At 36.1% G+C, this 991,584-nt stretch overlaps 1 long non-coding RNA gene and 1 pseudogene across 4 annotated transcripts; both read left to right on the top strand.

Annotated features, from left to right (window-relative positions):
• Positions 1-41,236: 41,236 nt before the first annotated feature.
• On the top strand, positions 41,237-971,024 carry LOC309623718. Of its 3 annotated transcripts, none has more exons than XR_014241493.1 (20): positions 41,237-41,392; positions 84,509-84,579; positions 90,499-90,557; positions 96,628-96,690; positions 145,143-145,297; positions 174,182-174,336; positions 234,502-234,656; positions 545,799-545,869; positions 551,790-551,848; positions 565,441-565,503; positions 613,953-614,107; positions 642,946-643,100; positions 671,938-672,092; positions 700,932-701,086; positions 729,954-730,108; positions 758,974-759,128; positions 787,992-788,146; positions 816,991-817,145; positions 877,310-877,464; positions 969,937-971,024. It is a non-coding gene; the product is annotated as an uncharacterized lncRNA (long non-coding RNA). The 3 variants fall into 3 exon arrangements; XR_014241494.1 differs by lacking the exon at positions 969,937-971,024 and adding an exon at positions 937,526-937,574; XR_014241495.1 differs by lacking the exons at positions 877,310-877,464; positions 969,937-971,024 and adding an exon at positions 859,251-859,766.
• LOC309623711 (serine/threonine-protein kinase MARK2 pseudogene) lies at positions 675,687-680,539 on the top strand (annotated as a pseudogene). Its single transcript has one exon. The product of its transcript is annotated as a serine/threonine-protein kinase MARK2 pseudogene (transcript).
• Positions 971,025-991,584: the final 20,560 nt, after the last annotated feature.

Genomic DNA, 991,584 nt, shown 5'->3' with positions numbered 1-991,584 from the left:
AATAAATATTTTATATTTCATAAAAAGTAATTGATATTTCAAAATACAGTTTCTGTCACAGATGTCTTTAAATTTGTTGTCAGAAATCTGGGCTTCTAGGGAGTAAGAGGCCAGAGTATTTAAGTGTATTGACATTGTTACCTCTGGCATATTGTAATGACGCCATCAATTTTATAATTATTTCAGTCATTTTCATTTTACTGTTCTATTTCAGTTAAAAAGGTATCACTCCACAGAGTACCCTTTCTATGAGTGCCCACCTACCAGACCAAAGTTAGCTTCTGATTTTATTGATATTATTGGACACTCCATATTTGTGAGATTATCTTGAATTTTATATAAAATTACCTGTAGGAGAAGCTGAGGAAACTACTGTGACCCAATTCTATGCTATTCCTAAAAATTAGAAATTGTCTTGTCAATTTATGAGTCCTTGCTCTATCCTTCTTGATAGAAAATGTCACAGAAAATAGCAGAAGTCATTAAGTTCCACATTTCACACACCCACATTTAAGAGCAGACACTGAGAACTCAGGGGGAAAAGAGGGAGACTGAGATGGTTGTGAGCTCCTTTTAATTGCTGAATGTGTGAGAGAGAGACAGAGAGAGAGAGAGTATGAATGACAGAGAATGAGAGTGAGATTGAGAGTCCTAAGATTATAAAAATAAAAGAGAATTACACTGCTAGGATTATAATAATAAAAAAAGAGACTGACATTATAAAAAATTTAAAGTAAAATTAGAAAATTGTTATGGTGGCTTATTCATAACATGACAATGAATTAACTCATAAATAAAGGAGAGTAGAGAAGAGCCTGTGCTCTCAAAAGGAGTGGAAACATCTGTAAGAGTCAGGGTTCTCCAGAAGAAAAGAGGGGAAAAAAAAATACACACACACACACACACACACACACACAAATGAATTGGGGATGGCTCAAAAGTTTGTAGGGGCTGGCAAGCCCAAAATTTGTAGGACGGACCAATAGGCTAAAAAGCTAGCAAGGAGTTTATACTGTAGTTTTGAGAGAAAAGTTTTCCTCTCCAGGAAATCTCAGTTTTTACTCTTAATCCCATCAACTGATTTCAAGAGGCCCACCTACATTATTGAATGTAATTCCTTTACCTAAAATAAGCTGATTTTAGTAGTTAACCACATCCATGAAATACCTTCACAGCAACGCTTACATTAGTGTTTGATTAAATAAGGAAGTATAGGAAAAAAACATAAAAACTAGGTACTATAGCCTAGCCATGTTGAGACATAAACTAATCAACATGATATCCAGGGAGTCTCATGTTTCAAGATTCTTCCAGCCAAGAATTAATAAACACATTTTCTAAAACTTAATGGTACAATACTAAATTCTCATGTCTAAATTATTACGCATTTCTGTGTTGTACTAGAAATTATACTGATGGAAAACAATATGTTAAATTTATAAATTATAGTCTGATTACTTTGTCCTGTTATCATGGTAAAATCCCTTCCTGTTCTGTACACTGTCAGATATAAATGAAAACATTCCAGCTATCTTTTGCCTGGCATTTGTATAGAGCATCTAATTTCATCTTTCTATCTATGTCTTCATTATTTAAAATAGTTATGTTAGGTAGTTAGTCAGACATTAGCAGCAAGGAGGTGACAGTGGCGAAAAGACAAGAAGGGAGTAGTCAAGTTACACCCCAACCCTCTGGGGACCCTCCCCTGACCCCACCCAGCACGGGCACAACTATGGTTTCTATCTGATATCCTGATAAAAAGGGAGCACAGTAACACGAGGGAACTTCCCCCGGGCTGCGTGTGCCCAGACTAGACAGGTGTGTAACCTATAGTAAACCCAAACTCATTATACCATCATTATAATAAAATCTGCATGTGGTTTTGCCCCACCCCCACCATGGGCTTTTCTTAGCAAATCAAGGGTGAGGGCATGTGCAGTAATGAACTTGTTTCATAGCTCAGGACTGTCAATCAATTAATGATCCCCTGTCGCTCACCCACGATCGCACCCCTCCTCCTAGCAGAATGCTCCTTATAAACACGCCTAAGCCTGTACAGGAGCACTGATTTCACTTTGCAGAAACAGCCCGCTCTCCCTCTGAGAGTGTAACGTTGCTTTAATAAACTTTGCTTTGAGCTTAAGCCCAAAGTGGTAGTCTGCAATTCTTTGCTTGCTGTCACAAGGACTGAGATTGCTGGTCCGGGTCTTCCGCTGACCTCGTTTGAAGCTATTTTGACACAATGCATGCCAAGCCAGTAACAGTTTCTTTTAGACAGCCTATGGTTGGATCTTACTTTTTATTCAATCTGGCAAATGTCTGCCTTTAAATTTATTGTAATTATCAATATGGTTGAGTTTAAATCTGCCGTCTTGCATTTGTTTTCAATTTGTAATTTGTCATTTTTCACCTTTTTTCTGCCTTTTTTTTGGCTAATGTAATATTTTTATAGTTCCTTTTTTCTTTATTACTGACTTACTAGGGAATGAGAACAGAATTTGCCACCCCAAAATATGCCTCTTTGGCATAAAGATTATCTTGAAATGGTTATTTTTAAGAAACAGCCAACACAGAAAAAGCTTTGAAAACCTAGAAGGTACACTTTTGTAAGAGACATTAACCTATTTAAGGGAAATCTCTATCTGTAAACATGTCTCCCTCTAGGTGTCAAGAAAAGAAGGATGACTAAATCTAGAAACTCTTGTTAATGGAGAAGGCAGAGACTTAAGCCTGCATAACAACCATACTCTACTTTACTGTGCTTTGCCTGAAAATCTCCTGTATTTGGTGCCCAAACCCCCAACATCTTCTTTTGTTTTTCATTGGAGATTGTATTTAAGGTGTTGGCTTGGGGCATTTCAGAAAGTTACTCAGTTTCCTGGGTCTCCCTTGGACAGGAGGTATGCGTGTTATAAACTGTTTGCTTTTCCCCTGCTAATCTGTCTTCTATTACAGGGTGATCTCAGCCAAGAACATAGAAGAATAGAGAGAAAATTATTTTTTCTCCTCAACATTAGTTATGTCTTTTGTCTTAACTAACTACATTAGCTATGTCTTTTGTTTTCAAGGTATCCAAATTGAAAGAGTGGCATTGGTTCAAGGATCGATCAACGACAGAATGGAGGGACCATTCTTTAGGGAAAGAATAGTCTTTATAATAAATGTTGCTAGGTTAATATTGGAAAACCCATGTAAAAAATGACACAGCATAGAACAATTAAGTTATGATGGATTATAAATATAAATGTTAAAGTTAAAACAACAATGCTTTCACATAAAAACATACAAGAGTATTTTCATAATTTGGGATTGGCAAGAATTCTAAAAATTTACAACAAAAGAATATTAAAACTTTTGAAAACTTAAGAATTGGACTTCATTAAAATTAAGAACTAGTCATTAAGTGATAATATTGAGAAAATTAAAAGGAAATCCACAGATTGAAAAACAAAGTCAGAACTCAATAATATACTTTACCAGAATGTCTACAATTAAAGGTCTGACAATACTCAACATTAGCAAGAATATTAAACAAGCAGAAATTGTTATATTGCTTAGGAATGTAAATTGGCACAGGCATTTTGGACATTTTGGCACTGTCTTCTAAATTAAACATATTAATGCTCTAGGAAGCAGAAATTCTTCAAGCAAGATAAATGAATGCTGATATCTACCAAAAGACATATACGAAAATATCCATAGCAGTGTTATGTTTAAGAGCCAGAAACTGGGAACAACTCAAAATGTCCAGCAGCAAGTGAATATATTACGATACATTTGTACAGTGGAGTATAATACAGCAATAAAAAAGACAAACCACAACTACTCATAACAACATAAATAAAGTATAAGTATAAAGTATAAGTTTACATAAGTATAATGCTAAACAAGCCATTTACAAAAGGTTATAGGCACAACTAATCTCTGGTGCTAGGAATCAGAATAGTGGTTATATTTGGAGTGGTATGGACTCCAGAGAGTCATGAAGGAGTCTACTGGGATACTTGAAATGATTTATATCTTCTCCTGGGGGATGAATAAATAGGGGTACATATAAGTAAAATTCTGACAAGCTATATATAGGCTTAATGTTGTGCCCTTTATTTTGTAACTTACATCTCATTTGAAAAAAAATAAAAATATGAAAAAACAAGAAATATTATGTTTGGGAGAGATTTTCTTAGAACTGTAATTACCTAATAAATTGAGAAATGATAGCTCTCTGATTTGTTCAGAGCTTTACCAAGCATTATTTACTATAGTGCTACCATAGTCTTTGAGACTCCAATACAATGTACTTGAATCCGTTTTTGCTCATCATAATCCTGAGGATTTTTCACTGGGCACAGGAATCTCACTCCTTTATTATATATTATATGCCTATTGTAGTCTATTGTGAAAAATGGAATATATTTCTACGTTAAAATGAAAGCAGCTCTTTTACCCTTTTTCTGTTCACCCATTTCTGTCCCCCTGTAACCTTAAAAGCCTAATTATAGAAATGAGATCACTAAGCAATTGAAACGAACTCCTAACGTACACTTTCCTGAATCCACACCATGCCTTGGCTAACCTGTTGATTCTTTTCCTAGATAAAAAGAAGTAAGAATGAAATAGTTTAAGAATGATTAGCTGCCTACCCCTAACAACCCCCTAAGGAATCCTGCAGGCAAATCAAGCGGGCAAAATAACATCTGAAGAGAGAGTCAGCCAATCTGTGCACAATGGTGATTGATGCAGAAGCCAACCTCCTGCCTCTATGATTCACAGAGATTCTTCCCCTCTATTTTTCTCTTTAAAAACTGTCATGGCTGAGCAGGGTCTTTGGAGTTGGTCTCTAGACATGAGTCCACCATCTCCCCAGATTGCTGGCTTTTCTGATTAAAGCACCTTTCCTTTCTACTGACACTTGCCTTTCGAAATATTGGCTTGTGAGTAGCTGAACCTGAGTTTGGTACCAAAAATACATGTTTTATTACTACTTGTTTTCCTTTTATTTCTCTTTTATATTACAATTTATGCATCATGTTGAATTTTTGAAGTTAGGCATAGATAACGTATATCATCTATATGTGATATTAGGATTAAGGGGGTTTTTCAATATTTTCTACAACAAAAGTAGTGTAGGGTACAATAGGGATGAGAGCCCACAGGGTAGTCACTGGATATAGTAGAGATAGCAAAAATAATTACTGTTAACATGGAATAAATGTCCAGTGGAAACATAAATAAATAAATATATGTAAATAATAAATTGATCAATCCCAGATAATTCAGATAATCACAAATTTTATTGGTGCTTTGAAATAAACAAGATCATCTGGTCAGTCAGTAATAGAGAGGCCACTTTAGACAAGATGTTCAGAGAAGGCGTCTCTAAAGATGTAATATTTGAGATAAGATATAATGTTTGGGAATGAGTGTACCATGCAAGGGACTGGAGAAGAATGAATTCAATAGCCAGTGGGCAGGAAATAATTGGTATTTTCCAATAACAACAAGAAGACAGTGTGATGGTCAGCAACTGTGGCTCACATTCTAATGGTATAGCTGCTTCTTTAGCAGCTGTTCTAGAGCTGAACTAACTGCCATCTCAGGGATGTCTGGTGCCTGGCATCATGGTCACTAGCTCCACCAATGATCTACCCACATTCCTTGGTGTCTCTCTCTCATTTTACCTCCAGTTGACCCTAATCATCAATCCTCCTGAAAGGTTATCTCTGTACCCTTGTGGAATGTCTTCCAATGTCTTCTACCTCTAGTGGACTTATCAATCTTCTGCCATTTCCAAAAGAAGAGTACTTGGAATGAATTTCCCCCATCTGGTTGTGAACAATCATGCTAGGAAAGTCAATTTTTTGAAAAAAAAAAAAAATTACCTGTTGTACAACCTAGCTAGGAATGAATTTCATGTCATCACACATGGCATGAATTAAAGAATAGGCTTTCTTGGGGAAATAAACACAAGTCCAGGGTCAAGAAATGAAGAGATATCAGTTTCCTTCATCCAAGAAAAGGCTTCTCATCCAAAAGAGAACTTTGTTCTGGGAAGAACTCCTTCCCATTTTTCACTCTTCTTATTTTAGCACGAGAAGCATCTTTTAATGAAGGACGAAATAAACTGCCTATGGGTAAAACTGTCTAGACTTGGGATGCGTATGAATCCATCTGCCCAACATCTAGAGCCATAGGGGCCAATGGGAGATTCATAACCCTGCCTGCCTGTCAGGGGAAAATATCCATTGGTTCCCCGGAAATTTGAATTTGGAAACAGCTCCTCTTAGATAGGCGAAGTCTCCTCCCTTCTCTCGCTGTCTTCATACTCTCATCTGGTTTATTTGCTAACAATGCAGGAGGAAATCCCTAGGGTCAACTCCAGACAATCTCCTTGTTGTATCACAAAGATGACTACAAGTAGAGGAAGACACTGAGGTTTACTCTGAAACTCATTAACATCTCTTACATCCTTTCCTCAAGCAGAAACATTTTTCCCAAGAACAACACTGGTAGTATGATGCTAGACACGCAATTTTTGAAACACAGAAAACTTTCATACATAAATAATATTTTAAAACATTGGACATTTAGAAATTGTACTGACTTTGAGATAGTGCTTATCTCGGAGTGTGAGAGGAACAGTAGAGGAGTACAAAGGGACTCTCACTCCATTCATCATGATTCATAGCTAAAAATAAAGAAATGAAGTAAGGCTGATAAAATTTTAGCATTTGTTAAACTATGGCAATAGGTGTTTGTGATATTATTCTAAGAATGTATTTTTCAGTATGTTTAAAATATTCCTATATAATAAAAAGAGATAAATAAGTTCAAGAGATCCTGAATGGTGTCAAAAAATGAAAATATATTGTAATCATACATGTGACAGTTCTATTCATTTTCAATGTCTTCTTCAGATGAAATAAATACATCAGAAAATGCTTGAGAAATATCTAAGCCATAATTTTAAGCTGTTTAATCTTTGGTAAGCATTTGTGCTCAAGCAACTACAATGTCCATTTCAGTGTCTTTCTGCTTCACCTCACTACATGATAAAATTCCTGCCATGCAATTAAAACAAAACAAACAAACAAGAAGTTTCCAGGGAGAAGTCCTAGAAAGTTAGAGGAATGGTTGAGGTGGAGATAAGTAGGAGTGTAGATTCATTCTCTAAACTAAATGTTATTTGACAAAGGTAAGAAGAAATTTATTATGACAAAAAAAAGTGTGTATGGTATTTGAAAGATCAATTTTAGTATGAATATGTGATTTTAAACACATATTCCCATGTATTGCTTTTAGCAGGTAAAATTTTACATCAACTGATACAAGTCAATGTGTTTCCTTTCATTTAGGGAAAGAAGAAATATGCCAGACACTGTTATAAGAATGCTGAAGTACTGACCATGAGCTGCCTTAAAATATAATACAGAAAATATCCTTGAATCTCACTGTAATTCTATCCTATGGTATTATGAGATTATATGGTTAATTTTTTTATATACAGTAAGTCCCCTACATATGAACCTCCCAGTTGTGAACTTTCAAATATGCGAACATACATTTGCATGTCTAATCACGTAAGTTAGTTCACATGTCTGGGCATACACTGTCATGTGTGTGCATCCTCTATAAGTGGTTATGCTTTTGTGTACTTTATAGTACTATATAGAGTACAGTAGATTTTTACTTCAAGCCCAGGATGTCCAGAGGCAAGCTTAAAAGCAGTGGTGATGTAGCTCGTGCTGGTATGACGAGAAATAAAGAGCTACTACCCAGACGTCACTGGATTGTTTTTCAAGAGGGTAGATAAAATTGAATCCAGCAAGGGACCAGAAACTGTGCCATCAATGTCAAGTGTGAGTGAAATTGCAGCTTGCCCTCCGTCTCCTCTTCCTGATGATCATTCAGCTCTACCATCTCCCACCTCTTCTCCTCCAGTCAGTAACTCTTCTTGCCTGTTCACTTGATGCCAGCCCCTGTATGCCAGCTGTTGTACTGTACTACTGTACTTTTCAAGGTACTGTACTGTAAGATTAAAAATGTTTTCTTTATTTTTTGTGTTTGCTTTTTATTTATAATGTGTGTGAAAAATATTATAAACCTATTATAGTACAGTCTATATAGAGATAAATAATTTTATACATCCTCATATATCATTATCTGGACATAGGGTAATAAGGTACTAGCTGGAAACAGAATAGTGCTAACACTAGTATTATTATTCTTATTTCACAACAGGCTTGCAATTCAAAATCTATTAAACGTGCATCAATTTGGTAGGCTTTCCATAACAAAATACCACGGACGAGGTGGCTTAAACAACAGAATTTCTTTATCCTTACAATATGGAGTCCAGGAGTCTGAGATTAAGGTGTTGGCAGGGTTGGTTTCTCCTAGGCCTCTCTCCTTGGCTTGCCGATGGCCGTCTTTTCCTTGCTTTGTCTTCACATGGTTGTCTCTGTGCGCACACACGTCTGCTGTCTCTCTCTGTGTCCTAATCTCTTTTTATAACAACACCAGATATATTAGACTAAGGCCTACTTTAATGACCCCATTTAACTTATTTACCTCTTTAAAGACTTCAAATATTGTCACACTCTGAGGCACTGGGAGTCAGGGATTCAACATATGAATTTTATGAGGATACAAATCAGCCCATAACACATTGTTTATTATGCTACCAAATAAAGTATCAATTCAACTTGGAGCCTTCATTTATTTTATGGAAAATCAGCAGAATGGTACTGTATTTATAGAAATGTAAAACAAGTCACCTATTTCTGTCTGCGAGTATTGGTGGACACCTATGCACATGCATATGTGAAAACAAAAGCTATAAAGCCAGCGTATGTCTCAACACATGTGCTCTTGTGTACTTTTATTTTTAAGAGGATTGCCTTTCAAGGAGTTAGAACAGAGTTTCATTGCTTTAATATGGAGTTAGACGAGATGTCTGGTGGCCCACATATAGTGTTATTTAGGATTAATTATTTCAGCCTATGTTCAGTGCTATGATATTGTCTCCCAGACACAGAGGTCTGATAACCCCTGGCAGAGAGGAGAGGGGGTGTGACACTGAAATAAATGGATATTTGTGCTGTCACCCACATTTAGAGTAATGAAGAAGCTTTGAATTTGAGGAAGAGCATATGCTCCCCCATTATTCTTTAAAGAGTTTACTGAGATATAATTGGTATAAAAGAAAAAGTGAACATACTTAATATATACAATTTGATAAGTCTGGAATTATGCATACCCTTGTGAAACCATTACCACAAGCACGGTAATACACAAGATCTTCATTTTAGATATGAGGACATAGATAACTGAAACTGAAGGGATGAATAAAGATATCCCACGCAAATGATAAAAAAGAAAACAGGGGTAGCTATGTTTATATCAGACAAAATAGACTTTAAGTCAAAATCTGTCACTAACGACAAAGAAGGTCCTTATAGAATAATAAAAGGATCTCCCTCATTATTTTTTTTATTGAAGTATAGTTGATTTACAGTGTTGTGTTAGTTTTCCCCCTTATTGCTTAAGCTTTGGGAATCAGGACACAGAAATTAAGAATCTGGTGAATGGAGGACTCAGAGTTCAGTTCAAACCAAAAAGAAATGGATGGATTGTAACTGAGCAGACCTTGAACATATGAAAACTTCCAGGGATCCTGATATTTGTCTTGGACCTTTGGGCCCTGAGAGTAATCACTTTTTTACCGTGGGGAAGCCACTTTCTGTATTGCACTTCACTTCTATCTTAAGCCTCTAGAAAAGTTTTGTTAAAAATTGCAGCCAAGTAAAGGCTAAGTTCTGATCAGTGGCAGAAGTGACTTATGTCCAATTTTGGTGAAAAGTTGGTATGGGGAAACGCAACACAATCTGTGACTCTGTGGAAATATGTATTGACCCCCAATGTGTTAAAGCAGCAATCAAATAAGACTTTCTGGGAGAGGAAACAAACAAACACCTGGATAGACATTATGACTGTGCAAATATCATGCAGGGATTCTCAGAAATGCCTTGCAGAAGAGAATTTAGTTTAAAAAACTGCTAATTGATTATTAGGACTCACATTTGTTGTAATTTGGATACTGCAGTAAATAGATATACACAGAAACGTGAGATTTTCAGACATACCAATACCTGACCAATAACTCCCGAACTACACCCTATAATAATAGCTCTTTTATAAGTGTTTTTACTGCAATAATCAAAAACAATAACACCTCTTTTTATATGTACTTTTAATGTTTCCCCAATGAAGGTAAGGGTAAGAGAAAAGAGGAAAGAATCTAGCATGTATAATTTTATTTCCTGTATGAAATCTACTAGCTGATCACATTTACATATGTATGTCTACCAGATTTTTCTCTCTGCGTGTCTCTCTGTGTGTCTCTCTGTCTCTTTCTGTCTTTGTCTCTCTGACACTATGAACACAGAACACCTAATTTTAGAAATGTATTTTATTTTTATCATCATGCCCTAAAAGTAAACATACCATTGGTTACCCAGTCCAGCTCCTATCCATCTCCAAGCCCAGAATCTTCTCCCACCTCAAACAAAAAATAACAAAACAAAAATAAACACATCAATTGTAGCAAATTTCTAGCACTATGTAAAATATGAGCATGTCCCAGAAATAGAACTAGTCCATGCTTTACTAAAAATATATTTCTTCATTAAAAGTGAAATATCAAATGTTACTAGGTCACATTCAAACAAGGCATATTTATATTGCTTCAGTTATAATTATAGTCATTCACAGCTAAAATATCTGGGATTGTTTTATGCAGATATTTATATTAGTCACCAGTTTTTCATTCAGCTTATATTGTTGACTACATTAATGAAAAATATATCAAAAATACTTAATTCTGGCAGGACTCTGAACTTCACTGTTTTCCTGAAAATATAGTTTTGTGGGACAAATTGCCAATAAAAGTTTTCTGGATTTTGGAAGGCATGGCATGGTATCATAGTCAATAGAGAAATGAGGCCTGTGACATTTCCTTCACTATTACAAATATTTTGCATTACAATTATTCTTTTAGTAAATCATTAAATAGGTGTTTCAAATTTTTCTATTATGGTAGAATTGATTTTCACATTGTTTTGATATCCTGTGGACATTACCTCAGAAGTGTAAATGTGACCTTGAGATGCCTCTTCATTTTTATTTAATAAATCGAGACGAAAGCCCCCAGACGCATGCATGAACCCAACACTCTACATTTCAAATGTGTTAGAAGCTCTGTTAAGAAGTAATAAGATTTTAGCCACATTCCCCGCAGCACTTTGGGGTACTGCTGCTTCATGAGATTTTCTCTAAAGTAACCTTTCAAAGTCAGCCACAAAAGCTCTTATTCTAGATCATACTGGCATCTGACCTTTGTAAACTTACACACAAGAAAAAAATAGGAAAAAGGAAGATGCTAAGGGAGACATGGTTATCTATTTCAGACTGCAGTTATACCCACAAGCTACAGAGATATCGTGACCTATAAAGTTCAGAGTTGTGTTGATTCTTCCTAACAATTACCCACAGCTATTATGATTTTTCTCCCATTACTAAATATGTCATTACTGAGATAACTGCTCCAGTTTGAGACGGTAGAAGATTTAACCAGTAACTCATATGTAAAAGATAGGGGGAGGAGGAGAGAAGTGGTTGATTTGATTACTGCCATTTTAAACTGCTAATAGGCCAGTGATAAGATGTCTCATTCTCTCTGAAACTTCATCGTTATTCAGGCACTACTCACAGTGTTTTATTCTCATATATTTCCTTGAGATGTAGTATTTTTTTTCTTCTTTTAAATTGGCTCTGAGATGGCCAATGTCCAATCTAATTATGTGATAATGACAGTATTATCAGACCGTAACTGGGCTTCATTAATGTGTCTCATGATGATTTTCAGTCTCTGGTGGCAGGTTATGAAGGAAGGAACTTGGGTGTTCCAGATTACATCTGAATGTAACAGTTACGATCCACAGCCAGGGGAAAAGAAGGTATCAGAGACACCCTTAAGCTTTTTCTACAGACTTTGCTTCCCCAAACCTAAGCATCCATCAATTCCTTCATAAAATCCACCATAGACCTTCAACATAATGAAAAAAACAAGGTCCTGACTTGACAAAAAAATGTGTAAGATCATTTGAACTGCCAACGTTGATATACTTTGGTAGAAGTATACAGAAGTCCATGTACAGAACACCGCCAGCTTGATTATCCATAAACAGGTTCAAACTGTTTAGACAGAAGAAACACTTAAAAGGTTTGCACATTTTTAACTGTGTTCACCTACACAAGTAGTAATACTCAAATGAGTAGTAATACTCAAATGGGTATTAGCACAGATTACAATTCCCCTGATGTGTCCTGCTTACTTCTTATAGTTTCTATTTAAAATAACTGTGTGTGTGTGTGCGTGTGTGTGTGTGTGTGTGTTTATGTGAAGCATGTATTAGGTTAACAACTAAATTGCTGTAAGTGAGAATCAACTAAAACTTTAAGATTTACTTATGACCAAAAATTGGTCTTATTAATATGACCTAGATTAAAAAATATGGGTAAGACATATCTGTCCCACACTTTTACAATGTAGGAGTTTTGAGAAATAAAGCTTTGTTATGTAAACAAAACACTTTTTTTTTTTTTTTTCCTGAGGGAAAATGAGCCTTGTTGAATAGGCAATTGTAACTGAATCACCAGGGATGTCACAAGGGCTCCACCCTAAATAGGATGTTAAATGGAATATGTTATTATATTTTCAAAGTAGAGACTAGGTTGAGGTTTATATTTGTATTTTTGAATATATGTGATTGCTTTCTTATATCTAATAAAATAAATAAGGCTTGAGCATTCTTAGGGCCCAGGGCAAGAATAATAATCAAGACCCATATAATATATGTTTCAATATTTAAAAGTTATAAATCAAGTTAAACTGTTAAATAAAATATGCTTTGTTCTCCCACTTTGACAAATATGCTGTCTTAATAAAAGCCAGATTTGAACTACAATTCTTGGATCTTCAAAGTTCAACCCCAGATTGTGAGGGCATGAGGCAAGCTGGCCCCCAGACCTTGTCCCATAAGAGGCCTTGTGGGCAGGAGTTCAGCTGACCTGTCCAAGCTCAGTCTACCACCATTCCTCCTGCAGAAAGCTTCTTATTGGCCACTATGGTCTCTAGTTTTGTACATTGTACACGTAGCTCACACAAAAGACAGAGCTGAAGGAGAGGAACGTGGGTCCTGGAAGCAGCCTCAGAGCCCTCTGGGGACAGAATTCTAAGTCTCAATGTACCACAGCATGATCTAAAAGGTGGGGGTAAAGTGGATGTCATCAGCTCCAATTAGCCCCATCCCCTTAGCCTTGTTAAGTTCCTTTTCCTATGGGGAGGAAGATGGCCAGAGCAACAGCCATGGTGAAGCCCTCTAAAGCCCAGGGCCCAAGGCAGGGTATTCTCTGGCTCAAGCTTACAGTATTAGTTTCTTAATATATATTGGTACTTGCGTGTTACCATAGAGTGATTTCAATTTAATACTGCGATAATAGAAAGATAGTGGTCTGCATAATGGAGGGGTCATTTGTTAGCTTATTCAGTAGGAAGACTAACTCTTTTTATAGAAAGTATCTAAAGCCCCCCAAAACCCCCTCTCTATTCACAAAAGAATACTGAATTTCTTCCATGCTAGAAAACAAGAAATATTGTGTAGTGATTAGAAAGAAGACAAATAAAGAAAAATAGCAATAAGGAAGAAAACAGAGAACCCAAACTTCACATACTTCCAGAGACCATTCTAGAGGGAAATGAAGATTTTTATAGAAATAGAAGCTAAGGAACAGATATTTAAGAATGCGCTTGGAACAAGTGTGTGTAAAATAAAGTTTAGTACAAAAGTCCAGGGAAAAATATTTTGTATGAAAATAAGACCTCATTGAATATACGAAAATTGGATGCCAAAAAAAATATTTATTGGACTAATGTCATTTCCTTAGGCACTCTGATTAATACCAGTTCTTTAACTAAAGAAAGCTAGAGATTAACATCAGAAGGCTCAGTATAGCCTTTTTATTTTATTACATCTAATTATTTTGGCCAGCTGTATAACTTTTATTCAGAATACAGGTTCATTTAAATCTCAGTAGATGCATTTTATATGTTTATAACTTTCTGGGTTGAAAAAACAAAACCTCTTCCATCTAGTGCAGTAATTGACTATTTGGACCAGATGATCATTACATGTCTATTGCCAGTAAGATTCTCATGCAAGATTCATCACAATAAGGCAAGTTGCATAGTTGATAATAAAGTTCTCAATGAACACGACTTTTGACTGAGTGTGTTTCTTGTTAACCCAGCAACGCACCATAGAGGTAAGTATTGGGACTTCATATGGACCACTTATAGAAATGTAAATTTGCTACTTCTATATCCAATCCATTTCTAAACATGATATATTTTAGATAAACGTTTACTTTCTGTCTGAATAAAACATTTCTCCCAGGCAAGTGAGATGACTTTATATCATTATTAGCATGCACCAAAGAACATTTTTATGTTTTCCTTATCAATGTATTCTTAATTCCCTGTAAAACATTTTAAGAAAAATAAAAGAGAAATTAAGCTTAGACTATTCCCATGTATAGGCCTGAAGTCCCTTAAGATTCAATAATCACCACATAATTCTGTCCTCTTTTTGCATATAAAGCGTACAATCAAAGTAAATAAATTGAGAGTTAATTATTGGTCTCAAGAAAGTCACACAAATATCATTGCTCACCTTTCTCAAAAAGATATATTTTACTTATTCTTGTATGGAATATGTAATGCTTAGAACTCTCTTGTGAGATATTTATAAAACTTATCTGTTTAATGTTTCAAGTTATTATTAAGGCAGAAGCCATTTCAAAAGCTATAAAAAGATGTCATTACTGCCCATGATTTCTGATCCAGGAACGGTTAGAAACGTGTAGACTGTAGTACTTCTGCAGCATACTGCAGGTAGTAGACAAAACCAGGCGTCACCTGCCCGCCCCCCCCTTAGGTAGGTATCCGAAATTTCACATGGTTACATAAAAAATGTCTCACCTTCCCCAAAAAGACTAAAGTCAGTGTGTTAAAATTACATAATACAAGTATTTTGAATACAGAATAAGCATTTCAATTTTTTTTTAATCTCTCGGTTCCCTAAAATGTATAATTTGTTAATTATTTTCAAAGAACAACAAAAAATAGAAGCTACCTGTGCTTTGGGGAGGTACCTAATATAAATTGTTGAAAAATATAGGGGAAGTCAATGGAGAAAGATCATAAAATTCCATCAACTTGTGGGCACAGAGCACAGGGTCATATTCTTGAGAGCAGGCTGGAGCTCTGGAGGTTATAGGTACAACATTCAGTGAGAGATATACTTACCATTTCTCCAATAGTCAACTCCTATCCACCTCATTTTGCTGATGAAGAGGGTTGAGTTGCATCTCCTCGGGTTCCAGAATGACTTACAGGTAGAGAACTCTGGTCGTGCTTGCCTGCTAGCCCATTCTTCTCCCTCTCCATCACCTCCTGGAGCAAGAAAGAACAGCCTGTGAGACTGAAAAGTTTTGAGTCCTCCCCCTCCTTGCCTTGTAATGGAGCGCAGCACCTCATGGGGGCTTACAGGTAGAGCTGACCCACATTTAAAATTAACAGGACTATGACAGTTTAGTGAAATCAATCAACTTCACTGAAAAGAATTTCTCATGTTGTTCCCTAACAGATTTCTTAGAGCAAAAATTAATTGAGGGAGTCCTCATTTTATCTTAAAAATGAAGACTGCTTAAGATAAAAGAAAAATCCTTATTCAACAGTGTTTTAGGATGTGATGATAGATGAAAAGGGATCTAAAAATTTCACCAACTGTCCAGGGATCTGGCCATCTCTGTACAGAAGTCTTCAAAAATAAACTCATTAATTAAAGGACGGATGATCATAAGGATAACATTTCAAGGCCTGTGCGGGAGTTATTTTACCTGTTAGTAACTCTTTTTTACTGTGGGAGAGTGCCTCTTTCTGACTTGACATTAAAGTGTCCATATTTCTGTAAAAGTGCTTTGACCTTTAGCAGTGTGGTATGATCAAAGGTATTATAAACTGATTTGGGTTTTTTTAAAAATAAAAGACACATGGGCTTTTCAGAGATTTAGAGCTAGGTATCTGTTTGCAAAAACTGCATTCCTATATTTCAAGCACAAAATTTAAAACAATTAATTGAGACATAAGCCTACCCTTTGGAAAGAAATGTAAATGCGCGCACACAAACACACACACACACCTGTATATACACACACATCACACACACACTCCTGATTTTCTGAAGCTTTTCTTTCAAACATGAATGCTTCAGGAGTAAAGTTGTAGGCAGAAAGAGACATGTTTTCAGTATGAAAAAACTCAAAAGTTGTGGCATTTATCAATTTGAAGCTGCTCACTAATTTGACAAAGCCAAAATGTGATTACTGTTTTAAACCAGTAATTTTAATTTTTAGCACTTAAAAGAAAAAAAAAACAAACATGTCTATTCTACTGTCCTGGAAATTGGCAGTACAACAACATAATCACAGAAAATATGCCAAGGATATAGATCAGGTATTTAAAACAGATTTTTGGGTATTTAAAACAGATTTTTTTCTGAGAATAAAAAGTTGAAGAGGAAAAAGAACCAGGTTTTAAACTATTTGCATGGTCCCAATTTCTGAGCTGAGATGCAAAAAACTAAAAGACCTTACATATTACGTTTCATATATATGTATGAAATATGTATATGTATGCATTATGCATGTATGTATACGCATTTATGTGTATGTACTTACACTTTTATAAGTATATATATATGCATACATACAGATATATACATATACATGTACATACGACTGTGTATTTGGGAAATTTTGGTTTTCTTAATTTAAAAGAGAAAAAAATGTGAGTTATAGAAGCAGACATTTCAGTATTTTGCTTTATGGTAAATTTCTGCTTGGAATGTTGAAATGTGTTTTTGTAAGATTAAATTACTTAAAATTGCTTATTATTTTCATCAGGGTAATCTTATGGTTACCACAAAAACAAAATAGAGACAACAGTAAGGATACACTTTAATCCTTGCAAAAATTCAAATATTTTCATTACAGGTAAAAATGACCAAAACTTTCATTACTTCAATTTTTAAAATATTATACAGAATAAAATATGTAGTGTAATAAGGTGCATAGTATAAGATAACTACCCAGACTGGGAAAGGAGAAAGTATGGCAACATGGACAAATGGAAATTATTTCAGTCTTTCCTATGCGTGTAGTAAAAAATTTGGCCTTTCTCAAAGAGAGATCTGGCCTTTGCCCTCAGCTTCTGGGAGGTAATCTATGTCATACTTGATAGGAGTTTTATATAGTATCTGAGCATGTCTGAAATCTCAGCAAGAATAGCAATTAACACTGGACGCATGTAAGTGGCCATCCAAACTCATGTCCTACTTAGGGTTTTAAAGCACCTTTTAAAAATAATACAGATTTCTTCACATTTCAGAAATGTCGTTTTAACACTCACTGTTACCAATTAAATAGCTCAAAAGTACTCACTAAATATATGTCAGGAATTTCTACCACTTAAAACTTTTGACATATTTGATATAATTTAACTAAATAATCTGAAAAAAATATCAGGAATGTATATAATATCCCATGCTTTCATCTGGCAACTAGTAGAAGATGATGGAGTTGAGAACCCTGTCATTTTTGCAAAGTTTTATTATGTTCTAAAAGGGTTATATTGTGCAACAGTTAATATCTTGAACTGTAGAATTCGACTATCTGCATCTGAAACCATGCTATGTCACTTTCCAGTGGGGAAACTCCAAAAAATTACTTAATTCCCACGCGCTTAAGTTTTGCCATTATAACACATACATTTGCTGTGAAGCACACAAAAGCTAACATGCAATGCTCTTAGAAGAGTGCCTGGCACATATTAAACAATAAATAAATATCATCTATTTTAATAAAAATATTGAATTACAAAATTAATATTATTATAAATGTGAATATCTGATATGGAAAAATGAAAAATGGATAAAACAAAACAAAAAAAAGCAAAATAATAGTTTTTCTTGAAATATATTTGACCTGTGTACTATACCTAAAGTGCAAGACATTTTAAAAAAAAACCTTTTGAATGATTACATTACACATGGAGATGTATCAAGTAGCTCTCACATTAAACAAAAGGCACGCCTGCATATTTCCAGAGTTAATTTTTCAAGCAATAATCTATATCTATTCCTCACTGGACTGATGGCCAGGTATATTTGGGAGGGGAATTATCATAAGATCTTCCATTATATTCTACTTTTCCTTCCCTTCTTCTCTACACAAATAAGAGAGAGAACAACAGAACAGAATAAAAAGTATATAACTCACAAAGCAGAAATAATATATTGTGGAAATATTTTAGGTAAAATATTTTAAAATATTATTGTAAATATTCAGCCATCAATGAAGACATGGATTTATATTTCAGCACTAATATATAATAACTGGGTATCACTGGGCAAGTAAATATATAAGCCTCAGAATCTATATGTTATGGAGAATACCTAAGGTCATTAAAGAGGTTAAATTTCACAACCAATCTGAAGCACTTAATAAATTACTTGATGTACAGAAATTGCTCAATGATTTTCCATAGTTATTATTATCCTCCCACAAAAATTATTTTGAAAACCAGATGTGTCTTTTTAAGGAATACTGAATCTGACCGGCAGCTGTCATCAATAGAAGTATCTCTCAATGAAACATTTTGTTTTTGACTATATAGTAATAATTCAATCATCACCAAATTCTTTATCTGTGGTAGTAAAGAGAAAAAATGAACTTGGGTTATAATAAATTATTGGCTGCAATTTTTTATTCTTTTCTCTATGCATGTTCTTTGCCATGAAACTTTGCAGTTCCTTTAGTAATTCAGAAGTAGTGAACTTGCTCTCTCTTGATTTGGGGGCCAGCCATGTGACTTGCTTTGACCAATAAAATGTTAGCAACTGATTCAAGTAGAGACTTGAAATGCGCTTGTGAAGTTTACTGTGCCCACTCCATCTTCTATCATTGCCCTTAGAAAAGCATGCCCACCCTGACTAGCCCCAGCTCATTGGAAAGGGAAAAGATACATAAAGCAGAGCAACGCTTGTCAAAATGGAGGCAGAAGAAGAGCTACACCAGCTGACCTACTGACTAATATAGTAGTTAACAACAGCATTTACCATGACATACATACATATACATATATATAAAATATATTTTAGGCACATTATCATCTTCCTCCTTCTACCTATGCAAATCTTTACAAGTGCAAATCTATTTGTTAAAAAAAAAAAGCAAGCAAGATTATGAAATTAGAGCAGTTGCCTGACATTTATTCCTTTGGACATGTCAATATTAAAATTTAAAATGACAAAAAATTTTCAAATCATCTCCTGAATATGCCTATCTGAAATACACACACACACACACAAACAGTTATCTCTAAAGCCTGCCTAAAGCATTTATCAGACATTTATTAGAACACAAATAATCACTTAAGGAGATATGGAAGGAGTTCTTGATTTTAATTAATTTTGCCTGAGATTGTTTCAAAGATTTGTAGAATTATTGCCTTTAGTAAAAATTGGGTATATATGGGGATTTAATGAGATTTCCTGAGGCAAGAAGTAGAAACAACATGATCATTCATTTTTCTTTCTGTGTCACATAATCTAAGGATATAAATATTTGAGAAAAAAGAATGTGTTATATATATGACTCACCACCATTTTCCCATCTAAATGCATCCAGTGTTAACTTTCTATGTCACCTTTTTTTCACATTTTCTTTTCTAATATTTACATTTGGCTTTCCACTCTGAAAAAGGTAATTTATAAAAATTTCATCCGACTATAGATGACTATAATTAAAGCAAAGTATCATCAACTAAAATTGACATTCTCTAGTATAAAAATATCAATTCTTGAAATATTATTCTTGAAATATTGATCAAGACTAGAAAAATTTGAATTCCTGAATACTGTAGTTCTGAAACATACATGAGTGTTAACGTAAATATCTAAAGGTGATATGTTGTACCACTTGGCTGCCCACCCTTTATCGTAAAAGTACTGATTTTTGGGGACTTCCCTGGTGGTCCAGTGGTTAATACTCCACGCTTCCATTGCAGGGGGCATGGGTTCAATCCCTGGTTGGGGAACTAAGATCCCACATGCCGCAGGGCACGGCCAATAAGAAAAAAAAAAAAAAGGTACTGATTTTTTAATAGGACCCTCACCTAGGTGGTATGAAAACTAGGACTTATCCATTCCCCAATTTTAATTCAATCCTAATGTTTAGCTTCAGGAAATTATGTGAAAAATGAAAGTACTATGGTAGGCAGAGTAATGCCCTCCTCAAAGGATTCCACCTCAATTCCTAGAACCTGTGAACATGTTACGTTACATGGCATGAGGGGATTAAAGCTGAAAATGAAATTAAGGTTGTAAACCAACTGGCCTTAAAATAGGAGGATTACCTTGGATTATCTGATTGAATACAATGTGATCACAAGAGTTCTCAAAAGATGGACCAGGGAAGTAGGAGAATCAGTATCAAAGTAATGCAATGAGAGAGAGACTTGACCAGCCATTGCTGGCTTTCAAGATGGGAGGGGAGCATGATTCATAGATTCTGGGCAGCCGCTAGAAGCTGGAAAAGGTAAGAAAATGGATTCTCTCCTAGAGCCTCCAAAAATGAATGCAGATTTGAGGACACCTTGGTTTTAGCCAAATAAGACACATTTTGGACATCTGACCTCCAGACCTGTATGGTAATAAATTTGTGTTGTTTTAAGCCATACATTTTATAATAATTTCTTACAGCAGCAATAGAAAATTAAAACAGGTACTGATATAAGGGAGATCTCCCCAAGCACAGTATAAACTAGAGAGTGGCCTGTGTAGGGTTAGAGGAGCAGGCATGGAGAAATTTCTGCGGCACAGTCTCCCTGACATCTCATCTTCAAAACAGTACAGGGTCTGACAAAAAGGGAAAATATTGTCAAATCATTGGGATCATTCTATGCTTTAGAAAGATGTGGCAGCTTTCAATATAGAAGATCAGTGACATTCTAGCATTATAAGGTAGATTAAGATTTCTGCCCTAGGAGAGTAACACTAGGAGACTTTACTCATCAATCAAGTTCTCAGAGCTTGAATTGATTTTTTTTAAAAAGCATATTCTCAATTTAACAATTCTGATGGCATTTAATGTAGGAGATCAAAAGAAGACGTATTATTTCAATTTTTTAAAAAGAGAACATAATAGTGATAAAACTAACACTTTTCTAGGTTTTTTTAAAAGTTTTTTTGTGAGTCAGTGGATTTCACTGTGTGTATTCAAGGGTGTTTGAATGTGTATGTGTGTGTGGGTGAGTGGGCATTGGGGCAGGGGTGCAAACAGGATGATTACAGCCAGAAGTTGTAAATGCCACCAAATGTTAAGAACAGTTCCCCAGTGACAGAGATTAAACAAATCCTTTCAAGAACTGGGAGGCCTGAAAGCATTTACAGAGGAGAATAGAAGAGGCTGAAGATATAAAAGATAATTTCGAACCAGATTGGAACATTTTCCACATTAATGGTAAAAGAACTCCTGGGAAAAAATTAGGGGACTAAAAACATGAGGGTAGTCATTACTTTTTATCTTGCTCTCTAGAAGAAGATGGCTTTCCTGAGGACTTTCAACGACATAGTCCAGCTGCAAGTAGACTCAGCACCAGCTACATAATTTGTGAGGCCCAGTTCAAAATAAAAATGTAAGGCTCCTTATTCAAAAATCATAAAGGATTTCAAGATGGAGACAACAGAACACTAGACCAAGTGAGAGGCTCTTCTGAGCCTGGGACCCCGGGCAACTGCACAGGTGGTACACCCATGAAGCCAGCCTTGAGTGGAATGGTGTGTTAAGAAGGTCTAAGCTGAGGCTGAGAAAGGACTTGAAATAACTGCTTTTTACACCCCTGTTGAGTTTCTTTCTTTCTCCTGTGGGCCCTGGGGGCGAATCCATATGTTCCTGCACACTAGACTGCAGTTTGGAAGGGACTGAGAATGGACAGGTGTCTGTTTTGCTTTCCGAGGGGGTGATAACAGTGTAAAGTGGTTGAAGACATAGCTAATTCGCTGGTATTGAGAGCCCAAGCCACATAAAGGTGTGGGCTGAGTCTCAGCGTGAAAGCGTCAGCAGTGAGCCTGAAGCAGCTGGAGAACAGACTGCCCATCTCAGCCCCTCCCAGTCTCTCTATCCCAGTACAACATCACAGACATCAACAGTGAAGACAGTAGAGAGCCAACCAGGGCCCAGCTGACCTTTTCTGAATACCATAAAATAATGCCTAAGGCCCCGGAATACGGATCTTTTCTAATAGGAAGAGGAAATGAAGAGGAAGTGGGTATGTATGGGCGGGTGTATTAAAAGGTAAACTTGAGGGTGTACACCTCATTGAGGGTGTACTAAAAGGTAAACTTAATTTAAAACCAGAATTGCGTATGTACTTATACATGGAGAAATTGAGTTTTTTGCGACTCTGATATATGGGTAAAAGAATTTTGGTAAAAGAAAATTAAAATTGTATTTTTTTTTCATGAAACTTATAAACCGTAAAATGTATGTTTATGCTGTTTAAAATATAAAATGGAGACTTATAATTACTCTAATACACTTATGAATTAAGTAAATATTACAGATTTTTTAGTTTTACTACTTTACTAAAATAAAATACCAAAAACTAATCATTGACTTAATCATTAATTATTGAAAAGAGAATAACTGGGTAAATATATTTTTTCACATTTTCGAGTATAATATAATCATATAATGACTTACCACACACTATATATTTTAACTATATAACTGCTTTGTTATGCTGATTAATGGAGGATTATATAATTTGAATAAAGCATTGGATAATAAGAAAATCCTCAGACAACAAAACATAAAATGATGGACGTATTACAATAAACATCCTTTTTAAATCAATACTTGGAATTTCAGGAAAGTAATGGAAAAGAGGAGACTGAAAATGAAAGTTGTCTGAAGCTTTGATGCTTTATTTGGAATAGAGTGATCTCCCAGAAATCAACGAATATGGTATTTGTTGCTGTACAGCATGGGAAAGTAGGTACTGAGTTCATACCAACTGGGGCAAATTAGTGTTGAGAATCCCACATAAAGATGGGAACCTTGAGAAGTCATTTCAAAGGTAAACTGGAACGCAGACCTAATAAAAAAGGAGATTCCAAGAAAGTGTGAGTATCTTATTTTTGATGTTTCAGAATTTAAAATCACTCACATAGGCTTGTCGAGAAATATATTCTCCAGCAAGGATGTGGTGTCGTCAAGGTGGAATATTTACATTAAAAGACAGATACTGAGGCAGGATTTCTGGAACGATAGAGTAAGAAGCCTGGTAGACTTTCTCCCCAGCAAAACAACTATTTAGCTAGTTAAAAAATATATTTTTATTACAATGATTTAACTTTCAGGAAATTGACATAAGGGCATGTAGCATATGGAGAAACATTCATTTAAAAAAATCTGCTACATCTTGGTAAGTACAGCCAGTCAGTTGCAACCTGCTTCCTCTCTACTTCCCCATGTCATCCAGCCTCTCCTCCAGGTTCTCTACTGGAGGAGAGTCTGGGTGGCAATGGCCAAGAAGAAGGGGACTCTCTTCCTCTAGTTTCCAGTCTAAGACTAGAGTTTTACCCTTGGAGTGACAGACTGCTCGCACTTCTTAACCCCATCGAATGCCACCCCTCCACTCCAGCCCCTTGTTACAGAAAATCTATCCTGGGTGGACTGGGCTAAAAGATGGAGGCTCCCTTTCCCACTCAGCCCATATTAGCAGAGGAGAAGCTCCATTTCCAAGCACCAAAGGCCAAGAATCCTGGTGACCATGGATCCTACCTCAGCTCACTTACAGGGAGGAGATTTGACGCTGAGAAGGGCAAGCTAAGGAGATGATGGTCTACCCTCCCCCACTCCGAGAGTGCCTGCTCATTAAGCACGGGTGTCTCTCAGGAGAAGTGAGCTGCTGCCCACACTCCCAGCTCCTTTGTTTTGGTGCAGTTTCTTTCCAGGGGAAGAGGCAAGCTAGGAGTACGAAAGTTAGGAGTACAAAGATATCCACTGCTCCGCCAGAGGGGATTTTGTTTGGAACAGAGCATGAAGAACGTTATGCCCAAAGACATTGTCAAAAAGAAACGAGGGCCTGGTGGAGAACAAGTATGAGGATCCTGATAGGTTCATGATGCCAGTGGCAACAAGTGAAAAAACAAAGCAGCTAGAAATTCATCAGAGAGAACCAAGTTGGCCAAGAAAAATAATACTGGGATCCAAGGAGCCTCTGATCCCTGAGGGCTGGGGAAAGCCACACAGCATGGGCTAACCCGCTGAGCAGCAAACAGAGTAGGGCATGAGTTAGTTCAAAAGCATTTCCCAGCCGACACACAGATCCGTCGATGCAGGGAAGAAGCCTCGCAGGCACAAGGACCTTAAGCACAACGTCTAATGAAAACTGGCTGAAGCATGAACTTCTCTTACTCAGGGGCAACAATTACGAAGCCAGAAAAAAATCAAATTGCACACATCCTTGACAGTCTGTAGGACTGTACCTGTTCAAGGATTCACCTTCTCAGGAGTGATCAAAGAGCAAACCTCCAAGCAACTGTCATTGTCTGAATATGAAGCAAAAATATAAACTCCCTGTAGCAGCTTCTAAGTCACACAAATAACCAACAAAGAGGAAAAATCTAACTGGCTAAAGGGGCTTAAGCACAACCTGTGACCAATAAGAGGCATACGCCAACCCAGTGGTGACACCCTAAGTAGCCAGTTTAAAAGATGACAACAGGAAAAATAAATTATCTGAACTGGGACATCAAAGGCAGCACAAAGCAAGGGAATTAGACTTCACAGAGACAGTTTAACCAAGTCACTAAAAAAATAAATAAACAACCAAATAAACAACAACAACATCAAGCAGGGATGTTGTTACTTGAAGCTGACTCTGGAAATAAATGCGTGCTCTGCCAGAGACTGCAGGTCTGTTTCTTTGTGACCTGGAATGGTCAGAGCAGCCCTCACTACCCCCACCCCACACCATTCACAGCACTTTTCCTCATTTAGCAAAAAAAATGTATTTCATGGAAGATATGAGGAGAGAATTGACTTAAAAATATTGTAGATAATTTCAGTGTTTTCTGTAACCACCCCCCAAAACAGCTGTGTCGCTAAAAATGGCTTAATGGCTCCAATTCTGCCATTTGCTCTTCCAAACATTTATACTGTCCATTATTTATAAAGGTGTGTTTGGAGAATTGGAAGAAAAAAAAAAAACAGATTTACCAAAAATAAAAATAAATGCAATTATTACCAAAATAAGAAAACTGTATTGAAGAAATTAGACAGTAACTGGAGTCCACATGAAGAATGAAGAGAAACAGAAATGGATAAGAAGAAGGTTAATAAACAACTATAAATTCTCTCTGTCTTTCTACATACACACACACACACACACACACACACACACACACACACACATATATATATTTAGCTTTCCTCTTAGCTTCTGTAAAAGGCATAAGATTATATGAGTGTTAATTATAACAATATGTTGGTGGGTTTGTGACATATATAGATCTGATACTTATGAGAGTATTAGCACACAAGAGGCGGGAGGGAGTGGAGCTGTATAGAAACGGAGTTTCCCTATTTCACTGCATTCAAGTCAGTACAAATGTGAAGCAGATTTTGATGATGTTAATAGCCATTTTTAAGCCATAGAACAACCACTAAAAAAAACTAAACAATAGAATTACACATCACTAAATACTGTACTAGAATATGTTTAAGAAAAAGGGACACAGTATAAAAGGAACAGAGCTACAAAAAGACATGAGCCATATAGAAACAAAAATAAAAATGGTAGCTATAAATCCAACCATATCAATAATAACATTAAATGTGAATGGATTGTATAAAACAATTGAAAGTCAAAGATTGTGAGATTTTATAAAGAAAATCGAGATCCAACTATATGCTGTTTAGAGGGAGACACTTTAGATTCATATATAAAAACATATTGAAAACAAAATACTAGAAAAAGATATGTGAAGAGCAATCATGAGAGCTCAAGTGGCTTTATTAGTATCAGAAAAAATAAACTTTAAAACAAAAAAATGTTACTAGAGATAAAGAGTGACAGTATACAATGTCGAGTCAATTGATCAGGAATATACACAAAAATTAAATATATGTGTTATTCAACAAAGTCCCAAAATGCATTAGGATGAAACTGACAGAATCGAAGGAAAAATAGATAATTCAACAATTATAGTTTTGAGTTTTTAATATTCCTCTTTTAATAAGGATGGAACAACTAGGCAGATTAACAGGGAAACAGGAGGCTATAACAACACTAATAAACCAGCTAAACCAAACAGACATCTACAGAACACTCCACTCAGCAAAAGCAGAGTACATATTCTTTTCAAGTGCACAGGGAACATTCTCCATGATAAATCGTATGTGAGGCCATAAAAAAAGCCTCAATAAAATCAGAAGCATTGAAATCATACGAAGTATATTCCCCAACCTCTACAAAATTAGAAGTCTTTATCAGGAGGAAACTTATAAATATATGGAAATTAAACAACATACTCTTAAATGCCAGTGGATCAAATAAGAAATTAAAATGGAAATTTGAAAATATTTAAAGATGAATGAAAATGAAAAAGTTATAGCAAAATTTACATGATATAACTAAAGCAGTTCTCTGATGGAAATTTATAGCTCTAAATAACGGTATTAAAAAAAAGAAGAGATGTCTAAAGTTAACGTTATAAAAGAATATTTCAGGTTCAGCCTGAGAGAAAATTCATAGCAGCAAAAAGGCGTACTTAAGGATTACCACAGAGAGGCAAGGCAAGGGAGAATCTGAAAGAGTTTGAGAGATGTGTATGCAGAATGAGAATGTCTAACACATATCTAGCAAAAGGCTAGGAAGCCATGGAGTGTGAAAGAGGGAATCCTACTTAAGGGATACCAACTGAGATTTTTCCAGAATTGATGAAGGACATGATGTCTTTCCCCAGATTGAGGCAGCATGATTCCAAAACTGTTGCATCCTACAGTCCTAGACGAGTGAGTGACTGGCACTTAGCAGACACTCAATAAACATTTGTTGAATAAATCTAAACACATTCAGGTAAAATTATGAAGAATGAAGTATAAAGAAGAGATTTGAAAATGTAACATTCATTCAGATTTCCTAAGAAATAGCAATTAAATGACAACAGAATTTTCAACAACAAAAATTGAAGCTAGACAACTTCCTAGAAAGAATGCTGGAAGAAAATAATTCTCAGCTTAGAACTGTACACACAACTAACCATAGATCAAACCTGAGGGAAAAATAAAAATATTATTAAATAAACAAGAGCAGAGAACTTAACATTAACAGACTTTCAGTGAAGTTGTTGTATTTTTTTTAAGTGATAGCTTTCAGAAAGTAGGCATAGATCCTATTGTGATATCAGAAATGGTAAAAAAGGGTGGTGAATCTAAAGTGTTAACAATAAACAAATATTTGATGCTGGATATTTGGGGGTTAGAAAAGATGTAATTAAAATACAGACAATGTCATAAATATATATCTTTATAAATTACATATAATTATGTGTGTATATGCATATATGTAAATATATAATTATATATTTTTATCCATCCATGCATATACATATTTAAAACTAGATTTGGCTACCTCAGTTTTTTAAAAGTATGTGTCAATTACAAAAACAATTAAATAGAAAATTATAAGTTGTGAATATATGTAACAAAGTAATAGAAGAAAGATTAATTTTTTAAAAATTTATTTTTGGCTGCATTAGGTCTCTGTTGCTGTGCCCGGGCTTTCTCTAGTTGTGGCGAGTGGGGGCTACTCTTCGTTGTGGTGTGTGGGCTTCTCATCACGGTGGCTTCTCTTTTTGCGGAGCACAGGCTCTAGGCCTGCGAAGCTTCAGTAGTTGTGGCACGTGGGCTCATTAGTTGTGGCTCGTGGGCTTTAGAGCACAGGCTCAGTAGTTGTGGTGCACGGGCTTATTTGCTCCATGGCATGGGGAATCTTCCCGGACCAGGGCTCGAACCCTTGTCGCCTGCATTGGCAGGCGGATTCTTAACCACTGTGCCACCAGGGAAGTCCAGATTAATGTTTTTAATATCTAAAGACTGTAAGCAAATCAATTAAAAGTCTGTTATCCCAACAGAGGGCGGAATGAACGAAAGTAGAAGAACAACAGCCAACAAATTGTAGCAACAGAGAATAAACTGAAGAGATTAGATTGTTATTAAATTTTTTTAAAGTTCTACCCCACTAATTAAATGGAAAAATACCCAACCAACATAAAGCACTTAATTTAACCCAAAACTAGAACCTATAAAAATGAGTCATTATGCTGCTGTTGTAGTAGACATGAAAATTGAATGCTCAGATTGTGTTGGGAGATTAAATTGGTGCAATTATTTGTTTTTTCTGAGAGCAATTTGTATTTCCTTATAAATATGAATGTCTATTAAATTTTTCAATTGTATTTAAAATTTTTTTCTTAGGGTACATTGGAGCATGAACAAAATTGCTTTAAGAATGACCATCATGGTGACGTCTAAACAGTAAGTTGAAAACCCCCTAAATGCTTAACAAGGACAATAAAAATTTATTATAAAAATGAATGAAATGCATGAAATGCTATATTTTTGTTACCTTTAATCCAATTAAAGAACACTGACATGGAAAAAGAATCAAATTGTTAATAGAAATAAAATTCATGTCATTTAATAATGTTTGTAATACCATAGCAATATTATGAAAAAGGAAAACAAACAAAAACTATATGTGCAAATAATTCCAGAAAGTTATACACCCAAATGCTGATATTAATTCTTCATAGTAAGACTAATAAATAGGTGATTATTTTTCTCATCATTATTTTAAATATAAGTGTATGTATTTTTACTTCTGTGAAGAGAAAAAATAAGCTAAAGTGAGGCACAATGAGATGTGATGTTTCCCATCATAATGACATATGAAAAAAAAGCAGTTCTTTCCTTGTCTCTGAGAGAACACTGAGATTTTATCATGTGCTGCTGATGTGTGGCTATACAGTATCACAACAGATTTTTTTTTAACTCAATTTTACCATATATAGCAAGAGGTTTGCATTTATTTCACTTCAAGGAATCTGTTTTGAAATAGACTTTTATTGACCGTGTTTATGTCAGATTTATTATATTAATGAAAAATTGGACTTTCACTAATACACTGACAATGGTGAATAGATGAAAGGCATTTTGTATATCCATGTTTGGAGTACATTTTAGCCTCTTTCAGGTGCAGGGAGGAGAACTAAGCTGGGTTACTTGAAACATCATTGAGTCTGAAGATCTACTAGGAAAGGAGGAAGACAGGCCTACTAATAGAGGCTCAGAATGGATTGAAAGTTGATCTAAAACAGGCAAGGAGGCTCCCAAACCTGTAACGTTGACCAAGGTTGTCGAAAATATACAGGGACCATCTGGAGCTATTCTGTAGAGTTCTAAAAAGAGGGGCGCAGCAGGGCAGCAGGCATTGTAAAGCTTCCCAGTAGAGCAGCAGGCATTGTAAAGCTTCCCAGTAGAAGTCTGCATAGTACAGTAGGTAAGGCACTCCCTTGGTCTGGTCAGTAAGGAATTGCATGAGTTGGTTAATGTAAATTAGACCAAGTGTCAGTGTTACATGAAGTCTGCCTCTGTGTGATGTAAAGAGAAAGAAAAAAAAAAAGCCTGATTCTGTTTAGATTGTAAATGATAGTAATAAAAATAGTAGAAAACATTTATGGAACACTTAACTCTATGCCAGGAAATATGCCAACCATTTTCACGTACATCATTTCACTTACTGTCGCATCAATCTGACAAATTTTTGAAATGCTTCTACCCATTTGAAATGAGGCTTATGAGTAACTTGTCCAAAGTCACACATTGGTAAATGGGAGACCCAGGATTCAAACCCAGGCAGTCTGCCTTCAGAAACTGAGCCCTTCACCTTTACATGGTAGATATTATCAACTTAATTTTATTAGTAGTATGATTTAAAAGTAAAGATAGACAAGCTATATCATTTTTCCCATTGTCATTCAGTTTGCAGGGTTTTTTTCTGCCATACTATATTGATATCTGGGAAATATGGATAGGATTTCTTAATTCATCTGTAGCAAATATTCTACGTGAAAAAGTCCTATTAATGTAATGTAGAGCAAATATAATACATAAAAACATATAAATATAGGTAAAGATGCATAGAAAAAAAGATTGGAAGGAATAATGCTACCACATTGACAGTGTTAACCCTGGGTTGTGGATTGATATATTGGGTAATTTTAATGTTCATTATTATGACTTTATTTCAAGTTTTCTAAAATGATAATAAACATCTTTATTATAGAAAAACATGATGTTGATTTCAAGAAAAGAGGCAAATTGCAAAACATCTGGGGAAATATAATATGTATAAAAATAAAAGACTAAATGGCACATGTCACATAAGTTGGTAGTGAAGCTAAATTTTATAGCTTTGGAGACTAAACATTCAGCATCTTTCATAAAATTTTATTTTTTAAAGTGTTGTAAAACTTAAGATAACTGGGAAAATGAATTTAATAGACTAAAATATGAATGTTATTTAGATTAACTTCTTTTTAGAATGATATGATGCATTATCTTTAAAAATAGGATAGAGTTTGACATAGTTTTGTAAATGTTATTTTCACAAAATTAGGAAAATTATTTACTGACTCTGCTATTTCTCTGGGATTTTAAGAATTTCCTTCTTGTATTTATGGTAACTTTCAAAACTGCTAATATACCATAAATTTCAGAATATTATGATAAGAAAAGTAAAGGTAATAGTAACAAAATGAATTAATATATGAAAACCACAAAAACAATGACTGGCATACAGTAAACTACAAACATGTTAGCGATTTTTACAAAAATGATACTAATAATTATGGTAGTTGTATAATTAGTTTTTAGTTTTAGTTTTACTAGTCTTAATAACTATGTTATTATTTTAGTCTCCATGTTAAACATCTTACTTGTATTGATTTATCTTCTCTTTATGACAATGTTCTGAATATATGTTAATATTATTGCCATTTTATTGACTAAAGTCGTTTGCTAAAATTAACAAAGCTGCTTGATTTTGTCACTAGTATTCACAGAAATGAGTCCAATTACAATTTATATGCTTTTAGTTTTTATGTGATACTCTTTTCATATGACAGGCTTTTAAAATTTACCAAAAGGCTATTAAATAAGCGTTTAAATACACCTGTATTTCCTATTTAAAATTTACAAAGTCATTCTATCATTCTTAAAATAGTTTAAAAAAATTTTAGTGATGTAGTATATTTCATGTTATTTAGCTAGCTATGTTGACTGATATAATAGCATAGTTTTCACAATTTAACAGAGCATTTGTTAAAATTATGACCCCTCTGTTATTTTTATATGTTAATAACAATCTCACTTACCTTAATTTTTAAAAAGTAATTTCATGAAAGTACTTAACTAAATGCACCCAATCTTAACTAAATGTACCCAATCTTAATTTTAGAGCATTAAAATTTCATAATCTCCCAGAGCCATTCAGTTTGCAGATCTTTTTCTGCCACACAATATTCACATGTAGAAAACATGAACATGTGCATTTAAGGCATAAAAATGAATTAAACAAATATTAAATTCAATTTTTGATAGCAGAACATAAATGCATATGCTGCCTGCCTTACTGAAACAATTAGTATTTTTCAAAATGAGGCAACGAAGTGGTACCCAAAAGATAACAAGCACATTTTCTTCTGTACAAAATGATAAGTAAATTTACTGAGAACATTACATAAATAAGGACATGGCAAGGCATATACTCCTCAGATTCCCATAGCTCCTTATTGGAACTATCACCTGTGTGTGACTTCATCCAGCCTGAGTAAGGATTTCACTGGAGAGGAAAAGCTCCCTTCCCTTGATTGTGAGAGTTTTCTATCCTTACCCAGCTCTGTCTCACTTTTCTGGAGACTCTGACTTTGTGCTTTACTCCCCTTATAAGGTAAAAGTAACATTTGTGGTACAATTGAACCAAATTCTCAGCACATTTCTGACATAAATGTCCAGTTTTCAGGAGCATCCTTTGACAGGCTCAGTCTTTAGTTCTGTCTGTGGTTCAGTTTTGTCCATCACACATTAATGTCAATGGTTAATATCAATGGAGACTAGCCAAGTTGAACAGTAGGGAAGGATTTAAATGACTAGCTCTGCTCAAATCATATGAAGCTGTCCTTTCATTACGTAACAAGTGAAGCTTTGAATAGTCTTCAAGGTGAGTCTCGCACAGTGTCAACCGTTCTAATTCAATTTTAAGTTCTCTAAAATACGAGGAAATTATCTATGAAATAAAAATTCTCTGTCCTGTCTACTTTAATAAAAAATATTAGAAATAAGTTATTCACAGTTCCTGTATTAATGTATTGTTTTCTCTTTACACCATTGAATATATGTTTTTCCTACACATCTCACACCCTAAGTTTATAAAATATATAATGAAACTCATGGAATTAAAATTCTAAATTGATTTTAACCCTTCCTCAATAACTACTAAGTTTCCGTATTCTTCCTTACCTTCTAAAATTGCTTATTATTGGCAGCATTTCCAAGATGTACACAAATAACTCTCCAATAGGAGAGCTCAGGAACTGTGGGGTCTATCATATATATTAGTTTCCTTAAATTTCCTTTCTCTTGCATGCACTTTTTTAGTAAATTAATGGCAGGGTACAGCTGGATGCTTCTGGAGATGTTAATCTTTGATATCATTGAAGTGTGGACCTAATAAGAAATTAGACCTCTTGACCCAAAATGGGCTTAAGATGTGCATAATTGTAAACATTTGGATGTAATGAGGGGCTGGATTTGGGAGGTGAGCAATAGACCAGAAAGCAGTAAGTATGGCCTTCTGGGGTGAAATAACTGACAAATGATAGATTGGTCTATATTGTGTAACCTAGAGAAAGAGAGCAGAGCAGAGTAACTAGAGCACAGGCTCTGCCTGGAACCAGACAGACTGGATTCAGAGCAAGCTCTAGCATTTATTCAAATTCTGCCCCATAATTTCCTACTGTCTCAGCCTCTGGAGCTGTAATCTCTTCCTCCTTAACTCAGTAAAGTGAGTGGGGTCTGCTCACATTCTTCTGCTTCTGAAAATTGTTCCAGCCAGAAAGTTTAGGTGATTGTAGAGCTAATAATGTTTATTTCCTTTCTGCCAAGGAGTATCACATCACGTTCCCAATGTTTTGGAGTCAATAGTTTGATTTTGCCCAGTTCTCCTGTTGTTTGAAGTCAAAAGTTAAGTCTATTCTTTGTTATTTTATCATGGCTTGAAGAGGAATTCTCTTATTTACTTAAATTTCTATATCACCATTTACAACCTAGCCTACCTAGGCTTACAAGAAAAACCTTACTTCTCTCCTCCACTTATGCTACCCTCTTTTATAATCCTGGTAAGGTTGCCTTTGTCAATCCACAAGATTGATGAATTTGAAATGATAAATAATTAAATCCCAATTTTTAAACCATATTTTCTGTTGTAGTGCTCGAATTCATCCAGTCATAATATCTCACCTCTTGATCTCTTACTGATCACTGGTCATAAACTATATTCACCTGAATTTGGCTTGCCTTCCTTCCTTCTTTCTTTCCTTCCTTTATCTTTCTTTTACTAGGGCCGCCTCCAAATGGCTATCATGAAAGCAAGTCAAACTCAACAGTCCAAAATAAAATTCATCAAATTTCTTCATTAAATCAACTTATTTTATGGTGGTTTTTACTTCATTAAATGGCACCAACAGCTATCCTAAGCATCTTCATCTCTTCCAACATCCATTCACTTACCAATTCCAGTCAACTCCACCTCCTAGATAATTTTGGATTCTATATTTACATTCTACCCAAATTGTCACAATTCCAGGTCAGTTATTCCTCTTAACCTGAATGATTGCAATGACATCTTAATCTGTTTGCCTGTCTACTTCCAATCTATACTGCAGTCAGAATTTAAAATTTATTTTTAAATATAAATCTTAAAAATATAAACCATACTTTATTACCTGTTCAGTGAAAACTCTTAATAGTTTCCCATTTCCCCTAGGGAAGGGAAAGCTACTTAACATTTGGCATTTGAACCCTGTTGACATCTGTAACATTGTATTCTCAGCCTTCCCACTGTTGACAGAAATAATAAAAAATCTATAATAATAATAGAGAAATGTTTTATTCCAGCCAAAATGAGGACTACAGCCTGGAAGACAGCCTCTCAGATAGCTGTGAGGAACTTCTCTATAGAAGCATGGTTTTCAGTATAGTTTTATATCTTGTCAGAACAAAAAAAGCAAGGAAGGTACATTCCTTCCAGGTTTAAGGGGGAAAAAAAAGACAGAATAGTATGTACACAGTGGATCAGTGTGGCCTTGACACCTGGGAAGGGAGTCTTACCATTGAAGGAATAATGGCAATTGCATCCCAGGAATGGAGGCATTTATCTCTATCTTCAAAATAGACGTTCTTTACTTCTGGACAATGCACCCTTTAATGGTTAAAGCCAAAATGACTTCCCTGTACCTTAATAGGTGAAATTTTCTTTCATCATTTCCATGTTTTGATTGCAAATCTTTTGATACAAAGCTTTGATGATCAAAATATTTGTTCCTCGATGCCAGGGTGGTACTACCTGCCTGCAGTGGGTGCATCGTGTCCCTCAGTGACAGGCTTTTTCATACATATATATATATGTATTTTTTCCTAGTTATCCATTTTGGGGGGAAAACTAATCAGATATAGTGAACAAGCACAGAGGTATATGCTGACAGGGAAACATTTTATAGGCTACACATATTATCAGTGATGTCAAACTGTTGAACAAACATTGTATTTGTACTTTTAGCAGTAGATTTAAAGCAAGCAGTGATACATGTCATGCGTAGATTTATAACTAGGAAAAGAATAGTGATACCTACTATGACAATGATAAGCATCTGTAAAGCAGAGTGGGAAAAAATTCTTATTTCTGAGATGAGCCAACTGAACAGATCACTTAGAGTCAGTTTGCCTTACATCTTGTAACCATTTTATCTTTTGGGAATGTTTTTCTAGGTATATCTCTTCTGCAGAGGTATTGATATAAGGGCAACAAGTAGTGTGAGCAGTAGCACAAATACTTCCTTGTTTAGCCAGTGGAAAATCGAAGGCAACCCTGTTATCTTATACTTTTTGTCTGTTCTGAAATGATTTTTAGAGAGCCCTCAGCTATTTGATGGTAGCTGATCGATTTCTGATCATATCTCTGTTTACATATACTCTTGCACTAGGAACCAAGATTCCCAAAAGACTTTGCTACCAAGTATCTTGATATCCTGCTAACATGGATTTATTGCCTCTGTAATAAAGAGAGAAAGAAGGTTCTTCTATTTCCATATGTATAGACAATGGGATAACATAATATCCTAATAAACATAAACCTTCTATTTGCCAGCTATTAAGATATTTCTGTGCACATCCTTGAGAAGGTGGGTCAATTCCAATACTAAGACAAAACCTGGGGGAGCACAAGTGATTCCTCCCAGGGTGCTCTCATTGATAGTCTCATTAACTGGAAGTTTAGTTAACACAATGTTAACCCATGAATCATTTTTCTTGCAGGCTTTCCAAAAGCCATCTGTACTGTATTTAACATATGGGAGTTACTGGCATAACTTACTCATGTTTTTTCTCTTTAAGACATTTGTTCATCAAGTAAGAGATGGGGCAAAGGAGCCTTGGGGTAATCTGTGCTCAGTCTCTAAGAACTGAGGATAGTATCAGACAAGGGATGGATCCATTAATATGTTGAAGAATTTGAACCTGAAGGCCAGACAGAGGTTAGTCTAGTTGAGTGGTAATTTTAGGAACATCTGAAAAGTCGGTGACAGGAATTATGAAGGGCTTGTATCAGTATTTTTATTGACTGAGGAATTTGATGAGAGATCCAACCAATCGGTTAGATTGCCCCCAGTAGCTATACTTTGTGACAACTTTACCAGATAATTTTCTTTCCATAATGAGCATTGAGGCAAAAGTATAGCTAGAAGTAAAACAATAACTTTCATTTAAAAAAAAATAACTTTCAATTTTCATAGTGAGACAGATGTTTAGAAACCAGTTCATTTGAACTAGTAGGATGGGTCATACAGTCCTGGTTCTGATTCTTGGGTCAGCTGTCTACCATTGCTGTCATCTTCTCCTCCTGGTGTGGGTGTTCTTTCTCCTCTGTTTGAGCACTGACTTAAGTCTGAGGTCAGCATTCCTCTCTACAGACCAGTCCAATGCAAAAACCCTTTTTGAAATGAGGGATGTGAATCCATCAGTCTATGGCTTTTAATTTGGCAGTGCATGGATTAGTTAATAATACCTAATAAGGTCCTTTCTGACATGGCTACAAAAAGTCTTTGATTTGATGTGTTTTCTAATTAACAAAATCTCCAGATTGTAATCCATGATCCTCAAGGTCTTTGTTTCTGGGGAGCTCACTGTGAAAGGAATTAGCTACCAACTTTGCATTTCTTTTTAGTGCCTCAATAAGACCCTGACAACAATGTAATATATCTCCCTTGAGTAAGGTTGGTTCACATATTCCCTCATCTAATTACATAGGGTGTCCTGTTAGTATTTCAAAAGGAGACAGCTGATGTTTAGCAAAATGTATAGACCTACGTTTGAGAAGCACTAGCAGAAGAGCTTTTGCTCATGAGAGATTAAATGCTTCTGAAGGTTTTGCCAATTGAGTTTTGATAGTGACATTAATTCTTTCCACCAGTCCCAAAGATTGGGGGTGATAAGTGCAGTGAAAATGCTGCATTATTGGCCATATGTCACAAATAGATTTAATTATTTGTCCAGTAAAATAATTTCCCTGGTAACTGTGTAACTTGGAAGGAATTCCCCAAACAAGAATTATCCTTTCAAATAGCAATTTAACCTTATAGCCATTGCTCTTCTTCAAGGAAAAGCTTCAACTCAGTGTGAAAACATACAGATCATTACCAAGATATATTTATATTCTTGAGACGGTGACATTCAGACAAAGTCCAATTGCTATACCTCGAAGGGACCCTTAGGAAGAGAAAGTGGCCTTGTGACCCATGAAGTGATTTTCTGGGATTATATTTAGGGTAGATACTAAAACAAGCATATACTTTATGAGCCATCGTGGGAGATATTTTCCAAACATAGTGTTTTCCCCATAAAACCATTTTCTCAGGTGTCCAATGAGTTAAAGAATGTACATGCTGGGGTAATGGCATTTGAGCTCCAACAGGCACTATAGTTTGTTTGTTTGTTTAATTATTTCCAAATTATATTTGTGTGACAGGTCCAAAATTCCCCCTTATTGTTGCCCTATTTATTTCTCTTCTTCAATGGCATATTTCTTGAGCCGGCAGATGGAAATCTTTCACTGGGTTGGCAGGGTTAGCAGAGAGCGCTGACCATTCTCAAGGCTAGACAGAATGGGTATTGAAAGCTACCTGTTTGGCTGCCTCATCAATAAGCTGATTTCCTTTAGCTTCCATACTGTCAGATTTGGAATGCACTGGTATTTTAATAATTGCCAACTGTTTTGGTAGTTGTATACCACTTAATAGTCCTGCAACCTGTTTTCCATTTTTAATATTTTTTAATAAGCTTTCCTGATTATAGCATCAAGCTTTAATAAACCCTTGATGTTTCCGTAGCATTCCAAAGTCATGTGCCACTTCAAAGGCATAATGACTGTCAGCATAAACATTTGTTACCTGACCTTTAGCTCGTTGATGAGTTGATGAGCTCAAGTTAAAGCAATTAATTCTGCTTGTGCTGACTTTGTTTTTTGGTAAAAAAGAACTTTCAGTTATGTCCATTGTGGATGTTTCTGCATATCCATCTTGGTAATGCCCTCAATCATTTTTTAAGTAGGACCCATCTGTAAACCAAAGTAGACCAGCATTATCAATAGAATTTTCTTGTAAATTATTCCTAGGAGTAAGAAGATAATCTGTTTCTAAAATGCAGCTGTGGTCATTTTCTTCTTGTGGTTCTGGAAGCAAAGTTGCAGGGTTAAGGTTATTTTTGTGACATACAACAATTGTAAAATAATAACTAAAATTATGACTAATAACATTAAACCAGAATATATCCAAATTTTAGCAATTTCATATAATCTCTACAACATATGTTTATATCATTTACCCATACTATATAACCTAAGAAGATTTACCATCACTCATTTGACAGTGTTTCCCATGTGATTTAACATACCCAATAAGCCTAAGTTTATTTTTTTAACTTTGTATTTTATATTGGAGTATAGTTGATTAACAATGTTGTGATAGTTTCAGGTGTACAGCAAAGTGATTCAGTTATACATATACATGTATCTATCCTTTTTCAAATTCTTTTCCCATTTAGTTTGTTACATAATATTGAGCAGAGTTCCCTGTGCTATACAGTAGGTCCTTGTTGGTTACTAATATTGGAATGGATTTAATTAAGTTTAATTTCTATCTTTGAGATGCTTCAGGTGCCTTCTGAAGCATCCCAAAGTTACCTAAAGGTCAAAAAACCTTCATTTAGAATTTGATTTGAGGAAGTTTGTCAAAGACATCAAAAGGTTTTAAAAACACTTGGCTAAGTAGGATCATAAGTCAGTATGAAACAATACTTATGCACTCAACCAAAGTGACAATAAATGATTTCAAGGGCAAATACAGAAAGTTACAACAGACTGCTTAAAAAGTAAAGAAACTTTACAATTTGTTATCAAAAGCAGATCAATACCTCAAGAAAACTCTGTCACCTAACAGAGAGAAAATCTAATTCAAACTTTGCACCAACTGACTTTTAATATCAAAATTCACTTAATTAAATCCATTCCAATATTAGTCAGTCCCGAGAACTCTTTTCTCAGGGTTCCTTTTCCACACACCTTCTACAACTTTCTATAGCCACATTAGTTTGTCACTTATTTTCTTTTGAATTTGGAAATAACCAGCTTTGGGACAAAATTATTTTCCCTCACCAAAAATACATTTCCATTCCTCATACCATCTTTTATGGAAAACACACACCCTACTTTCCTTTCATGGAAATATTTCTCTTATTATCTTTAGTAGTTCCAATCACATTCATTAGTCAGAATTCTTAACCCTTGAAACCCCAATCTCTAGCAAAAACCAAGAAGCAAGCAATTGTGAACTGTCTGTCATACCAGCATTTCCTGATTGGTAAATTTATAAGTATATTCCATAACCTCTAGAAACATACATTTTCTAACAACATAATTACTTTCCTCAATGTGGTACAAGATGTGTGTCCAATAAACCAAAGCATCTTTAGTTTTTCTTTAATAAGACAAAATAGGTAAACTTTGACTTACTTAGCAATTAATGTTTCAATATTTCATCTAATTTGAAAATGATCTGGATATTCAATGAATCCCTATCATTTAACTTAACATAGCAAAGCTAAAATTTCAAGTTATCAAAAAGATTTGGAGAAACTAATTGAAGTAGACATACCATAAAACATAATTATTCTTAGAGTTCATCTGAAAGCTTTTATCTCATTTATATTACTTAATTTACAAATAAATCATTATACCCAATTTTGGCTTTCTTGCTGACAAATCTGTAACAGAGATAATGTGAACTTATTTGACGTTTAGTAAACTTAGGTACAATAAAAGTTTTATACTTCAGGTTGTTAACTGTGAAGATAGACCTATTTAATTAAACCAGTAAATGTAAACTTGTTTTCATTCATTAAAGTATAGTCTTAGATCACCTGATCCTTTAAAAAATTCAGTTTGGTTTCCATTACATTTAGAAATACTTAATTTTTAAGCACTTATTTTAAGTCAATTAAATAGAGCTCTTTTACAAACTAATTTTGATAAGATCATTTGAAGGTAATGATATATCATGTCTCTAATGTACGCACAGACATGTAAACAGACACAAGCAGAGATCTCATAGCTTCATTTTAAAACTTAGTCGTGAATCAGGTATTACAATGTAAACTCACTAGTTTGTAAATAAAAGTTGGAATAAGTTAAATTTACTTGCTTGAGGTTAAAAATGCCTCTTTCCCACCCCCCACCCCCCTTTGTTTTTTTCAGTTTTCGGTTCTACTGATTGAGCAAAGGATGTAGTCTCAGGCAATGTGGTCTGTGTTTACGTTTCAAGGACATAATAAGAGTTATAACCTGAAGCTTTCTCCTAGGAGTACTTTTGTTCCCTTAGGGTCAGAATTTTGAAAAGATATTTCATCAAGCCAGCTTTTTTTTTTTTTCCTAGCTGTGTATGCAAAAAAAAAACAAAAAAACAGTTTAGGAATGTCAAAAGAGCCCCATCTTGGCCAATTAAGAGTTAAGTTGGGGGCTTCCCTGGTGGCGCAGGGGTTGAGAATCTGCCTGCTAATGCAGGGGACACGGGTTCGAGCCCTGGTCTGGGAAGATCCCACATGCCGCGGAGCAACTAAGCCCGTGAGCCACAGCTACTGAGCCTGCGCGTCTGGAGCCTGTGCCCCGCAGCAAGAGAGGCCGCGATAGTGAGAGGCCCGCGCACCGCGATGAAGAGTGGCCCCCGCTTGCCACAACTAGAGAAAGCCCTCGCACAGAAACGAAGACCAAACACAGCCATAAATAAATAAATAAATAAAATTTAAAAGAAAAAAAAAGATGAGCCCCCTGAGAGCCATGGCGCTTGGCCTGTGGCAATTTAAAAAAAAAAAAAAAAAAAAAAAAAAGTTAAGTTGGGCCCCCCGGCGTCCAGAGCGCGCACGCAGGGCACGCACGGCCGGCGGGGCCGGCGCTCCAGGCTGTTGGTCTCCCCGCCCGGATCGCGAGCGTTGGGAGTCCAGAGCGCGCACGCAGGGCACGCACGGCCGGCGGGGCCGGCGCTCCAAGCCGTTGGTCTCCCCGCCCGGATCGCGAGCGTTGGGAGTCCAGAGCGCGCACGCAGGGCACGCACGGCCGGCGGGGCCGGCGCTCCAGGTCGTTGGTCTCCCCGCCCGGATCGCGAGCGTTGGGAGTAAACACCCCCCATGGAGATCCAGGCGTGTTCGCCGCGGAGGCGCCGTTATCCCGGACCGGGCGGACCCGAGCGTGAGGCCGCCGCAGGTACGTCAGGCGGCCGGCTCCCAGGAGCCGCCGCTTCTCCGTACCCGCGGGGCCGTCCGTGCTCTCCGGCGTGCCCGGCGTGCTCGAGGCCCCGAGGGCGGGGGTCTGCGCTGGCGGGGGCGGCGGGCGGCGGCGTGGCCTCGTTGCGCCCCGGGAACCGCGGGGCGCCGACTGGGCGGTGCGAGGGCGACGGTGCGGGGCGCGGGGAGGACGGGCGGCTTGACGCTCCGGTGCACTGCATGCCTGCCCGTGGGAGCCTCGCGGTCCCCTCCGCTCGCCCCAGACCGGCCCGGCTCCCGGCTGGTGTCCCCGCATGTCCAGATTCAACGGCTTTTTTGTTTAAACTCTATTGTTTTGAAATAACTCTATTTTGACCATAAAGCGATAAACATACACAATATTTATTATTTTATCTTGGAAACGTTAGGGAAAATTTATGTAGGCAACTGAATTATGCAGAAATCTTCACCAATAATTGAAACCCTGCAACTGTGTGGCATTTTCTTCTTTCCACTTATGTGGATTAGAAGGAAGCAACCCATTGTCCAAAAATGCCTTCCCTGACACCCTGTCATCACTTCTTGTATTCACTATGAAAGTGACAACATTAAAAGCAAATAAAATGGAATGCCATATTATTCAATATCAGTTGGAAACATATCTGAAGGAATTAATTTATTGCCTTCCACAGTGACACTTAGATAGACAAAATGTTTAATTAGAAACAGAGAAGTAGACACAAAACATAGGCACTGGTTTTAGTTATCTAAACTATAATTATGTCATAGGTCAGCCGGGGGGCAGAAAAATGCAATAATCCTTAAAAAATGAATTTATTTACTTCCTCACATTTGCCATATTGGAGTTGAGACACTTACACCATAAAATCCACAAAACAGACCCCAAAAATGTTTTAAATAATTCTGAATACATTTATAGACAGAGGATAAGTATCAGGATAATTTATTAATAGGAATAAATAAAAAGTTGGCCTATGTATAAATTTATTTTCTTCTATACTCAGTAGAATTGTATATAGCAATTTATACATTATAAATTATTTCGTACGTATAATATGTTTTAATATACCTAAAGTACTTGTGAGTATGGCATAATTATTTCTCTACTTTTCGATTCTGAAGCAAAGGCTCAGTAAACTGTGCAATAGAGTCAAACAGTCACAAATTTAGTAAATGACAGGACAATATTTCAAATAAAGTTCCTCTGGCTCCAGTACCATACCATGCCCTTGGCACTTGGCACAGAAGGATGTACTAGTCCCTCACAGGAGGGTGAGGGACTGCCAAGAACTGAGAAAACCTCTGACACAGAAGTACAGCAATATCTCAAAATATCTTGAAACACGTTTTCAAGTGCTTCTTTTACCAAATATTGATTTTCTTCTGATTACCTCTTCATTCTCCATTTCCACAGCCATGGTCTTAATTCAGAACCATCAAGTTACACTTTGACTTTAGTGGCAGTTGAATAATGTCTTCCTAGTCTGACACCTATGGTCTTACCCCTTGCTTACTCATAACTTTTCTCCCCCTAGTCACCAAAATTACCTTTCTAGAACAAAAATCTAATAATTCCCTTCCCTTATAAAATTTTAGAGTCTGTACCAAGCTACCATATCCAGTATCAGTGTGTAGTGTATGATTACATTTTCTCAAACCCTATAGTTTATTGTTACCTGAAAACCATGTGCCATTTATACCTTTGTCCCATGACGCACTGTTTCTTGGATCTCCTTTCTCATCCTTTTACCTGATAAGGTTACCATGGGCACTGTACATTTTATTTACTATTTTAAATCACTTGAAGAAAATATTAGGAGAAGGTATATAAACCCAAGAACTTATAACTTCACTAACACAAATGTTTGCTCCTTCCCATCTGGTCAAGGGTTCCATTATCAGTGGAACATAAGCAACACGCAGGCCAGATATTTTTTGTTAGTTTTGTTTTGTTCACTATGTTCCAGCATCTAGAATGATACCTGCCATGTAATTCACACTGGAATATATATTGAATTAATGACCACATGAATAGCAATTTCAAAATAGCAAAAAACAAACCATCTAACAAATGAAAATCTTCTCACAGAAGGATAACATGATTGACAAAAGGCAGATGACTGAGTAAAAAGACCAATAACTGCATAATGCAATGGCTTGCTTATGAGAGGTACTTAATAAGTATTTATAGAATTATTTTTATGTAGAAATTCTTATCCTCAAAGATCCCACTGAAGATTTCTTCCTCTGTATTAGCTCTAACATTTCTCTAGTAAAAGTTACCCTGAACTCCTTTGTATCTCTTTGTATCTTTTACTTATAAATGGTATTCCATGTATCTTTAAAAATGCAAATTTTTCAAGAGCTGTCTAGAGATTTAAAAGTGTTCATTCCTTTTGACCTAGTATTCACAGCATTCTGAAAAAATGAGCAGACGCCTAAATCCCACACACTTGTAATGTCAGTGAATCTTCCTTTTTTCAAGATAGAAAACACACTTAAATGTAACAATAACACGATATTTATTGTGTATAATTACATGATGAAGTTCTTATGCATCAAATTACCGGTATTTTATGAGGATAGTCAATGATTTAAAAACTGCTTATGCCATAATATTAAGTGAAAGCTTTGACATACAGTGTTACAGATTGTGTGTGTGTGTGTGTGTGTGTGTGTGTGCGCACGTGCGTATTGATCTGAACGCCAACATAAAGCACTGAAAAAAGACTAAGGAAAATAAGCTGCTGGCATTATATATTTTCTTTCGTCAGTTCATTTATGCTATTCCACACTTTTCACATATTTCTTTAATGAACATGCATTACTTTCATCCTAAAACCAAAACAAAAGTGAAAGCCTGTTTTCTACTCAATATTATACGGATGAAGTAAAAGAAGGCAAATATTGTAACACTTAAAACTCAGAATTTGCAGTGATATAAACTCGTTTTCAATGATATAAACCTATCTTCTGTTGACTGCCAAGTCCTAGCTCTGTGGCGTTGATAAAGACACTTAAGGCTCTTTAACCCCTTCATAATTCTGGATTTATAATTATACTTACTATATTGAGTCATTGCATTGGTTAAATGAGGAAATGCATGCACCTAATGTACTGTTTGGAGCAAAATAATTATTTTATAGATATGAGGAACAGCAACATTATAGTCAGTCTCTTTTATGTAGTTTCATAATCAAATAGTCATTATATATAAATTTAGCTCTCCTGTAATGTTTCATGTATCACTGGTACTCAACACATATTAATAATAAATAAAAATCTTTTAAAAGCACAATTGACCCTGGAAAAGTTCAGTTGATTTGTACTCCTAATTTCTAAATGGCAATCAGGGCAAGACAGAAATTTCAGCTGGCATTTGACATTACCAGATCAATTATATCTCTAAAGTTACTTTTACATTGATTATAAACATTTAAATAAGTGCTCCTTTGCAAATGAAATATTTATTTGACTTATTATTGAGTTCTAGAATGAACATTGTAGAAGGACAATGCTACCAAAAGCAAGTTTCTACATTTGAGAATCTAGAAATTCCTCCTTCATAAGGAGACCACCAAAGGAGTTGGGCTGATGGATTTTGGAAACGGGTGGAACCAAGCAAGCCGTAAGAATGAGGAAATAAATTCTTCTTAGTTGCTCTACGTTAACATTCCGTATACAGGACAGTAGTTTCTCACAAGGGATTGGTTCCAGGACCCCCCTAGGATGCCAAACTCCTCGGATGCCCAAGTTCCTTCTACAAAATGGTGTAGTGTTTTCATATAACTTATGCACATCCTCCTGTATACTTTAAATCATCTCTAGATTACTTATAACACCGAATATAATGTGAGTGATATGTAAATAGTTTCTGTGGGAGGCAACTTTAAGTTTTGCTTTTTGGAATTTCCTGGATTTTTTTGAATAGTTTTGATCTGCAGTTGGTTGAATCTGCAGATCTAGAACTTGCAGATACAGAGGGTTGACTGTAATCTGTTAATGGATAGGGTGAAATTAAACAAATGACTTAATTTGACCAGTCATCTAGGGCCAATGGTAGATACATAGAAGTAGAGGATCAATTCCTGCTCATAAGGATCTAATGATCTACTTAGAGTGATACATACTAAATTATAGAACAATGAATAAAAACACAGTGGCACAGGAATTATCACTTGTACTTAAATTAGAGTCTCTTGAAGTTCAGAAGACGTGTGGCCACTTCAATTTCAAATAGATGAGAGTTCATGGGATAGGACCAGAATTTCGTGGCAGAACAGGGCATTATTGTGACTTTCTCAAACAATTTTTTTATCCCCTTGTGTTCCTGCTTGTTACATGAATAGTGCAGCAAATCATTTTAAAGTTCATTTTTACTATTAAAGAATCATTATTGAAAGCTACTTTTATCCTATTCCAAATGAAATCTTGTTAAACATATTTGAGAGTACAAAGAATGAACACAGCCCTGGAAATAATGCATTCACTGGTTTTGTTGTTGGGGAGGAAGAGGCAGTGGCAGTGTTGTCTGAAATATGAAAGATTTGGGAGATTATCTGATTCTTTTGAATGAATAAATCTCATGAGTATTTGAAAACTCACACCTCCAAAAGTCAGTTTCTATTGTTATTCCCCAATAGAATTTGGAAAATCATACCCGTCATTCCTAGACTTAGGAGAGTATATTACAACCAGTGAAACAGAATTTATTTCTTACACCTTTAAAATCTAATGTGTGATCATTTCTTACACTGTCACTCCTTGGATTTCTAAAATATAACAGTAATAATAATAACAAAACATATTTCTGTACTTCTGTGTACCTGGCTTATTATTGACTGCTTTCTCTGAGCCTTACTCAAATAAGAACATGAAGTAGATACTACTGTTACACAGATTTGCTAGGTTATGTGCAATTCTCCATTACCATCAATATCTTAGTAGCTTACAAAAGGGCGATTGATATTTTGCTCATGTATGTACTGTCTGTGGGTTGGCTGCAGCTCTATTTATCACAACTTCTTAACTCTAAGATTCAGGTTTAAACATCAACTTCCATCTGAAACATGCTGTCCTAGTGCAAGAGTGGGGTAGGTGAAGGCAGAACTTCATGATTCATAAAGCTTCTGCTGTGGAGTGGTGCATTCCACCCATTCACATTTGATTGGCCAAAGGCAAGTCACATGATTAATTCTGATGTCAGTGGTGTAGTGGTGTGTATTCCTCCCACGTGGAGGGGGTCTGAAAGCACTATGACACCAGGAGGTGTTGTATGAGCTTCTTGTGAAAGCAGAAAATAATTTGAAAGAATAATACAATTGACCACAGGCGCTTTTCCTATTTTACTGAAGAGGAGAAAAATAACTTGATCAATGTCACACGGCTAGTTGGTGGCATAGGTAGAGTTCACCTCAAACAATGTGGTTCCAAAGTCTACTTTATTATGTCTGACGCTATTTTGTGTTATGACACTTCTTTATTCAAATACGCATACTCTTATATCCCAGAAACAAGACCCTAATTATGCTCTGTATTTGCATTTAACTAACAAGTGAGCAGAAAGGATCTTGCTTTCTGCTGGTTCAGATTTCCTAAGTGATTCATACTGAATGTACACTTAAGATAAGCAGAGAGTGTCACCAGGCAGATCTGTGAGAGAGTAAGTATCTCCATTTCAAAATACAAGTATTTTATACTTCTGGAGATATCATTCCAAAATCAAATCGCAACAGCTTCACTCCCCAGGAGCAAGTGATGGAGACTCATTTGGTCCTTTGAAGAAGCTTGTAGATAATGAGCTGAAATACAGGGACTGGCAATTTCTGCAGATAGTACACCTATAATTGCTATACTTTTGTATCATCCCATTACTTCAAATCAGCAGGTTGTCTTGAAATAACCTGCTGCTTAACAGAGAATATTAAATATATGCATTAATGTTCTAGCTGTGGCTGTTGTCAGAAGGTAATGAACTCTTATGTGTTTTAAAATATAAAAGGAATGTTCCATTTTATAATGCAATAATCTAAGTCTTTAATGATAATCACATGATAAACCATTTACTGAATGCCTGAGAATAAAATGTAAATAAGACTAACAGCCCACTGAGAAAGCACCATTTCTCTAGAGAAAGCCTATATGTTATGTATCAATAGGAAAATAAAACAATAAAATAGTATCTGCTCTAACATCCCTTAAATGATTTTCAGAATTCTGAAAAATTTGATTATTCTTTAGTTATTTCAATAATTAGGATAAGATTATGCGTTATTAGGAAGGGAAAACTTCTGAAATCTGCAGGGTAATAATAGCAAAATTTTCATGAAATTAAATAAAATGAAACTGCTTTTTGAAAAGCAGTGTTATGTAAAGTATGTATAGTAGACTAAAAAACACTCTTCAAAGGTATCAGATCCTAATGCCTGGAACCTGTAAATGTCAACTTATTTAGGGGAAAAAAAATGGTCTTTTTTACACATGTGTTTAAGTTAAGGATCTTAAGTCATGGATCCCAAATGCAATCACATATATCTTTACAAGAGGGAGGCAGAAGGAGATTTGAAATACACAAGGTACTGTGAAGATGAAGTCAGAGACTAGAGTAATGTAACACAAGCCAAGGAATGCTGGCAGACACTAGAAGCTGGAGGAGGCAAGCAACAGATTTTCCCCTAGAGCTTTGGAGGGAGTGAAGCCCTGCCAACACTTTGATTTTGATCTAGTAACACTGATGCTGGACTTCTGGCCTCCAGAACAATGAGACAATAAAATGTATGTTCTTTTAAGTCACCAAGTTTGTAGTGATTTGTTTAACGACCCTTAGAAAATTACTATAGATTTAGGTACAGGGATATAGGATATTGTGTAATAAATGCCTGAAAATATGGAAGGGGCTTTGGAATCAAATAATGTATAGAGGTTGGAAGAATTTTTTGCCACATTATAGAAAACATCTAGATGCACATAAACAGACTGTTGGTAGAAATGTGGGTTAAAGGAAAGGGCTCAGAAGGAAATAAGGAACATACCACTGGAAACCGAGGGAAAGGCGAATCTTGCTATATAGTGACAGAAATAGCTGAATTGTGTTCTACAACTGTTTGAAGAAGCAAAACTTGTAAGCAAGGAACTTGGATATTTATCTGAGGTTAATTCCAAGCAAAGCATTGAAGGTGTTAACCTGATAATATCAAAATGCAAGCAGACAAATATAAATTAAGAAAAAAAAAAGCTTAAGCAAAAGGGAACCATCACTTGATGATTTGGGAAACAGCCTATCAGATGGCAAAATATGATAAAATTAGGATAGTAACTGTTAGGAAAGTATACTTTGGAGAGAAGGCCCATGGCATGTCTGGATAACCTGCTACTAGTGCTGAAGAGATTACATAAATGGCTCATGAAGTCACTCAACCAGAAGAAGCCTTGAATAAAGATGGGATTATCAAACCAAAGATCTGTGGAGGATGCTGTGGCTAAAGGTGTGAATCCCTGTGATATACCTGGGCAACCTGAAAAGGTTTTTGAGAATGTTGTACCACCATAAACACTACCAGATTGGACTGGAATGGATAACACAGGATAAAATGAAGAAAGGCCTTTGAACTACCAAAACTCTACAGGCAGGCAATTGGGTGATAAAGCTACTGAGAAGCACACATATGTTCCCTCTGAAGTAAAAGGAAAGATGATTCTGAAGGCAGAGACTTGGGCCCAGAGGTCATAGCAATGGGCTCAGAAGAAGAGATGTAAGCCAAAATCACAGCAACAGAAGATGGAGCTGTGTTGCAGATGTTGGAGTCAAGGTACAGAGGGTTGTTCCCAGGTCTTAAAACTTACTGAGAATCTGCCCTTCTTGATTATGAAATTGCTTGGAATTTGTGAATCCTTTCTTCCATTTTCTCCCTTTTGGAATGGGAATGTCTATAAATATTATACTGTGTCTATCCCTCAGTTGTATTTTGGCAGCAGATAACTTTCTAGTTTCACAGTTGTATTTTGCAGCAGATAACTTTCTAGTTTCACAGGTATAGAGATGGAGGAAAATTTTGTCTCAGGATGGATCATACCCAGGGTCTAATACAATCTTAATTTAACTGATTTAGATGATGAGATTTGCAATTTTGGAACTAGTATTTAGGCGACATTTTGGACTTGTGTTGATGCTTTACTGTGTTGAGAATTTTGGGGATCTTGGCATGGGTGAATATATTTTGCATCTGTTATAGATAGACATGAATCATTGGAGGCCAGAGAGAAGACTGTAGTAGGCTGAATTATGCCCACCAAAGATATCAAGATCTAATCCCTTGAGCAAATACTCACAAGGTACTTGTTACTTTATTTGGGAAAAATGAAAAGCTTTTGCAAGGCTTTTGCAGACCTCATTAAAATGTACATGTTGAGATGAGGAGAGTATCCAGATTACATGGGTGATCCCTAAATTTAATCACACATATGCATATAAGAAGGAGACAGAGATGAGACACATGGCAGGAAGGCAGTGTGACTATGGAGGCAAAGATTGGAGTGATCTGGTACAGACCAAGGAATGTTGGCAGTATCAGCTGGAAAAGGCAAGGGGCAGATTCGACCCTGAGTCTTCAGAGGGATCGTGGCCCTGCCAACATTTAGCCCAGTGATACTGATGTCAAACTTTTGGCCTCCTAAACTGTGAAAGAATAAATGTTTATTGTTTAAGCCACCAAGTTTATACTAATTTGTTACAGCGGTCATAGGAAACTCATACAATATGTAAGATGCTATTTCCTATCTGAATTATATTAACACTTCTTAATAAACTTAAGATATTATATAAATTATCCCGATCTAATCTAATGGTGTGAATATCTATTTTATAATTACTTGTGCCTATTTCATTAATGAAATCAAATGCTTATCTGAACAAAATGCTTCATATTAAAAGATGGGCTGTATTATCAAATTTTTAAAAATAAATTTATTTTATTTATTTATTTTTGGCTGCATTGGGTCTTCGTTGCTGCGTGCAGGCTTTCTCTAGTTGCGGCGAGGGGGGCTACTCCTCTCTGAGGTGTGCGGGCCTCTCATTGCGGTGACTTCTCTTGTTGCAGAGCACAGGCTCCAGGCGCGAGGGCTTCAGTAGTTGTGGCTTGCGGGCTCAGTAGTTGTGGCTCACGGGCTCTAGAGCGCAGGCTCAGTAGTTGTGGCTCACGGGCTTAGTTGCTCCGCAGCATGTGGGATCTTCCCAGACCAGGGCTCGAATCCGTGTCCCCTGCGCTGGCAGACTGACTCTTAACCACTGCGCCACCAGGAAAGCCCATTATTATCAAATTTTAAAGAAGCAAAAAAGAAAAAAAAAATAGAGTAGGTAAAGCATATGAATGTATGTAATTTTATAGTTTGGTGCATAATGCATCTATTTACAGGAGTTCTGGTTTCATTTCAAGTCTGTTTTTCCCTGCCTCAGAACAGTTGTGAGGATCAAATAACCTAGCAAATATATATTAATAACTTCAGGTCTAAAGTGGCATGTAAATACAGAACAATGATTATTGATTTTTGCCCCTACTGTTATCTTATTAGAATCTGGTGGACTGTTCTGTAACCTGCACACCTGCATCTCTTATCATATCTTTCTTACTTTTCTAGTCATCTTATTTCACTGAGAATTTCCTACTTTCACCTATTTTTCAAATTGAGCACAACTGCAAATATTTAGAATATGAAAGTTATACTCTTTCTTATGGGGTAGATAAAATATCTTCCAGAATTTATCTATATTTTCATCTCTGATAATTACATTTGATGATTCTTTTGTGGATGGCAGTGATGATTGTGATGTGCGTGTGTGTGTGTGTGTGTGTTAATGTGTGGTATGCAGGGTGCATAGGGTAATGTAGAATAGCTTATAGCCCTGGGATAGGATGATTTGAAACAAAGACTTTTAGAAATCTCATACTTATGTTAGTTTTAAGATAATATCTAACTCAGATTATATATATTCAACTTATCCATTAGACTGGTGTAACACTAGTAATATAAATTTTTTTTGCTTACATTGCCCCATACTTATTTCTCTAAAGACCAGTCCTTATCTAATGATTTCACTCTTACTCATTCTTGTTATAAATAAGTAAAGATTTTCCATTTTAAATCTCTTTATCAAGGTATTCAAAGCTCCCAGCTCCATATTGCCTTTTCTGCTTTATTTTCCACTCAAGTCACACAGAATATAGTGCTATGACCTGAAGTAATCGTGCTTTTACAGCTCCATGATTTACAAGGTGTGCTCTTTATTCTTTTTTTTTTTCATAATGTTTCTCTTTTTTTTTTTAATTTTTTTTTATAGCTACTTTATTTATTTATTTTTGGCTGTGTTGGGTCTTCGGTTCGTGCGAGGGCTTTCTCTAGTTGCGGCAAGCGGGGGCTACTCTTCATCGCAGTGCGGGGACCGCTCTTCATCGCGGTGCGCGGGCCTCTCACTATCGCGGCCCCTCCCGTTGCGGGGCACAGGCTCCAGACGCGCAGGCTCAGTAGTTGTGGCTCACGGGCCCAGCTGCTCCGTGGCATGTGGGATCTTCCCAGACCAGGGCTCGAACCTGTGTCCCCTGCATTAGCAGGCAGGTTCTCAACCACTGCGCCACCAGGGAAGCCCGCTCTTTATTCTTAAAATAAATTTGCACCCTTATCTTTGTATAAAACTTTACATACTTCAAGTTGAAAAATTAACATTGTGTATACAATTCTCTGTCCCACCAGGGAAATATAGCTGCACCGCATGCTGCTTTTCCGCTGCCCTTTGTGTATCTTCATTATGGGATTTACTATGTAAGAGTGCCGTATATTCCAGTGCCTACTTCTGTAGACAAAAACTGCTCAAGGAAAAGTATCTTTAGTAAAATCATTACGTTGCTAAAGCTTTAAAATCATTTTTTGGAACAATGCAATTTATATAATTGTATGTACATGTTTCAGAAAAGATGATATAGGGTGAAAGATACAGTGTTTTGCAGAGAAAATATAAAATTTAATCAAAAAGAAGATACAAACACAGACCCACAAATTAAAATTTGATTTTTAAACTTTTTCACAAGATTATTCTTCCTTTAAAAAATCCAGTAGGCACCAATCTGTTTTTATCCATAGATATAATTTTAACTTGAATAACTCCAAGGGAAGTTTTCTAATTTAAATATAACACAAATTCTTTTCATGACATTAAAACATAATCTCTAAATAAGCCATATATTTTCTTAACATTTTCACAGGAACATTAGAAAATTATGAAATCCCTTAATTTTTATAGACAGGAAATGTGAGACATAGTGGAATTGTCAATATACATGCAGCAGATCATTGTAGATAAATAATAAAGTATACCCTCTATAATCTACCCCCAATTGTGTTTTACTTCTTAATATAGTTTGTTCTGACATTGAACTTCCAAACAACTTGATGTGCTTTGCAAATATTTTCTTCATATTACTTAAAACATCTCTACAAGATTTTGGCTCAAAAGTGTTATTATGTTATAGAGTATTGGCATGGGATATTTCTCTATAGTAACTTTCTTTCTTGATGATGGTACCCTAAAGATTATTAACAGTTGTGAGAAAGAATATTTTCAGGGTTAAATAACAATGCACGTGTTAATTCCGTATTTGGGGTTATTGTATTAAGTATAAAGGCCATCATCCATGCTTTCTTGATAAATGACGAGATCTTTTTTAAAAAAAAAAAAAACACAGAATCTTTATTTATTTATTTATTTTTGGCTGCGTTGGGTCTTTGTTGCTTCGCGTGGGCTTTCTCTAGTTGTGGTGAGTGGGGGCTACTCTTTGCGGTGCGTGGGCTTCTCATTGCGGTGGCTTCTCTTGTTGTGGAGCACAGGCTCTAGGCGTGCAGACTTCAGTAGTTGTGGCACGCGGGCTCAGTGGTTGTGGACCACGGGCTTAGTTGTTCCACGGCATGTGGGATCTTCCTGGACCAGGGCTCAGACCCGTGTCCCCTGCATTGGCAGGTGGATTCTTAACCACTGCGCCACCAGGGAAGTCCTAAATGGTGAGGTCTTAAATATGATTTTCAACATATTTTTTAAACCAAGATACAAAGACAGAGATGTCAAGGTTTCTGAAGCCAGTGAGAAGAGAATGATTGTATTTGCTTCCAGTAATACATAGCATCCTGAAACACATTGGGAGCCCTGCATGTTTCTTAATTTACAAAGCAACACTAAGCCTGAAAATTCTGGTTAATGTTTTGTTAACTGCCTCTCAAGGGAAATATCAGAAAGGTCACAGTGGAAAGAAACAAACGTTTCTCAATATCCACAATACATTCAACAGCCTGATCTGAAACTGGAGAAGATACAGAGATAGAGATCTCAGAACATCCACAATACTGCCTTTTGATGCTACCCAGGAAGGGAAAAATGTCAGGAAACTGAGTGGTTGAAAAGTGTTGGAGTACTGAAATAGGATCTTCTCACCTGATACCATCTCTCAAAAAAAAATGTGGACTCATTTTTTAAATAAAAGGAAGTAGAAGGACTGCACATCTTATAAAATTCTAATGTGCAGGCAAACATAGCCAAAATGCACTCCAGAGAGAGATTATACTTTTTCCCCTAATTCATAATAAGATGCTCACTAAAGTCACAGAAATAATGTTATAATTCTGAATTCTTGAAAACATGACGAGGTGAACCACATTTCAAGTCTAATTTACTATAATTAAGTCCACCTGGCCTCATGTGTCATTTAAGGCCTGTGTTTCCTTATTGGTTTTCTGTCTGGATGATCTGTCCATTGATAGAAGTGGGGTGTTAACGTCCCCCCTATTATTGTGTTACTGTTGATTTCTCCATTCATGGCTGTTTGTATTTGCCTTATGTATTGAGGTGCTCCTATGTTGGGTGCATATATATTTACAGTTGTTACATCTTCCCTCGATCATTATGTAGTATCCTTCTTTGTCTCTTATAACAGTTTTTATTTTAAAGGTCTATTTTGTCTGATATGAGTGTTGCTGCTCTAGCTTTCTTCTGATTTCACTTTGTATGGGGTACAGTCTCCACCCCCTCGCCTTCAGTCGGTATGTGTCCCTAGGTGTGAAGTGGGTCTCTTGCAGACAGCGTATATACGGGTCTTGTGTTTGTACCCATGCAGCCAGGCTGTCTTTTGGTTGGCACGTTTAATCCATTTACATTGAAGGTAATTATCAATATATATGTTCCTGTTGCCATTTTCTTCATTGTTTTGGGTTTGTTTTTGTAGGTCTTTTTTCTTCCTTCCTGTTTTGTTCTCTTGTGACTTGATGACCACCTTTAGTGTTAAGTTTGCGTTGCTTTTGCTTTTTTGTGTGTGTATCTATTGTAGTTTGGGTTTGCTGTTTTTATGAGATTTTGATATAGCAGTCTATGAATGTACAAGCTTGTTTTAAGTTGCTGATCTCTTTCCCGCCTAGAGGAGTTCCTTTAGCATTTGTTGCAAAGCTGGTCTGGTGATGCTTAATTCTTTTAGCTTTTGCTTGTCTGTAACGCTTTTGATTTCTCCATCAAATCTGAATGAGAGCCTTGCTGGGTAGAGTATTCTTGGTTGTAGTTTCTTCCCTTTCATCACTTTAAGTATATCCTGCTGCTCCCTTCTGGCCTGCAGAGTTTCTGCTGATAAATCAGCTGAAAACCTTATGGGAGTTCCCTTGTATGTTATTTGTTGTTTTTCCCTTGTTGCTTTTAATATTTTTTCTTTGTCTTTAATTTTTGCCAATTTGATTACTATGTGTCTTGGCATGTTCCTCCTTGCATTTATCCTGCCTGGGACTCTTCCTGGACTTGGGTGACTATTTCCTTTCCCATGTTAGGGAAGTTTTCAGCTGTTATCTCTTCAAGTATTTTCTCAGGTCCTTTCTCTGTCTCGTCCTTCTGGTACCCTGTAATGCGAATGTTTGTGCATGTAATGTTGTCCCAGAGGTCTCTCAAACTGTCTTCATTTCTTTTCATTATTTTTTCTTTATTCTGTTCTGTGGTAGTGATTTCCACCATTCTGTCTTCCATGTCACTTATGGGTTCTTCTGCCTCAGTTATTCTGCTATTGATTCCTTCTAGTGCGTTTTTCATTTCAGTTATTGTATTGTTCAAGTCTGTTTGTTTTGTTCTTTAATTCTTCTAGGTCTTTGTTGAACATTTCTTGCATCTTCTTAATCCTTGCTTCCACTCTTTTTCTGAGATTCTGGATCATCTTCACTCTCATTATTCTTAATTCTTTTTCCAGAAGGTTGCCTGTCTCTACTTCATTTAGTTGTTTTCTGGGGTTTTATCTTGTTCTTTCACCTAAGACATAATCATCTGCTGTTTCATTTCATCTAACTTTCTGTGATTGTGGTTTTCATTCTACAGGATGCAATATTCTAGTTCTTTTTGCTTCTGCTGTCTTCCCTCTGGTGGATGAGGCTATCTAAGAGTCTTGTGCAATCTTCTTGATGGGAGGGACTTGTAGTGGGTAGAGCTGGATCTTGGGCAGGGCCATGCTCAATAAAAGTTTAATCCGCTTGTCTGCTGATGGGTGGGGCTCTGTTCCCTCCCTGTTGGTTGTTTGGCCTGAGGAGGCTACAGGCTGTTTGGTGGTGCTAATGGCAGCGTTTGGGAGGGCTCACATCAGTGAGTACTTCCCAGAACTGCTGCTGCCAATGTCTTTGTCCCCACAGTGAGGTACAGCCATCCTCTGCCTCTGCAGGGGAACCTCCGGTGTTAGCAGGTAGGTCTGGTCCTGTCTCTTATGGGGTCACTGCTTTTTTCTCCTGGGTCCTGGTGCACACAGATTTTGTGTGTGGCCTCCAAGAGTAGAGTTTCTGTTTCCCCCAGTCTTGTGGAAGTCCTGCAATCAAATCTCTCTCAACTTCAAAGCCGGATTCTCTGGGGACTCTTCCTCCCATTGCTGGACCCCTAGGCTGGGAAGCCTGACATGGGGCTCAGAACTTTCACTCCAGTGGGAGAGCTTCTGTGGTATAATTGTTTTCCAGTTTGTGGGTCGCCCACTTGGTGGGTATGGGATTTGATTTTATTGTGATTGTGCCCCTCCTACCATCTCGTTGTGGCTTCTCCTTTGTCTTTGGATGTAGGGTGTCTTTTTTGGTAGGTTCCAGCATTTTTTTATTGATGGTTGTTCAGCTGTTAGTTGTGATTCCAGTGTTCTCCGTGAATATGTTACTTCTTAAGTTTATCTAAATATTATCTAGACAACACCCTGCAGAATTTATGTATAGGTTTATTTTCACATATTTAAAAGTAAGTGAATTTTATTTATAATAGTCCTTTTTTTTAAGATTTAAACTCCAAAATATATTTATATTAAATTAAAAAAAAAAGGTTACAGGCTTCAGTTAAAGATTAAGAAATTGGAATCTTGAAAATGTCATCAGTGAATAGAAAGCAACAAAGCTTGGGGATTCCCTGGTGGTCCAGCAGTTAGGGATTCATGCTTCCACTGTAGGGGGCATGGGTTCAATCCCTGGTCAGGGAACTAAGATTCCCCAAACTGAGCAGCACAGCCAAAAAACAATAACAACAACAAAGTTTGCTCTAAATGAAATACCAAAGATAAAACAGATACAGTCCTAATAATATAATGGAGTTTCATAAACTTATCAAAAAATACACTTTAATTTTAAAAATTAATATGCTAATGACATGAGACAAGCTTTACAATTTATTGATAATTAAAAATAAGCGAGTATGAAATTTTACATTTATACTGTCTTCAAATGTATCTTAGAATACAGAGAAATTTGCCTATATTCTGTGTTGTATCAGTACAGAGAAAAAGTATTTTAAAAGGTAGTATATTATAGATATCTTCTTAATAGCTGACATAATATTTTCATTACCTTCCACCTCAATAATCCCCAACGTAGAAAGGCAGATTTTTGTTCTTGCCTACCCTTCTTTCTTTAATCTCAGGAAATTTTGAGGGCTATACATTGTTCTCACAAACCAGAGCTCCTCTCCTCTCACAGGATGGCTTGTACCTGACTGGGAGTATGTATTGTAGCTGCCCTGTTCTGACCCTGGATACTGTTGTTCCATTAAAATTGTTTCCTGTACATTTCTCCAGTTTCTGCCAGCCACTGTCCTCATTTTAACAGTGCTCAGCTCTGTGCTTTCAGCAACATCAATTCACAGATGTTTCTGCTGCCTTTTGTCCTGACCAATCCACAAGAAATATATTGACACATTGAACTACAGAAAAAGTTAACGCTGTCCCATAATGAGAGACACCAATAACTAAGGTGATAGACAAAGAAAAGAGGTGAGAAAATCTATGTGACCAATAATTTAATAATTAGTGAAGAGTCAAAAGAATAACAGATGTATAAAGGAAGTTCCTGATAAAGAAGTACCAAAAATTAATGAAAATGAAAACTAGTTCGACTTGAACCTAAAATTCAGGCAATTGAACATAAAAAAAATTGTTCGCAAAATATATTTTCTTATGTTCACAGGTATAGTAAATAATAATTTCATAATGCTCTATGTTAGAAAGGAACAGGAAAAATAATTTCTCTCTTAGTGTTACGAACGGGGGCAATTTAAATTCCTCTCAAAATTAAAATGTTTACACATTGTCTATGTCAAATTTATATCAAACATGTATTTCTTGTTAGAAATCTTTTTAATAGACTGCAAATACATATATAAAGCATGTCCAATGTGGTATTATTGTAAAATAAAAATATTAGAAATAGATCTGATCAATATAAGAAAAGATTATATAAATTATTATGTTTCCAATGTGTAATAGTATATTGACATTTCAGAGAGTGAAGCATATTTCCATGTACTGACAGTTTTTAATGATAGTTTGAGGTAGGTGTGTTTGTGTGTGTTTCCTTTAAGAATTGAAATGTAATTTACTAAAATGTATTTCCTTTTCCTCCCTACTTTTTCGTGTTATTCTTGTCATATATTTAGTCATATATTTTATATCTATACATGCTATAAACTGAACAATTAAAGTGTTACAACTAATGATTTATACAAGTAATTTTTAAAGAAACTTTAAAAAAGACATAGAAAGGTATATGTATGCATCTTTCATACTAACCCACATATTTATCATTTCTGGACTCTTCATGTAATTTTGAGTTATTTTTTGTAGGTATTTTCTTTCCATTTGAAGGATTTCCTATAGCATTTCTTATAAGTTAGATATGCTAGTAACAAATTTTCTCGGTCTTTCCTTTTCTGGGCATGTCTTTATTCACACTGATTTTTGTTTTAATGGATATTTTGCTGCATATAGAATTCTTTGTTGACAAATTTTGTTTGTGTTTTTCCTGTTCTATGAATGCATCATTCACTCCACTGTCCTCTGGCCTCCATAGTTTCTTATGGGAAGTCACATATTTATAGTATTTTTGTTTCCGTATCCAATAAGAGTTTTCTCTTGTTGTTTTCAACACTTTCTATGCTTTAATTTTAGTAGTTAAGTATTATGTATGGGCATCTGTATTAAGTTTATTTGGGGTTCATCAGCATCATGGAACTTATGATTAATATTTTTTATCAAACATTGTTTTATCAAATATTGTTTTAAGCTCTTTTGTCTTTCTTCTCTCTTTTTAGGATATTTTAGGTAGCATATTATAGCAACTCTGAATTCTGAATTAGTTCTTTTTTTTTTTTTTTTGGCCACACCACACAGCATGCAGGATCTTAGCTCCCCAGCCAGGGATCCAACCCATGCCCCCTGCAGTGGAAGCGTGGAGTCCTAACCACTGAACTGCCAGGGAAGTCCCTCTGATTAGGTTTTATTCACTTATTTATTTATATGTTTATAATTTGTCCTAACGTATTCTATAAGAAGTCTCTCTTACTATTTGAGGCTGCTGTTGTTTCTGCTCCATTTTTTGATGTTTATTTTTCTTATTTAATTTTTTAGCTTTGCATCCTAGGAGTTGCCTGTGTTTCTGGTCAGCCAATGATTGGGTAAAAGTCGTGTGTGAATACTGAAAGCACATAAGTCTTCCATCACTGCCAGTGGATCTGACTGTAGCTTGTGTAGAACAAAGCCAGGAGGATTTAAAGTGTGCCTCAAATTTAGCTTTCCTCTGTTCAGTCTTATTTCTCCCTGGTGTATGCTTGTGATTTCCAGTCAGAGATATGTAGAGAACTTTACAAAATCTTCATATCTCTCATCATTTCCAGGATTTCCCCAGTAAATTGCTGGGTAGTCTCCTGCTTGCCCATCTAGGACCCTGAACCCAGGCTTTTAAGGCTTTGTTTTTTCTCCTTTAAGTTCCAACTGAGTTCCTTACTTTTCCTGACAAGGGCAATGGGCATAAGTGGGTTTTTGCCCTTCATTCTTAAGGAAGTCTTCCCTCTATGGAAGCTGAGCTGCTGCATTTCACTGCCCACCCTGGCTTGGCAAGTCAACTACCAATGTTCAAAGAAGAAATTATGAGGTATTTTGCAAAAATTTGAAGTACATGCTAATGAAAACATACCATATCAAAAGAAATTAATGTAATGCAGCCAAAGCTGTGCTAATGGAGAAGTGTATAGTTCTAAATTTTCTTACTTGAAAAGAAGAATTCTTAAACTTTATATTTCCGTTTTTAGAAACTAAAAATAAGTGAACAGATTAAAAACAAGCAAGCACAAAGAAGGAGATATGTATTAAAGCAAAAACAACAACAGTAAGGAATTGGATATCAGATGAAAAACACAAAACAAAATTGCCGAAGTTAGTTTTTTAAATAAATTTGAAGAAATTGTTAGTCTTCTAGACAGACTGGAGGTTTCACAATGTCATTAAATTCTGCAAAAATTAAGATAAGGTGATAATGAAGTAAATTTGGGGTTTATCAAGGCTAATCATGATTTGAAATTGAGGATCAAATGTAAAGCTTAAGGTAAATATCTGGAATAATTTATTTCCATTCTTTTCTAGAACATTTGGAAAATAGTAATCAATGCAATGAAAATGTAAATAATAGATTACAGAATGACTTCTTGGTTAGTGCTCATCAAATGATTTCAATACAAGTGGCTCATCTTATCTGCTGTGACTCTTGTGATGAGTTTAGCTCATTTGAGGAAGAAGGCCAAAAAATGAGTGGAAACTAACTAGTTTAGCATAAGGGAAAATAGTTGGAATTCAGTGAAGCCAAATATCCCTGCATATAAAGTTATGGCTTACATGTAAATTAAACTAATTAGCTAGAAAGACTTAATGCAGCTTCCAAAAGCCCTGTTCTTAATAGTGAAGAACAGTTTATGAATTGAATGAATCGGGTTCATAAAGTCTAAGTCTTAATATAGTCTAATCTCCACTTCTTTCTTTCACAACTTAGAATCTTGAGGCATGGAAAATTTGTAAGAGTTTCCAAAGTTCATACCAGTAGTTAGTAGAATAATTCACCCAATTCAGTGTCCATTCTGCTCCAGCACAACATTTTAAAGCCAGTTTGATATCATTTACTTACTTTACATCAAATGTAAGCATCTTTAATATGAAGTTTAATGTGTAATTTTCTAATGTTAAAAATTGATTGGCTTTTGCACAGTTACTTGTGCTCCATTTATCCCTACCATTTTGCTTTCTCATCTGGGATATATCTGCTTTCTGGGAGAAAATACACATTTTTACTGGTGTTTACAATATTTATCTCTATATAAAGAAATAAAAGTAAAACAGCAACCTATTTCTTTCCTGAACTGTGCATGAAGATTATTACTAAATAATATCATATCTTTTCCAATCTATGTGTGCAAATAATTGATTTGTTTTAAAACAGGCATTTTTTAATGGGATAGTTATAAAATTTATTCTCCTATACTGAAAATATGGCTAAATCTAAAATTTAAGTATAAATATGATGACCACCATAGTAAACACAGTCTCTATTTATAGTTATCATTTGTTCCTGGAAACTATTTTCTGAATGTGTTTCAAAACAAAATTATGACTGTAAAAAGCCTGCTGTTCTATTTATACTCTAACCTTCCATTCATGCATAGATTAAGGTCAGTCTTTGCCTTATAGTCTCACCATTATTTTGTTAATTTTATCATGTGTTTATGACATGCCTAAGTATGCTTGATATTAAGCTAGGACCTGAAGATAAAATGAAGACAAATATAGCTTCATCCTCAAGGATTTATGATCTAGTGGGAAGTATTTTATTTTCTGAATTTCTGTATAAAACATATATTTGACATATGTCACCTTATTTATTCCATTGCCTTTGTCACACATCTACAAATAGATTGTGAGCATTCTCAGCAGAGTAATGATTGGTTATATTCTTATCATTATCGAGAATGTAGTTTAAAAAAAAAAAAAAAGAACGTAGTTTACTCCTGTGAGTAATATATTTGATGATAATCAATAACTATATTTGGGTAAGATGCTTGTTTTTAATCTAAAAATAATGTTTTCAATTTTGGCAAGAATGGTTTAAAAGTTATGCAGAAACATAAAACATATATAATATAGATAAGTGGATAAATTTTTAAACCAGAAATGTATATATTTAAATTTTGAGATGGGTTGTATAGACTTAAGTTGAGTATAAGTATTCTTTACATTGTTAAGGGTTTATATTATACTATGATTTAAATTAAAATAAAAAGTTAAAGTTGTTCTGACCAAAGACCTAGTTTAACCAATTATTGCAGTGCATCCAAGAGTATGTATTTTATTGTACTTTTCCTTTTAATGGAAATGTTGCTTTCCAGGGAAGGAGATTTTAAATCAGTGAAAAACAAAGAAAAAAACCCGACATTATCCAAGCCATGAAATCTATATGTAAATTTTAATCCCATTAAAGGTTTGGAAATTTAGCATCGTTTGCCGAATTTTTTTTTATTTTGACAAATGTAAAATTGGCAGACTCATACAGCTATAGTAAAAAGTATTGGCTTTCATTTTCTGACACAGAAAGAAAGGAATATATGTTTCTAAAAAGGCGATTAGCTACAAATAGGTATATGTTGTGCCTTAGATTTAATTATGTGCATCAGACTGAAACTTTCCAAGATACGTTGACTTCCATGTGACATATTATTAGAATTTGATAATTAGAGGAGAAATCTTAATGTATTCAACTGGGTATATTATAATAAAAGATTCAAATATTTATTTTGAAAAATTAAAATACTTTTTATGTATGTACAATTGTAAGTTACTTATGAGGACTTCAGGTTTATAGAAATAATTGATTATCAGAATAAAAAGTAAATGAAATGTAAAAACTTAGTGTATCCAAACTTATGGTCCATTCTTTTTGTCTGTTTTTAGTAGATGACTTTATGTCCTATTTCACAAAGCAAAAGGAAGTTGTCAGTCTGTTGAAAACTCATCAAACTTACACACTTATCAGAGATTCTCTTCATTTTATGTGTGTGTATAAATACACAATACATAGGTATTACAAAGAATGTACTCATTGAGTGTTTATGTTATATAAATATAGCCCATGGAGTAGAATATATTTTGAGCAAGATGGAATTATATGAGTAGTGACTTGCGTTTGTTTACATCAAAAATTTCTGTATTATCTATAATATAATGCTTTATTTGGGGCAATGAATTTAAGATATAGATATATATATGTGCATATATATTATATATACATATATATATATATATCGATGATCTTAGTGAAAAAAAATCTGTCAGCACTACCTAAATGTTTGAAAGACACACATAAATACAATTCATTCTTTAAACATTGTTGTAGGAAATCTTCCTTTCTCCTGGCTTCATATTTTCATGTCAAGGGGGCTCCACTAAATAAATACAGGTGGACCTTGTACCAGAATGGCATCACTGCTCTAAAAGATGAGTTTGTAAGGATAAACTGAGAATGTAGGAATTCCTCCTTCTCTCTTTTGCAAAACCTGGTTGATTGCTAGAGAGGTTCTTTCTGCTACTACTTTTAAAAGCTATTACAGTCTCTTCCTCAGGGAGGGTAACCTGCTGTGGGGTTTGTGAGTGATAACAATGACTGAGTGATTTTTGTTCAATTTTGGGGTGTGGTCATAGGAAGCTCAATATTGTCATACTCTATCACCTTTATCAACATTAAAATTAATTTCATCTTCCTTTGCTTGACTCCTGATGTTCTTTTTTTTTTTCTCCTATGGATCCCAACCTAGAAATATAGTATAATCACTGGAAAAAATCAGTGATTGCACATCAAATTAACAGCATATTCATAGTGCCAAAAATGAAAATCTATCTGAATTATTCTAGACAGTATTTTCTTTATTAACAAAACAGTTAAAGATTTCTTTATCCTGCTATTGAATATTTTTTGTGTGAACCCATACTGCTTAGAACTGTTGCAATCACCTCGCAACCCCTAGTATAGATTCAAAATGCTGAGAATGTTATTTTTTTGTGTATATATACTGCATTTCTTCATCCATTCATCTGTTGACAAACAGTTACGTTGTTTCCTGCCATTTACAACAAAGTAGATGAAACAGGAGGATATTATGCTAAATGAAAGAAGCCAGATGCAGGAAGACAAATACTATTGATACATCTCCCTTTTACGTGAAATCTAGAATAGCCAAACTCATAGAAGCAAAGAGTAGGGTGGTAGTAGCCAGGGGCTGGGTAGAGGTGGGAATAGAATGTTGATCAAGAAAGCGGGTAGAAAGTTTCACCTATGTAAGATGAATGAATTCCAGAGATCTAACGTACAACAATATAATGATTGCCAATGCTGTATTGTATACTTGAAATCTGCCATGAGGGTAGATTTTAAGTGTTCTCACCACCAAAAAAGAAAAAGAAACCAAAAAAGAAAAAGGTACCTGTGTGAAGTGATGGATATATTAATTACCTTGGTTTTGGTTGTTATTTCACAATGTATACATAAATCAAGTCATCAAAGAACAGAACTCTTTTGTGTAATGCTCCTTCTAAACAGCTTCTTTCCGAAAAGGTCTTATTCTAGTTCACCATAAATCGTGGTTCTAAAAATGTATGTTGGAATAAAGAAACAAACTTTATCCTATAGGTGGTTTTACCATCCATTATATATGACATTGGAAGCATCACACAAATTGGCAACAAACACTCTAACCTCCAGCTATACTGAAATTTTAACTATTTCTTTCTACCTTAACCTTATTTATTTTGCTCTGACTTTGTATATGATACTTCACTTATTTTTTTTATTACCTATTTGAAAAAGACTTATTCATCTTCACCAGCAGGACAAAGAATGCCACGTCTGAAAATTCTTCATTGATTTTTTAGTCTCTAGGCTATTATAGTGCGCAGTGGACATTTTAATAATAACATAGTTTATAGTGCAAGTTTATTATTACTTTCTCTTTCCCACTATATTGTGAGTTCATGTAACAGAAATTATGTCCTGTTTATCAATATGTCCCTCTTCTGGCACCTAGCCATAGCTCAATACATAAAAATTAATTAGTATAATAAAACTTTCAATTTTATATTTATGTACTTAGTACTTGACAAAAAAATAGATATATATTTATGCAGAATTTATATTCAGAATATATGCAGGTAAGGAAGAGAAAGAAGAAAAAAGTAGTGAATTTATAGGAATGAGATAAAAATGGAGCCAGAGTATCAGTAAATACAATGAATATGAATGGTGTTTTTATTACCTTGACACTGGCCATGATAGCAGAAGGAACAGAGTTGGGATAAATAATTTTATAATCGTTTTCTTTTTTAAGTTTAATGATAAATTTAGATTAAAACATATTCTGGAAATGATCTAGAATACAATGAGGGAGAACAAAGTTATCTTTAAACAAGACAACTTTAAAACAGCATATGACTCATAATATGAAAAAATAAGATTAATTTTATGAATGTTAGTTTTATATTTTGTTTTTATTTGGAATATTAATTCTGATGAGTTGTAAAGAGCGCTCAGTCTAAAATTTTTCATTCATTCCCTCATTAACCGAATAACCAAATGAATATTGAAGAGTCACTAAAACCAAAAGTGATAAAACATGTTAAAGCACAATATAAATGGAGACTGTAAAATAGCAAAACCTCAAAAATAGTTTGTAGTTATTTTGGGGGGCAAATCAAACAAGTACAAACAGAGTTTTCTCCTTAAGTTTTTAAAAAATTCAAAAGCTTAGGATTCATAAGACATGCCTTAGCAGCCACAGGTATCAAAAGAGTTGGAAGATTTAAATTTTCCATGACTTAGGTATGAGATATGACATTGATAGTTGTATAATATTAAGAGTTAAAGAGAGGATAAACCTCTCTATTCTGTGGCCTTATAAAACTAGCCCTGAAATATTTATGTTCTGTTTTGTTCACCCAATTGTAACAATAATACCTAGAGCAAATTCATGAAACATCTGTTACCTGTTCTGAAGAAGGAGCCTGAAATTCATGTCTCATTAAAAGTAATTGAAGGAACAAGTAAGTTTAGCCTGCAGAAGAGGAGAGATAGAGTGAACTTAATATTTGAATCAAATGTATTAAAAGCTCCATTTTACAGGATATCATGTATGATATTTCCTAATGCCTTGGGAAAATCAGTTAAAAAATCTTACATTATAAGGACAGCCATTAATAGAATATTCCACACATTCCTTGGGTCTAACAAAGACAATTAAGAACCAGTTCTACACTATTGGTATTCCGGACATTTATTTTAATCTCTTCCTCCAAGTCTCATATCCTGTATATCTGAGATTCATATTCTGTCTTCTTAGTGACTTTTTCTTTAATATGTCTTAATCAAGTTCATCTTTCTAAAATTTCATTTTACTCATAATTTTTCTCCTTCCCCATGACAACGTGCTGCTTTTAATTGGAGCTTTTGTTCCTGTAATTTCTATTTCTTTCCTCCATTTGCCACTTCAAAATTTGAAATGCCAATTTTTAAGATCATCTTGTATCCCATGGTTAATAAGCTCAAATGTTATTTTATTTCTTTGATTGCTTGCAGACTGTGTGTCAATTTTCATATAGTTCATGGTATAATTATCTTTATTTGAACTTTTTCACCTATGTTATCCATTTTTCTTACTTACTATTTTCGTGCAATTAATTTACTTAGGTTCTATGATGACCATTTTCCAGTGATCACTCTGGGGATTAGGTCACGGATGAAAATTTCCTCACCAACACACCACCTCTATATCTAAACCAGCCTATATACTCTAGGTATTGTTCTGAGTAAAGAAACCTTCTTTCCTGCAGCAGATGTATATTTTAGAATGTTTTTATGAACTTATTGCACAGTAACATTTGTTCAGCTAATTAAACCGGCTAGTGACAGGAGTGTAGGCCATAATCTCTGTATCCTGTCTTCTATTTTGCCAAAAAAAAAAAAATTTGTTTGCCTTTTTTTTTTAATCTGGTTCTGCCACTCTTTACAAAATCCCTCAGTAGAGACACATCTGGCCATATGAAGGAAGATTTCTTGACTACCCCTCATGAAACATATTCTATTTCCAGGAACTCTGCACTGAAATAAATTTGTAGGAACATGGGTTCATGCTTTGCTTCAACACAATTTTTACTACATTTCTTCATAGTTTGTGGCTACTGATCATGACTGATTTCTCCTTTCATTGAAGATTTAAGTATATTTGTTGCTATTCCAATTTTTGCTAATATTTTGAAGATTTTATCTTTCTGTCTGAAGTTAAAATACTGACACTTGCAAAAAACACTGATATAATAATGAATAAGGGAACTAAACCAAAGACAGGCCTTGACGTGCCTAATTGCCAAGCCCTAGACATGCCTGATGCAAAACACGGTTGCCTGATCCACTGCTGTCTGAACTTTAGAGAAGGCATGCATCAGGCTCAGAAAAGGCCATTGGGAAACTGAAAGTGGTATGAGAGCTATGGATATAGGAGAATCCAGGAAGCTCAGACCATTCAAATATCCCCACCTTGAGCCCATATCAACTTTCAGGACAGTCACTATAGAGAGCACATAATGTGAGCATTATATTAGACAAAAAGTTTAGCACCACAGGAGGATGAAATAAAGAATTTAGGGGTTAAAGAACCCTCACACTTGGATGGTGTTGGAGAGTATAAGACAAAAAGGAAAAAAGAAAAGCAACAAAGCCTATTGAAAAACACTATATATCCATGGAGGAAAATTTAAATGACAGGGAGAGAGAGAAATCAGAAGACAAACTTAGGGTCTTTAATTTTTCTTTTGAACGTAAATAGTTTCAAAATCCTTTTTTAAGAAGTGTAAAAATAATTAAACTGTGCATTAAAAGAATAATGCAGGGCTTCCCTGGTGGCGCAGTGGCTGGGAATCTGCCTGCTAATGCAGGGAACACGGGTTCGCGCCCTGGTCTGGGAGGATCCCACATGCCCTGGAGCAACTAGGCCCGTGAGCCACAACTACTGAGCCTGCGCGTCTGGAGCCTGTGCTCAGCAACAAGAGAGGCCGCGATAGTGAGAGGCCCACGCACCGCGATAAAGAGTGGCCCCCGCTTGCCACAACTAGAGAAAGCCGTAGCACAGAAACGAAGACCCAACATAGCAATCAATCAATCAATCAATCAATCTTTAAAAAAAAAAAAAATGAAGTGCTGCCTTCTTTCAAGTTTAAAAAAAAAAAAAAGAATAATGCATCATTACTAAATGAGGTTTGTTGCAAGAATACAAGAATAATTAAAGAGTAGAAAACCAATCTGTGCAGTAGTATTATAATCAGAGGATAAAATAATCATATGCATGAATTTTTCATATAATAGTGGTCACATTATAAATATGAGGGAATCATGAATTATGCAAAAAATTGTTTTGGAAAAATGAAAAGCATATTAGTTATTTTATAAATTAGCCTATGTATTCATCAATGAAAATATAATATGTGAAATGTGGTGATTAAAAAAATAATATAAAATAATGAAATAAATGCACCAAATGTATATGTTTGTCTTCATGGATTGATCTCAAGTATAATGTGTACTGACAGTATGGCACTCCTATTTTATATCCATACTTACTTTTGTCTGCTTAATTTATCAAGGCAAATGAGTCAATATTTATTTCGTATATAAAAATTTGTTTTCACAATTGTCAACAATTCTCTATAAAATCAGATGCTTTTTTATTTGGCACATAAGATTCAAGACAATTATATCATTATTTGAAATTATTATTAAAGTAACTCTGGAATTGTCAAATTACTTATTGTGTTCTTAGTAATTTATGACATGATTTCACTTGGATTGAAATTGCCTGTTCTAATTTTACTTTACCCTTTTACCTTCTACAACCCAGAATGATTTCATTTTTGAATTGTTCCCTGTAGAAACTCTATGGTACAATTTCTTACTAATTCTGAAACTTCATTTATTTAGAGTAACTATATTTTCAATTATGTATACAGAACTGTCTCTGCATTTTTTCTTTGCACTGGCTTTTTCTGTATGTGCTCACTGTGTCCTACTGTAAACCTCTGAAACTCCTGATTGAACGATCTCTTTGAGGTTCAACATGGGTAAAAGCAAAATTGCCAGAGATATAAAGACCCTACAGCAGCGTTCAGCCATGAGCAGAAGAGAGATTTCTTTTCTTTTGCATGGGACAGCTCTTAGACATTGTTTCAAAAGCCTATGTAAACATTTCCATCAGCATTGAGTAGGAAATCTAAAACTCAAGCTCTTGATTTAGCTAAAGATCAGCAGAGAGACACAGAAAATATGTAAGAGATTTAAGAGCTATAAATGATAGAAAGACCTAATCTGCCTAACTAGATGGAGACTGCAGAAATAATGGAGGAGAAGCAAAATTTGAAAAATTGTGATAAATTTCCAAAGTTGAACAAAGACATGAATCCATACGTTAAGGACTCATGATGTATTCCAAGTGGAAAACAAAGCTATAACTCAAAGTAAATGAAAAACACTAGAAATTTAATATCATTAAATTAATATCTTTTAACATCAGCCACAAAGAAGAGAATGAGCATCTAAAAAGGAGGAATCATGAGACTAACCGATTATGTTTTAAAAGAAAAAATGGAAACCAGAAACTAGTAAAATATTTTAAAATAATTGTGAGAAAATGCATACCTAGGAAAAAAATTTATGATTTAATATTTAATATCATAAAATATTATAAAATATTTCCAAGTAAAATAAAGCAGAGAATTTAGTATTAACAGTAGTTCATTAAAGGAAAGTATAAAGGATGTATTTCACGAGGAAATTAGTCACTGAAAGAATTTCAGAGGCAAAATTATGTGTGAACAAATAAAATGCTAAAAATTATTGTTAGAGTGTCATGTGACTCCATCAGATGCATGAAATATATGTGACATGACAGCAGAATATTGGTGAAATTTCCCCTAATCACGTCTTACGGAGTATACACACACACATACCTGTATATGTGTGTGTGTGTAATATATATTATATATGTGAATATGTAACATATATTATATACCTATATTATTTTATATTTATATATATGCTTTTAGGGTTGTAAGTCTTTTTTTTTTAATTACTCTTTTAGCTTCATTCCACAATTTTTAAAATTCTATATACCAGTGAAAAAATATATATATCAATTATGGCACAATTTAAAATGTTTATATTTGCTTAGAGACATTACATTTATTATTTAGTTCATTTTTTTCTCCTTCTATTATTTTATTTTAGTGTTCTGATATAGATACAGATAATTTATTGAGTCTTTTTTTGTGTGTCTTTTGCCTTTTACTTACACATTTTAATTTGCTTTATGTGTTTTGCTGTTATTAAAGTTATTTAGTATGTAACATTTCTTGTCAGTTATATCTGCATTATAGACTCTATTATATAACATTTGAAAGTTTAAGTTTTTATGGGCAAATGTTTCCTCCTTAAATTAATGTGATATAAAATTAATAATCTCCTTTCTTATACGCACATTTTTCTGGCCTTTTTTTTCCATTCATTTACTTTCTTCTGCATGTACATATGGGATATCTAAATATAAGAATTTTTCTATCTAAATGAGTGTATCTCATTAAAATTATTTCTTTAAGATGTATATTCAGTATTATTGCTATTGTCTTATTTTACTCTGTTTTTCTTTTTTTTTCCTTTTTTTTTTTTCTTGGATTGCTACTTTGATATATCCTTCCTATTGTATCATCTTTGGCCATGTGTTCTGCATTTCCTTCGTGTCTTTCTCATCTCACATCCCACTCATGGTGGTTCACTGTGTCTCTTCCCATTCATCCTTCATTTTGCAGGAGAATTACTGGTATCTCTTTTTCTGTTTTCTGGTGGCATTAGAAAGTAGGGCTCAGCTGGGCTGTTGGTAATAGCAATTGTTGGATTTGCCCTCTACATTTTTTCAGTTATTGAATTGAAAGTACTTTGCAAGGATTTATTCTTTTGTATAAAAGGGCACTGAATAATCCTTCAATTCAGGATGCACTCCTGAGCCTCTGCCAATGCTAGAGGCTATTTGATATTTATATCCTCCCATTGCTAACATGTAACCAGAAACTGCTCTTCTCTTCTCACTCATCAAAACAAACACAGATAGAAAAGAAAAAACCCCCAAAAACCTGGTTTTGGTTCTAATGACAGCAGAAGACAATTACATGGAGCTTTTTGAGCAGTTTTCTTTTATTACCATCTTCTCATGAGGATTTGCTGTCCTTTTGTTTGTTTAGTATTTTTATCAATATTTTATATAATTTTATTAGAGAGGATAGAGTAGGCTGTATTATTATAACAAATAAGCTTCAAAATATCGGTGGATTAGCCCAGCAAAGTTTTATTTCCTACTCATATCACAGTCTGGTGCAGGCTGGCCCTTCCTCATTGGTGACTTGGGAATCAGGCCATTCCATCGTGCAGATATAGATCTGGAACACACAGAATCCAAAGTCCCTGCTTAAGGGCAAAAAGGAAGGGTAATGTTGTACAATGGGCCAAATCTAGAAGTGTTTTATATTACATATGCCTATATTCCACTAGTCAGAATTTAATCATATGGTCTCTGACCTAACTGCAAGAAAGATTTGGAAGGTCAGATTGTTGTGTGTCCAAGAAGATAGTAATTTGAATACATCTTATCATCTTTGACAGAACATTTTAGTTACCAGATTATTTTATTCTGCTTTCGCACATGGAACACTCTCACTCTTTCCTGAGAAAGACAACATAAAGTCCCATCTGGTCAGTGATTATTGTTCAGAGTCCCTGTCTCTGCGTGCCATCAGATCCAGATGTGGCTTCCTTTAGTCTGCAGAACTACAAATGTAAACCGCAAATTATCTTCCCTTTCCAGGACAAACACCTAGAATGTAGTGATGGAGCAGGCACTGGGTACACACAATTATGGCTCCCATCTGGAAAGGCAAAGAATGGGAGGCAGACAGTACCAACTGGAAAACAACAATGTAAGCGGGGAAGAGCTTTTAATGAAGCTCCCAGGCACACACGCTGAGGGGGAAAGGAATTACCTTGATTAAACTCTGATTCCCACAATAAGTCTAGTTGTCGTCTGTCACCATACAAAGCTATTACATTATTCTTGACTGTATTTCCCACACTGTACATTTCATAACTATGACTCATTTATTGGGTAACTGAAAGTTTGTACCTCAATCTCCCTCACCTATTTCCTACCCCAGCCCACTTTCCACAGATTAATGATTCAGATGATGACTATATGCTTTTGGCTCATGTACTTTGAAATAATCTTTTTCTAATTATATTTTTAACTAAGAATTATTGTGTAAGTATTTATGTTCAGGAAATTATTAAGTAAATGAGGAAACTGGAAATTTTAAAACCATCAACTAATATCACTGAGAACACTTAAAATAATATGTCATTGATTAAACAATTAAATCAAGTTTTTGCAAAAACCAATTAACCTTATGATAGGGAAAGCAATAATTTAAACAGTTTACCAACTGTAATGTATGCATTTATGTTAAAGAACTACAATGTGTGGAGAATCAAAGTAGATGAAATATAAAAAAGAGAGCTAATACTTCCTCAAAGAATGCAATAAGGAAAAATGCATAAGTGAGGTAGATCCCTTATGAAATTTTCATTGTTAAGATATTTACATATTTTGAATCATAGTTTATGCCAAAACTCTACACACATAAGCAGTATAATTATTTAAACTTTTTGAATAACTGTATTTCTAGATCATATTTATCCAAATACACTTGTGTGTGGAATATAAAGGTAAATAGTTGGGATTTTTTAAAAACCTACAAATAAATTTTGGTCTGTCAAATAAAATGTATACTATCATTGTTATTTGACAGATTGTTAAGTGGCTTTTGAAAGATTACTGACAGTCTTGAAATACTAGTTTTAGAAAAAGGAAAAAGAATGATGTCTGATATTAACGAAACATTCCTTCTTTGAAAGTAGTGATTACCTGTAATATTTTTATATGCTTTACAATTTTTTTCTCTCTTCTACTCTATTTTTCAAGTATTGCCAACTCTAGTTCAGGGATAGAATCTATTTTTAGCTAAAAATGCATAACTAAACAATTTACCTCTGTAAATAACATTCAAATTTGACTGAAGTATTTTTTTCAACTCTCTTAATTCATTGTCATGTCATTATAGGTGCACTAAAATCCGTGGGCGTGAACTTGAGCTTTCTCATTCTATTTGGCTTAATAATGTTTCTTGATTTCCTAGGATTTTCCTTTTCCGAAAAATTGTAATTTCAATGTCTCCATCACCTTTACAGGGATTTTATTTTAAAAAGCTGCTTGCTTTTTTTTTTTTTTAAATATAACATGCTGTTTATGAATAAAAAGATTATTCTGAGATAAGAGAAATCAAGATATTTTGAGTTGGTTAGTAATTTTTTCACTGCTATGGATAACAGGGGATTAGATATAGTATTAGGTTTCCATACTGAGGTTTCTGACAATTATATTAAAAGTCATTACATATAATATATCTATTATTGTATCTGATAATTTTGCAACTTGAATAAAGTTTGCATGAAATAGATTATCAATAAAAACCTTTTTTCTCGGAATTTTAATATAATAGAAATGACATCACTGTGTTTTGTTTTAGAAAATGCAACATTGGAGGAGCTGCATGTTGTTTCTCTACTAACGAAATCAATCCTTGACAGTACCTTGTATTTTTTTTTAAATTTGAAACATTTTTATTTCACAGAACACAAGATATCTACTCTTAAGTATAAGTAAAAGTAGTTACTGTCATACTTAATAGCAATATATTTAAATACTATACTAGTACAAGCCTGAAAGTAAGGAAGCTATATACTGTCATATTTTGTATTTTAGAATTCATAAATCTAAGAAAAATTTCCTATAATAGTAGTCATTTTAAAACAAGCCTAATTTTTCAAAAACTTTTTGGCTTATGTGAACTATGAAAAAGTACAATCAATTCAGAATTTGAAATAAGCTACAAAATATATGGTGCAAGAAATAGTTTTGTTCTTATTAGTCTCATCTTTACTATTTCCTTAAAATTCCTTAAACGTATACACATATCAAATTTCCTTTTTCTTTATAAAAGTAAAGTAAATACTTCTCTTCATTCTGAGGTCACCTAACTGTTAACTCCAATTCATAAGTCAGATCATGTGTCTCCAGTGCGCTGAACCCAAAATCAAGTCAATGTCTTTATGGTACCTAGAAGGCTCTAGTAAATATAACCTCCTATTCTCTTTCTGACATCATCTCTTCTATTCTCTTCTATTCTCTGCCTCTGTTCACTTCAGCCTTACTGACCTACTTGCTATTTCTCATGTACAGAGCATCTTTGCACTGGTCTTCCCCTCCATCTGGAGAGTTCCCTACCCCATATCTGCGTGTACACCTCTCTAATCCTTCCAGTTTGTGCTCCATCTTTCTCAAGATATACAGACCAGCCTCTGCAAATTTACAAAGCCTCAGAATTCTTATGCCTTAGTCTATAGTTTCTGTAAAGTGTATTATCTTCTCACATACTTTATACTTTTCTTTGCTGTTTATTGTTTATATCTGACCTCTAGAATGTGAGATTCATTAGATAAAAGATCTTTGACTATTATCTTCTTTGCTCTACTCAAATCACCTTGAACGGTACCTAGCACATGTTTTGCACTCAATAATACTTGTTGTCATTTGTGAATGTTTTCTCAAATGTCCTAGGAGAAATTGTGACACTCAGGGAAAGTTCATGTGTAAGTGCATGTGTTTGTGTATGAGAGAGAGTGTGTGTGTGTACTCATGTGTGTGTGTATGTGTATGAATGTATGCGCATACCTGTGTCTGGAGGAGTAGCTTGGAAGATAGTGGAGAGCAGATACCAGCCTTGGCATGCTGAACACAGGAAAGAATATTCCTCTCAAAAATGATTGTGTTAAAGTCTAGAGAGCAAAAAGGAATTGTGTAGAAGTAAAGATTAAGGATTTTAATGTTTTAGATAATCCACTTTTTGTTGCCAGCAACTGGATTGTAAGGGATGAGATAGATGCAAAGGAAAGCTATAATTGTCCATGTTTGCTGGACACTGAGTATTGAGCTATAATTTATGGACTTCATTCTGCTAATCCCCCTGTATATTTAAGAAGGTAAGTTGAGCAGCAGTTTAATAGAAAGAGATTCCTATCTATTGGCAAAGACTGGGATGGCACAGAAAAAAAACCTCAATTGAATACAAGTAAAGAGGAGGAAATTGTGGTTTGAGGCCTATAGGAGAAAATCCTGCTGAACAAAAGAGAAGAATGTGACTTTGAATTATCAAAATAAGAGCAGAACTTTGGAAATATTTTATTAGAGAAATAAGAAGGCATATTTTTGAGAAAAATTCTTTAAATCTTACTAGAAACTTCATAAACTGGATAATGAAAGATAAAATTGAAAGGAAAATTCTGACAATATCAAATGGAAAGGATAGAGATAATAGGATAAGTGCTGACATACTTACGAAAGACAGAAAATGGAGATCCAATCTTAGAATTGCTCATTCCAGAAAAAAATACCAGAATAACTGGAACAGAGGTTATCTAGGGATATAAGTAAAATGTTCCAGCCCTTATAGGAGACTGAATAACATAGACCAAAATTCTCATTAGCTTTGAGAAAAAATAAAAGTCATTCACATGTATTAATTCTGATAATAATTTGTAAAATTATCAATAACTAAAAATACTTCAATTATTGAAAGGGAAAATATTTAAAAAGAAAGGGCTTTTGAATAAAGAAATAAACAAATATAAGCAAATCATAAATCAAAAAAGACCATAGCTTTTCCTTCTGAGACACTATGGTTTAGAAAGTGTTCCCTGGTTACAAGTAACAGAAACTGATAGTTGGAAACAGGATTGTTCTGAGGACCAACATGAGGAATGAAAAAGGTGAAGATAATGAGGGCAAATTCATATGAATCACAATGGCTGAAACACAGAATATGAGAGAAACAGGGATGAGCTGAATTTGATGGTGTGGTAAAGACTGCTAACAATCCTCGAATATCCATTTTCTGCTTCTTCCTTATAGAGAATTTCCCAGCTGTTAGCTAGACTTTCCATTTACACACTCTATTTCATTGTTTTCATTTCATTTACTATCAGTTGCAGACTAAGTTTGGGTCAATGGAATGTGAAAGGAGAGATGGACAATTTCAGATTGTCCATGGAGAATTTCAGATTGTCCTTAAACCCAAACTTGTTGGCCCTAGAATTCCTTTTCTTCACTTTTCACAGTCTGGAATAGGAACATCTCTCTGAAACTTGCTTGAATCATACAGATAACGGAAAACTTTGAGAAATATTTGGACAGAATAATGAAAGGGACCAAGTTCCCTTAAAAAGGACTAGACCAGAACCTAGTGATATATACTTCTATCTTTTCAACTACTGTTTGTATTTTTGTTTTGGGGGTCTATTTAATACAGTATCATAGACTCTACCATAATTATTACAAGCAATTCTTACAAGCCTTGGGCTAGACTTTGCAAAGTATAAAGAGATAACCAGAGAAGTAATAATATCAGGTTTTTATTTTAGAAAGATCTCTCTGGCTACAGAGTGGGGATCCAATTAAATTGAATGGTTTACAAAGGAAATTGGTTTGCTAATACAGGCAAGGTAGGTTTATAACTCTACTGAGTAGGGTGGATATGATTTACATAGAAAAGAAACAGTGGAAGAGGAAAAGGTTTGGGAGGGAAAAACATTAAGGTTTTGAGGTCTGTGGGAAATCCATATTTTCCAGTATCATCATGGAAATACAGGTGTGGAGTCTACAATGTTGGAAAGATTGTTAGAAAGATGGTTGAACTAATAAAAATAGAGTTGTGTGTATTCTAGCTATGATTTATTCTAATAGCTTAAAATAGAACTTCAAATGGTACAAATTGGAAAATAAAATTAAGTGGTTTTGCTTTGTTTTGTTTTAGAAATGTCACTATTAAATAACATTAGAAATGACCTGCATTATGTAATTCAGTGGCATAAATATACCAGTTTTTGTTTTTGTTTTATTAAGGATGCTCAGAAAATGATGAGTTAAGGGAAGTCATAAAACACTGTCAACTTTAATAACACTATTATTTTATACCATAATCCAAATTCTATCATTCAAAAGATCATCTTCAGATTAGAATTCTGTGTACATAAGGAAAAAAATTAAAAATACATTAGGTCAGTGTTGAGGGTGAAAATAATAAAACAAATATATGATTGCAGCTACTCCTATTCTTTTTGTGCCCAGCTTACAAGTACATGTGTACAATGTGTATAGATAGAGAAATTTCAAAGGAATGTGATCGCTCTTTTATGTTAGTATGACAAGCTTCTATTTGCATATGTACAGAAATCCATATTCTAATCTGTGATTTACTAGAAACTAGGATTGTCACCAGTGTTTCAAAAATAGAGTGAAAGCATATATGTGCTAAACAAAATTTTTGTTTAGGTGAATCTTTAAAATATTAATATGTTTTGTTCTTGCTCTGGTAAATGTTGAAGAGTGAGAGATGCATTATTCATTTCCCATCTCAAAATTCTAGTGGAGCCTCTGAGTTGTGAGATATGGACCATCGCCCAGGGCAGAGTTGGAATGGGGAATATGAGGTGTTTGTATTTCAGTGATATCCTGAAGAGGAACCATGCGTGTTTAGGCTAATCAAGGGAAAGAGGTTCAAGGGTTTGAAGGAGATAGAGCTGGAATAATTCAAGAGAGAAATATTGAAGTTAGTTGAAGATAGGGAGGGTTTGATGGAAAATCAAGGGTAGAAGTTTGCAACCAGTTTGAGAGTTTGAATGTCTTGATAGGCTGAACTATCTGTCATGGCCAAGGGAAAAAAAAAATCCAGCATTGACGAGGTTGAACCCACTTGTCTTTCAACATATCACTCACATGTCAACGATGAAATCTCAGTAATCATCATAATGGAATGGAAAATATTGTTCCCCTTTCCCAATTTTCTTGTGCCACGTTAGAAAAGGAAACTGACCTCAAAATGTAATAAATGGGATACTATAACTCTGGATTGGAAGGCCAACAAAATATATCTAAATCAAAATATTAATATTTTGGCACACAAAAAATACATAAATAGAAACATTTATTGTAGCCCTTTCAAGTGTGAGCCTTATTCTTTTAAACTTGAAATTGGAATTTTTAAAGATGGGCGTATATATCATATTCCCAAATCATCAAAAGCTGCTTGTACAATTTGATTACAGTATACCTAGAGGTATAATTATTAAAAATGCGAAGATAATTTCTTATTCATGGTTTATCAGAGACATTTGAACAGAGTTGTAAAACTGAAATACACTTTTCCTACTGTAGAAGATTTTGTATTTGCAGCAACTGGAGTAAGTACCAGAATTCATTCTATTCCAGGGTCCCTCATGCAGCAGTAGGGCTGTGTTCACATAGAAGGAATTTTAATCTGAGTTTAGATGTCTATAGTTCTTTTTTTTTTTTGATTTTTTGAAGGATACTTGATTTACAATGTTGTGTTAATTACTGCTGTCCTGCTAAGTGATTCAGTTATACATATATATATATATATATATATATATATTTTCTTTTTTTTTAATGTTCTTTTCCATTATGGCTTATCACAGGATATTGAATATAGTTCTCTGTGCTATACAGTAGCACCTTGTTGTTTATGCATTCTATATATAAAAGCTTACATATGCTAACCCCAACCTCCCACTCTATCCCTCCCCCACTCTCCTCTCCCTTGGCAACCACCAGTCTGTTGTCTATGTCTGTGATTCTGTTTCTGTTTCACAGATAGGTTCGTTTGTGTCATATTTTAGATTCCACATATAAGTGAAATCATATGGTATTTGTTTTCCTCTTTCTGACTTACTTCACTTAGTATGGTAATCTCCAGTTGCATCTATGTTGCTGCAAATGGCATTATTTCATTCTTTTTTATGGCTGAGTAGTATTCCATTGTATATATGTACCATATCTTCTTTATCCATTCATCTGCCTATGGACATTTAGATTGTTTCCACGTCTTGGCTATTGTGAATAGGGCTGCTATGAACATAGGGTTGCATGTATCTTTTAGATGTCTATAGTTCTTTAATGATTCCTGCCATTTTATAAATCTCTCTTTACAGGTTGGAAACAAACAAAATTTTTTCCAAATCAGATCAGAGAAATAGTATGTTTCACAGTATTCACAACTTCCTTTGGGGGAGAATTTTGCATTCCTGATAAAATGTCTAAGCAATTTTGTGATAAATTTAATGGTATGAAGAAGACTTCTGGGAATCTAGTACCCAACAAACCCAAGTAACTGTCAACCATATGTATTATTATTTTATTCAAACATATTTGCCCCTTGTTTTTAATCTAACAGTCATTATCTAAAGTTTCTCTTTTGTAAACATCCTTATGAAAAAAGAATCTTGTAATTGACTTCTAGAGTTATCTTTTCGGCAACATGTTTGTAATAAAACTTTGACACTGTTTTTAATTATCCAAAATTTGTTGGTTTTGTTTCATTTGTAACAAATGCAGCATTCACTACAGTTTCAATGAACTGTGACTAAAACTGGAACATGGGGCAACCAGGAAAGAAATATTTGGAAACTTATATACAAATAACTACACTTTCCACTGAGATGATTATGTTGCATTACCTGATTTCTCTAGTGAATTGTGCTACTTCCTAAAAATATTTTAAAAGCATTATATAAAATAATATAAACTGAACTTATGTTAAAATGAGAATATTTAAAATATTTTGGGGGATGTGGCGCTATGTTCTATCTGATACTGTAGTTTTATTGTTTTTAAATTTTAAATAACTGCATGTCAATTTCTTTTTAAATATATATTTTAAAAAATTATGATCATATAGCTTAATCCTAGAATAAAGACCCCAGCTTCTTAAACATTTAGTATCTGTAATAAATAGATGGAAATATTCATTTCAGTAGAGGAAATGCATCACGAATAGTTATGGTAAAGCTGGACCATTAGGGTGAACCTTGGGATTTTGCTGTTGTTATTGTTTGGGAAGGAAGAATTTGGCTATGTTTTCTTGGTCTTTTAGATATAAGTCCTGTTGTTATTTTTGCCTACAGGGTAGCATTTTTCTTAAATACCAAATGACGTTAAATAATTAATCACTTATTATTTTAAAAAAATAAAAGCAAGAAAACAAACACCCTCTCAGATTTATTAAAAGAGACCTTCATAACTGCTGCATCAGAAATTATAGCTTAGAAAAACATCTTGGTAGCTGTATCCTTCCAAAATATTTTATTAAATTCTCCAAAGATTTTAATTATCTCTCTCCATAACTTAAGAAAAACTGCGTAAATGTTTAGCTTCAAGATGCCTGAAGACAGAGCTATATATGGACTCACATTTATTTGAGTGAAAGAAAATGAAGCTGTCATTTTGAAACCGACAGCATATCTTCTCTTAAACGATGATATTCAAACATAGAGTTTTGGTATTTTGAATTTCTTTATATAACCCTAATTTGTTTGTAGGATGAAATAACCATTGTCTTTCCTTTTAGGGTGGGAATAGTCAGAAAAATTGTATAGTATAACTTGGATCCTCCTTTTTCCCTAAGAAGTGTGATGTATGCTCTTGACTGAGCATGGATTAGAAGAAAGCCTTCAACATGTTTTCCCAGATTGTTTTAGTTTTGTTTGGTTTTGTTGTTAATGTCCTTTTCAGTTAGGTTTTTTTTTTTAATTTTCCTTCCAATTGGGAAATTGATTCACAGTTGTAGGCATTCATTGTAATAAAGTACCCAAGATGAGAAAGGGTTATTTAAATTATCATAGGTACCTAGCCAAACTTGTCTCTTGTTATTATTCTTTTATAAAAAGAGTTGTTAGAAAAAACGCTTCTCTTTATGAAAGTTTTGACTATACCTGAAATGTTGGTGAAAGGAGTTGAAGGAAGAATTTTCTCCCTTTGTGTCCAAAAGAAAAAGAAAAGGGTTATGCTGTATATAAACAAATGAGAGGTTAGAAAAATTGCACAGTGCTAATTACATCTTTTTTTCTTTGATTGTAATTTACTTTATCAGTGTTGAATTTCAGGAGATCTCAGTAAGAACAGAAAGCTATATGTAAAATAACATCTACTTAGTATGGAAAACCATTTTGGTCATTGTTTTATTTCTAAAATCAATGTGTATATGTAACATTAAAAATGCTTAAAAATGAAAATAAGCCAGTTTTTAAAAATATGAATGAATATATCTTTCCTTGGAATTTATCACAATATATCGAATAGGAGAAAATTACAGTTTTCTCTGTGGATTCTTTCATAAAACTCAACGCTGTATGTGCTGCCACCTTTTAAAAGTTTATGATTGAAAAGAAAAAGTTAAAGACCTCTTCACAGCTTTGATAAAAATTGCTTTATAAAAGTCTGGCCATAAGGAGATATAAATATCATAAAGAGAGTAAGTCAAATGGTACATTATATAAATAGAACCAACAACATCATACATCTATAGGATACTGCAAATCATCTGGATTTTAGCTCTCAGAGACAATAATCGTTTCAATGTTTCAACTCAGTATTATTCAGTAACGTAGTTTTGTTGTATTTTTATAATATGCTCCCTCCTGTATACTTGTCAGTTTCATTCAATATTTTCAATGACAGAGTTCGTGCATCCATCTACAGAAGAAAATCATGTTTAAAAATATTTCAGGGATATGACATAAATAAAGGTCATAACATTTCAGTCATTAACATTATTCCCCGATTATTTTCTAGATTAGATACTTAACATTTTAAAAAATGACTCTGAGTTGAAACTTTTTAAAATTATGAATTTTCTATAGTTTGCAATTTATGCAGCTGTGTTAAAACACATCTATTCCTTTGTGTCACTACAATTACCTATAGTTGTTTGTCCCTACTATTAAATGATCATTACTAGGATCATAAATTCAGACTAATCTTGGAATGACCAAAAGCTTATGACAGACAGATCGGCTCTGGGAACTTACAGTCCTGTGATAGAAATATAAGTATAATGAACTTGAATTTAATTAAACACTGGCCAGAAAATACAGCATGAAAAAACCTCCACATTGGTTGGATAGAATTTTATAAGTATTGTGTTTCAATATAATCATTTTAAATGTTTTATGGGTCCATTAAAACTGTCTATTTTGTCTTTACAAGTTACAAAAATCGCACACAATGGTCAGTAATTTTCTAGATTCTTTTTTAATAAATTTATTTATTTATTTATTTATTTTTGGCTGTGTTGGGTCTTCGTTTCTGTGCGAGGGCTTTCTCTAGTTGCGGCAAGCGGGGGCCACTCTTCATCACGGTGCGCGGGCCTCTCACTGTCGCAGCCTCTCCTGTTGCGGAGCACAGGCTCCAGACGCGCAGGCTCAGTAGTTGTGGCTCACGGGCCCAGTTGCTCCGCGGCATGTGGGATCCTTCCAGACCAGGGCTCGAACCCGTGTCCCCTGCATTGGCAGGCAGACTCTCAACCACTGCTCCACCAGGGAAGCCCAAGATGACATTTCTTGATTTGGATGCTGGTTGCACAGAAAGTTTAATTCATGAAATTCATTCATGTAATTCATGTATACGTTTATGATTTATACACATTTTAGCATACATATTACTGTTCTCAAAAGGTTTTGCTTAAATAAAAAAGGAAGACTTCAATATGAATTAAGGTCTAAGTGATCATATTTGATGATCTTACTGGATCCACAGACCATGGATATATTTCCATTAATGGAGCAATAGTCTCCACCCTGTTCAACCTGCTGCAGTGGTTTGGGTTCAGATTTACAATCCATCTCACAGCACAAAACAGGCATCACCCTGTTTTAAGGTGGCTTAGTTTTAAGAACTAAGAAAGAATTCATGACAGGCAACAGTGTAGCATGCAAAGCAACAGCATAACTTAACTTTCGAGACTCTGAGGCACAAATTCCCATTGCCCTAATTTAGCAGTTCAACATGTGGTCATGATGATAATGGTTGAATGTTTACCCACATTTATCAGTGATGACTTGCCAATTTTAAGCTGGTCATATAGCCTGAGACACCAGTTCACCTGGTAACTGTCTTTTAATTTGATCAGACTTTTTCTTCCTCTTAAGGTGCACTGTTTGAACATGGCCAGTTTCCTTGAAAATAGCTCCCTCTTGTGTTCCTATCTAAGTTAACAAGTCCTATCATACCCAAGGTGAGCCTCCAGAAAAATCCTTTCCATGTCCAGTCCATACCAAATCCAGTTTCCAAAGCCCTAAGAACATCTTACTACATTGGGGCAAGTGATAGCTGAGTCATCAAAGTGCTGAGTACTTGTGGTAATGGTGAAATTCAAGTAAATGATATGCACCCTCAACAAATATGTCATCTGGGCAATTGTTAGCTGATCATATTCAGAGATGTGTTTCAAGGTGCATTTCAATCAATATGCAAAAATGACTTTGCATAAATATCTTTTCTGAAGTTTCAGAAACAAATTATCACTGATCTTTAACTGTTACATCACCAACATTCATCATTTCGGACGTTAATGCTGTTTCAATAGCCACTTTTATAATGATCCCTCCATACTCATACGTGGTCTAAGAGCAAAGCAGAATCTGATAGAGGAGCAGGCAGTAAAAATCCCTTTGCTTTGTACCCATGCAGTTGTCTAAAAAAAATGTCATCCTGGTTCACGGCCACATGGTGCACCAGCTGCTCTCTGCCAGGCATAAAGCATACAGTCTAGTCCTAAGGTAGTATTTCTTTTAAGGTTATAAAAGAAACTATATGATAACACAACCAAGGAAGTGCTACAGATGTGATCAATTCAACTGCTGTTAATCAGGATATTCAACAAGAAATACTGGCTGATGTCTTTCTTTCAAACGATTCAAGTTGTTTTGGGGTAAATCTTAGGATTTGGCTTCAGTTACATTCTCCTTTTCAGTGGAAAAGACATCTTGGGCTTCTTCCAACTTTGAACATAAGTCAGCACTACATCAAACAGAAATGGCCAAGAAAATCATTATCTTGCTTTGGGAAGCTAAGTTAGATATGGAGTGATAATTTCCTTTTCTGGTTTCCTTATCCATCTGTAAACTTCCTTTCAATCAATCACAGTTTCTTCCTACCTCCACCCCGGTGTACCATCTGTTAACCTAGATTTTGTATCCCTGATAGTGATAATGAAAACCCACAGGGATAGCCTTAGCATAGCTTGCATTGTACATATTTCCAGGAAGAAGGAATAGATTTAGAATAGATTTAGAATTACAAAAAGGCAATGTGGAATAGTACAAAGAGTTTCCATATACTCCACACCCAGATTCTCCTATTAATGTCTTACATTAGAATAGTCCATGTGTTACCATTAATTAACTAATATTGATATATTATTAACTAAAATTCAGTATTTATTCAGATTGACTTAGTTTTTACTTAATTACCTTTTTCAATTCCAAGAGCCCATCCAAGATACCATATTGAATTTGTAGTCCTGTCTCCCTAGGATCCTCTCGGTTATAATGGTGACAAAGACTTTCACTGTTTTCCTTGACCTTAACAGTTTTCAAGAAAGCTGGTCAGGTATTTTGTGGAGTGGTCCTCAATTTGGATTTGTTGATGTTTTTCTCATTATAGACTGCAGTTGTGGGTCTTACAGAGGAAAACCACAGAAGTAAATCATCATTGTTTATCACATTATATCAAAGGTATGTATCATAAACATGGCTTATTACCACTGATGTTAACGTGGAGTTTGTCAGGTTTCTCCACTGTTAAATTAATCTTTTTGCCCCCCTCCATACTTTTCATACTCTACTCTTTGGAATGAAGTCATTTTCACAGTCTACACTTAAGGAGTTATGCTTCACCTCCTTGAGAGTGAAGAATTTACACAAATTATTTGGCAATTTTCTATATGGAAAATTTTTTATTGTACCCCATTTATTTATTTATTGAATCATTTATTTATAACACTTAGGACACCTGGGTATATATATTTTATATTAAAGTTTATAATGCAATACTATTTTATTTTGTGGCTCAAAATTTCTGGTTTTAATTATTTGGAACTCTTTTGGTTGGCTTCTCTGTCCCTTTGACATACTGCCATCATTGTTTCTTTTTTGCTTATAAGTACTTCCTTACTTTGGCAATGAAAGATGCTCCAAACTCATTTATTTTCTGCCCCAGTCCTAGAGTCAGCCATTTCTCCAAGGACACTGACTGATTTCTTTTATTGGCGAATGGTACTAGAAACTGGTATCTTCTGCTAAGTGTGCTCATTGATCCTGGGGTGTCACTGCTTCTAGGTTTTCTCAGCCAACAGGGCATAGGAATATATGTATATGTACTAACCTATATACATATACGCTCCCTCTCTCTATCTATCTACACATGTATATAGATTGTTGCATTCCATTTTTTAATACCTTGTTAGAATTTTTTTTTCTTTTAATTTTTGTCTATGTTCCTGACTACTATTGTTCTGAGGGTTTTGTTTTTTTTTTTTTTTCTTGTAATGTCATTATTGACAAATTACTGAGTCAGAGTGGAGAAAGTGCCTTAGACAAGACACTGTATAAAGTGTTCTCTGAATGGGATTCTTACTCTAGGAATGCTGATATGTGTATGAGCATGGCTGGCCTGAAGGATGTGAGTTCTTGACTGCAACTCCTCCTAGAAACTGCAATGTACTGGTGTGGGAAGGGCAAATTATCTTCCTCCCTTGGCCTTGTGAAGACCATCAGGCAAAATCTTATAATTGCCTATGGTCACATCTGAAAGAGCTAGGATTTGGGGCTAGAACCAGAATTGAAGAGTTGAGGAACTCTAACTCTTGATCCTTTAGGACCTGAGTGAGTAATGTAGGCTACCCATCATGTACTCAAATGACTGCAACATTAAGAGGCTGTGAGAATAACTGGTTAATCTGTCTGAGGCAACAGCAAACCAAGATTATAGTAGAAATTATTCCAAACAGGATGACAGGCTGCCTAGAGAAGTGAACATAGCCAAGAGCCTCAGTCGTTACCAAACCAGGAAAAGATGTCCCATAGGCCAATAAGTTCTTTTCTAGAAGACCCAGGAGGTCTTGTGTTCAAGCCTCTTATGGACTGTCGTACTTTGTCAGTTTCATTGATCCAGATGTAACACTATGAGTTGGCAATGGAACATACTGTTCCAGAACCATTTGTTGAAAATGTTAGGGAATTACCATCCAGTTTCTCACCATTAAGTATCTCATCATTAAGTGATGGTAAATCTCTCAATATTAAGTATCTTACCATTAAGTATCTAAAGTCTCAGATCCAGTTATTCCCTAAGTTTAGTCATCGTACTGGATCCTCTATTACGCCATATTAATTAACCATCCTCAGCTAGTAGTATGTGTATACTTTCACAGTTTTAAATTCTTCTTTGACTTTTTTCTCTGAGAAGAACGGACATGTGGACACAGGGCGGGAAGGGGAGTGTGGGATGAATTGGGAGTTTAGGTTTGACATAAATACACTACCATGTGTAAAGTAGATAGCTAGTGGGAACCTGCTGTATAGCACAGGGAACTCAGCGCGGTGCTCTGTGATGACCTAGATGGGTTGGATGTGGGGGGGTGGGGAGGGAAGTCCAAGAAGGAAGGGATATAGGTATACATATAGCCGATTCACTTTATTGTGTAGTAGAAACTAACACAACATTGTAAAGCAATTTTACTCCAGTAATAAAAAAAAAGAAAGAAATACATCATCCTATTATTTCTATAATGAATCCATTTTATTTTAATAGGGATGAAATTGAAATTTGGTTTCTGGATTCAATATGCTTGCAAATTCAGATACCCTGCATGAATGGGAGGACGGTGATGTACAGTAGTATAAAAAAGTGAATTTTACTTCATTTCCTTTCAAAGTTAGAATAAAATAGGAAGCATTCACCAAGTTTGTGTGAGAATATCAATTCCTTTAGACTGTGGGACTTCCTGATTAACTTTTATCATGTCTGATACTGTGTAGGGTAAAATGCATGAATTTATTCTAACCACAATAATCAATAGTTACTCTTCTGAGCCATTTAATTTTTCACAGGGCACTCAAGACAGATGTATTGCAACTTGGTGGGGATTAGTGCCCTTTCTTTCAACATTTCTTATGTAAAGCTGATATTTCTTGTCCTTGTAAAATGTGATACTACTTAATATTCACTATAAAGTAAGGTTTTGGGAAGTTTTAAGTATTCTCATGTAGTATGACCAATTAAAACCGGGCAAAGGGGACACTTGCCCAAAATCCAACCATAGGTAATAAATGTCAAAGCCCTCTGCACCTCACTCCTATCCCAATCATGCATTTATGAATGAGTGATGACACTATAAGGTCTACTTTTCTTTCTTGTTTTCCACTTTGTTATTTCACTATAGTCTCAGTGTCCTCCACTACAGCATCACTTCACCCACCAAGATCTACATTTGGCTTACTGATAACCCCCTCACATTCTCCATCAGGTATTGCAGTACATTGTGCACTGGTTGGCAATTATCATTATCCTCGGGTTCATTTAGACAACAGCAAATGCAGCAAATGGTCCCTGATCTCCTGCTGGGTAATAGGCAAAAAGTTTCTAGACCTCAACTCAATCATCTTTCTTCCCACTGCCATAAGAAATTGAATACATTTAATACCCTGCTCTAATACCCGTTTCCCAATTCTATCCACCGTCATTGGACTTATATTGTTTTACCACAATTGCCCTGGTAAGTTTATCAATGACTTCCGTATACTTATTTTTCAATCCTCATATTTCTTTGTTTTTAACATCTTTATTGGAGTATAACTGCTTTACAATGGTGTGTTAGTTTCTGCTTTATAACAAAGTGAATCAGTTATACATATACATATATCCCCATATCTCTTCCCTCTTGCGTCTCTCTCCCTCCCACTCTTCCTATCCCACCCCTCTATTCACCTCATATTTCTTGATTTCAGTCGATCTCTCATTCTTCTTGAAAACTCTGTGTCCATGGACTTTACAGCAGAACACTTCCCTATTTTTTTTTCCTTACAATCTGAATACTTTCTGGATCTTCTGTTTAGATTTCTGTGCCCTCCGCCTTATTTTTAAATGCAGAATATTCTTATCCCTCTAGTCTACACTGTCTTACAGTCTTTTCTTATAACTCTATATTCTCTTGATAATTATGTCGGGGACTCAGCAAACTTTATTCAGTAAAGGACCAGAGAGTAAATATGACCAGAGAGTGAATATGGCTTTGTGGATCATCTGGTCTTTGTCATAATTACTTAGTTCTGTATTGTAGTGTGAAAGTAGCATAGACAATGTGTAAACCAATGGTGTAGCAATTAAAAAGCAGCATTTAATTTACAAAAATAGGTAGTTTGGCCCTTGGACCATACTTGACTGGCCACTGATCTTGTTCAGTATTGTGAATTTTATTTGTCTCTGTACTATTACAATATATGTACTTTCTAGCCAAGAACACTTTTGTTACCGGTAGAGTTTTTGTTTAACCCATTATTTGATATCCCCATTTGGCTGCATCACAGAATCTCAAATTCAGGATTTCAAACTATAGTCATAATTTTCTATTTCAAAAATTTCTTTCATCTCAGAAAATGCCAATATTATGTTAAATCATTCTTTCAAGACAGAAAATTATGAGCTACATTTGACTTCTTCCTTGTCATAATCTCTTACATCAAATCAGTTTTAAACTTGTGTCAATTATTTTACCTAATTATGATATAAATATGCACCTAGATAGTTATCCAAGGGAAAAGAAATCATAGCTATCCAAGAGAAACTAAAACATATGCCCAAATCAAGAACTACACATTAATATTCATAGCAGCATTATTCATGGTAGCCAAAACTTGGAAACAATCAACTACTCATCATTTGGTAAACTGACATACTAATTGTATGTATACTATACATATCCCATAGTGGGTTAATCAGAAAACAAACAAAATTTGGATCCATACTTAAAACAGACTATGTGGAAAACATTTAAATACAATAGACTATGTATAAATTACATGATTCCATTTATATGACATTCTAGGGGGAAAAAAAACCCTATAGTGATAAAACAAAGCAAATGATATAGATGGTTGTGCAGGAATAGAAGAGAAAATTAACCACAAAGGGCCTGGATGGAATTCTTTGGAGTATCTGGTACATTCAATATCTCAATTATGGTGGTGGTTTTATGACTCTATAAAATTGCCAAAACTCATCAAACTGAATACCTTACAGGGAGATTTTTTTGATATGTAAACCATACCTCAACAAAACTGTGAAAACAGACAAAATATAACCAAATAGAAAAAAATCAATCGATTCTGCTCTATTGAAAAACATTTTTCTGACATTTGACTATCATGTAGGTAACATGACCTACACAACTCTTCTTATTTCGACTCCTACCTTTCTATCAGTTTTGTCTCCCACCAGTTGATTCCTGTTTGTCTGCATCAACTGTTTCACTTTAATAAAGGTTTCAGTTTAATAAAGATTCAGTGGTTTCAGTTTAATAAAGACTCAGTGGTTTCTCCTCTGTTCCTCCTTCTCTGCCATCTTCCTTAGCTAGCCCAAACACAACTTTGAATAGATTTGAAATAACTCCATAAGGAAAAACTCTCATGATAAACTTTACTTAGGACTCCTGTTGTCTGTTCTCATAATGAACTGTACAAAAGTTTTTCACACTCATCAAACCTATCATTACATATGCAGTATTAGTTATTCCCACTCTGAGTGTATGTTAAAGTCAGAGATGGTGACTTTCTTGTTTATTGCTTTTATATTGTGGAGAACCTAGTGAAAAGTAGATTCTGAAATATATATTAAATGTATACATTTTTAAATATCAGTTGTAATCTGGTAAATTAGTTTGCTAGGGCTACCATAACAAAATATCACAGACTGGGTGCCATGTACAACAGAAATTTATTTTCTCACAGTTCTGGGGGCTAGAATTTCAAGAAATGGCAGTGTTGGTTTCTCCTAGGGCCATTCTCCTTGATGTGAAGATGTCTGCCTTTCTCTGTGTGTGTGTGTATATCCCTGGTATCTCTTTTGTGTCCAAAATTCCTCTTCTTACAAAGACACCAGTCATAATGGATTAGGGTCCACCCTAGCGGCTTTATTTTAACTTAATCATTTCTTTAAAGACCTTATCAATGTACTAGGTATTAGAGCTTCAACCTATGAATTTGGGAGATGGACACAAGTCAGTCCATAATATCTGAGAAATAAAATCAAATGTAGATGGCAAAGTACACATTGGCTTTTTTTTTGGGAAGGAGTAGTCTAACAATCTCTCTGGAGAGTGAGTTCTCAAGGACAAGGTAATGTGTTATTTTCCTTTCCTTCTCTCTGCACCTAATAGCCTGGCACCTAGTAGAGAATTTAACCAAAAAAAAAAGTTTGTTATATTTAATTTCATTAAACTGAATTAAATACAAGGACACAAAATAAGCTCCTTTACCACTGAGCAATTGATATTCACTTAGCATATACATATTCTTAATGCATTAATTATGTGAAATACACACAGAACTTGAGGGAGAATCTGGATATTTTCAGTGCTGTACTTTTTAATTTTCTAGCTTGGATTCTGCTGCAAAGTAGCGAAGACAGGTGAAACGACCAGTATTGCCACAGAGAGGTAATCAAACCAAGTTTTTTTTAAAAAATAAATTTATTTATTTTATTTACTTATTTTTGGCTGCGTTGGGTCTTCGTTGCTGTGTGAGGGCTTTCTGTAGTTGCAGCGAGTGGGGGCCACTCCTCATTGCGGTGCACAGGCTTCTCATTGCGGTGGCTTCTTGTTGCAGAGCATGGGCTCTAGGCACTTGGGCTTCAGTAGTTGTAGCGTGTGGGCTCAGTAGTTGTGGCTCGCGGGCTCCAGAGCGCAGCCTCAGCAGCTGTGGCTCACTGGCACAGCTGCTCCAGGGCATGTGGGATCTTCCTGGACCAGGGCTCAAACCCGCGTCCCCTGCATTGGCAGGCAGACTCTCAACCACTGCACCACCAGGGAAGCCCCCGACTTTATTTTTTAAGATTAGCTTTTAAGAATTAACCGAGTCTTAGTTAATTCATTGCATGTTTGCTCAGCAAACTAAACTTGGGATTCTTTCTAGCACAACTTACTCATTTTATTATTTCTTTAAAATCATGAATTTATGGCAGATTATTTCAACTGTATGGGAAATAGTTAAAGATGCCTTACATTTGTGGGTTTTATCTATTAGTACTCTTTATGCAAGTTCAAGATGTTTAAGTCGTAGCTACATATACAGGGTGAAATTAATCAGGCTTTCTAGAACATTAACATCTCTCAGAAGTGGAAGGGTGTTTGATCATTTTTGGAATGTAAAATCATGATGAAAGCTGATGTGATATGCTTTCACATAAGTATTTATAGCATGAATAAATCAACTCAAAACGTTTGCTCCAACAATAAATGCTGGAGAGGGTATGGAGAAAAGGGAACCGTCCTGCACTGTTGGTAGGAATGTAAATTGATACAGCCACTATGGAGAGCAGTGTGGAGGTTCCTTTAAAAACTAAAAATGGAACTACCATACGACCCAGCGGGACTACTGGACATATACCCTGAGAAAACCATAATTCAAAAAGAGTCATGTACCACAGTGTTCATTGCAGCTCTATTTACAATAGCCAGGACATGGAGGCAACCTAAGTGTCCATCAACAGATGAATGGATAAAGAAGATGTGGCACATATATACAATGGAATATTACTGAACCATAAAAAGAAACAAAATTGAGTTATTTGTAGTGAGGTGGATGGACCTAGAGTCTGTCATACAGAGTGAAGTAAGTCAGAAAGAGAAAAACAAATATGTATGCTAAAACATATATATGGAATCTAAAAAAAAAAAATAAATGGTTCCAAAGAACCTAGGGGCAGGACAGGAATAAAGACGCAGACATAGAGCATGGACTTGAGGACATGGGGAGGGGGAAGGGTAAGCTGGGACAAAGTGAAAGAGTGGCATGGACATATATACCCTACCAAATGTAAAATAGATAGCCAGTGGGAAGCAGCTGCATAGCACAGGGAGATCAGCTCGGTGCTTTGTGACCACCTAGAGGGGTGGGATAGGGAGGGTGGGAGGGAGACACAAGAGGGAGGAGATATGGAGATATATGTATATGTATAGCTGATTCACTTTGTTATAAAGCAGAAACGAACACACCATTTTAAAGCAATTATATTCCAATAAAGTTAAAAAACAAAACAAAACAAAAAGCATTTGCTACTTCATATGAATCAGGCAACAAATATCACCTTTCATAGCAATTGATTTTTGCCATTAAATATTTTCTGCATATAGTTTTCAAATTAAAACCTTGAGAAGTATACAAATAGTTTTATCTTTTCCAAGTATATGATATATGTCTTTCATAAAAATTGAGAAACAGTTAATGTTCATTTACTTATGGGATAATTACTCATTTGGGGTTCTTTTTTGTGTTTTGGGGCCAAGATTGGTTAAAATTTTTTAACTGCTTTACCATTTCTGTTTAAGCAACTTTTTCTTGAGCCAGAGTTAGTGCACTAATTTTTCTCAGTGAAAATGATTAAAAGATGTCCAACTTAGACTAGAAGGGAAGACCGATTTCACCTAGGGATTAATGATTGTGAGGAGTGCTAAGAAAGGACAACAAAGGATTCTGTGGAAACAGTAAAAAGACATTAATACAAAAGCACCATTTAGAATAAGAAGGAATAGAAAGTGCTTAGATCAGTAAGGATTCCCAGCTCTGGACAGACTTCAGCAACCAGCTCCTCAGTGGTAAAATTGCCACAGGCCAAGAGCCATGGCTCTCAGGGGGCTCATCTTTTTTTTTTTTTTTTTTTTTTTTAAATTTTATTTATTTATTTATTTGTTTGTTTATTTATGGCTGTGTTTGGTCTTCGTTTCTGTGCGAGGGCTTTCTCTAGTTGTGGCAAGCGGGGGCCACTCTTCATCGCGGTGCGCGGGCCTCTCACTATCGCGGCCTCTCTTGCTGCGGGGCACAGGCTCCAGACGCGCAGGCTCAGTAGTTGCGGCTCACGGGCTTAGTTGCTCCGCAGCATGTGGGATCTTCCCAGACCAGGGCTCGAACCCGTGTCCCCTGCATTAGCAGGCAGATTCTCAACCCCTGCGCCACCAGGGAAGCCCGGGGCTCATCTTTTTAATTTTGCTTCTCTCTGGGATTGTAGCCTTGTGATGCCTGCCATTCACTAGCCAGAAACAGTTATTTAATGTATATTATTCATTTAAAAAAAAATTATTTATGGTGGTAGGGCTAGTCTGGTATCATTTTCTTTACTTTTACTAGAATTAAAGTGTTTATTTTATTTTAAAATGCTCCTAAAATATATTTTCCAAATGAAAAATGATGCTGAGCAACTTTTCATCTTATAGGGCATTCAAATATTCTCTTTTGTTATTTACCTCTTTAACTTTTATTCATTCCTTTAAGTGATGTTTTAAGCCCCGAGGTTGTCATCTTTTCTATTTTGCAACTCTCTGTACTTTAAGACACCACCATGGTTCCCGCATCACTTGAACTCCTCATTCAAATTATACTAGTCAAACATACCTGCTCCCTCTGCTGAAGTCTTGTTTCTAGTAGGCTACTTTTGTGATAATGTAACTGTTTTGCCATTGTGTGTCATGCACTATTGATTTCCATTTCCAAGAAGACTAGAATCATCTTTGCATTCAAACCCAAACAGTTCAGATAAGCAATCCCAGATTTCCAGTTTTGAGGATCTGTTACTTAACTTTATTGTTAAACATTATGTCTATCACTGTTCAATCCAGGGAAGATAAACTATCTATCTATTTTACCAGAAAGAATTAAGTACAAATATTTAGGTAAATAATCTTAGAAATGGCAGTGTGTTAGTTTGCTAGGGCTGCCACAACAAAAATACCACAAATCCGATGGCTTAAAACACAGATTTATTTTCTCACAGCTCTGGAGTCTTGGAGTCAAGATCAAGTTTCTGGCAGGGTTGGTTTCCTCTGAGGCCTCTTTCCCTGGCTTACAAATGTCTGCCCCCTTGCTGCCTCTTCACATGGTCGTCACTCAGTGCATGTGTGGCGCTGGTGCATTTCTCTATGTACTAATCTCTTCTTATAAGGACAATAGTTAGATTGCATTGGGGCCCAGCCTAATGGCCTCATTTTAAATTAATTACCTCTTAAATACCTTATCTTCAAACATAGTCCCATTCTGTGGTCCCTGGGGTTAGGACTTTGTCATACAAATTTTGGGAGGATGCAATTCAGTCCACAACAGGTAGGATACACCAGCTCTAGGTTGTAAATCTAGAAATGGCTTCCAGAAAACCACAAAACTGCCTCTCTAGGGATTTAGGAACACAACTGGAACCAAGGAATTCAAGTACACACTATTAAAACTGGCCTCAAAGTGTTACCGAACTCAGGAGGTTTGGCTCCTTACCACTCATAAGCCAATAATTCAAGAGGCAAGTCTCAATAGAAAGGAAAGCTGCTTTAGTTAGGAAATCCAGCAATCTGGGGAGATGTTGGACTTGTGTCTAGGGACCAACTCCAAAGATTCTGCTCAACCATGACAATTCTTAAAGGAAAAAATGGGGGGAAGAATCTCAGTGAATTATCCAGGCAGGAGGTTGGGTTCTGCAGCAATCTCCATTGCATGCAGACTGGTTGACTCTCTCTTCAGATGTTATCTTGCCCTCATGATCTGCCTGCAGGATTGCTTAGGGGGCTGTTGGGGATAGAGAGCTAATTATTCTTTACTTAATTCTTCATTCTTACTTTTTATCTAGGAAAAGAATCAACAGGTTAGACAAGGCATGGTGTGCATTCAGGAGAGCATAAATCAGGAGTTAGGTTAAATTGCCCAGTGATCTCATTCCTATAATTAGGTTATTTTAAGGTTAGAGGGGAACAGAAGTGGGCAAACAGGAAAGGGGCAAAAGATCTGCTTTCAAAAGGATCAGGAAATGACTGAGAAATGCACTGCATTGCTTGTCTGATACCCTACTCAGAACTGGTTAAAATACTTTAAATCCTCATCTCTTTTTAAAATGCCTTTAAAAAAAAATCTTTAGCCTAATTAAATTTCTGATTGCTTCAATTTTCTTGATTCTTTGAGTACAGATAGACAGGTATTATGATTTTGTTTGGTTTTGTCTGGGTGGACATGGCGTTGTAACAAAACAGCTTCAACCGAGGAGGTCAACGGAAGACCCTCACCAGCAATCGGTTCCAAGATAGTAAGCAAAGAATTGCAAACTACCATGTTAAGCTTAAGCACAAAGCAAAGTTTATCGAAGCAGAGGTACACTCTCAGAGCGGGAGAGAGAGAAAGAGAGCGGGCTATGTCAGCGAAGTGAAGCAAGCCCAAAGCAAAGTTTATCAAAGCAGAGGTACACTCTCAGAGAGAGAGAGAGCGCGCGGGCTGTTTCTGCGAATTGAAAGCAGCATTCCCGTACAGGCTTAAGGGCACCTTTCAGGAGCATTTTGCAGGGAGGAGGGGTTGAGTGACAAGGGATCATTATTTGATTGACAGTCGCGAGCTATGTAACAAGTTTACTGCTGCGCATGCTCTCACCCTTGAATCGCTAAGAAACGCCCACTCGGGGGCAAAACCACATGTAGGTTTTATTATAATTATGATATAATGAGTTTGGGTTTACTATAGGTTATACGCCTGTCTGGTCTGGGCATGCGCAGCCCGGGGATGTCCCCTCATGTTACTGTGCTCACTCTTTATCAGGATAAACTGCCCACCACACAACCATAGTTTCGCCCATTCTGGGTGTGGTCAAGGGAGAGTTCCCAGATGGCTGGGTGTGAATCGATTTCTTCTTGTCTTTCTCGCCACTGTCTCCTCTTTGCTGCTAATGACTACCTACCAGTTTAATTATTGTCATTAATTGTGTACATATCTTTCTCAATATATCACCATTTTTCCCATTGACAATTGCATTAGTCATCAATTGTTAGGCTTCACCTTTCAAATGTTCATTTTGCAATTATATTTATTGGGCATGTTAAATATTGTGCATTTGTAAAACACATTTCCCATATTGAAATAAAGTAGGTTTGGCTCAGAACACCTTCGTTTTGTTTATTATGCTGACATTTTGAATCTGTAACTAGGTTTAATTTTAGCTTTATAATACTCCTTCTCAGGTTCACTGTCATTCATTCTATAGATGAATGTCTTAGTTGGAATATTTGTATGAGACATATTCAGATGGAAGTTTAAACATGAGACAGGTTGAGGATGGAAACTGTAAAGTATATTTTATAACAGATTAAATATGAGTATGGAGGAAACATAGAAATCCAGCAGTATAATTTATATATTTATGGATGATCCTTTCAGTTTTTCATTAATTTTGCTACAAGTAATTATACATGTTAATTCCCAAAGTTATGAAAAATAGATTTTACTTAAATACAGTGACTGTTTCACTGAATTCCCTTTTGTTGCTTTGGATTGTTTACCTGAGTGGAATCTATATTGATTGCATTTCTCGTTACTATGTTGGTAGAGACTTAGAAGGAAAAACAGATGAATTTGGGATTAAAAAAAGAAACTAAATTGCCTTTGCATAGCTGATTGTGGTGTTAAAAAGCGTTAACCTAACAAATATGTCTATCTCTGTGTCTCCGTATCCACTTTCTATTTCCCTGTTTCATTACACCTTCAACCCAGAAAAGAGGCAAAGTCCACCTAAGTGAGGAGATTCCTGACCCTGATTGGATCATGTTTATCAAGGTACAGTTCTCTGTGTTGAAAAGTCAAGGGCTTTCTTTTGTCCCTTCGAATTTATGCTTCTTAAGCAATGATATAAAATATAAGGCTATTCCTGGATCTATATGGTAAATTAGTATTCTTGCTTACTTCCTTTTTTTTTCTTCTACAAGATATTACGTACTTTGATAGTCTATTCACTTTGGGTTCGTGACCAACTGAAAATTAGAGAGTATTAGAAATTAGGAATATGTCAACTCTTAGAGGAAAACATAGGCAGAAACTCTCTGGCATAAACTGTAGCAAGATCTTTTTTGGTCTACCTCCCAGAGTAATAAAAATAAAAACAAACAAAAAAAACAAACAAGACATAATAAAACTTAAAAGCCTTTGCACAACAAAGGGAACCATAAACAAACAAAAAGACAGCCCACAGAATGGGAGAAAATATTTGCAAATGAAGCAACTGACAAGGAATTAATCTTCAAAACATACAAACAGCTCATGCAGCTCAATATCAAAAAAACAAACAACACAATCAAAAAATGGGTGGAAGATCTAAATAGATGTTTCTCCAAAGAAGACATACAGATGGCCAAGAGGCACATGAAAAGATGCTCAACATCACTAATTATTAGAAAAATGCAAATCAAAACTACAGTGAGGTATCACCTCACACCAGTCAGAATGGCCATCATCAAAAAGTCTGCAAACAATAAATGCTAGAGAGGGTGTGGAGAAAAGGGAACCCTCCTACACTGCTGGTGGGAATGTAAATCGGTATAGCCACTTCGGAGAACAGTATGGAGGTTCCTTAGAAAACTAAAAATAGAGCTACCATATGATCCATCAGTCCCACCCCTGGGCATATATCTGGAGAAAACCATAATTCGAAAAGATACATGCACCCCAATGTTCATTGCAGCACTATTTACAATAGCCAGGACATGGAAGCAACCTAATGTCCATCAACAGAGGAATGGATAAAGAAGAGGTGGCACATATATACAATGGAATATTACTCAACCATAAAAAAGAACAAAATAATGCCATTTGCAGCAACATGGATGGACCTAGAGACTGTCACACTGAGTGAAGTAAGTCGGACAGAGAAAGACAAATATCATATGATATTGCTTACATGTGGAATTTAAAAAAAATGGTACAAATGAACTTATTTACAAAACTGAAATAGAGTCACAGGTATAGAAAACAAACTTATGGTTACCAAGGGGGAAAAGGGGGGAGGGATAAATTGGGATTGACATATACACTCTACTGTATTTAAAATAGATAACTAATAAGAACCTACTGTATAGCACAGGGAACTCTACTCAATACTCTGTAATGACCTGTATGGAAAAAGAATCTTAAAAAAGAGTGGATATATGTATATGTATAACTGATTCACTTTGCTGTACAGTAGAAACTAACACAACATTGTAAATCAACTTTACTCCAATAAAAATTAATTTAAAAAAAAGGAATATGTCAAGGTCTTGGCTGAAATTTTTGCAGAGCTTAGCACTGACACCTGCAGAAAGATATGAGATATATACCTTCTAGATAATAATTCAATATTTCATGTTCCTTCAAGCATCTTACAGAAGAACAGGTGATAGTTCAGGAAGAATTCCTGTATTTCTTATCATTTTTGTCAAATTCATATTGAAACCCTATCCTTATCAAATATATCTGTACTGTCAGAGCAGAAAAACGAATATGTGACAGGACAAGAATCTGGAGATTCGAGTATCATTTTGGTATAAATAGCTCTAGAATTGGTAACATACTTTCCCTAATAATTGGAAATTTCCATTATGCCACAGACACTAGCAAGAAACGGGTTAACTCTTGGAGTTAGAAAAGATCACCTGGATAACAAAAGTAGAGAGCAGCTATTTTTTTTTTAAATACTGTTCTTGCACTCAGAGGATCATTTTGTCAACACACCATGCAGAAGAGGCCACTGCACTTCTTAGGAGTAGGATTCCATCATGTGGTAGATAGTTGCCACATCTTGCTTTCTCAAAATTGAAACTACGTTTTTAGCAAGTCCTCCATGTTGTAAGTCTGGTGAAATCTCTAAGGAGGGAAACTGTCTTTCTCTCCACTTGTCTTAGTTAGTTCTCAGACATGGTCCTGATGAATCATCACACCTCTCAATACTCACATCTTAGTGTAGCCCCCTCACCTATTAAATTAGTCAGGCCCTGTGATTCACTTTAAATGTGGCAGAGGCAACCTTGTGCCAGTTGCACAGTTTGCCTTATGAAGCCATAATAGTTTCCACTTTTCACTCCTGGAAACCCTGAGTTATTATATAAAAATTAAGAAACACTACTGGGAGAACACATGGCAAGGCCCCAGAAAGAGGCCATCTGGACACAGCAAAGCTGCACTGAGACTGGGACTCAGGAATTCAGTGTCTTACTGAGCCCCAAAACCAGCCTTCCCCAGCAACACAAGATACATACACGAAGCCATCTTGGAGCAACCATCTGACCTTAGTTACATAAGAGACTCCAAACAGAAGGGCATAAGGACACCCAGTTGGGCCCCAGTCAAACAACAGAATTATAAGGAATAATGTAATTATGGTTTTTATTAAGCCACTAAGTTCTAGAAAAGTAGGTAACACAATAATAGATCACCAAAAAACTACAGGCTGGCAACTAAGGCCTAGGTACATGACCAATCTTGGCCAGTTGTTTGCTGTCACTGGGAGAAACCTGTCCTTGTTTAACTGGGTTAATTGAAAGTGACAGCACTGAAAATTCAATTCATATTTAGGTATGGGACTTCAGTATCCCACAAAAAACACTGGCAAAGGAAATATTTTTATTATTACTTGGAGACACCTGGAATGTTGTAACATGCAGTGCAGTGAAAGCAGGTTTTTGCAGGAAGCTTTTTTTATTTTCACTTAAAGGACGGTAGAAATGCAAGAGCTTTGTGGGTATACTGGCTACTTCATTAAGTGAATTAACAAACAAACCTGAAAGCACAAAGTTTTCCCACCAAGAGAATTATAGTATTTAGATAAAAATACTGGGAGTGGGGATCTGGAAAATGTGTGGTACTAGATACCATATTAACAGATCCTGAGGGTGGTCCACTAAAAAGTAAAGAACATGAATATACATGAAAAAACTTATTTAAATATGTACAAGCAACTAGATACAGTGTGGTAGGTCTAGCAGCTTTGAATGGTTTTAATTATTTCTTAGGCTAATTGACTAAGACCTGGCCTCAATAGCTATACATAATAAATTAAGTGGCAATGCTGGAAATTCTTTAGTACAATTTAGATGAAGAAACTGTAAGCCTTTTGGGGATTTTACTTCTTGAGTGACATTTACTTGTTATATATAGCCAATATTACTACTCAAAAGATATTTCTGCTGATAAAGTTCAGAGGCTAGAGGAGCCTAAGGAAACATGACAAGGCGATGTAATGAGGTATACTCATTGGCATCCTGGAACAGAAATAAAAAAGGATATAAATAAAAACTAGTGATATACAAATAAATTAAGGACTCTAATAATAATGATGCATCAATATTGGTTCATTAGTTGTTATAAACGTACCATAGTAATGTAAGATATTAACAATAAGGGAAACTGGGTATAGGGTATTGCAAAAAGCAAGGCTAGATTTTCTTGAAGAGAACCATACAAATATTAGATGTATATCTTCCTTTTAGCTTTCTCTCAAGGGAATTTCAGTCCATGGTAGCTTTGCACTAAAACAAAAGGATCTGACCTGGCCATAGAATTATAGGACATTATTTGTGAAGTGACGTTAATACCTGTGGACTCAATAAGTCACCTGATATATTGGTGAGAGGTGGGGTTTATAGTGGACTGATTACATAGATGGTTTTGACATGAATATGTCCCAAAGAAAGCCTAGGGAAAAAAAAGACTGCATCTTGTGCTTACTTTCTTTGTAATTGAGTTTATACTCAGAATAGTGATGCTTACCAATTGGCAAAACCACTACGTTGGATCACTGAATAAATGGGCAATGTATATTTAGATAAGCACATCCAAATAGATGACTTTAAGCTACTGGAGATCTCCCACTCCATCTTAAGAATGTATCCAAAGGCATCTCCTGCTAGGAATCAAAGTTAAAATCCTGCACTACCAAAAATAAAACAAAACAATACCTCACCACAGAAATAACAGTTACACAAGCAGTAGTGGATGAATACAAAAATATAAAAGAACATGGAAAATTTGCAGGTAAGGAAAACTAGTCCCACCTTCTAATCTCTACAAATGTTGCTCCCAAGCAGGTGAAAATTGTCAAAAATATCAATATTGATTGAAAGAATTTTTTGTAAAAAAAGTAAGAATGGTCTCAAAACAGATATAAAAGACTCCTGATTGACAACAGAAGAGGGTGAAAAATAAGCTAACAAAGTTCAAGAAATATATAGAAGAGAAGTGGAAATGATTATAGAAAATGACCCCATGTAAGAGGCAATACATAGGAAAACAGACACTGCTGAAAATAGAGTAACATAAAAACTAAAACTGAGAAACACAATATTCTATTTTTTAAAGATCAGAACTTAAAAATAATTGAGATTATAAATTGACCAGGGTCTATATGTTTATCTAAAATAGACCAGAGTCAATTTATAAGAAATTGGCATATATGATGATATATCATATATAATTATGATATATGATATCATTATTATAATAATTATAAAGCAAAATTTTTAAATCTAATATTTGGACACAGTGACTGTATTTTCAGTTGGCCAGAGCCTTGGATTATGTGGGAAGTCCCTAAAGCAGTAAGTGAGTTAACATTGAAGTAAGAAGGGACAGATCTTACTCAGGGGGAAACCACTTGAAACTGTTTGGAAGATGCACTCATGGTCCTAAATGCATGTCCTGTATCCAATATCTCAAACTCAGATTGCTCAAGATGGTAATCTCTGGATTGATAACAACTCTCTAGTAACTGTTATCATCAGACCATATTATTTGACTACAAAACAGTTGAGAAATCAATAAGTAAAACAAAAACATGAAAACTTTAAAAATTTAAGAATACATCAACTTTTAAAATTAATAAAAGTAATTTTAATAATTCATGAGACAATTAGATCATAATGAAGACCTGAACACCCACAGAAAATAATAATGTAATTCTAGATAACAAAATGTCTAGAATTAAGTCAAAACACATTCATGGATATTGATAGCCTTACATTCTGCATCAGACAGGGTAACAATAATAAGTTCAACATCAAATTTATAAATTAGAAAAAAAATAAACCTAAATCACTTGAAAGGGAAGATTTAAAGTTAAAAATAGCAATTAGTAAATAAAGAAAAGAACTTTTAAAATGGTGAAGTTAAAGCTACTCTAACCTATTTTGTACAGAATAATAGACATATAGAAAAAAATACTGAAAGCACAAACAATTCATAAATGTAAAGGGAATACAATGACATTTACATCAGCAATGAACATATCAGAGAAAAATTATAAACTACTATAAACTTACAGATTTGAAAACTTATTTGAAATCATCAATTTAGACAAATTCCTAGAAAAATATTACTTACTAAAATTAGCCCAGGGCATTAGTTAAGCTTGAATATTTGGGGGAAATTTTAAAAAATTAAATCAACAATAATAACTTTTATAAAACCAAAACACTTAAGGAAGATAGTATTATGAACATATTTTATAATATAATAATTCTGGCCAATTTTTTTCTATTCTGTAAAGTGGGTAATGCAAAGCACCTGTGAACAATTCACAGAATGTAAAAAGATAAATGGTTCTATTTTTGACTTTCTGGAATAGGCAAAACTAATCTGCAGTGAAAAAAATTGGATTAGTGGTTGCCTTTGAGGAAATAGGGTCAAGGAGCCTGGGAAAGAGATTGAAGGAACTTTCCAAGGAAATGGTAATGATTTATCATGATAGAAGTTTGAATTATATAATATATGCATTTCTCAAACCTCTCATGAAGAGTATACCCAAGATTTGTACATATCTCTGTGTATAAAGTTTACCTAAAAACAGATGAAAAAACATGTAAACAAATATTGAATTCTAGTTACTTTTGTGCATGCTGAACTCTTCAGGGTTGAAATGGATTATGTCTGCACCTTCATTTGAAATGCATCAGAAAACTGAGATAGATTGACAAATGAACAGAAGTATTAGTGGACAGATAGACAGATGATAAAATTATATGTTCATTCTAGAATCAAGGAGCTACATATATAGGTGCATTATTTCACCTTCTCTGTATGGTTACAGTTTTTCATAAGAAAATATTTTAAAACTGTAATGACATATGTTTTATTTATTCGTATGGGTTTTTCCCCCCTCTCTCCCATCAGAGAAATGTATCACCTTAACTCGCTTTCTTAGGCATTAATAACATTATCTAGTTAATCTACTGGTAGATTTATCTTCTTAATTTGTAACACTTTTCCCTTCTCCTTCCTCTCTTCCATTTTGAATGAAGTTGGAAAAATAAGGCAAGATTGATAGAATAAATATAGTAAGCAGTTAACGTAAGTGTGTAAAAATCAGACAGGAAACCGTCCATAGTAGAGGTGAAAGCGCATATTTGGTCCAGGAGTTTGTGAAAAGCAAAATGAAATGAGTCCCAGTGAAACCTAGCGTGAGGCTTAGTAGACCTGGTGTTTATTTTTTCATTAGAGATTGGAAGAACACACTCCTGGGAATAGAGTGTTTTAAAGGAAGGTCCTTGTTTTCATGTTAATTAAAAATCAGAACTAACCTCAGACTGAGTAAAGAAATAGCAATTGCTTTTTTAACATGGGCAAAGCACCAGAAAGAGCTTCATGGCATTTAATTGCTATGTGTGAACTTGAAGTTAATAGTATTTCACTCTAATAATTTATCACTCTGTACTAAAAAAGCCTCATAAGCATTTATTGCCTGCTGGGCTTGGGTATCCAAATGATTCTCTGGGTCACAAATTTTGGTTATGATTTTGTGTTTTCTTTATTAACTGTAAATAAAATAATAAAACACATTTTTCTAAACATGATGGTTCAAACTTATATAAACAAGTCCTTTCCAAAATTGTAAATAAATCAATTTTGTCTACTTAAAATTTTTATTTCTTTTCATACAGAAACCTTTATTTTGCCATTGAAATTATAGAATCCATTGCAATGCATTTTCAAATAGGGATCAAAAAATAATTTAAATATATCCTTTTCTGAGAATAATGTGGCTGCATTGCAAACTTTGAAAAAAATAAAAATAAAACTTTAATATAAAAGTATTTTGTTATATCTTTTTTCAAATAATTTGTAAGAATCATATAAGTAAACTGTGTAGAGAACAAATCCAATAAATTTCCAATCTAAAACCAGAATGTTTTACAGAACTTTGATTTAATGCATGGTAGTCTACTAAATATTTTAGATTAAGAATCATATATTTTAAAAATTATTACAAAAAGTAAAGCAATCTGAAAGATTTTAAAAAATATTACAGACTCATAAAATTTTCTTTTTTTTTTTTGAAAAATAAAATTTATTATGTATTCATTATAAAAGTAATATGTGCTCATTATAGAAAAAGTTAAAACATAGAGAAAAGTAATGATGAAAATAAAAATCAAGTATAATACTACCATCCAAAAATAACCACAGTTTACAGTTTGATGTTGGTTCTTCTATTCTTATCTTCATATTTGTAGTTACTAAATTGGTATTATACTCTATACACGTTTTTTTTCCACTTGTTCTGTGTCATTAACTGGTCTTCAGAACCTTGATATTAATAATTACAGACTATTCCATTATGTAGCTATACTATTGTTTATTTAACTACTCATTTATTATTAGATATTTATAGAGGGAGGGGTTCCCTAAGGTTTGTCTCTAAAAATAAATGACAGTCATGTTTGTTTTGGGAATCCCAAACCCCCTGGCATTCAAAGCCCTTCACAATTTAACTCCACCCTGTCTTTCCATCCTCAGCTGCCTAAGTCTCCGGTGCAGGGCAGATGTTTAGCCTGTGTGCACGGATGGAGCTGTCCTGTTTGTAAAAATACTAAAATACTTCAGCAGAGGGTTAAATTGCTAGGAAGCCATCTCCGACTGCTGTCCTGAGCAGCAAAATGCTTATACCTCTAGATTAAGGGAGGAAGGCATTGGGTGAATGAATAAAATCACTTCTAGGGTCCTGTTGTCTGTTCCAGAAACAAAACAAGAGAATTTCAAAGCAACAAACTAAAGTAGAGTCTATAAAATATATTTCAGAAACAATAACTGACTTTCAGACTAGAGGTTTATAAAATTAGACATTTTTACAGATGCCATCTTTGCTGAAGTATTAATTATAAAAACCATATGGAAAACATGTATTAAAAACTGGTTTGCCCTTATGTATAGCACTTAAAACAGTATAAACTCCTAAATTTAAGACTTCAGTTTTAAAGGCCAAGGTACTAAAATGTGACTATGCTTTGATACAGCAAAATTTGCATAAGGATAACTTTATTGAGCTTTATTGAAGAACTAATGAAATTTGAAGTTTCTATGCCCCAAAATATGATTATGTTACGAATGCTAAAATAAAAAATTATTATTATTTTAAGTAATAACATAATTGCTGTATCAATTTATACAAAATCAAAGAAAATTTAAAAATAAAAAAAATTACAAAGCCCCAGGGGCTAGGGAGAAATCTTATAATAGTGAAATAGTCTACAGATTCCAACAGTGTTCCATTCCGAGAGACAGTGCATAAAAATAGAGAATAAAAAAATTATAATACCCTACAGCATGCATGTCTCTTCAACAAAATATGCCTAAATTATTGAAATTCAATTTTTATAATACAATTTTTCCGTATGCAATGTAGGTCAAATTTTACCAGTGTGGTAACATTTTTATACCCTGATCCAAATTTAAAATTAATAAAAGATCTACAACCCAGAAGAATATGGGCTCAATATATGCACAATAGCTCACAGAGAAATATACACAATTGCCTTTTAAATGAATGAAAGTATGTTCAGATTTCTTATAAAACTGAGACTGTAAATCAAAATTACAGTGAGATATATTTTCACACTTTACAGGTTGAAAAAATCTGTAATTTTAAAACCCTTCTGTTGTGAAGAAAGAGCCAATTATTGTTGAAAATACAAAATGGTACAATTTCTATGGAAAAAAATTGTAACACCTTTGACTTTCAATTTTGGGATTTTTAGAAAACAATTCCTGAAGTAAAGATAAGTGCTCATTCTTATTTGGTGAGGACAAACCCAAGACACTGAGAATGAGGACAAAAGAGGGGAAAAATAGAGAAAGAAGGAGATCTGTTGGATGCTGGGATAGACTCTCCCTGCACAGAAGAGCAAGGTATTCTAGGCTATTCAGCCAAGTAAGATGTTATCAAACAATTTGATTCATAATCTATACCTCAGATCAGTTCACAGGTGGTAGAAAAGAGAAGGGATTTATTAACCGAGTTCTTTCCTCTCTCCTAATTCTCATGGTCAAGATTCATCTTATGGACTGACAGCTTTACTGCGATTTAAAGTCTTATTGTTTGGCTCCTCTCCTTACCAGGCAGGAAGTCAGTTTCCATCTCCTTTATTGTTTCCTTTGGAAAACAAAGACTCTGGGCATTGGTTGGTCATCTGGCTGCACCTGAGAAGCAGGGTTCAGCACCAGTGGGCAAGCAGAGTCCATCAGCTGTGAAATCACCTGAGGCACAGTAGGCAGCTGAGGGTTTACTGGAGGGACCTCGGCAATCTGAAGAGGCTGATAATATGTACTGTTTGTACCACTCAGATCCGATTGTTTGTCTGCATTATAACAAGCTTCCACAGTACAACTTAGTGTCACTAGTTTTTGTCAGTACAAAATATACTCAATTTTCCTAAGAGGATAGATCACAGAGTCTCTTTCAAGGTGGTTCTAAGTCACAATCCCCTGTAAAATTTAAGGATACAGAAAAACAAAAGCACAGTCCCTGCTGACTCAGCTGGTCTCAAGGTTACGTAACAGATACGTATCATCTTTCTTCCGCCAAACCGTTCTAAATATCCCTCACCTCCTGCCAACGCTGTGACTGGTTTAGTTTGCTTACCTGTTGGAGAGACTGAGGTCTTCAATCTCCAAAGTGTCTGAACTTTTTAATTCCTGCTAGTGTCTGGATTTTTATAGTGCCCAGGGACAGTTACTACTTGACTGGGAGACACAAAAAGACATCTAAGTAAATTCTCTGGATTCCAGAGTGGTCCTTCTTACCCTCATTATGTGGTAGTAACCTTAGTTTCTCGTGGTAATGAGGATTGATTGTTTTAGCAAGTAATTTTTTTTTCCTTTGCTTATCCACTATCATGAGGAACCCAAAGTAGCAGAGTACCGCACATATTCCAGATCAATGAATCACTTGCCAGTCCTCTTATGAGGTGTTGCCTCCCCTCCATGAACAGTTTTTGTAACCCAACAGACCCAAGTTCTTAAGAATGGAGAGCACAAATGCCAGACATGGAAAACTGAGTTTGACAGTGAGATAAGCTAATCATTCTTACACTCTTTGGTCTAGAAAACCATGTGTAATAGCAGTTGGAGACACAATCTAATTTATTGTTTGTTTTAGTTCAGTGCATCTATCTCATTCTATATAAAAGACTGCACATGTTTCAACTCCTTAAGATACTCTTCATCTGAGTCTTCCTCTATCTAGCCAAATGTTTCCCTATTGGTATGCATTGAAAGTTAACTCTATAGTTAGAAGTCTATTGTTACTGCTCCTTTAATATAAAATTTTCTTTTGTTCTGAGAAAATTGTATAGCATACCATGCTGGTATTTAAGGCATTTTGTAGGACTCCAGATTTTAGTGTTGGTAAACTATATATATATGTATATATATACACACACACACACACACACACACACACACACACACACACATAGGCAATGGCAATAGGTAGATCAAGCTCAGTGAAACGGAGCCTGTGTGCTTGAACCCACGCAGACCCCTTGCCCACTTACCCGAAACACTCTATCTTTGGCTTGTAGAGCACGCACAGGTATAGGCAAGAAGAGAGGCTGGCTTGCTGGTTTAACCCTGCTTGGTGTGTGCAGCCTCTGCAGGGCATACTCTCTAGTGGGCTTAGACTTGAGCCATAAAGATCATCACTCATTATATACACCCTGAGAGCTCTATCCATGTATCTTTTCCCCACAACTCCTTGGTTGTAGCTAGATCACTCTTGATGAGAGGAAGTCCATATGGTTTACTCCTACCATTTGCTTCTTGGAATTTTGAGAAGTGATGTTTTGGCATCTGTTTTGTTTTGTTTTGGTTGTGCCACTAGATGGCAATCTTGCATTTCTGCCATGCCATATGGTGCAGACACCTGGGGGTTTGATGATCCAAAATATCTTGTATAACAAACTGTGTGCAATATAATTACCATGGACAAGGATCTCATGCGATATCAGAAATTAGCTACAAAAATTCCAACATCACATATTATCACAACTCTATAACTAATTCTCAGCATAGACATAGTTTTTAAAAAATTTTCCTGCTTATATAATGTTTTAGCTATAAAATTGTATAATTGTTACAAAATTCTAATGTTTCCATTGAAAGAATTTGTAACATGATGGTGATATAAAGGTTCAATTTGAATTAACTTTTATGAGTTTTGAGTCAATAATATTTCTAAAGTTGAGGTTTGCTAACTGCTTTTGAGTACCTGTCATATACTCCTAATGAATATCTTCATGGTTATAAGACATAAATCAATTACATTTTAGTAAAGGGATGTTTTCATTTTGATTATAATGTATCACCACATGTAGTAGATTAAATTATTGTTCTTAATTTCAATCCACTGCAGTAATATTATGCACTGATTATGGCATCCTAGTGAATGGGATTTTATTTGCTGCCTTTGAAATTAATATTTTTCCAAAACACACACTTACATATGTGTGTGTATGTGTATATAAATATATATACACACATATAAAAAAATCTTAAGATTTTAAGACTTTATTTTTTAGAGCAGGTTTAGATTCACCAGAGTGGTACATTTGTTACAGTTGATGAACCTACATTAATACATCTCTATCACCCAAAGTCCATAGTTTACATTAGGGTTTACTCTTGGTGTTGTACATTCTATGGATTTGGACAAATGTGTAATTAATGACATGTATTCATCATTATAACATTATGAACACTGTTTTCACCGCTCTGAAAATCCTCTGTGCTCCACTTATTCATCTCTCTCTCCCCTCACACCCTGGGAACCACTAAACTTTTTACTGTCTCCAATGTTTTGCCTTTGCCAGTATGTTATATAGTTGGAATCATACAGTATGTAACCTTTTCAGAATGACTTCTTTCTTAATAATATTCATTTAAATTTCCTCTGTCTTCCAGTGGTTGGATAGTGCCTTTTTCAGTGCTGAGTAATATTCTAATGGGTGGATGTATCACAGTTTATTTATCTATTCACCTATTGAAGAGCACCTTCATTGCTTTCAAATTTTGATAATTAAGAATAAAGCTGTTATAAACATTCATATGCAGATTTTTGTAAGGATATAAGTTTTTAACTTTTGGAGTTATTGCTGGATTGTATGGTAAGAGTGTGTTTATTTTGTAAGAATTGTCTTCCAAAGTAGCTGTACAATTTTACATTCCCATGAGCAATAAATGAGAGTTCCTATTGCTCCATATTCTAACCAGCATTTGGTGTTGTCAGTGTTTGGGATTTTTGGTTATTCTAATAGATGTATAACGTTATCTCATTGTTGACTTAATTTGCATTTTCATGATGACGTGTGATGTGGAACCCCTTAGATATTTTTATAATGCAATCAAATATAACAGAAATGTGATTTCAGTGGTTTACTAAAAAGAATCTTCGTAGGAAAAAATTGTAAATGTCTTAAAACACATGAGCTTTAATGGGTTCATGGAATGGCTCTCAGACCTAAACTCACCCACAAATAATACACGATATTCACAAAACAAACTCAAAATCACTGGGCAGCCCTGGCAGCTTATAAGAAAGGGTGGACCCCTTTCTTTTAAGAAAAGACCTATATAAATTTATATGCCAGCTTAATTAAAATCAAATTACCTAATTTGTTTTTTAAGCCAAAAACTGGTACTTATTAGATGATTTCAGTCATAAAAAGTTATAAAAAGTACTGGAGTATGTTTACTATATTTCTCTAAGCGTAAAAATACTGTTCTTTTAAATTTTAACATTGTGAACATAAATATCAATTACAGCATAAGCTTTAGCACATAAAGAATTACTTTTAGCTTGCCATCTAATTTATCTATATGAAATAAAAAATTATCTGATGATACCAGAAAAATAAAAATACCTATACTTAACTCATCATGATATTGATAAAAAGTAATGATGTTAAACAGAAATAAATGAATTTAATATTACACACCACACAAAATTTTACATTCATTAGTGTTAATAATTTTATAACTTAGAGTTGTACCATAAATACTAGAACCGAAATCTTTGACTGTCAAGTTTTAAATTATATTTGTTATTCACATGGTTTCAAGTCAAAATATTACAAATACTTGAGTGATTTGCATTTGACCAGTATAGGAATGCACATAAGTCTTTCTAAGGAAATAAATTAAAAATTAATTTATAGCAATTCAAAGTAGAGACCACATAAAATCAAAATGAGCCCAGAAACACTGCTGATCCAAAATGATAGATTATAATACATCCACCTGACAGTGCAGAAACCAAGCCATCATGAGTAAATATAAGAAGAGCCTTGAACAGCTTAATAAATTCCTGTAAATCACTGCCTCAACTCCATTTACTGTGTCAGCAGCAACAAAGATACACACATTGGTAAATATGATGGAACTTAAATTCTGATGATGAGGAAAAGATTGAATAAGATTAGCAACCATAGTACATAGACTTCTTTGTGAAAAATTTTGGAGCCATACTTATGTATAGAAATAATTATTTCTTCTGTTTATAATATGATGTGTGTAAATTTTGACATTCAGATGTTTATTATTTTGAAAATATTTTCATCAGAATGTCTAACTATGTGTGTGCGTGTGTGTGTGTGTGTGTGTGTGTGTGTGTCCAATCTGTCAAGAACTTAAATGTTCATTCACATATGAGTCTGAAAACCAAATTTCTAATTAGTTTAAATGCCCAGGGATTGTGAACCTAAAATAGTGTTGAGCAGTGAGGAAGACTACAATAAAACGTGTGAATTTGTGGAATAAAAGTTTGAATTAGTGACAATAAGTTAATAAATATATAAAAGAAATTATTTTTCAGACACTTTCAACTCTAATTTTTTTTTTTTTAAATTTTATAGCTACTTTTATTTTTATTTATTTATTTATTTTTGGCTGTGCTGGGTCTTCGGTTCGTGCGAGGGCTTTCTCTAGTTGCGGCAAGTGGGGGCCACTCTTCATCGCGGTGCGGGGACCGCTCTTCATCGCGGTGCGCGGGCCTTTCACTATCGCGGCCCCTCCCGTTGCAGGGCACAGGCTCCAGACGCGCAGGCTCAGTAGTTGTGGCTCACGGGCCCAGCTGCTCCGTGGCATGTGGGATCTTCCCAGACCAGGGCTCGAACCCGTGTCCCCTGCATTAGCAGGCAGATTCTCAACCGCTGCACCACCAGGGAAGCCCTCAACTCTAATTTTTAAAGCTTGTGTAATTCAGAAATTTTGAAAACTATATTAATACACAATTACTTAGTTTTGCTTCCTTTTTTTCCCCTCTTTTTAAGCCCATTGATTTAAACGGCCTTCTCAGAGATTCTAGACATAGAAGTAAGGTGGCACCCAGGTCTCCTCCTCATCCTTATTTTAACCAGAATGTCTTCCTAAAATACTCCATTTGAGGAAATCCCTAAACTATTTAATTTTAAAAGCTGTTTTTCCATTTCAGCGCTAAAAAGAAATGAGCTATCAAGCCATGAGGATACATGAAGTAATCTTACATGCACATTACTAAGTGAAAGAAGCCACTCTAAAAAGGCTACCTACGGTATGATCCAACTCTGTGACACACTGGACAGGCAAAACTATGGAGACAGTAAAAAGATCAGTGATTGCCAGGGCCTGGGGAGAAGGGAAGGATGAATAGGTGGAGGACAGAGGATTTTAGAGTAGTGAAAATAGTCTGTACCATAGTATAATGATGGACACATATCATTATACCTTTGTCCTAACCCATAGAATGTACAGCAGCAAGAGTGAAAGGTAATGTAAACTATGGACTTTGAGTGATAATGATGTGCCAAGGTAGAGTCATCAGTTGTAACAAATGTATAAATCTGGTGGGGAATGTTGATAATGTGAGAAGCTATACATGAGTGAGGGTAGGGGTGGTTAGGAATCCTGTGCTTTCCCCTCAGTTTTGTTGTGAACATAATACTGGTAAAAAAGAAACTCTATTAAAATAATAATACTGTACAGAAATTTTCCTTTATTTAAAAAAGAGTTTCTATTAGATTTTGAATTTGCTTTTAATGTATTCATTTCTCAGTTTAGTGTTTCTCTATTCTGGATAGCTCTCTGTTCTTTTTTGCAGTAAATGTCACTTAATATTGAAGATGAGGTATAATTTTTGTCATCTTTATATTTCATACTTCAGTAGATTTTTTAAAAAATAAGTATTTACTTCCTGCAATTCTCTGGCATAATGTATTCTTTCACTTGTAATGTTCACTTTAGTAACAGATTGTTTGTATGTTTATTTTTCCTTTTTTATCCTACATTAAGGTAAATGTTTCAAACTTTTTATTTAGTCTTCAGACATAATTCACACATTTCTCTTAGCTCTTCTCACTGTACACCACAGACATAATTTACATGATATCTTTAGCTTTCCTCATTGTATACCTGGATGAATTTCAGGTTTTTTTAAAAAAAATCAGGTTTAGATATTGAGTGAAGATAGATATGCCCATCTCAGACCAATATCTCATGTTCATCATAAATGTTAGTATTCTTCAGACCTCAATCATCAGTCACCTTATCTTTTCAACTTTTTTTTTTTTTTTGGTCCTCCCAGGCTGATTTCATCCACATAATTTTTGTTTCAACAGTACCCATAAGCTGATAAAATGTACACATATATTTCTATTTAATTCCTTTTAGTTTTTCCTGAGTTCTAAACCACATATAATTGCCTAAATATATCTCAATTTGGATGTCTCTTGAGCAAGCCAACAATTTCAGCATGCCAAAATATTAGCTCATTTTCCATCTACATAAGAACTTCTTTTCATTTAATCAATATTTATCAGTCTGCTCCTTTACCCTCCTTCTAAATACAAACTGGTTTATCAGTTATCACTTCTTAATGAAAATTTGACAAATTCCTGACTTTGCCTTGGATCTTTTGACTATTCAAATCATTTCCAAAATTCTGGAAACTGGGGTTTCTAAGTCACAATAATTTTTCTGTTGTTAACATTCTTTTCTAAAGCAAATAATATTCTCTTTGATATGGTTTGATTTTCCTCGATTCACTCTAGAAGTCTCTGTCTCCCATCAATTTACTTTCTCTCTAAACCTTCCTTAACTATATCTTCACCAAGAGCTCCTACTACATGAAATAAATTCATGTTCTTCTAGAGCCATTTCCTCTTATGCCTCAACATCTGTAAATGGCACAGTTTCTGACATTTCTTTACATTTACCCCAAATTAAACTCTTCATCCTCTTGGAAGTATTTTCTAAATCTTATCTTTCTTTCCTATATCTGGAGAGAGAGAGATATATATTATACACACATATAGATATGCATATATATCTGGCTATATATATACATAAATATGCATAAATTATATGCGTATATATAAATTATAATGTAGCTGATATTTACTTGTTTTCTCTGCCACTACCTGGAAGATAGATAATGTGTTTTTAAATCCTGGATTCCTAGCATTTAGCACAAGTGTGGCTGGAGACACATCATACTTTTTATAAGGGAGTTTAATAATTGAATGCTTAAATTTCTAATATATGTATGATATATAGATGATATTAACAAATAATTAGTAACTTATCTGATATTTTTTAACCTTAAAGTGAGATAAAAATGTAAAGTGCATAACTTTGTATAATTTATATTAAATCTCTTAGATGACCTCACATCTCTGCCTACAAAAACTCATCCACCAAAACCAAAAAATTATGTATAGTGTGTAGATAGTGGGTTTTGTTTCAAATTAAATATTAAAATTAATCATAATTTTATGTTGTAATAGAACAAAGCTAGACAAATGTTTTTATATTTAACTTGTCTTAAGACTCAACTATTGAGTCAATAGGATTTTTTATTTTTCTCATTTCTGGTTGCATAATGAAAAGAACATTTATGTTACTGAGTCCAAGCTCATACTACTCATGGCATGACAGGCCAATAAACTGAGAGACGAGGTGTTGAGGTAAGGAATAGCGACTTTATTTGGAAAGCCAGCAGACCAAGAAGATGGTGGACTAGTGTCCCAAAGAACTGTCTCACCAGAGTTAGAATTCAGGCTGCTTTTACACTAAAAGGGGAGGGAGTGTGGCTGGTCCTTGCAGACTTCTTGGTGCCGGCCAGGTCCTGGAGTGGATCTGATAATCCTTTGTTCTTGCAGCTGCCCATGTAGAGCTGGTCATCATGTTTCTGTAAACCTCCAACAAGACAAATGTTATTTTCTGTTCTGCCACTTTTTATCTCTATAGGAATGAAACGTTTTATGGCTTTAAAGGTCAAGCCTGGGAGGCAGAGCCTTGAGAAAGGGCTATTATGTATCCTTCAGGCTATAGGCAATATTCTTTGACTGATTGAAGAGACCAAGGTGCTGAGCCTGCATGACTAATCACAGGCAACAGAGCACAAAGGTTAGAGCTAAAGTAATAGATCCAATATGGAGTCAGGTTTGTTCTTCTCTGTTGTATTGAGACTGGAAGTTGCAACTTCTACTAATGATATAAAAGACTTCCATATAATGGACTAGTGAGCAGCTGGTTGTGATTTGACTGAATACATTTGATGTGTTTAGCAATTAAATAAACAACCAGATACCTGAACTAAGGTTGCATCAGCTGTAATTGCAGTCATCAAAGTTATGATGATGGCTGAGATCCTATATTACTTTTCTGGTTCTTAGACTGGGGAAGATAGTAGATTATCTATGATACAGGGAAGCTTGGAAGAATAAAAATATTATGCACAAAGAACAAGGTGTGAGAATTTGGGGTGGGCACACCGAATGATAGAAATCAATTGAAAATATTTTTATTCAATTATTTGTTGATTCATTCTCATTTCAGTTATTCAATAACTGTAAATTAGAAAACTATAACAGATGTTCAAGTTTAAGAAAATATCAGTGTCTTAGTGTTTATTGACCATGCATATATTCAATACATTAAAAAAACCCACTTGGAATACACTGAAAAGAAAAAACAACTTAAATATAGTCTCCTTGAGTTTAAAACATTCTTAACATATGATATTTGCATTTAGTAGTTAAAAAAAATTATAAAAATTTTATCAGGTAGTCAGATTTCTACCTCTTAAAAAGGTAGGAAACTTATTGCTGCTTTTTCTCTTCCACAGTCCAATATTTGAAGATGTCATAGGCGCCAAAAAGCAACTAATATGAGAGCTTAGTTTAACCAAAAAGAAAAAAGAAAAAGAAAGAAAGGAGGGACGGAGGAAGGAAAGAAGAAAGAAAGAGAGAGACAGGGAGGGAAAGAAGGGGGTGGGAGAGAGACAGAGGTGGGGGTGAAGGAAGGAAACAAGGAAGGAAGGAAAGAAAGTCAGATCCCATTATGAGACTCCATGATCTGTTGCTCAAAGTGTAAGAGGAAAAGCTCCCAATGATAAGAAATTAAGAGAAATATTTTAGTTACATATTTTATTTTCTCTACATTGTGCTTCTACCCCATCACTACTGCAAAGCAGAAATGCAGCAGCAACAGTATGTGATGGAGTGGAATCGTCACACCAAGCCAACTCACAAAGCATGGCAGGCGTGGGAGCTGATAAGAGACACAGGCCCACTGCTCAGCCCAAATGCATTTTCTCCTTACCTCTAGGGTACTGCAGCTCAAGAGAACTTTTGGAAAGAGCAATTCCTCTCACAGAGCACAGGGAGAGTTTATTCTTTGGTTTGTGGGTGGGAGGAAAAACAGCAAGTGGTTGAGCCAGACTATAAAATAAGAGCAGCTAAACCAAGCTAAAACCCACAAAAGTATTCTCTGCTCTGTCAGCAGCTATACTAACCAGGACCTGAGCTCTAGGCCCTCATACATAACCCACTGAGAGAGCATATAGCCCCGGAGTAATACGAGTCTAATGGTTAAAAATACCAAGGAACTCAACTGGCCTAAAAGAAACATCACAAATGAAACAACCTATAGCAAATGAAGCAGAATCATGTACCCAGGACAAGTTAGTATTGCGAACAAATTTTCATATATTCCCAGAGTTTAGAAAAATTAGAAAGTAGGATTAGAACATCCAAAAGATGAAGGAGAAAGTACTGGATAAGAAACGAAAAAAGTGAAGTCAAAGAATTACCAAAGAAGGTAATGGGTGGGTTCAATATCAGAATAGACACACAGAATAAAGGAATGAAGTGGAATAATAGTCCGAAGACCTATCCTAGAAAGTATAAGGGAGAGAAAAAGAGAGGCAATATGCATCAGAACGCTTAGGTGACTGGAGTTTAGATTTAACATTAATATATGGTAAAATATTAATGACAGAGAAGAAATAATTGAAGAAATGACTAAAAATTGCCTATACTTAGTAAAGATATTAGCCCTCAAAATGAAAGAGCTAATGTATTTCTAGTAGGTAATAATAAAACATCACTGAACCACACTACAGTGAAAATTAATAATAAAAAAATTGGAGAAAAATCACTAAGCCTCTAAAGAAAAAATAGATCATATAAAGTAAATAGAATCAGATTAAAATAAGATTAATCAACTGCAAAAATGGATATAAGATGACAGTAGACTAGTAATTTCAAAGTAATACTGGAAAACATCTTCAATTTTATATCATGCAAAATAATTATTTAAATCTGAAAATAATATAAAGATATTCTAAGTCACACAAGATCCTCTTGAAAATAGAAAAGCTTGGAGAAAATCAGTCATAAAAGAAATGCATTTACAAGAATGCAGTTGTGAGAAAAGTAAATAATTGATTCATTTTCCAGTCACAAAAGTAAAATAAAATAACAAGAATATTTATAAACACACGCACACGTTGATAATATTAAGACATTTAAAGAGTAACTTTTCAAAACCCAGCCTCTCCTCTTGATTTTTTAAAGTACCATTTTATAGAATATAGATGACTAAAAATGCTTGCCTATGCAGACTTACCTACCTGGGTGGGAGGGGGAGAGGGGGTAGCTGGAAAACATGTCTGACCATTGAGTTGAAAGGTGAGGTTTATCCAGAAAGATCCTTACTTTGCTAATAGAGTAACCCCTGCCTGATTCAAATGTTCTGTTTTCACCTGAAATGTAGGCAAATTGGGAAAATTTCGCCAGTCGTATTAAGACTAGGGAGCAACAAAGAGTTGGACTTGTGAGATGTACTCACAAGTACGACATAATTAAAATATGGCAAGTGTCTGGGTTCTGCTATTATCACTGAACTATTCTGTTTTCTTCCCTTCAGTTTTACTATTACATGATGAACATAAATTCCTCTCTGTTTATGCCACTGTAGCAGAGATTTTTAAAAATTTTCAGCTAAATGCATTTTACATTTTAAAAATATCAATGTATCTAAGCCAGAAAATAAGACAATAAATACTATTTTTTAAAAAAGATAATAAAGAGAACCATGAAATAAAATGGCAGATACACCCTCATTATAATACTTAACACAATAATAAATGTGCTTAACCCACATACCCAACAATATAGGTGAAGGTTCTATAATTAACAAACAAATATAAACAAAACCAAAAAATAACTTTTAAAACTTACAAACATGATCTGCAATTTATTTTCTATGAAACACTTTAATGGTTACATGTGGAAATATAGAATGGCAAAATATTTAGAGAACTGGAAAAAGATGCAGTAGATAAAGATGACTGCAAAGAAGAGCAACTTTAATCAAATTTAAAGCTAAATATCTTAATTGACAAAGAGGAACATTTATAGATATATTCAAACTTTCATCCAACTTTTATTTTTTCACTTCATGTAGTCCTGACTTGTTTGAAAACTTGAAGACACAGAGGCCATAATGTAAGCTACCATCCCCATTAAATTTGCATCTGATGGTATTCCTAGCTATGACTGGGTGTAATCATAATACATGGAATATTTACTTGAGCACTGGTCCCATTCCATCCAAAGGGCTTTTCTCCTGCAGTTGTCTCTTCACTCTTCATTTCTTCCCTTTCTATAAAATAATTATCCTAGAAACTCCATGAAATATTGCAGTGCATATGGTAAATGACTGAGGTAGCACTCAGAATCAATCTTTACCTCCTTCTAGTGTAAATTCCAAAACTAGAGAGGCTGAGATACTAAACATTTTATTTCCCAGAGCCCTTGTAATGAGTGTTTTGGATATCAGGTAGGTTCTACCACCTTGCTGCATCATGAGAGATTCGGAAGCAGCACTGGGATAAGAGTGTGTCTTCTAGCTCTTTTACTGTCAGGCAAGCAAAGTCATAGAAAAATTGGAGGTATTTGACAGCAAAGTGTCCACCATGTCATTAGCTTAGTCTGGAGACTAGCTTCATTGCTGTTACGTGGTGATTGCAAGAGTGGTGGTTGCTTCATAATCGTTAAATACCAGCTACCTTGAAGTCAGTAGTTCCAATGAAGGACTTAGGATTCCCTGCATTTAGGGAGGGGACTGTCTGGGAAGAAAATTCACCCCAAATATTTCAAATGAACAACTGTAAATGGATTAATAACAGAGGTGTGGGCAGGGGTAAGGGAGCACAGAAGGGATATTGATGCGCCCAGCATTAGTTATGTCACTTGAGCTGAGGAGGCAAGGTGAATACAAAGTGTTACTGTAGCCCTGGGAGAGCTCCACCCCGGGGAAGCTCTGCTCGGCAAGAGCTGATGTCTTCTACTAGATTGATGTTGTTGTTTCAATATCTAATTACATGTCTCTTTAGTCTTAAAATCATTGTGTAGTGTTTCTATTTCCTGCCACAAAATCCTAAACCCCTAATTATAAAATTGCTGTCTTGATTCCACATCCTTACTGCATCATTTCTATGCAACTCTTTACTGCAGCTGAAAAGTTTACACACTCCCTGTCTCCATTTCTTCTCTAATTTTCTATTTGGCCCAATCCACAACGAGTCATCCCTACTCTTTCGCCCTCACCTTTCTTCAGATCAGGTTCTTGTCAAAGTCACTAGTGGCTTTCATTTTGCCAGAAACAATGATGAAATTTTAGTTCTCATCTCTCTGAACCCTTGAGTAGAAACTTTCTGTAACACTCTGTTGTTTCCTCCACTCTTCATGAATTCACATAATCCATCACTGAATAACTTTCATCATCGCAATCTCTACATATCTGAGACCTTCCCGGTTGCAGTTCTCAGACCTCTTCTCTTCCTTGTCTTTGCTTGCTCTTCAGCTAATCTCATTTAGTCCCATGGTTTTAAACACAATCTCTATTCTGATGATTCACGAATTTATATCTCCAAACCTTCTTCCCCTTACATTTAAGACTTATATAGAAATGTCTCCTCAACATCTATATTTGTATATCTAATGATTATTTCAAATGTATTGGGCTTGAAGCAACTTGATCTTTCCACAACTAACCAACTTTCTAAATGGTATTTCCACATTTTCTCATGTTCAGGCAAAAATATTTGGAGTCATCCTTGATCTCTTTCTCTCTCATACTTAATAGAAAATATGCCAGGAAAGGCTGCTGGATCTATGTTTAAATTCATTCGGAGGCTCTCCACCTGTCACTATAATCACAGCTAGCAATTTGACCCAAGTAATCATAATAACTTTGCCTGGATTACCAAGACAATTTCCTATACTGTCTCCCCATGTTTTACCAATTTTACCCTTTATTCTTCATACAGAATTCAAAATGGGCCTTAAAAGCTGTAGGTTAGGTTGCGTTATTCCTCTGCAAACAAACACTCTAAACGGTTCATATCTCACTCAGAGGAGCAGCCAAGTCATTCATTCCACAGACTAAAAGCCCTACATGAACAGCCAGCTATTTCTTTTCATATTTCCCTACCTTATCCTGCCCCAGCCAGGAGGGGCTTCTTTATTTTCCTTGAATACCGAACTTGCATTTATCTCATGCACTTAGTACTTGCTATTCTCTCTGCTGGGCTATTCTCCTAGAATATGTCTGGTTCACTTCTTCACATTTTTTCTCAATATCCTATGTCAAATACCATTTTGCTTTTGATCTCCATTTCTTAAATTGCCTGTATGGTCACTTGGTATATTGTTGTTCTTGTGTGTTTGTGTGTGTGCATGTATGTATATATATATTTCTTTGATGCCTCTCCTCCAGCAGTAAAATGCAAACTCCATGAAAACAAACACTGTAATTCAGGGCTCCTGGTAGGCAGAATTCTAAGATGGCTCCCACTGATACCCACCTCTTTGTTTCCATGTCCTGTATAATCCCTTCTCATTAGTGCAAACTGGGCCTAGTGACTTGCTTGTAATGAATAGAGTGTAACAAGAGTTATGGGATGTTACTTCTGAGATTAGGTTGCAAAAGACAGTTGATTTCCACATTGCTCTCTCTCTCTGTCTTTCTGTTTCTTTCTGTCTCTGGTTCTTCTTGGGTACTTGCTCTAGTAGAGCAAACTGGAGGGACCCATATGGCAAGGAACTGAGGATGGCCTCTAGCCAATCACTAATAAGAAACTGAGAGTTTTGTTCAACAACCATTGAGGGACTGAATCCTGAATCACATGAATGTGCTTAAAATTGGATCCTTTCCTAGTGAAGTCATCAAAAGAGACCAAAGACCTGGCTGACATTTAAAAAAATTTTTTATTGGAGTATAGTTGATTTACAATGTTGTGTTAGTTTCAGGTGTACAGCAAAGTGAATCAGTTATACATATACATATATCCACTCTTTTTTAGATTCTTTTCTCATATAGGCCATTATAGAGTATCGAGTAGAGTTCCCTGTGCTATATAGCAGGTTCTTATTAGTTATCTCTTTTATATATAGTAGTGTGTATATGTCAGTCCCAATCTCGCAATCAAAGCTATTATGAGGTATCACCTCACAGTGGTCAGAATGGCCATCATCAAAAAATCTACAGACAATAAATGCTGGAGAGGGTGTGGAGAAAAGGGAACCCTCGTACACTGCTGGTGGGAATGTAAGTTGGTACAGCCACTATGGAGAACAGTATGGATTTTCCTTAAAAAAACAGAAAAAGAACTACCATGTGACCCAGCAATCCCACTCCTGGGCATATACCCAGAGAAAACCATAATTCAAAAAGATACATGCACCCCAATATTCATTGCAGCACTATTTACAATAGCCAGGACATTGAAGCAACATAAATGTCCATCAACAGAGGAATGGGTAAGGAAGATGTGGTACATATATACAATGGAATATTACTCAGCCATAAAAAAGAACAAAATAATGACATTTGCAGAAACATGGATGGACCTAGAGATTGTCATATTGAGTGAAGTAAGTCAGACACAGAAAGACAATATCATATGATATCGCTTATATGTGGAATCTAAAAAAATGGTACAAGTGAACTTATTTACACAACAGAAGTAGAGTCACAGTTGTACAGATGTAGAAAAGAAACTTATGGTTACCTGGTTGACATTCTGATTGTAGCCTGTGTGAGATTCTGAAGTAGAGGACCTGGTTAAGCCATGCTAAGACCCTTGACTCTCAGAAAATGTGAGAAAAATGTTGTTTTGCTCCAATAAATTTTGTAGTATTTGTACACAGAGCATAAATAATGAAGTGCTATATCCCCTCCGTAGAGGAAATACTCAGCAAATACTAGGAAAATCATATTAAATTGTCATTTTTAAGGTAAAAAATGTTCAAATGTCAATATTTTCATAAACTTTAACATACATTTGTTGAATGGAGTAATGAAGAACTTGCAGAAATGCAAACAGGAACATAAAAGTATAAAGTTCCTTAAAGAACTTAAATAATTTAAAGTAGTACTTAACTCATTTAAAGTAATTAAGAGGTAACCAGTATAACTTAGTGGAAAAAAAACAGTGGTTTTGAATGTCATTTTTCCAGTTTCTGGCAATGAGATATTTGGTAAATTATCCTCAAATATTTTTTAATGGATAATATTAAAGGTCATGAAGAACCTAGTGGCAAGACGGGAATAAAGACACAGACCTACTAGAGAATGGACTTGAGGATATGGAGAGGGGGAAGGGTAAGATGTGACAAAGTGAGAGAGTGGCATGGACATACATACACTACCAAACGTAAAATAGATAGCTAGTGGGAAGCAACGTCATAGCACAGGGAGATCAGCTCTGTGCTTCGTGACCACCTAGAGGGGTGGGATAGGGAGGGTGGGAGGGAGGGAGATGCAAGAGGGAAGAGATATGGGAACATATGTATATTTATAACTGATTCACTTTGTTATAAAGCAGAAACTAATACACCATTGTAAAGCGATTATACTCCAATAAAGATGTTAAAAAAAAAAGACAAAAAAAAGTTATTTTGGAGTATTGTTATGAAGATGAAGTAATAAAAACTAGAGAGCATAACTAGTTTACTGTTTGACATAGTGAGTTTTTAAAAAATAAGTACTGTTCAAGAAAAAATATTGCTTTATTTTACTATATGTCAATATAAATTTGGGGGGGGGGGGTTTACCGTAATATGAGGAAACTGAAAAATAAAGAAAGCCAGCTAAATATTTGGTATAAAAATATTGGGCATAAATAATCTTTCTTTACACAATCCACTTTCTAACATTAATCATTTATAATTTTATTTGGAATATTTATTTCTATAGAATCAAGATAAAGCTCTTAGAAGTTATTTAATCAATTAGATTTAAGGTCAATATTCTCAGATAGCATCATAGTTCAAAAGGAAATGATTATCTTAGTTTGAATCAAAGCCATATATTTAGGTTCAGAATTAGACTTTTCAGTAACAGCTTCTATAAAATATTCAAAAGCTAGAAGACATTTATCTTAAATGTCAAGTAAGGGACACACATTTTAGAAGCAAATCTTGGTGATTTATGTCTGATGTTTTTCTATTTTTTGTTAATACAGATATATTAGTAAGTTAAAACTTTAACAAAGGATAAAGAAAAATGGTGGAAGAAATCTCTTTATATTTAAGAAAGCTATGAGAAATATTTTCATGATGGTTGTCCAAATAGAAAGAAAAACAATACTAATTTGGGGAGCATATCCTTATGTCCGGAAAACATAGGAAATATGTATGTATAGTATATGTCTGTCTCATTTGAGGAAGACGGTGAACATTAACTGCTAATGATCTCACCTTATATTCACAAATTTTGTTAAAACAGTTTGTTCTCCGTTATAAATATTTATATACTATGTTTTGCATTTTAAAATTATGTGAAACGCCAAAATATTTTATTCAATTTGTATGATTCCAGATATGCCTTTCTTTCAGTAGACATTTGAAATATACAGAGTATGGTTTCACATAGATAAGAAATGTAAACTATTGCCTGAATTCAATTCAATTATAACTAAACACAACTATTTATGAAATTGAAGAGCATATTATGATTATGAACTAAATATATTAGTATGGTATGGACATTGGTGACATATAAAGAATGAAAAAATATGAATAAATATGTAAATGGCACAATCATCTTAGAATGCTAGAAAATATTAATATTATTATGGACTTTTATGCATTTGTAATTTTTTTGCTTTAGTTGTAAAAAATGTAAGCCTATTGACAAAATTTGTATTTTTATTTATAAAACATTAGGTTGATTGTAAAATATGTATGTGTGTACACACATGCACAGAGTACACATATACATATATACATATATGTAAACATATTAAGACATGTATACATACATAAAGTGGACAGTACATTATAAAATCACACTTGCATAAAATATCACCAAGAATGACACAAGAAATTTAATAACTGGATTGACTTTGAGTAAATAAAGTGGGTGACTGAAGTAACAATACTGTGATATAGAATGTTTCCTGTCTAACTGTATCAGTCATTCCTTACACTACAATTTAAGTTCTTGAGCTCTCACTGGTGCAGTCTCAGCTTGAACTCGAACTGGCTTCAACTGGTAAAATACAAAATGCTTCTGCCTTATGTTCATAACCCCCCCGCATTTGGCCCTCTCACTGGTGCTTCTCTGTAGATTTGAGATGCGAGATCCCCTGGGATCCACCCATAACTGCACAACCAAAACTATAGGTGAGTTATTAACCATGCGGTGAACTCTTGATAAATGAGAATTGGAGACAAGCAAATTAATTCTTTGCTTTTCTTTTGGCTCTCCTACTTCCCTTGCCTCACTGGCTTTTTTTCACCTTAACTCTATTCCCTGGAATTATAGTTCCTAATAGAATGGTAGTATATAAACTTTTACTGTGATTTCTGCTTGTTGGGGGGCATAGGCCAAGACAGTTGGTTCCAGGAGTGTTCTTAAAACCAAACCCTCAGGATGGAATTTTGGAACTACATTACTCATGGTCCTGATGGCAACAAGTTGGTCTTAGTTAACCCCTGGCATCTGTGGAGTCATGATGATTATCATTCTCAACTATTATTAATTGAGATCAGTACATTTGGCAAATGACCTGTTGACATATGCAGTAACTGTGGGGCTTGAAGAGTAACCGACTCAGTGATAAGAAACATTGTCCAAACCAGAGGCACAAGGATTTTCTCAGTTTCTTGTATCTTTTCTTATAGGGGTTTTATAAGTTTTAGCTTTTACATTCACATTATAATCCATTTTGAGTTTTATTTGTTTGTTTTATGGTGTGATTATTGGGTTGAGGTTTAGTGTTTTCCCATCAAGTTGTTAAGGCAATATTCTTTTAGAAGACTAATCATTCCCAATTATATTGTATGGTAGCATTTGTTGAAAACAAGTTGACCAGATATATGTGGATCTGTTTTGGCCTCTCTGTTCCTCTCTGTGTACCTTTATGTCCATCCTAATACACCCCATCCCCCTACCCCTAACAAAATCACCATCTTGATTAATGGAGATTTTTATTAAATAGCAATTTGATAATATAAGTTCTTCTACTGGGTTTTTCCTAATGAAAATGTTATTAACTATTCAAGGTCCTTTGCATCGTCAAATAAATTTTAGAATCACATATATGTGTGTGTGTGTGTGTGTGCGTGCGTGCACATGTACACACACACACATAAAGTGGGTGGTGTTTAAATAGAAAATGCAAGGAGTTTATAGATCCACTTGGGGAGAATTGAAGTCTTACTATGCTGAGTCTTCCAATCTATGAACACAGTACATGTCTCCATTTATTTGGGTCCTGTTAATTTTTTCTCAGGATGGTTTTGTAATTTGCAGTGTACATATTTATACATATTTGTTAAATCTGTTAATACATTTTCATCTTTTTCGATATTATTGTGGGTTTGAATCAAATTATACTCACCATAAAGCTAATGTTGGTAGAATTTTTATTTGTCATAAGTGATCCATTTATTCTCCACAGAAAATTTTAGTGTTCTTTTTTGTTTTTGTTTTGTTTATTTTGTTTTCTTTATAACATTCCTTTGTGTGGGTTGTTCCTTAGATTTTTTTTTTTTAATGGTCTATGGGCCCTTTAATTCTAACAGCTACTTTTAAAAAATTATGTAATTAATCCCCATCTTTTCTTCAAATATTTTCTTGTCTGTCTTAAATTTTACTTCTTTTGAGTTTCCTGGTTTGTTCTTCTGTGCTTCATTCTGGGTGGTTTCCTCAATCTTGTGTTCTTATTCACTTATATCTTAACTCTGTTTGCTATATAGACAACTTATTGTGTTCTCTACCTCTCCAATTATGTATTCTAAAGCTAATTATTTGCTAATTTCTAACTATTGGCTGACTAATTCTAATGTTGCTACAGCTGATGAAATAGATAATCTAGAATACTGTGTTAGACACTGCTCTGTCAACAACATACAGGAAGGAAAGCTATCGTACTGTTCATAGCATCCCCAGAAAGCTGTCTGTAGTAAAGTAGATGAGTCTTTGGGTGGAAGATACATAAAATTGAAGAGGAAATCACAGTTAATTAGATCTCAATTCATAAAACAACTTAAATTCAGAATTTCTCCCTGCACCCCAAAGTTAGACAGTTTATGAGGTGAAACTTACTAAATGGCAGTTGACCATAATTGGACTATAAGGGTGACTGCTAGTTATCACTTTGTCCACACATATTTGTCTCACTTCTAGTATACCTGGACTATGTTCTGAGTTGGGGGCGAGGTCTGTGGTTTTAAACAATGATGGAGAGGAAGCAAGGGCAGAACTCAACAATTCCTTTCCTATTTTGTCTTCTTACAACTACTGTTTCATTTTTATCTTTGTACATATAAAAAGGTGGCTATTTTACACTTCACTTTTATTTCTTCTATATTTAGCTAACTTTTTCATTGTACTTCCTTAATTTTAAAAAAGTGTATTTAGCTATTTTTGTGGGTTTGAATTCGTATTCTTTTTTCCAACTACAAATTTTTAAATAGGATTTTATTTCCATTTAATAAAAATTACCTTATTTTTCATTTTATCAGAGCTTCATTATTCAATAAATCCAATAATCTCCACATTGCACTGTAGATCACTCTGATCCAGTATTTTAATTCTACCCTTTTTTTAACCCCACAAATTATTATCTGTGCTATTACTGGTGATTTTATTTTTATTTCAATATAAATATTTATTAATATTTATTACATACTACCTATTCTTTTGCTTACTATTTATTCTCACATCTCCAGAATTCCTTCTGAGTTCATTTCCTTCTTCTTTCTGGATTCTGTCCTTTAGGACTTCCCGAGCATTGTGGAGATATTTGTATTTTTGTACTCTCTCTTTTTTGATCTCCCTGACTCTCTTTCTCCTTTGTCTTTTTTTTTTCTTTCTTGAGAAAACTGATTACTGATTCATTGGTACATAACTCTAGGTTAATCGTTATTTCCTCTCAGGATTGCAAAATATATTTCATCTGTTCTCTGTGATAATTATAGGTTTAATTTTTAAAATATATTTCCACTCATATGTTCTTTTGCTGCAAGTGTGTAACCTGTTTTATAGATATCTTTCACCAATTCTAGACACTTCTTAGCCACTTTCACTTCACATACTGTTGCTCACTTCTATATTTTCTACATTCCCTCCTTCTGTAGTTTGAACTAGATATTTTGGACCTCACTTTGCCCTCTTTTCCTTTTATTCCATTTCTAAACTTTCTTCCCTATTTTCTTTATCTACTTGGCATTCAGTAATTTTTCAGATATATCTTCCAGTTTAACTATTCTCTATTCAGCTATCATTCACCTGAGTTATTTAAACAACTTAAATATTGTCTTATTTTTAAAATCTCCTGGATTATTTTTGATTGTATCTTATTCTTTGAGCAATATTTTAATTATATTTTATCTTTCTGAAAATCCATAATTATTACTCTCAATTCTATAATAATAATTTCATTTTTTATTTCTTTTTCTGCTATCACTTCTTTTGTGTTGTTTCTCTCTGTGTTGCTGACTTTCACTGGAGAACTTATATTTGCTTGAATTTACTTTGTGAAAGCTTGGAAAAAACTAAGTAAGGATGTTGTTTTTGCCCTAGTTTGAATTTGAAGTTGCTTCTTTATAACTAAAGTGTTCTACTCATCTCTGTTCACTGATTTATGGTTTCTAATATAGACTAGTTTTTCTCTCCCACCTCATCTTCATTGCCACTTATAATATTGATATTTGCATTTTCTTCAAAATTAACACCACATGTTTTAGCTCACCTTTTATTTCTTACCAGATTTGCAATAAGGCAACATTATGTACTATTTAGGACTTAGTGTTCAAAAGCAGAATATTTTATCAAAGTATCTGTTCTGCCAGATATAGTACCAAACCCATTTAATTATCTTTGTATGTGGCCAACTGCCTACTAGCAAACAAAATATGTTAGATAATATTAGGAGTGATTAGGATTAATATTAGTGTGATTACCATATATAAAAAGATCTACATATTTATTTGAAGCAATATAAATTCTGATATTTAAAAAATTTTTCCTGTAAAATAAAACACCACTTATCATTAAAATTCAAACATAAGCTAATGAAATATTTTCAACTTTTTAGAACTCATACAATCGGATTTTAAAGCAGCACTTAATTTTTAATGTACACTCTTCCAAAGAAATGTGTTAGTTTGTACTTATTTGTATGTTTTGTTCATCTAGCGTGTATTGTAATGTATTCTAAAAGTGTGTCCTTAGAATCTCAGATTAGTTTATAAATTTGTCAATAGAAAGGACATATTTCTTTCCAAATTTGGAATTACCTTATGGTATGTAGCATTCAATTTGGTAAAAAAAAAAAAAAAAAAATGTGATTTTGCAATTCTTTTTCATTTTAATCATTTGAAATTTGGTTATTAAAATATGCAATATTTGGTGGCAGACATAAGCAAAGTAGCTGTGAATCATAAAATCTCAACTTCACAATTCAAAAAAAATAGAAAAATAGGCAAAATCCTCAGAAAAATTATGAAAAGGTAAAGAGTATATGTTAGTGAATTTTTCTACAGTAGCGAGTAATTCCCCCCAAATCCCATATCTTACAAGAAACATCCATACATTGTTCTCATTATATGCCAAGGTTGTGTACTACCTGTTGTAGCATTTTCTACTGTTTTGACCTTCCAGGATAGAAGTTAAAGTGATCCCCTACTTGAGATGTATCATTCTTTTTGTAGAGGAAAAGAGCATGAAAGCTGGCAAGATTTGCAATAAGTTAAACCTTTAGTTCAGAATTGTCCCATGGCATGCCTACTCAAAGCTCTTTGGTCAAAGCAAGTCACATGCCCAAGGCCCTACCTCAAAGAACATGTTTTCAAATTGCAATAGATAAGGAGATATAATCCTACTTCACAAAAGAGACGAGCAAGTATTGGATAAAATATAAATACTGACTGTAATAAGAGAAAACACACACACAAAAACAAAGAATAGATTTGTTTGTACTACTTTTAAAAGAATAGGTATAGTAACTCTTTGTGATGAGAATGCTTGAGATCTTCTCTCAGCAAATTTGAAGTATACAATACAGTATTATTAACTATAATTACCATGCTGTACCTTGGAGCCCCAGAACTTTTTAATCTTATAACTGAAATTTGTACCTATTGTCAATTATGCCTCAATAAAACTGAAAAAGAAAGAAAAAAAAGGAATATATGCAGTTCTATAGCTGAACAATAATGCTCTGTTTTCTTTTATAAACTATATTTATTGAATTGAAAGGATATGTATGTCACGCAGCCTCTACTCCATCCTCCATAGAAAAGCCTTTTGTTAAAGACTACTATAATTATTTAAATTCTGTTACCTAGAATTTAAGTGCGTGATTTGAACATTTACAGAATGTAGATCTTATAGGACTAAATTATTTTTAGTTAACGTAAGATGACTGGCACATAAGAGTGAAATGAAAGAAATCTATTTAACTTTGTTTTGTTTCCTAAGTCTAGGAATGTTTGAATTCCATAGCTTTCCCATGGAGAGAGATGACAACTGTCATCCCCTAGTATTGAAATGTGTAGCTTATGTTTTGTGTCTTTTTTCCTTCAAGATTCTGTCATGGTAGATCAGTAGAGTTATCAGCTTTCATTGTGCAAGAATATATAAAAATAACAGAGGGATAGCTAATAGTAAACTGTTTCAATATTTTCCAAATTTGAAACAATAACCATATGATATTGTTAGTATTACTTTGTTAACCTAATATGTCAAAAAGCTACACATTGTATCTATACAGAAATGTGGGACTCAGACTAACTAAATTCAGGTCAGTGATAACACAATTATAAACTAATTTCTAAAATTTAATTTTAGAAATTAAATTTTAGAAACTAAAAATTTCTAGAAAAATTTAAAAATTTTTAGAAATTAAATTTTACTAATTTATGTATATAAAAAATTATAATGTACAAGTTATTCTTCATAGCAAACAGTGGTTTTTCAACAATTTTGTTAAGTTCAGCAGAAAATCTAGAATTAAAATATTCATTTATAAATAAGCAAATTTCAAACTCCAAAACTACGGTTTTGGTGGCATTGCTGATGATTTCACTATTTCCTTTATGTCATTCTATTTCCTGTTTCTAGATCTTGCTCACAATTCTATGGGAAGAGCTATATATATTCCTCAGAATTATATGTTTTAAATAATACTCCGAAAGGATATTTATTAGTGTTTCAACAATATCATGGTCATGAAAATTCTCAGATCTCTTGCTGTGGGTTCACACTTCTGGAAGCATTACCATACCCATGTCTAGGATGTGCTTCCCAGACTGGCCACCAATCAATGACTGAGGATGGTAGATACAGCAGAGCCAAGACACTCCTGACTCTAAAAAGCATGGTTTGAGATTTCCCATGGACCTGGCCAAAGCTTCCTCAAATCTAAACTACAGTCTGAGCCACATCCTGCCCAACTCCCCTTATTTCTCTGTCTCATTTTAAGGGTTTCATCCCTGCATGAAAGCCTGGAGCCTCTCCTTGCCTGCTCCTGCCTCTTCGCCTTTATCTTTTGCAGGTATCTCCTCAATAAAACCACATTTAATTCCCTTTAGAAGAGCTTAACTGACTTAGGTAGCAGGAAATGGTTCAAGAAAAAGGTGGTAGATTATTCTTGGGTTCCTTACTTACTGCCTGGCAAGCTGGGGAAATGTCACTTTGTGTGGTAAGTGGGCTATGGATTGTCTCCAGTATAAGATGGAGTCCCACATGCGCATGATTTCACTTGTGGCGACTGGAGAAAATGGTCCAGTGAAGAGGACTGCCATTACACTTACAGTGATTCAGGCTTTTGAAAGATTTGGGGGAGAATACTGCCTTTAAGGAATGAGGAGTTGACTGGTTTTTGATGACCTGTATTGATGTCCAGCAGAGAGATTATAGGAGACTAGGGCCATTGTTGGTAAAATCTGGGATGCTGAATTGGGGGATGGGGACATCTGGATAGACTCTCTAGACAGATGATCCTGAAGAAGTTGTCTGTGCTAGAGCCCTGGAATCCTCAGAGTTCACAGAGGTGACTCACCAGTCTTTCCTAGTGAAAGCTAACAGTTTATGCCTGACAGAGAACACTGTAGTAGCCTCTCTCACAAGGGCAACAGGTGACCACCTTTCCTCAAGAGATTCATTTCTTCTCCCGTGGGTCACAGGCTGGGAATTAACATTAAATTGCAACCTAATCCAACTGGAATGTGTTGATAAGAAAGAACATATACACTTATAGAGGAGATATAAGATTTAGCTTATATTAGCAGGAGTTGAAGGAATGACCCAGGGATTGCACTTTGGGGGTACTTGCTGAGTAGGCCAGAATATAAGACTGCATAAGCAAGAATTCTCAGGACATGAGGATTAAACACTCAGGCAAGGGCCCCAGAAAATAGAGATATCTCCACACTCTAGAAGAATGAAGAAAGAAATGTCCCATGTTGAGCAACAGACATAGCTGAGTTGCCATAACAGAATAAAGAGGCTACAGGAGGAGAGAAAGCTGCATAGAATAAATTACGTGAGTCCAGAAAACCTACCAGAGGAGAGGTTTTCAGGAGGAGCCAGAATACATACCACTCGCCAGGGCCATCCAAACTGCATTGATGAGCGGCATCGGCAACACAACAGGTTAAGTGGTAGCGCTCTTCCGTAAGGCTGAGTTGATGACAAGGGAGGCAGTAACAAACTTGGAATTGTTCATCTATGGATCTCAGGATAACAGGAGTGACCTCCAATGTCAGAAAAGCAGCTAAGGTTCATGTGACCTAAAGGTGGTGGTAAAGATAGTGAGCATAGTGTTCCAAAGGGCAAAAGAGACAGGCAGCCAGCTTGGGTGCTGTTAACGTCTACAGCAAGAAAATGGCACGCATGGCGGAGCAGAAAGAGAACAGTAGTCACTCCGGTAAAAAGTCATAATTCTCTCCTCAGTTTCTGGAACTGTGTCTATTTGAAGATCCATAGCTCATTTATTGGTGAAGAGCCAGATAGCTAGAACAAAGGGTTTTTTGCAACAATGCAGTCAGTACATAGGACAAGGATTTCTTCAGTTCTTCCGCAAAGAGACGTATGGCCTTTTCCTTAGGTGACAGTAAATTAAGGAGAGAGCTACAGTTTGATTCTGAAGGCTGTCTGCTGGCAGAATTCCCTTAAGAGGCTAATTAGCTATGGCCCACCCATATTATAGAGGGTAATCTGTTTTACTCAAAGTTTACCGATTTAAATGTTAATCTCATCTAAAAAATACCCTCACAGAAACACCTAGAATAATATTTGACCAAATATCTGGTTGCCATGGCCTAACTAACTTGATACAGAAAAGTAACTATTCCTTTATGTAATATTTTTTCTGTCTTCATTTTCTCCTTCCTCTTCTCTCTGTTCTCTTCTTTCTCCTTCTCCTTCTTCTTAATATCCTTATGCCTTTGTTTGTGTAGAAAGGAGATTAAGAGGTAATAACCAAGAAAGATACATGCAAACACTAGTCAACTGCATTCTTATGGTAACCTACAAAGATCAAACTGTGAGAAATCATGATTATTATAAAATAGTGTTATTAATCATGACACAGAGGTTTTGTGTGAAATGAATATTTTGATTTTATATTTTTCACCTGCTGATTCTTAATTTACTTCCCAATTAACTTACAAAGTTTTTCAGTTTTTGACGGCAACAATGATTTTTTTTAAAAAAAGTGTTACTCATAGTTTTCCTGACAGCAATATGCAAGAAAAATGCTATGTTTGATAAGTCTGAAACTTACTTAAAAGATTGCAATCTTTACTTCTGTGTTCTCTGTTAAATGTCAGCTATGTTTGGCCATTTACTTAGAGCTAAAATGAGTAGTCAGTTAACCTGATAAGATAGAATTCACAGTGCATTTTTCAAGATGCTCTGAGGGAGAGTCAGGTGAGGTCCCCAAAGCAAGTTGTACATTCCATCCTGTTGTTTCATATACTGAGAACTGTTGTTTCGTGAAGAAAAATTCAATCTACGCTTTTTATTATTTATTTTTCTGTTATGTAAAGACATGCAATAATATTTAGAAAGGGCTAATTTCTACTTCATGCACTTTGGAAAAGAAGAAGTATGGAATGACAAAACCCTAAACTTTTAGCTAGTTGGCTTAACTTACTGACGGGAACATTTTGATACATTCATTTAACTAAGAAGTATTTTTTGTGTATACTGTATCAGGTCAGGCACTGTGCTATACAATGAAATTATTATGGTAAATATAAGGTACATTGTGTGCTTCCTCTTAAAGCTTGTAGACTATGGAAAAGAGATAGAAATAAAAATGTCAAAACCATTATTATAGAATGGGAAGTACAGGGTGTTATTCCCTGGGCCCCTAATTAAGAGTCAGGGAGCTTGATTTATTCAAGTATAGTGGAATACTTAGAAGACAGGAAGAAGTATTCCTGTATCAATTGGTAGAGAAGTCACTAGTATTTTTGTGTCTAGGAGAAAATGCAAACTATCTTTTGGATTACCATTCTTTTTCAGACTTTTCCATGGCCTGGCCCCTTCTCAGTGATGCTGACTGAAAGGGATTAGGGATCTTTTTGCCCCAGAAAAAGTTACAACAGTGGTGGCAATAGCTAGAACAGATAGTGTTGCATCCTGTTGCAGATACTCCTTGAGAGGAGGGGATGATGTTATCACAGATTATGAACCTGGTATCTTCTCTTTGGACGAAAAACATGATTAGAACCTCTTTATAGATTGTCCAGAATGAAGTCCGCTCACATCAAAGGCTCCAAAGACCTCAGAGGGGAACTCACGAGGAAGCAAGAGGGCATCTTTATTTGAGATCCAGAAATATCTCCAGGACCTGTTGGTTTGTCTAGATTATTCCTCTGTGGTTATGTTTTGAGTCTTTGCAGCACCAGCCACCCAGGCACAGTGGCAGACCCTCAAAACAGAGACTGGATGTGACTGTGCATAAGAGTTCTAGCCTTGGACAATAAGCATGAGCCTTTGTGGGACCCTAGAGAATCTTTCCAGGAATATGACTCACTAGATGAATCATCAAAATAGAGACCAAGATTCACTAGAGTGTGCTAGACATTTTTTTTCCAGTTAAGGTTTATTGGAACTCTGTGGTCTAATTTACAATGCTCAAATCTTCCAGCAGTCAAGGAAAATCTTTGCAACTGATATTTTTGTAATTTGGAGCTTCCGGCAAAGGGAGGCAGCTTCCATCCAGACGTGCCCCTTGGGGTTTTGGACTCCCTGGGGTTTTAATGACCCTGACATAACTAGTAGGTACATTGCTTTTATTTTTTGTTTTGTTTCTGTTTTTTTGGTTGTTGTTTTGTGTTGAAGACAAGGTGTTAGAAACCACAAACATTTTTTTGTTTAATTTTTGTTGAAAGAGGGTAAGATTTAACTGGGTTGGAGATATACACTATCCATTGGGGTGGGAAAAATTTAAAGTTTTTTAATATAATATATATATATATATATATATATATGTATAGATATATAGAGACATATATACTACTGTATTTGAGGAAGATCTGATTATTGTTATAGTAACCTCTAAATACCTGATCAAGTATTTCAAAATGATTTGCTCAGTGGTCTGTTTAAAATTGTAATTTGAGTTTTTCTTTATAATGAAAATTCCCTGTAAATATTTCCTCTATGTCTGTATTTAGAAAGTGTTATTTTTGAAAATTAATTATACACGAGTAGACCTGTATGTTTATGTTACCTGAAAGATTGATTATAGTAGGTCTATTTATACATTAGACTAAGCATTGAGGGGATGAATATCCTTGTCTGAAGTTTCCAAATCACATCAAAGAAATAGAGCAAAAAATATATATGTAATTAACAATGATACAAAAATATTGGTCACTTTTTACATTTCATAAAGAATCATGGCTACAGATTTTTTTAAAGTATTATTACTATTTTTAATTTCAGGCAGTTTTTTTTTATTGGAGTATAGTTAATTTACAGTGTTGTGTGAGTTACAAGTGTAGCAGAGTAACATTTTTTTGGTAATACAGTTTATTACAAAATATTGAGTATCGTTCTTTGTACTATACATAGGTCCTTGTTGTTTATCTATTTTATATATAGTAGTATGTATATGTTACTCCCAACTTCATAATTTATTCCTCCCCCCCACATTTCCCCTTTGGTAACCATAAGTTTGTTTTCCCCTTTGGTAACCATAAGTTTGTTTTCTTTATCTGTGAGTTGGTTTCTGTTTGGTAAATAAGTTCATGTGTATCATTTTTTCTTTTTTTAAGTTCCACACTCTAGTGATATCATATGGTATTTGTCTTTCTCTGTCTGACTTTACTTAGTATGATTAACTCTAGTTCCATCCATGTTGCTGAAAATGGCATTATTTCATCTTTTTCATGTCTGAGTAGTGTTCCGTTTTATTTATTTATATATATATATATATATATATATATATATATATATATACCACATCTTCTTTGTCCATTCATCTGTCGATAGATATTCAGGCTGCTTCCATGTCCTGGCTATTGTAAATAGTGCTGCAGTGAACACTGGGGTGCATGCATCTTTTTGAATTATGGTTTTCTCCAGATATGTGCCCAGAAGTGGGATTGCTGGATCATATGGTAGTTCTATTTTTAGTTGTTTAAGGAACCTCCATACTGTTCTGCATAGTGGCTGTACCATTTTACATTCCCACCAACCGTGTAAGAGGGTTCCCTTTTCTCCACACCCTCTCCAGCATGTATTGTTTGTAGACCTTTTGATTATGGCCATTCTCACTGGTGCGAGGTGGTTCCTCATTGTAGTTTTGATTTACCTTTCTCTAATAATTAGCGATTTGAGCATCCTTTCATGTGCCTGTTGGCCATCTCTATGTCTTCTTGGGAGAAATGTCTATTTAGATCTTCTGCAATTTTTTTCATTGAGTTTTTCTTTTTATATTGAGCTGTGTGAGCTGTTTGTATATTTTAGAGTTTAATCCCTCATGGGTTCCATCGTTTGCAAATATTTTTTCCCATTCTGTAGGCTCTTTTCGTTTTGTTTATGGTTTCCTTTGCTGTGCAAAAGATTTTCAGTTTAACTAAGTCCCATTTGTTAATTTTTGTTTCCATTTTCATTGCTCTAGGAGGTGGTTCCAAAAAGATTTTGCTACAATTTATGTCAAAGTGTCTTCTGCCTATGTTTTCCTCTAGGAGTTTTATAGTATCCATTCTTACATTTAGGTCTTTAACTCATTTTAAGATTATTTTTGCGTATGATGTTAAAGAATGTTCAATTTCATTCTTTTACATGTAGCTGTCCAGTTTTCCCAGCACCACGTATTGAAGAGGCTGTCTTTTCTCTACTGCATATTCTTGCCTTTGTTGTCATAGATTAATTGACCATAGGTGGTTGGGTCTACTTCGGGGCTCTCTTTCCTGTTCCATTGATCTATATTTCTGTTTTGTGCCAGTACTATGTTGTTTTCATGACTGTAACTTTGTAGTATGGTCTGAAGTCAGGAAGTCTGTTACCTCCAGCTCGGTTTTTCTTTCTTAAAGTTGGTGTGGCTAATAGGGGTCTTTGTGTTTTCATACAAATTAAAAATTTTTTTGTTCTAGTTCTGTGAAAAATGCCATTGGTCATTTGATAGGGATTGCGTCGAATCTGTGGATTGTCTTGGGTTATATGATCATTTTAACAATATTGATTCTTCCAGTCCAAGAACATGGTATATCATTCCAACTGTTTGTGTCATGTTTAATTTCTTTAATCAGCATCTTATGGTGTTCAGAGTACAGTTCTTTTGTCTCCTTAGGTAAGTTTGTTCTTAGGTATTTTATTTCTTTTGATGTGATGGTAAATAGGATTGTTTCCTTAATTTTTCTTTCTGATCTTTTGTTGGCTTTAAGTGGGCTTTAAGGCTTCAGTTCCCCCCTATACTCCTGGTCTAACCACACACCTGGGGGGGCCTTCAGGCAGATTTTTTTAAAGCTATTTGAATGTATGTTCAAGGGCAGCAACAAATCTCTCATCCTTGGATTTAATACATCTTTTTATTGCATTATAGATGAATTTACTTTATAAGATAGTTACTTACCTTTGCTGTGATAGGTTCACCAGTTCTTTTATAATAAGTTTGGTTCAGCTCAGCATCTAAATTCTACAAAATTAGTCTTGCTCATTTCCATTTAGATGAGCGCCTGATTAAAGTACAATGGCACTCTGACTTCTTAATATAAACCTTTACATTTTTTTATAGGAAAGTTTTACACAGTTTAACACAATAAAATTTGATGCCATTCAAGCACTATATATTTGTCTTAGTTCATGTTTTCATTATGATGTGCTTGAGTTCTAAGGTTTGTGTAAGTGTATAAAGATTTCTAGTAACATTTTCCCCAGAATAGTATTTTAATTTTTATCAGGAACTTGAACATTAATAGTTAGTATATGAGGAGAAACATGTGAAGAATAAAGAGGTGAATAAAGATGAAAAATTAAAAATTGAGGATAATAATGAGGATGTGAACTAAAACCCTGGCTGCATTGTCTTCTATGAATAATTTTCCAGACTTTACTGAGTATATCCATGTTTTCTCATTCTTCTCAAACATTGGAAGGGCTTTCTTTCTTTTAAATCTCTCAGTAATTATTCTTGTTATCCTCTACTAGTGACTTATGAAAGAAGTTTCTCCTGCCGTTACTTGATTTTCTCTGTTTCATTAATCTCTTCCTGTGTATTGGATCATCACATCAACATTCAAATATGCTCTAGAATCTCTTACCTCAAATAGAAAAAAAAAAAAAAAAGACAGTAAAAATATTAGTTAGATCTCTGAAATAAATGTCTGGTCCAGAAAATAACTTAATGATATGAATTCTGGCACAGACATCACCTTCTTAAGTCCAGAGAAATGTCTTTCTTTGATTTTTTCCTCCTCTAACACATTACTGTGCATTGTCTTATTGGAACAAGCTACTAAATCTCTCCAACCCTTCAACGTGTCATTGAATTCATATTCTGCAACTTCCTGTCCCAATAATGTTAATCTCACCATTTCTTTTATCCCTTGTTTGATTATATAGAAAGTAAAGATAATATCTGTAGCAGACATAAGTGGTTGCCTACCTCACTTTCAATCTCCCTACTTGGTTATTTTGTTCATGTTTTTAATTCTCTCCCATAGGACTCACTGTTAAATCCTGCGTACTCTAAGCTGATCATTAAAATCTTTTTCTCTTTGCCAGTGATAGATCTAGGGATGATTATGAAACTTTGATCCTACCCTAAAGATAAAAAATATATTTTAATCATGGTTAAATTTGTATTCATCTTCATTTACATTTGGAGAAGTCTGCTGGAAAGAGTCTGGGGAAAGTTTCCCCTTTAAAAAAGAAAACTCACACAAGAAGAGTTACCCACATTTTCTACTACACGTTCTCATGTTTACGCACAGAGTCATAACCATTTTACTCTCATGAAGGGAGGAAGGCTGAGAACAAAGGTGCTGAGGAGGGCAGGTCAGAAAATAACGCAAAAAGCTGGGTTCTTGATGACATCATTCAGCCACTGAATTAAACAACCCTGGGGGTGCCTGACCTTTAGAGTCTTTGCTATATGAGGTAATAAATTTTTCTTACTGAATTGGGATTTTCTATTTTTTTCAGGCAAAAGAATCTTATATAGTGTAGTACTTACCCACAAGTCTGGTGAGATGATTTAATAAGTTAATTCACATATACCACATAGCAGAGAGCTTGGGACATAAAATACTTAAAAATGGAAATTATTACAATTGAATTTTCCCCTCTTCCTCTCCTTCTTCTCCTTCTTCTTCTCATAGTATTAGTATTAGTAATAATTAGTACTGTTTTATTTTACGATTTCATGCGGTCTAAGTAAATTTAATTTCCCCAATAGCAGTACCATGCATCTTTATGAAAGAAAACAAGAAACAATATCCAGCAATTAGATAAACACATAACATTTTCTGTAGTTTAAGAATCATCTTTTGGCTTACAAGATTTTCAGATGTAGGGGATTTTAAATGCCTACTCCGTTCTTCATTACCTGCTGAGTTATCCATGACCTAAATATATGCCTCATCCTTATATTTTTATCGTTAGACTCATATGCCTCCTTCAGGGGTGATGCATTCTACTCAATAATGACAGATAATGATATAAAATTTAAGCAAATAGTAATGTTATAAATGGACCTTAATCATTTCAAATCTTATGTTTCTCACTCAGAAAGGACCAAGCTTTCCAAAATAGTAGTGGACCAGATGGAAGAAATGTAATATTCAAAGGCAAATCTATATATGTTACTTCAGATATATCAAGTAAAGGTAAAAATGGATATTTGTTTCTAAAGAGAGATAAAAGACCTTGCTAATTTTCATTAAGTACTTAGTCTTAATGAATTTCACTTAAATCCTAAGTAATTTTTAAATAGATCTTTATTGGAGTATACTTGCTTCACAATACTGTGTTAGTTTCTGCTGTACAACAGAGTGAATCAGCCATATGCATACATATATCCCCATATCCCTCTTGAGCCTCCCTCCCATCCTCCCTATCCCACCCCTCTAGGTCATCGCAAAGCACCGAGCTGATCTCCCTGTGCTGTGCTGCTTCTTCCCGCTAGCTAACTGTTTTACATTTGGTAATGTATGTATGTCAATGCTACTCTCAGTTCGCCCCAGCTTTCCCTTCCCACTCAATATCCTCAAGTCCATTCTCTATGTCTACATCTTTATTCCTGCCCTGCCACTAGGTTCATCAGTACCATTTTTTTTTTTTTTAGATTGCATATATGGAATCTATTCCATATATATGCGTTAGCATACGTATTTGTTTTTCTTTTTCTGACTTACTTCACTCTGTATGACAGACTCTAGGTCCATCCACCTCACTACAAATAACTCAGTTTCGTTTCTTTTTATGACTGAGTAATATTCCATTGTATATAGGTGCCACATCTTCTTTATCCATCTAGGTTAGTTCTATGTCCTGGTTATTGTAAATAGTGCTGCAGTGAACACTGTGGTACATGTCTCTTTTTTGAATTATGCTTTTCTCAGGGTATATGCCCAGTAGTGGGATTGCTGGGTCATATGGTAGTTGTAGTTTTAGTTTTTTAAGGAACCTCCACACTGTTCTCCATAGTTGTATCAACGTACATTCCCACCAACAGTGCAGGAGGGTTCCCTTTTCACCACACCCTTTCCAGCATTTATTGTTTCTAGATTTTTTGATAATGGCCATTCTGACCGGTGTGAGGTATCACCTCACTGTAGTTTTGACTTGCATTTCTCTAATAATTAGTGATGTTGAGCATCTTTTTGTGTGCCTCTTGGCCATCTGTATGTCTTCTGGGACCTAATTAAACTTAAAAGCTTTTGCACAGCAAAGGAAACCATAAATAAGATGAAAAGACAACCCTCAGAATGGGAGAAAATATTTGCCAGTGAAACAATAGATAAAGGATCAATCTCCGAAATATACAAACAGCTCGTGCAGCTCAATATCAAAAAAAACAAACAATCCAATTAAAAAATGGGCGGAAGACGTAAATAGACATTTCACCAAAGACATAAGTAATTTTTTGATTGACTTGAATGCCAGCTTTATATTCAGAGTGGTCAAGTTCAAATAATTTTTGGGAGAACTGAGCACACATGCAACAAAATGTGAGGACATTAATCGAAATTTAAGGACTATAAACTTTCCAAATAACTCTAACATAAAATCAGTGAAAAAATTTAAGCAATATATAATAGTGACATAACTGTTGCTTCAGTCTTCTTGTAAATTAAATATAAATAACACCGATAAGTAAATTTTCTTATATGGGTTTAATAAAAAATGGTTCTTGAAAATTAAAAAAGAGAAAAATTAAGTACATAATTACATTGGAGTCAAAGTACATTTTATTGTTGTTGTTGTGATAACAGTTGCTAATTTTCAACAATACAGGACTTGTTGCCTAACTATAATTTTCTTTGTTCCAAATAGATTTTTCAAAGCAAAAATATGACATAAATTTTGCCCATAAGATGATTAGACAAAACTGGCATTGGGATGGAAAATCATGTGTTTCAAGACCCTTCACACCAAGAGATATTTAGGCATTATTACTTAGATTAATTGAGCTTTTATTAAAGCTAATTTTCTAGTATTCACACTTCAAAATACAGATGGAAATAAAATATATAGTTCTCAATTTGGCAGGAGTGTACTATACAATTTATAATAAAGTTGATTTATATTAATTGCTAGAAAATTTATGGGCAACAGATTTATTTTAATGGAGTCATTTATTGTCCTAATTTGTTTTATTGATATTAGGATCCGGACATCTTGCTGTTTTAAAAGGATACTCAAGCACAGGGAGATCAGCTCCGTGCTTTGTGACCACCTAGAGGGGTGGGATAGGGACGGGGGAAGGGAGAGGCAAGAGGGAGGGCATCTGGGGCTATATGTATATGTATAGCTGATTCACTTTGATATACAGCAGAAACTAACACAACACTGTAAAGGAATTATACTCCAATAAAGATGTTAAAAAAAAAAAAGTTAACAAACAGCAAATTAAAAATGGATGATTTTTTAATCCATTTACAATCAATTAAATAGTACATTTTGTTTTCTTTTCTTTTTTCTCCTTATGATTGTTGTTTTTCATTGTCGCCCCTATGTCCTTATGCTAATAAATAAAGTTGGTTTCTGCTAAATACAGTATTGAAAATCAAGAAGGAAATACACTATTCTCTTATTCTCCTTTAATTTGAAAATATGTGTATTGGCACCACTATATTGCTTTCAGTTAACGTTAATTTGTGTGTACTTTACATTTTTTTATCAGTCTTGCTAAGGGTTTCTCTTAGTTTCCTGTTGCTGCTGTAACAAATTAACACAATCTTAGTGACTTAAAACACCACAAATTTATTATTTTACAGTTCTGGAGATCACAGTTCAAAATAGGTCCAACTAAGCTACAGTTAAAATGTTTACAGGACCCCATTCCTTCTGCACATTCTGGGAATCCATTTTCTTGCCTTTCTCAGCTTCTAGAGGCTCTCCCCAATCCTCAGCTACTGGCCCCCTTCCATACTTACAGCCTGAAATGAAATCATTCTCACTTTGCTTCCACTGTCACATCTCCTTTTCTGACTCCGACACTTCTGCTTCCCTCGTCTACTCTTTTTCAAAATAAGGACCTTTGTGATTACACTGGCTCACCAGGGTAATTCAGGAAACGCTATGGAGATCCTAACTTAACTGCATCTGCAATGTCTCTTTGCCATGTAAGGGAACATATTCCCAGGTTCTGGGAAATAACACTTTTACAACTTGGGAGGGGGTATTATTCTACTACTACAGAGTTTATCAATTTTATTAAACTTTCAAAGATTAAAGCTTATGGCTTTGTTATTTTTCTCTATTTTATATCTTTGATCTTTGTTCTCATCATTCTACTTTTTATCCTTCTTCTTCCTCTGGGTTTTAAATTTTCCTTTTTCCTTTTTAGAATCTTGAGATGGAGGCTTAGCTTATTGATTTTTTAAACTTTCATATTTAAATGATAAAGTATATCCAAAGACTGTTTTGCCTCAATCATATAAGTTTTGATAAGGGAAATTTCTATTTCCATACTGTCAATAATATATTTTAAATTCCCATTGCATTTTTTTAAAGAAGTGTTAATTTAGACACGTACTGCTAATTCTCAAACACATAAGATTATCTCATTATTCTTCGCGAAAACATTTATTCATTTATGTATGTTCACAGAACATATGATCCTTTGTGACTTATTGAGACTTGTTTTATAGCCCCAAAGACTATGTATTTTAGCTGCCAGATGTAGTATTCTATAAATTTCTGTTAGGTAAGTTAGATAATAATATAGTTTAAAACTTTTATATCTAGAACAGATATAGCAGAGGAGAAAGGGTTGAGAGGTGGGCAAAATGGGTAAAAGGGATCGACTCTGTGGTGATGGATGATAACTACACTTTTGATGATGATCCCGTTGTGTATTGAATTACAGTGTTGCACACCGGAAACTTTTATAATGGTATACATCAATTTTACTTCAATAAAAAATAAAGCTTTTATAGCATTACTGATTTTTTTGTTTTTAATTATGAGAAAATCCTATTTGAAATAGCTGTGGTTCATTGTATATTTTTCTGTAGCTCCTGTTAATTCTGTCAATGTTTTAAATGTATGTTGCTTTGTGTTATTACTGGTTATTTTCTAAATTCAGCTTTTTAATCTTTCACTTTTCAAAGTGACTTAAATTATGCCCATTAGCCATTATTGTAAGTAAAATACCATGTATTGTTGTTTTGTCCTTTGTACTTTAGTTGTCACTCATTCTCCTTCTATTATGTGTTATGTATCCGCAGTGTAGTTTTTTCTTTAAAGAGTTAGTAACTATTTAATATATTTTATAAATATTATTTTATAGTTAAATTCACAATTTCCCTTTCCGGTGATCTTCATTTCTTCCTGCAGATACGTACATCAGTAAATTTGTGCTCATTTTTGTTTGTTTGTTTTGGTTTGGTTTGGTTTTCTTTGTCTTATCTGAAGCGCTATCAACAGTATTCCTTGCAGTCTGGTTCAGCTAGCAACAAATTCTGCCTGTTCTTGTTTATTTGAAAATTTCATTATTTAACCTTAATTTTGGGACAAAATTATTAGTAGATATAAAATTTGGGGGTTACACATTTTTCCTATAATTTCATTAAATATATGATTTTATTATCTCTGGCTTCACTTGTTTCTGATGATGTTAGCTCTCATTCTTCTTATTGTTGTGCCAGAATATAATGTATCTTTTTATTTTCTGGTTAAATATTATTTTCATTTATGATGTTTGACTATGATGTGACTTTCTTTGAATGTATTCTATTTGTGTCTTGCAGAATTTTTTAAAAATAAGTTTTTGTTTTTAGAAAAGATTTTAGATTTATAGAAAAATTGAAAGGGTAATACAGAGAGTTCCCATATACCCAGCCCCGAGTTACATTCTGCACCCATCCTGGATTCCCCTGACCTCTTAAATGATTTTTTTAAATTTGTTTATATTAATATTTACTATTTGAGCTGTAAAGCTCTATGGAATTTTACAAATGCTTAGTGTCATGTATCTGCAATGAAAGTATACAGCATTGTTTTGAAACGCTGAACATATTCCCTGTGTTTCATCATCATTTCTAGCCCTTCTTTAATCTACTGGCCATTACTGATTTACCATGCCTATAGGTTCTGTCATTTCCAGATGTCATATAAGTGGAATAATTCAGTATGTAGACTTTTGCTACTGGCTTCTTTCATTTTACCCTATACATTTAATATTCATCCATATCCTTTCATGGCATTTTAGTTCATTTATTTTTCTTCATTGAATAATATTGCACTGTTTGAATGTACCACATTTTGTTTATCCATTCATCTATTTCTCTCTTGATTGTCTTTGTCCCTTGTGAAATACCAGTTGACTGCATTTCTGTGCATCTCCTTCTGGGCTGTTTATATGGTTTAATTGATCTATGTGTCTATTCTTGAGCCAATATCATGCTCTCTTGATTACTGTAGCTTTATAGTAATTCTTGAAATCAGGAATTGTTAGCACTACAGCTATGCTGTTACTCTTCTATTATTGTTTTGGCAATTTTAGGTCTTTCTCCTTTCCACATTAACTTGATATTAGTGTGTCAATATCAAGAAAATAGCTCACTGGAATTTTGATTGGAATTGCATGGAATATATAGATACAGTTAAGAAGAATAAACATCTTAATAATATTGATTTTTCCAGTCAGTATACACAGAATAACTCTTGATTTATTTAATCTTTGGTTTCTTTTATCAGCATTTTATAGTTTTGCACATATAGTTCCTATACATATTTTGTTAGATTTATATTTAAGTACTTCATCTTTATGGTACAATATACATGGTATGTTTTTTTTTGTTTTTAATATTAACTAGAAATTTATTTTATTTATTTATTTTATTTATTTTTGGCTGTGGTGGGTTTTTGTTTCTGTGCGAGGGCTTTCTCTAGTTGCGGCAAGCGGGGGCCACTCTTCATCGCGGTGCGCGGGCCTCTCACTATCGCGGCCTCTCTTGTTGCAGGGCACAGGCTCCAGACGCGCAGGCTCAGTAGTTGTGGCTCACGGGCCCAGTTGCTCCGCGGCACGTGGGATCTTCCCAGACCAGGGCTCGAACCCGTGTCCCCTGCATTGGCAGGCAGATTCTCAACCACTGCACCACCAGGGAAGCCCAACATGGTATGATTTAATTTCAAATTTCATTGACTTATTAAATGTATGTGTGTTTATATTTATATGTACGGTATATATACAAAATACATATATATGTATGTATAGCATATACACAAGAATATATACTAAACCATGAATCCTGTGACCTTGTTATAGTCCTTTGTTATTTCCATAATTTTCCAAAATTGTATTTTTCTGCAGAGACAATCATGTCTTCTGCAAGTATAGACAGCTTTATTTAATCCTTTCCAAGCCAAATACTTTCTCTTTTTTTTTCTTTCTTGTTTTAATGTACTAGCTAAAAATCTCAGTAAAACGGAGAGTAGGAAGAGTAAAAGAGAATATCTTTCGTTTTTTCTGGATTTTAGTGAGAAAGTTTTCAACTTCTTAACATGATATATAAATATTTTTATTTCACGTAATGCTTGTGTCTGGTTTTGGTATTATGGTAATGCTGACCTCATAGAATGAGTTTCCTCAGCTTCTGTTTTCTGGAAGGGAATGTGGTAATTGGCACCATTTCTTTTGATTTGGTAAAATTCACCGGTGACTATCTGAACTGAAGGTTTCTTTTTTGGAAGGTTTTTGATTATTGATACAATTTTTTTTTAATAGATATGGGCCTGATCAGATGACCTGTCTCTCCTTGTGTAAGTTTTAAGCATTTGTGTCTGTGAAGAAATCATTCTGTTTCATCTAAATTATAGAGTTCTGCTTGTTGTTCTTTACTGCCTTTTTAACATTCATGAAACAGGTCAGGATGACGTCTCTTTAATTTCTGATATTGGTAATTATTTTTTCTTTTCTTTTCTTTTTCTGTTAACCTGGCTAGAGGTTTATCAGTTTTGCTGGTCTTTTCAAAGAAGTTTTTGGTTTCATTGATTTTCTCTACTAAAGTTTTCAGTTTCAATAACTTATGCTCACGTATGTATTATTTCTTTTTACTTTCTGCTTACACTAATATTAAATTGTTCTTCATTCTCTAGTTTCCTGAGGTGGAGCTCAGATTACTGATTATAGATCTTTCTTCTTTCTGAATATATGCACTTAATTTTCCTCTCAGCACTGCTTTCTCTGTATCTACAATTTTTTTTAAATTTTTATTTCTATATAATTGCTTTTTAAAATTCCTCTTGAGACTCTTCTCTGTGATCCACATGAGCTTGAGAAAAATGTATATTTTATTGTTGTTGAGTGGAGTATTCTATAAATGCCAATTATATTAGTTTGATTGCTATTACTGTCCAGGTCAAGTCTATCCTTACTGATTCTGTACCTACTTGATCTATCAGTTTTTGCTTCACATATATTGAAAGCTTGATGTCAGATTCCACAACTTTAGGAGTTTTATGTCTTTTTGGAGAATTGATACTTTTATTAATATGTAATGTCCCACCTTTTCCTTGGTATTTTTAATTAAAAAAATTTTTTTTTTAACATCTTTTTTTTTTTTTTAAACATCTTTATTGAAGTATAATTGCCTTACAATAGTGTGTTAGCTTCTGCTTTATAACAAAGTGAATCAGTTATACATATACAATATGTTCCCATTTCTCTTCCCTCTTGCATCTCCCTCCCTCCCACCCTCCCCATCCCACCCCTCTAGGTGGTCACAAAGCACCGAGCTGATCTCCCTGTGCTATGCGGCTGCTTCCCACCAGCTATCTATTTTACATTTGGTAGTGTCTATATGTCAATGACACTCTCTCACTTCGTCTCAGCTTACTCCCACTGGAATGGTTTTGACCCAGAAAGAATGTCACCAATAAACAGTCTCAGTGTGAAACAAGATAGAGAACAACCCCTCAGGGAGCTCACTGTAAGGCTGGAGGCAAGGCCCCTCCTACACTTTTCTTCACTCCCACATGGAGCAAAAGACTCAGTTATGTGTTTAGTCCAAATCTTGTAAAGCAGCACTGGCTGTAGGGGCTAACCCTGCCCTTTGTTTCCAGGTGTCCCAAGCTGATTCTTAAATCAGCCTTGTTGAAATTAATATGCCTACTCCAAAGTTTTTAGTTTAGTATTAACTTAATATGCCTTTCGTATTCCCTTTACATTTTTTGAATTATTGGAATTTATTTTTAGAATAGTTTTGAGCTTGCAGAAAACTTGAGCAGCATGTTCAGAGTTCCCATATACTCCCCCTCCCACTCCTTCCCTTGCCCTCATTATTAACATCTTGCCTTGGTGTGGTAAGCACGTTAAAATTGAACCTACATTGATACATTGTTATAAAATAAAGTCAGTTATTTTAAGGGCTCACATTCTTTGTGATCTACAGTTCTGTGGGTTTTGTCAAAGGCATGATGTTATGTACCCACCATTACCACCACATCATGTGGAATAGTTTTACTGCCCTAAAAATCCTGTCTGCTCTAGCTGTTCATCCTTCCCTCCTCCCCTCCCCAATCCCTGGCAGATTGTTCTTTTTTTCACTGTGAATATGATAAATTCCAGATTTTCTCCAAATATATTATGGCAGATTATACTCCAACACATGGAAGGGAAGTATTATCACAGTAGTTTTTTTTCAAATATAATCAGACTGGGTTTATGCCTCTCCTACAAAGATTGATAATAATAAAAGTATATTGTCTCTAACACTTGTTCACCTGAGTTTGGATTATATAAGAACTACTGAAATAGGCCACCAATCTTCCAACTCTTGTGCTAGAAAGAGCCTCTTTTTTTTTTTTTTTTTTTGTCTAAACCATACTAGCCTCTAATGAATTCAGCCAATTAAAGGAACTAAAGGTTTCTTTTCTCATTGTTCCTATGATCTATATACTCTGTGTGCCTACAAGATACCAGTATTAAGAGTTCATTCCTTGCATATTCTCTGTCCATCACCACTGCCCTATGCTATGAGGAAGTGCTTCTTCTCCACCCCTCACTTGGGTTACAGAAGGATTAGTCTGTATAACCACTTACTCTAGGCTAAGTGAGGTCTTTGAGTACCTCATAAGGCCTCTTTAGCCATAGTTCTTGATGCTCTGGACTTATTGGCATGTTCATAGGAGTTTTTGTGGAAATGTAGTTACCTGGAAGTGCTGAGGTGTTTGTTCGCTTGTTTGAAACTTGAGTAACGTAAACACCTTGTTCTTCTGCTTAATCCCCAAGGATTGACATGGGGATGGTTCAATTTCTCCTTTTAGTATATTCAGTAGACTAATGCAGCAATGTGCTGTGTTCTCCTTCAATAGTCCTTGTTACTCCCATTTACTACCCACATGGGTAAGAAAGCTGTCCTACATGTTTATCTCAAACTTACATGGAGAAATTTGAGAAGAGTCAATTAGTAGAACCATCCATAATGTCAACTACTCGTAAGGGTCTATAGAGGCAAACATAGATACATATATCCATGTCTGTCTGTCTGTCTATCTATCTATCTATCTATATCTCCTCTGGAAATTTTTTTCCGTGATACATTAGTTGGTGGGAACGAATTTTTCATAGAATATGTAAAGGCCATTCTGTGTGTACATGTTTGTATATATTTCATAATTTATTTCCATGTATATGTAGATAGAAATCTACACACCAAAGTTCTACTTCATTTATGTAATTATTAAGGTTATTTTTTATAATGAAATGTTAAGATTTCAAAGAATTTTTATCTCCTAATTTTCTCCCAAATATTAATTGAATTACATAGGGGAACATGTAATCTAAATTCCTAAATAGTTATATCAATATTGATGCTAATTTTCAACGCTTTTTTCATCAAGTGTATATATTAATAAGATGTGTGAAATTTTTAAATTCTAGTAATAGCTTTAGGTATAGATTTTTTTTTTTGATTTCTATGTGTGTGGTGTGTTTTATTATATATTAGTCTCTTAAATCAAATAGAAAACAAAAAGTGGAGCTACAAACCAAAGTTACAACAGTATTAGCTTTTCTCATCGCCCGTCTATCTACTTTTGCCAGAGGTCTTTATTTCTTCATACGGCTTTGAGCTACTGTGCAGTGTCCTTGACTCCAACCTGAAGAACTCCCTGTGGCAGGCGGGTCTGGTGGTTAAGAACTCTCTCAACTCTTGATTAACTGGGAATGTCTTGATTTCTCCCTCATTTTCGAAGGAAAGTTTTGCTAGATATAAGATTCTTGGTTGACGGATTCTTTCCTTCAACACTTGAAGTACATTGAGCCATGCCATCTGGCCTCCGAGGCTCCTGATGAGAAATCTGCTCATGACCTTCCTGGCAAATCTTCTCTCAGCTTCATAGAACTTTCATAATGTACCTTATCGTGTCTTATGCAGCAGAACATTTTGTATAGTATCGTGAAGTCAGTTAAGTTGTAACATTATTTTGAGACCAGAATTTAAGGAAAAGGAAATGAATATTTCAAGTGTAGACATTATGAGGTCTTTAAAATTATTACAGATTTTCAAACTAGAAATAAAAAGGCCACTGGAAGTATCCTACAGATTTTAATTTATAACAAAGTGAATACCAATATCTAATAACACACGTAAAGAAAAATTTCTTTGGGATCCTTTTTCCTAAGTGTAAAGGGGCCTTGAACTCAAGAAGTGAGAAAACCCCTGTGGTTTACCCCCAGCTGTGATGCGTCCATTTCTTGCTCTGACCTCAGAGTGCACCACTGTGATGTACTTCACAGAGCCCTGTAAAAGGGGCAGCTGGGCCCAGGTTTTTGGTCCTTAGAGCCCAGGAAGCTGCTTTTGGTGACCTGACGGCCTTGGACCTACAGTTAGCTTGTTTTTTCCTTGTTTCTGCCATTTTGTTGATTTATTTTTCTCTTTTCTCTACTCTTTCTTATCTTTCTCATTTTTCTTTCTTCTTTGCCTTTTTCTCATTTTTCTCTCTTTATCATTTCTTTTAGTTTTAAATTTTTTCTTCTCAATTTTTTGGTGTTTCTTTTCCATTTCTTCTGCTTTCTTTTCTTCCTTTGTTCTTTTTCTCATTTGTATCTTAATTTTAGTTAGTATTGCTAGATTAGTACAGTTAGCATAGTCAGTACTGTTGGTATAGTTAGCATAGCTGGTGTAGTTAATACTTGATTAGCATAGTTAGTGTAGTTAGTGCTAGTTAGCACTGTTGGTACAGTTAGCGTAGTTAGCGCTGTTAGTAGAGACAGCACACTTAGCACTGTTAGTACAGTTAGCATTGTTAGTTAGCGTAGTTAGCGTTGCTAGGTAGTGCTGTCAGTCAGTGTAGTTAGCAGGTCACCATGATGCAGGGCCTCACAGCCAACCCTGCTGACAAGAAGGCTCATATTGATGGCTTTGAGATCCTCCGCACCATTGGTGAAGGCACCTTCGGTAAAGTGAAGTTGGCGCGGCACATTCTGACCGGGACACAGGTGGCTCTCAAGGTGATTAAGAAAAGGCGTCAGAGCGTCGCAAGTGTCCAGGCACTTTTCCGGGAAGTGTGCGGTATGAAGCTCCTGAATCACCCCAATATTGTAAAACTGCTGGGGGCGATTAACACAGAGGAGGCATTTATTCTGGTGATGGAGTACCTCAGTGGGGGGGACATGTACCACTATTTGAAGATCCATGGCCGTATGACAGAGGTGGAGGCCCGAGGCCCGTTCCAGCAGCTGCTCTCCGCCCTGCAGCACTGCCACCAGAGGGGCATCGTGCATCGGGACCTGAAGCCACTGAACCTCCTCTTTGATTCCAAGATGAATATCAAACTTACAGACTTTGGCCTCAGCAACAAGTGTGATGACTCTGGACAAATGGACACAATCTGCGGCACACCCCCTTACTGTGCCCCGGAAATCTTCCTGGGGCAGAGCTACAGCGGCCCTGCGGTGGACGTGTGGAGCCTGGGAGTAGTGCTCTACACCATGGTAACTGGGTGCCATCCCTTTGTGGGAAAAGACTACCAGGAGCTGCGGAAGCAAGTCCTACAAGGGAAATACCACATCCCACCTTATCTGTCTTTGGAGATAAGGGATCTATTACAAAAAATGATTGCCCTCAACCCCAGTGACAGAGGCACCTTACCTGACCTCATGAGTCATGCTTGGTTAAACATGGGCCAGAAGGAGCCACTCCAGCCACCCTGTGAAGAGGACCTGAAGGTGACAACGGTGACGACTCCGGGCTTGACTTGCGACCAGATCCAGGATGCTGGAACAGGCAGTGTGAGCGCCAAGAAACCCCAGGTAGGGGCCTCCATCGTAACTGTGAGGCCCTTCTGTCGCGGGGACCTCAGCGGCAGTGAACTTGAGCCTTCTCAAAGCCCTGTGGTGTCCCCCCTGAAAAGCAGGTGGCTCTACCAGGGAGAAAACGTGCAGCTGCAGGAAGACCAGCAGGCGGGGCAGAAGACCGGTGAGTCTGCCTGTCCCCCACCCAGCCTGGAGGCGAGGACTGCCACCCCCAGCCCAGCCCCCCAGTGTGGCACTGGGACATCCCCCTCTACCAGCAGCAGGATTGGAGCCCCAGAGGGAACCAGCTGCCCCCCGGGTGTGTCCAACACTGGAGGGTCCTCCCACACTGGGCAGCCTGAGAGTGTGTCCTCATCCACTCCCTCTGGCCACAGCCAGAAAAAGCAAGGGGTGGCTAGGAGAATCTGGAACTTTGTTTTGAAACATCTTTGTTGCAAGCTGCCCAGCAAGAGGCGTCATAATAAAGTGAGCCCATATGAACCCCATGCATGACCGAGGCAGGAAGGTCAGGCCGCCGCGCTCCCTGGGGCCCGGTCCAGTGGAAGATGAGGGTGTTCTCTGCGCGGCCTTCAGAAGCATCGTATCCAAGACCCTGGCCAGCTCAGAGGATGGTCCGGAGCAGCCCGGGCGACCGAAAGCGAGGCCACCGTGGCTGCAGGTCTGCCCCTCAACCCCCACCTGGGTGAAACTTCAGAGACTGGACTGTCATTCCTGGGTCACGTCTCCCCTCCCCCACTCTTCTGTCTTCCGTGTTGGTGGGGGAGGGGGATAGTTCTTGTTCCAAGGACTCCTTGGTTCTTCCAATTCTAGTTAATAAACTTGATGCTCGGGCTTCCCTGGTGGCGCAGTGGTTGAGAATCTGCCCGCCAATGCAGGGGACACGGGTTCGAGCCCTGGTCTGGGAAGATCCCATGTGCCGCGGAGCAGCTGGGCCCGTGAGCCACAATTACTGAGCCTGTGCATCTGGAGCCTGTGCTCCGCAACAAGAGAGGCCGCGACAGTGAGAGGCCCGCGCACCGCGATGAAGAGTGGCCCCCGCTTGCCACAACTAGAGAAAGCCCTAGCACAGAAACTAAGACCCAACACAGCCATAAATAGATAAATAAATACTTTTTAAAAAAAACAAAAAAAACTTGATGCTCCAGAAAGATGTATCACACCCTGCTTTGCATCTGCTGTGGTGTATAGTGCTCAAGGAGACACCTAGAAAGACAGAAGCTGAGAGATTGGAGTGTGGATGCACAAATAGAGTTACTAGGAATGGGAGAAGTACAATTTAAACTCAGTTACTGGGGCGCACACTTCCACTCCAGCACAACGCAGTGCTTTACATGTTTACATGGCCCCAAGGTATTATAGGACACATTCCCATTAGCTCTGTTGCTTCTGGGCCGTGCTCAGGAACTAGGTCAATACAGATGCTCCTGGGTGGGGATCCAGCGTCCACATTGCTCAGTTCCATCCTTTTCCATAAGCCCGAGCTCACCCCCAGCCTCCTCCCCACAAACAGGTGGAGGTCAGCTCATGACTCTCACAATCCTCAGGTTCTTCCAACCTGCTTTGATCCTTGGGGAAAACCAGCCAATTGTTGGCTTGTCTTTCCCAAAGTTATCATCCTCTTTATTTCTAATGTGGAACACCTACCTCTTTATTCAATTTCAGATTTTATAAAATACTGGAAAAGTCTTTGGCTTTAAGCTGCTTTTTTCTGCTTTCCTACAACAAATGTCCACTGAGAAAGAAAACAGAAAACCATTATCTAATTGAAATTGTAGGAGCAAATATATGTAGAAAAAATATATATACCTTAATACTGTCCCATTTGTATACGTATTTCTGATCAGTGCCATTTGTATAGCTTCACTATTAATTGTCAATTCCTTTGGGGTAACCTGGAGTCCCTACTGACATGCAAACATTCTCTGAGAAAACAGCACTGCTATTACCACTTAACTATGCTTTAAGGTAAATTAATTTGTCAGCTTTGTTGGTATGACCACTGACAGTCACTAGACTGCAGCTCGTTAAGATTGGTTATAAAATGTGTTTTGCTGGAGGGCGGGGGAGAGGAAGTTTCTGAGCCCAGTTGATATTCTCAGACTAATTCACAGTGTGGTCTTGGGGGCTGTTCCTGTCTCTGGAATAGAAGCGGCCAGAGAGTGAAGAATTACAAGAACATTTACTTCCTTCATTTCCTCTTTAGTTCTAAATATATCTCAATGTCCAAAAATAAAAGGCTATGTAATATATTTCCAGTTTTTCTTTATGAATAGGATCAGTAAATAATTAATAAAAGCAAATTAAAAGTGAACTTGTCACAAAGGGAACAATCCTTTGTCTGACATTAGTGAACAGCCTGGTTTTTAATATAAAATATTTTATAAAAGAAAATTATGCTGAGTTGCACTCAGGGTAATTAACTTTTCAGATGCAATAGCTTTAAACTATTTATGTTGCTTGAGAATAATTACTTGTAAGCAATTTGTTTCAATTTTATAAACTAGGGCCAGTTATTATAGGTATTACAGAAGCAGTAATTGCTATTCAGCAGGGTGACGCTTTGCTCTGTCCTCTCAGCGACTCCTGGTTGGAGATACGGGGGCACAGGACGGTAGGGAATTTGTAGCTGCTTTGCTTTTAACATCATTGTGTTAAGGCTGCAAGAGACTAGCTTATAAACTATGAGAGTCAGGCAAAGAGTTTGAACCTACACTATAAAATCCTGTAGTTCTACCCTCTTTACAATATCTGGCAAATCATTCATTTCACTAGGTTTATAGAGAGCCATTTAGGAAAATGAAATGGGTATCCTATGGGTAAAGATCTAATGTCTAGTGCAACCTAGGGCATTATAGTGCTACCTTCCAGCTCTTCTCTCCCAGTGTCTTATACTGGAGTTAGTGATGTGCACATATCTATTCATAGTTCCTCATTCCAATGAACTGTAAGGTCTTGAAATTGAAGGCATGACTTAGCAAAACTTTTTTCAAGGAGCAGGCACACAGAATATGAGTGCTGATTACATTTCATAATTAAATTCATTTTTTTTCTAATATAAACATTGAATTTCTCCTTAGCTTTCATACTAAGAAGACCTTGCAACTCACAAGATTTGACAAATAACTCACCTCTTTGATTACATGTTTATTTGCATATTACTTTTTACCTGATATGAGAAAGAACACAGCTAAATACAGTTGTACTGGGAGTTTTGTACACGTGTGGAGGGATGAGAGAGAAAGGGTGTCGCTAACAATGGATTCTGACAGCAAGAGGGAGGCAGGAGGTCCTTAAGGACAATCCCTATTATTAGTTAGTGGTGGAGCTGAGGGGGGTCTGTATTCCAGTGATGTTTGTTTTGGTTCTGTTTTTATCCTCATAATTGTGTATCTGAGCAGCAACCCCCTGATTGGTTTTGTATTGGTTATTAATTATTTACTAATTATTAATTATTAATACAACCTCTGTATATATTTTGTAAAATTTATCTATATTTTATAAAACATATTTTATGTTATTTATTAGATAAAACTTTTTGTAATCTTGTAAAAAACATTAGCAAGGGTTAAAATGATCATCCAATTTTTTTTCTCTATAGTAAATATAACAGGGACTTTTGGAAGAAAGAACCATTTTAATGTGTGTAATCTTCCTAAACTGTATATGTGGGAATCCATATGAAAATGCCAGGCTGGCCAAACCTACTAGATACATAAATACATACTCGTTAAAATGTTGAATGATGGTTCAAAATCATGGCTCAGTTTGGAACCATGACTAGAAAGAGCTAGGAGAATGGCAGTTAGATAAATACTTAGTATTTCTAAAGGGATGTGGGACACAGTACCTCTTAAACATGGCATGCCCAAGAGTCACATGAAAAGGAATTGTAGTAAAGGGGTTTTGACTTTTCAATTCTCATTCAAGATTATAAACCAACTCTGGAATCATATGTGAACCATACCTAATCCTTGCTTGTTGCTCAACCTATTGTGTCTAACTCTGAGAAGCAGATTTCAGAGGGACAAAGGGAAAGAAGTTTGCAACACTAGGCCTATGAATTAAGCCCTGCTTAGTTCTCCTCTTTGATTTTACTGTGTACTGATATAGTATACGTCAAAGCATTTTATATAATCTGCACACCAAAGAATTCACACTGAAATGTGGTTATGGCACTAAAACTATCTTGCCAAAAGCCATTCTCCACAGAAGAGGAGTGAATGTGTGTTCCCAAACTTAACTTAAAGTGATAACTTGATAAAATCCTTTGAATATCGGATGTGACTGGTGTGTAAACTAGATAGTGTCCTATTCAAAGATGCTTCAGGGTGTTTCCTGAAATAGATGTACTTATTTGGATTGGCTATATTTTCTGTCACTCCCTGTCTGAATTACAGGAAGCGCCTCATCATTAGGTGACCTGATTTGACCCCAGTTCCTCTCCCACAACTTCTCTATATGGTAGCCAGAATTGTCATTAACAAACAGAAGTTCAGTCTTTCTAAATTAGCTCCCATTTCACTCTGAATATAAACCAAACTCTTCAAAATGACTTAAAAGCCCCACATGATTACCCCTCCCTTAGTTCTCAGACATCTCACATCACTGAGATGCAGCGGGAGCTCCGGTTCACCTTCTGCTTCTCCGGTGACACTAGCTTCATAGCTTTCTCCAAACATACCAGACAAGTTCCACATTTAGGATTTTGCTCTGACTCTGAATGGGTCAATTTTCCCCAAATAGCTTCATGGGTGAAGTCCCTCACTTCTTCAAATTTTTGGCTCAACTATCACCAAAAGGAGGTCTACCCATACCAGCCTAAGTAAAAGTAGAATCCACCCCCAGGCCCCGCCTACAATTGAAAACCCTTTCCTTGTTCTTTCATTCCATAAGGCTCATGGCCTTTTAATGTAAAATATCATTTATGTGTCCATGTTTATCATTATCTGCTGCCCCATCGCTTCTAGAATATAAGCTCTACAAAGGCAGGCATCGTTGTTTGATTCACTAAAGTATCTTTGGAAAGTGAAATAAAACCTGGCTCATTGTGGGCCATCAATACATTTTTTTTTTTTTAAGTTGAATTAAATGAAAAGGAGACAGGAACAAATCATGTTTTGGCCTACATGTAAATGATAGCATTAAATTGTCAATTGTCCTTGGAAACAATTGGAGAAAAGTTAGAAAATCTTTTTTTTCCCCCCTTTAAAAATCAGCAAATTGTATAGAATTGAGAATTTACCTTGGAGCAATTTAGAATCCATGTGTTGTTTGAATTTTGACTAAGCAATGTCTTTAAGTTCACCAAATTAATCAAGCAAACAAACCTGAGTCTAAATGCAGACTTCCTTACGAAGTACATATTAAATGATCTTACAAGTATAGGAGGGAACTGCTCCCAGGAGTGGGGTTGACCGGTGTCAGAAGCTAATAAAGGTTTGAATATTAAAATAAATAGAATTAAATTAAATTAAGCCTTAATGATCATGAACAATGAAGTAAGTTTCCAATGCTATATATCAGAAAGACCTTCCTAAGAAAAAATGTCATTTGATTAGTTTCAATAAGCTTTATTATGCTCAACAAATCAAGGGATGATCTACTTAATTTTTCATATTAAAAGTTTGTAATTTTCATCTAGTTTAATGTTCACAGGCTTTCAGAATTTTTGTTCACTTGATATTTTTTAATTAAATCCTTAGGTTGTGAAGTTTTTCCCTTAAAGTAAAATCTTCCTTGCATTTTACAAATAAAAGTTACCTGTTGCAATATTCAAATAACATATATTATGCCTCTGCTCCATCAGCATATTGACAGATTTGCTGCTGAGACATAATGGGTTGTTCTCTTGGTTAAGTCTTAAACTATACTGAGTATTACCTATGAAAAACTGCGAGTAGTGATTTGATAGAATGTCCTCACCTTCTTTTTCCTGTCCTTTATGTTTCATTATGAGGAATTGAAATATAACCCTAAGCAAGACCCCGTTGCAAAATCATTCCTTTCCCTTTTGAGTAATGATTTTCTGGTAGTGAAAATGTGAAATAATGAAAAGGTTAGAATATGCTTTAATTCATTCTTGCAAAGGTTATGATGACATCATTATTTGGGTCAAAATCAAATCATTGCTTCCATTCTTCATATGTTAGACAGATTAGTGTCAGATAAATACAGCATAGTATTTGTGTCAACACTTAAGGATAATATGTTATTGTAAACCTTTATTAATCTTAATGACTTTCAAATGTACCTCGTGCTTGAATATTTATTTCTTTAAATGTCAACTCACCTTTTAAGCTATTGCTCATGTAAAACAAAAAGCAATCTACCTAGACTCAGGAAATGTTTCTCATGCGGCTGTTTAAACATAGCAACCAGGATGTAAAGAGTTTGAAAATCAATTACATGCTTTCAGAATCTAATCAGCAACACTTGATTGGAAGTATCAACCCACAAGTACAGAAAAAGGAAATCGCTTCAATAAACGTCACTGATATTTCCTAGCATTTTGTACTTCGGTACCAACAGGAAGCTAAGAAATGTTGCTAGGATGTTAGCGTCAAATGTTTCAGCCTTCATGACCATTCATTTTAAATATATTTAATTCATTCAAACAAGTAAGGATTAGCATCATAGTAAACTGTCACCAGTCTATGAATAAGCAAGTACACCTATGTCTCTTACCCCCCTGGGACAATTACACCCTCTACATGGGTCTGTATTATTATCTCTGAAACTTTCCAGTTGCATTACTGTCACCCATGTGCTTGAAAATCCAGGTTTACTGTCAAACCATAATAATACAAAGAGACTCAATCTTTTGAACTGTAAAATATATTAAATCTAATAATAGGCATGAAGAAAAAAATCCACACCACATGTCAATTAAAACTTCCTAATTTGAACATATGTATGGTACATTTCTATTAAATTTTTGTTTGTTTTCTCAAAGGATTATTATGTTCTGTGTACTTAAATCTAAAATGTTGCTATCTCACAGTCTTAATAAATAATACTCTATGGCTCCTTATTCACTTTAAATGATTTTTAAATTTTAAAACAGATTAAATGTTTAATTTTATTTTTATTACTATTTTTTATCCTGGAGGGACACTTGAGAAACTGGTCAAGTCTCAGAAAATCTCTATGTTAAAAAAAAAATCTCTATAGAACACTATACCTAAGAATGATTAGTAATTGTAGATATCATAGCCTGCAAATAATTTTCAATGATCTTTTAATTAGACAACATTTTCCTCTAGGTCTGTTTATTTTGGCCAATGCATAAATTCTAGTTTTATATTTAGTTTTCTCTTGTCTTCCCACAAAGAACACCGACTCTAATGAAAATTATTAATGTAGGAATAGGAAATTGCAGCTTCTTCCTCCCTTTTTTCGTTAAAAAAGTTCTGCTCGATACTGTTTCTTTATCTAACTAGGCCTAAATATAACAAATCACTACTATACAATATTCTAGTGAGGTATGTTTTCTGGCATATAACGTGTAAAATATTAGGGCTTTTTGGCTTGATGTAGTTCAGTGATTTAAGTTGAATAAAGAAAAGGTGGATATATTTTCTGGAAAAATAAATATATAAAAAGCAGATACTAGAGGGGAGTTAACACCTAGAAACAGAGAAGACCACAGGGTAAAAGGTGAGTTTCTCGTTTGTTTTGCTTTTAGCCTGAGACTACTCCAGAGTTACATCTGACAGGGAGGCTAAAGCTTCAGTAGAAATCAGCCTCATTCTTGTGGAGAACTAGGAGACACAGTTCAGGGCAGTCATAGCTTCTGGAATCTGAAGGTGAAAATGGCAGAAAGTACAGAGTTAGGGAGGAGAAGCCCCAAACTCTGTGTATCAATTTTACCCAAACATCTGACTGACCCCTGAACCAGACAAGCATGGGACTGACTTCAAAAAAGCCAGCTACAGCTCAAAGAATAGAACGTAAATTTAGCTGCCTCCCATTTCAAAGCAACCATTCAAAGCAAATGGATTTCAAAGCAACCATTTTAACTACTCATCACAATATTCTTCTTCTTCTCTCAAAGTCAAATTTTGAGGCTGAGAAGATTCGGAGAAAGGAACCCTTCTTAATCATATACTTGTATTTAAAGGAAGGGGGAAAAAACTGCACAATTTTGTTGCTCAGATCTTCCAGTTGGCTTACAATAAGTCTTAAGACTTATTGATACTCACTCTATCTCTGATTCCCAAACAGCAGTAGGAGGATTTCAAGATTTCATTTTGCAGCATGATTTTTGTATTTAGTTTCTGTAAACTCCAAAAATCTTATGCTTGAAGAAAAAATATTTTCTCCAGGGTCTGGTGGAGACTTGTGCCACTGGATAATGTCATGACAAATGACTGTTAAGTGGACTAGTTTCTGTAACCCTTTTTCATCTTCAAAGCACTCAGCAAAATCTGCTTTATTTTAGTGTTATTAAAGGACTTCAGAAAACATTTCAGAAGAGCTGAAAATAACACCTGTCAAGCTGAATTGGGGGATGGGGATATCTGGATAGATTCTCTAGAGAGATGATCCTGAAGAAGTTGTCTGTGCTGGAGCCCTGGAATCCTCAGAGTTCACAGAGGTGACTCACCAGTCCTTCCTAGTGAAAGCTAACAGTTTATGCCTGACAGAGAACACTGTAGTAGCCTCTCTCACAAGGGCAACAGGTGACCACCTTTCCTCAAGAGATTCATTTCTTCTCCCGTGGGTCACAGGCTGGGAATTAACATTAAATTGCAACCTAATCCAACTGGAATGTGTTGATAAGAAAGAGCATATACACTTATAGAGGAGATATAAGAATTAGCTTATATTAGCAGGAGTTGAAGGAATGACCCAGGGATTGCACTTTGGGGGTACTTGCTGAGTAGGCCAGAATATAAGACTGCATAAGCAAGAATTCTCAGGACATGAGGATTTAACACTCAGGCAAGGGCCCCAGAAAATAGAGATATCTCCACACTCTAGAAGAATGAAGAAAGAAATGTCCCATGTTGAGCAACAGACATAGCTGAGTTGCCATGACAGAATAAAGAGGCTACAGGAGGAGAGAAAGCTGGATAGAATAAATTACGTGAGTCCAGAAAACCTACCAGAGGAGAGGTTTTCAGGAGGAGCCAGAATACATACCACTCGCCAGGGCCATCCAAACTGCATTGATGAGCGGCATCGGCAACACAACAGGTTAAGTGGTAGCGCTCTTCCGTAAGGCTGAGTTGATGACAAGGGAGGCAGTAACAAACTTGGAATTGTTCATCTATGGATCTCAAAATAACAGGAGTGACCTCCAATGTCAGAAAAGCAGCTAAGGTTCATGTGACCTAAAGGTGGTGGTAAAGATAGTGAGCATAGTGTTCCAAAGGGCAAAAGAGACAGGCAGCCAGCTTGGGTGCTGTTAACGTCTACAGCAAGAAAATGGCACGCATGGCGGAGCAGAAAGAGAACAGTAGTCACTCCGGTAAAAAGTCATAATTCTCTCCTCAGTTTCTGGAACTGTGTCTATTTGAAGATCCATAGCTCATTTATTGGTGAAGAGCCAGATAGCTAGAACAAAGGGTTTTTTGCAACAATGCAGTCAGTACATAGGACAAGGATTTCTTCAGTTCTTCCGCAAAGAGACATATGGCCTTTTCCTTAGGTGACAGTAAATTAAGGAGAGAGCTACAGTTTGATTCTGAAGGCTGTCTGCTGGCAGAATTCCCTTAAGAGGCTAATTAGCTATGGCCCACCCATATTATAGAGGGTAATCTGTTTTACTCAAAGTTTACCGATTTAAATGTTAATCTCATCTAAAAAATACCCTCACAGAAACACCTAGAATAATATTTGACCAAATATCTGGTTGCCATGGCCTAACTAAATTGATACAGAAAAGTAACTATTCCTTTATGTAATATTTTTTCTGTCTTCATTTTCTCCTTCCTCTTCTCTCTGTTCTCTTCTTTCTCCTTCTCCTTCTTCTTAATATCTTTATGCCTTTGTTTGTGTAGAAAGGAGATTAAGAGGTAATAACCAAGAAAGATACATGCAAACACTAATCAACTGCATTCTTATGGTAACCTATAAAGATCAAACTGTGAGAAATCATGATTATTATAAAATAGTGTTATTAATCATGACACAGAGGTTTTGTGTGAAATGAATATTTTGATTTTATATTTTTCACCTGCTGATTCTTAATTTACTTCCCAATTAACTTACAAAGTTTTTCAGTTTTTGACGGCAACAATGATTTTTTTAAAAAAAGTGTTAACCATAGTTTTCCTGACAGCAATATGCAAGAAAAATGCTATGTTTGATAAGTCTGAAACTTACTTAAAAGATTGCAATCTTTACTTCTGTGTTCTCTGTTAAATGTCAGCTATGTTTGGCCATTTACTTAGAGCTAAAATGAGTAGTCAGTTAACCTGATAAGATATAATTCACAGTGCATTTTTCAAGATGCTCTGAGGGAGAGTCAGGTGAGGTCCCCAAAGCAAGTTGTACATTCCATCCTGTTGTTTCATATACTGAGAACTGTTGTTTCGTGAAGAAAAATTCAATCTACGCTTTTTATTATTTATTTTTCTGTTATGTAAAGACATGCAATAATATTTAGAAAGGGCTAATTTCTACTTCATGCACTTTGGAAAAGAAGAAGTATGGAATGACAAAACCCTAAACTTTTAGCTAGTTGGCTTAACTTACTGATGGGAACATTTTGATACATTCATTTAACTAAGAAGTATTTTTTGTGTATACTATATCAGGTCAGGCACTGTGCTATACAATGAAATTATTATGGTAAATATAAGGTACATTGTGTGCTTCCTCTTAAAGCTTGTAGACTATGGAAAAGAGATAGAAATAAAAATGTCAAAACCATTATTATAGAATGGGAAGTACAGGGTGTTATTCCCTGGGCCCCTAATTAAGAGTCAGGGAGCTTGATTTATTCAAGTATAGTGGAATACTTAGAAGACAGGAAGAAGTATTCCTGTATCAATTGGTAGAGAAGTCACTAGTATTTTTGTGTCTAGGAGAAAATGCAAACTATCTTTTGGATTACCATTCTTTTTCAGACTTTTCCATGGCCTGGCCCCTTCTCAGTGATGCTGACTGAAAGGGATTAGGGATCTTTTTGCCCCAGAAAAAGTTACAACAGTGGTGGCAATAGCTAGAACAGATAGTGTTGCATCCTGTTGCAGATACTCCTTGAGAGGAGGGGATGATGTTATCACAGATTATGAACCTGGTATCTTCTCTTTGGACGAAAAACATGATTAGAACCTCTTTATAGATTGTCCAGAATGAAGTCCGCTCACATTAAAGGCTCCAAAGACCTCAGAGGGGAACTCACGAGGAAGCAAGAGGGCATCTTTATTTGAGATCCAGAAATATCTCCAGGACCTGTTGGTTTGTCTAGATTATTCCTCTGTGGTTATGTTTTGAGTCTTTGCAGCACCAGCCACCCAGGCACAGTGGCAGACCCTCAAAACAGAGACTGGATGTGACTGTGCATAAGAGTTCTAGCCTTGGACAATAAGCATGAGCCTTTGTGGGACCCTAGAGAATCTTTCCAGGAATATGACTCACTAGATGAATCATCAAAATAGAGACCAAGATTCACTAGAGTGTGCTAGACATTTTTTTTCCAGTTAAGGTTTATTGGAACTCTGTGGTCTAATTTACAATGCTCAAATCTTCCAGCAGTCAAGGAAAATCTTTGCAACTGATATTTTTGTAATTTGGAGCTTCCGGCAAAGGGAGGCAGCTTCCATCCAGACGTGCCCCTTGGGGTTTTGGACTCCCTGGGGTTTTAATGACCCTGACATAACTAGTAGGTACATTGCTTTTATTTTTTGTTTTGTTTCTGTTTTTTTGGTTGTTGTTTTGTGTTGAAGACAAGGTGTTAGAAACCACAAACATTTTTTTGTTTAATTTTTGTTGAAAGAGGGTAAGATTTAACTGGGTTGGAGATATACACTATCCATTGGGGTGGGAAAAATTACTTTAAAGTTTTTTAATATAATATATATATATATATATATATATGTATAGATATATAGAGACATATATACTACTGTATTTGAGGAAGATCTGATTATTGTTATAGTAACCTCTAAATACCTGATCAAGTATTTCAAAATGATTTGCTCAGTGGTCTGTTTAAAATTGTAATTTGAGTTTTTCTTTATAATGAAAATTCCCTGTAAATATTTCCTCTATGTCTGTATTTAGAAAGTGTTATTTTTGAAAATTAATTATACACGAGTAGACCTGTATGTTTATGTTACCTGAAAGATTGATTATAGTAGGTCTATTTATACATTAGACTAAGCATTGAGGGGATGAATATCCTTGTCTGAAGTTTCCAAATCACATCAAAGAAATAGAGCAAAAAATATATATGTAATTAACAATGATACAAAAATATTGGTCACTTTTTACATTTCATAAAGAATCATGGCTACAGATTTTTTTAAAGTATTATTACTATTTTTAATTTCAGGCAGTTTTTTTTTATTGGAGTATAGTTAATTTACAGTGTTGTGTGAGTTACAAGTGTAGCAGAGTAACATTTTTTTGGTAATACAGTTTATTACAAAATATTGAGTATCGTTCTTTGTACTATACATAGGTCCTTGTTGTTTATCTATTTTATATATAGTAGTATGTATATGTTACTCCCAACTTCATAATTTATTCCTCCCCCCCACATTTCCCCTTTGGTAACCATAAGTTTGTTTTCCCCTTTGGTAACCATAAGTTTGTTTTCTTTATCTGTGAGTTGGTTTCTGTTTGGTAAATAAGTTCATGTGTATCATTTTTTCTTTTTTTAAGTTCCACACTCTAGTGATATCATATGGTATTTGTCTTTCTCTGTCTGACTTAACTTTACTTAGTATGATTAACTCTAGTTCCATCCATGTTGCTGAAAATGGCATTATTTCATCTTTTTCATGTCTGAGTAGTGTTCCGTTTTATTTATTTATATATATATATATATATATATATATATATATATATATATATATATATATATATATATATATATATATATATATATATACCACATCTTCTTTGTCCATTCATCTGTCGATAGATATTCAGGCTGCTTCCATGTCCTGGCTATTGTAAATAGTGCTGCAGTGAACACTGGGGTGCATGCATCTTTTTGAATTATGGTTTTCTCCAGATATGTGCCCAGAAGTGGGATTGCTGGATCATATGGTAGTTCTATTTTTAGTTGTTTAAGGAACCTCCATACTGTTCTGCATAGTGGCTGTACCATTTTACATTCCCACCAACCGTGTAAGAGGGTTCCCTTTTCTCCACACCCTCTCCAGCATGTATTGTTTGTAGACCTTTTGATTATGGCCATTCTCACTGGTGCGAGGTGGTTCCTCATTGTAGTTTTGATTTACCTTTCTCTAATAATTAGCGATTTGAGCATCCTTTCATGTGCCTGTTGGCCATCTCTATGTCTTCTTGGGAGAAATGTCTATTTAGATCTTCTGCAATTTTTTTCATTGAGTTTTTCTTTTTATATTGAGCTGTGTGAGCTGTTTGTATATTTTAGAGTTTAATCCCTCATGGGTTCCATCGTTTGCAAATATTTTTTCCCATTCTGTAGGCTCTTTTCGTTTTGTTTATGGTTTCCTTTGCTGTGCAAAAGATTTTCAGTTTAACTAAGTCCCATTTGTTAATTTTTGTTTCCATTTTCATTGCTCTAGGAGGTGGTTCCAAAAAGATTTTGCTACAATTTATGTCAAAGTGTCTTCTGCCTATGTTTTCCTCTAGGAGTTTTATAGTATCCATTCTTACATTTAGGTCTTTAACTCATTTTAAGATTATTTTTGCGTATGATGTTAAAGAATGTTCAATTTCATTCTTTTACATGTAGCTGTCCAGTTTTCCCAGCACCACGTATTGAAGAGGCTGTCTTTTCTCTACTGCATATTCTTGCCTTTGTTGTCATAGATTAATTGACCATAGGTGGTTGGGTCTACTTCGGGGCTCTCTTTCCTGTTCCATTGATCTATATTTCTGTTTTGTGCCAGTACTATGTTGTTTTCATGACTGTAACTTTGTAGTATGGTCTGAAGTCAGGAAGTCTGTTACCTCCAGCTCGGTTTTTCTTTCTTAAAGTTGGTGTGGCTAATAGGGGTCTTTGTGTTTTCATACAAATTAAAAATTTTTTTGTTCTAGTTCTGTGAAAAATGCCATTGGTCATTTGATAGGGATTGCGTCGAATCTGTGGATTGTCTTGGGTTATATGATCATTTTAACAATATTGATTCTTCCAGTCCAAGAACATGGTATATCATTCCAACTGTTTGTGTCATGTTTAATTTCTTTAATCAGCATCTTATGGTGTTCAGAGTACAGTTCTTTTGTCTCCTTAGGTAAGTTTGTTCTTAGGTATTTTATTTCTTTTGATGTGATGGTAAATAGGATTGTTTCCTTAATTTTTCTTTCTGATCTTTTGTTGGCTTTAAGTGGGCTTTAAGGCTTCAGTTCCCCCCTATACTCCTGGTCTAACCACACACCTGGGGGGGCCTTCAGGCAGATTTTTTTAAAGCTATTTGAATGTATGTTCAAGGGCAGCAACAAATCTCTCATCCTTGGATTTAATACATCTTTTTATTGCATTATAGATGAATTTACTTTATAAGATAGTTACTTACCTTTGCTGTGATAGGTTCACCAGTTCTTTTATAATAAGTTTGGTTCAGCTCAGCATCTAAATTCTACAAAATTAGTCTTGCTCATTTCCATTTAGATGAGCGCCTGATTAAAGTACAATGGCACTCTGACTTCTTAATATAAACCTTTACATTTTTTTATAGGAAAGTTTTACACAGTTTAACACAATAAAATTTGATGCCATTCAAGCACTATATATTTGTCTTAGTTCATGTTTTCATTATGATGTGCTTGAGTTCTAAGGTTTGTGTAAGTGTATAAAGATTTCTAGTAACATTTTCCCCAGAATAGTATTTTAATTTTTATCAGGAACTTGAACATTAATAGTTAGTATATGAGGAGAAACATGTGAAGAATAAAGAGGTGAATAAAGATGAAAAATTAAAAATTGAGGATAATAATGAGGATGTGAACTAAAACCCTGGCTGCATTGTCTTCTATGAATAATTTTCCAGACTTTACTGAGTATATCCATGTTTTCTCATTCTTCTCAAACATTGGAAGGGCTTTCTTTCTTTTAAATCTCTCAGTAATTATTCTTGTTATCCTCTACTAGTGACTTATGAAAGAAGTTTCTCCTGCCGTTACTTGATTTTCTCTGTTTCATTAATCTCTTCCTGTGTATTGGATCATCACATCAACATTCAAATATGCTCTAGAATCTCTTACCTCAAATAGAAAAAAAAAAAAAAAAGACAGTAAAAATATTAGTTAGATCTCTGAAATAAATGTCTGGTCCAGAAAATAACTTAATGATATGAATTCTGGCACAGACATCACCTTCTTAAGTCCAGAGAAATGTCTTTCTTTGATTTTTTCCTCCTCTAACACATTACTGTGCATTGTCTTATTGGAACAAGCTACTAAATCTCTCCAACCCTTCAACGTGTCATTGAATTCATATTCTGCAACTTCCTGTCCCAATAATGTTAATCTCACCATTTCTTTTATCCCTTGTTTGATTATATAGAAAGTAAAGATAATATCTGTAGCAGACATAAGTGGTTGCCTACCTCACTTTCAATCTCCCTACTTGGTTATTTTGTTCATGTTTTTAATTCTCTCCCATAGGACTCACTGTTAAATCCTGCGTACTCTAAGCTGATCATTAAAATCTTTTTCTCTTTGCCAGTGATAGATCTAGGGATGATTATGAAACTTTGATCCTACCCTAAAGATAAAAAATATATTTTAATCATGGTTAAATTTGTATTCATCTTCATTTACATTTGGAGAAGTCTGCTGGAAAGAGTCTGGGGAAAGTTTCCCCTTTAAAAAAGAAAACTCACACAAGAAGAGTTACCCACATTTTCTACTACACGTTCTCATGTTTACACACAGAGTCATAACCATTTTACTCTCATGAAGGGAGGAAGGCTGAGAACAAAGGTGCTGAGGAGGGCAGGTCAGAAAATAACGCAAAAAGCTGGGTTCTTGATGACATCATTCAGCCACTGAATTAAACAACCCTGGGGGTGCCTGACCTTTAGAGTCTTTGCTATATGAGGTAATAAATTTTTCTTACTGAATTGGGATTTTCTATTTTTTTCAGGCAAAAGAATCTTATATAGTGTAGTACTTACCCACAAGTCTGGTGAGATGATTTAATAAGTTAATTCACATATACCACATAGCAGAGAGCTTGGGACATAAAATACTTAAAAATGGAAATTATTACAATTGAATTTTCCCCTCTTCCTCTCCTTCTTCTCCTTCTTCTTCTCATAGTATTAGTATTAGTAATAATTAGTACTGTTTTATTTTACGATTTCATGCGGTCTAAGTAAATTTAATTTCCCCAATAGCAGTACCATGCATCTTTATGAAAGAAAACAAGAAACAATATCCAGCAATTAGATAAACACATAACATTTTCTGTAGTTTAAGAATCATCTTTTGGCTTACAAGATTTTCAGATGTAGGGGATTTTAAATGCCTACTCCGTTCTTCATTACCTGCTGAGTTATCCATGACCTAAATATATGCCTCATCCTTATATTTTTATCGTTAGACTCATATGCCTCCTTCAGGGGTGATGCATTCTACTCAATAATGACAGATAATGATATAAAATTTAAGCAAATAGTAATGTTATAAATGGACCTTAATCATTTCAAATCTTATGTTTCTCACTCAGAAAGGACCAAGCTTTCCAAAATAGTAGTGGACCAGATGGAAGAAATGTAATATTCAAAGGCAAATCTATATATGTTACTTCAGATATATCAAGTAAAGGTAAAAATGGATATTTGTTTCTAAAGAGAGATAAAAGACCTTGCTAATTTTCATTAAGTACTTAGTCTTAATGAATTTCACTTAAATCCTAAGTAATTTTTAAATAGATCTTTATTGGAGTATACTTGCTTCACAATACTGTGTTAGTTTCTGCTGTACAACAGAGTGAATCAGCCATATGCATACATATATCCCCATATCCCTCTTGAGCCTCCCTCCCATCCTCCCTATCCCACCCCTCTAGGTCATCGCAAAGCACCGAGCTGATCTCCCTGTGCTGTGCTGCTTCTTCCCGCTAGCTAACTGTTTTACATTTGGTAATGTATGTATGTCAATGCTACTCTCAGTTCGCCCCAGCTTTCCCTTCCCACTCAATATCCTCAAGTCCATTCTCTATGTCTACATCTTTATTCCTGCCCTGCCACTAGGTTCATCAGTACCATTTTTTTTTTTTTTAGATTGCATATATGGAATCTATTCCATATATATGCGTTAGCATACGTATTTGTTTTTCTTTTTCTGACTTACTTCACTCTGTATGACAGACTCTAGGTCCATCCACCTCACTACAAATAACTCAGTTTCGTTTCTTTTTATGACTGAGTAATATTCCATTGTATATAGGTGCCACATCTTCTTTATCCATCTAGGTTAGTTCTATGTCCTGGTTATTGTAAATAGTGCTGCAGTGAACACTGTGGTACATGTCTCTTTTTTGAATTATGCTTTTCTCAGGGTATATGCCCAGTAGTGGGATTGCTGGGTCATATGGTAGTTGTAGTTTTAGTTTTTTAAGGAACCTCCACACTGTTCTCCATAGTTGTATCAACGTACATTCCCACCAACAGTGCAGGAGGGTTCCCTTTTCACCACACCCTTTCCAGCATTTATTGTTTCTAGATTTTTTGATAATGGCCATTCTGACCGGTGTGAGGTATCACCTCACTGTAGTTTTGACTTGCATTTCTCTAATAATTAGTGATGTTGAGCATCTTTTTGTGTGCCTCTTGGCCATCTGTATGTCTTCTGGGACCTAATTAAACTTAAAAGCTTTTGCACAGCAAAGGAAACCATAAATAAGATGAAAAGACAACCCTCAGAATGGGAGAAAATATTTGCCAGTGAAACAATAGATAAAGGATCAATCTCCGAAATATACAAACAGCTCGTGCAGCTCAATATCAAAAAAAACAAACAATCCAATTAAAAAATGGGCGGAAGACGTAAATAGACATTTCACCAAAGACATAAGTAATTTTTTGATTGACTTGAATGCCAGCTTTATATTCAGAGTGGTCAAGTTCAAATAATTTTTGGGAGAACTGAGCACACATGCAACAAAATGTGAGGACATTAATCGAAATTTAAGGACTATAAACTTTCCAAATAACTCTAACATAAAATCAGTGAAAAAATTTAAGCAATATATAATAGTGACATAACTGTTGCTTCAGTCTTCTTGTAAATTAAATATAAATAACACCGATAAGTAAATTTTCTTATATGGGTTTAATAAAAAATGGTTCTTGAAAATTAAAAAAGAGAAAAATTAAGTACATAATTACATTGGAGTCAAAGTACATTTTATTGTTGTTGTTGTGATAACAGTTGCTAATTTTCAACAATACAGGACTTGTTGCCTAACTATAATTTTCTTTGTTCCAAATAGATTTTTCAAAGCAAAAATATGACATAAATTTTGCCCATAAGATGATTAGACAAAACTGGCATTGGGATGGAAAATCATGTGTTTCAAGACCCTTCACACCAAGAGATATTTAGGCATTATTACTTAGATTAATTGAGCTTTTATTAAAGCTAATTTTCTAGTATTCACACTTCAAAATACAGATGGAAATAAAATATATAGTTCTCAATTTGGCAGGAGTGTACTATACAATTTATAATAAAGTTGATTTATATTAATTGCTAGAAAATTTATGGGCAACAGATTTATTTTAATGGAGTCATTTATTGTCCTAATTTGTTTTATTGATATTAGGATCCGGACATCTTGCTGTTTTAAAAGGATACTCAAGCACAGGGAGATCAGCTCCGTGCTTTGTGACCACCTAGAGGGGTGGGATAGGGACGGGGGAAGGGAGAGGCAAGAGGGAGGGCATCTGGGGCTATATGTATATGTATAGCTGATTCACTTTGATATACAGCAGAAACTAACACAACACTGTAAAGGAATTATACTCCAATAAAGATGTTAAAAAAAAAAAAGTTAACAAACAGCAAATTAAAAATGGATGATTTTTTAATCCATTTACAATCAATTAAATAGTACATTTTGTTTTCTTTTCTTTTTTCTCCTTATGATTGTTGTTTTTCATTGTCGCCCCTATGTCCTTATGCTAATAAATAAAGTTGGTTTCTGCTAAATACAGTATTGAAAATCAAGAAGGAAATACACTATTCTCTTATTCTCCTTTAATTTGAAAATATGTGTATTGGCACCACTATATTGCTTTCAGTTAACGTTAATTTGTGTGTACTTTACATTTTTTTATCAGTCTTGCTAAGGGTTTCTCTTAGTTTCCTGTTGCTGCTGTAACAAATTAACACAATCTTAGTGACTTAAAACACCACAAATTTATTATTTTACAGTTCTGGAGATCACAGTTCAAAATAGGTCCAACTAAGCTACAGTTAAAATGTTTACAGGACCCCATTCCTTCTGCACATTCTGGGAATCCATTTTCTTGCCTTTCTCAGCTTCTAGAGGCTCTCCCCAATCCTCAGCTACTGGCCCCCTTCCATACTTACAGCCTGAAATGAAATCATTCTCACTTTGCTTCCACTGTCACATCTCCTTTTCTGACTCCGACACTTCTGCTTCCCTCGTCTACTCTTTTTCAAAATAAGGACCTTTGTGATTACACTGGCTCACCAGGGTAATTCAGGAAACGCTATGGAGATCCTAACTTAACTGCATCTGCAATGTCTCTTTGCCATGTAAGGGAACATATTCCCAGGTTCTGGGAAATAACACTTTTACAACTTGGGAGGGGGTATTATTCTACTACTACAGAGTTTATCAATTTTATTAAACTTTCAAAGATTAAAGCTTATGGCTTTGTTATTTTTCTCTATTTTATATCTTTGATCTTTGTTCTCATCATTCTACTTTTTATCCTTCTTCTTCCTCTGGGTTTTAAATTTTCCTTTTTCCTTTTTAGAATCTTGAGATGGAGGCTTAGCTTATTGATTTTTTAAACTTTCATATTTAAATGATAAAGTATATCCAAAGACTGTTTTGCCTCAATCATATAAGTTTTGATAAGGGAAATTTCTATTTCCATACTGTCAATAATATATTTTAAATTCCCATTGCATTTTTTTAAAGAAGTGTTAATTTAGACACGTACTGCTAATTCTCAAACACATAAGATTATCTCATTATTCTTCGCGAAAACACTTATTCATTTATGTATGTTCACAGAACATATGATCCTTTGTGACTTATTGAGACTTGTTTTATAGCCCCAAAGACTATGTATTTTAGCTGCCAGATGTAGTATTCTATAAATTTCTGTTAGGTAAGTTAGATAATAATATAGTTTAAAACTTTTATATCTAGAACAGATATAGCAGAGGAGAAGGGGTTGAGAGGTGGGCAAAATGGGTAAAAGGGATCGACTCTGTGGTGATGGATGATAACTACACTTTTGATGATGATCCCGTTGTGTATTGAATTACAGTGTTGCACACCGGAAACTTTTATAATGGTATACATCAATTTTACTTCAATAAAAAATAAAGCTTTTATAGCATTACTGATTTTTTTGTTTTTAATTATGAGAAAATCCTATTTGAAATAGCTGTGGTTCATTGTATATTTTTCTGTAGCTCCTGTTAATTCTGTCAATGTTTTAAATGTATGTTGCTTTGTGTTATTACTGGTTATTTTCTAAATTCAGCTTTTTAATCTTTCACTTTTCAAAGTGACTTAAATTATGCCCATTAGCCATTATTGTAAGTAAAATACCATGTATTGTTGTTTTGTCCTTTGTACTTTAGTTGTCACTCATTCTCCTTCTATTATGTGTTATGTATCCGCAGTGTAGTTTTTTCTTTAAAGAGTTAGTAACTATTTAATATATTTTATAAATATTATTTTATAGTTAAATTCACAATTTCCCTTTCCGGTGATCTTCATTTCTTCCTGCAGATACGTACATCAGTAAATTTGTGCTCATTTTTGTTTGTTTGTTTTGGTTTGGTTTGGTTTTCTTTGTCTTATCTGAAGCGCTATCAACAGTATTCCTTGCAGTCTGGTTCAGCTAGCAACAAATTCTGCCTGTTCTTGTTTATTTGAAAATTTCATTATTTAACCTTAATTTTGGGACAAAATTATTAGTAGATATAAAATTTGGGGGTTACACATTTTTCCTATAATTTCATTAAATATATGATTTTATTATCTCTGGCTTCACTTGTTTCTGATGATGTTAGCTCTCATTCTTCTTATTGTTGTGCCAGAATATAATGTATCTTTTTATTTTCTGGTTAAATATTATTTTCATTTATGATGTTTGACTATGATGTGACTTTCTTTGAATGTATTCTATTTGTGTCTTGCAGAATTTTTTAAAAATAAGTTTTTGTTTTTAGAAAAGATTTTAGATTTATAGAAAAATTGAAAGGGTAATACAGAGAGTTCCCATATACCCAGCCCCGAGTTACATTCTGCACCCATCCTGGATTCCCCTGACCTCTTAAATGATTTTTTTAAATTTGTTTATATTAATATTTACTATTTGAGCTGTAAAGCTCTATGGAATTTTACAAATGCTTAGTGTCATGTATCTGCAATGAAAGTATACAGCATTGTTTTGAAACGCTGAACATATTCCCTGTGTTTCATCATCATTTCTAGCCCTTCTTTAATCTACTGGCCATTCCTGATTTACCATGCCTATAGGTTCTGTCATTTCCAGATGTCATATAAGTGGAATAATTCAGTATGTAGACTTTTGCTACTGGCTTCTTTCATTTTACCCTATACATTTAATATTCATCCATATCCTTTCATGGCATTTTAGTTCATTTATTTTTCTTCATTGAATAATATTGCACTGTTTGAATGTACCACATTTTGTTTATCCATTCATCTATTTCTCTCTTGATTGTCTTTGTCCCTTGTGAAATACCAGTTGACTGCATTTCTGTGCATCTCCTTCTGGGCTGTTTATATGGTTTAATTGATCTATGTGTCTATTCTTGAGCCAATATCATGCTCTCTTGATTACTGTAGCTTTATAGTAATTCTTGAAATCAGGAATTGTTAGCACTACAGCTATGCTGTTAATCTTCTATTATTGTTTTGGCAATTTTAGGTCTTTCTCCTTTCCACATTAACTTGATATTAGTGTGTCAATATCAAGAAAATAGCTCACTGGAATTTTGATTGGAATTGCATGGAATATATAGATACAGTTAAGAAGAATAAACATCTTAATAATATTGATTTTTCCAGTCAGTATACACAGAATAACTCTTGATTTATTTAATCTTTGGTTTCTTTTATCAGCATTTTATAGTTTTGCACATATAGTTCCTATACATATTTTGTTAGATTTATATTTAAGTACTTCATCTTTATGGTACAATATACATGGTATGTTTTTTTTTGTTTTTAATATTAACTAGAAATTTATTTTATTTATTTATTTTATTTATTTTTGGCTGTGGTGGGTTTTTGTTTCTGTGCGAGGGCTTTCTCTAGTTGCGGCAAGCGGGGGCCACTCTTCATCGCGGTGCGCGGGCCTCTCACTATCGCGGCCTCTCTTGTTGCAGGGCACAGGCTCCAGACGCGCAGGCTCAGTAGTTGTGGCTCACGGGCCCAGTTGCTCCGCGGCACGTGGGATCTTCCCAGACCAGGGCTCGAACCCGTGTCCCCTGCATTGGCAGGCAGATTCTCAACCACTGCACCACCAGGGAAGCCCAACATGGTATGATTTAATTTCAAATTTCATTGACTTATTAAATGTATGTGTGTTTATATTTATATGTACGGTATATATACAAAATACATATATATGTATGTATAGCATATACACAAGAATATATACTAAACCATGAATCCTGTGACCTTGTTATAGTCCTTTGTTATTTCCATAATTTTCCAAAATTGTATTTTTCTGCAGAGACAATCATGTCTTCTGCAAGTATAGACAGCTTTATTTAATCCTTTCCAAGCCAAATACTTTCTCTTTTTTTTTCTTTCTTGTTTTAATGTACTAGCTAAAAATCTCAGTAAAACGGAGAGTAGGAAGAGTAAAAGAGAATATCTTTCGTTTTTTCTGGATTTTAGTGAGAAAGTTTTCAACTTCTTAACATGATATATAAATATTTTTATTTCACGTAATGCTTGTGTCTGGTTTTGGTATTATGGTAATGCTGACCTCATAGAATGAGTTTCCTCAGCTTCTGTTTTCTGGAAGGGATTGTGGTAATTGGCACCATTTCTTTTGATTTGGTAAAATTCACCGGTGACTATCTGAACTGAAGGTTTCTTTTTTGGAAGGTTTTTGATTATTGATACAATTTTTTTTTAATAGATATGGGCCTGATCAGATGACCTGTCTCTCCTTGTGTAAGTTTTAAGCATTTGTGTCTGTGAAGAAATCATTCTGTTTCATCTAAATTATAGAGTTCTGCTTGTTGTTCTTTACTGCCTTTTTAACATTCATGAAACAGGTCAGGATGACGTCTCTTTAATTTCTGATATTGGTAATTATTTTTTCTTTTCTTTTCTTTTTCTGTTAACCTGGCTAGAGGTTTATCAGTTTTGCTGGTCTTTTCAAAGAAGTTTTTGGTTTCATTGATTTTCTCTACTAAAGTTTTCAGTTTCAATAACTTATGCTCACATATGTATTATTTCTTTTTACTTTCTGCTTACACTAATATTAAATTGTTCTTCATTCTCTAGTTTCCTGAGGTGGAGCTCAGATTACTGATTATAGATCTTTCTTCTTTCTGAATATATGCACTTAATTTTCCTCTCAGCACTGCTTTCTCTGTATCTACAATTTTTTTTAAATTTTTAATTCTATATTATTGCTTTTTAAAATTCCTCTTGAGACTCTTCTCTGTGAACCACATGAGCTTGAGAAAAATGTATATTTTATTGTTGTTGAGTGGAGTATTCTATAAATGCCAATTATATTAGTTTGATTGCTATTACTGTCCAGGTCAAGTCTATCCTTACTGATTCTGTACCTACTTGATCTATCAGTTTTTGCTTCACATATATTGAAAGCTTGATGTCAGATTCCACAACTTTAGGATTTTTATGTCTTTTTGGAGAATTGATACTTTTATTAATATGTAATGTCCCACCTTTTCCTTGGTATTTTTAATTAAAAAAAATTTTTTTTTAACATCTTTATTGGAGTATAATTGCTCTACAATGTTGTTTTAGTTTCTGCTGTATAACAAAGTGAATCAGCTACATGTATACATATATCCCCATATCTCCTCCCTCTTGCATCTCCCTCCCACCCTCCCTATCCCACCCCTCTAGGTGGTCACAAAGCACCGAGCTGATCTCCCTGTGCTATGTGGCTGCTTCCCACCAGCTATCTATTTTACATTTGGTAGTGTCTATATGTCAATGACACTCTCTCACTTCGTCTCAGCTTACCCCCACTGGAATGGTTTTGACCCAGAAAGAATGTCACCTATAAACAGTCTCAGTGTGAAACAAGATAGAGAACAACCCCTCAGGGAGCTCACTGTAAGGCTGGAGGCAAAGCCCCTCCTACACTTTTCTTCACTCCCACATGGAGCAAAAGACTCAGTTATGTGTTTAGTCCAAATCTTGTAAAGCAGCACTGGCTGTAGGGGCTAACCCTGCCCTTTGTTTCCAGGTGTCCCAAGCTGATTCTTAAATCAGCCTTGTTGAAATTAATATGCCTACTCCAAAGTTTTTAGTTTAGTATTAACTTAATATGCCTTTCTTATTCTCTTTACATTTTTTGAATTATTGGAATTTATTTTTAGAATAGTTTTGAGCTTGCAGAAAACTTGAGCAGCATGTTCAGAGTTCCCATATACTCCCCCTCCCACTCCTTCCCTTGCCCTCATTATTAACATCTTGCCTTGGTGTGGTAAGCACGTTAAAATTGAACCTACATTGATACATTGTTATAAAATAAAGTCAGTTATTTTAAGGGCTCACATTCTTTGTGATCTACAGTTCTGTGGGTTTTGTCAAAGGCATGATGTTATGTACCCACCATTACCACCACATCATGTGGAATAGTTTTACTGCCCTAAAAATCCTGTCTGCTCTAGCTGTTCATCCTTCCCTCCTCCCCTCCCCAATCCCTGGCAGATTGTTCTTTTTTTCACTGTGAATATGATAAATTCCAGATTTTCTCCAAATATATTATGGCAAATTATACTCCAACACATGGAAGGGAAGTATTATCACAGTAGTTTTTTTTCAAATATAATCAGACTGGGTTTATGCCTCTCCTACAAAGATTGATAATAATAAAGTATATTGTCTCTAACACTTGTTCACCTGAGTTTGGATTATATAAGAACTACTGAAATAGGCCACCAATCTTCCAACTCTTGTGCTAGAAAGAGCCTCTTTTTTTTTTTTTTTTTTGTCTAAACCATACTAGCCTCTAATGAATTCAGCCAATTAAAGGAACTAAAGGTTTCTTTTCTCATTGTTCCTATGATCTATATACTCTGTGTGCCTACAAGATGCCAGTATTAAGAGTTCATTCCTTGCATATTCTCTGTCCATCACCACTGCCCTATGCTATGAGGAAGTGCTTCTTCTCCACCCCTCACTTGGGTTACAGAAGGATTAGTCTGTATAACCACTTACTCTAGGCTAAGTGAGGTCTTTGAGTGCCTCATAAGGCCTCTTTAGCCATAGTTCTTGATGCTCTGGACTTATTGGCATGTTCATAGGAGTTTTTGTGGAAATGTAGTTACCTGGAAGTGCTGAGGTGTTTGTTCGCTTGTTTGAAACTTGAGTAACGTAAACACCTTGTTCTTCTGCTTAATCCCCAAGGATTGACATGGGGATGGTTCAATTTCTCCTTTTAGTATATTCAGTAGACTAACACAGCAATGTGCTGTGTTCTCCTTCAATAGTCCTTGTTACTCCCATTTACTACCCACATGGTAAGAAAGCTGTCCTACATGTTTATCTCAAACTTACATGGAGAAATTTGAGAAGAGTCAATTAGTAGAACCATCCATAATGTCAACTACTCGTAAGGGTCTATAGAGGCAAACATAGATACATATATCCATGTCTGTCTGTCTGTCTATCTATCTATCTATATCTCCTCTGGAAATTTTTTTCCGTGATACATTAGTTGGTGGGAACGAATTTTTCATAGAATATGTAAAGGCCATTTCATAGAATATGTAAAGGCCATAGAATATGTAAAGGCCATATATACAAACACATGTTTGTATATATTTCATAATTTTCTATGTATATGCAGATAGAAATCTACACACCAAAGTTCTACTTCATTTATGTAGTTATTAAGGTTATTTTTATAATGAAATGTTAAGATTTCAAAGAATTTTTATCTCCTAATTTTCTCCCAAATATTAATTGAATTACATAGGGGAACATGTAATCTAAATTCCTAAATAGTTATATCAATATTGATGCTAATTTTCAACGCTTTTTTCATCAAGTGTATATATTAATAAGATGTGTGAAATTTTTTAATTCTAGTAATAGCTTTAGGTATAGATATTTTTTTTTGATTTGTATGTGTGTGGTGTGTTTTATTATATATTAGTCTCTTAAATCAAATAGAAAACAAAAAGTGGAGCTACAAACCAAAGTTACAACAGGATTAGCTTTTCTCATCGCCCGTCTATCTACTTTTGTCAGAGGTCTTTATTTCTTCATAAGGCTTTGAGCTACTGTGCAGGGTCCTTGACTCCAACCTGAAGAACTCCCTGTGGCAGGCGGGTCTGGTGGTTAAGAACTCTTGATTAACTGGGAATGTCTTGATTTCTCCCTCATTTTCGAAGGAAAGTTTTGCTAGATATAGGATTCTTGGTTGATGGTTTCTTTCCTTCAACACTTGAAGTACATTGAGCCATGCCATCTGGCCTCCGAGGCTCCTGATGAGAAATCTGCTCTTGACCTTCCTGGCAAATCTTCTCTCAGCTTCATAGAACTTTCATAATGTACCTTATCGTGTCTTATGCAGCAGAACATTTTGTATAGTATCGTGAAGTCAGTTAAGTTGTAACATTATTTTGAGACCAGAATTTAAGGAAAAGGAATTGAATATTTCAAGTGTAGACATTATGAGGTCTTTAAAATTATTACAGATTTTCAAACTAGAAATAAAAAGGCCACTGGAAGTATCCTACAGATTTTAATTTATAACAAAGTGAATACCAATATCTAATAACACACGTAAAGAAAAATTTCTTTGGGATCCTTTTTCCTAAGTGTAAAGGGGCCTTGAACTCAAGAAGTGAGAAAACCCCTGTGGTTTACCCCCAGCTGTGATGCGTCCATTTCTTGCTCTGACCTCAGAGTGCACCACTGTGATGTACTTCACAGAGCCCTGTAACAGGGGCAGCTGGGCTCAGGTTTTTGGTCCTTAGAGCCCAGGAAGCTGCTTTTGGTGACCTGACGGCCTTGGACCTACAGTTAGCTTGTTTTTTCCTTGTTTCTGCCATTTTGTTGATTTATTTTTCTCTTTTCTCTACTCTTTTTTATCTTTCTCATTTTTCTTTCTTCTTTGCCTTTTTCCATTTTTCTCTCTTTATCATTTTAGTTTTAAATTTTTTCTTCTCAATTTTTTGGTGTTTCTTTTCCATTTCTTCTGCTTTCTTTTCTTCCTTTGTTCTTTTTCTCATTTGTATCTTAATTTTAGTTAGTATTGCTAGATTAGTACAGTTAGCATAGTCAGTACTGTTGGTATAGTTAGCATAGCTGGTGTAGTTAATACTTGATTAGCATAGTTAGTGTAGTTAGTGCTAGTTAGCACTGTTGGTACAGTTAGCGTAGTTAGCGCTGTTAGTAGAGACAGCACACTTAGCACTGTTAGTACAGTTAGCATTGTTAGTTAGCGTAGTTAGTGTTGCTAGGTAGTGCTGTCAGTCAGTGTAGTTAGCAGGTCACCATGATGCAGGGCCTCACAGCCAACTCTGCTGACAAGGAGGCTCATATTGATGGCTTTGAGATCCTCCGCACCATTGGTGAAGGCACCTTCAGTAAAGTAAAGTTGGCGCGGCACATTCTGACCGGGACACAGGTGGCTCTCAAGGTGATTAAAAAAAGGCATCAGAGCGTCGCAAGTGTCCAGGCAGTTTTCCAGGAAGTGTGCAGTATGAAGCTCCTGAATCACCCCAATATTGTAAAACTGCTGGGGGCGATTAACACAGAGGAGGCATTTATTCTGGTGATGGAGTACCTCAGTGGGGGGGACATGTGCCACTATTTGAAGATCCATGACCGTATGACAGAGGCGGAGGCCCGAGGCCCGTTCCGGCAGCTGCTCTCCGCCCTGCAGCACTGCCACCAGAGGGGCATCGTGCATCGGGACCTGAAGCCAGAGAACATCCTCTTTGATTCCAACATGAATATCAAACTTACAGACTTTGGCTTCAGCAACAAGTGTGATGACTCTGGACAAATGGACACAATCTGCGGCACACCCCCTTACTTTGCCCCGGAAATCTTCCTGGGGCAGAGCTACGGCCCTGCGGTGGACGTGTGGAGCCTGGGAGTAGTGCTCTACGCCATGGTAACTGGGTGCCAGCCCTTTTGGGGAAAAGACTACCAGGAGCTGCGGAAGCAAGTCCTACAAGGGAAATACCACATCCCACCTTATCTGTCTTTGGAGATAAGGGTTCTATTACAAAAAATGATTGCCCTCAACCCCAGTGACAGAGGCACCTTACCTGACCTCATGAGTCATGCTTGGTTAAACATGGGCCAGAAGGAGCCACTCCAGCCACCCTGTGAAGAGGACCTGAAGGTGACAACGGTGACGACTCCGGGCTTGACTTGCGACCAGATCCAGGATGCTGGAACAGGCAGTGTGAGCGCCAAGAAACCCCAGGTAGGGGCCTCCATCGTAACTGTGAGGCCCTTCTGTCGCGGGGACCTCAGCGGCAGTGAACTTGAGCCTTCTCAAAGCCCTGTGGTGTCCCCCCTGAAAAGCAGGTGGCTCTACCAGGGAGAAAACGTGCAGCTGCAGGAAGACCAGCAGGCGGAGCAGAAGACCGGTGAGTCTGCCTGTCCCCCACCCAGCCTGGAGGCAAGGACTGCCACCCCCAGCCCAGCCCCCCAGTGTGGCACTGGGACATCCCCCTCCACCAGCAGCAGGATTGGAGCCCCAGAGGGAACCAGCTGCCCCCCGGGTGTGTCCAACACTGGAGGGTCCTCCCACACTGGGCAGCCTGAGAGTGTGTCCTCATCCACTCCCTCTGGCCACAGCCAGAAAAAGCAAGGGGTGGCTAGGAGAATCTGGAACTTTGTTTTGAAACATCTTTGTTGCAAGCTGCCCAGCAAGAGGCGTCATAATAAAGTGAGCCCATGTGAACCCCATGCATGACCGAGGCAGGAAGGTCAGGCCGCCGCGCTCCCTGGGGCCCGGTCCAGTGGAAGATGAGGGTGTTCTCTGCGCGGCCTTCAGAAGCATCGTATCCAAGACCCTGGCCAGCTCAGAGGATGGTCCGGAGCAGCCCGGGCGACCGAAAGCGAGGCCACCGTGGCTGCAGGTCTGCCCCTCAACCCCCACCTGGGTGAAACTTCAGAGACTGGACTGTCATTCCTGGGTCACGTCTCCCCTCCCCCACTCTTCTGTCTTCCGTGTTGGTGGGGGAGGGGGATAGTTCTTGTTCCAAGGACTCCTTGGTTCTTCCAATTCTAGTTAATAAACTTGATGCTCGGGCTTCCCTGGTGGCGCAGTGGTTGAGAATCTGCCCGCCAATGCAGGGGACACGGGTTCGAGCCCTGGTCTGGGAAGATCCCATGTGCCGCGGAGCAGCTGGGCCCGTGAGCCACAATTACTGAGCCTGTGCATCTGGAGCCTGTGCTCCGCAACAAGAGAGGCCGCGACAGTGAGAGGCCCGCGCACCACGATGAAGAGTGGCCCCCGCTTGCCACAACTAGAGAAAGCCCTAGCACAGAAACTAAGACCCAACACAGCCATAAATAAATAAATAAATACTTTAAAAAAAAAACACAAAAAACTTGATGCTCCAGAAAGATGTATCACACCCTGCTTTGCATCTGCTGTGGTGTATAGTGCTCAAGGAGACACCTAGAAAGACAGAAGCTGAGAGATTGGAGTGTGGATGCACAAATAGAGTTACTAGGAATGGGAGAAGTACAATTTAAACTCAGTTACTGGGGCGCACACTTCCACTCCAGCACAACGCAGTGCTTTACATGTTTACATGGCCCCAAGGTATTATAGGACACATTCCCATTAGCTCTGTTGCTTCTGGGCCGTGCTCAGGAACTAGGTCAATACAGATGCTCCTGGGTGGGGATCCAGCGTCCACACTGCTCAGTTCCATCCTTTTCCATAAGCCCGAGCTCACCCCCAGCCTCCTCCCCACAAACAGGTGGAGGTCAGCTCATGACTCTCACAATCCTCAGGTTCTTCCAACCTGCTTTCATCCTTGGGGAAAACCAGCCAATTGTTGGCTTGTTTTTCCCAAAGTTATCATCCTCTTTATTTCTAATGTGGAACACCTACCCCTTTATTCAATTTCAGATTTTATAAAATACTGGAAAAGTCTTTGGCTTTAAGCTGCTTTTTTCTGCTTTCCTACAACAAATGTCCACTGAGAAAGAAAACAGAAAACCATTATCTAATTGAAATTGTAGGAGCAAATATATGTAGAAAAAATATATATACCTTGATACTGTCCCATTTGTATACGTATTTCTGATCAGTGCCATTTGTATAGCTTCACTATTAATTGTCAATTCCTTTGGGGTAACCTGGAGTCCCTACTGACATGCAAACATTCTCTGAGAAAACAGCACTGCTATTACCACTTAACTATGCTTTAAGGTAAATTAATTTGTCAGCTTTGTTGGTATGACCACTGACAGTCACTAGACTGCAGCTCGTTAAGATTGGTTATAAAATGTGTTTTGCTGGAGGGCGGGGGAGAGGAAGTTTCTGAGCCCAGTTGATATTCTCAGACTAATTCACAGTGTGGTCTTGGGGGCTGTTCCTGTCTCTGGAATAGAAGCGGCCAGAGAGTGAAGAATTACAAGAACATTTACTTCCTTCATTTCCTCTTTAGTTCTAAATATATCTCAATGTCCAAAAATAAAAGGCTATGTAATATATTTCCAGTTTTTCTTTATGAATAGGATCAGTAAATAATTAATAAAAGCAAATTAAAAGTGAACTTGTCACAAAGGGAACAATCCTTTGTCTGACATTAGTGAACAGCCTGGTTTTTAATATAAAATATTTTATAAAAGAAAATTATGCTGAGTTGCACTCAGGGTAATTAACTTTTCAGATGCAATAGCTTTAAACTATTTATGTTGCTTGAAAATAATTACTTGTAAGCAATTTGTTTCAATTTTATAAACTAGGGCCAGTTATTATAGGTATTACAGAAGCAGTAATTGCTATTCAGCAGGGTGACGCTTTGCTCTGTCCTCTCAGCGACTCCTGGTTGGAGATACGGGGCCACAGGACGGTAGGGAATTTGTAGCTGCTTTGCTTTTAACATCATTGTGTTAAGGCTGCAAGAGACTAGCTTATAAACTATGAGAGTCAGGCAAAGAGTTTGAACCTACACTATAAAATCCTGTAGTTCTACCCTCTTTACAATATCTGGCAAATCATTCATTTCACTAGGTTTATAGAGAGCCATTTAGTAAAATGAAATGGGTATCCTATGGGTAAAGATTTAATGTCTAGTGCAACCTAGGGCATTATAGTGCTACCTTCCAGCTCTTCTCTCCCAGTGTCTTATACTGGAGTTAGTGATGTGCACATATCTATTCATAGTTCCTCATTCCAATGAACTGTAAGGTCTTGAAATTGAAGGCATGACTTAGCAAAACTTTTTTCAAGGAGCAGGCACACAGAATATGAGTGCTGATTACATTTCATAATTAAATTCATTTTTTTTCTAATATAAACATTGAATTTCTCCTTAGCTTTCATACTAAGAAGACCTTGCAACTCACAAGATTTGACAAATAACTCACCTCTTTGATTACATGTTTATTTGCATATTACTTTTTACCTGATATGAGAAAGAACACAGCTAAATACAGTTGTAGTGGGAGTTTTGTACACATGTGGAGGGATGAGAGAGAAAGGGTGTCGCTAACAATGGATTCTGACAGCAAGAGGGAGGCAGGAGGTCCTTAAGGACAATCCCTATTATTAGTTAGTGGTGGAGCTGAGGGGGGTCTGTATTCCAGTGATGTTTGTTTTAGTTCTGTTTTTATCCTCATAAGTGTGTATCTGAGCAGCAACCCCCTGATTGGTTTTGTATTGGTTATTAATTATTTACTAATTATTAATTATTAATACAACCTCTGTATATATTTTGTAAAATTTATCTATATTTTATAAAACATATTTTATGTTATTTATTAGATAAAACTTTTTGTAATCTTGTAAAAAACATTAGCAAGGGTTAAAATGATCATCCAATTTTTTTTCTCTATAGTAAATATAACAGGGACTTTTGGAAGAAAGAACCATTTTAATGTGTGTAATCTTCCTAAACTGTATATGTGGGAATCCATATGAAAATGCCAGGCTGGCCAAACCTACTAGATACATAAGTACATACTCGTTAAAATGTTGAATGATGGTTCAAAATCATGGCTCAGTTTGGAACCATGACTAGAAAGAGCTAGGAGAATGGCAGTTAGATAAATACTTAGTATTTCTAAAGGGATGTGGGACACAGTACCTCTTAAACATGGCATGCCCAAGAGTCACATGAAAAGGAATTGTAGTAAAGGGGTTTTGACTTTTCAATTCTCATTCAAGATTATAAACCAACTCTGGAATCATATGTGAACCATACCTAATCCTTGCTTGTTGCTCAACCTATTGTGTCTAACTCTGAGAAGCAGATTTCAGAGGGACAAAGGGAAAGAAGTTTGCAACACTAGGCCTATGAATTAAGCCCTGCTTAGTTCTCCTCTTTGATTTTACTGTGTACTGATATAGTATACGTCAAAGCATTTTATATAATCTGCACACCAAAGAATTCACACTGAAATGTGGTTATGGCACTAAAACTATCTTGCCAAAAGCCATTCTCCACAGAAGAGGAGTGAATGTGTGTTCCCAAACTTAACTTAAAGTGATAACTTGATAAAATCCTTTGAATATCGGATGTGACTGGTGTGTAAACTAGATAGTGTCCTATTCAAAGATGCTTCAGGGTGTTTCCTGAAATAGATGTACTTATTTGGATTGGCTATATTTTCTGTCACTCCCTGTCTGAATTACAGGAAGCGCCTCATCATTAGGTGACCTGATTTGACCCCAGTTCCTCTCCCACAACTTCTCTATATGGTAGCCAGAATTGTCATTAACAAACAGAAGTTCAGTCTTTCTAAATTAGCTCCCATTTCACTCTGAATATAAACCAAACTCTTCAAAATGACTTAAAAGCCCCACATGATTACCCCTCCCTTAGTTCTCAGACATCTCACATCACTGAGATGCAGCAGGAGCTCCGGTTCACCTTCTGCTTCTCCGGTGACACTAGCTTCATAGCTTTCTCCAAACATACCAGACAAGTTCCACATTTAGGATTTTGCTCTGACTCTGAATGGGTCAATTTTCCCCAAATAGCTTCATGGGTGAAGTCCCTCACTTCTTCAAATTTTTGGCTCAACTATCACCAAAAGGAGGTCTACCCATACCAGCCTAAGTAAAAGTAGAATCCACCCCCAGGCCCCGCCTACAATTGAAAACCCTTTCCTTGTTCTTTCATTCCATAAGGCTCATGGCCTTTTAATGTAAAATATCATTTATGTGTCCATGTTTATCATTATCTGCTGCCCCATCGCTTCTAGAATATAAGCTCTACAAAGGCAGGCATCTTTGTTTGATTCACTAAAGTATCTTTGGAAAGTGAAATAAAACCTGGCTCATTGTGGGCCATCAATACATTTTTTTTTTTTTAAGTTGAATTAAATGAAAAGGAGACAGGAACAAATCATGTTTTGGCCTACATGTAAATGATAGCATTAAATTGTCAATTGTCCTTGGAAACAATTGGAGAAAAGTTAGAAAATCTTTTTTTTCCCCCCTTTAAAAATCAGCAAATTGTATAGAATTGAGAATTTACCTTGGAGCAATTTAGAATCCATGTGTTGTTTGAATTTTGACTAAGCAATGTCTTTAAGTTCACCAAATTAATCAAGCAAACAAACCTGAGTCTAAATGCAGACTTCCTTACGAAGTACATATTAAATGATCTTACAAGTATAGGAGGGAACTGCTCCCAGGAGTGGGGTTGACCGGTGTCAGAAGCTAATAAAGGTTTGAATATTAAAATAAATAGAATTAAATTAAATTAAGCCTTAATGATCATGAACAATGAAGTAAGTTTCCAATGCTATATATCAGAAAGACCTTCCTAAGAAAAAATGTCATTTGATTAGTTTCAATAAGCTTTATTATGCTCAACAAATCAAGGGATGATCTACTTAATTTTTCATATTAAAAGTTTGCTCTCCAATAGGAGAGCTCAGGAATTGTGGGGTCTATCATATATATTAGTTTCCTTAAATTTCCTTTCTCTTGCACACACTTTTTTAGTAAATTAATGGCAGGGTACAGCTGGATGCTTCTGGAGATGTTAATCTTTGATATCATTGAAGTGTGGACCTAATAAGAAATTAGATCTCTTGACCCAAAATGGGCTTAAGATGTGCATAATTGTAAACATTTGGATGTAATGAGGGGCTGTATTTGGGAGGTGAGCAATAGACCAGAAAGCAGTAAGTATGGCCTTCTGTGGTGAAATAACTGACAAATGATAGATTGGTCTATATTGTGTAACCTAGAGAAAGAGAGCAGAGCAGAGTAACTAGAGCACAGGCTCTGCCTGGAACCAGACAGACTGGATTCAGAGCAAGCTCTAGCATTTATTCAAATTCTGCCCCATAATTTCCTACTGTCTCAGCCTCTGGAGCTGTAATCTCTTCCTCCTTAACTCAGTAAAGTGAGTGGGTCTGCTCACATTCTTCTGCTTCTGAAAATTGTTCCAGCCAGAAAGTTTAGGTGATTGTAGAGCTAATAATGTTTATTTCCTTTCTGCCAAGGAGTATCACATCACGTTCCCAATGTTTTGGAGTCAATAGTTTGATTTTGCCCAGTTCTCCTGTTGTTTGAAGTCAAAAGTTAAGTCTATTCTTTGTTATTTTATCATGGCTTGAAGAGGAATTCTCTTATTTACTTAAATTTCTATATCACCATTTACAATCTAGCCTACCTAGGCTTACAAGAAAAACCTTACTTCTCTCCTCCACTTATGCTACCCTCTTTTATAATCCTGGTAAGGTTGCCTTTGTCAATCCACAAGATTGATGAATTTGAAATGATAAATAATTAAATCCCAATTTTTAAACCATATTTTCTGTTGTAGTGCTCGAATTCATCCAGTCATAATATCTCACCTCTTGATCTCTTACTGATCACTGGTCATAAACTATATTCACCTGAATTTGGCTTGCCTTCCTTCCTTCTTTCTTTCCTCCCTTTATCTTTCTTTTACTAGGGCCGCCTCCAAATGGCTATCATGAAAGCAAGTCAAACTCAACAGTCCAAAATAAAATTCATCAAATTTCTTCATTAAATCAACTTATTTTATGGTGGTTTTTACTTTATTAAATGGCACCAACAGCTATTCTAAGCATCTTCATCTCTTCCAACATCCATTCACTTACCAATTCCAGTCAACTCCACCTCCTAGATAATTTTGGATTCTATATTTACATTCTACCCAAATTGTCACAATTCCAGGTCAGTTATTCCTCTTAACCTGAATGATTGCAATGACATCTTAATCTGTTTGCCTGTCTACTTCCAATCTATATTGCAGTCAAAATTTAAAATTTATTTTTAAATATAAATCTTAAAAATATAAACCATACTTTATTACCTGTTCAGTGAAAACTCTTAATAGTTTCCCATTTCCCTTAGGGAAGGGAAAGCTACTTAACATTTGGCATTTGAACCCTGTTGACATCTGTAACATTGTATTCTCAGCCTTCCCACTGTTGACAGAAATAATAAAAAATCTATAATAATAATAGAGAAATGTTTTATTCCAGCCAAAATGAGGACTACAGCCTGGAAGACAGCCTCTCAGATAGCTGTGAGGAACTTCTCTATAGAAGCATGGTTTTCAGTATAGTTTTATATCTTGTCAGAACAAAAAAAGCAAGGAAGGTACATTCCTTCCAGGTTTAAGGGGGAAAAAAAAGACAGAATAGTATGTACACAGTGGATCAGTGTGGCCTTGACACCTGGGAAGGGAGTCTTACCATTGAAGGAATAATGGCAATTGCATCCCAGGAATGGAGGCATTTATCTCTATCTTCAAAATAGACGTTCTTTACTTCTGGACAATGCACCCTTTAATGGTTAAAGCCAAAATGACTTCCCTGTACCTTAATAGGTGAAATTTTCTTTCATTATTTCCATGTTTTGATTGCAAATCTTTTGATATAAAGCTTTGATGATCAAAATATTTGTTCCTCGATGCCAGGGTGGTACTACCTGCCTGCAGTGGGTGCATCGTGTCCCTCAGTGACAGGCTTTTTCATACATATATATATATGTATTTTTTCCTAGTTATCCATTTTGGGGGGAAAACTAATCAGATATAGTGAACAAGCACAGAGGTATATGCTGACAGGGAAACATTTTATAGGCTACACATATTATCAGTGATGTCAAACTGTTGAACAAACATTGTATTTGTACTTTCAGCAGTAGATTTAAAGCAAGCGTGATACATGTCACGCGTAGATTTATAACTAGGAAAAGAATAGTGATACCTACTATGACAATGATAAGCATCTGTAAAGCAGAGTGGGAAAAAATTCTTATTTCTGAGATGAGCCAACTGAACAGATCACTTAGAGTCAGTTTGCCTTACATCTTGTAACCATTTTATCTTTTGGGAATGTTTTTCTAGGTATATCTCTTCTGCAGAGGTGTTGATATAAGGGCAACAAGTAGTGTGAGCAGTAGCACAAATACTTCCTTGTTTAGCCAGTGGAAAATCTAAGGCAACCCTGTTATCTTATACTTTTTGTCTGTTCTGAAATGATTTTTAGAGAGCCCTCAGCTATTTGATGGTAGCTGATCGATTTCTGATCATATCTCTGTTTACATATACTCTTGCACTAGGAACCAAGATTCCCAAAAGACTTTGCTACCAAGTATCTTGATATCCTGCTAACATGGATTTATTGCCTCTGTAATAAAGAGAGAAAGAAGGTTCTTCTATTTCCATATGTATAGACAATGGGATAACATAATATCCTAATAAACATAAACCTTCTATTTGCCAGCTATTAAGATATTTCTGTGCACATCCTTGAGAAGGTGGGTCAATTCCAATACTAAGACAAAACCTGGGGGAGCACAAGTGATTCCTCCCAGGGTGCTCTCATTGATAGTCTCATTAACTGGAAGTTTAGTTAACACAATGTTAACCCATGAATCATTTTTCTTGCAGGCTTTCCAAAAGCCATCTGTACTGTATTTAACATATGGGAGTTACTGGCATAACTTACTCATGTTTTTTCTCTTTAAGACATTTGTTCATCAAGTAAGAGATGGGGCAAAGGAGCCTTGGGGTAATCTGTGCTCAGTCTCTAAGAACTGAGGATAGTATCAGACAAGGGATGGATCCATTAATATGTTGAAGAATTTGAACCTGAAGGCCAGACAGAGGTTAGTCTAGTTGAGTGGTAATTTTAGGAACATCTGAAAAGTCGGTGACAGGAATTATGAAGGGCTTATATCAGTATTTTTATTGACTGAGGAATTTGATGAGAGATCCAACCAATCGGTTACATTGCCCCCAGTAGCTATACTTTGTGACAACTTTACCAGATAATTTTCTTTCCATAATGAGCATTGAGGCAAAAGTATAGCTAGAAGTAAAACAATAACTTTCATTTAAAAAAAAATAACTTTCAATTTTCATAGTGAGACAGATGTTTAGAAACCAGTTCATTTGAACTAGTAGGATGGGTCATACAGTCCTGGTTCTGATTCTTGGGTCAGCTGTCTACCACTGCTGTCATCTTTTCCTCCTGGTGTGGGTGTTCTTTCTCCTCTGTTTGAGCACTGACTTAAGTCTGAGGTCAGCATTCCTCTCTACAGACCAGTCCAATGCAAAAACCCTTTTTGAAATGAGGGATGTGAATCCATCAGTCTATGGCTTTTAATTTGGCAGTGCATGGATTAGTTAATAATACCTAATAAGGTCCTTTCTGACATGGCTACAAAAAGTCTTTGATTTGATGTGTTTTCTAATTAACAAAATCTCCAGATTGTAATCCATGATCCTCAAGGTCTTTGTTTCTGGGGAGCTCACTGTGAAAGGAATTAGCTACCAACTTTGCATTTCTTTTAAGTGCCTCAATAAGACCCTGACAACAATGTAATATATCTCCCTTGAGTAAGGTTTGTGCACATATTCCCTCATCTAATTACACAGGGTGTCCTGTTAGTATTTCAAAAGGAGACAGCTGATGTTTAGCAAAATGTATAGACCTAAGTTTGAGAAGCACTAGCAGAAGAGCTTTTGCCCATGAGAGATTAAATGCTTCTGAAGGTTTTGCCAATTGAGTTTTGATAGTGACATTAATTCTTTCCACCAGTCCCAAAGATTGGGGGTGATAAGTGCAGTGAAAATGCTGCATTATTGGCCATATGTCACAAATAGATTTAATTATTTGTCCAGTAAAATAATTTCCCTGGTAACTGTGTAACTTGGAAGGAATTCCCCAAACAAGAATTATCCTTTCAGATAGCAATTTAACCTTATAGCCATTGCTCTTCTTCAAGGAAAAGCTTCAACTCAGTGTGAAAACATACAGATCATTACCAAGATATATTTATATTCTTGAGACGGTGACATTCAGACAAAGTCCAATTGCTATACCTCGAAGGGACCCTTAGGAAGAGAAAGTGGCCTTGTGACCCATGAAGTGATTTTCTGGGATTATATTTAGGGTAGATACTAAAACAAGCATATACTTTATGAGCCATCGTGGGAGATATTTTCCAAACATAGTGTTTTCCCCATAAAACCATTTTCTCAGGTGTCCAATGAGTTAAAGAATGTACATGCTGGGGTAATGGCATTTGAGCTCCAACAGGCACTATAGTTTGTTTGTTTGTTTAATTATTTCCAAATTATATTTGTGTGACAGGTCCAAAATTCCCCCTTATTGTTGCCCTATTTATTTCTCTTCTTCAATGGCATATTTCTTGAGCCGGCAGATGGAAATCTTTCACTGGGTTGGCAGGGTTAGCAGAGAGCGCTGACCATTCTCAAGGCTAGACAGAATGGGTATTGAAAGCTACCTGTTTGGCTGCCTCATCAATAAGCTGATTTCCTTTAGCTTCCATACTGTCAGATTTGGAATGCACTGGTATTTTAATAATTGCCAACTGTTTTGGTAGTTGTATACCACTTAATAGTCCTGCAACCTGTTTTCCATTTTTAATATTTTTTAATAAGCTTTCCTGATTATAGCATCAAGCTTTAATAAACCCTTGATGTTTCCGTAGCATTCCAAAGTCATGTGCCACTTCAAAGGCATAATGACTGTCAGCATAAACATTTGCTACCTGACCTTTAGCTCGTTGATGAGTTGATGAGCTCAAGTTAAAGCAATTAATTCTGCTTGTGCTGACTTTGTTTTTTGGTAAAAAAGAACTTTCAGTTATGTCCATTGTGGATGTTTCTGCATATCCATCTTGGTAATGCCCTCAATCATTTTTTAAGTAGGACCCATCTGTAAACCAAAGTAGACCAGCATTATCAATAGAATTTTCTTGCAAATTATTCCTAGGAGTAAGAAGATAATCTGTTTCTAAAATGCAGCTGTGGTCATTTTCTTCTTGTGGTTCTGGAAGCAAAGTTGCAGGGTTAAGGTTATTTTTGTGACATACAACAATTGTAAAATAATAACTAAAATTATGACTAATAACATTAAACCAGAATATATCCAAATTTTAGCAATTTCATATAATCTCTACAACATATGTTTATATCATTTACCCATACTATATAACCTAAGAAGATTTACCATCACTCATTTGACAGTGTTTCCCATGTGATTTAACATACCCAATAAGCCTAACTAAGTTTATTTTTTTAACTTTGTATTTTATATTGGAGTATAGTTGATTAACAATGTTGTGATAGTTTCAGGCGTACAGCAAAGTGATTCAGTTATACATATACATGTATCTATCCTTTTTCAAATTCTTTTCCCATTTAGTTTGTTACATAATATTGAGCAGAGTTCCCTGTGCTATACAGTAGGTCCTTGTTGGTTACTAATATTGGAATGGATTTAATTAAGTTTAATTTCTATCTTTGAGATGCTTCAGGTGCCTTCTGAAGCATCCCAAAGTTACCTAAAGGTCAAAAAACCTTCATTTAGAATTTGATTTGAGGAAGTTTGTCAAAGACATCAAAAGGTTTTAAAAACACTTGGCTAAGTAGGATCATAAGTCAGTATGAAACAATACTTATGCACTCAACCAAAGTGACAATAAATGATTTCAAGGGCAAATACAGAAAGTTACAACAGACTGCTTAAAAAGTAAAGAAACTTTACAATTTGTTACCAAAAGCAGATCAATACCTCAAGAAAACTCTGTCACCTAACAGAGAGAAAATCTAATTCAAACTTTGCACCAACTGACTTTTAATATCAAAATTCACTTAATTAAATCCATTCCAATATTAGTCAGTCCCGAGAACTGTTTTCTCAGGGTTCCTTTTCCACAAACCTTCTACAACTTTCTATAGCCACATTAGTTTGTCACTTATTTTCTTTTGAATTTGGAAATAACCAGCTTTGGGACAAAATTACTTTATTTTCCCTCACCAAAAATACATTTCCATTCCTCATACCATCTTTTATGGAAAACACACACCCTACTTTCCTTTCATGGAAATATTTCTCTTATTATCTTTAGTAGTTCCAATCACATTCATTAGTCAGAATTCTTAACCCTTGAAACCCCAATCTCTAGCAAAAACCAAGAAGCAAGCAATTGTGAACTGTCTGTCATACCAGCATGTCCTGATTGGTAAATTTATAAGTATATTCCATAACCTCTAGAAACATACATTTTCTAACAACATAATTACTTTCCTCAATGTGGTACAAGATGTGTGTCCAATAAACCAAAACATCTTTAGTTTTTCTTTAATAAGACAAAATAGGTAAACTTTGACTTACTTAGCAATTAATGTTTCAATATTTCATCTAATTTGAAAATGATCTGGATATTCAATGAATCCCTATCATTTAACTTAACATAGCAAAGCTAAAATTTCAAGTTATCAAAAAGATTTGGAGAAACTAATTGAAGTAGACATACCATAAAACATAATTATTCTTAGAGTTCATCTGAAAGCTTTTATCTCATTTATATTACTTAATTTACAAATAAATCATTATACCCAATTTTGGCTTTCTTGCTGACAAATCTGTAACAGAGATAATGTGAACTTATTTGACGTTTAGTAAACTTAGGTACAATAAAAGTTTTATACTTCAGGTTGTTAACTGTGAAGATAGACCTATTTAATTAAACCAGTAAATGTAAACTTGTTTTCATTCATTAAAGTATAGTCTTAGATCACCTGATCCTTTAAAAAATTCAGTTTGGTTTCCATTACATTTAGAAATACTTAATTTTTAAGCACTTATTTTAAGTCAATTAAATAGAGCTCTTTTACAAACTAATTTTGATAAGATCATTTGAAGGTAATGATATATCATGTCTCTAATGTACGCACAGACATGTAAACAGACACAAGCAGAGATCTCATAGCTTCATTTTAAAACTTAGTCGTGAATCAGGTATTACAATGTAAACTCACTAGTTTGTAAATAAAAGTTGGAATAAGTTAAATTTACTTGCTTGAGGTTAAAAATGCCTCTTTCCCACCCCCCACCCCCCTTTGTTTTTTTCAGTTTTGGGTTCTACTGATTGAGCAAAGGATGTAGTCTCAGGCAATGTGGTCTGTGTTTACGTTTCAAGGACATAATAAGAGTTATAACCTTAAGCTTTCTCCTAGGAGTACTTTTGTTCCCTTAGGGTCAGAATTTTGAAAAGATATTTCATCAAGCCAGCTTTTTTTTTTTCCTAGCTGTGTATGCAAAAAAAAAAAAAAAAAAAACTGTTTAGGAATGTCAAAAGAGCCCCATCTTGGCCAATTAAGAGTTAAGTTGGGCCCCCGGCGTCCAGAGCGCGCACGCAGGGCACGCACGGCCGGCGGGGCTGGCGCTCCAGGCCGTTGGTCTCCCCGCCCGGATCGCGCAGTATCGCGAGCGTTGGGAGCAAACACCCCGCATGGAGATCCAGGCGTGTTCGCCGCGGAGGCGCCGTTATCCCGGACCAGGCGGACCCGAGCGTGAGGCCGCCGCAGGTACGTCAGGCGGCCGGCTCCCAGGAGCCGCCGCTTCTCTGTACCCGCGGGGCCGTCCGTGCTCTCCGGCGTGCCCGGCGTGCTCAAGGCCCTGAGGGCGCGGGTCTGCGCTGGCGGGGGCGGCGGGCGGCGGCGTGGCCTCGTTGCGCCCCGGGAACCGCGGGGCGCCGACTGGGCGGTGCGAGGGCGACGGTGCGGGGCGCGGGGAGGACGGGCGGCTTGACGCTCCGGTGCACTGCATGCCTGCCCGTGGGAGCCTCGCGGTCCCCTCCGCTCGCCCCAGACCGGCCCGGCTCCCGGCTGGTGTCCCCGCGTGGCCCTCTTTGCGTGTTGACACGCTTCGGTAGCTTGCTCCATTTCACCGTTTTCTTTATCTGAAATACACTTTAACGGAGTCAAACCATATGCCTGGCCCTGGCCCTGGCCCTGGCCCTCCGCCTCCGAACAGACCGCAGTTCTCGGTCTGCTCCCAGAGGGAGCTGGTATCAGATCTTAAGGGACCTCGGTTCTCTGCCCCGTCTCGGTCTGTACGCACTGCTCCACTGATTTTTCAAAAATGCGGGGTAAGAAGCTCGTCGGCAAGTTGGGTCCGGGAGGCTCTGGTTGACTCTCAGAACCAGAATGCCTTTCAGACCTGTAGGATCTTAAAATCTTGCCTTGCCCTGTCCTGAATGTGCTGCCTGAGACTGTTATACACCGTCTACATATGTTCATTAAGATGTGTACCCCTTGTTTGGGTTAGATCTCCTGAGACTTTTGGCCTGTTTGCCTATGCAGATTAAGTTAAATATTTACAAGTTACTTTAGATTCTGAAGGACACTTCCAAGTGTCCTTTGAGAGTGGCTTAAGATTTGAGTTGAACTGGAGAATTTCGTTTCCTGTGGCCCTTTAGTCTTGATTGTGCTGGTAAGTAGCGCTCTCACTTAAAGGTCTCAGTCTGCCTGAGTATAAAAATGAGGGGTTTGGAGAACAGTGACTCTTCCCACCCTTTAATCTGCAGCACCCATTTTATATATATATTTTTTAACGTGAGAGCTTTGTTAAGGTAAAGTTACATACCATAAAATTCACCTGCTTTAAGTGTACTTATTCAGTATTTGTTGGTAGTTGTTGTTTTAGTAAATTTGCAGAGTTCTGCAACCACCATGACCCATTTTAAGATGACATCCCCAAAAGATGGCTGGTGCCCATCTGCAGTAACTGCCTGTTTCTAAGCCCAGCTCCAGGCAACCACTAATCTGTTTTCTGTCTCCTTAGATTTGTCTTTTCTGAATATTTCGTGTATTCAGGTGAGATCGTATGTGGCCATTGTGTCTGGCTTCTTTTGTTTCGCATACTCTTTTCAAAGTTCATGTACATTGTACCCTGTATCAGTAAGTCATTCCTTTTTTTTTAGTTGAAGTAGAGTTGATTTACAATGTTGTATTGGTTTCAGGTGCACAGCAGAGTGATTCATTTATACATATATATTCTTTTTCAGGTTCCTTTCCATTACAGGTTATTCCAGGATATTGAGTATAGTTCCCTGTGCTATACAATGGGTCCTTGTTTATCTATTTTATATATAGTAGAGTGTATCTGATAATCCTAAACTCCTAGTTTGTGCCTTCCCCCAATACTTCATTCTTCATTCCTTCTTATGGCCCAATAATATCCCAGTGTATGGATATAACACATTTTGTTTATCCATTCATGCAGGACACTTTTTTTGGGGGTGGGGGGGGGGGCTGTGTGGCATGTGGGATCTTAGTTCCCCGACCAGGGATCTTACCCGAGCCCCGTGCAGTGGAAGTGTGGAGTCTTAACCACTGGACGGCCAGGGCAGTCCCCTGGACACTTTTCTCAAATAAAATGTTACGTTTCCATGTATGATGCAGATGGCCAGAGCCCTTTTTGTTAGAGGTGGCGGCAGGGGTGGCGGGTGGGACCCTTGCCCATAAGCTGTCTCCGTTGTGCTCCCCAAGTATCCCTAAAAAAAAAAAAAAAAAAAGGAGTTAAGTTATCTTTTGTTGTATCTTCCTATTTTGTCAAATACTTGTAATTATCAGCTCCGTATTGTACATGAGGCTACCTGGAGTTCCAGTGGGTGGCTGCCCGCCCAGAAGCTGGTCAGATTTAGAAGCACAATTTCCCATTATCTTTTAGTTTCATTTTATTTTAAAGTCTGAACAATTTCTGAGGACAATGTAGTGGGTCAGAAGTATGCTGCTTGCCAGCTTAGCTCCTCAAGGGGTCACCCTTGACTCAGTTCAGCTCTTTTGTGTCTCAGTTTTTCCTGCCAGGAGTCTAAAACCACCCTGGGGGTTCAGAGCAGTGGATGGCCAGTCCTTGTGTGTGTGTGTCCCAGGACAGGCCATAAATTACTTAAAGTGTCATGATGAGGTTCCCTGTGGAACTACTACACATCACTAGGATCAAGCCTCAGACACTTCTGCTAGGTTCCTAGTTATCTTAGAATGCCTTGTGGCTGGAAGGAGCTAGTGTCCCTTTTCTTTAGAACTAAAGAGATTTAGTCTCTCATTTTGCTATCAAACAGTTTTTTCAGACCATAAATATACAAATTTTTCCAATTTTAAGCCAGATTTTAAAGGTCAGCCAACCCAGTTTACTCCAAAGTTCCTTTTAGGCTTTTCCTGCCTAGAAATTCTCCTAAGTCCCAGCCTAGGAACTTCCTCTTAGGTCTCTTTTACCTAGGAAAGGTAACGGTATACCCTTAAGACTCCAAGTCTTAAGATAACAGCTCAAATAAAAATTATGGACCATCTGCTTAAGATAATGAGGTCCTGATATCAGAAAGAATTTACCAAAGCACCTGAAGAGTGCTGTGAAGCTGGGGGGCGGGAGTGGTGTAGTGCTCAAGGGACCCATGCTTCTTAGTACAGGGTGCCCGTCCAAAGTAGACCCCAAGTGACCTCAGGTAGGTTTTTTTGACATCCTGCTGACTACATCGAGCAATGTTGATAAAAACAATCAATAAAAAAATTCTAATAAGAATAGAGAAGAATTTTATTAGAGCCAAACTGAGGACTATAGTCTGGGAGACAGCCACTCAGATAGCTCTGAGGAACTACTTTGGAGAATTATGGTTTTCAGCACAGTTTTATAGTGTAGCCATGGCACCTGGGAAGGGAGCCTTATCATTGAAGGAGTAAATATTGGGATCCCAGGAATGGAAGTGTTTATCCCTATCTTCAAAACATACATTCTTTACTTCTGGACAATGTACCATTTTCTTTCATGATTAAAGCAAATGTATAATGTGTGTTTGATAGACCATGAGACAGACTGTTCTAGTTAGCATAAAGTTCAAGCCAAATCATGTATAAGCCAGAATTACCCTAATATGTGAAAATTTCTTCCATCACAACTAATCCTATTTTTCTCTGGTTAGTCTAGTATACGTTAAGCTTTGGCATCTATGGACTAACTTATAATTAGCTTATAGCGCACACATAGACAGGCAGTATTGTGAATAAGGAACAGACTACTTAAGAAATGCCAAAACATGAGACTTATTTGGTCAACAACTGACATTTTTTTAAGTTGGAATTTATGGCTGTTTATCTTCTATTCCTTGGATCTGTTCACTCAAATTGTTGTGGAATTATTCTTGGTTTTTGTGACAAAGGACCCTTCAAATACAGATGTTATCTGCGCTCTTTTCTTGATTTCTTGGATACATATGGTTAATTAAGCTTCCACTTTAGCTTTGAGACATTAATTTTCTTTCATCTCCATGCTTATCCGTATTTATCTTACGAGCCAAGAGACAATTTGAGTTCTTCTGCAACTCCCAAAACTAATGAAAATGTGCAAATTTTATTCATGTCTGTCACTACTGCAGTTTGCTCATTCATTCAGTAAATGTTGATTGGGTGTTTTCTATCTACCAAACATTATTACAGGTGCTGGGAAGAGAACAATAAATGATTCTAACTTTCTAATGTCTTTGAGTATGCACTGGAAGAGTGAGATATGCAATGAACAAATAAGCAAAAATATATTTTTTCAGATAATAAAAAATACAATGAAAAAAAAATAAGACTAATACAAATTTAGATAAGATGGCCTGTCTGGGGGAGTCTCTGAAGATTTGAGATATGAGTGAAAACCACCCACTACACATCATGCATTTAACTAACATGTCAACATGAATCTCTTTTTTCTCTATTTCTTTCCACTTAAATCTCTCTATACAACTCTTAGATACAACCTGCACATGACTGTAATCCTTTCCATTTTCCTTTTAAGAACTTCTTTGATTAATAATTCTGAAAAAAATAACATAATGAGATTTCTGCTAGATTAAGAATTTTCTATGTACTACCCATTTCTGGAGAACTGCCCTAATTGGCTTTTAATTCATTAAGCTCTGCCATGAAGAAAATTTCTGCAAATACCTGTTCATCAGCATAATTCTTTATATCTTTTCTTTACCTAACTCTCATATACATATATACATATATATATATATGTTTTAGACAAAAAATAAAAGAAAAACATATTGTAATATCTCTAATATCCTAAGATACACAACATCTAACATTCATTTACACATGATCTGTGTAATCTGTTGAACCAACATTTTTAAAAAGTCACAGAAGGTAGGAATTAGGAAAAAAAAAAAGCTACTGGAAATCACAAATGCAAGCAGAAAATTAACATTTATATTATCTCTGTGTTCCAAAAAGCATTCATAAGACTTGTCCTATTTTAATTATTTTTCTTAGTGTTTTGCTGTTCTCCACATGGGTACAAAGACATTCTATTCAGTTTACCTTTCACAAAACACAAAGGGATTCTAGGTGTTAAATAATTCACAGTGAAGCCTGGAGCTCACAGCTGTACTACCAGAAGCCTTGCCAAAAACAGATATGGTCATTTTTGAAATCAGAAATCAATCTTATTGGGTTTTCTCCAGCAGATAGTAGTCACAGCATTTAGATGTGTTCCTGTGGCACAGATTAGTATGTTAAAATATATATTTTACCGTTGGATGGCTCCATCCTATTGCAGCAGAACTGGTGCTAAGTAAGCAAAATTGAAAAATAGGAGAGGCTGTACCTCGTGATTACATCTAATGGCCTTTTGGGGGCTCTCTTTTGAAAACCACAGTCTTTTGGAAGGAGGCTTTCTCAGCATCTTTGTTGGTAGATTGCTGCCTCCTTGATTAACAATGTTAACTACTTCATGAGGCCAAGACAGGTAAGGACCAAATATGGCCATTAAATTTGAAAATAAAGATATCTCTGGTGATATTTTCCAAAGTATATTTGATGAAATGAGGGAAATAAAATTAACCTGAGGAAAATTAAGATGAGAATATGTACAGAGAAGTATTGCATGGAAGTAAGGCTATGATTATATTAAGTTTTTTAAAGCAAGAACAGATCTTAATGGTGAGATTTATAAGCAAGCTAAGAGGGATGTGGTCACTGTGAATAGATGGTAAATGAGATACTTCGGGAAGTTGGGACACTAAAACATTTCAAAAGTTAGATTGCAGCTGTGGCTGGCCACAGTAACAATTTCCACAGTAACCTGAGTAAAACAATTATTTCCATAGTGCAAGAATATAAAAAATAATTACATTCAGCTAATTAATTTTCAAATTAATTATTAATTTTCAAATTAATTTTCCTGATAAATGAATATTGGTGTAACTATGTGTTCAAATAATATTTGCATATAGCACAGAGACTAATAATGCCAGTATATCAGAAAAACTTACAAATAAGAATTTCTAAAACTTGAATATATGATAGTCTACATAATTTTTTCCTCAAATGTAGTTTAACTAACAGATTGGTGACTAAACACATTGTTTTCATTTATGTCCAAGGCTCAGTGAAAAACAACAAAAACAAAAGGTCTCATTCTGAGGAAATCAGTGGGAAAAAGTGTTAGCATGCAAGCAAATGAGACATAGTATTTTTAATAGAGTTTTACTACCATATCCCTGAGGAGACACTCTTGAAACAGTAGTAAACTGATAAAACTAATATGTTACTTGCTGAATTCCTGCTTTCAGACCTGAAATAGGTAAACCTTGCTGTAGGCTCCAGTAGTCACTCTACTAAAACAAAAAAGTCAATTTTGTAAAACTACAGCACTCCAGGTCAGTGAGAACTAACACAATTCGCAAATTTGATAAGATTGGGCTGAGTTATATGATTTCATAGGCTGGAGATTTTGAGAATCACAGGTTATGGGAGAAAGTGATTAGTGAGCATAACTTAGAATTAATTTTCTCCCAAAGAAGGGTGAAATATATTGGAAAAATACTTGTACAAGTTGTTAAATATTTTATAAGTTATATATCAAAGGGCGTAGTTAGAGAAGCAGATGAATATATTAATAAACTTAAGATTTGACGAGCATGCATTTTTCCCATGTCTCATATGGTACCACGAATATGGTATTTAATTTTTCTCTACAACAATGCAACTATTTGGGAAATTGCTCTAATTATATCAGATATCCTCAAAGAGATATGTTAAACTTGTTTCTAAAGTTTTCCCTGAATAATTTGAAGAAGAAAATCTAAAAGACAGATGCAAATATGGTGATTTAAAATCAAAGCAAATATTGAGTAGTGATTATGATTTATGGCAAAAGCCATTGTCCATGGGACTATAAGTAATTTGTTTCTGTCCTCAAGGATTTTACTAACTACTAGTCTTAGATTATCAGGCTGTTGATCACCTATGTCCCTCATCTTTTTTTGTGCATCTTGTATTCCTAATGTTTTCAATTGAATAAAGTTTCGAAAGCATAATTCTTCAGGTCAAGAAGATAGATTGAGATTAAATATTGAGTGGTGATCTTCCCATAGTATAAAGTACACAAGAAATTACTACAAAATCTAATCCTATGGATGCATTTGTCAGTTGAACCAGGGTTATTCATTTATATTCAACACGTTATAAATTTGTATGAATAAAAAATGCTATGCTCCTAAAATGGGACATTGTGCCTTTAAATTAATGTTACAGAATAAAGTTCCCTGTCATCTTAAAAGAAACAGAAGTTTCCAAATCAGTTTATGTAGTAGGAACTAATTTTACTATCAGATGCATCAAATAAAGATTAAGTGGTTATTCAGTGATAGGAGGTACAACACATTTAGAAAAATTTCATGAAATAACAAGCATTAAAAAAATCTAAATCCATAAGATCATTTTTTAAAAGAAGACAGAAATAGTCTTCCTTAGAGTTTGAAGCGTTTATAGATAATAGGGGAAAAAAGAGTTATGGATCCAAGAAGATGGAAAAACAAAACAAACAAAACAATGACCAAAAAAGCAAATCACATCCCAGCTAAGGAGGTGAAGACTGTTGTGGATGTCAGAGACATTCAGAAGAGCTCTGAGGTGATGACAACAGTCTTACAAAGTAGGTGGGGCCCTCTGTACAGCTCAGCTCAGGGTGGTTAATCGTGGAACTGCATTAGGTCCACCTGTCAGTCACATCTGCTCTCTCTCCTGCTTCAACACTCAGGGTGCTCACAGGCCAAGGCAGGGCAGACCACTGTTGGGCTATGTGGAAGCTGCAGCTCTCCCAAAACTGTATATGATTTCCTTTTCTGTGCAAAAGCTTTTAAGTTTCATTAGATCCCATTTGTTTATTTTGTTTCTTTTTCCATTTCTCTAGGAGGTGGGTCAAAAAGGATCTTGCTATGATTTATGTCATAGAGCGTTCTGCCTATGTTATCCTCTAAGAGTTTGAGAGTGTCTGGCCTTACATTTAGGTCTTTAATCCATTTTGAGTTTATTTTTGTGCATGGTGTTAGGAAGTGTTCTAATTTCATTCTTTTACATGTAGCTGTGCAGTTATTCCAGCACCACTTATTGAAGAGGCTGTCTATTCTCCATTATATATTCCTGCCTTCTTTATCGAAGAGAAGGTGACCATATGTGCATGGGTTTATCTCTGGGCTTTCTATCCTGTTGCATTGATCTATATTTCTGTTTTTCTGCCAGTACCATACTGGCTTGATTACTGTAGGTTTGTAGTATGGTCTGAAGTTAGGGAACCCGATTCCTCCAGCTCCATTTTTCCTTCTCAAGATTGCTTTGGCTGTTCGGGGTCTATTTTGTTTCCATACAAATTGTGAAATGTATGGTTCTAATTCTGTGAAAAATGCCATTGATAGTTTGATAGGGATTGCATTGAATCTGTAGATTGCTTTGGGTAGTATAGTCATTTTCACAGTATTGATTCTTCCAATCCAATCCAATCCTACCTCAAGAAACAAGAATAATCTCAAGTAAACAACCTAACCTTACACCTAAACAATTAGAGAAAGAAGACCAAAAAAACCCCAAAGTTAGCAGAAGGAAAGAAATCATAAAGATCAGATCAGAAATAAATGAAAAAGAAATGAAGGAAATGATAGCAAAGATCAATAAAACTAAAAGCTAGTTCTTTGAGAAGATAAACAAAATTGATAAACCATTAACCAGACTAATCAAGAAAAAAGGGAGAAGACTCAAATCAACAGAATTGGAAATGAAAAAGAAGTAACAACTGACACTGCAGAAATACAAAGGATCATGGGAGACTACTGCAAGCAACTATATGCCAATAAAATGGACAACATGGGAGAAATGGATGAATTCTTAGAAAAGTACAACCTTCCAGGACTGAACCAGGAAGAAATAGAAAATATGAACAGACCAATCACAAGCACTGAAATTGAAACTGTGACTAAAAATCTTCCAAGAAACAATAGCCCAGGACCAGATGGATTCACAGGCGAATTCTATCAGACATTTAGAGAAGCGCTAACTATCCTTCCCAAACCCTCCCAAAGTATAGCACAGGGAGGAGCACTCCCAAACTCGTTCTACGAGGCCACCATCACCCTCATACCAAAACCAAACAAAGATGTCACAAAAAAAGAAAACTACAGGCCAATATCACTGATGAACATAGATGCAAAAATCCTCAACAGAATAACAAATAGAATCCAAAAGCACATTAAAAGGATCATACGCCATGATCAAGTGGGGTTTATCCCAGGAATGCAAGGATTCTTCAATATACACAAATCAATCAATGTGATACACCATATTAACAAGTTGAAGGATAGAAACCATATGATAATCTCAATAGATGCAGAAAAATCTTTCAACAAAATTCAACACCTATTTATGATAAAAACTCTCCAGAAAGTGGGCATAGAGGGAACCTACCTCAACATAATGAAGGCCATACATGACAAACCCACAGCCAACATCGTTCTCAGTGGTGAATAACTGAAACCATTTCCTCTAAGATCGGGAACAAGACAAGTTGCCTACTCTCACTGCTATTATTCAACATAGTTTTGGAAGATTTAGCCACGACAATCAGAGAAAAACTGGAAATAAAAGCAATCCAAATCGGAAAAGAAGTAAAACTGTTTGCAGATGGCATGATACTATACGTAGAGAATCCTAAAGATGCTACCAGAAAACTACTAGAGCTAATCAATGACTCTGGTAAAGTAGCAGGATACAAAATTAATGCACAGAAATCTCTTGCATTCCTATACACTAATGATGAAAAATCTGAAAGAGAAATTAAGGAAACACCGCCATTGTCCATTGCAACAAACGAATAAAATACCTAGGAATAAACCTACCTAAGGAGACAAAAGGCCTGTATGCAGAAAACTATAGGACACTGATGAAAGAAATTAAAGACGATACAAACAGATGGAGAGATACACCATGTTGTTGGATTGGAAGAAACGCACTTATTGTTGATACTTTCAAGAGTATTTACTTCTTTCATTCCCTTTGCTTTACTTTGGGTGTCATGGCCTCTTCCTCAGTTTCTTCAGGGGTCCTGGGGCCCTACCCCAGTGTTCAACCTGCACAACCTCGCCCCATAGCCAGTTCACTAGAGCCCTTCCACAGGAACACTACTCCCTGAACCTCTGTGTTTTTTTAATTTAGAAAATTTAGTGATATACTTGTATAAACATGGGAATTTTTGAGTTCTGTGTATTTAGAAACTTATTTATTCTCTATTGTTCTTTATATCTTTTTGTTTCAATCTGTAAAACTATCTTTTAGCATTTCTTGGTAGTACAATTTTGCCGGCGATGAATTTTTTAAGATTTGTTTCTGTCCTTTTATCTCTACTATGTTTTCACAGGAAATAGACTTCTAGACTTTTTTTTTAGCTCTTTAAAGATTTAATGTCATTGTCTTCTGAATTCCATTGTTTCTATGAGAATTCAGCTATAATTTTACTATCAATTCATTCTATGTCTTTGTTTTCTCTGGCTTCTTTCATAAATTTCCTTTGTCTTTCGTTTTCAGTAGTTTTATTATGAGGTGTAGTTGGCTGCGTTTTTATTTGCATTTCTCACACTTCAGGTTTCTCTGAACTTCTTGGATCTGTGGGAGGTTTTGTTTGTTTGTTTTTAAACATTTAAAAAATTCTCAACCTTAATCTCTTAAAATATTTCTTGTGACCAATTCTCTCTTTCCTTCTTCTCTTCCTGGGTTTCCAGTACTTGTATATTTGAATGTTTTCATCTTGTCCCATGGTTTTCACTTATCTATTCCATTTTTTCTCTGTCTTATTTTTGTGCTCTAGGTAAGATAATTTCTATTGTCACATCTTCAAGTTCAAAATTATTTCCTTTGTTTTGTCTATTCTGAATGTACCATCTCAATCTAGCTTGTAGTTCAGTGGGGTTAGGGACTCTTGCTTATTTATTTATATTCAGTACCCCATGAATTTGAAAATCCTCTAGTGATAGACAGCTGCTGCTTTTTGCTTAGCGTGAGGCCTGGAATGATTGAGGCTCTCTCTCTGGGTGTTACTGTTCCACCTTCTGCTTTCAGCAGGCCCAGGAAGACTTTACTAAAGATGGGTTTCTCCCTGTGCTTTGCTCCTCTCTCAGCAGTAGGGCATTGCTTGCTACCCAATGTAAGACTTATCCAGTGGGGAAAAGATTTTTCAGTTTCCTTGCTACCAGTGCAACCTGAAACAGGCCCTGTTTCCTTGAGCCTCATGTCTTAGGCTTTCTCAGCATTCCTACTCTTCCACAGCGAACAACCACTTCCTCCTATTCAGTGCAAAGTCCTGAACCCAAAGAGATTTCCTGGTACTCTCTCAGCTGTAGCAAGTGTTTGCCTCATACTGATGCACTGTCAGAGATGGGTGTGTGTCCTGCTCAGCCTTTAGGGGCAGATGGCTTAATGCCATGAATTTAAAGAGGCTGTGGTAGGTAAGTGTTCTGTACCTCCCATAGCATCAGAGAGCTTTGCCTTTTAGGTCAATGCAGAGTCTTTCTGGCCCCCTCCCAGTGGTAGTCAGTCTTGGCCTTGTATTGATGTATGGGGTTGGGGAATATTGGTCATATTTCTGTCTTTCCCCCAGTGACAGATATTTTCTGCTTCAGGCAGTGAAAGATCTGGGGCAGATGGTGTTCACTTTCCTTCCTTTCCCCCGTAGCAGAGAGCTGCATCTTTCATCACATCAAGATCCAGGCTGAGTGTGGATGGTTTTCCTGCACACTGCTCAGGGTGGCCAATCCTTACCTTGCAGTCATGCAGGATTGGTGAACAGGCAGGTTGCTTTAGGCTCTCCTTCTTCAGCCCCAAACATCAGCAAGCCATGCATCCTGTGAAGTTGGTATGTCTACCCTCCCTGTTCTCAGTCCCTCTCATGAGCAATTGACCTATGAAAAGGGTTGACGAGGGAAGGCAGTCTCCTCCTATGTCTGGGGCTTTCAGGTATTCCAAGTTAGCGTGCTAGCCCTTACTTGGCATTTAATAAGTCATCAAATTTAAGCTGTTTTGATCCAACTTAATTTTATAGTAGCTGAGTCTATTTCCCATTGTTATGTCTTAGATGAAACACTTTATGTGTCTTATCCTTTCTCAGAAATGCATGTCACCCATTGGAATTTTTTTTTTTCATTACATAGCCTTTTGATCTTACTATTTTGTTGAAGGGCAGGCCTGCTCTCATTTTTAAGGGGATAGTAAAGTTGGTTTTTTGGTTTTTTGTTTGGTTGTTTGTTTGTTGCTGCTTTCCATGTTTTATGCAAAAAACAGAAAAAATAAATCTCACTCTTCAATTTTAAAACATAATTTTGGAAAGAAATGAAGTGTTAGCATATAACATTTGCCTGGTTTACACTTTTACTAATGGGCATGTTAGCCACATTTTTTTTGTCATTCTACCTCTCATAGTCCTTTAAAAGTATAGATGTTTGACTCAGTTTCATGGTAAAAAATAAGAATTTGATAAATTAGAAGCCCATTTTATTTAGTATGTGACTATTATTAAGTCCATCAGGTTATATATTTCTAAAGAGCTACAATATAAAGAGAAAGAAGAACAAACTTTGGATTTTTTATTGTCTGCTGAAGCATTTCTTATAGGCATGTACAAACAGGCACACTGATGTACAAACAGATCCATCTAGAGTCTTCATTTCTACATCTTTACTGTCATCACCTGTTTACAGAGAGACTCTTTTGTGACTTCACATATTTTTCTCCTAGAATTTTCTAGTTAACCTCCGATATTGCATGGGCTCGAGGACAGTCTGTTGGTACAATGATATTTGTTCTGTAATAACATGGGGTTATTACAAGTCTTTATGAGAGGACTTTAGCCTAGTTTTTTTCAGATCCTACAACATGTCTTTTTCATTATTTTTAAACTGGATGGTTAGAGTGTGTGGATCATTAAACTTTGCATTCACAGTAAAGAACAGAAATAGTGTAGGTTTTAAATAAGAGAGAGTACTAGGGCACTAAGGAAGAGAGTGTCCTTTCTGACTTTGCAGAGGTGAAATCCTTGACTAAATGGCTGATAAACAGATCACTTTGAATATTTATAATAGTTTTGCAAAAAACTCCAAAGCAGTCATGCTACCTGTAATAATGAAAGTGAAAATCTTTTCAGCTACAGACTTATTTCAAATAATAGTAATTTGTATATGTTCTTCCAAGGAGAACTAATAATTATATTTTCATTTTTTTAGATATGCAGAGGTAGTAGCAAGTTTTTCATGGATTTTAATGAATCATGCATATTTTCAATCTATGCTTAGCAGTTCTAGACTTACCACTATATCCTATTTAGCTTCTTAGGGCTTCTCAGCATATTTACCAAGTTATTTTTGAATACAAAAAATTTTATTAAGTTCATAACCTAAGTCCAGAATGGTACACAATCATATTTGTATTAGTGATGCATTTACAGAAAGTAAACACACACGTTTTTTCTTCTTATAGGAAGAAACAGAGTATTACCAGATCCCTCAAATCCTCCTTCACAACCTCTTTTTTTTGGTGACTACAACTGCCCCTCCCCCCAAAGTGAATAACAACAGTGCTGACATCTAAAATAATATATTGTTTTTGCACTTAATATAAAAGGGATCATCCATTATGTACTATGTCTGTCTAGCTTATTTTCATCGATATTTTGCATATGACATTCACCCATATTGCTACATTTGGTTGTAGTTTATTCATCTCATTAATGAGTAGTCCATTTTATGAATGTATCACAATTCATTAATTGGTTTTGCTGTAAATAGACATTTGACTCCTTTCCAGATGTTAGCTAGTACAAATGTTGCTGCTATGAATGGTCTTTTTCATATATTTAGCTGAACATATGTGGTGGGGAGATACACACAAGTGAAGTTACTTGCTCGAAGTATAAGTAGGTTAGCTATAGTAAATACTACCAACCACCTTTGTAAAGTGATTTCATTAATTTAAATTCTTAACAACAGTATATGAAAGCTCCAGTTGCTCCATGTTCTCCCAAAACATGAAATTGTCTATTATTTTTATTTACCCTGCTGGTGAGATTATATTCCTGTTTTAATTTGCGTTTATACTTTATGATGAATGAAATAGAGAACTTTTTCATGTGCCTTATGTCCAGTTGAACATTATCTTTTGTGAATACCTTGTTTGAATCTTTTGCCAATTGTTCCATTAGGGTATCTTGCTTTTTATTGATTTATGAATGCTTTTTATATATTCCAGACACATCCATTATTATATACATACATATATTAATGTACATATATTTTATATCTACTTTGTAGATATACAAAGCCCAGAACATATTTCTCTATATTTATGCATTTATGTTAATCCTAGAGAAATACTAAGAGTTGAAGAGGATGGAAGACACAGACTATTAAAAATTGACGGTCATCTTGAGGCTATGTCCTTGAAATCTCTCTTATGACATGAAGATATAACATTAACTGAAGATCTTGGGGGCAAAATGACATGTTAACAAACATTTTCCCACCAAAATCCACTCTTACTTTGACCATGAACTCTTACCTCATGTTCTGAATTTGATCTTCAAAGGCCACTAAACTCAATCTCTCATATTCTTCTTTTCATCATAGTTTATAAGTCTTTTTCTTGAAGTGTTCTAGAACTCATTATTTTCATGGTTGTCTTACCTGTTTTTTCTCCCAGGCCTCTGGGATCTGCCTTACAGTTATCTTAATAGAGATCATGTGTATTATTATTTTTTCCTTTGGCTAGTATGACATCAAACAATAGCATTAAATTTTATCTCTGATAGAGCTGTATGAGTTATTCATTTCTCCTTTTACCCATTTCTACCTAATTTATCACCTCATACCTGCATGATTTCATTTGCTTGCTGACTGATCCTCATGGCTTTTGTCTACCTCCCTTCCAAGTCATTCTATACAAGGATAACAGATATATATATTTAAAAGTTAAAACTCTTTATGAGACTAACCCACTTAAAATCATTTAATGGTAAAGTCTTAGCATGCAGACAGAGTCTTCCAATATTTGATTGCGCCTTACCTTATTAACTTATGCTCTAATAGATTTGTGTAATTGGGACGTGACATTGAATTACTTAATATTCTTATGGCAGTAAGGAAGAATTCTGTTTAAATCATTGTCCCATACCTACATTCTATTAAATAAGCAAGCATCTTCATTTTAATAAACATATAAGTTATTTTTCTGTAGAATTCAACTTGTAACTGTTTTCATTTTTTCTTTCATTTTATTGCAAGTCTTTTGAAAACTTTTATAGGACATGATTAAGTTATGATAATAACTAAACTTAAAATAGTGCATTCTTCAGTCATTGTCAGTGTTCTAATATATGTCTTGTTCTTTCAGAAGTAATTTAAAAATTCACATTTTTCAAAAAATCATTTGAGATTAGTTTAGGGTAGACTTAGATAGGCAACAGGGATTTTACTTCAGTATTGATATTCCACAAAAATTTGCTCAGATTCCCATATGATCGTACCATATTGCTTACAGCACAGCCCAGAAGGTTAGTATTAAATATCAGTCTTAATAAGACCCCAGGGGATTTAAGTACATCTTGGAGTCATTTCTCTCTGATTTCTCTTGAGTTATCTACTGTGGAACATGAAACAATTTTATTTTACTTAAAAAGCTCAGGTCTAAAGAAAAGATGGTTGTTTCTTCCAAAGGAAAATATTTTTATACGAAATTTCAGTTAAAAATATTTCAGGGTATTTCTGTCTTTGTAATGAACCCTTTCAAGTGAATCAGTTTATTTTGAGTCATTCTTTTAAATTGTAGAGAACATTATACATACCATATTTATTTTGTATCTAATTTTTGTTCTTATTATTCACTGTTTTATTCCTCAGAAGATTAGCTGGCATAGAGTAGGTACTGAACAAATATTGTTTTAATGAAATTAGCAGGTCCACTGTGTACTATTATTTACCTTTGAGCACACTAATCTAATCTCCCAATTTCTTGGCCTTTTTCTGTAAAGTGTCAGTAATAAAGTAAGTATGTATTTCACAAGGTTGTTATTAAGATTAAGTGAGATATTGAACATAAAGCAAAGTATAGTGCTTAGCACATTGTAAGCTCTCAATAAGTATCAGCTTTTCTTATTTTCTTATTAAAATATTTTCAGGACTTTCTTAAGGAAAAATCTTAAGTAGTATAAGTGACTATATTCAGTTTTAACTATTTAATAGATCGAATCCAGCATGAAAACACAAAGACATTCCTAGTGTAGAGAATGTTACTGAGAACATACTGCTGCCTGAGGCAGTTTCTCAGGGAAGTCTCAAAATTGTTTGAGTAATGACAACGGTGTGATAGTAAGTGTACGTAATAGTTTCCCAGAGCTTCCATAACAAATTACCACAAACCTGATGTCTTAAAATAACAAAAATGTTGTTCTGTCCCCGTTCAGGAGACTAGAGTCTGAAATCAAAGTTCAGCAGGATTGTTTCCTTCCGGAGGCTTGAGAGAGAATCTGTTCTATGTGTCTCTCCTAGCTTCTGATGGTTGCAGATAATTATTGGCATTCTATGGCTTGTAGCTTTATCAGTCCAAACTCAGTTTCCATCATCATATTTCTCTGTGTGTCTCTGTGTCCTCTGTCAAAGACACCAGCCTTTGGATAGGACCACACTAATCCAGGATGACCTCATCTTAATTTGTTTACATCTTCAAAAATCCTATTTCCAAAAATAAGGTCACATTTACAGGTTCCAGAGGATAGGGTTTGAATTTATCTTTTTAGGGAGAACACAGTTCAAGTCACAACGATGTATATAATATGCTTTTTTTTTTTTTTTTTTAAATAATCAGGCACTTCTCTTGTCTGACTTTATTTTTATTTATTTATTTATGGCTGTGTTGGGTCTTCGTTTCTGCGCGAGGGCTTTCTCTAGGTTGTGGCAAGTGGGGGCCACTCTTCATCGCGGTGCGCGGGCCTCTCACTATCGCGGCCTCTCTTGTTGCGGAGCACAGGCTCCAGACGCGCAGGCTCAGTAGTTGTGGCTCACGGGCCTAGTTGCTCCGCGGCATGTGGGATCTTCCCAGACCAGGGCTCGAACCCGTGTTCCCTGCATTGGCGGGCAGATTCTCAACCACTGCGCCACCAGGGAAGCCCCCTAATATGCTTTTTTATATACACAACTCAGTTAACATTTCAAAGATAAACATATCTTGGGGGAAGATATGTCCTAAAATAATGTTACATCATTTTAACTAATTAATTTTACAGCCTGAATATTAATAATCTGCATAATCAGTTAGACGGGAATTTTTAGTGAGTGCACGCACATGTACCATTATTAACTGGCCCCCAAATAATACAGAACATTTCAGCCAAACTTCAAAGTCACACAGGCCAATTTGCAGTCAATTTCTCCCCAACGTCCAGCCCCTGGTAACTACTAATCTGATTTCTGTCTCCACAATTTTTCTTTTTCTTAACTTTCAAATAAGTAGTATCTTAAAGTATATAGTCTTTTGTGCCTGCCTTCTTCACCTTGTCATCGTGATTTGAGGTACAAGGCTTGTCACATGAATCAGTAGCCCATTAATTTTTATTGCGAAGTAATATGCTATTTTATGGATGCAACACAATGGCTTTATGCATTCTTGTATTGATGAATACATTGGTTGTTTCATGTTTGAAAACAGGAATTATTATGAGTAAATCTATATACAAGCTTTTGTATAGACCCATATTTCTGTTTGTCCTGGGTAATAGCTAGGAATGGAAATGGTGAATAACATAGTAAGTGAATCTTTAACTATATAAAGCAACTGCCAAATTTTTGCAGAGTGGCTATACCATTTTATATTCCCACCAGCAATAAGTTCTAGTTGTTTTACATACTCTAAAATTCTTGGTACTGTCAGTCTTTTTAATGTTAGTAATTTTGTTTGAATTTTAATAAATTCTTATTATGATTTTAATTTCTATTTCCTTGACGAAAATTATGTTGAACAACTTTTCATATGCCTCTTTGCAATGTGCATATCTTCTTTGGTGGAGTGTTTGCTTACGTGTTGTCCATTAATTTTATCAGGTTGTTTGTGTGCTTATTTTTGATCTATAAGAATTCTTTATATAGTCTACAATAAAGTCCTTGTCAGAAATACATTTTGCATGTATTCTCCATCTGAGTCTTGCTTTTTAAATTTTTTGAAATGTCTTATGGTGATCAGAAGTTTTATTTTTAATTTAAAATTAATTTTTCAATTTTTCTCCTTATGATTGTTGCTATTATGTCATATCTAAGAAATCTTTGCCTAACCGGTGATCACAAATATTTTCCATTAACATTTATTTCTACAAGTTTACTTTTATCTTTAATTTTAGGTCTCCACATTTAGGGCTATAATCCATCTGGAATTAATTTTTATGTATGGTGGGAGTTTTTTTTAATATATATTCTTTTTTTTTATTTTTAATAAACTTTATTTTTTAGAGCAGTTTAGGTTCATAACAAAATTGAATGAAAGATATATATTTTCCATTGTAATGAATTTCCAGTTGTACTAGAGGAATTTGCTGCAAAGATTCTCTTTTCCACATTTAAATAGCCTTGTACTTTTTCATAACTCAATTGATTTTGTATGTATGCATCTATTTCTCTTCTCTCTTCTTGACTCAGTTGATATATATGTGTGTATACACACACACACACACACACACACACACACATTTTTTCTTCTCATACTAGCCTGTGTTGTTTATTGTGACTATAATATCTCTTGAAGGCAGGCCATTTAAACCCTCAAACTATATTCATCTTTTACAAACTTATGTTGTCTCTTTTAATCCTTTTGTCATTTGTTTTGCTATTATTCTGTAAAATTCCATATTTAGATTCTTTGTGGCTGACGTATAAAAATATTATATATATATAAATATGTTTCCCATTTAACCTACAGCCATGCTAAAGATACATATAAATCTATTATATTTTTGTTTATTTCTTCAGGATTTATGTATACACAATAGTTCCTTTTGCAAATAAAGATGGACTTTCTACTTCCCTTACAGTATGTCTATTTTTATTTCCTTGTCTGCCTTTCTTATACTGCCTAGGACCTTCGGTAAAATGTTTTCTTTTTTTTTTAATGTTCTTTAGTTTTTAACTTATTGTGTCTTGTTATTTAATGTGGGATATCTGTAAGGTGAATATTTTGATCTCGCTCTATCATCTAGCTTTATACTCTGTGAGCTTGCCTTAACTCATAGTGATTAGATCATTCTTGTTTCTTGTAATTTTTGTTACGGTTTAAGTCTGACATCTTGCTGTTTGTTTTCTCTTTTCCCGTCTGTTCTCTGTGTGTTTTTTTTTTTAATGTTTCATGCCTTATCTCGATTTTTTAAATGTCATTACATCTTAGCTATATATTTTTGTTCTATTATTCTTTTTCAATGATCGCTCTATGGTATGAAATAGACACTTTTTAACATCACATTCTACCTTCAGATTACATGTACTACTTAACTTACAATGTAAGAATAGTACAAAAGTGCACCTTTTTTTTCATTTCTATTACTGTATTACCAGTTCTATTATTGTATTAGTAAATGTAACTTGCACACAAATCTCACAGAGCATTGTTATTGTTTTCTTTAGAGAGTAAATTATCTTTTAAAGATAATTAAAACAAGATAAAAAGCATTATCTTCTATACCTACACATGCATTTACTTTTGCTGACACTTTTCATTCATTTTTGTCTGGTGTAATTTTATTCTACCTGTAGGACTTACTTTTACATATCTTTGGGGCAGGTTCATGGACAATGGGTTCTGAACTTTTCTGCCTGAAAAACTATTTCCCCTTTATTATTACAATACATTTTCTCTGTGTTTAGAATCCTTGGCTGACATGTTTTTCTTACATTTGTTGTCTGACATGAGTTTGTGATAAGAAGTTTATTGTTTTGCTTATTTTCTTTCCTCTGTACACATTGTGTCTTTTTCTCTAGTTTCTTTTAAGAGTTTATCTTTACCACTAGATAAGCCTTATGATGGGTGTCTTTATGTCTATTGTGATTGCGATTCATTTAATTTCTTGGACTTAACGGGTGTGTGAGTTGAACCAAATTTTGTATTAATTCCTGTAATCGTCGCAGGTCCAATAAAGTTGTGTCCCATTATCCTATTGTCAACCATGTTAAACTGGGAACTAAATTTTCCAGAATCCAATTTCCTGTCAAGTCTTAGGTTAGAGTTGGCCAGGAACTTTCACAAGGTGTGGAATGAAGAAGTGTGGCATTGGCCATCACTCAGTGAATGTTGCTGTGGTTAGATGCTGAAGTACCCAGAATTTTCCAGCTTGTCCTACTGCCCTCTCAACTCATTGTCCAGATCTTCTGCCAGTGGGCTTTTTGTGTAGATTCACAGAGGCAATAGGCTGACACTCCTATTCTAGTAGCTCCCTCTTTGCACTTGCCCTTCTGTAGCTGAATATGTGCTTGGCTTCTCAGATTGACAAGGTGGTGATACAGCTGAATCTCTCTTACCTGTGTTTGGACATTCATTTTTCTGTCTTTGTGCAAGCTTTAATTCCTAGAGTAAATCACATTCCTACTATTATTGCGTTTCCATTTTCATCAATCAACCTTTGCTGATACAGTAGGTATTATGATGATCTCTATTTTTTAAATAAGTAAAATAAGAAATGGAAATAATTAGTAATTTTTTTAATATTAAAAAGCAAATGAGCAGTTGAGCTAGGATTTAAATATGTGAAGCCTGTTTAACCACCTTGCCATATTGCGGTAATACAATATATTTTATTTTAAAATGCGATATTTTTATGACTATATGTGTTGAAACATTTGGAGATGTTTATTTATTTGCTAGAACTCTTTGCCAACTCTCACATTCATGTAGTAACTACAGAGTATTAAAATTAAGTTCAAGAATAGATTTTGTTTTTGTGTTTTATGTCAGGGATGATACATACAAGAAGAAGCATTCTGTGAATAAAAGTATCAAGAAACAATATCTCAAAAATATATTTGACTAAGAAATAATAAGTACTGATATAAATATAAATTTTAAAAGTTCAAACAAATTTACATTACCTAGATTTTCTTATATTTATTCTGCCATAATTATGCCATGAATTCTTTTTTTCACTGGCATTTATTTTTAAATAGCCATACTCATTATGCATTGCCTATGGACGAGTAAAGACTAATTAATAAATATTGATTTCAAATGCCTGGAAACATATATTATTTCAATAAACACACTCATAATGAAACAAATTAAAATGAATAATGTATGCTTACATTTGTGTATTTACTAAAATGTGAATAAAATATCTTTTATTAACACATAATTCTGGTTCCTGAACACAAAATAATTTTTTAAAAGGAGAAAATATTTTATTTATTACTTCATTTACTTATTCAAGATATACGTAATCACTTCTATGTTCCAGGCACCGAAATTTTATAAGCAACTCTTTTCAGTAGTGTTGATTGTGCTATTAAATGCCAGATTATGTATTATATACAATTCAAACCAGTAGGTAGGTAGCTGTGTGGATAATGTTTACATAGCTTTAACTGAATTTGCAAGTATTATCATAATATTAGATTAAAATATGTTGTCACTTGTCAATTAGATAATCAGCAAAGTGCCTAGTTCAAACAATAGAATACCAAAAAAATAGAGTAGTACTTTTGTTTATTTGTAAAATGGTCTACATTTTATGTTCAAATGAATAAACTTAGCTTTTGTTTGCATTTGCAAAAGACTGTATAGTTGTTTCATATACACATTTAATTTTAAGTTAGCAATGATTTAGAAATTTTTAAAGTGCATAAAATAATACATAACAAATACTACAAAAACACAGTGTAGTGTAAGAATACCAGGTTACCTCTCCTGGATCTATAAATCAATTTATAAATGATTTTGAACCACTGGTTCCTCGTCTATATAACATAAAGGAAGAGAATGGCATAATCTTTTCCAGCTATGTGAGGTGATCTAAGTAGTTAACATTTTGAAATTTTCCCAATGTATTTTTACTGCCTAGTTGGTCATATTTACTCTGAAAATTGCTACCAATGGAGTAAGACATGAGGATAAATCTCATTGCTTCAAAGAAATATAAATGTTGCTGTAAGTAAAATGCATCACATAAATTTAACTTTTGGGGTACAACCTTGAAGAGACTCACAGCCAAAATATTAGCCTGAGTGCAAAGGATGTTCAGTTACTAAGGCTAATAAATAAGTTGGTTTAGTTTTGAATTTGAAAGCCTTTTCTTGGAAGATCGTGGTTATATTATTTAAATTATTTCTCTGTGGGTAAGCAACCGATAATGACAAATTCCAGCAGTATCCAGGTTCTAAACCTACTTTGGTGGTGTAAAATTAATGTTTGATTTTTGTGTGTAACTCTTGATAGTTATGTTAGTTATTTTGGGCTGTCATAATAAAATAGCATAAACTAGGTGGCTTAAACAACAGACATTTATTTCCTCACGGTTCTAACACCAAGATCAAGTTTCCAGCATGGTCAGTTTCTGGTGAGACTTCTCTTCCTGGCTTTCAGATGCTGCCTTCTTGGTGTGTCTTCCCATGGTGAGGAGTGAGTGGAAAGCAAGTTCTCTGGCATCTCTTCTTCTAAGGGCACTGATTTCATCATGAAAGCCCCACCTTCATGACCTCATCTAAGCCTAGTTATCTCCCAAAGGTCTCACCTTTAATTATCATCACATTTGCTTAAACATATGAGTTTTAGGGGACACACAATTCAGTCCATAATAGTAGTGCTTGTATATTTTCATGTTCACACTTCATACACTTTCAATTTTATTTTTGTCTCAGACAATTTGCCTTCACTCCCTGGGAAATACATCTTTATTTCTCAATGGAGTGTCTGTCTCACTACCTACTGGGAAGTTGGGTGTTACATGAACAAATTTTCCATGTGTATTTATATGTTTCACCTTGCTGCCTTTTCCCAACCTTTCAATCTGCTAATATTTTGCCTTATGTGTATGAGCTGCTATATATTTCATTTTTGTTATTCTATTTGAATCCTGCCAATTCCTAGACGTTTCCCCAATAATAAAATTTTAATGATTCAAAAGAATATTAGAGTTAAAGTGAAAAATATTAATAAAAACAATGTATATTCATTTCAGAAAATTAGTTATATTTTCCAAAATATCTTTTCAAAGAAGAGGATTTTTAAGTGTGTGTTCAGTTGAAAGAAGGAATTACTTTTTCAGTTATAAATATCATGAAAATTACATAATTTATAAGTAGATACTGACTTTCTAAAATGAACATCAAAATTTATTGAACACCATGTGTATCTTTATCCAGGCAACTTGAGAAATAATTAATCTTGATATTCATAGAAAATGGAAATCAATAACTAAAATGTGAGAAACATTAACTAGCATGTTGTAAATTCTGTAAATTCCATTGATGTTTTAAGGATTTAATCTAAGTCTTTGATTCTAAAGAGTAGCATCACTTAAAGTAATTTAGCCTAACTAAAGAATGACTTATGTAATATTCCAAGATTACAACCATGTAGAGAAGTATTAGGCAACTGGCCAAATCAGAGCCTAATAGATGACAATATATTTAGAATTTTTTCATTTAATCAAAAAATAAATTTTAATAACTAACAAATCATGATGGCCATCTACTCCTAATGTTCACATCTGCTTAAAGTTGCGTTTTAAATAATAGAGTCTGTCCATTATATTGCCAACAAATTTTCATGCAAGGTTGAACTATGTCATGTAATGGGATGAGGTGACATGGATTTTGATACTTGCCTTTCCTCTGTGACCTTGGGCATTCCAACTTAATAAAAAATAAATAAATAATTGACTTCAACCATCAAAGCACTGAGTCAGATGTCACAGGGATAGAAACCAAAAGGAAACACTGTCCTCGCACTGGAGGAGTACACAATTCCCTTGGGGACAAAAGTATGAAAAGTATACAAGTTTCTATAATTCAACGTAGGCTTTAAGTGCCTTTGAAGAGGGACTCTGGGAGGGATCACGCCAAGAAGTACTTTCCAGAACTTCTGCTGCCAGTGTCCTTGTCCTCACGGTGAGCCACAGCCACCCCTGCCTCTGCAGGAGACCCTCCAACACTAGCAGCTGTGCCCGGTCTCAGTTGCGGCACCTGGGATCTTTGTTGTCGTGTGCTGGATCTTTGTTGCGGCATGCAGGATCTTTGGTTGCAGCATGTGAACACTTAGTTGCGGCATGTGGGATCTAGTTCCCTGACCAGGGATTGAACCTGGGCCTCCTGCATTGGGGGAGCAGAGTCTTAGCCACTGGACCACCAGGGAAGTCCCTAGTGCTACTCCACTGGTGGTTGTGCTCCAGTTTCTTTCCCATTTACCTGATGGGCTTTGCAGTTATTTCCAGTCTTGGGCTACTTTGACTGTTTTGGTGATCAACAAAGGGACCCAAAGCAGACTTCTCTCCTTCGCCTGAACACTACAATGAGCCAGAGCCGTGGTACCAGCAGAGGCCTCTGGTGCCCATCCACCTCCTTGGAGAATCCAGACAAATTTGGATGAATCTCTTCTGGTTCTCAGATTTCTCATATTGGTTGATGATCCTGAGTTTTATTTGGCAGTATATATCAGCCATGTGGCTGACAAGGTCTTGGTGCTCTGGCCGGGTGTCAGGCCTGTGCCTCTGAGGTGGCAGAGCCGAGTTCGGGACATTGCTCCACCAGAGACCTCCCAGCTCCATGTAATATCAAACGGCAAGAGCTCTCCCAGAGATCTCCATCTCAATGCTAAGACCCAGCTCCACTCAATGACAGCAAGCTACAGTGCTGGACACCCTATGCCAAACAACTAGCAAGACAAGAACACAACCCCACCCGTTAGCAGAGAGGCTGCCTAAAATCATAATAAGGTCACAGACACCCCAAAACACACCACTGGACGCGGTCCTGCCCACCATAAAGACAAGATCCAGCCTCATCCACCAGAACACAGGCACTAGTCCCCTCCACCAGGAAACCTACACAACCCACTGAACCAACCTTAGTCACTGGGGACACACACCAAAAACAACAGGAACTATGAACCTGCAGCCTGTGAAAAGGAGACCCCAAAACAGTAAGTTAAGCAAAATGAGAAGACAGAGAAATAAGCAGCAGATGAAGGAGCAAGGTAAAAACACACCAGACCTAACAAATGAAGAGGAAATAGGCAGTCTACCTGGAAAAGAATTCAGAGTAATGATAGTAAAGATGATCCAAAATCTTGGAAATAGACTGGAGAAAATACAAGAAATGTTTAACAAGGGCCTAGAAGAACTAAAGAGCAAACAAAAAATGATGAACAACACAATAAATGAAATTAAAAATTCTCTAGAAGGAATCAATAGCAGAATAACTGAGGCAGAAGAACGGATAAGTGACCTGCCTGGAAGATAAAATAGTGGAAATAACTACTGCAGACTACTGCAGAGCAGAATAAGGAAAAAAGAATGAAAAGAACTGAGGACAGTCTCAGAGACCTCTGGGACAACGTTAAATGCACCAACATTCGAATTATAGGGGTCCCAGAAGAAGAAGAGAAAAAGAAAGGGACTGAGAAAATATTTGAAGAGATTATAGTTGTAAACTTCCCTCATATGGGAAAGGAAATAGTCACTCAAGTCCAGGAAGCACAGAGAGTCCCATACAAGATAAATCCAAGGAGAAACACGCCAAGACACATATTAATCAAACTATCAAATATTAAATACAAAGAAAAAATATTAAAAGCCTCAAGGGAAAAACAACAAATAACATACAAGGGAATTCCCATAAGGTTAACTGCTGATCTGTCAGCAGAAACTCTGCAAGCCAGAAGGGAGTGGCAGGACATACTTAAAGTGATGAAAGGGAAAAACCTACAACCAAGATTACTCTACCCAGCAGGGATCTCATTCAGATTTGACAGAAAAATTAAAACCTTTACAGACAAGCAAAAGCTGAGAGGATTCAGCACCACCAAACTAGCTTTACAACAAATGCTAAAGGAACTTCTCTAGGCAGGAAACACAAGGGAAGGAAAACCTACAATAGCACACCCAAAACAATTAAGAAGATGGTAATAGGAACATACATATTGATAATTACCTTAAGTGTAAATGGATGAAATGCTCCAACCAAAAGACATAGACTGGCTGAATGGATACAAAAACAAGACCCATAAATATGCTGTCTACAAGAGACCCACTTCAGGCAATAAAAATAAAGTTAAAAATGAGAAAAAAAAGTGACTTTGAAGAGATTTTTTAAAATCTGGAAACTAAAAGGAAGTAAATATTATAATGATGAGATAACATTCAAGGTGGGCTTTCAAATATGTGTACTATTTCAGAAGAGAAATGGAGAATTGGATGAGAGAGCAGTGCAGTCAGAGAAAAGAGCATGAAATCTTGGGAAAAATGTGTAAAAGTAAGAAACATCTTCAGAAAGAGCAAGTCATAAAGTGTTATTTTAGAGTGAGCAAATGTAGAGGAATGATAGTATATAAAGCCAGAAAAGTAGTTTAAAATCATATTATAGAGGAATTTAATTGAGAGAATTTAACTGATTAACTCTACAAATAATTTTTTGGGGCTACAATTCCAGAGACCATGTTACACACTAAAAATCCATACTTCACATTATAAGAAACACCAGGTCTTGAGACTATATAGAGTAAAGGAAAATAGGAACAAATGACATAATTACATAACAATATCTGAAACTACAATTATATGATTCTGAAGGTTGTGATAGACAGTTGCACAGTTCTAGAAAATACATGATATGAACTATGACTTCATCAGATAGATGAATGGAGAATTCCCTGAAGAAAAAAAAAAATGAGTTCAGAGGACAGAGGTGAAAGGAGGACAAAAGAGTATTACATGCATGTGAGAAAGTGTGTATGAAATGTAAGGCCAGTGTGGCTGCAGTACAGGGAGCCAGGTGTTCTCCAGTTGTAGGGGAAATAGGAAACACAAGACAGTCCCAGATGTTGCAGGGTTTTTAAAAGTCAGTTTGTTCTTTATCCTAAAAGTAATGGGTAATTATTTAAGTGAATAATAAGAGAAAATGTTGTTTTATTATTATCAGAACTAAAACACTCACTGTTGAGTGAAGAAAAGTTGGAGGGGCAAAAGGGTTGGAAGGAAGGAGATGAAAATGTTGCTACAGTGGACCAGTTGAGAGCTAATGATTGCTCCAAATAAGTGCTTTGGAGATAGATATCTGTACGAATTTAAGAAATATTTAAGATGTAAAATGGAAAGTACATTGTGGAGAATTAGAAATTAAAGGGACAGAGTTATCCAAGGTTACTCTTTGTCGCTGGATTGTGATATTTAATTGAATAATGGTTTTATTCACAGTGATAGAGAATTTAGGCAAGACTGGGAAATAAAATTCTTTAAAGGAGGGAGACTACAAACTCATTTTAAGTACCTATGGGGTTCCTTTGAAGTAGATGTCAAAGCAGTGATGCAGATTTACAATTTCAAAGAGTGAGGCTAGACTGGATTATTGATGTAGGAGCAGTAATGGGGCTTTGCTAGGGAGCAATGAAAAAGTAATAATGCACCCCAAAATACTGACCAAGTAGCATGGGATAAGACTGAAAGGAGATGAAGAAAGAATAAATGAGTGTTAAGAGAAAGCCTAGAGTGTGACATCACGGAACTGTTTTAAGAAAGAGGGCAGCAAATGCTGAGACAGCAAGTAAAAGGATATTGACCACTAGCTTTCCAGGTGGAGAAATCAATGAAGATTTTAGAAGTGTTATTTCAGAGAGGTTATGGAAAGAAAACAGATTTTTCTGCATTAAAGAGAGAAAGGTAGTGAGGAAATAGAGCCAGTGTTCAAAGGTAAATATTTTAAGAAATGGTTTGTACAGGTAGGTGACAGGGCCACAGTTGAAGAAGCATACAATTAAATTGAAGGATTTAAAAAAAAAATGGAATACTGAATATATTCAATGGAAAAATACAGTCGAAGAGAAATGGGATTATACTACATTTGGTACCTGGCATAAATCATTGATTTTTTCCTAATAGAAATGACAAGATAGAAAACTTTATTTCTTGAAAATTAATACAGCTAAGGTAAAATGATGACTTGAAGCTAAGTCCCTCTTGAAGGAGATAAGAAAAAAATGCAAGGGCTGATATAAACGTGTATAACTGAACTTTTGGACTTGAGGTACATTAATGGCAGAGAGATTGGAATAGAAAAATAAGGAAACTGATGTGATAGTTCTGAAAAGGTAGAATCTATTGCAACTGGTAAATGGTTTTACCAAGAAATTAGAGCTACTTATGGTGAACCAGAGGCAAATGTCCAGGATATAATTATTGGCTTTTGAAAGCATCTGAGGAAATGATTTACAGGAAGGATGAGGTATTTCCTCTACATTGCTAAGTCCAATGATCAGTTTCCTGACTTCATTTTGCTTGAGCTGGTAGCAACATTTAGTAAAGGTTATCAGTACCTTAAAATTCTTTATTCATTTGGCTTTAAGAAAACAAACACTCCTGATTTTGTCCAAAAGTACTGGAATTCTTTTTTGATTTCTTGGAAAAAATCTGGAGAGATCCAGGGATCAGTTCTTGGAATTCTTCATTTTACTGATTTTCTGCATGGTATTTTCCATTAAATAGCTTGAGGTGCTTTTGATAGGCTAGCAAGTCCTACATTTTTATCTCAGTCCTGAACTCTAATAATATATCTTTAACACTATTTGACTTCTTTGCTTGGATCTCAAGTAGGTCTTTTAAAATTAACAGGACCCAAACCCATATCCTAATTGGAGCTCCTCCAGTAAGAGCCTGCTAATCTTGCAATCTCCCTCCCTTAAATTAATAAGTACCCTACCCTTCTTGTTCTTCAGGCCATGATCTTGAAGTTGTTAGCCACACCTCACATCCATTCCATCAACATACGTTGTTGGCTCATTGTTCAGGATATATTCTATATCTGAACACTTCTCACTGTTGCTACTGCCACAAAGCGTCTTCCTTACTTCTCCTATTATTATTGTTCTTCAGACACACAAGATTCCATGCTCTTTTTGGTATAAATTAAGCATGCTTATATTTTAGAACCTTTAAATTGGCTAATCTGTCTGCTTGCAATACCCTTTTTCATCATATCTGCATAGCTTGCTCTCTCATCTTTAAGTCTCTACACAAATATATTTTTTAACAAAATTCTCCCTGAATACCATTATAAAAGAGATTATACCTCACTCCCACACTTTCCATAATTTTCCCATGCTTTATTTTTCCCCATGGTAGTGTACCATGCAGTGTACAGTTTAATTTTCACCAGTTTATTTATTTATTGGTTACTTCTGGCTTGAGCAGTACTATCCAATGGAACTTTCTGCATTATGGAAATACTCTGTATCTGGCCTTTCCAAATTGGAAGCTGCTACCACGTGTGAATTTTGATAACATGAAATATAGATAGAGTGACTAAGAAAATGGATCATGATTTTATTTAACTTACTTTAAGTTGTAATTTAAATAGCCACACATGGCCAGTGGCTATCATCTTAGACAGTGCAAAGCTAAAATGTTAAACTGTAATGGCAAGGATTGTTCTCTGTTTTCTCTACTTCTTTCATTATTCTGTATAGACTGTCTAAAGCACAGTAAGTGCCCAATACATACATGCGTTAATGAATGAATGAAAGTAGAAGTCCAGTAGTTAGTTGATAATATTAATTTTGGGTCATGGAAGACCAATAATTAATTAAGATCAAACTGGAAGTTCATTAAAGAGATTTTTTAAAATTTGAATTTAGAAAGAAAATAAAGAATAAGCAAACCGTGATATTTCAAAAAAGATATTTCAAGGAGAGATTTGCAATTTATAAAGATTTTGAGGAGAATGAAAAGCATGAAAATAACGTCCTTGAAATTTGAAAAAATGGTAGTCATAAGTAACCACAGATAGAGAAGAATCAGTGCTTTGGTGAAGGAATGTCAAGAAGCTAACCCAGGCTTCAAAGTTTAGGGTGGGGTTGGACTAGAGAGAGTTGGGTAAATTAGGCAAATTGGCACATTAGCCATTTATTAAAGACTAGAAGAAAAAGGTAAGTTATAACAGTGGAGAAATACTTTAGTCTGTATTTGTTTGTTTTTAGTTTAATAACAATTGACCAGTTGTTTTGTGACTGTTGGTACAAAAACAATGAGAGGTATTTTAAGAAGCAGAACATAATTGGTAGACTAGGCTCTTAGAGGAGATGCCTTTGGATTGACTCAGGTTAATACAGATTTTAATTGGAAAGAAAAAGATTCTCTGTCTCTGCTTCTCTCTCTTTCTTTCTCTCTCTCTCTCTCTCTCTGCTTCTCTCTCTCTCTCTCTGGAGGAAGAAAGGAAATGTTAGAGAAGAGATAAGCAGAAAGTTTAAGGTTAAGAAATGCCTTTTCAGTGTTTCCAAATCATAACAGAATGGAGGGAAAGTACTTAGTTAAGCAGAGGATAACACTGCTCTGGAAGATATGATAGGAATTAATAAAGTGTTGTTGAGCAACAATGCAGGTCCAGCTGAGGTTAGAAAACATGAACAAATCATGTTTTCGCGAATATTGCCAATCATATTTGACAGCTCTGGTGTTAGAAGACACAAAAAGGCAGGGAAAAACAAGAGAAGTTTTAACTCTGCAATTTCATATATAATGTTAAAAAATTCATCTGTGCCAAGATGACAAAGAATCAGGAATCCAATACATAGCAAGAAAGATAAATATGTTGTGATGATTGAACTTTCTGGAAGAGGTGGTGTATCATAATATAACATGCCTGAAAGACCTTCCCAAAGTGCTGCAGTGTAAAACAAGACTGATGATATAGCTACATTTATTCCTGTCCATTGACAGATTTAAACGTGGAAGTAAATTTAGCTATTGCACTTGTAACGTAATTACTTTAAATTAAAAAAAAAAAGTGAATACCCATAATAATACTGATGACAATAAGGTATTAACTTGCTAATATATATTTCACACTGTCTACAATGACATAGAATTTTTAGATAGTATCTATCTCTTCTATTATTAATTTTTTCAGGGCATTGAGAACAGTTCCTTATTCAGAGAACAAATTCCTTTCCTTAATCAGTGACTATAATTTAGTTTCTCAGTACTAATTTTCACATATTAGAATGTAAACTTCACCGCTTAACCCCAGACTACATTCTGTGCACATTTGAGAGCATCTTCCTGGTGTTTGAACTCCTCTGCCTGTCCTGAGTGTGTGCATGCTGTCAGCTGCAGGACCTGGCTTAATCCTCCCTTTAGCTTTGGAGGGTTGTTCTGGCCGTTTATCATCCAGTCCTTCTGACTGTGACACTTAAGGCTAAGTTTAAGTTAAAAAATTCACTCAGGTAGTTTGTGGTAGCACCAAGATTAGCATCATGACTTCTGTACTGCTGTCTGATGTACTCTTTTTGAATTTCTCTGCATTCAAAATGGTAAATCTCAGCTTTCTGATTTGACATTTCAGACCACTCAGGAACTCTTCCCTACATAGATTGGTGCTTTTTACTTCCCAGCATCAAATTATCAGGCCAGTTTGAATGCTTTCTTCCTGGGTCTCATATGTTCTTCCTTCTTGGTTCACTAATTAATTTTGCTGCAACCCATCTGCAGTGGACTGAATGCTTCTGTCCTCTGTGCCGCCACACCCACAATTCATATGTTGAAATCCTAACCTTCATTGTCATGGTGTTAGGAGGTGGGGTCTTTGGGAGTTGATGAGAATTAGATGAAGTCATGAGGATGGAGTTCTCATGAATGGAATTAGGGTCCTTATAAAAGAAAAATGATAGAGATCCCGGGGCTCCTTCTGCCACATGAAGTTACAGTGTGAAGAGGGCTGTCAATGAGGAAATGGGTCCTCACCAGACACCAGATCTGTTGGTGTCTTGATATTGGACTTCCTAGCCTCCAGAACTGTGAGAAATAAAGGTTTGTTATTTATAAGCCACGCTGTTTACAGTATTTTTTTTTATAGGAACCTGAATGCATTTCAGTTAGCCAGCCCAAAGCAAGATCTTACTGATATATTTTTTAATGTTTGCATATCTGAAAATGTCTTTATTCCACCTTCACATTTGATTTGTGGTTTGGTTGGATGCCTGTTTTAAATTCTGTTAACTTTGTTAGTTGAAAACACTCTTTCCATACTCAGTGTTCTGGATGGGAGTTTGGTGCCCATCTTTATTGTCCCTGATTTATGACATGTTTATTTGATTTTATTTCCTACCATCTATTTAATTTTTTCCTCAAGTTTTCAAAATCTTATTTAAATTTAAAAGGGCTTTTAATTTTATTGGTTTTGGTCACAGATGCCTTTTTTTTTTTTTTTTTTAATAGCTACTTTATTTATTTATTTATTTATTTTATTTTTGGCTGTGTTGGGTCTTCGGTTCATGCGAGGGCTTTCTCTAGTTCAGGCAAGTGGGGGCCACTCTTCACCGCGGTGCGGGGACCGCTCTTCATCGCGGTGCGCGGGCCTTTCACTATCGCGGCCCCTCCCGTCGCGGGGCACAGGCTCCAGACGCGCAGGCTCAGTAGTTGTGGCTCACGGGCCCAGCTGCTCCGTGGCATGTGGGATCTTCCCAGACCAGGGCTCGAACCCGTGTCCCCTGCATTAGCAGGCAGATTCTCAACCACTGCGCCACCAGGGAAGCCCACAGATGCCTTTTTTTAATAGGTGCAATTTCTTCTTGAAGAAGGCTTCCTTCATCAGTTGGTAAAAACAATATGTCTCTATGGTTGATTTAAATTAATTTCTGGGGAACCATGATGTCTAATGGCATTGCCACTTTTGCTGACTGGAATTTTGTTTTTAATTACTTGGACAGTTCTGGGTAGACAAAAAGAGTCTGGCAAAAGATAATTAAGAAATAGATACCTAGAAACTAATTAGATGTTGGTAAATTCCTCATCCTTTCTATACATTGGTTTAATTTCTATATGTATTCTCTACACTCTCTTGGTCCTTTCAGGCTGCTGTAACAAAATACCATAGACTGGGTGGCATATAAAAAACATAAACTTATTTCTCACAGTTCTGGAAGCTGGAAATCCAAGATCCAAGTGCCAGCATGGTCAAGTTCTGGTAAGGGCGCTCTTCCAAGTGGCAGACTGCTGACTTCTTGTATCCTCACAGGGTGAACAGCAGAGAGCAGTAACCTCTCTGGTGGCTCCTATAAAGCCATTAACCCTGTCACCTCCCAAAGGCCCCACCTCCTGACACCATCACACTGTGGGGGTGGGGTTTCAGCATATGAATTTAGGAGGAACAATAACCCACACATGAAAGAGAGAGCAAGGAGAAAAAAAAGGAGAAAGAGATTTCTGGACGTTGGAAAAGATCAGTAAAGAAAAATGAGAACCATAGATTTTGAATATATTTATTTTTCTATAACTAGACTCTGTGCAATCACTGCTTCATTCTAGAAAAACTTGTTTGATTAGTCGTTTTGTCATAAAACTTTTGAGTCCTGTTTATAGCAACTCATTCTGTTATATCTATCCTCTAATACAACTCTATTTATACAAATGAGACCTTTGTTTGCTGTATTGCCTTGGGCTTACCTTCAAATGTTCTCATTCTTTATAATTTTGTTTCAAAAATTTCATACCTTATGTTTCAAAGGGGAAGTTGCAGGCTGTGAAGCTGTATTCTGATTTATGATTTATATTTTATTGCTTTGTTATCTATCTATCCCTCAAAAGTAAAAACATGCTATATAATTGTGAGAGTGTGTACATGGATGTGTTTAATTTTGGTGCTGTATGTTTCCTATAGCACCCAAATTAAACACACACATTGTTAGAAAATATTTTAAAAAGAAATAATATAATTATATGACATCCTTTAGATTTCCAGAAACTCACAATTCTTCTGGAATGATTATGAGTTTATTTGCAAAAATTACTTTTATAATTTCACTTGCTGCTCAAGGAAATTTTGGTTATTGGCCTTATTAATATATATATTTTTTTCTATCAGAAAAAATGAGATTAATGAAATGTAATGATTTGCTAGCTTGGTGTTGGAAAGTTCTGTTTGTCCCATTAGAAGAGAGAAGTTACACATTTACAACAAGATAGTAAAATGATATCATGTAATATTTTGTGAAATCTTACATTTTTAAATGACTGTCCAGGAAATATGTCCTGGTTATTTTTCATTTACTGCTACATTTCTTTCCCTGGCCCTGAGGTCAGTCCAGGAGGCTGACCTTAACAGAATCATTATCTAAGTCTCCATTGTCATCTTGCTTTCAGTGGGCTTGGGAGGAGAGACAGTTTGGGTCCATGTTCTTGTTCTGACCTCAGTCAGCACTATTCTACACACAATGTCCATTATTCAATAAAAAGTGACAAAAAACAATATCAAGCAACTAGATAAACACATAACATTTTCTGTAGTTTAAGAATCATCTTTTGGCTTACAAGATTTTCAAATGTAGGGGATTTTAAATGCCTACTCCGTTCTTCATTACCTGCTGAGTTATCCATGACCTAAATATATGCCTCATCCTTATATTTTTACCGTTAGACTCATATGCCTCCTTCAGGGGTGATGCATTCTACTCAATAATGACAGATAATGATATAAAATTTAAGCAAATAGTAATGTTATAAATGGACCTTAATCATTTCAAATCTTATGTTTCTCACTCAGAAAGGGCCAAGCTTTCCAAAATAGTAGTGGACCAGATGGAAGAAATGTAATATTCAAAGGCAAATCTATATATGTTACTTCAGATATATCAAGTAAAGGTAAAAATGGATATTTGTTTCTAAAGAGAGATAAAAGACCTTGCTAATTTTCATTAAGTACTTAGTCTTAATGAATTTCACTTAAATCCTAAGTAATTTTTAAATAGATCTTTATTGGAGTATAATTGCTTCACAATACTGTGTTAGTTTCTGCTGTACAACAAAGTGAATCAGCCATATGCATACATATATCCCCATATCCCTCTTGAGCCTCCCTCCCATCCTCCCTATCCCACCCCTGTAGGTCATCGCAAAGCACCGAGCTGATCTCCCTGTGCTGTGCTGCTTCTTCCCACTAGCTAACTGTTTTACATTTGGTAGTGTATGTATGTCAATGCTACTCTCAGTTCGCCCCAGCTTTCCCTTCCCACCCAATATCCTCAAGTCCATTCTCTATGTCTACATCTTTATTCCTGCCCTGCCACTAGCTTCATCAGTACCTTTTTTTTTTTTTTTTTTTTAGATTGCATATATGGAATCTATTCCATATATGCGTTAGCATACGTATTTGTTTTTCTTTTTCTGACTTACTTCACTCTGTATGACAGACTCTAGGTCCATCCACCTCACTACAAATAACTCAGTTTCGTTTCTTTTTATGACTGAGTAATATTCCATTGTATATAGGTGCCACATCTTCTTTATCCATCTAGGTTAGTTCTATGTCCTGGTTATTGTAAATAGTGCTGCAGTGAACACTGTGGTACATGTCTCTTTTTTGAATTATGCTTTTCTCAGGGTATATGCCCAGTAGTGGGATTGCTGGGTCATATGGTAGTTCTAGTTTTAGTTTTTTAAGGAACCTCCACACTGTTCTCCATAGTTGTATCAACGTACATTCCCACCAACAGTGCAGGAGGGTTCCCTTTTCACCACACCCTTTCCAGCATTTATTGTTTCTAGATTTTTTGATAATGGCCATTCTGACCGGTGTGAGGTATCACCTCACTGTAGTTTTGACTTGCATTTCTCTAATAATTAGTGATGTTGAGCATCTTTTTGTGTGCCTCTTGGCCATCTGTATGTCTTCCGGGACCTAATTAAACTTAAAAGCTTTTGCACAGCAAAGGAAACCATAAATAAGATGAAAAGACAACCCTCAGAATGGGAGAAAATGTTTGCCAGTGAAACAATAGATAAAGGATCAATCTCCGAAATATACAAACAGCTCGTGCAGCTCAATATCAAAAAAAACAAACAATCCAATTAAAAAATGGGCGGAAGACGTAAATAGACATTTCACCAGAGACATAAGTAATTTTTTGATTGACTTGAATGCCAGCTTTATATTCAGAGTGGTCAAGTTCAAATAATTTTTGGGAGAACTGAGCACACATGCAACAAAATGTGAGGACATTAATCGAAATTTAAGGACTATAAACTTTCCAAATAACTCTAACATAAAATCAGTGAAAAAATTTAAGCAATATATAATAGTGACATAACTGTTGCTTCAGTCTTCTTGTAAATTAAATATAAATAACACCGATAAGTAAATTTTCTTATATGGGTTTAATAAAAAATGGTTCTTGAAAATTAAGAGAAAAATTAAGTACAAAATTACATTGGAGTCAAAGTACATTTTATTGTTGTTGTTGTGATAACAGTTGCTAATTTTCAACAATACAGGAATTGTTGCCTAACTATAGTTTTCTTTGTTCCAAATAGATTTTTCAAAGCAAAAATATGACATAAATTTTGCCCATAAGATGATTAGACAAAACTGGCATTGGGATGGAAAATCATGTGTTTCAAGACCCTTCACACCAAGAGATATTTAGGCATTATTACTTAGATTAATTGAGCTTTTATTAAAGCTAATTTTCTAGTATTCACACTTCAAAATACAGATGGAAATAAAATATATAGTTCTCAATTTGGCAGGAGTGTACTATACAATTTATAATAAAGTTGATTTATATTAATTGCTAGAAAATTTATGGGCAACAGATTTATTTTAATGGAGTCATTTATTGTCCTAATTTGTTTTATTGATATTAGGATCCGGACATCTTGCTGTTTTAAAAGGATACTCAAGCACAGGGAGATCAGCTCCGTGCTTTGTGACCACCTAGAGGGGTGGGATAGGGACGGGGGAAGGGAGAGGCAAGAGGGAGGGCATCTGGGGCTATATGTATATGTATAGCTGATTCACTTTGATATACAGCAGAAACTAACACAACACTGTAAAGGAATTATACTCCAATAAAGCTGTTAAAAAAAAAAAGTTAACAAACAGCAAATTAAAAATGGATGATTTTTTTAATCCATTTACAATTAATTAAATAGTACATTTTGTTTTCTTTTCTTTTTTCTCCTTATGATTGTTGTTTTTCATTGTCGCCCCTATGTCCTTATGCTAATAAATAAAGTTGGTTTCTGCTAAATACAGTATTGAAAATCAAGAAGGAAATACACTATTCTCTTATTCTCCTTTAATTTGAAAATATGTGTATTGGCACCACTATATTGCTTTCAGTTAACGTTAATTTGTGTGTACTTTACATTTTTTATCAGTCTTGCTAAGGGTTTCTCTTAGTTTCCTGTTGCTGCTGTAACAAATTAACACAATCTTAGTGACTTAAAACACCACAAATTTATTATTTTACAGTTCTGGAGATCACAGTTCAAAATAGGTCTAACTAAGCTACAGTTAAAATGTTTACAGGACCCCATTCCTTCTGCACATTCTGGGAATCCATTTTCTTGCCTTTCTCAGCTTCTAGAGGCTCTCCCCAATCCTCAGCTACTGGCCCCCTTCCATACTTACAGCCTGAAATGAAATCATTCTCACTTTGCTTCCACTGTCACATCTCCTTTTCTGACTCCGACACTTCTGCTTCCCTCGTCTACTCTTTTTCAAAATAAGGACCTTTGTGATTACACTGGCTCACCAGGGTAATTCAGGAAACGCTATGGAGATCCTAACTTAACTGCATCTGCAATGTCTCTTTGCCATGTAAGGGAACATATTCCCAGGTTCTGGGAAATAACACTTTTACAACTTGGGAGGGGGTATTATTCTACTACTACAGAGTTTATCAATTTTGTTAAACTTTCAAAGATTAAAGCTTATGGCTTTGTTATTTTTCTCTATTTTATATCTTTGATCTTTGTTCTCATCATTCTACTTTTTATCCTTCTTCTTCCTCTGGGTTTTAAATTTTCCTTTTTCCTTTTTAGAATCTTGAGATGGAGGCTTAGCTTATTGATTTTTTAAACTTTCATATTTAAATGATAAAGTATATCCAAAGACTGTTTTGCCTCAATCATATAAGTTTTGATAAGGGAAATTTCTATTTCCATACTGTCAATAATATATTTTAAATTCCCATTGCATTTTTTTAAAGAAGTGTTAATTTAGACACGTACTGCTAATTCTCAAACACATAAGATTATCTCATTATTCTTCGCGAAAACATTTATTCATTTATGTATGTTCACAGAACATATGATCCTTTGTGACTTATTGAGACTTGTTTTATAGCCCCAAAGACTATGTATTTTAGCTGCCAGATGTAGTATTCTATAAATTTCTGTTAGGTAAGTTAGATAATAATATAGTTTAAAACTTTTATATCTAGAACAGATATAGCAGAGGAGAAGGGGTTGAGAGGTGGGCAAAATGGGTAAAAGGGATCGACTCTGTGGTGATGGATGATAACTACACTTTTGATGATGATCCCGTTGTGTATTGAATTACAGTGTTGCACACCGGAAACTTTTATAATGGTATACATCAATTTTACTTCAATAAAAAATAAAGCTTTTATAGCATTACTGATTTTTTTGTTTTTAATTATGAGAAAATCCTATTTGAAATAGCTGTGGTTCATTGTATATTTTTCTGTAGCTCCTGTTAATTCTGTCAATGTTTTAAATGTATGTTGCTTTGTGTTATTACTGGTTATTTTCTAAATTCAGCTTTTTAATCTTTCACTTTTCAAAGTGACTTAAATTATGCCCATTAGCCATTATTGTAAGTAAAATACCATGTATTGTTGTTTTGTCCTTTGTACTTTAGTTGTCACTCATTCTCCTTCTATTATGTGTTATGTATCCACAGTGTAGTTTTTTCTTTAAAGAGTTAGTAACTATTTAATATATTTTATAAATATTATTTTATAGTTAAATTCACAATTTCCCTTTCCGGTGATCTTCATTTCTTCCTGCAGAAACGTACATCAGTAAATTTGTGCTCATTTTTGTTTGTTTGTTTTGGTTTGGTTTGGTTTTCTTTGTCTTATCTGAAGCGCTATCAACAGTATTCCTTGCAGTCTGGTTCAGCTAGCAACAAATTCTGCCTGTTCTTGTTTATTTGAAAATTTCATTATTTAACCTTAATTTGGGGACAAAATTATTAGTAGATATAAAATTTGGGGGTTACACATTTTTCCTATAATTTCATTAAATATATGATTTTATTATCTCTGGCTTCACTTGTTTCTGATGATGTTAGCTCTCATTCTTCTTATTGTTGTGCCAGAATATAATGTATCTTTTTATTTTCTGGTTAAATATTATTTTCATTTATGATGCTTGACTATGATGTGACTTTCTTTGAATGTATTCTATTTGTGTCTTGCAGAATTTTTTAAAAATAAGTTTTTGTTTTTAGAAAAGATTTTAGATTTATAGAAAAATTGAAAGGGTAATACAGAGAGTTCCCATATACCCAGCCCCGAGTTACATTCTGCACCCATCCTGGATTCCCCTGACCTCTTAAATGATTTTTTTAAATTTGTTTATATTAATATTTACTATTTGAGCTGTAAAGCTCTATGGAATTTTACAAATGCTTAGTGTCATGTATCTGCAATGAAAGTATACAGCATTGTTTTGAAACGCTGAACATATTCCCTGTGTTTCATCATCATTTCTAGCCCTTCTTTAATCTACTGGCCATTACTGATTTACCATGCCTATAGGTTCTGTCATTTCCAGATGTCATATAAGTAGAATAATTCAGTATGTAGACTTTTGCTACTGGCTTCTTTCATTTTACCCTATACATTTAATATTCATCCATATCCTTTCATGGCATTTTAGTTCATTTATTTTTCTTCATTGAATAATATTGCACTGTTTGAATGTACCACACTTTGTTTATCCATTCATCTATTTCTCTCTTGATTGTCTTTGTCCCTTGTGAAATACCAGTTGACTGCATTTCTGTGCATCTCCTTCTGGGCTGTTTATATGGTTTAATTGATCTATGTGTCTATTCTTGAGCCAATATCATACTCTCTTGATTACTGTAGCTTTATAGTAATTCTTGAAATCAGGAATTGTTAGCACTACAGCTATGCTGTTAATCTTCTATTATTATTTTGGCTCTTTTAGGTCTTTCTCCTTTCCACATTAACTTGATATTAGTGTGTCAATATCAAGAAAATAGCTCACTGGAATTTTGATTGGAATTGCATGGAATATATAGATACAGTTAAGAAGAATAAACATCTTAATAATATTGATTTTTCCAGTCAGTATACACAGAATAACTCTTGATTTATTTAATCTTTGGTTTCTTTTATCAGCATTTTATACTTTTGCACATATAGTTCCTGTACATATTTTGTTAGATTTATATTTAAGTACTTCATTTTTATGGTACAATATACATGGTATGTTTTTTTTTGTTTTTAATATTAACTAGAAATTTATTTTATTTATTTATTTTATTTATTTTTGGCTGTGGTGGGTTTTTGTTTCTGTGCGAGGGCTTTCTCTAGTTGCGGCAAGCGGGGGCCACTCTTCATCGCAGTGCGCGGGCCTCTCACTATCGCGGCCTCTCTTGTTGCAGGGCACAGGCTCCAGACGCGCAGGCTCAGTAGTTGTGGCTCACGGGCCCAGTTGCTCCGCGGCACGTGGGATCTTCCCAGAGCAGGGCTCGAACCCGTGTCCCCTGCATTGGCAGGCAGATTCTCAACCACTGCACCACCAGGGAAGCCCAACATGGTATGTTTTAATTTCAAATTTCATTGACTTATTAAATGTATGTGTGTTTATATTTATATGTACGGTATATATACAAAATACATATATATGTATGTATAGCATATACACAAGAATATATACTAAACCATGAATCCTGTGACCTTGTTATAGTCCTTTATTATTTCCATAATTTTCCAAAATTATATTTTTCTGCAGAGACAATCATGTCATCTGCAAGTATAGACAGCTTTATTTAATCCTTTCCAAGCCAAATACTTTCTCTTTTTTTTTCTTTCTTGTTTTAATGTACTAGCTAAAAATCTCAGTAAAACGGAGAGTAGGAAGAGTAAAAGAGAATATCTTTCCTTTTTTCTAGATTTTAGTGAGAAAGTTTTCAACTTCTTAACATGATATATAAATATTTTTATTTCACGTAATGCTTGTGTCTGGTTTTGGTATTATGGTAATGCTGACCTCATAGAATGAGTTTCCTCAGCTTCTGTTTTCTGGAAGGGATTGTGGTAATTGGCACCATTTCTTTTGATTTGGTAAAATTCACCGGTGACTATCTGAACTGAAGGTTTCTTTTTTGGAAGGTTTTTGATTATTGATACAATTTTTTTTTAATAGATATGGGCCTGATCAGATGACCTGTCTCTCCTTGTGTAAGTTTTAAGCATTTGTGTCTGTGAAGAAATCATTCTGTTTCATCTAAATTATAGAGTTCTGCTTGTTGTTCTTTACTGCCTTTTTAACATTCATGAAACAGGTCAGGATGACGTCTCTTTAATTTCTGATATTGGTAATTATTTTTTCTTTTCTTTTCTTTTTCTGTTAACCTGGCTAGAGGTTTATCAGTTTTGCTGGTCTTTTCAAAGAAGTTTTTGGTTTCATTGATTTTCTCTACTAAAGTTTTCAGTTTCAATAACTTATGCTCACATATGTATTATTTCTTTTTACTTTCTGCTTACACTAATATTAAATTGTTCTTCATTCTCTAGTTTCCTGAGGTGGAGCTCAGATTACTGATTATAGATCTTTCTTCTTTCTGAATATATGCACTTAATTTTCCTCTCAGCACTGCTTTCTCTGTATCTACAATTTTTTTTAAATTTTTAATTCTATATTATTGCTTTTTAAAATTCCTCTTGAGACTCTTCTCTGTGAACCACATGAGCTTGAGAAAAATGTATATTTTATTGTTGTTGAGTGGAGTATTCTATAAATGCCAATTATATTAGTTTGATTGCTATTACTGTCCAGGTCAAGTCTATCCTTACTGATTCTGTACCTACTTGATCTATCAGTTTTTGCTTCACATATATTGAAAGCTTGATGTCAGATTCCACAACTTTAGGATTTTTATGTCTTTTTGGAGAATTGATACTTTTATTAATATGTAATGTCCCACCTTTTCCTTGGTATTTTTAATTAAAAAAAATTTTTTTTTAACATCTTTATTGGAGTATAATTGCTCTACAATGTTGTTTTAGTTTCTGCTGTATAACAAAGTGAATCAGCTACATGTATACATATATCCCCATATCTCCTCCCTCTTGCATCTCCCTCCCACCCTCCCTATCCCACCCCTCTAGGTGGTCACAAAGCACCGAGCTGATCTCCCTGTGCTATGCGGCTGCTTCCCACCAGCTATCTATTTTACATTTGGTAGTGTCTATATGTCAATGACACTCTCTCACTTCGTCTCAGCTTACCCCCACTGGAATGGTTTTGACCCAGAAAGAATGTCACCTATAAACAGTCTCAGTGTGAAACAAGATAGAGAACAACCCCTCAGGGAGCTCACTGTAAGGCTGGAGGCAAGGCCCCTCCTACACTTTTCTTCACTCCCACATGGAGCAAAAGACTCAGTTATGTGTTTAGTCCAAATCTTGTAAAGCAGCACTGGCTGTAGGGGCTAACCCTGCCCTTTGTTTCCAGGTGTCCCAAGCTGATTCTTAAATCAGCCTTGTTGAAATTAATATGCCTACTCCAAAGTTTTTAGTTTAGTATTAACTTAATATGCCTTTCTTATTCTCTTTACATTTTTTGAATTATTGGAATTTATTTTTAGAATAGTTTTGAGCTTGCAGAAAACTTGAGCAGCATGTTCAGAGTTCCCATATACTCCCCCTCCCACTCCTTCCCTTGCCCTCATTATTAACATCTTGCCTTGGTGTGGTAAGCACGTTAAAATTGAACCTACATTGATACATTGTTATAAAATAAAGTCAGTTATTTTAAGGGCTCACATTCTTTGTGATCTACAGTTCTGTGGGTTTTGTCAAAGGCATGATGTTATGTACCCACCATTACCACCACATCATGTGGAATAGTTTTACTGCCCTAAAAATCCTGTCTGCTCTAGCTGTTCATCCTTCCCTCCTCCCCTCCCCAATCCCTGGCAGATTGTTCTTTTTTTCACTGTGAATATGATAAATTCCAGATTTTCTCCAAATATATTATGGCAGATTATACTCCAACACATGGAAGGGAAGTATTATCACAGTAGTTTTTTTTCAAATATAATCAGACTGGGTTTATGCCTCTCCTACAAAGATTGATAATAATAAAGTATATTGTCTCTAACACTTGTTCACCTGAGTTTGGATTATATAAGAACTACTGAAATAGGCCACCAATCTTCCAACTCTTGTGCTAGAAAGAGCCTCTTTTTTTTTTTTTTTTTTGTCTAAACCATACTAGCCTCTAATGAATTCAGCCAATTAAAGGAACTAAAGGTTTCTTTTCTCATTGTTCCTATGATCTATATACTCTGTGTGCCTACAAGATGCCAGTATTAAGAGTTCATTCCTTGCATATTCTCTGTCCATCACCACTGCCCTATGCTATGAGGAAGTGCTTCTTCTCCACCCCTCACTTGGGTTACAGAAGGATTAGTCTGTATAACCACTTACTCTAGGCTAAGTGAGGTCTTTGAGTGCCTCATAAGGCCTCTTTAGCCATAGTTCTTGATGCTCTGGACTTATTGGCATGTTCATAGGAGTTTTTGTGGAAATGTAGTTACCTGGAAGTGCTGAGGTGTTTGTTCGCTTGTTTGAAACTTGAGTAACGTAAACACCTTGTTCTTCTGCTTAATCCCCAAGGATTGACATGGGGATGGTTCAATTTCTCCTTTTAGTATATTCAGTAGACTAATGCAGCAATGTGCTGTGTTCTCCTTCAATAGTCCTTGTTGCTCCCATTTACTACCCACATGGTAAGAAAGCTGTCCTACATGTTTATCTCAAACTTACATGGAGAAATTTGAGAAGAGTCAATTAGTAGAACCATCCATAATGTCAACTACTCGTAAGGGTCTATAGAGGCAAACATAGATACATATATCCATGTCTGTCTGTCTATCTATCTATCTATCTATCTATATCTCCTCTGGAAATTTTTTTCCGTGATACATTAGTTGGTGGGAACGAATTTTTCATAGAATATGTAAAGGCCATTTCATAGAATATGTAAAGGCCATTTCATAGAATATGTAAAGGCCATATATACAAACACATGTTTGTATATATTTCATAATTTTCTATGTATATGCAGATAGAAATCTACACACCAAAGTTCTACTTCATTTATGTAGTTATTAAGGTTATTTTTATAATGAAATGTTAAGATTTCAAAGAATTTTTATCTCCTAATTTTCTCCCAAATATTAATTGAATTACATAGGGGAACATGTAATCTAAATTCCTAAATAGTTATATCAATATTGATGCTAATTTTCAACGCTTTTTTCATCAAGTGTATATATTAATAAGATGTGTGAAATTTTTTAATTCTAGTAATAGCTTTAGGTATAGATATTTTTTTTTGATTTGTATGTGTGTGGTGTGTTTTATTATATATTAGTCTCTTAAATCAAATAGAAAACAAAAAGTGGAGCTACAAACCAAAGTTACAACAGGATTAGCTTTTCTCATCGCCCGTCTATCTACTTTTGTCAGAGGTCTTTATTTCTTCATAAGGCTTTGAGCTACTGTGCAGGGTCCTTGACTCCAACCTGAAGAACTCCCTGTGGCAGGCGGGTCTGGTGGTTAAGAACTCTTGATTAACTGGGAATGTCTTGATTTCTCCCTCATTTTCGAAGGAAAGTTTTGCTAGATATAGGATTCTTGGTTGATGGTTTCTTTCCTTCAACACTTGAAGTACATTGAGCCATGCCATCTGGCCTCCGAGGCTCCTGATGAGAAATCTGCTCTTGACCTTCCTGGCAAATCTTCTCTCAGCTTCATAGAACTTTCATAATGTACCTTATCGTGTCTTATGCAGCAGAACATTTTGTATAGTATCGTGAAGTCAGTTAAGTTGTAACATTATTTTGAGACCAGAATTTAAGGAAAAGGAATTGAATATTTCAAGTGTAGACATTATGAGGTCTTTAAAATTATTACAGATTTTCAAACTAGAAATAAAAAGGCCACTGGAAGTATCCTACAGATTTTAATTTATAACAAAGTGAATACCAATATCTAATAACACACGTAAAGAAAAATTTCTTTGGGATCCTTTTTCCTAAGTGTAAAGGGGCCTTGAACTCAAGAAGTGAGAAAACCCCTGTGGTTTACCCCCAGCTGTGATGCGTCCATTTCTTGCTCTGACCTCAGAGTGCACCACTGTGATGTACTTCACAGAGCCCTGTAACAGGGGCAGCTGGGCTCAGGTTTTTGGTCCTTAGAGCCCAGGAAGCTGCTTTTGGTGACCTGACGGCCTTGGACCTACAGTTAGCTTGTTTTTTCCTTGTTTCTGCCATTTTGTTGATTTATTTTTCTCTTTTCTCTACTCTTTTTTATCTTTCTCATTTTTCTTTCTTCTTTGCCTTTTTCTCATTTTTCTCTCTTTATCATTTCTTTTAGTTTTAAATTTTTTCTTCTCAATTTTTTGGTGTTTCTTTTCCATTTCTTCTGCTTTCTTTTCTTCCTTTGTTCTTTTTCTCATTTGTATCTTAATTTTAGTTAGTATTGCTAGATTAGTACAGTTAGCATAGTCAGTACTGTTGGTATAGTTAGCATAGCTGGTGTAGTTAATACTTGATTAGCATAGTTAGTGTAGTTAGTGCTAGTTAGCACTGTTGGTACAGTTAGCGTAGTTAGCGCTGTTAGTAGAGACAGCACACTTAGCACTGTTAGTACAGTTAGCATTGTTAGTGTAGTTAGCGTTGCTAGGTAGTGCTGTCAGTCAGTGTAGTTAACAGGTCACCATGATGCAGGGCCTCACAGCCAACTCTGCTGACAAGGAGGCTCATATTGATGGCTTTGAGATCCTCCGCACCATTGGTGAAGGCACCTTCAGTAAAGTAAAGTTGGCGCGGCACATTCTGACCGGGACACAGGTGGCTCTCAAGGTGATTAAGAAAAGGCATCAGAGCGTCGCAAGTGTCCAGGCAGTTTTCCGGGAAGTGTGCAGTATGAAGCTCCTGAATCACCCCAATATTGTAAAACTGCTGGGGGCGATTAACACAGAGGAGGCATTTATTCTGGTGATGGAGTACCTCAGTGGGGGGGACATGTGCCACTATTTGAAGATCCATGACCGTATGACAGAGGCGGAGGCCCGAGGCCCGTTCCGGCAGCTGCTCTCCGCCCTGCAGCACTGCCACCAGAGGGGCATCGTGCATCGGGACCTGAAGCCAGAGAACATCCTCTTTGATTCCAACATGAATATCAAACTTACAGACTTTGGCTTCAGCAACAAGTGTGATGACTCTGGACAAATGGACACAATCTGTGGCACACCCCCTTACTTTGCCCCGGAAATCTTCCTGGGGCAGAGCTACGGCCCTGCGGTGGACGTGTGGAGCCTGGGAGTAGTGCTCTACGCCATGGTAACTGGGTGCCAGCCCTTTTGGGGAAAAGACTACCAGGAGCTGCGGAAGCAAGTCCTAAAAGGGAAATACCACATCCCACCTTATCTGTCTTTGGAGATAAGGGATCTATTACAAAAAATGATTGCCCTCAACCCCAGTGACAGAGGCACCTTACCTGACCTCATGAGTCATGCTTGGTTAAACATGGGCCAGAAGGAGCCACTCCAGCCACCCTGTGAAGAGGACCTGAAGGTGACAACGGTGACGACTCCGGGCTTGACTTGCGACCAGATCCAGGATGCTGGAACAGGCAGTGTGAGCGCCAAGAAACCCCAGGTAGGGGCCTCCATCGTAACTGTGAGGCCCTTCTGTCGCGGGGACCTCAGCGGCAGTGAACTTGAGCCTTCTCAAAGCCCTGTGGTGTCCCCCCTGAAAAGCAGGTGGCTCTACCAGGGAGAAAACGTGCAGCTGCAGGAAGACCAGCAGGCGGGGCAGAAGACCGGTGAGTCTGCCTGTCCCCCACCCAGCCTGGAGGCGAGGACTGCCACCCCCAGCCCAGCCCCCCAGTGTGGCACTGGGACATCCCCCTCTACCAGCAGCAGGATTGGAGCCCCAGAGGGAACCAGCTGCCCCCCGGGTGTGTCCAACACTGGAGGGTCCTCCCACACTGGGCAGCCTGAGAGTGTGTCCTCATCCACTCCCTCTGGCCACAGCCAGAAAAAGCAAGGGGTGGCTAGGAGAATCTGGAACTTTGTTTTGAAACATCTTTGTTGCAAGCTGCCCAGCAAGAGGCGTCATAATAAAGTGAGCCCATGTGAACCCCATGCATGACCGAGGCAGTAAGGTCAGGCCGCCGCGCTCCCTGGGGCCCGGTCCAGTGGAAGATGAGGGTGTTCTCTGCGCGGCCTTCAGAAGCATCGTATCCAAGACCCTGGCCAGCTCAGAGGATGGTCCGGAGCAGCCCGGGCGACCGAAAGCGAGGCCACCGTGGCTGCAGGTCTGCCCCTCAACCCCCACCTGGGTGAAACTTCAGAGACTGGACTGTCATTCCTGGGTCACGTCTCCCCTCCCCCACTCTTCTGTCTTCCGTGTTGGTGGGGGAGGGGGATAGTTCTTGTTCCAAGGACTCCTTGGTTCTTCCAATTCTAGTTAATAAACTTGATGCTCGGGCTTCCCTGGTGGCGCAGTGGTTGAGAATCTGCCCGCCAATGCAGGGGACACGGGTTCGAGCCCTGGTCTGGGAAGATCCCATGTGCCGCGGAGCAGCTGGGCCCGTGAGCCACAATTACTGAGCCTGTGCATCTGGAGCCTGTGCTCCGCAACAAGAGAGGCCGCGACAGTGAGAGGCCCGCGCACCGCGATGAAGAGTGGCCCCCGCTTGCCACAACTAGAGAAAGCCCTAGCACAGAAACTAAGACCCAACACAGCCATAAATAGATAAATAAATACTTTTTAAAAAAAACAAAAAAACTTGATGCTCCAGAAAGATGTATCACACCCTGCTTTGCATCTGCTGTGATGTATAGTGCTCAAGGAGACACCTAGAAAGACAGAAGCTGAGAGATTGGAGTGTGGATGCACAAATAGAGTTACTAGGAATGGGAGAAGTACAATTTAAACTCAGTTACTGGGGCGCACACTTCCACTCCAGCACAATGCAGTGCTTTACATGTTTACATGGCCCCAAGGTATTATAGGACACATTCCCATTAGCTCTGTTGCTTCTGGGCCGTGCTCAGGAACTAGGTCAATACAGATGCTCCTGGGTGGGGATCCAGCGTCCACATTGCTCAGTTCCATCCTTTTCCATAAGCCCGAGCTCACCCCCAGCCTCCTCCCCACAAACAGGTGGAGGTCAGCTCATGACTCTCACAATCCTCAGGTTCTTCCAACCTGCTTTGATCCTTGGGGAAAACCAGCCAATTGTTGGCTTGTCTTTCCCAAAGTTATCATCCTCTTTATTTCTAATGTGGAACACCTACCCCTTTATTCAATTTCAGATTTTATAAAATACTGGAAAAGTCTTTGGCTTTAAGCTGCTCTTTTCTGCTTTCCTACAACAAATGTCCACTGAGAAAGAAAACAGAAAACCATTATCTAATTGAAATTGTAGGAGCAAATATATGTAGAAAAAATATATATACCTTAATACTGTCCCATTTGTATACGTATTTCTGATCAGTGCCATTTGTATAGCTTCACTATTAATTGTCAATTCCTTTGGGGTAACCTGGAGTCCCTACTGACATGCAAACATTCTCTGAGAAAACAGCACTGCTATTACCACTTAACTAAGCTTTAAGGTAAATTAATTTGTCAGCTTTGTTGGTATGACCACTGACAGTCACTAGACTGCAGCTCGTTAAGATTGGTTATAAAATGTGTTTTGCTGGAGGGCGGGGGAGAGGAAGTTTCTGAGCCCAGTTGATATTCTCAGACTAATTCACAGTGTGGTCTTGGGGGCTGTTCCTGTCTCTGGAATAGAAGCGGCCAGAGAGTGAAGAATTACAAGAACATTTACTTCCTTCATTTCCTCTTTAGTTCTAAATATATCTCAATGTCCAAAAATAAAAGGCTATGTAATATATTTCCAGTTTTTCTTTATGAATAGGATCAGTAAATAATTAATAAAAGCAAATTAAAAGTGAACTTGTCACAAAGGGAACAATCCTTTGTCTGACATTAGTGAACAGCCTGGTTTTTAATATAAAATATTTTATAAAAGAAAATTATGCTGAGTTGCACTCAGGGTAATTAACTTTTCAGATGCAATAGCTTTAAACTATTTATGTTGCTTGAAAATAATTACTTGTAAGCAATTTGTTTCAATTTTATAAACTAGGGCCAGTTATTATAGGTATTACAGAAGCAGTAATTGCTATTCAGCAGGGTGACGCTTTGCTCTGTCCTCTCAGCGACTCCTGGTTGGAGATACGGGGCCACAGGACGGTAGGGAATTTGTAGCTGCTTTGCTTTTAACATCATTGTGTTAAGGCTGCAAGAGACTAGCTTATAAACTATGAGAGTCAGGCAAAGAGTTTGAACCTACACTATAAAATCCTGTAGTTCTACCCTCTTTACAATATCTGGCAAATCATTCATTTCACTAGGTTTATAGAGAGCCATTTAGTAAAATGAAATGGGTATCCTATGGGTAAAGATCTAATGTCTAGTGCAATCTAGGGCATTATAGTGCTACCTTCCAGCTCTTCTCTCCCAGTGTCTTATACTGGAGTTAGTGATGTGCACATATCTATTCATAGTTCCTCATTCCAATGAACTGTAAGGTCTTGAAATTGAAGGCATGACTTAGCAAAACTTTTTTCAAGGAGCAGGCACACAGAATATGAGTGCTGATTACATTTCATAATTAAATTCATTTTTTTTCTAATATAAACATTGAATTTCTCCTTAGCTTTCATACTAAGAAGACCTTGCAACTCACAAGATTTGACAAATAACTCACCTCTTTGATTACATGTTTATTTGCATATTACTCTTTACCTGATATGAGAAAGAACACAGCTAAATACAGTTGTACTGGGAGTTTTGTACACATGTGGAGGGATGAGAGAGAAAGGGTGTCGCTAACAATGGATTCTGACAGCAAGAGGGAGGCAGGAGGTCCTTAAGGACAATCCCTATGATTACTTAGTGGTGGAGCTGAGGGGGGTCTGTATTCCAGTGATGTTTGTTTTTGTTCTGTTTTTATCCTCATAATTGTGTATCTGAGCAGCAACCCCCTGATTGGTTTTGTATTGGTTATTAATTATTTACTAATTATTAATTACTAATACAACCTCTGTATATATTTTGTAAAATTTATCTATATTTTATAAAACATATTTTATGTTATTTATTAGATAAAACTTTTTGTAATCTTGTAAAAAACATTAGCAAGGGTTAAAATGATCATCCAATTTTTTTTCTCTATAGTAAATATAACAGGGACTTTTGGAAGAAAGAACCATTTTAATGTGTGTAATCTTCCTAAACTGTATATGTGGGAATCCATATGAAAATGCCAGGCTGGCCAAACCTACTAGATACATAAATACATACTCGTTAAAATGTTGAATGATGGTTCAAAATCATGGCTCAGTTTGGAACCATGACTAGAAAGAGCTAGGAGAATGGCAGTTAGATAAATACTTAGTATTTCTAAAGGGATGTGGGACACAGTACCTCTTAAACATGGCATGCCCAAGAGTCACATGAAAAGGAATTGTAGTAAAGGGGTTTTGACTTTTCAATTCTCATTCAAGATTATAAACCAACTCTGGAATCATATGTGAACCATACCTAATCCTTGCTTGTTGCTCAACCTATTGTGTCTAACTCTGAGAAGCAGATTTCAGAGGGACAAAGGGAAAGAAGTTTGCAACACTAGGCCTATGAGTTAAGCCCTGCTTAGTTCTCCTCTTTGATTTTACTGTGTACTGATATAGTATACGTCAAAGCATTTTATATAATCTGCACACCAAAGAATTCACACTGAAATGTGGTTATGGCACTAAAACTATCTTGCCAAAAACCATTCTCCACAGAAGAGGAGTGAATGTGTGTTCCCAAACTTAACTTAAAGTGATAACCTTATAAAATCCTTTGAATATCGGATGTGACTGGTGTGTGAACTAGATAGTGTCCTATTCAAAGATGCTTCAGGGTGTTTCCTGAAATAGATGTACTTATTTGGATTGGCTATATTTTCTGTCACTCCCTGTCTGAATTACAGGAAGCGCTTCATCATTAGGTGACCTGATTTGACCCCAGTTCCTCTCCCACAACTTCTCTATATGGTAGCCAGAATTGTCATTAACAAACAGAAGTTCAGTCTTTCTAAATTAGCTCCCATTTCACTCTGAATATAAACCAAACTCTTCAAAATGACTTAAAAGCCCCACATGATTACCCCTCCCTTAGTTCTCAGACATCTCACATCACTGAGATGCAGCGGGAGCTCCGGTTCACCTTCTGCTTCTCCGATGACACTAGCTTCATAGCTTTCTCCAAACATACCAGACAAGTTCCACATTTAGGATTTTGCTCTGACTCTGAATGGGTCAATTTTCCCCAAATAGCTTCATGGGTGAAGTCCCTCACTTCTTCAAATTTTTGGCTCAACTATCACCAAAAGGAGGTCTACCCATACCAGCCTAAGTAAAAGTAGAATCCACCCCCAGGCCCCGCCTACAATTGAAAACCCTTTCCTTGTTCTTTCATTCCATAAGGCTCATGGCCTTTTAATGTAAAATATCATTTATGTGTCCATGTTTATCATTATCTGCTGCCCCATCGCTTCTAGAATATAAGCTCCACAAAGGCAGTCATCGTTGTTTGATTCACTAAAGTATCTTTGGAAAGTGAAATAAAACCTGGCTCATTGTGGGCCATCAATACATTTTTTTTTTTTAAGTTGAATTAAATGAAAAAGAGACAGGAACAAATCATGTTTTGGCCTACATGTAAATGATAGCATTAAATTGTCAATTGTCCTTGGAAACAATTGGAGAAAAGTTAGAAAATCTTTTTTTTCCCCCCTTTAAAAATCAGCAAATTGTATAGAATTGAGAATTTACCTTGGAGCAATTTAGAATCCATGTGTTGTTTGAATTTTGACTCAGCAATGTCTTTAAGTTCACCAAATTAATCAAGCAAACAAACCTGAGTCTAAATGCAGACTTCCTTACGAAGTACATATTAAATGATCTTACAAGTATAGGAGGGAACTGCTCCCAGGAGTGGGGTTGACCGGTGTCAGAAGCTAATAAAGGTTTGAATATTAAAATAAATAGAATTAAATTAAATTAAGCCTTAATGATCATGAACAATGAAGTAAGTTTCCAATGCTATATATCAGAAAGACCTTCCTAAGAAAAAATGTCATTTGATTAGTTTCAATAAGCTTTATTATGCTCAACAAATCAAGGGATGATCTACTTAATTTTTCATATTAAAAGTTTGCTCTCCAATAGGAGAGCTCAGGAATTGTGGGGTCTATCATATATATATTAGTTTCCTTAAATTTCCTTTCTCTTGCACACACTTTTTTAGTAAATTAATGGCAGGGTACAGCTGGATGCTTCTGGAGATGTTAATCTTTAATATCATTGAAGTGTGGACCTAATAAGAAATTAGATCTCTTGACCCAAAATGGGCTTAAGATGTGCATAATTGTAAACATTTGGATGTAATGAGGGGCTGGATTTGGGAGGTGAGCAATAGACCAGAAAGCAGTAAGTGTGGCCTTCTGTGGTGAAATAACTGACAAATGATAGATTGGTCTATATTGTGTAACCTAGAGAAAGAGAGCAGAGCAGAGTAACTAAAGCACAGGCTCTGCCTGGAACCAGACAGACTGGATTCAGAGCAAGCTCTAGCATTTATTCAAATTCTGCCCCATAATTTCCTACTGTCTCAGCCTCTGGAGCTGTAATCTCTTCCTCCTTAACTCAGTAAAGTGAGTGGGGTCTGCTCACATTCTTCTGCTTCTGAAAATTGTTCCAGCCAGAAAGTTTAGGTGATTGTAGAGCTAATAATGTTTATTTCCTTTCTGCCAAGGAGTATCACATCACGTTCCTAATGTTTTGGAGTCAATAGTTTGATTTTGCCCAGTTCTCCTGTTGTTTGAAGTCAAAAGTTAAGTCTATTCTTTGTTATTTTATCATGGCTTGAAGAGGAATTCTCTTATTTACTTAAATTTCTATATCACCATTTACAATCTAGCCTACCTAGGCTTACAAGAAAAACCTTACTTCTCTCCTCCACTTATGCTACCCTCTTTTATAATCCTGGTAAGGTTGCCTTTGTCAATCCACAAGATTGATGAATTTGAAATGATAAATAATTAAATCCCAATTTTTAAACCATATTTTCTGTTGTAGTGCTCGAATTCATCCAGTCATAATATCTCACCTCTTGATCTCTTACTGATCACTGGTCATAAACTATATTCACCTGAATTTGGCTTGCCTTCCTTCCTTCTTTCTTTCCTCCCTTTATCTTTCTTTTACTAGGGCCGCCTCCAAATGGCTATCATGAAAGCAAGTCAAACTCAACAGTCCAAAATAAAATTCATCAAATTTCTTCATTAAATCAACTTATTTTATGGTGGTTTTTACTTTATTAAATGGCACCAACAGCTATTCTAAGCATCTTCATCTCTTCCAACATCCATTCACTTACCAATTCCAGTCAACTCCACCTCCTAGATAATTTTGGATTCTATATTTACATTCTACCCAAATTGTCACAATTCCAGGTCAGTTATTCCTCTTAACCTGAATGATTGCAATGACATCTTAATCTGTTTGCCTGTCTACTTCCAATCTATATTGCAGTCAAAATTTAAAATTTATTTTTAAATATAAATCTTAAAAATATAAACCATACTTTATTACCTGTTCAGTGAAAACTCTTAATAGTTTCCCATTTCCCTTAGGGAAGGGAAAGCTACTTAACATTTGGCATTTGAACCCTGTTGACATCTGTAACATTGTATTCTCAGCCTTCCCACTGTTGACAGAAATAATAAAAAATCTATAATAATAATAGAGAAATGTTTTATTCCAGCCAAAATGAGGACTACAGCCTGGAAGACAGCCTCTCAGATAGCTGTGAGGAACTTCTCTATAGAAGCATGGTTTTCAGTATAGTTTTATATCTTGTCAGAACAAAAAAAGCAAGGAAGGTACATTCCTTCCAGGTTTAAGGGGGAAAAAAAAGACAGAATAGTATGTACACAGTGGATCAGTGTGGCCTTGACACCTGGGAAGGGAGTCTTACCATTGAAGGAATAATGGCAATTGCATCCCAGGAATGGAGGCATTTATCTCTATCTTCAAAATAGACGTTCTTTACTTCTGGACAATGCACCCTTTAATGGTTAAAGCCAAAATGACTTCCCTGTACCTTAATAGGTGAAATTTTCTTTCATTATTTCCATGTTTTGATTGCAAATCTTTTGATATAAAGCTTTGATGATCAAAATATTTGTTCCTCGATGCCAGGGTGGTACTACCTGCCTGCAGTGGGTGCATCGTGTCCCTCAGTGACAGGCTTTTTCATACATACATATATATAAATGTATTTTTTCCTAGTTATCCATTTTGGGGGGAAAACTAATCAGATATAGTGAACAAGCACAGAGGTATATGCTGACAGGGAAACATTTTATAGGCTACACATATTATCAGTGATGTCAAACTGTTGAACAAACATTGTATGTGTACTTTCAACAGTAGATTTAAAGCAAGCGTGATACATGTCATGCGTAGATTTATAACTAGGAAAAGAATAGTGATACCTACTATGACAATGATAAGCATCTGTAAAGCAGAGTGGGAAAAAATTCTTATTTCTGAGATGAGCCAACTGAACAGATCACTTAGAGTCAGTTTGCCTTACATCTTGTAACCATTTTATCTTTTGGGAATGTTTTTCTAGGTATATCTCTTCTGCAGAGGTGTTGATATAAGGGCAACAAGTAGTGTGAGCAGTAGCACAAATACTTCCTTGTTTAGCCAGTGGAAAATCTAAGGCAACCCTGTTATCTTATACTTTTTGTCTGTTCTGAAATGATTTTTAGAGAGCCCTCAGCTATTTGATGGTAGCTGATCGATTTCTGATCATATCTCTGTTTACATATACTCTTGCACTAGGAACCAAGATTCCCAAAAGACTTTGCTACCAAGTATCTTGATATCCTGCTAACATGGATTTATTGCCTCTGTAATAAAGAGAGAAAGAAGGTTCTTCTATTTCCATATGTATAGACAATGGGATAACATAATATCCTAATAAACATAAACCTTCTATTTGCCAGCTATTAAGATATTTCTGTGCACATCCTTGAGAAGGTGGGTCAATTCCAATACTAAGACAAAACCTGGGGGAGCACAAGTGATTCCTCCCAGGGTGCTCTCATTGATAGTCTCATTAACTGGAAGTTTAGTTAACACAATGTTAACCCATGAATCATTTTTCTTGCAGGCTTTCCAAAAGCCATCTGTACTGTATTTAACATATGGGAGTTACTGGCATAACTTACTCATGTTTTTTCTCTTTAAGACATTTGTTCATCAAGTAAGAGATGGGGCAAAGGAGCCTTGGGGTAATCTGTGCTCAGTCTCTAAGAACTGAGGATAGTATCAGACAAGGGATGGATCCATTAATATGTTGAAGAATTTGAACCTGAAGGCCAGACAGAGGTTAGTCTAGTTGAGTGGTAATTTTAGGAACATCTGAAAAGTCGGTGACAGGAATTATGAAGGGCTTATATCAGTATTTTTATTGACTGAGGAATTTGATGAGAGATCCAACCAATCGGTTACATTGCCCCCAGTAGCTATACTTTGTGACAACTTTACCAGATAATTTTCTTTCCATAATGAGCATTGAGGCAAAAGTATAGCTAGAAGTAAAACAATAACTTTCATTTAAAAAAAAATAACTTTCAATTTTCATAGTGAGACAGATGTTTAGAAACCAGTTCATTTGAACTAGTAGGATGGGTCATACAGTCCTGGTTCTGATTCTTGGGTCAGCTGTCTACCACTGCTGTCATCTTTTCCTCCTGGTGTGGGTGTTCTTTCTCCTCTGTTTGAGCACTGACTTAAGTCTGAGGTCAGCATTCCTCTCTACAGACCAGTCCAATGCAAAAACCCTTTTTGAAATGAGGGATGTGAATCCATCAGTCTATGGCTTTTAATTTGGCAGTGCATGGATTAGTTAATAATACCTAATAAGGTCCTTTCTGACATGGCTACAAAAAGTCTTTGATTTGATGTGTTTTCTAATTAACAAAATCTCCAGATTGTAATCCATGATCCTCAAGGTCTTTGTTTCTGGGGAGCTCACTGTGAAAGGAATTAGCTACCAACTTTGCATTTCTTTTAAGTGCCTCAATAAGACCCTGACAACAATGTAATATATCTCCCTTGAGTAAGGTTTGTGCACATATTCCCTCATCTAATTACACAGGGTGTCCTGTTAGTATTTCAAAAGGAGACAGCTGATGTTTAGCAAAATGTATAGACCTAAGTTTGAGAAGCACTAGCAGAAGAGCTTTTGCCCATGAGAGATTAAATGCTTCTGAAGGTTTTGCCAATTGAGTTTTGATAGTGACATTAATTCTTTCCACCAGTCCCAAAGATTGGGGGTGATAAGTGCAGTGAAAATGCTGCATTATTGGCCATATGTCACAAATAGATTTAATTATTTGTCCAGTAAAATAATTTCCCTGGTAACTGTGTAACTTGGAAGGAATTCCCCAAACAAGAATTATCCTTTCAGATAGCAATTTAACCTTATAGCCATTGCTCTTCTTCAAGGAAAAGCTTCAACTCAGTGTGAAAACATACAGATCATTACCAAGATATATTTATATTCTTGAGACGGTGACATTCAGACAAAGTCCAATTGCTATACCTCGAAGGGACCCTTAGGAAGAGAAAGTGGCCTTGTGACCCATGAAGTGATTTTCTGGGATTATATTTAGGGTAGATACTAAAACAAGCATATACTTTATGAGCCATCGTGGGAGATATTTTCCAAACATAGTGTTTTCCCCATAAAACCATTTTCTCAGGTGTCCAATGAGTTAAAGAATGTACATGCTGGGGTAATGGCATTTGAGCTCCAACAGGCACTATAGTTTGTTTGTTTGTTTAATTATTTCCAAATTATATTTGTGTGACAGGTCCAAAATTCCCCCTTATTGTTGCCCTATTTATTTCTCTTCTTCAATGGCATATTTCTTGAGCCGGCAGATGGAAATCTTTCACTGGGTTGGCAGGGTTAGCAGAGAGCGCTGACCATTCTCAAGGCTAGACAGAATGGGTATTGAAAGCTACCTGTTTGGCTGCCTCATCAATAAGCTGATTTCCTTTAGCTTCCATACTGTCAGATTTGGAATGCACTGGTATTTTAATAATTGCCAACTGTTTTGGTAGTTGTATACCACTTAATAGTCCTGCAACCTGTTTTCCATTTTTTAATATTTTTTAATAAGCTTTCCTGATTATAGCATCAAGCTTTAATAAACCCTTGATGTTTCCGTAGCATTCCAAAGTCATGTGCCACTTCAAAGGCATAATGACTGTCAGCATAAACATTTGCTACCTGACCTTTAGCTCGTTGATGAGTTGATGAGCTCAAGTTAAAGCAATTAATTCTGCTTGTGCTGACTTTGTTTTTTGGTAAAAAAGAACTTTCAGTTATGTCCATTGTGGATGTTTCTGCATATCCATCTTGGTAATGCCCTCAATCATTTTTTAAGTAGGACCCATCTGTAAACCAAAGTAGACCAGCATTATCAATAGAATTTTCTTGTAAATTATTCCTAGGAGTAAGAAGATAATCTGTTTCTAAAATGCAGCTGTGGTCATTTTCTTCTTGTGGTTCTGGAAGCAAAGTTGCAGGGTTAAGGTTATTTTTGTGACATACAACAATTGTAAAATAATAACTAAAATTATGACTAATAACATTAAACCAGAATATATCCAAATTTTAGCAATTTCATATAATCTCTACAACATATGTTTATATCATTTACCCATACTATATAACCTAAGAAGATTTACCATCACTCATTTGACAGTGTTTCCCATGTGATTTAACATACCCAATAAGCCTAACTAAGTTTATTTTTTTAACTTTGTATTTTATATTGGAGTATAGTTCATTAACAATGTTGTGATAGTTTCAGGCGTACAGCAAAGTGATTCAGTTATACATATACATGTATCTATCCTTTTTCAAATTCTTTTCCCATTTAGTTTGTTACATAATATTGAGCAGAGTTCCCTGTGCTATACAGTAGGTCCTTGTTGGTTACTAATATTGGAATGGATTTAATTAAGTTTAATTTCTATCTTTGAGATGCTTCAGGTGCCTTCTGAAGCATCCCAAAGTTACCTAAAGGTCAAAAAACCTTCATTTAGAATTTGATTTGAGGAAGTTTGTCAAAGACATCAAAAGGTTTTAAAAACACTTGGCTAAGTAGGATCATAAGTCAGTATGAAACAATACTTATGCACTCAACCAAAGTGACAATAAATGATTTCAAGGGCAAATACAGAAAGTTACAACAGACTGCTTAAAAAGTAAAGAAACTTTACAATTTGTTACCAAAAGCAGATCAATACCTCAAGAAAACTCTGTCACCTAACAGAGAGAAAATCTAATTCAAACTTTGCACCAACTGACTTTTAATATCAAAATTCACTTAATTAAATCCATTCCAATATTAGTCAGTCCCGAGAACTGTTTTCTCAGGGTTCCTTTTCCACAAACCTTCTACAACTTTCTATAGCCACATTAGTTTGTCACTTATTTTCTTTTGAATTTGGAAATAACCAGCTTTGGGACAAAATTACTTTATTTTCCCTCACCAAAAATACATTTCCATTCCTCATACCATCTTTTATGGAAAACACACACCCTACTTTCCTTTCATGGAAATATTTCTCTTATTATCTTTAGTAGTTCCAATCACATTCATTAGTCAGAATTCTTAACCCTTGAAACCCCAATCTCTAGCAAAAACCAAGAAGCAAGCAATTGTGAACTGTCTGTCATACCAGCATGTCCTGATTGGTAAATTTATAAGTATATTCCATAACCTCTAGAAACATACATTTTCTAACAACATAATTACTTTCCTCAATGTGGTACAAGATGTGTGTCCAATAAACCAAAGCATCTTTAGTTTTTCTTTAATAAGACAAAATAGGTAAACTTTGACTTACTTAGCAATTAATGTTTCAATATTTCATCTAATTTGAAAATGATCTGGATATTCAATGAATCCCTATCATTTAACTTAACATAGCAAAGCTAAAATTTCAAGTTATCAAAAAGATTTGGAGAAACTAATTGAAGTAGCCATACCATAAAACATAATTATTCTTAGAGTTCATCTGAAAGCTTTTATCTCATTTATATTACTTAATTTACAAATAAATCATTATACCCAATTTTGGCTTTCTTGCTGACAAATCTGTAACAGAGATAATGTGAACTTATTTGACGTTTAGTAAACTTAGGTACAATAAAAGTTTTATACTTCAGGTTGTTAACTGTGAAGATAGACCTATTTAATTAAACCAGTAAATGTAAACTTGTTTTCATTCATTAAAGTATAGTCTTAGATCACCTGATCCTTTAAAAAATTCAGTTTGGTTTCCATTACATTTAGAAATACTTAATTTTTAAGCACTTATTTTAAGTCAATTAAATAGAGCTCTTTTACAAACTAATTTTGATAAGATCATTTGAAGGTAATGATATATCATGTCTCTAATGTACGCACAGACATGTAAACAGACACAAGCAGAGATCTCATAGCTTCATTTTAAAACTTAGTCGTGAATCAGGTATTACAATGTAAACTCACTAGTTTGTAAATAAAAGTTGGAATAAGTTAAATTTACTTGCTTGAGGTTAAAAATGCCTCTTTCCCACCCCCCACCCCCCTTTGTTTTTTTCAGTTTTGGGTTCTACTGATTGAGCAAAGGATGTAGTCTCAGGCAATGTGGTCTGTGTTTACGTTTCAAGGACATAATAAGAGTTATAACCTGAAGCTTTCTCCTAGGAGTACTTTTGTTCCCTTAGGGTCAGAATTTTGAAAAGATATTTCATCAAGCCAGCTTTTTTTTTTTTTCCTAGCTGTGTATGCAAAAAAAAAAAAAAAAAACAGTTTAGGAATGTCAAAAGAGCCCCATCTTGGCCAATTAAGAGTTAAGTTGGGCCCCCGGCGTCCAGAGCGCGCACGCAGGGCACGCACGGCCGGCGGGGCTGGCGCTCCAGGCCGTTGGTCTCCCCGCCCGGATCGCGCAGTATCGCGAGCATTGGGAGTAAACACCCCGCATGGAGATCCAGGCGTGTTCGCCGCGGAGGCGCCGTTATCCCGGACCAGGCGGACCCGAGCGTGAGGCCGCCGCAGGTACATCAGGCGGCCGGCTCCCAGGAGCCGCCGCTTCTCTGTACCCGCGGGGCCGTCCGTGCTCTCCGGCGTGCCCGGCGTGCTCAAGGCCCTGAGGGCGCGGGTCTGCGCTGGCGGGGGCGGCGGGCGGCGGCGTGGCCTCGTTGCGCCCCGGGAACCGCGGGGCGCCGACTGGGCGGTGCGAGGGCGACGGTGCGGGGCGCGGGGAGGACGGGCGGCTTGACGCTCCGGTGCACTGCATGCCTGCCCGTGGGAGCCTCGCGGTCCCCTCCGCTCGCCCCAGACCGGCCTGGCTCCCGGCTGGTGTCCCCGCGTGGCCCTCTTTGCGTGTTGACACGCTTCGGTAGCTTGCTCCATTTCACCGTTTTCTTTATCTGAAATACACTTTAACGGAGTCAAACCATATGCCTGGCCCTGGCCCTGGCCCTGGCCCTCCGCCTCCGAACAGACCGCAGTTCTTGGTCTGCTCCCAGAGGGAGCTGGTATCAGATCTTAAGGGACCTCGGTTCTCTGCCCCGTCTCGGTCTGTACGCACTGCTCCACTGATTTTTCAAAAATGCGGGGTAAGAAGCTCGTCGGCAAGTTGGGTCCGGGAGGCTCTGGTTGACTCTCAGAACCAGAATGCCTTTCAGACCTGTAGGATCTTAAAATCTTGCCTTGCCCTGTCCTGAATGTGCTGCCTGAGACTGTTATACACCGTCTACATATGTTCATTAAGATGTGTACCCCTTGTTTGGGTTAGATCTCCTGAGACTTTTGGCCTGTTTGCCTATGCAGATTAAGTTAAATATTTACAAGTTACTTTAGATTCTGAAGGACACTTCCAAGTGTCCTTTGAGAGTGGCTTAAGATTTGAGTTGAACTGGAGAATTTCGTTTCCTGTGGCCCTTTAGTCTTGATTGTGCTGGTAAGTAGCGCTCTCACTTAAAGGTCTCAGTCTGCCTGAGTATAAAAATGAGGGGTTTGGAGAACAGTGACTCTTCCCACCCTTTAATCTGCAGCACCCATTTTATATATATATTTTTTAACGTGAGAGCTTTGTTAAGGTAAAGTTACATACCATAAAATTCACCTGCTTTAAGTGTACTTATTCAGTATTTGTTGGTAGTTGTTGTTTTAGTAAATTTGCAGAGTTCTGCAACCACCATGACCCATTTTAAGATGACATCCCCAAAAGATGGCTGGTGCCCATCTGCAGTAACTGCCTGTTTCTAAGCCCAGCTCCAGGCAACCACTAATCTGTTTTCTGTCTCCTTAGATTTGTCTTTTCTGAATATTTCGTGTATTCAGGTGAGATCGTATGTGGCCATTGTGTCTGGCTTCTTTTGTTTCGCATACTCTTTTCAAAGTTCATGTACATTGTACCCTGTATCAGTAAGTCATTCCTTTTTTTTTAGTTGAAGTAGAGTTGATTTACAATGTTGTATTGGTTTCAGGTGCACAGCAGAGTGATTCATTTATACATATATATTCTTTTTCAGGTTCCTTTCCATTACAGGTTATTCCAGGATATTGAGTATAGTTCCCTGTGCTATACAATGGGTCCTTGTTTATCTATTTTATATATAGTAGAGTGTATCTGATAATCCTAAACTCCTAGTTTGTGCCTTCCCCCAATACTTCATTCTTCATTCCTTCTTATGGCCCAATAATATCCCAGTGTATGGATATAACACATTTTGTTTATCCATTCATGCAGGACACTTTTTTTGGGGGTGGGGGGGGTGGGGCTGTGTGGCATGTGGGATCTTAGTTCCCCGACCAGGGATCTTACCCGAGCCCCGTGCAGTGGAAGTGTGGAGTCTTAACCACTGGACGGCCAGGGCAGTCCCCTGGACACTTTTCTCAAATAAAATGTTACGTTTCCATGTATGATGCAGATGGCCAGAGCCCTTTTTGTTAGAGGTGGCGGCAGGGGTGGCGGGTGGGACCCTTGCCCATAAGCTGTCTCTGTTGTGCTCCCCAAGTATCCCTAAAAAAAAAAAAAAAAAAGGAGTTAAGTTATCTTTTGTTGTATCTTCCTATTTTGTCAAATACTTGTAATTATCAGCTCCGTATCGTACATGAGGCTACCTGGAGTTCCAGTGGGTGGCTGCCCGCCCAGAAGCTGGTCAGATTTAGAAGCACAATTTCCCATTATCTTTTAGTTTCATTTTATTTTAAAGTCTGAACAATTTCTGAGGACAATGTAGTGGGTCAGAAGTATGCTGCTTGCCAGCTTAGCTCCTCAAGGGGTCACCCTTGACTCAGTTCAGCTCTTTTGTGTCTCAGTTTTTCCTGCCAGGAGTCTAAAACCACCCTGGGGGTTCAGAGCAGTGGATGGCCAGTCCTTGTGTGTGTGTGTCCCAGGACAGGCCATAAATTACTTAAAGTGTCATGATGAGGTTCCCTGTGGAACTACTACACATCACTAGGATCAAGCCTCAGACACTTCTGCTAGGTTCCTAGTTATCTTAGAATGCCTTGTGGCTGGAAGGAGCTAGTGTCCCTTTTCTTTAGAACTAAAGAGATTTAGTCTCTCATTTTGCTATCAAACAGTTTTTTCAGACCATAAATATACAAATTTTTCCAATTTTAAGCCAGATTTTAAAGGTCAGCCAACCCAGTTTACTCCAAAGTTCCTTTTAGGCTTTTCCTGCCTAGAAATTCTCCTAAGTCCCAGCCTAGGAACTTCCTCTTAGGTCTCTTTTACCTAGGAAAGGTAACGGTATACCCTTAAGACTCCAAGTCTTAAGATAACAGCTCAAATAAAAATTATGGACCATCTGCTTAAGATAATGAGGTCCTGATATCAGAAAGAATTTACCAAAGCACCTGAAGAGTGCTGTGAAGCTGGGGGGCGGGAGTGGTGTAGTGCTCAAGGGACCCATGCTTCTTAGTACAGGGTGCCCGTCCAAAGTAGACCCCAAGTGACCTCAGGTAGGTTTTTTTGACATCCTGCTGACTACATCGAGCAATGTTGATAAAAACAATCAATAAAAAAATTCTAATAAGAATAGAGAAGAATTTTATTAGAGCCAAACTGAGGACTATAGTCTGGGAGACAGCCACTCAGATAGCTCTGAGGAACTACTTTGGAGAATTATGGTTTTCAGCACAGTTTTATAGTGTAGCCATGGCACCTGGGAAGGGAGCCTTATCATTGAAGGAGTAAATATTGGGATCCCAGGAATGGAAGTGTTTATCCCTATCTTCAAAACATACATTCTTTACTTCTGGACAATGTACCATTTTCTTTCATGATTAAAGCAAATGTATAATGTGTGTTTGATAGACCATGAGACAGACTGTTCTAGTTAGCATAAAGTTCAAGCCAAATCATGTATAAGCCAGAATTACCCTAATATGTGAAAATTTCTTCCATCACAACTAATCCTATTTTTCTCTGGTTAGTCTAGTATACGTTAAGCTTTGGCATCTATGGACTAACTTATAATTAGCTTATAGCGCACACATAGACAGGCAGTATTGTGAATAAGGAACAGACTACTTAAGAAATGCCAAAACATGAGACTTATTTGGTCAACAACTGACATTTTTTTAAGTTGGAATTTATGGCTGTTTATCTTCTATTCCTTGGATCTGTTCACTCAAATTGTTGTGGAATTATTCTTGGTTTTTGTGACAAAGGACCCTTCAAATACAGATGTTATATGCGCTCTTTTCTTGAGGAACCTCCATATTGTTCTCCATAGTGGCTGTATCCATTTACATTCCCACCAACAGTGCAAGAGGGTTCCCTTTTCTCCACACCCTCTCCAGCATTTGTTGTTTGTAGATTTTCTGATGATGCCCATTCTAACAGGAGTGAGGTGATACCTCATTGTAGTTCTGATTTGCATTTCTCTAATAATTAGTGATGTTGAGCATCTTTTCATGTGCTTCGTGGCCGTCTGTATGTCTTCTTTGGAGAAATGTCTATTTGGGTCTTCTGCCCATTTTTGGATTGGGGTGTTTGTTTCTTTAATATTGAGCTGAATGAGCTGTTTATATATTTTGGAGATTAATCCTTTGTCCGTTGATTCGTTTGCAAATATTTTCTCCCATTCTGAGGGTTGTCTTTTCGTCTTGTTTATGGTTTCCTTTGCTGTGCAAAAGCTTTGAAGTTTCATTAGGTCCCATTTGTTTATTTTGGTTTTTATTTCCATTACTCTAGGAGGTGGATCAAAAAAGAGCTTGCTGTGATTTATGTCAAAGAGTGTTCTTCCTATGTTTTCCTCTAAGAGTTTTATAGTGTCCAGTCTTATATTTAGGTCTCTAATCCATTTTGAGTTTATTTTTGTGTATGGTGTTAGGGAGTATTCTAATTTCATTCTTTTACATGTAGCTGTCCAGTTTTCCCAGCACCACTTATTGAAGAGACTGTCTTTTCTCCATTGTATATCTTTGCCTCCTTTGTCATAGATTAGTTGACCATAGGTGCGTGGGTTAATCTCTGGGCTTTCTATCTTGTTCCATTGATCTATGTTTCTGTTTTTGTGCCATTACCATATTGTCTTGATTACTGTAGCTTTGTAGTATAGTCTGAAGTCAGGGAGTCTGATTCCTCCAGCTCCATTTTTTTGCCTCAAGACTGCTTTGGCTATTCGGAGTCTTTTGTGTCTCCATACAAATTTTAAGATGATTTGTTCTAGCTCCGTAAAAAATGCCATTGGTAATTTGATAGGGATTGCATTGAATCTGTAGATTGCTTTGGGTAGTATACTCATTTTCACAATGTTGATTCTTCCAATCCAAGAACATGGTACATCTCTCCATCTGTTGGTATCATCTTTAATTTCTTTCATCAGTGTCTTATAGTTTTCTGTATACAGGTCTTTTGTCTCCCTAGGTAGGTTTATTCCTAGGTATTTTATTCTTTTTGTTGCAATGGTAAATGGGAGTGTTTCCATAATTTCTCTTTCAGATTTTTCATCATTAGTGTATAGGAATGCAAGAGATTTCTGTGCATTAATTTTGTATCCTGCAACTTTACCATATTCATTAATTAGCTCTAGCAGTTTTCTGGTGGCAGTTTCAGGATTCTCTATGTATAGTATCATGTCATCCGCAAACAGTGACAGTTTACTTCTTCTTTTCCAATTTGTATTCCTTTTATTTCTTTTTCTTCTCTGATTGCCGTGGCTAGGACTTCCAGAACTATGTTGAATAATAGTGGTGAGAGTGGACATCCTTGTCTCTCTCGTTCCTGATCGTAGAGGAAATGCTTTCAGTTTTTCACCATTGAGAATGATGTTTGCTGTGGGTTTGTCATATATGGCCTTTATTATGTTGAGGTAGGTTCCCTCTATGCCCACTTTCTGGAGAGTTTTTATTATAAATGGGTGTTGAATTTTGTCAAAAGCTTTTTCTGCATCTATTGAGATGATCATATGGTTTTTATTCTTCAATTTGTTAATATGGTGTATCACATTGATTGATTTGCGTATATTGAAGAATCCTTGCATCCCTGGGATAAATCCCACTTGATCGTGGTGTATGATCCTTTTAATGTGTTGTTGGATTCTGTTTGCTAGTATTTTGTTGAGGATTTTTGCATCTATATTCATCAGTGATATTGGTCTGTAATTTTCTTTTTTTGTAGTGTCTTTGTCTGGTTTTGGTATCAGGGTGATGGTGGCCTCATAGAATGAGTTTGGGAGTGTTCCTTCCTCTGCAATTTTTTGGAAGAGTTTGAGAAGGATAGGTGTTAGCTCTTCTCTAAATGTTTGATAGAATTCACCTGTGAAGCCATCTGGTCCTGGACTTTTGTTTGTTGGAAGATTTTTAATCACAGTTTCAATTTCATTACTTGTGATTGGTCTGTTCATATTTTCTGTTTCTTCCTTGTTCAGTCTTGGAAGGTTATACCTTTCTAAATATTTATCCATTTCTTCCAGGTTGTCCATTTTATTGGCATAAAGTTGCTTGTAGTAGTCTCTTAGGATGCTTTGTATTTCTGCGGTGTCTGTTGTAACTTCTCCTTTTTCATTTCTGATTTTATTGATTTGAGTCCTCTCCCTCTTTTTCTTGATGAGTCTGGCTAATGGCTTATCAATTTTGTTTATCTTCTCAAAGAACCAACTTTTAGTTTTATTGATCTTTGCTATTGTTTTCTTTGTTTCTATTTCATTTATTTCTGCTCTGATCTTTATGATTTCTTTCCTTCTGCTAACTTTGGGTTTTGTTTGTTCTTCTTTCTCTAGTTTCTTTAGGTGTAAGGTTAGATTGTTTACTTGAGATTTTTCTTGTTTCTTTAGGTAGGCTTGTATAGCTATAAACTTCCCTCTTAGAACTGCTTTCGCTGCATCCCATAGGTTTTGGGTCGTCGTGTTTTCATTGTCATTTGTCCCTAGGTATTTTTTTATTTCCTCTTTGATTTCTTCAGTGATCTCTTGGTTATTTAGTAACGTATTGTTAAGCCTCCATGTGTTTGTCTTTTTTACGTTTTTTGCCCTGTAATTCATTTCTAATCTCATAGCGTTGTGGTCAGAAAAGATGCTTGATATGATTTCAATTTTCTTAAATTTACTGAGGCTTGATTTGTGACCCAAGATGTGATCTATCCCGGAGAATGTTCCGTGCGCACTTGAGAAGAACGTGTAATCTGCTGTTTTTGGATGGAATGTCCTATAAATATCAATTAAATCTATCTGGCCTATTGTGTCATTTAAAGCTTCTGTTTCCTTATTTATTTTCATTTTGGATGATCTGTCCATTGGTGTAAGTGAGGTGTTAAAGTCCCCCACTATGATTGTGTTACTGTCAATTTCCTCTTTTATAGCTGTTAGCAGTTGCCTTATGTATTGAGGTGCCCCTATGTTGGGTGCATATATATTTATAATTGTTATATCTTCTTCTTGGATTGATCCCTTGATCATTATGTAGTGTCCTTCCTTGTCTCTTGTAACATTCTTTATTTTAAAGTCTATTTGATCTGATATGAGTATAGCTACTCCAGCTTTCTTTTGATTTCCATTTGCATGGAATATCTTTTTCCATCCCCTCACTTTCAGTCTGTATGTGTCCCTAGGTCTAAAGTGGGTCTCTTGTAGACAGCATATATACGGGTCTTGTTTTTGTATCCATTCAGCCAGTCTATGTCTTTTGGTTGGGGCATTTAATCCATTCACGTTTAAGGTAATTATCGATATGTATGTTCCTATGACCATTTTCTTAATTGTTTTGGGTTTGTTTTTGTAGGTCCTTTTCTTCTCTTGTGTTTCCCACTTAGAGAAGTTCCTTTAGCATTTGTTGTAGAGCTGGTTTGGTGGTGCTAAATTCTCTTAGCTTTTGCTTGTCTGTAAAGCTTTTGATTTCTCCATCAAATCTAAATGAGATCCTTGCCGGGTAGAGTAATCTTGGTTGTAGGTTCTTCCCTTTCATCACTTTAAGTATATCATGCCACTCCCTTCTGGCTTGCAGAGTTTCTGCTGAGAAATCGGCTGTTAACCTTATGGGAGTTCCCTTGTATGTTATTTGTCGTTTTTCCCTTGCTGCTTGGAATAATTTTTTTTGTCTTTAATTTTTGCCACTTTGATTGCTATGTGTCTCGGCGTGTTTCTCCTTGGGTTTATCCTGTATGGGACTCTCTGTGCTTCCTGGACTTGGGTGGCTATTTCCTTTCCCATGTTAGGGAAGTTTTCGACTATAATCTCTTCAAATATTTTCTCTGGTCCTTTCTCTCTCTCTTCTCCTTCTGGGACCCCTATAATGCGAATGTTGTTGCGTTTAATGTTGTCCCAGAGGTCTCTTAGGCTGTCTTCATTTCTTTTCATTCTTTTTTCTTTAGTCTGTTCCGCAGCAGTGAATTCCACCATTCTGTCTTCCAGGTCACTTATCCGTTCTTCTGCCTCAGTTATTCTGCTATTGATTCCTTCTAGTGTAGTTTTCATTTCAGTTATTGTATTGGTCATCTCTGTTTGTTTGTTCTTTAATTCTTCTAGGTCTTTGTTAATCATTTCTTGCATCTTCTCAATCTTTGCCTCCATTCTTATTCCGAGGTCCTGGATCATCTTCACTATCATTATTCGGAATTCTTTTTCTGGAAGGTTGCCTATCTCCACTTCATTTAGTTGTTTTTCTGGGGTTTTTTCTTGTTCCTTCATCTGGTACATAGCCCTCTGCCTTTTCATCTTGTCTATCTTTCTGTAACTGTGGTTTTTGGTCCACAGGCTGCAGGATTGTAGTTTTCTTGCTTCTGCTGTCTGCCCTCTGGTGGTTGAGGCTATCTAAGAGGCTTGATGGGAGGCTCTGGTGGTGGGTAGAGCTGACTGTTGCTGTGGCGGTCAGAGCTCAGTAAAACTTTAATCCACTTGACTGTTGATGGGTGGGGCTGGGTTCCCTCCCTGTTGGTTGTTTTGCCTGAGGCAACCCAACACTGGAGCCTACTTGGGCTCTTTGGTGGGGTTAATGGCAGACTCTGGGAGGGCTCACGCCAAGGAGCACTTCCCAGAACCTCTGCTGCCAGAGTCCTTGTCCCCATGGTGAAACAGAGCCACCCCCCGCCTCTGCAGGAGACCCCCCAACACCAGCAGGTAGGTCTGGTTCAGTCTCCCCCAGGGTCACTGCTCCTTCCCTTGGGTCCCGATGCGCTCACTACTTTGTGTGTGCCCTCCAAGAGTGGGGTCTCTGTTTCCCCCAGTCCTGTCAAAGTCCTGCAATCAATTCCCACTAGGCTTCAAAGTCTGATTCTCTAGGAATTCCTCCTCCCGTTGCCGGACACCCAGGTTGGGAAGCCTGACGTGGGGCTCAGAAGCTTCACTCCAGTGGGTGGACTTCTGTGGTATAAGTATTCGCCAGTCTGTGAGTCACCCACCCAGCAGTTATGGGATTAGATTTTACTCTGATTGCGCCCCTCCTACCGTCTCACTGTGGCTTCTCCTCTGTCCTTGGACGTGGGGTATCCTCCTTGGTGAAGTCCACGGTCTTCCTGTCAGTGATTGTCCAGCAGCCAGTTGTGATTCTGGTGCTCTCGCCTCCATGTCACATCTTTGGGGGAAAAATAAAAGCTGCTTTCTCTTCAAATTCTCTTCTCCCCTTTATGGTGAAGCTGTTAGATTGCATCTTTTACACATGGCACATAGATATATGTCCCATCCCTCATGTTCTTCTTACAATTAGGCATTCCCAATGTTTGTTGGATTCTATGTTTTCACCTTGTCAATTTTACTGGAGACTCGTGATCATTCTGACAAATGGAGTATGTTAAAAGTGGTGGAATATGAATTCTGAGTCCAGTTCATAAAAAAAGAAATTGCTTCCATTTGGCTTATTTCTGTTTCTGGATATTCAACTTTGGAATCTAGCCACTATGCTGTAAGGAAGTTCAGGCCACATGGAGAGACCATGCATTGATGTTCTTTTCCATAACCCTAGCCAAGTTGTCAGAGAACAGTCTGTATCAATTGCAAGATACGAAAATGAACCAAACTTCAGATAATTCAAGTCTCTCACAAGGCAGTGTTGGAATATGAAAGAAGGGAATCTAAACACTGGATGACTGTGGAGCAGAGATGCCTATTTTGGATTACTTTCCCTGCTCTTGATAATTAGGAGTGAGAAACACGTATTTATCTTATTGAAAACATTGAATTTTGAGGGCTCAAACGTAGTGGTAGAATAAGATTGAAGCTTTTATAGCCTGCCTCCTGCTGTCAGAGGTTTGGGAAACACAGAGCTTTGCCCATATACTAGTCTATACCCCATGCCTTACCATGACCATTTAATTAGTTAATTATTACAACTATTCACTCATAAATTCATTCATTCACCAAGTATATATGGACCCCCTATTATATTCCAAGTAATGTTTTTGCTGCTGGGAAAACCACAGAGAGCAAGTCAGTTAAAATCTCTGTCCTTGTATTAGTTTCCTATTGCTGCTATAACAAACCACGAACTTAGTGGCTTAAAATAACACAGATTTATTTTCTTACAGCTCTGGAGGTCAGAATTCAAAAATCAGGATGTTGGAAGGAGCTGGATTCCTTCTGGAGGCTTAGGGAGTAACCCATTTCCGTGCCTTTTCCAGCTTCCAGAGGCTGCCTGCCTTCCCTGGCTCATCCTGCACCACTCCAACCTCTGGTTCTGTTACCACCTCTCCTTTTTTTCTTTTTCTTTTCTTTCCCCTTGTCTTCAGTCTGCCTGACATGGACATCTTTGAGAATCCATCATTCAGTCTACTACAGTCCCCGTGAAACATACATTATCTTTAGGAATGTTGAAAACATCTTTACCGGGAATTAATGATTTAGAAACTTAATAGCTGGTTTGTCTCATTTATTAATGGTCTTTTAGTTCACGTTCGTCAGTGAAAAGGTTCACTAAGTGATTTTTGGTTGCATTATTTGGGATACAAACTCGAGGTAGCCAAAGTAGTTTTCCATTCTCCATTCCTCCCTTTATGAAAATTCTCTACTACAGCTTACATTAACCCTTTATCTGCCTTAAGATAGAATTCTGAAAGAAAATAGTGTATTCAGAGAAAACATTAGATATCTCTTAGGTATAATTCTGTTGCTCTATGTATATTAAAAAAAAAATTGTGGTGGTGTCACCTGCAAAGCATATTAACAATTCCTAGGAAACAAATAATAGAATCTGGGTAATAAAACATAGTCTAACCTTTCTTCTTTTTCTCTGTATTTAGTTTAGTCTCACTTACTCACAGGGGGACGCATGCAGAGGCCTCGAACCTGGCACCTCAGACCAGAGTTTCTTGTGCGAAACCGCTGCTCCCCACACCTCAGCTCCGGGACCGTGCGCAGAAGGACACGCCTCTCAATCCAAGATGGCAGCGGCAAGCCATGCGCAGAGACTCCGCGAGATTTGGAGCCTGAGCCACGCAGCTGCGTCTGCCTCGCGAGACTCCGCCCTCTTCTCGCGTAACTGACGAGAACGCCAGCCAGCCGCTCCGTTCAGGATCCGTTGGGAAGAGTGTGAACTTTAGAACGTGAGGGCGGACCTCTCCAGAATTGAACTCAATTTTGTTTTATTGACACGGGTGACACCAGGAGGACACTTTTGGGGGGCCTGACAATTTCGGCTCGCCCTGGCTTCAGCGAGAGGATGGCGGAGGCTTTGGGAGGTTTGTGTGAGGATGACTGGCTCTGGTTTCTGAGTTCACCGATAGGTTACAACGGCGGTAGCCTTCAGCAGAATTCAGAGCAACTCTGCCCAGGAACCCGATACCCGGGTGTGGTGCGCACACAGTGTAGCCCCTAGGGGCATCTGCACTTGGCCCCCTCGAGGGGATCACACTGTGCCGGCTGTCACTGGGGCTTGGAGACTGATACTCATGCGTATCTTCCAGCTGCTTGTGGCTGTCCTTCCCTTGGTGCCAGATGCCCGGGGACGGCGGGGTCCTGTGGACGAGAAAAAGCCGCAGCAGTCTGACCCGCTGTCTCGCCAGCAGTGCTGCCTGCCTGACCCCTGTACAAGGCAGCAACGGCTGCACCAGGACTTTTTGCCCTCCTCGCTGACCTGGGTCAACGGTATATTCTCCCTCATCACTTGCAGTTTGGTAAAGGAACTGGGCAGCCCATGAGCCAGGAGGCGAGACCCGGAAAGATCCAGGTAGTGAGGACCGCCTGACAAAATGGATAAGGATGCATCTCTGAGTTCCTGAAGTGGGCTGGGGGCCCTGTGAGCCACTCGCGGGACCGTGAGCTGCTGGCGAGAACAGGAAACACCCACCGCCCCACCGCCCCACCTCTCCTCCCCCTCTGCTTGTGAGGCAAACCTTGGGTGATTCTTCATCAGCCAAGTTTCCACGGGCTCTCCTCTGGGATCAGCACAGGATACCAGCTAACCCGGCAATCTGGTAAGTACTCCATGGGAATTCCTCATAATTTTAGCTCTCAACTGGCTGGAGGTCTGAAAACTCCTCCTTTTTGGCTGAAAGGGGGAAAGAGAAGGCCCCTGCCTCAGACAGCTGTGCCCCCCCGCTAAGGGACCACATAGGTCCCACACTGAAGCTCCTGAATCACCCCAATATTGTAAAACTGCTGGGGGCGATTAACACAGAGGAGGCATTTATTCTGGTGATGGAGTACCTCAGTGGGGGGGACATGTGCCACTATTTGAAGATCCATGGCCATATGACAGAGGCGGAGGCCCGAGGCCCGTTCCGGCAGCTGCCCTCCGCCCTGCAGCACTGCCACCAGAGGGGCATCGTGCATCGGGACCTGAAGCCAGAGAACCTCCTCTTTGATTCCAACATGAATATCAAACTTACAGACTTTGGCCTCAGCAACAAGTGTGATGACTCTGGACAAATGGACACAATCTGCGGCACACCCCCTTACTTTGCCCCGGAAATCTTCCTGGGGCAGAGCTACGGCCCTGCGGTGGACGTGTGGAGCCTGGGAGTAGTGCTCTACGCCATGGTAACTGGGTGCCAGCCCTTTTGGGGAAAAGACTACCAGGGGCTGCGGAAGCAAGTCCTACAAGGGAAATACCACATCCCACCTTATCTGTCTTTGGAGATAAGGGATCTATTACAAAAAATGATTGCCCTCAACCCCAGTGACAGAGGCACCTTACCTGACCTCATGAGGCATGCTTGGTTAAACATGGGCCAGAAGGAGCCACTCCAGCCACCCTGTGAAGAGGACCTGAAGGTGACAACGGTGACGACTCCGGGCTTGACTTGCGACCAGATCCAGGATGCTGGAACAGGCAGTGTGAGCGCCAAGAAACCCCAGGTAGGGGCCTCCATCGTAACTGTGAGGCCCTTCTGTCGCGGGGACCTCAGCGGCAGTGAACTTGAGCCTTCTCCAAGCCCTGTGGTGTCCCCCCTGAAAAGCAGGTGGCTCTACCAGGGAGAAAACGTGCAGCTGCAGGAAGACCAGCAGGCGGGGCAGAAGACCGGTGAGTCTGCCTGTCCCCCACCCAGCCTGGAGGCGAGGACTGCCACCCCCAGCCCAGCCCCCCAGTGTGGCACTGGGACATCCCCCTCTACCAGCAGCAGGATTGGAGCCCCAGAGGGAACCAGCTGCCCCCCGGGTGTGTCCAACACTGGAGGGTCCTCCCACACTGGGCAGCCTGAGAGTGTGTCCTCATCCACTCCCTCTGGCCACAGCCAGAAAAAGCAAGGGGTGGCTAGGAGAATCTGGAACTTTGTTTTGAAACATCTTTGTTGCAAGCTGCCCAGCAAGAGGCGTCATAATAAAGTGAGCCCATATGAACCCCATGCATGACCGAGGCAGGAAGGTCAGGCCGCCGCGCTCCCTGGGGCCCGGTCCAGTGGAAGATGAGGGTGTTCTCTGCGCGGCCTTCAGAAGCATCGTATCCAAGACCCTGGCCAGCTCAGAGGATGGTCCGGAGCAGCCCGGGCGACCGAAAGCGAGGCCACCGTGGCTGCAGGTCTGCCCCTCAACCCCCACCTGGGTGAAACTTCAGAGACTGGACTGTCATTCCTGGGTCACGTCTCCCCTCCCCCACTCTTCTGTCTTCCGTGTTGGTGGGGGAGGGGGATAGTTCTTGTTCCAAGGACTCCTTGGTTCTTCCAATTCTAGTTAATAAACTTGATGCTCGGGCTTCCCTGGTGGCGCAGTGGTTGAGAATCTGCCCGCCAATGCAGGGGACACGGGTTCGAGCCCTGGTCTGGGAAGATCCCATGTGCCGCGGAGCAGCTGGGCCCGTGAGCCACAATTACTGAGCCTGTGCATCTGGAGCCTGTGCTCCGCAACAAGAGAGGCCGCGACAGTGAGAGGCCCGCGCACCGCGATTAAGAGTGGCCCCCGCTTGCCACAACTAGAGAAAGCCCTAGCACAGAAACTAAGACCCAACACAGCCATAAATAGATAAATAAATACTTTAAAAAAAAAACAAAAAAAACTTGATGCTCCAGAAAGATGTATCACACCCTGCTTTGCATCTGCTGTGGTGTATAGTGCTCAAGGAGACACCTAGAAAGACAGAAGCTGAGAGATTGGAGTGTGGATGCACAAATAGAGTTACTGGGAATGGGAGAAGTACAATTTAAACTCAGTTACTGGGGCGCACACTTCCACTCCAGCACAACGCAGTGCTTTACATGTTTACATGGCCCCAAGGTATTATAGGACACATTCCCATTAGCTCTGTTGCTTCTGGGCCGTGCTCAGGAACTAGGTCAATACAGATGCTCCTGGGTGGGGATCCAGCGTCCACATTGCTCAGTTCCATCCTTTTCCATAAGCCCGAGCTCACCCCCAGCCTCCTCCCCACAAACAGGTGGAGGTCAGCTCATGACTCTCACAATCCTCAGGTTCTTCCAACCTGCTTTCATCCTTGGGGAAAACCAGCCAATTGTTGGCTTGTCTTTCCCAAAGTTATCATCCTCTTTATTTCTAATGTGGAACACCTACCCCTTTATTCAATTTCAGATTTTATAAAATACTGGAAAAGTCTTTGGCTTTAAGCTGCTTTTTTCCGCTTTCCTACAACAAATGTCCATTGAGAAAGAAAACAGAAAATCATTATCTAATTGAAATTGTAGGAGCAAATATATGTAGAAAAAATATATATACCTTAATACTGTCCCACTTGTATACGTATTTCTGATCAGTGCCATTTGTATAGCTTCACTATTAATTGTCAATTCCTTTGGGGTAACCTGGAGTCCCTACTGACATGCAAACATTCTCTGAGAAAACAGCACTGCTATTACCACTTAACTATGCTTTAAGGTAAATTAATTTGTCAGCTTTGTTGGTATGACCACTGACAGTCACTAGACTGCAGCTCGTTAAGATTGGTTATAAAATGTGTTTTGCTGGAGGGCGGGGGAGAGGAAGTTTCTGAGCCCAGTTGATATTCTCAGACTAATTCACAGTGTGGTCTTGGGGGCTGTTCCTGTCTCTGGAATAGAAGCGGCCAGAGAGTGAAGAATTACAAGAACATTTACTTCCTTCATTTCCTCTTTAGTTCTAAATATATCTCAATGTCCAAAAATAAAAGGCTATGTAATATATTTCCAGTTTTTCTTTATGAATAGGATCAGTAAATAATTAATAAAAGCAAATTAAAAGTGAACTTGTCACAAAGGGAACAATCCTTTGTCTGACATTAGTGAACAGCCTGGTTTTTAACATAAAATATTTTATAAAAGAAAATTATGCTGAGTTGCACTCAGGGTAATTAACTTTTCAGATGCAATAGCTTTAAACTATTTATGTTGCTTGAAAATAATTACTTGTAAGCAATTTGTTTCAATTTTATAAACTAGGGCCAGTTATTATAGGTATTACAGAAGCAGTAATTGCTATTCAGCAGGGTGACGCTTTGCTCTGTCCTCTCAGCGACTCCTGGTTGGAGATACGGGGCCACAGGACGGTAGGGAATTTGTAGCTGCTTTGCTTTTAACATCATTGTGTTAAGGCTGCAAGAGACTAGCTTATAAACTATGAGAGTCAGGCAAAGAGTTTGAACCTACACTATAAAATCCTGTAGTTCTACCCTCTTTACAATATCTGGCAAATCATTCATTTCACTAGGTTTATAGAGAGCCATTTAGTAAAATGAAATGGGTATCCTATGGGTAAAGATCTAATGTCTAGTGCAATCTAGGGCATTATAGTGCTACCTTCCAGCTCTTCTCTCCCAGTGTCTTATACTGGAGTTAGTGATGTGCACATATCTATTCATAGTTCCTCATTCCAATGAACTGTAAGGTCTTGAAATTGAAGGCATGACTTAGCAAAACTTTTTTCAAGGAGCAGGCACACAGAATATGAGTGCTGATTACATTTCATAATTAAATTCATTTTTTTTCTAATATAAACATTGAATTTCTCCTTAGCTTTCATACTAAGAAGACCTTGCAACTCACAAGATTTGACAAATAACTCACCTCTTTGATTACATGTTTATTTGCATATTACTCTTTACCTGATATGAGAAAGAACACAGCTAAATACAGTTGTACTGGGAGTTTTGTACACATGTGGAAGGATGAGAGAGAAAGGGTGTCGCTAACAATGGATTCTGACAGCAAGAGGGAGGCAGGAGGTCCTTAAGGACAATCCCTATGATTAGTTAGTGGTGGAGCTGAGGGGGGTCTGTATTCCAGTGATGTTTGTTTTGGTTCTGTTTTTATCCTCATAATTGTGTATCTGAGCAGCAACCCCCTGATTGGTTTTGTATTGGTTATTAATTATTTACTAATTATTAATTACTAATACAACCTCTGTATATATTTTGTAAAATTTATCTATATTTTATAAAACATATTTTATGTTATTTATTAGATAAAACTTTTTGTAATCTTGTAAAAAACATTAGCAAGGGTTAAAATGATCATCCAATTTTTTTTCTCTATAGTAAATATAACAGGGACTTTTGGAAGAAAGAACCATTTTAATGTGTGTAATCTTCCTAAACTGTATATGTGGGAATCCATATGAAAATGCCAGGCTGGCCAAACCTACTAGATACATAAATACATACTCGTTAAAATGTTGAATGATGGTTCAAAATCATGGCTCAGTTTGGAACCATGACTAGAAATCTAGAGCTAGGAGAATGGCAGTTAGATAAATACTTAGTATTTCTAAAGGGATGTGGGACACAGTACCTCTTAAACATGGCATGCCCAAGAGTCACATGAAAAGGAATTGTAGTAAAGGGGTTTTGACTTTTCAATTCTCATTCAAGATTATAAACCAACTCTGGAATCATATGTGAACCATACCTAATCCTTGCTTGTTGCTCAACCTATTGTGTCTAACTCTGAGAAGCAGATTTCAGAGGGACAAAGGGAAAGAAGTTTGCAACACTAGGCCTATGAGTTAAGCCCTGCTTAGTTCTCCTCTTTGATTTTACTGTGTACTGATATAGTATACGTCAAAGCATTTTATATAATCTGCACACCAAAGAATTCACACTGAAATGTGGTTATGGCACTAAAACTATCTTGCCAAAAACCATTCTCCACAGAAGAGGAGTGAATGTGTGTTCCCAAACTTAACTTAAAGTGATAACCTTATAAAATCCTTTGAATATCGGATGTGACTGGTGTGTGAACTAGATAGTGTCCTATTCAAAGATGCTTCAGGGTGTTTCCTGAAATAGATGTACTTATTTGGATTGGCTATATTTTCTGTCACTCCCTGTCTGAATTACAGGAAGCGCTTCATCATTCGGTGACCTGATTTGACCCCAGTTCCTCTCCCACAACTTCTCTATATGGTAGCCAGAATTGTCATTAACAAACAGAAGTTCAGTCTTTCTAAATTAGCTCCCATTTCACTCTGAATATAAACCAAACTCTTCAAAATGACTTAAAAGCCCCACATGATTACCCCTCCCTTAGTTCTCAGACATCTCACATCACTGAGATGCAGCGGGAGCTCCGGTTCACCTTCTGCTTCTCCGGTGACACTAGCTTCATAGCTTTCTCCAAACATACCAGACAAGTTCCACATTTAGGATTTTGCTCTGACTCTGAATGGGTCAATTTTCCCCAAATAGCTTCATGGGTGAAGTCCCTCACTTCTTCAAATTTTTGGCTCAACTATCACCAAAAGGAGGCCTACCCATACCAGCCTAAGTAAAAGTAGAATCCACCCCCAGGCCCCGCCTACAATTGAAAACCCTTTCCTTGTTCTTTCATTCCATAAGGCTCATGGCCTTTTAATGTAAAATATCATTTATGTGTCCATGTTTATCATTATCTGCTGCCCCATCGCTTCTAGAATATAAGCTCCACAAAGGCAGTCATCGTTGTTTGATTCACTAAAGTATCTTTGGAAAGTGAAATAAAACCTGGCTCATTGTGGGCCATCAATACATTTTTTTTTTTAAGTTGAATTAAATGAAAAGGAGACAGGAACAAATCATGTTTTGGCCTACATGTAAATGATAGCATTAAATTGTCAATTGTCCTTGGAAACAATTGGAGAAAAGTTAGAAAATCTTTTTTTTCCCCCCTTTAAAAATCAGCAAATTGTATAGAATTGAGAATTTACCTTGGAGCAATTTAGAATCCATGTGTTGTTTGAATTTTGACTCAGCAATGTCTTTAAGTTCACCAAATTAATCAAGCAAACAAACCTGAGTCTAAATGCAGACTTCCTTACGAAGTACATATTAAATGATCTTACAAGTATAGGAGGGAACTGCTCCCAGGAGTGGGGTTGACCGGTGTCAGAAGCTAATAAAGGTTTGAATATTAAAATAAATAGAATTAAATTAAATTAAGCCTTAATGATCATGAACAATGAAGTAAGTTTCCAATGCTATATATCAGAAAGACCTTCCTAAGAAAAAATGTCATTTGATTAGTTTCAATAAGCTTTATTATGCTCAACAAATCAAGGGATGATCTACTTAATTTTTCATATTAAAAGTTTGTAATTTTCATCTAGTTTAATGTTCACAGGCTTTCAGAATTTTTGTTCACTTGATATTTTTTAATTAAATCCTTAGGTTGTGAAGTTTTTCCCTTAAAGTAAAATCTTCCTTGCATTTTACAAATAAAAGTTACCTGTTGCAGTATTCAAATAACATATATTATGCCTCTGCTCCATCAGCATATTGACAGATTTGCTGCTGAGACATAATGGGTTGTTCTCTTGGTTAAGTCTTAAACTATACTGAGTATTACATATGAAAAACTGCAAGTAGTGATTTGATAGAATGTCCTCACCTTCTTTTTCCTGTCCTTTATGTTTCATTATGAGGAATTGAAATATAACCCTAAGCAAGACCCCGTTGCAAAAGCATTCCTTTCCCTTTTGAGTAATGATTTTCTGGTAGTGAAAATGTGAAATAATGAAAAGGTTAGAATATGCTTTAATTCATTCCTGCAAAGGTTATGATGACATCATTATTTGGGTCAAAATCAAATCATTGCTTCCATTCTTCGTATGTTAGACAGATTAGTGTCAGATAAATACAGCATAGTATTTGTGTCAACACTTAAGGATAATATGTTATTGTAAACCTTTATTAATCTTAATGACTTTCAAATGTACCTCGTGCTTGAATATTTCTTTCTTTAAATGTCAACTCACCTTTTAAGCTATTGCTCATGTAAAACAAAAAGTAATCTACCTAGACTCAGGAAATGTTTCTCATGTGGCTGTTTAAACATAGCAACCAGGATGTAAAGAGTTTGAAAATCAATTACATGCTTTCAGAATCTAATCAGCAACACTTGATTGGAAGTATCAACCCACAAGTACAGAAAAAGGAAATCGCTTCAATAAACGTCAGATATTTCCTAGCATTTTGTACTTCGGTACCAACAGGAAACTAAGAAATGTTGCTAGGATGTTAGCGTCAAATGTTTCAGCCTTCATGACCATTCATTTTAAATATATTTAATTCATTCAAACAAGTAAGAATTAGCATCATAGTAAACTGTCACCAGTCTATGAATAAGCAAGTACACCTATGTCTCTTACCCCCCTGGGACAATTACACCCTCTACATGGGTCTGTATTATTATCTCTGAAACTTTCCAGTTGCATTACTGTCACCCATGTGCTTGAAAATCCAGGTTTACTGTCAAACCATAATAATACAAAGAGATTTAATCTTTTGAACTGTAAAATATATTAAATCTAATAATAGGCATGAAGAAAAAAACCCACACCACATGTCAATTAAAACTTCCTAATTTGAACATATGTATGGTACATTTCTATTAAATTTTTGTTTGTTTTCTCAAAGGATTATTATGTTCTGTGTACTTAAATCTAAAATGTTGCTATCTCACAGTCTTAATAAATAATACTCTATGGCTCCTTATTCACTTTAAATGATTTTTAAATTTTAAAACAGATTAAATGTTTAATTTTATTTTTATTACTATTTTTTATCCTGGAGGGACACTTGAGAAACTGGTCAAGTCTCAGAAAATCTCTATGTTAAAAAAAAAATCTCTATAGAACACTATACATAAGAATGATTAGTAATTGTAGATATCATAGCCTGCAAATAATTTTCAATGATCTTTTAATTAGACAACATTTTCCTCTAGGTCTGTTTATTTTGGCCAATGCATAAATTCTAGTTTTATATTTAGTTTTCTCTTCTCTTCCCACAAAGAACACCGACTCTAATGAACATTATTAATGTAGGAATAGGAAATTGCAGCTTCTTCCTCCCTTTTTTCGTTAAAAAAGTTCTGCTCGATACTGTTTCTTTATCTAACTAGGCCTAAATATAACAAATCACTACTATAGAATATTCTAGTGAGGTATGTTTTCTGGCATATAACATGTAAAATATTAGGGCTTTTTGGCTTGATGTAGTTCAGTGATTTAAGTTGAATAAAGAAAAGGTGGATATATTTTCTAGAAAAATAAATATATAAAAAGCAGATACTAGAGGGGAGTTAACACTTAGAAACAGAGAAGACCACAGGGTAAAAGGTGAGTTTCTCATTTGTTTTGCTTTTAGCCTGAGACTACTCCAGAGTTACATCTGACAGGGAGGCTAAAGCTTCAGTAGAAATCAGCCTCATTCTTGTGGAGAACTAGGAGACACAGTTCAGGGCAGTCATAGCTTCTGGAATCTGAAGGTGAAAATGGCAGAAAGTACAGAGTTAGGGAGGAGAAGCCCCAAACTCTGTGTATCAATTTTACCCAAATATCTGACTGACCCCTGAACCAGACAAGCATGGGACTGACTTCAAAAAAGCCAGCTACAGCTCGAAGAATAGAACGTAAATTTAGCTGCCTCCCATTTCAAAGCAACCATTCAAAGCAAATGGATTTCAAAGCAACCATTTTAACTACTCATCACAATATTCTTCTTCTCTCAAAGTCAAATTCTGAGGCTGAGAAGATACAGAGAAAGGAACCCTTCTTAATCATATACTTGTATTTAAAGGAAGGGGGAAAAAACTGCACAATTTTGTTGCTCAGATCTTCCAGTTGGCTTACAATAAGTCTTAAGACTTATTGATATTCACTCTATCTCTGATTCCCAAACAGCAATAGGAGGATTTCAAGATTTCATTTTGCAGCATGATTTTTGTATTTGGTTTCTGTAAACTCCAAAAATCTTATGCTTGAAGAAAAAATATTTTCTCCAGGGTCTGGTGGAGACTTGTGCAACTGGATAATGTCATGAGAAATGACTGTTAAGTGGACTAGTTTCTGTAACCCTTTTTCATCTTCAAAGCACTCAGCAAAATCTGCTTTATTTTAGTGTTATTAAAGGACTTCAGAAAACATTTCAGAAGAGCTGAAAATAACACCTGTCAAGCTGAATTGGGGGATGGGGACATCTGGATAGACTCTCTAGACAGATGATCCTGAAGAAGTTGTCTGTGCTGGAGCCCTGGAATCCTCAGAGTTCACAGAGGTGACTCACCAGTCCTTCCTAGTGAAAGCTAACAGTTTATGCCTGACAGAGAACACTGTAGTAGCCTCTCTCACAAGGGCAACAGGTGACCACCTTTCCTCAAGAGATTCATTTCTTCTCCCGTGGGTCACAGGCTGGGAATTAACATTAAATTGCAACCTAATCCAACTGGAATGTGTTGATAAGAAAGAGCATATACACTTATAGAGGAGATATAAGAATTAGCTTATATTAGCAGGAGTTGAAGGAATGACCCAGGGATTGCACTTTGGGGGTACTTGCTGAGTAGGCCAGAATATAAGACTGCATAAGCAAGAATTCTCAGGACATGAGGATTTAACACTCAGGCAAGGGCCCCAGAAAATAGAGATATCTCCACACTCTAGAAGAATGAAGAAAGAAATGTCCCATGTTGAGCAACAGACATAGCTGAGTTGCCATGACAGAATAAAGAGGCTACAGGAAGAGAGAAAGCTGGATAGAATAAATTACGTGAGTCCAGAAAACCTACCAGAGGAGAGGTTTTCAGGAGGAGCCAGAATACATACCACTCGCCAGGGCCATCCAAACTGCATTGATGAGCGGCATCGGCAACACAACAGGTTAAGTGGTAGCGCTCTTCCGTAAGGCTGAGTTGATGACAAGGGAGGCAGTAACAAACTTGGAATTGTTCATCTATGGATCTCAAAATAACAGGAGTGACCTCCAATGTCAGAAAAGCAGCTAAGGTTCATGTGACCTAAAGGTGGTGGTAAAGATAGTGAGCATAGTGTTCCAAAGGGCAAAAGAGACAGGCAGCCAGCTTGGGTGCTGTTAACGTCTACAGCAAGAAAATGGCACGCATGGCGGAGCAGAAAGAGAACAGTAGTCACTCCGGTAAAAAGTCATAATTCTCTCCTCAGTTTCTGGAACTGTGTCTATTTGAAGATCCATAGCTCATTTATTGGTGAAGAGCCAGATAGCTAGAACAAAGGGTTTTTTGCAACAATGCAGTCAGTACATAGGACGAGGATTTCTTCAGTTCTTCCGCAAAGAGACATATGGCCTTTTCCTTAGGTGACAGTAAATTAAGGAGAGAGCTACAGTTTGATTCTGAAGGCTGTCTGCTGGCAGAATTCCCTTAAGAGGCTAATTAGCTATGGCCCACCCATATTATAGAGGGTAATCTGTTTTACTCAAAGTTTACCGATTTAAATGTTAATCTCATCTAAAAAATACCCTCACAGAAACATCTAGAATAATATTTGACCAAATATCTGGTTGCCATGGCCTAACTAAATTGATACAGAAAAGTAACTATTCCTTTATGTAATATTTTTTCTGTCTTCATTTTCTCCTTCCTCTTCTCTCTGTTCTCTTCTTTCTCCTTCTCCTTCTTCTTAATATCCTTATGCCTTTGTTTGTGTAGAAAGGAGATTAAGAGGTAATAACCAAGCTTGAAAGATACATGCAAACACTAATCAACTGCATTCTTATGGTAACCTATAAAGATCAAACTGTGAGAAATCATGATTATTATAAAATAGTGTTATTAATCATGACACAAAGGTTTTGTGTGAAATGAATATTTTGATTTTATATTTTTCACCTGCTGATTCTTAATTTACTTCCCAATTAACTTACAAAGCTTTTCAGTTTTTGACGGCAACAATGATTTTTTTTAAAAAAAAGTGTTACTCATAGTTTTCCTGACAGCAATATGCAAGAAAAATGCTATGTTTGATAAGTCTGAAACTTACTTAAAAGATTGCAATCTTTACTTCTGTGTTCTCTGTTAAATGTCAGCTATGTTTGGCCATTTACTTAGAGCTAAAATGAGTAGTCAGTTAACCTGATAAGATATAATTCACAGTGCATTTTTCAAGATGCTCTGAGGGAGAGTCAGGTGAGGTCCCCAAAGCAAGTTGTACATTCCATCCTGTTGTTTCATATACTGAGAACTGTTGTTTCGTGAAGAAAAATTCAATCTACGCTTTTTATTATTGATTTTTCTGTTATGTAAAGACATGCAATAATATTTAGAAAGGGCTAATTTCTACTTCATGCACTTTGGAAAAGAAGAAGTATGGAATGACAAAACCCTAAACTTTTAGCTAGTTGGCTTAACTTACTGATGGGAACATTTTGATACATTCATTTAACTAAGATGTATTTTTTGTGTATACTATATCAAGTCAGGCACTGTGCTATACAATGAAATTATTATGGCAAATACAAGGTACATTGTGTGCTTCCTCTTAAAGCTTGTAGACTATGGAAAAGAGATAGAAATAAAAATGTCAAAACCATTATTATAGAATGGGAAGTACAGGGTGTTATTCCCTGGGCCCCTAATTAAGAGTCAGGGAGCTTGATTTATTCAAGTATAGTGGAATACTTAGAAGACAGGAAGAAGTATTCCTGTATCAATTGGTAGAGAAGTCACTAGTATTTTTGTGTCTAGGAGAAAATGCAAACTATCTTTTGGATTACCATTCTTTTTCAGACTTTTCCATGGCCTGGCCCCTTCTCAGTGATGCTGACTGAAAGGGATTAGGGATCTTTTTGCCCCAGAAAAAGTTACAACAGTGGTGGCAATAGCTAGAACAGATAGTGTTGCATCCTGTTGCAGATACTCCTTGAGAGGAGGGGATGATGTTATCACAGATTATGAACCTGGTATCTTCTCTTTGGACGAAAAACATGATTAGAACCTCTTTATAGATTGTCCAGAATGAAGTCCACTCACATTAAAGGCTTCAAAGACCTCAGAGGGGAACTCACGAGGAAGCAAGAGGGCATCTTTATTTGAGATCCAGAAATATCTCCAGGACCTGTTGGTTTGTCTAGATTATTCCTCTGTGGTTATGTTTTGAGTCTTTGCAGCACCAGCCACCCAGGCACAGTGGCAGACCCCCAAAACAGAGACTGGATGTGACTGTGCATAAGAGTTCTAGCCTTGGACAATAAGCATGAGCCTTTGTGGGACCCTAGAGAATCTTTCCAGGAATATGACTCACTAGATGAATCATCAAAATAGAGACCAAGATTCACTAGAGTGTGCTAGACATGTTTTTTTCCAGTTAAGGTTTATTGGAACTCTGTGGTCTAATTTACAATGCTCAAATCTTCCAGCAGTCAAGGAAAATCTTTGCAACTGATATTTTTGTAATTTGGAGCTTCCGGCAAAGGGAGGCAGCTTCCATCCAGACGTGCCCCTTGGGGTTTTGGACTCCCTGGGGTTTTAATGACCCTGACATAACTAGTAGGTACATTGCTTTTATTTTTTGTTTTGTTTCTGTTTCTTTCGTTGTTGTTTTGTTTTGAAGACAAGGTGTTAGAAACCACAAACATTTTTTTGTTTAATTTTTGTTGAAAGAGGGTAAGATTTAACTGGGTTGGAGATATACACTATCCATTGGGGTGGGAAAAATTACTTTAAAGTTTTTTAATATAATATATATATATATATATATATGTATAGATATATAGAGACATATATACTACTGTATTTGAGGAAGATCTGATTATTGTTATAGTAACCTCTAAATACCTGATCAAGTATTTCAAAATGATTTGCTCAGTGGTCTGTTTAAAATTGTAATTTGAGTTTTTCTTTATAATGAAAATTCCCTGTAAATATTTCCTCTATGTCTGTATTTAGAAAGTGTTATTTTTGAAAATTAATTATACACGAGTAGACCTGTATGTTTATGTTACCTGAAAGATTGATTATAGTAGGTCTATTTATACATTAGACTAAGCATTGAGGGGATGAATATCCTTGTCTGAAGTTTCCAAATCACATCAAAGAGAGCAAAAAATATATATGTAATTAACAATGATACAAAAATATTGGTCACTTTTTACATTTCATAAAGAATCATGGCTACAGGTTTTTTTAAAGTATTATTACTATTTTTAATTTCAGGCAGTTTTTTTTTATTGGAGTATAGTTAATTTACAGTGTTGTGTGAGTTACAAGTGTAGCAGAGTAACATTTTTTTATCGAAAAGTAGTTTATGGAGATAAAACTGAAATGTTTACAGCAGAATACAAAGAGTCTTGAATGAATGGTGTTATTTTTTTTTTGTAGTAAAACTAATTATTCCACATTTTAATTGTGACAGAAGAAACGTACCTTGAGGAAGAAGGGTACTTTTAGCACTTATGTTCACTCATCATGCGGATCAGATCAACCAGTTCTAGGAATTTACCAGATGATCTTTTTCCTGGCATTGATTTCTTTTTGTGGACAGAAAAATATAAAAGGAAAAAATTGGAGAAGAGTATCACTAAAACAAATGGCTATAGTGGGCCTGAGATTTTTGATTTTGAATTTCTCTTTAACTTTCATACAATAATTCAGCAAGAAACTGTTTTTTAAAAAAAATCATGGCATATCACTTGGCAAAACTATTCCTCAGTTCCATGCATTTTCTCTTCCATTTCCTTTTGATTTTCTCAAATCATGTAAGTTAAAGAAAAATGTACTAGAATCAAAACTTCAAAAAATTGTTCAGTGTTGTTCTATACAATGTAATCCTCACCTTTGAACATCTACATAACAACAGACACACATTTTCAAAGGACGATTTTCATAAAAAATAACAGTTTAAATACCTTTATGAATATTAAACAGATGTTCTAGTATTCTTAATATTTTTCCTTGTTTGTAAATTTCTCAAGAAGGCCCCATCTAACTTTAAAATCATAAAATTTTGACCATGTTCCACCACAAATGGTCAAATAACACAATTTCCATTAATAGAAAAGTAGGCTTATTTTGTCTAATATTTTATAACATTGTAAAATCCTTACATGTTTGTTTTTGGCTACCTCCACTTTAAGAAAATAACCAACACACAACATTTCTTATAAATTTGAACATATGAAGTTATCTTCCTTCCCTCCCCTGTTTATCTAAAGTAAAATGCCTTGTTCATCATTAGATTGCCAAATGATAATATGACTCAATTTGGTTTTAATTAGTAATCCCAAGATCTAGACCTTTGCCGGTTAGCTCTTTTCTATTTCCCTCCTCTTGTTTCTTTTACTGTTGTTCCTCTCACACTTACTATCACTGCCCCATTATTTTTAGGAAGTATATGAATAATATTTGTTAATTCTTCAGAAGTGCTTAGTATTGGCTGTACAAGGTCATGACACAAATCTATTGCCGCTATTTAACCAATCCTACTCTTTCAGGAATAAAAATGTCAGTATGCAGTAACACAATATTTAGTATTTCTTTAGAGGTGCAAATTCATTCATTGAAAGTTGCCACTTTTCTAATTAGAAAACTATCAAATTGTTTTTTACCCAATGTTTTGTGATGCAGAACTTTTATAAGCATAATGGACCACAGAAAAAATATATTATTTGATACTTCATTTGTTGCCTTACTTTTGATTGTTTTTCTCAGATGTAGGGGGGGAAAAGCAAGGAAAGTAATAAGAGAGAATTTCCTTGAAAAGTGCAAGCATTAGTAATTTTCCCACCATCTAGCTGGTAACAGGCAATCCCTCAAAGGGAGCTACACACGTTTTTACTTAGTGGAGATAGAATCTTCTATCATTTCTCAAGGGAGAAGCTTATAAAATATTGATGTTCTGGAGGGAGCGTAAAATAACACAAATGCTCTTCCATTGCTTTGCTGACAGCTCTGCTTCCTTTCTCTGAATGTGTTCTTATCCGATCTCTCTCCTCAAGGGAGACTGTGATATTCTCCTTTGCAGTCTCTGACCCACCCCAGTTTTGATTCAAAGTTCCTGTGGAAGCCTGCCTCTCTGAAAGGCAGAAAAGCCACGCTTTTGCTTCCCAGCACCTCTCCTATCCAGAGGGTCACAACTTAAGGAGAAGGTGGATCAAATAAATGATCACACCCTTTAAATTACTATTTAAGAAAAGAGGTGAGTAGAGACAGAGGGAATAACAGCACTCCCTCATTTTAGAGAGATGAACCCACTATGTATTCTGTTTCCATAGGTTGTAAGAGAAGCACTTATTTCCTGAATCATTAATTTGGTATACTTATTTAGTTCAACCACAGAAATTTCTAAGATAAATGATTAATAATTATCACCAGCCAGGTCTAAGCTGAATGACTTTTGGTATTTTGTTATGTTTGCCCTTTTTCTTCCCTGGTTGTGAAATGTCTTATGAATTTCATAACTACAAGTGGGAGACAAAAGGAGATGTAGCTTTTATGTTTTTCTACCAGAGTGATATGCTGAAGAAAGATTGAGCTATTTGGGACTGCATTTTGAGTAAACTTTAACATGATGGGGTATTTTTGCAGTAACTGTAATATTTATCCAAATATTAAAGGAAATGGTACCATTAGATAGCCCTAGATGAGTGTCATTGTATAACAAATGTTTTACTATAATTTTAAATAAAAGCTAATGTATGAAATGTTTATGCCAATACTAGTATCAACTGATTCAGCAGTCATTTAGTAATAGATCTCATTCCAAATGAACCCTTATTTTACAAATATTTTTGATATGAATGTTTCTTATTAAAAACTCAATATTTGTGTCATTTATTTCTCACACAATTTTATTGAAAATCAATGACTTCAAGTATTTAGAATCCCTATGTGGAGGGGCAAAAATAACTAGGGAGGCTAAAATGCTGTAAGACTTTTTTTTTCCCCCACCTTCACTGTTTTATTTATTTATTTTTAACATCTTTATTGGAGCACAATTGCACCACAATGGTGTGTTAGTTTCTGCTCTACAACAAAGTGAATCAGCTATACATATATATATATATCCCCATACCTCCTCCATCCCACGTCTCCCTCCCACCCTCCCTATCCCACCCCTCCAGGTGGTCACAAAGCACCGAGCTGATCTCCCTGAGCCACGCGGCCGCCCTCCACCAGCCATCTGCCTTACATTTGGTAGTGCACACATGTCCATGCCACTCTCTCACCTCGTCCCAGTCCACCCCTCCCCCTGCCTGTGTCCACAAGTCCATTCTCTACATCTGCAAATGAGCCAGGACAGGAATAAAGTTGCAGACGTAGAGAATGTAGACTTTTTTAAAACACTTTTGTTTGTTTTAGTAAACAAAGGCTGCACAGAATCTATGCAATAAATCAGTTGTAAAATCAAAAGATCAGGTGTTTTAAAAACATAATTTCGCTGAAAATTGAACAGATATTACTTGTGCTCTATGGAGGAAAATAGTACTTAATCCCTGGCATGTTATAGAAGACTCAGTTTATTAGGCACTTCTTCTGTGGCAGCTGTAACATTAAACACATTATACGCATTGACTCATATACAGTTTTTGCAGCATGAGGTGTGCAACATTACCATTTCCAGATGGGTAAACAAACTGACATTCACATGACTTAAGTGGATAAGCTGTGGTCATACAACTCTGGGGTCTTTGATTCTAGATTCTCACCCACAGCTGCCATCTCCAAACACCGGTTTCTAAACAAGAGTGCATCATGCTATGACTCTGAGGCTGAGGAAACATTACTCACGTGTCTTGGCAAGTTTCACCTTTACCCATTCTATGACCTTGTGTAGTTGATTACCACTGATATACTTTGAGCTCCTCAGGTGGAAATATATCACTCTATCACCCTATTTAATTCATACCACATACCTATGAAGAAGCAAGACACTATTTAATTCTTAATATAACTGGAATGAAGAACCTTTGATTTTTTTTTTTATCATTCAGGGTATTAAAAACCAAAGCGAAACAGATGGAGACCCAGAAGTGAATATAAGATTAACAAATAGAATCAACACCCAAAATATAAATGGAGACCCTCTAGGGATTAAACTCTACTAAGGCAGTCACATTGAGTAATTATTTTTTTCTCTCTTGGTTTCTGACTAATTTAATGTACATTTAAAATTTTTCTATTTTATAATAACTCAGTGCTTTCAACTAAAAGAAATATAGTAAGTCTATATTTATAAATAATATATGGAGAAATACTAAATGTTGTAAAACTGTTTTTTCAATGTCAATAAATTTATATATCTATTTCTCCTGGTATGTTCATAGTAATGAATTAAACCTGTTTTAAGGCTTTCTATGTATGCGAGGTACTTCTTCACTTTTATTTTATAGTGAAATCTACCTTCTAACAATTCTTATTGAGTAATGTTTAAAACCAGTTTGGTACAATTTAGTGAGAAAAGGGTGCCTACAGGACAGTTTCCCACACAACAGGCACTGTGCTAGAAACTTCCAATGACCTGTTTTATTTAATCCTATTACCAACCCTGTGAAGTAATGAAATTTTTCCCATATTTTGAAAAAGAAAATAGATGCTTCCAAAGGCTAACTAAATTGCTCTCAAACTTGTAACAATTAAGTGATAGAGGCTAACTATAAACTAGGTGCAGTGGCTCAAAAATCTTTCTGTGACACCACAGAGTTTTGGGGAATACGTTCTAATTTCATTGTGCACGCATGAGTGTTAGAGTGTTTATGGAACCATGCTGAAAAAAGAATCAGATGGATGGTTATACAGGTAATTAGTTAAGGTGTGAGTCCCTTAATTACTAACACTTAATTTTCCTAAACTACAAATTATTTCCCAGTGTTTGACCTCATTCAGAACCTAATACTAATTTGACATTGAGACCAAGAGATAATTTGATAATCAGATAGGAGAGTTAGGGTAGTTGATGATGGACTTGGGGTGGAGCAGAGGAAAAGCTAGTTAGTACGGAATGGATTTAGGTTAAATTTAATTAATATTTGTTGAACTCCTAATAAGTGAATGCCACAGTATTAGTTTGCTAGGGCTGTCATCACAAATATCACCGACTGGGTAGCTTAACAGAAATGTATTGTCTCACAGTTCTGGAGGCTGGAAGCCAGAGGTCAAAGTGTTTGCAGGTTTCCCTCTGAGGCCTCGCTCCTGGAGTTGCAGACGGCCCCCTCCTCCCTTTCTCTTCACATGGTCTTTCCTCGCTGCTGTCTGTGTCCCTGTCTCCTCTTCTTATGAGGACACCAACCATATTGGATGACGGCCCACACTAAAAACCCTATTTTAACTTAATTACCTCCTTTAAAGCCTAATCTCCAACTACAGTTAGATTCTGAGGTATTGGGGCCTAGGGCTTCAACATATCAGTTTTGGGGGGGGGGGTACATAATTTAGCTCATAACTGTTATTATGCTAGGTTCCATGTTAGAAACAAAGATAAAATGAAAAAAAAATTGCCTTCAAAAAATTCCCAGGCTAGAAGGAGAAGAATTGTGTCTTGAACTAGTGTCTTATTCTTAAACCAGGTCATCCTATAGATACCACAAAATTGTTTTTCTACAGCACAAATTAAGGATGCTTCTTCTTCCCTGAAACATCTTTAGTGTGCTTCTAACATTTAGAGATGAATTTCACACTCCTCAGCATAACGATTAAAGTCCTGGTTCACGAGTCCGTCTTCTCTCAGTACAGTAACATCTTCTCCTGTGGTACCTTCTCAGTTCCCGAAACTTTCTCGATCAGCAACCACCCATAAACATTCTAACAACGCTGACCATGCTCTTATTTCCCTCCTGTGCTAGAATTTCTGCTTTCATTTGAACACATTTTTTTCTACCTTGGAATGCCTCTTTCCATTTCCATCGTAGAGTAGGCTGCTAAGCTGGTATTTACAATTGTAAATCTTTTTTTTTTTTGAGACTGTATTGCCCAGATTTTCTTGCAATTATATGTAGACACATTCCTGAATCTAGTCAAGGAAATGAGAGCACAGATGATAAGGGCCATTTCTGTGTCAAGACTTTTTTTGAGGAAATGGTTTGTCCTCTTCTGTCACTCAGATTCAGAGAGTATAGACCTGAGGGGTGGGCCTGAGTCTCTGAATTACCCAGGGAGAAGTGTCACCTATCCACGTGGATAGCACACAACTATAGCATGATTGAGAAAAATAGTTCCATAGTGGCTGAGACATTATATATCCAGGTCTATATGTTTGTTCATTCTAGCCTACCCAAGCAATATATCTAAACACTGAATTCTTATTTGTATTTCAAAAACCAGCTCAAACATTATTTTCTATCTAATATTTTCTTCCAATTTTCCCCCTTCTGGACCACAAACCCTGTAGATCTAGAAGGGAGTAGCAAATATAAGACATTGTAAAGAAAGCATCATCAGGATTTAATGATGAATTAGATGGTCTGAGAGGATGAAGAGTCGATGGTGTAGGAATGGAAAAGAAGGTTGGAACATAATTCTAACTAAGTTTAAAGAATAAAGGAGCTATTTGAGGAACAGAGCTAATAACTTCAAGCTTCGATATGTTAGGTTTCGGATGGAACATGAAATTAGATACATCTAGCCACTATTTATAAATATAGAAAGGCTGGAAATAAATATATATTTATGATTGATCCTCTAAAATTTGTTTGGCAAGTCTATCTGAGATGAAGTACGCAAGGGAGAAGTGTGGAGGAAAAGGCAAAATGACTGAGAATAGAATCCTGAAGATTTTGAACTTTAGAAAGATCAACTTGGAGGTCCCAAGATAGTACTGTGCTATTACAACAGAATAAATAAAAAGACAATTTAGAAAGGAGGAGTCATGTGAAAGTTGAGCAAAAACATGAGAAAAGCTGTAAAAATTCATGGAAGATTAATTTAAATCATTGTGTTACATAATCATTAGTATGAGGATGTAAGCTCTCTGAGAGCAGGATTTTTTTCTTTCCCTTTTTTTTTTTTTTGCACTTTCATATTCTCAGTACCTAGAATAGTGCCTGACACATAATAAATGGTCAATAAATAAGGTTAAATCAGTGGATTGAAACCTTTGAAGAGAACAGTCTTATTGAATTATTGAACTATTAAAGACAGATACATACTAGATTACAGGACCTTAGAAGAAAAAATTCAGATCAACTTAAGGTGGGAGTCTGAGCATCTGTGAATAGAGAAGGTTTGAAAAAGAGGAGAACATCTTGAAAATAAATTCCCTGTTGGAGGCCTTAACAAGAATAAGTAAAATCATGACTGAATGGACTTCAACAGCAAATTGAATACAACATCTTATGATATATGAGTATCTTTGTAATGTGGAGGGTACACTTGGTAATAAAGCTAGTAGCTAGCAGATTACCTGGAACATAGAGGACATTTAATAAATCATCACTGATTTATGTCATAAGTTAATCAATGGAGTGGTGGAAGAACCGTCAATATGTTTTATACGCAGTGACTTAAGTCTTCTCTGGTTACTGGGAATAAGCAGATTACCTAGTGACTCCTAAGCAGACCCACTGGCTTGAGACTTTAAGCCAGAGAAGAACCCTATGAATAAAGACAATTTTCATGAAATAAATATACTAGGAAGGGTATCAGTATGTCAGAGCAGCCTCCATAATTCAGGAGAAGCAAGAGTAAAAGTCCCTGTAGAGCATCTATGTACCCATTCCTTACTGAGAAGGACAGGTGTGGGGCTGGAAGCAGTTGGATCCTGTAGGAGGCAGTCCAGAGGGAGGGCCCCCATTGGTCCTGCTGAAGAGCCTCTGCAGGTTGTCTCTGGCTCTCCTGGGGATTCTCCAAGCAAGCTAAGGCCCTTTAAGAAAGTCATTTTTTGCTTAAGCCAACTAAAATGGAGTCTGTTGTATGCAACTAAGAGTATATTGGCGGTTCAAATAAAAATGTCATTTTTGCCTATTATATTGACATTCATGGCGGCTGAACTTATCATCTGTTCACATATCAGTGCCTGTTTCTTTCAACTGCTCTCCTTTGTATCCCCAAGGCTAAGAACAGTATGTATGTGATATATAAAAAGCAGTTAGTAAATGCATGCTATATAAGTGAAGGAGTTAATGAGTGAATACTTCCAAAACTCATGTCCATCAGGGACATTCGGGCAGAATTAGTTTAATAAAGGAATGTGACTTTTACTGGTTCCCTACCTTCAAGCCTGAAAACCCCTAGTTACCCTGTGTGAACTAGCAAGCTCAAGCATGGCTCAGGAAGAACCTACATCTGATATTGTTGCAAAGACTAACAAGTCAGAACCACTCTTACAAACAGGCCAACCACATGGATATTCCAGCTGGGAGAATGTTGATAGAACACCTGGGTATAGCCACGCTCCATGGTGTACCCTTACACAGGGTCATTAGAAGAAGACAGGCTCAGCCTGCCACCCCACTCCCATAAATGCAAATTAAATATCAAGAGTGGGAGTCCAGAGAAGAAAAATAAGAAAGACACTTTCTACGGTAATAAAGTATCACAAATATCTGTAAATACAATTTTTATGAGTGGTAAAAAAAATTGGTCAAAGACAACATCAAATAGCATATTTATCTGGGAATCACTTATTTATATAAGTGATCATTTTTGTGAACTATTTTTATCATCATCATTATTATCATCATTGTGAATACTGCCTTTTAGTTAGGTTTCACCTAAATACCACTATATTTTCAAAGATTCTAGATGAACTATTATGTGTAGAAGCATGTGATCTACAATAGACCAAACAGCTTTTAATCTCGTAACCCAAATATTTGATGATATCTGTTTATGGTGCTTAAATCATCATTCCCCATCTTTGATGTAGTATCATATACTATTTTATAAACATAAATAACTGTAGGCCAGAGAAAGAGGAAGAAATAGATCTCTGTCTTTGCACTTCCAGTAAATGAGGTAACATTTCAAACTGCCAGAAACACTTGTTAATTGCTTCCACTGATTATTCCATTCCGTTGTGGGAATCCAGCTTGCCTTCCCATCTCCTCTGCATTGTAAAGTGAGGTATTATTTGATTCGTGAATTCTTAAATTGAAACTGAAACAAAACTTCCCACTATTACACCCCTGTGTATACCCAAAAGCTTACCTCTTCTTAGCCTATCTTTATTCAGCTTCCTTCCACTGTTTCAATTCAAAGAAATGTGGCTATTATCTTTAAACATAACTGGTTGGTAAAACTGACACGACACACTGTAGATCTTTCATTATATTCTTTTCGATCCTGAACATAAATGCCCAAAGTAAAATAAACTGATATTTTAATACAGGTATTCATTTAAAAATATATATGTATATGTGTGTGAATATTATTATATACTGAATATATATGTACATATATTGATATATATATACATATATATTTATTTTTGACACAAACTTGCTTGGATTTTTTTTCTTCTAATTTTTTTGTGACTTTAAAATGTAAACAGATTTTTTTCTTTTGTTTGTTTCTAAGAATGTAATGCCAAGGAACAGAGGGGCAACATAAGCTCCAAAATATGTCACTAAGGAAGGTGACTATACCCTTATAGGAATTTAAAATACTATATTACTCCATAAGAAATACTTAATTTTGAATTAAAATAATAATTTTTGAATTCTAACACAATGATAATGATTTAAACAGGAAATAAACCTAAACACAGAGTAGCAAAAAAAAATAGACGAAGAAAATTAAATACCTTCTGCTGATACAAAATCTATCTTTAGTCCATTGCTAATAAATTCCTAGATAAACAAAGAGGGTTACTTGTTTATATGTGTGCTACACCAAGACATCAAAACATTCTAGTAGAAAATCATGTATACAAAGAAAAGACTCAAGGTTAAATAGTTGAACTAAAGGTGACATGACAATGAAGATATTTTTATGTAATATAAAGACTAGATTGTCTTGCATTAGATACCTTTTTGTAATCCCATATCTTCCTGCTCACAGCCTTAAAGAATTAGTTCTTAATTAGTATATGTGACTTAATACAGTAAAATAATCTTTTTCTCTTAAAAAATTTATCACATAATATAGAAAAATATTAATAATAACATTCCTTTTGTACTATAGAGAAATTGTTTCATGTTCTAAGAGGGAAAGTTGCTAAATAAATAATTTATGGCTAGAGCAATTAATGTTTTTATGTATGGGCAGGGTGACTTTGTACCTCAGAAAAGATGGAATAATAGAGTTTCTTCCCTGTGTTTTCTATGAGTGGCCCCCTAGTTATAATGGAAACTGATATTGCCAGTTTCATCAAGATTAAACTAACTTTAAAATGTAGTCATTCGAATCCAATGTTCTGTAACTGAATAAGCTTAAAATAAATGAATGTTTTGCCAAAGGCAATGAAATTCAAAGCTAGTTTGGTTGTCTTTTATGTACATAAAAATAACTTTACTAATTTGTTTTTTTGAATAAAGATGAGTTTTATTCACACTCCATGAAAAAGGATTAATAGAATAGACAAAATTATAGTCTTACAGGAAAACATATCAATTACTTGCAGGTGAAACTGACATATATTTGAAAAATTCCTGTGTACATAATAAATACATTCACACAATGAAATGTTCTTATTGTGCTGCAGTGTCAATCTGCTTAAAGATAATATACTATAAAAATTTTAAGAGATGCTAAGGTGAAAGGCAAATATAAATCTCACTTGAAATATAAGTAGATTTAAAAGGTATTTCTTGACATTATAAAATGAATATAAACATTTATCTGCAGTGACATTTAAAATTACTGTTAATTCCATTGTCACGGTATTGACACAATAACAAGTCAAATAGGCTAAAAGCGCATGTTGGTATATAGTCCTTGTACATGAATTAAGTACTTTCCTTTTTCACATGGATCAAGGAATAAATTTTATTATCAGATTTTCATAGGCTGAAAAAAAACCATGCCTGAGTTCTTTTCTATCTATGGAACATGAACTACTCTTTGAAAATGGAAGAAATGAGTAGGAGACTTAGATAGGAAATAATTCATCAAGTGCCTACACATCCACAAGAAACTTCTTTGGAGACTGATACCTAATATTCTTCTCAAGTAGGGCTAGTTATTGCAGTTTGTTTTTAAACTGGTATAAATTGTGGGATCCATTCATGAATTCAACATCATTCTACCTTAAACCCTCTTTTAGACCTGGGCAAGATGATAATAATAAATCCATACTTATGTAAATATATTACACACCAACAAGGAGAGGTTAAGGAAACTAATTAACCAGTAAAGAATCGGAGAGTTGAAACAAGGTGGGAGTCAATGTAATGTCAATACAAGAGATGAAAAGAGTATAGCTCAAGTTTCATTTTTTAATAATTGTCCTGAATTCCGATCAGAGACTGACGTGAGTAGTAAGCTGTTAACAGTATATCTTCTGTTGCTCTAGTCTGATTCTCTTCTACCTATTTAGCAGTGCTTTTTATCCAAGTCTATTTCTGTTTCTGCCACTAGCATTGTCTTTCTAGAGCAACCTGATTCCTTCAATCAGATTTACAGAACCTCCTCTGTGTTAAGGGTTGTATGTGTGGAAGTACTGAAAAACAAAATATACAAAATGGTTTGTAAAATGAAAGTAGTGAAATACATTTCAGTTTCCTTTCTCAGTTAAAAATATTCAATTGGGGCTTCCCTGGTGGCGCAGTGGTTGAGAATCTGCCTGCCAATGCAGGGGACACGGGTTCGAGCCCTGGTCTGGGAAGATCCCACATGCTGCGGAGCAACTAAGCCCGTGAGCCACAACTACTGAGCCTGCGCATCTGGAGCCTGTGCTCCGCAACAAGAGAGGCCGCGATAGTGAGAGAGGCCCGCGCACCGCGATGAAGAGTGGCCCCCGCTTGCCGCAACTAGAGAAAGCCCTCGCACAGAAATGAAGACCCAACACAGCCATAAATAAATAAATAAATAAATAAATAAATAAATAAATAAAAAATATTCAATTTTCCCAAAATTAATTAATAGTATTCAACTAATGGTGATAAAACATCAAAACTCTTGGTTGCATATGTTTCTGTTTTTTCCAGTTAATGAACCACAACACTCAATCTTCTTTTTAGTATGTGTCTCCTAAATTTTAGCAATACATACATACTTGATCAAAACGGGACTTAGGTAAGTTATTGATAGGTCGATATAACCTATCAGCACTATCACATCAAACTAAATACCTGTAATATTTGTTGGTAGTCAACAACTTCACATCAACAAATCTCATCTTCCTGATAGGAAAGCGAAGGCATGCTGTGGGAAAGTATGTGTTTTGGAAGATTCTTGCAAACTACTTAATAACGACATACTCTTCATAAATTCTGGACTCCTGTTTTGAAAGGATTTTAGAGCCCCTCTGAATCAAGAGTCTTCAGACTCGTTTGCTCAGAAACCACAGTAAAATTTAGATGTATAGCGCACACACTCAGAACAAAATTTCATAATGTAATGTGCAATGCACTGTTATTTTAAGCTTACTTCTTGTCATTTCTAGTTTATCAAAAGTGCATTAGTATAAAGTCATTAAATTGATTTTATAGGCTTAATCAATTGAAGCCAACAATTTGAAAATACTGTGATAGATCCAACTCCATTTTATGTATGATTTAACTTTGCATCAACAATTGTGACACTGTTAAGATGGTATTGCTAAAGTATCATCTGAGGTAAAATGTACACTTTTAAAATAATGTGATTCCTAAAACTAATCCATCTACATATCTTATTTACTCTACTCCGAATATTTGCAATGTTCAAGATTCAACACGTTATCCCCAGCCTTGCATATAATTAAAAATAACATGGGACATGATACTTGAAAATTAGCATATGCCTTTTGAAATATTTCCAAAATTAGGGCACTGTCTATTGAAAAAGGAATAGAGTAAATAGTGTCAAAATTTTCAAAGGTGTTGTATCTACTCAGTAGTGCTCTTATATTGCTAAAATACATATAAGACTTTGTTTCTCTGTTTCATATTCCTCATTAATTATATTCTAGTAGAAAAAATGATGAATTTCTAAATACATAATATGAAAAGAAATCAATCATCCATATTCATATTCTCGAATTCAATTATTCATTCATTAAAAAGGACTGTAGGATATTCATTCAAAAAATGTGTTTAGAGAATTCGGTCAGAATTCAGTACTGAATCAGACACAGCATTAGATCCTAGGGGGTGTAAGATTAATGTGACATGATCTGAGCTTGAGAGTTTCAACTTTGGGGAAAGATAGTGGAATAAATTGTTAGAATCTGATCTAATAGAGAGTCCATCTGTAGTATGTAGAACGTACAACAGCTAAGACAGGGACTATATGGTAAAAGGTAAGCGGTATGGGTTGAGCGATCAGCACATCCGGGGTCATGTCTTAAGAGACTTAGTTAGAATGTTTACCTGTGAGGGACAAGATACATTTCAGAAGTTCTGCCTAAAATGGATATGATATCTCCTTCCTATGATGAAACATAAAAACGAAAGCAAAGACGGATCTAATGAGAATCAATACCAGGCAGACATTCTACAGGATCTTTCTCTGGCTTGGCAGAACTGAGGAATAAATCTTCAGGCTGGAGTCAACAACAGGCTGGCCCAACCTATCTAAACCTATGGCTGAGAACTACTAATTTTCAATAATACTCTGATGTTTTCCAATGTATTGCCCTCCAAAATTTGGGAGAAGCAAGCATACTGTTTTCTGAAAAATCAGGTATTTCTGTTTACAGATTTCATGAGGTCTTAGTTAAAACTTCATTGAGTAGACATCAGCCTAGCTAAACATCCTTCCATGCGTGTGCAGAGAAAACATAACTTCAGAGTCACAGGGTTTTAGGAAGTCATGCAGAGGACAGCAGCTAAAATGAAATTAAGGCCTGAGAAAGAGAGTCTAGGCAAAGAACACAAATGTGCAAGGACACAGAGTCCTGAAAGAGTTTGGTATATCTGAGGCATCTCCAGAGTGTCATTTTGCAGGAAATGGAGAGGGAAGCAGACTGGAAGGTTAGACAGGGCATATCAAAAAATATCACCCATGCCAAGCCTCTGAGTCTTAACAATGGAGATCCCCTAAAAGACAAAAATAGGGGTCTGACAGGCTAGACTTTCTTTCCTTTCTTTTACAAATTTGTTTCTCTGTGTAAATATATAGACCAGAATGTACCATTTTCTCAATTTACAAAGCCAAAAGAAACTTTTGATAACTTTAAAAGTAGGTACAGTCATTTGTGTGGAAAATAGTTGATGAAATTAACGTTGAAATAGCAACAAAGCCACAACTAATTGATTTCACGTTCATATTGACTTAAGAAGCACCAGAACCAGTATCTAAATTAAAGTGTCACTATCATTGTGTGTCTGCATGCTGTGTGCTTTCTTTACTTTCTTGTATGTGTAAAATGGCATAGGGATCATATGTGTTTGCATCTATATTTGTGTGCATGTGTTTTTAGTTCCAAAGATGGCATTAGTTATAAACAGAGAAAGCAATCAAAATAAATCATCTCATCTTGATATGAAAGAACACAATATACCTTTCATATGAAAAAAAAAGCTAAACTGTTACACATTGATTCCAAATTGATGGTTATTGATTCTAAACTCATAACCTGTATAATAGAGTCCAGATAATTCTCTAAGAGTACTGAATTCTCTTTTTTCGGTTTCAAAATATCAAGGACTATTTTTATCATTACTATTTTGATTTTAGGGAATCACAAATTGCCAATCAGAAAACTAAAGATAAAAGGATTATTTAGATTAATAGCAAATCCAGAATTGCAAGTATTTAGATTTCCAAACTTAAATTATCATCAGTACTGTTCAATCAAGTGATGTTTTTCTGGGGCTTTCTAAATGCATAACATCAATAAAAATGATTAAAACAAATGTCTTAGGTGCAATAAATAAGGTTTTCACATCCAGAGGAATAGAAACAGTCGATGTAAAATCTTAGCAGAGCTGAATATTAGCTCCATGAATGCAGAAACTGTATCTATCTTGTTAATTGCTATGCTGCCAATACCTAGAACAGTGACTGCATCATAGGGCTCCACGGTACTTGTTGAGTGAAAGAGTATATGCAGTAGCCCAGGTAACATGGTTGGTTCATCACTGCAAAACATTGTTATGGCATCCAAGAAACCAATATCAAGGATACCCAAGAGAGGAACCTAGCCATAAACTAGCTTGGCTATTTAGCACCAATAATTTTGTACTACAGAATTAAAACTTTCAAACATAGAATCAAATGAGGTGTATATATTGACATATGTTGCTACTAAGTGCAAGCAGACGGTATTAACAGGACATAGCTCTCTAATACCTTATCTAATACAAGAATCATAGAAATTATATTCTCTTAGATGGAAGATACTGGAAATCTGCAGCTCAAATAGAGAATTATTTGTGGACATAAGTTACTCTTGTATCCAGTGCCACATTAAATGGCATAATCTGATGGCAGATGGTCCTGGGAGGCTCAATTATGCTGAAAGGCAAGTTATGTCATAAAAATAACTGTCACCTCCTCTGAAAATGTCATTTCTCATAAACTGCTGAATAAGAGAAAAACAAAACAGGCACAACTAAACTAAGCAAAATGCACTTGCTGCCTACCTAGATTTAATTGGTCTAGCCGTTATTGACTGTTGCCGGAAAGAGGCCTCCAACCAACAGCTTGCTGCGCTTCTGACAATGCAGGTCATAGGAGAAATAATGATGATGCCAAGTAAAAGTGCCAGCAATTGACGAACTGGCAGAGGAGTGGGCAAATATTCAGATTCAACGGATCAAATATTCAGACGCCGCCAAAAGGTAACTTAGGGGTTCTTTTTTTAAGTTACCTTCCAAATGAGTGTTAATCCAAATGTATATATATTTTTTGCAAATAAGAGTGTCTAAGGAACTAAGGGGAAAAGGGCCAGTTAAAAATATTTTAGGTCCCTGCTTTAAGAGGAACAACCATCATAAATGGTAGAACTGTATTTTTGGTATCCGCAAATTACATTTAACAGGATACAATGACAATTTAAACCGTCAGTGATGTTTAGTCATGACATACTCCTTGGCCGCAGATTGTACAAAGCCTCTACTTGACCTCACTGTAACATGTCCTAGGACCACTTCAAGCATGTTTGCTTATTGTTTGTTTGTTTGTTTATTTCTTTATTTAAGATTCCAAGGGCATTTAACTGAGAATGAATGACAAACGTCTATGGATTGTTCTCCTTGGGACAGTGGTTGGTGTCCATATTTGCACAGGCACACATTAGCTTGCTCTTTAGAAACCACTCATAGCAGGAACTCAGAATAATCCATCTAAAATTATGGGTCTCGCCTTTCAGCTCAGCTCTTAAATATTACCTCCTCCGTATCATTCTGTGCTTTTATACTATCTGTCTGTTTCCCTCATGTTTTAGGTAATTGTGTATTCATTTCTCTATCTCTAGTTGGTAGATACATTTTAATCAGGAAATTCTATTGTTGATCTTGAGGTCCTGAAGCGTTCTCAAAAAAGATTAGAATCAGATAGTCTTTCTCTGTCTCTGTCTCTGTCTCCGTCTCTCTCTCTCTCTTTCTTTCTGTATCCCTCTCTCTCTCTCCCATAAATGTAAATGCTCGAATTATATGTTGAATTGCGAGAAGGATGGGATTTTTAACTCCCAACCTAAGCACTAAATGATATTAACTTTCTACAAAATGAAAAATATATTTGGGAATGGGGAGAATTTAGTTCTAATCTTGTTTCTTTCTCCAATTAATCTCTCTAATCATCAATTTTCTTATCTGCAAAAGGAGAGATTTGGATTATAATTTATATAAAACCCTTTCTAATTCTAATAATCTAGTATTCTTGCTCTATTGCTAGGCCTTATAAATCAAGGAAAGAACTTCTAATTGTATAATAGACACTTGAGGAGTTCCTATCCAGTATTACATTTGACCATGTCTATTGGTGATGTGGGTAATAACACTGAATATGTTAGTATCGGGAACAAGTCCTGTTATAATATCAAATGTATTTTAAGAATCTCATGAATTACTTTAGCTGCTTAATAAAAACCACCTATTTGTTCAGAAACCAAATTTTGAAAGGTGTGAAGAACCTTTGTTAGAAAATCATGTAGTGTTTGTTTAAGTAAGTGAGTGGCATGGCTTTTCTTGTGTGAACTATTCAATAGGGAACCTTAAATGAATTGCTTAAACACACATCTAACACAAAATGCTTCAAGGATTTTTGAAATCCTTCATAATCATTTTACATGTTTTGCTTTTATCTTCTTGAATAGAAATGAGACACAAATCTCAAAAAGACTAATATCCTTATCTGTGACGGTCAAGAGATAAAGAAAAGTGGGTTAAAAGTTTTGGAACTTAAATACATCTTAAGTTAAACATCAAATAATACTATGTTTTGCAAGGAGCCTACATGTAGTAGATTTAAATATTTTCATCATTTAATTAAAAAGACCAAGAAAATGCTGATCTGTGTTGCCACAGCGTTTGTGTACAGCACTTTGTTTTGTTGTTACAAGGGCTTCCAAATTGTGTAACATGCAGGAAACAAATTCTCAGGATTCAGTTTGAATTAGAGATTTAAGCAAAATCTGCACCTGGGAGCAATCACATAATTAATTTTAATAAGGGCTTCCCCGGTGGCACAGTGGTTAAGAATCCGCCTGCCAATGCAGGGGACGTGGGTTCAAGCCCTGGTCTGGGAAGATCCCACATGCCGTGGAGCAACTAAGCTCGTGTGCCACAACTACGGATCCTGTGCTCTAGAGCCCGTGAGCCACAACTACTGAGCCCACGTGCTGCAACTACTGAAGCCCACGTGCCTAGAGCCCATGCTCCACAATCATAAGCCACTGCAATGAGAAGCCCGCACACCGCAACGAAGAGTAGCCCCCGCTCGCCGCAACTAGAGAAAGCCTGCGTGCAGCAACGAAGACCCAACACAGCCAAAAATAAATAAAAAAAAAAAAAGCCATCTCCATAAAATGTTACAAAAAAAAAATTTTAATAAAAAGGAAAAGGCATACATGATCGGAGGTTTAAGATAGGATGAAATTTTTGGATACAAGGGTAAGATCCTTTGGGAGAAAAAAACAAGATACAAACAGCCTTAAGAAAAGAATCCAAATAGCATTAAATGTCTCTTGAAGGGACCACATCTGAAATAGTAGATATGAAAATCTTCCTGCACTCATAAGGTCCTTCAACTTAAAGGAAGTTGGTAGACATTTACAAGTACCAATAAACTCATTTCAAGTACTGTGCTGACAGGCTTGAGCACAGAGGAATAAATAAAGCTGGTGGAGTAGAACTGCGCAGCAACTATCAAACTCAATTCCTGCAAGAGTATTAATCTAATTAAGCATAAGTGAAGCAGTGTCATATTTTTATTTTTTATGAAGTTCATATTTTCAAATTGGAGATATACATTTGAGAAGGCCTTCATTCCTTAAGAATAAAATAGGATTATTTTCAAATAAAACACATTCATCAACTCTTCATTTACTAAGATTGGGAACCTCACTAAGTAAATTGAGCTGGTGTTCATTTCAATCTTTTTTTCTAGTTGACGGAGGTACTATAATTTACCTTATTCATTCCTACAGAGTGCCTAGCACTTGCCAGGCATGTATAAATGTATGTGAATAAATAAATCAATAAATAGAAGTTTATTCTCTGATCAGAGTGTTTAAGAAACATTAGAGTTGGGGGAAATATCACCTCATTTCTTCTGCACACATTTATACCTTCCAACAAGATTCCCTCTAAGTTATACCTGAAATAAGTGGTGAGATTCAAAAATCATCTAAGGTTGGCAGTGAGGTGACATGGGATCCACTGGAGTTCTCTTCCTCACCGTCAACAGTTAAGTCTATGGTTGGCTCATCGGAATCAGATATGGCCATTTAAGCCTTTTTTGGCCATTGCTTTATTTGATATGAAAAAAAAAAAATCCCAAAGTAGAGACGCAGCCAGTCTGGCAGTCAAGTAAAACCTGAACTTTTCATTTGTTTGTTAACAAATACATCAGCAAAAAGCTAGCATTGGTTGTAAAAGATGTATTATTCATTTATGTATAATTGTCATTTGCGGACAGAGCCACAAGTATTAAGCTTTGTTGAACATCTAAGGTTTCTCTCCAAGGTAAATCAAATCGGTGTAATCCTCGTGCTTTTATACACTGCTTTTAATATAGTAACATTTTCTTCATTCACATTAGTGATTTCTGCTGTTCCTGACTTTTAAACAGTCTCAAATTAAAAGTAATGGAGAAAATGACTTCTGGGTTACAGAAATCACTGTTACAAGGACTAAACGTTAGAACATCATTTAGAGTTTCTTTCTTTACTTAACAACTTTGATTATCTGGTTTCTTAAACACTACAGATTAGAAAAAGAAAATTAAAAGGAAGGAGGCTGTAAGGAACATGCAGAGCCAGTTCCCTAGAACTAGCTCTGCAGAGAAACAGTATATGTGACAGATACAAATGGACACTAAATAATATTTGGTCTCCATAATGATTTGGAGTGTAGAAGGAAAATTATCCTTCCATTTGTTAAAAATGTCAAGGAAGACTTTATTAAAGACTATTTTAATGGAGCTCAAGACTACTGAAATAGGGAGAGAGATTGAACTCACCTACAAATACAACAAGGACAACTGGTGATTGACAGCCAACAAACAGAGTAAGAGGGTAGATAGAAAATTACTAAGAGCAACTTGGTTAGTATGAAGGATGGGGGAAGAGGAGTGCGGCTGGATATCAAGGGTGGGAGGATTCTCCATAAACTGGTTTAGCAGGATTCTTTGCCAGAATTGGACAAGGTCATGGGGCTAAGACAAGGGAGGCGGGGCAAGAATGAGGCTTAGTAGAAAAGTGGGCTCAGGGGAACCTGAAAATAGAGTTTGGTCAAGGCGGGAGTTTTTGTCCATAGTCACCAAGAAAAGGTTCATTTAGGCTTTGTACTTTAAAAGAAGTTGGAGAATCCCATGCAGCCTTCGAGATAAACGTTTACTAAAAATGCTTATTTTCCCCCCAATATTCCAAACGAATAGCAGTCTCCCACTATGTACAAAATGCACTAATCCAGAGCACTTCAGTTCCTAGCAATGCTTTTCATATTGATTAATACCACAGACAAAATAACTGTCCTTGACTTTTCCAAAATTTAAAAAGGCACATGAAAGAAGGATTAAAATGTCTGGGTGAATTGTGCAATAACCGTTATTTGCCCTTCTATGAACAAGGTCACCAATATTTTATGATGGTTTAAATGTGATCAGCAGTAAATTAACAAGAAGGAGGTAAATTAACATTTGCCTACAATGCAGCCTTTTGTATATCACCTTAAGAAAACAGAAGAAATTCCCTGCCTGTAACTGAAGATTTTTAAAAGTTCTACAACTTGTTTTATAGCGATGGCTTAATCTCCTAGTTGAAAATAGGCCAATAGGTTGATATTTTGGAAGTTCCTTCTAGCTTTTAACTTTGTTATCCCGAAATGCTTTTCCTTCTAATTCTTTTTCTTCTTTCATTTTCTTTCTATTTACACTTTTTTCTTTCCTTTTAAAATTTCTTCTTTCCTCCTCCATCCCTTCGTTCCTTGTATGTGTGTTTCGATGCCCTGTTTTTTTTGTCTCCATCTTACGTATAAATATTTTAATGGTGATTCTTTCTCCCCCATCCCAACCTCACTCATTCCTTAGGACTTTCCTCGATCTTGAACTGACTCTCTTTCAATTTTATATACAGATATCCTTTAAAAGATGCATTAACTTTATTTTAAGGTATACCACTCGTCTCTAAATTGACGCATCTATGCTCTACTTTACGTGGTTGGAATTCTGAAAACTCTATTTCTCATTGTTTCACATGGTTGCCAGGTAAGCTCCACCAATATGGAGTGCTAGATTAAAGCTGGAAGGCAAGGGAGAGCGAGTTGAAAACGTTTGTTCCTTCCTGTTGGCCTGTTCTTCCCGTCAGCATCACTCCATTCTCTCTCCAGCAGTGATCTTTCGCCAAGCAGCAGCAGTCATCCCCAGTTTCCAGCAGCTTTGGTTCCCCAGTAACAAACATCACTGTCTCCCTTCAGAGGTTCTAGCACTCGCTAGGGGACGGCCCATTCCTAGAGGTCTGGACCCAAACTCTTTGGGGTCCAACCTGTGATCTCCTGAGGTACTAAGAGTAGCCAAGCAGTGCCTCCTCTTCAAAGTCTGGAGCCTAGCTCTGAAAACCCCCATCTCTAAGCTCCTGTGCTATTAGCTGCATCTGTATGACACCCACTTCTTAGGGAGCTGAGTCTCAACTCTCTAGGGCATCTTCTCTAAGTTTCCATATTCTGAAAGCTCCATGATCTTCCCTTTGTGCCTTAAGCCTTAGGGGTGTAACTCTGTTGTACCTTAGTGTTCTCTTTTGATCTTTCTATTTTCCAACACCTCTTTATCCAATTCTATATACTAAATTCTTTCTGTTGCCATATTTAGAATGACTTAGCTCTTCCTAACTGGACCCTGAGTTTGATACTATATTGGTACCAAGTATATTCCCAGGGAAAAAACCTCATAAATAAGATTCATGAATTGGTTAGTTGTATCCTCGACCTCAAAAAATGTGCTGAGCTCCTTATCAATGGGAAATGAGAAATCAGTAAATCTTGGCATTCCATGCATCATGATTAATTAAATTGTCACCTGTGATCAAATGTCTAAAGACACTGTGGAACCGAGTACCTACTCTTGATGCACATGGGCTAGGATATCTTCTTACTGTACTGAGAGCAGGAAGAAAACAAATGACAAGCTCAAGGCTTTACAATCTTAGCTCCACTGACAGATAAAGAACAAGAGATTTTCTACATGTCTCTAGAAGAATTTCTTATTTCACTGAAAATAAAAATTCAATTGTCTAAGCTGTAGAAATAAAGACGAAGTCAAACTGACAAATTCCCAGGGCTGGACAACCCAAGGAAAGCAGTATTATAGCATGCCTAGAGGTCATCTTATTTCTTTAGTTTTAATACTCCTGTATCTGCGACTCACAAAACATCATAATAAGCAAAAGTGAACAATATAATGATCCTATTGTACTTTCCAGAAAGGTGATATTTCCTTGAAGTCTATACATAGAGATGGTAGAAGACACAATGGACATGGTTACAATTGTTCAGGATGAGTTGACTAAATGAGAAGAGATCTTCCAGCAGCCCTAGGAAGCTGATAATAAATCCATTTCACTTGACCTGAGAAAATAATTATGAAAACTTGTGAAGGGAGCTGATAGGCCTTTGAAGAGTGGGACAGGTGGATGGGTGTACTGCAGATTATGGCCCTGTAAGTAGGTCCTATTTGATTTTCTTTTGTTGGGTCTCTTCACTGGAATTGGCTCACTGATCAAAGAGTAGGGTCCAGTATTCATTGTTCATCAATGTCCTCTTTTACTTCTTCTTTCTTCATTCAACAAAGTTATCAACACAACTCTCTCCACCAACACTGTTGGTACTCCAGGTCCTTTTATTTTATTTCGTTTTTATCAAGTTTAATTTCCCTGAAAAAACATGACTAAAAGAACAAAAAGTATTGTACAATACCATTTAAAAATGTATTCCTTCTGTTCATTCACATGTTATTTCGAAAGTAAACATGAGTGTTTGAGGGTTTTTTCAAGTCTACTTTAAGCTTTATGTTTGAAATATCTTACTTTAAAATATCTATATATCAAAGAAAATGTACCAAATATAAATTTGTACATACAACTGCACTGTCCTTTAAGCATGCTTAAAGGACAAATATGCTTTCTTTAATTTATGCAAACATATGGAAAGTTAATTTTCTTTAATTTTATTTTAATTTTTAATATCTTTATTGGAATATAATTGCTTTACAATGTTGTGTTACTTTCTGTTGTACAACAAAGTGAATCAGCTATAAGTATACATGTATCCCCATAAACCCTCCCTCTTGAGCCTCCCACTCATCCTCCCTATCCCACCCCCCTAGGTTGTCACAAAGCGTCGAGTTGATCTCCCTGTGCGATGCAGCAGCTTCCCACTAGCCATCCATTCTACATTTGGTAGTGTATATATGTCAACGCTACTCTCTCACTTCGTCCCAGCTTCCCCTTCCCCTTATGTCCTCAAGTCCATCCTCTAAGTCTGTATCTCTGTTCCTGTCCTGCCAGTAGGTCCATCAGTACCGTTTTTTTTTAGGTTCCATATGTGTGCGTTAGCATACGGTATTTGTTTTTTTCTTTCTGACTTACTTCACTCTCTATGACAGACTCTAGGTCCATCCACCTCATAACAAAAAATTCAATTTGTTCCTTTTTTATGGCTGAGTAATATTCCATTGTATATATGTGCCACGTCCATTCATCTGTCGATGGACATTTAGGTTGGTTCTATGTCCTGGCAATTGTAAATAGTGCTGCAATGAACACTGTAGTACATGTATCTTTTTGAATTATGTTTTTCTTAGCGTATATGCCCAGTAGTGGGATTGCTGGGTCATATGGTAGTTCTATTTTTAGTTTTTTAAGGAACCTCCATACTGTTCTCCATAGTGGCTGTATCAATTTACATTCCCACCAACAGTGCAGGAGGGTTCCCTTTTCTCCACACCATCTCCAGCATTTATTGTTTCTAGATTTTTTGATGATGGTCATTCTGACTGGTGTGAGGTGATACCACATTGCGGTTTTGATTCGCATTTCTCTAATGTTTAGTGATGTTGAGCATCTTTTCATGTGTTTGCTGGCAATCTGTATGTCTTCTTTGGAGAAATGTCTATTTAGGTCTTCCATCCATTTTTGAATTGGGTTTTTTTTTTTGATATTGTGCTGAATGAGCTGTTTGTATATTTTGGAGATTAATCCTTGTCAGTTGCTTCGTTTGCAAATATTTTCTCCCATTCTGAGGGTTGTCTTTCATCTTGTTTATGGTTTCCTTTGCTTTGCAAAAGCTTTTAAGTTTCATTAGGTCCCATCTGTTTATTTTTTATTTTATTTCCATTTCTCTAGGAGGTGGGTCAAAAAAGATCTTGCTGTGATTTATGTCATAGCGCGTTCTGCCTATGTTTTCCTCTAAGAGTTTTATAGAATCTGGCCTTACATTTAGGTCTTTAAAAAGTTTTTAATTTATTTTTGTGTATGGTGTTAGGGAGTGATCTAATTTCATTATTTTACATGTAGCTGTCCAGTTTTCCCAGCTCCACTTATTGAAGAGGCTGTCTTCTCCATTGCATATCCTTGCCTACTTTGTCAAAGATAAGGTGACGATATGTGTGTGGGTTCATCTCTGGGCTGTCTATCCTATAGTTCCATTGATCTATGTTTCTATTTTTGTGCCAGTACCATACTGTCTTGATTACTGTAGCTTTGTAGTGTAGTCTGAAGTCAGGGAGCCTGCTTCCTCCAGCTCCATTTTTGTTTCTCAAGATTGCTTTAGCTATTCGGGGTCTTGTGTTTCCATACAAATTGTAAAATTTTTTGTTCTAGTTCTGTGAAAAATGCCATTGGTAATTTGATAGGGACTGCACTGAATCTGTAGATTGCTTTGGGTAGTATAGACATTTTCACAATGTTGATTCTTTGAATCCAAGAACATGGTATATGTTTCCATCTGTTTTTATCGCCTTTGATTTCTTTCATCAGTGTCTTATAATTTTCTGCATACAGGTCTTTTGTCTCCTTAGGTAGGTTTATTCCTAGGTATTTTATTCTTTTTTTTGCAGTGGTAAGTGGGAGCATTTCCTTGATTTTTCTTTCTGATTTTTCTTTGTTAGTGTAGAGGAATGCAAGAGATTTCTATGCATTAATCTTGTATCCTGCTACTTTACCAGATTCATTGATTAGCTCTAGTAGATTTCTGGTGGCATCTTTAGGATCTTCTATATATACTATCATGTCATCTTCAAACAGTGACAGTTTTACTACTTCTTTTCCACTTTGGACCCCTTTTATTTCTTTTTCTTCTCTGATTGCTATGGCTAAAACTTCCAAAACTATGCTGAAAAATAGTGGTGAGAGTGGGCAACCTTGTCTTGTTCCTGATCTTAAGAGGAAACGGTTTCACTTTTTCACCATTGAGAATGATGTTGGCTGTGAGTTTGTCATAGATGGCTTTTATTATGTTGAGGTAAGTTCCCTCTATGCCTACTTTCTGGAGAGTTTTTATCATAAATGGGTGTTGAATTTTTCAAAAGCTTTTTCTGCATCTTTTGAGATGATCATATCGTTTTTATCCTTCAATTTGTTAATATGGTGTATCACATTGATTGATTTCCATATATTGAAGAATCCTTGCATTCCTGGGATAAACCCCATTTGATCATGGTGCATGATCCTTTTAATGTGCTGTTGGATTGTTTGCTAGTATTTTGTTGAGGATTTTTGCATCTATGTTCATTAGTGATATTGGCCTGTAGTTTCCATTTTTTGTGACACCTTTGTCTGGTTTTGGTATTAGGGTGATGGTGGCCTCGTAGAATGAGTTTGGGAGTGTTCCTCCCTCTGCTATATTTTGGAAGAGTTTGAGAAGGATAGGTGTTAGCTCTTCTCTAAATGTCTGACAGAATTCACCTGTGAAGCCATCTTGCCCTTGGCTTTTGTTTGTTGGAAGATTTTTAATCACAGTTTCAATTTCAGTGCTTGTGATTGGTCTGTTTATATTTTCAATTGCTTCCTGGTTCCGTCTCGGAAGGTTGTGCTTTTCTAAGAATTTGTCCATTGCTTCCAGGTTGTCCATTTATTGGCATATAGTTGCTTGTATTAGTCTCTCATGATCCTTTGTATTTCTGTGGTGTCAGTTGTTACTTCTCCTTCTTCATTTCTAGTTCTGTTGACTTGAGTCTTCTCCCTTTTTTTCCTGATGAGTCTGGCTAATGGTTTACCTATTTCGTTGATCTTCTCAAAGAACCAGCTTTTAGTTTTATTGATCTTTGCTATCATTTTCTTCATTTCTTTTTCATTTATTTCTGATCTGATCTTTATGATTTCTTTCCTTCTGCTAACTTTGGGGGGTTTTTTTTGTTCTTCTTTCTCTAATTGCTATATGTGTAAGGTTAGGTTGTTTATTTTTGTTGTTTCTTGAGGTAGGATTTTATTGCTATAAACTCCCCCTTAGAACTGCTTTTGCTGCAACCCATAGGCTTTGGGTCATCGTGTTTTCATTGTCATTTGTTTCTAGGTATTTTTTTATTTCCTTTTTGACTTCTTCAGTGATCTCTTGGTTGTTTAGTAGTATATTGTTTAGCCTCTATGTGTTTGTATTTTTTACAGTTTTTTCCTATAATTGACATGTAGTCTCATAGTATTGTGGTCGGAAAAGATGCTTGATACGATTTCAATTTTTTAAACTTACCGAGGCTTGAGATGTGATCTATCCTGGAGAATGTTCCGTGTGCACTTGAGAAGAAAGTGTATTCTGTTGTTTTTCAATAGAATGTCCTATAAATATCAATTAAGTCCATTTGGTCTAATGTGTCACTTAAAGCTTGTGTTTCCTTATTTATTTTCTGTTTGGCTGATCTGTCCATTGGTGTAACTGGGGTGTTAAAGTCCCCTATTATTATTGTGTTACTGTCGATTTCCCCTTTTATGGCTGTAAGCATTTGCCTTATGTATTGAGGTGCTTCTATGTTGGGTGCATAAATATTTACAATTTTTATATCTTCTTTTTGGATTGATCCCTTGATCATTATGTAGTGTCCTTCCTTGTCTCTTGTAATAGTCTTCATTTTAAAGTCTATTTTGTCTGATATGAATTTTCTTTAATTTTATAAAAAGTTATTAGCTACAGCCAAGGAAATTATTTTGCTTAAAAGAAGAATGAATTGTGACTGAAACCCATCTTTACCCAGAGAGTTATGCATCTCAGATCATAAAAAAACTTTTTAAAATGTTTACCCCAGAATATTTCTGTTGGGATCCTGCCTGATACTTATCAGACTCTGGTTATACCCAAACATTTGCTCCTCTTCTTCCTCACTGATGCTGGGAAGACAAATACACTACTTATTTTTATAGACTCCTTAATAGCTAGAAAAATGTGGTCCATTTCTAGAGAGTATAAACAGAAATTTGCAGGGGATAGAAGGGAGAGAGTCACAGGGGAGAACTTATGAAAAGCTTTTACTTTTCTAATTAATGAAACTTCAATCACAATAATGAAAAATGAACAGGTGCAGCCAGTAAAGCCCTTCCTATTTATTGCCCTACACTTAGGTCTGATACCTGGCACTGAGACAGCTCTCTTGAACACATGAATAACAAGCATGTGGGAAAGGCCAAGGAGAGTTTCTGGCTACATGGAACTAAAAGAATACCTAATGTTTACTGAGAGAAATTATGGATGATTTTCAGGTCACTACTTCATGGGCTTGAGTAGACTGGAGTAAATTTATGATACCATGAATTCTTTTGCATATTAAAATCTTGATAAAACATACCTTCTTTTGTTAACTTGATTTATCAATTTAGTTGCTAACTTATGTCTCATGCCTGGCTTATATATCCTCCCTGAAATAAAAATCTAATTTCTATCATTAGCAGCATCTCATTTTATACAGTACCTTTTTTTATTTTTTTTTTTTGGAAGCAAATATCAGGTAGAACTTTTTCCTTGGAAACAGAGATTTTTAGAATCTGGGAAAGAATTCTTGAGCTATTGGACACAAAACTTAATAACTAAAATTTATAATAGACAATAAAATTATTTTAGACTTGTAAAATTTCAAATTGAGATAACAAATAGATAAAAACATTTTAGGAAACTTTTCTTCATAGTTTCTAAGTATTGATCAGCAAATGTTCTATACATTGGTCATGAAGATTTTGTCATTGTCCTTTTTATGTTTTGGTAAGAATGTGGTCTAAAGAAAGGTTAAAAGAGATGCTAAAACAACTTCTCAAATGATATTTTTAAAAGGCATTTTTAGCTTGCAAATATTTGAATAAGTCCATACACACTTAAAGACTGGAATTTAGGGCAGTGACATCATCAGAATAGCAGTATAGGCATTTCCTACCATATTCCCCACAAAGGACACAAATTTTGACAATCATCCATGGATGAGTGGGCTGTTGTGGAAGTTTGGGAGTTCAGCAGAGAAGTTCTAGCACATCACTGGAGCAAATAGATCCAAACTGGATGCATTGAAGAGGGTAAGTGGAACAGTTTCAATTTACCTGTGTCACCCCAAGGTGACACCACCCAGCGCCAGGAGAGAACATCTCAGCCTGCGAGTTTTACCACTAGAGTAAGTGAGAGTGTGTAGGTTTCCCCAGTTTCCCCAGCCACGCAGGATGCTGCCTTAGAGACCCACTGCTTTCTCGCTTCATCCCGAATTCTGAGTCCTGAACTACGCAACTGGTGGGAGGTGAGTGACTGAGAGAAGGGCAGCCAGGGCTCAGAACAGAATGTGTCAAAGCGAGTGAATCAAATCATGATGTCTTGGTCTCCAATAGGAAGCCTGCTGGATCCACCCCACTGGTCCACAGGCATCCTACACACACCCCCACTCTGTGGAGGCCCCTGACAGCAGGGAGAGAAAGCACCTACAGATGGCTAAGGAGCACATTCATAAAGCCTGAACCACCTTGTAGGGTTAGGAGAAACAGCACTAACTTGGGCAGTCAGCACTGCCCTGGGGAAAACAAATAAGAAACTATCAGTACCTGACCTGGTTTTGCAGGCATACAATCTTAAGAATTAATGGGAATGGACGTTAATTGTTAGAGAAATGCAAATCAAAACTACAATGAGGTACCATCTCACACCGGTCAGAACAGCCATCTTCAAAAAGTCTACAAATAACAAATGCTGGAGAGGGTGTGGAGAAAAGGGAACCCTCCTACACTGTTGGTGGGAATGTAAATTGGTGCAGCCACTATGGAAAACAGTATGGGGGTTCCTTAAAGAACTAAAAATAGAGTTGCCATATGATCCAGCAACCCCACTTCTGGGCATATATCCAGAGAAAACTCTAATTCAAAAAGATACAGGCACCCCTATGTTCATAGCAGCTCTATTCACAATAGCAAAGACATGGAAAAATCCTAAATGTCCATTGACAGATGAATGGATAAAGAAGATGTGATACATATATACAATGGAATACTACTCAGCCATAAAAAAAATGAAATAATGCCGTTTGCAGCAACATGGATGGACCTAGAGATTATCATACTAAGTGAAGTAAGTCAGAAAGAAAAAGACAAATACCATACGATATCACTTATATGTGGAATCTAAAATATGATACAAATGAACTTATCTATGAAACAGAAGCAGACTCACAGGCATAGAGAACAGACGGTGGTTGCCAAGGGGTGGGGGAGGGATGGATTGGAAGTTTGGGATTAGCAGATGCAAACTATTATATAGAGAATGGATAAACAACAAGGTCCTACTGTATAGCACAGGGGACTATATTCAATATCCTGTGATAAACCATAATGGAAAAGAATATGAAAAAGAATATATATATAACTGAATAACTTTGTTTTACAGCAGAAATTAACATAACATTGTGAATCAACTATACCTCAATAAAATAAATTTTAAAAAAAGAATGAATGGGAATGTAAATTGGTGCATCCACTATAGAAAACAGTATGGAGATTCCTCAAAATATTAAAAATAGAACTACCATATGATCAAAAACTCCCACTTCTAGGTATTTATCCAAAGGAAATAAAAGACATACACCTCCATGCTCACTGCTGCATTGTTTTCAATAGCCAAGACATGCAAATAACCTAAGTGTTTATTGATGAATGTAGGGATGAAGAAAATGTGGCATATATACACACACACATATACAGTGGAATATTATTCAGCCATAAAAAGGAAAGCCTACCATTTGGGACAACATGGATGGGCCTTGAGTCATTATGCAAACTGTAATAAGTCAGACAGAGAAAGACAAATACTCTAAGATCTTAATTATATGTGAAATATTAAAAAAAGTTGAACTCATAGAAACAGAGTACAATGGTAGTTTCCAGGGACTGCAGGTAGGGTGGGTAAATGGAAAGATATTAGTTAAAGTGTACAAACTTCCAGTTTTAAGATCTAGGGCTCTCGTATACAGGATGGAGACTATAATTAACAATACTGTATTATATACTTGAAAGTTGCTAAATGAGTAGCTCTTAAAATTCTCACCACATACACACATACACACACATGCATAGACACACACAGGATTAATTATGTGAGTTGATGGATATATTAACTAACTTTATTTTGGTAGTCATTTTGCAATATATACATGTAGCAAATCATCATGTTGTACACTTTAAGGTTATATATGCCAATTATATCTCAATAAAGCTGGGAAAAATTAAAATTTTAATTTACTATATTTCAAAGTATATGAATTCAAGTTTATATTTGCCCTTTTATTTTCAATTCATTTCAAACTGAACTCATTATAAGGTAAGTTAATATCACTGCAAATTGGGTCAATGAAGATGAACATTTTATAACACACAGAATAAATTATAGCTATGAAAATCTATATCACCAGAAAAACATAATTGATTAGAAGAGCTACTATGCTTCCAACTTATTTCTATACATAGTCCCCTAAGAAACCTATGGAAAGAAATGTATCAGCTCTATTTCATTAATGATATTCAATTTGTAGTGCTTTCAAAGACAAAGACTTAATTGTGTGGATAGCTAGAAATCACCTGGAATCCCTGGAGAAAGATATTTCACAGAGTTTGAGACAGCAGGTGTTCTTTAAAACATGTAAAAATATATATAATTAACATATAAATGTTTCCAAAAATAATGGATATTATCATGGGATTATTCTTGTTAAAAATGTGAGGCATGTTAGACAGGGTTGTAATATGCATTTTCTGTATTATTTTGGAATATTCAATTCTTCCACAGAGAAAAGGCAACAAACAGGTGGGATAAGACTCAAAAGAAAAGTTAAACGTATATAGAAATTAATCTAGTAGTTTACAAGAGACAGTCAAAATGCATCAGGTATGTTAATTGTATAAAATGTCTAAGCAAGGAGCTTGTGAAACTTGGGTGGTATTTATATGACTTATTAAATTTATATAGTAAGTTAGTATAGTAATAGTAATCTGTGAAATACACTGACGATTTGGTGAAAAGAATTACAGTGTAATGAAGGACATGACTGGAAATATCAAGTCATGATGACACCACAGCTGGGCTGTTAGCTGTGTTATCCTAAGTCAGCCACGCATTTGATGAAACCAGCTGTGGTTGGGTGTACTTGTGTCTGTATCTTAGCATTAAGGCAAGTGTGTGTCACTGGTTGCCCTCACTTTGCTTACAGTCATAAGCACACTGCCAGTGTGGAAGGTTGATGCGGTACAGTGAAGCAGGAGGCATCAGCATCGTGTAGCCCAGACTCAGGTAGTGTTGCCTTTCTACTCACACCCTGTCCTAAGTACCTTAACCTACCCCACCTCTTCTTTCCAACTGTGTTTGAAACTGATGTGATCTGAGCATCATAATTTGATCTGTGAGCCTTCTGTTCTATGATCTTTGGGATGGTTTGCCTGGTGGTATCTTTAGAGGCTATAAATCCATCCAAGTAATTCAAGATCTGCTTTAATTTTTCACCTTCATTTCCCATTTAAGAAATGTTGAAAATTTTTCATACAGCAAAGAAGCTAGAAGGAGATTATCTCATGCTTTGGTTAGTTTTAGTGCAGAAGAAAATGAAAGTGCATATTAGGCTTACTTGTGATCAGCATTTCAACTAGAAAAACCCCTTTTTTTGGTTTGCTTTATGTTTCTGTTTCTTGGGTTTTGTTGTTTTTTTTTTTTAATGGAATTATTTATTTATTTATTTATTTTTGGCTGCGTTGGGTCTTCGTTTCTGTGCGAGGGTTTCTCTAGTTGCGGCGAGCGGGGGCCACTCTTCATCGCGGTGCGCGGGCCTCTCACTATCGCGGCCTCTCTTGTTGCGGAGCACAGGCTCCAGACGCGCAGGCTCAGTAGTTGTGGCTCACGGGCCTAGTCGCTCCGCGGCGTGTCGGGTCCTCCCAGACCAGGGCTCGAACCCGTGTCCCCTGCATTGGCGGGCAGACTCTCAACCACTGCGCCACCAGGGAAGCCCTCTGTTTCTTGGGTTTTTTCCCCACAATATACGGGAGAGAGAAACTCAGTTGTGTGGTTAGGCGCTCTGATCCTTCTCAGCTTGCCTGTGTTAAAGTCCCAGCTCTTTGGTCACCAGGTTCTGTCTCCTCGGTCAAATTAATATTCTCTTTGAACCTCAATTTCCTCATTTAAAAACTAGAGGTAATAATAGATCCTACTTTCACAGCAATTGTAAAGATTTAATGAGAAAATACTTGTAAAATGCTTAGAAAACAGCCTGATACCTGGCAGCACCCAATAACGGCTGTTATCTAAGGGAGAAAAAAATTAATCCTTTTTAAATGGGGCAAGTAATTCAGACAACTATCACAGAAAGTACCATGTTCTTCTGAAGCAGAATAAATATGATAAATAATAAATAAGATAAAATGTGTCAGGCAGTTAACTGGGCCTGTAGAAAAGGAATGTGTCCTTTGGCTTCTAAAACTGCAGCTCTCTTATGTACCTAGTCCATGGGCAATTTTACTGTTTATTAGAGTTTCTGTTTTTGATTTGTCTTCAGTCGGGTAAGGACGGTTGACAATAACAAGCTTATTTCAGGCTGCTGCCTTATCAATAGGTTTAACTTTGTTTTAAATTCGTAGTCTACTTTTTATTTACTTATTGTCATTCTCATAAAGATAGAACCGGGTTGCATTCACATTACTTTCATTTGGGGGAAAATTTATATAAAATAAAGATTACAGAAGTAATTAAGTATCCTGCAGGTAATCTACAATATTCATATTTTTAAAGATTGTTGTATAGAATATGGTTCAGAAACAGATATCAAAAATTACTTATGTATTGTCAAATAAGTTTCAGAAATAAGCTCGGGGTATACTGTTTTACTCCAAGCATAGGAAGAACACAAGAATAAAGAGGAAATAACTCTCAAGAACTGTGCAGGGCTTGGGACTTCATGTTCCTTACTAGCTAATAATCTACCTACTAGTGTTTTACACATGTCGGCAGAAAACATGAGATTCCTGGATCAGAGACAGTGTACTTCATTGCAGGCAGCAAAAGCTGTAGCCAGAGATTCCAGTACATATGTGCTCTTTTTCCCTTGTGCCCATGGGAGTAATGCAGGGCCTATGATAGAGGATTGTTGCCTTCATCAGTTTGAGCTGCTATAACAAAATGCCATAGACTGGGTGGCTTAAACAAGACTTTTATTTTCTCACAGTTCTGCAGGCTGAGAAGTCCACGATCAAGGTGCCTGCAGACTTGGCTCTTGGTGAGGGCTCTCCTCCTGGCTTGTAGATAGCCCCCCTCTCAGGGTGTGTTCATATGCCTTTCCTCGGTGCAGAGAGAAAAATTTCTGATGTCTCTTCCTCTTCTTAAAAGGCACCAATTCTGGGACTTCCCTGGTGGTGCAGTGGTTGGGAATCCGCCTGCCAATGCAGGGGACATGGGTTCCGGCCCTGGTCTGGGAAGATACCACATGCCAAGGAGCAACTAAGCCTGTGTGCCACAACTACTGAGCCTGCGCTCTACAGCCCGTGAGCCACAAATTTAAAAAAAAAAAAAAAAAAAAAAAAAAAGCACCAATTCTGCCACGGGGTTCTACTCTCATGACCTCATGTAACCTAATTAATTACCTCCCAAAGGCTCCACCTCCAAACACCATCACATTGGAGATTAGGACTTCAACATAGGAACTTCGAGAAGACACACACATTCAGTTCATGACAACAGTACATCCACTGGGTTGTGTTACTGAAGAGGAACTTGAGCTTAGGGAATTCACTGCTACTAGAGCAAACAGAAGCAAGACTATATTTTGTCAAGGGGAAGCATTTCCATCATCCTTCATGTTTGCTTCCTGCAAGCATGCCCTGATAAATGACCCAGGTAAAGAGTAGTCAGAGTAATGCATTCTTGTCCTACCCACAAAGAACATGCAGGGACACTGATGGCCCATTGTGAACTGACTCTCCTAATACTAGTGAACACTTAGAGCTTGAAAAAACTGTAAGCAGAAAAAAAATCCGTATACTCCTCTATTTCAACAGAAACGATGACTGGCACATAGTGAGCTCAATAAATATTGATTACTATAGCTGAATAATTGACGAAAGCCATTGGACTTTGCCTTTTGAGCAACAGGAGGGGATTACATATGGCCACCTACGCCCCGTTAGGGAGTTTGGACTTAGTTGAGAAATCACTGAAGTTTACTATAAGGAAGCGGCATGGGCAGATTTACATTTTGGAGCAACCACTTTGACCTCGGTAGAATGATGGATTTAAGGAGAGCAAGACAAAGACAGGGAGACAAATTAAGGAGCTATTGCAGTAGAAGGAAAAGATGGTGATAAGGGTCTAAATTAGAGAATCACTGCACAGGACAACACTGAGAGTGATTTTAACAATATTTAAAGAACAATCAGCAAGACTTAATGCTTGATAGAATGAGAGGAGAGGGGTAGAGACCGAGAAGATGCCTGGTATCCTCACTTGAGTCTGGGGGAATGTGCCTTAAGCAGGAATCAGGAATTCAGAAGGAGTAGTGGAGCTTCTATCATTAGATCCATTCAAATGAAACTATTTGATAAAACAATTTCTATTTTAGTTTTCTGATTTCAAAGGTATGTAATTTTCCACATCCACATACATACATACAAAATTAAAAATTTAAATATTATCATTATAAATGCCTTTTTAGACAGGAACATTTATATTTTCTTAGACCATCCAAATACATAATTAAAAGTGAATTCTCTTTTCTAAACAGATACTTTCTTTTCTCATCTGTTTCATGCCCCACACAAATTTCTGTGATCATATAAGTAAAGATACTGTTCATCTATATGACTTACCTCTTAAAAGGTTTACAATTTAATCTTTTGTGATTATATGCCTGGTAACCTTGGTTTTGATGAATTACTTTTTGGCTTATATTTCTTAAGCCGGCAACTTTCTTATATTTGGTTAAAAAGACAAATCGAATTTCACCAATAGCTATAAATAAAGCCATTGATTTGAACTAGGAAGCTCAGTAGCTTCCTTCACCAAAACCTGGTAAAATTTTAGCATAAAAGATGGCATTTAAATGGAAAAGTATGTATGTATGTAGAAAATATAAATATTTGCATGATTCTGAACTTTTAATAAATGGACTTTCCATATATTTTTAAATGTGTGAAGAAATTAATGTGTCCCATTTTACACACCTCACTATATTCTAACATTAATCCAAGTAAGTATATTTAATGGAATTAACCTCCCCATATTTGTAGTGGTTTAAAAGAAAATCATACTGATTTGTTATTCTATACAAAGTTATTTATTTTATTGTAAAAGAATTGCCCTATTTATTTTTAGCAAAGCAGGGATAGGATTGGCTAGGGAGGTAGGGTTCTGGTTTCAATGTAATCCTCTCAGTATTTCTTAAAACCCTGAAAGGAAGATATTATGAGTCTCGTTTTAGGCTCCACTGGGTAAAATATCTTACTAAAGCCATATAACAGTTTGTGGCTAAACTGAGAGGCAAGTCTTAAGATTTAAACCTAAGTTTTTCTACCATCTGACCATCAACTGTAAGCAAATAATCTTTCCAAATTATACATTTTTAAAATATAGGATTACCTATGGCAATATGTACATCTTTAGTAAACCCTTGTTCTGAAATGAATTTTAACTGAGAAATTCTGAGTCAGGGGAAGTGACTTCTAACCAGATTTAAATAATAATGGATTTTGTTAGGTGAGGAATAGTGGATCAACAGGATCTCAAACTTATAATTGAATTAATATAATTCCTTGGCTCTGTGTAAACATCTAAACTGGTTTGTTTTTGTCTTGAACGAACACTGTGGACTGACTGTAAACATCCATCACACTTTTTTTTTTTGAGAAATTCTGAGTCGGGGAAGTGAATTTTAACCAGATTTAAATATTCATGGATTTTATTAGGTTAGGGGGAGAGAAGTTTAATTTAGAAATAAGCTTCGGAAAGCCTCCTGATCAGAAGGGAGCCTAAGGGCCTACCCACCCCACCCACCCTTGGAGAGAAAGGCCATTATGACGGGTAAGGCCCCCGAAGGGGAGGGGACCGCATGGGACCTGGTGCAGGAGCTCCACGAAGCTGGTCCTGGGCTCGGCAGGTACTGGCAGAGCCTAGAGTGAGGAGTGGACCGGCTTTCTCAGGTAAGGGGCCCTGCTTCTGACTGCGTTTGCATTTGCACTTGCCACTCAGGACGAGCAAGATTTCAGGGATACACAGGAGCACTGCACAGATCATCCCGCCCAGCTGCAGGCCTTCCCAGTCTTAGTAGAAGGGACTGTCTTTATCAAGCAGGTCACTGGCTTCCAAGACAGGCAAGCCTGCGGCAGGAGGAGGACAGCCCAGGTCACTCCGTCTACGACACAGCTGCAGGACAGGGCCTTCTCCTAAGCGCACCTGAGGGCCCAGTGCAGGGAGCAGGTCTGAGGAGGCAGCTGGTGCTGCCCAGTCAAACGTCTCGCATCAAGACAAGTCCAAGCTGTTCAGAGAAACCCAAACTCTTATTCTCATTGCAAACAGAACCACTTAGACTCACCATGCAATGGCTTTAGATAATAGCTTATGTTTGGCAGTACAAAATCTAAAAAAACAAATATTCCCATTTGATAGCACTACGGAGACCTGAAACCACCTTCAGTCACAGTGTTTCATATCTGCATTAGCAAGACTTCACCATTCAACACGACCTTACTCTGCCTGATAATTATTCTCCAGGATGAGGAAGAAAAGACATTTTAAAACAAGATGCTTCTTAATAATGCTGCTTTCTAAGAAGAAATCTTTTAAAATGTATTTAGTTTTCTTTTTATGGACATAATAGACATTTGTTGTAAGGCATCTGAAGAACACACAATAACTTTAAGAAAAGCGTAAAAACCACCTAGTAAGTCACATGTACTTGCCAATAACATTTTGCTTAACATTCTACATTATATGCATAAAAATATTTGCTAAGAGGGAATTTCTGATTTTTCTGCCCAGAACTCCTAGAATAAACTTAATCCTATTTTCCCCTGAGATATACACCCACTCATCACAAAAAGGAAAAGAAAAAGAGATGCACATCATATACACATACTATGTGTGTACAAAGTACAGTCACATGGTACAAAATCCAAAACATTTCAGCTGAGCGGGGGTGGGGATAGTGGGTAGCAGCTCCTTGAAAGCGTTGTTAGGAATCCCTGTTCTTCCAAGGAGAATCGGTGCATACAAAAACAAATACCTATACCTATCTCAGTGATTCTCAAACTTGGCTGTATGTTACAATCATTAGAGTAGATTTAAAAATATATATATCGACGCCTGGGCCCCATCCTCAAAGATTCCAACTTAATTAATCTTGGATGTAACTGGGATATTGTAATTTAAAAGCTCTCTAGGTAATGCTTTTGTGTAAAGTTGAGAAACCCCGTCTCTGCTATAACGTAATTTGCCATTTTTTATATAAAAAAGGACATTTGAGATCTCTCCAAATTTCCATTTCTTAAGACCATATATTGAGGTATGGGTGACATACAAAAAGCTGTATATATTTAACATACAACAATTTAATGAGTTTAGAGATAATCATACACCCCGAAACCATCACCAAAATCAATGCCATAAACATATCTATCACCTTGAAAAGTTTCTTCTCACCTTTCTTCCTTCCTTCCTTTCTTTCTTTCTTTCTTATTTCAAATAAGAACATTTAACATAAGATCTACCCTCTTAGCAAAATTTTAAGTATACATTATTGTTAACTATATAGGCACTATATAGCACATCTCTAGGAATTACTCTTCATAACTGAAACTTTGTAACCTTTGACCACTGGTAACCACCATTCTACTCTCTGTTTCTGTAAGTTTGACTATTTTAGAGTCTTCATATAAGTGGGATCATATAGTATTTGTTCTTCCCTGTGTTAGTAATGTCCTCCAGGTTCACTTATGCTGTCACAAATGGCAGAATTTTCTTTTTTTAAAGGTTGACTAATATTTCACTGCATATTAATACCTCATTTTCTTTATCCACTCATCCTCCGATGGAGATTTAGGTTGCTTTTATGTCTTGAGTATGTGGTAATGCTACTATGAACATGGGAATGCAGATATCTCTTCAAGATCCTGATTTTAATTCTTTGGATATATACTCAGAAGTTAGATTGCTGGATTGCATGATTTGATCATATGATTCTATTTTTAATATTTTAGAAATCTCCATACCATTTTCCATAGTGGCTGGCACCAATCTGTATTACCACCAACAGTGTACAAGGGCTCCCTTTTCTCCCTTGCTGATACTTTTTATCTTTTGTTTTTTACTTTATAATAGCCATCCATTTTTCCAAAAATAATACATAATTCTCCATTGTTTGGATGTACCATAATTTGTTCAACCAGTGTCCTAGATTAGGGCACTTTATTTTATTTAATATTTTTTTAAAATTTCATAGTGTTGTTTTGGAACATATTGTTTGATATATGGATAATATTACTAGAAGATATATTCTTAGAACCATAATATCTGCATCAAATTGCATGAGAATTAGATAATTCTGTGAATATTCTGAAATTGCCTTTTAAAATTTGCCCTACTACTTGCATTATAGTATAATACCTGTTTTCCCACAATCTACCAAGGTTCCTCGGGCTCTAATTTGCACATGAATCACCTGGGGATTTTGTTCAAATGCAGATTATGTAAATCCAGAATAGGCCCTGAGATTCTGCATTTTGAACATTTCTTCATTTTATGGTTACTTAAGGTGGCATATTGGGATGTTTACTTGAGATTTTTCTTCTTCTTCCTACAGGTATTAATATCTGTAAATTTCTCTCTAAAAACCTTTCTAACTGTATCTCATAAATTGTGTTTCTTCTTTATTCATCTTGATGTATTTCATTACCTTGTGATTTCTTCTTTGGTCATTGGTTATTGAAGGGTAGCTAATTTGTGAATTTCCCAGTAACTGATTTCTTACTTAGCTCCATTTTTGTTAGAGAACATACTATGCTGATGTATGATTTCATTTTTTTTTTAATTTATTGCTTATTTTAGGTTCTAACATATGGTCTTTCCTGGACAATGTTCCATGTATGCTTGAGAAGAACATGCATTCTACAGGTGTCATTCTACTTGGTTTAGTAAGTATATAGCATTGTTCAAGTCTATTTTCTTTTTGATCCTCTCCCTAGGTGTTCCATCAATTACTGGCAGAGGAATCCTAACTATTATAATCGAATCGTCCATTTCCACTTCAATTATTTTCATTTTTGCTTTATGTATTTTGAGGCTTTGTTGTTAGATGAACAATTGCTATGTCTTCCTTTCAGATTTATCATTTTATCATTGTAAAATGCCCCTTTGTTTCTAGTAACAACCTTGGTCTTAAGTACTATTTTGTCTAATATTAATCTATTTGCCTAATATTGTCTATTTTATCTAATATTAGTATAGCCACTCCAACTCTCTTTTGGTTCTTGCTTGTATAGCATTTTCCATCTTTTAACTTTCAAACTATTTGTGTCTTTGAATCTAAAGTGTAAGTCTTGTAGACATCTTAAATTAAAACAACAAAATTTGGATTGAAATTAATACCAACTTAATTTCAATAGTAGATAAAACTACTCTGATATAACTCTCTTCTCTGTCTCCTCCTCTGTGCTATTATTGTCGTACAAATGGCATCTCTGTAAATCGAAAGCCCATCATCATAGTTTTATATTTATTATGCAGTTGTTTAAGTTACTCAGGTTAAGACTAGTCAGAAATAAAAATACATTTATATTATACTTCATGTTATATTTACATATAGTTGGCTTTGCTGGTGCTCTGCATTTCTTCATTTGGATTTGAATTACTGTCTAGGGTACTTTGATTTCAGCCTGAAATAACCTCCTTTATGTTTTTGTTTGCTTGTTTTTGGTTTTGGTTTTGTTGTTGCTGTTGCTGTTGTCATTTTAATAAAGAAGGATTGCCATCCTAGAAATGTTTTTCCTCATCAGCTTTATAATGAGAGTTGCGGATATTTATATTTGTCCATTATATATTTTTTTAACATTTTGATATTTTGGTACTCAGATTAATTATTCTTTCTTTTTATTGTCACATTCCTAAAAGCTGGAGGGGAAATTTAGAGAATCTTTCTCTCTCCAGCCTCATCACTTTCTTTCTCTTAAATTTTACCCTTTACCTTACTTCTATGTCATTGAATAGTCATGTCCTCTTTTGCCTCCTGGTCATTTTAATACTGTATCTTCTCACTGGAGTCCTTTTCCTACCACATCCTACCCTTGGTAAACTTCTCTCCATGTTTCAGACTTTAGGTTAGTTACATGCTCCAGAAAGCTTTACCTAGGCCTTCCAAGTATGAACGACCTGCTTCTCCTATATATTCCCTACACATCACACCTGTTTACTTCTTGGTGACCCACAAGAATAATTAAGAATGAGGAGGATCATGCCTGTTCAGATCACTATTAGCTTCAATATGTGGCACACAATAGGTAGTAACAAACATATAAATAGATTTCTGCAATTGAAATAAGTTTGATTTATGTATTTAGCTATGTTCACACATGAAAAAAAGTTGTAAGCCATATTTATTGCAGGTAACTAGATTAAATCAGCTTACCTGTTGCTAGTACAAATTATATTATAATGCAAAGGTGAATTTACTGAAAACCTAATAAAACTTAAGCTTCAGGCTCCCTTGGTTGTCTTAATTTATTACAAGGTCATGCTTTTAAATTTTACATTCTTTTTATTTAATATGCAGCTAGGGTTGCCAGATTTAGCAAAGGAAAATACAAGATACTCAGTTGCATTTGAATTTCACGTAAATAGCACATAAATTTTGAGTGTAAGTGTAATCTACACAATATTGGGACATACTTGTGATGAAAAAAGTTGTTATCTGAAATTCAAATGTAACTAGGCTTCTGATTTTTTTTACTGGCAGCCTACAATAAAACCACACCCCAACACCACCACCAAACTATACAAGCTGCAGCCCATACAAACCCTGAGTCTGCCTCTCTTCTGTCGCTGTGATAGAAATTTGAGTTATCCAATGGCCAACTTTGGAGCTGAGCTTTAATATTTCCATTGCACTTTAACCAACAAATGTATATCTTTTGAAAACTTAAATGGATACTTGTCCCTACTGCATTTTTCATATTATATATCTTATATAATTAAATACATTATATTGGTTAAACTTTGATAAAAAGACATACCGTCATCAAAATTGCCAGACTGTCCGTGAGCATCATGTAGATGAGTATTTTCAGTTAGTTACTGCACACTGAACCCTACTGTGCTCCATGAACTACACAAGACTTTCAGATGCAAGATAAAGAAAACACAGTCCTGATCATTTTAAGTGTCTGGAAAGATTCTATAGTAACGTCACACCTTAGACACATCAATCTACAATTGTAATATAAAGTTACTCTCGTTAAATACCAGCAAAAGACCATCAGGTTCCCATTCGATAGCCAAAGAAGTTTGATTGTTTTGGGAAGATATGGACATATAATTTTTGCCAAGCAATACATAAATATATGTATCATTCTGCTATATGTTTTCTTCAAATAAAGGTGCCATAATTTTCTCCTATTTCCAGGCTTTTCTGCTTTCAAAAGTCCTCCTAAATGATAAGTTTCAGAGAGGTATGAGACTGCAATTTGATATACACATTGAAAAATATAGAAGGATTGTAGATTGTTTTAGATGTTTCGAGCAACCCAGTAGTACTGTGATATTTGCAAAAGAGCATCTCTATTATAGCTCAAAATGTCATGGAAAAGGATTCCAAACACCCAATATTCAGAATATTTGTCCAATAAGTAAAAAGCCTTAGCATTTATTAGGGCCTGACATATAATCTCAAAAATAAATAAATCTCCAAGTATGAAAATCTAATGATAGTCCCTATATATGGTTAATTAGTATAATAATAGTTCTACCAAACTATTGAATAAGTCTTGGCAATAGACTACGAAAAGTGACTTGTTCATTTACTACAGGCATGTTAGTAAGAGCCCTGACTTAGCAACAATCAGATGGCACACTCAAATTAGGATAACTTGAGAAAAGTTTAATAAAAGGACTATTTACAAAAGTGTGGGAAGGGGTAGTGTAGTATCCTGCAACTAGTAATAAACAAGTTTTTACCATCTTAACTCCAAAGAACAAAGGGGAATAGTTACCGGAACTCAGAAAAGAGATTTGGATATAGAGATGTTTGCAGTAACCTTTTGTCATGGGACACAGCTAGCCTGTGTTGACCTTAATGGGAAAGAACCCAGGTAATAAATATATCAATCTCATTCTACTCCCTCCTTTTGACCTTTTGTAGCTCCCTTTTGGCCAAACCCAATCTGAAACAAATTCAAGCGCTCCTACTGATGTTATCAATATAGAACAGGCTCCAAGGGCAGAGAGGAGAGAGGTGGGGTAGAGAGCAGATCTGGAAGGACAAATGGAAAATGTACAAACTAGAAATCACCAAGGAAAAGCAACCATTCAGCGGCTATCATTTTGCTTTACTTACTACTTCATCCATGTAAATATGATTAGGTTCTCCTCTTTCTGATACCTGATTCTGATACTTGGACAAGTTTGGACTAATTTGCCCCCAAAATTTGGAGCAATATAAGGAATGGCCTGATGTAAAATACTGAATATAAGATACACATAAAATTCATGTTGGGGTGACTGCAGACCATCTATAAATACAGTCACCCTCAGAGGAGCTGAATTTAAGGTATAATGAGGGCTTTGGGTGACTGCTGTTTAGGGCAGAAGTTCCAATCACATTAGGACATCATAGGCCAAAGAGCAAGCAAGCAACCAAGCAACAAAGATCATCTCAAATATAAGAACCAAATTAAAACTCACAAGAATAAATGCTCTTCGTGGTCGACTGTGACAAACACTCTTCTACTAAAATGGGGTAGGCTCGTATAGCATGCTTGTGATCTTTTGTTATAGGTTATCACAGTTCATATTAGCACAAATGTAAAATCTCAGAGAAATAAAATTGGCAGAAAAATCTAAAATTCAATAAATCTCTCAAGAGGAAAAATGGTATATGTGGAGGTTTAATAATGAATTTTATGTCTATCATTTCTTGAATTATTTAAGAGACTAGAAAGATATATATCAATATTTAAGGAAACACTTTCAACACATACAAAATGGCATAAATACCATATTATTTTACCATTATAATACATGTATTTGCAGATAATGCCTCGGCAATACCAAACTGAATGTCTAATGAAGAATGAAGCTGCTAAGATTTTCTCTAGTAGAGAAGGCAGTAAAGGGAACTGCTGTAGCTTTTATTATGAATTAGAGGAGAATCCTTCATGAGACAACTGAGTTTTCATGAATGTCAGGTTGACCCTGGCAAAATTGATGTGTCTTGACATTTAGATGAGTTCTACAGAATGACGTGTACATGTTCTGTCATTATGCACACAATACATTTGTCATGTTTAAAGCACTTAAAATAATATTACTGTTGTAAGAGAGTAAGAACAAGTCTACTTTTAAGTACAAGCAGATTTCAGACTTGAAAAATGAAACAATGACATCTGATTTAAAAGTTGGATCTCAAAGCAAAACAGATCAAAAAGTCAAGCTATTGGAATAGTGTTACATGTTCTTATTTTGTAAAAGAACACTTTAAAGTTTTGACTTTCAGGGTAGAAGAAAGGCAATGTGCCATGTTAAAAAGAAGACAGACAATTTTCATGTTGAGCCCTAAAAAACTGCTGATATCCAAACATTTTAACTTGCAAAGGAGACAAATTGCAAATGATATTCATTGAGTGCTTTCTATGTGCCAAGCACTGTTCTCAGACCTTCACATGTTTCCACTCATTCAGTGCTCCCCAAATCCCAAAAGGCTGGTACCGATAGTATTCCCATTTTACAGATGAGAAAATGAACACAAAGAAATTAAATAACTCACCCAGTGCTGCACAGGTAGTTAATGACAAAGGTTATACCTGAAGCCAGCTTGTGCGGATACAGAGCTGTGCTTTTAACCACTATGTCATTCTGTTTCAAAAGATGGAGTATGGGCTGGATGTGGACTCATTTAAACATCACTGGGTTTATGGTTTGTGATGCTTTGAAATGCTCTTCTTGCCCTTTTTTAAGAGTTTGAGGGGTCTCCAAGTCTAAGAAATGTGACAGCAAGCCAGTAATTCATCAGTTTACTATAAGCAATGCCTTAAGATGATTAATTCAGAGGCAGTGTGAATGCAAGACAACGGTGGACAAAAGACTGGAAACCAACAGGCTGGTTAACAATTTTTAGGAAATGTAGGCTTTTCCTAGCACAGTGACAATGGGAAATGGGAAGGGAGTTTACAGAGGAAACATTGCAAAAGGAACATACAGCTTCTGATTGGATATAATAGAGAAAGGAAGAAAGAAAGAAAAGAAATGCCCACCTTTCCATCCCAGTTAACTGAGAAAATTACCTTAAAATTGTTACGAATAGAAAATTTAAAAAGTCATGTTGAAAAGTATCTTAAAATTGAAGTTACAAGGAAAAAGTTATGTGTTTTATATGCTAACATACCCTATAGTAGTTTTTAAGTTTTTTATAAGAAATGAAATAATGTAAGTATGTATTTAATAAGTGCTTAATAAATGGTGGCTTCTATTATTATTTTATGAATTTTATTATTTATTTACAAATTCATTTCAGAAGCTGAATGTGACTATTTGAACTCTGAATAAATAGTATGACTATTCTTCTACATTCACCTAAATTTCTATTTCAAAGAGAATATATTTTTGGAAATATTTAATTTTGATTTTTACAAGGAATTCCTCTGCAATATTTGGGAGAGGAAAAATGTAAATACTAATAGCTTGTTCTCAAAATTGTTAATTAATATTATAACACATTCCTCCCAAAAATATCAATATAAATATTGTTCTCAATTTTGCATAAGGTTTAAAAAGTGAAATGTGGTGATTTTACTTTCAAAATGATGTCTATAGTCACATAAATATGTACGTGTGTGTGTGTGTATGTAAAACATCTGAGGGACTCTACATTGTTCCTACTGTTGATTTCAGAAAATTCAATTCACTAAAAGTAAGTTTATACATTTGAGCACATGCCTGCAATGATACTTAAACAAAACAAATAAACTAAACACATGATAACAGGAACCTTGTCACATTCATGTATATGTTTTCCAAGGCCAGGCAGAGTGTCTTGCACTTGAAGGTGATGGATAAATGCTTCTGGAAAACAAGGGAATTCAGTTGATCCATGAGGTAGGTTTGCTCAAGATAGGCCTTTCACACTCATAGGAGAGTTTCCTGTACTAAAGGTTTTTAGCGGGTATACCTTTGTTTTCATTTTCATTGTTACCTTCCACAACAGGAAATATAGTTCCTTGAAAATAGTAAGTATCTGTAATATCATATGACACACAAGAATCTACATGTCTCCTCTCTTTTTCTCTAGAGGAGGGAGCACTCTCTGCTCCCCAGAAGAAAGAAGAGCAGCAAATCTGACAGGTGAGAGCCTGGAATTCACTGGGCTACACTGCACGAGTGGAGAGAGCTATCCATCCCTCCACCATGACGTGGCCTCATCTTCTTTTCCTGCATTTCACATGGGGAACATCCTTGCCCTGTCCTAAGCTTCCTGCCTTTAAGCCCTGAGCATTCATGTACGGATAGGTTCTGGGCATGATTTCCATAGGCAGGAAACTGTTAGTGTGAACAGTTTGGTGACTGAGGAAGTTGACATGAGGGTTCTGAAATGGAGACCTGCTATATTCCATTTAGAGGTGACTGATGGGCAAAATACAAGAATAAGAGAGTTACTTTGGCACTAGTTCTAAGACGTTATTAAGTTGAGCTTTAACTGAGAATTCTCATCATCAGGGGTTTGGGGTCACCTTCTAGCAGTTAAATATTTTGAGACTTTAGTTAAATATCTTGTGGGTGTATTCTCTACTTCACTTGTGCCTCAGAAGGGAGAAGGAGACAACCTCAGTCTTCCCTCATCACCCAGGTCCCTGGTCCTTTAGAATGAACCAGCGTGTTATTATCTAAAATATTAATCTTGAATACATTGACTACCATGTGGAATAAAACATAGTATGTGGAGAGATCAAGGCACCACACGAACGTGGCACATGTGCATACTGACAGCCAACATTTTGGTTGCACATGACTTTGTAGGCAGATTATACTCTTTGATTATATGAAAAAGAATATATTTTGATTATAGTCAGGTTTCATTCTAAATAGGAAGACCTATATTTGATATTTTAGACGTCCATGATTGAAACCTTCATTAGGCAGGGAAAAGAGAGAGAGGGTTGTGCTAGGCTATTAACCATAGTATGCATTATCTATTCTACGTATACCTCAGTGCTCAGCCCTCTAAATTTTATTCTTGAGATCTGAAGTCTGGTTTTTGTAATTCCAAGGAAAATCTTTTCTCTAGCAACAGAATTCAGCCTTTGCAAATCAATTAACTCTGGCTTTTAGAGTATTTCCCAGGAGTGGATATAATAATAACAATCGGGCTTCCCTGGTGGCGCAGTGGTTGAGAGTCTGCCTGCCAGTGCGGAGGACACGGGCTCGAGCCCTGGTCTGGGAGGATCCCACATGCCGCGGAGCAACTGGGCCCGTGAGCCACAATTACTGAGCCTGCGCGTCTGGAGCCTGTGCTCCGCGACGGGAGAGGCCGCGATGGTGAGAGGCCCGCGCAACGCGATGAAGAGTGGCCCCCACTTGCCACAACTAGAGAAAGCCCTCGCACGGAAACGAAGACCCAACGCATCAATCAATCAATCAATCAATCAATCAATACAATCAAAATAATGGTCATGGTTTTGTGAATGTTACCTGTCACTGTTCAAGGGTTTTGTTTGCATTAATCAATCATCATAATAATGCTCTGCAGTATACACTATAATAATCCTGTTGGGTTGCAACCTCGAGACTTTCCCAGGTGAAAACTGAAGCTAACCTCCATACACAGAAGGCAAGGAGAGACCTACGAAAGAGGCAGACCACTCCAGATTTGTACATGGCATGTTTACTAAGCAAGGGAACTGACATAAGAGGCTTGTCTTGAGCGGCTGCAAGACGAGTAGATCTCTGTCCCTGTCCACCAGAATCTTAAAGCCTTTATAGAGACCTCACCTGGGCTCAGTCGCTATCAAGATGGTCTCAACAACACCTTACTCTCTCAAGGCTTTGTCCTTGGAACAGATCCTGTGGTAGGACCAGGGGGCAGAGCATACGATCCAAGGACAGGGGAATGGGTGAGTAGCTTGTGATTGCCGAGGTCCACCTCGCCAGTCAGCTGGTGGTCACATCCTCTCAACTACCTCCTCCAACAAATCCATGTTGCATTGATGAGGAAACTGAGACACAGGAGAGAAAGTGACTTGTACAAGTAAAAGGATGTAACCAAGATTTGAACTAAGTGTTCTGGTTCCATGTAAATTGTTTTGAAGAATATGACTACATTGTTTCTGCCCAAAACTCTATTTGAAGCTTAAGGATGGCCTCATTTTCATTTCCACAAGATCATCTTCCCATGGAGTCACATGCTCCAGAGCAAAACTACAAGAGTATGTACAGTGTTTAAAACATAGCAGAGTTAACAACTCCTTCGTTTAACACGTCCAAATATTTTCTGCAGTATTGGTTTTTGCCCCAAAAAACCTGTTCATGATCAGACTGCATCCTGATTTTGTCTCCTGCTTTTGTGAACACGATAGACAAAGCAATGGCTACTTTCCAGGTCATGAGATTAAACAGCAAAAAACATTGCACAGCAAAAAAACAAGTAAGCAAACAAAAAACTCAAACAGAGTTTAATTTAATTACTATCTTTCACAGGAATGAGTTAAACCCAGTGGTGATGCTTATAGGTATAAAGGGAGGAATCAATTAAGGGAAGACTGAGGATAAAATGAAGAAGGGATGACCAGTACATTCTGGAGACTACAGAAGAATTCAGAAGGAAGCAATAACGGCTGTGGATCATAACAACTGCATAATCAACATCAAGAATGACGTTTACAAACAACCACCTCCATCAACAACAAAAATTGTCTTATGTCCCCTTGTCTTTCTTTTACAGAAGACTGCAAATATGTGTAATAATGCAAAAATATTGTATTCCAGAATGGTGTATAAGCATAGAACTCTGTTGTCAAAGAAAGAAATTGAATTGAAATTTTAAGAGTAAATGACATTTCAAGTTATATTATTAAAATTTTATATTAACACCTATATTAAATATAGAGAAATTTTTAAAAATCATAATACTGATTAATGTGATTGATTAGTGTGAAATACTTTTATAGACTCTTATGACTAAATGAAATATTATAAGGGCTCTTTCAATAAATTTATTTCAATAAACATTTTAATACTGTTCTACTAACATACCAAATTATGGCTACTGTTATGTTTAAGCAATCTGAGTAAACATAATGTTGATATTCGGATCATAATTATTTTTCTCTGAGAAACTATTATACTGTATTAGGTTTTAATGCCTTGAATTATATTTTAGTTCCAATATTGCATTAACGTAAATTCAAATACAGTCTTTACAAGTCTCATATAATATAAAGTGCAGAATACAATGTACTTGAGGAATTAAAGCTTGAAGCAATAATTTAAAAAATCAATTGTTAATTAAGGTGGCAAATTTATTTTATTATGCACTTTTAATTTTAAATCTGTAATTGTGTTTCCACACCTGCTAATAAAGATGTAAGAAAGCAGTGGTTTCAATCACATTTGCAGGGATGTTAAATCACTGCCCTTGAGAGGTCTGATTTTCTGGTTTCTAATACATGTCTGGATTGATCATCCTGAAGGGAAGGCAGCTTTCCCATTTTCTAATCATGCTTAGAAATCTATAAACATTTAAAAATCTTCAAATTAGACATTATTGGTTTCTCTGCCATTTTTATTTTCAGTGACTAACGAACGTCAAGAATAGGGAGATCATTTCCAAGCAGTTACTGAAAGTAAACTGATTTATTACGCCATGACCTATAATACAGGAATACAAGGTACATTATACGATTTCTATTGTTATATGAAATTGGGAAGTTCTTTTCAGAAAAATCAATAAAATTTTGCACACTTGCAGTGCTATTAGAATCTGAGTTCTCTGTTGCTATATAAATTATGTTTTAGATATCATAAAATTATTCCTCAGATAATGTTTATATCCAACAACTCTTTTCCATACTTTTAAATAAATACATACAGGCTAAGGATTAGTAATTACATTATATTTCAGAATTTCATTGTTCCTCCAATCACTAAAACTGTCTTTGTATTAAGCTCTTAGCAGAGATTATGAGTAACAGCCACATTTTACTATTTCTCTAGTCCTAGCTATGCACAGGCACTCTGATTGTTACAAGTTGTCCTTTCATTACAAGGAGCAATGCATCATCAGTGACTCTAAGCTTAATAGAATTCTTTTCCTTGATTACATCCCGTGTGAGGCATGGAGTTTGAGTTTTTTAGGAGAATGTGCATCTTTGTTCTGCTCTTTCATCCTGTTTGTCCTCATAGACAGATAATGAACCAGGCCTATTATTTTAGCAAACTTAAAATCCTAATGGTAACTTGAGAAAGAGGAATGTGTTCTACTTTGCTAACTCTCCTAAAATAATCCATAAATATCATAATAAATATTCTGAAATCATGGTTGGGGAATAAAGGTAATGTTGCCTTGCTGCAAGGAAAAGACAGGGATAATGTGAAATGGATAATGTCAAAATTACAGATAGCCTGGAAATGTTTTATGGATTCAAAAATATACAAAATTGAGTGTTGTTCATCAAAAATAATGGAAAATAGGATCAGTTTACCTAAAGATTATTTCAGTTAAGGATTATGTAAGTCAATCTGGCTACTGTGCATAAGGTAGCAGTGGTTACCAACATTTTCCATCTCCAATTCCAAGGCTCATCTTTTATTCAGCATACATGTTTTATACAACATCTATAATCTGCTATGATTCTTAAATGTCAGGAATGGCATAAATGGCTGCCTCTACTTAAAAAATATAACAGTAATTAAAAAAAAATCAAGTCATTTATATACACATTTACTATAATGTGTATGGAAACTGAGCACGTTACACTAAGAGAGGTAAGACAAAGGCAAGTACTGTATGATACCACTTATATGTGGAATCTAGCAAAGCCAAACTCATAAAAACAGAGAGTTAGATGGTGATCACCAGGACATGGGGGTTGGGGGAATGGGATGGATATTTTTTGAGGACACAAATTTGCAGCAAGTAACAAATAAGCCCTCTCTAATGCACAGGACAGTGAACATAGACAACAATATTGTATTATAATCACCAAACTTGCTAAGAAACTAAAATTTAATTCTTCCAACCACTAAACAGAAAGGATAATTATGTAACATGATAGGGTGCTAAGTATTGCTATAATTATAATATATATTATAATTATATTATAATATATAAATGCATCAAAGTAACATGTTATATACCTTAAATTTGTAAAATGTTATATGTCACAATTATTTCAATTAAAATATATAAATAAATAAAAACAAAGAAAGATGCTAATTATCTTGTATTTTTTGGTATCTCCATTTCATGTTTTGCTATTTCCCACTCGTTTAGATAATTTCCATTTGGCAAACATCTACATATTTTAAATGTCTCTACTTTCTCTAAAAAGCTTTTTCTCTATTACCCAGAAACGACCGGTCAAGTTTTCTCCCTTGTGAAGGATTTTCTCACAACCTTCATAAATGTAATTTAGAACCTCTGTCGAACCATGATTTTATAAGATAATGGTTCTTTAAACTTAGACTGATTACGTATGTCAGAGGTGAATGAGTAACACAATACAGAGACTGTTGAACTTACTATGCCTTCATAGCAAAACTGTTGGTTAAATGGTCGTGATAAGTAGGGCCCACAGAAAAACTAACTAAAACTGGTAAACGATACAAGTCAGGATGATAAAATCAAAGGGGTAAATGTAAAATACATTATCAATATGCATGAAACTTGTATTGGAATGCTGGATAAAGAATTCACAACTGTTAGAAATTGGTCAACCTAAAGAAGACATTATTATTTTCAAAAGCTACCTATATTTTCCTTGGATAAAGGCAGATCAGCACTACCCTTTTCGATTCTCTTCACAACACAGTATATAGCAGTGATAGTGGCAGCCATATGGCAGCAGGCAGCAAACTAATGATGTTTACCACCAAACAAAAAGGAAAAGACAGTAATAGGAATGTAGAGTGATAAGAAGGATTGAAGGATCATTACCTTACATGATACCCAATCTGAATTGTACACTGTGAACAATTCACAATTATCACAGATCACAGGCACTGCTGTTCTGCTGTATTTTTCTGGGAAAACTCATTTGTTCTATTCATTTCTGTGTGTACTGACATTTAAAACACATAAAATATTTTTAAAACTAAAACTAAAAAGATGCTACCAAAAAAAAATATTTAATTGAAGTAAAAATTAGAAGACTCTTATCTTTGCCACTGCCCTTCCCAATTCTCCAGAGGTTGCTCCTATTAGATATACTTTTGCAAAAGTAAAGTTTCATCACCACAAAAATCTTTCTTTCTTCAACCTTTTCAGTGAAAGTGCCCTTTACAGTTTTGCTCTAGTGGATGCCTGGATCTCCCCTGAGGACACTACTAACTTCCCCTGCAGGGCTCCAAAGTGGGAGAGGATTTTGGTTATGTTTTATTTTTGCTTCCTCTATATTTCTCTTAGCACTGAGCTTGTTAAGTCAAATGGGGTTTGTATCAATATTTGCACTTCCTTGTTCTTTTCAGTCTATTCTCAGTCTTACACAGAGATTTGAATCCCGTGTTATCAGGTATTATCTCTTAGGACCTCTCATCATTGCATCATCTACAGATACCCTGGGCTCTCACTGATTCTTGATGTCTCTAGTTCCCACTTCACCGTTACTTTGGCTGTCAGAATTTTTAATGATTTTAATCCTCAGAGTGAACAGAAAATCTAACTATACTGTGGCTTCTCAGCTTCCTGAACTATTGTGAAGTTCTTGTCTTGCATACTCCCCAGGCCACTCAGTTCCGTAGTCATGACCTAGTCCTTGGCATTACCTATAATAGCAACTCCTCCATAATCTCAATTTCACGCATCACACTCTGTCAGCTCGACTTCCTGACTTCTTGCTTGTACTCACTGCCTCAAGCAACCCCACTCCAATAAGCCATTATGCCACCGGGACGTATATTTATTGATCCCACATTATTTTCACTTTCCCTCATCAAACTTATATTTTTCTCTTCCATAAAAACCAAGCTTAAATTCCACAGTCAGTTGTTTTAATGACTTCCCTGCATATACCCTCGACTACACTATTCTTCTTCAATTTTGTCATGCAACTTGGCTGTACCCTGACTCTAATTAAATAATTCTTTACTAATCCAGTCCTGAATCTGAGCACTGCCATAACTGGAGAAAAACACATAACTATACTGCCTGATCTCGTTTTACAGTCTCCTTAAACCTTAAGGAAATTCAACTTTCTATTCTTTTCTCTCCTACTCTTTTAAATGACTATTCTATACTCTATCTTTCCTGCTCTCCTCAAACATTCATCATCTCCTCCCTCATACGCAAATGAAGTTGATGGACCTGCTTCCTAATTTGCTGAGGAACGAGGTCCAATCGCCTGTCCTCACACCTATGTTCCTGATAGCATTTATACCTGCATACTCTGACTTCACTCCTATTAGTGTGTCTAAGGCCAACACCTCCACTTATGTAACGTTGGCAAAGGCCTCTCTCCAGGGTCTTGATCTCTATATGAGGTCTCTTTGCAAAGAAAAGGGCTCCTCCTCCTCTGAGTGGACTTAGCCCTTTGTTGAGATACAAGCGCTGACAATAAGCCTGAGCTAGATGACAGTTCCCCTCGCCTCCTGAACTCAGTACCCTCACGTGCTACATGATTCTAAGTAGGGAACCGGTCGCGTGCTTACTCAGGAACATCTATCTGGTATTCCTGTACTCTCTGTCTCATGCCATCAATTTCCTCTCTCTACTAGATCACTCCTGTCCTGCTGTTATTTATTCTACCCTAAAAATATAATCTCTCTTGACTCACCCCTCCTTTTGGCTCCCTTACATTTCTATTTTCCCCATTGCAGCTAAAATTATTCTAAGAGTTTTTTATACTCTTTCTAATTCTGCTTTCCCCAATTCTGCTTTCTTAAAACCACTCTAAGTGGCCATTCTCCTTTTCCACTTCACTGAAAATATTTTTTAGTGAGGTCATCAACGTTTTCTACTGATAAAGGTAAGGCTGGTTCTCAGAACTTATGTATATTGGACAAGTCGATAGTTCTCTCTTCCTGTAAACACAGCTTCACAAATAGTACCCTCTGTGTATTTGATCCAATCACTCCTCATTCCTTTTCATTGCTGTCATACCACCATGGTCCAAGCCACCATCCTACTGAACTTGAATTATGGCAGTAGCTTCTTAGCTGGTCTCCCTGTTTCCATCCATGCCACATATCAAGGGTATTCAACATAAATCACAGTAATTATTTTAATATACCCAACCATTAAGTTACTTTTCTGTTCTCAACTCTCAGTTGTTTTCCATGTCACTCAGAGTAAAACACAAAGTCTTTATTTATAATCATTGCAAAGAATTAATAGCTTCATTACCTCTCAGATTTAATTTTCTTTCTCTCAAACGTATCTATCTAACTCTATCTCCTATCCTAGGTCTATAATACTGTTTTCTCTAACTTTATTTCTTTGTTTCCAAGATATTTCTAAAATTTCATCCCTCATCTCCTTCAAGCTGTCACTCAAACATCACATTCACAGTGAGGCCTCTTCTGACCAAACTGTGTAGGACTGCATCTCTCTGCAAGGACTCCCACCTGCCTTGCTTTATTTTTCTCCTCAGCACTTACTACTTTTCCCCATATTACATTACATTTATGAACTCTCTTACTTTCTAGAATGTAATTTCATTGAAAGCAGGGAGGTTTTTTCTGTTTTGTTCATTGTTGTACCTTCTCAAGCCCCTAGACTAGTTCTAGGCACATAGTAGATAGTCAATAAAAATTCATTAAATTGAATTGGAGTCTGTGTCAGACATTATTCTGGCCCCTGCAACTATAATGTGAACAAGTCATCTTTAATCTAATATCTTCATAATTTTCCTGATGCCCTCTAGTTTATATATTTTAAGATTTTTTTACCTTAAAAAAGAAAACTAGACATATGTTATATGATACCTCAGTAATAAAGACAAAAATCAGCATAACCATCTTTAATGATAAACTTTAAGGGGATGAGTTGTAGAAGTCAGATGATTAGTGTTCAGACATAATTTTTTTTTAATTATTTATATTACACGTACAGTTCATACTAATGAGATTCTGTCTTTGAGTTTTGTCATAAAGTTTCTTATTTGAAAGAAAAAGAGACTAATGTGAACTATGGACTTTGGATGATAATGATATGCCTGTTTAGGTTCATCGATTGTAACACATGTCTGACTCTGGGTAGGGCTTCTACGGGTGGGAACAGGGAGTAATGAGAACTCTGTACTTTCCACTCAATTTTGCTGTGAGCTCAAAAGTGCTCTAAAAATAAATTTTATTAATTAAAAAAGGAGAGATACAAGTGAATATGATTGCGGATTCAATCTGGAAATGATTACGTTTGGCAGTTATACACCATATTTGACTAAGAATCACCAAAAACTAATAGAAGGTGAGCGTTTGTCCTTGGCAATTAGAAAAGTTTAAACCTCACCTTTGACCCGTGTGTTATGCTTGACTTAACTGTAACGACTGAGTTACTTAACTGTTATTTGAGCTTATCAACATGCAATATTATTTGTACCATTTTATTACATGATGTGGGATTTTTTTGATACACACATATATATACTTGCAGTATACCTAACCAACTTTTCACATCCTGCTCTTCACTTTTTATTATCTGTACCATTTTTTAGAAATGAATTTTTATTTTAAGTAATCTATGTACTATTTTTAAATAGGTAATATCATGTGTGAAACATTTGTTATTTTATAAGACATGGTAATCAGCATATATAAACCCATTTAAGCCACACAATAATTCATACAAGAGTTATGAGTAGGCATCAATACTACAAGCTTATAGTAAAGAAAATAAGCATTAAAATGTTAATTCTCTCAAGCTTCTATATATAATGAGTTGTAAAGATGAGATTCAAACATAAGACTGTCCAATGTTAAAGGATCTTTATGTTCATAATGTCTTATTATATTTAATACAACTGTATTGAAGTTACTGATTAGAAAACAAAGAAAATACTAAAAAGAAAAAAGTAACCCATGCCGAATAAGGCAAACTGTCGACATTTCAATGTATGTCTTTCAAAATTTGTTTGATTTTGTATAATTTATAATGATAATACTTAAGATATTATTTTCTGACAGCACTTTTATAGTTAATATAGGTATTTTCTTATGTCATTCCATTAACTGAATGTGCCATAGCTTCACTAATTCCCTCTTTTTGACTTTTTTTCCCCTATTTTACTATTATAAATAATGCTGTGACTGGTTTTTCTTGTACTTGAAGATAACTTTCTTCACTTCACATGAATTTCTTATCATGTTCTTAGAATAAATTTATACAATTAAAATTCACTTTATTAGTCAATGCATGTCTCTCTGGCTTTCTAAATAAATTCTTAAAGTGTCACCTAAAATGCATCAGTTGCCAGTTTCAAGACCAGTTCATGATTTCTTATTTTCTATAATTTGTCCCACAGCTAGGTATTATTACTTATTTTGGTTGGAATTGTGTTTGTACTTGATAATTTTGATAATAGCATCTCAATATCAGATAAACTTACTTGTTTCAGATCAATAGTGAGAGGAAACATCATGCATAAGATTATATGCCATTTATGTTCTTTCCTGCTTTTGGAATGTGCTATTCCTTTTTTTGTTTTATCTGCCTCAAACTTTGATGATTTGCAAATGCTGTTTAATACTAAGAATATTATCTTTTGGCTTACCACATAATTTGTGAATCTTTTCATCCTCCAAGTTTGTGAAAGCATCATTGTGTTTTCATTGGCACCCATGCCAATTTGTGAAATGGAGAATTTAATTTTTATTTAGCCAGATCTTTTTGGTATCTTATTTTTGTGCTTAGAAACATCTTCTTAATGCTAAAACAAGATTGAAATAACTATATTTCCTTCTAGTATTCTTATGACTTTTACATTTATTTCTTTGTTCCAACCGGAATGTGTTTACCTTTGAAATGTTAGACCAAGAGCTAATATTTTGGATCTAAGTAGGTTTAAGTAACTCTTCCAGCTCCAATTGTTAATACATTTTAGTCACTGTTGGCAATTTTATCTCCACTAGGAATTCCAATCACTTTTTCTAAGCTGATACCCTATTCTTGCTAACTTATTTCTTAGAGATTTAGTTTTCTTTGTCTTTCTGAGAGGGAAGTATACATGGTACCCTGCACCTGGCCTTTGCTGGTCAATCAGTTCTTATTCCTGGAACTTAGGAACTGGCTTTTGGAGACTTAGTCAATTCATTTAATATTGGTCATTGAAACCATAGGACTGGAGAAATCATTTTCTACATGAAGAGGTTGACCTACAGAGAGAGAAATAAAACAATAAAATAAATGCCTAAAAGGAGTGGTGACAGATTTTATGCCTCAAGGAGAAAAAGTAAATCAGGGAAAGCAGCTGCTATGGCTCCTGGTGGATGTTCAGGACATTTGTAATTTATTGAGAGGAGATGCAGTGTTTGCTGAGAGGTACCCTTTCGTCATTCCAATAAATTCTTCTTTTTCACTGAACACTATGGATTCTTTTGTTGCAACAAAATTCTCTCTGATGAAGACTCAGTCAGTTATACTAAAGTGTATTTTTTTTGGATTTTTATTCCCATTTATTGCTCTCTATTTGTTCTTACAGCAGGACCACATTAGCTTAAGTGGCATAACTTCTCAGTACATCTGAATAGCCAGCATGAGAAGTCATCATCATATTTTCCTATGAATATTCGTATACATATATCTTTATATAATATATAATACATATATATATATTTACAGGAGAACTTCTGTATCATTTTATCTTTTTTGCCAAATTAAAACAAAATCCATGAAGATTCTGATTATACTCTAATGTGTAAAATAATTCAGTAAGACTGAAGATTTTTGCAATATTTTATATTGCATACAAAAAAAGTTCCTGTATTAGATTTTAGATTTTCATTGTGTGAGAATCCATGCCTGTGTCATCAAAGATGCACCAAACATTTACCGAGTTCCTATGATGTGCCAGGCCTTCGCCAGGGTAGTGGATGGCTAGAAACAAGAGCAGGACTGACACACTCCTGGACCACAGGCAGTTGATGTCTAGGAGGAGGACAAGCATTAGACCAGCGGTCCCCAACCTTTTTGGCACCAGGGACCAGTTTCATGGAAGACGATTTTTCCATGAATGGGGGGGGTGGGGAGGGATGGTTGAGGCAGGAATGGGAGAGATGGGGAGCGATGGGAGAGGCAGCTGAAGCTTCACTTGCTCGCCCGCCGCTCACCTCCTGCTGTGCGGCCCGGTTCCTAACAGGCTGCGGCCCAGTACCAGTCTGCAGCCCAGGGGTTGGGGACCCCTGCATTAGACAATCACTGATTGAGATGACTCTGGAGGGGAAATAGAGACTAGATGATTCCAGCCTTCATCGGTCAAGATAAGGGTTTCAGTGTTTATAACAGGAGTAAGGAAAGTCATTGATAACAGGCTTTAGGCAGAGAAGTGATATGATCCAATTGGTATAAGATATATTCATGAACACATATTTTGGTAGCTTTTTTGTATTATAATTCCAACTGCTTTACATAGGAAAGCTATTGATTTTGGAGGGTATGTGTGTTGTTTATTTGTCGTAATTGTAAGTTCTAAAAGGTTTACAATTTTCTAATTTGAATAGTCTAGGTAGATAATAATGTAAATTTATATAATAATAATATATATAAGCACAATGAGAATAAACCTCTTTATTTTTCCTAAGATTGCCTCTAGTTTTCCCCTGTTCTAGTGCATATCTTTCGCTTTTGCCTATTACATTATTCAAGGTTCAGACAGGGAAAAAAGAACATGTAATGGGTATTTCAGACAGAAATATATTTAATCCAGAGTATTAGAGGCTTATATAACCATTAGGATGGTTGAAGTACTGAACATCATGTAGACCACTAAGAGAAAATTCAGATGTGTCTGGAGTCATGCAAGTCGTCATAATGATTCCAGCTGTCTGCAAAACACATGTCTCTCAGGAGAATACTTTAGAAGAATACCATGAGAAGTGTCAACTAGTAAGTAATCTCAGCTACTTCCTGCTAACAGAATTCGAAATTTCCTATCGGGAGAAATTCTTGACCCACTTTTAGTCCGTGTAATTTAAACAGACTTGAAATCTCAAATCCTGTTCCTATCAGTAAGGATGTTACTAGTGACTGGCCTTAAAAATTTGCACATTCTACTGGTCACAGTGATTAGCTGAGAGTTCAGCATGTTACCAGGTCAGGTCAATTAGTTCCCACCCTGTAAATTTTACTGAGCTGACCTATGTTCCCTGGACTTATTTATTTAACAGAAGGTGATTTTTAGACTGATGTTGGCCATCATTGTCACCACATGGAAAAACTGCCTGAAAAAACCACCATAAAGGAAAACAGAATATAAAGTAGACCAGTCATATTTTTTAAGACGTTTTTGAACAATTGATTTCAGCAACATTTGGAGCTTAGTTTAGAACTGTATTTCTGGATCATATGATCCAGTTTTGCTTAAACGAATTGACTTGGAGTTCTTCATTTCCAAAGAATGGATTCCAATGATTATAGCTATTAAATGTACTTTTTATATTCTTTTAAGAAGCATTTGACTTTCTATTATTGTAATAAGGATTTCTGCAACCATATTACACATTTAGAATATTCCGTGCTGCCATTTTAAAGTTTCTTATGGTGTTAGAATAATATTACATAAATTGTAAAGTTCTCTTTTTCTCACATTAAAAGCTTCTATTGATTGAGATTTTTTTAATTAAATAACTTTAATGTAAAACTGTCTATTACCAGGCATCTGTCTGCAGAGAAATGCTTTAGCAATTTAAATTTATATTTCAAGATTACCATTTTGTTTAAGTTTTCTATTTCTTAATCACTCTGTTTTTGAAATTCGTATCATTCTATTCACAGAGATTTTCAAATACATTAGCTTACGAACAGATTGTTCAACTTTCCCTGTGTTTGCTTCTGCTGTATATTTCATTTTATTGTACTTACAGTAGTTTAGGGATGTTACAGTAGTTTTTCCGCTAGTGTCCAGTGGATTGCTTTATAGAGGGAGGGAGGGTGCAGTTAGAAACCTTAGGGAACAGAATTCCCCTACCGGGAAAAAACAATAAGATAAACCTTTGGAAGGATCAAATGATGGACAGATTTCAAATGGGAGACTGTTGCTAAGGTGTGATTCTGACACATGGCAAACAATCCACTGGAAACTAAAAGGGATAGGTGGAAGGAAATGAGTGTTTCTACCCCCTTGTTAGCAGTATTTGGTCTATTTCATTCTCTCCTTTATTTCAAGCCTCAGGCACTTTGTGACTCTAGCTGTTAATTTCTATCTCTCTCATTTTCTCTTTCTTGACTCTCTTCTCTCTGTCACTACTACTATACCAGTGTTTTAAGGTTGACTGGTGGCTTGAGTTAATAAAACTTTTTATTCTGTGGGCTTTCCATTCAAGATGACATGTGTGTAATGATTGCTGGTCATTCAAAGAATTAACTCATTTCTAACAAAAAGGGCAGAAGGCCAGTTATCTTTCCTGAATATGACCCTGGGCACAATTTAAACCCCAATAAGGATGGGAACATAGAAGTGACATTGCATGGAGCCAAAAATGAAGGTCAGTAGATTGCTTAAACCATCACGTAGGCATAGGGCCAAGATCAAAGAGAATGGGTGCCAAAGAGTGTTGACACAGTAAATACTCATTAAACATTAAGGAGGTATATTCAAATACATTTAAATTAATAACAAGTATTTTTATTATTTTGTTATTTAATTAAAATATGCCGTCCTTGGTTTTATCAATTTGAGGACTTAGAGAGTCCACCTTCCTCTACAGAAGGACATTTCAATTATAAACCTTACTAATTGAAAGAAGTGACTCTTTTTTTTTGGCCGCGCCATGTGGCTTGCGGGAACTAGTTCCCTGACCAGGGATTGAACACAGGCCACAGCAGTGAAAGTGTGAGTCCTAACCACTGGATCGCTTTCACTTTTTGTTAATAAAATATCTACTTCTAGAATATATTCTATTCTTAAAATTCACAGTTTCAATATGAAATTAACAAAATCAAGTAATAACTGAAAGCATCCTATCTAATTGATAAGAGGTAAATATTTATATTTTTTGTGCTATAAAACACAATTTCTAATTTCAGAAATCCCAACATACAGAAAGTAATTATGGATTTTCAAATAGATCCAGTCTTTGTTATATCTCTGATCCAATTACTCCACATAACTTATTAGGAAATGCCAAGAACTGTCTGACATCTTGATGACAAAATTACTGTAATGGAATAGCAATACTTTATATTTTAAAAAGAAATTTTAAAAAATGTAAACATGAAGGAACTCATTGTTTATTATCAGAAAATCTTTAAAAATATAGAACATTTTAAAAGATGGGCACCATATGATATTATTTCCACTATGATAACCAAGGTTTTATTTTCTTTGAATTCTCCTAACTCACATATAAACACACTGTTAGTACATGCACAGCATTAGTAGTTTCAAAATCTGGTTCTGTGAGTTTTGAGAGAATGATTATATCAGTTTAAAAATGTTTCTTGATAATGTACTTACTTGTTTCTTCCTTTTAATATTCTCTAAATTATTGCATCAACTGTATCACACCAAGAATCAATGCACATGACTTTGGGTATACATGGCTAATATTTTTGAAGGACAAAATTTATCATACTGGTCAAATTTCTTCTACGTTGGTCAAAGTGAGATTTATAAATTTAAAAAGTTAATCATCTTCATGAATTTGATCTTTCGTGTTTTGTTAGTTCCTAATGCTTATATTTTCATATTTTATTGCAATCTTATTTACTAAATTTTCTTTTCAAACTCATATATACAAATGCTAACACCACACACATATTACCTGAAATTGCTTACTATTTCCATGAATACTGACAATTTGTAGAGTGGGTATTCAAACATTATAGATTAGAATTTCTATTTTAAGTGTTGCTTAGTATGTTAAGTTTCGAGAAACAAGCATCTACCTATAATATATATTTATAATATCTTTATTACAATGCATTTTAAATTTACCTTAGTGGTAAATACAAAGCTGATCAATGATTTCTTATTACTTCTCATAATGTAACGCAAAGAAATGTGACTTGAATATGATTTACAGTGTTTTTAAAAATACATTATATGGAAGTCCAAAATCTTTTAAAGGATGGTGAAAAATAAACGTGTAAATGGTGTGCATGTGTGTATATAGTGTGTGCATTTAAATGCACGTATTCTTATGTATATACGTTTTTATAAACAAAATAAAGTTCACCCAACTGCTTACTTTCCATTTCAAATCAATTCAACCTCTCAAGTTTTTGGGTTTTTTTTAATTCGTATGCCCCCTCTTTCAATTCTTCTCTCTGTGTCTATCTATAGAAGTAATGTGATATGATACTGAATCTATCCTGCTTTTCAGGCTTATTGATGGAAAAATTTACTTTGCTTTCCGTTTAAATACATCTCTTTATGTTTTCAGAGATTAATTTGAGGATAAGTTGTGGAAACAAAAATGGGATATGTTGTAGGGAAGAGATGCTATTGTTAATATAAGAAATGAAGTAGTAATTTCATGGCACACAGAGAAAGTATATGAATAAAATACTGCTCTATAATGTTTTCTAGTAAGTAGTAAAATACTACTATATTTTAAGTTTTACTGGCAACACACATGAAAGAGTTTTAAGCAAAAGAAGTGATGCAATAGGCTCCACTGGGCCATTCAGAATCCTCTTGCCACTGAACCTACAGACCAAGGGGTTTGCTGTTTTGGCTGAGTGTTCCTGATTATCAAGAGGAAAGTACATTGCCGTACCATAGTGAGTGCAGAGAAGAATGTTCCTGGAACCTATGGGATTGACTCAGGTCTTATTGTAAGTATGAATGGAAAACTAGATAAACCTAAAACAGACAAGACTAGTAAGGACCCTGATCTTCAAGACTGAAGTTCTGGGTCATTTCATCAAGTCAAATATCCTGGAAAAGTTTAATGATATCTAAGAGCAAAAGGAATATGGTATGGAAAGGTGAATAAATAAGTTATAAAGACTAACTCTGGTCTTGTAAACAATGGCTGAAACAAAGACTATACAACAGTATATGCTTCACTTATATATATTAAATGTAAATAATATATATTACATCTACACATTTACATTTATATTACATAAATTATACTCCATCTTGTTTGCCTTTTGTGAGAGTGAACATCTTTATGATTTAATGTTCAGGTTTATGATTATTAAAGTGGTATGGTGATCAAATTAGAATGAGAATGAATGTTATCTAGAGTTAAAAAAGCAACTGATGGATTTGATATCTTTTTTTTTTTGGACAAGGGATTAGTATGTTCTTATTAACATGCACGAAACTTCATTGCATTAGATGGGAGCGTGTTGTTTTTCCTGTTTCTGTTTTCACATTTAAATATATATCAAAGGGGTGTGTATTGATTCTAATAGTAAAGAGGCGGATTGTACTAGATGTTGTCTACTAGATTTTGGCAACCTTTTCAATCCCTTCTAGTTAACTTTAGTATCTCAGAGACTAGAAAGCTAAGAACTGTACTGCTAGATTCTGTTACTTGGATTGGAGACAAAATGTGTTTTTTCTTCATGAGCTTCATTGACAGGAAACCTGCAGGGACGCCAGGGAGGCAGAGGATGCTTTTCTTGGAGTGGCTGCAGCCAAGGGCCCGGCTGCAACAGACAGGACTCTTCGCGGGGCTCGAACCCACATTCTGACTGTGCAGGCGTTCTGAGCGGCAGGCAGCTGCTGCAGAGGCACCACTGGCTGCAACCACTGCTGTTTTCCAGACCTCTGGATCCTCACTGTGGTAGCAGGGCCCGGAAACCAAGTGTTGCATTCCCATAGCAGGCCTGAGTTTCCTCCTCTAACCCTCCAGGGATGTGGAGGCACCGAATTTCCTGTTTGTTCATCCGTTCTTAAAATAAATGAAAAACTCAGAGTTTTCTGTTTCCTACACCGTGATTCCTGACGCACATACATATTTGTCAACCATATTAATAGGTTTCAGAATTTATTTACAATTTCTTGGGGAGAAATATTGGCATCATAGGACTAGATCAGTAACATTTGTTTTATGCGTGATAAGAAATGTAATTATTTTAGAAAACAAAGTATATATCTCTATATAGATAGATATAGAAATAAATATAGAGATATAGATATAGATATATACTTAGTTATTCTCTCTCCATGTTCATAAAATATTAGATTTTAGCATTTGGAAGTTCACTATGTCTAAGATCACTATGTAGCCACAGGATATCAAAAGGCTTATTTTATTTCAAAGTGTGGAAATATACATCCTAAGGAAACTTGACAATGTTTGCATTATTTGTCTCAATTATATATTAGACAGTTACGAGCATGGAATTATGAATTGTATCCATATATGTACTATTTTATTAAATATTGTGCAATATTTTAAATCACATGACAATATTTCAGATTTTGATAGCGTAAAGATAAATAAAACTTGTTTAATTTTCATAGATTTCTTCAACCTCAATTCAAGATTCTAATGTCAAGCCTGCACATGAGATGCTGTAGCCGTCTACTCAAGCTGTTCAGTGAGTCTGAAGTTGCATTTAGCGATGGCATATCTCTCATGGGCTGATTGGCTGTCCTGCCTGTCATTTCCATGGATGCCATTTCTCTTTTATACCTTGCACTTCCAAAAATGTCATATATTTTGTTTCAGAGAAAAGATCTTTTTATCCTTTTCAAATTTCAACATGTTAGTGTAATTTCAAAAGACATATCCCAGAGCTATAAAATATATTAATGGGATTCTAAACGTTTGATAGACATTGAAAATACTTTTATCTGTATTTAAATACCTATGTACTGCTTAAAATATTGAAGTTTGTAATAGTGTTTTAACTAGGTCTATACATACACATGTACAATAGTACAATCCTGTTAAAAATGCTTTCGCTCGAGATGAACCACTTGAAGCATTTTCATGTATCCTTTTAAGACATTTCTTCTGACAAGGTGAGCCAGTCTTTCACTATGTTAAGCATGGTGTGACATGCAGGGCATTTGGATCCCTTGAATCTTACTTCATCATGGGAGCTTTCAAAATTTAGAGAAAAGGATGGTATCACAAACATTATGAGATACCTTTCTGATGGCTTGCCATCTATCAAAACTATTTCTTCCCTAAAATACTCAAAACAAACAACATGTACGCTGGATTTAGAATTTAAATGTTTGCTGTTGACAGGATATAGGCAGTCAATATGCTGTGTATGCACGCGTGTATGTTTGAATGTACTTTGTTAAAACTATTACGTGAAAGGGAAATAATAAAATTAGCTCTTCATAGTTTCTAAATAAAAATCACATTTATGTAAATCTAAGACATCACTGAGAGAGGAAGACGTTGTCTGAAAACATGATTTCTCATAGAAATATTTATTAAGTGGCATCTATATGCCAAAGTAATGTAACAAACTAAAAGTAGTTTCAACTTTCATAGTTAATTTCAGTGGCAAACTGTTTTCCATACATTTATATCTCAACATTACCTCTTGAAAGGAAAATTTGAGTTACTAAATACTGACTCCGTATCTCCCAAGTTTAGCTAATAGTATTCTACACCTACTCTGGAAAATAAACAAACGACTCTAAAAGATAACATTATATTTATTTTTAAAGATGATGAGATAGCAGATTTTAGTAAATTGGCCATGATCATATGGCTAGTACTGGGTATGGAATGTTTTAACAGTAAAGTAGCAAAACTTCCAAGCATAAGTAAAGAAATTATTTCTACTTAAATGTTTTAGATAGGTAATTGCATCATTAAGAATTCTTTCTTTGTAAAAGTAGTCTTTTGTAAGAGCTCAAAGTTTTGGATTGCTGATATTCTATGACCTGTTTGTTGGCTTATGTAATTCACAAATAGCTTGTAATGCGTCCATAATACTAATTATATCCTAGTTCAGGATAAAAAATACTTTCCCACATCCTTCTATGATTCTTATATTTTTACTTGTAGTTATGCCTTAGATTCCAAAAAAAAAAAAATCACAGTTTTTCTGAAAGTTAATTGAAGTTCTAAAGCTCTGGGTGGAAATGTCATGGTAATTTGTTTTTGAAATAATATGGAACTCTACAGCTAAAAACAAAGCATTCAAGACAAAACAAACCATGGTTACTGTGGAAATAAAAAATTTTAACTTCTATTTAGGCTTTCTTTAATGCTTTAATGGGTCTTCTTTGTATTCTAACATTCATGTTATCTTCTCCACAAATAGATTCAACGTCTCTAAAATGTCTAAGGAGGATACTAGAATGTTGTTTCCATCTGCAAACTGCAAAAGTCTTTTTCTGTATGCTCAAACTTATCTGAGAGAACTTTAAATAAGTAGCGACGCAATAATTACTTCCTGCTAAAGACTGATAGATTGATATTTTTGATAGATAATAATTTGGACTCATAATATGCAAACATCCTCCCAAGCTATTTTTTATGATCAAAAGACTACAAATTAATGGCAATCATTATGGTAGATCACTTCTAGAAATCATAGCACGTTCATGGACCTCAATGGTAATGAATTTTAACTATTTCCTTTTTCTTATAGGTCACAGCCAAAGAGATTACATATGTGAATTTCCAGAATGAGAGACCCAGAAAATGCCATGGTTTAGTTCTCCAACTCCAGGTACAGATTTATTTCAGTTTCACTATTCAACTTTAGTGTAAAGAGTTGAGAACACTTTAGGTAAATAATCAAGTAATGAAGAAAAAGAGAAAATGGAGATATGATAACAAAATACCTTAAAGTCCAAGCAGATGGAGTAAGGCTATCATGAACAAGCTGTATAGAAGTCTAAATATTAGTTCAAGAGGAAGGTAAGTAAGAGCATAGATGCAGACTGCAAGTTACTTAGTGATTAACAGTCTGGAGTTTGAGGTCAAATTCTAAACCTGCAATTCAGTAGCTGCCTGATTCTGGGCAAATTGCTTTACTGTCTATGCTGTGCTTTTCCATATTCATAAAATCATTTAACATTTCTAACTTCATAGAATTCCTGTAAGTGAGGAATGAGAGCACGAAAAAGGCACAGCTCAACACCTTGTACATACTGAGCACTCAATACCTTTCAGCTCTTCTATAATTCAGCTCTTCTCAAAATAAGAATACTTTGGGGACCATAAAATGTTAAGTTATGAGGTACCCTTAACATTTTGAGGTATTTTAATGGAAAGTAAGTAGATCCTTTCACAAAATTATCAAAGGACTTCAAAGTAATATTTATTTTATTTATATGGCATAACTCTTTGTAAATTTAAGTATATACGCAGTTTTAATGTAGACTGAAGGTATACACAATATTTTAATTTTTTCAATACTTCCTGCTGGCTTGGGTTCTACAGAGAATTAACATTATAAAACCTGTCTAATTTTTTCTTATAATACTTAGGTATACTCTGTGCTTTATTTTTAGTCTAAAAAGGTTTTGGTAAACTGAGTATTATTTAAAATTTTCACCATTTTTCATGTATTGATTTCCTGAGCACCAGGAAACTGAAATATGCACGTGATAAGTTTAGTATTTCTAACTTTCACACAGGAAAATTTTAGGTAAGGGGATTCATCTTTGTAACAACTAAGGATGGCTTTTTACTTAAATTTTGGACTCCAGTTATCATAATGTCCAATTGCCCTATTCTTCCTAACTTAATTTCTGCCTAGTTAATCATGTATTTATTTTATTTTATATAATACAATAGTGTCTTATTTTCATATTATTCCAGGTTGGATTTCTTCCTGCTTTGTAGAAAAACTTGAGCATGTTTAGCAAATATTTTTGATAAACAGATCATTTGTATATTCTGAGAGACATACAGCACCCCCCTTTGGGGATTTAGTCTCATCAGTCATAGTAAAGAATAGCCTTAATATTCGCCTAAATAAAACTGTAATAAAATGTAGTGATATATATTACACAATAATATACTCTCCAAAGGTGCATTATAAGTGACTATCTGATTATAGGCTGCTTTGGTTTTCAGTGTCACCTTGACCTTTCTTAGGAAAGATAATTGAAAATTGACTGAATACGGACAAGTTTAGCATTCAAAATTAGCAGCAATTTTAATTGTCTAACTATTGTAAATTAACACATTTTACCACATATTTTGTATTTCTTGAATTTCTCCTAGAAAAATTGTGGAAAGGTTACAAGAAGAACAGAAATCAAGTGTGTACATGAAAAAATATAGTTTTTTGCTTCATGACATCGTAAATGTTATACATGTAAAATATCATTTGTGAAGTTTCATTTTTAGGTTTATGTGGGAATAACTTTGTCTTTAAATTTGACAAGAAAGGTTGCTCTTGGCAAAGTTCTATGTAAATAAGTAAACGGTATAACCACAGAAAAAATTTATAAGTTGTATTTATGTAAGATGCTTCAAGTGCTTGTAGTTGTACAAATAATCACACGTGAACAATATTAGAATATATAAAATAATGTTAAATTAAATTATAAAATACATTAAATATCTTGATCTCTCATTTTTCTTAGAAATATCGTTAAACAGTTTTGCAGTAATATTTTGATAGCTCACACATGCCTCAGTGAGTCTTTTTGTGCTCATTGCTGAGTACAATTTATTTAGAAGACTAAAGTTTGAAAAGGATAGATGTATACTGACAGCCTCTAAGAAGATAAATCAGCATATGATCAAAGAAAGTTGAAACACACTTAAGTAGGCAATAAAGAATTAAAAACAACTATTTGTGTCATGTACTTGGAGAAGTTCTTCAGTGTCAAGAAACTGTGCAAAACATAGGTTTGTTTTGTTTTTCATTCTCCCTGTTTTCTATTTGTGGAAATAAACAAAGACTACCCCCATAAGAACAAGCAAAGGCTCTTTATTCAGAGCTTGCAACAGAAAGAGAGTCAGCAACCGTCACGTGCTTTTGGCTGGCAGGAGGGATTGAGAGCTTTACAGTGAGGACAGGAAAAGGCTTTGATATGCTCTGAATGGAAGGGGTTGGGAGGGAGAAGCTGGAGGCAGGGTAAATAGAAGTGAGGTATCTTACATGATTGGTCTGGAAGCAGATTTGACCCTCTCTGGTTGGTCCTGAGTTATAAGCAAGGGTAAAAATTGGGAATGTGGCAGTCACTGATCAGGTTCTGACTCTTCTGGGTGAATTGCTGCAAAGATTGTGGGTTGGCTTGTTGGCTGGTGCTGCAGACACTGTAGGTCAGAGTTCTACTGTCATATCTGGTCCAGCCATTATCTGTGTGCATTTTCAGTCTCTCATATTACACCTGACTGGAGACTAGTTATAGATACTATTATTTTTCCCAAATACAATAGCTTCCTCAGAGCTAGATAAATAATTCTAAATCATTTCCAACTTGAAGTGAATGAAATAGATCATACAATGAAAACAAACAAAACACTATCATGACACAAAATGTGAAATACTGCAAACTGAGGACAGATATTAGAAGTATGATGGAAGAGGGTGAAAGTGGAAGAGGAATCAGAGCAGTAGCAGAAGTGGCAATTATCACAGAGAACACTCAGTGTTACTCAAATTTAAAATTATAAAGGGTAGTCGTAAGAGGTAAGATGAAAGAATTGGGAAGGAGACCTTATATAATTTTACAAGAATTCAGTTTCAAGATGGCAGTATACATTTTTTCCCCTTATTCTTTTTTCTTAAAATTGTCTGAGAAAATATAATCACATTGAAAACTAGAGATCAATTTCAATGAAAAAGGAAACTGCTTGTAATACCAAACCACACCATTGAAGCATGCCAGTCAAATATCATCTAGTCTTTGTCAAACCTGGGGAGGGATCCTAAGCTCTTAGATCTCCCCTCATTTAAACTACAGTTTAAATTCTAGACGGCCTTTCCATGACCTCTTTGCTTAGAGCAATGAAGTCCAGGAGGCTGGGTGGGTCTGGAGAAGGAGAATGTTCCTATAGAAAACCAAATCATCACCAAGGAATGACCAACGCAAGAAGCAGAAGGGGAAGCAGGATGACTGGCTATGTTAATGAATCCATAGCCCTGAATCCTGCCCAAAGGAGCCCACAGGGATGCAGTGAGGGGCAGGGAAGGAGGATGCATTTCCACATGTCATTTAGTTTCTGTTAGGTGCCACCCAACTGCTGAGTGCAGATAAGAGAAAATGTGAAAACAGGGCAAAGGTGTAAACATTACAGGTCAAAAGCTTCATGAATATACAACTGTGATCTTCACTTCTCTATAACTTAACATAACTTGACCATCAGATGCACCATGTTTTCTCCATCGTGTGCCTATCTGGCCATTCAAAAACTCTAGTAACTCAGTCTGTTCCAGTTTGGAAATCTCTTTTGGGTAAATCTTCAGATCAGGGTTCTCTCCCACTCTCCTCCTCTTCTCTCATATACTCAGGAGATTATTTGATATTCAGTTATATTGGGTAAATTTTAAACTCCTTTTGACTGTTTCAAACATTTTCTGAGGCAACAAATGTCGATGGTCCAGAGGAGTAGGAGGAAGGAGTGAAAACAATAAAGAATGCTTAAAGGAATACCTGGGTCAGGATTATCCTAACGTCTGCCACAAAAATAAAATGATAATATTGATGAAGTCACACTATTCAATCCAGCTGAGGATGATGACTAATTGCTCACTTTCCCCATTTCTCTCTGATTGTACAATGTTTAACTGCGAGGACCTTCTGCTCATAACACCTACCCACAGAAACAGGAAGAAGTAATAACGCAGAAAAAATTATCCAGGAAACAAAGAAAATATTTACACTAATAGTGCATTAGAGTGGGCACAAATCACGATTGATATCATTTCCATTTAATGAAGGAGATTGCAGAAAAAATATACTGAAGTGTCTAAAAGAAAGATTATGAGACAGATGCAATTTAAAAATTGAGCTTGCAGAACTTAGAAAATAAAATAATGGGAAAATACAATAAAAATAAGGCATATTAGAAACAATAGTCCAGGGCTTCCCTGGTGGCGCAGTGGTTGAGAATCTGCCTGCCAATGCAGGCGACACGGGTTCGAGCCCTGGTCTGGGAAGATCCCACATGCCGCGGAGCAACTAAGCCCGTGAGCCACAATTACTGAGCCTGCGCGTCTGGAGTCTGCGCTCTGCAACAAGAGAGGCCACGATAATGAGAGGCCCGCGCACCATGATGAAGAGTGGCCCCCACTTGCCGCAACTGGAGAAAGCCCTCGCACAGAAACGAAGACCCAACACAGCCATAAATAAATAAATACATAAAATAAAATAAAAAAAAATGGGGGGAAACTTTATTAAAAAAAAAAAAAAACAATAGTCCAGTATAATTAGCAATGCACCTGAAAATTTAGTGAGCATGGAGTAGAAATTGAATAAGTTGCAAAATATAAATATATAAATTGGAAAGGACAAAGAAGTAAATTCAGTATTAGAGAAAATGAGAAATATGTCAAAAGAAGATCCAAATGTGCATAAATAATAATCATGAGATGAGAGAAAAAAATGAGACAGAAAAACATGAAGTGAAAAAAATGAAAGATAATTATTCTAAAATAGATATGAATCTGAAGACTGTAAGAGCACACCTTATACAAAGACAAATTAATGTAGAAAGATTAACACCAAGAATTTTCCTTATGATATTAGTTATCTTAAAGAAGGAATGCATAGCTTCTGGGAAAGAAAAGCAAATTAGTAGAAGAAAAAAAAAATAGGAGAAATGGAGTCCAGTGAAAAATGAGATATTATACATGTAACAAATAAATAAGATCAGACATCAAAAAAAGAAAAGGAGAAACAGTTTGTCTTCAGGTTTTTACAATGAAAAACAAAGAGAGCTAAGCTAAGAGACAGTGCTGCAATAGTCACGTTCTTTTCTTTTTATTTATTTATTTTTTATTGAGGTATAATTGACATAACCACAACTGGTTTTGTTTGTTTGTTTGTTTGTTGGCCGCACTGTGCGGCTTGTGGGATTTCAGTTCCCCGACCAGGGACTGAATCTGGGCCATGGCAGTGAAAGCGCCGAATCCTAACCACTAGACCACCAGGGAACTCCCCACAATGTTTTCTTATAAAGGGCATGACTCCAATATTTTATATCTGACCATACTGTCTTTCTAACACCTGAAAAATTAAGTAGATAAAATACGGTAATTTTTTTAGGAGAAAAACTAGTGGACTAAATTCTGCTAACCAAAAAGTAAAGAACTCTAGAATCCAGAATATTTAATTATTTAAAATAAATGATTGATGAAAATTGTTATAAATAGTAAATGTTCTCAAATATACAAATAAGGAAAAATTGTGGGAATTATTATTTCAGAGCAAAAGTTGACAGTAACAGGGGATGAATTATAAGCACCTCCTCACCCTTTGTACTTGTGTGGTATGGGGAAAATTAAGTGTGCTCTTCCATTCACTAACTTAATAAAGGTTAATTAGCACCTGCTATGCAGAAGACCCTGTTTTACAGGGAATACAATTGAGATCATTGACTTCAGGTAGCTTTCATTCTTGTGTTTGGGGGCTGGGAGAGCGGATAAAGACAATGAACATAACAAATAAGTAAATTTTATGGCAGGTTAGAAATGACAGGTTCCCCAGAGTGAAACAGAGGAGAAAAGGCACAAAGGGACTAATTGCAGGTGGTGATGGATGGGTGGGGATGAGAGACTGTTCTGGGTAGCCTCACAGAGAAGGTGCTGACTGAGCAAAGACTTAACGAAGGAAGAGAGTAAGCCATTCAGAAATTTGAAGGAAAAGCAAACGTCAAAAGGAAAAGCCAAAACAAAAACAGGTGCTCACTGAATTCATGGCATAAAGCTCATGAGGCTGAGGTGGAGAGAGCCAAGAGGGAATAAGTAAGAGAGGGCTCAGGATATTTTGACCCTTATAAGCAAGCCAACGTGAGAGCTTTCACTTTCTCTCATTTTTCTTGATGGGGAATCAACTAGTACTGAGAAAATTTAGAATAAGAGTACAAAAGGAGAAAAACCCATATTGTTTTTTATTAACCACCACCCCATGAAGGTGGATGTTTTAAGAAATAATGCTTTAAAAATGAAAGAAAAAACCCTCATGAGGAAATACTCTATATTATCTGAGAGATCATTCTTTTAAACGTGGGAAAATCTTATTTCCATATTTTGTGGATTAAAGAACACTAGCTTTATACTCATATGACTTGATGGAATTGTCAAGAGAATAAATTATGTTTTGTACCAGCTCTCACGACTCTCTCCCTCTCGCGTATATGCATGTTGAAATGTGTTTTTCTGCATCTAAGCTCTTCCTTATATAGGAAAGATAATTAAATTATAGTGATAATTTCCTGTCTGTCTGAAATCCATCTCACATCTATTGTCATTCATCCCATTCTAATTTTCCCTACTCCTGGGAAAATTTCGAGATTACCTGATCATAATTTCTGATATATGAATAGAAATGTTTATTTATTTAAAAACTTTTCATGTTTTATCTTTGATAAGTAGATGACTCTGGAAAGATTAGGGTGATATTAGCTTTAAATTAACTCTATGAGATTTCACTAATTTTATCACCATGCTAATGTAATGTTATCACAATATTTTAGTTAGTTAATAGAAGACTTCGGTTTAACTTCTCGTAATTTATATTTTTAAACTATTCCAGTTCTATGGTGTTAACATTATTTCCAGAGATTATTACAAAAACATCAAATTAGGTTTAACTGACTAAATTTAAAATAATGGATAACTTTTTGAAATGTTTAATACTGTGACTATTCTAAATGCTATACTGAAATTGAATATTTAGATCTTTAGTCAATTAAGACTTTGGACCAATATTAAATCAAGTTAATTAATAAATAATTTGGGGCTTCCCTGGTGGCGCAGTGGTTGAGAATCTGCCTGCCAATGCAGGCGACACGGGTTCGAGCCCTGGTCTGGGAAGATCCCACATGCCGCGGAGCAACTGGGCCCGTGAGCCACAACTACTGAGCCTGAGCGTCTGGAGCCTCTGCTCCGCAACAAGAGAGGCCGCGATAGTGAGAGGCCCACGCACCGCGATGAAGAGTGGCCCCCACTCGCCGCAACTGGAGAAAGCCCTCGCACAGAAACGAAGACCCAACACAGCCAAAAATAAAAATAATAAATAAATAATAAATTAAAAAGTTTAAAACAAAACCAAAAACATAAAATCTGGAAATAAATAAATAGATAAATAAATAAATAAATAAATAAATAATTTGGATACCTGGACACTTTCGAAGTAAAATGATAAAAACAATGGTCATTGAACATAGTTTTAAATTAAATTCTCTGTTTCTCATTGTTATGTATAAAATGTCCATAGCTTGGTGGGACTTACACATGTTTTTAAATGTCTGCTTCTGCGGGCTTTTGTACTGAGCATGAGTTTCTGGGTTTAATTGCATATTCTAGGTTCTGGTTTAGAAGTGCATTTCAAACTCCTCATAATCCCCTTATTCTGCTTGCTTCAAGAAATAGCAGCTCCTCAAAGGTAAGTTTATGAACAAACTAAACAATATATTTATAAAAACTAACCGTTTGCTCATCAGGACTTGCTTTAGGGACCTCATCTCATAGTTCCCGCTAATACAGTTACTACATTGTAACATCTACCCAATCCCAACCTGCCCCCTGACTTAAAGGATTCACCTTCGAATTCTGCAGACCCTAAAACTATAAAACTATACTGCCGGGACTTCCCTGGTGGCGCAGTGGTTAAGAATCCGCCTGCCAATGCAGGGGACACGGGTTCGAGGCCTGGGCCGGGAAGATCCCACATGCCGCGGAGCAACTGAGCCCGTGAGCCACAACAACTGAAGCCCATGTGCCTAGAGCCGGTGCTCCGCAACAAGAGAAGCCACCGCAGTGAGAAGCCCGCGCACCGAAAAGAAGAGTAGCCCCCGCTCACCGCAGCTAGAGAAAGCCCCTGAGCAGCAACAAAGACCCAACGCAGCCAAAAATAAATTAAATAATTAAAAAAAAAAAAACTTTACTGCCTTAATGCCTCATTTGAAGCAGTACTCAGACTCTGTCACAGTGTCTGACATTCTTCCTTACAGAGTAAATCTAAGAAATTAGCTTTGCCTGATCAACAGGTTTTATAGTGGGCTTCTAGATGTCAATAGCCACCAAATGCGAAGACAGTTTGGTAAATGAATGCATGAGGTATCTTACACATGTAGCAAATGAATAATTTAAATTTTCTGTACATTAACAAATTGCCATCTCAGAATATATAAATTTATACTTAATACGAGCCATGCCTAATTCGAATAATATATGAGCATGCCTATTCCCCTTGTGCTCACCAAAAATAATGTCATAAATTATTTCAACTGTCACTCCTGTGAGGATATGTAGATTTTCAAGTTGTCACACACACTTATAGATATAAATTGATATGTATGTTTTGAGACTTATACCTGCCTTATGCCCATGTGTCATCATATACTTTTTATAAAAAATTTAAAAAATAATTCCTGTGACTTTGTTATGCAGAATATAAACATCTTAATATCAAAGGCTAGAAAATGCCTATAAATATTTTATACAGTGTTATATTCACTCTTAAACAATTAAATTTCAGACGATATTTTTAAAATACATTTAAATAACTTTTTTAAAATACAGTTCATGTATCATTATTCTTATTGAGCTGCTTTGGAATCTTAGAAATGTGGTAGCCTCCATTAAGTAGATTATGGTATGAGTTTTCAGAAAATAGAAATAGATTTTTGATGCTCACGTGCAAATGGTTGGCTAACAACGGCCCAGCTCTTCTACTTGCTCGTTCTCCTAACAAATGCTGCGTTTCAAGGAAACAAATTCTAAATGTCAATATACCAACACTCCTGGGCTCAAACAGTAATTATTGGAGTGAATGGGCTAGGGGCACCTGGGGAATTGGGCAACTCATCTCACCTCTAAATTACCTTGAACACCTGGGGAAAAATATAATGGCCTGCAGCTGGTCTGTAGAGGAAACTTGTGATTCATTATCAAAGGAACGGAGAGGTTTACATGTGTTTTGAACATGTGCGGCCCCTTCAGAAGGCACAATGTAAATGGGTTTAAAGCATCATTAGGTACCTACTTTAGCACAGGTAGGAAAACTGACTGCACAGCAACAACTGCCATGAGGTGGGAAAGCACACTGCGGTGCAGTGTCAAAATATGGGCACGGCTGAGGCTACAGATGAAGTGCGGACACATAATTCCAGTGGCATTCATAAGACAGGTGCCTGAAACATAAACCCAAATTATCATTATGGAGTTTCACTGAGTACAATTTAAATATTAATGCTGACATTACAAAGGAATATTTGGTATTTAATCAGTTAGATCTAGGCTAAGATATAGTTTATATTTTTAATCTTTTTGTTTTAACTTAAGAAGAAGGATTCTGCAGTCCAAATCTAATATCACTAAACTCAAATTGGCCCTGGAGTAATAACTCAACTGCAAGGACACAGAAATTCTAAAGGCTTTGGGCAATTTTAGTCATTCTTTCTCAAATGTGAGTATGACATTATAGAGGAAACTGAAATGTCAACTCTGCCAATACCTAGCTAAGTGACCTTGAGTCATTCCTCTAATATGTTTCTTTATATCTTAAATATAGAATTAAATATCTCAAAATACTCTCCAGCATTACAGACAAGTATAATTCTTAAATGTAAATAATCGAGAGACTGTTGAAAGCAAATATTCACATGTATTTATACTGCCTGATAGATCAATGGAAAACTGTGATACTGTACAAACAGCGCTCTGAAGCTTTTGACCTATATCACTAAACAATCAGTTATTTCTATAACTTATCCTGAAGTGTTACCAAAACCTACAAATTTAACAATTTATATACATATATATAACTCCTTAGAGATTAAATAAGAGGCTAGAAGCACTTGTGCCTATTTACAAAGGAGTACAAACACAAGTTGAATATTTCTTGTTAGTCCATTATGAAGTTGAACTTCTTTTAAAAATGCATCTCTAAACATACAGATACCATGTCTTATTATTTTAAACAACAAAAAGACTGGATTAAATCATAATGTTAAATAACAAATAATAGTTTGCCGTTAGAAAGTCATACAAACTTATCGGAAAAAAAGAAAACAGAAGGTATATCCCCCAAAGGAAAAGCCTCTTTGACACTGTTGTTCAGAAATGAACCTGTCGGGCTATCCCAGATATTACTAAATGTAGTTTTAGAGTAGACCGCTTATCCGGCAAAAACAGAATGTTTAAACAATGACGTTTTGCTTTCTATATTTCACGTCATCCTTCTTAGCACTATTCCAAGGATGACTAGTTTCATTGTCCGTGGACTACTGTTTTCTAAATCCAGAAGATGGATGCTTTAGGTGAATGTGCATGACACACTCAAACTGTAAACACAAGTAAGGGAAAGTATAACACACTGGTAGAGGTCAAGGTATATTAGCAGCAACTCAAAACCACCTCAAAGTTTGACTTATTTGTCCATTAGTTAACGCCTAAAGAAACCCTGTGCTGTCAAGGATGACAGAGCTGCAATCGTTGTCCATGATTCTTCAAGCAGTTAGTGACAATGGGCAGATTAATGAAGTGGGCAAGGAATAACCGGCTGGGGGATTGGTAGAAATGTTTGCCTCCTATGGACATCTTTTTTTTTTTAAAGTGTAGATGAACCTGCTTCGTAAATGTATTCATTCAAGTACTGGCTTAAAAAACAAATAATGGTGATGTGTTTGAATTTCAATGATGCATATGGTCCTGAGTTTGACCTGAGGACAGACAAGGGATATGATAAGGTGAGGAGGTCCTTGGAACAATCTTGGGAAATGACCAAAGCAGATCTGTGAAACAGGTTTCACAACTACCTAAAAGAAACAGGAGAATCAGTCGGGTCTAGTACATCTATAAACTGGAATTGGGCATTTTGATGGGTTGACATTTTTCCTTGACAAGTTCAGAACCTTAAGTGATCTTAGAAATGTCAGAGAGGAGCTTAATAGGCACCTCAAAGAAAACATTAACTATACAATTAAACTTAATGGGAATAAATTCTCCTTTTATGAGAGAAAGGTCAATGCTAGCCTGATAATGGACAAAAAAGAAAAAGGAGTTCACACACACATGAAGAAAGCCAATTTAGAGAACTAAAGTTAATATAGTGCTGCAAAGAGAGAGGTTTTTATCAGCTTTCTCAACTATTACTTTCATATTAATTCAAATTTGTGTTATGAGAAAATACAGTTTAATAATATCTGTAATCTCATAGACAAGCCACAAGGAACTCCAAGGAACTTCAGGATTCTAAACATGTAATAACCTTCTCTTCATATCGTTTTTTGCACATATTCCCCACCAATGGCACAATGAAATTTTTAAAACTTTGAAATTATATATAAGTGAAAACCAAGCCCAAAACTAAGTGATTGAGGCTCTTACATGTTTATTTCAAAGTTTACTCCATTATTCATTGACCTTCAAAATAATAAAGGCTAACATTTATTGAGCTCCAACTATGTAATAAACTTTAAATCCTTACAGCAATACTCCTGGATGTGTAATATGATTATTTCATTTTATATACAGGAGATGTGCTTAGTCAATATACTGGTTCACTCAGATAACAAGAAGCAAAAACCAGATTCAATTTATTTCCTGGAATTTCCACAAAATAATTTCAGCTTTTTATTTCTTGTTCATTTCTGTGATTTTTTTTGACAGCTAAAGACCTGTCATATGAAACTCATATAGATATTGTAATGTTTAAGTCACATTTCATAAAGTCATATGTGTGTGTATAAAATAATATTGAATAACACAGTTAACAAAAAACTCTGTGATAAATAAATGAAATTATACAAATATTTTGAGTATTTATCTAGAATAAGAGTTTTGCAAAATACTACATTGAAATCAATTTTTTTCTCTCATAAGCAGTTTATGATCTGGAAATATAGAAACTATATCATATATACACAACATAATACAAGAAAGATTGATGCAACTATTATGAGACTAATACTTTACAGTGAAAGGAAGCTCTACCAGAAGTAGAGATCAAAATGATTTTAGGGAAAGCAAGAAACTTTAATGGAAAAGATGAACAGGTACATTAAATTTGAAAGACAGAGACTTAGGAAAAATGGACAGGAAAGGGGATTTTAAGCAAAGATACCAGTAAAAATATAAATCCAGAATATGGGAGGACTATCAGACTGCCTAAGGAAAAGGTACACGTAGGTAAAGAATAGTAGAATAAAGAGAAACATAAAGTAGAGAATATAATATGAAGATTCTAAACAGAAAAGTGACATGATTAGACTTGTTTTTGAAAGTGCCCTTTAGGACAGACTGAAAAAATACTAGAGAGATTTATATGAAGAATATTCATGAGAGAGTTAGAGATCACTATATTGTCCAATTTAACATTTTCTATACATCAGACTAAGATGATACATATTTCAGTAAAGGTGAGAAAGTAACCTCATTCGTTTTGTGGCATTATTTTTCTAAGATAGTATAATGGTATACTGAATTACAAATATTTCATAATTTCAAATTTTCACATACAAAACTACTAACACATTTTCATCCGTTTGGTGTAGTGCCCGCCATCTTATATGTTATATTCACAAGTTATTTAAAACTAATAATTTTCTTTCATATATATATTTTACTAAGGTACCATATAAAGATATACAAAGGAGTAAGTCTGAGAGATATTTTTTTTTTTTTTTTTTAAAGAATTTTTTTTTTTTTTAAGGCATTGTTTACTTTGTTTATTTATTTATTTTTGGCTGTGTTGGGTCTTCGTTTCTGTGCGAGGGCTTTCTCTAGTTGTGGCAAGCGGGGGCCACTCTTCATCGCGGTGCGCGGGCCTCTCACCATCGCGGCCCCTCCCGCTGCGGGTCACAGGCTCCAGACGCGCAGGCTCAGTAATTGTGGCTCACGGGCCCAGTTGCTCCGTGGCATGTGGGATCTTCCCAGACCAGGGCTCGAACCCGTGTCCCCTGCATTGGCAGGCAGACTCTCAACCACTGCGCCACCAGGGAAGCCCTGAGAGATATTTTTGATTTGAGGTCAAAAACTGGTGGACTGTAACGTAGATGTGACTTAGAGATGCATTTTCTGTACAGTGTTGCAGTAACATTTCAAAATTTCCCATGAAACTAAACAAGTTCAGCTTCTCTTTAAAAACAACAGGTTATCTGGAACACCAAGCCCCAACTTCTGAAAGGAGGCAGTCAGCGAATCTGCAGATAGATTGTACTCTCTCTCCACACTGGGAATACACTCTTCCATTGGCATGTCCCCACCGTTCCTGGAGACCTAACATGTAGGCCACTGCACTCACGTATGTCCCCTGCCTGACATATGTCCCCTGTTGGCCTTTGAATTGCAACCTGTGATTTAGAGAAATAATCATCAGGACGTCGCAACTGACTAGACAAGGAGAGTGAAAAGGTGATAAAGGAGTCCAAAAAATATGATTTTAATTTAGTTTGGCACAAATAGGGTCACCAAATTAAAGAGCTTACTGAGGCACTGGGATTCTCACCTAAATCCTACTTGCTGTGGACATACTCTTAAAGTGACCCTCATGATCCCTGTACGTGGTATTCATTCCCTTGTGGGAACTCTCATGCTGAGTGTGTGTGAGAACTCTGACTTGACTTTAAGCTACAGGATACAAAAAAGGTGGTGGGATATATGTGATCATGTGTCCATAATTATGTGGTTAAGTTACATAAGAGCTTAGGGCCCACTTGCCTTCCTGGTCTAAGAATGCAAATAGCTATGCTGTGGAACCCTGCCTGGCTAAGAACTGCAGGTGGCCTGTAGAAGCTGAAGACAAACTTGTAACTGACAGACAGCAAGGAACTGGAGCCCTCAGTCCTACAACCACAAGAAACTGAATCCTGCCAACAGCCCATGAGTGGGGATGCAAATCTACCAGATGAGAACCCAATCCTGACCAACAACTGGATGGTTACCTTGTGAGACCCTAAAAAAAAGGACCTAGGAAAGCCATGCTCAAACTCTGGACCTATGAAAGCCGTGAGCTACTAAATGTATATTGCTGTAAGCTGCTAAGTTTGTGGTAATATTCTTACACAGCGATCAATAACTAATGCAATACAAATTTTCATTTCTTACTTTAAAAAATAATTACTCAGAGATGCCTTCCCATATCTCTAAAACTGTTAGGGTCCCCCTAGTTAATATTTACAAAGATACCAATGTTCCTTATTTACAGAAACCTGCAAACTTGTGAGGATCTGTTTATCACTATTTATAATTATTTACTTGAATCTTCTTGTAATTATTGGCCAGATCCCTACCTCTTCCACATACCAGGAATGATGGATTAAAGATATCACAAAATTTTTGTTACTTCTGCCACCAACAATTAAGTTTTGTTTTGGATTTTTTTTCTTTGTTTTTTGTTTTCCCATTGCCTGGAATCTGGCTGGGCCTGAGACTGCTTAAACTAATAGAATAGGACTGAAGTGATACAGTATGAAGACAGACCCAGCTCTGAACAGATTGCTATCTTTTGATTCCTCCCTTTGATAGTCCCTCTGTCTTGCTGTAAGGAAGCCCAGACCGCTTTGTGAAGTGTCTCTTATAGGGAAAAATGTGAACCACGACAACAGCTTTAGCTGAGCCAGCAAGAGTTTTGCCAGCCAAGTAAAAGAGAAGTCTTGAGAATGGCTCCTCCAACCCAATGTTGAGATAGATGACAATGCATAGAACAGAGATGAGCTATCTAAACAGCTACAACCAGATAGGAAACTCATAAACAAGCATACCTTTGCTGAGTTAAGCCTCTACATCTTGTGGTGTTGATTACACAACAACAGACAATCAAAATATCAGGAACGATGTGTACATTCTCAGTGCTAAAAGTGTAATTGGCATACAGAAGCTCTATCTTTTTGGCAGGGATTAATGTTATATTAAGTCTCTTAAAGGAGATTTACAAAAAGCAATTTAATATGAGGATCTGAAATTTATTAAAAACACTTTGGAATGGAGATGTATTTTTAGATAAAGATTTTCATGAGAAAATATCTGGATTTGGAGATGCAGATCTGCAAAGAGGAAAAAATTTAAATTGTGGGAAGCTTAGATATCACCAAAGTAAAAGAAAATAGCAAAAAAGAGAGGCTTAACAAGATAACTGGTGTTGGCAGAAAGGCAAAGATAATTCTATATCTTAGGTTTATCTTTATTTTTAAAGGACATGTTTTTATTACTGTACTTTCAGTCTCTAACTGAGAAAGATATAACATTCTTTGGAAAGGAAAAACATATTACTCACCTAGTACATTAATGTTATTTCTTTATAAAGGCATTTGAGCATACTCGTTTACGTAACTCTCCTCAACTATATAATTTTAAATAATTAGTAAACCTAAACGTTTTATTTCTCTCTTTAGACAATACCTAGACATGTAGGTATTTTTGTTACTCACATTTGACAATAGTATACAGCCTCATTATTTACAGTAAGTTCCCTACGTACGAACCTTCAAGTTGTGAACTTTCAAAGAAGCTAACGTGCATTCACATGTCCAATCATGTAAGTCAGTTCACGTGTCTGGCGTACATTGTCACGTGCGTGCATCCTCTACAAGTGGTTGTGCTTTTGTGTACTTTACTGTATAGTTCTGTATAGAGTACAGTACAGACATCACTGGATCGTTTTTTCAAGAGGGTAGATAGAATTGAATCCAGCAAGGAATCAGAAGCTGTGCCATCAATGTCAGGCGTGAGTGAAATTACAGCTTGCCCTCCGTCTCCTCTTCCTGATGATCATTCAGCTCTACCATCTCCCACCTCCTCTCCCTCCTCCAGTCAGTAACTCTTCTTGCCTGGTTGCTCAATGCCAGCCCCTGCATACCAGCTATTGTACTGTACTACTGTACTTTTCAAGGTACTATACTATAAGATTTAAAATGTTTTATTTTTTTTTAATGTATTATTTGTGTGAAAAGTGTTATAAACCTATTACAGCACAGTACTATATAGCCAACTGTGTTAGCTGGGTACCTAGGCTAACTGTGTTGGACTTACAAACAAATTGGACTTATGAAATCACTCTTGGAATGGAACTCATTCGTATGTAGGGGACTTACTGTACTAGGAAACTTCCTCTTGCCATGTGTCTTAATGTTTAAATGCTTTTGATTTATCAAAGAATAAAGCATTAAATGAAATAATGTCACTATGATGAGCATTCTTAGGTTTAGTGAATAGTGGGGAGATAGGAGAGAAATAGAGGGTATCACAAAATTTTGTAAAACTCCTCTGCAAAAGTGGTTATGTAGTCCACTTACATATATCTCCATCTCTGTGAAGATAATAAAACTGTTCCGAAACACTCTACCACTTTAGAATCCAAGGCTCAGAAATTCAACACATGCTAATTAGCTTGATACATGGGGTCTTTCTCTAAATTTGGTATCTAAACCTTATAAAGTTTTAGGAATACGATTATATTTACTTTATCTGGGGAAGTTTTGCTATTAAATTATATTAGTATAATATATCTTTGGGGAAGTCCTGTGGCAATAAAACTGGCTTAATCCAGCATGTCTCAAATATATTTCACTACAGTTGACTTTATTTTAATGGAAGGGCACATTAATCACACAAGGAAATAATGATCTATGATACCACTTTGGGAAATAATATTTTAGGTACGAGGGACTTCAAAATTCAAAATGAATTGATTGGCATGATCCTCTGGGAAGGAAGTGAGGTTTGTAGGTACAGCTGGCCCTCCATGGTCTCAGGTTCCCACATCCACAGATTCAACCAACCACTGATCACAAATTAAAACAACAAAAAAAATTCAGAACATTTCAAAAAGCAAAACTGTAATTCTTTACATAGCATTAAAAGAATGTATGTATATATATAACTGAATCACTTTGCTGTGCAGCAGAAATTAACACAACATTGTAAATCAACTATACTTCAATAAAATAAATTGAAAAAATAAGTAACTTGGAGATGATTTAGACTATATGGGAGGATGCACATAGGTGGTATGAAAATACTAAGCCATTTTATCCAAGGAACTTGAGCATAGGATTTTGGTGTCCATGGGGGTCCTGGAACCAATCCCCCATGGATACTGAGGGATGACTGTATAAAAAAGCTAGTTTTATATAAAACTCATCTATTGTGATCCTAGGGGAAACTGTTAGTTTCTAGAAGCTCCAGATCCTTTGTTAGTAAGATCATATTACTTTGACAATTCAAAAAGATAATCCTAAAGAAATTTTTTTATGAACTAAAACACAGTATATGAATTTTCATAAGTATCATCTCAGTTATCACATCATACAATCTCTGCCTGAATAACAGAAATATAACTATGTAAAAAATGTCGGCTGAGGTGAAGCGATTTCCTGCCTTATCTAAGGGTTGGAGGCAGAAGCTCTGGCTGGCTCTTTCTGCTGCCCTAATAAATAAGAGGTAGCGGTTCATATGGGCACCAAGTCCGTGGTTTCCCACTAGGTTTTTCAAGCAAGTTAGGCACTGTTAAGAAAAGCAGAACAAGCAAGACAGGAACACAAAACCACCCATCAGCACACAGACTACCTAAAGTCATACTAAGATCACAGACACCCCAAAACACACCACCTGGCACTGCTCTGCTCATCAGAGGGAAAAGACTCAGCTCTACCCAACAGAATGCAGGCACCAGTCCCTCCCATCAGGAAGCCTACACAAGCCACTGGACCAACCTCACCACTGGAGGCAGAGATCAGAAGCAAGAAGAACTAAGACCCTGCAGTCTAGGGAAAGGAGACCTCAAATACTGTAAATTAGACAAAATGAGAAGACAGAGAAATATCTTGCACACAAAGGAGCAAGATAAAAAACCCACCAGACCAAATACATGAAGAGGAAACCAGCAAACTACCTGAAGAAGAATTCAGAGTAATGATAGTAAAGATGTCCAAAATCTCAGAAATAGAATGGAGAAAATACAAGAAACGTTTAACAAGGACCTTGAAGAACTAAAGAGCAAACAAACAGTAATGAACAACACGATAACTGAAATTAAAAATAATCTAGAAGGATTCATAGCAGAATAACTGAGGCAGAAAAACAGATAAGTGAGCTGGAAGACAGAATGGTGGAAATAACAGCCACAGAGTAGAATAAAGAAAAAAGAATGAAAAGAATTGAGGACAGTCTCAGAGACCTCGGCAGCAACATTAAGTGCACCAACATTTGAATTATAGGCGTCCCAGAAGAAGAAGAAAAAAAGAAAGAGTCTGAGAAAATATCTGAAGAGATTATAGTCAAAAACTTTCCCAGCATGGGAAAGGAAATAGTCAGTCAAGCCCAGGAAGCACAGAGAGTCCCATACAGGCTAAACCCAAGGAGAAACACGCCAAGACACATATTAATCAAATTAACAAAATTTAAATAGAAAGAACAAAGATTAAAAGCAGCAAGGGAAAAGCAACAAATAACATACAGGGGAATCCCCATAAGGTTAACAGCTGAACTTTCAGCAGAAACTCTGCAGACCAGAAGGGAGTGGGAGGATATATTTAAAGTGATGAAAGGGAAAAACCTACAACCAAGATTACTCTACCCAGCAAGGATCTCATTCATACTTGATGGGGAAATTAAAACCTTTACAGACAAGCAAAAGCTAAGAGCAACTACATGCCAATAAAATGGACAACCTGGAAGAAAAGGACAAATTCCTAGAAAAGTACAACCTCCCAGGACTGAACCAGGAAGAAATAGAAAACATGAACAGACTTACAACAAGCACCAAAATTGAAACTGTAATTAAAAAACTTCCAACAAACAGAAGTCGAGGACCAGATGGCTTCACAGGTGAATTCTATCAAACATTTAGAGAAGAGCTAACACCTATCCTTCTCAAACTCTTCCAAAATATAGCAGAGGGAGGAACACTCCCAAACTCATTCTATGCGGCTACCATCACCCTGATTCCAAAACCAGACAAAGATATCACAAAATAAATTACAGGCCAATATCACTGATGAACATAGATGCAAAAATCCTCAACACAATACTAGCAAACAGAATCCAACAGCACATTTAAAGGATCATACACCATGATCAAGTGGGGTTTACCCCAGGAATGCAAGGATTCTTCAATATACGCAAATCAATCAACGTGATACACCATATTAACAAACTGAAAGATAAAAACCATATGATAGTCTCAATAGATGCAGGAAAAGCTTTCAACAAAATTCCAAACCCATTTATGATCAAAACTCTCCAGAAAGTAGGCATGGGGGAACCTACCTCAACCTAATAAAGGCCATATATGACAAACCTACAGCCAACATCGTTCTCAATGGTGAAAAACTGAAAGTATTTCCTCTAAGATCAGGAATAAGACAAGGGTGCCCACTCTCACTACTATTATTCAACATAGTTTTGGAAGTTTTAGCCACAGCAATCAGAGAAGACAAAGAAATAAAAGAATCCAAATCGGAGATGAAGAAGTAAAACTGTCACTGTTTGAAGATGACATGATACTATACATAGAGAATCCTAAAGATGCCACCAGAAAACTACTAGAGCTAATCAATGAATTTGGTAAAGTAGCAGGATACAAAGTTAATGCACAGAAATCTCTTGCATTCCTATACACTAATGATGAAAAATCTGAAAGTGAAATTTAAGAAACACTCCCATTTACCATTGCAACAAGAATAATATACCTTGGAATAAACCTACCTAAGTAGGCAAAAGACCTGTATGCAGAAAGCTATAAGACACTAATGAAAGAAATTAAAGATGATACAATCAGATGGAGAGATATACCACATTCTTTGATTGAAGGAATCAACATTGTGAAAATGACTATACTACCCAAAGCAATCTACAGATGCAATGCAATTCCTATCAAACTACCAATGGCATTTTTCACAGAACTAGAGCAAAGAATTTCACAAGTTGTATGGAAACATAAAAGACCCCAAATAGCCAAAGCAATCTTGAGATAGAAAAATGGAGCTGGAGGAATCAGGATCCCTGACTTCAGGCTACACTACAAAGCTACAGTAATCAAGACAGTATGGTACTGGCACAAAAACAGAAACAGATCAGTGGAATACGATAGAAAGCCCATAGATAAACCCACATACATATGGTCACCTTATCTTTGACAAAGGAGTCAAGGATATACAATGGAGAAAAGACAACCTCTTCAATAAGTGATGCTGGGAAAACTGGACAGCTACATGTAAAAGAATGAAATTAGAATACTTCCTAACACCATACACAAAAATAAACTCAAAATGGATTAAAGACCTAAATGTAAGGCCAGACACTAAAACTCTTAGAGGAAAACATAGGCAGAACACTCTATGACATAAATCACAGCAAGATCCTTTTTGACCCACCTCCTAGAGAAATGGAAATAAAAACAAAAATAAACAAATGGGACCTAATGAAACTTAAAAGCTTTTGCACAGCAACAGAAACCATAAACAAGACGAAAAGACAACCATCAGAATGGGAGAAAATATTTGCAAACAAAGCAACTGATGAAGGATTAATCTCCAAAATATACAAGCAGCTCATGTAGCTCAAGATAAAAAAACAAACAACCCAATCAAAAAATGGGCGGAAGACCTAAATAGACATTTCTCCAAAGAAGATATACAGATTGCCAGCAAACACATGCTCAACATCACTAATCATTAGAGAAATGCAAATCAAAACCACAATGAGGTATTACCTCACACCGGTCAGAATGGCCATCATGAAAAAAAACTACAAACAGTAAATGCTGGAGATGGTGTGGAGAAAAGGGAACCCTCTTGCACTGTTGGCAGGAATGTAAATTGATACAGCCACTATGGATAACAGTATGGAGGTTTCTTAAAAAACTAAAAATAGAACTACCATATGACCCAGCAATCCCACTACTGGGCATATACCCTGAGAAAACCATAATTCAAAAATAGTCATGTACCACAATGTTCATTGTAACACTATTTACAATAGGCAGGACATGGAAGCAACCTAGGTGTTCATCAACAGATGAATGGATAAAGAACGTGTGGCACATATATATGATGGAATATTACTCAGCTATAAAAAGGAACACTATTGAGTTATTTGTAGTGAGGTGGATGGACCTAGAGTCTCTCATACAGAGTCAAGTAAGTCAGAAAGAGGAAAACAAATACTGTATGCTATCTCATATAAATGGAATCTAAAAAAAATGGTACTGATGAACCTAGCGGCAGGGCAAGAATAAAGACACAGACATAGAGAACAGACTTGAGGACACAGGGGGAAGGGGAAGGTGGGACGGAGTGAAAGAGTAGCATTGCCAAGTATACACTACCAAAGGTAAAATAGGTAACTAGTGGGAAGCTGCTGCATAGCACAGGGAGATCAGCTCGATGCTTTATGATGACCTAGAGGGGTGGGATAGGGAGGATGGGAGAGAGGCTCAAGAGGGAAGGGGTATGGGGATATATGTATACATATATCTGATTCACTTTGTTGTACAGCAGAAACTAGCACAACACTGTAAAGTAATTATACTCTAATAAAGATGTAAAAAAAAAAAAAGGTCACACATTCTCCCTAAGTGATTCTAATTGTTTGAATCTCTTCTTCACAGTGATGGAAATTCTAATTCCCATAATATTTACTTATCTAATTCTACCTGCTGCACAAAAGTTTTGTCTTGAACAACTGCTGGGTTACACCATGTTCTCAGATAGGAAGACTCAAAATTATAACAGTGGCATTTCTCCCTAAGTTAATTTATAAACTGAATGCAATTTTAATAAAAGCACCACCAGGATTTATTTACTGGAGCTATACAAAGTTGACTAAAAACTTCCTCTCTTCTAGAAGGTTAGACAAGCAAGAATAGCTAAGAAACTTGAGGGGGAAAAAAGGCATGTAAAGGTGATGGCTAGTAATTGAAGATGTTAAAACCGTGTAGTATGTCGTTAGAATAGACAGATAATCCAATAAAACAAAATAGAAAATCTAAAAGTATACACAAGTGCATGGCGAAATTAAATATGAGATTTAAAAATGGTATCTCAAATTAGTAGCACTAAAATTATTTAATAAGTTGTAATGGGATAATTGGATAGCCACATGAACAAAGATATGGCGAATATATCCTTACGTCAGTATAAATTCTAAATGAATCCAATCTAAATTTAAAGGGGAGGTGGGGCAGACTATGGTGAATTCCAGGTATGACTCACAATCCAGAAGAAAAGATTAGACTATGTAGTTGTAATATAGGGAGTATGCAAGGAAAATACCATAATCAAGTTGTAATAAATGACAAAAAGGAAAAGAATACTTTCATTTTATATTAAGTTACAGCAAAGGATCAACATGAATTAGATAAAGCTTCCAAAAGTAGAGACAATACTGACAATCCATAATGGGACAAATGTATGGCCAGATAGTTACGAGGAAATAAATGCAAACTGTCCTTACATATAAGAGAGTTAGCTTTTCTCATAATAAAGGCAATGTTAATAAAAGCTACCAGATAAGGCTTTTTTTTCTTTCTTTTTTTTTTTTTTACCTACAACACTGGAAAAAAATGTTGACAATATAGTCCACTGTCGAAACTATAGGAGGCACACGCACATTTACATTTTTTTTTTCACATTTACATTTGATGTACTTTAAAATGGTATCAGCCCTCTGAGTGGTGAATAAAATTATATTCATAATTGCCAATCTTGCTAAAATTTCTTGTTAAATTTAATATAATCACATCACTTGCAAATAAGTTTTTTTTTAAATTTTCTCACACTCAAGCTTCATACGTGCAGTCTATCCACTCAGGATTTCTCATACAACATTGAATAGAACTGATGATTGTGGACTTCTTGTCTCATTTGTGATTTAATGAGCATGCATTTACCATTTCACTATTAAATGTGCTCATTTCTATAAGGTGTTTTGTTTTAAACTTTTTATTTTGTTTGCTGATGAGTTTATTTTATTTTGATTATTGGATACTAATTATCATCTTTTGATGGTTAAGAATTTTTATATATTAAAGAAATTATCAATTATTTTGTCAGCCTATTTTAATCTCTAATTTTTTGATGATTTATATTAAATTTCTTAAAATAATTTTCACACTTATAATTTTCATGCAATTTGTTGTTGCCTTACATTTGTTTACATTTTAAAAATATTTTTGTATCTATATTCATGATTGAATTTGATCGTTTTTTAATTTTGCATGTTAAAAAATGGATAATTGATGTTATAATCATGTATTAACGTGACATAGTCCATATGACTGTAAGTTATGTGAAAGTAAAACCCATGGTGTATTTCTATTCATCTTTGTATTTTCTCCTTCCATCCTCATATAACTTGCAAACTAAGGTGTTCTAAAAGCTTAAAAAGTGACCTAACGTGGATGTTTCTCCTCTAAGAAGTCTCGGTCTAGATTTTTTTCTACATCTGCTCTTCAGTCACAAATGATTTCTCCTTCTAAAAAGACCCAGAGCTGTTGAAACTTTATTGGATTCTTTATTTTCTTTCTTGAACTGGGCACAATAATTCCATGTAGATTTTCTCAAATGTTTGATAGAGTTAGTAAATAAATGAATATCATAGACAGCAAAAAATATACATGTTGCCATTAAGAAGTAAGCTCAGAAATAAGTCGTCTCTCTGTAAATGCTAATAAAATGGAAAGGACAAAAAAATAAATAAAATCTTAAGAGGAACAGTTAGTTTCATAATTATGATGCAAGGGAGTTCCACTTTCTGTAGAAATGCTCTTCTAAGACTCACCATGGTAAATTCTCTCCTAAACCCATTTATATTTTCCCATGAGGAAAATTGTAGCTTGGAGTTTTGACCAGTGGCCAAAGTTTTGCATCAAATCAATTGTAGGAATGATAAACAATGCATCATAAGCACAGATATTCAAGTAACTGTTTTAATATTACAATGTAAATGCATGTTTCAAATCTTATGAGTAGGCAGAAATGTCCACATTGATCAAATAAAGGTCTCAAAAATACTAGGAATGTATATACAGATATATAAAATGCTTCCTTATAACTTTTCTGTCCTAATGCTCATAGAGATATCATTACAAACATCCATTAGCTCAGCACACAAATGTCCTCTTTTTTTTTTCCTTTAAGATATTTAGAAGAATTTGGAGAGTTAATTTGGATGTTATGTATCTCTTCTAAAAATTGTACAGCAAATTGGCCTGACCATTTTAATCTTCTAAAAAAAATGTCTGCAGCAAAGAAAGAAATTTTTAAAAATCTATGCAGTTTCTAATTAAAGAATACTTTACATCTAGCCATTCAGTATACAATTATATATAGAAGGCATTCATGATGATGATAATGATTAAATTTACATAGCATTTATTATACTGCTTCACCCTTCAGGATGCACTTTCACAAATGTTAATGTAAAACTTCTTTCAATACCATAAGGTAGGTAGAATGGCTATTATATTCACTTTGCAGTTAAAATTATTCTCCTTTATACATGTCCAAACCTCTCCAATGTTAAAACAAATTTCTTCCCTTACCCCACTGTATTTTCTAGCTACTTTCCTATATATCTCATCCTTTCCATTTCCAAAATGTTTGACCAAGGTATTTCTTTCCATAAATATTTCTTGACAGGCTGACTTAAACATTAGCAAACTGAGTCTGACAGAGGGAATGGTACACCTGGAATCATATGACAAGTGAGTAACAGAACCTTTGTTATAATGACTCAGCATAGAGGAAGTACTAGCGTCCTGGATCAGGTTGCTAGTTTATATCCTTTCATTGTTATCATACCAATATCAAGCACAGTCATCATGATTTCTTTTTTATGTCAAAATCTTACCCCGTCTTCAGTAAGAAGACGTTTAGAGAGCAGGACTTCCGGCCTTTGTTTTGATGATAGTTGACTAGGGTGATTTTGGTGGCAAATGACATATCTGTGAGCTGACTGCATGAGCACAAGCTCTTTGTATGTGTCTGTGTATAATTAACACAAGTTTATTGTACTACCGCTTAGGCCCCACCACATAACATCATTGGATTGATGCTGAGATGGTAAGATGATACACTGCTCAATAAAGCAGGGAATTAATAAACATTAAGCAACTTGAAAGTGACAAGTGAAAAGAATAAAATATTTTGGTTATTTAAATTGTGTTTTCTGGTGTCTCTTCACTAAAATTCTTTGGCTATCCTGTACTGTAAAGTTTCTCACTGGCAATTTGGGATTAACTGTACATTGTCTTCCTGCACTAGCTCATACTTCATGGATACTTCCTCCTAAACAATCTTCTTAAAGATGACTACATGCCAGTGAAGCAATAATATTAATTGTGGGGAGTGAAAAATTACAAAAAAAAAAAAAAAACACACTAAGAAAATACCAACATAAAAGATGAAAGAGACAGCAGTGGAAAGGTAGGTAAGCTCTGAGTCTAACATATCGTGTGGCATACGTATGTGTCCAATATATACTTTTTGACTGAATATTAATAAGACAAAATGGTAAACTGAATAGATACTTGTTTGAAAAGGGGAATGAATGAATTAGTCAAATGTGCAATAGTATTCGGTATGAACTAGAATCTAAGTCTTAACAGCGGCAATGTTTGACAGGGGATGAAGGGGAAAGAGAGTGAGAGTGACAAATTTAAAAAAAAAAAGAAAAGAAAACGAAAGTCATGACCACTTCTTCCTATGGGCTACTGAGAATGAATGTTTAAGTAGTTTATTAGTCTCGTGCCAAGGAAGCATGCTTACCACGTCGGTTGGTCATCTGTCCATTAAGTGCTGTTGCCCAAGATTTCATTTCCATTTGTCTTTGCATTAGACACATACAATTCAAATTCCAGCTAGACAGCCATTTTTGTCTGCTACTGATATGTTCCATTCTCCTGAATAAGATCCAACAATTTCCATTTGGCAGTTTTTCAATCAAAACAAATTCAATGCCTTACACTAGACTTACGTAGCTAATGAAACCCATCTTAAATGTTGGCTGACAGTGTATTACAGAATATTCACCTTGGAATGTCTTTTCACATATAGTTTAGAAACAACAACTAGCTAATTGACTTAACAGCAAAGTTTGCAATTTCCCCAAAGTATATGGGAATTCTGTCTTAGAAACTAATGATAATTCCATGTTTTCCTTTGATGGGTGTTGGCAGACTTCTCACTTCCTCATGTATAAACGTTTACAGTTCTATAATCAGCAGAGCCAGGAAATAGATGAAGCTAAGTTGCTTGACTAATTGACTGGCATTAACGTAATTAAACATTAATGTAATTAAACATATTAAGATCCAGATTGATAGCCACTGAGTGACTTTAACGACTAGCATGTTCGTTTCAGTTAATTTGTCATTAGGCCTTTAACATGAGGGGCTCAACAGAACACAAAGTTATTAGTATCAAAAATTTTGACATATGAGATATCATTATTAATATCACCATAAAATTACATATTTAACAGCGAATGATAATTTTAAGAGGTTTGCAATAATCATAATGGTGGCTGTGTTATATTGAAATTCTTTCATTTAGTAGAACATTAATGAAATGTAGGATTAGCTGTGGAGAAATTCACTGTTGGCAACTTTTCATTAACACATTAATTCATCTCTTAATGACCTTCTATATGCACAGAAGTGCAACAGGCTTCAAGAAACCCTGAAGTGTTGAGAAAGTAGTTGGGAAAAGGTTTTATAATCTTATAAGGAACACATAAAACACAGCTAAAAATCAAGTGGAAAATACAGTGAGATAGTTTCCTGAAAACAATATACACGTTTCTGAGGGAATGTAAACAAAATCATCAACAGGGTAGAAGAGAGGTACTAAGAAAAATTATTTTAATAAAAGTAACTTTGGGCTCACTTTTTGAATTAGACCGTTGTCATTCACTGGGAAATAGAAAGTGATGAAAAACATCAGGGTTTTGTGCGTAGCACCTAGGCAAAGAAGGCAGCATGGAGAGGATGGAGAAATTAGGCAATGCTGAGAAACCTTATATTATATTAAGAACCGATTATAGGTTATATTTTCTCTAACTTGTTTGTTTGTCTCTCATTAGCTTGCTATGAAATCACGAACTGATATGGAATGTATAACACTGTGGCTTATATGAATACTTATAATAATTTGTATGTGTTGAGGTAATATCTTGCTTCCTTTTCAGTTTCCCATAAGGACTTCTTAACTCTGTAGAGACAGAAAACAGAGTTTACAACTTTGTTCATTCCAAAAGGTGCTGAGGAATTATTTGCTTATATAATAAGCAAACTTTAAATGATAAAAACTGTTTAAGTGTGATTATTCTTTCTCTAGAAAGTTAATCAACTAGAGTACAGTACAATGCGTAGCAGATAATCTTGCACAGAGTAGAAATTTAACAAAAATGAATGAAACTTAAAGCACATTTTGTATTCTTGAGGTAAGAAAGGAGAATTATGTATATTTCAGTGTAATTCTAGGAACAATGTCTAATCCTAATGATGTCTAATAATCCTAATTAGGATTATTGTTTACTCATTGATGATTGTTACATGCTTCTGAACTAACTAGCATCTATATTCTAATATATATTTCACTTATTAATAACAGTTTGTTATAAAACTACTAAGTTTTAAGTCATGAATATAGAGAGGAAGCATAAATTTTTTTTTATTACAAAATTTTATTTATTTTTATTTAAAAAATGACACGGCCCGAAAGTCTTAGCCATTTTTATTGCTACTATTTGTGAATTTAAGAGTTCTGCTTTCTTCAAACCAACTGACTTTTAGTCAATTAGCTTTCCTTTGGCGTTTTCTGGTAAAAATTATTGAAAAAATATTTTTATTAGAAAATATTCAAATATATTTACAATTATATAACAAAGAGGTTTGCATCAACTCAGTTCTAGTAAGTATCTTCCACATTTACTTTAGTTCTTTTTCTTTAATACATGTTGCACCCCTCCTTAATCCTGTCACTCCCTTCATAAAATTTTTAAAATTATGTATTTGTTTATATATACTTTCCTTTCTGTAAAAGGTCATGATGGCATCAGATAAAAATGGGTACAGTGAATAATCAAGCAGAATAAACCAATTAATATTATTCCTAAAGGCATATGTTATAATAGATGGAATAAATTTACTTAATGGACATTTACAGTGAGTATATTAATATTCTACATAAAACAAATAAGCTGATTTTCAATCAAAACTTCACTTAACTTCCTTGACCAATGATTATTATTAGCAAGTGATTTGAAGTGCAAAGCAGGCAAATAATTCAAATCTGACAACCTGAATATTGTTCAATAAATGTTGGTTCCTTTCATTTAACTAACCTTGCATTCATGCTGAGGTTATATAAATAGTTAAAGTATAATGCCTGCTGATAATGTTCTTATAAGGTTCTTGCACTTTTTAGGAAGGTACTGCATGTACAAAAATATAAATATCTCAGATCTGTAAAAGTAAGAGCTAAAAAGTTAAAAACTTGTTTAGGGCTTCCCTGGTGGCACAGTGGTTGAGAATCTGCCTGCCAATGCAGGGCACACGGGTTCGAGCCCTGGTCTGGGAGGATCCCACATGCCGCGGAGCACCTGGGCCCGTGAGCCACGATTGTTGAGCCTGCGCATCTGGAGCCTGTGCTCCACAACAAGAGAGGCCGCGACGGTGAGAGGCCTGCGCACCACAATGAAGAGCGGCCCCCGCTTGCCGCAGCTAGAGAAGGCCCTCGCACAGAGACAAAGACCCAACACAGCCAAAAATAAATAAATTTAAAAAAAAAAAAAAAAAAAAACTTGTTTAAAAAAACATCTAGGGAATCTGAGAGAAGATCATTTCTGGAGCAAGGTCCTTGTGTTGGCAAGTGTGGACAGGATTTAGTATAAGTTACTGACATACACAGACACACCATGCTCATTTCTTTTTAATTTTAATAAAATTGAATTTTTGGACAATGATACTAATTAAGAAAAGCTGGAAAGAAACATTTTTTGTATAAACAACTGTATTCAATGTGGTCGAATCTTAATATGAACAATTAAGGTGTGTTATGGGATGAACTATGTCCCCCTTGAAATTCCTATGTTGAATTCCTGACCCCCAAGTATATCAATATTTGACCATTTTTGGAGACAAGGTCTTTTAAAGAAGTGACTAAGTTAAATGAGGTCTTTATGGTGAGCCCCAATCCAGTACGACTAGTGTTCTTATAAGAGGAGGACATTTGTACAGGTAAAGAGAGACACCAGAAACATGCACGGACTGAGGGATGACCATATGAGGACACAGAGAAAAGGCAGCCATCCATCTGCACAATAAGAAGACAGGCCTCAGGAGAAACCAAACCCGCCAAAACCCTGATCTTAAACTTCCATCCTCCAGGGAGAGACCTTCAAGATGGCGGAGGAGTAAGACGTGGAGATCACCTTCCTCCCAACAAATACATCAGAAATACATCCACCTGTGGAACACCTCCTAAAGAACACCTACTGAACGCTGGCAGAAGACCTCAGACTTCCCAAAAGGCAAGAAACTCCCCCACGTACCTGGGTAGGGCAAAAGAAAAAAGAAAAAACAGAGACAAAAGAATAGGGACGGGACCTGCACCAGTGGGAGGGAGCCGTGAAGGAGGAAAGGTCTCCACACACTAGGAGCCCCTTCGCGGGCGGAGACTGCGGGTGGCGGAGGGGGGAAGCTTTGGAGCCACGGAGGAGAGCGCAGCCACAGGGGTTCGGAGGGCAAAGCGGAGAGATTCCCGCACAGAGGCTCGACGCCGAGCAGCACTCACCAGCCTGAGAGGCTTGTCTGCTCACCCGCCGGGGCGGGCGGGGGCTGGGAGCTGAGGCTCGGGCTTTGGTCGGATCGCAGGGAGAGGACTGGGGTTGGCGGCGTGAACACAGCCTGAAGGGGGCTAGTGTGCCACAGCTAGCCGGGAGGGAGTCCGGGAAAAGGTCTGGAGCTGCCGAGGAGGCAAGAGACTTTTTTTTGCCTCTTTGTTTCCTGGTGCACGAGGAGAGGGGATTCAGAGTGCCGCCTAAACGAGCTCCAGAGACGGGCGCGAGCCGCGGCTATCAGCGTGGACCCCAGAGACGGGCATGGGACGCTAAGGCTGCTGCTGCGGCCACCAAGAAGCCTGTGTGCGAGCCCAGGTCACTATCCACACCTCCCCTCCCGGAAGCCTGTGCAGCCCGCCACTGCCAGGGTCCTGTGATCCAGGGACAACTTCCCCAGGAGAACGCGTGGCGCGCCTCAGGCTGCTGCAAAGTCACGCCGGCCTCTGCCGCCGCAGGCTCGCCCCGCATCCATACCCCTCCCTCCCCCCGGCCTGAGTGAGGCAGAGACCCCGAATCAGCTGCTCCTTTAACCCTGTCCTGTGTGAGCGAAGAACAGATGCCCTCAGGCAACCTACACGCAGAGGTGGGTCCAAATCCAAAGCTGAACCCCGGGAGCTGTGCAAACAAAGAAGAGAAAGAGAAATCTCTCCCAGCAGCCTCAGAAGCAGCGGATTAAAGCTCCACAAACAACTTGATGTACCTACATCTGTGGAATACCTGAACAGACAACGAATCATCCCAAATTGAGGAGGTGGACATTGGGAGCAACGATATTTTTTTTTTTTTCCCTTTTTCTCTTTATGTGAATGTGTACGTGTATGCTTCTGTGTGTGATTTTGTCTGTACAGCTTTGCTTTTACCATTTGTCCTACAGTTCTGTCTGTCCTTTTTTTTTTTTCTTCTTTTTTAGTATAGTTTTTAGCACTTGTTATCATTGTTGGATTGTTTATTGGTTGGTCTCTTCCTTCTTTTATTTTTTTTATTGAAAAAAATTTTTTTAATAATTATTTTTTTATTTTTTCTTTTAATAACTTTATTTTACTTTATTTTATTTTATCTTCTTCTTTCTTTCCTTCTTTTTTCTCTCCCTCTCATTCTGAGCCGCGTGAATGACAGGCTGCAGGTACTCCAGCCAGGTGTCAGGGCTGTGCCTCTGAGGTGAGAGAGCCAAGTTCAGGACATTGGTCCACAAGAGACCTCCCAGCTCCACATAATATCAAACGGCAAAAATCTCCCACAGATCTCCATCTCAACGCCAAGACGCAGCTCCACTCAACGATCAGCAAGCTGGAGTGCAGGACACCCCATGCCAAACAACTAGCAAGACAGGAACACAACCCCACCCACTAGCAGAGAGACTGCCTAAAATCATAACAAGGCCACAGACAACCAAAAGCACACCACCAGACGTGGACCTGCCCACCAGAAAGACAAGATACAGCCTCATCCACCAGAACACAGGCACTAGTCCCCTCCACCAGGAAGCCTACACAACCCACTGAACCAACCTTAGCCACTGGGGGCAGATACCAAAAACAATGGGAACTACGAACCTGCAGCCTGGGAAAAGGAGACCCCAAACACAGTAAGTTAAGAAAAATGAGAAGACAGAGAAACACATAGCAGATGAAGGAGCAAGGTAAAAACCCATGAGACCTAACAAATGAAGACGAAATAGGCAGTTTACCTGAAAAAGAATTCAGAATAATGATAGTAAACATGATCCCAAATCTTGGAAATAGAATGGAGAAAATACAAGAAACGTTTCACAAGGACCTAGAAGAACTAAAGAGCAAACAAACAGTGATGAACAACATAATAAATGAAATTAAAAATTCTCTAGAAGGGATCAATAGCAGAATAATTGAGGCAGAAGAACGGATAAGTGACCTGGAAGATAAATAGTGGAAATAACTACTGCAGAGCAGAACACAGAAAAAAAAAAAAAATGAAAAGACTTGAGGACAGTCTCAGAGAACTCTGGGACAACATTAAACATACCAACATTCGAATTATAGGGGCCCCAGAAGATGAAGAGAAAAAGAAAGGGACTCAGAAAATATTTGAAGAGATTATAGTTGAAAACTTCCCTAATATGGCAAAGGAAATAGTTAATCAAGTCCAGGAAGCACAGAGAGTCCCATACAGGATAAATCTAAGGAGAAACACGCCAAGACACATATTAATCAAACTATCAAAAATTAAATACAAAGAAAAAATATTAAAAGCAGCAAGGGAAAAACAACAAGTAACACATAAGGGAATCCCCACAAGGTTAACAGCTGATCTTTCAGCAGAAACTCTGCAAGCCAGAAGGGAGTGTCAGGACATATTTAAAGTGATGAAACAGAAAAACCTACAACCAAGATTACTCTACCCAGCAAGGATCTCATTCAAATTTGACAGATAAATTAAAAGCTTTACAGACAAGCAAAAGCTAAGAGAATTCAGTGCCACCAAACCAGCTTTACAACAAATGCTAAAGGAACTTCTCTAGGCAGGAAACACAAGAGAAGGAAAAGACCTACAATAACAAACCCAAAACAATTAAGAAAATGGTAATAGGAACATACATATCGATAATTACCTAAAATGTAAGTGGATTAAATGCTCCAACCAAAAGACACAGACTGGCTGAATGGATACAAAAACAAGACCCATATATATGCTGTCTACCAGAGACCCACTTCAGACCTAGGGACACATACAGACTGAAAGTGAGGGGATGGAAAAAGATATTCCATGCAAATGGAAATCAAAAGAAAGCTGGAGTAGCAATGCTCCTATCAGACAAAATAGACTTTAAAACAAAGACTATTATAAGAGACAAAGAAGGACACTACATAATGATCAAGGGATCGAACCAAGAAGAAGATACAACAATTGTAAATATTTACGCACCCAACATAGGAGCACCTCAATACATAAGGCAAATACTAACACCCATAAAAGGGGAAATCGACAGTAAGATAAACATGATAGGGTACTTTAACACCCCACTTTCACCAAAGGACAGATAATCCAAAATGAAAATAAATAAGGAAACACAAGCTTTAAATGACACATTAAACAAGATGGACTTAATTGATATTTATAGGACATGCCACCCAGAAACAACAGAACACACTTTCTTCTCAACTGCTCATGGAACATTCTCCAGGATAGATCATATCTTGGGTCACAAATGAAACCTTGGTAAATTTAAGAAAATTGAAATCGTATCAAGTATCTTTTCTGACCACAACGTTATGAGACTAGATATCAATTACAGGAAAAAAATCTGTAAAAAATACAAACACATGGAGGCTAAACAATACACTAGTTAATAACCAAGAGATCACTGAAGAAATCAAAAAATACCTAGAAACAAATGACAATGAAAACACGACAACCCAAAACCTACGGGATGCAACAAAAGCAGTTCTAAGAGGTAAGTTTATAGCAATACAGTCCTACCTCAAGAAACAAGAAACACCTCAAATAAACAACCTAACCTTACACCTAAAGCAATTAGGAAAGCAGAACAAAAAAACCCCAAAGTTAGCAGAAGGAAAGAAATCATAAAGATCAGATCAGAAATAAATGAAAAAGAAATGAAGGAAACCATAGCAAAGATCAATAAAACTAAAAGCTGGTTCTTTCAGAAGATAAACAAAATTGATAAACCATTAGCCAGGCTCATCAAGAAAAAAGGGGAGAAGACTCAAATCAATGGAATTAGAAATGAAAAAGGAGAAGTAACAACTGACACTGCAGACATACAAAGGATCATGAGAGACTACTACAAACAACTATATGCCAATAAAATGGACAACCTGGAAGAAATGGACAGATTCTTAGAAATGCACAACCCTCCGAGACTGAACCAGGAAGAAATAGAGAATATGAACAGACCAATCACAAGCACTGAATTTGAAACTGTGATTAAAAATCTTCCAACACACCAAAGTCCAGGACCAGCTGGCTTCACAAGCGAATTCTATCAAACATTTAGAGAAGAGCCAACACCTATCCTTCTCAAACTCTTCCAAAATATAGCAGAGGGAAGAACATACCCAAACTCATTCTACGAGGCCACCATCACCCTAATACCAAAACCAGACAAAGACGTCACAAAAAATGCAAACTACAGGCCAATATCACTGACGAACATAGATTCAAAATCCTCAACAAAATACTAGCAAACAGGATCCAACAGCACATTAAAAGGATCCTACACCATGATCAAGAGGGGTTTATCCAAGGAATGCAAGGATTCTTCAGTATATGGAAATCAAACAATGTGATACACCATATTAACAAACTGAAGGAGAAAAACCATATGATCAACTCAATAGATGCAGAGAAAGCTTTTGACAAAATTCAACATCCATTTATGATAAAAACCCTCCAGAAAGTAGGCATAGAGAGAACTTACCTCAACACAATAAAGGCCATATATTACAAACCCACAGCCAATATCACTCTCAATGGTGAAAAACTGAAAACATTTCCTCTAAGATCAGGAACAGGACAAGGTTGTCCACTCTCACCAGTATTATTCAACATAGTTTTGGAAGTTTTAGCCACAGCAATGAGAAAAGTAAAAGAAATAAAAGGAATCCAAGTCGGAAGAGAAGAAGTAAAACTGTCACTGTTTGCAGATGACATGATACTGTACATAGAGAATCCTAAAGAGGCTACCAGAAAACTACTAGAGCTAATCAATGAATTTGGTAAAGTAGCAGGATACAAAATTAATGAACAGACATCTCTTGCATTCCTATACACTAATGATGAAAAATCTGAAAGTGAAATTAAGAAAACACTCCCATTTACCACTGCAACAAAAAGAATAAAATATCTAGGAATAAACCTACCTGAGGAGACAAAAGACCTGTATGCAGAAAATTATAAGACACTGTTGAAAGAAATTAAAGATGATACAAATAGATGGAGAGATATACCATGTTCTTGGATTGGAGGAATCAACATTGTGAAAATGACTCTACTACCTAAAGCAATCTACAGATTCAATGCAATCCCTATCAAACTACCACTGGCATTTTTCACAGAACTAGAACAAAAAATTTCACAATTTGTATGGAAACACAAAAGACCCTGAATTGCCAAAGCAATCTTGAGAAAGAAAAACGGAGCTGGAGCAATCAGGCTCCGGAGTTCAGACTATACTACAAAGCTACAGTAATGAAGACAGTATGGTACTGGCACAAAAACAGAAATACAGATCAGTGGAACAGGATAGAAAGCCCAGAGATGAATCCAAGCACATATGGTCACCTTATCTTTGATAGAGGAGGCAAGAATATACAGTGGAGCAAAGACAGCCTCTTCAATAAGTGGTGCTGGGAAAACTGGCCAGCTACATGTAAAAGAATGAAATTAGAACACTCCCTAACACCATACAGAAAAATAAACTCAAAATGGATTAAAGACCTAAATGTAAGGCCAGACACTATTAAACTCTTAGAGGAAAACATAGGCAGAACACTCCATGACATAAATCACAGCAAGATCCTTTTTGACCCAGCTCCTAGAGAAATGGAAATAAAAACAAAAATAAACAAATGGGACCTAATGAAACTTAAAAGCTTTTGCACAGCAAAGGAAACCTTAAACAAGATGAAAAGACAACCCTCAGAATGGGAGTAAATATTTGCAAATGAAGCAACTGACAAAGGATTAATCTCCAAAATTTACAATTAGCTCATGCAGCTCAATATCAAAAAAACAAACAACCCAATCCAAAAATGGGCAGAAGACCTAAATAGACATTTCTCCAAAGATATATAGATTGCCGACAAACACATGAAAGAACGTTCAACATCACTAATCATTAGAGAAATGCAAATCAAAACCACAATGAAGTATCATCTCACACCGGTCAGAATGGACATCATCCAAAAATCTACGAACAATAAATGCTGGAGAGGGTGTGGAGAAAAGGGAACCCTTTTGTACTGTTGGTGGGAATGTAAATTGATACAGCCACTATGGATAACAGTATGGAGGTTTCTTAAAAAACTAAAACTAGAACTACCATATGATCCAGCAATCCCACTACTGGGCATATACCCTGAGAAAACCATAATTCAAAGGAAACATATACCTCAATGTTCATTGCAGCACTATTTACAATAGCCAGGACATGGAACCAACCTAAATGTCCATCGACAGATGAATGGATAAAGAAGATGTGGCAGATATTTACAATGGAATACTACTCAGCCACAAAAAGAAGTGAAATTGAGTTATTTGTAGTCAGGTGGATGGACCTAGAGTCTGTCATACAGAGTGAAGTAAGTCAGAAAGAGAAAAACAAACACCGTATGCTAACACATATTATGGAATCTAAAAAAAAAAAAAAGTTTCTGAAGAACCTAGGGGCAGGACAGGAATCAAGATGCAGACGTAGAGAATGGACTTGAGGACACAGGGAGGTGGAAGGGTAAGCTGGGACAAAGTGAGAGAGTGGCATGGACTTATATATACTACCAATTGTAAAATAGATAGCTAGTGGGAAGCAGCTGCATAGCACAGGGAGATCAGCTTGGTGCTTTGTGACCACCTAGAGGGGTGGGATAGGGAGGGTGGGAGGGAGACACAAAAGGGAGGAGATATGGGGATATATGTATATGTATAGCTGATTCACTTTGTTATAAAGCAGAAACTAACACAGCATTGTAAAGAAATTATACTCCAATAAAGATGTTAAATAAATAAATAACAAATTAATTAATTAAAAAAAAAAACTTCCATCCTCCAGAACTGTGAGAAAATAAATTTCTGTTTCGTAAGCCAGCCAGTCTGCAGTGTTTTGTTATAGCAGCCCTAGCAAAGTAGTAAAGGATAGAAGCCATTTGACTTCAACAACCAGGTGTTATGCTCCTTTTCAGTTTGCTCAGCAATTACTATCAAAGGAACTCAATAAATATTTGCTGATATGATTTAAGTGATACAGATAAAAATGACTGGTTAAAACTACAGTTTATGTGCATTGTCTTTAATTTTAGTTCACTGCTCCTGAATATATTTCTTGAGCAACAATGCACTTCCATATTTATGTTAGTGAGGATAATACATGGATTATCCAAAGGGAACCACATGGAATTTCTTTTCATTTGAAAGTCGAATAATATTAATTTGAGGCAGCATAAGGTGAATCTGAAATGTTATATCCTTCCCTAAAGGCAAGAGTGCACCTTATTTGCTATTTCCAGAACATTTCAGGACCAATAAATTTATACTGAAAAAAAAATCTCTGAACAGATGTTCTCAGATAAGTCTACAACTTTTCATGAAGTGTTTTTCATTACAGACATGATTCAAGTTTTAAAAGAATCTTATTTCTAATTTATGTGTGCACACCTGTAACTCTTCTACAAAGCATGTTGAGGAATAAAAATTAAATCACTCAGAGCCATATCAGTAATTCTGTTGAGTATGACTTCTAACTGAATAGTGATTAATATGCAACCAATGAATCAAAGTTCTTGAGTTTTACCTTCTTGGAAGTGACAATTTGCCTTATTTCCGTGCTAGCCATGGAACCGCAAGATGCAGGAACTTAACTGAGAACATTCTTAAAATTCTTCATTTTAATACACTGAAGTTCATTTATCTGCAGTTACTTAACACTGTGCCTCTTTGTGCAAGATAGTCACTGCCTTTGCAACCTCATTTCAATCACTTTGCAAGTGGTATGTTGCTAAAAACTTTAATTTTTACTAATGTCAAAAAAATTTTTGCTGAAAGCAGTTTTGCTCATGCATTCCTTTTGCAAATGTCTTATTCTTTGCCATCAGCTGAACTGACATTTTGATCGGTTTGTAAATCTGGGAAGAATGCTGGCTGAGAAATAAACATGTTCTCAAGCGCTTCTTTCCTTCTGGTAACAGGCTGCGTGCTGACCCTCTACAAGTCTGAATTTAGCTGAATCCATGTTTGGATCCTTTACATCATAATTATTATAGTGATCAATGGAACCACAGTTTACTATTAAATGTAAACTAAACAGGGTAATTAATTTGTACAAAATATTTTTTCATATCACAGAATATTATAATGGAAATATACACAGGTACATAATTCAAATACTGGATATTTCTATACTTAAAAAAAAAGCTGTGTGTGCATGTACATGAGAGAGACAGAGGAAGGAAGGGAGGGAGGGAATGATGAAGAGAAGTAACATTTGTTTGTCCAAACAGGCTAAGCTGAGGTAAATTTATATAGTTTTACTTGGGAATTCATCTTCTTTGTATTAAAGTTTTACGAATTATTACTATATTCCACCTATGTGAAATGAGCTTTTCTTATCTGTCCAATGAAGTTGAGAAAATTTGATCATAAGCAATGTTATTCTGGCTCATACAGAATATCCTATTTAACTTCACTGAAGTGTATATATATATACATAAATATACGTGTGTGTGTGTGTGTGTGTGTGTGTGTGTATGGGACTGGTCCTTGTCAGATTTTTTAACATATTATAATGTAGCTGATTAAAAGCTTGTAATAAAAGGAAAGTTGTCTGTTTTTACTTTTCTTACTTGCCTTATTATATCTTTAAAGTTTCTTTGCAAGAATCCTTTAAAGCTGCTATTAATTTTATAACATTTACATTAGCTTAATCAATCTGGACAAAATCATCATAAATCCACATACCATAGAATATACAGCTTTATTTCACCCAGTATGTTGCAGGGAAATGAACGAGAAGGGGGATCTGCAAACCACTCTTGGTGGAGCCCCCTCCTTTTCTAGAATCCTGAAGTAGTGTTCAGAAAGTGTGACCACGGGAGCTACAGGCGCAAGGGGGGCACCAATGGTAATCTCAACAAATTCAGTTCTAATTTCTCCAAGTTCTTAAGATAAAAATAAGGAGCAGTAGAAGCACTAATATCTCTCTTCACCACCACAGATTCAGTTCATGTAAATGTTAGAGATAACATCCAAGATTATCTTCTTTTTTTCTTTTATTTATCTAGGGTAAGTGATGACCTGAGAAATTCTTCTTCTTTTCTTTTAAGATAGATCAAAATAAGCCATTTCACTGACCTAGTTTTTAAATTAAATGCAAAATAGGATGCTGGATAAGTAAAACAAATAGCAAGTTAAAGGGTGCTTGATCCATAAAGTGGCTAATAAATTGGGAGGATTAAGAGAGGGGATTGAGTAACACAGGGAGGTGGAGAATGGTGGCTTTGGAGAACTTGGGGTGCATCCTCGGGTTTAAATTTTACTTTGAAATGTTGCTTAATAGTCCTATCTTTACTAAGAAGCCTTTTTCTATATTTAAAAAAAATTAAGTTGCATTTCTCAAATTATATTTTCCCCTGAATTAAAAAAATCACACTTGAAATAATCATTTACAATTACTTAAGAGTGGCTATCAATTTTCATAGCTAGGCATCTGAATGCCCTTATGTTTTCAAACTTTGACAAATCATTTTCATGTGTTTGTTTGCTAGAGAGTTCATTAATAGCAATATGTGCTCTCATGTGTTAAATGCCTATGCTGAAGGAGAGTGTGCCAGAAATCTTACATGTTATAGAGTTAATATTAACATAGTCCCTCAGGGTAAATACACATATGTCCACTGAACAGGTGAAGAAATGGACAGAAGACTCTAAGTTAAATATCACATTCAAAAAGATAGTTAAGTGACCAAGCCCTGGACTGCCTAAATCTTAAGTCATTGTTCTTTTTATCATGTTTCCCTACATTGTCATTATTTCACACTACATGAAGATTATATAATTTTTCAAACCTTTCAAAAATAAATTGTTATCTAGCAATTGAGCACAGGAACTAATGAATGCATGCAACACTGATTTCTGCAGATGAAGAGTGAAAGCTTCATTTGTAAGCCTGGAGATCTCCAAACTGATTTTATAAAGAAAGGACCATTGTTCTAATAAAAACTAAATATCCATTACCCCCTACCTGTACCTAACCTATGTCTATATAACATGTGTTGTGAGCTTTGTTTTGTTTTGTTTTGTGTGTGGATTGATTACTCTAGAATTGGCATTTGGTTCCTTCCTTTGTATAACTGCATTTCTCAAAAGAACACTGGCTCCAGAGCTAATTTTCTTGTTGTAGGAGAAGGAGGAAGTGACGCCTGGTGGTTATTTGAGACTTCCATGGTTCAACATATGATCAGCTGAACGTAACATAAATTTTCTGACTTGACATTTGTGTTTTTTGTGACTGATCAGACTGACTTTAAAGATATGGCTTTCATTAATCTCTGCAGTGATCCAGAATTTGATGATTGTATTTTCGGATGCCACACATTTGGTAAGTTTTCACTTTGTATATGTAGCATTATCTATAGATGGGTGAAAAATTTAAATGAAGTTGCCTTTCTTTTTATTCTTCCACAGCATGGAACTATCCCTCTTTGTTTCAGATGGCTGGAGAGATCAGTAGTGACTCTGGCATCTTAGAGAACTCCCAAGAGTAAAAATCTGGTAAAATTCACGTTTAGTGTTTTGAGAAACCTCCTTACTGTTTTCCACAGTACCCGCACCAATTTATATCCCCACCAACAGTGCACAACATCCTCACCAGCATTTGTTATTTGTGTTCTTTTTGATGACAGCCATTCTGACTGGTGTGAGATGATACTTCATTGTGGTTTTGATTTGCATTTCCCTAATGATTAGTGATGTTGAGCATCTTTTCATGTGCCTGTTGGCCGTCTGCATTTCCACTTTAGGAAAATGTCTATTCAGTTCTTCTGCCCATTTTTTAACAGTTATGTTTTGGTTTTATTTTTTTGATGTTGAGTTGTATGAGCTGTTTATATATGTTGGATATTAACCCCTTATTAGTCATATAATTTGACCCAGAAATTCCACTCCTGTGTATATATCCAAAAAAAACCCTAAAATACTAATTTGAAAAGAACCATGCACCCCAATGTTCATAGCAGCATTATTTACAATTGCCAAGATATGGAAGCAATCTAAGTGTCCATCAAGAGAGGAATGGATAAAAAAGATGTGGTATATATGTACACAATGGAATACTACTCAGCCATAAAAAATAATGAAATTTTGTCATTTGCAGCAATATGGATGGATTTGGAAGGCATTATGCTAAGTGAAATAAGTCAGACAGAGAAAGACAAATACTGTATGAGATCACTTATATGTGGAATCTAAAAAATACAACAAACTAGTGAATATAACAAAAAAGAAGCAGATTCACAGATGTAGAGAACAAACTATTGGTTGCCAGTGGGGAGAGGGAAGGGGGACGGGGCAATATAGGGGTAGGGGACTAAAAGGTGCAAACTTTTAGGTAAAATAAGCTACAAGGACACATTATACAACACAGGAATATACCCAATACTTAATTATAAATGAGTATAACTTTTAAAAATTGTGAATCATTATATTGTACACCTGTAACATATAATATTATACGTCAACTATACTTCAATAAAAAACTATATTGTTGGGGCTTCCCTGGTGGCGCCAATGCAGGGGACGTGGGTTCGCGCCCTGGTCTGGGAGGCTCCCATATGCCGCGGAGCAACTGGGCCTGTGAGCCACAACTACTGAGCCTGCGCGTCTGGAGCCTGTGCCCCGCAACAAGAGAGGCCGCGATGGTGAAAGGCCCGCGCACCGCGATGAAGAGTAGCCCCGCTTGCCGCAACTAGAGAAAGCCCTCACACAGAAACAAAGACCCAACACAGCCAAAAATAAATAAATAAATAAAAATAAAAAATTATATTGTTTAAAAAAAAGGAAAATTTTAAAAGCTGGTAAAGTTCAGCTTTGACATGAAAACTAGGATTTGACAGCAAGATACCAGGTGTGAGAAACAAGTGCTGTTGAGAGAGAAAGGATTTTCCAGGTTCCTTTGTGACTCTTTGGGCTATCAACAACCAAGCCTGGAGGTCTCAAGTCTGCATGTTTATGCGTGAGAAACATAGAGCTCCTTGTTAATCAGCAATGGCCTGAAGTTCCAAGCAAGAAAGAAGTCCTGGAAGTGATGGGAAGGAGACGCAAAGAGGAAGAGAAGACAGCAAAGTTTTCAGAGCTAGGTGGATCCTCCTCTAGGCCCTTGCCTGGGGAGAAGGTGGCCATGTTCCTAAGATGACGGAAGGTGCCCTGAGTGTTGCTGTGGTTAAGGAACCTATTTCCTGTTGGGAATTTGAAAGCAACAATGTGAGGAGTCACAAAACTAATAATGCTGTATAATCACACCAAGACTCTGTGGTTTTAGCTCTTTAACTTTATATACATACTCATATTCTTGGAGGAATCCCAGGTACCTGAGACAATCTCTGGGAAACTTGCCAGACAGGTTCATCAGAGAAAGAGTGACACGTCTTTTTAGGAAATGCTGCTAAATGAACCAGAACATGGCGGGCCCAATGGTCATCAGAGCCAGACCTCTAGGGGCCTACAATGTCAGCAGTGCTGAGAGGAATCCAATTCAAGGCAGAACCCCATGAATCTTTCCACACAGGACGGACACTAGCCACAGAATTTAGCCACAATACCTGTAGGCAGAGAGAAGTATCCTGGGGACTAGAGAGGGCCGATGACCTCATGGCCCGGCAGCCCCACTCCTCTAGGTACCACCCATAAACATGCTTCTCTCTCCATCCTTCTCCTACTCATGGCAAGAACAACGGAAAGAAGCAAGGAGCTAGCTAGCTAGCCCATCACCTGGGAGATGGAGTTTCTTATTCATATTAGCACCAAAGATGACTATTTAAATTAGTTTATCTTACTAAACTTAAATTGAGTTGACAAAATTATTTCTCCAATTAATCAACATGTGGGTTTTGGAAAGAAAATCAAATCAGCAAAAGGTAAAATAATTGTATTATAACTGCTCATCTAAGATAAGGTGTAGGTCTACACCCCAATTGTTATGCATATCCACACTACACACACACTCACACACTCACATACAAATATATACTGAGATAAGATCTTAAGTGGTTCATCCATCCACTCATATTTAGGTTATTTTATGACTCAGAGCTTTTCAAACTCAGAATTTATCTTTCTCTGAATTTAAAGAAGGGAGTCTCTTGTGTGACAGTGAGAATGGCAAGAGGCAATATTTGTCAGTTAAGAATGTTATAATTCATTCAATTTCTTCTAGGTCCAAATTATAGAATGGTCCTAAATGTACTGCCTAAATATATGTATATACTGGTATATGTGTATCTCTGTGTGTGTATACACACATACTATATGTTAAATATTTTTATTAAGGCATTTAATAAATAAACTTAAAATTTTACACTGGAAATTTAATAGGAAAAAAAGGACATAAAAATGGGTACTACTTCTTACTCTCTCACTGATAATCAACGTAGAGAAGGAAACTAAAAGTTGAGTAAAGGTTCTCCATAAAATAGTGTGATTTCTCTAGAGTATCCAATGCATGTGTGTTTTCGTGTGTGTATGTGTATTTACCTACACATACAAATACCCACCCTACCTCCAACCCATTTCAGGTTTCAGATTTTAAGTCCTGCTGATTGTAAACTATTGTCAATCTATCTATAGCCACTTTTTACTTTCTTATACTTACTAAACTGTAACCAACAAGTGTTTGCTATCTATCATTGCTTAAGTTCTCTCAGTTTCTCTTTTTTTTCTTGTACATAATGTTATAACTTCCCACAAACATTTTTATTATATTGCTCTTCAACTCAGGTGACTTCTTATACTACAGTATTTCACTCATAACTCCCAAGCTCACATGACCTCCCCAACTGATCTCTCCATAGTTCTATGACCTGCAACATTATTTCTGAAGCCAAGTACAGTCTGAGATCTAAGATGATCTGCATGTTTTTTATCCCACTTCTTGTTGTTTCTTACCTAAGAATGCTTCAGTATGTCCATGATATTTCTTCCTAAGTCTTTTTTCTGCCAATACATTTTTTGACAGTTCATTACCAGGAACTCTTTCAACAAATTAACTAAAAATCTCAAGCTTTCTAGGGAGTCTAATAGTCTTTTGCAGTATTTCCGTTTAGTTTACAATTCAATCATCTTACTCAATATTCAATTTGCTCTGTATTATTGTGTAGATTCTTGTACAGCTTTGCAATATTTTAATATTATTTCATAAACAATCTTTTCCATCAGAGACTTGAAACTCTCTCTTAAGGGTTAAATTGCCGCCCACCGCCCACCCCCAAGTTCACATGTTGAAGTGCTAACCCCAGTATCTCAGACCATAATCTTATTCGGAGATAGGATATTCACAGGGATATTCACAGAGGTAATCAAGTTAAAATGAGGTCATTAGATCCGGCCCTGATCCAATATGACTAGTGTTCTTCAAAAAAAGGGAAAATTTGGAAGTAGACATGCACACATGGGGAAATCCATGTGAAGAAGAAGGCAAAGATCGGCACGATGTTTCTACCAGCCAGGAACTCCTAACATTGCCAGCAAACCACTAAAAGCTATGTGAGAAGCATGGAGCAGATTCCCTCACAGTCCTCAGAAGGAACCAACTCTGCCAACAGATTAATCTTGAACTTCTATCCTCCAGAACTGTGAGACAACACATTTCTACTGTTTCAGCACCCCAGTTTGTGGATTATGGTAGCTCTAGCAAGTTAATATACTCCTCAAAGGAGGAAAAAACATCTCACTACATCTGAAAATCAGGCTGCTTGTACAAGGCAAGCAGTAGGCATGCAAAAAAATGAGGGGTTTTGACCTATTTAAGTATTTAAATATGCTGAGCCTTAATTTTATTTGAGTAAATACATAGCATAAAATTTCCTGATTTTAGATTTGTAAATCAAGTGAGTAGAAAAATATTTTAAATGTGCTACATTGAAACAAAGTCTAAATAGATGTATAGTCTTCTCTTTCTGGCTATAAACAAATCATCAACATTATCAGCATTTTCATGGCATTCATTAAGTTAAGTAGATCTCTTTACTGAGATATTTAATTTATTATCCTTTTAACTTTGCAAAAGAAGATACAAATATCTTATGTCCTTCATGTAAATAGGCATGCCATTTTCTTTTGTATGAGCTCCTCTGATTTTTGTTTCTTTATTCTTTGAATTTTTTTCACTTCACTATTGTTGTAAGAGTTGATACAATAAAAAGTGTTTAATCAGAACTTCATATTAATCAAAAATTTAAATTGCTGATGTTAGCAATCTCCATAGAAAGACTTACAGTACCCATATTTTGCCTTAAAATGGCACAGATTTTCACATAAAAAAATGTTTTTTGAGGGTCTAAATAAAGTTTAAAATGTTTAAATGGTATTATCCATGTCTCTCCCTGTCACACACACACATGCAAACATACACACAATCTTAATTCCTTTTTGATGTTTCAACATTTTCATAAGAAAAACATCTTGAATATGTGAAGTACATTAGAGGTTAAGACATTGTATGAAATGATTTATTCTCCATTGGGTTGTAAAAATTACAGCACTCACTTTGTAAATAGTAATTACAAATATAAATAATAATTGAAAAAACTTTGACATTGAATAAATTTTATGAGTTAATACTAGCTTTTGGAAGCTATGACAATCTTTTAGTGTATGTAGCAAATTGCAATGTAAGTAGATACTTCTCTAGTTAAAAAATTGTCTGATGAAATATGACTTGATAGTCAAAGATACTAATTTAATGCTTTGATATTACATAAAGAGAAACAATCAAGTAATACATATTTTTAAAATGAAATGAGTATGTTGATCTCTACATAGATATGGTGCAAAACACACAGACAGCATACAATTTTATTTGTCAGTTTTCATGGGGGCAGTAGTTAAACCATTTGTGAGTACAGAAAGGTGATTTTTTTTCCTTGTCTGTCTCTTTAAAAAATCCAAAGTTTTCCTCATGACTGAAAACTAAACTTTTTGGTCACTCAGGTGACTTTGATCTGAACAGATCTGCCTTTAATTTAATATGATACTCTTTGTACCTGCCAGTCGAGGATTGCTTTTAGCTTTTAGAAGCCATTTTCATTCCTTGATTCACGCATGGACCCCTTGCTTCATCTTCAAAGCCAACAAGGGCAGGTCAAAGCCACACATGCTTCACATCTCTCTGGCTTTTCCCCTCTGCTGCCACATTTCTCTGACTGATGGTTCTGCCTTCCTCTTCCACTTTTAAGGAACCAAGAGATTACATCTGGCCCAACTGGATAATCCAGGATAATCTCTCTATTTTAAACTCTATAATCTAGATTCCACCTGTAATGTCCCTTTTGCCATGTAACACAATCAACACCAAGGATCAGGGTGTGAAGATTACATTCCTTGAGGGGGACAGACAGTATTAGTCTGCCTACCACATAAAGCCCTTCTGAGGAGTCTCGCCAATGCCCCATGTAACTGAGGTCTCTCTCTTCTGACTACTGGGATTATAAACTATTCCCAGCTCCGGGGAATGTTTTGCCTACTGAGTATTAATGATTCTTTCCTTACCCTTCTTTCATTTCCTCTCAGGCCGAAGTGCATATTTTTGGAGGTCTCCGTGCAGTGTCTCCCTCTGGAGGTCTGAGCCATAATTTCTAGCCATCTTTACCTCACCAAATTCTAGCCTCTAGCTCTTTAGCTCAGTCAGATGATTGGGGTGTACTTTGCTTTCAACTTCCTATGCTGTGTCCTGGAAAATACCTCACCTCATTTATTTCCTTTTTCTCAGGGACCACAGTTCTGTGGTGCTTATTGTGCAAAGTCTAAAATCATTGTTTCCTATAGTCTTTTATATGAAAACTAGTCTAGTCTTCTAGTTTTAATTTTTTACCTCGAGGATAATTTTTGTAGCAGTTAATATTTATGAGCAGAAACGGATGTCCTTCAATATATGCTGATTAAAGAAATTTTTCCTACAGCAATTTTTATACTACATTTTTTAATAATGTAAAAACCAGTGTATTAGTTGGCGAATGTAATTTATATTAGTCTGAATTTTTTAACTGATTATAAAATCTAAAGAATTGTGGACCAGTTTGGGTTTAGAGTGAAAAAAAATGCTTAGGCAAAAAATAGCTCCCAGTTTGAATGGCATTCTTCTGTTTTCATAAAAAATAGGTGGTGAGGATCTCAATACTGAGTATGTCAAAGACCTGTAATACTAGTGAGAAAAAAATTTAAAAACCCTCCTAGTTTTTAATAAGGAAATATTTGCTCAAAAATTGGCTTTGCACAATGATGTTTAGGCTTTAAACTATGTATTTGCAGTTTGGAAAATCCTTTGTAATTGAAACCCTTTTAGGAAAATATACATTGTGAATTTGATGTTACCGAGTACCTAATTCCTTTTCTCTTGTAGTGAAGCATGCTATTTCAGGAGACCCACTTATCCTTTCATAAGTTAAAAGGGTGTATTTCAAAGAAGACAGACCTGTCCTATACTAAAATGGGCACAGCTCATTTTTTACATGGATTCTGGATTGACAGATATCAATAATCTTGATGGAGGATATAATTCAGCATTAATTTGCACATTTTTCCAAACACTGAAACATGGAGGGATCGTCACAGATATTATTCATTATTGGAGGAATAAAGCTAACCACCAATTTATTGTAGAGAGGTAATTTTGTCTGTATCACTCACAAAGAGAGACTTTCTTACTCATAACACAATGGTTTTCAACCGTGCTTGTATTTTAGAACCACTTGCAAATCTTAAAGAAATACTGATATCTAATCTAATCAGAATAAACAATGTGAATAGACAAATAAAAACTTTCTGCATGATGCTAATACATGCCTAGTGTTATAAACCACTTCTTGCGTGGAAGGAATTAGTTAAGCAAATAGGCAAGGAAATAGGAAATTAGTATCAAAAATCCTAAATATCTATATAAGTTTTATTTATCCACATGTAGCTGAGGCCACTTCACAAATCCTGTTGCTTTGTTTAAAGAATCAATTGATTTTTTTTTTTTTTTTTTTGCAGAGACCATGAACACTATCTGAGCTTATTTTCTCCTATGATTTTATTCTTCAATACGATAATATAAATCTAACTTCCTTTAAATGGGCATCTGTTTATTATAATATACATGACTTCCTTTTCATTAAAAGACACAATAAATTTTAAACAGTTTTTAGAATGTTACACTATTCCTGGATATAACATTACCAACTTCTCTTAAGTATTAATTTCAATGAGGAAAAAGGAAAACATAAATCTAATAACCAAAAAAAAATCAATAGAGGTTAAATTATATTTTTAACTGCAAAATATTTGGCAAATTCCTAATCTTCTCTTCCGCCACTAAAAATAGCTAAAACTGTTGGTAGTCAAATCACCCTCAGAAAGAACCCCGTGCCACCAGTTCTCTGCTTTCCCTTATATTTCACCACTGCCAGCAAAGTCCTTCTATCCACTTATTCAATATTTAATGAACATATTCATTGTTCCCCCAAAGAGTTTGGAATTCAGTGAATAACAATGAGGAAACAGCTAAAAGAAAACAGCAAGAAAAGTGTTTTGGCAAGACTAAACCTTCCTAATATTTCTGAGTATGTAGGCGTGACTGGCCCCTGGGAATTAGAACTGGTGCTTCAAAGTGCTTCTTATCAGCAGGCAAGAAATGGGTATAAATGGGAGTTCCAGGAGGAGCTTGATAAAAATGAGTTAGTCTAGCACACTACAAGTTATTACTGTATGTAACATGTTTCAGAGAAGACTTTCTACTTAGAGGAAGTTGACAGGGCAGGACACTCAAAGTGGTAAGAGAGTCTCTTGGATTGTTATAATTTAACTCTTCAGGAAACTCTAGTGGTTCTGCCTTCATTTAGCTTTAAATGAATACAGTACTTTTGATCGTTAGGGTTATGGAAGATATTGGGAAGGGGGAGCATGATGATGGAAAAGCTTTGTTCTGCATAAAAACAGCCAGTTGGAGCCTTGGGTGGTCTAAATGGGTGTAAATCTGCAAGTAACAGTCTCTGAATCGAGGAGAGCTGCTTACCTCTCCATTCTCAACAGTGACACTCTATGTGGGAGGGTGGGCTTGCTAACCCCCTCTTTTCCTCTGCCACAGGTCTCTCTCAGAACCTGCTGTACACCAGGCTTTAGCCCATCTCACGGATTTCTCTTTCTGTCACAATCTTATAGTACACGATACAGTGTTGAAAATTTATATGTAAAATTTTGCTCAAAAGTGCCTAATTTCTTCATACACGTATTTTATGTTATAGCTGCAAATTCTCAGAAGAGAACAAGATGATGTGATGTTTCCTTTTCCATCTCACCACCTAACTCACTGCATTGGAACACCTAGTTTGTTTCTTGCGGATCAGTTAGCTAATGACTCACCCACTCACCTACCTGTACTGCACCCTCAGCCTTTGCATGCTACCACCCCTAGAGCCTTCATACTCCATCTTCCCCCAGGGATCCAGCCATGCACTGTCTCACTCATGGGATGTGAACACTACAGGTATGACCAACTACTGAATTTCTAATAAATTAAAATTTGTGTTGGGAATGAATGAATGGTGGAGAAAAAGGAAGAAGTTGCATGAGATTTACCCATACCCTGATTTTTGGTCAGAGAAGGGAGGGAAATTACACACAGAATAAAATTAAAGTGTGCCCACTCCAATCACAATTATATTTCTCTCTAACAGAGGTTTAAAATAGAATTGAAAGAATACTCCATACCTCATTTAATCACTCAAGAATTTCACAAGAGGCTAGTAATTGTCTAGTAACTAGCCCAATTAGTTATCAGATAATAATGTTTTCTTCAACATACTTAACTTTTTGAATGCCTTTTTTATCTGTATTTTTCTGATTTGTTTTGGAGTGCATTTATGGGCATGTGTGTGTAAGTATTTACATGTGTGTAGGTGTTCATATACAAATATAATTCTACTGGGAAGCTACTGGTAAATATTTAACTAAAATTATAATAATATTCCTCGACAAATATGAAATCAAGCCCTTACAGCAAATATGAACACTGAAAAATGTTCCATTCTACAGTCAATGTTTGCTTTCTATTTTTTTTTTTTTTTTTAATTTTATAGCTACTTTATTTATTATTTATTTTTGGCTGTGTTGGGTCTTCGGTTCGTGCGAGGGCTTTCTCTAGTTGCGGCAAGCGGGGGCCACACTTCATCGCGGTGCGCGGGCCTTTCACTATCGCGGCCCCTCCCGTTGCCGTTGCGGGGCACAGGCTCCAGACGCACAGGCTCAGTAGTTGTGGCTCACGGGCCCAGCTGCTCCGTGACATGTGGGATCTTCCCAGACCAGGGCTCGAACCCGTGTCCCCTGCATTAACAGGCAGATTCTCAACCACTGCGCCACCAGGGAAGCCCGCTTTCTATTTTTTTAATCAGCACATAGTAGCTCCATTTCTGAGATCACGTAGTAGTACGCAAAGATCTTTCCCACCATTTACCTTAGCCTAGTTTGAATTGCAAAGCCCTATGGAATGATCCTTTGGATTATATTTACAAAAGACCATTATATTTACAAATATTTTGAATACATTAGAAATTATATCATGAAGTCAACTCCAAGTATTCAGACTCTGAAACTTCTCAGTTTGAATTTTCACTTAAGTTATCAGCATTACTTCTCCCTTAGGATAAGTAGTAATGTTTCCCATGCGTCATTCAATTATCCTAGTTCTCAGTTTGTTTCTCATTACTAGAAAATTTGGGACTAAAGTAATAGGGAGTTAAATAATACATTATTTGTTTCCAAAAATGTATGCATTTATATTAAATTGCAACAGAATATGTATGATTACAACATAATAATGGTTATGGAACAGAGGTATTAATATATTCATAAGTATATTATTAATTCTTATAACAATGTTAACATCCCTTCAAGAACTGATTTCTTAAAATGGTGGAAAGCACTGAAATCTATTAACTTTTAAGTTACTAATTTTACATGTAATGAAACTATATTGTTCTATAAGAATTAGCAGTACTTTGACATATTTGATAAAATATGTATTCCTATAAATTATGATTTTATAAAAACACACTAAACCGGAACTAAAAGAAATAGAAAACTTACTGATGCAACATGGAGGGTTAAGATCTTAAGGTGTAAAAGATATTAGAGCTGTAATTCATGAAGAATCAAAGGCCTTATAATTCAAATATTGAGCATCTAGAATTAAACTAGCACCAGAGCCAACAGGCAAAATGAAACCAATGCCATATACTCTTTTAAGTGTATGGAAAAAACTTTAGAGAAAAAATAATTTTTTGAAGAATGAAAGCATATGAGAAAATCTGTTCAAAGTTTCTAGTTTTGTGAAATATTATTTATTCTTCTGTGGCATCAGAATCTGGCTACATTGCGCTACAGCAACTTAAAGTTGTGCTATCCTAGCCCCTATACCCTATACATCTGAGAAATATGAAGTAATATTTAGTGAAAATCCGTTTGGGGAATTTGGAAAAGTTTAAGAGCAGGCTTTTTAAAATTTGTATGTCCAAATAGAGCATAGAAATTAATCTTCTCTTTGTGTTTTAGAGAATTTAATTTGAGGACCATTTTATTTTGTAACAGAAAATACAGCTTCTCTTTTGAATGATAAACTCAGAATTACGATGACTTGCCAACGGAAAGAGAAAAGTACAGAGACACTGAGGACTAAATGCCCCATTTTCCTAAAATATAGAATAAGTGGAAACGTAAGAAATGGGCAGAAAGTCAAAATCTGCAATTCACAAAGCAGAATGATGGAAAGAGAATGGGAGGAGGTGTAGGGGTGAAAGCTGGTTTCAAAACTACTCCTAATTAAACTGATCAAAGCCAGTTGTCCAGTGTATTCATCATGTAGATAAGCTGGATGCTATAAAGGAAATGGTTCCTTCATCTCTTGATTTTAATCTATTATCCTTCACGATAGACTCTGCTGTGTAACCTAATATATCCATGTTAATACTTTAATTATATGATTTCAATGGTTTTTGCTGGGAGTACACATTCTAGAATGAGGGAATATCAAGCGACTAAGTAGCTTGACCTTTTGGTCTCGTCTGGCTTTGTGGCTGAAAGCATATATGGCTCTAGTAGCATCTCATGCAGAATAATGACAGAATAATCACTGGGGCATGAAACTACAACCTGCAGGCAGTTAATCATGACCATTAATCTCCGCCACATTCTTCTAGTCTTTGAGGATGGGAGCAGTGACAGATTTCATTTTGTTTACTGAATGTAAATGAATTCCAAAGCAGCTTCTCAGCTTCTTGGTAGAAATGAAAAAGAAAACAATATTACAAGTTAACTAATTTGAAATTGCATATTGTGTGAAATTGAGACTCACTTCTGTTGGGGGATATTTGATCTTTTACTGTAGTTGTGTCTCATGCGAGGACTCAGAGGATACATATCTACATTGTCAAGTTCTTATAATCAAAGTTCTCAGGCACAGACATCTGAGAGAAGTTTATGGAAAATAAACTTTCCTGACATCCTCATTTGAAATAAATTATAGTCATGAAACTAAAAAAAAACAGATTCCTTTTTTGAACTTTTTACACTGCCTTTCTAGTATTGTCTTAACCATGATTACTGCCTATACTTACATAGAATTAATGTCAGCTTGCAGCTTCTAAAATTCCACTGATAATATTTCTTGCAAACAACCCAAAAGAGCTTTGTAGACTGAAACCAGGAATCATAAGACCTTATAAGAATGTGTTTTTCATAATAAAGCAATGAGAAATTTGTCTGATATTTGAAGGTAGTGGAAGTTGGTAGATAGGGCTTTTGAGCATTTGGGAAAGAGGTCAAAATACATTAAAAAAAAAAAAACCTTAGCAAAGAGTTTGACTCTGTGTCTAACTTAAAGATTTGTGTTAGGTACAACAGTTTTTTTTTAAAAAAAACTATGTAATATGCATTACTCACTACCACCATTACCATGCGCACGCACACACACACACACACACACACACACACACACACACACACACACAGAGCCCCACAGAGGAAAATAATAAACACAATGAGGAAGAAATTTGTTGCAGAAAGAAGACTGAATTTAGCTTGAAAATTTCCTGATTGGAGACCTGACTTTGTCTCTCATAACTTATGTGAACTTGGACAAATTAAACTATATAAGTCTCAGTTTCCTTACCTCAAATGTGAAATAACTGAGCAAGCTATTTTAATGGATAAACTGTCAAAATGTTTATTTGTTTAATAAAACCAATTACCTAAATGTTTATGTCTAAATTTTAATGTCTGAACTAGCTATATTAGTGTCTATTTCTACCCCAAAATAGTATGCACAAATCCATCTGATTTCACTAAAGCTTTAGTATCGTCCAACATTGTTTTGAATATATCAGGTAGTAGACACGTCAGAGAGGCTCTCAGTGCTTCAATGGTAACCTGAGAAAGTATACAGACTTGTGTCTTCTAAAAGTACACATATTTAGGCCTCATTGCGCCTATTGTTTTTCCTAACTTGCAATTAAGTCTATCAGTATTACTCATCAAATTTCAGGTAATAGTAAATTACAAGAAAAAGCTTTAAAAAAAAGAAAAAAATGCAGAATAAACTCAACAACTTGGCAATCATAATTACATGTCAATACAAACTAAGTAAGGGTCAATGTAATAATAATAATAATCCTCCTCTTCATCATCATAGCTATTTATTATTGAACCCTTTGCACTAGGCACAGTTTTAAGAGAAATATATCATGTCATGAAATTCTGTATTAGTCCAACAATTTTGATATATTTGTCCCAATATAGTAATTTCATTTTGAAATAATAATCTGTCTCCATGAGTTAAATATTTGGGATTGGGGAAATATTGATTATTACTTATATTTTATAGACAAGTAAGACTCTTAGGCTGGTATGAGAAAATAAAATCAGGTAAAACTACTAAGAAAAAAAAATCTTACGCCATGTATAAAATTTTTGAGCAACTGCAAAAAAGGGGAAAATATTCTGTAAGTGTGTTACGGTTATGCTCAACCTGACATCTGGGAGCACACCTAAATGTAGCACAGTATCCGTTGTCAGCAATGAACACTTAGGATCACGAGTAAGAATCAATTCCAGAGTTGCTTCTAGCAGGAAGTAAACCATCAAATCATTCAGCAAAATTTTAGACCTATTTTCAGTCTGAGGATAACCTCAATATCAGAGCTGATGACCTTGGTCAAATACATACCAATAAAAGTGATTGATGGTGGAAAATATGGTGCTTGAATGTCCGAGTAGATGGCTCATCAGAGGCTCCTTATAAAAGTTTCTAATAGTTAAAGACATGAGTGGTGATAGGGTGAGATCTCTTCTCACATTCTTGATTCCAACTTAGAACCATTTGGAGAAGGTCTTTGTGTCATCTGGTACATGGCACATGATAATCTCTCTACTGGATTAAATTCTATCCTCTTGAAAGAAGTTCAGAACCAGAAATGAAAGTCTATTTGAGGTCACAATAGGTAGGAAATTTATAAATAAGCTAGTGAAGATTTCAACAGTACTATATCAAAGAACCTAATAAAATTTTCGGAGCCTTGAGTTTCATTTGTTACTGAAAAAGCTACTGAACCTCCCCTTAACATGTCTCCACCACCCTAGAAACATTTTTCCTCTGTGTTTCAGACACTGCTACATTGATTTAATACTAAATGCTTGAGACATTAAATTGTATCATTAAAATTATTAAAAGTCTGCTGGTAAAATAGGTTAACAGGCAAAACCGAGTGACAGATAATGACAAGATAAATGCCAGTCTTTGGATGAATCTATTTACAGCTTTGCCTTTTACACAATGAAGTTGAGGCAAGTTACAAAAAAATACAAAAAATGTTTTAATAATTAAATGTCTACATATAATAGTAACTAAAAATATAATTAGGATCAAGCGAATATGACACATATACGCCAGGGCAGGTGACTGGTAGATCTTGCTCTTTGCATCTCATCACAGCCAAGCAAAGGACACACAACAAAAAGTAATACGGTTGTAATTGGGTGTGAGTTACAGAGTGAATCAGGACATTAATTAAAATTTTACATGTCGCTTCAGCATTCTGCTCCTTCGGCAAATATGATTTCTTCCTCTACAATATGTTTTGAGAAAGAGTGAGTGGCACCCAGTTATACCTCGTACTCTGACTCAAGGTCCCAGAACACTAGGATGGCATGTAGAATATTAAATGCAGATTCACATCCTTAGAAAATCACAGAAAAGATAGCAGGGAGAAAATATTTTTTAAAGTATGAATAGTGATTTGCTGGGATGGATTGCCATTTTCCGTTATTTGTAAATTTGGGGGCATCATATACTTGTTTGAGCCTCTACTAAAAATAAACAGTCCTATCTTCTACAGACTACACTAATGCTGGATTATATATGTATGATATATATGCCTTAGAAATGAAGGATAAAACAAATTCTGAATACATATGACTTTGAATATTTGATGTATATTTTTGAGTGAATTACCAAATTTGACTAGCCGGTAAGTTTGATGTTAAGAATAATTGATTTAGAGTGTTAAGTAAGAAACATGTGTCTCTCAAAACGAGACAAGATATCCTCATTGAGCCAATACATTTGATTCAACTAAGCACCTCCTCTTTGGAATGAGTTTTAAGAGGAAACAAGCCAGTGAGGAACATGTGTTTCACCCTACTGTAACATTCTCCAAAAGATAAATAAGCAGGGAACTGTTATATCATATCTTATAGGAGAATCATGTGAGAGAGTACTGTGGAATGATTAAGTGCAGAGTCAATATATTAGTTTCGAGTTTTCAAAGTTAAACCCAACGTTTAACATTTATTAGTCTTGTATCCCTTAACAGGTTATTGGATATCTCAAAACCCAGTTTTCATAGTATCTACTGCACTGTTTATTGTAATGAATTTAGCAAAGGCTAGCTAAATAGTGTCAAATAACATCGATTATTATTATTAACATTAGTAGCAGCAGTAGCAACAGCAGTAGTAGTAATAGTAGCAATAAATAGTAAATACTAAATAAACATTAATTATTATTGTTATTTTTATATGAGATGGGAAGAAAATGGGGCAAGTATTTATAAAGGATCCACATTACGGTCTTGTGGTGAGAATTGTTCTAGCATTATAATTTATATAAGTATATATCATATAAAATTATAGTTGCCTTTTTATGCAAATATTTTATCCAGCTGGATTTAAACCTTGTATATGGTGTAGGGTCAGGATTTAACTTTTTTATTTTCCAGAGGAGACTGTTCCCTTCTACCAAATAGTTCATGTTTTCCTCATTGATTTATGACGCCACCAATATCATATCACGATTTTATATTTCCATGGTTCTAGTTCAGAGCTCCATTGGTTTATTTAAACATTCTTATGCCAATTCCACAACCTTCTTAATAGTGTAAACTCGGAGTCTCTCTTAATAGCTGTTAAAATCTACATTCTTTGCTCTATTTTAGATGCATTTCTTAGTTTCAAAATCATACTTGTGGCACTCCCTCATTTGGTGAATAAAAGTTATTTGGTGAAAGATAATTTAACATTTTTTTGGCCTTTCAAGGATTCATTCACACATGGAAATATAGGTTTATTTGCTGGCAAAACACTGTCATTTATTTGTTTTAATATCCTAAACTCTTTTGATAATGTAAATAATTGTACAAGATCATTGGGTATAGCACAAGTTGCTACAGAAATAAAACAATCTACATATCTTGTTGTTAAATACATATTACATAAACATCTGTCAAGGCAATTACACTGTACTTAATAGTTCTTATAACAAGAGTAGTAGATAAAACAATTAACTGATTAACACTTTTATTCTGTATTTCATGTTATTATTAAAAGTTTAAATTTTACACATTTGCAATTTTTTCTTATAATTCTAACAGTGTCTTCCCAATTCAATATCAATATTTTCAGTTTTATGTCAGTTATGTGGCAATATTTATAACTATAAAAACAATTTTTGTGCTAAACTGTAAATTATTTTCACATACCTCCTCCAGTATTTTCTCTTATTTTGCCATTGCTTCTCTCAAATCATGAATTTAAAGCTGCTAATACAAATTTTCTTTCATGCCTTTGATATGAAAACTGAGTTTTTCCAGAAAAGAAAGATTTTATATTGCTTTCAATTAGAATGGCAGTTGTATAACGCTGCCTAGAGATGCGAGATTCATATTTTACCCTTACCACAGTTCCTATTCTGGATGACGATGTCTTGGTCTCTACTACGTGTGTAGAATTACACGTGGGAATTACAAGAAATGTCTTCCATAAAACCTACCCTCTGATAACTTTGATCTTTCTACTCTTCTTGGCTCAGTTTATTATTTATCACTTCAGAAATAAAAATATAACAACTAAATTCAACTCACTGTATACAGACAAGTGCAATTTTATATTTTAAATATTTGCCATGATTCTATTATGTGTATTCTGGCTGAGTAACTACAAAAAATAGAAAATAGAACCTGATTATAACAAAAGTTTTTCAGAGGGAACTATTATTCTTGGAATGTGAAATCTAGTTTCTATTTTTAATTTTTCTGTAAATACTCTAGGAACATAGAACATGCTTTTCTTTTCTTTCAAATGTTTATGAAATGAGTTCTTGACTTTTTTCATTATTAATACTTCATTCTCAATGATCAAGATCAAACATGTGCAAGGCTTTTCAGTTCACAGGTGATTAGGTTTACTGCTGAATCTATTTCCCTCTTTGTCTTGCCAGATTTGACCGTGGCCAAACATATTACAAAGACAGAGATGCTAATTCAAAGAGACTTTTACAGCTGTTGCTTTAGGAGAACTGCATGGACTTCAGTGTCTGTGGAATATTCAGAGACACACTTGAGAAAGATTGGAGATAGTAGGTTACAGAGGTAACCATGGGCCAAATAAGAGAATCTTATATTTAAAATTAAGGAGTTTGTACTTTATCTTGATTCTATGGGAAAACATTACAGAATTTTAAGCAAGAAAATGAGCAGATTAAATGTGTTACTTTGAAGTATTATCTTAGCTACCATAAAGAAGGAAGTGTTGTGAGGCAAGACTGAATGAGATGTGGGAAGTAGTAAAATGGACTGCTACAGTAATTCAGGAGGCAGTTGCAGTTGTTTTACTCTAAGACAGTAGCAGTGACGATGGAGAGTTATAGTGATCTTATAGGATCTGAGGGTACATAAAAAGAAGTGTGTAGAAGAGTCTCCTAAGTTTTCTTATGTATTTATTATACTCCAGCATATTTATCATATGTGATGAATTCTTATTCAAAGAAAAGTAGCAATACAAATTTTTTTTCAACACATATACTGGAGGTGAAGATAAAATATCAATGATATTTTTTAGTGCATCTTCAATGTAAAATTTTTCTAATGCATCCTAAATCTTTGAAATGACATTTTTCTCTATTTAAAGTGCCCTTTACAGTCTATCAACTAATCCAAATATCTAAAAGACAGTGATTATCTCATATAAAATGGTTTGTTTCATTTTGAGATTTATCATACTCATCATGTTTAAAGACTGAACACTAGGTATCATTAAGTTTAGGTAGAAAGATGTGACTAATGTTACTTTGCAAGATAACTGTAAACAGTTATACTAATACAACACTAATAAAACCAATGCTGGGCATATTGGAGAAACTTCTAGTGCATGTTGATGTTCTGTTGAAAACATCAGCTTAAAGAACTAGTGTCCTACCATCTATGCAAAGTGATTTAAAGTCACAGTTATTACTTTAAAACTACTTGGCAGCTTGGATTGCAATCCACAGAATTTTAATAATGCAAGTAGCTGGAGGTTAAAATAATAAATGAAAGTTAAATATTTTTTAAAGTAATAGTGTGGCCAATAGCATTGTCTTTCTCTACATCTGAATTTTAATTTTGATTTAATCAATACCTCTAGCTAATAGTAATGTTATCCATCAAAGAAATATCTATGGAACGCATGCAATGCACACACTGTGCTAGAAATTGAATGGAATTTTGAAAGAAGAATCTGTCACCACAAAGTATATTATTGAGTGCACTAATAAGAAATATTAGAATCATTTGAGTGGTGCTTAATAAATATACTGTTTACAAAGTCATGGACAAGGTAGAGCAGAACTAGGCAAGGCTAGTAATGGTAAAGTCATTGCCTCCCACAGGCTTGAAGAGATGAGAAGAGGGATCTGTTACTGCAACCCTGTACGAGAGTTCTGGAGATAGAGCCGCGCTGAGAGGGAGAGCGCCTTTTGTCAAGAGGCACTTACAGCCCAAGGTACCTTACAAAAAAGAACAAGAGAAAAAATAATATCGAATTCCATCACTTCCGCCTCTCTGCTCTTGTACTGGGGCTTCAAATTGGCCAAACCCAAATGGAGAGCAGAGCGTAAGGGGCCTGTTGATGACATTCATCCTCACTGACATTCCATGGAAGAGAGGAGGGCAGAGTGTGTGGAGAAAATTCTCAATGAGCGAATGGACAACACCCAGAAGTTACAGAATCTAGTAGGCAGGTGATCACAGTGCTTGAATGTGCCTGCTCTGATAGCAGTGAATAATTCCACTTGTGCTTAATTCTGTTCTGCTGAGGTCCTTGAAAGCAACACACAGTAAGAAATTCCTATTATGAGACACTAAGAATGAGACGGAATTAGCCAGGCAAAGAGAGTAGTCTCATTCTAGACTCATATTTCTCACACTTTTGTACAATCATTCACAGATCCATTTTAGGAGGGAAATAAAAATATAAAAACCCATAGGTTCTAAAATGGGCTTAAATTATTTAAATATAACTTGACTATGTTCAACTATAAAGCTAAATATAAACATATATGTAGCTTATCGCATACGCTGCAGTATAAAGTCTCAACAAAACAAGTTTCTTAAAAACAACAATATAAAACAAAATTTAAATTAATATTGATGTAATTGAAGAATGAAATTTTGTGGAAATAAAGTTGCTTATTGTGGAATATAAAGCAAATATAAATATAAGAAACTGTTGTAGAGAGCATGCATATACAACCAAAGTTGAGTACTAGCTCAATCTTCTTTCCTCTTGAAACATTCAAGCCACTGGGGAGTCTTCATTCACAGTTAGTTATTTTATGCGTGTTTGTTTTTTCTTCTCACCTTACAATAATGCGTCTTTTACATATCAAGGTGATCTTCATTCCTACTTTATCTAATCATGAAAATCAGAGTAGCTCGTCCTATGGCCAGTACTGTGGAGAATACAAGGAAGTATGAACACTGTCTTAGTCAGTTAGGGCCACCATAAGGAAGTACCATAGAATGAGTCGCTTGAAAACAGCAGAAATTTGTTTCTCACAGTTCTGGAAGCTGGAAGTCTGAGATCAGGGTGCCGGCATGGTTGAGTTTGGGGAGAGCCTTCCTCTGGGTTGCAGAATGCCAACTTCCCTTTGCATCACCACACCCCTCCCCTTGGAGAAAGAGAACCAGCTAGCTCCCTGACCTTTTCTTCTAAGGGCACTAATCTCATTCCTGAGAGCTTCATCCTCATGACCTAATTACCTCCCAAATGCCCCACCTCCTAATACCATCACATTGGGATTAGATTTCAACACATGAATTTTGCAAGGACACAAACATTCAGTCCATAACGAACAATTTACATGGTAGTTCTGGCACTTAGATTGTCTTGTTTCAGAATGTGCTCATATTAGTCTTCTTTAGGCCATCATAAACATAAACACAAAAGTATATGTCTGTTCACAAGTATGTATCTGTCCTCAAATTAAGGAACTGTGCATTGCTCAAATTCTTATTGCAATCATGCAAATATTTTGTGGATTTCGGAAATTTGCCTTATGTTACACCAGTGTTTCTAAAACTTATAGTGAAACAAATCCCTTGGAGAGTTTCCTAAAAATGTGATATTTCAATCCAATTCTAAATATTGATTGGCTGGGGTTATATACTTTAACAGGCATCCCAGATGATTTTGATGGAGATGATTCACTGCTGAGATTTTAGAAAACATTGATTTAAAGGTTCCATTAGAGTCTGTTAAAAATGTCTCACATTCTTATTTAAAATATTGGGAAAGCAGTGATTAAGTGAATTTGATTAGGATTTATTTATGGTTAGAATTTTTTAGACTAGATTAACACATTAACACAGAATCTTATTGTGTATTATTTCTTAAAAAATATGTCTTTATTAAAAAATACCAGGTTGCATGCACACCAGATCGAATAACTTTCAAGATGCCTCCTGCCACCTGCTGGGACTTTGAACTTATTGTCCTTTCTGACCTGCAGCTTCTTCCTCTTACTGTCAAGTTTTCAATTCTTAAACTTTTAGTCATCCTTTGGTCCCAGCTCAAAAAAAAAAAAAAAAAAAAAAATCACTCATCAGGGAAGCTTCCCGTTAGGCAAACTCCCCTGAAAAATCCTCTTTTAGCAGCATGGACCTTCCCACTTAAGTACTTGTTCACATCTATTTATTAACACTTTACGATGGACTCCAAATATCCTAGTTCTCTTCCCAGAGACCCAGTAGGATCTTTCCTGTCAAGCTGAAGTTAAGTTTGGATGTGTGACATGGGTAATCAGTGAAAGGTGAGTGGAAGTGACAGGTATCACTATTACATAGAAGCTTTAAGAGCCAATATGCAATTCTCACGGTTCTCTCTTTCCCAACATGCTCAGGTGGCACCTGCTACTTCAGTATAAATTCCACAGTCAGAACTATATGGAGCAGCCCTTGTTGACAAATTACAATATGTGACATGAGTGAGAAATAAACTTTCCATTTTAAGTCCCTAATATTTAGAGTAGTTTATCAGAGCAAAAAAAACCAGTCTGACATGTCACAGGTGTCATTTTATATTTATGTGACTGATTATCTACCTACCACATCTAATTATGATCCCAGGGATAGTTTTAATTTTCACTGCACATGATTTTTTAAATTTTTATTTTATATGGGAGTATAGCTGAGTAACAATGTTGTGTTAGTTTCAGGTGTACAGCAAAGTGATTCAGTTATACATATATATGTATCTATTCTTTTTCAAACTATTTTCCCATTTAGGTTATTGCAGAATATTGAGCAGAGTTACCTGTGCTATACAGTAGGTCATTGTGGGTTATCTATTTTAAATATAGCAGTGTCTACATGCATATGATATTTTTGATACCTAGCAAATACGTAGTATATAGCAAGCACTTGTGTTGGACAGAATAAGGGTCTCCTAAAGATGTCCAGGTCTGAATGCCTGGAATCTGTGAATATGTTACCTTGAGTGGCAAAAGGTAATTTGCAGATATAATAAAGGTTAAAAATATTAAAAGAAGGAGTTTACCCAATTATCATGGTGGGCTTAATTTAAATCTGTGAGCTCTTAAAAGTTCAAGAGGAAGACAGAAGGGTGAGAGATGTGACAACAAAAGAAGGAGGAGGAGAGATTCACCGTTGTAAAGACCAGACCAGCCATTGGCTGGCTTTGAAAATGGAGGCAGGAGGCCCTGTGAGAAGGCACGTGGGCAGCCTATAAAAGACAGTAACTGCTGTCAGATGACAGACAGAAAAGAACCAGGGGTTCCAGTCCTACAGCCACAAGGAACTGAATTCTGCCAGAAACCTGAATAAGCAAGGAAACAGATTCTCCCCAGAGTCAACAGAAAAGAATGCACCCTGCTGTCACTTTCATTTTAATTTGGTGAGACACATGTTAGTTTTATAAGATTATACATTTGTGCTGTTTTAAGACCCAAAGTTTCTGGTAATGTGTTATAGCAGCAATTGAAAATAATACATGTCTCAACACATTTGTGCTGAAAGAATAAATTATTGAGTGAAAGAAACATTAATAACAGATTTCAATCTCTCACATGAAAATTTAGCAAAGAGATAAAATATTATCTAAAATGTCATTATTTTTAATATGTTCCTGTTTTTCTTATTCCATAAAGATAAATCTTTCATTGTCACTCATTTAAAAGACTTTGGTTAAAAGGTAGTTTGCTCAGGGATGATTTTTGGTGCTTAACCAGCCCCTGATTTTTAGAGAGGTGTCAAAACCTGCTAACTAGGTTTTTACCCCTTCAAAGGGAAGCTCTTAAGTGTCTCCTAACCCCAAATCTTCTAGCTCTGCCAGGGAAAAAATTGGTCTAATTACTCCAAGTTAAGTTTGTAATTGCCTTTCTACATTTTATGTCACGGAGCCCCTGTCTTATTTCCACCCACTGTTAATGAAAACAGAAAGAAAGAGACACTTGCCCTGCTTGCCTCACCAGCTTTCTTTAACACTGATTGTTTCCTCTAACCTGCAGCGCCTCTGCTTTGACTGTCACAGGAACAGACGCCTCATTGTCTCTTCAGAATGTTACTCCTTATACTGACTATGTTGTAATGGCCAAAGATGGTATCTTCAACAAATTTCCAAACTTCTAATCATTTTAATTTACTAACTTTGCCAATTTTTTTAAGGGGCAATATATGCATAAGTCTAAGAGTCAGTGGAGTTAAATGGGATTTCTTCAAGATATTGAGTCTTCAAGAGGAGATATTATGTCATAATTCAAAGAGGAGTTATCTTAAGCAATGTACCTCAGAGATGAGAAAACAAATTCTTAAAAGGAAACAAGAATATTTCTTTGAAGCTTTAGTGGGGAAGAATATTCATTGGAACTCCTACGTTAAAATAAGAGAAAGACAAAAGAGGCTATTTCAGGAAATTACTAGCATGTATGTTCATATTCCTGGCAGTAGTAGGCACAAAATAAAAACTGGTTATTATCATGAGAAATACTTTACTGGTTTTCTTTGCTTCACATATAATAAGAAACGTTTTATAGAGAATATAAAAATAATATACACCTGAGTTTGGAAGTGAAAATCCAAAACAATGTCAGGCAAACAATCACACCAAGAGAATGGAGAGCAAAATCAAGAGTAAAATAAAATGAATAAGAATTCTTATCATGATAGTTATATAAAAACATGGTAGAGGAGATATATATTAGCAGCAACATATGTGAAGAAAACTCAGATTTTCTCCATGTCAGTAAATTCAATAATTTGCTTTGTAGCTACAAAAAAAAATTGGTATACATCTTCATTAACAAAAGTGCTGTATATAATTAGGGAGATGCTACGTCCTTTATCCTTCACTGATAAAATCAAATCTGAAGGACTGTATTCAGTTCTGACCACCATATTTTAATGGCACCATAGGGAAAAAGTTGTAAACGAGAGTGACTACAGTGGTGAAGGTTTATGTGAAGATAGTTCAAAGGAATGAGGAAATAACATGAGAAAGCCCCAGAGGAGCGCTAAAGCCAAGGAATGGGAATCACAGAGACACAGACTTTGGCTTGGTATAAATAATTTTATAACAATCAGACATGTTTATTTCAGTTTTCAGTAACTTGAGCTGCTCAATAAAAAGGAAGGATGACTACTCGGTGGAAGATTTTACACATTTACAATTCAACATAGGCCACGGAGAGGAAAAAATATAGATTGATAGATAGAGATAGATAGATAGAGATATGTATATGTACAGATATATAGAGAGAAATGGAAGTGCCTCCTAAGGAGAGTGTATCTTGTTTTGTAGAAGACTTTTTGGCCTTCTGAAAGCTTTTATGGGTTAGCCTGTAGCTTGAGAGGAGCAGTAAGAAAGAGATGAATAGCTCCAGACTACAAAGTGAAAAGAACTTGAAATTCTTTTGAATAAGTCAGGAAGTAAGGAAAGAGGTAGAGAAATTAGGGAGAAAGAGACAGAACAGCCTCAGAGCAGACATGACCAGGTGCTTCCTATAGCAAAGAGGCCGGAGCAAAATCTCTGGTGGTTTGGTAGTAGAAAACATTAGAGACAGGGGTGTCTGTGATTCCGTGCTTAGTTTGTAGCGTTCCTGTGATGCAGCCATCCATCCCTTCTCCTCTCCTCTCAAGTTTGGATTAAACACTATTGTCCACACAAAGTGACATATGAGAATGTTTTTACATTTTTATTTTATCTGTGGACACTGGGAAGGAGCTAGTTCTCAAAAAGAGATCAAGATTAGGTAAAGATTTATGCAATTCAGAAGGAAAAAAAAAGACCTGAAGACCAGAGAGATTTTTCATAAACTAAGAAGGCCTATATGTGGACCTGATGATTTTCCAGGATTTCATAGCACTCTCAGAGAAAACTTTGGGTATTTCATTGCTTGAAATTGTGGAAAGTGGGCTGACTTGAAATAAATACAACTTTGATAGCTAACAGGAAATCCCAGTTGACAGCTGGTTTATATGAAGTCCATCTGTTCTGCCTGTTACAGCCTTATTGGACCATATTAGCCCTAAACGATCCCTCTCCTCTCTGAACTCAATTCACTTAACATGCACCATGCAATAATTTGGGTTGCACTTTGCTGTTTGGAACACTCATTTAATTAAGGCTGTCCTGTTCGCATTTGCATGTGCTTGTATCGTGCCTCAGGAAGTATTTATAAACTGCCAAAAGGCAGGGTCTGTTTTAGAAAACATTTTGACTTTACACACCACCTACCTCCTGCCTTGTTCAAGTAGGCACTGAACAAATACTCGTTGAGTTGACGAACCTCTGTATGAAGCTAGAAACGTTGTTTATGGGCAGAGTAGATTAATACCCACAAAGGACCCAAACACTTCACTTCTTGTCTCAGAAGTCACTCACAATTATGCCTATGTGAAAAATTATTTGGCAATGTAAATTTTTTTTAAAAAAATAGGATTGCATTAACATGTAGGATTTTCAGGCAGAAAAACTATGTAATTCTGAATATATTTTTCTCTATTCAAAGTTAAAATTAACTGGTAGATATCCATTCATCACAGTTTGCTAACACCTCCCTCCCCGGTGTTAATATGAAGATTAGTCAGATCATACATGTAAGCAGTTAGCATGTTGCCACATTCTCTGGACTCCAAATATGTTAATGGTTGTTATTCAATAAAGTGTCATTCTTACAATTAAAACACATATATTACAAGTTATTATTCAATTCATACATCAATTTTGAAATATCCTGTGGAATATAATCTAGCAACCATTTAAAACAGTTAAAAAGTGCTAAAATTTCAGAAATTACATGTTAATTTTATGAAAACCAGTATCTAAATAAATCTCATGTCATTATTTGCTCATAATGTAGTGATTAGAAGCACAGACTTCAATTCTGAGAGATGTATATTCAAGTTTTTAATTGGACCACCTACAAGCTCTACAACCTCCAGAACATCATTTAACCTGTTTATTCACTCAGCTCCCATAAATGTGACTAAATACATCATCTGCTTCATAGTTTCTTGTGAAGGTTAAATGACATAGTATGTGTAAAGCATGTAGCTAATAGCATTTAGTAGGCACTCAGAAAAGAGCAGTTGTTATGATTTTATTGACAGTAATTAATAATGACATTTTTATAATAATTACAAACATATCAGGTTTCTCAGTTTAATCTAATAGGAAAATATTGTATAGAAATGTGAAGGAAATTAAAGATAATACTGAATTTAAAATTAAATCTGATAATATAAAAAGCCAGGAATCACTAAATACTTCCAAGGTCAAGGTTTAAGGTTTTCTGCAGAGGTTGATATCTAACCACTAACATCCCTAATAAAAGAGGAAAGCATTTAAAAGTTTGTTGCATGCTTTCCCCAGAGGTAGTAAAATTAATTAGGGAGATGTGCAGGCTGTTGATTCATTTGATTATATGTTTCTACCTAAAGTGCAAAATTTCCCTGCTAGGTCTGTTGCCTAAAGGAGTTTTGGTTGATTCATCACCTCTTTCACTCAGAGGGTTGATCATTGTAAATGACTTTATTGACCCGTGGCTTGGTTCAGCATCATATGCTCCAGTGAACCAAGCAATAAACAGCTGCTAAGTGCAGGTGAGAAGTCATCATGAAAAATTCAAGGACTGAATAAGCATTCTTTCTGTCATCAAGCTCCCGAGCTGTCACAGATTTTTGAATTTCTTGTTTGACAGGCATGATTTTTAAAGGGACTTGCCCTAGAATAATATATTATCCTATGGACTTTCATGACTTTTACATAGTCATAGAGGACACTATTTTCATCATCCATTTTCCAAATTCCTGGATCCATAGCCATAGTTATACTACATTTTTAATGGTTTATTAGGTGTCAGTGGAAATCTCAAGTTAAATACAATTTGATAAAATAACATATAATATTGAAGAGTTGAAATAACATTTTAGAAATCATCTGATGACTTTAAACACTGCAAAAAGAAAGAAAACAAGTATCTATTAAAAGAAAAGTCAAAGGTAATTCAATAGCTGAGAGATCCAGAGTAGAGATATCTCAGCTGCCACCAGCTCCTTTTCAACAAGTATCCTCAACAGATTCCCCCAGTTAGAAACAGCCTGATCTTCAGGACAACTCTTTTAGTTAAAGCTGATTTTTTAAAAATCTTAGACCTTTCCATTAGACTAAGTTTGGGATGGATTCAGTTTTATTATGGTCAAAAGTATACAGGGAATGTTTTTCAAGTAGGTGAATGAATTGAAAAGTAAATTCTAAAATTACATTCAGTATAAAGAGAATTGAAAAACAAGCCACAGCTTGGGAGAAAATATTTACAAAAGACACATCTGATAAAGGATTGTTATCTAAACTATACAAAGAAGTGTTAAAAACTCAACAATTAGAAAACAACCTGATTACAAAATGGGTCAAAGACTCGAACAGACACCTCACCAAAGAAGATACACAGATGGCAAATAAGCATATGAAAAGATGGTTCACGTCATATGTCATTATGGAATTGCAAATTAAAACGAGATACCACTACACACCTATTAGAAAGGCCAAAAGCCAGAACACTGAAAATACCAAATGCTGGAAAGGCTCTGGAGCAACACACACTCTCATCTGTTGATGGGGGCAAAGCAGAAGGGGACAGCCACTTTGGAAGACAGTTTGGAGGGGTCTTATAAAACTAAACTACTCTTACCACACAATCCAGCAAATGAGCTGGAAACGTATGTTTACATATAAACCTGTACCGGGATGTTTATAGCAACTTTATTCATAATTCTCAACACTTGGAAAACACAGAGGTCCTTCAGTAGGTGAATGGATAAATAAATTGGGATATATCCAGAAAATGGAATTATTCAGTGCAGAAAGAAATGGACTACCAAGCTTTGAAAAGATATGGAGGAATCTTCAATGCATACTGCTAAGTGAAAGAAGCCAATATGAAAAGGTTAACTACTATATGATTCCAACTTTGTGACATTTTTGAAAAGGCAAAACTATGGAGACCATAAAAAGATTAGCGGCTGTCATGAGTCGAGGGGAGGGAGGGGTGAATAGGTGGAGCAGAAAGGATTTAAATGGAAAAATATATATATGTGTATATGTAGTAAAAGATAATTCCCTTAATCTAAGTAATTCCAGGTTCACAGTTGAACAAGATTATACATACAACTCATTTAGTCATTCTTATATTGTAATATCTTCATTATTAATCTTTTCAGTTAACAAAAAGTCTAAAACAAAACAACTTCCTGCATTTTATACTTGAAAATATGAATTCTGATACTATGTTAACACTTATACCACAAGTCTCAAATCAAGTTGCCTCTTATACACACAAGGGGATGCAATGATTTTTACAACAATATGCAAAGGTTTTGTGATAAAAATTTAGGTGTTAGAAAATTAATAGAAGACATAGTCTTATAAAAACTAGATATATATAATACAAAAGAAAATAGGTGACCTACTTTGAACATTCACAAATCCGAAGGGTAAAGGAATTTGGTGGGAAATGATTTTTCACTCATAAGAGTTAATATTTGTAATAAACTTTTGAAAGGAGAAAGAGGAATTAGTATCAAGAGTTTTAAAATTGCTTGGGGACAAGAAGCAGGCATATAGCTATCATTTTTCAATAATGCCTGAGGAATCTTCCTAGGATCAGAGTGCGGGAATATTTGAGGAAACACTTTAGAGCAGCCTTATGTACCTCAGTTATTAAGTAAAATGTAAAACAGGGTTATTAATTAACATTTTAATAATATGAAATATATAGAGGAATGGTTACCAAGGATTCAGTCAACTCAGAATACTTTGTACAAAAATATTCAAAGGTATACTAGTACCATCTAATAAAAATAATACAATTAGGTTTAAATCATAGAATAACTAATTTGTTTAGTACTTCTCATTCTTTAATATGTCTGTAAACCACCTGGGGATATTGCTAAAATGCAGATACTAGTTCATTTGACTCTAGTGTATTTCTGCCATTTCTAACAAGCTCCTAGTTAATGTCAGTTCTACTGGTACATGGATCATACCTTGAGTAGGAAAAGTTTTTACCATAATCCACTAATTAACTTAGAATATTCTTTTTACAACACATGGAAAACATAATTCCAAAAGTGGCAAGAGATCTGAATTTACTCTGAGTTGATCATTAGTACAGGACTCTAGCAAGAGAGCAAAAATGCATGTGACTCTACAACAACTAAACTATGTTTTTATTTTCCCAGTACCATCCAGTTGGAAAATAGGGGTCGGGGTAGAATGGGGAAAAGCACAGTGGTATCAGCAGGGAGTGTTTCTCAGGTTAAGTTTGTGACACCATATATATGAAGGTATCCTTTAAACACATTAACAGTCTAAAAGTTACAAGTTAAAATATTCTAGACACACTTTTCCGTGTTTGATCAGCATTTTGGAGCACTGTTTTAATCTTTAACAGAATAGCTATGTTCTTTTATACTTTTTGCATGTATACATAGCCAGGTCTTGAATGTCTCTTTAATATTCCTCCATTTAATTATTGACAATAAGTTCAACTTTTAAAAAATAAATAAATAACATTGAAAAAGGAAACTATTTAAATGCTAGTGAATAGTTTTGTAATAAGTGTTCACTGGGTTTTAAGATCTTTTGCTGCTGCAGTTCAGATACCCAGTCACAAGCTTAAATTGAACAGCTGTTTGTGACAGAGCTAAAGTGTGCTTAGCATGCTTAAAACACTAACTGATATGTTGAGGAAGTCCTACTGCTTTAGGCGACTCATTTATTTATATTAGATCTAGTACAGTAGTGGTCCCAACAGAACTCCTTAAACTCCTGTTATTAGCCAAAACAAAATGGAACCTAACTCAGGTTGCAATAGGAAATGAAAAAGCTAGTAGAGAGGCCTATATCCAATATGTTTGCCCCACATTCTCCAATTGGAGAAAGAACCCAGAGCACATGTATTCTATTATTATTAACATTTAAGATAACAACTTATAATTTTGGGGCAAATTAGATCATATTATCCCATGAACTGAAAATATTTAAAGGCTTCTCCATGAAGTTTATATTCCTTAATGTCATATATAATATACTTCGGTAATCTGTTTGCCTATTTATCCAGGACCAATAGCCCCTGCATCCTCATAAAGACCCTACATCCCAACCAAGCTGGGCTACCTGCACTTTTCCCAACCTTCCACGGTCACTCGGAATATCCCCCCTTTCCCTCCAGTTCTTTCGGGCAGTTTTATCACCATTTTAGAGACAACTTAAACATCAAGTTCTCTGGAACCCCTTTGCAGATTGAGTGAAAAAAAAAAAAAGTAACTGATTTCTTCTTTATTGTCTCACATTTTGCAAAGCATCTTGCATTAGAAAACTTTTTGTTTAGCCATTATTACATGCTATATTATGTTTGCCATTTTGAGGGGAGAAAATTCCTCCAAAATTTCACTTGCCTCTTCCCTACATAATATTGTCACTTTAAGGGTCAGAAATGTTGCCATCAGCAAATTATTTTTATATTAAGTATACTTTCAGAAATCAGGGAAATAATGACAGAGTGTGTTAACATAACAACTGAGCCCACTGTGATTCAAATGTAGTTCACAATTTCATATATCATCTGACCACCATAATCTCTTACTTTGGTAGATCACCATGTATTTGGGGTCACCAGAAACTAGCAACACTACACAGCCAGAAAGTAACTTTCCAGGGATTGATATTTTCTACTCTTATTTGTATGGTCACCCTAGTAAGTGACCATAGGCTTTTTTGAAGCAGGTATGGAGGGAAATTTACAAAATATACTTGATACAGTGTGGCTGGTCTTTACTCAAGGGAGCCCACCATCCCTGTCAATCAAGCTGTTCCAGATATGTGAACTGGCCTTGTTTGGGGAACTGAGTGAGAGGCTAGGCTTCTCCATTGTGGAAATTTAAGTCACATTTCTGGATATAGACATAAAATGTGTTGTTGTTATTGTATACATCGAATACAGTTTTAGGAACAGCATGATCAACTGGCCAACAGCAAAGATCCCTGAAGGTAAAAATACCCTGATTAGTACTTTGTTGCTGCTGTTTGTTATGTGCATCATCTCAGCCTGGGCAGTTATCTCCTTGGCTTCTATGACTCTGGATTCTCTCCATCTTATACACTACCATCAGGAAGCTCATCTCAATGGTGACAGATGAAGAATCAATGGTGACATCTCCCACTTTTCATGTCTGAACTGCTGTGGCTAGTACCACGAAACTTTTTAAGTGGTACTTGAAATGTCTGGTATCCTCACCTCTTACTGATTTTTTTCACTGCCTTCATGAAGAGAGTATCCTCTAAGTCCTCTAGATGGGAGTGATGTGGAAGAAAGGAGGGAGCCAGCTTGCACATAATAAACCTGCTCTAACATTCCTCTCTCTCTAAGCTTTTGCAGTCTTTCTTTTATGTTATGATAAATAAGTTATGGCATTTCAACCTCCTTCAATTTAGGTCACCAATCAACCTACCAAATAGCTCTTAGTGCTACTTTCAGATGTGCAATCAAATCTATTAAGTATAGAATCCCTGGTAGGTACATTCATATCAATAAATCCAGCACAATCCACTGTTATATTTTGTCATTCTTTGTTTATTTTTCTTAGAATACAGTACCTGATGTAGTCCCTAGCTTTTTGCTGGTATCAATTAGCAAAATCTTGCAATTATTTTGAAGTGTAAGTTAGGTCCTCCTAGGTCAGATTTTCTATGTATCCTTTCAGAGAACATGCTGAACTCTAGAAAGCTCTGACTCTAATTATGGGTCAGGAGATAATAACGGGGAGGTTGAATCTTGAGGAAAGTAAACAACTTTTGCCTGGCAAGTCTATCAGGTGGATTACTGTGGGATCTTCAAGCAAGAGAAAGCTAGTCTCCTCAAACAGAAAAAGAAAGACTTTTTTTTTTTTTTTTTTTTGCTAAAGAGAGAGGCGTAGAGAAACTCAAGAGTTTCATGTTTATCAGCTTAATCCAAACCCACTCAGAATGCTTTAGAAGCTTCCTGATTTTCTTGCAATGTTATGAACTAATAATTTAAAGCCATGAGCTTTTTTGCCTGGTATGTTTGTTTTGTTTGTTTATCTGTAAGCTCTTAAGTACTAAAACAAGTATTCCATCTTATACTCTTGTAATCACCACCAAATAGTGAAGATCAGTTACGACTTGGTTTCTGGAGCTTCGCTTCAGAAGGCCCTTCATCGTAAGTAAAGATGTTTGGTTATTTGGTAAGTCACAGCATGCTATAGGTTTCTAGTATCCTATTTACCATTAGCAAATAGTTCAGTATCATGCCATGGCCAAGGACACGATCAAATCAAATTCCTGGACCTAACATTGTTTTCCTACTCCGTTACTATTTTCAACTCCTCTGGTATCAACTTCTAGTATCAGCTCTTTATTTAGTCAGTACTGATTCAGGAGAACAGAAATCATAATAGTTATGTTAACAGGAAGTTAATACATTCCTTGGAAGACTGAAAATACAAGAAGAAAACAGTGAGTTAAGAAAGAGATAGTAAATGCTGGAAGCAGCTACCACCCTTAAGGCTGGGGGAACAAAGGAGAATTTCTTGGTTCTTTTTCTATGATCTTTCAGATTCAAATAAATGCTTTTTAAAAAGTGATATGAACAAACCTTTAATTTACACTCTCTGTCTTGAAGTATTTTTCCTACCTTTTTAAAAAAAAAAACAAAGGACTTTGAAATATTTTGTTTTCTCAAGGACAACTATTTATTAAAGATATAAGAACCTAAAAGATGGAGAAGGGGCCCCCCGGAGCGAGTGGAAGGGGTCTGCGTGCCTGGCTCCTGGTCCCCCACTGGGAGGGTCACAGTGAAACCAGGTCTGTGAGAACGGGAAGCAGCAGGAAACAGGAAGCAAATGCTGGTTGAGTCAACGGCCAGACTGAGGTGAAGAGCAGTGTGAGGTAAAGCTGACAAAGGCAGCAAACAGAAAGGGAAGGAAGACATTTTCTTGCCTTTTCCTGCCTTCCAACTCCCTCTAGTACCTCCTTAGCAAACCTGATGGGAAGCAAAGCTGGAAAAGAAAAAATGTTGTTTCAACAGCCTCTACCTCCACATTGGAGGACGGGGTGGGGGTGGGGGGGGGTGCGGTCACATCTGAGGCTATAAGAACAATAGTTTCATTACTGACATGATTTTATTCCTTGTCTTCCACATGGGGAACCCCTAATATATTCTTTATTCATCTTTATAGCCTCTCAAATAGTTAAGAATAAATTTTCATGCCTATTAGCATCCCAACAATGTTTCTTGAATGACTGAATGAATGATAGTAAGAAGGCATTTTAAATCCATTTTCAAGCACTGTAGATTCAGAAGCATTTAATGTATATCAATCCTGCTGTTGTTTTTATGCCTGTGATTATGGTAGTCACTCTTCTAAGCTTTTTACCCATATGATTTTTATTGAACCCTTGGATCATCTCTATAAGGTTAGTTAATAGCATTATCTTCCTTGTTATAAAGCGGATGAAACTCAGGCTTACAGATATTCAAAACAAAACAAAAAAGCCACAGAAAAACATTTCTCAAGTCTGTGGAGTAAGAGAGGCAATAATATAAACATAGTGTTTTTAAAATGTGCTTCAGAGATGGAAAGACCTGAATTTGAAATTCAGCTTGTTTCTCTTTTTCCTTCTATCAGATGAATTTCAAAATTGGCCTTCAGAAATTTGTTCTAAAAAAACCTCTAGTGTTCTTTCTTGGCGGTGATTTTGTTGCTTTCGGTCAAAGTGTTCTGTCCTCAGCAGATTTAAGGAACAGTTTATCAAGGAGTATTCTTGGCAAAGAATTGGTGAGTTCTCTAGTTGCAAACCAAGAAGTTAAAAAGTTATATTGATTTATGACAGAAGCATTCGATGACTAGATGGTAGAAGTGATACCCTGAGTACCTCTACCAGCCAACAACTAAACTATGAAAAAGAACATTAAAATCACATATAAATTATTAAATGCATGTCAGAAAAGCGCATTTCAGAATATAAGTTAATTTACAAGAAGTAAATATGCCAAGACACATATCCACACACAGAGAAGACAATGGCATTTTAAATACTTTTTCCTATCTGTTCTTTTGCCGGACCTGTAAACATCTTCAGAGACCAGCATTTTTTTATGTTTCAGATAGACCTTGATCTGTGCATTGTTTCAAGAGACCTTCCAAAATTTTATTAGCATGTTAACAAACTAGTTCAATTGCTTGGCTCTACTTTCAATATATTTTAAATTAAAATCAATGCCCCAAAAGAGAGCATAAACAAATCTCTACCTTGTACTCTCTGCCTTAGATTGCTTTCTTTTAGCAAATACCTTAAATTTTGTTTTCTGAGGGGTATCTAATAATACACACTGTATAATGACCCTATATTCACCCACAGAAGTTGTTATCTGTAAGAGACATATACACATTTGCGTAGCTACCATTAATACAACTGCATGTTGTTCCAGTGGGTAGACAGAAAAGCAGGAGCAGGGCAGCTAAGTGGTGTGAGTACAAGTTTTATAGGTACCTACCTTCATATAACGATTCGCAGATGAGACCTTTCCACCAACTGGAGTGCCCTTCTTTTTTTTAAATCAAAAGAAAAAGGGGAATAAATGCAAGGGTATTGGAGACATGAAAAAATTTTCAAAAATCATTTACAAAGTTTATACTAATAAGAATTAATGTTTTGATATATTCCTTCAACAAATAGGCATTAATAAGTAGGATGAACATTGCATTTTAAGGACTGCAAAAAATAAATACAAAGGATTATCTTTCTTTTTCTTAATCATATAGTTTGCATAGAAGGATGTAATAAAGATACAATCAATGTATCTTTCTTAACAATGTATCTAGTTAACAGTGCAAGGCCTTATGTGATTAATAGTAGAGGAATTCTTAATAAGGATTTATAGAAAGTTTGGTAATATTTGAATTAGTAGAGAATGTAAGGAAGGCAAATCAAATCAGGAAGACTATTCTAAGCAAAAGTTGAAAGCTGAGAGAAAGTACTTTGGGGAAAGGGAAAATATAGCTGAGCTTGAGCTCAGAGTAATCACCAGTGATATCAGAAACTGGTTAGGGCCAGATTATGAAAAATGTCAATCTGCCTGAGGATTTTCTTTTTCTCTCATAAGTAATATGAAGCCAGACATTTCTACCCACAGTAGAAATATGGCTAGAAGTAACAATATGGAAAGGCAAAGAAAGAAGAGGCTTGACAAAAAGAAATCAGATTGGATGCTGTTATAGTTGTTAGGTTTTCGACATACAACAAAGTCTAAGTGATGATAGCTACTAAATTTTATGGGGTTTTATGTCCCTTAATTCAATCACAGTGCTTGAAAAAGAGAAAATTATTATTATCTGATTACTGAGAAATGCAGGATTGAATTATTTGATTGCTCTAACTTATACATTCATTCCACCAGAGCCCTAAATTGTGAAGAGTGAATGTGAGTTACAAATAATGGATGACTCCCTCCTCACCAAACACACACCCTGTCCAACTGATTATGGACATGTTTCCTGAAGACCCATGATGTCCCTTGGACTTATTCTCAACATGGCACAAGCAGATTATTACCAATCAAAAGTATATGTAAAAAACAGCAATGAGATATAGTATATACCTGAAAGAATGACTGAAATCCAAACCACTGACACCACCAAATTCTAGGGAGGATGTGGAGCAACAGGAACCCTCATTCATTGCTGATGGGAAGGCAAATGACACAGTCATTCTGGAAGATCGTGTGACAGCTTCTTTTAAAACTAAACACGCTCTTATTATATGAGTAAGAAATCACACGCACTGTTTTTACCCAATCAATTGAAAAGTTACGTCCACACAAAAAACCTTTCCCTGAATGTTTACGGCAACTTTAATCAGAATTTCCAAAACTTGGAAGCAACCAAGATGCCCCTCAGTAGATAAATGGATTAAAAAAAAAAACATTCTGTGGTTGATCAATGCAATGGAATATTGTTCAGCAATAAAAAGAAATGAGGTCAAGTTTCCAAAAGACATAAACAAACTTAAAATGCATATTGCTAAGTGAAATAAGACAATCTGAAAAGACTGCACACTGTATGATTCCAACTATATGACATTCTCGTAAAGACAAAGCTATGCAGACAGTAAAAAGATCAGAGGTTCAGAGGGAGGGAGGGAGGGAGACATAAATAGGTGGAGCACAGGGAAACTTTAGGGCAGCGGAACTTTTGTTCATGTAACTCTATGGTGGATATATGTCATTATGCATCTGTCATAACCCATAGAATGTACAGTACAAAGACTGAACGCTAATGTAAACTATGGACTTTAGTTAATAATATCTTATCATTTATCATAACAAATGTATCTTGAAAATGTCAGATATTAATAACAGGAGAACTAGCCAGGTTGGGGGAGGAAACTAGTAGGGTAGCAGGGAGATGGAAGTGAGGGAGTATATGGGAAGTCTATGTCATTTCGTCTTATTTTTCAGTAAATGCAAACTAATCTAAAAATTTAACTATTTATTTAAAAAATGGCTATCTTATAGATGTTTGAAACCCATTTGCCATGTCTGCTCTAAAACGCTACTTGTTATATACTATGTTTTGCTACTGGACCTTCTCCCACTTTCTTTTTCTGCCAATCACAGGTTAGAATGGATTACTTAACATGAGTGGTATTTGTATATCCTTTAGACAAGTAATAAAGCTCACTCTTATTTCTACCTATACCTTATCCATTCTATGAATTACTAAAATGTATAATACATTATCTTCCATTATTCTCAGTAACCCTGTGGTAAAATCTTATTTACAATTTAGGGTAACTGGAATTTGGTAAACAACAAGATTTAAGGATTCAGTTACATGATTCAAGACACAGTTCTAATGGACATGCAACAATGCCCATTAGAAGAGAAACAACATGGATCAATCTAAGGTTATACGTAAGCAAGTTCTAATATAACATAGCTAGAGGTAATCATATTGGCCGTTTATGTGTGTGTACCAGTGGGGCGGTGGGGGGGATTTGAATACAATGTGGATAACTTATTAAAGTGGAAAATGGAAGCTATAGAACACAAATCATGTTGCATAGTAAAGGTGATTATATTTTTATGTTATTCAAACTCTGTAAAAACTATACCCGTATATCCACACAGATATTTGCACCCAATCATATACACACACAGTTTTACGAAAACAAACAGGCTCAGGAGTGATTTTATAGAAAAGTGCAATTCAGTTCATTGGTAATAGCAACAAAACAAGTATAGACAGATGCATGTTTTCTAATTCTTTATATTATCTTTCTCAATCCATTAGATTAAACTCAATAGGAATAAGCTATCTTGTTTCCTTTGAAAGTCTACTATTAGGCCACCATATTAGTAGCTACCCATACCAGGTACTGATTTTTCTACTCTTCACATCTCTATAGAGATTTGTCCTCATATCATGTGAGGTATAGAAAGTTACATTTCAGTGGTATTTTTACCTCTTTACCATTAAATAGAAAACATGAATATTTAACTTGCATTGTTATATTTATCTCTTAGTTCTGGGTAAAATTTTGCAATATAAAAAAAAATCAAGTACAGTCACTGCATTTTCATTTCTTTGTCTTATTTTCAAATTTAGCCCTTTTTTCTGTCTCCAACATTGCCCTACTTTAACATAAAAGACAACCTCTTTTTAGAAGAAAAAAGTTAAATTTCTTAAAATATTTTTCATACTGATTACATTGAACTGTAGCATTAGGATGCCCACTCAAGTTTTATTACTCAATAATTCACATAAACAAAATATAATTTTGTGAGAAAGAACTGCATTAGACCATATACCAGCCTATTCCAGATATACCTGGAATGGTTACCACACAACTATGTATATTATACTAGTCGCATTCAAAATTCACTCCTTTCAAGGTATGCATATTTTCAGACAAAGAATAAAACCCTTACATGTCTACTTTCAAAACACCAGTAAAGGAAATGACTGTACCATTTCCATCTTCCCATTTTATTTAAGCAACTACTCTTCTACCCTAATAAGTTAATGAACGTTCAATAAAGGATTGGAATTCCATGATTCATTGCCCAGAATCCCTCCCCTTCCCTCACTTCCCAAAATAAATCTCTCTCAGAAAGTGGATGTCACTTCTTTCTCATTCCCTGGAGTTGCCATCATGGGATGAAAAGCCCAGACCTACTAAATAGATTACTTTTGCACAGAGACATCATTAAGTGTTGACTAATCCCCAAATAAGACCTGCAGTCAGGGGACATCTTTAGCTGTTTTGGAGATGGAGGAATGTGTTTCCATTTATCAGGAAAGTCTGCAGTGTAATTCAACATGCATGGCTTCAGAAGTGATACAGGAAACACACTTCCCCCCATAATCAGCCCTTGCATCACCCTCTGTGTATATGTATGAAACCTTCATACAGTACGATGAAGAATTTGGGGGGGGGGGGCGGATACTTAAAAATAGAGTTCCTATCTGTATTTGGACACGTGTATGGACAGTGACACCATCCTATTATTTTCAATTCTTCCATGTCTATTTTTGTAGAGAACAAGTAATATTCTCTTAGCTGCCTGCTGTTCTCTTCTCCTGAAAGCAAACTGCATGTAAGCCCAGAGTCACTCATTCTGTCTATGTGGTTCACAGATATTTGCAGACAACTGTAAAAGAAGTGTCTTGCCTTTAGTTTTTTCCTTATTTGAACATTTCAGATGCTAGTGGCATAACATATAATCTTTATATTTGTTTAAAATCAGTCACTTTAATATTTGAAGCCTCTGTTATTTTCAAAAATTAAACCTCTTATATACAAGAATATTTGAAAGAGAAAAAATTTAGAAAGCATAAGATAAATTCACTTTCCTGTGAAAATAAAGAATTCTTATTGATCTGAAATGTTTCTTTTTGTGGGGAATAGGAGATACCTACTTCAAGCAGCACTCGACATTTTAAAAACAGGGAAACGCTTTAAGAAAGCAGTAGAACCTCTCACAGTGGTTTGCTGAGTAGAACATAGGAAGAAAGAGCCCCCTAACGGTTCAGATATCTACAAAAACAGAATAGGTTGTACTTTCTCAGTTCTTGTTGGTTCACTATGGCTGGAAGACATCTGATACTATGGAAATGAATGGAAAGTTGAATAAAATGTCAAATGGAGCCTTCTCAAAAATGCATAGAAAAGTGAAGATTCCTAAGCTGAACTAAGTAAACGGCTGGATTTGACTCAGACTGTAGTTTATATACATGACTGCTAGGACATGTGTCTTCCTCAGTCATGTTTGCTGAGAAGCACTGATCAGGAATGCAGGAGCCATATTAATTACATAGTTGGGAAGTGTGAAATATTTTTTTAAAAAATAACTTGCTTTTTTTCCCCAATCATGATACCATTTCTATTAAGAATATGGGGAATCCCTCTTAGGAGTAACCACAGAATATGTAAGATAAGAAAAAGAGAGAATCGAAGTAATACTGAGGGTAAGCTAAGAAGATGCCTAAGTACAAGAGGTACATGGATTAAGAAATTATTTTAAAAGTCTTTTTAAAGGAAAAATATGCCTATTCATGGGAAAAAATTAAGTATGGAGATTTACATCTGTCCGTGCTAAAGTATTAACTGTCTCATAAAATCATACAATGCAATTAAGAATTAGTTTTGTTTACTGTGTATACCTCAATAGAACCCATAAATAACTGCTATAAGGAAAATGTACCGTATAAATAGCTCTGACACTAATATTGTTGCAACAAAAGTTACGGAATTTTCAATAATTTTGTGTATTAAATATAGAAATTACCAAATTCGCTAAAACTTAAGTATATCCTTTGTTGAAATCTCATATTATTTGCATAAACAATAAAATGGAAGGATTAAAACACTATTTTGGATAATTTGCACAAAAAGTTAGCATAATATAATACACAAAGCAATAATTAAACAAGATTAAAACTGATTTAAGACAAATGCTGTATGTGGATCCGATACAACAGTGCTAATATATACATAAATGTACGGTCTACAGTGCCTGCCACTTTCCTCAGTCCATAGTTTGGCATTAGTTTCTCAAACATAATACCCAAAAAAGGTGTATATTCTTTTCAAATGACTCAATTCAAAGTTTAAAAATCCAGTATTCTCTAATCCACATTTCTATTCCTTTTGTCAAACTGCAGTTCAAAAAATGTATAACAATGATACAATCATTCCCTTCTGCTATAGCTATTATATATAGAAATATCTGGGTAGCTATAATATTTAATAACAAAACATGAAAATATTATTTCACATTTGGAAGACAAAATAGATATCATGAAAAGCTGTGCTCTTCAAATATGTAGTTAGGTTTAAAATACAAGACAGGGTGAAACACATAAAAATACTGGCGTTCAGAGTATGTAATACGCAGAACTTCAGCTACATTGGCTCCCAAGAGGGTTGGCCATCACATTCTCATTTGAAACATTGTATAACACATTAAAAAGTCTTGCGGACTTATCACAGATGGAACCTTGGTTCCAATTAGAGGAGTGACTCAGCGAACTCCACTTGAAAGGACAATCAGAACAGCTCTTGGGATAAAATATCTCACTTCTTTGATCCAAAAGCAAATCAACCGCCATCAGAAAAACCTCACAAACCATTTTAATTCTAGAAAGGATGAAATAAATCCTTTTTGTCTCATAGTACAATGCCGTCTCTTTAGCAGTTGACATTTGTGACCTATAAACCTAAGGTTAACCAACTACATCAGCACTGCATTGTCCCAGCCTGTTATTCCTATTCCACCCTATCACTTTCCTTACAATCATGAAAACAAATCCCCATTCCCAGCAGAGACTTTAATATGTGCAACGTTCCTATATATATTCCCAGGCACTTTACCAGCACATACCATCACTGACACTTAAATCATTAACTGAGGGAACGGAGGGAACTGCAGCTCTGAGCACTAGCTAAACATCTCCAGAGTCATATTTCTTGGCCTTAGCTCTGTACTTAAGGCCAAACGCTAGTTATCAATAACTTAGCCATAATAAGATGGCAGTCTAATGTCACGTCATTTAAGACACATGATGTTTATGTTGAAGCGTTAAGACTGCAATCAAAAGACATTTAGCGAAGAAAAAAAAAAATCACCACTGACAATCACTGAAAAGCACCTAGTAGCTTCTATGTCTGCATGAAATGTAATAGTAGACATTTAATTCAGTAATGGTCCTTTCAGGCTTTGCTATTATTGTTCAAAGTTGTTTAACAGCTAAGAACCATATATGTGAACATATTTCGAGGTTGTCACCAGAAATGCTCTTTTTCGTGAGGACTTTATTTCTCTTCTTCGTGCAGACTATCTGCTCATAAACTTATAATCTAGTGATCTTATAAAACCAACAAAAAACTTATATGTACCTGGAGATAAAATAGCACACATATTCACATAAATATGCATTAACACATTTCTAAATCCACGTGCCTGTGTATTGTATTAACTTTAATACATCACTGCAAACTCAGTTTTTAAAGCATGCAGAGTTCTGCTGTATTTTATCGTGTAGGACTAAAAAGACAACCAGATATAACAATTTAATTTTCTTACCTGGAACAGGAAACTGTTTCTGTTCAATTCTGGAACAAAGTGGGGCTGGAAAGGGGACTTGACTGGGGTTTTCTTTCCAAAATCCTCTTTGATGAAGCAGGAGTGGGTGAACAAATCCAAGGTGAAGTCTGTTATTCCTTGCCGGGGCTCGGAGCTGACATCCTCTTGCAAAAGAAAAGGCACCTCAGAAAGTTGTTGACCGAGGGAGCTGTGGAGCCAGGCGAGGGGCACCAGCGGTCACCCAGGGATGCGACGGAACGCGCCCCGCTGCCCTCCCCCGCCCCGAACCCTGCGTTCCCCTCTCTCTCCTTCTCACCCTGACGCTCACTCCGCTCTGAGTCTCGGCTCTCGCGCTGCTGCTGTATAATCAATCTAGCCCGTCTGAAGCTAACGGTCCTCTATTTAACCAGCCAATCAATAGGAAGGATTCCACTTCTAGTCCCAAGAGTCTTTTTCCAAGTGTGGTACAAACAGGAAGAGTTTTGCCAGCGGTTGAGCCAAGTAGTTTTCATTAATTTATCTCCCGGTAGAGACAGGGCTAGAGAGCGCAGAGGCTCAGAGCAACCTTAGTCTGATGGCAGATGTTTTGCATTTTAAAAATGTACCTCTCCTTATCCAGCTGATACTAATTTATAATTACACACCTGCTATCCATCATCATTTAGGAATTACTACAGAGTTGCATATGTGATTTTTCAAAAGCTTTCTAACTGAAATATATGAGGAAAAAATAGAGGAACAAAATTACACGCACTGACAACTTTTTTTTTTTTTCTGGAAACGACAGTGCCGTTAGGAGCCTAAATGGCTTGGATCAATTAAAGAATACCTCATTATACTTGATGGATGTTCAAAGTTATTCATTTTATTCTAGGAAAATAATGATCTATAGTGTTTCTTTTTCTCAAAAGGAAAGAGAAGCGATGTTTGTAGATTTTATTGAACTAGAGCCTGCGTCAGCCTGTGTAAAATGTTTTTCAATTTTATAGCATAAATCTACAAAAGGATCCCTCCGAATGTATCAGAGCATTTCACAGCTGATTCATCCCTTCAAGGTTAAGAAGATTTTCTTCTTAAAGTGACACATTCACTGCTCATCTGCCGTAACTGACCGTAATAAAGAATCACAAAGTGAACCACTGAAGACTAGACTGACTTTTTATTCCCCAAATACTTCCAAGGGGGAAAAAAACATAAAAATAAAAAGAGCATTTGGGTTCAACTTAGTCTTGGTTCGAAAAGTTGCCCCAGCACACAGAAAGCAAGGAGAGACCTAAGAAAGAGCCAGCTACTCCGGCTGGGCAGGGGGCAGGTTTTAATAAACAGGAGGACTTAATACCAGGCTTCTCTTGGTGGCTGCAGAACCGGGAGATCTCTGTACCCGCCCACAAGATTCTTAAGAATTTATATAGAGGCCTGAACTGGGTTCATGAAGACCATCCAGATGGTCTCAACAGTGCATTTCTCTCTCAATGCTGTGTTCTTGAAAATGGCTCCCACTATGAAAATGTTGGGCAGAACATACATTTGTACCGAGGACGGGAGCGGTGATGAGCCCTTTTTTTCCCCCCGGGGTCCAGATCTCTCGGGTTCAACCAGCAGTCACGTCCTCTCGATGACCTCCTGCAACACTTAGCCAAACCCTAGAAATGCCGCCGTCTCTTTTCATTTCTAATTAGGAGGTTGTTGCTTACCTCAATTTCACACCGCTTGGTCAACCAACCTTTTAGTTACTTTTTCTTGGTAATAATACATTACTGCTCTCATTAAAGTAAATTGTATAGGAATGGTTAACTGCACCACAATTCTCAGCTGGAATTCAAATCCAGTCCCTAGTCCTTGTAGCTACAACTTTCAACATCCTATAATACAAATTAAAGTTTGGAATATTTGCTAAAGTATCTTGTAAATGAAGACCAAAAAGGCCGTAAGATATGTATGGTCATGCAGTTACACTCAGTTAAAGTTCAAATTTTAAAGTGTTGTAACATTTATTAGAGGCAAACTTCCTTGATTTAATTGACTCGATTCAGCAAATATTTATTGAGCAACTCTTTGTATTAGGCCTTGTACTCTCAGTAATGAAAAATAATTAAGTAAAGGAGAGAACAAGCTTCTTTGTATTCTTGCTGTTTTCAGTGCACTTAGTAGGAGTAGTCAATCTTCTAGGAGTTAACAAACTGGCGGGGAGATAAGGAATCCTCAGGTAAAGGAAATACAAGGGAGAGCAATTCGTGCCTTCTTTACTAGTAGTTCAGAGGGCAACAAGTACTCAAAAGCAAGATCATCTCTCCTCTAGGAAAACAGAAAGACCCTATAAAAAACATGGCATTTGCAATTATTCTTATTAAAGAAAATAAAATAGATTTTACAGGCAGAAGAAAAAAGTGACAGAGGGGAGAGCAATAACATAAGCAAAACCACAGGGTCAAAGGAAGCAGGAGATGGGGGAGGGGAGTTGGAGGAAGAGCTAAGTGGGAAGGTGGCTGGAACCCATACAGCCTAGAAGGTATAGATATACCAAGAAGGGGGTGATGTGAAGGATCTTGGATGCTAGGCTGAGAGCAACTGGATTATTGGGAGCCTTTCAAAAAAAATTTTTTTTTAGCAGAAAAGTGATATAATTTGAACTGTGCTTTGGGAACTGTTGCCGAAATTTGGCCTCTGTACACCGGTGCCAGATTAAATCTCGGAGACAGAGTTTTGGGTGAAGTAGAAATAAATAGCTTTATTGCTTTGCCAGGCAAAGCAGGGCCACAGTGGGCTAATGCCTTCAAGACTGTGTGTCCCACCCTGGAGGGGGTAGTGAGGAGACTTATAGTGCTCAAGGAGCAGGGCATGATCAGCTGGTGGACATTCTTCTGATTGATTGGTGGTGCGGTAATTGGGAGTCAATATCATCAACCTTCTGGTTCCAACCGGTTTGGGGTCTACCTGCTTGTGGGCAGCATGCAGTTAACTTCTTCCACCTGCTGGGGTTTTCAGTATCTGCAAAACAGCTCAAAGGACGTGGCTCAGAACATGATCTATAGCCCTTGAAGAAGAACTAAATGTCCTTGACTTTGTTTAAATGGCTGAAGTGTTATTATTTTGTCTTGCTTGACTGTTTTCCTTTCTTTCTGCATTTTCTCACTTCTCTGATTAAATTTATTCTTTGAATAAAGTTTTTCTACAGACAAAAGGCAGGCAAGGTTGGGGTCTATTCTGGGAATGCCTCATAGGGTCCTGCTCAGGTACAGAACCTCAATCAAACAGAAGGTCGTAGGTTGCATTGGAATGAGACCTTGGTGAGAATGAGGAAGCACTAGGGACCATGGCCAAGGTCTCCCTCAGGAGTAATAGAGGGAGAACCAGTGTGCTCATGGTGGGAACGGGCAGAATGAACTAATACTGAGACACATTCTAAACTAGTGTCTCTACATGATGTCATAACCTACTGAGGAGAGGTGCAGCTTAGGAAGAATTTAAATATTCAGCTAAATGGATGACTAAAAGAAAAAGTGAATTATAAATGGCACACTTATTTCTTCTCATCTGTTGTTTGGTTCCTGTTATGGAATGCAGCCTTCCTTAATTATATATTATTTTTTTGTTACATGAAATTTCCTACAACAATGTAAGCTCCAATGAAAAGAATTGAATTTTTCCAACACTTCTTCCCTCACATTTGTCAGAATTGTTCCTGACACATATTAGTTGTTCAATAAATGATAGTAAAATCATTGCCATTTTTGGAACGACTCATAACAAGCTCTGAGCTAATAATTCTGCAAACATTATCTCATTTAACACTCTATGAAATAGACATTATCCTATTTTAGAGCTAAAGAAAGTAAAACTTGAAGGGGCTAATAAGTACCTTGTCCAATGAAATACAACCAGCATCTGTTGAATCTCAAAGCATAAATTCTGAATAGTGTTGAATTTTTAGGAACCAGAAGTATTATAAAAGAAATTAGGGAATTCCCTGTCAGTCCAATGGTTGGGACTCCAAGCTTTCACTGCCCAGGGCCCGGGTTCAATCCCTGGTTGGGGAACTATGATCCCGCAAGCCACGCAGCACAGCCAAGAAAAAAAAGAAAATAATGAGCTGAATACTGATTTGTGGGTCATATAATTGGAACAGGCGGAGGAGGCAAAAATAAATGAAATTAAAACAAGAGGGTCAAAGGGATGTATATGAAGGATAGGAAGCTAAAGATTTCAAGTTGAGTAATCATTAGACTCATGTACTGAGAGTAAAGAAGACTGTTAGGAGGCATTGGCAGGATGGCTAAGTAGCAAGTTGTTTGCGATAGAGATGGCTGCTGAGCTAAATGACAGTGGAGACTTTACTAAGAAGGTTGGCTGAGCTGCTCGGAGGGCCCAGCTGAACCTGCAAGCCATACGTTTCCAGTGGCATCAAGCTGTAAGATTGCACGGATTTCCTGAGATGTGCGCAGCAGCTTGGATATCTGAGAGGTTGAAAGGATCATAAGAAAGCAAAAATTTGGTTTCTTTTCTGAGAAATTTGGCAGGAATGGGAAAAGAAAGGAATGAGAAGCAGAGAGGGAGGAAGAAGAGAGCATAATATCTTGCATAGTTTGAGTTGTTTTAATAATTGGTGGTAAAGAGTACATTTCTGTACCTAAGGTACAGTACTGGTTGAAAGAGACAACTTGAGAAAGCAAGTGAGAGAGAGAGATGCTTAATTTGTCAAGGTCACAATAGAAATGGAAATGTGAGGCCAAAAGTTTTCATGGGAGACTTAGTACTGCCAAACAAGAGGGGGTTATTTCTTGGAAGGCAAGAGTAAAGAGATGTGTTTTATACCAAACACTATTCTGCTGAATTAGTTTATTTATTTCAAAAGTAATAACAAACACCTTACAGCTCCAAATAACCTACTAGGAGCTGGGGATTCAAATAGAAAGATAGGATTTCTTCTGTCTTCAAGTCGACTGATTTAATGAAAAGATATATATTTGTAATTACATAAAATGTATATAATTGTAATTATTAATATGAGTAAGTTCTACAATCAAATTGTATGCATAGCACAAAGAATCATGGAAATGGAAAATCTAACAATATTGGAAGATGAGCAGGCAGGTGTGGTAAACAGAATGAAAAATTATATGTCAGAAGATCTTAAAAGGAAGAAGAAAAACTCTTTTAATGAAAAATAAAAAGGGAAAGAATACTTGAGCTTAGTTTGGGGTTCACAAGTTTTTATGAACAGAAAATAATGTGCTGAAGTGAGCATAAAGGAATGGTTATGAAGGTGGAAAGTGTTGATCAGCAATGACTTTGCTTCTATGTTAAGAAGAGATCAGGAGAGAAAACAGTGAGTTCAAGGTATATTTTATTTCTAATATTATATTGTTTCCCTATAATCTTATAAAAACACTGAAGAAATAAAATCATGAAAATGGTATTATTGTACATTGGAAAAAATCCTTATAGAATGAAGTACTTTTGGAAAGAATGATGTTTTGGAAATACTAATAGTATTAATACTACTACTAATAATGTTTTAGAAAGAATATTCAGTGGCAACAAGATAAGGGGAGATTTTACAGAGGCACTAGCTGTGGGAATAGAGATGAGGGAAAAAGTTTGAGCAGTCTTTAGGTGATAAAATGTGCAGGGCTTTATGAATCTTGAATGTTGGTTCAGGGTTAAGACAAAGATTAATTATGGGTCTATTTTGATGTTGAGTGCGGATAGGGGCAGAAAGGTATATTTTGGTTTTGGAAATGATGATGTTGATATTTATGGTGGATGAATAGGTGTAGAGTCCAGCAAGTATTTAGTAACTGGGTTTCTGATACTTAGGACAGTTATTTAAAAACAGAAGATATAGATATACATAATCATTTATCTTATTCCAGACAATCAAGAAAGAACATCTAGAATAAAGAGATTAAAGGCAGAAACACGGAGAACCCTGACATTTGAAAAGCAATCCACAGAGATAAACCATTGACTGACACTGAGAATTGGCATGAGAAATCCAGAAATCAGAGGTTTAAAGAAACCACAGTGAAAAATGTATCAGGCATTTACTGTTACTTTAAAAGGAGCAGTTTTATGTTTGTACTGTGGTCCATTAGGATCAATTACAGTAACGGAGGCGACTAGTGAAGGAAACATATATAAAAGAACCAGCTCTTTGATTCTTTCCAGTTTTCAACAACTGGTTATTTTCTCACATGTGTTTACTATTCTTTGGATAACTTTATATTGAGTAACTCTACATGCAAAAATCAATGCTAGACATAATGTAGAATGCAAAGCTGACATCAACAATGTCCTAGAACTTAAAGAGCAAATATTATAACATGAAAATGAGATAATCATTTCCTATATAAGAGATAAACAGAATTCTGTCCACACAGATAAGCTTTTTAAACAGTCGATTAGAATGTTGAAAGGATTCAGTCTGTAGTGAATCCAATAGGTATTTAATAATTAGAAATTACACCAAATGCAGAGAAGCAGGAATTTAATCCTTTGAATTTGAATTTTTGACAGTTCATAAAATGTTTAATCTTTGGAATTTTGACAAGTACTTGTTTTATTAGCTACTATGTACTAGTATATTTAAAAGGAATTCATTGCAGGTCTTTATAATGTGTTTACATACTAATCCTCAAACATTATCAATACAACTATTTTATTTTTAAAATTTGCTCCTTCACCTTTGAAATATGATTTGTGCACATCAAACATTAACCTTTGAAGAAAGATTTTCTTGACAAGATACTTTATCAGAAAAATGTCTATACAATGAAAAGCCAAGTTAATAAGTAAATAGATTCCTTTGCTGTTGATAAACCATCATTTTCACTTTCATATTAATATTTTTATTTTATTAAACTCTAGTAGTACATAATATCGCTACCACTCATATTGTTTGGTATTAACTATTACCTATTCCTATAAGTTTACTTGTTCTCATATATATTTTAGCTCTCTGAAAAAACTGCAAGCAATTTTTAAGCAAAAATTATATTTCACGTTTGTCTTCTATAATAACCAATAAGCGGTTTTGAATTATTCAATTATTCAATTATTTTAAATTATGAGATATTATGTCGGTATTGTGAAGAATATCATTACTTTAAGATATGAATACATAATTATTTTCAAGAACGATCTAGTTTTAGGACAGATCTTGCTTTAAGGTGAGCTCTTCTGAGTATATCATGAATGAGCTAGGGTTACCCAAGGAGAGATAGGTAAATAATGGTAAGTAAGAAATGAGTGGGATTTTGAAGGTGTGGTTAGGTGAGGAGTAGAGAAGATAAAAGGGGTTGGGTGGAACAACACGGCATCAGAGACCTGCTGGAAAGAGGAGCTGGGTTAAAGTAATTCATAATAGCAGAGTTGGCTGAAGCAAAATTTAATCACACAACTCTCCTCCAATACAGCAAAATACCAGAGGAATCTCTACAATACAAACATGTGTGGTATGCATAGTGATTGAGACTTTGATTCAATTCTAGGTCCGCTGAGGGAAGGGAAATTCTCAGAATACAAGTTGAAATAGAGATGAGATATTTATTGGAAACAGGAAATAAAAATAAAGGCTAGCCAAGAGAATTTAACTAGGAATTCACAAAACACTGAGCAGCCATTGACTTTTTCTTAGTTGTGGGATAGTTTAGAGCCAAATTTATTTAAAACTCCAAAGTGTCCATGACAACAGCTGAAATACAGGTAACTGTGGAAGTCACACTCACCACTCTTTTCACAGTCCTTTTCCAGGTCTCCCTGTATTAGAGAGTCCTGAAATCTAAAATCTGCTTTTTTTAGGCTTGCTTTCTCATAAGTCATTGGTGTGTGTCTTTGTATCTGCCAATCAAATGTATCGTCATGAGACTTGAAAGTGGAAATGAGCAAAGTGAGATGGTTATTGACTACAGCTATCTGCTAGTAAGCATGGCAGTGAGTGCATCTGTTTGGGCTGGCGGTGGGGCAAGGTGGGTAAGAGACAGCAGAAGCAGAGTTCTTGGGTCTGTTGCCTATTGTTCTAGGTGACAAGTGACGTACAGTGGTGTTTCCATTAGAAGAATGTCTGCGTTCATCAACTTTTCTCGATTTCCTACCCTGAATATGTAGTTTCTGAGTGTGTAGAATCCCAGCCTGGTTCTCTCCTCTCCTGGTGAATCTGTGACAAAAATAACATCCTTAATAAATTCCTAACTGCTAGAATAGTCAGACTGGTTCTATTACCTGCAACTAAAAGAATCCTATAGGAATAAATATATATGAAAATGTATCATAATAAATCACAGTATAAGTGTTTTCTGGTGTAATTTGAAATAGGAGGTAAGTATGGCATTTTGAATGCCATGAATTCTGGTGTAATATCAAAATGCCATTTACCAAACATCTTCCTAACTCCCTGAGTTACTCCCCCACTACACAATGTCAAAAACCATCTGACCCAATTGAATAAGAAAAACGCCCAAAGCCTCTGTAATGGAATATGGCATTTTTAGCAAAATTTCAGAGATTTTCAGTATATCAAAACTAAAAAGGAAAAAAGAAGTGAGTTTTCCATTCCCAGGGCTTTCCTTCTATAAGAATCAGTTGGGAAAGTAAGAGATAGTGTATGATTACAAAAGGCCCGTTAAATGTTTCAGTATAGGGCACACAATAACAGTTTCCCCAAAACATAATTGTTAAGCTTTGGTTGTAGGAAAGGGGGGAAAGTTGGCCATAAAAATCTTTTTACATTAGGAATTATGTAAACTCTTAACTATTCTAGATTCAAATAGGGAGCTGAAATGAAACAGAGAATCAGATAGGGAAACTCCTGCAAAGCAGAGGAAGACACGCCAGGTGTTCCTTCCACATAATGGCCTGAGCTCTGCCTAGAGTTTCTGTCTACACAGCTGTAGTCTCGGTATCAGATGGATGTGAACTGACACTACAAGAAAAGGTATGTACATCTGGGGGTGCTTACGGTGCTAAGAAGCATAGTGCTGTTAGACCAGATTACTCCACAGGGGAGCACTGTATAAAGGCTGCAGCTAGCACCAGCTTGAATCGCAGCTGAAGCACCTGGTTATTGGTTTGCACATGTTTTTTCAGTGAGTTGTTCTGTGCATTGCTCATCTTCAGTTGCATTGCTTCTTTCTCTGTAGTCTGTGTTTTTATCGAATTGCTTCAACACTGCTCTTCCTGTTCTGGCCTTTCTGCTCCCAGAAGAAAGAAACATCTTGATGTTGAAATAGATTGATTTGTAGCATTGTACACAGGTAATAGAAAGATCACAGGCTTCAGTGAGACTGTTAAATATCTATGGGAATGCTTATTGACTGCGTGTCATTATATATAAAAAAAGAGAGTATCATGTTGTTATCTTATAGAAAAATGGATAATCGTTCCCCAAAAGGACATGTTTACTCAGATTTTTTTTTGAGTTTAGTTTGCTTTCTGGAGAAGATTACAGTAATTCTGCAGTGAAAAGGTTTTTCTACCACGGGAAGTATCCTGCTTTGAAATAAATAATGGTGCTGCCTATCTAATCTAATAAATAGTTATGAAGTTTTACAGAACTTAGAGCTGATGTTTCCATTGCCATCATATTCATTTTATTAAGAATCCTTTCAAATACACTCTGAGAGTTTACTCTATATTCCTATTTTCTCTTGAATTATACATAGAGAGGAAAAAAATCACAAGCTTTCAAGATGTAAAATGGGAAAAATAAACTAGAAGTTTAAAGTGATGGTTGGGAGGTGCGAGCGAAAAGAAAGCAAGGAGAAAAATCAATACTATCACAGGAAAGAGAAAGTATCAGTGATATGAACAAGGCTGTCTATCAAACTGTAAAGAAAACAAGAAGTCCAGTGAATTTAGGGAAGTAATATTCTAGGGTTGCTAGGGAAAGAGCCCGAGGAGAAAGATGCACTGAGAGAACACTGGGGCAAGTCTCTTGTAAACTCATCTCTAAGAAACAGACCAAGAAACTCTCAAAAATGTGGGCTCCCTGTGAATTGCTATTATGTATGCACGTATGTATGTATGCATGTATATACACATACATATGTGTATATACATGTATATATATTCATACATACATACGTATGTATGTGCATACTATATATACACACACACACAGAGAAATGGAGTGAATTACGATTTTAAGTGCTTCATTTAAATGGGATAAAAACAAGATGCAATTAAAAATAGAAATGTCACTGTCAACAGTTTTAAAGCTGCAGAGGTTGGTGTTAAAACCTATGAATGGTAGAAACAAAGAGCAGTGGATACGTACACCTGCCTGTAACCAATACTTATACCGTGAAGATACTTTTAGGAGACAAATAAAATGTGACTAGCTTGTGAATTAGTTCTAGAAGAGGTCAAAACGTTCTCTCACTTGGACTTAAAATCCGTGGGTTAAGATTGTGTATCATGATGGATGCTTGTCCTACCAGAGGCTCTGGGGAGGTGGTCAACAAATTTAACAATCTTAAAATAAAGGAAATAAGAAAAAAATAAAGTTGACCAAGTCCAAGGAATGAAATTAACCAACCAGCCAACAAACAAATAGACAAAAGAAACCAAATAAATAAATGGACATTTATGGTGCACAGAAGACTTTGTCCACAAGTTAGAATTGCTTAGGATTAAGGGCCGTTTATTAGCTAAGAATAATAATGGAAATTGAGAGAGATATAAAATTGCTCACTAGAAATTTGAGCCATAATTGGCAAAACATTTTGTTTGCATAACTCTTTGGGAAAAGAAGTGAGGAATTACAGCTGAAGAATAAAATTATATTTTTAATTAAGGATATTTTTCATAGACGCCTCTCCACTTTTCAATTTTTTTACCTCTAATAATCTGTGATCATTCAAAACGTATTTATACTTGCGTTTGGAATGTAGTAAGATTTTTAACTCAATTTAGTTAAGACATTTAAAGTAAATAAAATGTTAATATTAAAATATTTATTGAAAATAAATATTTTATATTTCATAAAAAGTAATTGATATTTCAAAATACAGTTTCTGTCACAGATGTCTTTAAATTTGTTGTCAGAAATCTGGGCTTCTAGGGAGTAAGAGGCCAGAGTATTTAAGTGTATTGACATTGTTACCTCTGGCATATTGTAATGACGCCATCAATTTTATAATTATTTCAGTCATTTTCATTTTACTGTTCTATTTCAGTTAAAAAGGTATCACTCCACAGAGTACCCTTTCTATGAGTGCCCACCTACCAGACCAAAGTTAGCTTCTGATTTTATTGATATTATTGGACACTCCATATTTGTGAGATTATCTTGAATTTTATATAAAATTACCTGTAGGAGAAGCTGAGGAAACTACTGTGACCCAATTCTATGCTATTCCTAAAAATTAGAAATTGTCTTGTCAATTTATGAGTCCTTGCTCTATCCTTCTTGATAGAAAATGTCACAGAAAATAGCAGAAGTCATTAAGTTCCACATTTCACACACCCACATTTAAGAGCAGACACTGAGAACTCAGGGGGAAAAGAGGGAGACTGAGATGGTTGTGAGCTCCTTTTAATTGCTGAATGTGTGAGAGAGAGACAGAGAGAGAGAGAGAGTATGAATGACAGAGAATGAGAGTGAGATTGAGAGTCCTAAGATTATAAAAATAAAAGAGAATTACACTGCTAGGATTATAATAATAAAAAAAGAGACTGACATTATAAAAAATTTAAAGTAAAATTAGAAAATTGTTATGGTGGCTTATTCATAACATGACAATGAATTAACTCATAAATAAAGGAGAGTAGAGAAGAGCCTGTGCTCTCAAAAGGAGTGGAAACATCTGTAAGAGTCAGGGTTCTCCAGAAGAAAAGAGGGGAAAAAAAAATACACACACACACACACACACACACACACACACACACAAATGAATTGGGGATGGCTCAAAAGTTTGTAGGGGCTGGCAAGCCCAAAATTTGTAGGACGGACCAATAGGCTAAAAAGCTAGCAAGGAGTTTATACTGTAGTTTTGAGAGAAAAGTTTTCCTCTCCAGGAAATCTCAGTTTTTACTCTTAATCCCATCAACTGATTTCAAGAGGCCCACCTACATTATTGAATGTAATTCCTTTACCTAAAATAAGCTGATTTTAGTAGTTAACCACATCCATGAAATACCTTCACAGCAACGCTTACATTAGTGTTTGATTAAATAAGGAAGTATAGGAAAAAAACATAAAAACTAGGTACTATAGCCTAGCCATGTTGAGACATAAACTAATCAACATGATATCCAGGGAGTCTCATGTTTCAAGATTCTTCCAGCCAAGAATTAATAAACACATTTTCTAAAACTTAATGGTACAATACTAAATTCTCATGTCTAAATTATTACACATTTCTGTGTTGTACTAGAAATTATACTGATGGAAAACAATATGTTAAATTTATAAATTATAGTCTGATTACTTTGTCCTGTTATCATGGTAAAATTCCTTCCTGTTCTGTACACTGTCAGATATAAATGAAAACATCCCAGCTATCTTTTGCCTGGCAAGTCTATCAGGTGGATTATTGTGGGATCTTCAAGCAAGAGAAAGCTAGTCTCCTCAAACAGAAAAAGAAAGACTTTTTTTTTTTTTTTTTTTGCTAAAGAGAGAGGCGTAGAGAAACTCAAGAGTTTCATGTTTATCAGCTTAATCCAAACCCACTCAGAATGCTTTAGAAGCTTCCTGATTTTCTTGCAATGTTATGAACTAATAATTTAAAGCCATGAGCTTTTTTGCCTGGTATGTTTGTTTTGTTTGTTTATCTGTAAGCTCTTAAGTACTATAACAAGTATTCCATCTTATACTCTTGTAATCACCACCAAATAGTGAAGATCAGTTACGACTTGGTTTCTGGAGCTTCGCTTCAGAAGGCCCTTCATCGTACGTAAGTAAAGATGTTTGGTTATTTGGTAAGTCACAGCATGCTATAGGTTTCTAGTATCCTATTTACCATTAGCAAATAGTTCAGTATCATGCCATGGCCAAGGACACGATCAAATCAAATTCCTGGACCTAACATTGTTTTCCTACTCCATTACTATTTTCAACTCCTCTGGTATCAACTTCTAGTATCAGCTCTTTATTTAGTCAGTACTGATTCAGGAGAACAGAAATCATAATAGTTATGTTAACAGGAAGTTAATACATTCCTTGGAAGACTGAAAATACAAGAAGAAAACAGTGAGTTAAGAAAGAGATAGTAAATGCTGGAAGCAGCTACCACCCTTAAGGCTGGGGGAACAAAGGAGAATTTCTTGGTTCTTTTTCTATGATCTTTCAGATTCAAATAAATGCTTTTTAAAAAGTGATATGAACAAACCTTTAATTTACACTCTCTGTCTTGAAGTATTTTTCCTACCTTTTTAAAAAAAAAACAAAGGACTTTGAAATATTTTGTTTTCTCAAGGACAACTATTTATTAAAGATATAAGAACCTAAAAGATGGAGAAGGGGCCCCCCGGAGCGAGTGGAAGGGGTCTGCGTGCCTGGCTCCTGGTCCCCCACTGGGAGGGTCACAGTGAAACCAGGTCTGTGAGAACGGGAAGCAGCAGGAAACAGGAAGCAAATGCTGGTTGAGTCAACGGCCAGACTGAGGTGAAGAGCAGTGTGAGGTAAAGCTGACAAAGGCAGCAAACAGAAAGGGAAGGAAGACATTTTCTTGCCTTTTCCTGCCTTCCAACTCCCTCTAGTACCTCCTTAGCAAACCTGATGGGAAGCAAAGCTGGAAAAGAAAAAATGTTGTTTCAACAGCCTCTACCTCCACATTGGAGGACGGGGTGGGGGGGGGGGTGCGGTCACATCTGAGGCTATAAGAACAATAGTTTCATTACTGACATGATTTTATTCCTTGTCTTCCACATGGGGAACCCCTAATATATTCTTTATTCATCTTTATAGCCTCTCAAATAGTTAAGAATAAATTTTCATGCCTATTAGCATCCCAACAATGTTTCTTGAATGACTGAATGAATGATAGTAAGAAGGCATTTTAAATCCATTTTCAAGCACTGTAGATTCAGAAGCATTTAATGTATATCAATCCTGCTGTTGTTTTTATGCCTGTGATTATGGTAGTCACTCTTCTAAGCTTTTTACCCATGTGATTTTTATTGAACCCTTGGATCATCTCTATAAGGTTAATAGCATTATCTTCCTTGTTATAAAGCGGATGAAACTCAGGCTTACAGATGTTCAAAACAAAACAAAAAAGCCACAGAAAAACATTTCTCAAGTCTGTGGAGTAAGAGAGGCAATAATATAAACATAGTGTTTTTAAAATGTGCTTCAGAGATGGAAAGACCTGAATTTGAAATTCAGCTTGTTTCTCTTTTTCCTTCTATCAGATGAATTTCAAAATTGGCCTTCAGAAATTTGTTCTAAAAAAACCTCTAGTGTTCTTTCTTGGCGGTGATTTTGTTGCTTTCGGTCAAAGTGTTCTGTCCTCAGCAGATTTAAGGAACAGTTTATCAAGGAGTATTCTTGGCAAAGAATTGGTGAGTTCTCTAGTTGCAAACCAAGAAGTTAAAAAGTTATATTGATTTATGACAGAAGCATTCGATGACTAGATGGTAGAAGTGATACCCTGAGTACCTCTACCAGCCAACAACTAAACTATGAAAAAGAACATTAAAATCACATATAAATTATTAAATGCATGTCAGAAAAGCGCATTTCAGAATATAAGTTAATTTACAAGAAGTAAATATGCCAAGACACATATCCACACACAGAGAAGACAATGGCATTTTAAATACTTTTTCCTATCTGTTCTTTTGCCGGACCTGTAAACATCTTCAGAGACCAGCATTTTTTTATGTTTCAGATAGACCTTGATCTGTGCATTGTTTCAAGAGACCTTCCAAAATTTTATTAGCATGTTAACAAACTAGTTCAATTGCTTGGCTCTACTTTCAATATATTTTAAATTAAAATCAATGCCCCAAAAGAGAGCATAAACAAATCTCTACCTTGTACTCTCTGCCTTAGATTGCTTTCTTTTAGCAAATACCTTAAATTTTGTTTTCTGAGGGGTATCTAATAATACACACTGTATAATGACCCTATATTCACCCACAGAAGTTGTTATCTGTAAGAGACATATACACATTTGCGTAGCTACCATTAATACAACTGCATGTTGTTCCAGTGGGTAGACAGAAAAGCAGGAGCAGGGCAGCTAAGTGGTGTGAGTACAAGTTTTATAGGTACCTACCTTCATATAACGATTCGCAGATGAGACCTTTCCACCAACTGGAGTGCCCTTCTTTTTTTTAAATCAAAAGAAAAAGGGGAATAAATGCAAGGGTATTGGAGACATGAAAAAATTTTCAAAAATCATTTACAAAGTTTATACTAATAAGAATTAATGTTTTGATATATTCCTTCAACAAATAGGCATTAATAAGTAGGATGAACATTGCATTTTAAGGACTGCAAAAAATAAATACAAAGGATTATCTTTCTTTTTCTTAATCATATAGTTTGCATAGAAGGATGTAATAAAGATACAATCAATGTATCTTTCTTAACAATGTATCTAGTTAACAGTGCAAGGCCTTATGTGATTAATAGTAGAGGAATTCTTAATAAGGATTTATAGAAAGTTTGGTAATATTTGAATTAGTAGAGAATGTAAGGAAGGCAAATCAAATCAGGAAGACTATTCTAAGCAAAAGTTGAAAGCTGAGAGAAAGTACTTTGGGGAAAGGGAAAATATAGCTGAGCTTGAGCTCAGAGTAATCACCAGTGATATCAGAAACTGGTTAGGGCCAGATTATGAAAAATGTCAATCTGCCTGAGGATTTTCTTTTTCTCTCATAAGTAATATGAAGCCAGACATTTCTACCCACAGTAGAAATATGGCTAGAAGTAACAATATGGAAAGGCAAAGAAAGAAGAGGCTTGACAAAAAGAAATCAGATTGGATGCTGTTATAGTTGTTAGGTTTTCGACATACAACAAAGTCTAAGTGATGATAGCTACTAAATTTTATGGGGTTTTATGTCCCTTAATTCAATCACAGTGCTTGAAAAAGAGAAAATTATTATTATCTGATTACTGAGAAATGCAGGATTGAATTATTTGATTGCTCTAACTTATACATTCATTCCACCAGAGCCCTAAATTGTGAAGAGTGAATGTGAGTTACAAATAATGGATGACTCCCTCCTCACCAAACACACACCCTGTCCAACTGATTATGGACATGTTTCCTGAAGACCCATGATGTCCCTTGGACTTATTCTCAACATGGCACAAGCAGATTATTACCAATCAAAAGTATATGTAAAAAACAGCAATGAGATATAGTATATACCTAAAAGAATGACTGAAATCCAAACCACTGACAACACCAAATTCTAGGGAGGATGTGGAGCAACAGGAACCCTCATTCATTGCTGATGGGAAGGCAAATGACACAGTCATTCTGGAAGATCGTTTGACAGCTTCTTTTAAAACTAAACACGCTCTTATTATATGAGTAAGAAATCACACGCACTGTTTTTACCCAATCAATTGAAAAGTTACGTCCACACAAAAAACCTTTCCCTGAATGTTTACGGCAACTTTAATCAGAATTTCCAAAACTTGGAAGCAACCAAGATGCCCCTCAGTAGATAAATGGATTAAAAAAAAAAACATTCTGTGGTTGATCAATGCAATGGAATATTGTTCAGCAATAAAAAGAAATGAGGTCAAGTTTCCAAAAGACATAAACAAACTTAAAATGCATATTGCTAAGTGAAATAAGACAATCTGAAAAGACTGCACACTGTATGATTCCAACTATATGACATTCTCGTAAAGACAAAGCTATGCAGACAGTAAAAAGATCAGAGGTTCAGAGGGAGGGAGGGAGGGAGACATAAATAGGTGGAGCACAGGGAAACTTTAGGGCAGCGGAACTTTTGTTCATGTAACTCTATGGTGGATATATGTCATTATGCATCTGTCATAACCCATAGAATGTACAGTACAAAGACTGAACGCTAATGTAAACTATGGACTTTAGTTAATAATATCTTATCATTTATCATAACAAATGTATCTTGAAAATGTCAGATATTAATAACAGGAGAACTAGCCAGGTTGGGGGAGGAAACTAGTAGGGTAGCAGGGAGATGGAAGTGAGGGAGTATATGGGAAGTCTATGTCATTTCGTCTTATTTTTCAGTAAATGCAAACTAATCTAAAAATTTAACTATTTATTTAAAAAATGGCTATCTTATAGATGTTTGAAACCCATTTGCCATGTCTGCTCTAAAACGCTACTTGTTATATACTATGTTTTGCTACTGGACCTTCTCCCACTTTCTTTTTCTGCCAATCACAGGTTAGAATGGATTACTTAACATGAGTGGTATTTGTATATCCTTTAGACAAGTAATAAAGCTCACTCTTATTTCTACCTATACCTTATCCATTCTATGAATTACTAAAATGTATAATACATTATCTTCCATTATTCTCAGTAACCCTGTGGTAAAATCTTATTTACAATTTAGGGTAACTGGAATTTGGTAAACAACAAGATTTAAGGATTCAGTTACATGATTCAAGACACAGTTCTAATGGACATGCAACAATGCCCATTAGAAGAGAAACAACATGGATCAATCTAAGGTTATACGTAAGCAAGTTCTAATATAACATAGCTAGAGGTAATCATATTGGCCGTTTATGTGTGTGTACCAGTGGGGCGGTGGGGGGGATTTGAATACAATGTGGATAACTTATTAAAGTGGAAAATGGAAGCTATAGAACACAAATCATGTTGCATAGTAAAGGTGATTATATTTTTATGTTATTCAAACTCTGTAAAAACTATACCCGTATATCCACACAGATATTTGCACCCAATCATATACACACACAGTTTTACGAAAACAAACAGGCTCAGGAGTGATTTTATAGAAAAGTGCAATTCAGTTCATTGGTAATAGCAACAAAACAAGTATAGACAGATGCATGTTTTCTAATTCTTTATATTATCTTTCTCAATCCATTAGATTAAACTCAATAGGAATAAGCTATCTTGTTTCCTTTGAAAGTCTACTATTAGGCCACCATATTAGTAGCTACCCATACCAGGTACTGATTTTTCTACTCTTCACATCTCTATAGAGATTTGTCCTCATATCATGTGAGGTATAGAAAGTTACATTTCAGTGGTATTTTTACCTCTTTACCATTAAATAGAAAACATGAATATTTAACTTGCATTGTTATATTTATCTCTTAGTTCTGGGTAAAATTTTGCAATATAAAAAAAAATCAAGTACAGTCACTGCATTTTCATTTCTTTGTCTTATTTTCAAATTTAGCCCTTTTTTCTGTCTCCAACATTGCCCTACTTTAACATAAAAGACAACCTCTTTTTAGAAGAAAAAAGTTAAATTTCTTAAAATATTTTTCATACTGATTACATTGAACTGTAGCATTAGGATGCCCACTCAAGTTTTATTACTCAATAATTCACATAAACAAAATATAATTTTGTGAGAAAGAACTGCATTAGACCATATACCAGCCTATTCCAGATATACCTGGAATGGTTACCACACAACTATGTATATTATACTAGTCGCATTCAAAATTCACTCCTTTCAAGGTATGCATATTTTCAGACAAAGAATAAAACCCTTACATGTCTACTTTCAAAACACCAGTAAAGGAAATGACTGTACCATTTCCATCTTCCCATTTTATTTAAGCAACTACTCTTCTACCCTAATAAGTTAATGAACGTTCAATAAAGGATTGGAATTCCATGATTCATTGCCCAGAATCCCTCCCCTTCCCTCACTTCCCAAAATAAATCTCTCTCAGAAAGTGGATGTCACTTCTTTCTCATTCCCTGGAGTTGCCATCATGGGATGAAAAGCCCAGACCTACTAAATAGATTACTTTTGCACAGAGACATCATTAAGTGTTGACTAATCCCCAAATAAGACCTGCAGTCAGGGGACATCTTTAGCTGTTTTGGAGATGGAGGAATGTGTTTCCATTTATCAGGAAAGTCTGCAGTGTAATTCAACATGCATGGCTTCAGAAGTGATACAGGAAACACACTTCCCCCCATAATCAGCCCTTGCATCACCCTCTGTGTATATGTATGAAACCTTCATACAGTACGATGAAGAATTTGGGGGGGGGGGGCGGATACTTAAAAATAGAGTTCCTATCTGTATTTGGACACGTGTATGGACAGTGACACCATCCTATTATTTTCAATTCTTCCATGTCTATTTTTGTAGAGAACAAGTAATATTCTCTTAGCTGCCTGCTGTTCTCTTCTCCTGAAAGCAAACTGCATGTAAGCCCAGAGTCACTCATTCTGTCTATGTGGTTCACAGATATTTGCAGACAACTGTAAAAGAAGTGTCTTGCCTTTAGTTTTTTCCTTATTTGAACATTTCAGATGCTAGTGGCATAACATATAATCTTTATATTTGTTTAAAATCAGTCACTTTAATATTTGAAGCCTCTGTTATTTTCAAAAATTAAACCTCTTATATACAAGAATATTTGAAAGAGAAAAAATTTAGAAAGCATAAGATAAATTCACTTTCCTGTGAAAATAAAGAATTCTTATTGATCTGAAATGTTTCTTTTTGTGGGGAATAGGAGATACCTACTTCAAGCAGCACTCGACATTTTAAAAACAGGGAAACGCTTTAAGAAAGCAGTAGAACCTCTCACAGTGGTTTGCTGAGTAGAACATAGGAAGAAAGAGCCCCCTAACGGTTCAGATATCTACAAAAACAGAATAGGTTGTACTTTCTCAGTTCTTGTTGGTTCACTATGGCTGGAAGACATCTGATACTATGGAAATGAATGGAAAGTTGAATAAAATGTCAAATGGAGCCTTCTCAAAAATGCATAGAAAAGTGAAGATTCCTAAGCTGAACTAAGTAAACGGCTGGATTTGACTCAGACTGTAGTTTATATACATGACTGCTAGGACATGTGTCTTCCTCAGTCATGTTTGCTGAGAAGCACTGATCAGGAATGCAGGAGCCATATTAATTACATAGTTGGGAAGTGTGAAATATTTTTTTAAAAAATAACTTGCTTTTTTTCCCAATCATGATACCATTTCTATTAAGAATATGGGGAATCCCTCTTAGGAGTAACCACAGAATATGTAAGATAAGAAAAAGAGAGAATCGAAGTAATACTGAGGGTAAGCTAAGAAGATGCCTAAGTACAAGAGGTACATGGATTAAGAAATTATTTTAAAAGTCTTTTTAAAGGAAAAATATGCCTATTCATGGGAAAAAATTAAGTATGGAGATTTACATCTGTCCGTGCTAAAGTATTAACTGTCTCATAAAATCATACAATGCAATTAAGAATTAGTTTTGTTTACTGTGTATACCTCAACAGAACCCATAAATAACTGCTATAAGGAAAATGTACCGTATAAATAGCTCTCACACTAATATTGTTGCAACAAAAGTTACGGAATTTTCAATAATTTTGTGTATTAAATATAGAAATTACCAAATTCGCTAAAACTTAAGTATATCCTTTGTTGAAATCTCATATTATTTGCATAAACAATAAAATGGAAGGATTAAAACACTATTTTGGATAATTTGCACAAAAAGTTAGCATAATATAATACACAAAGCAATAATTAAACAAGATTAAAACTGATTTAAGACAAATGCTGTATGTGGATCCGATACAACAGTGCTAATATATACATAAATGTACGGTCTACAGTGCCTGCCACTTTCCTCAGTCCATAGTTTGGCATTAGTTTCTCAAACATAATACCCAAAAAAGGTGTATATTCTTTTCAAATGACTCAATTCAAAGTTTAAAAATCCAGTATTCTCTAATCCACATTTCTATTCCTTTTGTCAAACTGCAGTTCAAAAAATGTATAACAATGATACAATCATTCCCTTCTGCTATAGCTATTATATATAGAAATATCTGGGTAGCTATAATATTTAATAACAAAACATGAAAATATTATTTCACATTTGGAAGACAAAATAGATATCATGAAAAGCTGTGCTCTTCAAATATGTAGTTAGGTTTAAAATACAAGACAGGGTGAAACACATAAAAATACTGGCGTTCAGAGTATGTAATACGCAGAACTTCAGCTACATTGGCTCCCAAGAGGGTTGGCCATCACATTCTCATTTGAAACATTGTATAACACATTAAAAAGTCTTGCGGACTTATCACAGATGGAACCTTGGTTCCAATTAGAGGAGTGACTCAGCGAACTCCACTTGAAAGGACAATCAGAACAGCTCTTGGGATAAAATATCTCACTTCTTTGATCCAAAAGCAAATCAACCGCCATCAGAAAAACCTCACAAACCATTTTAATTCTAGAAAGGATGAAATAAATCCTTTTTGTCTCATAGTACAATGCCGTCTCTTTAGCAGTTGACATTTGTGACCTATAAACCTAAGGTTAACCAACTACATCAGCACTGCATTGTCCCAGCCTGTTATTCCTATTCCACCCTATCACTTTCCTTACAATCATGAAAACAAATCCCCATTCCCAGCAGAGACTTTAATATGTGCAACGTTCCTATATATATTCCCAGGCACTTTACCAGCACATACCATCACTGACACTTAAATCATTAACTGAGGGAACGGAGGGAACTGCAGCTCTGAGCACTAGCTAAACATCTCCAGAGTCATATTTCTTGGCCTTAGCTCTGTACTTAAGGCCAAACGCTAGTTATCAATAACTTAGCCATAATAAGATGGCAGTCTAATGTCACGTCATTTAAGACACATGATGTTTATGTTGAAGCGTTAAGACTGCAATCAAAAGACATTTAGCGAAGAAAAAAAAAAATCACCACTGACAATCACTGAAAAGCACCTAGTAGCTTCTATGTCTGCATGAAATGTAATAGTAGACATTTAATTCAGTAATGGTCCTTTCAGGCTTTGCTATTATTGTTCAAAGTTGTTTAACAGCTAAGAACCATATATGTGAACATATTTCGAGGTTGTCACCAGAAATGCTCTTTTTCGTGAGGACTTTATTTCTCTTCTTCGTGCAGACTATCTGCTCATAAACTTATAATCTAGTGATCTTATAAAACCAACAAAAAACTTATATGTACCTGGAGATAAAATAGCACACATATTCACATAAATATGCATTAACACATTTCTAAATCCACGTGCCTGTGTATTGTATTAACTTTAATACATCACTGCAAACTCAGTTTTTAAAGCATGCAGAGTTCTGCTGTATTTTATCGTGTAGGACTAAAAAGACAACCAGATATAACAATTTAATTTTCTTACCTGGAACAGGAAACTGTTTCTGTTCAATTCTGGAACAAAGTGGGGCTGGAAAGGGGACTTGACTGGGGTTTTCTTTCCAAAATCCTCTTTGATGAAGCAGGAGTGGGTGAACAAATCCAAGGTGAAGTCTGTTATTCCTTGCCGGGGCTCGGAGCTGACATCCTCTTGCAAAAGAAAAGGCACCTCAGAAAGTTGTTGACCGAGGGAGCTGTGGAGCCAGGCGAGGGGCACCAGCGGTCACCCAGGGATGCGACGGAACGCGCCCCGCTGCCCTCCCCCGCCCCGAACCCTGCGTTCCCCTCTCTCTCCTTCTCACCCTGACGCTCACTCCGCTCTGAGTCTCGGCTCTCGCGCTGCTGCTGTATAATCAATCTAGCCCGTCTGAAGCTAACGGTCCTCTATTTAACCAGCCAATCAATAGGAAGGATTCCACTTCTAGTCCCAAGAGTCTTTTTCCAAGTGTGGTACAAACAGGAAGAGTTTTGCCAGCGGTTGAGCCAAGTAGTTTTCATTAATTTATCTCCCGGTAGAGACAGGGCTAGAGAGCGCAGAGGCTCAGAGCAACCTTAGTCTGATGGCAGATGTTTTGCATTTTAAAAATGTACCTCTCCTTATCCAGCTGATACTAATTTATAATTACACACCTGCTATCCATCATCATTTAGGAATTACTACAGAGTTGCATATGTGATTTTTCAAAAGCTTTCTAACTGAAATATATGAGGAAAAAATAGAGGAACAAAATTACACGCACTGACAACTTTTTTTTTTTTTCTGGAAACGACAGTGCCGTTAGGAGCCTAAATGGCTTGGATCAATTAAAGAATACCTCATTATACTTGATGGATGTTCAAAGTTATTCATTTTATTCTAGGAAAATAATGATCTATAGTGTTTCTTTTTCTCAAAAGGAAAGAGAAGCGATGTTTGTAGATTTTATTGAACTAGAGCCTGCGTCAGCCTGTGTAAAATGTTTTTCAATTTTATAGCATAAATCTACAAAAGGATCCCTCCGAATGTATCAGAGCATTTCACAGCTGATTCATCCCTTCAAGGTTAAGAAGATTTTCTTCTTAAAGTGACACATTCACTGCTCATCTGCCGTAACTGACCGTAATAAAGAATCACAAAGTGAACCACTGAAGACTAGACTGACTTTTTATTCCCCAAATACTTCCAAGGGGGAAAAAAACATAAAAATAAAAAGAGCATTTGGGTTCAACTTAGTCTTGGTTCGAAAAGTTGCCCCAGCACACAGAAAGCAAGGAGAGACCTAAGAAAGAGCCAGCTACTCCGGCTGGGCAGGGGGCAGGTTTTAATAAACAGGAGGACTTAATACCAGGCTTCTCTTGGTGGCTGCAGAACCGGGAGATCTCTGTACCCGCCCACAAGATTCTTAAGAATTTATATAGAGGCCTGAACTGGGTTCATGAAGACCATCCAGATGGTCTCAACAGTGCATTTCTCTCTCAATGCTGTGTTCTTGAAAATGGCTCCCACTATGAAAATGTTGGGCAGAACATACATTTGTACCGAGGACGGGAGCGGTGATGAGCCCTTTTTTTCCCCCCGGGGTCCAGATCTCTCGGGTTCAACCAGCAGTCACGTCCTCTCGATGACCTCCTGCAACACTTAGCCAAACCCTAGAAATGCCGCCGTCTCTTTTCATTTCTAATTAGGAGGTTGTTGCTTACCTCAATTTCACACCGCTTGGTCAACCAACCTTTTAGTTACTTTTTCTTGGTAATAATACATTACTGCTCTCATTAAAGTAAATTGTATAGGAATGGTTAACTGCACCACAATTCTCAGCTGGAATTCAAATCCAGTCCCTAGTCCTTGTAGCTACAACTTTCAACATCCTATAATACAAATTAAAGTTTGGAATATTTGCTAAAGTATCTTGTAAATGAAGACCAAAAAGGCCGTAAGATATGTATGGTCATGCAGTTACACTCAGTTAAAGTTCAAATTTTAAAGTGTTGTAACATTTATTAGAGGCAAACTTCCTTGATTTAATTGACTCGATTCAGCAAATATTTATTGAGCAACTCTTTGTATTAGGCCTTGTACTCTCAGTAATGAAAAATAATTAAGTAAAGGAGAGAACAAGCTTCTTTGTATTCTTGCTGTTTTCAGTGCACTTAGTAGGAGTAGTCAATCTTCTAGGAGTTAACAAACTGGCGGGGAGATAAGGAATCCTCAGGTAAAGGAAATACAAGGGAGAGCAATTCGTGCCTTCTTTACTAGTAGTTCAGAGGGCAACAAGTACTCAAAAGCAAGATCATCTCTCCTCTAGGAAAACAGAAAGACCCTATAAAAAACATGGCATTTGCAATTATTCTTATTAAAGAAAATAAAATAGATTTTACAGGCAGAAGAAAAAAGTGACAGAGGGGAGAGCAATAACATAAGCAAAACCACAGGGTCAAAGGAAGCAGGAGATGGGGGAGGGGAGTTGGAGGAAGAGCTAAGTGGGAAGGTGGCTGGAACCCATACAGCCTAGAAGGTATAGATATACCAAGAAGGGGGTGATGTGAAGGATCTTGGATGCTAGGCTGAGAGCAACTGGATTATTGGGAGCCTTTCAAAAAAAATTTTTTTTTAGCAGAAAAGTGATATAATTTGAACTGTGCTTTGGGAACTGTTGCCGAAATTTGGCCTCTGTACACCGGTGCCAGATTAAATCTCGGAGACAGAGTTTTGGGTGAAGTAGAAATAAATAGCTTTATTGCTTTGCCAGGCAAAGCAGGGCCACAGTGGGCTAATGCCTTCAAGACTGTGTGTCCCACCCTGGAGGGGGTAGTGAGGAGACTTATAGTGCTCAAGGAGCAGGGCATGATCAGCTGGTGGACATTCTTCTGATTGATTGGTGGTGCGGTAATTGGGAGTCAATATCATCAACCTTCTGGTTCCAACCGGTTTGGGGTCTACCTGCTTGTGGGCAGCATGCAGTTAACTTCTTCCACCTGCTGGGGTTTTCAGTATCTGCAAAACAGCTCAAAGGACGTGGCTCAGAACATGATCTATAGCCCTTGAAGAAGAACTAAATGTCCTTGACTTTGTTTAAATGGCTGAAGTGTTATTATTTTGTCTTGCTTGACTGTTTTCCTTTCTTTCTGCATTTTCTCACTTCTCTGATTAAATTTATTCTTTGAATAAAGTTTTTCTACAGACAAAAGGCAGGCAAGGTTGGGGTCTATTCTGGGAATGCCTCATAGGGTCCTGCTCAGGTACAGAACCTCAATCAAACAGAAGGTCGTAGGTTGCATTGGAATGAGACCTTGGTGAGAATGAGGAAGCACTAGGGACCATGGCCAAGGTCTCCCTCAGGAGTAATAGAGGGAGAACCAGTGTGCTCATGGTGGGAACGGGCAGAATGAACTAATACTGAGACACATTCTAAACTAGTGTCTCTACATGATGTCATAACCTACTGAGGAGAGGTGCAGCTTAGGAAGAATTTAAATATTCAGCTAAATGGATGACTAAAAGAAAAAGTGAATTATAAATGGCACACTTATTTCTTCTCATCTGTTGTTTAGTTCCTGTTATGGAATGCAGCCTTCCTTAATTATATATTATTTTTTTGTTACATGAAATTTCCTACAACAATGTAAGCTCCAATGAAAAGAATTGAATTTTTCCAACACTTCTTCCCTCACATTTGTCAGAATTGTTCCTGACACATATTAGTTGTTCAATAAATGATAGTAAAATCATTGCCATTTTTGGAACGACTCATAACAAGCTCTGAGCTAATAATTCTGCAAACATTATCTCATTTAACACTCTATGAAATAGACATTATCCTATTTTAGAGCTAAAGAAAGTAAAACTTGAAGGGGCTAATAAGTACCTTGTCCAATGAAATACAACCAGCATCTGTTGAATCTCAAAGCCCAAATTCTGAATAGTGTTGAATTTTTAGGAACCAGAAGTATTATAAAAGAAATTAGGGAATTCCCTGTCAGTCCAATGGTTGGGACTCCAAGCTTTCACTGCCCAGGGCCCGGGTTCAATCCCTGGTTGGGGAACTATGATCCCGCAAGCCACGCAGCACAGCCAAGAAAAAAAAGAAAATAATGAGCTGAATACTGATTTGTGGGTCATATAATTGGAACAGGCGGAGGAGGCAAAAATAAATGAAATTAAAACAAGAGGGTCAAAGGGATGTATATGAAGGATAGGAAGCTAAAGATTTCAAGTTGAGTAATCATTAGACTCAGGTACTGAGAGTAAAGAAGACTGTTAGGAGGCATTGGCAGGATGGCTAAGTAGCAAGTTGTTTGCGATAGAGATGGCTGCTGAGCTAAATGACAGTGGAGACTTTACTAAGAAGGTTGGCTGAGCTGCTCGGAGGGCCCAGCTGAACCTGCAAGCCATACGTTTCCAGTGGCATCAAGCTGTAAGATTGCACGGATTTCCTGAGATGTGCGCAGCAGCTTGGATATCTGAGAGATTGAAAGGATCATAAGAAAGCAAAAATTTGGTTTCTTTTCTGAGAAATTTGGCAGGAATGGGAAAAGAAAGGAATGAGAAGCAGAGAGGGAGGAAGAAGAGAGCATAATATCTTGCATAGTTTGAGTTGTTTTAATAATTGGTGGTTAAAGAGTACATTTCTGTACCTAAGGTACAGTACTGGTTGAAAGAGACAACTTGAGAAAGCAAGTGAGAGAGAGAGATGCTTAATTTGTCAAGGTCACAATAGAAATGGAAATGTGAGGCCAAAAGTTTTCATGGGAGACTTAGTACTGCCAAACAAGAGGGGGTTATTTCTTGGAAGGCAAGAGTAAAGAGATGTGTTTTATACCAAACACTATTCTGCTGAATTAGTTTATTTATTTCAAAAGTAATAACAAACACCTTACAGCTCCAAATAACCTACTAGGAGCTGGGGATTCAAATAGAAAGATAGGATTTCTTCTGTCTTCAAGTCGACTGATTTAATGAAAAGATATATATTTGTAATTACATAAAATGTATATAATTGTAATTATTAATATGAGTAAGTTCTACAATCAAATTGTATGCATAGCACAAAGAATCATGGAAATGGAAAATCTAACAATATTGGAAGATGAGCAGGCAGGTGTGGTAAACAGAATGAAAAATTATATGTCAGAAGATTTTAAAAGGAAGAAGAAAAACTCTTTTAATGAAAAATAAAAAGGGAAAGAATACTTGAGCTTAGTTTGGGGTTCACAAGTTTTTATGAACAGAAAATAATGTGCTGAAGTGAGCATAAAGGAATGGTTATGAAGGTGGAAAGTGTTGATCAGCAATGACTTTGCTTCTATGTTAAGAAGAGATCAGGAGAGAAAACAGTGAGTTCAAGGTATATTTTATTTCTAATATTATATTGTTTCCCTATAATCTTATAAAAACACTGAAGAAATAAAATCATGAAAATGGTATTATTGTACATTGGAAAAAATCCTTATAGAATGAAGTACTTTTGGAAAGAATGATGTTTTGGAAATACTAATAGTATTAATACTACTACTAATAATGTTTTAGAAAGAATATTCAGTGGCAACAAGATAAGGGGAGATTTTACAGAGGCACTAGCTGTGGGAATAGAGATAAGGGAAAAAGTTTGAGCAGTCTTTAGGTGATAAAATGTGCAGGGCTTTATGAATCTTGAATGTTGGTTCAGGGTTAAGACAAAGATTAATTATGGGTCTATTTTGATGTTGAGTGCGGATAGGGGCAGAAAGGTATATTTTGGTTTTGGAAATGATGATGTTGATATTTATGGTGGATGAATAGGTGTAGAGTCCAGCAAGTATTTAGTAACTGGGTTTCTGATACTTAGGACAGTTATTTAAAAACAGAAGATATAGATATACATAATCATTTATCTTATTCCAGACAATCAAGAAAGAACATCTAGAATAAAGAGATTAAAGGCAGAAACACGGAGAACCCTGACATTTGAAAAGCAATCCACAGAGATAAACCATTGACTGACACTGAGAATTGGCATGAGAAATCCAGAAATCAGAGGTTTAAAGAAACCACAGTGAAAAATGTATCAGGCATTTACTGTTACTTTAAAAGGAGCAGTTTTATGTTTGTACTGTGGTCCATTAGGATCAATTACAGTAACGGAGGCGACTAGTGAAGGAAACATATATAAAAGAACCAGCTCTTTGATTCTTTCCAGTTTTCAACAACTGGTTATTTTCTCACATGTGTTTACTATTCTTTGGATAACTTTATATTGAGTAACTCTACATGCAAAAATCAATGCTAGACATAATGTAGAATGCAAAGCTGACATCAACAATGTCCTAGAACTTAAAGAGCAAATATTATAACATGAAAATGAGATAATCATTTCCTATATAAGAGATAAACAGAATTCTGTCCACACAGATAAGCTTTTTAAACAGTCGATTAGAATGTTGAAAGGATTCAGTCTGTAGTGAATCCAATAGGTATTTAATAATTAGAAATTACACCAAATGCAGAGAAGCAGGAATTTAATCCTTTGAATTTGAATTTTTGACAGTTCATAAAATGTTTAATCTTTGGAATTTTGACAAGTACTTGTTTTATTAGCTACTATGTACTAGTATATTTAAAAGGAATTCATTGCAGGTCTTTATAATGTGTTTACATACTAATCCTCAAACATTATCAATACAACTATTTTATTTTTAAAATTTGCTCCTTCACCTTTGAAATATGATTTGTGCACATCAAACATTAACCTTTGAAGAAAGATTTTCTTGACAAGATACTTTATCAGAAAAATGTCTATACAATGAAAAGCCAAGTTAATAAGTAAATAGATTCCTTTGCTGTTGATAAACCATCATTTTCACTTTCATATTAATATTTTTATTTTATTAAACTCTAGTAGTACATAATATCGCTACCACTCATATTGTTTGGTATTAACTATTACCTATTCCTATAAGTTTACTTGTTCTCATATATATTTTAGCTCTCTGAAAAAACTGCAAGCAATTTTTAAGCAAAAATTATATTTCATGTTTGTCTTCTATAATAACCAATAAGCGGTTTTGAATTATTCAATTATTCAATTATTTTAAATTATGAGATATTATGTCGGTATTGTGAAGAATATCATTACTTTAAGATATGAATACATAATTATTTTCAAGAACGATCTAGTTTTAGGACAGATCTTGCTTTAAGGTGAGCTCTTCTGAGTATATCATGAATGAGCTAGGGTTACCCAAGGAGAGATAGGTAAATAATGGTAAGTAAGAAATGAGTGGGATTTTGAAGGTGTGGTTAGGTGAGGAGTAGAGAAGATAAAAGGGGTTGGGTGGAACAACACGGCATCAGAGACCTGCTGGAAAGAGGAGCTGGGTTAAAGTAATTCATAATAGCAGAGTTGGCTGAAGCAAAATTTAATCACACAACTCTCCTCCAATACAGCAAAATACCAGAGGAATCTCTACAATACAAACATGTGTGGTATGCATAGTGATTGAGACTTCGATTCAATTCTAGGTCCGCTGAGGGAAGGGAAATTCTCAGAATACAAGTTGAAATAGAGATGAGATATTTATTGGAAACAGGAAATAAAAATAAAGGCTAGCCAAGAGAATTTAACTAGGAATTCACAAAACACTGAGCAGCCATTGACTTTTTCTTAGTTGTGGGATAGTTTAGAGCCAAATTTATTTAAAACTCCAAAGTGTCCATGACAACAGCTGAAATACAGGTAACTGTGGAAGTCACACTCACCACTCTTTTCACAGTCCTGTTCCAGGTCTCCCTGTATTAGAGAGTCCTGAAATCTAAAATCTGCTTTTTTTAGGCTTGCTTTCTCATAAGTCATTGGTGTGTGTCTTTGTATCTGCCAATCAAATGTATCGTCATGAGACTTGAAAGTGGAAATGAGCAAAGTGAGATGGTTATTGACTACAGCTATCTGCTAGTAAGCATGGCAGTGAGTGCATCTGTTTGGGCTGGCGGTGGGGCAAGGTGGGTAAGAGACAGCAGAAGCAGAGTTCTTGGGTCTGTTGCCTATTGTTCTAGGTGACAAGTGACGTACAGTGGTGTTTCCATTAGAAGAATGTCTGCGTTCATCAACTTTTCTCGATTTCCTACCCTGAATATGTAGTTTCTGAGTGTGTAGAATCCCAGCCTGGTTCTCTCCTCTCCTGGCGAATCTGTGACAAAAATAACATCCTTAATAAATTCCTAACTGCTAGAATAGTCAGACTGGTTCTATTACCTGCAACTAAAAGAATCCTATAGGAATAAATATATATGAAAATGTATCATAATAAACCACAGTATAAGTGTTTTCTGGTGTAATTTGAAATAGGAGGTAAGTATGGCATTTTGAATGCCATGAATTCTGGTGTAATATCAAAATGCCATTTACCAAACATCTTCCTAACTCCCTGAGTTACTCCCCCAGTACACAATGTCAAAAACCATCTGACCCAATTGAATAAGAAAAACGCCCAAAGCCTCTGTAATGGAATATGGCATTTTTAGCAAAATTTCAGAGATTTTCAGTATATCAAAACTAAAAAGGAAAAAAGAAGTGAGTTTTCCATTCCCAGGGCTTTCCTTCTATAAGAATCAGTTGGGAAAGTAAGAGATAGTGTATGATTACAAAAGGCCTGTTAAATGTTTCAGTATAGGGCACACAATAACAGTTTCCCCAAAACATAATTGTTAAGCTTTGGTTGTAGGAAAGGGGGGAAAGTTGGCCATAAAAATCTCTTTACATTAGGAATTATGTAAACTCTTAACTATTCTAGATTCAAATAGGGAGCTGAAATGAAACAGAGAATCAGATAGGGAAACTCCTGCAAAGCAGAGGAAGATACGCCAGGTGTTCCTTCCACATAATGGCCTGAGCTCTGCCTAGAGTTTCTGTCTACACAGCTGTAGTTTCGGTATCAGATGGATGTGAACTGACACTACAAGAAAAGGTATGTACATCTGGGGGTGCTTACGGTGCTAAGAAGCATAGTGCTGTTAGACCAGATTACTCCACAGGGGAGCACTGTATAAAGGCTGCAGCTAGCACCAGCTTGAATCGCAGCTGAAGCACCTGGTTATTGGTTTGCACATGTTTTTTCAGTGAGTTGTTCTGTGCATTGCTCATCTTCAGTTGCATTGCTTCTTTCTCTGTAGTCTGTGTTTTTATCGAATTGCTTCAACACTGCTCTTCCTGTTCTGGCCTTTCTGCTCCCAGAAGAAAGAAACATCTTGATGTTGAAATAGATTGATTTGTAGCATTGTACACAGGTAATAGAAAGATCACAGGCTTCAGTGAGACTGTTAAATATCTATGGGAATGCTTATTGACTGCGTGTCATTATATATAAAAAAAGAGAGTATCATGTTGTTATCTTATAGAAAAATGGATAATCGTTCCCCAAAAGGACATGTTTACTCAGATTTTTTTTTTTAGTTTAGTTTGCTTTCTGGAGAAGATTACAGTAATTCTGCAGTGAAAAGGTTTTTCTACCACGGGAAGTATCCTGCTTTGAAATAAATAATGGTGCTGCCTATCTAATCTAATAAATAGTTATGAAGTTTTACAGAACTTAGAGCTGATGTTTCCATTGCCATCATATTCATTTTATTAAGAATCCTTTCAAATACACTCTGAGAGTTTACTCTATATTCCTATTTTCTCTTGAATTATACATAGAGAGGAAAAAAATCACAAGCTTTCAAGATGTAAAATGGGAAAAATAAACTAGAAGTTTAAAGTGATGGTTGGGAGGTGCGAGCGAAAAGAAAGCAAGGAGAAAAATCAATACTATCACAGGAAAGAGAAAGTATCAGTGATATGAACAAGGCTGTCTATCAAACTGTAAAGAAAACAAGAAGTCCAGTGAATTTAGGGAAGTAATATTCTAGGGTTGCTAGGGAAAGAGCCCGAGGAGAAAGATGCACTGAGAGAACACTGGGGCAAGTCTCTTGTAAACTCATCTCTAAGAAACAGACCAAGAAACTCTCAAAAATGTGGGCTCCCTGTGAATTGCTATTATGTATGCACGTATGTATGTATGCATGTATATACACATACATATGTGTATATACATGTATATATATTCATACATACATACGTATGTATGTGCATACTATATATACACACACACACAGAGAAATGGAGTGAATTACGATTTTAAGTGCTTCATTTAAATGGGATAAAAACAAGATGCAATTAAAAATAGAAATGTCACTGTCAACAGTTTTAAAGCTGCAGAGGTTGGTGTTAAAACCTATGAATGGTAGAAACAAAGAGCAGTGGATACGTACACCTGCCTGTAACCAATACTTATACCGTGAAGATACTTTTAGGAGACAAATAAAATGTGACTAGCTTGTGAATTAGTTCTAGAAGAGGTCAAAACGTTCTCTCACTTGGACTTAAAATCCGTGGGTTAAGATTGTGTATCATGATGGATGCTTGTCCTACCAGAGGCTCTGGGGAGGTGGTCAACAAATTTAACAATCTTAAAATAAAGGAAATAAGAAAAAAATAAAGTTGACCAAGTCCAAGGAATGAAATTAACCAACCAGCCAACAAACAAATAGACAAAAGAAACCAAATAAATAAATGGACATTTATGGTGCACAGAAGACTTTGTCCACAAGTTAGAATTGCTTAGGATTAAGGGCCGTTTATTAGCTAAGAATAATAATGGAAATTGAGAGAGATATAAAATTGCTCACTAGAAATTTGAGCCATAATTGGCAAAACATTTTGTTTGCATAACTCTTTGGGAAAAGAAGTGAGGAATTACAGCTGAAGAATAAAATTATATTTTTAATTAAGGATATTTTTCATAGACGCCTCTCCACTTTTCAATTTTTTTACCTCTAATAATCTGTGATCATTCAAAACGTATTTATACTTGCGTTTGGAATGTAGTAAGATTTTTAACTCAATTTAGTTAAGACATTTAAAGTAAATAAAATGTTAATATTAAAATATTTATTGAAAATAAATATTTTATATTTCATAAAAAGTAATTGATATTTCAAAATACAGTTTCTGTCACAGATGTCTTTAAATTTGTTGTCAGAAATCTGGGCTTCTAGGGAGTAAGAGGCCAGAGTATTTAAGTGTATTGACATTGTTACCTCTGGCATATTGTAATGACGCCATCAATTTTATAATTATTTCAGTCATTTTCATTTTACTGTTCTATTTCAGTTAAAAAGGTATCACTCCACAGAGTACCCTTTCTATGAGTGCCCACCTACCAGACCAAAGTTAGCTTCTGATTTTATTGATATTATTGGACACTCCATATTTGTGAGATTATCTTGAATTTTATATAAAATTACCTGTAGGAGAAGCTGAGGAAACTACTGTGACCCAATTCTATGCTATTCCTAAAAATTAGAAATTGTCTTGTCAATTTATGAGTCCTTGCTCTATCCTTCTTGATAGAAAATGTCACAGAAAATAGCAGAAGTCATTAAGTTCCACATTTCACACACCCACATTTAAGAGCAGACACTGAGAACTCAGGGGGAAAAGAGGGAGACTGAGATGGTTGTGAGCTCCTTTTAATTGCTGAATGTGTGAGAGAGAGACAGAGAGAGAGAGAGAGAGAGTATGAATGACAGAGAATGAGAGTGAGATTGAGAGTCCTAAGATTATAAAAATAAAAGAGAATTACACTGCTAGGATTATAATAATAAAAAAGAGACTGACATTATAAAAAATTTAAAGTAAAATTAGAAAATTGTTATGGTGGCTTATTCATAACATGACAATGAATTAACTCATAAATAAAGGAGAGTAGAGAAGAGCCTGTGCTCTCAAAAGGAGTGGAAACATCTGTAAGAGTCAGGGTTCTCCAGAAGAAAAGAGGGGAAAAAAAAATACACACACACACACACACACACACACACACACACAAATGAATTGGGGATGGCTCAAAAGTTTGTAGGGGCTGGCAAGCCCAAAATTTGTAGGACGGACCAATAGGCTAAAAAGCTAGCAAGGAGTTTATACTGTAGTTTTGAGAGAAAAGTTTTCCTCTCCAGGAAATCTCAGTTTTTACTCTTAATCCCATCAACTGATTTCAAGAGGCCCACCTACATTATTGAATGTAATTCCTTTACCTAAAATAAGCTGATTTTAGTAGTTAACCACATCCATGAAATACCTTCACAGCAACGCTTACATTAGTGTTTGATTAAATAAGGAAGTATAGGAAAAAAACATAAAAACTAGGTACTATAGCCTAGCCATGTTGAGACATAAACTAATCAACATGATATCCAGGGAGTCTCATGTTTCAAGATTCTTCCAGCCAAGAATTAATAAACACATTTTCTAAAACTTAATGGTACAATACTAAATTCTCATGTCTAAATTATTACACATTTCTGTGTTGTACTAGAAATTATACTGATGGAAAACAATATGTTAAATTTATAAATTATAGTCTGATTACTTTGTCCTGTTATCATGGTAAAATCCCTTCCTGTTCTGTACACTGTCAGATATAAATGAAAACATTCCAGCTATCTTTTGCCTGGCATTTGTATAGAGCATCTAATTTCATCTTTCTATCTATGTCTTCATTATTTAAAATAGTTATGTTAGGTAGTTAGTCAGACATTAGCAGCAAGGAGGTGACAGTGGCGAAAAGACAAGAAGGGAGTAGTCAAGTTACACCCCAACCCTCTGGGGACCCTCCCCTGACCCCACCCAGCACGGGCACAACTATGGTTTCTATCTGATATCCTGATAAAAAGGGAGCACAGTAACACGAGGGAACTTCCCCCGGGCTGCGTGTGCCCAGACTAGACAGGTGTGTAACCTATAGTAAACCCAAACTCATTATACCATCATTATAATAAAATCTGCATGTGGTTTTGCCCCACCCCCACCATGGGCTTTTCTTAGCAAATCAAGGGTGAGGGCATGTGCAGTAATGAACTTGTTTCATAGCTCAGGACTGTCAATCAATTAATGATCCCCTGTCGCTCACCCACGATCGCACCCCTCCTCCTAGCAGAATGCTCCTTATAAACACGCCTAAGCCTGTACAGGAGCACTGATTTCACTTTGCAGAAACAGCCCGCTCTCCCTCTGAGAGTGTAACGTTGCTTTAATAAACTTTGCTTTGAGCTTAAGCCCAAAGTGGTAGTCTGCAATTCTTTGCTTGCTGTCACAAGGACTGAGATTGCTGGTCCGGGTCTTCCGCTGACCTCGTTTGAAGCTATTTTGACACAATGCATGCCAAGCCAGTAACAGTTTCTTTTAGACAGCCTATGGTTGGATCTTACTTTTTATTCAATCTGGCAAATGTCTGCCTTTAAATTTATTGTAATTATCAATATGGTTGAGTTTAAATCTGCCGTCTTGCATTTGTTTTCAATTTGTAATTTGTCATTTTTCACCTTTTTTCTGCCTTTTTTTTGGCTAATGTAATATTTTTATAGTTCCTTTTTTCTTTATTACTGACTTACTAGGGAATGAGAACAGAATTTGCCACCCCAAAATATGCCTCTTTGGCATAAAGATTATCTTGAAATGGTTATTTTTAAGAAACAGCCAACACAGAAAAAGCTTTGAAAACCTAGAAGGTACACTTTTGTAAGAGACATTAACCTATTTAAGGGAAATCTCTATCTGTAAACATGTCTCCCTCTAGGTGTCAAGAAAAGAAGGATGACTAAATCTAGAAACTCTTGTTAATGGAGAAGGCAGAGACTTAAGCCTGCATAACAACCATACTCTACTTTACTGTGCTTTGCCTGAAAATCTCCTGTATTTGGTGCCCAAACCCCTAACATCTTCTTTTGTTTTTCATTGGAGATTGTATTTAAGGTGTTGGCTTGGGGCATTTCAGAAAGTTACTCAGTTTCCTGGGTCTCCCTTGGACAGGAGGTATGCGTGTTATAAACTGTTTGCTTTTCCCCTGCTAATCTGTCTTCTATTACAGGGTGATCTCAGCCAAGAACATAGAAGAATAGAGAGAAAATTATTTTTTCTCCTCAACATTAGTTATGTCTTTTGTCTTAACTAACTACATTAGCTATGTCTTTTGTTTTCAAGGTATCCAAATTGAAAGAGTGGCATTGGTTCAAGGATCGATCAACGACAGAATGGAGGGACCATTCTTTAGGGAAAGAATAGTCTTTATAATAAATGTTGCTAGGTTAATATTGGAAAACCCATGTAAAAAATGACACAGCATAGAACAATTAAGTTATGATGGATTATAAATATAAATGTTAAAGTTAAAACAACAATGCTTTCACATAAAAACATACAAGAGTATTTTCATAATTTGGGATTGGCAAGAATTCTAAAAATTTACAACAAAAGAATATTAAAACTTTTGAAAACTTAAGAATTGGACTTCATTAAAATTAAGAACTAGTCATTAAGTGATAATATTGAGAAAATTAAAAGGAAATCCACAGATTGAAAAACAAAGTCAGAACTCAATAATATACTTTACCAGAATGTCTACAATTAAAGGTCTGACAATACTCAACATTAGCAAGAATATTAAACAAGCAGAAATTGTTATATTGCTTAGGAATGTAAATTGGCACAGGCATTTTGGACATTTTGGCACTGTCTTCTAAATTAAACATATTAATGCTCTAGGAAGCAGAAATTCTTCAAGCAAGATAAATGAATGCTGATATCTACCAAAAGACATATACGAAAATATCCATAGCAGTGTTATGTTTAAGAGCCAGAAACTGGGAACAACTCAAAATGTCCAGCAGCAAGTGAATATATTACGATACATTTGTACAGTGGAGTATAATACAGCAATAAAAAAGACAAACCACAACTACTCATAACAACATAAATAAAGTATAAGTATAAAGTATAAGTTTACATAAGTATAATGCTAAACAAGCCATTTACAAAAGGTTATAGGCACAACTAATCTCTGGTGCTAGGAATCAGAATAGTGGTTATATTTGGAGTGGTATGGACTCCAGAGAGTCATGAAGGAGTCTACTGGGATACTTGAAATGATTTATATCTTCTCCTGGGGGATGAATAAATAGGGGTACATATAAGTAAAATTCTGACAAGCTATATATAGGCTTAATGTTGTGCCCTTTATTTTGTAACTTACATCTCATTTGAAAAAAAATAAAAATATGAAAAAACAAGAAATATTATGTTTGGGAGAGATTTTCTTAGAACTGTAATTACCTAATAAATTGAGAAATGATAGCTCTCTGATTTGTTCAGAGCTTTACCAAGCATTATTTACTATAGTGCTACCATAGTCTTTGAGACTCCAATACAATGTACTTGAATCCGTTTTTGCTCATCATAATCCTGAGGATTTTTCACTGGGCACAGGAATCTCACTCCTTTATTATATATTATATGCCTATTGTAGTCTATTGTGAAAAATGGAATATATTTCTACGTTAAAATGAAAGCAGCTCTTTTACCCTTTTTCTGTTCACCCATTTCTGTCCCCCTGTAACCTTAAAAGCCTAATTATAGAAATGAGATCACTAAGCAATTGAAACGAACTCCTAACGTACACTTTCCTGAATCCACACCATGCCTTGGCTAACCTGTTGATTCTTTTCCTAGATAAAAAGAAGTAAGAATGAAATAGTTTAAGAATGATTAGCTGCCTACCCCTAACAACCCCCTAAGGAATCCTGCAGGCAAATCAAGCGGGCAAAATAACATCTGAAGAGAGAGTCAGCCAATCTGTGCACAATGGTGATTGATGCAGAAGCCAACCTCCTGCCTCTATGATTCACAGAGATTCTTCCCCTCTATTTTTCTCTTTAAAAACTGTCATGGCTGAGCAGGGTCTTTGGAGTTGGTCTCTAGACATGAGTCCACCATCTCCCCAGATTGCTGGCTTTTCTGATTAAAGCACCTTTCCTTTCTACTGACACTTGCCTTTCGAAATATTGGCTTGTGAGTAGCTGAACCTGAGTTTGGTACCAAAAATACATGTTTTATTACTACTTGTTTTCCTTTTATTTCTCTTTTATATTACAATTTATGCATCATGTTGAATTTTTGAAGTTAGGCATAGATAACGTATATCATCTATATGTGATATTAGGATTAAGGGGGTTTTTCAATATTTTCTACAACAAAAGTAGTGTAGGGTACAATAGGGATGAGAGCCCACAGGGTAGTCACTGGATATAGTAGAGATAGCAAAAATAATTACTGTTAACATGGAATAAATGTCCAGTGGAAACATAAATAAATAAATATATGTAAATAATAAATTGATCAATCCCAGATAATTCAGATAATCACAAATTTTATTGGTGCTTTGAAATAAACAAGATCATCTGGTCAGTCAGTAATAGAGAGGCCACTTTAGACAAGATGTTCAGAGAAGGCGTCTCTAAAGATGTAATATTTGAGATAAGATATAATGTTTGGGAATGAGTGTACCATGCAAGGGACTGGAGAAGAATGAATTCAATAGCCAGTGGGCAGGAAATAATTGGTATTTTCCAATAACAACAAGAAGACAGTGTGATGGTCAGCAACTGTGGCTCACATTCTAATGGTATAGCTGCTTCTTTAGCAGCTGTTCTAGAGCTGAACTAACTGCCATCTCAGGGATGTCTGGTGCCTGGCATCATGGTCACTAGCTCCACCAATGATCTACCCACATTCCTTGGTGTCTCTCTCTCATTTTACCTCCAGTTGACCCTAATCATCAATCCTCCTGAAAGGTTATCTCTGTACCCTTGTGGAATGTCTTCCAATGTCTTCTACCTCTAGTGGACTTATCAATCTTCTGCCATTTCCAAAAGAAGAGTACTTGGAATGAATTTCCCCCATCTGGTTGTGAACAATCATGCTAGGAAAGTCAATTTTTTGAAAAAAAAAAAAAATTACCTGTTGTACAACCTAGCTAGGAATGAATTTCATGTCATCACACATGGCATGAATTAAAGAATAGGCTTTCTTGGGGAAATAAACACAAGTCCAGGGTCAAGAAATGAAGAGATATCAGTTTCCTTCATCCAAGAAAAGGCTTCTCATCCAAAAGAGAACTTTGTTCTGGGAAGAACTCCTTCCCATTTTTCACTCTTCTTATTTTAGCACGAGAAGCATCTTTTAATGAAGGACGAAATAAACTGCCTATGGGTAAAACTGTCTAGACTTGGGATGCGTATGAATCCATCTGCCCAACATCTAGAGCCATAGGGGCCAATGGGAGATTCATAACCCTGCCTGCCTGTCAGGGGAAAATATCCATTGGTTCCCCGGAAATTTGAATTTGGAAACAGCTCCTCTTAGATAGGCGAAGTCTCCTCCCTTCTCTCGCTGTCTTCATACTCTCATCTGGTTTATTTGCTAACAATGCAGGAGGAAATCCCTAGGGTCAACTCCAGACAATCTCCTTGTTGTATCACAAAGATGACTACAAGTAGAGGAAGACACTGAGGTTTACTCTGAAACTCATTAACATCTCTTACATCCTTTCCTCAAGCAGAAACATTTTTCCCAAGAACAACACTGGTAGTATGATGCTAGACACGCAATTTTTGAAACACAGAAAACTTTCATACATAAATAATATTTTAAAACATTGGACATTTAGAAATTGTACTGACTTTGAGATAGTGCTTATCTCGGAGTGTGAGAGGAACAGTAGAGGAGTACAAAGGGACTCTCACTCCATTCATCATGATTCATAGCTAAAAATAAAGAAATGAAGTAAGGCTGATAAAATTTTAGCATTTGTTAAACTATGGCAATAGGTGTTTGTGATATTATTCTAAGAATGTATTTTTCAGTATGTTTAAAATATTCCTATATAATAAAAAGAGATAAATAAGTTCAAGAGATCCTGAATGGTGTCAAAAAATGAAAATATATTGTAATCATACATGTGACAGTTCTATTCATTTTCAATGTCTTCTTCAGATGAAATAAATACATCAGAAAATGCTTGAGAAATATCTAAGCCATAATTTTAAGCTGTTTAATCTTTGGTAAGCATTTGTGCTCAAGCAACTACAATGTCCATTTCAGTGTCTTTCTGCTTCACCTCACTACATGATAAAATTCCTGCCATGCAATTAAAACAAAACAAACAAACAAGAAGTTTCCAGGGAGAAGTCCTAGAAAGTTAGAGGAATGGTTGAGGTGGAGATAAGTAGGAGTGTAGATTCATTCTCTAAACTAAATGTTATTTGACAAAGGTAAGAAGAAATTTATTATGACAAAAAAAAGTGTGTATGGTATTTGAAAGATCAATTTTAGTATGAATATGTGATTTTAAACACATATTCCCATGTATTGCTTTTAGCAGGTAAAATTTTACATCAACTGATACAAGTCAATGTGTTTCCTTTCATTTAGGGAAAGAAGAAATATGCCAGACACTGTTATAAGAATGCTGAAGTACTGACCATGAGCTGCCTTAAAATATAATACAGAAAATATCCTTGACTCTCACTGTAATTCTATCCTATGGTATTATGAGATTATATGGTTAATTTTTTTATATACAGTAAGTCCCCTACATATGAACCTCCCAGTTGTGAACTTTCAAATATGCGAACATACATTTGCATGTCTAATCACGTAAGTTAGTTCACATGTCTGGGCATACACTGTCATGTGTGTGCATCCTCTATAAGTGGTTATGCTTTTGTGTACTTTATAGTACGATATAGAGTACAGTAGATTTTTACTTCAAGCCCAGGATGTCCAGAGGCAAGCTTAAAAGCAGTGGTGATGTAGCTCGTACTGGTATGACGAGAAATAAAGAGCTACTACCCAGACGTCACTGGATTGTTTTTCAAGAGGGTAGATAGAATTGAATCCAGCAAGGGACCAGAAACTGTGCCATCAATGTCAAGTGTGAGTGAAATTGCAGCTTGCCCTCCGTCTCCTCTTCCTGATGATCATTCAGCTCTACCATCTCCCACCTCTTCTCCTCCAGTCAGTAACTCTTCTTGCCTGTTCACTCGATGCCAGCCCCTGTATGCCAGCTGTTGTACTGTACTACTGTACTTTTCAAGGTACTGTACTGTAAGATTAAAAATGTTTTCTTTATTTTTTGTGTTTGCTTTTTATTTATAATGTGTGTGAAAAGTATTATAAACCTATTATAGTACAGTCTATATAGAGATAAATAATTTTATACATCCTCATATATCATTATCTGGACATAGGGTAATAAGGTACTAGCTGGAAACAGAATAGTGCTAACACTAGTATTATTATTCTTGTTATTTCACAACAGGCTTGCAATTCAAAATCTATTAAACGTGCATCAATTTGCTAGGCTTTCCATAACAAAATACCACGGACGAGGTGGCTTAAACAACAGAATTTCTTTATCCTTACAATATGGAGTCCAGGAGTCTGAGATTAAGGTGTTGGCAGGGTTGGTTTCTCCTAGGCCTCTCTCCTTGGCTTGCCGATGGCCGTCTTTTCCTTGCTTTGTCTTCACATGGTTGTCTCTGTGCGCACACACGTCTGCTGTCTCTCTCTGTGTCCTAATCTCTTTTTATAACAACACCAGATATATTAGACTAAGGCCTACTTTAATGACCCCATTTAACTTATTTACCTCTTTAAAGACTTCAAATATTGTCACACTCTGAGGCACTGGGAGTCAGGGATTCAACATATGAATTTTATGAGGATACAAATCAGCCCATAACACATTGTTTATTATGCTACCAAATAAAGTATCAATTCAACTTGGAGCCTTCATTTATTTTATGGAAAATCAGCAGAATGGTACTGTATTTATAGAAATGTAAAACAAGTCACCTATTTCTGTCTGCGAGTATTGGTGGACACCTATGCACATGCATATGTGAAAACAAAAGCTATAAAGCCAGCGTATGTCTCAACACATGTGCTCTTGTGTACTTTTATTTTTAAGAGGATTGCCTTTCAAGGAGTTAGAACAGAGTTTCATTGCTTTAATATGGAGTTAGACGAGATGTCTGGTGGCCCACATATAGTGTTATTTAGGATTAATTATTTCAGCCTATGTTCAGTGCTATGATATTGTCTCCCAGACACAGAGGTCTGATAACCCCTGGCAGAGAGGAGAGGGGGTGTGACACTGAAATAAATGGATATTTGTGCTGTCACCCACATTTAGAGTAATGAAGAAGCTTTGAATTTGAGGAAGAGCATATGCTCCCCCATTATTCTTTAAAGAGTTTACTGAGATATAATTGGTATAAAAGAAAAAGTGAACATACTTAATATATACAATTTGATAAGTCTGGAATTATGCATACCCTTGTGAAACCATTACCACAAGCACGGTAATACACAAGATCTTCATTTTAGATATGAGGACATAGATAACTGAAACTGAAGGGATGAAGATAAAGATATCCCACGCAAATGATAAAAAAGAAAACAGGGGTAGCTATGTTTATATCAGACAAAATAGACTTTAAGTCAAAATCTGTCACTAACGACAAAGAAGGTCCTTATAGAATAATAAAAGGATCTCCCTCATTATTTTTTTTATTGAAGTATAGTTGATTTACAGTGTTGTGTTAGTTTTCCCCCTTATTGCTTAAGCTTTGGGAATCAGGACACAGAAATTAAGAATCTGGTGAATGGAGGACTCAGAGTTCAGTTCAAACCAAAAAGAAATGGATGGATTGTAACTGAGCAGACCTTGAACATATGAAAACTTCCAGGGATCCTGATATTTGTCTTGGACCTTTGGGCCCTGAGAGTAATCACTTTTTTACCGTGGGGAAGCCACTTTCTGTATTGCACTTCACTTCTATCTTAAGCCTCTAGAAAAGTTTTGTTAAAAATTGCAGCCAAGTAAAGGCTAAGTTCTGATCAGTGGCAGAAGTGACTTATGTCCAATTTTGGTGAAAAGTTGGTATGGGGAAACGCAACACAATCTGTGACTCTGTGGAAATATGTATTGACCCCCAATGTGTTAAAGCAGCAATCAAATAAGACTTTCTGGGAGAGGAAACAAACAAACACCTGGATAGACATTATGACTGTGCAAATATCATGCAGGGATTCTCAGAAATGCCTTGCAGAAGAGAATTTAGTTTAAAAAACTGCTAATTGATTATTAGGACTCACATTTGTTGTAATTTGGATACTGCAGTAAATAGATATACACAGAAACGTGAGATTTTCAGACATACCAATACCTGACCAATAACTCCCGAACTACACCCTATAATAATAGCTCTTTTATAAGTGTTTTTACTGCAATAATCAAAAACAATAACACCTCTTTTTATATGTACTTTTAATGTTTCCCCAATGAAGATAAGGGTAAGAGAAAAGAGGAAAGAATCTAGCATGTATAATTTTATTTCCTGTATGAAATCTACTAGCTGATCACATTTACATATGTATGTCTACCAGATTTTTCTCTCTGCGTGTCTCTCTGTGTGTCTCTCTGTCTCTTTCTGTCTTTGTCTCTCTGACACTATGAACACAGAACACCTAATTTTAGAAATGTATTTTATTTTTATCATCATGCCCTAAAAGTAAACATACCATTGGTTACCCAGTCCAGCTCCTATCCATCTCCAAGCCCAGAATCTTCTCCCACCTCAAACAAAAAATAACAAAACAAAAATAAACACATCAATTGTAGCAAATTTCTAGCACTATGTAAAATATGAGCATGTCCCAGAAATAGAACTAGTCCATGCTTTACTAAAAATATATTTCTTCATTAAAAGTGAAATATCAAATGTTACTAGGTCACATTCAAACAAGGCATATTTATATTGCTTCAGTTATAATTATAGTCATTCACAGCTAAAATATCTGGGATTGGTTTATGCAGATATTTATATTAGTCACCAGTTTTTCATTCAGCTTATATTGTTGACTACATTAATGAAAAATATATCAAAAATACTTAATTCTGGCAGGACTCTGAACTTCACTGTTTTCCTGAAAATATAGTTTTGTGGGACAAATTGCCAATAAAAGTTTTCTGGATTTTGGAAGGCATGGCATGGTATCATAGTCAATAGAGAAATGAGGCCTGTGACATTTCCTTCACTATTACAAATATTTTGCATTACAATTATTCTTTTAGTAAATCATTAAATAGGTGTTTCAAATTTTTCTATTATGGTAGAATTGATTTTCACATTGTTTTGATATCCTGTGGACATTACCTCAGAAGTGTAAATGTGACCTTGAGATGCCTCTTCATTTTTATTTAATAAATCGAGACAAAAGCCCCCAGACGCATGCATGAACCCAACACTCTACATTTCAAATGTGTTAGAAGCTCTGTTAAGAAGTAATAAGATTTTAGCCACATTCCCCGCAGCACTTTGGGGTACTGCTGCTTCATGAGATTTTCTCTAAAGTAACCTTTCAAAGTCAGCCACAAAAGCTCTTATTCTAGATCATACTGGCATCTGACCTTTGTAAACTTACACACAAGAAAAAAATAGGAAAAAGGAAGATGCTAAGGGAGACATGGTTATCTATTTCAGACTGCAGTTATACCCACAAGCTACAGAGATATCGTGACCTATAAAGTTCAGAGTTGTGTTGATTCTTCCTAACAATTACCCACAGCTATTATGATTTTTCTCCCATTACTAAATATGTCATTACTGAGATAACTGCTCCAGTTTGAGACGGTAGAAGATTTAACCAGTAACTCATATGTAAAAGATAGGGGGAGGAGGAGAGAAGTGGTTGATTTGATTACTGCCATTTTAAACTGCTAATAGGCCAGTGATAAGATGTCTCATTCTCTCTGAAACTTCATCGTTATTCAGGCACTACTCACAGTGTTTTATTCTCATATATTTCCTTGAGATGTAGTATTTTTTTTCTTCTTTTAAATTGGCTCTGAGATGGCCAATGTCCAATCTAATTATGTGATAATGACAGTATTATCAGACCGTAACTGGGCTTCATTAATGTGTCTCATGATGATTTTCAGTCTCTGGTGGCAGGTTATGAAGGAAGGAACTTGGGTGTTCCAGATTACATCTGAATGTAACAGTTACGATCCACAGCCAGGGGAAAAGAAGGTATCAGAGACACCCTTAAGCTTTTTCTACAGACTTTGCTTCCCCAAACCTAAGCATCCATCAATTCCTTCATAAAATCCACCATAGACCTTCAACATAATGAAAAAAACAAGGTCCTGACTTGACAAAAAAATGTGTAAGATCATTTGAACTGCCAACGTTGATATACTTTGGTAGAAGTATACAGAAGTCCATGTACAGAACACCGCCAGCTTGATTATCCATAAACAGGTTCAAACTGTTTAGACAGAAGAAACACTTAAAAGGTTTGCACATTTTTAACTGTGTTCACCTACACAAGTAGTAATACTCAAATGAGTAGTAATACTCAAATGGGTATTAGCACAGATTACAATTCCCCTGATGTGTCCTGCTTACTTCTTATAGTTTCTATTTAAAATAACTGTGTGTGTGTGTGCGTGTGTGTGTGTGTGTGTGTTTATGTGAAGCATGTATTAGGTTAACAACTAAATTGCTGTAAGTGAGAATCAACTAAAACTTTAAGATTTACTTATGACCAAAAATTGGTCTTATTAATATGACCTAGATTAAAAAATATGGGTAAGACATATCTGTCCCACACTTTTACAATGTAGGAGTTTTGAGAAATAAAGCTTTGTTATGTAAACAAAACACTTTTTTTTTTTTTTTTCCTGAGGGAAAATGAGCCTTGTTGAATAGGCAATTGTAACTGACTCACCAGGGATGTCACAAGGGCTCCACCCTAAATAGGATGTTAAATGGAATATGTTATTATATTTTCAAAGTAGAGACTAGGTTGAGGTTTATATTTGTATTTTTGAATATATGTGATTGCTTTCTTATATCTAATAAAATAAATAAGGCTTGAGCATTCTTAGGGCCCAGGGCAAGAATAATAATCAAGACCCATATAATATATGTTTCAATATTTAAAAGTTATAAATCAAGTTAAACTGTTAAATAAAATATGCTTTGTTCTCCCACTTTGACAAATATGCTGTCTTAATAAAAGCCAGATTTGAACTACAATTCTTGGATCTTCAAAGTTCAACCCCAGATTGTGAGGGCATGAGGCAAGCTGGCCCCCAGACCTTGTCCCATAAGAGGCCTTGTGGGCAGGAGTTCAGCTGACCTGTCCAAGCTCAGTCTACCACCATTCCTCCTGCAGAAAGCTTCTTATTGGCCACTATGGTCTCTAGTTTTGTACATTGTACACGTAGCTCACACAAAAGACAGAGCTGAAGGAGAGGAACGTGGGTCCTGGAAGCAGCCTCAGAGCCCTCTGGGGACAGAATTCTAAGTCTCAATGTACCACAGCATGATCTAAAAGGTGGGGGTAAAGTGGATGTCATCAGCTCCAATTAGCCCCATCCCCTTAGCCTTGTTAAGTTCCTTTTCCTATGGGGAGGAAGATGGCCAGAGCAACAGCCATGGTGAAGCCCTCTAAAGCCCAGGGCCCAAGGCAGGGTATTCTCTGGCTCAAGCTTACAGTATTAGTTTCTTCATATATATTGGTACTTGCGTGTTACCATAGAGTGATTTCAATTTAATACTGCGATAATAGAAAGATAGTGGTCTGCATAATGGAGGGGTCATTTGTTAGCTTATTCAGTAGGAAGACTAACTCTTTTTATAGAAAGTATCTAAAGCCCCCCAAAACCCCCTCTCTATTCACAAAAGAATACTGAATTTCTTCCATGCTAGAAAACAAGAAATATTGTGTAGTGATTAGAAAGAAGACAAATAAAGAAAAATAGCAATAAGGAAGAAAACAGAGAACCCAAACTTCACATACTTCCAGAGACCATTCTAGAGGGAAATGAAGATTTTTATAGAAATAGAAGCTAAGGAACAGATATTTAAGAATGCGCTTGGAACAAGTGTGTGTAAAATAAAGTTTAGTACAAAAGTCCAGGGAAAAATATTTTGTATGAAAATAAGACCTCATTGAATATACGAAAATTGGATGCCAAAAAAAATATTTATTGGACTAATGTCATTTCCTTAGGCACTCTGATTAATACCAGTTCTTTAACTAAAGAAAGCTAGAGATTAACATCAGAAGGCTCAGTATAGCCTTTTTATTTTATTACATCTAATTATTTTGGCCAGCTGTATAACTTTTATTCAGAATACAGGTTCATTTAAATCTCAGTAGATGCATTTTATATGTTTATAACTTTCTGGGTTGAAAAAACAAAACCTCTTCCATCTAGTGCAGTAATTGACTATTTGGACCAGATGATCATTACATGTCTATTGCCAGTAAGATTCTCATGCAAGATTCATCACAATAAGGCAAGTTGCATAGTTGATAATAAAGTTCTCAATGAACACTACTTTTGACTGAGTGTGTTTCTTGTTAACCCAGCAACGCACCATAGAGGTAAGTATTGGGACTTCATATGGACCACTTATAGAAATGTAAATTTGCTACTTCTATATCCAATCCATTTCTAAACATGATATATTTTAGATAAACGTTTACTTTCTGTCTGAATAAAACATTTCTCCCAGGCAAGTGAGATGACTTTATATCATTATTAGCATGCACCAAAGAACATTTTTATGTTTTCCTTATCAATGTATTCTTAATTCCCTGTAAAACATTTTAAGAAAAATAAAAGAGAAATTAAGCTTAGACTATTCCCATGTATAGGCCTGAAGTCCCTTAAGATTCAATAATCACCACATAATTCTGTCCTCTTTTTGCATATAAAGCGTACAATCAAAGTAAATAAATTGAGAGTTAATTATTGGTCTCAAGAAAGTCACACAAATATCATTGCTCACCTTTCTCAAAAAGATATATTTTACTTATTCTTGTATGGAATATGTAATGCTTAGAACTCTCTTGTGAGATATTTATAAAACTTATCTGTTTAATGTTTCAAGTTATTATTAAGGCAGAAGCCATTTCAAAAGCTATAAAAAGATGTCATTACTGCCCATGATTTCTGATCCAGGAACGGTTAGAAACGTGTAGACTGTAGTACTTCTGCAGCATACTGCAGGTAGTAGACAAAACCAGGCGTCACCTGCCCGCCCCCCCCTTAGGTAGGTATCCGAAATTTCACATGGTTACATAAAAAATGTCTCACCTTCCCCAAAAAGACTAAAGTCAGTGTGTTAAAATTACATAATACAAGTATTTTGAATACAGAATAAGCATTTCAATTTTTTTTTAATCTCTCGGTTCCCTAAAATGTATAATTTGTTAATTATTTTCAAAGAACAACAAAAAATAGAAGCTACCTGTGCTTTGGGGAGGTACCTAATATAAATTGTTGAAAAATATAGGGGAAGTCAATGGAGAAAGATCATAAAATTCCATCAACTTGTGGGCACAGAGCACAGGGTCATATTCTTGAGAGCAGGCTGGAGCTCTGGAGGTTATAGGTACAACATTCAGTGAGAGATATACTTACCATTTCTCCAATAGTCAACTCCTATCCACCTCATTTTGCTGATGAAGAGGGTTGAGTTGCATCTCCTCGGGTTCCAGAATGACTTACAGGTAGAGAACTCTGGTCGTGCTTGCCTGCTAGCCCATTCTTCTCCCTCTCCATCACCTCCTGGAGCAAGAAAGAACAGCCTGTGAGACTGAAAAGTTTTGAGTCCTCCCCCTCCTTGCCTTGTAATGGAGCGCAGCACCTCATGGGGGCTTACAGGTAGAGCTGACCCACATTTAAAATTAACAGGACTATGACAGTTTAGTGAAATCAATCAACTTCACTGAAAAGAATTTCTCATGTTGTTCCCTAACAGATTTCTTAGAGCAAAAATTAATTGAGGGAGTCCTCATTTTATCTTAAAAATGAAGACTGCTTAAGATAAAAGAAAAATCCTTATTCAACAGTGTTTTAGGATGTGATGATAGATGAAAAGGGATCTAAAAATTTCACCAACTGTCCAGGGATCTGGCCATCTCTGTACAGAAGTCTTCAAAAATAAACTCATTAATTAAAGGACGGATGATCATAAGGATAACATTTCAAGGCCTGTGCGGGAGTTATTTTACCTGTTAGTAACTCTTTTTTACTGTGGGAGAGTGCCTCTTTCTGACTTGACATTAAAGTGTCCATATTTCTGTAAAAGTGCTTTGACCTTTAGCAGTGTGGTATGATCAAAGGTATTATAAACTGATTTGGGTTTTTTTAAAAATAAAAGACACATGGGCTTTTCAGAGATTTAGAGCTAGGTATCTGTTTGCAAAAACTGCATTCCTATATTTCAAGCACAAAATTTAAAACAATTAATTGAGACATAAGCCTACCCTTTGGAAAGAAATGTAAATGCGCGCACACAAACACACACACACACCTGTATATACACACACATCACACACACACTCCTGATTTTCTGAAGCTTTTCTTTCAAACATGAATGCTTCAGGAGTAAAGTTGTAGGCAGAAAGAGACATGTTTTCAGTATGAAAAAACTCAAAAGTTGTGGCATTTATCAATTTGAAGCTGCTCACTAATTTGACAAAGCCAAAATGTGATTACTGTTTTAAACCAGTAATTTTAATTTTTAGCACTTAAAAGAAAAAAAAAACAAACATGTCTATTCTACTGTCCTGGAAATTGGCAGTACAACAACATAATCACAGAAAATATGCCAAGGATATAGATCAGGTATTTAAAACAGATTTTTGGGTATTTAAAACAGATTTTTTTCTGAGAATAAAAAGTTGAAGAGGAAAAAGAACCAGGTTTTAAACTATTTGCATGGTCCCAATTTCTGAGCTGAGATGCAAAAAACTAAAAGACCTTACATATTACGTTTCATATATATGTATGAAATATGTATATGTATGCATTATGCATGTATGTATACGCATTTATGTGTATGTACTTATACTTTTATAAGTATATATATATGCATACATACAGATATATACATATACATGTACATACGACTGTGTATTTGGGAAATTTTGGTTTTCTTAATTTAAAAGAGAAAAAAATGTGAGTTATAGAAGCAGACATTTCAGTATTTTGCTTTATGGTAAATTTCTGCTTGGAATGTTGAAATGTGTTTTTGTAAGATTAAATTACTTAAAATTGCTTATTATTTTCATCAGGGTAATCTTATGGTTACCACAAAAACAAAATAGAGACAACAGTAAGGATACACTTTAATCCTTGCAAAAATTCAAATATTTTCATTACAGGTAAAAATGACCAAAACTTTCATTACTTCAATTTTTAAAATATTATACAGAATAAAATATGTAGTGTAATAAGGTGCATAGTATAAGATAACTACCCAGACTGGGAAAGGAGAAAGTATGGCAACATGGACAAATGGAAATTATTTCAGTCTTTCCTATGCGTGTAGTAAAAAATTTGGCCTTTCTCAAAGAGAGATCTGGCCTTTGCCCTCAGCTTCTGGGAGGTAATCTATGTCATACTTGATAGGAGTTTTATATAGTATCTGAGCATGTCTGAAATCTCAGCAAGAATAGCAATTAACACTGGACGCATGTAAGTGGCCATCCAAACTCATCTCCTACTTAGGGTTTTAAAGCACCTTTTAAAAATAATACAGATTTCTTCACATTTCAGAAATGTCGTTTTAACACTCACTGTTACCAATTAAATAGCTCAAAAGTACTCACTAAATATATGTCAGGAATTTCTACCACTTAAAACTTTTGACATATTTGATATAATTTAACTAAATAATCTGAAAAAAATATCAGGAATGTATATAATATCCCATGCTTTCATCTGGCAACTAGTAGAAGATGATGGAGTTGAGAACCCTGTCATTTTTGCAAAGTTTTATTATGTTCTAAAAGGGTTATATTGTGCAACAGTTAATATCTTGAACTGTAGAATTCGACTATCTGCATCTGAAACCATGCTATGTCACTTTCCAGTGGGGAAACTCCAAAAAATTACTTAATTCCCACGCGCTTAAGTTTTGCCATTATAACACATACATTTGCTGTGAAGCACACAAAAGCTAACATGCAATGCTCTTAGAAGAGTGCCTGGCACATATTAAACAATAAATAAATAGCATCTATTTTAATAAAAATATTGAATTACAAAATTAATATTATTATAAATGTGAATATCTGATATGGAAAAATGAAAAATGGATAAAACAAAACAAAAAAAAGCAAAATAATAGTTTTTCTTGAAATATATTTGACCTGTGTACTATACCTAAAGTGCAAGACATTTTAAAAAAAAACCTTTTGAATGATTACATTACACATGGAGATGTATCAAGTAGCTCTCACATTAAACAAAAGGCACGCCTGCATATTTCCAGAGTTAATTTTTCAAGCAATAATCTATATCTATTCCTCACTGGACTGATGGCCAGGTATATTTGGGAGGGGAATTATCATAAGATCTTCCATTATATTCTACTTTTCCTTCCCTTCTTCTCTACACAAATAAGAGAGAGAACAACAGAACAGAATAAAAAGTATATAACTCACAAAGCAGAAATAATATATTGTGGAAATATTTTAGGTAAAATATTTTAAAATATTATTGTAAATATTCAGCCATCAATGAAGACATGGATTTATATTTCAGCACTAATATATAATAACTGGGTATCACTGGGCAAGTAAATATATAAGCCTCAGAATCTATATCTTATGGAGAATACCTAAGGTCATTAAAGAGGTTAAATTTCACAACCAATCTGAAGCACTTAATAAATTACTTGATGTACAGAAATTGCTCAATGATTTTCCATAGTTATTATTATCCTCCCACAAAAATTATTTTGAAAACCAGATGTGTCTTTTTAAGGAATACTGAATCTGACCGGCAGCTGTCATCAATAGAAGTATCTCTCAATGAAACATTTTGTTTTTGACTATATAGTAATAATTCAATCATCACCAAATTCTTTATCTGTGGTAGTAAAGAGAAAAAATGAACTTGGGTTATAATAAATTATTGGCTGCAATTTTTTATTCTTTTCTCTATGCATGTTCTTTGCCATGAAACTTTGCAGTTCCTTTAGTAATTCAGAAGTAGTGAACTTGCTCTCTCTTGATTTGGGGGCCAGCCATGTGACTTGCTTTGACCAATAAAATGTTAGCAACTGATTCAAGTAGAGACTTGAAATGCGCTTGTGAAGTTTACTGTGCCCACTCCATCTTCTATCATTGCCCTTAGAAAAGCATGCCCACCCTGACTAGCCCCAGCTCATTGGAAAGGGAAAAGATACATAAAGCAGAGCAACGCTTGTCAAAATGGAGGCAGAAGAAGAGCTACACCAGCTGACCTACTGACTAATATAGTAGTTAACAACAGCATTTACCATGACATACATACATATACATATATATAAAATATATTTTAGGCACATTATCATCTTCCTCCTTCTACCTATGCAAATCTTTACAAGTGCAAATCTATTTGTTAAAAAAAAAAAGCAAGCAAGATTATGAAATTAGAGCAGTTGCCTGACATTTATTCCTTTGGACATGTCAATATTAAAATTTAAAATGACAAAAAATTTTCAAATCATCTCCTGAATATGCCTATCTGAAATACACACACACACACACAAACAGTTATCTCTAAAGCCTGCCTAAAGCATTTATCAGACATTTATTAGAACACAAATAATCACTTAAGGAGATATGGAAGGAGTTCTTGATTTTAATTAATTTTGCCTGAGATTGTTTCAAAGATTTGTAGAATTATTGCCTTTAGTAAAAATTGGGTATATATGGGGATTTAATGAGATTTCCTGAGGCAAGAAGTAGAAACAACATGATCATTCATTTTTCTTTCTGTGTCACATAATCTAAGGATATAAATATTTGAGAAAAAAGAATGTGTTATATATATGACTCACCACCATTTTCCCATCTAAATGCATCCAGTGTTAACTTTCTATGTCACCTTTTTTTCACATTTTCTTTTCTAATATTTACATTTGGCTTTCCACTCTGAAAAAGGTAATTTATAAAAATTTCATCCGACTATAGATGACTATAATTAAAGCAAAGTATCATCAACTAAAATTGACATTCTCTAGTATAAAAATATCAATTCTTGAAATATTATTCTTGAAATATTGATCAAGACTAGAAAAATTTGAATTCCTGAATACTGTAGTTCTGAAACATACATGAGTGTTAACGTAAATATCTAAAGGTGATATGTTGTACCACTTGGCTGCCCACCCTTTATCGTAAAAGTACTGATTTTTGGGGACTTCCCTGGTGGTCCAGTGGTTAATACTCCACGCTTCCATTGCAGGGGGCATGGGTTCAATCCCTGGTTGGGGAACTAAGATCCCACATGCCGCAGGGCACGGCCAATAAGAAAAAAAAAAAAAAGGTACTGATTTTTTAATAGGACCCTCACCTAGGTGGTATGAAAACTAGGACTTATCCATTCCCCAATTTTAATTCAATCCTAATGTTTAGCTTCAGGAAATTATGTGAAAAATGAAAGTACTATGGTAGGCAGAGTAATGCCCTCCTCAAAGGATTCCACCTCAATTCCTAGAACCTGTGAACATGTTACGTTACATGGCATGAGGGGATTAAAGCTGAAAATGAAATTAAGGTTGTAAACCAACTGGCCTTAAAATAGGAGGATTACCTTGGATTATCTGATTGAATACAATGTGATCACAAGAGTTCTCAAAAGATGGACCAGGGAAGTAGGAGAATCAGTATCAAAGTAATGCAATGAGAGAGAGACTTGACCAGCCATTGCTGGCTTTCAAGATGGGAGGGGAGCATGATTCATAGATTCTGGGCAGCCGCTAGAAGCTGGAAAAGGTAAGAAAATGGATTCTCTCCTAGAGCCTCCAAAAATGAATGCAGATTTGAGGACACCTTGGTTTTAGCCAAATAAGACACATTTTGGACATCTGACCTCCAGACCTGTATGGTAATAAATTTGTGTTGTTTTAAGCCATACATTTTATAATAATTTCTTACAGCAGCAATAGAAAATTAAAACAGGTACTGATATAAGGGAGATCTCCCCAAGCACAGTATAAACTAGAGAGTGGCCTGTGTAGGGTTAGAGGAGCAGGCATGGAGAAATTTCTGCGGCACAGTCTCCCTGACATCTCATCTTCAAAACAGTACAGGGTCTGACAAAAAGGGAAAATATTGTCAAATCATTGGGATCATTCTATGCTTTAGAAAGATGTGGCAGCTTTCAATATAGAAGATCAGTGACATTCTAGCATTATAAGGTAGATTAAGATTTCTCCCCTAGGAGAGTAACACTAGGAGACTTTACTCATCAATCAAGTTCTCAGAGCTTGAATTGATTTTTTTTAAAAAGCATATTCTCAATTTAACAATTCTGATGGCATTTAATGTAGGAGATCAAAAGAAGACGTATTATTTCAATTTTTTAAAAAGAGAACATAATAGTGATAAAACTAACACTTTTCTAGGTTTTTTTAAAAGTTTTTTTGTGAGTCAGTGGATTTCACTGTGTGTATTCAAGGGTGTTTGAATGTGTATGTGTGTGTGGGTGAGTGGGCATTGGGGCAGGGGTGCAAACAGGATGATTACAGCCAGAAGTTGTAAATGCCACCAAATGTTAAGAACAGTTCCCCAGTGACAGAGATTAAACAAATCCTTTCAAGAACTGGGAGGCCTGAAAGCATTTACAGAGGAGAATAGAAGAGGCTGAAGATATAAAAGATAATTTCGAACCAGATTGGAACATTTTCCACATTAATGGTAAAAGAACTCCTGGGAAAAAATTAGGGGACTAAAAACATGAGGGTAGTCATTACTTTTTATCTTGCTCTCTAGAAGAAGATGGCTTTCCTGAGGACTTTCAACGACATAGTCCAGCTGCAAGTAGACTCAGCACCAGCTACATAATTTGTGAGGCCCAGTTCAAAATAAAAATGTAAGGCTCCTTATTCAAAAATCATAAAGGATTTCAAGATGGAGACAACAGAACACTAGACCAAGTGAGAGGCTCTTCTGAGCCTGGGACCCCGGGCAACTGCACAGGTGGTACACCCATGAAGCCAGCCTTGAGTGGAATGGTGTGTTAAGAAGGTCTAAGCTGAGGCTGAGAAAGGACTTGAAATAACTGCTTTTTACACCCCTGTTGAGTTTCTTTCTTTCTCCTGTGGGCCCTGGGGGCGAATCCATATGTTCCTGCACACTAGACTGCAGTTTGGAAGGGACTGAGAATGGACAGGTGTCTGTTTTGCTTTCCGAGGGGGTGATAACAGTGTAAAGTGGTTGAAGACATAGCTAATTCGCTGGTATTGAGAGCCCAAGCCACATAAAGGTGTGGGCTGAGTCTCAGCGTGAAAGCGTCAGCAGTGAGCCTGAAGCAGCTGGAGAACAGACTGCCCATCTCAGCCCCTCCCAGTCTCTCTATCCCAGTACAACATCACAGACATCAACAGTGAAGACAGTAGAGAGCCAACCAGGGCCCAGCTGACCTTTTCTGAATACCATAAAATAATGCCTAAGGCCCCGGAATACGGATCTTTTCTAATAGGAAGAGGAAATGAAGAGGAAGTGGGTATGTATGGGCGGGTGTATTAAAAGGTAAACTTGAGGGTGTACACCTCATTGAGGGTGTACTAAAAGGTAAACTTAATTTAAAACCAGAATTGCGTATGTACTTATACATGGAGAAATTGAGTTTTTTGCGACTCTGATATATGGGTAAAAGAATTTTGGTAAAAGAAAATTAAAATTGTATTTTTTTTTTCATGAAACTTATAAACCGTAAAATGTATGTTTATGCTGTTTAAAATATAAAATGGAGACTTATAATTACTCTAATACACTTATGAATTAAGTAAATATTACAGATTTTTTAGTTTTACTACTTTACTAAAATAAAATACCAAAAACTAATCACTGACTTAATCATTAATTATTGAAAAGAGAATAACTGGGTAAATATATTTTTTCACATTTTCGAGTATAATATAATCATATAATGACTTACCACACACTATATACTTTAACTATATAACTGCTTTGTTATGCTGATTAATGGAGGATTATATAATTTGAATAAAGCATTGGATAATAAGAAAATCCTCAGACAACAAAACATAAAATGATGGACGTATTACAATAAACATCCTTTTTAAATCAATACTTGGAATTTCAGGAAAGTAATGGAAAAGAGGAGACTGAAAATGAAAGTTGTCTGAAGCTTTGATGCTTTATTTGGAATAGAGTGATCTCCCAGAAATCAACGAATATGGTATTTGTTGCTGTACAGCATGGGAAAGTAGGTACTGAGTTCATACCAACTGGGGCAAATTAGTGTTGAGAATCCCACATAAAGATGGGAACCTTGAGAAGTCATTTCAAAGGTAAACTGGAACGCAGACCTAATAAAAAAGGAGATTCCAAGAAAGTGTGAGTATCTTATTTTTGATGTTTCAGAATTTAAAATCACTCACATAGGCTTGTCGAGAAATATATTCTCCAGCAAGGATGTGGTGTCGTCAAGGTGGAATATTTACATTAAAAGACAGATACTGAGGCAGGATTTCTGGAACGATAGAGTAAGAAGCCTGGTAGACTTTCTCCCCAGCAAAACAACTATCTAGCTAGTTAAAAAATATATTTTTATTACAATGATTTAACTTTCAGGAAATTGACATAAGGGCATGTAGCATATGGAGAAACATTCATTTAAAAAAATCTGCTACATCTTGGTAAGTACAGCCAGTCAGTTGCAACCTGCTTCCTCTCTACTTCCCCATGTCATCCAGCCTCTCCTCCAGGTTCTCTACTGGAGGAGAGTCTGGGTGGCAATGGCCAAGAAGAAGGGGACTCTCTTCCTCTAGTTTCCAGTCTAAGACTAGAGTTTTACCCTTGGAGTGACAGACTGCTCGCACTTCTTAACCCCATCGAATGCCACCCCTCCACTCCAGCCCCTTGTTACAGAAAATCTATCCTGGGTGGACTGGGCTAAAAGATGGAGGCTCCCTTTCCCACTCAGCCCATATTAGCAGAGGAGAAGCTCCATTTCCAAGCACCAAAGGCCAAGAATCCTGGTGACCATGGATCCTACCTCAGCTCACTTACAGGGAGGAGATTTGACGCTGAGAAGGGCAAGCTAAGGAGATGATGGTCTACCCTCCCCCACTCCGAGAGTGCCTGCTCATTAAGCACGGGTGTCTCTCAGGAGAAGTGAGCTGCTGCCCACACTCCCAGCTCCTTTGTTTTGGTGCAGTTTCTTTCCAGGGGAAGAGGCAAGCTAGGAGTACGAAAGTTAGGAGTACAAAGATATCCACTGCTCCGCCAGAGGGGATTTTGTTTGGAACAGAGCATGAAGAACGTTATGCCCAAAGACATTGTCAAAAAGAAACGAGGGCCTGGTGGAGAACAAGTATGAGGATCCTGATAGGTTCATGATGCCAGTGGCAACAAGTGAAAAAACAAAGCAGCTAGAAATTCATCAGAGAGAACCAAGTTGGCCAAGAAAAATAATACTGGGATCCAAGGAGCCTCTGATCCCTGAGGGCTGGGGAAAGCCACACAGCATGGGCTAACCCGCTGAGCAGCAAACAGAGTAGGGCATGAGTTAGTTCAAAAGCATTTCCCAGCCGACACACAGATCCGTCGATGCAGGGAAGAAGCCTCGCAGGCACAAGGACCTTAAGCACAACGTCTAATGAAAACTGGCTGAAGCATGAACTTCTCTTACTCAGGGGCAACAATTACGAAGCCAGAAAAAAATCAAATTGCACACATCCTTGACAGTCTGTAGGACTGTACATGTTCAAGGATTCACCTTCTCAGGAGTGATCAAAGAGCAAACCTCCAAGCAACTGTCATTGTCTGAATATGAAGCAAAAATATAAACTCCCTGTAGCAGCTTCTAAGTCACACAAATAACCAACAAAGAGGAAAAATCTAACTGGCTAAAGGGGCTTAAGCACAACCTGTGACCAATAAGAGGCATACGCCAACCCAGTGGTGACACCCTAAGTAGCCAGTTTAAAAGATGACAACAGGAAAAATAAATTATCTGAACTGGGACATCAAAGGCAGCACAAAGCAAGGGAATTAGACTTCACAGAGACAGTTTAACCAAGTCACTAAAAAAATAAATAAGCAACCAAATAAACAACAACAACATCAAGCAGGGATGTTGTTACTTGAAGCTGACTCTGGAAATAAATGCGTGCTCTGCCAGAGACTGCAGGTCTGTTTCTTTGTGACCTGGAATGGTCAGAGCAGCCCTCACTACCCCCACCCCACACCATTCACAGCACTTTTCCTCATTTAGCAAAAAAAATGTATTTCATGGAAGATACGAGGAGAGAATTGACTTAAAAATATTGTAGATAATTTCAGTGTTTTCTGTAACCACCCCCCAAAACAGCTGTGTCGCTAAAAATGGCTTAATGGCTCCAATTCTGCCATTTGCTCTTCCAAACATTTATACTGTCCATTATTTATAAAGGTGTGTTTGGAGAATTGGAAGAAAAAAAAAAACAGATTTACCAAAAATAAAAATAAATGCAATTATTACCAAAATAAGAAAACTGTATTGAAGAAATTAGACAGTAACTGGAGTCCACATGAAGAATGAAGAGAAACAGAAATGGATAAGAAGAAGGTTAATAAACAACTATAAATTCTCTCTGTCTTTCTACATACACACACACACACACACACACACACACATATATATATATATTTAGCTTTCCTCTTAGCTTCTGTAAAAGGCATAAGATTATATGAGTGTTAATTATAACAATATGTTAGTGGGTTTGTGACATATATAGATCTGATACTTATGAGAGTATTAGCACACAAGAGGCGGGAGGGAGTGGAGCTGTATAGAAACGGAGTTTCCCTATTTCACTGCATTCAAGTCAGTACAAATGTGAAGCAGATTTTGATGATGTTAATAGCCATTTTTAAGCCATAGAACAACCACTAAAAAAAACTAAACAATAGAATTACACATCACTAAATACTGTACTAGAATATGTTTAAGAAAAAGGGACACAGTATAAAAGGAACAGAGCTACAAAAAGACATGAGCCATATAGAAACAAAAATAAAAATGGTAGCTATAAATCCAACCATATCAATAATAACATTAAATGTGAATGGATTGTATAAAACAATTGAAAGTCAAAGATTGTGAGATTTTATAAAGAAAATCGAGATCCAACTATATGCTGTTTAGAGGGAGACACTTTAGATTCATATATAAAAACATATTGAAAACAAAATACTAGAAAAAGATATGTGAAGAGCAATCATGAGAGCTCAAGTGGCTTTATTAGTATCAGAAAAAATAAACTTTAAAACAAAAAAATGTTACTAGAGATAAAGAGTGACAGTATACAATGTCGAGTCAATTGATCAGGAATATACACAAAAATTAAATATATGTGTTATTCAACAAAGTCCCAAAATGCATTAGGATGAAACTGACAGAATCGAAGGAAAAATAGATAATTCAACAATTATAGTTTTGAGTTTTTAATATTCCTCTTTTAATAAGGATGGAACAACTAGGCAGATTAACAGGGAAACAGGAGGCTATAACAACACTAATAAACCAACTAAACCAAACAGACATCTACAGAACACTCCACTCAGCAAAAGCAGAGTACATATTCTTTTCAAGTGCACAGGGAACATTCTCCATGATAAATCGTATGTGAGGCCATAAAAAAAGCCTCAATAAAATCAGAAGCATTGAAATCATACGAAGTATATTCCCCAACCTCTACAAAATTAGAAGTCTTTATCAGGAGGAAACTTATAAATATATGGAAATTAAACAACATACTCTTAAATGCCAGTGGATCAAATAAGAAATTAAAATGGAAATTTGAAAATATTTAAAGATGAATGAAAATGAAAAAGTTATAGCAAAATTTACATGATATAACTAAAGCAGTTCTCTGATGGAAATTTATAGCTCTAAATAACGGTATTAAAAAAAAGAAGAGATGTCTAAAGTTAACGTTATAAAAGAATATTTCAGGTTCAGCCTGAGAGAAAATTCATAGCAGCAAAAAGGCGTACTTAAGGATTACCACAGAGAGGCAAGGCAAGGGAGAATCTGAAAGAGAGTTTGAGAGATGTGTATGCAGAATGAGAATGTCTAACACATATCTAGCAAAAGGCTAGGAAGCCATGGAGTGTGAAAGAGGGAATCCTACTTAAGGGATACCAACTGAGATTTTTCCAGAATTGATGAAGGACATGATGTCTTTCCCCAGATTGAGGCAGCATGATTCCAAAACTGTTGCATCCTACAGTCCTAGACGAGTGAGTGACTGGCACTTAGCAGACACTCAATAAACATTTGTTGAATAAATCTAAACACATTCAGGTAAAATTATGAAGAATGAAGTATAAAGAAGAGATTTGAAAATGTAACATTCATTCAGATTTCCTAAGAAATAGCAATTAAATGACAACAGAATTTTCAACAACAAAAATTGAAGCTAGACAACTTCCTAGAAAGAATGCTGGAAGAAAATAATTCTCAGCTTAGAACTGTACACACAACTAACCATAGATCAAACCTGAGGGAAAAATAAAAATATTATTAAATAAACAAGAGCAGAGAACTTAACATTAACAGACTTTCAGTGAAGTTGTTGTATTTTTTTTAAGTGATAGCTTTCAGAAAGTAGGCATAGATCCTATTGTGATATCAGAAATGGTAAAAAAGGGTGGTGAATCTAAAGTGTTAACAATAAACAAATATTTGATGCTGGGTATTTGGGGGTTAGAAAAGATGTAATTAAAATACAGACAATGTCATAAATATATATCTTTATAAATTACATATAATTATGTGTGTATATGCATATATGTAAATATATAATTATATATTTTTATCCATCCATGCATATACATATTTAAAACTAGATTTGGCTACCTCAGTTTTTTAAAAGTATGTGTCAATTACAAAAACAATTAAATAGAAAATTATAAGTTGTGAATATATGTAACAAAGTAATAGAAGAAAGATTAATTTTTTAAAAATTTATTTTTGGCTGCATTAGGTCTCTGTTGCTGTGCCCGGGCTTTCTCTAGTTGTGGCGAGTGGGGGCTACTCTTCGTTGTGGTGTGTGGGCTTCTCATCACGGTGGCTTCTCTTTTTGCAGAGCACAGGCTCTAGGCCTGCGAAGCTTCAGTAGTTGTGGCACGTGGGCTCATTAGTTGTGGCTCGTGGGCTTTAGAGCACAGGCTCAGTAGTTGTGGTGCACGGGCTTATTTGCTCCATGGCATGGGGAATCTTCCCGGACCAGGGCTCGAACCCTTGTCGCCTGCATTGGCAGGCGGATTCTTAACCACTGTGCCACCAGGGAAGTCCAGATTAATGTTTTTAATATCTAAAGACTGTAAGCAAATCAATTAAAAGTCTGTTATCCCAACAGAGGGCGGAATGAACGAAAGTAGAAGAACAACAGCCAACAAATTGTAGCAACAGAGAATAAACTGAAGAGATTAGATTGTTATTAAATTTTTTTAAAGTTCTACCCCACTAATTAAATGGAAAAATACCCAACCAGCATAAAGCACTTAATTTAACCCAAAACTAGAACCTATAAAAATGAGTCATTATGCTGCTGTTGTAGTAGACATGAAAATTGAATGCTCAGATTGTGTTGGGAGATTAAATTGGTGCAATTATTTGTTTTTTCTGAGAGCAATTTGTATTTCCTTATAAATATGAATGTCTATTAAATTTTTCAATTGTATTTAAAATTTTTTTCTTAGGGTACATTGGAGCATAAACAAAATTGCTTTAAGAATGACCATCATGGTGACGTCTAAACAGTAAGTTGAAAACCCCCTAAATGCTTAACAAGGACAATAAAAATTTATTATAAAAATGAATGAAATGCATGAAATGCTATATTTTTGTTACCTTTAATCCAATTAAAGAACACTGACATGGAAAAAGAATCAAATTGTTAATAGAAATAAAATTCATGTCATTTAATAATGTTTGTAATACCATAGCAATATTATGAAAAAGGAAAACAAACAAAAACTATATGTGCAAATAATTCCAGAAAGTTATACACCCAAATGCTGATATTAATTCTTCATAGTAAGACTAATAAATAGGTGATTATTTTTCTCATCATTATTTTAAATATAAGTGTATGTATTTTTACTTCTGTGAAGAGAAAAAATAAGCTAAAGTGAGGCACAATGAGATGTGATGTTTCCCATCATAATGACATATGAAAAAAAAGCAGTTCTTTCCTTGTCTCTGAGAGAACACTGAGATTTTATCATGTGCTGCTGATGTGTGGCTATACAGTATCACAACAGATTTTTTTTTAACTCAATTTTACCGTATATAGCAAGAGGTTTACATTTATTTCACTTCAAGGAATCTGTTTTGAAATAGACTTTTATTGACCGTGTTTATGTCAGATTTATTATATTAATGAAAAATTGGACTTTCACTAATACACTGACAATGGTGAATAGATGAAAGGCATTTTGTATATCCATGTTTGGAGTACATTTTAGCCTCTTTCAGGTGCAGGGAGGAGAACTAAGCTGGGTTACTTGAAACATCATTGAGTCTGAAGATCTACTAGGAAAGGAGGAAGACAGGCCTACTAATAGAGGCTCAGAATGGATTGAAAGTTGATCTAAAACAGGCAAGGAGGCTCCCAAACCTGTAACGTTGACCAAGGTTGTCGAAAATATACAGGGACCATCTGGAGCTATTCTGTAGAGTTCTAAAAAGAGGGGCGCAGCAGGGCAGCAGGCATTGTAAAGCTTCCCAGTAGAGCAGCAGGCATTGTAAAGCTTCCCAATAGAAGTCTGCATAGTACAGTAGGTAAGGCACTCCCTTGGTCTGGTCAGTAAGGAGTTGCATGAGTTGGTTAATGTAAATTAGACCAAGTGTCAGTGTTACATGAAGTCTGCCTCTGTGTGATGTAAAGAGAAAGAAAAAAAAAAAGCCTGATTCTGTTTAGATTGTAAATGATAGTAATAAAAATAGTAGAAAACATTTATGGAACACTTAACTCTGTGCCAGGAAATATGCCAACCATTTTCACGTACATCATTTCACTTACTGTCGCATCAATCTGACAAATTTTTGAAATGCTTCTACCCATTTGAAATGAGGCTTATGAGTAACTTGTCCAAAGTCACACATTGGTAAATGGGAGACCCAGGATTCAAACCCAGGCAGTCTGCCTTCAGAAACTGAGCCCTTCACCTTTACATGGTAGATATTATCAACTTAATTTTATTAGTAGTATGATTTAAAAGTAAAGATAGACAAGCTATATCATTTTTCCCATTGTCATTCAGTTTGCAGGGTTTTTTTCTGCCATACTATATTGATATCTGGGAAATATGGATAGGATTTCTTAATTCATCTGTAGCAAATATTCTACGTGAAAAAGTCCTATTAATGTAATGTAGAGCAAATATAATACATAAAAACATATAAATATAGGTAAAGATGCATAGAAAAAAAGATTGGAAGGAATAATGCTACCACATTGACAGTGTTAACCCTGGGTTGTGGATTGATATATTGGGTAATTTTAATGTTCATTATTATGACTTTATTTCAAGTTTTCTAAAATGATAATAAACATCTTTATTATAGAAAAACATGATGTTGATTTCAAGAAAAGAGGCAAATTGCAAAACATCTGGGGAAATATAATATGTATAAAAATAAAAGACTAAATGGCACATGTCACATAAGTTGGTAGTGAAGCTAAATTTTATAGCTTTGGAGACTAAACATTCAGCATCTTTCATAAAATTTTATTTTTTAAAGTGTTGTAAAACTTAAGATAACTGGGAAAATGAATTTAATAGACTAAAATATGAATGTTATTTAGATTAACTTCTTTTTAGAATGATATGATGCATTATCTTTAAAAATAGGATAGAGTTTGACATAGTTTTGTAAATGTTATTTTCACAAAATTAGGAAAATTATTTACTGACTCTGCTATTTCTCTGGGATTTTAAGAATTTCCTTCTTGTATTTATGGTAACTTTCAAAACTGCTAATATACCATAAATTTCAGAATATTATGATAAGAAAAGTAAAGGTAATAGTAACAAAATGAATTAATATATGAAAACCACAAAAACAATGACTGGCATACAGTAAACTACAAACATGTTAGCGATTTTTACAAAAATGATACTAATAATTATGGTAGTTGTATAATTAGTTTTTAGTTTTAGTTTTACTAGTCTTAATAACTATGTTATTATTTTAGTCTCTATGTTAAACATCTTACTTGTATTGATTTATCTTCTCTTTATGACAATGTTCTGAATATATGTTAATATTATTGCCATTTTATTGACTAAAGTCGTTTGCTAAAATTAACAAAGCTGCTTGATTTTGTCACTAGTATTCACAGAAATGAGTCCAATTACAATTTATATGCTTTTAGTTTTTATGTGATACTCTTTTCATATGACAGGCTTTTAAAATTTACCAAAAGGCTATTAAATAAGCGTTTAAATACACCTGTATTTCCTATTTAAAATTTACAAAGTCATTCTATCATTCTTAAAATAGTTTAAAAAAATTTTAGTGATGTAGTATATTTCATGTTATTTAGCTAGCTATGTTGACTGATATAATAGCATAGTTTTCACAATTTAACAGAGCATTTGTTAAAATTATGACCCCTCTGTTATTTTTATATGTTAATAACAATCTCACTTACCTTAATTTTTAAAAAGTAATTTCATGAAAGTACTTAACTAAATGCACCCAATCTTAACTAAATGTACCCAATCTTAATTTTAGAGCATTAAAATTTCATAATCTCCCAGAGCCATTCAGTTTGCAGATCTTTTTCTGCCACACAATATTCACATGTAGAAAACATGAACATGTGCATTTAAGGCATAAAAATGAATTAAACAAATATTAAATTCAATTTTTGATAGCAGAACATAAATGCATATGCTGCCTGCCTTACTGAAACAATTAGTATTTTTCAAAATGAGGCAACGAAGTGGTACCCAAAAGATAACAAGCACATTTTCTTCTGTACAAAATGATAAGTAAATTTACTGAGAACATTACATAAATAAGGACATGGCAAGGCATATACTCCTCAGATTCCCATAGCTCCTTATTGGAACTATCACCTGTGTGTGACTTCATCCAGCCTGAGTAAGGATTTCACTGGAGAGGAAAAGCTCCCTTCCCTTGATTGTGAGAGTTTTCTATCCTTACCCAGCTCTGTCTCACTTTTCTGGAGACTCTGACTTTGTGCTTTACTCCCCTTATAAGGTAAAAGTAACATTTGTGGTACAATTGAACCAAATTCTCAGCACATTTCTGACATAAATGTCCAGTTTTCAGGAGCATCCTTTGACAGGCTCAGTCTTTAGTTCTGTCTGTGGTTCAGTTTTGTCCATCACACATTAATGTCAATGGTTAATATCAATGGAGACTAGCCAAGTTGAACAGTAGGGAAGGATTTAAATGACTAGCTCTGCTCAAATCATATGAAGTTGTCCTTTCATTACGTAACAAGTGAAGCTTTGAATAGTCTTCAAGGTGAGTCTCGCACAGTGTCAACCGTTCTAATTCAATTTTAAGTTCTCTAAAATACGAGGAAATTATCTATGAAATAAAAATTCTCTGTCCTGTCTACTTTAATAAAAAATATTAGAAATAAGTTATTCACAGTTCCTGTATTAATGCATTGTTTTCTCTTTACACCATTGAATATATGTTTTTCCTACACATCTCACACCCTAAGTTTATAAAATATATAATGAAACTCATGGAATTAAAATTCTAAATTGATTTTAACCCTTCCTCAATAACTACTAAGTTTCCGTATTCTTCCTTACCTTCTAAAATTGCTTATTATTGGCAGCATTTCCAAGATGTACACAAATAACTCTCCAATAGGAGAGCTCAGGAACTGTGGGGTCTATCATATATATTACTTTCCTTAAATTTCCTTTCTCTTGCATGCACTTTTTTAGTAAATTAATGGCAGGGTACAGCTGGATGCTTCTGGAGATGTTAATCTTTGATATCATTGAAGTGTGGACCTAATAAGAAATTAGACCTCTTGACCCAAAATGGGCTTAAGATGTGCATAATTGTAAACATTTGGATGTAATGAGGGGCTGGATTTGGGAGGTGAGCAATAGACCAGAAAGCAGTAAGTATGGCCTTCTGGGGTGAAATAACTGACAAATGATAGATTGGTCTATATTGTGTAACCTAGAGAAAGAGAGCAGAGCAGAGTAACTAGAGCACAGGCTCTGCCTGGAACCAGACAGACTGGATTCAGAGCAAGCTCTAGCATTTATTCAAATTCTGCCCCATAATTTCCTACTGTCTCAGCCTCTGGAGCTGTAATCTCTTCCTCCTTAACTCAGTAAAGTGAGTGGGGTCTGCTCACATTCTTCTGCTTCTGAAAATTGTTCCAGCCAGAAAGTTTAGGTGATTGTAGAGCTAATAATGTTTATTTCCTTTCTGCCAAGGAGTATCACATCACGTTCCCAATGTTTTGGAGTCAATAGTTTGATTTTGCCCAGTTCTCCTGTTGTTTGAAGTCAAAAGTTAAGTCTATTCTTTGTTATTTTATCATGGCTTGAAGAGGAATTCTCTTATTTACTTAAATTTCTATATCACCATTTACAACCTAGCCTACCTAGGCTTACAAGAAAAACCTTACTCCTCTCCTCCACTTATGCTACCCTCTTTTATAATCCTGGTAAGGTTGCCTTTGTCAATCCACAAGATTGATGAATTTGAAATGATAAATAATTAAATCCCAATTTTTAAACCATATTTTCTGTTGTAGTGCTCGAATTCATCCAGTCATAATATCTCACCTCTTGATCTCTTACTGATCACTGGTCATAAACTATATTCACCTGAATTTGGCTTGCCTTCCTTCCTTCTTTCTTTCCTTCCTTTATCTTTCTTTTACTAGGGCCGCCTCCAAATGGTTATCATGAAAGCAAGTCAATCTCAACAGTCCAAAATAAAATTCATCAAATTTCTTCATTAAATCAACTTATTTTATGGTGGTTTTTACTTCATTAAATGGCACCAACAGCTATCCTAAGCATCTTCATCTCTTCCAACATCCATTCACTTACCAATTCCAGTCAACTCCACCTCCTAGATAATTTTGGATTCTATATTTACATTCTACCCAAATTGTCACAATTCCAGGTCAGTTATTCCTCTTAACCTGAATGATTGCAATGACATCTTAATCTGTTTGCCTGTCTACTTCCAATCTATACTGCAGTCAGAATTTAAAATTTATTTTTAAATATAAATCTTAAAAATATAAACCATACTTTATTACCTGTTCAGTGAAAACTCTTAATAGTTTCCCATTTCCCCTAGGGAAGGGAAAGCTACTTAACATTTGGCATTTGAACCCTGTTGACATCTGTAACATTGTATTCTCAGCCTTCCCACTGTTGACAGAAATAATAAAAAATCTATAATAATAATAGAGAAATGTTTTATTCCAGCCAAAATGAGGACTACAGCCTGGAAGACAGCCTCTCAGATAGCTGTGAGGAACTTCTCTATAGAAGCATGGTTTTCAGTATAGTTTTATATCTTGTCAGAACAAAAAAAGCAAGGAAGGTACATTCCTTCCAGGTTTAAGGGGGAAAAAAAAGACAGAATAGTATGTACACAGTGGATCAGTGTGGCCTTGACACCTGGGAAGGGAGTCTTACCATTGAAGGAATAATGGCAATTGCATCCCAGGAATGGAGGCATTTATCTCTATCTTCAAAATAGACGTTCTTTACTTCTGGACAATGCACCCTTTAATGGTTAAAGCCAAAATGACTTCCCTGTACCTTAATAGGTGAAATTTTCTTTCATCATTTCCATGTTTTGATTGCAAATCTTTTGATACAAAGCTTTGATGATCAAAATATTTGTTCCTCGATGCCAGGGTGGTACTACCTGCCTGCAGTGGGTGCATCGTGTCCCTCAGTGACAGGCTTTTTCATACATATATATATATATATGTATTTTTTCCTAGTTATCCATTTTGGGGGGAAAACTAATCAGATATAGTGAACAAGCACAGAGGTATATGCTGACAGGGAAACATTTTATAGGCTACACATATTATCAGTGATGTCAAACTGTTGAACAAACATTGTATTTGTACTTTTAGCAGTAGATTTAAAGCAAGCAGTGATACATATCATGCGTAGATTTATAACTAGGAAAAGAATAGTGATACCTACTATGACAATGATAAGCATCTGTAAAGCAGAGTGGGAAAAAATTCTTATTTCTGAGATGAGCCAACTGAACAGATCACTTAGAGTCAGTTTGCCTTACATCTTGTAACCATTTTATCTTTTGGGAATGTTTTTCTAGGTATATCTCTTCTGCAGAGGTATTGATATAAGGGCAACAAGTAGTGTGAGCAGTAGCACAAATACTTCCTTGTTTAGCCAGTGGAAAATCTAAGGCAACCCTGTTATCTTATACTTTTTGTCTGTTCTGAAATGATTTTTAGAGAGCCCTCAGCTATTTGATGGTAGCTGATCGATTTCTGATCATATCTCTGTTTACATATACTCTTGCACTAGGAACCAAGATTCCCAAAAGACTTTGCTACCAAGTATCTTGATATCCTGCTAACATGGATTTATTGCCTCTGTAATAAAGAGAGAAAGAAGGTTCTTCTATTTCCATATGTATAGACAATGGGATAACATAATATCCTAATAAACATAAACCTTCTATTTGCCAGCTATTAAGATATTTCTGTGCACATCCTTGAGAAGGTGGGTCAATTCCAATACTAAGACAAAACCTGGGGGAGCACAAGTGATTCCTCCCAGGGTGCTCTCATTGATAGTCTCATTAACTGGAAGTTTAGTTAACACAATGTTAACCCATGGATCATTTTTCTTGCAGGCTTTCCAAAAGCCATCTGTACTGTATTTAACATATGGGAGTTACTGGCATAACTTACTCATGTTTTTTCTCTTTAAGACATTTGTTCATCAAGTAAGAGATGGGGCAAAGGAGCCTTGGGGTAATCTGTGCTCAGTCTCTAAGAACTGAGGATAGTATCAGACAAGGGATGGATCCATTAATATGTTGAAGAATTTGAACCTGAAGGCCAGACAGAGGTTAGTCTAGTTGAGTGGTAATTTTAGGAACATCTGAAAAGTCGGTGACAGGAATTATGAAGGGCTTATATCAGTATTTTTATTGACTGAGGAATTTGATGAGAGATCCAACCAATCGGTTAGATTGCCCGCAGTAGCTATACTTTGTGACAACTTTACCAGATAATTTTCTTTCCATAATGAGCATTGAGGCAAAAGTATAGCTAGAAGTAAAACAATAACTTTCATTTAAAAAAAAATAACTTTCAATTTTCATAGTGAGACAGATGTTTAGAAACCAGTTCATTTGAACTAGTAGGATGGGTCATACAGTCCTGGTTCTGATTCTTGGGTCAGCTGTCTACCATTGCTGTCATCTTCTCCTCCTGGTGTGGGTGTTCTTTCTCCTCTGTTTGAGCACTGACTTAAGTCTGAGGTCAGCATTCCTCTCTACAGACCAGTCCAATGCAAAAACCCTTTTTGAAATGAGGGATGTGAATCCATCAGTCTATGGCTTTTAATTTGGCAGTGCATGGATTAGTTAATAATACCTAATAAGGTCCTTTCTGACATGGCTACAAAAAGTCTTTGATTTGATGTGTTTTCTAATTAACAAAATCTCCAGATTGTAATCCATGATCCTCAAGGTCTTTGTTTCTGGGGAGCTCACTGTGAAAGGAATTAGCTACCAACTTTGCATTTCTTTTTAGTGCCTCAATAAGACCCTGAGAACAATGTAATATATCTCCCTTGAGTAAGGTTGGTTCACATATTCCCTCATCTAATTACATAGGGTGTCCTGTTAGTATTTCAAAAGGAGACAGCTGATGTTTAGCAAAATGTATAGACCTACGTTTGAGAAGCACTAGCAGAAGAGCTTTTGCCCATGAGAGATTAAATGCTTCTGAAGGTTTTGCCAATTGAGTTTTGATAGTGACATTAATTCTTTCCACCAGTCCCAAAGATTGGGGGTGATAAGTGCAGTGAAAATGCTGCATTATTGGCCATATGTCACAAATAGATTTAATTATTTGTCCAGTAAAATAATTTCCCTGGTAACTGTGTAACTTGGAAGGAATTCCCCAAACAAGAATTATCCTTTCAAATAGCAATTTAACCTTATAGCCATTGCTCTTCTTCAAGGAAAAGCTTCAACTCAGTGTGAAAACATACAGATCATTACCAAGATATATTTATATTCTTGAGACGGTGACATTCAGACAAAGTCCAATTGCTATACCTCGAAGGGACCCTTAGGAAGAGAAAGTGGCCTTGTGACCCATGAAGTGATTTTCTGGGATTATATTTAGGGTAGATACTAAAACAAGCATATACTTTATGAGCCATCGTGGGAGAAATTTTCCAAACATAGTGTTTTCCCCATAAAACCATTTTCTCAGGTGTCCAATGAGTTAAAGAATGTACATGCTGGGGTAATGGCATTTGAGCTCCAACAGGCACTATAGTTTGTTTGTTTGTTTAATTATTTCCAAATTATATTTGTGTGACAGGTCCAAAATTCCCCCTTATTGTTGCCCTATTTATTTCTCTTCTTCAATGGCATATTTCTTGAGCCGGCAGATGGAAATCTTTCACTGGGTTGGCAGGGTTAGCAGAGAGCGCTGACCATTCTCAAGGCTAGACAGAATGGGTATTGAAAGCTGCCTGTTTGGCTGCCTCATCAATAAGCTGATTTCCTTTAGCTTCCATAGTGTCAGATTTGGAATGCACTGGTATTTTAATAATTGCCAACTGTTTTGGTAGTTGTATACCACTTAATAGTCCTGCAACCTGTTTTCCATTTTTTAATATTTTTTAATAAGCTTTCCTGATTATAGCATCAAGCTTTAATAAACCCTTGATGTTTCCGTAGCATTCCAAAGTCATGTGCCACTTCAAAGGCATAATGACTGTCAGCATAAACATTTGCTACCTGACCTTTAGCTCGTTGATGAGTTGATGAGCTCAAGTTAAAGCAATTAATTCTGCTTGTGCTGACTTTGTTTTTTGGTAAAAAAGAACTTTCAGTTATGTCCATTGTGGATGTTTCTGCATATCCATCTTGGTAATGCCCTCAATCATTTTTTAAGTAGGACCCATCTGTAAACCAAAGTAGACCAGCATTATCAATAGAATTTTCTTGCAAATTATTCCTAGGAGTAAGAAGATAATCTGTTTCTAAAATGCAGCTGTGGTCATTTTCTTCTTGTGGTTCTGGAAGCAAAGTTGCAGGGTTAAGGTTATTTTTGTGACATACAACAATTGTAAAATAATAACTAAAATTATGACTAATAACATTAAACCAGAATATATCCAAATTTTAGCAATTTCATATAATCTCTACAACATATGTTTATATCATTTACCCATACTATATAACCTAAGAAGATTTACCATCACTCATTTGACAATGTTTCCCATGTGATTTAACATACCCAATAAGCCTAACTAAGTTTATTTTTTTAACGTTGTATTTTATATTGGAGTATAGTTGATTAACAATGTTGTGATAGTTTCAGGTGTACAGCAAAGTGATTCAGTTATACATATACATGTATCTATCCTTTTTCAAATTCTTTTCCCATTTAGTTTGTTACATAATATTGAGCAGAGTTCCCTGTGCTATACAGTAGGTCCTTGTTGGTTACTAATATTGGAATGGATTTAATTAAGTTTATTTTCTATCTTTGAGATGCTTCAGGTGCCTTCTGAAGCATCCCAAAGTTACCTAAAGGTCAAAAAACCTTCATTTAGAATTTGATTTGAGGAAGTTTGTCAAAGACATCAAAAGGTTTTAAAAACACTTGGCTAAGTAGGATCATAAGTCAGTATGAAACAATACTTATGCACTCAACCAAAGTGACAATAAATGATTTCAAGGGCAAATACAGAAAGTTACAACAGACTGCTTAAAAAGTAAAGAAACTTTACAATTTGTTATCAAAAGCAGATCAATACCTCAAGAAAACTCTGTCACCTAACAGAGAGAAAATCTAATTCAAACTTTGCACCAACTGACTTTTAATATCAAAATTCACTTAATTAAATCCATTCCAATATTAGTCAGTCCCGAGAACTCTTTTCTCAGGGTTCCTTTTCCACACACCTTCTACAACTTTCTATAGCCACATTAGTTTGTCACTTATTTTCTTTTGAATTTGGAAATAACCAGCTTTGGGACAAAATTACTTTATTTTCCCTCACCAAAAATACATTTCCATTCCTCATACCATCTTTTATGGAAAACACACACCCTACTTTCCTTTCATGGAAATATTTCTCTTATTATCTTTAGTAGTTCCAATCACATTCATTAGTCAGAATTCTTAACCCTTGAAACCCCAATCTCTAGCAAAAACCAAGAAGCAAGCAATTGTGAACTGTCTGTCATACCAGCATTTCCTGATTGGTAAATTTATAAGTATATTCCATAACCTCTAGAAACATACATTTTCTAACAACATAATTACTTTCCTCAATGTGGTACAAGATGTGTGTCCAATAAACCAAAGCATCTTTAGTTTTTCTTTAATAAGACAAAATAGGTAAACTTTGACTTACTTAGCAATTAATGTTTCAATATTTCATCTAATTTGAAAATGATCTGGATATTCAATGAATCCCTATCATTTAACTTAACATAGCAAAGCTAAAATTTCAAGTTATCAAAAAGATTTGGAGAAACTAATTGAAGTAGACATACCATAAAACATAATTATTCTTAGAGGTCATCTGAAAGCTTTTATCTCATTTATATTACTTAATTTACAAATAAATCATGATACCAAATTTTGGCTTTCTTGCTGACAAATCTGTAACAGAGATAATGTGAACTTATTTGACGTTTAGTAAACTTAGGTACAATAAAAGTTTTATACTTCAGGTTGTTAACTGTGAAGATAGACCTATTTAATTAAACCAGTAAATGTAAACTTGTTTTCATTCATTAAAGAATAGTCTTAGATCACCTGATCCTTTAAAAAATTCAGTTTGGTTTCCATTACATTTAGAAATACTTAATTTTTAAGCACTTATTTTAAGTCAATTAAATAGAGCTCTTTTACAAACTAATTTTGATAAGATCATTTGAAGGTAATGATATATCATGTCTCTAATGTATGCACAGACATGTAAACAGACACAAGCAGAGATCTCATAGCTTCATTTTAAAACTTAGTCGTGAATCAGGTATTACAATGTAAACTCACTAGTTTGTAAATAAAAGTTGGAATAAGTTAAATTTACTTGCTTGAGGTTAAAAATGCCTCTTTCCCACCCCCCTTTGTTTTTTTCAGTTTTGGGTTCTACTGATTGAGCAAAGGATGTAGTCTCAGGCAATGTGGTCTGTGTTTACGTTTCAAGGACATAATAAGAGTTATAACCTGAAGCTTTCTCCTAGGAGTACTTTTGTTCCCTTAGGGTCAGAATTTTGAAAAGATATTTCATCAAGCCAGCTTTTTTTTTTTTTCCTAGCTGTGTATGCAAAAAAAAAAAAAAAAAAACAGTTTAGGAATGTCAAAAGAGCCCCATCTTGGCCAATTAAGAGTTAAGTTGGGGGCTTCCCTGGTGGCGCAGGGGTTGAGAATCTGCCTGCTAATGCAGGGGACACGGGTTCGAGCTCTGGGAAGATCCCACATGCCACGGAGCAGCTGGGCCCGTGAGCCACAGCTACTGAGCCTGCGCGTCTGGAGCCTGTGCCCCGCAGCAAGAGAGGCCGCGATAGTGAGAGGCCCGCGCACCGCGATGAAGAGTGGCCCCCGCTTGCCACAACTAGAGAAAGCCCTCGCACAGAAACGAAGACCAAACACAGCCATAAATAAACAAATAAATAAATAAATAAATAAAATTAAAAAAAAAAAAAAAAAAAAGATGAGCCCCCTGAGAGCCATGGCTCTTGGCCTGTGGCAATTTAAAAAAAAAAAAAAAAAAAAAAAAAGAGTTAAGTTGGGCCCCCCGGCGTCCAGAGCGCGCACGCAGGGCACGCACGGCCGGCGGGGCCGGCGCTCCAGGCTGTTGGTCTCCCCGCCCGGATCGCGAGCGTTGGGAGTCCAGAGCGCGCACGCAGGGCACGCACGGCCGGCGGGGCCGGCGCTCCAGGCCGTTGGTCTCCCCGCCCGGATCGCGAGCGTTGGGAGTCCAGAGCGCGCACGCAGGGCACGCACGGCCGGCGGGGCCGGCGCTCCAGGTCGTTGGTCTCCCCGCCCGGATCGCGAGCGTTGGGAGCAAACACCCCCCATGGAGATCCAGGCGTGTTCGCCGCGGAGGCGCCGTTATCCCGGACCGGGCGGACCCGAGCGTGAGGCCGCCGCAGGTACGTCAGGCGGCCGGCTCCCAGGAGCCGCCGCTTCTCCGTACCCGCGGGGCCGTCCGTGCTCTCCGGCGTGCCCGGCGTGCTCGAGGCCCCGAGGGCGGGGGTCTGCGCTGGCGGGGGCGGCGGGCGGCGGCGTGGCCTCGTTGCTCCCCGGGAACCGCGGGGCGCCGACTGGGCGGTGCGAGGGCGACGGTGCGGGGCGCGGGGAGGACGGGCGGCTTGACGCTCCGGTGCACTGCATGCCTGCCCGTGGGAGCCTCGCGGTCCCCTCCGCTCGCCCCAGACCGGCCCGGCTCCCGGCTGGTGTCCCCGCATGTCCAGATTCAACGGCTTTTTTGTTTAAACTCTATTGTTTTGAAATAACTCTATTTTGAGCATAAAGCGATAAACATACACAATATTTATTTATTATTTTATCTTGGAAACGTTAGGGAAAATTTATGTAGGCAACTGAATTATGCAGAAATCTTCACCAATAATTGAAACCCTGCAACTGTGTGGCATTTTCTTCTTTCCACTTATGTGGATTAGAAGGAAGCAACCCATTGTCCAAAAATGCCTTCCCTGACACCCTGTCATCACTTCTTGTATTCACTATGAAAGTGACAACATTAAAAGCAAATAAAATGGAATGCCATATTATTCAATATCAGTTGGAAACATATCTGAAGGAATTAATTTATTGCCTTCCACAGTGACACTTAGACAAAATGTTTAATTAGAAACAGAGAAGTAGACACAAAACATAGGCACTGGTTTTAGTTATCTAAACTATAATTATGTCATAGGTCAGCCGGGGGGCAGAAAAATGCAATAATCCTTAAAAAATGAATTTATTTACTTCCTCACATTTGCCATATTGGAGTTGAGACACTTACACCATAAAATCCACAAAACAGACCCCAAAAATGTTTTAAATAATTCTGAATACATTTATAGACAGAGGATAAGTATCAGGATAATTTATTAATAGGAATAAATAAAAAGTTGGCCTATGTATAAATTTATTTTCTTCTATACTCAGTAGAATTGTATATAGCAATTTATACATTATAAATTATTTCGTACGTATAATATGTTTTAATATACCTAAAGTACTTGTGAGTATGGCATAATTATTTCTCTACTTTTCGATTCTGAAGCAAAGGCTCAGTAAACTGTGCAATAGAGTCAAACAGTCACAAATTTAGTAAATGACAGGACAATATTTCAAATAAAGTTCCTCTGGCTCCAGTACCATACCATGCCCTTGGCACTTGGCACAGAAGGATGTACTAGTCCCTCACAGGAGGGTGAGGGACTGCCAAGAACTGAGAAAACCTCTGACACAGAAGTACAGCAATATCTCAAAATATCTTGAAACACGTTTTCAAGTGCTTCTTTTACCAAATATTGATTTTCTTCTGATTACCTCTTCATTCTCCATTTCCACAGCCATGGTCTTAATTCAGAACCATCAAGTTACACTTTGACTTTAGTGGCAGTTGAATAATGTCTTCCTAGTCTGACACCTATGGTCTTACCCCTTGCTTACTCATAACTTTTCTCCCCCTAGTCACCAAAATTACCTTTCTAGAACAAAAATCTAATAATTCCCTTCCCTTATAAAATTTTAGAGTCTGTACCAAGCTACCATATCCAGTATCAGTGTGTAGTGTATGATTACATTTTCTCAAACCCTATAGTTTATTGTTACCTGAAAACCATGTGCCATTTATACCTTTGTCCCATGACGCACTGTTTCTTGGATCTCCTTTCTCATCCTTTTACCTGATAAGGTTACCATGGGCACTGTACATTTTATTTACTATTTTAAATCACTTAAAGAAAATATTAGGAGAAGGTATATAAACCCAAGAACTTATAACTTCACTAACACAAATGTTTGCTCCTTCCCATCTGGTCAAGGGTTCCATTATCAGTGGAATATAAGCAACACGCAGGCCAGATATTTTTTGTTAGTTTTGTTTTGTTCACTATGTTCCAGCATCTAGAATGATACCTGCCATGTAATTCACACTGGAATATATATTGAATTAATGACCACATGAATAGCAATTTCAAAATAGCAAAAAACAAACCATCTAACAAATGAAAATCTTCTCACAGAAGGATAACATGATTGACAAAAGGCAGATGACTGAGTAAAAAGACCAATAACTGCATAATGCAATGGCTTGCTTATGAGAGGTACTTAATAAGTATTTATAGAATTATTTTTATGTAGAAATTCTTATCCTCAAAGATCCCACTGAAGATTTCTTCCTCTGTATTAGCTCTAACATTTCTCTAGGTAAAAGTTACCCTGAACTCCTTTGTATCTCTTTGTATCTTTTACTTATAAATGGTATTCCATGTATCTTTAAAAATGCAAATTTTTCAAGAGCTGTCTAGAGATTTAAAAGTGTTCATTCCTTTTGACCTAGTATTCACAGCATTCTGAAAAAATGAGCAGACGCCTAAATCCCACACACTTGTAATGTCAGTGAATCTTCCTTTTTTCAAGATAGAAAACACACTTAAATGTAACAATAACACGATATTTATTGTGTATAATTACATGATGAAGTTCTTATGCATCAAATTACCGGTATTTTATGAGGATAGTCAATGATTTAAAAACTGCTTATGCCATAATATTAAGTGAAAGCTTTGACATACAGTGTTACAGATTTTGTGTGTGTGTGTGTGTGTGTGTGTGTGTGTGTGTGTGTGCGCGCACGTGCGTATTGATCTGAACGCCAACATAAAGCACTGAAAAAAGACTAAGGAAAATAAGCTGCTGGCATTATATATTTTCTTTCGTCAGTTCATTTATGCTATTCCACACTTTTCACATATTTCTTTAATGAACATGCATTACTTTCATCCTAAAACCAAAACAAAAGTGAAAGCCTGTTTTCTACTCAATATTATACGGATGAAGTAAAAGAAGGCAAATATTGTAACACTTAAAACTCAGAATTTGCAGTGATATAAACTCGTTTTCAATGATATAAACCTATCTTCTGTTGACTGCCAAGTCCTAGCTCTGTGGCGTTGATAAAGACACTTAAGGCTCTTTAACCCCTTCATAATTCTGGATTTATAATTATACTTACTATATTGAGTCATTGCATTGGTTAAATGAGGAAATGCATGCACCTAATGTACTGTTTGGAGCAAAATAATTATTTTATATATATGAGGAACAGCAACATTATAGTCAGTCTCTTTTATGTAGTTTCATAATCAAATAGTCATTATATATAAATTTAGCTCTCCTGTAATGTTTCATGTATCACTGGTACTCAACACATATTAATAATAAATAAAAATCTTTTAAAAGCACAATTGACCCTGGAAAAGTTCAGTTGATTTGTACTCCTAATTTCTAAATGGCAATCAGGGCAAGACAGAAATTTCAGCTGGCATTTGACATTACCAGATCAATTATATCTCTAAAGTTACTTTTACATTGATTATAAACATTTAAATAAGTGCTCCTTTGCAAATGAAATATTTATTTGACTTATTATTGAGTTCTGGAATGAACATTGTAGAAGGACAATGCTACCAAAAGCAAGTTTCTACATTTGAGAATCTAGAAATTCCTCCTTCATAAGGAGACCACCAAAGGAGTTGGGCTGATGGATTTTGGAAATGGGTGGAACCAAGCAAGCCGTAAGAATGAGGAAATAAAATACTTTTCTTCTTAGTTGCTCTACGTTAACATTCCGTATACAGGACAGTAGTTTCTCACAAGGGATTGGTTCCAGGACCCCCCTAGGATGCCAAACTCCTCGGATGCCCAAGTTCCTTCTACAAAATGGTGTAGTGTTTTCATATAACTTATGCACATCCTCCTGTATACTTTAAATCATCTCTAGATTACTTATAACACCGAATATAATGTGAGTGATATGTAAATAGTTTCTGTGGGAGGCAACTTTAAGTTTTGCTTTTTGGAATTTCCTGGATTTTTTTTGAATAGTTTTGATCTGCAGTTGGTTGAATCTGCAGATCTAGAACTTGCAGATACAGAGGGTTGACTGTAATCTGTTAATGGATAGGGTGAAATTAAACAAATGACTTAATTTGACCAGTCATCTAGGGCCAATGGTAGATACATAGAAGTAGAGGATCAATTCCTGCTCATAAGGATCTAATGATCTACTTAGAGTGATACATACTAAATTATAGAACAATGAATAAAAACACAGTGGCACAGGAATTATCACTTGTACTTAAATTAGAGTCTCTTGAAGTTCAGAAGACGTGTGGCCACTTCAATTTCAAATAGATGAGAGTTCATGGGATAGGACCAGAATTTCGTGGCAGAACAGGGCATTATTGTGACTTTCTCAAACAATTTTTTTATCCCCTTGTGTTCCTGCTTGTTACATGAATAGTGCAGCAAATCATTTTAAAGTTAATTTTTACTATTAAAGAATCATTATTGAAAGCTACTTTTATCCTATTCCAAATGAAATCTTGTTAAACATATTTGAGAGTACAAAGAATGAACACAGCCCTGGAAATAATGCATTCACTGGTTTTGTTGTTGGGGAGGAAGAGGCAGTGGCAGTGTTGTCTGAAATATGAAAGATTTGGGAGATTATCTGATTCTTTTGAATGAATAAATCTCATGAGTATTTGAAAACTCACACCTCCAAAAGTCAGTTTCTATTGTTATTCCCCAATAGAATTTGGAAAATCATACCCGTCATTCCTAGACTTAGGAGAGTATATTACAACCAGTGAAACAGAATTTATTTCTTACACCTTTAAAATCTAATGTGTGATCATTTCTTACACTGTCACTCCTTGGATTTCTAAAATATAACAGTAGTAATAATAACAAAACATATTTCTGTACTTCTGTGTACCTGGCTTATTATTGACTGCTTTCTCTGAGCCTTACTCAAATAAGAACATGAAGTAGATACTACTGTTATACAGATTTGCTAGGTTATGTGCAATTCTCCATTACCATCAATATCTTAGTAGCTTACAAAAGGGCGATTGATATTTTGCTCATGTATGTACTGTCTGTGGGTTGGCTGCAGCTCTATTTATCACAACTTCTTAACTCTAAGATTCAGGTTTAAACATCAACTTCCATCTGAAACATGCTGTCCTAGTGCAAGAGTGGGGTAGGTGAAGGCAGAACTTCATGATTCATAAAGCTTCTGCTGTGGAGTGGTGCATTCCACCCATTCACATTTGATTGGCCAAAGGCAAGTCACATGATTAATTCTGATGTCAGTGGTGTAGTGGTGTGTATTCCTCCCACGTGGAGGGGGTCTGAAAGCACTATGACACCAGGAGGTGTTGTATGAGCTTCTTGTGAAAGCAGAAAATAATTTGAAAGAATAATACAATTGACCAGAGGCGCTTTTCCTATTTTACTGAAGAGGAGAAAAATAACTTGATCAATGTCACACGGCTAGTTGGTGGCATAGGTAGAGTTCACCTCAAACAATGTGGTTCCAAAGTCTACTTTATTATGTCTGACGCTATTTTGTGTTATGACACTTCTTTATTCAAATACGCATACTCTTATATCCCAGAAACAAGACCCTAATTATGCTCTGTATTTGCATTTAACTAACAAGTGAGCAGAAAGGATCTTGCTTTCTGCTGGTTCAGATTTCCTAAGTGATTCATACTGAATGTACACTTAAGATAAGCAGAGAGTGTCACCAGGCAGATCTGTGAGAGAGTAAGTATCTCCATTTCAAAATACAAGTATTTTATACTTCTGGAGATATCATTCCAAAATCAAATCGCAACAGCTTCACTCCCCAGGAGCAAGTGATGGAGACTCATTTGGTCCTTTGAAGAAGCTTGTAGATAATGAGCTGAAATACAGGGACTGGCAATTTCTGCAGATAGTACACCTATAATTGCTATACTTTTGTATCATCCCATTACTTCAAATCAGCAGGTTGTCTTGAAATAACCTGCTGCTTAACAGAGAATATTAAATATATGCATTAATGTTCTAGCTGTGGCTGTTGTCAGAAGGTAATGAACTCTTATGTGTTTTAAAATATAAAAGGAATGTTCCATTTTATAATGCAATAATCTAAGTCTTTAATGATAATCACATGATAAGCCATTTACTGAATGCCTGAGAATAAAATGTAAATAAGACTAACAGCCCACTGAGAAAGCACCATTTTTCTAGAGAAAGCCTATATGTTATGTATCAATAGGAAAATAAAACAATAAAATAGTATATGCTCTAACATCCCTTCAATGATTTTCAGAATTCTGAAAAATTTGATTATTCTTTAGTTATTTCAATAATTAGGATAAGATTATGCGTTATTAGGAAGGGAAAACTTCTGAAATCTGCAGGGTAATAATAGCAAAATTTTCATGAAATTAAATAAAATGAAACTGCTTTTTGAAAAGCAGTGTTATGTAAAGTATGTATAGTAGACTAAAAAACACTCTTCAAAGGTATCAGATCCTAATGCCTGGAACCTGTAAATGTCAACTTATTTAGGGGAAAAAAAATGGTCTTTTTTACACATGTGTTTAAGTTAAGGATCTTAAGTCATGGATCCCAAATGCAATCACATATATCTTTACAAGAGGGAGGCAGAAGGAGATTTGAAATACACAAGGTACTGTGAAGATGAAGTCAGAGACTAGAGTAATGTAACACAAGCCAAGGAATGCTGGCAGACACTAGAAGCTGGAGGAGGCAAGCAACAGATTTTCCCCTAGAGCTTTGGAGGGAGTGAAGCCCTGCCAACACTTTGATTTTGATCTAGTAACACTGATGCTGGACTTCTGGCCTCCAGAACAATGAGACAATAAAATGTATGTTCTTTTAAGTCACCAAGTTTGTAGTGATTTGTTTAACGACCCTTAGAAAATTACTATAGATTTAGGTACAGGGATATAGGATATTGTGTAATAAATGCCTGAAAATATGGAAGGGGCTTTGGAATCAAATAATGTATAGAGGTTGGAAGAATTTTTTGCCACATTATAGAAAACATCTAGATGCACATAAACAGACTGTTGGTAGAAATGTGGGTTAAAGGAAAGGGCTCAGAAGGAAATAAGGAACATACCACTGGAAACCGAGGGAAAGGCGAATCTTGCTATATAGTGACAGAAATAGCTGAATTGTGTTCTACAGCTGTTTGAAGAAGCAAAACTTGTAAGCAAGGAACTTGGATATTTATCTGAGGTTAATTCCAAGCAAAGCATTGAAGGTGTTAACCTGCTAATATCAAAATGCAAGCAGACAAATATAAATTAAGAAAAAAAAAAGCTTAAGCAAAAGGGAACCATCACTTGATGATTTGGGAAACAGCCTATCAGATGGCAAAATATGATAAAATTAGGATAGTAACTGTTAGGAAAGTATACTTTGGAGAGAAGCCCATGGCATGTCTGGATAAGCTGCTACTAGTGCTGAAGAGATTACATAAATGGCTCATGAAGTCACTCAACCAGAAGAAGCCTTGAATAAAGATGGGATTATCAAACCAAAGATCTGTGGAGGATGCTGTGGCTAAAGGTGTGAATCCCTGTGATATACCTGGGCAACCTGAAAAGGTTTTTGAGAATGTTGTACCACCATAAACACTACCAGATTGGACTGGAATGGATAACACAGGATAAAATGAAGAAAGGCCTTTGAACTACCAAAACTCTACAGGCAGGCAATTGGGTGATAAAACTACTGAGAAGCACACATATGTTCCCTCTGAAGTAAAAGGAAAGATGATTCTGAAGGCAGAGACTTGGGCCCAGAGGTCATAGCAGTGGGCTCAGAAGAAGAGATGTAAGCCAAAATCACAGCAACAGAAGATGGAGCTGTGTTGCAGATGTTGGAGTCAAGGTACAGAGGATTGTTCCCAGGTCTTAAAACTTACTGAGAATCTGCCCTTCTTGATTATGAAATTGCTTGGAATTTGTGAATCCTTTCTTCCATTTTCTCCCTTTTGGAATGGGAATGTCTATAAATATTATACTGTGTCTATCCCTCAGTTGTATTTTGGCAGCAGATAACTTTCTAGTTTCACAGTTGTATTTTGCAGCAGATAACTTTCTAGTTTCACAGGTATAGAGATGGAGGAAAATTTTGTCTCAGGATGGATCATACCCAGGGTCTAATACAATCTTAATTTAACTGATTTAGATGATGAGATTTGCAATTTTGGAACTAGTATTTAGGCGACATTTTGGACTTGTGTTGATGCTTTACTGTGTTGAGAATTTTGGGGATCTTGGCATGGGTGAATATATTTTGCATCTGTTATAGATAGACATGAATCATTGGAGGCCAGAGAGAAGACTGTAGTAGGCTGAATTATGCCCACCAAAGATATCAAGATCTAATCCCTTGAGCAAGTACTCACAAGGTACTTGTTACTTTATTTGGGAAAAATGAAAAGCTTTTGCAAGGCTTTTGCAGACCTCATTAAAATGTACATGTTGAGATGAGGAGAGTATCCAGATTACATGGGTGATCCCTAAATTTAATCACACATATGCATATAAGAAGGAGACAGAGATGAGACACATGGCAGGAAGGCAGTGTGACTATGGAGGCAAAGATTGGAGTGATCTGGTACAGACCAAGGAATGTTGGCAGTATCAGCTGGAAAAGGCAAGGGGCAGATTCGACCCTGAGTCTTCAGAGGGATCGTGGCCCTGCCAACATTTAGCCCAGTGATACTGATGTCAAACTTTTGGCCTCCTAAACTGTGAAAGAATAAATGTTTATTGTTTAAGCCACCAAGTTTATACTAATTTGTTAACAGCGGTCATAGGAAACTCATACAATATGTAAGATGCTATTTCCTATCTGAATTATATTAACACTTCTTAATAAACTTAAGATATTATATAAATTATCCCGATCTAATCTAATGGTGTGAATATCTATTTTATAATTACTTGTGCCTATTTCATTAATGAAATCAAATGCTTATCTGAACAAAATGCTTCATATTAAAAGATGGGCTGTATTATCAAATTTTTAAAAATAAATTTATTTTATTTATTTATTTTTGGCTGCATTGGGTCTTCGTTGCTGCGTGCAGGCTTTCTCTAGTTGCGGCGAGGGGGGCTACTCCTCTCTGAGGTGTGCGGGCCTCTCATTGTGGTGACTTCTCTTGTTGCAGAGCACAGGCTCCAGGCGCGAGGGCTTCAGTAGTTGTGGCTTGCGGGCTCAGTAGTTGTGACTCACGGGCTCTAGAGCGCAGGCTCAGTACTTGTGGCTCACGGGCTTAGTTGCTCCGCAGCATGTGGGATCTTCCCAGACCAGGGCTCGAATCCGTGTCCCCTGCGCTGGCAGACTGACTCTTAACCACTGCGCCACCAGGAAAGCCCATTATTATCAAATTTTAAAGAAGCAAAAAAGAAAAAAAAAATAGAGTAGGTAAAGCATATGAATGTATGTAATTTTATAGTTTGGTGCATAATGCATCTATTTACAGGAGTTCTGGTTTCATTTCAAGTCTGTTTTTCCCTGCCTCAGAACAGTTGTGAGGATCAAATAACCTAGCAAATATATATTAATAACTTCAGTTCTAAAGTGGCATGTAAATACAGAACAATGATTATTGATTTTTGCCCCTACTGTTATCTTATTAGAATCTGGTGGACTGTTCTGTAACCTGCACACCTGCATCTCTTATCATATCTTTCTTACTTTTCTAGTCATCTTATTTCACTGAGAATTTCCTACTTTCACCTATTTTTCAAATTGAGCACAACTGCAAATATTTAGAATATGAAAGTTATACTCTTTCTTATGGGGTAGATAAAATATCTTACTTCCAGAATTTATCTATATTTTCATCTCTGATAATTACATTTGATGATTCTTTTGTGGATGGCAGTGATGATTGTGATGTGCGTGTGTGTGTGTGTGTGTGTGTGTGTTAATGTGTGGTATGCAGGGTGCATAGGGTAATGTAGAATAGCTTATAGCCCTGGGATAGGATGATTTGATACAAAGACTTTTAGAAATCTCATACTTATGTTAGTTTTAAGATAATATCTAACTCAGATTATATATATTCAACTTATCCATTAGACTGGTGTAACACAAATAATATAAATTTTTTTTTGCTTACATTGCCCCATACTTATTTCTCTAAAGACCAGTCCTTATCTAATGATTTCACTCTTACTCATTCTTGTTATAAATAAGTAAAGATTTTCCATTTTAAATCTCTTTATCAAGGTATTCAAAGCTCCCAGCTCCATATTGCCTTTTCTGCTTTATTTTCCACTCAAGTCACACAGAATATAGTGCTATGACCTGAAGTAATCGTGCTTTTACAGCTCCATGATTTACAAGGTGTGCTCTTTATTCTTTTTTTTTTTCATAATGTTTCTCTCTTTTTTTTTTTAATTTTTTTTTATAGCTACTTTATTTATTTATTTTTGGCTGTGTTGGGTCTTCGGTTCGTGCGAGGGCTTTCTCTAGTTGAGGCAAGCGGGGGCTACTCTTCATCGCAGTGCGGGGACCGCTCTTCATCGCGGTGCGCGGGCCTTTCACTGTCGCGGCCCCTCCCGTTGCGGGGCACAGGCTCCAGACGCGCAGGCTCAGTAGTTGTGGCTCACGGGCCCAGCTGCTCCGTGGCATGTGGGATCTTCCCAGATCAGGGCTCGAACCCGTGTCCCCTGCATTGGCAGGCAGATTCTCAACCACTGCGCCACCAGGGCAGCCCGCTCTTTATTCTTAAAATAAATTTGCACCCTTATCTTTGTATAAAACTTTACATACTTCAAGTTGAAAAATTAACATTGTGTATACAATTCTCTGTCCCACCAGGAAAATATAGCTGCACCGCATGCTGCTTTTCCGCTGCCCTTTGTGTATCTTCATTATGGGATTTACTATGTAAGAGTGCCGTATATTCCAGTGCCTACTTCTGTAGACAAAAACTGCTCAAGGAAAAGTATCTTTAGTAAAATCATTACGTTGCTAAAGCTTTAAAATCATTTTTTGGAATAATGCAATTTATATAATTGTATGTACATGTTTCAGAAAAGATGATATAGGGTGAAAGATACAGTGTTTTGCAGAGAAAATATAAAATTTAATCAAAAAGAAGATACAAACACAGACCCACAAATTAAAATTTGATTTTTAAACTTTTTCACAAGATTATTCTTCCTTTAAAAAATCCAGTAGGCACCAATCTGTTTTTATCCATAGATATAATTTTAACTTGAATAACTCCAAGGGAAGTTTTCTAATTTAAATATAACACAAATTCTTTTCATGACATTAAAACATAATCTCTAAATAAGCCATATATTTTCTTAACATTTTCACAGGAACATTAGAAAATTATGAAATCCCTTAATTTTTACAGACAGGAAATGTGAGACTTAGTGGAATTGTCAATATACATGCAGCAGATCATTGTAGATAAATAATAAAGTATACCCTCTATAATCTACCCCCAATTGTGTTTTACTTCTTAATATAGTTTGTTCTGACATTGAACTTCCAAACAACTTGATGTGCTTTGCAAATATTTTCTTCATATTACTTAAAACATCTCTACAAGATTTTGGCTCAAAAGTGTTATTATGTTATAGAGTATTGGCATGGGATATTTCTCTATAGTAACTTTCTTTCTTGATGATGGTACCGTAAAGATTATTAACAGTTGTGAGAAAGAATATTTTCAGGGTTAAATAACAATGCACGTGTTAATTCAGTATTTGGGGTTATTGTATTAAGTATAAAGGCCATCATCCATGCTTTCTTGATAAATGACGAGATCTTTTTTAAAAAAAAAAAACACAGAATCTTTATTTATTTATTTATTTTTGGCTGCGTTGGGTCTTTGTTGCTTCACGTGGGCTTTCTCTAGTTGTGGTGAGTGGGGGCTGCTCTTTGCGGTGCGTGGGCTTCTCATTGCGGTGGCTTCTCTTGTTGTGGAGCACAGGCTCTAGGCGTGCAGACTTCAGTAGTTGTGGCACGCGGGCTCAGTGGTTGTGGACCACGGGCTTAGTTGTTCCACGGCATGTGGGATCTTCCTGGACCAGGGCTCAGACCCGTGTCCCCTGCATTGGCAGGTGGATTCTTAACCACTGCGCCACCAGGGAAGTCCTAAATGGTGAGGTCTTAAATATGATTTTCAACATATTTTTTAAACCAAGATACAAAGACAGAGATGTCAAGGTTTCTGAAGCCAGTGAGAAGAGAATGATTGTATTTGCTTCCAGTAATACATAGCATCCTGAAACACATTGGGAGCCCTGCATGTTTCTTAATTTACAAAGCAACACTAAGCCTGAAAATTCTGGTTAATGTTTTGTTAACTGCCTCTCAAGGGAAATATCAGAAAGGTCACAGTGGAAAGAAACAAACGTTTCTCAATATCCACAATACATTCAACAGCCTGATCTGAAACTGGAGAAGATACAGAGATAGAGATCTCAGAACATCCACAATACTGCCTTTTGATGCTACCCAGGAAGGGAAAAATGTCAGGAAACTGAGTGGTTGAAAAGTGTTGGAGTACTGAAATAGGATCTTCTCACCTGATACCATCTCTCAAAAAAAAATGTGGACTCATTTTTTAAATAAAAGGAAGTAGAAGGACTGCACATCTTATAAAATTCTAATGTGCAGGCAAACATAGCCAAAATGCACTCCAGAGAGAGATTATACTTTTTCCCCTAATTCATAATAAGATGCTCACTAAAGTCACAGAAATAATGTTATAATTCTGAATTCTTGAAAACATGACGAGGTGAACCACATTTCAAGTCTAATTTACTATAATTAAGTCCACCTGGCCTCATGTGTCATTTAAGGCCTGTGTTTCCTTATTGGTTTTCTGTCTGGATGATCTGTCCATTGATAGAAGTGGGGTGTTAACGTCCCGCCTATTATTGTGTTACTGTTGATTTCTCCATTCATGGCTGTTTGTATTTGCCTTATGTATTGAGGTGCTCCTATGTTGGGTGCATATATATTTACAGTTGTTATATCTTCCCTCGATCATTATGTAGTATCCTTCTTTGTCTCTTATAACAGTTTTTATTTTAAAGGTCTATTTTGTCTGATATGAGTGTTGCTGCTCTAGCTTTCTTCTGATTTCACTTTGTATGGGGTACAGTCTCCACCCCCTCGCCTTCAGTCGGTATGTGTCCCTAGGTGTGAAGTGGGTCTCTTGCAGACAGCGTATATACGGGTCTTGTGTTTGTACCCATGCAGCCAGGCTGTCTTTTGGTTGGCACGTTTAATCCATTTACATTGAAGGTAATTATCAATATATATGTTCCTGTTGCCATTTTCTTCATTGTTTTGGGTTTGTTTTTGTAGGTCTTTTTTCTTCCTTCCTGTTTTGTTCTCTTGTGACTTGATGACCACCTTTAGTGTTAAGTTTGTGTTGCTTTTGCTTTTTTGTGTGTGTATCTATTGTAGTTTGGGTTTGCTGTTTTTATGAGATTTTGATATAGCAGTCTATGAATGTACAAGCTTGTTTTAAGTTGCTGATCTCTTTCCCGCCTAGAGGAGTTCCTTTAGCATTTGTTGCAAAGCTGGTCTGGTGATGCTTAATTCTTTTAGCTTTTGCTTGTCTGTAACGCTTTTGATTTCTCCATCAAATCTGAATGAGAGCCTTGCTGGGTAGAGTATTCTTGGTTGTAGTTTCTTCCCTTTCATCACTTTAAGTATATCCTGCTGCTCCCTTCTGGCCTGCAGAGTTTCTGCTGATAAATCAGCTGAAAACCTTATGGGAGTTCCCTTGTATGTTATTTGTTGTTTTTCCCTTGTTGCTTTTAATATTTTTTCTTTGTCTTTAATTTTTGCCAGTTTGATTACTATGTGTCTTGGCATGTTCCTCCTTGCATTTATCCTGCCTGGGACTCTTCCTGGACTTGGGTGACTATTTCCTTTCCCATGTTAGGGAAGTTTTCAGCTGTTATCTCTTCAAGTATTTTCTCAGGTCCTTTCTCTGTCTCGTCCTTCTGGTACCCTGTAACGCGAATGTTTGTGCATTTAATGTTGTCCCAGAGGTCTCTCAAACTGTCTTCATTTCTTTTCATTATTTTTTCTTTATTCTGTTCTGTGGTAGTGATTTCCACCATTCTGTCTTCCATGTCACTTATGGGTTCTTCTGCCTCAGTTATTCTGCTATTGATTCCTTCTAGTGCGTTTTTCATTTCAGTTATTGTATTGTTCAACTCTGTTTGTTTTGTTCTTTAATTCTTCTAGGTCTTTGTTGAACATTTCTTGCATCTTCTTAATCCTTGCTTCCACTCTTTTTCTGAGATTCTGGATCATCTTCACTCTCATTATTCTTAATTCTTTTTCCAGAAGGTTGCCTGTCTCTACTTCATTTAGTTGTTTTCTGGGGTTTTATCTTGTTCTTTCACCTAAGACATAATCATCTGCTGTTTCATTTCATCTAACTTTCTGTGATTGTGGTTTTCATTCTACAGGATGCAATATTCTAGTTCTTTTTGCTTCTGCTGTCTTCCCTCTGGTGGATGAGGCTACCTAAGAGTCTTGTGCAATCTTCTTGATGGGAGGGACTTGTAGTGGGTAGAGCTGGATCTTGGGCAGGGCCATGCTCAATAAAAGTTTAATCCGCTTGTCTGCTGATGGGTGGGACTCTGTTCCCTCCCTGTTGGTTGTTTGGCCTGAGGAGGCTACAGGCTGTTTGGTGGTGCTAATGGCAGCGTTTGGGAGGGCTCACATCAGTGAGTACTTCCCAGAACTGCTGCTGCCAATGTCTTTGTCCCCACAGTGAGGTACAGCCATCCTCTGCCTCTGCAGGGGAACCTCCGGTGTTAGCAGGTAGGTCTGGTCCTGTCTCTTATGGGGTCACTGCTTTTTTCTCCTGGGTCCTGGTGCACACAGATTTTGTGTGTGGCCTCCAAGAGTAGAGTTTCTGTTTCCCCCAGTCTTGTGGAAGTCCTGCAATCAAATCTCTCTCAACTTCAAAGCCGGATTCTCTGGGGACTCTTCCTCCCATTGCTGGACCCCTAGGCTGGGAAGCCTGACATGGGGCTCAGAACTTTCACTCCAGTGGGAGAGCTTCTGTGGTATAATTGTTTTCCAGTTTGTGGGTCGCCCACTTGGTGGGTATGGGATTTGATTTTATTGTGATTGTGCCCCTCCTACCATCTCGTTGTGGCTTCTCCTTTGTCTTTGGATGTAGGGTGTCTTTTTTGGTGGTTCCAGCATTTCTTTATTGATGGTTGTTCAGCTGTTAGTTGTGATTCCAGTGTTCTCCGTGAATATGTTACTTCTTAAGTTTATCTAAATATTATCTAGACAACACCCTGCAGAATTTATGTATAGGTTTATTTTCACGTATTTAAAAGTAAGTGAATTTTATTTATAATAGTCCTTTTTTTTAAGATTTAAACTCCAAAATATATTTATATTAAATTAAAAAAAAAAGGTTACAGGCTTCAGTTAAAGATTAAGAAATTGGAATCTTGAAAATGTCATCAGTGAATAGAAAGCAACAAAGCTTGGGGATTCCCTGGTGGTCCAGCAGTTAGGGATTCATGCTTCCACTGTAGGGGGCATGGGTTCAATCCCTGGTCAGGGAACTAAGATTCCCCAAACTGAGCAGCACAGCCAAAAAACAATAACAACAACAAAGTTTGCTCTAAATGAAATACCAAAGATAAAACAGATACAGTCCTAATAATATAATGGAGTTTCATAAACTTATCAAAAAATACACTTTAATTTTAAAAATTAATATGCTAATGACATGAGACAAGCTTTACAATTTATTGATAATTAAAAATAAGCGAGTATGAAATTTTACATTTATACTGTCTTCAAATGTATCTTAGAATACAGAGAAATTTGTCTATATTCTGTGTTGTATCAGTACAGAGAAAAAGTATTTTAAAAGGTAGTATATTATAGATATCTTCTTAATAGCTGACATAATATTTTCATTACCTTCCACCTCAATAATCCCCAACGTAGAAAGGCAGATTTTTGTTCTTGCCTACCCTTCTTTCTTTAATCTCAGGAAATTTTGAGGGCTATACATTGTTCTCACAAACCAGAGCTCCTCTCCTCTCACAGGATGGCTTGTACCTGACTGGGAGTATGTATTGTAGCTGCCCTGTTCTGACCCTGGATACTGTTGTTCCATTAAAATTGTTTCCTGTACATTTCTCCAGTTTCTGCCAGCCACTGTCCTCATTTTAACAGTGCTCAGCTCTGTGCTTTCAGCAACATCAATTCACAGATGTTTCTGCTGCCTTTTGTCCTGACCAATCCACAAGAAATATATTGACACATTGAACTACAGAAAAAGTTAACGCTGTCCCATAATGAGAGACACCAATAACTAAGGTGATAGACAAAGAAAAGAGGTGAGAAAATCTATGTGACCAATAATTTAATATTAGTGAAGAGTCAAAAGAATAACAGATGTATAAAGGAAGTTCCTGATAAAGAAGTACCAAAAATTAATGAAAATGAAAACTAGTTCGACTTGAACCTAAAATTCAGGCAATTGAACATAAAAAAAATTGTTCGCAAAATATATTTTCTTATGTTCACAGGTATAGTAAATAATAATTTCATAATGCTCTATGTTAGAAAGGAACAGGAAAAATAATTTCTCTCTTAGTGTTACGAACGGGGGCAATTTAAATTCCTCTCAAAATTAAAATGTTTACACATTGTCTATGTCAAATTTATATCAAACATGTATTTCTTGTTAGAAATCTTTTTAATAGACTGCAAATACATATATAAAGCATGTCCAATGTGGTATTATTGTAAAATAAAAATATTAGAAATAGATCTGATCAATATAAGAAAAGATTATATAAATTATTATGTTTCCAATGTGTAATAGTATATTGACATTTCAGAGAGTGAAGCATATTTCCATGTACTGACAGTTTTTAATGATAGTTTGAGGTAGGTGTGTTTGTGTGTGTTTCCTTTAAGAATTGAAATGTAATTTACTAAAATGTATTTCCTTTTCCTCCCTACTTTTTCGTGTTATTCTTGTCATATATTTAGTCATATATTTTATATCTATACATGCTATAAACTGAACAATTAAAGTGTTACAACTAATGATTTATACAAGTAATTTTTAAAGAAACTTTAAAAAAGACATAGAAAGGTATATGTATGCATCTTTCATACTAACCCACATATTTATCATTTCTGGACTCTTCATGTAATTTTGAGTTATTTTTTGTAGGTATTTTCTTTCCATTTGAAGGATTTCCTATAGCATTTCTTATAAATTAGGTATGCTAGTAACAAATTTTCTCGGTCTTTCCTTTTCTGGGCATGTCTTTATTCACACTGATTTTTGTTTTAATGGATATTTTGCTGCATATAGAATTCTTTGTTGACAAATTTTGTTTGTGTTTTTCCTGTTCTATGAATGCATCATTCACTCCACTGTCCTCTGGCCTCCATAGTTTCTTATGGGAAGTCACATATTTATAGTATTTTTGTTTCCGTATCCAATAAGAGTTTTCTCTTGTTGTTTTCAACACTTTCTATGCTTTAATTTTAGTAGTTAAGTATTATGTATGGGCATCTGTATTAAGTTTATTTGGGGTTCATCAGCATCATGGAACTTATGATTAATATTTTTTATCAAACATTGTTTTATCAAATATTGTTTTAAGCTCTTTTGTCTTCTCTCTTTTTAGGATATTTTAGGTAGCATATTATAGCAACTCTGAATTCTGAATTAGTTCTTTTTTTTTTTTTTTTTGGCCACACCACACAGCATGCAGGATCTTAGCTCCCCAGCCAGGGATCCAACCCATGCCCCCTGCAGTGGAAGCGTGGAGTCCTAACCACTGAACTGCCAGGGAAGTCCCTCTGATTAGGTTTTATTCACTTATTTATTTATATGTTTATAATTTGTCCTAACGTATTCTATAAGAAGTCTCTCTTACTATTTGAGGCTGCTGTTGTTTCTGCTCCATTTTTTGATGTTTATTTTTCTTATTTAATTTTTTAGCTTTGCATCCTAGGAGTTGCCTGTGTTTCTGGTCAGCCAATGATTGGGTAAAAGTCGTGTGTGAATACTGAAAGCACATAAGTCTTCCATCACTGCCAGTGGATCTGACTGTAGCTTGTGTAGAACAAAGCCAGGAGGATTTAAAGTGTGCCTCAAATTTAGCTTTCCTCTGTTCAGTCTTATTTCTCCCTGGTGTATGCTTGTGATTTCCAGTCAGAGATATGTAGAGAACTTTACAAAATCTTCATATCTCTCATCATTTCCAGGATTTCCCCAGTAAATTGCTGGGTAGTCTCCTGCTTGCCCATCTAGGACCCTGAACCCAGGCTTTTAAGGCTTTGTTTTTTCTCCTTTAAGTTCCAACTGAGTTCCTTACTTTTCCTGACAAGGGCAATGGGCATAAGTGGGTTTTTGCCCTTCATTCTTAAGGAAGTCTTCCCTCTATGGAAGCTGAGCTGCTGCATTTCACTGCCCACCCTGGCTTGGCAAGTCAACTACCAATGTTCAAAGAAGAAATTATGAGGTATTTTGCAAAAATTTGAAGTACATGCTAATGAAAACATACCATATCAAAAGAAATTAATGTAATGCAGCCAAAGCTGTGCTAATGGAGAAGTGTATAGTTCTAAATTTTCTTACTTGAAAAGAAGAATTCTTAAACTTTATATTTCCGTTTTTAGAAACTAAAAATAAGTGAACAGATTAAAAACAAGCAAGCACAAAGAAGGAGATATGTATTAAAGCAAAAACAACAACAGTAAGGAATTGGATATCAGATGAAAAACACAAAACAAAATTGCCGAAGTTAGTTTTTTAAATAAATTTGAAGAAATTGTTAGTCTTCTAGACAGACTGGAGGTTTCACAATGTCATTAAATTCTGCAAAAATTAAGATAAGGTGATAATGAAGTAAATTTGGGGTTTATCAAGGCTAATCATGATTTGAAATTGAGGATCAAATGTAAAGCTTAAGGTAAATATCTGGAATAATTTATTTCCATTCTTTTCTAGAACATTTGGAAAATAGTAATCAATGCAATGAAAATGTAAATAATAGATTACAGAATGACTTCTTGGTTAGTGCTCATCAAATGATTTCAATACAAGTGGCTCATCTTATCTGCTGTGACTCTTGTGATGAGTTTAGCTCATTTGAGGAAGAAGGCCAAAAAATGAGTGGAAACTAACTAGTTTAGCATAAGGGAAAATAGTTGGAATTCAGTGAAGCCAAATATCCCTGCATATAAAGTTATGGCTTACATGTAAATTAAACTAATTAGCTAGAAAGACTTAATGCAGCTTCCAAAAGCCCTGTTCTTAATAGTGAAGAACAGTTTATGAATTGAATGAATCGGGTTCATAAAGTCTAAGTCTTAATATAGTCTAATCTCCACTTCTTTCTTTCACAACTTAGAATCTTGAGGCATGGAAAATTTGTAAGAGTTTCCAAAGTTCATACCAGTAGTTAGTAGAATAATTCACCCAATTCAGTGTCCATTCTGCTCCAGCACAACATTTTAAAGCCAGTTTGATATCATTTACTTACTTTACATCAAATGTAAGCATCTTTAATATGAAGTTTAATGTGTAATTTTCTAATGTTAAAAATTGATTGGCTTTTGCACAGTTACTTGTGCTCCATTTATCCCTACCATTTTGCTTTCTCATCTGGGATATATCTGCTTTCTGGGAGAAAATACACATTTTTACTGGTATTTACAATATTTATCTCTATATAAAGAAATAAAAGTAAAACAGCAACCTATTTCTTTCCTGAACTGTGCATGAAGATTATTACTAAATAATATCATATCTTTTCCAATCTATGTGTGCAAATAATTGATTTGTTTTAAAACAGGCATTTTTTAATGGGATAGTTATAAAATTTATTCTCCTATACTGAAAATATGGCTAAATCTAAAATTTAAGTATAAATATGATGACCACCATAGTAAACACAGTCTCTATTTATAGTTATCATTTGTTCCTGGAAACTATTTTCTGAATGTGTTTCAAAACAAAATTATGACTGTAAAAAGCCTGCTGTTCTATTTATACTCTAACCTTCCATTCATGCATAGATTAAGGTCAGTCTTTGCCTTATAGTCTCACCATTATTTTGTTAATTTTATCATGTGTTTATGACATGCCTAAGTATGCTTGATATTAAGCTAGGACCTGAAGATAAAATGAAGACAAATATAGCTTCATCCTCAAGGATTTATGATCTAGTGGGAAGTATTTTATTTTCTGAATTTCTGTATAAAACATATATTTGACATATGTCACCTTATTTATTCCATTGCCTTTGTCACACATCTACAAATAGATTGTGAGCATTCTCAGCAGAGTAATGATTGGTTATATTCTTATCATTATCGAGAATGTAGTTTAAAAAAAAAAAAAAAAAGAACGTAGTTTACTCCTGTGAGTAATATATTTGATGATAATCAATAACTATATTTGGGTAAGATGCTTGTTTTTAATCTAAAAATAATGTTTTCAATTTTGGCAAGAATGGTTTAAAAGTTATGCAGAAACATAAAACATATATAATATAGATAAGTGGATAAATTTTTAAACCAGAAATGTATATATTTAAATTTTGAGATGGGTTGTATAGACTTAAGTTGAGTATAAGTATTCTTTACATTGTTAAGGGTTTATATTATACTATGATTTAAATTAAAATAAAACGTTAAAGTTGTTCTGACCAAAGACCTAGTTTAACCAATTACTGCAGTGCATCCAAGAGTATGTATTTTATTGTACTTTTCCTTTTAATGGAAATGTTGCTTTCCAGGGAAGGAGATTTTAAATCAGTGAAAAACAAAGAAAAAAACCCGACATTATCCAAGCCATGAAATCTATATGTAAATTTTAATCCCATTAAAGGTTTGGAAATTTAGCATCGTTTGCCGAATTTTTTTTTATTTTGACAAATGTAAAATTGGCAGACTCATACAGCTATAGTAAAAAGTATTGGCTTTCATTTTCTGACACAGAAAGAAAGGAATATATGTTTCTAAAAAGGCGATTAGCTACAAATAGGTATATGTTGTGCCTTAGATTTAATTATGTGCATCAGACTGAAACTTTCCAAGATACGTTGACTTCCATGTGACATATTATTAGAATTTGATAATTAGAGGAGAAATCTTAATGTATTCAACTGGGTATATTATAATAAAAGATTCAAATATTTATTTTGAAAAATTAAAATACTTTTTATGTATGTACAATTGTAAGTTACTTATGAGGACTTCAGGTTTATAGAAATAATTGATTATCAGAATAAAAAGTAAATGAAATGTAAAAACTTAGTGTATCCAAACTTATGGTCCATTCTTTTTGTCTGTTTTTAGTAGATGACTTTATGTCCTACTTCACAAAGCAAAAGGAAGTTGTCAGTCTGTTGAAAACTCATCAAACTTACACACTTATCAGAGATTCTCTTCATTTTATGTGTGTGTATAAATACACAATACATAGGTATTACAAAGAATGTACTCATTGAGTGTTTATGTTATATAAATATAGCCCATGGAGTAGAATATATTTTGAGCAAGATGGAATTATATGAGTAGTGACTTGCGTTTGTTTACATCAAAAATTTCTGTATTATCTATAATATAATGCTTTATTTGGGGCAATGAATTTAAGATATAGATATATATATGTGCATATATATTATATATACATATATATATATATATATCGATGATCTTAGTGAAAAAAAATCTGTCAGCACTACCTAAATGTTTGAAAGACACACATAAATACAATTCATTCTTTAAACATTGTTGTAGGAAATCTTCCTTTCTCCTGGCTTCATATTTTCATGTCAAGGGGGCTCCACTAAATAAATACAGGTGGACCTTGTACCAGAATGGCATCACTGCTCTAAAAGATGAGTTTGTAAGGATAAACTGAGAATGTAGGAATTCCTCCTTCTCTCTTTTGCAAAACCTGGTTGATTGCTAGAGAGGTTCTTTCTGCTACTACTTTTAAAAGCTATTACAGTCTCTTCCTCAGGGAGGGTAACCTGCTGTGGGGTTTGTGAGTGATAACAATGACTGAGTGATTTTTGTTCAATTTTGGGGTGTGGTCATAGGAAGCTCAATATTGTCATACTCTATCACCTTTATCAACATTAAAATTAATTTCATCTTCCTTTGCTTGACTCCTGATGTTTTTTTTTTTTTTCTCCTATGGATCCCAACCTAGAAATATAATCACTGGAAAAAATCAGTGATTGCACATCAAATTAACAGCATATTCATAGCGCCAAAAATGAAAATCTATCTGAATTATTCTAGACAGTATTTTCTTTATTAACAAAACAGTTAAAGATTTCTTTATCCTGCTATTGAATATTTTTTGTGTGAACCCATACTGCTTAGAACTGTTGCAATCACCTCGCAACCCCTAGTATAGATTCAAAATGCTGAGAATGTTATTTTTTTGTGTATATATACTGCATTTCTTCATCCATTCGTCTGTTGACAAACAGTTACGTTGTTTCCTGCCATTTACAACAAAGTAGATGAAACAGGAGGATATTATGCTAAATGAAAGAAGCCAGATGCAGGAAGACAAATACTATTGATACATCTCCCTTTTACGTGAAATCTAGAATAGCCAAACTCATAGAAGCAAAGAGTAGGGTGCTAGTAGCCAGGGGCTGGGTAGAGGTGGGAATAGAATGTTGATCAAGAAAGCGGGTAGAAAGTTTCACCTATGTAAGATGAATGAATTCCAGAGATCTAACGTACAACAATATAATGATTGCCAATGCTGTATTGTATACTTGAAATCTGCCATGAGGGTAGATTTTAAGTGTTCTCACCACCAAAAAAGAAAAAGAAACCAAAAAAGAAAAAGGTACCTGTGTGAAGTGATGGATATATTAATTACCTTGGTTTTGGTTGTTATTTCACAATGTATACATAAATCAAGTCATCAAAGAACAGAACTCTTTTGTGTAATGCTCCTTCTAAACAGCTTCTTTCTGAAAAGGTCTTATTCTAGTTCACCATAAATCGTGGTTCTAAAAATGTATGTTGGAATAAAGAAACAAACTTTATCCTATAGGTGGTTTTACCATCCATTATATATGACATTGGAAGCATCACACAAATTGGCAACAAACACTCTAACCTCCAGCTATACTGAAATTTTAACTATTTCTTTCTACCTTAACCTTATTTATTTTGCTCTGACTTTGTATATGATACTTCACTTATTTTTTTTATTACCTATTTGAAAAAGACTTATTCATCTTCACCAGCAGGACAAAGAATGCCACGTCTGAAAATTCTTCATGGATTTTTTAGTCTCTAGGCTATTATAGTGCGCAGTGGACATTTTAATAATAACATAGTTTATAGTGCAAGTTTATTATTACTTTCTCTTTCCCACTATATTGTGAGTTCATGTAACAGAAATTATGTCCTGTTTATCAATATGTCCCTCTTCTGGCACCTAGCCATAGCTCAATACATAAAAATAAATTAGTATAATAAAACTTTCAATTTTATATTTATGTACTTAGTACTTGACAAAAAAATAGATATATATTTATGCAGAATTTATATTCAGAATATATGCAGGTAAGGAAGAGAAAGAAGAAAAAAGTAGTGAATTTATAGGAATGAGATAAAAATGGAGCCAGAGTATCAGTAAATACAATGAATATGAATGGTGTTTTTATTACCTTGACACTGGCCATGATAGCAGAAGGAACAGAGTTGGGATAAATAATTTTATAATCGTTTTCTTTTTTAAGTTTAATGATAAATTTAGATTAAAACATATTCTGGAAATGACCTAGAATACAATGAGGGAGAACAAAGTTATCTTTAAACAAGACAACTTTAAAACAGCATATGACTCATAATATGAAAAAATAAGATTAATTTTATGAATGTTAGTTTTATATTTTGTTTTTATTTGGAATATTAATTCTAATGAGTTGTAAAGAGCGCTCAGTCTAAAATTTTTCATTCATTCCCTCATTAACCGAATAACCAAATGAATATTGAAGAGTCACTAAAACCAAAAGTGATAAAACATGTTAAAGCACAATATAAATGGAGACTGTAAAATAGCAAAACCTCAAAAATAGTTTGTAGTTATTTTGGGGGGCAAATCAAACAAGTACAAACAGAGTTTTCTCCTTAATTTTTTAAAAAATTCAAAAGCTTAGGATTCATAAGACATGCCTTAGCAGCCACAGGTATCAAAAGAGTTGGAAGATTTAAATTTTCCATGACTTAGGTATGAGGTATGACATTGATAGTTGTATAATATTAAGAGTTAAAGAGAGGATAAACCTATCTATTCTGTGGCCTTATAAAACTAGCCCTGAAATATTTATGTTCTGTTTTGTTCACCCAATTGTAACAATAATACCTAGAGCAAATTCATGAAACATCTGTTACCTGTTCTGAAGAAGGAGCCTGAAATTCATGTCTCATTAAAAGTAATTGAAGGAACAAGTAAGTTTAGCCTGCAGAAGAGGAGAGATAGAGTGAACTTAATATTTGAATCAAATGTATTAAAAGCTCCATTTTACAGGATATCATGTATGATATTTCCTAATGCCTTGGGAAAATCAGTTAAAAAATCTTACATTATAAGGACAGCCATTAATAGAATATTCCACACATTCCTTGGGTCTAACAAAGACAATTAAGAACCAGTTCTACACTATTGGTATTCCGGACATTTATTTTAATCTCTTCCTCCAAGTCTCATATCCTGTATATCTGAGATTCATATTCTGTCTTCTTAGTGACTTTTTCTTTAATATGTCTTAATCAAGTTCATCTTTCTAAAATTTCATTTTACTCATAATTTTTCTCCTTCCCCATGACAACGTGCTGCTTTTAATTGGAGCTTTTGTTCCTGTAATTTCTATTTCTTTCCTCCATTTGCCACTTCAAAATTTGAAATGCCAATTTTTAACATCATCTTGTATCCCATGGTTAATAAGCTCAAATGTTATTTTATTTCTTTGATTGCTTGCAGACTGTGTGTCAATTTTCATATAGTTCATGGTATAATTATCTTTATTTGAACTTTTTCACCTATGTTATCCATTTTTCTTACTTACTATTTTCGTGCAATTAATTTACTTAGGTTCTATGATGACCATTTTCCAGTGATCACTCTGGGGATTAGGTCACGGATGAAAATTTCCTCACCAACACACCACCTCTATATCTAAACCAGCCTATATACTCTAGGTATTGTTCTGAGTAAAGAAACCTTCTTTCCTGCAGCAGATGTATATTTTAGAATGTTTTTATGAACTTATTGCACAGTAACATTTGTTCAGCTAATTAAACCGGCTAGTGACAGGAGTGTAGGCCATAATCTCTGTATCCTGTCTTCTATTTTGCCAAAAAAAAAAATTTGTTTGCCTTTTTTTTTTTAATCTGGTTCTGCCACTCTTTACAAAATCCCTCAGTAGAGACACATCTGGCCATATGAAGGAAGATTTCTTGACTACCCCTCATGAAACATATTCTATTTCCAGGAACTCTGCACTGAAATAAATTTGTAGGAACATGGGTTCATGCTTTGCTTCAACACAATTTTTACTACATTTCTTCATAGTTTGTGGCTACTGATCATGACTGATTTCTCCTTTCATTGAAGATTTAAGTATATTTGTTGCTATTCCAATTTTTGCTAATATTTTGAAGATTTTATCTTTCTGTCTGAAGTTAAAATACTGACACTTGCAAAAAACACTGATATAATAATGAATAAGGGAACTAAACCAAAGACAGGCCTTGACGTGCCTAATTGCCAAGCCCTAGACATGCCTGATGCAAAACACGGTTGCCTGATCCATTGCTGTCTGAACTTTAGAGAAGGCATGCATCAGGCTCAGAAAAGGCCACTGGGAAACTGAAAGTGGTATGAGAGCTATGGATATAGGAGAATCCAGGAAGCTCAGACCATTCAAATATCCCCACCTTGAGCCCGTATCAACTTTCAGGACAGTCACTATAGAGAGCACATAATGTGAGCATTATATTAGACAAAAAGTTTAGCACCACAGGAGGATGAAATAAAGAATTTAGGGGTTAAAGAACCCTCACACTTGGATGGTGTTGGAGAGTATAAGACAAAAAGGAAAAAAGAAAAGCAACAAAGCCTATTGAAAAACACTATATATCCATGGAGGAAAATTTAAATGACAGGGAGAGAGAGAAATCAGAAGACAAACTTAGGGTCTTTAATTTTTCTTTTGAACGTAAATAGTTTCAAAATCCTTTTTTAAGAAGTGTAAAAATAATTAAACTGTGCATTAAAAGAATAATGCAGGGCTTCCCTGGTGGCGCAGTGGTTGGGAATCTGCCTGCTAATGCAGGGAACACGGGTTCGCGCCCTGGTCTGGGAGGATCCCACATGCCCTGGAGCAACTAGGCCCGTGAGCCACAACTACTGAGCCTGCGCGTCTGGAGCCTGTGCTCCGCAACAAGAGAGGCCGCGATAGTGAGAGGCCCACGCACCGCGATAAAGAGTGGCCCCCGCTTGCCACAACTAGAGAAAGCCGTAGCACAGAAACGAAGACCCAACATAGCAATCAATCAATCAATCAATAAATCTTTAAAAAAAAAAAAAAAATGAAGTGCTGCCTTCTTTCAAGTTTAAAAAAAAAAAAAAAAAGAATAATGCATCATTACTAAATGAGGTTTGTTGCAAGAATACAAGAATAATTAAAGAGTAGAAAACCAATCTGTGCAGTAGTATTATAATCAGAGGATAAAATAATCATATGCATGAATTTTTCATATAATAGTGGTCACGTTATAAATATAAATATGAGGGAATCATGAATTATGCAAAAAATTGTTTTGGAAAAATGAAAAGCATATTAGTTATTTTATAAATTAGCCTATGTATTCATCAATGAAAATATAATATGTAAAATGTGGTGATTAAAAAAATAATATAAAATAATGAAATAAATGCACCAAATGTATATGTTTGTCTTCATGGATTGATCTCAAGTATAATGTGTACTGACAGTATGGCACTCCTATTTTATATCCATACTTACTTTTGTCTGCTTAATTTATCAAGGCAAATGAGTCAATATTTATTTCGTATATAAAAATTTGTTTTCACAATTGTCAACAATTCTTCTCTATAAAATCAGATGCTTTTTTTATTTGGCACATAAGATTCAAGACAATTATATCATTATTTGAAATTATTATTAAAGTAACTCTGGAATTGTCAAATTACTTATTGTGTTCTTAGTAATTTATGACATGAATTCACCTGGATTGAAATTGCCTGTTCTAATTTTACTTTACCCTTTTACCTTCTACAACCCAGAATGATTTCATTTTTGAATTGTTCCCTGTAGAAACTCTATGGTACAATTTTATTCTTACTAATTCTGAAACTTCATTTATTTAGAGTAACTATATTTTCAATTATGTATACAGAACTGTCTCTGCATTTTTTCTTTGCACTGGCTTTTTCTGTATGTGCTCACTGTGTCCTACTGTAAACCTCTGAAACTCCTGATTGAACGATCTCTTTGAGGTTCAACATGGGTAAAAGCAAAATTGCCAGAGATATAAAGACCCTACAGCAGCGTTCAGCCATGAGCAGAAGAGAGATTTCTTTTCTTTTGCATGGGACAGCTCTTAGACATTGTTTCAAAAGCCTATGTAAACATTTCCATCAGCATTGAGTAGGAAATCTAAAACTCAAGCTCTTGATTTAGCTAAAGATCAGCAGAGAGACACAGAAAATATGTAAGAGATTTAAGAGCTATAAATGATAGAAAGACCTAATCTGCCTAACTAGATGGAGACTGCAGAAATAATGGAGGAGAAGCAAAATTTGAAAAATTGTGATAAATTTCCAAAGTTGAACAAAGACATGAATCCATACGTTAAGGACTCATGATGTATTCCAAGTGGAAAACAAAGCTATAACTCATAAAGTAAATGAAAAACACTAGAAATTTAATATCATTAAATTAATATCTTTTAACATCAGCCACAAAGAAGAGAATGAGCATCTAAAAAGGAGGAATCATGAGACTAACCGATTATGTTTTAAAAGAAAAAAATGGAAACCAGAAACTAGTAAAATATTTTAAAATAATTGTGAGAAAATGCATACCTAGGAAAAAAAATTTATGATTTAATATTTAATATCATAAAATATTATAAAATATTTCCAAGTAAAATAAAGCAGAGAATTTAGTATTAACAGTAGTTCATTAAAGGAAAGTATAAAGGATGTATTTCACGAGGAAATTAGTCACTGAAAGAATTTCAGAGGCAAAATTATGTGTGAACAAATAAAATGCTAAAAATTATTGTTAGAGTGTCATGTGACTCCATCAGATGCATGAAATATATGTGACATGACAGCAGAATATTGGTAAAATTTCCCCTAATCACGTCTTATGGAGTATACACACACACATACCTGTATATGTGTGTGTGTGTAATATATATTATATATGTGAATATGTAACATATATTATATACCTATATTATTTTATATTTATATATATGCTTTTAGGGTTGTAAGTCTTTTTTTTTTAATTACTCTTTTAGCTTCATTCCACAATTTTTAAAATTCTATATACCAGTGAAAAAATATATATATCAATTATGGCACAATTTAAAATGTTTATATTTGCTTAGAGACATTACATTTATTATTTAGTTCATTTTTTTCTCCTTCTATTATTTTATTTTAGTGTTCTGATATAGATACAGATAATTTATTGAGTCTTTTTTTGTGTGTCTTTTGCCTTTTACTTACACATTTTAATTTGCTTTATGTGTTTTGCTGTTATTAAAGTTATTTAGTATGTAACATTTCTTGTCAGTTATATCTGCATTATAGACTCTATTATATAACATTTGAAAGTTTAAGTTTTTATGGGCAAATGTTTCCTCCTTAAATTAATGTGATATAAAATTAATAATCTCCTTTCTTATACGCACATTTTTCTGGCCTTTTTTTCCCATTCATTTACTTTCTTCTGCATGTACATATGGGATATCTAAATATAAGAATTTTTCTATCTAAATGAGTGTATCTCATTAAAATTATTTCTTTAAGATGTATATTCAGTATTATTGCTATTGTCTTATTTTACTCTGTTTTTCTTTTTTTTTCCTTTTTTTTTTTTCTTGGATTGCTACTTTGATATATCCTTCCTATTGTATCATCTTTGGCCATGTGTTCTGCATTTCCTTCGTGTCTTTCTCATCTCACATCCCACTCATGGTGGTTCACTGTGTCTCTTCCCATTCATCCTTCATTTTGCAGGAGAATTACTGGTATCTCTTTTTCTGTTTTCTGGTGGCATTAGAAAGTAGGGCTCAGCTGGGCTGTTGGTAATAGCAATTGTTGGATTTGCCCTCTACATTTTTTCAGTTATTGAATTGAAAGTACTTTGCAAGGATTTATTCTTTTGTATAAAAGGGCACTGAATAATCCTTCAATTCAGGATGCACTCCTGAGCCTCTGCCAATGCTAGAGGCTATTTGATATTTATATCCTCCCATTGCTAACATGTAACCAGAAACTGCTCTTCTCTTCTCACTCATCAAAACAAACACAGATAGAAAAGAAAAAACCCCAAAAAACCTGGTTTTGGTTCTAATGACAGCAGAAGACAATTACATGGAGCTTTTTGAGCAGTTTTCTTTTATTACCATCTTCTCATGAGGATTTGCTGTCCTTTTGTTTGTTTAGTATTTTTATCAATATTTTATATAATTTTATTAGAGAGGATAGAGTAGGCTGTATTATTATAACAAATAAGCTTCAAAATATCGGTGGATTAGCCCAGCAAAGTTTTATTTCCTACTCATATCACAGTCTGGTGCAGGCTGGCCCTTCCTCATTGGTGACTTGGGAATCAGGCCATTCCATCGTGCAGATATAGATCTGGAACACACAGAATCCAAAGTCCCTGCTTAAGGGCAAAAAGGAAGGGTAATGTTGTACAATGGGCCAAATCTAGAAGTGTTTTATATTACATATGCCTATATTCCACTAGTCAGAATTTAATCATATGGTCTCTGACCTAACTGCAAGAAAGATTTGGAAGGTCAGATTGTTGTGTGTCCAAGAAGATAGTAATTTGAATACATCTTATCATCTTTGACAGAACATTTTAGTTACCAGATTACTTTATTCTGCTTTCGCACATGGAACACTCTCACTCCTTCCTGAGAAAGACAACATAAAGTCCCATCTGGTCAGTGATTATTGTTCCGAGTCCCTGTCTCTGCGTGCCATCAGATCCAGATGTGGCTTCCTTTAGTCTGCAGAACTACAATTCTGTAATTGTAAACCGCAATTTATCTTCCCTTTCCAGGACAAACACCTAGAATGTAGTGATGGAGCAGGCACTGGGTACACACAATTATGGCTCCCATCTGGAAAGGCAAAGAATGGGAGGCAGACAGTACCAACTGGAAAACAACAATGTAAGCGGGGAAGAGCTTTTAATGAAGCTCCCAGGCACACACGCTGAGGGGGAAAGGAATTACCTTGATTAAACTCTGATTCCCACAATAAGTCTAGTTGTCGTCTGTCACCATACAAAGCTATTACATTATTCTTGACTGTATTTCCCACACTGTACATTTCATAACTATGACTCATTTATTGGGTAACTGAAAGTTTGTACCTCAATCTCCCTCACCTATTTCCTACCCCAGCCCACTTTCCACAGATTAATGATTCAGATGATGACTATATGCTTTTGGCTCATGTACTTTGAAATAATCTTTTTCTAATTATATTTTTAACTAAGAATTATTGTGTAAGTATTTATGTTCAGGAAATTATTAAGTAAATGAGGAAACTGGAAATTTTAAAACCATCAACTAATATCACTGAGAACACTTAAAATAATATGTCATTGATTAAACAATTAAATCAAGTTTTTGCAAAAACCAATTAACCTTATGATAGGGAAAGCAATAATTTAAACAGTTTACCAACTGTAATGTATGCATTTATGTTAAAGAACTACAATGTGTGGAGAATCAAAGTAGATGAAATATAAAAAAGAGAGCTAATACTTCCTCAAAGAATGTAATAAGGAAAAATGCATAAGTGAGGTAGATCCCTTATGAAATTTTCATTGTTAAGATATTTACATATTTTGAATCATAGTTTATGCCAAAACTCTACACACATAAACAGTATAATTATTTAAACTTTTTGAATAACTGTATTTCTAGATCATATTTATCCAGATACACTTGTGTGTGGAATATAAAGGTAAATAGTTGGGATTTTTTAAAAACCTACAAATAAATTTTGGTCTGTCAAATAAAATGTATACTATCATTGTTATTTGACAGATTGTTAAGTGGCTTTTGAAAGATTACTGACAGTCTTGAAATACTAGTTTTAGAAAAAGGAAAAAGAATGATGTCTGATATTAACGAAACATTCCTTCTTTGAAAGTAGTGATTACCTGTAATATTTTTATATGCTTTACAATTTTTTTCTCTCTTCTACTCTATTTTTCAAGTATTGCCAGCTCTAGTTCAGGGATAGAATCTATTTTTAGCTAAAAATGCATAACTAAGCAATTTACCTCTGTAAATAACATTCAAATTTGACTGAAGTATTTTTTTCAACTCTCTTAATTCATTGTCATGTCATTATAGGTGCACTAAAATCCGTGGGCGTGAACTTGAGCTTTCTCATTCTATTTGGCATAATAATGTTTCTTGATTTCCTAGGATTTTCCTTTTCCGAAAAATTGTAATTTCAATGTCTCCATCACCTTTACAGGGATTTTATTTTAAAAAGCTGCTTGCTTTTTTTTTTTTTAAATATAACATGCTGTTTATGAATAAAAAGATTATTCTGAGATAAGAGAAATCAAGATATTTTGAGTTGGTTAGTAATTTTTTCACTGCTATGGATAACAGGGGATTAGATATAGTATTAGGTTTCCATACTGAGGTTTCTGACAATTATATTAAAAGTCATTACATATAATATATCTATTATTGTATCTGATAATTTTGCAACTTGAATAAAGTTTGCATGAAATAGATTATCAATAAAAACCTTTTTTCTCGGAATTTTAATATAATAGAAATGACATCACTGTGTTTTGTTTTAGAAAATGCAACATTGGAGGAGCTGCATGTTGTTTCTCTACTAACGAAATCTATCCTTGACAGTACCTTGTATTTTTTTTTTAATTTGAAACATTTTTATTTCACAGAACACAAGATATCTACTCTTAAGTATAAGTAAAAGTAGTTACTGTCATACTTAATAGCAATATACTTAAATACTATACTAGTACAAGCCTGAAAGTAAGGAAGCTATATACTGTCATATTTTGTATTTTAGAATTCATAAATCTAAGAAAAATTTCCTATAATAGTAGTCATTTTAAAACAAGCCTAATTTTTAAAAAACTTTTTGGCTTATGTGAACTATGAAAAAGTACAATCAATTCAGAATTTGAAATAAGCTACAAAATATATGGTGCAAGAAATAGTTTTGTTCTTATTAGTCTCATCTTTACTATTTCCTTAAAATTCCTTAAACGTATACACATATCAAATTTCCTTTTTCTTTATAAAAGTAAAGTAAATACTTCTCTTCATTCTGAGGTCACCTAACTGTTAACTCCAATTCATAAGTCAGATCATGTGTCTCCAGTGCACAAAGAGCTGAACCCAAAATCAAGTCAATGTCTTTATGGTACCTAGAAGGCTCTAGTAAATATAACCTCCTATTCTCTTTCTGACATCATCTCTTCTATTCTCTTCTATTCTCTGCCTCTGTTCACTTCAGCCTTACTGACCTACTTGCTATTTCTCATGTACAGAGCATCTTTGCACTGGTCTTCCCCTCCATCTGGAGAGTTCCCTACCCCATATCTGCGTGTACACCTCTCTAATCCTTCCAGTTTGTGCTCCATCTTTCTCAAGATATACAGACCAGCCTCTTCAAATTTACAAAGCCTCAGAATTCTTATGCCTTAGTCTATAGTTTCTGTAAAGTGTATTATCTTCTCACATACTTTATACTTTTCTTTGCTGTTTATTGTTTATATCTGACCTCTAGAATGTGAGATTCATTAGATAAAAGATCTTTGACTATTATCTTCTTTGCTCTACTCAAATCACCTTGAACGGTACCTAGCACATGTTTTGCACTCAATAATACTTGTTGTCATTTGTGAATGTTTTCTCAAATGTCCTAGGAGAAATTGTGACACTCAGGGAAAGTTCATGTGTAAGTGCATGTGTTTGTGTATGAGAGAGAGTGTGTGTGTGTACTCATGTGTGTGTGTATGTGTATGAATGTATGCGCATACCTGTGTCTGGAGGAGTAGCTTGGAAGATAGTGGAGAGCAGATACCAGCCTTGGCATGCTGAACACAGGAAAGAATATTCCTCTCAAAAATGATTGTGTTAAAGTCTAGAGAGCAAAAAGGAATTGTGTAGAAGTAAAGATTAAGGATTTTAATGTTTTAGATAATCCACTTTTTGTTGCCAGCAACTGGATTGTAAGGGATGAGATAGATGCAAAGGAAAGCTATAATTGTCCATGTTTGCTGGACACTGAGTATTGAGCTATAATTTATGGACTTCATTCTGCTAATCCCCCTGTATATTTAAGAAGGTAAGTTGAGCAGCAGTTTAATAGAAAGAGATTCCTATCTATTGGCAAAGACTGGGATGGCACAGAAAAAAAACCTCAATTGAATACAAGTAAAGAGGAGGAAATTGTGGTTTGAGGCCTATAGAACAAAATCCTGCTGAACAAAAGAGAAGAATGTGACTTTGAATTATCAAAATAAGAGCAGAACTTTGGAAATATTTTATTAGAGAAATAAGAAGGCATATTTTTGAGAAAAATTCTTTAAATCTTACTAGAAACTTCATAAACTGGATAATGAAAGATAAAATTGAAAGGAAAATTCTGACAATATCAAATGGAAAGGATAGAGATAATAGGATAAGTGCTGACATACTTACGAAAGACAGAAAATGGAGATCCAATCTTAGAATTGCTCATTCCAGAAAAAAATACCAGAATAACTGGAACAGAGGTTATCTAGGGATATAAGTAAAATGTTCCAGCCCTTATAGGAGACTGAATAACATAGACCAAAATTCTCATTAGCTTTGAGAAAAAATAAAAGTCATTCACATGTATTAATTCTGATAATAATTTGTAAAATTATCAATAACTAAAAATACTTCAATTATTGAAAGGGAAAATATTTAAAAAGAAAGGGCTTTTGAATAAAGAAATAAACAAATATAAGCAAATCATAAATCAAAAAAGACCATAGCTTTTCCTTCTGAGACACTATGGTTTAGAAAGTGTTCCCTGGTTACAAGTAACAGAAACTGATAGTTGGAAACAGGATTGTTCTGAGGACCAACATGAGGAATGAAAAAGGTGAAGATAATGAGGGCAAATTCATATGAATCACAATGGCTGAAACACAGAATATGAGAGAAACAGGGATGAGCTGAATTTGATGGTGTGGTAAAGACTGCTAACAATCCTCGAATATCCATTTTCTGCTTCTTCCTTATAGAGAATTTCCCAGCTGTTAGCTAGACTTTCCATTTACACACTCTATTTCATTGTTTTCATTTCATTTACTATCAGTTGCAGACTAAGTTTGGGTCAATGGAATGTGAAAGGAGAGATGGACAATTTCAGATTGTCCATGGAGAATTTCAGATTGTCCTTAAACCCAAACTTGTTGGCCCTAGAATTCCTTTTCTTCACTTTTCACAGTCTGGAATAGGAACATCTCTCTGAAACTTGCTTGAATCATACAGATAACGGAAAACTTTGAGAAATATTTGGACAGAATAATGAAAGGGACCAAGTTCCCTTAAAAAGGACTAGACCAGAACCTAGTGATATATACTTCTATCTTTTCAACTACTGTTTGTATTTTTGTTTTGGGGGTCTATTTAATACAGTATCATAGACTCTACCATAATTATTACAAGCAATTCTTACAAGCCTTGGGCTAGACTTTGCAAAGTATAAAGAGATAACCAGAGAAGTAATAATATCAGGTTTTTATTTTAGAAAGATCTCTCTGGCTACAGAGTGGGGATCCAATTAAATTGAATGGTTTACAAAGGAAATCGGTTTGCTAATACAGGCAAGGTAGGTTTATAACTCTACTGAGTAGGGTGGATATGATTTACATAGAAAAGAAACAGTGGAAGAGGAAAAGATTTGGGAGGGAAAAACATTAAGGTTTTGAGGTCTGTGGGAAATCTGTATTTTCCAGTATCATCATGGAAATACAGGTGTGGAGTCTACAATGTTGGAAAGATTGTTAGAAAGATGGTTGAACTAATAAAAATAGAGTTGTGTGTATTCTAGCTATGATTTATTCTAATAGCTTAAAATAGAACTTCAAATGGTACAAATTGGAAAATAAAATTAAGTGGTTTTGCTTTGTTTTGTTTTAGAAATGTCACTATTAAATAACATTAGAAATGACCTGCATTATGTAATTCAGTGGCATAAATATACCAGTTTTTGTTTTTGTTTTATTAAGGATGCTCAGAAAATGATGAGTTAAGGGAAGTCATAAAACACTGTCAACTTTAATAACACTATTATTTTATACCATAATCCAAATTCTATCATTCAAAAGATCATCTTCAGATTAGAATTCTGTGTACATAAGGAAAAAAATTAAAAATACATTAGGTCAGTGTTGAGGGTGAAAATAATAAAACAAATATATGATTGCAGCTACTCCTATTCTTTTTGTGCCCGGCTTACAAGTACATGTGTACAATGTGTATAGATAGAGAAATTTCAAAGGAATGTGATCGCTCTTTTATGTTAGTGTGACAAGCTTCTATTTGCATATGTACAGAAATCCATATTCTAATCTGTGATTTACTAGAAACTAGGATTGTCACCAGTGTTTCAAAAATAGAGTGAAAGCATATATGTGCTAAACAAAATTTTTGTTTAGGTGAATCTTTAAAATATTAATATGTTTTGTTCTTGCTCTGGTAAATGTTGAAGAGTGAGAGATGCATTATTCATTTCCCATCTCAAAATTCTAGTGGAGCCTCTGAGTTGTGAGATATGGACCATCGCCCAGGGCAGAGTTGGAATGGGGAATATGAGGTGTTTGTATTTCAGTGATATCCTGAAGAGGAACCATGCGTGTTTAGGCTAATCAAGGGAAAGAGGTTCAAGGGTTTGAAGGAGATAGAGCTGGAATAATTCAAGAGAGAAATATTGAAGTTAGTTGAAGATAGGGAGGGTTTGATGGAAAATCAAGGGTAGAAGTTTGCAACCAGTTTGAGAGTTTGAATGTCTTGATAGGCTGAACTATCTGTCATGGCCAAGGGAAAAAAAAAATCCAGCATTGACGAGGTTGAACCCACTTGTCTTTCAACATATCACTCACATGTCAACGATGAAATCTCAGTAATCATCATAATGGAATGGAAAATATTGTTCCCCTTTCCCAATTTTCTTGTGCCACGTTAGAAAAGGAAACTGACCTCAAAATGTAATAAGTGGGATACTATAACTCTGGATTGGAAGGCCAACAAAATATATCTAAATCAAAATATTAATATTTTGGCACACAAAAAATACATAAATAGAAACATTTATTGTAGCCCTTTCAAGTGTGAGCCTTATTCTTTTAAACTTGAAATTGGAATTTTTAAAGATGGGCGTATATATCATATTCCCAAATCATCAAAAGCTGCTTGTACAATTTGATTACAGTATACCTAGGGGTATAATTATTAAAAATGCGAAGATAATTTCTTATTCATGGTTTATCAGAGACATTTGAACAGAGTTGTAAAACTGAAATACACTTTTCCTACTGTAGAAGATTTTGTATTTGCAGCAACTGGAGTAAGTACCAGAATTCATTCTATTCCAGGGTCCCTCATGCAGCAGTAGGGCTGTGTTCACATAGAAGGAATTTTAATCTGAGTTTAGATGTCTATAGTTCTTTTTTTTTTTTTGATTTTTTTGAAGGATACTTGATTTACAATGTTGTGTTAATTACTGCTGTCCTGCTAAGTGATTCAGTTATACATATATATATATATATATTCTTTTTTTTTAATGTTCTTTTCCTTTATGGCTTATCATAGGATATTGAATATAGTTCTCTGTGCTATACAGTAGCACCTTGTTGTTTATGCATTCTATATATAAAAGCTTACATATGCTAACCCCAACCTCCCACTCTATCCCTCCCCCACTCTCCTCTCCCTTGGCAACCACCAGTCTGTTGTCTATGTCTGTGATTCTGTTTCTGTTTCACAGATAGGTTCGTTTGTGTCATATTTTAGATTCCACATATAAGTGAAATCATATGGTATTTGTTTTCCTCTTTCTGACTTACTTCACTTAGTATGATAATCTCCAGTTGCATCTATGTTGCTGCAAATGGCATTATTTCATTCTTTTTTATGGCTGAGTAGTATTCCATTGTATATATGTACCATATCTTCTTTATCCATTCATCTGCCTATGGACATTTAGATTGTTTCCACGTCTTGGCTATTGTGAATAGGGCTGCTATGAACATAGGGTTGCATGTATCTTTTAGATGTCTATAGTTCTTTAATGATTCCTGCCATTTTATCAATCTCTCTTTACAGGTTGGAAACAAACAAAATTTTTTCCAAATCAGATCAGAGAAATAGTATGTTTCACAGTATTCACAACTTCCTTTGGGGGAGAATTTTGCATTCCTGATAAAATGTCTAAGCAATTTTGTGATAAATTTAATGGTATGAAGAAGACTTCTGGGAATCTAGTACCCAACAAACCCAAGTAACTGTCAACCATATGTATTATTATTTTATTCAAACATATTTGCCCCTTGTTTTTAATCTAACAGTCATTATCTAAAGTTTCTCTTTTGTAAACATCCTTATGAAAAAAGAATCTTGTAATTGACTTCTAGAGTTATCTTTTCGGCAACATGTTTGTAATAAAACTTTGACACTGTTTTTAATTATCCAAAATTTGTTGGTTTTGTTTCATTTGTAACAAATGCAGCATTCACTACAGTTTCAATGAACTGTGACTAAAACTGGAACATGGGGCAACCAGGAAAGAAATATTTGGAAACTTATATACAAATAACTACACTTTCCACTGAGATGATTATGTTGCATTACCTGATTTCTCTAGTGAATTGTGCTACTTCCTAAAAATATTTTAAAAGCATTATATAAAATAATATAAACTGAACTTATGTTAAAATGAGAATATTTAAAATATTTTGGGGGATGTGGCGCTATGTTCTATCTGATACTGTAGTTTTATTGTTTTTAAATTTTAAATAACTGCATGTCAATTTCTTTTTAAATATATATTTTAAAAAATTATGATCATATAGCTTAATCCTAGAATAAAGACCCCAGCTTCTTAAACATTTAGTATCTGTAATAAATAGATGGAAATATTCATTTCAGTAGAGGAAATGCATCACGAATAGTTATGGTAAAGCTGGACCGTTAGGGTGAACCTTGGGATTTTGCTGTTGTTATTGTTTGGGAAGGAAGAATTTGGCTATGTTTTCTTGGTCTTTTAGATATAAGTCCTGTTGTTATTTTTGCCTACAGGGTAGCATTTTTCTTAAATACCAAATGACGTTAAATAATTAATCACTTATTATTTTAAAAAAATAAAAGCAAGAAAACAAACACCCTCTCAGATTTATTAAAAGAGACCTTCATAACTGCTGCATCAGAAATTATAGCTTAGAAAAACATCTTGGTAGCTGTATCCTTCCAAAATATTTTATTAAATTCTCCAAAGATTTTAATTATCTCTCTCCATAACTTAAGAAAAACTGCGTAAATGTTTAGCTTCAAGATGCCTGAAGACAGAGCTATATATGGACTCACATTTATTTGAGTGAAAGAAAATGAAGCTGTCATTTTGAAACCGACAGCATATCTTCTCTTAAACGATGATATTCAAACATAGAGTTTTGGTATTTTGAATTTCTTTATATAACCCTAATTTGTTTGTAGGATGAAATAACCATTGTCTTTCCTTTTAGGGTGGGAATAGTCAGAAAAATTGTATAGTATAACTTGGATCCTCCTTTTTCCCTAAGAAGTGTGATGTATGCTCTTGACTGAGCATGGATTAGAAGAAAGCCTTCACCATGTTTTCCCAGATTGTTTTAGTTTTGTTTGGTTTTGTTGTTAATGTCCTTTTCAGTTAGGTTTTTTTTTTAAATTTTCCTTCCAATTGGGAAATTGATTCACAGTTGTAGGCATTCATTGTAATAAAGTACCCAAGATGAGAAAGGGTTATTTAAATTATCATAGGTACCTAGCCAAACTTGTCTCTTGTTATTATTCTTTTATAAAAAGAGTTGTTAGAAAAAACGCTTCTCTTTATGAAAGTTTTGACTATACCTGAAATGTTGGTGAAAGGAGTTGAAGGAAGAATTTTCTCCCTTTGTGTCCAAAAGAAAAAGAAAAGGGTTATGCTGTATATAAACAAATGAGAGGTTAGAAAAATTGCACAGTGCTAATTACATCTTTTTTTCTTTGATTGTAATTTACTTTATCAGTGTTGAATTTCAGGAGATCTCAGTAAGAACAGAAAGCTATATGTAAAATAACATCTACTTAGTATGGAAAACCATTTTGGTCATTGTTTTATTTCTAAAATCAATGTGTATATGTAACATTAAAAATGCTTAAAAATGAAAATAAGCCAGTTTTTAAAAATATGAATGAATATATCTTTCCTTGGAATTTATCACAATATATCGAATAGGAGAAAATTACAGTTTTCTCTGTGGATTCTTTTATAAAACTCAACGCTGTATGTGCTGCCACCTTTTAAAAGTTTATGATTGAAAAGAAAAAGTTAAAGACCTCTTCACAGCTTTGATAAAAATTGCTTTATAAAAGTCTGGCCATAAGGAGATATAAATATCATAAAGAGAGTAAGTCAAATGGTACATTATATAAATAGAACCAACAACATCATACATTTATAGGATACTGCAAATCATCTGGATTTTAGCTCTCAGAGACAATAATCGTTTCAATGTTTCAACTCAGTATTATTCAGTAAAGTAGTTTTGTTGTATTTTTATAATATGCTCCCTCCTGTATACTTGTCAGTTTCATTCAATATTTTCAATGACAGAGTTCGTGCATCCATCTACAGAAGAAAATCATGTTTAAAAATATTTCAGGGATATGACATAAATAAAGGTCATAACATTTCAGTCATTAACATTATTCCCCGATTATTTTCTAGATTAGATACTTAACATTTTAAAAAATGACTCTGAGTTGAAACTTTTTAAAATTATGAATTTTCTATAGTTTGCAATTTATGCAGCTGTGTTAAAACACATCTATTCCTTTGTGTCACTACAATTACCTATAGTTGTTTGTCCCTACTATTAAATGATCATTACTAGGATCATAAATTCAGACTAATCTTGGAATGACCAAAAGCTTATGACAGACAGATCGGCTCTGGGAACTTACAGTCCTGTGATAGAAATATAAGTATAATGAACTTGAATTTAATTAAACACTGGCCAGAAAATACAGCATGAAAAAACCTCCACATTGGTTGGATAGAATTTTATAAGTATTGTGTTTCAATATAATCATTTTAAATGTTTTACGGGTCCATTAAAACTGTCTATTTTGTCTTTACAAGTTACAAAAATCACACACAAAGGTCAGTAATTTTCTAGATTCTTTTTTAATAAATTTATTTATTTATTTATTTATTTTTGGCTGTGTTGGGTCTTCGTTTCTGTGCGAGGGCTTTCTCTAGTTGCGGCAAGCGGGGGCCACTCTTCATCACGGTGCGCGGGCCTCTCACTGTCGCAGCCTCTCCTGTTGCGGAGCACAGGCTCCAGACGCGCAGGCTCAGTAGTTGTGGCTCACGGGCCCAGTTGCTCCGCGGCATGTGGGATCTTCCCAGACCAGGGCTCGAACCCGTGTCCCCTGCATTGGCAGGCAGACTCTCAACCACTGCTCCACCAGGGAAGCCCAAGATGACATTTCTTGATTTGGATGCTGGTTGCACAGAAAGTTTAATTCATGAAATTCATTCATGTAATTCATGTATACGTTTATGATTTATACACATTTTAGCATACATATTACTGTTCTCAAAAGGTTTTGCTTAAATAAAAAAGGAAGACTTCAATATGAATTAAGGTCTAAGTGATCATATTTGATGATCTTACTGGATCCACAGACCATGGATATATTTCCATTAATGGAGCAATAGTCTCCACCCTGTTCAACCTGCTGCAGTGGTTTGGGTTCAGATTTACAATCCATCTCACAGCACAAAACAGGCATCACCCTGTTTTAAGGTGGCTTAGTTTTAAGAACTAAGAAAGAATTCATGACAGGCAACAGTGTAGCATGCAAAGCAACAGCATAACTTAACTTTCGAGACTCTGAGGCACAAATTCCCATTGCCCTAATTTAGCAGTTCAACATGTGGTCATGATGATAATGGTTGAATGTTTACCCACATTTATCAGTGATGACTTGCCAATTTTAAGCTGGTCATATAGCCTGAGACACCAGTTCACCTGGTAACTGTCTTTTAATTTGATCAGACTTTTTCTTCCTCTTAAGGTGCACTGTTTGAACATGGCCAGTTTCCTTGAAAATAGCTCCCTCTTGTGTTCCTATCTAAGTTAACAAGTCCTATCATACCCAAGGTGAGCCTCCAGAAAAATCCTTTCCATGTCCAGTCCATACCAAATCCAGTTTCCAAAGCCCTAAGAACATCTTACTACATTGGGGCAAGTGATAGCTGAGTCATCAAAGTGCTGAGTACTTGTGGTAATGGTGAAATTCAAGTAAATGATATGCACCCTCAACAAATATGTCATCTGGGCAATTGTTAGCTGATCATATTCAGAGATGTGTTTCAAGGTGCATTTCAATCAATATGCAAAAATGACTTTGCATAAATATCTTTTCTGAAGTTTCAGAAACAAATTATCACTGATCTTTAACTGTTACATCACCAACATTCATCATTTCGGACGTTAATGCTGTTTCAATAGCCACTTTTATAATGATCCCTCCATACTCATACGTGGTCTAAGAGCAAAGCAGAATCTGATAGAGGAGCAGGCAGTAAAAATCCCTTTGCTTTGTACCCATGCAGTTGTCTAAAAAAAATGTCATCCTGGTTCACGGCCACATGGTGCACCAGCTGCTCTCTGCCAGGCATAAAGCATACAGTCTAGTCCTAAGGTAGTATTTCTTTTAAGGTTATAAAAGAAACTATATGATAACACAACCAAGGAAGTGCTACAGATGTGATCAATTCAACTGCTGTTAATCAGGATATTCAACAAGAAATACTGGCTGATGTCTTTCCTTCAAACGATTCAAGTTGTTTTGGGGTAAATCTTAGGATTTGGCTTCAGTTACATTCTCCTTTTCGGTGGAAAAGACATCTTGGGCTTCTTCCAACTTTGAACATAAGTCAGCACTACATCAAACAGAAATGGCCAAGAAAATCATTATCTTGCTTTGGGAAGCTAAGTTAGATATGGAGTGATAATTTCCTTTTCTGGTTTCCTTATCCATCTGTAAACTTCCTTTCAATCAATCACAGTTTCTTCCTACCTCCACCCCGGTGTACCATCTGTTAACCTAGATTTTGTATCCCTGATAGTGATAATGAAAACCCACAGGGATAGCCTTAGCATAGCTTGCATTGTACATATTTCCAGGAAGAAGGAATAGATTTAGAATAGATTTAGAATTACAAAAAGGCAATGTGGAATAGTACAAAGAGTTTCCATATACTCCACACCCAGATTCTCCTATTAATGTCTTACATTAGAATAGTCCATGTGTTACCATTAATTAACTAATATTGATATATTATTAACTAAAATTCAGTATTTATTCAGATTGACTTAGTTTTTACTTAATTACCTTTTTCAATTCCAAGAGCCCATCCAAGATACCATATTGAATTTGTAGTCCTGTCTCCCTAGGATCCTCTCGGTTATAATGGTGACAAAGACTTTCACTGTTTTCCTTGACCTTAACAGTTTTCAAGAAAGCTGGTCAGGTATTTTGTGGAGTGGTCCTCAATTTGGATTTGTTGATGTTTTTCTCATTATAGACTGCAGTTGTGGGTCTTACAGAGGAAAACCACAGAAGTAAATCATCATTGTTTATCACATTATATCAAAGGTATGTATCATAAACATGGCTTATTACCACTGATGTTAACGTGGAGTTTGTCAGGTTTCTCCACTGTTAAATTAATCTTTTTGCCCCCCTCCATACTTTTCATACTCTACTCTTTGGAATAAAGTCATTTTCACAGTCTACACTTAAGGAGTTATGCTTCACCTCCTTGAGAGTGAAGAATTTACACAAATTATTTGGCAATTTTCTATATGGAAAATTTTTTATTGTACCCCATTTATTTATTTATTGAATCATTTATTTATAACACTTAGGACACCTGGGTATATATATTTTATATTAAAGTTTATAATGCAATACTATTTTATTTTGTGGCTCAAAATTTCTGGTTTTAATTATTTGGAACTCTTTTGGTTGGCTTCTCTGTCCCTTTGACATACTGCCATCATTGTTTCTTTTTTGCTTATAAGTACTTCCTTACTTTGGCAATGAAAGATGCTCCAAACTCATTTATTTTCTGCCCCAGTCCTAGAGTCAGCCATTTCTCCAAGGACACTGACTGATTTCTTTTATTGGCGAATGGTACTAGAAACTGGTATCTTCTGCTAAGTGTGCTCATTGATCCTGGGGTGTCACTGCTTCTAGGTTTTCTCAGCCAACAGGGCATAGGAATATATGTATATGTACTAACCTATATACATATACGCTCCCTCTCTCTATCTATCTACACATGTATATAGATTGTTGCATTCCATTTTTTAATACCTTGTTAGAATTTTTTTTTCTTTTAATTTTTGTCTATGTTCCTGACTACTATTGTTCTGAGGGTTTTGTTTTTTTTTTTTTTTCTTGTAATGTCATTATTGACAAATTACTGAGTCAGAGTGGAGAAAGTGCCTTAGACAAGACACTGTATAAAGTGTTCTCTGAATGGGATTCTTACTCTAGGAATGCTGATATGTGTATGAGCATGGCTGGCCTGAAGGATGTGAGTTCTTGACTGCAACTCCTCCTAGAAACTGCAATGTACTGGTGTGGGAAGGGCAAATTATCTTCCTCCCTTGGCCTTGTGAAGACCATCAGGCAAAATCTTATAATTGCCTATGGTCACATCTGAAAGAGCTAGGATTTGGGGCTAGAACCAGAATTGAAGAGTTGAGGAACTCTAACTCTTGATCCTTTAGGACCTGAGTGAGTAATGTAGGCTACCCATCATGTACTCAAATGACTGCAACATTAAGAGGCTGTGAGAATAACTGGTTAATCTGTCTGAGGCAACAGCAAACCAAGATTATAGTAGAAATTATTCCAAACAGGATGACAGGCTGCCTAGAGAAGTGAACATAGCCAAGAGCCTCAGTCGTTACCAAACCAGGAAAAGATGTCCCATAGGCCAATAAGTTCTTTTCTAGAAGACCCAGGAGGTCTTGTGTTCAAGCCTCTTATGGACTGTCGTACTTTGTCAGTTTCATTGATCCAGATGTAACACTATGAGTTGGCAATGGAACATATTGTTCCAGAACCATTTGTTGAAAACGTTAGGGAATTACCATCCAGTTTCTCACCATTAAGTATCTCATCATTAAGTGATGGTAAATCTCTCAATATTAAGTATCTTACCATTAAGTATCTAAAGTCTCAGATCCAGTTATTCCCTAAGTTTAGTCATCGTACTGGATCCTCTATTACGCCATATTAATTAACCATCCTCAGCTAGTAGTATGTGTATACTTTCACAGTTTTAAATTCTTCTTTGACTTTTTTCTCTGAGAAGAACGGACATGTGGACACAGGGCGGGAAGGGGAGTGTGGGATGAATTGGGAGTTTAGGTTTGACATAAATACACTACCATGTGTAAAGTAGATAGCTAGTGGGAACCTGCTGTATAGCACAGGGAACTCAGCGCGGTGCTCTGTGATGACCTAGATGGGTTGGATGTGGGGGGGTGGGGAGGGAAGTCCAAGAAGGAAGGGATATAGGTATACATATAGCCGATTCACTTTATTGTGTAGCAGAAACTAACACAACATTGTAAAGCAATTTTACTCCAGTAATAAAAAAAAAAGAAAGAAATACATCATCCTATTATTTCTATAATGAATCCATTTTATTTTAATAGGGATGAAATTGAAATTTGGTTTCTGGATTCAATATGCTTGCAAATTCAGATACCCTGCATGAATGGGAGGACGGTGATGTACAGTAGTATAAAAAAGTGAATTTTACTTCATTTCCTTTCAAAGTTAGAATAAAATAGGAAGCATTCACCAAGTTTGTGTGAGAATATCAATTCCTTTAGACTGTGGGACTTCCTGATTAACTTTTATCATGTCTGATACTGTGTAGGGTAAAATGCATGAATTTATTCTAACCACAATAATCAATAGTTACTCTTCTGAGCCATTTAATTTTTCACAGGGCACTCAAGACAGATGTATTGCAACTTGGTGGGGATTAGTGCCCTTTCTTTCAACATTTCTTATTTAAAGCTGATATTTCTTGTCCTTGTAAAATGTGATACTACTTAATATTCACTATAAAGTAAGGTTTTGGGAAGTTTTAAGTATTCTCATGTAGTATGACCAATTAAAACCGGGCAAAGGGGACACTTGCCCAAAATCCAACCATAGGTAATAAATGTCAAAGCCCTCTGCACCTCACTCCTATCCCAATCATGCATTTATGAATGAGTGATGACACTATAAGGTCTACTTTTCTTTCTTGTTTTCCACTTTGTTATTTCACTATAGTCTCAGTGTCCTCCACTACAGCATCACTTCACCCACCAAGATCTACATTTGGCTTACTGATAACCCCCTCACATTCTCCATCAGGTATTGCAGTACATTGTGCACTGGTTGGCAATTATCATTATCCTCGGGTTCATTTAGACAGCAGCAAATGCAGCAAATGGTCCCTGATCTCCTGCTGGGTAATAGGCAAAAAGTTTCTAGACCTCAACTCAATCATCTTTCTTCCCACTGCCATAAGAAATTGAATACATTTAATACCCTGCTCTAATACCCGTTTCCCAATTCTATCCACCGTCATTGGACTTATATTGTTTTACCACAATTGCCCTGGTAAGTTTATCAATGACTTCCGTATACTTATTTTTCAATCCTCATATTTCTTTGTTTTTAACATCTTTATTGGAGTATAACTGCTTTACAATGGTGTGTTAGTTTCTGCTTTATAACAAAGTGAATCAGTTATACATATACATATATCCCCATATCTCTTGCCTCTTGCGTCTCTCTCCCTCCCACTCTCCCTATCCCACCCCTCTATTCACCTCATATTTCTTGATTTCAGTCGATCTCTCATTCTTCTTGAAAACTCTGTGTCCATGGACTTTACAGCAGAACACTTCCCTATTTTTTTTTCCTTACAATCTGAATACTTTCTGGATCTTCTGTTTAGATTTCTGTGCCCTCCGCCTTATTTTTAAATGCAGAATATTCTTATCCCTCTAGTCTACACTGTCTTACAGTCTTTTCTTATAACTCTATATTCTCTTGATAATTATGTCGGGGACTCAGCAAACTTTACTCAGTAAAGGACCAGAGAGTAAATATGACCAGAGAGTGAATATGGCTTTGTGGATCATCTGGTCTTTGTCATAATTACTTAGTTCTGTATTGTAGTGTGAAAGTAGCATAGACAATGTGTAAACCAATGGTGTAGCAATTAAAAAGCAGCATTTAATTTACAAAAATAGGTAGTTTGGCCCTTGGACCATACTTGACTGGCCACTGATCTTGTTCAGTATTGTGAATTTTATTTGTCTCTGTACTATTACAATATATGTACTTTCTAGCCAAGAACACTTTTGTTACCGGTAGAGTTTTTGTTTAACCCATTATTTGATATCCCCATTTGGCTGCATCACAGAATCTCAAATTCAGGATTTCAAACTATAGTCATAATTTTCTATTTCAAAAATTTCTTTCATCTCAGAAAATGCCAATATTATGTTAAATCATTCTTTCAAGACAGAAAATTATGAGCTACATTTGACTTCTTCCTTGTCATAATCTCTTACATCAAATCAGTTTTAAACTTGTGTCAATTATTTTACCTAATTATGATATAAATATGCACCTAGATAGTTATCCAAGGGAAAAGAAATCATAGCTATCCAAGAGAAACTAAAACATATGCCCAAATCAAGAACTACACATTAATATTCATAGCAGCATTATTCATGGTAGCCAAAACTTGGAAACAATCAACTACTCATCATTTGGTAAACTGACATACTAATTGTATGTATACTATACATATCCCATAGTGGGTTAATCAGAAAACAAACAAAATTTGGATCCATACTTAAAACAGACTATGTGGAAAACATTTAAATACAATAGACTATGTATAAATTACATGATTCCATTTATATGACATTCTAGGGGGAAAAAAAACCCTATAGTGATAAAACAAAGCAAATGATATAGATGGTTGTGCAGGAATAGAAGAGAAAATTAACCACAAAGGGCCTGGATGGAATTCTTTGGAGTATCTGGTACATTCAATATCTCAATTATGGTGGTGGTTTTATGACTCTATAAAATTGCCAAAACTCATCAAACTGAATACCTTACAGGGAGATTTTTTTGATATGTAAACCATACCTCAACAAAACTGTGAAAACAAACAAAATATAACCAAATAGAAAAAAATCAATCGATTCTGCTCTATTGAAAAACATTTTTCTGACATTTGACTATCATGTAGGTAACATGACCTACACAACTCTTCTTATTTCGACTCCTACCTTTCTATCAGTTTTGTCTCCCACCAGTTGATTCCTGTTTGTCTGCATCAACTGTTTCACTTTAATAAAGGTTTCAGTTTAATAAAGATTCAGTGGTTTCAGTTTAATAAAGACTCAGTGGTTTCTCCTCTGTTCCTCCTTCTCTGCCATCTTCCTTAGCTAGCCCAAACACAACTTTGAATAGATTTGAAATAACTCCATAAGGAAAAACTCTCATGATAAACTTTACTTAGGACTCCTGTTGTCTGTTCTCATAATGAACTGTACAAAAGTTTTTCACACTCATCAAACCTATCATTACATATGCAGTATTAGTTATTCCCACTCTGAGTGTATGTTAAAGTCAGAGATGGTGACTTTCTTGTTTATTGCTTTTATATTGTGGAGAACCTAGTGAAAAGTAGATTCTGAAATATATATTAAATGTATACATTTTTAAATATCAGTTGTAATCTGGTAAATTAGTTTGCTAGGGCTACCATAACAAAATATCACAGACTGGGTGCCATGTACAACAGAAATTTATTTTCTCACAGTTCTGGGGGCTAGAATTTCAAGAAATGGCAGTGTTGGTTTCTCCTAGGGCCATTCTCCTTGACGTGAAGATGTCTGCCTTTCTCTGTGTGTGTGTGTATATCCCTGGTATCTCTTTTGTGTCCAAAATTCCTCTTCTTACAAAGACACCAGTCATAATGGATTAGGGTCCACCCTAGCGGCTTTATTTTAACTTAATCATTTCTTTAAAGACCTTATCAATGTACTAGGTATTAGAGCTTCAACCTATGAATTTGGGAGATGGACACAAGTCAGTCCATAATATCTGAGAAATAAAATCAAATGTAGATGGCAAAGTACACATTGGCTTTTTTTTTGGGAAGGAGTAGTCTAACAATCTCTCTGGAGAGTGAGTTCTCAAGGACAAGGTAATGTGTTATTTTCCTTTCCTTCTCTCTGCACCTAATAGCCTGGCACCTAGTAGAGAATTTAACCAAAAAAAAAAGTTTGTTATATTTAATTTCATTAAACTGAATTAAATACAAGGACACAAAATAAGCTCCTTTACCACTGAGCAATTGATATTCACTTAGCATATACATATTCTTAATGCATTAATTATGTGAAATACACACAGAACTTGAGGGAGAATCTGGATATTTTCAGTGCTGTACTTTTTAATTTTCTAGCTTGGATTCTGCTGCAAAGTAGCGAAGACAGGTGAAACGACCAGTATTGCCACAGAGAGGTAATCAAACCAAGTTTTTTTTAAAAAATAAATTTATTTATTTTATTTACTTATTTTTGGCTGCGTTGGGTCTTCGTTGCTGTGTGAGGGCTTTCTGTAGTTGCAGCGAGTGGGGGCCACTCCTCATTGCGGTGCACAGGCTTCTCATTGCGGTGGCTTCTTGTTGCAGAGCATGGGCTCTAGGCACTTGGGCTTCAGTAGTTGTAGCGTGTGGGCTCAGTAGTTGTGGCTCGCGGGCTCCAGAGCGCAGCCTCAGCAGCTGTGGCGCACTGGCACAGCTGCTCCAGGGCATGTGGGATCTTCCTGGACCAGGGCTCAAACCCGCGTCCCCTGCATTGGCAGGCAGACTCTCAACCACTGCACCACCAGGGAAGCCCCCGACTTTATTTTTTAAGATTAGCTTTTAAGAATTAACCGAGGGGGGAGGAGAGAAGATGGCGGAAGAGTAAGACGCGGAGATCACCTTCCTTCCCACAGATACAGTAGAAATACATCTACACGTGGAACTGCTCCTACAGAACACCCACTGAACGCTGGCAGAAAACGTCAGACCTCCCAAAAGGCAAGAAACTCCCCCCGTACTTGGGTAGGGCAAAAGAAAAAAGAAATAACAGAGACAAAAGAATAGGGACGGCACCTGCACCAGTGGGAGGGAGCTGTGAAGGAGGAAAGATTTCCACGCACTAGGAGCCCCTTCGCGGGCAGAGACTGCGGGTGGCAGAGGGGGGAAGCTTCGGAGCCACGGAGGAGAGCGCAGCCACAGGGGTGTGGAGGGCAAAGCGGAGAGATTCCCGCACGGAGGCTCGGCGCCGAGCAGCACTCACCAGCCCGAGAGGCTTGTCTGCTCAGCCGCCGGGGCGGGCGGGGCTGGGAGCTGAGGCTCGGGCTGCGGTCGGATCGCAGGGAGAGGACTGGGATTGGCGGCGTGAACACAGCCTGAAGGGGTTAGTGCACCACAGCTAGCCGGGAGGGAGTCCGGGAAAAAGTCTGCAGCTGCCGAAGAGGCAAGAGACTTTTTCTTCCCTGTTTCCTGGTGCGCGAGGAGAGGGGATTCAGAGCGCCGCCTAAACGAACTTCAGAGACGGGCGCGAGCCGCAGCTAACAGCGCGGATCCCATAGCAACAGGGGCGCAGAGGGAAAAACGGAGAGACTCCCGCACAGAGGCTCGGCGCCGAGCAGCGCTCACCAGCCCGTGAGGCTTGTCTGCTCCCCCGCCGGGGCGGGCGGGGCTGGGAGCGGAGGCTCGGGCTGCGGTCGGATCGCAGGGAGAGGACTGGGGTTGGCGGCGTGAACACAGCCTGAAGGGGTTAGCGCACCACAGCTGGCTGGGAGGGAGACCGGGAAAAAGTCTGCAGCTGCCGAAGAGGCAAGAGACTTTTTCTTGCCTCTTTGTTTCGCGGCGCGCAAGGAGAGGGGATTCAGAGTGCCGCCTAAACGAACTCCAGAAACTGGCACGAGCCGCGGCTATCAGCGCGGACCCCAGAGACGGGCGTGAGACGCTGGGGCTGCTGCTGCCGCCTCCAAGAAGCCTGTGTGCGAGCACAGGTCACTCTCCACACCGCCCCTCCCGGGAGCCAGTGCAGCCCGCCACTGCCAGCGTCCCGTGATCCAGGGACAACATCCCCCGGGAGAACGCACTGCGCGCCTCAGGCTGCTGCAACGTCACGCCGGCCTCTGACTCCGCAGGCTCGCCCCGCCTCCTCTGTACCCCTCCCTCCCCGCGGCCTGGGTGAGCCAGAGTCCCCGAAGCAGCTGCTCCTTTAACCCCGTCCTGTCTGGGCGGGGAACAGACGCCCTCAGGCGACCTACACGCAGAGGCGGGTCCAAATCCAAAGCTGATCCCCAGGAGCTGTGCGAACAGAGAAGAGGAGGGGAAATCTGTCCCAGCAGCCTCAGAAGAAGCGGATTAAAACTCCACAAACAACTTGATGTGCCTGCATCTGTTGAATACCTGAATAGACAACGAATCATCCCAAATTCAGGAGGTGGACTTTGGGAGCAGGATATATTAATTTTTCCCCTTTTCCTTTTTTTTTTTTTTTGTGAGTGTATATGTATATGCTTCTGGGGTAGATTTTGTCTGTATAGCTTTGCTTTACAATAGCTTTATTTTACTTCACTATATTATAGCTTCTTTCTTTCTTTTCTTTCTTTCTTTCTTTCTTTCTTTCTTTCTTTCTTTCTTTCTTTCTTTCTTTCCTTCCTTCCTTCCTTCCTTCCTTCCTTCCTTCCTCCTTCCTTCCTTCCTTTCTTTCTTTCTTTCTTTCTATTTTTTCTCCCTTTTACTCTGAGCCGTGTGGACGAAAGGCTCTTGGTGCTTCAGCCAGGCATCAGGGCCGTACCTCGGAGGTGGGAGAGCCAACTTCAGGACACTGGTCCACAAGAGACCTACCAGCTCCACGTAATACCAAACGGCAAAAATCTCTCAGAGATCTCCATCTCAACATCAAGACCCAGCATCACTCAATGACCAGCAAGCTACAGTGCTGAACACCCTATGCCAAACAACTAGCAAGACAGGAACACAGCCTCATCCATTAGTAGAGAGGCTGCCTAAAATCATAATAAGGCCACAGACACCCCAAAATACACCACCAGACGTGGACGTGCCCACCAGAAAGACAAGATCCAGCCTCATCCACCAGAGCTCAGGCACTAGTTCCCTCCACCAGGAAGCCTACACAACCCACTGAACCAACCTTAGCCACTGGGGACAGATACCAAAAACAACGGGAACTACAAACCTGCAACCTGTGATAAGGAGACCCCAAACACAGTAAGATAAGCAAAATGAGACGACAGAAAAACACACAGCAGATGAAGGAGCAGGGTCAAAACACACTAGACTTAACAAATGAAGAGGAAATAGGTAGTCTACCTGAAAAAGAATTCAGAATAATGATAGTAAGGATGATCCAAAATCTTGGAAATAGAATAGACAAAATGCAAGAAGCATTTAACAAGGACGTAGAAGAACTAAAGAGGAATCAAGCAATGATGAAAAACACAATAAATGAAATTAAAAATACTCTAGATGGGATCAATAGCAGAATAACTGAGGCAGAAGAAAGGATAAGTGACCTGGAAGATAAAATGGTGGAAATAACTACTGCAGAGCAGGATAAAGAAAAAAGAATGAAAAGAACTGAGGACAGTCTCAGAGACCTCTGGGACAGCATTAAACGCACCAACATTCGAATTATAGGGGTCCCAGAAGAAGAAGAGAAAAAGAAAGGGACTGAGAAAATATTTGAAGAGATTATAGTTGAAAACTTCCCTAATATGGGAAAGGAAATAGTTAATCAAGTCCTGGAAGCACAGAGAGTCCCATACAGGATAAACCCAAGGAGAAACACGCCAAGACACATATTAATCAAACTGTCAAAAATTAAATATAAGGAAAACATATTAAAGGCAGCAAGGGAAAAAAAACAAATAACACACAAGGGAATCCCCATAAGGTTAACATCTGATCTTTCAGCAGAAACTCTGCAAGCCAGAAGGGAGTGGCAGGATATACTTAAAGTGATGAAGGAGAAGAACCTACAACCAAGATTACTCTACCCAGCAAGGATCTCATTCAAATGTGATGGAGAAATTAAAACCTTTACAGACAAGCAAAAGCTGAGAGAGTTCAGCACTACCAAACCAGCTTTACAACAAATGCTAAAGGAATTTCTCTAGGCAAGAAACACAAGAGAAGGAAAACACCTACAATAACAAACCCAAAACATTTAAGAAAATGGGAATAGGAACATACATATCGATAATTACCTTGAATGTAAATGGATTAAATGCTCCCACCAAAAGACACAGGCTGGCTGAATGGATACAAAAACAAGACCCATATATATGCTGTCTACAAGAGACCCACTTCAGACCTAGAGACACATACAGACTGAAAGTGAGGGGATGGAAAAAGATATTCCATGCAAATGGAAATCAAAAGAAAGCTGGAGTAGCAATTCTCATATCAGACAAAATAGACTTTAAAATAAAGACTATTACAAGAGACAAAGAAGGACACTATATAATGATCAAGGGATCGATCCAAGAGGAAGGTATAACAATTGTAAATATTTATGCACCCAACATAGGAGCACCTCAATACATAAGGCAAGTACTAACAGCCATAAAAGGGGAAATCGACAGCAACACAATCATAGTAGGGGACTTTAACACCCCACTTTCACCAATGGACAGATCATCCAAAATGAAAATAAATAAGGAAACACAAGCTTTAAATGATACATTAAACAAGATGGACTTAATTGATATTTATAGGACATTCCACCCAAAAACAACAGAATACACATTTTTCTCAAGTGCTCATGGAACATTCTCCAGGATAGATCATATCTTGGGTCACAAATCAAACCTTGGTAAATTTAAGAAAATTGAAATCGTATCAAGTATCTTTTCCGACCACAACGCTATGAGACTAGATATCAATTACAGGAAAAGATCTGTAAAATATACAAACACATGGAGGCTACACAATACATTACTTAATAATGAAGTGATTACTGAAGAAATCAAAGGGGAAATCAAAAAATACCTAGAAATAAATGACAATGGAGATACGACGACCCAAAACCTATGGGACGCAGCAAAAGCAGTGCTAAGAGGGAAGTTTATAGCAATACAAGCTTACCTCAAGAAACAGGAAACATCTCGAATAAACAACCTAACCTTGCACCTAAAGCAATTAGAGAAAGAAGAACAAAAAAACCCCAAAGCCAGCAGAAGGAAAGAAATTATAAAGATCAGGTCAGAAATAAATGAAAAAGAAATGAAGGAAACAATAGCAAAAATCAATAAAACTAAAAGCTGGTTCTTTGAGAAGATAAACAAAATTGATAAACCATTAGCCAGACTCATCAAGAGAAAAAGGGAGAAGACTCAGATCAATAGAATTAGAAATGAAAAAGGAGAAATAACCACTGACACTGCAGAAATACAAAAGATCATGAGAGATTACTACAAGCAACTCTATGCCAATAAAATGGACAACCTGGAAGAAATGGACAGATTCTTAGAAATGCACAAACTGCCGAGACTGAACCAGGAAGAAATAGAAAATATGAACAGACCAATGACAAGCACTGAAATTGAAACTGTGATTAAAAACCTTCCAACAAACAAAAGCCCAGGACCAGATGGCTTCACAGGTGAATTCTATCAAACATTTAGAGAAGAGCTAACACCTATCCTTCTCAAACTCTTCCAAAATATTGCAGAGGGAGGAACACTCCCAAACTCATTCTACGAGGCCACCATCACCCTGATACCAAAACCAGACAAAGATGTCACAAAGAAAGAAAACTACAGGCCAATATCACTGATGAACATAGATGCAAAAATCCTCAACAAAATACTCGCAAACAGAATCCAACAGCACATTAAAAGGATCATACACCATGATCAAGTGGGGTTTATCCCAGGAATGCAAGGATTCTTCAATATACGCAAATCAATCAATGTGATACACCATATTAACAAATTGAAGGAGAAAAACCATATGATCATCTCAATAGATGCAGAGAAAGCTTTCGACAAAATTCAACACCCATTTATGATAAAAGCCCTGCAGAAAGTAGGCATAGAGGGAACTTTCCTCAACATAATAAAGACCATATATGACAAACCCACAGCCAACATTGTCCTCAATGGTGAAAAACTGAAACCATTTCCACTAAGATCAGGAACAAGACAAGGTTGCCCACTCTCACCACTATTATTCAACATAGTTTTGGAAGTCCTAGCCACAGCAATCAGAGAAGACAAAGAAATAAAAGGAATCCAAATCGGAAAAGAAGAAGTAAAGCTGTCACTATTTGCAGATGACATGATACTTTACATAGAGAATCCGAAAGAGGCTACCAGAAAACTCCTAGAGCTAATCAATGAATTTGGTAAGGTAGCAGGATACAAAATTAATGCACAGAAATCGCTTGCATTTCTATACACTAATGACGAAAAACCTGAAAGTGAAATTAAGAAAACACTCCCGTTTACCATTGCAACAAAAAGAATAAGATATCTAGGAATAAACCTACCTAAGGAGACAAAAGACCTGTATGCAGAAAATTATAAGACACTGATGAAAGAAATTAAAGATGATACAAATAGATGGAGAGATATACCATGTTCCTGGATTGGAAGAATCAACATTGTGAAAATGACTCTACTACCCAAAGCAATCTACAGATTCAATGCAATTCCTATCAAACTACCACTGGCATTTTTCACAGAACTAGAACAAAAAATTTCACAATTTGTATGGAAACACAAAAGACCCCGAATAGCCAAAGCAATCTTGAGAACGAAAAATGGAGCTGGGGGAATCAGGCTCCCTGACTTCAGACTATACTACAAAGCTTCAGTAATCAAGACAGTTTGGTACTGGCACAAAAACAGAAATATAGACCAATGGAACAGGATAGAAAGCCCAGAGATAAACCCACACACATATGGTCACCTTATCTTTGATAAAGGAGGCAAGCATATACAGTGGAGAAAAGACAGCCTCTTCAATAAGTGGTGCTGGGAAAATTGGACAGGTACATGTAAAAGTATGAAATTAGAACACTCCCTGACACCATGCACAAAAATAAACTCCAAATGGATTAAAGACCTAAGTGTAAGGCCAGACACTATCAAACTCTTAGAGGAAAACATAGGCAGAACACTCTATGACATACATCACAGCAAGATTCTTTTTGACCCAGCTCCCAGAGAAATGGAAATAAGAACACAAATAAACAAATGGGACCTAATGAAACTTAAAAGCTTTTGCACAGCAAAGGAAACCATAAACAAGACCAAAAGACAACCCTTAGAATGGGAGAAAATATTTGCAAATGAAGCAACTGACAAAGGATTAATCTCCAAGATTTACAAGCAGCTCATGCAGCTCAATAACAAAAAAACGAACAACCCAATCCAAAAATGGGCAGAAGACCTAAATAGACATTTCTCCAAAGAAGATATACAGATGGCCTACAGACACATGAAAGAATGCTCAACATCATTAATCATTAGAGAAATGCAAATCAAAACTACAATGAGATATCATCTCACACCGGTCAGAATGGCCATCATCAAAAAATCTAGAAACAATAAATGCTGGAGAGGATGTGGAGGAAAGGGAACACTCTTGCACTGTTGGTGGGAATGTAAATTGATACAGCCACTATGGAGAACAGTATGGAGGTTCCTTAAAAAACTACAAATAGAACTACCATACGACCCAGCAATCCCACTACTGGGCATATACCCTGAGAAAACCATAGGTCAAAAAGAGTCATGTACCACAATGTTCATTGCAGCTCTATTTACAATAGCCAGGACCTGGAAGCAACCTAAATGTCCATCGACAGATGAATGGATAAAGAAGATGTGGCACATATATACAATGGAATATTACTCAGCCATAAAAAGAAATGAAATGGAGGTATTTGTAATGAGGTGGATGGAGTTAGAGTCTGTCATACAGAGTGAAGTAAGTCAGAAAGAGAAAAACAAATACAGTATGCTAACACATATATACGGAATCTAAGGAAAAAAAAAAAAGGCCATGAAGAACCTAGTGGCAAGACGGGAATAAAGACACAGACCTACTAGAGAATGGACTTGAGGATATGGGGAGGGGGAGGGGTGAGATGTGACAGGGTAAGAGAGTGTCATGGACATATATACACTACCAAATGTAAAATAGATAGCTAGTGGGAAGCAGCCGCATAGCACAGGGAGATCAGCTCGGTGCTTTGTGACCACCTAGAGGGGTGGGATGGGGAGGGTGGGAGGGAGGGAGATGCAAGAGGGAAGAGAAATGGGAACATATTGTATATGTATAACTGATTCACTTTGTTATAAAGCAGAAGCTAACACACTATTGTAAGGCAATTATACTTCAATAAAGATGTTTAAAAAAAAAAAAAAAAGAATTAACCGAGTCTTAGTTAATTCATTGCATGTTTGCTCAGCAAACTAAACTTGGGATTCTTTCTAGCACAACTTACTCATTTTATTATTTCTTTAAAATCATGAATTTATGGCAGATTATTTCAACTGTATGGGAAATAGTTAAAGATGCCTTACATTTGTGGGTTTTATCTATTAGTACTCTTTATGCAAGTTCAAGATGTTTAAGTCGTAGCTACATATACAGGGTGAAATTAATCAGGCTTTCTAGAACATTAACATCTCTCAGAAGTGGAAGGGTGTTTGATCATTTTTGGAATGTAAAATCATGATGAAAGCTGATGTGATATGCTTTCACATAAGTATTTATAGCATGAATAAATCAACTCAAAACGTTTGCTCCAACAATAAATGCTGGAGAGGGTATGGAGAAAAGGGAACCGTCCTGCACTGTTGGTAGGAATGTAAATTGATACAGCCACTATGGAGAGCAGTGTGGAGGTTCCTTTAAAAACTAAAAATGGAACTACCATACGACCCAGCGGGACTACTGGACATATACCCTGAGAAAACCATAATTCAAAAAGAGTCATGTACCACAGTGTTCATTGCAGCTCTATTTACAATAGCCAGGACATGGAGGCAACCTAAGTGTCCATCAACAGATGAATGGATAAAGAAGATGTGGCACATATATACAATGGAATATTACTGAACCATAAAAAGAAACAAAATTGAGTTATTTGTAGTGAGGTGGATGGACCTAGAGTCTGTCATACAGAGTGAAGTAAGTCAGAAAGAGAAAAACAAATATGTATGCTAAAACATATATATGGAATCTAAAAAAAAAAAATAAATGGTTCCAAAGAACCTAGGGGCAGGACAGGAATAAAGACGCAGACATAGAGCATGGACTTGAGGACATGGGGAGGGGGAAGGGTAAGCTGGGACAAAGTGAAAGAGTGGCATGGACATATATACCCTACCAAATGTAAAATAGATAGCCAGTGGGAAGCAGCTGCATAGCACAGGGAGATCAGCTCGGTGCTTTGTGACCACCTAGAGGGGTGGGATAGGGAGGGTGGGAGGGAGACACAAGAGGGAGGAGATATGGAGATATATATATATGTATAGCTGATTCACTTTGTTATAAAGCAGAAACGAACACACCATTGTAAAGCAATTATATTCCAATAAAGTTAAAAAACAAAACAAAACAAAAAGCATTTGCTACTTCATATGAATCAGGCAACAAATATCACCTTTCATAGCAATTGATTTTTGCCATTAAATATTTTCTGCATATAGTTTTCAAATTAAAACCTTGAGAAGTATACAAATAGTTTTATCTTTTCCAAGTATATGATATATGTCTTTCATAAAAATTGAGAAACAGTTAATGTTCATTTACTTATGGGATAATTACTCATTTGGGGTTCTTTTTTGTGTTTTGGGGCCAAGATTGGTTAAAATTTTTTAACTGCTTTACCATTTCTGTTTAAGCAACTTTTTCTTGAGCCAGAGTTAGTGCACTAATTTTTCTCAGTGAAAATGATTAAAAGATGCCCAACTTAGACTAGAAGGGAAGACCGATTTCACCTAGGGATTAATGATTGTGAGGAGTGCTAAGAAAGGACAACAAAGGATTCTGTGGAAACAGTAAAAAGACATTAATACAAAAGCACCATTTAGAATAAGAAGGAATAGAAAGTGCTTAGATCAGTAAGGATTCCCAGCTCTGGACAGACTTCAGCAACCAGCTCCTCAGTGGTAAAATTGCCACAGGCCAAGAGCCATGGCTCTCAGGGGGCTCATCTTTTTTTTTAAAATTTTATTTATTTATTTATTTGTTTGTTTATTTATGGCTGTGTTTGGTCTTCGTTTCTGTGCGAGGGCTTTCTCTAGTTGTGGCAAGCGGGGGCCACTCTTCATCGCGGTGCGCGGGCCTCTCACTATCGCGGCCTCTCTTGCTGCGGGGCACAGGCTCCAGACACGCAGGCAGGCTCAGTAGTTGCGGCTCACGGGCTTAGTTGCTCCGCGGCATGTGGGATCTTCCCAGACCAGGGCTCGAACCCATGTCCCCTGCATTAGCAGGCAGATTCTCAACCCCTGCGCCACCAGGGAAGCCCGGGGCTCATCTTTTTAATTTTGCTTCTCTCTGGGATTGTAGCCTTGTGATGCCTGCCATTCACTAGCCAGAAACAGTTATTTAATGTATATTATTCATTTAAAAAAAATTATTTATGGTGGTAGGGCTAGTCTGGTATCATTTTCTTTACTTTTACTAGAATTAAAGTGTTTATTTTATTTTAAAATGCTCCTAAAATATATTTTCCAAATGAAAAATGATGCTGAGCAACTTTTCATCTTATAGGGCATTCAAATATTCTCTTTTGTTATTTACCTCTTTAACTTTTATTCATTCCTTTAAGTGATGTTTTAAGCCCCGAGGTTGTCATCTTTTCTATTTTGCAACTCTCTGTACTTTAAGACACCACCATGGTTCCCGCATCACTTGAACTCCTCATTCAAATTATACTAGTCAAACATACCTGCTCCCTCTGCTGAAGTCTTGTTTCTAGTAGGCTACTTTTGTGATAATGTAACTGTTTTGCCATTGTGTGTCATGCACTATTGATTTCCATTTCCAAGAAGACTAGAATCATCTTTGCATTCAAACCCAAACAGTTCAGATAAGCAATCCCAGATTTCCAGTTTTGAGGATCTGTTACTTAACTTTATTGTTAAACATTATGTCTATCACTGTTCAATCCAGGGAAGATAAACTATCTATCTATTTTACCAGAAAGAATTAAGTACAAATATTTAGGTAAATAATCTTAGAAATGGCAGTGTGTTAGTTTGCTAGGGCTGCCACAACAAAAATACCACAAATCCGATGGCTTAAAACACAGATTTATTTTCTCACAGCTCTGGAGTCTTGGAGTCAAGATCAAGTTTCTGGCAGGGTTGGTTTCCTCTGAGGCCTCTTTCCCTGGCTTACAAATGTCTGCCCCCTTGCTGCCTGTTCACATGGTCGTCACTCAGTGCATGTGTGGCGCTGGTGCATTTCTCTATGTACTAATCTCTTCTTATAAGGACAATAGTTAGATTGCATTGGGGCCCAGCCTAATGGCCTCATTTTAAATTAATTACCTCTTAAATACCTTATCTTCAAACATAGTCCCATTCTGTGGTCCCTGGGGTTAGGACTTTGTCATACAAATTTTGGGAGGATGCAATTCAGTCCACAACAGGTAGGATACACCAGCTCTAGGTTGTAAATCTAGAAATGGCTTCCAGAAAACCACAAAACTGCCTCTCTAGGGATTTAGGAACACAACTGGAACCAAGGAATTCAAGTACACACTATTAAAACTGGCCTCAAAGTGTTACCGAACTCAGGTTTGGCTCCTTACCACTCATAAGCCAATAATTCAAGAGGCAAGTCTCAATAGAAAGGAAAGCTGCTTTAGTTAGGAAATCCAGCAATCTGGGGAGATGTTGGACTTGTGTCTAGGGACCAACTCCAAAGATTCTGCTCAACCATGACAATTCTTAAAGGAAAAAATGGGGGGAAGAATCTCAGTGAATTATCCAGGCAGGAGGTTGGGTTCTGCAGCAATCTCCATTGCATGCAGACTGGTTGACTCTCTCTTCAGATGTTATCTTGCCCTCATGATCTGCCTGCAGGATTGCTTAGGGGGCTGTTGAGGATAGAGAGCTAATTATTCTTTACTTAATTCTTCATTCTTACTTTTTATCTAGGAAAAGAATCAACAGGTTAGACAAGGCATGGTGTGCATTCAGGAGAGCATAAATCAGGAGTTAGGTTAAATTGCCCAGTGATCTCATTCCTATAATTAGGTTATTTTAAGGTTAGAGGGGAACAGAAGTGGGCAAACAGGAAAGGGGCAAAAGATCTGCTTTCAAAAGGATCAGGAAATGACTGAGAAATGCACTGCATTGCTTGTCTGATACCCTACTCAGAACTGGTTAAAATACTTTAAATCCTCATCTCTTTTTAAAATGCCTTTTAAAAAAAATCTTTAGCCTAATTAAATTTCTGATTGCTTCAATTTTCTTGATTCTTTGAGTACAGATAGACAGGTATTATGATTTTGTTTGGTTTTGTCTGGGTGGACATGGCGTTGTAACAAAACAGCTTCAACCGAGGAGGTCAACGGAAGACCCTCACCAGCAATCGGTTCCAAGATAGTAAGCAAAGAATTGCAAACTACCATGTTAAGCTTAAGCACAAAGCAAAGTTTATCGAAGCAGAGGTACACTCTCAGAGCGGGAGAGAGAGAAAGAGAGCGGGCTATGTCAGCGAAGTGAAGCAAGCCCAAAGCAAAGTTTATCAAAGCAGAGGTACACTCTCAGAGAGAGAGAGAGAGCGCGCGGGCTGTTTCTGCGAATTGAAAGCAGCATTCCCGTACAGGCTTAAGGGCACCTTTCAGGAGCATTTTGCAGGGAGGAGGGGTTGAGTGACAAGGGATCATTATTTGATTGACAGTCGCGAGCTATGTAACAAGTTTACTGCTGCGCATGCTCTCACCCTTGAATCGCTAAGAAACGCCCACTCGGGGGCAAAACCACATGTAGGTTTTATTATAATTATGATGAGTTTGGGTTTACTATAGGTTATACGCCTGTCTGGTCTGGGCATGCGCAGCCCGGGGATGTCCCCTCATGTTACTGTGCTCACTCTTTATCAGGATAAACTGCCCACCACACAACCATAGTTTCGCCCATTCTGGGTGTGGTCAAGGGAGAGTTCCCAGATGGCTGGGTGTGAATCGATTTCTTCTTGTCTTTCTCGCCACTGTCTCCTCTTTGCTGCTAATGACTACCTACCAGTTTAATTATTGTCATTAATTGTGTACATATCTTTCTCAATAGATCACCATTTTTCCCATTGACAATTGCATTAGTCATCAATTGTTAGGCTTCACCTTTCAAATGTTCATTTTGCAATTATATTTATTGGGCATGTTAAATATTGTGCATTTGTAAAACACATTTCCCATATTGAAATAAAGTAGGTTTGGCTCAGAACACCTTCGTTTTGTTTATTATGCTGACATTTTGAATCTGTAACTAGGTTTAATTTTAGCTTTATAATACTCCTTCTCAGGTTCACTGTCATTCATTCTATAGATGAATGTCTTAGTTGGAATATTTGTATGAGACATATTCAGATGGAAGTTTAAACATGAGACAGGTTGAGGATGGAAACTGTAAAGTATATTTTATAACAGATTAAATATGAGTATGGAGGAAACATAGAAATCCAGCAGTATAATTTATATATTTATGGATGATCCTTTCAGTTTTTCATTAATTTTGCTACAAGTAATTATACATGTTAATTCCCAAAGTTATGAAAAATAGATTTTACTTAAATACAGTGACTGTTTCACTGAATTCCCTTTTGTTGCTTTGGATTGTTTACCTGAGTGGAATCTATATTGATTGCATTTCTCGTTACTATGTTGGTAGAGACTTAGAAGGAAAAACAGATGAATTTGGGATTAAAAAAAGAAACTAAATTGCCTTTGCATAGCTGATTGTGGTGTTAAAAAGCGTTAACCTAACAAATATGTCTATCTCTGTGTCTCCGTATCCACTTTCTATTTCCCTGTTTCATTACACCTTCAACCCAGAAAAGAGGCAAAGTCCACCTAAGTGAGGAGATTCCTGACCCTGATTGGATCATGTTTATCAAGGTACAGTTCTCTGTGTTGAAAAGTCAAGGGCTTTCTTTTGTCCCTTCGAATTTATGCTTCTTAAGCAATGATATAAAATATAAGGCTATTCCTGGATCTATATGGTAAATTAGTATTCTTGCTTACTTCCTTTTTTTTTCTTCTACAAGATATTACGTACTTTGATATTCTATTCACTTTGGGTTCGTGACCAACTGAAAATTAGAGAGTATTAGAAATTAGGAATATGTCAACTCTTAGAGGAAAACATAGGCAGAAACTCTCTGGCATAAACTGTAGCAAGATCTTTTTTGGTCTACCTCCCAGAGTAATAAAAATAAAAACAAACAAAAAAAACAAACAAGACATAATAAAACTTAAAAGCCTTTGCACAACAAAGGGAACCATAAACAAACAAAAAGACAGCCCACAGAATGGGAGAAAATATTTGCAAATGAAGCAACTGACAAGGAATTAATCTTCAAAACATACAAACAGCTCATGCAGCTCAATATCAAAAAAACAAACAACACAATCAAAAAATGGGTGGAAGATCTAAATAGATGTTTCTCCAAAGAAGACATACAGATGGCCAAGAGGCACATGAAAAGATGCTCAACATCACTAATTATTAGAAAAATTCAAATCAAAACTACAGTGAGGTATCACCTCACACCAGTCAGAATGGCCATCATCAAAAAGTCTGCAAACAATAAATGCTAGAGAGGGTGTGGAGAAAAGGGAACCCTCCTACACTGCTGGTGGGAATGTAAATCGGTATAGCCACTTCGGAGAACAGTATGGAGGTTCCTTAGAAAACTAAAAATAGAGCTACCATATGATCCATCAGTCCCACCCCTGGGCATATATCTGGAGAAAACCATAATTCGAAAAGATACATGCACCCCAATGTTCATTGCAGCACTATTTACAATAGCCAGGACATGGAAGCAACCTAATGTCCATCAACAGAGGAATGGATAAAGAAGAGGTGGGACATATATACAATGGAATATTACTCAACCATAAAAAAGAACAAAATAATGCCATTTGCAGCAACATGGATGGACCTAGAGACTGTCACACTGAGTGAAGTAAGTCGGACAGAGAAAGACAAATATCATATGATATTGCTTACATGTGGAATTTAAAAAAAATGGTACAAATGAACTTATTTACAAAACTGAAATAGAGTCACAGGTATAGAAAACAAACTTATGGTTACCAAGGGGGAAAAGGGGGGAGGGATAAATTGGGATTGACATATACACTCTACTGTATTTAAAATAGATAACTAATAAGAACCTACTGTATAGCACAGGGAACTCTACTCAATACTCTGTAATGACCTGTATGGAAAAAGAATCTTAAAAAAGAGTGGATATATGTATATGTATAACTGATTCACTTTGCTGTACAGTAGAAACTAACACAACATTGTAAATCAACTTTACTCCAATAAAAATTAATTTAAAAAAAAGGAATATGTCAAGGTCTTGGCTGAAATTTTTGCAGAGCTTAGCACTGACACCTGCAGAAAGATATGAGATATATACCTTCTAGATAATAATTCAATATTTCATGTTCCTTCAAGCATCTTACAGAAGAACAGGTGATAGTTCAGGAAGAATTCCTGTATTTCTTATCATTTTTGTCAAATTCATATTGAAACCCTATCCTTATCAAATATATCTGTACTGTCAGAGCAGAAAAACGAATATGTGACAGGACAAGAATCTGGAGATTCGAGTATCATTTTGGTATAAATAGCTCTAGAATTGGTAACATACTTTCCCTAATAATTGGAAATTTCCATTATGCCACAGACACTAGCAAGAAACGGGTTAACTCTTGGAGTTAGAAAAGATCACCTGGATAACAAAAGTAGAGAGCAGCTATTTTTTTTTTAAATACTGTTCTTGCACTCAGAGGATCATTTTGTCACCACACCATGCAGAAGAGGCCACTGCACTTCTTAGGAGTAGGATTCCATCATGTGGTAGATAGTTGCCACATCTTGCTTTCTCAAAATTGAAACTACGTTTTTAGCAAGTCCTCCATGTTGTAAGTCTGGTGAAATCTCTAAGGAGGGAAACTGTCTTTCTCTCCACTTGTCTTAGTTAGTTCTCAGACATGGTCCTGATGAATCATCACACCTCTCAATACTCACATCTTAGTGTAGCCCCCTCACCTATTAAATTAGTCAGGCCCTGTGATTCACTTTAAATGTGGCAGAGGCAACCTTGTGCCAGTTGCACAGTTTGCCTTATGAAGCCATAATAGTTTCCACTTTTCACTCCTGGAAACCCTGAGTTATTATATAAAAATTAAGAAACACTACTGGGAGAACACATGGCAAGGCCCCAGAAAGAGGCCATCTGGACACAGCAAAGCTGCACTGAGACTGGGACTCAGGAATTCAGTGTCTTACTGAGCCCCAAAACCAGCCTTCCCCAGCAACACAAGATACATACACGAAGCCATCTTGGAGCAACCATCTGACCTTAGTTACATAAGAGACTCCAAACAGAAGGGCATAAGGACACCCAGTTGGGCCCCAGTCAAACAACAGAATTATAAGGAATAATGTAATTATGGTTTTTATTAAGCCACTAAGTTCTAGAAAAGTAGGTAACACAATAATAGATCACCAAAAAACTACAGGCTGGCAACTAAGGCCTAGGTACATGACCAATCTTGGCCAGTTGTTTGCTGTCACTGGGAGAAACCTGTCCTTGTTTAACTGGGTTAATTGAAAGTGACAGCACTGAAAATTCAATTCATATTTAGGTATGGGACTTCAGTATCCCACAAAAAACACTGGCAAAGGAAATATTTTTATTATTACTTGGAGACACCTGGAATGTTGTAACATGCAGTGCAGTGAAAGCAGGTTTTTGCAGGAAGCTTTTTTTATTTTCACTTAAAGGACGGTAGAAATGCAAGAGCTTTGTGGGTATACTGGCTACTTCATTAAGTGAATTAACAAACAAACCTGAAAGCACAAAGTTTTCCCACCAAGAGAATTATAGTATTTAGATAAAAATACTGGGAGTGGGGATCTGGAAAATGTGTGGTACTAGATACCATATTAACAGATCCTGAGGGTGGTCCACTAAAAAGTAAAGAACATGAATATACATGAAAAAACTTATTTAAATATGTACAAGCAACTAGATACAGTGTGGTAGGTCTAGCAGCTTTGAATGGTTTTAATTATTTCTTAGGCTAATTGACTAAGACCTGGCCTCAATAGCTATACATAATAAATTAAGTGGCAATGCTGGAAATTCTTTAGTACAATTTAGATGAAGAAACTGTAAGCCTTTTGGGGATTTTACTTCTTGAGTGACATTTACTTGTTATATATAGCCAATATTACTACTCAAAAGATATTTCTGCTGATAAAGTTCAGAGGCTAGAGGAGCCTAAGGAAACATGACAAGGCGATGTAATGAGGTATACTCATTGGCATCCTGGAACAGAAATAAAAAAGGATATAAATAAAAACTAGTGATATACAAATAAATTAAGGACTCTAATAATAATGATGCATCAATATTGGTTCATTAGTTGTTATAAACGTACCATAGTAATGTAAGATATTAACAATAAGGGAAACTGGGTATAGGGTATTGCAAAAAGCAAGGCTAGATTTTCTTGAAGAGAACCATACAAATATTAGATGTATATCTTCCTTTTAGCTTTCTCTCAAGGGAATTTCAGTCCATGGTAGCTTTGCACTAAAACAAAAGGATCTGACCTGGCCATAGAATTATAGGACATTATTTGTGAAGTGACGTTAATACCTGTGGACTCAATAAGTCACCTGATATATTGGTGAGAGGTGGGGTTTATAGTGGACTGATTACATAGACGGTTTTGACATGAATATGTCCCAAAGAAAGCCTAGGGAAAAAAAAGACTGCATCTTGTGCTTACTTTCTTTGTAATTGAGTTTATACTCAGAATAGTGATGCTTACCAATTGGCAAAACCACTACGTTGGATCACTGAATAAATGGGCAATGTATATTTAGATAAGCACATCCAAATAGATGACTTTAAGCTACTGGAGATCTCCCACTCCATCTTAAGAATGTATCCAAAGGCATCTCCTGCTAGGAATCAAAGTTAAAATCCTGCACTACCAAAAATAAAAGAAAACAATACCTCACCACAGAAATAACAGTTACACAAGCAGTAGTGGATGAATACAAAAATATAAAAGAACATGGAAAATTTGCAGGTAAGGAAAACTAGTCCCACCTTCTAATCTCTACAAATGTTGCTCCCAAGCAGGTGAAAATTGTCAAAAATATCAATATTGATTGAAAGAATTTTTTGTAAAAAAAGTAAGAATGGTCTCAAAACAGATATAAAAGACTCCTGATTGACAACAGAAGAGGGTGAAAAATAAGCTAACAAAGTTCAAGAAATATATAGAAGAGAAGTGGAAATGATTATAGAAAATGACCCCATGTAAGAGGCAATACATAGGAAAACAGACACTGCTGAAAATAGAGTAACATAAAAACTAAAACTGAGAAACACAATATTCTATTTTTTAAAGATCAGAACTTAAAAATAATTGAGATTATAAATTGACCAGGGTCTATATGTTTATCTAAAATAGACCAGAGTCAATTTATAAGAAATTGGCATATATGATGATATATCATATATAATTATGATATATGATATCATTATTATAATAATTATAAAGCAAAATTTTTAAATCTAATATTTGGACACAGTGACTGTATTTTCAGTTGGCCAGAGCCTTGGATTATGTGGGAAGTCCCTAAAGCAGTAAGTGAGTTAACATTGAAGTAAGAAGGGACAGATCTTACTCAGGGGGAAACCACTTGAAACTGTTTGGAAGATGCACTCATGGTCCTAAATGCATGTCCTGTATCCAATATCTCAAACTCAGATTGCTCAAGATGGTAATCTCTGGATTGATAACAACTCTCTAGTAACTGTTATCATCAGACCATATTATTTGACTACAAAACAGTTGAGAAATCAATAAGTAAAACAAAAACATGAAAACTTTAAAAATTTAAGAATACATCAACTTTTAAAATTAATAAAAGTAATTTTAATAATTCATGAGACAATTAGATCATAATGAAGACCTGAACACCCACAGAAAATAATAATGTAATTCTAGATAACAAAATGTCTAGAATTAAGTCAAAACACATTCATGGATATTGATAGCCTTACATTCTGCATCAGACAGGGTAACAATAATAAGTTCAACATCAAATTTATAAATTAGAAAAAAAATAAACCTAAATCACTTGAAAGGGAAGATTTAAAGTTAAAAATAGCAATTAGTAAATAAAGAAAAGAACTTTTAAAATGGTGAAGTTAAAGCTACTCTAACCTATTTTGTACAGAATAATAGACATATAGAAAAAAATACTGAAAGCACAAACAATTCATAAATGTAAAGGGAATACAATGACATTTACATCAGCAATGAACATATCAGAGAAAAATTATAAACTACTATAAACTTACAGATTTGAAAACTTATTTGAAATCATCAATTTAGACAAATTCCTAGAAAAATATTACTTACTAAAATTAGCCCAGGGCATTAGTTAAGCTTGAATATTTGGGGGAAATTTTAAAAAATTAAATCAACAATAATAACTTTTATAAAACCAAAACACTTAAGGAAGATAGTATTATGAACATATTTTATAATATAATAATTCTGGCCAATTTTTTTCTATTCTGTAAAGTGGGTAATGCAAAGCACCTGTGAACAATTCACAGAATGTAAAAAGATAAATGGTTCTATTTTTGACTTTCTGGAATAGGCAAAACTAATCTGCAGTGAAAAAAATTGGATTAGTGGTTGCCTTTGAGGAAATAGGGTCAAGGAGCCTGGGAAAGAGATTGAAGGAACTTTCCAAGGAAATGGTAATGATTTATCATGATAGAAGTTTCAATTATATAATATATGCATTTCTCAAACCTCTCATGAAGAGTATACCCAAGATTTGTACATATCTCTGTGTATAAAGTTTACCTAAAAACAGATGAAAAAACATGTAAACAAATATTGAATTCTAGTTACTTTTGTGCATGCTGAACTCTTTAGGGTTGAAATGGATTATGTCTGCACCTTCATTTGAAATGCATCAGAAAACTGAGATAGATTGACAAATGAACAGAAGTATTAGTGGACAGATAGACAGATGATAAAATTATATGTTCATTCTAGAATCAAGGAGCTACATATATAGGTGCATTATTTCACCTTCTCTGTATGGTTACAGTTTTTCATAAGAAAATATTTTAAAACTGTAATGACATATGTTTTATTTATTCGTATGGGTTTTTCCCCCCTCTCTCCCATCAGAGAAATGTATCACCTTAACTCGCTTTCTTAGGCATTAATAACATTATCTAGTTAATCTACTGGTAGATTTATCTTCTTAATTTGTAACACTTTTCCCTTCTCCTTCCTCTCTTCCATTTTGAATGAAGTTGGAAAAATAAGGCAAGATTGATAGAATAAATATAGTAAGCAGTTAACGTAAGTGTGTAAAAATCAGACAGGAAACCGTCCATAGTAGAGGTGAAAGCGCATATTTGGTCCAGGAGTTTGTGAAAAGCAAAATGAAATGAGTCCCAGTGAAACCTAGCGTGAGGCTTAGTAGACCTGGTGTTTATTTTTTCATTAGAGATTGGAAGAACACACTCCTGGGAATAGAGTGTTTTAAAGGAAGGTCCTTGTTTTCATGTTAATTAAAAATCAGAACTAACCTCAGACTGAGTAAAGAAATAGCAATTGCTTTTTTAACATGGGCAAAGCACCAGAAAGAGCTTCATGGCATTTAATTGCTATGTGTGAACTTGAAGTTAATAGTATTTCACTCTAATAATTTATCACTCTGTACTAAAAAAGCCTCATAAGCATTTATTGCCTGCTGGGCTTGGGTATCCAAATGATTCTCTGGGTCACAAATTTTGGTTATGATTTTGTGTTTTCTTTATTAACTGTAAATAAAATAATAAAACACATTTTTCTAAACATGATGGTTCAAACTTATATAAACAAGTCCTTTCCAAAATTGTAAATAAATCAATTTTGTCTACTTAAAATTTTTATTTCTTTTCATACAGAAACCTTTATTTTGCCATTGAAATTATAGAATCCATTGCAATGCATTTTCAAATAGGGATCAAAAAATAATTTAAATATATCCTTTTCTGAGAATAATGTGGCTGCATTGCAAACTTTGAAAAAAATAAAAATAAAACTTTAATATAAAAGTATTTTGTTATATCTTTTTTCAAATAATTTGTAAGAATCATATAAGTAAACTGTGTAGAGAACAAATCCAATAAATTTCCAATCTAAAACCAGAATGTTTTACAGAACTTTGATTTAATGCATGGTAGTCTACTAAATATTTTAGATTAAGAATCATATATTTTAAAAATTATTACAAAAAGTAAAGCAATCTGAAAGATTTTAAAAAATATTACAGACTCATAAAATTTTCTTTTTTTTTTTGAAAAATAAAATTTATTATGTATTCATTATAAAAGTAATATGTGCTCATTATAGAAAAAGTTAAAACATAGAGAAAAGTAATGATGAAAATAAAAATCAAGTATAATACTACCATCCAAAAATAACCACAGTTTACAGTTTGATGTTGGTTCTTCTATTCTTATCTTCATATTTGTAGTTACTAAATTGGTATTATACTCTATACACGTTTTTTTTCCACTTGTTCTGTGTCATTAACTGGTCTTCAGAACCTTGATATTAATAATTACAGACTATTCCATTATGTAGCTATACTATTGTTTATTTAACTACTCATTTATTATTAGATATTTATAGAGGGAGGGGTTCCCTAAGGTTTGTCTCTAAAAATAAATGACAGTCATGTTTGTTTTGGGAATCCCAAACCCCCTGGCATTCAAAGCCCTTCACAATTTAACTCCACCCTGTCTTTCCATCCTCAGCTGCCTAAGTCTCCGGTGCAGGGCAGATGTTTAGCCTGTGTGCACGGATGGAGCTGTCCTGTTTGTAAAAATACTAAAATACTTCAGCAGAGGGTTAAATTGCTAGGAAGCCATCTCCGACTGCTGTCCTGAGCAGCAAAATGCTTATACCTCTAGATTAAGGGAGGAAGGCATTGGGTGAATGAATAAAATCACTTCTAGGGTCCTGTTGTCTGTTCCAGAAACAAAACAAGAGAATTTCAAAGCAACAAACTAAAGTAGAGTCTATAAAATATATTTCAGAAACAATAACTGACTTTCAGACTAGAGGTTTATAAAATTAGACATTTTTACAGATGCCATCTTTGCTGAAGTATTAATTATAAAAACCATATGGAAAACATGTATTAAAAACTGGTTTGCCCTTATGTATAGCACTTAAAACAGTATAAACTCCTAAATTTAAGACTTCAGTTTTAAAGGCCAAGGTACTAAAATGTGACTATGCTTTGATACAGCAAAATTTGCATAAGGATAACTTTATTGAGCTTTATTGAAGAACTAATGAAATTTGAAGTTTCTATGCCCCAAAATATGATTATGTTACGAATGCTAAAATAAAAAATTATTATCATTTTAAGTAATAACATAATTGCTGTATCAATTTATACAAAATCAAAGAAAATTTAAAAATAAAAAAAATTACAAAGCCCCAAGGGCTAGGGAGAAATCTTATAATAGTGAAATAGTCTACAGATTCCAACAGTGTTCCATTCCGAGAGACAGTGCATAAAAATAGAGAATAAAAAAATTATAATACCCTACAGCATGCATGTCTCTTCAACAAAATATGCCTAAATTATTGAAATTCAATTTTTATAATACAATTTTTCCGTATGCAATGTAGGTCAAATTTTACCAGTGTGGTAACATTTTTATACCCTGATCCAAATTTAAAATTAATAAAAGATCTACAACCCAGAAGAATATGGGCTCAATATATGCACAATAGCTCACAGAGAAATATACACAATTGCCTTTTAAATGAATGAAAGTATGTTCAGATTTCTTATAAAACTGAGACTGTAAATCAAAATTACAGTGAGATATATTTTCACACTTTACAGGTTGAAAAAATCTGTAATTTTAAAACCCTTCTGTTGTGAAGAAAGAGCCAATTATTGTTGAAAATACAAAATGGTACAATTTCTATGGAAAAAAATTGTAACACCTTTGACTTTCAATTTTGGGATTTTTAGAAAACAATTCCTGAAGTAAAGATAAGTGCTCATTCTTATTTGGTGAGGACAAACCCAAGACACTGAGAATGAGGACAAAAGAGGGGAAAAATAGAGAAAGAAGGAGATCTGTTGGATGCTGGGATAGACTCTCCCTGCACAGAAGAGCAAGGTATTCTAGGCTATTCAGCCAAGTAAGATGTTATCAAACAATTTGATTCATAATCTATACCTCAGATCAGTTCACAGGTGGTAGAAAAGAGAAGGGATTTATTAACCGAGTTCTTTCCTCTCTCCTAATTCTCATGGTCAAGATTCATCTTATGGACTGACAGCTTTACTGCGATTTAAAGTCTTATTGTTTGGCTCCTCTCCTTACCAGGCAGGAAGTCAGTTTCCATCTCCTTTATTGTTTCCTTTGGAAAACAAAGACTCTGGGCATTGGTTGGTCATCTGGCTGCACCTGAGAAGCAGGGTTCAGCACCAGTGGGCAAGCAGAGTCCATCAGCTGTGAAATCACCTGAGGCACAGTAGGCAGCTGAGGGTTTACTGGAGGGACCTCGGCAATCTGAAGAGGCTGATAATATGTACTGTTTGTACCACTCAGATCCGATTGTTTGTCTGCATTATAACAAGCTTCCACAGTACAACTTAGTGTCACTAGTTTTTGTCAGTACAAAATATACTCAATTTTCCTAAGAGGATAGATCACAGAGTCTCTTTCAAGGTGGTTCTAAGTCACAATCCCCTGTAAAATTTAAGGATACAGAAAAACAAAAGCACAGTCCCTGCTGACTCAGCTGGTCTCAAGGTTACGTAACAGATACGTATCATCTTTCTTCCGCCAAACCGTTCTAAATATCCCTCACCTCCTGCCAACGCTGTGACTGGTTTAGTTTGCTTACCTGTTGGAGAGACTGAGGTCTTCAATCTCCAAAGTGTCTGAACTTTTTAATTCCTGCTAGTGTCTGGATTTTTATAGTGCCCAGGGACAGTTACTACTTGACTGGGAGACACAAAAAGACATCTAAGTAAATTCTCTGGATTCCAGAGTGGTCCTTCTTACCCTCATTATGTGGTAGTAACCTTAGTTTCTCGTGGTAATGAGGATTGATTGTTTTAGCAAGTAATTTTTTTTTCCTTTGCTTATCCACTATCATGAGGAACCCAAAGTAGCAGAGTACCGCACATATTCCAGATCAATGAATCACTTGCCAGTCCTCTTATGAGGTGTTGCCTCCCCTCCATGAACAGTTTTTGTAACCCAACAGACCCAAGTTCTTAAGAATGGAGAGCACAAATGCCAGACATGGAAAACTGAGTTTGACAGTGAGATAAGCTAATCATTCTTACACTCTTTGGTCTAGAAAACCATGTGTAATAGCAGTTGGAGACACAATCTAATTTATTGTTTGTTTTAGTTCAGTGCATCTATCTCATTCTATATAAAAGACTGCACATGTTTCAACTCCTTAAGATACTCTTCATCTGAGTCTTCCTCTATCTAGCCAAATGTTTCCCTATTGGTATGCATTGAAAGTTAACTCTATAGTTAGAAGTCTATTGTTACTGCTCCTTTAATATAAAATTTTCTTTTGTTCTGAGAAAATTGTATAGCATACCATGCTGGTATTTAAGGCATTTTGTAGGACTCCAGATTTTAGTGTTGGTAAACTATATATATATGTATATATATACACACACACACACACACACACACACACACACACACACATAGGCAATGGCAATAGGTAGATCAAGCTCAGTGAAACGGAGCCTGTGTGCTTGAACCCACGCAGACCCCTTGCCCACTTACCCGAAACACTCTATCTTTGGCTTGTAGAGCACGCACAGGTATAGGCAAGAAGAGAGGCTGGCTTGCTGGTTTAACCCTGCTTGGTGTGTGCAGCCTCTGCAGGGCATACTCTCTAGTGGGCTTAGACTTGAGCCATAAAGATCATCACTCATTATATACACCCTGAGAGCTCTATCCATGTATCTTTTCCCCACAACTCCTTGGTTGTAGCTAGATCACTCTTGATGAGAGGAAGTCCATATGGTTTACTCCTACCATTTGCTTCTTGGAATTTTGAGAAGTGATGTTTTGGCATCTGTTTTGTTTTGTTTTGGTTGTGCCACTAGATGGCAATCTTGCATTTCTGCCATGCCATATGGTGCAGACACCTGGGGGTTTGATGATCCAAAATATCTTGTATAACAAACTGTGTGCAATATAATTACCATGGACAAGGATCTCATGCGATATCAGAAATTAGCTACAAAAATTCCAACATCACATATTATCACAACTCTATAACTAATTCTCAGCATAGACATAGTTTTTAAAAAATTTTCCTGCTTATATAATGTTTTAGCTATAAAATTGTATAATTGTTACAAAATTCTAATGTTTCCATTGAAAGAATTTGTAACATGATGGTGATATAAAGGTTCAATTTGAATTAACTTTTATGAGTTTTGAGTCAATAATATTTCTAAAGTTGAGGTTTGCTAACTGCTTTTGAGTACCTGTCATATACTCCTAATGAATATCTTCATGGTTATAAGACATAAATCAATTACATTTTAGTAAAGGGATGTTTTCATTTTGATTATAATGTATCACCACATGTAGTAGATTAAATTATTGTTCTTAATTTCAATCCACTGCAGTAATATTATGCACTGATTATGGCATCCTAGTGAATGGGATTTTATTTGCTGCCTTTGAAATTAATATTTTTCCAAAACACACACTTACATATGTGTGTGTATGTGTATATAAATATATATACACACATATAAAAAAATCTTAAGATTTTAAGACTTTATTTTTTAGAGCAGGTTTAGATTCACCAGAGTGGTACATTTGTTACAGTTGATGAACCTACATTAATACATCTCTATCACCCAAAGTCCATAGTTTACATTAGGGTTTACTCTTGGTGTTGTACATTCTATGGATTTGGACAAATGTGTAATTAATGACATGTATTCATCATTATAACATTATGAACACTGTTTTCACCGCTCTGAAAATCCTCTGTGCTCCACTTATTCATCTCTCTCTCCCCTCACACCCTGGGAACCACTAAACTTTTTACTGTCTCCAATGTTTTGCCTTTGCCAGTATGTTATATAGTTGGAATCATACAGTATGTAACCTTTTCAGAATGACTTCTTTCTTAATAATATTCATTTAAATTTCCTCTGTCTTCCAGTGGTTGGATAGTGCCTTTTTCAGTGCTGAGTAATATTCTAATGGGTGGATGTATCACAGTTTATTTATCTATTCACCTATTGAAGAGCACCTTCATTGCTTTCAAATTTTGATAATTAAGAATAAAGCTGTTATAAACATTCATATGCAGATTTTTGTAAGGATATAAGTTTTTAACTTTTGGAGTTATTGCTGGATTGTATGGTAAGAGTGTGTTTATTTTGTAAGAATTGTCTTCCAAAGTAGCTGTACAATTTTACATTCCCATGAGCAATAAATGAGAGTTCCTATTGCTCCATATTCTAACCAGCATTTGGTGTTGTCAGTGTTTGGGATTTTTGGTTATTCTAATAGATGTATAACGTTATCTCATTGTTGACTTAATTTGCATTTTCATGATGACGTGTGATGTGGAACCCCTTAGATATTTTTATAATGCAATCAAATATAACAGAAATGTGATTTCAGTGGTTTACTAAAAAGAATCTTCGTAGGAAAAAATTGTAAATGTCTTAAAACACATGAGCTTTAATGGGTTCATGGAATGGCTCTCAGACCTAAACTCACCCACAAATAATACACGATATTCACAAAACAAACTCAAAATCACTGGGCAGCCCTGGCAGCTTATAAGAAAGGGTGGACCCCTTTCTTTTAAGAAAAGACCTATATAAATTTATATGCCAGCTTAATTAAAATCAAATTACCTAATTTGTTTTTTAAGCCAAAAACTGGTACTTATTAGATGATTTCAGTCATAAAAAGTTATAAAAAGTACTGGAGTATGTTTACTATATTTACTCTAAGCGTAAAAATACTGTTCTTTTAAATTTTAACATTGTGAACATAAATATCATAAATATCAATTACAGCATAAGCTTTAGCACATAAAGAATTACTTTTAGCTTGCCATCTAATTTATCTATATGAAATAAAAAATTATCTGATGATACCAGAAAAATAAAAATACCTATACTTAACTCATCATGATATTGATAAAAAGTAATGATGTTAAACAGAAATAAATGAATTTAATATTACACACCACACAAAATTTTACATTCATTAGTGTTAATAATTTTATAACTTAGAGTTGTACCATAAATACTAGAACCGAAATCTTTGACTGTCAAGTTTTAAATTATATTTGTTATTCACATGGTTTCAAGTCAAAATATTACAAATACTTGAGTGATTTGCATTTGACCAGTATAGGAATGCACATAAGTCTTTCTAAGGAAATAAATTAAAAATTAATTTATAGCAATTCAAAGTAGAGACCACATAAAATCAAAATGAGCCCAGAAACACTGCTGATCCAAAATGATAGATTATAATACATCCACCTGACAGTGCAGAAACCAAGCCATCATGAGTAAATATAAGAAGAGCCTTGAACAGCTTAATAAATTCCTGTAAATCACTGCCTCAACTCCATTTACTGTGTCAGCAGCAACAAAGATACACACATTGGTAAATATGATGGAACTTAAATTCTGATGATGAGGAAAAGATTGAATCAGATTAGCAACCATAGTACATAGACTTCTTTGTGAAAAATTTTGGAGCCATACTTATGTATAGAAATAATTATTTCTTCTCTTTATAATATGTGTGTAAATTTTGACATTCAGATGTTTATTATTTTGAAAATATTTTCATCAGAATGTCTAACTATGTGTGTGCGTGTGTGTGTGTGTGTGTGTGTGTGTGTGTCCAATCTGTCAAGAACTTAAATGTTCATTCACATATGAGTCTGAAAACCAAATTTCTAATTAGTTTAAATGCCCAGGGATTGTGAACCTAAAATAGTGTTGAGCAGTGAGGAAGACTACAATAAAACGTGTGAATTTGTGGAATAAAAGTTTGAATTAGTGACAATAAGTTAATAAATATATAAAAGAAATTATTTTTCAGACACTTTCAACTCTAATTTTTTTTTTTTAAATTTTATAGCTACTTTTATTTTTATTTATTTATTTATTTTTGGCTGTGCTGGGTCTTCGGTTCGTGCGAGGGCTTTCTCTAGTTGCGGCAAGTGGGGGCCACTCTTCATCGCGGTGCGGGGACCGCTCTTCATCGCGGTGCGCGGGCCTTTCACTATCGCGGCCCCTCCCGTTGCAGGGCACAGGCTCCAGACGCGCAGGCTCAGTAGTTGTGGCTCACGGGCCCAGCTGCTCCGTGGCATGTGGGATCTTCCCAGACCAGGGCTCGAACCCGTGTCCCCTGCATTAGCAGGCAGATTCTCAACCGCTGCACCACCAGGGAAGCCCTCAACTCTAATTTTTAAAGCTTGTGTAATTCAGAAATTTTGAAAACTATATTAATACACAATTACTTAGTTTTGCTTCCTTTTTTTCCCCTCTTTTTAAGCCCATTGATTTAAACGGCCTTCTCAGAGATTCTAGACATAGAAGTAAGGTGGCACCCAGGTCTCCTCCTCATCCTTATTTTAACCAGAATGTCTTCCTAAAATACTCCATTTGAGGAAATCCCTAAACTATTTAATTTTAAAAGCTGTTTTTCCATTTCAGCGCTAAAAAGAAATGAGCTATCAAGCCATGAGGATACATGAAGTAATCTTACATGCACATTACTAAGTGAAAGAAGCCACTCTAAAAAGGCTACCTACGGTATGATCCAACTCTGTGACACACTGGACAGGCAAAACTATGGAGACAGTAAAAAGATCAGTGATTGCCAGGGCCTGGGGAGAAGGGAAGGATGAATAGGTGGAGGACAGAGGATTTTAGAGTAGTGAAAATAGTCTGTACCATAGTATAATGATGGACACATATCATTATACCTTTGTCCTAACCCATAGAATGTACAGCAGCAAGAGTGAAAGGTAATGTAAACTATGGACTTTGAGTGATAATGATGTGCCAAGGTAGAGTCATCAGTTGTAACAAATGTATAAATCTGGTGGGGAATGTTGATAATGTGAGAAGCTATACATGAGTGAGGGTAGGGGTGGTTAGGAATCCTGTGCTTTCCCCTCAGTTTTGTTGTGAACATAATACTGGTAAAAAAGAAACTCTATTAAAATAATAATACTGTACAGAAATTTTCCTTTATTTAAAAAAGAGTTTCTATTAGATTTTGAATTTGCTTTTAATGTATTCATTTCTCAGTTTAGTGTTTCTCTATTCTGGATAGCTCTCTGTTCTTTTTTGCAGTAAATGTCACTTAATATTGAAGATGAGGTATAATTTTTGTCATCTTTATATTTCATACTTCAGTAGATTTTTTAAAAAATAAGTATTTACTTCCTGCAATTCTCTGGCATAATGTATTCTTTCACTTGTAATGTTCACTTTAGTAACAGATTGTTTGTATGTTTATTTTTCCTTTTTTATCCTACATTAAGGTAAATGTTTCAAACTTTTTATTTAGTCTTCAGACATAATTCACACATTTCTCTTAGCTCTTCTCACTGTACACCACAGACATAATTTACATGATATCTTTAGCTTTCCTCATTGTATACCTGGATGAATTTCAGGTTTTTTTAAAAAAAATCAGGTTTAGATATTGAGTGAAGATAGATATGCCCATCTCAGACCAATATCTCATGTTCATCATAAATGTTAGTATTCTTCAGACCTCAATCATCAGTCACCTTATCTTTTCAACTTTTTTTTTTTTTTTTGGTCCTCCCAGGCTGATTTCATCCACATAATTTTTGTTTCAACAGTACCCATAAGCTGATAAAATGTACACATATATTTCTATTTAATTCCTTTTAGTTTTTCCTGAGTTCTAAACCACATATAATTGCCTAAATATATCTCAATTTGGATGTCTCTTGAGCAAGCCAACAATTTCAGCATGCCAAAATATTAGCTCATTTTCCATCTACATAAGAACTTCTTTTCATTTAATCAATATTTATCAGTCTGCTCCTTTACCCTCCTTCTAAATACAAACTGGTTTATCAGTTATCACTTCTTAATGAAAATTTGACAAATTCCTGACTTTGCCTTGGATCTTTTGACTATTCAAATCATTTCCAAAATTCTGGAAACTGGGGTTTCTAAGTCACAATAATTTTTCTGTTGTTAACATTCTTTTCTAAAGCAAATAATATTCTCTTTGATATGGTTTGATTTTCCTCGATTCACTCTAGAAGTCTCTGTCTCCCATCAATTTACTTTCTCTCTAAACCTTCCTTAACTATATCTTCACCAAGAGCTCCTACTACATGAAATAAATTCATGTTCTTCTAGAGCCATTTCCTCTTATGCCTCAACATCTGTAAATGGCACAGTTTCTGACATTTCTTTACATTTACCCCAAATTAAACTCTTCATCCTCTTGGAAGTATTTTCTAAATCTTATCTTTCTTTCCTATATCTGGAGAGAGAGAGATATATATTATACACACATATAGATATGCATATATATCTGGCTATATATATACATAAATATGCATAAATTATATGCGTATATATAAATTATAATGTAGCTGATATTTACTTGTTTTCTCTGCCACTACCTGGAAGATAGATAATGTGTTTTTAAATCCTGGATTCCTAGCATTTAGCACAAGTGTGGCTGGAGACACATCATACTTTTTATAAGGGAGTTTAATAATTGAATGCTTAAATTTCTAATATATGTATGATATATAGATGATATTAACAAATAATTAGTAACTTATCTGATATTTTTTAACCTTAAAGTGAGATAAAAATGTAAAGTGCATAACTTTGTATAATTTATATTAAATCTCTTAGATGACCTCACATCTCTGCCTACAAAAACTCATCCACCAAAAACAAAAAATTATGTATAGTGTGTAGATAGTGGGTTTTGTTTCAAATTAAATATTAAAATTAATCATAATTTTATGTTGTAATAGAACAAAGCTAGACAAATGTTTTTATATTTAACTTGTCTTAAGACTCAACTATTGAGTCAATAGGATTTTTTATTTTTCTCATTTCTGGTTGCATAATGAAAAGAACATTTATGTTACTGAGTCCAAGCTCATACTACTCATGGCATGACAGGCCAATAAACTGAGAGACGAGGTGTTGAGGTAAGGAATAGCGACTTTATTTGGAAAGCCAGCAGACCAAGAAGATGGTGGACTAGTGTCCCAAAGAACTGTCTCACCAGAGTTAGAATTCAGGCTGCTTTTACACTAAAAGGGGAGGGAGTGTGGCTGGTCCTTGCAGACTTCTTGGTGCCGGCCAGGTCCTGGAGTGGATCTGATAATCCTTTGTTCTTGCAGCTGCCCATGTAGAGCTGGTCATCATGTTTCTGTAAACCTCCAACAAGACAAATGTTATTTTCTGTTCTGCCACTTTTTATCTCTATAGGAATGAAACGTTTTATGGCTTTAAAGGTCAAGCCTGGGAGGCAGAGCCTTGAGAAAGGGCTATTATGTATCCTTCAGGCTATAGGCAATATTCTTTGACTGATTGAAGAGACCAAGGTGCTGAGCCTGCATGACTAATCACAGGCAACAGAGCACAAAGGTTAGAGCTAAAGTAATAGATCCAATATGGAGTCAGGTTTGTTCTTCTCTGTTGTATTGAGACTGGAAGTTGCAACTTCTACTAATGATATAAAAGACTTCCATATAATGGACTAGTGAGCAGCTGGTTGTGATTTGACTGAATACATTTGATGTGTTTAGCAATTAAATAAACAACCAGATACCTGAACTAAGGTTGCATCAGCTGTAATTGCAGTCATCAAAGTTATGATGATGGCTGAGATCCTATATTACTTTTCTGGTTCTTAGACTGGGGAAGATAGTAGATTATCTATGATACAGGGAAGCTTGGAAGAATAAAAATATTATGCACAAAGAACAAGGTGTGAGAATTTGGGGTGGGCACACCGAATGATAGAAATCAATTGAAAATATTTTTATTCAATTATTTGTTGATTCATTCTCATTTCAGTTATTCAATAACTGTAAATTAGAAAACTATAACAGATGTTCAAGTTTAAGAAAATATCAGTGTCTTAGTGTTTATTGACCATGCATATATTCAATACATTAAAAAAACCCACTTGGAATACACTGAAAAGAAAAAACAACTTAAATATAGTCTCCTTGAGTTTAAAACATTCTTAACATATGATATTTGCATTTAGTAGTTAAAAAAAATTATAAAAATTTTATCAGGTAGTCAGATTTCTACCTCTTAAAAAGGTAGGAAACTTATTGCTGCTTTTTCTCTTCCACAGTCCAATATTTGAAGATGTCATAGGCGCCAAAAAGCAACTAATATGAGAGCTTAGTTTAACCAAAAAGAAAAAAGAAAAAGAAAGAAAGGAGGGACGGAGGAAGGAAAGAAGAAAGAAAGAGAGAGACAGGGAGGGAAAGAAGGGGGTGGGAGAGAGACAGAGGTGGGGGTGAAGGAAGGAAACAAGGAAGGAAGGAAAGAAAGTCAGATCCCATTATGAGACTCCATGATCTGTTGCTCAAAGTGTAAGAGGAAAAGCTCCCAATGATAAGAAATTAAGAGAAATATTTTAGTTACATATTTTATTTTCTCTACATTGTGCTTCTACCCCATCACTACTGCAAAGCAGAAATGCAGCAGCAACAGTATGTGATGGAGTGGAATCGTCACACCAAGCCAACTCACAAAGCATGGCAGGCGTGGGAGCTGATAAGAGACACAGGCCCACTGCTCAGCCCAAATGCATTTTCTCCTTACCTCTAGGGTACTGCAGCTCAAGAGAACTTTTGGAAAGAGCAATTCCTCTCACAGAGCACAGGGAGAGTTTATTCTTTGGTTTGTGGGTGGGAGGAAAAACAGCAAGTGGTTGAGCCAGACTATAAAATAAGAGCAGCTAAACCAAGCTAAAACCCACAAAAGTATTCTCTGCTCTGTCAGCAGCTATACTAACCAGGACCTGAGCTCTAGGCCCTCATACATAACCCACTGAGAGAGCATATAGCCCCGGAGTAATACGAGTCTAATGGTTAAAAATACCAAGGAACTCAACTGGCCTAAAAGAAACATCACAAATGAAACAACCTATAGCAAATGAAGCAGAATCATGTACCCAGGACAAGTTAGTATTGCGAACAAATTTTCATATATTCCCAGAGTTTAGAAAAATTAGAAAGTAGGATTAGAACATCCAAAAGATGAAGGAGAAAGTACTGGATAAGAAACGAAAAAAGTGAAGTCAAAGAATTACCAAAGAAGGTAATGGGTGGGTTCAATATCAGAATAGACACACAGAATAAAGGAATGAAGTGGAATAATAGTCCGAAGACCTATCCTAGAAAGTATAAGGGAGAGAAAAAGAGAGGCAATATGCATCAGAACGCTTAGGTGACTGGAGTTTAGATTTAACATTAATATATGGTAAAATATTAATGACAGAGAAGAAATAATTGAAGAAATGACTAAAAATTGCCTATACTTAGTAAAGATATTAGCCCTCAAAATGAAAGAGCTAATGTATTTCTAGTAGGTAATAATAAAACATCACTGAACCACACTACAGTGAAAATTAATAATAAAAAAATTGGAGAAAAATCACTAAGCCTCTAAAGAAAAAATAGATCATATAAAGTAAATAGAATCAGATTGAAATAAGATTAATCAACTGCAAAAATGGATATAAGATGACAGTAGACTAGTAATTTCAAAGTAATACTGGAAAACATCTTCAATTTTATATCATGCAAAATAATTATTTAAATCTGAAAATAATATAAAGATATTCTAAGTCACACAAGATCCTCTTGAAAATAGAAAAGCTTGGAGAAAATCAGTCATAAAAGAAATGCATTTACAAGAATGCAGTTGTGAGAAAAGTAAATAATTGATTCATTTTCCAGTCACAAAAGTAAAATAAAATAACAAGAATATTTATAAACACACGCACACGTTGATAATATTAAGACATTTAAAGAGTAACTTTTCAAAACCCAGCCTCTCCTCTTGATTTTTTAAAGTACCATTTTATAGAATATAGATGACTAAAAATGCTTGCCTATGCAGACTTACCTACCTGGGTGGGAGGGGGAGAGGGGGTAGCTGGAAAACATGTCTGACCATTGAGTTGAAAGGTGAGGTTTATCCAGAAAGATCCTTACTTTGCTAATAGAGTAACCCCTGCCTGATTCAAATGTTCTGTTTTCACCTGAAATGTAGGCAAATTGGGAAAATTTCGCCAGTCGTATTAAGACTAGGGAGCAACAAAGAGTTGGACTTGTGAGATGTACTCACAAGTACGACATAATTAAAATATGGCAAGTGTCTGGGTTCTGCTATTATCACTGAACTATTCTGTTTTCTTCCCTTCAGTTTTACTATTACATGATGAACATAAATTCCTCTCTGTTTATGCCACTGTAGCAGAGATTTTTAAAAATTTTCAGCTAAATGCATTTTACATTTTAAAAATATCAATGTATCTAAGCCAGAAAATAAGACAATAAATACTATTTTTTAAAAAAGATAATAAAGAGAACCATGAAATAAAATGGCAGATACACCCTCATTATAATACTTAACACAATAATAAATGTGCTTAACCCACATACCCAACAATATAGGTGAAGGTTCTATAATTAACAAACAAATATAAACAAAACCAAAAAATAACTTTTAAAACTTACAAACATGATCTGCAATTTATTTTCTATGAAACACTTTAATGGTTACATGTGGAAATATAGAATGGCAAAATATTTAGAGAACTGGAAAAAGATGCAGTAGATAAAGATGACTGCAAAGAAGAGCAACTTTAATCAAATTTAAAGCTAAATATCTTAATTGACAAAGAGGAACATTTATAGATATATTCAAACTTTCATCCAACTTTTATTTTTTCACTTCATGTAGTCCTGACTTGTTTGAAAACTTGAAGACACAGAGGCCATAATGTAAGCTACCATCCCCATTAAATTTGCATCTGATGGTATTCCTAGCTATGACTGGGTGTAATCATAATACATGGAATATTTACTTGAGCACTGGTCCCATTCCATCCAAAGGGCTTTTCTCCTGCAGTTGTCTCTTCACTCTTCATTTCTTCCCTTTCTATAAAATAATTATCCTAGAAACTCCATGAAATATTGCAGTGCATATGGTAAATGACTGAGGTAGCACTCAGAATCAATCTTTACCTCCTTCTAGTGTAAATTCCAAAACTAGAGAGGCTGAGATACTAAACATTTTATTTCCCAGAGCCCTTGTAATGAGTGTTTTGGATATCAGGTAGGTTCTACCACCTTGCTGCATCATGAGAGATTCGGAAGCAGCACTGGGATAAGAGTGTGTCTTCTAGCTCTTTTACTGTCAGGCAAGCAAAGTCATAGAAAAATTGGAGGTATTTGACAGCAAAGTGTCCACCATGTCATTAGCTTAGTCTGGAGACTAGCTTCATTGCTGTTACGTGGTGATTGCAAGAGTGGTGGTTGCTTCGTAATCGTTAAATACCAGCTACCTTGAAGTCAGTAGTTCCAATGTAGGACTTAGGATTCCCTGCATTTAGGGAGGGGACTGTCTGGGAAGAAAATTCACCCCAAATATTTCAAATGAACAACTGTAAATGGATTAATAACAGAGGTGTGGGCAGGGGTAAGGGAGCACAGAAGGGATATTGATGCGCCCAGCATTAGTTATGTCACTTGAGCTGAGGAGGCAAGGTGAATACAAAGTGTTACTGTAGCCCTGGGAGAGCTCCACCCCGGGGAAGCTCTGCTCGGCAAGAGCTGATGTCTTCTACTAGATTGATGTTGTTGTTTCAATATCTAATTACATGTCTCTTTAGTCTTAAAATCATTGTGTAGTGTTTCTATTTCCTGCCACAAAATCCTAAACCCCTAATTATAAAATTGCTGTCTTGATTCCACATCCTTACTGCATCATTTCTATGCAACTCTTTACTGCAGCTGAAAAGTTTACACACTCCCTGTCTCCATTTCTTCTCTAATTTTCTATTTGGCCCAATCCACAACGAGTCATCCCTACTCTTTCGCCCTCACCTTTCTTCAGATCAGGTTCTTGTCAAAGTCACTAGTGGCTTTCATTTTGCCAGAAACAATGATGAAATTTTAGTTCTCATCTCTCTGAACCCTTGAGTAGAAACTTTCTGTAACACTCTGTTGTTTCCTCCACTCTTCATGAATTCACATAATCCATCACTGAATAACTTTCATCATCGCAATCTCTACATATCTGAGACCTTCCCGGTTGCAGTTCTCAGACCTCTTCTCTTCCTTGTCTTTGCTTGCTCTTCAGCTAATCTCATTTAGTCCCATGGTTTTAAACACAATCTCTATTCTGATGATTCACGAATTTATATCTCCAAACCTTCTTCCCCTTACATTTAAGACTTATATAGAAATGTCTCCTCAACATCTATATTTGTATATCTAATGATTATTTCAAATGTATTGGGCTTGAAGCAACTTGATCTTTCCACAACTAACCAACTTTCTAAATGGTATTTCCACATTTTCTCATGTTCAGGCAAAAATATTTGGAGTCATCATTGATCTCTTTCTCTCTCATACTTAATAGAAAATATGCCAGGAAAGGCTGCTGGATCTATGTTTAAATTCATTCGGAGGCTCTCCACCTGTCACTATAATCACAGCTAGCAATTTGACCCAAGTAATCATAATAACTTTGCCTGGATTACCAAGACAATTTCCTATACTGTCTCCCCATGTTTTACCAATTTTACCCTTTATTCTTCATACAGAATTCAAAATGGGCCTTAAAAGCTGTAGGTTAGGTTGCGTTATTCCTCTGCAAACAAACACTCTAAACGGTTCATATCTCACTCAGAGGAGCAGCCAAGTCATTCATTCCACAGACTAAAAGCCCTACATGAACAGCCAGCTATTTCTTTTCATATTTCCCTACCTTATCCTGCCCCAGCCAGGAGGGGCTTCTTTATTTTCCTTGAATACCGAACTTGCATTTATCTCATGCACTTAGTACTTGCTATTCTCTCTGCTGGGCTATTCTCCTAGAATATGTCTGGTTCACTTCTTCACATTTTTTCTCAATATCCTATGTCAAATACCATTTTGCTTTTGATCTCCATTTCTTAAATTGCCTGTATGGTCACTTGGTATATTGTTGTTCTTGTGTGTTTGTGTGTGTGCATGTATGTATATATATATTTCTTTGATGCCTCTCCTCCAGCAGTAAAATGCAAACTCCATGAAAACAAACACTGTAATTCAGGGCTCCTGGTAGGCAGAATTCTAAGATGGCTCCCACTGATACCCACCTCTTTGTTTCCATGTCCTGTATAATCCCTTCTCATTAGTGCAAACTGGGCCTAGTGACTTGCTTGTAATGAATAGAGTGTAACAAGAGTTATGGGATGTTACTTCTGAGATTAGGTTGCAAAAGACAGTTGATTTCCACATTGCTCTCTCTCTCTGTCTTTCTGTTTCTTTCTCTCTCTGGTTCTTCTTGGGTACTTGCTCTAGTAGAGCAAACTGGAGGGACCCATATGGCAAGGAACTGAGGATGGCCTCTAGCCAATCACTAATAAGAAACTGAGAGTTTTGTTCAACAACCATTGAGGGACTGAATCCTGAATCACATGAATGTGCTTAAAATTGGATCCTTTCCTAGTGAAGTCATCAAAAGAGACCAAAGACCTGGCTGACATTTAAAAAAATTTTTTATTGGAGTATAGTTGATTTACAATGTTGTGTTAGTTTCAGGTGTACAGCAAAGTGAATCAGTTATACATATACATATATCCACTCTTTTTTAGATTCTTTTCTCATATAGGCCATTATAGAGTATCGAGTAGAGTTCCCTGTGCTATATAGCAGGTTCTTATTAGTTATCTCTTTTATATATAGTAGTGTGTATATGTCAGTCCCAATCTCGCAATCAAAGCTATTATGAGGTATCACCTCACAGTGGTCAGAATGGCCATCATCAAAAAATCTACAGACAATAAATGCTGGAGAGGGTGTGGAGAAAAGGGAACCCTCGTACACTGCTGGTGGGAATGTAAGTTGGTACAGCCACTATGGAGAACAGTATGGATTTTCCTTAAAAAAACAGAAAAAGAACTACCATGTGACCCAGCAATCCCACTCCTGGGCATATACCCAGAGAAAACCATAATTCAAAAAGATACATGCACCCCAATATTCATTGCAGCACTATTTACAATAGCCAGGACATTGAAGCAACATAAATGTCCATCAACAGAGGAATGGGTAAGGAAGATGTGGTACATATATACAATGGAATATTACTCAGCCATAAAAAAGAACAAAATAATGACATTTGCAGAAACATGGATGGACCTAGAGATTGTCATATTGAGTGAAGTAAGTCAGACACAGAAAGACAATATCATATGATATCGCTTATATGTGGAATCTAAAAAAATGGTACAAGTGAACTTATTTACACAACAGAAGTAGAGTCACAGTTGTACAGATGTAGAAAAGAAACTTATGGTTACCTGGTTGACATTCTGATTGTAGCCTGTGTGAGATTCTGAAGTAGAGGACCTGGTTAAGCCATGCTAAGACCCTTGACTCTCAGAAAATGTGAGAAAAATGTTGTTTTGCTCCAATAAATTTTGTAGTATTTGTACACAGAGCATAAATAATGAAGTGCTATATCCCCTCCGTAGAGGAAATACTCAGCAAATACTAGGAAAATCATATTAAATTGTCATTTTTAAGGTAAAAAATGTTCAAATGTCAATATTTTCATAAACTTTAACATACATTTGTTGAATGGAGTAATGAAGAACTTGCAGAAATGCAAACAGGAACATAAAAGTATAAAGTTCCTTAAAGAACTTAAATAATTTAAAGTAGTACTTAACTCATTTAAAGTAATTAAGAGGTAACCAGTATAACTTAGTGGAAAAAAAACAGTGGTTTTGAATGTCATTTTTCCAGTTTCTGGCAATGAGATATTTGGTAAATTATCCTCAAATATTTTTTAATGGATAATATTAAAGGTCATGAAGAACCTAGTGGCAAGACGGGAATAAAGACACAGACCTACTAGAGAATGGACTTGAGGATATGGAGAGGGGGAAGGGTAAGATGTGACAAAGTGAGAGAGTGGCATGGACATACATACACTACCAAACGTAAAATAGATAGCTAGTGGGAAGCAACGTCATAGCACAGGGAGATCAGCTCTGTGCTTCGTGACCACCTAGAGGGGTGGGATAGGGAGGGTGGGAGGGAGGGAGATGCAAGAGGGAAGAGATATGGGAACATATGTATATTTATAACTGATTCACTTTGTTATAAAGCAGAAACTAATACACCATTGTAAAGCGATTATACTCCAATAAAGATGTTAAAAAAAAAAGACAAAAAAAAGTTATTTTGGAGTATTGTTATGAAGATGAAGTAATAAAAACTAGAGAGCATAACTAGTTTACTGTTTGACATAGTGAGTTTTTAAAAAATAAGTACTGTTCAAGAAAAAATATTGCTTTATTTTACTATATGTCAATATAAATTTGGGGGGGGGGGTTTACCGTAATATGAGGAAACTGAAAAATAAAGAAAGCCAGCTAAATATTCGGTATAAAAATATTGGGCATAAATAATCTTTCTTTACACAATCCACTTTCTAACATTAATCATTTATCATTTTATTTGGAATATTTATTTCTATAGAATCAAGATAAAGCTCTTAGAAGTTATTTAATCAATTAGATTTAAGGTCAATATTCTCAGATAGCATCATAGTTCAAAAGGAAATGATTATCTTAGTTTGAATCAAAGCCATATATTTAGGTTCAGAATTAGACTTTTCAGTAACAGCTTCTATAAAATATTCAAAAGCTAGAAGACATTTATCTTAAATGTCAAGTAAGGGACACACATTTTAGAAGCAAATCTTGGTGATTTATGTCTGATGTTTTTCTGTTTTTTGTTAATACAGATATATTAGTAAGTTAAAACTTTAACAAAGGATAAAGAAAAATGGTGGAAGAAATCTCTTTATATTTAAGAAAGCTATGAGAAATATTTTCATGATGGTTGTCCAAATAGAAAGAAAAACAATACTAATTTGGGGAGCATATCCTTATGTCCGGAAAACATAGGAAATATGTATGTATAGTATATGTCTGTCTCATTTGAGGAAGACGGTGAACATTAACTGCTAATGATCTCACCTTATATTCACAAATTTTGTTAAAACAGTTTGTTCTCCGTTATAAATATTTATATACTATGTTTTGCATTTTAAAATTATGTGAAACGCCAAAATATTTTATTCAATTTGTATGATTCCAGATATGCCTTTCTTTCAGTAGACATTTGAAATATACAGAGTATGGTTTCACATAGATAAGAAATGTAAACTATTGCCTGAATTCAATTCAATTGTAACTAAACACAACTATTTATGAAATTGAAGAGCATATTATGATTATGAACTAAATATATTAGTATGGTATGGACATTGGTGACATATAAAGAATGAAAAAAATATGAATAAATATGTAAATGGCACAATCATCTTAGAATGCTAGAAAATATTAATATTATTATGGACTTTTATGCATTTGTAATTTTTTTGCTTTAGTTGTAAAAAATGTAAGCCTATTGACAAAATTTGTATTTTTATTTATAAAACATTAGGTTGATTGTAAAATATGTATGTGTGTACACACATGCACAGAGTACACATATACATATATACATATATGTAAACATATTAAGACATGTATACATACATAAAGTGGACAGTACATTATAAAATCACACTTGCATAAAATATCACCAAGAATGACACAAGAAATTTAATAACTGGATTGACTTTGAGTAAATAAAGTGGGTGACTGAAGTAACAATACTGTGATATAGAATGTTTCCTGTCTAACTGTATCAGTCATTCCTTACACTACAATTTAAGTTCTTGAGCTCTCACTGGTGCAGTCTCAGCTTGAACTCGAACTGGCTTCAACTGGTAAAATACAAAATGCTTCTGCCTTATGTTCATAACCCCCCCGCATTTGGCCCTCTCACTGGTGCTTCTCTGTAGATTTGAGATGCGAGATCCCCTGGGATCCACCCATAACTGCACAACCAAAACTATAGGTGAGTTATTAACCATGCGGTGAACTCTTGATAAATGAGAATTGGAGACAAGCAAATTAATTCTTTGCTTTTCTTTTGGCTCTCCTACTTCCCTTGCCTCACTGGCTTTTTTTCACCTTAACTCTATTCCCTGGAATTATAGTTCCTAATAGAATGGTAGTATATAAACTTTTACTGTGATTTCTGCTTGTTGGGGGGCATAGGCCAAGACAGTTGGTTCCAGGAGTGTTCTTAAAACCAAACCCTCAGGATGGAATTTTGGAACTACATTACTCATGGTCCTGATGGCAACAAGTTGGTCTTAGTTAACCCCTGGCATCTGTGGAGTCATGATGATTATCATTCTCAACTATTATTAATTGAGATCAGTACATTTGGCAAATGACCTGTTGACATATGCAGTAACTGTGGGGCTTGAAGAGTAACCGACTCAGTGATAAGAAACATTGTCCAAACCAGAGGCACAAGGATTTTCTCAGTTTCTTGTATCTTTTCTTATAGGGGTTTTATAAGTTTTAGCTTTTACATTCACATTATAATCCATTTTGAGTTTTATTTGTTTGTTTTATGGTGTGATTATTGGGTTGAGGTTTAGTGTTTTCCCATCAAGTTGTTAAGGCAATATTCTTTTAGAAGACTAATCATTCCCAATTATATTGTATGGTAGCATTTGTTGAAAACAAGTTGACCAGATATATGTGGATCTGTTTTGGCCTCTCTGTTCCTCTCTGTGTACCTTTATGTCCATCCTAATACACCCCATCCCCCTACCCCTAACAAAATCACCATCTTGATTAATGGAGATTTTTATTAAATAGCAATTTGATAATATAAGTTCTTCTACTGGGTTTTTCCTAATGAAAATGTTATTAACTATTCAAGGTCCTTTGCATCGTCAAATAAATTTTAGAATCACATATATGTGTGTGTGTGTGTGTGTGCGTGCGTGCACATGTACACACACACACATAAAGTGGGTGGTGTTTAAATAGAAAATGCAAGGAGTTTATAGATCCACTTGGGGAGAATTGAAGTCTTACTATGCTGAGTCTTCCAATCTATGAACACAGTACATGTCTCCATTTATTTGGGTCCTGTTAATTTTTTCTCAGGATGGTTTTGTAATTTGCAGTGTACATATTTATACATATTTGTTAAATCTGTTAATACATTTTCATCTTTTTCGATATTATTGTGGGTTTGAATCAAATTATACTCACCATAAAGCTAATGTTGGTAGAATTTTTATTTGTCATAAGTGATCCATTTATTCTCCACAGAAAATTTTAGTGTTCTTTTTTGTTTTTGTTTTGTTTATTTTGTTTTCTTTATAACATTCCTTTGTGTGGGTTGTTCCTTAGATTTTTTTTTTTTAATGGTCTATGGGCCCTTTAATTCTAACAGCTACTTTTAAAAAATTATGTAATTAATCCCCATCTTTTCTTCAAATATTTTCTTGTCTGTCTTAAATTTTACTTCTTTTGAGTTTCCCGGTTTGTTCTTCTGTGCTTCATTCTGGGTGGTTTCCTCAATCTTGTGTTCTTATTCACTTATATCTTAACTCTGTTTGCTATATAGACAACTTATTGTGTTCTCTACCTCTCCAATTATGTATTCTAAAGCTAATTATTTGCTAATTTCTAACTATTGGCTGACTAATTCTAATGTTGCTACAGCTGATGAAATAGATAATCTAGAATACTGTGTTAGACACTGCTCTGTCAACAACATACAGGAAGGAAAGCTATCGTACTGTTCATAGCATCCCCAGAAAGCTGTCTGTAGTAAAGTAGATGAGTCTTTGGGTGGAAGATACATAAAATTGAAGAGGAAATCACAGTTAATTAGATCTCAATTCATAAAACAACTTAAATTCAGAATTTCTCCCTGCACCCCAAAGTTAGACAGTTTATGAGGTGAAACTTACTAAATGGCAGTTGACCATAATTGGACTATAAGGGTGACTGCTAGTTATCACTTTGTCCACGCATATTTGTCTCACTTCTAGTATACCTGGACTATGTTCTGAGTTGGGGGCGAGGTCTGTGGTTTTAAACAATGATGGAGAGGAAGCAAGGGCAGAACTCAACAATTCCTTTCCTATTTTGTCTTCTTACAACTACTGTTTCATTTTTATCTTTGTACATATAAAAAGGTGGCTATTTTACACTTCACTTTTATTTCTTCTATATTTAGCTAACTTTTTCATTGTACTTCCTTAATTTTAAAAAAGTGTATTTAGCTATTTTTGTGGGTTTGAATTCGTATTCTTTTTTCCAACTACAAATTTTTAAATAGGATTTTATTTCCATTTAATAAAAATTACCTTATTTTTCATTTTATCAGAGCTTCATTATTCAATAAATCCAATAATCTCCACATTGCACTGTAGATCACTCTGATCCAGTATTTTAATTCTACCCTTTTTTTAACCCCACAAATTATTATCTGTGCTATTACTGGTGATTTTATTTTTATTTCAATATAAATATTTATTAATATTTATTACATACTACCTATTCTTTTGCTTACTATTTATTCTCACATCTCCAGAATTCCTTCTGAGTTCATTTCCTTCTTCTTTCTGGATTCTGTCCTTTAGGACTTCCCGAGCATTGTGGAGATATTTGTATTTTTGTACTCTCTCTTTTTTGATCTCCCTGACTCTCTTTCTCCTTTGTCTTTTTTTTTTCTTTCTTGAGAAAACTGATTACTGATTCATTGGTACATAACTCTAGGTTAATCGTTATTTCCTCTCAGGATTGCAAAATATATTTCATCTGTTCTCTGTGATAATTATAGGTTTAATTTTTAAAATATATTTCCACTCATATGTTCTTTTGCTGCAAGTGTGTAACCTGTTTTATAGATATCTTTCACCAATTCTAGACACTTCTTAGCCACTTTCACTTCACATACTGTTGCTCACTTCTATATTTTCTACATTCCCTCCTTCTGTAGTTTGAACTAGATATTTTGGACCTCACTTTGCCCTCTTTTCCTTTTATTCCATTTCTAAACTTTCTTCCCTATTTTCTTTATCTACTTGGCATTCAGTAATTTTTCAGATATATCTTCCAGTTTAACTATTCTCTATTCAGCTATCATTCACCTGAGTTATTTAAACAACTTAAATATTGTCTTATTTTTAAAATCTCCTGGATTATTTTTGATTGTATCTTATTCTTTGAGCAATATTTTAATTATATTTTATCTTTCTGAAAATCCATAATTATTACTCTCAATTCTATAATAATAATTTCATTTTTTATTTCTTTTTCTGCTATCACTTCTTTTGTGTTGTTTCTCTCTGTGTTGCTGACTTTCACTGGAGAACTTATATTTGCTTGAATTTACTTTGTGAAAGCTTGGAAAAAACTAAGTAAGGATGTTGTTTTTGCCCTAGTTTGAATTTGAAGTTGCTTCTTTATAACTAAAGTGTTCTACTCATCTCTGTTCACTGATTTATGGTTTCTAATATAGACTAGTTTTTCTCTCCCACCTCATCTTCATTGCCACTTATAATATTGATATTTGCATTTTCTTCAAAATTAACACCACATGTTTTAGCTCACCTTTTATTTCTTACCAGATTTGCAATAAGGCAACATTATGTACTATTTAGGACTTAGTGTTCAAAAGCAGAATATTTTATCAAAGTATCTGTTCTGCCAGATATAGTACCAAACCCATTTAATTATCTTTGTATGTGGCCAACTGCCTACTAGCAAACAAAATATGTTAGATAATATTAGGAGTGATTAGGATTAATATTAGTGTGATTACCATATATAAAAAGATCTACATATTTATTTGAAGCAATATAAATTCTGATATTTAAAAAATTTTTCCTGTAAAATAAAACACCACTTATCATTAAAATTCAAACATAAGCTAATGAAATATTTTCAACTTTTTAGAACTCATACAATCGGATTTTAAAGCAGCACTTAATTTTTAATGTACACTCTTCCAAAGAAATGTGTTAGTTTGTACTTATTTGTATGTTTTGTTCATCTAGCGTGTATTGTAATGTATTCTAAAAGTGTGTCCTTAGAATCTCAGATTAGTTTATAAATTTGTCAATAGAAAGGACATATTTCTTTCCAAATTTGGAATTACCTTATGGTATGTAGCATTCAATTTGGTAAAAAAAAAAAAAAAAAATGTGATTTTGCAATTCTTTTTCATTTTAATCATTTGAAATTTGGTTATTAAAATATGCAATATTTGGTGGCAGACATAAGCAAAGTAGCTGTGAATCATAAAATCTCAACTTCACAATTCAAAAAAAATAGAAAAATAGGCAAAATCCTCAGAAAAATTATGAAAAGGTAAAGAGTATATGTTAGTGAATTTTTCTACAGTAGCGAGTAATTCCCCCCAAATCCCATATCTTACAAGAAACATCCATACATTGTTCTCATTATATGCCAAGGTTGTGTACTACCTGTTGTAGCATTTTCTACTGTTTTGACCTTCCAGGATAGAAGTTAAAGTGATCCCCTACTTGAGATGTATCATTCTTTTTGTAGAGGAAAAGAGCATGAAAGCTGGCAAGATTTGCAATAAGTTAAACCTTTAGTTCAGAATTGTCCCATGGCATGCCTACTCAAAGCTCTTTGGTCAAAGCAAGTCACATGCCCAAGGCCCTACCTCAAAGAACATGTTTTCAAATTGCAATAGATAAGGAGATATAATCCTACTTCACAAAAGAGACGAGCAAGTATTGGATAAAATATAAATACTGACTGTAATAAGAGAAAACACACACACAAAAACAAAGAATAGATTTGTTTGTACTACTTTTAAAAGAATAGGTATAGTAACTCTTTGTTTGTGATGAGAATGCTTGAGATCTTCTCTCAGCAAATTTGAAGTATACAATACAGTATTATTAACTATAATTACCATGCTGTACCTTGGAGCCCCAGAACTTTTTAATCTTATAACTGAAATTTGTACCTATTGTCAATTATGCCTCAATAAAACTGAAAAAGAAAGAAAAAAAAGGAATATATGCAGTTCTATAGCTGAACAATAATGCTCTGTTTTCTTTTATAAACTATATTTATTGAATTGAAAGGATATGTATGTCACGCAGCCTCTACTCCATCCTCCATAGAAAAGCCTTTTGTTAAAGACTACTATAATTATTTAAATTCTGTTACCTAGAATTTAAGTGCGTGATTTGAACATTTACAGAATGTAGATCTTATAGGACTAAATTATTTTTAGTTAACGTAAGATGACTGGCACATAAGAGTGAAATGAAAGAAATCTATTTAACTTTGTTTTGTTTCCTAAGTCTAGGAATGTTTGAATTCCATAGCTTTCCCATGGAGAGAGATGACAACTGTCATCCCCTAGTATTGAAATGTGTAGCTTATGTTTTGTGTCTTTTTTCCTTCAAGATTCTGTCATGGTAGATCAGTAGAGTTATCAGCTTTCATTGTGCAAGAATATATAAAAATAACAGAGGGATAGCTAATAGTAAACTGTTTCAATATTTTCCAAATTTGAAACAATAACCATATGATATTGTTAGTATTACTTTGTTAACCTAATATGTCAAAAAGCTACACATTGTATCTATACAGAAATGTGGGACTCAGACTAACTAAATTCAGGTCAGTGATAACACAATTATAAACTAATTTCTAAAATTTAATTTTAGAAATTAAATTTTAGAAACTAAAAATTTCTAGAAAAATTTAAAAATTTTTAGAAATTAAATTTTACTAATTTATGTATATAAAAAATTATAATGTACAAGTTATTCTTCATAGCAAACAGTGGTTTTTCAACAATTTTGTTAAGTTCAGCAGAAAATCTAGAATTAAAATATTCATTTATAAATAACCAAATTTCAAACTCCAAAACTACGGTTTTGGTGGCATTGCTGATGATTTCACTATTTCCTTTATGTCATTCTACTTCCTGTTTCTAGATCTTGCTCACAATTCTATGGGAAGAGCTATATATATTCCTCAGAATTATATGTTTTAAATAATACTCCGAAAGGATATTTATTAGTGTTTCAACAATATCATGGTCATGAAAATTCTCAGATCTCTTGCTGTGGGTTCACACTTCTGGAAGCATTACCATACCCATGTCTAGGATGTGCTTCCCAGACTGGCCACCAATCAATGACTGAGGATGGTAGATACAGCAGAGCCAAGACACTCCTGACTCTAAAAAGCATGGTTTGAGATTTCCCATGGACCTGGCCAAAGCTTCCTCAAATCTAAACTACAGTCTGAGCCACATCCTGCCCAACTCCCCTTATTTCTCTGTCTCATTTTAAGGGTTTCATCCCTGCATGAAAGCCTGGAGCCTCTCCTTGCCTGCTCCTGCCTCTTCGCCTTTATCTTTTGCAGGTATCTCCTCAATAAAACCACATTTAATTCCCTTTAGAAGAGCTTAACTGACTTAGGTAGCAGGAAATGGTTCAAGAAAAAGGTGGTAGATTATTCTTGGGTTCCTTACTTACTGCCTGGCAAGCTGGGGAAATGTCACTTTGTGTGGTAAGTGGGCTATGGATTGTCTCCAGTATAAGATGGAGTCCCACATGCGCATGATTTCACTTGTGGCGACTGGAGAAAATGGTCCAGTGAAGAGGACTGCCATTACACTTACAGTGATTCAGGCTTTTGAAAGATTTGGGGGAGAATACTGCCTTTAAGGAATGAGGAGTTGACTGGTTTTTGATGACCTGTATTGATGTCCAGCAGAGAGATTATAGGAGACTAGGGCCATTGTTGGTAAAATCTGGGATGCTGAATTGGGGGATGGGGACATCTGGATAGACTCTCTAGACAGATGATCCTGAAGAAGTTGTCTGTGCTGGAGCCCTGGAATCCTCAGAGTTCACAGAGGTGACTCACCAGTCTTTCCTAGTGAAAGCTAACAGTTTATGCCTGACAGAGAACACTGTAGTAGCCTCTCTCACAAGGGCAACAGGTGACCACCTTTCCTCAAGAGATTCATTTCTTCTCCCGTGGGTCACAGGCTGGGAATTAACATTAAATTGCAACCTAATCCAACTGGAATGTGTTGATAAGAAAGAGCATATACACTTATAGAGGAGATATAAGAATTAGCTTATATTAGCAGGAGTTGAAGGAATGACCCAGGGATTGCACTTTGGGGGTACTTGCTGAGTAGGCCAGAATATAAGACTGCATAAGCAAGAATTCTCAGGACATGAGGATTTAACACTCAGGCAAGGGCCCCAGAAAATAGAGATATCTCCACACTCTAGAAGAATGAAGAAAGAAATGTCCCATGTTGAGCAACAGACATAGCTGAGTTGCCATGACAGAATAAAGAGGCTACAGGAGGAGAGAAAGCTGGATAGAATAAATTACGTGAGTCCAGAAAACCTACCAGAGGAGAGGTTTTCAGGAGGAGCCAGAATACATACCATTCGCCAGGGCCATCCAAACTGCATTGATGAGCGGCATCGGCAACACAACAGGTTAAGTGGTAGCGCTCTTCCGTAAGGCTGAGTTGATGACAAGGGAGGCAGTAACAAACTTGGAATTGTTCATCTATGGATCTCAGGATAACAGGAGTGACCTCCAATGTCAGAAAAGCAGCTAAGGTTCATGTGACCTAAAGGTGGTGGTAAAGATAGTGAGCATAGTGTTCCAAAGGGCAAAAGAGACAGGCAGCCAGCTTGGGTGCTGTTAACGTCTACAGCAAGAAAATGGCACGCATGGCGGAGCAGAAAGAGAACAGTAGTCACTCCGGTAAAAAGTCATAATTCTCTCCTCAGTTTCTGGAACTGTGTCTATTTGAAGATCCATAGCTCATTTATTGGTGAAGAGCCAGATAGCTAGAACAAAGGGTTTTTTGCAACAATGCAGTCAGTACATAGGACAAGGATTTCTTCAGTTCTTCCGCAAAGAGACGTATGGCCTTTTCCTTAGGTGACAGTAAATTAAGGAGAGAGCTACAGTTTGATTCTGAAGGCTGTCTGCTGGCAGAATTCCCTTAAGAGGCTAATTAGCTATGGCCCACCCATATTATAGAGGGTAATCTTGTTTTACTCAAAGTTTACCGATTTAAATGTTAATCTCATCTAAAAAATACCCTCACAGAAACATCTAGAATAATATTTGACCAAATATCTGGTTGCCATGGCCTAACTAACTTGATACAGAAAAGTAACTATTCCTTTATGTAATATTTTTTCTGTCTTCATTTTCTCCTTCCTCTTCTCTCTGTTCTCTTCTTTCTCCTTCTCCTTCTTCTTAATATCCTTATGCCTTTGTTTGTGTAGAAAGGAGATTAAGAGGTAATAACCAAGAAAGATACATGCAAACACTAATCAACTGCATTCTTATGGTAACCTATAAAGATCAAACTGTGAGAAATCATGATTATTATAAAATAGTGTTATTAATCATGACACAGAGGTTTTGTGTGAAATGAATATTTTGATTTTATATTTTTCACCTGCTGATTCTTAATTTACTTCCCAATTAACTTACAAAGTTTTTCAGTTTTTGACGGCAACAATGATTTTTTTTAAAAAAAGTGTTACTCATAGTTTTCCTGACAGCAATATGCAAGAAAAATGCTATGTTTGATAAGTCTGAAACTTACTTAAAAGATTGCAATCTTTACTTCTGTGTTCTCTGTTAAATGTCAGCTATGTTTGGCCATTTACTTAGAGCTAAAATGAGTAGTCAGTTAACCTGATAAGATAGAATTCACAGTGCATTTTTCAAGATGCTCTGAGGGAGAGTCAGGTGAGGTCCCCAAAGCAAGTTGTACATTCCATCCTGTTGTTTCATATACTGAGAACTGTTGTTTCGTGAAGAAAAATTCAATCTACGCTTTTTATTATTTATTTTTCTGTTATGTAAAGACATGCAATAATATTTAGAAAGGGCTAATTTCTACTTCATGCACTTTGGAAAAGAAGAAGTATGGAATGACAAAACCCTAAACTTTTAGCTAGTTGGCTTAACTTACTGACGGGAACATTTTGATACATTCATTTAACTAAGAAGTATTTTTTGTGTATACTGTATCAGGTCAGGCACTGTGCTATACAATGAAATTATTATGGTAAATATAAGGTACATTGTGTGCTTCCTCTTAAAGCTTGTAGACTATGGAAAAGAGATAGAAATAAAAATGTCAAAACCATTATTATAGAATGGGAAGTACAGGGTGTTATTCCCTGGGCCCCTAATTAAGAGTCAGGGAGCTTGATTTATTCAAGTATAGTGGAATACTTAGAAGACAGGAAGAAGTATTCCTGTATCAATTGGTAGAGAAGTCACTAGTATTTTTGTGTCTAGGAGAAAATGCAAACTATCTTTTGGATTACCATTCTTTTTCAGACTTTTCCATGGCCTGGCCCCTTCTCAGTGATGCTGACTGAAAGGGATTAGGGATCTTTTTGCCCCAGAAAAAGTTACAACAGTGGTGGCAATAGCTAGAACAGATAGTGTTGCATCCTGTTGCAGATACTCCTTGAGAGGAGGGGATGATGTTATCACAGATTATGAACCTGGTATCTTCTCTTTGGACGAAAAACATGATTAGAACCTCTTTATAGATTGTCCAGAATGAAGTCCGCTCACATTAAAGGCTCCAAAGACCTCAGAGGGGAACTCACGAGGAAGCAAGAGGGCATCTTTATTTGAGATCCAGAAATATCTCCAGGACCTGTTGGTTTGTCTAGATTATTCCTCTGTGGTTATGTTTTGAGTCTTTGCAGCACCAGCCACCCAGGCACAGTGGCAGACCCTCAAAACAGAGACTGGATGTGACTGTGCATAAGAGTTCTAGCCTTGGACAATAAGCATGAGCCTTTGTGGGACCCTAGAGAATCTTTCCAGGAATATGACTCACTAGATGAATCATCAAAATAGAGACCAAGATTCACTAGAGTGTGCTAGACATTTTTTTTTTCCAGTTAAGGTTTATTGGAACTCTGTGGTCTAATTTACAATGCTCAAATCTTCCAGCAGTCAAGGAAAATCTTTGCAACTGATATTTTTGTAATTTGGAGTTTCCGGCAAAGGGAGGCAGCTTCCATCCAGACGTGCCCCTTGGGGTTTTGGACTCCCTGGGGTTTTAATGACCCTGACATAACTAGTAGGTACATTGCTTTTATTTTTTGTTTTGTTTCTGTTTTTTTGGTTGTTGTTTTGTGTTGAAGACAAGGTGTTAGAAACCACAAACATTTTTTTGTTTAATTTTTGTTGAAAGAGGGTAAGATTTAACTGGGTTGGAGATATACACTATCCATTGGGGTGGGAAAAATTACTTTAAAGTTTTTTAATATAATATATATATATATGTATAGATATATAGAGACATATATACTACTGTATTTGAGGAAGATCTGATTATTGTTATAGTAACCTCTAAATACCTGATCAAGTATTTCAAAATGATTTGCTCAGTGGTCTGTTTAAAATTGTAATTTGAGTTTTTCTTTATAATGAAAATTCCCTGTAAATATTTCCTCTATGTCTGTATTTAGAAAGTGTTATTTTTGAAAATTAATTATACACGAGTAGACCTGTATGTTTATGTTACCTGAAAGATTGATTATAGTAGGTCTATTTATACATTAGACTAAGCATTGAGGGGATGAATATCCTTGTCTGAAGTTTCCAAATCACATCAAAGAAATAGAGCAAAAAATATATATGTAATTAACAATGATACAAAAATATTGGTCACTTTTTACATTTCATAAAGAATCATGGCTACAGATTTTTTTAAAGTATTATTACTATTTTTAATTTCAGGCAGTTTTTTTTTATTGGAGTATAGTTAATTTACAGTGTTGTGTGAGTTACAAGTGTAGCAGAGTAACATTTTTTTGGTAATACAGTTTATTACAAAATATTGAGTATCGTTCTTTGTACTATACATAGGTCCTTGTTGTTTATCTATTTTATATATAGTAGTATGTATATGTTACTTCCAACTTCATAATTTATTCCTCCCCCCCACATTTCCCCTTTGGTAACCATAAGTTTGTTTTCCCCTTTGGTAACCATAAGTTTGTTTTCTTTATCTGTGAGTTGGTTTCTGTTTGGTAAATAAGTTCATGTGTATCATTTTTTCTTTTTTTAAGTTCCACACTCTAGTGATATCATATGGTATTTGTCTTTCTCTGTCTGACTTAACTTTACTTAGTATGATTAACTCTAGTTCCATCCATGTTGCTGAAAATGGCATTATTTCATCTTTTTCATGTCTGAGTAGTGTTCCGTTTTATATATTTATATGTATATATATATATATATATATACGACATCTTCTTTGTCCATTCATCTGTCGATAGATATTCAGGCTGCTTCCATGTCCTGGCTATTGTAAATAGTGCTGCAGTGAACACTGGGGTGCATGCATCTTTTTGAATTATGGTTTTCTCCAGATATGTGCCCAGAAGTGGGATTGCTGGATCATATGGTAGTTCTATTTTTAGTTGTTTAAGGAACCTCCATACTGTTCTGCATAGTGGCTGTACCATTTTACATTCCCACCAACCGTGTAAGAGGGTTCCCTTTTCTCCACACCCTCTCCAGCATGTATTGTTTGTAGACCTTTTGATTATGGCCATTCTCACTGGTGCGAGGTGGTTCCTCATTGTAGTTTTGATTTACCTTTCTCTAATAATTAGCGATTTGAGCATCCTTTCATGTGCCTGTTGGCCATCTCTATGTCTTCTTGGGAGAAATGTCTCTTTAGATCTTCTGCAATTTTTTTCATTGAGTTTTTCTTTTTATATTGAGCTGTGTGAGCTGTTTGTATATTTTAGAGTTTAATCCCTCATGGGTTCCATCGTTTGCAAATATTTTTTCCCATTCTGTAGGCTCTTTTCGTTTTGTTTATGGTTTCCTTTGCTGTGCAAAAGATTTTCAGTTTAACTAAGTCCCATTTGTTAATTTTTGTTTCCATTTTCATTGCTCTAGGAGGTGGTTCCAAAAAGATTTTGCTACAATTTATGTCAAAGTGTCTTCTGCCTATGTTTTCCTCTAGGAGTTTTATAGTATCCATTCTTACATTTAGGTCTTTAACTCATTTTAAGATTATTTTTGCGTATGATGTTAAAGAATGTTCAATTTCATTCTTTTACATGTAGCTGTCCAGTTTTCCCAGCACCACGTATTGAAGAGGCTGTCTTTTCTCTACTGCATATTCTTGCCTTTGTTGTCATAGATTAATTGACCATAGGTGGTTGGGTCTACTTCGGGGCTCTCTTTCCTGTTCCATTGATCTATATTTCTGTTTTGTGCCAGTACTATGTTGTTTTCATGACTGTAACTTTGTAGTATGGTCTGAAGTCAGGAAGTCTGTTACCTCCAGCTCGGTTTTTCTTTCTTAAAGTTGGTGTGGCTAATAGGGGTCTTTGTGTTTTCATACAAATTAAAAATTTTTTTGTTCTAGTTCTGTGAAAAATGCCATTGGTCATTTGATAGGGATTGCGTCGAATCTGTGGATTGTCTTGGGTTATATGATCATTTTAACAATATTGATTCTTCCAGTCCAAGAACATGGTATATCATTCCAACTGTTTGTGTCATGTTTAATTTCTTTAATCAGCATCTTATGGTGTTCAGAGTACAGTTCTTTTGTCTCCTTAGGTAAGTTTGTTCTTAGGTATTTTATTTCTTTTGATGTGATGGTAAATAGGATTGTTTCCTTAATTTTTCTTTCTGATCTTTTGTTGGCTTTAAGTGGGCTTTAAGGCTTCAGTTCCCCCCTATACTCCTGGTCTAACCACACACCTGGGGGGGCCTTCAGGCAGATTTTTTTAAAGCTATTTGAATGTATGTTCAAGGGCAGCAACAAATCTCTCATCCTTGGATTTAATACATCTTTTTATTGCATTATAGATGAATTTACTTTATAAGATAGTTACTTACCTTTGCTGTGATAGGTTCACCAGTTCTTTTATAATAAGTTTGGTTCAGCTCAGCATCTAAATTCTACAAAATTAGTCTTGCTCATTTCCATTTAGATGAGCGCCTGATTAAAGTACAATGGCACTCTGACTTCTTAATATAAACCTTTACATTTTTTTATAGGAAAGTTTTACACAGTTTAACACAATAAAATTTGATGCCATTCAAGCACTATATATTTGTCTTAGTTCATGTTTTCATTATGATGTGCTTGAGTTCTAAGGTTTGTGTAAGTGTATAAAGATTTCTAGTAACATTTTCCCCAGAATAGTATTTTAATTTTTATCAGGAACTTGAACATTAATAGTTAGTATATGAGGAGAAACATGTGAAGAATAAAGAGGTGAATAAAGATGAAAAATTAAAAATTGAGGATAATAATGAGGATGTGAACTAAAACCCTGGCTGCATTGTCTTCTATGAATAATTTTCCAGACTTTACTGAGTATATCCATGTTTTCTCATTCTTCTCAAACATTGGAAGGGCTTTCTTTCTTTTAAATCTCTCAGTAATTATTCTTGTTATCCTCTACTAGTGACTTATGAAAGAAGTTTCTCCTGCCGTTACTTGATTTTCTCTGTTTCATTAATCTCTTCCTGTGTATTGGATCATCACATCAACATTCAAATATGCTCTAGAATCTCTTACCTCAAATAGAAAAAAAAAAAAAAAAGACAGTAAAAATATTAGTTAGATCTCTGAAATAAATGTCTGGTCCAGAAAATAACTTAATGATATGAATTCTGGCACAGACATCACCTTCTTAAGTCCAGAGAAATGTCTTTCTTTGATTTTTTCCTCCTCTAACACATTACTGTGCATTGTCTTATTGGAACAAGCTACTAAATCTCTCCAACCCTTCAACGTGTCATTGAATTCATATTCTGCAACTTCCTGTCCCAATAATGTTAATCTCACCATTTCTTTTATCCCTTGTTTGATTATATAGAAAGTAAAGATAATATCTGTAGCAGACATAAGTGGTTGCCTACCTCACTTTCAATCTCCCTACTTGGTTATTTTGTTCATGTTTTTAATTCTCTCCCATAGGACTCACTGTTAAATCCTGCGTACTCTAAGCTGATCATTAAAATCTTTTTCTCTTTGCCAGTGATAGATCTAGGGATGATTATGAAACTTTGATCCTACCCTAAAGATAAAAAATATATTTTAATCATGGTTAAATTTGTATTCATCTTCATTTACATTTGGAGAAGTCTGCTGGAAAGAGTCTGGGGAAAGTTTCCCCTTTAAAAAAGAAAACTCACACAAGAAGAGTTACCCACATTTTCTACTACACGTTCTCATGTTTACGCACAGAGTCATAACCATTTTACTCTCATGAAGGGAGGAAGGCTGAGAACAAAGGTGCTGAGGAGGGCAGGTCAGAAAATAACGCAAAAAGCTGGGTTCTTGATGACATCATTCAGCCACTGAATTAAACAACCCTGGGGGTGCCTGACCTTTAGAGTCTTTGCTATATGAGGTAATAAATTTTTCTTACTGAATTGGGATTTTCTATTTTTTTCAGGCAAAAGAATATTATATAGTGTAGTACTTACCCACAAGTCTGGTGAGATGATTTAATAAGTTAATTCACATATACCACATAGCAGAGAGCTTGGGACATAAAATACTTAAAAATGGAAATTATTACAATTGAATTTTCCCCTCTTCCTCTCCTTCTTCTCCTTCTTCTTCTCATAGTATTAGTATTAGTAATAATTAGTACTGTTTTATTTTACGATTTCATGCGGTCTAAGTAAATTTAATTTCCCCAATAGCAGTACCATGCATCTTTATGAAAGAAAACAAGAAACAATATCAAGCAATTAGATAAACACATAACATTTTCTGTAGTTTAAGAATCATCTTTTGGCTTACAAGATTTTCAGATGTAGGGGATTTTAAATGCCTACTCCGTTCTTCATTACCTGCTGAGTTATCCATGACCTAAATATATGCCTCATCCTTATATTTTTACCATTAGACTCATATGCCTCCTTCAGGGGTGATGCATTCTACTCAATAATGACAGATAATGATATAAAATTTAAGCAAATAGTAATGTTATAAATGGACCTTAATCATTTCAAATCTTATGTTTCTCACTCAGAAAGGACCAAGCTTTCCAAAATAGTAGTGGACCAGATGGAAGAAATGTAATATTCAAAGGCAAATCTATATATGTTACTTCAGATATATCAAGTAAAGGTAAAAATGGGTATTTGTTTCTAAAGAGAGATAAAAGACCTTGCTAATTTTCATTAAGTACTTAGTCTTAATGAATTTCACTTAAATCCTAAGTAATTTTTAAATAGATCTTTATTGGAGTATACTTGCTTCACAATACTGTGTTAGTTTCTGCTGTACAACAAAGTGAATCAGCCATATGCATACATATATCCCCATATCCCTCTTGAGCCTCCCTCCCATCCTCCCTATCCCACCCCTCTAGGTCATCGCAAAGCACCGAGCTGATCTCCCTGTGCTGTGCTGCTTCTTCCCGCTAGCTAACTGTTTTACATTTGGTAATGTATGTATGTCAATGCTACTCTCAGTTCGCCCCAGCTTTCCCTTCCCACCCAATATCCTCAAGTCCATTCTCTATGTCTACATCTTTATTCCTGCCCTGCCACTAGGTTCATCAGTACCATTTTTTTTTTTTTTTAGATTGCATATATGGAATCTATTCCATATATGCGTTAGCATATGTATTTGTTTTTCTTTATCTGACTTACTTCACTCTGTATGACAGACTCTAGGTCCATCCACCTCACTACAAATAACTCAGTTTCGTTTCCTTTTATGACTGAGTAATATTCCATTGTATATAGGTGCCACATCTTCTTTATCCATCTAGGTTAGTTCTATGTCCTGGTTATTGTAAATAGTGCTGCAGTGAACACTGTGGTACATGTCTCTTTTTTGAATTATGCTTTTCTCAGGGTATATGCCCAGTAGTGGGATTGCTGGGTCATATGGTAGTTCTAGTTTTAGTTTTTTAAGGAACCTCCACACTGTTCTCCATAGTTGTATCAACTTACATTCCCACCAACAGTGCAGGAGGGTTCCCTTTTCACCACACCCTTTCCAGCATTTATTGTTTCTAGATTTTTTGATAATGGCCATTCTGACCGGTGTGAGGTATCACCTCACTGTAGTTTTGACTTGCATTTCTCTAATAATTAGTGATGTTGAGCATCTTTTTGTGTGCCTCTTGGCCATCTGTATGTCTTCTGGGACCTAATTAAACTTAAAAGCTTTTGCACAGCAAAGGAAACCATAAATAAGATGAAAAGACAACCCTCAGAATGGGAGAGAAAATATTTGCCAGTGAAACAATAGATAAAGGATCAATCTCCTAAATATACAAACAGCTCGTGCAGCTCAATATCAAAAAAAACAAACAATCCAATTAAAAAATGGGCGGAAGACGTAAATAGACATTTCACCAGAGACATAAGTAATTTTTTGATTGACTTGAATGCCAGCTTTATATTCAGAGTGGTCAAGTTCAAATAATTTTTGGGAGAACTGAGCACACATGCAACAAAATGTGAGGACATTAATCGAAATTTAAGGACTATAAACTTTCCAAATAACTCTAACATAAAATCAGTGAAAAAATTTAAGCAATATATAATAGTGACATAACTGTTGCTTCAGTCTTCTTGTAAATTAAATATAAATAACACCGATAAGTAAATTTTCTTATATGGGTTTAATAAAAAATGGTTCTTGAAAATTAAAAAAGAGAAAAATTAAGTACATAATTACATTGGAGTCAAAGTACATTTTATTGTTGTTGTTGTGATAACAGTTGCTAATTTTCAACAATACAGGACTTGTTGCCTAACTATAGTTTTCTTTGTTCCAAATAGATTTTTCAAAGCAAAAATATGACATAAATTTTGCCCATAAGATGATTAGACAAAACTGGCATTGGGATGGAAAATCATGTGTTTCAAGACCCTTCACACCAAGAGATATTTAGGCATTATTACTTAGATTAATTGAGCTTTTATTAAAGCTAGTTTTCTAGTATTCACACTTCAAAATACAGATGGAAATAAAATATATAGTTCTCAATTTGGCAGGAGTGTACTACACAATTTATAATAAAGTTGATTTATATTAATTGCTAGAAAATTTATGGGCAACAGATTTATTTTAATGGAGTCATTTATTGTCCTAATTTGTTTTATTGATATTAGGATCCGGACATCTTGCTGTTTTAAAAGGATACTCAAGCACAGGGAGATCAGCTCCGTGCTTTGTGACCACCTAGAGGGGTGGGATAGGGACGGGGGAAGGGAGAGGCAAGAGGGAGGGCATCTGGGGCTATATGTATATGTATAGCTGATTCACTTTGATATACAGCAGAAACTAACACAACACTGTAAAGGAATTATACTCCAATAAAGATGTTAAAAAAAAAAAAGTTAACAAACAGCAAATTAAAAATGGATGATTTTTTTAATCCATTTACAATCAATTAAATAGTACATTTTGTTTTCTTTTCTTTTTTCTCCTTATGATTGTTGTTTTTCATTGTCACCCCTATGTCCTTATGCTAATAAATAAAGTTGGTTTCTGCTAAATACAGTATTGAAAATCAAGAAGGAAATACACTATTCTCTTATTCTCCTTTAATTTGAAAATATGTGTATTGGCACCACTATATTGCTTTCAGTTAACGTTAATTTGTGTGTACTTTACATTTTTTATCAGTCTTGCTAAGGGTTTCTCTTAGTTTCCTGTTGCTGCTGTAACAAATTAACACAATCTTAGTGACTTAAAACACCACAAATTTATTATTTTACAGTTCTGGAGATCACAGTTCAAAATAGGTCCAACTAAGCTACAGTTAAAATGTTTACAGGACCCCATTCCTTCTGCACATTCTGGGAATCCATTTTCTTGCCTTTCTCAGCTTCTAGAGGCTCTCCCCAATCCTCAGCTACTGGCCCCCTTCCATACTTACAGCCTGAAATGAAATCATTCTCACTTTGCTTCCACTGTCACATCTCCTTTTCTGACTCCGACACTTCTGCTTCCCTCGTCTACTCTTTTTCAAAATAAGGACCTTTGTGATTACACTGGCTCACCAGGGTAATTCAGGAAACGCTATGGAGATCCTAACTTAACTGCATCTGCAATGTCTCTTTGCCATGTAAGGGAACATATTCCCAGGTTCTGGGAAATAACACTTTTACAACTTGGGAGGGGGTATTATTCTACTACTACAGAGTTTATCAATTTTATTAAACTTTCAAAGATTAAAGCTTATGGCTTTGTTATTTTTCTCTATTTTATATCTTTGATCTTTGTTCTCATCATTCTACTTTTTATCCTTCTTCTTCCTCTGGGTTTTAAATTTTCCTTTTTCCTTTTTAGAATCTTGAGATGGAGGCTTAGCTTATTGATTTTTTAAACTTTCATATTTAAATGATAAAGTATATCCAAAGACTGTTTTGCCTCAATCATATAAGTTTTGATAAGGGAAATTTCTATTTCCATACTGTCAATAATATATTTTAAATTCCCATTGCATTTTTTTAAAGAAGTGTTAATTTAGACACGTACTGCTAATTCTCAAACACATAAGATTATCTCATTATTCTTCGCGAAAACACTTATTCATTTATGTATGTTCACAGAACATATGATCCTTTGTGACTTATTGAGACTTGTTTTATAGCCCCAAAGACTATGTATTTTAGCTGCCAGATGTAGTATTCTATAAATTTCTGTTAGGTAAGTTAGATAATAATATAGTTTAAAACTTTTATATCTAGAACAGATATAGCAGAGGAGAAGGGGTTGAGAGGTGGGCAAAATGGGTAAAAGGGATCGACTCTGTGGTGATGGATGATAACTACACTTTTGATGATGATCCCGTTGTGTATTGAATTACAGTGTTGCACACCGGAAACTTTTATAATGGTATACATCAATTTTACTTCAATAAAAAATAAAGCTTTTATAGCATTACTGATTTTTTTGTTTTTAATTATGAGAAAATCCTATTTGAAATAGCTGTGGTTCATTGTATATTTTTCTGTAGCTCCTGTTAATTCTGTCAATGTTTTAAATGTATGTTGCTTTGTGTTATTACTGGTTATTTTCTAAATTCAGCTTTTTAATCTTTCACTTTTCAAAGTGACTTAAATTATGCCCATTAGCCATTATTGTAAGTAAAATACCATGTATTGTTGTTTTGTCCTTTGTACTTTAGTTGTCACTCATTCTCCTTCTATTATGTGTTATGTATCCGCAGTGTAGTTTTTTCTTTAAAGAGTTAGTAACTATTTAATATATTTTATAAATATTATTTTATAGTTAAATTCACAATTTCCCTTTCCGGTGATCTTCATTTCTTCCTGCAGATACGTACATCAGTAAATTTGTGCTCATTTTTGTTTGTTTGTTTTGGTTTGGTTTGGTTTTCTTTGTCTTATCTGAAGCGCTATCAACAGTATTCCTTGCAGTCTGGTTCAGCTAGCAACAAATTCTGCCTGTTCTTGTTTATTTGAAAATTTCATTATTTAACCTTAATTTGGGGACAAAATTATTAGTAGATATAAAATTTGGGGGTTACACATTTTTCCTATAATTTCATTAAATATATGATTTTATTATCTCTGGCTTCACTTGTTTCTGATGATGTTAGCTCTCATTCTTCTTATTGTTGTGCCAGAATATAATGTATCTTTTTATTTTCTGGTTAAATATTATTTTCATTTATGATGTTTGACTATGATGTGACTTTCTTTGAATGTATTCTATTTGTGTCTTGCAGAATTTTTTAAAAATAAGTTTTTGTTTTTAGAAAAGATTTTAGATTTATAGAAAAATTGAAAGGGTAATACAGAGAGTTCCCATATACCCAGCCCCGAGTTACATTCTGCACCCATCCTGGATTCCCCTGACCTCTTAAATGATTTTTTTAAATTTGTTTATATTAATATTTACTATTTGAGCTGTAAAGCTCTATGGAATTTTACAAATGCTTAGTGTCATGTATCTGCAATGAAAGTATACAGCATTGTTTTGAAACGCTGAACATATTCCCTGTGTTTCATCATCATTTCTAGCCCTTCTTTAATCTACTGGCCATTACTGATTTACCATGCCTATAGGTTCTGTCATTTCCAGATGTCATATAAGTGGAATAATTCAGTATGTAGACTTTTGCTACTGGCTTCTTTCATTTTACCCTATACATTTAATATTCATCCATATCCTTTCATGGCATTTTAGTTCATTTATTTTTCTTCATTGAATAATATTGCACTGTTTGAATGTACCACATTTTGTTTATCCATTCATCTATTTCTCTCTTGATTGTCTTTGTCCCTTGTGAAATACCAGTTGACTGCATTTCTGTGCATCTCCTTCTGGGCTGTTTATATGGTTTAATTGATCTATGTGTCTATTCTTGAGCCAATATCATGCTCTCTTGATTACTGTAGCTTTATAGTAATTCTTGAAATCAGGAATTGTTAGCACTACAGCTATGCTGTTAATCTTCTATTATTGTTTTGGCAATTTTAGGTCTTTCTCCTTTCCACATTAACTTGATATTAGTGTGTCAATATCAAGAAAATAGCTCACTGGAATTTTGATTGGAATTGCATGGAATATATAGATACAGTTAAGAAGAATAAACATCTTAATAATATTGATTTTTCCAGTCAGTATACACAGAATAACTCTTGATTTATTTAATCTTTGGTTTCTTTTATCAGCATTTTATAGTTTTGCACATATAGTTCCTATACATATTTTGTTAGATTTATATTTAAGTACTTCATCTTTATGGTACAATATACATGGTATGTTTTTTTTTGTTTTTAATATTAACTAGAAATTTATTTTATTTATTTATTTTATTTATTTTTGGCTGTGGTGGGTTTTTGTTTCTGTGCGAGGGCTTTCTCTAGTTGCGGCAAGCGGGGGCCACTCTTCATCGCGGTGCGCGGGCCTCTCACTATCCGCGGCCTCTCTTGTTGCAGGGCACAGGCTCCAGACGCGCAGGCTCAGTAGTTGTGGCTCACGGGCCCAGTTGCTCCGCGGCACGTGGGATCTTCCCAGACCAGGGCTCGAACCCGTGTCCCCTGCATTGGCAGGCAGATTCTCAACCACTGCACCACCAGGGAAGCCCAACATGGTATGTTTTAATTTCAAATTTCATTGACTTATTAAATGTATGTGTGTTTATATTTATATGTACGGTATATATACAAAATACATATATATGTATGTATAGCATATACACAAGAATATATACTAAACCATGAATCCTGTGACCTTGTTATAGTCCTTTGTTATTTCCATAATTTTCCAAAATTGTATTTTTCTGCAGAGACAATCATGTCTTCTGCAAGTATAGACAGCTTTATTTAATCCTTTCCAAGCCAAATACTTTCTCTTTTTTTTTCTTTCTTGTTTTAATGTACTAGCTAAAAATCTCAGTAAAACGGAGAGTAGGAAGAGTAAAAGAGAATATCTTTCGTTTTTTCTGGATTTTAGTGAGAAAGTTTTCAACTTCTTAACATGATATATAAATATTTTTATTTCACGTAATGCTTGTGTCTGGTTTTGGTATTATTGTAATGCTGACCTCATAGAATGAGTTTCCTCAGCTTCTGTTTTCTGGAAGGGAATGTGGTAATTGGCACCATTTCTTTTGATTTGGTAAAATTCACCGGTGACTATCTGAACTGAAGGTTTCTTTTTTGGAAGGTTTTTGATTATTGATACAATTTTTTTTTAATAGATATGGGCCTGATCAGATGACCTGTCTCTCCTTGTGTAAGTTTTAAGCATTTGTGTCTGTGAAGAAATCATTCTGTTTCATCTAAATTATAGAGTTCTGCTTGTTGTTCTTTACTGCCTTTTTAACATTCATGAAACAGGTCAGGATGACGTCTCTTTAATTTCTGATATTGGTAATTATTTTTTCTTTTCTTTTCTTTTTCTGTTAACCTGGCTAGAGGTTTATCAGTTTTGCTGGTCTTTTCAAAGAAGTTTTTGGTTTCATTGATTTTCTCTACTAAAGTTTTCAGTTTCAATAACTTATGCTCACATATGTATTATTTCTTTTTACTTTCTGCTTACACTAATATTAAATTGTTCTTCATTCTCTAGTTTCCTGAGGTGGAGCTCAGATTACTGATTATAGATCTTTCTTCTTTCTGAATATATGCACTTAATTTTCCTCTCAGCACTGCTTTCTCTGTATCTACAATTTTTTTTAAATTTTTATTTCTATATAATTGCTTTTTAAAATTCCTCTTGAGACTCTTCTCTGTGATCCACATGAGCTTGAGAAAAATGTATATTTTATTGTTGTTGAGTGGAGTATTCTATAAATGCCAATTATATTAGTTTGATTGCTATTACTGTCCAGGTCAAGTCTATCCTTACTGATTCTGTACCTACTTGATCTATCAGTTTTTGCTTCACATATATTGAAAGCTTGATGTCAGATTCCACAACTTTAGGATTTTTATGTCTTTTTGGAGAATTGATACTTTTATTAATATGTAATGTCCCACCTTTTCCTTGGTATTTTTAATTAAAAAAATTTTTTTTTTAACATCTTTTTTTTTTTTTAAACATCTTTATTGAAGTATAATTGCCTTACAATAGTGTGTTAGCTTCTGCTTTATAACAAAGTGAATCAGTTATACATATACAATATGTTCCCATTTCTCTTCCCTCTTGCATCTCCCTCCCTCCCACCCTCCCCATCCCACCCCTCTAGGTGGTCACAAAGCACCGAGCTGATCTCCCTGTGCTATGCGGCTGCTTCCCACCAGCTATCTATTTTACATTTGGTAGTGTCTATATGTCAATGACACTCTCTCACTTCGTCTCAGCTTACCCCCACTGGAATGGTTTTGACCCAGAAAGAATGTCACCAATAAACAGTCTCAGTGTGAAACAAGATAGAGAACAACCCCTCAGGGAGCTCACTGTAAGGCTGGAGGCAAGGCCCCTCCTACACTTTTCTTCACTCCCACATGGAGCAAAAGACTCAGTTATGTGTTTAGTCCAAATCTTGTAAAGCAGCACTGGCTGTAGGGGCTAACCCTGCCCTTTGTTTCCAGGTGTCCCAAGCTGATTCTTAAATCAGCCTTGTTGAAATTAATATGCCTACTCCAAAGTTTTTAGTTTAGTATTAACTTAATATGCCTTTCGTATTCCCTTTACATTTTTTGAATTATTGGAATTTATTTTTAGAATAGTTTTGAGCTTGCAGAAAACTTGAGCAGAATGTTCAGAGTTCCCATATACTCCCCCTCCCACTCCTTCCCTTGCCCTCATTATTAACATCTTGCCTTGGTGTGGTAAGCACGTTAAAATTGAACCTACATTGATACATTGTTATAAAATAAAGTCAGTTATTTTAAGGGCTCACATTCTTTGTGATCTACAGTTCTGTGGGTTTTGTCAAAGGCATGATGTTATGTACCCACCATTACCACCACATCATGTGGAATAGTTTTACTGCCCTAAAAATCCTGTCTGCTCTAGCTGTTCATCCTTCCCTCCTCCCCTCCCCAATCCCTGGCAGATTGTTCTTTTTTTCACTGTGAATATGATAAATTCCAGATTTTCTCCAAATATATTACGGCAGATTATACTCCAACACATGGAAGGGAAGTATTATCACAGTAGTTTTTTTTCAAATATAATCAGACTGGGTTTATGCCTCTCCTACAAAGATTGATAATAATAAAAGTATATTGTCTCTAACACTTGTTCACCTGAGTTTGGATTATATAAGAACTACTGAAATAGGCCACCAATCTTCCAACTCTTGTGCTAGAAAGAGCCTCTTTTTTTTTTTTTTTTTTTGTCTAAACCATACTAGCCTCTAATGAATTCAGCCAATTAAAGGAACTAAAGGTTTCTTTTCTCATTGTTCCTATGATCTATATACTCTGTGTGCCTACAAGATACCAGTATTAAGAGTTCATTCCTTGCATATTCTCTGTCCATCACCACTGCCCTATGCTATGAGGAAGTGCTTCTTCTCCACCCCTCACTTGGGTTACAGAAGGATTAGTCTGTATAACCACTTACTCTAGGCTAAGTGAGGTCTTTGAGTACCTCATAAGGCCTCTTTAGCCATAGTTCTTGATGCTCTGGACTTATTGGCATGTTCATAGGAGTTTTTGTGGAAATGTAGTTACCTGGAAGTGCTGAGGTGTTTGTTCGCTTGTTTGAAACTTGAGTAACGTAAACACCTTGTTCTTCTGCTTAATCCCCAAGGATTGACATGGGGATGGTTCAATTTCTCCTTTTAGTATATTCAGTAGACTAATGCAGCAATGTGCTGTGTTCTCCTTCAATAGTCCTTGTTACTCCCATTTACTACCCACATGGTAAGAAAGCTGTCCTACATGTTTATCTCAAACTTACATGGAGAAATTTGAGAAGAGTCAATTAGTAGAACCATCCATAATGTCAACTACTCGTAAGGGTCTATAGAGGCAAACATAGATACATATATCCATGTCTGTCTGTCTATCTATCTATCTATCTATCTATATCTCCTCTGGAAATTTTTTTCCGTGATACATTAGTTGGTGGGAACGAATTTTTCATAGAATATGTAAAGGCCATTCTGTGTGTACATGTTTGTATATATTTCATAATTTTCCATGTATATGTAGATAGAAATCTACACACCAAAGTTCTACTTCATTTATGTAATTATTAAGGTTATTTTTTATAATGAAATGTTAAGATTTCAAAGAATTTTTATCTCCTAATTTTCTCCCAAATATTAATTGAATTACATAGGGGAACATGTAATCTAAATTCCTAAATAGTTATATCAATATTGATGCTAATTTTCAACGCTTTTTTCATCAAGTGTATATATTAATAAGATGTGTGAAATTTTTAAATTCTAGTAATAGCTTTAGGTATAGATTTTTTTTTTTGATTTCTATGTGTGTGGTGTGTTTTATTATATATTAGTCTCTTAAATCAAATAGAAAACAAAAAGTGGAGCTACAAACCAAAGTTACAACAGGATTAGCTTTTCTCATCGCCCGTCTATCTACTTTTGCCAGAGGTCTTTATTTCTTCATACGGCTTTGAGCTACTGTGCAGTGTCCTTGACTCCAACCTGAAGAACTCCCTGTGGCAGGCGGGTCTGGTGGTTAAGAACTCTCTCAACTCTTGATTAACTGGGAATGTCTTGATTTCTCCCTCATTTTCGAAGGAAAGTTTTGCTAGATATAAGATTCTTGGTTGACGGATTCTTTCCTTCAACACTTGAAGTACATTGAGCCATGCCATCTGGCCTCCGAGGCTCCTGATGAGAAATCTGCTCATGACCTTCCTGGCAAATCTTCTCTCAGCTTCATAGAACTTTCATAATGTACCTTATCGTGTCTTATGCAGCAGAACATTTTGTATAGTATCGTGAAGTCAGTTAAGTTGTAACATTATTTTGAGACCAGAATTTAAGGAAAAGGAAATGAATATTTCAAGTGTAGACATTATGAGGTCTTTAAAATTATTACAGATTTTCAAACTAGAAATAAAAAGGCCACTGGAAGTATCCTACAGATTTTAATTTATAACAAAGTGAATACCAATATCTAATAACACACGTAAAGAAAAATTTCTTTGGGATCCTTTTTCCTAAGTGTAAAGGGGCCTTGAACTCAAGAAGTGAGAAAACCCCTGTGGTTTACCCCCAGCTGTGATGCGTCCATTTCTTGCTCTGACCTCAGAGTGCACCACTGTGATGTACTTCACAGAGCCCTGTAACAGGGGCAGCTGGGCCCAGGTTTTTGGTCCTTAGAGCCCAGGAAGCTGCTTTTGGTGACCTGACGGCCTTGGACCTACAGTTAGCTTGTTTTTTCCTTGTTTCTGCCATTTTGTTGATTTATTTTTCTCTTTTCTCTACTCTTTTTTATCTTTCTCATTTTTCTTTCTTCTTTGCCTTTTTCTCATTTTTCTCTCTTTATCATTTCTTTTAGTTTTAAATTTTTTCTTCTCAATTTTTTGGTGTTTCTTTTCCATTTCTTCTGCTTTCTTTTCTTCCTTTCTTCTTTTTCTCATTTGTATCTTAATTTTAGTTAGTATTGCTAGATTAGTACAGTTAGCATAGTCAGTACTGTTGGTATAGTTAGCATAGCTGGTGTAGTTAATACTTGATTAGCATAGTTAGTGTAGTTAGTGCTAGTTAGCACTGTTGGTACAGTTAGCGTAGTTAGCACTGTTAGTAGAGACAGCACACTTAGCACTGTTAGTACAGTTAGCATTGTTAGTTAGCGTAGTTAGCGTTGCTAGGTAGTGCTGTCAGTCAGTGTAGTTAGCAGGTCACCATGATGCAGGGCCTCACAGCCAACCCTGCTGACAAGAAGGCTCATATTGATGGCTTTGAGATCCTCCGCACCATTGGTGAAGGCACCTTCGGTAAAGTGAAGTTGGCGCGGCACATTCTGACCGGGACACAGGTGGCTCTCAAGGTGATTAAGAAAAGGCGTCAGAGCGTCGCAAGTGTCCAGGCACTTTTCCGGGAAGTGTGCGGTATGAAGCTCCTGAATCACCCCAATATTGTAAAACTGCTGGGGGCGATTAACACAGAGGAGGCATTTATTCTGGTGATGGAGTACCTCAGTGGGGGGGACATGTACCACTATTTGAAGATCCATGGCCGTATGACAGAGGTGGAGGCCCGAGGCCCGTTCCAGCAGCTGCTCTCCGCCCTGCAGTACTGCCACCAGAGGGGCATCGTGCATCGGGACCTGAAGCCACTGAACCTCCTCTTTGATTCCAAGATGAATATCAAACTTACAGACTTTGGCCTCAGCAACAAGTGTGATGACTCTGGACAAATGGACACAATCTGCGGCACACCCCCTTACTGTGCCCCGGAAATCTTCCTGGGGCAGAGCTACAGCGGCCCTGCGGTGGACGTGTGGAGCCTGGGAGTAGTGCTCTACACCATGGTAACTGGGTGCCATCCCTTTGTGGGAAAAGACTACCAGGAGCTGCGGAAGCAAGTCCTACAAGGGAAATACCACATCCCACCTTATCTGTCTTTGGAGATAAGGGATCTATTACAAAAAATGATTGCCCTCAACCCCAGTGACAGAGGCACCTTACCTGACCTCATGAGTCATGCTTGGTTAAACATGGGCCAGAAGGAGCCACTCCAGCCACCCTGTGAAGAGGACCTGAAGGTGACAACGGTGACGACTCCGGGCTTGACTTGCGACCAGATCCAGGATGCTGGAACAGGCAGTGTGAGCGCCAAGAAACCCCAGGTAGGGGCCTCCATCGTAACTGTGAGGCCCTTCTGTCGCGGGGACCTCAGCGGCAGTGAACTTGAGCCTTCTCAAAGCCCTGTGGTGTCCCCCCTGAAAAGCAGGTGGCTCTACCAGGGAGAAAACGTGCAGCTGCAGGAAGACCAGCAGGCGGGGCAGAAGACCGGTGAGTCTGCCTGTCCCCCACCCAGCCTGGAGGCGAGGACTGCCACCCCCAGCCCAGCCCCCCAGTGTGGCACTGGGACATCCCCCTCCACCAGCAGCAGGATTGGAGCCCCAGAGGGAACCAGCTGCCCCCCGGGTGTGTCCAACACTGGAGGGTCCTCCCACACTGGGCAGCCTGAGAGTGTGTCCTCATCCACTCCCTCTGGCCACAGCCAGAAAAAGCAAGGGGTGGCTAGGAGAATCTGGAACTTTGTTTTGAAACATCTTTGTTGCAAGCTGCCCAGCAAGAGGCGTCATAATAAAGTGAGCCCATGTGAACCCCATGCATGACCGAGGCAGGAAGGTCAGGCCGCCGCGCTCCCTGGGGCCCGGTCCAGTGGAAGATGAGGGTGTTCTCTGCGCGGCCTTCAGAAGCATCGTATCCAAGACCCTGGCCAGCTCAGAGGATGGTCCGGAGCAGCCCGGGCGACCGAAAGCGAGGCCACCGTGGCTGCAGGTCTGCCCCTCAACCCCCACCTGGGTGAAACTTCAGAGACTGGACTGTCATTCCTGGGTCACGTCTCCCCTCCCCCACTCTTCTGTCTTCCGTGTTGGTGGGGGAGGGGGATAGTTCTTGTTCCAAGGACTCCTTGGTTCTTCCAATTCTAGTTAATAAACTTGATGCTCGGGCTTCCCTGGTGGCGCAGTGGTTGAGAATCTGCCCGCCAATGCAGGGGACACGGGTTCGAGCCCTGGTCTGGGAAGATCCCATGTGCCGCGGAGCAGCTGGGCCCGTGAGCCACAATTACTGAGCCTGTGCATCTGGAGCCTGTGCTCCGCAACAAGAGAGGCCGCGACAGTGAGAGGCCCGCGCACCGCGATGAAGAGTGGCCCCCGCTTGCCACAACTAGAGAAAGCCCTAGCACAGAAACTAAGACCCAACACAGCCATAAATAGATAAATAAATACTTTTAAAAAAAAACAAAAAAAACTTGATGCTCCAGAAAGATGTATCACACCCTGCTTTGCATCTGCTGTGATGTATAGTGCTCAAGGAGACACCTAGAAAGACAGAAGCTGAGAGATTGGAGTGTGGATGCACAAATAGAGTTACTAGGAATGGGAGAAGTACAATTTAAACTCAGTTACTGGGGCGCACACTTCCACTCCAGCACAACGCAGTGCTTTACATGTTTACATGGCCCCAAGGTATTATAGGACACATTCCCATTAGCTCTGTTGCTTCTGGGCCGTGCTCAGGAACTAGGTCAATACAGATGCTCCTGGGTGGGGATCCAGCGTCCACATTGCTCAGTTCCATCCTTTTCCATAAGCCCGAGCTCACCCCCAGCCTCCTCCCCACAAACAGGTGGAGGTCAGCTCATGACTCTCACAATCCTCAGGTTCTTCCAACCTGCTTTGATCCTTGGGGAAAACCAGCCAATTGTTGGCTTGTCTTTCCCAAAGTTATCATCCTCTTTATTTCTAATGTGGAACACCTACCTCTTTATTCAATTTCAGATTTTATAAAATACTGGAAAAGTCTTTGGCTTTAAGCTGCTTTTTTCTGCTTTCCTACAACAAATGTCCACTGAGAAAGAAAACAGAAAACCATTATCTAATTGAAATTGTAGGAGCAAATATATGTAGAAAAAATATATATACCTTAATACTGTCCCATTTGTATACGTATTTCTGATCAGTGCCATTTGTATAGCTTCACTATTAATTGTCAATTCCTTTGGGGTAACCTGGAGTCCCTACTGACATGCAAACATTCTCTGAGAAAACAGCACTGCTATTACCACTTAACTATGCTTTAAGGTAAATTAATTTGTCAGCTTTGTTGGTATGACCACTGACAGTCACTAGACTGCAGCTCGTTAAGATTGGTTATAAAATGTGTTTTGCTGGAGGGCGGGGGAGAGGAAGTTTCTGAGCCCAGTTGATATTCTCAGACTAATTCACAGTGTGGTCTTGGGGGCTGTTCCTGTCTCTGGAATAGAAGCGGCCAGAGAGTGAAGAATTACAAGAACATTTACTTCCTTCATTTCCTCTTTAGTTCTAAATATATCTCAATGTCCAAAAATAAAAGGCTATGTAATATATTTCCAGTTTTTCTTTATGAATAGGATCAGTAAATAATTAATAAAAGCAAATTAAAAGTGAACTTGTCACAAAGGGAACAATCCTTTGTCTGACATTAGTGAACAGCCTGGTTTTTAATATAAAATATTTTATAAAAGAAAATTATGCTGAGTTGCACTCAGGGTAATTAACTTTTCAGATGCAATAGCTTTAAACTATTTATGTTGCTTGAGAATAATTACTTGTAAGCAATTTGTTTCAATTTTATAAACTAGGGCCAGTTATTATAGGTATTACAGAAGCAGTAATTGCTATTCAGCAGGGTGACGCTTTGCTCTGTCCTCTCAGCGACTCCTGGTTGGAGATACGGGGGCACAGGACGGTAGGGAATTTGTAGCTGCTTTGCTTTTAACATCATTGTGTTAAGGCTGCAAGAGACTAGCTTATAAACTATGAGAGTCAGGCAAAGAGTTTGAACCTACACTATAAAATCCTGTAGTTCTACCCTCTTTACAATATCTGGCAAATCATTCATTTCACTAGGTTTATAGAGAGCCATTTAGGAAAATGAAATGGGTATCCTATGGGTAAAGATCTAATGTCTAGTGCAACCTAGGGCATTATAGTGCTACCTTCCAGCTCTTCTCTCCCAGTGTCTTATACTGGAGTTAGTGATGTGCACATATCTATTCATAGTTCCTCATTCCAATGAACTGTAAGGTCTTGAAATTGAAGGCATGACTTAGCAAAACTTTTTTCAAGGAGCAGGCACACAGAATATGAGTGCTGATTACATTTCATAATTAAATTCATTTTTTTCTAATATAAACATTGAATTTCTCCTTAGCTTTCATACTAAGAAGACCTTGCAACTCACAAGATTTGACAAATAACTCACCTCTTTGATTACATGTTTATTTGCATATTACTTTTTACCTGATATGAGAAAGAACACAGCTAAATACAGTTGTACTGGGAGTTTTGTACACGTGTGGAGGGATGAGAGAGAAAGGGTGTCGCTAACAATGGATTCTGACAGCAAGAGGGAGGCAGGAGGTCCTTAAGGACAATCCCTATTATTAGTTAGTGGTGGAGCTGAGGGGGGTCTGTATTCCAGTGATGTTTGTTTTGGTTCTGTTTTTATCCTCATAATTGTGTATCTGAGCAGCAACCCCCTGATTGGTTTTGTATTGGTTATTAATTATTTACTAATTATTAATTATTAATACAACCTCTGTATATATTTTGTAAAATTTATCTATATTTTATGTTATTTATTAGATAAAACTTTTTGTAATCTTGTAAAAAACATTAGCAAGGGTTAAAATGATCATCCAATTTTTTTTCTCTATAGTAAATATAACAGGGACTTTTGGAAGAAAGAACCATTTTAATGTGTGTAATCTTCCTAAACTGTATATGTGGGAATCCATATGAAAATGCCAGGCTGGCCAAACCTACTAGATACATAAATACATACTCGTTAAAATGTTGAATGATGGTTCAAAATCATGGCTCAGTTTGGAACCATGACTAGAAAGAGCTAGGAGAATGGCAGTTAGATAAATACTTAGTATTTCTAAAGGGATGTGGGACACAGTACCTCTTAAACATGGCATGCCCAAGAGTCACATGAAAAGGAATTGTAGTAAAGGGGTTTTGACTCTTCAATTCTCATTCAAGATTATAAACCAACTCTGGAATCATATGTGAACCATACCTAATCCTTGCTTGTTGCTCAACCTATTGTGTCTAACTCTGAGAAGCAGATTTCAGAGGGACAAAGGGAAAGAAGTTTGCAACACTAGGCCTATGAATTAAGCCCTGCTTAGTTCTCCTCTTTGATTTTACTGTGTACTGATATAGTATACGTCAAAGCATTTTATATAATCTGCACACCAAAGAATTCACACTGAAATGTGGTTATGGCACTAAAAATATCTTGCCAAAAGCCATTCTCCACAGAAGAGGAGTGAATGTGTGTTCCCAAACTTAACTTAAAGTGATAACTTGATAAAATCCTTTGAATATCGGATGTGACTGGTGTGTAAACTAGATAGTGTCCTATTCAAAGATGCTTCAGGGTGTTTCCTGAAATAGATGTACTTATTTGGATTGGCTATATTTTCTGTCACTCCCTGTCTGAATTACAGGAAGTGCCTCATCATTAGGTGACCTGATTTGACCCCAGTTCCTCTCCCACAACTTCTCTATATGGTAGCCAGAATTGTCATTAACAAACAGAAGTTCAGTCTTTCTAAATTAGCTCCCATTTCACTCTGAATATAAACCAAACTCTTCAAAATGACTTAAAAGCCCCACATGATTACCCCTCCCTTAGTTCTCAGACATCTCACATCACTGAGATGCAGCAGGAGCTCCGGTTCACCTTCTGCTTCTCCGGTGACACTAGCTTCATAGCTTTCTCCAAACATACCAGACAAGTTCCACATTTAGGATTTTGCTCTGACTCTGAATGGGTCAATTTTCCCCAAATAGCTTCATGGGTGAAGTCCCTCACTTCTTCAAATTTTTGGCTCAACTATCACCAAAAGGAGGTCTACCCATACCAGCCTAAGTAAAAGTAGAATCCACCCCCAGGCCCCGCCTACAATTGAAAACCCTTTCCTTGTTCTTTCATTCCATAAGGCTCATGGCCTTTTAATGTAAAATATCATTTATGTGTCCATGTTTATCATTATCTGCTGCCCCATCGCTTCTAGAATATAAGCTCCACAAAGGCAGGCATCGTTGTTTGATTCACTAAAGTATCTTTGGAAAGTGAAATAAAACCTGGCTCATTGTGGGCCATCAATACATTTTTTTTTTTTAAGTTGAATTAAATGAAAAGGAGACAGGAACAAATCATGTTTTGGCCTACATGTAAATGATAGCATTAAATTGTCAATTGTCCTTGGAAACAATTGGAGAAAAGTTAGAAAATCTTTTTTTTCCCCCCTTTAAAAATCAGCAAATTGTATAGAATTGAGAATTTACCTTGGAGCAATTTAGAATCCATGTGTTGTTTGAATTTTGACTAAGCAATGTCTTTAAGTTCACCAAATTAATCAAGCAAACAAACCTGAGTCTAAATGCAGACTTCCTTACGAAGTACATATTAAATGATCTTACAAGTATAGGAGGGAACTGCTCCCAGGAGTGGGGTTGACCGGTGTCAGAAGCTAATAAAGGTTTGAATATTAAAATAAATAGAATTAAATTAAATTAAGCCTTAATGATCATGAACAATGAAGTAAGTTTCCAATGCTATATATCAGAAAGACCTTCCTAAGAAAAAATGTCATTTGATTAGTTTCAATAAGCTTTATTATGCTCAACAAATCAAGGGATGATCTACTTAATTTTTCATATTAAAAGTTTGTAATTTTCATCTAGTTTAATGTTCACAGGCTTTCAGAATTTTTGTTCACTTGATATTTTTTAATTAAATCCTTAGGTTGTGAAGTTTTTCCCTTAAAGTAAAATCTTCCTTGCATTTTACAAATAAAAGTTACCTGTTGCAATATTCAAATAACATATATTATGCCTCTGCTCCATCAGCATATTGACAGATTTGCTGCTGAGACATAATGGGTTGTTCTCTTGGTTAAGTCTTAAACTATACTGAGTATTACCTATGAAAAACTGCGAGTAGTGATTTGATAGAATGTCCTCACCTTCTTTTTCCTGTCCTTTATGTTTCATTATGAGGAATTGAAATATAACCCTAAGCAAGACCCCGTTGCAAAATCATTCCTTTCCCTTTTGAGTAATGATTTTCTGGTAGTGAAAATGTGAAATAATGAAAAGGTTAGAATATGCTTTAATTCATTCTTGCAAAGGTTATGATGACATCATTATTTGGGTCAAAATCAAATCATTGCTTCCATTCTTCATATGTTAGACAGATTAGTGTCAGATAAATACAGCATAGTATTTGTGTCAACACTTAAGGATAATATGTTATTGTAAACCTTTATTAATCTTAATGACTTTCAAATGTACCTCGTGCTTGAATATTTATTTCTTTAAATGTCAACTCACCTTTTAAGCTATTGCTCATGTAAAACAAAAAGCAATCTACCTAGACTCAGGAAATGTTTCTCATGCGGCTGTTTAAACATAGCAACCAGGATGTAAAGAGTTTGAAAATCAATTACATGCTTTCAGAATCTAATCAGCAACACTTGATTGGAAGTATCAACCCACAAGTACAGAAAAAGGAAATCGCTTCAATAAACGTCACTGATATTTCCTAGCATTTTGTACTTCGGTACCAACAGGAAGCTAAGAAATGTTGCTAGGATGTTAGCGTCAAATGTTTCAGCCTTCATGACCATTCATTTTAAATATATTTAATTCATTCAAACAAGTAAGGATTAGCATCATAGTAAACTGTCACCAGTCTATGAATAAGCAAGTACACCTATGTCTCTTACCCCCCTGGGACAATTACACCCTCTACATGGGTCTGTATTATTATCTCTGAAACTTTCCAGTTGCATTACTGTCACCCATGTGCTTGAAAATCCAGGTTTACTGTCAAACCATAATAATACAAAGAGACTCAATCTTTTGAACTGTAAAATATATTAAATCTAATAATAGGCATGAAGAAAAAAATCCACACCACATGTCAATTAAAACTTCCTAATTTGAACATATGTATGGTACATTTCTATTAAATTTTTGTTTGTTTTCTCAAAGGATTATTATGTTCTGTGTACTTAAATCTAAAATGTTGCTATCTCACAGTCTTAATAAATAATACTCTATGGCTCCTTATTCACTTTAAATGATTTTTAAATTTTAAAACAGATTAAATGTTTAATTTTATTTTTATTACTATTTTTTATCCTGGAGGGACACTTGAGAAACTGGTCAAGTCTCAGAAAATCTCTATGTTAAAAAAAAAATCTCTATAGAACACTATACCTAAGAATGATTAGTAATTGTAGATATCATAGCCTGCAAATAATTTTCAATGATCTTTTAATTAGACAACATTTTCCTCTAGGTCTGTTTATTTTGGCCAATGCATAAATTCTAGTTTTATATTTAGTTTTCTCTTGTCTTCCCACAAAGAACACCGACTCTAATGAAAATTATTAATGTAGGAATAGGAAATTGCAGCTTCTTCCTCCCTTTTTTCGTTAAAAAAGTTCTGCTCGATACTGTTTCTTTATCTAACTAGGCCTAAATATAACAAATCACTACTATACAATATTCTAGTGAGGTATGTTTTCTGGCATATAACGTGTAAAATATTAGGGCTTTTTGGCTTGATGTAGTTCAGTGATTTAAGTTGAATAAAGAAAAGGTGGATATATTTTCTGGAAAAATAAATATATAAAAAGCAGATACTAGAGGGGAGTTAACACCTAGAAACAGAGAAGACCACAGGGTAAAAGGTGAGTTTCTCGTTTGTTTTGCTTTTAGCCTGAGACTACTCCAGAGTTACATCTGACAGGGAGGCTAAAGCTTCAGTAGAAATCAGCCTCATTCTTGTGGAGAACTAGGAGACACAGTTCAGGGCAGTCATAGCTTCTGGAATCTGAAGGTGAAAATGGCAGAAAGTACAGAGTTAGGGAGGAGAAGCCCCAAACTCTGTGTATCAATTTTACCCAAACATCTGACTGACCCCTGAACCAGACAAGCATGGGACTGACTTCAAAAAAGCCAGCTACAGCTCAAAGAATAGAACGTAAATTTAGCTGCCTCCCATTTCAAAGCAACCATTCAAAGCAAATGGATTTCAAAGCAACCATTTTAACTACTCATCACAATATTCTTCTTCTTCTCTCAAAGTCAAATTTTGAGGCTGAGAAGATTCGGAGAAAGGAACCCTTCTTAATCATATACTTGTATTTAAAGGAAGGGGGAAAAAACTGCACAATTTTGTTGCTCAGATCTTCCAGTTGGCTTACAATAAGTCTTAAGACTTATTGATATTCACTCTATCTCTGATTCCCAAACAGCAGTAGGAGGATTTCAAGATTTCATTTTGCAGCATGATTTTTGTATTTAGTTTCTGTAAACTCCAAAAATCTTATGCTTGAAGAAAAAATATTTTCTCCAGGGTCTGGTGGAGACTTGTGCCACTGGATAATGTCATGACAAATGACTGTTAAGTGGACTAGTTTCTGTAACCCTTTTTCATCTTCAAAGCACTCAGCAAAATCTGCTTTATTTTAGTGTTATTAAAGGACTTCAGAAAACATTTCAGAAGAGCTGAAAATAACACCTGTCAAGCTGAATTGGGGGATGGGGATATCTGGATAGATTCTCTAGAGAGATGATCCTGAAGAAGTTGTCTGTGCTGGAGCCCTGGAATCCTCAGAGTTCACAGAGGTGACTCACCAGTCCTTCCTAGTGAAAGCTAACAGTTTATGCCTGACAGAGAACACTGTAGTAGCCTCTCTCACAAGGGCAACAGGTGACCACCTTTCCTCAAGAGATTCATTTCTTCTCCCGTGGGTCACAGGCTGGGAATTAACATTAAATTGCAACCTAATCCAACTGGAATGTGTTGATAAGAAAGAGCATATACACTTATAGAGGAGATATAAGAATTAGCTTATATTAGCAGGAGTTGAAGGAATGACCCAGGGATTGCACTTTGGGGGTACTTGCTGAGTAGGCCAGAATATAAGACTGCATAAGCAAGAATTCTCAGGACATGAGGATTTAACACTCAGGCAAGGGCCCCAGAAAATAGAGATATCTCCACACTCTAGAAGAATGAAGAAAGAAATGTCCCATGTTGAGCAACAGACATAGCTGAGTTGCCATGACAGAATAAAGAGGCTACAGGAGGAGAGAAAGCTGGATAGAATAAATTACGTGAGTCCAGAAAACCTACCAGAGGAGAGGTTTTCAGGAGGAGCCAGAATACATACCACTCGCCAGGGCCATCCAAACTGCATTGATGAGCGGCATCGGCAACACAACAGGTTAAGTGGTAGCGCTCTTCCGTAAGGCTGAGTTGATGACAAGGGAGGCAGTAACAAACTTGGAATTGTTCATCTATGGATCTCAAAATAACAGGAGTGACCTCCAATGTCAGAAAAGCAGCTAAGGTTCATGTGACCTAAAGGTGGTGGTAAAGATAGTGAGCATAGTGTTCCAAAGGGCAAAAGAGACAGGCAGCCAGCTTGGGTGCTGTTAACGTCTACAGCAAGAAAATGGCACGCATGGCGGAGCAGAAAGAGAACAGTAGTCACTCCGGTAAAAAGTCATAATTCTCTCCTCAGTTTCTGGAACTGTGTCTATTTGAAGATCCATAGCTCATTTATTGGTGAAGAGCCAGATAGCTAGAACAAAGGGTTTTTTGCAACAATGCAGTCAGTACATAGGACAAGGATTTCTTCAGTTCTTCCGCAAAGAGACCTATGGCCTTTTCCTTAGGTGACAGTAAATTAAGGAGAGAGCTACAGTTTGATTCTGAAGGCTGTCTGCTGGCAGAATTCCCTTAAGAGGCTAATTAGCTATGGCCCACCCATATTATAGAGGGTAATCTGTTTTACTCAAAGTTTACCGATTTAAATGTTAATCTCATCTAAAAAATACCCTCACAGAAACACCTAGAATAATATTTGACCAAATATCTGGTTGCCATGGCCTAACTAAATTGATACAGAAAAGTAACTATTCCTTTATGTAATATTTTTTCTGTCTTCATTTTCTCCTTCCTCTTCTCTCTGTTCTCTTCTTTCTCCTTCTCCTTCTTCTTAATATCTTTATGCCTTTGTTTGTGTAGAAAGGAGATTAAGAGGTAATAACCAAGAAAGATACATGCAAACACTAATCAACTGCATTCTTATGGTAACCTATAAAGATCAAACTGTGAGAAATCATGATTATTATAAAATAGTGTTATTAATCATGACACAGAGGTTTTGTGTGAAATGAATATTTTGATTTTATATTTTTCACCTGCTGATTCTTAATTTACTTCCCAATTAACTTACAAAGTTTTTCAGTTTTTGACGGCAACAATGATTTTTTTAAAAAAAGTGTTAACCATAGTTTTCCTGACAGCAATATGCAAGAAAAATGCTATGTTTGATAAGTCTGAAACTTACTTAAAAGATTGCAATCTTTACTTCTGTGTTCTCTGTTAAATGTCAGCTATGTTTGGCCATTTACTTAGAGCTAAAATGAGTAGTCAGTTAACCTGATAAGATATAATTCACAGTGCATTTTTCAAGATGATCTGAGGGAGAGTCAGGTGAGGTCCCCAAAGCAAGTTGTACATTCCATCCTGTTGTTTCATATACTGAGAACTGTTGTTTCGTGAAGAAAAATTCAATCTACGCTTTTTATTATTTATTTTTCTGTTATGTAAAGACATGCAATAATATTTAGAAAGGGCTAATTTCTACTTCATGCACTTTGGAAAAGAAGAAGTATGGAATGACAAAACCCTAAACTTTTAGCTAGTTGGCTTAACTTACTGATGGGAACATTTTGATACATTCATTTAACTAAGAAGTATTTTTTGTGTATACTATATCAGGTCAGGCACTGTGCTATACAATGAAATTATTATGGTAAATATAAGGTACATTGTGTGCTTCCTCTTAAAGCTTGTAGACTATGGAAAAGAGATAGAAATAAAAATGTCAAAACCATTATTATAGAATGGGAAGTACAGGGTGTTATTCCCTGGGCCCCTAATTAAGAGTCAGGGAGCTTGATTTATTCAAGTATAGTGGAATACTTAGAAGACAGGAAGAAGTATTCCTGTATCAATTGGTAGAGAAGTCACTAGTATTTTTGTGTCTAGGAGAAAATGCAAACTATCTTTTGGATTACCATTCTTTTTCAGACTTTTCCATGGCCTGGCCCCTTCTCAGTGATGCTGACTGAAAGGGATTAGGGATCTTTTTGCCCCAGAAAAAGTTACAACAGTGGTGGCAATAGCTAGAACAGATAGTGTTGCATCCTGTTGCAGATACTCCTTGAGAGGAGGGGATGATGTTATCACAGATTATGAACCTGGTATCTTCTCTTTGGACGAAAAACATGATTAGAACCTCTTTATAGATTGTCCAGAATGAAGTCCGCTCACATTAAAGGCTCCAAAGACCTCAGAGGGGAACTCACGAGGAAGCAAGAGGGCATCTTTATTTGAGATCCAGAAATATCTCCAGGACCTGTTGGTTTGTCTAGATTATTCCTCTGTGGTTATGTTTTGAGTCTTTGCAGCACCAGCCACCCAGGCACAGTGGCAGACCCTCAAAACAGAGACTGGATGTGACTGTGCATAAGAGTTCTAGCCTTGGACAATAAGCATGAGCCTTTGTGGGACCCTAGAGAATCTTTCCAGGAATATGACTCACTAGATGAATCATCAAAATAGAGACCAAGATTCACTAGAGTGTGCTAGACATTTTTTTTCCAGTTAAGGTTTATTGGAACTCTGTGGTCTAATTTACAATGCTCAAATCTTCCAGCAGTCAAGGAAAATCTTTGCAACTGATATTTTTGTAATTTGGAGCTTCCGGCAAAGGGAGGCAGCTTCCATCCAGACGTGCCCCTTGGGGTTTTGGACTCCCTGGGGTTTTAATGACCCTGACATAACTAGTAGGTACATTGCTTTTATTTTTTGTTTTGTTTCTGTTTTTTTGGTTGTTGTTTTGTGTTGAAGACAAGGTGTTAGAAACCACAAACATTTTTTTGTTTAATTTTTGTTGAAAGAGGGTAAGATTTAACTGGGTTGGAGATATACACTATCCATTGGGGTGGGAAAAATTACTTTAAAGTTTTTTAATATAATATATATATATATATATATATATATGTATAGATATATAGAGACATATATACTACTGTATTTGAGGAAGATCTGATTATTGTTATAGTAACCTCTAAATACCTGATCAAGTATTTCAAAATGATTTGCTCAGTGGTCTGTTTAAAATTGTAATTTGAGTTTTTCTTTATAATGAAAATTCCCTGTAAATATTTCCTCTATGTCTGTATTTAGAAAGTGTTATTTTTGAAAATTAATTATACACGAGTAGACCTGTATGTTTATGTTACCTGAAAGATTGATTATAGTAGGTCTATTTATACATTAGACTAAGCATTGAGGGGATGAATATCCTTGTCTGAAGTTTCCAAATCACATCAAAGAAATAGAGCAAAAAATATATATGTAATTAACAATGATACAAAAATATTGGTCACTTTTTACATTTCATAAAGAATCATGGCTACAGATTTTTTTAAAGTATTATTACTATTTTTAATTTCAGGCAGTTTTTTTTTATTGGAGTATAGTTAATTTACAGTGTTGTGTGAGTTACAAGTGTAGCAGAGTAACATTTTTTTGGTAATACAGTTTATTACAAAATATTGAGTATCGTTCTTTGTACTATACATAGGTCCTTGTTGTTTATCTATTTTATATATAGTAGTATGTATATGTTACTCCCAACTTCATAATTTATTCCTCCCCCCCACATTTCCCCTTTGGTAACCATAAGTTTGTTTTCCCCTTTGGTAACCATAAGTTTGTTTTCTTTATCTGTGAGTTGGTTTCTGTTTGGTAAATAAGTTCATGTGTATCATTTTTTCTTTTTTTAAGTTCCACACTCTAGTGATATCATATGGTATTTGTCTTTCTCTGTCTGACTTAACTTTACTTAGTATGATTAACTCTAGTTCCATCCATGTTGCTGAAAATGGCATTATTTCATCTTTTTCATGTCTGAGTAGTGTTCCGTTTTATTTATTTATATATATATATATATATATATATATATATATATATATATATATATATATACCACATCTTCTTTGTCCATTCATCTGTCGATAGATATTCAGGCTGCTTCCATGTCCTGGCTATTGTAAATAGTGCTGCAGTGAACACTGGGGTGCATGCATCTTTTTGAATTATGGTTTTCTCCAGATATGTGCCCAGAAGTGGGATTGCTGGATCATATGGTAGTTCTATTTTTAGTTGTTTAAGGAACCTCCATACTGTTCTGCATAGTGGCTGTACCATTTTACATTCCCACCAACCGTGTAAGAGGGTTCCCTTTTCTCCACACCCTCTCCAGCATGTATTGTTTGTAGACCTTTTGATTATGGCCATTCTCACTGGTGCGAGGTGGTTCCTCATTGTAGTTTTGATTTACCTTTCTCTAATAATTAGCGATTTGAGCATCCTTTCATGTGCCTGTTGGCCATCTCTATGTCTTCTTGGGAGAAATGTCTATTTAGATCTTCTGCAATTTTTTTCATTGAGTTTTTCTTTTTATATTGAGCTGTGTGAGCTGTTTGTATATTTTAGAGTTTAATCCCTCATGGGTTCCATCGTTTGCAAATATTTTTTTCCCATTCTGTAGGCTCTTTTCGTTTTGTTTATGGTTTCCTTTGCTGTGCAAAAGATTTTCAGTTTAACTAAGTCCCATTTGTTAATTTTTGTTTCCATTTTCATTGCTCTAGGAGGTGGTTCCAAAAAGATTTTGCTACAGTTTATGTCAAAGTGTCTTCTGCCTATGTTTTCCTCTAGGAGTTTTATAGTATCCATTCTTACATTTAGGTCTTTAACTCATTTTAAGATTATTTTTGCGTATGATGTTAAAGAATGTTCAATTTCATTCTTTTACATGTAGCTGTCCAGTTTTCCCAGCACCACGTATTGAAGAGGCTGTCTTTTCTCTACTGCATATTCTTGCCTTTGTTGTCATAGATTAATTGACCATAGGTGGTTGGGTCTACTTCGGGGCTCTCTTTCCTGTTCCATTGATCTATATTTCTGTTTTGTGCCAGTACTATGTTGTTTTCATGACTGTAACTTTGTAGTATGGTCTGAAGTCAGGAAGTCTGTTACCTCCAGCTCGGTTTTTCTTTCTTAAAGTTGGTGTGGCTAATAGGGGTCTTTGTGTTTTCATACAAATTAAAAATTTTTTTGTTCTAGTTCTGTGAAAAATGCCATTGGTCATTTGATAGGGATTGCGTCGAATCTGTGGATTGTCTTGGGTTATATGATCATTTTAACAATATTGATTCTTCCAGTCCAAGAACATGGTATATCATTCCAACTGTTTGTGTCATGTTTAATTTCTTTAATCAGCATCTTATGGTGTTCAGAGTACAGTTCTTTTGTCTCCTTAGGTAAGTTTGTTCTTAGGTATTTTATTTCTTTTGATGTGATGGTAAATAGGATTGTTTCCTTAATTTTTCTTTCTGATCTTTTGTTGGCTTTAAGTGGGCTTTAAGGCTTCAGTTCCCCCCTATACTCCTGGTCTAACCACACACCTGGGGGGGCCTTCAGGCAGATTTTTTTAAAGCTATTTGAATGTATGTTCAAGGGCAGCAACAAATCTCTCATCCTTGGATTTAATACATCTTTTTATTGCATTATAGATGAATTTACTTTATAAGATAGTTACTTACCTTTGCTGTGATAGGTTCACCAGTTCTTTTATAATAAGTTTGGTTCAGCTCAGCATCTAAATTCTACAAAATTAGTCTTGCTCATTTCCATTTAGATGAGCGCCTGATTAAAGTACAATGGCACTCTGACTTCTTAATATAAACCTTTACATTTTTTTATAGGAAAGTTTTACACAGTTTAACACAATAAAATTTGATGCCATTCAAGCACTATATATTTGTCTTAGTTCATGTTTTCATTATGATGTGCTTGAGTTCTAAGGTTTGTGTAAGTGTATAAAGATTTCTAGTAACATTTTCCCCAGAATAGTATTTTAATTTTTATCAGGAACTTGAACATTAATAGTTAGTATATGAGGAGAAACATGTGAAGAATAAAGAGGTGAATAAAGATGAAAAATTAAAAATTGAGGATAATAATGAGGATGTGAACTAAAACCCTGGCTGCATTGTCTTCTATGAATAATTTTCCAGACTTTACTGAGTATATCCATGTTTTCTCATTCTTCTCAAACATTGGAAGGGCTTTCTTTCTTTTAAATCTCTCAGTAATTATTCTTGTTATCCTCTACTAGTGACTTATGAAAGAAGTTTCTCCTGCCGTTACTTGATTTTCTCTGTTTCATTAATCTCTTCCTGTGTATTGGATCATCACATCAACATTCAAATATGCTCTAGAATCTCTTACCTCAAATAGAAAAAAAAAAAAAAAAGACAGTAAAAATATTAGTTAGATCTCTGAAATAAATGTCTGGTCCAGAAAATAACTTAATGATATGAATTCTGGCACAGACATCACCTTCTTAAGTCCAGAGAAATGTCTTTCTTTGATTTTTTCCTCCTCTAACACATTACTGTGCATTGTCTTATTGGAACAAGCTACTAAATCTCTCCAACCCTTCAACGTGTCATTGAATTCATATTCTGCAACTTCCTGTCCCAATAATGTTAATCTCACCATTTCTTTTATCCCTTGTTTGATTATATAGAAAGTAAAGATAATATCTGTAGCAGACATAAGTGGTTGCCTACCTCACTTTCAATCTCCCTACTTGGTTATTTTGTTCATGTTTTTAATTCTCTCCCATAGGACTCACTGTTAAATCCTGCGTACTCTAAGCTGATCATTAAAATCTTTTTCTCTTTGCCAGTGATAGATCTAGGGATGATTATGAAACTTTGATCCTACCCTAAAGATAAAAAATATATTTTAATCATGGTTAAATTTGTATTCATCTTCATTTACATTTGGAGAAGTCTGCTGGAAAGAGTCTGGGGAAAGTTTCCCCTTTAAAAAAGAAAACTCACACAAGAAGAGTTACCCACATTTTCTACTACACGTTCTCATGTTTACACACAGAGTCATAACCATTTTACTCTCATGAAGGGAGGAAGGCTGAGAACAAAGGTGCTGAGGAGGGCAGGTCAGAAAATAACGCAAAAAGCTGGGTTCTTGATGACATCATTCAGCCACTGAATTAAACAACCCTGGGGGTGCCTGACCTTTAGAGTCTTTGCTATATGAGGTAATAAATTTTTCTTACTGAATTGGGATTTTCTATTTTTTTCAGGCAAAAGAATCTTATATAGTGTAGTACTTACCCACAAGTCTGGTGAGATGATTTAATAAGTTAATTCACATATACCACATAGCAGAGAGCTTGGGACATAAAATACTTAAAAATGGAAATTATTACAATTGAATTTTCCCCTCTTCCTCTCCTTCTTCTCCTTCTTCTTCTCATAGTATTAGTATTAGTAATAATTAGTACTGTTTTATTTTACGATTTCATGCGGTCTAAGTAAATTTAATTTCCCCAATAGCAGTACCATGCATCTTTATGAAAGAAAACAAGAAACAATATCCAGCAATTAGATAAACACATAACATTTTCTGTAGTTTAAGAATCATCTTTTGGCTTACAAGATTTTCAGATGTAGGGGATTTTAAATGCCTACTCCGTTCTTCATTACCTGCTGAGTTATCCATGACCTAAATATATGCCTCATCCTTATATTTTTATCGTTAGACTCATATGCCTCCTTCAGGGGTGATGCATTCTACTCAATAATGACAGATAATGATATAAAATTTAAGCAAATAGTAATGTTATAAATGGACCTTAATCATTTCAAATCTTATGTTTCTCACTCAGAAAGGACCAAGCTTTCCAAAATAGTAGTGGACCAGATGGAAGAAATGTAATATTCAAAGGCAAATCTATATATGTTACTTCAGATATATCAAGTAAAGGTAAAAATGGGTATTTGTTTCTAAAGAGAGATAAAAGACCTTGCTAATTTTCATTAAGTACTTAGTCTTAATGAATTTCACTTAAATCCTAAGTAATTTTTAAATAGATCTTTATTGGAGTATACTTGCTTCACAATACTGTGTTAGTTTCTGCTGTACAACAAAGTGAATCAGCCATATGCATACATATATCCCCATATCCCTCTTGAGCCTCCCTCCCATCCTCCCTATCCCACCCCTCTAGGTCATCGCAAAGCACCGAGCTGATCTCCCTGTGCTGTGCTGCTTCTTCCCGCTAGCTAACTGTTTTACATTTGGTAATGTATGTATGTCAATGCTACTCTCAGTTCGCCCCAGCTTTCCCTTCCCACCCAATATCCTCAAGTCCATTCTCTATGTCTACATCTTTATTCCTGCCCTGCCACTAGGTTCATCAGTACCATTTTTTTTTTTTTTAGATTGCATATATGGAATCTATTCCATATATATGCGTTAGCATACGTATTTGTTTTTCTTTTTCTGACTTACTTCACTCTGTATGACAGACTCTAGGTCCATCCACCTCACTACAAATAACTCAGTTTCGTTTCTTTTTATGACTGAGTAATATTCCATTGTATATAGGTGCCACATCTTCTTTATCCATCTAGGTTAGTTCTATGTCCTGGTTATTGTAAATAGTGCTGCAGTGAACACTGTGGTACATGTCTCTTTTTTGAATTATGCTTTTCTCAGGGTATATGCCCAGTAGTGGGATTGCTGGGTCATATGGTAGTTGTAGTTTTAGTTTTTTAAGGAACCTCCACACTGTTCTCCATAGTTGTATCAACGTACATTCCCACCAACAGTGCAGGAGGGTTCCCTTTTCACCACACCCTTTCCAGCATTTATTGTTTCTAGATTTTTTGATAATGGCCATTCTGACCGGTGTGAGGTATCACCTCACTGTAGTTTTGACTTGCATTTCTCTAATAATTAGTGATGTTGAGCATCTTTTTGTGTGCCTCTTGGCCATCTGTATGTCTTCTGGGACCTAATTAAACTTAAAAGCTTTTGCACAGCAAAGGAAACCATAAATAAGATGAAAAGACAACCCTCAGAATGGGAGAAAATATTTGCCAGTGAAACAATAGATAAAGGATCAATCTCCTAAATATACAAACAGCTCGTGCAGCTCAATATCAAAAAAAACAAACAATCCAATTAAAAAATGGGCGGAAGACGTAAATAGACATTTCACCAAAGACATAAGTAATTTTTTGATTGACTTGAATGCCAGCTTTATATTCAGAGTGGTCAAGTTCAAATAATTTTTGGGAGAACTGAGCACACATGCAACAAAATGTGAGGACATTAATCGAAATTTAAGGACTATAAACTTTCCAAATAACTCTAACATAAAATCAGTGAAAAAATTTAAGCAATATATAATAGTGACATAACTGTTGCTTCAGTCTTCTTGTAAATTAAATATAAATAACACCGATAAGTAAATTTTCTTATATGGGTTTAATAAAAAATGGTTCTTGAAAATTAAAAAAGAGAAAAATTAAGTACATAATTACATTGGAGTCAAAGTACATTTTATTGTTGTTGTTGTGATAACAGTTGCTAATTTTCAACAATACAGGACTTGTTGCCTAACTATAATTTTCTTTGTTCCAAATAGATTTTTCAAAGCAAAAATATGACATAAATTTTGCCCATAAGATGATTAGACAAAACTGGCATTGGGATGGAAAATCATGTGTTTCAAGACCCTTCACACCAAGAGATATTTAGGCATTATTACTTAGATTAATTGAGCTTTTATTAAAGCTAATTTTCTAGTATTCACACTTCAAAATACAGATGGAAATAAAATATATAGTTCTCAATTTGGCAGGAGTGTACTATACAATTTATAATAAAGTTGATTTATATTAATTGCTAGAAAATTTATGGGCAACAGATTTATTTTAATGGAGTCATTTATTGTCCTAATTTGTTTTATTGATATTAGGATCCGGACATCTTGCTGTTTTAAAAGGATACTCAAGCACAGGGAGATCAGCTCCGTGCTTTGTGACCACCTAGAGGGGTGGGATAGGGACGGGGGAAGGGAGAGGCAAGAGGGAGGGCATCTGGGGCTATATGTATATGTATAGCTGATTCACTTTGATATACAGCAGAAACTAACACAACACTGTAAAGGAATTATACTCCAATAAAGATGTTAAAAAAAAAAAAGTTAACAAACAGCAAATTAAAAATGGATGATTTTTTAATCCATTTACAATCAATTAAATAGTACATTTTGTTTTCTTTTCTTTTTTCTCCTTATGATTGTTGTTTTTCATTGTCGCCCCTATGTCCTTATGCTAATAAATAAAGTTGGTTTCTGCTAAATACAGTATTGAAAATCAAGAAGGAAATACACTATTCTCTTATTCTCCTTTAATTTGAAAATATGTGTATTGGCACCACTATATTGCTTTCAGTTAACGTTAATTTGTGTGTACTTTACATTTTTTTATCAGTCTTGCTAAGGGTTTCTCTTAGTTTCCTGTTGCTGCTGTAACAAATTAACACAATCTTAGTGACTTAAAACACCACAAATTTATTATTTTACAGTTCTGGAGATCACAGTTCAAAATAGGTCCAACTAAGCTACAGTTAAAATGTTTACAGGACCCCATTCCTTCTGCACATTCTGGGAATCCATTTTCTTGCCTTTCTCAGCTTCTAGAGGCTCTCCCCAATCCTCAGCTACTGGCCCCCTTCCATACTTACAGCCTGAAATGAAATCATTCTCACTTTGCTTCCACTGTCACATCTCCTTTTCTGACTCCGACACTTCTGCTTCCCTCGTCTACTCTTTTTCAAAATAAGGACCTTTGTGATTACACTGGCTCACCAGGGTAATTCAGGAAACGCTATGGAGATCCTAACTTAACTGCATCTGCAATGTCTCTTTGCCATGTAAGGGAACATATTCCCAGGTTCTGGGAAATAACACTTTTACAACTTGGGAGGGGGTATTATTCTACTACTACAGAGTTTATCAATTTTATTAAACTTTCAAAGATTAAAGCTTATGGCTTTGTTATTTTTCTCTATTTTATATCTTTGATCTTTGTTCTCATCATTCTACTTTTTATCCTTCTTCTTCCTCTGGGTTTTAAATTTTCCTTTTTCCTTTTTAGAATCTTGAGATGGAGGCTTAGCTTATTGATTTTTTAAACTTTCATATTTAAATGATAAAGTATATCCAAAGACTGTTTTGCCTCAATCATATAAGTTTTGATAAGGGAAATTTCTATTTCCATACTGTCAATAATATATTTTAAATTCCCATTGCATTTTTTTAAAGAAGTGTTAATTTAGACACGTACTGCTAATTCTCAAACACATAAGATTATCTCATTATTCTTCGCGAAAACACTTATTCATTTATGTATGTTCACAGAACATATGATCCTTTGTGACTTATTGAGACTTGTTTTATAGCCCCAAAGACTATGTATTTTAGCTGCCAGATGTAGTATTCTATAAATTTCTGTTAGGTAAGTTAGATAATAATATAGTTTAAAACTTTTATATCTAGAACAGATATAGCAGAGGAGAAGGGGTTGAGAGGTGGGCAAAATGGGTAAAAGGGATCGACTCTGTGGTGATGGATGATAACTACACTTTTGATGATGATCCCGTTGTGTATTGAATTACAGTGTTGCACACCGGAAACTTTTATAATGGTATACATCAATTTTACTTCAATAAAAAATAAAGCTTTTATAGCATTACTGATTTTTTTGTTTTTAATTATGAGAAAATCCTATTTGAAATAGCTGTGGTTCATTGTATATTTTTCTGTAGCTCCTGTTAATTCTGTCAATGTTTTAAATGTATGTTGCTTTGTGTTATTACTGGTTATTTTCTAAATTCAGCTTTTTAATCTTTCACTTTTCAAAGTGACTTAAATTATGCCCATTAGCCATTATTGTAAGTAAAATACCATGTATTGTTGTTTTGTCCTTTGTACTTTAGTTGTCACTCATTCTCCTTCTATTATGTGTTATGTATCCGCAGTGTAGTTTTTTCTTTAAAGAGTTAGTAACTATTTAATATATTTTATAAATATTATTTTATAGTTAAATTCACAATTTCCCTTTCCGGTGATCTTCATTTCTTCCTGCAGATACGTACATCAGTAAATTTGTGCTCATTTTTGTTTGTTTGTTTTGGTTTGGTTTGGTTTTCTTTGTCTTATCTGAAGCGCTATCAACAGTATTCCTTGCAGTCTGGTTCAGCTAGCAACAAATTCTGCCTGTTCTTGTTTATTTGAAAATTTCATTATTTAACCTTAATTTTGGGACAAAATTATTAGTAGATATAAAATTTGGGGGTTACACATTTTTCCTATAATTTCATTAAATATATGATTTTATTATCTCTGGCTTCACTTGTTTCTGATGATGTTAGCTCTCATTCTTCTTATTGTTGTGCCAGAATATAATGTATCTTTTTATTTTCTGGTTAAATATTATTTTCATTTATGATGTTTGACTATGATGTGACTTTCTTTGAATGTATTCTATTTGTGTCTTGCAGAATTTTTTAAAAATAAGTTTTTGTTTTTAGAAAAGATTTTAGATTTATAGAAAAATTGAAAGGGTAATACAGAGAGTTCCCATATACCCAGCCCCGAGTTACATTCTGCACCCATCCTGGATTCCCCTGACCTCTTAAATGATTTTTTTAAATTTGTTTATATTAATATTTACTATTTGAGCTGTAAAGCTCTATGGAATTTTACAAATGCTTAGTGTCATGTATCTGCAATGAAAGTATACAGCATTGTTTTGAAACGCTGAACATATTCCCTGTGTTTCATCATCATTTCTAGCCCTTCTTTAATCTACTGGCCATTACTGATTTACCATGCCTATAGGTTCTGTCATTTCCAGATGTCATATAAGTGGAATAATTCAGTATGTAGACTTTTGCTACTGGCTTCTTTCATTTTACCCTATACATTTAATATTCATCCATATCCTTTCATGGCATTTTAGTTCATTTATTTTTCTTCATTGAATAATATTGCACTGTTTGAATGTACCACATTTTGTTTATCCATTCATCTATTTCTCTCTTGATTGTCTTTGTCCCTTGTGAAATACCAGTTGACTGCATTTCTGTGCATCTCCTTCTGGGCTGTTTATATGGTTTAATTGATCTATGTGTCTATTCTTGAGCCAATATCATGCTCTCTTGATTACTGTAGCTTTATAGTAATTCTTGAAATCAGGAATTGTTAGCACTACAGCTATGCTGTTAATCTTCTATTATTGTTTTGGCAATTTTAGGTCTTTCTCCTTTCCACATTAACTTGATATTAGTGTGTCAATATCAAGAAAATAGCTCACTGGAATTTTGATTGGAATTGCATGGAATATATAGATACAGTTAAGAAGAATAAACATCTTAATAATATTGATTTTTCCAGTCAGTATACACAGAATAACTCTTGATTTATTTAATCTTTGGTTTCTTTTATCAGCATTTTATAGTTTTGCACATATAGTTCCTATACATATTTTGTTAGATTTATATTTAAGTACTTCATCTTTATGGTACAATATACATGGTATGTTTTTTTTTGTTTTTAATATTAACTAGAAATTTATTTTATTTATTTATTTTATTTATTTTTGGCTGTGGTGGGTTTTTGTTTCTGTGCGAGGGCTTTCTCTAGTTGCGGCAAGCGGGGGCCACTCTTCATCGCGGTGCGCGGGCCTCTCACTATCGCGGCCTCTCTTGTTGCAGGGCACAGGCTCCAGACGCGCAGGCTCAGTAGTTGTGGCTCACGGGCCCAGTTGCTCCGCGGCACGTGGGATCTTCCCAGAGCAGGGCTCGAACCCGTGTCCCCTGCATTGGCAGGCAGATTCTCAACCACTGCACCACCAGGGAAGCCCAACATGGTATGTTTTAATTTCAAATTTCATTGACTTATTAAATGTATGTGTGTTTATATTTATATGTACGGTATATATACAAAATACATATATATGTATGTATAGCATATACACAAGAATATATACTAAACCATGAATCCTGTGACCTTGTTATAGTCCTTTGTTATTTCCATAATTTTCCAAAATTGTATTTTTCTGCAGAGACAATCATGTCTTCTGCAAGTATAGACAGCTTTATTTAATCCTTTCCAAGCCAAATACTTTCTCTTTTTTTTTCTTTCTTGTTTTAATGTACTAGCTAAAAATCTCAGTAAAACGGAGAGTAGGAAGAGTAAAAGAGAATATCTTTCGTTTTTTCTGGATTTTAGTGAGAAAGTTTTCAACTTCTTAACATGATATATAAATATTTTTATTTCACGTAATGCTTGTGTCTGGTTTTGGTATTATGGTAATGCTGACCTCATAGAATGAGTTTCCTCAGCTTCTGTTTTCTGGAAGGGAATGTGGTAATTGGCACCATTTCTTTTGATTTGGTAAAATTCACCGGTGACTATCTGAACTGAAGGTTTCTTTTTTGGAAGGTTTTTGATTATTGATACAATTTTTTTTTAATAGATATGGGCCTGATCAGATGACCTGTCTCTCCTTGTGTAAGTTTTAAGCATTTGTGTCTGTGAAGAAATCATTCTGTTTCATCTAAATTATAGAGTTCTGCTTGTTGTTCTTTACTGCCTTTTTAACATTCATGAAACAGGTCAGGATGACGTCTCTTTAATTTCTGATATTGGTAATTATTTTTTCTTTTCTTTTCTTTTTCTGTTAACCTGGCTAGAGGTTTATCAGTTTTGCTGGTCTTTTCAAAGAAGTTTTTGGTTTCATTGATTTTCTCTACTAAAGTTTTCAGTTTCAATAACTTATGCTCACATATGTATTATTTCTTTTTACTTTCTGCTTACACTAATATTAAATTGTTCTTCATTCTCTAGTTTCCTGAGGTGGAGCTCAGATTACTGATTATAGATCTTTCTTCTTTCTGAATATATGCACTTAATTTTCCTCTCAGCACTGCTTTCTCTGTATCTACAATTTTTTTTAAATTTTTATTTCTATATAATTGCTTTTTAAAATTCCTCTTGAGACTCTTCTCTGTGATCCACATGAGCTTGAGAAAAATGTATATTTTATTGTTGTTGAGTGGAGTATTCTATAAATGCCAATTATATTAGTTTGATTGCTATTACTGTCCAGGTCAAGTCTATCCTTACTGATTCTGTACCTACTTGATCTATCAGTTTTTGCTTCACATATATTGAAAGCTTGATGTCAGATTCCACAACTTTAGGAGTTTTATGTCTTTTTGGAGAATTGATACTTTTATTAATATGTAATGTCCCACCTTTTCCTTGGTATTTTTAATTAAAAAAATTTTTTTTTTAACATCTTTTTTTTTTTTTAAACATCTTTATTGAAGTATAATTGCCTTACAATAGTGTGTTAGCTTCTGCTTTATAACAAAGTGAATCAGTTATACATATACAATATGTTCCCATTTCTCTTCCCTCTTGCATCTCCCTCCCTCCCACCCTCCCCATCCCACCCCTCTAGGTGGTCACAAAGCACCGAGCTGATCTCCCTGTGCTATGCGGCTGCTTCCCACCAGCTATCTATTTTACATTTGGTAGTGTCTATATGTCAATGACACTCTCTCACTTCGTCTCAGCTTACCCCCACTGGAATGGTTTTGACCCAGAAAGAATGTCACCAATAAACAGTCTCAGTGTGAAACAAGATAGAGAACAACCCCTCAGGGAGCTCACTGTAAGGCTGGAGGCAAGGCCCCTCCTACACTTTTCTTCACTCCCACATGGAGCAAAAGACTCAGTTATGTGTTTAGTCCAAATCTTGTAAAGCAGCACTGGCTGTAGGGGCTAACCCTGCCCTTTGTTTCCAGGTGTCCCAAGCTGATTCTTAAATCAGCCTTGTTGAAATTAATATGCCTACTCCAAAGTTTTTAGTTTAGTATTAACTTAATATGCCTTTCGTATTCCCTTTACATTTTTTGAATTATTGGAATTTATTTTTAGAATAGTTTTGAGCTTGCAGAAAACTTGAGCAGAATGTTCAGAGTTCCCATATACTCCCCCTCCCACTCCTTCCCTTGCCCTCATTATTAACATCTTGCCTTGGTGTGGTAAGCACGTTAAAATTGAACCTACATTGATACATTGTTATAAAATAAAGTCAGTTATTTTAAGGGCTCACATTCTTTGTGATCTACAGTTCTGTGGGTTTTGTCAAAGGCATGATGTTATGTACCCACCATTACCACCACATCATGTGGAATAGTTTTACTGCCCTAAAAATCCTGTCTGCTCTAGCTGTTCATCCTTCCCTCCTCCCCTCCCCAATCCCTGGCAGATTGTTCTTTTTTTCACTGTGAATATGATAAATTCCAGATTTTCTCCAAATATATTACGGCAGATTATACTCCAACACATGGAAGGGAAGTATTATCACAGTAGTTTTTTTTCAAATATAATCAGACTGGGTTTATGCCTCTCCTACAAAGATTGATAATAATAAAAGTATATTGTCTCTAACACTTGTTCACCTGAGTTTGGATTATATAAGAACTACTGAAATAGGCCACCAATCTTCCAACTCTTGTGCTAGAAAGAGCCTCTTTTTTTTTTTTTTTTTTTGTCTAAACCATACTAGCCTCTAATGAATTCAGCCAATTAAAGGAACTAAAGGTTTCTTTTCTCATTGTTCCTATGATCTATATACTCTGTGTGCCTACAAGATACCAGTATTAAGAGTTCATTCCTTGCATATTCTCTGTCCATCACCACTGCCCTATGCTATGAGGAAGTGCTTCTTCTCCACCCCTCACTTGGGTTACAGAAGGATTAGTCTGTATAACCACTTACTCTAGGCTAAGTGAGGTCTTTGAGTACCTCATAAGGCCTCTTTAGCCATAGTTCTTGATGCTCTGGACTTATTGGCATGTTCATAGGAGTTTTTGTGGAAATGTAGTTACCTGGAAGTGCTGAGGTGTTTGTTCGCTTGTTTGAAACTTGAGTAACGTAAACACCTTGTTCTTCTGCTTAATCCCCAAGGATTGACATGGGGATGGTTCAATTTCTCCTTTTAGTATATTCAGTAGACTAATGCAGCAATGTGCTGTGTTCTCCTTCAATAGTCCTTGTTACTCCCATTTACTACCCACATGGTAAGAAAGCTGTCCTACATGTTTATCTCAAACTTACATGGAGAAATTTGAGAAGAGTCAATTAGTAGAACCATCCATAATGTCAACTACTCGTAAGGGTCTATAGAGGCAAACATAGATACATATATCCATGTCTGTCTGTCTATCTATCTATCTATCTATCTATATCTCCTCTGGAAATTTTTTTCCGTGATACATTAGTTGGCGGAAACGAATTTTTCATAGAATATGTAAAGGCCATTCTGTGTGTACATGTTTGTATATATTTCATAATTTTCCATGTATATGTAGATAGAAATCTACACACCAAAGTTCTACTTCATTTATGTAATTATTAAGGTTATTTTTATAATGAAATGTTAAGATTTCAAAGAATTTTTATCTCCTAATTTTCTCCCAAATATTAATTGAATTACATAGGGGAACATGTAATCTAAATTCCTAAATAGTTATATCAATATTGATGCTAATTTTCAACGCTTTTTTCATCAAGTGTATATATTAATAAGATGTGTGAAATTTTTAAATTCTAGTAATAGCTTTAGGTATAGATTTTTTTTTTTGATTTCTATGTGTGTGGTGTGTTTTATTATATATTAGTCTCTTAAATCAAATAGAAAACAAAAAGTGGAGCTACAAACCAAAGTTACAACAGGATTAGCTTTTCTCATCGCCCGTCTATCTACTTTTGCCAGAGGTCTTTATTTCTTCATACGGCTTTGAGCTACTGTGCAGTGTCCTTGACTCCAACCTGAAGAACTCCCTGTGGCAGGCGGGTCTGGTGGTTAAGAACTCTCTCAACTCTTGATTAACTGGGAATGTCTTGATTTCTCCCTCATTTTCGAAGGAAAGTTTTGCTAGATATAAGATTCTTGGTTGACGGATTCTTTCCTTCAACACTTGAAGTACATTGAGCCATGCCATCTGGCCTCCGAGGCTCCTGATGAGAAATCTGCTCATGACCTTCCTGGCAAATCTTCTCTCAGCTTCATAGAACTTTCATAATGTACCTTATCGTGTCTTATGCAGCAGAACATTTTGTATAGTATCGTGAAGTCAGTTAAGTTGTAACATTATTTTGAGACCAGAATTTAAGGAAAAGGAAATGAATATTTCAAGTGTAGACATTATGAGGTCTTTAAAATTATTACAGATTTTCAAACTAGAAATAAAAAGGCCACTGGAAGTATCCTACAGATTTTAATTTATAACAAAGTGAATACCAATATCTAATAACACACGTAAAGAAAAATTTCTTTGGGATCCTTTTTCCTAAGTGTAAAGGGGCCTTGAACTCAAGAAGTGAGAAAACCCCTGTGGTTTACCCCCAGCTGTGATGCGTCCATTTCTTGCTCTGACCTCAGAGTGCACCACTGTGATGTACTTCACAGAGCCCTGTAACAGGGGCAGCTGGGCCCAGGTTTTTGGTCCTTAGAGCCCAGGAAGCTGCTTTTGGTGACCTGACGGCCTTGGACCTACAGTTAGCTTGTTTTTTCCTTGTTTCTGCCATTTTGTTGATTTATTTTTCTCTTTTCTCTACTCTTTTTTATCTTTCTCATTTTTCTTTCTTCTTTGCCTTTTTCTCATTTTTCTCTCTTTATCATTTCTTTTAGTTTTAAATTTTTTCTTCTCAATTTTTTGGTGTTTCTTTTCCATTTCTTCTGCTTTCTTTTCTTCCTTTCTTCTTTTTCTCATTTGTATCTTAATTTTAGTTAGTATTGCTAGATTAGTACAGTTAGCATAGTCAGTACTGTTGGTATAGTTAGCATAGCTGGTGTAGTTAATACTTGATTAGCATAGTTAGTGTAGTTAGTGCTAGTTAGCACTGTTGGTACAGTTAGCGTAGTTAGCACTGTTAGTAGAGACAGCACACTTAGCACTGTTAGTACAGTTAGCATTGTTAGTTAGCGTAGTTAGCGTTGCTAGGTAGTGCTGTCAGTCAGTGTAGTTAGCAGGTCACCATGATGCAGGGCCTCACAGCCAACCCTGCTGACAAGAAGGCTCATATTGATGGCTTTGAGATCCTCCGCACCATTGGTGAAGGCACCTTCGGTAAAGTGAAGTTGGCGCGGCACATTCTGACCGGGACACAGGTGGCTCTCAAGGTGATTAAGAAAAGGCGTCAGAGCGTTGCAAGTGTCCAGGCACTTTTCCGGGAAGTGTGCGGTATGAAGCTCCTGAATCACCCCAATATTGTAAAACTGCTGGGGGCGATTAACACAGAGGAGGCATTTATTCTGGTGATGGAGTACCTCAGTGGGGGGGACATGTACCACTATTTGAAGATCCATGGCCGTATGACAGAGGTGGAGGCCCGAGGCCCGTTCCAGCAGCTGCTCTCCGCCCTGCAGTACTGCCACCAGAGGGGCATCGTGCATCGGGACCTGAAGCCACTGAACCTCCTCTTTGATTCCAAGATGAATATCAAACTTACAGACTTTGGCCTCAGCAACAAGTGTGATGACTCTGGACAAATGGACACAATCTGCGGCACACCCCCTTACTGTGCCCCGGAAATCTTCCTGGGGCAGAGCTACAGCGGCCCTGCGGTGGACGTGTGGAGCCTGGGAGTAGTGCTCTACACCATGGTAACTGGGTGCCATCCCTTTGTGGGAAAAGACTACCAGGAGCTGCGGAAGCAAGTCCTACAAGGGAAATACCACATCCCACCTTATCTGTCTTTGGAGATAAGGGATCTATTACAAAAAATGATTGCCCTCAACCCCAGTGACAGAGGCACCTTACCTGACCTCATGAGTCATGCTTGGTTAAACATGGGCCAGAAGGAGCCACTCCAGCCACCCTGTGAAGAGGACCTGAAGGTGACAACGGTGACGACTCCGGGCTTGACTTGCGACCAGATCCAGGATGCTGGAACAGGCAGTGTGAGCGCCAAGAAACCCCAGGTAGGGGCCTCCATCGTAACTGTGAGGCCCTTCTGTCGCGGGGACCTCAGCGGCAGTGAACTTGAGCCTTCTCAAAGCCCTGTGGTGTCCCCCCTGAAAAGCAGGTGGCTCTACCAGGGAGAAAACGTGCAGCTGCAGGAAGACCAGCAGGCGGGGCAGAAGACCGGTGAGTCTGCCTGTCCCCCACCCAGCCTGGAGGCGAGGACTGCCACCCCCAGCCCAGCCCCCCAGTGTGGCACTGGGACATCCCCCTCCACCAGCAGCAGGATTGGAGCCCCAGAGGGAACCAGCTGCCCCCCGGGTGTGTCCAACACTGGAGGGTCCTCCCACACTGGGCAGCCTGAGAGTGTGTCCTCATCCACTCCCTCTGGCCACAGCCAGAAAAAGCAAGGGGTGGCTAGGAGAATCTGGAACTTTGTTTTGAAACATCTTTGTTGCAAGCTGCCCAGCAAGAGGCGTCATAATAAAGTGAGCCCATGTGAACCCCATGCATGACCGAGGCAGGAAGGTCAGGCCGCCGCGCTCCCTGGGGCCCGGTCCAGTGGAAGATGAGGGTGTTCTCTGCGCGGCCTTCAGAAGCATCGTATCCAAGACCCTGGCCAGCTCAGAGGATGGTCCGGAGCAGCCCGGGCGACCGAAAGCGAGGCCACCGTGGCTGCAGGTCTGCCCCTCAACCCCCACCTGGGTGAAACTTCAGAGACTGGACTGTCATTCCTGGGTCACGTCTCCCCTCCCCCACTCTTCTGTCTTCCGTGTTGGTGGGGGAGGGGGATAGTTCTTGTTCCAAGGACTCCTTGGTTCTTCCAATTCTAGTTAATAAACTTGATGCTCGGGCTTCCCTGGTGGCGCAGTGGTTGAGAATCTGCCCGCCAATGCAGGGGACACGGGTTCGAGCCCTGGTCTGGGAAGATCCCATGTGCCGCGGAGCAGCTGGGCCCGTGAGCCACAATTACTGAGCCTGTGCATCTGGAGCCTGTGCTCCGCAACAAGAGAGGCCGCGACAGTGAGAGGCCCGCGCACCGCGATGAAGAGTGGCCCCCGCTTGCCACAACTAGAGAAAGCCCTAGCACAGAAACTAAGACCCAACACAGCCATAAATAGATAAATAAATACTTTTAAAAAAAAACAAAAAAAACTTGATGCTCCAGAAAGATGTATCACACCCTGCTTTGCATCTGCTGTGATGTATAGTGCTCAAGGAGACACCTAGAAAGACAGAAGCTGAGAGATTGGAGTGTGGATGCACAAATAGAGTTACTAGGAATGGGAGAAGTACAATTTAAACTCAGTTACTGGGGCGCACACTTCCACTCCAGCACAACGCAGTGCTTTACATGTTTACATGGCCCCAAGGTATTATAGGACACATTCCCATTAGCTCTGTTGCTTCTGGGCCGTGCTCAGGAACTAGGTCAATACAGATGCTCCTGGGTGGGGATCCAGCGTCCACATTGCTCAGTTCCATCCTTTTCCATAAGCCCGAGCTCACCCCCAGCCTCCTCCCCACAAACAGGTGGAGGTCAGCTCATGACTCTCACAATCCTCAGGTTCTTCCAACCTGCTTTGATCCTTGGGGAAAACCAGCCAATTGTTGGCTTGTCTTTCCCAAAGTTATCATCCTCTTTATTTCTAATGTGGAACACCTACCTCTTTATTCAATTTCAGATTTTATAAAATACTGGAAAAGTCTTTGGCTTTAAGCTGCTTTTTTCTGCTTTCCTACAACAAATGTCCACTGAGAAAGAAAACAGAAAACCATTATCTAATTGAAATTGTAGGAGCAAATATATGTAGAAAAAATATATATACCTTAATACTGTCCCATTTGTATACGTATTTCTGATCAGTGCCATTTGTATAGCTTCACTATTAATTGTCAATTCCTTTGGGGTAACCTGGAGTCCCTACTGACATGCAAACATTCTCTGAGAAAACAGCACTGCTATTACCACTTAACTATGCTTTAAGGTAAATTAATTTGTCAGCTTTGTTGGTATGACCACTGACAGTCACTAGACTGCAGCTCGTTAAGATTGGTTATAAAATGTGTTTTGCTGGAGGGCGGGGGAGAGGAAGTTTCTGAGCCCAGTTGATATTCTCAGACTAATTCACAGTGTGGTCTTGGGGGCTGTTCCTGTCTCTGGAATAGAAGCGGCCAGAGAGTGAAGAATTACAAGAACATTTACTTCCTTCATTTCCTCTTTAGTTCTAAATATATCTCAATGTCCAAAAATAAAAGGCTATGTAATATATTTCCAGTTTTTCTTTATGAATAGGATCAGTAAATAATTAATAAAAGCAAATTAAAAGTGAACTTGTCACAAAGGGAACAATCCTTTGTCTGACATTAGTGAACAGCCTGGTTTTTAATATAAAATATTTTATAAAAGAAAATTATGCTGAGTTGCACTCAGGGTAATTAACTTTTCAGATGCAATAGCTTTAAACTATTTATGTTGCTTGAGAATAATTACTTGTAAGCAATTTGTTTCAATTTTATAAACTAGGGCCAGTTATTATAGGTATTACAGAAGCAGTAATTGCTATTCAGCAGGGTGACGCTTTGCTCTGTCCTCTCAGCGACTCCTGGTTGGAGATACGGGGGCACAGGACGGTAGGGAATTTGTAGCTGCTTTGCTTTTAACATCATTGTGTTAAGGCTGCAAGAGACTAGCTTATAAACTATGAGAGTCAGGCAAAGAGTTTGAACCTACACTATAAAATCCTGTAGTTCTACCCTCTTTACAATATCTGGCAAATCATTCATTTCACTAGGTTTATAGAGAGCCATTTAGGAAAATGAAATGGGTATCCTATGGGTAAAGATCTAATGTCTAGTGCAACCTAGGGCATTATAGTGCTACCTTCCAGCTCTTCTCTCCCAGTGTCTTATACTGGAGTTAGTGATGTGCACATATCTATTCATAGTTCCTCATTCCAATGAACTGTAAGGTCTTGAAATTGAAGGCATGACTTAGCAAAACTTTTTTCAAGGAGCAGGCACACAGAATATGAGTGCTGATTACATTTCATAATTAAATTCATTTTTTTCTAATATAAACATTGAATTTCTCCTTAGCTTTCATACTAAGAAGACCTTGCAACTCACAAGATTTGACAAATAACTCACCTCTTTGATTACATGTTTATTTGCATATTACTTTTTACCTGATATGAGAAAGAACACAGCTAAATACAGTTGTACTGGGAGTTTTGTACACGTGTGGAGGGATGAGAGAGAAAGGGTGTCGCTAACAATGGATTCTGACAGCAAGAGGGAGGCAGGAGGTCCTTAAGGACAATCCCTATTATTAGTTAGTGGTGGAGCTGAGGGGGGTCTGTATTCCAGTGATGTTTGTTTTGGTTCTGTTTTTATCCTCATAATTGTGTATCTGAGCAGCAACCCCCTGATTGGTTTTGTATTGGTTATTAATTATTTACTAATTATTAATTATTAATACAACCTCTGTATATATTTTGTAAAATTTATCTATATTTTATGTTATTTATTAGATAAAACTTTTTGTAATCTTGTAAAAAACATTAGCAAGGGTTAAAATGATCATCCAATTTTTTTTCTCTATAGTAAATATAACAGGGACTTTTGGAAGAAAGAACCATTTTAATGTGTGTAATCTTCCTAAACTGTATATGTGGGAATCCATATGAAAATGCCAGGCTGGCCAAACCTACTAGATACATAAATACATACTCGTTAAAATGTTGAATGATGGTTCAAAATCATGGCTCAGTTTGGAACCATGACTAGAAAGAGCTAGGAGAATGGCAGTTAGATAAATACTTAGTATTTCTAAAGGGATGTGGGACACAGTACCTCTTAAACATGGCATGCCCAAGAGTCACATGAAAAGGAATTGTAGTAAAGGGGTTTTGACTCTTCAATTCTCATTCAAGATTATAAACCAACTCTGGAATCATATGTGAACCATACCTAATCCTTGCTTGTTGCTCAACCTATTGTGTCTAACTCTGAGAAGCAGATTTCAGAGGGACAAAGGGAAAGAAGTTTGCAACACTAGGCCTATGAATTAAGCCCTGCTTAGTTCTCCTCTTTGATTTTACTGTGTACTGATATAGTATACGTCAAAGCATTTTATATAATCTGCACACCAAAGAATTCACACTGAAATGTGGTTATGGCACTAAAAATATCTTGCCAAAAGCCATTCTCCACAGAAGAGGAGTGAATGTGTGTTCCCAAACTTAACTTAAAGTGATAACTTGATAAAATCCTTTGAATATCGGATGTGACTGGTGTGTAAACTAGATAGTGTCCTATTCAAAGATGCTTCAGGGTGTTTCCTGAAATAGATGTACTTATTTGGATTGGCTATATTTTCTGTCACTCCCTGTCTGAATTACAGGAAGTGCCTCATCATTAGGTGACCTGATTTGACCCCAGTTCCTCTCCCACAACTTCTCTATATGGTAGCCAGAATTGTCATTAACAAACAGAAGTTCAGTCTTTCTAAATTAGCTCCCATTTCACTCTGAATATAAACCAAACTCTTCAAAATGACTTAAAAGCCCCACATGATTACCCCTCCCTTAGTTCTCAGACATCTCACATCACTGAGATGCAGCAGGAGCTCCGGTTCACCTTCTGCTTCTCCGGTGACACTAGCTTCATAGCTTTCTCCAAACATACCAGACAAGTTCCACATTTAGGATTTTGCTCTGACTCTGAATGGGTCAATTTTCCCCAAATAGCTTCATGGGTGAAGTCCCTCACTTCTTCAAATTTTTGGCTCAACTATCACCAAAAGGAGGTCTACCCATACCAGCCTAAGTAAAAGTAGAATCCACCCCCAGGCCCCGCCTACAATTGAAAACCCTTTCCTTGTTCTTTCATTCCATAAGGCTCATGGCCTTTTAATGTAAAATATCATTTATGTGTCCATGTTTATCATTATCTGCTGCCCCATCGCTTCTAGAATATAAGCTCCACAAAGGCAGGCATCGTTGTTTGATTCACTAAAGTATCTTTGGAAAGTGAAATAAAACCTGGCTCATTGTGGGCCATCAATACATTTTTTTTTTTTAAGTTGAATTAAATGAAAAGGAGACAGGAACAAATCATGTTTTGGCCTACATGTAAATGATAGCATTAAATTGTCAATTGTCCTTGGAAACAATTGGAGAAAAGTTAGAAAATCTTTTTTTTCCCCCCTTTAAAAATCAGCAAATTGTATAGAATTGAGAATTTACCTTGGAGCAATTTAGAATCCATGTGTTGTTTGAATTTTGACTAAGCAATGTCTTTAAGTTCACCAAATTAATCAAGCAAACAAACCTGAGTCTAAATGCAGACTTCCTTACGAAGTACATATTAAATGATCTTACAAGTATAGGAGGGAACTGCTCCCAGGAGTGGGGTTGACCGGTGTCAGAAGCTAATAAAGGTTTGAATATTAAAATAAATAGAATTAAATTAAATTAAGCCTTAATGATCATGAACAATGAAGTAAGTTTCCAATGCTATATATCAGAAAGACCTTCCTAAGAAAAAATGTCATTTGATTAGTTTCAATAAGCTTTATTATGCTCAACAAATCAAGGGATGATCTACTTAATTTTTCATATTAAAAGTTTGTAATTTTCATCTAGTTTAATGTTCACAGGCTTTCAGAATTTTTGTTCACTTGATATTTTTTAATTAAATCCTTAGGTTGTGAAGTTTTTCCCTTAAAGTAAAATCTTCCTTGCATTTTACAAATAAAAGTTACCTGTTGCAATATTCAAATAACATATATTATGCCTCTGCTCCATCAGCATATTGACAGATTTGCTGCTGAGACATAATGGGTTGTTCTCTTGGTTAAGTCTTAAACTATACTGAGTATTACCTATGAAAAACTGCGAGTAGTGATTTGATAGAATGTCCTCACCTTCTTTTTCCTGTCCTTTATGTTTCATTATGAGGAATTGAAATATAACCCTAAGCAAGACCCCGTTGCAAAATCATTCCTTTCCCTTTTGAGTAATGATTTTCTGGTAGTGAAAATGTGAAATAATGAAAAGGTTAGAATATGCTTTAATTCATTCTTGCAAAGGTTATGATGACATCATTATTTGGGTCAAAATCAAATCATTGCTTCCATTCTTCATATGTTAGACAGATTAGTGTCAGATAAATACAGCATAGTATTTGTGTCAACACTTAAGGATAATATGTTATTGTAAACCTTTATTAATCTTAATGACTTTCAAATGTACCTCGTGCTTGAATATTTATTTCTTTAAATGTCAACTCACCTTTTAAGCTATTGCTCATGTAAAACAAAAAGCAATCTACCTAGACTCAGGAAATGTTTCTCATGTGGCTGTTTAAACATAGCAACCAGGATGTAAAGAGTTTGAAAATCAATTACATGCTTTCAGAATCTAATCAGCAACACTTGATTGGAAGTATCAACCCACAAGTACAGAAAAAGGAAATCGCTTCAATAAACGTCACTGATATTTCCTAGCATTTTGTACTTCGGTACCAACAGGAAACTAAGAAATGTTGCTAGGATGTTAGCGTCAAATGTTTCAGCCTTCATGACCATTCATTTTAAATATATTTAATTCATTCAAACAAGTAAGGATTAGCATCATAGTAAACTGTCACCAGTCTATGAATAAGCAAGTACACCTATGTCTCTTACCCCCCTGGGACAATTACACCCTCTACATGGGTCTGTATTATTATCTCTGAAACTTTCCAGTTGCATTACTGTCACCCATGTGCTTGAAAATCCAGGTTTACTGTCAAACCATAATAATACAAAGAGATTCAATCTTTTGAACTGTAAAATATATTAAATCTAATAATAGGCATGAAGAAAAAAACCCACACCACATGTCAATTAAAACTTCCTAATTTGAACATATGTATGGTACATTTCTATTAAATTTTTGTTTGTTTTCTCAAAGGATTATTATGTTCTGTGTACTTAAATCTAAAATGTTGCTATCTCACAGTCTTAATAAATAATACTCTATGGCTCCTTATTCACTTTAAATGATTTTTAAATTTTAAAACAGATTAAATGTTTAATTTTATTTTTATTACTATTTTTTATCCTGGAGGGACACTTGAGAAACTGGTCAAGTCTCAGAAAATCTCTATGTTAAAAAAAAAATCTCTATAGAACACTATACCTAAGAATGATTAGTAATTGTAGATATCATAGCCTGCAAATAATTTTCAATGATCTTTTAATTAGACAACATTTTCCTCTAGGTCTGTTTATTTTGGCCAATGCATAAATTCTAGTTTTATATTTAGTTTTCTCTTGTCTTCCCACAAAGAACACCGACTCTAATGAAAATTATTAATGTAGGAATAGGAAATTGCAGCTTCTTCCTCCCTTTTTTCGTTAAAAAAGTTCTGCTCGATACTGTTTCTTTATCTAACTAGGCCTAAATATAACAAATCACTACTATACAATATTCTAGTGAGGTATGTTTTCTGGCATATAACGTGTAAAATATTAGGGCTTTTTGGCTTGATGTAGTTCAGTGATTTAAGTTGAATAAAGAAAAGGTGGATATATTTTCTGGAAAAATAAATATATAAAAAGCAGATACTAGAGGGGAGTTAACACCTAGAAACAGAGAAGACCACAGGGTAAAAGGTGAGTTTCTCGTTTGTTTTGCTTTTAGCCTGAGACTACTCCAGAGTTACATCTGACAGGGAGGCTAAAGCTTCAGTAGAAATCAGCCTCATTCTTGTGGAGAACTAGGAGACACAGTTCAGGGCAGTCATAGCTTCTGGAATCTGAAGGTGAAAATGGCAGAAAGTACAGAGTTAGGGAGGAGAAGCCCCGAACTCTGTGTATCAATTTTACCCAAACATCTGACTGACCCCTGAACCAGACAAGCATGGGACTGACTTCAAAAAAGCCAGCTACAGCTCAAAGAATAGAACGTAAATTTAGCTGCCTCCCATTTCAAAGCAACCATTCAAAGCAAATGGATTTCAAAGCAACCATTTTAACTACTCATCACAATATTCTTCTTCTTCTCTCAAAGTCAAATTTTGAGGCTGAGAAGATTCGGAGAAAGGAACCCTTCTTAATCATATACTTGTATTTAAAGGAAGGGGGAAAAAACTGCACAATTTTGTTGCTCAGATCTTCCAGTTGGCTTACAATAAGTCTTAAGACTTATTGATATTCACTCTATCTCTGATTCCCAAACAGCAGTAGGAGGATTTCAAGATTTCATTTTGCAGCATGATTTTTGTATTTAGTTTCTGTAAACTCCAAAAATCTTATGCTTGAAGAAAAAATATTTTCTCCAGGGTCTGGTGGAGACTTGTGCCACTGGATAATGTCATGACAAATGACTGTTAAGTGGACTAGTTTCTGTAACCCTTTTTCATCTTCAAAGCACTCAGCAAAATCTGCTTTATTTTAGTGTTATTAAAGGACTTCAGAAAACATTTCAGAAGAGCTGAAAATAACACCTGTCAAGCTGAATTGGGGGATGGGGATATCTGGATAGATTCTCTAGAGAGATGATCCTGAAGAAGTTGTCTGTGCTGGAGCCCTGGAATCCTCAGAGTTCACAGAGGTGACTCACCAGTCCTTCCTAGTGAAAGCTAACAGTTTATGCCTGACAGAGAACACTGTAGTAGCCTCTCTCACAAGGGCAACAGGTGACCACCTTTCCTCAAGAGATTCATTTCTTCTCCCGTGGGTCACAGGCTGGGAATTAACATTAAATTGCAACCTAATCCAACTGGAATGTGTTGATAAGAAAGAGCATATACACTTATAGAGGAGATATAAGAATTAGCTTATATTAGCAGGAGTTGAAGGAATGACCCAGGGATTGCACTTTGGGGGTACTTGCTGAGTAGGCCAGAATATAAGACTGCATAAGCAAGAATTCTCAGGACATGAGGATTTAACACTCAGGCAAGGGCCCCAGAAAATAGAGATATCTCCACACTCTAGAAGAATGAAGAAAGAAATGTCCCATGTTGAGCAACAGACATAGCTGAGTTGCCATGACAGAATAAAGAGGCTACAGGAGGAGAGAAAGCTGGATAGAATAAATTACGTGAGTCCAGAAAACCTACCAGAGGAGAGGTTTTCAGGAGGAGCCAGAATACATACCATTCGCCAGGGCCATCCAAACTGCATTGATGAGCGGCATCGGCAACACAACAGGTTAAGTGGTAGCGCTCTTCCGTAAGGCTGAGTTGATGACAAGGGAGGCAGTAACAAACTTGGAATTGTTCATCTATGGATCTCAAAATAACAGGAGTGACCTCCAATGTCAGAAAAGCAGCTAAGGTTCATGTGACCTAAAGGTGGTGGTAAAGATAGTGAGCATAGTGTTCCAAAGGGCAAAAGAGACAGGCAGCCAGCTTGGGTGCTGTTAACGTCTACAGCAAGAAAATGGCACGCATGGCGGAGCAGAAAGAGAACAGTAGTCACTCCGGTAAAAAGTCATAATTCTCTCCTCAGTTTCTGGAACTGTGTCTATTTGAAGATCCATAGCTCATTTATTGGTGAAGAGCCAGATAGCTAGAACAAAGGGTTTTTTGCAACAATGCAGTCAGTACATAGGACAAGGATTTCTTCAGTTCTTCCGCAAAGAGACCTATGGCCTTTTCCTTAGGTGACAGTAAATTAAGGAGAGAGCTACAGTTTGATTCTGAAGGCTGTCTGCTGGCAGAATTCCCTTAAGAGGCTAATTAGCTATGGCCCACCCATATTATAGAGGGTAATCTGTTTTACTCAAAGTTTACCGATTTAAATGTTAATCTCATCTAAAAAATACCCTCACAGAAACACCTAGAATAATATTTGACCAAATATCTGGTTGCCATGGCCTAACTAAATTGATACAGAAAAGTAACTATTCCTTTATGTAATATTTTTTCTGTCTTCATTTTCTCCTTCCTCTTCTCTCTGTTCTCTTCTTTCTCCTTCTCCTTCTTCTTAATATCTTTATGCCTTTGTTTGTGTAGAAAGGAGATTAAGAGGTAATAACCAAGAAAGATACATGCAAACACTAATCAACTGCATTCTTATGGTAACCTATAAAGATCAAACTGTGAGAAATCATGATTATTATAAAATAGTGTTATTAATCATGACACAGAGGTTTTGTGTGAAATGAATATTTTGATTTTATATTTTTCACCTGCTGATTCTTAATTTACTTCCCAATTAACTTACAAAGTTTTTCAGTTTTTGACGGCAACAATGATTTTTTTAAAAAAAGTGTTAACCATAGTTTTCCTGACAGCAATATGCAAGAAAAATGCTATGTTTGATAAGTCTGAAACTTACTTAAAAGATTGCAATCTTTACTTCTGTGTTCTCTGTTAAATGTCAGCTATGTTTGGCCATTTACTTAGAGCTAAAATGAGTAGTCAGTTAACCTGATAAGATATAATTCACAGTGCATTTTTCAAGATGATCTGAGGGAGAGTCAGGTGAGGTCCCCAAAGCAAGTTGTACATTCCATCCTGTTGTTTCATATACTGAGAACTGTTGTTTCGTGAAGAAAAATTCAATCTACGCTTTTTATTATTTATTTTTCTGTTATGTAAAGACATGCAATAATATTTAGAAAGGGCTAATTTCTACTTCATGCACTTTGGAAAAGAAGAAGTATGGAATGACAAAACCCTAAACTTTTAGCTAGTTGGCTTAACTTACTGATGGGAACATTTTGATACATTCATTTAACTAAGAAGTATTTTTTGTGTATACTATATCAGGTCAGGCACTGTGCTATACAATGAAATTATTATGGTAAATATAAGGTACATTGTGTGCTTCCTCTTAAAGCTTGTAGACTATGGAAAAGAGATAGAAATAAAAATGTCAAAACCATTATTATAGAATGGGAAGTACAGGGTGTTATTCCCTGGGCCCCTAATTAAGAGTCAGGGAGCTTGATTTATTCAAGTATAGTGGAATACTTAGAAGACAGGAAGAAGTATTCCTGTATCAATTGGTAGAGAAGTCACTAGTATTTTTGTGTCTAGGAGAAAATGCAAACTATCTTTTGGATTACCATTCTTTTTCAGACTTTTCCATGGCCTGGCCCCTTCTCAGTGATGCTGACTGAAAGGGATTAGGGATCTTTTTGCCCCAGAAAAAGTTACAACAGTGGTGGCAATAGCTAGAACAGATAGTGTTGCATCCTGTTGCAGATACTCCTTGAGAGGAGGGGATGATGTTATCACAGATTATGAACCTGGTATCTTCTCTTTGGACGAAAAACATGATTAGAACCTCTTTATAGATTGTCCAGAATGAAGTCCGCTCACATTAAAGGCTCCAAAGACCTCAGAGGGGAACTCACGAGGAAGCAAGAGGGCATCTTTATTTGAGATCCAGAAATATCTCCAGGACCTGTTGGTTTGTCTAGATTATTCCTCTGTGGTTATGTTTTGAGTCTTTGCAGCACCAGCCACCCAGGCACAGTGGCAGACCCTCAAAACAGAGACTGGATGTGACTGTGCATAAGAGTTCTAGCCTTGGACAATAAGCATGAGCCTTTGTGGGACCCTAGAGAATCTTTCCAGGAATATGACTCACTAGATGAATCATCAAAATAGAGACCAAGATTCACTAGAGTGTGCTAGACATTTTTTTTCCAGTTAAGGTTTATTGGAACTCTGTGGTCTAATTTACAATGCTCAAATCTTCCAGCAGTCAAGGAAAATCTTTGCAACTGATATTTTTGTAATTTGGAGCTTCCGGCAAAGGGAGGCAGCTTCCATCCAGACGTGCCCCTTGGGGTTTTGGACTCCCTGGGGTTTTAATGACCCTGACATAACTAGTAGGTACATTGCTTTTATTTTTTGTTTTGTTTCTGTTTTTTTGGTTGTTGTTTTGTGTTGAAGACAAGGTGTTAGAAACCACAAACATTTTTTTGTTTAATTTTTGTTGAAAGAGGGTAAGATTTAACTGGGTTGGAGATATACACTATCCATTGGGGTGGGAAAAATTACTTTAAAGTTTTTTAATATAATATATATATATATATATATATATATGTATAGATATATAGAGACATATATACTACTGTATTTGAGGAAGATCTGATTATTGTTATAGTAACCTCTAAATACCTGATCAAGTATTTCAAAATGATTTGCTCAGTGGTCTGTTTAAAATTGTAATTTGAGTTTTTCTTTATAATGAAAATTCCCTGTAAATATTTCCTCTATGTCTGTATTTAGAAAGTGTTATTTTTGAAAATTAATTATACACGAGTAGACCTGTATGTTTATGTTACCTGAAAGATTGATTATAGTAGGTCTATTTATACATTAGACTAAGCATTGAGGGGATGAATATCCTTGTCTGAAGTTTCCAAATCACATCAAAGAAATAGAGCAAAAAATATATATGTAATTAACAATGATACAAAAATATTGGTCACTTTTTACATTTCATAAAGAATCATGGCTACAGATTTTTTTAAAGTATTATTACTATTTTTAATTTCAGGCAGTTTTTTTTTATTGGAGTATAGTTAATTTACAGTGTTGTGTGAGTTACAAGTGTAGCAGAGTAACATTTTTTTGGTAATACAGTTTATTACAAAATATTGAGTATCGTTCTTTGTACTATACATAGGTCCTTGTTGTTTATCTATTTTATATATAGTAGTATGTATATGTTACTCCCAACTTCATAATTTATTCCTCCCCCCCACATTTCCCCTTTGGTAACCATAAGTTTGTTTTCCCCTTTGGTAACCATAAGTTTGTTTTCTTTATCTGTGAGTTGGTTTCTGTTTGGTAAATAAGTTCATGTGTATCATTTTTTCTTTTTTTAAGTTCCACACTCTAGTGATATCATATGGTATTTGTCTTTCTCTGTCTGACTTAACTTTACTTAGTATGATTAACTCTAGTTCCATCCATGTTGCTGAAAATGGCATTATTTCATCTTTTTCATGTCTGAGTAGTGTTCCGTTTTATTTATTTATATATATATATATATATATATATATATATATATATATATATATATATATACCACATCTTCTTTGTCCATTCATCTGTCGATAGATATTCAGGCTGCTTCCATGTCCTGGCTATTGTAAATAGTGCTGCAGTGAACACTGGGGTGCATGCATCTTTTTGAATTATGGTTTTCTCCAGATATGTGCCCAGAAGTGGGATTGCTGGATCATATGGTAGTTCTATTTTTAGTTGTTTAAGGAACCTCCATACTGTTCTGCATAGTGGCTGTACCATTTTACATTCCCACCAACCGTGTAAGAGGGTTCCCTTTTCTCCACACCCTCTCCAGCATGTATTGTTTGTAGACCTTTTGATTATGGCCATTCTCACTGGTGCGAGGTGGTTCCTCATTGTAGTTTTGATTTACCTTTCTCTAATAATTAGCGATTTGAGCATCCTTTCATGTGCCTGTTGGCCATCTCTATGTCTTCTTGGGAGAAATGTCTATTTAGATCTTCTGCAATTTTTTTCATTGAGTTTTTCTTTTTATATTGAGCTGTGTGAGCTGTTTGTATATTTTAGAGTTTAATCCCTCATGGGTTCCATCGTTTGCAAATATTTTTTTCCCATTCTGTAGGCTCTTTTCGTTTTGTTTATGGTTTCCTTTGCTGTGCAAAAGATTTTCAGTTTAACTAAGTCCCATTTGTTAATTTTTGTTTCCATTTTCATTGCTCTAGGAGGTGGTTCCAAAAAGATTTTGCTACAGTTTATGTCAAAGTGTCTTCTGCCTATGTTTTCCTCTAGGAGTTTTATAGTATCCATTCTTACATTTAGGTCTTTAACTCATTTTAAGATTATTTTTGCGTATGATGTTAAAGAATGTTCAATTTCATTCTTTTACATGTAGCTGTCCAGTTTTCCCAGCACCACGTATTGAAGAGGCTGTCTTTTCTCTACTGCATATTCTTGCCTTTGTTGTCATAGATTAATTGACCATAGGTGGTTGGGTCTACTTCGGGGCTCTCTTTCCTGTTCCATTGATCTATATTTCTGTTTTGTGCCAGTACTATGTTGTTTTCATGACTGTAACTTTGTAGTATGGTCTGAAGTCAGGAAGTCTGTTACCTCCAGCTCGGTTTTTCTTTCTTAAAGTTGGTGTGGCTAATAGGGGTCTTTGTGTTTTCATACAAATTAAAAATTTTTTTGTTCTAGTTCTGTGAAAAATGCCATTGGTCATTTGATAGGGATTGCGTCGAATCTGTGGATTGTCTTGGGTTATATGATCATTTTAACAATATTGATTCTTCCAGTCCAAGAACATGGTATATCATTCCAACTGTTTGTGTCATGTTTAATTTCTTTAATCAGCATCTTATGGTGTTCAGAGTACAGTTCTTTTGTCTCCTTAGGTAAGTTTGTTCTTAGGTATTTTATTTCTTTTGATGTGATGGTAAATAGGATTGTTTCCTTAATTTTTCTTTCTGATCTTTTGTTGGCTTTAAGTGGGCTTTAAGGCTTCAGTTCCCCCCTATACTCCTGGTCTAACCACACACCTGGGGGGGCCTTCAGGCAGATTTTTTTAAAGCTATTTGAATGTATGTTCAAGGGCAGCAACAAATCTCTCATCCTTGGATTTAATACATCTTTTTATTGCATTATAGATGAATTTACTTTATAAGATAGTTACTTACCTTTGCTGTGATAGGTTCACCAGTTCTTTTATAATAAGTTTGGTTCAGCTCAGCATCTAAATTCTACAAAATTAGTCTTGCTCATTTCCATTTAGATGAGCGCCTGATTAAAGTACAATGGCACTCTGACTTCTTAATATAAACCTTTACATTTTTTTATAGGAAAGTTTTACACAGTTTAACACAATAAAATTTGATGCCATTCAAGCACTATATATTTGTCTTAGTTCATGTTTTCATTATGATGTGCTTGAGTTCTAAGGTTTGTGTAAGTGTATAAAGATTTCTAGTAACATTTTCCCCAGAATAGTATTTTAATTTTTATCAGGAACTTGAACATTAATAGTTAGTATATGAGGAGAAACATGTGAAGAATAAAGAGGTGAATAAAGATGAAAAATTAAAAATTGAGGATAATAATGAGGATGTGAACTAAAACCCTGGCTGCATTGTCTTCTATGAATAATTTTCCAGACTTTACTGAGTATATCCATGTTTTCTCATTCTTCTCAAACATTGGAAGGGCTTTCTTTCTTTTAAATCTCTCAGTAATTATTCTTGTTATCCTCTACTAGTGACTTATGAAAGAAGTTTCTCCTGCCGTTACTTGATTTTCTCTGTTTCATTAATCTCTTCCTGTGTATTGGATCATCACATCAACATTCAAATATGCTCTAGAATCTCTTACCTCAAATAGAAAAAAAAAAAAAAAAGACAGTAAAAATATTAGTTAGATCTCTGAAATAAATGTCTGGTCCAGAAAATAACTTAATGATATGAATTCTGGCACAGACATCACCTTCTTAAGTCCAGAGAAATGTCTTTCTTTGATTTTTTCCTCCTCTAACACATTACTGTGCATTGTCTTATTGGAACAAGCTACTAAATCTCTCCAACCCTTCAACGTGTCATTGAATTCATATTCTGCAACTTCCTGTCCCAATAATGTTAATCTCACCATTTCTTTTATCCCTTGTTTGATTATATAGAAAGTAAAGATAATATCTGTAGCAGACATAAGTGGTTGCCTACCTCACTTTCAATCTCCCTACTTGGTTATTTTGTTCATGTTTTTAATTCTCTCCCATAGGACTCACTGTTAAATCCTGCGTACTCTAAGCTGATCATTAAAATCTTTTTCTCTTTGCCAGTGATAGATCTAGGGATGATTATGAAACTTTGATCCTACCCTAAAGATAAAAAATATATTTTAATCATGGTTAAATTTGTATTCATCTTCATTTACATTTGGAGAAGTCTGCTGGAAAGAGTCTGGGGAAAGTTTCCCCTTTAAAAAAGAAAACTCACACAAGAAGAGTTACCCACATTTTCTACTACACGTTCTCATGTTTACACACAGAGTCATAACCATTTTACTCTCATGAAGGGAGGAAGGCTGAGAACAAAGGTGCTGAGGAGGGCAGGTCAGAAAATAACGCAAAAAGCTGGGTTCTTGATGACATCATTCAGCCACTGAATTAAACAACCCTGGGGGTGCCTGACCTTTAGAGTCTTTGCTATATGAGGTAATAAATTTTTCTTACTGAATTGGGATTTTCTATTTTTTTCAGGCAAAAGAATCTTATATAGTGTAGTACTTACCCACAAGTCTGGTGAGATGATTTAATAAGTTAATTCACATATACCACATAGCAGAGAGCTTGGGACATAAAATACTTAAAAATGGAAATTATTACAATTGAATTTTCCCCTCTTCCTCTCCTTCTTCTCCTTCTTCTTCTCATAGTATTAGTATTAGTAATAATTAGTACTGTTTTATTTTACGATTTCATGCGGTCTAAGTAAATTTAATTTCCCCAATAGCAGTACCATGCATCTTTATGAAAGAAAACAAGAAACAATATCCAGCAATTAGATAAACACATAACATTTTCTGTAGTTTAAGAATCATCTTTTGGCTTACAAGATTTTCAGATGTAGGGGATTTTAAATGCCTACTCCGTTCTTCATTACCTGCTGAGTTATCCATGACCTAAATATATGCCTCATCCTTATATTTTTATCGTTAGACTCATATGCCTCCTTCAGGGGTGATGCATTCTACTCAATAATGACAGATAATGATATAAAATTTAAGCAAATAGTAATGTTATAAATGGACCTTAATCATTTCAAATCTTATGTTTCTCACTCAGAAAGGACCAAGCTTTCCAAAATAGTAGTGGACCAGATGGAAGAAATGTAATATTCAAAGGCAAATCTATATATGTTACTTCAGATATATCAAGTAAAGGTAAAAATGGGTATTTGTTTCTAAAGAGAGATAAAAGACCTTGCTAATTTTCATTAAGTACTTAGTCTTAATGAATTTCACTTAAATCCTAAGTAATTTTTAAATAGATCTTTATTGGAGTATACTTGCTTCACAATACTGTGTTAGTTTCTGCTGTACAACAAAGTGAATCAGCCATATGCATACATATATCCCCATATCCCTCTTGAGCCTCCCTCCCATCCTCCCTATCCCACCCCTCTAGGTCATCGCAAAGCACCGAGCTGATCTCCCTGTGCTGTGCTGCTTCTTCCCGCTAGCTAACTGTTTTACATTTGGTAATGTATGTATGTCAATGCTACTCTCAGTTCGCCCCAGCTTTCCCTTCCCACCCAATATCCTCAAGTCCATTCTCTATGTCTACATCTTTATTCCTGCCCTGCCACTAGGTTCATCAGTACCATTTTTTTTTTTTTTAGATTGCATATATGGAATCTATTCCATATATATGCGTTAGCATACGTATTTGTTTTTCTTTTTCTGACTTACTTCACTCTGTATGACAGACTCTAGGTCCATCCACCTCACTACAAATAACTCAGTTTCGTTTCTTTTTATGACTGAGTAATATTCCATTGTATATAGGTGCCACATCTTCTTTATCCATCTAGGTTAGTTCTATGTCCTGGTTATTGTAAATAGTGCTGCAGTGAACACTGTGGTACATGTCTCTTTTTTGAATTATGCTTTTCTCAGGGTATATGCCCAGTAGTGGGATTGCTGGGTCATATGGTAGTTGTAGTTTTAGTTTTTTAAGGAACCTCCACACTGTTCTCCATAGTTGTATCAACGTACATTCCCACCAACAGTGCAGGAGGGTTCCCTTTTCACCACACCCTTTCCAGCATTTATTGTTTCTAGATTTTTTGATAATGGCCATTCTGACCGGTGTGAGGTATCACCTCACTGTAGTTTTGACTTGCATTTCTCTAATAATTAGTGATGTTGAGCATCTTTTTGTGTGCCTCTTGGCCATCTGTATGTCTTCTGGGACCTAATTAAACTTAAAAGCTTTTGCACAGCAAAGGAAACCATAAATAAGATGAAAAGACAACCCTCAGAATGGGAGAAAATATTTGCCAGTGAAACAATAGATAAAGGATCAATCTCCTAAATATACAAACAGCTCGTGCAGCTCAATATCAAAAAAAACAAACAATCCAATTAAAAAATGGGCGGAAGACGTAAATAGACATTTCACCAAAGACATAAGTAATTTTTTGATTGACTTGAATGCCAGCTTTATATTCAGAGTGGTCAAGTTCAAATAATTTTTGGGAGAACTGAGCACACATGCAACAAAATGTGAGGACATTAATCGAAATTTAAGGACTATAAACTTTCCAAATAACTCTAACATAAAATCAGTGAAAAAATTTAAGCAATATATAATAGTGACATAACTGTTGCTTCAGTCTTCTTGTAAATTAAATATAAATAACACCGATAAGTAAATTTTCTTATATGGGTTTAATAAAAAATGGTTCTTGAAAATTAAAAAAGAGAAAAATTAAGTACATAATTACATTGGAGTCAAAGTACATTTTATTGTTGTTGTTGTGATAACAGTTGCTAATTTTCAACAATACAGGACTTGTTGCCTAACTATAATTTTCTTTGTTCCAAATAGATTTTTCAAAGCAAAAATATGACATAAATTTTGCCCATAAGATGATTAGACAAAACTGGCATTGGGATGGAAAATCATGTGTTTCAAGACCCTTCACACCAAGAGATATTTAGGCATTATTACTTAGATTAATTGAGCTTTTATTAAAGCTAATTTTCTAGTATTCACACTTCAAAATACAGATGGAAATAAAATATATAGTTCTCAATTTGGCAGGAGTGTACTATACAATTTATAATAAAGTTGATTTATATTAATTGCTAGAAAATTTATGGGCAACAGATTTATTTTAATGGAGTCATTTATTGTCCTAATTTGTTTTATTGATATTAGGATCCGGACATCTTGCTGTTTTAAAAGGATACTCAAGCACAGGGAGATCAGCTCCGTGCTTTGTGACCACCTAGAGGGGTGGGATAGGGACGGGGGAAGGGAGAGGCAAGAGGGAGGGCATCTGGGGCTATATGTATATGTATAGCTGATTCACTTTGATATACAGCAGAAACTAACACAACACTGTAAAGGAATTATACTCCAATAAAGATGTTAAAAAAAAAAAAGTTAACAAACAGCAAATTAAAAATGGATGATTTTTTAATCCATTTACAATCAATTAAATAGTACATTTTGTTTTCTTTTCTTTTTTCTCCTTATGATTGTTGTTTTTCATTGTCGCCCCTATGTCCTTATGCTAATAAATAAAGTTGGTTTCTGCTAAATACAGTATTGAAAATCAAGAAGGAAATACACTATTCTCTTATTCTCCTTTAATTTGAAAATATGTGTATTGGCACCACTATATTGCTTTCAGTTAACGTTAATTTGTGTGTACTTTACATTTTTTTATCAGTCTTGCTAAGGGTTTCTCTTAGTTTCCTGTTGCTGCTGTAACAAATTAACACAATCTTAGTGACTTAAAACACCACAAATTTATTATTTTACAGTTCTGGAGATCACAGTTCAAAATAGGTCCAACTAAGCTACAGTTAAAATGTTTACAGGACCCCATTCCTTCTGCACATTCTGGGAATCCATTTTCTTGCCTTTCTCAGCTTCTAGAGGCTCTCCCCAATCCTCAGCTACTGGCCCCCTTCCATACTTACAGCCTGAAATGAAATCATTCTCACTTTGCTTCCACTGTCACATCTCCTTTTCTGACTCCGACACTTCTGCTTCCCTCGTCTACTCTTTTTCAAAATAAGGACCTTTGTGATTACACTGGCTCACCAGGGTAATTCAGGAAACGCTATGGAGATCCTAACTTAACTGCATCTGCAATGTCTCTTTGCCATGTAAGGGAACATATTCCCAGGTTCTGGGAAATAACACTTTTACAACTTGGGAGGGGGTATTATTCTACTACTACAGAGTTTATCAATTTTATTAAACTTTCAAAGATTAAAGCTTATGGCTTTGTTATTTTTCTCTATTTTATATCTTTGATCTTTGTTCTCATCATTCTACTTTTTATCCTTCTTCTTCCTCTGGGTTTTAAATTTTCCTTTTTCCTTTTTAGAATCTTGAGATGGAGGCTTAGCTTATTGATTTTTTAAACTTTCATATTTAAATGATAAAGTATATCCAAAGACTGTTTTGCCTCAATCATATAAGTTTTGATAAGGGAAATTTCTATTTCCATACTGTCAATAATATATTTTAAATTCCCATTGCATTTTTTTAAAGAAGTGTTAATTTAGACACGTACTGCTAATTCTCAAACACATAAGATTATCTCATTATTCTTCGCGAAAACACTTATTCATTTATGTATGTTCACAGAACATATGATCCTTTGTGACTTATTGAGACTTGTTTTATAGCCCCAAAGACTATGTATTTTAGCTGCCAGATGTAGTATTCTATAAATTTCTGTTAGGTAAGTTAGATAATAATATAGTTTAAAACTTTTATATCTAGAACAGATATAGCAGAGGAGAAGGGGTTGAGAGGTGGGCAAAATGGGTAAAAGGGATCGACTCTGTGGTGATGGATGATAACTACACTTTTGATGATGATCCCGTTGTGTATTGAATTACAGTGTTGCACACCGGAAACTTTTATAATGGTATACATCAATTTTACTTCAATAAAAAATAAAGCTTTTATAGCATTACTGATTTTTTTGTTTTTAATTATGAGAAAATCCTATTTGAAATAGCTGTGGTTCATTGTATATTTTTCTGTAGCTCCTGTTAATTCTGTCAATGTTTTAAATGTATGTTGCTTTGTGTTATTACTGGTTATTTTCTAAATTCAGCTTTTTAATCTTTCACTTTTCAAAGTGACTTAAATTATGCCCATTAGCCATTATTGTAAGTAAAATACCATGTATTGTTGTTTTGTCCTTTGTACTTTAGTTGTCACTCATTCTCCTTCTATTATGTGTTATGTATCCGCAGTGTAGTTTTTTCTTTAAAGAGTTAGTAACTATTTAATATATTTTATAAATATTATTTTATAGTTAAATTCACAATTTCCCTTTCCGGTGATCTTCATTTCTTCCTGCAGATACGTACATCAGTAAATTTGTGCTCATTTTTGTTTGTTTGTTTTGGTTTGGTTTGGTTTTCTTTGTCTTATCTGAAGCGCTATCAACAGTATTCCTTGCAGTCTGGTTCAGCTAGCAACAAATTCTGCCTGTTCTTGTTTATTTGAAAATTTCATTATTTAACCTTAATTTTGGGACAAAATTATTAGTAGATATAAAATTTGGGGGTTACACATTTTTCCTATAATTTCATTAAATATATGATTTTATTATCTCTGGCTTCACTTGTTTCTGATGATGTTAGCTCTCATTCTTCTTATTGTTGTGCCAGAATATAATGTATCTTTTTATTTTCTGGTTAAATATTATTTTCATTTATGATGTTTGACTATGATGTGACTTTCTTTGAATGTATTCTATTTGTGTCTTGCAGAATTTTTTAAAAATAAGTTTTTGTTTTTAGAAAAGATTTTAGATTTATAGAAAAATTGAAAGGGTAATACAGAGAGTTCCCATATACCCAGCCCCGAGTTACATTCTGCACCCATCCTGGATTCCCCTGACCTCTTAAATGATTTTTTTAAATTTGTTTATATTAATATTTACTATTTGAGCTGTAAAGCTCTATGGAATTTTACAAATGCTTAGTGTCATGTATCTGCAATGAAAGTATACAGCATTGTTTTGAAACGCTGAACATATTCCCTGTGTTTCATCATCATTTCTAGCCCTTCTTTAATCTACTGGCCATTACTGATTTACCATGCCTATAGGTTCTGTCATTTCCAGATGTCATATAAGTGGAATAATTCAGTATGTAGACTTTTGCTACTGGCTTCTTTCATTTTACCCTATACATTTAATATTCATCCATATCCTTTCATGGCATTTTAGTTCATTTATTTTTCTTCATTGAATAATATTGCACTGTTTGAATGTACCACATTTTGTTTATCCATTCATCTATTTCTCTCTTGATTGTCTTTGTCCCTTGTGAAATACCAGTTGACTGCATTTCTGTGCATCTCCTTCTGGGCTGTTTATATGGTTTAATTGATCTATGTGTCTATTCTTGAGCCAATATCATGCTCTCTTGATTACTGTAGCTTTATAGTAATTCTTGAAATCAGGAATTGTTAGCACTACAGCTATGCTGTTAATCTTCTATTATTGTTTTGGCAATTTTAGGTCTTTCTCCTTTCCACATTAACTTGATATTAGTGTGTCAATATCAAGAAAATAGCTCACTGGAATTTTGATTGGAATTGCATGGAATATATAGATACAGTTAAGAAGAATAAACATCTTAATAATATTGATTTTTCCAGTCAGTATACACAGAATAACTCTTGATTTATTTAATCTTTGGTTTCTTTTATCAGCATTTTATAGTTTTGCACATATAGTTCCTATACATATTTTGTTAGATTTATATTTAAGTACTTCATCTTTATGGTACAATATACATGGTATGTTTTTTTTTGTTTTTAATATTAACTAGAAATTTATTTTATTTATTTATTTTATTTATTTTTGGCTGTGGTGGGTTTTTGTTTCTGTGCGAGGGCTTTCTCTAGTTGCGGCAAGCGGGGGCCACTCTTCATCGCGGTGCGCGGGCCTCTCACTATCGCGGCCTCTCTTGTTGCAGGGCACAGGCTCCAGACGCGCAGGCTCAGTAGTTGTGGCTCACGGGCCCAGTTGCTCCGCGGCACGTGGGATCTTCCCAGACCAGGGCTCGAACCCGTGTCCCCTGCATTGGCAGGCAGATTCTCAACCACTGCACCACCAGGGAAGCCCAACATGGTATGTTTTAATTTCAAATTTCATTGACTTATTAAATGTATGTGTGTTTATATTTATATGTACGGTATATATACAAAATACATATATATGTATGTATAGCATATACACAAGAATATATACTAAACCATGAATCCTGTGACCTTGTTATAGTCCTTTGTTATTTCCATAATTTTCCAAAATTGTATTTTTCTGCAGAGACAATCATGTCTTCTGCAAGTATAGACAGCTTTATTTAATCCTTTCCAAGCCAAATACTTTCTCTTTTTTTTTCTTTCTTGTTTTAATGTACTAGCTAAAAATCTCAGTAAAACGGAGAGTAGGAAGAGTAAAAGAGAATATCTTTCGTTTTTTCTGGATTTTAGTGAGAAAGTTTTCAACTTCTTAACATGATATATAAATATTTTTATTTCACGTAATGCTTGTGTCTGGTTTTGGTATTATGGTAATGCTGACCTCATAGAATGAGTTTCCTCAGCTTCTGTTTTCTGGAAGGGAATGTGGTAATTGGCACCATTTCTTTTGATTTGGTAAAATTCACCGGTGACTATCTGAACTGAAGGTTTCTTTTTTGGAAGGTTTTTGATTATTGATACAATTTTTTTTTAATAGATATGGGCCTGATCAGATGACCTGTCTCTCCTTGTGTAAGTTTTAAGCATTTGTGTCTGTGAAGAAATCATTCTGTTTCATCTAAATTATAGAGTTCTGCTTGTTGTTCTTTACTGCCTTTTTAACATTCATGAAACAGGTCAGGATGACGTCTCTTTAATTTCTGATATTGGTAATTATTTTTTCTTTTCTTTTCTTTTTCTGTTAACCTGGCTAGAGGTTTATCAGTTTTGCTGGTCTTTTCAAAGAAGTTTTTGGTTTCATTGATTTTCTCTACTAAAGTTTTCAGTTTCAATAACTTATGCTCACATATGTATTATTTCTTTTTACTTTCTGCTTACACTAATATTAAATTGTTCTTCATTCTCTAGTTTCCTGAGGTGGAGCTCAGATTACTGATTATAGATCTTTCTTCTTTCTGAATATATGCACTTAATTTTCCTCTCAGCACTGCTTTCTCTGTATCTACAATTTTTTTTAAATTTTTATTTCTATATAATTGCTTTTTAAAATTCCTCTTGAGACTCTTCTCTGTGATCCACATGAGCTTGAGAAAAATGTATATTTTATTGTTGTTGAGTGGAGTATTCTATAAATGCCAATTATATTAGTTTGATTGCTATTACTGTCCAGGTCAAGTCTATCCTTACTGATTCTGTACCTACTTGATCTATCAGTTTTTGCTTCACATATATTGAAAGCTTGATGTCAGATTCCACAACTTTAGGAGTTTTATGTCTTTTTGGAGAATTGATACTTTTATTAATATGTAATGTCCCACCTTTTCCTTGGTATTTTTAATTAAAAAAATTTTTTTTTTAACATCTTTTTTTTTTTTTAAACATCTTTATTGAAGTATAATTGCCTTACAATAGTGTGTTAGCTTCTGCTTTATAACAAAGTGAATCAGTTATACATATACAATATGTTCCCATTTCTCTTCCCTCTTGCATCTCCCTCCCTCCCACCCTCCCCATCCCACCCCTCTAGGTGGTCACAAAGCACCGAGCTGATCTCCCTGTGCTATGCGGCTGCTTCCCACCAGCTATCTATTTTACATTTGGTAGTGTCTATATGTCAATGACACTCTCTCACTTCGTCTCAGCTTACCCCCACTGGAATGGTTTTGACCCAGAAAGAATGTCACCAATAAACAGTCTCAGTGTGAAACAAGATAGAGAACAACCCCTCAGGGAGCTCACTGTAAGGCTGGAGGCAAGGCCCCTCCTACACTTTTCTTCACTCCCACATGGAGCAAAAGACTCAGTTATGTGTTTAGTCCAAATCTTGTAAAGCAGCACTGGCTGTAGGGGCTAACCCTGCCCTTTGTTTCCAGGTGTCCCAAGCTGATTCTTAAATCAGCCTTGTTGAAATTAATATGCCTACTCCAAAGTTTTTAGTTTAGTATTAACTTAATATGCCTTTCGTATTCCCTTTACATTTTTTGAATTATTGGAATTTATTTTTAGAATAGTTTTGAGCTTGCAGAAAACTTGAGCAGAATGTTCAGAGTTCCCATATACTCCCCCTCCCACTCCTTCCCTTGCCCTCATTATTAACATCTTGCCTTGGTGTGGTAAGCACGTTAAAATTGAACCTACATTGATACATTGTTATAAAATAAAGTCAGTTATTTTAAGGGCTCACATTCTTTGTGATCTACAGTTCTGTGGGTTTTGTCAAAGGCATGATGTTATGTACCCACCATTACCACCACATCATGTGGAATAGTTTTACTGCCCTAAAAATCCTGTCTGCTCTAGCTGTTCATCCTTCCCTCCTCCCCTCCCCAATCCCTGGCAGATTGTTCTTTTTTTCACTGTGAATATGATAAATTCCAGATTTTCTCCAAATATATTACGGCAGATTATACTCCAACACATGGAAGGGAAGTATTATCACAGTAGTTTTTTTTCAAATATAATCAGACTGGGTTTATGCCTCTCCTACAAAGATTGATAATAATAAAAGTATATTGTCTCTAACACTTGTTCACCTGAGTTTGGATTATATAAGAACTACTGAAATAGGCCACCAATCTTCCAACTCTTGTGCTAGAAAGAGCCTCTTTTTTTTTTTTTTTTTTTGTCTAAACCATACTAGCCTCTAATGAATTCAGCCAATTAAAGGAACTAAAGGTTTCTTTTCTCATTGTTCCTATGATCTATATACTCTGTGTGCCTACAAGATACCAGTATTAAGAGTTCATTCCTTGCATATTCTCTGTCCATCACCACTGCCCTATGCTATGAGGAAGTGCTTCTTCTCCACCCCTCACTTGGGTTACAGAAGGATTAGTCTGTATAACCACTTACTCTAGGCTAAGTGAGGTCTTTGAGTACCTCATAAGGCCTCTTTAGCCATAGTTCTTGATGCTCTGGACTTATTGGCATGTTCATAGGAGTTTTTGTGGAAATGTAGTTACCTGGAAGTGCTGAGGTGTTTGTTCGCTTGTTTGAAACTTGAGTAACGTAAACACCTTGTTCTTCTGCTTAATCCCCAAGGATTGACATGGGGATGGTTCAATTTCTCCTTTTAGTATATTCAGTAGACTAATGCAGCAATGTGCTGTGTTCTCCTTCAATAGTCCTTGTTACTCCCATTTACTACCCACATGGTAAGAAAGCTGTCCTACATGTTTATCTCAAACTTACATGGAGAAATTTGAGAAGAGTCAATTAGTAGAACCATCCATAATGTCAACTACTCGTAAGGGTCTATAGAGGCAAACATAGATACATATATCCATGTCTGTCTGTCTATCTATCTATCTATCTATCTATATCTCCTCTGGAAATTTTTTTCCGTGATACATTAGTTGGTGGGAACGAATTTTTCATAGAATATGTAAAGGCCATTCTGTGTGTACATGTTTGTATATATTTCATAATTTTCCATGTATATGTAGATAGAAATCTACACACCAAAGTTCTACTTCATTTATGTAATTATTAAGGTTATTTTTTATAATGAAATGTTAAGATTTCAAAGAATTTTTATCTCCTAATTTTCTCCCAAATATTAATTGAATTACATAGGGGAACATGTAATCTAAATTCCTAAATAGTTATATCAATATTGATGCTAATTTTCAACGCTTTTTTCATCAAGTGTATATATTAATAAGATGTGTGAAATTTTTAAATTCTAGTAATAGCTTTAGGTATAGATTTTTTTTTTTGATTTCTATGTGTGTGGTGTGTTTTATTATATATTAGTCTCTTAAATCAAATAGAAAACAAAAAGTGGAGCTACAAACCAAAGTTACAACAGGATTAGCTTTTCTCATCGCCCGTCTATCTACTTTTGCCAGAGGTCTTTATTTCTTCATACGGCTTTGAGCTACTGTGCAGTGTCCTTGACTCCAACCTGAAGAACTCCCTGTGGCAGGCGGGTCTGGTGGTTAAGAACTCTCTCAACTCTTGATTAACTGGGAATGTCTTGATTTCTCCCTCATTTTCGAAGGAAAGTTTTGCTAGATATAAGATTCTTGGTTGACGGATTCTTTCCTTCAACACTTGAAGTACATTGAGCCATGCCATCTGGCCTCCGAGGCTCCTGATGAGAAATCTGCTCATGACCTTCCTGGCAAATCTTCTCTCAGCTTCATAGAACTTTCATAATGTACCTTATCGTGTCTTATGCAGCAGAACATTTTGTATAGTATCGTGAAGTCAGTTAAGTTGTAACATTATTTTGAGACCAGAATTTAAGGAAAAGGAAATGAATATTTCAAGTGTAGACATTATGAGGTCTTTAAAATTATTACAGATTTTCAAACTAGAAATAAAAAGGCCACTGGAAGTATCCTACAGATTTTAATTTATAACAAAGTGAATACCAATATCTAATAACACACGTAAAGAAAAATTTCTTTGGGATCCTTTTTCCTAAGTGTAAAGGGGCCTTGAACTCAAGAAGTGAGAAAACCCCTGTGGTTTACCCCCAGCTGTGATGCGTCCATTTCTTGCTCTGACCTCAGAGTGCACCACTGTGATGTACTTCACAGAGCCCTGTAACAGGGGCAGCTGGGCCCAGGTTTTTGGTCCTTAGAGCCCAGGAAGCTGCTTTTGGTGACCTGACGGCCTTGGACCTACAGTTAGCTTGTTTTTTCCTTGTTTCTGCCATTTTGTTGATTTATTTTTCTCTTTTCTCTACTCTTTTTTATCTTTCTCATTTTTCTTTCTTCTTTGCCTTTTTCTCATTTTTCTCTCTTTATCATTTCTTTTAGTTTTAAATTTTTTCTTCTCAATTTTTTGGTGTTTCTTTTCCATTTCTTCTGCTTTCTTTTCTTCCTTTCTTCTTTTTCTCATTTGTATCTTAATTTTAGTTAGTATTGCTAGATTAGTACAGTTAGCATAGTCAGTACTGTTGGTATAGTTAGCATAGCTGGTGTAGTTAATACTTGATTAGCATAGTTAGTGTAGTTAGTGCTAGTTAGCACTGTTGGTACAGTTAGCGTAGTTAGCACTGTTAGTAGAGACAGCACACTTAGCACTGTTAGTACAGTTAGCATTGTTAGTTAGCGTAGTTAGCGTTGCTAGGTAGTGCTGTCAGTCAGTGTAGTTAGCAGGTCACCATGATGCAGGGCCTCACAGCCAACCCTGCTGACAAGAAGGCTCATATTGATGGCTTTGAGATCCTCCGCACCATTGGTGAAGGCACCTTCGGTAAAGTGAAGTTGGCGCGGCACATTCTGACCGGGACACAGGTGGCTCTCAAGGTGATTAAGAAAAGGCGTCAGAGCGTCGCAAGTGTCCAGGCACTTTTCCGGGAAGTGTGCGGTATGAAGCTCCTGAATCACCCCAATATTGTAAAACTGCTGGGGGCGATTAACACAGAGGAGGCATTTATTCTGGTGATGGAGTACCTCAGTGGGGGGGACATGTACCACTATTTGAAGATCCATGGCCGTATGACAGAGGTGGAGGCCCGAGGCCCGTTCCAGCAGCTGCTCTCCGCCCTGCAGTACTGCCACCAGAGGGGCATCGTGCATCGGGACCTGAAGCCACTGAACCTCCTCTTTGATTCCAAGATGAATATCAAACTTACAGACTTTGGCCTCAGCAACAAGTGTGATGACTCTGGACAAATGGACACAATCTGCGGCACACCCCCTTACTGTGCCCCGGAAATCTTCCTGGGGCAGAGCTACAGCGGCCCTGCGGTGGACGTGTGGAGCCTGGGAGTAGTGCTCTACACCATGGTAACTGGGTGCCATCCCTTTGTGGGAAAAGACTACCAGGAGCTGCGGAAGCAAGTCCTACAAGGGAAATACCACATCCCACCTTATCTGTCTTTGGAGATAAGGGATCTATTACAAAAAATGATTGCCCTCAACCCCAGTGACAGAGGCACCTTACCTGACCTCATGAGTCATGCTTGGTTAAACATGGGCCAGAAGGAGCCACTCCAGCCACCCTGTGAAGAGGACCTGAAGGTGACAACGGTGACGACTCCGGGCTTGACTTGCGACCAGATCCAGGATGCTGGAACAGGCAGTGTGAGCGCCAAGAAACCCCAGGTAGGGGCCTCCATCGTAACTGTGAGGCCCTTCTGTCGCGGGGACCTCAGCGGCAGTGAACTTGAGCCTTCTCAAAGCCCTGTGGTGTCCCCCCTGAAAAGCAGGTGGCTCTACCAGGGAGAAAACGTGCAGCTGCAGGAAGACCAGCAGGCGGGGCAGAAGACCGGTGAGTCTGCCTGTCCCCCACCCAGCCTGGAGGCGAGGACTGCCACCCCCAGCCCAGCCCCCCAGTGTGGCACTGGGACATCCCCCTCCACCAGCAGCAGGATTGGAGCCCCAGAGGGAACCAGCTGCCCCCCGGGTGTGTCCAACACTGGAGGGTCCTCCCACACTGGGCAGCCTGAGAGTGTGTCCTCATCCACTCCCTCTGGCCACAGCCAGAAAAAGCAAGGGGTGGCTAGGAGAATCTGGAACTTTGTTTTGAAACATCTTTGTTGCAAGCTGCCCAGCAAGAGGCGTCATAATAAAGTGAGCCCATGTGAACCCCATGCATGACCGAGGCAGGAAGGTCAGGCCGCCGCGCTCCCTGGGGCCCGGTCCAGTGGAAGATGAGGGTGTTCTCTGCGCGGCCTTCAGAAGCATCGTATCCAAGACCCTGGCCAGCTCAGAGGATGGTCCGGAGCAGCCCGGGCGACCGAAAGCGAGGCCACCGTGGCTGCAGGTCTGCCCCTCAACCCCCACCTGGGTGAAACTTCAGAGACTGGACTGTCATTCCTGGGTCACGTCTCCCCTCCCCCACTCTTCTGTCTTCCGTGTTGGTGGGGGAGGGGGATAGTTCTTGTTCCAAGGACTCCTTGGTTCTTCCAATTCTAGTTAATAAACTTGATGCTCGGGCTTCCCTGGTGGCGCAGTGGTTGAGAATCTGCCCGCCAATGCAGGGGACACGGGTTCGAGCCCTGGTCTGGGAAGATCCCATGTGCCGCGGAGCAGCTGGGCCCGTGAGCCACAATTACTGAGCCTGTGCATCTGGAGCCTGTGCTCCGCAACAAGAGAGGCCGCGACAGTGAGAGGCCCGCGCACCGCGATGAAGAGTGGCCCCCGCTTGCCACAACTAGAGAAAGCCCTAGCACAGAAACTAAGACCCAACACAGCCATAAATAGATAAATAAATACTTTTAAAAAAAAACAAAAAAAACTTGATGCTCCAGAAAGATGTATCACACCCTGCTTTGCATCTGCTGTGATGTATAGTGCTCAAGGAGACACCTAGAAAGACAGAAGCTGAGAGATTGGAGTGTGGATGCACAAATAGAGTTACTAGGAATGGGAGAAGTACAATTTAAACTCAGTTACTGGGGCGCACACTTCCACTCCAGCACAACGCAGTGCTTTACATGTTTACATGGCCCCAAGGTATTATAGGACACATTCCCATTAGCTCTGTTGCTTCTGGGCCGTGCTCAGGAACTAGGTCAATACAGATGCTCCTGGGTGGGGATCCAGCGTCCACATTGCTCAGTTCCATCCTTTTCCATAAGCCCGAGCTCACCCCCAGCCTCCTCCCCACAAACAGGTGGAGGTCAGCTCATGACTCTCACAATCCTCAGGTTCTTCCAACCTGCTTTGATCCTTGGGGAAAACCAGCCAATTGTTGGCTTGTCTTTCCCAAAGTTATCATCCTCTTTATTTCTAATGTGGAACACCTACCTCTTTATTCAATTTCAGATTTTATAAAATACTGGAAAAGTCTTTGGCTTTAAGCTGCTTTTTTCTGCTTTCCTACAACAAATGTCCACTGAGAAAGAAAACAGAAAACCATTATCTAATTGAAATTGTAGGAGCAAATATATGTAGAAAAAATATATATACCTTAATACTGTCCCATTTGTATACGTATTTCTGATCAGTGCCATTTGTATAGCTTCACTATTAATTGTCAATTCCTTTGGGGTAACCTGGAGTCCCTACTGACATGCAAACATTCTCTGAGAAAACAGCACTGCTATTACCACTTAACTATGCTTTAAGGTAAATTAATTTGTCAGCTTTGTTGGTATGACCACTGACAGTCACTAGACTGCAGCTCGTTAAGATTGGTTATAAAATGTGTTTTGCTGGAGGGCGGGGGAGAGGAAGTTTCTGAGCCCAGTTGATATTCTCAGACTAATTCACAGTGTGGTCTTGGGGGCTGTTCCTGTCTCTGGAATAGAAGCGGCCAGAGAGTGAAGAATTACAAGAACATTTACTTCCTTCATTTCCTCTTTAGTTCTAAATATATCTCAATGTCCAAAAATAAAAGGCTATGTAATATATTTCCAGTTTTTCTTTATGAATAGGATCAGTAAATAATTAATAAAAGCAAATTAAAAGTGAACTTGTCACAAAGGGAACAATCCTTTGTCTGACATTAGTGAACAGCCTGGTTTTTAATATAAAATATTTTATAAAAGAAAATTATGCTGAGTTGCACTCAGGGTAATTAACTTTTCAGATGCAATAGCTTTAAACTATTTATGTTGCTTGAGAATAATTACTTGTAAGCAATTTGTTTCAATTTTATAAACTAGGGCCAGTTATTATAGGTATTACAGAAGCAGTAATTGCTATTCAGCAGGGTGACGCTTTGCTCTGTCCTCTCAGCGACTCCTGGTTGGAGATACGGGGGCACAGGACGGTAGGGAATTTGTAGCTGCTTTGCTTTTAACATCATTGTGTTAAGGCTGCAAGAGACTAGCTTATAAACTATGAGAGTCAGGCAAAGAGTTTGAACCTACACTATAAAATCCTGTAGTTCTACCCTCTTTACAATATCTGGCAAATCATTCATTTCACTAGGTTTATAGAGAGCCATTTAGGAAAATGAAATGGGTATCCTATGGGTAAAGATCTAATGTCTAGTGCAACCTAGGGCATTATAGTGCTACCTTCCAGCTCTTCTCTCCCAGTGTCTTATACTGGAGTTAGTGATGTGCACATATCTATTCATAGTTCCTCATTCCAATGAACTGTAAGGTCTTGAAATTGAAGGCATGACTTAGCAAAACTTTTTTCAAGGAGCAGGCACACAGAATATGAGTGCTGATTACATTTCATAATTAAATTCATTTTTTTCTAATATAAACATTGAATTTCTCCTTAGCTTTCATACTAAGAAGACCTTGCAACTCACAAGATTTGACAAATAACTCACCTCTTTGATTACATGTTTATTTGCATATTACTTTTTACCTGATATGAGAAAGAACACAGCTAAATACAGTTGTACTGGGAGTTTTGTACACGTGTGGAGGGATGAGAGAGAAAGGGTGTCGCTAACAATGGATTCTGACAGCAAGAGGGAGGCAGGAGGTCCTTAAGGACAATCCCTATTATTAGTTAGTGGTGGAGCTGAGGGGGGTCTGTATTCCAGTGATGTTTGTTTTGGTTCTGTTTTTATCCTCATAATTGTGTATCTGAGCAGCAACCCCCTGATTGGTTTTGTATTGGTTATTAATTATTTACTAATTATTAATTATTAATACAACCTCTGTATATATTTTGTAAAATTTATCTATATTTTATGTTATTTATTAGATAAAACTTTTTGTAATCTTGTAAAAAACATTAGCAAGGGTTAAAATGATCATCCAATTTTTTTTCTCTATAGTAAATATAACAGGGACTTTTGGAAGAAAGAACCATTTTAATGTGTGTAATCTTCCTAAACTGTATATGTGGGAATCCATATGAAAATGCCAGGCTGGCCAAACCTACTAGATACATAAATACATACTCGTTAAAATGTTGAATGATGGTTCAAAATCATGGCTCAGTTTGGAACCATGACTAGAAAGAGCTAGGAGAATGGCAGTTAGATAAATACTTAGTATTTCTAAAGGGATGTGGGACACAGTACCTCTTAAACATGGCATGCCCAAGAGTCACATGAAAAGGAATTGTAGTAAAGGGGTTTTGACTCTTCAATTCTCATTCAAGATTATAAACCAACTCTGGAATCATATGTGAACCATACCTAATCCTTGCTTGTTGCTCAACCTATTGTGTCTAACTCTGAGAAGCAGATTTCAGAGGGACAAAGGGAAAGAAGTTTGCAACACTAGGCCTATGAATTAAGCCCTGCTTAGTTCTCCTCTTTGATTTTACTGTGTACTGATATAGTATACGTCAAAGCATTTTATATAATCTGCACACCAAAGAATTCACACTGAAATGTGGTTATGGCACTAAAAATATCTTGCCAAAAGCCATTCTCCACAGAAGAGGAGTGAATGTGTGTTCCCAAACTTAACTTAAAGTGATAACTTGATAAAATCCTTTGAATATCGGATGTGACTGGTGTGTAAACTAGATAGTGTCCTATTCAAAGATGCTTCAGGGTGTTTCCTGAAATAGATGTACTTATTTGGATTGGCTATATTTTCTGTCACTCCCTGTCTGAATTACAGGAAGTGCCTCATCATTAGGTGACCTGATTTGACCCCAGTTCCTCTCCCACAACTTCTCTATATGGTAGCCAGAATTGTCATTAACAAACAGAAGTTCAGTCTTTCTAAATTAGCTCCCATTTCACTCTGAATATAAACCAAACTCTTCAAAATGACTTAAAAGCCCCACATGATTACCCCTCCCTTAGTTCTCAGACATCTCACATCACTGAGATGCAGCAGGAGCTCCGGTTCACCTTCTGCTTCTCCGGTGACACTAGCTTCATAGCTTTCTCCAAACATACCAGACAAGTTCCACATTTAGGATTTTGCTCTGACTCTGAATGGGTCAATTTTCCCCAAATAGCTTCATGGGTGAAGTCCCTCACTTCTTCAAATTTTTGGCTCAACTATCACCAAAAGGAGGTCTACCCATACCAGCCTAAGTAAAAGTAGAATCCACCCCCAGGCCCCGCCTACAATTGAAAACCCTTTCCTTGTTCTTTCATTCCATAAGGCTCATGGCCTTTTAATGTAAAATATCATTTATGTGTCCATGTTTATCATTATCTGCTGCCCCATCGCTTCTAGAATATAAGCTCCACAAAGGCAGGCATCGTTGTTTGATTCACTAAAGTATCTTTGGAAAGTGAAATAAAACCTGGCTCATTGTGGGCCATCAATACATTTTTTTTTTTTAAGTTGAATTAAATGAAAAGGAGACAGGAACAAATCATGTTTTGGCCTACATGTAAATGATAGCATTAAATTGTCAATTGTCCTTGGAAACAATTGGAGAAAAGTTAGAAAATCTTTTTTTTCCCCCCTTTAAAAATCAGCAAATTGTATAGAATTGAGAATTTACCTTGGAGCAATTTAGAATCCATGTGTTGTTTGAATTTTGACTAAGCAATGTCTTTAAGTTCACCAAATTAATCAAGCAAACAAACCTGAGTCTAAATGCAGACTTCCTTACGAAGTACATATTAAATGATCTTACAAGTATAGGAGGGAACTGCTCCCAGGAGTGGGGTTGACCGGTGTCAGAAGCTAATAAAGGTTTGAATATTAAAATAAATAGAATTAAATTAAATTAAGCCTTAATGATCATGAACAATGAAGTAAGTTTCCAATGCTATATATCAGAAAGACCTTCCTAAGAAAAAATGTCATTTGATTAGTTTCAATAAGCTTTATTATGCTCAACAAATCAAGGGATGATCTACTTAATTTTTCATATTAAAAGTTTGTAATTTTCATCTAGTTTAATGTTCACAGGCTTTCAGAATTTTTGTTCACTTGATATTTTTTAATTAAATCCTTAGGTTGTGAAGTTTTTCCCTTAAAGTAAAATCTTCCTTGCATTTTACAAATAAAAGTTACCTGTTGCAATATTCAAATAACATATATTATGCCTCTGCTCCATCAGCATATTGACAGATTTGCTGCTGAGACATAATGGGTTGTTCTCTTGGTTAAGTCTTAAACTATACTGAGTATTACCTATGAAAAACTGCGAGTAGTGATTTGATAGAATGTCCTCACCTTCTTTTTCCTGTCCTTTATGTTTCATTATGAGGAATTGAAATATAACCCTAAGCAAGACCCCGTTGCAAAATCATTCCTTTCCCTTTTGAGTAATGATTTTCTGGTAGTGAAAATGTGAAATAATGAAAAGGTTAGAATATGCTTTAATTCATTCTTGCAAAGGTTATGATGACATCATTATTTGGGTCAAAATCAAATCATTGCTTCCATTCTTCATATGTTAGACAGATTAGTGTCAGATAAATACAGCATAGTATTTGTGTCAACACTTAAGGATAATATGTTATTGTAAACCTTTATTAATCTTAATGACTTTCAAATGTACCTCGTGCTTGAATATTTATTTCTTTAAATGTCAACTCACCTTTTAAGCTATTGCTCATGTAAAACAAAAAGCAATCTACCTAGACTCAGGAAATGTTTCTCATGTGGCTGTTTAAACATAGCAACCAGGATGTAAAGAGTTTGAAAATCAATTACATGCTTTCAGAATCTAATCAGCAACACTTGATTGGAAGTATCAACCCACAAGTACAGAAAAAGGAAATCGCTTCAATAAACGTCACTGATATTTCCTAGCATTTTGTACTTCGGTACCAACAGGAAACTAAGAAATGTTGCTAGGATGTTAGCGTCAAATGTTTCAGCCTTCATGACCATTCATTTTAAATATATTTAATTCATTCAAACAAGTAAGGATTAGCATCATAGTAAACTGTCACCAGTCTATGAATAAGCAAGTACACCTATGTCTCTTACCCCCCTGGGACAATTACACCCTCTACATGGGTCTGTATTATTATCTCTGAAACTTTCCAGTTGCATTACTGTCACCCATGTGCTTGAAAATCCAGGTTTACTGTCAAACCATAATAATACAAAGAGATTCAATCTTTTGAACTGTAAAATATATTAAATCTAATAATAGGCATGAAGAAAAAAACCCACACCACATGTCAATTAAAACTTCCTAATTTGAACATATGTATGGTACATTTCTATTAAATTTTTGTTTGTTTTCTCAAAGGATTATTATGTTCTGTGTACTTAAATCTAAAATGTTGCTATCTCACAGTCTTAATAAATAATACTCTATGGCTCCTTATTCACTTTAAATGATTTTTAAATTTTAAAACAGATTAAATGTTTAATTTTATTTTTATTACTATTTTTTATCCTGGAGGGACACTTGAGAAACTGGTCAAGTCTCAGAAAATCTCTATGTTAAAAAAAAAATCTCTATAGAACACTATACCTAAGAATGATTAGTAATTGTAGATATCATAGCCTGCAAATAATTTTCAATGATCTTTTAATTAGACAACATTTTCCTCTAGGTCTGTTTATTTTGGCCAATGCATAAATTCTAGTTTTATATTTAGTTTTCTCTTGTCTTCCCACAAAGAACACCGACTCTAATGAAAATTATTAATGTAGGAATAGGAAATTGCAGCTTCTTCCTCCCTTTTTTCGTTAAAAAAGTTCTGCTCGATACTGTTTCTTTATCTAACTAGGCCTAAATATAACAAATCACTACTATACAATATTCTAGTGAGGTATGTTTTCTGGCATATAACGTGTAAAATATTAGGGCTTTTTGGCTTGATGTAGTTCAGTGATTTAAGTTGAATAAAGAAAAGGTGGATATATTTTCTGGAAAAATAAATATATAAAAAGCAGATACTAGAGGGGAGTTAACACCTAGAAACAGAGAAGACCACAGGGTAAAAGGTGAGTTTCTCGTTTGTTTTGCTTTTAGCCTGAGACTACTCCAGAGTTACATCTGACAGGGAGGCTAAAGCTTCAGTAGAAATCAGCCTCATTCTTGTGGAGAACTAGGAGACACAGTTCAGGGCAGTCATAGCTTCTGGAATCTGAAGGTGAAAATGGCAGAAAGTACAGAGTTAGGGAGGAGAAGCCCCAAACTCTGTGTATCAATTTTACCCAAACATCTGACTGACCCCTGAACCAGACAAGCATGGGACTGACTTCAAAAAAGCCAGCTACAGCTCAAAGAATAGAACGTAAATTTAGCTGCCTCCCATTTCAAAGCAACCATTCAAAGCAAATGGATTTCAAAGCAACCATTTTAACTACTCATCACAATATTCTTCTTCTTCTCTCAAAGTCAAATTTTGAGGCTGAGAAGATTCGGAGAAAGGAACCCTTCTTAATCATATACTTGTATTTAAAGGAAGGGGGAAAAAACTGCACAATTTTGTTGCTCAGATCTTCCAGTTGGCTTACAATAAGTCTTAAGACTTATTGATATTCACTCTATCTCTGATTCCCAAACAGCAGTAGGAGGATTTCAAGATTTCATTTTGCAGCATGATTTTTGTATTTAGTTTCTGTAAACTCCAAAAATCTTATGCTTGAAGAAAAAATATTTTCTCCAGGGTCTGGTGGAGACTTGTGCCACTGGATAATGTCATGACAAATGACTGTTAAGTGGACTAGTTTCTGTAACCCTTTTTCATCTTCAAAGCACTCAGCAAAATCTGCTTTATTTTAGTGTTATTAAAGGACTTCAGAAAACATTTCAGAAGAGCTGAAAATAACACCTGTCAAGCTGAATTGGGGGATGGGGATATCTGGATAGATTCTCTAGAGAGATGATCCTGAAGAAGTTGTCTGTGCTGGAGCCCTGGAATCCTCAGAGTTCACAGAGGTGACTCACCAGTCCTTCCTAGTGAAAGCTAACAGTTTATGCCTGACAGAGAACACTGTAGTAGCCTCTCTCACAAGGGCAACAGGTGACCACCTTTCCTCAAGAGATTCATTTCTTCTCCCGTGGGTCACAGGCTGGGAATTAACATTAAATTGCAACCTAATCCAACTGGAATGTGTTGATAAGAAAGAGCATATACACTTATAGAGGAGATATAAGAATTAGCTTATATTAGCAGGAGTTGAAGGAATGACCCAGGGATTGCACTTTGGGGGTACTTGCTGAGTAGGCCAGAATATAAGACTGCATAAGCAAGAATTCTCAGGACATGAGGATTTAACACTCAGGCAAGGGCCCCAGAAAATAGAGATATCTCCACACTCTAGAAGAATGAAGAAAGAAATGTCCCATGTTGAGCAACAGACATAGCTGAGTTGCCATGACAGAATAAAGAGGCTACAGGAGGAGAGAAAGCTGGATAGAATAAATTACGTGAGTCCAGAAAACCTACCAGAGGAGAGGTTTTCAGGAGGAGCCAGAATACATACCATTCGCCAGGGCCATCCAAACTGCATTGATGAGCGGCATCGGCAACACAACAGGTTAAGTGGTAGCGCTCTTCCGTAAGGCTGAGTTGATGACAAGGGAGGCAGTAACAAACTTGGAATTGTTCATCTATGGATCTCAAAATAACAGGAGTGACCTCCAATGTCAGAAAAGCAGCTAAGGTTCATGTGACCTAAAGGTGGTGGTAAAGATAGTGAGCATAGTGTTCCAAAGGGCAAAAGAGACAGGCAGCCAGCTTGGGTGCTGTTAACGTCTACAGCAAGAAAATGGCACGCATGGCGGAGCAGAAAGAGAACAGTAGTCACTCCGGTAAAAAGTCATAATTCTCTCCTCAGTTTCTGGAACTGTGTCTATTTGAAGATCCATAGCTCATTTATTGGTGAAGAGCCAGATAGCTAGAACAAAGGGTTTTTTGCAACAATGCAGTCAGTACATAGGACAAGGATTTCTTCAGTTCTTCCGCAAAGAGACCTATGGCCTTTTCCTTAGGTGACAGTAAATTAAGGAGAGAGCTACAGTTTGATTCTGAAGGCTGTCTGCTGGCAGAATTCCCTTAAGAGGCTAATTAGCTATGGCCCACCCATATTATAGAGGGTAATCTGTTTTACTCAAAGTTTACCGATTTAAATGTTAATCTCATCTAAAAAATACCCTCACAGAAACACCTAGAATAATATTTGACCAAATATCTGGTTGCCATGGCCTAACTAAATTGATACAGAAAAGTAACTATTCCTTTATGTAATATTTTTTCTGTCTTCATTTTCTCCTTCCTCTTCTCTCTGTTCTCTTCTTTCTCCTTCTCCTTCTTCTTAATATCTTTATGCCTTTGTTTGTGTAGAAAGGAGATTAAGAGGTAATAACCAAGAAAGATACATGCAAACACTAATCAACTGCATTCTTATGGTAACCTATAAAGATCAAACTGTGAGAAATCATGATTATTATAAAATAGTGTTATTAATCATGACACAGAGGTTTTGTGTGAAATGAATATTTTGATTTTATATTTTTCACCTGCTGATTCTTAATTTACTTCCCAATTAACTTACAAAGTTTTTCAGTTTTTGACGGCAACAATGATTTTTTTAAAAAAAGTGTTAACCATAGTTTTCCTGACAGCAATATGCAAGAAAAATGCTATGTTTGATAAGTCTGAAACTTACTTAAAAGATTGCAATCTTTACTTCTGTGTTCTCTGTTAAATGTCAGCTATGTTTGGCCATTTACTTAGAGCTAAAATGAGTAGTCAGTTAACCTGATAAGATATAATTCACAGTGCATTTTTCAAGATGATCTGAGGGAGAGTCAGGTGAGGTCCCCAAAGCAAGTTGTACATTCCATCCTGTTGTTTCATATACTGAGAACTGTTGTTTCGTGAAGAAAAATTCAATCTACGCTTTTTATTATTTATTTTTCTGTTATGTAAAGACATGCAATAATATTTAGAAAGGGCTAATTTCTACTTCATGCACTTTGGAAAAGAAGAAGTATGGAATGACAAAACCCTAAACTTTTAGCTAGTTGGCTTAACTTACTGATGGGAACATTTTGATACATTCATTTAACTAAGAAGTATTTTTTGTGTATACTATATCAGGTCAGGCACTGTGCTATACAATGAAATTATTATGGTAAATATAAGGTACATTGTGTGCTTCCTCTTAAAGCTTGTAGACTATGGAAAAGAGATAGAAATAAAAATGTCAAAACCATTATTATAGAATGGGAAGTACAGGGTGTTATTCCCTGGGCCCCTAATTAAGAGTCAGGGAGCTTGATTTATTCAAGTATAGTGGAATACTTAGAAGACAGGAAGAAGTATTCCTGTATCAATTGGTAGAGAAGTCACTAGTATTTTTGTGTCTAGGAGAAAATGCAAACTATCTTTTGGATTACCATTCTTTTTCAGACTTTTCCATGGCCTGGCCCCTTCTCAGTGATGCTGACTGAAAGGGATTAGGGATCTTTTTGCCCCAGAAAAAGTTACAACAGTGGTGGCAATAGCTAGAACAGATAGTGTTGCATCCTGTTGCAGATACTCCTTGAGAGGAGGGGATGATGTTATCACAGATTATGAACCTGGTATCTTCTCTTTGGACGAAAAACATGATTAGAACCTCTTTATAGATTGTCCAGAATGAAGTCCGCTCACATTAAAGGCTCCAAAGACCTCAGAGGGGAACTCACGAGGAAGCAAGAGGGCATCTTTATTTGAGATCCAGAAATATCTCCAGGACCTGTTGGTTTGTCTAGATTATTCCTCTGTGGTTATGTTTTGAGTCTTTGCAGCACCAGCCACCCAGGCACAGTGGCAGACCCTCAAAACAGAGACTGGATGTGACTGTGCATAAGAGTTCTAGCCTTGGACAATAAGCATGAGCCTTTGTGGGACCCTAGAGAATCTTTCCAGGAATATGACTCACTAGATGAATCATCAAAATAGAGACCAAGATTCACTAGAGTGTGCTAGACATTTTTTTTCCAGTTAAGGTTTATTGGAACTCTGTGGTCTAATTTACAATGCTCAAATCTTCCAGCAGTCAAGGAAAATCTTTGCAACTGATATTTTTGTAATTTGGAGCTTCCGGCAAAGGGAGGCAGCTTCCATCCAGACGTGCCCCTTGGGGTTTTGGACTCCCTGGGGTTTTAATGACCCTGACATAACTAGTAGGTACATTGCTTTTATTTTTTGTTTTGTTTCTGTTTTTTTGGTTGTTGTTTTGTGTTGAAGACAAGGTGTTAGAAACCACAAACATTTTTTTGTTTAATTTTTGTTGAAAGAGGGTAAGATTTAACTGGGTTGGAGATATACACTATCCATTGGGGTGGGAAAAATTACTTTAAAGTTTTTTAATATAATATATATATATATATATATATATATGTATAGATATATAGAGACATATATACTACTGTATTTGAGGAAGATCTGATTATTGTTATAGTAACCTCTAAATACCTGATCAAGTATTTCAAAATGATTTGCTCAGTGGTCTGTTTAAAATTGTAATTTGAGTTTTTCTTTATAATGAAAATTCCCTGTAAATATTTCCTCTATGTCTGTATTTAGAAAGTGTTATTTTTGAAAATTAATTATACACGAGTAGACCTGTATGTTTATGTTACCTGAAAGATTGATTATAGTAGGTCTATTTATACATTAGACTAAGCATTGAGGGGATGAATATCCTTGTCTGAAGTTTCCAAATCACATCAAAGAAATAGAGCAAAAAATATATATGTAATTAACAATGATACAAAAATATTGGTCACTTTTTACATTTCATAAAGAATCATGGCTACAGATTTTTTTAAAGTATTATTACTATTTTTAATTTCAGGCAGTTTTTTTTTATTGGAGTATAGTTAATTTACAGTGTTGTGTGAGTTACAAGTGTAGCAGAGTAACATTTTTTTGGTAATACAGTTTATTACAAAATATTGAGTATCGTTCTTTGTACTATACATAGGTCCTTGTTGTTTATCTATTTTATATATAGTAGTATGTATATGTTACTCCCAACTTCATAATTTATTCCTCCCCCCCACATTTCCCCTTTGGTAACCATAAGTTTGTTTTCCCCTTTGGTAACCATAAGTTTGTTTTCTTTATCTGTGAGTTGGTTTCTGTTTGGTAAATAAGTTCATGTGTATCATTTTTTCTTTTTTTAAGTTCCACACTCTAGTGATATCATATGGTATTTGTCTTTCTCTGTCTGACTTAACTTTACTTAGTATGATTAACTCTAGTTCCATCCATGTTGCTGAAAATGGCATTATTTCATCTTTTTCATGTCTGAGTAGTGTTCCGTTTTATTTATTTATATATATATATATATATATATATATATATATATATATATATATATATATACCACATCTTCTTTGTCCATTCATCTGTCGATAGATATTCAGGCTGCTTCCATGTCCTGGCTATTGTAAATAGTGCTGCAGTGAACACTGGGGTGCATGCATCTTTTTGAATTATGGTTTTCTCCAGATATGTGCCCAGAAGTGGGATTGCTGGATCATATGGTAGTTCTATTTTTAGTTGTTTAAGGAACCTCCATACTGTTCTGCATAGTGGCTGTACCATTTTACATTCCCACCAACCGTGTAAGAGGGTTCCCTTTTCTCCACACCCTCTCCAGCATGTATTGTTTGTAGACCTTTTGATTATGGCCATTCTCACTGGTGCGAGGTGGTTCCTCATTGTAGTTTTGATTTACCTTTCTCTAATAATTAGCGATTTGAGCATCCTTTCATGTGCCTGTTGGCCATCTCTATGTCTTCTTGGGAGAAATGTCTATTTAGATCTTCTGCAATTTTTTTCATTGAGTTTTTCTTTTTATATTGAGCTGTGTGAGCTGTTTGTATATTTTAGAGTTTAATCCCTCATGGGTTCCATCGTTTGCAAATATTTTTTTCCCATTCTGTAGGCTCTTTTCGTTTTGTTTATGGTTTCCTTTGCTGTGCAAAAGATTTTCAGTTTAACTAAGTCCCATTTGTTAATTTTTGTTTCCATTTTCATTGCTCTAGGAGGTGGTTCCAAAAAGATTTTGCTACAGTTTATGTCAAAGTGTCTTCTGCCTATGTTTTCCTCTAGGAGTTTTATAGTATCCATTCTTACATTTAGGTCTTTAACTCATTTTAAGATTATTTTTGCGTATGATGTTAAAGAATGTTCAATTTCATTCTTTTACATGTAGCTGTCCAGTTTTCCCAGCACCACGTATTGAAGAGGCTGTCTTTTCTCTACTGCATATTCTTGCCTTTGTTGTCATAGATTAATTGACCATAGGTGGTTGGGTCTACTTCGGGGCTCTCTTTCCTGTTCCATTGATCTATATTTCTGTTTTGTGCCAGTACTATGTTGTTTTCATGACTGTAACTTTGTAGTATGGTCTGAAGTCAGGAAGTCTGTTACCTCCAGCTCGGTTTTTCTTTCTTAAAGTTGGTGTGGCTAATAGGGGTCTTTGTGTTTTCATACAAATTAAAAATTTTTTTGTTCTAGTTCTGTGAAAAATGCCATTGGTCATTTGATAGGGATTGCGTCGAATCTGTGGATTGTCTTGGGTTATATGATCATTTTAACAATATTGATTCTTCCAGTCCAAGAACATGGTATATCATTCCAACTGTTTGTGTCATGTTTAATTTCTTTAATCAGCATCTTATGGTGTTCAGAGTACAGTTCTTTTGTCTCCTTAGGTAAGTTTGTTCTTAGGTATTTTATTTCTTTTGATGTGATGGTAAATAGGATTGTTTCCTTAATTTTTCTTTCTGATCTTTTGTTGGCTTTAAGTGGGCTTTAAGGCTTCAGTTCCCCCCTATACTCCTGGTCTAACCACACACCTGGGGGGGCCTTCAGGCAGATTTTTTTAAAGCTATTTGAATGTATGTTCAAGGGCAGCAACAAATCTCTCATCCTTGGATTTAATACATCTTTTTATTGCATTATAGATGAATTTACTTTATAAGATAGTTACTTACCTTTGCTGTGATAGGTTCACCAGTTCTTTTATAATAAGTTTGGTTCAGCTCAGCATCTAAATTCTACAAAATTAGTCTTGCTCATTTCCATTTAGATGAGCGCCTGATTAAAGTACAATGGCACTCTGACTTCTTAATATAAACCTTTACATTTTTTTATAGGAAAGTTTTACACAGTTTAACACAATAAAATTTGATGCCATTCAAGCACTATATATTTGTCTTAGTTCATGTTTTCATTATGATGTGCTTGAGTTCTAAGGTTTGTGTAAGTGTATAAAGATTTCTAGTAACATTTTCCCCAGAATAGTATTTTAATTTTTATCAGGAACTTGAACATTAATAGTTAGTATATGAGGAGAAACATGTGAAGAATAAAGAGGTGAATAAAGATGAAAAATTAAAAATTGAGGATAATAATGAGGATGTGAACTAAAACCCTGGCTGCATTGTCTTCTATGAATAATTTTCCAGACTTTACTGAGTATATCCATGTTTTCTCATTCTTCTCAAACATTGGAAGGGCTTTCTTTCTTTTAAATCTCTCAGTAATTATTCTTGTTATCCTCTACTAGTGACTTATGAAAGAAGTTTCTCCTGCCGTTACTTGATTTTCTCTGTTTCATTAATCTCTTCCTGTGTATTGGATCATCACATCAACATTCAAATATGCTCTAGAATCTCTTACCTCAAATAGAAAAAAAAAAAAAAAAGACAGTAAAAATATTAGTTAGATCTCTGAAATAAATGTCTGGTCCAGAAAATAACTTAATGATATGAATTCTGGCACAGACATCACCTTCTTAAGTCCAGAGAAATGTCTTTCTTTGATTTTTTCCTCCTCTAACACATTACTGTGCATTGTCTTATTGGAACAAGCTACTAAATCTCTCCAACCCTTCAACGTGTCATTGAATTCATATTCTGCAACTTCCTGTCCCAATAATGTTAATCTCACCATTTCTTTTATCCCTTGTTTGATTATATAGAAAGTAAAGATAATATCTGTAGCAGACATAAGTGGTTGCCTACCTCACTTTCAATCTCCCTACTTGGTTATTTTGTTCATGTTTTTAATTCTCTCCCATAGGACTCACTGTTAAATCCTGCGTACTCTAAGCTGATCATTAAAATCTTTTTCTCTTTGCCAGTGATAGATCTAGGGATGATTATGAAACTTTGATCCTACCCTAAAGATAAAAAATATATTTTAATCATGGTTAAATTTGTATTCATCTTCATTTACATTTGGAGAAGTCTGCTGGAAAGAGTCTGGGGAAAGTTTCCCCTTTAAAAAAGAAAACTCACACAAGAAGAGTTACCCACATTTTCTACTACACGTTCTCATGTTTACACACAGAGTCATAACCATTTTACTCTCATGAAGGGAGGAAGGCTGAGAACAAAGGTGCTGAGGAGGGCAGGTCAGAAAATAACGCAAAAAGCTGGGTTCTTGATGACATCATTCAGCCACTGAATTAAACAACCCTGGGGGTGCCTGACCTTTAGAGTCTTTGCTATATGAGGTAATAAATTTTTCTTACTGAATTGGGATTTTCTATTTTTTTCAGGCAAAAGAATCTTATATAGTGTAGTACTTACCCACAAGTCTGGTGAGATGATTTAATAAGTTAATTCACATATACCACATAGCAGAGAGCTTGGGACATAAAATACTTAAAAATGGAAATTATTACAATTGAATTTTCCCCTCTTCCTCTCCTTCTTCTCCTTCTTCTTCTCATAGTATTAGTATTAGTAATAATTAGTACTGTTTTATTTTACGATTTCATGTGGTCTAAGTAAATTTAATTTCCCCAATAGCAGTACCATGCATCTTTATGAAAGAAAACAAGAAACAATATCCAGCAATTAGATAAACACATAACATTTTCTGTAGTTTAAGAATCATCTTTTGGCTTACAAGATTTTCAGATGTAGGGGATTTTAAATGCCTACTCCGTTCTTCATTACCTGCTGAGTTATCCATGACCTAAATATATGCCTCATCCTTATATTTTTATCGTTAGACTCATATGCCTCCTTCAGGGGTGATGCATTCTACTCAATAATGACAGATAATGATATAAAATTTAAGCAAATAGTAATGTTATAAATGGACCTTAATCATTTCAAATCTTATGTTTCTCACTCAGAAAGGACCAAGCTTTCCAAAATAGTAGTGGACCAGATGGAAGAAATGTAATATTCAAAGGCAAATCTATATATGTTACTTCAGATATATCAAGTAAAGGTAAAAATGGGTATTTGTTTCTAAAGAGAGATAAAAGACCTTGCTAATTTTCATTAAGTACTTAGTCTTAATGAATTTCACTTAAATCCTAAGTAATTTTTAAATAGATCTTTATTGGAGTATACTTGCTTCACAATACTGTGTTAGTTTCTGCTGTACAACAAAGTGAATCAGCCATATGCATACATATATCCCCATATCCCTCTTGAGCCTCCCTCCCATCCTCCCTATCCCACCCCTCTAGGTCATCGCAAAGCACCGAGCTGATCTCCCTGTGCTGTGCTGCTTCTTCCCGCTAGCTAACTGTTTTACATTTGGTAATGTATGTATGTCAATGCTACTCTCAGTTCGCCCCAGCTTTCCCTTCCCACCCAATATCCTCAAGTCCATTCTCTATGTCTACATCTTTATTCCTGCCCTGCCACTAGGTTCATCAGTACCATTTTTTTTTTTTTTTAGATTGCATATATGGAATCTATTCCATATATATGCGTTAGCATACGTATTTGTTTTTCTTTTTCTGACTTACTTCACTCTGTATGACAGACTCTAGGTCCATCCACCTCACTACAAATAACTCAGTTTCGTTTCTTTTTATGACTGAGTAATATTCCATTGTATATAGGTGCCACATCTTCTTTATCCATCTAGGTTAGTTCTATGTCCTGGTTATTGTAAATAGTGCTGCAGTGAACACTGTGGTACATGTCTCTTTTTTGAATTATGCTTTTCTCAGGGTATATGCCCAGTAGTGGGATTGCTGGGTCATATGGTAGTTGTAGTTTTAGTTTTTTAAGGAACCTCCACACTGTTCTCCATAGTTGTATCAACGTACATTCCCACCAACAGTGCAGGAGGGTTCCCTTTTCACCACACCCTTTCCAGCATTTATTGTTTCTAGATTTTTTGATAATGGCCATTCTGACCGGTGTGAGGTATCACCTCACTGTAGTTTTGACTTGCATTTCTCTAATAATTAGTGATGTTGAGCATCTTTTTGTGTGCCTCTTGGCCATCTGTATGTCTTCTGGGACCTAATTAAACTTAAAAGCTTTTGCACAGCAAAGGAAACCATAAATAAGATGAAAAGACAACCCTCAGAATGGGAGAAAATATTTGCCAGTGAAACAATAGATAAAGGATCAATCTCCTAAATATACAAACAGCTCGTGCAGCTCAATATCAAAAAAAACAAACAATCCAATTAAAAAATGGGCGGAAGACGTAAATAGACATTTCACCAAAGACATAAGTAATTTTTTGATTGACTTGAATGCCAGCTTTATATTCAGAGTGGTCAAGTTCAAATAATTTTTGGGAGAACTGAGCACACATGCAACAAAATGTGAGGACATTAATCGAAATTTAAGGACTATAAACTTTCCAAATAACTCTAACATAAAATCAGTGAAAAAATTTAAGCAATATATAATAGTGACATAACTGTTGCTTCAGTCTTCTTGTAAATTAAATATAAATAACACCGATAAGTAAATTTTCTTATATGGGTTTAATAAAAAATGGTTCTTGAAAATTAAAAAAGAGAAAAATTAAGTACATAATTACATTGGAGTCAAAGTACATTTTATTGTTGTTGTTGTGATAACAGTTGCTAATTTTCAACAATACAGGACTTGTTGCCTAACTATAATTTTCTTTGTTCCAAATAGATTTTTCAAAGCAAAAATATGACATAAATTTTGCCCATAAGATGATTAGACAAAACTGGCATTGGGATGGAAAATCATGTGTTTCAAGACCCTTCACACCAAGAGATATTTAGGCATTATTACTTAGATTAATTGAGCTTTTATTAAAGCTAATTTTCTAGTATTCACACTTCAAAATACAGATGGAAATAAAATATATAGTTCTCAATTTGGCAGGAGTGTACTATACAATTTATAATAAAGTTGATTTATATTAATTGCTAGAAAATTTATGGGCAACAGATTTATTTTAATGGAGTCATTTATTGTCCTAATTTGTTTTATTGATATTAGGATCCGGACATCTTGCTGTTTTAAAAGGATACTCAAGCACAGGGAGATCAGCTCCGTGCTTTGTGACCACCTAGAGGGGTGGGATAGGGACGGGGGAAGGGAGAGGCAAGAGGGAGGGCATCTGGGGCTATATGTATATGTATAGCTGATTCACTTTGATATACAGCAGAAACTAACACAACACTGTAAAGGAATTATACTCCAATAAAGATGTTAAAAAAAAAAAAGTTAACAAACAGCAAATTAAAAATGGATGATTTTTTAATCCATTTACAATCAATTAAATAGTACATTTTGTTTTCTTTTCTTTTTTCTCCTTATGATTGTTGTTTTTCATTGTCGCCCCTATGTCCTTATGCTAATAAATAAAGTTGGTTTCTGCTAAATACAGTATTGAAAATCAAGAAGGAAATACACTATTCTCTTATTCTCCTTTAATTTGAAAATATGTGTATTGGCACCACTATATTGCTTTCAGTTAACGTTAATTTGTGTGTACTTTACATTTTTTTATCAGTCTTGCTAAGGGTTTCTCTTAGTTTCCTGTTGCTGCTGTAACAAATTAACACAATCTTAGTGACTTAAAACACCACAAATTTATTATTTTACAGTTCTGGAGATCACAGTTCAAAATAGGTCCAACTAAGCTACAGTTAAAATGTTTACAGGACCCCATTCCTTCTGCACATTCTGGGAATCCATTTTCTTGCCTTTCTCAGCTTCTAGAGGCTCTCCCCAATCCTCAGCTACTGGCCCCCTTCCATACTTACAGCCTGAAATGAAATCATTCTCACTTTGCTTCCACTGTCACATCTCCTTTTCTGACTCCGACACTTCTGCTTCCCTCGTCTACTCTTTTTCAAAATAAGGACCTTTGTGATTACACTGGCTCACCAGGGTAATTCAGGAAACGCTATGGAGATCCTAACTTAACTGCATCTGCAATGTCTCTTTGCCATGTAAGGGAACATATTCCCAGGTTCTGGGAAATAACACTTTTACAACTTGGGAGGGGGTATTATTCTACTACTACAGAGTTTATCAATTTTATTAAACTTTCAAAGATTAAAGCTTATGGCTTTGTTATTTTTCTCTATTTTATATCTTTGATCTTTGTTCTCATCATTCTACTTTTTATCCTTCTTCTTCCTCTGGGTTTTAAATTTTCCTTTTTCCTTTTTAGAATCTTGAGATGGAGGCTTAGCTTATTGATTTTTTAAACTTTCATATTTAAATGATAAAGTATATCCAAAGACTGTTTTGCCTCAATCATATAAGTTTTGATAAGGGAAATTTCTATTTCCATACTGTCAATAATATATTTTAAATTCCCATTGCATTTTTTTAAAGAAGTGTTAATTTAGACACGTACTGCTAATTCTCAAACACATAAGATTATCTCATTATTCTTCGCGAAAACATTTATTCATTTATGTATGTTCACAGAACATATGATCCTTTGTGACTTATTGAGACTTGTTTTATAGCCCCAAAGACTATGTATTTTAGCTGCCAGATGTAGTATTCTATAAATTTCTGTTAGGTAAGTTAGATAATAATATAGTTTAAAACTTTTATATCTAGAACAGATATAGCAGAGGAGAAAGGGTTGAGAGGTGGGCAAAATGGGTAAAAGGGATCGACTCTGTGGTGATGGATGATAACTACACTTTTGATGATGATCCCGTTGTGTATTGAATTACAGTGTTGCACACCGGAAACTTTTATAATGGTATACATCAATTTTACTTCAATAAAAAATAAAGCTTTTATAGCATTACTGATTTTTTTGTTTTTAATTATGAGAAAATCCTATTTGAAATAGCTGTGGTTCATTGTATATTTTTCTGTAGCTCCTGTTAATTCTGTCAATGTTTTAAATGTATGTTGCTTTGTGTTATTACTGGTTATTTTCTAAATTCAGCTTTTTAATCTTTCACTTTTCAAAGTGACTTAAATTATGCCCATTAGCCATTATTGTAAGTAAAATACCATGTATTGTTGTTTTGTCCTTTGTACTTTAGTTGTCACTCATTCTCCTTCTATTATGTGTTATGTATCCGCAGTGTAGTTTTTTCTTTAAAGAGTTAGTAACTATTTAATATATTTTATAAATATTATTTTATAGTTAAATTCACAATTTCCCTTTCCGGTGATCTTCATTTCTTCCTGCAGATACGTACATCAGTAAATTTGTGCTCATTTTTGTTTGTTTGTTTTGGTTTGGTTTGGTTTTCTTTGTCTTATCTGAAGCGCTATCAACAGTATTCCTTGCAGTCTGGTTCAGCTAGCAACAAATTCTGCCTGTTCTTGTTTATTTGAAAATTTCATTATTTAACCTTAATTTTGGGACAAAATTATTAGTAGATATAAAATTTGGGGGTTACACATTTTTCCTATAATTTCATTAAATATATGATTTTATTATCTCTGGCTTCACTTGTTTCTGATGATGTTAGCTCTCATTCTTCTTATTGTTGTGCCAGAATATAATGTATCTTTTTATTTTCTGGTTAAATATTATTTTCATTTATGATGTTTGACTATGATGTGACTTTCTTTGAATGTATTCTATTTGTGTCTTGCAGAATTTTTTAAAAATAAGTTTTTGTTTTTAGAAAAGATTTTAGATTTATAGAAAAATTGAAAGGGTAATACAGAGAGTTCCCATATACCCAGCCCCGAGTTACATTCTGCACCCATCCTGGATTCCCCTGACCTCTTAAATGATTTTTTTAAATTTGTTTATATTAATATTTACTATTTGAGCTGTAAAGCTCTATGGAATTTTACAAATGCTTAGTGTCATGTATCTGCAATGAAAGTATACAGCATTGTTTTGAAACGCTGAACATATTCCCTGTGTTTCATCATCATTTCTAGCCCTTCTTTAATCTACTGGCCATTCCTGATTTACCATGCCTATAGGTTCTGTCATTTCCAGATGTCATATAAGTGGAATAATTCAGTATGTAGACTTTTGCTACTGGCTTCTTTCATTTTACCCTATACATTTAATATTCATCCATATCCTTTCATGGCATTTTAGTTCATTTATTTTTCTTCATTGAATAATATTGCACTGTTTGAATGTACCACATTTTGTTTATCCATTCATCTATTTCTCTCTTGATTGTCTTTGTCCCTTGTGAAATACCAGTTGACTGCATTTCTGTGCATCTCCTTCTGGGCTGTTTATATGGTTTAATTGATCTATGTGTCTATTCTTGAGCCAATATCATGCTCTCTTGATTACTGTAGCTTTATAGTAATTCTTGAAATCAGGAATTGTTAGCACTACAGCTATGCTGTTAATCTTCTATTATTGTTTTGGCAATTTTAGGTCTTTCTCCTTTCCACATTAACTTGATATTAGTGTGTCAATATCAAGAAAATAGCTCACTGTAATTTTGATTGGAATTGCATGGAATATATAGATACAGTTAAGAAGAATAAACATCTTAATAATATTGATTTTTCCAGTCAGTATACACAGAATAACTCTTGATTTATTTAATCTTTGGTTTCTTTTATCAGCATTTTATAGTTTTGCACATATAGTTCCTATACATATTTTGTTAGATTTATATTTAAGTACTTCATCTTTATGGTACAATATACATGGTATGTTTTTTTTTGTTTTTAATATTAACTAGAAATTTATTTTATTTATTTATTTTATTTATTTTTGGCTGTGGTGGGTTTTTGTTTCTGTGCGAGGGCTTTCTCTAGTTGCGGCAAGCGGGGGCCACTCTTCATCGCGGTGCGCGGGCCTCTCACTATCGCGGCCTCTCTTGTTGCAGGGCACAGGCTCCAGACGCGCAGGCTCAGTAGTTGTGGCTCACGGGCCCAGTTGCTCCGCGGCACGTGGGATCTTCCCAGACCAGGGCTCGAACCCGTGTCCCCTGCATTGGCAGGCAGATTCTCAACCACTGCACCACCAGGGAAGCCCAACATGGTATGATTTAATTTCAAATTTCATTGACTTATTAAATGTATGTGTGTTTATATTTATATGTACGGTATATATACAAAATACATATATATGTATGTATAGCATATACACAAGAATATATACTAAACCATGAATCCTGTGACCTTGTTATAGTCCTTTGTTATTTCCATAATTTTCCAAAATTGTATTTTTCTGCAGAGACAATCATGTCTTCTGCAAGTATAGACAGCTTTATTTAATCCTTTCCAAGCCAAATACTTTCTCTTTTTTTTTCTTTCTTGTTTTAATGTACTAGCTAAAAATCTCAGTAAAACGGAGAGTAGGAAGAGTAAAAGAGAATATCTTTCGTTTTTTCTGGATTTTAGTGAGAAAGTTTTCAACTTCTTAACATGATATATAAATATTTTTATTTCACGTAATGCTTGTGTCTGGTTTTGGTATTATGGTAATGCTGACCTCATAGAATGAGTTTCCTCAGCTTCTGTTTTCTGGAAGGGAATGTGGTAATTGGCACCATTTCTTTTGATTTGGTAAAATTCACCGGTGACTATCTGAACTGAAGGTTTCTTTTTTGGAAGGTTTTTGATTATTGATACAATTTTTTTTTAATAGATATGGGCCTGATCAGATGACCTGTCTCTCCTTGTGTAAGTTTTAAGCATTTGTGTCTGTGAAGAAATCATTCTGTTTCATCTAAATTATAGAGTTCTGCTTGTTGTTCTTTACTGCCTTTTTAACATTCATGAAACAGGTCAGGATGACGTCTCTTTAATTTCTGATATTGGTAATTATTTTTTCTTTTCTTTTCTTTTTCTGTTAACCTGGCTAGAGGTTTATCAGTTTTGCTGGTCTTTTCAAAGAAGTTTTTGGTTTCATTGATTTTCTCTACTAAAGTTTTCAGTTTCAATAACTTATGCTCACGTATGTATTATTTCTTTTTACTTTCTGCTTACACTAATATTAAATTGTTCTTCATTCTCTAGTTTCCTGAGGTGGAGCTCAGATTACTGATTATAGATCTTTCTTCTTTCTGAATATATGCACTTAATTTTCCTCTCAGCACTGCTTTCTCTGTATCTACAATTTTTTTTAAATTTTTATTTCTATATAATTGCTTTTTAAAATTCCTCTTGAGACTCTTCTCTGTGATCCACATGAGCTTGAGAAAAATGTATATTTTATTGTTGTTGAGTGGAGTATTCTATAAATGCCAATTATATTAGTTTGATTGCTATTACTGTCCAGGTCAAGTCTATCCTTACTGATTCTGTACCTACTTGATCTATCAGTTTTTGCTTCACATATATTGAAAGCTTGATGTCAGATTCCACAACTTTAGGAGTTTTATGTCTTTTTGGAGAATTGATACTTTTATTAATATGTAATGTCCCACCTTTTCCTTGGTATTTTTAATTAAAAAAATTTTTTTTTTAACATCTTTTTTTTTTTTTAAACATCTTTATTGAAGTATAATTGCCTTACAATAGTGTGTTAGCTTCTGCTTTATAACAAAGTGAATCAGTTATACATATACAATATGTTCCCATTTCTCTTCCCTCTTGCATCTCCCTCCCTCCCACCCTCCCCATCCCACCCCTCTAGGTGGTCACAAAGCACCGAGCTGATCTCCCTGTGCTATGCGGCTGCTTCCCACCAGCTATCTATTTTACATTTGGTAGTGTCTATATGTCAATGACACTCTCTCACTTCGTCTCAGCTTACCCCCACTGGAATGGTTTTGACCCAGAAAGAATGTCACCAATAAACAGTCTCAGTGTGAAACAAGATAGAGAACAACCCCTCAGGGAGCTCACTGTAAGGCTGGAGGCAAGGCCCCTCCTACACTTTTCTTCACTCCCACATGGAGCAAAAGACTCAGTTATGTGTTTAGTCCAAATCTTGTAAAGCAGCACTGGCTGTAGGGGCTAACCCTGCCCTTTGTTTCCAGGTGTCCCAAGCTGATTCTTAAATCAGCCTTGTTGAAATTAATATGCCTACTCCAAAGTTTTTAGTTTAGTATTAACTTAATATGCCTTTCGTATTCCCTTTACATTTTTTGAATTATTGGAATTTATTTTTAGAATAGTTTTGAGCTTGCAGAAAACTTGAGCAGCATGTTCAGAGTTCCCATATACTCCCCCTCCCACTCCTTCCCTTGCCCTCATTATTAACATCTTGCCTTGGTGTGGTAAGCACGTTAAAATTGAACCTACATTGATACATTGTTATAAAATAAAGTCAGTTATTTTAAGGGCTCACATTCTTTGTGATCTACAGTTCTGTGGGTTTTGTCAAAGGCATGATGTTATGTACCCACCATTACCACCACATCATGTGGAATAGTTTTACTGCCCTAAAAATCCTGTCTGCTCTAGCTGTTCATCCTTCCCTCCTCCCCTCCCCAATCCCTGGCAGATTGTTCTTTTTTTCACTGTGAATATGATAAATTCCAGATTTTCTCCAAATATATTATGGCAGATTATACTCCAACACATGGAAGGGAAGTATTATCACAGTAGTTTTTTTTCAAATATAATCAGACTGGGTTTATGCCTCTCCTACAAAGATTGATAATAATAAAAGTATATTGTCTCTAACACTTGTTCACCTGAGTTTGGATTATATAAGAACTACTGAAATAGGCCACCAATCTTCCAACTCTTGTGCTAGAAAGAGCCTCTTTTTTTTTTTTTTTTTTTTGTCTAAACCATACTAGCCTCTAATGAATTCAGCCAATTAAAGGAACTAAAGGTTTCTTTTCTCATTGTTCCTATGATCTATATACTCTGTGTGCCTACAAGATACCAGTATTAAGAGTTCATTCCTTGCATATTCTCTGTCCATCACCACTGCCCTATGCTATGAGGAAGTGCTTCTTCTCCACCCCTCACTTGGGTTACAGAAGGATTAGTCTGTATAACCACTTACTCTAGGCTAAGTGAGGTCTTTGAGTACCTCATAAGGCCTCTTTAGCCATAGTTCTTGATGCTCTGGACTTATTGGCATGTTCATAGGAGTTTTTGTGGAAATGTAGTTACCTGGAAGTGCTGAGGTGTTTGTTCGCTTGTTTGAAACTTGAGTAACGTAAACACCTTGTTCTTCTGCTTAATCCCCAAGGATTGACATGGGGATGGTTCAATTTCTCCTTTTAGTATATTCAGTAGACTAATGCAGCAATGTGCTGTGTTCTCCTTCAATAGTCCTTGTTACTCCCATTTACTACCCACATGGGTAAGAAAGCTGTCCTACATGTTTATCTCAAACTTACATGGAGAAATTTGAGAAGAGTCAATTAGTAGAACCATCCATAATGTCAACTACTCGTAAGGGTCTATAGAGGCAAACATAGATACATATATCCATGTCTGTCTGTCTATCTATCTATCTATCTATCTATATCTCCTCTGGAAATTTTTTTCCGTGATACATTAGTTGGTGGGAACGAATTTTTCATAGAATATGTAAAGGCCATTCTGTGTGTACATGTTTGTATATATTTCATAATTTATTTCCATGTATATGTAGATAGAAATCTACACACCAAAGTTCTACTTCATTTATGTAATTATTAAGGTTATTTTTTATAATGAAATGTTAAGATTTCAAAGAATTTTTATCTCCTAATTTTCTCCCAAATATTAATTGAATTACATAGGGGAACATGTAATCTAAATTCCTAAATAGTTATATCAATATTGATGCTAATTTTCAACGCTTTTTTCATCAAGTGTATATATTAATAAGATGTGTGAAATTTTTAAATTCTAGTAATAGCTTTAGGTATAGATTTTTTTTTTTGATTTCTATGTGTGTGGTGTGTTTTATTATATATTAGTCTCTTAAATCAAATAGAAAACAAAAAGTGGAGCTACAAACCAAAGTTACAACAGTATTAGCTTTTCTCATCGCCCGTCTATCTACTTTTGCCAGAGGTCTTTATTTCTTCATACGGCTTTGAGCTACTGTGCAGTGTCCTTGACTCCAACCTGAAGAACTCCCTGTGGCAGGCGGGTCTGGTGGTTAAGAACTCTCTCAACTCTTGATTAACTGGGAATGTCTTGATTTCTCCCTCATTTTCGAAGGAAAGTTTTGCTAGATATAAGATTCTTGGTTGACGGATTCTTTCCTTCAACACTTGAAGTACATTGAGCCATGCCATCTGGCCTCCGAGGCTCCTGATGAGAAATCTGCTCATGACCTTCCTGGCAAATCTTCTCTCAGCTTCATAGAACTTTCATAATGTACCTTATCGTGTCTTATGCAGCAGAACATTTTGTATAGTATCGTGAAGTCAGTTAAGTTGTAACATTATTTTGAGACCAGAATTTAAGGAAAAGGAAATGAATATTTCAAGTGTAGACATTATGAGGTCTTTAAAATTATTACAGATTTTCAAACTAGAAATAAAAAGGCCACTGGAAGTATCCTACAGATTTTAATTTATAACAAAGTGAATACCAATATCTAATAACACACGTAAAGAAAAATTTCTTTGGGATCCTTTTTCCTAAGTGTAAAGGGGCCTTGAACTCAAGAAGTGAGAAAACCCCTGTGGTTTACCCCCAGCTGTGATGCGTCCATTTCTTGCTCTGACCTCAGAGTGCACCACTGTGATGTACTTCACAGAGCCCTGTAAAAGGGGCAGCTGGGCCCAGGTTTTTGGTCCTTAGAGCCCAGGAAGCTGCTTTTGGTGACCTGACGGCCTTGGACCTACAGTTAGCTTGTTTTTTCCTTGTTTCTGCCATTTTGTTGATTTATTTTTCTCTTTTCTCTACTCTTTCTTATCTTTCTCATTTTTCTTTCTTCTTTGCCTTTTTCTCATTTTTCTCTCTTTATCATTTCTTTTAGTTTTAAATTTTTTCTTCTCAATTTTTTGGTGTTTCTTTTCCATTTCTTCTGCTTTCTTTTCTTCCTTTGTTCTTTTTCTCATTTGTATCTTAATTTTAGTTAGTATTGCTAGATTAGTACAGTTAGCATAGTCAGTACTGTTGGTATAGTTAGCATAGCTGGTGTAGTTAATACTTGATTAGCATAGTTAGTGTAGTTAGTGCTAGTTAGCACTGTTGGTACAGTTAGCGTAGTTAGCGCTGTTAGTAGAGACAGCACACTTAGCACTGTTAGTACAGTTAGCATTGTTAGTTAGCGTAGTTAGCGTTGCTAGGTAGTGCTGTCAGTCAGTGTAGTTAGCAGGTCACCATGATGCAGGGCCTCACAGCCAACCCTGCTGACAAGAAGGCTCATATTGATGGCTTTGAGATCCTCCGCACCATTGGTGAAGGCACCTTCGGTAAAGTGAAGTTGGCGCGGCACATTCTGACCGGGACACAGGTGGCTCTCAAGGTGATTAAGAAAAGGCGTCAGAGCGTCGCAAGTGTCCAGGCACTTTTCCGGGAAGTGTGCGGTATGAAGCTCCTGAATCACCCCAATACTGTAAAACTGCTGGGGGCGATTAACACAGAGGAGGCATTTATTCTGGTGATGGAGTACCTCAGTGGGGGGGACATGTACCACTATTTGAAGATCCATGGCCGTATGACAGAGGTGGAGGCCCGAGGCCCGTTCCAGCAGCTGCTCTCCGCCCTGCAGCACTGCCACCAGAGGGGCATCGTGCATCGGGACCTGAAGCCACTGAACCTCCTCTTTGATTCCAAGATGAATATCAAACTTACAGACTTTGGCCTCAGCAACAAGTGTGATGACTCTGGACAAATGGACACAATCTGCGGCACACCCCCTTACTGTGCCCCGGAAATCTTCCTGGGGCAGAGCTACAGCGGCCCTGCGGTGGACGTGTGGAGCCTGGGAGTAGTGCTCTACACCATGGTAACTGGGTGCCATCCCTTTGTGGGAAAAGACTACCAGGAGCTGCGGAAGCAAGTCCTACAAGGGAAATACCACATCCCACCTTATCTGTCTTTGGAGATAAGGGATCTATTACAAAAAATGATTGCCCTCAACCCCAGTGACAGAGGCACCTTACCTGACCTCATGAGTCATGCTTGGTTAAACATGGGCCAGAAGGAGCCACTCCAGCCACCCTGTGAAGAGGACCTGAAGGTGACAACGGTGACGACTCCGGGCTTGACTTGCGACCAGATCCAGGATGCTGGAACAGGCAGTGTGAGCGCCAAGAAACCCCAGGTAGGGGCCTCCATCGTAACTGTGAGGCCCTTCTGTCGCGGGGACCTCAGCGGCAGTGAACTTGAGCCTTCTCAAAGCCCTGTGGTGTCCCCCCTGAAAAGCAGGTGGCTCTACCAGGGAGAAAACGTGCAGCTGCAGGAAGACCAGCAGGCGGGGCAGAAGACCGGTGAGTCTGCCTGTCCCCCACCCAGCCTGGAGGCGAGGACTGCCACCCCCAGCCCAGCCCCCCAGTGTGGCACTGGGACATCCCCCTCTACCAGCAGCAGGATTGGAGCCCCAGAGGGAACCAGCTGCCCCCCGGGTGTGTCCAACACTGGAGGGTCCTCCCACACTGGGCAGCCTGAGAGTGTGTCCTCATCCACTCCCTCTGGCCACAGCCAGAAAAAGCAAGGGGTGGCTAGGAGAATCTGGAACTTTGTTTTGAAACATCTTTGTTGCAAGCTGCCCAGCAAGAGGCGTCATAATAAAGTGAGCCCATGTGAACCCCATGCATGACCGAGGCAGGAAGGTCAGGCCGCCGCGCTCCCTGGGGCCCGGTCCAGTGGAAGATGAGGGTGTTCTCTGCGCGGCCTTCAGAAGCATCGTATCCAAGACCCTGGCCAGCTCAGAGGATGGTCCGGAGCAGCCCGGGCGACCGAAAGCGAGGCCACCGTGGCTGCAGGTCTGCCCCTCAACCCCCACCTGGGTGAAACTTCAGAGACTGGACTGTCATTCCTGGGTCACGTCTCCCCTCCCCCACTCTTCTGTCTTCCGTGTTGGTGGGGGAGGGGGATAGTTCTTGTTCCAAGGACTCCTTGGTTCTTCCAATTCTAGTTAATAAACTTGATGCTCGGGCTTCCCTGGTGGCGCAGTGGTTGAGAATCTGCCCGCCAATGCAGGGGACACGGGTTCGAGCCCTGGTCTGGGAAGATCCCATGTGCCGCGGAGCAGCTGGGCCCGTGAGCCACAATTACTGAGCCTGTGCATCTGGAGCCTGTGCTCCGCAACAAGAGAGGCCGCGACAGTGAGAGGCCCGCGCACCGCGATGAAGAGTGGCCCCCGCTTGCCACAACTAGAGAAAGCCCTAGCACAGAAACTAAGACCCAACACAGCCATAAATAGATAAATAAATACTTTAAAAAAAAAACAAAAAAAACTTGATGCTCCAGAAAGATGTATCACACCCTGCTTTGCATCTGCTGTGATGTATAGTGCTCAAGGAGACACCTAGAAAGACAGAAGCTGAGAGATTGGAGTGTGGATGCACAAATAGAGTTACTAGGAATGGGAGAAGTACAATTTAAACTCAGTTACTGGGGCGCACACTTCCACTCCAGCACAATGCAGTGCTTTACATGTTTACATGGCCCCAAGGTATTATAGGACACATTCCCATTAGCTCTGTTGCTTCTGGGCCGTGCTCAGGAACTAGGTCAATACAGATGCTCCTGGGTGGGGATCCAGCGTCCACATTGCTCAGTTCCATCCTTTTCCATAAGCCCGAGCTCACCCCCAGCCTCCTCCCCACAAACAGGTGGAGGTCAGCTCATGACTCTCACAATCCTCAGGTTCTTCCAACCTGCTTTGATCCTTGGGGAAAACCAGCCAATTGTTGGCTTGTCTTTCCCAAAGTTATCATCCTCTTTATTTCTAATGTGGAACACCTACCTCTTTATTCAATTTCAGATTTTATAAAATACTGGAAAAGTCTTTGGCTTTAAGCTGCTTTTTTCTGCTTTCCTACAACAAATGTCCACTGAGAAAGAAAACAGAAAACCATTATCTAATTGAAATTGTAGGAGCAAATATATGTAGAAAAAATATATATACCTTAATACTGTCCCATTTGTATACGTATTTCTGATCAGTGCCATTTGTATAGCTTCACTATTAATTGTCAATTCCTTTGGGGTAACCTGGAGTCCCTACTGACATGCAAACATTCTCTGAGAAAACAGCACTGCTATTACCACTTAACTATGCTTTAAGGTAAATTAATTTGTCAGCTTTGTTGGTATGACCACTGACAGTCACTAGACTGCAGCTCGTTAAGATTGGTTATAAAATGTGTTTTGCTGGAGGGCGGGGGAGAGGAAGTTTCTGAGCCCAGTTGATATTCTCAGACTAATTCACAGTGTGGTCTTGGGGGCTGTTCCTGTCTCTGGAATAGAAGCGGCCAGAGAGTGAAGAATTACAAGAACATTTACTTCCTTCATTTCCTCTTTAGTTCTAAATATATCTCAATGTCCAAAAATAAAAGGCTATGTAATATATTTCCAGTTTTTCTTTATGAATAGGATCAGTAAATAATTAATAAAAGCAAATTAAAAGTGAACTTGTCACAAAGGGAACAATCCTTTGTCTGACATTAGTGAACAGCCTGGTTTTTAATATAAAATATTTTATAAAAGAAAATTATGCTGAGTTGCACTCAGGGTAATTAACTTTTCAGATGCAATAGCTTTAAACTATTTATGTTGCTTGAGAATAATTACTTGTAAGCAATTTGTTTCAATTTTATAAACTAGGGCCAGTTATTATAGGTATTACAGAAGCAGTAATTGCTATTCAGCAGGGTGACGCTTTGCTCTGTCCTCTCAGCGACTCCTGGTTGGAGATACGGGGGCACAGGACGGTAGGGAATTTGTAGCTGCTTTGCTTTTAACATCATTGTGTTAAGGCTGCAAGAGACTAGCTTATAAACTATGAGAGTCAGGCAAAGAGTTTGAACCTACACTATAAAATCCTGTAGTTCTACCCTCTTTACAATATCTGGCAAATCATTCATTTCACTAGGTTTATAGAGAGCCATTTAGGAAAATGAAATGGGTATCCTATGGGTAAAGATCTAATGTCTAGTGCAACCTAGGGCATTATAGTGCTACCTTCCAGCTCTTCTCTCCCAGTGTCTTATACTGGAGTTAGTGATGTGCACATATCTATTCATAGTTCCTCATTCCAATGAACTGTAAGGTCTTGAAATTGAAGGCATGACTTAGCAAAACTTTTTTCAAGGAGCAGGCACACAGAATATGAGTGCTGATTACATTTCATAATTAAATTCATTTTTTTTCTAATATAAACATTGAATTTCTCCTTAGCTTTCATACTAAGAAGACCTTGCAACTCACAAGATTTGACAAATAACTCACCTCTTTGATTACATGTTTATTTGCATATTACTTTTTACCTGATATGAGAAAGAACACAGCTAAATACAGTTGTACTGGGAGTTTTGTACACGTGTGGAGGGATGAGAGAGAAAGGGTGTCGCTAACAATGGATTCTGACAGCAAGAGGGAGGCAGGAGGTCCTTAAGGACAATCCCTATTATTAGTTAGTGGTGGAGCTGAGGGGGGTCTGTATTCCAGTGATGTTTGTTTTGGTTCTGTTTTTATCCTCATAATTGTGTATCTGAGCAGCAACCCCCTGATTGGTTTTGTATTGGTTATTAATTATTTACTAATTATTAATTATTAATACAACCTCTGTATATATTTTGTAAAATTTATCTATATTTTATAAAACATATTTTATGTTATTTATTAGATAAAACTTTTTGTAATCTTGTAAAAAACATTAGCAAGGGTTAAAATGATCATCCAATTTTTTTTCTCTATAGTAAATATAACAGGGACTTTTGGAAGAAAGAACCATTTTAATGTGTGTAATCTTCCTAAACTGTATATGTGGGAATCCATATGAAAATGCCAGGCTGGCCAAACCTACTAGATACATAAATACATACTCGTTAAAATGTTGAATGATGGTTCAAAATCATGGCTCAGTTTGGAACCATGACTAGAAAGAGCTAGGAGAATGGCAGTTAGATAAATACTTAGTATTTCTAAAGGGATGTGGGACACAGTACCTCTTAAACATGGCATGCCCAAGAGTCACATGAAAAGGAATTGTAGTAAAGGGGTTTTGACTTTTCAATTCTCATTCAAGATTATAAACCAACTCTGGAATCATATGTGAACCATACCTAATCCTTGCTTGTTGCTCAACCTATTGTGTCTAACTCTGAGAAGCAGATTTCAGAGGGACAAAGGGAAAGAAGTTTGCAACACTAGGCCTATGAATTAAGCCCTGCTTAGTTCTCCTCTTTGATTTTACTGTGTACTGATATAGTATACGTCAAAGCATTTTATATAATCTGCACACCAAAGAATTCACACTGAAATGTGGTTATGGCACTAAAACTATCTTGCCAAAAGCCATTCTCCACAGAAGAGGAGTGAATGTGTGTTCCCAAACTTAACTTAAAGTGATAACTTGATAAAATCCTTTGAATATCGGATGTGACTGGTGTGTAAACTAGATAGTGTCCTATTCAAAGATGCTTCAGGGTGTTTCCTGAAATAGATGTACTTATTTGGATTGGCTATATTTTCTGTCACTCCCTGTCTGAATTACAGGAAGCGCCTCATCATTAGGTGACCTGATTTGACCCCAGTTCCTCTCCCACAACTTCTCTATATGGTAGCCAGAATTGTCATTAACAAACAGAAGTTCAGTCTTTCTAAATTAGCTCCCATTTCACTCTGAATATAAACCAAACTCTTCAAAATGACTTAAAAGCCCCACATGATTACCCCTCCCTTAGTTCTCAGACATCTCACATCACTGAGATGCAGCGGGAGCTCCGGTTCACCTTCTGCTTCTCCGGTGACACTAGCTTCATAGCTTTCTCCAAACATACCAGACAAGTTCCACATTTAGGATTTTGCTCTGACTCTGAATGGGTCAATTTTCCCCAAATAGCTTCATGGGTGAAGTCCCTCACTTCTTCAAATTTTTGGCTCAACTATCACCAAAAGGAGGTCTACCCATACCAGCCTAAGTAAAAGTAGAATCCACCCCCAGGCCCCGCCTACAATTGAAAACCCTTTCCTTGTTCTTTCATTCCATAAGGCTCATGGCCTTTTAATGTAAAATATCATTTATGTGTCCATGTTTATCATTATCTGCTGCCCCATCGCTTCTAGAATATAAGCTCCACAAAGGCAGGCATCGTTGTTTGATTCACTAAAGTATCTTTGGAAAGTGAAATAAAACCTGGCTCATTGTGGGCCATCAATACATTTTTTTTTTTTAAGTTGAATTAAATGAAAAGGAGACAGGAACAAATCATGTTTTGGCCTACATGTAAATGATAGCATTAAATTGTCAATTGTCCTTGGAAACAATTGGAGAAAAGTTAGAAAATCTTTTTTTTCCCCCCTTTAAAAATCAGCAAATTGTATAGAATTGAGAATTTACCTTGGAGCAATTTAGAATCCATGTGTTGTTTGAATTTTGACTAAGCAATGTCTTTAAGTTCACCAAATTAATCAAGCAAACAAACCTGAGTCTAAATGCAGACTTCCTTACGAAGTACATATTAAATGATCTTACAAGTATAGGAGGGAACTGCTCCCAGGAGTGGGGTTGACCGGTGTCAGAAGCTAATAAAGGTTTGAATATTAAAATAAATAGAATTAAATTAAATTAAGCCTTAATGATCATGAACAATGAAGTAAGTTTCCAATGCTATATATCAGAAAGACCTTCCTAAGAAAAAATGTCATTTGATTAGTTTCAATAAGCTTTATTATGCTCAACAAATCAAGGGATGATCTACTTAATTTTTCATATTAAAAGTTTGTAATTTTCATCTAGTTTAATGTTCACAGGCTTTCAGAATTTTTGTTCACTTGATATTTTTTAATTAAATCCTTAGGTTGTGAAGTTTTTCCCTTAAAGTAAAATCTTCCTTGCATTTTACAAATAAAAGTTACCTGTTGCAATATTCAAATAACATATATTATGCCTCTGCTCCATCAGCATATTGACAGATTTGCTGCTGAGACATAATGGGTTGTTCTCTTGGTTAAGTCTTAAACTATACTGAGTATTACCTATGAAAAACTGCGAGTAGTGATTTGATAGAATGTCCTCACCTTCTTTTTCCTGTCCTTTATGTTTCATTATGAGGAATTGAAATATAACCCTAAGCAAGACCCCGTTGCAAAATCATTCCTTTCCCTTTTGAGTAATGATTTTCTGGTAGTGAAAATGTGAAATAATGAAAAGGTTAGAATATGCTTTAATTCATTCTTGCAAAGGTTATGATGACATCATTATTTGGGTCAAAATCAAATCATTGCTTCCATTCTTCATATGTTAGACAGATTAGTGTCAGATAAATACAGCATAGTATTTGTGTCAACACTTAAGGATAATATGTTATTGTAAACCTTTATTAATCTTAATGACTTTCAAATGTACCTCGTGCTTGAATATTTATTTCTTTAAATGTCAACTCACCTTTTAAGCTATTGCTCATGTAAAACAAAAAGCAATCTACCTAGACTCAGGAAATGTTTCTCATGCGGCTGTTTAAACATAGCAACCAGGATGTAAAGAGTTTGAAAATCAATTACATGCTTTCAGAATCTAATCAGCAACACTTGATTGGAAGTATCAACCCACAAGTACAGAAAAAGGAAATCGCTTCAATAAACGTCACTGATATTTCCTAGCATTTTGTACTTCGGTACCAACAGGAAGCTAAGAAATGTTGCTAGGATGTTAGCGTCAAATGTTTCAGCCTTCATGACCATTCATTTTAAATATATTTAATTCATTCAAACAAGTAAGGATTAGCATCATAGTAAACTGTCACCAGTCTATGAATAAGCAAGTACACCTATGTCTCTTACCCCCCTGGGACAATTACACCCTCTACATGGGTCTGTATTATTATCTCTGAAACTTTCCAGTTGCATTACTGTCACCCATGTGCTTGAAAATCCAGGTTTACTGTCAAACCATAATAATACAAAGAGACTCAATCTTTTGAACTGTAAAATATATTAAATCTAATAATAGGCATGAAGAAAAAAATCCACACCACATGTCAATTAAAACTTCCTAATTTGAACATATGTATGGTACATTTCTATTAAATTTTTGTTTGTTTTCTCAAAGGATTATTATGTTCTGTGTACTTAAATCTAAAATGTTGCTATCTCACAGTCTTAATAAATAATACTCTATGGCTCCTTATTCACTTTAAATGATTTTTAAATTTTAAAACAGATTAAATGTTTAATTTTATTTTTATTACTATTTTTTATCCTGGAGGGACACTTGAGAAACTGGTCAAGTCTCAGAAAATCTCTATGTTAAAAAAAAAATCTCTATAGAACACTATACCTAAGAATGATTAGTAATTGTAGATATCATAGCCTGCAAATAATTTTCAATGATCTTTTAATTAGACAACATTTTCCTCTAGGTCTGTTTATTTTGGCCAATGCATAAATTCTAGTTTTATATTTAGTTTTCTCTTGTCTTCCCACAAAGAACACCGACTCTAATGAAAATTATTAATGTAGGAATAGGAAATTGCAGCTTCTTCCTCCCTTTTTTCGTTAAAAAAGTTCTGCTCGATACTGTTTCTTTATCTAACTAGGCCTAAATATAACAAATCACTACTATACAATATTCTAGTGAGGTATGTTTTCTGGCATATAACGTGTAAAATATTAGGGCTTTTTGGCTTGATGTAGTTCAGTGATTTAAGTTGAATAAAGAAAAGGTGGATATATTTTCTGGAAAAATAAATATATAAAAAGCAGATACTAGAGGGGAGTTAACACCTAGAAACAGAGAAGACCACAGGGTAAAAGGTGAGTTTCTCGTTTGTTTTGCTTTTAGCCTGAGACTACTCCAGAGTTACATCTGACAGGGAGGCTAAAGCTTCAGTAGAAATCAGCCTCATTCTTGTGGAGAACTAGGAGACACAGTTCAGGGCAGTCATAGCTTCTGGAATCTGAAGGTGAAAATGGCAGAAAGTACAGAGTTAGGGAGGAGAAGCCCCAAACTCTGTGTATCAATTTTACCCAAACATCTGACTGACCCCTGAACCAGACAAGCATGGGACTGACTTCAAAAAAGCCAGCTACAGCTCAAAGAATAGAACGTAAATTTAGCTGCCTCCCATTTCAAAGCAACCATTCAAAGCAAATGGATTTCAAAGCAACCATTTTAACTACTCATCACAATATTCTTCTTCTTCTCTCAAAGTCAAATTTTGAGGCTGAGAAGATTCGGAGAAAGGAACCCTTCTTAATCATATACTTGTATTTAAAGGAAGGGGGAAAAAACTGCACAATTTTGTTGCTCAGATCTTCCAGTTGGCTTACAATAAGTCTTAAGACTTATTGATACTCACTCTATCTCTGATTCCCAAACAGCAGTAGGAGGATTTCAAGATTTCATTTTGCAGCATGATTTTTGTATTTAGTTTCTGTAAACTCCAAAAATCTTATGCTTGAAGAAAAAATATTTTCTCCAGGGTCTGGTGGAGACTTGTGCCACTGGATAATGTCATGACAAATGACTGTTAAGTGGACTAGTTTCTGTAACCCTTTTTCATCTTCAAAGCACTCAGCAAAATCTGCTTTATTTTAGTGTTATTAAAGGACTTCAGAAAACATTTCAGAAGAGCTGAAAATAACACCTGTCAAGCTGAATTGGGGGATGGGGATATCTGGATAGATTCTCTAGAGAGATGATCCTGAAGAAGTTGTCTGTGCTGGAGCCCTGGAATCCTCAGAGTTCACAGAGGTGACTCACCAGTCCTTCCTAGTGAAAGCTAACAGTTTATGCCTGACAGAGAACACTGTAGTAGCCTCTCTCACAAGGGCAACAGGTGACCACCTTTCCTCAAGAGATTCATTTCTTCTCCCGTGGGTCACAGGCTGGGAATTAACATTAAATTGCAACCTAATCCAACTGGAATGTGTTGATAAGAAAGAGCATATACACTTATAGAGGAGATATAAGAATTAGCTTATATTAGCAGGAGTTGAAGGAATGACCCAGGGATTGCACTTTGGGGGTACTTGCTGAGTAGGCCAGAATATAAGACTGCATAAGCAAGAATTCTCAGGACATGAGGATTTAACACTCAGGCAAGGGCCCCAGAAAATAGAGATATCTCCACACTCTAGAAGAATGAAGAAAGAAATGTCCCATGTTGAGCAACAGACATAGCTGAGTTGCCATGACAGAATAAAGAGGCTACAGGAGGAGAGAAAGCTGGATAGAATAAATTACGTGAGTCCAGAAAACCTACCAGAGGAGAGGTTTTCAGGAGGAGCCAGAATACATACCACTCGCCAGGGCCATCCAAACTGCATTGATGAGCGGCATCGGCAACACAACAGGTTAAGTGGTAGCGCTCTTCCGTAAGGCTGAGTTGATGACAAGGGAGGCAGTAACAAACTTGGAATTGTTCATCTATGGATCTCAAAATAACAGGAGTGACCTCCAATGTCAGAAAAGCAGCTAAGGTTCATGTGACCTAAAGGTGGTGGTAAAGATAGTGAGCATAGTGTTCCAAAGGGCAAAAGAGACAGGCAGCCAGCTTGGGTGCTGTTAACGTCTACAGCAAGAAAATGGCACGCATGGCGGAGCAGAAAGAGAACAGTAGTCACTCCGGTAAAAAGTCATAATTCTCTCCTCAGTTTCTGGAACTGTGTCTATTTGAAGATCCATAGCTCATTTATTGGTGAAGAGCCAGATAGCTAGAACAAAGGGTTTTTTGCAACAATGCAGTCAGTACATAGGACAAGGATTTCTTCAGTTCTTCCGCAAAGAGACCTATGGCCTTTTCCTTAGGTGACAGTAAATTAAGGAGAGAGCTACAGTTTGATTCTGAAGGCTGTCTGCTGGCAGAATTCCCTTAAGAGGCTAATTAGCTATGGCCCACCCATATTATAGAGGGTAATCTGTTTTACTCAAAGTTTACCGATTTAAATGTTAATCTCATCTAAAAAATACCCTCACAGAAACACCTAGAATAATATTTGACCAAATATCTGGTTGCCATGGCCTAACTAAATTGATACAGAAAAGTAACTATTCCTTTATGTAATATTTTTTCTGTCTTCATTTTCTCCTTCCTCTTCTCTCTGTTCTCTTCTTTCTCCTTCTCCTTCTTCTTAATATCTTTATGCCTTTGTTTGTGTAGAAAGGAGATTAAGAGGTAATAACCAAGAAAGATACATGCAAACACTAATCAACTGCATTCTTATGGTAACCTATAAAGATCAAACTGTGAGAAATCATGATTATTATAAAATAGTGTTATTAATCATGACACAGAGGTTTTGTGTGAAATGAATATTTTGATTTTATATTTTTCACCTGCTGATTCTTAATTTACTTCCCAATTAACTTACAAAGTTTTTCAGTTTTTGACGGCAACAATGATTTTTTTAAAAAAAGTGTTAACCATAGTTTTCCTGACAGCAATATGCAAGAAAAATGCTATGTTTGATAAGTCTGAAACTTACTTAAAAGATTGCAATCTTTACTTCTGTGTTCTCTGTTAAATGTCAGCTATGTTTGGCCATTTACTTAGAGCTAAAATGAGTAGTCAGTTAACCTGATAAGATACAATTCACAGTGCATTTTTCAAGATGATCTGAGGGAGAGTCAGGTGAGGTCCCCAAAGCAAGTTGTACATTCCATCCTGTTGTTTCATATACTGAGAACTGTTGTTTCGTGAAGAAAAATTCAATCTACGCTTTTTATTATTTATTTTTCTGTTATGTAAAGACATGCAATAATATTTAGAAAGGGCTAATTTCTACTTCATGCACTTTGGAAAAGAAGAAGTATGGAATGACAAAACCCTAAACTTTTAGCTAGTTGGCTTAACTTACTGATGGGAACATTTTGATACATTCATTTAACTAAGAAGTATTTTTTGTGTATACTATATCAGGTCAGGCACTGTGCTATACAATGAAATTATTATGGTAAATATAAGGTACATTGTGTGCTTCCTCTTAAAGCTTGTAGACTATGGAAAAGAGATAGAAATAAAAATGTCAAAACCATTATTATAGAATGGGAAGTACAGGGTGTTATTCCCTGGGCCCCTAATTAAGAGTCAGGGAGCTTGATTTATTCAAGTATAGTGGAATACTTAGAAGACAGGAAGAAGTATTCCTGTATCAATTGGTAGAGAAGTCACTAGTATTTTTGTGTCTAGGAGAAAATGCAAACTATCTTTTGGATTACCATTCTTTTTCAGACTTTTCCATGGCCTGGCCCCTTCTCAGTGATGCTGACTGAAAGGGATTAGGGATCTTTTTGCCCCAGAAAAAGTTACAACAGTGGTGGCAATAGCTAGAACAGATAGTGTTGCATCCTGTTGCAGATACTCCTTGAGAGGAGGGGATGATGTTATCACAGATTATGAACCTGGTATCTTCTCTTTGGACGAAAAACATGATTAGAACCTCTTTATAGATTGTCCAGAATGAAGTCCGCTCACATTAAAGGCTCCAAAGACCTCAGAGGGGAACTCACGAGGAAGCAAGAGGGCATCTTTATTTGAGATCCAGAAATATCTCCAGGACCTGTTGGTTTGTCTAGATTATTCCTCTGTGGTTATGTTTTGAGTCTTTGCAGCACCAGCCACCCAGGCACAGTGGCAGACCCTCAAAACAGAGACTGGATGTGACTGTGCATAAGAGTTCTAGCCTTGGACAATAAGCATGAGCCTTTGTGGGACCCTAGAGAATCTTTCCAGGAATATGACTCACTAGATGAATCATCAAAATAGAGACCAAGATTCACTAGAGTGTGCTAGACATTTTTTTTCCAGTTAAGGTTTATTGGAACTCTGTGGTCTAATTTACAATGCTCAAATCTTCCAGCAGTCAAGGAAAATCTTTGCAACTGATATTTTTGTAATTTGGAGCTTCCGGCAAAGGGAGGCAGCTTCCATCCAGACGTGCCCCTTGGGGTTTTGGACTCCCTGGGGTTTTAATGACCCTGACATAACTAGTAGGTACATTGCTTTTATTTTTTGTTTTGTTTCTGTTTTTTTGGTTGTTGTTTTGTTTTGAAGACAAGGTGTTAGAAACCACAAACATTTTTTTGTTTAATTTTTGTTGAAAGAGGGTAAGATTTAACTGGGTTGGAGATATACACTATCCATTGGGGTGGGAAAAATTACTTTAAAGTTTTTTAATATAATATATATATATATATATATATATATATGTATAGATATATAGAGACATATATACTACTGTATTTGAGGAAGATCTGATTATTGTTATAGTAACCTCTAAATACCTGATCAAGTATTTCAAAATGATTTGCTCAGTGGTCTGTTTAAAATTGTAATTTGAGTTTTTCTTTATAATGAAAATTCCCTGTAAATATTTCCTCTATGTCTGTATTTAGAAAGTGTTATTTTTGAAAATTAATTATACACGAGTAGACCTGTATGTTTATGTTACCTGAAAGATTGATTATAGTAGGTCTATTTATACATTAGACTAAGCATTGAGGGGATGAATATCCTTGTCTGAAGTTTCCAAATCACATCAAAGAAATAGAGCAAAAAATATATATGTAATTAACAATGATACAAAAATATTGGTCACTTTTTACATTTCATAAAGAATCATGGCTACAGATTTTTTTAAAGTATTATTACTATTTTTAATTTCAGGCAGTTTTTTTTTATTGGAGTATAGTTAATTTACAGTGTTGTGTGAGTTACAAGTGTAGCAGAGTAACATTTTTTTGGTAATACAGTTTATTACAAAATATTGAGTATCGTTCTTTGTACTATACATAGGTCCTTGTTGTTTATCTATTTTATATATAGTAGTATGTATATGTTACTCCCAACTTCATAATTTATTCCTCCCCCCCACATTTCCCCTTTGGTAACCATAAGTTTGTTTTCCCCTTTGGTAACCATAAGTTTGTTTTCTTTATCTGTGAGTTGGTTTCTGTTTGGTAAATAAGTTCATGTGTATCATTTTTTCTTTTTTTAAGTTCCACACTCTAGTGATATCATATGGTATTTGTCTTTCTCTGTCTGACTTAACTTTACTTAGTATGATTAACTCTAGTTCCATCCATGTTGCTGAAAATGGCATTATTTCATCTTTTTCATGTCTGAGTAGTGTTCCGTTTTATTTATTTATATATATATATATATATATATATATATATATATATATATATATATATATATATATATACCACATCTTCTTTGTCCATTCATCTGTCGATAGATATTCAGGCTGCTTCCATGTCCTGGCTATTGTAAATAGTGCTGCAGTGAACACTGGGGTGCATGCATCTTTTTGAATTATGGTTTTCTCCAGATATGTGCCCAGAAGTGGGATTGCTGGATCATATGGTAGTTCTATTTTTAGTTGTTTAAGGAACCTCCATACTGTTCTGCATAGTGGCTGTACCATTTTACATTCCCACCAACCGTGTAAGAGGGTTCCCTTTTCTCCACACCCTCTCCAGCATGTATTGTTTGTAGACCTTTTGATTATGGCCATTCTCACTGGTGCGAGGTGGTTCCTCATTGTAGTTTTGATTTACCTTTCTCTAATAATTAGCGATTTGAGCATCCTTTCATGTGCCTGTTGGCCATCTCTATGTCTTCTTGGGAGAAATGTCTATTTAGATCTTCTGCAATTTTTTTCATTGAGTTTTTCTTTTTATATTGAGCTGTGTGAGCTGTTTGTATATTTTAGAGTTTAATCCCTCATGGGTTCCATCGTTTGCAAATATTTTTTCCCATTCTGTAGGCTCTTTTCGTTTTGTTTATGGTTTCCTTTGCTGTGCAAAAGATTTTCAGTTTAACTAAGTCCCATTTGTTAATTTTTGTTTCCATTTTCATTGCTCTAGGAGGTGGTTCCAAAAAGATTTTGCTACAATTTATGTCAAAGTGTCTTCTGCCTATGTTTTCCTCTAGGAGTTTTATAGTATCCATTCTTACATTTAGGTCTTTAACTCATTTTAAGATTATTTTTGCGTATGATGTTAAAGAATGTTCAATTTCATTCTTTTACATGTAGCTGTCCAGTTTTCCCAGCACCACGTATTGAAGAGGCTGTCTTTTCTCTACTGCATATTCTTGCCTTTGTTGTCATAGATTAATTGACCATAGGTGGTTGGGTCTACTTCGGGGCTCTCTTTCCTGTTCCATTGATCTATATTTCTGTTTTGTGCCAGTACTATGTTGTTTTCATGACTGTAACTTTGTAGTATGGTCTGAAGTCAGGAAGTCTGTTACCTCCAGCTCGGTTTTTCTTTCTTAAAGTTGGTGTGGCTAATAGGGGTCTTTGTGTTTTCATACAAATTAAAAATTTTTTTGTTCTAGTTCTGTGAAAAATGCCATTGGTCATTTGATAGGGATTGCGTCGAATCTGTGGATTGTCTTGGGTTATATGATCATTTTAACAATATTGATTCTTCCAGTCCAAGAACATGGTATATCATTCCAACTGTTTGTGTCATGTTTAATTTCTTTAATCAGCATCTTATGGTGTTCAGAGTACAGTTCTTTTGTCTCCTTAGGTAAGTTTGTTCTTAGGTATTTTATTTCTTTTGATGTGATGGTAAATAGGATTGTTTCCTTAATTTTTCTTTCTGATCTTTTGTTGGCTTTAAGTGGGCTTTAAGGCTTCAGTTCCCCCCTATACTCCTGGTCTAACCACACACCTGGGGGGGCCTTCAGGCAGATTTTTTTAAAGCTATTTGAATGTATGTTCAAGGGCAGCAACAAATCTCTCATCCTTGGATTTAATACATCTTTTTATTGCATTATAGATGAATTTACTTTATAAGATAGTTACTTACCTTTGCTGTGATAGGTTCACCAGTTCTTTTATAATAAGTTTGGTTCAGCTCAGCATCTAAATTCTACAAAATTAGTCTTGCTCATTTCCATTTAGATGAGCGCCTGATTAAAGTACAATGGCACTCTGACTTCTTAATATAAACCTTTACATTTTTTTATAGGAAAGTTTTACACAGTTTAACACAATAAAATTTGATGCCATTCAAGCACTATATATTTGTCTTAGTTCATGTTTTCATTATGATGTGCTTGAGTTCTAAGGTTTGTGTAAGTGTATAAAGATTTCTAGTAACATTTTCCCCAGAATAGTATTTTAATTTTTATCAGGAACTTGAACATTAATAGTTAGTATATGAGGAGAAACATGTGAAGAATAAAGAGGTGAATAAAGATGAAAAATTAAAAATTGAGGATAATAATGAGGATGTGAACTAAAACCCTGGCTGCATTGTCTTCTATGAATAATTTTCCAGACTTTACTGAGTATATCCATGTTTTCTCATTCTTCTCAAACATTGGAAGGGCTTTCTTTCTTTTAAATCTCTCAGTAATTATTCTTGTTATCCTCTACTAGTGACTTATGAAAGAAGTTTCTCCTGCCGTTACTTGATTTTCTCTGTTTCATTAATCTCTTCCTGTGTATTGGATCATCACATCAACATTCAAATATGCTCTAGAATCTCTTACCTCAAATAGAAAAAAAAAAAAAAAAGACAGTAAAAATATTAGTTAGATCTCTGAAATAAATGTCTGGTCCAGAAAATAACTTAATGATATGAATTCTGGCACAGACATCACCTTCTTAAGTCCAGAGAAATGTCTTTCTTTGATTTTTTCCTCCTCTAACACATTACTGTGCATTGTCTTATTGGAACAAGCTACTAAATCTCTCCAACCCTTCAACGTGTCATTGAATTCATATTCTGCAACTTCCTGTCCCAATAATGTTAATCTCACCATTTCTTTTATCCCTTGTTTGATTATATAGAAAGTAAAGATAATATCTGTAGCAGACATAAGTGGTTGCCTACCTCACTTTCAATCTCCCTACTTGGTTATTTTGTTCATGTTTTTAATTCTCTCCCATAGGACTCACTGTTAAATCCTGCGTACTCTAAGCTGATCATTAAAATCTTTTTCTCTTTGCCAGTGATAGATCTAGGGATGATTATGAAACTTTGATCCTACCCTAAAGATAAAAAATATATTTTAATCATGGTTAAATTTGTATTCATCTTCATTTACATTTGGAGAAGTCTGCTGGAAAGAGTCTGGGGAAAGTTTCCCCTTTAAAAAAGAAAACTCACACAAGAAGAGTTACCCACATTTTCTACTACACGTTCTCATGTTTACACACAGAGTCATAACCATTTTACTCTCATGAAGGGAGGAAGGCTGAGAACAAAGGTGCTGAGGAGGGCAGGTCAGAAAATAACGCAAAAAGCTGGGTTCTTGATGACATCATTCAGCCACTGAATTAAACAACCCTGGGGGTGCCTGACCTTTAGAGTCTTTGCTATATGAGGTAATAAATTTTTCTTACTGAATTGGGATTTTCTATTTTTTTCAGGCAAAAGAATCTTATATAGTGTAGTACTTACCCACAAGTCTGGTGAGATGATTTAATAAGTTAATTCACATATACCACATAGCAGAGAGCTTGGGACATAAAATACTTAAAAATGGAAATTATTACAATTGAATTTTCCCCTCTTCCTCTCCTTCTTCTCCTTCTTCTTCTCATAGTATTAGTATTAGTAATAATTAGTACTGTTTTATTTTACGATTTCATGCGGTCTAAGTAAATTTAATTTCCCCAATAGCAGTACCATGCATCTTTATGAAAGAAAACAAGAAACAATATCCAGCAATTAGATAAACACATAACATTTTCTGTAGTTTAAGAATCATCTTTTGGCTTACAAGATTTTCAGATGTAGGGGATTTTAAATGCCTACTCCGTTCTTCATTACCTGCTGAGTTATCCATGACCTAAATATATGCCTCATCCTTATATTTTTATCGTTAGACTCATATGCCTCCTTCAGGGGTGATGCATTCTACTCAATAATGACAGATAATGATATAAAATTTAAGCAAATAGTAATGTTATAAATGGACCTTAATCATTTCAAATCTTATGTTTCTCACTCAGAAAGGACCAAGCTTTCCAAAATAGTAGTGGACCAGATGGAAGAAATGTAATATTCAAAGGCAAATCTATATATGTTACTTCAGATATATCAAGTAAAGGTAAAAATGGATATTTGTTTCTAAAGAGAGATAAAAGACCTTGCTAATTTTCATTAAGTACTTAGTCTTAATGAATTTCACTTAAATCCTAAGTAATTTTTAAATAGATCTTTATTGGAGTATACTTGCTTCACAATACTGTGTTAGTTTCTGCTGTACAACAAAGTGAATCAGCCATATGCATACATATATCCCCATATCCCTCTTGAGCCTCCCTCCCATCCTCCCTATCCCACCCCTCTAGGTCATCGCAAAGCACCGAGCTGATCTCCCTGTGCTGTGCTGCTTCTTCCCGCTAGCTAACTGTTTTACATTTGGTAATGTATGTATGTCAATGCTACTCTCAGTTCGCCCCAGCTTTCCCTTCCCACCCAATATCCTCAAGTCCATTCTCTATGTCTACATCTTTATTCCTGCCCTGCCACTAGGTTCATCAGTACCATTTTTTTTTTTTTTAGATTGCATATATGGAATCTATTCCATATATATGCGTTAGCATACGTATTTGTTTTTCTTTTTCTGACTTACTTCACTCTGTATGACAGACTCTAGGTCCATCCACCTCACTACAAATAACTCAGTTTCGTTTCTTTTTATGACTGAGTAATATTCCATTGTATATAGGTGCCACATCTTCTTTATCCATCTAGGTTAGTTCTATGTCCTGGTTATTGTAAATAGTGCTGCAGTGAACACTGTGGTACATGTCTCTTTTTTGAATTATGCTTTTCTCAGGGTATATGCCCAGTAGTGGGATTGCTGGGTCATATGGTAGTTGTAGTTTTAGTTTTTTAAGGAACCTCCACACTGTTCTCCATAGTTGTATCAACGTACATTCCCACCAACAGTGCAGGAGGGTTCCCTTTTCACCACACCCTTTCCAGCATTTATTGTTTCTAGATTTTTTGATAATGGCCATTCTGACCGGTGTGAGGTATCACCTCACTGTAGTTTTGACTTGCATTTCTCTAATAATTAGTGATGTTGAGCATCTTTTTGTGTGCCTCTTGGCCATCTGTATGTCTTCTGGGACCTAATTAAACTTAAAAGCTTTTGCACAGCAAAGGAAACCATAAATAAGATGAAAAGACAACCCTCAGAATGGGAGAAAATATTTGCCAGTGAAACAATAGATAAAGGATCAATCTCCTAAATATACAAACAGCTCGTGCAGCTCAATATCAAAAAAAACAAACAATCCAATTAAAAAATGGGCGGAAGACGTAAATAGACATTTCACCAAAGACATAAGTAATTTTTTGATTGACTTGAATGCCAGCTTTATATTCAGAGTGGTCAAGTTCAAATAATTTTTGGGAGAACTGAGCACACATGCAACAAAATGTGAGGACATTAATCGAAATTTAAGGACTATAAACTTTCCAAATAACTCTAACATAAAATCAGTGAAAAAATTTAAGCAATATATAATAGTGACATAACTGTTGCTTCAGTCTTCTTGTAAATTAAATATAAATAACACCGATAAGTAAATTTTCTTATATGGGTTTAATAAAAAATGGTTCTTGAAAATTAAAAAAGAGAAAAATTAAGTACATAATTACATTGGAGTCAAAGTACATTTTATTGTTGTTGTTGTGATAACAGTTGCTAATTTTCAACAATACAGGACTTGTTGCCTAACTATAATTTTCTTTGTTCCAAATAGATTTTTCAAAGCAAAAATATGACATAAATTTTGCCCATAAGATGATTAGACAAAACTGGCATTGGGATGGAAAATCATGTGTTTCAAGACCCTTCACACCAAGAGATATTTAGGCATTATTACTTAGATTAATTGAGCTTTTATTAAAGCTAATTTTCTAGTATTCACACTTCAAAATACAGATGGAAATAAAATATATAGTTCTCAATTTGGCAGGAGTGTACTATACAATTTATAATAAAGTTGATTTATATTAATTGCTAGAAAATTTATGGGCAACAGATTTATTTTAATGGAGTCATTTATTGTCCTAATTTGTTTTATTGATATTAGGATCCGGACATCTTGCTGTTTTAAAAGGATACTCAAGCACAGGGAGATCAGCTCCGTGCTTTGTGACCACCTAGAGGGGTGGGATAGGGACGGGGGAAGGGAGAGGCAAGAGGGAGGGCATCTGGGGCTATATGTATATGTATAGCTGATTCACTTTGATATACAGCAGAAACTAACACAACACTGTAAAGGAATTATACTCCAATAAAGATGTTAAAAAAAAAAAAGTTAACAAACAGCAAATTAAAAATGGATGATTTTTTAATCCATTTACAATCAATTAAATAGTACATTTTGTTTTCTTTTCTTTTTTCTCCTTATGATTGTTGTTTTTCATTGTCGCCCCTATGTCCTTATGCTAATAAATAAAGTTGGTTTCTGCTAAATACAGTATTGAAAATCAAGAAGGAAATACACTATTCTCTTATTCTCCTTTAATTTGAAAATATGTGTATTGGCACCACTATATTGCTTTCAGTTAACGTTAATTTGTGTGTACTTTACATTTTTTTATCAGTCTTGCTAAGGGTTTCTCTTAGTTTCCTGTTGCTGCTGTAACAAATTAACACAATCTTAGTGACTTAAAACACCACAAATTTATTATTTTACAGTTCTGGAGATCACAGTTCAAAATAGGTCCAACTAAGCTACAGTTAAAATGTTTACAGGACCCCATTCCTTCTGCACATTCTGGGAATCCATTTTCTTGCCTTTCTCAGCTTCTAGAGGCTCTCCCCAATCCTCAGCTACTGGCCCCCTTCCATACTTACAGCCTGAAATGAAATCATTCTCACTTTGCTTCCACTGTCACATCTCCTTTTCTGACTCCGACACTTCTGCTTCCCTCGTCTACTCTTTTTCAAAATAAGGACCTTTGTGATTACACTGGCTCACCAGGGTAATTCAGGAAACGCTATGGAGATCCTAACTTAACTGCATCTGCAATGTCTCTTTGCCATGTAAGGGAACATATTCCCAGGTTCTGGGAAATAACACTTTTACAACTTGGGAGGGGGTATTATTCTACTACTACAGAGTTTATCAATTTTATTAAACTTTCAAAGATTAAAGCTTATGGCTTTGTTATTTTTCTCTATTTTATATCTTTGATCTTTGTTCTCATCATTCTACTTTTTATCCTTCTTCTTCCTCTGGGTTTTAAATTTTCCTTTTTCCTTTTTAGAATCTTGAGATGGAGGCTTAGCTTATTGATTTTTTAAACTTTCATATTTAAATGATAAAGTATATCCAAAGACTGTTTTGCCTCAATCATATAAGTTTTGATAAGGGAAATTTCTATTTCCATACTGTCAATAATATATTTTAAATTCCCATTGCATTTTTTTAAAGAAGTGTTAATTTAGACACGTACTGCTAATTCTCAAACACATAAGATTATCTCATTATTCTTCGCGAAAACATTTATTCATTTATGTATGTTCACAGAACATATGATCCTTTGTGACTTATTGAGACTTGTTTTATAGCCCCAAAGACTATGTATTTTAGCTGCCAGATGTAGTATTCTATAAATTTCTGTTAGGTAAGTTAGATAATAATATAGTTTAAAACTTTTATATCTAGAACAGATATAGCAGAGGAGAAAGGGTTGAGAGGTGGGCAAAATGGGTAAAAGGGATCGACTCTGTGGTGATGGATGATAACTACACTTTTGATGATGATCCCGTTGTGTATTGAATTACAGTGTTGCACACCGGAAACTTTTATAATGGTATACATCAATTTTACTTCAATAAAAAATAAAGCTTTTATAGCATTACTGATTTTTTTGTTTTTAATTATGAGAAAATCCTATTTGAAATAGCTGTGGTTCATTGTATATTTTTCTGTAGCTCCTGTTAATTCTGTCAATGTTTTAAATGTATGTTGCTTTGTGTTATTACTGGTTATTTTCTAAATTCAGCTTTTTAATCTTTCACTTTTCAAAGTGACTTAAATTATGCCCATTAGCCATTATTGTAAGTAAAATACCATGTATTGTTGTTTTGTCCTTTGTACTTTAGTTGTCACTCATTCTCCTTCTATTATGTGTTATGTATCCGCAGTGTAGTTTTTTCTTTAAAGAGTTAGTAACTATTTAATATATTTTATAAATATTATTTTATAGTTAAATTCACAATTTCCCTTTCCGGTGATCTTCATTTCTTCCTGCAGATACGTACATCAGTAAATTTGTGCTCATTTTTGTTTGTTTGTTTTGGTTTGGTTTGGTTTTCTTTGTCTTATCTGAAGCGCTATCAACAGTATTCCTTGCAGTCTGGTTCAGCTAGCAACAAATTCTGCCTGTTCTTGTTTATTTGAAAATTTCATTATTTAACCTTAATTTTGGGACAAAATTATTAGTAGATATAAAATTTGGGGGTTACACATTTTTCCTATAATTTCATTAAATATATGATTTTATTATCTCTGGCTTCACTTGTTTCTGATGATGTTAGCTCTCATTCTTCTTATTGTTGTGCCAGAATATAATGTATCTTTTTATTTTCTGGTTAAATATTATTTTCATTTATGATGTTTGACTATGATGTGACTTTCTTTGAATGTATTCTATTTGTGTCTTGCAGAATTTTTTAAAAATAAGTTTTTGTTTTTAGAAAAGATTTTAGATTTATAGAAAAATTGAAAGGGTAATACAGAGAGTTCCCATATACCCAGCCCCGAGTTACATTCTGCACCCATCCTGGATTCCCCTGACCTCTTAAATGATTTTTTTAAATTTGTTTATATTAATATTTACTATTTGAGCTGTAAAGCTCTATGGAATTTTACAAATGCTTAGTGTCATGTATCTGCAATGAAAGTATACAGCATTGTTTTGAAACGCTGAACATATTCCCTGTGTTTCATCATCATTTCTAGCCCTTCTTTAATCTACTGGCCATTCCTGATTTACCATGCCTATAGGTTCTGTCATTTCCAGATGTCATATAAGTGGAATAATTCAGTATGTAGACTTTTGCTACTGGCTTCTTTCATTTTACCCTATACATTTAATATTCATCCATATCCTTTCATGGCATTTTAGTTCATTTATTTTTCTTCATTGAATAATATTGCACTGTTTGAATGTACCACATTTTGTTTATCCATTCATCTATTTCTCTCTTGATTGTCTTTGTCCCTTGTGAAATACCAGTTGACTGCATTTCTGTGCATCTCCTTCTGGGCTGTTTATATGGTTTAATTGATCTATGTGTCTATTCTTGAGCCAATATCATGCTCTCTTGATTACTGTAGCTTTATAGTAATTCTTGAAATCAGGAATTGTTAGCACTACAGCTATGCTGTTAATCTTCTATTATTGTTTTGGCAATTTTAGGTCTTTCTCCTTTCCACATTAACTTGATATTAGTGTGTCAATATCAAGAAAATAGCTCACTGTAATTTTGATTGGAATTGCATGGAATATATAGATACAGTTAAGAAGAATAAACATCTTAATAATATTGATTTTTCCAGTCAGTATACACAGAATAACTCTTGATTTATTTAATCTTTGGTTTCTTTTATCAGCATTTTATAGTTTTGCACATATAGTTCCTATACATATTTTGTTAGATTTATATTTAAGTACTTCATCTTTATGGTACAATATACATGGTATGTTTTTTTTTGTTTTTAATATTAACTAGAAATTTATTTTATTTATTTATTTTATTTATTTTTGGCTGTGGTGGGTTTTTGTTTCTGTGCGAGGGCTTTCTCTAGTTGCGGCAAGCGGGGGCCACTCTTCATCGCGGTGCGCGGGCCTCTCACTATCGCGGCCTCTCTTGTTGCAGGGCACAGGCTCCAGACGCGCAGGCTCAGTAGTTGTGGCTCACGGGCCCAGTTGCTCCGCGGCACGTGGGATCTTCCCAGACCAGGGCTCGAACCCGTGTCCCCTGCATTGGCAGGCAGATTCTCAACCACTGCACCACCAGGGAAGCCCAACATGGTATGATTTAATTTCAAATTTCATTGACTTATTAAATGTATGTGTGTTTATATTTATATGTACGGTATATATACAAAATACATATATATGTATGTATAGCATATACACAAGAATATATACTAAACCATGAATCCTGTGACCTTGTTATAGTCCTTTGTTATTTCCATAATTTTCCAAAATTGTATTTTTCTGCAGAGACAATCATGTCTTCTGCAAGTATAGACAGCTTTATTTAATCCTTTCCAAGCCAAATACTTTCTCTTTTTTTTTCTTTCTTGTTTTAATGTACTAGCTAAAAATCTCAGTAAAACGGAGAGTAGGAAGAGTAAAAGAGAATATCTTTCGTTTTTTCTGGATTTTAGTGAGAAAGTTTTCAACTTCTTAACATGATATATAAATATTTTTATTTCACGTAATGCTTGTGTCTGGTTTTGGTATTATGGTAATGCTGACCTCATAGAATGAGTTTCCTCAGCTTCTGTTTTCTGGAAGGGAATGTGGTAATTGGCACCATTTCTTTTGATTTGGTAAAATTCACCGGTGACTATCTGAACTGAAGGTTTCTTTTTTGGAAGGTTTTTGATTATTGATACAATTTTTTTTTAATAGATATGGGCCTGATCAGATGACCTGTCTCTCCTTGTGTAAGTTTTAAGCATTTGTGTCTGTGAAGAAATCATTCTGTTTCATCTAAATTATAGAGTTCTGCTTGTTGTTCTTTACTGCCTTTTTAACATTCATGAAACAGGTCAGGATGACGTCTCTTTAATTTCTGATATTGGTAATTATTTTTTCTTTTCTTTTCTTTTTCTGTTAACCTGGCTAGAGGTTTATCAGTTTTGCTGGTCTTTTCAAAGAAGTTTTTGGTTTCATTGATTTTCTCTACTAAAGTTTTCAGTTTCAATAACTTATGCTCACGTATGTATTATTTCTTTTTACTTTCTGCTTACACTAATATTAAATTGTTCTTCATTCTCTAGTTTCCTGAGGTGGAGCTCAGATTACTGATTATAGATCTTTCTTCTTTCTGAATATATGCACTTAATTTTCCTCTCAGCACTGCTTTCTCTGTATCTACAATTTTTTTTAAATTTTTATTTCTATATAATTGCTTTTTAAAATTCCTCTTGAGACTCTTCTCTGTGATCCACATGAGCTTGAGAAAAATGTATATTTTATTGTTGTTGAGTGGAGTATTCTATAAATGCCAATTATATTAGTTTGATTGCTATTACTGTCCAGGTCAAGTCTATCCTTACTGATTCTGTACCTACTTGATCTATCAGTTTTTGCTTCACATATATTGAAAGCTTGATGTCAGATTCCACAACTTTAGGAGTTTTATGTCTTTTTGGAGAATTGATACTTTTATTAATATGTAATGTCCCACCTTTTCCTTGGTATTTTTAATTAAAAAAATTTTTTTTTTAACATCTTTTTTTTTTTTTAAACATCTTTATTGAAGTATAATTGCCTTACAATAGTGTGTTAGCTTCTGCTTTATAACAAAGTGAATCAGTTATACATATACAATATGTTCCCATTTCTCTTCCCTCTTGCATCTCCCTCCCTCCCACCCTCCCCATCCCACCCCTCTAGGTGGTCACAAAGCACCGAGCTGATCTCCCTGTGCTATGCGGCTGCTTCCCACCAGCTATCTATTTTACATTTGGTAGTGTCTATATGTCAATGACACTCTCTCACTTCGTCTCAGCTTACCCCCACTGGAATGGTTTTGACCCAGAAAGAATGTCACCAATAAACAGTCTCAGTGTGAAACAAGATAGAGAACAACCCCTCAGGGAGCTCACTGTAAGGCTGGAGGCAAGGCCCCTCCTACACTTTTCTTCACTCCCACATGGAGCAAAAGACTCAGTTATGTGTTTAGTCCAAATCTTGTAAAGCAGCACTGGCTGTAGGGGCTAACCCTGCCCTTTGTTTCCAGGTGTCCCAAGCTGATTCTTAAATCAGCCTTGTTGAAATTAATATGCCTACTCCAAAGTTTTTAGTTTAGTATTAACTTAATATGCCTTTCGTATTCCCTTTACATTTTTTGAATTATTGGAATTTATTTTTAGAATAGTTTTGAGCTTGCAGAAAACTTGAGCAGCATGTTCAGAGTTCCCATATACTCCCCCTCCCACTCCTTCCCTTGCCCTCATTATTAACATCTTGCCTTGGTGTGGTAAGCACGTTAAAATTGAACCTACATTGATACATTGTTATAAAATAAAGTCAGTTATTTTAAGGGCTCACATTCTTTGTGATCTACAGTTCTGTGGGTTTTGTCAAAGGCATGATGTTATGTACCCACCATTACCACCACATCATGTGGAATAGTTTTACTGCCCTAAAAATCCTGTCTGCTCTAGCTGTTCATCCTTCCCTCCTCCCCTCCCCAATCCCTGGCAGATTGTTCTTTTTTTCACTGTGAATATGATAAATTCCAGATTTTCTCCAAATATATTATGGCAGATTATACTCCAACACATGGAAGGGAAGTATTATCACAGTAGTTTTTTTTCAAATATAATCAGACTGGGTTTATGCCTCTCCTACAAAGATTGATAATAATAAAAGTATATTGTCTCTAACACTTGTTCACCTGAGTTTGGATTATATAAGAACTACTGAAATAGGCCACCAATCTTCCAACTCTTGTGCTAGAAAGAGCCTCTTTTTTTTTTTTTTTTTTTGTCTAAACCATACTAGCCTCTAATGAATTCAGCCAATTAAAGGAACTAAAGGTTTCTTTTCTCATTGTTCCTATGATCTATATACTCTGTGTGCCTACAAGATACCAGTATTAAGAGTTCATTCCTTGCATATTCTCTGTCCATCACCACTGCCCTATGCTATGAGGAAGTGCTTCTTCTCCACCCCTCACTTGGGTTACAGAAGGATTAGTCTGTATAACCACTTACTCTAGGCTAAGTGAGGTCTTTGAGTACCTCATAAGGCCTCTTTAGCCATAGTTCTTGATGCTCTGGACTTATTGGCATGTTCATAGGAGTTTTTGTGGAAATGTAGTTACCTGGAAGTGCTGAGGTGTTTGTTCGCTTGTTTGAAACTTGAGTAACGTAAACACCTTGTTCTTCTGCTTAATCCCCAAGGATTGACATGGGGATGGTTCAATTTCTCCTTTTAGTATATTCAGTAGACTAATGCAGCAATGTGCTGTGTTCTCCTTCAATAGTCCTTGTTGCTCCCATTTACTACCCACATGGTAAGAAAGCTGTCCTACATGTTTATCTCAAACTTACATGGAGAAATTTGAGAAGAGTCAATTAGTAGAACCATCCATAATGTCAACTACTCGTAAGGGTCTATAGAGGCAAACATAGATACATATATCCATGTCTGTCTGTCTATCTATCTATCTATCTATCTATATCTCCTCTGGAAATTTTTTTCCGTGATACATTAGTTGGTGGGAACGAATTTTTCATAGAATATGTAAAGGCCATTCTGTGTGTACATGTTTGTATATATTTCATAATTTATTTCCATGTATATGTAGATAGAAATCTACACACCAAAGTTCTACTTCATTTATGTAATTATTAAGGTTATTTTTTATAATGAAATGTTAAGATTTCAAAGAATTTTTATCTCCTAATTTTCTCCCAAATATTAATTGAATTACATAGGGGAACATGTAATCTAAATTCCTAAATAGTTATATCAATATTGATGCTAATTTTCAACGCTTTTTTCATCAAGTGTATATATTAATAAGATGTGTGAAATTTTTAAATTCTAGTAATAGCTTTAGGTATAGATTTTTTTTTTTGATTTCTATGTGTGTGGTGTGTTTTATTATATATTAGTCTCTTAAATCAAATAGAAAACAAAAAGTGGAGCTACAAACCAAAGTTACAACAGTATTAGCTTTTCTCATCGCCCGTCTATCTACTTTTGCCAGAGGTCTTTATTTCTTCATACGGCTTTGAGCTACTGTGCAGTGTCCTTGACTCCAACCTGAAGAACTCCCTGTGGCAGGCGGGTCTGGTGGTTAAGAACTCTCTCAACTCTTGATTAACTGGGAATGTCTTGATTTCTCCCTCATTTTCGAAGGAAAGTTTTGCTAGATATAAGATTCTTGGTTGACGGATTCTTTCCTTCAACACTTGAAGTACATTGAGCCATGCCATCTGGCCTCCGAGGCTCCTGATGAGAAATCTGCTCATGACCTTCCTGGCAAATCTTCTCTCAGCTTCATAGAACTTTCATAATGTACCTTATCGTGTCTTATGCAGCAGAACATTTTGTATAGTATCGTGAAGTCAGTTAAGTTGTAACATTATTTTGAGACCAGAATTTAAGGAAAAGGAAATGAATATTTCAAGTGTAGACATTATGAGGTCTTTAAAATTATTACAGATTTTCAAACTAGAAATAAAAAGGCCACTGGAAGTATCCTACAGATTTTAATTTATAACAAAGTGAATACCAATATCTAATAACACACGTAAAGAAAAATTTCTTTGGGATCCTTTTTCCTAAGTGTAAAGGGGCCTTGAACTCAAGAAGTGAGAAAACCCCTGTGGTTTACCCCCAGCTGTGATGCGTCCATTTCTTGCTCTGACCTCAGAGTGCACCACTGTGATGTACTTCACAGAGCCCTGTAAAAGGGGCAGCTGGGCCCAGGTTTTTGGTCCTTAGAGCCCAGGAAGCTGCTTTTGGTGACCTGACGGCCTTGGACCTACAGTTAGCTTGTTTTTTCCTTGTTTCTGCCATTTTGTTGATTTATTTTTCTCTTTTCTCTACTCTTTCTTATCTTTCTCATTTTTCTTTCTTCTTTGCCTTTTTCTCATTTTTCTCTCTTTATCATTTCTTTTAGTTTTAAATTTTTTCTTCTCAATTTTTTGGTGTTTCTTTTCCATTTCTTCTGCTTTCTTTTCTTCCTTTGTTCTTTTTCTCATTTGTATCTTAATTTTAGTTAGTATTGCTAGATTAGTACAGTTAGCATAGTCAGTACTGTTGGTATAGTTAGCATAGCTGGTGTAGTTAATACTTGATTAGCATAGTTAGTGTAGTTAGTGCTAGTTAGCACTGTTGGTACAGTTAGCGTAGTTAGCGCTGTTAGTAGAGACAGCACACTTAGCACTGTTAGTACAGTTAGCATTGTTAGTTAGCGTAGTTAGCGTTGCTAGGTAGTGCTGTCAGTCAGTGTAGTTAGCAGGTCACCATGATGCAGGGCCTCACAGCCAACCCTGCTGACAAGAAGGCTCATATTGATGGCTTTGAGATCCTCCGCACCATTGGTGAAGGCACCTTCGGTAAAGTGAAGTTGGCGCGGCACATTCTGACCGGGACACAGGTGGCTCTCAAGGTGATTAAGAAAAGGCGTCAGAGCGTCGCAAGTGTCCAGGCACTTTTCCGGGAAGTGTGCGGTATGAAGCTCCTGAATCACCCCAATATTGTAAAACTGCTGGGGGCGATTAACACAGAGGAGGCATTTATTCTGGTGATGGAGTACCTCAGTGGGGGGGACATGTACCACTATTTGAAGATCCATGGCCGTATGACAGAGGTGGAGGCCCGAGGCCCGTTCCAGCAGCTGCTCTCCGCCCTGCAGCACTGCCACCAGAGGGGCATCGTGCATCGGGACCTGAAGCCACTGAACCTCCTCTTTGATTCCAAGATGAATATCAAACTTACAGACTTTGGCCTCAGCAACAAGTGTGATGACTCTGGACAAATGGACACAATCTGCGGCACACCCCCTTACTGTGCCCCGGAAATCTTCCTGGGGCAGAGCTACAGCGGCCCTGCGGTGGACGTGTGGAGCCTGGGAGTAGTGCTCTACACCATGGTAACTGGGTGCCATCCCTTTGTGGGAAAAGACTACCAGGAGCTGCGGAAGCAAGTCCTACAAGGGAAATACCACATCCCACCTTATCTGTCTTTGGAGATAAGGGATCTATTACAAAAAATGATTGCCCTCAACCCCAGTGACAGAGGCACCTTACCTGACCTCATGAGTCATGCTTGGTTAAACATGGGCCAGAAGGAGCCACTCCAGCCACCCTGTGAAGAGGACCTGAAGGTGACAACGGTGACGACTCCGGGCTTGACTTGCGACCAGATCCAGGATGCTGGAACAGGCAGTGTGAGCGCCAAGAAACCCCAGGTAGGGGCCTCCATCGTAACTGTGAGGCCCTTCTGTCGCGGGGACCTCAGCGGCAGTGAACTTGAGCCTTCTCAAAGCCCTGTGGTGTCCCCCCTGAAAAGCAGGTGGCTCTACCAGGGAGAAAACGTGCAGCTGCAGGAAGACCAGCAGGCGGGGCAGAAGACCGGTGAGTCTGCCTGTCCCCCACCCAGCCTGGAGGCGAGGACTGCCACCCCCAGCCCAGCCCCCCAGTGTGGCACTGGGACATCCCCCTCTACCAGCAGCAGGATTGGAGCCCCAGAGGGAACCAGCTGCCCCCCGGGTGTGTCCAACACTGGAGGGTCCTCCCACACTGGGCAGCCTGAGAGTGTGTCCTCATCCACTCCCTCTGGCCACAGCCAGAAAAAGCAAGGGGTGGCTAGGAGAATCTGGAACTTTGTTTTGAAACATCTTTGTTGCAAGCTGCCCAGCAAGAGGCGTCATAATAAAGTGAGCCCATGTGAACCCCATGCATGACCGAGGCAGGAAGGTCAGGCCGCCGCGCTCCCTGGGGCCCGGTCCAGTGGAAGATGAGGGTGTTCTCTGCGCGGCCTTCAGAAGCATCGTATCCAAGACCCTGGCCAGCTCAGAGGATGGTCCGGAGCAGCCCGGGCGACCGAAAGCGAGGCCACCGTGGCTGCAGGTCTGCCCCTCAACCCCCACCTGGGTGAAACTTCAGAGACTGGACTGTCATTCCTGGGTCACGTCTCCCCTCCCCCACTCTTCTGTCTTCCGTGTTGGTGGGGGAGGGGGATAGTTCTTGTTCCAAGGACTCCTTGGTTCTTCCAATTCTAGTTAATAAACTTGATGCTCGGGCTTCCCTGGTGGCGCAGTGGTTGAGAATCTGCCCGCCAATGCAGGGGACACGGGTTCGAGCCCTGGTCTGGGAAGATCCCATGTGCCGCGGAGCAGCTGGGCCCGTGAGCCACAATTACTGAGCCTGTGCATCTGGAGCCTGTGCTCCGCAACAAGAGAGGCCGCGACAGTGAGAGGCCCGCGCACCGCGATGAAGAGTGGCCCCCGCTTGCCACAACTAGAGAAAGCCCTAGCACAGAAACTAAGACCCAACACAGCCATAAATAGATAAATAAATACTTTTAAAAAAAAACAAAAAAAACTTGATGCTCCAGAAAGATGTATCACACCCTGCTTTGCATCTGCTGTGATGTATAGTGCTCAAGGAGACACCTAGAAAGACAGAAGCTGAGAGATTGGAGTGTGGATGCACAAATAGAGTTACTAGGAATGGGAGAAGTACAATTTAAACTCAGTTACTGGGGCGCACACTTCCACTCCAGCACAATGCAGTGCTTTACATGTTTACATGGCCCCAAGGTATTATAGGACACATTTCCATTAGCTCTGTTGCTTCTGGGCCGTGCTCAGGAACTAGGTCAATACAGATGCTCCTGGGTGGGGATCCAGCGTCCACATTGCTCAGTTCCATCCTTTTCCATAAGCCCGAGCTCACCCCCAGCCTCCTCCCCACAAACAGGTGGAGGTCAGCTCATGACTCTCACAATCCTCAGGTTCTTCCAACCTGCTTTGATCCTTGGGGAAAACCAGCCAATTGTTGGCTTGTCTTTCCCAAAGTTATCATCCTCTTTATTTCTAATGTGGAACACCTACCTCTTTATTCAATTTCAGATTTTATAAAATACTGGAAAAGTCTTTGGCTTTAAGCTGCTTTTTTCTGCTTTCCTACAACAAATGTCCACTGAGAAAGAAAACAGAAAACCATTATCTAATTGAAATTGTAGGAGCAAATATATGTAGAAAAAATATATATACCTTAATACTGTCCCATTTGTATACGTATTTCTGATCAGTGCCATTTGTATAGCTTCACTATTAATTGTCAATTCCTTTGGGGTAACCTGGAGTCCCTACTGACATGCAAACATTCTCTGAGAAAACAGCACTGCTATTACCACTTAACTATGCTTTAAGGTAAATTAATTTGTCAGCTTTGTTGGTATGACCACTGACAGTCACTAGACTGCAGCTCGTTAAGATTGGTTATAAAATGTGTTTTGCTGGAGGGCGGGGGAGAGGAAGTTTCTGAGCCCAGTTGATATTCTCAGACTAATTCACAGTGTGGTCTTGGGGGCTGTTCCTGTCTCTGGAATAGAAGCGGCCAGAGAGTGAAGAATTACAAGAACATTTACTTCCTTCATTTCCTCTTTAGTTCTAAATATATCTCAATGTCCAAAAATAAAAGGCTATGTAATATATTTCCAGTTTTTCTTTATGAATAGGATCAGTAAATAATTAATAAAAGCAAATTAAAAGTGAACTTGTCACAAAGGGAACAATCCTTTGTCTGACATTAGTGAACAGCCTGGTTTTTAATATAAAATATTTTATAAAAGAAAATTATGCTGAGTTGCACTCAGGGTAATTAACTTTTCAGATGCAATAGCTTTAAACTATTTATGTTGCTTGAGAATAATTACTTGTAAGCAATTTGTTTCAATTTTATAAACTAGGGCCAGTTATTATAGGTATTACAGAAGCAGTAATTGCTATTCAGCAGGGTGACGCTTTGCTCTGTCCTCTCAGCGACTCCTGGTTGGAGATACGGGGGCACAGGACGGTAGGGAATTTGTAGCTGCTTTGCTTTTAACATCATTGTGTTAAGGCTGCAAGAGACTAGCTTATAAACTATGAGAGTCAGGCAAAGAGTTTGAACCTACACTATAAAATCCTGTAGTTCTACCCTCTTTACAATATCTGGCAAATCATTCATTTCACTAGGTTTATAGAGAGCCATTTAGGAAAATGAAATGGGTATCCTATGGGTAAAGATCTAATGTCTAGTGCAACCTAGGGCATTATAGTGCTACCTTCCAGCTCTTCTCTCCCAGTGTCTTATACTGGAGTTAGTGATGTGCACATATCTATTCATAGTTCCTCATTCCAATGAACTGTAAGGTCTTGAAATTGAAGGCATGACTTAGCAAAACTTTTTTCAAGGAGCAGGCACACAGAATATGAGTGCTGATTACATTTCATAATTAAATTCATTTTTTTTCTAATATAAACATTGAATTTCTCCTTAGCTTTCATACTAAGAAGACCTTGCAACTCACAAGATTTGACAAATAACTCACCTCTTTGATTACATGTTTATTTGCATATTACTTTTTACCTGATATGAGAAAGAACACAGCTAAATACAGTTGTACTGGGAGTTTTGTACACGTGTGGAGGGATGAGAGAGAAAGGGTGTCGCTAACAATGGATTCTGACAGCAAGAGGGAGGCAGGAGGTCCTTAAGGACAATCCCTATTATTAGTTAGTGGTGGAGCTGAGGGGGGTCTGTATTCCAGTGATGTTTGTTTTGGTTCTGTTTTTATCCTCATAATTGTGTATCTGAGCAGCAACCCCCTGATTGGTTTTGTATTGGTTATTAATTATTTACTAATTATTAATTATTAATACAACCTCTGTATATATTTTGTAAAATTTATCTATATTTTATAAAACATATTTTATGTTATTTATTAGATAAAACTTTTTGTAATCTTGTAAAAAACATTAGCAAGGGTTAAAATGATCATCCAATTTTTTTTCTCTATAGTAAATATAACAGGGACTTTTGGAAGAAAGAACCATTTTAATGTGTGTAATCTTCCTAAACTGTATATGTGGGAATCCATATGAAAATGCCAGGCTGGCCAAACCTACTAGATACATAAATACATACTCGTTAAAATGTTGAATGATGGTTCAAAATCATGGCTCAGTTTGGAACCATGACTAGAAAGAGCTAGGAGAATGGCAGTTAGATAAATACTTAGTATTTCTAAAGGGATGTGGGACACAGTACCTCTTAAACATGGCATGCCCAAGAGTCACATGAAAAGGAATTGTAGTAAAGGGGTTTTGACTTTTCAATTCTCATTCAAGATTATAAACCAACTCTGGAATCATATGTGAACCATACCTAATCCTTGCTTGTTGCTCAACCTATTGTGTCTAACTCTGAGAAGCAGATTTCAGAGGGACAAAGGGAAAGAAGTTTGCAACACTAGGCCTATGAATTAAGCCCTGCTTAGTTCTCCTCTTTGATTTTACTGTGTACTGATATAGTATACGTCAAAGCATTTTATATAATCTGCACACCAAAGAATTCACACTGAAATGTGGTTATGGCACTAAAACTATCTTGCCAAAAGCCATTCTCCACAGAAGAGGAGTGAATGTGTGTTCCCAAACTTAACTTAAAGTGATAACTTGATAAAATCCTTTGAATATCGGATGTGACTGGTGTGTAAACTAGATAGTGTCCTATTCAAAGATGCTTCAGGGTGTTTCCTGAAATAGATGTACTTATTTGGATTGGCTATATTTTCTGTCACTCCCTGTCTGAATTACAGGAAGCGCCTCATCATTAGGTGACCTGATTTGACCCCAGTTCCTCTCCCACAACTTCTCTATATGGTAGCCAGAATTGTCATTAACAAACAGAAGTTCAGTCTTTCTAAATTAGCTCCCATTTCACTCTGAATATAAACCAAACTCTTCAAAATGACTTAAAAGCCCCACATGATTACCCCTCCCTTAGTTCTCAGACATCTCACATCACTGAGATGCAGCGGGAGCTCCGGTTCACCTTCTGCTTCTCCGGTGACACTAGCTTCATAGCTTTCTCCAAACATACCAGACAAGTTCCACATTTAGGATTTTGCTCTGACTCTGAATGGGTCAGTTTTCCCCAAATAGCTTCATGGGTGAAGTCCCTCACTTCTTCAAATTTTTGGCTCAACTATCACCAAAAGGAGGTCTACCCATACCAGCCTAAGTAAAAGTAGAATCCACCCCCAGGCCCCGCCTACAATTGAAAACCCTTTCCTTGTTCTTTCATTCCATAAGGCTCATGGCCTTTTAATGTAAAATATCATTTATGTGTCCATGTTTATCATTATCTGCTGCCCCATCGCTTCTAGAATATAAGCTCCACAAAGGCAGGCATCGTTGTTTGATTCACTAAAGTATCTTTGGAAAGTGAAATAAAACCTGGCTCATTGTGGGCCATCAATACATTTTTTTTTTTTAAGTTGAATTAAATGAAAAGGAGACAGGAACAAATCATGTTTTGGCCTACATGTAAATGATAGCATTAAATTGTCAATTGTCCTTGGAAACAATTGGAGAAAAGTTAGAAAATCTTTTTTTTCCCCCCTTTAAAAATCAGCAAATTGTATAGAATTGAGAATTTACCTTGGAGCAATTTAGAATCCATGTGTTGTTTGAATTTTGACTAAGCAATGTCTTTAAGTTCACCAAATTAATCAAGCAAACAAACCTGAGTCTAAATGCAGACTTCCTTACGAAGTACATATTAAATGATCTTACAAGTATAGGAGGGAACTGCTCCCAGGAGTGGGGTTGACCGGTGTCAGAAGCTAATAAAGGTTTGAATATTAAAATAAATAGAATTAAATTAAATTAAGCCTTAATGATCATGAACAATGAAGTAAGTTTCCAATGCTATATATCAGAAAGACCTTCCTAAGAAAAAATGTCATTTGATTAGTTTCAATAAGCTTTATTATGCTCAACAAATCAAGGGATGATCTACTTAATTTTTCATATTAAAAGTTTGTAATTTTCATCTAGTTTAATGTTCACAGGCTTTCAGAATTTTTGTTCACTTGATATTTTTTAATTAAATCCTTAGGTTGTGAAGTTTTTCCCTTAAAGTAAAATCTTCCTTGCATTTTACAAATAAAAGTTACCTGTTGCAATATTCAAATAACATATATTATGCCTCTGCTCCATCAGCATATTGACAGATTTGCTGCTGAGACATAATGGGTTGTTCTCTTGGTTAAGTCTTAAACTATACTGAGTATTACCTATGAAAAACTGCGAGTAGTGATTTGATAGAATGTCCTCACCTTCTTTTTCCTGTCCTTTATGTTTCATTATGAGGAATTGAAATATAACCCTAAGCAAGACCCCGTTGCAAAATCATTCCTTTCCCTTTTGAGTAATGATTTTCTGGTAGTGAAAATGTGAAATAATGAAAAGGTTAGAATATGCTTTAATTCATTCTTGCAAAGGTTATGATGACATCATTATTTGGGTCAAAATCAAATCATTGCTTCCATTCTTCATATGTTAGACAGATTAGTGTCAGATAAATACAGCATAGTATTTGTGTCAACACTTAAGGATAATATGTTATTGTAAACCTTTATTAATCTTAATGACTTTCAAATGTACCTCGTGCTTGAATATTTATTTCTTTAAATGTCAACTCACCTTTTAAGCTATTGCTCATGTAAAACAAAAAGCAATCTACCTAGACTCAGGAAATGTTTCTCATGTGGCTGTTTAAACATAGCAACCAGGATGTAAAGAGTTTGAAAATCAATTACATGCTTTCAGAATCTAATCAGCAACACTTGATTGGAAGTATCAACCCACAAGTACAGAAAAAGGAAATCGCTTCAATAAACGTCACTGATATTTCCTAGCATTTTGTACTTCGGTACCAACAGGAAGCTAAGAAATGTTGCTAGGATGTTAGCGTCAAATGTTTCAGCCTTCATGACCATTCATTTTAAATATATTTAATTCATTCAAACAAGTAAGGATTAGCATCATAGTAAACTGTCACCAGTCTATGAATAAGCAAGTACACCTATGTCTCTTACCCCCCTGGGACAATTACACCCTCTACATGGGTCTGTATTATTATCTCTGAAACTTTCCAGTTGCATTACTGTCACCCATGTGCTTGAAAATCCAGGTTTACTGTCAAACCATAATAATACAAAGAGACTCAATCTTTTGAACTGTAAAATATATTAAATCTAATAATAGGCATGAAGAAAAAAATCCACACCACATGTCAATTAAAACTTCCTAATTTGAACATATGTATGGTACATTTCTATTAAATTTTTGTTTGTTTTCTCAAAGGATTATTATGTTCTGTGTACTTAAATCTAAAATGTTGCTATCTCACAGTCTTAATAAATAATACTCTATGGCTCCTTATTCACTTTAAATGATTTTTAAATTTTAAAACAGATTAAATGTTTAATTTTATTTTTATTACTATTTTTTATCCTGGAGGGACACTTGAGAAACTGGTCAAGTCTCAGAAAATCTCTATGTTAAAAAAAAAATCTCTATAGAACACTATACCTAAGAATGATTAGTAATTGTAGATATCATAGCCTGCAAATAATTTTCAATGATCTTTTAATTAGACAACATTTTCCTCTAGGTCTGTTTATTTTGGCCAATGCATAAATTCTAGTTTTATATTTAGTTTTCTCTTGTCTTCCCACAAAGAACACCGACTCTAATGAAAATTATTAATGTAGGAATAGGAAATTGCAGCTTCTTCCTCCCTTTTTTCGTTAAAAAAGTTCTGCTCGATACTGTTTCTTTATCTAACTAGGCCTAAATATAACAAATCACTACTATACAATATTCTAGTGAGGTATGTTTTCTGGCATATAACGTGTAAAATATTAGGGCTTTTTGGCTTGATGTAGTTCAGTGATTTAAGTTGAATAAAGAAAAGGTGGATATATTTTCTGGAAAAATAAATATATAAAAAGCAGATACTAGAGGGGAGTTAACACCTAGAAACAGAGAAGACCACAGGGTAAAAGGTGAGTTTCTCGTTTGTTTTGCTTTTAGCCTGAGACTACTCCAGAGTTACATCTGACAGGGAGGCTAAAGCTTCAGTAGAAATCAGCCTCATTCTTGTGGAGAACTAGGAGACACAGTTCAGGGCAGTCATAGCTTCTGGAATCTGAAGGTGAAAATGGCAGAAAGTACAGAGTTAGGGAGGAGAAGCCCCAAACTCTGTGTATCAATTTTACCCAAACATCTGACTGACCCCTGAACCAGACAAGCATGGGACTGACTTCAAAAAAGCCAGCTACAGCTCAAAGAATAGAACGTAAATTTAGCTGCCTCCCATTTCAAAGCAACCATTCAAAGCAAATGGATTTCAAAGCAACCATTTTAACTACTCATCACAATATTCTTCTTCTTCTCTCAAAGTCAAATTTTGAGGCTGAGAAGATTCGGAGAAAGGAACCCTTCTTAATCATATACTTGTATTTAAAGGAAGGGGGAAAAAACTGCACAATTTTGTTGCTCAGATCTTCCAGTTGGCTTACAATAAGTCTTAAGACTTATTGATACTCACTCTATCTCTGATTCCCAAACAGCAGTAGGAGGATTTCAAGATTTCATTTTGCAGCATGATTTTTGTATTTAGTTTCTGTAAACTCCAAAAATCTTATGCTTGAAGAAAAAATATTTTCTCCAGGGTCTGGTGGAGACTTGTGCCACTGGATAATGTCATGACAAATGACTGTTAAGTGGACTAGTTTCTGTAACCCTTTTTCATCTTCAAAGCACTCAGCAAAATCTGCTTTATTTTAGTGTTATTAAAGGACTTCAGAAAACATTTCAGAAGAGCTGAAAATAACACCTGTCAAGCTGAATTGGGGGATGGGGATATCTGGATAGATTCTCTAGAGAGATGATCCTGAAGAAGTTGTCTGTGCTGGAGCCCTGGAATCCTCAGAGTTCACAGAGGTGACTCACCAGTCCTTCCTAGTGAAAGCTAACAGTTTATGCCTGACAGAGAACACTGTAGTAGCCTCTCTCACAAGGGCAACAGGTGACCACCTTTCCTCAAGAGATTCATTTCTTCTCCCGTGGGTCACAGGCTGGGAATTAACATTAAATTGCAACCTAATCCAACTGGAATGTGTTGATAAGAAAGAGCATATACACTTATAGAGGAGATATAAGAATTAGCTTATATTAGCAGGAGTTGAAGGAATGACCCAGGGATTGCACTTTGGGGGTACTTGCTGAGTAGGCCAGAATATAAGACTGCATAAGCAAGAATTCTCAGGACATGAGGATTTAACACTCAGGCAAGGGCCCCAGAAAATAGAGATATCTCCACACTCTAGAAGAATGAAGAAAGAAATGTCCCATGTTGAGCAACAGACATAGCTGAGTTGCCATGACAGAATAAAGAGGCTACAGGAGGAGAGAAAGCTGGATAGAATAAATTACGTGAGTCCAGAAAACCTACCAGAGGAGAGGTTTTCAGGAGGAGCCAGAATACATACCACTCGCCAGGGCCATCCAAACTGCATTGATGAGCGGCATCGGCAACACAACAGGTTAAGTGGTAGCGCTCTTCCGTAAGGCTGAGTTGATGACAAGGGAGGCAGTAACAAACTTGGAATTGTTCATCTATGGATCTCAAAATAACAGGAGTGACCTCCAATGTCAGAAAAGCAGCTAAGGTTCATGTGACCTAAAGGTGGTGGTAAAGATAGTGAGCATAGTGTTCCAAAGGGCAAAAGAGACAGGCAGCCAGCTTGGGTGCTGTTAACGTCTACAGCAAGAAAATGGCACGCATGGCGGAGCAGAAAGAGAACAGTAGTCACTCCGGTAAAAAGTCATAATTCTCTCCTCAGTTTCTGGAACTGTGTCTATTTGAAGATCCATAGCTCATTTATTGGTGAAGAGCCAGATAGCTAGAACAAAGGGTTTTTTGCAACAATGCAGTCAGTACATAGGACAAGGATTTCTTCAGTTCTTCCGCAAAGAGACCTATGGCCTTTTCCTTAGGTGACAGTAAATTAAGGAGAGAGCTACAGTTTGATTCTGAAGGCTGTCTGCTGGCAGAATTCCCTTAAGAGGCTAATTAGCTATGGCCCACCCATATTATAGAGGGTAATCTGTTTTACTCAAAGTTTACCGATTTAAATGTTAATCTCATCTAAAAAATACCCTCACAGAAACACCTAGAATAATATTTGACCAAATATCTGGTTGCCATGGCCTAACTAAATTGATACAGAAAAGTAACTATTCCTTTATGTAATATTTTTTCTGTCTTCATTTTCTCCTTCCTCTTCTCTCTGTTCTCTTCTTTCTCCTTCTCCTTCTTCTTAATATCTTTATGCCTTTGTTTGTGTAGAAAGGAGATTAAGAGGTAATAACCAAGAAAGATACATGCAAACACTAATCAACTGCATTCTTATGGTAACCTATAAAGATCAAACTGTGAGAAATCATGATTATTATAAAATAGTGTTATTAATCATGACACAGAGGTTTTGTGTGAAATGAATATTTTGATTTTATATTTTTCACCTGCTGATTCTTAATTTACTTCCCAATTAACTTACAAAGTTTTTCAGTTTTTGACGGCAACAATGATTTTTTTAAAAAAAGTGTTAACCATAGTTTTCCTGACAGCAATATGCAAGAAAAATGCTATGTTTGATAAGTCTGAAACTTACTTAAAAGATTGCAATCTTTACTTCTGTGTTCTCTGTTAAATGTCAGCTATGTTTGGCCATTTACTTAGAGCTAAAATGAGTAGTCAGTTAACCTGATAAGATACAATTCACAGTGCATTTTTCAAGATGATCTGAGGGAGAGTCAGGTGAGGTCCCCAAAGCAAGTTGTACATTCCATCCTGTTGTTTCATATACTGAGAACTGTTGTTTCGTGAAGAAAAATTCAATCTACGCTTTTTATTATTTATTTTTCTGTTATGTAAAGACATGCAATAATATTTAGAAAGGGCTAATTTCTACTTCATGCACTTTGGAAAAGAAGAAGTATGGAATGACAAAACCCTAAACTTTTAGCTAGTTGGCTTAACTTACTGATGGGAACATTTTGATACATTCATTTAACTAAGAAGTATTTTTTGTGTATACTATATCAGGTCAGGCACTGTGCTATACAATGAAATTATTATGGTAAATATAAGGTACATTGTGTGCTTCCTCTTAAAGCTTGTAGACTATGGAAAAGAGATAGAAATAAAAATGTCAAAACCATTATTATAGAATGGGAAGTACAGGGTGTTATTCCCTGGGCCCCTAATTAAGAGTCAGGGAGCTTGATTTATTCAAGTATAGTGGAATACTTAGAAGACAGGAAGAAGTATTCCTGTATCAATTGGTAGAGAAGTCACTAGTATTTTTGTGTCTAGGAGAAAATGCAAACTATCTTTTGGATTACCATTCTTTTTCAGACTTTTCCATGGCCTGGCCCCTTCTCAGTGATGCTGACTGAAAGGGATTAGGGATCTTTTTGCCCCAGAAAAAGTTACAACAGTGGTGGCAATAGCTAGAACAGATAGTGTTGCATCCTGTTGCAGATACTCCTTGAGAGGAGGGGATGATGTTATCACAGATTATGAACCTGGTATCTTCTCTTTGGACGAAAAACATGATTAGAACCTCTTTATAGATTGTCCAGAATGAAGTCCGCTCACATTAAAGGCTCCAAAGACCTCAGAGGGGAACTCACGAGGAAGCAAGAGGGCATCTTTATTTGAGATCCAGAAATATCTCCAGGACCTGTTGGTTTGTCTAGATTATTCCTCTGTGGTTATGTTTTGAGTCTTTGCAGCACCAGCCACCCAGGCACAGTGGCAGACCCTCAAAACAGAGACTGGATGTGACTGTGCATAAGAGTTCTAGCCTTGGACAATAAGCATGAGCCTTTGTGGGACCCTAGAGAATCTTTCCAGGAATATGACTCACTAGATGAATCATCAAAATAGAGACCAAGATTCACTAGAGTGTGCTAGACATTTTTTTTCCAGTTAAGGTTTATTGGAACTCTGTGGTCTAATTTACAATGCTCAAATCTTCCAGCAGTCAAGGAAAATCTTTGCAACTGATATTTTTGTAATTTGGAGCTTCCGGCAAAGGGAGGCAGCTTCCATCCAGACGTGCCCCTTGGGGTTTTGGACTCCCTGGGGTTTTAATGACCCTGACATAACTAGTAGGTACATTGCTTTTATTTTTTGTTTTGTTTCTGTTTTTTTGGTTGTTGTTTTGTTTTGAAGACAAGGTGTTAGAAACCACAAACATTTTTTTGTTTAATTTTTGTTGAAAGAGGGTAAGATTTAACTGGGTTGGAGATATACACTATCCATTGGGGTGGGAAAAATTACTTTAAAGTTTTTTAATATAATATATATATATATATATATATATATATGTATAGATATATAGAGACATATATACTACTGTATTTGAGGAAGATCTGATTATTGTTATAGTAACCTCTAAATACCTGATCAAGTATTTCAAAATGATTTGCTCAGTGGTCTGTTTAAAATTGTAATTTGAGTTTTTCTTTATAATGAAAATTCCCTGTAAATATTTCCTCTATGTCTGTATTTAGAAAGTGTTATTTTTGAAAATTAATTATACACGAGTAGACCTGTATGTTTATGTTACCTGAAAGATTGATTATAGTAGGTCTATTTATACATTAGACTAAGCATTGAGGGGATGAATATCCTTGTCTGAAGTTTCCAAATCACATCAAAGAAATAGAGCAAAAAATATATATGTAATTAACAATGATACAAAAATATTGGTCACTTTTTACATTTCATAAAGAATCATGGCTACAGATTTTTTTAAAGTATTATTACTATTTTTAATTTCAGGCAGTTTTTTTTTATTGGAGTATAGTTAATTTACAGTGTTGTGTGAGTTACAAGTGTAGCAGAGTAACATTTTTTTGGTAATACAGTTTATTACAAAATATTGAGTATCGTTCTTTGTACTATACATAGGTCCTTGTTGTTTATCTATTTTATATATAGTAGTATGTATATGTTACTCCCAACTTCATAATTTATTCCTCCCCCCCACATTTCCCCTTTGGTAACCATAAGTTTGTTTTCCCCTTTGGTAACCATAAGTTTGTTTTCTTTATCTGTGAGTTGGTTTCTGTTTGGTAAATAAGTTCATGTGTATCATTTTTTCTTTTTTTAAGTTCCACACTCTAGTGATATCATATGGTATTTGTCTTTCTCTGTCTGACTTAACTTTACTTAGTATGATTAACTCTAGTTCCATCCATGTTGCTGAAAATGGCATTATTTCATCTTTTTCATGTCTGAGTAGTGTTCCGTTTTATTTATTTATATATATATATATATATATATATATATATATATATATATATATATATATATATATATACCACATCTTCTTTGTCCATTCATCTGTCGATAGATATTCAGGCTGCTTCCATGTCCTGGCTATTGTAAATAGTGCTGCAGTGAACACTGGGGTGCATGCATCTTTTTGAATTATGGTTTTCTCCAGATATGTGCCCAGAAGTGGGATTGCTGGATCATATGGTAGTTCTATTTTTAGTTGTTTAAGGAACCTCCATACTGTTCTGCATAGTGGCTGTACCATTTTACATTCCCACCAACCGTGTAAGAGGGTTCCCTTTTCTCCACACCCTCTCCAGCATGTATTGTTTGTAGACCTTTTGATTATGGCCATTCTCACTGGTGCGAGGTGGTTCCTCATTGTAGTTTTGATTTACCTTTCTCTAATAATTAGCGATTTGAGCATCCTTTCATGTGCCTGTTGGCCATCTCTATGTCTTCTTGGGAGAAATGTCTATTTAGATCTTCTGCAATTTTTTTCATTGAGTTTTTCTTTTTATATTGAGCTGTGTGAGCTGTTTGTATATTTTAGAGTTTAATCCCTCATGGGTTCCATCGTTTGCAAATATTTTTTCCCATTCTGTAGGCTCTTTTCGTTTTGTTTATGGTTTCCTTTGCTGTGCAAAAGATTTTCAGTTTAACTAAGTCCCATTTGTTAATTTTTGTTTCCATTTTCATTGCTCTAGGAGGTGGTTCCAAAAAGATTTTGCTACAATTTATGTCAAAGTGTCTTCTGCCTATGTTTTCCTCTAGGAGTTTTATAGTATCCATTCTTACATTTAGGTCTTTAACTCATTTTAAGATTATTTTTGCGTATGATGTTAAAGAATGTTCAATTTCATTCTTTTACATGTAGCTGTCCAGTTTTCCCAGCACCACGTATTGAAGAGGCTGTCTTTTCTCTACTGCATATTCTTGCCTTTGTTGTCATAGATTAATTGACCATAGGTGGTTGGGTCTACTTCGGGGCTCTCTTTCCTGTTCCATTGATCTATATTTCTGTTTTGTGCCAGTACTATGTTGTTTTCATGACTGTAACTTTGTAGTATGGTCTGAAGTCAGGAAGTCTGTTACCTCCAGCTCGGTTTTTCTTTCTTAAAGTTGGTGTGGCTAATAGGGGTCTTTGTGTTTTCATACAAATTAAAAATTTTTTTGTTCTAGTTCTGTGAAAAATGCCATTGGTCATTTGATAGGGATTGCGTCGAATCTGTGGATTGTCTTGGGTTATATGATCATTTTAACAATATTGATTCTTCCAGTCCAAGAACATGGTATATCATTCCAACTGTTTGTGTCATGTTTAATTTCTTTAATCAGCATCTTATGGTGTTCAGAGTACAGTTCTTTTGTCTCCTTAGGTAAGTTTGTTCTTAGGTATTTTATTTCTTTTGATGTGATGGTAAATAGGATTGTTTCCTTAATTTTTCTTTCTGATCTTTTGTTGGCTTTAAGTGGGCTTTAAGGCTTCAGTTCCCCCCTATACTCCTGGTCTAACCACACACCTGGGGGGGCCTTCAGGCAGATTTTTTTAAAGCTATTTGAATGTATGTTCAAGGGCAGCAACAAATCTCTCATCCTTGGATTTAATACATCTTTTTATTGCATTATAGATGAATTTACTTTATAAGATAGTTACTTACCTTTGCTGTGATAGGTTCACCAGTTCTTTTATAATAAGTTTGGTTCAGCTCAGCATCTAAATTCTACAAAATTAGTCTTGCTCATTTCCATTTAGATGAGCGCCTGATTAAAGTACAATGGCACTCTGACTTCTTAATATAAACCTTTACATTTTTTTATAGGAAAGTTTTACACAGTTTAACACAATAAAATTTGATGCCATTCAAGCACTATATATTTGTCTTAGTTCATGTTTTCATTATGATGTGCTTGAGTTCTAAGGTTTGTGTAAGTGTATAAAGATTTCTAGTAACATTTTCCCCAGAATAGTATTTTAATTTTTATCAGGAACTTGAACATTAATAGTTAGTATATGAGGAGAAACATGTGAAGAATAAAGAGGTGAATAAAGATGAAAAATTAAAAATTGAGGATAATAATGAGGATGTGAACTAAAACCCTGGCTGCATTGTCTTCTATGAATAATTTTCCAGACTTTACTGAGTATATCCATGTTTTCTCATTCTTCTCAAACATTGGAAGGGCTTTCTTTCTTTTAAATCTCTCAGTAATTATTCTTGTTATCCTCTACTAGTGACTTATGAAAGAAGTTTCTCCTGCCGTTACTTGATTTTCTCTGTTTCATTAATCTCTTCCTGTGTATTGGATCATCACATCAACATTCAAATATGCTCTAGAATCTCTTACCTCAAATAGAAAAAAAAAAAAAAAAGACAGTAAAAATATTAGTTAGATCTCTGAAATAAATGTCTGGTCCAGAAAATAACTTAATGATATGAATTCTGGCACAGACATCACCTTCTTAAGTCCAGAGAAATGTCTTTCTTTGATTTTTTCCTCCTCTAACACATTACTGTGCATTGTCTTATTGGAACAAGCTACTAAATCTCTCCAACCCTTCAACGTGTCATTGAATTCATATTCTGCAACTTCCTGTCCCAATAATGTTAATCTCACCATTTCTTTTATCCCTTGTTTGATTATATAGAAAGTAAAGATAATATCTGTAGCAGACATAAGTGGTTGCCTACCTCACTTTCAATCTCCCTACTTGGTTATTTTGTTCATGTTTTTAATTCTCTCCCATAGGACTCACTGTTAAATCCTGCGTACTCTAAGCTGATCATTAAAATCTTTTTCTCTTTGCCAGTGATAGATCTAGGGATGATTATGAAACTTTGATCCTACCCTAAAGATAAAAAATATATTTTAATCATGGTTAAATTTGTATTCATCTTCATTTACATTTGGAGAAGTCTGCTGGAAAGAGTCTGGGGAAAGTTTCCCCTTTAAAAAAGAAAACTCACACAAGAAGAGTTACCCACATTTTCTACTACACGTTCTCATGTTTACACACAGAGTCATAACCATTTTACTCTCATGAAGGGAGGAAGGCTGAGAACAAAGGTGCTGAGGAGGGCAGGTCAGAAAATAACGCAAAAAGCTGGGTTCTTGATGACATCATTCAGCCACTGAATTAAACAACCCTGGGGGTGCCTGACCTTTAGAGTCTTTGCTATATGAGGTAATAAATTTTTCTTACTGAATTGGGATTTTCTATTTTTTTCAGGCAAAAGAATCTTATATAGTGTAGTACTTACCCACAAGTCTGGTGAGATGATTTAATAAGTTAATTCACATATACCACATAGCAGAGAGCTTGGGACATAAAATACTTAAAAATGGAAATTATTACAATTGAATTTTCCCCTCTTCCTCTCCTTCTTCTCCTTCTTCTTCTCATAGTATTAGTATTAGTAATAATTAGTACTGTTTTATTTTACGATTTCATGCGGTCTAAGTAAATTTAATTTCCCCAATAGCAGTACCATGCATCTTTATGAAAGAAAACAAGAAACAATATCCAGCAATTAGATAAACACATAACATTTTCTGTAGTTTAAGAATCATCTTTTGGCTTACAAGATTTTCAGATGTAGGGGATTTTAAATGCCTACTCCGTTCTTCATTACCTGCTGAGTTATCCATGACCTAAATATATGCCTCATCCTTATATTTTTATCGTTAGACTCATATGCCTCCTTCAGGGGTGATGCATTCTACTCAATAATGACAGATAATGATATAAAATTTAAGCAAATAGTAATGTTATAAATGGACCTTAATCATTTCAAATCTTATGTTTCTCACTCAGAAAGGACCAAGCTTTCCAAAATAGTAGTGGACCAGATGGAAGAAATGTAATATTCAAAGGCAAATCTATATATGTTACTTCAGATATATCAAGTAAAGGTAAAAATGGATATTTGTTTCTAAAGAGAGATAAAAGACCTTGCTAATTTTCATTAAGTACTTAGTCTTAATGAATTTCACTTAAATCCTAAGTAATTTTTAAATAGATCTTTATTGGAGTATACTTGCTTCACAATACTGTGTTAGTTTCTGCTGTACAACAAAGTGAATCAGCCATATGCATACATATATCCCCATATCCCTCTTGAGCCTCCCTCCCATCCTCCCTATCCCACCCCTCTAGGTCATCGCAAAGCACCGAGCTGATCTCCCTGTGCTGTGCTGCTTCTTCCCGCTAGCTAACTGTTTTACATTTGGTAATGTATGTATGTCAATGCTACTCTCAGTTCGCCCCAGCTTTCCCTTCCCACCCAATATCCTCAAGTCCATTCTCTATGTCTACATCTTTATTCCTGCCCTGCCACTAGGTTCATCAGTACCATTTTTTTTTTTTTTAGATTGCATATATGGAATCTATTCCATATATATGCGTTAGCATACGTATTTGTTTTTCTTTTTCTGACTTACTTCACTCTGTATGACAGACTCTAGGTCCATCCACCTCACTACAAATAACTCAGTTTCGTTTCTTTTTATGACTGAGTAATATTCCATTGTATATAGGTGCCACATCTTCTTTATCCATCTAGGTTAGTTCTATGTCCTGGTTATTGTAAATAGTGCTGCAGTGAACACTGTGGTACATGTCTCTTTTTTGAATTATGCTTTTCTCAGGGTATATGCCCAGTAGTGGGATTGCTGGGTCATATGGTAGTTCTAGTTTTAGTTTTTTAAGGAACCTCCACACTGTTCTCCATAGTTGTATCAACGTACATTCCCACCAACAGTGCAGGAGGGTTCCCTTTTCACCACACCCTTTCCAGCATTTATTGTTTCTAGATTTTTTGATAATGGCCATTCTGACCGGTGTGAGGTATCACCTCACTGTAGTTTTGACTTGCATTTCTCTAATAATTAGTGATGTTGAGCATCTTTTTGTGTGCCTCTTGGCCATCTGTATGTCTTCTGGGACCTAATTAAACTTAAAAGCTTTTGCACAGCAAAGGAAACCATAAATAAGATGAAAAGACAACCCTCAGAATGGGAGAAAATATTTGCCAGTGAAACAATAGATAAAGGATCAATCTCCTAAATATACAAACAGCTCGTGCAGCTCAATATCAAAAAAAACAAACAATCCAATTAAAAAATGGGCGGAAGACGTAAATAGACATTTCACCAAAGACATAAGTAATTTTTTGATTGACTTGAATGCCAGCTTTATATTCAGAGTGGTCAAGTTCAAATAATTTTTGGGAGAACTGAGCACACATGCAACAAAATGTGAGGACATTAATCGAAATTTAAGGACTATAAACTTTCCAAATAACTCTAACATAAAATCAGTGAAAAAATTTAAGCAATATATAATAGTGACATAACTGTTGCTTCAGTCTTCTTGTAAATTAAATATAAATAACACCGATAAGTAAATTTTCTTATATGGGTTTAATAAAAAATGGTTCTTGAAAATTAAAAAAGAGAAAAATTAAGTACATAATTACATTGGAGTCAAAGTACATTTTATTGTTGTTGTTGTGATAACAGTTGCTAATTTTCAACAATACAGGACTTGTTGCCTAACTATAATTTTCTTTGTTCCAAATAGATTTTTCAAAGCAAAAATATGACATAAATTTTGCCCATAAGATGATTAGACAAAACTGGCATTGGGATGGAAAATCATGTGTTTCAAGACCCTTCACACCAAGAGATATTTAGGCATTATTACTTAGATTAATTGAGCTTTTATTAAAGCTAATTTTCTAGTATTCACACTTCAAAATACAGATGGAAATAAAATATATAGTTCTCAATTTGGCAGGAGTGTACTATACAATTTATAATAAAGTTGATTTATATTAATTGCTAGAAAATTTATGGGCAACAGATTTATTTTAATGGAGTCATTTATTGTCCTAATTTGTTTTATTGATATTAGGATCCGGACATCTTGCTGTTTTAAAAGGATACTCAAGCACAGGGAGATCAGCTCCGTGCTTTGTGACCACCTAGAGGGGTGGGATAGGGACGGGGGAAGGGAGAGGCAAGAGGGAGGGCATCTGGGGCTATATGTATATGTATAGCTGATTCACTTTGATATACAGCAGAAACTAACACAACACTGTAAAGGAATTATACTCCAATAAAGATGTTAAAAAAAAAAAAGTTAACAAACAGCAAATTAAAAATGGATGATTTTTTAATCCATTTACAATCAATTAAATAGTACATTTTGTTTTCTTTTCTTTTTTCTCCTTATGATTGTTGTTTTTCATTGTCGCCCCTATGTCCTTATGCTAATAAATAAAGTTGGTTTCTGCTAAATACAGTATTGAAAATCAAGAAGGAAATACACTATTCTCTTATTCTCCTTTAATTTGAAAATATGTGTATTGGCACCACTATATTGCTTTCAGTTAACGTTAATTTGTGTGTACTTTACATTTTTTTATCAGTCTTGCTAAGGGTTTCTCTTAGTTTCCTGTTGCTGCTGTAACAAATTAACACAATCTTAGTGACTTAAAACACCACAAATTTATTATTTTACAGTTCTGGAGATCACAGTTCAAAATAGGTCCAACTAAGCTACAGTTAAAATGTTTACAGGACCCCATTCCTTCTGCACATTCTGGGAATCCATTTTCTTGCCTTTCTCAGCTTCTAGAGGCTCTCCCCAATCCTCAGCTACTGGCCCCCTTCCATACTTACAGCCTGAAATGAAATCATTCTCACTTTGCTTCCACTGTCACATCTCCTTTTCTGACTCCGACACTTCTGCTTCCCTCGTCTACTCTTTTTCAAAATAAGGACCTTTGTGATTACACTGGCTCACCAGGGTAATTCAGGAAACGCTATGGAGATCCTAACTTAACTGCATCTGCAATGTCTCTTTGCCATGTAAGGGAACATATTCCCAGGTTCTGGGAAATAACACTTTTACAACTTGGGAGGGGGTATTATTCTACTACTACAGAGTTTATCAATTTTATTAAACTTTCAAAGATTAAAGCTTATGGCTTTGTTATTTTTCTCTATTTTATATCTTTGATCTTTGTTCTCATCATTCTACTTTTTATCCTTCTTCTTCCTCTGGGTTTTAAATTTTCCTTTTTCCTTTTTAGAATCTTGAGATGGAGGCTTAGCTTATTGATTTTTTAAACTTTCATATTTAAATGATAAAGTATATCCAAAGACTGTTTTGCCTCAATCATATAAGTTTTGATAAGGGAAATTTCTATTTCCATACTGTCAATAATATATTTTAAATTCCCATTGCATTTTTTTAAAGAAGTGTTAATTTAGACACGTACTGCTAATTCTCAAACACATAAGATTATCTCATTATTCTTCGCGAAAACATTTATTCATTTATGTATGTTCACAGAACATATGATCCTTTGTGACTTATTGAGACTTGTTTTATAGCCCCAAAGACTATGTATTTTAGCTGCCAGATGTAGTATTCTATAAATTTCTGTTAGGTAAGTTAGATAATAATATAGTTTAAAACTTTTATATCTAGAACAGATATAGCAGAGGAGAAAGGGTTGAGAGGTGGGCAAAATGGGTAAAAGGGATCGACTCTGTGGTGATGGATGATAACTACACTTTTGATGATGATCCCGTTGTGTATTGAATCACAGTGTTGCACACCGGAAACTTTTATAATGGTATACATCAATTTTACTTCAATAAAAAATAAAGCTTTTATAGCATTACTGATTTTTTTGTTTTTAATTATGAGAAAATCCTATTTGAAATAGCTGTGGTTCATTGTATATTTTTCTGTAGCTCCTGTTAATTCTGTCAATGTTTTAAATGTATGTTGCTTTGTGTTATTACTGGTTATTTTCTAAATTCAGCTTTTTAATCTTTCACTTTTCAAAGTGACTTAAATTATGCCCATTAGCCATTATTGTAAGTAAAATACCATGTATTGTTGTTTTGTCCTTTGTACTTTAGTTGTCACTCATTCTCCTTCTATTATGTGTTATGTATCCGCAGTGTAGTTTTTTCTTTAAAGAGTTAGTAACTATTTAATATATTTTATAAATATTATTTTATAGTTAAATTCACAATTTCCCTTTCCGGTGATCTTCATTTCTTCCTGCAGATACGTACATCAGTAAATTTGTGCTCATTTTTGTTTGTTTGTTTTGGTTTGGTTTGGTTTTCTTTGTCTTATCTGAAGCGCTATCAACAGTATTCCTTGCAGTCTGGTTCAGCTAGCAACAAATTCTGCCTGTTCTTGTTTATTTGAAAATTTCATTATTTAACCTTAATTTTGGGACAAAATTATTAGTAGATATAAAATTTGGGGGTTACACATTTTTCCTATAATTTCATTAAATATATGATTTTATTATCTCTGGCTTCACTTGTTTCTGATGATGTTAGCTCTCATTCTTCTTATTGTTGTGCCAGAATATAATGTATCTTTTTATTTTCTGGTTAAATATTATTTTCATTTATGATGTTTGACTATGATGTGACTTTCTTTGAATGTATTCTATTTGTGTCTTGCAGAATTTTTTAAAAATAAGTTTTTGTTTTTAGAAAAGATTTTAGATTTATAGAAAAATTGAAAGGGTAATACAGAGAGTTCCCATATACCCAGCCCCGAGTTACATTCTGCACCCATCCTGGATTCCCCTGACCTCTTAAATGATTTTTTTAAATTTGTTTATATTAATATTTACTATTTGAGCTGTAAAGCTCTATGGAATTTTACAAATGCTTAGTGTCATGTATCTGCAATGAAAGTATACAGCATTGTTTTGAAACGCTGAACATATTCCCTGTGTTTCATCATCATTTCTAGCCCTTCTTTAATCTACTGGCCATTCCTGATTTACCATGCCTATAGGTTCTGTCATTTCCAGATGTCATATAAGTGGAATAATTCAGTATGTAGACTTTTGCTACTGGCTTCTTTCATTTTACCCTATACATTTAATATTCATCCATATCCTTTCATGGCATTTTAGTTCATTTATTTTTCTTCATTGAATAATATTGCACTGTTTGAATGTACCACATTTTGTTTATCCATTCATCTATTTCTCTCTTGATTGTCTTTGTCCCTTGTGAAATACCAGTTGACTGCATTTCTGTGCATCTCCTTCTGGGCTGTTTATATGGTTTAATTGATCTATGTGTCTATTCTTGAGCCAATATCATGCTCTCTTGATTACTGTAGCTTTATAGTAATTCTTGAAATCAGGAATTGTTAGCACTACAGCTATGCTGTTAATCTTCTATTATTGTTTTGGCAATTTTAGGTCTTTCTCCTTTCCACATTAACTTGATATTAGTGTGTCAATATCAAGAAAATAGCTCACTGTAATTTTGATTGGAATTGCATGGAATATATAGATACAGTTAAGAAGAATAAACATCTTAATAATATTGATTTTTCCAGTCAGTATACACAGAATAACTCTTGATTTATTTAATCTTTGGTTTCTTTTATCAGCATTTTATAGTTTTGCACATATAGTTCCTATACATATTTTGTTAGATTTATATTTAAGTACTTCATCTTTATGGTACAATATACATGGTATGTTTTTTTTTGTTTTTAATATTAACTAGAAATTTATTTTATTTATTTATTTTATTTATTTTTGGCTGTGGTGGGTTTTTGTTTCTGTGCGAGGGCTTTCTCTAGTTGCGGCAAGCGGGGGCCACTCTTCATCGCGGTGCGCGGGCCTCTCACTATCGCGGCCTCTCTTGTTGCAGGGCACAGGCTCCAGACGCGCAGGCTCAGTAGTTGTGGCTCACGGGCCCAGTTGCTCCGCGGCACGTGGGATCTTCCCAGACCAGGGCTCGAACCCGTGTCCCCTGCATTGGCAGGCAGATTCTCAACCACTGCACCACCAGGGAAGCCCAACATGGTATGATTTAATTTCAAATTTCATTGACTTATTAAATGTATGTGTGTTTATATTTATATGTACGGTATATATACAAAATACATATATATGTATGTATAGCATATACACAAGAATATATACTAAACCATGAATCCTGTGACCTTGTTATAGTCCTTTGTTATTTCCATAATTTTCCAAAATTGTATTTTTCTGCAGAGACAATCATGTCTTCTGCAAGTATAGACAGCTTTATTTAATCCTTTCCAAGCCAAATACTTTCTCTTTTTTTTTCTTTCTTGTTTTAATGTACTAGCTAAAAATCTCAGTAAAACGGAGAGTAGGAAGAGTAAAAGAGAATATCTTTCGTTTTTTCTGGATTTTAGTGAGAAAGTTTTCAACTTCTTAACATGATATATAAATATTTTTATTTCACGTAATGCTTGTGTCTGGTTTTGGTATTATGGTAATGCTGACCTCATAGAATGAGTTTCCTCAGCTTCTGTTTTCTGGAAGGGAATGTGGTAATTGGCACCATTTCTTTTGATTTGGTAAAATTCACCAGTGACTATCTGAACTGAAGGTTTCTTTTTTGGAAGGTTTTTGATTATTGATACAATTTTTTTTTAATAGATATGGGCCTGATCAGATGACCTGTCTCTCCTTGTGTAAGTTTTAAGCATTTGTGTCTGTGAAGAAATCATTCTGTTTCATCTAAATTATAGAGTTCTGCTTGTTGTTCTTTACTGCCTTTTTAACATTCATGAAACAGGTCAGGATGACGTCTCTTTAATTTCTGATATTGGTAATTATTTTTTCTTTTCTTTTCTTTTTCTGTTAACCTGGCTAGAGGTTTATCAGTTTTGCTGGTCTTTTCAAAGAAGTTTTTGGTTTCATTGATTTTCTCTACTAAAGTTTTCAGTTTCAATAACTTATGCTCACGTATGTATTATTTCTTTTTACTTTCTGCTTACACTAATATTAAATTGTTCTTCATTCTCTAGTTTCCTGAGGTGGAGCTCAGATTACTGATTATAGATCTTTCTTCTTTCTGAATATATGCACTTAATTTTCCTCTCAGCACTGCTTTCTCTGTATCTACAATTTTTTTTAAATTTTTATTTCTATATAATTGCTTTTTAAAATTCCTCTTGAGACTCTTCTCTGTGATCCACATGAGCTTGAGAAAAATGTATATTTTATTGTTGTTGAGTGGAGTATTCTATAAATGCCAATTATATTAGTTTGATTGCTATTACTGTCCAGGTCAAGTCTATCCTTACTGATTCTGTACCTACTTGATCTATCAGTTTTTGCTTCACATATATTGAAAGCTTGATGTCAGATTCCACAACTTTAGGAGTTTTATGTCTTTTTGGAGAATTGATACTTTTATTAATATGTAATGTCCCACCTTTTCCTTGGTATTTTTAATTAAAAAAATTTTTTTTTTAACATCTTTTTTTTTTTTTTAAACATCTTTATTGAAGTATAATTGCCTTACAATAGTGTGTTAGCTTCTGCTTTATAACAAAGTGAATCAGTTATACATATACAATATGTTCCCATTTCTCTTCCCTCTTGCATCTCCCTCCCTCCCACCCTCCCCATCCCACCCCTCTAGGTGGTCACAAAGCACCGAGCTGATCTCCCTGTGCTATGCGGCTGCTTCCCACCAGCTATCTATTTTACATTTGGTAGTGTCTATATGTCAATGACACTCTCTCACTTCGTCTCAGCTTACCCCCACTGGAATGGTTTTGACCCAGAAAGAATGTCACCAATAAACAGTCTCAGTGTGAAACAAGATAGAGAACAACCCCTCAGGGAGCTCACTGTAAGGCTGGAGGCAAGGCCCCTCCTACACTTTTCTTCACTCCCACATGGAGCAAAAGACTCAGTTATGTGTTTAGTCCAAATCTTGTAAAGCAGCACTGGCTGTAGGGGCTAACCCTGCCCTTTGTTTCCAGGTGTCCCAAGCTGATTCTTAAATCAGCCTTGTTGAAATTAATATGCCTACTCCAAAGTTTTTAGTTTAGTATTAACTTAATATGCCTTTCGTATTCCCTTTACATTTTTTGAATTATTGGAATTTATTTTTAGAATAGTTTTGAGCTTGCAGAAAACTTGAGCAGCATGTTCAGAGTTCCCATATACTCCCCCTCCCACTCCTTCCCTTGCCCTCATTATTAACATCTTGCCTTGGTGTGGTAAGCACGTTAAAATTGAACCTACATTGATACATTGTTATAAAATAAAGTCAGTTATTTTAAGGGCTCACATTCTTTGTGATCTACAGTTCTGTGGGTTTTGTCAAAGGCATGATGTTATGTACCCACCATTACCACCACATCATGTGGAATAGTTTTACTGCCCTAAAAATCCTGTCTGCTCTAGCTGTTCATCCTTCCCTCCTCCCCTCCCCAATCCCTGGCAGATTGTTCTTTTTTTCACTGTGAATATGATAAATTCCAGATTTTCTCCAAATATATTATGGCAGATTATACTCCAACACATGGAAGGGAAGTATTATCACAGTAGTTTTTTTTCAAATATAATCAGACTGGGTTTATGCCTCTCCTACAAAGATTGATAATAATAAAAGTATATTGTCTCTAACACTTGTTCACCTGAGTTTGGATTATATAAGAACTACTGAAATAGGCCACCAATCTTCCAACTCTTGTGCTAGAAAGAGCCTCTTTTTTTTTTTTTTTTTTTGTCTAAACCATACTAGCCTCTAATGAATTCAGCCAATTAAAGGAACTAAAGGTTTCTTTTCTCATTGTTCCTATGATCTATATACTCTGTGTGCCTACAAGATACCAGTATTAAGAGTTCATTCCTTGCATATTCTCTGTCCATCACCACTGCCCTATGCTATGAGGAAGTGCTTCTTCTCCACCCCTCACTTGGGTTACAGAAGGATTAGTCTGTATAACCACTTACTCTAGGCTAAGTGAGGTCTTTGAGTACCTCATAAGGCCTCTTTAGCCATAGTTCTTGATGCTCTGGACTTATTGGCATGTTCATAGGAGTTTTTGTGGAAATGTAGTTACCTGGAAGTGCTGAGGTGTTTGTTCGCTTGTTTGAAACTTGAGTAACGTAAACACCTTGTTCTTCTGCTTAATCCCCAAGGATTGACATGGGGATGGTTCAATTTCTCCTTTTAGTATATTCAGTAGACTAATGCAGCAATGTGCTGTGTTCTCCTTCAATAGTCCTTGTTACTCCCATTTACTACCCACATGGGTAAGAAAGCTGTCCTACATGTTTATCTCAAACTTACATGGAGAAATTTGAGAAGAGTCAATTAGTAGAACCATCCATAATGTCAACTACTCGTAAGGGTCTATAGAGGCAAACATAGATACATATATCCATGTCTGTCTGTCTATCTATCTATCTATCTATCTATATCTCCTCTGGAAATTTTTTTCCGTGATACATTAGTTGGTGGGAACGAATTTTTCATAGAATATGTAAAGGCCATTCTGTGTGTACATGTTTGTATATATTTCATAATTTATTTCCATGTATATGTAGATAGAAATCTACACACCAAAGTTCTACTTCATTTATGTAATTATTAAGGTTATTTTTTATAATGAAATGTTAAGATTTCAAAGAATTTTTATCTCCTAATTTTCTCCCAAATATTAATTGAATTACATAGGGGAACATGTAATCTAAATTCCTAAATAGTTATATCAATATTGATGCTAATTTTCAACGCTTTTTTCATCAAGTGTATATATTAATAAGATGTGTGAAATTTTTAAATTCTAGTAATAGCTTTAGGTATAGATTTTTTTTTTTGATTTCTATGTGTGTGGTGTGTTTTATTATATATTAGTCTCTTAAATCAAATAGAAAACAAAAAGTGGAGCTACAAACCAAAGTTACAACAGTATTAGCTTTTCTCATCGCCCGTCTATCTACTTTTGCCAGAGGTCTTTATTTCTTCATACGGCTTTGAGCTACTGTGCAGTGTCCTTGACTCCAACCTGAAGAACTCCCTGTGGCAGGCGGGTCTGGTGGTTAAGAACTCTCTCAACTCTTGATTAACTGGGAATGTCTTGATTTCTCCCTCATTTTCGAAGGAAAGTTTTGCTAGATATAAGATTCTTGGTTGACGGATTCTTTCCTTCAACACTTGAAGTACATTGAGCCATGCCATCTGGCCTCCGAGGCTCCTGATGAGAAATCTGCTCATGACCTTCCTGGCAAATCTTCTCTCAGCTTCATAGAACTTTCATAATGTACCTTATCGTGTCTTATGCAGCAGAACATTTTGTATAGTATCGTGAAGTCAGTTAAGTTGTAACATTATTTTGAGACCAGAATTTAAGGAAAAGGAAATGAATATTTCAAGTGTAGACATTATGAGGTCTTTAAAATTATTACAGATTTTCAAACTAGAAATAAAAAGGCCACTGGAAGTATCCTACAGATTTTAATTTATAACAAAGTGAATACCAATATCTAATAACACACGTAAAGAAAAATTTCTTTGGGATCCTTTTTCCTAAGTGTAAAGGGGCCTTGAACTCAAGAAGTGAGAAAACCCCTGTGGTTTACCCCCAGCTGTGATGCGTCCATTTCTTGCTCTGACCTCAGAGTGCACCACTGTGATGTACTTCACAGAGCCCTGTAAAAGGGGCAGCTGGGCCCAGGTTTTTGGTCCTTAGAGCCCAGGAAGCTGCTTTTGGTGACCTGACGGCCTTGGACCTACAGTTAGCTTGTTTTTTCCTTGTTTCTGCCATTTTGTTGATTTATTTTTCTCTTTTCTCTACTCTTTCTTATCTTTCTCATTTTTCTTTCTTCTTTGCCTTTTTCTCATTTTTCTCTCTTTATCATTTCTTTTAGTTTTAAATTTTTTCTTCTCAATTTTTTGGTGTTTCTTTTCCATTTCTTCTGCTTTCTTTTCTTCCTTTGTTCTTTTTCTCATTTGTATCTTAATTTTAGTTAGTATTGCTAGATTAGTACAGTTAGCATAGTCAGTACTGTTGGTATAGTTAGCATAGCTGGTGTAGTTAATACTTGATTAGCATAGTTAGTGTAGTTAGTGCTAGTTAGCACTGTTGGTACAGTTAGCGTAGTTAGCGCTGTTAGTAGAGACAGCACACTTAGCACTGTTAGTACAGTTAGCATTGTTAGTTAGCGTAGTTAGCGTTGCTAGGTAGTGCTGTCAGTCAGTGTAGTTAGCAGGTCACCATGATGCAGGGCCTCACAGCCAACCCTGCTGACAAGAAGGCTCATATTGATGGCTTTGAGATCCTCCGCACCATTGGTGAAGGCACCTTCGGTAAAGTGAAGTTGGCGCGGCACATTCTGACCGGGACACAGGTGGCTCTCAAGGTGATTAAGAAAAGGCGTCAGAGCGTCGCAAGTGTCCAGGCACTTTTCCGGGAAGTGTGCGGTATGAAGCTCCTGAATCACCCCAATATTGTAAAACTGCTGGGGGCGATTAACACAGAGGAGGCATTTATTCTGGTGATGGAGTACCTCAGTGGGGGGGACATGTACCACTATTTGAAGATCCATGGCCGTATGACAGAGGTGGAGGCCCGAGGCCCGTTCCAGCAGCTGCTCTCCGCCCTGCAGCACTGCCACCAGAGGGGCATCGTGCATCGGGACCTGAAGCCACTGAACCTCCTCTTTGATTCCAAGATGAATATCAAACTTACAGACTTTGGCCTCAGCAACAAGTGTGATGACTCTGGACAAATGGACACAATCTGCGGCACACCCCCTTACTGTGCCCCGGAAATCTTCCTGGGGCAGAGCTACAGCGGCCCTGCGGTGGACGTGTGGAGCCTGGGAGTAGTGCTCTACACCATGGTAACTGGGTGCCATCCCTTTGTGGGAAAAGACTACCAGGAGCTGCGGAAGCAAGTCCTACAAGGGAAATACCACATCCCACCTTATCTGTCTTTGGAGATAAGGGATCTATTACAAAAAATGATTGCCCTCAACCCCAGTGACAGAGGCACCTTACCTGACCTCATGAGTCATGCTTGGTTAAACATGGGCCAGAAGGAGCCACTCCAGCCACCCTGTGAAGAGGACCTGAAGGTGACAACGGTGACGACTCCGGGCTTGACTTGCGACCAGATCCAGGATGCTGGAACAGGCAGTGTGAGCGCCAAGAAACCCCAGGTAGGGGCCTCCATCGTAACTGTGAGGCCCTTCTGTCGCGGGGACCTCAGCGGCAGTGAACTTGAGCCTTCTCAAAGCCCTGTGGTGTCCCCCCTGAAAAGCAGGTGGCTCTACCAGGGAGAAAACGTGCAGCTGCAGGAAGACCAGCAGGCGGGGCAGAAGACCGGTGAGTCTGCCTGTCCCCCACCCAGCCTGGAGGCGAGGACTGCCACCCCCAGCCCAGCCCCCCAGTGTGGCACTGGGACATCCCCCTCTACCAGCAGCAGGATTGGAGCCCCAGAGGGAACCAGCTGCCCCCCGGGTGTGTCCAACACTGGAGGGTCCTCCCACACTGGGCAGCCTGAGAGTGTGTCCTCATCCACTCCCTCTGGCCACAGCCAGAAAAAGCAAGGGGTGGCTAGGAGAATCTGGAACTTTGTTTTGAAACATCTTTGTTGCAAGCTGCCCAGCAAGAGGCGTCATAATAAAGTGAGCCCATGTGAACCCCATGCATGACCGAGGCAGGAAGGTCAGGCCGCCGCGCTCCCTGGGGCCCGGTCCAGTGGAAGATGAGGGTGTTCTCTGCGCGGCCTTCAGAAGCATCGTATCCAAGACCCTGGCCAGCTCAGAGGATGGTCCGGAGCAGCCCGGGCGACCGAAAGCGAGGCCACCGTGGCTGCAGGTCTGCCCCTCAACCCCCACCTGGGTGAAACTTCAGAGACTGGACTGTCATTCCTGGGTCACGTCTCCCCTCCCCCACTCTTCTGTCTTCCGTGTTGGTGGGGGAGGGGGATAGTTCTTGTTCCAAGGACTCCTTGGTTCTTCCAATTCTAGTTAATAAACTTGATGCTCGGGCTTCCCTGGTGGCGCAGTGGTTGAGAATCTGCCCGCCAATGCAGGGGACACGGGTTCGAGCCCTGGTCTGGGAAGATCCCATGTGCCGCGGAGCAGCTGGGCCCGTGAGCCACAATTACTGAGCCTGTGCATCTGGAGCCTGTGCTCCGCAACAAGAGAGGCCGCGACAGTGAGAGGCCCGCGCACCGCGATGAAGAGTGGCCCCCGCTTGCCACAACTAGAGAAAGCCCTAGCACAGAAACTAAGACCCAACACAGCCATAAATAGATAAATAAATACTTTTAAAAAAAAACAAAAAAAACTTGATGCTCCAGAAAGATGTATCACACCCTGCTTTGCATCTGCTGTGATGTATAGTGCTCAAGGAGACACCTAGAAAGACAGAAGCTGAGAGATTGGAGTGTGGATGCACAAATAGAGTTACTAGGAATGGGAGAAGTACAATTTAAACTCAGTTACTGGGGCGCACACTTCCACTCCAGCACAATGCAGTGCTTTACATGTTTACATGGCCCCAAGGTATTATAGGACACATTCCCATTAGCTCTGTTGCTTCTGGGCCGTGCTCAGGAACTAGGTCAATACAGATGCTCCTGGGTGGGGATCCAGCGTCCACATTGCTCAGTTCCATCCTTTTCCATAAGCCCGAGCTCACCCCCAGCCTCCTCCCCACAAACAGGTGGAGGTCAGCTCATGACTCTCACAATCCTCAGGTTCTTCCAACCTGCTTTGATCCTTGGGGAAAACCAGCCAATTGTTGGCTTGTCTTTCCCAAAGTTATCATCCTCTTTATTTCTAATGTGGAACACCTACCTCTTTATTCAATTTCAGATTTTATAAAATACTGGAAAAGTCTTTGGCTTTAAGCTGCTTTTTTCTGCTTTCCTACAACAAATGTCCACTGAGAAAGAAAACAGAAAACCATTATCTAATTGAAATTGTAGGAGCAAATATATGTAGAAAAAATATATATACCTTAATACTGTCCCATTTGTATACGTATTTCTGATCAGTGCCATTTGTATAGCTTCACTATTAATTGTCAATTCCTTTGGGGTAACCTGGAGTCCCTACTGACATGCAAACATTCTCTGAGAAAACAGCACTGCTATTACCACTTAACTATGCTTTAAGGTAAATTAATTTGTCAGCTTTGTTGGTATGACCACTGACAGTCACTAGACTGCAGCTCGTTAAGATTGGTTATAAAATGTGTTTTGCTGGAGGGCGGGGGAGAGGAAGTTTCTGAGCCCAGTTGATATTCTCAGACTAATTCACAGTGTGGTCTTGGGGGCTGTTCCTGTCTCTGGAATAGAAGCGGCCAGAGAGTGAAGAATTACAAGAACATTTACTTCCTTCATTTCCTCTTTAGTTCTAAATATATCTCAATGTCCAAAAATAAAAGGCTATGTAATATATTTCCAGTTTTTCTTTATGAATAGGATCAGTAAATAATTAATAAAAGCAAATTAAAAGTGAACTTGTCACAAAGGGAACAATCCTTTGTCTGACATTAGTGAACAGCCTGGTTTTTAATATAAAATATTTTATAAAAGAAAATTATGCTGAGTTGCACTCAGGGTAATTAACTTTTCAGATGCAATAGCTTTAAACTATTTATGTTGCTTGAGAATAATTACTTGTAAGCAATTTGTTTCAATTTTATAAACTAGGGCCAGTTATTATAGGTATTACAGAAGCAGTAATTGCTATTCAGCAGGGTGACGCTTTGCTCTGTCCTCTCAGCGACTCCTGGTTGGAGATACGGGGGCACAGGACGGTAGGGAATTTGTAGCTGCTTTGCTTTTAACATCATTGTGTTAAGGCTGCAAGAGACTAGCTTATAAACTATGAGAGTCAGGCAAAGAGTTTGAACCTACACTATAAAATCCTGTAGTTCTACCCTCTTTACAATATCTGGCAAATCATTCATTTCACTAGGTTTATAGAGAGCCATTTAGGAAAATGAAATGGGTATCCTATGGGTAAAGATCTAATGTCTAGTGCAACCTAGGGCATTATAGTGCTACCTTCCAGCTCTTCTCTCCCAGTGTCTTATACTGGAGTTAGTGATGTGCACATATCTATTCATAGTTCCTCATTCCAATGAACTGTAAGGTCTTGAAATTGAAGGCATGACTTAGCAAAACTTTTTTCAAGGAGCAGGCACACAGAATATGAGTGCTGATTACATTTCATAATTAAATTCATTTTTTTTCTAATATAAACATTGAATTTCTCCTTAGCTTTCATACTAAGAAGACCTTGCAACTCACAAGATTTGACAAATAACTCACCTCTTTGATTACATGTTTATTTGCATATTACTTTTTACCTGATATGAGAAAGAACACAGCTAAATACAGTTGTACTGGGAGTTTTGTACACGTGTGGAGGGATGAGAGAGAAAGGGTGTCGCTAACAATGGATTCTGACAGCAAGAGGGAGGCAGGAGGTCCTTAAGGACAATCCCTATTATTAGTTAGTGGTGGAGCTGAGGGGGGTCTGTATTCCAGTGATGTTTGTTTTGGTTCTGTTTTTATCCTCATAATTGTGTATCTGAGCAGCAACCCCCTGATTGGTTTTGTATTGGTTATTAATTATTTACTAATTATTAATTATTAATACAACCTCTGTATATATTTTGTAAAATTTATCTATATTTTATAAAACATATTTTATGTTATTTATTAGATAAAACTTTTTGTAATCTTGTAAAAAACATTAGCAAGGGTTAAAATGATCATCCAATTTTTTTTCTCTATAGTAAATATAACAGGGACTTTTGGAAGAAAGAACCATTTTAATGTGTGTAATCTTCCTAAACTGTATATGTGGGAATCCATATGAAAATGCCAGGCTGGCCAAACCTACTAGATACATAAATACATACTCGTTAAAATGTTGAATGATGGTTCAAAATCATGGCTCAGTTTGGAACCATGACTAGAAAGAGCTAGGAGAATGGCAGTTAGATAAATACTTAGTATTTCTAAAGGGATGTGGGACACAGTACCTCTTAAACATGGCATGCCCAAGAGTCACATGAAAAGGAATTGTAGTAAAGGGGTTTTGACTTTTCAATTCTCATTCAAGATTATAAACCAACTCTGGAATCATATGTGAACCATACCTAATCCTTGCTTGTTGCTCAACCTATTGTGTCTAACTCTGAGAAGCAGATTTCAGAGGGACAAAGGGAAAGAAGTTTGCAACACTAGGCCTATGAATTAAGCCCTGCTTAGTTCTCCTCTTTGATTTTACTGTGTACTGATATAGTATACGTCAAAGCATTTTATATAATCTGCACACCAAAGAATTCACACTGAAATGTGGTTATGGCACTAAAACTATCTTGCCAAAAGCCATTCTCCACAGAAGAGGAGTGAATGTGTGTTCCCAAACTTAACTTAAAGTGATAACTTGATAAAATCCTTTGAATATCGGATGTGACTGGTGTGTAAACTAGATAGTGTCCTATTCAAAGATGCTTCAGGGTGTTTCCTGAAATAGATGTACTTATTTGGATTGGCTATATTTTCTGTCACTCCCTGTCTGAATTACAGGAAGCGCCTCATCATTAGGTGACCTGATTTGACCCCAGTTCCTCTCCCACAACTTCTCTATATGGTAGCCAGAATTGTCATTAACAAACAGAAGTTCAGTCTTTCTAAATTAGCTCCCATTTCACTCTGAATATAAACCAAACTCTTCAAAATGACTTAAAAGCCCCACATGATTACCCCTCCCTTAGTTCTCAGACATCTCACATCACTGAGATGCAGCGGGAGCTCCGGTTCACCTTCTGCTTCTCCGGTGACACTAGCTTCATAGCTTTCTCCAAACATACCAGACAAGTTCCACATTTAGGATTTTGCTCTGACTCTGAATGGGTCAATTTTCCCCAAATAGCTTCATGGGTGAAGTCCCTCACTTCTTCAAATTTTTGGCTCAACTATCACCAAAAGGAGGTCTACCCATACCAGCCTAAGTAAAAGTAGAATCCACCCCCAGGCCCCGCCTACAATTGAAAACCCTTTCCTTGTTCTTTCATTCCATAAGGCTCATGGCCTTTTAATGTAAAATATCATTTATGTGTCCATGTTTATCATTATCTGCTGCCCCATCGCTTCTAGAATATAAGCTCCACAAAGGCAGGCATCGTTGTTTGATTCACTAAAGTATCTTTGGAAAGTGAAATAAAACCTGGCTCATTGTGGGCCATCAATACATTTTTTTTTTTTAAGTTGAATTAAATGAAAAGGAGACAGGAACAAATCATGTTTTGGCCTACATGTAAATGATAGCATTAAATTGTCAATTGTCCTTGGAAACAATTGGAGAAAAGTTAGAAAATCTTTTTTTTCCCCCCTTTAAAAATCAGCAAATTGTATAGAATTGAGAATTTACCTTGGAGCAATTTAGAATCCATGTGTTGTTTGAATTTTGACTAAGCAATGTCTTTAAGTTCACCAAATTAATCAAGCAAACAAACCTGAGTCTAAATGCAGACTTCCTTACGAAGTACATATTAAATGATCTTACAAGTATAGGAGGGAACTGCTCCCAGGAGTGGGGTTGACCGGTGTCAGAAGCTAATAAAGGTTTGAATATTAAAATAAATAGAATTAAATTAAATTAAGCCTTAATGATCATGAACAATGAAGTAAGTTTCCAATGCTATATATCAGAAAGACCTTCCTAAGAAAAAATGTCATTTGATTAGTTTCAATAAGCTTTATTATGCTCAACAAATCAAGGGATGATCTACTTAATTTTTCATATTAAAAGTTTGTAATTTTCATCTAGTTTAATGTTCACAGGCTTTCAGAATTTTTGTTCACTTGATATTTTTTAATTAAATCCTTAGGTTGTGAAGTTTTTCCCTTAAAGTAAAATCTTCCTTGCATTTTACAAATAAAAGTTACCTGTTGCAATATTCAAATAACATATATTATGCCTCTGCTCCATCAGCATATTGACAGATTTGCTGCTGAGACATAATGGGTTGTTCTCTTGGTTAAGTCTTAAACTATACTGAGTATTACCTATGAAAAACTGCGAGTAGTGATTTGATAGAATGTCCTCACCTTCTTTTTCCTGTCCTTTATGTTTCATTATGAGGAATTGAAATATAACCCTAAGCAAGACCCCGTTGCAAAATCATTCCTTTCCCTTTTGAGTAATGATTTTCTGGTAGTGAAAATGTGAAATAATGAAAAGGTTAGAATATGCTTTAATTCATTCTTGCAAAGGTTATGATGACATCATTATTTGGGTCAAAATCAAATCATTGCTTCCATTCTTCATATGTTAGACAGATTAGTGTCAGATAAATACAGCATAGTATTTGTGTCAACACTTAAGGATAATATGTTATTGTAAACCTTTATTAATCTTAATGACTTTCAAATGTACCTCGTGCTTGAATATTTATTTCTTTAAATGTCAACTCACCTTTTAAGCTATTGCTCATGTAAAACAAAAAGCAATCTACCTAGACTCAGGAAATGTTTCTCATGTGGCTGTTTAAACATAGCAACCAGGATGTAAAGAGTTTGAAAATCAATTACATGCTTTCAGAATCTAATCAGCAACACTTGATTGGAAGTATCAACCCACAAGTACAGAAAAAGGAAATCGCTTCAATAAACGTCACTGATATTTCCTAGCATTTTGTACTTCGGTACCAACAGGAAGCTAAGAAATGTTGCTAGGATGTTAGCGTCAAATGTTTCAGCCTTCATGACCATTCATTTTAAATATATTTAATTCATTCAAACAAGTAAGGATTAGCATCATAGTAAACTGTCACCAGTCTATGAATAAGCAAGTACACCTATGTCTCTTACCCCCCTGGGACAATTACACCCTCTACATGGGTCTGTATTATTATCTCTGAAACTTTCCAGTTGCATTACTGTCACCCATGTGCTTGAAAATCCAGGTTTACTGTCAAACCATAATAATACAAAGAGACTCAATCTTTTGAACTGTAAAATATATTAAATCTAATAATAGGCATGAAGAAAAAAATCCACACCACATGTCAATTAAAACTTCCTAATTTGAACATATGTATGGTACATTTCTATTAAATTTTTGTTTGTTTTCTCAAAGGATTATTATGTTCTGTGTACTTAAATCTAAAATGTTGCTATCTCACAGTCTTAATAAATAATACTCTATGGCTCCTTATTCACTTTAAATGATTTTTAAATTTTAAAACAGATTAAATGTTTAATTTTATTTTTATTACTATTTTTTATCCTGGAGGGACACTTGAGAAACTGGTCAAGTCTCAGAAAATCTCTATGTTAAAAAAAAAATCTCTATAGAACACTATACCTAAGAATGATTAGTAATTGTAGATATCATAGCCTGCAAATAATTTTCAATGATCTTTTAATTAGACAACATTTTCCTCTAGGTCTGTTTATTTTGGCCAATGCATAAATTCTAGTTTTATATTTAGTTTTCTCTTGTCTTCCCACAAAGAACACCGACTCTAATGAAAATTATTAATGTAGGAATAGGAAATTGCGGCTTCTTCCTCCCTTTTTTCGTTAAAAAAGTTCTGCTCGATACTGTTTCTTTATCTAACTAGGCCTAAATATAACAAATCACTACTATACAATATTCTAGTGAGGTATGTTTTCTGGCATATAACGTGTAAAATATTAGGGCTTTTTGGCTTGATGTAGTTCAGTGATTTAAGTTGAATAAAGAAAAGGTGGATATATTTTCTGGAAAAATAAATATATAAAAAGCAGATACTAGAGGGGAGTTAACACCTAGAAACAGAGAAGACCACAGGGTAAAAGGTGAGTTTCTCGTTTGTTTTGCTTTTAGCCTGAGACTACTCCAGAGTTACATCTGACAGGGAGGCTAAAGCTTCAGTAGAAATCAGCCTCATTCTTGTGGAGAACTAGGAGACACAGTTCAGGGCAGTCATAGCTTCTGGAATCTGAAGGTGAAAATGGCAGAAAGTACAGAGTTAGGGAGGAGAAGCCCCAAACTCTGTGTATCAATTTTACCCAAACATCTGACTGACCCCTGAACCAGACAAGCATGGGACTGACTTCAAAAAAGCCAGCTACAGCTCAAAGAATAGAACGTAAATTTAGCTGCCTCCCATTTCAAAGCAACCATTCAAAGCAAATGGATTTCAAAGCAACCATTTTAACTACTCATCACAATATTCTTCTTCTTCTCTCAAAGTCAAATTTTGAGGCTGAGAAGATTCGGAGAAAGGAACCCTTCTTAATCATATACTTGTATTTAAAGGAAGGGGGAAAAAACTGCACAATTTTGTTGCTCAGATCTTCCAGTTGGCTTACAATAAGTCTTAAGACTTATTGATACTCACTCTATCTCTGATTCCCAAACAGCAGTAGGAGGATTTCAAGATTTCATTTTGCAGCATGATTTTTGTATTTAGTTTCTGTAAACTCCAAAAATCTTATGCTTGAAGAAAAAATATTTTCTCCAGGGTCTGGTGGAGACTTGTGCCACTGGATAATGTCATGACAAATGACTGTTAAGTGGACTAGTTTCTGTAACCCTTTTTCATCTTCAAAGCACTCAGCAAAATCTGCTTTATTTTAGTGTTATTAAAGGACTTCAGAAAACATTTCAGAAGAGCTGAAAATAACACCTGTCAAGCTGAATTGGGGGATGGGGATATCTGGATAGATTCTCTAGAGAGATGATCCTGAAGAAGTTGTCTGTGCTGGAGCCCTGGAATCCTCAGAGTTCACAGAGGTGACTCACCAGTCCTTCCTAGTGAAAGCTAACAGTTTATGCCTGACAGAGAACACTGTAGTAGCCTCTCTCACAAGGGCAACAGGTGACCACCTTTCCTCAAGAGATTCATTTCTTCTCCCGTGGGTCACAGGCTGGGAATTAACATTAAATTGCAACCTAATCCAACTGGAATGTGTTGATAAGAAAGAGCATATACACTTATAGAGGAGATATAAGAATTAGCTTATATTAGCAGGAGTTGAAGGAATGACCCAGGGATTGCACTTTGGGGGTACTTGCTGAGTAGGCCAGAATATAAGACTGCATAAGCAAGAATTCTCAGGACATGAGGATTTAACACTCAGGCAAGGGCCCCAGAAAATAGAGATATCTCCACACTCTAGAAGAATGAAGAAAGAAATGTCCCATGTTGAGCAACAGACATAGCTGAGTTGCCATGACAGAATAAAGAGGCTACAGGAAGAGAGAAAGCTGGATAGAATAAATTACGTGAGTCCAGAAAACCTACCAGAGGAGAGGTTTTCAGGAGGAGCCAGAATACATACCACTCGCCAGGGCCATCCAAACTGCATTGATGAGCGGCATCGGCAACACAACAGGTTAAGTGGTAGCGCTCTTCCGTAAGGCTGAGTTGATGACAAGGGAGGCAGTAACAAACTTGGAATTGTTCATCTATGGATCTCAAAATAACAGGAGTGACCTCCAATGTCAGAAAAGCAGCTAAGGTTCATGTGACCTAAAGGTGGTGGTAAAGATAGTGAGCATAGTGTTCCAAAGGGCAAAAGAGACAGGCAGCCAGCTTGGGTGCTGTTAACGTCTACAGCAAGAAAATGGCACGCATGGCGGAGCAGAAAGAGAACAGTAGTCACTCCGGTAAAAAGTCATAATTCTCTCCTCAGTTTCTGGAACTGTGTCTATTTGAAGATCCATAGCTCATTTATTGGTGAAGAGCCAGATAGCTAGAACAAAGGGTTTTTTGCAACAATGCAGTCAGTACATAGGACAAGGATTTCTTCAGTTCTTCCGCAAAGAGACCTATGGCCTTTTCCTTAGGTGACAGTAAATTAAGGAGAGAGCTACAGTTTGATTCTGAAGGCTGTCTGCTGGCAGAATTCCCTTAAGAGGCTAATTAGCTATGGCCCACCCATATTATAGAGGGTAATCTGTTTTACTCAAAGTTTACCGATTTAAATGTTAATCTCATCTAAAAAATACCCTCACAGAAACACCTAGAATAATATTTGACCAAATATCTGGTTGCCATGGCCTAACTAAATTGATACAGAAAAGTAACTATTCCTTTATGTAATATTTTTTCTGTCTTCATTTTCTCCTTCCTCTTCTCTCTGTTCTCTTCTTTCTCCTTCTCCTTCTTCTTAATATCTTTATGCCTTTGTTTGTGTAGAAAGGAGATTAAGAGGTAATAACCAAGAAAGATACATGCAAACACTAATCAACTGCATTCTTATGGTAACCTATAAAGATCAAACTGTGAGAAATCATGATTATTATAAAATAGTGTTATTAATCATGACACAGAGGTTTTGTGTGAAATGAATATTTTGATTTTATATTTTTCACCTGCTGATTCTTAATTTACTTCCCAATTAACTTACAAAGTTTTTCAGTTTTTGACGGCAACAATGATTTTTTTAAAAAAAGTGTTAACCATAGTTTTCCTGACAGCAATATGCAAGAAAAATGCTATGTTTGATAAGTCTGAAACTTACTTAAAAGATTGCAATCTTTACTTCTGTGTTCTCTGTTAAATGTCAGCTATGTTTGGCCATTTACTTAGAGCTAAAATGAGTAGTCAGTTAACCTGATAAGATACAATTCACAGTGCATTTTTCAAGATGATCTGAGGGAGAGTCAGGTGAGGTCCCCAAAGCAAGTTGTACATTCCATCCTGTTGTTTCATATACTGAGAACTGTTGTTTCGTGAAGAAAAATTCAATCTACGCTTTTTATTATTTATTTTTCTGTTATGTAAAGACATGCAATAATATTTAGAAAGGGCTAATTTCTACTTCATGCACTTTGGAAAAGAAGAAGTATGGAATGACAAAACCCTAAACTTTTAGCTAGTTGGCTTAACTTACTGATGGGAACATTTTGATACATTCATTTAACTAAGAAGTATTTTTTGTGTATACTATATCAGGTCAGGCACTGTGCTATACAATGAAATTATTATGGTAAATATAAGGTACATTGTGTGCTTCCTCTTAAAGCTTGTAGACTATGGAAAAGAGATAGAAATAAAAATGTCAAAACCATTATTATAGAATGGGAAGTACAGGGTGTTATTCCCTGGGCCCCTAATTAAGAGTCAGGGAGCTTGATTTATTCAAGTATAGTGGAATACTTAGAAGACAGGAAGAAGTATTCCTGTATCAATTGGTAGAGAAGTCACTAGTATTTTTGTGTCTAGGAGAAAATGCAAACTATCTTTTGGATTACCATTCTTTTTCAGACTTTTCCATGGCCTGGCCCCTTCTCAGTGATGCTGACTGAAAGGGATTAGGGATCTTTTTGCCCCAGAAAAAGTTACAACAGTGGTGGCAATAGCTAGAACAGATAGTGTTGCATCCTGTTGCAGATACTCCTTGAGAGGAGGGGATGATGTTATCACAGATTATGAACCTGGTATCTTCTCTTTGGACGAAAAACATGATTAGAACCTCTTTATAGATTGTCCAGAATGAAGTCCGCTCACATTAAAGGCTCCAAAGACCTCAGAGGGGAACTCACGAGGAAGCAAGAGGGCATCTTTATTTGAGATCCAGAAATATCTCCAGGACCTGTTGGTTTGTCTAGATTATTCCTCTGTGGTTATGTTTTGAGTCTTTGCAGCACCAGCCACCCAGGCACAGTGGCAGACCCTCAAAACAGAGACTGGATGTGACTGTGCATAAGAGTTCTAGCCTTGGACAATAAGCATGAGCCTTTGTGGGACCCTAGAGAATCTTTCCAGGAATATGACTCACTAGATGAATCATCAAAATAGAGACCAAGATTCACTAGAGTGTGCTAGACATTTTTTTTCCAGTTAAGGTTTATTGGAACTCTGTGGTCTAATTTACAATGCTCAAATCTTCCAGCAGTCAAGGAAAATCTTTGCAACTGATATTTTTGTAATTTGGAGCTTCCGGCAAAGGGAGGCAGCTTCCATCCAGACGTGCCCCTTGGGGTTTTGGACTCCCTGGGGTTTTAATGACCCTGACATAACTAGTAGGTACATTGCTTTTATTTTTTGTTTTGTTTCTGTTTTTTTGGTTGTTGTTTTGTTTTGAAGACAAGGTGTTAGAAACCACAAACATTTTTTTGTTTAATTTTTGTTGAAAGAGGGTAAGATTTAACTGGGTTGGAGATATACACTATCCATTGGGGTGGGAAAAATTACTTTAAAGTTTTTTAATATAATATATATATATATATATATATATATATGTATAGATATATAGAGACATATATACTACTGTATTTGAGGAAGATCTGATTATTGTTATAGTAACCTCTAAATACCTGATCAAGTATTTCAAAATGATTTGCTCAGTGGTCTGTTTAAAATTGTAATTTGAGTTTTTCTTTATAATGAAAATTCCCTGTAAATATTTCCTCTATGTCTGTATTTAGAAAGTGTTATTTTTGAAAATTAATTATACACGAGTAGACCTGTATGTTTATGTTACCTGAAAGATTGATTATAGTAGGTCTATTTATACATTAGACTAAGCATTGAGGGGATGAATATCCTTGTCTGAAGTTTCCAAATCACATCAAAGAAATAGAGCAAAAAATATATATGTAATTAACAATGATACAAAAATATTGGTCACTTTTTACATTTCATAAAGAATCATGGCTACAGATTTTTTTAAAGTATTATTACTATTTTTAATTTCAGGCAGTTTTTTTTTATTGGAGTATAGTTAATTTACAGTGTTGTGTGAGTTACAAGTGTAGCAGAGTAACATTTTTTTGGTAATACAGTTTATTACAAAATATTGAGTATCGTTCTTTGTACTATACATAGGTCCTTGTTGTTTATCTATTTTATATATAGTAGTATGTATATGTTACTCCCAACTTCATAATTTATTCCTCCCCCCCACATTTCCCCTTTGGTAACCATAAGTTTGTTTTCCCCTTTGGTAACCATAAGTTTGTTTTCTTTATCTGTGAGTTGGTTTCTGTTTGGTAAATAAGTTCATGTGTATCATTTTTTCTTTTTTTAAGTTCCACACTCTAGTGATATCATATGGTATTTGTCTTTCTCTGTCTGACTTAACTTTACTTAGTATGATTAACTCTAGTTCCATCCATGTTGCTGAAAATGGCATTATTTCATCTTTTTCATGTCTGAGTAGTGTTCCGTTTTATTTATTTATATATATATATATATATATATATATATATATATATATATATATATATATATATACCACATCTTCTTTGTCCATTCATCTGTCGATAGATATTCAGGCTGCTTCCATGTCCTGGCTATTGTAAATAGTGCTGCAGTGAACACTGGGGTGCATGCATCTTTTTGAATTATGGTTTTCTCCAGATATGTGCCCAGAAGTGGGATTGCTGGATCATATGGTAGTTCTATTTTTAGTTGTTTAAGGAACCTCCATACTGTTCTGCATAGTGGCTGTACCATTTTACATTCCCACCAACCGTGTAAGAGGGTTCCCTTTTCTCCACACCCTCTCCAGCATGTATTGTTTGTAGACCTTTTGATTATGGCCATTCTCACTGGTGCGAGGTGGTTCCTCATTGTAGTTTTGATTTACCTTTCTCTAATAATTAGCGATTTGAGCATCCTTTCATGTGCCTGTTGGCCATCTCTATGTCTTCTTGGGAGAAATGTCTATTTAGATCTTCTGCAATTTTTTTCATTGAGTTTTTCTTTTTATATTGAGCTGTGTGAGCTGTTTGTATATTTTAGAGTTTAATCCCTCATGGGTTCCATCGTTTGCAAATATTTTTTCCCATTCTGTAGGCTCTTTTCGTTTTGTTTATGGTTTCCTTTGCTGTGCAAAAGATTTTCAGTTTAACTAAGTCCCATTTGTTAATTTTTGTTTCCATTTTCATTGCTCTAGGAGGTGGTTCCAAAAAGATTTTGCTACAATTTATGTCAAAGTGTCTTCTGCCTATGTTTTCCTCTAGGAGTTTTATAGTATCCATTCTTACATTTAGGTCTTTAACTCATTTTAAGATTATTTTTGCGTATGATGTTAAAGAATGTTCAATTTCATTCTTTTACATGTAGCTGTCCAGTTTTCCCAGCACCACGTATTGAAGAGGCTGTCTTTTCTCTACTGCATATTCTTGCCTTTGTTGTCATAGATTAAGTGACCATAGGTGGTTGGGTCTACTTCGGGGCTCTCTTTCCTGTTCCATTGATCTATATTTCTGTTTTGTGCCAGTACTATGTTGTTTTCATGACTGTAACTTTGTAGTATGGTCTGAAGTCAGGAAGTCTGTTACCTCCAGCTCGGTTTTTCTTTCTTAAAGTTGGTGTGGCTAATAGGGGTCTTTGTGTTTTCATACAAATTAAAAATTTTTTTGTTCTAGTTCTGTGAAAAATGCCATTGGTCATTTGATAGGGATTGCGTCGAATCTGTGGATTGTCTTGGGTTATATGATCATTTTAACAATATTGATTCTTCCAGTCCAAGAACATGGTATATCATTCCAACTGTTTGTGTCATGTTTAATTTCTTTAATCAGCATCTTATGGTGTTCAGAGTACAGTTCTTTTGTCTCCTTAGGTAAGTTTGTTCTTAGGTATTTTATTTCTTTTGATGTGATGGTAAATAGGATTGTTTCCTTAATTTTTCTTTCTGATCTTTTGTTGGCTTTAAGTGGGCTTTAAGGCTTCAGTTCCCCCCTATACTCCTGGTCTAACCACACACCTGGGGGGGCCTTCAGGCAGATTTTTTTAAAGCTATTTGAATGTATGTTCAAGGGCAGCAACAAATCTCTCATCCTTGGATTTAATACATCTTTTTATTGCATTATAGATGAATTTACTTTATAAGATAGTTACTTACCTTTGCTGTGATAGGTTCACCAGTTCTTTTATAATAAGTTTGGTTCAGCTCAGCATCTAAATTCTACAAAATTAGTCTTGCTCATTTCCATTTAGATGAGCGCCTGATTAAAGTACAATGGCACTCTGACTTCTTAATATAAACCTTTACATTTTTTTATAGGAAAGTTTTACACAGTTTAACACAATAAAATTTGATGCCATTCAAGCACTATATATTTGTCTTAGTTCATGTTTTCATTATGATGTGCTTGAGTTCTAAGGTTTGTGTAAGTGTATAAAGATTTCTAGTAACATTTTCCCCAGAATAGTATTTTAATTTTTATCAGGAACTTGAACATTAATAGTTAGTATATGAGGAGAAACATGTGAAGAATAAAGAGGTGAATAAAGATGAAAAATTAAAAATTGAGGATAATAATGAGGATGTGAACTAAAACCCTGGCTGCATTGTCTTCTATGAATAATTTTCCAGACTTTACTGAGTATATCCATGTTTTCTCATTCTTCTCAAACATTGGAAGGGCTTTCTTTCTTTTAAATCTCTCAGTAATTATTCTTGTTATCCTCTACTAGTGACTTATGAAAGAAGTTTCTCCTGCCGTTACTTGATTTTCTCTGTTTCATTAATCTCTTCCTGTGTATTGGATCATCACATCAACATTCAAATATGCTCTAGAATCTCTTACCTCAAATAGAAAAAAAAAAAAAAAAGACAGTAAAAATATTAGTTAGATCTCTGAAATAAATGTCTGGTCCAGAAAATAACTTAATGATATGAATTCTGGCACAGACATCACCTTCTTAAGTCCAGAGAAATGTCTTTCTTTGATTTTTTCCTCCTCTAACACATTACTGTGCATTGTCTTATTGGAACAAGCTACTAAATCTCTCCAACCCTTCAACGTGTCATTGAATTCATATTCTGCAACTTCCTGTCCCAATAATGTTAATCTCACCATTTCTTTTATCCCTTGTTTGATTATATAGAAAGTAAAGATAATATCTGTAGCAGACATAAGTGGTTGCCTACCTCACTTTCAATCTCCCTACTTGGTTATTTTGTTCATGTTTTTAATTCTCTCCCATAGGACTCACTGTTAAATCCTGCGTACTCTAAGCTGATCATTAAAATCTTTTTCTCTTTGCCAGTGATAGATCTAGGGATGATTATGAAACTTTGATCCTACCCTAAAGATAAAAAATATATTTTAATCATGGTTAAATTTGTATTCATCTTCATTTACATTTGGAGAAGTCTGCTGGAAAGAGTCTGGGGAAAGTTTCCCCTTTAAAAAAGAAAACTCACACAAGAAGAGTTACCCACATTTTCTACTACACGTTCTCATGTTTACACACAGAGTCATAACCATTTTACTCTCATGAAGGGAGGAAGGCTGAGAACAAAGGTGCTGAGGAGGGCAGGTCAGAAAATAACGCAAAAAGCTGGGTTCTTGATGACATCATTCAGCCACTGAATTAAACAACCCTGGGGGTGCCTGACCTTTAGAGTCTTTGCTATATGAGGTAATAAATTTTTCTTACTGAATTGGGATTTTCTATTTTTTTCAGGCAAAAGAATCTTATATAGTGTAGTACTTACCCACAAGTCTGGTGAGATGATTTAATAAGTTAATTCACATATACCACATAGCAGAGAGCTTGGGACATAAAATACTTAAAAATGGAAATTATTACAATTGAATTTTCCCCTCTTCCTCTCCTTCTTCTCCTTCTTCTTCTCATAGTATTAGTATTAGTAATAATTAGTACTGTTTTATTTTACGATTTCATGCGGTCTAAGTAAATTTAATTTCCCCAATAGCAGTACCATGCATCTTTATGAAAGAAAACAAGAAACAATATCCAGCAATTAGATAAACACATAACATTTTCTGTAGTTTAAGAATCATCTTTTGGCTTACAAGATTTTCAGATGTAGGGGATTTTAAATGCCTACTCCGTTCTTCATTACCTGCTGAGTTATCCATGACCTAAATATATGCCTCATCCTTATATTTTTATCGTTAGACTCATATGCCTCCTTCAGGGGTGATGCATTCTACTCAATAATGACAGATAATGATATAAAATTTAAGCAAATAGTAATGTTATAAATGGACCTTAATCATTTCAAATCTTATGTTTCTCACTCAGAAAGGACCAAGCTTTCCAAAATAGTAGTGGACCAGATGGAAGAAATGTAATATTCAAAGGCAAATCTATATATGTTACTTCAGATATATCAAGTAAAGGTAAAAATGGATATTTGTTTCTAAAGAGAGATAAAAGACCTTGCTAATTTTCATTAAGTACTTAGTCTTAATGAATTTCACTTAAATCCTAAGTAATTTTTAAATAGATCTTTATTGGAGTATACTTGCTTCACAATACTGTGTTAGTTTCTGCTGTACAACAAAGTGAATCAGCCATATGCATACATATATCCCCATATCCCTCTTGAGCCTCCCTCCCATCCTCCCTATCCCACCCCTCTAGGTCATCGCAAAGCACCGAGCTGATCTCCCTGTGCTGTGCTGCTTCTTCCCGCTAGCTAACTGTTTTACATTTGGTAATGTATGTATGTCAATGCTACTCTCAGTTCGCCCCAGCTTTCCCTTCCCACCCAATATCCTCAAGTCCATTCTCTATGTCTACATCTTTATTCCTGCCCTGCCACTAGGTTCATCAGTACCATTTTTTTTTTTTTTAGATTGCATATATGGAATCTATTCCATATATATGCGTTAGCATACGTATTTGTTTTTCTTTTTCTGACTTACTTCACTCTGTATGACAGACTCTAGGTCCATCCACCTCACTACAAATAACTCAGTTTCGTTTCTTTTTATGACTGAGTAATATTCCATTGTATATAGGTGCCACATCTTCTTTATCCATCTAGGTTAGTTCTATGTCCTGGTTATTGTAAATAGTGCTGCAGTGAACACTGTGGTACATGTCTCTTTTTTGAATTATGCTTTTCTCAGGGTATATGCCCAGTAGTGGGATTGCTGGGTCATATGGTAGTTCTAGTTTTAGTTTTTTAAGGAACCTCCACACTGTTCTCCATAGTTGTATCAACGTACATTCCCACCAACAGTGCAGGAGGGTTCCCTTTTCACCACACCCTTTCCAGCATTTATTGTTTCTAGATTTTTTGATAATGGCCATTCTGACCGGTGTGAGGTATCACCTCACTGTAGTTTTGACTTGCATTTCTCTAATAATTAGTGATGTTGAGCATCTTTTTGTGTGCCTCTTGGCCATCTGTATGTCTTCTGGGACCTAATTAAACTTAAAAGCTTTTGCACAGCAAAGGAAACCATAAATAAGATGAAAAGACAACCCTCAGAATGGGAGAAAATATTTGCCAGTGAAACAATAGATAAAGGATCAATCTCCTAAATATACAAACAGCTCGTGCAGCTCAATATCAAAAAAAACAAACAATCCAATTAAAAAATGGGCGGAAGACGTAAATAGACATTTCACCAAAGACATAAGTAATTTTTTGATTGACTTGAATGCCAGCTTTATATTCAGAGTGGTCAAGTTCAAATAATTTTTGGGAGAACTGAGCACACATGCAACAAAATGTGAGGACATTAATCGAAATTTAAGGACTATAAACTTTCCAAATAACTCTAACATAAAATCAGTGAAAAAATTTAAGCAATATATAATAGTGACATAACTGTTGCTTCAGTCTTCTTGTAAATTAAATATAAATAACACCGATAAGTAAATTTTCTTATATGGGTTTAATAAAAAATGGTTCTTGAAAATTAAAAAAGAGAAAAATTAAGTACATAATTACATTGGAGTCAAAGTACATTTTATTGTTGTTGTTGTGATAACAGTTGCTAATTTTCAACAATACAGGACTTGTTGCCTAACTATAATTTTCTTTGTTCCAAATAGATTTTTCAAAGCAAAAATATGACATAAATTTTGCCCATAAGATGATTAGACAAAACTGGCATTGGGATGGAAAATCATGTGTTTCAAGACCCTTCACACCAAGAGATATTTAGGCATTATTACTTAGATTAATTGAGCTTTTATTAAAGCTAATTTTCTAGTATTCACACTTCAAAATACAGATGGAAATAAAATATATAGTTCTCAATTTGGCAGGAGTGTACTATACAATTTATAATAAAGTTGATTTATATTAATTGCTAGAAAATTTATGGGCAACAGATTTATTTTAATGGAGTCATTTATTGTCCTAATTTGTTTTATTGATATTAGGATCCGGACATCTTGCTGTTTTAAAAGGATACTCAAGCACAGGGAGATCAGCTCCGTGCTTTGTGACCACCTAGAGGGGTGGGATAGGGACGGGGGAAGGGAGAGGCAAGAGGGAGGGCATCTGGGGCTATATGTATATGTATAGCTGATTCACTTTGATATACAGCAGAAACTAACACAACACTGTAAAGGAATTATACTCCAATAAAGATGTTAAAAAAAAAAAAGTTAACAAACAGCAAATTAAAAATGGATGATTTTTTAATCCATTTACAATCAATTAAATAGTACATTTTGTTTTCTTTTCTTTTTTCTCCTTATGATTGTTGTTTTTCATTGTCGCCCCTATGTCCTTATGCTAATAAATAAAGTTGGTTTCTGCTAAATACAGTATTGAAAATCAAGAAGGAAATACACTATTCTCTTATTCTCCTTTAATTTGAAAATATGTGTATTGGCACCACTATATTGCTTTCAGTTAACGTTAATTTGTGTGTACTTTACATTTTTTTATCAGTCTTGCTAAGGGTTTCTCTTAGTTTCCTGTTGCTGCTGTAACAAATTAACACAATCTTAGTGACTTAAAACACCACAAATTTATTATTTTACAGTTCTGGAGATCACAGTTCAAAATAGGTCCAACTAAGCTACAGTTAAAATGTTTACAGGACCCCATTCCTTCTGCACATTCTGGGAATCCATTTTCTTGCCTTTCTCAGCTTCTAGAGGCTCTCCCCAATCCTCAGCTACTGGCCCCCTTCCATACTTACAGCCTGAAATGAAATCATTCTCACTTTGCTTCCACTGTCACATCTCCTTTTCTGACTCCGACACTTCTGCTTCCCTCGTCTACTCTTTTTCAAAATAAGGACCTTTGTGATTACACTGGCTCACCAGGGTAATTCAGGAAACGCTATGGAGATCCTAACTTAACTGCATCTGCAATGTCTCTTTGCCATGTAAGGGAACATATTCCCAGGTTCTGGGAAATAACACTTTTACAACTTGGGAGGGGGTATTATTCTACTACTACAGAGTTTATCAATTTTATTAAACTTTCAAAGATTAAAGCTTATGGCTTTGTTATTTTTCTCTATTTTATATCTTTGATCTTTGTTCTCATCATTCTACTTTTTATCCTTCTTCTTCCTCTGGGTTTTAAATTTTCCTTTTTCCTTTTTAGAATCTTGAGATGGAGGCTTAGCTTATTGATTTTTTAAACTTTCATATTTAAATGATAAAGTATATCCAAAGACTGTTTTGCCTCAATCATATAAGTTTTGATAAGGGAAATTTCTATTTCCATACTGTCAATAATATATTTTAAATTCCCATTGCATTTTTTTAAAGAAGTGTTAATTTAGACACGTACTGCTAATTCTCAAACACATAAGATTATCTCATTATTCTTCGCGAAAACATTTATTCATTTATGTATGTTCACAGAACATATGATCCTTTGTGACTTATTGAGACTTGTTTTATAGCCCCAAAGACTATGTATTTTAGCTGCCAGATGTAGTATTCTATAAATTTCTGTTAGGTAAGTTAGATAATAATATAGTTTAAAACTTTTATATCTAGAACAGATATAGCAGAGGAGAAAGGGTTGAGAGGTGGGCAAAATGGGTAAAAGGGATCGACTCTGTGGTGATGGATGATAACTACACTTTTGATGATGATCCCGTTGTGTATTGAATCACAGTGTTGCACACCGGAAACTTTTATAATGGTATACATCAATTTTACTTCAATAAAAAATAAAGCTTTTATAGCATTACTGATTTTTTTGTTTTTAATTATGAGAAAATCCTATTTGAAATAGCTGTGGTTCATTGTATATTTTTCTGTAGCTCCTGTTAATTCTGTCAATGTTTTAAATGTATGTTGCTTTGTGTTATTACTGGTTATTTTCTAAATTCAGCTTTTTAATCTTTCACTTTTCAAAGTGACTTAAATTATGCCCATTAGCCATTATTGTAAGTAAAATACCATGTATTGTTGTTTTGTCCTTTGTACTTTAGTTGTCACTCATTCTCCTTCTATTATGTGTTATGTATCCGCAGTGTAGTTTTTTCTTTAAAGAGTTAGTAACTATTTAATATATTTTATAAATATTATTTTATAGTTAAATTCACAATTTCCCTTTCCGGTGATCTTCATTTCTTCCTGCAGATACGTACATCAGTAAATTTGTGCTCATTTTTGTTTGTTTGTTTTGGTTTGGTTTGGTTTTCTTTGTCTTATCTGAAGCGCTATCAACAGTATTCCTTGCAGTCTGGTTCAGCTAGCAACAAATTCTGCCTGTTCTTGTTTATTTGAAAATTTCATTATTTAACCTTAATTTTGGGACAAAATTATTAGTAGATATAAAATTTGGGGGTTACACATTTTTCCTATAATTTCATTAAATATATGATTTTATTATCTCTGGCTTCACTTGTTTCTGATGATGTTAGCTCTCATTCTTCTTATTGTTGTGCCAGAATATAATGTATCTTTTTATTTTCTGGTTAAATATTATTTTCATTTATGATGTTTGACTATGATGTGACTTTCTTTGAATGTATTCTATTTGTGTCTTGCAGAATTTTTTAAAAATAAGTTTTTGTTTTTAGAAAAGATTTTAGATTTATAGAAAAATTGAAAGGGTAATACAGAGAGTTCCCATATACCCAGCCCCGAGTTACATTCTGCACCCATCCTGGATTCCCCTGACCTCTTAAATGATTTTTTTAAATTTGTTTATATTAATATTTACTATTTGAGCTGTAAAGCTCTATGGAATTTTACAAATGCTTAGTGTCATGTATCTGCAATGAAAGTATACAGCATTGTTTTGAAACGCTGAACATATTCCCTGTGTTTCATCATCATTTCTAGCCCTTCTTTAATCTACTGGCCATTCCTGATTTACCATGCCTATAGGTTCTGTCATTTCCAGATGTCATATAAGTGGAATAATTCAGTATGTAGACTTTTGCTACTGGCTTCTTTCATTTTACCCTATACATTTAATATTCATCCATATCCTTTCATGGCATTTTAGTTCATTTATTTTTCTTCATTGAATAATATTGCACTGTTTGAATGTACCACATTTTGTTTATCCATTCATCTATTTCTCTCTTGATTGTCTTTGTCCCTTGTGAAATACCAGTTGACTGCATTTCTGTGCATCTCCTTCTGGGCTGTTTATATGGTTTAATTGATCTATGTGTCTATTCTTGAGCCAATATCATGCTCTCTTGATTACTGTAGCTTTATAGTAATTCTTGAAATCAGGAATTGTTAGCACTACAGCTATGCTGTTAATCTTCTATTATTGTTTTGGCAATTTTAGGTCTTTCTCCTTTCCACATTAACTTGATATTAGTGTGTCAATATCAAGAAAATAGCTCACTGTAATTTTGATTGGAATTGCATGGAATATATAGATACAGTTAAGAAGAATAAACATCTTAATAATATTGATTTTTCCAGTCAGTATACACAGAATAACTCTTGATTTATTTAATCTTTGGTTTCTTTTATCAGCATTTTATAGTTTTGCACATATAGTTCCTATACATATTTTGTTAGATTTATATTTAAGTACTTCATCTTTATGGTACAATATACATGGTATGTTTTTTTTTGTTTTTAATATTAACTAGAAATTTATTTTATTTATTTATTTTATTTATTTTTGGCTGTGGTGGGTTTTTGTTTCTGTGCGAGGGCTTTCTCTAGTTGCGGCAAGCGGGGGCCACTCTTCATCGCGGTGCGCGGGCCTCTCACTATCGCGGCCTCTCTTGTTGCAGGGCACAGGCTCCAGACGCGCAGGCTCAGTAGTTGTGGCTCACGGGCCCAGTTGCTCCGCGGCACGTGGGATCTTCCCAGACCAGGGCTCGAACCCGTGTCCCCTGCATTGGCAGGCAGATTCTCAACCACTGCACCACCAGGGAAGCCCAACATGGTATGATTTAATTTCAAATTTCATTGACTTATTAAATGTATGTGTGTTTATATTTATATGTACGGTATATATACAAAATACATATATATGTATGTATAGCATATACACAAGAATATATACTAAACCATGAATCCTGTGACCTTGTTATAGTCCTTTGTTATTTCCATAATTTTCCAAAATTGTATTTTTCTGCAGAGACAATCATGTCTTCTGCAAGTATAGACAGCTTTATTTAATCCTTTCCAAGCCAAATACTTTCTCTTTTTTTTTCTTTCTTGTTTTAATGTACTAGCTAAAAATCTCAGTAAAACGGAGAGTAGGAAGAGTAAAAGAGAATATCTTTCGTTTTTTCTGGATTTTAGTGAGAAAGTTTTCAACTTCTTAACATGATATATAAATATTTTTATTTCACGTAATGCTTGTGTCTGGTTTTGGTATTATGGTAATGCTGACCTCATAGAATGAGTTTCCTCAGCTTCTGTTTTCTGGAAGGGAATGTGGTAATTGGCACCATTTCTTTTGATTTGGTAAAATTCACCGGTGACTATCTGAACTGAAGGTTTCTTTTTTGGAAGGTTTTTGATTATTGATACAATTTTTTTTTAATAGATATGGGCCTGATCAGATGACCTGTCTCTCCTTGTGTAAGTTTTAAGCATTTGTGTCTGTGAAGAAATCATTCTGTTTCATCTAAATTATAGAGTTCTGCTTGTTGTTCTTTACTGCCTTTTTAACATTCATGAAACAGGTCAGGATGACGTCTCTTTAATTTCTGATATTGGTAATTATTTTTTCTTTTCTTTTCTTTTTCTGTTAACCTGGCTAGAGGTTTATCAGTTTTGCTGGTCTTTTCAAAGAAGTTTTTGGTTTCATTGATTTTCTCTACTAAAGTTTTCAGTTTCAATAACTTATGCTCACGTATGTATTATTTCTTTTTACTTTCTGCTTACACTAATATTAAATTGTTCTTCATTCTCTAGTTTCCTGAGGTGGAGCTCAGATTACTGATTATAGATCTTTCTTCTTTCTGAATATATGCACTTAATTTTCCTCTCAGCACTGCTTTCTCTGTATCTACAATTTTTTTTAAATTTTTATTTCTATATAATTGCTTTTTAAAATTCCTCTTGAGACTCTTCTCTGTGATCCACATGAGCTTGAGAAAAATGTATATTTTATTGTTGTTGAGTGGAGTATTCTATAAATGCCAATTATATTAGTTTGATTGCTATTACTGTCCAGGTCAAGTCTATCCTTACTGATTCTGTACCTACTTGATCTATCAGTTTTTGCTTCACATATATTGAAAGCTTGATGTCAGATTCCACAACTTTAGGAGTTTTATGTCTTTTTGGAGAATTGATACTTTTATTAATATGTAATGTCCCACCTTTTCCTTGGTATTTTTAATTAAAAAAATTTTTTTTTTAACATCTTTTTTTTTTTTTAAACATCTTTATTGAAGTATAATTGCCTTACAATAGTGTGTTAGCTTCTGCTTTATAACAAAGTGAATCAGTTATACATATACAATATGTTCCCATTTCTCTTCCCTCTTGCATCTCCCTCCCTCCCACCCTCCCCATCCCACCCCTCTAGGTGGTCACAAAGCACCGAGCTGATCTCCCTGTGCTATGCGGCTGCTTCCCACCAGCTATCTATTTTACATTTGGTAGTGTCTATATGTCAATGACACTCTCTCACTTCGTCTCAGCTTACCCCCACTGGAATGGTTTTGACCCAGAAAGAATGTCACCAATAAACAGTCTCAGTGTGAAACAAGATAGAGAACAACCCCTCAGGGAGCTCACTGTAAGGCTGGAGGCAAGGCCCCTCCTACACTTTTCTTCACTCCCACATGGAGCAAAAGACTCAGTTATGTGTTTAGTCCAAATCTTGTAAAGCAGCACTGGCTGTAGGGGCTAACCCTGCCCTTTGTTTCCAGGTGTCCCAAGCTGATTCTTAAATCAGCCTTGTTGAAATTAATATGCCTACTCCAAAGTTTTTAGTTTAGTATTAACTTAATATGCCTTTCGTATTCCCTTTACATTTTTTGAATTATTGGAATTTATTTTTAGAATAGTTTTGAGCTTGCAGAAAACTTGAGCAGCATGTTCAGAGTTCCCATATACTCCCCCTCCCACTCCTTCCCTTGCCCTCATTATTAACATCTTGCCTTGGTGTGGTAAGCACGTTAAAATTGAACCTACATTGATACATTGTTATAAAATAAAGTCAGTTATTTTAAGGGCTCACATTCTTTGTGATCTACAGTTCTGTGGGTTTTGTCAAAGGCATGATGTTATGTACCCACCATTACCACCACATCATGTGGAATAGTTTTACTGCCCTAAAAATCCTGTCTGCTCTAGCTGTTCATCCTTCCCTCCTCCCCTCCCCAATCCCTGGCAGATTGTTCTTTTTTTCACTGTGAATATGATAAATTCCAGATTTTCTCCAAATATATTATGGCAGATTATACTCCAACACATGGAAGGGAAGTATTATCACAGTAGTTTTTTTTCAAATATAATCAGACTGGGTTTATGCCTCTCCTACAAAGATTGATAATAATAAAAGTATATTGTCTCTAACACTTGTTCACCTGAGTTTGGATTATATAAGAACTACTGAAATAGGCCACCAATCTTCCAACTCTTGTGCTAGAAAGAGCCTCTTTTTTTTTTTTTTTTTTTGTCTAAACCATACTAGCCTCTAATGAATTCAGCCAATTAAAGGAACTAAAGGTTTCTTTTCTCATTGTTCCTATGATCTATATACTCTGTGTGCCTACAAGATACCAGTATTAAGAGTTCATTCCTTGCATATTCTCTGTCCATCACCACTGCCCTATGCTATGAGGAAGTGCTTCTTCTCCACCCCTCACTTGGGTTACAGAAGGATTAGTCTGTATAACCACTTACTCTAGGCTAAGTGAGGTCTTTGAGTACCTCATAAGGCCTCTTTAGCCATAGTTCTTGATGCTCTGGACTTATTGGCATGTTCATAGGAGTTTTTGTGGAAATGTAGTTACCTGGAAGTGCTGAGGTGTTTGTTCGCTTTTTTGAAACTTGAGTAACGTAAACACCTTGTTCTTCTGCTTAATCCCCAAGGATTGACATGGGGATGGTTCAATTTCTCCTTTTAGTATATTCAGTAGACTAATGCAGCAATGTGCTGTGTTCTCCTTCAATAGTCCTTGTTGCTCCCATTTACTACCCACATGGTAAGAAAGCTGTCCTACATGTTTATCTCAAACTTACATGGAGAAATTTGAGAAGAGTCAATTAGTAGAACCATCCATAATGTCAACTACTCGTAAGGGTCTATAGAGGCAAACATAGATACATATATCCATGTCTGTCTGTCTATCTATCTATCTATCTATCTATATCTCCTCTGGAAATTTTTTTCCGTGATACATTAGTTGGTGGGAACGAATTTTTCATAGAATATGTAAAGGCCATTCTGTGTGTACATGTTTGTATATATTTCATAATTTTCCATGTATATGTAGATAGAAATCTACACACCAAAGTTCTACTTCATTTATGTAATTATTAAGGTTATTTTTTATAATGAAATGTTAAGATTTCAAAGAATTTTTATCTCCTAATTTTCTCCCAAATATTAATTGAATTACATAGGGGAACATGTAATCTAAATTCCTAAATAGTTATATCAATATTGATGCTAATTTTCAACGCTTTTTTCATCAAGTGTATATATTAATAAGATGTGTGAAATTTTTAAATTCTAGTAATAGCTTTAGGTATAGATTTTTTTTTTTGATTTCTATGTGTGTGGTGTGTTTTATTATATATTAGTCTCTTAAATCAAATAGAAAACAAAAAGTGGAGCTACAAACCAAAGTTACAACAGTATTAGCTTTTCTCATCGCCCGTCTATCTACTTTTGCCAGAGGTCTTTATTTCTTCATACGGCTTTGAGCTACTGTGCAGTGTCCTTGACTCCAACCTGAAGAACTCCCTGTGGCAGGCGGGTCTGGTGGTTAAGAACTCTCTCAACTCTTGATTAACTGGGAATGTCTTGATTTCTCCCTCATTTTCGAAGGAAAGTTTTGCTAGATATAAGATTCTTGGTTGACGGATTCTTTCCTTCAACACTTGAAGTACATTGAGCCATGCCATCTGGCCTCCGAGGCTCCTGATGAGAAATCTGCTCATGACCTTCCTGGCAAATCTTCTCTCAGCTTCATAGAACTTTCATAATGTACCTTATCGTGTCTTATGCAGCAGAACATTTTGTATAGTATCGTGAAGTCAGTTAAGTTGTAACATTATTTTGAGACCAGAATTTAAGGAAAAGGAAATGAATATTTCAAGTGTAGACATTATGAGGTCTTTAAAATTATTACAGATTTTCAAACTAGAAATAAAAAGGCCACTGGAAGTATCCTACAGATTTTAATTTATAACAAAGTGAATACCAATATCTAATAACACACGTAAAGAAAAATTTCTTTGGGATCCTTTTTCCTAAGTGTAAAGGGGCCTTGAACTCAAGAAGTGAGAAAACCCCTGTGGTTTACCCCCAGCTGTGATGCGTCCATTTCTTGCTCTGACCTCAGAGTGCACCACTGTGATGTACTTCACAGAGCCCTGTAAAAGGGGCAGCTGGGCCCAGGTTTTTGGTCCTTAGAGCCCAGGAAGCTGCTTTTGGTGACCTGACGGCCTTGGACCTACAGTTAGCTTGTTTTTTCCTTGTTTCTGCCATTTTGTTGATTTATTTTTCTCTTTTCTCTACTCTTTCTTATCTTTCTCATTTTTCTTTCTTCTTTGCCTTTTTCTCATTTTTCTCTCTTTATCATTTCTTTTAGTTTTAAATTTTTTCTTCTCAATTTTTTGGTGTTTCTTTTCCATTTCTTCTGCTTTCTTTTCTTCCTTTGTTCTTTTTCTCATTTGTATCTTAATTTTAGTTAGTATTGCTAGATTAGTACAGTTAGCATAGTCAGTACTGTTGGTATAGTTAGCATAGCTGGTGTAGTTAATACTTGATTAGCATAGTTAGTGTAGTTAGTGCTAGTTAGCACTGTTGGTACAGTTAGCGTAGTTAGCGCTGTTAGTAGAGACAGCACACTTAGCACTGTTAGTACAGTTAGCATTGTTAGTTAGCGTAGTTAGCGTTGCTAGGTAGTGCTGTCAGTCAGTGTAGTTAGCAGGTCACCATGATGCAGGGCCTCACAGCCAACCCTGCTGACAAGAAGGCTCATATTGATGGCTTTGAGATCCTCCGCACCATTGGTGAAGGCACCTTCGGTAAAGTGAAGTTGGCGCGGCACATTCTGACCGGGACACAGGTGGCTCTCAAGGTGATTAAGAAAAGGCGTCAGAGCGTCGCAAGTGTCCAGGCACTTTTCCGGGAAGTGTGCGGTATGAAGCTCCTGAATCACCCCAATATTGTAAAACTGCTGGGGGCGATTAACACAGAGGAGGCATTTATTCTGGTGATGGAGTACCTCAGTGGGGGGGACATGTACCACTATTTGAAGATCCATGGCCGTATGACAGAGGTGGAGGCCCGAGGCCCGTTCCAGCAGCTGCTCTCCGCCCTGCAGCACTGCCACCAGAGGGGCATCGTGCATCGGGACCTGAAGCCACTGAACCTCCTCTTTGATTCCAAGATGAATATCAAACTTACAGACTTTGGCTTCAGCAACAAGTGTGATGACTCTGGACAAATGGACACAATCTGCGGCACACCCCCTTACTGTGCCCCGGAAATCTTCCTGGGGCAGAGCTACAGCGGCCCTGCGGTGGACGTGTGGAGCCTGGGAGTAGTGCTCTACACCATGGTAACTGGGTGCCATCCCTTTGTGGGAAAAGACTACCAGGAGCTGCGGAAGCAAGTCCTACAAGGGAAATACCACATCCCACCTTATCTGTCTTTGGAGATAAGGGATCTATTACAAAAAATGATTGCCCTCAACCCCAGTGACAGAGGCACCTTACCTGACCTCATGAGTCATGCTTGGTTAAACATGGGCCAGAAGGAGCCACTCCAGCCACCCTGTGAAGAGGACCTGAAGGTGACAACGGTGACGACTCCGGGCTTGACTTGCGACCAGATCCAGGATGCTGGAACAGGCAGTGTGAGCGCCAAGAAACCCCAGGTAGGGGCCTCCATCGTAACTGTGAGGCCCTTCTGTCGCGGGGACCTCAGCGGCAGTGAACTTGAGCCTTCTCAAAGCCCTGTGGTGTCCCCCCTGAAAAGCAGGTGGCTCTACCAGGGAGAAAACGTGCAGCTGCAGGAAGACCAGCAGGCGGGGCAGAAGACCGGTGAGTCTGCCTGTCCCCCACCCAGCCTGGAGGCGAGGACTGCCACCCCCAGCCCAGCCCCCCAGTGTGGCACTGGGACATCCCCCTCTACCAGCAGCAGGATTGGAGCCCCAGAGGGAACCAGCTGCCCCCCGGGTGTGTCCAACACTGGAGGGTCCTCCCACACTGGGCAGCCTGAGAGTGTGTCCTCATCCACTCCCTCTGGCCACAGCCAGAAAAAGCAAGGGGTGGCTAGGAGAATCTGGAACTTTGTTTTGAAACATCTTTGTTGCAAGCTGCCCAGCAAGAGGCGTCATAATAAAGTGAGCCCATGTGAACCCCATGCATGACCGAGGCAGGAAGGTCAGGCCGCCGCGCTCCCTGGGGCCCGGTCCAGTGGAAGATGAGGGTGTTCTCTGCGCGGCCTTCAGAAGCATCGTATCCAAGACCCTGGCCAGCTCAGAGGATGGTCCGGAGCAGCCCGGGCGACCGAAAGCGAGGCCACCGTGGCTGCAGGTCTGCCCCTCAACCCCCACCTGGGTGAAACTTCAGAGACTGGACTGTCATTCCTGGGTCACGTCTCCCCTCCCCCACTCTTCTGTCTTCCGTGTTGGTGGGGGAGGGGGATAGTTCTTGTTCCAAGGACTCCTTGGTTCTTCCAATTCTAGTTAATAAACTTGATGCTCGGGCTTCCCTGGTGGCGCAGTGGTTGAGAATCTGCCCGCCAATGCAGGGGACACGGGTTCGAGCCCTGGTCTGGGAAGATCCCATGTGCCGCGGAGCAGCTGGGCCCGTGAGCCACAATTACTGAGCCTGTGCATCTGGAGCCTGTGCTCCGCAACAAGAGAGGCCGCGACAGTGAGAGGCCCGCGCACCGCGATGAAGAGTGGCCCCCGCTTGCCACAACTAGAGAAAGCCCTAGCACAGAAACTAAGACCCAACACAGCCATAAATAGATAAATAAATACTTTTAAAAAAAAACAAAAAAAACTTGATGCTCCAGAAAGATGTATCACACCCTGCTTTGCATCTGCTGTGATGTATAGTGCTCAAGGAGACACCTAGAAAGACAGAAGCTGAGAGATTGGAGTGTGGATGCACAAATAGAGTTACTAGGAATGGGAGAAGTACAATTTAAACTCAGTTACTGGGGCGCACACTTCCACTCCAGCACAATGCAGTGCTTTACATGTTTACATGGCCCCAAGGTATTATAGGACACATTCCCATTAGCTCTGTTGCTTCTGGGCCGTGCTCAGGAACTAGGTCAATACAGATGCTCCTGGGTGGGGATCCAGCGTCCACATTGCTCAGTTCCATCCTTTTCCATAAGCCCGAGCTCACCCCCAGCCTCCTCCCCACAAACAGGTGGAGGTCAGCTCATGACTCTCACAATCCTCAGGTTCTTCCAACCTGCTTTGATCCTTGGGGAAAACCAGCCAATTGTTGGCTTGTCTTTCCCAAAGTTATCATCCTCTTTATTTCTAATGTGGAACACCTACCTCTTTATTCAATTTCAGATTTTATAAAATACTGGAAAAGTCTTTGGCTTTAAGCTGCTTTTTTCTGCTTTCCTACAACAAATGTCCACTGAGAAAGAAAACAGAAAACCATTATCTAATTGAAATTGTAGGAGCAAATATATGTAGAAAAAATATATATACCTTAATACTGTCCCATTTGTATACGTATTTCTGATCAGTGCCATTTGTATAGCTTCACTATTAATTGTCAATTCCTTTGGGGTAACCTGGAGTCCCTACTGACATGCAAACATTCTCTGAGAAAACAGCACTGCTATTACCACTTAACTATGCTTTAAGGTAAATTAATTTGTCAGCTTTGTTGGTATGACCACTGACAGTCACTAGACTGCAGCTCGTTAAGATTGGTTATAAAATGTGTTTTGCTGGAGGGCGGGGGAGAGGAAGTTTCTGAGCCCAGTTGATATTCTCAGACTAATTCACAGTGTGGTCTTGGGGGCTGTTCCTGTCTCTGGAATAGAAGCGGCCAGAGAGTGAAGAATTACAAGAACATTTACTTCCTTCATTTCCTCTTTAGTTCTAAATATATCTCAATGTCCAAAAATAAAAGGCTATGTAATATATTTCCAGTTTTTCTTTATGAATAGGATCAGTAAATAATTAATAAAAGCAAATTAAAAGTGAACTTGTCACAAAGGGAACAATCCTTTGTCTGACATTAGTGAACAGCCTGGTTTTTAATATAAAATATTTTATAAAAGAAAATTATGCTGAGTTGCACTCAGGGTAATTAACTTTTCAGATGCAATAGCTTTAAACTATTTATGTTGCTTGAGAATAATTACTTGTAAGCAATTTGTTTCAATTTTATAAACTAGGGCCAGTTATTATAGGTATTACAGAAGCAGTAATTGCTATTCAGCAGGGTGACGCTTTGCTCTGTCCTCTCAGCGACTCCTGGTTGGAGATACGGGGGCACAGGACGGTAGGGAATTTGTAGCTGCTTTGCTTTTAACATCATTGTGTTAAGGCTGCAAGAGACTAGCTTATAAACTATGAGAGTCAGGCAAAGAGTTTGAACCTACACTATAAAATCCTGTAGTTCTACCCTCTTTACAATATCTGGCAAATCATTCATTTCACTAGGTTTATAGAGAGCCATTTAGGAAAATGAAATGGGTATCCTATGGGTAAAGATCTAATGTCTAGTGCAACCTAGGGCATTATAGTGCTACCTTCCAGCTCTTCTCTCCCAGTGTCTTATACTGGAGTTAGTGATGTGCACATATCTATTCATAGTTCCTCATTCCAATGAACTGTAAGGTCTTGAAATTGAAGGCATGACTTAGCAAAACTTTTTTCAAGGAGCAGGCACACAGAATATGAGTGCTGATTACATTTCATAATTAAATTCATTTTTTTTCTAATATAAACATTGAATTTCTCCTTAGCTTTCATACTAAGAAGACCTTGCAACTCACAAGATTTGACAAATAACTCACCTCTTTGATTACATGTTTATTTGCATATTACTTTTTACCTGATATGAGAAAGAACACAGCTAAATACAGTTGTACTGGGAGTTTTGTACACGTGTGGAGGGATGAGAGAGAAAGGGTGTCGCTAACAATGGATTCTGACAGCAAGAGGGAGGCAGGAGGTCCTTAAGGACAATCCCTATTATTAGTTAGTGGTGGAGCTGAGGGGGGTCTGTATTCCAGTGATGTTTGTTTTGGTTCTGTTTTTATCCTCATAATTGTGTATCTGAGCAGCAACCCCCTGATTGGTTTTGTATTGGTTATTAATTATTTACTAATTATTAATTATTAATACAACCTCTGTATATATTTTGTAAAATTTATCTATATTTTATAAAACATATTTTATGTTATTTATTAGATAAAACTTTTTGTAATCTTGTAAAAAACATTAGCAAGGGTTAAAATGATCATCCAATTTTTTTTCTCTATAGTAAATATAACAGGGACTTTTGGAAGAAAGAACCATTTTAATGTGTGTAATCTTCCTAAACTGTATATGTGGGAATCCATATGAAAATGCCAGGCTGGCCAAACCTACTAGATACATAAATACATACTCGTTAAAATGTTGAATGATGGTTCAAAATCATGGCTCAGTTTGGAACCATGACTAGAAAGAGCTAGGAGAATGGCAGTTAGATAAATACTTAGTATTTCTAAAGGGATGTGGGACACAGTACCTCTTAAACATGGCATGCCCAAGAGTCACATGAAAAGGAATTGTAGTAAAGGGGTTTTGACTTTTCAATTCTCATTCAAGATTATAAACCAACTCTGGAATCATATGTGAACCATACCTAATCCTTGCTTGTTGCTCAACCTATTGTGTCTAACTCTGAGAAGCAGATTTCAGAGGGACAAAGGGAAAGAAGTTTGCAACACTAGGCCTATGAATTAAGCCCTGCTTAGTTCTCCTCTTTGATTTTACTGTGTACTGATATAGTATACGTCAAAGCATTTTATATAATCTGCACACCAAAGAATTCACACTGAAATGTGGTTATGGCACTAAAACTATCTTGCCAAAAGCCATTCTCCACAGAAGAGGAGTGAATGTGTGTTCCCAAACTTAACTTAAAGTGATAACTTGATAAAATCCTTTGAATATCGGATGTGACTGGTGTGTAAACTAGATAGTGTCCTATTCAAAGATGCTTCAGGGTGTTTCCTGAAATAGATGTACTTATTTGGATTGGCTATATTTTCTGTCACTCCCTGTCTGAATTACAGGAAGCGCCTCATCATTAGGTGACCTGATTTGACCCCAGTTCCTCTCCCACAACTTCTCTATATGGTAGCCAGAATTGTCATTAACAAACAGAAGTTCAGTCTTTCTAAATTAGCTCCCATTTCACTCTGAATATAAACCAAACTCTTCAAAATGACTTAAAAGCCCCACATGATTACCCCTCCCTTAGTTCTCAGACATCTCACATCACTGAGATGCAGCGGGAGCTCCGGTTCACCTTCTGCTTCTCCGGTGACACTAGCTTCATAGCTTTCTCCAAACATACCAGACAAGTTCCACATTTAGGATTTTGCTCTGACTCTGAATGGGTCAATTTTCCCCAAATAGCTTCATGGGTGAAGTCCCTCACTTCTTCAAATTTTTGGCTCAACTGTCACCAAAAGGAGGTCTACCCATACCAGCCTAAGTAAAAGTAGAATCCACCCCCAGGCCCCGCCTACAATTGAAAACCCTTTCCTTGTTCTTTCATTCCATAAGGCTCATGGCCTTTTAATGTAAAATATCATTTATGTGTCCATGTTTATCATTATCTGCTGCCCCATCGCTTCTAGAATATAAGCTCTACAAAGGCAGGCATCGTTGTTTGATTCACTAAAGTATCTTTGGAAAGTGAAATAAAACCTGGCTCATTGTGGGCCATCAATACATTTTTTTTTTTTTAAGTTGAATTAAATGAAAAGGAGACAGGAACAAATCATGTTTTGGCCTACATGTAAATGATAGCATTAAATTGTCAATTGTCCTTGGAAACAATTGGAGAAAAGTTAGAAAATCTTTTTTTTCCCCCCTTTAAAAATCAGCAAATTGTATAGAATTGAGAATTTACCTTGGAGCAATTTAGAATCCATGTGTTGTTTGAATTTTGACTAAGCAATGTCTTTAAGTTCACCAAATTAATCAAGCAAACAAACCTGAGTCTAAATGCAGACTTCCTTACGAAGTACATATTAAATGATCTTACAAGTATAGGAGGGAACTGCTCCCAGGAGTGGGGTTGACCGGTGTCAGAAGCTAATAAAGGTTTGAATATTAAAATAAATAGAATTAAATTAAATTAAGCCTTAATGATCATGAACAATGAAGTAAGTTTCCAATGCTATATATCAGAAAGACCTTCCTAAGAAAAAATGTCATTTGATTAGTTTCAATAAGCTTTATTATGCTCAACAAATCAAGGGATGATCTACTTAATTTTTCATATTAAAAGTTTGTAATTTTCATCTAGTTTAATGTTCACAGGCTTTCAGAATTTTTGTTCACTTGATATTTTTTAATTAAATCCTTAGGTTGTGAAGTTTTTCCCTTAAAGTAAAATCTTCCTTGCATTTTACAAATAAAAGTTACCTGTTGCAATATTCAAATAACATATATTATGCCTCTGCTCCATCAGCATATTGACAGATTTGCTGCTGAGACATAATGGGTTGTTCTCTTGGTTAAGTCTTAAACTATACTGAGTATTACCTATGAAAAACTGCGAGTAGTGATTTGATAGAATGTCCTCACCTTCTTTTTCCTGTCCTTTATGTTTCATTATGAGGAATTGAAATATAACCCTAAGCAAGACCCCGTTGCAAAATCATTCCTTTCCCTTTTGAGTAATGATTTTCTGGTAGTGAAAATGTGAAATAATGAAAAGGTTAGAATATGCTTTAATTCATTCTTGCAAAGGTTATGATGACATCATTATTTGGGTCAAAATCAAATCATTGCTTCCATTCTTCATATGTTAGACAGATTAGTGTCAGATAAATACAGCATAGTATTTGTGTCAACACTTAAGGATAATATGTTATTGTAAACCTTTATTAATCTTAATGACTTTCAAATGTACCTCGTGCTTGAATATTTATTTCTTTAAATGTCAACTCACCTTTTAAGCTATTGCTCATGTAAAACAAAAAGCAATCTACCTAGACTCAGGAAATGTTTCTCATGCGGCTGTTTAAACATAGCAACCAGGATGTAAAGAGTTTGAAAATCAATTACATGCTTTCAGAATCTAATCAGCAACACTTGATTGGAAGTATCAACCCACAAGTACAGAAAAAGGAAATCGCTTCAATAAACGTCACTGATATTTCCTAGCATTTTGTACTTCGGTACCAACAGGAAGCTAAGAAATGTTGCTAGGATGTTAGCGTCAAATGTTTCAGCCTTCATGACCATTCATTTTAAATATATTTAATTCATTCAAACAAGTAAGGATTAGCATCATAGTAAACTGTCACCAGTCTATGAATAAGCAAGTACACCTATGTCTCTTACCCCCCTGGGACAATTACACCCTCTACATGGGTCTGTATTATTATCTCTGAAACTTTCCAGTTGCATTACTGTCACCCATGTGCTTGAAAATCCAGGTTTACTGTCAAACCATAATAATACAAAGAGACTCAATCTTTTGAACTGTAAAATATATTAAATCTAATAATAGGCATGAAGAAAAAAATCCACACCACATGTCAATTAAAACTTCCTAATTTGAACATATGTATGGTACATTTCTATTAAATTTTTGTTTGTTTTCTCAAAGGATTATTATGTTCTGTGTACTTAAATCTAAAATGTTGCTATCTCACAGTCTTAATAAATAATACTCTATGGCTCCTTATTCACTTTAAATGATTTTTAAATTTTAAAACAGATTAAATGTTTAATTTTATTTTTATTACTATTTTTTATCCTGGAGGGACACTTGAGAAACTGGTCAAGTCTCAGAAAATCTCTATGTTAAAAAAAAAATCTCTATAGAACACTATACCTAAGAATGATTAGTAATTGTAGATATCATAGCCTGCAAATAATTTTCAATGATCTTTTAATTAGACAACATTTTCCTCTAGGTCTGTTTATTTTGGCCAATGCATAAATTCTAGTTTTATATTTAGTTTTCTCTTGTCTTCCCACAAAGAACACCGACTCTAATGAAAATTATTAATGTAGGAATAGGAAATTGCAGCTTCTTCCTCCCTTTTTTCGTTAAAAAAGTTCTGCTCGATACTGTTTCTTTATCTAACTAGGCCTAAATATAACAAATCACTACTATACAATATTCTAGTGAGGTATGTTTTCTGGCATATAACGTGTAAAATATTAGGGCTTTTTGGCTTGATGTAGTTCAGTGATTTAAGTTGAATAAAGAAAAGGTGGATATATTTTCTGGAAAAATAAATATATAAAAAGCAGATACTAGAGGGGAGTTAACACCTAGAAACAGAGAAGACCACAGGGTAAAAGGTGAGTTTCTCGTTTGTTTTGCTTTTAGCCTGAGACTACTCCAGAGTTACATCTGACAGGGAGGCTAAAGCTTCAGTAGAAATCAGCCTCATTCTTGTGGAGAACTAGGAGACACAGTTCAGGGCAGTCATAGCTTCTGGAATCTGAAGGTGAAAATGGCAGAAAGTACAGAGTTAGGGAGGAGAAGCCCCAAACTCTGTGTATCAATTTTACCCAAACATCTGACTGACCCCTGAACCAGACAAGCATGGGACTGACTTCAAAAAAGCCAGCTACAGCTCAAAGAATAGAACGTAAATTTAGCTGCCTCCCATTTCAAAGCAACCATTCAAAGCAAATGGATTTCAAAGCAACCATTTTAACTACTCATCACAATATTCTTCTTCTTCTCTCAAAGTCAAATTTTGAGGCTGAGAAGATTCGGAGAAAGGAACCCTTCTTAATCATATACTTGTATTTAAAGGAAGGGGGAAAAAACTGCACAATTTTGTTGCTCAGATCTTCCAGTTGGCTTACAATAAGTCTTAAGACTTATTGATACTCACTCTATCTCTGATTCCCAAACAGCAGTAGGAGGATTTCAAGATTTCATTTTGCAGCATGATTTTTGTATTTAGTTTCTGTAAACTCCAAAAATCTTATGCTTGAAGAAAAAATATTTTCTCCAGGGTCTGGTGGAGACTTGTGCCACTGGATAATGTCATGACAAATGACTGTTAAGTGGACTAGTTTCTGTAACCCTTTTTCATCTTCAAAGCACTCAGCAAAATCTGCTTTATTTTAGTGTTATTAAAGGACTTCAGAAAACATTTCAGAAGAGCTGAAAATAACACCTGTCAAGCTGAATTGGGGGATGGGGATATCTGGATAGATTCTCTAGAGAGATGATCCTGAAGAAGTTGTCTGTGCTGGAGCCCTGGAATCCTCAGAGTTCACAGAGGTGACTCACCAGTCCTTCCTAGTGAAAGCTAACAGTTTATGCCTGACAGAGAACACTGTAGTAGCCTCTCTCACAAGGGCAACAGGTGACCACCTTTCCTCAAGAGATTCATTTCTTCTCCCGTGGGTCACAGGCTGGGAATTAACATTAAATTGCAACCTAATCCAACTGGAATGTGTTGATAAGAAAGAGCATATACACTTATAGAGGAGATATAAGAATTAGCTTATATTAGCAGGAGTTGAAGGAATGACCCAGGGATTGCACTTTGGGGGTACTTGCTGAGTAGGCCAGAATATAAGACTGCATAAGCAAGAATTCTCAGGACATGAGGATTTAACACTCAGGCAAGGGCCCCAGAAAATAGAGATATCTCCACACTCTAGAAGAATGAAGAAAGAAATGTCCCATGTTGAGCAACAGACATAGCTGAGTTGCCATGACAGAATAAAGAGGCTACAGGAGGAGAGAAAGCTGGATAGAATAAATTACGTGAGTCCAGAAAACCTACCAGAGGAGAGGTTTTCAGGAGGAGCCAGAATACATACCACTCGCCAGGGCCATCCAAACTGCATTGATGAGCGGCATCGGCAACACAACAGGTTAAGTGGTAGCGCTCTTCCGTAAGGCTGAGTTGATGACAAGGGAGGCAGTAACAAACTTGGAATTGTTCATCTATGGATCTCAAAATAACAGGAGTGACCTCCAATGTCAGAAAAGCAGCTAAGGTTCATGTGACCTAAAGGTGGTGGTAAAGATAGTGAGCATAGTGTTCCAAAGGGCAAAAGAGACAGGCAGCCAGCTTGGGTGCTGTTAACGTCTACAGCAAGAAAATGGCACGCATGGCGGAGCAGAAAGAGAACAGTAGTCACTCCGGTAAAAAGTCATAATTCTCTCCTCAGTTTCTGGAACTGTGTCTATTTGAAGATCCATAGCTCATTTATTGGTGAAGAGCCAGATAGCTAGAACAAAGGGTTTTTTGCAACAATGCAGTCAGTACATAGGACAAGGATTTCTTCAGTTCTTCCGCAAAGAGACCTATGGCCTTTTCCTTAGGTGACAGTAAATTAAGGAGAGAGCTACAGTTTGATTCTGAAGGCTGTCTGCTGGCAGAATTCCCTTAAGAGGCTAATTAGCTATGGCCCACCCATATTATAGAGGGTAATCTGTTTTACTCAAAGTTTACCGATTTAAATGTTAATCTCATCTAAAAAATACCCTCACAGAAACACCTAGAATAATATTTGACCAAATATCTGGTTGCCATGGCCTAACTAAATTGATACAGAAAAGTAACTATTCCTTTATGTAATATTTTTTCTGTCTTCATTTTCTCCTTCCTCTTCTCTCTGTTCTCTTCTTTCTCCTTCTCCTTCTTCTTAATATCTTTATGCCTTTGTTTGTGTAGAAAGGAGATTAAGAGGTAATAACCAAGAAAGATACATGCAAACACTAATCAACTGCATTCTTATGGTAACCTATAAAGATCAAACTGTGAGAAATCATGATTATTATAAAATAGTGTTATTAATCATGACACAGAGGTTTTGTGTGAAATGAATATTTTGATTTTATATTTTTCACCTGCTGATTCTTAATTTACTTCCCAATTAACTTACAAAGTTTTTCAGTTTTTGACGGCAACAATGATTTTTTTAAAAAAAGTGTTAACCATAGTTTTCCTGACAGCAATATGCAAGAAAAATGCTATGTTTGATAAGTCTGAAACTTACTTAAAAGATTGCAATCTTTACTTCTGTGTTCTCTGTTAAATGTCAGCTATGTTTGGCCATTTACTTAGAGCTAAAATGAGTAGTCAGTTAACCTGATAAGATATAATTCACAGTGCATTTTTCAAGATGCTCTGAGGGAGAGTCAGGTGAGGTCCCCAAAGCAAGTTGTACATTCCATCCTGTTGTTTCATATACTGAGAACTGTTGTTTCGTGAAGAAAAATTCAATCTACGCTTTTTATTATTTATTTTTCTGTTATGTAAAGACATGCAATAATATTTAGAAAGGGCTAATTTCTACTTCATGCACTTTGGAAAAGAAGAAGTATGGAATGACAAAACCCTAAACTTTTAGCTAGTTGGCTTAACTTACTGATGGGAACATTTTGATACATTCATTTAACTAAGAAGTATTTTTTGTGTATACTATATCAGGTCAGGCACTGTGCTATACAATGAAATTATTATGGTAAATATAAGGTACATTGTGTGCTTCCTCTTAAAGCTTGTAGACTATGGAAAAGAGATAGAAATAAAAATGTCAAAACCATTATTATAGAATGGGAAGTACAGGGTGTTATTCCCTGGGCCCCTAATTAAGAGTCAGGGAGCTTGATTTATTCAAGTATAGTGGAATACTTAGAAGACAGGAAGAAGTATTCCTGTATCAATTGGTAGAGAAGTCACTAGTATTTTTGTGTCTAGGAGAAAATGCAAACTATCTTTTGGATTACCATTCTTTTTCAGACTTTTCCATGGCCTGGCCCCTTCTCAGTGATGCTGACTGAAAGGGATTAGGGATCTTTTTGCCCCAGAAAAAGTTACAACAGTGGTGGCAATAGCTAGAACAGATAGTGTTGCATCCTGTTGCAGATACTCCTTGAGAGGAGGGGATGATGTTATCACAGATTATGAACCTGGTATCTTCTCTTTGGACGAAAAACATGATTAGAACCTCTTTATAGATTGTCCAGAATGAAGTCCGCTCACATTAAAGGCTCCAAAGACCTCAGAGGGGAACTCACGAGGAAGCAAGAGGGCATCTTTATTTGAGATCCAGAAATATCTCCAGGACCTGTTGGTTTGTCTAGATTATTCCTCTGTGGTTATGTTTTGAGTCTTTGCAGCACCAGCCACCCAGGCACAGTGGCAGACCCTCAAAACAGAGACTGGATGTGACTGTGCATAAGAGTTCTAGCCTTGGACAATAAGCATGAGCCTTTGTGGGACCCTAGAGAATCTTTCCAGGAATATGACTCACTAGATGAATCATCAAAATAGAGACCAAGATTCACTAGAGTGTGCTAGACATTTTTTTTCCAGTTAAGGTTTATTGGAACTCTGTGGTCTAATTTACAATGCTCAAATCTTCCAGCAGTCAAGGAAAATCTTTGCAACTGATATTTTTGTAATTTGGAGCTTCCGGCAAAGGGAGGCAGCTTCCATCCAGACGTGCCCCTTGGGGTTTTGGACTCCCTGGGGTTTTAATGACCCTGACATAACTAGTAGGTACATTGCTTTTATTTTTTGTTTTGTTTCTGTTTTTTTGGTTGTTGTTTTGTTTTGAAGACAAGGTGTTAGAAACCACAAACATTTTTTTGTTTAATTTTTGTTGAAAGAGGGTAAGATTTAACTGGGTTGGAGATATACACTATCCATTGGGGTGGGAAAAATTACTTTAAAGTTTTTTAATATAATATATATATATATATATATATATGTATAGATATATAGAGACATATATACTACTGTATTTGAGGAAGATCTGATTATTGTTATAGTAACCTCTAAATACCTGATCAAGTATTTCAAAATGATTTGCTCAGTGGTCTGTTTAAAATTGTAATTTGAGTTTTTCTTTATAATGAAAATTCCCTGTAAATATTTCCTCTATGTCTGTATTTAGAAAGTGTTATTTTTGAAAATTAATTATACACGAGTAGACCTGTATGTTTATGTTACCTGAAAGATTGATTATAGTAGGTCTATTTATACATTAGACTAAGCATTGAGGGGATGAATATCCTTGTCTGAAGTTTCCAAATCACATCAAAGAAATAGAGCAAAAAATATATATGTAATTAACAATGATACAAAAATATTGGTCACTTTTTACATTTCATAAAGAATCATGGCTACAGATTTTTTTAAAGTATTATTACTATTTTTAATTTCAGGCAGTTTTTTTTTATTGGAGTATAGTTAATTTACAGTGTTGTGTGAGTTACAAGTGTAGCAGAGTAACATTTTTTTGGTAATACAGTTTATTACAAAATATTGAGTATCGTTCTTTGTACTATACATAGGTCCTTGTTGTTTATCTATTTTATATATAGTAGTATGTATATGTTACTCCCAACTTCATAATTTATTCCTCCCCCCCACATTTCCCCTTTGGTAACCATAAGTTTGTTTTCCCCTTTGGTAACCATAAGTTTGTTTTCTTTATCTGTGAGTTGGTTTCTGTTTGGTAAATAAGTTCATGTGTATCATTTTTTCTTTTTTTAAGTTCCACACTCTAGTGATATCATATGGTATTTGTCTTTCTCTGTCTGACTTAACTTTACTTAGTATGATTAACTCTAGTTCCATCCATGTTGCTGAAAATGGCATTATTTCATCTTTTTCATGTCTGAGTAGTGTTCCGTTTTATTTATTTATATATATATATATATATATATATATATATATATATATATATATACCACATCTTCTTTGTCCATTCATCTGTCGATAGATATTCAGGCTGCTTCCATGTCCTGGCTATTGTAAATAGTGCTGCAGTGAACACTGGGGTGCATGCATCTTTTTGAATTATGGTTTTCTCCAGATATGTGCCCAGAAGTGGGATTGCTGGATCATATGGTAGTTCTATTTTTAGTTGTTTAAGGAACCTCCATACTGTTCTGCATAGTGGCTGTACCATTTTACATTCCCACCAACCGTGTAAGAGGGTTCCCTTTTCTCCACACCCTCTCCAGCATGTATTGTTTGTAGACCTTTTGATTATGGCCATTCTCACTGGTGCGAGGTGGTTCCTCATTGTAGTTTTGATTTACCTTTCTCTAATAATTAGCGATTTGAGCATCCTTTCATGTGCCTGTTGGCCATCTCTATGTCTTCTTGGGAGAAATGTCTATTTAGATCTTCTGCAATTTTTTTCATTGAGTTTTTCTTTTTATATTGAGCTGTGTGAGCTGTTTGTATATTTTAGAGTTTAATCCCTCATGGGTTCCATCGTTTGCAAATATTTTTTCCCATTCTGTAGGCTCTTTTCGTTTTGTTTATGGTTTCCTTTGCTGTGCAAAAGATTTTCAGTTTAACTAAGTCCCATTTGTTAATTTTTGTTTCCATTTTCATTGCTCTAGGAGGTGGTTCCAAAAAGATTTTGCTACAATTTATGTCAAAGTGTCTTCTGCCTATGTTTTCCTCTAGGAGTTTTATAGTATCCATTCTTACATTTAGGTCTTTAACTCATTTTAAGATTATTTTTGCGTATGATGTTAAAGAATGTTCAATTTCATTCTTTTACATGTAGCTGTCCAGTTTTCCCAGCACCACGTATTGAAGAGGCTGTCTTTTCTCTACTGCATATTCTTGCCTTTGTTGTCATAGATTAATTGACCATAGGTGGTTGGGTCTACTTCGGGGCTCTCTTTCCTGTTCCATTGATCTATATTTCTGTTTTGTGCCAGTACTATGTTGTTTTCATGACTGTAACTTTGTAGTATGGTCTGAAGTCAGGAAGTCTGTTACCTCCAGCTCGGTTTTTCTTTCTTAAAGTTGGTGTGGCTAATAGGGGTCTTTGTGTTTTCATACAAATTAAAAATTTTTTTGTTCTAGTTCTGTGAAAAATGCCATTGGTCATTTGATAGGGATTGCGTCGAATCTGTGGATTGTCTTGGGTTATATGATCATTTTAACAATATTGATTCTTCCAGTCCAAGAACATGGTATATCATTCCAACTGTTTGTGTCATGTTTAATTTCTTTAATCAGCATCTTATGGTGTTCAGAGTACAGTTCTTTTGTCTCCTTAGGTAAGTTTGTTCTTAGGTATTTTATTTCTTTTGATGTGATGGTAAATAGGATTGTTTCCTTAATTTTTCTTTCTGATCTTTTGTTGGCTTTAAGTGGGCTTTAAGGCTTCAGTTCCCCCCTATACTCCTGGTCTAACCACACACCTGGGGGGGCCTTCAGGCAGATTTTTTTAAAGCTATTTGAATGTATGTTCAAGGGCAGCAACAAATCTCTCATCCTTGGATTTAATACATCTTTTTATTGCATTATAGATGAATTTACTTTATAAGATAGTTACTTACCTTTGCTGTGATAGGTTCACCAGTTCTTTTATAATAAGTTTGGTTCAGCTCAGCATCTAAATTCTACAAAATTAGTCTTGCTCATTTCCATTTAGATGAGCGCCTGATTAAAGTACAATGGCACTCTGACTTCTTAATATAAACCTTTACATTTTTTTATAGGAAAGTTTTACACAGTTTAACACAATAAAATTTGATGCCATTCAAGCACTATATATTTGTCTTAGTTCATGTTTTCATTATGATGTGCTTGAGTTCTAAGGTTTGTGTAAGTGTATAAAGATTTCTAGTAACATTTTCCCCAGAATAGTATTTTAATTTTTATCAGGAACTTGAACATTAATAGTTAGTATATGAGGAGAAACATGTGAAGAATAAAGAGGTGAATAAAGATGAAAAATTAAAAATTGAGGATAATAATGAGGATGTGAACTAAAACCCTGGCTGCATTGTCTTCTATGAATAATTTTCCAGACTTTACTGAGTATATCCATGTTTTCTCATTCTTCTCAAACATTGGAAGGGCTTTCTTTCTTTTAAATCTCTCAGTAATTATTCTTGTTATCCTCTACTAGTGACTTATGAAAGAAATTTCTCCTGCCGTTACTTGATTTTCTCTGTTTCATTAATCTCTTCCTGTGTATTGGATCATCACATCAACATTCAAATATGCTCTAGAATCTCTTACCTCAAATAGAAAAAAAAAAAAAAAGACAGTAAAAATATTAGTTAGATCTCTGAAATAAATGTCTGGTCCAGAAAATAACTTAATGATATGAATTCTGGCACAGACATCACCTTCTTAAGTCCAGAGAAATGTCTTTCTTTGATTTTTTCCTCCTCTAACACATTACTGTGCATTGTCTTATTGGAACAAGCTACTAAATCTCTCCAACCCTTCAACGTGTCATTGAATTCATATTCTGCAACTTCCTGTCCCAATAATGTTAATCTCACCATTTCTTTTATCCCTTGTTTGATTATATAGAAAGTAAAGATAATATCTGTAGCAGACATAAGTGGTTGCCTACCTCACTTTCAATCTCCCTACTTGGTTATTTTGTTCATGTTTTTAATTCTCTCCCATAGGACTCACTGTTAAATCCTGCGTACTCTAAGCTGATCATTAAAATCTTTTTCTCTTTGCCAGTGATAGATCTAGGGATGATTATGAAACTTTGATCCTACCCTAAAGATAAAAAATATATTTTAATCATGGTTAAATTTGTATTCATCTTCATTTACATTTGGAGAAGTCTGCTGGAAAGAGTCTGGGGAAAGTTTCCCCTTTAAAAAAGAAAACTCACACAAGAAGAGTTACCCACATTTTCTACTACACGTTCTCATGTTTACACACAGAGTCATAACCATTTTACTCTCATGAAGGGAGGAAGGCTGAGAACAAAGGTGCTGAGGAGGGCAGGTCAGAAAATAACGCAAAAAGCTGGGTTCTTGATGACATCATTCAGCCACTGAATTAAACAACCCTGGGGGTGCCTGACCTTTAGAGTCTTTGCTATATGAGGTAATAAATTTTTCTTACTGAATTGGGATTTTCTATTTTTTTCAGGCAAAAGAATCTTATATAGTGTAGTACTTACCCACAAGTCTGGTGAGATGATTTAATAAGTTAATTCACATATACCACATAGCAGAGAGCTTGGGACATAAAATACTTAAAAATGGAAATTATTACAATTGAATTTTCCCCTCTTCCTCTCCTTCTTCTCCTTCTTCTTCTCATAGTATTAGTATTAGTAATAATTAGTACTGTTTTATTTTACGATTTCATGCGGTCTAAGTAAATTTAATTTCCCCAATAGCAGTACCATGCATCTTTATGAAAGAAAACAAGAAACAATATCCAGCAATTAGATAAACACATAACATTTTCTGTAGTTTAAGAATCATCTTTAGGCTTACAAGATTTTCAGATGTAGGGGATTTTAAATGCCTACTCCGTTCTTCATTACCTGCTGAGTTATCCATGACTTAAATATATGCCTCATCCTTATATTTTTACCATTAGACTCATATGCCTCCTTCAGGGGTGATGCATTCTACTCAATAATGACAGATAATGATATAAAATTTAAGCAAATAGTAATGTTATAAATGGACCTTAATCATTTCAAATCTTATGTTTCTCACTCAGAAAGGACCAAGCTTTCCAAAATAGTAGTGGACCAGATGGAAGAAATGTAATATTCAAAGGCAAATCTATATATGTTACTTCAGATATATCAAGTAAAGGTAAAAATGGATATTTGTTTCTAAAGAGAGATAAAAGACCTTGCTAATTTTCATTAAGTACTTAGTCTTAATGAATTTCACTTAAATCCTAAGTAATTTTTAAATAGATCTTTATTGGAGTATACTTGCTTCACAATACTGTGTTAGTTTCTGCTGTACAACAAAGTGAATCAGCCATATGCATACATATATCCCCATATCCCTCTTGAGCCTCCCTCCCATCCTCCCTATCCCACCCCTCTAGGTCATCGCAAAGCACCGAGCTGATCTCCCTGTGCTGTGCTGCTTCTTCCCGCTAGCTAACTGTTTTACATTTGGTAATGTATGTATGTCAATGCTACTCTCAGTTCGCCCCAGCTTTCCCTTCCCACCCAATATCCTCAAGTCCATTCTCTATGTCTACATCTTTATTCCTGCCCTGCCACTAGGTTCATCAGTACCATTTTTTTTTTTTTTAGATTGCATATATGGAATCTATTCCATATATATGCGTTAGCATACGTATTTGTTTTTCTTTTTCTGACTTACTTCACTCTGTATGACAGACTCTAGGTCCATCCACCTCACTACAAATAACTCAGTTTCGTTTCTTTTTATGACTGAGTAATATTCCATTGTATATAGGTGCCACATCTTCTTTATCCATCTAGGTTAGTTCTATGTCCTGGTTATTGTAAATAGTGCTGCAGTGAACACTGTGGTACATGTCTCTTTTTTGAATTATGCTTTTCTCAGGGTATATGCCCAGTAGTGGGATTGCTGGGTCATATGGTAGTTCTAGTTTTAGTTTTTTAAGGAACCTCCACACTGTTCTCCATAGTTGTATCAACGTACATTCCCACCAACAGTGCAGGAGGGTTCCCTTTTCACCACACCCTTTCCAGCATTTATTGTTTCTAGATTTTTTGATAATGGCCATTCTGACCGGTGTGAGGTATCACCTCACTGTAGTTTTGACTTGCATTTCTCTAATAATTAGTGATGTTGAGCATCTTTTTGTGTGCCTCTTGGCCATCTGTATGTCTTCTGGGACCTAATTAAACTTAAAAGCTTTTGCACAGCAAAGGAAACCATAAATAAGATGAAAAGACAACCCTCAGAATGGGAGAAAATATTTGCCAGTGAAACAATAGATAAAGGATCAATCTCCTAAATATACAAACAGCTCGTGCAGCTCAATATCAAAAAAAAACAAACAATCCAATTAAAAAATGGGCGGAAGACGTAAATAGACATTTCACCAAAGACATAAGTAATTTTTTGATTGACTTGAATGCCAGCTTTATATTCAGAGTGGTCAAGTTCAAATAATTTTTGGGAGAACTGAGCACACATGCAACAAAATGTGAGGACATTAATCGAAATTTAAGGACTATAAACTTTCCAAATAACTCTAACATAAAATCAGTGAAAAAATTTAAGCAATATATAATAGTGACATAACTGTTGCTTCAGTCTTCTTGTAAATTAAATATAAATAACACCGATAAGTAAATTTTCTTATATGGGTTTAATAAAAAATGGTTCTTGAAAATTAAAAAAGAGAAAAATTAAGTACATAATTACATTGGAGTCAAAGTACATTTTATTGTTGTTGTTGTGATAACAGTTGCTAATTTTCAACAATACAGGACTTGTTGCCTAACTATAATTTTCTTTGTTCCAAATAGATTTTTCAAAGCAAAAATATGACATAAATTTTGCCCATAAGATGATTAGACAAAACTGGCATTGGGATGGAAAATCATGTGTTTCAAGACCCTTCACACCAAGAGATATTTAGGCATTATTACTTAGATTAATTGAGCTTTTATTAAAGCTAATTTTCTAGTATTCACACTTCAAAATACAGATGGAAATAAAATATATAGTTCTCAATTTGGCAGGAGTGTACTATACAATTTATAATAAAGTTGATTTATATTAATTGCTAGAAAATTTATGGGCAACAGATTTATTTTAATGGAGTCATTTATTGTCCTAATTTGTTTTATTGATATTAGGATCCGGACATCTTGCTGTTTTAAAAGGATACTCAAGCACAGGGAGATCAGCTCCGTGCTTTGTGACCACCTAGAGGGGTGGGATAGGGACGGGGGAAGGGAGAGGCAAGAGGGAGGGCATCTGGGGCTATATGTATATGTATAGCTGATTCACTTTGATATACAGCAGAAACTAACACAACACTGTAAAGGAATTATACTCCAATAAAGCTGTTAAAAAAAAAAAGTTAACAAACAGCAAATTAAAAATGGATGATTTTTTTAATCCATTTACAATTAATTAAATAGTACATTTTGTTTTCTTTTCTTTTTTCTCCTTATGATTGTTGTTTTTCATTGTCGCCCCTATGTCCTTATGCTAATAAATAAAGTTGGTTTCTGCTAAATACAGTATTGAAAATCAAGAAGGAAATACACTATTCTCTTATTCTCCTTTAATTTGAAAATATGTGTATTGGCACCACTATATTGCTTTCAGTTAACGTTAATTTGTGTGTACTTTACATTTTTTATCAGTCTTGCTAAGGGTTTCTCTTAGTTTCCTGTTGCTGCTGTAACAAATTAACACAATCTTAGTGACTTAAAACACCACAAATTTATTATTTTACAGTTCTGGAGATCACAGTTCAAAATAGGTCCAACTAAGCTACAGTTAAAATGTTTACAGGACCCCATTCCTTCTGCACATTCTGGGAATCCATTTTCTTGCCTTTCTCAGCTTCTAGAGGCTCTCCCCAATCCTCAGCTACTGGCCCCCTTCCATACTTACAGCCTGAAATGAAATCATTCTCACTTTGCTTCCACTGTCACATCTCCTTTTCTGACTCCGACACTTCTGCTTCCCTCGTCTACTCTTTTTCAAAATAAGGACCTTTGTGATTACACTGGCTCACCAGGGTAATTCAGGAAACGCTATGGAGATCCTAACTTAACTGCATCTGCAATGTCTCTTTGCCATGTAAGGGAACATATTCCCAGGTTCTGGGAAATAACACTTTTACAACTTGGGAGGGGGTATTATTCTACTACTACAGAGTTTATCAATTTTATTAAACTTTCAAAGATTAAAGCTTATGGCTTTGTTATTTTTCTCTATTTTATATCTTTGATCTTTGTTCTCATCATTCTACTTTTTATCCTTCTTCTTCCTCTGGGTTTTAAATTTTCCTTTTTCCTTTTTAGAATCTTGAGATGGAGGCTTAGCTTATTGATTTTTTAAACTTTCATATTTAAATGATAAAGTATATCCAAAGACTGTTTTGCCTCAATCATATAAGTTTTGATAAGGGAAATTTCTATTTCCATACTGTCAATAATATATTTTAAATTCCCATTGCATTTTTTTAAAGAAGTGTTAATTTAGACACGTACTGCTAATTCTCAAACACATAAGATTATCTCATTATTCTTCGCGAAAACACTTATTCATTTATGTATGTTCACAGAACATATGATCCTTTGTGACTTATTGAGACTTGTTTTATAGCCCCAAAGACTATGTATTTTAGCTGCCAGATGTAGTATTCTATAAATTTCTGTTAGGTAAGTTAGATAATAATATAGTTTAAAACTTTTATATCTAGAACAGATATAGCAGAGGAGAAGGGGTTGAGAGGTGGGCAAAATGGGTAAAAGGGATCGACTCTGTGGTGATGGATGATAACTACACTTTTGATGATGATCCCGTTGTGTATTGAATTACAGTGTTGCACACCGGAAACTTTTATAATGGTATACATCAATTTTACTTCAATAAAAAATAAAGCTTTTATAGCATTACTGATTTTTTTGTTTTTAATTATGAGAAAATCCTATTTGAAATAGCTGTGGTTCATTGTATATTTTTCTGTAGCTCCTGTTAATTCTGTCAATGTTTTAAATGTATGTTGCTTTGTGTTATTACTGGTTATTTTCTAAATTCAGCTTTTTAATCTTTCACTTTTCAAAGTGACTTAAATTATGCCCATTAGCCATTATTGTAAGTAAAATACCATGTATTGTTGTTTTGTCCTTTGTACTTTAGTTGTCACTCATTCTCCTTCTATTATGTGTTATGTATCCGCAGTGTAGTTTTTTCTTTAAAGAGTTAGTAACTATTTAATATATTTTATAAATATTATTTTATAGTTAAATTCACAATTTCCCTTTCCGGTGATCTTCATTTCTTCCTGCAGATACGTACATCAGTAAATTTGTGCTCATTTTTGTTTGTTTGTTTTGGTTTGGTTTGGTTTTCTTTGTCTTATCTGAAGCGCTATCAACAGTATTCCTTGCAGTCTGGTTCAGCTAGCAACAAATTCTGCCTGTTCTTGTTTATTTGAAAATTTCATTATTTAACCTTAATTTGGGGACAAAATTATTAGTAGATATAAAATTTGGGGGTTACACATTTTTCCTATAATTTCATTAAATATATGATTTTATTATCTCTGGCTTCACTTGTTTCTGATGATGTTAGCTCTCATTCTTCTTATTGTTGTGCCAGAATATAATGTATCTTTTTATTTTCTGGTTAAATATTATTTTCATTTATGATGCTTGACTATGATGTGACTTTCTTTGAATGTATTCTATTTGTGTCTTGCAGAATTTTTTAAAAATAAGTTTTTGTTTTTAGAAAAGATTTTAGATTTATAGAAAAATTGAAAGGGTAATACAGAGAGTTCCCATATACCCAGCCCCGAGTTACATTCTGCACCCATCCTGGATTCCCCTGACCTCTTAAATGATTTTTTTAAATTTGTTTATATTAATATTTACTATTTGAGCTGTAAAGCTCTATGGAATTTTACAAATGCTTAGTGTCATGTATCTGCAATGAAAGTATACAGCATTGTTTTGAAACGCTGAACATATTCCCTGTGTTTCATCATCATTTCTAGCCCTTCTTTAATCTACTGGCCATTACTGATTTACCATGCCTATAGGTTCTGTCATTTCCAGATGTCATATAAGTAGAATAATTCAGTATGTAGACTTTTGCTACTGGCTTCTTTCATTTTACCCTATACATTTAATATTCATCCATATCCTTTCATGGCATTTTAGTTCATTTATTTTTCTTCATTGAATAATATTGCACTGTTTGAATGTACCACACTTTGTTTATCCATTCATCTATTTCTCTCTTGATTGTCTTTGTCCCTTGTGAAATACCAGTTGACTGCATTTCTGTGCATCTCCTTCTGGGCTGTTTATATGGTTTAATTGATCTATGTGTCTATTCTTGAGCCAATATCATACTCTCTTGATTACTGTAGCTTTATAGTAATTCTTGAAATCAGGAATTGTTAGCACTACAGCTATGCTGTTAATCTTCTATTATTATTTTGGCTCTTTTAGGTCTTTCTCCTTTCCACATTAACTTGATATTAGTGTGTCAATATCAAGAAAATAGCTCACTGGAATTTTGATTGGAATTGCATGGAATATATAGATACAGTTAAGAAGAATAAACATCTTAATAATATTGATTTTTCCAGTCAGTATACACAGAATAACTCTTGATTTATTTAATCTTTGGTTTCTTTTATCAGCATTTTATACTTTTGCACATATAGTTCCTGTACATATTTTGTTAGATTTATATTTAAGTACTTCATTTTTATGGTACAATATACATGGTATGTTTTTTTTTGTTTTTAATATTAACTAGAAATTTATTTTATTTATTTATTTTATTTATTTTTGGCTGTGGTGGGTTTTTGTTTCTGTGCGAGGGCTTTCTCTAGTTGCGGCAAGCGGGGGCCACTCTTCATCGCGGTGCGCGGGCCTCTCACTATCGCGGCCTCTCTTGTTGCAGGGCACAGGCTCCAGACGCGCAGGCTCAGTAGTTGTGGCTCACGGGCCCAGTTGCTCCGCGGCACGTGGGATCTTCCCAGACCAGGGCTCGAACCCGTGTCCCCTGCATTGGCAGGCAGATTCTCAACCACTGCACCACCAGGGAAGCCCAACATGGTATGTTTTAATTTCAAATTTCATTGACTTATTAAATGTATGTGTGTTTATATTTATATGTACGGTATATATACAAAATACATATATATGTATGTATAGCATATACACAAGAATATATACTAAACCATGAATCCTGTGACCTTGTTATAGTCCTTTATTATTTCCATAATTTTCCAAAATTATATTTTTCTGCAGAGACAATCATGTCATCTGCAAGTATAGACAGCTTTATTTAATCCTTTCCAAGCCAAATACTTTCTCTTTTTTTTTCTTTCTTGTTTTAATGTACTAGCTAAAAATCTCAGTAAAACGGAGAGTAGGAAGAGTAAAAGAGAATATCTTTCCTTTTTTCTAGATTTTAGTGAGAAAGTTTTCAACTTCTTAACATGATATATAAATATTTTTATTTCACGTAATGCTTGTGTCTGGTTTTGGTATTATGGTAATGCTGACCTCATAGAATGAGTTTCCTCAGCTTCTGTTTTCTGGAAGGGATTGTGGTAATTGGCACCATTTCTTTTGATTTGGTAAAATTCACCGGTGACTATCTGAACTGAAGGTTTCTTTTTTGGAAGGTTTTTGATTATTGATACAATTTTTTTTTAATAGATATGGGCCTGATCAGATGACCTGTCTCTCCTTGTGTAAGTTTTAAGCATTTGTGTCTGTGAAGAAATCATTCTGTTTCATCTAAATTATAGAGTTCTGCTTGTTGTTCTTTACTGCCTTTTTAACATTCATGAAACAGGTCAGGATGACGTCTCTTTAATTTCTGATATTGGTAATTATTTTTTCTTTTCTTTTCTTTTTCTGTTAACCTGGCTAGAGGTTTATCAGTTTTGCTGGTCTTTTCAAAGAAGTTTTTGGTTTCATTGATTTTCTCTACTAAAGTTTTCAGTTTCAATAACTTATGCTCACATATGTATTATTTCTTTTTACTTTCTGCTTACACTAATATTAAATTGTTCTTCATTCTCTAGTTTCCTGAGGTGGAGCTCAGATTACTGATTATAGATCTTTCTTCTTTCTGAATATATGCACTTAATTTTCCTCTCAGCACTGCTTTCTCTGTATCTACAATTTTTTTTAAATTTTTAATTCTATATTATTGCTTTTTAAAATTCCTCTTGAGACTCTTCTCTGTGAACCACATGAGCTTGAGAAAAATGTATATTTTATTGTTGTTGAGTGGAGTATTCTATAAATGCCAATTATATTAGTTTGATTGCTATTACTGTCCAGGTCAAGTCTATCCTTACTGATTCTGTACCTACTTGATCTATCAGTTTTTGCTTCACATATATTGAAAGCTTGATGTCAGATTCCACAACTTTAGGATTTTTATGTCTTTTTGGAGAATTGATACTTTTATTAATATGTAATGTCCCACCTTTTCCTTGGTATTTTTAATTAAAAAAAATTTTTTTTTAACATCTTTATTGGAGTATAATTGCTCTACAATGTTGTTTTAGTTTCTGCTGTATAACAAAGTGAATCAGCTACATGTATACATATATCCCCATATCTCCTCCCTCTTGCATCTCCCTCCCACCCTCCCTATCCCACCCCTCTAGGTGGTCACAAAGCACCGAGCTGATCTCCCTGTGCTATGTGGCTGCTTCCCACCAGCTATCTATTTTACATTTGGTAGTGTCTATATGTCAATGACACTCTCTCACTTCGTCTCAGCTTACCCCCACTGGAATGGTTTTGACCCAGAAAGAATGTCACCTATAAACAGTCTCAGTGTGAAACAAGATAGAGAACAACCCCTCAGGGAGCTCACTGTAAGGCTGGAGGCAAAGCCCCTCCTACACTTTTCTTCACTCCCACATGGAGCAAAAGACTCAGTTATGTGTTTAGTCCAAATCTTGTAAAGCAGCACTGGCTGTAGGGGCTAACCCTGCCCTTTGTTTCCAGGTGTCCCAAGCTGATTCTTAAATCAGCCTTGTTGAAATTAATATGCCTACTCCAAAGTTTTTAGTTTAGTATTAACTTAATATGCCTTTCTTATTCTCTTTACATTTTTTGAATTATTGGAATTTATTTTTAGAATAGTTTTGAGCTTGCAGAAAACTTGAGCAGCATGTTCAGAGTTCCCATATACTCCCCCTCCCACTCCTTCCCTTGCCCTCATTATTAACATCTTGCCTTGGTGTGGTAAGCACGTTAAAATTGAACCTACATTGATACATTGTTATAAAATAAAGTCAGTTATTTTAAGGGCTCACATTCTTTGTGATCTACAGTTCTGTGGGTTTTGTCAAAGGCATGATGTTATGTACCCACCATTACCACCACATCATGTGGAATAGTTTTACTGCCCTAAAAATCCTGTCTGCTCTAGCTGTTCATCCTTCCCTCCTCCCCTCCCCAATCCCTGGCAGATTGTTCTTTTTTTCACTGTGAATATGATAAATTCCAGATTTTCTCCAAATATATTATGGCAAATTATACTCCAACACATGGAAGGGAAGTATTATCACAGTAGTTTTTTTTCAAATATAATCAGACTGGGTTTATGCCTCTCCTACAAAGATTGATAATAATAAAGTATATTGTCTCTAACACTTGTTCACCTGAGTTTGGATTATATAAGAACTACTGAAATAGGCCACCAATCTTCCAACTCTTGTGCTAGAAAGAGCCTCTTTTTTTTTTTTTTTTTTGTCTAAACCATACTAGCCTCTAATGAATTCAGCCAATTAAAGGAACTAAAGGTTTCTTTTCTCATTGTTCCTATGATCTATATACTCTGTGTGCCTACAAGATGCCAGTATTAAGAGTTCATTCCTTGCATATTCTCTGTCCATCACCACTGCCCTATGCTATGAGGAAGTGCTTCTTCTCCACCCCTCACTTGGGTTACAGAAGGATTAGTCTGTATAACCACTTACTCTAGGCTAAGTGAGGTCTTTGAGTGCCTCATAAGGCCTCTTTAGCCATAGTTCTTGATGCTCTGGACTTATTGGCATGTTCATAGGAGTTTTTGTGGAAATGTAGTTACCTGGAAGTGCTGAGGTGTTTGTTCGCTTGTTTGAAACTTGAGTAACGTAAACACCTTGTTCTTCTGCTTAATCCCCAAGGATTGACATGGGGATGGTTCAATTTCTCCTTTTAGTATATTCAGTAGACTAACACAGCAATGTGCTGTGTTCTCCTTCAATAGTCCTTGTTACTCCCATTTACTACCCACATGGTAAGAAAGCTGTCCTACATGTTTATCTCAAACTTACATGGAGAAATTTGAGAAGAGTCAATTAGTAGAACCATCCATAATGTCAACTACTCGTAAGGGTCTATAGAGGCAAACATAGATACATATATCCATGTCTGTCTGTCTATCTATCTATCTATCTATCTATATCTCCTCTGGAAATTTTTTTCCGTGATACATTAGTTGGTGGGAACGAATTTTTCATAGAATATGTAAAGGCCATTTCATAGAATATGTAAAGGCCATAGAATATGTAAAGGCCATATATACAAACACATGTTTGTATATATTTCATAATTTTCTATGTATATGCAGATAGAAATCTACACACCAAAGTTCTACTTCATTTATGTAGTTATTAAGGTTATTTTTATAATGAAATGTTAAGATTTCAAAGAATTTTTATCTCCTAATTTTCTCCCAAATATTAATTGAATTACATAGGGGAACATGTAATCTAAATTCCTAAATAGTTATATCAATATTGATGCTAATTTTCAACGCTTTTTTCATCAAGTGTATATATTAATAAGATGTGTGAAATTTTTTAATTCTAGTAATAGCTTTAGGTATAGATATTTTTTTTTGATTTGTATGTGTGTGGTGTGTTTTATTATATATTAGTCTCTTAAATCAAATAGAAAACAAAAAGTGGAGCTACAAACCAAAGTTACAACAGGATTAGCTTTTCTCATCGCCCGTCTATCTACTTTTGTCAGAGGTCTTTATTTCTTCATAAGGCTTTGAGCTACTGTGCAGGGTCCTTGACTCCAACCTGAAGAACTCCCTGTGGCAGGCGGGTCTGGTGGTTAAGAACTCTTGATTAACTGGGAATGTCTTGATTTCTCCCTCATTTTCGAAGGAAAGTTTTGCTAGATATAGGATTCTTGGTTGATGGTTTCTTTCCTTCAACACTTGAAGTACATTGAGCCATGCCATCTGGCCTCCGAGGCTCCTGATGAGAAATCTGCTCTTGACCTTCCTGGCAAATCTTCTCTCAGCTTCATAGAACTTTCATAATGTACCTTATCGTGTCTTATGCAGCAGAACATTTTGTATAGTATCGTGAAGTCAGTTAAGTTGTAACATTATTTTGAGACCAGAATTTAAGGAAAAGGAATTGAATATTTCAAGTGTAGACATTATGAGGTCTTTAAAATTATTACAGATTTTCAAACTAGAAATAAAAAGGCCACTGGAAGTATCCTACAGATTTTAATTTATAACAAAGTGAATACCAATATCTAATAACACACGTAAAGAAAAATTTCTTTGGGATCCTTTTTCCTAAGTGTAAAGGGGCCTTGAACTCAAGAAGTGAGAAAACCCCTGTGGTTTACCCCCAGCTGTGATGCGTCCATTTCTTGCTCTGACCTCAGAGTGCACCACTGTGATGTACTTCACAGAGCCCTGTAACAGGGGCAGCTGGGCTCAGGTTTTTGGTCCTTAGAGCCCAGGAAGCTGCTTTTGGTGACCTGACGGCCTTGGACCTACAGTTAGCTTGTTTTTTCCTTGTTTCTGCCATTTTGTTGATTTATTTTTCTCTTTTCTCTACTCTTTTTTATCTTTCTCATTTTTCTTTCTTCTTTGCCTTTTTCCATTTTTCTCTCTTTATCATTTTAGTTTTAAATTTTTTCTTCTCAATTTTTTGGTGTTTCTTTTCCATTTCTTCTGCTTTCTTTTCTTCCTTTGTTCTTTTTCTCATTTGTATCTTAATTTTAGTTAGTATTGCTAGATTAGTACAGTTAGCATAGTCAGTACTGTTGGTATAGTTAGCATAGCTGGTGTAGTTAATACTTGATTAGCATAGTTAGTGTAGTTAGTGCTAGTTAGCACTGTTGGTACAGTTAGCGTAGTTAGCGCTGTTAGTAGAGACAGCACACTTAGCACTGTTAGTACAGTTAGCATTGTTAGTTAGCGTAGTTAGTGTTGCTAGGTAGTGCTGTCAGTCAGTGTAGTTAGCAGGTCACCATGATGCAGGGCCTCACAGCCAACTCTGCTGACAAGGAGGCTCATATTGATGGCTTTGAGATCCTCCGCACCATTGGTGAAGGCACCTTCAGTAAAGTAAAGTTGGCGCGGCACATTCTGACCGGGACACAGGTGGCTCTCAAGGTGATTAAAAAAAGGCATCAGAGCGTCGCAAGTGTCCAGGCAGTTTTCCAGGAAGTGTGCAGTATGAAGCTCCTGAATCACCCCAATATTGTAAAACTGCTGGGGGCGATTAACACAGAGGAGGCATTTATTCTGGTGATGGAGTACCTCAGTGGGGGGGACATGTGCCACTATTTGAAGATCCATGACCGTATGACAGAGGCGGAGGCCCGAGGCCCGTTCCGGCAGCTGCTCTCCGCCCTGCAGCACTGCCACCAGAGGGGCATCGTGCATCGGGACCTGAAGCCAGAGAACATCCTCTTTGATTCCAACATGAATATCAAACTTACAGACTTTGGCTTCAGCAACAAGTGTGATGACTCTGGACAAATGGACACAATCTGCGGCACACCCCCTTACTTTGCCCCGGAAATCTTCCTGGGGCAGAGCTACGGCCCTGCGGTGGACGTGTGGAGCCTGGGAGTAGTGCTCTACGCCATGGTAACTGGGTGCCAGCCCTTTTGGGGAAAAGACTACCAGGAGCTGCGGAAGCAAGTCCTACAAGGGAAATACCACATCCCACCTTATCTGTCTTTGGAGATAAGGGATCTATTACAAAAAATGATTGCCCTCAACCCCAGTGACAGAGGCACCTTACCTGACCTCATGAGTCATGCTTGGTTAAACATGGGCCAGAAGGAGCCACTCCAGCCACCCTGTGAAGAGGACCTGAAGGTGACAACGGTGACGACTCCGGGCTTGACTTGCGACCAGATCCAGGATGCTGGAACAGGCAGTGTGAGCGCCAAGAAACCCCAGGTAGGGGCCTCCATCGTAACTGTGAGGCCCTTCTGTCGCGGGGACCTCAGCGGCAGTGAACTTGAGCCTTCTCAAAGCCCTGTGGTGTCCCCCCTGAAAAGCAGGTGGCTCTACCAGGGAGAAAACGTGCAGCTGCAGGAAGACCAGCAGGCGGAGCAGAAGACCGGTGAGTCTGCCTGTCCCCCACCCAGCCTGGAGGCAAGGACTGCCACCCCCAGCCCAGCCCCCCAGTGTGGCACTGGGACATCCCCCTCCACCAGCAGCAGGATTGGAGCCCCAGAGGGAACCAGCTGCCCCCCGGGTGTGTCCAACACTGGAGGGTCCTCCCACACTGGGCAGCCTGAGAGTGTGTCCTCATCCACTCCCTCTGGCCACAGCCAGAAAAAGCAAGGGGTGGCTAGGAGAATCTGGAACTTTGTTTTGAAACATCTTTGTTGCAAGCTGCCCAGCAAGAGGCGTCATAATAAAGTGAGCCCATGTGAACCCCATGCATGACCGAGGCAGGAAGGTCAGGCCGCCGCGCTCCCTGGGGCCCGGTCCAGTGGAAGATGAGGGTGTTCTCTGCGCGGCCTTCAGAAGCATCGTATCCAAGACCCTGGCCAGCTCAGAGGATGGTCCGGAGCAGCCCGGGCGACCGAAAGCGAGGCCACCGTGGCTGCAGGTCTGCCCCTCAACCCCCACCTGGGTGAAACTTCAGAGACTGGACTGTCATTCCTGGGTCACGTCTCCCCTCCCCCACTCTTCTGTCTTCCGTGTTGGTGGGGGAGGGGGATAGTTCTTGTTCCAAGGACTCCTTGGTTCTTCCAATTCTAGTTAATAAACTTGATGCTCGGGCTTCCCTGGTGGCGCAGTGGTTGAGAATCTGCCCGCCAATGCAGGGGACACGGGTTCGAGCCCTGGTCTGGGAAGATCCCATGTGCCGCGGAGCAGCTGGGCCCGTGAGCCACAATTACTGAGCCTGTGCATCTGGAGCCTGTGCTCCGCAACAAGAGAGGCCGCGACAGTGAGAGGCCCGCGCACCACGATGAAGAGTGGCCCCCGCTTGCCACAACTAGAGAAAGCCCTAGCACAGAAACTAAGACCCAACACAGCCATAAATAGATAAATAAATACTTTTAAAAAAAAACACAAAAAACTTGATGCTCCAGAAAGATGTATCACACCCTGCTTTGCATCTGCTGTGGTGTATAGTGCTCAAGGAGACACCTAGAAAGACAGAAGCTGAGAGATTGGAGTGTGGATGCACAAATAGAGTTACTAGGAATGGGAGAAGTACAATTTAAACTCAGTTACTGGGGCGCACACTTCCACTCCAGCACAACGCAGTGCTTTACATGTTTACATGGCCCCAAGGTATTATAGGACACATTCCCATTAGCTCTGTTGCTTCTGGGCCGTGCTCAGGAACTAGGTCAATACAGATGCTCCTGGGTGGGGATCCAGCGTCCACACTGCTCAGTTCCATCCTTTTCCATAAGCCCGAGCTCACCCCCAGCCTCCTCCCCACAAACAGGTGGAGGTCAGCTCATGACTCTCACAATCCTCAGGTTCTTCCAACCTGCTTTCATCCTTGGGGAAAACCAGCCAATTGTTGGCTTGTTTTTCCCAAAGTTATCATCCTCTTTATTTCTAATGTGGAACACCTACCCCTTTATTCAATTTCAGATTTTATAAAATACTGGAAAAGTCTTTGGCTTTAAGCTGCTTTTTTCTGCTTTCCTACAACAAATGTCCACTGAGAAAGAAAACAGAAAACCATTATCTAATTGAAATTGTAGGAGCAAATATATGTAGAAAAAATATATATACCTTGATACTGTCCCATTTGTATACGTATTTCTGATCAGTGCCATTTGTATAGCTTCACTATTAATTGTCAATTCCTTTGGGGTAACCTGGAGTCCCTACTGACATGCAAACATTCTCTGAGAAAACAGCACTGCTATTACCACTTAACTATGCTTTAAGGTAAATTAATTTGTCAGCTTTGTTGGTATGACCACTGACAGTCACTAGACTGCAGCTCGTTAAGATTGGTTATAAAATGTGTTTTGCTGGAGGGCGGGGGAGAGGAAGTTTCTGAGCCCAGTTGATATTCTCAGACTAATTCACAGTGTGGTCTTGGGGGCTGTTCCTGTCTCTGGAATAGAAGCGGCCAGAGAGTGAAGAATTACAAGAACATTTACTTCCTTCATTTCCTCTTTAGTTCTAAATATATCTCAATGTCCAAAAATAAAAGGCTATGTAATATATTTCCAGTTTTTCTTTATGAATAGGATCAGTAAATAATTAATAAAAGCAAATTAAAAGTGAACTTGTCACAAAGGGAACAATCCTTTGTCTGACATTAGTGAACAGCCTGGTTTTTAATATAAAATATTTTATAAAAGAAAATTATGCTGAGTTGCACTCAGGGTAATTAACTTTTCAGATGCAATAGCTTTAAACTATTTATGTTGCTTGAAAATAATTACTTGTAAGCAATTTGTTTCAATTTTATAAACTAGGGCCAGTTATTATAGGTATTACAGAAGCAGTAATTGCTATTCAGCAGGGTGACGCTTTGCTCTGTCCTCTCAGCGACTCCTGGTTGGAGATACGGGGCCACAGGACGGTAGGGAATTTGTAGCTGCTTTGCTTTTAACATCATTGTGTTAAGGCTGCAAGAGACTAGCTTATAAACTATGAGAGTCAGGCAAAGAGTTTGAACCTACACTATAAAATCCTGTAGTTCTACCCTCTTTACAATATCTGGCAAATCATTCATTTCACTAGGTTTATAGAGAGCCATTTAGTAAAATGAAATGGGTATCCTATGGGTAAAGATTTAATGTCTAGTGCAATCTAGGGCATTATAGTGCTACCTTCCAGCTCTTCTCTCCCAGTGTCTTATACTGGAGTTAGTGATGTGCACATATCTATTCATAGTTCCTCATTCCAATGAACTGTAAGGTCTTGAAATTGAAGGCATGACTTAGCAAAACTTTTTTCAAGGAGCAGGCACACAGAATATGAGTGCTGATTACATTTCATAATTAAATTCATTTTTTTTCTAATATAAACATTGAATTTCTCCTTAGCTTTCATACTAAGAAGACCTTGCAACTCACAAGATTTGACAAATAACTCACCTCTTTGATTACATGTTTATTTGCATATTACTTTTTACCTGATATGAGAAAGAACACAGCTAAATACAGTTGTAGTGGGAGTTTTGTACACATGTGGAGGGATGAGAGAGAAAGGGTGTCGCTAACAATGGATTCTGACAGCAAGAGGGAGGCAGGAGGTCCTTAAGGACAATCCCTATTATTAGTTAGTGGTGGAGCTGAGGGGGGTCTGTATTCCAGTGATGTTTGTTTTAGTTCTGTTTTTATCCTCATAAGTGTGTATCTGAGCAGCAACCCCCTGATTGGTTTTGTATTGGTTATTAATTATTTACTAATTATTAATTATTAATACAACCTCTGTATATATTTTGTAAAATTTATCTATATTTTATAAAACATATTTTATGTTATTTATTAGATAAAACTTTTTGTAATCTTGTAAAAAACATTAGCAAGGGTTAAAATGATCATCCAATTTTTTTTCTCTATAGTAAATATAACAGGGACTTTTGGAAGAAAGAACCATTTTAATGTGTGTAATCTTCCTAAACTGTATATGTGGGAATCCATATGAAAATGCCAGGCTGGCCAAACCTACTAGATACATAAGTACATACTCGTTAAAATGTTGAATGATGGTTCAAAATCATGGCTCAGTTTGGAACCATGACTAGAAAGAGCTAGGAGAATGGCAGTTAGATAAATACTTAGTATTTCTAAAGGGATGTGGGACACAGTACCTCTTAAACATGGCATGCCCAAGAGTCACATGAAAAGGAATTGTAGTAAAGGGGTTTTGACTTTTCAATTCTCATTCAAGATTATAAACCAACTCTGGAATCATATGTGAACCATACCTAATCCTTGCTTGTTGCTCAACCTATTGTGTCTAACTCTGAGAAGCAGATTTCAGAGGGACAAAGGGAAAGAAGTTTGCAACACTAGGCCTATGAATTAAGCCCTGCTTAGTTCTCCTCTTTGATTTTACTGTGTACTGATATAGTATACGTCAAAGCATTTTATATAATCTGCACACCAAAGAATTCACACTGAAATGTGGTTATGGCACTAAAACTATCTTGCCAAAAGCCATTCTCCACAGAAGAGGAGTGAATGTGTGTTCCCAAACTTAACTTAAAGTGATAACTTGATAAAATCCTTTGAATATCGGATGTGACTGGTGTGTAAACTAGATAGTGTCCTATTCAAAGATGCTTCAGGGTGTTTCCTGAAATAGATGTACTTATTTGGATTGGCTATATTTTCTGTCACTCCCTGTCTGAATTACAGGAAGCGCCTCATCATTAGGTGACCTGATTTGACCCCAGTTCCTCTCCCACAACTTCTCTATATGGTAGCCAGAATTGTCATTAACAAACAGAAGTTCAGTCTTTCTAAATTAGCTCCCATTTCACTCTGAATATAAACCAAACTCTTCAAAATGACTTAAAAGCCCCACATGATTACCCCTCCCTTAGTTCTCAGACATCTCACATCACTGAGATGCAGCAGGAGCTCCGGTTCACCTTCTGCTTCTCCGGTGACACTAGCTTCATAGCTTTCTCCAAACATACCAGACAAGTTCCACATTTAGGATTTTGCTCTGACTCTGAATGGGTCAATTTTCCCCAAATAGCTTCATGGGTGAAGTCCCTCACTTCTTCAAATTTTTGGCTCAACTATCACCAAAAGGAGGTCTACCCATACCAGCCTAAGTAAAAGTAGAATCCACCCCCAGGCCCCGCCTACAATTGAAAACCCTTTCCTTGTTCTTTCATTCCATAAGGCTCATGGCCTTTTAATGTAAAATATCATTTATGTGTCCATGTTTATCATTATCTGCTGCCCCATCGCTTCTAGAATATAAGCTCTACAAAGGCAGGCATCTTTGTTTGATTCACTAAAGTATCTTTGGAAAGTGAAATAAAACCTGGCTCATTGTGGGCCATCAATACATTTTTTTTTTTTTAAGTTGAATTAAATGAAAAGGAGACAGGAACAAATCATGTTTTGGCCTACATGTAAATGATAGCATTAAATTGTCAATTGTCCTTGGAAACAATTGGAGAAAAGTTAGAAAATCTTTTTTTTCCCCCCTTTAAAAATCAGCAAATTGTATAGAATTGAGAATTTACCTTGGAGCAATTTAGAATCCATGTGTTGTTTGAATTTTGACTAAGCAATGTCTTTAAGTTCACCAAATTAATCAAGCAAACAAACCTGAGTCTAAATGCAGACTTCCTTACGAAGTACATATTAAATGATCTTACAAGTATAGGAGGGAACTGCTCCCAGGAGTGGGGTTGACCGGTGTCAGAAGCTAATAAAGGTTTGAATATTAAAATAAATAGAATTAAATTAAATTAAGCCTTAATGATCATGAACAATGAAGTAAGTTTCCAATGCTATATATCAGAAAGACCTTCCTAAGAAAAAATGTCATTTGATTAGTTTCAATAAGCTTTATTATGCTCAACAAATCAAGGGATGATCTACTTAATTTTTCATATTAAAAGTTTGCTCTCCAATAGGAGAGCTCAGGAATTGTGGGGTCTATCATATATATTAGTTTCCTTAAATTTCCTTTCTCTTGCACACACTTTTTTAGTAAATTAATGGCAGGGTACAGCTGGATGCTTCTGGAGATGTTAATCTTTGATATCATTGAAGTGTGGACCTAATAAGAAATTAGATCTCTTGACCCAAAATGGGCTTAAGATGTGCATAATTGTAAACATTTGGATGTAATGAGGGGCTGGATTTGGGAGGTGAGCAATAGACCAGAAAGCAGTAAGTATGGCCTTCTGTGGTGAAATAACTGACAAATGATAGATTGGTCTATATTGTGTAACCTAGAGAAAGAGAGCAGAGCAGAGTAACTAGAGCACAGGCTCTGCCTGGAACCAGACAGACTGGATTCAGAGCAAGCTCTAGCATTTATTCAAATTCTGCCCCATAATTTCCTACTGTCTCAGCCTCTGGAGCTGTAATCTCTTCCTCCTTAACTCAGTAAAGTGAGTGGGTCTGCTCACATTCTTCTGCTTCTGAAAATTGTTCCAGCCAGAAAGTTTAGGTGATTGTAGAGCTAATAATGTTTATTTCCTTTCTGCCAAGGAGTATCACATCACGTTCCCAATGTTTTGGAGTCAATAGTTTGATTTTGCCCAGTTCTCCTGTTGTTTGAAGTCAAAAGTTAAGTCTATTCTTTGTTATTTTATCATGGCTTGAAGAGGAATTCTCTTATTTACTTAAATTTCTATATCACCATTTACAATCTAGCCTACCTAGGCTTACAAGAAAAACCTTACTTCTCTCCTCCACTTATGCTACCCTCTTTTATAATCCTGGTAAGGTTGCCTTTGTCAATCCACAAGATTGATGAATTTGAAATGATAAATAATTAAATCCCAATTTTTAAACCATATTTTCTGTTGTAGTGCTCGAATTCATCCAGTCATAATATCTCACCTCTTGATCTCTTACTGATCACTGGTCATAAACTATATTCACCTGAATTTGGCTTGCCTTCCTTCCTTCTTTCTTTCCTCCCTTTATCTTTCTTTTACTAGGGCCGCCTCCAAATGGCTATCATGAAAGCAAGTCAAACTCAACAGTCCAAAATAAAATTCATCAAATTTCTTCATTAAATCAACTTATTTTATGGTGGTTTTTACTTTATTAAATGGCACCAACAGCTATTCTAAGCATCTTCATCTCTTCCAACATCCATTCACTTACCAATTCCAGTCAACTCCACCTCCTAGATAATTTTGGATTCTATATTTACATTCTACCCAAATTGTCACAATTCCAGGTCAGTTATTCCTCTTAACCTGAATGATTGCAATGACATCTTAATCTGTTTGCCTGTCTACTTCCAATCTATATTGCAGTCAAAATTTAAAATTTATTTTTAAATATAAATCTTAAAAATATAAACCATACTTTATTACCTGTTCAGTGAAAACTCTTAATAGTTTCCCATTTCCCTTAGGGAAGGGAAAGCTACTTAACATTTGGCATTTGAACCCTGTTGACATCTGTAACATTGTATTCTCAGCCTTCCCACTGTTGACAGAAATAATAAAAAATCTATAATAATAATAGAGAAATGTTTTATTCCAGCCAAAATGAGGACTACAGCCTGGAAGACAGCCTCTCAGATAGCTGTGAGGAACTTCTCTATAGAAGCATGGTTTTCAGTATAGTTTTATATCTTGTCAGAACAAAAAAAGCAAGGAAGGTACATTCCTTCCAGGTTTAAGGGGGAAAAAAAAGACAGAATAGTATGTACACAGTGGATCAGTGTGGCCTTGACACCTGGGAAGGGAGTCTTACCATTGAAGGAATAATGGCAATTGCATCCCAGGAATGGAGGCATTTATCTCTATCTTCAAAATAGACGTTCTTTACTTCTGGACAATGCACCCTTTAATGGTTAAAGCCAAAATGACTTCCCTGTACCTTAATAGGTGAAATTTTCTTTCATTATTTCCATGTTTTGATTGCAAATCTTTTGATATAAAGCTTTGATGATCAAAATATTTGTTCCTCGATGCCAGGGTGGTACTACCTGCCTGCAGTGGGTGCATCGTGTCCCTCAGTGACAGGCTTTTTCATACATATATATATATGTATTTTTTCCTAGTTATCCATTTTGGGGGGAAAACTAATCAGATATAGTGAACAAGCACAGAGGTATATGCTGACAGGGAAACATTTTATAGGCTACACATATTATCAGTGATGTCAAACTGTTGAACAAACATTGTATTTGTACTTTCAGCAGTAGATTTAAAGCAAGCGTGATACATGTCACGTGTAGATTTATAACTAGGAAAAGAATAGTGATACCTACTATGACAATGATAAGCATCTGTAAAGCAGAGTGGGAAAAAATTCTTATTTCTGAGATGAGCCAACTGAACAGATCACTTAGAGTCAGTTTGCCTTACATCTTGTAACCATTTTATCTTTTGGGAATGTTTTTCTAGGTATATCTCTTCTGCAGAGGTGTTGATATAAGGGCAACAAGTAGTGTGAGCAGTAGCACAAATACTTCCTTGTTTAGCCAGTGGAAAATCTAAGGCAACCCTGTTATCTTATACTTTTTGTCTGTTCTGAAATGATTTTTAGAGAGCCCTCAGCTATTTGATGGTAGCTGATCGATTTCTGATCATATCTCTGTTTACATATACTCTTGCACTAGGAACCAAGATTCCCAAAAGACTTTGCTACCAAGTATCTTGATATCCTGCTAACATGGATTTATTGCCTCTGTAATAAAGAGAGAAAGAAGGTTCTTCTATTTCCATATGTATAGACAATGGGATAACATAATATCCTAATAAACATAAACCTTCTATTTGCCAGCTATTAAGATATTTCTGTGCACATCCTTGAGAAGGTGGGTCAATTCCAATACTAAGACAAAACCTGGGGGAGCACAAGTGATTCCTCCCAGGGTGCTCTCATTGATAGTCTCATTAACTGGAAGTTTAGTTAACACAATGTTAACCCATGAATCATTTTTCTTGCAGGCTTTCCAAAAGCCATCTGTACTGTATTTAACATATGGGAGTTACTGGCATAACTTACTCATGTTTTTTCTCTTTAAGACATTTGTTCATCAAGTAAGAGATGGGGCAAAGGAGCCTTGGGGTAATCTGTGCTCAGTCTCTAAGAACTGAGGATAGTATCAGACAAGGGATGGATCCATTAATATGTTGAAGAATTTGAACCTGAAGGCCAGACAGAGGTTAGTCTAGTTGAGTGGTAATTTTAGGAACATCTGAAAAGTCGGTGACAGGAATTATGAAGGGCTTATATCAGTATTTTTATTGACTGAGGAATTTGATGAGAGATCCAACCAATCGGTTACATTGCCCCCAGTAGCTATACTTTGTGACAACTTTACCAGATAATTTTCTTTCCATAATGAGCATTGAGGCAAAAGTATAGCTAGAAGTAAAACAATAACTTTCATTTAAAAAAAAATAACTTTCAATTTTCATAGTGAGACAGATGTTTAGAAACCAGTTCATTTGAACTAGTAGGATGGGTCATACAGTCCTGGTTCTGATTCTTGGGTCAGCTGTCTACCACTGCTGTCATCTTTTCCTCCTGGTGTGGGTGTTCTTTCTCCTCTGTTTGAGCACTGACTTAAGTCTGAGGTCAGCATTCCTCTCTACAGACCAGTCCAATGCAAAAACCCTTTTTGAAATGAGGGATGTGAATCCATCAGTCTATGGCTTTTAATTTGGCAGTGCATGGATTAGTTAATAATACCTAATAAGGTCCTTTCTGACATGGCTACAAAAAGTCTTTGATTTGATGTGTTTTCTAATTAACAAAATCTCCAGATTGTAATCCATGATCCTCAAGGTCTTTGTTTCTGGGGAGCTCACTGTGAAAGGAATTAGCTACCAACTTTGCATTTCTTTTAAGTGCCTCAATAAGACCCTGACAACAATGTAATATATCTCCCTTGAGTAAGGTTTGTGCACATATTCCCTCATCTAATTACACAGGGTGTCCTGTTAGTATTTCAAAAGGAGACAGCTGATGTTTAGCAAAATGTATAGACCTAAGTTTGAGAAGCACTAGCAGAAGAGCTTTTGCCCATGAGAGATTAAATGCTTCTGAAGGTTTTGCCAATTGAGTTTTGATAGTGACATTAATTCTTTCCACCAGTCCCAAAGATTGGGGGTGATAAGTGCAGTGAAAATGCTGCATTATTGGCCATATGTCACAAATAGATTTAATTATTTGTCCAGTAAAATAATTTCCCTGGTAACTGTGTAACTTGGAAGGAATTCCCCAAACAAGAATTATCCTTTCAGATAGCAATTTAACCTTATAGCCATTGCTCTTCTTCAAGGAAAAGCTTCAACTCAGTGTGAAAACATACAGATCATTACCAAGATATATTTATATTCTTGAGACGGTGACATTCAGACAAAGTCCAATTGCTATACCTCGAAGGGACCCTTAGGAAGAGAAAGTGGCCTTGTGACCCATGAAGTGATTTTCTGGGATTATATTTAGGGTAGATACTAAAACAAGCATATACTTTATGAGCCATCGTGGGAGATATTTTCCAAACATAGTGTTTTCCCCATAAAACCATTTTCTCAGGTGTCCAATGAGTTAAAGAATGTACATGCTGGGGTAATGGCATTTGAGCTCCAACAGGCACTATAGTTTGTTTGTTTGTTTAATTATTTCCAAATTATATTTGTGTGACAGGTCCAAAATTCCCCCTTATTGTTGCCCTATTTATTTCTCTTCTTCAATGGCATATTTCTTGAGCCGGCAGATGGAAATCTTTCACTGGGTTGGCAGGGTTAGCAGAGAGCGCTGACCATTCTCAAGGCTAGACAGAATGGGTATTGAAAGCTACCTGTTTGGCTGCCTCATCAATAAGCTGATTTCCTTTAGCTTCCATACTGTCAGATTTGGAATGCACTGGTATTTTAATAATTGCCAACTGTTTTGGTAGTTGTATACCACTTAATAGTCCTGCAACCTGTTTTCCATTTTTAATATTTTTTAATAAGCTTTCCTGATTATAGCATCAAGCTTTAATAAACCCTTGATGTTTCCGTAGCATTCCAAAGTCATGTGCCACTTCAAAGGCATAATGACTGTCAGCATAAACATTTGCTACCTGACCTTTAGCTCGTTGATGAGTTGATGAGCTCAAGTTAAAGCAATTAATTCTGCTTGTGCTGACTTTGTTTTTTGGTAAAAAAGAACTTTCAGTTATGTCCATTGTGGATGTTTCTGCATATCCATCTTGGTAATGCCCTCAATCATTTTTTAAGTAGGACCCATCTGTAAACCAAAGTAGACCAGCATTATCAATAGAATTTTCTTGCAAATTATTCCTAGGAGTAAGAAGATAATCTGTTTCTAAAATGCAGCTGTGGTCATTTTCTTCTTGTGGTTCTGGAAGCAAAGTTGCAGGGTTAAGGTTATTTTTGTGACATACAACAATTGTAAAATAATAACTAAAATTATGACTAATAACATTAAACCAGAATATATCCAAATTTTAGCAATTTCATATAATCTCTACAACATATGTTTATATCATTTACCCATACTATATAACCTAAGAAGATTTACCATCACTCATTTGACAGTGTTTCCCATGTGATTTAACATACCCAATAAGCCTAACTAAGTTTATTTTTTTAACTTTGTATTTTATATTGGAGTATAGTTGATTAACAATGTTGTGATAGTTTCAGGCGTACAGCAAAGTGATTCAGTTATACATATACATGTATCTATCCTTTTTCAAATTCTTTTCCCATTTAGTTTGTTACATAATATTGAGCAGAGTTCCCTGTGCTATACAGTAGGTCCTTGTTGGTTACTAATATTGGAATGGATTTAATTAAGTTTAATTTCTATCTTTGAGATGCTTCAGGTGCCTTCTGAAGCATCCCAAAGTTACCTAAAGGTCAAAAAACCTTCATTTAGAATTTGATTTGAGGAAGTTTGTCAAAGACATCAAAAGGTTTTAAAAACACTTGGCTAAGTAGGATCATAAGTCAGTATGAAACAATACTTATGCACTCAACCAAAGTGACAATAAATGATTTCAAGGGCAAATACAGAAAGTTACAACAGACTGCTTAAAAAGTAAAGAAACTTTACAATTTGTTATCAAAAGCAGATCAATACCTCAAGAAAACTCTGTCACCTAACAGAGAGAAAATCTAATTCAAACTTTGCACCAACTGACTTTTAATATCAAAATTCACTTAATTAAATCCATTCCAATATTAGTCAGTCCCGAGAACTGTTTTCTCAGGGTTCCTTTTCCACAAACCTTCTACAACTTTCTATAGCCACATTAGTTTGTCACTTATTTTCTTTTGAATTTGGAAATAACCAGCTTTGGGACAAAATTACTTTATTTTCCCTCACCAAAAATACATTTCCATTCCTCATACCATCTTTTATGGAAAACACACACCCTACTTTCCTTTCATGGAAATATTTCTCTTATTATCTTTAGTAGTTCCAATCACATTCATTAGTCAGAATTCTTAACCCTTGAAACCCCAATCTCTAGCAAAAACCAAGAAGCAAGCAATTGTGAACTGTCTGTCATACCAGCATGTCCTGATTGGTAAATTTATAAGTATATTCCATAACCTCTAGAAACATACATTTTCTAACAACATAATTACTTTCCTCAATGTGGTACAAGATGTGTGTCCAATAAACCAAAGCATCTTTAGTTTTTCTTTAATAAGACAAAATAGGTAAACTTTGACTTACTTAGCAATTAATGTTTCAATATTTCATCTAATTTGAAAATGATCTGGATATTCAATGAATCCCTATCATTTAACTTAACATAGCAAAGCTAAAATTTCAAGTTATCAAAAAGATTTGGAGAAACTAATTGAAGTAGACATACCATAAAACATAATTATTCTTAGAGTTCATCTGAAAGCTTTTATCTCATTTATATTACTTAATTTACAAATAAATCATTATACCCAATTTTGGCTTTCTTGCTGACAAATCTGTAACAGAGATAATGTGAACTTATTTGACGTTTAGTAAACTTAGGTACAATAAAAGTTTTATACTTCAGGTTGTTAACTGTGAAGATAGACCTATTTAATTAAACCAGTAAATGTAAACTTGTTTTCATTCATTAAAGTATAGTCTTAGATCACCTGATCCTTTAAAAAATTCAGTTTGGTTTCCATTACATTTAGAAATACTTAATTTTTAAGCACTTATTTTAAGTCAATTAAATAGAGCTCTTTTACAAACTAATTTTGATAAGATCATTTGAAGGTAATGATATATCATGTCTCTAATGTACGCACAGACATGTAAACAGACACAAGCAGAGATCTCATAGCTTCATTTTAAAACTTAGTCGTGAATCAGGTATTACAATGTAAACTCACTAGTTTGTAAATAAAAGTTGGAATAAGTTAAATTTACTTGCTTGAGGTTAAAAATGCCTCTTTCCCACCCCCCACCCCCCTTTGTTTTTTTCAGTTTTGGGTTCTACTGATTGAGCAAAGGATGTAGTCTCAGGCAATGTGGTCTGTGTTTACGTTTCAAGGACATAATAAGAGTTATAACCTTAAGCTTTCTCCTAGGAGTACTTTTGTTCCCTTAGGGTCAGAATTTTGAAAAGATATTTCATCAAGCCAGCTTTTTTTTTTTCCTAGCTGTGTATGCAAAAAAAAAAAAAAAAAAAAACTGTTTAGGAATGTCAAAAGAGCCCCATCTTGGCCAATTAAGAGTTAAGTTGGGCCCCCGGCGTCCAGAGCGCGCACGCAGGGCACGCACGGCCGGCGGGGCTGGCGCTCCAGGCCGTTGGTCTCCCCGCCCGGATCGCGCAGTATCGCGAGCGTTGGGAGCAAACACCCCGCATGGAGATCCAGGCGTGTTCGCCGCGGAGGCGCCGTTATCCCGGACCAGGCGGACCCGAGCGTGAGGCCGCCGCAGGTACGTCAGGCGGCCGGCTCCCAGGAGCCGCCGCTTCTCTGTACCCGCGGGGCCGTCCGTGCTCTCCGGCGTGCCCGGCGTGCTCAAGGCCCTGAGGGCGCGGGTCTGCGCTGGCGGGGGCGGCGGGCGGCGGCGTGGCCTCGTTGCGCCCCGGGAACCGCGGGGCGCCGACTGGGCGGTGCGAGGGCGACGGTGCGGGGCGCGGGGAGGACGGGCGGCTTGACGCTCCGGTGCACTGCATGCCTGCCCGTGGGAGCCTCGCGGTCCCCTCCGCTCGCCCCAGACCGGCCCGGCTCCCGGCTGGTGTCCCCGCGTGGCCCTCTTTGCGTGTTGACACGCTTCGGTAGCTTGCTCCATTTCACCGTTTTCTTTATCTGAAATACACTTTAACGGAGTCAAACCATATGCCTGGCCCTGGCCCTGGCCCTGGCCCTCCGCCTCCGAACAGACCGCAGTTCTCGGTCTGCTCCCAGAGGGAGCTGGTATCAGATCTTAAGGGACCTCGGTTCTCTGCCCCGTCTCGGTCTGTACGCACTGCTCCACTGATTTTTCAAAAATGCGGGGTAAGAAGCTCGTCGGCAAGTTGGGTCCGGGAGGCTCTGGTTGACTCTCAGAACCAGAATGCCTTTCAGACCTGTAGGATCTTAAAATCTTGCCTTGCCCTGTCCTGAATGTGCTGCCTGAGACTGTTATACACCGTCTACATATGTTCATTAAGATGTGTACCCCTTGTTTGGGTTAGATCTCCTGAGACTTTTGGCCTGTTTGCCTATGCAGATTAAGTTAAATATTTACAAGTTACTTTAGATTCTGAAGGACACTTCCAAGTGTCCTTTGAGAGTGGCTTAAGATTTGAGTTGAACTGGAGAATTTCGTTTCCTGTGGCCCTTTAGTCTTGATTGTGCTGGTAAGTAGCGCTCTCACTTAAAGGTCTCAGTCTGCCTGAGTATAAAAATGAGGGGTTTGGAGAACAGTGACTCTTCCCACCCTTTAATCTGCAGCACCCATTTTATATATATATTTTTTAACGTGAGAGCTTTGTTAAGGTAAAGTTACATACCATAAAATTCACCTGCTTTAAGTGTACTTATTCAGTATTTGTTGGTAGTTGTTGTTTTAGTAAATTTGCAGAGTTCTGCAACCACCATGACCCATTTTAAGATGACATCCCCAAAAGATGGCTGGTGCCCATCTGCAGTAACTGCCTGTTTCTAAGCCCAGCTCCAGGCAACCACTAATCTGTTTTCTGTCTCCTTAGATTTGTCTTTTCTGAATATTTCGTGTATTCAGGTGAGATCGTATGTGGCCATTGTGTCTGGCTTCTTTTGTTTCGCATACTCTTTTCAAAGTTCATGTACATTGTACCCTGTATCAGTAAGTCATTCCTTTTTTTTTAGTTGAAGTAGAGTTGATTTACAATGTTGTATTGGTTTCAGGTGCACAGCAGAGTGATTCATTTATACATATATATTCTTTTTCAGGTTCCTTTCCATTACAGGTTATTCCAGGATATTGAGTATAGTTCCCTGTGCTATACAATGGGTCCTTGTTTATCTATTTTATATATAGTAGAGTGTATCTGATAATCCTAAACTCCTAGTTTGTGCCTTCCCCCAATACTTCATTCTTCATTCCTTCTTATGGCCCAATAATATCCCAGTGTATGGATATAACACATTTTGTTTATCCATTCATGCAGGACACTTTTTTTGGGGGTGGGGGGGGGGGCTGTGTGGCATGTGGGATCTTAGTTCCCCGACCAGGGATCTTACCCGAGCCCCGTGCAGTGGAAGTGTGGAGTCTTAACCACTGGACGGCCAGGGCAGTCCCCTGGACACTTTTCTCAAATAAAATGTTACGTTTCCATGTATGATGCAGATGGCCAGAGCCCTTTTTGTTAGAGGTGGCGGCAGGGGTGGCGGGTGGGACCCTTGCCCATAAGCTGTCTCTGTTGTGCTCCCCAAGTATCCCTAAAAAAAAAAAAAAAAAGGAGTTAAGTTATCTTTTGTTGTATCTTCCTATTTTGTCAAATACTTGTAATTATCAGCTCCGTATTGTACATGAGGCTACCTGGAGTTCCAGTGGGTGGCTGCCCGCCCAGAAGCTGGTCAGATTTAGAAGCACAATTTCCCATTATCTTTTAGTTTCATTTTATTTTAAAGTCTGAACAATTTCTGAGGACAATGTAGTGGGTCAGAAGTATGCTGCTTGCCAGCTTAGCTCCTCAAGGGGTCACCCTTGACTCAGTTCAGCTCTTTTGTGTCTCAGTTTTTCCTGCCAGGAGTCTAAAACCACCCTGGGGGTTCAGAGCAGTGGATGGCCAGTCCTTGTGTGTGTGTGTCCCAGGACAGGCCATAAATTACTTAAAGTGTCATGATGAGGTTCCCTGTGGAACTACTACACATCACTAGGATCAAGCCTCAGACACTTCTGCTAGGTTCCTAGTTATCTTAGAATGCCTTGTGGCTGGAAGGAGCTAGTGTCCCTTTTCTTTAGAACTAAAGAGATTTAGTCTCTCATTTTGCTATCAAACAGTTTTTTCAGACCATAAATATACAAATTTTTCCAATTTTAAGCCAGATTTTAAAGGTCAGCCAACCCAGTTTACTCCAAAGTTCCTTTTAGGCTTTTCCTGCCTAGAAATTCTCCTAAGTCCCAGCCTAGGAACTTCCTCTTAGGTCTCTTTTACCTAGGAAAGGTAACGGTATACCCTTAAGACTCCAAGTCTTAAGATAACAGCTCAAATAAAAATTATGGACCATCTGCTTAAGATAATGAGGTCCTGATATCAGAAAGAATTTACCAAAGCACCTGAAGAGTGCTGTGAAGCTGGGGGGCGGGAGTGGTGTAGTGCTCAAGGGACCCATGCTTCTTAGTACAGGGTGCCCGTCCAAAGTAGACCCCAAGTGACCTCAGGTAGGTTTTTTTGACATCCTGCTGACTACATCGAGCAATGTTGATAAAAACAATCAATAAAAAAATTCTAATAAGAATAGAGAAGAATTTTATTAGAGCCAAACTGAGGACTATAGTCTGGGAGACAGCCACTCAGATAGCTCTGAGGAACTACTTTGGAGAATTATGGTTTTCAGCACAGTTTTATAGTGTAGCCATGGCACCTGGGAAGGGAGCCTTATCATTGAAGGAGTAAATATTGGGATCCCAGGAATGGAAGTGTTTATCCCTATCTTCAAAACATACATTCTTTACTTCTGGACAATGTACCATTTTCTTTCATGATTAAAGCAAATGTATAATGTGTGTTTGATAGACCATGAGACAGACTGTTCTAGTTAGCATAAAGTTCAAGCCAAATCATGTATAAGCCAGAATTACCCTAATATGTGAAAATTTCTTCCATCACAACTAATCCTATTTTTCTCTGGTTAGTCTAGTATACGTTAAGCTTTGGCATCTATGGACTAACTTATAATTAGCTTATAGCGCACACATAGACAGGCAGTATTGTGAATAAGGAACAGACTACTTAAGAAATGCCAAAACATGAGACTTATTTGGTCAACAACTGACATTTTTTTAAGTTGGAATTTATGGCTGTTTATCTTCTATTCCTTGGATCTGTTCACTCAAATTGTTGTGGAATTATTCTTGGTTTTTGTGACAAAGGACCCTTCAAATACAGATGTTATCTGCGCTCTTTTCTTGATTTCTTGGATACATATGGTTAATTAAGCTTCCACTTTAGCTTTGAGACATTAATTTTCTTTCATCTCCATGCTTATCCGTATTTATCTTACGAGCCAAGAGACAATTTGAGTTCTTCTGCAACTCCCAAAACTAATGAAAATGTGCAAATTTTATTCATGTCTGTCACTACTGCAGTTTGCTCATTCATTCAGTAAATGTTGATTGGGTGTTTTCTATCTACCAAACATTATTACAGGTGCTGGGAAGAGAACAATAAATGATTCTAACTTTCTAATGTCTTTGAGTATGCACTGGAAGAGTGAGATATGCAATGAACAAATAAGCAAAAATATATTTTTTCAGATAATAAAAAATACAATGAAAAAAAAATAAGACTAATACAAATTTAGATAAGATGGCCTGTCTGGGGGAGTCTCTGAAGATTTGAGATATGAGTGAAAACCACCCACTACACATCATGCATTTAACTAACATGTCAACATGAATCTCTTTTTTCTCTATTTCTTTCCACTTAAATCTCTCTATACAACTCTTAGATACAACCTGCACATGACTGTAATCCTTTCCATTTTCCTTTTAAGAACTTCTTTGATTAATAATTCTGAAAAAAATAACATAATGAGATTTCTGCTAGATTAAGAATTTTCTATGTACTACCCATTTCTGGAGAACTGCCCTAATTGGCTTTTAATTCATTAAGCTCTGCCATGAAGAAAATTTCTGCAAATACCTGTTCATCAGCATAATTCTTTATATCTTTTCTTTACCTAACTCTCATATACATATATACATATATATATATATGTTTTAGACAAAAAATAAAAGAAAAACATATTGTAATATCTCTAATATCCTAAGATACACAACATCTAACATTCATTTACACATGATCTGTGTAATCTGTTGAACCAACATTTTTAAAAAGTCACAGAAGGTAGGAATTAGGAAAAAAAAAAAGCTACTGGAAATCACAAATGCAAGCAGAAAATTAACATTTATATTATCTCTGTGTTCCAAAAAGCATTCATAAGACTTGTCCTATTTTAATTATTTTTCTTAGTGTTTTGCTGTTCTCCACATGGGTACAAAGACATTCTATTCAGTTTACCTTTCACAAAACACAAAGGGATTCTAGGTGTTAAATAATTCACAGTGAAGCCTGGAGCTCACAGCTGTACTACCAGAAGCCTTGCCAAAAACAGATATGGTCATTTTTGAAATCAGAAATCAATCTTATTGGGTTTTCTCCAGCAGATAGTAGTCACAGCATTTAGATGTGTTCCTGTGGCACAGATTAGTATGTTAAAATATATATTTTACCGTTGGATGGCTCCATCCTATTGCAGCAGAACTGGTGCTAAGTAAGCAAAATTGAAAAATAGGAGAGGCTGTACCTCGTGATTACATCTAATGGCCTTTTGGGGGCTCTCTTTTGAAAACCACAGTCTTTTGGAAGGAGGCTTTCTCAGCATCTTTGTTGGTAGATTGCTGCCTCCTTGATTAACAATGTTAACTACTTCATGAGGCCAAGACAGGTAAGGACCAAATATGGCCATTAAATTTGAAAATAAAGATATCTCTGGTGATATTTTCCAAAGTATATTTGATGAAATGAGGGAAATAAAATTAACCTGAGGAAAATTAAGATGAGAATATGTACAGAGAAGTATTGCATGGAAGTAAGGCTATGATTATATTAAGTTTTTTAAAGCAAGAACAGATCTTAATGGTGAGATTTATAAGCAAGCTAAGAGGGATGTGGTCACTGTGAATAGATGGTAAATGAGATACTTCGGGAAGTTGGGACACTAAAACATTTCAAAAGTTAGATTGCAGCTGTGGCTGGCCACAGTAACAATTTCCACAGTAACCTGAGTAAAACAATTATTTCCATAGTGCAAGAATATAAAAAATAATTACATTCAGCTAATTAATTTTCAAATTAATTATTAATTTTCAAATTAATTTTCCTGATAAATGAATATTGGTGTAACTATGTGTTCAAATAATATTTGCATATAGCACAGAGACTAATAATGCCAGTATATCAGAAAAACTTACAAATAAGAATTTCTAAAACTTGAATATATGATAGTCTACATAATTTTTTCCTCAAATGTGGTTTAACTAACAGATTGGTGACTAAACACATTGTTTTCATTTATGTCCAAGGCTCAGTGAAAAACAACAAAAACAAAAGGTCTCATTCTGAGGAAATCAGTGGGAAAAAGTGTTAGCATGCAAGCAAATGAGACATAGTATTTTTAATAGAGTTTTACTACCATATCCCTGAGGAGACACTCTTGAAACAGTAGTAAACTGATAAAACTAATATGTTACTTGCTGAATTCCTGCTTTCAGACCTGAAATAGGTAAACCTTGCTGTAGGCTCCAGTAGTCACTCTACTAAAACAAAAAAGTCAATTTTGTAAAACTACAGCACTCCAGGTCAGTGAGAACTAACACAATTCGCAAATTTGATAAGATTGGGCTGAGTTATATGATTTCATAGGCTGGAGATTTTGAGAATCACAGGTTATGGGAGAAAGTGATTAGTGAGCATAACTTAGAATTAATTTTCTCCCAAAGAAGGGTGAAATATATTGGAAAAATACTTGTACAAGTTGTTAAATATTTTATAAGTTATATATCAAAGGGCGTAGTTAGAGAAGCAGATGAATATATTAATAAACTTAAGATTTGACGAGCATGCATTTTTCCCATGTCTCATATGGTACCACGAATATGGTATTTAATTTTTCTCTACAACAATGCAACTATTTGGGAAATTGCTCTAATTATATCAGATATCCTCAAAGAGATATGTTAAACTTGTTTCTAAAGTTTTCCCTGAATAATTTGAAGAAGAAAATCTAAAAGACAGATGCAAATATGGTGATTTAAAATCAAAGCAAATATTGAGTAGTGATTATGATTTATGGCAAAAGCCATTGTCCATGGGACTATAAGTAATTTGTTTCTGTCCTCAAGGATTTTACTAACTACTAGTCTTAGATTATCAGGCTGTTGATCACCTATGTCCCTCATCTTTTTTTGTGCATCTTGTATTCCTAATGTTTTCAATTGAATAAAGTTTCGAAAGCATAATTCTTCAGGTCAAGAAGATAGATTGAGATTAAATATTGAGTGGTGATCTTCCCATAGTATAAAGTACACAAGAAATTACTACAAAATCTAATCCTATGGATGCATTTGTCAGTTGAACCAGGGTTATTCATTTATATTCAACACGTTATAAATTTGTATGAATAAAAAATGCTATGCTCCTAAAATGGGACATTGTGCCTTTAAATTAATGTTACAGAATAAAGTTCCCTGTCATCTTAAAAGAAACAGAAGTTTCCAAATCAGTTTATGTAGTAGGAACTAATTTTACTATCAGATGCATCAAATAAAGATTAAGTGGTTATTCAGTGATAGGAGGTACAACACATTTAGAAAAATTTCATGAAATAACAAGCATTAAAAAAATCTAAATCCATAAGATCATTTTTTAAAAGAAGACAGAAATAGTCTTCCTTAGAGTTTGAAGCGTTTATAGATAATAGGGGAAAAAAGAGTTATGGATCCAAGAAGATGGAAAAACAAAACAAACAAAACAATGACCAAAAAAGCAAATCACATCCCAGCTAAGGAGGTGAAGACTGTTGTGGATGTCAGAGACATTCAGAAGAGCTCTGAGGTGATGACAACAGTCTTACAAAGTAGGTGGGGCCCTCTGTACAGCTCAGCTCAGGGTGGTTAATCGTGGAACTGCATTAGGTCCACCTGTCAGTCACATCTGCTCTCTCTCCTGCTTCAACCCTCAGGGTGCTCACAGGCCAAGGCAGGGCAGACCACTGTTGGGCTATGTGGAAGCTGCAGCTCTCCCAAAACTGTATATGATTTCCTTTTCTGTGCAAAAGCTTTTAAGTTTCATTAGATCCCATTTGTTTATTTTGTTTCTTTTTCCATTTCTCTAGGAGGTGGGTCAAAAAGGATCTTGCTATGATTTATGTCATAGAGCGTTCTGCCTATGTTATCCTCTAAGAGTTTGAGAGTGTCTGGCCTTACATTTAGGTCTTTAATCCATTTTGAGTTTATTTTTGTGCATGGTGTTAGGAAGTGTTCTAATTTCATTCTTTTACATGTAGCTGTGCAGTTATTCCAGCACCACTTATTGAAGAGGCTGTCTATTCTCCATTATATATTCCTGCCTTCTTTATCGAAGAGAAGGTGACCATATGTGCATGGGTTTATCTCTGGGCTTTCTATCCTGTTGCATTGATCTATATTTCTGTTTTTCTGCCAGTACCATACTGGCTTGATTACTGTAGGTTTGTAGTATGGTCTGAAGTTAGGGAACCCGATTCCTCCAGCTCCATTTTTCCTTCTCAAGATTGCTTTGGCTGTTCGGGGTCTATTTTGTTTCCATACAAATTGTGAAATGTATGGTTCTAATTCTGTGAAAAATGCCATTGATAGTTTGATAGGGATTGCATTGAATCTGTAGATTGCTTTGGGTAGTATAGTCATTTTCACAGTATTGATTCTTCCAATCCAATCCAATCCTACCTCAAGAAACAAGAATAATCTCAAGTAAACAACCTAACCTTACACCTAAACAATTAGAGAAAGAAGACCAAAAAAACCCCAAAGTTAGCAGAAGGAAAGAAATCATAAAGATCAGATCAGAAATAAATGAAAAAGAAATGAAGGAAATGATAGCAAAGATCAATAAAACTAAAAGCTAGTTCTTTGAGAAGATAAACAAAATTGATAAACCATTAACCAGACTAATCAAGAAAAAAGGGAGAAGACTCAAATCAACAGAATTGGAAATGAAAAAGAAGTAACAACTGACACTGCAGAAATACAAAGGATCATGGGAGACTACTGCAAGCAACTATATGCCAATAAAATGGACAACATGGGAGAAATGGATGAATTCTTAGAAAAGTACAACCTTCCAGGACTGAACCAGGAAGAAATAGAAAATATGAACAGACCAATCACAAGCACTGAAATTGAAACTGTGACTAAAAATCTTCCAAGAAACAATAGCCCAGGACCAGATGGATTCACAGGCGAATTCTATCAGACATTTAGAGAAGCGCTAACTATCCTTCCCAAACCCTCCCAAAGTATAGCACAGGGAGGAGCACTCCCAAACTCGTTCTACGAGGCCACCATCACCCTCATACCAAAACCAAACAAAGATGTCACAAAAAAAGAAAACTACAGGCCAATATCACTGATGAACATAGATGCAAAAATCCTCAACAGAATAACAAATAGAATCCAAAAGCACATTAAAAGGATCATACGCCATGATCAAGTGGGGTTTATCCCAGGAATGCAAGGATTCTTCAATATACACAAATCAATCAATGTGATACACCATATTAACAAGTTGAAGGATAGAAACCATATGATAATCTCAATAGATGCAGAAAAATCTTTCAACAAAATTCAACACCTATTTATGATAAAAACTCTCCAGAAAGTGGGCATAGAGGGAACCTACCTCAACATAATGAAGGCCATACATGACAAACCCACAGCCAACATCGTTCTCAGTGGTGAATAACTGAAACCATTTCCTCTAAGATCGGGAACAAGACAAGTTGCCTACTCTCACTGCTATTATTCAACATAGTTTTGGAAGATTTAGCCACGACAATCAGAGAAAAACTGGAAATAAAAGCAATCCAAATCGGAAAAGAAGTAAAACTGTTTGCAGATGGCATGATACTATACGTAGAGAATCCTAAAGATGCTACCAGAAAACTACTAGAGCTAATCAATGACTCTGGTAAAGTAGCAGGATACAAAATTAATGCACAGAAATCTCTTGCATTCCTATACACTAATGATGAAAAATCTGAAAGAGAAATTAAGGAAACACCGCCATTGTCCATTGCAACAAACGAATAAAATACCTAGGAATAAACCTACCTAAGGAGACAAAAGGCCTGTATGCAGAAAACTATAGGACACTGATGAAAGAAATTAAAGACGATACAAACAGATGGAGAGATACACCATGTTGTTGGATTGGAAGAAACGCACTTATTGTTGATACTTTCAAGAGTATTTACTTCTTTCATTCCCTTTGCTTTACTTTGGGTGTCATGGCCTCTTCCTCAGTTTCTTCAGGGGTCCTGGGGCCCTACCCCAGTGTTCAACCTGCACAACCTCGCCCCATAGCCAGTTCACTAGAGCCCTTCCACAGGAACACTACTCCCTGAACCTCTGTGTTTTTTTAATTTAGAAAATTTAGTGATATACTTGTATAAACATAGGAATTTTTGAGTTCTGTGTATTTAGAAACTTATTTATTCTCTATTGTTCTTTATATCTTTTTGTTTCAATCTGTAAAACTATCTTTTAGCATTTCTTGGTAGTACAATTTTGCCGGCGATGAATTTTTTAAGATTTGTTTCTGTCCTTTTATCTCTACTATGTTTTCACAGGAAATAGACTTCTAGACTTTTTTTTTAGCTCTTTAAAGATTTAATGTCATTGTCTTCTGAATTCCATTGTTTCTATGAGAATTCAGCTATAATTTTACTATCAATTCATTCTATGTCTTTGTTTTCTCTGGCTTCTTTCATAAATTTCCTTTGTCTTTCGTTTTCAGTAGTTTTATTATGAGGTGTAGTTGGCTGCGTTTTTATTTGCATTTCTCACACTTCAGGTTTCTCTGAACTTCTTGGATCTGTGGGAGGTTTTGTTTGTTTGTTTTTAAACATTTAAAAAATTCTCAACCTTAATCTCTTAAAATATTTCTTGTGACCAATTCTCTCTTTCCTTCTTCTCTTCCTGGGTTTCCAGTACTTGTATATTTGAATGTTTTCATCTTGTCCCATGGTTTTCACTTATCTATTCCATTTTTTCTCTGTCTTATTTTTGTGCTCTAGGTAAGATAATTTCTATTGTCACATCTTCAAGTTCAAAATTATTTCCTTTGTTTTGTCTATTCTGAATGTACCATCTCAATCTAGCTTGTAGTTCAGTGGGGTTAGGGACTCTTGCTTATTTATTTATATTCAGTACCCCATGAATTTGAAAATCCTCTAGTGATAGACAGCTGCTGCTTTTTGCTTAGCGTGAGGCCTGGAATGATTGAGGCTCTCTCTCTGGGTGTTACTGTTCCACCTTCTGCTTTCAGCAGGCCCAGGAAGACTTTACTAAAGATGGGTTTCTCCCTGTGCTTTGCTCCTCTCTCAGCAGTAGGGCATTGCTTGCTACCCAATGTAAGACTTATCCAGTGGGGAAAAGATTTTTCAGTTTCCTTGCTACCAGTGCAACCTGAAACAGGCCCTGTTTCCTTGAGCCTCATGTCTTAGGCTTTCTCAGCATTCCTACTCTTCCACAGCGAACAACCACTTCCTCCTATTCAGTGCAAAGTCCTGAACCCAAAGAGATTTCCTGGTACTCTCTCAGCTGTAGCAAGTGTTTGCCTCATACTGATGCACTGTCAGAGATGGGTGTGTGTCCTGCTCAGCCTTTAGGGGCAGATGGCTTAATGCCATGAATTTAAAGAGGCTGTGGTAGGTAAGTGTTCTGTACCTCCCATAGCATCAGAGAGCTTTGCCTTTTAGGTCAATGCAGAGTCTTTCTGGCCCCCTCCCAGTGGTAGTCAGTCTTGGCCTTGTATTGATGTATGGGGTTGGGGAATATTGGTCATATTTCTGTCTTTCCCCCAGTGACAGATATTTTCTGCTTCAGGCAGTGAAAGATCTGGGGCAGATGGTGTTCACTTTCCTTCCTTTCCCCCGTAGCAGAGAGCTGCATCTTTCATCACATCAAGATCCAGGCTGAGTGTGGATGGTTTTCCTGCACACTGCTCAGGGTGGCCAATCCTTACCTTGCAGTCATGCAGGATTGGTGAACAGGCAGGTTGCTTTAGGCTCTCCTTCTTCAGCCCCAAACATCAGCAAGCCATGCATCCTGTGAAGTTGGTATGTCTACCCTCCCTGTTCTCAGTCCCTCTCATGAGCAATTGACCTATGAAAAGGGTTGACGAGGGAAGGCAGTCTCCTCCTATGTCTGGGGCTTTCAGGTATTCCAAGTTAGCGTGCTAGCCCTTACTTGGCATTTAATAAGTCATCAAATTTAAGCTGTTTTGATCCAACTTAATTTTATAGTAGCTGAGTCTATTTCCCATTGTTATGTCTTAGATGAAACACTTTATGTGTCTTATCCTTTCTCAGAAATGCATGTCACCCATTGGAATTTTTTTTTTTCATTACATAGCCTTTTGATCTTACTATTTTGTTGAAGGGCAGGCCTGCTCTCATTTTTAAGGGGATAGTAAAGTTGGTTTTTTGGTTTTTTGTTTGGTTGTTTGTTTGTTGCTGCTTTCCATGTTTTATGCAAAAAACAGAAAAAATAAATCTCACTCTTCAATTTTAAAACATAATTTTGGAAAGAAATGAAGTGTTAGCATATAACATTTGCCTGGTTTACACTTTTACTAATGGGCATGTTAGCCACATTTTTTTTGTCATTCTACCTCTCATAGTCCTTTAAAAGTATAGATGTTTGACTCAGTTTCATGGTAAAAAATAAGAATTTGATAAATTAGAAGCCCATTTTATTTAGTATGTGACTATTATTAAGTCCATCAGGTTATATATTTCTAAAGAGCTACAATATAAAGAGAAAGAAGAACAAACTTTGGATTTTTTATTGTCTGCTGAAGCATTTCTTATAGGCATGTACAAACAGGCACACTGATGTACAAACAGATCCATCTAGAGTCTTCATTTCTACATCTTTACTGTCATCACCTGTTTACAGAGAGACTCTTTTGTGACTTCACATATTTTTCTCCTAGAATTTTCTAGTTAACCTCCGATATTGCATGGGCTCGAGGACAGTCTGTTGGTACAATGATATTTGTTCTGTAATAACATGGGGTTATTACAAGTCTTTATGAGAGGACTTTAGCCTAGTTTTTTTCAGATCCTACAACATGTCTTTTTCATTATTTTTAAACTGGATGGTTAGAGTGTGTGGATCATTAAACTTTGCATTCACAGTAAAGAACAGAAATAGTGTAGGTTTTAAATAAGAGAGAGTACTAGGGCACTAAGGAAGAGAGTGTCCTTTCTGACTTTGCAGAGGTGAAATCCTTGACTAAATGGCTGATAAACAGATCACTTTGAATATTTATAATAGTTTTGCAAAAAACTCCAAAGCAGTCATGCTACCTGTAATAATGAAAGTGAAAATCTTTTCAGCTACAGACTTATTTCAAATAATAGTAATTTGTATATGTTCTTCCAAGGAGAACTAATAATTATATTTTCATTTTTTTAGATATGCAGAGGTAGTAGCAAGTTTTTCATGGATTTTAATGAATCATGCATATTTTCAATCTATGCTTAGCAGTTCTAGACTTACCACTATATCCTATTTAGCTTCTTAGGGCTTCTCAGCATATTTACCAAGTTATTTTTGAATACAAAAAATTTTATTAAGTTCATAACCTAAGTCCAGAATGGTACACAATCATATTTGTATTAGTGATGCATTTACAGAAAGTAAACACACACGTTTTTTCTTCTTATAGGAAGAAACAGAGTATTACCAGATCCCTCAAATCCTCCTTCACAACCTCTTTTTTTTGGTGACTACAACTGCCCCTCCCCCCAAAGTGAATAACAACAGTGCTGACATCTAAAATAATATATTGTTTTTGCACTTAATATAAAAGGGATCATCCATTATGTACTATGTCTGTCTAGCTTATTTTCATCGATATTTTGCATATGACATTCACCCATATTGCTACATTTGGTTGTAGTTTATTCATCTCATTAATGAGTAGTCCATTTTATGAATGTATCACAATTCATTAATTGGTTTTGCTGTAAATAGACATTTGACTCCTTTCCAGATGTTAGCTAGTACAAATGTTGCTGCTATGAATGGTCTTTTTCATATATTTAGCTGAACATATGTGGTGGGGAGATACACACAAGTGAAGTTACTTGCTCGAAGTATAAGTAGGTTAGCTATAGTAAATACTACCAACCACCTTTGTAAAGTGATTTCATTAATTTAAATTCTTAACAACAGTATATGAAAGCTCCAGTTGCTCCATGTTCTCCCAAAACATGAAATTGTCTATTATTTTTATTTACCCTGCTGGTGAGATTATATTCCTGTTTTAATTTGCGTTTATACTTTATGATGAATGAAATAGAGAACTTTTTCATGTGCCTTATGTCCAGTTGAACATTATCTTTTGTGAATACCTTGTTTGAATCTTTTGCCAATTGTTCCATTAGGGTATCTTGCTTTTTATTGATTTATGAATGCTTTTTATATATTCCAGACACATCCATTATTATATACATACATATATTAATGTACATATATTTTATATCTACTTTGTAGATATACAAAGCCCAGAACATATTTCTCTATATTTATGCATTTATGTTAATCCTAGAGAAATACTAAGAGTTGAAGAGGATGGAAGACACAGACTATTAAAAATTGACGGTCATCTTGAGGCTATGTCCTTGAAATCTCTCTTATGACATGAAGATATAACATTAACTGAAGATCTTGGGGGCAAAATGACATGTTAACAAACATTTTCCCACCAAAATCCACTCTTACTTTGACCATGAACTCTTACCTCATGTTCTGAATTTGATCTTCAAAGGCCACTAAACTCAATCTCTCATATTCTTCTTTTCATCATAGTTTATAAGTCTTTTTCTTGAAGTGTTCTAGAACTCATTATTTTCATGGTTGTCTTACCTGTTTTTTCTCCCAGGCCTCTGGGATCTGCCTTACAGTTATCTTAATAGAGATCATGTGTATTATTATTTTTTCCTTTGGCTAGTATGACATCAAACAATAGCATTAAATTTTATCTCTGATAGAGCTGTATGAGTTATTCATTTCTCCTTTTACCCATTTCTACCTAATTTATCACCTCATACCTGCATGATTTCATTTGCTTGCTGACTGATCCTCATGGCTTTTGTCTACCTCCCTTCCAAGTCATTCTATACAAGGATAACAGATATATATATTTAAAAGTTAAAACTCTTTATGAGACTAACCCACTTAAAATCATTTAATGGTAAAGTCTTAGCATGCAGACAGAGTCTTCCAATATTTGATTGCGCCTTACCTTATTAACTTATGCTCTAATAGATTTGTGTAATTGGGACGTGACATTGAATTACTTAATATTCTTATGGCAGTAAGGAAGAATTCTGTTTAAATCATTGTCCCATACCTACATTCTATTAAATAAGCAAGCATCTTCATTTTAATAAACATATAAGTTATTTTTCTGTAGAATTCAACTTGTAACTGTTTTCATTTTTTCTTTCATTTTATTGCAAGTCTTTTGAAAACTTTTATAGGACATGATTAAGTTATGATAATAACTAAACTTAAAATAGTGCATTCTTCAGTCATTGTCAGTGTTCTAATATATGTCTTGTTCTTTCAGAAGTAATTTAAAAATTCACATTTTTCAAAAAATCATTTGAGATTAGTTTAGGGTAGACTTAGATAGGCAACAGGGATTTTACTTCAGTATTGATATTCCACAAAAATTTGCTCAGATTCCCATATGATCGTACCATATTGCTTACAGCACAGCCCAGAAGGTTAGTATTAAATATCAGTCTTAATAAGACCCCAGGGGATTTAAGTACATCTTGGAGTCATTTCTCTCTGATTTCTCTTGAGTTATCTACTGTGGAACATGAAACAATTTTATTTTACTTAAAAAGCTCAGGTCTAAAGAAAAGATGGTTGTTTCTTCCAAAGGAAAATATTTTTATACGAAATTTCAGTTAAAAATATTTCAGGGTATTTCTGTCTTTGTAATGAACCCTTTCAAGTGAATCAGTTTATTTTGAGTCATTCTTTTAAATTGTAGAGAACATTATACATACCATATTTATTTTGTATCTAATTTTTGTTCTTATTATTCACTGTTTTATTCCTCAAAAGATTAGCTGGCATAGAGTAGGTACTGAACAAATATTGTTTTAATGAAATTAGCAGGTCCACTGTGTACTATTATTTACCTTTGAGCACACTAATCTAATCTCCCAATTTCTTGGCCTTTTTCTGTAAAGTGTCAGTAATAAAGTAAGTATGTATTTCACAAGGTTGTTATTAAGATTAAGTGAGATATTGAACAGAAAGCAAAGTATAGTGCTTAGCACATTGTAAGCTCTCAATAAGTATCAGCTTTTCTTATTTTCTTATTAAAATATTTTCAGGACTTTCTTAAGGAAAAATCTTAAGTAGTATAAGTGACTATATTCAGTTTTAACTATTTAATAGATCGAATCCAGCATGAAAACACAAAGACATTCCTAGTGTAGAGAATGTTACTGAGAACATACTGCTGCCTGAGGCAGTTTCTCAGGGAAGTCTCAAAATTGTTTGAGTAATGACAACAGTGTGATAGTAAGTGTACGTAATAGTTTCCCAGAGCTTCCATAACAAATTACCACAAACCTGATGTCTTAAAATAACAAAAATGTTGTTCTGTCCCCGTTCAGGAGACTAGAGTCTGAAATCAAAGTTCAGCAGGGTTGTTTCCTTCCGGAGGCTTGAGAGAGAATCTGTTCTATGTGTCTCTCCTAGCTTCTGATGGTTGCAGATAATTATTGGCATTCTATGGCTTGTAGCTTTATCAGTCCAAACTCAGTTTCCATCATCATATTTCTCTGTGTGTCTCTGTGTCCTCTGTCAAAGACACCAGCCTTTGGATAGGACCACACTAATCCAGGATGACCTCATCTTAATTTGTTTACATCTTCAAAAATCCTATTTCCAAAAATAAGGTCACATTTACAGGTTCCAGAGGATAGGGTTTGAATTTATCTTTTTAGGGAGAACACAGTTCAAGTCACAACGATGTATATAATATGCTTTTTTTTTTTTTTTTTTAAATAATCAGGCACTTCTCTTGTCTGACTTTATTTTTATTTATTTATTTATGGCTGTGTTGGGTCTTCGTTTCTGCGCGAGGGCTTTCTCTAGGTTGTGGCAAGTGGGGGCCACTCTTCATCGCGGTGCGCGGGCCTCTCACTATCGCGGCCTCTCTTGTTGCGGAGCACAGGCTCCAGACGCGCAGGCTCAGTAGTTGTGGCTCACGGGCCTAGTTGCTCCGCGGCATGTGGGATCTTCCCAGACCAGGGCTCGAACCCGTGTTCCCTGCATTGGCGGGCAGATTCTCAACCACTGCGCCACCAGGGAAGCCCCCTAATATGCTTTTTTATATACACAACTCAGTTAACATTTCAAAGATAAACATATCTTGGGGGAAGATATGTCCTAAAATAATGTTACATCATTTTAACTAATTAATTTTACAGCCTGAATATTAATAATCTGCATAATCAGTTAGACGGGAATTTTTAGTGAGTGCACGCACATGTACCATTATTAACTGGCCCCCAAATAATACAGAACATTTCAGCCAAACTTCAAAGTCACACAGGCCAATTTGCAGTCAATTTCTCCCCAACGTCCAGCCCCTGGTAACTACTAATCTGATTTCTGTCTCCACAATTTTTCTTTTTCTTAACTTTCAAATAAGTAGTATCTTAAAGTATATAGTCTTTTGTGCCTGCCTTCTTCACCTTGTCATCGTGATTTGAGGTACAAGGCTTGTCACATGAATCAGTAGCCCATTAATTTTTATTGCGAAGTAATATGCTATTTTATGGATGCAACACAATGGCTTTATGCATTCTTGTATTGATGAATACATTGGTTGTTTCATGTTTGAAAACAGGAATTATTATGAGTAAATCTATATACAAGCTTTTGTATAGACCCATATTTCTGTTTGTCCTGGGTAATAGCTAGGAATGGAAATGGTGAATAACATAGTAAGTGAATCTTTAACTATATAAAGCAACTGCCAAATTTTTGCAGAGTGGCTATACCATTTTATATTCCCACCAGCAATAAGTTCTAGTTGTTTTACATACTCTAAAATTCTTGGTACTGTCAGTCTTTTAATGTTAGTAATTTTGTTTGAATTTTAATAAATTCTTATTATGATTTTAATTTCTATTTCCTTGACGAAAATTATGTTGAACAACTTTTCATATGCCTCTTTGCAATGTGCATATCTTCTTTGGTGGAGTGTTTGCTTACGTGTTGTCCATTAATTTTATCAGGTTGTTTGTGTGCTTATTTTTGATCTATAAGAATTCTTTATATAGTCTACAATAAAGTCCTTGTCAGAAATACATTTTGCATGTATTCTCCATCTGAGTCTTGCTTTTTAAATTTTTTGAAATGTCTTATGGTGATCAGAAGTTTTATTTTTAATTTAAAATTAATTTTTCAATTTTTCTCCTTATGATTGTTGCTATTATGTCATATCTAAGAAATCTTTGCCTAACCGGTGATCACAAATATTTTCCATTAACATTTATTTCTACAAGTTTACTTTTATCTTTAATTTTAGGTCTCCACATTTAGGGCTATAATCCATCTGGAATTAATTTTTATGTATGGTGGGAGTTTTTTTAAATATATATTCTTTTTTTTTATTTTTAATAAACTTTATTTTTTAGAGCAGTTTAGGTTCATAACAAAATTGAATGAAAGATATATATTTTCCATTGTAATGAATTTCCAGTTGTACTAGAGGAATTTGCTGCAAAGATTCTCTTTTCCACATTTAAATAGCCTTGTACTTTTTCATAACTCAATTGATTTTGTATGTATGCATCTATTTCTCTTCTCTCTTCTTGACTCAGTTGATATATATGTGTGTATACACACACACACACACACACACACACACACATTTTTTCTTCTCATACTAGCCTGTGTTGTTTATTGTGACTATAATATCTCTTGAAGGCAGGCCATTTAAACCCTCAAACTATATTCATCTTTTACAAACTTATGTTGTCTCTTTTAATCCTTTTGTCATTTGTTTTGCTATTATTCTGTAAAATTCCATATTTAGATTCTTTGTGGCTGACGTATAAAAATATTATATATATATAAATATGTTTCCCATTTAACCTACAGCCATGCTAAAGATACATATAAATCTATTATATTTTTGTTTATTTCTTCAGGATTTATGTATACACAATAGTTCCTTTTGCAAATAAAGATGGACTTTCTACTTCCCTTACAGTATGTCTATTTTTATTTCCTTGTCTGCCTTTCTTATACTGCCTAGGACCTTCGGTAAAATGTTTTCTTTTTTTTTTAATGTTCTTTAGTTTTTAACTTATTGTGTCTTGTTATTTAATGTGGGATATCTGTAAGGTGAATATTTTGATCTTGCTCTATCATCTAGCTTTATACTCTGTGAGCTTGCCTTAACTCATAGTGATTAGATCATTCTTGTTTCTTGTAATTTTTGTTACGGTTTAAGTCTGACATCTTGCTGTTTGTTTTCTCTTTTCCCGTCTGTTCTCTGTGTGTTTTTTTTTTTAATGTTTCATGCCTTATCTCGATTTTTTAAATGTCATTACATCTTAGCTATATATTTTTGTTCTATTATTCTTTTTCAATGATCGCTCTATGGTATGAAATAGACACTTTTTAACATCACATTCTACCTTCAGATTACATGTACTACTTAACTTACAATGTAAGAATAGTACAAAAGTGCACCTTTTTTTTCATTTCTATTACTGTATTACCAGTTCTATTATTGTATTAGTAAATGTAACTTGCACACAAATCTCACAGAGCATTGTTATTGTTTTCTTTAGAGAGTAAATTATCTTTTAAAGATAATTAAAACAAGATAAAAAGCATTATCTTCTATACCTACACATGCATTTACTTTTGCTGACACTTTTCATTCATTTTTGTCTGGTGTAATTTTATTCTACCTGTAGGACTTACTTTTACATATCTTTGGGGCAGGTTCATGGACAATGGGTTCTGAACTTTTCTGCCTGAAAAACTATTTCCCCTTTATTATTACAATACATTTTCTCTGTGTTTAGAATCCTTGGCTGACATGTTTTTCTTACATTTGTTGTCTGACATGAGTTTGTGATAAGAAGTTTATTGTTTTGCTTATTTTCTTTCCTCTGTACACATTGTGTCTTTTTCTCTAGTTTCTTTTAAGAGTTTATCTTTACCACTAGATAAGCCTTATGATGGGTGTCTTTATGTCTATTGTGATTGCGATTCATTTAATTTCTTGGACTTAACGGGTGTGTGAGTTGAACCAAATTTTGTATTAATTCCTGTAATCGTCGCAGGTCCAATAAAGTTGTGTCCCATTATCCTATTGTCAACCATGTTAAACTGGGAACTAAATTTTCCAGAATCCAATTTCCTGTCAAGTCTTAGGTTAGAGTTGGCCAGGAACTTTCACAAGGTGTGGAATGAAGAAGTGTGGCATTGGCCATCACTCAGTGAATGTTGCTGTGGTTAGATGCTGAAGTACCCAGAATTTTCCAGCTTGTCCTACTGCCCTCTCAACTCATTGTCCAGATCTTCTGCCAGTGGGCTTTTTGTGTAGATTCACAGAGGCAATAGGCTGACACTCCTATTCTAGTAGCTCCCTCTTTGCACTTGCCCTTCTGTAGCTGAATATGTGCTTGGCTTCTCAGATTGACAAGGTGGTGATACAGCTGAATCTCTCTTACCTGTGTTTGGACATTCATTTTTCTGTCTTTGTGCAAGCTTTAATTCCTAGAGTAAATCACATTCCTACTATTATTGCGTTTCCATTTTCATCAATCAACCTTTGCTGATACAGTAGGTATTATGATGATCTCTATTTTTTAAATAAGTAAAATAAGAAATGGAAATAATTAGTAATTTTTTTAATATTAAAAAGCAAATGAGCAGTTGAGCTAGGATTTAAATATGTGAAGCCTGTTTAACCACCTTGCCATATTGCGGTAATACAATATATTTTATTTTAAAATGCGATATTTTTATGACTATATGTGTTGAAACATTTGGAGATGTTTATTTATTTGCTAGAACTCTTTGCCAACTCTCACATTCATGTAGTAACTACAGAGTATTAAAATTAAGTTCAAGAATAGATTTTGTTTTTGTGTTTTATGTCAGGGATGATACATACAAGAAGAAGCATTCTGTGAATAAAAGTATCAAGAAACAATATCTCAAAAATATATTTGACTAAGAAATAATAAGTACTGATATAAATATAAATTTTAAAAGTTCAAACAAATTTACATTACCTAGATTTTCTTATATTTATTCTGCCATAATTATGCCATGAATTCTTTTTTTCACTGGCATTTATTTTTAAATAGCCATACTCATTATGCATTGCCTATGGACGAGTAAAGACTAATTAATAAATATTGATTTCAAATGCCTGGAAACATATATTATTTCAATAAACACACTCATAATGAAACAAATTAAAATGAATAATGTATGCTTACATTTGTGTATTTACTAAAATGTGAATAAAATATCTTTTATTAACACATAATTCTGGTTCCTGAACACAAAATAATTTTTTAAAAGGAGAAAATATTTTATTTATTACTTCATTTACTTATTCAAGATATACGTAATCACTTCTATGTTCCAGGCACCGAAATTTTATAAGCAACTCTTTTCAGTAGTGTTGATTGTGCTATTAAATGCCAGATTATGTATTATATACAATTCAAACCAGTAGGTAGGTAGCTGTGTGGATAATGTTTACATAGCTTTAACTGAATTTGCAAGTATTATCATAATATTAGATTAAAATATGTTGTCACTTGTCAATTAGATAATCAGCAAAGTGCCTAGTTCAAACAATAGAATACCAAAAAAATAGAGTAGTACTTTTGTTTATTTGTAAAATGGTCTACATTTTATGTTCAAATGAATAAACTTAGCTTTTGTTTGCATTTGCAAAAGACTGTATAGTTGTTTCATATACACATTTAATTTTAAGTTAGCAATGATTTAGAAATTTTTAAAGTGCATAAAATAATACATAACAAATACTACAAAAACACAGTGTAGTGTAAGAATACCAGGTTACCTCTCCTGGATCTATAAATCAATTTATAAATGATTTTGAACCACTGGTTCCTCGTCTATATAACATAAAGGAAGAGAATGGCATAATCTTTTCCAGCTATGTGAGGTGATCTAAGTAGTTAACATTTTGAAATTTTCCCAATGTATTTTTACTGCCTAGTTGGTCATATTTACTCTGAAAATTGCTACCAATGGAGTAAGACATGAGGATAAATCTCATTGCTTCAAAGAAATATAAATGTTGCTGTAAGTAAAATGCATCACATAAATTTAACTTTTGGGGTACAACCTTGAAGAGACTCACAGCCAAAATATTAGCCTGAGTGCAAAGGATGTTCAGTTACTAAGGCTAATAAATAAGTTGGTTTAGTTTTGAATTTGAAAGCCTTTTCTTGGAAGATCGTGGTTATATTATTTAAATTATTTCTCTGTGGGTAAGCAACCGATAATGACAAATTCCAGCAGTATCCAGGTTCTAAACCTACTTTGGTGGTGTAAAATTAATGTTTGATTTTTGTGTGTAACTCTTGATAGTTATGTTAGTTATTTTGGGCTGTCATAATAAAATAGCATAAACTAGGTGGCTTAAACAACAGACATTTATTTCCTCACGGTTCTAACACCAAGATCAAGTTTCCAGCATGGTCAGTTTCTGGTGAGACTTCTCTTCCTGGCTTTCAGATGCTGCCTTCTTGGTGTGTCTTCCCATGGTGAGGAGTGAGTGGAAAGCAAGTTCTCTGGCATCTCTTCTTCTAAGGGCACTGATTTCATCATGAAAGCCCCACCTTCATGACCTCATCTAAGCCTAGTTATCTCCCAAAGGTCTCACCTTTAATTATCATCACATTTGCTTAAACATATGAGTTTTAGGGGACACACAATTCAGTCCATAATAGTAGTGCTTGTATATTTTCATGTTCACACTTCATACACTTTCAATTTTATTTTTGTCTCAGACAATTTGCCTTCACTCCCTGGGAAATACATCTTTATTTCTCAATGGAGTGTCTGTCTCACTACCTACTGGGAAGTTGGGTGTTACATGAACAAATTTTCCATGTGTATTTATATGTTTCACCTTGCTGCCTTTTCCCAACCTTTCAATCTGCTAATATTTTGCCTTATGTGTATGAGCTGCTATATATTTCATTTTTGTTATTCTATTTGAATCCTGCCAATTCCTAGACGTTTCCCCAATAATAAAATTTTAATGATTCAAAAGAATATTAGAGTTAAAGTGAAAAATATTAATAAAAACAATGTATATTCATTTCAGAAAATTAGTTATATTTTCCAAAATATCTTTTCAAAGAAGAGGATTTTTAAGTGTGTGTTCAGTTGAAAGAAGGAATTACTTTTTCAGTTATAAATATCATGAAAATTACATAATTTATAAGTAGATACTGACTTTCTAAAATGAACATCAAAATTTATTGAACACCATGTGTATCTTTATCCAGGCAACTTGAGAAATAATTAATCTTGATATTCATAGAAAATGGAAATCAATAACTAAAATGTGAGAAACATTAACTAGCATGTTGTAAATTCTGTAAATTCCATTGATGTTTTAAGGATTTAATCTAAGTCTTTGATTCTAAAGAGTAGCATCACTTAAAGTAATTTAGCCTAACTAAAGAATGACTTATGTAATATTCCAAGATTACAACCATGTAGAGAAGTATTAGGCAACTGGCCAAATCAGAGCCTAATAGATGACAATATATTTAGAATTTTTTCATTTAATCAAAAAATAAATTTTAATAACTAACAAATCATGATGGCCATCTACTCCTAATGTTCACATCTGCTTAAAGTTGCGTTTTAAATAATAGAGTCTGTCCATTATATTGCCAACAAATTTTCATGCAAGGTTGAACTATGTCATGTAATGGGATGAGGTGACATGGATTTTGATACTTGCCTTTCCTCTGTGACCTTGGGCATTCCAACTTAATAAAAAATAAATAAATAATTGACTTCAACCATCAAAGCACTGAGTCAGATGTCACAGGGATAGAAACCAAAAGGAAACACTGTCCTCGCACTGGAGGAGTACACAATTCCCTTGGGGACAAAAGTATGAAAAGTATACAAGTTTCTATAATTCAACGTAGGCTTTAAGTGCCTTTGAAGAGGGACTCTGGGAGGGATCACGCCAAGAAGTACTTTCCAGAACTTCTGCTGCCAGTGTCCTTGTCCTCACGGTGAGCCACAGCCACCCCTGCCTCTGCAGGAGACCCTCCAACACTAGCAGCTGTGCCCGGTCTCAGTTGCGGCACCTGGGATCTTTGTTGTCGTGTGCTGGATCTTTGTTGCGGCATGCAGGATCTTTGGTTGCAGCATGTGAACACTTAGTTGCGGCATGTGGGATCTAGTTCCCTGACCAGGGATTGAACCTGGGCCTCCTGCATTGGGGGAGCAGAGTCTTAGCCACTGGACCACCAGGGAAGTCCCTAGTGCTACTCCACTGGTGGTTGTGCTCCAGTTTCTTTCCCATTTACCTGATGGGCTTTGCAGTTATTTCCAGTCTTGGGCTACTTTGACTGTTTTGGTGATCAACAAAGGGACCCAAAGCAGACTTCTCTCCTTCGCCTGAACACTACAATGAGCCAGAGCCGTGGTACCAGCAGAGGCCTCTGGTGCCCATCCACCTCCTTGGAGAATCCAGACAAATTTGGATGAATCTCTTCTGGTTCTCAGATTTCTCATATTGGTTGATGATCCTGAGTTTTATTTGGCAGTATATATCAGCCATGTGGCTGACAAGGTCTTGGTGCTCTGGCCGGGTGTCAGGCCTGTGCCTCTGAGGTGGCAGAGCCGAGTTCGGGACATTGCTCCACCAGAGACCTCCCAGCTCCATGTAATATCAAACGGCAAGAGCTCTCCCAGAGATCTCCATCTCAATGCTAAGACCCAGCTCCACTCAATGACAGCAAGCTACAGTGCTGGACACCCTATGCCAAACAACTAGCAAGACAAGAACACAACCCCACCCGTTAGCAGAGAGGCTGCCTAAAATCATAATAAGGTCACAGACACCCCAAAACACACCACTGGACGCGGTCCTGCCCACCATAAAGACAAGATCCAGCCTCATCCACCAGAACACAGGCACTAGTCCCCTCCACCAGGAAACCTACACAACCCACTGAACCAACCTTAGTCACTGGGGACACACACCAAAAACAACAGGAACTATGAACCTGCAGCCTGTGAAAAGGAGACCCCAAAACAGTAAGTTAAGCAAAATGAGAAGACAGAGAAATAAGCAGCAGATGAAGGAGCAAGGTAAAAACACACCAGACCTAACAAATGAAGAGGAAATAGGCAGTCTACCTGGAAAAGAATTCAGAGTAATGATAGTAAAGATGATCCAAAATCTTGGAAATAGACTGGAGAAAATACAAGAAATGTTTAACAAGGGCCTAGAAGAACTAAAGAGCAAACAAAAAATGATGAACAACACAATAAATGAAATTAAAAATTCTCTAGAAGGAATCAATAGCAGAATAACTGAGGCAGAAGAACGGATAAGTGACCTGCCTGGAAGATAAAATAGTGGAAATAACTACTGCAGACTACTGCAGAGCAGAATAAGGAAAAAAGAATGAAAAGAACTGAGGACAGTCTCAGAGACCTCTGGGACAACGTTAAATGCACCAACATTCGAATTATAGGGGTCCCAGAAGAAGAAGAGAAAAAGAAAGGGACTGAGAAAATATTTGAAGAGATTATAGTTGTAAACTTCCCTCATATGGGAAAGGAAATAGTCACTCAAGTCCAGGAAGCACAGAGAGTCCCATACAAGATAAATCCAAGGAGAAACACGCCAAGACACATATTAATCAAACTATCAAATATTAAATACAAAGAAAAAATATTAAAAGCCTCAAGGGAAAAACAACAAATAACATACAAGGGAATTCCCATAAGGTTAACTGCTGATCTGTCAGCAGAAACTCTGCAAGCCAGAAGGGAGTGGCAGGACATACTTAAAGTGATGAAAGGGAAAAACCTACAACCAAGATTACTCTACCCAGCAGGGATCTCATTCAGATTTGACAGAAAAATTAAAACCTTTACAGACAAGCAAAAGCTGAGAGGATTCAGCACCACCAAACTAGCTTTACAACAAATGCTAAAGGAACTTCTCTAGGCAGGAAACACAAGGGAAGGAAAACCTACAATAGCACACCCAAAACAATTAAGAAGATGGTAATAGGAACATACATATTGATAATTACCTTAAGTGTAAATGGATGAAATGCTCCAACCAAAAGACATAGACTGGCTGAATGGATACAAAAACAAGACCCATAAATATGCTGTCTACAAGAGACCCACTTCAGGCAATAAAAATAAAGTTAAAAATGAGAAAAAAAAGTGACTTTGAAGAGATTTTTTAAAATCTGGAAACTAAAAGGAAGTAAATATTATAATGATGAGATAACATTCAAGGTGGGCTTTCAAATATGTGTACTATTTCAGAAGAGAAATGGAGAATTGGATGAGAGAGCAGTGCAGTCAGAGAAAAGAGCATGAAATCTTGGGAAAAATGTGTAAAAGTAAGAAACATCTTCAGAAAGAGCAAGTCATAAAGTGTTATTTTAGAGTGAGCAAATGTAGAGGAATGATAGTATATAAAGCCAGAAAAGTAGTTTAAAATCATATTATAGAGGAATTTAATTGAGAGAATTTAACTGATTAACTCTACAAATAATTTTTTGGGGCTACAATTCCAGAGACCATGTTACACACTAAAAATCCATACTTCACATTATAAGAAACACCAGGTCTTGAGACTATATAGAGTAAAGGAAAATAGGAACAAATGACATAATTACATAACAATATCTGAAACTACAATTATATGATTCTGAAGGTTGTGATAGACAGTTGCACAGTTCTAGAAAATACATGATATGAACTATGACTTCATCAGATAGATGAATGGAGAATTCCCTGAAGAAAAAAAAAAATGAGTTCAGAGGACAGAGGTGAAAGGAGGACAAAAGAGTATTACATGCATGTGAGAAAGTGTGTATGAAATGTAAGGCCAGTGTGGCTGCAGTACAGGGAGCCAGGTGTTCTCCAGTTGTAGGGGAAATAGGAAACACAAGACAGTCCCAGATGTTGCAGGGTTTTTAAAAGTCAGTTTGTTCTTTATCCTAAAAGTAATGGGTAATTATTTAAGTGAATAATAAGAGAAAATGTTGTTTTATTATTATCAGAACTAAAACACTCACTGTTGAGTGAAGAAAAGTTGGAGGGGCAAAAGGGTTGGAAGGAAGGAGATGAAAATGTTGCTACAGTGGACCAGTTGAGAGCTAATGATTGCTCCAAATAAGTGCTTTGGAGATAGATATCTGTACGAATTTAAGAAATATTTAAGATGTAAAATGGAAAGTACATTGTGGAGAATTAGAAATTAAAGGGACAGAGTTATCCAAGGTTACTCTTTGTCGCTGGATTGTGATATTTAATTGAATAATGGTTTTATTCACAGTGATAGAGAATTTAGGCAAGACTGGGAAATAAAATTCTTTAAAGGAGGGAGACTACAAACTCATTTTAAGTACCTATGGGGTTCCTTTGAAGTAGATGTCAAAGCAGTGATGCAGATTTACAATTTCAAAGAGTGAGGCTAGACTGGATTATTGATGTAGGAGCAGTAATGGGGCTTTGCTAGGGAGCAATGAAAAAGTAATAATGCACCCCAAAATACTGACCAAGTAGCATGGGATAAGACTGAAAGGAGATGAAGAAAGAATAAATGAGTGTTAAGAGAAAGCCTAGAGTGTGACATCACGGAACTGTTTTAAGAAAGAGGGCAGCAAATGCTGAGACAGCAAGTAAAAGGATATTGACCACTAGCTTTCCAGGTGGAGAAATCAATGAAGATTTTAGAAGTGTTATTTCAGAGAGGTTATGGAAAGAAAACAGATTTTTCTGCATTAAAGAGAGAAAGGTAGTGAGGAAATAGAGCCAGTGTTCAAAGGTAAATATTTTAAGAAATGGTTTGTACAGGTAGGTGACAGGGCCACAGTTGAAGAAGCATACAATTAAATTGAAGGATTTAAAAAAAAAATGGAATACTGAATATATTCAATGGAAAAATACAGTCGAAGAGAAATGGGATTATACTACATTTGGTACCTGGCATAAATCATTGATTTTTTCCTAATAGAAATGACAAGATAGAAAACTTTATTTCTTGAAAATTAATACAGCTAAGGTAAAATGATGACTTGAAGCTAAGTCCCTCTTGAAGGAGATAAGAAAAAAATGCAAGGGCTGATATAAACGTGTATAACTGAACTTTTGGACTTGAGGTACATTAATGGCAGAGAGATTGGAATAGAAAAATAAGGAAACTGATGTGATAGTTCTGAAAAGGTAGAATCTATTGCAACTGGTAAATGGTTTTACCAAGAAATTAGAGCTACTTATGGTGAACCAGAGGCAAATGTCCAGGATATAATTATTGGCTTTTGAAAGCATCTGAGGAAATGATTTACAGGAAGGATGAGGTATTTCCTCTACATTGCTAAGTCCAATGATCAGTTTCCTGACTTCATTTTGCTTGAGCTGGTAGCAACATTTAGTAAAGGTTATCAGTACCTTAAAATTCTTTATTCATTTGGCTTTAAGAAAACAAACACTCCTGATTTTGTCCAAAAGTACTGGAATTCTTTTTTGATTTCTTGGAAAAAATCTGGAGAGATCCAGGGATCAGTTCTTGGAATTCTTCATTTTACTGATTTTCTGCATGGTATTTTCCATTAAATAGCTTGAGGTGCTTTTGATAGGCTAGCAAGTCCTACATTTTTATCTCAGTCCTGAACTCTAATAATATATCTTTAACACTATTTGACTTCTTTGCTTGGATCTCAAGTAGGTCTTTTAAAATTAACAGGACCCAAACCCATATCCTAATTGGAGCTCCTCCAGTAAGAGCCTGCTAATCTTGCAATCTCCCTCCCTTAAATTAATAAGTACCCTACCCTTCTTGTTCTTCAGGCCATGATCTTGAAGTTGTTAGCCACACCTCACATCCATTCCATCAACATACGTTGTTGGCTCATTGTTCAGGATATATTCTATATCTGAACACTTCTCACTGTTGCTACTGCCACAAAGCGTCTTCCTTACTTCTCCTATTATTATTGTTCTTCAGACACACAAGATTCCATGCTCTTTTTGGTATAAATTAAGCATGCTTATATTTTAGAACCTTTAAATTGGCTAATCTGTCTGCTTGCAATACCCTTTTTCATCATATCTGCATAGCTTGCTCTCTCATCTTTAAGTCTCTACACAAATATATTTTTTAACAAAATTCTCCCTGAATACCATTATAAAAGAGATTATACCTCACTCCCACACTTTCCATAATTTTCCCATGCTTTATTTTTCCCCATGGTAGTGTACCATGCAGTGTACAGTTTAATTTTCACTAGTTTATTTATTTATTGGTTACTTCTGGCTTGAGCAGTACTATCCAATGGAACTTTCTGCATTATGGAAATACTCTGTATCTGGCCTTTCCAAATTGGAAGCTGCTACCACGTGTGAATTTTGATAACATGAAATATAGATAGAGTGACTAAGAAAATGGATCATGATTTTATTTAACTTACTTTAAGTTGTAATTTAAATAGCCACACATGGCCAGTGGCTATCATCTTAGACAGTGCAAAGCTAAAATGTTAAACTGTAATGGCAAGGATTGTTCTCTGTTTTCTCTACTTCTTTCATTATTCTGTATAGACTGTCTAAAGCACAGTAAGTGCCCAATACATACATGCGTTAATGAATGAATGAAAGTAGAAGTCCAGTAGTTAGTTGATAATATTAATTTTGGGTCATGGAAGACCAATAATTAATTAAGATCAAACTGGAAGTTCATTAAAGAGATTTTTTAAAATTTGAATTTAGAAAGAAAATAAAGAATAAGCAAACCGTGATATTTCAAAAAAGATATTTCAAGGAGAGATTTGCAATTTATAAAGATTTTGAGGAGAATGAAAAGCATGAAAATAACGTCCTTGAAATTTGAAAAAATGGTAGTCATAAGTAACCACAGATAGAGAAGAATCAGTGCTTTGGTGAAGGAATGTCAAGAAGCTAACCCAGGCTTCAAAGTTTAGGGTGGGGTTGGACTAGAGAGAGTTGGGTAAATTAGGCAAATTGGCACATTAGCCATTTATTAAAGACTAGAAGAAAAAGGTAAGTTATAACAGTGGAGAAATACTTTAGTCTGTATTTGTTTGTTTTTAGTTTAATAACAATTGACCAGTTGTTTTGTGACTGTTGGTACAAAAACAATGAGAGGTATTTTAAGAAGCAGAACATAATTGGTAGACTAGGCTCTTAGAGGAGATGCCTTTGGATTGACTCAGGTTAATACAGATTTTAATTGGAAAGAAAAAGATTCTCTGTCTCTGCTTCTCTCTCTTTCTTTCTCTCTCTCTCTCTCTCTCTGCTTCTCTCTCTCTCTCTCTGGAGGAAGAAAGGAAATGTTAGAGAAGAGATAAGCAGAAAGTTTAAGGTTAAGAAATGCCTTTTCAGTGTTTCCAAATCATAACAGAATGGAGGGAAAGTACTTAGTTAAGCAGAGGATAACACTGCTCTGGAAGATATGATAGGAATTAATAAAGTGTTGTTGAGCAACAATGCAGGTCCAGCTGAGGTTAGAAAACATGAACAAATCATGTTTTCGCGAATATTGCCAATCATATTTGACAGCTCTGGTGTTAGAAGACACAAAAAGGCAGGGAAAAACAAGAGAAGTTTTAACTCTGCAATTTCATATATAATGTTAAAAAATTCATCTGTGCCAAGATGACAAAGAATCAGGAATCCAATACATAGCAAGAAAGATAAATATGTTGTGATGATTGAACTTTCTGGAAGAGGTGGTGTATCATAATATAACATGCCTGAAAGACCTTCCCAAAGTGCTGCAGTGTAAAACAAGACTGATGATATAGCTACATTTATTCCTGTCCATTGACAGATTTAAACGTGGAAGTAAATTTAGCTATTGCACTTGTAACGTAATTACTTTAAATTAAAAAAAAAAAGTGAATACCCATAATAATACTGATGACAATAAGGTATTAACTTGCTAATATATATTTCACACTGTCTACAATGACATAGAATTTTTAGATAGTATCTATCTCTTCTATTATTAATTTTTTCAGGGCATTGAGAACAGTTCCTTATTCAGAGAACAAATTCCTTTCCTTAATCAGTGACTATAATTTAATTTCTCAGTACTAATTTTCACATATTAGAATGTAAACTTCACCGCTTAACCCCAGACTACATTCTGTGCACATTTGAGAGCATCTTCCTGGTGTTTGAACTCCTCTGCCTGTCCTGAGTGTGTGCATGCTGTCAGCTGCAGGACCTGGCTTAATCCTCCCTTTAGCTTTGGAGGGTTGTTCTGGCCGTTTATCATCCAGTCCTTCTGACTGTGACACTTAAGGCTAAGTTTAAGTTAAAAAATTCACTCAGGTAGTTTGTGGTAGCACCAAGATTAGCATCATGACTTCTGTACTGCTGTCTGATGTACTCTTTTTGAATTTCTCTGCATTCAAAATGGTAAATCTCAGCTTTCTGATTTGACATTTCAGACCACTCAGGAACTCTTCCCTACATAGATTGGTGCTTTTTACTTCCCAGCATCAAATTATCAGGCCAGTTTGAATGCTTTCTTCCTGGGTCTCATATGTTCTTCCTTCTTGGTTCACTAATTAATTTTGCTGCAACCCATCTGCAGTGGACTGAATGCTTCTGTCCTCTGTGCCGCCACACCCACAATTCATATGTTGAAATCCTAACCTTCATTGTCATGGTGTTAGGAGGTGGGGTCTTTGGGAGTTGATGAGAATTAGATGAAGTCATGAGGATGGAGTTCTCATGAATGGAATTAGGGTCCTTATAAAAGAAAAATGATAGAGATCCCGGGGCTCCTTCTGCCACATGAAGTTACAGTGTGAAGAGGGCTGTCAATGAGGAAATGGGTCCTCACCAGACACCAGATCTGTTGGTGTCTTGATATTGGACTTCCTAGCCTCCAGAACTGTGAGAAATAAAGGTTTGTTATTTATAAGCCACGCTGTTTACAGTATTTTTTTTTATAGGAACCTGAATGCATTTCAGTTAGCCAGCCCAAAGCAAGATCTTACTGATATATTTTTTAATGTTTGCATATCTGAAAATGTCTTTATTCCACCTTCACATTTGATTTGTGGTTTGGTTGGATGCCTGTTTTAAATTCTGTTAACTTTGTTAGTTGAAAACACTCTTTCCATACTCAGTGTTCTGGATGGGAGTTTGGTGCCCATCTTTATTGTCCCTGATTTATGACATGTTTATTTGATTTTATTTCCTACCATCTATTTAATTTTTTCCTCAAATTTTCAAAATCTTATTTAAATTTAAAAGGGCTTTTAATTTTATTGGTTTTGGTCACAGATGCCTTTTTTTTTTTTTTTTTTAATAGCTACTTTATTTATTTATTTATTTATTTGATTTTTGGCTGTGTTGGGTCTTCGGTTCATGCGAGGGCTTTCTCTAGTTGAGGCAAGTGGGGGCCACTCTTCACCGCGGTGCGGGGACCGCTCTTCATCGCGGTGCGCGGGCCTTTCACTATCGCGGCCCCTCCCGTCGCGGGGCACAGGCTCCAGACGCGCAGGCTCAGTAGTTGTGGCTCACGGGCCCAGCTGCTCCGTGGCATGTGGGATCTTCCCAGACCAGGGCTCGAACCCGTGTCCCCTGCATTAGCAGGCAGATTCTCAACCACTGCGCCACCAGGGAAGCCCACAGATGCCTTTTTTTAATAGGTGCAATTTCTTCTTGAAGAAGGCTTCCTTCATCAGTTGGTAAAAACAATATGTCTCTATGGTTGATTTAAATTAATTTCTGGGGAACCATGATGTCTAATGGCATTGCCACTTTTGCTGACTGGAATTTTGTTTTTAATTACTTGGACAGTTCTGGGTAGACAAAAAGAGTCTGGCAAAAGATAATTAAGAAATAGATACCTAGAAACTAATTAGATGTTGGTAAATTCCTCATCCTTTCTATACATTGGTTTAATTTCTATATGTATTCTCTACACTCTCTTGGTCCTTTCAGGCTGCTGTAACAAAATACCATAGACTGGGTGGCATATAAAAAACATAAACTTATTTCTCACAGTTCTGGAAGCTGGAAATCCAAGATCCAAGTGCCAGCATGGTCAAGTTCTGGTAAGGGCGCTCTTCCAAGTGGCAGACTGCTGACTTCTTGTATCCTCACAGGGTGAACAGCAGAGAGCAGTAACCTCTCTGGTGGCTCCTATAAAGCCATTAACCCTGTCACCTCCCAAAGGCCCCACCTCCTGACACCATCACACTGTGGGGGTGGGGTTTCAGCATATGAATTTAGGAGGAACAATAACCCACACATGAAAGAGAGAGCAAGGAGAAAAAAAAGGAGAAAGAGATTTCTGGACGTTGGAAAAGATCAGTAAAGAAAAATGAGAACCATAGATTTTGAATATATTTATTTTTCTATAACTAGACTCTGTGCAATCACTGCTTCATTCTAGAAAAACTTGTTTGATTAGTCGTTTTGTCATAAAACTTTTGAGTCCTGTTTATAGCAACTCATTCTGTTATATCTATCCTCTAATACAACTCTATTTATACAAATGAGACCTTTGTTTGCTGTATTGCCTTGGGCTTACCTTCAAATGTTCTCATTCTTTATAATTTTGTTTCAAAAATTTCATACCTTATGTTTCAAAGGGGAAGTTGCAGGCTGTGAAGCTGTATTCTGATTTATGATTTATATTTTATTGCTTTGTTATCTATCTATCCCTCAAAAGTAAAAACATGCTATATAATTGTGAGAGTGTGTACATGGATGTGTTTAATTTTGGTGCTGTATGTTTCCTATAGCACCCAAATTAAACACACACATTGTTAGAAAATATTTTAAAAAGAAATAATATAATTATATGACATCCTTTAGATTTCCAGAAACTCACAATTCTTCTGGAATGATTATGAGTTTATTTGCAAAAATTACTTTTATAATTTCACTTGCTGCTCAAGGAAATTTTGGTTATTGGCCTTATTAATATATATATTTTTTTCTATCAGAAAAAATGAGATTAATGAAATGTAATGATTTGCTAGCTTGGTGTTGGAAAGTTCTGTTTGTCCCATTAGAAGAGAGAAGTTACACATTTACAACAAGATAGTAAAATGATATCATGTAATATTTTGTGAAATCTTACATTTTTAAATGACTGTCCAGGAAATATGTCCTGGTTATTTTCCATTTACTGCTACATTTCTTTCCCTGGCCCTGAGGTCAGTCCAGGAGGCTGACCTTAACAGAATCATTATCTAAGTCTCCATTGTCATCTTGCTTTCAGTGGGCTTGGGAGGAGAGACAGTTTGGGTCCATGTTCTTGCTCTGACCTCAGTCAGCACTATTCTACACACAATGTCCATTATTCAATAAAAAGTGACAAAAAACAATATCAAGCAACTAGATAAACACATAACATTTTCTGTAGTTTAAGAATCATCTTTTGGCTTACAAGATTTTCAAATGTAGGGGATTTTAAATGCCTACTCCGTTCTTCATTACCTGCTGAGTTATCCATGACCTAAATATATGCCTCATCCTTATATTTTTACCGTTAGACTCATATGCCTCCTTCAGGGGTGATGCATTCTACTCAATAATGACAGATAATGATATAAAATTTAAGCAAATAGTAATGTTATAAATGGACCTTAATCATTTCAAATCTTATGTTTCTCACTCAGAAAGGGCCAAGCTTTCCAAAATAGTAGTGGACCAGATGGAAGAAATGTAATATTCAAAGGCAAATCTATATATGTTACTTCAGATATATCAAGTAAAGGTAAAAATGGATATTTGTTTCTAAAGAGAGATAAAAGACCTTGCTAATTTTCATTAAGTACTTAGTCTTAATGAATTTCACTTAAATCCTAAGTAATTTTTAAATAGATCTTTATTGGAGTATAATTGCTTCACAATACTGTGTTAGTTTCTGCTGTACAACAAAGTGAATCAGCCATATGCATACATATATCCCCATATCCCTCTTGAGCCTCCCTCCCATCCTCCCTATCCCACCCCTGTAGGTCATCGCAAAGCACCGAGCTGATCTCCCTGTGCTGTGCTGCTTCTTCCCACTAGCTAACTGTTTTACATTTGGTAATGTATGTATGTCAATGCTACTCTCAGTTCGCCCCAGCTTTCCCTTCCCACCCAATATCCTCAAGTCCATTCTCTATGTCTACATCTTTATTCCTGCCCTGCCACTAGGTTCATCAGTACCATTTTTTTTTTTTTTAGATTGCATATATGGAATCTATTCCATATATATGCGTTAGCATACGTATTTGTTTTTCTTTTTCTGACTTACTTCACTCTGTATGACAGACTCTAGGTCCATCCACCTCACTACAAATAACTCAGTTTCGTTTCTTTTTATGACTGAGTAATATTCCATTGTATGTAGGTGCCACATCTTCTTTATCCATCTAGGTTAGTTCTATGTCCTGGTTATTGTAAATAGTGCTGCAGTGAACACTGTGGTACATGTCTCTTTTTTGAATTATGCTTTTCTCAGGGTATATGCCCAGTAGTGGGATTGCTGGGTCATATGGTAGTTCTAGTTTTAGTTTTTTAAGGAACCTCCACACTGTTCTCCATAGTTGTATCAACGTACATTCCCACCAACAGTGCAGGAGGGTTCCCTTTTCACCACACCCTTTCCAGCATTTATTGTTTCTAGATTTTTTGATAATGGCCATTCTGACCGGTGTGAGGTATCACCTCACTGTAGTTTTGACTTGCATTTCTCTAATAATTAGTGATGTTGAGCATCTTTTTGTGTGCCTCTTGGCCATCTGTATGTCTTCTGGGACCTAATTAAACTTAAAAGCTTTTGCACAGCAAAGGAAACCATAAATAAGATGAAAAGACAACCCTCAGAATGGGAGAAAATGTTTGCCAGTGAAACAATAGATAAAGGATCAATCTCCGAAATATACAAACAGCTCGTGCAGCTCAATATCAAAAAAAACAAACAATCCAATTAAAAAATGGGCGGAAGACGTAAATAGACATTTCACCAGAGACATAAGTAATTTTTTGATTGACTTGAATGCCAGCTTTATATTCAGAGTGGTCAAGTTCAAATAATTTTTGGGAGAACTGAGCACACATGCAACAAAATGTGAGGACATTAATCGAAATTTAAGGACTATAAACTTTCCAAATAACTCTAACATAAAATCAGTGAAAAAATTTAAGCAATATATAATAGTGACATAACTGTTGCTTCAGTCTTCTTGTAAATTAAATATAAATAACACCGATAAGTAAATTTTCTTATATGGGTTTAATAAAAAATGGTTCTTGAAATTTAAGAGAAAAATTAAGTACAAAATTACATTGGAGTCAAAGTACATTTTATTGTTGTTGTTGTGATAACAGTTGCTAATTTTCAACAATACAGGAATTGTTGCCTAACTATAGTTTTCTTTGTTCCAAATAGATTTTTCAAAGCAAAAATATGACATAAATTTTGCCCATAAGATGATTAGACAAAACTGGCATTGGGATGGAAAATCATGTGTTTCAAGACCCTTCACACCAAGAGATATTTAGGCATTATTACTTAGATTAATTGAGCTTTTATTAAAGCTAATTTTCTAGTATTCACACTTCAAAATACAGATGGAAATAAAATATATAGTTCTCAATTTGGCAGGAGTGTACTATACAATTTATAATAAAGTTGATTTATATTAATTGCTAGAAAATTTATGGGCAACAGATTTATTTTAATGGAGTCATTTATTGTCCTAATTTGTTTTATTGATATTAGGATCCGGACATCTTGCTGTTTTAAAAGGATACTCAAGCACAGGGAGATCAGCTCCGTGCTTTGTGACCACCTAGAGGGGTGGGATAGGGACGGGGGAAGGGAGAGGCAAGAGGGAGGGCATCTGGGGCTATATGTATATGTATAGCTGATTCACTTTGATATACAGCAGAAACTAACACAACACTGTAAAGGAATTATACTCCAATAAAGCTGTTAAAAAAAAAAAGTTAACAAACAGCAAATTAAAAATGGATGATTTTTTTAATCCATTTACAATTAATTAAATAGTACATTTTGTTTTCTTTTCTTTTTTCTCCTTATGATTGTTGTTTTTCATTGTCGCCCCTATGTCCTTATGCTAATAAATAAAGTTGGTTTCTGCTAAATACAGTATTGAAAATCAAGAAGGAAATACACTATTCTCTTATTCTCCTTTAATTTGAAAATATGTGTATTGGCACCACTATATTGCTTTCAGTTAACGTTAATTTGTGTGTACTTTACATTTTTTATCAGTCTTGCTAAGGGTTTCTCTTAGTTTCCTGTTGCTGCTGTAACAAATTAACACAATCTTAGTGACTTAAAACACCACAAATTTATTATTTTACAGTTCTGGAGATCACAGTTCAAAATAGGTCTAACTAAGCTACAGTTAAAATGTTTACAGGACCCCATTCCTTCTGCACATTCTGGGAATCCATTTTCTTGCCTTTCTCAGCTTCTAGAGGCTCTCCCCAATCCTCAGCTACTGGCCCCCTTCCATACTTACAGCCTGAAATGAAATCATTCTCACTTTGCTTCCACTGTCACATCTCCTTTTCTGACTCCGACACTTCTGCTTCCCTCGTCTACTCTTTTTCAAAATAAGGACCTTTGTGATTACACTGGCTCACCAGGGTAATTCAGGAAACGCTATGGAGATCCTAACTTAACTGCATCTGCAATGTCTCTTTGCCATGTAAGGGAACATATTCCCAGGTTCTGGGAAATAACACTTTTACAACTTGGGAGGGGGTATTATTCTACTACTACAGAGTTTATCAATTTTATTAAACTTTCAAAGATTAAAGCTTATGGCTTTGTTATTTTTCTCTATTTTATATCTTTGATCTTTGTTCTCATCATTCTACTTTTTATCCTTCTTCTTCCTCTGGGTTTTAAATTTTCCTTTTTCCTTTTTAGAATCTTGAGATGGAGGCTTAGCTTATTGATTTTTTAAACTTTCATATTTAAATGATAAAGTATATCCAAAGACTGTTTTGCCTCAATCATATAAGTTTTGATAAGGGAAATTTCTATTTCCATACTGTCAATAATATATTTTAAATTCCCATTGCATTTTTTTAAAGAAGTGTTAATTTAGACACGTACTGCTAATTCTCAAACACATAAGATTATCTCATTATTCTTCGCGAAAACACTTATTCATTTATGTATGTTCACAGAACATATGATCCTTTGTGACTTATTGAGACTTGTTTTATAGCCCCAAAGACTATGTATTTTAGCTGCCAGATGTAGTATTCTATAAATTTCTGTTAGGTAAGTTAGATAATAATATAGTTTAAAACTTTTATATCTAGAACAGATATAGCAGAGGAGAAGGGGTTGAGAGGTGGGCAAAATGGGTAAAAGGGATCGACTCTGTGGTGATGGATGATAACTACACTTTTGATGATGATCCCGTTGTGTATTGAATTACAGTGTTGCACACCGGAAACTTTTATAATGGTATACATCAATTTTACTTCAATAAAAAATAAAGCTTTTATAGCATTACTGATTTTTTTGTTTTTAATTATGAGAAAATCCTATTTGAAATAGCTGTGGTTCATTGTATATTTTTCTGTAGCTCCTGTTAATTCTGTCAATGTTTTAAATGTATGTTGCTTTGTGTTATTACTGGTTATTTTCTAAATTCAGCTTTTTAATCTTTCACTTTTCAAAGTGACTTAAATTATGCCCATTAGCCATTATTGTAAGTAAAATACCATGTATTGTTGTTTTGTCCTTTGTACTTTAGTTGTCACTCATTCTCCTTCTATTATGTGTTATGTATCCACAGTGTAGTTTTTTCTTTAAAGAGTTAGTAACTATTTAATATATTTTATAAATATTATTTTATAGTTAAATTCACAATTTCCCTTTCCGGTGATCTTCATTTCTTCCTGCAGAAACGTACATCAGTAAATTTGTGCTCATTTTTGTTTGTTTGTTTTGGTTTGGTTTGGTTTTCTTTGTCTTATCTGAAGCGCTATCAACAGTATTCCTTGCAGTCTGGTTCAGCTAGCAACAAATTCTGCCTGTTCTTGTTTATTTGAAAATTTCATTATTTAACCTTAATTTGGGGACAAAATTATTAGTAGATATAAAATTTGGGGGTTACACATTTTTCCTATAATTTCATTAAATATATGATTTTATTATCTCTGGCTTCACTTGTTTCTGATGATGTTAGCTCTCATTCTTCTTATTGTTGTGCCAGAATATAATGTATCTTTTTATTTTCTGGTTAAATATTATTTTCATTTATGATGCTTGACTATGATGTGACTTTCTTTGAATGTATTCTATTTGTGTCTTGCAGAATTTTTTAAAAATAAGTTTTTGTTTTTAGAAAAGATTTTAGATTTATAGAAAAATTGAAAGGGTAATACAGAGAGTTCCCATATACCCAGCCCCGAGTTACATTCTGCACCCATCCTGGATTCCCCTGACCTCTTAAATGATTTTTTTAAATTTGTTTATATTAATATTTACTATTTGAGCTGTAAAGCTCTATGGAATTTTACAAATGCTTAGTGTCATGTATCTGCAATGAAAGTATACAGCATTGTTTTGAAACGCTGAACATATTCCCTGTGTTTCATCATCATTTCTAGCCCTTCTTTAATCTACTGGCCATTCCTGATTTACCATGCCTATAGGTTCTGTCATTTCCAGATGTCATATAAGTAGAATAATTCAGTATGTAGACTTTTGCTACTGGCTTCTTTCATTTTACCCTATACATTTAATATTCATCCATATCCTTTCATGGCATTTTAGTTCATTTATTTTTCTTCATTGAATAATATTGCACTGTTTGAATGTACCACACTTTGTTTATCCATTCATCTATTTCTCTCTTGATTGTCTTTGTCCCTTGTGAAATACCAGTTGACTGCATTTCTGTGCATCTCCTTCTGGGCTGTTTATATGGTTTAATTGATCTATGTGTCTATTCTTGAGCCAATATCATACTCTCTTGATTACTGTAGCTTTATAGTAATTCTTGAAATCAGGAATTGTTAGCACTACAGCTATGCTGTTAATCTTCTATTATTATTTTGGCTCTTTTAGGTCTTTCTCCTTTCCACATTAACTTGATATTAGTGTGTCAATATCAAGAAAATAGCTCACTGGAATTTTGATTGGAATTGCATGGAATATATAGATACAGTTAAGAAGAATAAACATCTTAATAATATTGATTTTTCCAGTCAGTATACACAGAATAACTCTTGATTTATTTAATCTTTGGTTTCTTTTATCAGCATTTTATACTTTTGCACATATAGTTCCTGTACATATTTTGTTAGATTTATATTTAAGTACTTCATTTTTATGGTACAATATACATGGTATGTTTTTTTTTGTTTTTAATATTAACTAGAAATTTATTTTATTTATTTATTTTATTTATTTTTGGCTGTGGTGGGTTTTTGTTTCTGTGCGAGGGCTTTCTCTAGTTGCGGCAAGCGGGGGCCACTCTTCATCGCGGTGCGCGGGCCTCTCACTATCGCGGCCTCTCTTGTTGCAGGGCACAGGCTCCAGACGCGCAGGCTCAGTAGTTGTGGCTCACGGGCCCAGTTGCTCCGCGGCACGTGGGATCTTCCCAGACCAGGGCTCGAACCCGTGTCCCCTGCATTGGCAGGCAGATTCTCAACCACTGCACCACCAGGGAAGCCCAACATGGTATGTTTTAATTTCAAATTTCATTGACTTATTAAATGTATGTGTGTTTATATTTATATGTACGGTATATATACAAAATACATATATATGTATGTATAGCATATACACAAGAATATATACTAAACCATGAATCCTGTGACCTTGTTATAGTCCTTTATTATTTCCATAATTTTCCAAAATTATATTTTTCTGCAGAGACAATCATGTCATCTGCAAGTATAGACAGCTTTATTTAATCCTTTCCAAGCCAAATACTTTCTCTTTTTTTTTCTTTCTTGTTTTAATGTACTAGCTAAAAATCTCAGTAAAACGGAGAATAGGAAGAGTAAAAGAGAATATCTTTCCTTTTTTCTAGATTTTAGTGAGAAAGTTTTCAACTTCTTAACATGATATATAAATATTTTTATTTCACGTAATGCTTGTGTCTGGTTTTGGTATTATGGTAATGCTGACCTCATAGAATGAGTTTCCTCAGCTTCTGTTTTCTGGAAGGGATTGTGGTAATTGGCACCATTTCTTTTGATTTGGTAAAATTCACCGGTGACTATCTGAACTGAAGGTTTCTTTTTTGGAAGGTTTTTGATTATTGATACAATTTTTTTTTAATAGATATGGGCCTGATCAGATGACCTGTCTCTCCTTGTGTAAGTTTTAAGCATTTGTGTCTGTGAAGAAATCATTCTGTTTCATCTAAATTATAGAGTTCTGCTTGTTGTTCTTTACTGCCTTTTTAACATTCATGAAACAGGTCAGGATGACGTCTCTTTAATTTCTGATATTGGTAATTATTTTTTCTTTTCTTTTCTTTTTCTGTTAACCTGGCTAGAGGTTTATCAGTTTTGCTGGTCTTTTCAAAGAAGTTTTTGGTTTCATTGATTTTCTCTACTAAAGTTTTCAGTTTCAATAACTTATGCTCACATATGTATTATTTCTTTTTACTTTCTGCTTACACTAATATTAAATTGTTCTTCATTCTCTAGTTTCCTGAGGTGGAGCTCAGATTACTGATTATAGATCTTTCTTCTTTCTGAATATATGCACTTAATTTTCCTCTCAGCACTGCTTTCTCTGTATCTACAATTTTTTTTAAATTTTTAATTCTATATTATTGCTTTTTAAAATTCCTCTTGAGACTCTTCTCTGTGAACCACATGAGCTTGAGAAAAATGTATATTTTATTGTTGTTGAGTGGAGTATTCTATAAATGCCAATTATATTAGTTTGATTGCTATTACTGTCCAGGTCAAGTCTATCCTTACTGATTCTGTACCTACTTGATCTATCAGTTTTTGCTTCACATATATTGAAAGCTTGATGTCAGATTCCACAACTTTAGGATTTTTATGTCTTTTTGGAGAATTGATACTTTTATTAATATGTAATGTCCCACCTTTTCCTTGGTATTTTTAATTAAAAAAAATTTTTTTTTAACATCTTTATTGGAGTATAATTGCTCTACAATGTTGTTTTAGTTTCTGCTGTATAACAAAGTGAATCAGCTACATGTATACATATATCCCCATATCTCCTCCCTCTTGCATCTCCCTCCCACCCTCCCTATCCCACCCCTCTAGGTGGTCACAAAGCACCGAGCTGATCTCCCTGTGCTATGCGGCTGCTTCCCACCAGCTATCTATTTTACATTTGGTAGTGTCTATATGTCAATGACACTCTCTCACTTCGTCTCAGCTTACCCCCACTGGAATGGTTTTGACCCAGAAAGAATGTCACCTATAAACAGTCTCAGTGTGAAACAAGATAGAGAACAACCCCTCAGGGAGCTCACTGTAAGGCTGGAGGCAAGGCCCCTCCTACACTTTTCTTCACTCCCACATGGAGCAAAAGACTCAGTTATGTGTTTAGTCCAAATCTTGTAAAGCAGCACTGGCTGTAGGGGCTAACCCTGCCCTTTGTTTCCAGGTGTCCCAAGCTGATTCTTAAATCAGCCTTGTTGAAATTAATATGCCTACTCCAAAGTTTTTAGTTTAGTATTAACTTAATATGCCTTTCTTATTCTCTTTACATTTTTTGAATTATTGGAATTTATTTTTAGAATAGTTTTGAGCTTGCAGAAAACTTGAGCAGCATGTTCAGAGTTCCCATATACTCCCCCTCCCACTCCTTCCCTTGCCCTCATTATTAACATCTTGCCTTGGTGTGGTAAGCACGTTAAAATTGAACCTACATTGATACATTGTTATAAAATAAAGTCAGTTATTTTAAGGGCTCACATTCTTTGTGATCTACAGTTCTGTGGGTTTTGTCAAAGGCATGATGTTATGTACCCACCATTACCACCACATCATGTGGAATAGTTTTACTGCCCTAAAAATCCTGTCTGCTCTAGCTGTTCATCCTTCCCTCCTCCCCTCCCCAATCCCTGGCAGATTGTTCTTTTTTTCACTGTGAATATGATAAATTCCAGATTTTCTCCAAATATATTATGGCAGATTATACTCCAACACATGGAAGGGAAGTATTATCACAGTAGTTTTTTTTCAAATATAATCAGACTGGGTTTATGCCTCTCCTACAAAGATTGATAATAATAAAGTATATTGTCTCTAACACTTGTTCACCTGAGTTTGGATTATATAAGAACTACTGAAATAGGCCACCAATCTTCCAACTCTTGTGCTAGAAAGAGCCTCTTTTTTTTTTTTTTTTTTGTCTAAACCATACTAGCCTCTAATGAATTCAGCCAATTAAAGGAACTAAAGGTTTCTTTTCTCATTGTTCCTATGATCTATATACTCTGTGTGCCTACAAGATGCCAGTATTAAGAGTTCATTCCTTGCATATTCTCTGTCCATCACCACTGCCCTATGCTATGAGGAAGTGCTTCTTCTCCACCCCTCACTTGGGTTACAGAAGGATTAGTCTGTATAACCACTTACTCTAGGCTAAGTGAGGTCTTTGAGTGCCTCATAAGGCCTCTTTAGCCATAGTTCTTGATGCTCTGGACTTATTGGCATGTTCATAGGAGTTTTTGTGGAAATGTAGTTACCTGGAAGTGCTGAGGTGTTTGTTCGCTTGTTTGAAACTTGAGTAACGTAAACACCTTGTTCTTCTGCTTAATCCCCAAGGATTGACATGGGGATGGTTCAATTTCTCCTTTTAGTATATTCAGTAGACTAATGCAGCAATGTGCTGTGTTCTCCTTCAATAGTCCTTGTTGCTCCCATTTACTACCCACATGGTAAGAAAGCTGTCCTACATGTTTATCTCAAACTTACATGGAGAAATTTGAGAAGAGTCAATTAGTAGAACCATCCATAATGTCAACTACTCGTAAGGGTCTATAGAGGCAAACATAGATACATATATCCATGTCTGTCTGTCTATCTATCTATCTATCTATCTATATCTCCTCTGGAAATTTTTTTCCGTGATACATTAGTTGGTGGGAACGAATTTTTCATAGAATATGTAAAGGCCATTTCATAGAATATGTAAAGGCCATTTCATAGAATATGTAAAGGCCATATATACAAACACATGTTTGTATATATTTCATAATTTTCTATGTATATGCAGATAGAAATCTACACACCAAAGTTCTACTTCATTTATGTAGTTATTAAGGTTATTTTTATAATGAAATGTTAAGATTTCAAAGAATTTTTATCTCCTAATTTTCTCCCAAATATTAATTGAATTACATAGGGGAACATGTAATCTAAATTCCTAAATAGTTATATCAATATTGATGCTAATTTTCAACGCTTTTTTCATCAAGTGTATATATTAATAAGATGTGTGAAATTTTTTAATTCTAGTAATAGCTTTAGGTATAGATATTTTTTTTTGATTTGTATGTGTGTGGTGTGTTTTATTATATATTAGTCTCTTAAATCAAATAGAAAACAAAAAGTGGAGCTACAAACCAAAGTTACAACAGGATTAGCTTTTCTCATCGCCCGTCTATCTACTTTTGTCAGAGGTCTTTATTTCTTCATAAGGCTTTGAGCTACTGTGCAGGGTCCTTGGCTCCAACCTGAAGAACTCCCTGTGGCAGGCGGGTCTGGTGGTTAAGAACTCTTGATTAACTGGGAATGTCTTGATTTCTCCCTCATTTTCGAAGGAAAGTTTTGCTAGATATAGGATTCTTGGTTGATGGTTTCTTTCCTTCAACACTTGAAGTACATTGAGCCATGCCATCTGGCCTCCGAGGCTCCTGATGAGAAATCTGCTCTTGACCTTCCTGGCAAATCTTCTCTCAGCTTCATAGAACTTTCATAATGTACCTTATCGTGTCTTATGCAGCAGAACATTTTGTATAGTATCGTGAAGTCAGTTAAGTTGTAACATTATTTTGAGACCAGAATTTAAGGAAAAGGAATTGAATATTTCAAGTGTAGACATTATGAGGTCTTTAAAATTATTACAGATTTTCAAACTAGAAATAAAAAGGCCACTGGAAGTATCCTACAGATTTTAATTTATAACAAAGTGAATACCAATATCTAATAACACACGTAAAGAAAAATTTCTTTGGGATCCTTTTTCCTAAGTGTAAAGGGGCCTTGAACTCAAGAAGTGAGAAAACCCCTGTGGTTTACCCCCAGCTGTGATGCGTCCATTTCTTGCTCTGACCTCAGAGTGCACCACTGTGATGTACTTCACAGAGCCCTGTAACAGGGGCAGCTGGGCTCAGGTTTTTGGTCCTTAGAGCCCAGGAAGCTGCTTTTGGTGACCTGACGGCCTTGGACCTACAGTTAGCTTGTTTTTTCCTTGTTTCTGCCATTTTGTTGATTTATTTTTCTCTTTTCTCTACTCTTTTTTATCTTTCTCATTTTTCTTTCTTCTTTGCCTTTTTCTCATTTTTCTCTCTTTATCATTTCTTTTAGTTTTAAATTTTTTCTTCTCAATTTTTTGGTGTTTCTTTTCCATTTCTTCTGCTTTCTTTTCTTCCTTTGTTCTTTTTCTCATTTGTATCTTAATTTTAGTTAGTATTTCTAGATTAGTACAGTTAGCATAGTCAGTACTGTTGGTATAGTTAGCATAGCTGGTGTAGTTAATACTTGATTAGCATAGTTAGTGTAGTTAGTGCTAGTTAGCACTGTTGGTACAGTTAGCGTAGTTAGCGCTGTTAGTAGAGACAGCACACTTAGCACTGTTAGTACAGTTAGCATTGTTAGTGTAGTTAGCGTTGCTAGGTAGTGCTGTCAGTCAGTGTAGTTAACAGGTCACCATGATGCAGGGCCTCACAGCCAACTCTGCTGACAAGGAGGCTCATATTGATGGCTTTGAGATCCTCCGCACCATTGGTGAAGGCACCTTCAGTAAAGTAAAGTTGGCGCGGCACATTCTGACCGGGACACAGGTGGCTCTCAAGGTGATTAAGAAAAGGCATCAGAGCGTCGCAAGTGTCCAGGCAGTTTTCCGGGAAGTGTGCAGTATGAAGCTCCTGAATCACCCCAATATTGTAAAACTGCTGGGGGCGATTAACACAGAGGAGGCATTTATTCTGGTGATGGAGTACCTCAGTGGGGGGGACATGTGCCACTATTTGAAGATCCATGACCGTATGACAGAGGCGGAGGCCCGAGGCCCGTTCCGGCAGCTGCTCTCCGCCCTGCAGCACTGCCACCAGAGGGGCATCGTGCATCGGGACCTGAAGCCAGAGAACATCCTCTTTGATTCCAACATGAATATCAAACTTACAGACTTTGGCTTCAGCAACAAGTGTGATGACTCTGGACAAATGGACACAATCTGTGGCACACCCCCTTACTTTGCCCCGGAAATCTTCCTGGGGCAGAGCTACGGCCCTGCGGTGGACGTGTGGAGCCTGGGAGTAGTGCTCTACGCCATGGTAACTGGGTGCCAGCCCTTTTGGGGAAAAGACTACCAGGAGCTGCGGAAGCAAGTCCTAAAAGGGAAATACCACATCCCACCTTATCTGTCTTTGGAGATAAGGGATCTATTACAAAAAATGATTGCCCTCAACCCCAGTGACAGAGGCACCTTACCTGACCTCATGAGTCATGCTTGGTTAAACATGGGCCAGAAGGAGCCACTCCAGCCACCCTGTGAAGAGGACCTGAAGGTGACAACGGTGACGACTCCGGGCTTGACTTGCGACCAGATCCAGGATGCTGGAACAGGCAGTGTGAGCGCCAAGAAACCCCAGGTAGGGGCCTCCATCGTAACTGTGAGGCCCTTCTGTCGCGGGGACCTCAGCGGCAGTGAACTTGAGCCTTCTCAAAGCCCTGTGGTGTCCCCCCTGAAAAGCAGGTGGCTCTACCAGGGAGAAAACGTGCAGCTGCAGGAAGACCAGCAGGCGGGGCAGAAGACCGGTGAGTCTGCCTGTCCCCCACCCAGCCTGGAGGCGAGGACTGCCACCCCCAGCCCAGCCCCCCAGTGTGGCACTGGGACATCCCCCTCTACCAGCAGCAGGATTGGAGCCCCAGAGGGAACCAGCTGCCCCCCGGGTGTGTCCAACACTGGAGGGTCCTCCCACACTGGGCAGCCTGAGAGTGTGTCCTCATCCACTCCCTCTGGCCACAGCCAGAAAAAGCAAGGGGTGGCTAGGAGAATCTGGAACTTTGTTTTGAAACATCTTTGTTGCAAGCTGCCCAGCAAGAGGCGTCATAATAAAGTGAGCCCATGTGAACCCCATGCATGACCGAGGCAGTAAGGTCAGGCCGCCGCGCTCCCTGGGGCCCGGTCCAGTGGAAGATGAGGGTGTTCTCTGCGCGGCCTTCAGAAGCATCGTATCCAAGACCCTGGCCAGCTCAGAGGATGGTCCGGAGCAGCCCGGGCGACCGAAAGCGAGGCCACCGTGGCTGCAGGTCTGCCCCTCAACCCCCACCTGGGTGAAACTTCAGAGACTGGACTGTCATTCCTGGGTCACGTCTCCCCTCCCCCACTCTTCTGTCTTCCGTGTTGGTGGGGGAGGGGGATAGTTCTTGTTCCAAGGACTCCTTGGTTCTTCCAATTCTAGTTAATAAACTTGATGCTCGGGCTTCCCTGGTGGCGCAGTGGTTGAGAATCTGCCCGCCAATGCAGGGGACACGGGTTCGAGCCCTGGTCTGGGAAGATCCCATGTGCCGCGGAGCAGCTGGGCCCGTGAGCCACAATTACTGAGCCTGTGCATCTGGAGCCTGTGCTCCGCAACAAGAGAGGCCGCGACAGTGAGAGGCCCGCGCACCGCGATGAAGAGTGGCCCCCGCTTGCCACAACTAGAGAAAGCCCTAGCACAGAAACTAAGACCCAACACAGCCATAAATAGATAAATAAATACTTTTAAAAAAAAACAAAAAAACTTGATGCTCCAGAAAGATGTATCACACCCTGCTTTGCATCTGCTGTGATGTATAGTGCTCAAGGAGACACCTAGAAAGACAGAAGCTGAGAGATTGGAGTGTGGATGCACAAATAGAGTTACTGGGAATGGGAGAAGTACAATTTAAACTCAGTTACTGGGGCGCACACTTCCACTCCAGCACAATGCAGTGCTTTACATGTTTACATGGCCCCAAGGTATTATAGGACACATTCCCATTAGCTCTGTTGCTTCTGGGCCGTGCTCAGGAACTAGGTCAATACAGATGCTCCTGGGTGGGGATCCAGCGTCCACATTGCTCAGTTCCATCCTTTTCCATAAGCCCGAGCTCACCCCCAGCCTCCTCCCCACAAACAGGTGGAGGTCAGCTCATGACTCTCACAATCCTCAGGTTCTTCCAACCTGCTTTGATCCTTGGGGAAAACCAGCCAATTGTTGGCTTGTCTTTCCCAAAGTTATCATCCTCTTTATTTCTAATGTGGAACACCTACCTCTTTATTCAATTTCAGATTTTATAAAATACTGGAAAAGTCTTTGGCTTTAAGCTGCTCTTTTCTGCTTTCCTACAACAAATGTCCACTGAGAAAGAAAACAGAAAACCATTATCTAATTGAAATTGTAGGAGCAAATATATGTAGAAAAAATATATATACCTTAATACTGTCCCATTTGTATACGTATTTCTGATCAGTGCCATTTGTATAGCTTCACTATTAATTGTCAATTCCTTTGGGGTAACCTGGAGTCCCTACTGACATGCAAACATTCTCTGAGAAAACAGCACTGCTATTACCACTTAACTAAGCTTTAAGGTAAATTAATTTGTCAGCTTTGTTGGTATGACCACTGACAGTCACTAGACTGCAGCTCGTTAAGATTGGTTATAAAATGTGTTTTGCTGGAGGGCGGGGGAGAGGAAGTTTCTGAGCCCAGTTGATATTCTCAGACTAATTCACAGTGTGGTCTTGGGGGCTGTTCCTGTCTCTGGAATAGAAGCGGCCAGAGAGTGAAGAATTACAAGAACATTTACTTCCTTCATTTCCTCTTTAGTTCTAAATATATCTCAATGTCCAAAAATAAAAGGCTATGTAATATATTTCCAGTTTTTCTTTATGAATAGGATCAGTAAATAATTAATAAAAGCAAATTAAAAGTGAACTTGTCACAAAGGGAACAATCCTTTGTCTGACATTAGTGAACAGCCTGGTTTTTAATATAAAATATTTTATAAAAGAAAATTATGCTGAGTTGCACTCAGGGTAATTAACTTTTCAGATGCAATAGCTTTAAACTATTTATGTTGCTTGAAAATAATTACTTGTAAGCAATTTGTTTCAATTTTATAAACTAGGGCCAGTTATTATAGGTATTACAGAAGCAGTAATTGCTATTCAGCAGGGTGACGCTTTGCTCTGTCCTCTCAGCGACTCCTGGTTGGAGATACGGGGGCACAGGACGGTAGGGAATTTGTAGCTGCTTTGCTTTTAACATCATTGTGTTAAGGCTGCAAGAGACTAGCTTATAAACTATGAGAGTCAGGCAAAGAGTTTGAACCTACACTATAAAATCCTGTAGTTCTACCCTCTTTACAATATCTGGCAAATCATTCATTTCACTAGGTTTATAGAGAGCCATTTAGTAAAATGAAATGGGTATCCTATGGGTAAAGATCTAATGTCTAGTGCAATCTAGGGCATTATAGTGCTACCTTCCAGCTCTTCTCTCCCAGTGTCTTATACTGGAGTTAGTGATGTGCACATATCTATTCATAGTTCCTCATTCCAATGAACTGTAAGGTCTTGAAATTGAAGGCATGACTTAGCAAAACTTTTTTCAAGGAGCAGGCACACAGAATATGAGTGCTGATTACATTTCATAATTAAATTCATTTTTTTTCTAATATAAACATTGAATTTCTCCTTAGCTTTCATACTAAGAAGACCTTGCAACTCACAAGATTTGACAAATAACTCACCTCTTTGATTACATGTTTATTTGCATATTACTCTTTACCTGATATGAGAAAGAACACAGCTAAATACAGTTGTACTGGGAGTTTTGTACACATGTGGAGGGATGAGAGAGAAAGGGTGTCGCTAACAATGGATTCTGACAGCAAGAGGGAGGCAGGAGGTCCTTAAGGACAATCCCTATGATTACTTAGTGGTGGAGCTGAGGGGGGTCTGTATTCCAGTGATGTTTGTTTTTGTTCTGTTTTTATCCTCATAATTGTGTATCTGAGCAGCAACCCCCTGATTGGTTTTGTATTGGTTATTAATTATTTACTAATTATTAATTACTAATACAACCTCTGTATATATTTTGTAAAATTTATCTATATTTTATAAAACATATTTTATGTTATTTATTAGATAAAACTTTTTGTAATCTTGTAAAAAACATTAGCAAGGGTTAAAATGATCATCCAATTTTTTTTCTCTATAGTAAATATAACAGGGACTTTTGGAAGAAAGAACCATTTTAATGTGTGTAATCTTCCTAAACTGTATATGTGGGAATCCATATGAAAATGCCAGGCTGGCCAAACCTACTAGATACATAAATACATACTCGTTAAAATGTTGAATGATGGTTCAAAATCATGGCTCAGTTTGGAACCATGACTAGAAAGAGCTAGGAGAATGGCAGTTAGATAAATACTTAGTATTTCTAAAGGGATGTGGGACACAGTACCTCTTAAACATGGCATGCCCAAGAGTCACATGAAAAGGAATTGTAGTAAAGGGGTTTTGACTTTTCAATTCTCATTCAAGATTATAAACCAACTCTGGAATCATATGTGAACCATACCTAATCCTTGCTTGTTGCTCAACCTATTGTGTCTAACTCTGAGAAGCAGATTTCAGAGGGACAAAGGGAAAGAAGTTTGCAACACTAGGCCTATGAGTTAAGCCCTGCTTAGTTCTCCTCTTTGATTTTACTGTGTACTGATATAGTATACGTCAAAGCATTTTATATAATCTGCACACCAAAGAATTCACACTGAAATGTGGTTATGGCACTAAAACTATCTTGCCAAAAACCATTCTCCACAGAAGAGGAGTGAATGTGTGTTCCCAAACTTAACTTAAAGTGATAACCTTATAAAATCCTTTGAATATCGGATGTGACTGGTGTGTGAACTAGATAGTGTCCTATTCAAAGATGCTTCAGGGTGTTTCCTGAAATAGATGTACTTATTTGGATTGGCTATATTTTCTGTCACTCCCTGTCTGAATTACAGGAAGCGCTTCATCATTAGGTGACCTGATTTGACCCCAGTTCCTCTCCCACAACTTCTCTATATGGTAGCCAGAATTGTCATTAACAAACAGAAGTTCAGTCTTTCTAAATTAGCTCCCATTTCACTCTGAATATAAACCAAACTCTTCAAAATGACTTAAAAGCCCCACATGATTACCCCTCCCTTAGTTCTCAGACATCTCACATCACTGAGATGCAGCGGGAGCTCCGGTTCACCTTCTGCTTCTCCGATGACACTAGCTTCATAGCTTTCTCCAAACATACCAGACAAGTTCCACATTTAGGATTTTGCTCTGACTCTGAATGGGTCAATTTTCCCCAAATAGCTTCATGGGTGAAGTCCCTCACTTCTTCAAATTTTTGGCTCAACTATCACCAAAAGGAGGTCTACCCATACCAGCCTAAGTAAAAGTAGAATCCACCCCCAGGCCCCGCCTACAATTGAAAACCCTTTCCTTGTTCTTTCATTCCATAAGGCTCATGGCCTTTTAATGTAAAATATCATTTATGTGTCCATGTTTATCATTATCTGCTGCCCCATCGCTTCTAGAATATAAGCTCCACAAAGGCAGTCATCGTTGTTTGATTCACTAAAGTATCTTTGGAAAGTGAAATAAAACCTGGCTCATTGTGGGCCATCAATACATTTTTTTTTTTTAAGTTGAATTAAATGAAAAAGACACAGGAACAAATCATGTTTTGGCCTACATGTAAATGATAGCATTAAATTGTCAATTGTCCTTGGAAACAATTGGAGAAAAGTTAGAAAATCTTTTTTTTCCCCCCTTTAAAAATCAGCAAATTGTATAGAATTGAGAATTTACCTTGGAGCAATTTAGAATCCATGTGTTGTTTGAATTTTGACTCAGCAATGTCTTTAAGTTCACCAAATTAATCAAGCAAACAAACCTGAGTCTAAATGCAGACTTCCTTACGAAGTACATATTAAATGATCTTACAAGTATAGGAGGGAACTGCTCCCAGGAGTGGGGTTGACCGGTGTCAGAAGCTAATAAAGGTTTGAATATTAAAATAAATAGAATTAAATTAAATTAAGCCTTAATGATCATGAACAATGAAGTAAGTTTCCAATGCTATATATCAGAAAGACCTTCCTAAGAAAAAATGTCATTTGATTAGTTTCAATAAGCTTTATTATGCTCAACAAATCAAGGGATGATCTACTTAATTTTTCATATTAAAAGTTTGCTCTCCAATAGGAGAGCTCAGGAATTGTGGGGTCTATCATATATATATTAGTTTCCTTAAATTTCCTTTCTCTTGCACACACTTTTTTAGTAAATTAATGGCAGGGTACAGCTGGATGCTTCTGGAGATGTTAATCTTTAATATCATTGAAGTGTGGACCTAATAAGAAATTAGATCTCTTGACCCAAAATGGGCTTAAGATGTGCATAATTGTAAACATTTGGATGTAATGAGGGGCTGGATTTGGGAGGTGAGCAATAGACCAGAAAGCAGTAAGTGTGGCCTTCTGTGGTGAAATAACTGACAAATGATAGATTGGTCTATATTGTGTAACCTAGAGAAAGAGAGCAGAGCAGAGTAACTAAAGCACAGGCTCTGCCTGGAACCAGACAGACTGGATTCAGAGCAAGCTCTAGCATTTATTCAAATTCTGCCCCATAATTTCCTACTGTCTCAGCCTCTGGAGCTGTAATCTCTTCCTCCTTAACTCAGTAAAGTGAGTGGGGTCTGCTCACATTCTTCTGCTTCTGAAAATTGTTCCAGCCAGAAAGTTTAGGTGATTGTAGAGCTAATAATGTTTATTTCCTTTCTGCCAAGGAGTATCACATCACGTTCCTAATGTTTTGGAGTCAATAGTTTGATTTTGCCCAGTTCTCCTGTTGTTTGAAGTCAAAAGTTAAGTCTATTCTTTGTTATTTTATCATGGCTTGAAGAGGAATTCTCTTATTTACTTAAATTTCTATATCACCATTTACAATCTAGCCTACCTAGGCTTACAAGAAAAACCTTACTTCTCTCCTCCACTTATGCTACCCTCTTTTATAATCCTGGTAAGGTTGCCTTTGTCAATCCACAAGATTGATGAATTTGAAATGATAAATAATTAAATCCCAATTTTTAAACCATATTTTCTGTTGTAGTGCTCGAATTCATCCAGTCATAATATCTCACCTCTTGATCTCTTACTGATCACTGGTCATAAACTATATTCACCTGAATTTGGCTTGCCTTCCTTCCTTCTTTCTTTCCTCCCTTTATCTTTCTTTTACTAGGGCCGCCTCCAAATGGCTATCATGAAAGCAAGTCAAACTCAACAGTCCAAAATAAAATTCATCAAATTTCTTCATTAAATCAACTTATTTTATGGTGGTTTTTACTTTATTAAATGGCACCAACAGCTATTCTAAGCATCTTCATCTCTTCCAACATCCATTCACTTACCAATTCCAGTCAACTCCACCTCCTAGATAATTTTGGATTCTATATTTACATTCTACCCAAATTGTCACAATTCCAGGTCAGTTATTCCTCTTAACCTGAATGATTGCAATGACATCTTAATCTGTTTGCCTGTCTACTTCCAATCTATATTGCAGTCAAAATTTAAAATTTATTTTTAAATATAAATCTTAAAAATATAAACCATACTTTATTACCTGTTCAGTGAAAACTCTTAATAGTTTCCCATTTCCCTTAGGGAAGGGAAAGCTACTTAACATTTGGCATTTGAACCCTGTTGACATCTGTAACATTGTATTCTCAGCCTTCCCACTGTTGACAGAAATAATAAAAAATCTATAATAATAATAGAGAAATGTTTTATTCCAGCCAAAATGAGGACTACAGCCTGGAAGACAGCCTCTCAGATAGCTGTGAGGAACTTCTCTATAGAAGCATGGTTTTCAGTATAGTTTTATATCTTGTCAGAACAAAAAAAGCAAGGAAGGTACATTCCTTCCAGGTTTAAGGGGGAAAAAAAAGACAGAATAGTATGTACACAGTGGATCAGTGTGGCCTTGACACCTGGGAAGGGAGTCTTACCATTGAAGGAATAATGGCAATTGCATCCCAGGAATGGAGGCATTTATCTCTATCTTCAAAATAGACGTTCTTTACTTCTGGACAATGCACCCTTTAATGGTTAAAGCCAAAATGACTTCCCTGTACCTTAATAGGTGAAATTTTCTTTCATTATTTCCATGTTTTGATTGCAAATCTTTTGATATAAAGCTTTGATGATCAAAATATTTGTTCCTCGATGCCAGGGTGGTACTACCTGCCTGCAGTGGGTGCATCGTGTCCCTCAGTGACAGGCTTTTTCATACATACATATATATAAATGTATTTTTTCCTAGTTATCCATTTTGGGGGGAAAACTAATCAGATATAGTGAACAAGCACAGAGGTATATGCTGACAGGGAAACATTTTATAGGCTACACATATTATCAGTGATGTCAAACTGTTGAACAAACATTGTATGTGTACTTTCAACAGTAGATTTAAAGCAAGCGTGATACATGTCATGCGTAGATTTATAACTAGGAAAAGAATAGTGATACCTACTATGACAATGATAAGCATCTGTAAAGCAGAGTGGGAAAAAATTCTTATTTCTGAGATGAGCCAACTGAACAGATCACTTAGAGTCAGTTTGCCTTACATCTTGTAACCATTTTATCTTTTGGGAATGTTTTTCTAGGTATATCTCTTCTGCAGAGGTGTTGATATAAGGGCAACAAGTAGTGTGAGCAGTAGCACAAATACTTCCTTGTTTAGCCAGTGGAAAATCTAAGGCAACCCTGTTATCTTATACTTTTTGTCTGTTCTGAAATGATTTTTAGAGAGCCCTCAGCTATTTGATGGTAGCTGATCGATTTCTGATCATATCTCTGTTTACATATACTCTTGCACTAGGAACCAAGATTCCCAAAAGACTTTGCTACCAAGTATCTTGATATCCTGCTAACATGGATTTATTGCCTCTGTAATAAAGAGAGAAAGAAGGTTCTTCTATTTCCATATGTATAGACAATGGGATAACATAATATCCTAATAAACATAAACCTTCTATTTGCCAGCTATTAAGATATTTCTGTGCACATCCTTGAGAAGGTGGGTCAATTCCAATACTAAGACAAAACCTGGGGGAGCACAAGTGATTCCTCCCAGGGTGCTCTCATTGATAGTCTCATTAACTGGAAGTTTAGTTAACACAATGTTAACCCATGAATCATTTTTCTTGCAGGCTTTCCAAAAGCCATCTGTACTGTATTTAACATATGGGAGTTACTGGCATAACTTACTCATGTTTTTTCTCTTTAAGACATTTGTTCATCAAGTAAGAGATGGGGCAAAGGAGCCTTGGGGTAATCTGTGCTCAGTCTCTAAGAACTGAGGATAGTATCAGACAAGGGATGGATCCATTAATATGTTGAAGAATTTGAACCTGAAGGCCAGACAGAGGTTAGTCTAGTTGAGTGGTAATTTTAGGAACATCTGAAAAGTCGGTGACAGGAATTATGAAGGGCTTATATCAGTATTTTTATTGACTGAGGAATTTGATGAGAGATCCAACCAATCGGTTACATTGCCCCCAGTAGCTATACTTTGTGACAACTTTACCAGATAATTTTCTTTCCATAATGAGCATTGAGGCAAAAGTATAGCTAGAAGTAAAACAATAACTTTCATTTAAAAAAAAATAACTTTCAATTTTCATAGTGAGACAGATGTTTAGAAACCAGTTCATTTGAACTAGTAGGATGGGTCATACAGTCCTGGTTCTGATTCTTGGGTCAGCTGTCTACCACTGCTGTCATCTTTTCCTCCTGGTGTGGGTGTTCTTTCTCCTCTGTTTGAGCACTGACTTAAGTCTGAGGTCAGCATTCCTCTCTACAGACCAGTCCAATGCAAAAACCCTTTTTGAAATGAGGGATGTGAATCCATCAGTCTATGGCTTTTAATTTGGCAGTGCATGGATTAGTTAATAATACCTAATAAGGTCCTTTCTGACATGGCTACAAAAAGTCTTTGATTTGATGTGTTTTCTAATTAACAAAATCTCCAGATTGTAATCCATGATCCTCAAGGTCTTTGTTTCTGGGGAGCTCACTGTGAAAGGAATTAGCTACCAACTTTGCATTTCTTTTAAGTGCCTCAATAAGACCCTGACAACAATGTAATATATCTCCCTTGAGTAAGGTTTGTGCACATATTCCCTCATCTAATTACACAGGGTGTCCTGTTAGTATTTCAAAAGGAGACAGCTGATGTTTAGCAAAATGTATAGACCTAAGTTTGAGAAGCACTAGCAGAAGAGCTTTTGCCCATGAGAGATTAAATGCTTCTGAAGGTTTTGCCAATTGAGTTTTGATAGTGACATTAATTCTTTCCACCAGTCCCAAAGATTGGGGGTGATAAGTGCAGTGAAAATGCTGCATTATTGGCCATATGTCACAAATAGATTTAATTATTTGTCCAGTAAAATAATTTCCCTGGTAACTGTGTAACTTGGAAGGAATTCCCCAAACAAGAATTATCCTTTCAGATAGCAATTTAACCTTATAGCCATTGCTCTTCTTCAAGGAAAAGCTTCAACTCAGTGTGAAAACATACAGATCATTACCAAGATATATTTATATTCTTGAGACGGTGACATTCAGACAAAGTCCAATTGCTATACCTCGAAGGGACCCTTAGGAAGAGAAAGTGGCCTTGTGACCCATGAAGTGATTTTCTGGGATTATATTTAGGGTAGATACTAAAACAAGCATATACTTTATGAGCCATCGTGGGAGATATTTTCCAAACATAGTGTTTTCCCCATAAAACCATTTTCTCAGGTGTCCAATGAGTTAAAGAATGTACATGCTGGGGTAATGGCATTTGAGCTCCAACAGGCACTATAGTTTGTTTGTTTGTTTAATTATTTCCAAATTATATTTGTGTGACAGGTCCAAAATTCCCCCTTATTGTTGCCCTATTTATTTCTCTTCTTCAATGGCATATTTCTTGAGCCGGCAGATGGAAATCTTTCACTGGGTTGGCAGGGTTAGCAGAGAGCGCTGACCATTCTCAAGGCTAGACAGAATGGGTATTGAAAGCTACCTGTTTGGCTGCCTCATCAATAAGCTGATTTCCTTTAGCTTCCATACTGTCAGATTTGGAATGCACTGGTATTTTAATAATTGCCAACTGTTTTGGTAGTTGTATACCACTTAATAGTCCTGCAACCTGTTTTCCATTTTTTAATATTTTTTAATAAGCTTTCCTGATTATAGCATCAAGCTTTAATAAACCCTTGATGTTTCCGTAGCATTCCAAAGTCATGTGCCACTTCAAAGGCATAATGACTGTCAGCATAAACATTTGCTACCTGACCTTTAGCTCGTTGATGAGTTGATGAGCTCAAGTTAAAGCAATTAATTCTGCTTGTGCTGACTTTGTTTTTTGGTAAAAAAGAACTTTCAGTTATGTCCATTGTGGATGTTTCTGCATATCCATCTTGGTAATGCCCTCAATCATTTTTTAAGTAGGACCCATCTGTAAACCAAAGTAGACCAGCATTATCAATAGAATTTTCTTGTAAATTATTCCTAGGAGTAAGAAGATAATCTGTTTCTAAAATGCAGCTGTGGTCATTTTCTTCTTGTGGTTCTGGAAGCAAAGTTGCAGGGTTAAGGTTATTTTTGTGACATACAACAATTGTAAAATAATAACTAAAATTATGACTAATAACATTAAACCAGAATATATCCAAATTTTAGCAATTTCATATAATCTCTACAACATATGTTTATATCATTTACCCATACTATATAACCTAAGAAGATTTACCATCACTCATTTGACAGTGTTTCCCATGTGATTTAACATACCCAATAAGCCTAACTAAGTTTATTTTTTTAACTTTGTATTTTATATTGGAGTATAGTTCATTAACAATGTTGTGATAGTTTCAGGCGTACAGCAAAGTGATTCAGTTATACATATACATGTATCTATCCTTTTTCAAATTCTTTTCCCATTTAGTTTGTTACATAATATTGAGCAGAGTTCCCTGTGCTATACAGTAGGTCCTTGTTGGTTACTAATATTGGAATGGATTTAATTAAGTTTAATTTCTATCTTTGAGATGCTTCAGGTGCCTTCTGAAGCATCCCAAAGTTACCTAAAGGTCAAAAAACCTTCATTTAGAATTTGATTTGAGGAAGTTTGTCAAAGACATCAAAAGGTTTTAAAAACACTTGGCTAAGTAGGATCATAAGTCAGTATGAAACAATACTTATGCACTCAACCAAAGTGACAATAAATGATTTCAAGGGCAAATACAGAAAGTTACAACAGACTGCTTAAAAAGTAAAGAAACTTTACAATTTGTTACCAAAAGCAGATCAATACCTCAAGAAAACTCTGTCACCTAACAGAGAGAAAATCTAATTCAAACTTTGCACCAACTGACTTTTAATATCAAAATTCACTTAATTAAATCCATTCCAATATTAGTCAGTCCCGAGAACTCTTTTCTCAGGGTTCCTTTTCCACAAACCTTCTACAACTTTCTATAGCCACATTAGTTTGTCACTTATTTTCTTTTGAATTTGGAAATAACCAGCTTTGGGACAAAATTACTTTATTTTCCCTCACCAAAAATACATTTCCATTCCTCATACCATCTTTTATGGAAAACACACACCCTACTTTCCTTTCATGGAAATATTTCTCTTATTATCTTTAGTAGTTCCAATCACATTCATTAGTCAGAATTCTTAACCCTTGAAACCCCAATCTCTAGCAAAAACCAAGAAGCAAGCAATTGTGAACTGTCTGTCATACCAGCATGTCCTGATTGGTAAATTTATAAGTATATTCCATAACCTCTAGAAACATACATTTTCTAACAACATAATTACTTTCCTCAATGTGGTACAAGATGTGTGTCCAATAAACCAAAGCATCTTTAGTTTTTCTTTAATAAGACAAAATAGGTAAACTTTGACTTACTTAGCAATTAATGTTTCAATATTTCATCTAATTTGAAAATGATCTGGATATTCAATGAATCCCTATCATTTAACTTAACATAGCAAAGCTAAAATTTCAAGTTATCAAAAAGATTTGGAGAAACTAATTGAAGTAGCCATACCATAAAACATAATTATTCTTAGAGTTCATCTGAAAGCTTTTATCTCATTTATATTACTTAATTTACAAATAAATCATTATACCCAATTTTGGCTTTCTTGCTGACAAATCTGTAACAGAGATAATGTGAACTTATTTGACGTTTAGTAAACTTAGGTACAATAAAAGTTTTATACTTCAGGTTGTTAACTGTGAAGATAGACCTATTTAATTAAACCAGTAAATGTAAACTTGTTTTCATTCATTAAAGTATAGTCTTAGATCACCTGATCCTTTAAAAAATTCAGTTTGGTTTCCATTACATTTAGAAATACTTAATTTTTAAGCACTTATTTTAAGTCAATTAAATAGAGCTCTTTTACAAACTAATTTTGATAAGATCATTTGAAGGTAATGATATATCATGTCTCTAATGTACGCACAGACATGTAAACAGACACAAGCAGAGATCTCATAGCTTCATTTTAAAACTTAGTCGTGAATCAGGTATTACAATGTAAACTCACTAGTTTGTAAATAAAAGTTGGAATAAGTTAAATTTACTTGCTTGAGGTTAAAAATGCCTCTTTCCCACCCCCCACCCCCCTTTGTTTTTTTCAGTTTTGGGTTCTACTGATTGAGCAAAGGATGTAGTCTCAGGCAATGTGGTCTGTGTTTACGTTTCAAGGACATAATAAGAGTTATAACCTGAAGCTTTCTCCTAGGAGTACTTTTGTTCCCTTAGGGTCAGAATTTTGAAAAGATATTTCATCAAGCCAGCTTTTTTTTTTTTTCCTAGCTGTGTATGCAAAAAAAAAAAAAAAAAACAGTTTAGGAATGTCAAAAGAGCCCCATCTTGGCCAATTAAGAGTTAAGTTGGGCCCCCGGCGTCCAGAGCGCGCACGCAGGGCACGCACGGCCGGCGGGGCTGGCGCTCCAGGCCGTTGGTCTCCCCGCCCGGATCGCGCAGTATCGCGAGCATTGGGAGTAAACACCCCGCATGGAGATCCAGGCGTGTTCGCCGCGGAGGCGCCGTTATCCCGGACCAGGCGGACCCGAGCGTGAGGCCGCCGCAGGTACGTCAGGCGGCCGGCTCCCAGGAGCCGCCGCTTCTCTGTACCCGCGGGGCCGTCCGTGCTCTCCGGCGTGCCCGGCGTGCTCAAGGCCCTGAGGGCGCGGGTCTGCGCTGGCGGGGGCGGCGGGCGGCGGCGTGGCCTCGTTGCGCCCCGGGAACCGCGGGGCGCCGACTGGGCGGTGCGAGGGCGACGGTGCGGGGCGCGGGGAGGACGGGCGGCTTGACGCTCCGGTGCACTGCATGCCTGCCCGTGGGAGCCTCGCGGTCCCCTCCGCTCGCCCCAGACCGGCCTGGCTCCCGGCTGGTGTCCCCGCGTGGCCCTCTTTGCGTGTTGACACGCTTCGGTAGCTTGCTCCATTTCACCGTTTTCTTTATCTGAAATACACTTTAACGGAGTCAAACCATATGCCTGGCCCTGGCCCTGGCCCTGGCCCTCCGCCTCCGAACAGACCGCAGTTCTTGGTCTGCTCCCAGAGGGAGCTGGTATCAGATCTTAAGGGACCTCGGTTCTCTGCCCCGTCTCGGTCTGTACGCACTGCTCCACTGATTTTTCAAAAATGCGGGGTAAGAAGCTCGTCGGCAAGTTGGGTCCGGGAGGCTCTGGTTGACTCTCAGAACCAGAATGCCTTTCAGACCTGTAGGATCTTAAAATCTTGCCTTGCCCTGTCCTGAATGTGCTGCCTGAGACTGTTATACACCGTCTACATATGTTCATTAAGATGTGTACCCCTTGTTTGGGTTAGATCTCCTGAGACTTTTGGCCTGTTTGCCTATGCAGATTAAGTTAAATATTTACAAGTTACTTTAGATTCTGAAGGACACTTCCAAGTGTCCTTTGAGAGTGGCTTAAGATTTGAGTTGAACTGGAGAATTTCGTTTCCTGTGGCCCTTTAGTCTTGATTGTGCTGGTAAGTAGCGCTCTCACTTAAAGGTCTCAGTCTGCCTGAGTATAAAAATGAGGGGTTTGGAGAACAGTGACTCTTCCCACCCTTTAATCTGCAGCACCCATTTTATATATATATTTTTTAACGTGAGAGCTTTGTTAAGGTAAAGTTACATACCATAAAATTCACCTGCTTTAAGTGTACTTATTCAGTATTTGTTGGTAGTTGTTGTTTTAGTAAATTTGCAGAGTTCTGCAACCACCATGACCCATTTTAAGATGACATCCCCAAAAGATGGCTGGTGCCCATCTGCAGTAACTGCCTGTTTCTAAGCCCAGCTCCAGGCAACCACTAATCTGTTTTCTGTCTCCTTAGATTTGTCTTTTCTGAATATTTCGTGTATTCAGGTGAGATCGTATGTGGCCATTGTGTCTGGCTTCTTTTGTTTCGCATACTCTTTTCAAAGTTCATGTACATTGTACCCTGTATCAGTAAGTCATTCCTTTTTTTTTAGTTGAAGTAGAGTTGATTTACAATGTTGTATTGGTTTCAGGTGCACAGCAGAGTGATTCATTTATACATATATATTCTTTTTCAGGTTCCTTTCCATTACAGGTTATTCCAGGATATTGAGTATAGTTCCCTGTGCTATACAATGGGTCCTTGTTTATCTATTTTATATATAGTAGAGTGTATCTGATAATCCTAAACTCCTAGTTTGTGCCTTCCCCCAATACTTCATTCTTCATTCCTTCTTATGGCCCAATAATATCCCAGTGTATGGATATAACACATTTTGTTTATCCATTCATGCAGGACACTTTTTTTTGGGGGGGGGGGGGGCTGTGTGGCATGTGGGATCTTAGTTCCCCGACCAGGGATCTTACCCGAGCCCCGTGCAGTGGAAGTGTGGAGTCTTAACCACTGGACGGCCAGGGCAGTCCCCTGGACACTTTTCTCAAATAAAATGTTACGTTTCCATGTATGATGCAGATGGCCAGAGCCCTTTTTGTTAGAGGTGGCGGCAGGGGTGGCGGGTGGGACCCTTGCCCATAAGCTGTCTCTGTTGTGCTCCCCAAGTATCCCTAAAAAAAAAAAAAAAAAAGGAGTTAAGTTATCTTTTGTTGTATCTTCCTATTTTGTCAAATACTTGTAATTATCAGCTCCGTATCGTACATGAGGCTACCTGGAGTTCCAGTGGGTGGCTGCCCGCCCAGAAGCTGGTCAGATTTAGAAGCACAATTTCCCATTATCTTTTAGTTTCATTTTATTTTAAAGTCTGAACAATTTCTGAGGACAATGTAGTGGGTCAGAAGTATGCTGCTTGCCAGCTTAGCTCCTCAAGGGGTCACCCTTGACTCAGTTCAGCTCTTTTGTGTCTCAGTTTTTCCTGCCAGGAGTCTAAAACCACCCTGGGGGTTCAGAGCAGTGGATGGCCAGTCCTTGTGTGTGTGTGTCCCAGGACAGGCCATAAATTACTTAAAGTGTCATGATGAGGTTCCCTGTGGAACTACTACACATCACTAGGATCAAGCCTCAGACACTTCTGCTAGGTTCCTAGTTATCTTAGAATGCCTTGTGGCTGGAAGGAGCTAGTGTCCCTTTTCTTTAGAACTAAAGAGATTTAGTCTCTCATTTTGCTATCAAACAGTTTTTTCAGACCATAAATATACAAATTTTTCCAATTTTAAGCCAGATTTTAAAGGTCAGCCAACCCAGTTTACTCCAAAGTTCCTTTTAGGCTTTTCCTGCCTAGAAATTCTCCTAAGTCCCAGCCTAGGAACTTCCTCTTAGGTCTCTTTTACCTAGGAAAGGTAACGGTATACCCTTAAGACTCCAAGTCTTAAGATAACAGCTCAAATAAAAATTATGGACCATCTGCTTAAGATAATGAGGTCCTGATATCAGAAAGAATTTACCAAAGCACCTGAAGAGTGCTGTGAAGCTGGGGGGCGGGAGTGGTGTAGTGCTCAAGGGACCCATGCTTCTTAGTACAGGGTGCCCGTCCAAAGTAGACCCCAAGTGACCTCAGGTAGGTTTTTTTGACATCCTGCTGACTACATCGAGCAATGTTGATAAAAACAATCAATAAAAAAATTCTAATAAGAATAGAGAAGAATTTTATTAGAGCCAAACTGAGGACTATAGTCTGGGAGACAGCCACTCAGATAGCTCTGAGGAACTACTTTGGAGAATTATGGTTTTCAGCACAGTTTTATAGTGTAGCCATGGCACCTGGGAAGGGAGCCTTATCATTGAAGGAGTAAATATTGGGATCCCAGGAATGGAAGTGTTTATCCCTATCTTCAAAACATACATTCTTTACTTCTGGACAATGTACCATTTTCTTTCATGATTAAAGCAAATGTATAATGTGTGTTTGATAGACCATGAGACAGACTGTTCTAGTTAGCATAAAGTTCAAGCCAAATCATGTATAAGCCAGAATTACCCTAATATGTGAAAATTTCTTCCATCACAACTAATCCTATTTTTCTCTGGTTAGTCTAGTATACGTTAAGCTTTGGCATCTATGGACTAACTTATAATTAGCTTATAGCGCACACATAGACAGGCAGTATTGTGAATAAGGAACAGACTACTTAAGAAATGCCAAAACATGAGACTTATTTGGTCAACAACTGACATTTTTTTAAGTTGGAATTTATGGCTGTTTATCTTCTATTCCTTGGATCTGTTCACTCAAATTGTTGTGGAATTATTCTTGGTTTTTGTGACAAAGGACCCTTCAAATACAGATGTTATATGCGCTCTTTTCTTGAGGAACCTCCATATTGTTCTCCATAGTGGCTGTATCCATTTACATTCCCACCAACAGTGCAAGAGGGTTCCCTTTTCTCCACACCCTCTCCAGCATTTGTTGTTTGTAGATTTTCTGATGATGCCCATTCTAACAGGAGTGAGGTGATACCTCATTGTAGTTCTGATTTGCATTTCTCTAATAATTAGTGATGTTGAGCATCTTTTCATGTGCTTCGTGGCCGTCTGTATGTCTTCTTTGGAGAAATGTCTATTTGGGTCTTCTGCCCATTTTTGGATTGGGGTGTTTGTTTCTTTAATATTGAGCTGAATGAGCTGTTTATATATTTTGGAGATTAATCCTTTGTCCGTTGATTCGTTTGCAAATATTTTCTCCCATTCTGAGGGTTGTCTTTTCGTCTTGTTTATGGTTTCCTTTGCTGTGCAAAAGCTTTGAAGTTTCATTAGGTCCCATTTGTTTATTTTGGTTTTTATTTCCATTACTCTAGGAGGTGGATCAAAAAAGAGCTTGCTGTGATTTATGTCAAAGAGTGTTCTTCCTATGTTTTCCTCTAAGAGTTTTATAGTGTCCAGTCTTATATTTAGGTCTCTAATCCATTTTGAGTTTATTTTTGTGTATGGTGTTAGGGAGTATTCTAATTTCATTCTTTTACATGTAGCTGTCCAGTTTTCCCAGCACCACTTATTGAAGAGACTGTCTTTTCTCCATTGTATATCTTTGCCTCCTTTGTCATAGATTAGTTGACCATAGGTGCGTGGGTTAATCTCTGGGCTTTCTATCTTGTTCCATTGATCTATGTTTCTGTTTTTGTGCCATTACCATATTGTCTTGATTACTGTAGCTTTGTAGTATAGTCTGAAGTCAGGGAGTCTGATTCCTCCAGCTCCATTTTTTTGCCTCAAGACTGCTTTGGCTATTCGGAGTCTTTTGTGTCTCCATACAAATTTTAAGATGATTTGTTCTAGCTCCGTAAAAAATGCCATTGGTAATTTGATAGGGATTGCATTGAATCTGTAGATTGCTTTGGGTAGTATACTCATTTTCACAATGTTGATTCTTCCAATCCAAGCACATGGTACATCTCTCCATCTGTTGGTATCATCTTTAATTTCTTTCATCAGTGTCTTATAGTTTTCTGTATACAGGTCTTTTGTCTCCCTAGGTAGGTTTATTCCTAGGTATTTTATTCTTTTTGTTGCAATGGTAAATGGGAGTGTTTCCATAATTTCTCTTTCAGATTTTTCATCATTAGTGTATAGGAATGCAAGAGATTTCTGTGCATTAATTTTGTATCCTGCAACTTTACCATATTCATTAATTAGCTCTAGCAGTTTTCTGGTGGCAGTTTCAGGATTCTCTATGTATAGTATCATGTCATCCGCAAACAGTGACAGTTTACTTCTTCTTTTCCAATTTGTATTCCTTTTATTTCTTTTTCTTCTCTGATTGCCGTGGCTAGGACTTCCAGAACTATGTTGAATAATAGTGGTGAGAGTGGACATCCTTGTCTCTCTCGTTCCTGATCGTAGAGGAAATGCTTTCAGTTTTTCACCATTGAGAATGATGTTTGCTGTGGGTTTGTCATATATGGCCTTTATTATGTTGAGGTAGGTTCCCTCTATGCCCACTTTCTGGAGAGTTTTTATTATAAATGGGTGTTGAATTTTGTCAAAAGCTTTTTCTGCATCTATTGAGATGATCATATGGTTTTTATTCTTCAATTTGTTAATATGGTGTATCACATTGATTGATTTGCGTATATTGAAGAATCCTTGCATCCCTGGGATAAATCCCACTTGATCGTGGTGTATGATCCTTTTAATGTGTTGTTGGATTCTGTTTGCTAGTATTTTGTTGAGGATTTTTGCATCTATATTCATCAGTGATATTGGTCTGTAATTTTCTTTTTTTGTAGTGTCTTTGTCTGGTTTTGGTATCAGGGTGATGGTGGCCTCATAGAATGAGTTTGGGAGTGTTCCTTCCTCTGCAATTTTTTGGAAGAGTTTGAGAAGGATAGGTGTTAGCTCTTCTCTAAATGTTTGATAGAATTCACCTGTGAAGCCATCTGGTCCTGGACTTTTGTTTGTTGGAAGATTTTTAATCACAGTTTCAATTTCATTACTTGTGATTGGTCTGTTCATATTTTCTGTTTCTTCCTTGTTCAGTCTTGGAAGGTTATACCTTTCTAAATATTTATCCATTTCTTCCAGGTTGTCCATTTTATTGGCATAAAGTTGCTTGTAGTAGTCTCTTAGGATGCTTTGTATTTCTGCGGTGTCTGTTGTAACTTCTCCTTTTTCATTTCTGATTTTATTGATTTGAGTCCTCTCCCTCTTTTTCTTGATGAGTCTGGCTAATGGCTTATCAATTTTGTTTATCTTCTCAAAGAACCAACTTTTAGTTTTATTGATCTTTGCTATTGTTTTCTTTGTTTCTATTTCATTTATTTCTGCTCTGATCTTTATGATTTCTTTCCTTCTGCTAACTTTGGGTTTTGTTTGTTCTTCTTTCTCTAGTTTCTTTAGGTGTAAGGTTAGATTGTTTACTTGAGATTTTTCTTGTTTCTTTAGGTAGGCTTGTATAGCTATAAACTTCCCTCTTAGAACTGCTTTCGCTGCATCCCATAGGTTTTGGGTCGTCGTGTTTTCATTGTCATTTGTCCCTAGGTATTTTTTTATTTCCTCTTTGATTTCTTCAGTGATCTCTTGGTTATTTAGTAACGTATTGTTAAGCCTCCATGTGTTTGTCTTTTTTACGTTTTTTGCCCTGTAATTCATTTCTAATCTCATAGCGTTGTGGTCAGAAAAGATGCTTGATATGATTTCAATTTTCTTAAATTTACTGAGGCTTGATTTGTGACCCAAGATGTGATCTATCCCGGAGAATGTTCCGTGCGCACTTGAGAAGAACGTGTAATCTGCTGTTTTTGGATGGAATGTCCTATAAATATCAATTAAATCTATCTGGCCTATTGTGTCATTTAAAGCTTCTGTTTCCTTATTTATTTTCATTTTGGATGATCTGTCCATTGGTGTAAGTGAGGTGTTAAAGTCCCCCACTATGATTGTGTTACTGTCAATTTCCTCTTTTATAGCTGTTAGCAGTTGCCTTATGTATTGAGGTGCCCCTATGTTGGGTGCATATATATTTATAATTGTTATATCTTCTTCTTGGATTGATCCCTTGATCATTATGTAGTGTCCTTCCTTGTCTCTTGTAACATTCTTTATTTTAAAGTCTATTTGATCTGATATGAGTATAGCTACTCCAGCTTTCTTTTGATTTCCATTTGCATGGAATATCTTTTTCCATCCCCTCACTTTCAGTCTGTATGTGTCCCTAGGTCTAAAGTGGGTCTCTTGTAGACAGCATATATACGGGTTTTGTTTTTGTATCCATTCAGCCAGTCTATGTCTTTTGGTTGGGGCATTTAATCCATTCACGTTTAAGGTAATTATCGATATGTATGTTCCTATGACCATTTTCTTAATTGTTTTGGGTTTGTTTTTGTAGGTCCTTTTCTTCTCTTGTGTTTCCCACTTAGAGAAGTTCCTTTAGCATTTGTTGTAGAGCTGGTTTGGTGGTGCTAAATTCTCTTAGCTTTTGCTTGTCTGTAAAGCTTTTGATTTCTCCATCAAATCTAAATGAGATCCTTGCCGGGTAGAGTAATCTTGGTTGTAGGTTCTTCCCTTTCATCACTTTAAGTATATCATGCCACTCCCTTCTGGCTTGCAGAGTTTCTGCTGAGAAATCGGCTGTTAACCTTATGGGAGTTCCCTTGTATGTTATTTGTCGTTTTTCCCTTGCTGCTTGGAATAATTTTTTTTGTCTTTAATTTTTGCCACTTTGATTGCTATGTGTCTCGGCGTGTTTCTCCTTGGGTTTATCCTGTATGGGACTCTCTGTGCTTCCTGGACTTGGGTGGCTATTTCCTTTCCCATGTTAGGGAAGTTTTCGACTATAATCTCTTCAAATATTTTCTCTGGTCCTTTCTCTCTCTCTTCTCCTTCTGGGACCCCTATAATGCGAATGTTGTTGCGTTTAATGTTGTCCCAGAGGTCTCTTAGGCTGTCTTCATTTCTTTTCATTCTTTTTTCTTTAGTCTGTTCCGCAGCAGTGAATTCCACCATTCTGTCTTCCAGGTCACTTATCCGTTCTTCTGCCTCAGTTATTCTGCTATTGATTCCTTCTAGTGTAGTTTTCATTTCAGTTATTGTATTGGTCATCTCTGTTTGTTTGTTCTTTAATTCTTCTAGGTCTTTGTTAATCATTTCTTGCATCTTCTCAATCTTTGCCTCCATTCTTATTCCGAGGTCCTGGATCATCTTCACTATCATTATTCGGAATTCTTTTTCTGGAAGGTTGCCTATCTCCACTTCATTTAGTTGTTTTTCTGGGGTTTTTTCTTGTTCCTTCATCTGGTACATAGCCCTCTGCCTTTTCATCTTGTCTATCTTTCTGTAACTGTGGTTTTTGGTCCACAGGCTGCAGGATTGTAGTTTTCTTGCTTCTGCTGTCTGCCCTCTGGTGGTTGAGGCTATCTAAGAGGCTTGATGGGAGGCTCTGGTGGTGGGTAGAGCTGACTGTTGCTGTGGCGGTCAGAGCTCAGTAAAACTTTAATCCACTTGACTGTTGATGGGTGGGGCTGGGTTCCCTCCCTGTTGGTTGTTTTGCCTGAGGCAACCCAACACTGGAGCCTACTTGGGCTCTTTGGTGGGGTTAATGGCAGACTCTGGGAGGGCTCACGCCAAGGAGCACTTCCCAGAACCTCTGCTGCCAGAGTCCTTGTCCCCATGGTGAAACAGAGCCACCCCCCGCCTCTGCAGGAGACCCCCCAACACCAGCAGGTAGGTCTGGTTCAGTCTCCCCCAGGGTCACTGCTCCTTCCCTTGGGTCCCGATGCGCTCACTACTTTGTGTGTGCCCTCCAAGAGTGGGGTCTCTGTTTCCCCCAGTCCTGTCAAAGTCCTGCAATCAATTCCCACTAGGCTTCAAAGTCTGATTCTCTAGGAATTCCTCCTCCCGTTGCCGGACACCCAGGTTGGGAAGCCTGACGTGGGGCTCAGAAGCTTCACTCCAGTGGGTGGACTTCTGTGGTATAAGTATTCGCCAGTCTGTGAGTCACCCACCCAGCAGTTATGGGATTAGATTTTACTCTGATTGCGCCCCTCCTACCGTCTCACTGTGGCTTCTCCTCTGTCCTTGGACGTGGGGTATCCTCCTTGGTGAAGTCCACGGTCTTCCTGTCAGTGATTGTCCAGCAGCCAGTTGTGATTCTGGTGCTCTCGCCTCCATGTCACATCTTTGGGGGAAAAATAAAAGCTGCTTTCTCTTCAAATTCTCTTCTCCCCTTTATGGTGAAGCTGTTAGATTGCATCTTTTACACATGGCACATAGATATATGTCCCATCCCTCATGTTCTTCTTACAATTAGGCATTCCCAATGTTTGTTGGATTCTATGTTTTCACCTTGTCAATTTTACTGGAGACTCGTGATCATTCTGACAAATGGAGTATGTTAAAAGTGGTGGAATATGAATTCTGAGTCCAGTTCATAAAAAAAGAAATTGCTTCCATTTGGCTTATTTCTGTTTCTGGATATTCAACTTTGGAATCTAGCCACTATGCTGTAAGGAAGTTCAGGCCACATGGAGAGACCATGCATTGATGTTCTTTTCCATAACCCTAGCCAAGTTGTCAGAGAACAGTCTGTATCAATTGCAAGATACGAAAATGAACCAAACTTCAGATAATTCAAGTCTCTCACAAGGCAGTGTTGGAATATGAAAGAAGGGAATCTAAACACTGGATGACTGTGGAGCAGAGATGCCTATTTTGGATTACTTTCCCTGCTCTTGATAATTAGGAGTGAGAAACACGTATTTATCTTATTGAAAACATTGAATTTTGAGGGCTCAAACGTAGTGGTAGAATAAGATTGAAGCTTTTATAGCCTGCCTCCTGCTGTCAGAGGTTTGGGAAACACAGAGCTTTGCCCATATACTAGTCTATACCCCATGCCTTACCATGACCATTTAATTAGTTAATTATTACAACTATTCACTCATAAATTCATTCATTCACCAAGTATATATGGACCCCCTATTATATTCCAAGTAATGTTTTTGCTGCTGGGAAAACCACAGAGAGCAAGTCAGTTAAAATCTCTGTCCTTGTATTAGTTTCCTATTGCTGCTATAACAAACCACGAACTTAGTGGCTTAAAATAACACAGATTTATTTTCTTACAGCTCTGGAGGTCAGAATTCAAAAATCAGGATGTTGGAAGGAGCTGGATTCCTTCTGGAGGCTTAGGGAGTAACCCATTTCCGTGCCTTTTCCAGCTTCCAGAGGCTGCCTGCCTTCCCTGGCTCATCCTGCACCACTCCAACCTCTGGTTCTGTTACCACCTCTCCTTTTTTTCTTTTTCTTTTCTTTCCCCTTGTCTTCAGTCTGCCTGACATGGACATCTTTGAGAATCCATCATTCAGTCTACTACAGTCCCCGTGAAACATACATTATCTTTAGGAATGTTGAAAACATCTTTACCGGGAATTAATGATTTAGAAACTTAATAGCTGGTTTGTCTCATTTATTAATGGTCTTTTAGTTCACGTTCGTCAGTGAAAAGGTTCACTAAGTGATTTTTGGTTGCATTATTTGGGATACAAACTCGAGGTAGCCAAAGTAGTTTTCCATTCTCCATTCCTCCCTTTATGAAAATTCTCTACTACAGCTTACATTAACCCTTTATCTGCCTTAAGATAGAATTCTGAAAGAAAATAGTTTATTCAGAGAAAACATTAGATATCTCTTAGGTATAATTCTGTTGCTCTATGTATATTAAAAAAAAAATTGTGGTGGTGTCACCTGCAAAGCATATTAACAATTCCTAGGAAACAAATAATAGAATCTGGGTAATAAAACATAGTCTAACCTTTCTTCTTTTTCTCTGTATTTAGTTTAGTCTCACTTACTCACAGGGGGACGCGTGCAGAGGCCTCGAACCTGGCACCTCAGACCAGAGTTTCTTGTGCGAAACCGCTGCTCCCCACACCTCAGCTCCGGGACCGTGCGCAGAAGGACACGCCTCTCAATCCAAGATGGCAGCGGCAAGCCATGCGCAGAGACTCCGCGAGATTTGGAGCCTGAGCCACGCAGCTGCGTCTGCCTCGCGAGACTCCGCCCTCTTCTCGCGTAACTGAGGAGAACGCCAGCCAGCCGCTCCGTTCAGGATCCGTTGGGAAGAGTGTGAACTTTAGAACGTGAGGGCGGACCTCTCCAGAATTGAACTCAATTTTGTTTTATTGACACGGGTGACACCAGGAGGACACTTTTGGGGGGCCTGACAATTTCGGCTCGCCCTGGCTTCAGCGAGAGGATGGCGGAGGCTTTGGGAGGTTTGTGTGAGGATGACTGGCTCTGGTTTCTGAGTTCACCGATAGGTTACAACGGCGGTAGCCTTCAGCAGAATTCAGAGCAACTCTGCCCAGGAACCCGATACCCGGGTGTGGTGCGCACACAGTGTAGCCCCTAGGGGCATCTGCACTTGGCCCCCTCGAGGGGATCACACTGTGCCGGCTGTCACTGGGGCTTGGAGACTGATACTCATGCGTATCTTCCAGCTGCTTGTGGCTGTCCTTCCCTTGGTGCCAGATGCCCGGGGACGGCGGGGTCCTGTGGACGAGAAAAAGCCGCAGCAGTCTGACCCGCTGTCTCACCAGCAGTGCTGCCTGCCTGACCCCTGTACAAGGCAGCAACGGCTGCACCAGGACTTTTTGCCCTCCTCGCTGACCTGGGTCAACGGTATATTCTCCCTCATCACTTGCAGTTTGGTAAAGGAACTGGGCAGCCCATGAGCCAGGAGGCGAGACCCGGAAAGATCCAGGTAGTGAGGACCGCCTGACAAAATGGATAAGGATGCATCTCTGAGTTCCTGAAGTGGGCTGGGGGCCCTGTGAGCCACTCGCGGGACCGTGAGCTGCTGGCGAGAACAGGAAACACCCACCGCCCCACCGCCCCACCTCTCCTCCCCCTCTGCTTGTGAGGCAAACCTTGGGTGATTCTTCATCAGCCAAGTTTCCACGGGCTCTCCTCTGGGATCAGCACAGGATACCAGCTAACCCGGCAATCTGGTAAGTACTCCATGGGAATTCCTCATAATTTTAGCTCTCAACTGGCTGGAGGTCTGAAAACTCCTCCTTTTTGGCTGAAAGGGGGAAAGAGAAGGCCCCTGCCTCAGACAGCTGTGCCCCCCCGCTAAGGGACCACATAGGTCCCACACTGAAGCTCCTGAATCACCCCAATATTGTAAAACTGCTGGGGGCGATTAACACAGAGGAGGCATTTATTCTGGTGATGGAGTACCTCAGTGGGGGGGACATGTGCCACTATTTGAAGATCCATGGCCGTATGACAGAGGCGGAGGCCCGAGGCCCGTTCCGGCAGCTGCCCTCCGCCCTGCAGCACTGCCACCAGAGGGGCATCGTGCATCGGGACCTGAAGCCAGAGAACCTCCTCTTTGATTCCAACATGAATATCAAACTTACAGACTTTGGCCTCAGCAACAAGTGTGATGACTCTGGACAAATGGACACAATCTGCGGCACACCCCCTTACTTTGCCCCGGAAATCTTCCTGGGGCAGAGCTACAGCGGCCCTGCGGTGGACGTGTGGAGCCTGGGAGTAGTGCTCTACGCCATGGTAACTGGGTGCCAGCCCTTTTGGGGAAAAGACTACCAGGGGCTGCGGAAGCAAGTCCTACAAGGGAAATACCACATCCCACCTTATCTGTCTTTGGAGATAAGGGATCTATTACAAAAAATGATTGCCCTCAACCCCAGTGACAGAGGCACCTTACCTGACCTCATGAGGCATGCTTGGTTAAACATGGGCCAGAAGGAGCCACTCCAGCCACCCTGTGAAGAGGACCTGAAGGTGACAACGGTGACGACTCCGGGCTTGACTTGCGACCAGATCCAGGATGCTGGAACAGGCAGTGTGAGCGCCAAGAAACCCCAGGTAGGGGCCTCCATCGTAACTGTGAGGCCCTTCTGTCGCGGGGACCTCAGCGGCAGTGAACTTGAGCCTTCTCCAAGCCCTGTGGTGTCCCCCCTGAAAAGCAGGTGGCTCTACCAGGGAGAAAACGTGCAGCTGCAGGAAGACGAGCAGGCGGGGCAGAAGACCGGTGAGTCTGCCTGTCCCCCACCCAGCCTGGAGGCGAGGACTGCCACCCCCAGCCCAGCCCCCCAGTGTGGCACTGGGACATCCCCCTCCACCAGCAGCAGGATTGGAGCCCCAGAGGGAACCAGCTGCCCCCCGGGTGTGTCCAACACTGGAGGGTCCTCCCACACTGGGCAGCCTGAGAGTGTGTCCTCATCCACTCCCTCTGGCCACAGCCAGAAAAAGCAAGGGGTGGCTAGGAGAATCTGGAACTTTGTTTTGAAACATCTTTGTTGCAAGCTGCCCAGCAAGAGGCGTCATAATAAAGTGAGCCCATATGAACCCCATGCATGACCGAGGCAGGAAGGTCAGGCCGCCGCGCTCCCTGGGGCCCGGTCCAGTGGAAGATGAGGGTGTTCTCTGCGCGGCCTTCAGAAGCATCGTATCCAAGACCCTGGCCAGCTCAGAGGATGGTCCGGAGCAGCCCGGGCGACCGAAAGCGAGGCCACCGTGGCTGCAGGTCTGCCCCTCAACCCCCACCTGGGTGAAACTTCAGAGACTGGACTGTCATTCCTGGGTCACGTCTCCCCTCCCCCACTCTTCTGTCTTCCGTGTTGGTGGGGGAGGGGGATAGTTCTTGTTCCAAGGACTCCTTGGTTCTTCCAATTCTAGTTAATAAACTTGATGCTCGGGCTTCCCTGGTGGCGCAGTGGTTGAGAATCTGCCCGCCAATGCAGGGGACACGGGTTCGAGCCCTGGTCTGGGAAGATCCCATGTGCCGCGGAGCAGCTGGGCCCGTGAGCCACAATTACTGAGCCTGTGCATCTGGAGCCTGTGCTCCGCAACAAGAGAGGCCGCGACAGTGAGAGGCCCGCGCACCGCGATGAAGAGTGGCCCCCGCTTGCCACAACTAGAGAAAGCCCTAGCACAGAAACTAAGACCCAACACAGCCATAAATAGATAAATAAATACTTTTAAAAAAAAACACAAAAAACTTGATGCTCCAGAAAGATGTATCACACCCTGCTTTGCATCTGCTGTGATGTATAGTGCTCAAGGAGACACCTAGAAAGACAGAAGCTGAGAGATTGGAGTGTGGATGCACAAATAGAGTTACTAGGAATGGGAGAAGTACAATTTAAACTCAGTTACTGGGGCGCACACTTCCACTCCAGCACAACGCAGTGCTTTACATGTTTACATGGCCCCAAGGTATTATAGGACACATTCCCATTAGCTCTGTTGCTTCTGGGCCGTGCTCAGGAACTAGGTCAATACAGATGCTCCTGGGTGGGGATCCAGCGTCCACATTGCTCAGTTCCATCCTTTTCCATAAGCCCGAGCTCACCCCCAGCCTCCTCCCCACAAACAGGTGGAGGTCAGCTCATGACTCTCACAATCCTCAGGTTCTTCCAACCTGCTTTCATCCTTGGGGAAAACCAGCCAATTGTTGGCTTGTCTTTCCCAAAGTTATCATCCTCTTTATTTCTAATGTGGAACACCTACCCCTTTATTCAATTTCAGATTTTATAAAATACTGGAAAAGTCTTTGGCTTTAAGCTGCTTTTTTCTGCTTTCCTACAACAAATGTCCATTGAGAAAGAAAACAGAAAATCATTATCTAATTGAAATTGTAGGAGCAAATATATGTAGAAAAAATATATATACCTTAATACTGTCCCACTTGTATACGTATTTCTGATCAGTGCCATTTGTATAGCTTCACTATTAATTGTCAATTCCTTTGGGGTAACCTGGAGTCCCTACTGACATGCAAACATTCTCTGAGAAAACAGCACTGCTATTACCACTTAACTATGCTTTAAGGTAAATTAATTTGTCAGCTTTGTTGGTATGACCACTGACAGTCACTAGACTGCAGCTCGTTAAGATTGGTTATAAAATGTGTTTTGCTGGAGGGCGGGGGAGAGGAAGTTTCTGAGCCCAGTTGATATTCTCAGACTAATTCACAGTGTGGTCTTGGGGGCTGTTCCTGTCTCTGGAATAGAAGCGGCCAGAGAGTGAAGAATTACAAGAACATTTACTTCCTTCATTTCCTCTTTAGTTCTAAATATATCTCAATGTCCAAAAATAAAAGGCTATGTAATATATTTCCAGTTTTTCTTTATGAATAGGATCAGTAAATAATTAATAAAAGCAAATTAAAAGTGAACTTGTCACAAAGGGAACAATCCTTTGTCTGACATTAGTGAACAGCCTGGTTTTTAACATAAAATATTTTATAAAAGAAAATTATGCTGAGTTGCACTCAGGGTAATTAACTTTTCAGATGCAATAGCTTTAAACTATTTATGTTGCTTGAAAATAATTACTTGTAAGCAATTTGTTTCAATTTTATAAACTAGGGCCAGTTATTATAGGTATTACAGAAGCAGTAATTGCTATTCAGCAGGGTGACGCTTTGCTCTGTCCTCTCAGCGACTCCTGGTTGGAGATACGGGGCCACAGGACGGTAGGGAATTTGTAGCTGCTTTGCTTTTAACATCATTGTGTTAAGGCTGCAAGAGACTAGCTTATAAACTATGAGAGTCAGGCAAAGAGTTTGAACCTACACTATAAAATCCTGTAGTTCTACCCTCTTTACAATATCTGGCAAATCATTCATTTCACTAGGTTTATAGAGAGCCATTTAGTAAAATGAAATGGGTATCCTATGGGTAAAGATCTAATGTCTAGTGCAATCTAGGGCATTATAGTGCTACCTTCCAGCTCTTCTCTCCCAGTGTCTTATACTGGAGTTAGTGATGTGCACATATCTATTCATAGTTCCTCATTCCAATGAACTGTAAGGTCTTGAAATTGAAGGCATGACTTAGCAAAACTTTTTTCAAGGAGCAGGCACACAGAATATGAGTGCTGATTACATTTCATAATTAAATTCATTTTTTTTCTAATATAAACATTGAATTTCTCCTTAGCTTTCATACTAAGAAGACCTTGCAACTCACAAGATTTGACAAATAACTCACCTCTTTGATTACATGTTTATTTGCATATTACTCTTTACCTGATATGAGAAAGAACACAGCTAAATACAGTTGTACTGGGAGTTTTGTACACATGTGGAAGGATGAGAGAGAAAGGGTGTCGCTAACAATGGATTCTGACAGCAAGAGGGAGGCAGGAGGTCCTTAAGGACAATCCCTATGATTAGTTAGTGGTGGAGCTGAGGGGGGTCTGTATTCCAGTGATGTTTGTTTTGGTTCTGTTTTTATCCTCATAATTGTGTATCTGAGCAGCAACCCCCTGATTGGTTTTGTATTGGTTATTAATTATTTACTAATTATTAATTACTAATACAACCTCTGTATATATTTTGTAAAATTTATCTATATTTTATAAAACATATTTTATGTTATTTATTAGATAAAACTTTTTGTAATCTTGTAAAAAACATTAGCAAGGGTTAAAATGATCATCCAATTTTTTTTCTCTATAGTAAATATAACAGGGACTTTTGGAAGAAAGAACCATTTTAATGTGTGTAATCTTCCTAAACTGTATATGTGGGAATCCATATGAAAATGCCAGGCTGGCCAAACCTACTAGATACATAAATACATACTCGTTAAAATGTTGAATGATGGTTCAAAATCATGGCTCAGTTTGGAACCATGACTAGAAAGAGCTAGGAGAATGGCAGTTAGATAAATACTTAGTATTTCTAAAGGGATGTGGGACACAGTACCTCTTAAACATGGCATGCCCAAGAGTCACATGAAAAGGAATTGTAGTAAAGGGGTTTTGACTTTTCAATTCTCATTCAAGATTATAAACCAACTCTGGAATCATATGTGAACCATACCTAATCCTTGCTTGTTGCTCAACCTATTGTGTCTAACTCTGAGAAGCAGATTTCAGAGGGACAAAGGGAAAGAAGTTTGCAACACTAGGCCTATGAGTTAAGCCCTGCTTAGTTCTCCTCTTTGATTTTACTGTGTACTGATATAGTATACGTCAAAGCATTTTATATAATCTGCACACCAAAGAATTCACACTGAAATGTGGTTATGGCACTAAAACTATCTTGCCAAAAACCATTCTCCACAGAAGAGGAGTGAATGTGTGTTCCCAAACTTAACTTAAAGTGATAACCTTATAAAATCCTTTGAATATCGGATGTGACTGGTGTGTGAACTAGATAGTGTCCTATTCAAAGATGCTTCAGGGTGTTTCCTGAAATAGATGTACTTATTTGGATTGGCTATATTTTCTGTCACTCCCTGTCTGAATTACAGGAAGCGCTTCATCATTCGGTGACCTGATTTGACCCCAGTTCCTCTCCCACAACTTCTCTATATGGTAGCCAGAATTGTCATTAACAAACAGAAGTTCAGTCTTTCTAAATTAGCTCCCATTTCACTCTGAATATAAACCAAACTCTTCAAAATGACTTAAAAGCCCCACATGATTACCCCTCCCTTAGTTCTCAGACATCTCACATCACTGAGATGCAGCGGGAGCTCCGGTTCACCTTCTGCTTCTCCGGTGACACTAGCTTCATAGCTTTCTCCAAACATACCAGACAAGTTCCACATTTAGGATTTTGCTCTGACTCTGAATGGGTCAATTTTCCCCAAATAGCTTCATGGGTGAAGTCCCTCACTTCTTCAAATTTTTGGCTCAACTATCACCAAAAGGAGGCCTACCCATACCAGCCTAAGTAAAAGTAGAATCCACCCCCAGGCCCCGCCTACAATTGAAAACCCTTTCCTTGTTCTTTCATTCCATAAGGCTCATGGCCTTTTAATGTAAAATATCATTTATGTGTCCATGTTTATCATTATCTGCTGCCCCATCGCTTCTAGAATATAAGCTCCACAAAGGCAGTCATCGTTGTTTGATTCACTAAAGTATCTTTGGAAAGTGAAATAAAACCTGGCTCATTGTGGGCCATCAATACATTTTTTTTTTTAAGTTGAATTAAATGAAAAGGAGACAGGAACAAATCATGTTTTGGCCTACATGTAAATGATAGCATTAAATTGTCAATTGTCCTTGGAAACAATTGGAGAAAAGTTAGAAAATCTTTTTTTTCCCCCCTTTAAAAATCAGCAAATTGTATAGAATTGAGAATTTACCTTGGAGCAATTTAGAATCCATGTGTTGTTTGAATTTTGACTCAGCAATGTCTTTAAGTTCACCAAATTAATCAAGCAAACAAACCTGAGTCTAAATGCAGACTTCCTTACGAAGTACATATTAAATGATCTTACAAGTATAGGAGGGAACTGCTCCCAGGAGTGGGGTTGACCGGTGTCAGAAGCTAATAAAGGTTTGAATATTAAAATAAATAGAATTAAATTAAATTAAGCCTTAATGATCATGAACAATGAAGTAAGTTTCCAATGCTATATATCAGAAAGACCTTCCTAAGAAAAAATGTCATTTGATTAGTTTCAATAAGCTTTATTATGCTCAACAAATCAAGGGATGATCTACTTAATTTTTCATATTAAAAGTTTGTAATTTTCATCTAGTTTAATGTTCACAGGCTTTCAGAATTTTTGTTCACTTGATATTTTTTAATTAAATCCTTAGGTTGTGAAGTTTTTCCCTTAAAGTAAAATCTTCCTTGCATTTTACAAATAAAAGTTACCTGTTGCAGTATTCAAATAACATATATTATGCCTCTGCTCCATCAGCATATTGACAGATTTGCTGCTGAGACATAATGGGTTGTTCTCTTGGTTAAGTCTTAAACTATACTGAGTATTACATATGAAAAACTGCAAGTAGTGATTTGATAGAATGTCCTCACCTTCTTTTTCCTGTCCTTTATGTTTCATTATGAGGAATTGAAATATAACCCTAAGCAAGACCCCGTTGCAAAAGCATTCCTTTCCCTTTTGAGTAATGATTTTCTGGTAGTGAAAATGTGAAATAATGAAAAGGTTAGAATATGCTTTAATTCATTCCTGCAAAGGTTATGATGACATCATTATTTGGGTCAAAATCAAATCATTGCTTCCATTCTTCGTATGTTAGACAGATTAGTGTCAGATAAATACAGCATAGTATTTGTGTCAACACTTAAGGATAATATGTTATTGTAAACCTTTATTAATCTTAATGACTTTCAAATGTACCTCGTGCTTGAATATTTATTTCTTTAAATGTCAACTCACCTTTTAAGCTATTGCTCATGTAAAACAAAAAGTAATCTACCTAGACTCAGGAAATGTTTCTCATGTGGCTGTTTAAACATAGCAACCAGGATGTAAAGAGTTTGAAAATCAATTACATGCTTTCAGAATCTAATCAGCAACACTTGATTGGAAGTATCAACCCACAAGTACAGAAAAAGGAAATCGCTTCAATAAACGTCAGATATTTCCTAGCATTTTGTACTTCGGTACCAACAGGAAACTAAGAAATGTTGCTAGGATGTTAGCGTCAAATGTTTCAGCCTTCATGACCATTCATTTTAAATATATTTAATTCATTCAAACAAGTAAGAATTAGCATCATAGTAAACTGTCACCAGTCTATGAATAAGCAAGTACACCTATGTCTCTTACCCCCCTGGGACAATTACACCCTCTACATGGGTCTGTATTATTATCTCTGAAACTTTCCAGTTGCATTACTGTCACCCATGTGCTTGAAAATCCAGGTTTACTGTCAAACCATAATAATACAAAGAGATTTAATCTTTTGAACTGTAAAATATATTAAATCTAATAATAGGCATGAAGAAAAAAACCCACACCACATGTCAATTAAAACTTCCTAATTTGAACATATGTATGGTACATTTCTATTAAATTTTTGTTTGTTTTCTCAAAGGATTATTATGTTCTGTGTACTTAAATCTAAAATGTTGCTATCTCACAGTCTTAATAAATAATACTCTATGGCTCCTTATTCACTTTAAATGATTTTTAAATTTTAAAACAGATTAAATGTTTAATTTTATTTTTATTACTATTTTTTATCCTGGAGGGACACTTGAGAAACTGGTCAAGTCTCAGAAAATCTCTATGTTAAAAAAAAAATCTCTATAGAACACTATACCTAAGAATGATTAGTAATTGTAGATATCATAGCCTGCAAATAATTTTCAATGATCTTTTAATTAGACAACATTTTCCTCTAGGTCTGTTTATTTTGGCCAATGCATAAATTCTAGTTTTATATTTAGTTTTCTCTTCTCTTCCCACAAAGAACACCGACTCTAATGAACATTATTAATGTAGGAATAGGAAATTGCAGCTTCTTCCTCCCTTTTTTCGTTAAAAAAGTTCTGCTCGATACTGTTTCTTTATCTAACTAGGCCTAAATATAACAAATCACTACTATAGAATATTCTAGTGAGGTATGTTTTCTGGCATATAACATGTAAAATATTAGGGCTTTTTGGCTTGATGTAGTTCAGTGATTTAAGTTGAATAAAGAAAAGGTGGATATATTTTCTGGAAAAATAAATATATAAAAAGCAGATACTAGAGGGGAGTTAACACTTAGAAACAGAGAAGACCACAGGGTAAAAGGTGAGTTTCTCATTTGTTTTGCTTTTAGCCTGAGACTACTCCAGAGTTACATCTGACAGGGAGGCTAAAGCTTCAGTAGAAATCAGCCTCATTCTTGTGGAGAACTAGGAGACACAGTTCAGGGCAGTCATAGCTTCTGGAATCTGAAGGTGAAAATGGCAGAAAGTACAGAGTTAGGGAGGAGAAGCCCCAAACTCTGTGTATCAATTTTACCCAAATATCTGACTGACCCCTGAACCAGACAAGCATGGGACTGACTTCAAAAAAGCCAGCTACAGCTCGAAGAATAGAACGTAAATTTAGCTGCCTCCCATTTCAAAGCAACCATTCAAAGCAAATGGATTTCAAAGCAACCATTTTAACTACTCATCACAATATTCTTCTTCTCTCAAAGTCAAATTCTGAGGCTGAGAAGATACAGAGAAAGGAACCCTTCTTAATCATATACTTGTATTTAAAGGAAGGGGGAAAAAACTGCACAATTTTGTTGCTCAGATCTTCCAGTTGGCTTACAGTAAGTCTTAAGACTTATTGATATTCACTCTATCTCTGATTCCCAAACAGCAATAGGAGGATTTCAAGATTTCATTTTGCAGCATGATTTTTGTATTTGGTTTCTGTAAACTCCAAAAATCTTATGCTTGAAGAAAAAATATTTTCTCCAGGGTCTGGTGGAGACTTGTGCAACTGGATAATGTCATGACAAATGACTGTTAAGTGGACTAGTTTCTGTAACCCTTTTTCATCTTCAAAGCACTCAGCAAAATCTGCTTTATTTTAGTGTTATTAAAGGACTTCAGAAAACATTTCAGAAGAGCTGAAAATAACACCTGTCAAGCTGAATTGGGGGATGGGGACATCTGGATAGACTCTCTAGACAGATGATCCTGAAGAAGTTGTCTGTGCTGGAGCCCTGGAATCCTCAGAGTTCACAGAGGTGACTCACCAGTCCTTCCTAGTGAAAGCTAACAGTTTATGCCTGACAGAGAACACTGTAGTAGCCTCTCTCACAAGGGCAACAGGTGACCACCTTTCCTCAAGAGATTCATTTCTTCTCCCGTGGGTCACAGGCTGGGAATTAACATTAAATTGCAACCTAATCCAACTGGAATGTGTTGATAAGAAAGAGCATATACACTTATAGAGGAGATATAAGAATTAGCTTATATTAGCAGGAGTTGAAGGAATGACCCAGGGATTGCACTTTGGGGGTACTTGCTGAGTAGGCCAGAATATAAGACTGCATAAGCAAGAATTCTCAGGACATGAGGATTTAACACTCAGGCAAGGGCCCCAGAAAATAGAGATATCTCCACACTCTAGAAGAATGAAGAAAGAAATGTCCCATGTTGAGCAACAGACATAGCTGAGTTGCCATGACAGAATAAAGAGGCTACAGGAAGAGAGAAAGCTGGATAGAATAAATTACGTGAGTCCAGAAAACCTACCAGAGGAGAGGTTTTCAGGAGGAGCCAGAATACATACCACTCGCCAGGGCCATCCAAACTGCATTGATGAGCGGCATCGGCAACACAACAGGTTAAGTGGTAGCGCTCTTCCGTAAGGCTGAGTTGATGACAAGGGAGGCAGTAACAAACTTGGAATTGTTCATCTATGGATCTCAAAATAACAGGAGTGACCTCCAATGTCAGAAAAGCAGCTAAGGTTCATGTGACCTAAAGGTGGTGGTAAAGATAGTGAGCATAGTGTTCCAAAGGGCAAAAGAGACAGGCAGCCAGCTTGGGTGCTGTTAACGTCTACAGCAAGAAAATGGCACGCATGGCGGAGCAGAAAGAGAACAGTAGTCACTCCGGTAAAAAGTCATAATTCTCTCCTCAGTTTCTGGAACTGTGTCTATTTGAAGATCCATAGCTCATTTATTGGTGAAGAGCCAGATAGCTAGAACAAAGGGTTTTTTGCAACAATGCAGTCAGTACATAGGACGAGGATTTCTTCAGTTCTTCCGCAAAGAGACATATGGCCTTTTCCTTAGGTGACAGTAAATTAAGGAGAGAGCTACAGTTTGATTCTGAAGGCTGTCTGCTGGCAGAATTCCCTTAAGAGGCTAATTAGCTATGGCCCACCCATATTATAGAGGGTAATCTGTTTTACTCAAAGTTTACCGATTTAAATGTTAATCTCATCTAAAAAATACCCTCACAGAAACATCTAGAATAATATTTGACCAAATATCTGGTTGCCATGGCCTAACTAAATTGATACAGAAAAGTAACTATTCCTTTATGTAATATTTTTTCTGTCTTCATTTTCTCCTTCCTCTTCTCTCTGTTCTCTTCTTTCTCCTTCTCCTTCTTCTTAATATCCTTATGCCTTTGTTTGTGTAGAAAGGAGATTAAGAGGTAATAACCAAGCTTGAAAGATACATGCAAACACTAATCAACTGCATTCTTATGGTAACCTATAAAGATCAAACTGTGAGAAATCATGATTATTATAAAATAGTGTTATTAATCATGACACAAAGGTTTTGTGTGAAATGAATATTTTGATTTTATATTTTTCACCTGCTGATTCTTAATTTACTTCCCAATTAACTTACAAAGTTTTTCAGTTTTTGACGGCAACAATGATTTTTTTTAAAAAAAGTGTTACTCATAGTTTTCCTGACAGCAATATGCAAGAAAAATGCTATGTTTGATAAGTCTGAAACTTACTTAAAAGATTGCAATCTTTACTTCTGTGTTCTCTGTTAAATGTCAGCTATGTTTGGCCATTTACTTAGAGCTAAAATGAGTAGTCAGTTAACCTGATAAGATATAATTCACAGTGCATTTTTCAAGATGCTCTGAGGGAGAGTCAGGTGAGGTCCCCAAAGCAAGTTGTACATTCCATCCTGTTGTTTCATATACTGAGAACTGTTGTTTCGTGAAGAAAAATTCAATCTACGCTTTTTATTATTGATTTTTCTGTTATGTAAAGACATGCAATAATATTTAGAAAGGGCTAATTTCTACTTCATGCACTTTGGAAAAGAAGAAGTATGGAATGACAAAACCCTAAACTTTTAGCTAGTTGGCTTAACTTACTGATGGGAACATTTTGATACATTCATTTAACTAAGATGTATTTTTTGTGTATACTATATCAAGTCAGGCACTGTGCTATACAATGAAATTATTATGGCAAATACGAGGTACATTGTGTGCTTCCTCTTAAAGCTTGTAGACTATGGAAAAGAGATAGAAATAAAAATGTCAAAACCATTATTATAGAATGGGAAGTACAGGGTGTTATTCCCTGGGCCCCTAATTAAGAGTCAGGGAGCTTGATTTATTCAAGTATAGTGGAATACTTAGAAGACAGGAAGAAGTATTCCTGTATCAATTGGTAGAGAAGTCACTAGTATTTTTGTGTCTAGGAGAAAATGCAAACTATCTTTTGGATTACCATTCTTTTTCAGACTTTTCCATGGCCTGGCCCCTTCTCAGTGATGCTGACTGAAAGGGATTAGGGATCTTTTTGCCCCAGAAAAAGTTACAACAGTGGTGGCAATAGCTAGAACAGATAGTGTTGCATCCTGTTGCAGATACTCCTTGAGAGGAGGGGATGATGTTATCACAGATTATGAACCTGGTATCTTCTCTTTGGACGAAAAACATGATTAGAACCTCTTTATAGATTGTCCAGAATGAAGTCCGCTCACATTAAAGGCTCCAAAGACCTCAGAGGGGAACTCACGAGGAAGCAAGAGGGCATCTTTATTTGAGATCCAGAAATATCTCCAGGACCTGTTGGTTTGTCTAGATTATTCCTCTGTGGTTATGTTTTGAGTCTTTGCAGCACCAGCCACCCAGGCACAGTGGCAGACCCCCAAAACAGAGACTGGATGTGACTGTGCATAAGAGTTCTAGCCTTGGAGAATAAGCATGAGCCTTTGTGGGACCCTAGAGAATCTTTCCAGGAATATGACTCACTAGATGAATCATCAAAATAGAGACCAAGATTCACTAGAGTGTGCTAGACATGTTTTTTTCCAGTTAAGGTTTATTGGAACTCTGTGGTCTAATTTACAATGCTCAAATCTTCCAGCAGTCAAGGAAAATCTTTGCAACTGATATTTTTGTAATTTGGAGCTTCCGGCAAAGGGAGGCAGCTTCCATCCAGACGTGCCCCTTGGGGTTTTGGACTCCCTGGGGTTTTAATGACCCTGACATAACTAGTAGGTACATTGCTTTTATTTTTTGTTTTGTTTCTGTTTCTTTCGTTGTTGTTTTGTTTTGAAGACAAGGTGTTAGAAACCACAAACATTTTTTTGTTTAATTTTTGTTGAAAGAGGGTAAGATTTAACTGGGTTGGAGATATACACTATCCATTGGGGTGGGAAAAATTACTTTAAAGTTTTTTAATATAATATATATATATATATATATATGTATAGATATATAGAGACATATATACTACTGTATTTGAGGAAGATCTGATTATTGTTATAGTAACCTCTAAATACCTGATCAAGTATTTCAAAATGATTTGCTCAGTGGTCTGTTTAAAATTGTAATTTGAGTTTTTCTTTATAATGAAAATTCCCTGTAAATATTTCCTCTATGTCTGTATTTAGAAAGTGTTATTTTTGAAAATTAATTATACACGAGTAGACCTGTATGTTTATGTTACCTGAAAGATTGATTATAGTAGGTCTATTTATACATTAGACTAAGCATTGAGGGGATGAATATCCTTGTCTGAAGTTTCCAAATCACATCAAAGAGAGCAAAAAATATATATGTAATTAACAATGATACAAAAATATTGGTCACTTTTTACATTTCATAAAGAATCATGGCTACAGGTTTTTTTAAAGTATTATTACTATTTTTAATTTCAGGCAGTTTTTTTTTATTGGAGTATAGTTAATTTACAGTGTTGTGTGAGTTACAAGTGTAGCAGAGTAACATTTTTTTATCGAAAAGTAGTTTATGGAGATAAAACTGAAATGTTTACAGCAGAATACAAAGAGTCTTGAATGAATGGTGTTATTTTTTTTTTGTAGTAAAACTAATTATTCCACATTTTAATTGTGACAGAAGAAACGTACCTTGAGGAAGAAGGGTACTTTTAGCACTTATGTTCACTCATCATGCGGATCAGATCAACCAGTTCTAGGAATTTACCAGATGATCTTTTTCCTGGCATTGATTTCTTTTTGTGGACAGAAAAATATAAAAGGAAAAAATTGGAGAAGAGTATCACTAAAACAAATGGCTATAGTGGGCCTGAGATTTTTGATTTTGAATTTCTCTTTAACTTTCATACAATAATTCAGCAAGAAACTGTTTTTTAAAAAAAATCATGGCATATCACTTGGCAAAACTATTCCTCAGTTCCATGCATTTTCTCTTCCATTTCCTTTTGATTTTCTCAAATCATGTAAGTTAAAGAAAAATGTACTAGAATCAAAACTTCAAAAAATTGTTCAGTGTTGTTCTATACAATGTAATCCTCACCTTTGAACATCTACATAACAACAGACACACATTTTCAAAGGACGATTTTCATAAAAAATAACAGTTTAAATACCTTTATGAATATTAAACAGATGTTCTAGTATTCTTAATATTTTTCCTTGTTTGTAAATTTCTCAAGAAGGCCCCATCTAACTTTAAAATCATAAAATTTTGACCATGTTCCACCACAAATGGTCAAATAACACAATTTCCATTAATAGAAAAGTAGGCTTATTTTGTCTAATATTTTATAACATTGTAAAATCCTTACATGTTTGTTTTTGGCTACCTCCACTTTAAGAAAATAACCAACACACAACATTTCTTATAAATTTGAACATATGAAGTTATCTTCCTTCCCTCCCCTGTTTATCTAAAGTAAAATGCCTTGTTCATCATTAGATTGCCAAATGATAATATGACTCAATTTGGTTTTAATTAGTAATCCCAAGATCTAGACCTTTGCCGGTTAGCTCTTTTCTATTTCCCTCCTCTTGTTTCTTTTACTGTTGTTCCTCTCACACTTACTATCACTGCCCCATTATTTTTAGGAAGTATATGAATAATATTTGTTAATTCTTCAGAAGTGCTTAGTATTGGCTGTACAAGGTCATGACACAAATCTATTGCCGCTATTTAACCAATCCTACTCTTTCAGGAATAAAAATGTCAGTATGCAGTAACACAATATTTAGTATTTCTTTAGAGGTGCAAATTCATTCATTGAAAGTTGCCACTTTTCTAATTAGAAAACTATCAAATTGTTTTTTACCCAATGTTTTGTGATGCAGAACTTTTATAAGCATAATGGACCACAGAAAAAATATATTATTTGATACTTCATTTGTTGCCTTACTTTTGATTGTTTTTCTCAGATGTAGGGGGGGAAAAGCAAGGAAAGTAATAAGAGAGAATTTCCTTGAAAAGTGCAAGCATTAGTAATTTTCCCACCATCTAGCTGGTAACAGGCAATCCCTCAAAGGGAGCTACACACGTTTTTACTTAGTGGAGATAGAATCTTCTATCATTTCTCAAGGGAGAAGCTTATAAAATATTGATGTTCTGGAGGGAGCGTAAAATAACACAAATGCTCTTCCATTGCTTTGCTGACAGCTCTGCTTCCTTTCTCTGAATGTGTTCTTATCCGATCTCTCTCCTCAAGGGAGACTGTGATATTCTCCTTTGCAGTCTCTGACCCACCCCAGTTTTGATTCAAAGTTCCTGTGGAAGCCTGCCTCTCTGAAAGGCAGAAAAGCCACGCTTTTGCTTCCCAGCACCTCTCCTATCCAGAGGGTCACAACTTAAGGAGAAGGTGGATCAAATAAATGATCACACCCTTTAAATTACTATTTAAGAAAAGAGGTGAGTAGAGACAGAGGGAATAACAGCACTCCCTCATTTTAGAGAGATGAACCCACTATGTATTCTGTTTCCATAGGTTGTAAGAGAAGCACTTATTTCCTGAATCATTAATTTGGTATACTTATTTAGTTCAACCACAGAAATTTCTAAGATAAATGATTAATAATTATCACCAGCCAGGTCTAAGCTGAATGACTTTTGGTATTTTGTTATGTTTGCCCTTTTTCTTCCCTGGTTGTGAAATGTCTTATGAATTTCATAACTACAAGTGGGAGACAAAAGGAGATGTAGCTTTTATGTTTTTCTACCAGAGTGATATGCTGAAGAAAGATTGAGCTATTTGGGACTGCATTTTGAGTAAACTTTAACATGATGGGGTATTTTTGCAGTAACTGTAATATTTATCCAAATATTAAAGGAAATGGTACCATTAGATAGCCCTAGATGAGTGTCATTGTATAACAAATGTTTTACTATAATTTTAAATAAAAGCTAATGTATGAAATGTTTATGCCAATACTAGTATCAACTGATTCAGCAGTCATTTAGTAATAGATCTCATTCCAAATGAACCCTTATTTTACAAATATTTTTGATATGAATGTTTCTTATTAAAAACTCAATATTTGTGTCATTTATTTCTCACACAATTTTATTGAAAATCAATGACTTCAAGTATTTAGAATCCCTATGTGGAGGGGCAAAAATAACTAGGGAGGCTAAAATGCTGTAAGACTTTTTTTTTCCCCCACCTTCACTGTTTTATTTATTTATTTTTAACATCTTTATTGGAGCACAATTGCACCACAATGGTGTGTTAGTTTCTGCTCTACAACAAAGTGAATCAGCTATACATATATATATATATCCCCATACCTCCTCCATCCCACGTCTCCCTCCCACCCTCCCTATCCCACCCCTCCAGGTGGTCACAAAGCACCGAGCTGATCTCCCTGAGCCACGCGGCCGCCCTCCACCAGCCATCTGCCTTACATTTGGTAGTGCACACATGTCCATGCCACTCTCTCACCTCGTCCCAGTCCACCCCTCCCCCTGCCTGTGTCCACAAGTCCATTCTCTACATCTGCAAATGAGCCAGGACAGGAATAAAGTTGCAGACGTAGAGAATGTAGACTTTTTTAAAACACTTTTGTTTGTTTTAGTAAACAAAGGCTGCACAGAATCTATGCAATAAATCAGTTGTAAAATCAAAAGATCAGGTGTTTTAAAAACATAATTTCGCTGAAAATTGAACAGATATTACTTGTGCTCTATGGAGGAAAATAGTACTTAATCCCTGGCATGTTATAGAAGACTCAGTTTATTAGGCACTTCTTCTGTGGCAGCTGTAACATTAAACACATTATACGCATTGACTCATATACAGTTTTTGCAGCATGAGGTGTGCAACATTACCATTTCCAGATGGGTAAACAAACTGACATTCACATGACTTAAGTGGATAAGCTGTGGTCATACAACTCTGGGGTCTTTGATTCTAGATTCTCACCCACAGCTGCCATCTCCAAACACCGGTTTCTAAACAAGAGTGCATCATGCTATGACTCTGAGGCTGAGGAAACATTACTCACGTGTCTTGGCAAGTTTCACCTTTACCCATTCTATGACCTTGTGTAGTTGATTACCACTGATATACTTTGAGCTCCTCAGGTGGAAATATATCACTCTATCACCCTATTTAATTCATACCACATACCTATGAAGAAGCAAGACACTATTTAATTCTTAATATAACTGGAATGAAGAACCTTTGATTTTTTTTTTTATCATTCAGGGTATTAAAAACCAAAGCGAAACAGATGGAGACCCAGAAGTGAATATAAGATTAACAAATAGAATCAACACCCAAAATATAAATGGAGACCCTCTAGGGATTAAACTCTACTAAGGCAGTCACATTGAGTAATTATTTTTTTCTCTCTTGGTTTCTGACTAATTTAATGTACATTTAAAATTTTTCTATTTTATAATAACTCAGTGCTTTCAACTAAAAGAAATATAGTAAGTCTATATTTATAAATAATATATGGAGAAATACTAAATGTTGTAAAACTGTTTTTTCAATGTCAATAAATTTATATATCTATTTCTCCTGGTATGTTCATAGTAATGAATTAAACCTGTTTTAAGGCTTTCTATGTATGCGAGGTACTTCTTCACTTTTATTTTATAGTGAAATCTACCTTCTAACAATTCTTATTGAGTAATGTTTAAAACCAGTTTGGTACAATTTAGTGAGAAAAGGGTGCCTACAGGACAGTTTCCCACACAACAGGCACTGTGCTAGAAACTTCCAATGACCTGTTTTATTTAATCCTATTACCAACCCTGTGAAGTAATGAAATTTTTCCCATATTTTGAAAAAGAAAATAGATGCTTCCAAAGGCTAACTAAATTGCTCTCAAACTTGTAACAATTAAGTGATAGAGGCTAACTATAAACTAGGTGCAGTGGCTCAAAAATCTTTCTGTGACACCACAGAGTTTTGGGGAATACGTTCTAATTTCATTGTGCACGCATGAGTGTTAGAGTGTTTATGGAACCATGCTGAAAAAAGAATCAGATGGATGGTTATACAGGTAATTAGTTAAGGTGTGAGTCCCTTAATTACTAACACTTAATTTTCCTAAACTACAAATTATTTCCCAGTGTTTGACCTCATTCAGAACCTAATACTAATTTGACATTGAGACCAAGAGATAATTTGATAATCAGATAGGAGAGTTAGGGTAGTTGATGATGGACTTGGGGTGGAGCAGAGGAAAAGCTAGTTAGTACGGAATGGATTTAGGTTAAATTTAATTAATATTTGTTGAACTCCTAATAAGTGAATGCCACAGTATTAGTTTGCTAGGGCTGTCATCACAAATATCACCGACTGGGTAGCTTAACAGAAATGTATTGTCTCACAGTTCTGGAGGCTGGAAGCCAGAGGTCAAAGTGTTTGCAGGTTTCCCTCTGAGGCCTCGCTCCTGGAGTTGCAGACGGCCCCCTCCTCCCTTTCTCTTCACATGGTCTTTCCTCGCTGCTGTCTGTGTCCCTGTCTCCTCTTCTTATGAGGACACCAACCATATTGGATGACGGCCCACACTAAAAACCCTATTTTAACTTAATTACCTCCTTTAAAGCCTAATCTCCAACTACAGTTAGATTCTGAGGTATTGGGGCCTAGGGCTTCAACATATCAGTTTTGGGGGGGGGTACATAATTTAGCTCATAACTGTTATTATGCTAGGTTCCATGTTAGAAACAAAGATAAAATGAAAAAAAAATTGCCTTCAAAAAATTCCCAGGCTAGAAGGAGAAGAATTGTGTCTTGAACTAGTGTCTTATTCTTAAACCAGGTCATCCTATAGATACCACAAAATTGTTTTTCTACAGCACAAATTAAGGATGCTTCTTCTTCCCTGAAACATCTTTAGTGTGCTTCTAACATTTAGAGATGAATTTCACACTCCTCAGCATAACGATTAAAGTCCTGGTTCACGAGTCCGTCTTCTCTCAGTACAGTAACATCTTCTCCTGTGGTACCTTCTCAGTTCCCGAAACTTTCTCGATCAGCAACCACCCATAAACATTCTAACAACGCTGACCATGCTCTTATTTCCCTCCTGTGCTAGAATTTCTGCTTTCATTTGAACACATTTTTTTCTACCTTGGAATGCCTCTTTCCATTTCCATCGTAGAGTAGGCTGCTAAGCTGGTATTTACAATTGTAAATCTTTTTTTTTTTTGAGACTGTATTGCCCAGATTTTCTTGCAATTATATGTAGACACATTCCTGAATCTAGTCAAGGAAATGAGAGCACAGATGATAAGGGCCATTTCTGTGTCAAGACTTTTTTTGAGGAAATGGTTTGTCCTCTTCTGTCACTCAGATTCAGAGAGTATAGACCTGAGGGGTGGGCCTGAGTCTCTGAATTACCCAGGGAGAAGTGTCACCTATCCACGTGGATAGCACACAACTATAGCATGATTGAGAAAAATAGTTCCATAGTGGCTGAGACATTATATATCCAGGTCTATATGTTTGTTCATTCTAGCCTACCCAAGCAATATATCTAAACACTGAATTCTTATTTGTATTTCAAAAACCAGCTCAAACATTATTTTCTATCTAATATTTTCTTCCAATTTTCCCCCTTCTGGACCACAAACCCTGTAGATCTAGAAGGGAGTAGCAAATATAAGACATTGTAAAGAAAGCATCATCAGGATTTAATGATGAATTAGATGGTCTGAGAGGATGAAGAGTCGATGGTGTAGGAATGGAAAAGAAGGTTGGAACATAATTCTAACTAAGTTTAAAGAATAAAGGAGCTATTTGAGGAACAGAGCTAATAACTTCAAGCTTCGATATGTTAGGTTTCGGATGGAACATGAAATTAGATACATCTAGCCACTATTTATAAATATAGAAAGGCTGGAAATAAATATATATTTATGATTGATCCTCTAAAATTTGTTTGGCAAGTCTATCTGAGATGAAGTACGCAAGGGAGAAGTGTGGAGGAAAAGGCAAAATGACTGAGAATAGAATCCTGAAGATTTTGAACTTTAGAAAGATCAACTTGGAGGTCCCAAGATAGTACTGTGCTATTACAACAGAATAAATAAAAAGACAATTTAGAAAGGAGGAGTCATGTGAAAGTTGAACAAAAACATGAGAAAAGCTGTAAAAATTCATGGAAGATTAATTTAAATCATTGTGTTACATAATCATTAGTATGAGGATGTAAGCTCTCTGAGAGCAGGATTTTTTTCTTTCCCTTTTTTTTTTTTTTGCACTTTCATATTCTCAGTACCTAGAATAGTGCCTGACACATAATAAATGGTCAATAAATAAGGTTAAATCAGTGGATTGAAACCTTTGAAGAGAACAGTCTTATTGAATTATTGAACTATTAAAGACAGATACATACTAGATTACAGGACCTTAGAAGAAAAAATTCAGATCAACTTAAGGTGGGAGTCTGAGCATCTGTGAATAGAGAAGGTTTGAAAAAGAGGAGAACATCTTGAAAATAAATTCCCTGTTGGAGGCCTTAACAAGAATAAATAAAATCATGACTGAATGGACTTCAACAGCAAATTGAATACAACATCTTATGATATATGAGTATCTTTGTAATGTGGAGGGTACACTTGGTAATAAAGCTAGTAGCTAGCAGATTACCTGGAACATAGAGGACATTTAATAAATCATCACTGATTTATGTCATAAGTTAATCAATGGAGTGGTGGAAGAACCGTCAATATGTTTTATACGCAGTGACTTAAGTCTTCTCTGGTTACTGGGAATAAGCAGATTACCTAGTGACTCCTAAGCAGACCCACTGGCTTGAGACTTTAAGCCAGAGAAGAACCCTATGAATAAAGACAATTTTCATGAAATAAATATACTAGGAAGGGTATCAGTATGTCAGAGCAGCCTCCATAATTCAGGAGAAGCAAGAGTAAAAGTCCCTGTAGAGCATCTATGTACCCATTCCTTACTGAGAAGGACAGGTGTGGGGCTGGAAGCAGTTGGATCCTGTAGGAGGCAGTCCAGAGGGAGGGCCCCCATTGGTCCTGCTGAAGAGCCTCTGCAGGTTGTCTCTGGCTCTCCTGGGGATTCTCCAAGCAAGCTAAGGCCCTTTAAGAAAGTCATTTTTTGCTTAAGCCAACTAAAATGGAGTCTGTTGTATGCAACTAAGAGTATATTGGCGGTTCAAATAAAAATGTCATTTTTGCCTATTATATTGACATTCATGGCGGCTGAACTTATCATCTGTTCACATATCAGTGCCTGTTTCTTTCAACTGCTCTCCTTTGTATCCCCAAGGCTAAGAACAGTATGTATGTGATATATAAAAAGCAGTTAGTAAATGCATGCTATATAAGTGAAGGAGTTAATGAGTGAATACTTCCAAAACTCATGTCCATCAGGGACATTCGGGCAGAATTAGTTTAATAAAGGAATGTGACTTTTACTGGTTCCCTACCTTCAAGCCTGAAAACCCCTAGTTACCCTGTGTGAACTAGCAAGCTCAAGCATGGCTCAGGAAGAACCTACATCTGATATTGTTGCAAAGACTAACAAGTCAGAACCACTCTTACAAACAGGCCAACCACATGGATATTCCAGCTGGGAGAATGTTGATAGAACACCTGGGTATAGCCACGCTCCATGGTGTACCCTTACACAGGGTCATTAGAAGAAGACAGGCTCAGCCTGCCACCCCACTCCCATAAATGCAAATTAAATATCAAGAGTGGGAGTCCAGAGAAGAAAAATAAGAAAGACACTTTCTACGGTAATAAAGTATCACAAATATCTGTAAATACAATTTTTATGAGTGGTAAAAAAAATTGGTCAAAGACAACATCAAATAGCATATTTATCTGGGAATCACTTATTTATATAAGTGATCATTTTTGTGAACTATTTTTATCATCATCATTATTATCATCATTGTGAATACTGCCTTTTAGTTAGGTTTCACCTAAATACCACTATATTTTCAAAGATTCTAGATGAACTATTATGTGTAGAAGCATGTGATCTACAATAGACCAAACAGCTTTTAATCTCGTAACCCAAATATTTGATGATATCTGTTTATGGTGCTTAAATCATCATTCCCCATCTTTGATGTAGTATCATATACTATTTTATAAACATAAATAACTATAGGCCAGAGAAAGAGGAAGAAATAGATCTCTGTCTTTGCACTTCCAGTAAATGAGGTAACATTTCAAACTGCCAGAAACACTTGTTAATTGCTTCCACTGATTATTCCATTCCGTTGTGGGAATCCAGCTTGCCTTCCCATCTCCTCTGCATTGTAAAGTGAGGTATTATTTGATTCGTGAATTCTTAAATTGAAACTGAAACAAAACTTCCCACTATTACACCCCTGTGTATACCCAAAAGCTTACCTCTTCTTAGCCTATCTTTATTCAGCTTCCTTCCACTGTTTCAATTCAAAGAAATGTGGCTATTATCTTTAAACATAACTGGTTGGTAAAACTGACACGACACACTGTAGATCTTTCATTATATTCTTTTCGATCCTGAACATAAATGCCCAAAGTAAAATAAACTGATATTTTAATACAGGTATTCATTTAAAAATATATATGTATATGTGTGTGAATATTATTATATACTGAATATATATGTACATATATTGATATATATATACATATATATTTATTTTTGACACAAACTTGCTTGGATTTTTTTTCTTCTAATTTTTTTGTGACTTTAAAATGTAAACAGATTTTTTTCTTTTGTTTGTTTCTAAGAATGTAATGCCAAGGAACAGAGGGGCAACATAAGCTCCAAAATATGTCACTAAGGAAGGTGACTATACCCTTATAGGAATTTAAAATACTATATTACTCCATAAGAAATACTTAATTTTGAATTAAAATAATAATTTTTGAATTCTAACACAATGATAATGATTTAAACAGGAAATAAACCTAAACACAGAGTAGCAAAAAAAAATAGACGAAGAAAATTAAATACCTTCTGCTGATACAAAATCTATCTTTAGTCCATTGCTAATAAATTCCTAGATAAACAAAGAGGGTTACTTGTTTATATGTGTGCTACACCAAGACATCAAAACATTCTAGTAGAAAATCATGTATACAAAGAAAAGACTCAAGGTTAAATAGTTGAACTAAAGGTGACATGACAATGAAGATATTTTTATGTAATATAAAGACTAGATTGTCTTGCATTAGATACCTTTTTGTAATCCCATATCTTCCTGCTCACAGCCTTAAAGAATTAGTTCTTAATTAGTATATGTGACTTAATACAGTAAAATAATCTTTTTCTCTTAAAAAATTTATCACATAATATAGAAAAATATTAATAATAACATTCCTTTTGTACTATAGAGAAATTGTTTCATGTTCTAAGAGGGAAAGTTGCTAAATAAATAATTTATGGCTAGAGCAATTAATGTTTTTATGTATGGGCAGGGTGACTTTGTACCTCAGAAAAGATGGAATAATAGAGTTTCTTCCCTGTGTTTTCTATGAGTGGCCCCCTAGTTATAATGGAAACTGATATTGCCAGTTTCATCAAGATTAAACTAACTTTAAAATGTAGTCATTCGAATCCAATGTTCTGTAACTGAATAAGCTTAAAATAAATGAATGTTTTGCCAAAGGCAATGAAATTCAAAGCTAGTTTGGTTGTCTTTTATGTACATAAAAATAACTTTACTAATTTGTTTTTTTGAATAAAGATGAGTTTTATTCACACTCCATGAAAAAGGATTAATAGAATAGACAAAATTATAGTCTTACAGGAAAACATATCAATTACTTGCAGGTGAAACTGACATATATTTGAAAAATTCCTGTGTACATAATAAATACATTCACACAATGAAATGTTCTTATTGTGCTGCAGTGTCAATCTGCTTAAAGATAATATACTATAAAAATTTTAAGAGATGCTAAGGTGAAAGGCAAATATAAATCTCACTTGAAATATAAGTAGATTTAAAAGGTATTTCTTGACATTATAAAATGAATATAAACATTTATCTGCAGTGACATTTAAAATTACTGTTAATTCCATTGTCACGGTATTGACACAATAACAAGTCAAATAGGCTAAAAGCGCATGTTGGTATATAGTCCTTGTACATGAATTAAGTACTTTCCTTTTTCACATGGATCAAGGAATAAATTTTATTATCAGATTTTCATAGGCTGAAAAAAAACCATGCCTGAGTTCTTTTCTATCTATGGAACATGAACTACTCTTTGAAAATGGAAGAAATGAGTAGGAGACTTAGATAGGAAATAATTCATCAAGTGCCTACACATCCACAAGAAACTTCTTTGGAGACTGATACCTAATATTCTTCTCAAGTAGGGCTAGTTATTGCAGTTTGTTTTTAAACTGGTATAAATTGTGGGATCCATTCATGAATTCAACATCATTCTACCTTAAACCCTCTTTTAGACCTGGGCAAGATGATAATAATAAATCCATACTTATGTAAATATATTACACACCAACAAGGAGAGGTTAAGGAAACTAATTAACCAGTAAAGAATCGGAGAGTTGAAACAAGGTGGGAGTCAATGTAATGTCAATACAAGAGATGAAAAGAGTATAGCTCAAGTTTCATTTTTTAATAATTGTCCTGAATTCCGATCAGAGACTGACGTGAGTAGTAAGCTGTTAACAGTATATCTTCTGTTGCTCTAGTCTGATTCTCTTCTACCTATTTAGCAGTGCTTTTTATCCAAGTCTATTTCTGTTTCTGCCACTAGCATTGTCTTTCTAGAGCAACCTGATTCCTTCAATCAGATTTACAGAACCTCCTCTGTGTTAAGGGTTGTATGTGTGGAAGTACTGAAAAACAAAATATACAAAATGGTTTGTAAAATGAAAGTAGTGAAATACATTTCAGTTTCCTTTCTCAGTTAAAAATATTCAATTTTCCCAAAATTAATTAATAGTATTCAACTAATGGTGATAAAACATCAAAACTCTTGGTTGCATATGTTTCTGTTTTTTCCAGTTAATGAACCACAACACTCAATCTTCTTTTTAGTATGTGTCTCCTAAATTTTAGCAATACATACATACTTGATCAAAACGGGACTTAGGTAAGTTATTGATAGGTCGATATAACCTATCAGCACTATCACATCAAACTAAATACCTGTAATAGTTGTTGGTAGTCAACAACTTCACATCAACAAATCTCATCTTCCTGATAGGAAAGCGAAGGCATGCTGTGGGAAAGTATGTGTTTTGGAAGATTCTTGCAAACTACTTAATAACGACATACTCTTCATAAATTCTGGACTCCTGTTTTGAAAGGATTTTAGAGCCCCTCTGAATCAAGAGTCTTCAGACTCGTTTGCTCAGAAACCACAGTAAAATTTAGATGTATAGCGCACACACTCAGAACAAAATTTCATAATGTAATGTGCAATGCACTGTTATTTTAAGCTTACTTCTTGTCATTTCTAGTTTATCAAAAGTGCATTAGTATAAAGTCATTAAATTGATTTTATAGGCTTAATCAATTGAAGCCAACAATTTGAAAATACTGTGATAGATCCAACTCCATTTTATGTATGATTTAACTTTGCATCAACAATTGTGACACTGTTAAGATGGTATTGCTAAAGTATCATCTGAGGTAAAATGTACACTTTTAAAATAATGTGATTCCTAAAACTAATCCATCTACATATCTTATTTACTCTACTCCGAATATTTGCAATGTTCAAGATTCAACACGTTATCCCCAGCCTTGCATATAATTAAAAATAACATGGGACATGATACTTGAAAATTAGCATATGCCTTTTGAAATATTTCCAAAATTAGGGCACTGTCTATTGAAAAAGGAATAGAGTAAATAGTGTCAAAATTTTCAAAGGTGTTGTATCTACTCAGTAGTGCTCTTATATTGCTAAAATACATATAAGACTTTGTTTCTCTGTTTCATATTCCTCATTAATTATATTCTAGTAGAAAAAATGATGAATTTCTAAATACATAATATGAAAAGAAATCAATCATCCATATTCATATTCTCGAATTCAATTATTCATTCATTAAAAAGGACTGTAGGATATTCATTCAAAAAATGTGTTTAGAGAATTCGGTCAGAATTCAGTACTGAATCAGACACAGCATTAGATCCTAGGGGGTGTAAGATTAATGTGACATGATCTGAGCTTGAGAGTTTCAACTTTGGGGAAAGATAGTGGAATAAATTGTTAGAATCTGATCTAATAGAGAGTCCATCTGTAGTATGTAGAACGTACAACAGCTAAGACAGGGACTATATGGTAAAAGGTAAGCGGTATGGGTTGAGCGATCAGCACATCCGGGGTCATGTCTTAAGAGACTTAGTTAGAATGTTTACCTGTGAGGGACAAGATACATTTCAGAAGTTCTGCCTAAAATGGATATGATATCTCCTTCCTATGATGAAACATAAAAACGAAAGCAAAGACGGATCTAATGAGAATCAATACCAGGCAGACATTCTACAGGATCTTTCTCTGGCTTGGCAGAACTGAGGAATAAATCTTCAGGCTGGAGTCAACAACAGGCTGGCCCAACCTATCTAAACCTATGGCTGAGAACTACTAATTTTCAATAATACTCTGATGTTTTCCAATGTATTGCCCTCCAAAATTTGGGAGAAGCAAGCATACTGTTTTCTGAAAAATCAGGTATTTCTGTTTACAGATTTCATGAGGTCTTAGTTAAAACTTCATTGAGTAGACATCAGCCTAGCTAAACATCCTTCCATGCGTGTGCAGAGAAAACATAACTTCAGAGTCACAGGGTTTTAGGAAGTCATGCAGAGGACAGCAGCTAAAATGAAATTAAGGCCTGAGAAAGAGAGTCTAGGCAAAGAACACAAATGTGCAAGGACACAGAGTCCTGAAAGAGTTTGGTATATCTGAGGCATCTCCAGAGTGTCATTTTGCAGGAAATGGAGAGGGAAGCAGACTGGAAGGTTAGACAGGGCATATCAAAAAATATCACCCATGCCAAGCCTCTGAGTCTTAACAATGGAGATCCCCTAAAAGACAAAAATAGGGGTCTGACAGGCTAGACTTTCTTTCCTTTCTTTTACAAATTTGTTTCTCTGTGTAAATATATAGACCAGAATGTACCATTTTCTCAATTTACAAAGCCAAAAGAAACTTTTGATAACTTTAAAAGTAGGTACAGTCATTTGTGTGGAAAATAGTTGATGAAATTAACGTTGAAATAGCAACAAAGCCACAACTAATTGATTTCACGTTCATATTGACTTAAGAAGCACCAGAACCAGTATCTAAATTAAAGTGTCACTATCATTGTGTGTCTGCATGCTGTGTGCTTTCTTTACTTTCTTGTATGTGTAAAATGGCATAGGGATCATATGTGTTTGCATCTATATTTGTGTGCATGTGTTTTTAGTTCCAAAGATGGCATTAGTTATAAACAGAGAAAGCAATCAAAATAAATCATCTCATCTTGATATGAAAGAACACAATATACCTTTCATATGAAAAAAAAAGCTAAACTGTTACACATTGATTCCAAATTGATGGTTATTGATTCTAAACTCATAACCTGTATAATAGAGTCCAGATAATTCTCTAAGAGTACTGAATTCTCTTTTTTCGGTTTCAAAATATCAAGGACTATTTTTATCATTACTATTTTGATTTTAGGGAATCACAAATTGCCAATCAGAAAACTAAAGATAAAAGGATTATTTAGATTAATAGCAAATCCAGAATTGCAAGTATTTAGATTTCCAAACTTAAATTATCATCAGTACTGTTCAATCAAGTGATGTTTTTCTGGGGCTTTCTAAATGCATAACATCAATAAAAATGATTAAAACAAATGTCTTAGGTGCAATAAATAAGGTTTTCACATCCAGAGGAATAGAAACAGTCGATGTAAAATCTTAGCAGAGCTGAATATTAGCTCCATGAATGCAGAAACTGTATCTATCTTGTTAATTGCTATGCTGCCAATACCTAGAACAGTGACTGCATCATAGGGCTCCACGGTACTTGTTGAGTGAAAGAGTATATGCAGTAGCCCAGGTAACATGGTTGGTTCATCACTGCAAAACATTGTTATGGCATCCGAGAAACCAATATCACGGATACCCAAGAGAGGAACCTAGCCATAAACTAGCTTGGCTATTTAGCACCAATAATTTTGTACTACAGAATTAAAACTTTCAAACATAGAATCAAATGAGGTGTATATATTGACATATGTTGCTACTAAGTGCAAGCAGACGGTATTAACAGGACATAGCTCTCTAATACCTTATCTAATACAAGAATCATAGAAATTATATTCTCTTAGATGGAAGATACTGGAAATCTGCAGCTCAAATAGAGAATTATTTGTGGACATAAGTTACTCTTGTATCCAGTGCCACATTAAATGGCATAATCTGATGGCAGATGGTCCTGGGAGGCTCAATTATGCTGAAAGGCAAGTTATGTCATAAAAATAACTGTCACCTCCTCTGAAAATGTCATTTCTCATAAACTGCTGAATAAGAGAAAAACAAAACAGGCACAACTAAACTAAGCAAAATGCACTTGCTGCCTACCTAGATTTAATTGGTCTAGCCGTTATTGACTGTTGCCGGAAAGAGGCCTCCAACCAACAGCTTGCTGCGCTTCTGACAATGCAGGTCATAGGAGAAATAATGATGATGCCAAGTAAAAGTGCCAGCAATTGACGAACTGGCAGAGGAGTGGGCAAATATTCAGATTCAACGGATCAAATATTCAGACGCCGCCAAAAGGTAACTTAGGGGTTCTTTTTTTAAGTTACCTTCCAAATGAGTGTTAATCCAAATGTATATATATTTTTTGCAAATAAGAGTGTCTAAGGAACTAAGGGGAAAAGGGCCAGTTAAAAATATTTTAGGCCCCTGCTTTAAGAGGAACAACCATCATAAATGGTAGAACTGTATTTTTGGTATCCGCAAATTACATTTAACAGGATACAATGACAATTTAAACCGTCAGTGATGTTTAGTCATGACATACTCCTTGGCCGCAGATTGTATAAAGCCTCTACTTGACCTCACTGTAACATGTCCTAGGACCACTTCAAGCATGTTTGCTTATTGTTTGTTTGTTTGTTTATTTCTTTATTTAAGATTCCAAGGGCATTTAACTGAGAATGAATGACAAACGTCTATGGATTGTTCTCCTTGGGACAGTGGTTGGTGTCCATATTTGCACAGGCACACATTAGCTTGCTCTTTAGAAACCACTCATAGCAGGAACTCAGAATAATCCATCTAAAATTATGGGTCTCGCCTTTCAGCTCAGCTCTTAAATATTACCTCCTCCGTATCATTCTGTGCTTTTATACTATCTGTCTGTTTCCCTCATGTTTTAGGTAATTGTGTATTCATTTCTCTATCTCTAGTTGGTAGATACATTTTAATCAGGAAATTCTATTGTTGATCTTGAGGTCCTGAAGCGTTCTCAAAAAAGATTAGAATCAGATAGTCTTTCTCTGTCTCTGTCTCTGTCTCTCTCTCTCTTTCTTTCTGTATCCCTCTCTCTCTCTCCCATAAATGTAAATGCTCGAATTATATGTTGAATTGCGAGAAGGATGGGATTTTTAACTCCCAACCTAAGCACTAAATGATATTAACTTTCTACAAAATGAAAAATATATTTGGGAATGGGGAGAATTTAGTTCTAATCTTGTTTCTTTCTCCAATTAATCTCTCTAATCATCAATTTTCTTATCTGCAAAAGGAGAGATTTGGATTATAATTTATATAAAACCCTTTCTAATTCTAATAATCTAGTATTCTTGCTCTATTGCTAGGCCTTATAAATCAAGGAAAGAACTTCTAATTGTATAATAGACACTTGAGGAGTTCCTATCCAGTATTACATTTGACCATGTCTATTGGTGATGTGGGTAATAACACTGAATATGTTAGTATCGGGAACAAGTCCTGTTATAATATCAAATGTATTTTAAGAATCTCATGAATTACTTTAGCTGCTTAATAAAAACCACCTATTTGTTCAGAAACCAAATTTTGAAAGGTGTGAAGAACCTTTGTTAGAAAATCATGTAGTGTTTGTTTAAGTAAGTGAGTGGCATGGCTTTTCTTGTGTGAACTATTCAATAGGGAACCTTAAATGAATTGCTTAAACACACATCTAACACAAAATGCTTCAAGGATTTTTGAAATCCTTCATAATCATTTTACATGTTTTGCTTTTATCTTCTTGAATAGAAATGAGACACAAATCTCAAAAAGACTAATATCCTTATCTGTGACGGTCAAGAGATAAAGAAAAGTGGGTTAAAAGTTTTGGAACTTAAATACATCTTAAGTTAAACATCAAATAATACTATGTTTTGCAAGGAGCCTACATGTAGTAGATTTAAATATTTTCATCATTTAATTAAAAAGACCAAGAAAATGCTGATCTGTGTTGCCACAGCGTTTGTGTACAGCACTTTGTTTTGTTGTTACAAGGGCTTCCAAATTGTGTAACATGCAGGAAACAAATTCTCAGGATTCAGTTTGAATTAGAGATTTAAGCAAAATCTGCACCTGGGAGCAATCACATAATTAATTTTAATAAGGGCTTCCCCGGTGGCACAGTGGTTAAGAATCCGCCTGCCAATGCAGGGGACGTGGGTTCAAGCCCTGGTCTGGGAAGATCCCACATGCCGTGGAGCAACTAAGCTCGTGTGCCACAACTACGGATCCTGTGCTCTAGAGCCCGTGAGCCACAACTACTGAGCCCACGTGCTGCAACTACTGAAGCCCACGTGCCTAGAGCCCATGCTCCACAATCATAAGCCACTGCAATGAGAAGCCCGCACACCGCAACGAAGAGTAGCCCCCGCTCGCCGCAACTAGAGAAAGCCTGCGTGCAGCAACGAAGACCCAACACAGCCAAAAATAAATAAAAAAAAAAAAAAGCCATCTCCATAAAATGTTACAAAAAAAAAATTTTAATAAAAAGGAAAAGGCATACATGATCGGAGGTTTAAGATAGGATGAAATTTTTGGATACAAGGGTAAGATCCTTTGGGAGAAAAAAACAAGATACAAACAGCCTTAAGAAAAGAATCCAAATAGCATTAAATGTCTCTTGAAGGGACCACATCTGAAATAGTAGATATGAAAATCTTCCTGCACTCATAAGGTCCTTCAACTTAAAGGAAGTTGGTAGACATTTACAAGTACCAATAAACTCATTTCAAGTACTGTGCTGACAGGCTTGAGCACAGAGGAATAAATAAAGCTGGTGGAGTAGAACTGCGCAGCAACTATCAAACTCAATTCCTGCAAGAGTATTAATCTAATTAAGCATAAGTGAAGCAGTGTCATATTTTTATTTTTTATGAAGTTCATATTTTCAAATTGGAGATATACATTTGAGAAGGCCTTCATTCCTTAAGAATAAAATAGGATTATTTTCAAATAAAACACATTCATCAACTCTTCATTTACTAAGATTGGGAACCTCACTAAGTAAATTGAGCTGGTGTTCATTTCAATCTTTTTTTCTAGTTGACGGAGGTACTATAATTTACCTTATTCATTCCTACAGAGTGCCTAGCACTTGCCAGGCATGTATAAATGTATGTGAATAAATAAATCAATAAATAGAAGTTTATTCTCTGATCAGAGTGTTTAAGAAACATTAGAGTTGGGGGAAATATCACCTCATTTCTTCTGCACACATTTATACCTTCCAACAAGATTCCCTCTAAGTTATACCTGAAATAAGTGGTGAGATTCAAAAATCATCTAAGGTTGGCAGTGAGGTGACATGGGATCCACTGGAGTTCTCTTCCTCACCGTCAACAGTTAAGTCTATGGTTGGCTCATCGGAATCAGATATGGCCATTTAAGCCTTTTTTGGCCATTGCTTTATTTGATATGAAAAAAAAAAATCCCAAAGTAGAGACGCAGCCAGTCTGGCAGTCAAGTAAAACCTGAACTTTTCATTTGTTTGTTAACAAATACATCAGCAAAAAGCTAGCATTGGTTGTAAAAGATGTATTATTCATTTATGTATAATTGTCATTTGCGGACAGAGCCACAAGTATTAAGCTTTGTTGAACATCTAAGGTTTCTCTCCAAGGTAAATCAAATCGGTGTAATCCTCGTGCTTTTATACACTGCTTTTAATATAGTAACATTTTCTTCATTCACATTAGTGATTTCTGCTGTTCCTGACTTTTAAACAGTCTCAAATTAAAAGTAATGGAGAAAATGACTTCTGGGTTACAGAAATCACTGTTACAAGGACTAAACGTTAGAACATCATTTAGAGTTTATTTCTTTACTTAACAACTTTGATTATCTGGTTTCTTAAACACTACAGATTAGAAAAAGAAAATTAAAAGGAAGGAGGCTGTAAGGAACATGCAGAGCCAGTTCCCTAGAACTAGCTCTGCAGAGAAACAGTATATGTGACAGATACAAATGGACACTAAATAATATTTGGTCTCCATAATGATTTGGAGTGTAGAAGGAAAATTATCCTTCCATTTGTTAAAAATGTCAAGGAAGACTTTATTAAAGACTATTTTAATGGAGCTCAAGACTACTGAAATAGGGAGAGAGATTGAACTCACCTACAAATACAACAAGGACAACTGGTGATTGACAGCCAACAAACAGAGTAAGAGGGTAGATAGAAAATTACTAAGAGCAACTTGGTTAGTATGAAGGATGGGGGAAGAGGAGTGCGGCTGGATATCAAGGGTGGGAGGATTCTCCATAAACTGGTTTAGCAGGATTCTTTGCCAGAATTGGACAAGGTCATGGGGCTAAGACAAGGGAGGCGGGGCAAGAATGAGGCTTAGTAGAAAAGTGGGCTCAGGGGAACCTGAAAATAGAGTTTGGTCAAGGCGGGAGTTTTTGTCCATAGTCACCAAGAAAAGGTTCATTTAGGCTTTGTACTTTAAAAGAAGTTGGAGAATCCCATGCAGCCTTCGAGATAAACGTTTACTAAAAATGCTTATTTTCCCCCCAATATTCCAAACGAATAGCAGTCTCCCACTATGTACAAAATGCACTAATCCAGAGCACTTCAGTTCCTAGCAATGCTTTTCATATTGATTAATACCACAGACAAAATAACTGTCCTTGACTTTTCCAAAATTTAAAAAGGCACATGAAAGAAGGATTAAAATGTCTGGGTGAATTGTGCAATAACCGTTATTTGCCCTTCTATGAACAAGGTCACCAATATTTTATGATGGTTTAAATGTGATCAGCAGTAAATTAACAAGAAGGAGGTAAATTAACATTTGCCTACAATGCAGCCTTTTGTATATCACCTTAAGAAAACAGAAGAAATTCCCTGCCTGTAACTGAAGATTTTTAAAAGTTCTACAACTTGTTTTATAGCGATGGCTTAATCTCCTAGTTGAAAATAGGCCAATAGGTTGATATTTTGGAAGTTCCTTCTAGCTTTTAACTTTGTTATCCCGAAATGCTTTTCCTTCCAATTCTTTTTCTTCTTTCATTTTCTTTCTATTTACACTTTTTTCTTTCCTTTTAAAATTTCTTCTTTCCTCCTCCATCCCTTCGTTCCTTGTATGTGTGTTTCGATGCCCTGTTTTTTTTGTCTCCATCTTACGTATAAATATTTTAATGGTGATTCTTTCTCCCCCATCCCAACCTCACTCATTCCTTAGGACTTTCCTCGATCTTGAACTGACTCTCTTTCAATTTTATATACAGATATCCTTTAAAAGATGCATTAACTTTATTTTAAGGTATACCACTCGTCTCTAAATTGACGCATCTATGCTCTACTTTACGTGGTTGGAATTCTGAAAACTCTATTTCTCATTGTTTCACATGGTTGCCAGGTAAGCTCCACCAATATGGAGTGCTAGATTAAAGCTGGAAGGCAAGGGAGAGCGAGTTGAAAACGTTTGTTCCTTCCTGTTGGCCTGTTCTTCCCGTCAGCATCACTCCATTCTCTCTCCAGCAGTGATCTTTCGCCAAGCAGCAGCAGTCATCCCCAGTTTCCAGCAGCTTTGGTTCCCCAGTAACAAACATCACTGTCTCCCTTCAGAGGTTCTAGCACTCGCTAGGGGACGGCCCATTCCTAGAGGTCTGGACCCAAACTCTTTGGGGTCCAACCTGTGATCTCCTGAGGTACTAAGAGTAGCCAAGCAGTGCCTCCTCTTCAAAGTCTGGAGCCTAGCTCTGAAAACCCCCATCTCTAAGCTCCTGTGCTATTAGCTGCATCTGTATGACACCCACTTCTTAGAGAGCTGAGTCTCAACTCTCTAGGGCATCTTCTCTAAGTTTCCATATTCTGAAAGCTCCATGATCTTCCCTTTGTGCCTTAAGCCTTAGGGGTGTAACTCTGTTGTACCTTAGTGTTCTCTTTTGATCTTTCTATTTTCCAACACCTCTTTATCCAATTCTATATACTAAATTCTTTCTGTTGCCATATTTAGAATGACTTAGCTCTTCCTAACTGGACCCTGAGTTTGATACTATATTGGTACCAAGTATATTCCCAGGGAAAAAACCTCATAAATAAGATTCATGAATTGGTTAGTTGTATCCTCGACCTCAAAAAATGTGCTGAGCTCCTTATCAATGGGAAATAAGAAATCAGTAAATCTTGGCATTCCATGCATCATGATTAATTAAATTGTCACCTGTGATCAAATGTCTAAAGACACTGTGGAACCGAGTACCTACTCTTGATGCACATGGGCTAGGATATCTTCTTACTGTACTGAGAGCAGGAAGAAAACAAATGACAAGCTCAAGGCTTTACAATCTTAGCTCCACTGACAGATAAAGAACAAGAGATTTTCTACATGTCTCTAGAAGAATTTCTTATTTCACTGAAAATAAAAATCCAATTGTCTAAGCTGTAGAAATAAAGACAAAGTCAAACTGACAAATTCCCAGGGCTGGACAACCCAAGGAAAGCAGTATTATAGCATGCCTAGAGGTCATCTTATTTCTTTAGTTTTAATACTCCTGTATCTGCTACTCACAAAACATCATAATAAGCAAAAGTGAACAATATAATGATCCTATTGTACTTTCCAGAAAGGTGATATTTCCTTGAAGTCTATACATAGAGATGGTAGAAGACACAATGGACATGGTTACAATTGTTCAGGATGAGTTGACTAAATGAGAAGAGATCTTCCAGCAGCCCTAGGAAGCTGATAATAAATCCATTTCACTTGACCTGAGAAAATAATTATGAAAACTTGTGAAGGGAGCTGATAGGCCTTTGAAGAGTGGGACAGGTGGATGGGTGTACTGCAGATTATGGCCCTGTAAGTAGGTCCTATTTGATTTTCTTTTGTTGGGTCTCTTCACTGGAATTGGCTCACTGATCAAAGAGTAGGGTCCAGTATTCATTGTTCATCAATGTCCTCTTTTACTTCTTCTTTCTTCATTCAACAAAGTTATCAACACAACTCTCTCCACCAACACTGTTGGTACTCCAGGTCCTTTTATTTTATTTCGTTTTTATCAAGTTTAATTTCCCTGAAAAAACATGACTAAAAGAACAAAAAGTATTGTACAATACCATTTAAAAATGTATTCCTTCTGTTCATTCACATGTTATTTCGAAAGTAAACATGAGTGTTTGAGGGTTTTTTCAAGTCTACTTTAAGCTTTATGTTTGAAATATCTTACTTTAAAATATCTATATATCAAAGAAAATGTACCAAATATAAATTTGTACATACAACTGCACTGTCCTTTAAGCATGCTTAAAGGACAAATATGCTTTCTTTAATTTATGCAAACATATGGAAAGTTAATTTTCTTTAATTTTATTTTAATTTTTAATATCTTTATTGGAATATAATTGCTTTACAATGTTGTGTTACTTTCTGTTGTACAACAAAGTGAATCAGCTATAAGTATACATGTATCCCCATAAACCCTCCCTCTTGAGCCTCCCACTCATCCTCCCTATCCCACCCCCCTAGGTTGTCACAAAGCGTCGAGTTGATCTCCCTGTGCGATGCAGCAGCTTCCCACTAGCCATCCGTTCTACATTTGGTAGTGTATATATGTCAACGCTACTCTCTCACTTCGTCCCAGCTTCCCCTTCCCCTTATGTCCTCAAGTCCATCCTCTAAGTCTGTATCTCTGTTCCTGTCCTGCCAGTAGGTCCATCAGTACCGTTTTTTTAGGTTCCATATGTGTGCGTTAGCATACAGTATTTGTTTTTTTCTTTCTGACTTACTTCACTCTCTATGACAGACTCTAGGTCCATCCACCTCATAACAAAAAATTCAATTTGTTCCTTTTTTATGGCTGAGTAATATTCCATTGTATATATGTGCCACGTCCATTCATCTGTCGATGGACATTTAGGTTGGTTCTATGTCCTGGCAATTGTAAATAGTGCTGCAATGAACACTGTGGTACATGTATCTTTTTGAATTATGTTTTTCTTAGCGTATATGCCCAGTAGTGGGATTGCTGGGTCATATGGTAGTTCTATTTTTAGTTTTTTAAGGAACCTCCATACTGTTCTCCATAGTGGCTGTATCAATTTACATTCCCACCAACAGTGCAGGAGGGTTCCCTTTTCTCCACACCATCTCCAGCATTTATTGTTTCTAGATTTTTTGATGATGGTCATTCTGACTGGTGTGAGGTGATACCACATTGTGGTTTTGATTTGCATTTCTCTAATGTTTAGTGATGTTGAGCATCTTTTCATGTGTTTGCTGGCAATCTGTATGTCTTCTTTGGAGAAATGTCTATTTAGGTCTTCCACCCATTTTTGAATTGGGTTTTTTTTTTTGATATTGTGCTGAATGAGCTGTTTGTATATTTTGGAGATTAATCCTTGTCAGTTGCTTCGTTTGCAAATATTTTCTCCCATTCTGAGGGTTGTCTTTCATCTTGTTTATGGTTTCCTTTGCTTTGCAAAAGCTTTTAAGTTTCATTAGGTCCCATCTGTTTATTTTTTATTTTATTTCCATTTCTCTAGGAGGTGGGTCAAAAAAGATCTTGCTGTGATTTATGTCATAGCGCGTTCTGCCTATGTTTTCCTCTAAGAGTTTTATAGAATCTGGCCTTACATTTAGGTCTTTAAAAAGTTTTTAATTTATTTTTGTGTATGGTGTTAGGGAGTGATCTAATTTCATTATTTTACATGTAGCTGTCCAGTTTTCCCAGCTCCACTTATTGAAGAGGCTGTCTTCTCCATTGCATATCCTTGCCTACTTTGTCAAAGATAAGGTGACGATATGTGTGTGGGTTCATCTCTGGGCTGTCTATCCTATAGTTCCATTGATCTATGTTTCTATTTTTGTGCCAGTACCATACTGTCTTGATTACTGTAGCTTTGTAGTGTAGTCTGAAGTCAGGGAGCCTGCTTCCTCCAGCTCCATTTTTGTTTCTCAAGATTGCTTTAGCTATTCGGGGTCTTGTGTTTCCATACAAATTGTAAAATTTTTTGTTCTAGTTCTGTGAAAAATGCCATTGGTAATTTGATAGGGACTGCACTGAATCTGTAGATTGCTTTGGGTAGTATAGACATTTTCACAATGTTGATTCTTTGAATCCAAGAACATGGTATATGTTTCCATCTGTTTTTATCGCCTTTGATTTCTTTCATCAGTGTCTTATAATTTTCTGCATACAGGTCTTTTGTCTCCTTAGGTAGGTTTATTCCTAGGTATTTTATTCTTTTTTTTGCAATGGTAAGTGGGAGCATTTCCTTGATTTTTCTTTCTGATTTTTCTTTGTTAGTGTAGAGGAATGCAAGAGATTTCTATGCATTAATCTTGTATCCTGCTACTTTACCAGATTCATTGATTAGCTCTAGTAGATTTCTGGTGGCATCTTTAGGATCTTCTATATATACTATCATGTCATCTTCAAACAGTGACAGTTTTACTACTTCTTTTCCACTTTGGACTCCTTTTATTTCTTTTTCTTCTCTGATTGCTATGGCTAAAACTTCCAAAACTATGCTGAAAAATAGTGGTGAGAGTGGGCAACCTTGTCTTGTTCCTGATCTTAGAGGAAACGGTTTCACTTTTTCACCATTGAGAATGATGTTGGCTGTGAGTTTGTCATAGATGGCTTTTATTATGTTGAGGTAAGTTCCCTCTATGCCTACTTTCTGGAGAGTTTTTATCATAAATGGGTGTTGAATTTTTCAAAAGCTTTTTCTGCATCTTTTGAGATGATCATATCGTTTTTATCCTTCAATTTGTTAATATGGTGTATCACATTGATTGATTTCCATATATTGAAGAATCCTTGCATTCCTGGGATAAACCCCATTTGATCATGGTGCATGATCCTTTTAATGTGCTGTTGGATTGTTTGCTAGTATTTTGTTGAGGATTTTTGCATCTATGTTCATCAGTGATATTGGCCTGTAGTTTCCATTTTTTGTGACACCTTTGTCTGGTTTTGGTATTAGGGTGATGGTGGCCTCGTAGAATGAGTTTGGGAGTGTTCCTCCCTCTGCTATATTTTGGAAGAGTTTGAGAAGGATAGGTGTTAGCTCTTCTCTAAATGTCTGACAGAATTCACCTGTGAAGCCATCTTGCCCTTGGCTTTTGTTTGTTGGAAGATTTTTAATCACAGTTTCAATTTCAGTGCTTGTGATTGGTCTGTTTATATTTTCAATTGCTTCCTGGTTCCGTCTCGGAAGGTTGTGCTTTTCTAAGAATTTGTCCATTGCTTCCAGGTTGTCCATTTATTGGCATATAGTTGCTTGTATTAGTCTCTCATGATCCTTTGTATTTCTGTGGTGTCAGTTGTTACTTCTCCTTCTTCATTTCTAGTTCTGTTGACTTGAGTCTTCTCCCTTTTTTTCCTGATGAGTCTGGCTAATGGTTTACCTATTTCGTTGATCTTCTCAAAGAACCAGCTTTTAGTTTTATTGATCTTTGCTATCATTTTCTTCATTTCTTTTTCATTTATTTCTGATCTGATCTTTATGATTTCTTTCCTTCTGCTAACTTTGGGGGTTTTTTTTTTGTTCTTCTTTCTCTAATTGCTATATGTGTTAGGTTAGGTTGTTTATTTTTGTTGTTTCTTGAGGTAGGATTTTATTGCTATAAACTCCCCCTTAGAACTGCTTTTGCTGCAACCCATAGGTTTTGGGTCATCGTGTTTTCATTGTCATTTGTTTCTAGGTATTTTTTTATTTCCTTTTTGACTTCTTCAGTGATCTCTTGGTTGTTTAGTAGTGTATTGTTTAGCCTCCATGTGTTTGTATTTTTTACAGTTTTTTCCTATAATTGACATGTAGTCTCATAGTATTGTGGTCGGAAAAGATGCTTGATACGATTTCAATTTTTTAAACTTACCGAGGCTTGAGATGTGATCTATCCTGGAGAATGTTCCGTGTGCACTTGAGAAGAAAGTGTATTCTGTTGTTTTTCAATAGAATGTCCTATAAATATCAATTAAGTCCATCTGGTCTAATGTGTCACTTAAAGCTTGTGTTTCCTTATTTATTTTCTGTTTGGCTGATCTGTCCATTGGTGTAACTGGGGTGTTAAAGTCCCCTATTATTATTGTGTTACTGTCGATTTCCCCTTTTATGGCTGTAAGCATTTGCCTTATGTATTGAGGTGCTTCTCTGTTGGGTGCATAAATATTTACAATTTTTATATCTTCTTTTTGGATTGATCCCTTGATCATTATGTAGTGTCCTTCCTTGTCTCTTGTAATAGTCTTCATTTTAAAGTCTATTTTGTCTGATATGAATTTTCTTTAATTTTATAAAAAGTTATTAGCTACAGCCAAGGAAATTATTTTGCTTAAAAGAAGAATGAATTGTGACTGAAACCCATCTTTACCCAGAGAGTTATGCATCTCAGATCATAAAAAAATTTTTTTAAATGTTTACCACAGAATATTTCTGTTGGGATCCTGCCTGATACTTATCAGACTCTGGTTATACCCAAACATTTGCTCCTCTTCTTCCTCACTGATGCTGGGAAGACAAATACACTACTTATTTTTATAGACTCCTTAATAGCTAGAAAAGGCATGTGGTCCATTTCTAGAGAGTATAAGCAGAAATTTGCAGGGGATAGAAGGGAGAGAGTCACAGGGGAGAACTTATGAAAAGCTTTTACTTTTCTAATTAATCAAACTTCAATCACAATAATGAAAAATGAACAGGTGCAGCCAGTAAAGCCCTTCCTATTTATTGCCCTACACTTAGGTCTGATACCTGGCACTGAGACAGCTCTCTTGAACACATGAATAACAAGCATGTGGGAAAGGCCAAGGAGAGTTTCTGGCTACATGGAACTAAAAGAATACCTAATGTTTACTGAGAGAAATTATGGATGATTTTCAGGTCACTACTTCATGGGCTTGAGTAGACTGGAGTAAATTTATGATACCATGAATTCTTTTGCATATTAAAATCTTGATAAAACATACCTTCTTTTGTTAACTTGATTTATCAATTTAGTTGCTAACTTATGTCTCATGCCTGGCTTATATATCCTCCCTGAAATAAAAATCTAATTTCTATCATTAGCAGCATCTCATTTTATACAGTACCTTTTTTTTTTTTTTTTTTGGAAGCAAATATCAGGTAGAACTTTTTCCTTGGAAACAGAGATTTTTAGAATCTGGGAAAGAATTCTTGAGCTATTGGACACAAAACTTAATAACTAAAATTTATAATAGACAATAAAATTATTTTAGACTTGTAAAATTTCAAATTGAGATAACAAATAGATAAAAACATTTTAGGAAACTTTTCTTCATAGTTTCTAAGTATTGATCAGCAAATGTTCTATACATTGGTCATGAAGATTTTGTCATTGTCCTTTTTATGTTTTGGTAAGAATGTGGTCTAAAGAAAGGTTAAAAGAGATGCTAAAACAACTTCTCAAATGATATTTTTAAAAGGCATTTTTAGCTTGCAAATATTTGAATAAGTCCATACACACTTAAAGACTGGAATTTAGGGCAGTGACATCATCAGAATAGCAGTATAGGCATTTCCTACCATATTCCCCACAAAGGACACAAATTTTGACAATCATCCATGGATGAGTGGGCTGTTGTGGAAGTTTGGGAGTTCAGCAGAGAAGTTCTAGCACATCACTGGAGCAAATAGATCCAAACTGGATGCATTGAAGAGGGTAAGTGGAACAGTTTCAATTTACCTGTGTCACCCCAAGGTGACACCACCCAGCGCCAGGAGAGAACATCTCAGCCTGCGAGTTTTACCACTAGAGTAAGTGAGAGTGTGTAGGTTTCCCCAGTTTCCCCAGCCACGCAGGATGCTGCCTTAGAGACCCACTGCTTTCTCGCTTCATCCCGAATTCTGAGTCCTGAACTACGCAACTGGTGGGAGGTGAGTGACTGAGAGAAGGGCAGCCAGGGCTCAGAACAGAATGTGTCAAAGCGAGTGAATCAAATCATGATGTCTTGGTCTCCAATAGGAAGCCTGCTGGATCCACCCCACTGGTCCACAGGCATCCTACACACACCCCCACTCTGTGGAGGCCCCTGACAGCAGGGAGAGAAAGCACCTACAGATGGCTAAGGAGCACATTCATAAAGCCTGAACCACCTTGTAGGGTTAGGAGAAACAGCACTAACTTGGGCAGTCAGCACTGCCCTGGGGAAAACAAATAAGAAACTATCAGTACCTGACCTGGTTTTGCAGGCATACAATCTTAAGAATTAATGGGAATGGACGTTAATTGTTAGAGAAATGCAAATCAAAACTACAATGAGGTACCATCTCACACCGGTCAGAACAGCCATCTTCAAAAAGTCTACAAATAACAAATGCTGGAGAGGGTGTGGAGAAAAGGGAACCCTCCTACACTGTTGGTGGGAATGTAAATTGGTGCAGCCACTATGGAAAACAGTATGGGGGTTCCTTAAAGAACTAAAAATAGAGTTGCCATATGATCCAGCAACCCCACTTCTGGGCATATATCCAGAGAAAACTCTAATTCAAAAAGATACATGCACCCCTATGTTCATAGCAGCTTTATTCACAATAGCAAAGACATGGAAAAATCCTAAATGTCCATTGACAGACGAATGGATAAAGAAGATGTGATACATATATACAATGGAATACTACTCAGCCATAAAAAAAAATGAAATAATGCCGTTTGCAGCAACATGGATGGACCTAGAGATTATCATACTAAGTGAAGTAAGTCAGAAAGAAAAAGACAAATACCATACGATATCACTTATATGTGGAATCTAAAATATGATACAAATGAACTTATCTATGAAACAGAAGCAGACGCACAGGCATAGAGAACAGACGGTGGTTGCCAAGAGGTGGGGGAGGGATGGATTGGAAGTTTGGGATTAGCAGATGCAAACTATTATATAGAGAATGGATAAACAACAAGGTCCTACTGTATAGCACAGGGGACTATATTCAATATCCTGTGATAAACCATAATGGAAAAGAATATGAAAAAGAATATATATATAACTGAATAACTTTGTTTTACAGCAGAAATTAACATAACATTGTAAATCAACTATACCTCAATAAAATAAATTTTAAAAAAAGAATGAATGGGAATGTAAATTGGTGCATCCACTATACAAAACAGTATGGAGAGTCCTCAAAATATTAAAAATAGAACTACCATATGATCAAAAACTCCCACTTCTAGGTATTTATCCAAAGGAAATAAAAGACATACACCTCCATGCTCACTGCTGCATTGTTTTCAATAGCCAAGACATGCAAATAACCTAAGTGTTTATTGATGAATGTAGGGATGAAGAAAATGTGGCATATATACACACACACATATACAGTGGAATATTATTCAGCCATAAAAAGGAAAGCCTACCATTTGGGACAACATGGATGGGCCTTGAGTCATTATGCAAACTGTAATAAGTCAGACACAGAAAGACAAATACTCTAAGATCTTAATTATATGTGAAATATTAAAAAAAGTTGAACTCATAGAAACAGAGTACAATGGTAGTTTCCAGGGACTGCAGGTAGGGTGGGTAAATGGAAAGATATTAGTTAAAGTGTACAAACTTCCAGTTTTAAGATCTAGGGCTCTCGTATACAGGATGGAGACTATAATTAACAATACTGTATTATATACTTGAAAGTTGCTAAATGAGTAGCTCTTAAAATTCTCACCACATACACACATACACACACATGCATAGACACACACAGGATTAATTATGTGAGTTGATGGATATATTAACTAACTTTATTTTGGTAGTCATTTTGCAATATATACATGTAGCAAATCATCATGTTGTACACTTTAAGGTTATATATGCCAATTATATCTCAATAAAGCTGGGAAAAATTAAAATTTTAATTTACTATATTTCAAAGTATATGAATTCAAGTTTATATTTGCCCTTTTATTTTCAATTCATTTCAAACTGAACTCATTATAAGGTAAGTTAATATCACTGCAAATTGGGTCAATGAAGATGAACATTTTATAACACACAGAATAAATTATAGCTATGAAAATCTATATCACCAGAAAAACATAATTGATTAGAAGAGCTACTATGCTTCCAACTTATTTCTATACATAGTCCCCTAAGAAACCTATGGAAAGAAATGTATCAGCTCTATTTCATTAATGATATTCAATTTGTAGTGCTTTCAAAGACAAAGACTTAATTGTGTGGATAGCTAGAAATCATCTGGAATCCCTGGAGAAAGATATTTCACAGAGTTTGAGACAGCAGGTGTTCTTTAAAACATGTAAAAATATATATAATTAACATATAAATGTTTCCAAAAATAATGGATATTATCATGGGATTATTCTTGTTAAAAATGTGAGGCATGTTAGACAGGGTTGTAATATGCATTTTCTGTATTATTTTGGAATATTCAATTCTTCCACAGAGAAAAGGCAACAAACAGGTGGGATAAGACTCAAAAGAAAAGTTGAACGTATATAGAAATTAATCTAGTAGTTTACAAGAGACAGTCAAAATGCATCAGGTATGTTAATTGTATAAAATGTCTAAGCAAGGAGCTTGTGAAACTTGGGTGGTATTTATATGACTTATTAAATTTATATAGTAAGTTAGTATAGTAATAGTAATCTGTGAAATACACTGAAGATTTGGTGAAAAGAATTACAGTGTAATGAAGGACATGACTGGAAATATCAAGTCATGATGACACCACAGCTGGGCTGTTAGCTGTGTTATCCTAAGTCAGCCACGCATTTGATGAAACCAGCTGTGGTTGGGTGTACTTGTGTCTGTATCTTACCATTAAGGCAAGTGTGTGTCACTGGTTGCCCTCACTTTGCTTACAGTCGTAAGCACACTGCCAGTGTGGAAGGTTGATGCGGTACAGTGAAGCAGGAGGCATCAGCATCGTGTAGCCCAGACTCAGGGAGTGTTGCCTTTCTACTCGCACCCTGTCCTAAGTACCTTAACCTACCCCACCTCTTCTTTCCAACTGTGTTTGAAACTGATGTGATCTGAGCATCATAATTTGATCTGTGAGCCTTCTGTTCTATGATCTTTGGGATGACTTGCCTGGTGGTATCTTTTAGAGGCTATAAATCCATCCAAGTAATTCAAGATCTGCTTTAATTTTTCACCTTCATTTCCCATTTAAGAAATGTTGAAAAATTTTCATACAGCAAATAAGCTAGAAGGAGATTATCTCATGCTTTGGTTAGTTTTAGTGCAGAAGAAAATAAAAGTGCATATTAGGCTTACTTGTGATCAGCATTTCAACTAGAAAACCCCCTTTTTTTTGTTTGCTTTCTGTTTCTGTTTCTTGGGTTTTGTTTTTTTTTTTTTAATGGAATGATTTATTTATTTATTTATTTTTGGCTGCGTTGGGTCTTCATTTCTGTGCGAGGGCTTTCTCTAGTTGTGGCGAGCGGGGGCCACTCTTCATCGCGGTGCGCGGGCCTCTCACTATCGCGGCCTCTCTTGTTGCGGAGCACAGGCTCCAGACGCGCAGGCTCAGTAGTTGTGGCTCACGGGCCCAGCTGCTCCGCGGCATGTGGGATCTTTCCAGATCAGGGCTCGAACCCGTGTCCCCTGCATTGGCAGGCAGACTCTCAACCACTGCGCCACCAGGGAAGCCCTCTGTTTCTTGGGGTTTTTTCCCCACAATATACGGGAGAGAGAAACTCAGTTGTGTGGTTAGGCGCTCTGATCCTGCTCAGCTTGCCTGTGTTAAAGTCCCAGCTCTTTGGTCACCAGGTTCTGTCTCCTCGGTCAAATTAATATTCTCTTTGAACCTCAATTTCCTCATTTAAAAACTAGAGGTAATAATAGATCCTACTTTCACAGCAATTGTAAAGATTTAATGAGAAAATACTTGTAAAATGCTTAGAAAACAGCCTGATACCTGGCAGCACCCAATAACGGCTGTTATCTAAGGGAGAAAAAAATTAATACTTTTTAAATGGGGCAAGTAATTCAGACAACTATCACAGAAAGTACCATGTTCTTCTGAAGCAGAATAAATATGATAAATAATAAATAAGATAAAATGTGTCAGGCAGTTAACTGGGCCTGTAGAAAAGGAATGTGTCCTTTGGCTTCTAAAACTGCAGCTCTCTTATGTACCTAGTCCATGGGCAATTTTACTTTTTATTAGAGTTTCTGTTTTTGATTTGTCTTCAGTCGGGTAAGGACGGTTGACAATAACAAGCTTATTTCAGGCTGCTGCCTTATCAATAGGTTTAACTTTGTTTTAAATTAGTAGTCTACTTTTTATTTACTTATTGTCATTCTCATAAAGATAGAACTGGGTTGCATTCACATTACTTTCATTTGGGGGAAAATTTATATAAAATAAAGATTACAGAAGTAATTAAGTATCCTGCAGGTAATCTACAATATTCATATTTTTAAAGATTGTTGTATAGAATATGGTTCAGAAACAGATATCAAAAATTACTTATGTATTGTCAAATAAGTTTCAGAAATAAGCTCAGGGTATACTGTTTTACTCCAAGCATAGGAAGAACACAAGAATAAAGAGGAAATAACTCTCAAGAACTGTGCAGGGCTTGGGACTTCATGTTCCTTACTAGCTAATAATCTACCTACTAGTGTTTTACACATGTCGGCAGAAAACATGAGATTCCTGGATCAGAGACAATGTACTTCATTGCAGGCAGCAAAAGCTGTAGCCAGAGATTCCAGTACATATGTGCTCTTTTTCCCTTGTGCCCATGGGAGTAATGCAGGGCCTATGATAGAGGATTGTTGCCTTCATCAGTTTGAGCTGCTATAACAAAATGCCATAGACTGGGTGGCTTAAACAAGACTTTTATTTTCTCACAGTTCTGCAGGCTGAGAAGTCCACGATCAAGGTGCCTGCAGACTTGGCTCTTGGTGAGGGCTCTCCTCCTGGCTTGTAGATAGCCCCCCTCTCAGGGTGTGTTCATATGCCTTTCCTCGGTGCAGAGAGAAAAATTTCTGATGTCTCTTCCTCTTCTTAAAAGGCACCAATTCTGGGACTTCCCTGGTGGTGCAGTGGTTGGGAATCCGCCTGCCAATGCAGGGGACATGGGTTCCGGCCCTGGTCTGGGAAGATACCACATGCCAAGGAGCAACTAAGCCTGTGTGCCACAACTACTGAGCCTGCGCTCTACAGCCCGTGAGCCACAAATTAAAAAAAAAAAAAGCACCAATTCTGCCACGGGGTTCTACTCTCATGACCTCATGTAACCTAATTAATCACCTCCCAAAGGCTCCACCTCCAAATACCATCACATTGGAGATTAGGACTTCAACATAGGAACTTTGAGAAGACACACACATTCAGTTCATGACAACAGTACATCCACTGGGTTGTGTTACTGAAGAGGAACTTGAGCTTAGGGAATTCACTGCTACTAGAGCAAACAGAAGCAAGACTATATTTTGTCAAGGGGAAGCATTTCCATCATCCTTCATGTTTGCTTCCTGCAAGCATGCCCTGATAAATGACCCAGGTAAAGAGTAGTCAGAGTAATGCATTCTTGTCCTACCCACAAAGAACATGCAGGGACACTGATGGCCCATTGTGAACTGACTCTCCTAATACTAGTGAACACTTAGAGCCTGAAGAAAACTGTAAGCAGAAAAGAAATCCGTATACTGCTCTATTTCAACAGAAACGATGACTGGCACATAGTGAGCTCAATAAATATTGATTACTATAGCTGAATAATTGACGAAAGCCATTGGACTTTGCCTTTTGAGCAACAGGAGGGGATTACATATGGCCACCTACGCCCCGTTAGGGAGTTTGGACTTAGTTGAGAAATCACTGAAGTTTACTATAAGGAAGCGGCATGGGCAGATTTACATTTTGGAGCAACCACTTTGACCTCGGTAGAATGATGGATTTAAGGAGAGCAAGACAAAGACAGGGAGACAAATTAAGGAGCTATTGCAGTAGAAGGAAAAGATGGTGATAAGGGTCTAAATTAGAGAATCACTGCACAGGACAACACTGAGAGTGATTTTAACAATATTTAAAGAACAATCAGCAAGACTTAATGCTTGATAGAATGAGAGGAGAGGGGTAGAGACCGAGAAGATGCCTGGTATCCTCACTTGAGTCTGGGGGAATGTGCCTTAAGCAGGAATCAGGAATTCAGAAGGAGTAGTGGAGCTTCTATCATTAGATCCATTCAAATGAAACTATTTGATAAAACAATTTCTATTTTAGTTTTCTGATTTCAAAGGTATGTAATTTTCCACATCCACATACATACATACAAAATTAAAAATTTAAATATTATCATTATAAATGCCTTTTTAGACAGGAACATTTATATTTTCTTAGACCATCCAAATACATAATTAAAAGTGAATTCTCTTTTCTAAACAGATACTTTCTTTTCTCATCTGTTTCATGCCCCACACAAATTTCTGTGATCATATAAGTAAAGATACTGTTCATCTATATGACTTACCTCTTAAAAGGTTTACAATTTAATCTTTTGTGATTATATGCCTGGTAACCTTGGTTTTGATGAATTACTTTTTGGCTTATATTTCTTAAGCCGGCAACTTTCTTATATTTGGTTAAAAAGACAAATCGAATTTCACCAATAGCTATAAATAAAGCCATTGATTTGAACTAGGAAGCTCAGTAGCTTCCTTCACCAAAACCTGGTAAAATTTTAGCATAAAAGATGGCATTTAAATGGAAAAGTATGTATGTATGTAGAAAATATAAATATTTGCATGATTCTGAACTTTTAATAAATGGACTTTCCATATATTTTTAAATGTGTGAAGAAATTAATGTGTCCCATTTTACACACCTCACTATATTCTAACATTAATCCAAGTAAGTATATTTAATGGAATTAACCTCCCCATATTTGTAGTGGTTTAAAAGAAAATCATACTGATTTGTTATTCTATACAAAGTTATTTATTTTATTGTAAAAGAATTGCCCTATTTATTTTTAGCAAAGCAGGGATAGGATTGGCTAGGGAGGTAGGGTTCTGGTTTCAATGTAATCCTCTCAGTATTTCTTAAAACCCTGAAAGGAAGATATTATGAGTCTCATTTTAGGCTCCACTGGGTAAAATATCTTACTAAAGCCATATAACAGTTTGTGGCTAAACTGAGAGGCAAGTCTTAAGATTTAAACCTAAGTTTTTCTACCATCTGACCATCAACTGTAAGCAAATAATCTTTCCAAATTATACATTTTTAAAATATAGGATTACCTATGGCAATATGTACATCTTTAGTAAACCCTTGTTCTGAAATGAATTTTAACTGAGAAATTCTGAGTCAGGGGAAGTGAATTCTAACCAGATTTAAATAATAATGGATTTTGTTAGGTGAGGAATAGTGGATCAACAGGATCTCAAACTTATAATTGAATTAATATAATTCCTTGGCTCTGTGTAAACATCTAAACTGGTTTGTTTTTGTCTTGAACGAACACTGTGGACTGACTGTAAACATCCATCACACTTTTTTTTTTTGAGAAATTCTGAGTCGGGGAAGTGAATTTTAACCAGATTTAAATATTCATGGATTTTATTAGGTTAGGGGGAGAGAAGTTTAATTTAGAAATAAGCTTCGGAAAGCCTCCTGATCAGAAGGGAGCCTAAGGGCCTACCCACCCCACCCACCCTTGGAGAGAAAGGCCATTACGACGGGTAAGGCCCCCGAAGGGGAGGGGACCGCATGGGACCTGGTGCAGGAGCTCCACGAAGCTGGTCCTGGGCTCGGCAGGTACTGGCAGAGCCTAGAGTGAGGAGTGGACCGGCTTTCTCAGGTAAGGGGCCCTGCTTCTGACTGCGTTTGCATTTGCACTTGCCACTCAGGACGAGCAAGATTTCAGGGATACACAGGAGCACTGCACAGATCATCCCGCCCAGCTGCAGGCCTTCCCAGTCTTAGTAGAAGGGACTGTCTTTATCAAGCAGGTCACTGGCTTCCAAGACAGGCAAGCCTGTGGCAGGAGGAGGACAGCCCAGGTCACTCCGTCTACGACACAGCTGCAGGACAGGGCCTTCTCCTAAGCTCACCTGAGGGCCCAGTGCAGGGAGCAGGTCTGAGGAGGCAGCTGGTGCTGCCCAGTCAAACGTCTCGCATCAAGACAAGTCCAAGCTGTTCAGAGAAACCCAAACTCTTATTCTCAATGCAAACAGAACCACTTAGACTCACCATGCAATGGCTTTAGATAATAGCTTACGTTTGGCAGTACAAAATCTAAAAAAACAAATATTCCCATTTGATAGCACTACGGAGACCTGAAACCACCTTCAGTCACAGTGTTTCATATCTGCATTAGCAAGACTTCACCATTCAACACGACCTTACTCTGCCTGATAATTATTCTCCAGGATGAGGAAGAAAAGACATTTTAAAACAAGATGCTTCTTAATAATGCTGCTTTCTAAGAAGAAATCTTTTAAAATGTATTTAGTTTTCTTTTTATGGACATAATAGACATTTGTTGTAAGGCATCTGAAGAACACACAATAACTTTAAGAAAAGCGTAAAAACCACCTAGTAAGTCACATGTACTTGCCAATAACATTTTGCTTAACATTCTACATTATATGCATAAAAATATTTGCTAAGAGGGAATTTCTGATTTTTCTGCCCAGAACTCCTAGAATAAACTTAATCCTATTTTCCCCTGAGATATACGCCCACTCATCACAAAAAGGAAAAGAAAAAGAGATGCACATCATATACACATACTATGTGTGTACAAAGTACAGTCACATGGTACAAAATCCAAAACATTTCAGCTGAGCGGGGGTGGGGATAGTGGGTAGCAGCTCCTTGAAAGCGTTGTTAGGAATCCCTGTTCTTCCAAGGAGAATCGGTGCATACAAAAACAAATACCTATACCTATCTCAGTGATTCTCAAACTTGGCTGTATGTTACAATCATTAGAGTAGATTTAAAAATATATATATCGACGCCTGGGCCCCATCCTCAAAGATTCCAACTTAATTAATCTTGGATGTAACTGGGATATTGTAATTTAAAAGCTCTCTAGGTAATGCTTTTGTGTAAAGTTGAGAAACCCCGTCTCTGCTATAACGTAATTTGCCATTTTTTATATAAAAAAGGACATTTGAGATCTCTCCAAATTTCCATTTCTTAAGACCATATATTGAGGTATGGGTGACATACAAAAAGCTGTATATATTTAACATACAACAATTTAATGAGTTTAGAGATAATCATACACCCCGAAACCATCACCAAAATCAATGCCATAAACATATCTATCACCTTGAAAAGTTTCTTCTCACCTTTCTTCCTTCCTTCCTTTCTTTCTTTCTTTCTTATTTCAAATAAGAACATTTAACATAAGATCTACCCTCTTAGCAAAATTTTAAGTATACATTATTGTTAACTATATAGGCACTATATAGCACATCTCTAGGAATTACTCTTCATAACTGAAACTTTGTAACCTTTGACCACTGGTAACCACCATTCTACTCTCTGTTTCTGTAAGTTTGACTATTTTAGAGTCTTCATATAAGTGGGATCATATAGTATTTGTTCTTCCCTGTGTTAGTAATGTCCTCCAGGTTCACTTATGCTGTCACAAATGGCAGAATTTTCTTTTTTTAAAGGTTGACTAATATTTCACTGCATATTAATACCTCATTTTCTTTATCCACTCATCCTCCGATGGAGATTTAGGTTGCTTTTATGTCTTGAGTATGTGGTAATGCTACTATGAACATGGGAATGCAGATATCTCTTCAAGATCCTGATTTTAATTCTTTGGATATATACTCAGAAGTTAGATTGCTGGATTGCATGATTTGATCATATGATTCTATTTTTAATATTTTAGAAATCTCCATACCATTTTCCATAGTGGCTGGCACCAATCTGTATTACCACCAACAGTGTACAAGGGCTCCCTTTTCTCCCTTGCTGATACTTTTTATCTTTTGTTTTTTACTTTATAATAGCCATCCATTTTTCCAAAAATAATACATAATTCTCCATTGTTTGGATGTACCATAATTTGTTCAACCAGTGTCCTAGATTAGGGCACTTTATTTTATTTAATATTTTTTTAAAATTTCATAGTGTTGTTTTGGAACATATTGTTCGATATATGGATAATATTACTAGAAGATATATTCTTAGAACCATAATATCTGCATCAAATTGCATGAGAATTAGATAATTCTGTGAATATTCTGAAATTGCCTTTTAAAATTTGCCCTACTACTTGCATTATAGTATAATACCTGTTTTCCCACAATCTACCAAGGTTCCTCGGGCTCTAATTTGCACATGAATCACCTGGGGATTTTGTTCAAATGCAGATTATGTAAATCCAGAATAGGCCCTGAGATTCTGCATTTTGAACATTTCTTCATTTTATGGTTACTTAAGGTGGCATATTGGGATGTTTACTTGAGATTTTTCTTCTTCTTCCTACAGGTATTAATATCTGTAAATTTCTCTCTAAAAACCTTTCTAACTGTATCTCATAAATTGTGTTTCTTCTTTATTCATCTTGATGTATTTCATTACCTTGTGATTTCTTCTTTGGTCATTGGTTATTGAAGGGTAGCTAATTTGTGAATTTCCCAGTAACTGATTTCTTACTTAGCTCCATTTTTGTTAGAGAACATACTATGCTGATGTATGATTTCATTTTTTTTTTAATTTATTGCTTATTTTAGGTTCTAACATATGGTCTTTCCTGGACAATGTTCCATGTATGCTTGAGAAGAACATGCATTCTACAGGTGTCATTCTACTTGGTTTAGTAAGTATATAGCATTGTTCAAGTCTATTTTCTTTTTGATCCTCTCCCTAGGTGCTCCATCAATTACTGGCAGAGGAATCCTAACTATTATAATCGAATCGTCCATTTCCACTTCAATTATTTTCATTTTTGCTTTATGTATTTTGAGGCTTTGTTGTTAGATGAACAATTGCTATGTCTTCCTTTCAGATTTATCATTTTATCATTGTAAAATGCCCCTTTGTTTCTAGTAACAACCTTGGTCTTAAGTACTATTTTGTCTAATATTAATCTATTTGCCTAATATTGTCTATTTTATCTAATATTAGTATAGCCACTCCAACTCTCTTTTGGTTCTTGCTTGTATAGCATTTTCCATCTTTTAACTTTCAAACTATTTGTGTCTTTGAATCTAAAGTGTAAGTCTTGTAGACATCTTAAATTAAAACAACAAAATTTGGATTGAAATTAATACCAACTTAATTTCAATAGTAGATAAAACTACTCTGATATAACTCTCTTCTCTGTCTCCTCCTCTGTGCTATTATTGTCGTACAAATGGCATCTCTGTAAATCGAAAGCCCACCATCATAGTTTTATATTTATTATGCAGTTGTTTAAGTTACTCAGGTTAAGACTAGTCAGAAATAAAAATACATTTATATTATACTTCATTTTATATTTACATATAGTTGGCTTTGCTGGTGCTCTGCATTTCTTCATTTGGATTTGAATTACTGTCTAGGGTACTTTGATTTCAGCCTGAAATAACCTCCTTTATGTTTTTGTTTGCTTGTTTTTGGTTTTGGTTTTGTTGTTGCTGTTGCTGTTGTCATTTTAATAAAGAAGGATTGCCATCCTAGAAATGTTTTTCCTCATCAGCTTTATAATGAGAGTTGCGGATATTTATATTTGTCCATTATATATTTTTTTAACATTTTGATATTTTGGTACTCAGATTAATTATTCTTTCTTTTTATTGTCACATTCCTAAAAGCTGGAGGGGAAATTTAGAGAATCTTTCTCTCTCCAGCCTCATCACTTTCTTTCTCTTAAATTTTACCCTTTACCTTACTTCTATGTCATTGAATAGTCATGTCCTCTTTTGCCTCCTGGTCATTTTAATACTGTATCTTCTCACTGGAGTCCTTTTCCTACCACATCCTACCCTTGGTAAACTTCTCTCCATGTTTCAGACTTTAGGTTAGTTACATGATCCAGAAAGCTTTACCTAGGCCTTCCAAGTATGAACGACCTGCTTCTCCTATATATTCCCTACACATCACACCTGTTTACTTCTTGGTGACCCACAAGAATAATTAAGAATGAGGAGGATCATGCCTGTTCAGATCACTATTAGCTTCAATATGTGGCACACAATAGGTAGTAACAAACATATAAATAGATTTCTGCAATTGAAATAAGTTTGATTTATGTATTTAGCTATGTTCACACATGAAAAAAAGTTGTAAGCCATATTTATTGCAGGTAACTAGATTAAATCAGCTTACCTGTTGCTAGTACAAATTATATTATAATGCAAAGGTGAATTTACTGAAAACCTAATAAAACTTAAGCTTCAGGCTCCCTTGGTTGTCTTAATTTATTACAAGGTCATGCTTTTAAATTTTACATTCTTTTTATTTAATATGCAGCTAGGGTTGCCAGATTTAGCAAAGGAAAATACAAGATACTCAGTTGCATTTGAATTTCACGTAAATAGCACATAAATTTTGAGTGTAAGTGTAATCTACACAATATTGGGACATACTTGTGATGAAAAAAGTTGTTATCTGAAATTCAAATGTAACTAGGCTTCTGATTTTTTTTACTGGCAGCCTACAATAAAACCACACCCCAACACCACCACCAAACTATACAAGCTGCAGCCCATACAAACCCTGAGTCTGCCTCTCTTCTGTCGCTGTGATAGAAATTTGAGTTATCCAATGGCCAACTTTGGAGCTGAGCTTTAATATTTCCATTGCACTTTAACCAACAAATGTATATCTTTTGAAAACTTAAATGGATACTTGTCCCTACTGCATTTTTCATATTATATATCTTATATAATTAAATACATTATATTGGTTAAACTTTGATAAAAAGACATACCGTCATCAAAATTGCCAGACTGTCCGTGAGCATCATGTAGATGAGTATTTTCAGTTAGTTACTGCACACTGAACCCTACTGTGCTCCATGAACTGCACAAGACTTTCAGATGCAAGATAAAGAAAACACAGTCCTGATCATTTTAAGTGTCTGGAAAGATTCTATAGTAACGTCACACCTTAGACACATCAATCTACAATTGTAATATAAAGTTACTCTCGTTAAATACCAGCAAAAGACCATCAGGTTCCCATTCAATAGCCAAAGAAGTTTGATTGTTTTGGGAAGATATGGACATATAATTTTTGCCAAGCAATACATAAATATATGTATCATTCTGCTATATGTTTTCTTCAAATAAAGGTGTCATAATTTTCTCCTATTTCCAGGCTTTTCTGCTTTCAAAAGTCCTCCTAAATGATAAGTTTCAGAGAGGTATGAGACTGCAATTTGATATACACATTGAAAAATATAGAAGGATTGTAGATTGTTTTAGATGTTTCGAGCAACCCAGTAGTACTGTGATATTTGCAAAAGAGCATCTCTATTATAGCTCAAAATGTCATGGAAAAGGATTCCAAACACCCAATATTCAGAATATTTGTCCAATAAGTAAAAAGCCTTAGCATTTATTAGGGCCTGACATATAATCTCAAAAATAAATAAATCTCCAAGTATGAAAATCTAATGATAGTCCCTATATATGGTTAATTAGTATAATAATAGTTCTACCAAACTATTGAATAAGTCTTGGCAATAGACTACGAAAAGTGACTTGTTCATTTACTACAGGCATGTTAGTAAGAGCTCTGACTTAGCAACAATCAGATGGCACACTCAAATTAGGATAACTTGAGAAAAGTTTAATAAAAGGACTATTTACAAAAGTGTGGGAAGGGGTAGTGTAGTATCCTGCAACTAGTAATAAACAAGTTTTTACCATCTTAACTCCAAAGAACAAAGGGGAATAGTTACCGGAACTCAGAAAAGAGATTTGGATATAGAGATGTTTGCAGTAACCTTTTGTCATGGGACACAGCTAGCCTGTGTTGACCTTAATGGGAAAGAACCCAGGTAATAAATATATCAATCTCATTCTACTCCCTCCTTTTGACCTTTTGTAGCTCCCTTTTGGCCAAACCCAATCTGAAACAAATTCAAGCGCTCCTACTGATGTTATCAATATAGAACAGGCTCCAAGGGCAGAGAGGAGAGAGGTGGGGTAGAGAGCAGATCTGGAAGGACAAATGGAAAATGTACAAACTAGAAATCACCAAGGAAAAGCAACCATTCAGCGGCTATCATTTTGCTTTACTTACTACTTCATCCATGTAAATATGATTAGGTTCTCCTCTTTCTGATACCTGATTCTGATACTTGGACAAGTTTGGACTAATTTGCCCCCAAAATTTGGAGCAATATAAGGAATGGCCTGATGTAAAATACTGAATATAAGATACACATAAAATTCATGTTGGGGTGACTGCAGACCATCTATAAATACAGTCACCCTCAGAGGAGCTGAATTTAAGGTATAATGAGGGCTTTGGGTGACTGCTGTTTAGGGCAGAAGTTCCAATCACATTAGGACATCATAGGCCAAAGAGCAAGCAAGCAACCAAGCAACAAAGATCATCTCAAATATAAGAACCAAATTAAAACTCACAAGAATAAATGCTCTTCGTGGTCGACTGTGACAAACACTCTTCTACTAAAATGGGGTAGGCTCGTATAGCATGCTTGTGATCTTTTGTTATAGGTTATCACAGTTCATATTAGCACAAATGTAAAATCTCAGAGAAATAAAATTGGCAGAAAAATCTAAAATTCAATAAATCTCTCAAGAGGAAAAATGGTATATGTGGAGGTTTAATAATGAATTTTATGTCTATCATTTCTTGAATTATTTAAGAGACTAGAAAGATATATATCAATATTTAAGGAAACACTTTCAACACATACAAAATGGCATAAATACCATATTATTTTACCATTATAATACATGTATTTGCAGATAATGCCTCGGCAATACCAAACTGAATGTCTAATGAAGAATGAAGCTGCTAAGATTTTCTCTAGTAGAGAAGGCAGTAAAGGGAACTGCTGTAGCTTTTATTATGAATTAGAGGAGAATCCTTCATGAGACAACTGAGTTTTCATGAATGTCAGGTTGACCCTGGCAAAATTGATATGTCTTGACATTTAGATGAGTTCTACAGAATGACGTGTACATGTTCTGTCATTATGCACACAATACATTTGTCATGTTTAAAGCACTTAAAATAATATTACTGTTGTAAGAGAGTAAGAACAAGTCTACTTTTAAGTACAAGCAGATTTCAGACTTGAAAAATGAAACAATGACATCTGATTTAAAAGTTGGATCTCAAAGCAAAACAGATCAAAAAGTCAAGCTATTGGAATAGTGTTACATGTTCTTATTTTGTAAAAGAACACTTTAAAGTTTTGACTTTCAGGGTAGAAGAAAGGCAATGTGCCATATTAAAAAGAAGACAGACAATTTTCATGTTGAGCCCTAAAAAACTGCTGATATCCAAACATTTTAACTTGCAAAGGAGACAAATTGCAAATGATATTCATTGAGTGCTTTCTATGTGCCAAGCACTGTTCTCAGACCTTCACATGTTTCCACTCATTCAGTGCTCCCCAAATCCCAAAAGGCTGGTACCGATAGTATTCCCATTTTACAGATGAGAAAATGAACACAAAGAAATTAAATAACTCACCCAGTGCTGCACAGGTAGTTAATGACAAAGGTTATACCTGAAGCCAGCTTGTGTGGATACAGAGCTGTGCTTTTAACCACTATGTCATTCTGTTTCAAAAGATGGAGTATGGGCTGGATGTGGACTCATTTAAACATCACTGGGTTTATGGTTTGTGATGCTTTGAAATGCTCTTCTTGCCCTTTTTTAAGAGTTTGAGGGGTCTCCAAGTCTAAGAAATGTGACAGCAAGCCAGTAATTCATCAGTTTACTATAAGCAATGCCTGAAGATGATTAATTCAGAGGCAGTGTGAATGCAAGACAACGGTGGACAAAAGACTGGAAACCAACAGGCTGGTTAACAATTTTTAGGAAATGTAGGCTTTTCCTAGCACAGTGACAATGGGAAATGGGAAGGGAGTTTACAGAGGAAACATTGCAAAAGGAACATACAGCTTCTGATTGGATATAATAGAGAAAGGAAGAAAGAAAGAAAAGAAATGCCCACCTTTCCATCCCAGTTAACTGAGAAAATTACCTTAAAATTGTTACGAATAGAAAATTTAAAAAGTCATGTTGAAAAGTATCTTAAAATTGAAGTTACAAGGAAAAAGTTATGTGTTTTATATGCTAACATACCCTATAGTAGTTTTTAAGTTTTTTATAAGAAATGAAATAATGTAAGTATGTATTTAATAAGTGCTTAATAAATGGTGGCTTCTATTATTATTTTATGAATTTTATTATTTATTTACAAATTCATTTCAGAAGCTGAATGTGACTATTTGAACTCTGAATAAATAGTATGACTATTCTTCTACATTCACCTAAATTTCTATTTCAAAGAGAATATATTTTTGGAAATATTTAATTTTGATTTTTACAAGGAATTCCTCTGCAATATTTGGGAGAGGAAAAATGTAAATACTAATAGCTTGTTCTCAAAATTGTTAATTAATATTATAACACATTCCTCCCAAAAATATCAATATAAATATTGTTCTCAGTTTTGCATAAGGTTTAAAAAGTGAAATGTGGTGATTTTACTTTCAAAATGATGTCTATAGTCACATAAATATGTACGTGTGTGTGTGTGTATGTAAAACATCTGAGGGACTCTACATTGTTCCTACTGTTGATTTCAGAAAATTCAATTCACTAAAAGTAAGTTTATACATTTGAGCACATGCCTGCAATGATACTTAAACAAAACAAATAAACTAAACACATGATAACAGGAACCTTGTCACATTCATGTGTATGTTTTCCAAGGCCAGGCAGAGTGTCTTGCACTTGAAGGTGATGGATAAATGCTTCTGGAAAACAAGGGAATTCAGTTGATCCATGAGGTAGGTTTGCTCAAGATAGGCCTTTCACACTCATAGGAGAGTTTCCTGTACTAAAGGTTTTTAGCGGGTATACCTTTGTTTTCATTTTCATTGTTACCTTCCACAACAGGAAATATAGTTCCTTGAAAATAGTAAGTATCTGTAATATCATATGACACACAAGAATCTACATGTCTCCTCTCTTTTTCTCTAGAGGAGGGAGCACTCTCTGCTCTCCAGAAGAAGGAAGAGCAGCAAATCTGACAGGTGAGAGCCTGGAATTCACTGGGCTACACTGCACGAGTGGAGAGAGCTATCCATCCCTCCACCATGACGTGGCCTCATCTTCTTTTCCTGCATTTCACATGGGGAACATCCTTGCCCTGTCCTAAGCTTCCTGCCTTTAAGCCCTGAGCATTCATGTACGGATAGGTTCTGGGCATGATTTCCATAGGCAGGAAACTGTTAGTGTGAACAGTTTGGTGACTGAGGAAGTTGACATGAGGGTTCTGAAATGGAGACCTGCTATATTCCATTTAGAGGTGACTGATGGGCAAAATACAAGAATAAGAGAGTTACTTTGGCACTAGTTCTAAGACGTTATTAAGTTGAGCTTTAACTGAGAATTCTCATCATCAGGGGTTTGGGGTCACCTTCTAGCAGTTAAATATTTTGAGACTTTAGTTAAATATCTTGTGGGTGTATTCTCTACTTCACTTGTGCCTCAGAAGGGAGAAGGAGACAACCTCAGTCTTCCCTCATCACCCAGGTCCCTGGTCCTTTAGAATGAACCAGCGTGTTATTCTCTAAAATATTAATCTTGAATACATTGACTACCATGTGGAATAAAACATAGTATGTGGAGAGATCAAGGCACCACGCGAACGTGGCACATGTGCATACTGACAGCCAACATTTTGGTTGCACATGACTTTGTAGGCAGATTATACTCTTTGATTATATGAAAAAGAATATATTTTGATTATAGTCAGGTTTCATTCTAAATAGGAAGACCTATATTTGATATTTTAGACGTCCATGATTGAAACCTTCATTAGGCAGGGAAAAGAGAGAGAGGGTTGTGCTAGGCTATTAACCATAGTATGCATTATCTATTCTACGTATACCTCAGTGCTCAGCCCTCTAAATTTTATTCTTGAGATCTGAAGTCTGGTTTTTGTAATTCCAAGGAAAATCTTTTCTCTAGCAACAGAATTCAGCCTTTGCAAATCAATTAACTCTGGCTTTTAGAGTATTTCCCAGGAGTGGATATAATAATAACAATCGGGCTTCCCTGGTGGCGCAGTGGTTGAGAGTCTGCCTGCCAGTGCGGAGGACACGGGTTCGAGCCCTGGTCTGGGAGGATCCCACATGCCGCGGAGCAACTAGGCCCGTGAGCCACAATTACTGAGCCTGCGCGTCTGGAGCCTGTGCTCCGCGACGGGAGAGGCCGCGATGGTGAGAGGCCCGCGCACCGCGATGAAGAGTGGCCCCCGCTTGCCACAACTAGAGAAAGCCCTCGCACGGAAACGAAGACCCAACGCATCAATCAATCAATCAATCAATCAATCAATACAATCAAAATAATGGTCATGGTTTTGTGAATGTTACCTGTCACTGTTCAAGGGTTTTGTTTGCATTAATCAATCATCATAATAATGCTCTGCAGTATACACTATAATAATCCTGTTGGGTTGCAACCTCGAGACTTTCCCAGGTGAAAACTGAAGCTAACCTCCATACACAGAAGGCAAGGAGAGACCTACGAAAGAGGCAGACCACTCCAGATTTGTACATGGCATGTTTACTAAGCAAGGGAACTGACATAAGAGGCTTGTCTTGAGCGGCTGCAAGACGAGTAGATCTCTGTCCCTGTCCACCAGAATCTTAAAGCCTTTATAGAGACCTCACCTGGGCTCAGTCGCTATCAAGATGGTCTCAACAACACCTTACTCTCTCAAGGCTTTGTCCTTGGAACAGATCCTGTGGTAGGACCAGGGGGCAGAGCATACGATCCAAGGACAGGGGAATGGGTGAGTAGCTTGTGATTGCCGAGGTCCACCTCGCCAGTCAGCTGGTGGTCACATCCTCTCAACTACCTCCTCCAACAAATCCATGTTGCATTGATGAGGAAACTGAGACACAGGAGAGAAAGTGACTTGTACAAGTAAAAGGATGTAACCAAGATTTGAACTAAGTGTTCTGGCTCCATGTAAATTGTTTTGAAGAATATGACTACATTGTTTCTGCCCAAAACTCTATTTGAAGCTTAAGGATGGCCTCATTTTCATTTCCACAAGATCATCTTCCCATGGAGTCACATGCTCCAGAGCAAAACTACAAGAGTATGTACAGTGTTTAAAACATAGCAGAGTTAACAACTCCTTCGTTTAACACGTCCAAATATTTTCTGCAGTATTGGTTTTTGCCCCAAAAAACCTGTTCATGATCAGACTGCATCCTGATTTTGTCTCCTGCTTTTGTGAACACGATAGACAAAGCAATGGCTACTTTCCAGGTCATGAGATTAAACAGCAAAAAACATTGCACAGCAAAAAAACAAGTAAGCAAACAAAAAACTCAAACAGAGTTTAATTTAATTACTATCTTTCACAGGAATGAGTTAAACCCAGTGGTGATGCTTATAGGTATAAAGGGAGGAATCAATTAAGGGAAGACTGAGGATAAAATGAAGAAGGGATGACCAGTACATTCTGGAGACTACAGAAGAATTCAGAAGGAAGCAATAACGGCTGTGGATCATAACAACTGCATAATCAACATCAAGAATGACGTTTACAAACAACCACCTCCATCAACAACAAAAATTGTCTTATGTCCCCTTGTCTTTCTTTTACAGAAGACTGCAAATATGTGTAATAATGCAAAAATATTGTATTCCAGAATGGTGTATAAGCATAGAACTCTGTTGTCAAAGAAAGAAATTGAATTGAAATTTTAAGAGTAAATGACATTTCAAGTTATATTATTAAAATTTTATATTAACACCTATATTAAATATAGAGAAATTTTTAAAAATCATAATACTGATTAATGTGATTGATTAGTGTGAAATACTTTTATAGACTCTTATGACTAAATGAAATATTATAAGGGCTCTTTCAATAAATTTATTTCAATAAACATTTTAATACTGTTCTACTAACATACCAAATTATGGCTACTGTTATGTTTAAGCAATCTGAGTAAACATAATGTTGATATTCGGATCATAATTATTTTTCTCTGAGAAACTATTATACTGTATTAGGTTTTAATGCCTTGAATTATATTTTAGTTCCAATATTGCATTAACGTAAATTCAAATACAGTCTTTACAAGTCTCATATAATATAAAGTGCAGAATACAATGTACTTGAGGAATTAAAGCTTGAAGCAATAATTTAAAAAATCAATTGTTAATTAAGGTGGCAAATTTATTTTATTATGCACTTTTAATTTTAAATCTGTAATTGTGTTTCCACACCTGCTAATAAAGATGTAAGAAAGCAGTGGTTTCAATCACATTTGCAGGGATGTTAAATCACTGCCCTTGAGAGGTCTGATTTTCTGGTTTCTAATACATGTCTGGATTGATCATCCTGAAGGGAAGGCAGCTTTCCCATTTTCTAATCATGCTTAGAAATCTATAAACATTTAAAAATCTTCAAATTAGACATTATTGGTTTCTCTGCCATTTTTATTTTCAGTGACTAACGAACGTCAAGAATAGGGAGATCATTTCCAAGCAGTTACTGAAAGTAAACTGATTTATTACGCCATGACCTATAATACAGGAATACAAGGTACATTATACGATTTCTATTGTTATATGAAATTGGGAAGTTCTTTTCAGAAAAATCAATAAAATTTTGCACACTTGCAGTGCTATTAGAATCTGAGTTCTCTGTTGCTATATAAATTATGTTTTAGATATCATAAAATTATTCCTCAGATAATGTTTATATCCAACAACTCTTTTCCATACTTTTAAATAAATACATACAGGCTAAGGATTAGTAATTACATTATATTTCAGAATTTCATTGTTCCTCCAATCACTAAAACTGTCTTTGTATTAAGCTCTTAGCAGAGATTATGAGTAACAGCCACATTTTACTATTTCTCTAGTCCTAGCTATGCACAGGCACTCTGATTGTTACAAGTTGTCCTTTCATTACAAGGAGCAATGCATCATCAGTGACTCTAAGCTTAATAGAATTCTTTTCCTTGATTACATCCCGTGTGAGGCATGGAGTTTGAGTTTTTTAGGAGAATGTGCATCTTTGTTCTGCTCTTTCATCCTGTTTGTCCTCATAGACAGATAATGAACCAGGCCTATTATTTTAGCAAACTTAAAATCCTAATGGTAACTTGAGAAAGAGGAATGTGTTCTACTTTGCTAACTCTCCTAAAATAATCCATAAATATCATAATAAATATTCTGAAATCATGGTTGGGGAATAAAGGTAATGTTGCCTTGCTGCAAGGAAAAGACAGGGATAATGTGAAATGGATAATGTCAAAATTACAGATAGCCTGGAAATGTTTTATGGATTCAAAAATATACAAAATTGAGTGTTGTTCATCAAAAATAATGGAAAATAGGATCAGTTTACCTAAAGATTATTTCAGTTAAGGATTATGTAAGTCAATCTGGCTACTGTGCATAAGGTAGCAGTGGTTACCAACATTTTCCATCTCCAATTCCAAGGCTCATCTTTTATTCAGCATACATGTTTTATACAACATCTATAATCTGCTATGATTCTTAAATGTCAGGAATGGCATAAATGGCTGCCTCTACTTAAAAAATATAACAGTAATTAAAAAAAAATCAAGTCATTTATATACACATTTACTATAATGTGTATGGAAACTGAGCACGTTACACTAAGAGAGGTAAGACAAAGGCAAGTACTGTATGATACCACTTATATGTGGAATCTAGCAAAGCCAAACTCATAAAAACAGAGAGTTAGATGGTGATCACCAGGACATGGGGGTTGGGGGAATGGGATGGATATTTTTTGAGGACACAAATTTGCAGCAAGTAACAAATAAGCCCTCTCTAATGCACAGGACAGTGAACATAGACAACAATATTGTATTATAATCACCAAACTTGCTAAGAAACTAAAATTTAATTCTTCCAACCACTAAACAGAAAGGATAATTATGTAACATGATAGGGTGCTAAGTATTGCTATAATTATAATATATATTATAATTATATTATAATATATAAATGCATCAAAGTAACATGTTATATACCTTAAATTTGTAAAATGTTATATGTCACAATTATTTCAATTAAAATATATAAATAAATAAAAACAAAGAAAGATGCTAATTATCTTGTATTTTTTGGTATCTCCATTTCATGTTTTGCTATTTCCCACTCGTTTAGATAATTTCCATTTGGCAAACATCTACATATTTTAAATGTCTCTACTTTCTCTAAAAAGCTTTTTCTCTATTACCCAGAAACGACCGGTCAAGTTTTCTCCCCTGTAAAGGATTTTCTCACAACCTTCATAAATGTAATTTAGAACCTCTGTCGAACCATGATTTTATAAGATAATGGTTCTTTAAACTTAGACTGATTACGTATGTCAGAGGTGAATGAGTAACACAATACAGAGACTGTTGAACTTACTATGCCTTCATAGCAAAACTGTTGGTTAAATGGTCGTGATAAGTAGGGCCCACAGAAAAACTAACTAAAACTGGTAAACGATACAAGTCAGGATGATAAAATCAAAGGGGTAAATGTAAAATACATTATCAATATGCATGAAACTTGTATTGGAATGCTGGATAAAGAATTCACAACTGTTAGAAATTGGTCAACCTAAAGAAGACATTATTATTTTCAAAAGCTACCTATATTTTCCTTGGATAAAGGCAGATCAGCACTACCCTTTTCGATTCTCTTCACAACACAGTATATAGCAGTGATAGTGGCAGCCATATGGCAGCAGGCAGCAAACTAATGATGTTTACCACCAAACAAAAAGGAAAAGACAGTAATAGGAATGTAGAGTGATAAGAAGGATTGAAGGATCATTACCTTACATGATACCCAATCTGAATTGTACACTGTGAACAATTCACAATTATCACAGATCACAGGCACTGCTGTTCTGCTGTATTTTTCTGGGAAAACTCATTTGTTCTATTCATTTTTGTGTGTACTGACATTTAAAACACATAAAATATTTTTAAAACTAAAACTAAAAAGATGCTACCAAAAAAAAATATTTAATTGAAGTAAAAATTAGAAGACTCTTATCTTTGCCACTGCCCTTCCCAATTCTCCAGAGGTTGCTCCTATTAGATATACTTTTGCAAAAGTAAAGTTTCATCACCACAAAAATCTTTCTTTCTTCAACCTTTTCAGTGAAAGTGCCCTTTACAGTTTTGCTCTAGTGGATGCCTGGATCTCCCCTGAGGACACTACTAACTTCCCCTGCAGGGCTCCAAAGTGGGAGAGGATTTTGGTTATGTTTTATTTTTGCTTCCTCTATATTTCTCTTAGCACTGAGCTTGTTAAGTCAAATGGGGTTTGTATCAATATTTGCACTTCCTTGTTCTTTTCAGTCTATTCTCAGTCTTACACAGAGATTTGAATCCCGTGTTATCAGGTATTATCTCTTAGGACCTCTCATCATTGCATCATCTACAGATACCCTGGGCTCTCACTGATTCTTGATGTCTCTAGTTCCCACTTCACCGTTACTTTGGCTGTCAGAATTTTTAATGATTTTAATCCTCAGAGTGAACAGAAAATCTAACTATACTGTGGCTTCTCAGCTTCCTGAACTATTGTGAAGTTCTTGTCTTGCATACTCCCCAGGCCACTCAGTTCCGTAGTCATGACCTAGTCCTTGGCATTACCTATAATAGCAACTCCTCCATAATCTCAATTTCACGCATCACACTCTGTCAGCTCGACTTCCTGACTTCTTGCTTGTACTCACTGCCTCAAGCAACCCCACTCCAATAAGCCATTATGCCACCGGGACGTATATTTATTGATCCCACATTATTTTCACTTTCCCTCATCAAACTTATATTTTTCTCTTCCATAAAAACCAAGCTTAAATTCCACAGTCAGTTGTTTTAATGACTTCCCTGCATATACCCTCGACTACACTATTCTTCTTCAATTTTGTCATGCAACTTGGCTGTACCCTGACTCTAATTAAATAATTCTTTACTAATCCAGTCCTGAATCTGAGCACTGCCATAACTGGAGAAAAACACATAACTATACTGCCTGATCTCGTTTTACATTCTCCTTAAACCTTAAGGAAATTCAACTTTCTATTCTTTTCTCTCCTACTCTTTTAAATGACTATTCTATACTCTATCTTTCCTGCTCTCCTCAAACATTCATCATCTCCTCCCTCATACGCAAATGAAGTTGATGGACCTGCTTCCTAATTTGCTGAGGAACGAGGTCCAATCGCCTGTCCTCACACCTATGTTCCTGATAGCATTTATACCTGCATACTCTGACTTCACTCCTATTAGTGTGTCTAAGGCCAACACCTCCACTTATGTAACGTTGGCAAAGGCCTCTCTCCAGGGTCTTGATCTCTATATGAGGTCTCTTTGCAAAGAAAAGGGCTCCTCCTCCTCTGAGTGGACTTAGCCCTTTGTTGAGATACAAGCGCTGACAATAAGCCTGAGCTAGATGACAGTTCCCCTCGCCTCCTGAACTCAGTACCCTCACGTGCTACACGATTCTAAGTAGGGAACCGGTCGCGTGCTTACTCAGGAACATCTATCTGGTATTCCTGTACTCTCTGTCTCATGCCATCAATTTCCTCTCTCTACTAGATCACTCCTATCCTGCTGTTATTTATTCTACCCTAAAAATATAATCTCTCTTGACTCACCCCTCCTTTTGGCTCCCTTACATTTCTATTTTCCCCATTGCAGCTAAAATTATTCTAAGAGTTTTTTATACTCTTTCTAATTCTGCTTTCCCCAATTCTGCTTTCTTAAAACCACTCTAAGTGGCCATTCTCCTTTTCCACTTCACTGAAAATATTTTTTAGTGAGGTCATCAACGTTTTCTACTGATAAAGGTAAGGCTGGTTCTCAGAACTTATGTATATTGGACAAGTCGATAGTTCTCTCTTCCTGTAAACACAGCTTCACAAATAGTACCCTCTGTGTATTTGATCCAATCACTCCTCATTCCTTTTCATTGCTGTCATACCACCATGGTCCAAGCCACCATCCTACTGAACTTGAATTATGGCAGTAGCTTCTTAGCTGGTCTCCCTGTTTCCATCCATGCCACATATCAAGGGTATTCAACATAAATCACAGTAATTATTTTAATATACCCAACCATTAAGTTACTTTTCTGTTCTCAACTCTCAGTTGTTTTCCATGTCACTCAGAGTAAAACACAAAGTCTTTATTTATAATCATTGCAAAGAATTAATAGCTTCATTACCTCTCAGATTTAATTTTCTTTCTCTCAAACGTATCTAACTCTATCTCCTATCATAGGTCTATAATACTGTTTTCTCTAACTTTATTTCTTTGTTTCCAAGATATTTCTAAAATTTCATCCCTCATCTCCTTCAAGCTGTCACTCAAACATCACATTCACAGTGAGGCCTCTTCTGACCAAACTGTGTAGGACTGCATCTCTCTGCAAGGACTCCCACCTGCCTTGCTTTATTTTTCTCCTCAGCACTTACTACTTTTCCCCATATTACATTACATTTATGAACTCTCTTACTTTCTAGAATGTAATTTCATTGAAAGCAGGGAGGTTTTTTCTGTTTTGTTCATTGTTGTACCTTCTCAAGCCCCTAGACTAGTTCTAGGCACATAGTAGATAGTCAATAAAAATTCATTAAATTGAATTGGAGTCTGTGTCAGACATTATTCTGGCCCCTGCAACTATAATGTGAACAAGTCATCTTTAATCTAATATCTTCATAATTTTCCTGATGCCCTCTAGTTTATATATTTTAAGATTTTTTTACCTTAAAAAAGAAAACTAGACATATGTTATATGATACCTCAGTAATAAAGACAAAAATCAGCATAACCATCTTTAATGATAAACTTTAAGGGGATGAGTTGTAGAAGTCAGATGATTAGTGTTCAGACATAATTTTTTTTTAATTATTTATATTACACGTACAGTTCATACTAATGAGATTCTGTCTTTGAGTTTTGTCATAAAGTTTCTTATTTGAAAGAAAAAGAGACTAATGTAAACTATGGACTTTGGATGATAATGATATGCCTGTTTAGGTTCATCGATTGTAACACATGTCTGACTCTGGGTAGGGCTTCTACGGGTGGGAACAGGGAGTAATGAGAACTCTGTACTTTCCACTCAATTTTGCTGTGAGCTCAAAAGTGCTCTAAAAATAAATTTTATTAATTAAAAAAGGAGAGATACAAGTGAATATGATTGTGGATTCAATCTGGAAATGATTACGTTTGGCAGTTATACACCATATTTGACTAAAAATCACCAAAAACTAATAGAAGGTGAGTGTTTGTCCTTGGCAATTAGAAAAGTTTAAACCTCACCTTTGACCCGTGTGTTATGCTTGACTTAACTGTAACGACTGAGTTACTTAACTGTTATTTGAGCTTATCAACATGCAATATTATTTGTACCATTTTATTACATGATGTGGGATTTTTTTGATACACACATATATATACTTGCAGTATACCTAACCAATTTTTCACATCCTGCTCTTCACTTTTTATTATCTGTACCATTTTTTAGAAATGAATTTTTATTTTAAGTAATCTATGTACTATTTTTAAATAGGTAATATCATGTGTGAAACATTTGTTATTTTATAAGACATGGTAATCAGCATATATAAACCCATTTAAGCCACACAATAATTCATACAAGAGTTATGAGTAGGCATCAATACTACAAGCTTATAGTAAAGAAAATAAGCATTAAAATGTTAATTCTCTCAAGCTTCTATATATAATGAGTTGTAAAGATGAGATTCAAACATAAGACTGTCCAATGTTAAAGGATCTTTATGTTCGTAATGTCTTATTATATTTAATACAACTGTATTGAAGTTACTGATTAGAAAACAAAGAAAATACTAAAAAGAAAAAAGTAACCCATGCCGAATAAGGCAAACTGTCGACATTTCAATGTATGTCTTTCAAAATTTGTTTGATTTTGTATAATTTATAATGATAATACTTAAGATATTATTTTATGACAGCACTTTTATAGTTAATATAGGTATTTTCTTATGTCATTCCATTAACTGAATGTGCCATAGCTTCACTAATTCCCTCTTTTTGACATTTTTTTTCCCTATTTTACTATTATAAATAATGCTGTGACTGGTTTTTCTTGTACTTGAAGATAACTTTCTTCACTTCACATGAATTTCTTATCATGTTCTTAGAATATATTTATACAATTAAAATTCACTTTATTAGTCAATGCATGTCTCTCTGGCTTTCTAAATAAATTCTTAAAGTGTCACCTAAAATGCATCAGTTGCCAGTTTCAAGACCAGTTCACGATTTCTTATTTTCTATAATTTGTCCCACAGCTAGGTATTATTACTTATTTTGGTTGGAATTGTGTTTGTACTTGATAATTTTGATAATAGCATCTCAATATCAGATAAACTTACTTGTTTCAGATCAATAGTGAGAGGAAACATCATGCATAAGATTATATGCCATTTATGTTCTTTCCTGCTTTTGGAATGTGCTATTCCTTTTTTTGTTTTATCTGCCTCAAACTTTGATGATTTGCAAATGCTGTTTAATACTAAGAATATTATCTTTTGGCTTACCACATAATTTGTGAATCTTTTCGTCCTCCAAGTTTGTGAAAGCATCATTGTGTTTTCATTGGCACCCATGCCAATTTGTGAAATGGAGAATTTAATTTTTATTTAGCCAGATCTTTTTGGTATCTTATTTTTGTGCTTAGAAACATCTTCTTAATGCTAAAACAAGATTGAAATAACTATATTTCCTTCTAGTATTCTTATGACTTTTACATTTATTTCTTTGTTCCAACCGGAATGTGTTTACCTTTGAAATGTTAGACCAAGAGCTAATATTTTGGATCTAAGTAGGTTTAAGTAACTCTTCCAGCTCCAATTGTTAATACATTTTAGTCACTGTTGGCAATTTTATCTCCACTAGGAATTCCAATCACTTTTTCTAAGCTGATACCCTATTCTTGCTAACTTATTTCTTAGAGATTTAGTTTTCTTTGTCTTTCTGAGAGGGAAGTATACATGGTACCCTGCACCTGGCCTTTGCTGGTCAATCAGTTCTTATTCCTGGAACTTAGGAACTGGCTTTTGGAGACTTAGTCAATTCATTTAATATTGGTCATTGAAACCATAGGACTGGAGAAATCATTTTCTACATGAAGAGGCTGACCTACAGAGAGAGAAATAAAACAATAAAATAAATGCCTAAAAGGAGTGGTGACAGATTTTATGCCTCAAGGAGAAAAAGTAAATCAGGGAAAGCAGCTGCTATGGCTCCTGGTGGATGTTCAGGACATTTGTAATTTATTGAGAGGAGATGCAGTGTTTGCTGAGAGGTACCCTTTCGTCATTCCAATAAATTCTTCTTTTTCACTGAACACTATGGATTCTTTTGCTTGCAACAAAATTATCTCTGATGAAGACTCAGTCAGTTATACTAAAGTGTATTTTTTTTGGATTTTTATTCCCATTTATTGCTCTCTATTTGTTCTTACAGCAGGACCACATTAGCTTAAGTGGCATAACTTCTCAGTACATCTGAATAGCCAGCATGAGAAGTCATCATCATATTTTCCTATGAATATTCGTATACATATATCTTTATATAATATATAATACATATATATATATTTACAGGAGAACTTCTGTATCATTTTATCTTTTTTGCCAAATTAAAACAAAATCCATGAAGATTCTGATTATACTCTAATGTGTAAAATAATTCAGTAAGACAGAAGATTTTTGCAATATTTTATATTGCATACAAAAAAAGTTCCTGTATTAGATTTTAGATTTTCATTGTGTGAGAATCCATGCCTGTGTCATCAAAGATGCACCAAACATTTACCGAGTTCCTATGATGTGCCAGGCCTTCGCCAGGGTAGTGGATGGCTAGAAACAAGAGCAGGACTGACACACTCCTGGACCACAGGCAGTTGATGTCTAGGAGGAGGACAAGCATTAGACCAGCGGTCCCCAACCTTTTTGGCACCAGGGACCAGTTTCATGGAAGACGATTTTTCCATGAATGGGGGGGTGGGGAGGGATGGTTGAGGCAGGAATGGGAGAGATGGGGAGCGATGGGAGAGGCAGCTGAAGCTTCACTTGCTCGCCCGCCGCTCACCTCCTGCTGTGCGGCCCGGTTCCTAACAGGCTGCGGCCCAGTACCAGTCTGCAGCCCAGGGGTTGGGGACCCCTGCATTAGACAATCACTGATTGAGATGACTCTGGAGGGGAAATAGAGACTAGATGATTCCAGCCTTCATCGGTCAAGATAAGGGTTTCAGTGTTTATAACAGGAGTAAGGAAAGTCATTGATAACAGGCTTTAGGCAGAGAAGTGATATGATCCAATTGGTATAAGATATATTCATGAACACATATTTTGGTAGCTTTTTTGTATTATAATTCCAACTGCTTTACATAGGAAAGCTATTGATTTTGGAGGGTATGTGTGTTGTTTATTTGTCGTAATTGTAAGTTCTAAAAGGTTTACAATTTTCTAATTTGAATAGTCTAGGTAGATAATAATGTAAATTTATATAATAATAATATATATAAGCACAATGAGAATAAACCTCTTTATTTTTCCTAAGATTGCCTCTAGTTTTCCCCTGTTCTAGTGCATATCTTTCGCTTTTGCCTATTACATTATTCAAGGTTCAGACAGGGAAAAAAGAACATGTAATGGGTATTTCAGACAGAAATATATTTAATCCAGAGTATTAGAGGCTTATATAACCATTAGGATGGTTGAAGTACTGAACATCATGTAGACCACTAAGAGAAAATTCAGATGTGTCTGGAGTCATGCAAGTCGTCATAATGATTCCAGCTGTCTGCAAAACACATGTCTCTCAGGAGAATACTTTAGAAGAATACCATGAGAAGTGTCAACTAGTAAGTAATCTCAGCTACTTCCTGCTAACAGAATTCGAAATTTCCTATCGGGAGAAATTCTTGACCCACTTTTAGTCCGTGTAATTTAAACAGACTTGAAATCTCAAATCCTGTTCCTATCAGTAAGGATGTTACTAGTGACTGGCCTTAAAAATTTGCACATTCTACTGGTCACAGTGATTAGCTGAGAGTTCAGCATGTTACCAGGTCAGGTCAATTAGTTCCCACCCTGTAAATTTTACTGAGCTGACCTATGTTCCCTGGACTTATTTATTTAACAGAAGGTGATTTTTAGACTGATGTTGGCCATCATTGTCACCACATGGAAAAACTGCCTGAAAAAACCACCATAAAGGAAAACAGAATATAAAGTAGACCAGTCATATTTTTTAAGACGTTTTTGAACAATTGATTTCAGCAACATTTGGAGCTTAGTTTAGAACTGTATTTCTGGATTATATGATCCAGTTTTGCTTAAACGAATTGACTTGGAGTTCTTCATTTCCAAAGAATGGATTCCAATGATTATAGCTATTAAATGTACTTTTTATATTCTTTTAAGAAGCATTTGACTTTCTATTATTGTAATAAGGATTTCTGCAACCATATTACACATTTAGAATATTCCGTGCTGCCATTTTAAAGTTTCTTATGGTGTTAGAATAATATTACATAAATTGTAAAGTTCTCTTTTTCTCACATTAAAAGCTTCTATTGATTGAGATTTTTTTAATTAAATAACTTTAATGTAAAACTGTCTATTACCAGGCATCTGTCTGCAGAGAAATGCTTTAGCAATTTAAATTTATATTTCAAGATTACCATTCTGTTTAAGTTTTCTATTTCTTAATCACTCTGTTTTTGAAATTCATATCATTCTATTCACAGAGATTTTCAAATATATTAGCTTACGAACAGATTGTTCAACTTTCCCTGTGTTTGCTTCTGCTGTATATTTCATTTTATTGTACTTACAGTAGTTTAGGGATGTTATAGTAGTTTTTCCGCTAGTGTCCAGTGGATTGCTTTATAGAGGGAGGGAGGGTGCAGTTAGAAACCTTAGGGAACAGAATTCCCCTACCGGGAAAAAACAATAAGATAAACCTTTGGAAGGATCAAATGATGGACAGATTTCAAATGGGAGACTGTTGCTAAGGTGTGATTCTGACACATGGCAAACAATCCACTGGAAACTAAAAGGGATAGGTGGAAGGAAATGAGTGTTTCTACCCCCTTGTTAGCAGTATTTGGTCTGTTTCATTCTCTCCTTTATTTCAAGCCTCAGGCACTTTGTGACTCTAGCTGTTAATTTCTATCTCTCTCATTTTCTCTTTCCTGACTCTCTTCTCTCTGTCACTCCTACTATACCAGTGTTTTAAGGTTGACCGGTGGCTTGAGTTAATAAAACTTTTTATTCTGTGGGCTTTCCATTCAAGATGACATGTGTGTAATGATTGCTGGTCATTCAAAGAATTAACTCATTTCTAACAAAAAGGGCAGAAGGCCAGTTATCTTTCCTGAATATGACCCTGGGCACAATTTAAACCCCAATAAGGATGGGAACATAGAAGTGACATTGCATGGAGCCAAAAATGAAGGTCAGTAGATTGCTTAAACCATCACGTAGGCATAGGGCCAAGATCAAAGAGAATGGGTGCCAAAGAGTGTTGACACAGTAAATACTCATTAAACATTAAGGAGGTATATTCAAATACATTTAAATTAATAACAAGTATTTTTATTATTTTGTTATTTAATTAAAATATGCCGTCCTTGGTTTTATCAATTTGAGGACTTAGAGAGTCCACCTTCCTCTACAGAAGGACATTTCAATTATAAACCTTACTAATTGAAAGAAGTGACTCTTTTTTTTTGGCCGCGCCATGTGGCTTGCGGGAACTAGTTCCCTGACCAGGGATTGAACACAGGCCACAGCAGTGAAAGTGTGAGTCCTAACCACTGGATCGCTTTCACTTTTTGTTAATAAAATATCTACTTCTAGAATATATTCTATTCTTAAAATTCACAGTTTCAATATGAAATTAACAAAATCAAGTAATAACTGAAAGCATCCTATCTAATTGATAAGAGGTAAATATTTATATTTTTTGTGCTATAAAACACAATTTCTAATTTCAGAAATCCCAACATACAGAAAGTAATTATGGATTTTCAAATAGATCCAGTCTTTGTTATATCTCTGATCCAATTACTCCACATAACTTATTAGGAAATGCCAAGAACTGTCTGACATCTTGATGACAAAATTACTGTAATGGAATAGCAATACTTTATATTTTAAAAAGAAATTTTAAAAAATGTAAACATGAAGGAACTCATTGTTTATTATCAGAAAATCTTTAAAAATATAGAACATTTTAAAAGATGGGCACCATATGATATTATTTCCACTATGATAACCAAGGTGTTATTTTCTTTGAATTCTCCTAACTCACATATAAACACACTGTTAGTACATGCACAGCATTAGTAGTTTCAAAATCTGGTTCTGTGAGTTTTGAGAGAATGATTATATCAGTTTAAAAATGTTTCTTGATAATGTACTTACTTGTTTCTTCCTTTTAATATTCTCTAAATTATTGCATCAACTGTATCACACCAAGAATCAATGCACATGACTTTGGGTATACATGGCTAATATTTTTGAAGGACAAAATTTATCATACTGGTCAAATTTCTTCTACGTTGGTCAAAGTGAGATTTATAAATTTAAAAAGTTAATCATCTTCATGAATTTGATCTTTCGTGTTTTGTTAGTTCCTAATGCTTATATTTTCATATTTTATTGCAATCTTATTTACTAAATTTTCTTTTCAAACTCACATATACAAATGCTAACACCACACACATATTACCTGAAATTGCTTACTATTTCCATGAATACTGACAATTTGTAGAGTGGGTATTCAAACATTATAGATTAGAATTTCTATTTTAAGTGTTGCTTAGTATGTTAAGTTTCAAGAAACAAGCATCTACCTATAATATATATTTATAATATCTTTATTACAATGCATTTTAAATTTACCTTAGTGGTAAATACAAAGCTGATCAATGATTTCTTATTACTTCTCATAATGTAACGCAAAGAAATGTGACTTGAATATGATTTACAGTGTTTTTAAAAATACATTATATGGAAGTCCAAAATCTTTTAAAGGATGGTGAAAAATAAACGTGTAAATGGTGTGCATGTGTGTATATAGTGTGTGCATTTAAATGCACGTATTCTTATGTATATACGTTTTTATAAACAAAATAAAGTTCACCCAACTGCTTACTTTCCATTTCAAATCAATTCAACCTCTCAAGTTTTTGGTTTTTTTTAAATTCGTATGCCCCCTCTTTCAATTCTTCTCTCTGTGTCTATCTATAGAAGTAATGTGATATGATACTGAATCTATCCTGCTTTTCAGGCTTATTGATGGAAAAATTTACTTTGCTTTCCGTTTAAATACATCTCTTTATGTTTTCAGAGATTAATTTGAGGATAAGTTGTGGAAACAAAAATGGGATATGTTGTAGGGAAGAGATGCTATTGTTAATATAAGAAATGAAGTAGTAATTTCATGGCACACAGAGAAAGTATATGAATAAAATACTGCTCTATAATGTTTTCTAGTAAGTAGTAAAATACTACTATATTTTAAGTTTTACTGGCAACACACATGAAAGAGTTTTAAGCAAAAGAAGTGATGCAATAGGCTCCACTGGGCCATTCAGAATCCTCTTGCCACTGAACCTACAGACCAAGGGGTTTGCTGTTTTGGCTGAGTGTTCCTGATTATCAAGAGGAAAGTACATTGCCGTACCATAGTGAGTGCAGAGAAGAATGTTCCTGGAACCTATGGGATTGACTCAGGTCTTATTGTAAATATGAATGGAAAACTAGATAAACCTAAAACAGACAAGACTAGTAAGGACCCTGATCTTTAAGACTGAAGTTCTGGGTCATTTCATCAAGTCAAATATCCTGGAAAAGTTTAATGATATCTAAGAGCAAAAGGAATATGGTATGGAAAGGTGAATAAATAAGTTATAAAGACTAACTCTGGTCTTGTAAACAATGGCTGAAACAAAGACTATACAACAGTATATGCTTCACTTATATATATTAAATATAAATAATATTATATATTACATCTACACATTTACATTTATATTACATAAATTATACTCCATCTTGTTTGCCTTTTGTGAGAGTGAACATCTTTATGATTTAATGTTCAGGTTTATGATTATTAAAGTGGTATGGTGATCAAATTAGAATGAGAATGAATGTTATCTAGAGTTAAAAAAGCAACTGATGGATTTGATATCTTTTTTTTTTTGGACAAGGGATTAGTATGTTCTTATTAACATGCACGAAACTTCATTGCATTAGATGGGAGCGTGTTGTTTTTCCTGTTTCTGTTTTCACATTTAAATATATATCAAAGGGGTGTGTATTGATTCTAATAGTAAAGAGGCGGATTGTACTAGATGTTGTCTACTAGATTTTGGCAACCTTTTCAATCCCTCCTAGTTAACTTTAGTATCTCAGAGACTAGAAAGCTAAGAACTGTACTGCTAGATTCTGTTACTTGGATTGGAGACAAAATGTGTTTTTTCTTCATGAGCTTCATTGACAGGAAACCTGCAGGGACGCCAGGGAGGCAGAGGATGCTTTTCTTGGAGTGGCTGCAGCCAAGGGCCCGGCTGCAACAGACAGGACTCTTCGCGGGGCTCGAACCCACATTCTGACTGTGCAGGCGTTCTGAGCGGCAGGCAGCTGCTGCAGAGGCACCACTGGCTGCAACCACTGCTGTTTTCCAGACCTCTGGATCCTCACTGTGGTAGCAGGGCCCGGAAACCAAGTGTTGCATTCCCATAGCAGGCCTGAGTTTTCTCCTCTAACCCTCCAGGGATGTGGAGGCACCGAATTTCCTGTTTGTTCATCCGTTCTTAAAATAAATGAAAAACTCAGAGTTTTCTGTTTCCTACACCGTGATTCCTGACGCACATACATATTTGTCAACCATATTAATAGGTTTCAGAATTTATTTACAATTTCTTGGGGAGAAATATTGGCATCATAGGACTAGATCAGTAACATTTGTTTTATGGGTGATAAGAAATGTAATTATTTTAGAAAACAAAGTATATATCTCTATATAGATAGATATAGAAATAAATATAGAGATATAGATATAGATATATACTTAGTTATTCTCTCTCCATGTTCATAAAATATTAGATTTTAGCATTTGGAAGTTCACTATGTCTAAGATCACTATGTAGCCACAGGATATCAAAAGGCTTATTTTATTTCAAAGTGTGGAAATATACATCCTAAGGAAACTTGACAATGTTTGCATTATTTGTCTCAATTATATATTAGACAGTTACGAGCATGGAATTATGAATTGTATCCATATATGTATTATTTTATTAAATATTGTGCAATATTTTAAATCACATGACAATATTTCAGATTTTGATAGCGTAAAGATAAATAAAACTTGTTTAATTTTCATAGATTTCTTCAACCTCAATTCAAGATTCTAATGTCAAGCCTGCACATGAGATGCTGTAGCCGTCTACTCAAGCTGTTCAGTGAGTCTGAAGTTGCATTTAGCGATGGCATATCTCTCATGGGCTGATTGGCTGTCCTGCCTGTCATTTCCATGGATGCCATTTCTCTTTTATACCTTGCACTTCCAAAAATGTCATATATTTTGTTTCAGAGAAAAGATCTTTTTATCCTTTTCAAATTTCAACATGTTAGTGTAATTTCAAAAGACATATCCCAGAGCTATAAAATATATTAATGGGATTCTAAACGTTTGATAGACATTGAAAATACTTTTATCTGTATTTAAATACCTATGTACTGCTTAAAATATTGAAGTTTGTAATAGTGTTTTAACTAGGTCTATACATACACATGTACAATAGTACAATCCTGTTAAAAATGCTTTCGCTCGAGGGCTTCCCTGGTGGCGCAGTGGTTGAGAGTCTGCCTGCCAATGCAGGGGACACGGGTTCGAGCCCTGGTCTGGGAAGATCCCACGTACCGCGGAGCAACTAGGCCCGTGAGCCACAACTACTGAGCCTGCGCGTCTGGAGCCTGTGCTCCGCAACAAGAGAGGCCGCGATAGTGAGAGGCCCGCGCACCGCGATGAAGAGTGGCCCCCGCTCGCCGCAACTGGAGAAAGCCCTCGCACAGAGGCGAGGACCCAACACAGCCAAAAATAAATAAAATAAAATAAATTAATTAAAAAAAAATACCTAGCTCCATCATTAAAAAAAAAAAAAAAATGCTTTCGCTCGAGATGAACCACTTGAAGCATTTTCATGTATCCTTTTAAGACATTTCTTCTGACAAGGTGAGCCAGTCTTTCACTATGTTAAGCATGGTGTGACATGCAGGGCATTTGGATCCCTTGAATCTTACTTCATCATGGGAGCTTTCAAAATTTAGAGAAAAGGATGGTATCACAAACATTATGAGATACCGTTCTGATGGCTTGCCATCTATCAAAACTATTTCTTCCCTAAAATACTCAAAACAAACAACATGTATGCTGTATTTAGAATTTAAATGTTTGCTATTGACAGGATATAGGCAGTCAATATGCTGTGTATGCACACGTGTATGTTTGAATGTACTTTGTTAAAACTATTACGTGAAAGGGAAATAATAAAATTAGCTCTTGATAGTTTCTAAATAAAAATCACATTTATGTAAATCTAAGACATCACTGAGAGAGGAAGACGTTGTCTGAAAACATGATTTCTCATAGAAATATTTATTAAGTGGCATCTATATGCCAAAGTAATGTAACAAACTAAAAGTAGTTTCAACTTTCATAGTTAATTTCAGTGGCAAACTGTTTTCCATACATTTATATCTCAACATTACCTCTTGAAAGGAAAATTTGAGTTACTAAATACTGACTCCATATCTCCCAAGTTTAGCTAATAGTATTCTACACCTACTCTGGAAAATAAACAAACGACTCTAAAAGATAACATTATATTTATTTTTAAAGATGATGAGATAGCAGATTTTAGTAAATTGGCCATGATCATATGGCTAGTACTGGGTATGGAATGTTTTAACAGTAAAGTAGCAAAACTTCCAAGCATAAGTAAAGAAATTATTTCTACTTAAATGTTTTAGATAGGTAATTGCATCATTAAGAATTCTTTCTTTGTAAAAGTAGTCTTTTGTAAGAGCTCAAAGTTTTGGATTGCTGATATTCTATGACCTGTTTGTTGGCTTATGTAATTCACAAATAGCTTGTAATGCGTCCATAATACTAACTATATCCTAGTTCAGGATAAAAAATACTTTCCCACATCCTTCTATGATTCTTATATTTTTACTTGTAGTTATGCCTTAGATTCCAAAAAAAAAAAATCACAGTTTTTCTGAAAGTTAATTGAAGTTCTAAAGCTCTGGGTGGAAATGTCATGGTAATTTGTTTTTGAAATAATATGGAACTCTACAGCTAAAAACAAAGCATTCAAGACAAAACAAACCATGGTTACTGTGGAAATAAAAAATTTTAACTTCTATTTAGGCTTTCTTTAATGCTTTAATGGGTCTTCTTTGTATTCTAACATTCATGTTATCTTCTCCACAAATAGATTCAACGTCTCTAAAATGTCTAAGGAGGATACTAGAATGTTGTTTCCATCTGCAAACTGCAAAAGTCTTTTTCTGTATGCTCAAACTTATCTGAGAGAACTTTAAATAAGTAGCGACGCAATAATTACTTCCTGCTAAAGACTGATAGATTGATATTTTTGATAGATAATAATTTGGACTCATAATATGCAAACATCCTCCCAAGCTATTTTTTATGATCAAAAGACTACAAATTAATGGCAATCATTATGGTAGATCACTTCTAGAAATCATAGCACGTTCATGGACCTCAATGGTAATGAATTTTAACTATTTCCTTTTTCTTATAGGTCACAGCCAAAGAGATTACATATGTGAATTTCCAGAATGAGAGACCCAGAAAATGCCATGGTTTAGTTCTCCAACTCCAGGTACAGATTTATTTCAGTTTCACTATTCAACTTTAGTGTAAAGAGTTGAGAACACTTTAGGTAAATAATCAAGTAATGAAGAAAAAGAGAAAATGGAGATATGATAACAAAATACCTTAAAGTCCAAGCAGATGGAGTAAGGCTATCATGAACAAGCTGTATAGAAGTCTAAATATTAGTTCAAGAGGAAGGTAAGTAAGAGCATAGATGCAGACTGCAAGTTACTTAGTGATTAACAGTCTGGAGTTTGAGGTCAAATTCTAAACCTGCAATTCAGTAGCTGCCTGATTCTGGGCAAATTGCTTTACTGTCTATGCTGTGCTTTTCCATATTCATAAAATCATTTAACATTTCTAACTTCATAGAATTCCTGTAAGTGAGGAATGAGAGCACGAAAAAGGCACAGCTCAACACCTTGTACATACTGAGCACTCAATACCTTTCAGCTCTTCTATAATTCAGCTCTTCTCAAAATAAGAATACTTTGGGGACCATAAAATGTTAAGTTATGAGGTACCCTTAACATTTTGAGGTATTTTAATGGAAAGTAAGTAGATCCTTTCACAAAATTATCAAAGGACTTCAAAGTAATATTTATTTTATTTATATGGCATAACTCTTTGTAAATTTAAGTATATACGCAGTTTTAATGTAGACCGAAGGTATACACAATATTTTAATTTTTTCAATACTTCCTGCTGGCTTGGGTTCTACAGAGAATTAACATTATAAAACCTGTCTAATTTTTTCTTATAATACTTAGGTATACTCTGTGCTTTATTTTTAGTCTAAAAAGGTTTTGGTAAACTGAGTATTATTTAAAATTTTCACCATTTTTCATGTATTGATTTCCTGAGCACCAGGAAACTGAAATATGCACGTGATAAGTTTAGTATTTCTAACTTTCACACAGGAAAATTTTAGGTAAGGGGATTCATCTTTGTAACAACTAAGGATGGCTTTTTACTTAAATTTTGGACTCCAGTTATCATAATGTCCAATTGCCCTATTCTTCCTAACTTAATTTCTGCCTAGTTAATCATGTATTTATTTTATTTTATATAATACAATAGTGTCTTATTTTCATATTATTCCAGGTTGGATTTCTTCCTGCTTTGTAGAAAAACCTGAGCATGTTTAGCAAATATTTTTGATAAACAGATCATTTGTATATTCTGAGAGACATACAGCACCCCCCTTTGGGGATTTAGTCTCATCAGTCATAGTAAAGAATAGCCTTAATATTCGCCTAAATAAAACTGTAATAAAATGTAGTGATATATATTACACAATAATATACTCTCCAAAGGTGCATTATAAGTGATTATCTGATTATAGGCTGCTTTGGTTTTCAGTGTCACCTTGACCTTTCTTAGGAAAGATAATTGAAAATTGACTGAATACGGACAAGTTTAGCATTCAAAATTAGCAGCAATTTTAATTGTCTAACTATTGTAAATTAACACATTTTACCACATATTTTGTATTTCTTGAATTTCTCCTAGAAAAATTGTGGAAAGGTTACAAGAAGAACAGAAATCAAGTGTGTACATGAAAAAATATAGTTTTTTGCTTCATGACATCGTAAATGTTATACATGTAAAATATCATTTGTGAAGTTTCATTTTTAGGTTTATGTGGGAATAACTTTGTCTTTAAATTTGACAAGAAAGGTTGCTCTTGGCAAAGTTCTATGTAAATAAGTAAACGGTATAACCACAGAAAAAATTTATAAGTTGTATTTATGTAAGATGCTTCAAGTGCTTGTAGTTGTACAAATAATCACACGTGAACAATATTAGAATATATAAAATAATGTTAAATTAAATTATAAAATACATTAAATATCTTGATCTCTCATTTTTCTTAGAAATATCGTTAAACAGTTTTGCAGTAATATTTTGATAGCTCACACATGCCTCAGTGAGTCTTTTTGTGCTCATTGCTGAGTACAATTTATTTAGAAGACTAAAGTTTGAAAAGGATAGATGTATACTGACAGCCTCTAAGAAGATAAATCAGCATATGATCAAAGAAAGTTGAAACACACTTAAGTAGGTAATAAAGAATTAAAAACAACTATTTGTGTCATGTACTTGGAGAAGTTCTTCAGTGTCAAGAAACTGTGCAAAACATAGGTTTGTTTTGTTTTTCATTCTCCCTGTTTTCTATTTGTGGAAATAAACAAAGACTACCCCCATAAGAACAAGCAAAGGCTCTTTATTCAGAGCTTGCAACAGAAAGAGAGTCAGCAACCGTCACGTGCTTTTGGCTGGCAGGAGGGATTGAGAGCTTTACAGTGAGGACAGGAAAAGGCTTTGATATGCTCTGAATGGAAGGGGTTGGGAGGGAGAAGCTGGAGGCAGGGTAAATAGAAGTGAGGTATCTTACATGATTGGTCTGGAAGCAGATTTGACCCTCTCTGGTTGGTCCTGAGTTATAAGCAAGGGTAAAAATTGGGAATCTGGCAGTCACTGATCAGGTTCTGACTCTTCTGGGTGAATTGCTGCAAAGATTGTGGGTTGGCTTGTTGGCTGGTGCTGCAGACACTGTAGGTCAGAGTTCTACTGTCATATCTGGTCCAGCCATTATCTGTGTGCATTTTCAGTCTCTCATATTACACCTGACTGGAGACTAGTTATAGATACTATTATTTTTCCCAAATACAATAGCTTCCTCAGAGCTAGATAAATAATTCTAAATCATTTCCAACTTGAAGTGAATGAAATAGATCATACAATGAAAACAAACAAAACACTATCATGACACAAAATGTGAAATACTGCAAACTGAGGACAGATATTAGAAGTATGATGGAAGAGGGTGAAAGTGGAAGAGGAATCAGAGCAGTAGCAGAAGTGGCAATTATCACAGAGAACACTCAGTGTTACTCAAATTTAAAATTATAAAGGGTAGTCGTAAGAGGTAAGATGAAAGAATTGGGAAGGAGACCTTATATAATTTTACAAGAATTCAGTTTCAAGATGGCAGTATACATTTTTTCCCCTTATTCTTTTTTCTTAAAATTG

The sequence above is a fragment of the Balaenoptera borealis genome (genome assembly GCF_965194805.1).
Source record: "Balaenoptera borealis genome assembly, chromosome: 2".
Classification (NCBI taxonomy): Eukaryota; Metazoa; Chordata; class Mammalia; order Artiodactyla; family Balaenopteridae; genus Balaenoptera; species Balaenoptera borealis.
The sequence above is the reverse complement of the archived record's forward strand: the minus strand, read 5'-3'. Positions and strand labels throughout refer to the sequence as shown.